Source organism: Bombus vosnesenskii, unplaced genomic scaffold (assembly GCF_011952255.1).
Source record: "Bombus vosnesenskii isolate JDL3184/JDL3185 unplaced genomic scaffold, Bvos_JDL3184-5_v1.1 scf7180000016261, whole genome shotgun sequence".
NCBI classification, from domain to species: domain Eukaryota; kingdom Metazoa; phylum Arthropoda; class Insecta; order Hymenoptera; family Apidae; genus Bombus; species Bombus vosnesenskii.
In genome coordinates, this window is record NW_022884330.1 from 5,668 (window position 1) to 864,257 (window position 858,590).

The 858,590-nt window shown below is 41.3% G+C and overlaps 40 protein-coding genes, 4 long non-coding RNA genes and 2 other non-coding genes across 114 annotated transcripts; 26 read left to right on the plus strand and 20 right to left on the minus strand.

The window, feature by feature from the left end:
* Nucleotides 1–11,433: 11,433 nt before the first annotated feature.
* LOC117241676 (bone morphogenetic protein 1-like) lies at nt 11,434–66,169 on the plus strand. 2 transcript variants are annotated; one of them, XM_033507658.1, is made up of 15 exons: nt 11,434–11,513; nt 46,679–46,831; nt 46,933–47,137; nt 48,037–48,312; nt 57,616–58,008; nt 58,268–58,446; nt 59,609–59,839; nt 60,048–60,278; nt 60,955–61,422; nt 61,663–61,785; nt 61,915–62,233; nt 62,358–62,649; nt 62,746–62,959; nt 63,422–63,672; nt 63,792–66,169. In XM_033507658.1, the coding sequence occupies exons 3-15, from the start codon at nt 47,025–47,027 to the stop codon at nt 63,960–63,962; spliced, it is 3,261 nt and encodes a 1,086-aa protein (XP_033363549.1). In that variant the 5' UTR covers nt 11,434–11,513; nt 46,679–46,831; nt 46,933–47,024; the 3' UTR covers nt 63,963–66,169. The 2 variants fall into 2 exon arrangements, with proteins under 2 accessions (XP_033363549.1, XP_033363548.1); XM_033507657.1 differs by lacking the exon at nt 11,434–11,513 and adding an exon at nt 16,725–17,822.
* Nucleotides 66,170–68,983: 2,814 nt separating this feature from the next.
* Nucleotides 68,984–71,145, plus strand: LOC117241679 (tubulin alpha-1 chain). Its single transcript, XM_033507673.1, has 3 exons — nt 68,984–69,135; nt 69,646–69,868; nt 69,959–71,145. Exons 1-3 carry the CDS (start codon nt 69,133–69,135, stop codon nt 71,083–71,085), a joined length of 1,353 nt encoding a protein of 450 aa, XP_033363564.1. The 5' UTR covers nt 68,984–69,132; the 3' UTR covers nt 71,086–71,145.
* Nucleotides 71,146–71,359: 214 nt separating this feature from the next.
* Nucleotides 71,360–204,006, plus strand: LOC117241675. 6 transcript variants are annotated; one of them, XM_033507654.1, is made up of 23 exons: nt 71,360–72,258; nt 73,597–73,723; nt 73,814–73,943; nt 74,033–74,197; nt 74,280–74,481; nt 74,567–74,691; nt 126,235–126,507; nt 140,440–140,691; nt 144,724–145,043; nt 145,667–146,225; nt 146,840–147,264; nt 147,669–147,798; nt 147,900–148,352; nt 148,877–149,047; nt 150,590–150,727; nt 152,243–152,348; nt 162,650–162,831; nt 169,228–169,391; nt 172,047–172,248; nt 179,035–179,414; nt 181,609–182,434; nt 191,444–191,446; nt 203,996–204,006. In XM_033507654.1, the coding sequence occupies exons 1-21, from the start codon at nt 72,255–72,257 to the stop codon at nt 181,898–181,900; spliced, it is 4,800 nt and encodes a 1,599-aa protein (XP_033363545.1). In that variant the 5' UTR covers nt 71,360–72,254; the 3' UTR covers nt 181,901–182,434; nt 191,444–191,446; nt 203,996–204,006. The 6 variants fall into 6 exon arrangements, with proteins under 6 accessions (XP_033363545.1, XP_033363547.1, XP_033363543.1 ...); XM_033507656.1 differs by lacking the exon at nt 71,360–72,258 and adding an exon at nt 72,379–73,057; XM_033507652.1 differs by lacking the exon at nt 71,360–72,258 and adding an exon at nt 72,379–72,902.
* LOC117241681 lies at nt 71,682–72,578 on the minus strand. Its single transcript, XR_004495097.1, has 2 exons — nt 72,470–72,578; nt 71,682–72,384 (listed from the first exon to the last, which is right to left on the minus strand). It is a non-coding gene; the product is annotated as an uncharacterized LOC117241681 (long non-coding RNA).
* LOC117241677 (protein trachealess) lies at nt 193,601–331,937 on the plus strand. 11 transcript variants are annotated; one of them, XM_033507659.1, is made up of 14 exons: nt 194,228–194,544; nt 226,125–226,157; nt 236,773–236,820; nt 245,425–245,454; nt 318,461–318,699; nt 323,874–323,950; nt 324,647–324,736; nt 327,189–327,378; nt 327,863–327,984; nt 328,292–328,485; nt 328,678–328,784; nt 328,942–329,089; nt 329,173–329,297; nt 329,441–331,937. In XM_033507659.1, the coding sequence occupies exons 1-14, from the start codon at nt 194,228–194,230 to the stop codon at nt 330,721–330,723; spliced, it is 3,003 nt and encodes a 1,000-aa protein (XP_033363550.1). In that variant the 3' UTR covers nt 330,724–331,937. The 11 variants fall into 11 exon arrangements, with proteins under 11 accessions (XP_033363553.1, XP_033363552.1, XP_033363554.1 ...); XM_033507666.1 differs by lacking the exon at nt 194,228–194,544 and adding an exon at nt 210,097–210,292; XM_033507662.1 differs by lacking the exon at nt 226,125–226,157 and having other exon boundaries at nt 193,601–194,544.
* Nucleotides 331,938–332,213: 276 nt separating this feature from the next.
* On the minus strand, nt 332,214–333,757 carry LOC117241682. Its single transcript, XR_004495098.1, has 2 exons — nt 333,539–333,757; nt 332,214–333,333 (listed from the first exon to the last, which is right to left on the minus strand). It is a non-coding gene; the product is annotated as an uncharacterized LOC117241682 (long non-coding RNA).
* A 94-nt stretch (nt 333,758–333,851) lies between these two features.
* On the plus strand, nt 333,852–336,229 carry LOC117241680 (protein CREG1). The gene is made up of 5 exons (XM_033507674.1): nt 333,852–334,271; nt 335,110–335,264; nt 335,486–335,605; nt 335,679–335,760; nt 335,848–336,229. The coding sequence occupies exons 1-5, from the start codon at nt 333,977–333,979 to the stop codon at nt 336,069–336,071; spliced, it is 876 nt and encodes a 291-aa protein (XP_033363565.1). The 5' UTR covers nt 333,852–333,976; the 3' UTR covers nt 336,072–336,229.
* Nucleotides 336,230–336,350: 121 nt separating this feature from the next.
* LOC117241678 (conserved oligomeric Golgi complex subunit 3) lies at nt 336,351–339,500 on the minus strand. The gene has a single exon (XM_033507672.1). It carries the CDS (start codon nt 339,315–339,317, stop codon nt 336,918–336,920), a length of 2,400 nt encoding a protein of 799 aa, XP_033363563.1. The 5' UTR covers nt 339,318–339,500; the 3' UTR covers nt 336,351–336,917.
* A 361-nt stretch (nt 339,501–339,861) lies between these two features.
* LOC117241685 (60S ribosomal protein L36) lies at nt 339,862–340,786 on the plus strand. The gene is made up of 4 exons (XM_033507680.1): nt 339,862–339,948; nt 340,128–340,254; nt 340,429–340,563; nt 340,644–340,786. Exons 2-4 carry the CDS (start codon nt 340,129–340,131, stop codon nt 340,728–340,730), a joined length of 348 nt encoding a protein of 115 aa, XP_033363571.1. The 5' UTR covers nt 339,862–339,948; nt 340,128; the 3' UTR covers nt 340,731–340,786.
* A 101-nt stretch (nt 340,787–340,887) lies between these two features.
* Nucleotides 340,888–343,531, plus strand: LOC117241684 (CDK5RAP1-like protein). Its single transcript, XM_033507679.1, has 7 exons — nt 340,888–341,493; nt 341,595–341,828; nt 341,914–342,121; nt 342,204–342,524; nt 342,592–342,913; nt 342,987–343,136; nt 343,218–343,531. The coding sequence occupies exons 1-7, from the start codon at nt 341,148–341,150 to the stop codon at nt 343,443–343,445; spliced, it is 1,809 nt and encodes a 602-aa protein (XP_033363570.1). The 5' UTR covers nt 340,888–341,147; the 3' UTR covers nt 343,446–343,531.
* Nucleotides 343,465–477,233, minus strand: LOC117241683 (ankyrin repeat domain-containing protein 6). 3 transcript variants are annotated; one of them, XM_033507677.1, is made up of 11 exons: nt 442,056–442,196; nt 441,719–441,946; nt 438,251–438,356; nt 435,588–435,686; nt 397,353–397,454; nt 347,802–348,011; nt 347,286–347,384; nt 345,708–346,865; nt 344,897–345,170; nt 344,442–344,681; nt 343,465–344,326 (listed from the first exon to the last, which is right to left on the minus strand). In XM_033507677.1, the coding sequence occupies exons 3-11, from the start codon at nt 438,341–438,343 to the stop codon at nt 344,163–344,165; spliced, it is 2,439 nt and encodes an 812-aa protein (XP_033363568.1). In that variant the 5' UTR covers nt 438,344–438,356; nt 441,719–441,946; nt 442,056–442,196; the 3' UTR covers nt 343,465–344,162. The 3 variants fall into 3 exon arrangements, with proteins under 3 accessions (XP_033363568.1, XP_033363566.1, XP_033363567.1); XM_033507675.1 differs by having other exon boundaries at nt 344,897–345,173; XM_033507676.1 differs by lacking the exons at nt 441,719–441,946; nt 442,056–442,196 and adding an exon at nt 476,884–477,233 and having other exon boundaries at nt 344,897–345,173.
* Trnal-caa lies at nt 381,717–381,836 on the plus strand. Its single transcript has 2 exons — nt 381,717–381,754; nt 381,792–381,836. It is a non-coding gene; the product is annotated as a tRNA-Leu (tRNA).
* Trnar-ucg lies at nt 407,011–407,083 on the plus strand. Its single transcript has one exon. It is a non-coding gene; the product is annotated as a tRNA-Arg (tRNA).
* A 2,457-nt stretch (nt 477,234–479,690) lies between the features above and the next one.
* On the plus strand, nt 479,691–480,772 carry LOC117241628. The gene has a single exon (XM_033507521.1). The coding sequence runs from the start codon at nt 479,691–479,693 to the stop codon at nt 480,744–480,746; it is 1,056 nt and encodes a 351-aa protein (XP_033363412.1). The 3' UTR covers nt 480,747–480,772.
* Nucleotides 480,705–488,181, minus strand: LOC117241624 (nucleolar pre-ribosomal-associated protein 1). 2 transcript variants are annotated; one of them, XM_033507517.1, is made up of 15 exons: nt 488,092–488,181; nt 487,598–487,816; nt 487,211–487,499; nt 486,541–487,132; nt 486,165–486,458; nt 485,767–486,057; nt 485,351–485,671; nt 484,946–485,264; nt 483,692–484,876; nt 482,769–483,608; nt 482,573–482,700; nt 482,286–482,495; nt 481,967–482,187; nt 481,478–481,874; nt 480,705–481,410 (listed from the first exon to the last, which is right to left on the minus strand). In XM_033507517.1, exons 2-15 carry the CDS (start codon nt 487,770–487,772, stop codon nt 480,874–480,876), a joined length of 5,799 nt encoding a protein of 1,932 aa, XP_033363408.1. In that variant the 5' UTR covers nt 487,773–487,816; nt 488,092–488,181; the 3' UTR covers nt 480,705–480,873. The 2 variants fall into 2 exon arrangements, with proteins under 2 accessions (XP_033363408.1, XP_033363407.1); XM_033507516.1 differs by lacking the exon at nt 488,092–488,181 and adding an exon at nt 487,964–488,064 and having other exon boundaries at nt 487,598–487,810.
* A 471-nt stretch (nt 488,182–488,652) lies between these two features.
* Nucleotides 488,653–492,075, minus strand: LOC117241625 (F-box/LRR-repeat protein 4). Of its 2 annotated transcripts, XM_033507518.1 has the most exons (7): nt 491,533–492,075; nt 491,042–491,135; nt 490,389–490,842; nt 490,050–490,305; nt 489,624–489,984; nt 489,223–489,550; nt 488,653–489,137 (listed from the first exon to the last, which is right to left on the minus strand). In XM_033507518.1, the coding sequence occupies exons 1-7, from the start codon at nt 491,755–491,757 to the stop codon at nt 488,801–488,803; spliced, it is 2,055 nt and encodes a 684-aa protein (XP_033363409.1). In that variant the 5' UTR covers nt 491,758–492,075; the 3' UTR covers nt 488,653–488,800. The 2 variants fall into 2 exon arrangements, with proteins under 2 accessions (XP_033363409.1, XP_033363410.1); XM_033507519.1 differs by lacking the exon at nt 491,533–492,075 and having other exon boundaries at nt 490,389–490,937.
* Nucleotides 492,076–492,411: 336 nt separating this feature from the next.
* Nucleotides 492,412–494,441, minus strand: LOC117241626 (mitochondrial ribonuclease P protein 1 homolog). The gene is made up of 3 exons (XM_033507520.1): nt 493,932–494,441; nt 493,291–493,837; nt 492,412–493,146 (listed from the first exon to the last, which is right to left on the minus strand). The coding sequence occupies exons 1-3, from the start codon at nt 494,393–494,395 to the stop codon at nt 492,841–492,843; spliced, it is 1,317 nt and encodes a 438-aa protein (XP_033363411.1). The 5' UTR covers nt 494,396–494,441; the 3' UTR covers nt 492,412–492,840.
* A 637-nt stretch (nt 494,442–495,078) lies between these two features.
* On the plus strand, nt 495,079–496,554 carry LOC117241837 (peroxiredoxin-6). Its single transcript, XM_033508011.1, has 5 exons — nt 495,079–495,382; nt 495,699–495,855; nt 495,961–496,178; nt 496,259–496,331; nt 496,415–496,554. Exons 1-5 carry the CDS (start codon nt 495,297–495,299, stop codon nt 496,541–496,543), a joined length of 663 nt encoding a protein of 220 aa, XP_033363902.1. The 5' UTR covers nt 495,079–495,296; the 3' UTR covers nt 496,544–496,554.
* A 434-nt stretch (nt 496,555–496,988) lies between these two features.
* On the minus strand, nt 496,989–520,781 carry LOC117241836 (chromodomain-helicase-DNA-binding protein 7). Of its 8 annotated transcripts, XM_033508005.1 has the most exons (25): nt 516,770–517,225; nt 516,630–516,693; nt 512,098–515,328; nt 511,583–512,001; nt 511,149–511,499; nt 510,752–511,040; nt 510,169–510,666; nt 509,842–510,066; nt 509,438–509,754; nt 508,891–509,365; nt 508,438–508,802; nt 508,165–508,360; nt 507,736–508,041; nt 507,363–507,654; nt 505,433–505,952; nt 505,225–505,314; nt 504,321–504,512; nt 503,303–503,717; nt 502,937–503,222; nt 501,503–502,755; nt 501,201–501,444; nt 500,838–501,117; nt 500,608–500,752; nt 499,808–500,509; nt 496,989–499,658 (listed from the first exon to the last, which is right to left on the minus strand). In XM_033508005.1, the coding sequence occupies exons 3-25, from the start codon at nt 515,221–515,223 to the stop codon at nt 497,718–497,720; spliced, it is 12,927 nt and encodes a 4,308-aa protein (XP_033363896.1). In that variant the 5' UTR covers nt 515,224–515,328; nt 516,630–516,693; nt 516,770–517,225; the 3' UTR covers nt 496,989–497,717. The 8 variants fall into 8 exon arrangements, with proteins under 8 accessions (XP_033363896.1, XP_033363895.1, XP_033363897.1 ...); XM_033508004.1 differs by lacking the exons at nt 516,630–516,693; nt 516,770–517,225 and adding an exon at nt 520,413–520,781; XM_033508006.1 differs by lacking the exons at nt 516,630–516,693; nt 516,770–517,225 and adding an exon at nt 520,362–520,385.
* Nucleotides 520,782–521,399: 618 nt separating this feature from the next.
* LOC117241883 (barrier-to-autointegration factor) lies at nt 521,400–523,021 on the plus strand. The gene is made up of 3 exons (XM_033508128.1): nt 521,400–521,589; nt 521,794–521,923; nt 522,177–523,021. Exons 2-3 carry the CDS (start codon nt 521,798–521,800, stop codon nt 522,321–522,323), a joined length of 273 nt encoding a protein of 90 aa, XP_033364019.1. The 5' UTR covers nt 521,400–521,589; nt 521,794–521,797; the 3' UTR covers nt 522,324–523,021.
* A 136-nt stretch (nt 523,022–523,157) lies between these two features.
* On the plus strand, nt 523,158–525,973 carry LOC117241878 (leucine-rich PPR motif-containing protein, mitochondrial). Of its 3 annotated transcripts, none has more exons than XM_033508115.1 (10): nt 523,158–523,318; nt 523,382–523,530; nt 523,649–523,768; nt 523,859–524,126; nt 524,224–524,455; nt 524,535–524,723; nt 524,795–525,002; nt 525,099–525,311; nt 525,384–525,625; nt 525,845–525,973. In XM_033508115.1, the coding sequence occupies exons 1-10, from the start codon at nt 523,188–523,190 to the stop codon at nt 525,968–525,970; spliced, it is 1,878 nt and encodes a 625-aa protein (XP_033364006.1). In that variant the 5' UTR covers nt 523,158–523,187; the 3' UTR covers nt 525,971–525,973. The 3 variants fall into 3 exon arrangements, with proteins under 3 accessions (XP_033364006.1, XP_033364009.1, XP_033364005.1); XM_033508114.1 differs by having other exon boundaries at nt 523,188–523,318; nt 523,631–523,768; XM_033508118.1 differs by lacking the exon at nt 525,845–525,973 and having other exon boundaries at nt 523,631–523,768; nt 525,436–525,519.
* Nucleotides 525,974–525,993: 20 nt separating this feature from the next.
* On the minus strand, nt 525,994–531,087 carry LOC117241879 (monocarboxylate transporter 12-like). Of its 3 annotated transcripts, none has more exons than XM_033508120.1 (9): nt 530,855–531,087; nt 528,473–528,592; nt 528,268–528,411; nt 527,920–528,188; nt 527,469–527,662; nt 527,019–527,265; nt 526,678–526,843; nt 526,393–526,560; nt 525,994–526,293 (listed from the first exon to the last, which is right to left on the minus strand). In XM_033508120.1, exons 1-9 carry the CDS (start codon nt 531,036–531,038, stop codon nt 526,133–526,135), a joined length of 1,653 nt encoding a protein of 550 aa, XP_033364011.1. In that variant the 5' UTR covers nt 531,039–531,087; the 3' UTR covers nt 525,994–526,132. The 3 variants fall into 3 exon arrangements, with proteins under 3 accessions (XP_033364011.1, XP_033364010.1, XP_033364012.1); XM_033508119.1 differs by having other exon boundaries at nt 525,995–526,293; nt 526,360–526,560; XM_033508121.1 differs by lacking the exon at nt 530,855–531,087 and adding an exon at nt 528,834–529,040 and having other exon boundaries at nt 525,995–526,293; nt 526,360–526,560.
* Nucleotides 531,088–531,533: 446 nt separating this feature from the next.
* LOC117241882 (PITH domain-containing protein GA19395) lies at nt 531,534–533,692 on the minus strand. 3 transcript variants are annotated; one of them, XM_033508124.1, is made up of 6 exons: nt 533,614–533,692; nt 532,487–532,668; nt 532,351–532,394; nt 532,211–532,288; nt 532,007–532,111; nt 531,534–531,926 (listed from the first exon to the last, which is right to left on the minus strand). In XM_033508124.1, exons 1-6 carry the CDS (start codon nt 533,618–533,620, stop codon nt 531,716–531,718), a joined length of 627 nt encoding a protein of 208 aa, XP_033364015.1. In that variant the 5' UTR covers nt 533,621–533,692; the 3' UTR covers nt 531,534–531,715. The 3 variants fall into 3 exon arrangements, with proteins under 3 accessions (XP_033364015.1, XP_033364018.1, XP_033364016.1); XM_033508127.1 differs by lacking the exon at nt 533,614–533,692 and adding an exon at nt 532,833–532,957; XM_033508125.1 differs by lacking the exon at nt 533,614–533,692 and adding an exon at nt 532,792–532,927.
* A 2-nt stretch (nt 533,693–533,694) lies between these two features.
* Nucleotides 533,695–538,985, plus strand: LOC117241875 (zinc finger CCCH domain-containing protein 13-like). The gene is made up of 10 exons (XM_033508111.1): nt 533,695–533,996; nt 534,172–534,247; nt 534,363–534,763; nt 534,975–537,035; nt 537,109–537,417; nt 537,487–537,820; nt 537,906–538,072; nt 538,160–538,440; nt 538,516–538,633; nt 538,708–538,985. The coding sequence occupies exons 1-10, from the start codon at nt 533,815–533,817 to the stop codon at nt 538,814–538,816; spliced, it is 4,038 nt and encodes a 1,345-aa protein (XP_033364002.1). The 5' UTR covers nt 533,695–533,814; the 3' UTR covers nt 538,817–538,985.
* On the minus strand, nt 538,976–542,244 carry LOC117241880 (SET domain-containing protein SmydA-8-like). The gene is made up of 7 exons (XM_033508122.1): nt 541,343–542,244; nt 540,554–540,922; nt 540,325–540,459; nt 539,784–539,970; nt 539,607–539,702; nt 539,426–539,502; nt 538,976–539,335 (listed from the first exon to the last, which is right to left on the minus strand). The coding sequence occupies exons 1-7, from the start codon at nt 541,925–541,927 to the stop codon at nt 539,219–539,221; spliced, it is 1,566 nt and encodes a 521-aa protein (XP_033364013.1). The 5' UTR covers nt 541,928–542,244; the 3' UTR covers nt 538,976–539,218.
* A 749-nt stretch (nt 542,245–542,993) lies between these two features.
* Nucleotides 542,994–548,011, plus strand: LOC117241877 (protein eyes shut). Of its 2 annotated transcripts, XM_033508112.1 has the most exons (15): nt 542,994–543,193; nt 543,357–543,505; nt 543,717–543,827; nt 543,897–544,004; nt 544,093–544,206; nt 544,317–545,172; nt 545,259–545,718; nt 545,802–546,124; nt 546,199–546,409; nt 546,485–546,636; nt 546,715–546,851; nt 546,923–547,168; nt 547,241–547,441; nt 547,531–547,759; nt 547,826–548,011. In XM_033508112.1, exons 1-15 carry the CDS (start codon nt 543,042–543,044, stop codon nt 547,920–547,922), a joined length of 3,546 nt encoding a protein of 1,181 aa, XP_033364003.1. In that variant the 5' UTR covers nt 542,994–543,041; the 3' UTR covers nt 547,923–548,011. The 2 variants fall into 2 exon arrangements, with proteins under 2 accessions (XP_033364003.1, XP_033364004.1); XM_033508113.1 differs by lacking the exon at nt 547,826–548,011 and having other exon boundaries at nt 547,241–547,496; nt 547,560–547,657.
* LOC117241881 (ATP synthase mitochondrial F1 complex assembly factor 2) lies at nt 547,423–549,381 on the minus strand. Its single transcript, XM_033508123.1, has 7 exons — nt 549,205–549,381; nt 548,868–549,061; nt 548,670–548,780; nt 548,419–548,599; nt 548,237–548,352; nt 547,870–548,154; nt 547,423–547,659 (listed from the first exon to the last, which is right to left on the minus strand). The coding sequence occupies exons 1-6, from the start codon at nt 549,260–549,262 to the stop codon at nt 548,008–548,010; spliced, it is 807 nt and encodes a 268-aa protein (XP_033364014.1). The 5' UTR covers nt 549,263–549,381; the 3' UTR covers nt 547,423–547,659; nt 547,870–548,007.
* Nucleotides 549,382–549,717: 336 nt separating this feature from the next.
* Nucleotides 549,718–557,593, plus strand: LOC117241693 (integrin alpha-PS1). 2 transcript variants are annotated; one of them, XM_033507694.1, is made up of 18 exons: nt 549,718–550,156; nt 550,404–550,531; nt 550,969–550,992; nt 551,712–551,815; nt 551,887–552,014; nt 552,087–552,295; nt 552,384–552,588; nt 552,680–552,823; nt 553,196–553,337; nt 553,436–553,704; nt 553,774–553,999; nt 554,081–554,312; nt 554,394–554,790; nt 554,886–555,115; nt 555,210–555,442; nt 555,522–555,616; nt 555,701–555,830; nt 555,907–557,593. In XM_033507694.1, the coding sequence occupies exons 1-18, from the start codon at nt 549,987–549,989 to the stop codon at nt 556,135–556,137; spliced, it is 3,297 nt and encodes a 1,098-aa protein (XP_033363585.1). In that variant the 5' UTR covers nt 549,718–549,986; the 3' UTR covers nt 556,138–557,593. The 2 variants fall into 2 exon arrangements, with proteins under 2 accessions (XP_033363585.1, XP_033363586.1); XM_033507695.1 differs by lacking the exon at nt 550,969–550,992.
* Nucleotides 554,777–555,335, minus strand: LOC117241694. The gene is made up of 2 exons (XR_004495099.1): nt 555,195–555,335; nt 554,777–555,106 (listed from the first exon to the last, which is right to left on the minus strand). It is a non-coding gene; the product is annotated as an uncharacterized LOC117241694 (long non-coding RNA).
* A 280-nt stretch (nt 557,594–557,873) lies between the features above and the next one.
* Nucleotides 557,874–559,670, minus strand: LOC117241669 (post-GPI attachment to proteins factor 3). 2 transcript variants are annotated; one of them, XM_033507641.1, is made up of 7 exons: nt 559,484–559,664; nt 559,120–559,262; nt 558,887–559,039; nt 558,665–558,789; nt 558,457–558,590; nt 558,168–558,372; nt 557,874–558,102 (listed from the first exon to the last, which is right to left on the minus strand). In XM_033507641.1, exons 1-7 carry the CDS (start codon nt 559,617–559,619, stop codon nt 558,024–558,026), a joined length of 975 nt encoding a protein of 324 aa, XP_033363532.1. In that variant the 5' UTR covers nt 559,620–559,664; the 3' UTR covers nt 557,874–558,023. The 2 variants fall into 2 exon arrangements, with proteins under 2 accessions (XP_033363532.1, XP_033363533.1); XM_033507642.1 differs by lacking the exon at nt 558,887–559,039 and having other exon boundaries at nt 559,484–559,670.
* Nucleotides 559,671–559,785: 115 nt separating this feature from the next.
* LOC117241664 (copper-transporting ATPase 1) lies at nt 559,786–571,939 on the plus strand. 8 transcript variants are annotated; one of them, XM_033507622.1, is made up of 15 exons: nt 559,786–560,235; nt 560,610–560,681; nt 560,792–560,846; nt 565,496–565,911; nt 565,989–566,284; nt 566,365–566,586; nt 566,659–566,888; nt 566,951–567,140; nt 567,208–567,441; nt 567,523–568,393; nt 568,472–569,043; nt 569,115–569,318; nt 569,397–569,617; nt 569,704–569,868; nt 571,126–571,258. In XM_033507622.1, exons 2-15 carry the CDS (start codon nt 560,615–560,617, stop codon nt 571,256–571,258), a joined length of 3,876 nt encoding a protein of 1,291 aa, XP_033363513.1. In that variant the 5' UTR covers nt 559,786–560,235; nt 560,610–560,614. The 8 variants fall into 8 exon arrangements, with proteins under 8 accessions (XP_033363513.1, XP_033363514.1, XP_033363518.1 ...); XM_033507623.1 differs by having other exon boundaries at nt 560,613–560,681; XM_033507624.1 differs by lacking the exon at nt 559,786–560,235 and adding an exon at nt 560,529–560,546.
* A 197-nt stretch (nt 571,940–572,136) lies between these two features.
* Nucleotides 572,137–575,647, minus strand: LOC117241668 (apoptosis regulatory protein Siva-like). Of its 2 annotated transcripts, XM_033507640.1 has the most exons (4): nt 575,401–575,647; nt 575,133–575,326; nt 574,804–574,961; nt 574,507–574,701 (listed from the first exon to the last, which is right to left on the minus strand). In XM_033507640.1, the coding sequence occupies exons 1-4, from the start codon at nt 575,516–575,518 to the stop codon at nt 574,656–574,658; spliced, it is 516 nt and encodes a 171-aa protein (XP_033363531.1). In that variant the 5' UTR covers nt 575,519–575,647; the 3' UTR covers nt 574,507–574,655. The 2 variants fall into 2 exon arrangements, with proteins under 2 accessions (XP_033363530.1, XP_033363531.1); XM_033507639.1 differs by lacking the exons at nt 574,507–574,701; nt 574,804–574,961; nt 575,401–575,647 and adding exons at nt 572,137–573,523; nt 573,601–573,695 and having other exon boundaries at nt 575,133–575,269.
* Nucleotides 575,648–576,041: 394 nt separating this feature from the next.
* On the minus strand, nt 576,042–601,420 carry LOC117241665 (serine/threonine-protein kinase BRSK2). Of its 4 annotated transcripts, XR_004495094.1 has the most exons (14): nt 601,321–601,420; nt 593,743–593,923; nt 593,255–593,395; nt 592,289–592,439; nt 591,800–592,015; nt 591,386–591,585; nt 590,914–591,144; nt 589,985–590,274; nt 587,339–587,490; nt 587,099–587,251; nt 586,845–587,019; nt 586,153–586,382; nt 584,740–585,660; nt 576,042–579,267 (listed from the first exon to the last, which is right to left on the minus strand). XR_004495094.1 is itself a non-coding variant. In XM_033507630.1 (13 exons), the coding sequence occupies exons 1-13, from the start codon at nt 601,418–601,420 to the stop codon at nt 585,436–585,438; spliced, it is 2,442 nt and encodes an 813-aa protein (XP_033363521.1). In that variant the 3' UTR covers nt 584,934–585,435. The 4 variants fall into 4 exon arrangements, 3 of the variants coding, with proteins under 3 accessions (XP_033363521.1, XP_033363522.1, XP_033363523.1); XM_033507630.1 differs by lacking the exon at nt 576,042–579,267 and having other exon boundaries at nt 584,934–585,660; nt 587,339–587,487; XM_033507631.1 differs by lacking the exon at nt 576,042–579,267 and having other exon boundaries at nt 584,934–585,660; nt 586,171–586,382.
* A 546-nt stretch (nt 601,421–601,966) lies between these two features.
* Nucleotides 601,967–621,776, plus strand: LOC117241670. 3 transcript variants are annotated; one of them, XM_033507644.1, is made up of 3 exons: nt 601,967–602,779; nt 621,056–621,187; nt 621,272–621,776. In XM_033507644.1, exons 1-3 carry the CDS (start codon nt 602,710–602,712, stop codon nt 621,298–621,300), a joined length of 231 nt encoding a protein of 76 aa, XP_033363535.1. In that variant the 5' UTR covers nt 601,967–602,709; the 3' UTR covers nt 621,301–621,776. The 3 variants fall into 3 exon arrangements, with proteins under 3 accessions (XP_033363535.1, XP_033363536.1, XP_033363534.1); XM_033507645.1 differs by lacking the exon at nt 601,967–602,779 and adding an exon at nt 604,816–604,837; XM_033507643.1 differs by lacking the exon at nt 601,967–602,779 and adding an exon at nt 617,974–618,252.
* On the plus strand, nt 603,036–604,304 carry LOC117241671. The gene is made up of 3 exons (XR_004495095.1): nt 603,036–603,115; nt 603,182–603,341; nt 603,741–604,304. It is a non-coding gene; the product is annotated as an uncharacterized LOC117241671 (long non-coding RNA).
* LOC117241667 (ruvB-like 2) lies at nt 621,633–624,321 on the minus strand. Its single transcript, XM_033507637.1, has 7 exons — nt 624,193–624,321; nt 623,469–623,582; nt 622,961–623,395; nt 622,449–622,881; nt 622,116–622,384; nt 621,926–622,031; nt 621,633–621,838 (listed from the first exon to the last, which is right to left on the minus strand). Exons 1-7 carry the CDS (start codon nt 624,196–624,198, stop codon nt 621,813–621,815), a joined length of 1,389 nt encoding a protein of 462 aa, XP_033363528.1. The 5' UTR covers nt 624,199–624,321; the 3' UTR covers nt 621,633–621,812.
* Nucleotides 624,322–625,422: 1,101 nt separating this feature from the next.
* LOC117241666 (glycogen [starch] synthase) lies at nt 625,423–629,764 on the plus strand. 4 transcript variants are annotated; one of them, XM_033507636.1, is made up of 12 exons: nt 625,423–625,779; nt 626,436–626,594; nt 626,669–626,853; nt 627,212–627,408; nt 627,483–627,675; nt 627,755–628,017; nt 628,097–628,307; nt 628,381–628,517; nt 628,594–628,726; nt 628,826–629,212; nt 629,304–629,504; nt 629,585–629,764. In XM_033507636.1, the coding sequence occupies exons 2-12, from the start codon at nt 626,456–626,458 to the stop codon at nt 629,615–629,617; spliced, it is 2,079 nt and encodes a 692-aa protein (XP_033363527.1). In that variant the 5' UTR covers nt 625,423–625,779; nt 626,436–626,455; the 3' UTR covers nt 629,618–629,764. The 4 variants fall into 4 exon arrangements, with proteins under 4 accessions (XP_033363527.1, XP_033363524.1, XP_033363526.1 ...); XM_033507633.1 differs by having other exon boundaries at nt 625,423–625,775; nt 626,413–626,594; XM_033507635.1 differs by having other exon boundaries at nt 625,423–625,775.
* A 2,182-nt stretch (nt 629,765–631,946) lies between these two features.
* Nucleotides 631,947–711,640, minus strand: LOC117241663 (mitogen-activated protein kinase-binding protein 1). 9 transcript variants are annotated; one of them, XM_033507612.1, is made up of 24 exons: nt 711,488–711,640; nt 681,974–682,125; nt 656,394–656,485; nt 646,051–646,273; nt 644,519–644,734; nt 644,123–644,305; nt 643,718–643,878; nt 642,795–643,623; nt 642,515–642,725; nt 642,161–642,410; nt 641,611–642,067; nt 641,350–641,418; nt 640,974–641,087; nt 640,479–640,648; nt 640,095–640,388; nt 639,869–640,022; nt 637,330–639,790; nt 635,955–636,089; nt 635,291–635,439; nt 635,009–635,210; nt 634,789–634,915; nt 634,504–634,697; nt 634,229–634,249; nt 631,947–633,299 (listed from the first exon to the last, which is right to left on the minus strand). In XM_033507612.1, the coding sequence occupies exons 2-24, from the start codon at nt 682,055–682,057 to the stop codon at nt 632,917–632,919; spliced, it is 7,179 nt and encodes a 2,392-aa protein (XP_033363503.1). In that variant the 5' UTR covers nt 682,058–682,125; nt 711,488–711,640; the 3' UTR covers nt 631,947–632,916. The 9 variants fall into 9 exon arrangements, with proteins under 9 accessions (XP_033363503.1, XP_033363506.1, XP_033363508.1 ...); XM_033507619.1 differs by having other exon boundaries at nt 633,161–633,299; nt 634,159–634,249; XM_033507615.1 differs by lacking the exon at nt 641,350–641,418.
* A 195-nt stretch (nt 711,641–711,835) lies between these two features.
* Nucleotides 711,836–717,904, minus strand: LOC117241703 (synaptotagmin-2-like). 6 transcript variants are annotated; one of them, XM_033507707.1, is made up of 10 exons: nt 717,799–717,904; nt 716,259–716,400; nt 714,627–714,746; nt 714,412–714,503; nt 714,193–714,324; nt 713,654–713,851; nt 713,238–713,390; nt 713,030–713,150; nt 712,783–712,955; nt 712,515–712,721 (listed from the first exon to the last, which is right to left on the minus strand). In XM_033507707.1, exons 2-10 carry the CDS (start codon nt 716,395–716,397, stop codon nt 712,515–712,517), a joined length of 1,335 nt encoding a protein of 444 aa, XP_033363598.1. In that variant the 5' UTR covers nt 716,398–716,400; nt 717,799–717,904. The 6 variants fall into 6 exon arrangements, with proteins under 6 accessions (XP_033363596.1, XP_033363598.1, XP_033363597.1 ...); XM_033507706.1 differs by lacking the exon at nt 717,799–717,904 and adding an exon at nt 717,140–717,307; XM_033507708.1 differs by lacking the exon at nt 717,799–717,904 and adding an exon at nt 716,537–717,074.
* A 1,567-nt stretch (nt 717,905–719,471) lies between these two features.
* Nucleotides 719,472–721,979, plus strand: LOC117241704. Its single transcript, XM_033507711.1, has 6 exons — nt 719,472–719,790; nt 720,092–720,251; nt 720,485–720,565; nt 720,824–720,951; nt 721,045–721,203; nt 721,326–721,979. The coding sequence occupies exons 2-6, from the start codon at nt 720,194–720,196 to the stop codon at nt 721,560–721,562; spliced, it is 663 nt and encodes a 220-aa protein (XP_033363602.1). The 5' UTR covers nt 719,472–719,790; nt 720,092–720,193; the 3' UTR covers nt 721,563–721,979.
* Nucleotides 721,980–722,275: 296 nt separating this feature from the next.
* Nucleotides 722,276–725,866, plus strand: LOC117241652 (coatomer subunit gamma). The gene is made up of 6 exons (XM_033507586.1): nt 722,276–722,427; nt 722,704–723,808; nt 723,886–724,465; nt 724,540–724,856; nt 724,929–725,127; nt 725,275–725,866. The coding sequence occupies exons 1-6, from the start codon at nt 722,388–722,390 to the stop codon at nt 725,659–725,661; spliced, it is 2,628 nt and encodes an 875-aa protein (XP_033363477.1). The 5' UTR covers nt 722,276–722,387; the 3' UTR covers nt 725,662–725,866.
* Nucleotides 725,867–726,394: 528 nt separating this feature from the next.
* Nucleotides 726,395–733,950, plus strand: LOC117241653 (venom carboxylesterase-6). 2 transcript variants are annotated; one of them, XM_033507588.1, is made up of 9 exons: nt 726,395–726,573; nt 726,986–727,265; nt 728,090–728,385; nt 728,462–728,661; nt 729,386–729,582; nt 731,873–732,038; nt 732,167–732,357; nt 733,116–733,402; nt 733,512–733,710. In XM_033507588.1, the coding sequence occupies exons 2-9, from the start codon at nt 727,062–727,064 to the stop codon at nt 733,708–733,710; spliced, it is 1,740 nt and encodes a 579-aa protein (XP_033363479.1). In that variant the 5' UTR covers nt 726,395–726,573; nt 726,986–727,061. The 2 variants fall into 2 exon arrangements, with proteins under 2 accessions (XP_033363479.1, XP_033363478.1); XM_033507587.1 differs by lacking the exon at nt 726,395–726,573 and adding an exon at nt 733,796–733,950 and having other exon boundaries at nt 727,062–727,265; nt 733,512–733,719.
* Nucleotides 733,951–734,041: 91 nt separating this feature from the next.
* LOC117241654 lies at nt 734,042–737,391 on the plus strand. The gene is made up of 3 exons (XM_033507589.1): nt 734,042–736,200; nt 736,331–736,543; nt 736,838–737,391. Exons 1-3 carry the CDS (start codon nt 736,051–736,053, stop codon nt 737,297–737,299), a joined length of 825 nt encoding a protein of 274 aa, XP_033363480.1. The 5' UTR covers nt 734,042–736,050; the 3' UTR covers nt 737,300–737,391.
* A 21,631-nt stretch (nt 737,392–759,022) lies between these two features.
* On the plus strand, nt 759,023–774,059 carry LOC117241659 (insulin-like growth factor 2 mRNA-binding protein 3-A). Its single transcript, XM_033507600.1, has 2 exons — nt 759,023–760,483; nt 773,992–774,059. The coding sequence occupies exons 1-2, from the start codon at nt 760,309–760,311 to the stop codon at nt 774,057–774,059; spliced, it is 243 nt and encodes an 80-aa protein (XP_033363491.1). The 5' UTR covers nt 759,023–760,308.
* A 12,638-nt stretch (nt 774,060–786,697) lies between these two features.
* Nucleotides 786,698–833,494, plus strand: LOC117241658 (insulin-like growth factor 2 mRNA-binding protein 1). Of its 3 annotated transcripts, none has more exons than XM_033507597.1 (7): nt 786,698–787,823; nt 822,862–823,035; nt 823,165–823,545; nt 823,676–823,928; nt 824,034–824,390; nt 825,091–825,342; nt 825,448–833,494. In XM_033507597.1, exons 1-7 carry the CDS (start codon nt 787,735–787,737, stop codon nt 825,670–825,672), a joined length of 1,731 nt encoding a protein of 576 aa, XP_033363488.1. In that variant the 5' UTR covers nt 786,698–787,734; the 3' UTR covers nt 825,673–833,494. The 3 variants fall into 3 exon arrangements, with proteins under 3 accessions (XP_033363488.1, XP_033363489.1, XP_033363490.1); XM_033507598.1 differs by lacking the exon at nt 786,698–787,823 and adding an exon at nt 808,947–810,160; XM_033507599.1 differs by lacking the exon at nt 786,698–787,823 and adding an exon at nt 808,947–809,225.
* A 14,656-nt stretch (nt 833,495–848,150) lies between these two features.
* LOC117241829 (nuclear receptor subfamily 2 group F member 1-B-like) lies at nt 848,151–851,564 on the minus strand. The gene is made up of 7 exons (XM_033507981.1): nt 851,396–851,564; nt 851,129–851,244; nt 849,743–849,928; nt 849,497–849,610; nt 849,250–849,413; nt 848,914–849,160; nt 848,151–848,826 (listed from the first exon to the last, which is right to left on the minus strand). Exons 1-7 carry the CDS (start codon nt 851,539–851,541, stop codon nt 848,597–848,599), a joined length of 1,203 nt encoding a protein of 400 aa, XP_033363872.1. The 5' UTR covers nt 851,542–851,564; the 3' UTR covers nt 848,151–848,596.
* Nucleotides 851,565–858,590: the final 7,026 nt, after the last annotated feature.

An 858,590-nucleotide genomic window follows, 5' to 3' on the forward strand; every position in this document is an offset into this window, starting at 1 on the left:
TGCAGTCCAGTGTAGATCATCCAAAATTCTTTTCGCGGCATTTGGTGACCCACACTGGACCGACGATGTCCCACGTTGCAGTCCAGTGTAGATCATCCAAAATTCTTTTCGCGGCATTTGGTGACCCACACTGGACCGACGATGTCCCACGTTGCAGTCCAGTGTAGATCATCCAAAATTCTTTTCGCGGCATTTGGTGACCCACACTGGACCGACGATGTCCCACGTTGCAGTCCAGTGTAGATCATCCAAAATTCTTTTCGCGGCATTTGGTGACCCACACTGGACCGACGATGTCCCACGGTGCAGTCCAGTGTAGATCATCCAAAATTCTTTTCGCGGCATTTGGTGACCCACACTGGACCGACGATGTCCCACGGTGTCCAACGATGTCCCACGTTGCAGTCCAGTATAGATCATCCAAAATTCTTTTCGCGGCATTTGGTGACCCACACTGGACCGACAACGTCCCACGGTGTCCAACGATGTCCCACGGTGCAGTCCAGTCTAGATCATCCAAAATTCTGTTGGAGGCTTTTGGAGACCCAAACTGGACCGACGGTATCCCACGGTGTCCCACGTTGCAGTCCAGTCTAGATCATCCAAAATTCTGTTGGAGGCTTTTGGAGACCCAAACTGGACCGACGATATCCCACGGTGTCCCACGTTGCAGTCCAGTCTAGATCATCCAAAATTCTGTTGGAGGCTTTTGGAGACCCAAACTGGACCGACGGTATCCCACGGTGTCCCACGGTGCAGTCCAGTCTAGATCATCCAAAATTCTGTTGGAGGCTTTTGGAGACCCAAACTGGACCGACGGTATCCCACGGTGTCCCACGGTGCAGTCCAGTCTAGATCATCCAAAATTCTGTTGGAGGCTTTTGAAGACCCAAACTGGACTGGTGCGTAGTTCTTAGCTTGGCATCGTTTTCCAAAGATTAATCAACTGATTAATTTTTGGAAAAGGATGCCAATTACCAGGTCTCACCACGAGGAGGTGACTACGCACGAGACCCGCCCATGGGTTATGTAACACTACACATCGATCTCGACATTCAACCTGTTGGCAGAATGTTGAGTTTTGACTCTACTTGCCATGGGCCTGCGTAAAGAGATAGTTGTTTCGTAGCCTAACTGCGAAACACATATCTCCAACGCAGCGCTTACATGAATCTTTACAAACGTAGAACAAAGCCTACGTAACGCAACATCCATCTCCCACACAACGATTACATCGATCAGTACAATAATTCGCAACCCTACTGGCCGCATTCGGTATCAAAGACACATTTGTCTAACTTGGAACGAAAGAAACAATATGAGGCTACTACGGAAAAGGAGCCCCAACAATCAGACGGTGAAAGAAAAACCGCGGCGCGCCCGGAACGAACGAAATCACGATCTCTCGAAAGAACTAACAAACCTACATGACGTACCCCCGTGCACCGGATAACCCTAAGGTTCAGCGGAAAGCCCAAGCATTGACCTTTGCCCGATTCCTGTCACGTCGTCTGGATCTTATCACGGTCGATGGCACCTACCGATGATACTAGCAATCCAGCAAATAGGCCTGCAATTTAACACACTCCAACTGAACAAATGAAGGCCCGGGGAGGAACCGCTGAACAGGATTACGAAGGCAATGCCCCAACTGAACAGTGGGGTCCACCCCCGCGGGTTCGTCACTTGAACAGGATTACGGAGGACGTGAAATGCAGGTCTCTGCCCGAGTACCGAAGTACCAATCGGACAGTATTGAGAATCGCAGGTATCACCAGTGCGATGACAACTCCCGCGATTCGAGGCAAACGACGAGCAGTCGTCGAGTAGTCATCAAGACAGAGGTGTGCTTGGGGCGACTTACGAATCCAAAGAGTTGCCCAGTGCACGTTGACCCGCACGTACCCGGAATACGCGCGAGCGAGTACGTCACGCTACGGTTTGAAAGAACTGAGCGACCGTGAACCGATAAATCGTGGGAGCAATTTTTCCAATGTGGTAAGCGAGGGTATCACGAGAGACGAGATTTTTATTTTTCGTTCCAAGATAGATAAGTATCTTTGTACAGAATGAGCTTACAATGCACATAACATAGGTATCTATCTTAAGATTAATTAAGGCTAAAACGCTCGCATCCCACGGTGTCCCGCGATGTCCCACGGTGTCCCACGATGTCCCACGATGTCCCACGGCGCCCCCGCGGGGGGGTCTTAGTCCGGTCTAGATCACCAAAACTATTTTGGATGATCAAGACCAGACTATATTGAAGTAGTTTTTAGCTTGATATCGTTTCTCAAATAATAATACTAATATTCAAAATAGTACTTAGTGTATTATTATTTGGGAAACGATACCAATTACCGGGACCCACCACGAGGAGGTAACTACGCTCGGGTCCCATTTACATAAACAGTTTTTAAGCATTGGAAGCAGAGATGTAAAATTATTTTATAATAAAGCGACATTGTAGCGGCGACACTGTTTTGCCCGGAGTTTATTTGTTCTTACATTACTTATAAGCTAACGGTCTTGATACTCCGAAGCAAAGCAACAACGTGATTTGAAATGTCCTCTGACTCATGTGCAGCTACAGATAAGATGTGGTTGCCTTTAAATTGCACTTGCGGTTAAATTGCACTTGCTTCCTTGATTCCATAAATATGGTGTTGTTTCTTTGGTTTTGAGCAGACATGGAAAATTACATCTTAAAATTACACTCTGTGTTACCATTGGTTTTATACGAAATAGTGAAATGAGAAATTAAATACTGTATTTAAAATTAAAAAATAATGCTATATAGAAATAAAATAGCACTTTAGGAACTTGAAAGATTTCGTTAATAAAATAAAACAAAATAAATCATTAATTCACTCAATACGAATTGATGGTATTGATTTAAATCACTGAATGTAGAGTTGCTTCCGATTAATGGTACGACTGTTATAAATTAAGAGCATAATTACTTTGAATTAATGGGAGAATATGGTTATAAATTATTGGTATAGTTGTTAAGAATTAATGGAGTAATTGTTTTAGATTAATGACTTAAATGTTGTAAATTAATAGCTTAGATGTTGTAAATTAATAGCATAAATGTTATAAATTAATGGCTCAAATGTGATAAATTAATGGCTTAAATGTTATAAATTAATAGTTTAAATGTTAGAAATTAATGGCTTAAATGTTGTAAATTAATGGCTTAGATGTTGTAAATTAATAGCATAAATGTTATAAATTAATAGTTTTGACGTTATAAATTAATACCTTAAATGCTATAAATTAATGGCTTAAATGTTATAAATTAATGGCTCAAATGTTAGAAATTAATAGTTTAGACGCTATAAATTAATTGCTTAAATGTTATAAATTAATGGCTCAAATGTTAGAAATTAATGGCTTAAATGTATAAAATAACAGTTCAAATGTTGTAAATTAATGGCTTAGATGTTATAAATTAATAGCATAAATGTTATAAATTAATAGTTTAGACGTTATAAATTAATTGCTTAAATGTTATAAATTAATGGTTTAAATGTTATAAATTAATAGCTTAAGTGTTGTAAATTAATGGTTTAGACGTTATAAATTACTGGTTGCAATGTTGTTATTTGATATTTTTTTTTATTTACCTTATATTTAAATTCTTCTTCGATGTTCACTCTCCGGAATTTCAGGCACAAAAGAGCTCGCGCGCGACTTCCGTGTTTCTTATATAACTTGACAAGGTGTCGGTTTGTTAATCAAACGGTAACGATTTTTTGACATAGCAGGAGACGGTTTTTCCATTATAACAAAATCAAATTGAACGATTTCTTAATTTTTGTCGTAAATTGGCGACTTCAACGATTTAATACGATATCCAGTTTTATCATTTTAATAGTTTCTGCAAACTAAGACTAAATTCACACTTCTTTAATACTAGTTTTCGACTATCAATTAGTTTGAACAAAATTCTCTTAGAGGTTTTTGGTGATCCAAACTGGACTGTTATGTAGTTCTTGGCTTGGTATCGTTTTTCAAAGATTAATCAACTGATTAACTCTTGGAAAACGATGTCAATTACCAGGTCTCACCGCGAAGAGGTGACTACGCACGAGACCCGACCATGAGTTACTTAACATTATGCAACGTTACATTAATTTTCTAACATTCAGAATAGTACTTTGTGTATTATTATTTGGTAAACGATACCAATTACCGCGCCCCACCACAAAGAGCGAACTACGCTCGGGCGCCATTTACGTAAAGAGTTTTTAAGCATCGGAAGCAGACGATGTAAAATTATTTTAGAGCAAAGAAGTAGCGTGTATTGAAATTTAATCATTAGTTACCGAGTAGTTATGAGTTGTTAATTGTTAGGTGTGAGTTGCGAATTATCAATTTAGTTGTCTTAGTTACATATTAAATAACCATCGTTTCCTGTTTAAACCACTATAAATAAATCCATCTATCAATAAATTTATCATACAGAATAGAAATCACTGGAAATTCTAATTTATAGTAATTCCGATGATTCTATAATATTGTTATAAATTAAAATCATAATTGTTAAAAATTAATCGAGTAATAGTATTAGGTTAATAATAAAATGTTATAAATGAATATCGCAATTACTATAAATTATTAGCTTAATTGTTACAAATTAATAATTTAATTGTGAGGAATTAATATATCAAATGTTGTTAACTAATAGTTTAAATCTTTTAAAGTAACAGTTTAAATATTATAAAGTAATAGTTTAAATGTTATAAATTAATGACAAACGTTATAAAGTGATAGATTAAATGTTGTTGAGAAACAGTTTACATGTCATAAATTAATAGCTTAAATGATATGTTCTTGTTTCGCAACGCTAACTTACTATTAATGTTTATGAAACAGAAAATTTTCAAAATCAAACGCGAAGAGTGCTTCGTTATATCTGCAATGTCAATTAACCTACCATTAAAAAAAAAGAAGAAAAGTTTGAAAATACCCGAAATTTGATACGCAGCGCTAACAAATATAAATCTATGCACTCATATTTAAAAAAAATACGCAACACTGATAGCCAGAGATCACAGTGTAACCATTTAGGCGGTTGAACAACCACACTTGTACAGCTCTTATAGCTATACGTGTGATCCAGGGACAATGTCCGACAAATGCAGTCGGAGGGCATTTGGGCATTTTGTAAACGCAACTCTACTTAACAAAACGCGATCGTTTATTATCGCAACGCTGAAGGGAAAAATTAGTAGAACTCGCGATGGGATAATATCGCAACTCTAATTTAAACCGTAATCATTCTCTCGCCACACTAGTAAAAAGCCGCGATGTTATTTCGCAACTCTAATACAACCCGTAATTAATTTGTCGCAACACTAATAAAAAAAATCGCGAGTGGAGGGTCGACATATCGCAGTGCAACCATTTAGGAGGTTGCCGATGGACTATCACACTTGTACAGCTCTTATAGCTGTACGTGCGATCCAGGAACAATGTCCGACAAATGCAGTCGGAGGGCATTTGGGCATTTCGTAAACGCAACTCTACTTAACAAAACGCGATCATTCATTATCGCAACGCTAACTCTTAAAGTAAATTCAATGAAAATTACTATTTACTGTATAAAAAAGCTACTTTAAATATTCTGATATTGCTACTTGCAATACTATAAATTAATTGAAAACTAAGACTTTTATAATCTAATTTTGGATAATAAAAAACAGGATAAATTCCAAAAACTCATAATAAAAATTGCAAAATACAATCGCGACATCGTAATTCGCAACTCTAAAGCAAACGCGATTATCATTTTATCGCAACTCTAATTCAACCCGTAATTATACTGTCGCGACACTAATAAGAAAAATCGCGATTTGCCCAATGGGATAATGGACCGACATATATATCGGCCACAGGAGCAAAGACTACTGCTACTACTACTACTACTACTACTACTACTAAAAATACTAAAAGCGAGCATAGTGACAAAGTAGTAACAATAATGACTTCCCATGCTCTGGATGACCCAGAGGATGGGCAGCCATTAGTAGTTGCCCTCTTGAGTGGCAGTTTGCCGGGCCTCTTCGGCTTATAGCCTCTTCTTTCTTCGGGCGCAATGCCCGCTGAAACTTAAATCTAAGCTCGAGACTTCTAAATCGCAAACAAAAAAAAAAAACTTATAAAGGTAAAATAAAAATATAAAACGCGGAAGCTGATTGAAGTGCACATGGACTGACCAACGATCACAGCAGTGATCGTTGCCCACTCGCACGTGCGTGCTCGAGCGATAAACGTTCGTTTCGAGCCCACTCGCGACCGCGACCGCGAAATTCGAAAAATCGGAAGGCAAAACCAGAGACGAGTGCATGCTCTACTCGTGCCAGTTTCGCCGTCGATTTTTCAAATTAGATTTCCAGAAACAGGTTGGTCACGCGAAAACGCGCCTACCCGACCAGAGACTGTGCCAACCTGCCCGGCCCTACCTACTTATAATTAACAGACACACCAGAAAGTATGCTACCTATCCTACCTAGCGCTATATTTAAAAAATAGCAAAACAGGCACACCAACACACTCGCTCCACGGTTCTCACACAAACGCCCGGGCGCAAAGGTCCTACACTAGAGAGGACGTCCCGGGACGCCTCCGACACCCGAGCTTAACATATCATGCACACTCTAAGGTACGTACCTTTTTCCTGAAATCGACTGACGAAGGCTAGTGACCATTGCGTAAAACGTGATAAAACACGTATGACTAAATGATATCGTTAAAATAAGTGTAAGTAAACTTGCAATTATAATTGTAATTGACGGCAATATTAAAAGCGCGGGACCGATATGTGTCTCGACATTTTTAATATTTGAAGTTGTGACGAATGAGAAAAAGCGACGCAATTCCACGGCCTATCAACACACATACACAATGTGGAAAATACGTCGTGCACGATACACTAACACATCGTCAGTCGCTGAGAAATTATTACATTATTTAATTCTAGATCATCGTGCCCAATGTCTTTCTCCCATTCAAGTAGCACCTGGGCACGTGAATGAGGTCCTGACAATGGGCACGGAAAGGGTTAAACCTGAAAATCCTGAACTAAAAAGATGATTAGTTTGTGTAATTTTTATTTAACGGACTAACGTTCTTTGATTTTATATTTTACTACTTCGTATCTGATTAAATCTGCTTTATTAATTTAATAGTAACAAAATAACTCTACTATATTAATTTAATAAATCAGAACAAAACTTTAATATTGCAAAATAGATAGCGTTAATTCTAAAAGACTGAGACTCGATCAAATGGAATAATTGACTCTAAATATATTACTAAGAAAGAAATAATCTCAGGCGATCTTTTTATCAAAGCACATACTCGAAAATGCAGAAGCAGTGTTCAAAATTATTGCTTTGATTCAAAAATCTGCCTGTCGCGAAGTGTCTTCTTGCACGTAAAATTTCACACATTCTTGTACGGAAAAAAATGAATTTTATCTCATATTTTAAAATCTAGCCGAAGTGAAATAAACGAACGTGACTTAATATTGTCACGATTAATTCATTGCTTAAGATCAAGTATATGTATGTCATACAGATATATTCGTGTAGATATTTTTGCCATTTGCAAATATTCATACGGAATGTTAACATGCATATTTATAAATAACACGAATATATTCTCAAGTGTATATGTTTAACCTAATTATTAAAAAACTAGTTATTATAATCGCGATGTGCAAGAAGACCTATCCTAAACTAATAAATTTGAAATAATAAGTGTTACTACTCACGGGTATAAAAAATACCCGCGGTCACTATGCTCGCAAAAAATTCTACGTAATACAACCGGTCACCCGTGTCGATTCGGACCTTTCATCCTACGACATGATTGAGTGACCGGAGGAACAGAAATGCATGCGACTCACCGTTCGAAGCGGAGAACCATGGATGGTGTGCTACCCCAGCGAATATCACCAGGAAGACTAACATCAGGCAGGAACCGTTGAAAGGTCAATGGTAGAAATGGAGGTTGGGATAAATGTGTAACAAAGCAAAACACGGTGAGTGATTACTGACTATTTAAAAAATGGAGGTTTATTAACTTAAGTAACTTTAGTAATAATAAAGATTGAATTTGTAATAAACTTTGATAAGTATAAAAACTGAAACTCTAATGTGAAAGTTTAAAATCTAAAAATTAAGAATCCAATGATTTCTAAAATATGTTAGTCATTTGTTTCATAATTCGGTATTAAGACTTTAATACATATTTTATTTTAATGAAGGAATAACATCAGAAGATTAATGTTAATAAATGTTATAATGTAATAGTTCGAATGTTGTAAATTAATAGCTTAAATGTTATAAAATAATAGTTTAAATGTTGTAAATTAATGGTTTAAATGTTATAAATTAATGGCTCAAATATTATAAATTAGTAGTTTAAATGTTGTACATTAATAGTTTAAATGTTGTAAATTAATAGTTTAAATGTAAAGTAATAGTTTAGATGTTATAAGTCGATAATTTAAATCGTAGAAATTGTTTCTCGATCTTCGCGGCACGGGAGTTCAAACACAAGTGAAATCGCGTGCGAGTTGTATGTTCCTTATATAGATTTTCGCAAATTGTTGTCAAGGTGCCGGAAGTTCAATCGAACGGTAACGGTTTGCTGACATCAACAATGTTTTTTCGATATAATAGAATCAAACTTATTAATCTTTTTATTTTTATTGTAAATTGGCACCTCCACTAATTTATTACAATAATCATTTTTATAATTTTGATATTTTTTATAAGCTAAAATTAAACTTACGCTTCTGTGGACCTAGTTTTTCACTTAGAACTGTGTTAGTTTATATCAAATGCAAGTTTATGATGAAAATAACCGTAGTATCACAGTCAAAAGGTGCAACTGTTATATGCTAAGAGCATAATTATTTTTATTTAATGGGAGACTATAGTTATAAGTTAATAGCATAATTACTGAAAATTAACGGAATAATATTATCAAGTATAAAAAGACTGACTCAAAAATGCACAATACAATTTATTGATAATTCAAACATACAGATTGCGCCTTATGGAAAAAGTAAAAGAACAACGAAAGAAATAAAAAGATCGATGCAAAGATCGATAAAGATAAATATATCAATCGAGTTTATCGATTTTTACAATTATACTAAAACTAAGGCTTAAAACTAACTTCGAAACTTTATTTAAGATTTAGAAGTAAAGTTAAAGAGTAACGTTTAAAACAAAGATTTAAACTCAAGAATAAATCCCTCGTTGTTCGTGGCCTTTCGTAATCAATTAACTAATTCAACTTAATCTAGAACTAAAATCTACTTAAAAGTGAAGCTAAAGATAGATATTAAAAATAGATACTAAATAGATACTACTAACAATCTTTCTCATCAAAAACTTTAACTTGAAACGAAATAAAAAGAAATGTAACTATAAACAATTTGTTAAATCCATTATACTGTTTAATGATTTAATTTTTAAAAAGATTAGAATGAAAGAGTTTTAAACTTTTCGCTCTATGTTAGATAATGTATTTTTCTACAAAAGACGCGCAAAATTGATTTTGCCTGAACATATCTATCTTAAAATTAATTAAAACGATCCACGTCAGGTACTAATAATTTACCAAGGTATATCTGTTAATTAAAGTTAAGACGAACGCATGCCATGTTAGTTGTCTAAGTTAAAATTAATCACGCAACATCCACTTCCCACACACCGATTACATCGACTTTTACAAACATCGTATAATAATTCGCAAGCCTGCTGGCATCATTCAGTATCAAATACACTCAGTACATTCGCCTAACGTGCAACGGAGGAAAAAAAACGAAGCTACTGACCCTTTACTTATACTTTCGTGTCTGGCAACAGGGAAATTCGGGACGTTTTGTTAAAGTCTAACGCTCTACCTTCACGACACTAATATCTTTTAAAATATCAAACACTTATCTGATCGACCTAACATTTCTTAACGGAACATCCTTCGAAAATGCCAGGATAAAAAAAAATCGCGATCAGTTACAAAATAAAATATGCGCGCCTGAAATGAACGAGCTCGCGATCTCTCGGAAGAAACATCAAACATACGCGACGCATTCCCGTGTACAAGATAACCCTAAGTTTCAGCGGGAGGTCGAGCGATTGACCATCGCTCGATTTCTGTCTCGCCGTTCGGAACTTACACGCGCTACGGTCGAAACCACCGACCGACGATGCCGCGGTGGTCCAGGCAAGGGTCGAGCATACAGGCCTGTAATCTGGCACGCTCCAACTGAACAAATGGGGCACCCGGTGGGAGGGACCATTGAACAGGATTACCAAGGTATGCCCCAACTGAACTAGTGGGGTCCACTGTCGGTGGGAGGAACCCACTGGACAGAATTATGAAGGACATCAAATTACAGGTCTAAACTCCGTCCGAGTACCGCAGTACTGATCGGTCAGGGCCGCATATCCTCGACTGGATTCCGCAAACACCGAGTTCGTTTCAAATCAGATAAGCATCGTCGTATAGAAAGAACTCGTAATGGTTTTTAACATGAGTATCTATGTTTTCTGCGGGGAGGTAGTTCAACCTAGTCTGGATGATTCGATATTCTTTTCGGGATCTAGACTGAACTGTATTAAAGTAATTTTTAACCTGATATTGTTTTTCAAATATACTCGGAATATTAATATGTGTATCGCTTTACAAATAGTAATAGATTTCCAATATTTTAATTGATATTATACTGACTCTCTTTTTTATGATTTTAATGTGATTCTATTTACAATAATGTATATGCGCTCGAGAATCAAAAAGTCGAGAATAAAAATGCTATAAATTGCAGAGGGCGTGAGAAACATTTTACTTCTTTCGAAGTCGGTATTTCAGAACGTGAGATAAGAATTCCCATGGAGGTCCCATTTAATGTCATGCCTATCCTTCATCAATGACTCTGTTCAGAGTAAATGAGATTGTATGACTGCAATCTAAGAGTACAAATAGTTTCTAATCTCAAGTAGGGAAAATGTAATTACAAATGGACATAAAAAGATAGAAAAATCAATAACTCCATGACATGTAATAAATTGTAGAGGGCGTAATAAAACCTCTGAATGGTCGGTATTATAGAACATTTGACGCCACATAGTGCTCGGTGGTGGCGCGATATGCCGTAAAATTCCAGCATTGACCAGTGGTGCCAGGTTCATTCTTTTCGCGTTTGTCGACCGAGTTAAATATATGTACTTCCTATATTCGCCGTAACAAATCGAAGAGGGCGTAAGGAAGACTGATCTTTTTCGAGGTCGGTAATTTCGAAACGTGAGACTCGGAGTCCCGTATAATGTCAGATCTATCCTGTATTTAGTCGATGAAAATGTAACGGAAAAATGTAACGAACGTTAGTGTCTATCTAAAAAAACGCGTTCGTCTCATTGATCACGCTATTATTAATGCTATACTTCAACTAAGATCAGTTATAAAACGAATTCGAAAATGCATCTTAGGTGAGTACACATTTAAAATTCATATTTATTCTTCACTTTTCTACACCGAAATGGCATCGACGATGAAAGTAGTCACGATAACTCACAGATAGAAGTACCAGTACTTTCGTTATGACCTTGTTTCGAGCATACGTAGTTCGCGAAACGCAGCACAAGCATTCTTTGTACCCAAGGAATTAAAGCTGTACAAAGCTATTTATCGTTGGTCCGACGAGCAATGAGTTAGTCAATGAATAGGGCCATATATGCAACACGCTCGATGCTCTCCCCCTTTTTGCGCGCAGAGCATAGTACTTCTGCGAAATCAGACAAGGTGCGCCTGCGGGTAAAATTTCAACGTAAAAAAGTTAGCCTTCTGTTTTGTTATTTTTTTGGGGGGAGTTCAGTATCGTTTACGCAGCTGTATGTAAAGGCTCGTTGTAACGAACGGCTAAAAACAATCGTTCCGATATCGAGTTGCACGAAATCGAATGTACAAGGTGTCCCAAAATAAAGTGCATAAGTTACCAACTAAGTTATGATATCAATTGGAATTACAGATATATTTTATCATTCGCGATTCTAAGACGTCGTACGTACGTAAAAAAGTATACATATATTTTTATTTAGAGAATAAAGAAAAAATAAGAAAAAATGTGGTCATAGTAATGGTTTAACGATCTTAGCTTTTTTCTTTTCTTTTTTTGCTATTTTAACCTTCTGAATACTAAAACACTTTGCAGCAAAATTTAATTCCTTCATTCTCGCGATCATTAAAAGTTGGAAAAGTCCTTCCTTTATTCCGAACGATCGTAGAAGAAGCAGTCATTCGCGATACACGATTCCATCGAAGCACATCGTTACGCTGGCTCCACGTTCCATTACCAGAAAATATTCAACCGGAATGATCGATCTGAATATCCCCTCGTAAGTTCGCGAAGCTACCGGTAATACCGACGGTATACTTCCGCCTCGCTGGTAAGATAATCTGCTTCCAGTGTCAGTGTTCTTCAACCTCGTTTTCAATTCGAAAATCACCGAAAACTATCGCGATCTATATTCTATTTTCCACGGCTCGTCGATAAATCACGAGAAACCCAATGAATCGTTTTTCCTTTTAAAATTCACTGAAATGTTCGATAAACGTCGATGTAGTTTCCTATTTCCATCGATTAAAAATTGAAGAACACTGTCGTACGAGAAAGGTCCTCGTGTAGTATCTCGTCGCGGCAGACGTCGCGTTTCGAATATTAAGCTTATCTCGAACGACGATATCGTTAGGCCTCAGAAATGATGTTTAGCCCCGTTCGAGATTCCCCTGCCTCTCGTCCCTCGATTCTTTCTTCTTCCGCGATATCGGCGAAACGAGACTGTCTAACGAGAGACGCAGTCTGGAGAGATGAAAGCTTCGACGCGCATCTAATCGGCTTCATTATGCGCGCAGTAAAGAGCGCATGTTAACGCTGATTAATTGCTCGTTGACAGCTTGTTTAAACGAGCTCGCGCGCTGCTTTTTCGTCCTCCGTATCGGAGAAGGTTTCTCGCTTCTTTCCTCGTTGCCTCTGCCGAATGGCGCCCTTTTTCTTTCACCGTTTTTACCTTTTCTTCCGTTTCTCTTCGGCCACCGTCGACAACTTCGCCCCGCTACGACGCGTCGTTCAACCGCGAATGAATTAAAATCACAATGGAACAATTTCCCCGTAAGACTTCGCTGGCGAGTGTATTTGCCCGGCGAGCGATTCACCGGCTACCACCGGTTTCTAAATGAAGTGATCGTTCTACAGCCGAGCAGAGGGAAAAAGTGTTCAAGAGCGGTATATTTATCTTTATAATTCCTTCCCTCGTGAAATTTCTTACGCTTTATGTATATGTGTGATTTTCATATATCATAGTATGATATCATTCATGAATATTTGAAGACCAGCGAAAAAGTGGAACAAGTGCACAGTCTTTCTAATAACGAGATAAGTACAGGAAACGATACGTACAGTTCGTAAGTAGGTTTCATAGGTAGGCTTTATGACTACGCGTAGCCAAGTATTTTAACGTTCGAAGGCATCACAGGTTTCTCTATCAATCTTTCCAACTTTGTCCATAATCTTTTTAAATCAGAAATCTTGTCGCTCTTTTTCCTCTGTGTCTCGTTTAATTCGCTGACTAAAGTTCTATCATCGCTAACGAACACTGATAATCGTTAGTTCAGTGGAGTGGAAAGTCTATTACCAAAATCTAATCCCGTTTAACTAGGATCAATTCAAGCACCGTCTAAAACTAAAACTATTGCGAACAAAAACATGCTCCCATCAAAGATAAATAATTTTGTCAAAGTAACAGAAGCAATTACGTATTCTCGCTGAATTAACGATTCAATTATCAATTCTCCGGCTCCTAACCAAACTATCAGCCAAACAGCCATTAAACGACCAACTTCCACGTAAGAACCAATCGACCGGATGCGCTTATGGCTAATTTACTGCGGGAATTACATCGAAAACGCGTCGCTCGAGCAGCGATGCTCGGATCCCTAACTTCGAAGGTGTGGGGAAAAAACCTTCTCGGGTTCGATTTCCACGAATTTCACTGTTCGCGCGCGAAAAATTCTTACGCGATTCTCGGTAGCCGAACCAAGCGACAGAGAACGACACACGGGTGAAGAAGCGGGTTTAAGCGGGTTGGGCTTAAACTCTACGATTTTAATTAATGTCGCTTGCTCGGCGACGATCCATTTTACAGCGGCGCCCCTCTGTCGTAAACGCGAGATCTTTCAATCGCGTGGAAAGTTTCCACGTTAATTATTTCGCCATCGAACACGGTGGCGCAGCGGCATACCGAACTGGTGGAGGTGGTGGACTTTCGAGTTTTCCATGTTACGCAACGAAGCGCAGGAATATTAGACAGCGAACGCGAAACGAAACGAAGCGAAGAAAAGCACGCGCGAGCGGAAAAGTTTCGGATCTGATTCGCAAGGGGATATCGCTTCCGACTGCTCGAATTTTCGGAAAGTCTGCAACCACCGACAAAAAGGCCGTCGTTTCGTTCAACCGAAACGTCCTGCAGGAATAAATTTAAACGGTTCCGCTTTAATTGCACCGCCGTTTCCGTTTCTCCTTTCGTTTCTTCGCGAACGGGCTGGGAATCTAACGAAACCGAGCGAACAGAAGAACAAGGGTGTTTAACGTATTTCACGCTAATCGTAGCAAACTTTCCACTCGCACAGAGTATCGTTACGTAAGAGATATTCCGTTGTGGATTGCCACCGCTTTTTCGTTCGTTCAACCACTGCGATTCAATATGATTCGCAGGTTTGATATTTCGAGATTCTGCGTGGGAAAATTTACGAGCGATTAATCGTTGTAACGACGGATACATCGACGCATCGTACGTGACGGATAACATAATTGAAGGAAAAACTGTTGTTACGCGAAGAATTTCAACCGTAGGAAGTCGAGCGTGCGATATGAAGCGATGAAATTTTTATCGAGCATCGCCGAAGCTTCTACAAAGGCTTCCACGATCACTGTACCGCTGAATATATTATTACCTTTATATGTAACGTTTCACGTGCAGCTGTGGCCACGAACACCTAACTTATTGCTCCTAATATTCCTTCCCCTAATGATTTTAATTAAACGCCACTCGTGAATCTAACGGTCCGTTTAAATCGCACGAGTCAACCGTTTTTCTCAACCACAATTCAACCGTGATTCTCAATCACAATGATATCATACGCGAAGAAAAGAGTTCTATCGTAATATCGAATATACAAATTTTTTATTTATCTCGTATTTTTTTCTATACCCACCTCGACGATATTCTTCAAGATTTGAATAATTTCCTAATCTTCCTCGATGCGGATCTCGCTTTCCGCGAGTGTCGTGATACCTACGAACGGATTTGTACGAAACTAAAGCTAAACCTACGGGTTAGGATCACATTCGAAGTATCGGAATGATCGCAGGACATTGACTAGTATCTCAGGCTGATCTCTGATTCGTCGCCGTACTGTCGTCAGTCCTGTTTCGTTCGTTCGTGCGTGATGTTAACAGAGAATTCGGTTTTTCCCTCGTACCTTCAGAGATTATTCTCGTGGAGGGTTTCTGTGCAGCGTCGACATGCACTTACCCTCGGATAGACAGGCAGGGTTCCTAAAGGGTGATCCCATGACAGTAATCCGATACTTGACCGATACAGGTCGTTGCGTGGGATATGAAACACGTGTTTCCGTGGGCGACAGGCCCCGCCACTTTTGGAATATTTATCAATATGTGTGGCCGAAAGCGACGCCCCAGCACCGCCACCGTTCTTCTAGAAATAGCGCCTTTTAAGTAGCCTCGCGCCACTGCTATGCACAAGCGGTACCGTTAATTTTTAAATGCAACGGGCGATAGTTTGCCAGGGACACGTTCCACCGTGAAATTCGGCGGTTGTCCGATCTTTTAGCGAACGAAAGCGCGTCGAAAATCGTCGCGGTAACGGTGTATGTAAATTCGTGACGAGGATCGTCATGGACGTTCGATGAATTATAGATGGGATTCGCTATGCTACGAATATTCCAGGTATTTGATTCGTATTTGTTTGGATTAATGCTGATTGCCCAACCAGTGAAAAATATACGTTTCGAGATTCCCTTGGATTCTTCTGTTATTTTTTATCGTCGCACAAACATCGACACGTTCAGTGAGAAATCGTTACACGTATCGAGCACGAGGAGGAAACTGAATGACAACGTCGATACGTCCATCGATACAATTTTTTGTTTTTTTTTTTTATCTTTCAATAATCTCATGCGTATTCTGATCATTTTTTGAAAATCGACGATCTTTCTCGATATAGAATCGAAGGGATCGAGCACATGTCGCGTTCGCGATCTTTCTGCAAATTTTTACGCGTTGATGTGTACCAGACCTATTCGTTTTCCGAAAGCGCGGTATAAATGCTGACATTTTTTTCAGGGATATATTTATTAAATCCGGAAGCAGATAATTATTTCTTTATTCTTCTTAATTATGCGTATCTAAAATATATTCGAAATTAGTAAGATAAATGTGGTTACAAAATATTTGCTCGTACGTGGTCGTCGTATCTTTATCGAACGACGGACGATCAAACGCGACGAGAATCGACGGGAATCTATGTACGAGCGAGCGGTACAAGTGTTTTTCGGAGGGCCGAGGATTCTTTAGGGTTCGCTGGTGGCCGAACGACGGAAGCTCGGTCAGTGTCTCGGCCACCCTCGTGCCGTGCAGGTTTGCGAGGGAGGAGACTGCTTGTTCCCGGCATCCCCTCTAGATATACATACATATCCCCCTCCTCCTCTATCCCTCTCTCGACTTAATGCCAGTACGAGCGCGCGCTTTCGAACGACGCGTCGTGTCGGCCGCGAGGGACGATCAGTCTGTTCTCCACGTTCTCCACGCAAGGACGATCGCCGCTGGCAATCCGTCCCTCTAATCTGTGACACGAACTTTGACCCGCGCTCCCGCTCGCCTTCCTCGCGATCGTCTCTTATCGCTTCGTTTGTCCGATGACGTACGCTCGTCATGTTCCTCGATCGGCGTCCGACCCAACTCTTCAGTAGCGATTACGTTTTCATCGCGTGAACACGCGTATCACTCGTTTGCTTCGTCTTCCTTCTACCTTCTGTGACCGCGTATCGGCCGAATCGTCGATTTTACCGTTTTTCATCGCGTCTTGTCTCACGTGTCTTCTCCGGTTTGTTCGTGCTTCGTTGTGCATCTGCGACAAAGGGTAGTTCTTCCTTCGCTTTTGGTCTTCACGTCATTCCGATAGATCCTCTTTGTTCTTTTTTTTTTTTCCTCTCCTTTTTTGGTCGACCGACCGAGGCGAGGGCAAGGACGACGTGTATCGATCGCATCCATCGAGCGTGACTGAGTTCGGACATGTGATCGGTGGCATCCCACTCGAGAAAATTTCTCCCGCGTTTCGAGTGGTGGTCTCGAGTCGTCGGTGGAGGACGAGCACGTCGAAAGGTGGAAACGAGAAGAGGGTGAAAGAGAAGTAGTGGCAAATGCGTTGGTGTAGGCGGTAGTACGACTGGTCTTTTATGGCCTAGCTGGGTACATAGAGGGAAGAAGGCACTCGTGTCGTTTGGACCCGATATCGACGATATCGAGATGAGATTGCTGCCGTTGCTTTCCATCCTCTGTTTGGCGAGTCGATGCGCCGATTGCCGGGCGGTCGACGCCGATCCCGGGGAGAACGAGAACACCGTCGGAAGGCACAGGCATAAATTCACCGTGGAAGAGCTGTTGAATACCAAGTTCCCTCGTGGCATCAGCGACGACGTCGATGTGGACATCTGTAAGGCGGGTAAGCGAAGAAAAGATATCTCGCGGATAGCTGCGAACATCGGAAACATGGCGTGTCGCGGTGTTTCTTTCTATATATAGAAATCATTGCCATAAAACGAAATATAGATTAGGAACGAAGGATTTCGCGGAGCGGAAAATATTTAGAACGATTCCGATCGCTGCAACGAGATTCTCTTCCTACCTAAAGGGAATTTCAGTTCCCTAAAGGGAAACTGAAAATATTTCGCGTATAAATGACTATTATTTGCAATTAACGAAATATATAAATCGTAAATAAAGGAATTTAATGGAAATGTCACTACGTCGAATATGGAATCCCCTCCCCCGGCAGTTGACCGAGAGAAATTGTGCAATTAATGTACTTCTAATTACATGCTCGATAAATATTTAGATTCAATTAAGCACGAGTGTTCCGGTGCTATGTAAATGCAATTATATAAAACATATATCTTCGATTCGCTATGAAAATGATAAAAATGTGTACGTTATCAGCACGGTGGTATAGATAGGAAAGAAATTTTCCTCTTTTTCCGCTAATTTCGTAATACGTGTTGCGAAATAGTTAACTGTAGGAGATATAATTACGAAGAAGCATCGTTACGCTTGATACCGAATCCGTATGGTATTGCAACATATCGGCGATCACAAGCAAGCGCATTGCTCGAATATTCTCTGTGTATCTTTGCTAGTAGTTGGTCGTGATGTTTCCATTATTATAAAAAGATCTGTCCAAATTGTACGAACATTCAAATCTTCGGATCGCTCGAAAACGCTAAATAACTCGTAACGTGACGTAAGTGATGAGAGCACGGCTGAGCTCGGCGTTGAAACTATCCACCTCTAAGTGCGAATATCGAGTGGAAGAATATTCTTGTGTGTGAAGCAAATAATCGTCGAAAGGTTATTACTCGGAGACCTAGGTAAGACGTTGGAATCAAGAACGCGCATCCATTGGAAAAGTCTCGATCGTTTCTTGGTCCTTCGCAGCCATAACGTCGGCAGTTCGATCGAGTTTGGCCAACTGAATCAAAGCCAAGCTACCGTTTATATTGTCGCGCATAGATCCCATTTCCCCGGCGTGTCATAAAGCTTGTGGGCAAGATCGAGCGAAAATCGAACGAGAGACGATCCTTTGAGTCTCGAGACATAAATCGAGGCTTATGCTTTCCGAATTAACGAAGCGAAGCCACAGAGACGCGAGGACAGGGCGAAATTGCTCGATGGAGGGGGAACATAATACGAAAAGAGGCAGTAACCCTTGCCGAAGAACCTGGTCCGATAATCTTTCTTTCTCTCAGGGTCTAGCATACTCGTTGTAATAGCTAAGACGAGCATTCGACACTCGAAGGGTCCAGAATCGTTGGATAGGGACTGCCGCAAGGAGCCTTTTATATTTCTCGAGTGATCGTCCTGGACCTGCCTCTAGAAAGAACCGCGTATACACACGAGATCTCTAAAACTGGCACGACCGTGAACGACAATGAAAACCGACGCGATGATCCTTTGGGAAGGTTGTTGGTTTGGAAAAAAGAGAGAAGGCCGAGGACGAATAGAACGTACAACAGAGAGCTCCGTCCACCGTTTCGCTCGGTATCTAATCTCTGTTTACGAAGAAGAACGAGAAGCAGAGGATGATGCTACTATACTGGCATTATCGTATTGTCAGCCGTGCTTGTTGAACGTTCGGTTATCGTTACGTCGATGACCAACACTTGTATTTTCGTGGGGCCATCGGCATAACTCGATATCGAATTACAATTTGTTTTATGAATAATTACGCTCACCAATAACGCGTTTCTGTTTGCGCTCCTAATGGTAGCGCGTTATTGGTGTTGCTCTTTCTCTTCTTTTTTTCCACATCAAATTGGATTACACGCTCTCGTGACGCTTTTTTCAATTTAATAGGAAGTTTTAGTAATTCTTAATCGAGTTTGTAAGCGATATGCAAGGGAAGTTTTGAGTTTTACAAGCAGCTTGATCGATACCCGTTGACAGCAACTCGGTTTCCTTTTCCCTGTTCTTCGCTTTGGAAAATTTCTTCCTCGGCAAGAGCTCCTCCGAGTGTGCAAGAAACGCTCCCTTCTATCGGAAACTTTCCAAGTTTTCTTCGAAAGCATCTTTTTTTTTCTTTTCCTTCAACCCCTCTTTGTCGGACCGTTTAACTAAAACCGGTTTACGAGCGTTTAACGATTAATCCAAATAAACCGCGAGGCGAAACCGGCGAATAACGCGAATCGGTATCGCGTCGAGCCAAAGTAAACACCGACAAACATCGTACGAAGTCGATTCGGCGGGAAAAACGCGACGGAGACTTGGACTTTCAAACTATGTACCGCAAAAACATGGCAACTTCGATCGAAGTGAAACGAAGTTTCTTCCAGCTACCCGGTATTCTACCGAGAAAACATTAATTTTCCAGTTTTCTCGCTTCCGTTGCTTCCGACGGAACCGCAAATATTATATAACCGATCGATGTACGACTTCATCGGTGTACGAGACGTTAAGGATGAAAAGGGGGATGGGAAAAGGTTGATAATAAAGTACTGTGTACGAATCGTCATCGATTATAATCGTTCGAGCTATTGCTAATTGCGGCTCGACAACGAACAAACGGACCGATTCGTTTTTATCGTTTGCAAATTTGCTCGACGAACCCGCGAAAGAGATATGGAAGAATAAGGGCGGACAGAAAGGGCGAAGGGGGCGAGGTTCGGCTTTGAATTATCCTCTTTCACGGAGAAGTTTCAGCAATTAAGATTAAGATCAAAAGCCAACCGGGTAATGTCTCGAATACCTACCGCCGATGGCACTCTGTTCCGAACAACAACTTGTTATGTCTAGCTTACACTTACCTTTCTTAAGCGTCACTGGGAAACGGCCTTTCGATTCGATTGTACGGATTCCCACGGAAAAGGGAGGAAAATGCGTCGCTCGTTCCGACGAGTAACAAGCCTTTTCGCTTCCGTGGTGGTTCACGGCTCGATTGTTTGCTCGAGTGGCCGCCGATGGTTTATAGGCTCCATGTAATTTTCTCTTCGTGTACATTGCGCGTTGGATTTCATTTACCCAATTTATTTACTTGTTCGTCGTAATATTAGGATATCGGTCGTTTGGTAATTATATATGTTTGATTTCAAGGAAATCTCGTCGACCTATCAGCTGTAGCCAACAATGTGTTAACTTCACGAGAATGGAGATTTTGTTAAAGACTGGTTGAAAACGAGAGAGCGATAGAGAGTCGACGATTTTCCTTTATTACTGTGCGTTACGTTACAACGTAGTATAATCTTATCATAAACCGTCTAGAAGATTTTCTCTTTCTTTAAAAAATTTCTCTCGCCCGCTATTAACTCCTCGACGCTCGGTCGTGTACATGATTTTTAAAGTTCTTTGTACGCATAACGCTTAACCGTTAAGATATACTTTTTCGTTCCGCTTCTCTTATCCGCTTTTTCACGCTGCTTACGATTGAATAGTCGAGACGTTGAATAAGTAATAAGCGTCGAGGATTGATTAAACGTTTGTCGAAGAAACCGTGGACAATATAAGAAATTATAACGTGCACGTTAGGACGATAGTGCCCATTGATTTTCAAGAGTGTAATCAGCCATAAGTTGAACGTACTTAATGTAAATAAGAACAACGATAATACTGAAAGCCGCGCGGCAGAAGATAGAAGCGAACTTATTAAGTCGGCAACTGCGAGAACTTACTAATAAATATTCCGTGAGTGAAACAATTTATCCCCATCTGATTTGAATAAAAAACGACGTGGCTCACTGTTGAACGGCTCCAGTAATAGAACGTTCATTCAGTGGCACTTAAAGGACAACACTGTCCTTTAAGTCTCGTGCTATTAACACTAACACTAAACACTAAACACTAAGTACCAAGTACTAAAGTACCATGTACTAAAGCACTAAAGCACAGAGCACTAAAGTACAAAGTACTAAAGCACTAGGTACTAAAGTGCTGAAGTTGAAGTTGTAGTTGAAGTTGAAATGCTGAAGCACTGAAGTGCTGAAGTGCTGAAGTACTGAAGTACTGAAGTGCTGAAGTACTGAAGTGCTGAAGTACTGAGGTGCTCAAGGGCTGAAGCACTGAAGTGCTGAAGTACCGAAGTGCTGTTGTGAAGTACTGAAGTGAAGATGAAGTACTTCAGCACTTTAGTACTTCAACTTCAACTTCTACTTGGTGCTTTAGAACTTGGTACTTTAGTGCTTTAGTACTTAGTGCTTGGCACTTTATTACTTTAGTGTACTACCCATATTGATTTTCTCACACAGAAAAACATTTTGTTTAGCCGCCACAATACGCGGTAATGATAAAGATGCCGTAATATGCGATTTTGTGCAACGCCAAATTAATCTTTCATCTGCCGCATACGTATTCCAACAAAAATAAAGATACTCGTTGTATTACAAATTGCCACTTGTAAGCTAGTTGTCGCAGCATATTCAAAGATTTTCATTTTTCGATACAATCTGTTACCTCTATGTTATCGTAACAACGCGATATTCATTGAGTTAAAAGATCGTGTCAATTTATCAAGGAACGCATTGTACTAATTCAAATTTATCGCCTGCTGACTACTTACTTTGTACCTAGTTCTTAAAATGCGATTTTTCCCATTTTATACGATTTATCTTATTCAAAAAAAAAAAAAAAAAATTAAATTGACGATCGATCAACTCTTACTTCGCTAAATTAAATTCTTTATGTTAGCAAGTTTCATCACTATGATTCTCAGCCATTCGAACGTTCCTTACACTTACCCAATTATCGATGGAATAAAACATGTGTATCAAGATAGATAGATTTCGCGCGAAAATGAACGAAAATCTAGGAATTTAGGCGCTTGTTTGCGGAGATGACCTTTCCGCCGTAGGATTTTTCACCGGTGCGGTGAATTTTTTCTTCTCGTCAAACTGCACGGGCCATTATGGAGGCAATTATCGGCGCGACTGACTTTTTCCTATCTCGGCTCGGTGGAACTTCCATGAAATTACCAGCCCGACGAGAAATGGAAGATTTTATTTCCCCATATCGATCTCCGCTAAGGTTTTTCCAACTCCGCTTCCTTGCGTCCATGAAGCTTTCTTCGTCGTTTCTTTTCATTTTCTCCCGTTGCTTCCTCGCAACTGATTCAAGACAATAGGATTAAGAGAGAAGAAATAAAATACCCGATGTTTGCGTCAAAGAAGAAAAAGAAACACATCCTAGAAAGCGTCGACTTCGAAGATTCTTATTAACAAAGAAGTTTCTACACGAAAGGATGTACACGCGTTACGATACTAATGGGCGTTTTGCATATATGGAAGAATAATTGGCAACGATAAATCCCGCCTATTCCCAGAGAAATTTCGTGTAAATCTTCGATTCTTTGGAAAATTGCACCGATATATCGTGTCGGATACGATCAGAATAATTGTTACTGTTTAATACACCTAACCGAAGAAGGTGCGTGTTAGCGGAACGTAATTGTAGAGCGATGATCAATTAAAACAGCCGCTCTAAATCATATCCACGCTACTGTTAATTAGCCAGGAAATTTTCTGCAGTTTTTCCTCTCACGCTGCTTTACAATTAAAATCTTTGTCGGCCGCTTGCGTAGCGCGCTTATTACGAAATATACAGCGTGACTCTTAAGAGGTCCACGTGAGCTCATTGCCCGGAAAAAAACACTTATGCAAACGACAGGGAAACACTTTCTGTTAGCATCGTGCTTGTTCCAAAACGTAGAAATAAAACTTTCCAAACGGCGATATTTAAGTCAGGCAATTATATCTGTAGATACTTGAAACGAAGCAACAATAAACTCCGTAAGATCTTACTTTTTACGCTTGGAGAAAGAGAGAAAGAGGGATATCGGAAAAATTGGAAAGAGAGAGGAGGAAAGGTATCGGGAAGATGCGAGCCACGGGCACGAAATGTTCCGTGGAGCGTAGTTGACGTAGGCGGGTCTAGCCGCAATTGGGACATGAAAAGCAGGTTCGTCGAGCGTGCATCGGTCGCGTGCAGCGAGATGCATTATAGCGCACGCGAGCTGCACGATACTCGAGCGGTCAGTCTTTTCATCGGGCCGAGTCTAAAGCACGCAGAACGGTACCTCGTGCTTTTTGCTCGTTAGCTCGGGACGATCTTCGTCGTGACCGCGCGCTGGATCTTACGTGAACGAGGATTTTCCAGATCGATCTTGCCTTCTTTACCTTCTCTTCGTTCCCTTTCCTCTCTTTACTTTGTTTCTTTTTCTTTTTTTTTTTTTTTATTTCTACGTTTCTTTCCACGTTTGCCGATCCCCTCTTGACCACCGTGATCGTCGATAAGAGCGTGAAAAAGGGGAAACGAAGCAGAAGGCAAAGTTCAAAAAGTTCCCTCCAACAGAACGCGAAACTCGATGCGCGAATGCACCCGATACGAGATGTATAAATATCGATTTTATAGAATCCGCACGCGTATGGGGAGAACCGCGGCTTCTCGTTGGCCACGGTGGAAAAGGTAGAATCGAAAGGTGTACTTCGAAGGTTTCGCGTGTTTCAGAGGATTTCACGGTACGTCGGTCTATCAGCTGTTTATTGTGGATTACACGCGATTGCGACGTGGTTTTAGCAGCCACCGTCGCTTTGCTTCCGCGCGAAAATTGATCTATCGTCGATAGCGCGTGGAAAGCGCGCGAATACGTCTCACGAGTGCTTACGCGTTTACGTATATTCTTCGGAATATATTCTTGTCCTGTAAATAGGTAAGGTAAGATAGAGTTGTTCGAACCGAGCAAAGTAATTTATTAACAGCGTTGACGAATTCTTCGAAAAGTTCGTGGCGATTCTATCGTAAACTACCATGGAATAATGAAATGTTATGAGAAATCTCTGGTTGGATATCAAAGTGTATTATATACAAGTGTAAGAAGAGAAAGTTAAAATTCGTTAACAAAACACTCGCGCGATTTCCAATCCGTCAAAACTATTACGGTCAGATGTCAACGTTATTCTTTTGGATGTTGCGTAAAATACTACCCGTTAATTCTAACGAAGCACGAAGCAGCGAGTCCTCTCTGATTTTTACACGAGTCTCGTTTCTTCTCGGTGAAAAGAATTCCTCCTTCAGGGGGAAGGTTTTCAACGGAGCCGAGTCGGTTATGACGGTCATTACGCGATGAATTTTAATGCATTTTAGCATTCTCGACATTTCCTATGGCAGCTTGAAAGTTCCGCGAACTGCCCCTAACGGATGGACGTACGTACGTACGTACTCTCTTTCTTTTTTTTTTCTCCGTCTCTCTCTCTTTCCTCCACTCTCGTTTCCTCTTCTCGCGTCCCATTCAACGTTCTCACTTTGTTTTTCGTTAAACTTTTATCTCCACGAAACATGCGGTCAGGTTTTCCGAGTTTCCCACTCTTTTCCATTTGCCCGACGTTTCACTCTTACACCCCCGTTGCATTGTTTTCTCGTATATCGACTGGCTAGTGCATAATTCGTAGGCACTTCGGAGTGTAAAAAATCAAGGAAAGTATTTTCGTTTCTACGCTATTGGATTTTTTAAAGGGATTCGACGTTCGAATAAATTTTGTACATTCCATGCAGACTTTTCAACTCCTCTCTGCTTTTGAGTAATTTTTATTAAAAATGCTTCATACTTTTGCTACCTACGAATAATTTCAGTCGGAGACAATGTAAAAATTTAATTTTCTCTGCCTCGTTTTTAACTCCGGAGAATGTTAACGTTACGAAAGTTTCCTTCTAAGTGATGTATAACGGAGTAAGAAAGGAGTGAAAACGAGGAGCAAAAGATGTTAAATATATTTATGGGCGTTTCTGACTTTAATCTCGACCATTAACGATTATTCGTTACGAACGACTTAAATATTTCGCGGAATCGTTGAAATTCGTTATTTTTCTCAACATCTCACGAGCATAAATCTTCTACGCGAGAATGCTAACTATTCTATTGTAACAAATTTGCTGAGAATTTTAGGACGTTTAAAACACTGAACACGTGGATGAATCATAAGATTATTCGAGTGGCGCGCATTCCATCCAATTCTTGAACAGTCGGATAGCTGGAATAATTTTCTACCGTATCGCTATATGTTCTAACGTTTCGGGTCCATCCGAGGAACGACAGCAACGGAAGAAACGAAGTAACATTCCAATATGCATTGCTGACTTGATCGAAAATGGACGCGAAATGAACGTAGCAAGAGAACAGAACGACCCTCGTTATTCTCGCGAAAAATGTTTCAAACTGCTGATGATAGTCGCACGATATCGACATAAGTATTTAAAGAATGTCGGACCACATTTGTCTGGTATATACGCGAACGCTATAATAAATTACTATGGTGCGCCAATACTTTTTCTAGTCACTACGTATCCTTTTAATTCCTTAACATTTTATTCCTTTGGAACGTCTTCGTCTTCATTTTGTAACGTCTATTATAACGTCTACTTTATTGTGCCGTAACTCTGTGCGAGACAGTTTGGTCGAAGAACTCGAACAAGGTAAACGCCGATAAATCAGTCGTCGAAAATCAGAGCTCACTTCTCGATCGTAATTGAGAGTTCGCGTGGAGTTGGTTGCGATTCCCTGAGGAACTTGTCCATGAAATCAATGAAGCCCGATTCAGCTTCACTTTCAAAGAGCTGGAAGTTACACTTGGTCCCCTAAAGAGGAACCATAGAAGACCGCTTTTCATTCGGTCGTCGGAATATGATCCCGCTAAATTCTTATCATCTTATTCCGTTACGTTGCAACTTTCTCAATTACTCTTCTTCTCTTCGCCCTTGTCGCTGGCCAACTTCTCCCACACACCGACGAATCCAAACACGGTATAACGTCTCGGTAATACGTTATATTTAACCGCGTAGTTATATACACAGGGTGTCCCGTAATACGTAGGATCCCATTTCAAGAATTAAACCCCTCGATAGCCAAACTGACCGACTCTATCTTTTATCAAATTAACGAAAGGATGTTGGAAAACTTTCTTGAACCAGCGTATCTTCAAATACGTCACAATGGTTCGAGCATCTCGTGTAAAAGCAATCGGGGAAAAATGGCAATCGGGGGATACGATACTCGTTTCTCGTAAATATTCGTACGAATATTTTTCATTGTCACCGATTCCTAAAACCAGTTCCATATAATATTACAGAGCAGCCTGTACGCGCATATAACGCGTGGAATCGGCGTTACAAATCTAGAGCTCGTTTGTCACCGAGCATAATTTATCCAGCCAGCGTAACCCAACGTTATAAAGTTAAATCTCATCAGGGAGCAATCCCTTAGGATCGTCCATTTGGCAATTAACTGACTTTGTCTAACGGTGTTCTAAATACCGAATTCGAGCGGTAGATAGCTGAGACGGTCTCGTCGAGACAACGTCCAGGTAGCACCAGGCTGTTCGCATATTGTACATAGTAACGTGGCGTGGCCCGCGCACGACCTTAATCCTCCGAGGGGCGAACGAGTCCCACCGGGCTGAATGGTGCACATCGATATAATACAGATGTAATATCACACCTCTCGTAGTAGTTACGTGTCGCCCAGTATTCCGATACGTCCGCGCAATCACGCGGTTACGCGCTGGGAACACGCCTTTGCTCCGGAAATAGATATTCCTTCGGAGCAACTCCGCCAGGAATTCCAAGCATCACGCGAGAACGCCTCGAGTTCGTTCGCGGAACGGGGTGACCGCTCTTCGAATCGAACATCGTATGTCTCGATTTACACTGGTGATGGTGTACGCCGCAACGTTTCATTCGTATTTAGGAGAGTTGGGCAAATGCGATGGCCTCTTCGAGACATTCCACATTTCGCGAAAATGTTGAGCAATGGGATCGTATCTATAAAATGGCATCGTATTTGCGGGCTCGTCTTACGGCGTTATCGAGTTAAAGAATTTTATCGTCTTTCTAATATTATTTCGGATAGCTTATGTTCGCGATATAAGATTTATAGAGGTTCGTGGTGATGGAATTTATTCGCGCTATTTCGCAGCAGTGTTGTGTTTGATTAAATCCTATCGCGCGTTGTAATGCAGCGCGCATTCGTACATTCTGCGTGATATCGCGGAATATATGGAATGCCATTTATAAAGCGACCGCAAAGGAACATGACTTTATTGGATATTAGAATTTTCTTTGTACTTCTTGCAGGAAATTTGATTCGTCGTGCCGCGTAAGGAGAAAACATACAGGGTGATCCTCTCCGACAATAGATCTTATTGTAATTATTCTAATCCTAGAAAGCGTAAAAAAAGGCGCTCGGTGATCAAACTGAGAATCTCTTGACTTTCTGCAATTGAAAATATAATTTCGTCCGGTGTACGATATCTATCTCTGTTTGCACGAAGAAACTGTACCGGCGCGAGCGTTCCTTTAAAATCGTTTCTCGATAATATTATAGAGGGGGTGTTTTTTCCCCGCGTAATTGCATTAGCGAAAGGTCCCGGACTAAAATCGCGGGAAAAAGCGAACAAACGAACATGTACGCGCGAGAGCACACAATGGAGCAACGTTTAAACGAATAATTTATTGAAATTCACCGGAAGGAAACGCTCTCCCCTGTACTTCCACTTTTCCCTCCTTCCCCTGTTTGTTTTCGATGTACATATCTTTTAATGAAGTCTGTTAAACAAGCGACGGGGAACGAGCGCATCGATGGAAAAAGCAGATCAAACGTTCCTGCGGCGTATACGCCACGAACGAAACGGGATAACGAGATATAGAGAGAAATAACAACGAGGACGATTCTCTCGTGACACGATGTGGCGTTTACCGCTAACGAGCGCGCTAATTGGCATAAACGAAGCCGCGCCCGCGGGAGTGTAATCAAGTAATTCGATTAACGCTGTCGTCTAGTTCCTGAATGTTTTTCTCTCGTGTAACTTCGCGATTTATAAATCACCCACGCGTACACTCGTCGATATGATTTTCAATAACAATGCTTATTCCATCCGCCCAATTATCCGACGATAGTCGTGTTTCGCGACAGCGTCAACGAAATTTTACAGAGTTTCGTATAACGTGCATGATAGGTATATTCGTAGAAATTTTCCGTGATAAATCGAATGCTTTCGTGAATTATCGTATATACGATTTACCATATCGAGATATTAATTACACGAAATTAAACGAACCTTGTTCTTCGGCGGATATTATATTTTTCACCGGCATTCACCGTTGACACGCGACAACTCGAATTACCTTCCGCCGCTTTAATTCCGAAGAGACGCAACACACGCGTCCCTCGCCCCGATTTTCCTTTCTTTTTTCTTTCTTCCTTTCCATAGTGTCGCCGCGTTCTTCTCCTGTCTACCCACTCGTTACCATTTTTCTTTCCTTCGCGCTTCCTCTTCTTTTCTCTTTAACCCTTCAACGTCTTGTTATAATGAGATATACACTTGTGCACTGGCTGTCGTTGACAATAGTAACAGAATGTCGAGGGTTTGCTACGACGCTAAGGTCAGTTGTTGTCGAGTTTCTTAACAACATAATTAAGTGAGGAGAAAATTAATGAACTCGAGAGTCTGCGCCAGGGAATTATTATTTTTGACAGTTTCGAACAAAATCCATCGATCTCGTAGTGTGTTGCGCGCTCGGGCGTAAAACTGCGATTAATTAATTATTTCGGTGTTCGATGAAAATTTCCAGTTATGTTTTGAAATTTCCAGCCTGCAACGTTCTCGAGCATATTTTACGAAGTATTTTGCCAGAGAAAAAATACCAAGAGATTAAATTGCGTCGATTCAATTAGCTCCGGTTAATGATATTCAAATAAATCGATAAAAAAAATATTTCGAGGGGAAACGCCCAGCTTTGAGCATCGCGCGAAAAATTGCTACTGATTATTACCATTTGACGAGATATGAAATTACCAGCAGATAGTTAATATAAAATCGGTCAATAATTTTTTGAAAGGTTTTAGAGTAAGCTAAGTATCGAAATTAGATCCATTTCACGCCATTAATGGAAGCAAGTTCAAAGCGACTAAAGTGGCTCGAAAAGTGTGGGGCATGAAAAGTGAGGGGTCTATCGATTCGTCTGGCACTAATTTCGTAGCAAAAAAAAAAAAGAAAAGAAGAGGATCGAAAGACGATAGCGTCTAACGGACGCGTCGAAACAGCTGGAATTTTTAAGTACAAGATATCTTATTATTCAATCTACTATCGTAGACACAACGATGTAAAATTCCTATCCAAGATCTTGCGTTATCATATTTTCGAATTAAAGTCAAATAAAAGTTTCCACATGATAAAACAAACCTTCGCTGAAGCAACAAATATCTTGCGACGTCTATATACATCTTCAGATTGATTTTAAAAATCGGTATAATCATGTTAGTTGCACTGTGTCTCGTAATAATACTAATGAAATTTCGAAACAATTTATATAACACGTACGTATATGTACATCATATCCAATGTATACATCAAAGTTTTCTATGGTAAACGTCAAAATACTTTCGCGAGCCACGATATATCTCTTCGATAAACGATAATACTTAACCTAGGAAGTGGGCAGAGGTCAAATAACAAATTGATTCGTTGGTGGAATGGTAACAGAAGCATAATCGCTTGGAAATCCAGTAACCTACAATAACGCATCGAGAAACGGCCCCTTCCCTCTAATCCCTTGCCCCGGTAGAAAGGCATTATACGAAGTAAACAGAAATTAAGGGTTGGTCCGACCCTCATCGGCGATCTCTGCGGATGGCATTCTCCCTGCACTGCACTTGGCAGCTGTCCAGTCATTTCTCTTTCTTCCTCTCTTCTCCTTCACTTTCCAACGATTTTTCTCCACCGGTGGCCAGTCAGTTTTTGCGCCGCTGTTTCCGTCGCCGTTGAAATAATCCAGCCGCAAATACCGCTTTAATTATTCCATTCTACTTAACAGCACGGTCCACGATCGCGTTCGGTCCCTTTCCGGTTGCGCGATAACCGTTTTCCTCCTCATTTCGCCGAGCAGTTGGTCAGCTTGTCTGCCCTCCTCGTACACGACTGTTTCCTTTTTGCGCGTGTTTCTTTCTTACATTTTTACCCCCTTCTACTCTAACCCTTATGCAAGCAACAGAAATGTTATTAAATGCCCGAAGAAAAATCACTTGCGACTCGATACAAGACGCTTCGCGTTTCTACGTGTAAGTAAGACCTACGCCGTAAGCTCTTTTAAACGAATTCTCGCGGGAGAAAAGAATTCCGTGTTATCGAACGCGGCCGATCTTCAAGATGTTTTTAGTCTCGCGCATATGTAGCACGAGCGGGAAGAAGAGATAGCTACGTAGATGGTTTAATTACGGGGAAATTAAGGCCATCCTTGACGAAGATTTTTGCATATTTTCCTTGGTCTACTTCTTGTTTGCATTTTTTGCAATTTTTATCTCTAAAAGATACGCTGTTTCATGGATGATTTTATTCAGCACGAGAAGTTTTAGCTTTTAACGTTATGAAATTCGCGTTATTAAAATAGGAATTATTATTTCGAGGAAGACGTCGTCGCATTACGATAAAGGGATATCGTTCACGGTTTTAAGCTATAACTGGTACGCGTTTCACGAGAAAGTTACCCCTTCCGCGAAACGTACTTTACGACGAGATCAAAGAAAATTTAATTCACTCTCACTTCATTAACGTCCCGCGAAAGTGTAGCTCCAATTCTTTTTTTCGTTCTCGATATGAAATTAGGTGCGCCTTTCTACGCGTGCCGCTGCTTCCTGCGTCCTAATAGTTCACAATTAACGCATAATTACGCTAATCGAGCTCTATGCGACTTCTTTGTTAAACTATTATATGCGTTTCTCGACAGATTTCCTACTTCAAAAATTTCCTTCGCTTTGCCACGATAGAAAATTCCCATTTCTTTTTCCGAATCGACCGAATTAACTAAAAACAGTTTATAAATAAAATTGCGTTGCAGGTCTTGAAACCTGGTTCAGTTATGCGATCCTAAGAAGTAGAAAGAGATAAACGCGGATATTCATTTTTCAATGGAATTCGGTGGTCTCGTATAATATAAATACGCGGCCAAGTAGCGGCTAGCGCTATTTTTCACCGAAGGAAACGAGCACAAGCCATATTGTAGTTCGGGTAATAGCATAGTATAGCGGCCCATCAATCTCCGCAACAATTTATTGCGAGAATTTTTCTCCGTATCGAACGCGAAGAATACCGGTGATCATCGGTTTAACAGGCATCGGTTGACACGAGGTAAAAACGAATCCTCGAGCATTCGATTCTTTTGCGACTTTGCCGCCAACAAATTGCCCGGTGTGTCGCGCAGATGACAATAGACGCGTATCATTGACGGACACGCGTCAAAGTAATTGAAAACCTTTGAAAGCAAATTGTGAACGAAACGGATAAATGGATTCGACGATACAGAATGATTTGTCGTTGATAGTATCTGCTTTAACACTGTCGATCTAGCGAACAAACGATAATAAAAGTTGCGGTGATTATATCGTGAGTTTTATCGGATAAGTTCATAGCATTCTTAACATTACGAGATCACACTTTATTTGCAGTTGTTCGTAATTGTTTGTAGTTGCAGAATATTCGAATATCAGGATGTTTTGACGATAGAACTTTTCGAATTTCTAACTGCAAAGTATATCCTTGGTACCGTTCTACTATCGCAAAGATTCCGTCAAGATCGATCGTTCGACGCGAATCAAACGTCCCCAAATTTCCGAGCTGAACCAAGGTCCGCGACCCGCTCACGTACTTACACGCATACGTCAAGGGGTGCCATAAACTCGGATTTCCACGTGCATTATGCGCGGCTAACAAGCAACCGTGTCGTTTGTTCAAATTTCAGCAGCGGAAGCAGCACGCCGGAACGTCGAAATAATTCTCGCTAGGTTGTGCAGCGCGAATCGCCGTCGTATCCAAGAACGTCCGAACGTTACTCGGTAACGTGACCGTGTCTCCGCTTTGTTCACCGGGAAAAGAGCAAGGAAGAACGTTGGCAAGAGAGAAACAGAGGGTAAGAGAGATGCGAGAGAAGAAGGTGAGGGGGTGCAAGAGGACCGACAGTCAACCTCGTTTCATTTAGTCTTGTCCTCGGCCCGTTTCCTTCGCGTACGGGTTTTGTTCTCCCCGACTTTTCTATCCCACCACTGTCCACCACGTCCCTCTTCCATCCTCGTCTTCCAACCGTTATCCCCGGCCTGTTTCCGGCTTGAACGCCCACCTCGCCCACTATGTGGGTCAGAGACACCGCGTATACTATGGTAACTGTAGCAGCGTGTCGGTCGTCCGTGTGCACCGCCTACGATCGAGCAGGTTCAAAATTTCACTTGGAATTCCGCGGTGGAATGTGGCAACCGTGAACGCGTATGAATCGAGAACGACCACGACGCGATGTCGCGAGCAAACATCCGATCCGATTCTGTTTACCGTACCGTGACGACCAAGTTTCTTCGCGTTTTATCTTCGACGCGAATAGGTGGATAATTTGCCCGTTTAAACGATCGGAAAATTTTTACCAGTTCTACGTTTTACGTTTGCACGATAATAACGCGCGGACACATGATTCGACGGTAGAATTAACGCGCGTCTGTTTCTAACGGAGCGGCAAAAACGACAGGTTTTTGGGAAAAGCGTGTGGTGTAAAGAAGAACAATGTTTGTTGGCTTCTTTTGACGAAGAATTGCGCTCTTTTATACTCGCCGTGTTAAAAACTAGAATTTCGTAATGCACGCTGATTAAAAAAGTTGCAAATGAATCGTTACGTTAACGCTACGTTGACCACGATGGATTAAAGTTGGCGATTATCTGCCTGCAATAAATTAGTTTGTGAAAACAGGTCCTTCGTTTTTCGAAATATTAAACGTTAATTCGTATCGGGCTTAACTAACAAAACTTAAAACTTCCGAGTAGCTCGATTAAGGATAATATTATCATTCAAAGAAAATTTTCCAACAACAAAGTTCGATATTGTGATAAAAGTTTAGATCGGGAATATCGGCGGATTAATTTTGAGGTGGATTTAAGCGAAAGTTAAACTTCTCCGAAATATATATAAACTTCAGAAACTTTTCAATCGTTCGGACACAATCGAGACTTTAGAAATTGGTAACTTTCGAATTGTTATCCGTTCAGTTCTGCCCTGTGGATGGGTAGTCTTACGACGAATCTAAAAAGCATTTCTCGAACGTTGTTTCTTTTCGACGCATTTCAATTTCGTATTATCCAAAGTTCATCCCAGCTTTGCCGCGTTAAAGTGGAACTGAAAAGATAAAGTTTCCCAGTGTAGTATCGGAAAAGGAAAACAACAAAAATTGAAAAGAACGCGTGTAATTTTTTCGGTATTTGGCTCCTTATATTATTTCGATCCTTCGTCCACTTCTGAAAGTAACGAATCGCGATTTTCGAAGTAATTTTTCATAAATCTCCTGCTTTTGTCTATCGATATGTAAAAAGGAAAAGGTAGAAAATTCGTTTTGTAATAGATTGCATGGAAAATGGCGCGACAAAGGATGTCCTCCGATCGTGCGAAGAGTCTGAAGATGGAAACGAAAAGAGAAAGAAAAACATTCGGTCGATGTCAGAGGTCATCAGACGTTCCTTTTTACTCGGGTCTTCCTTTTCCGCGAGTCGACTCTCATCCCAGGTGAGAAGTCAACCTAATCCTGAGGGATAAGTTTTCATCACGTCCGGCTAGCTTCTGCGTAGCAGCGCGCTTCCTGACTTTGATTCTGCAGAATGCTCGTCTTCCACGTTCGACCGAAATGACCATCGGCCACTTTTCCACTCAAATTCGAAATAATATCCATACGGAATTTCTATAAATTTTGTTCGTTTCTTGATAATCGTACGATACACTTACAAACGACCGACATAGTGGTTTAATTAATTCGATGAACGATCAACGTCGTACGCTGCCCTGCTTAGTTAAAATGTCCTATCTAGCTTCTTTTATCTCTCGCGATACGTCAAAGTATTTAATGTTCTACCGGTTTTGACCAAGTCGTCCAGCTGAAGAGTTTACCCAACAGGAAAGTCACTGCAAACGTCTGACGCGATCTACCAAGCAGCAGCAAAATCGTGCGAGCGAACAAAGCTCTAATTATTTCGAGCAGCGTGCGAATATGAACGCAGAACGAAGAACGGAATACAATTAAAGGTTGATTCGGTCGCGAGAGCGTAAAACGAAGATCGTTGTGCTCGTCGAAGGGGCCAGAGATGCATTATTCAACGTCAATCTCATATTCCGCGAGACACGAAAACAGATTCACGGCCATAGAGCGAAACTCTTAACTCGGGTGACGGTAAAGCCATACGGATCGCCATGAGCGTGTCACGGGTTGATAGGCCATCTCTTGGATGGTTGATCGGAGGATAGAGAGAAAGGCGGATGTGCCACCTTCCCAAGTTGCATCGACTTCGATTGATCCTCGGACATATGCTCTTTGGACGATATTCGGTACATCGTATCCGCCCGAAAAAGGAAGAGGAAAAGTGTTTCCATCTTCGGTGTCGTTTTCATTCGGTTGGATGAGCTGCGAGATGGAATAAAGCAAGAGCGTGGATGGGAACAAAGGTGTTGCTTGTACGTTTACGATGGTTCTCGATGCGAACGATTCTCGAAAGAAGATCATGCGAATGTGTATAGAATGTTTAGGACTGTGTGTTTAGAGAGTTTATAGAGGATTCAGTTTCGCATCGTATTGCATGGTCCGTTTTCTTGCGCACGTGCAATAACTTCAGACGCTCGAAAAAAATTCGCAAAATCGCTCGATGTACTAAGAAAGTGTCAAGTGTGAGAAGTTTTCATCTGGAGTTACACGCAAACAATCAACGTGTAAAGTCGTCGCGCTTGCATTTGCTCGTCGATTCGGAGGAGCCTTCAGCTCTTAGATCAAGTGCGGAAACAACAGATCCAAAAAATGGCAAAAAGCTTTGGTGCACAAAGAGGCAAAAGCAAATGAAAGAAGAGGAAGGGGAAAATAAAGGGAAGAAAATAGAGAAAGAGATCTCCGTATCGACGCAAGTTGCACTGGATCGTTCGACGGGAGAGCGAAGTGGACAAGAGGGAGAAAAAAAGGGACGGAAAGTTGACGTCAGTAGCATACGCAAGCGTTTAATCCGACGCGATAGAGGTTCGCTGCGATGCGAGAGGCTTCTCCATTCGAATCAATACGACACACGTACACCGGGCTTCTATATCTGTATGAAACGCGGCACGACGCATTATCGTCGAATCCCAGCTACGAAAAGTTGTCGGTGAGCTGTGCCCCTTTTCCTCTGCCTGTCTCTCTTTCTCGCTCTTCTCGCGTACAAGAAACGTATGATTTCGTCGCTGAAAATCCGAGACATCGCGCCCGAAAGTAACGTCCAGAGACGCGGGCTACTTGCTATTCGCTCGATTCAGAGAGATCTAACGAGAGATTACATGGATGGGCTATTATAGTTGTGAACAGCCGAATAATGTAGATAATCTACAGATTTTTTCAGAGTTTAATAGATCGCAACTTCTACTTTGAATTTTTGAAATTATACATTTCGACGTTAGAATCAATTTGAATAATTTTCCTTTAGATTCTGATTCGGATAGGCAGGTTTCATTTATTACGTGTATTACGTGTAATAATAATAAAAAGAATGGATACACAAATCGAATAATGATAAAAAATGGCGAGTATTATATTAATTAGATGATACTACGTTACTTCCTGGCCGAGGACCGAAATACACTTGAAATTTATTTTAGTAGAGCTGAAAGCTTCCCGTGGAATGCCATCATAACTCATCTTATGATTTATATACCACATATTCGTCTTGTTGTTTTACGCTTGCAGGGGATGAAACAAAGGGAATTAGGAAGACAAAAGTGACTGTTTCAACGCGAAGTAGCATAGTTTATGAGTGGAACTCGTTTTCGCGTGATTTTCCTGCGCGCGAAATGTAATCTTTGCTTCTGTATTCTCGCATTGCGGGTAAACAACTATGTTTAAACAAACGGTCGATATTGCAAAGATATTCTTTCACTCGTACTCGCCAAAATATTTATCGATTTAAAACGCTGTCTATTCTCGATCAGTGATCGATAAATGAAATAACATGCGCGTTATGAATATCGGTAAAGTAACGTCGATGAAGTAGAAAGAGCAAAGAGAAAAGGAGGAAGAAACGTAACAGATTAGACAAGCAGATCCCCAGAAAATTTAACGGAGATTGAATCGACGATACGATTGCTCGACGAACTATCGAAAGTTGTTCGATAGGAAAGCCCGTTCTATCCAGCTAACCGGAAGTAGCTCTTGTCTGGCCCGGTCTGTAAAGTGTTCCGTCTGTCCCTCTCCTTCTCATAACATCAATGCTCTTGCAAATGTCCTGGAAATGGAAAAGGAGGCTTCTGAGATCGATTCGGAGATTGAACCACTTCCGACCTTCCGTTTGGCTGTCAGCCACAATCCTGTGGTTGCACCGATCGCAGTTTCAATGTTATTTAACCTCCTTACACGTTTCAGCATTAATCGCGACGTAATTCGAACAGATTATGCTCTCCGCGTGAATCCGAGTTTCCTGGAAACGATAGCGTAGACGCACGTACCAAGAACTTTAGAAAAGTTAGTTTTCTTACCGATGAATGGTTCCATCGATGTCGGAATAATAATAGAATTTAGATTGACGAGCTAAATCTGCTTATTTTCATTGAGCTGTACGACTCGCTTGAAATTGATTGACAAAGAATATCCATTTCTTCGCGAGACAAAGGGAATTCTTTTAAATTAAAGTCAGAAGTTCCACGGTACTTTTTCCAATTCAAAAAGAATGTAAGAAGAAGGTTTCGCAAAGTCGAGGACTCGATGGAAAACGCAGATTGAATTGCGTAACTGTAATTTATTTTCTTTCAGAGTTATTCAGAAGCAAATGCTTGAATGGTACACAAAGAACGTTATCTTGCTCGTTACACGCTCTCTACTGATTTTCCAGTCCGGACTCCGTTCCACGCCTCCGACGAAAGAAATTGATAAAATTATGCTTCTACTTTCGAACGCGGTTAAAAGTTAACGATAGGATAAAATTTCTTGGTTAGATAAGGGGTACGATTCTGTTGTCGCGGGGCTTTCATCGAGGAAATGGGGCTCGAAAATAATCTCTCCGTATCATCCGGCGAATTGCAGCCACTCCTGATAATAGCTTCCAAAGAATCATTCCGATTCTCTAATTCCACAAAAAGCACCTCTTTATTTCAACGAAAAAATAAAAGCGTCGTACTAATCTCGTCTTCTGCACGTTGAAATCAACGTTTTCAAATTGCAGAACGTTCGCGCGATTATTTCTCAGCGTTTCTCCGCTAACTGAATTAATTAAACTCGAACGAAATTACATACCTGATAAATTATTTATACGTGCTTTCTACAAAGAAAAAAAGAATGTCTGTAAAAAGAATGATATTACGCAGGATCGACGTAGGAAAGGGAGTACGCGCGAAAATTGCGATCGCTTCGACTGAGAATTGTTCGACGATAAGTAGAGTTAATCGTTCCGGTTCATTACTGGCAGGTCTAGAATGCGATTTTAACCAAGCATCAAATATTCCGGCGAATCCACGGGCTGAATGGCACGAAATCACCGGCTCGAAGCGAACAGGGGTTTGGCATTATGCGGTTTGTAACCGATTGCGCCGGTGTGCGTACGCTTCTGCAACAAAATTCATAGAGCGACGGTGTACTGTACGTGACGCGATGGAAAATTGAATTTGACGATTCTCGTTTTGTTTTCCCTCGAATGTCTATCGATATTCCGTAACCCTTCTCGATGGCCATTGAAAAGAAGCGACAATGTCGCTTGACTTATTTCGAGTGGATCAATCATCCTACAGATTATTTTTTGTCGTTTATGTTTCTCTCTCTCTCTCTCTCCCTCTCTCTCTCCCTCTCTCTCTCCCCCTCTCTTTCGTTTTTTACTTTTTTATACATGTAACGTTTCGAGTAGTTGCTCGGAATCGACTCTATTGTTCGCGATTCAAAATATATACTTGATATTCCTTTCAAGAGCGCACGAATTGATTACACGGCGTCGAAAATATTGTTCAACTTCAGGAACTTCGATATTTTCGTATATCAGGCCATCAGACTCTCGAGAGATTTTCAAAACTTGGAAATCTTCAAGAATCTTTGGAAGTGACAAAATTCCCGTCGCGTCTTTAGGAAGTGCTTTTCTCATCCATTGTGTACTTGTCACTGGTTTCGACGTTTACAGCGTGTTTATGCAAATTACACAGTTAGCTCGTAAATAATAATAGCGACCAATAACTCTCGAATAATATATAAAATATGCTATAAAGAATGTGACTTTACTCACGAGGGAATTACTTGCGTAAACAGTGAGACACGACGAACAGCCGAGCAAGAAAACTCCTATAAACTCTGGGAAGAAAGTTTTCGCAATATCTGCAGGAGACTGAATTAAGGAGAGCTGCACGAGATAGGTGCAAGAAGGTAAACACACCGCGAGATCCGACAGAACTGGAACTTGCTCGAGGCAAACTAAGGGAAAAAAGGTTCATTTAAATGTTAAACGAACGATGGTATACGATGCGACGGAATAGTAGCCTAGGGACAAATGCATAGGACGTACGCATAATGCGACACGACGTCGTAATACGCTGGTTCTGCCGTGTGCGGTCCCGCGAACGATATAATTAAAATATCGGTGTCACGTGAATAGGGGCTGCGAGGGAAATGGACGTTACGCTTGCAGATTTACCGAAACGATCGTGAAACACCATAAATTAATGAATCGTGGACAACACAACGGAGGGAAGGATATGCGTGCACGGTCCGTTGACTAATACGTACGTTCCTAATACTCGTTGCCAGCCACGACGTATTTACGATTGTATCGCCGTGAATCTGCCGATTTCGACCCCCGTCCCTAGCCCTCAAGGGACTACTGGCAATACCCGGTGTGTACGTGAACGCGCCTAATTAATTAACCGGATCGGACATCTGAATGCTGGCGGCAGCGTTTAATCCCGGCCATCGGAAAGGTTTCGCCGATTTTATTTATTTATCCTGATTTTGTCGCGGATACGTTTAAATGCTCGCGGGTTGCGTATGAATCAATGGGGTGACTTTTAATCCTTCCATGATTTAATAGGAAAGGGATCGCCGCATGTATTTCGTGTTTTGCCTTTTAAATTGTATCGTAGATGAGTTCATTCGTCGTCCCTTTGCATCGTAATTTAGTAATTAACAATATCGTTCAATTGACAAATTATGAATTTTGATGGAATATTGTAATTTATTGTGGCGTAATTTGTATGTATATGAAGTTAATGTGCTAAGAAATTAAATTTAGTTTCCGCGTGTGATTATATTCTATAGATTGTAAATTAGAACGTGGCAAGTGAATTTTGGTACACGAGGCGAACTTTATGAACCACATCATACGTAATTATCCGCATAGTTGACATTGTCAGCCTTCCAACTCTAAACCATGTCCTTTTGGAACGAACCTCCTCTCCCCTCCCCTCCACCCCCGACCCCTGCCAACCCGTTTCATCAGCATTGCAGTCAACTTCATCAAAAATATACGAAAACACTAACGTCCATAGATACGTCCGTATATCGCGAATTATTAATCACGTTCCGCTTACTTTTAAATCGACGTCGAACAAATTTAACGTTACTACGCGCTTCGAGCAACGACGAAATCTTGAAAAAATCGACAACTTTATGTATTGTAGAGAATTATGCCAGCATAAAACATAGGATATAAAGTACACCGTTATCACGTAATATTCGGCGCATTATTTTCACCTGGACGATTAAAAGCGACGTATAAACCATCACCACCGACGGTGCAATAAAAATTTAAATTAACCCCATAAAGTAACAGGCGCGTGAATTAGTCCTCGGAAGGCGGTGAATCAATTCGATGGAATTATAATCACTTCGTGAGTTACTCCTTCGGAAACTATAAACTTACTGCATTGAATACGCTTGAAATATGAATCATACCGTTGAAAATCCTAAATCGACTCTATGGTATCGGGAATTCGAGAATTACGGTATCGAAAATTGCCAATTAACTTTCACGAATGTACGCTTTCGATCGCGATAATGTCGCATAGAAAAAGTCGCGTCATAGTGGGTATCTCGTAACGCGAAAGAATTAATTGGATCGAATAAATCGAGCCGGCGTTGTCCACGAGTTACCGGTCGCGGCGACATTGCAGTCGGTATTTACGACTCGGGGTAAATTCATCGGTGGCGAATTCGACGATTGCGACCTCGTTAACAGAAGGGTGAGATATCGACGTCGACTCGGCCCGGTGGGCAGGATCGTGTTCGCTAATTTCTAGATAGACAAATTATTCACCGCCATTAATAGGACACACGCCAACATTACGTTCAACGTAGGGATGAGTTCGATGTACGCGGTCCATGACTGGATTAATTAAAGGAAATCGATCGGGTCTATCGATAAGATATAGCCGGGTAACAATGGCGATCTCTCGTGTTCCGTTCAGTTTTTCTTCCTCGCAGGATGCCCTTCGTATTGAACTGACGCGAAGAAAGAAAAGATAGCGTTCTTATTGTAAGTGGTATTGGCTTTGTAGTAGATACGGAGAGCTCGGAGCACAAAACGTGGTACAAGTGACGAAATCGATGTACACAGGTTTTTACGAGTACGCCATTTATGAATGTACTATCCGTATTACGCGAAATATCGTGAAATTTTATTCGCATTGCTAGGAGACTCGGCTATCACGATTATATCTATCGGTAGAGTTTGAAACAAATCTAGAAACGTATCTGGAAAGTACGAAATGTTTGACAAAGCGAAACACTGGAATATTTCTTTCAAAATTGGGCAAATTTTAATGTTTTTGTTCGTTTGAAAAATTTCAGTGAAATTCTACAACATAGAATTCTATAGGGGAAACGTATATGTTCGTATATTTAAACAATAATCATTTTATTCGGACGATACTGGTTCTAGATGTATTATATTAGACATTCATGACAGTCCTTTCTATGCAGTGGAATAATTTTTTAGTCGGCCTGTTTCGTTGTTGGCTTACGTTCAATTGCGCGATGTACGGGATTTCGTATTGACCTAGATATTACGCGAGATCAATGTATTTACCGAGCTACATAAATCTTACGTTGCGCGGCACACACTGTGCTAGTCTCGCTGTAAAAGCCTTGACTTTATACGAAAACCTTTCAATAACATTTGCGTAACTTTTAATTGATAATTCGGTTTATATCTGGCGATCAGCTTCAACGATAAATCTGTGTCATGTTTACTTTTATACAATGAATACATGGTAAACACTTGTTCAATCCGTGATTACAAATAAAAAGGAGGAAGAAGGAAGCCCTGAAAAGCGAAGTATAAACTTCTATCGAACAATTAATATTGACACGCGACAAACATTCGCATTTAATGTTGATCTCGCGTGGTACATCGATGTTTGACCAATATTTATGCGATCTCAGGTCAACATTTACTCGATTCGCTTTTAAACTCGTGTTTGCATCTGTGGCGGAGAATGGTAAACGCGGTTCGACTGATTAATGAACGAAAGAATACTTGAATAGCCTATTTTCTCCCAATGCTTTATTTTCTCTGATAAATAGTGCTTCATCGCCGAGAAACTTGAAAATTTGCCCAGAACCGAGGTGGAAACATTTTTATTAAGAATTAACTATTCAATTGGAATGTATTTTCATAAAAGATAAATGTAAGTCGATTTTTCAATTTCCATTACATTTTTTTCCTGGTTTTCATTAGTTTTTCATATATTGCACATTCGTTCTCTGTCTAACAATCTCCCAGTGTTTCTCGTGTTTAACGGGATCGATCTTTATCCTCGAAATGATGTTTCGTTGCCCCGCTGTAGGCGATTCCGCGTCATATTATGTCGTACAGAACTACAGCTGATCAAACATGTACTTTGTTTGAGATACACAGTCTACGTTGAATATATTACAACATGGCTACATAATACGTGTTTTGTTAACCATACGTTAGATGTTGGTCGCTGCACGTAGATAATGACGTTGTACGCTTATCTTTGCTTTTTCAACTCTCTTCAATAAGCACTTTCACATTAAGAAATAGGCAATGTAACAATAAGACGTACTATATAGAAACGAATGCTTTAAAATTCACATTCCAGTCGCTGTAAATAGATTAATTTCGACTACGGTCAATAGGTGAACTCCGATAAGGATAACCTCTTGAAGTAAAAACGAAGTAATTAGGTAGTAATTAAGCGTTAGAGAAAATAAGTTAAACTTGATAATAAATTATAATTTGCTCGTTATACCACTTCTTCGAAGACATTCTCCAAAGAGTAAGTTTCGAATAATGAAATTTTGATATCTTTAAATATTCCTCTTTACTTGCATTACAACTTCTAAGTACACAGATACCTTGACGACTTTGCAGTAACAGTATGTGCATTTTATCAAAGTGTAGGATTTAACGACGAACTGGTAATTAGAAGCAACACTTATTACCTTTTCGTGGAATCACTAGGCTGTAAATTGCAGTGATACGACATTGACCCTCGGTCAGCCAAATCAGTCTATTTCGATAAGAACATCTATAGAAATAGAGATAAAAACGCGCGATATTATAAAAAATATTAATTTCTCATATTTAGGAAGTTATCGAAATATCGAGCATAGTACGAAGAAAAGTTTAAGAGAAAGCATTGTCTCCGCCGTTGGTTTCGATGGTTCTGGTGGCACAAGTTCTATCCGTGACGATCGTTACCGCGGCTCACCGAATTTGTGAATGAGAACGAACGCTCTCGAATCGAAGTAACAACGGCGTCGTTGACACGAATCGCCGACGAGTGTCATCGAATACTCGCGACTCGCCAAGTTCCGCCAATACCTGAGCCGTTCAATGCGAAGCCACGTGAAAAAGAACTTCGCGAATAATTGCAGGAAATTTTCGAACATGAAATTTATCACAATATTTTTCAAACAATTAACGCCGTTTTGCGAAATTACAATCGACGAGAGAAAAAACACAGTATATTTCGAAGCATTTCTACGTTCGCGATGACGGTCGATCGGAAGGTGCCATCGTCGAGAGAACAATTTTCTGTAGGTGGAAAATATACGAACGACTGCCCGTAAAAATCATACATAACGAAATTGTTTCCTCTGAACGAGTCGAAACAAAGTTTCATTTTTAGAACGCTATAAAAGATTTGGAAAATCTTTATTAGATAAGTATGCAGTAGTTGACGAAAGTGAACATGAATCACGTGTATCATACAAAATCCTTTGTACGATACGCGTAATATATTTAAAAGAATATCTATAAACGTTCAATTATTTTTGCGAGCCACAGTATGTACGATTTTTTAAAAGAATTCGTAAAAAAACAGTTTATGAATTTTTACTGAAACAAATAACTTCGTGATTTGGTTAAAAAAGAAAAAAAAAGAAAAAGTAAATAGAAAAAGGGAAGTGAGATACGTCGCGTAGTAAGGAAGAAAATTATTACTCAGATGAGCACAGGTCAGTGCGGCTGCGCGTAAAATTCTGAATTTTTCACAATAGCCTTCCGCTATGAAAACACCGATAAGCATGACCGCGAGGGTATTTCGTCAACGATACCGAGCAAAACCGCTTGCCACCGGGGGTCAAAGGCCAAAAACGAAGCGTACGACATGTGGAATGCTGCAATCTCACAACGATCGTGGAATCAGGCGCGCCGACTCCACTCAATTAGACGTTTATACGCTTCCATTTCACCAAAATGCAGCGTCGACTGGTTTCGTGCGAATTATACGGATCTACCACTTAACATGATATAACGTTGATGTACCACGATGATGTTCATTGTTGCTCGTTTGCACGTTTAGAAGAAAAGGAATCGAGAGGTCAAGAAGCGTGTTATTTTTAGCAAGTTGATAGCAGATCGTTTGAAATTTGTATTTAAAACTTTATCGACAACTATGAGCAACCTGTTACCGGAGGCATTCTCAGAAAATAAGGAGAAGGATCGATGGTTTTCCCAAAGTGTTTTACGAGCTAAAACAGGTTCGGTAGGCATTTATGCATCGTAATATAACTATTTCTCATAAAAATTGTTCAATTGGCAACATCGGCAAATGAATTACAAGTGTTTATTGTTAATTAAGACGACTCTTGGCGTGTACCGTCATTAATGTGGTAATCAGAACTGATTACGAGCAGTAAGAAGTGTTAGTAAACATAAAAATTCGATTATCCAACTATGTGCCACGATTAATTCGAATAATCAAGATTTCGCTAATTTATTTTTATTATGATAGGCATTGTTTCTCTATAACAGTTACAGAAATGACTAACGCAGCTTTTATATTGGCCAGTTACGCGGATATTGCAACGCCAATAATCAATGAATAGTTGACACGAATTTCTGATATTCAAATATCGTACATTAACAGCTATTTCTTGAACGGTGCTTTAACTTTGCCAATAAAGATAACTGTCCTCCGTTCAACGTCCTCCTCGTTTCTTATATTCGATTCATTCACGTTCACCCCGCTGGTTGGGTTCTTTACGCCACTTATAATCCGAACGAGACGAGACGAGGTCGATAGAAAGATCGATGCCCTATAATAGGCTAGCAACTTGTGCAAAGCTTCCGATATTTTAGACAGATTTCCATAAAACCGTTTCGTTTAATTCCACTTTCTTTTCCGAGCGATTTCCTCGTTCCAAAACAGGAATAGTCGAATCCATTTGATCGAATCAACATTGGGAACAGCAACGATGACAATCCCTTTCGTCTCGATCATTTAATTATTTCTCCATCGAGCATCTGACTCTCTAACTAATAATAGGAAATCGACCAGGTGGTTGACACGGAATTGAATAATCCTTCTTTCCAGCAAAGCGGTCTTCGTCCTCTGTAAACGTATCTTTTCTCGGTACGTGTCGTTAAAACCGAGTGGAAGAACGATAAAAGACGGTGGTCGATCATTCCTTGCAAGAGTACCTTACGTGATTTTTCAGAATCTTCGGTAACTATTTTACTTCTTTCCTGTTCTCGCGCGACCTACTCGAACGGTTCGTTCCTTTTCTCGTCACGAATCTTCGACCCGCTCCTGATAGCTGATAACGCGACCGAGGCTGTTTACATCGGTCGAAACAACTGCAGTCGAACAAACTCTCTCTCTCTTCACCGATAACACCACGTTCCATGATTTATGAACGTTGATAATAAGGCAATGCGCCATGCTATAGCAGCCGAGTGTCTTGGAAACTCGCTATCCCACAGCTGGTATCGCTAACAAGACATATGGACGGTGAACGTCGAAAGTCCGAAGCACGTGCAGACGGGGGAATGTAAATTCGAGAATTACGTGGCCACCGGAGGGTAATGTTCAATCTTTGTCAGCACGCGCACACACGAGATTCGTTGGAGACGGCGGATCGCGAAAGCGTCAGCTCCTTCCGTCCTGCTCCTCAAATACGAAATAACGAAATTCCCGAATACGAGTCGGATTCACCAGCCAAGTATGCCTGCTCGCGATTAAATGGCATTAACTCGATGTCAGATGCGTATCGTTACACGCACGAGAGGGAAGGGTAAATATTTCGAACGTACAAACACAAAACGTCTTTGGTTAGAAAGACGTTTTGTCGTAACGAAAGGTTATACGGATAATTATAATTATAATTGTAGCAAGAGTAACAGTACTCGGTAGATGCGCAGAGGGAAGAATCGAAGATATTAGGATTAGAAAGAGTTGAAAAATACAGCAGAAAAACGGGAGATAAGATAAAACGAGCGTAATCAATTATCCGTAGTCTAGTCATAAGCTTCGTATCAAGATAGATTCATGAATGTGTGCGTCGATATGTTTACGTTCCAGGTGGGTTTCTGGGCGATATCGCGCTGCCGAATATCAAATACGAGACCGAATGGCGACAGCAAAAACTCAACAAGAGTTATCTGGAAGAGCTGGAGAAGTATCGGGACGAGGTGCTGAAAGAGGGTCTCCAAGTCGAAGAAGAGGGTCTTACAGGTAAAAAAGTTTTCTGCGGGCAAACTTTTCCATCATTCGGATGGTATATCCGTTAAGGTAGCCGGTTGGTCGATGTATGCTAGCGACAGGTGTCGTTCCAGAGATCCTTCAATTTAAAAATGAGCATGACGCTAACGAGGCGCATCAGGAGAACGAGGAGATCGTGGCTTCTCAAGAGAAATCCGAACCAATTATGGTGGACCGGAATCAATACAGCATGGACGGCGAGCTCGAGGGTGGATTCAGTTTTAACGCGAGGAACGAAGATGCTAGGCCTGGGGTGAGGGACGAAGGCGTTGAATTCAGGTAGAGCGGCACGAAAATTTCACGCGAAAGTTACGCGAACGCTTCCAGCGTGACGATGATTTGAGATTTTCAACTCAAAATACGTGCCATGTCACACCACTTAGATGGTAACCTTTCTTTCTCATTTTCTCCTATTTCTTTTTTTTTTTTTTTTTTTTTTTTTGTTGAGTATGGGACTCGGACAAGTTAATTCAAACGCCAGGAATAGCGAGTTTCGCTTCACAGAGAATTTTTTAATGCGAAATGCTTCTACGTTATTGCACCTGTTTTTATCCTCGTGTAATTTTTAAACTCTTTTTCGTAATGAATTTTTAAACGTATATTTTGTTGCGTAAGAGCAGATTTAACTTTTTTAATGGTACTCGTGATTTCTGTTTTCGAGAGAACGAATTATTTTAATAGACGATATTACGTATACTAATTCGTAGAATATTTTGTTGGAGAATTTGTCGGGTATTTAAAATAAACAACAGGGTGGTGATATGTATACATTTATCTGAAAACCTACGAAACGAAGCGATACATTTTTGTATTTTGAGTGCCAATTAAAAGTATTTAGATACCTTTAGCATCAGTAGTATTAATTAAAAGCGGATGATATAGAATGTGTCTTGTGCCCGCTTTACATGCTTGTCAATATTATGTTGCGCGTATATTAATTTATTGTTTTGCTGGAAATATTCTATAAATGACACGAGTCTCGTTTATGGTACAGATTTTAACTATCTTCCTTCGCACTCTATTGTAATTTTATAGTAAACACAAATTTCACGACAGACAAACTTCAATTTTGAACACTGAATTTCTGAATTTCTAAGTTTAATATTGAATTTATAGTTTTTAATTCCCAAGGTTTCGATGATTTTAAAGCGGTTTCGTAAAAAATATCAAATGTTTAGGCTAGAATCAACCACCCCACCAACCAAGAAAAGACATTCCGCTCGAAAACAAGGGCGTGAAGCCTCGCAAACGGCGTCGAACGTGAACGCTACAAAATCGATGGAAGCATTTTTGAGAACGTCTCAAGAGTTGAACGCGTTTCCCACGACTACTGAGAACGTGAATCAAATAAAAACCACGAACGTGGAAAACGTCGAGGAAGTGTTCACCATTCAACCGGAAAGCAGCACACGGAACGCATCGAAACGGCGTCATCGTCGTCATCACCGTAGAAGGTACGAGAATTTCTTTACTTCCCCTTAATGATTCACGCTTATCGTACGTTTGTATTCGAAAACTTTTCTTTTTAAATATAACTTTGATCGAAGAAATAGTAGTTTAAATTTTAAGAATACGATGAAGTCAGCGTATTTTACGCGTTTAGAAAAATATTATTCGCTTCTAGAAATAGATATGCATGCGAAATAATTTTATAAAAAAAACAAAACAAGGAAATCATCTTATTTCGTGTAAAGCACATTTGTCAAGGAAAGTTATCGTCGGATCGATTGGAAAGGTTTTAGAGTCTGGCAGAAATTTATAGCGTTTAAATTACCCACAAGATGTTAATATTCGATCGATGTACCAGGAAATATGAAACAAGTCAGAAATTTATAAATTGATATCTTTCGAACTAAATCCTATCTCGTATTTTATTGACCACGCTGCTTGACCACGAAAATGTTATATGAGATACCCAACTTGCTCATGTTCCTGGTTAATATCTTTCCGATTTCATTTTAGGAATTCGATAATGACATTTCTAACGTACTGACCTATAAAATCTAATGATTAAGCGGAAGAACTGGATTTTACTTTTTGGAATAAAACCAGTGGGAAACGTTTTAACAAAAGACCTCCAAGCTGAAGTACCCATTGGGAAGTTAAAAAAAGAACCATACTCTATTTCCGATAGAGAAGTGATTAAGTGTATTGCCGTGTTCGATAATAGAGTTCGCTCTTTTAACTCGCACCCTCCCTATCACCAACAATTTTCCGCTGGTAGGGCTACTATGCCAATAACAATGGTCGTCATCGTAAAGCTGGAAAATGGGGACCGATAGTGCCGGTCGGGCATTTTCAGCCCTTGAACTGCCAATAACCTGTCAACATCGGCACACTAGTGTCTCTGACCGGTTGCGGATGTGTTCGTCTATAGATTATGCGCTCCTCTCTGAAAACCTACGGGGGATGAAGACGAAAAAAGGAGTAGAAAGGACGATATCGGTAAAATGCACTCGAGAAAATCCGGGTTTTTTAGTTTCACCGGTAGCTTCCGTAAAACTGCATCTTTTATATTAACGTCGATGAATAAAATTTTCTAAATCGAGTTGGTTGCGTAATAACATTCGCTTTCGACGTATTTTTTATCGTTATTTAAAACAGAACATGCGAAAAATTTGAATTTCAAGCGTACTTAAATAAATCCGGTAATGGATACAGGAGATGCCAGTAATGAATACAACATCTACCGGTATTAAAATTATTAAACGATATTTAATATTACCGTTAAAATATTCCGATGAAATTTACTACCGACATATATTAAATTTTGAACCGCAAACATTGATTTCTCGATTTCCTGCGCGTTCTCTCTTGTGCTCGCAAATCAGCACTTCTCGGTTATAGCTTCTCCTCGTACCTTTTTCACGCTTACAGTGATACTCAGCAGGCTTACGAAAGCGTTTATTTACGACCTGAGTTCGACATCATGAAACACGATCTCACTGTGATCTCCCAATGAAGCTACGGAGAATTCTGGAGAGGATCAAGCAAGAACCTGATACCTTTGACGTGGTCAAGCCCTGTATCCGCAGAAATTTCTACCTTCATTTCCGTGTGGCTCTCTTCTACCGAGTACCTCTTAAGCGAAGCGATTAAAAAGCACGTTAAAAACTCTTCTTCGAAATTCGATATCGAAACTTTCTTTTACTCAAAAAATTTCCACGATATTCAAGAAACCTTAGACGTATTTTCTTCTGAAAGGTACTCGTGTTACAAAATGCACCTTCGAACGTTTAAACTCTGAACAGAACGTATGACGACAGCAGCTGAGATAGATGAAAGATCAGAGATTTAACGACTAATCATTTAAAACGTGTTCTTAAAAGCATAGGAAATTTGTGGCGAATCATACTCGACGAATTACCGAGTAACAATCGCTCGTATTTATTATTATACGTATAAGTAAAGTCGCATGAATGAAAATATGTCCGTAATAAACGAACGAACGAATAACCTTCTCCGATCCCCTGATAGAATCGTAAAACGATCAATTACATTGAGGCGCAGCGGCCGTCGAATTGCCACGTAATTATTGAACGCAGGAATTCCAATTAAGAAAGCGAGCGCGAACGCATTAATTACAGGGCGATAAGGAAGTTTTGAAATCCGCTTTTTCCCCTTGTCGGCCAGCGGAGGATCGAGTCGAGCTGTAAATTTCAGTCAGCTTCGAGTATCGATTAAAAACGAGCGAAGCTCAAGACGCATTAATTTCTCCATCGGTTCAATCTGATCTGGTCTTAAACGTTTTTCATTGAAGGATCCGTGAAGACGATCATGCCACGGGGATAACTTCTTCTTATCGTGCTCTCTCTATTTCTTCTCCCCTTTTCTTTCGCTCCAATTTCGACCATCGAGCAAATGAAGACGCAAAAAGGTGAGCAGAGAGGAGGGAGAGGTAGATAGAAACCGATGGAAAAAAAGGAAAAAAAATGGTTGGAAAGGAGAAAGATGGGATTCGAGTGATTTATCGAGATCAGTCGGAGAAAATTTCGTATTCAGCGAATACGTCGGTCCGTCGGTGGTGAATCGGTCGCCGTAACTCATCATTTCCCTCTGTCCTCCGTGACTTCCGTCCTAGCGCCTCCGGCTGCGCTTGACTCTTTTCGTTGCGCGTTATCAGTACCGCGAGATTATCGTGCGCTTGTTGTCTATTGAACTATGGACAGTGGAATGGACGGGTGAAAGGGGATGAATTTAAGGCGCGTTTCGATGAATTCGATTAAAACCGCGCTCTCGTATACGCGTCACGGGATCGTTCGTTCGAGTGAATTCGATTTCCTGGGATAAATACGCAAGCTCGATGAACTGGCTTCGCTTCAAATATTTCTACATTTTGTTTGACGGGATTGATAATAAGCAATTTAACAAACCGGTGATATAACGGTTACTGATATTAATTTCATTAACTCTTGTTTGTTAATCATTTTAGATGTTTCGAAATTTAATTTCCTCTTTGGTGTCAGGTTGATACGACGATATAAAAATTGGATACACGGAATCGATTTAACGGAAATACGAATAGTTAAATAGTTCGCGTTGCTTGCAAGAAGCAAACGAGAAGATTAAATACTACGTTTTAAAGTATCTGTTCGTTAAATTTTCTACAAAGTTGAAATTTTCTGTATACGTAAAGCTTCGTTTATATCGATTGCTTAAAACAAATCTCAATCAAATCCGAATGAATAATATGTCTAAAAGAATAATTTGTCTCGTGTTGTTTAAGAAGAACGGAGAAGCTGCACCGATGAAATTAATTTTTCTCATTAACGTACAACAAGTCGCGCTGAAACAAATCACGATTAATTTAACACCCGGTTCATTAATTAATTGCCAACGAAGCACTCGCTCGAGGCGATATAACAAATCACAAGGGTTGCAGGCTCGGCGTTAATATTGATATATATTAGACGCGGGCTTTATTCAGTGGTGATAAGTTACGCGGAGGACGATGACAGTAAAACGGGCCGAACAAAACAGACCCTTGGGGGGTGAAAAATATCAGGGACGCGAGAAACGGGGAAAACCGCGAATCGCGTTTTCATTGTCGTTCCGCTGATTGATGAAAAATCGTGATTCGTTAAATTCTAAGCTGGGTCGGGCTGGATTATTTCAGTATGGCCGGGACACTGATATATTATATTGTGGTTTATTGCTTGCTGGTTAGGGGAGGGTTCGACCGCCAGTGTAGAGAGATGGATCGACATTCGAAGGGGTGGTAACTAGCACACGTCAAAGCTAATAGAATGATCTATGCGTCTCGCGATCGTTTGATTGAAATCCACGTCGGGTCAACCGATGGTGTTCCTCCGATAGAATCGAATGGTTCTCTGAATGCAGCGTGAAAGAGAAAAGGATGACATACGGCCGAGTCGCGTGACTTTTCAATGAATTTAGCGCCGGCTCGATCGAACCTGACGAGACTTCCGGAATATATGCTCGTTCGGGAACGTGATCGTGGAACGTTCGTCCAAATTGTGAAAAGTAAATTTCCTTCCTCGTAACTTACCACTTTTGTAAGCGCCAATTCCGATGATTTAATTTTTTTAACTTTTATCTGAAAAAGAATATTCTCCTATTTTTAGTTTCAATTTAAAAATATTTGTTTTACTAAGATAAGAGGAACGCTATCGCGGCCAAGATCATCGAAATGTATTCCCTTTTAGTGGCGTGTTCCTTTTACCGTGAAAGTATCAGCCACTGAGTTTGCTACCGCCGGTAAAACCTACTCAACCCTAGAAACCGCTAAGGGTTGGAAGTTTCGACATTGGGATTTAATGGATACCGAGATTGGAGCGAATCGCGCGATTATCGTTACGTTTTAGATCCAGGACTGCATTTGCCGCAACCTCGACAAGATCGCCGCAATGAAAACAACGGATTGCAGGTTTTGTTGCTCGCGGCGCGAGTATTGCTAGACACGGTATTAAGCGAGACGTATTGTTTCCAGCCCCGGATATCTTCGAAGCTATAGCAGTTGACCTGAATTACGAAACAGACGCGACGTCTAATTTGTCGAAACATATCTTCCTTGACAGCAACATACATAAACGCAGAGACAGAGAGCAAGGAAGAATCTTAAAAAACAATATTTGCGAGTCATCGTATGTATTTTGTATCCGACGAATGGTGTAATATATTCTATTCGTTAATTATTTGTTATCGTTAATATTTTATTTGTTTAATATGTAAAAGCGAAAGATATTCGGCAAGAACTCGCCTTCTAAACTATATTATTTCGCAATTATCCGGGAGTTTCCGAAGGTTTCTCAAGCCTTGTTCAATTTGTTCATAGGACAGGCCGCGTACATCTTTCATTTTCACGCTGGAAACGCGTCAAGCGGAAATCGCTTTAACACAAATAATCGTTCTTTTGCCTTCGTTAATACGGCTAACGTTGACTGACACTGACAAGTATTACAAGCGGCGCCAGTGTCGAACCGAACAACTGGCTAAAACAGTTTCCTGGAATCAGTTCGAGTAACCTCACCATTAATCAACACCTGCTTCAAACCCCTGTTTCTCAATTTCTCAATTTCCTGGAACAACCCTCGTTTTTCCATAAAATAAAACGTTTCATTATCAACTGTCGTAAGTTCCGAACAACTCTGTCCTGCGATATAACGTATCAATCTCTGGCGATTCGTGTCGTGTTAACAAAAGAGTCACCATCGTAAGGGAGCGTAATAATGGGATTTCGTGTTTCAGCGCGAATCGAGACCGAAGAGATATTTATTTCATAGGACAAGTCGCGAGGATCTGAATCGTAAAACTCGTACCATGCCGCTGCTCTATAACGATGGCTGCGATCGTAAAAGTCAAAGAAACAAAACGAAAGGGAGAGAAAGATCCTCGGCGAAGACTTCGAGTAAACGTTGTTAAAGAAAAGCGCTCTGTCGGTTTTCCACCAGCAGCCGTGAATTTCTACGATTTACACGTACACGAACCACACCGTTCTTCTTCCTCTCTCTCTGCCTCTCTCTTCCTCTCCCTTTTTCTCTGGTAGTTCGTTCACGAAGCTCGCTAGCGCACCCTTAATGGAGGCTGCTCGCTCGCTCGCTCGCTCGCTCGAGGCCCCGTTAATTAATTGTAATGCCGCGCCGATTCAGAAGCGCATAGCTTGACTGCTGCCGGTCGAGAGTCGCCGCTGCAAGGGTGGTTCACCCCTCGCGACCAACCTAGGGTGGGGAGATAGGAAATCCGGGGAGAATTACGCCCCGCGGTAATTAGTACTAATAAACGAGGGGCAGAGCCGTGGCACACGCGTGCGAGCCTCGTTCCGCGGCAAGCTCCGATGTTTACGCGAAGGGGGCAAATTATTTTTCAAAGTGTCACTCCCCTCGCAAGCCTCACCCCCGTGCTCCACCTTTTCTCCCCTTCTTTCCGTTTTCATACCCCCTAACCCGATACCATTCGTTTTCGCGGATTCGAACCGAGCAGGGGACAGGATAAATTGTGTCCCTGCTTTTTGCGAGCGAGTTTATTTTTTGGCGGATTCTCTGATACAGGATTACGAGGGGAGGGCGATTGAATTTTCGGGATGAGGTGATTCACTAGTTTGGACATAACCGAGGGTTGGAGCCCGGCAAGCGAGATGATTTGATTTTTGTCGGAGATTGTTTTGTTAATTGTTAATTCGGTTGATAATTTCTGACTGGGATGGTGAGTTGCGCGAGTGATGCTTTGGATATTTCAAACGGCATAATCGTACATTTCACTAGATCGAATTAAAATCTGTTCTTTCGATGATAACATTTATTTCGTTAATGAATCTCGCTTATCGCTCTTCGTACGAAAACGTTTGTTACGGGATAAATGATGAAAAAGCGTTAGATTGAAATTTCTACTAAGCATTTGTCGGGGCAACATTTTCTATAAGATTTTTTATAAGAAACTCTGTAACGAGGATTAACTATCCAGTGGTCTTTAGACAAGCTTTCTATCGATAAAACCGCTCATGTGCTAATCCGCTCATACGAGAAGTATCTCAAATCGGTGGCTTAAAGTTCTTTCGCGATTTTGCCTCGTCTCTACGAATGAATATGCATGCGGCACACCGCCGTGTGCCCGTGAGATATTTGCCGAAAGATTTTATTGCGTTTCCTCGTATTATGCAAACAGAAATGCGGCTAGTACAGACGTGAAAATTCTTTTTTTTAACTCCGTTGAAGAGGCTACGTTATTTCAATATGTACGACAAAGTGTAAAACACCACTTGCGTTTTCAGTGTACATAGTGTACGTTCCCGCTTCGTTATAAAGTAACCAAGAGTATGAAAAGAAATCTACGCCAAAGTTTTAATTTTCCTTTCCATTAAAACGAAAGATATCTTTTAAATCTTTTACATTTAATTGCGAACTCATTTTGCATGTTTCATTAAAATTCAGCGAAAGATAGCGACCCAGTCTTCTCACAACATTTCCTTAGGACCAAGAGGCATAAAATATCTCAATAGGAATACGCGGTTAAAAAATGTTCTTCGTTCAAGAAACTGTTCCAGATTCGAGGATCGTTTTGACCGAGTTCTAGAATTCGAGGGTTGCCGATATCGTATACCTCGATGCAGGAAAGATTTTTTCCTCTATCTAGTTCCATATCTTTAAAGCTGAAATTCTTGCTGATATCGTGCCTCGTAAGTGCGGAATCGCCGATATCGAAGACCTGCCGGCCTCGAGATTCTGGATGTCGTTCTTATAGAATCCTCGCGACCTACAGTCATCAGTATCGAACCTTACGACGGACAAGTTTTGTATTGAGTTTCGTAACACAAAATCCTTGGCATCCAGTTCCTCCGTACCAGGCTTATCGTGTTTATAGAACCGAATGTCTTCTGCTATCCATTTTTTATCCGTTGCGTCGTGAAGTTATTCCAGCGACCCACAAAACTTAATAGAATCTGTATCACGCGTGATCTTTTCGCATCACGTACATATTTTCGTACGTCGCGAACACGCTTCGTGTTTCTCACTCTGAAGCAAACGAACGAGATAAAATAAATATTACAGGGAGGAGAATACGCACTCGCTGTTCGTGACGAAGAAACACTTTTAGGTTTCAGCACGTCGTCGATCAATCTCATATCGGCACAATTATCCGTATTTACAAATAGCGAAATTTTTGGTGTAAAACGGTGTACCTTTTCCCCGAGCGAAAGTCCAACACGGCGCAACACATAAATACACGTTTCATCAAAGTTGGAATTGGACACTTGGCCGGTCAGTTCGTTAGCCACGATTGCTTTTTTCCGACCGATAAAGGGGTGTTCGCGGAGGCCGCGCGGCCGAAGGGCCTCTAAAAAGCGCGTTTGTTCCAGGCCGGTGGCAATTTCATCCGATATCGTAAAAAAGCTCAACTGCCGGTACATTCAATTCGCGAAGCAACGGTCCGCTTTAATGCCGTGTTTCGCGGCCATTTTTATAACCGCGAACACCTGTTTTCGCGGCAGCTTTGCCTCGTTCCTCGTCGTTTCGTCTCGTTTTTCGTCTACTTGTCGCTCTCCACCGTTTCGTTATAAACGAACGTGCGTTCTTTTAACTTTCACGAGACGCGATACAATCATAACAATTCGCTGCGAGTCCATAAACTATTTGGTCGTTATCGAAGTCAGAAGAGGATTGCACCAGCCGGTCAACTTCAACCCCGTTATCCGTCCGGTTATTTACTCGGTAAACATCCGGTGACCGATGTTGATTATCCTTTGAAACACGTGTGACCGTTTTACGACGCGGCACACGATCGAGCGTACGATGGAAATTGCTATTTACAAGACGATAATGGAGTAGGTCGCGGGCGAACCTCGCGAAACTTCGACAATAATATTCGATATTACGCTAATAGGATATTAATAAATGGCAAGCAGGCTTTCAACATTAACGATCCCGGTATTCCGGTTGCATTAAACATTTGATGGCTGCTACTTTGCGCCGTAAATTTTCCGGTCTTACAGTTTTTTAACGACCCCAGCGTTGAACGTTTCGATGCCGCTCTTGTGAGTAAATTTTCCGGTGTTTCGTGTTTCCTTTTTCTCTCTTTCTTTCGCCATTTTTTCTTCTCTTTTTTACGAGCTTCTTTTTGCCCCTCAACCCCGAAACCTGGCTTTTTTCTTTCGCCAAGAGAAAAAAAGGAAAAAAGTAGGGGAAACTCGACCAGCTTCGCGTCACGTAAATAACGCTAGAGATCGTAAAAACACGACACGGGAAGATTAACTGGGGAATCTCTTACCCTTGACGGGAACGATGTTTCGGCGAATATGGAATAGCGGAGAAAGAATGCGATTCGACGAAAATTGAGTCGAGAATGAAAATTTAGACGGGCCCCTTTACGACCGTTTTAGGTGGTTCTCTTTAAGCGATTTCAAGGAGGAAGTAAGTGATATAAACCTCTTACGATCGTGCGTATCCGATTAAATTAAACGATTCTCATTTCGCGGTATTTGGTTCTGAAGATTATAGGCCGTGGATTTTCAACAAATCTGGCAATCACGCGTAGAAATTTTCATAAGAGCTTCAAAAAGTATTACGGTATAGTCACAATAGCAACATTTAACGAACTTTGCTTCAGAGTTATATTATTCCAGCGAAAAATCGCATAATAAAAATAAAATATCGAAATAATTTTTGGAAAGTATCTTTACGATATTTCTCTAGAGGATTGCGCAATGAATAAAATCCAAATTGTTTAAAAAAGAAAAAAGGAGCAAAAGAAGAAATACAGCAAAAGTCAGGGAAAACTAAATCAACGAACATATTCGTTTGCAGAGCAACGAAAAGGAGGCATCGTGGTCGCAAAATTCCCCTAGTCAGGCGAGATTTCGATGACTCTTCAGACGAGGTAGTGTCGTTGCACGATCGACAGCTACGTTCGATAGAATTTTACGACATGGAGCATAAACCAAAGTATTCGGCAAACAAACGCGGCACCACAAGACATAGATTTTCCAGTAGGACACGAAGAGCCGCGACAGCACGCAAGGAACGTGTATGGGATCACGGAGTGATCCCGTACGAGATCGATGGAAATTTTTCCGGTGCTCACAAAGCCCTGTTCAAACAAGCCATGAGGCATTGGGAGAATTTCACTTGCGTCAAATTCGTCGAAAGGCTTCCTCAAGAGCATCCTAATTACATACTGTTCACGGAAAGGCCGTGTGGGTGAGTTTATTCATTCATAGATAAGAAAAGAAAGAATATTTAAATACTGGTTTTCCGAAGAAACTCATTTTCCATAGCACGTAGCAACTTTGATATTCTATCGTTGTAATAGTTTCGGTTCGTCAGAAAATTACATATTTTTCTATAGTTTCTTGCGTAGCAAGAGAATGTGATGGAGAAGATAGTATCTTTCGATGTATATCGATCTACGATTCATTTGCAGAATCTCTTTCATTTCGCTTTTGAAATAACTTCACAGATGTTGCTCGTTCGTCGGGAAACGAGGAAACGGTCCGCAGGCGATAAGTATCGGGAAGAATTGCGACAAGTTCGGAATAGTGGTTCACGAGTTGGGCCACGTGGTTGGCTTTTGGCACGAGCACACGAGACCCGATCGCGATCGTCATGTACAGATTATCCGTGACAATATCATGTCTGGTAAGTGAAATTTTTCCACCGCCGTCGCCTCTCTTCCTCCATATATTCCAACAAAGTATAGTTCAAATAAAGCCAAGTTACAAAAACAAACTATTCTATTTTCATACCTACCTAAGATCCCATACACGCTAAGGATGTTTCATTCTAACCATTAAAGGAACGTATAAACGTACTTTAACGATATCGAATCACAGCAGCGTCGTTTCGCGAACACTCTGACGTCGTTACCAGCCTCCGATGTTTGGTGAACGTGAGAAGGATCCCGCACGAGGGGCATGGCTTTTTGGTACGTGCTTGACTCTCGATTCCGTTTCAGCTAGGAAATGGCCGTGGCGCGGCTTTACCTTCGCGAATAGGCGAATAGATATCCGTTTTAGATTAATGGACCAATTTGGCAACGGGGTGCCTGGCAAATCTCACCAATCATTAGCGATGACAACTAATCGAGGGCCGGTATTCTAATATTTACACACGATGTGACAGTCCCTGAACGGGTGATCGCATCCCGATTAATGGATACTCATAACAGGAATGGTAACGAGCTGTTTAATTAGCGAGACCCAGCACCATCTGTTTAGGCGGTGAAATTACACCTTCGGTCACGCAAGCTCGTCTCGGCTCGACAAAATCGCGCGAGGAACGCGCGTGCCGTTGTTGTGGTTTCGTTAAGGTTACTGATCCGTTTTCGATGATCAAACAAAGATCGAAACACCGGTTGCAACCTATACGATCGAATAACACTCGAGACTCCGTCGAAACGTGGAATATCGTCGGCGCGACGTTGCCAGACTTCGTGTATACCGAAAACGATTGACAATGTCGAATGCCGCTTTGGAAGCAACTGGATAGTCGATGAAATCGACCGGCTTTGTTTCTTCGATGGCACGTCGAGTTACCAACTACAGTTACACAGAGACAGTTATCTGACGCTAGTTCCCGATGCTGTAAGCGTCAGATGTTTGTCGATTCGAAGTGGTCAATTTGGATCTCGGTTGACGATCCTGACCTCGTATTTCGAATGTTTGCGTGCACGTACGATATAATGCGCGATTATACGTCAGACATGCGAGAGCGTACGAACGTTAGAGATTAGTCTGTATCGATTTGCGTGCGTATATTGCATTAACCATCGTTTAATGGAATTTTAAAAAATTCTTTGTAGGTCAGGAGTACAACTTCAATAAACTGACAGAGGAGGAAGTGAATTCACTTGGTTTGCCGTACGATTACGATTCCATTATGCACTACGCGAAGAACACGTTCTCGAGAGGGACGTACTTAGACACGATTTTACCAATGGAAATTCATGGCAAGAAGCGGCCTGAGATTGGTCAGAGACTTCGACTCAGCGAGGGGGATATCGCTCAGACGAACCTTCTTTACAGATGCTACAGTAAGTTAATAAAGATACTAGTCATTTTTGCAATTACTGGAAACGTATCAGGATGCTTTTACCACAGCATTGATTGTAATTATCGATATAGCATATTTTTTTTTTTTTTTTTTTTTTAGTATATTACAGAGACCAGTATTTTCAGCGAAACAATTTACCATTAGCTATGAGCTTTTGAGTAAATATCTTCTAATTTGTATTTTCACAGAATGTGGCAGGACGTTTCAAGAAAACAGTGGGAGTTTCGGATCACCGATCTTGGATCATCCGAACAGGTCACCGCCAGTGGAGGGCGAACGATGCGAATGGAGAATCACGGCGACCCACGGCGAACGAATAGTCTTGAACATCACGTCGCTCGATATATTTAAGAGTAATTTTTGTCGCAGCGACTACTTGGAGATCAGAGACGGATACTGGTTCAAAAGCAACGTGCTGGGTAAGTAGAACGCGTGATAACGAAGCCAAAACACAAAATTTATACTTATCCCCGGTCCGACTGTATCGCGGGTATATATCACGAATATTGCATTCACCACGGCTAAGGAAATTCCTGCTGGCCTTATTTCGACGTTTCTATAGAAAATCCTGTTTACGAATATATCCACTATTTCTTCTTTTTGCATGGCAATAATTAACGGGCAGAAAATGATGTTTCTAGAACAAAGAATACGATAGCAGGTTTCGTTCGAAATAGTAATTTATCGAAGGATTTAGTTTGTCAACGTTATATAAGATTTGTATAATCCTTTATGGTCCTGCACACGGTCAATATGAATATCGTATTTTACTTGATTGGATTTCGGGTTTTAAGGTGATCCCGATATGCCGCTATTCGCAGAGGGAGAGACACGTCGTAGAACTAGGTTTATGGAATAACCGATGTTTCAATATTATCGTACACGATTATTCTCGTGGTTATTATCGAGTTCAATGAATTCTACGAAATTGACAAAGATCTAACAACAAATATAGAGCACTGGATTAACCATCGTAATTCTCAGCCCTCCATTTCGAAAAATCGAAAAATCATTCGAACGCAATATCAGAATACAAGTCGATGCCTCGAGTATATTCATCGAGACTCTCGTAACAACAATTTAATCGCAACACAGGTCGATACTGCGGAAGCGGAAAGATCCACGAACCGGTGGTTTCGACCGGAAGTCGAATGCTGGTTACATATGTGACGTCGAGCCATCAGACGGGACATCGTGGGTTTACTGCGAGCTACGAGGCTGTGTGTGGCGGTGAAATCGAGGTGGAAGACACAGGCCATTTGGAATCGCCTAACTACCCGGAGGGCTATCAGTCGAGCAAGGAGTGCGTCTGGAAGTTGTCCGTTCCGCAGAACTTCCAAGTGGCGCTGAAGTTTCAATCGTTCGAGATCGAAAACCACGACAACTGCGTGTACGACTACGTGGAGGTGCGGGACGGTCATAACGCGGACTCGCCATTGATCGGGGTTTACTGCGGTTACAAGATACCGCCGGACATTAAGTCCACCGGTAACAAACTTCTGGTGAAGTTCGTTAGCGACGGGTCCGTACAGAAGGCTGGGTTCTCGGCCACGTTCATGAAAGGTACGCTCCAGTTTTACGTTCCATCGAGTTTCAATGGCTGTCGATTGGATTTGCTTTATCCTTTTATCTTATACCAGTAATCTTCGGCTAAGGTATCTTCGTGGTAGTAGATGAATTTTGACAGAGATTCATCGAAGCGTGAATTAAAGAGAATATAGAATAGAGCGAATTTTTCCAAATCGATCGAAGAGAGTTTAATTGATGCTTTCGGTACATTTTTTTTTTTTTTTTTTTTTTTAGAATTCGACGAGTGTGTTTTGATCGAGCACGGCTGCGAGCATAATTGCATCAATACTTTGGGTGGATTCGAATGTTCCTGTAAACCTGGCTACGAATTACATTCCGATGGAAAACACTGTGAAGGTATATGGTAGAAAATATTGAAAAATTCTTCTTCCTTTTATTTACTCTCTTTAGAATTATTTGAGTGCTAGCAGATTAGAATTCCGGTGTATCTCTTTACGCCAGTTGATGTACACTTATGTCCCTCAGATGCCTGTGGCGGAGTATTCGAGGACAGTAACGGAACTATCACGAGCCCCTCGTTTCCGGTAACTTACCCGGGAAACAAGGATTGTGTCTGGGAAATCATAGCTCCGCCTCAATATCGTATCACGCTGAATTTCACGCACTTCGATCTAGAAGGCAATAATGCTCGTCAACAGGATTGCGAATACGATTCTGTGGAAGTAAGCAGCAAGCTCGGAGACGATCTTTTGAGAAAACATGGTATTTTTTGCGGTTCCAGACTACCGTCGTTGATTACCTCGGAGGGAAACTCTTTAAGAGTGACATTCACGTCTGATAATAGGTAAATCACTTAAATTTTGTTATTAGCTGGTTTATAAATTTTAAAAGAACTCTAACTTAGCAAAATATATTCTTTTCTGATATTCTCTCTCTCTCTCTCTCTCTTTCTCTCTCTGCGATTACAGTATTCAAAAAACTGGTTTCGCCGCCGTCTTCTTCACGGACATGGACGAATGCGCGAACAACAACGGTGGTTGTCAACACGAGTGCAGGAACACGATAGGATCTTATCAATGTTCGTGTCACAATGGTTTTACGCTTCACGAAAATGGCCATGACTGCAAGGAGGGCGGTTGCAAGTATGAAATTGTCGCACCCATGGGTACTATAACATCGCCAAACTATCCAGACTATTATCCCGGCCTTAAGGATTGCGTCTGGCACTTTGTTACCAAACCAGGACATCGTATTAAATTAGTTAGTATCTAAGAATCGTTTTATAATTTTACTAACTAGAATTTTATTTAATTGCGCGAAAATTTATAAATTTGATGCGATTTCGAAATCATCCAGGTTTTCAAAGTCTTCGAGATGGAATCCCATCAAGAATGCAATTACGATCATATCGCTATTTACGACGGCGATTCACCGGATAGTCACGTTCTGGGGAAATTTTGCGGTACCAAAGAGCCGCATCCAATCCTCGCAACTGGGAATCAAATGTATATGGTATTTAAGAGCGATGCTTCCGTCCAAAGGAAAGGTTTCCTTGCGACTCACAGTACAGGTATGAGTGCCATCAATTTAAACGAAGTAATCGCACTTTCGTTATTAAGAATGTGACTTACTTCTGTAAGATTTCCACCATAACATCAATCTTGCCTTTAAAAGCACGACCTCTTTCGTGCTTCGCGCGATTTTTCATAAAATCTCGTACGACTATCAGAATCGCACGAGAAATATCAGAAAAATGTTGTGCTTGAGTGAATTTTTCTGTTTCAATGAAAAAAATGTACAAGCGTGCGTGATATATATTTCCATTAAGAAACAATCCAAATCTACAGAATTATATTAAAAATTCCGAAAAAGACAGATGTCAGTGTTAATAATCGATCGAAGTCAATAAATGAAAGTATCGAGGTGTACTGTGCTTTCTGAAGTATCTGAAGCGATTCATTTTACGTCTGCGATAGTATCGAGTAATTTAAGATGTTAGGTACAATTTCGTTCACCTAATTTCGTTCTACAGCTTGCGGTGGCCACTTGATTGCCACGACTGAAGTAAAGCATTTGTACTCTCATGCGAAGTACGGCACCCACAATTATGATCACAGGACCGATTGCGATTGGGCGATCGAGGCACCACCTGGCAAAAACGTACATCTCACGTTTGTCACGTTCCAATTGGAATCAGAGAGCGACTGCAATTACGATTTCGTCGAAGTTTATTCCGGTTTAGATACGTCTGGTCTTCTGTATGGGCGATATTGTGGAAACAGCGTAAGTCTTATCTTCTGGTTCGAATGAAAAGTAAAGTTCGCTTTTACGTATCGATGCTTGAACACAGTCCAGCCATTTGTATCGACATTGAATTTTAATATGCAATTCATTTATTTCAGAATACCACCGACTTCATATCGATAAACGAGGCATTGCTGGTAAGGTTCAGAACGGACGACACGATATCGAACAAAGGTTTTATGGCGCTATTCGTTGCGGTTGATCGTCAAGACAGCGGAGAAAATTACGGAGGTTCGGAGGACGAAGATGCGGACGAGGAGAATCTCTGATCCGTGACAGGCCTCGCCAATCGACTGGGCTACGGATTCCACATTGGTTCGCTCTTGCAGAATAACGAACAAGGTGAAGGCGAGTAATGTCTAATTACTCGTGCGTAAACGTTTCAAACGTTTCGATGGAGTCCACGTAGTCCTTGTCAAACGTGAATCTTGCTCGATCGTCGAGGCCGTGAATCTTATTCTTCTGACGAATTATACGTTCGAAGGAGGCGAATCGATCGAATATCGACCGACAGTATCGATCCTTTTGGACTTAAAGATTTGTATTTAACGATTAACGGGTGAACGAAGAAAACATTGCCCAGAGTTAATCCCAAGTGTCTCGCATCAAGGATAATTTATTCCGTCAGCGATGGCGTTAGTTAACGGCTTAACCATTTGGAGTAGCGATGTAACGACCCTGAAATTCGGCCTAGGGTCAAGGCCAATCGTGCCATTGTATGTTTAGGTAGAGCGCATTATACTGTTAACTACTATGAATTGTCAAACCCAGTGAGAAACAGCAGGTTCAAGAAGGAAGGCGAAACAACACGCGATTTAGTGTTGCCAAAGTGATTTTCTAATATTTAATCGAACAGTATCTTTATCGGTGTTCGGAATTATTCTAAGTAATCGATATGAATACAATAAGAAGGCATAAAGGAAAAGTTTACGAGAGGAACAAACGTAATCCAGAATTATAGTCGACGTTGTTCTTTCAAGCACTGCCCTATACCAAACGATTCGATCACGTTGAAAGATCACTTTTTTCTCGACTATGTACGATTCTTTCGAATTTTCTTCTTTCCATTTTCACTGTTTCCCTATTTTTAAATAAAAAATATACTTTTCGAAGCGTTTTGTTCAAATGTACGCGGATAAACGGTTCTAATGTCGCTACGCAAGAATATCGAACGAAACCGAGCGTGTTTCGAATCGAACGAAAGGAAGAAAATATGACGAGAAGTTTTTCGCTCGAATCTGTTCGATGGAAACCTTCCATACAACTCGTGCAAATACTTGGAATAATCTAGATATAAATTTAGACATAGCGCTGATCAATCTTGAAAAATCAGCGATAGAAATTTTACGGCGAATCTCTCGAGCGGCCGGTTTCGATTGAAACTGATCGACGTTTCCGCGAGGATTTCGCCGAGCGTTTATTGTACATAGATAAAAGTTTAGATGTAGACGTCGTGCCGTTTTATATCGTAGTCATAGGATCGACGACAAAAAATAAAATGTCTCGCTATCGTGTGAATTGATAGATTTCTGACGGTTCTCAGGCTCTGTACTTTCGTCTGCGTTTCATAACGAGATATTTAAAAATAATTGTAATAATGCACGCAGTAATTTGTTGCGGAATGAAATTATTCCGACGATACCAATCGACAGATCTATAGACGTACGTTAAATTAATGAACTAGACAATAGTATCTGATACAAATGTCATTGGTACCCCAAGAAAGTACAGCTAGAACAACTAGATATCTTTAATCATTTTTTCGTAGATATCGATACTGGGGTTGCGATACGAGTATTGAACACTTCATATTAAACTTACAGCTGAATGGCGAGAAAACGTATTTTAAGATCGGGCACGTATCCTATCGAACTCATCGAAGTACTCGTGTTTTTGACAGAACGAAACGTTATCCTTTGTACACTGTGTATTGTTTAAGGAAAATGATATTGTGCAAAAGATTATTCTGTAATTGTCAAAAAGAAAACGTTGTTCGAGTAACGATATTCTGAAATTTCCAAACTTTTGGTCATTTTTCTACATGATTCACTGCCTGGTGTACAATTTTCACGATGGTGCACAGAGATTTAAAAGAAAAAAGACGATATATTTTTACTTTGATATTATTTTTTAAATGTATCGTACGATGAATATGGCTTATATCATTTCGAGCAATACCTTGTACGTGAATGCAAGCAACAAGATATACGACAAACTTTGAATTTCTTTTGCAAGTGTACATGATGTACGAGCGAGTACGCGCATAATGTTGATCTTTCAAAAAAGAAAGAAAGAACAATTCGTATGCCTAAAAACACACAGTATAGATAATAATACCTTTATCTATTATCTGACGATAAGAGCAATATTAAGCGCCGCGTCAAGTTCCTTTTTGTAAATTATATGTGATTTATTTGTTCTCAGAAATACACGTTATAGGCACTCTATATATTACTAAGCAAGTATATACAACTAATATATGCGTTTCTTCTATTGAAAAATAATCCTCTACCTACACGAATTCCTCTATCCTTCTATCACGCTTGTTCATTTTGCTAGCATTTGATAGCTAATGACATTGCTGTCGTATTAGATATTCTGACGAGTCAGAAAATAAAAAAAGAATCTATCGCAAAAACTATTGATTATCAGGTATTATTCGATCCCGACTAACGACCAAAGTATTTTGATTCGTAACCTAATGTCACTTTAATGATCAATAATTGACTATTATTAAATGTCACAAGTTCAGGATTAGTCACCGATAAATATGGTAACTCTGGTCATTAATGGAGAATACTGACTGTCAAAATGATTTCAGGTAAGTGTTCTTTAATAATTTTATTCCAAGTGAAAACCTTGATTTTGATAATTCTACTTATTTTTTTCGCTGTTTCATATTAAAAACATATAAAATTTGAAAAAATGAAATCTTAAAAAACTAATCGATCAAGCAGTTATTTGCGTGAATAGAAATGAGGTATAAGATAAAAAGCCTTGGATCACTGGCTTACTATATTTGGAGAACAAGATCTCTGCAAATACAAGGACAATAAGCGCGTGGTCGATATGTTACATCATTGTGCAGTTGTACCGGTATCGATTATGTTAATGTAGAAGATCAATTTCCGTGATCATATATAAAAAAAACAATATTACTATAAGATACAGATTCATTTTATATACCATATAATAATCAATAACATCGAGTATTAATTTATGAAGACGCTAATTGTTCAAACATTTCAGTCGCATAAAATTTCCCTGATTACAAACAACACGAGTTATACGTTGTTATTTGAAATTTTATGCTTATATAATGCTTTAAAAATTGCTATTATGCTCTAAAAACATCAACAAAATCAGTTCAGAGTTCTCTCAGGGAACAACGTAATTTTTGCGTGCACGTCATACAAAGGAGTTATTCCCAGAGGGAATACTCTGTGCCCCACCCTGTAAGTTCTCTAGAGAAGAGGATCGTCACGATTTACCGCTTTCCTTACGCGAGAACCGACCGTCTGTGACCAATTTTAGAAAAAGTGAACGGTCGAGTAGCAGAAGCGTTCTCTCACGGCGAGTCCCGTCCTTCTTTGTCACTTCTGCATATCAAAGAACATCTACATATATGTATGATCTAATATTAATAAATACAGAAAAGATACAAAAGTGACGACCAATATGTCGTATTACTATTTTGTTCTGAGGATTTTTGGTTTTATAGATTGGCTTTTACGAAGTTATCGATTCATTCTCAGAAATGGATACAATCTGACGAAATATGACCACTTACGTAATTACACAGTCGGTCAATATTTCTGCTTGTTTCTGAGTCTATGTAACGAAAAAGGATATAAGCGTATGATTGGAAGAGATTATTTGTTTATTTACATTTTAAATCATTGATAAAAAGCTTGTTCTAATATGTAAAGAGAAAATGAATGTTATACATTTTTAAATAAGAAATTATTTTGGCAAAGAATGAAACATTTTCATTTGGTTGATTCCGCAATTTCCTAGGGTTTGCACATACAGGTAACTTCTGAATAGAAATTCTGCGACGCAATGTCTATTATTAACCAATGGACAAGTTCAACGCCCATATCCAACCGCAGTGGTTTTGCAACTAAGAATAAGTGTCGTGTTTTTTTGCATTGCTCTGCAGAACATCCGTTTTTCACGAGACAATGCAAATTTAAAGATAACAAAATGAAATACATAGCGATAACAACATTTTTAAACGCTAACTTCTATGATACTGGATATTTTTTTAATGAAATATGTAGAAGAAAAGAATTTGCAATTTTGTGTTAGCAGAATAGTAATACAAGTATGTACTACTTTGAAGCAACTTTCTCTCGCGTATCTTTCCGCAAGTGCATCGCGAAATTCTGATGACAATCTCTCTGTGACACACTCTGATCGAGAAAATCCATTTATAACTATATAATATTTGCAACGTGTAATAGAAATTGTCCTCCGATCAATCTTTATAGAAAGTAATTCTCAATAAAATTCTTAACAACAACTGCAACCGTGCGCGAAGGACTTTGTGAAATGCATTCTTTATTAATTAATATGCAAACAAGGTTCAATCTCTTAATGTTGTAACAGAAACTCTAAAAAACTGTCCTATTTTAAAACTTAATAATTAATACTAGACTTATATTAATTACAGCCTATAGTGTTACAGCGTGTCGTCCTGCTATCTGTGACACTTTTTGTTAATGAGGACAAGACTACATTATGCATACATTGTATGTATGTATGCACGTATGTATGTAAGTTCATATGCATGTATAATAAATTCAAAGGTCGTACATCTGAGCAATTTAAAATGTCTCCTATCACAACTAGTTAATACAAGAGATTGTCATTCTTAAAAATAAATTTCGATACGATCTGGTAATCTTTTAAGAAACTTAACAAACATTTGTTAGAATATTCAAAACTAACCGTTAAGATGCTTGGACTTTGTTCCATTGCACGATAAACCCGGTCCATACCTGAATAAAACAGCATTCTGCGTAACGAATATTTCCTTGCTAATCAATCGTTATCGAGTCAATGAACAGAGCGTTACATACCAATTTCCTTGCTGTGCCCGTCGAAATTTGTAAAATCAATAAAATAAATGTCGCATGACAGGAGGCTAGGTACTATATTTTGCACGTAGAAAACATGCGTGAAGGCGTTGTGGCGTTCTGCGGTCTTCTGTCAACCAATCAGAAACATGGGTGAGGTCACTAGCGACCAATGATTGTGCGCCAAAGGAGTAGAGGGTCAGGGGTATAAGATCCGGTGGCAAGCGTCCCTCGCGCATTAATCGTTTGGTTTTCGACCGTGCATTGTGTGTGGTTGATAGCAGAAGCTCCATTACTTGCTCCAACTATCGACTATTCACTTTCTACAAGAGCGTAAAGCAAATCCCTAGACTTCAAAATGGTGAGTAAACATTTTTTGAGAAATTCTGCTCGCGGGAACGATTAATTTTATCAGCGGTGTTATTCATGAAAAGTGACTTGATGCACCGGCCGGCTCCGCCCTTTTTGTTGCAACTCATTTGATATCTAAATACTGTTAAAATAGTTAAAACATTTATATCTCGGATAACAGTTATGCTTACATAAAACATAATTTGTAAAATTGGTTGTAGAATGTATGTAGGACAAAAAAAATGAAAACTAGGCATTTCTTTGTTTCACGTTATCGAGCGGCGGGGGAAATGCGCGTCGCGTCGTTTTGAGCGACGCGATCGATACTTCGTGAATGATGTCTGTCAAATATCTTTTATACAGAAACCGGTTTAAATGTTATTGAAATTAAAAGCAATACGCTCCACGATGTAACAAAAAATATTCGGAATTATCTTCAATAAAAAGATGATAAAAATATATACTAGTATTATTTTATAAATCCAGACTGCACAATTTAAATTTATTTAAATTTTTTCAGCGTGAATGTATCTCAATCCACGTTGGCCAGGCTGGAGTTCAAATTGGAAATGCCTGTTGGGAGTTATACTGTCTGGAACATGGCATTCAGCCTGATGGTCAGATGCCATCAGATAAAACCATTGGAGGAGGTGATGACAGTTTCAATACTTTCTTCAGTGAAACAGGTGCTGGAAAACACGTTCCCAGAGCGGTTTTCATTGACTTAGAGCCAACAGTAGTAGGTATGTAATTATTATTTCCATATTAATAATTTTTGTATATTTTTTAGAATAAATTAGATAAGTTCTTCATTATATCAATTTTTGTTGTAGACGAGGTTCGCACAGGCACCTATCGTCAGCTCTTCCATCCAGAACAACTGATCACAGGCAAAGAAGATGCAGCAAACAATTATGCTCGTGGGCATTACACCATTGGCAAGGAAATTGTTGACCTTGTTCTAGATCGTATTCGTAAACTCGCAGATCAATGTACTGGACTCCAAGGTTTCCTCATCTTCCACTCCTTTGGAGGTGGCACTGGCTCTGGTTTCACATCTTTGTTGATGGAACGCTTGTCCGTGGATTATGGAAAGAAGTCGAAGCTGGAATTCGCTATTTACCCAGCCCCACAAGTTTCCACTGCTGTGGTTGAACCCTACAATTCAATTCTCACCACCCATACCACTTTAGAACATTCCGATTGTGCATTTATGGTCGACAATGAGGCTATTTATGATATCTGTCGCCGTAATTTGGACATCGAAAGACCTACGTACACGAATCTGAACCGACTGATTGGTCAAATCGTTTCTTCGATCACTGCCTCGCTTCGTTTCGATGGCGCTCTTAACGTTGATCTGACGGAATTCCAAACTAATTTAGTACCTTACCCAAGGATTCACTTCCCTCTGGTTACTTACGCCCCGGTCATCTCCGCTGAAAAGGCGTATCACGAACAACTTTCCGTAGCGGAAATTACGAATGCTTGCTTCGAACCGGCTAACCAGATGGTAAAATGCGATCCTCGACACGGAAAGTATATGGCGTGTTGTATGCTGTACAGAGGAGACGTTGTACCCAAGGATGTTAATGCAGCCATCGCAACTATCAAGACTAAGCGCACTATTCAATTTGTCGACTGGTGTCCAACTGGATTCAAAGTTGGCATTAACTATCAACCACCTACCGTCGTACCGGGTGGTGATCTTGCTAAAGTGCAACGAGCTGTCTGCATGTTGTCGAATACTACTGCTATCGCAGAAGCTTGGGCCCGACTTGATCATAAATTCGATTTAATGTACGCCAAGAGAGCATTTGTACATTGGTACGTCGGCGAAGGTATGGAGGAAGGTGAATTCTCCGAAGCACGCGAAGATCTTGCCGCTTTGGAGAAGGACTATGAGGAGGTTGGTATGGATTCCGCGGAGGGTGAGGGAGAGGGAGCCGAAGAATACTAAACTGACTCTCGTTGAGATTTTTGAATAACGTACAATTCGAAATAAACGAATTGATTTGCAGCTGTGATTGTTCATATATTTTACCTGTCCTTTATGTATTTTCCTGACCTATTCAATAACTTTCGCGAACAATTGAAGTCGAGTAGTTCATTTAAGTTACAAGTTACGTTAAAAAATAAATCAAGCATGTTCTTGCAAGATTTAAAATCAGTAAAACTAATTCGAATATGTAGTAGTAAAGAATATTTGACATTTTTATGCATTCAATAAGATATTTTATCGTTTCAATAGCAAAGAATTGTAAAGAAAAAAAGATTACGAAGTTATTTATGTTAAAGATGTGTTGTGATATGAATTTATATGTTTATGTCGAAAGATTATATGACTATTGATGTCAGGAAAGGATGATATGTTGAAATATAAGAACACGGAAATTTGTGGTTTCTACGCATTGTCAATACTTATTAATGAATAAATAGATGCACGAAGATTCTCTTTAACATTTCAATTTAATTTATAAGACAATAATGATATTATTTGCAATAATAGTATGCAATATGGAAACTTTAAAGGTGATAAAGATAAGAAAATTAACGTCATGAAAATATTACTTTTATTTCATATCGTTAACTATTATAGTCTAGTGACTAATAAATTTTACATTAAACCTTTTTTTCTACATTTTGTTTATACAAAACCTGTTTCATCCGGATAGTTTAAACGTGTCATCTATGATAGTTCAATCGTTCTAAAATATATATTAAAAATACCTATACGCAAGTACGACACGTATGCCGCATGGTAGTTTGCCTAATAATTTATCGCGTCTATTTAGACTTTCTTATTGCATATACGAGAATATCTCTCCTAATTCTATCCCATCTTAGTTTCTTACGCATCGGTTCATCTCACTTTATTCCAATAACAAGAATAGATATCTTACTAAGAATCCGCCATGAGTCGAGCTCCTTAGACTTATCGCGAACACGCATGCGCAGTACGACAGTGCACGTTGCTGCATGTCGGTGTGCACAGTGGTGTGTAAGGCGGTATTTTGTTAAAAAAAAATTGGCGGTTTCGTTGGGATAAAAATTGTGCAAATGTTATCGACAAGTAATTAACGTTCGCCCAAATGGATCGCTTGTCTATTCAGCGTTGCGACGAGTAATATGAGTGAGTGAATGCAATATTACTAAAAGTTTTCAGTAACGTTTCCCTTGGGAAAGAATGTAAAAAACCCATGGTTGGGAATATCGATACGATACTACGATCGATGCATCGAAACCGAATTGACGGTGACTACAATAAACGTTGAATAAACTTTATTTGAAATCTATTTGGACCGATGCCTCGGGTCAGGTGTATCGATATATTGTTTGCATACCTACTTGCAAGGCAAGAAGCTGTGCCTTGAATGTATGCAGTGGAGTGCAGCCCCTCCAACTCGAGTTCTCGTTGCAACGTTCTCCGGTTTCCTCAATCACGTTTTTTTTTCTACTGTGCTGAATAATACATTTAAACAGAAACCATTTCAAAGAATGCTAACTTTATTTCATGACTACTTACGATAAGAATGAGTGAGTATTCCGATGGAATACGCGACGTTTCAACAACTTTGTATATTCTTGTGTGCTTATCTTGTAAAACGTAAGCCGGAGCGTATATGATACGAGACTCTTGTATTTCTGATAAAATGTACACACTTGGACGCTCTACCTGTACAAATTGCTTATGTATGGTGTGTATACATTAACGCCTCTAAATGTTGTATCTACACGTGTGTTCGACTAATGTGTTCAATGTTGAAGATAATTCAGGTAGAAAGACTCTACGTTGTGTTGCGTCTAATGCATTCAGTACGATTAATTCTTTTCTGTGACGTGAGAATTCAAAGAATGATATGAAACATTCGGTCACGTAGATATTTTTTATATTTCCGCGTATGTGAGATGTAGTATCTTATACGTGGCAGGTAAATTATGTGAAAGACATTTGACAGTTTTGAAATAGAGAAAAGTATCTTTATAAATAATAGTCTAAAGGTTATATTTTTTATTCTTTCGTTGTTTCTTTGTAAATTTAGTTATAACTGGGCATAACTATTTTCATATTTACAAATAAAGGAGAATATATGAAAATATTTGATATATTACATTCATTAAACTTTCCCCAGTATCATAATGATTTAGAATAGTGTCAGTAAAGTAGGCATGTAAGTACAACTGTAGATGTTTATTGACATTTGAAATATATTATTAAGTTTAGTATTCTTGATTTTGTCTTATGTTTATGATGTATATAAAATATACATTGCAAATATATGCGTTATAACTTGTTTTATGCACCTTAATTCTTATATTTTTAAGGTTAAAGATGCATCAATTTAATAGTAAAGTGTTCATAAATGAAATGTAATTCTAGAATTTTATGTTTGATGGTTATTATTCTTTAATTCTCATAGTTTATGCATAATAAATGTGAATACATGCTCTTTCTGTTTGAAAATTACAGACCACTGCAAAGCCATGAAGATAAGCTTTTCCTTATCTTCGCTACAACCGCTGGGCCATGGCTTAGAAAAACATGGCCAAGCTGGGGTAGCGATAGAAAGGCCATACAACAGTCTCACAAAAAAGAGGTTTGTATAATCTTTCATATTTACTATAGTTAATATTTTATACAGTTTATATTTTTTTATATTACATTTAATAATTTATTTGTATTACAGGAAAGATCCAAAGCAACTTCACAATCAACGTTTGTGGACAAATCGTGAAGATAGCAAAGATGAGTTTTGGGCAGCAATACGTTCTAACTATGACTATATTATGGATACTAATTTGATAGATAGTTGTAGAGTATGTACTTGATTTAGATATTTATAATGTAATTAGACATAAACCATATATGACTTACGCTATATTATGTTTTAATTTGTCATTAATAGGAAGCTAATGGTGAATTAACATGGGACGAGACTGATGTATCTACGCAGTCATGGAGTTTGAAAGAAGTTAGTAGTCAATTTTCAGAGTTATATTCATGGCTAAGGGTTCTTCAAGAATTGGTTTATTGCAAAGAAGAAAATTTATTAGATAAAAGTCTGCGTGCGGTATGTATCATTTCAGCATAGCATGCTGTGCTAAATTTTTTATTTTTTAAAAAATTAAATTATTGTAAAATATAAATTTAAGGCTCACATGGAGGAGCTGCGACGTAGGGCATATAGAAGAAAGTTATTTAATGATCAGGCTGGAAAACTAGTGTCACGTGCCCCTGCTTTGAAAGATGAAGTGGCGTGGCGTGTTGACCACTTAAATGCAAAATGGGAATTAGTTGAACAAATTATGGCACCCGTTGAGCGGCCTGTATCTAATCAACAGGATATATCGGCAGGTAATTTTCTCGTTGAAATAGGAAGTTCATTAATTATATTTTCATCTGTGAATTCAAAATATTTAAATGAAAATTTGCATTATAGATTTCGAGCATGAAGTAAAGTGTTTAAGGAAATGGCTCCGTGAAATGGAATCCCGCCTTCAGCCTTTGAGCTTTCATGTAGATTGGACGTTAGCAGAGCTCGAGGAAAAAGCAGTGGAGCATATGGTGAGTGACATAAAAATAGTAATTTTTTATAGCATATAAAGCAGTTACATTGCAACGAGTAACATATCTTTAATGAAATATATACATATTCGTTGAAAACGTCGATAAAAATTTTGTATACTAAATTGAATAAATATAGAGTTTATTAAACTGTGATGAAACCGTTGAATTAGAGATACTAGTATAACCGGACAAGCGAATACGAGCGACGCGTTTAGATATTATACGAGTCATTAACGTGCTAAATCAATATTACAAATATGTATGCCGTTTCCGTTTGTGAGCCGGATATATCTCTTTATTGTTAACGGAAATAGTCGACAACGCACACTTAAAGAGGCGTATGGGATAAACGTTGGTAATAGTAAATAATTACGCTCGGCATGCTTGAAATATACGTAACAGGCATGAATATATCAAAAGCAACTTAAAAAAGCGATCGAAGCCCATTTTTGAAGCGATCACAACGAAATTAATCGATGGTTAATACCTGGAATTTTCGTTGTAATTTCTTGTCAGTAATTTCTTGTGCAATCTCAGCCAGAAATAATGGAGCAAGTTTTACTTTTGTCATGGCGAGACGATAGTCGACGCACGTTTAGTTTCAGCACGATTCTCTGTCGACTCTGTACTGTATGATCAGGTGGGCGTCGAGAACTCGACTCGTGTTAGTTCCGTATCTTTCTACCGTGTTTTCTATCTTCTTCTTTCGTTCCTTTCCTCCCCCCTTAATTGCATCCCAACACAAAACATGATACGTACTGGACTTCGTGAATGTATGCATAACTACAGTATTATGTACTGTAACGTGATGATGCTGCGAGTGTGTGAGTTTTTGAATTTTTTTACTGGCTACATATTGTGTAGAAAGATAGTCGAATCTGCCTTATTTCATTCTCATCCCGCTGTATTTCACAATCATGATTGCAAACATATTTATGATTTTCTGTTTTCGATTTTTCAGTTTAATCACCTATGTTATTTCCAGAATGAGTTGTAATTATTAGCAATATTTTAAATCAGGCAAGATTAGTATTAAATATTATTCGATGCAAAATAAGATTACTTCATTCTAAACGTAAGTTGTAGAGTAGTGCAAGAAATTGTATGCGAAACCTTATTACGATATTGTAATAATAAGATACTGTAAATGTCGAAATTAAAATAAGATATGAATTTTTAACTAACTAATCCTTAATTCAACGTGGAAGTAGCTTTCGTTCTCAGATGCAAGAGAATCTTGATAACACGAACAGTAAAAGTTACTTCTGTTTAATTGCATTTTTTCCTGTTTCAAAACACGTACTTTTATGTATCCTTAAAAATGTTTAAAATTGTTTCGAAAGAATTTAATTTATGAGGACCAAGTATACTTTTTATGTTGCAATTTGTTTTGCGCAAAAAGTACAAGAATTTCTTCATCGTTAAAATTATTATCTTTCTAATTGAATTTCTTCAAATTAGAAGATAATTAATTAGATTTGTAGATAATAGCGATTGCATATCATGCTTTTGAAATTTTAACACGATTATCCTGTCTCGTTTTACTCTTTCGATCGATATAATCGAACGAAAGCGTCCATCGAATAACTTTAAATTTAGCTCTGTAAGCTGGCGCGAATAAATTTGTTTATGCCCCGGTTCGTTGCTCCCTATCAAAGCCACATGCCATGTTAACTTTAAGCAAATTCCATAGAATCTTCAATCTCAGCTACGAAATAGAAAATTCGTTGTTTCGAACATCGTGTATCTTACGATCGTTCTATAAATTATTTCCGAGTCACGCGTGTAAAAAATAGTCAAGGTTGAAACGTGCTTCACAAACGTTGACTAGCTTCTGCGTTACGCAATCCTCTGGCCGTAGTGTTACAGTGAAAGCTGCTATTACGTTCGGTACAAAGATCCAGATCAATTTTTAACTCTGTAAACCGTGAAGTCTCAACTTTTATCCATATTCAATATTTTACGCGATAAATGATATGTATGATCCTTATTACGTACAAAATATAAATTAAAACGAAGTACTTTGCAATTAAGCAACTTGTTTCACATCCTTCTGAATTATCTAGGTACCGATCGAAAGTTAAATAGAGCTAAATTGAATTTTATAAAATCAGAGTAAAAAAGAAAAAGGATTCAAGTTTGCCACGTATCTAGTTTGCCTTACAATTGCAAATAAAACGTTACGTTAGCAAATAAAAGCACCGAACATTCGTTCGGAGTGCAAACACCAATCAGTGCTGGAACATTTATCATCGTGAAAGTACTCGCGCCTTCATGGTTAATTAATTTCTAGAAACTTATTGTTCAAGTGCACGCTCGACGAAGGGGCTGATTTTTTCGAGAATTATCGCGCGACTCACAATCTTTCATATACGTCATTCATTAAACGCACTAAGGCTATCGTAGTACGGGTGCGATACATGGATATTGAATCTCCAGATAAAGCAATTAATCTATCATACGCGTGATTTTCCGATTCGATGGAGAAAATAAAATGAAAGTCGGTATTAAGGCCGTGAGCAGGTACTATTGACGGAACGAAAAGAAGGAAAAAGGGAAAAGAGAAATACGTGCCACAAGTACGATAATGATCTAAGGGGAACGATCTAAGGGGGGATCTGACGTAAGGGGAACGCATAATTTATTTTACGTTGTGTATCGTTCGGATTGTTCGATCGATAAAATTTCAAAATGCTGATGAAGATTGATGGCGGCGGTACTTGTGCCTCTTGATGCAAGTAAACGTTATTCGACCAGTCTTCTTCGTTCGAGTGTCTCCTAGGGGACATATGTTACGAATGCTCATTGATGCTCGTGAATCGTGTAAAATTGAAGATCGATATCGAATTGATATTAGCGACTGAAAGACGAGTAGAAGTCTACATAAAGTGTATTTTAGCATATCTATCACGTTGATGGATGTTGAAGTATTTAACGAATGTATGTATTTAATTTCATCATGGAGGGATCTACAGTCTGTAGAAATCGATAGAAGCGACCGAATTTTTATTAGGTTTAAAAATTAAAGTGGGTTAAGATGGCGGTAGCTTATTTGAATAATTATATCGTAATAATTATATTGTACATTGAAATTTAGTAGATACGTTTAATAATATGTTTCTTTTAATTGTCGAATTGTGTGTCGTAGAAAGTCTGCAAATGTAAATTTTACAGCAAATTGTAATGATTATCCGGTAATTAATCATACGATTTCATTCATTGTCTATATCCGTTCGCACGATTGCTAATATTATTCTGCACCTACATACACCGTTGAATAATGTTCGCATAAATTTTCATAGGCTTATTCAGATTATAATTATTATGTCGCTTTAACTCCACTTCCTTTATAATTAGAATCCAATAGACAAACTTCCGTTTCTTTAACAACTGTATGGTTTATTATCCGAATATACATATTTTGAACGGAACTCTTTTCTTACTAATTGAAGGAATACAAAGTTTGATTTTTCTTTCTTCGTCTGTTTAAAAAACTACGTCTTTATTATTAAAAATCCTCAAAATTGTTAGTTACTAGATTGTAATACTATTACCTCTTCGTCCGCATGTGGAAGGACAAGAAATGCTTTTACTTTCTTCCGATTCCGCGGAATCGATCGCTGACCTCGCGCGAAATGAAATCTCCTGTGATCTTTTAACCTTTTCGCGCCTGGCATAAATTACAGCGTGTATCGGTTGGAAGAACCAATATTACATTATTATTTACACGCGTCGCTGAAAGGTTTATGCAACGCGCAATGAGGATTCTTGTTTTATTGAACTTCAAGTTACACGTTCGTTTGCCTGTAACTTGCCTAAACGACGTGAAAGTGTCGTTATTATTGTATCCGTTGAAATTACGTATCGTAAATCGTTATTTCTTCATTCTACGATTCCCTCGAAACGATACGCTCGTCAGTTCGTTAAATCAATGGGTACGCCGTGTATTTAATCTTTTACGTTTACGCCGAGTTACCTTTAAGAAATATGTTTCTTCAAGTTTGCGTTTCTCTCAATTTAATTTGCCAGAATATTAATTGGTTATCAGAAGTATTTCACACTGATATATCATCGAAACCCGCGGAATATTGTTCAGCATTTTTTAAATAAACGTGAATTTCAACGAAGGAAAATATAACGTAATATTTGCTTTCGCTGATGTTCTCAGTTTTTACTATATTTTCTCGTTTCTGTATCTCGGTAAAAAATTCCTTTTTAAAATAACACTTGGCCAAAAGGAAACGTAGATTTTATCAGCCGGCGATTAATCGACGGATTTTTATGCACTTGTGCGAAATTTAAACGTGCAAAACTCTGTATTGAGAAACATTTGCAAAGAAATAAATATTTCCCAATTTACAATTTAACATCATTATTTCGATATAAATTCATAAGTTTTTCACGATTCCAGCCATTATAACGTAACGTATATCGATGTAGTATATATAGAAAGAGCATATGAATTGATGGTAATTGTAATCTGATTAAGCGTCGTTCTGTTCGCTTTCGGTTTGACAATAGAGGGACGTTGGACGAAAAATTACCATGTTGCAAGTCGATCGGATTATTTACTTTGCTATGCAACTAGAATGCCTAGATAGCATTGATGCTTCGCTGAGTTTGTACTGCAATCTGAAGGATTGAATTTCCATGCGATATTCATTCCACGACATAGAATCGCGCGATACTTGTCTTCCAGTTATTTCTTACACCCTGAAATTGATACGAAACTTTGAATGAAATAAAAAGATCTACGAATTGTAACATCGAACTGTGATTCATTGTACCATGTATGCATGGAGAAAAGATCGAATATAAGCATTTTGCAACGAGAAATCGAAGCTAGCGTTTTCTTATTTTTCTTCCATTCGATTCGTTATATATCTCATTAACGTTTAAAAATCAACAATTTTACATACCGAAGAATCGAACATCGATCTCAATGCTTATCGTTCTTGAAGCTTTCAACTATCTCCATATTCTTTCCAATCGATCATTTCCACACGTCGAACACTGCCCCACCCCGCATTTATTCCAAACCACAATAGTCAGACGAGACAAGACAACTTATGCATCTATCAACGACTCGTTAGTTTCTACTTTTGAAATCGTTATAGCTTCTCTTTCTCTGTATCGATAAATCAACGAGCAAGTGAACCTCTCGACCACGTGTAATGTGGTGACCGGTGGCACGAGTTACTGGGAATTTTTGTGCATCGTGAAGGATGATCGAGAGACGAGCAACGGTAGTTGCTACGGATCTGGAGCAAGTCACGTCTAATTGTTTACTGGGAAGCGGTGAAGTGTCCGCAGGGTGAAGCATCGAGCATCGATAAGTACCGCTACTTTGGAAGCAGAATTGTTATGTCGCGTCGCGTCGCTCCGAGCTACTGGGTCACTATCACCGAAACGTAGCCAGTTCGCTCGATATCAACCAGTTTCAGCTCGCGCGCGTCATGCACGTATGCGTTTAATTAACCCTTTGCGGTTCAATTTATTCTTCCTGCTCCCTCACTGTTCACCGGCTCTAATCTACATCGACTTTCAAAGTCCCGCCAACCGAATGTTTCTTCCACCTTATCGCGATCGCACCGAATGTTGTTCCAAGCTTGAACTACCGAGGAGAGTTCGTGGATTTTATACAGATTTCAGTGGAATATCACGACGTTTTTAATGACGCGGGAAGTACAGAAGAACTACTGGATTTATTTCAAGTTAGTACGCTATAACGTTCCTGACTAACAAGGAATGCTATTCGATCGATGATGGTTTCTTTTTATATATAAAAATGACGAAGAAAAATAGAAGAATAGCATTTTTGTTGATTCTATGACTTTGCTCTTCCATAAAATACTAGAAACGTGACTTACCATTCTTCGTACGAACCAGAAGAGTATAGGCACTACAAAACTCGCAAATTGAGTATAAAAGAATGTTACCGATAGAAAGTTTATATTGCTCTAAATCTCATTATATTTTCCTCGTTTCATCTTCTCATTTTATTTTCAATCTCTCATCGTGTTCATGGTAGCACCGTTATGTTAAAGCGGTTATTAAAATCTGCCTCTAACAATAAATTCCATTTGTCTATGACTGTTTTGCTTTCACTGCTGTATTTAAAAGGAACACGCGGAATCTTTTTTCGTTCGCGCGATTTCTCTGATGGAACATGAGAGTACGGACTTTTTGATTTAGGTTACGCTCGTTCAGAAATGTAACTGCTATGATTTTCGTGCCACGTAGCGGTTTCTCCGTGGAATCATCCGCGTACCTTAATAAATAGACGCGTTTGCATTGCAAAATCTAATCGACGATCAGTGTTTTCATAAACGTTATTGCGCAGATTTTTCGTCGTATCTTATCCAGTGAAATTCACGATGGGAACTTGTAACGCGGGATAAGCGTTTCTTGTGCTTTTAATTAGCCAAGACGCCTGTAAGAAAGCAGGCAAAAATACGTTGATTCTCGCAACGTTTATGGCGAGACTAAGCCTTTTCCCATAAATTTCGCTTGTTTATATACAATATGCACGATGATCCAATATATACAAAGCATTTTTTTAGAAACGCTATGGTTAGATAAGTTTCTCACGACCTAGATAAGAGACAGACAGATGAAGTTAGACAACGAATACAGTTTAGTTAATTGTACGATCCTTTATTGGTCATCCTGCTCGAAAGTGTACTACTAGCTGAGAATAAGAAAGTATCCGCTCTGCTTTACTTTATTATTACGATATTAGCGGAACAAGTAACATTTACAACGGTACTCGTTAATTCGAAACGAGATCCGACCATGACAAAGTGCGATATCTGTTCTAATTAGCCTGGAAGTTGTGAAACATCGTTGGACTACGTATCGTCCAAGTTGTGGAGAAGCGTGCGTCATTAATATTACTGGTTAACAGCCACGTAAGTCGCGCGTCAGCCTGTCCATCGTACCGACTGACCTCCTAGTCGACGAATGTCACCGTTTGATACAACTTTCTTACAGTAGCGCGTAACGAGGATGAAACGGAAAGCGAACACCGATGAAGCGTAGAGATGTTTCAGGAAATTTGTTCGTTCCGTAATGCTGCTACTACGTCGGTTAGAATCACCGTGCAGATTGACAAGTCGTGATCGCAGATCCTTGGATCCTTCCGTCAAACGATGTTAAACGGTATCAAACGATCTGAAACGTTTTCAAACGCTCGATCATCCGCGGTTCGACGAATCGAACGGGTTACTCACGTTCGCGGGAAGTTTGTCATTCGTTCGATCGAGCTAGACAACCGGGGTCAGAGTTTAATTGGATTCGTCACGGTATGGCATTGTCTGCAAACACGTGAAGCTGGCAGGAATCACGGGCACGTTACATAACGCTGGCATTAAAATAATCGACGAGTATCGATAATAACGGTAGTCGGGAGCTACTTCCAACGATCTTTTCTCGCTGTCTTCGTTCGATGCAGAAACAACGGTCGCGTGCTCCATGCCATTGTTCGATCGACTATTGTGTTGCAACGGGGCGAGGAAAAGTTCCAAGTGCGATCGACCTTTAAAGATTTTCAATTCCCTCCTTCTCCCTCTCTCTCTCTCTCTCTCTCTCGAGGTAACATGTTCGAGTGGCTCGAACTCGATGTCCAGAACGAAGCACGACAAGAATTGTTGCTTTTGCTAATCAAGAGGGTCACCAGGAATCACCGGTCCCTATCACGTTGGACCAGCGAATGACAATGTAGATCGTGGAAAGTCACCGAGTCACGACTGCAACTTTCCCCCTGCCGTATATTCGTATGTCTCTCGCCATCCAGGCGAAATGCATTTTGAATTCAGCGTCTCATTGTTGGACAAGTTCGAGTGAAAGCGTGACGAAACTGGTATCTAATGAAGTATAATGCTCACCGTAGCTGACCGCACGTTTACGTACATAGGTCTTCTTGCAATGTTCTTGTTGTCCTATCGATGCAACTGCAACGCCCACGTGTTTGGACGAGCTCACCGTGAACGTTCAGGGGATGTTTCTTTCTTGTTTAAATTATGGCCGGTCTCTCGTTCGATCATTGCCATAATCGGCAGCCGATGCGCAGGTTAATGTTTACGCAAACATAGCGTATAGGCGATACTCGGTTAGGCAACGTTTGCCGACAATGGAATTTATTGTTAGACATATTCGGGCGTGACTCGTGTGTAGGCGATTAGAATCAACGTTTTGTAAGGTGGCACGATGCAAGATCGTGGGGTCTTCCAATGGGTCGGAGGATCTTCAATTGGGTCCACGAACCTTGCTCCTCCCCTTCCATTTCGCTAGCTTTAGTAACTGACAGTCGTACAAATGCAGTTAATAGGCTGGTGATGTTTGGCTATGGGACTGCAGTTTTAGGGCTCGTCTCGATTGACGACCGGTCTCGTCTGGTGATTGCGTAAGGACTGTTGGAGGGTCTTCGCGCGCCTTCTACTCTATTTCGTACTCGTCCAAGTACTCTTCTATATGTATATTACGTTGATATCTTGTTCGAACGTAATTTTGATGAAAGTTTCTTAGATGCTGATTCTCGATTGGATAGACATCGGCGATTTAACCTCTCGCCTTAGGATTTTTTAATAGCTACTTAAGTAAGCGTTACCGTACCTAAGTGAGCGTTCGAAGAGTCGATATTTCTTCGACGTTTCAATAATCCTTTTTTGCCTGCTAAACATACATTTAGTAAGATGTACCATCGTTCGACGTAAATCGACGCAATCGCGTGATTCGAGTCGAACGACGTCCTCCGATCTCCCAACACGGTGCTTGCGACACGGAAACGTACCGTAAAATTACGTTCGTGGCTTCGTCAATTTTTCGCTTATCACTCCGTGACAATCCACGATTCAGATCTGAACGCGCGACCATCTAGAATCCCAGCTGGAAGAAAGCCTGTATATCCCTCTGTACGGTAGAGCAGAACCGTAAGAACCGTAAGAATCGTAAGAGACGCGTTTCCCTCGAACATGACTCGATGAATCTGCCCGTCGCATCGTCGCTGTTTATCACCACGTGAATCGTTCTCGATCTAGACAATACGTCGATTCGCGTGACAAAGGGTTCCTCGATACGAGGACAGCACCCGCGAATTTATCAACGATGTCTGTCTTATGATCGAGTGAAAGTTCAATCAGGTAACTCAGACGGAGACAGTTGAGAGATAAGAGTGACTCACGAGGGGAACAATGGCCGCGGAGAGGAATTTGTTGAAGAGTCAGTCCCGCATGTAAGACCAATTGAAACAATTTGAGGCTATAATAAACCGTGCTGCGAACAGTGTACCGGCGTTGGTTCAGAGACACTGTGCCGGCTTCCTGTACCAGCACATTATTATAATGCCAGCGTTAACTCTGCTCGCGAGAGTATAAGCGCTTCCCTGAGCCCGTTGCGAAGAAATTCTAACAGAAGAATCAGAGAGAGAGAAAGAGAGAGAGAGAGGGAGAGAGAGAGAAACAGGTAGCTGGGATGGCGAATGGTTTCTCTACGTGGGTGACAATAGGGAAGAAGAGATCATCGAAAAGGATCGAAAAGGAACGAAACTAACGTCGTCGACGAATGGTACACGGTGTCGTAAATTTCCTCGTCTCGATTGTATGCATCCCGTTCGGAAAAAAAAAAAGATACTCGACGTACGGAACCACGATGTTCTGTGCTCGCAACGGCACACCGTGAAATGTTATTTGAATGTTACAGTAGGTCATAGAGAGTTACGTCGCCACTGAAAGAATAGGGACCTCTGTGAAAAATGAAATGTGGGATGCGGACCGACAGGGAACGCTTTCTACTTGATATGGTGCTTTAATCACGCTGATGATCATCGTTTTTCCGATGAAACTAGTTGTCATTCTTTAAACGTTAACGTTGGTTAGAAATCCTGGCTAAACACAACTCGTTGGAACATTTAGAAAACATTTGTTCGTTTTCGTGACTTCTCGTTTAAATATTATGTACGTTCCAAGAGATTGCTCATCGCGTGAGAATGTTTTCGCGGTCTCGTTTCCTTAGTGCACCTTAATTAACCAACGACAGAGACGCGTTAATTGTACCGCAGAAATTAATTTCGCAGGAGCACGCCGTTCGTACGTTGTTTCCCGAGCGTAATCAAGCACAGCTGGAATCGTAGCAAATCGAACGAAAAACGCGTCTACCGGAATATTGTACCTTTCACTGTGTTCGTTCGAAGCACGACTGGAAAATGGAAGTACGGACAATGATGGTTCGTTAGATGGCTTTTTTCATCTTTTAGAAAATGGAGATAAAGGAATGTAAATTGGATGATTAAATTTATTGGCAGATGTCGAGTAGCGTTTATCGCCCGATACATTTTTTATTACGTCAATAAAGTTACTGTTAATCGCGATTCTATTGAAATGAAGAGAAAAAGAAGATAAAATGATAGATACACGTTCGCTTGCTAATTGGTTTCCTGTCTCGAAGAAGGAAATATCTTTTCGCGAATGAACATGTTCACGTCGGAGAACTATATCAATAAGATGGGAAGAGTGAAATTTAACGATCAAATGGAGCGTGAATGTAAACGAGCTTTTTATTTTGAACTGTTTATTCGATTTACAATTAAATAACAACTGTTTTAAAATTTCTCCGTTAACACAATGACGGCGATAAAATGCATTATAGGAAAATAAAACTCGAATGTCTTCTTTCGAAATCTACTCGAAATATTTGTTTATAACTTTCATCAATTACGAAACGACAGAAAATCGCTGTATAAAATATTCAAGAAATTCCAATTTCTTTTCAATCGAGTGGAACGCAGTTCTAAAGAAACCCGATGCCTCGTCCTTCGATTCGACGAACAAATAAAGTGGGTCTGGTCTTGGTCGACCTCGGTCCGGACGAAACAAAGCACCGCCGAAAGGACGCTCGACCACACCACCCGCGCAACTACCTACCACACACGAACCACACAGACAGGAATTTTTTAGAACGTGATCGCCGGTCGAGCAAGTAAGAGAGAAAGAAATGGGGGAGTGGAGAATCCCTGCGAGCTTTAGTTAGGTCGCATCCGTGGCTCGCGTGAAAGTGACTAGACAGCAAAGGACTACACGCCGAGTTTCCTATGCGAACATCATTATGCACGGTTTACATGGAAGTCTGGTATACGTTCGATCAATCATCCTGATTTACCATAGAGATCGTTTTTCGATCGAACCGACCGTGTCGACTGGTTATCGTTCAACGTATCCCTTCGCGAGTTCCTAGAACGGCCATTTCAAACGCCTCTTCCGCGTTTCCTTGTTTCCTAGTCACCGTTTTGTACCTAAACGTTACAACTTCGTAGTCAGATGACCGACAGTGTCGAACGCACATAAAAGTTCTAGACGAGAAAGCGTTAAACAACGCCTTCTTCCCCTGCTCCTTCTTCTTCGTCTTCGTCTTCGTCTTCGTCTTCGTCTTCGTCTTCGTCTTCATCTTCGTCTTCGACTTTGTCTTTGTTTCGTCTCTTGTCTTCGTCTTCGTCTTCGTCTTTCATCTTCGTCTCTCTTCTTCTTTTTCTTCTTTTTCTTCTTCATCTTCGTCTTCATCTTCGTCTTCGCCTTCTGCTTTTATTTCTTCTTCTTGTACTCGCTCGAACCGGTAGTTGATGGTATAAGCCGAAGGTCGATGGAGTTAGACGAATCGTTTGAAACTATCGTCATAAGAGGAAGATCGCGCCACGACACGTGGCTCCTGCGACTGATTTTGTTGTTTTTCGAGGCTCGCGGAAGAGAAAGGTATTTTCTGGCGACTACAGGAAGCGCGAGGGAAAGGACCGAGATTACTATAATCGGACGCGGTGCGATTTTACGTAAACGAGCTTTTCTCTATTTTAATTTTTCTACGTATCTATGTGGCTCTTTTCGTCAGCAAAAAATTGAAACTCGATTTTCACGAGGAAGTATCGAAGCGAGCAAATATGTACTAACTTAGAAGTAAAATCGAAAGGTGCCGTTTTAATCGACTTTTCTTTTTCATTGCTTTGCTACGTAACGCCTCCCGAATATAATTGGTCGTTTATTACGCGTATATGTGTGCTTTTTCTGATAGAAATATAAAATAGTAGAAGCGGAAGGTGAAAAAAGAGGCGCTATTACAGCACCTGTAATGTCAGTAATTACGTTTTAAACGCGCCCATGACCGGATATACCTTGCTTCTCACCTCCTCTTCTGATTATAACTGTCTTATTTAATTAGAGCATTTTTTTACGAAGAGGGGAAACACCGAAGAGCAACTTTGGCTAGTAAACTGAATTAACACGTAGGCTTCGAACGAACGGGCTTCAGTTCTTTTTTGTTCTTTTTTCCCCCCGATGAGTTTCTTATTAGAAGGAAGCGTATTATGTTTTTTCGTGATAAAGAATACGAATTAATAGATGATATGGTAATATCAACGTAATATAATAGAGTTAAAGTGACTTCTTCGGGTGTCTAATTTAACGATCCGATGGTTTTGTAATTTTAGGCATTAGTTGGTTTATGTTGACATTAATGCAGTAAAATGTTCCTTTAATCGCAAGTGCTTTCGACTGAGATTCTAATAGTCATTGCGCAGTCGTCTGTCGTAAATTGTCGGTTGTTTGGATCGTAAAAATAATCGGCACACTGATCTAGTTAGAACAACCAGTGAAATCTCATTATAATATTGGATGTTCGTCGCTGTTACTCGGTGCTTACAGTTACGGATCTAGTTGCATGTCGGTTCAATTTCTAAATCTACGAGCGATGAGAATGCAATTATTTGAAATTCGTATCCGTCAGATATTCAGATATTGAGAATCGATGTTGACAAAATATGCAAATGCTCCAAAGGGAATTCTATTTCTTTCCGAAGCCATCCGAGATGTATAGATATGCAATCAAGATAATACTCTTAAAAGAATCTTCGAAAGAAGTCGTTATCGTACTTTCACCGAACGAAACGAACTAAAACTTATCGATCCCTTAGAATTTCTCAGGTAATAGAAAATGAGTAACTATCAGCGTCGACTTCAAATATCGTTTACTATCGTTGCGCGGCTCGATAAGCCGCCAGACGGGTTGTCATTTACCCGTTATATATTGTGGTATTGAACGTTGTAAAGGGTACCTAAGCGTACGGTGGATATCGTTATCGTCATATAACTCTCCCACGTTCGTTCCGTGACCGAAGATAACAGGTATACAGAGAACGATTTTTCGACTGGATGCACTAGTATTACGCGTATGGCTTAACGAATCGTTTCTGGTTTCCTGGTTGATCGTGGCGAATAAGTTGTATCTCCGACTGTAGCAAACAAAGTTGACAAAGAAACGCGTATTCGAGGAAGGTACGTTATCCTATATCGTTTGGATGTGTACGTACGAAGACGTATCCCATGAATTTTTCAGGATCAGCGATTAGCTGTATCTAAATAGGTCCGCGGTTTGCCTGGTGATTTATGTAGGATGTTGTAGGCGATAAGAGACGTCTTAAGAGTTTCTAAATGACCGGTAAGACGCGTGGACGGTCGTTCGTTCGGTACGCTTGGACATTTATAGTACCTCTTGTAATTATTCGACTGGAAATTCTAACACTTTACTCTTGTCTTTGCGCTGTCATCCGCGCGATAAAAAATTGTTTGTCCAATAAAACATCTTAATACGCGTTTATATGTATTTATGTCGCGTCTATTTGCATGTATTTTGACGTTAAAGCTTAATCGGCGTCCCTGTACCAAGCCTGCCCCTCTCACCGATATCACACGTCGGGATTGTCGTTATAAATTACAGACCAAAGCTGGAATTCAACGTTGGCCCGCCATAATGAAAATGACTTTGTCACTTTTCTCAACCACGTTACAAACGACAGGCGTGTTCGTAATGTACGTGTAAATTTTGCATCGAAAACACCACGCACCTTTCCTAGAAGTCGTGCGGGTAATTACTCGTGGTAAAACTTACGTACAAGGAAAGCTTCCCTGGTCGACCGTTGCGGCGATACGTAATAAGTTACACGCTAACAGCCGGTAAATCACGTAATGCCATTGCGAACGGATTACCAGTCGATTATCAAGAAAATCGCATGATTTTATTCTCGAACTCTATCCAATTACGTTCTGTAATTATTCCAGCGAGCAATCAGCTTCTATTAACGTCTGTTGCTCACGACTTTGTCTTACGAAATTATCATCGACAGCGAATTATTAGTAGACGTAATTATCTCGAACGATGCGGACCAACCAGCCTTCGATAATTAATTGCCCGTTTCGTAGCATCAATTTCGTTCCACGATTAAGGTAAACGGACTGCTTTCTCGTTACACTTTTCCTAGCCTGGTACGTATATGCACAGATTATGTTAACACGTTAACTATTTGACTATCGTTCGTTTCTGGCCTGCTATCGCGGCTTGATTTATCACCGCAACCCAGCTTAACGACAACACGCGGCATCTCATGGAACGGTGTGTACAACAAGACCGCGTATTGAATACACAACTTGTTCCCGTATCATTCTCGTTTTGCTTCTGTTCGAGCCACGTCAGAATGCCACCGCTCCCGAAGCCGAGCTCTCGCAATTTCACACCTGGCACGTCAGATTGATCGCAATTGATTTCGTTCCTCTGCTCTCGTTAAATTCGCGGTGCTTTCTGCCGCGGACACGGCGATGAAACGCGGTACGCGTATTCTTCTTTTTTTGTTGGCGAAGCAAGTAGCCAAAGAGAGTTTGTTTATCGTTATCACTGCTTACACGGCCTGGTAAGGGAAGCTTGTTGGTTCTGCGAACGTTTCGTTCTGGAAATAGCGAGTACACGTGACCGAGATTAGAGCGAGTTACGTAGTTCGCTAATAGCTCAATGGTACGAATCGATGTGCGACGAACTTCGATCCTTCTTTTTTCCCTTTACTTCTCGAAAATTGTAATAATCATATTAGGTCGTTTGGAAAATTCGTAGTGTTCTCATTAAGAACTTGTATCGAGCAACGCGACTAAACGTATGAACGTTGTTCCTAGTTGAATATTACTATTTCGCAAATTTATTCGGCAGACATGGCGAAGAATATTAATCTTGTTCGCTTTTCGTTTCTTAGAAAATAAATGTTGACACAGTTTCTTTCGCGAGTGCATGCGACTGTTGTATTACTTGCCAGGGTTAATGCGGTTTCCACGATGAAAAGCCATAACTTTTTCTCTTTAACTCTTCTTAAGGAACGCTCATTAGCGCGGGTAATTTGTTGCAGGCTCGATTATCAGTATTCTCGTGGTATTTGTCTCTGATGCGTTAATATGGAGCGCAATATGTTTCAGCCGATGCGTTTTATCATCGAAATTACGGTCGTTTCGTCATATTCGCTACGTCAGATTATTGTTCCCTAATCATTTCCGGGTGCTACTTCCCACGTTCGTTCACGAGGTGCTTTTGCGCCAAGTCACCTCGCATCGACTCGCTGCGCTCCTCTGCGTTACGGGATTCTGTTTCCGACTTACGACAGCCAGTCGATTGCATTGTGCCGAACGTTCACACGAAGCCAGCTTTTGTCTGGAAACAAGTGGTCTCCTTTGCGAAAAACTTGGGATTCGTTCGAAGATAACACTTCCACGCTGCAAGCTGGCTATTCGTGCTTCCTGGTTATCTGGTCAAAGGCGAGCCATAAAATATCGATTCTCACCATTCATACCTTTTAATACGTTTATTTGCTCGTTTTTCTTTTTTTTCTTCCCTATTTTTTCATATTTTTTATCTTAGAAGACTCGAGCAAGTAAATTTAATAATAGTTTACGTAAGCGTGGAATTTTCTACGAATTCTAAAAAAGTGTTTTTTCATAGCTTCCTATTTGTTTTCTTTTTTTTTTGCTAACGATACTAATTACGTACAAAACAGAATGTGATAAAAAGACGAAACGCCTGAAATGACAAAAATTCGTATAAGGTAAAACAGGTATTTTGCAGAGAAGCATTACGGATTAAGGTGTTAAGAAAAACAGTACATATGCAGCAGTGAAAATTAGTTTAGAATTCATTTAGTTGGACTCGAACTGAAGTTCGTGGTTGTTCGTTAAATTCAACGTAACGTCTCTCGAAAGATCAATTAGATTATCGTTTGAATAATTTATACTCGAGTAAGACGTCAATAAATTTACGATTTGATAGCGCCCCATTTGCATTATTACAACGTTATTTTTATCTGCTTCTATTATAATACCTTCTGTTAGTACAAAATACTAAAAATCGTATGCACGTTCCGGCTCAAAATATTTAACCAAGACAAAGGTGCATGCATAATGCAAAAGGTGTTTCACGCATTTTCGAGTGCATACGAAATTTGTCGAGGGTCCATGTAAAAGCCCACACAAAAATAACAATGGTGCGCTGTTACGATAAACAAAAGGCTGAACATGCAAATAGAAAAAGATCTGAATTTCATACGAGAAATTTTGGTTACGATCTTTTTTATTCTTCTAAACGACTTCCATTAATTCTATCGGCGGTCTCGGTCCTGATTTACGAATATCCTTATCGCGTATTAAAAATCAATCGGAATGAGTTGCAGGAGTGGCGTGAGCATCGGTAATTGGATTACTCGAGCGAACAACGTGGTATTACAGTTTTACAGAAACGCGCGGCTAATCAAATCTATAACAATGGATCTTTTTTGAGTAATTAGCCGAGGCGTTTATGCACCGCTATCCTTTTATCGTCGCAGACGTGCTACATTCAACATAGCGTGTCTACTTCCTTAATTAGTATCCGCCGTGAGTCTTTTCAGCGTGCCTACTCTTCACTGACTCGAACGTTTCGCTAAAAAATTTTCTTTCGTCAAAAGATCATCGTTGGATGATATATCGAGACCAGAATATGCACGGTGTTCGATTTATTTATGAAACTATTTTTCAATTTAGTCATGCGTAATAGTCTTTAGGTTTCATTTCCGCCAGTCGTTGATTGTGCCTTCGAGCTCTTCTTATGTTGATTTTTTTATTATTTTAGTATCATCGTAATATCCTTGCAGTACGGTTTTGCAACTTATCGCAGAGATGAGTTTTGACGCGCAATTGATCGATAACTCGTTGCTCTTCTATAAAAGAAAACAACAACGAGAAATGTGTCTTCTATAGAAATATGGACTAATTTCGTTTATAATTTCGTTTTCGAAACTTCGTTTTTGTAACTCGTCTACGTTGCACGCGTAATCGATATAATCTTCTCCCGCAAGGCGAAGAAAAGTAAAAATCTGCGAAAAATATTTTCCGCGAAAGTTTCGCGTCTCCCGCAAAGTGATTGATCGCCGACGATGCCGCGGAAGCCACGCGGTTGTTAACGAGTGAAATGTCAAAAGTCAGCCGACGTTCCCTCTATCGAACGTACGTGCACAGCCAGTCAATTTGTCACTCGATTCTTATGATTTTACCATGGATTCCTTTCGGCGGTATCGGACAGTTCTTCTTTTGCCCGACAAATAGATTATCGCCACGTGATTAATGCTTCATTGTAAAATCGAGTAGCTTGGGACGAATTCGTTTTCGCGAAACCTTTCGCCAAAGGAATCGGAATAACACGATTCGCAGGGATAATCGGTGGACTGATTAGTCCTGAAAGTGGAGCCGTAACAACGTTTCTACCACAAGCCGGACGAGAATGGTAACTGTAACGCATTGTTTGCTAATCGAGCCAGCTACCCGGTGTTGCGATGGTTCACCGATGAATCAACAGGCGATTCGATTTAATTGGAAAGTGTTTTAATATTCATGAAATAGAAACGGAGTATTCTATTGGTGTCTTTGTTCGTGTGCCACGTTGCGGGTACGATGATCTAAAAAAAGAGAGGCTCGGAGATTAAGCGTTGAGGGAGGTCCTCCTATCGGCAAGTTCCGAGGAAACTTAGAGAGAAACTTCGCTATTGTATTTGTTTAAATGCAAGTTAAATGCGCGCATTATTTGACACAGAAACCCGAATAAGAATCTAGTTTCAAGTAAACACGTGTTAGCTCTATCGATGTTTATTTGCTATGATTCATATTAATACATTGCGATAAGAGCTTGGTTGACCAATTTCAACGATCTAACATCTAAGAATTTGTAATCGCGATAGATAGTAAAGTAACATCGTTTGATGCTAGTTTAATGGATGACGATAAATGATAAGAGTAGAATTTTAAATATTCTATAGCCATATTGTCATATAGAATTAACTAGATTATCTTTATCTTATCACATGCACAAGCTTTTCCTTTAATGTTCCTTTCGGATTAATTTGCGAGCTGGACAAATTGCAACTCACTGCTCCGATTCGATCGGACGAAACCTATAAGTAGTATTTCTTTGGTCGAATAATCGAGACACGCTAGACGTATGACATTGGAAGGTAGCAGCCAGAAATAACGCTGTAATAACGCTACATTGTAAACTGGTAACAAACAGGTACAAGCATTTAAATAATTTTACCAGAGCGAGCACGCGTTAACACGAATAACTCGAACGTAATTGCAAGCAGCCTGTAGAAACGTACACCTTATTACGGCAGGGTGTTCGTGATATAACAGTCATGATATCACGTCATTAAACGATCGAAAAAGAGGAAGAAAAAGAAGAAACCAACGGCCGTTCTCTATCGGTCTGACTTTCGATCGTATATCCTCTCTTTGCAAAGATACCGCACGCGTCGTCCATCTCGTTCTATAATACTTTTCAACGTTGGCAATCAAGGTTTCGAGAGTAACCACTTTATTTGCTCGTCGCGTTAACCTCGTTATCGCCTGCTATTTTCAATCCGCGTGTACTAAACGAATCGAAAATAATCGAATCTATCATTCGCTGAGATTTTTAGAAAAGCTTACGTAACCGTGTTTCCAGCCGTGTTGCTAACCTGACGCTTTAGGATCGGAGGAGCAACGAATTTTCAAAACAGTGTCCTTCGCCGGACCAATCGACGATCCGATACGAAGAGGCAAAAAAATTCGTCACCTATCGAATTGTGTATCTTAATTTGGAAGCTTTAAACGCAAAGATTCGGGACAGCGGAACTTTCCGTTCGTCCGCTCCGGAAATCGCATGGATCGTTCCAGAAACTCGCAAAGGTTGAGCTTCCAATTACCGCCAAACTTCTCGAAGTATGGAACGATTAAACCACATCAAATAAGCTATAGACCGTACATCCTACGTGCTACAAAGTCAAGTATCAACCTCTTAAGAAAGAGAATCCGCGTATCATTCTCCTCCGGTACGTTACGAAGACGAGAGAACAGTGCTGGATCAAGGGAAACGCTGGGCCCTGGCGGTCCGGGTGCGTGATGTTGTGCACGCGGGATCAAGCGCGGCAACAGGCGCGGCGTACCTACGGTGTTCCGAGGGGACTCGCGGCGCAAGGGGCGTCGGACAAAGTTTGTAGTTTTGTTTGGAGCCGATGTTTGCCGAAGGCGAGCGCTCGGCCGCGAACGACAGGCTTCGTAGCGTGTTGGAGCGCACCAGCTGGCCGCCGGCTGCACGAACCGACAGAGTTCGCCGTTCCACGGTCGCCGTCGGTAGACGGACGCAGTGGCGCGCACCTTGTTCCAAGATTCCCGTTCCTCCTTCTCTTCTCTCTTTTAGCCTTCTTTTTTTCTCACTCCGTTGTTGGTTCGCCTGGATCGTTCGTTTTCTTCTCGATCTCCAGTCGACCTCTTCACCGAGGAGAGAAGACCTCTTTTTCTCCCTGTACATCTTGCGTGCGCGTGTGTCACGTATCTCGTCTCCGTTCCTTGTCCTCGTCTGGTACGTCCCAAGCCCTCGATATCATTCACGCACACCCGGTGTAGAACTGTGGGTCAGCCGGGCGACTTCTCTTCTTCTCGATCTTTTCTTCCCTTCTGGCACGCTCGTGCCATCCTCCGGCCGGTTGGTCCATAGCCGTTCCAACCGTTTCTTTATTCATTCCCCCTACCTTCCTTTCCCCTCTCCCGCGCTCTTTCTTTTTTCCACCTCCCTCGTTCAGTCTCTCTCGCTCTTCTTTTATCTTAAATCCTGTACATCGACGCCTCTTCCTCTTGCCACCTACCTGCCCACCTATCTACCTACCTGAGTTCTCCCTGTTTCCCTATCTCTGCATCGTAGTTGTCCGCTTCATCCGACGCGGTTTCCTCGTGGCCGCGAAATACAGACCGACTTAGAAACAAAACTGCGCAAGAAGAGAAGAAAGGAATATACTGAACCTTCGCGAGCGTCGTTGTGTATCGAGGGTTCGGGTCCGAATGGTGCGTCGTGCTCGCGGTGCCGAAGAACGTGGTCCGTCCAGCGTGCCACGAGCGAAGAAGAGGGACGCACCGTTCGCGCAGCCGTCCGACCGGTGCGTGGTGACACGCGAGTAAGCAGAGAGCGCACGCGGCCACGCGAAATGTGCCGGCGAGCAGCGGCAAGCCGAAGACGAAGAAGCAGTTGCAGTGTTCGCAGAGCACGGCTCTGGTAGTGCGGCCTCGCGATGCCGGTTGGTGGTTTCCTCGTGTATTCTTCAAAGCACGGTTCCTGTTCTCTTTCCGTCCTCTAGACGTGCATCGATCGCACGATCCTTCCTCGAGACCAGTTCTCTCGACCAGTTCTCCGGATCGACCGTCTACGAGTCACGTGTGCCCTGGTCTGACCGTCGTTTAACCGACGTTGGAGTGGATATACATTTCGGTAACGTATTCTCGACAACGTTTTCGTTCTTGCATTTTCTTTAGCTAGTTCAGCTTTTGTAGGCTTTGCTCGAATATACGTGATACAGAGCGTCTTATGTACGCGATTGTCCTGTGAGTGTGAGAAAGGATTACGTCTGCTCGTCCTCGAGGCAGCGTTGCCGCTGCTACGTTCGCGTTAGCCTCGTTCCACGTATCGCCGTTCCATTGTTATATTTGCGTACAAAGAGACTAGATAGTGTTGTGATCGAGAGGTTCGGGACGCTTGACACGTTGCGTACGTCACGAACCGCGATTTTCGCGTGCCTGCGACGAGGTGATCAGACAGAAAATAACCTATAGTCTAACAGAAACGGAATAAGAAACATCGAGAACGACAGAAGCAGAGTATAGCGAAACATAAAGAAAGACAGAGACAAAACGAAAATGGTGGTTCGTGACTAGTCACGACGTGGTCTTAAAATAAAAATCCAGCCGCGGTCGATGCGATGCTGATTTCAGGTGAAACAATCGTAAAACTGTTTAGGTACCCCTCTGTTTCCTGTTTTCCACAGCCCTATGGAAACAAACGATTTCCGTAGCAGCGATTATCAGGCTGTGCGTTCCGCGTCGGTTAATACGTTTTCCTGGAATCCTCGATAGCCGGTGCGACGCGGCGCTTTACCGCTCGAAACTCTGCTCGAAACTCGAGTCGTAACTCGCCTCGTAACTCGCCTCGCGATTCCCAACTACTCGTATTTACTCTCTTGCTACTCGCGGCCGTCCGGCAACGCTCGTGTTCGTTCTGGGATACCAGCGGATACCAAAGAGACACGCTCCAACCTATCTGTATCGTGTTTCTCGGGACTCCAGGATACGACGAGTTTCGCGCAATCGTCACGGAGGATCGGCTCGTTACGTCGCGGATGTATCGATTTCTAGAGGCAAATAGCGGCCAGCGGCTTCCTACGAGCTATGGCGCGAGTCCTCTCTATCCGTTTATCGTGGCACCGCTCCGGTTTGTTGCTCGTCGTCAGGGACGCTCCGCTTCAGGTAATCCGCTGCTATGCAGCCAGACGAGGACGTTCCTCGTCTGCCATGATCGATTTATTCCTTTCGTACGATGGAGAATATGGATAAAGAGACGGAAGAAGAGTAGTTCGTTGGTCGAATCGCCGCAGGATGTATGTTCGCATCGATATAGATTTTAACTTCTTATCCGGTGGTCGATTGATTTTTCTCGTAGAATAACAAAGGTAGAAATGTTAGTATACCGCCGCTGGAATACATCGTGTTTACCAATACGTATCTTCGGCTGATAAGCCGATATCTATCGACGTTGCTATAACACACTAACGAAGATCGATCCGATGACTGAGTTGCTTCGGGTGGTATACGAGCTCGTCAAAGTGCAGTTCCCTTTGAAATATTATTTATGGCGATGATTTCGAGATGACCGATAGCTGCTTGACTCGCTGAGTATGCTTTTGAAGGCGACCGCCGTAAAACACGCCGGTTTAGTACGATTCCGATAATATTTTTAATTATTAGATCGTCGGAGTTTTTAAAATCGTGGATAAAAATGGAGGAAGAAAGCTCATTGTCAAAGGAAAGAGAAGAAATTTCGTCCCTATAGCTGATTCAAATTTTTAATAATTCTTATATTAGCTGTAAAATTTATAAAACGCCTGTCTTACTATGTCAAATCTTATCCAGGCTTCTCTATCGTGTAATATTTTAATGCTCTTCTATTCCGTTTTTTACGATAGATACTACAAACTTAAAAAAGTGGCACTGTAAGAAAGAATACTGCAACTATTTGTACGTTTTCCACCATTAAACTGCACATTTTTGTATGCATTCTTTAGCGAGCTACGGAAGGGTGAGACCAGGTGTGACGAAGATGCAACGTCGAGGGGACGGTAGGCTGCGCGGCACGCTTGGTGCGTTCGACTGACACCTTGTGTAACCACGTGGAGGCTCCGGTCGGATGAACGACATTCGCGGTCGTTGAAGTCGGTCGTTTGAGGTCGGGCGAGTTCACGTTGAATTGTCCATATAAAGAGAAAGTAGATCTTAGCGAATTTTTATGGGATCGCCAGCGGCAGGCAGACGATAATGGCAACGCGACGACGTTCCTGGCGAGCTGTGTAATTAAGCCGGCCGCGTTTAGAATTACGGAAGAATGCAGTTATCCGTACTAGCCGTTTCCTCGGTTATTTATTGTTATCGTCGACCGGATTTCGTCGTTACGCTCGTCCGTTCCCTTTTTTCGTTCTGGTCCCGCTGTTCCCTCGACTTGTCATCCTTCTGGAGCAATTGCGAACAACCACCGTACTTTGTCCGATGAAACGCGTTTCTATGAAATTGATAGTTCGCTGCGAGTTATATCGGATTATTTAATTGTAGGCAATTAGTCGAGAATAGTATCGGATCGATTATACTGATGCCTTTTTAGTTGGTTTGCCTTCGGTGTTGAATCGAGAAAGTTGTCTTCTTGGGTTCAGCGTTCGGTAATTGATGTAATCGTGATTGAGTCACGTGGCATTGAACGGGTTAATTACGAGAGCGTGTCTTTCGTAGAATGACGAGCTGATTTATTAGTTCTCCGCTTGTTGTATCCTCGTTGAACCGAGCGACGTAGCGAGCTGTACGTTTCACTCGTGCGGGCTACTTAAAGATAGGAAGTTTATGACTCTAGAAACATTTTTTTCAGTGGATCGTAAAGATTGTTTAAGTAAATCGTAGAAATCATCAGATAAGGCTTTGTTTGTAAAGTTTCTAGCTCTTGTAGGATAAACATTGGCCTTCGTATCGCGGAACAAATAGTACAGCTGCATGTTGTAAAATTAATAGGCCTTCGTTTACAAGGGAAAGTAACGCAAGAACAAGATTTTCGTTCAAGATACTTTCATCTGATTTAAAACGCCAGAAGGATCGTACAAACGCAGACGCGAGCGTACTTACTGCGTCCATTCAAAATTCAGCGTAGCATGAATAATTACTCCGACCCCTCTTTCCATTGTCGTTTCATTCTTCCGCTGTATAGTTATAACTGTGCGTCCATATCTTTACCATTATTTAAAGTGGACAGATGTACGCTGCATAATAATTTTCGTAGAAATTACCCCCGATCGTTCATCGTTGTCCGAACCATCGATTTTTCCCCTTCCGAATGTTACAAGATTGAAACCCTTTTGAAAAACGACGAACAAATGTTTGCAAACATTGTACAGACTGCATTTCAAAATATTTACGTACTACATTTTACGGATTGCGATACGTTCAAATTAGATTGCAATTATTTTGTCTAATAAAATAGTAACACGGAGGAAGATCGTTTTGTTCAAGTTTGATCGGAATTGGATTAAAATCGATCGAAGATGAAGAAAATTCATGAACTAAATTCGTAGGATAATTACGTAATGGGTACGAGTTTCGGTGAATCAAGGTGCGTCATCGGCAGGTGCCAAAAAGTAGAGCCAACTCGGGAATTCGTGGTCGATGTGTACGATGCTTCGCGTACGCATATTAAGTTACGTGACTTAACAGTTCGCTGCTCCGAATATTGCGTGGCGATCCAGAATTAACGACACCTGCTATTTTCGAATGGATGTCAGCCTCAAGCCGTGACAATATTTCTTTTATATTCGCTTCGGTTTTGCTCGGTTCGCGCGTTATATCGTAGCTCTCGAAGATCGGCTACTTGTTGAGCTTCGTTTATCGTTCTTGCGCTATCAAACCACTTCTTTTTCTTTTTTTTTCACAGCCTCGAACATACTTGTGAGTGTTACGACGCGCTCTTGTATCTCGGTATGCCATGTATATAGGGTGCGATGAAAGTAAACGGGAGCAATTTTAATTTGTTTGAACCGTGTCGCTAACCAACTACGCAAAAATAGCTTGCTTTTCCAAACTTTGAATTACAGGCGATCTTTACGATGGTAGTTATTAAAATATGTATATTAAATCAATAATATTATCAGACTAATTTTCATAATATTCCCTCTCAAGCTAACCATTGAAAAATATATTTCAAAGCGAACAAAGGTCTTTGACAAAAGTGTGTAGAGGCAAAAGTCGTACGGTTGAGATTCTCGTAGCGGAGGATCGGTTTGTTACGACGCAACGGAAAGGGGTCAATAATTCTGACGTCCGCGCAGGGATGGAGTTCCGTGGAGTGACGAGCGACCGTGCGATTCCAAAAATACTTTTCTATGGTCGGTGAGTTGAACGTCTGGTGGCCGGCCACGCGTATATCCCTCTCGCTCGGTCGAGCCATTCTTCCGTATGCCGGAAGGCTGTGTTTCATATGTTGGTTAAAACGGCGGGAAACCTTGATCGCCGATGTCTGTTCGGTTTTTTGTGACCTCTTCCAGCGACAGAGATCTCTCACGAGCGTGTCCACCGACGCGCTGCAACCACGCTTGCTTCTTCGTAAAAGACCGTGAATCTGTCGTCGCGAGCTAAAAACTTTCGTTCTCTCGCTAGCTAAAAACTTTTGTTCATCCCGTAGGCCGCGTCGAGGCGTTCAAGATTCCACGCAGGCGAGCAGCGCAATGTTTTTGTAAAATATATTCTATAATCGAACAATTCCTAGCGGATTATTTGTTCGGTCTAAAATTTTCGAGAGAAGTTTTTTAATTCAGAGATTCCATAGGAAGAATCTTTATTTAACGATTTCTAAAGAGGGAATTCCGACGGTGCGGTGCACACCGGTGTGCCATCTGTCTATTGGAAAATACGAAGTCTGCCGAATTACACAACGCTACCGATGCAGCAATGCGAAATCGCATCGTTGGTCGGTACTATAGCTCAAAGCATTACACACTTACAACGTGTTCGAATAAGATGAGAGATAGAAGCGAGGCTAGTTTGTTCAATGCCGCTTTTGCTTCTCGATTTTCTGGCTGTCTTTCGCGTTGAAGCTGTTGAAAGCTGGTCCGACGAACCTACCGTTTCGATTTATCGTTGCCTGTCGCGATGAAAGTCTGTCTTTGTATAATTTGCTTGATTGATCCTTATGTCCTCGCGCTCAATACTATGGAAGGGAAACGTTAATTGATGAGCTTGATTCGTTTCGATTCGATGCTAAGAATATTACAGGCGGCGGACGATTCAAGCGTAGAAAGTTGGTAAATAAAGTAATAAGATAAAATGATTCGCGTTAGCGTTAATTTTCATTAAATATTTCACTGTCAGATGTTATAGTTCCTTATAGTCTTTTTAACGAAAATTTCTCCAAGAAAACTCGCGTGCAATGGCAGCTTTTATGTCTACAAACGTGCTGTAACGCTATTTTATTTATATCATAAAATTCGTAACGTATTTTTGCTCCACTCTTTATACATAATGCGTATTACGAAAGCATCGAAAAAAGCAATTCCTGCTTGTCAGACGGAAGAAAAATGGACGATAGAAGAATAGCTGAAACGTCGGTCGACTTTTACGTGTTTTCAGCTAACAGCGTCGAGTACGATAAAACGAAAGCGCCTGTCAATCGATAACATTCGATGAACGTAATTATCAGATCGATGTGTCGAGCAATAATATCGTCGATCTTTAATTAACTTTCGGTAGGTAAACTTTTGTCCGTCGTACTTTTCGCTTTTTGATTGCCCTAGGCTTATAAAAGAATCTGAAGAAATTTTTAGTACGTTCTATGTCATAAATCTTTAATTTACCAGAAAAAGAAGAATACGAAATAAAATTGCAGAAGGAAGAGAGATTGCGTAAATATTAAAAAACCACAATTTCTCTCGCCAATTAGAAATATTCAAATTTTTGGGTACCTGGAGCATTCTATCTTCGAGTAGCGTCAAACGATCGAAATATATTCTATTACAGCATTTGCTCTGACTCGTTATTTAATCACGATGTGTTGCGCTGACGTAATTAATCGAGCTCTCGATAATCGAAAACGAGCGTGAGACGGGTTTAGATAATGAATTCTTCCTGCATTTCGCCAGCTTGATTTAACTGAACCGCGTTTTGCTTTCCTTCGAAAAGCGACGTATTCTCTCTTTTTTTCTTTTTTTTGTCTCGTTGTACGCGCTCGTTCCTTTCCCGGCATATATTTTGATCGACTTAACGTTCGAAAGTATTTCCGGATTGGGTGCCAGTAATTATACGGCCCCTTAAAAACGTGTAAACAAGACGAAACTTTCTATAAAACAACTCGTACAATATAACGCTTACATGGCGACCAGTTTCTTCTCTTCGCGTATTTGAATACAATCGAGATCGTGTCGAAATGCTTATTTTGCTAAGAGAACCGCTACGCTATTTATGCGTTTACCTGTTTATTTATAAATAGAGTACTGTCGTTCCTGGTAAATATCGGGCGACAGTTTTTACAAATACCAACGAAAGATACAAAACGTTCGAAAGCGTACGAAATAAATTGAAGCGGAACGAAAGAAATTTTCGAATTGGCACGATCGTAAATTTTGCAGAAAGTGGGCGACACGTTGCTAGAGAATTATTTTTAGTGCTTGATTTTAACTCGAATGAATCTGTCAAACGCACATCACACGGATAATCCGTAATTCATTTCCCCTGCGTCATAACGGAAATTCATAATAGCGAAAGCTCGGATAATTTCCATATGATTCTATTAATTTTCCTGTACGTAAAATGCCATCGAGTTTCGCTACCTGCCACCGCGATATTTGTTCGAACGAAACGAAGTGTAACGAAATACACAAATAGAAACACGCGAACAATCGCCAGCAGTCTTAATACCGGTTCTCGATAGCAACAGATGGACACGGTTCACGCGATGCTCGTGCATCTGCTTTCGAGAACGAAATGACTAAATGACGAATTCAGTGACGCGTGCCGGAACAAATGCAGAGACGCGCTAGGACAAACATTCGTAGCAGGTTTGCGAGTTTCTCGAATTAGAAATGCGTGTCTCTCGCAATGACATCATACGCGGTCGTTCGAGTGAGACGATCGTTAGACCCGGATGAAACCACGCAAATCATTCCGTTCCTCTACTTACGCATTGAACCCCGTCCAACTCGATCTAAGATCGATCCTTGATCGATCGATTAACGAGTCTAATCCGACATCGACTAATAATCCGATTAATTTCACTGTCATTTAACGGGCAGCTTTGCCAATGGAAAAATTCTGCCTGTGCTTTATGCTCCTTCGAAACGGTCACGCAACATTGGAAATCTGGTTTTCTTTCGATTGGAAGCAGGATTTCCCTTTGCTGGTGGCTTTATCTGTGTTTCTCTCTGATCTTCCACGATGGCTCACGAAAGTATTTGGACACTTAGGACAGAAAACTTACTACGACGTGTACATTGTATGCGCCGTATAAAAGATTTCGAAATGTCACTAGCCGTTCCATATAGTCGTAATCAGGTTAACTCTGTCTGATCGATGCTAATGAAGTTTGAAATTATTGCTAATGAAATGTTTTGTACGACATACGACGAAATACATGTAGCTACTGTACGTCTGTAATTTATCCTGTTTTTATTTTTCCGTCTCTTCCGTTCGAATTACAAGAGAAGATAGAAAATAACGAAACAACGTGCAGAAAGTGAGCGAGTAGAACAGACCTGCCTAATGGTGTCTGATTACGGCTAAGGTACCTTTTTTCCGTTCTCGTCTCCGGGAGGGAACTTTCTGAACACCTGCCTCCGCATCTCGGGTACCGTTAATCTACGTATTAAATGTGGTTTCATTTCCAATCCACTGTGAATATTACTCTTCTGCTGGGCGTAATCATCGGTTATTAAGATCGCGTACAGAAAGCAAGAGCTGCGCCTTTTGCGGCCGAAGAAGTGATCTATGTACGTTGAGTGGTTTGACGTTGTACTAGATTCTTGCGCTAGATTTTCCACGATAACGTTGGCTCGTCGATGTTCAATGAACGTAGGTTAAGTGCAGTATAGACGCGATAGGGTTTCGGTTGTTTGTCGGGCAACCGAGTTATTCGATTTTACGCGATTTTACGCGATTCCAGCGTTTAATCTTCAGAAGCGGGTCGCTCGCGAAGCGGCTTTTCCGATCGCTCGGTTATTTAACGCGGTGAATGCTAGGTATTTCGAGTTGACTTACGAATTCTATGCGAGAAATATACGATAAAGATTTTCTGATTCTTATGTCGTGTTACACGTACATGTCGGTGATTAAAGGGATAGTTTAACTCGTTCACGCGTATATCGTCAATTCGTATATCGCGAGAAGAAAATCTCCTCGTGTATTCTTCATCACAGCGACATTTCAATATAAGTATTCGACGTCTTCCGAGTCGATCGTGATTTAGTCTTCATCCACGCAATATTCGTAAATCGTTCGTTCTGCCATAGAATTTAATCGGACACAATAACAAAGAGAATCTATTACACTCGGCTGAGGCGATCTTGGAGGCTGTAAGGTTGCACAGCCGAACAACGGTTCAATTGAAGCAATACTTCATTAAATACAGTGAAAGTTGCACAAATATTGCTCCGTAGAGACGATAAACGATATAATCGAGCGAAGGGGAATTGCGAGGCGAAGTTGTGAGCAACGAACGACGGAGAGCGTTATTGGAAATGCGTTTCTCGGAGCAACGAATTTAGATAGCCTTTGCCGTGGAATGTTGGCTAAGCAGTTACTACGATACGCTAGATTTACTTAGATATTCGAGAGAAAAAAAAGAGTGAAACAAATCGATCGTATAATATATTACAGAAACGTATTAAATTCTAGTTATTAATAAATTTACGCGTGTAATGTAAGGGAGAAAAGGAGAAGAAATTTCTATTAATGTAATTCGAATAAAATCAGTAAACTGGAATTCCTCTTGAGCTGGTTTATCCGCTACTCGAGCGATGTTCTTCCAGAGTCCGCTGTTTCCATTACTTGGTCGAACAGTTGCCACGTGGTGAATTTTGTAACGGAACCAATCATTTACTGTTCAAAGTGCGAACGAAACCGGGGCTCCGATGAAACCGATCAAGTGTATCATTTGATGCACTTCAGTTTCTAATAATAAGAGGACGCGCGGCACCCAATAATTTCAACCACTTACGAATACTACGTATACTATTTATGCGCGTAATGCTACTCTCTTCCGCGATCGAAGCCGCGGGCATAAACTAAACTTGGCCCACTATCTTTAACGTACCGCCACCAACGTAGTAGGCTTGTTTCTACATATTTAGTGATAAAAAGTTAATGTGCAATATATCCTGAACAACCATCGAAGTTACATCAAAGATGGTACTGAATATCGAGGCTTACTAGAACGATGGATAATCCAGTCGTTGAATATTTGTATGATCTTTATGAAATACTTTCGCGAATTTGTGTATGTCAGAATCGACACTAATCTGCTACGAACGCAACTTCGGTTTCATTTATCGAACCAACGTCGATTTCCTTTATACTACAACATAAATCGATCGCGTAAATGTCATAATTAAAGGAACCGAAACTACGAGCGATGGTAATTTCAACGAATATCGTAATTTCATGTAAGGATCGAGTTAACAGCGATCTTTGTATCGCGTTTCAGTTTTATTGCACTTTCTTAACTCGTAACGTGTAACCCGCGTCATTATGAAAACACACGTTCGGGGAGGAAAACTCGTATCACCGTCGGCTTCCTTTTCGATAGGTAATAATTTAATTAAATCTTCTAACTTGCCAATAAAGTTTCTGAGAAACTTTTTCGCGATAAGGATTTCTCCCTGGTTATCTAGTTTCGTGTCTGTTTGTTTCAACTAACTCGAACAGCTTAATAATGGACATTGTGTTCAAGGAAATCGTGTAAAAGTCGTGCAATTTTCCGAGCGCTGTAATTACAGCGCAGTAAAAGTTTACTTTGACTTTTTACCTAGCATTTGCCCGTTCGATTCTCGCTACGTCACGAACGCAGAAAAATATCAACGCCCCTGTTGTGTTTATTTTAGACAATTTCCTTTGCGCGAACCTTCGATAAATGAACTGATTCGATTCGTTTAAAGAACGGGAAGACGTGTGAAAAAGTAGTCGCGATATAGATGACCGGTATGCATTATACGTTGCTTGAAATAGTTTGAGGGAAAGGTGTATTTTACAGGGTGATGTGGCAACTAATAAGTAGTGCGTTCGTTACTTTTTCTCTGTCTTTTTCCCTTGTTTCCTGTTTACGACGTACAACGTCATCTTTATCGATTTCGTTGGCGTATCGATTAAGATTCGCTCGCTTCTCCGAATTTTATTAGGTCGTCAGAAAAGTTTCTTTCGTTTTATAAGGAAATAATGGATGTACAACACTTTTCCGTTTTATATTATTTTATCGAATTACCTATGATCCATTTTGCTCTATCAAGATAAAGATTACGACGTTCAACAGATTAGGTTTCATTAGGATTTGTATAAAGATGAGTCGTTGTAAAAGACGTGTCTGTAAAAGAAAGACACTTTTCGGACAACCTAATACTAAAGCGACAAAAGCATGGAAAGCTTCGAACCGACCCAATTCCTTATATTTTATCTCCGATTTAGCACAAATCCTTCGGATATTGCTCACGTTCGTAAAGATCTCTGGAAGATCGTTGATCGTTGGACAATTCTGATGTCGAATTCACGACACGATTCGCCGATCACGCACGATTCTCGCGGCGGGACAGGCTGCACAGGTGCACGATAGAAGCTAAGGGAAAATTGAGTTGCAGGTATCGCGATTACATCGAATACGGAGAAATATTTATGGATAGTGGCGTAGAGTGACTGGAACCCTGGAGAAGGTCGCGGTTCTGCACGTTTTCCAGAAACTCGCGCCTCTAGGTGCACGAACCGCGAGAGGATACGTGTATAATGCCGTTGTTGGTACGTCGATATATTGTGGCCGTTGCGTCATTTTCAAGCCGCGGCGTGTAAGTGAAAGGGAATCGAACATTTTTTCCGGGGCCCTGATTTTTTTCTCCTCTTTCTATCTCGCCGCATTTAGAATAGCGCGTGCGCCCGCGGCGATCGTGCCACATGCCGCGGAGTGCAAGGTCTTGCACGGCGAAAAGTATCGTATCCCCACGTCGCGATTCGCCGATGGAATTCCAGAAGAACGTTCATTTCACGACTAATTGTACGGAGTGGTGCGCGCAGCGCTCGCGACTTACGAAAATATTCGAACGGTTATCACAGGAAACTGTTACGAATACGTGGAGCGTGCGTTGTACGAAATTTAAAATTTCACTACTAACGTAACGAGACACGGCGGTTATGTTGAAAAAATTAAAGATTTGAAGATATTAGAAATTGCAAGATATTTACTGCGAGCGTATTAATGCGTTTCAATGAAATATCTTATTAACAGCGTTAATGAAACTTTTGGAAAGTTTCGCATAATGCGTTAAGTATGTTTCTAAGACTGGATACTATATTACTACTTTTGTGTTTCTTTAGTATGTCGGATAATTGAGAGCGGAACAGAATACGGCGGAATAAATTTTATTACTCGTAGTAAAGAATATTTAATTTAACGAAAATTAACAAACTCGATGTGAAACGTCTGTGAATTCAACAGAATGGAGTGTACCTTGGATAATTTTCAATGTAGTAAAATTTACTATGCACGTATTTCCTGTTCCATTACTTGTTCTCCGATAAACACAGACATAGGTATAAACATTATTCGTTGTTTGAGGTAAATACGCGATAGAAAATCGATGGAACGTTGGGCGGCACTGACGCGTTTCGTTTTGTGGAATTAATAGTTGGAAAGGAGGTGATAGGTTGCTTGCAATTTGACGAGCTATATAGTTTTAGAAAACTAATTACGTTGCTCGATAAATTACATCCATACGAGAAGTATACATTTATTTTTAATTACGTTCGAGGAATTTCTATTATATCGTTTATAAAATGGATCATCGAACGCGACGTTTCTCCAAACGTGTGACAAAGAACGGAAATGACTCGTTATACTGGGAAATTCTCGGAAAAGAAACGACGAATCCCAGTTGAACCAAGAAAATTCCAAGACTCGCTCCAACGATAAAGAAATTGTATCAGCGTGATGTCAGTTCCAACGTATAAAGTGCACGATCGATTTAATATTAGTCTTCTGAACGGGTAAACGCAAAGAGAAGACAGACTGTTCTGCTAGTTTTTGCAGATCGCGACTTCGTGTGCTTTGCAGCGGGATTTAATGCAACGCTGGCACAAGGTGAATACGCACAAGGTTGTATGCGTGTTTCGTTTCCCACGGGCACACTGGCTAGCTAGAATCCCGCTGGAAGTTTCTCCTCTAGGTTGATAAAAAACAGCGATTCAATGTCGCCACCGTTGATCCTTTTAAAGTGAAGGGAAGCCTTCGAAAGAGGCAGTTGATGTTTTAAACCTTCGTGCCGGTTTGCACTGCGACAAGTCCCCTCCTTGGCTTTAGGGCTTCTCTGATTACTTCGTTATTCCCTGATATTTGTACTTAGTGGCTGGGAAAAAGAAACTCTACGAAGCTGATGGCTGAAGTTTTGTAATTTATTCGTTCGTGAATGATCTGCTCGATCCTTACTTTACGAGAGAAGCTATTCTTTGTATCGTTGGAGATAATTCGTTCGTAATTGCTCGACGATGGTTCTTAAAATTTAAAACGCGCAGTGTCGAAGATTTCGATTACTTTTTTCAGTCGTTCCAGAGATCGGAACACGAGTCGTAAATTATATTTCGAACGTGATTTATAATTATGTTTGATCGCGGTAGTACTGGTGGTATTCGTGTCGGTTACATCGATGGAATCTTTTGCCAATGGCAAAAAAGTTTAGACGATCAGATAAGGTTAAAGACCAGATATACAGGTTTTTAAAGATAGAGGCATTAAGGTACGCGTTGGTAGAAGCCTGGTGCACTCCACTGTAACAAAGAGCGAGTACGCGCAATTATTTCCGTTGTAGTAATTAAGATTCTTTGTTTATCTAGCTGCCGCATTTCCTCTCTTATCAATTTACTTGAACTTGTGTATTAAGACGATTAAAATCTTGACGATTGTATTTTTTAATTTTATCTAATATCGTAGGAACTTTGCAAGCGGTGAAATCTTGCTACCTCTAGGAACTCCAGTCTTTTTTCTCTTTATTGTTCATTTTTAATAGGCTCGAAGATTGCGTAATGGATGAAAGTAGCGAAGCCAGGTGCATTTTAAACCCGCCGTAATACGCGTGCGAATTTGCATGTCTGAAATTCCATTCACGGTTTATAAGCATTAAGAAATCATTTTATGCTCATTGGGTGTGAACTATGTGTGTAATGGAAAACATCGAAACCCTAAAGGGCAGGCCATACCTCGTCTTTTAAATACCATGAAATTATGACATTCGAAATATGGCTTCTAGGAAAGGAAGAATTTTCACAGCCAAATGGCTGTCATCTTCAAGCGGAACCTCCGTTATGGAAGAAAAGCAAAACGTATAAAGAGGAAGAAACGTCGATCATCAAAGATCCATAGTAGTATCACACGACCGCTGTTTCTATTTATATTTTTAAGAGCCACTTTGATTCCTGCAGCCTCTTAACACTTGCGTACATCCATCCATTCGATGTCCTCACTGTACGCAGGAAACAGACCCTCCATAGTGTCTGACTACGCTCCTATCATTCTACTGTACTCGATCTGTAACTCCGATGACACGGAAGTGCTCTTAAAACCGATACACGCTAAGATTAGCGGCTTATGTGTTACGAGAAATGTACTTTCTTTCGTCACCGAGACAAAATTTTAATCCCTTTAGTACGATGAAATTTTATTTGAATAAAAATCGCATTCTCTTTTTTATAGATATATCGATATTTAGCATAGCAAGACTTTTGCATAAAAGTTTTACGAGTAACTTTACGTTCTTAAGTAACGATATTATGCACTTGAGCGAATAGTTTAACAGACGATATTATAAAATCGTTACGTGTATTTCGAGATCGAATTCCGCTATTCCGCATTTTAAAGGGGATCTAAATAAAAGAAAATCGCGTTTAAATCAGGCGAGTTTCATAGCTCGGTCGTTCAACCTTTCGAAACGACAATATCGCGAGAAACTTTTCCTAGAAATCGATGATTTACGATCGTTGCTTTATTCGGGACTCGTCTCGTTTATTATCCGGGATTAATCCTCCAGCACTCCCGTTTAGCTGCGACCGTACGCCCATAAAGACCGAGCTTCGTGGCCGAATAGGATCCGATGGAAAGTGATTTTGAGGACTTTCAGTCTCGACGAACGGCTGTGTCAATGCGCGAACCGCTTTAGAAAACGAGTCAATGAGTCATGCGACGGCATCATTCGCGTATTTATGAGCGGTTACGTCCGCGTTACTCGGTTTCCCACTGCACGAGCTCGTTTTGCTAAATTATTGCCTTCCATGAGCGCTCGCTCGCACATAGCCTCGGTGTTTAACCTCGCGTCGCTAACAACACGAGAAATTATGTAATTTTAATTGCAACCGAATTTCCGATGCAACAGTCGATAATGTTTCTCCGTATAACTGTGATTTACGAGCTATTTGAATCAGCTTCGAAGTTCTCTGTTCTCTGTTCTAAAGATTTTCTAGTTTACGAAATATTAGACGTCGTCGCGAGATCTCGATTTTATAGGATTTTCGGAGTGTTGAATTCTCTGAAAAAATATATTACGGCAAGAATAATATTATTATTTCTGTATTCAGAGATAGCACCACAATAGCTATTATTTTATTCTTTGGATAAATCTATCACATCGTTCTAAGAAAACCTTTCTTACATGGACTAGGGATAGAAAGAAAAGAACATCTTAAACCTATCGATTAAATCTATCGATTGTATCTAGAACTATCTTCTAGCTACTATTTATTGTAACTAGCGCATCTGCGTATGAATGGCAAGCGCCAACTCACGTTGTCGTTTTCAACAAATAACACGAAATTTATCGTTCTGTGACCTAATTAATTATCACGTAACAATTTAAATGCTATCTAGATCGAACCGAAAGATATCCGTTACTTCGATTCTCAAGAGTCGCCAAAATAATTTGAAAGATCGTTCGACCAGCGTAGAACGATCGATACGATGGAAATTAAATTTAACACGTGAAAGTGTTATGATGATATCGCGTGATCGAGTCTAAATGAAATTGCACTCGGAGCTGTCTCGAATCCTCGACCGTTTCTTCTTTCAAGATGATTAACCTCCTAGAGGAAGGTAACGCTGTCGAGGAGGCGCAAATTGTATTTCAGCTGGTAATCAACACGACGTAAAAGACATCGGCGATACTTCTTTTCGAGTCGCCAAATATGGAAAGAGACCGCTACGAGAGTTTCGTGACTTTGTCCGGCTGCGCCGCAAAAACTGTGCCGTTAATGGTACCCCTAGAAGAACGTGCCTAGTTTTACAGCCCATAAACGAACGTCGTGGCCCGGAATTAGAACGTATTGTGTTTCAGATGTTATCGAAAGTAGTACGGTAAAATGTTGCCCGATATGATCGCCACCAGGAAGTATCGAACTCCTATGAAACACGTTGGCAGGGAAAACAGACAATATGCTCTTTTCGAAACAATATGTTCTCCCTTCTCACGCAAAAATTCAGCTTGCTGTTCGTCAGAAATTATCAGAAGTCGTATCGAGCAATGTTACTGTCTGTTTTTAGCCGAAGAATTTTTTCCCCCGAAAACAATGCTCGTCATAGTATGGATAAGCGATAATAACTTTTCTGACGTTTATAAATTAACATCTTCGAAAGTGCTTGATTAGATAGTATATTCTGTGTTCTAATTCGATATCGATTCTGTAACTGATAACCGGGATTTACAAGGTTGAAGAGAACTTAAGTAAATTCAAAGATCGGGACTGGAATCTTAATCTAACGATTTAATTGCTATTTGTCTAGACACTAGGAGAACTCTAGAACACAGAAGAGGAAGAAGGAAAAAAGGAGTCCATCGCGGTGAAATTTATAATTGAAATTATTTTTTATAATTGAAGATTGAAAATAAGTTTTTGATTTGATCTCGAGAATTTCTTTTCTTCTTTTCTGTGTTTTTTTTTTTACCAATATCGTCGTTTCAATTAAACCAGATATAAGTGATAGTTAAGTAGGTATGTTTCTACGCTAGATCGATGTAGAACGCGTTAAATTTGCAAAAATATCTGGATCGTCAGAAAACGAAGCATCTGTTAATAGCGAGGCATAAATCGTTGCGTATCGCGGTCGATGCCTGTGCTTAGATATCGTTTCGCTCCTCTATCTCTCCGTTGGAGAATCCCATGGTGAGATAAAGAGGCGAAACTCGTCGATCTTCTTGCTGTATTTTACAATAAACGATCTTGGCTACTTCGGATGGTTTACGATCGCCTGCAGTCAACCAACGAGCATAATCATCGCGGTTTAATAGCAAATTCGTCGTGAAACTCTCGGAGAAAATTATGCACGCATCCACCGTTCCATTTATTTTCATCTCAAGAGAGAAGGGAAAGGAAAAAGGAACGTGAACGAGGAAAATCGGTGATTAGACATTTGAATATACCGACTAAAACCGTGAATCGCACGGTGTCTCGTATCGAGATCGTAGAATCGATCCGATGGCAAAGCAGCGAGGCCCATTTTCGCGCAAATTAGCGATTGGCCGTGGCAAATTTAATCGCACGTCGCAAATGATCGGCAGCAAGGATAGAATCGAACTATCAAAATTATAACTAACTCTTTTTGCCCGTGTTTGGATCGTAATAAGCGTATTCAACGTAAATATAGTTATTCAGATTCGGAAATAGGTTAAATCATTTTTAACAGGTTTTTAATAGTTGAATAGTTTAATAGTCTTTTGAAGACCGCACGGTATGATCATAGGCAGAGTTTAATGTCTGAGCAAGAATCTTCTGCAAGGTAATATTTTAGCAGAGAAATTGAAATACCAAGAAACTTTAGCATCGCGTTAGTACTTCACGACCATTCCGTAATATCTTGGTTAAGACAAAATATCTGCTTTTTCTTCACTCTATAACTCATTCTCGTATAAAGTCGCGAGATTGCTGTTTTAAACTTAACGATTTTACAACTCATTGTCAGTTTACTTGCAGGATAGGATTTCAACGTATGAGTTATACGCGAGGGCTCTTAGTGAAGCGATTAAGGTGTCGGATGGCTAATTTAAGAGGCGTAGTTTCGATTCTCCGTTGGTATTTTTCTAAATATTTCTCGACCAAACTACGACAAATAAAAAAGACGCGAGACTCGAAAGTCTGTTCGTTCCTACTCACTCGATATATCCTTCTATTCAACTAGACAGCGACCCATCGAACGTGCTTTAAAACCTCATACGGACCTTCCACCTCGACTTCCATTTATCATCGAACTCCTCCGCTATAACTTAACTCAGCCAGACATTACAAATCGATCTCTCGATAGCTCGGAAGCGATCGAACCCGCGAAACACGAAGAAAGGAAGAGGAGATTCTCACGATAAACGTTCGAATCTCCGCGAATGATCTATAAAGAAGTAAGAAGGAACAAAGTAAGTAAATTGGCCAAGCCCAGCTCGTTCCCCGAAACGATTTCAACGAGAAGCGACTTGGGATTCACCGAAAAGGTTCGGAGGGCAGGAACAGTGCCACGCCTACGCTTATATCGGCCTACCGTTTCGCGTTCGTGTCGATTTTCCGTGGATCTGGTTGAGATATTCGCGTGAACCGGTCACGACGGACTCATCGGGCTCGTCTCCCCGTAATTCGTGTACCGATAAGCTCTTAGAAAGCGCACGGTCTCTGGATAAACGCTCGTAGTCACGGTCCACCGAGTCGGATACGGTGAATAGGTGAAACTTAATCAAAATCGTCACGGCCTATTTTGACGGAATTGCCCGGGGATCGGTCTGCCCCTTCCGTTCGTTCCAGTGATCCGCGTTTTTCGCGGAAATGGAAAGCTGTCGTGAGTTAGAGATCGCTTCGACGTGTTTCTGCCTTGTCGATCCATCGATCGGTATCCTCGTTTTGGTCTGTTCGTGATGGGAAATCGGAGCTGATCGCTCTGCTTCTAGGTTGTATAACGATGTTGAGTAACTGTTGAGTTAGAATGAGTATTTAAGTAGAAATGAGATATTGAAGTGGATGGATGGTGAATACGATAGGCCGATCGAAGGTCATGCGTTTCTTTTCAGTCAGTGTAAAAAGTACGTACGTCAAAGTCAGAAAATCGATAAAGACGCTCTTATTACATTTTTCACCTGTGATTTTCCACTATTATGTCCTCTGTAGATATTCATATTTTACGTTAAAGTAATTTTTCTGTATGTCACAGCTTCCTTTTCTTTTCTTTCTTTTGTATTTAACGAATTCGTATTTAACGAATATTATAAGCGACCCAGTGTTAGAAACGTTAGCGCTGTTTCGAATTTCCAGTAATAATCGCGTCTGAATGTTTTATGCGATCGGGTTTGACAACCGGGTCTAAAAAGGTGGAAGTCAATTTTCTTAATGGAGCAAGATTTATCGGTGGCAGTTAAAAAGATACTAAATCAGTCAAAGTCTAGGAACCGACTACAATGATTTCAGGATACCTTTCCTTTCGTATGCCGTGTTCTATTTTCATCGATCCTTCCCATTAGCCGATGAGTAACGCCTTTTATCGGTGCCACCAAACCCTGGCTATCTCACCCTTTCAATGGATCGATAAATCAATGAAAACCGGTAACATTGCGTGGTAACCAGCGTCTGCTGGTTAATGCCCTGAAGTACAAACTATTATTAACGAATGTCATCGATGTTGCTGGGGCACGACACGTGATGCGAATTCTCAACTAATTGGCGATCAGTCAGGTTCCGACTGATCGATTGATACGGCGAATTGTGAACGCTATCAACGCTCAAGTTTCGTTAGGAAAGTGACGACAACGGCCATCGCTGCTAATTGGATAAGACAAAACTGGCGGGTAAGGATGGGTGCTAGTCGGCCCCGATCGAAAGACGCTCGTGGGTGGCATTGCATGGGAAAAATCCGCTTTCCCGTGTTTTCTCGAAATGAACAATAACTCTACGGAATGCTTCGACTCGAAAGATACTTGTGCGGTCTTAAGGACCTTAGCTATAGAAATGCTAAGATTTATGTGTCCACAACAAAGGTCTTTAGGCATCTAGTTTGGACGGGACGTAACCGACGGCCACTCCAAATCCCAAACAACACGAACTTTAAATAAATGCTACCTATGCACTCTGACTTATTAGAGGTGTTGCAGTTATCTAAATATCGGTATAGATGATATACGACATATACCTAATACTTATAGCAATTTTCTGTCATATAGTTCGGTAGTTTCGGACGTCTCTTATTATCTTCGTGTTACTTTCGAACAAAACTTTCGATGATTATAAGCATTAAAAAATTCAGTTTCTTCATCGCAATCGCTATCGTTAATCGTCAGTACGCCACTCTGTACTTTTTCATATTACAATCTTATTTTGCAATCGATGTTCTAGTTTCCAATGGCAGCTTCATCGATTTTGCATCACGCTCGCGTTACATAATTTCTGCAAAATGCATACCTATTACGCAACACTATCCTGCTATACAGAAGTTTAGAAGCCAGCGAAATGCTCGGTGAATTAATTTCAGCGTTTTCTAAACGCGGTTTTAACAACGTTTTAAACTAAGCTCTACGCGTGTAAACGCGAGCGCGGTTTAATTGCGGTTGACGGGGCATTTAACGAAGAACCGTTTTCAAACGGCGGAAACGGTTCTTTAATATTAGCACAGGGGTTACTAGCTTCATTAGCACCGTCTATGAACGCTGTTCTATGTTCGTGCGGCAAACACCGTTCTGGGAATTTGTGTTCTACACTGTTGCTTTTTATTTTCTGTGTTTCTTCGCGAACGCAACACCGTTTCGTTCAAAGCAACCTCTGGCTGATTTGATTCTTTTTTAAAATTATTTTACTACAAATCTGTTATTTCAATCGTATCTTACGTTTCCTATAACGCAGAATATTAGATAAAGTAGAATTTGTTAGAGTAAGTATAAGCAAACGGTATCTAGTTGTTCCGCTGCTTGTATCTGACGGTGTACGTGCACGATTCGACGTTAAAATCTATTAAAAAAGAAAAAATGGGAAGGAAAAAAAAAGATCGAAGAAAAATAGTTAAAAAAAGAGAACGCCTCGCCTGGAAAATTTTTCTCCATTAAACAGCCTCCATTATGATTCTCCTAAGCTTCCAAGCGCATTGCTAATAGGAATAACAAGCGGCGCGCGTACAGTGTATACGCGCAGAGAATAATCACGGATATATCGTCGGAGGTAAATGCTTTCGGAACCGCGTATTCGAGTGATCGTGCAAAACGGAGAAACGTAATCGCGTCCATAATTCTTGACTGCGTGTAGGCTAATGCGTTGTACGCCGTTGCTTAGATTTTCAGGAACACGCCGACTTTTCTTGATAACACGGTTGAAGCACGCTGCCAAGGTAATCGGCCTCGACTTCCTATTCAAATCGGTACGGGCCACGATTATAGAGACTGACTGTGCGTGGATGTGTTTGCACGCCTACGCTATGAATCCGTTCAATTCGCCTCGCGAACGCGCGCCGGCGAACATCAACGCGAATCGTGTCTTCAGGTTCTTATAGTCGACGATGGTGACTCCGTACACCCACGAGGAATCACCTCGCGAGACCTTTCTTCTTCTTTCCGAACGGTTCGTTCCAACCTCTTGCTGTAAAATTGGTTCGATAGAATGTTTGAAAATTTTAGAAGACTTCTTTTAACGTTTCTTCTTCCTTTCGATGGTAGGAACTGTTCTTGCTGAATTCTTCTTGTAACTAGAGTTTTCTAACTTTAGAATTTCTACGCTGTTTCTCCGTTACAATTTGTTCCAAGCGATTGGAAGATAATTTACGGAGTGCAGACTTACGTGTAAACTATAATTTTGCATTTCCAACCATCCGAGGGTATTCTTTTCGTTTAAAGTAAAAAGATTCTCGTCGACGGAGATAAGAAGAGAAGAATGAAAAAAGAAAAAAAAAAAAAAAGAAACGATCGTACGGTATATTAACGCATAGTCTATATCAGCAGTAATCTCGTAAGAAAAATTAGAATTTAATGTATTCGCAGTTTCATGTACACCCTCTTGCTCGTGAAGAGGAAGCCGACCACACGAGTTTTATAAAATACGTTATTAATTCTACGCTGCGGTAGATGATTCAATCTCTAGACGTTGTTATTTTATCTCATAGCATCATTAAACTAATCACCATAAACTTAACATAGCTCTACAACATCGTAACATTACCGCTCTATTATTACGACATCACGAACTTTCCTCGTTTAAACTCTCTCCGGATTGAACAATATCCTAATTCCCCCTGCCTTTATCTTATCGTTATTATTCGCTATCTTTTACCATTATCCGCAACACACACATCCTGTCAGAAGCCAACGATAATTTAATCCATTCGTCTTTCCTTTTTATTTCTCCACTTTGTCGGATATTCCGACAGCTTTTAGAAGAACAGCCGATAGACCCAGCGAATTCAATTTTCGGTCTGCGAGAGATTAATTTAAAACATCGTTAACTCATTTCCACTTAGTATTTATAATTGCGATATTTTTTGGGCTTCGTCGCAATCGTCTTTTGCAATCTGCAGCGCAACGAATCATCAACCTTTCACCGATCCAGTTCTCCGAGACTCCATCCGATAATTTCATTGAGATCCATGGCTATCGACTATCTTGCGAGAATCGTATCGAGATCACGTAGATCGCGCGATTTGTTTTCCATTGAGGATACAGGGAATCCGCGGACTGGCATGAAAGTCAATAACTGTCGGTCGATACCTGGCGCACGGCTACCGAGACAGCGAGCTGCCAGCGGTTTCAGCGTAACCGTAATCTCAGCGTGGATTCAACCGTGAATTATGGACTACTTTATGCCGGTTGCACGGACAAGAACGCCCCTGTCCTCGGTTCTTCCGAGCACACGCTACTCCGTCACATTCTAACACCTATCCTCCAACTTTCCCATGGATAGATGTGCTCGTTGCCGCGTTCTAGCGGTTTTTAGACTCGAACTCGACACGGAATTAAACGATGCAGGCTTAACGAGCAGCGGAGAGGATAGGAAATCGCGTGGAAAATTGTGGGACGGGTTCAAGACATTTTTGTGAGAAGTAGGTAAGCGTGTATCCTATCGATGGTAGATAATTGCTTGGACGAGAGCGAGTTGGAAGTTTCTTCGTTAAATGAAAATAAGTTAGTGGCGAGATTTCTTCGAGATTCGTTATAGATATTAGATTAGATAGTACGTTTCTTTTCGAAACGTTAAAATAAAAGTACGATATACAAAGAGAACGAATAGTTTGGCCATGCTTCGTTTGGAGTTTCCATTCGCGGTATTCGTTAACCTGTTCCAGCATCGATAAAAAGAATTTTCATGCAAGAGTCGCTTCGAAAGTTCCAGCTCCTACAATAAAATTCCATCGATTAACGTAACGAGAAACAATGCATTTCCGGTCACGGTTATCGATCCCGAGGCCAATAAAATTTCCATACGAGTTTTCCCGCGCCCAACAGAAGCGTGTAACGTCAACTGGCGAGATTATCCGACGTGTTCCTACGCCGTTTGAAAAAATTGCATACGAGAAGTCGCAGACCTACGATAAGATTCCATGCAGCGACGTAATCAATGTATAATTCCGGTGGGTAGCTGTGCAATTACTGGAAGGCCATAAGAGCCGCCATAACAGGCGTCACAACGAAATTTCCACGCGAACCGATAAAACAAGCATTGCGTAACGTGCAAAAGGAAAACGGAATCGTGACCGTTGCCTTTACCACGACTGCCATCTGTCACGACAGCACGCACGGTTGTTCGCCAGATTAAGAGTCGGATTTTTCATCAATTCGCCAGATAAAACGATATCGTCGCGCGATACTTAACGCTGGTAGGACTTTTGCGCGCGTGCACGCCAGCACGAACGAACACGAAAAATGGAGACGATTGACGAGCCGAGGGGTACGTGGTCTGCTCGCGATAAACCGACGTATTCCACTAAATAGGTCGTGCCCACGGCTAAAAAGCTGCTGACACGCTGCACCGAATCTCCGTGAATAGCGAGATGCTTGTCCACGAGAAAGTTAACGATCGATGCATCGGAGATATACCCGATGCTTGTCTTGTACTAAGATTTTTCGGACTAAAGTGAGATAAATTTTAATCCATTAAGGACCAAGCGAAATAATTCAAGTGGTTCTGAACGTGTTATGGGATAAATAAACATGCTCGAATCACGCTAATCGTGGCTAACTTCTTCGCGCGAAATTGTCGATAATTCGATTGTTTGATTCTCCACTGACGTTTGCTCTTATTTAGGGGTATATTTATGGCGTTGGTAAGTATGGCGTGGTTTCGTTTTTCGGCGCGGTGACACGATTCTTTGTACCGAATGGACCGACGCGCAGAGATCGTACGTGGAAATTTTCACGTGCGATTTGCACGAGGCCACAGCGACTCGTCAGAATTTCAAGCGGTAGATTTTGAAACGGTAGTAACTGGAAATGATAAAGTAGCAATAAAAGAGCAATTGGTCGAGTGTCTCACGGATACGGAGTGACGTTAAGTATCGTGCTTTGCATAACGCGACACTCGATATACTGTCGCGTACCATAAATCGAGTCTGGAGAAATGTCATGTAAATTGAACGAGCTGTCGGAATGTTCGTCATCGGTCAAGTATATCCATCACTTTTACTCGAAGAACATAAACGATCGCGATTAGCGATAGCACCAGAGTCGAGCTTTACTGCCACTATGACCTACTTCACAGTCATCGCCGGAACAACATTATTATTTCACGTATATAGAGAGAATATGATTTTCTCCGTGTGTATTTAACACCGCGTCAATCTTAAATATTGAGAATTTTTATATCGAAGATTTTAAGTATACGAAGTTAAACTAACGCAGCAACTAGATTTAATATCGTTTGTTTCTTTCGGAATATTGTCAGTCTGCTACTTATTTTTAAACGATCAAAAAAATCGTACTTATATCTTTTCCTTATAATTTTCATATTTAAATACAAAATGCATCTTAACCAATATCGTCCATCCCACGAACAATTTTCCAATAGCAAGTAACACGTAAGAGCAATAAGAGGACGTGGGTTTTATTTCTTCTCGCAGACTCTGTTTTATAATTGAAAATACGGTACCACGAAATAATCATACGATTACATCCCTAATCGATCATCCGATACCGTTGCGAAACATCCTCGATACGTCATCGAACGCATCATTACGATAGCTTCTCTCTGCACGCTACATTTCCACCATCGCAGCATCTTCTTTGGTCGGTAGCCCGTTGTAGCGCAGAGGTTCGCTCACTCAAGATAGTAAAGGCATTCCGTAAATTCTGCGAAAACTGTTACTCTAACCTCAAATCTGACCAAGCTTCCGCACGTATCTCGCAGTTGGTACTGCTTATCCATCGCCACACGCTTAGTTAAACGTTTACGTAAGCCGAATGATTACGCGGTTCGAAGAAAAAAAACACCGAGGATGATTGCACGGATCCTTTAACAAGTTCCGACAACTTGTACAAACTAACGGTGTTGACCTGTTTCCAAGAATTAGTTTTTATTTTCTGTAGACAGTTACCAGAATCTCCTGCAAGAAGAGTCGACCAACAGGAAATTAAGAACGAATGTTTTATCAATTTCTCGTACGCAAAAATTGAACACCTTTATGGAAAGGAAATACGATCCAGTTGTGTAAAATCTCGCAATAAACCAACAGCGATCCTAGCTTTCGGTTTTTACGAGAATCGCTAAAATATCGATCGTTCGAGCTACGTTATCGATTCGCAAATAGAATCAACGGCGATTGATAATTTGCAAGATTAATGGTCCATTTGTCCCAAAGTTGCTTACAATCGAATCACCGATCTGATAACCACGGTTTCATATAAGAATTCTTGCCAGGACAAAAATCCATCCATCGGTAAAACCGAATCGCGATTGCAGGGTAGGAAATAAGTACTCGACTAACTCGATGTAAAGTCGGAACAAGGAACAGAGCATGTGGCGTATTGTTCTATGATGTATCGGCACGTGTTTGAAACTTTCTACTATAAAAGCAGCGTAACGCCGCGCGCCGCGCTGCTCCGAGATGGAGCGATCGGACGTCGTCTCGAAAATCTTTTTCGATGCGTGGCTCGATAGTTCAACAGATCGGAAACTCAACACCGTTACATTTTCTACGAAGTTAACGGACGTTGAACATAAGCCGCGTTTCCTCGTTGTTTTTTAACAGCTTCGATCACCGACCGACAGCCACTCAATTTTACCGCTTCGAGAACTTTCGATTTCCGCTAGACGATCGATCTCGATAATAATTTTACCGATTTGTTTTAAGAATATTCGCCGACATATCGATCCGTTCTAACAGAATTGTTAAATGTTTACGATTTCTCCGTGGTCGATCCTGTTTTCCGCACAGCCCGCCGACTTCAATTTAGTGAAATGTGACTTCGTGCCTGAAGATTTAGATAACTTTTCTAATATGTATTTATTCCGTCACGCTTGATACTTTCGATAGCATTTTTATGGGGCGTGCTCCCTTGGACTTTCCACCGTTATCGTATTCTCTTTTTTCTTTTTTCGTAGCTATTTTGATATGAATATAGAACGCAGGAAGATTATTCCGCGAATACTTGGAAAAGAAATTGGTTCTCTGATTAGAAGATCAAAAATATACGACACAGATCGAGTTTGCACTAGCAGACTATTTTACGAATATTTCGCGCTGTGTATGTATCTAGGAAAGAAAATGTCTGTAGAACGATATCTAGCTAGTCAAGTCGAAGGCCAGCGAAGAATGTTTGTGACCATGGGAGAGTCGTGTGTACAGGAAAAAGTAAACTTCACGGGAATGTAAAGAGAGTCCAAGTATGCACAAGCTGCATAACGTAGTACTTTGTAGCGTAACTTTTAAGGATAAGTTATGTAAAACGTACTTTAAATGCATTTCTTTCGACTGAATTTTTTCATTTCTCTATAAATATCTAATTTATTCGAATGCTTGTAATATTTTAGAAGGAAAAGGTACGACTTTGGTTAGAAATTAAGCTCGTAGACAAATTGAAAAAGAACGCAAGTGTCAGCGAATTGTACGCGTAGAAACGTAGATGTCGACTTCTACGGTAACAGCTAACAAACAGAAATTCAAGTTCTTCCTGTAAATATTTACACGTCTCTGAGAGTAAAGCAATATATGTTCTATTCTTCTATTGGAAGATAACGTTCATTTTTCAGAGAAATCATTCTTTATTATTTAAAGTCTTTATCTTTAAAAGTAGTCGGGGCGGTCACGTACGAAGTATCGTGTAGCATTTGAGGAAATCTATCAAATACCTTTATCGTTCGTAATCGCTTATCTCCGTGGTATCGTCCTAAATATATCCCTATTATTTGCTTACAAGAATCTCATAACAGCGCGATACGCGATATGAAATGTTAAAAGTCTAACTGACCGTGACTCATGGCACCAATTATCTATCAAATCATTAGATTCGATTTAGATATTCGAATAAAGGTAAGGCAACGTCGTTTATTCCAACAAATCCGAATTAATCTAAATGAGCCATCTGAAATTTCTAAATTTCCAATAGACGCGTCTCGAATAAACTAAACTTCTATAATACGTCAATCTGTTGGAGATCGTATGAAGAGCCGCGCGTCTTCGATGATCTCGTTCGAAACCACTAGCTTTTCCACGGTTGATGGGTGTGTACTTTCCCGGCTATAGAAATCGAAGTTAACCGACACCGGCTAGAAAATCGAATCCAGCGATCGAAACAAATTAGTGGTCTTTTTCTCTTTTGGCTTTCACGCAATTTTCACTCGAAGAGACGAGGCAGGTGTGTCTCTCCGTGAACGCCTCGATTCGAATTTCCTCCCGTGGTCTTTCTCCGCAGTTCAATACCCGAACACCGTCTTAACCGCGAAACGCCAATTATGTTTTATCTAAACGTCGATCTTCAATATCAGATAAGACCGAGCCTCTTCCGCAGGCATTGTTCTCGCGCGGATGAGACCGAGTCGCCGGGAAAAACTCACCGACGAGCCGACGAGCCGACGAGCCAGTCGAAAGCAACACGGTCCGCACCGCGGACAGATAAAGTGGAACAATCGCGCGTAATCGTACGCAATCTATGGGAGAAAGTGGGCTAATGCGAGCTGCGGATAGACTCGGGACCCGCAACGTCTTTGTTCTCTGCTGATTCCAGCTACTTCGCTTCGCAGGAGACAAAGATCGTATAGTCGCTGGAACAGATACAGTAGGTGTGAACGAAGTTCGATCGAACTGGTAGTAGTAGCAGCGTTATCTGTGCGCTTGAACTCTAAAATTTCATTGATTCGATGATTCTAATACCCGTTTGCTGGTCTAACATTTTCTTTGCCGATCCGAGCTTAAAGCTGTGTGGGTATTCGACGACGCGACTTCAGTACGACTTTCTTGTTCTTAAAAGAGGAAGAAACTGAACTCTTGATTAATGCGAGCGAAAGCGACAAATTGTCGTCAGCGTGCGTATAGCCTAAATACGTTCGTAACGAGTACGTGGAACGAGTCGATACATTTCGTTCAAGATGACTCGTTCGATCAAAGTACTGGAAAGGATGGCTTAAAAGATACGACTTTGAAATACTTTGCTTATTGCGAGTTTCGTGATGTACACGTGTCAGGATAAATGAAGAAGCTGCGTGGATCGTTGCTGTTGAAGATTGCGTAAACTTTCAGTAAGTATTCGTGTTAGATGGGAAAGTGGATAGCTTCGTCAGACTCGATGATGTTTTTTTTTATAGTTTCGGCTAGCACGAACTTGTGGCAGGTCGTTAAATTTTATAGTTATTAGCTTTGTTGCGAATATTTTGTTAGAAGAATTAGTACACGTGGATTTTCAATGGCGTCTGGCATTGGTTCGGACGAAATGGCGATAAAACGACTTTCCAAACCACTGTACGTTGCGTTGGCTGTTGGAAAAACGCGTATAATCGATTTGGCGGCGATACACGTGACAAGGAAAAGCACGAAATTTGCGATTCGCATCGCAATCAACCGACCGTTCTACCGGATTCTGTTCGTTGATGATTCATGCCGCGCGATTTTCCTTTTTCACAAAGGGGCAGATTAGATCGTTATCCTGGCGGATCTCTATATTTCTCTATTTTGCTGTGGTTGGAAATAAATCACTGTTCGGGTCATCGCGGCGCACAGCGAGCGCGGACACTCTACGCTTGGGTGCAAAGGTTAAGCACACGCGTACAAAAGAAAGCAGTTAAATGCCTTTATTGCTTCCGCGAAGCAAGTCAAGCATTTCGACGCAGTGCTCATTACGCTTCCACTGGTGGCTTGCGAGAGAACGTCTCTCGTTCCTCTGTGAAAATCTCCGTTCGTTCTCTCTACGCTGTATAACCAGCCCAATGTATTTGATTACACGTAACAAGAAACTAGATGCAACGACAGGGTAACGTGAAATTTCATTGCAACGGATTATCGTGATACGCGCTGCTCTGTCGAAGGTCGATAGAAAGCTTCCACGTAGATACATATGGCGCGTGTTATATAAAACATTTTTCAATTTTATTGGCGCTGCAACGAGACACGACGATTGTCGTGATTAATATTCTTCTAGGATATTTACCGTAAAAATATATTTGGCAAAAAATAAGTATACAGTCTGAATAACCATTTCGAGCGCATAAGTATGAAATATCGAAATTTATTGACAGATGCGCATGTGTAAGACGATGCAAACTAGTTGTTTTAATCGATCGACTCGCGAGGTGTGATCCCGCGCGTAAAACTCGAAACAGAGGGATCGTATTCCATAAAATATCGCGTACGGGGTAACGGCATACTCGACGATGTAAAGCAGACACACGGCTAATTTGAAGAAAAACACCGGGTTAATTATGTGCAAAGGACGATTATTCACGGAATAAGAAAGTAGAGTGGAAGGCAAAAAGGAAACGAGGACCGTGCGCGGCTGTTCTTATCGCTAATTTAAATCCCGCCGTGGGCAGGAAAATCATAATCCTACTTTATACTTCCTTCGCAGTGGGAATATCATGGTCGAACGATGATCCGCGCGCAGGAAACTCGCCGCGTTGTATTTCTGCGGGCATCGTATCGCTTTCCTTCTCGTGCTGCACCGCCTATTCGGCGTGATTCGTTCCTTTTTTTCGCTGCGAGCCTCGAATTGATGAATTTCACCTGGTCAGGCGTTCGTAGAAAGGAGGAAACCGAAGACAGGACTGAAAAGCGAGAAAGTGTGGCTGTCTGCATTGGGCCGCGACGAGCTTCGTATCACTTCAGCTGCATATCGGAAGTGCTATATTTGTACTTACGCTTATTACGGTATAATTGACAGATGAAATACCTGTTTGAATTTGATGCTCGATTAAATTTAGACGAGAAAGTTGCGAATAGTCGCTGTCACTCAACACGTACTTAATCATTTTGCCAACAAAAACGTCAACAGCTGTTGTCGTGGAATGTAATGTTAAAGGAAATGGTCCGTTAAGTTTCATACTCGTAATCTTCAGATTAGACAAATTGTAAATGAGATAATTATAGCTTTAGGACGCAGAACTATATCTTGTCACGATTCTAACGACTTTAGGATAGTTGAAATTTTGGCGTTTACTGATCTATCTGCGGGCATTCGATATCGATACGTTAGACTCGAATCGTAAAACGAATTCTAGTACTCAGCGTTGCTCTATATTTACCATCGTATGATCTACGAATCAGTTGGACACGTTAATATGGCTGATTTCGAGTTGCTCAGTATCGGACTGTGATCTAGTCCATAGCGTAATCCACGACAGGTCAATTAGATCTAAATTGTGAGATCTATCACGGACTATAGATCGCTCAATTAGCTGTAAATATTCTTCGGTTTCACGAATCTTGAGTTTTATGGTTCGAACTTGTGAAACCCAGCAAAGATCACCACAGAGCCGCGAGTCGTTGAGCCATCCTTGAATCACTCGAACACCACCTAACCGCGAAGGACCTTGAGGTCGTGGAACTTGCTAGGGATTTCTTGAGATGGTGTAAGACGTGGATTCCAATGATACAAGGCGGATCTCATGATCCAGGGGTCAGGCAGCTGGAAGTGTCACGACCCCGATGTGATCCGTAGCGAGTGTCACGACTACAGGGTTTGCGCAGTGTCCGATGACTCTGTGGTGGTTCGTGGCTAGATCCACAACTTCTGGGTCAGATGACTTGAAATCTGACATCGATGGTGTCAACTAGCGATATCCACGTTTCCTACAGCTGGCTTTGACGTACTCTGTACGAGACCTTGAGGATCAAGCTATCAAGGTTTCATGACCTCAGGGTGGCTCGTGATACGTTCGGTGATTCTGGGTCGGCAAAATAATTATTCAAAGTCGTTAATTTCTTCTTCCTTTTTTTTGTCGGCGATTTATCTGACCGGAATTTTAATGTACTGCTTTAATAGTGTTATTATGCAGCGCATGCTTGTAAATGCATGACTTAATCTACCAGTGGTCGGCGTGAAAGAAAACTTTCGGGAGATCGCCTCTGATAACGGTACTTGGTCGAAACGCAATTTAAAGCCCATAAATCGATCTTCGCGTGGGCTTCCGGGTACTTTCGAATATTCGTATACTTAATAACCATACATTTCGCTGTTCACTTAACACGCTTTCCAATCCTGAAGATGATACTAATTTCGATACTTAACATTAGCTGATTTATGTACTCGTTGGTGGTTGTCATTAGTAGCTTGAAATTTAACGTGGAACGATAGCATTTGAATCATATTACAGCCACTGACACCTTCTATGGTATTTTTACTGTATCATACACGAAACACTTGCATTCTATTCGTGCAAAATTTACCCCATCGTTTGTAACAATCACGGTATTTCTGAACGATAAACTTCTACATTTGGTAACCGTAGGATGAATCCTTTATGATTACAGGTACTCCAACGAGACATAGAAGCGCATGGTCGAATCGTCAGTTCGGTCGTTAAATTAGGAGATAAAGTTGTCAGTCAGCAGCAAGCACAGCAAAAGGAGCAGGAACAAGATCAAGAGGAGCAACGGGAACAACGGGAACAACGGGAACAACGGGAACCGCCACAAGCTTTACGAACAGCGAGATCTTTGGAACGCCGATGGCATTTGCTGTTTCTACGAGCTTTGGAATGGCAGTGTCACATCGAAACTCTTGTGTCTCGTATAAGCAGTAAGGTGAGTACATTCTTGTTTTTGCTAAATTTTATACTTTCGCGAATAATTGTCACAAAATAGACTAAGCGAATAACGAGTACTAAATTCATCTAAATCACAAATAAAGATTCACCGATGCCGACTATTAACCGCGCTACTTCTATTCAAATCAAATACAACGAACAGTACACCTGTTCGAGATTTATCACTCGGAATTATTGTACGAAACGGCAATTTGTTTTCCATACTCGCTGAAGTGAGCTAACTAACGTTACCAACATTCCTGATAAGTCCATTCACAATGGCAACTGATTAGAATTACAAAAACAGATGTCAGAGGAAGCGGTCTCGTGAAACGATCTGCTAGAAGAGCAAGCTTCAAATTAGAAACTCTAGCACAAAAGGAGATAATTTGCATTAAGTGTAACTACACTCATTTACCTCCATGTTAAAGGAGAATTCTTAGCTTGGGAACTGAAAAAGAAATACATAGTTCGGACATGTTTGTATTAACCCTTAGTATACCAAAGTGGCATGTTCGATGATTTTTCCAAGAGTTCTTTGCCAGATCACACTTTTCGTATTAATTTAACGTACTACCGTAGTTTCGTCACTTTCGTTAAATCGGACAAGGATATCATCGATAATGAAATTTTATCTGAGATACGGTTTCTAAAACGTATTCTAATTATTTATTAATTAGCTTTTAATTAAGTCGGTGTATTAAATTTTGTACCATTTAGTAGTACTTTCACGCGACTGCAAGAACTTGATTCGAATTAATCGTCATTCAAGCGAATTTTATCACTGGCTCAATATCAGAACGTATCATCAAAGTTTCTCCAAAGATCAGTATGCTTCATGATCTTCGATCTTTTCACCGTATTTATCGAGGAATTTGCGTATTCACGGTGCACGCGATTGAGAACGTTTTAGTTAAACGTTATCCTGTTCGACTTTTGTGCGTGTGCCGGGTTAATGGAATGTTGCACGTTTTCATTACGCGCACGTTTACATGCGCTCTGGGTAACTTAATTATTGACAGGGATTTATGGGTTAAGAGGATGACGTCTTTGATGTGATTATTAAGCGTACGGTGCTTTTAGTTTATTAACTTCTTCTCTTTAATTTAGAGATTCGAAAACATAAAACTACAATTTTTTCAGCTGCCAACCGTATCTCCATTTTGAGTAAAAGTTATATATTAACAAAATTCTTCTTACAAGAAATTTAATGATATTGTGTTATAGTTAGGGTATATAATTATGCAACAAACCTGTCTTTTCAGAGGCAGGTTATCTTAGCAGTTTAATAAAACCACGCTATATAACCGGAAACTTTCAACAACTGTACAAATGGAAGTGATTTTTGCACTGTTAACCGAATTATCGAGTTGCGAATTATCTCGACATTGACGTGATTCTTTTTCAGCTATAAAATTCTCACATTTCCGTAAACATTTTCTCTACCTCTATATTCATATTCTACAAACACAGACGTGTAAAAAGTAAGCAATAAAAGAAGACACGCTAATTGTACGGAACTATATTACTAGTTTCTCGTAGTGCTATCAAGGATTTCTCAGCCAGGAATTTCTCTACTTTTGTTATTAGCCTTTTAGTAGCAGCGTAAAACCCGTGCCACCCAGTGGAACGAGTGTCCACGTGAAAGAACAAATGAATGCACGCCGTTAAAAAGATTTCACGATGTTCGGTGTTGTCGGTTTGGCCATTAACTCGCGATCGCGTAGCGAATGCGTTCCTCTTCATGCTCGTTCATTCTCTCGAAACCACGTGAAAGTTCGTCCAGCCAGCGTTGACCGTAAAAATTTATTAATTCTACAGTACGATGCGAAGAATCGGATGCTTTTATTTCTCTACCGTCCGTCCCTCATATTTCCCCTCTCCCCCTCCTTGTTTTTGCTTCTTTTCGTTTTAAACGTCGAACGATCTTCAGTTTATACCAAAGAGGCTTGTTTCAATGGATACTTTGCGACTATTATCACGAGTTTAGGTATCTCGGATGATCCTCGTTAAGCGAGTATTTCGTATTTATTTTTACGATTATCGAGTGTACGGTTGAAATCTTCGACGAGTTTCTTAGATCGCTTTGTATGTTAACGAGATGATTGGCTCTCGCGAAGGTTCCGTAATTTTAGTGCAACGAGGAAGTCTGCTTGCCTCTATGTAGGAGGCTTGTAAGTGAATATGATAATACCTCGAGTGTTCGCCGAACAGTCTTACTAGTGGGTGTTTGCGAATGAGATGAGATTTGTGCGGCTTGAAGCGTGTCTTGTTCAACGTGATTAACAGGCAGCGAGAAATTACAGTTGGTTTTTGCGTCTCCTATTATACAACAATTTTTCAGATTGCGCGCCAATGTATTTTCTATCGAATATTCTATTAATACTTGTATGTATGTGTAACGAATAATTTGCATTCCCTTAATACTTTCACGAATCATTAAGAAACGAGATCAAATTTTATTTTATGATACTAAATATGTAATTACACGATCGACGCTAGAATATCATTATTCTATAATTACGTCGTTTATAAGAAACGCCAGTTTATCTGAATCGCAGCACAGGACAGGCAAAGCGTATCATCGACCTGTATCGAGAATCGGGCCGATCGTACACAGCCTAGTAAGCAAGCAGGAAGCACGAGAACGTTGTGTCCCTGTTTTTACGGCCTCCACGAAACCTACATCCTCCGAGATAGAGCTAGTCCGCACTAAATTTATAATCGAATAAAAAGTGTCAGCTTAACCAGGGAAATCGTTAATTATTAGGACGAATTGCATCCGGGGAGAGCACATACGATAAATCGACCGATTGCGACTACGTTCTTACTCTCTGTTCCCGTCCTTTTCCTATTTTTCTCTGCCTTTTTTACTTTTTCTTTTTCGGGCAAATTTATCCGTGTCGAACGAACGCTCGAAGCAACCGGCCATTCATATCGGCCGAACGTGTTTGCACGGTAAAGCGATCCCGCGCATAAAGTTCGATTAACGCGAGCAATCAGCCTGGCGCGTGTATACAAAGGCCCGGTTTCACTCGCGCTCATAGACCATGCTAGATGCAACGTGTGTCCGCCTAAAACTTTCACGCGAGGCGTACCGACGCGGCAAGGCTTTCCGGTCTGTCCTGAATTTGGATTTTTCACGCCTTCCTCCGCGCTGATTCTGCTCGTTTCGCGCGGTGTCGCTTCGTTCGCGTTCAGAAAGAACAAGCACAGTGTAGGCTAACGCAGGGTTGCTCGATTAATTCGTCTTGTCAAGATCGAATTCGAAGATGACGGAGTTCAAACGATTCGAATAATATCGCTATGTTTTCATTAGCCGGAAACACTTCGAAAATGTGCTTCTCCTTTTGTATCTCGATGAAAAGCTCGTTGTCAGATCGTAGTAGCCAAGAGGGTCGCGGTAAGTGCCACTAAGTGCCTTCTTCGGTGAAGGAGACAAGAAAAACACGTTTGCCAGCATGTCGAAGGATCACACGCGTCAAGTTCCCGAAGAGAAACCGTGGCTGCGAGGAAGAAGGGGGTTGGCCACGATTTTTTTTTCTATACGCGAAGCAGCACAACGTTATACGCTTGGTAAAAGGAAACCTCGCGTTGGATGATTTTTACTTTCGTCTGCCTTCGAGTGAAACGTGACATCAGCCTCCGTTTTCATTGATGAACACGAAGGCTACGTTGAATGCTATGGCGTGTTGATAGTACGTTGCACGTAAGAGCGAAGCAACGTAATTTGCACGCGCCTCGGTGCCGCTCGAGTAGTCGATCCAAGTTTAATCGTTAGGTAATTGGCCATGCTCAAAGAGTTAATGGTTGATCCACTGCAAGGAATTAGCCAAGCTATCCAACGATTTGTTGATTCATTTTTAATCAAGAGATTTCTCCGAGCCTCCACGGTGGTTTTCTTTTTCTGTTTCATCGGGCCGAGGCGGCAGATTTCGTGGCTGACGGCGATCGCGTAGAAAATTACCTCATTTCGTGGGATGCTTAACGACTCGTGCGATGATACTCGCGGGGTGCGCATGAAAGTGGAATATTTAGCGGCAAGTTTCACTGTGGAGCACGAGATGCCACGGTGATATATATCCGCGTGGCGATTACCACGAAGCACGTGAAACTTGTACGCGCGAATTTACGGAAGAGTGTGAAATTCGATCGCAAACGAAAAATCGGATATTATAGTAAATGTCGTAGTAGGAACGAGTGACAGAGACTGTGATAGATCGGTCGAATTATGTTGGGAAGCAGATCGTGGTGCGGAAAATTGAGTTATTATTATCTGCAGAGTATTTTTCCCCTCATTCATTTCCAATTTTCATTATCCCATCGTTTCTCATGGATACTGTTGTCGTTGATGGATACCGTTAAAATAAGAAACACGATAGGAAACGAAATATTTCAAAAGATGGAAAGCCGTAATTTTCATTTGATTAACTGCTCGCACGGTAGACTCGCTCTTGTTTCAAGGAAACTCGACGACTAAAGTAATAAGTAATATTTAAGCCCGGTAAAAGCGGTAAAAGTGAAATGAAATACTTTGAATTGCGGAAAGATCGCATTTCCTGGAACATAAGTCTTCCCAGACAGCGTGCGCTGCTAGGGATCTTTTTAGAAATGGTATCGCCACGATTTCATCGCTGAACTTGGTGACTCACCGTTCGAAATATCGACTCAACGTTACGATATCATTGAAAAAACGCGAGTCTCGCCGATATGGCTAACATCACGTACTCGCCGATTCTTTGGAAACATTTATCCTTTTCGGAGTTGTTTCGTCTCTCGAGAAGAGCGGAGAGAAGCGATATAACTGGTCGAACTTGTCCCACGCGCCATAATCGCGTAAAATATTCCTATTAATCGATGTTGGCGCTCCAAGTGACCATAAATCGTCGTTTTCTCCGTAGGACAATTTTCACTTACGGAAATCGATGTCGAACTTGGTGTTAACACGTAGCGAACCACTCGTGTAGAGAATTAACGGAGTAAATGAAACATAAACAATCTTTCGAATGTAGGTCTCAATTTAGATCTTGTAAGAGATTTAAGATATTACATTTATTTTCGGTTCTAGTATAGTATCCGGACTGCGAAATATTTTTGAGGTCTTCGAAGCCGAAAATGAGGTTCGTTTCATATGCAAATAAGGCGTGACAAATTTCGGTCAACCGTTAACGTATGACGTCTCCATGGACGTTGACGACACCTTTTTTTCTTAAATTTCGAACTCTTAAACTACTGTGCGGCTTACTCTGTACGCATTTGAATCGCGAGGATTGAGTCGAATTTGGGTCATTTTTTATGTTGCGGCCGGTTAGACCGCGATCATACAGTGAACGGTAGGCTGCAAAATTAGCATTTGGAGCATTGGCATTGGTTGTGTCATCGCTTGTTTTGCCGCTTACCGCTTATCGCTCTCTGTACGATCACGGTCTTGCGCGGATTTCTAAAGTTATGACCCTTGTCGGCCAAATGTTCGTAAGAACGAATTGTTAGAACTGTTCATTTCCGTGAAAGTGACCCTCTTTCTCGGCTTCAGCGACCCAAAATACACGCGGAAAGATACATTGAGAAGAAAAATACTGCCGGATACTATACTAAACATCTTCACGAATTAATTAATATTCCATCGTCTTTTGTTATTTTCTTGGTTCGCCATAACAATTCGCGGAAGTACAACTCGGTTCCGTGAAAGTGATAGAGCCACGTGCTCGCTATGAATGTAGCAATATCACGTGACACGCGGGGTCGAGTTCCGTTTCTCGTTTCTCGTTTTGCATACATTTTTGATTGCTTGTCGCGTGACCAGGACTGATATTCCCAAGGAACCGGGCTAGGCCGCGATAACTCAGCCTCGACCGGTCGATTTGAATGAACGTGTTTTCGTGTTCCCGAATGATTTGCACGCCAGTTGATCAAGTAATTTACAGGACGCCCATAAATCCTTACCTGCTTGCGTTTATTTAACGTTGATGTCAACCGCGTAACTCGTTCGCTCGGTCGAAGAGGAAAGCGTGCGAACAGACGGCAGGACATCTTCTCTTCGGTCGGATGCTAGCGGCTCACTTGCGTGACATCGTCGAAAGTCTTCGATCCGTTGTCTCTTGATAATTATCTTACCGGATCGTATTCTAATTAATTAGCTATTTTTACTCTATCGCACTTTGAACGTTCGTTTTTTGGCAACGAGTTTTCGTACAAGTTCCGTAGATTTTAATAGCACAATTTACGAGTTTAGACGTAGTACGCACCGAGCAATAAAATTCATCCGACATGAAATTCGATCCATGTTTCGATTTCGAGTGTATCTCGTGTCGGACTTTTCGTTCTTCCCAAGACGAATGGAAAGTCCATGCGAGGGTCGCATAATGGAGCATATCTACTCATGTGTGTCCGCATATATTTCACCTTTCCAAGGGAAATACGGGGATATTAAATTGCAGCGTTTAAGCATCGCGTGGTTACTTATTTGCAAGTCTAACGATCGCTACTATGGCCATTTCTGTATTATCGTTTATGCGCCATAATCGCCAACGGACATCGTTTCTATTTTTTTCCCCTTTCTTTCCTTTATACAAATGTTTGTGTACGCGAGGATATTCGAGTCCTGATTCTGCGAGAACTGTGTTGCGTATTTTATACCGCCTGTACGGATCTCGCAGTCCTGTTCCGTATTTTTGGATTAACTTTCTACCTCTTTCCTGCTTCTGTTTTTCTCTACGTTCTCGCATACACTCGGTAGAAAATGCACTCACGCACTCGAAATTGTTTACGACCACTTGCTAACCCGTAAACGTAGAGTAGTAAAGATAATTAAACGTTACTATACGTGGATTACAGCAAACTGTAACTTACTTGGAGAGACTATATTTTGCACCGTGTTTTTATCCGAAACCTGTTTTATTGGAGCGGATAATTATTTTTCTAATAACGCGCCTATCGTTAGATACGATTTCTTAAAATTACTTTTCATCTGTTTCGTGCTACTTAGTCGCACTTTTTGATAGATAAAAGCACCAGCAAAGCTTTCTTTCTGCGAGTATCAAAAATTGGAAGTACCTTTTACAAAATCAATTCAGTTGACGCTACTTTTGTTAATATACATACACATACGTCTATTTTTATTACATCGATTTAGTCATAAAATAATTATCTCAGGTCGATACTTTGAGCATTAAAAAATTAACCGTTTTGTTTTTTACTAAAACATTCGATTCTATAGTTCCAATGTGAAACTATCGAAATCCTTAAAATATCTAGTAAGTAGTAAAGAATTTTTCATTCATTGTCAGTCGTTAACTCTTTTACGACTCTTCAAAGGGACATTTTTATTACGAAGCTAACGTCTTCGCGTAAAGCTCGAGAATTTCGTAGAAAAGGAAAGGGACAGGTGGACGTTTCGTTATATCTTTGGCGTACAACAATTTCTCACCAGTCGTCGATGAATTAAAATACCGAAAGTTGGCCTCGTCTTATATCGTAATGGCACAAACCTGGCATAGCTGGCGCAAATGTTTATACGTCAGGTAGTAACGCAGGTGTAACCTGCGAATTTTTCTCAATGACCGCACCGTGCATTATGAGACTTCCTAGGGTGAACGATCGTTTTTCAACGGTTTGGTTCACGTCTGATTCAGTAGGTAATCGTGACGGGTAAAGAGAAGAAGTATTCTAACATGTTCGATTAATGACAGCTCGAGTTTGCCCGTGTCTAACGACATCGTTTCGCGTGTCTCGTTCTCATACGTTTATAGCGGCTATAAATAAGCGGCACGGTCGAATCAACCGGCTAGAAGAACATCTTTGTCGGTGAAAAAGTCGTATTTCTCGGGTTAATGCCATTTAACTCGAAGTAAATGGAACAAAAATCGAAAGGATTACGGGGCAATTACATTTTTGAACAGAATCCATAGTTTTAATTAAAATCGACCAATGGAAAGTGAAATTTCTATCGATTACAACTTTTAGAAAGTCATATATTGTTCTTTGTTTCTTACTTATTAGATTACTTCAATATCTCGCTTCAGAAATTTCTCTTTACAACTCTGTTTCTCTCTACGACTATTTCATATTTTATCTATAGACGATAAAAATCCAAATATTCTTACGAACGAATATGGATAGATAAATTGACGTTCGTTTGCGTCCGTTTCGTAATCATCGAGAATTTTTTACTTCCATCTGCCCGTTGAGAAAACACCGTGCCGCGAATACAAGGAAGAACAGTTTCTAAAAAGAACGCAGCCATTTTTCTCGGTGGAGGTTTCGCTGATGTGCAAAGTGCCCAAGCGAGTTACCGTTTATCTCTGTTGGTTGATCTTTTGACACGCATAGTGCCGTGTCCCTTTCTCGGGGAAACGCTGGCTTGAAAAGGCGAAAGTGGTGGTTCTAAATAGCGACGAACAAGGTGTAGTTCATGGCCGGACCGTACCGTGGCCATTCGACGCAAATTTATTCAAGCAATGACGCGTCGCACGCTGCGAGACGAAACTTTGCGAAACGCTCGTGTCTCGGTTCTCTTAATGTTTCCCTCGGAAACGTTCATAAACTCAAACTTAAACGAAACGTTCAATGATAGATGTTGGATATTAGGCTTGATGTAGGATATTAATCGTCATCGGACACAGAGTAGATTTCGCGTAGAATATAACGTTGCTGGAAAAGAAGAAAAAGGCTATCGGTCCCTACCAACCGGAAGTATTGATTAATTAAGTCATCCACGAGAGTTGACCATAAAAGGATAGTAGAATAACTGTATACTTTCTAACGTAAAATTTATTGTCTTATTCATATCCATCTTCTTTGTATATATGCCAACGCATATACCTTTCTACTAAAAAGCGTATTATATTTCAACAGTTTGTAATGTCTCCTAAAATCTTTTATTCTATTTATTCTGTCCTTAACTTTGAGACATTTGAAGACCTGTCTATTCGACAAGTTTCCTTCAACCCTTATATCTGAATTATACTTAGGTATATAAACCCCCAATTATTCCTAATAATATTTTCCATTCTTTCGAAGGTTAACAACATGGAACTTTCCATTCTTAAACCTTTGTAATTTCCTATAATCTTTACTGTAGGTAGAGAACGAAGCGGTCAGACGCGCAATATTTTGCAATTCGTTTCCCTAAGATTCGTCGAGTGTCACTTGAAATAGACAACACTAGGCCGCGGATGTTTATGCAAATCCATATTTTTAACAAGCAAAAACTTGTTGTACCCATTAAATATTTCAGCGAGTACCATACTTTGAATATTTGATGTACTTTTACATATCGTGTACGTCCTGCGTATTTTTCCATAAACATCCGTAGTTTCGCCGTTATCGGTTCCAAGGATATTGTTTAGAAACATGAAATTCTGCAGATAATTATTAAGAATGGGATATACCTGAGACTTACGAGTGTACCCTACTCCTAGACAGTATACACTGTACTCCTAATAAGCCAGAGGGACCATCGCTTTTATTACAGAGAAACGTCACTAAGACACGTTTCAATTCCTCCTAGCATCTCGCTTTTCCTGCGTTATCCCTCAGTTAATACACGTGGAACCGGAGAGGGGGGATGTTCATTACATCCAAGTTACGGTCAGGTATCCCAGTCTCGAAACGCCTTCGGGTAGCTCGTATCAACAGGTCGCCCCGGTAACGATCGTTGATCGACTCGACATTCCTGTCAGTCTTCTACGAAGCACGCTACAGCGAAGATGGCCCTCCGTTCATCGCAGGTAATTAGTTTGGATATTAGTTAGATATTCAGTCAAGTTCGATACGCGGATCAAAGACCCTCTGACATTTGGCGCCCGTCACCCGGTGCAAAACCGTGACTAGCCAGTCGAAATAAGAGCGAATGATTTACTTTTCCTCGTGCTCAACACCTTTGAATCGGCCGTTCTGGCCCGTTGATCCTGCTGAACTTTATTACGTATTTACGGGCGCAGCTAGCTAGTCGATTGCGAACGATTCTGAGAAACACGAAGGCGAAAGAATTGCGTAAGTGCGTGGATTATTAACGAGTCGATTTTTACTTGTTTACTTTGGATCTGGTAAGGTTTGCTTGCCAAGTGTCAGTGATAAATTTCTGATATTTCTTGGAATGTATGGAATTCTTTGGCGAATGATCGAAGAGTCTCGAAGTAAATCTAAAAGGTTGCAGAGGATTGATCGAGCGACTAAGAAATTCGATTTTAATTGTATACCGCGGATCTCAAGGATATCGTATTGCGTTAGGTAAAGATTTTGTGAAATTTCGTACAGTGTGTGTTCCTGTTTCGAATAGTTGAAGTGAAAGCAACGTAGCGTTTTCAAGGCTTTGAAGTCGAAAAGATTCTGCTGCAATCGCAGATTTCTTCTCCGCGTTTAGCAAATTAACTATAAGTGTATATATTTTTCCTTGGTAACACTAAATTTCTAATTATAAGATTTCTTATACGGTGTACATTCCTTTCGTAAATAGTTAGAATAGAAGTGAAAGTAACGAAGAGTTTTGAAGGATTCTCAAAGATTCTAGAAATTGCAAATTGCTTAAATGTCTGATCACATTCTTTTTCCTGCCGTTCGGCTAACTAAATTCTCAACATTTCATGGTAAATATTTGTTTATTTTTTTTTTAAATCACGCGCTACTCTCGCAAGTTGTGTTTGGAAAGAAAGTAAGGATAATATAAAGACTCAAAAGGGGTCACTGTGATTCAAGCATAACTGTCGGTTGCCCAAAAATCAGACAAGCTCTGGCGGTCGTTGATTAACGGTTGTGGCTTTTCTCGGCCTTTGTTACGGAAGAATTGTACGAGTAAGAAGATGCGTGCATTCTCGGCTTTCTCTTCTGCCCAGGACAGCTTTTTCGTTTATTTTTTCATTGCGGTTTCTAGTAAGTTCCAAGTAACGCGGAGCGAGTTCCTAGCCGACAGTTGTGAATCTGCTTCTCTACCCGTTTTTTGTTTTCCTCGATTACCAGTACCCGTGGAAAACTTCCCTAGTTATCCGCTTTCCTCTTAGTACCGATATTTTACTGTATTAGGTTATTTTTCAATTGAAAGAATCGGAAATACAAAACCCGATAATTTTATTACAAATCTAATTCGATCTGCGCCTGTTCGATCTTGCGGTGAGTTTCTTTATCGCAGAATTTTTCGTGCAGTGGGAATAATATTTAAGAAGTTATTTATTAAATCGATATTCCTGCTATACTTATTTTATATGTAGTTAAAACATCGTAAAAATCATTGTTTATTGTCAAAGATGTGCTGTTCGTTATCGTTTAGTTCAATTAAAACTATCGCTAGATAGTTTGTTTTCTAAACTATCAGAGGCTCCTGCGCCAGAACGAAAAAGAACCGAGAAAAATTCCGATTATTTTGTATATTTATTCTTGTCGGAGATTAGATTTGCTAGCAGCTTATCTGTTGAGAGAAATGGAATCTAACAAGTTTTTATCATTAAAAATATGTATATGTAATTAATAGCCAGCGTTTGAAACTTAATTAACCGTGCATGTACATTAAAAATTTCATTGTTGCTACATTTGCTAAAATTTTACTTACAAGTGGCTAATTGTAAATTGAAATTTGAATATTTCTATAACATAATTTCCTTTCATTAACGTTAGAAATGCTTTCGATTGTTTAATGTCATTTTGTGTTTGGTATTAAGTTCGTTTGTTGAAAAGAATTCCTTTATCTAGACCGTAGAAAGTTAATAAATTAGATGAAAATTGCGTAGTCTTTTGTGAGCATCGCTCTGCTTAGAAACGATCTAACTAAGATGTAACGATTATTATCAGGATGTTTCACTGACACGCCTTTCACCCGGCTTTGACCAACAATTAAATCAATCCATTAAGAAGATCAAGTCGTAAAACGCGATTATTTACTCGTTGGCGAAACGTCTTGCTACAGCGTTCACATAAAAGTACCATTGGTCTAAAATCTTTCAAACATTCTATTTCTTTAATATTTCTTCGATAAAAAGAATCTTGAAATTTTACATACTATTATAGGCGATGATGTCACGATTATTCAAGATTATTAAAGAATAAAGTTCCACTGAATTGGACGTATTTCGAATCGTATATCGAAGACATAACAGATCTTATCGGGCACTTGCATTTATTTCTTTCTCTTATCAATCGTATACCGGAGATTATCTACTTACCACGTTTCCCGATATTTATACTACTAACTTACATTAGAAGACACTTTATCCTTCCATGTGTAATGTACACTGAACCACAAGAAAAAACTCGCGATATTCTTGCAATTTCTTTATTTTCCAATAAATTCCGTTTCATCGTTAATAAGAAATAAATTACAACTTTCACGTCGGAGATGATAAGAGTAGGCAAAGAAGAATGGTCCTTTAAACCCTCGATGGATAATTAACGCTAAGTAAGCCATGGCACACGCGAAATTGGAAATCAAGTTGAAACGCCTTGGGTCCGATTAACGCGTGCGTTTAATTGATACGAGAATAATATCTCGGTTCCCGAGGTGTACGGTTAATCCTATAAATCACCGGTGTCTAAATTTACTCGAACCACGGTGAAATCGACCATTAATTTTGCATTTATTCGTCGGCTGATACACACACGTTCTCTAGACTGTATCAGTCGCGTCCATCGAACGTCTTTCGTTAGTCACGTTGTGTCGCTTGGCCACGCTGCCAATGGCACAGCTCTTGCCAGTGAATGCCTTCAACGGTCGGGATAATCATCGATTTCGATGTGATTTCGATCTGTAATTAAAGGGGCTTCGCGTACTCGTAATCGTTTCCAGCCTTTCTGTATTGTTAAAAAGAAACTAATAATCGAGCCTCGCTACGACTACGCATTATGATTCGCGATTTTCACTTTCGTTTTTCGTTTAATAACAGCGTATGGATTTCTAGAGATTCTTGGGAATATATTATGGCTTAATATCGTGGAAAACGGGAACACATGCTAGAATTTTTCATTTGGAATTAATTTCGATCTAACATTTACATTTGAAATGTATGCAGAAGAAGAGAAAGAAAGCCGTGCAGATTTCATATTCAAAGTGCAAAAAAAGATTATTGATGCGAAAAATGCTAAATACACTATGGTGTGCGAGTGTGTCACCCTGACAGGAAACGTGTTAATTCGTATTGTCACACAACGCGAGACATCGGCGGAAATTTCTTTCGGCACGGGCGAGATTCGAAGGCTGATGGAAATTTTGGAGAGCAAAGAAGGAGGAAACGATGTTTTATACGAATTCACAGAAAACTCGAGTTGGATCGGCGCCAGCGTAAAATTAGTTTGAATCGAGGATAGGATAAAACCGTGGAAAAATTATTCCAAGCTTTGTGGATACACGTTTCTCGTCTAATTTTTGCCGCGCCCAGTTTCTCGTTGTCGTGGCTCTCTTTCACGATACTCGTCGACAAGAAATTACTGCTATAGAAATGGACATATTGTTCCTTTAGTCTCCTCTCTTTTATATTCGACGTTCCAGTGACTCTCTATTTCTTTTTTCTTTTCATTCTAGGTAAATACAGTGACAATAAAAAGGTAACGTTATATCAGAATTTATTCTCCACCATCGAGCTATATTTGTAACAAAAAGTACGTCAATCAAAATTCAATCGCTATTCTAAGATTCGATTTTGTCGCGCAATCGTATAATACAATCTACGTATCCGTAGTCTCTGTACTTTGATCCGACAAAAACACAAACTCGCGAAACCAAAAGGAGGCTAAAAACTAAAATCACGAGACAGAGATTTAAACTACCCAATAATTCCCTCGAAGAGCCCCCCATCCTCGAGTCCGACAAAGGATTCATAAACACGTGCGTGGTAGACAGACCGATTTACCTAGACATTTTGATAGAATCAGAGACTGGTACGTAACAGGCGTGGCGGACGAACGAAGATTATCAGATGAAGTGATTCGGCTGTTCGGCGTGTTTCAGAACTTGGTGGTTTACCACTGCAGTAGCGACAGCGACGAGGAGCCAGTCACGAAGCAGCCTCGACTCAGCCGTAGACACTCGCGAGGTTCTGGAAGGGAATCCCCGGGTCAGTCGGCTCGTTCGACGCGTTCGAAACGCCACAGAGCCACGAGATCGCGATACTACGAGGATCCAGCCACTAGCAGAGCGGACCTGTCCGATACCGACGCGTCTTCCGAGAATCGATCGATCAGCGACGGATCCTATTTCGAGGTGCGTACACAAAATCTATATATTTGTAATTATTTTCTTCTTGCAGCAAGAATATTTAGCGGGATATTCGTTGGTCGAGAACATACACTGTATAGAGGAGTCGTGAAACCGGTATGGCAACGTTTCCCAAACTGTTGCCGAAGAACAATGGAGCACGAGCCTTCGGGAGGAAGTTTGCTTGATTAGAGCGAGGTGACTGTTCGGTTGACGATCCATGGTGTATCGCACGTGTGCCTATGTGTTCGTGGATTCGTTAACGAAGATGAACCCGCGGATTAGCGGTGGATCCGGCTCGTTCGTCGCGAGTTGATTAGCCTTTGATTTACGCTCGAGAAAGTCTTTGATCCGTGGGCGATATACTTAGTGGTGTCTTTGTGGTGTTTCAGTGAAACTCGAATTGATTCGTGCGACGAATCGAGAAGAATATTTCAAGCATTAACGAAACGGTTCTCAGTGTAATTTTTCGTACTAGGGAATATCGATGCGAAGCTTAGCGGCTAAGATTTAAAAACGAAGCAGTTCGAGTATTTTGCAGATGCTCGAGAATTTAAAAAATTGGAAATATTTGTCGAGCTAGGTTTCCTGTGTTTCGATATTGCATCGGCTTGGAAGACGTTACTGCGTGGTTATTCGAGGATGGACACCTGACTGTGGAAGTGAACTTGATCCTTATTAGCTAACGGCTATTGTTTCGTTTCGAGTACAAAAAACTATCTTGCATACTTGGTGCATGCGTTACGTCCGCGTATGATCGAATCGAATAAAATCCGGGGCACGTTCCATCCCGTTTCTTACTTGGAACTCTCAACTCATTTTCGCGCTGCAACTATATTCAACGATTTTAAACGATTTGAATGCACACGTGTTTCTCTATAGTGCTTCGAATATGATATTCTGAAAAACATCGTAAGATAGCACTGGAGTATATCCGAATTAATAGAATCGTTATTCTTTATTTATTTCCAATCAAACGATCTCTTCCATACAAGAAAGTTAAATTATCCTCAAAAGAGAAAACTCCAGCTTTCGCGTTAATTATTATTCGAACGTCACCTCAGTCGGTTCCAGAATTAAAATCGGCAGATCTCGAAGAATAATTCCAATTGTCTCATACTCGGAAACGTATTAACTTCATTTCCACTCTACAACGTAGCACTCGACTTTCCTTTTCTACGAATCATTATCCTCCTTCCCAGTCATTTTCTAACACTCTCTGTCTTATAATCCGTTGTCTGAAACTATGAAACATCTCTCTAAGACCATCGAATAGCTTAGATCTACGAGACGGCGGATACCTGAATATGGAGATGAGCCTGATCCTTATTAGCAGCTATTGTCTGGTTCCCAGAATAAAAGTGGTCGATGTCCCTCGTATACCTCAACTTGCACTCTGTGTGCAACTTCTGTCTCAATCTACCCCTTGTCTATTTCGAACATTCTATTTTGAACGTTCTCGTAATTTCAATTTTTGTACTCGTATCTTTCAGGTTTATCGGGGAAAGTTGGTGTAAAAACAAATGGATGATGTTTTTCTGGTGTGTGGATGGCATCACGAGTGCATCGAGCGTACACAGTGTAACGTTACTCGTCACACGTGCGTTACCAGTGTGAATGATCTATCGTTCGCGAGCTACGACACAACGTGATTATAGTGCGTGGCACGGGTTCAAGCGCGGTTCCACCGCGTTCCTTTCGTTGCGTCTCTTTGTTAGTCGATGAAATCAATTTGTAAGATTTATCTGGATGTTTCGAGTGAATTAATTGTTCCCTAGAGGTAGATAACTTTGTAGTTTTTTAACTGAGACTATATCTCTTTGTTGAAGTGATATAACAAAATTAAATGAATTAGTAAAGTTTCGTGTATATAAGTTCAACATTCTCTCTTTTTTTTTTGCTGCTCTGCTAATTATATCGTTCCATTTTTTTGATAGCAGTTGAAACAAGCTCTTTTTGTACGCCTGGCAACGCTATAGCTCGCAGAGTGGAACGCGTTCGGCGGCGTTCCATCTCTTTGTTGCACGGTGAAATTGATTTACGACGCCGAACTTTTCGTTTTCGTGTACATTAATTAACACCTGAATCAAATCGAAGCGCGTCAAACTCACGACGATTTATCGCCTCGCATCGCTTCTTTAACTAGACCTTCCTCCATTGATTGACAGAGTCTCGTGACACGAAACTGGCACAGGTATCGTTAAAGTCCTTCGAATAATTCGAAGAAACTGTTCAGTGAGAAGTTTGTGGACGGTAAGAAGAGAGAACGGTATTTCTTTTTTTCTCTTACGTTTCTTTTTTTCTCCTCTTCATTTTTTTCTCTCGAGGAAGCTCGAAAAGCGTTTCTTGTTCCAAACGCGTTACTCCGCGAGCGGAATGAGAACTCGACGAGAGAAAGTGCACGCGGGGCCTTTTACCTTTTGAAATATTCACGAGGCAAAATAAAATAAAATTGAAATTGACGAGTAATTACGCGTACGTGACGCCGAGGAACGTGCTTCCATTGCATCAACCCTCTTCTCGACTAATCAGAAACGAATGTACATATATATTTATTTTCTTTCGTTCGTTTCGAACATCTGCGTTTCCTACACAGAAGAAACCAGTTTCTTACCTGGTCGTTACATTGAACGTTATTACATTCCATTATTTTGTCACGTTACCGTGCCTGTCTTTATTTTCTTCGCTCGAACCAATGCAGTTGATCTTGAAAATATTTTTTGCTCGTTCAAACTAGTCCACCATTTCCCTGTTACCGGACATGTATCAAAAACGACTTGTACTTACCCCATATGTTTGCATCTGAAACAACTCGCATAGAGGAAAAGACAAGTATGAAGAGGCAAATCAGTTAACGAAGCGAATTACCTGTCTTATTTTCATAGTCACAGCAAGAACCTCGCCGTAGTGAAAATAGCTGTAACCTGAAATCTTAATGGCGTCGGCGTGTTTCTCGTTTTTCTTTGATCGATCGAAACGTTTTTGCCATTTCGTCAAATACGAATGGAATCGACCGACGAACGAAAGCGCGCATACGATCGGCCGAGGTAACGCGAGAAACACTTCGAAGCGTGAAATTTTCACGGTTGCATCACGTTCGATTTTATGGAGCACGAGAGAGAATCCGTTTTGTCGAGCAACAAATAATAATGACCGGAATGGCGTTCGCATACCGTCACTGAGTGTGTTAAGTGGAAAGAAATCTGCCGCGAAACGAGCACGTATATATGTGCCGCCATTATACAGCGGGCCGTACACACGCGTATTCGACACGTATGCGTTTTATTATGTTTCGATATGCTGATACGCGGAAGACATTTTTCGAAAACTTGTTGTAAGAAACGTGATCGAGGCGTCGGAAGGTTTATCTTCTATTCCAAATATTTTAAAGCTTTTATCGATTCGCAGTAATTTATTACGGTATACTTATTACGAAAGAAAGGTAGATCTGTGCTGGATAATTATAAAATTTATTAGATTGATGTACAAATGAAAAAATGTAGGTTTAATTATGTAGGTTGCGTGATATTTATTATTTCCTTTATGTCTCAGAAAGAAAGGAAAAATTAATCGTTCGATATATATCTATCCGTACGATTACTCTCGAAAGTCGCCCTTCTCTCAAGCATAGGTAGAAACATTCTGTTCGTTTATTGCCGTGATATTTTGATGAGATCGGACAGTTGTTTGCGTTGTTGCGCGCCAGTTAGCGGTTTGATCGATAATTAACTCCTTATCGTAGAAAATTATCGTGATAATCTGCACGCGCCTCGCGCTCGGTCAGTCGCAGCGGTGTGATGTGAACGTACAGTTCTCACTGTCGATTATGTTTCCTTCGATATCGAACATTTCAAACACAACCTATTTTACTAAAAAAAAGTGTCTTTGCGACAACGCGGCATGGTCCGGTTTAGCGCAATCTCACCGATTATCATAGTGCGATCAAAAGTTTCGAATCTTAAAATGACCACGGAATTTCTCAACTGAAATAGTGAAAAACAGAAAAAAGAAGAAACGCTTCGTAACGTCTGATTTCAGGATGAATTATGTCCGGTTTATGTGATGGACACAAAGTCCGACGGAGTGGAAAATCTCCAAGAAGTTAATCGAATCGCGAGCACGTTAGGCGATCAGGGCGAAGAAGCTGACATCGAGGAAGGTGCGGTAAGCGAAGACGAAGAATACGACATGCCACCGACACCTGACACCGTACCGATGACAAATTCGACGGCCATCGAGGAGAGCTGCGACCAGATCGACGGCCAGCCAGGGAACTCTGAACAATCGAGCGGCAATTTAGCTGCTAACGAGCCAGTGAAACGTCGCAGAACGACTGAGGAGGTCGCCTCTTTTAACACGTAAGATCACCTTATCAGGATTTTATCGCGTGGGCGTGTACGCCTAATTGACGTGCACGAATACGTTAGTGCTGTATTCAGAGAGTTCGCGTTAATGTTTCGTTCGATCAACACGTTGGTATTTTTATTCATCTTCGTCGTTCACACTTGCTGATGTTTTGTAATCGGTATGGTAATTGGAGAAAACTTTTTGAAGAAGGTGTTTTATAGAGATGATGCGAAAGTAAATCTTCCCGAAGTTCCGTAAGAAACTGCGACGATAATGAAAAGTTTCGTTGCAAGGAAAATAACGGGTTGCAGAGGGTTAATCCAATGTATCTCTATGAAACACTCGGTAGTTACGAAATACGGTATTTTCAAAAAACGCAGATCTACGTTATCAAAATTTACCTAGATACCACTTACTATCTCTAATTAATCACGATGTTCGAGTAAAATCATACAAATTTCAAAATACTGAAAATATTCGGAATAATCAAAGTATTCAAAGTTCGGAGTACTCGGAAGCAACCGAAATAAAGAATACGTAAAAAGTTAAGGCTTTTATTAAGCTTTTTAGACGATGAGAGTCCACGAGAGATAATCAGAATTTCACACCACTGATCCGTGTCGTTTCGCATTAGGTCCGACAGGAAATCGAAGAATTGCGCGACCTTCTACTTCCGCCACTTGGACACCGACTCTGAGCAGAACGAGGAGGCGGCGATCGTAGCGGAGGACTCGTCGGAGGAAGAGTGGACGTACACGTCATCGCGGGTGAATAACGTTACGACGGAGCAACGCAAGACCAACGTTCTGGTGCGTCTGGACTTCGGCGAGGGGCAGAGTCAACCACGAGCTAGCGAGGGAAACGCTAAAACGAGCGAAATGAAGCCCGTAAAAGAGACTTCCAACATGGAGGGTGTGAACGAGACTTCAAACGAAACCGACGCGTCTTCTCGCTGCGAGAAAGACAGTGACGACGAAACGAGAAACGACAAGACGAGCATCCAAAGGCTCATTAAGGAAGTAGAGAAATTAGTCGGAGAGGAAAGGCGCAACGGTGCAACGAAGACTTTCCCTCAGCTCATTCTCGATGATAAGGAGGGTATAACGAATAATCATCGCGCCAAATACGCGAGGATCAAGGAATGGTTGAAACTGAACTCTGTACGAAGCCACGACGGACGATCCACGTCACAGGTAGGTTGTAATTATTGCTATTGTCATGGGGTGAATAGCTCGACGTTTGCCTTTTACGATCTTTTCTTTTGTTCGTTTATTTAACGCGAAGAAGATTATCTCGTGCTAATCGGAAGGCAACAAGGTCGTTCTTTGGAATTTAATGTAATTGAATTTAACGTAATTGGTTTTTCGTTGGGAATTGTCGCTTCATGCACAATGTCCAAGCTTCCTCCGCTTTGCAAATTGAATATTTCGTAACAATGTGAAAGAATGGACACGTGATATCTCGATCCTTTGTCGTCGATGAGTTACTTAATCGATGTTTAAAATGCTTGTTTGGATTCGATCAAGTTACATTAACGATTCGAAAGAAAACGCGCAAGTATAATATCCGCTTTCGAAATATCTTACTCCGCTATCGTTCGTTCGTTAAACAAGCATTGCAAACGCGATAATTAAATAAAAAGCTAGAATAATATTTCGAGAAGAAAAGTACGTAAAGAGCAAAAGAAAAGAAGAATTATAAAAGGAATATAAAACGGTCAAGGAACCGAATCGTCAGTCTGATCATGCGCGCCAGTTGTAACGAGGTCTAAGGGGGAATTATAACGTTTCGTAACAATTGTAATCAGCGTGAATTACAGCCGTTGGATAGCTGCGATGCCAGTGGCGAGTATACGACGGAAGAATCCGATGGGGAGAGGCAGTCGGTTTCATCGGAGGATCTACAGAGTAGCGTTGCGACGTATCGCAGATTCGAAGGTGCACTGGGTTGCACGTCTCAATCGGTGTCGCAAGAGATATTCGACGACGCTGAGAAAACGCCGATCAACGAGGCTCATCCGATGCTGGACACGAGTACGCCAAAAGTCGTGATGCGCTCCAAGCAGAAGCACAACGGGCCCAGACCATGGAGCGTATCTTGTATCTCACAGATCGGGAACAACTCGAATTTGAACCAAACCAATGACCCGATTTCGCAGTTCTCCATAAGCGAAACTGCGCTCCACCAGTTAATCGCTACTCCGCCCACTAAATCCGTATCCCTCGATGCAACGTAAGTAGATAATTCTACATATCTTTGTTTGCTCGTTTTAGAAGCGAATTTGTATCGTAGAAATAATATCGGTTATAATTAGAACGAATAGATCGTAGAAAGATTGGAAATGTAAATTTTTGAATCGAGGCTTTCACTTTTAGATCTTTTTCAATCTGAACGTTCCAAATTTTCAAGTTTCCAATTTACTTCGATGAATAAGTTACAGTATCTTTCGCTTTCGAGACGGCGCGTGTAATTAGAACCATCGAGGTATACACATCGATTTATAGTGTAATCGATGCGCATGGGAGCGCATTATTCAAATCCATCGCGTGTCGACAACCGCGACGTCGCGTTGCCTCGATACCCTATTGCCTCATCGAACTGGCAAACATTTTAATTTCACCTCATTTGAATTACAGAGGATCACGGAAATCGTTCAACAACTCAACGTCCACGTTATTGGAGGAGTCGATCATTTGCCACGACGGCCGTGTGGTTCGAAACAGTTCGTTGCGCAGGAAAAAGAGCAGGTTGCGCAAGAAGAACCTGGTAAGACGATGCTGCTTGCTCGTAGCTAGAAAAGAGCGCGTCAAAGCTATTAGAATTGTTTTCACGTGTTTCCATTTTTTCTCGTTTTTCCGTTTACATAGGGTCGTAAAAGTGACTCCAGTTCGGAAGGTGTGACCGCGAATCATTCGGCGGGAAGCGATGGCAGCTCGTCGAATCAACAACGTTCACCGCGTAAAGTAAGCGGAAATCGCGCGATGCGCACCATTTCGAGAGACTGTCACGGTCGTTTGACTACCCTGGTAAAATCCGGCTCTTTCTCGGGGTGCACCGCTCATCAGCAACTCTCGGCGGAGAGGACGATCGTCAGCGACCCGACACCGCCGTTCAGGTTACCTTGCTGTACTTCGGTGGCTTCCACATCCGAGACCGAGGGTGAGGAACAACGTAACTATACGCGAGGCTGCTTCGCCTACTACGATACCGTTCCAAGCAACAAGGAGCTGTGCAATCAGCAACTGAACGTCGATAGCGACATCGAAATGAATAGCCTCGGAAACAACTCGATCTCCGATCAAGCTTGGGATAATTATCAGGTAACTGGTTTCAACTGGAATCCTACGAAACAAAATTCCTGTTCTTCTCCTTTTTTGTTTCACTTTTTGTTTTCGTTTTGATATTAATTTTTTGGTGTTTCCTTTTCCTGGTATCGCTTTTAACAAAGTTAGGTTGTGTTATGTAACAGGCAGTAATTAGGATCAGAAGCGAATAAATAACAATTTTATGCAATTCTTTGAAATCGATTGTGAGGATATGGATGGAGTACGTTCATAGGTAAGATCGTTTTAGGAAATCTAACTTTTATCTCTTGGAAATTTCGCTTGATATTATTGTTACCATAATGATAGTATTAAGGAGCGGACTAGAGAAATTGCCTTATGCAATTGAGACTAATAATTAGGTGGAAATGAACACTCTTATCAAACAAATAAGTTCCTGACAAGTTCCTAACGTTGAATTCTTTTGAAACGATTTATTTAATTAGAAGCATTATGTCGATGTTCGTATTAATGGATTCAATAAGCAAATACTTATTTTTAAACTGATCTCTTTTCAATAGGAGAAATATATGAGCGAGCCATACAGTGAAGCGCCAGACGTAGAAACGGCACGAAGATTATTGGACTTTGGAGATGATTACCGAAACTTCCTTGATAGTCAATCCGACTGTGCCTCCAGTATGAGCGCAATGCCCGCTAGTTCTCCACTGCCTAGAAGTCGTATGGATCATGTACGTTCCATTCTATTACTCTTTCTTGATCAAGTGTCCATATTCTTTCTGTGACAATACATCTGCTATATCTTTGCATACGGATTTCCATTATCTTGTATATAACATGGGCCAGTATATGGAATCGCATATGAGTCAATATTTGTACAATGAAAATCGACATTGGTATCATTACATTAAGAATAGAACAATAATTTCTGTTATCCACGCCAAATGTCGCCAAATATAGTTTACATATCCCTAGTGTGATTAATTAATTGCCTTAATGCACAACGATTTATTGTTTTATTTCTCAATGAAATCGTGTCTGGAATTTTGTTTAACAAAAAGTATACCGGTGTCGTAGTTTAGTCATAGCTCTTCCTCTGTGTTGTAGTGTTTCGTTTTAAGGAAGAATAAAGAATCACTATTTGTATATTGCCGTAGAATGAATGTAATTCTTCTGCAGCAAATAAATATTTAATTTTATCTGTCCAACCACAAAATCACTTTAATATTTGCCTTGACCTTACGCCGAATTATTACCTTGCACCAGATATGCTCGAGCATACTTTACTCAATTTTTGCATATACTCCATCTAGACGCATAAATTATTCATGAGTTATCTTTCTTTTCATCTCGAGGGTAATTCAAACATAATGATCATTGGATAGTACTTTCTATTCAATGTACGTATAACATTATCTCGAAAAGAAATTTTCTTTCGCACAACACATTTCTCCGTTGAATCTCTCCGTGTCTTATCAAGTCTTCTTTGAGACGAACGCGTCTTCACGGTGATGATATCTTAACGAGGATAAACGATGTAATTACACATACAGTCACTGCTAGAAATGTCTCGCAGGCGGTATCTGGATCAGAATTTTAATGATAAATATCGAGTAAAAATTTCTACGAATTACACTTTCTCTGAATGAAATTTTATATATATATATCGTTTATTGAATTTTTATATACGTTGAAAATATTTCTCATGTGCAGTAATAATTGCTCAAAGTATATTACAGTTTAATACAAATAAATAATTAACATCTACTGTTGTATAATCGATAAAAAAAATTTACGAACAGTTGCAAATAAAATCAAATTAGATATCTATTGAATTTAATTTTCATATATGATATACGTATCGCGTTGTTAAAATCATTTCTGTGTATAGTAGAATCAGTTTGTTATCTCGACCAATAAATCGGATAACTACGATAGCTATGTTTCAAAAATTTGCCCTTGACTTCAAACGGGTTTTGTGTGCCACTGGCAAGAACAGACAAAGAGAATGTTTAGCTTAGCATGCTTGACTTCAATACATATTGACCAGTAGTACGCTACCATTGCTCTTAAAATTTCCAAACTCGTTATTATAACAGCCATTATTTACAAAGTAATAATAATAAACTTCTTTTCGTTAATAAATTAATATGAATTGTACAAGTAAAATCAATATGTAATATCAATTAATATGGATTGGAAAGTAAAATCAATATTACACCACATAAAGGAGTAGTAGAAGAAAATTAAGAACAATTGGAAATTTGTTACAGGAAATAACCGATACCACGGAAGACAGCGACAGTGACGTGGAGGATATACGGAACGTAATCGAGAAGTCGCAGTCTCAGTTATCACTTGCTGAAAGTTTATTCTCGAGGTCGTGCAACGGCACGATACCGCAAGATAACGTATGTAGCCCATTCAGCTTGTACTTTATAGTACAATCCCGGCCTAAATTTTTGGAATATTTGCAAAGAAGCGTACAAAGTTTCTTTTCGTGGCTTTATTGCAATTTATTACGCCTATGGGCCCATATAAGATACTTTTTCTTAATGACTGTATGGCACAATTAAAAGAAGGACAATTAATTTCTCTTCTTGTGTGCTTTGTGTGCTTTCCTCATCTTGTAATCATTACAAGAAAAAAGATTATATCGTCTCGTTTTCTTGTATTTTTGATAATCTTTCAATCGTTTAATTTAGTTAATGCGTATGAGGAATGTCGTGTATTTGGATAATGCTGTGTGATGCTTTTTGCTTTCTAAGTATTTCTTTTACTAAGTATTTTTACTTCTAAACGCTACTGCTTGAATTTATTACTTGACGAAGGTCCCTCGATAGACTTGATTTTTCTTATTATTTATGATATATAGATAATGTATATGTATTTTTTTTAAAGGAAAGTTAAAATATATGTATATCTAGCATATTGTATAGGATTGCTTGACACATACATGCTTTGAAACAGTGACATACAAGGACAAATTGCCAATCATTGTATAAATATAAATAAAATTGTAATATAAAAATTTTCTTTTTATGTGTTTCTGATCGTCCATCTGATCTATTCTATTATTACCATTTAACAATAAATAATACAGTATGTAAATAAGAAATTCTTACTCATGAATGAAATTAGTAAAGCGGACAATAATAAATATCATTCAAATAATGATGGAAAATAGGAAAAGGAGATTGTACTAATACTATTCACTTGCATGTTTACTATTCTATCCTTATCCTGCTTGTGTAACCCGTACTCACAAATCATGTTGACAAATATCCAAGTTATTGTACATGTCCCTGAATTGCTTCATGAGCGATTTCACGTTGTCTTTTGCAAGAGTATATTCCCTGAGAGTTATTGCGAATGAATAATTGCTTTTGATCGGTGATTTGCAAGGTGTACTTAAGATTTTTTCTACTTTAATTTTGCCGTAAGTATATTGTCGCATTTTTACTACTTCTAAATGATTTGCTATATCGAGTGGGCAATAGTATTGAGTAATTTAAAGATCGGAAAAGTGGATTTATTTAGAATAAAATTTTCTATGGCGATGGGAGTAAACAATGTAGATTGCTTAACATAATCAAAAGAATTCTTAAAATAATTAAAAGAAAGAAGAGTTGTTTCATACTATACTTAATTCCTTTAATAAATTATCTATGCATGAAACTCTGTTGAATTATCTTTTACATACTAGTTTTTAATTATTTTGAGCAATAAGCAATATTTTTAGCATGAACATAGTAAAAACATTGTGCTTGGATTCTTTCTCACTTCTTTTTTGCTACTATCCGATTATACGTAGAAATGTTAACGAAAGCTGAATTTGATTTCACGGAATGTTGCTAGAGTAATTCTTTTTACTTCCAATTAAAGACAATGGAATACGTAGACTGACGTAAGTTTTTATGTTGTAGTCCGAAGTGGAATGTGCGTGTAGCGAAAATCTGCGGTGTCTGCACGCGTTATTGGAGTCCGTCAGCAATTCGTTCCGAAGCGAAAAATACGTGAAACAAATTCGTGGTGAGTACAATCAAATTCACCGTCGATCATTTTCTATTTCACTGTCGTACATGGCCGCTGTATTAGTTACTGCTCTGAGCGGACTTGTATTTTTGCTTCTTTCGTAATTTTATTATTCTATTCTCTAACGCGAAGACATAGAGGGAACATACAGAAGCAGAAAAGATATAAAATATTTTTACTTATATCATGCGATGAATCTTTTGATGAATACGTTTGAAAATACGTTCTTTCAAATCTTTATAGTATTCAAACATAGTCGAAGGAAATTTATTTTCGACGTAAGAGTGATAATTAAGAGAAAAATCCGAATGGATTTAATATCCGAATGGATATAATATTTAGAATTTTAAATCGACTCGATTTAAGCGTTGTTTCATAAAGCAGCTTGTGTAAATATTATTGTAAAGCAATTGCAAAGACTGATACGCAAGTATTATAGTACGTTACAAATGTGCATTTTTGCTTTCGATGTACATACTTCGAAACCGTATTTCTGAGAAGTGTATGCATTTGAAATAGTGTTATTGATACTAACCGTAACTATAATTGATCGATAAATCTTGTACTTAATTTTGGAATAAAAATTGTAAAGAATAACGAGTGAATCAAACTGTTCGTAATATAATGTAATTAATATTTGAATTCTTGTGATACGTTTGCTCAAATGTACATATAGAAAAGATTAAGATCTTTAAAGATCATTAATTAATTATATTTAAACGATGACTTGCGCACAGAAGCAATGTATGATACAACGATCCTTATATGGCATCAAGATACAAATGCATGTGTAAATTTTTTTAAACTATAAGTTGATCATCTGCATGCTAAAGAGCGAATTATATTTGCACATTAATGTTCGATTTGACCGAGGATTATGTCCTCAGTAATTAACAATAATTTAAATATCATTTTACGTAATGTAAAATGTATTTTTAAATTTCACCTTTGAAATAATAGAAAGATGCGAGATAATATTACTAGTAATACATTAGTTAATACTAATACTAGTTAACTTTCGATAATGTGAAATCTTTTTTTAAGAAAGGATTACGTCACAATTACTACTTAACTTAAAAATGAATCGGTAACAAAAAAAAGGAGGGGGGGGGGAGGGGAATATTGCTGGAGGAAACGCAAACTGTACGTATCTATTTTTTTACAACACGAATATTGAATTTTCTCGCTTGTTTATATAATTTAATTTTTAATCAATACCTTCCTTATTATCTTTTTATTTGTTGCAACGAACGCAAGTACGAGTGTAACAAACCTTTAGAGTATTTTGATTTTTAGTTCACTTTTGTATACCGTTCATATTGTAACCATTACGTAATAAACACTGCTTTGTTGTGGCTTCCTACTACTAATTATCCTTTTGTTTCTTTTATCACCTACAGTAAATATTATTTGGATTATCAGCCCTTATCTCTAGTTTGGTGGTATTTGTATAGTTTGAATAATGTTTCTTTAATTCGTACGATAGAATGCCTCGAAGATATAGAGCTTTTTATGCATATTAAATAGATTTAATAGATCGTGAAATATATGTAGGATGAATTTGCCAAATGGTACCTCCTCGTTAATACATTTATTATTTATGAACGATTTCGAATAAAATTATGGAATCTTATGGAATTTAATCATCTCGATTATATATACATTTCTCTTAATTACAGTAAGCCTCTACATTATCAAACAACCGAATGCTATTAAATCGACGAATAAGTAGTCTTTACAGCACTTATGTATCTGCTTGCAGCATGAAACCTCTAAAAACGTATTCCGTGTAGCAGCGGAACCAATTTTCTTAATTGCTAGAACAAGTAGCTTTTAAACGGGCGGGGGGGGGGGGGGCAAAATAGTAACTTCGATTACGTTGCATACAGCCTTAACACGATTTCCGTTTAGAATGGCGAACATCTCGCTGAGATTGCACTAGCTTTGTAATATTGAATCTGTGATAACATGCTCGATCTATAAATACAGATTACAATCGGATCGATAAACATCCAATTCTACACAATCTTCTATACCTTCTTTATCTATCTTCTTTGTTATTATAGATGGATAAAATTTCATTTGTGTATTATTTTCCGAGAATAGCTTTATTAAATATAATGAAATACAATTGGCAATTTTTCAAGAAACGTTTTATCGATAGGAACATCCTGTTGACTCGAAAACGTACGTATCAGCGTCACAGTTGCGATAAGTCTGTCGCAACTCGCTCCGCAAATGGAACAACTTCATCCATTTTACCTTAAAGATCAGTTCTAAAGCCGGTTCACCTGAAATCAAAATGTATTCAACCGACACCGATCTTTCCAAGCGTATTACCCCAGAAACGTGCGCGAAGAGCTCCGACTTCATCCCGTTCACCGTCCATTAAACAAACGTTGAACTCTGCCGAGTCTTCTTCTATCGAGCTAACAAACGATTATCGCGACCGGCGAATCAAACCGACCCTGAAGGGAAATACGATTAGACCGGTCGCGGTCGATTGTTTGGTCGCGATAATCCGCGTGTGGGTGCTCTCGCGTAGGAGTGTTGCAAGACGCGAGTGCATCGGTACACCTTCGAGTCTCACCTTATAAGAAGCACTGTATAGCCGACGGAACTTCACGAACCGGTACTCGGCCCTGCTCGTGCTCGTGCTCGTGCTCGTGTTGTCGAAGAATCGTCGGCAGCGTGTACCCGGTCAGTAGTAGCTCGGTTTTCCTGGCGCGAGTCGCGACGTCTATTCCGCTTCTCGTGGCTCGCCTTCTCTTCCACTCAACAGCTGATCCACCACGCGCCGCGTTTGACGTTTCGCAAAGCAGCGCGCTTTTCGAACTGTTTCGACATCTCTTGTGCTACTTTGGAAATTCCTAGTATCGCGAAGAATCGATACATACGTACGCTCGTTCGATAATTTTCATTGCAACTCGAAAGTCAGAGATCGGAAGTTTTGAAGATTAGGATAGAGAATAAGAGAAGCATATTTTCGGCGTATAACTTTGCTACTTTCAGATTCGCTGGAACAAAGTTGCGAGAGTCCAAGTACCGGTTTACTATAACAGTAAAAAGCTAGAGGTTTCAGTGATCGTTTCTCTGTAAAAAGGAGAAGAGTCTCGGAATTTTAAGTGAAATCGTGGACACGCTGGATTATTCTAGCAGTCCAAGCATAATTGGCACGGTGAATTAGAAAACTGCGATTCTCGAGAAAAATAAATCGTGACTCGCGTTCGGAAAATAAATCATGGTGTTTGTAAAAGAGGAGACCAGTGTCGGGAAAGACGCACCGGATACCTGTTACGCACACCAGCAGATTATCGCGGAGGATCAGCCGGATGATACCTGTACGTAATCTCCCGTATATTTAGAAGCCTCCATCAGTAAATCTTTTTTTAACGTTGTATCATTTCGTCTCGCAAAGTAGCAAAAATCGACTTGTAAGAATTCGTATTGCGCTGTCTTCTTAATTTACTTATCAAAATTTTAAGACGCTATCCAGTGAACGTTACGAAACATTACTCGATCTCTGATCGCGTTTCTTCTCTCAAATCTTCCCGATATACCGTTAATCCGAATTTTTACCGTATATTTCAACGTCTGTCTCCTTTCGTCCTCTCGTGTAAACATATCTACTCTTTCACGTTTCGGTGTAGAAACGTTCGATCTCTGACATCATCCCGGAAGATAACCTGGTATTCTTCTTCATCAGCGTTCCGTTACCTGTCAAATCGGTTGCTCGTATACCTTTCGTCGTCTCGCCAGAACCAACCGAACTCTGTTATTCGATTTTTTGATCCAACGACGAATTTCATTGGATCTGGTTCATCCTCGCTAACAACGATTTTATCGACGTGTAAAAGCGGGTCAGGACGGACGTCGGGCTGAGATGACGTGAAACGAGAATCGTAAGACGCGAGCTCTCTGAATATTTATCGATCTGTATCTATGTTCAATGTTCATGCATGGTTTTTGTTATTAACGCCTGATCCTTTCGTCTTCACATTTCCGTGTTCTTATTTCTGCACAAAGAGAAATTTACAGGGAACTTAAATATTTCTTATATATATATCTTATATATATAATATCTATAATAATAATATATATAATAATATATATATCTTATATATTTTTCTTATGTATATAAATTGTATGGAACGTTTTCTTAACGCTAACATTGCCAGAGTAGTCGAAATGGTCAGTTTGTATTTTTTTTTTATTTTCATTTTGTAGGTTCGCAACAAAAGTTCGAGTAATTTTCGCCAAATAAAAGCTCAGCGAATTAATTAAAACGAAAAGCCAAAGTCGGGAGTGGCGTATTGATACATACGTACGTCTCTCCCGTGAGTATCGATTATTTTCTACTCGTTACGTAGTTCGTAATTCGTGATGCGTATAGACGTGCCAGAAGATGTTGAATTCACGGTTAATTTTACCGCGGGCTTCTGACATAATCCTATCTCTGCAAAACAAGATTTCAACCTTGAATTTTCGTCGCTAACCAGATCTAAAACTCGCAAGAATTCGACGCGCAGAAATTTAAATAAGATAAACACGAAAGAACGAAGATAATTTCTTACGAGTGCATCGTCGAACTAAATTTTAAAAGGCGAGAAAATAATTTCAATCCATCGAAAATTGAACGGAATCGATGAGAAGCGAAGTACGTCGTGCGATCTGTCTCTAATTCAAAGTCATCGTCTGATGCCAAGCCTTATTAATAGCTTAACTTAATCGATCTGTATTTTCATTACACCCAAGCGATCGGCAAATACTCCATCTGGAATTCCCCTCTGTTCCTGAATTTATCGTTCGCTTCTTTTATAATTTCGTTCTCTTCTGTTTCTCTTCTTTTTTTTTTTTTTCATCTTCGGCTCCAAACCGCGGAAGCTAATGGAGCAACGTTCAATTTTATTGGAACGTAGCCACGGAGCAACGGTTGCTCAGCGAGGAATTACGGTAGAAAGCCCGGGAACACAATCGTCCGGCAACCGTTTCTCCGTTGTCCAAGATCCCATTCCGATAGAAACTTTAGAAGGTAGTTGATTAACGAGCTTGCATTCATTCTCGCGTTAACGTTGACCTGTTTCGACGTGGTCGCTTTCATAACACGCTGTTCGCACGAGCACACGTGGGTGTATCCGCGGATGTTACTCGACGTACGCGCGATGCTCGACTTGATCGCGTTATCAATATATTTTGTACCGTAGGAAAGGAACACGATGATCGGTAGAACTGTCGCGTTACATTTTTTAAATTACCTTGGAACGTTTGTCGAAAGGAAAAGGTAACTTTTACGCTGAATTGACGATACTTTGACCTTCCACGGAAGACGATTGTCAGCCAATTAAAAGGATCGAATTATGTAAATTACAAACGGAGCGTGCGCGCGATAGATTCGAATGAAAGCGTTCGCGGTAGATTACAGGAGCGGTCTACGAATAAATTATTCTCGAGCTATAGATTGAGACGTGTGGTCGGGATTATGTGAGTTTCGAAATCGTTCGTGGCAGAGGGCGTTAATTAATCATTAAGACGTACGCGAGTAAGTATTGGCGATGCCGACAGTAACTAACGTGATAAATTGGCCAACACGATCAGAGAAAGTAGTAATAATACGTATCTTTCTTGGTCGTGTTTCGTTGGAAACTATCTTACAAATCGTCTGAACGTTTAGTATTCATCAGGTTCCGCGATGGTCGTTCTCGCTGACCATGAAACCGACGTAACAGCTAAGGATCTATGTTGCGCTATTTTCGATGGATAAGCTCGATCGTTTTATGGTTTTAGCGAACGATTATTGAGCACAGGTACTGCTTACAGCGAGTTACAGTGGCGTAGTTTTACGGGCTTTACGTTAGTTACAGTACGTAGTTTTGCGTAGTTGAGAGAAAATCACTTATGGTTTACCTGTGAGGTATATAGTTCGATGAGTAGGCTACTCTGTAGCGAATCGTTTTATTTGTTATTTATCTACGAAAGACGATGGACAATAAATTCAACGATAAACATACGTTAAAGTGTTTATAATTTATAGCTATATCCTTTTTTTCTTTAGTTCGATCATCAGTCATGAGAACTTATAGTCGTATTTCAAGTAAAAAAGCGATTACTCGGAAAAAGAAAAAAAAAACGTTAACCGGAAAAGAGCGATCGATCCACGAAGCGTCGTAAGAAAAATCCGACGGAAATAATTAACGTATCTCGCTTCGCAATTTCCAAGAGGGATGAAAAAAGCGTTTGATTCTAAAACTCGATAAAAACACGGTCTTAATAATACGGAACTAGTGGAGAGCGTTACGAATGTTAAAATAGCTACGCAAAGAACAGAAAACGTGACTCGTCGCGTTTCACCTGTCGCTACATATTCACGTAGTTAAGAAATCCAACTTTTCATTTAGATTTACATCTGCGTCGAAAGATTTACCCGCGGCAGAACATTTACCACGATAATTCGTTCGCTCTTATCAGCCGTACGGCTCTGAAATAATAATAATGTCGGACTAATGTGGCAAGCGTTCGATTCTCAAGATTAATTGCTTCCTTTAGAAACGTTGGCCGAAGGCTATCCGTTCGACCATCCTGATCGTTCCTTCAGGCTAATTCCAGCTAACGGCCAGAAAATTACGCAGATTGCACTCTGGTCGATGATTCTTCGAAATTTGACGTTCCACTTTGTCAAAGACGGTCCGAAGGCGATCGAAAAAAAGAAAAGAAAAAAGAGAGGAGACGGTCGCAGGAAGAAAGACGTACCGTACGCTCGTCCACCGATTTCTGCTCTACTGAACGCAATCGTTCGACCGTGATAACGCGGCACGTATATTACGTGTAATACGCGATACCACGCAGGCCACAATTATTCCGCACATTCGCCGTCATTTCCTGTAGGTCAGTGTGAAATTCATTGCTTTCCATCGACAATGTTTTCCCGAGCGTCTCGCCCCCGTTGCTCCTCGTGCGAGCGCGCACACGCGCACCGACACGCTCTTCCTGCCATTTTCAGCATTTGTCAACGAGCTTGTTGCCATAATAATATCCGTGACACAGGATACACGGATCCTGCTGATTGCCGGTCACGCGAAATTTCTTTATAACGAGATCCGAACCTTTTTATAGCGCACTCGTGGGAATGAGAAATTTAATGGAGATCGATGCCGTAGTTCCGCGAACATCGCGCAATATGAAAATAATAATTACGTTTCGTTCGAATTTTTAAGCGGTTTAGTCGTTCGATGCAATGGATTGATTTACTGGCTGAACATGATCGATGGTTTGCCTCGCGTAGCTAGGAATCGCGGCTACGAAAGTCGCTTTAACGACAGTGTCATTTTCTTTTGTGAATTTAGATTCTGTGCTTTATGTTCGGGGGTAGCATATTCTTCTATTTGTCGCGTAAAATTCACGGACTAATTGCGACGATTTCATAAAACGCTGAAAAAGTGGAAACTTTTTCTCTTCGTTTTCAAAGGTTACATAGCAGTTCTCGACCCGTTTTGACGACCGCTCGGAATTCGAGATTTCACTTGATAACTGTAGTCCACCGCGTAGCTGTTTTTGTAAACCAGCCGTGACAAAGTGAAAGTTGTTTTTTCCGAGAAAACCGTGAAAAAGCCGGCTCGAGATTTTCCTTCGTAGCCTAGAAATCGCATTACGTTTTTATCGGGCGTGGTAGGAACCCGTGGTGTACGCGGATCGTAGTACGATACCGCGAACGTACATTGAAAAACCTAAAGGCCTTCGAGCTATTTTTATTGGCATCGTCATGGATTGTTGATGATTATGCGAATTAGACGCTCCGCTCTTGGAACTTTGCCGACTAATTGTTAGGTTTCTTCTGGCTGAATTTTTTTATCCTACTTACGTAGATTCGTGTTTTCTTAAATGTCCAACTTTCTGTAACGTGTAGCGTGACTTCGAAATTATATGCTATTTGTCCATTATCATGATCATATATGTGTGTTTAGATATCTTATCTATAGATTTTAAATCTTCTTTCATTCGCTTATCGCTATACTATCGCAGTCTGTTGCTACGTCACAGGATAACCGTTGAAATTTTTATTTCTAACAGTTATTATTGTATCTAGAAAAATCAAACGGTATCGAGGTCATAGAGAGAAACTTCTCGTTCGAGCACCGTAGATATTTTGTATATCCACAGTCTGATTAGCGCGTTGTAACGCGTTTTATTCGCATGTTCGCACGCAGAATAATTTTACGCGTTCGCAACTTTGTTCGCGAAACAGGCAATTAATCTTTCGAAAATCGTTAACTTTCGACGAATCGATCGGTCTTCGCTGTTTCTTCTAATGTCGGCTCGGTTTCTTTTCGTTTCGAGAAATTCTCGTTACTACGAAACGCTTTGTTTCTCGTTGAATCTTGTCTTAACGTTTAGGTGGCCGTGGTCCGTAAAACGTTCGTTCGGTCGCTCGTTAACCGTCGTTAGGCCATCGATCATCGTCGATCACACCTGTTGTGCGAATTGTCTACGGTAATTCCTAACACCGTGCTCCTTTCCCCTTTACTATTCACTTTCTTCCAATTCTTGCTTCTTTTTATGGGACAGTAATTACTCGAGTGTCTCGGTCACGGTTACCACGCTGAACAGAAAGGGGAATTCGATCGGCTTTCACCGAATAATTTATTACTTTTGTATTATAGAAAGACACTTCGCGGACAACGGACACTCGTATTTAATCGAACGAAAGCAAGGATCACGGTGTAACGAAGCATGACCTGAGCTATGATAGGTCGTGCGTAGTGACATCAAAAATTGATTAGAACTCGGTAATTAAGGAATCGTATCTGGATGTTAAGTTGTTAATAACTTACGATTTCCACGACCTCGATCTTCCACGTCTTACGCTTCTTTTTCACTCGTCTTTTATTTCCCACTGACTTTCATTCGTAACGTTGTTTTGTTCCTCTTGTGGAATATCCTTACGTTACACGTTGATGTGAATTTATTGCAGCGCGCGGCTTTGGAACTCAGTCGGTCCATTTTGGAAATTAATTCCATAAATTATTTTATCGATCGAATTTACTTATTATTTATGTTAATCCGGTAACATTTTCTTAGACGAGTTGCTGGCTTCCTCGATCTGGCTTTGATCTCGACACAGGCGAAGTCTCTTAACTGTAGATATTGGCTTGGCAACTAAGCGATCGCGATACAATGGCGAAATGGTACAATCCAAGAATTCGTTTTTTTTTTTTACTTGCTGTGGTGTCACACGGAGGCGATACAAAAATCGTACCTACGCAATTATCTAGAAGAAAGTATGCAATTAGTTCGATAATTATCTATCTTGGCTGTTATTTCATTCGAAATCGCTCGAATGGCACGCGTTAGACTGGAAAACATTCCGGATGTTATAGAGAGTGGAAAATGCCCTGATTACCGTTATGTCGGGGAAAGCATAAATGCCGGGACATTTTTACGATTTTTCAATCCATTCTTACCGGAGAAAACGAACACGAGAACTTGTTTTTTTTTTTTTTTAATTTTTCTAACTCTACCTCGTATCGTTTCAACGCCGTATAGTATCCATCGAGAGTTTCGACTTGAAACTTACAGTTGCAGATCTCGAAATCTTACAATTCCGCACCTCGAAACTTGAAATTTTCAAACTTCGGATTGCAAATTCGAAATATCGTAAATATAGAGCGACGCTCTCCTCTCTTCTAGACAGAGATTTATGGAAATATAAGTGGAAGGTTCGCGGGCTCGCAAAAGTGAAAGTTCTTAAATCGGATCGCACCGTTCAAAACGGTATCGGCCGGTTGAATCATCCATCGGAGTCGTTTCTACATATTTTTAAGGGCGCAGCGTTGTCTCGAGGAAGAAAGTATCGAAGGAAAGTATCGAAGAAACAGGTCATCGAAGCCATGCGAGCTGCTGCATATTCATGCATGCACATATAAGCTGCTTGACCTTAAATATGTGACTTACCTTCTCTGACATAACGTTGACGATGCCTGGGAACGAGTGACGTACACAATAGAGTAACGTTAGGATCGTCACGCAAAAGGAAGTTATTGTGTGTAATTACCTAAGCTGTTTCCGTTGAGAACTCTCTGTTTCTTATGGAAAAAGAAGTGTAATAAAACCTTGCTTGATACTCTAAAATATAACTTTTCGTTCTACAGTTATTCTTAGGTTTTTCAAACTTATGTACTTTTTACATTTCCCTTGAGATACAGGTTCTTTTATTGAGACTATTCTTTTCTTTTTTTTTTTCTTTTTACTTTAATTTTTTAACATTTTTTCGATTGTGATTTTTACAAATATTTCTTATATTTCAGGTGTATTGGAAAAGTGGGAGTCCCTGACAGCTAGAATGGAGGAAACGCAAATGGCCGGTGCGCTTCATCGTGAGTTAATAGCTCTACGTACGGAATTCAAAGCAGCACACGATAGACTCTTCTCGTACGAGATCACTCTGGAGCAACCTCACGTACTGGACGAGCGAATTAATCGAATCACGGTAAGAACTTTGCATTTCTATTGCTGCAACCGTATAATAATATCGGTAGTAACGTTATGGGATATTATACGCGAGGTATTTCTAACTATATTTCTCACGGTATCACTTTTGCTGTGAGATGCGTAATAACAGTGTTTGAAAGATCTCGATATAAATTATGCTTTCAAATCGCGAGATCCGGTGACGCTGTTCCTCCCGGTTCGTGTCTAATACAGATGTACCAAGCGTCGATAAGATTGCCTTGGTCGGTAATTGAATCCCTTCGTCGGTATCTTACAGATGAATCGTATACCGACTGATATAGTATCTTCTCTGAATAAACGCCGACTATAGATGGCGCAAAATCATTCTTTCCCACAAGTTAAGTTAAATATCGAGAATCACGATTTTTCCGCTATATCGTTGAAATAAAATTACACACCGACGATAAGAATATTCCGTAATCCTCTCCCGCTTCGATATAGTCAAAAACTAACCAGAGATACAGGCAAAAGACGTTGTTCGGTTCGTAAAGCAATTTTTCGACAACGTTTGAATAAATATGCCATCTTTCGAACAGTACCAAGCGTTTTCTTCGAAGTTCTTCTAAGTCTCTTAAATCGGATCTCGTTGATCCTCGTTTTAACGCGCGACATTCGATTTGGGAAAGTATTCGCGAGCCGTTCGCCAGAGCGGAACAAGCTCGGGCATTATTAAAAACATCCTCGAGAAGTTGGAGAGAGCCGTGACGGGGAGGGGCTCGAGATGAAAGTAGGCGAAATAGAAGTAAGAAAAAGAGGAAAAGGGGGATGGTGTAGGGCACGGTGAAGCGCGGAACAACCGGGGATGGCGGTCGCGGAGAAAGAGGAGTATAAAGAGAGGGAGAGACCAGTCAGGAGGCAAGGATAGAGGCAGAGAGTGGCGTAAAAGCGTAGTCGTGTCGCACGTACGCTCGTCTGACGGCGACGTGCCCGGCATCGCAACTCGCCAGAGCGAACGCCGACGAACCTGGCCAACCCTCTGAGTTCCACCCCCCGAGAGTCATCCCCAGCCTGCCTCTACCCTCCGTGAACCCCTCTCTGGAAACCTCTGGAACACCCTGGTCTCCACCTCCTCCTTCCTGTTTCTCTCTTCGTCTCGCTTACTTTCCACGATTCTCCGCTACACCAGGGGCTCTTCTTCTCATTTTCGCCTCAACTTTCTTCGATCCTCCCCCGGTCTTACGCTTTTTCCCGTCTTTTTCTTCTTCACCCCTTTTTCTCCTCTCCCTTTCTCGCTCGCAAACCGTCCTGCTCTCTCTTCGTAGCCTGCTGCACGCCCCTCGTCCCCCTGTTCCTCGTAATATCCCTAACATCCCTACCAACCTCATTGCGAAGACCAAACACATGCTCCCTATCTATCATCAAGATGTATTAGCGTCCAACATTTGCCGGGTGAACTCGTCGCTGTGCTGCATTATGCAGCAGGCGCGAGGCTGTCTAGCCGCCGACATTCACCTCGCCTCCCCTCCTCTCCCCACGTGCTTCTTGTTTTACATGTTTTCGCGTGCCACGTTCCACGTAACCGGTCCTCATCCAACGGTTCGATCGACCAGCTACGACGAAACGCTGGGTCCAAGTTCGAGAGCCTGCTTCGTCCCACGCGCTAGAACGTGGCAGACCGAGCTGACGGACGATGTACGACAGGGCCGAGCGTGTGCACGAGGTTTCGCACGCGACGAAGGCTGTCGATGGTTTAGGGCTAGCGAGAGAGGGTTGACGCGCCGTTGAGGTAAGCCGTGCACTGGGGTTCGAGAAGCACGCGCTTCGAGGATTAGCTCGCTGTGGAAAGCGGGGCTTCGCGTTACATACTGGTTTTGCGGGCGAGAGTACTTTTTTTTTTTTGGCTGGATTTTGAGCGGAGTTAAAACGGCGTGAGAAGGTTTTAAAGGTTTTATATCGGTTGATTCTCGTTTGGAAATGTTTTCCATAGCAACTCGTAGACTAGCTTTCTCGTCTCTTTGGTGAAAATATGAATTTGCGTAAACGCGCTGCTCGGTGCACTTATACGGTGTAAGCAACATTCTCAGCGCGAAACGTCGCACGATACACGGACTGAAAAATAAAAAGGGGGCGGGGAACGAAACGTTGGAAGCATCGACACGTTCGCCAGACAGATTCTCGTCGAGACGGGAATCGAATCGACGTTAACCAGTCGAGGAATCGATTAGCCGCGTTGGTTCGCGGATACGACTCTCCGAGCCGAGCAGAATATTTCGCATGCACGACGTACGACGGAAAGCGCGATGGAATGAGCGAGTGTGCAGCGGCGGCGTGGCGCGCGAATCCGAATGGAATGTTCCTCGTGTATTACGCATTCGTAAACAGGCTTGAATCGAGCCTGTGTGCCACGCTATTGTGGATCGTACGCGACACGCCGGACCGCTGATTAACGTTATTGCGTAATTCCACGACGGCTCGCGTCTCGTGTCTCGATATTCCGCTCATTAGCGATCGTTCGCACTTTCCACTGCGTGATCCGCCTGTGGACGATCTCGTCTACCCCGTGAGAAAAGTCTCGACTCTTACAAATCGTCTGGCATTTTTAACGCGGACAGACGGAGTTCTTGGTACGATAGTTCAGTGTGTCTCGGTCGAGAGTCGCTATTTCTCTTCCCTGTTCCTTTGCAATTTCACGATTAAATCGTATCTTCGTAGAGACAGATAAGGAAACGTTCGTTCCAAGCTTAGAACGAGTGCTCCATACCGTGAATATTTTTCGTTACATTTGCTCGTCGTGTGCGTTCCATGCGTTTTCTCCTTTCGCGTATGTATCGACGTTCGTAGGCCAGTTACGACGAAACAAACGATCGAGTAATCGTTCCAGGCGCAGGTTTGGGGGATTTTGTAGGATTTTGGTGGATCTGTCGTTTGAAATCTAAATTTTCAGTTACTCAGTTTGTATCGGGATGGACATATTCTGAGAAATCGAGAAAAATTGGAGTTGATCGGTTTGGCTTGCGAGAGGCTCGCTCTTCCTTGACCTAACCCATCGTCGTCCCACCACATCGCGCGAGAAAATCAATTCGATTCGATGAAGTGTCTATAAAAGCCACGCCCCAGACATACTAAAAACTTCGACAACGACTTGGTTCGATCGTTCGCAATCTTCGGTTGGAATTCCGTGCGCGTGCACGGGTAACGAACTTTCAAGCAGCTTAAGATCGTAAACGAGCAACGTATACAGATTCGACGAGTCCGTGAGGACCGCGAGGTTAATCGCGAAAGGCTTTCACGGCGTGGAAGCTCGTTAGCCAGCCGCAAAGTCGATACGAGCTATTTCGAGTGGCTTTTGCCGTGCCTTTATTCGGTTCGATCGCGTTCGAACGCCGCGCGCTGCTTTTTCTTGCGTCGCGTCGACCGGTGGCGGCCTCCTTTTTTTAAAAATCCCGCCTTCTCTCGTGTCACGCTGCAATTAAAATACTGTAGCGGCGGCGGGAAAAAGCAGCGGTCACCGATGGAACCGGGTTCGTCGACGAGCATTCGAGCACGTCGCTTCGTACGTTTAACGTCGCTACTTGCGACCAATCGCGTTGCTTAGCGAGTCCTATCTCGTATCTCGAGACCGTAGAAAATTCGAGTTTTATCCAGTTGTCTATTTACGCGTCTCTTTAATCGTTCGTTGCTTCCAGATATCATATCGCGATGGAAGATGTATTCGATTTTTCTATAAACATAACGTACAATAATCTACGTATTTCTCGCTTTTAACGCGAGAACCGATCTCGTCGCAGCGTCGAGAGGATTGACTCGCATCCTCGATCAGCTCCGAAGTACACAATATCGAACGGCACGAATTTCGTTAACTCGATACGCATGAAACGTGATTTCTCGCCATCCTGATTATAGCATTCTCTAAAACTCTTTCTCAATCCCCTTCTTCAATCCGGAGTACCAAGAGTCCTCCGAATCCCCTCTTTCTTGTCGCTACTCCTGGATCATCGGTATCGCGGTCAGAGTGCGCCGTTACGAGGCCAGGTAAAAAGCTAATTGCCCGGTTGGACGGGGCACGCGTGGCTTTAAACAGAGACGACACCTCGTGCCAAAGAACGCGAGACAGAGAAAGACAGGGGGAGCGAGAACGAGACAGAGAAATCTGGTAGCCTCATAGGCATGCAGAGGCCGCAGCGGCAGCCAGTCAACCGCTCTGTATACCAAATTCGAATCAATTGATTGGCTGTTGATTGGAAATTGAATTAGATCGGAATGTGCGTGTCTGCGTGTTGGCGACGGTGGAAAGGGACGTTGGCTGGAGGGAAAGCTTGTAACGAGGGATCGGAGAGGGTTGTCGGAGGCTGGACCTGGGCCCCAGAGGGAAACAGGCGAATGCGGTGGGTGGTTACCGCGCGGAGGGGAACGGCCGCGAAGCTGCTGCTTCTGCGTTCGCGATGTGCTCGGAATATCAATGCCAGCCACTTTTCGTCGCGACCGCTGTCGGACAGCGTGCTACCGCGCCTCTTCTTTCTCCTTTCTTTTCCTATGCCTCTTTTCCTCTGTCTGGCGGGTTTCTGCGGAAAGGCAGCACGGACTCACGCACGCCAAGCGTGAACCGCCGCTTTTCACGCGTCTGACCTCTTCGATAGCGTGCCTGGAATCGCTGCTACGTAGACGACGTTTGCTCGTGCACGGATTTGCATCGATTAGCCGCGCAGCTCTCGAGAATATCGATTCGTTCCTCCGCATCTTTTTTAAAAGAATGCAGATAAAAGGTGCCGTACATGCAATATGTATTAGACTATAAAGTCGGAAGTTTATAAGCACGAAACGAATAGCAACAATAAACGACGTTGACCGTAACAAATCGAACGCGTGATACGAAGCTAATCTCCACGTCAGAGGCTATCGGTGACACCATGTCGTTCTACGGTCCTTACACGTTGCAGTTGAGCAAGGGGATCCTTTGATCGATGGACGGCGATGGAGAATCTTGAACGAAACCAAAGTTCCAGCCATACGTTCGTATCTACCGCCCCATTTGTCGCTCGTATCGCTGTGTGTTTTACTGAAAATATACTTTTGGTATAAAAGAATCAAATGACCGAAAGTAAATGGTCGGTAGATGTCCTAATACGTGTAGCCGGCAGTGCAAGTAGATCCAGACGTCCACACGCAGACCGCGCGTCTTTACGTATACCTATGTATCTATTTGGTCTGACGGATACTGTTCCTATCTGCTTTATTCTATTCCCTCGAAACGAACATTTTTCCAGGCTTGAAACTTAGGCTATGGTCACAGTGGACTTAACGAGCTCAAACTTGATTCCTTCGACGCATGAATTTACCAAAACGATAATTCCATCGCGGCGATAGCGTTACCCAGAAGCAATTTCTAAAAATCAGCTTTGAGAATCAATTTCTCTCTCCCCCCTCGTCCAAGTGGCAAACTTTCAATTTCCGCCAGGCAACCCGAAAGAAGCAGAGGAGTCTGAGCTCTCTGATTCCAGGGAATTCCGAAGGAGATCGGCGTACGATACGAATGCAAGTAGGAAACAGTAGTAAACTCCGTCGTTTCGAGGACAGAAATTACTCGATGGTACACGAAGGTGGAAAGGAAACGCGGAGAAGGAGACGCGAGACGCTGGATGACCGCAAGAAGAGCAGGTTTTACGAGCGTCTCTGCCGAACTCTGCCGCTCGTCACGCGAGAGAAATGACACGCCGTGGGTTGGCAAAGAGAGCGAGAGAGAGAGAGAGAGAGAGTGAGAGGGTGGGTGGACGAAGCGGAGAAAGCGGAGGGGCTCTCGTTTTCGTTCTGTTACGGGCTGCGTCGCCGTCGTAAAGCTGGGTTTATTTATGCGGCCCTCGTCGGTCGCCTCCTGCAGTAGGACGACGGAGACGTGACAACGTGACGTGGTTACTCCATCGTGTCTACCTTGCGCTCTTACAACCCTTATAGTTCGGTTATGTTCTTCCTGATAAACGTATCTTTGCTTATTTCGCTCTTAATGTCCGATCTCGCGTCCTCGGTATCGAACGAATAACCTTCGCGAAGTAGAGTTCCGGACGAGTTACGTACACGAAGCTGGACTTAGTTTATTTGGCTGACATCCCTTTTAAAGTTTAAGGGAGAAAGAAAGAAAGAAAAATATAAATATTTGAGTAAATGTAAAATTACGAATATATGTAATATATCGCATGTAGCGATGTTCACGTGTATCGTAATAGAAATACTTGCAATGATTCTCTATGGGAATGAGAATGGACCCTTTGTTCTCGCTGCGAGATGTACAGTTAGCTTCCTTTGGTCTGCTACTGTGACCAGTTTATACATCACCCGCAACCCCAAAGCCAACCCCTACGTCGTAATCGCGAAGAACGGAGCAATTCGTTCGAGTTAGTGGAAGAAGGCAACCACTAAAAATGTATATTTAATGTTGCAGGCTGAACTGACTGCATTGAGGGATCGTAAGGCGGCGATGCTGGCGTTGAACGTCCAGAGTCACAGACTGATCACCGATGTTGGTAATTCTAGCTCGTTGATCTTCACGGCGCTGAAGGATGGCGTGGCCGATTTGTATCGCGTTTGGGACGAAATCTTTCAAAAGTGAGTATCGGATAATAGTTATTTATTCGAGCGAGAGTTACGCACGAACGTTAGTAGGGAAAATCATTGAACGGGTCTCAAAAATTAGAGAAACTTGCGAAAAAATTGGGAATAATCGAAAAGTAATTTCAGGGAAGCGTGGAAGTTAGAGTCTGAAAAATTCGATGGATAGTTTCTCTGCTATTCATTTTCGTATCGTAAAAGAAGAATCCTCCGACAAGACGAACTAGGTGGTGGCGTGAAACGGCCGATTAGGCGTTTAACGACATTTACAATTGCTCGACGTCTTCCTGCTTGTCGAGGAGACTTGCTTTTCCCTCGGAGAGGGTACGAGGTTATCGAGTTTCGAAGCGCGTGGAATAGCTGGTTTAGGATCATTGACTGACCGTTCGCTGGCCGGCGTGTGACGTTGGGCAAATATTATGAGAGGCAATGAAGCCTCGAAAGCAAACACAGCGGGAACCATAGACACCATAGGTACCGGCAACGAGGGCTCGAATCTTTGGGATTTTGACCCGTGTCAAAGGATTACTAGTTTTAGCTGGGATCGTCGGTTTAATCTTCGACGTTTCTAAACCGTCGTTCCTAAACCATCCGTTTAAAGTCTTCTATAATATACTATTACGAACAATTTTAGGAAAATAGACGCGTTTAACGCCAACAACTTTATAGTTGTCTCGGCGATTTTTAACGTTTCGGATATATAAAGCTGTAGAATTTAAAAATCCGTTGAAGCTTGGTGGGAAAAATATTTTAACTTGCTTATTTATCTCGTAAAATATTTTACGATATATGCACTATCTCTTTTCTCTAGAAATTTGTTGCTGCGGTTTAAACGTTTTTCTTTTTCGCGTTGTTGAAATTTATCGCAGAATCATACACGTAACTATCGTGAAATTCCTGTACAAGCAAATATTAGATTAGACGAAAATGATGGTACGGCTGTAAACGTAGGGGCGTTTCTCGGGCAGGTCAAGCAAATCACGGACCTTGAAATTGATACGTGTTCCAAGCGAAAGGCACGTCGCGGCCGCTCAACTCGCGTTTTAATTGCCGTATGAGCACTTGATTCCCCCGTCTGATAGGGGTCTGACCCATGCAAAAGGGTTTACCAGTGACCCACTGGGCTTTTACAGAGGTCAATTCTATCCCTCGCAAGCTCCCCAGGAATTTCTATTCTTTGCACGAGCGCACGCCACTCTCTGCAACGTACAAAACGACCAGTGCTACTCGACGCTTCATTTTTCCAACATAGCCGTGCCATCTTTCACGTTGTATCCGTCGTCGTTTTTCAACATTTTGAATATGCAACAAATTCTGCAAATGAAGCACCGAAACTCTTGTAAATACGTATGCAGTTTAAAACAAGTTCAAGATTATAAAATTCGAAACGTTGGAAAAATGTTGAGGCGTCTTTTCGTTTTGCGACGCGCTAAAAATCTAGTAAAATCGATATTTTGTTGGGATCCTGTAGAGCCGAGTGTATTACTCTATAGGTAGGTCAAGTAATTTCGCCAAACGCAAGTTAAAATCGTAAGTTATCGCAGACTGATCGAATACTTACGAATTTCGGTCTCGTTTCTATTCAGTGCGGCTATCCTTCCGAGAAGTGGAAGGAATTTTTTCAATCACACGCCAATGCGGGAAGCAGACGAAAAACCAGTCTTCCTGGTTTCATTCGTGCGAGCCTAGGGCGCTAGGATTGACCTAAAGTGTTTCTATTTGCCGATACCGCCATCGGGGAGATCCGCTAATAATTTGACGTCTTACTGTTTGCCAAGAGGCTTTGCCCTCGTTCCACTTTTTATTGTGTTGACCCGACTCGCGATTTTTCCATTCAATTTCGTAGCTCGCTTTCACCGATTCCGAGAACCTGGAACAGCCGTCTGTTTATCGAACGTCGCGGATAGATCGCATCCAGAAAAGGAACACGTCCGGGAATAGATTCGGATTTTCAGTTGGTTCGGTAGATCTAGGAGAACTGGAAGATATTTACAATTCTTTCATGCTTAGAAAGCGATTGGAACGAAAAAATGAACGTTCTCTTTTCTCGTGATACTTTTTCGTGGAATATTTGTTTACGCGTTTATTAATATTTGCGAGTTATATTTCGTGAAATATTAGTTTGGTAAATTAGCACGCATTGATTACCTTAATTCGAGCCAATTGTCTCTGTGTCTCTCCCCTTACTTTTGCCTCACCTCTGCCGCTCCTTCCCTTCCCCAGTGACTCCGTTAATTTCGTCGGATATGGTTCATTAAGCTGCATAGTATTAGCTTTAAATGTCTAATGAAACGCGACAGCTCGAAACTCGATGCGATATTCGCCATATAAATCCTTCAAATTCAACTATAAATCTTAGAAATATTCAAGCAAACCTCAAACGATCAGCGCACCGTTCTTTTTACAATTTCCCTCTTCGAATTTCGCCAGATTCCCGTTACGTTCGTCCCCGTTAGAAATCGCAGATGCATTGCGTTAGCAATTAAATGATCGCGGATTTTATCATTAGGTGGTATTGACAAAATCCGCGATCACTTAGTTGTCAACCCAATATAAGAATTCAGAGTCCGGAGCCCAAGTAGGTTGCTTTATCAAATCTATTACCTCCAATATGCCCATCGATGATAATCTTCTCTAAACGGTATTTTGCAGGGGTAATCAACAATTGTGCGCCCTGCAAGCCGTCCAGCAGTTCAGCATACGTTTGACGGAGCTTCAGTGCGTGTTACGGAGGGATAAGGATACCCTGGCAGTTTTGGACGTGGCCCTGCAAGCAGGAGCTACTTCAGAGGTTGCTTCGTCTGTTCGTCACGTCGCCAGATTGCTGTCCGAGAAGCAAGACATGAATTGTCAGGTAAGATCAGATGTTACACGTATCCTTGATTTTTACGAATACGGAGAATCGTTTTACGTTCTCAAGAAAGTGAATGCCCATTTTTAAAATACCATTCGTATCGTTCGATGGAGCGTTGTGAAAGTTAGCGAAACGAGCGAGGCTAGTAATGGTGGAAAATGGTTGGACTATAAAGTTTTTCAGTGCCGCGTGAAGAGTGTCGGAAGTGATTTCGCTAAAACGGGCAATGCCCGTTCATCGTAACGTTTTTATTTTACGAACATCTGGGTCTATGCTACGTCCTACGCTAACGCGTTCTTGTTAGAAGTTCCACGCGTTTTATATCATTTCTCTATGTTCCACGCGTGAATAATAACGTAAGGTAGATTTTTAAAAGATAACGTTCACGCAAATTTTGCTGCTACGATAGAAAAACTGGGAAACGTTACACGCAAAGAACGCGATAAGGCGCGTTCATCCGCAACGCGTGTGTCGACGAAAGTCATCCTCCATTCGACTGGAAAATCGTGTCTTATTGTACGATACATCGATGCGCGATCGGATCGAATATCGTTCGGATTCTATTGCCGTACGTACGTGTACGCCTGTACGTGTGACGATTAGAGACAGTGAAACGGCTAAAGAAGAGAAGAAAAGGCGGACGATACTAAGTGCGCGTCGACCGATTTGCAGCGACCGATCCGCGCTTGGATATAATGGCCATCTGCCAGTCCAGCCTCGGTCCTTTATCCTTTTCCTATTTCTATCGTGTCTCTTCTTCTTTGTTTCGCTGCTTATGACGGCTATTACTCTTTCGACCTCTCTCTGCCTCTCCACCCATCCGAAGAAAATTTATGGACGAGAATTGCCTAGACTTCAAGAAATTGAAGAATTTAAAACGCTTGGAGGATTCGTTAGCGACAGAGAAACACGATTGAATCGAAAGTGACCAAAAGAACGCCGAGTTGTCTTAAGTATTGTTCCAATTCTCTTTTCTGTTTTTAATGTTTGACTATGGATATTGCGATTGCCATTTATCGACGATTGCGGAAACAACGAAATCATTGATAAATCGTTTGGACGATATTCCCACGGTATCCTTGATTTTCAATCGGTTGGATAGCTGGTAGCAATTATTCAACGTCGTTGGACGGGGTAACGGTTCCCGTGGGTATCACTTGTGTGCATAAAACCATTTCCCCGCGTAGATTGCCTGAGCGGAAGAACTTTGGGGATATGGCTCTCCTAAGGAAGGCGAGATTATAAGGCGAATCATGTTTATTGGTTCGTCTTCTGCTCCGCAAAAAGAGGAAACCTTTTCCTCGACTCTCTGTTTTTCGTCCAAGTAAAATCTCACGATGAGGGGTCTTCTCTCAAAGGGATCGAAAAACTACCCGTTTCAGGCTGCGATTTTTTTTTGTATGCGCAACATTTTTTTTCTATCGTGAATACGATTAACTGGCGAAACATTATCTTTCGATTACGAGTTCCAATTACTCGAATCTCTACATTTTCCGTTCGACCGAGTAATTAGCAGCAGAAACGAGGAAACAGAACGAGAATCGAACGTTAGGCGCCGCACAGTAAGTCGAGCAATCGTGCGAAACCAGTTATTCTAATCGCGTAGCGGCGAGGGAAAAAAATGAGGAACGTCGACGTGGAAATATCGCGTGGCGGGCGGCACGTTTCTCTGACAAGCGGAACACGGGGCCAGGCCAATCGGAAACCGTGATAACAAACCTGCCACCTGCTTCACCTCGAGCTACTTTTCTCCTTAAGTCCATAAAAGCATGGAGGCAAACGCGAGGCCAAGACCTTGCCAAGAGATTTACTCTATATGCAAATGTAAGACGGATATGGTGGAAATAGGGGGATGCGATGGCGTTTAACCGAAACACGATATCGACAAGTGTCATCTGTCAAACGTACCCTTCTAATCTCACCCCCGTCTTTCCCCTTCTCGCGCCACCTTTCGGAAACTACCACTATTTATAGACCGTATCCCACTTCTTCTTCGACGATTTGGGTTTATTAAACAAGTCGTTGTGAACTTGTTTTCGACATTCAAATGTACTACGATGGCAAATGAGACGGCAAATATACTGTGTTCGATACAGTGCCGCAATTAGATTTTGGTTCTGTCCCTGCACTTTAAGATCTCCATCAATTTTTCACCCTTCTCTTCAACAAATTGGAACGACGATTATTTATCATCCGATAAATTCCAAACCATCCGATTGGCATTTTTTCATCTTTACGTTACTAAATCTTGAAGAAAAAGAAACAAGATAACAACCACCCTCTTAAAAAAAAATAATAATAATAAAAGAATACTACAACAGCCACTGCGAGAAAAAAGCAAGGCGAAACGAGCTGTTACCTTTTCAACTTGCAATTGTCCCCGCGCTTATTTCGCCTGTCCGGAAGACGTATGGCTCGCGACGCGATATTTTTACCCCAAGAAAAGCAAGAAGGAGCCTCGTTCCAGGCAGCAACCCCCAAGTTTCTCTATAGCAAACGTTTTAACGGTACTCTTGCAGTCGTTGTTCCGCCAATGAACTCCGTTTCCGGGCGAATATTCAAAGTCGCGTCAAGGCGGAGCAATCCGCTCGGCTTCGTCGATCTACGACACTCGTGGGGATAATTTCATGCACGCGACGTTACATATTTCTTTTCTCCTTTTTTTCGATACGATACTTTGCCCGAACCAGGCAGACGCGTTTCACCGCTCGACAAAGTGCTTCGCGTTAAGAGTTCCATCTTCTTCGAATCTTAGAAGAAGAAGAAGAAGCTGGTCGTGGACGCGAGGATGGGACGAGAGAACGGATAATGGAAGAAGGAATTCCGATTGAAGCGATAAAACCAACGGAGGCTGTTAGAGATATGGAACGGTAATAGTTCCACCGCGACTACCGATTTTACTTGTGTTTATCTCGGAGGGTAAATGGCGTGCGACAATTAATCGTACGTTTTATAGTTGTTTCTTGTTTCTAGATTTTCCTTGGCCTTCTTCGCTTTTATAATTTTTCAAACATGTTCCACGTGTACCAAGAATCTTTCTTTTCTTACACGTAGAATTTCTCTGATTTTCAGTTACTTTTCGATTAATTCTTTGTGAAATCGCTGGGAAATCGAAGAATATGAAATTGAAAGAAGATAATCGAGAAATCGATGAAACGAGAAATTCACATAAGAAAGTCAAATTGCAAAACGTAAAGAATATACTTTTGCTTTGTAATTCGTTTCCATTTGATTTTATGTAAAAAGTTAATCTTCCTCCGGAGACAAGACCTTATTGTTTCGCATTTTTAACCGCAAACCAGACTAAACGTTGCTTCTACGCGGAGGTAGCGTTAAATTCTAGAGTAACTGTTGGCTGAGCGAGAAAAATCCATAAATTTTGATAGGCGTTAAATAAAATATTAGCGAATAGGAAAAACGGTGGCAGGAGACGGGTACGAGGACGAGTTTTAGGTTCACATAGGAGAATCGCCATTGGGAAACGTTGGAGTTGGCTACCTCAGAACCAGCGACTCCCTAGGGAGCTGGGATCGTTAATCGTCCGAACGATTCCCTTTCGACTCACGTACGAGAATGGCCCGTGGAATCAGCGTAAAAATACAAATTTAATATCGCTGCCGGAACGGACGACTGACCAGTTGTAGCCGCCGGATATACCGGTGTCGACGAGCACCACTTTCTACGTGGGTTAGAGATTAAGAGGCTGAGCTGCTTGATTAGCACTTCCGGCCGAGCAGCTCGTTCGACATAGACATTTCAACCCATTGTTTCCTTAGCTGCTTTTTGGAAATTATATTTTCCTTCTTTCTTTTTTATTGCCTTTCGATCAGATCTTCCGGCATGTCTAACGTGTTATTTTGAAAACGTGGTCTTGTGTTTCATCGTTATTCACGCATCTTCTGCGACTAAATAAACTTAAGGAAGTCATTTATCGTGGAAGATCGAATATTGGCCGTGTACACAGGTAATCAATCGGTTTGGCTTTTGATTAAAGGAGATTAAAAATTGTATTCAAAAACAAATTACCAGTGTGTTAACGTTAAAGTCTGTCGTAAAACTCGGAGCGTCTAAAAAGGCAACGGAGAGCATTGAAAGAGAAGTTGCCTTGAGAAACCGAGGGTAACCGCAAATTTATGTAACGCGATATCTCGAATTAACAGGAGACAGGAAAAATTGCTGGACTCGTTGCCTCGGCCAATTATCTCCGTAATACCCAGTTTTACTTTTCACGTGCAATAACTCAGACTCGCTTTTAACCGCGTGAACCTTCCACGTAGGTTCAGCTGTAACGTTGCCTCGTCCAGGACATCGATGCTTCGACAACGATTTTATCGTTCATCTATCTGCCTGCCCTTTTAGACCGTTACATTAGTTTCATTCTCGTCGCCAAGTCCTAATTATACTCGCCGATCGAATTAGATGGGTCTAATTATAAGATCCGATGGAAACAGTTCGTAAGCTTCGACCGATCGCTCGTTACATCGTTGCGATTCGAGCTTGAATATTATTTTTCGCGATCGAAGATAATTTATCGATGTTTGTAAGGAAATTCGAAACTGTATCGATGTTTTAAATACTCTAATTCGGAAATATCTTATTCTTTTTCTTTTTCTTTTGGTATTCATAGACAAAGTCACGAAGGATCAAGGGAATTGGTGAGATCGCGAGCGTTCTATTCGTATTTGCGACAGAATCCGAAAACGTTAAGAAGATATCCACGGGAGAAGAATTAACGAGCTTTCATTTTTGCTTCAAATTGAACTGGAAGACGGTCACATTCGCGACTAAACTTCAAAGAACACGAACTCCATCTTGTAAAGAACTCAGAAGCCATAGAGAAGTCCCTCGAAAGGACTCTACTGATCTTCGCTCGCCATCTATTTCCAAACTCGGAAAAAGTTCCATCGACATTCGCAAACGAAGTCGACTCGTTTCGTCGATACGATAGCTCGTACTCCAAAAACGTTCGATCTAAACCCTCTATCCGCTACGATGACACGCGATATATTATTCCAAGGTTAGTCTTTCCAACATCAAAGAAAGAAAATAAAAAAAGAGAAAGAAAGGGTGAGAGAGAGAGAGAGAGAGAGAGAGTATTGCTGTTACCAGGGCGCCTTACTAGACCGGAAATAAGGAATTCTCGCAGTTTTCTTCTACGTGATTGGTCCTTCGGGCAACGTGGATTCTGACTCGAGACTCACTTCGTACCTACTATCCGTTATACAAGAGTATACCGACTTATATATAGGTTAGGTTGAAGGTTGCTACTTGGTATGCGGATCGCGCTTTTCATTACCGGAGGCTCTCCCACCCCTCCCCCTCTGCCCCGTTGCTGCAACAGCCTAAACCAACCCTCTCTTTCTTCCAACCCTCTTCTCTCCCGCGTTCGCCTTTTCCACCCCTTCCTCTCCACCCTTTTCGCTCTCGTCTCTTCGTCCTTGTCTCGCGATCCTCCGCACTCTCATATTCTTTTTTGTATTATTATTATTATTACTACTACTACTACTACTACTACTACTACTATTATTACTGTTTGATATTAAGGTTTCGTGACTGGTTATATTTTCTTTCTATTTTCTATCTTTGGTATTTTATTTTTGGTTTGCTTCGTGGCAGAGTTTTTTCCGGAGATGATACGTTTGTATCGAAATAGGGACGGACATGTGATGGTGACACGTCGAGACTAGCAGGGTTGTCAGTGGTGTTCTTTGAAAGACGTTACAGAGGCGAAGAGAGAATTGAAAACTAGGTTCGTCTCGATCTACAGGCGAGTTTCCTTTAGACATCTTTTTCGATAGCTGGTGCGATAATTTGAGAATTTTCTATGACTATTGCTAATAGTTGCCAAATTCGTTCTTTCTAAGAAGAAAATTGATCTACTTCGATTTATAGCCTTTTTATCGGTAGGTCCTCGTCGATCTATCAGTCTTAGCGTTAAGAGAATAATTCGAACGAACGGTTGCAAACCGTGTCCCTCCTAAGATTTATCGATCCTAGGTCAGAAACACGTATAACAACCCTAATAAATTCTTCACTTCGACCCCTATATATCAGGAATACCGTCATAACCTGTCATTTCTCGTATTGACAAGAATATCTAGCGTTCCTTTTATAGTTGCGATTGTGTCGAATACACGACGTTCCATTTTTCTAAACATCTAAAAATTTTGGGAACAGACGTTCCAGATGACACTATACGCCCCTGCGGATTCCGTTTGCTTCCTTTCTTTCGTTCACCCCATCTTCGTATCCCCTTCTTCCTTCATATAATCGTCTTATATGCCTTCCGATTAGCCGCTGGCAATAACCAACACTGGATTATGCAATATTCGATATCGTATTCTCTCGGGGTGTATTTATACCTATCAGCATCCCGTGATCTAATCAGTGGCAAGGTTTAAGTGGTACATCCTTTCGTGATTTTCCCTGTAATCGATCGACGGAGATTTCGAAGTGTCGCGTTTCATCGTAAACATCGTGCTATTCCGAGCTATCACTCGAAAGCTACAACGATCGTTTGATCGTAACAATTTACATGCTTCAGCTCGTATACACCTTCTCATTTGTTCCTATTCTCTCTGTAACTCAAATCTTCGATGCACGCGTTATTTCCTGAAAAGACTGTGATATAACCCTGTTATATAATCCCAAACGAAAAGCAACGAAACCTGCAAAACCATCAGTTATCCACCTCTCGAAAGAATCCAACAAGAGCAGCAAGCAAAGACAAAGACAAGCTTCTGTCGTTGGAATGAAAGTCGAATACTCGACTGGTTCGTGTTGCAGAACGGGACGGTGCTAAAAGACTCGACCACGGAGGAAGTGGGCAGTGGGGTGTTAGCGAAATTCGGTGACTCGCCACCGATCAGTCTGACGCAGGAAGGTGGCTCGTTGTCCGACAGTGGCATCTCTGACAGCGGCAGCGAGCAAGAGTTGAGCGAACGGGAGCGAAGATTGGCCGCCCTTCGTCGTCTGACCCGCAGTTTGGAGAGTCAGCTGGCGCCTGGAAGCGAGGCCCTCGTCGAACTCCTGCAACGTGTCGAGGACGCGGAAACGGAGCTACGAGATCTTCAGAAACAGTGTCGCGAATTAATCGTACGCACTGCTGCCAGTGTCGAGGCGCGAGCTGCGAAAAGGACGAACGGTCAAGTCCATCATTTTATAGAGTGAGTACCGTTTTTTTTTTTTTTCATTTTCGTATAATTTTGTCGTATATTTTGCGATATATCTTGTACTACGTTTTACGAAGCAGACTTTGGCTTTCGGGCTATGTTTCGTTTTTATCTGGTTTCTTTTTATTTTATAATCGAGCGATATCGAGTGACGTTGCTCCAATTAAATGGAACTGTTAGAAAGTTTTTGATAAAATTGCAATTATTAATAATCGACATCTGTCATGAAACCTTTTGTAGCCTGTTTTTGAAATTCGATGTAACGAAATTTCTTCATTCATCTTTGAACAAATTCTCTCTATTTACGCGCGCTTGTATCTTCACGCTTTGTCTCTTATCTATTCTTATCTTCTTTAATTACGTTAATACAGTTGCAAGGAAGTTGATTAGAAAATTTTCTTGCAAGATGAGTCTTAATGTACTAAAACGAAAGTTCCGTCGAGGTAAATGCACGGACGCGTGTATTCTTTTCTTTTCTTTTTTTTTTTAATTTATTCAGGCGTTTCAACACCTTCGAGGGGATAAAGAACGACTTCCTCGACGCACATTCCATTTACATAACGTCAAAATGAGCAGCAAAGAATGAAGGCGTCTATTTAGACGCGGGGACAAGAACTTGCTCGTTCATAAAGGCGTTTCCATAACGCGTCCACTCATTTGAATATAAGAAGTTAGCTGTGAATGAACATTTCTCGTGGTAACCACCTTTAAGGCTCGGAACGAATTAATAATATTCGACGCTTATTTTCTCTACCGCGCAATTGTGAAATATCTTTCTTTTAGATTCTTTTAATTAACCTTCGATAATTTCTGAAATACCTGACTGAAAATCACCACTCTTGGTTTCGAAGTTGTACGGTACTGTCGTATCGATAAACGCGAGTAAAATTTTACGTTACGTTTGCTATATTTTTTTTTTATCAGGATCAAAGATTTAGTCAGTGATATTTGAATTTTATTGTTATGGCAATAATATCTAGGCTGGCAGAAAAAAGAAAGTTTAGGGACACGAAGTGCATTAAAACGTGTGTTTTCCTTGTTTTACTTGGTTTCCCTGGCGAACCGGCTTCGTGATCCGCTCTTTCAATCGCAATTACTCCGAATTCCCATTATCACCGCGGTACCTTATTTAACTTTGTTTGAAGGATGCTTTTTTTATAGTCGCATTTAATCACTGCACAGTGGCAACGGTAATAGGTTTAGTTTTCGTGAGCATAGAATGCCGGGCATATTGCATCATAAAAAAAGTTGTAAAAGCTCCCTCCCTCGTGTCTACTCGTATTTTTTCCTTCCTTTTTTTCTCGTTTCGATTCTAGGAACGTCTCTGCTTCCATTATTTTTTATTCCTTCTAACGTTAATAGCGTTTTATTCGCTTTCGAGCAAACAAAAAGTGGAGCAAGCCGATAAAAAGTAAGAACGAAAAATGTACCCTCGGTGTGCATAAAAATTTAGGACATTTTTCGTTCAAAGAGAGTAGTGTGAATTTTTTAAATCGTTATTGTATGGTTGTTGTAAATATGAGAGTACACTGAAAGTCACTTACCAACGTCCCAAAATACGGAAATGTACATCGTATTTGATTTCCCCAAGAACCTACCTTTTACTCATTTCCTGACCTGACTTTCTCCCACGAGACGCTGTAAATTAATTTGCTTGATTAAACGGACACCTTAAAGTCTCACGGCTAACCGAAGTTCGCGGTTAGTCGACTTTGTAATTAATTTAATCTCGAGCATAGAAACTAATCTGATCATCGTGCATTCAGTTAACCAGCGATACTTGTTTCGTTCTGTTTCTTCGTTTCTTACGAAAGTGTTTGATAAAGTGTTCCGCAATTTCTCCAATATGAATCTAATACAGAATCGAGTAATATCTGCTCGAACGAATTCATATGCGCTGTTCTTGGCGTATTCGTATAACTAACCCGAAGACTAACGTTCCCTTCCTATTTTCTTCGTGAAAATCCACGAGATTCCTTCGATAATACTTGCAGCCGGTTATATAACATTCTCCTCGCAGCCAACGTATCTTCTATCATTCACGTCATCCACAGCGTCATTATCAAACCAACACTCAACTCCTTGAAACTCCCCGACTCCTCGACAAAGCAAGAACACGAATTAAAAAATGATTCAAATTCATGGAATAATGAGAAAAAATTGGATGTTCCTTCTGTCCACTGTGCAGCAAGCGCAAGAAGGCTGGTGTTACGGAGATGTTGAAGGAAGGTGCGGAGCTAATCGCGACGAACGCAGTGAAAAGCGGCGCCACGGATGGAGGAGATCCTGACAACGAGCCTGGTCTTCCCCACAGTTGGGTCTGGCGCATCCTCAGAGCAGCTCTGCCATTCCAGTTGGCCCTGGTCGCCCTCTTCTGCGCCGCCTGTCTCCTCGAGCCGCATTGCTGCGAGGCGACGAACACGTTGAACTTCTCGCTGACCCCTCAGCTACGCTACGTTAGGGGTCCTCCACCTGTGTGAGCTTCACGACGCCAATCGTCTGTTGGAAAAGCCTGACGCGGCGTCGTACTCCATGGAATCTCCACGGAAGACATCGTTCGTATGAGAGAGATCAGTCGAACCCTCAGTCACCGAGCATAATCTGCTCCATTCTGTTGGTCGTGCGATGCACGATAAAATTAGTAGGTGAATAGATTGATAAATAATACTATGCATGGCTGGAGAGTTTAGCCAGCAGAATGATAGAGAAGCAAGAGCTATTCTGTTTGTTTCTTCGCAGAAGTTCTCTCCATCTGTAGAAATAAACGGTCGATTCGCGGATGTCAACGTCTCGCTCCAATGATACGCGCGATTTATTTCGAAAATTGTATCATTAAAGGCGGTTTTTGTTCTAACGTAGACAAAATTAGACTCGCGACGTTTCATCGCCAGACAACTTTCCAGCCAAGAATAGTACGAAGAGCGCACGATTTTCGGCAAATTCGTAGTATCGATTATCAATACGTCGTCAATTAAGTTGGGAACGATATAAAAAGTGAGAGTTATCATTGTTTTGTCCAGATTTTTGACGTTCAGTCGTCGTTTCTGAAATACCGAAGTTTTATATTTATCTCTAAACTTTTTATATTTCAACTATATTTATACTAAAAGTACTCTACACAAATATGAAAAAGTACAATATCGCTTAGTATTAATATTTTTCCACTGAGACTTAAATACGTAAAGTGTAATTTGTTTTCTTTTTTTTTTTTTCTTGACACGTTCGATTCTCGATCTCACTACGAAAATTCTTCCAACTTTGTTTATTTTACGCTTGCACTGCCATAAAGAATTCCGAGTGTTCAGTAATCGAGTCAATTTAAAGCACAAAGCTCGATCTTACGACGAGACTGCAACTTCGTCCACAAGACAAAAATACTTTTCAGTTGAACGTGATGGTTCCCTGTTTTATTTCACGTACGATAGAGAGAAGATCTGCGCTCGTTTGAGATTGTGATACGATAGAAAATTAAAAAAAAAAAAAAAAAGATAGAAGAAGGCGAAGAACGGTATAGATTAGTAATGTAAAAGTGACTGAGGCGCGACGTAGAGACTATGAGCACTAGGTCAAAACAGGAAAAAGAAAAAAAAAAAAAGAACGACGAATGAGGAAGAACTTTTTTATACGTTTTTACAAAATCAGATATTTAACTGTGCGAATCGAGTATGAAACGAGAGGTAAGTATAACTTCGTATACCTGCTCTAGCCACGTGCGAAATCGAGAATGAATGAGAGGGTCGAGATCTACGTAGACAATCTTCGAGCCTTCGAATATAACGACGAATCGAAACCTCGTAGCATAATTCTGCAAATTCTTGAAGAACGAAAGATTCAACGAAATATAGGAACGACGTAGAGGTACAGATGAATAACAAAACAATTAAAAAAAAAAAGAAAGAAATAACAAAGAAAAAAGATAAGGTTGACAGATATTTATAAAGAGAATAACTTTATCTTCATTTCAGAGAATTTGCAAGGACAAGTAACGATAACGATGAACGAATGAATGAAATCTTTTCTCGCATAATATCGAGTTCGAGGTTTTCGAAACTGATCGATGAATCAGTGGCGCGCTTTTTGTTATATAGTATAAATATTTATTTATATATATATGTTGCAAATTATATATATATACATATACGTATTATTGTTTGTAATTTAATGTGAATCGGGAGAGGAGATATTTTATAGCGTTCTCCGAGTGATTGGGAAACAAAGGGAACGATGTTCTATGCGCGAACGCTGATGTTCGACGAGTATGATGCATGCGATGTTAAACGACGGTAGTATCGTTTGATTGTTTTCAACGATTTTGTTTTTGTTTCTGTTTTTTATGTGGACGATGGTTGTTTACAGCAGTTGGTAGCATTGGCCGATGGTCGACTGCTACCGTAGAGTAGAGAATGCGGGTGAACTTCTTTTGCTGAAATTCTGAATCAGTCGATCGAAATAAATTGACAACGTTTACAAGACGCATAAAGAAAAAAATAGAAAAAGAACGAAGATTTCCATATCTTCCTCTTTAAAAAATCTATGTCGGTAAGTAAACGACCAACGAACGAAAGGATTCTGGAAATCAGAATTTCAATAGACGAACTTCTCTCGCGTAGAAATTTTCAGACTCTCTTTTCGACCGCTCCGATAAAGAAAAAGGAAAAAAGATAATAAAAAGAAAGAAAGGGACCAAAGTTGCCTTTGAGTCTAGCGGAGGAAAACGGCGACGCCGAAAAGAGATCTGAATTGCAGACACAGGTTTCTGGAATTTTAATGAAACTAACATCTGAATGACGCACACACTCTCACGTGACCCGTCTCCGTGATAATTTCATTAAAATACCAGCGATATCGTGTTTGAAAACCGCATACGTAGTCACGAGATCGTGCTACGTGAAGTAAAGTCATCTTGCTTCTTCGGGGAACATCTAATATCGAAGAATCGCGAGACGCACTATTTTCTGAAGTTCCATCGAACTTCGCGGTTCTGTCCGCATTTTTTGTCATCACTTAACCAATCGATATACTTCGTACGAAGGATCTTGCGAATATCGAGGAACAATAATTCTCGTGGTGAACGAGTTTGGTAAACATTTATCCAATGACAAGGATGAAAGAAAATACGTAACAAATAAATAAATAAATAAATAAAAGGGTAAATGTTGATCGAAAACACACCCTCAAGTGATACGATTCGCTGATATTGCGATCATGTGGTTGAATCGACAGCCGTGTTTGCTGCTCGTTGCTTGACGACTGAGAAAAGGTAAAGAAAAGAAAAAAAATCATAAAAGACGATGATAAAATAGATGATAAAAATGTTTGAAAATATATATATATATATTAGACGATGAAACTGTTCGTCGTTTGATCGTAAGAGGACAACGATTACGAAGACGATGATGATAGAAACGTGTGAAGGTATATTATGGTATAATAAAAGTAAATGGTCTTTGAGTTGGGGAGTGACTTCAGCGAGAATTCAAAGGTGAATATGAGAAAAGGGACTTTAGGAATCTGTCTGTTGTTTATTGGGAACTTTATTCGTTCTTGCCATACGAACAACGGAACTAATTGAAATCTAACAGTTCTGTCGATTTACATTGACATTTATTTGTCGAACTAACGAAATGTTAACATGGTACATTAGGGTACATTACGAATGCCTGGGTTTTTATACACATATCCTCATCGCTTGTAGTTGTCGCATGAAGGGTCACTTTACTTGTATCGAGTAGATCGTTTCGATAACTTGCAACGGTACTAATGTTAGCGTGTTTAGTAACGTTTCTTGTATACGGTGTTTCATTTTAACTGAATCATGTGTTAGCGATATAAAATATGTTGGATGAAAATTAGGAGATTCTATAAAAGAAGTTGCGTTACAAGCAGAAATAAGTTTTATCTTCCAAAATATACTCCTATAGATTACAAAATATTGAAACACGTCCAATTATCGGAAATTAAAAATAAAAATATTTTTGTTAAAGGATTCAACTATATTTGTTAATCCTTAAAAGTACAAATACTTAGACGCAATAAGACTCAATTGGAATACAATGTATACGAATACAATAAATATTGGGCAATACTCGCCTGGAAATTTTCCACGTTTCGATTTTCGTTCAAAAACTTATTCGACGTTGAAATGCGCATGGCTCGCTTGAAATGAAACACCCTGTACGCGAGCTTCTATAAAACCTTTACCAAAGGTTTTCATATTATAATCATTGATACATGCTGAATATTAAACGCTGTGATTATCCACATGGTTTTCCAAGCGAACTGATCTTCGATAGGGAGTAATAAGATTACAGTTCCGTCACGCAACCTTTAATTCGATCAATTTATTTCAGCACGATCGCTCGAAAACTTGCGTGACACGGAGTAATAGATAGCGAAAATAAAAGCATCTAAAACAAAAAAAAAAGTTTCGAATTTTATTTTTGTACATCGTAGGGATAATTATTATTTGATAATATGGATGGAAAATATTTCGTCACAGTTTTCTACGCGGTAAAATATAGAGGACAGTTTTGTAGGACACAAATTTACAGTAACGAACGTTCACGACGTTTCGTTCAATCGACTGAATCTTTTCGAGCTCAAACATTTTTTGCGTTTTATCTTTCGTGCTACATTTTTCATTTGCACAAGCACAGTTCTACATTTCGTACGATACTTTGGCCAATTTACGCGAAACGCGATCTTACATATTTTAGATTGATCAAAATTGGTAGATTAAACAAAATGAAAATAAAGGAGTAGAATTAATGTAAATAGCGCGCCTGTAAAAAGAATCGATCGCACCTTAAGATCAAACGATATTTTTTGTATTAAAAAATTTTTAAAAAAGAAAACATACACGTATAACTATTGATTTTTCGTAGAGGCGAACGAAAATTAAAGTGGTATATTTTGTGAAATATTTTGTGAGGGGAAAGGGGTCCGTAGGCGATAGGATGTTTCAATTTCAGCTTCGTTAGAGCGTAATGCGATTAATATTGTGCTTCGACGTGAATCGTTAGGATCGCTCAATTTTCCAACGAGCGAGGCAACAAAAAATCAAATATAATCAACTATAATCAAACATAATCCATATACGTAAAGAATATGTATAAATTTGTATACGTCAAAGTAAAACGCGTTACTCGTTGGAAATTAGAGCGATCGTATTAGAGCTTCTTTTACAGAACAGATCGAACTTATCGTTAAGAGGATGATTAGATCGATTTGATAGGTTTGAACAGTTTGTGCACGATGCTTACCGTGTAAGCGTGCATGCGTGTAAAAGAGATTGAACGAATGTGTTCGCATCTAACGGTAGATGGATGATACACTTCTGTCGAGACGCTAACTTTTCGCGCAGGACCAGTCGTTATCGCGAAAGAAACATGCGAAACGAAAGATAACAAGGGTCCCCGAGAAAGAAGAAGTTTGCAAAATGTCTCGCAGACTTATATTTTTTCACTGCACATAGCAGACTAAGATTATGACGTCTTTGAGCGTTATCCAGCGTGATTGAGTTTGAGCACTGTTTGTGCGTTGTGTTTGTGTCAGAGAATGTGACACAGGAGAATAGAGTTTGGAATCAGGCGGATCAAGCATTGATCGAAGTAAAACTGTATATTCATAAGCATGCTACGTTATAATAAGATAAAGGAACGTGAGAGATAACTTAGTAAGATACAGAAGAGAAAAGAGGAAAAAAAAAATAAATGAGCGAGAAGAGAAAAAAGGGGAAAAGGTAACAGTAACCGATGGATCGATGTATAATTCTTCCAATGTTTCAAAGAATATACCATTGACGATCCAAAGTTTGAAATGCTGTACTTACGTGTTCACGACGGCGACGACAAATGGTGACATCATACGTGTACACATACACACACACATATACACACGCACGCAATTAGTATCCATACACAGGGCACAGAGCTTAAAAAGAGCCTCTTGTATTCTCTGAATACTTGATTTTTTATTAAACAGATTGTCCTATGGGATCGAGTAGAACTTTTCATTGAGATCTGCAAGATGACGACACCCTCAGGGGTCGTTCGATGTCGAAGAGAAAAGCTTAACGCGAGGGCAGAGCGATTTTCATCCAACGAGATGTAATTCGTCATCATTTGTGAGAATTAATTGCTTTAGAAAATTGTAAGCATCATTGCCCCTGCTATACTTTGACTCTATCCTTCGTTAAACATTCCCTTCGTTAAAAATATACGCAAAAAGTTACGATAGAGGAAAATTTATCGTTCGAGTTGGTATATAATATAAAGTATTGCTTAAAAGAATTTCGTCAACTTTCAAATTTATTTACAAGTTTCTGTTTCATGATTCAGCCATCTGAGGATGAAAATTGCTCTGTTAACGCAATCATAATGCTAGAGCGTTATCCTGCACCCTAGGGAAACTGTCTTAGACTGTACTACTTAAAGAAACAACGATTCTTCTGATCGAACAACTTAATTCGATCCTTTAAACAGTACATTAGGAGACAAGTTCCACGGTTACAAGTCCTTGGTCATCGAATTCGTGTTTTACGTTCAACATCGACGTCGTCTGAAAGCACGTCGATGGCGGAAACTTTTGAACGGAAAACCTGAAGTCGACGAACGCGAGGTCTGCCTCACCTGCCTACTCTACCTATCACAACGTGTATAAAGTACCTGAGAAATCAAAATATCACTTATATATAAATATATAGGATTTACGAGAAGCATCTTGTTTTTCCTCCGTTTCATTCGTATCATCACCGCATCAGGCGAGCGTCTGCTCGCAAAGTGAAAAAATAAAAGGAAAAGAATTGATGGAAAAAACGAATCGTGTCGTGCTTTGTACAGCTTTGATTTGTCGCGAAAATGTATTCACCTTTGCGTTGCTGTAGCGGCTACTTAGATTATAAATTGCATGCGGTTTTACTTTTAAACGAAAATTATGATATAGGGCAACGCTCGAACGTGTTGCTGTATATTGGGGAAAAATCTAAAAAAAAAAAAAAAAAAAAAGGAAGCAGGAAAGAAAGGAATTAATTACGCGTTTAATTGCAGAATCGAAAGTGATTCGTTTGCAAATTGTATTACGATAATCGATATTTTTAACGGCGGCCTGCGGTTTCTATTTCTATCAAGGTCATTGTTATTACTGTGATCGAAATTTTTTATGCGAAATTCGACAAATTTTACTTTGTACTTTTTCTGAATACTTGTAGACGCGATGCAAAATTTTGTAAAAAGGAAACCGCGGACTATTTTGCGACAAAGCTATCGAATGTGTACTTTCGAGAGTACGATGCCTGTTTGTATTGCATCTTCAGAATACAAGCGACATTAACCCTCCACGAACCTTGATCTCTTTTATTCCTTTATAGTATTATGGATCGGTATAATTTTTATCTTCTATCGATTGTTGGGTATACTTTTCTCTACTTTTTCTTCCTGAATATCGCGTTTAATGAGAACGACTTGGTTCATGGAGGATTGAATTTGATCGTATCAGTAAGATTTCATTTGAATTCCTCGAGAACGCGATCGAATTCAAGTATCGCGTACTTCTTACAACGCTCTGTAGTTTGGCGCCGTAATGTCAGGCATGAACTTACTGCATGGCCTTTGATCAATCTTTTGATTTATTTCTTGAATGTTCTTTTTGTCGAAAAATTCCTTTATTCGTTCTGTAGATTAATTTCTGTCAATTTTGCCGATTACAGCGCCGAATAGATCGATCTTTTAATTATAAGGAAACACGTTCGTTGTCAGTATTTCTTTTATTTTATTTTATTTTTTAATCGAACAGTATTTTTATCGATTTTTAAAATGCGTCGAACAAATTTGTCTCTATCGAAATTGTATTTTGATCGAACATACTCTGAATACGATTTACGTATGAAATTTTATCGAACGAACGTGTTTTTTTTTTTTTTTTTTTTAGTGTTCTTACGGTTTCTTACTTCTTTCGCTACATATACGTATCGTTAATTTTATTTGCTCAGACTTGTGCGACTTTGCCATTCATATCATATATCCCATCTCAAGTGTACACCCCATGAAAATTTCATGCCATTTCAATCATCATTCACATGTCATTGCGTTTAACGTGTTATATACTTATACCCGAACAATATCAATAATATTTTCTACGATTACGGAGTATTCTAGTGTATTTTGGCACCATGGAGAAATAAATTACAGTTTTGGACAACATTTTACGTCTCTTCATTCCGTCGTATCTCCAACCTCTCCACCTTCCACTGCCGACACAGAGAAAAGAGAAAAAGAGATCTTGTTAAAGAGATATAGAGGATGAATCACGAGAAACAGGGCATTTAGTATCTTCGTCGTTTGTCACTGCATCAAATACTTCGCAAGAATGAAGTTACGCTACTCGAAGGATCGTACAAAACGACGAGAACGAATTTGTTACCCAGATACCTACATACTTGCCACATACCTAGTCGGTTGTCGACATTAGCGTTAAATAACCTTAAGAGAAGAATGCTCGATCAAAAGTATAAGAAAATAAAGAGACACATCCGACAAAAAGATCGATATGATTTTTAAACTTTCCAAACCTTCCGAACCTTTTCGTAAACCTAAATTCTTAATACTTTTGTAATTCCTCAATTGCTCTGATCCGTCGACAATATTTCCAAAACCACAACGAATCTTCAGAAATACGACGATTGGAAAGACGGAATCTTCAAAGACGCGAAAAATTGGATAAGCGCCGGCTGAAAAAGGGAATAGCACGATAGAACATTTGCGAGCGGCGCGTACACGTGTACAGTGCCAAAAGTAACGGTGGAGAAAGCGCAATGCTAAGTGTATTCGCAATAATGATCCGCTGGCGATTGATACAGAGGTAGAGGATGATTGCGGTGTACCCGGGGCCGATTGTTGGCGGCGTTAGTGAAGTCAGTACGAAGGTAGGGATATTAGAGGTTAAAGGGCGCGGCCGCTATGTTATTACGACTCACACCTGTACCCACCAGGTAGGCAACCACGGCCGAAACTTTTCTCCGGGAATCTACTTTAATGGTTCCAGGATATCGTAAGTTGGAGCTGTAAATAAATTATTGCTGCGACCGCGGCGGTCTTTAATCGGACGTGCATAGATATGCCCTTTAATCATGCGACGAGTAACGCGTTGCAATTTTCGGAACGGGATTACGCCATTAAGCCGTTCGTACCATTCTAATACGATTTCTCGCGAAATATCCAACAACTGCGATAGAACGATCTTCCGAGGAACTGTCGATTATAATTTCGTTTTCTTTATTCGTTTCTTTTGCTCCATTTGAGGCTAGTATTGTGAAACGTGATTCATTCAAATATCGCAGAGTCGTTGTAATTTGCGGAGAACAACGACACGATCGTAATTGAATAATTTTTCGGAAGACGAATAAGACAAATTCTATTTATTTGTTAATCGTTGCTAAAGAAAGTTCTAGAACGTACGAATTCGCCACAGATGCTTCCCGTATCACGTAAAAGACGTACACACCCCTTGCTCCAAGCGTTTACAACAGCACGTTGACGTTTCTAATTTGTAATTTACGAGATGACAGCGGGGATCGAGGTAAGAGAGAGAGTCGCGGGCTTAACAGGAGCAAATGAGCGAAGACAAGTATTATTTTTTACAGGGACGAGCCCCTTCGCGATGAAATGGCCTGTGTCGTGCTCGTCTATGACTCCTACGGGGTTCTTCTTCTCTCTATCGTCCGACCAACCCTTCTTCTTCCACCCATTCTTCCTGGCTTCTTTCCACCCTCGCCGGCCAAAGGGTTGAGACTGGTCGAGCTGTAAATTACCAAGAGGGCATTTTGATTAAATTTTTTATTGTGGCAGCCCGGTTACAACCGGAGGGCCCTGATGCCGACGGTCGGCTGATTTAACCCTGTCCGCGCGACTCCGGTGCTTTTATTTTCCATTCGCGTACCTGAATCTCTGATTAGAAGTAATAATTCGACGCTGGCGAGCGTGGTTCGCGAAAATGAAAAGCAACGGGAGAAGAGCGTTGTGTCAGAGTGTGTTCGCGTTGTTTCAATTCGATATTTTATTATTTTCTTTTATTTTTGTTATACCTTATTTTATATTTTGTTATAAGTTATCGTAGATTCTAAAGAAATGGTATTGGATGGAGAAGTTAGACAGGGTAGAAAATTTGGTAATTTTACATACTTGCGTGACAGAATACGATCGGGAATGGTTTTGGATAATTCTCGTACGCTCTCGACCGATTCTACTCACGATTCTGTTAAGGATCAAACGAATTGTCAAGACTGTCGAAGAAACGATATATTTCCGACACTTTGGGGTAGTAGGATAGAATTATGAGGACGTGCCTGGCCTCACATATTTTATATATTGTTCCCAATAATTCCGACTGCGTGCTGTAATATTTATCGTGCCCTGTTCGGTCTCCTATGTGTTATCAAAGCGTTAAAGTAGAACAAACATCGGAATATCTGTTATCCTATAAATAAAACTATAATCCTAATAAATATCAATTACTTTATACCATACTCCCCGTCACATCTTAATATGCATCCAAGAGAGTCAAATTTCTTTATTCGCCTCCAAGAAATCATTGCAAACGGACGAGCTACGAGCTTCCAGCAAAATTACGAATCTTTTCCCAGAAACGTTAATCTTTGAAAAAATTGAGAGAGAAGCAATCACGTTTGCTATTTGTCAAATTAGCTATTCAAACTTCCTGATTACGTATAGACGTTTCCGATTAATTTCGAGATAAAAGATTCATTTTCTGTCCTCGTTGGGTCGTCGAGCACGATCCTCTATTCGATCTTTGTCACGAGAAATTACAATTGAGAGGATGAAAATCGTTCGTGGTGAACTTGTCTCGTCCGCGATCAGGTCCAGCCGCTGATAACAGAAATTCCATCGCACATCCCTCGGTCGTTTACTAAATGTCCATCGAGGGATGGCCGCGGGGGTGAATCGGCTCAACAAGTGTTACGTCAGAACGAGCTTGCGTCTACGGTTCGGTCGATTCGCGGGGGTGTCGACGTGCTCTCTCGTTCCACGTCTCATAATCGGAGGCGGTACCTCGCAGGTTTTGTTGTTTCGACCCGTGCGATGCATTTGTTTTCGTTCGAGCACGACTTACATAAAATATTACCAGAAACTGAATCGATCGACCGCGCTTTCACTAAAATTTTTAGTAGTTCGTTACAAAGAATAGAAAAAAGAGAAAAAGAAAAGAACGGAAGAAAATTCGTGTCAAGAAGTCGAGACAAGACAGAGAACGAGCACTCCATATGGTCAAACAATATGGAAGATAATTTGATAATGAATACAATAATGGCGCAAAATGTTATCCGCTGATAGATCATTACCGTTGGAATGCAATAAAACACCGTACGCGCCGAGTGAAAGGGCGAATTTCCGTAAGAAGTTTCACCTCGTTTATGCGTGGAAGTTTTTGTCAACTTTATTTTATTTATCGCTCCTTATATAAAACAGACTTCGTATACTATTATACAGTATCGATAATCCGAACCATAAAAAACAATTAACGTTATTATCTTTTACGTTTACTCGTTATGCCCTAATTAACGTGTAGTTAGAGTTTATGGTTCTCTACGAACTTTGAAAGAGCTATAGTTAAACTAGTTACTGCTTGCAAACTTTCCGAAGCGAGTAATAAAATTCGCAAAAACGAACGTTACTTAGGTACAATGATTTTTACAATCCTTTTTACATGATTTTCATTCATCACATTCAAACAAATTTGAAACAAATTTTTTCAAACAAATGACAAGAATCTGAATTCGTCGATATACGTATCCGCTGCAACAATAGCCTGAATCCTGTCCCAAAAACGCAGGAAACCGTACGACAGGAACTCTCCGTGGGGAAGCTATTGAAGCAGAGTCTTCGTCGAGAGGATGATCCACGGTGGTGGTAGATTTGCGTTGGAATCGTCGATGGTACCGTCCGGGTGCAAGGTTCGTCGGTGGACGGCGGAGGACGCGGTATCGACTTTGGTGGTGGTGATGGTGGTGGTAGTGGCACAGCTGGCGTGGAGAGAGCGGGGCCGGAACGGTGTCGGGAGGGAGAGAACGCGGGTCGCGGTTAGGTAGGGGAGGGTTGGGCAGCGACACGGTGTTGGGGGAGAGGATGGAGGCGGTAGGTGTCACGTGGGCGCGAGTAGGCCCCGCCTCCGCGAAGTAGCTCGAGGTACGGCGCGTCATTCATGGCCGAGCTAAAGGCTGCGCCACTCTCCGGGTCCGTCCAGCTGCAGCGGCTCGCGAGAGGAACTTACGGGAACACCTGTCTCCCCCGCGTAACCGTGAACATCCGGCGAGGACCGCGCCGCCGACGACGACGACGCCGATCGGCACCAGGGAGACCACCGCGCTATCACCGCGACCGCCGCCAAGTGCTACTACGCGCTTCAACGTCCGCATCCTCCTCGATAGTGGATCGCGAGAGTGTCCGGTGAGCCGTGTTCCGGAGCCGGTGGCAGGCTCGCGGATAGGCCGCCGGCTCGCGTCGTGCATGGGACCGATCATGTGTCGACAGTGTGTCAAGTGATTGCTATTATTGGTCGGGGGTTTGTTTTCTCGTTCTTGGTGGAGGTATATGTACGTAAAGGGGGAAGCTTGTTGCTAGTAGAGTAGAAGAGATATAGAGAGGTTTCGCGTGGAAAAAAGACACGGAAGTGTCCGTTGTTTTGATCGGTGGGTGTGTGGTTTTTTTTTCGTACGAGGTAACATTATTGTTGGGTGTGATTCACGGTGTTTCAACGGACGGACAAGATTGACGTTCGTGGTGGAGGGCTGGCTAATGCACCGCGGCGGCGGTGTCGCCGGAAGCGGTGCTGGTGGAGCCGCCGGTATCGCCGGAGGATCTGCCGGAAGTGGTGCGTTACCCTCGACGAGTCACCGCGGCCTCGAACTGGAACATCCGTCGGCGATGCCCGGTGCCCCGGGTTTTCATTGGGGGGCGATGCTCGCCGGCCACCATGCGGCTGCCGCGGCGAGCATGATGCAGCCACCCCTGTCCGCGGCCGGTGAGTACACCCCCGCACCGGCACACCATGGCCCTACTCATCCTGCCATGCCTATGGACCTTCACGTTCACCAGGGATTCCCTTACTACAGGTTAGTCCATCGACCGATTCGTGTTCTATATCGATTCCACTTGGGGGTTGCCTTTTTGCCTTTAAATCTTTCGTTAGGATTCCTTTCGTTGAAAGCTGTGGTAGCCAGGTACCGTGTTGGTTATCATGGTAGTTAAACTCTTCCTAGGGTATATATATATGGCTTATTTAGAAAAGATTACGATTGGTCGCACCATTGGTGATTTCATCACAAAGGTTTTGTTTCAGAGAGTATCTAAGATAACTTTAGTTGTTGTTTAGGATCCATTGAGAATAGCACTAGCTTTGTCGAATAACGTGGTTTAAAGTTTCTTAGGATACAGGTACATGTATCTTATTTAGCATGATTGAGCATGAGGTTTCTGATTGATGCATTGGCAATTTACCAATAGAAGTTCCAAGTAAATATTGTTTAAGGGAATATCTAGGATAAAGATTCTCTGATTTTTGTTCCCTGTAATACATAATAAAAATTTGCTGTAGCCACGGCTATTGTTTTAAGTATCGTACAGATGCCTTGGAAATTATACGTATCAAGATACAAATATTTGAATACCAATTGGTATCGAGTTATTCGTTTTAATGTACAATATTTTGCTTTCGATCCGATTACAAATTGTTCAGCGTTCGGTTAGTTCTCTAATCTGATGTGAATCTTTAACGTATATACTTTTACGTAAATCTGTATGGTTGGTTCCTTCTTTTCTTACCGATATTATTGCCTTTACGATCGAGTTACTTTTTTCCATATCAGATTCGATGCACCGTCGAGCGTATAGGTAGGCAATGTCAGCCTTCGAAATTTACCTTGTAAATATTTCTCTGCTAAACGAATACTCTCGTGTTTACCCATTTCGAGCAAACACCTTGCTTAAATACTCTCTTTACCTTAGTTCCTATTAGACAATCAAGTTCGTTGACGTTTCTCTCATACCAGTCTTCGGCCTTCCGCTTCGTGATTCTCTTGATCCTCTTCAACCAAAAACAAATAGTTTATTCGAAATTCGAAGTTATATAATGTATGAGATTATCATTAATCTGGCTAATATTTGCCCACTTTTTCCTAAATTTCCTTCCACACATAGATACTCCTCCAAAGTTCCGCAACTTAACTAAAATCACTTCCAAACATTACGAATTCTGTTATCAGTACCGTAAACGCACTGTTAGAACACACATGGTTACACGGTAGACGACACGAAAAATCCGAAGATCCGCGAACGATGCCGCAACTATCGATGATCACTGGTTGTAAATCGCGCAAAAATATCGGCATTCCTCGCGAATAATTAGACGCGTTTGTTACCCCCTTCACGTGCGCGCAATAAATAATTCCCGAAGATCGGCAAACGTTACAGAACTGAATAATTTATGAGACAGGATATAATAATTAAATGACCAATAGCTGGTTATGTAGTTCGATGTGTAACCATGCTTCTATCTATTTTCCTCTTTTTCCCTCTTCATCCCCTATTCGCTTTTGCTCTTGGTAGCGGTATAACGCCACATAAACCGCATAAAGTAACTTTTCATATGGTTGGAGCGTGATTACGCGAAATAATATGTCGCTTGTTCATGCGTAAATTACGAGGGACATGCGAGCTAACTTTCTGTCTAAGGGTTTTATTTCGCGAATACACTGTACACATCTCGTTGTTCGTATCTAGCCGAGCATGCTCGACACGTACAGGGTTTTAATGTAATTTGGCACGCGGTGGACGAACGTGGCCTGCACGAACGAACTTGCTACCAGAAATGACTGAAACGTCGAGAATCCATCGAACGTTCTATTATTTATTTCTTCTTCGTTCTTGACTTGTTTTTTTTTTTTTTTTTGGTATATCGAGTTTATAGCTGGCTAGAAAACGATTAGGCAGATGGTTCGCAATTATGGCGCGAGAGAAGTTGGTCCTTAACGATACTTTGACTGATCAACTGTTCTGACGATCTCTGCGAAGTGTCTGCTACCGACAGATATCTTGTAAGTTCTTTACACATCTTCAGGTTTCTATATAATCTTGATTGCCGCGTTTCGTTACAGCGCTCGTAAAATTTCTAACTGTTAGATATCCGTAAGAAGTAAGTGAACCACGTTATATACAGAAACGTTTTCTTTGCCGAAAAACAGGCTCGAAGCGGTAATTTACACGTAACTCGCGCGGTAGTGTTCTCGACACGTGGTGACAAGATATTTCAAGGAAGTAGAAACGTCGGTTTCATCGGTGAGACGTGCGTGAAGTTTTGAAATTTTCGGGATCGGCGAGAGGCGGGTTGTGGAAGTGCTGTAACTGGTTCGCTGATAACGCAACGCTCACAGCGAAAACCAGTTCGCCGTTGCACACGCGTGTCTCTCGTATAATATTTATAAAGTCGATTTCTTTTCCTCGACATGTAACCGGGCCGTGTGCGCGCGTTAATAAACTTCAGCCACGGACAAGTTTATCTCGTGCTGAGCGATTCTATCGGCTCGAGCGTTTATCCTGCCTCGCGCGGTGTACGTACACGCGTGAAGATTCAATTAGTTATGACAACTCTGGATTCGAACGTGAATTCGAACCGTGGACGTGCGTGGAAATAAGAAACTAAGTTAGAGATCGTCTCGTGTTTTTTTCTGATCGAGTCTTTGATGGCAGTGTGTTTCGTTTAACCCTTTAACTCTTTCCTCTACGCTATACTGGCAGATGAAAGAGTCTTTGGTATAGAGGTCGAAACTGTTTCTGCCAATACGGAGAAGATACGCGCATGAATATTTAAGTAGTTTGTGAGCGATGATTGCGAATAAGTCATTTGTATCTATATTTGGACTGAACAATTTCTTTTCCAACTGCAACATTTATTTATTTAACATAACGAAAGAAGATGTACAAGCATAGATTAAGCTTTATTTCATTGCTAATAAATTATTGTTATACTCCTCTCGACAAAGAAGAACACTCGCGTTACATATCTGATGATCTGATGCAATAACTTTGCTGCAGTAGAATCTACTTATTCATAGTCAGACAGAAAGAAGCGATTCAGACGTACAATAAATCACTACTTTCCAAAAGCAGAGAAATATTCGCACGTTACTATACGATCTAGTATAGCTTCTTCTAATTTCTTTTCCAATAACAATATTTACTTATTTACAGTAAATCAAAAACAGGATATCCGAACGTAAAATTCTAACAGAACCTCGTTCGCTGCTTCTTCAACGGCATAAACTTCCTAATTAATGTCCCTCAGGAAAACGTCGAGAAAAACCAACTCTGATAATTACCACACGGCAAAAATTTCAAGAATCACTCCAGCAAAAACGTTGACCCCGACAGCGAAACAATGTCTAGCATTGAAACGCGGGTTTCAATTTTCCCGTCCTTAATGCACAGTTGCAGCGGCGCCACTTTGGTGTTCGTTATCAATTTCCTAAATTGCTCTAGGAGCGAAGCACGCGAACGATATCGGGCTTTGCCGATTCTCATCCCACCGATGGCAATTACATTTTTCCCTTGCGAACGTGCGCCCGCGCACACACATTTACGGCGACCGAACGTCGCGTAACGTACAATATTATTTCACGTGAGACGCGTGTTCCGTAATTTACGCGGCTCGATATACGATTCCGTGTAATTGACAAGACGATCGATGGATCCGATACAGAGATCTAATCGAGATAGCCGCTTCGATACGACTTTTTTGTGTCCTCCTCCTCCTCCTCCTCCTCCTCCTTCTTCTTCTTCTTCTGGTTCTCCACCCGGTTTCTGCCCCCTTCAGGGTTTCGAGGAAGCCTTTCGAAAAGCTGCCACGGTTGTTCTTTGTTAATCGTCGCGATGGCATGGATGTGGTCGCGGGCGCGCGCGCGCGCGAGCACACACTCGTTCATCGGTTCCACTCGTGTACTATAATTATTCACACTCCATAATGCAGTACACGGCGATACGTAATCTCGGCCAGGGTCTGAAAAGGAAGTGTACGAACCATTCGTGTAATTATACACTCGCCGTAGTTTAATCTTCTAGCAAATTGTATTAAGATTTTTTACGAATTTTCGCACGTTGTGTCGTAAATCTATTCGCCGGCCGAATAGGATACGTGTACGGTAAATGGGCATCGCCCATTTTCAATAGGCTTCGATTAATCGTTTCTATGTATCATTCCCCTTCTCGCGTTTTCATTCCCGTTTTTCTCCTTCGTCGTTTGTCGATTGATTCTTTTGGAACGAAGGGAGCTGTTGCTTGTGTAACTTGCGATTGTCGCGACAATTTCGGAGTTGGATGATATCGTGTACATAGTTACAGTCGGAGAATGTAGTAGGAGTGATATAGTAAATAGATTTACAGAGACGTAACAAACTATGAATTATATGAAATTTCTGTGAAGTAAGCAATTTGCTTTCATTGGGAGATTTAAGTTCATCTCTTTAAAAATCGAAACAAATTTGCGCGCGAACAATGAAAATTTCTATGAAAAGTTGCAATCTATTTATAGATTGTGAAATTTAGGTTAGTCTTTTTACGGATTTTAATGTATGCTTGTTCATTAGACAAACACGCGGTTAATTGCAGCCTCTAAACAACAAAGACCGATATTAATTTCTGATTGACATTCTCTAAGATATACAGTGCAGCTCGTAATTTGTTAGTTCAAAAAATATATTTCACCATTCAATTATAGGATAGCTAACTAGTATTTGTACACGTTTGCCTTTTCCATCGTCTTATCTCGCCATCGAATCTCTCTAATATGCATTTAATATACCATATCCACGTCGAGCTTGGAAAAATCTTAAATCGAATAACTTTGAAAATAGCCGACCTCCAGAATTATTTTTGAAACGTTGCAAGAGAATTCGCTTGATTGGTTAAACTGCATGTCATGTTTAAGTTTCGAATATAAATCTGAATTTTTAAGTGAAATGAAATTCAAATCGTATAATTTTATAGAATTCCTTTCGAAACATTTCGTCGATTAACTTTTCCTACAGTTTTCTCGGATTAACCCCACCTTTCCTTTGATCTCATTTGACCTCGTTTTAATTCACTCGCAAAATTACATACTGAAATAATTCTGAAGCTATTCATCTTTCATATTAAATTCTCTTAAACCACAACACATCTTTGCAGCCAGAAAAATATTGACTCGCGAGATTAATTCCTGTTTTAATCATTCCTTAATCCTATCCTACTTATGTTTTGACGACATCATGAAAAACTATTCCCGATTTGTCTCCGTTCAGCCAGATTCCCCCGGCCGATTAATTAGCATCGGCGTGATAAGCTGACAGAGCCGGCTGTGACAGCGTTAGCGAGAACAGCGATCGAACGCAAGAAGCGGCACGCAAGAAACTTATTATAATCCGTGGCTCGTCCAGGTTATTAGCATTCCGCTATCAATTATCCGGCAGCCCAGGCGCTCGAAATAACGAGCGTTGCTCCGTTCTCTTCCATTCTCTGCCCATCATGCGTCTCCTTTCTTTTCATCGCCGGAATAATCGTGCTGTTTAATCGCTCGAAACGCTTCGCTGATATTAATCGATTACAAAATTTATTTCACCTTTTATCATTCCACTGAAACGTTATTGAGAAGAACAGCTGTACTTTTAGACAAAGAGGAGTTTGCATTATGGCGATGAGCGTGAACGAACATCGCGCATATTACATCTTTTTGAGAAATAACACAACCGTGAATCATGAATCCTATGAGATGTTTAAATCTCAATCCCTAAAACTCGTCTATTTCACCTGATTCGAGGTAAAACGTTCCCAGAGGAGAACTCGGACAACATTTGCCTTTCTCGTTGTGTGCTCCGCGGCGATGTTTGACGGATAGATTGAAGTGGTGCTCGAAGTATAATGTCACAGAAGTTGTCCGGTGAAAAGAACTCCGTCTTCGACGTACGAGAACGAGAGTACGCGGACGACGTGTTGACCTAGCGGTGCGTCGAGCACCACTTGTTGCCGTGTCGTGCCTCGGGTACTTCTGTCAGTATACTCGAAGCTGCCGCTACTCAAGACGGCCTCGAACCTCTATTGACAGATGCAATCGTCCGGTATTTGCATTAGATTAAACAGTTCCGATAATCGTTGCTGCTCGTGCTCGTCCTAATTGGATTTATCGTGTCCCGTTGTGTACGTGCGCGTACCGATGTTTCGCTCACAGCTGGACCAACGATCGCTGTATCGCCGTATTTGTTAATAATAAAAGCTTTATCAAACTGAGATCAATTGTTCGAGAATTGCGAAAAATATTCGACTTTTTCGATTAATCGCGTTTAGGAAATACCCCGAACATATGGAATTGAAGGAATAGCTTCAAAACCTTGGTGTATTTGAAATTTTGAAACGTCTGAATATCTAGAAGTTTGAGAAGCGTGGTATTTGAATTTCTGGTTGCCTGAGACTTGGAAAGTTTGAAATATTTAAATATTTGAACGTTTGAATGTACGTATTCAAATCTTTGAGTATTTGATTCTTCGAATGTTTAAATATTTGAAAATTTCAATATTTGAATTTTTCGAGATTAAAATGCAGGCTTAAAATGTTATTTGAGTAGCTTAATTTGGTAAAGAGATTACGGGGCACTTGTAGTGCGATATGAAGTTGTATTTTAACTGAAGATGAACACGATCAGTGGAATTAGTAACTAGACTGACAGACGGTACTTTAGGCAGACACCTCGTTTAGACCTCGGGTTATTTAACACGTTGCAAGTGAGAAATAGTGCGATTAAGTATCAGAAGGAGTATTATTATACTCCATTCGAGATCGTTAATCATCGTTTTACTTGTGCTGCTGGTAAGATGTAAGTAGGTCAACATATGATGAAGTTCGTTAAAGCTAATTGTAATATCCTAATGTACAGCCCTTTAACACGCTGTTATAATCTCAGGGGATCTAGCTCCGACACGTATTCGTAGAAATGTCAAAAAAAAAAAAAATATATATATATATAGACATAATCTGCAAACGATATTAAAATATATTTGGAAAATTGTCTAAATCTCTTCAATTTTATTGTCAATGTATTAAAAGCTATATTGTTGCTACGTTACTCGTTGAAACGAATTTTCCTTAAAAACAGGTTTTAAATTTTTCTAACGTTTAAGATGATATTTAAACAGCCCAGAGCGGAATACTTATATTTATTTTAAAATTACACAGTTCTATGAAACTTATACGTGTCTTTACTCGAAAATTATTGACATTAAGCATACTCACCTGTTTTCTACGTTCATCGGAGGTTTAAGAGTACCTCTAAAGTTACACACGTCTGACACCTCATTGTCGTAGAAACGTGTAGAGCTACTGACCGACTTGACAGGTTACTTTCCACTGAAAACTCGAGTAGACCGGGTTTCTTTGATCTTATCGATAATGATGTTACTCAGAAGCATGGCCGGATGTCGAAATGTGCCGCGGCTGTAATGTAAGCCGGCCATTTTAAATAAATTCGATTAAGCAACGAGAAAAACGACCGTGACTCGTGCTTCGCGTTACATTTTCGTAATTGATATAACAAGTAATTGAAAAAAATGTTTTTCTAGGAAAATAATTACGGTAATAATTGGTTATATGAAATAAAATTCAGAAGAACACATTTCCGATGTAGAGTCGCTACTTTTTGCTTAAATTTAATAATAAACAGAATGTTATAAAAAAAACATCGACAGGTGAATATTTTGTAAATCAATTTTAGTAGATTAAAATTGTGATAGCCTTAATGGATTACTGTAGAAATTTCGTAGTCGATATAATTGGCAGAGATAGGTAAAAACCGCGTCTAATAATATACTTAATTAGCGCATTGTGATTCAGCGAAATCGGACGTAGTTGATTTCGCGAAATTTGTCGAAAAGCTACGTGAGCGAGAACCGGTTACACACGTGCCGACAGTGGCAAAATGATAAATACGAAGGATTTAATCAGTATTATAAATCATACGTGTGCACGCGCGATATTGAATCTGCAATAAGAGGGAATGACCGCAAAACCATCGTCGCTTTGTTCGAACGAAAATTAATCGCTTTGCTCGCCATTTGCAAGTATAATAATCTCGAATGTAACACTATAAATAATGATAACTAAGAGACCGATAATGTCAATAAACTTCAACATTCCGTTATGTACATGATTTTTTTCTATAAAAAAAGAAATAAATAATTTACAAATGCTAAATGTACTACCAAAACAAATGTGAAAGGAGTATAGCTATTAATTCCGTTGGTCAGACTATAAACATTCAATTAAAATTATTTTGCGCATCGTCGAGTAAATAACGAAATCACGATCATACCATATGTTTAATCTTGATCCGCTTGAAATTAAGATACGAAATGTAAATTGTAATCTGACGCACATAATACCGGTGTCGATCGCGCACCAGCATAGTCAGTCGAGTCTGGCCGACTTAAATTGCAGGCCTTCGATGTGTACATACGGATCTGCTGACAGTTTGTCTGGAGATTGACGGACAAACCAGAGATGGCTGCGTTTAATATCTCCGCGATGCATCATCGAGCTTTAAGCTCTCTCGTGACGGAACAAAATTGATGACAACGTGCTGCTAATTAACCAAGCGACGACGCGTTCGTTTTACGATCTTCGATCAAGTTTCTGCTACATCTCTTTCATTGTTATTTCGTAACAGTATCTAGAATTCTGTTAATAGAGCACATTGACCGAATCTGAAATTAAATGCTATCTCGTCGATGCTACTAAATCTATCGCTAAATTACGAAGCTTATAGAAAGTAGAGTTGGTGAATTTGGCTTTTGACTGGGTCATATAAAACGAGTGAACCCTAAGTTTCGACGAGTATTGCAGTCGTTCTTCACGGTAGTCGAATTCGATCGCGAGGCAGCCAGTTGAGAGAAACTGGTGCACGATGATCAGTCGTACGACGACACGCGTGTCGGCTGCACACGGACAGTGTGCACGCGGGAGACACGGTCGCACAGGCATTGAGAGCGTTATTGAATGATGGCTCGTCCAACTGCTAATGGGGCCGGACGCTCGCGCGACACATCGCAGAGAAAGAGAAGAAGAATCTGTCTCTTCGAATGGGATGGAAAAGAACGTACGAACCGAACGTACGTCGCGAGAGAGGAAGGAAGAAGGGGCGAGGAAAAAAGGGTTGTCTCCTAAGAAGAGTGCGCTCGCGCGCGCGCGCTCTTGTTGCTGTTGCACCGATGCACAACCGATGGATGCATTCTTCCGTCGTTCCCCGAACCATTCGATGGCAGAAGAGAACCGAAGAACCGAGAGACTGCAGTCTGGCCTCGCCTGGACCCGACTTCTCCTCGCTTCTCTCTTTCCCTCCCGCGTGTCCAACGATAGCTCGCGAGACTTCGAAGGCGTAGCCAGGCTGGCTGCTGACCAACCGATAAATAAAATAACTCGATTCCGTTTTTATCCAGTCGATGCTGCATCGTCCCTCTTTTACTCTTTCGAGTACGCAATTTCTGTTTCGAGGTTCTAAACGTTAGAACACGTGAATTTGGCGAATGGCCTACTCTGGTATAACACCCCCCTTATTGGAAGAAAGTCTTTTTATCTTTGCCAGTTATATTTGTCGAAATGTCGCTTGTGATGTTTTTATGGCTATATAGGATTCTATAAAATATTCCCATTCTTCGCCACCTTTTTGCCATCTTCTTCGCTCCTGAACTTTTCTCCTTCGTACCCTTTTCTAATCTATCTTCCAATATTTTCCTTTTTCCACTTTGTATCCTCAGCCAAAGTCGCAGTCGCTAGTACACCCTGGTAGCTGGTTCCCCTCGGTCCCTTGAACGGGCCGTAGTACCATGGGCAGCCCGGTAGTTGGAAGCGCGAACTTTTTTCTCAGCTATCGGCCCGGTGGATCGCGCTGCGATGCTGGACTGCAATCAGAATTGATTATAGCCTGCCGAAACTGCGCCGCGGTCCGGCGCGTTCATATTATACAACTCGCCCGCGGCTCAGCCGCGTCTCTCGCTCGCTCGCACGCCGTCTCCCCCTCGAGTCAAGATCATTCGAGGAGGGCCGCTGGCTTCTTCCCTCCCGTCGTCCCTCCTTCGATATGCACGCTGTCCCGTGCCCGACGTCACTGACCCACTCGTGCCGTGCCTCCCGAGGGATTCTCTCGTCCTTTGTCGGACCGGCCGGCTACCCCTGCGCTTCCTTTTTCCCGAATTTCGAGATCATGTCGCTCCATACAGTCCTGAAAACGGCGCTTTGCGAGGAAAATGCCGATAAAGGCTGTGTGTCTGGAAGTTAAGTGATGATTTTGGAGAAGAAGTTTAATCCAACGAGTGTATGAAAAAGTACTAAACTTTAATATCGCAATTAAAATCAATATAGATACTTTGTAACCATATGCGAAGGATGAGAATTCGAATATTTTCTCGTTGAGTGATAATTTTGCTACAGAAAGAATATACGTAGAAACGTGTAGCTAGTTGGTAATTTTGCAGTGGTGACTTTGTGCGATGTTGACTTATGTCTCTGATGTTGCAATGTACGCCAGAACGTAATAGTTGGATCGCAATTTGCGATAGTTTTGTGCAAAAATATGCGCCTGGTTAGAGTTACGTATACGTTATTGCGACTGGCAACTTTAATAATATACAAAACTGTATTTTATACGAAAGCCATAAAGTGTCAGCTCTGCGAGCTTCTTGCAAAGTTTCGTTTACTCGGTATCCAATCAGACAAATATCTCGGCAATCTTCAGGATGGTACGGAGGCAAGTAATATTCTGCAGCATCGGAAACGTTAATTAATAGGTCGTACATCAGTGAAACCGAAGGGTGTGTACCGCAGAAGTGATTTAATATCCGCTTTAATTAGTTTGAAAAACGCCCATTGAGAAAAAGAGAGCCCTACGCCTTGCACGCTACTTTGCTACGTTTTATTTCGATGCACTTGGCTATCAAGGCCGCGTGCGGTTTAAAGTTCACCGTTCAACCTGTTGTTTCAAGAATGGATATTCCTACGAACAATTCTACTTTGATCATCACAAATTTCTCATAAAATATTCGATTTGTTAATTCATTTGTTAATCTTCACACTTTCGTGCAATCACAAAAATATTTTTCGATAGTTGTAGCTTAGCTATGAACGTCGTTTTTCTCTAAATATTGCTAGACGTCATTCTTCGTTTTATTTCAAAGGAAAGGTCTCCCATCTGGTTCTTCATCGATTCGAGGCAATCGTTCCACCCCTGAAACGTTCCTGAAAGAACTTCCAAGAAACTGGATTGTTTGAATCGAGCCTACTGGTATTCCACGGCTGTTTATACGTAACGCGGACAAGAAAGCGGACATGTAACTGCATAGACTTTTTTTTTTAATGGCAACTAAATTCTCGGTAGAATTCCAACAGTGTTCAGTGGCGATCGTTGCCACGGCGCCTGATATTTCTCATAAATCGGGAACTATATCTTGGACGAAGTCAAGGTCCGACGACGTGGAATGCAGTAAAGCGCCGCGTATTTCGCAAACGACCGGGTATTAAGTTTGAGCCACAAAGTACCATATTTGTCATTATTTTCTGGAAAGCAGTAAAAGTGGCCGTGTGCTTGTTCGGAGAACAAGTGCGTATTTTAATGGCTCAGTGTCTCTGCTCTTGGAATACTATTTAAGGTTTATCGAGTCGTCGTTTTTGTAATCTGCGTTAAACGTTGTCGAGCACATTTGACGTACGTCACTCGACAGTTTTTGCAGTAATATTAAAATCGCATCTTAATTTCGAAATTTATCTATTTTCGCAAATTATAATCTGTCGATATTGTGGCGTAGTAGACGCTTATCATTTCGCTTTTCTACGGTAAACATCGCGATGACAACATCACCCTGATCGTAGAATTCCGCGGTTTTTTCCTACTTTTTATAGCGTAGAAGAACATCGAATGATATGTATCAACCGAGTAATGAAACCTATCGAAGCGTAAAATGTAAGTTTTTATGAAACTTTCGCGCTGTGCTTCGCGGCGCGGTGTTTGGACCAATACCTTTTTCTGATCACATTACGTCAACCTTATTACAGCTTATGCAACGATAGAAAATCGTAGCTCGATATCGCGGTGCGTAGCTGGTCGTTAGTAGAAAGTTATATCCATTTACGTGATATGAGAATAGCTTCGAGAATCACGAGTCATAGCCATGAACATTTTGTACGGTTAAGAACGGTGATTTCCGTGATACAATCGATGCTCGTCTGCTTCTCCCAACGGTATCAGACGCGACTTCTATATTTATCTATTAGACAGAATACGATCATCTTATCTTGCGTGTCTTATTTTAACAAATATTTCGTTCGATGACTTTCCAGTCCATAAAATTTCATCCTTGCCGAGACGATAGCCTTGACAAGATTTGATTCTTCCAGTGATTCAAAAATCTTAGTTCTTAGTTGCAAACGATATATTCGAGATAATATCCACGAACGATATAAAACAATGGAATTACTTTGTATGTATCTACAATTGTCTCGTCTTCGATATTTACAGATAATTTGGAGTAAAATTTTATCAGCATCGTCGATGTAATTTTCGCGTTTGTCCGCCTATAAATCGCGCGCGGGCTTTAAGACTCGTTTAATTCTTACACCCTGTTGAAAGTTAATAGGAAGCGACGAAGAAAGCGTGTAAGTGGCCGATGGGTGTTGCCAGACGTAGCTGGGCACGCTGCTAAAGGGTGGGGAAGGGCGTAAGAAAAAATGTTCCTACAACCCCTCGACAGTTCTCGCTGACTCCCTAAGTCTTCGAAGCGTAACTTAGCATACTTTATTTGATTTTTTGTATTGGATAATAGTCTCAGGTAATAGGGTGGCTGCGAACCAAGCCGGAGAAATGGCAGGGTTGTCGAGCGAATTTTCACGCTCTCCCACTACTGTTGCATTAACAAATTTACATTTTTTAAATGGAAGGGTCGCGCTCTCTCGGGGTGATAACTTGCGGCCCATTTGTTCCTAGGAGAAATGAAACCGCCGGCGACGTTGCATCTTAATAAAGAATGTAACGCGACTTTGCTTGCTAAATTGCAAGACTTACAACGTGCTTTTTCATTCGAGATCTGGATGAAAAATGATCGTGGCCTTGAATGTCAGGATAGTTTCATTATTTTCCAATACTTCGTTTTTAATCCTCATTAACTACTCAGAAAGTATCTCGTCTGTTAAGTATATACTTAGCGTAACAAGCTCGCAACGAATTTACTCGCAACTAGCAACACGACCGCGATCCATCTTCTTAATAATTGCACGAGAAATTGTAGCAAAATTTTTTCTTCAAACAATAACAAGCTCGCAACATAATCACGATCCTTGTATCTAATAATCACCCTGAAAAAATTGTAACAAGAAGCTAAGTCTTTGGTAACAAGTTGCTGATCCTTAAGAAGGAAACAGGTGATTCCGTTCGAAGTCCGACGAATGACAATTTGCTTCGCGATCCGTTTTCTTTGCTTACCTTCAAGGAGGCAGCAACAAACGAGATCTCGTTTCGTCCGGATGGTTCTCTTCATAATTTGTCCGGCGTGCCTCGTCCGGTTCCTTAATGTCCGCGCATTATCCCGCTATCATATTAACCCTTTCGTTTAAGGTACATATTGGGCTACCATGTGTCCATTAGCATTACATGAAACCGTGACGATAAGATCACGAGACCTATTCTATGCGGACGGCGATACGTTTATACGGACTATCGACGTCCAGTTACACCGGCCTCCAAACACGGCCTCATTACCTAATGATTGACTGACTGACTGCTAGCGAGCCGAAGTTAATCGACCTGGAAATGTCGGGAGACCGCGTTAAAAAGTTAAATCATACGGTACATTCATCGTAATTATTCGCAATTCAAGTGGATATCGCCAGGATTACCTGTACGTAGACAGAGTGACCGGTGAATTTCATTGTGCTTCTTCCGCCTCTTTATCTTCTTTCTCTTCGACTTTTATTCGACAGGTAATTTCTGAATACAGGATACGCATTATCATGGTTGTTAGAGTTTATGAATAAATCGCTCCTGGGACGAAGAAGTTCTTTTCTCAGCCTCCCAATTCTACGCGCATTCTCTTGTTGTGATATTCTTTATTCTCTGAAAAAGTCTCCGAATTACCACGGTTAACTTTATATACTCTTAATAGTATTGTTTATACAAATTATTATTGGTAGAAAATTGATATGATTAAATTCCATCTTTGTTATATTAAAATTATTGCTACCATGTAGCATAGCATTATACCTACTACTATTCAACCTTCTAGAAGCCAAGGTGATCAACTTCACCTTCCGTCAATTTCTTGATGTCGAAGCTTTGACAAATCAAATAACCTCGTTACATAGGATAAGATGTTCAAGTTTGTCGTATCGATCACTTGAGATAAAAAATTACTCCCTTCCAATCCTTCTATTTTCGAGTGATTTACCGTGCGTCGTACGCGCGGAATCGCGGTTAGGCTCTCTGGAAAAAATGATAGCGGCCACGATATATCTGTCCCGCGGCGTGCAATCTTTAAAACATATGTTTTTGGTAATCGTTCGCGCGGTTCTATTATCGGGCCAGGGATATAAGGAGCTGGTGAGGGACGAAGGGGGGCGGCCGAATCCGGGGGAACATGCTCGGGGCGCGAATCTATACATATTTAATGAGAGCACGCAGTTGTAAAAAGCAGCTGGCGAATTGCTCCCCGGCAGAGTGACTCGGCCAGATACTTTTATTCAAATCTCACAGCCACCGCGCAGAGATGCTCCTCGCGGGAGTCGCGGAAGGCATATCAAAAGAAAAATGCTCTCGCCGCCTTTCCCGCATGCATAAACATAATCCCCGCATAATGTATATTTCAAAGTCTTCCGCTCGGCATCACTGCTCATTACTATTAGATTGATACTCGCCATCCCCATCCTTATGGTTCCTCTATACACCCTCGTTTCTGTTTGGCCCGAACCTTCCATATAATCTTTGAAGCGTGTCTTTGTTTTTGTATAATTTGTGTTTGTGTATAATTTTTAAATAGACGATTCGTGACGACATGGTTCAGCTTGTGATGATAAATGTTTGTGATCAGATAATTTTTTTAAACGTAGTAAGATATTTCATTTGAGAAGAGGAAGTTAATCCGGATGACTACGTACGTAGAATACATATAAAAATACTGTAAACTAACCATTGCAAACGTGCAAGAAATTGCTTGAACTGACTGAATATCATAATATCTAAAACACTTTGCTTTAACAACTTTAAGCATAAAAAAGTTAATAGCTGCGAGTAACACCGAGACTCTCATGTTTTGAGGTTATTGCGTTTTTTTTTTTTTTTTTTTTTGTTTTCATTGATTATTCAAGAACATTTTCTTCGCGACATTTCTCGTCTCACATTTTCTTTCCATATTTCATACTATATCAAAATATTTGTTAAGTAAATTGAAATACTTCCCGTGAAATGTATAACCATATTTTTCTTTCACAAGTATTTAACAGTATAAATGAAATTTAAAACAATTTATCTATATGCGTCTAAATATTTAACATTATTTTGACTTCGAAGTAACTAGTAGACAAAAATGGCCGTCGGTAATAAACCCGTACAGTTTGTGTCAGAATCCGATCGTCGAATTATGCAGTTAATCTATCAAATATCGTTTGAATTTTCAATCGTGAAAGTGTTATGAGTGATATATTAGTGATATGTTCCGAAAGTTTAGTTCTTTTGGTATTTTTAAGTTGTATATACCATCGAATTTGCAGTCCACCTTTATTGCATCTATCGAATGAACTTCAACTTTTTTGGTAAGGTTTTTCCTTTTTTCTTAATTCGTCTGATTTCTATAATTACACGTTGAAATTAATTGTAACACATAATAACGATACTTCTGCGATCTTTTAAACTGTTACTTTACTCACGTACTATTACACTTGTTCTTCTTACGTATTCAGCCAATGATTCTATTTGTTTAGCCAGAGTCGGTAATTATCGATCGATTACTTCGTCGATAACATTCGTATAGGTTAGGAATCTTAAGCAGTATTGACTAAAATGAGTCAGTCGCTAATAACGTAATCAAGATGAATAAATTTAGATAAAGTGAAATAGTCGATCAAGGATTACGACGATCGCTTAATTATGATAAATAGATAATAACATCGTAAATAATTTATCGTTATATAATATATTGAGAAGAAATTTCTAGCTTCTATTAAATGGAAATTTTCATGGGATGACATTTTCATGATTCGATAGGAGAAGCAAAAGGAAAAGAAATCAAAAACGAATAATCAACAAAATATGAAAAGTTCTCCTGGCTCGATCAAAAGATACAGTCGTGCAGGTAGAATCGGCACAATTAGACGAGTTGGGAATTTCAAATATGCTCGGGTGCACCGCGTGAGACGCCCGTGAATCACCGAACAGAACTTCGACATACATAAAAATGAATTACTCGCGCGAAACGAGATAATAATGAGACAGTCGGGCCCCGTTCGACGTTGCCTCGAACGCATACAAATCCGAGTAGCAGCTCCCTGCAGGAGTTATCGCGATATTTCACGTGACGTACAAACAAGGGGGCGCGAATTTCTTCGTTAAAACGCGATTTAAACCTGAAATATTCCTTCGTTGCCAATTTCTCGTTTCCTATTAGTTGGCTCCATTTTTATTTCCCGTTTTCCTCGATAAAGTTTACGAAAGATTTCAATCAAATCTGTTTTGAAACAAAATGCATTAAATTAGCGTAATATTACATTTTTACGCATCCTATGCACTCTGTGTACTTCTTTCTTTATTTAAATCTATCTCTTGCATCTATCTATCGCGGTCATTAGCAACTACGTTAATTTACACAAAGATAAGTATTTTTTAATTTCTCGTGTATGCATAAGCATTTGCAGTGTACTAATAAAACGATAATTCAGAACCTTAAACGCGTGAAACAACAGTTGCAAATTGAACGTTACGAGGCAGCTCTTTACGATTGACCCGGCTAGAGGTGGGCTAGAGACCGGATCGATAGTCGTTCGATATTTATTCAGAGCGCGTAAAGCAAGATATTACGGTGCCCCGTGGCGAAACGGAGGAACGTGAATGTAGGTAAGCGGCGCGTCTGCTTTCGAGCCGCATCGGTCCGACACCGGTTAGGTCGAGTTGAATCGAGTTGATAAGGTTAACTGAGAGATACGGGGGCGTAGGGAGGTCAAGTGATTGTGTAGGCGGTACTGTTCGTCGTCGCCACATACCGCCGCGATTAACGTCGTGTACGCCCGTATACGTGCGTCCGTGTAAACGCGCCTTTCGGCGGGAGCGCGAACCTCTGATTAGACTGAACTTCTGATTAAACTGTCCCGAGAACGCATTTACACTCTTCCTTAGTCTTGTTGCACCTATGCCGTATATTTTTGAGAATTGGACCGTAAGAGGTGAACGTTTGAACGTTCTTCGTTCGTAATGTAGAACTTTCATTCTTAAAATTAGATTAGTTTGTGTTGTTTGCGATATAAAAAATTGAGAAATTACGTGTTTGATTATTGTTAACATATGAAAGACTTAAAACGCAATTTAGGTGCAGAGATATGCTTTAAAGTTAGAATTATTAATTGTAATTTTTGATGCTAGATTCGGCTGTGTATTGAACGTATTTTTAGGTACAATTTATTTCGCTGATATTCCATGCATAGACTGTACACGTGAATTTTTTATAACGTTTGATTTATTCAATTTGAACGAAAAAATCGTAATTTGCTGATAATCGTAAATCCGATATCATTAACGAGGGTTAATATCGTCAGGCAAGAGGTCAGGAATGCATAGATGCGATCATCGGATGCATAATTACCCTACTAGGCATCTTGGTCTATATATAGGTATGCTGTCCCTTTAAGTCCAAGTAGTATAATGTATATTGTTTAGACCTTTTTCGATATTTTATATATTTCTCGTTAACGTAATATTCTCCAGAGGTATTAAAAATGAATCATCATCATCTGCCGCTTATATTCTGAACACGACGTGCGTTTTGGTGTGAACGCGACTTAATCGCGAACAATCTCAAACAAGCAGCGCCAATTGAAAGGATGACTGTGACCGAGTTGAACAAGGGTTCTCAGCATATCCACTTGGCAATTCTCCGTTCAAAAATGACATTTCCTTATTTAACCAAACGTTCATTGTGTTTACCCGAGAAGATGTCGAACGAATATCTTTACGATCCGTATCCCTCGATCGTAAATCGGAAATGCTTGTCTCGTCGAACGTCGACGCTACTATACAATCAGTAGGTCAGTAGTATTCGTATATGAAGCCATTAAGTAATCAGAATACCTATTGTACTTAGGTTGATTAACGACAGTAGTCTGGTAAATATCGTGTTCAATGAATACTAAGCGTTTCAAGAGTTCGTACATCGTTTATAGATCGTTTATGTAGCCATTGAGGCACGAGGTATTGCATCGTAATATTTTTCGTGGCACAGACCATCGTTCTATTAAGTTACCGTTCCGCTTTTTTCTCGTTTTTAAAGAACGATTGAATGAGAAAGGAAGAGAATCGACTCGTGGATGTTCCGATTTATCGATGATTCTCTCCGGTAGTGGAACGTTTCTTCATCCTACGACTAGTCGTAGTAAGTCAGTGAATCGTAACGTGGAAGAACTTGTTTTCATTCCGATAATCGAACTACAGCGATCAATCTTTTTTTCTCTTCGTCCATCTTTATTCGATCTGTTTTTCTTGCTCGCGATGCTTAATTCAAGCTACAGAATTCGAAATTTACCTCTTTTCTCCTTTCATAAATCATCTGTATTTCACGATACATATCAGTTTCATAGTAGGAAAAATTGTACACCTGAATGTCCCAATATTCGATTCGAACTACAGATATTCAGCTTCGATTTTATAAACAGCTATGAAAATTAAATTATAGGTATATATATACAAAGTATACACTTGAAAGATATGAAAAGAGATTTACACAGATTCTTTCAACATTTATGCGATTCGTTTATCAGAATCTACCACCCATACTCTATCACGTAAGAACACACTACTTTCTACCTTCACGATCCTTTAACAACATACCACTTTACTCTGCACACATTTCGTTCAGCCTCGTTACTATTTTACCACATAGAGCATATTATTTTCTACCACTTTCATCATTCCACTATTATTGCACTATATTCTACTACTCAAACATTATCATCGCTATAACTCTGCTCTTGCCATCATCGCTGTTTTGCCACATAAACACATCACTCTGTACTATAATACATAAACATTTTTCTACCATTTTCAATGCTCTACTCTTACTATATTCTACTCTACTATCCGAACACGCACGTTTTACCATCAACGTCGCTTTGCTACAAAAGCATACCACTGTTCGTCAACGTTATTCCACTGCATAAACACACCACTAACTTTCAATTGATTAAGCCAGAAAAGAAATTCCTACAATATATATTTTCCTGAATAGATTCACCGACAAAGAGCCGACTTACGGCAACTAAGCGAACACTGTTCCATCTCTTTCAGCAATTTCGCATACAAACTACGTACGTTGTACCATGTTACTTAAGAGATGTTAACAAACGTCGAACGGGAGCTCGGTAACGCGTGGTAACCGCGCAGCTTCTTTGCGCGTCTCGCTACCCGCTGTGCGAAAGCCGACTTCCACCGTGATGCCTTGGTATCACGATGTGTACCGGATGCCGTGGTGGTGCGCGCCGATCCTTTCTTGCGGCGAACCAGTCGCCCGTTCCCTGAAGGGTTGATAATTCGCCGATTAAATTGAAAACGGCGGGGCTAATTGTGCCGCGGCTGTATTATTCATTGGATCCGGCGGGGCCACAGCTTCGGTACACCTCGTGTTGCGGATCGAGTACCGTACTCGAGTACCGTACGCGGTCCCGCGGTTTTTATCCAGCGCGGAACAGACGCCGAATACGGCGCTTGTCCGAGAAAAAGGCCGGCTTTCCTTCTGCTGCCGCGTTCTTACCGCGAGTCAACGTTTTCGGCTCCGCTGTAATTGTTTTTGTTTTTGCTACTCTATCTGTGGGGTTTCCCTTAATCCCGTCGGAAATTTGTTGAATCGACAGACATGAGGGGTATCGAGGAATATAATGCAGCGCGCTTTTTGTTTCTCGCGGATAAATAGGCAGTTGGATGGAATAAATGGTTTTTCAAGACTGGGCGTTTTCGATGAAGAAATTTTATATTTTTGGTCACTTGCATCGAAGAAACTGAAGTTTCAATCGGTAGTCGTTAGTTAAGTGGTACAAGTAATACGACGAAAACGTATAGGAATATGGAACAGTATGACGAAAGCAAATACGTATACACAATATAAGTACAATTTACATTTATTTTATTAATATTATTTTATTAATTTATAAGTATAATTTCTGTCTGAGTTGAAAACGTATTTCAATTTTTCCACAAGCGTCTGCGTACATTCGTTAAGATAAATTCACTGGTAATGTAGTCCTGTAGATTTTAATAGCGAATTTGTTAAAGTACGTTCCGTTCCGTATGATCTTTTTTAGATTCCAACCAATAATTGTATTCACAATCCATGCTCTTTGGGAAATGATACTGCTCTATCTGCATCTGCGGCATGTTTCGTGGCCCCGGACCATCGGCGTCCACCTGTATCGAAAGGCAGGCTTCACAACCCAGAAAGGGCGTGATTTTACGAGCGAGACTCTGGAAAAAGCATCGGGATGCCACGCGGTGCAATAGTTATTAATAACAACCGCGGCCTCGTATATCGTGGATAACGATTCCGAAATACGGACGGTTCGCGCGCCGCGATTCGGCTGTATGATAATCGTCCCTAATAACACACGCGGAACACCGGTTTAACATCCGAAACGGGGGATTACAGCGTTGAAAAATGTATCATGGCGTGGCCTCGCGGTTGGTTATATTGAAATCTTTTCGCGTACCACCAGCGGCGGCTTGCCTCGATACGAGTATGTACGCATATGGCCATAAGCTGCTCCGGAACAAATGATGCTACCGACACTTTGCATCCGGTTGCAGGGATGAATTCACGTCGAAACGGCCCTGTACACACCTCGTGACGTTAAAAGGTTTTGTCAGCGATCGTTAAGCGATCGTCTGGATGGGCAACTTGGCCACCAGGTTGCCTCTTAAAGCGTGCCTCCCCTCGAAACGTCCCAAGCGTAATAGGGAAGACGAAGGAATTAGCAATTTCGTCAGGCACCGATGTCCGAGAGACCGAGCTTAAAGGGCTGTTCTTCGTTCCGATATAAACTATCCCGGGCAAATGATGATCAGTCTTATGCATAATTTCCGCCGTTCAGTACCGAGAGATCGTACTTGAGATCCGATAAAAATTACATGATATAATGTAGGACGTTGGGCGATTCGTAGCCCACGGCTAATCGGCCGTCGATTCGTATCGTGGCGTTTTTATCGGGGCTCCGGCCACGAAACACGATTACGCGCCGGATCATGTCTTTAAGCCGCGGTGCCGACGATGTTTTCTCCCCCGTGGACACGACGACCGCGCTCCTTGTCCAGGCCTATAACGTTCTCCATAAAAATCCTTAAACGAGATAAGAGCCTTGTTAATCGATACACCGTGAACGAACGATCTATACGCAGCTCCGAATGGAAAAGGCCAGTTCGATTGTGACCGCACCAAACGAACGCCAAGAACCGCGAGACCGCGACAGAATTGTCCGGCCGTTTCTTGCCACGCGGCTCTCTCGCAATTTGACGATACAGTAGCGTGAACGAGGATTTGCTGGGAGAATAAAGTATTTTCTTTTGAAAAATTGATTTCGCTGGTAGAAAATACGATTGATTATCACGGTAGATGCGTACTTGATAAAATGTTTTAGCAAAGTTAGGTAACAAAAAGCTGAAATAGATACAATATGAAACACAGTTCACCGATTCGCCTGGGCAATTGGCTTTAATTTGTACTTGCTTCAAATTATAGCCATTGCGATGGGTATTAACCATTCTATATTCTTTATCGTTGAAAAAATACGAATTGCAAATCGAATCGTACATTCTTGATGTACTATAATGGAAGCAATCAAGATGAAATAGTTTTCCAGGTTATAGGATTTAATCTAAAATAAGAATCACCTTGTATTTCTAAATATCGTATAAAAATTGTTTTATATGTTTTTGAATTTTAATTAACGATATTTTATACGCTTATACAAGTCTTTTCTCATAAAATTACGAGTTCGCGTAGCTTGTTCGATATCGACAAGAAAGTAATGGATGTAGAGTACACAAACTATAATTATGTTTTCGTCAGTGTTGTTAGCGTACTGAGATTACCGCGCGAAGCATTTTATACGATCCTGAACAATCTGTAGGAACATTCTTGCATTTAGTTACGCCATTGATTGAAAATTATCGGCAGAAAATGTCTTAACGGCGGAAAAGATCGGATCTCGCGTTCTTTTTGCGTTAATGACGAATGCGTTTTGGTTCGATGTCAGAAAATATATTGAGAGAGTAATTTTATTATATGTACACGCTTGTTAAATATTTTTCAGCCGGAGTTTCCTTTAAACTGCAAACAGTTTACGCAATCTCGTTGCTCGTAGCAAATGAGCCTAGCAAGAAGTACATAAGGAATTTACTCGATAAAACTACGTAAACGTATACAACAAATAGAACGATGATTCGCGGATAGAAAAATAAAAGATACGAAACGGGATATTTCAGATATTATCTCTCTTTTATTAAATAGCGAATTGATATAAAACTTACAAAATGATCACGAAATGTTTATCTGTGATTATTCAAAATCTATTTTTGCAACAAGTAAGATTATCGACGTTAATTAAATCTGTGGAAGTGTGGATACTAAAAATCTATAAAAAAAGGTGGAGGAAGAAAGAAGAAAAAGTATTCGAAAGGTATAGTGAAAGCAGAAAGGAAATAGTTTCTTATCAGAAGCAGTCACGAGCGTAGCTCGTTTATTACTGCGAAAATAATGTTATCTGTGCGTTAAGTTCCACCTCGAGCCGAAAGAAGTTAATTAGGCTTCGGCAATTATGCAAAGTGTCGAGACCACTGTCCGGTCTGATAACTTAACGACATCGATTGTCGCTGTTACAAGATACTTAAAACAGCCAGTCTTCTCGGCGCTTATCTTTCTCGCGTTTAAACCTTCGGCGATTTTGTTTGCTCAAAGTTAATTTCGTTTTTACTCGTTTAACTCGTAACGCTTCATCGAGGAAAGCTGTGTTACGATACAAAGATTACGATGTTTATTTAAGAAATTTATACCACTTTACTCGCGAGCAAAGTTACGTTTATCAGCGATATCATTTTTATCGAGTATTTTATATATCTTTCACCTTTCACGCTTTAGTAAGCAATTTCCGACCAAACAAAGCTCAACAATCTGCTTCTTTATTTTACAAAAAGGAATATCGATGCTGCCTCGCTATCACCAACCTCGATTTTCAATTTCTCAAACATCTCGCATCCTACTGCTTGATACATGTACATTTCACTTGGAGTAAAATACGAGCGCACCTATTGCTCAAACATCTTCCAATATAACCATCGTAGCCATTTGATATATATTTAACAGTTTGTTTAAAAAAGACTCAAAAGTCTACTTCCCATTCCATAGAAAAACTTGCAAGTAACGCGATGTCGACGCTATCTGTACGATCAATCTCGTTACTGCTCACGTTACTGCAAACTCACGTTACTGCTAAAATAGCTATTTCACTTGGAGGAAAATTTGCTTATTTGCTATCGAAACGTCACTCGCTAAGCTACCACGATGTATCTGTTAGGTATATTATTTACTTTTATTTTCGAATTCAAATAATAAAAGATATCGTTCGAATGTTTTCAACAATCACGATTAAATGTCAATTTTTCACCTGAATTTCACGTGCGTTCTCTCGCATACATAAAATACCCCACCGCCTCTTACCGATCCGCCTCAAGAGACCGACGAGAAACGCATTAAGAGCGGTCGTGTCCGTGGAAGGCCGTCGGTAGTGGAAATATCGGGGCCAGGATAGATAAGGGAGCAAGGAGAGACAGTTGCAGGAGCAAAGATAGAAGGAGACAGGGAGAAAAAGATCTTGGTCGAATGAGACTGTCCTATTACCCGGCAATACGGTAATGAATCTCGATCGGATGCAAATGAGCTAATTCCAGGGGAATATGGTAGGTAGGTCGAAGTAACGCGGTCGATCGAGAAGGTGGCCGTTTTATACGGGCTGGTGGAGAACGTACGGTTGTGGTGTGTGCGTCGGGGCGAATAAAGGGCCGGTTGCAAGGGTCCGAGTGGCCCGTAGGGCACGTGCACGCACGCATACATTAACACGCGCGTGCTGGCTGCTGACGGAGCGCTCGAGCGGACCAGAGGGAGACCCGAAGCGGATCGGCACACAGGCCGCAGAGCAACACACGCAGACGTTTTGGCGCCACGCCGTGAATCGAGAGCCAATAAATCCACGCTGCCTCATTACTAAGCTTGTCTCTTTAATTGAAATCTCGTGTTTTTCCAAACGCACGCCTCCTTTTTGTCGATCTCCGCGAGAACTTTTCTCTCCTTTTTTCTCTTACTCTCTACCCTTCGCACACGGCGATTTTATTATAAAACTGTGAAAGCGAGGAGACACCTCGCGGCCAACGATATCTTCTCACCCGTTCCACTACCGAGATCCAGAGAACCGTCCTTCGCCGTTTCTTCGTTCCTAGTGGTCTTGTTCCTCCTCTTGTCGTCTGCTGCCGGTATCCAGAAAGGATTTATGCGTCTCGTTCGATCCGCGTACGTTCCGTGATCCGTTTCATCGCCGCTCCGCCTAATCGCTTCGTCACGTCCTGGCCTCGCGTTTTTCAATAAAACCTAAGACTGAGACATCGAATGTTCTACCGAGGTTAGCGTGGACGAGAGTATCAAAGGTGGATGGATTTCTTGCCGATAGCTGGCGATCGACAATGATCGTGGAACGGACTCGTTCGTGGCGTGGGAATGTCCTGGAATTGTCTACGCCTTTAAGAAATTGTCCTTATAGAAGAAACGTTCTCGGTTTTGTGCTTGCGATTCGCAGAAGTGTGAGTCGACAGAGTTAATGATATTGCGAAACTTTAACGGGTATCGCAGAAATAGTACGTGCATTTATTAACTTAGGAAAGTGATCGATGTTAATGGATTTCTGATCGGGAGGTCTATAAATGACAATTCGCGCGTCATGATAAAACGTTTAACGAGATCGCGAGTGATTCGTATACATGGTATTACGTATTTTTAACCAGTTACTTCTTATCGTAGATATAACAAAGAATCTTCTTCTATGAAGGTACAAAGAGGACTATTTTTAGCCGACTTTTTAGCTCGAAAAGCACGAAACACTTCACCAAACCCAATTAAGACCCAATCTCACCTCGTTCCACTAATTACCTCGCTTATTGCAACAAATATCCAATCGCCCGAATCTTTGCCCCATACACGGCGCTCGATCGAACGAAACCAAAGGAATCATACGCGTATCCATTTTTCCGAGGAACGTTGCAAAGTAAAAAAGCGTGTTCGATCAGAGCGTGAAGGTGCGACGTGACGCAAGTCGGAAGGGGAAAGCGAGCATTGTCGAACGGAACTCGACGTCAACCTATTCCCTCGATCTCCGTCGAACCGTCGATCTCGATTCCATCCATTTTTCTATACGTCGATTTCGATCGGTAGACGCGTGTTTCGCAACGCCACGAGACCAGAATGTCATAACGCGTGTCAATCGGACGTTTTCTTCGTCACGAAAGCTGCGTTCGAGCGAGACCGATGCTTTTTGTACGTAGCCAGCCAAGCGTAATCTTAACCAGGTTAACGTAAAAAGACTAATCACCGAACTACGGACGTTTTTCCGCGGCGGAAAAACACGCAACCGTGACAATTCGCCGTGGAATTGGATGATTTTGCGGTATTGGATTAACAGCAAAATGTTTTCTCCAGCAACGCTACGTTCGTACAGGGAAAACGTGATAGAAGCGTGCCATTACGCTCCCTACGCGAAATTGTATCGTCTGGAAGAGCCGAGTATCGTTGCACGAACGATTCCTTGTTTCTAACGTAGATATCTGCGATCTTGTGCATCGTTTTGCATGTTGTGTTTGCGTTCTTGCGGTTTTAACGAGAAGCGACGAACGTACGATGAAAGTATAATAGGATTGTGTTTGAGGTTGCAATCGAATTAGAAGACGCAGCAGACGAGGCTTTGTTTCTCACGCGTTCCTCGATCATCGATTCTTTTTTTAAAGATGTATGGATAATTCTTCTTATTCCGACTTGTTGGTCGAAAATATATAACGCGCTCAACTTTAAGGCCAGATACGCTTGAAGTTTACCTGTATGTATCGTGAAGAAAGAGAACTTACCAGCGTTAAAATTAATATCAAGCCGTCGAACAACCAACAAACTACGGGCAACTACTAACAAGAAATTAAACGTTTCTAAACATGCTACGAACAGCATCCTTTGTATCTCATCCATTACCCCAGGCAATGAAACTAGAAGGCAGCGAAGAAACGACGGAAGAAAACACGGCACTGGTATCACCGGTGAACAACGATAACGACAACGATGGCAAAAACCAGGAGACCAGGAAAGAAACGATCCATATCAATTTATCCGATCGGAAAATGATCACGGAGCCGGTCGAGGAGCAAATTCTCTATCTCTCTCTTGTTGATCCGCCGTAGCGGTGTGGGTCGCGCGAGCGAACCGCGACGCGCTCGTTAAAGATCACAGCTGAAATATCGCATCCCCGGTGCGTTCGAGTATATTTGAGCCGGACCTCTGGTTACGTGTCCTCGTGGCTGTCGCCGTGAAAAAAGTTTGAGTCCCTTGCAAGACAGCATCCTGCCGGTCAGTGATCCTGGCGTCGGCTCGGCCGTGGCCGTTTCGCTGTAGGTATATATTCAGCATGGGCGCGCGGTCCACGTTCCAGCTTGTGACGAAACGCGTATCGAGTAGAAAGAGAGCAAGAGCAACGGTAAAACGGGAGAGGGAGAGAATGGAAGAACGAAAGGAGAAGGGAAGAAGAGAGAAGTAGTGAAAGAACAGAGGGCAGAGGCATAGCTGGCGCATTATCACATACGTTAAGTTTTTCTACCTCTATTGGCCCAGAGCGAGGCCACGAAAAACGACTGATTAATCGAACCAACACGGCGAACATTCTTGCGGCCGCATATACAGCCTCGAGAACCAGTAGCAGGCTTGCCTCTCTTCTGGAACACCACACCCGACGCTCCTACATTCGCACGGATGTCGGGAGAAGAGACACGAGGCGGCACCACTGAAAAACCCTCTCTTCCAATACCGTCAGAGACCCAGGCCCAGTTCCGCCGATGTCTCTTCGGACGAAAACCGGAATGCGTTTCTTATCCGGCCACCCGATCGTTCGTGAGTGTCTCTCTCTTTCTGGCTGTCTGTCTCTCTCTCTCCCTCTCTCTCAACTTACAATTAACGCCGGTACAATACCATACGGATTACGGATGGAAAAAGATTTCAGGGAATCGGTCTCGTTGGACGCTAACGCCAAGCGATTTCGAGTAATGGTTTGCCAGTATGGAAGTGATTTTTCAGATTGCATTTCTATGAAGTAATTTTGAAGGGGATGAGTGTGGGAAACGGGTTGAAAAAGATGTGACGCGCGTTGAAGGTTGAACCTAGTTCGACAGGAAGAATCGATAGCGACGTTAGTGATAGGAGATTTAAGTGGAGTTCTGGCAATTGGTTCTTCGATAGGGGAGGCTTTGGAAAAGGGATTTGAGATGCGTTTAAGGAAGTTTAGAGTTTAAACGGCGATATGGTCCGTATGAGAACACGATTAATATCGCGAAAAGTGTATCTTCGTATATCACGCGTTTCCATAGTGTTCTTGTATCCGGTGATTTTCCACAAATGTTTTGTCAAATTTTATAAATTCACATCAGACAACTGGAAACCAAACACGATCGTCAACGACTGAAAAGAAAGGGAGACGACCCTAAAACTCTCCTACCCTCCGACGTTCCTCTTTACACAAGGTGTGGCAAACGAAAATGCCACTTACTATGCCGACACATCACTTAGTTATTACATACATGTCGCGTTTCCCCCGCCGCGTTTGAGCGTTCTGCTTCAGCTCGCCGTGTTTCTGCGTTTATCCCCGCGCGAACTCTCACCCTCTGTAGAGCAACGCCGGGATCGAAAGGCAGCTCGTCCTCGGGACGGACATTCCGCGCAGCCGGTGTTAGGCAAAGTTAAAGTTTACACCGTTCGGCTGCCGGCTCGGCTTGGAACACGTGGTCGCACCATGTGTGGATGCAAACCTCTGCCCCCCGTATTATGACTGCTCGTAAGGCACGTTTGCGGTACGCCTACGTCTTCTGATCTGTTTCGTCTTATCGACACGTGTCGCGAAATGCTGATTTTCTACCGTTGATACGACAATGGTAATTTTCAGAGTCGACTCTGTCGGTTTCTGTTTTTTCGGGCGAAGGGAGCAATTTTGTTGAAAAGTCGATTCACAGTGGTATAATAGAATTGACGAAATCGATCAAATTAATAGAATCGTTAGTTCGAATAGAAGCGCAACGATTAGTTTAGAAAGAAGGAAGAGGACTTTTTGTATAAATTTATAGATTGGCGTTAAAATCGTCGTATATATAGAATCGTTTATACGGATGTTTACAGAATCAACCATATGAATTTTGAAATACTTTTCAGTATACTATAACTGCGTAAACACGTTCGATAGATGGCATACGACGAGAGAAGAGGCCTGTGTCCAGGTTCGCGCATTCTTCGGGGGACTAAATGCTCGGTAATTTTCGGGCATTACCCCAACTGGTTAATTCGTGTTACGTGAAGCGGGAAAAATAAGACTCAACCGCCTATTTCAGCCTGAAATCATTTGCATTTACTTCACGGCGATTACGGAGTTCGTGGCTAATAAAATTTGAGCAGCTCGAAGACTTCATCATCGATATCGCACGCAAATCTACGCGCAACCTTCAATTTGCTGCACGCGATGCCGATCATCAGTGTGAATTCCGGTAATACCGTTTGCCCGTTTAACGGGAATCTCTCCGTCGAGGCAACAAAATTTTACGGGAAAGTAAGAAACTTTACCCTTCTATGGACTCGTAAAGACACATTGTCGTCAAGTGTCTGAATATACGACGATATCGTCCAAGGTGAGAATCATGGGCTGTTATGCGTATCGTATGATGTTTTAGGGGTGTCCGATCTGCCAAACTGCAAGCGGTAACGTCCTAACATTAACGACGATCGTGCTTCTGAAGTTAACATTCACTTGCCGAAGATTGGTTCTGCAGATAATAAAAGTAATAAAAATAAAGCGTAACAGCGTCTGTACTTTTGATAGAACGAGCGAAAGAATAATTCGTAAGAGGAAAAGTTGCGATTCGATACTCGCGAGTTTTCGAAAAACTATTATGGAACAAAATTTCGAAAATCGTTACTTAGACGAATCATCTAAAACTATCTAAAAGATAGAAAAATTCAGAAGATACGGATAAATATATTACGCCTTTCGGTTGTAAAAATATTACGATTACGAAGTATATATTTCTCCAGCGTATCTGATAGAAAGATCAGATCTCCAATATTTTACTATACAGCTTTGTTATTCGACCAATTCTAACAAAACCATTGACTGAAATCTTAACCAACGTCGAAACTCCGAACCACCCTCTACGATGTCGTATTGTTTCTCAAAATCAGGATAAAAAAAAGAACAGATACCAACTCTAAATTTCCTCTTGTTCCGACCTGTCAACTCTTCTCCTTCTCCCATATTATTCCCAACAGATAAGCATGCACGCCACGAGCGAGGCGGATGGTATAGATAGAGGTGCGCGAGAGCGATTTGGTGACATCAAAGTTTAATAAGCGCCATAAGCCGATCCGAACTGCGGCTAAAACTCGTCGAGCAATAAAAGCGGCAATAAAGCGTTCGCCTTTCTCACGTCCCGTGGGTGGAGGTTGTACAACGTCAGACAGAGAAAGTAAAAGGTAGAAAGAGGGGGTTGAAGCGTGGCTCGCTTGCATGGTGGTTAACCGAAAGGTTAGAAGGGCGGGAACACATTAGCGGTGGAAGGTGGCGTGCTCATAGAGACGTCCGGTCGCCCAATTACTCCCGCATTAAATCAATGTTCCTACGGGCTTGGGCCATTCCGGCATCCCGGTAATAAACCGTGGCGAACATATCTGCACGACTTACGGTTCATCCCTTCGCGTCGCAGCCACCCCCGTGCCGCGACGCCGCGCTAGGGTGAAACCGGGCCGGGACGCTCGAGAAATGTGCTCTCTGTCGTAATATTTGGCTTTAAATCATGTCCCGCTGACAGGCCCCACTTTCTTCGCACCTTCTGATTCATCCGCGACACCACGCGCACCAACTTCTGATCTCGATTCTCTCATTTATTTCGTTCCTTGTCTCGTTCTCTCTCTTTCTCTCTCTCAGTTTGCCAGGGTTTTCTCTCTTTAACATAGTTTCACGATTTTCCAGTTTCAGTTTCACGGCGATAAGAATGGAGAAACGGGACGCCTTTTAGGTGTCTTTTTTTTTACTTTTGGTGTGAATTTTAGCGTTGTTGTAGGAGTTACGTTGGGCGAGTGGAATCGATGGTAGAGAAAATTGCGATATAGATATTTTTGTTAACGTAAAGTTATTAAAATTTATTCTATGCGACTTCGAGATTAATGGCGTATCGTGGCATAAACCTATCTCGCTACTGAAATAGGTGAAAATAGCTACAAAATTGGGGTTGAAAACGTATTTTACGAAACGTCTCGGTTATTGTTAGCTGTTTCCTAAACCAAAGCATTAACTTCCAATAAAAGCAAACTGCAAGGAACGAACGAATTGAAAAGCTTGCGAATTCGTTCGACAGAGAGTTTTTTCGAGGGTCTCGCTACTCGTCGAAGTCAAACGAAGTGAAGTCTATGGCCGCGTTCAACCGTGAGATTAGCCTCGCGCACAATTTACGACGGCGATCTTATTCACAGCTAGGCTTTCATATAAAAGCTTTTTCCTGTAAGCTGTGATACGTTCTCTCGGGTCTTGAGACTGGCGTATAGGGGACCGGGCAAAGATCGTACACCATAACAAATTAATATAATCGATATTGTTGCATTCGTCGAGGAAAGTACGATTTTAAATCGCTATTTATATGGATTTTATTTTGAAGCTTCTTGAATTGCTATATGCAGATCAGATATTTATGAGATATTATACAGTATGCTCGTAATTACAGAAATCATGTCGGATGACTTATAGGTAACTTATAATTACGTACGTAACATCTTACCCGTAATTCATACGGGACACTCGTTTATCTTGAATGAAATATTCTTCAAGATAGATTTCTGATACGATTTAGTATAGTTTTTTTTATTATATTTTTATCTCACGCGTATAACATTGATTTATTAAGATCCTGAGCTATTTAAATGTCCAGCAGCTTATAATCAATCGCAATTGTCTCAATCTTTATGGAAATAATCCAAGCACTTTATTGTCTGTTATCATTAAATGCATTATTATTAGGATTTTTGATAATATACGAGATTAACAAAGTTTTTGTGTTCGCTTGTTCTAGGTATCGAGATGACGCTCTCTGTTGGACAGACAGGTAAGATGACTTGCAGTTAGTACAAGAAACAATTCTCCTTTCTAGGATTATCTGTATTTATAAAATGCTATGATTGGCAAATATTTTTCCATACGTATATGTAACATTTCCGGTAGGAATTGCTCGTTAGGACATCTTTGTTTTTCTATTTTTCATTCGTGACAGGTGCTACAAACATAATATTAACCCAGACGAACACGTTTCAAACGTGTTACACAGAACACGTTCCTCAAATATTATCAAACTCAATCTACTCTTTCTCAACTCGAGTTATTCGCCACTCGTTCCTGCTTTCTTTCACTTTCTCCGAAACTGTCCAACCAACTTTACGATTTCCTGTCTCAAATCGCTTCCAACAAAGCCACAAATACCATCAGAAAATATTATTCGAATTACCGCGAAAAACACGTACCTATCTATCGATCACGCGTATTCCATGCAAACCTTGAACTGATATCCGTGAAATTAGAAAAGATCCGTGACGAAGACTCGAGAGTCGAAAGACACACCCGGTGAGGCGTTAGGCGTTGGTAACACCGTTTTAAACGATCCTTCGACTCTCGATGTATTCCCTCCCGCGAGGACCGACAGATGCAGAAAAAGAGAAACTCTTGGAAAAAACGAGAGGAAGGAGAAAAACGAAGGAACAAAGATCGAAAAAGGAAAAAAACGTGACGGAGAAAGACAGAAAAGGTAGCGAAAACAGGGAACAACTAGGGATATAGAGGAGCGAAGGGGCGAGGTGAATAATACAGAGAGATTGACGTCGCTACGCAATTCCATTGTTTAAAGTGAGCACGGAAAGAGAGAGAGAACGGAGACAAGCGGTGGAAGCAATGAGCAAGGCAACGAGCTTTGCCACGAGGTTCTTGCCCACTGGTATAAATCAACTCGCGAGTGACCAAACCACTCCGCCATACGATCCGCCGTATACACCGGCTACATCAAATTAGCGACACTTCTTTCGATCGACATGTCGATGCCGGCTTTTTGCCCTTCCACGAATACTTTCTCTCCGCTCTGACTATTCGCACGCCGCTTCAAATCCACTTTTTCCAGCGGATGGTCCACGTTCTGCGCCGTTCCGCTTATTTGCGTGTGATGAGGTTTCAAATAGGAAAACTATTTGCTGATATCGTAATGTGTACTATTACGGGCAACTCGATCTTGAACGATGCGCAAGAAAGTATCTGAATATTATGCGTAGAAATCTCGTACGAATGTATCATGCGAATGTATTCCGCATAATCGTGATAGTTGTGTTTTATTTATAGCGTTAACGAAATTTCAAACTTCGTATAATATAACACACGTAATACGTGCGTAGAAGTTTTCCGTGACAAGCGTTTAAGTATGTGCGATCCAAGATCTAATCTTTCATTAGATTCTATAATCATCTCTCTTTGTAGCAATTTCGACGCAGCTGTTCCAGTGCACATAAGCTACAGTTATAGCGAATGCGTGTTCTGACAAATTGTTCTAATAAATGCAGCAGAGTCACAAAGACGGAGCTGGACGCATCGTCGCAAAGAGTATTTTAACGAACTAGGCAGGGTCGTGAGCGTAATTTGCAAGATCGTAGAAGGATCCGGGACAGCTTTTCAGGGAAAGCTATTGTAAATGAATTCAACGGACGATGGGAAGTAATTAATGACGACACTTGGTTCGATGTAATTAGCCGAAACTGATCCAGCGCTAATTGCGAACAGCCGAACCACGATAATTAATAACGCTCGCACGACGTTATCGGCATACGACCGGCATACGACGTCTTTCCATCTTTTTTGTCTTTTTATAAGACGCCTGGGGACCACGTGCAAGGAATATGGCGTAATTGGTCCACCAGGTCTCATCGGTAAGAAGAACACATATTACCAGTCGATCGGCCAGCTTTTATTTAATTTATCGTTCATTCAATTGCATTTTTTGTCACCAAAATATACAGCGAAGCGAAAAAAGATCATCGACAAGACTCGAATCGAATCTTTCGTAATATAATTCATTTGACGTGTTTCTTGAAATATCGCTCTACGATTTGGTATATTACTTTTCTTGAAATATTTCAATGCAAAGTTTCCCTTCAAGTTCGAATTCTCTCAAAACACGCTTTGTTTCAAATAAAAAAATATCACGAATCATGGAGTTTCTTTCGTAATTATACTACGGTCTATATGAAAAAATCGAACATAAAACGATCAAATAAAATACATCTGCACGAAGGTTAACACCATGTAAGAAACTAGCTGGATTTACATAGAAACAGTGGAAATTGATACATTATTATAGGCGAACAACGATCTTCTGTGATATAGAATGGAACGTATCGTCGATAAATCGAAGCTCGACGAAAATGGTTCGTTTACGAGGTGGATGCATCGATCGATATAGGCGAATACATCGGCGATTGGACGATATCGTTGAAATATCGTTGGAATAATTTATACGCGTCGTTAATGAGCTGTTCATCTGCAAGAGATCGTTAGAGACAGGCAATTTATAAGTCGCGAAACAAAACTATCAGGATGGGAATTCGTAAAGCGGGCAATCTTGCGGAGGCCCTGTTCCCTCAGCCAGGTTAATAATTATTGAACTATCGATTAAATGCACCGGCGAGCTGATTGATCAGCGTTTATATCGCGAATACATCGGCCACGTCCGCTCCCTACAATTTTAAACCGGGTGCTCATCTTTCAAGTGCATCGCGACCCTCTAACTTTGAACGAGCGCGTACTGCCGATCGCGTTCGCGTGTGAGTCGCTTCTTCTACCGAGCTTAATGGCGTTGTTCGCCAGAAATTATCGATAATGAATGAAAAACGTGTCCGGATTACAGGCTGTTTGTGCTTTTCCTCTTTCATTCATCTTGTCCCTCTAATGATTTTAATTAATGTTACTCTCGTCGACTCTTAAGCGATACCGATAATCAAATTTTTACGAACTAAGGACGGATAAATGCCGCCGTTGCTTTTTTATCTCAATTTTCTAATTGTGCAATTACTCGGTTTTACGACCGTTGAATTAAATTACGTTCCATTTAACCGCGGTGTTATTTAGATATATTTATGTCATAAACCATCGTGATGCGATGTCATTCGTTATCTTCTTTCTTATCTCTTATCCTCTTTCTAATCCTCTAATATCTGTTTCCTTGCGATACAACGTCGATTATTATTTATCCAGGAAAATATTTTCATTCAATGGATACCGATTATATCCATTCGTAACTCTTTGTCCTCTGACGAATTCGAATAAATGGAGTTCTGGCAACTGTACTCTCGGATCCAAAGGACTATCTCCATTAACCAAACACAACTCGACCTTACATAAAAAAAAAAAAACTAATTCATCGGTGATCGATCGCGCACCGATCGCGATAAGGTCGGCCCGCTATCGTAATAACAGAGGAACGACGGGTCGTTTGCCGGAAGCCGTGATCGGCTCGAGCCAAGGATACGCGTCCCGGCCTGGTATAAGCCTGGTCTCTTAAACAACCGCGTATTTTTTTGCTGGCGTTCGATTTAACTGGATGTCGTTACTACGCTCGGCATTGTTGTCCGCCGATTCGTTCATCGATTCATCCTTACTTTCCCGCTGAACGTTGCTTCTACGTGTGTCTGTCCATCCTCTGCTCCGTACCTCCTCTTTATCCATCGTTCTATCTCTTTTCCTCCATTACCATGGCCGATAAGTTGGTCTTCGTTCGGCCTGGCCTGCCGATCCGATCCGATCCTATATTTATTGTATCGAGAAGACCAGAGCCGCCGCATTCCTCGCGCATGCGCCGCCCGTAATGAGCGGTCTCCAGTCCTGTCTGTCTTTCCATCCCGTCCGTCCATGCGTCTGTCCAGCCGACCGGTCGTAGCCCCCCTCGCTCACCCTTTCACCCTTCCACCGCCTCCACCTCCACCTTGGCCTCCTCCGCCTCCACGTTCCTCGCCCTCTTCGGCTTCTTCGTCTTTCTCGCTCGAACTCCTCCGCCTTTCAAGATCGTAGCTCTTCTTCTTTCTCACGTTCTCTTCTCCTTATTCTTCTACTTTTGCTTCTGCCTCTTCTTCTCCGCGTGTTGTTGCTGCTGCTGCTGGTTGCTACTCCGGATCGGTGGCTTCTGGATCCTCCTCGAGTATCGGGGATCGACGATCATCGCAGCTTTACGGGAAACGCGTTCGTTGGCCTGCCCCTGTTCGCTAAGAGAATCCGGGGTTAGATTCGCTCGGAATTATTGCAATATCATTCGAGATATTGGTGTTTTATTTCAGAAACTTCCACACCATGTAATGTACGTACTATGCGTGGCACACGTTGATATCGGAATAGTTATACGGTGTAGTATAATAAGAAGGTAGTCGTTAATAGTCTCGAGTTCCCGACTGATCTCGAAGGAATTATAAGCGATATCGAGTCGAATCTCGATAGCGATTTTCATCGAATCGCGCTAATATCCGAGAACCTAAATCCGAATCTCCCTTTTTTTCTTATCGGTAATACGATCCCAAATGAAGGATGAATAATTCTCTCGCTCTTGAAAATTACCAGGAAATTATTAAATAATCAATTTCTAACGACATCAAAGAATACCGGCTTCTTCTTCAATTTCAATACTACGTAATAATAGGATTTTGAAAAAGCGCGAGAATTCACAAAGATATAAGAAAAATTGTTTTCTCGAGAAAACAATGTAGGATCTTTGTTCGATGCAATATGCTGGACTGAAAGATTGACGAGAAAGAAGGGAACAGGGAGAACTCCGTGTAGAAACGCGGATAACGAGATAGTGGCCAAGCCAATAGGAAAGATTCGCTTCCGTGGTTTGCTTATCGATTCAAATCGCGTGCAGCGTGTATGAATGAAGGAATGAGTGGGCGAGTCGAGCCACCGGTTGAATGGAAGGCCCACGGGTGACCACAAGGCACACGCGCGCGTACAAACATCTCTCTTTCTTTCTTTCGTTCTTTTACACGCTCTCCGTCTCTCCGTCTCTGTTTCTCCGTACGTTTCGCCGCCGCGCCTTCCTTTTCTCTCTATCGTACGGTTCTCTTCGTATACTTGACCCTTGCGGCGAGAATCCGATGAAATCGTTCGACGCCATCCACCTTGGAGCTTTCACGGTGTGTCGCGGTGTCTTCTTCGATTCGTCTCCCCTGTTGCAATCGATATGAGATAAGCGAATGGTCATTCGCATTATACATCTTCTTAACATCGACTAACGTGATTTATAATTTTCTTCTTTGATGCGATCGATAAATGAGAATGTGATCCTTTTGGAAAACTTACAGATAGCTCCGACTTGATGGTATTTTAAAACTACAAGATATTTCGATGTATCGATTAATCAGCTGAGTTCTCCTTTTACACGCGATCTAATATCTATGCGATAGATCGTCGATGTTACAAGAAAAGGAAGGGAAACAAATTGTATTTCAAAGAAGGCAGACTCCAACGACGCGCGCCAAAAACTCGGAAATTTAGCATTCTGCGTAAATCAAGTACAACTTCTTAATGCTCGCAAAACATTGTACACAGCGTGTACTTCCCTAGTTAAACTCGAAAACGATTTGAACGTGTAACCACATAGTCTATTCACGTAGACGTACTTACGTTTACGCGTAAACGAAAAAATCCTTAACGGGCGTAAGAGCGGTCGTGTCCAGCTGGCCGCGAAACTATCGTTACAAGGATCGTCCCGGTACAGTTTCCGTTTCTTCTGACAGTTAGCCGGGGCGACAGTTTTACATCCGTTCGATTCATTAATTCAGAGCTCGTCCGCGATGTCTTTTATCGGGTGGCTACCGTCCGAGGTTAACGATTCCACGTAAGAAGCCCCAGACTCTCCCTCTAATAGCTTGTATCGGCATTCCTGCGATTCAAAAAATGTGCCAAACCGCTTCCCTCACCCTCGGCCTTTTGCATTCCGGCTTTTTTCGCCCCGTCATCGATATATATTTGCTACGTGGCGGATTTTCTTTTCGGCCTACGCGGGTTTCACGGTATTCGCTAATTAATATAATCGCGCGCCGCTCGTTGCTCTTCTTGCTCGTCCGCCTTTAATGGAAAATGTGTGGCGCGCAACCACTCGAGGACATCGTTTTCATCTTCTCGATGCCAATAGCGAAACCAGGTCTTCTACGTTAATCCTCTGTAACGCTCTACAACTTGGAAATTACTCACGTTCACAGATATCAACGCATCTGTCGGTTTTGGTATGGAACGCGAGTTAATCTTATTTCAGATGATTTTAGATTCTACGGATATAAATCTTGTATTTCGTATTACGAATATGACTGTAACGATGTGTCGATGATGCGAGATGGATAAACGTTAGGTTGGTTCGTATGAAATGTTCTCTATCGAGGTGCATCAATGGCATCTGTTAAATTTTATCTTCAATTAACAAGTATATCAAGGAGAAGGGGATTTGACGTAAACCACGCATCTACGGTATTAAGAAGCTTCGTGACGAGCACATCGAAACATAGTAATCCAGCTGAGTAATTTTCTTATCCGCGGATTATTAAAAAGAAAGCTGTAACGATTTCGTTTCAACTCGCGAGTTCGCACTCGTCTTTCTCGAGTTAACAGGTTAGAATGGAAGACGCGCGAATGAAAGGCAGAAAACAGAGAGCTGACGTAAGAGGAAGAAGAAGGATCGGGAGCACGGCCGTTGGGGGGACACGCGTATCGCGGTGAAGCCAATTTCGAGAGCGCTTTGTGCGGCACGCTGCTAAAAATGCGTGGCGAATCGACAGCGAGGATCACAGGCTGACGGGGCAGCTTCAAGATCCATCCTGTCCCGTAGGATCTTGAACGGGCATCGGATCCGGTCAAAGCATTCCATTGTAGTGGCCGTGCTCTTCTAGAAACGATTCCACCGATCCGCTCGGATTCGTGGTGTTTTTCGCCATCTGCCGCCGCCGTGGTAAAGATCCCCCTATGATTGGCTTCTTCTCATCAGCGTAATGCGACAACATTAACCGGTGGCCACCGTTGCTTCCTCGTCTTCGTGTATCCTCCATGCGTATTCATGGCGACTAACTACGCGGTACGCGTGTATTAATTGACAAATAACTTTTTACCGCGATCGCTGGACCCGTATACGGGTCGCATTGTCCGCGATTATGTACGTCTCTGCGCGCGTGAGAGAGCTTTTCTTCTCTCTGTCTCTCTCTTTCTATTTCTTTCGATTTTTTCAGTTTTTTTCCTTATACCACCCTCCTTATACCCTGGTCGGACTGCAGCGGCAATGAAATGCTGTTTTCCGAAAATGGCGCTGGAATGAGGACAGGTCTCCGGTAGCGGCGCGCACGCCGTCCTATCATTTAATTTGGTATCGGATACTTACTTCTGCCCTCCGTTGAAACCCTCGGCTTAAGCCTTTTCTTTGCGTCCTCCCTTCCATTCCGTGCACACACACGCCGCGCTCGACCAACCTTCGTGAACCCCGCGAGAGGTGCTTTTTGCCACGGACACACCGACCAGCTCCAAATCCATTTTTACTCCGTGCCGAGCTTAGAGAGAATGTTACTTGGTTCTTTCGTGCGTGATTCGTGCGAGAGGGGTTGTTCGAGGCAGTGCAGAGATCTTTGATACTTCCGCGTAGAAGACGTTTAAAGATATCGATGTTGTTAATTCTGTTGCTATGTATGTTTGATGTAAAAAATATAAAAAATCCATGAGATTCCTCTTATACGGTAGGAAGATATATTTGCGAAGAATTTGCGAATATCTTTCGACCGTCTTTTTTAAAAAGGTTTTGATAAATGAGAGAATTCTTTGTAAAGCTGGCAGAGAGCTTACAGAGAGCTGTATTAAAGATGTCGATAACTTGAGTCTTCTAATATTCCCATTTGAAGGTATCACCTTATTTATCACCTCGTGAATCGATTATCGAGTATTAAAAGAAACCAGGAAACCATTTAGCCTGCCATAAAACGTGTAACCGGTAATTACATATTACACACATGCTTTAATCGATTCGAGACAAAACACGGAACACTGTGTCTACATTCCAGAATTTATTCCAACATATCTATCGTGGCTACACGTTGATCAGAACAATTTCCACGTGCATGTAATTCAATTACAGATGATTAATACCGCATCGTGTCAAAGATGAATTTAATACCCAGAGATATTTCTACCCTTCTATATTTATTGGTATTTAATATCTACGCTTGCAAATCTATAACCCTATACATATTTATAACTCGATAATAATCTATTTCTGGTAATTATTAGTCATCATAAATTTCCAATCAACTTTATTTTTTACTCGTGCGCGAAACTAATTCGCTGTTGAATTCGTTTCTTCTAATTACATATTTTTAAGCTCCGTATTAACAGCTCTTTCTTCTGACCATATCAGAAATATTATTAGCACTCGTTGAAATTGATAAAAAATTCTTCGTTAACATTCTACGCGTACGATTGGATCGGTAATCGATGAGAAAGGTAGAGAAGGATGGAAATCTGGTAGAAGAAGCGCTCATTAGCACTTATGTAGCGTCTACATCGTCGGTGGCAATGAGCATCATCGTGTCGTAACAGTTCAGCATAGGAAACGTCTTCGTAAAAGGAACGTCCAGCGGTTAGCTCCGAGCTTCTCTGTAGACGTGCACCAGCCGGACTAGTTACCGGTTAAGGCGTTATAAAATCTAGCGTAACCAGGCTACGCTTCACTTTTTCTTTCGTAGGAAAAGTATCGTGCGTTTGCTAATGAGAGGTTGCTTGGTTGTGCTTCATAATTAAGCCGGTGAAAGTTTCCCATATTTCCTGACAAAATCCCTTAACATAACAATCGGAAGTCTTTCTCGTAATACGTATCGATAAAAATATAGATGTTTGTGGCTCTTTCTGCAAGAAAATAATCCAGTATTTCGATTTATGACGCGTTTTAAAATTCCAACGAATAAGGATATTGTTTAAAGAGAGTCAGAGTTCAATTTTTATCTCTTTTATCTATTGGAAAAGGGGAAAAATATATACATATATCGGTGTGATATCAGTTTGTATCCTGGCAACATTAATACATTCTAAGAATATAATCCCATTGGGTTTTAATAGGTGATCTTCCCTTCGAGAGAAACTTTCGGATCGAAAGAGGGGTGACGTTGTGGCATAGACACAGATACGCAATCCACCATCGAGATAGCCCGTTTTATTGGCATCGTAGCCCTTCTGATCTCAGGCAAATGAAGATGGAGCACCGACTTCTTGCGTGTCGTGATCAAAAAAACATGATCGCGTAACTTTGCCCCGGAAGACGTAGCAATTGTGATCTGAAATTTTGTTTTTTCGATATATTCTTGAAAATATGATACTCGAAACAATATGTAGCGGTACATGAGTCAGAGGACGATGCGAATCGAGAGCGACTCGTGTTGTTGTTTTGCCTCGGGATATTGACACCGTCTGGACGTACAAAACGTAACGATAAACAAACTCCGGGCAAAACAATGTCGCCGTTACGTATAAATAAAGCACCAGTATAAATAAACGAAAATGATCGTTAAAAGTATCGGTATCGGGCATTCTTATAACGATCAGTATCATTATACTATAACGTACGGGTATCGAGCATTTTTCAGCGAACTACGATGCTAAACTGTTCCAAAAGACCATCGCTTACCTGAAAAACCACCAGCGAGATCCACGTCGTTCGCAATTAACAGCGACATAACGAGTTCTCGAGCAACCGTGCAGACTCGCCCAGGGGTTAAACATCCCTGGTCGAGGGGTAAGAGCGCGTGTGGCGCGAGAAAGTCGTGCTAGGGGCGCGCGCAGTGAGCGACAACCAACTGGTGGGGGTGACGTTTGACGGGGGTGGCTCGGGCAAGGCCGAGCATGAGACCGACACGCGCCTCTACTCGATGACACTTATGCACACGCCCTCAGACCGCGTGCGTGTTGCGCCTGTCAAAAGTCTTGTCCTCGGTCGCGGTACTCGCGCGCTCGTCCTCTTCTTCCTCCCTTTCTATTCCTCTTCGTCATCGGGGGTTGTACTTCGCAACGTCCACTCGCGTCGAGTCGTTGCTCAACCACGTGTTACTCGCTTGGATACGAATTTGGAAAGAAGAGGAAGATTTAACGATGGAACTTTCTTTTCGGACACGGTTTCAGTGACGCTTTGTGATCGTGAAAATTTGACAAAACAGACTTCTAAACGAAGTTGTATCGCGAAGAGGAGGACAAATTTTCGTTATCGTACTATAACTTTGATTTTCCATTCGATTTCACTGACTTTCGGTGATCTTTTGGTGAACACTGACGGGATGAATGTTTTTTTCTTGCTGGTGTCATTTGGGCAAAGAAACGTTGTTAGAGAGAAATTGTTTGGTGATTTGTCAACTTGAGAGGATCTGATTTGTTCGATGGATATTTGGGTTATTTGAAGTGATCGGAAGAGGGTACTTTGAAGTAGTGGGTTATGAATAGACACAATGGGGTGGGATTCTGAGGGTTGGTCTCTTCGGGATTGAACAGAGAGACAGTAAAAGAACGATGGACGCGGAAATGTACAGCAGAATGTGGCAAACGCCTAATCTGTACAGCACGTATAAATACCCCGCTCTAATGCAGCTGCAGGCGAACAATAACGAATTTCATTCGTGGTTTCATTCTAGGAAACCGTCCATGGACGACGTTGGAAATCCTACCTCTGTCAACGCACGGTGAGTACGTTTTATCCTGTTGAGTAATTTCTCGCGAGTGCTTGAGTTTTCGGTGTTGCTTCGAATCCCTGATATTTCTGTGATTTTTCTTCGATGATTGGACATTGTAAATATCAATCGTGTTTCAAAAGTATAGAAAATGCCAACTTATTGTATAAACATGTGCTTCTAGCTTTTAATAATCCAACGTATGAAGCAGCACCCTATAAAACTTTTTCAAAAATATATAGCAGCATTCTTTTCTTTTTTTATGAACTACAAGCGAAATTTTCTAACGGTGTAAAATACTTACCGTTAACATCTACGAATGAAACTACAATTTGTCTGTAAAAATCGCATTTCAAGTTCCTACGATCAGATAAACCACAAACCAACTCGATCAATTGTCGACTTAGTCGTCGACGCATCTACAATCGTTTGCAATTGCAAAATAGCAATTAACACTTTGACGGACAAATTTGATTAGGGCGAACTATTTCCAATACGCAATTCTAATTCAGTAGCCACGAACAATCGTTCGGACCATCGAAATATCGATATCGGTGGCAATCGGGAGCGAAAAAGCGGCGTCGGTACAGGTAAAATCATCCTGGACCGTGCTATCGGTCGCGATCATCTACCCTCTTTCGTCGGAGGCTTCGAGGACGGCCTATCTGCCGCAGTAACAATTGAACCCGTAATAGAATCACATTTATTCTTATTACCCGACGAGGTCAAGCGACCAACGAAACGCCTTGGCCCGATCCGAAGTCGGATCAGCTCTTCTCCTAAGCCATTTCACGAGCTGTGTTATTTCTCCCCCGGCGTCCACGCACACACGTTCCCCGTCACCGCTCTTTGTTCGGTCCTTCAGTCGAATCCTTCTACTTCCCTTTCTTACTTCGTCAAATTGTGTCGTCTTTACTGTTTTCTTTAAACACGCTGGAGTGTGTTTGAACGTAACTGAGATGGTTAGAGTTCATTTGTGGATTGAACTTCCAATATACTTTCAGCTTAGTAATTTTATATATGTATATGTAGTTGACATTAAATATGAAATATCGAAACATTAAGTTTAGTAGAATATGAGCGTGAAAGTAAAAGGGAAAGATTTGTCCGGTAGGTTTAACTTAACGATACGTAATGAGATGCTCGTGTTTCGTTCTCTCATTAATTTAAATTACGTTATAACCCCTGCAAGTATCATTGTAAGCCTAATCTACCCTATGCGCGTTTAACTCACGAAATTAGCATACCCTCGTACGCGTACCCTCTTAAGCTCAAACGCTGATATCCTATCGTTCAAATTTCTGTTGTTCCAAATCTGTCACTTATTAGTAAAGAATATTTTCTATATTTCTTTCGTTAACGATGATATTAATTTTAATAATCCGTCGAGAATAAATGAAAGAATAAAATAGAGGTCGAGAGGCGAGATAAAATTAAAAGAAGATGTTACTCTTAGAGTTGCAAATGTGAGAAAGTCGAATGTAAAAATTATGCATTTCGCGAGTAAGAGGAACTGAATTTAAAAAAAAATCATGCATCTTGTACTTGAAGGAATTATGCGCCCTCGGGATTTGTTTAATTAATACAACGATGACTCATACACCTATGCACCACAGTGCGTAACAAAGCATCTGCCACGGTGTATCTCGTTCTCCATCTCGCCACGTTCTTTAGGACTGAACCTACAAGACTATCAAAATCCTTTGCTCGCGTTATGAAGATGCCGCCTTGCAGATATATATATATGTATATATATATATACATATACATGTATGTATGAAATTTCTGCAGAAGGTCCTAACCCATTCTGATGTTGACAATAATTCATCAGCCCGTATTGTTGTACGGCTGGTGAGACCAGAGGGACGACGCGGTTTCTCTTATCTTCACAGAGATTTCGTCAAAATTTCCGACCTCTGTTTTTCGCTTGTAGATCATTGTCTCTAGTGTGTAGCGTTAACCGGAATCTCGGTTAATGGCATTAATGTTGAAGATTAAATTTGGAGAGAGTCGTTGATCCATGCAAAATACTTCCCTTTCTACAAAAGACCAGGAAGTTTCCTAAATATTTTTTCGACCCAGTAAATCAAAATCTATTTAAAAAATACAAAATCTACATAGAGCAATAACCGCCGCAAGCAGTAGTTCTTCGTCGTTCTTCGTCTAGAAAACTATTTGATCGCATTTCGCTGTCCGTTCGGACAAAGATTAAAATATCTCGATGATATAATTGAACGTTCGCACGTACTAATGGCGGGGCAGGTACGGTTTAACAGTTAAACTGCAGAGGTTCGTGTAACACGGCGGAACGGCGAGTAACCGTGAAGGTGTGATGATAAAGAAAAGGTACCTACGTGGGCGTAAACGGGTGGCGACCTCGGAGGCGTAACCAATGCTCCAGGCGACAACCTTATCGAATGGCAAGTATGCCTCTGCTTGGGCTGCCAACCTAACAAGCGGTCGGCCGAATCCTTTGTACGCGTGGAAACACGACCATTCGAGAAAAAATTGCGCTACTGGTAAAAAGATTCTAGCGATCGAACGTTCACTCGGTTATTCGAGCCGGTAAAAAGCCAAGTCGATGGACTCCGATATTCGAAGATCTCTTAACTTTAAAGATAGATTATGATTGATTAACGATCGATGAAGTTCGTCTACAAGAAGATTCTGTCGTTGAGAATATTGCATTGGGAATTAATTTGAAGGAAATTTATTAATTATCAAACAAATCGACCTCTCCAAGATAAAATACCTCCGATCGTAGAAAAAGTTGCGTCTCCGGAAAATCTATTAGATCGAGCGTATCAAAATCTCGCCAAATAAGATACATCAACCGGCATCAACTCCGACAAACTGAATCAACTCGTCCAACCTCGTTAAAACTACCTTAAAAAACGTAACAACTGAACAAACCCGAAAAAGAAGGAGCAAAAAGAACGTGAAAAAGACAAATAAAAAGAAGAATCTTCTCGCGAGAGACGACATTCAGAGATTTCGCCGGTGAACATCAGAAAGGTCTCATGCAGGAACGGCCTCACCTGACTCCAGCCACCGTTACGGGAGACTCCTTCGGTGCCACTATTAATATTAATGCATTCCGCCGTTCTTGCGGCATTGTACTCGCGTTGACGGTGCTGCTCGTCCAACGTCCAACCTCGTTCCCCAACAATATCCACGCGGAACGCGCGTGTGCGAGCACGACCGAGACTCTTACGTTTATACGCGTTCGCGTCGTCGTCGTCGTCGTCGTCGTCGTCGTCGTCGTCGTCGTCGGGTACTCGCGTCTCACAGAACACCGTGTGGCAGCTGGTGTGTTCCCAACTTTCTTGGCCTCTCACAGGTCCAAATGGCTCCTCTGATTGTGTCCCGACGGTTTTGTGCCCGGTGCTGGCTGAATATTCAACCGGCCGATAAATAACGTTGAAAGGAAGAGAAACGAGCGAAACAATGACGAAGGAAGATTTTTCCCCGAGTTGGTTGGGACGGCCGCGTCGAGACATCGGCTTGGTACTTTTCTTATGCGACGAACGCGCGCAACACCTCTTCTTCCAGCCGACTCGTTCGGCCTCTATTGCCACGAAGAGTGCCCCGACTCTCCTTCTATTGTCGCGCGCGATTTCCTCCTGGTCTTATGAGAGCTCGACAATGCGCGTTTCTACACGCTCTCGCCTACCGTAACCAATGCCCCGCGTTACGCTCTGGACCGGTGATCTATACCGAGCATTCTTCTCTCTTCACCGTGTCCCGTGTTACCGGCTTGAACCGCGACTCCGTGCCTCTACTCCTTTTTTTTCCTCCCCCTTTGTTTTCCAACTTTTTTACCGTTTCTTTCTTTTTCTCCCTTTCTCTCTATCTTTTTTCTTTTTTTCTTTTTCTTTCTTTTTTTTTTTTTTCTTTTTTTTGTTCAAATGACGAAAGGTTCTGTAGAGGCTTCTAAAGTTCTATGGAAGTGCGGAGAGGTTTGAGAAGGGAGTGAATGATTTGGAGGCTATGGTGGACGATGGATGTGTTCGATCAGTTTGTTAATGTTTTGCTTATATCGGATACTCAGTTTGTTTAATTCATACAAGAAGTTTACGATATACGAGTGTTCTTCTTTTCTTCCGACGACCGCCTTAGCGTGGTTCTTTGATGTTTCTTCCAAGTACTACATACTTGTTTACAGCCTGCCTGTCAGATTTACAGACTTTCTTTTGTATCACGTACATAAGAAACACATAATCGTAAAGATTTTTCTTCGTTTTCTGTGGAATATCCTTCGCGTAGTCGTCCTCTTTTCCTTTCGTCTGTTTTTCTGTTAAGTATCGCAGAATCGAAAGTATACTTGCCAGGTTTTTCTCCTGTGATCTTCGATTATTTTATTTAACGTTAGGAGCGTCTAAAATTGTCAAGGTCTGCGTTCTTCTTAGAAAAGAAAAGAAGAAAGGAAAAGTCGCGTGACCGAATATGGTCCAAAATGGCGCAAGATTTAGAGAGCTACGAAGGGGGCATGCGCGTATCCACGGGGCGCCGATGCTTCACCACAAATCTTATTCCCTTGATCGACCAATATAAAGAAAGGATTATGCGAATATTCGGCTACGATATCTATCATCGTGAATTATCACGCCGTACGTTAGGACATTCGCGGAGACTTATTATCTGACATGATTTAGGGGAGCTAAAAAAGTTCCTCCACGGCCGAAAGAATACGCTGCCTCCGCATATTTTTCTGGCATTATACGCCATGCCGCGAGAGTATCAATTAAATGATAATGTGGTGATTAATAGGAATGATGCGGGCTGCTGATCGTTCGTTTCGCAAAAAGGCACCTCTGCCACGAAACTAACGTTTACGAGATCGATGATATCTCGGCGAAAAAATCAAATCGGAGGGTAGTCGGTAGATTTCGGAGAACATTCGTCATTTTTAGTTGAAACACGATTGTTACGATATCTCCTGTTTCCATTATAAATAAACAGACGAGTTTGTTAGCGATTCAAAGAACGAGCTTGAATCGAGAGAAATTTCGGCGAGGCTCGATTATTTTTGACGTAGATTAAAAAGATTAATACGTAGAAGTATTTACATAAATTTACGGTACGTGTTAAACGTTAAAAATCACCGATACAAACACACGAAGTAAGAGCAACTTTTGATAAATATCGATAAGATATCGATGAGGTAGGAAGAGATACCAGAGGCGTTTAGAAAATTCAAATACTCGTCGCATAAATTTTCTCAAAAATATAACCTAATTCTTCTTATTTCGAATGCTAGTTTGTAACCTAGCTCCTAGCTAGCTTCAAACCACTGCCAAAAGTCAGTAAGTATCGATACAACGTAGCAATCGCACGAATACATTCTAAGGACGAAGACATCGGGATATCGCTAACAGCGCTAATGAAAATGTAACGCGTAATACGCTCGTAAAAGGTATTTGTTTACAAACTTCTGAATACTTTCGCGAGTCCGTGTACGTGCATGGTGGCATCGACAGGGCTAACAAGAGCCGTGAACGGTGAACCGATTCGGTCGACAAGGATCGGAGAACCGGGTGTAGAAAGAGGGCTGTGCGTCGGTTTAAGCAGTCCAGCGACGTCTCGCAAATTATAAGAACGTGCGTCCGGCGAATGCACGTGGCGCAGCCGAATTTCTGCACGTGGGACGAGCGGAATTCCTAATAAGTCAGGCGACTAGACAGAAGTCTCGCGCTCGCGCCCGGTATCGGCTCGTGCAGCTTGGTGTTCGACCAAGAGGGCCGAGATAGGAGTGACGTCACGGATACGTGGGATTCCTCTCGAGCAGCTGGATCACGTGCTGCGGCCGAACGTGAGGCTAACTTAAATGCGGATCAGGGAGAAACCGTTCCAAAACCGATCCCCAAATGAATGCAACCGGCCGCGATTCAAATTGTTTTCACGTTCTTCCGTTCGCCCGCGGTATCGACCCTCTCGACTCGTTCAATGAAGCTCCGAGGCTTCTTCTCCTCCTTTTTCGAGGTCAATAGCTCGATACACCGCTTCGACATCTTCTCGATGCCTCGAGTCTTGAGTCGACGTCGCGGACCAAACGAGAGATACCATTACGTTACCGCGACTTTACAGACATTGCTTAGTACCAGGCAACTCGTATCGTAGTGTTCGATTCGCTGATAGCGTATTTTGGTAGAGCGTTTTCGATAAATAGTATCTTCGATCGTGTCTAGAAGTGCTTCGCTGACTTGGTTGTACGTGTACTAAGAAAATATGTTAACGTGGCGTTTAATTCGATGGTGCTGTCGACAGTGTATTTTGCTAGAGAATTTCTGATCACGTTTCGTTTGTTTAGTAGTAGAGAATTTTTAACGTTGCAGCGACGATAGCGTATACTTATATGATTTTACGATAAAATCTTTTCTCCTTGTCAGTTCGATCTTCTTTTATTGTGAATTTAAGTTCTTCTTACGAAGTCAAGTAGATTGATTCTTTCTTTGAATTTCCATCGCATTTGCGAATATACATTTATATTATAATGTGAAACCTCGTCGGAGGTTCGATCTCGTAGATCGTTGGAAAGTTTCGATTTCGATTCCGTCTTTCAGTTCCACCATCGAGTGTCTCGGTGTTATCTCTCGGTGGTCGGTCAATTTACACGACGCTGGGGTCCGCGTAAATAGAAGCACGACTGATTTAATTTCCCGTAATGGCAATTGACTGCGATTGTCGTGTGGCCATCGACGTTCCCAACGGAGGCCACGACTCGTCTTCCGCATTGAGACTTCGTGTTTTCTTCGATAGCCAAGACGTCTCGAAAATTTGTTCGTCAAACGAAATTGCACTCGCTCTTTGTTAAGAATGAATTAGATTTCAATTTAAGAACGAAAAAATGTACAGACCGCGTGGTACGTATGTACGTAGCATACGAAAATATATACCCAAAGAAAGGCGTGAATTATCACGTTTAACGAATAAAACAGATCTGTTACAGTAAAAGATCGAAACTGAAAGAAATAACGTCTGAATCAAAAGGATTCTCATATAAGCAACGCTTTCAACCATCGTTTTCCCTGTGACTCCATCGAATAAAAAATTCCTCCCATCGCCACTAACCGAAAGAACATTCTCGCCGATTTCCAAGAGCAACCAAGAGCATCTTCTCGCGACTTTTTCCTATCCATCGAGTCAATTCAAACGATCGGCGCGTCCAAAATAGGAGAACGTGTACGTCGTTGGAGAGGAAGGGCGGAAAGAAACTCGCAGTAATTACGTGTTCAGCCTAATACGTCCGGCAGTGAAATGCCGCACGAGATCGAGATACTGGGGCCGAAAATTTCTCGGCGCAAAACCGGCCGGTTAACAATGGGTATTTTCATTAGTCGGGGCCGAGGCCCACGAAGACCGAACGGTAGGATATTTGATTCGGTTTTTATCGGTTCGTCCGACATTCCGAGCCGCGGGCCCGCGCACCCTCGATCACGGTCTATCGGAAAAACGCCGGCCTCTGCCGATCTTCTCGATCGCGATATCAGAAGAAGTTCCATTTAGGAGAAAAATAGCATTGTAAATGCAACGTGTCGCGGGGCTTGTTTGTTGTCGGTTCGAGTTTCGCGCCAAACAAAAACCATCGCTCCCGGTACGCTTGCTTCTTCTCCATTCTTCTTTGCAAATCGATTTCGGATCGTTCAGGAGCATACGACCGTGCTTTTTGGATTTACAGATCTCAGAAAATGGAATCGTTACTGAAAACAGAGAATTTGAATAACCACGGTGCGATTTTAATATTCGGAAGTTAAGTCAATTCTTCTCGTAACTTTTCTAAATTCGCCGACAGTAAATAGTTTAAAGACTCTGGAACGAATCCACGAAACGCACACTTCGCCTATTTAAATATTACTTCAAATGATTACCAACTGGATAGTCATCGACATGTTGCAGCTTTCATTATCAAAATGAAGCTGATCGATTTCATCCTTAACGATGTTCCCGAGAGGCACAGACGTATCATCAAAGTCACGTGAACGTATAGACGTTCTACGAAGACGTATCGAATCGCACACACGGACGCACACAAACATTGTCGCGGGTCCAAATTTTTCCACTTGGACAATGCCCGTGCAGGTTAGGGGCTGCAAAAACTAAACGGGTCCGGTCTTATCTAATCTCAATATAATTACGAGTGCACGTCATAAAATTGCTTATTATACTATGGAAAACTTGATTCGGGGACCATAATACGGGGTTTGGAAATTAACCTTACCCGTCCGTCTGCCTACCTACGCTGGTGATGATTATGTCTACTTATAGGTATAACTACTTATGTGCACCAAACTACCCGTCTACCGGCTCAAATAATATTCGCGGTTCTTCTCCCCATTTTCTTTCTTTCTCTTTCACTTTTTACCCACCTGAATCTTCGTCCAGCCACCCTTCACTTTTATCCTCCATCCCCTGCCTTCTTTCTTCCTTCGTTTTTCCCTTCCCTCTATCCACGCGGTTTCTTCTCTCGTTCTCCCTCGCTCTGAAAAGGCTGCACGAAACTAGTTTATAAAACGGGTCGGGCTAGCACACACTGGCTTTTATTCTGATCCAATGACCCCAGCGCCGGATCCTCTACCAATGCTGTTGTAGTGACGTATGCTTGTTTATGTGTTACAGATTTGACGAGAGACACTACGCTTTCGAAAGGTATGCTAGCACTTAGTCAGAATGCATGCCGAGTTCGATTCTTCTATTTGCCTTCGTTTCTTTTTTATGTGCGTTCATTTCCTTTTTATCTGTTGGTTTGTTTCCTTTGATATTGGAGTCTTTCTTCTAATCTTTTCTTTCCTTTGCTTTGGCTCTTTTTATTCTATTTCTTCTACAGACAGAATGTTTCTTATTGGAAGTAGATCATTTTTTGAGTATAGCTATTTACTTGAATTTAGGGAAGAGATTGATGTGTTTTCTTTTTTTTTTTTTTTTTTTTTTTTTATTGAGGAAATCACTTTTGTCGAAAAATAAAAATATTTATTTGGGATTCAACGTTTCTTTATACTTCGGAACTTGATTGTAGTTGTAAGCGCCGGTGCTAATGCTCTGTTTGCTATTATTCAAAAAGAATTTATTTCTATTTACAAATGATATTTGCTAGCAATTGAGCGACTCGCTAAAGGCCGAAGGATGCAAATCGCGCGATTCAAGGGGTCCGACGAAATTTCGAGGCAGCTGCCGTGTGAATCGATGTGGTTGGATAGCTCGAAAATGAGGAGTAAACGACGTTGAGAATTTTTAAGGTATCGAGGACTTTTTTCTTGTGATGTAAATTACCTGGCAGCCGAACGTATACGCGATTCTCCGCAAGGTGATAGTTACCTTTCTACGGTGTTAGATGATCGTGGAATCGCGAATCTGACGAATTTTCTCGAATTGCCAGACATTGTCATGTTAAATCGTTATCTAGCTCCTCTTTCAATACCATAGTTCTTCCTTATTCCCGTTAAAATATAATCCTCTCTTACTTCTTACGATTTCGACTTCTCAAATTCGTTCAATTCACAAGCCCGTCGTATTCCAAGAAACTCATTTGTCACACATCACATCCTTTTATTCCTTTCAAGCAAAAATCAACATCACAAAAACGCGAAGCCAAACAGCGAACCAACGAGGCAAAAAAGAAAACGATAAATTTCCATTAAAAACGTAATGATTGGCGAATACGCAGGTGAAGGATGGAAACGCGCGAGACGAGGAGCAAGCGTATTCGCGGTGAAGCTGGTAGGGCAGAGCCGGGCGAAAGTAATTATTGCGCTACTCGACGATTAACTTTTTTTCAGAGCCAGGCCCTCGCGCGCCCGCTCGCTGCTCTATGATTTCGCAGCCTGTATCAGCAGGATAATAACGTTCGAATATTCGTGGCAAGAACGGAACGTCGGATCGGCGTTAACCGGCACTCGAAGCCGCCACAGCCGAGCGTTCTGATCGAGCCGAGCATTTTTCCTTTGGGTCCACGAATGGTCCGGGTCCCAATTAGTCGAATAAATCGCCACGATAACCTAATAATGATTCTATTAACAATGTAAATGGGACTAAACTGCGGCGGGACGCGAGTCGAACCGTAATCGCGCCTCGTACCCGTAGGTAATAATCCCCATTACCAAAAGTTTTCGCCTTGCTCGCGTTTTATTCCCTCAGCCGCGACCTCGAACACGTAATTCCGTTTGCATACGCATAATATAACGCATAATATGCTTCCTATGAATCTCCATAATGGCCGGTTCAAAGTCGTCTCGCGGGCCTGCGATCCTCTATATATATATATAAGCTTACGCAACGAACACCATGGCCCTCGTCCACATCGACGATGTCGACGACGTCGATCATCGGTGATTGCGTCGTCCACGTGTGTTTTATTAGGTTGAGTGTCGCATAGCCTCACGAAATTATTTCAACACTTTGCATACAAATCTTTTATATATACATAGATTGTATGTTTCGTACAAAACATCTTGGAATCTCATTAGCACCGTAACGAGATGCGATTGTCATCATTGTATAGGACAATATATAAAAAAAAAAAAAAAAACTAATTTCAATATACGATCGAAGAATATTACAACTTTCGGAACAATAGCTTCCAATCTACGAGTAACTGTTATAACGCAGAGACCTCTAATTACGCGATCTCGTTATTAAAAACATCAAGCGTAAAACTTAAAAAGAAGCAAATAATATGATCGTTGCTTTATAAGAAAAAATCGTCTCGGAGAAGGAACTTTAAGAAGTAAAGAACGAGAAGAAAAGAAGAAGAAGAAGAAGAAGAAAGAGTAGAGGCAATGTAATCCGACGAATGGAGAAAATGATCAAAGCACCGCGTTTACACATTTCCATAATGTGCGTGCATTATCGTGCGCCGACGTGGCCAGCTCAATTATCGTATAAATATTATCCGGCTTTGAAACGCGATTATGTAAAAATTCGAGATGGAGAGCGGAATTGCAAAGCAGCGCGATTTTAAGTTGCGGGATATGTTCACTGTCGTTGTATTATAATGCGGCCAAACGAGCGCTTTTGTTTCCCGAAGGACCGCTTGGACTCCCTTGTTCGTCTTCTATGCTCGTGCGATGCTTCATCCCCTCCCGCTCCCTCTAAATCCTCCTCTTTTCGAATCTTCTCCACTTTTTAATTCTTGATTTTTTCATTTATCGCTACATATTAGGAGGCTGGTTAGAAATTAATGTAATTTCTATAATATACGAAGATCATAAAAAACCGTGATATCAGATCGTTTCGTAAGTTTTGTCTATCGAAAGTTTGGCACGAAATTACAGAAGAGCATTATGTGTTTAATTTGATATCGCCTCTTGCCATTTCCAAACTAACTTTACCGTTCCGAGCTTGTAAAACCTCCATAGCTTAGAATCTGTATATTTCGTAAAAATATAAAGATTCTCCAACGTTACGCTTCCCACTAATAGTATCCCAATAATAATATTACGAAATAACATTAACATTAGGAAATATGAAAAGAAACAACTCATCCTCTAGCTATAATTCTAATAACAAGCGTTGCGCCGAATTAAGAACGGTGCAAGAAGATCGAACGTTTCATCGAAGGGGCAAATCGAATATTGCTCCTTTCCACGGCGTCTAATCGAGCACGGTTCGTTGCATAAGTATAGACACGAACACGTCGACGTTCTTATTAAGGTAGAAAGTAGGAATGCAACTTACGGAGCATCAGAGGGTACAGACGTTGAACGTTCGATTCAGCCCGGCACAATTCCACCAATCCCTACCTAGCTTCTTAAAAGGCATTTTAAATCGGCGTGTCGTGAAAGAATCTCATAGAGATGCGCCGTATAAAGGCATTCCACCAACCCTCCTATTCTTTCCTCTCTTCTTTCTCATCTTTTTCTTTTTTTTTTTTTCTTTTCTTTTGTCTCCTTTAACCGTTCATCGTTTCGATCATCATCGAGAGAGCTTCCTTCGCTCCATTCTTTCCTCGTTGTTATGACCAAGTATTTTCTAATTCGTTACAAGTCACTCGAAGATATCGCCCTTATTTGTTTAGTTCAGAGAAAAATGTAAAACAGACAAACGTCATACGTCGTACTATTGATATTTTAAAACGTTTAAAAATTTATCGAGTAGCTACTATGCATAGAAAATTTAACGATTATCGACGCGTACTGTCGCAGGTCCTTCCTTGGTTTATAACACCTCGCGTCTCGGTTCCGAGACATTCAAATCTCCAGCGCGGAGATTTCGCGCGCCATAAGACCAAACGTTCCTCAAGATACTGGAAGTGTCGGTAAATGATATCGCGACGGAAAGCTAGGATAATGGAGCCGGAGGTTGAAGGTTGACAGAGGGGTGAATATGGCTACAGGCTATGAACACTCTCCGCCACCGCAAATCCGAGATTCGATAAGCCGACTATAGTCTTTTATTAGGATCCACTCAACGCCGCCAGCGTAAACTCCGCACCCTGTTAGGCCACTCTTTTCAAAAGGTATCCCTCTAACTATATTTCCATGTTGCGAATTGTACGTGGCTGAAGAGAGAGAGCCGCGAATATTCCAAATCGAGCGAATGCCTTGAAAATCTTAATAAATTAATTCGATAATAGGATCGAAACGAAGCGAACGATACGAAGAAAGTAATTTAAAAAATATACAGAAACGTAATACAAAATTAACTCCTCGATACCACGCAGATTAATTTCTTCTCTTAGCGATCGATAGAATATTTATAAAATCACCCTTAGCCTGTTTAAACTTGCTACAAAAATATTCATACACACACTGCATCATCCGTATCCAGAAGCATTAATAATAGAACAAAACTACACATACACGCACATAATCGAAGAAACCACATGGTTTAAGCCTGCTGTGACACGCTACTCGTTTATTCCATAAATCTGACAATAAATAACGGACATATTGGGGGCGTTGGATACCGTGGACGCTTATCGTATCCCACAAATGCGCCGGAACGCATTTAAAATGTATTGAACTGTCACGGGGCAGCGGTTTTCCGGATTTTTACATTTTTCATCGGCGCCCAGACGCAGGTCCGCGTGGATTACTGAGTTATTGTTGTTCTAAGTGTGTCGGTCAGCGGGGGGAATGGAGAGACCCCAACGCATCGACCCCGGGGGTAATCCTGACCATAACAGTTGGAGGCTCGCATCCCCAGGACACTCACCCCTCAGCTAAGTGCAAGCAACGGGAGGAGAGAAAGCTCACAGCCCTTGGCTAACACACGTCCCATGTCAAATAGCTGCTCGTTACGTAACTTCTGGACCTACTCGTCGTAATGCACCGTCGTGCATCCACGACTGTCGTTAGTCTTTAATTCAGCTTCGTTCTTTCGATCCTTTTCACCCCAATCGTACTTTTCTATCCTCGTGAAATTTCTTAAATTTCAAGCAGAGACAAAGTAATCTTTACCGATACGCCTGATTTTTTGTTTCACTTTTTTTTTTTTACGAGGATATCGTGGAAGAATAGCGCTAGTTCGGTTTGAAAATGATTATACGTAGCAGCGAAGACGACAGATATGGAACTTTGAATTTGTACCTCATTTTCATACATACACGTTGTCATGGCGTTTATGGCAGGCTCTTTGCGTATACCTGTTACACGGCTATCACGCTAACGTCTAAACGATTCCTCGTAAAAAGCGTTAAATTGCACGCATTAATTTTCGCCGGCTTATAAAGGGGAAATATGTGTATGTAATAGGATGTGCAAACTGCTCGACGTCTTCCATTTTCCTTCGTTTATCTTTCTGTGAAAGTTTAAAAAGTTGCCATTGCGTCTATCGCTTTAGCCACTGATCTTTAACAAATTCAACAAAATCAGCTTCCAACTCCGTTCATTTCATTAAAATCTCATTAGACGGTTCTCATCCGTAAACGAAGAAGCAAGAAACTCGGTATATTAAGAGAGTAACTCGTAAATCAGCGATGAACGCGGTACAATTAATGGAAACGGGCGGGGAACGAGATCGCGGTAGCTCGTTAGTTTGCAAAACGTTCGCGGCGAATCGAACTCGCGACATTAATTCCGTCAGGACAATTCGACCCAATTAATCTCGACACGCGAGACCACGAGAAGAGAAGAGTCGGCGGTTGAATCGTGCGCGAGCAAAGGACGAACAGAGACTATCCTAATCTGCATCGGCAGATTGCTCTGAGAATTGACACGGAGGATTTTGCCTCGCCCTTCGAAGTTGGCTACACTTGACGTCTCATCTTAAATCAAACCGTCTCTCACGGCCAAACACCTTAGAGTCCCTCTCGCGGCTTCCGCTACAGAGCATAGAACTCGATGCATACATTAAGGCGGTTTTAATTGAGAAGAGTTCCCCGGACGAGAGCCGCTACGTTGATAATAACGATCACGTTGAATCTTCTTCGTCGAGGGACGACATTTAAGGCGTCAACTTGCCGCGATCTTGCCATCAAACTTGAGGAAAATTTATACTGTGACGAGCTTCGTGGCAATAAATGTCATTCGACCGTTAAATCTTTCACGCTCGATATTCTGTATAAGCAATATCGCGTACGATTATATCCTTAACTCTTAATCTTAAACATATCTATCTCTTTTTCTCTCTCTTTTTTTTTTAATTTAAAACTCACGAGGCCAGATAGTTAGTTAATCGTAAAACTGAAGAGTGCAGCGCTGCCGAGACTAGGACATCCAGCGAATCGACGATATGTTCTTAACGGCAAAGAAACGAGCTGAGTAAAATAAACCAAGTACTTGACATAGAAACGGAGCATACATATATCACGCAGTGACAGTGCTATAATTGCATAGAAACCAAAAAAAGAACGTGCAGCTATTCACGGGAAATGTAATTAACGCATTGCTACCAAAACAAACAAACTAACCTATAGAATAAACGCGTCTGAAGCGCTATACGTATCGGGGAATCAAGTTCATCGACGATACGTTGTCTTTAATTTCCTTACTCCGTAATCACACTATATTACCAAAGATACATCGATTCTTCATAGATATCAATTATAGATAGCATAGTGATCTTAGAAAAAAAAGAAAAATTGGGAGAGAAAAGGAGAGGAAGAAATAAGCAGCGAGTATCGAACATGCGTGTATACATTATAATGTACGTAACGGTAGCTAGCCGATTCTCTCGAGTAAATTAGTTTACACGCGGTGAACGTGTTCAGCAAATGAATACATAGGACGATCGTATTCCTCCTCGCGAGGCGCGTTCTATCGCTCGTGTCGTTCTAATCAAACCGACTATGTGTGTTATGGGAAAGACGCGAAGTCTGGAACGAAAGGAAGAATAAACGATAAAAGAGAGGATAGAAATAGAAGGTAAGGCAAATGTGAAATAAAGGAGCGAATAAAAAATTCGCGAATAAAAAAGGAACGTGAATAATTATTTAAAAATACACGAATGGCGAAAGAAGATGGTAAAAGGAGCCTCAAAATGAAAGAAAATTGGAAAAAGAAGAGGGACAGAAGAACGAAACTCGTTTTCTCGTGCTTGGACTGCGACCTAACTGCGATTCGAAACGAATGGTTATTAAAATCGTACCTTCCGTGCCGATTGTAACTTTTCACGTACTAGTCTTCCGATACAAGTCGTTTTCCCCCCTTCTTACGCGTTCTTCTACCCCCTGAAGCGAATTGATAGCGAGCTTGCGTACCGTGAATTTGACAGACGATTAAACATCGAAGACCTGTGGTGCTCGACGACGACGCTCTACCTTCTATTTAGGAATCAGCGAATCGACCCAGTCGAAATTGAACGTTTTCATGCCTGCTGAAATTTCTTCCTCTGTCCCCTCTTTATTTCTTTCTTTCTCCAACACCAGTTTGCATGACAATGTGCCGGGTAGGTTGGTTCCAAGGAAATTGTTGATGTACGATTTGGGATGGGTGGTTCAGTTTGTTTTCGGAATTAAATGGAAGATTGGCAAGCAAGATTGTCGTGTTTTTCGATGATTCGATGCGTGGAATTTTGAAAATGGAATGATTTTGCGTCGCGTTGACGATTGGATAAAAATACGATATTATTTCAAGTATAAAGTGGAAAGGAATCCTTCGAATGATTTGTATCGAATGGAAAGGAATCCTAATGATTAGAAAATGAACAAAATTGTGCTTATGTTTCTTCAGACGACATAGTCTCGTAAATAACGCAAGCAAAAATAAGATCTGGAAGAGTATGAAACAAACAGTAATAAAAGAATTTAACAGAATTTGAAATTTCATTGTACAGAATCTACGTTTAACAAACAATGTCGTCAATGGTGAAAATAACAAAAGAAGAAGAAGAAGAAGAAGAAGAAGAAGAAGAAGAGGAAAACCAAAAAGGAAGAAAAAGGAGAAGGAGAAGCATTGTTAGCAGAACGTTGACCGATAACTGCTAATAAGCCTCTGCGTTCGGGCCGCGCTTATTATAACGACGGCGTCATAAAGAAATGCATAATAGAATTGTAAATGTATGGAAATGCTTTCCCGAGCTTTTGAACGGTCCGACGAGAGGACATGCATTTTTCTTCAATTGCATACTCACCTTTTGAATAGGTCGCGCGTCTGGTCTACATGCACACACCGTATCTTATGCGACCGGCCATTGTATGTGTATTAACACAATGCAGAATAAACTGAGCGACTGAAACGGATTACACTCTTCCTCCGTGGAGGCCAGCTTCAAAAGGATATGCAAACGATGCGAACGCTAACGTGGCTTCCTTTCGACCAGAATCCGCGTTTGCATCGTTGAAAAGCTACTTTGTCACGGAAAATTTTTCTTTCGAAAAATGTTGCTTCGTGGATATACGAATTGCTGAAAAGTTCCACCGCACAGAAAATCTTTCAGTTGGAAAATGGAAGTAGCGATCAGTCGAAAGCGTACATTCTTAAGCTGTAACTTTCTCAACTTTGGTTATGGCTGTTGCGTGATGTAAATTTAAAGCTACAAAAGGTTACGGTATAGCGATGTTTGACAAGTCGAATAAATCTCTGTTTAAATTTCATTTCTATAATTATCTCCGTAAATGTATGAAATTACGTAAAAATTCGCAGGTTGGTTAGAATTCTTGTTTCTGACGCTTAGGTCGATCCTCGTGCTCCACAACACAGAGCGATTCGATAGAATTGCTATTTGCTTAAAATCGATTATTTCCAACATAGGACATAGTTCGCGAGATACACCCCTCGAACTGGAATCGAAGAAAAGAAAGAAAGAAGAACTGGTGAGGGGGGCGGATATGGAGGCTTGCGAAAGGGGGCCGATCTAACGCGCTCGGTGTTCGGCATTTGAAGCGTTCCGTTTAATTAGCAGCAGTGCGTTTTCTCGCAGCTCGTAAACGGAGCAAGTAGACGAAGTAGATGAAGTAGAGGAGGGATGAAAAAAATTTCAGGCCATTTCACAGTAATTAAAAATGTTGTAATAAAGGCAGGGAAGGTTCTTTTAATTCGTAACGGCTTATATTTATAGCGTCTTGCGACTAATAATACCGCCCTCCCTCGTCGCGGCGTACAACAGGTTAGCCAGGGATGGCCACGCCTCGAGATTCTATAGTTACGCGCTTAATTACCCATCCTGATATACGACGCCGATCGAGAGCGTTTATTAATTGCGCTTCAACTTATTATTCTTCTTCTGCCGCGATATCACCGGCCCTCTAATGAAATCTCGCCGGCGAGGCCACGCCACGGACAAGAGAGCTTGATCCTGCTTTCGCAACGTTGTTAACTCATAAATGAAAACACTGTCTCTATACGTGGATCGAACGAATCGATGGTTTCGATATGCAGCGATAAGAAGGCAGCTGCGATATTTCAGTTTAAAATATATTTATTGAGAGAGAGAGAGAGAGAGTTTACTACCGCGAATATCAGTTGATTATGAATTTACAACACGTTTCGAAAAGTGATTCTGATTTTATTTTCGATTGAAATTATTTAGAACAGTTAGTTGAACTTCTGAAAGTTTAACTAATTTTTACGGAACGATAACGAGTATTCAGTTTTGTCTACTAATATTCTTCCGAATGACAGAAATTCCCACATTTGCCCGATTCCTGGGCTATGAATACAAATAATCGAAAACGTTGGCGGAAAAAGAGAAACGGCCGCGATATAAATTCCACTTTAAGCGCAGATACGTATGCGTTTCGGATAGAAGCAGTTATTCATAAGCAATGGAGTATAAATAATACAGTAGGCTACTGCGCCTCTGAAACATTGAAAGTCTTGTAAATATTGTATCGGTTGAAGGGGGAATCTGCATACTTGTTATCTGCCTTCTGCGGCTATCTCCTCTCGTACTTTCATTGTCGAAAATTCCATTACATTTTCTCTTTTCTAAGTGGAAGAAGAGGATCCAAATATTTCCATTTCGTATAGTCACACGAGCCATAGCAATTCGTTTTAATTTATCTTATACGCCTTGTTCGCATCTTCGTATCTTTCCGTTAATCTCGATTTCACATTTCTCGATTTTTCTACACGTGTTGCGTAATCGCGATATTACATCGAAAATGGTGTAACTTTCCTTGGTTACGGCGGACAAGAGTAACGAGGGATATTTAGCACATAATGTTACGGGGACTCATGAATTACAAGTGCCGCGTATTCGTTACGGATATCTCGAAACATTGCTGTTGGTTCACAAAGGAACGCATATGGCGCGTTCGCGGTTATAAATTTCGTGTCTTAAGCCGCGGTATCATCTTAAAATAGAGGCAACGTCGTAAATAATGACACGCGCCTTCAAAACGGCTCGTCCCGTGTCCATAAAGAGGACAATAAAAACGAGCAGCCAGTCTCTCGCGCATCACAGACCGACATATTACCAGATGTATTGTTTCACCGATTATTTAATATCTTCTGCAAAACCATCGTAATACAAGTGCCTCGTAAAAACTTATGTACGGAGCAAGAATTTTCATTAAAAATTTCTCCCGTGGTTTTTATTAACTTCAAACAGATTATCATCAAACTTGCTTGCGAGAATTCCTTGCGCAAAGTTAAAACAGAAGAATGGAAATTTGTACAGACCTTTAAAGATTTCGTTCGATCAATGTTTGTAAGGAAATCAAGTTTCGTACGATAAAGTCTGTGGGAATAACGATAAGAAGATAGGCAACTGTAATATTTTCTAAAATTCTAATTCAACGACAAAAGGCATTTCTTTTCGATCGCTCAGTACGAAGTGGTTCAATTCGGCTGGACTCGATCGATTTCGAAAGGTCGTTTAAACGGTGGCATTGCATGGTGAACGATAACGCGGAGGGGCATTAATCAGATGGAGAAATGTCATTAGGCGAAGCAGTGTTCGCGCGGCAATCTTGTAAAACATTATTCTAACTAAACTGTCATAAACGGGAGGAAATGAAAAGAGCTGCTTAATAGCTTATGTATGCAAATGCGGGGCGGCAGATTGCGCGGAGTGCTCTCTCGAGTGAGAGAAATAGCTAGTGGCCGTGGAAAGCGGTCGAAAGGGTGACTCCCGTCGCCCTTCTCACCACTGCTTCTCCAGTTTCCAATGACGAGCTCCGCTAGCCCTTCTAAGTCCTTGCATTCCGTTTCAAACTGAGCCTTCAATTTCACGAACAAATTTTTGCTGACTAATATCTGATCTTCTTGTCTGGATTTGCTATGTAACAGATATCACGTTGAACAACCCATTTTCTTATTTTAAGTACTTGAATCTTTTTATTTCAACTAATCTCGTATCGAACGTTCGCTTGGCAAAAAGTATCGTTTGGAATTTCACGAAATAATATTTTCTAGTCGATGAATAGGATTCAGAATTAATTATTGCAAAAACTGGCCAACGTCGTACAGAGATAATATCGAAGTAAAATGATGAAAGGAATAACGAAGCACTGGACATGTTCGTAACATTAACGTTAATACCGCGTGACGTTGAATAATGATCCACGAAAGATATGTAAATTTCGAGCGCGTTTTCTAAGATATTCACACCGTATCTCCCGTTTTAATGAACGAACCGGAGATCCTGTTAATAATGCAAAGTTTACATTTGTCGCGTAGCTATCAGCATTCATTGACTCGGACTGCAAGCGTGAATAGTAGGAAGCAATAAATCATTCGAGATAAGAAAGCTTTTAGCTATGATTAATTAGCCTTCGATAAATTACACACGCTGTTTTTTATCTTTGAAAAATGTCGTATAACAAATTACACGATACAAAGTTTCGAATTTTTATTACGTACCAGATTCTCGCGACATATTGTGTCACAATTGTAACACACACGTAACTATCTGTTGCAAACACCAGAAGCACTATGACGAATGAACTTTGCAGAATACTCTGAACACTAGTCGCCAATCGTTCAGGATTAGGCGCTAGAATTCAGGAATACAATTTTTTCATTCGGGGACTGGTTTTCGATAAAATCGAGTTTGAAACTTCGACGGATTCTTCGTTATTTTTTTAACATTTTTATTTATTCCACTGAATATCACGTTAGAATTTTCTCCGAGAATAATTAAGTTTTACCTCAAAGATGCGACAAAGTAAAGTATAAGATCGATGATCCCGAATCGTCATTGATCGAAGACTTGCCGATATCGTACCGATAATTTTCTGGCAATCTTTTCTCTCGTTTACGTCGGTTTCGATTACTAATTACAAAGGCGTGGGGGAAGCACGAGGTCGCTCTCCTTGGCATGAATATTCATGCGGCGATCATAGCCTCCTAAAATTGTCGTTGCGAAGTTTACGCCCGATTCTTATCCGTGAAATTTATTATAATACTCGTTGGCGGTATACGATTTTTCCGACCAGCACAGCGTGGTCGTTTCTCTTATCCCGGGAAAAGATAGACGACCATTAAGACGAATAAAATTAATAAGGGGCGGGGGGAAACAGGGAAAAAAGGAAAAGAGAACGAGTGGAAAGGGAAAATATCTTGACCGTTTTAGGCCACGCACGATAATTATGCAAATCGAGATGCGACGAGCGGCGTACAATGTTAAAAACGCCAATTTCGTTAATGCGACGATCGTGTCTTTTTTTCTTTTTTTCTTTTCTTAGGAAAGCTCATTCAATCTTCACGGTGGAAACATGGTTATTTGCCGCTATGATTAACATTATTATGAGTATGTCGCCGGATAGAGGCAGGGCGGTTAAATTGGAAATAACGGAAAACGCGAATTTTAATGCGTATTAATCACAAGACTAGTAATCCAACGGAGAGGAAAGATGAAAAGGGACCATTTGATTTCTGAAAAACTTGATGAATAAATGCAAGTGTATACGAGACATCGTCAGAATAAAAGAAGATATGGAATCGGAGTATCAACGCAATACAAATTTTACGTACTTTAGGAAAGAATTATTAAATTTAACATGGGGAAGATTAAAGAGAAGACGGGGAGAAATTGGAAAGTTTCGTTCGTTTACGTCAACCATCGAGCTAGTCGTAATACATTCGAAATTACGTTAATCATTGAAATAAAATTCCTTATCACAGCGGTTCGATCTCCGGCTTTCCCGAAAGCAAAATGGATAATAATTGGAGCGGGGTCTCGCGGATTGTATCGCTATTATTGCGACATGCTCGAAACTCGAGAAGCATAATTAAACTAGGGTCGAGTCTCCCTCTATACGGCTAAGGAGGATCGCTCCTCAATCCGGCTCCTTGATCCAATTAACGCGACCGAATTATCCCTGGGTTTCGTAGATGTCGGCCCAGGTACAGTTTCGCCAACAGGATTCACCTCCGCTTCTCCGCCTTAAACAATTTCATTTGCATAGCAAATAATCAAATAATTTGCTTTGACATTTAAATTAGCGAAAAGAAAAGCGGCGGGTGTACGCGAAATGTCGCCGGGCCTCTCTCTAATTTTCAAACACGCCAACTAACCGAACGTAATTTCTCATTTGCATTTTATTCCCTTTCGTTTCGTTGGCTACTAAGACGCTGGTCAAATCGAAGCGTCACACAGAAGCGAATAAAAATTCTGTCTACTTGAATTAAACGTTCATCGCTGTAGATCGAGCAAACTTCGATCTAATACTAACGGCTGCATCCGCTTGTCCGAACGTCACCTCCCATCGCATAAATGAAAAACCATAGGTAATTGGCTGAGTTAACGAGCTTCCGTTAAAAAATTCACATTACGAAATACGAACCACTCGTCCCTCCATGAATTTGCATAAATAAAATTCTACTCTACGTATAAATTAATCCCACAATTTCCCATGTACAACATCGTTTTACCCAAATAGATTCCTATTCGCGCGTTACGATCGGCTTCACCCCGGAAGACCCGCATGTTCGCAAAAATCCAAAAAACCAACCAAACCCGAACCGAGCCAACCCACACGCATGCACCCATACTCGTTTGAGAAAAACATGCCGCATCGAATTGAAGTTGGATTTCTCCTGGCGAAATTTCGATACAATTGAATGCTGATCCACATCATAGTGGCCCATTCCTATGTATGAAATCCACGTGCACCGTAGACGAAGAAGCTTCGGGGATGATGCGACGCGACGTTGCCCACCATCATATATGGATATTATTGTTATTGCAGCGTGTAAGAGCGGTGTGTGCTGGTAGGGTGGCCTTGCGTATCGGCCTTTTCGTTGGGTGGACGCGTGCTTTTCGACGCAGGGTCGAAACGTGGCCTGGCGACTTAGCTCGGGGATGGAGCACGGCGTCGTTATGCAAAGGAGATGGTCAGTGTCGGTGATCCGAGGATCCCGATGGCCAAAGGTCGTCGCATTCCAGACATCCTGCGGAATTGTTTCTGCAAGATTGTCCGCAACAGAACCGCTAGAATCGTCCATGGCCAAAGTCTGACGGATGTTCCGCTATATTGAAAGAAATATGTCACGTGAACTATCTAGCTGCCCGTAATGGGCTCCACTTCTGCCTCACGGACCATGGTTCTTCCTCGTATCCGTGTCTGTACAGGGTGAAACGTACGGGGTTTCGGTGGGATTGATATGTTTCAGGGGACAATGTAGCGTGAGAAGGGACACGAAGAGTTTTCCAAGGTATTTCCGTGTGGATTGTTCGTAAGAGGGTAGTTTCTTAATTTTGGGTTGATAGTATATGACTTCGAAATTTGTTTTGCGTTCCTTGGATCGTGGTTTTTAAAAATGTAGATTGCGTTTAGAGATCTTTGATTGCGTTTGGTTTTGACGAAATTGAATCAAGTGCTAAATTGGTTAGATATTTTTAAGAAATCTATCGATAGTACGCGTATACCGGATCTGGCAACCTCGTATTAAGAAAATGGAAGAAGATCCCGTTCAATTAATCTACGACTTGGAATAATCGATCAATAACGCATATCACAACGCAAAAATCTGAAACTCGACATTTTATTAGTATACCATACTGTATGTATTCGTGTATTGTAAAACAAATCGCATTATCTCGTGTAAACGCAATAAACCAAGCATCTAAACCCCAACGTAATGTCGGTATCGGTCCACGAAACGTAAAGAAACCATCTCGAACAACGCCATTAAATATCTCACTGTGCACAAACGCGTCGAACGAACATCTTCGTCCACTGCCGAAGCCTCCATCGATCGGATTTAGCGGCTTAGCCAAAGTACCGATAGAGAAACGCCAGCGTGGACTTAGCGCAAGTCGTAAAAGATCTGGACGATGATCGACGTTCGCGCATCGAAGGAACCATTGGACGTTGAACAGGATCGAAAGCACATCTCCGGAAAGACACATGCCGGTATCGAGTCGTATCTAACGTATGGATGAATCATTTATCGGAACCATAACCCGGGACGGCCGGCGAACCGGTCAGTTTTATGCGACCGCAGTAGAATTTGATCAAAGTTCGTTTTGCGGCCACTCGGGGAGCAATAAGAGGCCGGCTCGCCCCTAAAACTCTGGCCCCGAAGGTCTCGTACCTTCCGACCGGCGACGACTCAGCCCTGTCTCCCTTTGAATCCCATTTCTACCGCGAAACGACGGACCCATCCGCCACGATCGCGTCATAATTACTCGAACGCCCTCGTTTCACTTCGACGACCATGGATCGAGGCTTCTGCTCGAAGGCCAACAGGTCGAGATCGTTTAGAACTAGGGGAAGTCTTTTGGAAAGTTGTTTCGAGGGCTTCGAAGGGGTTCCTGAAGAGGGTTTCGTGGATAAGTTGAGCAGGCGAGTGGTTCTGGGTTAAAAATAGGAAATGGAGTGGGAATTAGTTGACTCGACGATGATTTGCGGTTTTTATCCTCTTGTATTAGTCTTTGGCTTCCAGTAGGAAACGTAGAAACTCGGGCTGCGCAGGATCGAAGGATGTTCTAGGAACGTTGTTTTACTTGTGAAAGAATTTTGATTCAGTGGCAGTTCGAAATTGTTGGCGGATCAAATTGATAATTTCAGAACTAGGGTTGAATAAAGAATTTAGAAATTATTGTTGAATTTGCATTTAGCGAAGAATCGTATTGTTTTTTAAGTATCGGTAAAAGAGAGACGGAACAAAGGGTTCATAAAATATCTGTATGATATATTTGGAATCTGGTGAAACTACACAGAGAGCATATTAAGAAAGAAAACGAAAGATCGAAAGAATATTCCAAACAAAATAAAATATAGCAGGAGAAGTTTAGAAATTAATAAAATTCGATGGAGAAACTTCTGAAGTAAGCAAAACCCAGTTTCTTCCAAACAAATAACGTTCAGTGAAAAAAGTTTCAAGATATATCTTGGGATCAGATGGAATCAGTTTCGAAATTGACAAACTTTATATACGAAGAGACCTCTCTGTTGAAAAAATGCCAGAAACTTTTCAAAGTGACTTCTATAGTTTAATACTTTCTCTGCTATTTTAAAGAACGTTCTCTAGAATTTGTCTCCTTTTTTTTCTTTCCTTTTTAATGAAAATTGATCTACACCGACGAAGTAGCTCATAATGGCAGAAAGCGTTTGCCTGCTTGTTCGTAGCTGCGTCATAAAAGATTCACTGCATGTATTGTAGGTGAAGGTGGTCGTAAACCGGGACCGTGGACGATTCCTTAATTTGTTTACACTGCAAGTAAGTCGATGGGCGAGGGGGTTGATCCTGGTCGTCCCTTAGAAGTATCGTTTGGCGCCCCAGGGCCAAGCATATGCGACGTAAAAGCGCGATAAAAAACTTCCTTGCTCGTAACTCGAGCTTATATTCATTCCTCCTCCGCTTCCACTGTTCCGATCCTCATATCTGAACAGACCGTGCGAAACTTTCTTCACTTTGGCCATATTGAATTCGTGCCAAACGATTTTTATTAAAAATCTTGACAGCTAATTTGAGAATAAGAAATTTATCTTTACGAATATCGTAGCAACATCGAGACCAATCTTCAATATATACCGTTCAAAACGATCAGAATATCGCTACTATCAAGTTGCCCTGAACAATCGTAAAAATTAAAGTGACATTAAAAAGAATCATCGGAAGGTCAAGAAACAAAAAGTATTGTCCGTGAACACGTACGAAAAGAAATAAAAGGACAAGAAGGAAGCTTGTCTTTCTGCACGCACACGTCTCACCAACGATTTCGAACAATTACTCCATTTTCCCACCGGTCGAGCCAAGAAATCGTTCATCAAACTATCGCGTTTCGCGGAAACGTCGGGAAAAATTCACTCTCGCAATTACTACTCTACGATATCGTGGTTCTAGCGAATAGAAAAAGACCAAGTTTACAAGCTGTACCGAATTAAAAATGCAACTCGAACGCGTTCGTTCTCTCTCTTCTTCTTCTTCCTACGGAGCGCACGCGCGCGCGCGATCATCCGCGCGATTGAATTATTGAGAGATTGCGCGGCCACGTGTAATTACGATGCGAAAAGTGATTCCTGGCCGGGTGAACAAGTGCGTCCGAGATAAATGAAGTCAAAGAGCGCGGGGAAAAGAAAACCGTGCGAGAGCTGAGTGTTCCCTTCGAGACACACGGTTCAACGAAGAAAGATAGATCGTGTGCGTTTACGTGCACACGAAGAGGAGAAAGAAGAAAAGGAGAAGAAGAAGAAGAAGAAGAAGAAGAAGAAGAAGCCGATGCTGTCCGTTCCGTACAAACTCATAAATCTCGGTGCAAATAATTGCCTGGGTTCGTTCCGCGAGAGTCAGATCGGTGGTGTTGATTTAGCGGTGTTCAGAGGTCATGCGTTCTCGACCACGATACGCCAATGTGTTTGCCCGATCGACCAAGCTTCGAGCCATTACCCCTGTGAGCGAATCGTTCCTGTCGATGTACCACGAGTTTGTCCATACCTATGCAAATTATTCGTGACAAATTGGCCGTGGTAGTGACGCGAGGAAAAATCATCCGTTAAGTGTCTACCGGATGGGGTGAATTTCTTGGATACGTTTTATGAGACGGTTTTTACGAAGCTTCCGTGACAAGAAACACGACGAGATTCTTTGAAGCTTTTCCTGAACGTTTTCTTGAAGTTCCTTCGGACGAATTTTTGATATCGCGAAACGCAAAGTCGCGAATAATTTAGAGCGAAGTTTAAATCAAAAGTAGTTTGATGGCACAGATTGTGTAAGTCGTAGTACGACATGGATACGCGTTTTTAGATCTTTGAAAGACAAAACGAAGCAAATACCATTTTGCGAACGATGTTAGAAAGATCACGGACGAGGATGAGCCCAAAAAATGTAATCCACAGTGAAGCGAGCATGCGTCTTCTATGAAATATGATTTCTGAATTTCGCTCGATGGTTTCTGAGAAGCGGTAGCGACAAAGACAACGGGCTCGCCACTTTCTTCCCCGAGCAAAGTTTCCAGAGCCAGTGATGGACACTTCTGCCACGTTCTAAGAAACGCTGTCGGTCCGGTAAGCGCACTGTCCTCGGTCAGGGACAAAAAGAGACGCGAACCTGCCCGTGAAAATAGAGATGACATCGGACCAGACCAAGACACGCGAGATTTTCGTTAATTTCTTATTACGCAAACCAAATTACACGAGTGAATTTTGCACGGACACGTAACATTACATTGAATTCGCAGGCGTTCGACATTCAGTGCTGTAAAATGGAACATATTAATTAAAATAATTGATAATTTATTAAAATCATCAATTTTCAGCAACGAATTCAGAAAGGAATATATTTCAATTATTATTAAATATGGTGTAACGTATGTAGATTAGATGGAACTCATCGAAGCAATTGAAAGTTTTAATTAAAATATTAGATAGGCGTCGCACGTTGCACATACAATTCGTAAACTGGATCGTGTAATTTTGTAATCGCGAATAATTAAAATCAAGCATGTAATTATTAACGTTAAATCTGTACGTGGCGGATCACGCCCCGAGGATGTGCTTTAATTTATATTATAATAACTTGTATCACGAATGCAACCTTGTAACTGCGTTAATCAAAGACTCACTTAAATTAGTAGTAGTTCTGCTATGCTGGTGTTAATTCATTCACTTTTAATACCCTGCCTTTAGACAACATTATAACTATAAAGAAAGAGTAGTTCGCTCTCGAGAAATGGCTAGTTCATTAGCTGCCAGCTATGGACGTTAATGACTCCGTCTCGTCAGTTCAACCTCAACTCGATCAATTTTCTCTTATAATCATAATTACCGTACCATAACTCACGAATTTCATGCGCGATCTATACTCTTATATTTGATAAATCGCGTACAAAATATCGGAATAGAATCAAGTTCTCCTACGAGGTAATCCTTCAGACGCTAAATATACCTTTCGGTCCATTTAAATTTCACGTTCTGTACTCTTCTATTTAACAATTACGTTCGGATCGGATAAAAATTACAGAGTATCTCTAATGCGATCAAATCTTAAGTGATAAGTTGAAGTAAAATAATATTCAAGAAATTGAAATAAAACTTTCTGCGCTATAGAATAGTCGGATAAAAGTTAACGAAATATCCCAATCAAATTGCTATCGTATCGTTCGCAAGAGGGAGAAGATTCGTCTTGATAGACGATTAATAGACGAGGAAATTGCGCAATGGGATCGAGCAGTTCGTGTTTTAATTTTCGATCATGCGTGATCGTTCGTTCCAGCCGGGAGTCGTTCGTCGAACACTGCGCCGACAAGTTCAATATTTGTATTGCTCCAGAGCGCTTCGCACACATGTCGCGAAAATGGGTGAGGGTATTACGTGTCTTGGTGGCGTTAGAGTACCTGAGAATCCGCTGTACTTCGGTAATCGTAAGTAAAACACGAATCCTGACTCGTTTCGTTGGAAACTAAAAATCTATATTTGACATCGCCACATAAGGAAGTCTAATAACACACTAACAAGAACATTACGCGAATTAACGTTTCTATTATATTTTACGATACTTTCAATTATGGCGTAGTAAAAAATTTTTAATTGTTCGATGCCCGCGATGAAATTAGCATAAGAAGGTGTTAATGTATAATATTTGATCTACGGAGTGCTTCTGCTGTGAACAGTAATTTCCTTCGGATTGTATAATTTAGGTTGATCAACCTATTAATATGAAAATTTAAAGATAGCACACACTGCACGATATTTATTTAACATTATTCAAATTATATATTATACGGCTCATCCTCGTGATTATACCTTCCTGTGTGATTATTTCACACAAGGCGTCAATTAGCGTGCTCCGCCATTAAAGAGTTAACATTCAGCTAACAAATATATTTAACAGCGTGGTCGAATTTCAAGGTTAAAATGTGTACGCAGATCGGCACGATGACAATAAGAATTTCAATTCTATTTGCTTGCTTTCTTTCCTTTGTCACGCACGTATTTTGCCTACTTCATTTGTCCCTGAGGGAGCATTTCAACCTATGTTTACCTTCAGGCGACATCGCTGCCTGGAGACTTGGCATAAAGTGAAATGCAGCCTCGTCTCCGAGTGCAATGGAAAATTTAACGAACCATGATGGCTCATATCGAGCCTTTCAATAAGTTATCGTTCAAGGTAGTTTCGCCATTTTACGTCTGTCGTCCATATATTTGAAGAAAGCATTTATTTATAAGAAGAGTAAAACGAGAGAACTTAAATATTACGTTCGCGGCGTTTCTTACGATTGATCGATCGAAAGCCCGCGGCAAAAGTAATTAAGATTTAAATGCACGGTCGATCTTACGTAATTCGTCTAGATTTTCCAGTTTGTCAGTTTTAATTAGCAATTTCTTGAAACAAGGTACGCGTTTATTAGGGTTAATTACATTTGCATAATTGCGATTTAATGTTAACTTTTAGTAGAAAAGATAAATTAGATCGTTTAATTCGCCGGATGATCTTATTTTTTAGTATCTTTATTTATTACCGAAACCTTGAGCGAAATCAACGATTTCGACGCTTCGTTCACGTTTTATTTTTTAAATATGTCCGATTCTTGATCTAGAAACGTATGACTTTGGATAAAAATGGGAAGGGGAAAGACGAACGTAGGAAAAAAGTAGAACGATATTGCATATTCCACATTCTCACCCTGTTCATCCTGTCGCGTTCCACCATGCATCCCTCTGCGCGTAAATCGCTTCCGACTTTACGATCCCATATACCAACGAGTTTATTCTTTTATTACGAACATCGTGTTTCTATCCCACCGCGATCATGCATCACGCGTTATATTACGCGCGTCTGTCTTCTTTTGATTTGCGCGTTGCTCGTAAATTCTCAATATGTCGTATTACGTGTAAACGATCCTTCGTCTCTCTCTGTTTTGTACGTTCCATCCCTCGGTCTTTCGAAATTAACATTCTGATAAATAGAAATAAGAGCGTTTGATCGCGTCTAGCCCATTTTCATGTTCGTTCGATGTTCCGATAGTTCGAAGCTCGGACGCGATTAAGATGACATTGGAAACAACCCTGAAATGTGCTCCATTTGCTCGCACGTGCTGTCCCTTTCATAAGGACACTTGACGAGGTCGTGATAAGAGTCGGTGCAGACGAAAGCCTCAGACGAACCGGTATTTCTTCGCCGTGCTAACGTAGATGTCAGCGACGATATCATCTGCCGTGCGTTAAAGTCTCAGGTTACCTCTGCACCGCATGTTGCCGGGTCATTGGGGCCGTGTTTCGTCACAAACCAGACCCCTGTACTTTTACTTTCCTCCCTGCGGCGTCACACGAATTTTTATCCAACTAATTCGTCTTCCGATCCGCGCGATACTCGCTTGTCTTTCCATTGAAATCCGTTCCTACCGCGAATATAGCAAAATTGCGCGAGTGATAATCGCATACGGTCATTGGAAGCTCGAACAAATGACGCGTTTTAACAGCTGTGCAGAAGACACCGAGTGAAGAATTCATGAAAAATCACCGAATCGTTCATCGAAGCATTCAACGTGCGATAGAAAATTTCGATTCAATTGTTGTACTTGCATTTCGATGAAAGTACAAGTTTGCATAAATCTACTCGTAACAACCCTTGGAAAGCATGGACGCACGTACTCGTTAAATACAGACCTTCACTCGAGATCTCGAAACAGGAAGCAAAAGAGAAACGAGACGATCTATCGGGAAGGACATGGGGCAAGATCGGGAAGATCGTGGAAAGAAAAAGAGACGAAGAAAAAGAGGATAATCCGATCTGAAGCCAAAGAGGTAAAGGGGGAGCTAGGAAGAAACCTAGTCAGCGTGGAGGAGATGATATAAAAAGATGAAGATGAGAGACGAGATTGGTGAATGACCATCGGAATAGTTGTGGCCGAGGTACCAGGAGACCCTGTTATGGCAGCGGCTCTCTTCTTACCAACTGTACAGGTACACACAGGTAGCAGTGGGACAAGCTTTGTAAAAGGGGCGTCACCACATCGGCCAGTCTACCTACCTACGAGTGAAGAATGAACTGGCCGGAACGTGATACGACTTCCGCAGCGTTTTCACGGCTCCTGTGATGTCATTGATACGAATCGAACTCGCTGTTAATGAGCCTCACGAATGATCGATCGAAAACTCGCACGACGTTTCGACGGTTACTTTCGTTCAACAGCGATGAAAAGAGTCGCGTTTTTTGAAAAGCGTATGCACGTTCATCGATATTGTCGTGATATCGAAATTATTGGATTTGCAATTGGAGAGTGTTGGCCCGTTAAATGTACCAAGTACCACGCTCTAGACAAAAGCATGGAATTTATTGAAAGTTCTGTTACACCGTATTACCTTTATTCTGTATAAAATGAAGAATATGCAAGAGATGATTTAAACTTTGCTTCGTATATGCCAATTAACGTATCTTTGTAACCGTGTGTGCGTGTGCCGTATAAAGGGCGGAGCCAGTTGTACGTGATTTAGAGCTTAATATTACACATCGAACGATGACCGCAGATGAGTTTTACGAGTTGGCACAGCCGTCGAGGCGTATACTTCGAATGACACATTGTAGCGACACGGCAATCTGCTCTGCGGTGTTCAACTCTGAAGAGATTCGAAAATTCCTGGGAAGGATACGAACTTCGACGATCAGAATTGACGAATTTAAATTAGAAAATTCGTGTTTCGATATAAATTTGAATTCGAATCCCTGATACTTTCAATTTTTAATTTACTTTGATACAAATTTCGTTTATTTCCTTTTTGAAAAAAAAAGGAAGAAAATTGTTCTTGCCTTCGACCATCGAGATACAGAGAAAAGATCTCGTTAGCAAAGCTTTCGTACACGCAAATCTTCTTATTTTTCCTCTTCCTTTCCCGATTGTTCTAAAACCGAGCTTCGAACCATTCATCAAACCTAAAATCCACAAAAATACTGGCAAGCACTAATTTTCTTTTCCAACCGCTTCTCGAGACCACGTTACAAAACACTTACACGGTGCTTAACACTCCTTTCCACCCTCAGCCACCTTGGTCATTAACTCCAGAAATAGAATAAACGTTTGAGCGTGAAATTTAAGGTCTCCCGCAGCCGGAACGATGATCGAGCCGCGTTGCATCGAAAAAGCGTCGGCGTGTGTGCACGTGTTCACCGCGAAAGAGCAGCGCGTTGCATGTTATTATCAAGCCTATCGAGGTAATGATCAGCCGATCGTCCCGCTTTGTTTATGGCCGTGGTTTGCTCGCGATCTTGCCTCTGTAATTAATTTAACCAGCGCATTTCTGTCTATTGCTCTCTTCAACGGACGAAACGAGCGAGCGAAGGGAGATGGAGCGCGCGCGTAGAGAATTTCGCGCGAGATGCAAACCGTTGATCAACTCTCTCTCGTATCTGACTTACGATGATGCACTGCCTCTTACGCGAATTTATCTGCCCTTTCGCTCCTTACCAAGAAAGAAACTATTAACGGGGACTATCAGCGTCCGACAGGTGAAGTATGAACACGCGCGCAACCCAACCGGGTGAGCTCGGCTCGAGAGCGAACCCTTTCGAGGAAAAATCAGAAAGCCAATTAGCGGCCAAGCATAGTTTGCGCCCCGAAAATAGATGTTCGTTTTGAGAGGCGGATGTAAATCAGCCGCAATTAAATTCTTAATCAAGAGCGCCCACTGTGCTGCCCGTTGATGAAGTCCGCAATTAGGCAAGAACCTACTTTCCTCTTTCTTTCTCCTCATCCTCTTCTTTTTCACCGTTTTCCCTCTATACTTTTTTTCTCTTCTTTCCGGATATTCTGCCTTTCCTCTCTCGTCGGATCGTTGGTAGCCACGTAAAATACGTATAACGTGGATCGTACATTGTACAATATCGTTGTACGCTCTACGTAATACTGCAAATTTTCTATCAACAAAATTTTACTTGCGATGAACACAATCGATGAAATTGTTGAAAAATAATCTCCATAAAAATTCTTCGAAACGGTACACATATACTTTTATTAAAAAAAAAAAAAAAAAAAAAATAGAGAGAAGCCTTTTCGAATCGTGATAAAAATATAAATTGATTGAAATACGACGATAAAACGTTCGTATCGGGTATCGACTGGATTCTGGATGTATTTTCTCTAGTCTCCAATTTTCCAGCGTTCCCACGATTTCTCTTTTCCATTCGCCGCTCCTTGTTTTCCATATCGAAGCGAAATTTCACGGGCGCGGGTCGCACGTAACGCGAAACAGAGTCAAGCGACGATTAGTCACGAGCTATTAACGAAGTATCCGGCTTGTAAGCTAAATGACCGCATTACAAGCCATTCTTATATTACGAAGTTGCAGACGAGGCGTCCGCGCCGCTCGTTAACCAAATCCAAGCGTTAAGCATGAAAGTCTCGGCCGGCTTAAAGAGCGTATTAAAGTTCCAGAAACAAGAAACATTAGTGAAAACTTGCCATTTAACGCGGCCCTACCTCTCTCGTGCCCTGCTTCGTTTCGTGGCTTCTGTTGCGCTCTCTAAAACTCGCGTGCCAGCCTTGTTGTTCAAACAGTTCTAGAAACTTGTCGTTGAATATGCATCTTTATCTCGAGTCATAACGAGCGGAAAGGAGAACAGCAGGGTTGATCTTTGTTAAGCCACCAAGCCAGTGCGTACGTAAATCAGTTTGAAGCTTTAACATCTGACAAACGTTCGAGCAAATTTCAGCGAAAAAAATATGCGAAAAGTGGAGCAACGTGGTTGCTTTATCACGCGTATTGCAGAATAAAAAATTGCCGAGGAAAATATAGAAATATAGAATAAAAAGAAACACGGAATTAAAAGTTGAAAAGTTAAAAAAGTTATTGAAAATCGACTATCGTAACGAATAAGTAAAAAGAAAAAAATGTATTTTCTTCGGCATGGTTCACCACGTGCCGTCCGCATGACATAGAACGCGTAGCCGTAGAAAGCGAGGCAAACGTGTATTTCGAAGAGGAAGGTTGAGAAAAGGTGGTTTTAGAGGAAAGGCAAGCAGGGTTTCTGGATATGTCGCGTAATTTCGAAGGTATCATTGGGACGAAGGGAACGTTGCACTATCTAAGGGTCGCTCTCCATCTAATCTAGTAATGCGACACGCCTAGGGACAAGAAAGCGTGTCCAGGCATCCCGGAAAGGGGGGCCTTCATCGTGGAATCACTCCAATGGGAATCATCGCGTCGCGTCTTTCCACCTTCTTGCTTAGTCATACTTATAACTTTCTTGTTTTATTGTTCTGCACCTTCGTCCCAAAGGAACCTGCGCACACAGCACGCACGCTCTTCGTTTCACTTATAAGCTCCTCGTAAGTTCCACCATCTACGTAACTCGAGCACCGTGAATCGCGCTTAGACATCAGCCGCTTCCGGTATATCGTCTTTGGATAATTGAATTTCTCGCGACTGGTCGAAGAGCTTTTTTTAGAGAAGAGGACAGTGTGCAGGAGTCGATAAATAGGTTTCGAAGGGATTCGTTTTTTAATCTTTGACCATGTTGAGAAAGCTAGAGAAATTGTATCTAATTTAAATTTCAATTTTCATCGTTTACGAAACGTATGCCACGAGATAGATAATATTCTTGTGTTTTTAATTTTTAGGTAAGTCTCTCGGATCCACTTCCCTTCGTTAGCGTATCATTCCACCAGTTTGGTAAGTCATTCCACGGTTACGTCTTCTGGGATCGGTGCATGCTCGCGACTAGTAGACAAACTAACGATTAACGACTGACAATTTGTGAAAAGGCGAAGAATTCGGAGAGACGTTGCGTCGTGCGAGCGAAAACGCCGCGAAACACCTCGAAGCTTCTTAACAATCTCGAAACAACCCCCGATCGAACGAATATGAAATCTGGCGGTACGCCAAAGGGATAACCATAGAACCGGTGGTTACCAGTCGCTATCAGTGACAATACTAGCTCGTTCGTATTACTTAAATCACGATGCCTTCGCACACACACGCGGTTCCTGGTCGGCGGCGAGGCGAACCAATGGACAGGACGAACGTACAAGTAGACAGATTCAGTGAGCGAGCGATGCCATGCCAAGGCGAACCCGAGCCGCCCCTGTAATCACAATTGAAGGCTATTTTCTCACCGCTCTGATGATGCACTCTGATGATGCCTACCTCTCGCATATAACCTCATAGGATCATCTCCATGGCTGAGCATAGAGAAAGAAAAAGACGGAGAGACGGGAGTAGTAGAGTGGAGAGACGAGTTTAGTGTTTGTAACGGGGCATGGTATAGACGTGTATGCACGAGCGTGTGCGTATGTGTGGTGGTTGCGAGCAGAAAATAAGTATAGAAGATGATGGACGCTCTCTGCGAGTAATTCCCTCTAATAATTGAAATGTGCCCGCCAGACCGCTTGCCCGGGTCCAGTTTGCGGTGTATGCGTATGGGTTGATACATAATTGCGCGCACTATCAAGTCCAAAACCAATTTCGATTTCGTCCCCCGTGCAAAAAGAGCAGAGGATGTAAGCACCGCGCTCCGCCTTCGCCGTTTCCGTCCTCGCTTTTGCTCCTCTGCCGACTTCAAAACCTGCGAGAAGAGAGCGACTTGGACACCTCTCGAGGTTCGCCTTCCTGTCCCTTGCTTCTTCTACTCTTTTGTTTTCGAGTAGAAGAGGAGGATATCTCGGATATATCCGTTTTTCCTTTTCTCAAACAAGAGTCACTTTCTTACTTACTACGAGAAATCCTTCGATTGACACCGCTGGTGAAAACATCGTATCAACATGTCGGTCAACTAATTTCTAACACCTCGCTAACTCGCTAACACCATAAAATGGTACTGCGATACAACAGAATCTTTGCATTTTCAATCGAAACCAACTTCGATTAACCCTCGAAGAAACCTCGAAACAAACCTCTGAAAATTCCTTCGCAACTGTTGCAAACTCTAACTAGAAGAAGAAGGCAAGAGTCACGGTAGTAAATTTATCCGCCAAACTCTTTCTCCCTCGTCCCCTCAACAATGGCGTGACCAAATGTTCACACGCGTCCCAGTACCCGCTACATTTTATCCAAGCGTCGAGATTTGCCCGAAAAATCGGGCGCAGTCCTGAAAAGAAGGTGGCCCGAAACCGGGAAGCGAAGGAAGCAGCTGGCGCTGTCTTGTCGGGGGCATTAATCATCGAAGTATCTAAATGACGGGATTCCGATGTATTACCATATAAATGACATCATATTTCTGGTCAGGTTTCCCCAGTTTGTCGGGTCGCCCTCGCGTGATGTATGGACGACGGCATATTGGCGGGGCCACCCACCCACTGCGTCACCCCTATCGGCTCTCGGACTCTTACACTATCGTCTTTCCTATCGTACAAACGTTGTCCAACCTTTACCCCGTCGCTAAACCTTACGATCTTCCTCCTCCTATTCGACCTATTGCACGACCAATCTCCATTAGAACGTTCTTCTCGTTTATTGACTAGAACCGAGTATTTGGGAATTTGACAGACTTTGATGATAAATGCAGAGGTTCGATGATTGATTTTTGGCTGTTGTTAAAATTACGTTGCTAGTCTAATCGCGCTATGATTTGTTTCTTATACATTGTACGTACGCGTTTCATCTTCTTTGCTTCATTTTCTTTACTCCTGTTGGTTACGCAATTTTACCCTCCGCAAGTAGCACTTACCTTCGCCAAACTTTTATCGCATCTGGTTACCTACAACGTTGACCAATTTCATTCTCGATTTACGCCTGTCGTACTACTTCGTACAACCACGTACAACCTAAACGGTAATCCCTGCACGTCGATCAAGCATCGATCGATCGAGAATCGCAAGGCACAGGTGAATTAGATTTTGTCCCGTTCCCGAACACCGACTGACACCACTGAAAGCTTAATTGACAGGAATGACGAGACTTTCTCTCTCTCTCTCTCTTCTTTCCGATCGATCACCGAGGAAGGGACACGGTTTGTCGTTTGGTCCCAACCTTCTCGTCATCTTGTTCCTCGCCATCCCCTAAACTCTTAAGCGCCACCGACACTCACCCTCCATTGGTCACCCTTGAGTTACTCGATTCGTACCTTTCTCGTTTACCGCGGAGCATAATGCCACCTCCTCATTGGTATTCCAGGAAGATCGTGGTCTCGCGGCACTTTGCGAAAAAATTCGAAGTTAATAAGAAAAGCCGGATGGCTTTCGCTGTGCTCCGCCGACCTGCCCCGGCCCTCTTTCACGAAGCTTCGTTGCGACAGCCATCAGGATCTTTCTTACGCCTGCGGGGGTCCAAGGACGGATCCTAGGGATTTCTTGCTATTTTTCCATATCGAAGGGAGATCGATTTTCGTTAACGCGAGGTTCTCAAGTTTGCGGACGAAGGATTTCCGCTACGGCGACGAGATTAACGAGCTAAGAGAATATTCTGGTAATCGGCACTTTCACGCTGTTTGCGATTCGTGAGAAAATTATTGCCAGTGTATCTACGTTGATCGTTGCGAATGAATTTTAGTTTCTGTTGAAGTGGTCGCCACTTATAAGAAAACTATACATCTGGTCTTTTTAGTTTTCTCAAGCACCGAAGCCATCGACAGCGCGTAGACAAAAGACTGCGACAAAGTCAGACCATAAACAGTAGACAGGCGACGTTGGCTTCGGGGTTTTCAGTTATCGGGTAACACAGTTAGCGTGCGGATCTGGACCAACTCAAATTGTATTCTTACTTATAATTACGCTTCTATTTAAATATATTTTCTGCCTTGCAATTTATCCACGTGTTTTGTCTGTTTACACATCGAATAGTCTCAACAGTTTCTATGGTCTTATATCGTTTTGCAATCCAGTCGCTGCTTCCACGTAAACGTATTGGTACGACGTTCGATTCTTTCATCGACGTTATCTCAAAAAACTAGACGATGCGATCGAAAAGCGTCGAAACGTTGCAACAACTCCTTCCGTTCCACCATCCCATTACCAAACTGGCAGAACCAACTAATCGCGCACCATGACAACGAACTAGGAAAATCTTCCAAATGGAAGGTAGCTGAAATGCCACGTTACGTTTATCGGGTTTATTCGTTTATTCGGCCAAACGTTCACCATAGTCGTACCGAGCGAGCGATGGAAACACCATGCAGACTATGGGACCAGATACAGAACGGGTAAACGAGGTTGCAAAAGTGTCACGCGACGTTTGAACGTTATCGTGGGCATCGAAAGGCTCAGAGCGGTGAGAAACGACAGTGGCGAAGTTAGCGGGTAATTGTGCGGTTAGGAACCCTCTTGCGGCGTAATGAAGGAGTCGTCAACGAGGCCTATCTGCACTCAATTAACGTGATTACATGTTCCCTCCTTTCATCGTCGGGAATATCCCATCGCGACATCAACCACCACGGCCCGCCAGGGGTGTAATTGCGCGACACTTCCGAGATTCGGCTTTTATAAAAGTTACCGTTCGTTGAAACGTTCCGAGATGCTTCTTGCTGGATGTTTCACTCGAGATATACGCGTCAAAAGACGATATTCAGGGGAGAACGCGTTCAATGAACAACGTGGGCGTCATTTCCGAGACGCGCCCGTGCGATTGGGACAGATTTTCTTATTTGAGTATTGGCGAAAGCGAATACGTTTGCGTATTTTCGATCGAGGTGCAATTAAAGGGAAAGGAAGTTGTGAACAATTTGGTATAATTTTGGCGAAATGAATTTGTAATTCTTTTGGAGGGCGGGGGGGGGGGGACGATTGATCGTACTTTTATCGTATTATTCCGTTTCGGTGGATATATCAGTGGTGGAATTTCGGGATGAAAGTCGAGGATCGGCAAATTATAAGAAAAATTGAGATAGAAATAGAAGTTACTTTTTAGGAATCTTCTGACGATGAAGGTATGTATCTATGAGATGGAAAGATAGCAAGGTTTGTGTAGATATTAATATGGGATAAGTGTTTTTGTTTGGTTGAGATTATTATCGTTATATTTCATGAAGAATGAAAAATGTATGTAAGTTTTATCATTTGTATTCGACGATTAGCAAAACTGGTGTTGTTTTGTTAATTTAAAATATCAAATTGTATAAGCGCATTTGAAAAAGGTGCGGAGCGATTGGACCGTAGAACCGTGTGCCATCGCACGGAGGGAATCGGTACTAAAGAGCCTGAGAGTCACGGTTCTGTCGGTATTACAGATCCCTAGAGACTGTTCGGTGCCCCACTCACACAATAACTTGAGATTTTAATAAAGAAAATTTTTCGTCGAAGTGAAAGGGAACGTAACTTTTCGTAAAATAAAAACGAATATTTTCGTTGATAATTTATTCGAACAACGAATTTATTTAACGATTAATTCACTGATCTTCGCTTACGTTGCTTAGATATTATCAAAAGGTTTACTACGAGCTTGCTAAACCCAACAAACATCGATCGAAAGAAACGGTATACACTTAGTATTTTTCAAAAACTAACAAATCGCTACTTTGAATAAAAAATACATACAGACGAGAACAGATTCGCGAAAAATTAAGCCAACGAATTGCTAAAAAAAAAAAAAGACAAAACTATGCAGAAAGAAACAATTAAAAAATAATATTACTACGATATATTTGTATTCCGACGAGGAATGAACTGGAATCGAATTCCGGCAAAGTTTCACGTGATCTGGCAGAATCGTGCGAAACGTGACGCCGCGGTTCTAGACGCTTAATTTCCTTAAAAACTGTGGAAAAAATCGATCGATTCCCAAACCATAAACGGTGCGTGCGAAGCCAGCAACCGAAGCGATAAATCGATGATCCGATGTCCAGGCTGTCGAGTGACGAAGTTACCTGCGGAATGCGCATGAAAAAGTAGTAAACCGTGATGAATCGCTATCAAAGTGTCACGCTACCTGGGCACGAGGTTCTCTTCTCTTCATCTTCTTTCTTTTGTTGTAACTTGTCGACGTGCCACGTTTACAACCGAGTTACAGTCGAATTTATATTTTCCATTGCCATGATTCTCAAGATCGCGTAAATAAATTCGCGTAATTGAAAAAACATGAAAATTAGTATCTTTACGCCAAGATGATTACCAGCGTGACGATATTTACCAGCGAGCTAAGCTTCCTCTGGAGTACCTGCTGTTTTATTAATTTGTACGATATAAGGATCACGCGTGATTCAGTTCATTCTGATTCCCGGCTATTCAAGAGATTAAATCTTCTTCAGTCGAAGAGTTGGATTGGTAAATGATGTAAATGTCGAAATTGAAGATTTTTAATATAAACAAAAATTACATATAAATATGTATATATGTATGTCGAAGATGAAAGGACATCGGGGCTTTACTTTTGGAATTTTTGGGAAGACCCCAATACTTTAGTCTAGACTTTTCATTATAGCTATACTTAAATAATAAAACTTAGAAGTAATTGTTTATGATTTAATCCGATTTATGACAATAGGCTTGGGCTCGAAGTGACACAACGGGTCGCTAAACGTAGCCACGGTTACGGGATGGACGTTTTTACCTAACAGAGGTATGAAGTGATTGTATAGCTCTCCTTAAAAATATAGTTGACCCGAGGGGTACAGGGAGGAAAAGAGTATATAAGTGCAGTTCCACTCGGACTGAGGGAATTAGTTGAGTCCTACTTGTACTGTGGACAAGTAAGTTCAGTTCTACTTCTACTGTGGACAAGTAAATTGAATTCTACTTGTACTGTGGACAAGTAAGTTCAGTTCTACTTCTACTGTGGACAAGTAAATTGAATTCTACTTGTACTATGGACAAGTAAGTTCAGTTCTACTTGTACTGTGGGCAAGTAAATTGAATTCTACTTGTACTATGGACAAGTAAGTTGAATTACACTTGAATTGTGGACAAGTAAGTTCAGTTCTACTTGTACTGTGGGCAAGTAAGTTGAGTTCTCCTTGTACTGTGGACAAGTAAGTTCAGTTCTGCTTGTACTGTGGACAAGTAAGTTGAGTTCTACTTGTACTGTGGACAAGTAAATTGAATTCTACTTGTACTGTGGACAAGTAAGTTGAGTTCTACTTGTACTGTGGACAACTAAGTTGAGTTCTACTTGTACTGTGGACAAGTAAGTTGAGTTCTACTTGTACTGTGGACAAGTAAGTTGAATTACGCTTGAATTGTGGACCAGTAAGTTCAGTTGGACTTAGACTTTGGAAGAAAAACGCATTTGCTATCCCGTTGACCGTGGATTCGTTATTGAACCTAAGATCATCGTCATTAGCATCTCGCGTATCTAATCGCCTTACTTTTACTTGTCAAACTCTGTAATAATCATATTGGTACCAGTAAATATCGTCTATATCGTATAACACCAATGGCTAATCCAAATGAAGATTCGTTACACGCCCCTAAGCCCAATGAGAACTCGACATATATATAGCTTTTACGCTTGCAACTTCACATCTCTTCTAAACTTTTTTAAATTATTTTATCGCCTACTGTATTTATAATAATATTCCATATAACATTCGCGTCATTTTCCATTTGAAAAGGTAATATCTTTGATCTTGTTGCATTTGCATCGTTTGGAGGTGCGAGGAAAAATGTACAGAATAGAAGAGAAGGGAACGTAAGTGTAAAATAACAGGATTGCGAAAAGTTTCGATTTGGTGTCACAGAAGTCATTAATTCAACGACACACGTTTCTGATATTAACGCCAGAGCCCGATACGCAGGGGTAGCGACGTATTTATGACTATTTCTTACCTAGCACCCCACGCTTCATTAAGATCTTCGTAAATCCCGTTAGGAGCTGACAGACGCGCAATATAAGCTGTATTTGCTCGGTAAGGTCCGGCATATGATTCTGGAATTAGCGGAACAATGTAATAAATGATTGTGGATAATTTGCGGGACGACACGCTCGCGTAGATCTCTATTTGGCAGGCTTTATTATCTTTCCCAGTAGCATGATCTCTCTTGGTAAATGTCGTGTAACTATGACAGGAAATACTGCACGTGAAATACGTTATATCGATATTAATATATCGAATAATATTGAATATTATCTCATTTCCATTTTTTCTAAGTTGGAGTAAAAAAAAAAAAAGATAGAGGTAAGAAAGAAACTTTGACATTTAATTTCCTCGCGATACGCTAAGAAATTTGTACACGTAGCTTCAGTAAATTTTGTACTATAAGCAACCGTGACAAAATTTATTACGACACTTTTTTTCATTTAAAGTGCATAGTTTTGAAATAATCCAGCATTGACACAAAGTCGCCTGGAAATCTTTTGCATTTAAAATACAAACATCTTAAATAAACGCAGATAACACAGAAATTCTCGCGATAATTTCCCCTTTAACAAAACCACCCCTGCAACTTCTCCAGATAACATTCGCTAAAGCACCGGCAGACAAAATTTTACACCCGTTCGAACGTGTATTTATGCGTTCATAAATATTCGGCAATTCTAAGCGGAAGTACATGAAATCACGATGCTCCCCGCGGGAAGATATCGGTTGGAAAACACGAGACGGTCGTTTCAAGATTGTTACTGGCAGGATCAGAGCGTGGAGGGTATCCCCTGGCGCGTTACATTGGTCGAGCAGTTTAAAAAGCCATTTCACGGCGGTCGGGGTGCATCTGTTTTGAAAATCTCACGATTTTAAAGAGACACGGGACAGGCCTCGGGGGAGGACTTGTCAGTCGTTTAAGGGCTCGCGTAACCCTCAGCTTCACCCTGAAAATCATTGGTTTTACAATGAGCATGGATAGGCGCGTGCTTGTGTTTGCGTGTACGCGGAGATACGAAATGCCAGAGACAAGCTCTCGTTGCACGCGACAATCGTCTTTCCACGCTCGAATCCAGGGTAATTGAGGCAGAAGTCTAAAATTCAGGGGAATCGAAGGGGGATCTTTCGGACGGGGTGAGAAATCGCGTGGTGTAAATCCGGTGGAAAATTCTTTTGAAATCCTGAATATTCGGCGAAGTCGATGTGGAATTTCAGGGCTGTCGTGCGGGATAATTTACCAATTGATAATATCAACGAATTCACAGGTTGCAATCTTTTATTTACAATTTTACGTCAAATATAGCGAAATCGAGCAACTGATAAGCGTAAAATTTGTTTCGTAAAATTGGTAAAATTTCATTTGTTTGCGGAAGTCGTTGGAAGAAAGTTTTCAAAGTCGTTCACCGTCGAGAACCATCCGTGACGAAAGCATCCGGCTCACCCTTAAAATTCATCGGGTCGTTACACTCTCTGTTCTTCGAAACTTTCTATCCCGCTTCATCCGCTGCCTACCATAAATCCACTTTCGATTATGTTATCTAATGGCAGTATTATGCGGCGTGATTGCTGGCTTTAAAACGACGCTGGGGTGGACTCGACGTCGTGTAAGAATCATGTATCCATTATGGGGTAATTAAGTGGGCAGAGAAGACGAGCAGGTAGGCTAAAGAGAAAAATTCTCCAAGGACGCACATATCCTTCGTCTTATATTTAGACCTTCGATCGACATATTTTTACGCAAAGATCAATAGGAAATGTCGATTCGAGTTTAGATTAGAATACGTAATCGCGCTGATCCTCGTCGCCTAAAGCTACGCTAAACCTGCTATCCATACCAATCTTCGACTGAATCAAACCAAAGCAAACTACACGAAACTCTCGGATGAGCAACGATCTTCGGCCAACCTTCTACCGATTCATAGAATATTCATACGTCAAACTCTCCAATAAATAATTTCCACCTAACCTTCTATCGATTCATAGAAACTTCGTAGACCTTCGAATTCCCATTGTTCTTTGCAACTTTCAAAACAAAGGTTAGACTCTTCGCTGCCCACGACATCGCTGCACCGTGACGTATCGGTAAATCTTTTTCCACTTACGCTCGTCGTGATCGGTCGAATCTACTTGATCGATCGGTCGCCAAATAAAGGGGTAATGGTATACTAAATAATGCATACGCCCTGTCCCACCCCGTCATTAATAACCAAGACAAATCGCTGACTGCGTAACACGTTGCACAATCCTGGTATGCATTCTCCTCGTTACGCTTCCAACAGTGTGCACACTTTATTGGGCAAGTCTCATTCACCGACTCGACGAGCTGCAACGGTGTGGGTGCGCGATTGTTACGATCCATTCGTTGTCTCTCTTCGTTTCCCGCTCCCCCGAGTTCACTCCTTCGTTCACGACCCCCTTCTTCTTCTTCTTCTTCTTCTTCTGCCTCTTCTGCCTCTTCTTCTTCTTCTTCTTTCGCCTGTCCGTCGTCTGCTATCGCTCCCCCTTTCCGGTCAATCGAAGCCAACCGTACGTGTCGTACATTTACGTACTACTAATTTTTAGTTATTTATATCTGGACAGCTTATATCGACGTGGGAGTGGGTATCGAGGGTTCGTGACTGTTGAACTTGGACTCGAGAACGAGCTTGCGTTAACACTAGAACTACCACACCAGTCAAATTGATTGGTTTTACAATTTTATTTTAAAATTCCTACTTCGTGTTATCTTTTTTTCCGCAGTGATGTAATGACTTTCGCAACGATAACTAAAAGAATAATATAATGAACTTTGTTTTGTTTTTTATGTATTCAAAGTGAAAATAATTTCGTATCGAGGCTATTTATACCAATACCGGTAAAAATGATTGGTACTTGTCAAAGTGTAAAAGGCTGCTGTAATCTGTTTATCGATCCCCAATCAACGAGTTTCCTCGTTTTCGACAACTTCCCACGCGTTTTGAAAATTTTTACCGCGTGTCATTCGATATGATGATATCAGATATCAGGAAAATTCCGCTAGATCGCTAGATACTAACGCTAGAAATGCCGCAGCAGTCAAAATGACTGGCTCTACAATTTTATAAATGTGTCAACCCTCTTTTAGGAATCATAGTCCCCGATGGATTAATAATACCAAAAATCTACTACATAACATGGAATTGCTTCTGTAAGAAAGTAATAAATCAATAAATATTAAAATATTCTATTATTACGTATTTTTTTAAAGACCGGTCATTTTCACTGACTTTGGTAGAAATAGAAATAGCTTCGTGTTAACTATCGGTAGTTCTAGTGTTAAAGTTCCTTGGTTTCAGGAATTACACTGTTTCCTTCTTCTTTTCTTTTCCTTTTTTTTTTTTTTCTAGAACGAATTAGTTGTTGAATAAACGTTGAACGCGAGTATTTTTAGTTTGGATATTTTTATCGACAAATGCCGGAGTTTGACACTGCCTCCAGTTTGAGCACTTTCATTAATTACCTCTTAGAGGAGGGTATTTCCATCGAATATGCAGAAATAAATAAATGGAAGAAATATACAGTGGAAAGTCCAAATTTTCCAAAGGAATATGTCTTTAGAAGAGAAAAAAAAAATGGGTGGCAGACACAGTGGACGGAGTTGGCGAAAAAGGTAATTGAAAAAACAACGAGACAAAGAATGGCGTTACGGTGATCTCCCTAGTTCACTTAATTAAATGCGTATGTAGATGTTCGTGGAGCATATAAGGGAGAAGTAATGCTTATACCTACGTGGATTGAGATTAGCTTGAAGAATTATGAAGCGAGTTAAATCAACTGTGAGATTAGATCGGTAGGTACTGTTATCTACCGCACTCTCCGTCGGTCCCTCCAGTTATTTGCTACATTAAGATAAGAATTCTCTGGCTAACATCGAATTTGCAACTGACTTACAAGTGCACCGGCAAGACACAACTAAGGGAGAAATACAGGGGTAAATACGTAAATTACGGGCAAGTTTTCATGGCTTTCCGATAAACATGTACGATTCTTTATCTTACGTATTATCTAAGCATATTTATTTATACGAGATCGAATTAAATTCGATGTTAAGCGATCGTTAAAGTAATAAACATACGAAATGGATTATAGAAAATTCACGAAGTATGTATTTTTCTTTGCAACAAACAAAGTAAACAATTGACGTCTCATTGAAAATCTGAGTTTACTTTTTTTCAGATTTAACGCGTTATATACATATCGCGTACATTTTGTATATTGATAACGCATAATACATTTAGACGCGGTTCCATCACCAAAGTATAATTAAAAACAGAAAAAGAAAAATAGGTTCTAAAAGCCCCATGAATATTCCACAAATAGAGAATGAAAAAGAGAAGATGAAAGAGCGAATATTATTGTACATAACGCCGTTTTATCTGATTTATCGCGATTGTCCCTCGTCCGTGGTGACCACGACTAACTCGCAGAATTTCGCCTCGCTGTAACCCTTCCCGAGGACAAATTTCACGAATTTAAGACGCGCGCCTACACGGCGATGAATAATTTGCCAATATCTGGCCGTAAACAATTCCAAATGAAATATCATCCATCGTTCGTAGATTAATCGACAGATTTATCCCAAGATATTAACAAAATTTCCAAGCAGAACGATATCTATTTCTTTCGAATTCCAACGAAATCGAAACACGATCGATCGATCGAGTGGAATTACGATTGGACGGACGGTTGGTCCTTAGTTATTCGAAAAAGGGAGGAAACTGTTGGGGTCGATTCGCGCCGGGGGAGAAAGGGCTGGCCAGCAGGGCGTCCGAGTGTAAAGGTATTCGAAACGCAAGCGGAACGCTCCACGGCTGGAAACGGCGCACGAAAAATCCCCCAAGGGGTGCTCGACGAAGACGCGAAAGGACCCTTCCGGCTTCTTCTCCGAGATCGCTGCCTGCGACACCTCATTTCCTTATCTTTAACAGGCCGTTACAGTTCCGTGCCTTGCTTCTCGATACTCTTTCCTCTTTTTCTTTTTTCTTTTTTTTTCATCTGTCAGAGTAGAGCTGGAAACCCGTTACTTTTTCCACGGAAGAATATTATCTCACGAGCCACGGGTAATTTCTAGATAATTTTCAATTTCATGGAGGTTAAGAGAAATGGAAAATCATTTTGGGATATTCGCAGAGATGGACGTATGGAAGGTGTGCTTGTTATCGCCGAAGAATTCTTCTCTATGTTTTCTACTGTACGAGAAACCGGTCTCTTTCATTCAGGGAAGAGACGTCAGAGGAGAAATATTTTTGCAAAGAACGAAACGCAAATGTCGTACGTCGTATGGGATAATTTTTTGAACAAACCATTCGTTAACGTAGATTTATAGTTCCGATACGATTGGAGTTGCGAATTAGCGCTGTAATAGCGAGAAAACGAGTTTCTGGAATTAAAGCGATTAAAATGTGGTGGTAGTGAATTTTTACTAATACCCCGGTAGAACAATGTTTCGTTCGAAGTTTTATCACGATTTCCTTCTTGGAAGAAGCGAAGTTTGATTACGGAACGTGAAATATAGGATTATAAGCAAGGCGAAATCGCATAGAGGTGAAATTAGTTGCCCGGCGTTCGACGTTCGAAGCCTCGCGCAATCTAGATTGTCGTTCTAGCAACTTCAAACGGGATCACCCGCGATATCCTACTAAATTATTCATCCCATCTATTCCTCCCTAAAATTATATTTCAAAATTGCTTGTTTCTATACTATGCGTACAGCTAGAAAGTAAAAGATTATAATTAGCGAAGGTGCATAAGGATATGAAAGGTAGCTAACGAAAAATCCAATATTCTTGCGAGAGAAATGAAAACTTTGTGGGAAGAAAGTTATATTATCTGTGTCGTGTTGATCGCGAATTCGATCGCTTCCACTTTTCTCTAGCTTATTTATTGGTCCAAATTTCAAAACCGAACGACACACATCGGATCCGTGTCGAATTGACAGCCAACCCACTATGTATTTAGATGCGTTTACCTATCGAAATAACGCGTCAGGGAGGAAGAATAGCTATCGTATCGACGGTTCATCAGCATACATCTAGCAAAAGAAAGATAGAGAAGAGTTCGTATGGAGCAAAAAGCAAGAACCATTAGTCAGGTCGAGGGTCTTCGGGAGGGTGATGTCCGTTTGGTCTTCGGCCGCCGGCCAATAACGCCAGCGTCGTTTTTCCCCCCTCTGCTTCTCGGTAGCCGGAACCCCCGGGATCCAAAGTCGACGGCGACCCGTGAAAAATGATCGCCCCTAAATTGCTTGCTTACATGATAAATATACTGTTGGTCCGCGTGCATATTGCTGGCGCGAGATACGTATGTTGCCGCCGGTCTGTAGCTTCCTTCTAAACGGGAACCGCTGCCCTGCCAGTGGCAACTCCGACCAAATATCTTCGCATCGAGCACACGATCTATCAGAGGTGGATCGTAAGAAGGTCAAATGGAGAGTCCTTGAATATTTTCTTCTCCTTCCAAGTCAAAAATATATTACACAACGTCATCCAATAAAATCAAATAGAATCAACCGTTTCGATATCGCAGCCAATAAATCGATCGGTTTTCCAATCATAAAGAACAAACAACCCCGCAATAGGCTGTTTGCGCGCTAAAAATCAAGCAAATTGCATCTTCTTGCTACCGTAAGAAGTAGCCCGCGACAAGAGACATACCGAGATAAATCAACGATTTAAAAATCAAACAAGAAACCAACAGCCACCGCAATACCCTGTTCAAATAAAAGATTTCAAAATCAAGCAGAAAACGGTATATCGCTAGAACCAGACATCGGATCTTTCGACTATAAACCATCCACGCTACAGCTGGTGCGCCCGTCTACCTGTCTCATCCCCATTCAACACCCCTAAACGAGACTCGTGATCGAAAAATATTCTCCGCACGACAAGCCCCGAAACAGGAACGGCACCAGCTCGAGTCCCGTTAAAAGCGCTGTCGTCACGCGTCGCAAATTCTCGGGACTGCCTTCGATAAGCGATTCACCATTTCTCGCCCCCTATCTTTCATCGAGCTAACCGTGTAAAGAGAGCCACGACAGCAACACCGGACACTGTATGTTCTTTTCTTGACTCGTGCAGTCGAAGGTGGGAGAGAGGATATCTTGGAAATCGAGCGTCGCCTGGTCGGACGGTTCCAGCGAAATCTATGGCTCGATCTGGATTTTTCGGGCAGCCGGTGCAGGGCGAACTAACGGTAACCCGTGTCCGGCAATATATTATACCGGTGACTCCGCGCGATGAACCTAACGTCTCTGTTAGGCGCGACCGAAGATCGGGACAGAGATTCACCCTCCCACCCCTTCTATGTCCGCATAACGGTACCCTCTGCCACTTCAACCTGTTACCCCGGCGGCAGCTTCCTGAATTCTCTGATTCTTCCTATCCTTCGATGGCAACTCCTTCGGAAAGCCCTTATCCTTCCAACAACACCGAGCATGTGCACGTTTCGACGCACGATCACGGAAGCGTCACAGGTGCGTCTTCATCCGCCAATTCGTGTTTACAGCCGTTCAGTGGCGATCTCTTCATTCGAAGAAGTTTATTTACCACGTGTAATTTACTTCGTTTATATATATATCTATATAATACGTAGGTATAAATTGTAAAAATATAAATTTGCCTAAAAAAATAAAAATCCGTAGTCAGCCAATAACTGGGACAATGAGAATGATAGAATGTTTGAAATAAATCTCCCTCTTCTTCTTATAAAACCGCTTTATTCTATCATAGAAAGATTATCACACGACAAAAAGTACTCTCGATCAATCATCCACGTATTGCAGAAAAAGAGACCGTCATCAAATTTCGATAAACACAATCGACGTCAAACATCGGTGCAACGAACTAAGAAACGATTGGGAATAAAAAAAAAAAAAACGTTGGCGATCGAAGTGACCGAAAACCACGGTTCCCGTCATCGCCCGCAAAAACCAGGGAGAACTTTGGTTTCTCGGAAGCTGCAATTACACGCAGTCGTTCCCTCGACCACCGTTTCAATTAACCACGACGATACTGGCAGCGGTGAATCGAAAAACTCGGCAAGACGAATCGAACCGCTAACGTCGTTATTTACAATACGCAGAGGCGCGAACGAAAGAACGACAATCGCGCACCACCCACAAGAACCCGTCGTGCATCTTAGATTCCGCGACATTTTTCCAAGACCCACGGCTCGATTTGCATACCGGAAATCTGTGCAGAAGAAACTTGTCCCACGACTCGAATGCCAACCAGAAGTTGAATCGTTTCATTTCGAAAACTCGTCCACGCGTCGATCGATTCGACTCGATCGTAATCGCTGCATAGGTCGGTTTATCGTCGGGGGTTGAGGAGTATTTTCGGCGTTTGTTATCAGATTGCATTTATGGGAAAATTTAGGACAATACGTAAGAATATGTGAAATATATCAAAAGCACAACTTGTAATATTTTCAGTAGATACCACGAATCTCTATTTGGCTTTCATTTTTTTAATCGTATCGATAAAAATATCACCGAGAAACATCTGCGCTCCAGTTTTTACCATTCGTTTCATATATAAAACTTTGAAACTCGATTCGGTGCTTCTACTTCGTAATAAAAATACTACTTCTCTAACAACCCAATATATGCGAGGAATAGTAGGATCTCGGCACTCTTACGAGCGCGACGAGATACCGACGAGGAACCGAGGACGACAGATAGTTTCACCGATAATGTAAAAAAAAAAAAAGGAATAATCAGCAGGATTTCTCCGGGTTTCGAGAGATTTCACGCAAAGGTTACCCTTGTCACTTGATAGTTGATATTTGATGGAGACAAGCGATGGATAAAGAATGAATACGAGTGGTAAATAGAGGCGGTCAGCAATAATCTTAATATATAGATGCGAGGCCGTGGCGCAAAGCACCACTGTGCGGTTTGCGGCTGGATGGTCCGATGAGCGATGTAACGAGGGAGCGGCCGTAATTTGAAGCCACATACCAACGAGAATAACGCGCGAGTAGCGGCGACCGCGAGCCGGACACCGATGCGAGGCCATGTATATTCTAGTGTGCTTTGTAATTCTCCATTTCCTGCCGTTGAATGCTCGCGCTCCTGGAATCGACCCTCTTCGACCTATTATCGCCGTCTTCGCCGCCGATACGATCCCCTTGTCACTTTTTTTCCACCAAACCTTTTTTCATACCGCGATTGAAAATTTCTCGAACGTTGTTTGTCGCTCGTGTCACGCGATTCGTTGTGTGGCCTTTGAGTGGGTTTCAGTGGTTGAGACGTGTTACGTTAAAGTGCAGGAACATGGGAGGGGGGGAGAGATGGATTTGATAGTACGCGATAATGGTTTCTTCTAGGATTTATTGTTCCTTGATTTTGGTATTCTACGGTGCATAGAAAAGATATTTTTCTCTTCGCTTTTCTTTTTTTTTCCTTTTTTTTTTTTGTATGTCGTAGTGTATATCTACAACATGAAAAGACGAAGGTAACGAAGGGTTGAAAAACGCAAAGATGATGTTAAAAAGATATAACGTTATTGCTTAGATTCTTGTACATTGTACCGTCCATTGGCAGTGAATTAATCTTTTTTATTATTTATTATTATTATTTTTTGAAAGAAAAAATACAGCTTTACTAGATCGTAACGTATATCCCTTCTATTTTCGAGATGAATACATATTACAGCTAATAAATCGGCAATTTTTATTTCAGGAGGAAATCGATGAAATAATTTTCATATAAAACGAAACCAGTAATTCAGATTAGTAACAAATACAACAAGCAATTACGATAACTATCATAAATTTAAATAATATATTAAAACGCGTCTGCTCCCGCGAATTATTTAACGTACAACATCGATGCACGATAGAATTTCCATAAAAAAAATCAACGTCCATAAATCTCACGAGCTACCGTCACCGCTAAAAGTTCTCCCATAACTATTTCTTCGTTATCAACTCTCTTCTCCTCGAAAAAAGTCATCGAATCTCTAAAGTCGCGTCAACGTCTTTGCATAAAAGTTGCCACGAACACCAAATACGACGTTCTCGTTGATAGAACCGATCGTTGAGTAAATTAGAAAGATCTTTATCGTCGATAGTAAACCGTATTCTGTCGCACGACGAAGAAACTTAGCGAAGAGCAAGAATACAGATCGTAAAATCGCACGAATCCGTTGCTGGCTCTTCGACCACGTTCCAGGGCGGTTTTCTTCCGTCGGCAGATTAGTCACGACCAGTCTCATCCCCGCCAACTCCGCGAAAATAATAATTTAACGATTATCTGCGATCTCTCCGCCGTTTCCCTGGCATTCCGTTATTTTCAAGCGAAAGAAATATGCACCGGGTCTCGCAGATAACTTCCTTGTACACGAACGATAAAACGTCGTAATTTAAGAACGCTGAAAGTATCGCGGTTCGCCATTAGGCGGTAAACTGTTCGAGGGTGGCGCAGGGGGCCGACACGAAATGAATTTCGATCGTCGGCACGTTAATTACGCTCTCTGACATTTCCATTTGCACGTGTTTCTATTTAGCTCTTCTTTCTTCTCCAGCGTAATCGTAATAATCGATGAATGCAAATGAAATCACGAATGAAAGGTCTGAAGGGAAAGTGGTAGGTGCGAGTGACTAAATCTTTGACGTATTGAATTTAGCGCACGTATTCCACAAGCAACGATAAGTTCTTCGGACGGTGTAACATATCAAAATATGTAAAATATTCGATGTGCAGCGGTTAACATTAGGTACCGGCAGATACGATTAAACAGTGAAAGAGAACTGCATAACTTTCGTTTAATAATAGTTGTAACAGTAACTTATATTTTCTGCCATTTTTTCATCGAATCGGTGAATGAACAAACGACGCCATGGCAAATAGCACATCAACGCGTACAAAGAACGAACAAAAATTGGATTTTCCGCGATAACTAGATACCCTTTACACGATTCGTTCTGATTCCCCCGATGAGTTCTATGAATTTCCTCTTTTTACCACGCATAGATCCATTTGTCTTCGTTTGTACCGTCAGCGTGGATTGTCATTCGTTTAGCCACGTCTGAATTCGCTCCCGGTGCCCGAAGATAATTTCTACGAGCGGGATCAACGAATCGGAGAATATAAAAAAGCGACGAGGAGAAACAGAGGAGAGGGGGATACGTGGAGGAGGAAGAAGAACGGAGAAAGACGTGACGAGCATCGGGCATAAAAAAGGAACAACAACTCGAAGAAGGAAAGCTTCGTTAAACAAGCATCCGAACCGAAACTAAAACCCACCGAATAAACAAAACGATCGTTTAAAATCTACGATAAAACGGGATCGTAAAGATCCGGAGTCGCGTATTTTCGATATATCTCGCGAAAACGCAACTACGAAATAACGCCTGAAAATTAATCAAAATCTCCTAGATTATCGAAAAAGACTCGTCGAAAATTGTTAAAACCGAAACTAAAATCTACCGGACGAATAAAGAATAATCCAAAATAGAACCAACGGAATCACCGCTACAAAATAACGCGTCGGAATCTCCCAGATCGGGAAAAAAAAATTCGAAAAATCGACAAATAACGAGGCATCGTACTCGTGCGTCGATCGACGCGATTGCAAATGAAGCAATTACAGAGCTAAAGAAAAAATCCAGGGAAAAATGGAAAATTCGAAAGGGATGGCGAGCAGAGGAAGGATGAAAAGGGTTGGTACGCGTCTGTGCGCGCGCGCACTCGCGCCACATGCAAATAAGCGTAGCGCACGTCGCGCACACCGACGCGGCCGTACAAGCTCATAAACAAAACGGCCGCGTTTTATTGGAATGTCAAAGCAGGAATATTGGTATTCTTCGCGGGGACTCCCCAAAATATGTACGGTCGCGGGCTGCATGTTAATGGCCGGAGGGCGGGGAGGCCGGCTAGGCCGTGTATCGGTCTCTGTTCTCGCATCCGGTTGTCAGCACCGGTCGTTAGATCACCGGCGCCACCGGCGCGGCGACTCGATACGAACATCATCTTTCCATTCTATGTTTAGCTCTTTGCCTTCGGCTTCGCGGACCTTCCCTTTTCCGTGATTGGCAACGAGCTGAGGGCGACGGAAATCGGACGGTACCGAACGCGACCGACCCACTTCCGATCGAAACCGTGTCGATTTCGAAAATCTCCCGCGTTTCGACCGACGAACGTCGCGTGGAAAAGTACCGTCGGACCTCGTGGGAAACGTGGAAAGACGGGGGAAGGGGTGAAAGTAAGCGTCCGCTTCGAGAGAGTCAGACAGACGTATGTGTATACGTATATTTCGAAGTTGTTTTATATGTAACATGATTAGATCGACATTTTCTATTCTACTCCGGATACGTTTCAAAGTCTGATTACAGAATTTTTTTTTTTTTTTTTTTTATCATTATTGGTGGGTGATGGGTATCATATAATCTGCGAACACGTTTGTTGTTGCTAACATTATACGACTAACGATTGCCATAGTTGCATGCTATTTTCGGTGAAGACGTCCTTATATTAACCAGTTAGCTGTTGCGATATCTTTGAAAGCTTCGGAAAGCGTGTACCTAGAATGTGCCGCAAAAGGCAAGCGACGACGAGTATACTCGTCGAACATAGAGTACGTGTGGCTGTTATAATATGGAATTGAGTTGTAACGAAACGACTGTTTTATTTTTAATTTTATTACTGACAGGGCTCGTCGTAACGCAAGATATTGCCGTTTCTTCGTGACGAGTATACTCGTCGAAACAGCTAACTGGTTAAGTAATAATGCTTATTGGAATACACAGGCCGTTGCTCTATTTCGTCCAAACGCAAGGAAAGTAAAATACCAGAATTGTGTCGTTGACGTTACTTAACATATTCGAGACCGATAGCATAGCGTATATACCGAGCGGTATCTCGCCGCAATGACAAACAACGCGTGTATCTCGTCAGTATTTTCAGGCAATTCTCAGACGATTACAAGTATAAATAACATTTACTATACCTATTATATACATATTATATCATTTTCTCGCTCTTGAAATAAATATCATTACTTTTTGCTTGTTTATCTTCTTAAAATTTTGATTAGGAATGTATTGTGTAATTATGATGTTGGATGTCGTGTTTTTTCTGTTCCTACATGAGTAATTTCACCTATTTTTTATTATAAATGCAATAAGTCATATAATAAATGCAGTAAGTTCAAAAGTCGTCGACCTCGAATGTGTTAAATAATCGAATCGATGCAACGTATACGTCAGTGACGGTGAATGAATTAACGTGATCGTCCCTCATTTTGTCTATTGTTATCAGAAATGCGACAGGCGAAAAGGATCCATACCTAAACAAAGAAATTGGAAAAATCTTGTAATTAACTGGAATTAAGTGGATTTAAAGGAGTTGCTTCGTGGAAAACATAAATGTAACGCACGTTTAGAAATTACAGAAATCGTGAGAATGGTTAACGTGCCAATAAAGAATGTATATGGTAATAAGCATCGATCGGTACGATCAGCTGTTGTCCTAATAGCCGTCGTGAATCCTCCCCGAGCGAACGGCACAGATAAACCAGGCCTCCCCCGTCTCAAGGGAACATTCTACGAGGCTCGTTCTCTTCTAAATATTGCAAACGTTTAAATAAAGCGGAAAACTGCCATACCGCCGTATGTCAATCCGCACTTCTCCTTCGCAATCTGTAATTTTCTGCGATCATCCTCGCGCCTTTTTATCCGATTTATTGCGCGAGCAGAACGTGCAAAGCTCGTCCCTTCGGAAAATTTCTATGCTTCGGAGATTTAATCGAAAGAAGAAAAAAGAATTGGATCTCCACCGTTCGAAGCGTATTACGGAAATCTGATAAGCGTTCGTAATTTTCAACGCTTTTTGAAAAAAAAAGGCGATCGAATCTCGTCGCGGCAAAAATTTCATAGAAAAAGAAAAAAGAAAATGAAATTGAACCGAAACGTTTAACTCGTAGAATTTTTATAGAAATTCGATAAACGCAAGTTCGCGATATCTGCGTTGACAACGTTTCTAAAAATCTCCACGATCTGTCTCGTTCCTTCCTAATTAGGAAAAGAGTGCGATCAAGCTGTTCAGGATTGCTATAGAAATTTCATAAATGCGAATAGGATAGGATAGGAGGATATTTCTAAATAAATAAAAAATATCGTGATCGCAGAGGGCTAAAGAACATTTTCCGATCGAATCGTCGAAAAATCCAAGCTGCAAATGTTGGAATTGGCCGCGAACGAGAACCGACGAGACATTACTCTGGCAACGCAAATAATTGTATTAGCGGCCGTCTCGGATTCGTGTATTAAAGGGTTTCGAGCTCGGGAACGGCGCTGGATACGCATGAAAGTCGCGTCGGCATTCGTAACTCGATTTTCGTAACCCGATCCCGTATGGTAATGCGTATTCGGCGCGCTACGAAAACCGGGTTAACGTAGGCGAGAGAATGTTTAACCTGGTCGACGTAGGATGCGTATTGTTATTTTAATAGGCATTATTTGATTTTAAAGTTCAGTGAATGCCAGTGTGTTGCTGAAGGGGGATTTGATTGCTTCGCCGATAAGGGTCGAACCCTATTATTTTCGTTCTCCAATCCCTATTTCGTGACAGCGACGGGGCCTCGTACGGACGACGCGTTCGCACATTCTGAAACGGCTACTTTTCTTTTATCCCGCCGGAAGGAACGTCGATGCCTCTCCATCGAGGAGGGACTTTCGTCCGAATCGTTCCTTACGAAGCGACCTAGCCTCGTGCGTTTCGTTCGGCTTTCAAAGTGAAAAATAAATTGTCGGCTGTGAAATTGAAATTAGTTCATGTGGATCGAAAGTGCGATGGAATTCTGTTTGGAAGTGCGCCGTTGTCAGAATACGATCAGATATCAGATTCGTATGTTTGATTAGTTCGATCTCCTGAGAAGCCAAACCGATCACTTTCAATTTTTATTCATTTCTTAGGAGAAACTAAAACAAGTAATTCGTTCGTTGGAAGAAAGAGAACCAAATTCTGTTTGAAGATGACTTTATCGTTTCGCGGAAACATTTCATTGTCAAAGCGTGGTATTTAAAAGGAAAAAGTATAGGGAAAAGAAACATTCAGGTAAACTAATTAGAGACGCTGAACTCGTCAAAGAAAGGAGACAAACCTATCAGATATTACGTGGCAGATTACGTCTACTATGAAAACTCAATACCGAGAATTATACAACTTCTAGACAAAATTTAGCGTGGGAAAGAGTAGAAGCGAATATTGAACTCGTTTCACTCGTTTTTAATTGCACAACTTAAAAATCATCAAGATTTTTCGTACACACATTTGCTTACATATTACGATAATATATTATATATTCCTTTAGTTATTTATTTTCCGTTGCAATGTTACAATACGTATTTTACCTGCTTTCCAAAATCTAAAAGTTGTCAACCCTAAAGTGACCATACGTCTGATGATGACTGCTGTCAATCTATTTGATCTTAGCTGTAACGAAAGAACTCATGTCCCTTGACATTTTTCACAAGTGTCTGAAATATCTTTGAAACTTTACAAAGGACGAGTATCAAATCTTTGTACGTTTTTCTATATTTTATTCGTGTCGCAAAAAAAGAATTTATATTATTTATCTCGGAAAGAATCTGTAGAAAACAGTTGTTTGTTTCGTGACTCGTTAGTCTTTCCCCTTTCGTTTCCTTTTTCTCATCAAAGGGTATTTCGGTCGATCGAACGTAGCCGTATTTCGGTCGAAATTAGCGTTGTGCTAGGAAAATCCGCTGGAAGAAGGCCGTGCTTCTGTATGCCGGTTGATTTGCCGCAAAGGGGACGAAATAGACTAAAGGGAAGAGGGGTTGAGCCGCTAAACTCGCCTCCTGTAAATAGAGTCTAATCAACTGCGGGCCTTGGCCGATCGACCAGATTTCAACCTAAAATGGCCCCATTGTACCGCATTCGTACACTCCACGCGCTCCTATTTCCACTGCTTCGCCTACTTTGTTAAATAACGGCACTGCGCAACTTTCTCTTTCCTCTAGAACTTGCCACTTCTTATCGGGCACGTTTCAAAGACGAAAAAAGAAGAAATGGGTGCAAATATATCGAGCATTAACAGTTCGTATCTTGTTATTAAAAGCTATTAATTGCCGAGTCAATTGAACGAGAAGTTAAGGATAGTTTTCATACTTCTCGAGACGAGGGATCGATATAGCGTGAGATTAATAATCCTTTTGGAAATACTTAGAGAATAGCCGATCACGAAAGACAAGCTAAGAGAAAGAAACGAAGAAAGAGACGAATATGAAAAAGTAAGAATTGGGTAGGTTTAATATTTGTTAAAAAGAAAACATTTTGTAAAGAACAATTCGCAAAGTACGTGTATCCTTCGAGGCGATTTTTCAAAATAATTTCCAAGCAAGTCGAAAACAATAGAAAACTGTCTAAAGTAATTTTCTAATCTTAAAACGACGCACGTTCAATGAAACGATTAGAGAAAAATGCAGCGGAGTAAAAACGAAAAAAGCTACAACAATATCGGCCAAAATTCGGTCGTCAGCTTTTTCTAGAGTCGTCGACGACGTTAACAAAATCCAGGGTCCTAGACAAATACCGGGCCGACGATAATTTCGACGTTGGGGTCGTCGCGAAACGAAGTTAGACCGATCGGCTTCTTGCGGGGTGAACAGACCCGGCGAAGGATAATTAAGTAACGCAGAAGGGTGGCTCGTTGGGGGGTAGCTCTCGTAGAGACGCGACCACGAGACGCCCCCGTCTTCTCCAAGCTTTTTTCTTTCTTCTCTTTCCACCGACGACGCGGAAAAAATATTACACGATATGTATATCGCGGCGAGAATGGAAGGGGACGAAGAATTCATCTTGCTAATCTGTTTCGGCGACAAGCGTAATTGGAAAGAGAGCACGAGGGACAAAGTATGGTTGTTGCGGTCGGAGGAAGATCGTTGCGGTGATCGAAGATCGTGTCACATCCGCATGCACCGATGGATCTTCTTGTACAAGTTTCGACATTATAATCTGTTAGATGATGTAATATCGACGCGTGATTTGTCACGCGATTCGTGTGTTTTTGTGGAGAGAAAGATTGTATGAGAGAGGAGAGAGCATGTTCGCGTACATTTATGTAGATAAGATAATCTTTTTCATTATTTTCTCGTTTGAATCGATCTATCTTCGTCGTTAATCTTCGCCACTAGACAACTTTGAAATGGTAAAGATTGTAACTTTTATCGTTGAATAATCTCAATTGGTGACAATCTTGAGAGGATAGTTGTAACGTAAATTCTTTCTGTGACTAAAGTTCGACGAGTCTGACTTGACAAATTAGTTTTCCGAATTAGCCGAGTGTAAAGGAAAGGCTGTCAAGACTGTAGCTTGATTTCGTTTAGCGTAAACTCGAAAACAGGCGGGTACTCCTTTGCCGCTGCGAATTTACTTTGTACAATTACATCAAATGATGCCTGGAAAATGTAAATGCGAAAGGGATGCGGGGGCAAGTATGCTAATAACGTGACCTATCTGCGCGATAGTCCAGCATTAAATCTACCTTACATTCCCCTACGTAAAGGGATATCTATTCTTGTATTTCTAGCTTCCTGCCTCGTTCACGCCATTGTTTCTCCTTTATTTAAACGTCCCTTAAATATTCGTTCGATCGAAAATATAGGAAGATTTTGTAATTCATAAATAATTGGGGAAAAAGTAATATCATCGTAAGTGGAAAAAATATTAAGCAAATCCGGAAGACTCGCCGAGTCTGAGAATTGAAACAATTGCGAACAGAATGTTACATTAATGCAACGTCGATTCTTAATGAGTTGAACCAACCGTCTCTGGAAATTTAGACCTCGTCGAGAACAAGTACTCAGCCCAATTAAAAATTCCTCCTCCAAACTCTCTCACCACCTCGTATCTCTTTAACTCTGTTCCTTTCGCTTCGTTGTTATTATTTATCTATGGATCCGCGAGCGCCAGCTACCCTCCGGCTAAAGAAGAGCGACGCGCTTAATTTCCAAGAGGGTGGCAAGCAATAATCGCCGACAATAAACGCGAATCGCACTTGATTATTATGATTGTTCGACTCCTTTCTGCAGAACCCTCAAATAACTTCGTTTCTCGTTAGTAGCCGGCTGCCACCCCTTGTACCAGTGGAAACGTAGGGAGGATCCGTGGGTGGGAAGGGGGTGGCGAGGGTGAAGTGGGGGATCGCCGTTTCCGTCCGCGGGGCAGAAGTCGGGGGTGAACGACTGCGTTGCAATTTGAAAAATTACAGCCACCGACCAGCCACCACCCTGCCAACTCGCCCACACATTCCCCGATCTTTTGCATTTTTCGTGGCCTGCAGGCGAACGTTGCGAAAAATGAAAGCTAATCTGGCGATCTATGATGATTCACAGGTTCGTGCGAATCGTGCAAGTTGGTCCAAGTTTTTAGAATTTAGTCATAAGGTTAGAAGTCACGGGAATTAACAGACTGCGAACGCTTACGCAAATTGATATTTTTATTGACACGTTAAATATGTACGACGAGTACTACGCTTCTGACGTTCTATATATTTTTTCTCGTTATGTGCACTTTTGAAGCGTTAGATCTGAATGTATAAATATTCGCAGTTTAGTGATCAACTACGTAAACCGTAAAAATAGAGTAAAAGAAAAACGTTACGAACATGTATATTTTAAAACGTACGATTATTTGTGTTTCTTTTATGGAGCGTGAAAGATCGACCAGAAAAGATAAAATCCGGTGACTGCTGCAATGAAATTAGTTAAATTAATTCATTCGATCGCGTGTTGCTTATTTTACTACAGGTGTCGATGGTATTCTCCAGTGACGGAACCGTGTCGAGCGTTGTACCCCAACTGTAATTTTACGGGCAATCCCCGATCAACTCAACACGCCACGCAACCCTCGTATAATCAATCCGTTTAATCGGATTAATTTGTTAGTCGAATAAGACGCGACGATCCGGTTATTTTCCCGAGATCGCTTGTCTCTGATTCTTGTTTGTTTTGTCGATAACTTTATTTGAATATCCCTGGCGACCCTCGTAAAATGTCTACGGATACATTTCTTAATGCGTTTGGCTTACGTACGCCTACATTATACTTTCATCATTTGAAAATCGACATTCCAGACGACGTATGAAATTTCTGCATACGAAATAAATACATTTTTCTATTGCCGAATTTTTAAATTTTTAAATACCAAATTTTTGTTGAACGAAACTTTAAGACTTTAACGATAAAAAGATGAATACTCTTTTTAGAAAATAGCCAGAAATATTATTTCCGAATAGATGAGATTTATTTAACTATCCAAATACGAACGTCAAAATTTATACTTCGATGAAATTTTCTATACGTTAATAAATTTACTGATCCTCGTTAAAAAGATTCGAAAGGATCTTATCATCTGTTAGCCTAAGGTAGATACAAGCAAGATTCTCGTTGATACACTTGACATTTCGTAGCAATTATTATCTTCTGTCCGATCTTGCCCGAGCAACAAGACTATATCATACTCTACCACGAAACTTTTACTCCAGTCTTCATGGAAACACGCCATAAATTTGTGCGGTTTTCCGTACAGAAGCAACTTTTCTAAAAGAATCGTGAAAAACTGGTTTCTGGAACTCGTGTTAGGAAACATCGTCGATTAATCAGTTTAATTTATACCGATTCGAAATATTTCGATAAAATCTTTCTCTACCAACAAATATAATATTTCTTTCAACCAGATACTTCTATTTTCTATCATTTCTCGATCATAATTCTCTTACGTGTAATAAAACGTTTCGTTTAACGTAAGTTTAATGCTAAACAAGTGGATCTTTACTGAAACGATTAATCTCGTTCCTCCTTTTATAAGGAAGAACAGGACGAATTTCTATTACAACCAACGAAACCACTGAAAGCGAGGATTTTTTTATACAAAACGCTCTCTGCTTGTTTCTACTTGCGATTCTACCATTACTCGAATATTATCAAATATCCACCAAATGGATAAACAGCAAAGACCAAATACTCCCACTCACCTCTTTCTTCGACGTCGTCTAACTCGAACCAAAGCCTTCCGCCACAAAGCTACAAAAACTTTCGCCTCTTTTTAACCAATTCCAAATCTCCAAACGCAAGCCCTACTAACATTCTCGCAAAACAAAAAAAGACACACGAAAATTTCACTCAAACCTAATGCCTTCGTTGCAAAACTACACGAGCTCCCATCTTCGCTTAGCCAATCCCAAAACCCAAAACAACAAACACGCCGAAACTCCCCGAATAAAGAAGAAAAGATACAAAAGCACGTTCACCTGGAACCTCTTCACCAGCTAGCGAAAGCCGAATTTTCATATCGAACCCGGAGGACACGTGCGAGGAAGCGAAGCATTTGCTCCGATGGGCCGATCGCAATCTCAGCGATGATGCGATGTACCTACCTACCGTGGCGGCGTACCAGGCCAGGTTCGCGGTACGTGTTTGTCGGAAATTCTCGATTACGCGAAGGAAGAGGGCCGGTTTATTACGAGCACGTGGGAGGACTCGGCGCGGCACGTAACGCGGTAGGTAATACGTGTTACTCGTGGCTGGAGAGTGCCGCCCCGGAGTTGCTCGTCGGCGGTGTGTATGGCGTGGTTGAACGCGTGGTGTATGGTCCCGGGCTGCTGTGTGGCCGTGGAACACCATAAGATAGGGTCTCATTATTGTAGCTGCGGCGCAATTCGCTAAATTGCCGCCCCTAGGCTTTGGGGTTCGAGCGTCTCTAGTTGGCAAACGGTCGGCTTCCATCGCGGCCGACTAAACCGCCGGACCAATTAACTTTCAATTAGAGGACGGAGATAACTCTTATCGCGTCCGCGAGGGCGGATTTTATGGGCCCTTCTTTACCCCCCGGCCGACGTTTATGCTCGCGCTGATGCATGGCCCTCGAAAGGGTTAGATACCGATCGCTACGCGCATAAAAGTGATATTATCCGAGATTCAAGAAGCGACTGTTCCAGGTCGCGGCTAGCCATCGTTCCCGTAAAACGGATCCAAGTTAGACGAATAGGCGTACGGTACGTGGGTGGTTCGAGTTACGCGTCGCGTTAGTTATTTCGTCGTTTCGCTTCGCTTTCGCGCTTCCTATCGATTTTTAGAGCTAGTTTATTTCGTATAGATGTTTAGATTTTTAGCAGAGCAGAAAACGCGATACGTGGAGTTCGATGGAAAAGCGGTTCGTTGGAAGATAAGGATCCGTCTCGATACTTCTGCAAGCAAGTCGTTATAAAATACGTGGAATTACAGTAAATGCATAGTAAAATCGTAAAAATCAATCAGCCATCGAACTACGCTTACGAACCTCAACTTCGAATCATACTTACTCGTACCTACGCAAAGAATAGGAAAAGCTAGAGAAAACACCATTGTCTCGTCCATAACGATGAACGCTACCTCTGAAACACAATAAGCCACGTAGACGATAGACAATTTAGAAAACGTTTTCCTGGAAGCCGTTCTTCCCGAACTTCGTCGGAACAGCTCCCGCTTATCTCTTTCTTTCTCGCATACCGATTAACGATCGCGTCTACGATGCTTAGAAATCGCCCCGTTTTGCCTCGTTACCGATCGCCTAGACTCGACCGGCCAGGAACAATGCCTCGTTCGTATTGTTCGTCGCGTAAACAGACACACGGCGCGTTGGTCAGACGAGAGAGACGAACAGCCAACGTACACGGGACATCCATATGTATGATTATGAGGACGGGAGTTATCACCGAACGCGGAGGAGAGAGACTCGAACGAGGAACGAGCCCGCAGCTAAGTTCATATTTGTGCATTACGCTCACGTGCAACGATACAATAAGGAATCCTTCGTATCGGGGGATGCATGCTAAGTACCGGTCGCTCGTTGCACCCAGCCACGGACGGATCCTCAGCCGCACGATTCTTTCTCGTGCACAGGCCGCGATCGTCGCGCCTCGCGTTCCCGGGAAAAGCCTGATTGGATGTTCGATGAATTAATTCCCGGCCGGCTCGAGTCCCTTAACGACGCGACGCTTGTTGCTCACGATTGAATTCCGCTTCGAGAGAAAAATAGCAGTTGAGAAATCTTTTGTCGCTTAGCTTCGGGTGTAGGGTCGAGAGAAACCTGACTAGATATTCGACGAATTAACTTCGACACGTCGCGAATCTTCTTGTCCACGAATTCCACTTTCAGGGAAAAACTACAGCTGAAAGGTATTTCGTTGTTTGCCTGATTGTTAACCCGTTACGAGTCAAGCGATCATTTATCGAGGTGTTACAGGTGCTTCGAGATTTTTAAATTTCATAAAATTACAGCAATCTAGGTAGAAAGGATTGCGACCAGAAGAATATCGAGCGAATTTTCGTGCAACTCATAGTCACGATGTTAAAAGCAAATATTGCTGTTAACGCAACGTTGACCCTTGTCGGATTAACTCGCCCGTATCTTGGATATCGCGAAGGGGAAGCGGCTGTCGAGGATCGTAGATACGAATTTGTGTTTCTTGGGAGATTATAGGTAGATACGTGCAGGGTGGTAGAAAAATGCGTTCGAAAGTTTGAGGATAGATAATTGTAAGGCACTAATGAACGTGTATGGAGAAGTTGGCATTCCGCAGTGTAGAACTAGAAAAATCTACCAAGTGTATTATTTATCAACGGTTTAAAATTTGTCTTAGTCATCGTAGCCTTAGTGATGGACAAAGGCCAATCACGGTATGTAAATGTCGTCTGTAAGCATTATGATTAGACTGCGGATGTGATCGGTGTATGCACACGTTATAGTGTATTCAATTGATTTAATCTTTTTAATCGTGTCTGCATAAACACCCCTAGTCTGTTTTACTGTTCTGATTTGTTCCTCGATCACCTAAACTCTGCTAGGTACTTGAATAATTTTTAACACTTTAGATAAATATATTTTCTCGTGAACTACTGTACTACGTATACTATACTACGTATTTATCGTATAATTCTACCATTAAGTTACGGAAGAAGCGTATCGAACAGCATATAGCACTACGCAACTAATGAAAATGAAAGATGGCGTCAAGGAAGGGTGTGGGTGCCGCAGTCAATTACACGTGTAGCGAGACTCCCACCTTGCGGGCAGAAACGCGAAATAACGCAGCGTAGTGGTTATTTTCACCGGTGTCTGACGAGGCGATTTTGCTCGCCGTTCGTGTCGCATTTCGTATCGATTTCTCGGCTATTTTATTACGTGTCGTGCATTCTCCGGCATAATTGCATAAAGACGTTGCGTGAGATAAATCGACGATCGAATCGGCGATTGAGTAACAGAAAAAGTCGCGGTTTATGAATAACCATGAGACAGGGCCGATTCGCCGTGTCTCGTGTCGTTTCGCCGTTGCTCCCAAGTTAAACAGAAATAACAACGCACGTTATTTCTGCCGTATCGAATACGCTTCCTATTTTCTATTAGCGCAACCTTGCGATTTCTATTCAGTGGAACGAGCGTGTATGATGTTTGAAAATTTATCCAATACGATGTTATAGAAATGCTATTTATAGAGAGCGAAGTGACTTTAAACTGTTGCATGTACTAAAATCACGATTTACGTTTTAAACGTAATTTACATTATGATCAGTTTCGATCGCAGATATGGAAGAAAATGATCTCGCTTATTTTCTTAAAAATCAACGCGATATAACTAGATCCACGATCTCTGTGATAGAAGGAATTCAACGCATCAATATCGGCGGACGCTTCGAAAACAAAAAGAAAGCCCGTCCGTGATGCAATTTGAGCGTCGAACAACTCCCACGTGATCGTTTTAGCAATGACAGCTAAAGACTGCGACGAAAAAAAAAAAAAAAGGGAGAAGGAACTAGCGTGCTCTAAAAAACACGTGATTTTGGTAAAAGGCAAAAAAGAAAGACAGCGTCACAACAAGCGGCTGAAAAAAGGAGAGAAAAGAACGAAAACAGGTATCCTAACGCGTCCATTCATTCCTCGGAAGATCGATACGAAGCGCACTATGCCGCTGCCGAATAACGCGAATTCGATTATTCTCGTCGATTCGAAGCACTTTCTGAACTAAAGCAGGACGGAGAGGAGGAAAAAGAGGAAAAAACGGAAAAACCGGGCAGCAACGGACGATAGTTCGTCGGCGAAAGCGGTGAAAACTGCATGACACGGCAAGGGTTAAGAATCGGCAGGCGCGCACGTGGCTCGCTTACGGGCCACTTCCGGGGAACGTCGCCCTTGGCTCGCGACAAGGTAGTCTCTCCCAGGTTCGTAGGTATACGAGCCGACCTCTTAACCATCCGGCAAATGTCATTAGTGGCGGTGGGCGGGACCTACGCGGCGACCGAGGTAACCGCGACCGCGACTGTATGCGGCGCTCGCCGCACGGCCGCTCTGTCTGTCAACAAAGGGTGCAGTGACGCAAGCAGGTCGAGAGAGAGTGCGCCGTGTCGGTGTCGCGGCGGCGGCGGTGGTAGGCGTGGTAACAGAGCGTGACCGCGGCACGCGATTTGTCGAACCACCCTGTCGTGGGCGGAGTCGAACCGCCCGCCACTCGGCGCACGCTCTCGCGCCCTCTTTCTCGCTCTTTTTCTCGCCAACGAGGTCTGTCTCGCTTGCCCCGACAGGGCTCGCGACACGGCTCACGTTACACAGCCGGTACAGTCCGGTCTAGTCTGTCGTTCGGTCACGAAGCAGCCGTTTAGCTGTCTGCGACCCCCACGTCCGTGGCGTACATCGGGCGCGTGATTCGAGCGATCGAAGGGACCGTCCCGTCGACGAGGACCCGTAACAGCTGGTCCACGACGCGAGAGTCCGAGAGCTTAGAGTTGTTGACACGCACGTGCGCGCGCGTGAGCTCTCACGTCGTATCACATATAGACACGGACAACGATACACGTACTCGCGTATTCGCCCCGGTGGTGTTCCTTTCGTTTCTCTTCTACACGGTATATCGGTTTTCGGGGTTCGAACAACCGCGTGCGAACAACCCTCGATGCCGACGACGTTCCGGTGGTTCGACGACGATGACGCGGGAAGAGGACGGGACACGCGATGGACGATGATGCGCGATAGAATGTGACTATCGTTTCGTTTGGTGTGACCGCTTGTTGTTTGGTGTTGTTGCGTTTGAAACGCGAACTTGTTGTTGTCTGCCTGGTGGTGTACTCGACAGACGACGCGCGACAGTGTGACAAACAGTGACCTACGATAATCTCGAAGAGAAGAGAAGAAGGAAGAAACGAAAGAAGGAAGAGGGAAAGAGAAGGAAAGAAAGAGGGATAGGAAGGAAAAGAGAAAAAGGGAGGAAAAAGAGAGGATAGAAAAAGAAAGAGAAATGTTGCCGTATCAGATGGCCATGGATTATGGGGGCTTTCAACGACAAAGCCCGGTCGGGGTCGGTGTCGGTGTCGGCGTCGATGTCGGCGGACCCCATCAAGGGGCCGCTGGGGCGCTCAACATCAACCCCGCGTTCACGCACTCCTGGTTCGTACCGGCGGACCTCTGTGTCCCGTACAAACAGAGTCAGGGTCCTCTCCTCGAGCCAGGGCATGTTGTTTCTCTTATACTTATTTTTCTTACTATCGTATATTTTAATAGACGTCTTACAATTATTAGTAGTTAACGTTAATAATCTTATTCCGACGTTACGATCTACCTAGCCCTTTCGATGCGACGGTAGGGGTGGGATCGAACAAACCAACAGGGGTTGAATTCCTGCCGGTTGACGACCCTTTGGAAAACGATACTTCAAACGGGTGACGGGGTCGTCGTTTAGATCCCGTAATCGCCATTGTTTTCCGGGCAAACGAAAGGGTCGCGACGACAGGATCCATCGACGAACGGTTGGTAGCTTTGGCGAACAAGAGGGGAAACGTTGTTTTCGATTTGTCGCCTCGCAACTGACGAGAACGTTAATCGCGAGAGGGGTGAAACGCGTGTCTGCGTTCGTGGAGGAGGCGCGACCCTTTTCACACAGGTCCAACCCTTTCCCGCCGTCGACGAAGATGTTCGCGGTAATTTGTCACTCGTCTTATGAATACTGGTCCTTGAATTTCGTAAAGGGTTGCGAGAGGATTTTGTCAAGATTTCATAGAAATAATCAAGGAAACTTCGATTATCACATACGCCTATATATCTTTGTCTAATTACTTTTATTTAAGAGAAGGATAAATGGTTGCCGTGTATGGTTTGATAGTTAATTTTTTAATAGAACTGCCAATCGGGATTCTTCGATTCTTTGTGTGTGTTAATACACGATTACCAAGATATTTGTCAAATCTAAAGTAGCATTGGTTCGTAATATAGCAATCATTGTGCAAGTATGCGATAAATTATTATATTATTGGATATTTTTCAAGGATATTGGTATCGTGAAATCAAGTGCAGTATGTCACATAAAACAAAGTTTCTAGAGCTTTCTATAACGATGCGTTTAACAAATGATTTCGTGAAAGTCGTATGACGGATGATCGGGTACAGCGTACATTATACAAGGTCATATTTTATCGCATTTTACGCTCGTATGAGAAAACAGGTTGGACTAAGATGACATTTCGTTAATTCATCGATAAATTGTGCCACTTATCGGTTTCTAGCAGCGAAAGGGCTAGAGATGCGTAGCAAACTGCTCTCTCGAGGTAGATCGCGACGATTTACTCGATCACTTAACCATAAACCATAAAATACTTCAACACGACTTTTATCTGTTAAGGAAAGACATGATAGTTCCCAATCGATACATTTTTACATATACAGAACTTCCTTATTAAAAAGTATCAAACTTCAATCGATGCACAGAGTATTTCCGAGTATTTCGTTCAAACTGGAAATTTTTCTCAATCGTCTGATAATCCAATCGCTCAAAACCTATACTGATCAACCTTGAAACGATTATTTATGCCGTTTCTCTGTAACAAGTAATCTTACGTATGTAAATAATTTATTTCTTGAGAAATTGGATTCCAATCGTGTATCCAAACAATGAAATTGCCAGTTTATATGCGACTTCTGAAAACCTGAATTAATAATATCCATCGTATCGATTCGTTGGAAAAACTGTCTAATAACCGTATAATTTATATTTCCTCCTATGCTTCATCCTTCTCTGTTTCTTTCTTTTGATTTTCTTCGTTCCCGTACATTTTTAAGCATTCTAAATATCCAAGCTAGAAACACTGTGTGCATCAAGAATCAGGTCGAACAAATTTCCACTGGTGTCCAGCCAGCGCGCGAGTAATGTCTTCTTCGAGCAATCGATTTCCCCGTCGATTCAACCAACGTCGTCTTCGTCCGTCGTCTCGACGTTACGATTCAGACAACGATAGACATTAATATGTGACATACGTAGAGCGACAATGACGTCACTTGAGGCTATGCTGTAAATAGTGCGCTATAAAGTTGATGTTCTAACTGTAAATCATTCCTCGCGCGCAGGATGTCGAATTTTTATCAGGCTATCAATCACCGTCTTCGTTGGAGAGCTCGCACCAACGGTGTGATAGCGTTCGAATATTCCTTTATTTTTTTCCTACTTCGATCGAACGTTCCATCTATCTTTCTTCTATTCTTTATTCTCGTCGAAGGAGAAATCGAGAAAAGAAATCAGTCGAACACTGATTGAATAATGAAACGACGTAGAACTGCGGAGGGAAAAAAAAATGGTAACGAAGGTGAATTTTGCAACGAGAATCGAATATCCGCGGTTTCGTTGCTTCATCCATCAATTTGCATACGTATCCTCTGCTTCCTCTTTTTTTCACTGGCATACGTGAACCACGAGTTTTTAATGGCGGTCGCGCGAAACCCACGGAACAAAGGAGTACCAGTAAATCCAGTTTTCACTTCGATTTATAAACGAAATTGTATAACGCGGCTCCGCCATTCGTTCGTCGCGCCGCAAACGAACGACTGCGTCCAAATGGTTCTGGACGTCCACGATGTGTCCCATGGATTCGATCTTCCCGTGGATCATCGATCCGCAAGAGCTTGATCTTCGTTCCCTGGTGTGAAATTAATTTCGTGTAGATTCGGTTGAAATCGATGAAACGACAATCGCACATCATTTTGATTCGAAAATTTATAGTTATAGCGGATACGTGTTCTGACGGATTTGAACATCAAAACGATTAAATACGTAGGTAGTTTGGTATATACGTAGATTCTTATGACAGTATGTATTTCGGTTTTCACGTGTTTCGTTTGTCGGTCCAGTTCTTCAGAACACTCATCCTCCTTACACAGAATAGCACTGATTCTGTTACTTATTATTTTATTGTAATTTTCATTTTATTTGCCACGCGAGTAATCCTCATTTTCCGTAACGTTGTACTAACGTTGTCTGTGAATTCGTCCAATTTTCAAATTGTCAAATTCAACCGCGGGCCCCCCCCCCCCCCAAAGAAAAAGAAGAAAAAAATAAAATTCAACGAGGATCCGGAAGGAAAGTGGTCGTGTTACGAGGGTTAACAATTTCGGCAATATATAAAAGTGGCGCACGATTACCGATACAAACGCAGTTACGTAATTGGCCAGTTATTAGGAGCAGGACCAGCCATTCTTTTTCCCTGATAATTGGCACGATCTCCGTATAAATGGCGTAATGATATCTTTTACGCGTGGAAATAACGTGTTTCTTGCTTCCTCGACATTCTTTTGCACTGTGAAACACGATGTTCAAATATCCGTAAATTACAGGTCACGAGCTATTAAAGGAATGGCGATGATTAATTAAAATCAAACGGTAGAGAGAATCCTCTGCTCCTGTTTATTTCTTTTATTCCTTTTTCTCTTTCGTATAGCGAATAGCGCGAATTTCAGCTTGGCAAAAGAGAAGATCTCGATTATGTTTCGTGCGTACGAACGATTGTAATGAAGCTTTACGAGCCTGTAAAGTGGCCGAAAATATCATCCACCCGAGTTTTTTGCCGGTCGAGATATGATTTTATAGGGTAATATCGTTCCCCTTGTGTTCTTTCCGCGCTGCTATTATCAACCTAATAATTCAACCTCTGACAAGCGGAAAAAAGCCGTTTCCGTTTGCGCCTAGTTTTCCGAAAGGCTCGTTCATTTGTAGAATTTTAACGAACTACAAACCTCGCTCGCTGTATATGCGTTTAATTGTTTTTCTCAGCTTGAATCCATTTAAGACTGAATAATGATTGATACGGTATTTCCATTCGTCCCGTTATTCATCCGTTTCTTCCTGGTCTGGAATTTGGAAAAATTACGTTCTTCGTTTGTCTGGATTCTTTCTTCATCCGCATCGATAAAACACAAAAGACACGAACTCGTTTTTCGTCCATAAAATGCGAACATCTGTTCTATTGAATATATGACTATCGAATCTTATACCAAACCGTATAGCGAACGATATATCAAGACCACTATAATATCCATGGAGGACACACTGTCGATAATGATCGTAGTAAAACAGCGTTGTTGCTGAGAAACAACGCTTGGCAAAATTCTACCTAGATTAGAGGCGATCGGATACTTTCTACGACGAAACTTCCAATCTTCCAAAAACCGTCCCTTAAACAATCATCTTTCAAACGAAAATCTCTGTATCTCGCTTCTCGCTCGAGTTTTTACGATTCTACCGCTTCGATTCGGATTAGTTTTACTCCGTAAACCGTCGAATCACTTGGACGTCGAAAGCAGACGAGGAGTCTCTATTTTGACGCATCCTCGTCAAAGTGGACAGGGTGGTCGGTCAGGTATCTACGCTGCCGTAGAAGAATTCGTCGGATCCCTCGGTGAAATAGCGTCGCCGGTAGCTGGTCCCAAGAGAGCTCTGTCACAGCGAGTGGATAATGGGAATTGTGATGGGTGGCGTTGGTGGGTACAGAGGGCTGAAGGCTGGTAAACCGATGGTACAGATGAGTACGTCACGCCACGGCAGTAAACCCGATACGATTAGAGAGGAACGCTGATGCTGACGGGGCATCCCGGGGAGCCGTCAACACTACCTTCGTATTTTCAACCCCGCCCTCTTTCCATTATTCCTCGCTGTTCGTTCTACGGATCCGATCACCACTCTCGACTTCAGCCCCGTTATTGCGCTCATAGTTAGACATACCGTGGTAGCCATAGGAGGGATGAAAGTGCCTTAATGCAGGACGAATCGCAGGATCGGTCCTTGAGATGCCGAGAAACCGACGGTGGTTGATTGGAACCGAGGTTGCAGCTCCGGCGAGCTTTCGTTTGATTTTTGATTTTTGTGCTTGACGCAGATACATACGGTCGAATTTCTTTCAAACTGTTCGTTTGGAAGGTAGTAGCATCAGTCACGTTTGGAGAAGTTGTTGACAATTTCAGTTCTACATAAGGAGAATTCTTGAAGATCTGTTTGGAATCTAGAAGATCGGTTTATTTCAACTCTTTGCTTGATCGTTCGGTTGATCGTTTACAGTCGTGTCAACCACTGTAACAGCTTATTAATAACTGTATCAGTTGGCTTCATTGACTGAATTTTATGATTGTTCGCAGAGTAATTGATTTGTTTTACAAATTTGACCGGTTATAGTGTTTGATCCAATCTTCCTTAGTTGTGTTTCATAAGAATTCCACAGCGTTCGTCTAACGAGAATAATTGAATAATTTATGGAAAATATTGTGGGAAAATTTACTCCGACACGTGGTAGGTATATTGAAAGTAGAATAGGATTGGAATTGTCCGACTAAATTAAAGATAGATAGAAACGATAAGTTAAAAGTTGTTATTCGACTAATGGAGTAAGTGGATGACAGAAATTTTCGAGTAATATGTTGCTATAATTATAGCTCAGCGAGTTAATGACTAGATTGATAATATCAAGCTTAATATTTCGTCTGACTACGTACAGTCACGTTTCACTTTCATACTCGACGTTTCCAGAATGCTCGGTGTATAATTACGATTAATCACTGTATAGTATGTTTCCTTGTGCTTTTTCGTTAAACGCAGCTATCTAATATTTCGTTCTGCTATTTTTCAAATATTGCTCGATCTCAAGGTAACATCTTACCGACATGCTTATCGTTATCAAATAAAAGCATACTAGGACAAAGAGCAGTGACCGCAAGTTCTGCCTGAGTTTGGCGAGGGTGTTGCCGTTACGGGCCTCACGTTCCCGGAAGTAGGGACATGAGAATGTCCGGATGCAAGTTGTGAACGTGAGACCCCTAGGAGACTAGACTCCAGCTTTCCTCATGCGTCAAACTGTCGATGATTATTCGAGACAGGAAGTCAAACAGGATTTTTTTTCGTATGCAATACGACACTTTGAATCGTTTCTAAATTTACGCCAGATTTCACGCGTTGAAATCGTTGACGTAACATAAAATTACTCGGAAACAAGAATTCTTACGATTCTTACAACTCGACTGCATATTAAAATTTTCTTACGATCATTTACTCTTATCCCTGGCTCCGAAATTCGGGACGAAAAACGTCTTTAAAGAAAGACTTTGAACATTTAAAAAGATTCCTAAAATTACAGCTGAACCGCGATTCAGAGTTTCCCTCTTGCTCATTCACTGTCGTGTCTCGTTCGAAAATTCAAGACACCACCATCGGTGGAATCAACGCATGTAGCAAAAACCCCCAAGTAACAACCCCAAAGACCGATAGATGTCCCGAGTGAAAGGGGATGAATCAAGCGCGTCACCTCGGCGTCTAGTTTTCGGAGGTCAGTACCGGGGAGCACGATCAAGTATATCGAGCGTGTGTCGGGTCGTAACGTGGCCACTATCGAAAATGCAAAAGGGGTTCTTCCGGCAGAGGGAGAAGCTACGTTTCGTCCGAGTCTCCGAGTACGTTTACCGAAAGTTCTCAGGCTCGACCTCCGCCCGGACGCATCGGGAACCACATCACGTAGACTTTAAGCCCTCCCTTATCTGCGCGTCATCAAGAACCAACTTCCCTCTGTCTCTCTATCCGGCCTCTCTCTGTCTCTTTTTCCCTCCGTTTCCCTCTTCCCTGTGTCTATATACGCGTGTACCTCTCTATATACGTGCCTTTATACGCGTATACCTCGGAGGTCCACGCTTTTTCTGTCTTTCATACCGTCTTCCCGATTTCTTTCTTCATCTCCGTTTGTTTCTCCTTTTCCTAATTCTTTTTTCTTTTCTTTTTCTTCTTTTTTTTTCATTTCTTCTCCTCCTTTCCCCTAGTCGGTGCAGCGTACGCTGATGCGCGCGACTACCTCGTGATTTACATCGCCGGATGTGCTGGGATAATTTAGTGGTTATCGTATTGTCTCTTTTTCCCTCCTCCTTGCTTCCACCATCTCTTTTTCCACCACTCGCCGCGACTCGCTCGTTTTCTTCGTGTCCATGCTGGATGGGGTTTCATTGAGACACCGCCAAGCCGTGGACGAAATATTTTTCCAACAGCGGGCCCTTTTGCGTCCACGTTTCACTCGAATAGGCTCGAATTCGGCTCGTCGCTGATTTTGCCAGGTAGATACGTTAGAAGCGGCTAAAGGATGCTTTGCAAACGTTGCGCATGGTTTTGCGTGCTTTAGACTGCGTTCTAGAATGGTTTCTCTTTGAGTTTGATAAGATTCGAGAACTCTGGATGTAGTCTGCATCGCACGTAGCGATACGATTGGATTATTTCCCACCATTTGCTGCTAAATATTCAAACGTTAATTTAGAGCAAATACGATTATACAGTTCTCTGTTCGGAAACAACGCGGGAATCTTTCGATTAAAAAGATTTCGTCTATCAACAAGACGATGTATCAAAGGTTCCTGGGAGCGTAAGAAGCGGCTTACGTTCACAGCAACGTTGGAGACCTGCGAATTTTCCCTCGTTATCGAGCCGGCCACCGGAAATGACATTTTCTTTGTCGAAGTGGTACAAAAGGCCGGGCATCCGATAGCCAAAAGGGCCGCGAAAGAAAATTATGTCGAAACTGGAGCCGTAACATTAGGAGCATTGTATTGTAGCGCGAGGCTACGACTCCCACGGGAACGGGTAGGGAGGTTTGGTCCTTCTCCAGCTCACGTTCGCTCCTCCATATCGGCGCACACTTGGACCGGAACACACGGACGCGGACGCGGAGAGAAGCGTCGACGGGAATGGGACGTGCCCTCAGGTGGTGCTTCGGACCGGCAAATGAATTGTTTAATTGAATTAGCCCGAGTAGTCGGCCTACCGCGCCCGGCCATCATAATTCCCTCGATGCTTGCTAATTGCCCGCTCTTTTCCCCGTTTTCTTGCTGCACGATACTATAAATAATAAAACCAATAGCCTTCGTTTGTTAGGCTCGGTTAACTTCAAATGTGCATTTCCATTTCACCAAGCACGTGCCCTTGTTTTATACGCCGGCTTCTAGGTCGAGATTCGGTCACACCGATACGGATGCCAGAATTTGTAGTGCTGCGAATAAATACGCGATCCAAGTAGACTTATTCTTCGATTCTCTGCTGCTATGTACGAAAATCTCATTGAATATTATTTAATTATAACGAATAGACTATATGTATAATATGTTTGTGCGTACACTTGTCTAAACTTTGTATAGCGGTATTTAGTATTATTCTCAACATCAGTGTTATTTTGTACTGTAGCTTTTTGAACACGTAAAGGGCACAAACCCGTGAATAAAATAAAATTAAAATTATTACGTATGGAATCATTCTGCGCTTTAGTTTTATTGGCTTTTGAAACTCTATCGAGAAGAAAAATCGTCGAGAGTGAGTTTGGTGGATGTATAAATTTGTTAGATTTGAGGCGAAACGCTTTTCACGGACAACAGATTCACCTGTAATAGGACACGTCGTAGTTTCGTTGATTCTGAAAATTTCGTTAGGCAAAACGATCACTCGGAGTGATATCGACGAATGTATAAATTTTCTAGATTCGAGATCGAACAATCTTCACAAATGGTGATCGCGTTTCTGCTAGAACAAGCTTCGTTGATTCTTGAAATTTTATTAGATAGAACGATCATCGACGTACTACAGAAACGTACAATGGTTTAACATACTATCGACATTCGATCAAACGAATGATTCTTCGGTGCGTCAAACTTCCATAAGCCATTCAGTTTTCGCATATTTGGCGTCTGACCAAAGATGCCCTATTCTACTTAAAGCAAGCGTACTCGCAACTGTCGCCTACGTTAGCAGTGAAATGCATATGCAAGCACCCGTTTATGTTTAATCTCGTTATATAGCGAATATTTTTAACCGTTCCAAACGCAAAATACTCGAACGTTTCAAACGTTGTTTAAATAATATCTATCGAGATGCGACATCCATTTCGGTTTATGCAGACCGAAGGAGAACGTCAGGATTAAGAAGAATTAGCCCCCACCTTCTCGAGGCTATCATCAATAATTCTGGGGCAACTAGAAATCGGCGGATGAAAAATCCAACGGCGCGGCACCTCGATCGAAAGGATCGTCTCGATAACCTCGTCAGGATCCTCTGCTGAATTATTGATGGCCGGCACTTAGCACGGCCGAGAACACGAGGATCCTTATGTGTCCAAGGCGCGTTTGCCACCCTTCAACGATATGGCTACGGATATAGCTATGCCGTGGCTCACGGGGGTGAAACACGCCAGCGTTCTATCCCGTGTCCCATGGGAACCGCGAGGAGCCCTTGCCTTGGCCCGTTCGACCAGTCTGCCGCCCAATTTCAACAAATTTGACCGAAAGTTCCGCGTAATTTTATTTTCGCACTTCTGCAGACACGTCGGTGCTTCTCGTTCGAGGCTGGCCAGCTTCTAGGGAATACCTCTGGGGAAAAACGGACGCAGCAACCTTAGCCACCCATCCTTCGCGCCTCCCTTTCCTTTATCTTTGCACAATCAGCAGCGGAAGCCGCCTCTAATCGCACTTTGGCCCGCGTTCCGTGACCAAGCTCTTCGACGATCGCGTCGGAATTCCTCTTCCACGTTGGCAGCGTTATTCGTGTTCTTCGACCTCTTTGATTCTCGGAATTTCAGCGGAATTCTTCCTGATAATATCGAAGTTAATTCTTGATCCCGGGCTAACTTAGAATGGGATAGGATAAAAATACGCGATAGCGAGCAGTGGGATTTGATCTCTTGGATTTTCAAAGGTTATTGATCTTTTATAACAGTCACATTGTTTTAGGGAAAGTGTTATATCGGAACATTCTACAAATAATATAGTTTTTCCAAGAGTTAGATCTAAGCTAGTTGATAATTTAAACTTGTCGCGTAGCGTTTGATTTTTTCCAGAGTTGATCACACACTTTGATATAAGATCGCGAAGATGTTTTACAAGTCGATAAGATAAATAACAGGTTATTACTTGAATTTAGTTTAATCTTCGATTCTAATATGTTCCGCGTTAAATTTCAATGTCGATTGCAACACGAAGGAATGTAAGATCCTAGATGGGAGGAGAAAAATATTTTTCCGTTTATGTTTTCTCGGTATGTAGGTATCGATCAAAGCCTGAGGCGTCTCGTTCTGAAAAGGTATCGTTCATTTCGTTGCATTAACATACAACGAGCAGCGATTAAGGCTGCAGATTTTTTTGCAATTCGAATGCAGGCAACAGTCTTGCCTTGCAAGGTGTTAGAAATAAACTACGTTTAAAATGAGTTTCAAATAAAATAAGTACGCAGTTTTCAAAGATGATTCACGGTTAACACTGACGCGGCATTCTCACGAACAACAACAAACGCATCGCAATTGATATCGCGATTTGCATGACGAATAGAATCGCTGAAAACATTTATCAAAAATAATGTTTTATCGAAAGCATTAAGAGACTGCTCAAAGATCCAATAGACGTACCGTGAAAGTTTTTTAACAAATTTCACTTGCCAATTTATTTTATCGTTATATCGTACGAATATTATGGTACTTTTAACGCTATCGTTTCAGTTCGACCGTTTTTTTGTTCCCTAAAACCGTTACAGATTCGACAACGAAGAAAAAAGAAATAGCCCGCATAGGACTACCAGCCTTTCTCATTTCCACTTTCCAATTGCTTATTAAAATTATACGGAATTTCTCCTCTATACGCAATTAGGCGTACAATTACTATGCGACTACTACACGATTGCTATGCAACGCGTGCAGCCGTCTACGATACAAACGTCCGATGATATATTATAGCGGTTTCGCCTAGAAACGACGGAAAAGTACCCTATATTTTTATTTATAGACTCACGACAATTCATCTCTTCCATTCAAGAATTTTGTGTCGTAGATTAAGACACGATATCGTTAATGTAATTTCTTCGTGTTTGTCATTAACGTGTCTAGTATTTCAGAAAACGTTCACGATCCTTTCATTGATCTAGAATTATCGTTTTACGAACGAGAAGACACCAAAATTCTCTCGATGAATAGATACTCGCGCAATTCAATGTCTATAAGCGTAACTAAAATTTCGTCGAAAATAAGAGTAAAAATCGGAAGCATTTGTTCGACCGGAGACATTCGTCGAAATTTACACGTGGAAAACATAGGTGAACGATTTTTTCTCAGGTGGAAATTCAAGAAGAAAGCGATCAGACCCGTGGAGGAGCGACTGTTTGACGTAACTCACGACAGAGTGCCCGCATTTTAGTAAGCATCGTTGCATACGGTCCCGTATGCGATGCACGTAGCACGCTCGTTTCTGCATTCGCCGTCGTAAAAAGTCAGTGCGCGCGACCGTGTTCCTATCCCAAATTCCAACGGAACCCTTGAACCGATACGAGCGGTAAAAAAATTTTGCGTTCGCTTATTGCTCGTCCGACAGGCTGGTTCAACGGTAAAACGATGGGATTCCGCATTAACGAATGATACGGTGCACCACTCGCCCACGTATTCGCGTTAAAATGCTGGCCAAACGTCGATCTCGTTAAAAATTCATCGAAGCCCTAAAATTGTATTGTATCATTTCGCTATATTATTCCGCTACATAGACGCGAACAATAATCGAACAAGCATCCGGAACCACATTCAACTGATAACTCAATAATCAACTGCACGAAATTGAAAAGCACGCATCTTCTCCGTTTTCTCTATCTTCCTCTCGACGCCAACGATCGCAAATTGCGTAACTCGATCCCAGCCTCCACGAGCTTTCACAATTCTTCTCTACGCGACCGCAAACCACCGGTAAAAATCAACCACCTCCTTTCAGCCAATCCAAACAAATCCAATCGGTTCTCGCATAAAGAACCACTTTAACGCTCTTTAACTGTCATTTCGCCGTACTTTACCGAGCCCAATCCTTCGATGCTCCAACTACAAATTACAGCCGCATTCTCGAAAGAACGTCGAAAAGAAACTTCCACCCTCCGGTGAAACTTTAAATTACCAATGAAGGTTCCTTTAACGGGCAGAAAGAATTGCGTCGGTGGCATCGTTGGCAAATGAAATTTCTACCGCGACCGTGTTTTCGAATTCGTGTTCTCATCCGTCGCGTGCTACGACCGAACGCTAAGACAGAGAAAAGGAAATGGGGATGGTGCCGGTGATTGTCCCTGGGGGAGCAAGAATAGAAGGAGCTTCTTGCCGCGTTTGTCTCGGGGGCGCGGAGAGACGATGGAAAGTAGCGGGACGCTTGTAAAATGCGGAAACAAGACGGTGACCGAATGGCGGCCTGGTCTTTCCACCCCCTTCTTTCAGTCTTTACGACTTTTCAGCGACGCGGAGAGACCATTGTAATGAGGCAACGTCGTGTTCCGGATGGCGTTCGCGCGATCAACGAAAAGGGGCGACCATGGGATCCTCGTTTTACAGCCGTTAAGCGCGATAGCAGCCTAATAAAAATCCCATCTTGTTCGTAACCCTTCCGCCCTGGCTAAATGGCGCGTTTAATTGCTGCGAGTTTTCTTCTTTTTTTTTCTTTTTTTTTTTCAAACTGTCGATGCCGCGTTCTTCGTTAATCGCCAGGGATAAATCTTGGTGATATTCGTTTCTTTCGCGAGTTGAGAATGTTTGCAATTAAGGGCCGTTCGATTTGGAGAGAAATCGTCTTACGTCTCGTCAAAAATTTCATGGAAACGTACACGACACGGCTTTAGGTCGTTCCAAATTTTTGAGACGTTTCTTGTATCAATGCACATGGAATTCCGGGAGTTTGTATAGACCCGATCGATTACGTAATAGAAATTGATAATACGCGTGAAAATATTCAGTTTTATGTGTGTCAAGGTGTTTGTTAAGGATCATTCAAGGCTGGAACTGGATTAACGCCCCATGTTTAATTCATTTAACCGCCCCAGCACCTCATAAAATTATGAATCTATAATTTAGCTGCGACAACTCTTCAATATCAAAATATACGATACAAGTCTTTCATGTAATTTCTACCACGTTATTAACCACGATTCTAATCATCGGTATCAGTTGTTCGTCGAACGTATAATATAAAATAAAAATATAGCAAAAAAGAAAAAAAAGATGTCACTATCTTGCCTGTAGAAGATCCATTCCTGAACAGGTTAAAACGCTATAAAAATTCCAAAAGCCGCGATCAAATGGATGAACCCGGGCAATAATTTCTCGTTTCGGCCATAATTTCACGCCCGTTGGACCGGAACTTATTTTCACCCTTTTTCACTACCGCGCGAAAATATACGTCGCTGGTCATCATAGGCGTAGGTCCACGATAATCGAACATTTGGATAGAACGAGTGGATCGTCCGGGAACATGGGGACCGATTGCTCCCTGGTTAACAAAAGGTTAATGACCGTGACGAGTAGAGGGAGGAACGGGTTTCGAATAATGCGGATTACGTTCCCATTGGTCAGCGTTTAATGTTTAAATGCAAAACCGGAATCGAGGGGCCGTCCACGGGGCGTGGTTAATGTTACGTCGACATTCACCCAGATACATTCGGCTGGCATGTCAGCAAACACAGGCATGATAGCGTTTGAATAATGTATGCTGGCCGAGCGGGTGGCCGCCTTTGCCGCGCGTTTGCTCTACGATCGTAGCCGCTCGCACCGCCACGCCTATACTCGCCTATCCGTCTGCAAATTGTCGATACATCGTCCACGGTATTAGTTCGATCGGTTGTTTCGTTTAAAATTAGCTAATATAGGACGTTTCGTCCGCACGATTCGATAAATCGACGTGTGCATGCCTTTTAATTCTAGCGGAGGAAGAATGGGGTAGTTTTGCGAAAGGGTTGACGAACGTTATTTCGCGAGTTCGATTAAAATCGAGCAGAACGTGGTAGTGGCGTGAATCGAAACTTTGAAGTGTTTAAATTCACGATCTCGTATTTCGATCTTTCTATGGTTGCTTTAGCTTCGTCGTTAATTCAGTCGTAACTTTGTCCCTTTTCATGGTACGTTTTAAACCTGCTACTACGTAATGGACGTAGAGATTAACGTTATTTTATGATCAACGTGTGTGAAGTGACTTAAACCATTATGATTCTTAGACGATCATACTATAATTTATTAGAATATAATTAATTATCTTTGGAACTAAGTCCAGATTTCCAACGTATGACCGTAATGGATCGTTAAAGAAACAGTCACCCTGGGGTACTACGCACTCTAGGTCAATAGCTGTAACGCGATTCCAATAGAGATGGTTAATTCGTTGTCAGCATATCAAGTACGAGAGTCCTTGCGGAAGGACTACGCGAAACGAATACCTTATGATATCAGCAAATATGTAATTGAATTTCGGACAGGAATCGGACATTCTTTCTATTCTGGATGCGTGAACGGTTACACGCGCTTCGATTTGTCGTAAACTTGTAAAAACATCCGCGCCAACATTGTATGGAATATAGCGAATCTTATGGCATCGTTGATCAGCTATAAAAGAAAACGAAAGCTGAATAAACGGAAAGATGTTTTATTAAACAAGAGAGTAAAACCACCATGAGAGTAAAATATAAAATAGTTACCTAAATACGAACCTGTCGCCGACACTTTGGTATCAAATTTATAAAAGTGTAACTTATTAATGTCGAATGAAATTGATAAATTATTTTAGAAGCTTTACATATTGTGCGATACATTTCCTATATTTTTTCAAACAATTAATTAAATATTCCGAACAACGCAAATATACTTCGTTAAACATCGAAATATTTGGAAAATAAAATTCATCTAACGATGAACCATGCTCGGCGACTGTCACGAATATCTCGTTACGAAATTAAAATCGATCCCTTCCGTTCTACGTCGTATGAAAGGGAACATTTTGACATGATCGAAGTTGCGAGAGAAAAAAGACGAAGGAAGCAAAAAGAATTTGATTTATCCGTGCCACGATATTCCTGCTCGTCTAACCTTCTCCCGTTTCTCTTTTCTGTCTGTTACAGCATCCTCGAGCTGCGCAAGGAAAAAAGCAGAGACGCTGCCAGGTCTCGAAGGGGGAAGGAGAACTTCGAGTTCTACGAGTTAGCGAAAATGCTGCCATTACCGGCGGCTATTACCTCCCAGTTGGACAAAGCCTCTATAATAAGGCTAACCATCTCGTACCTCAAACTTCGGGAGTTCTCGGGTCACGGAGACCCGCCATGGAATCGGGATGGGCCACCGCCAAATAAATCTGGCAAAGGTAAGGACCTCGTTATTAAACCTATTGATACTGCACCTATTGTTCATAATCGTCGATATTAGAAAAATATCAACGCGAGAAAGACAAATCCAGTGGATGTAACTTGCTAACGAATTATTGCGCTAAATGCTATTGTTGGACTGCGGATGTTCATGCAGATTCGTACTTACATCGACGCTACTAAAGAGATGAAAACTAAACTCGTTAAATAACCAGTAGATATTATAATTTGAGTATTTTATTGACCATACATGATTAATTATATTTATGATATCATATGATAAATAGTTGAAAATTCACGTCACGAAACCAACGTTTGATTAAATATTATCGACTGTTCAACGAACAGGAAGAACGCGGTCGTTCTGTCCGAGAAAAGAGATATTCTCTCAACCCTCTTTGGTGAAAGAGCTATCGTAGCTTCGAAGTGGAAACAACACAGATGATTGGAACCCCCGCTTATTAGAAAGTGTATCTGCTGGTGATATCTGTTGATGGATCAGTATTTAACCCCGGTAGGGGAGTCGTTTCGCTGTTGAAGATCGACGAGCGTGTAGTCGCGCGGCAAAACGTGTCTTTCAGGGTGAAAGCACGGGAGAAAGTGAAACTCGTTGCAAAATCAGTCAATCGTTAAGACGACGAATCGAAAATGCAGATACGTTATCTTAAAGATCGATCGTTCGATGGATAAAAGAATTATCTTCTCAGAGAATCGAGGCAGAATTTTTACCTAAACAGTCAACGTCGCGCAATTGTTCGTCTGTAAAATAAGATCGCGAACAAACGAATAGAACAATTTTCCCAAAATTTACGCGTCTAATCAGAGAAATGGGGGAATCTTGGCTTCGCATCGTCGCAAATTAATTGCAATGGTATCGCGTTGCTCGAATCGAGCGGTATCGTTGGTCGATCGCGATAAAGGGGTGAGGGTTAGAGCGTTGAATTTCGATGGAAATTCACGGTACACCGGTATCGAATTAACCGGACAAAGGTCTTCTTAAGAATTCGCGCAAGCGAACCGGCAATAGATCGAACCTCGCGATATCGTTTATAACTGGAGAGTGACCAAGCAACCGGCACAAGATTCGCAGATACATAGTAATAGAGAATTGTCGGGTATAATCGAGCGATACCATCGCCATTGGCCTTCTTCATTTTCGTGGTTCATTTAACGGAAATAGGAAAGCCGTGGACATCTCTTCGCCTTGGTTCGAGAAACATTGAAATGCTAAAGGACCGTTGTTCATCCCTGTCAGTGAAGTTGCATGGGTCAAGCAGGCTTCAAACACAAAGAAATTTATCAGGATCGTTTTCTGATACTTGATAGATTCGGGAAATTTATTGTGTGTTTTACGTAAAGAACGTAGTAGGAACAAGGGATGAAGTTCGATCATTTATCTGATATATATTATATGTAATTGGAATTTCATTTTCGATCTAAGACGAATAGAGATTGAAGTTAGAGATCAACCTGAGCCCTGTTACGAACGTAACTTACCACAAGTATGACTCATACTAATATTATAAATCAGCAGGTTAATGAAACATCTAGACAATTATATAAACGTACATCTTATTTAATCCTTTCCAATTTCTTCAAAGGATACGTTTTTGAAAGAAACAATAACCAACGATAACAACTAGTCTAATATTCCATCAATTCACCCCTTTCCCTTTCGATCGGCCCAACAATCGTCCAATTCCACAATTCTCCCCCAAAAAACCTGGTCGTCGATCGTAATCCACGATCTTCCACAAAAACATGCATCCCCTTTCTATCAACCCTGTCGTCTACTCGTTACGCGCGCCCTCGGTTCTCCGGAAGGTTCCACCTACTCGAAAGAATCCACGCTGCAACGAGGCAGAACACAGGAAATAAGGTCGTCGAGAGAATTCGCTTATTCATCGGCGTTACTTTCGTGAATCGAAGGGCTGATGGCTTTGAGTTGAGTTAATATTTGTCGTGTGGTCGTGGAAAGACAGAGACGAAAGGAAGGAGAGAGGGTGGGACAGAGGCTGTCTGCGCGTACATGTAAAGCGGTACGTATAAAGGCTTAGGTAGCTGCACCACTACCTACATGGAAATCTAATCACGGCAACCCCTGCATGGGCCTCGCGTTACCAACCGCCAATGTAACTAAACTAACGAAATTGAGTTAGGCACCGTCCGCACATCGCAGCCACAGCTCCTCGTCAAACTAAATCCACCGCGGCCGGTTCACCCTCGCCGCATGTCACTGCCACAACTGGAACAAGAGACCTCTCGACTTAACGAAGTAAAATGCGTTAAAGATTTCCAGACACGTCGGTTGATTTATTTTCTTTCTTCTCTGCCTACCGCGTCTTCCTCTTCCGTGGGTGTAGTTTTGGTTTTATTTTTGCTTCGGTTGTTTTTTTATCTTTTTATCGTCAGGTTAGTCCCTCTTTTTCCTTTTCGTGTATCGCTCGAAGGTGAAAAGGCTGGTTTCGATGCGCGCAGCTACGTTTTCCAGCAAACGCGAGCTTGAAACGCGAGATTGATTCAGAAAATCGAAGAGCGTTTAGTTTTAGAGACTGGACGTTCGTTGTCGAAGATTCGTCGTTGAACTGGGACGATGGGAAATCTGTTTTTGCAGAAATTAATGGTAATTTTATGAAAACGTCTGGACAATTGTAGGATTTCTTTCATTGCCTCGATGCAAAGTTGCTCGGGATAATGTGAAACTGCTTTTTCGTACTTTACTTCAAAATTCGATGTCTCCGGCAATTTTGAGCGATAATACGGAAACAAGAGAAAACCTGTGGATGGTAATTTCACTTAACAAACTTGAAACGAGTCCATCGTTTCCCGTAAAAGCACCCAGAAGTTGGCAAAGCAATCTAAATTAGCGGAGTGCATTCCAAACAGCGTGCGTTTTACGGTGTTCAGATAGTACAGAGTGTCTGATGCAGTTTTAAATTGATTCTTTTACGTTCCTTATCTTTCAATCCTGTTCAGCTTTCCCGTGTTTTTTTGTTCTCATAAACCGTATTACATGGAAATTCTCTTATCCTCCACTTCGTCAGACCTTGTACCGAAGGAACAGAATTTCTGTAATAACAAACGTCGATCTGCACATTATTCCTTCAACACTCGTCGCGAAAAAATAACCTATTACCAAGCTCGATCTTTGCTAAATTGATCACGCCGGCAGCACGGATATTTTTCCATCATCCCCAAGGAAATATCTGCGAGCCACCGGACAGACGGGCAAAACGTTCCCTTAGATACTTGTCAAAATATTATGACGGCCAGGTAGCTTCCACTACAGGTCTAAATTAAGTTTTCTCCATCTAAAGTCGTATTTATGGTACGATTATTATTTACAGCTTCTATATTTTATACAGCTCCTTTTAACCAAAATAATAATCTACTTTAATAGGTAACTTCACAATTGGAAAATATTCTTTCGCTTCGTCTCGACGAATCATAAATAATTGCAACCTGTTTGAAGATTACATTACGTAATTTTACTTTGTATTTCACATATTCTACATACAGTTTAATTCGAAAAGTAATTTTTACGTGTATTGTTACAACACAATATATAACATATAATTCAAATTGAAATAACAAAACTCCAAAAGCATCAATCGGTCAAGAATTAAAATTCTTTGTTTAATTACACTCTATATTTACTTAAAGCTACGATAAAAATCCGCCCTATTTCTTTCATCGACGAACCAACTATCGATCGCACAACAACGTTTCGCTGCAACGATCCATTCGCTTCTCATCAAGCGATCGAACCTCTCAAAGAATTACCAGCTCCACTATTCCGTGTAAACGAACGTACAATGAACGATCCTGCGCGAAAGAGACCTCGATCGGTAAAAGTTTAATCGGTATTCACGAATCGTCGTCGAAACGAAACGAAACGAACGGTTGTCGTGGCTGTAGGAAACGCGTTGGTCGGATGGGCGAAAGTCCGGTTGGATTATTCGGCGATCCGGGTCCGAAATATCAGAACGAACTTGTCGACCGGATAGCGAAAGCCAGACGCTGATCAATTCGACCAGTTAGCCAGCCACTTCGACTCGTTCCTGCTCCGTGGAGCTTAACAGATTAAGCGGTTCGCGTCGAGTTTGATCGAGTCTTCTAAGTCTTTCATTACGACGTCCCCGAGAGCGTGGGTGGAGTTTATTATTACGGGCAAGAAGCAGGAACGTCTTGTTTGTTAAACGAGGGGAGAGAAGAAGACGCAAAGGGGTCACCGCGTGGTTAGGATGCTATCTTCGGGGGTTGAACTCGGCAGTGAGTCACAATGGTCGGAATAAAGTGGAGGTAGCGTAGGTTCGGTGGACGTCAATCAATTCGATCGAGCAAACGTCTTTATTAACTCTTTGCTGACCCGTCCACTGGGACTCTACGTTGGGGATGTTGAAAGAGATTTTGGGTGGTTAGAATCACAGTGCTTTGGGCACGAGATTAACATAATATGGAAATTTCCATGCTCCGCCGTGTTTAACGGTAGAAATACCGGAATGGTGAAAACAAATAACTCGTAATTTATTATACTGGAAATTTAATAGGTTTAGTTGCTGTTAGTTCTAGGGTTGAGCTTTTCGTTTGCTCGGAGAATTTCTTAATCCCGAAAGGAACAAATCTCTAATTCACACGAAGGAAAATAATCAGCGACGGAGAGTTTGTCAAACTGAACTATAAAAAACTGTAGAAAAGATCGTGGAAGTTAATTGTATTGGCGGGATTCGTGATATTCTAGAGTCGTTAAAGAAGCTCTAGAATAATAGAATCTTCGTAGAATGTTCCGAGTGAGACAATTGTTTATTATAAACGGTGATCTTCTTTTTTAAACGAGATTTATGTCAGAAATTGATGATCGAGAGAAACCACCGCGGAATGTTGATTTATCGAGTTCCGTTTGTTCATTATTATTCATCGTTGGCTATATGCACGGCAATATGCAATTTGATGCTAGCTGTCGAATACAAATTTATCTTTAACATACATATCGTTACACGATCACTATGGATCCGTCATATTCTTTACGGAAGCGTCTAAACTTGACTGTAGGAAAAACAGAGGAATGCTAAATTGCTTTGAACCGTGCCGATTCAAATGGAAACTCGGACATTCATCATCGCGTTCAATAACGCAGAATCCACGTACACGCCGCGAATGTTTCTGATTCCAGGTGCGAATCGTGTGAGGTCATCAGCATCCGCTACGATGGAGCACTTCGATGTACATCAGGGTACCCACATACTTCAAGTAAGCGTAATTCTGCATTTTTCCTTGCATTCGAAGCACGCATCGAAGTTAAAAAATACCTCTAATAATAACAAATCTTACATCGATGCAAAGCAATCGGTTTCGAAACGACTTTGAAGAAATCGTTTGTTCGAAAGAAATTTGTTCACCGTTTCAGTATAGAAAAAATAGTGAAAACGAAGCTCGGAAAATTACTTCCAACCCCTTTCAATATCCTGTGAATAATAAAGTTACCGTAAATTATTTACTCGACTTAATCAACTGCGGATTTTCATACGAGTTCGTATTTTCATAGATTTTCATCGAATCGAAGATTTGTTTCGCTTGTATATAAATATTTTTTCTTGCCTCTGAATATTTCACGTATCTTGGTACGTTATGTGAATCGTTATGTGTATTTCTGCACCCTGGAAATTCTTATGATCGCGTAAAAATCCGCGGTCTGGAGTAACGAGTAATGTGACAAAATTAAAATGGAAAAGAGATACTAACGAAATAATCGTAAGCGAAAATTGCGACGAAGATTCGGACGCCGGTATCCCAGGAGCTGACAGAAGGGGGCTGGGAGTGATCGCGAGATAACCGGGATGCCACGTTGGTACCGGTAGAAAAAAGAAAATAAGTGAAAGGGCAAACGAAAGAAAAAGGAGATAGAAAGAGGCTGAAGAGCGATTGCACTCATATTTTCCGTTTCAGTCGTTGGACGGGTTCGCGATGGCGGTCGCCGCTGATGGACGGTTCCTGTACATATCCGAGACCGTCTCGATTTACCTTGGACTCTCACAGGTGAGTGTGTAGCTAGCTTGTCCATTCCCTTACGAATCGTCGTTGTAAGCGTGACTTGTTCGCGGGGATGTTGATGGAACCTAGACTAAACGAGTATAGTATAGGGATGAAGCTAAACAGAGAAAGAAAGAGAGAAAGAGAGAGAGAGAAAGAGAGGGTTTGAGCACGAAGGGGGGAGGAAGTAAAAGACGAACGAACGAACGAACGAAGCCAGGGCGTAGAAGAGATAGGTGGTGGCGGCGGGGTGGGTGAAATGAAGCGGAAGACATATAAGACACAGGCATGCACGTGAGGCTGGCACGTATGCGCGAGCCGGAAGGGCAAAGATAGCAGCACACCGAGGGAACACGGCCCGTGGAAAAAGGAGAAGCTCGATGAAGAGGAACGAAGGGTAAGAGACGAAGGCGGTGGCGGAGGTGGCCACGGCGAACGATGAAAAAGAAGGGAAGAGACGAGGAGAAGAGGGAAAAGAAGCAACGACGCGAGGTAGCATGGCTCGGGAAAAAGAGGAGGTGGATAAGGACGAAAGAGAGGGAAGAAGAGAGAGAGAGAGGTCAAGGGAGGAAAAGAGGAGAAGGTTGTACGAGTTGGCGGCCATACTGGCTGGCACCAAGCATGACATAGACGAGGGAAGGATGGGTGGTGGTTGGGGGCGGGGGTGGTCGCATGCGGCTCACGTAGCCTCTGCACGGCGGCGTGTTCGCCATTCCTAATGCCGCCCGTGAAGGTAGATGGAGAAAAGAGAGAGAGAGACAGAGAGAGACAGACGGACAGACAGACAGAGAGGAACAGCTAGACTGGGAAGGGAGCGTGGAACGGAGAAACGGAGGAACAGAGACGGATAGAGCGCTATAGCGGGAGGAACAGGAGGTGAACGGGAGGTGACCGGTGTACCAGCTCGGTTCTGCGAGACTCGTGGAGCAATCAATAGGGTGTTTCGGGGATTCGGGAAACCGGCGCCGACGTTGCCACAAACATGGCCGCCGGCAGCCCCTGTGTTCCGGAGGTATTTCTTCTTTGCGAGAGTGAACCGGCCAACGGAATGCGTGGCCGTAGGTAGATGTTCCAGCGCAGACATGGAAATCGAGTCGAGTGGAAGCTGTTCTTTCGCTCGCCCCGTATTGCAATCGTATCGTTCCTCAAGGCTCCTACTTCTTTCCTCCATTCGGAGTCTGCACCCTCTAGCGAGGAACGCGATATAGTTCCATGGCGTTCCGGTACGTTAACGATTTCCAAGTCTCGTTGGCGTGGTTGATTTTTAATGGTTCTCCCTTCGCTGTTTGGTGGGTTACGAGGGTACTGGTTTTAGTATTATTATTATTCTGTCGGCAAGTTCGATTGAAATTAAAGTTTCCGTGCCCGATGAAATTGACTGCCTCCCGCTCTCTCTCTCTCTCTCTCTCTCTCTCTCTCTTTCTCGGTCTCTTCCTCCGTCGATCGTCGAAGCCTCCCCCGATGGGAAACCGTACCCCTCTGAGCTAGTAATCTACTTCGCGGGATTTACATACTCTTACGTGCTTTGTCTTTGAGCAAGTTCCCGGAATCTTCGGATCGAAGGGTAAATCGACGTGTTAGGGTTGCCTGAGTGTTTAAGTAATTGCGCCAGATCAAGAAGGAGGTATATTAAAAATGATAATAATTACGTAGCTGAGAATATTCAGAGGATTTATTAACCATTGAATAATTAAAACACCGACTTTATCCATAGATAGACGATACCGAATCGTTTTTCCTTCGGATATCTATCGAACGAAGTCCTTTTATTGGTAGAGATACTTGTAATTAAATAACGGGCGTGTTATTCCAGCGAAAAATACAAATTGTTTTGCTTTCCGTTGTTGTCGGTATTTATCGATATTCCACCCTCACGCCGTTCCGCAAAGTTTTAATAATAAAATTTCGGTTTCAAACGTGTCCCGTGTTTTTACTACGTTTTAGGATTCGCTTGAAAAATACCACTTTGACGAACAATGGAATTACTCGCATTTGTTGGTGGAAGGGATCCTTTAAAAAATATTTCGCCCTCCGAAACACGGGTTTTCGTAAATTCTTTTACGCAAATACAGATAACCATTGCCATCGAACGAGAGGAAGCCGTCGGTCACGTCGAAGCAGTTTTTCGTGGAAACTATCGTATTAAGGCCCGCAGAGTTTCCCTGTAATGAAACCACCTCGAGAAAGCTGTCCTCGACTGCAGTTTTTCCTCTAATTAAGTCACCTTTCTGCGACTTGTCAAGGAAATTACGATGTTTAAACACGTGTTCTTCCACTAGACTCGCATTTGTCTCATACTTCGAATTCTTGAAGGAAAAGTCAACATAATAGCTTGTCTCTGATCGAAAGTTCTTATTGAACTAATTTACTTATTAGGACTTACGATAAAATTTCAAAATTCCAAAATTGAGAAAATATCGAAAGACACGAGAGAGGACGACATTTTTATGAATTTTAGGTAGAGATGACGGGATCAAGCGTTTTCGATTACGTTCATCAGCAAGACCACGCGGAAGTCGCGGAACAATTAGGCCTGGGACTGACATCGAGCACCTCTTCCGGTCCACACTCGTCGAGCTCCGGTTTAGCGTCGCCGAGTAGCGCGGCGTCCGAAGAACACGGTTCATCTTCCACCGCGAATCCCGACGGTAAGTTTTTGCCGTGACGTGTATTTTTTTTTTTTTTTTTTTTTTTTTTTGAACGACGCGTCTCTCGTCGACTGAACGAGCCGCGATGACATCATTCGCGTCGAGATTACGAAGTTGATAAACTTTCAGTAGCCGCTAAAGGATCGTGAATAGATGCGTCGTTGATAAATCTCGACGAAGCAGCGACTAACTTTTTCTCTTTGCTTGAACGTAGTTTTATCGTTCTATCTAAGAAATATTCGTTCGTTTGATCCGAATTTTGTTTCGCTTTTTATCCATGTCGAAAAATGTCTCATTTTTTATTCATTGTTTGTGGGACTTTGTCGTAATTTATGAACCAAGATCTTGTTTCCTTCTGAATTTTTGAAGTTTCCAATTGAATATTGATGGTTTGAAGTATAATTCGAAGAAGAAAATCGGTATTCTTCTGTACACGCACATGTAAGTAACGAATATTCATGCGTTGTCTTTAATCTAATTATAGTGTCGTCGGTGATGTCGTTATCGGCAAATAACCTTTACAAGGGATACGATCGTGCGTTCTGCGTGAGGATGAAATCCACTTTGACGAAAAGGGGGTGCCATTTTAAGTCGTCTGGTTATAGGGTGAGTACACTGTTTCCTCAGAAATCCTATATTTTCAAAGATCACCCTCTCATCTTCTTTCGTTCCTGTGCTTAAACATTTTCATTCTGTGTTCCAAGGATTCATCGAACCGTAACTTTCCACTAAACATGACGAAATAAAATATTCTAATTGATAGCAATCATGATTTACTTATCTATCGTCGATCTATCGTAATTTACCATCGATCGGATTCTGTGAATTCCTGATTTAATCGATTTAACGAATCGCGAATCAATTGCGTTTAGTTAACGAAACCATGGATGTTAATAAGCAATTACGAATTCAGGTCGTGTTATTACTGTGCCGTTTGAGACCGCAGTATACGTTTGGCCATTCAAGAAAGTCTGCACCACCATTGATAGGCATGGTTGGCCTGGCGATCGCACTTCCTCCGCCAAGTGTGCACGAAATTCGCCTGGAAGCCGACATGTTCGTCACGCGGATCAGTTTCGACTTTCGGATAGCGCATTGTGAACCAAGGTGAGCGTTATAGGAAATTTTCTAGAAAATTCCATTCCTCTGTCTTTCTCTATTTTCCACGTATCTCGTTGTAATTAATTCTCGATAAGTTTATCTCATTTTATTATAATAATTAGCTAATTAGCTATAATTAGATAATTAGCTTCTGTGATTACGAACAACGTAATGTCCCGTTTTTATGTTGATCTATAGGGTGTCCGAATTATTAGATTATACAGCCGACGAATTAACGGGGAAGAATCTTTATACGTTGTGCCATGGGGAAGATGCGAATCGTCTTCGAAAATCTCACATCGACTGTAAGTATTTCCATAGATCTTCGTTTACCTCGTTTATCCACTTAATCCGTGCTTTGTCGAATCATTATGGAATACAAATTGAATCAGCTACTTCACTTGACTCTTTGCTCGTTATTTTAGCCGGTTAGTTACATCAGAATGATCTCGTTTGTTTCAGTGATTCACAAGGGGCAAGTGCTAACACATTATTATAGATTAATGAATAAAAGCGGAGGATACACATGGTTACAGACGTGCGCCACGGTAGTGTGCAATTCAAAAAACGCGGAAGAGCAAAATATCATCTGTGTCAATTATGTTATAAGGTAAATTTCATGGTGTAAGATATTCGTCTGAGATCAAGCATAACATTACGTTGAAATTTCTCGGATCGAACAAATTGTTTCAGCGGTCGAGAGTTCGAAAATTTAATCATGGACTGTTGTCAACTGGAAGAAGGCGTGATGGGTGTTAAACGCGAGGACGCAGCTGGAAACGATCCAGAAAATGGATCACCGGATGCCGATAGAGGAGGTATAAATCGATAGAGGAGGTATAAATTGCGACTTCTTTCTTTCCGCTATTCTTCCCAAAAAAATGACCGAATATAGCTACTTGATCTTCGTCGATAGTCCGAAACTTTCTAATCGCTAAGATAGCATCGTAACGCGTTTCAGAAGGAAGAAATCACGGTGGACCACCGAACCAGCATCAAGAACATCCTCACAGGTCGCCGCCTGAAGATCGCGAAGATACTCGCGGGTCGGAGAGCGAGAAACGAGGCAGCCGGCATCACGACAACATAGCTCAGTTACAGCAAGAGCCGCAGACAGCGGTAGGAAACATTAACACGCTCGTAGTGAAATTACGTGGACACAAGCGAAAGCTGCACGAGGACGATAGCAGCTCGATCGAGGAGGAGGACGAGGAGGACGACTCAACGGTGAAAGTCACGAATAACGAGAGAAGCCACGCTCTAAGTCCAGCTCCATCAAACCATTCCATTTCAGGAGGTGAGCAAGTACTGTGCTCGGCCAGTCCTAAATCGAGACGCGTGGAAGATAGAACGAGCAACGCCGACAGTACCGGCACCTCCGTGAAAGATCTAGAGCAGGCGATGTCCAAGCATCTGCCAGTTCAGAATCTCAATAAATCTCATTCACCGACGCTGCATCAGCCTACGGATTTCAGCACGGACGCGTTGCTCAAGCAGCAACAGCAAAGGAGTACGATACAATGGATCGGAGCTCATCATCATCTGGGACACCTAAGTCCGCAACAATCGACTACCGCGCCATTGCCAGCGTCCGCTCTTCTACGACAATTATACGCCAACAGAGAGAGCGTGATACGAGCTAACGTTCACGGAATCACGTCCAGTAGTACTACAAGAACCTCTTCTTCCGGTGGAACCTATTACGCCGGGGACACGACACCCAGTGGTCCTCTACCCACTCCACCTGGCTCCGAAGGATCCAGCACCTACGGCGAACATCAATTTGTGTTGGCAACACACAATCAGAAAAATTCCACCGGAACAAGTTGCGCCGATGCGTTTACCAGCCTGGTTTCCTCGTATTCTACCGCCAGCGGTTACACGGTCGATTATCACTCGGCGATGACTCCGCCGTCATCCGTTTCACCGAGAGACAAGCAACAACAACAACAACAGCAACAGCTGCATCCGGTAAACGTGATAAGCAGCTACGAAGGCTCGTCGGCTTATAGCGATCCCGTGTTACGACACCAATACGAGCCAGCGCAACCATTGCCTTTAAAACCACAAGTGTATTCGGCTGCTGTTCATCCGAGCGCGTTGGACGCTGCTGCAGCGTATGCCTCGGCCGGTTTAAGCGAGCAAGCGCAATTTTATCATCACCCGGCTGCCGGAGCTGGTTTCCACATTTACCATCCGACGAACAAGTCGACGACGAACGGTTGGTACAGTTCGACATCCTAGTGGCGTGCGCCGGCACGCGAGAGACGTGTACTTAAGTAACTGAAAATTCTGAGCCCAAAGTCCCCACATGCATATCAGTGATATCATATTCACCTCGGCATCTCTGTACACCGATTTCCCTCTCGTTTCCCCTCTCTCCTTCCATACATTTGTTCATCTTTCCCTTTCGGTTATCTCCTATTTTCGCTTTATCTATTCTTCACTTTCGCCACAAGCTCATCGTTTCTGTCTTCCCCTAAGCTAGTTTTCATTTTTTATCCCCGCGTCTTTTCCCATCACCCAAGCGATCATACGCGCGCATACAATGTGCCAATTGAACTGTAAAAAATCGCTGCTCTCTATTCTTGACTATGTAGAACGACTTATTGTAATATAATAGAAATAAATTATTATGTATGTTGACATTTTCGGAGATATTCGCGAAAGCAAAACGGAGGATAGGAGTTTCTTAAAAAAAAAAAAAAAAAGAAAAAGAAAGAGAAACACAAAAAAGGGAAGGAATAAATTTGAAACACAGAGGAGAAGAATATGTTTTGATGCGACGCTCAAGGGGCAAAACGGTGAATCTCGAAACGCGGTGACCAATTAATTTAATATAGTCCCACGTGAACACGAGAATAACGCATGAAAGAAGGAACAACGGAGGAACGAAGACAGAGATTTACCAGCGTTATTGCTGTAAAAAAAAAAAAAAGAGAGAAAAAGAAGAAACGCTGGCGTGGTTGTTAGCGATAAATTTACTCGAGAAGCCGTACTTGTCGTAAATTTTTTATACTTGTAACATTTTGTTGCGTAAATACGATGACTTTAGTAAAGTCAACAGTGCAATCGTTACACGTTTTTTAGCGTTAATTTAAGAGGATCGGATAGAGAAGAATAATGTTTACCTTTTTGCTTATAAATGAAAAGAAGCGTTGTTTCTGTGCGAGAGAAAGGAGAGAGTGTGAGTGTGATAGAAAGAAAGAAAGAGAGTATGTAACACTACGAAGGAAATCGCTATCTCTATTAATATAGAAAATTATTTTAACGTTCTATCAATTTTATCAATCTATCAGTTACATTTATTAATCGTTGTCAACAAAAGTCACGTATTAAATTTGATTGTTCGAATCTTGACAACGTAAACGTTAATACATATCGATTTGTCCGATAACGATAAATCACTGCCTTACCAATTGCATATGGATATATAAATGTAAAAGGCGCTTACCTTTAAAAAAAAAAGCTATGCGAATGTGCAACGAATCTTTTTTGTTGAAGTAAAAGTTACTAAGCATGGACATACATGTTGCTAGAGGTAGCGAATTCTTTCAAAGAGATTATTATGTTTTGTTGTAAATTGATGAATTGTTTTTTGACGAGTACACATGTAAATACAATTTTATGTGCTGTAAGATCCACCTGTTGAATATTTCTATTCATAATTTTTCGGAATATTTCTACGGAATTTATTTTCGTTGAAAGAAAATTGTAAGGCAGTGACTTAAGCATTAAAATATATGCATAACGTCTCCATCTTGGTAAAACAAAAACTTGTGATTCAGTACAGCTTTCACCCTTGGGATTAAAAAATTATAATATAATTTTAAAATGATGAAAGATTGAATTTTCTTTTCGTCATAATTCTACAATATTCTTCAAAAAATAATATCTCCACTCACGATTAGCAAATTTACAATATTGTGCTTTTTAATGCTTTACAAAATTAAACAAATTTATCACTCCACATCTTTCATCGGAATACAATACACAACAAATTATAAACATTTCTTGTTTATATTTTTATTCACAATTTAAGTTTGAAATACATATAAGTTATATTATTTTATTATTATTGTATTATTTGTAAATTTCATTTTATCCTTTATAATTAATATTTACCCGACTAATTCAGATTAATCTACGTATGTTTGAAATCTTATCAACAAATTCTAATACTTAAATAAGGCATAACATCTATTAACATCCATCTACCAGAGAGATAAGAAATACTTAAAATTGGATGTAAATCAGCTTCCACCAAATACCGATGTTGCACGTGTAAATGCCAAAAAATTAAATATGTGCAAAATCATTTTGTATAGAGAAAATACTTACATTAATTGCCAAAGTCTATGAATACACAAATGCAGTACATACAAAAACATCCCTTAAGTTAAATTATTCTTCAAAAATGTATAAGAAACTAAAATCATACATAAGAATTACAAGACTAATAGTAAATTTACTTGTTCTATTTTATTGCTGAAATAATGGTTAGCTTCGAATTAAATTGGATATAAATATCTCTAGGTATTTATATTATTCCTCATTTAGAAATTCATGATATAATTTAAAGATAAAGTTACAGCGGATTGACATAAATTTTTATGAAAGCTATCAGTTTTCATTCAAATTCTAATAAATTTTAGCTTCCTGTCTTTAATGCCCAAATCAAATGTTACTTATTATGCTGAAAAGAATGATATTTTAAAACATAAAATTTTAAAAATTACTTTTTTTTACCAAAAATGGAGCAACCGACATACTATATTGAATAACAATTACATATTTTTGTCGTTTTATATTATAATAATCATACTTTTCATTATAAGAGAAAGGTCGCAGAACCTAGAAATAAAGAAAATAAAATGATAAATTACGTTACTCGACAATGTTCAGTGGCTACCTTATAAGGTTAATAAAGAGGTTAATAGTAAGGTTAATAATAACCTCTTTCTCATGAAATTACTTTCCTTATACTTCACTATACTAATTGTCGATGCTTTTTAAAACGCTCATTTAAGATATAAACTGAAATTAGCTATAAAATCACCTTTATGAAAAATAATCAATTCGTTATCTCCAAAAATTAAAATTAAAAAATTTTCGGAGCTCCATTTAAATCTAGAACACCACTATTTATCATCGATGTAATAATGATTCACTAATTTAAAACTTTGCCTGTCAATTAATTAATAAAACAGATGCAAACGAAACACTTGAAGTTTTCCAAACTTTAGGTTATGTTTATCAGTTTCACTAATTCTCACATAGCATGATGTACAACTTTAACATTTAATATATTGACCTTGAGTCAGCAGTGTCAGTACGAATGTGCTAAACAGTCATTGGAGCTCGTGCTCATCGCTCTCATACTTGTAGCAAGCTATATAAGTGAGAAATCTAAAAGAGGATTGCAAAACGATAGTGTACTTTTGTTCCGTTTTAGTAAACGTTTACCATCAGAGTGAAACAGTCGTGGACATAAACCATGATTTTTCGATTCGCAGTCTTCTTATCTTTTTTGATCTTCACGATCGAAGCGAAGAAGTATTCACAGTTTTCGGAGGCTGAACATTGGCAAGAATTCGAGGAGTTTTTGAAATGGAAGAAAGCGAAGGAAATGAGTGAGAATGGTCCGGGAGAAATTAAATATGAAAAACATCATCACGAAGATCATCATAATACGTACAAATCGTCTGAAAGAGATCAACAACTTCCTGTCAATAATCCACCACCTATCGATCAGGCAGCTTTAATGGCAAGATACATTGTCAATCAAGCTGGTAAAAAAATACATTTTTTTTTCATGGTAACAACGTTTTTAAAGCTAATAAAACGTTATTACGGTTCTTCTTTATTTTGACATTCAAATTGCGTAAATAGCTACTTCTCAAACAAAAGCGTCATATTTCAGTGCAAAATTACGAATCATTCGGAAATTAATAAAACGAGTAGAATGAATATCTGCATACATAATGTAGATACGCGGTTATCCGTACCGAGTTAGGTAAAAGTTAATATTAGGACTTTCAACGCTTTGTCTTGGCGGCTTTCCAGTTTTTCGATGAACTATTATAAATGAATATTATAGATGAATATTGCCTAAGTTGAATAAATATTACTTTTGATAATACGAAATCATTCAAAATTCAATATCGAAGAAGTCACGATGAGTCAAGTCGTGACTAGTCAAATAATTATTATCACTGAAGATATTTTGTCTAATCTAGCCATTGAAAAGTTGTTTATTCAAACAAATAACATATTTAACATACGAATTATTTACGTACTTACTCTTATTAAATTCAATTACCTTCGAAGTAAAATTATTTGTTTATTTGTTTTATTATGTAAATTTATTGTTTTTTAATAATCTGGGAATATATATGTATATTGTATACATATGTATGACATCATTTTCATTGTATACGCTGTAATCGCGTATATAACTTTAGTTGCTTAAATATCTTATTTATTATTAATATCGTTATTAATGGTAACTATGTTAACAAGTAAATATGTAAGTAGTATTCTTCACTATGTTAATTAGCTTTTTTATCATATAATAACAACTAATTATAATGTAAATATAATTACCAATAATTTTATGTACATATACAGATTGGGTATCCGTGGCGACAATCAGCGCAAGAAAGGATATCGAATCGTTTCCAGCTGTAAATTTAGTTTCCTACAGCGATGGGCTTTTAGGGAATGGATCAGGGATTCCATATCTTTACCTTACTACCCTGGATTTTCCAGCTAAAGATCTTGCAGTAAGCATTTTCTTAACACTATTATTAATATGTATCGCAGTCGCAAAAATACGTCGTATGTTTAATATTACCATCGTCTGATAAGATAGTGAGCAATATCAATACGTATTATATTGAATATTCGATTATTTTTATTAAAACCCTAATCACTATCACTTTTTTTTTTATTTTCTTATCTTTATTACCTATTTTATTGAAAATCAATTTCGATTTAATTACAGAAAGATAATCGGGCCTCGATGTTGATGTCATTAGCCCAAGGGGAATACTGTAGAAACAAGCGGTGGGATCCTATGGATCCACGTTGTGCCAGGGTTCTTCTAACCGGCAAGATCAAACCAGTTAGTAGATTTTTTATTTACAGAATATTTAAATTAATGGAATAATTAACAAGTATTATTATATCTTTTACAGTTAAAAAATGAAAGTGCGGAAATCGAAGTAGCTAAAAAAGCAGTTTTCACGCGTCATCCAGGTCTAATTAATATGCCAGCAGGTAAGAATTTTTTTAATAAATGAAGTCAATTAATCAAAAATATTACTATGAAATATACGTTTAAAAATATTGTGTTAATTGTTACAGATCATCATTTCTATTTCGCAAAATTGAAAATAATTTCAGTGGTAGTATTAGATACATTTGGCGGCCCGAAATACGTCTCTGTACAAGATTATTTACATCCACCAACAACGAATATTATTGAAGAATTCATTAAACATTTTCCCCTGAAATCATACGAAAGTAAATCTGAAGAGGAATATAGTCCAATTTCTAATATATTACATCCTGTGGTACAGCGTGTGTGAATTGTCTGAAAGATATAAGTTATAATAACGCCATAATTTTATATACTTTTCAACAAGCTGTAGCACAAAGTTTTGATACTAGTACTTATTTAAATATATGGAAATCCACGTATTAAGTATAATAAATAAATTTATAAATTAAAATCGTAAGCAAGTAAGTTATTTTGTTCTGGTGTTTATCCAATGCAATTAATTGCTTATTGATTATTGTGTTCTTTTCTGTAAGAGAAAAGGGTATAGGAAAGTAGTTTTGTAAGATCAAAATAAATAGACAATATGTAATGTATATCATTATCACTTATATATATTAGCAATTAATCATGTTTTCAAGTACAATTGGAAAAATTAAATCCCTAGTATCATCGCAATATGACACACTATAGTACTGTTTGCTACAAAAATATACACCTTTTCTTGTTTTAAACTCATAACAATTTCTGTAAAAATTTATTTAAGACCATAAATCCCACTTAAGGGGATGTACAAATTTCGTGATGTGTTAATTTAATTTAAGATTTTAAATATGTACATGTTCGTAATATAAAAATTACGTGTTCTTAAAGTACATTACAAAGAATTAAAATATCGTGTAATATTCTTTAATACAGGGCGTTATAAATTGCAATAGCTTTTGTAATTTTACTTGAATATCTGAGCTATTGTATATGGAATTATGAATTATTTATACAGATTTTACATAATTTACTTAAAAATATAAAATATTCATTATATATTAATATTTATTTTTTCAAAAGAAATATTAAAATAAATTCGTAATTTGATTACGGATCGCAGATAGCGTTAATATACAGTATCTAATTATAAAAGCTTGCTAATTCATTTTTGCTACGTTTTTTTTGCAGTGCTTTGTGTACTTTTTCCATGAGTAAGACTGGATGAGCTTAGCATAACAGAGATTTGTTCTGGTAATGGACATGCAATTAATAAAAGTTCTTCTGAATTATAATATTTACTCAGTATTTGATATAGTTGTGTAAATGCAGCACAGACATTATTTTTTACCGGTCTAAACAAAATAAACTCTGTTTCCTTATTAGAGAGATATAGTTGCATCAGTTGTTGAATTTCAGGACATTTAAACTTAATTATCCGTAATACCTCGCTAATTGCTGCCGCAACATCTTGAGGACTTCCAAGAGCATGTTCTGGAGATGCATCTGGAGTATTGGTATATAACTTCTCCCTTTCTAACAGTTTCAAAATTGGATGTATCAATAAAAATGTTGCATGCTGTATGAGACGTTGACAAGTGTATTTCAATTTATTATCCACATGCTTCCTTGAGTCTATTAGTTGCTCCTTCATTTGAGGTGCTCCCTCCAATAAAAATTCTAGTAATGCATTATTTGACAAAGTAAAAAATCTTGAACTCTTTTCTAATAAACCAAATGCTGCTGTCTTAACTTTAGAAAAATCCAGGCTATATTCTTTTATGGTGAAGTCTACTTGAAATGGTGCAATTTGTTCTCTTAAAATAAGCAAATGTTTTATTTGAAAAAGTTCTGCATCTAAGGATGATGCTCTTTTCTCTATTTCATGCCTTGCATTTTCTATACTCTGTACACAAAGAGATATTGCTTCCTGACTCAAAGATTGGAATACAGATCTGTCCACGCATCTATATAATCTTGATAAACATACTAATGTCCTACGAACAGTAGGATACCACATTCCATGAAGATCTGCTGGTGAATTCCCCATATGTGTCTTTTGGTAGATAGAATCTATTTCTATATGATTCCTAGATATTGGTTCTAGATTATTATCATCATTAGATGAAATAGATATTTTTTTCATTTTTGTCTGTCTGGATTCTTCTCTTATTGATTCTGCTATATCTTCCATCATCTTTAACTTTTCTGGATATGCCAAATCACCTGGTGATGGGTTATAATTCAAAACATCAGACTGCAAGTAGAGATGTGCACGGAAAACCAGTCTCTCCTGTACATCATGCAATAATTGCAGACAAATGTTACCAAAACCTTCTAATGGTTCAAAATTGTTTTGAACATGTTCATCTAACATTTCAATCCTCAAAATGCAACAAATTTCAGCTAATGTCTCCAAATGATTAATATGAATTATGAATGGTCTAAGTGTATCATACAAAGATGTACATAAGCTTTCAAGATATGCTGTTAATCCACTGGATGGTTTAGAAAAAAATTCATAAAATAATTTATACTCATCCATCGATGCATGTAACAGTAATGCGCATGAATTTCGTACCAGGCTACAATGATCACCATTGTATTTCTCCTTTACAGACATTAGAGACTTTTGTACACTACTGCCTAATACTAATCCTCTTTGACTCCAATAACATTGATGGCACTCCGACAATAAGCTGTCATATTCTTGTCTCTTATAAGATTTTGCTTCAATTTGTTCTATAACTGGTCTAGCTTTTGACAAAATAGTTTGAAATCTTCCATAGAAAAGAGCTAAAGCTGCGTCTGCATTATCTTGGGAATCATCATTATCTTTTAAATTCAATATACTTTCCGTGGTCTTGCTAAATAGATTAAAAATATAATTTTGCATCATCGATATTGCCTTAGATTGACAGTGTTTATATTTGATTAAATAAGTATTGCTTTCCTTAAACGAAAGATTATTCTGCACAAAGTCTATGTTAGTATCAATTTTATCTAGAATATTAAAAAACATTTCACTATTCACTGATAACGTAGGTGCTTCTAGTTTTTCCATCATCATATCAATATCTTTAAAATATTTCACATATTCTGTGATGTTTTCTATGGTAGAATTTAATTTTCTTTGATCTGAATCAAGCTGTTCGCTAGCATCATAAAGTGATATCGTTTTATCAGAAACCTCTGAAAATTGTTTATATAACAGAGTAAAATCTTCTAATGCTTCTTCTATTTGAAGACAAAGTTCATGACACTCTTGTCGTCGAGATTGTAGTTCATTAAGGTACAACACATATTTCATATCTTTCCTGTCCATACACTCTTTCTCTAACTTGGCATAATGTTCTAATAGATCTTGGCATCGTTCTATTTGTACTGATTTCTTAGTTTCTTCGCTTGCGCATACGGTATCACCTGTCTCCTCAGTTTTCAAATTGCTGTCAGGGAACAATTCTTCTTCTAAATTCAATAAACATTCTTTTTGGTAATCGGTTAACGGTGCCAGAGAATCCTCTGACAGATCCCACTTGGTTAAGTTATTTGGAATGTTTTTCATCTTCGACATGGTTTCTTGTCAGTGAAAATAAATGTTACGAGGTAGACGTCTTTAAGAAAAGCGGTATGGTCGCGTATATGACGCTCATACCGTTCTGTAATATAAATTAAAAAATTCCCTTCAAAAATCTGACACCGCAGCAATCAGGAATCACAATCGTGAAGTTGATAAAGATTTATCGACTATGGCGCAAGATGTCCACTGTATGAAATATTAAAATCTATATTACAGGATCAAAAGTTTTAAAACAGACATATATATATATACATATGTGTTATTAAATTATTATTATAGACTAAAACATACAAAACATAAATATTCTTATTATATCATTTTAAAAAAGATAGTATTTCAAAAAGAACAAAATATTTCATAGGGAATTTATATCAATTACATAATAAATGTATATTACAAAATTTAAAATTTTATTATGTATTTGCAGTTGAATTGAACACACATATAATTAACACATTTAAAAATTTATCTAGATATATGAAATTTTTGAAGTATAAAAAATTCTGTCGCATACTTGAAAATCAGACAAGATGATTTCATAGCGCATGCGCACAAAAAATCATAAAATATCTTTCATTGAAAACAAGATTGTATTCCTTTTTACCATTGTATTTCTGACGTGAAGGTTTGTGTTAAATTGAATCTCAAAATATCTATATAATCTTGTGAAATCAATTACGTTTGTATAATAATAAGTACTTTCATAAGTAATTGCAGTGTAATAAGTATAATATTATTAAGTAATGTTGTATTGTTACGTTTGATGATCTAACCTATAAAAGTCACGGCGTTTTAATATTGTAGGATGGCTCTGAAATACGAATTGGCAGTTGGTCTTAACAGGGGCCATAAAACGACTAAGATTCGTGTGGCAAAGAATAAAAATGAACGGAAAAAGACAGTATGCATTTTGCCCGCAAGACTAAAAGGGGTTAGTACGCAACAGTGATAAACATTCCTGTTTTATGATGATACTTCTGTACTATATTATTTCTGTTTACATTTCATAATTAAACAATTTATAAAACAAAGAACAATACAAAGTAAAAATAATTCATTAATTATAAAGATTAGTATTATGTGCTCATAAATCTTTTAATTCTAGAGACAAACTAAACACAGTAAGTTTGTTAGAGATTTAATCCGTGAAGTAACTGGACATGCACCATATGAGAAACGTGCTATGGAATTGTTGAAAGTTTCTAAGGATAAGCGTGCATTAAAATTCTTGAAGAGGAGGGTAAGGATGTCAATAAATTTTGTCACTTGAAGTGTTATATATTCCAAATGAATATTATATTCTATTCTTATATTTTATAGTTGGGCACACACATCAGAGCTAAGAGGAAGCGTGAAGAACTTGGAAACATACTTGTCCAGATGAGGAAAGCAGCTGCACATCATTAAATAATGCATTAAATTTGTATAATAAATCCATAAAAATATATGTATATGAAAAATTATTACTTTGTATTTCATATTCCCTTTATATTCTTAAATTTACTAGACTAATTTAATGTTGTAAGTTAAATAAAAGCGTAACAATTTAAGTTGGGAGCCACTGATATTCAGACATGTTTAGAGTGTCTTATTGTCAATATGATTCAAATGTAGTTACTATAATAATTCAGAGAAATCCAAGTGACGTGAAAAGTATCTAGTTAACGTTGCTTTTGTAATTAATGTTCAAAAAACTTAACAAACTATAAAATAATTATTTTCCATGATGATTCCATAAGAGTTTTATGTTACATAACCTATTTCTAAGTAGGTTATATATGTACAGTATTTACGTTATTAGTTCAGTGTCATCCCATATTAAAAATGATTGGTACAGTTATGTTAAGTTCATTAAAACAAATTAAAGCTTCTGAAACAAATTGTGTACTAACAATGAAGTGGTTTATTAAAAAATTCGCACGATATAACAATGTAGCAATTTATAATTTTCAACAATGTCAAACAGTGTATACGACTTTTACTCGATTGGAAATTGAAAGAAATAAAGAAATTGAAAGAAAATCTTCTGATTTGAAACACTTTAGAGATTTGTCAAAAACTGGACCATCGCTCAAAGATTTCTTGACACCAAAAATTGAAGTTTCTAGTGAAACTATTAGCGTACCAAATATTCCTTATATACAAAATATTGATGGCTCTGATCAAAAGGGTAAATAAAGACAAAATGTTTTAAGTTAGTAATATTAAAAGAAACTGTAAATCTCACGTATGGCGTTAATTTTTGTATTCAACAAATTATATTCCTTTTAGTTTACTTTGAAGTTTATGGCTGTCAAATGAATGTAAATGACACAGAGGTAATCTGGTCTATTCTAAAATCTCATGGTTACAGAAAAGTGAATGATATAATAGAAGCTAATATAATTCTACTAATCACATGTTCTATTAGAGATAATGCAGAACAGAAAGTATGGAACAAGTTAACTGATTTAAATAATGTAAGGAAAAAGAATAAAAGATTTCCTATGAAAATCGGTTTGTTAGGTATAACTATAATTTCATATGCATGGGTAATAGATTTATAATATATTAATATTACGATACTATATATACTATCTTATTGTAATAGGATGTATGGCAGAACGATTAAAGGATAAAATATTAGAAAAGGGCAAACTTGTTGACGTCATAGCTGGACCAGACAGTTACAAGGATTTACCGAGGCTATTGTCTGTACCAGACAATGAAACTGCTATTAATGTTGTTTTGTCATTTGATGAAACATATGCAGATGTTACACCAGTGCGATTAGATCCAAGTTCCACCAGTGCATATGTGTAATCTGTTATCCTTGTCATTGTTGTATAATTTATAATTATTATAACTATCTTTATATGTGTTTTCTTCATATTTTGTTAGCACAATAATGCGTGGATGCGATAATATGTGCACATACTGTATCGTACCGTTCACAAGAGGAAGGGAAAGATCAAGACCAATCGACAGCATAGTGAAAGAGGTTCAATCTTTATCTGATGAAGGTGTAAAGGAAGTGATACTTCTTGGGCAGAATGTAAATAGTTATAGAGATACATCTCAATCGGAATTCTATGTTAATAATAATATAGAAACACATTTAGCAAAAGGTTTCAAAACAGTATATAAAAACAAAAAAGGAGGACGTCGTTTCGTTGAGTTACTAGATGAAGTGTCTCGTATCAATCCAGAAATGAGGATCAGGTACTAAAAATATTTTCACGTTTGAAAATAGCTATTATTATTGAATATCATTATAAATCATTTTCAGATTCACATCGCCTCATCCAAAAGATTTCCCAGATGAAGTTTTACAATTGATAGCGGAAAGGCCGAATATTTGCAAACAAATTCATTTACCTGCTCAAAGCGGTAATTCCGCGGTTTTGGAAAGAATGAGAAGAGGATACACGCGCGAAGCATATATAGATTTGGTGCATCATATACGTGAAACTATTCCGAACATGTGTTTTTCTAGTGACTTTATTACCGGATTTTGTGGAGAAACGGAAGAGGAATTTCAAGATACATTATCATTGATAGAACTAGTGAAATATAATAAAGCCTTTCTTTTCTCTTACAGCATGCGGGAGGTAATACACATTTTATAAAATTCATATAGTATATTATATTTGAAAAATGGAAACCTTTTATTATTAATCGTAGAAAACGACTGCACATCGTCGTTACAAGGATGACGTACCACCGAGTGTTAAACAAAGTAGGCTCGAAAGAATGATTTCAACATATAGAACGGAGATAGAAAATGTAAATAAATTACAGATCGGACAATTACAGCTTGTGCTTGTAGAGCAAGTAAGATTTTACAATTTATTGTAATTCAACTATGTTGTAGAATGATGATATATCAGTAAAATATGTAATAATTAATTTTAGCCCAGTAAGCGGTCAGATGAAAATTTTCAAGCAAGAAACGATGGCAACACACGAGTAGTAATTCCCTCCATGACTATACCTACTGGAAAATATTCAAATGACACGAGATCAATAAAAATTGGCGATTACGTTGTTGTAAAAATTGAGACTGCTAATTCGCATTCATTAACAGGCACGCCTCTGTATCATTCGTCGATAACAGAATATGCATTTCCGTCTGTGTTATAAATAAATGTAGAATATAATATTCGGAGATTTCATTTGTTATTTAATCACGCTTATTGTTCCATAATACATTCAATTTTTGAACGAGACACGTAGTCTTTAATTACAATCGTACAAAATTAAATCGACGTATTTACTAGTGATATAACAGTATTGTGAATGAAGAAAAAAGCATTTACATAATAAATAGATATAGTTCAATCTATTATTATGGTACACACATGGCGGTTTATAGGTACGTAATCTTTCCTCTTACGAGGATGATATTAATAATTTTTAACAGAACGTTACATACTGATTAAAAAAGATTTATCTATGCTTATTCTACTCCGTTTGTAGAGAATTCTTTAATACTTTATTTTCTCTCATCTTTTCATAATTTCAACAGCACTTGATAAAACTTTTCGCGACAATAAATACGTTCGATTTGCGATAATAAATCTAGACGGAGATTCGGTAAGTTTCAACGCGTTACCGTTCAAAGTAGGTTTATAAATTATTTACATAACGACAATATCCTATTCTTTGAAACAAGAATCATTTTGTACAAAAGAATCTATTAACAAAATAACCAATTTAAATTTACACGTATCTTTATAAAAAAAAAAAAAAAAAATTATATTAACACCTGAGTAGGTATCATCAACTTATACAAAATATCGATGTCTTTGGAAGTACAGAATTCGTTTCCAAATAATACGTTGACCGAAATGATACATGTTAAACAAGACTGGCTGTTCCGATATTAATAACGCAATTATCGGCACCGCGCTCGTAGACCGTAAGATCATGGTTCCTCGGTTGTTCTAACAGTGCAGCCAGTTGTTCACCACTGGAGAATGCGTTTGGTGTGGTCGGAAGAATTACATCGCACTCTAATTGACCTAAAAGAGCAAATAACGGAAGAAGTTCTAAGAAATGGAGTACAAAATAAAATGTAAAAAAGTATAACAAGATATGTAATATGTTAAAATCACACGATGGTTAATATATCTTTACCTGATAACGAAGGTGAAGCACCTTTGCTAGAACCGTACATGCGAGTGCTATATCCAGAATCATTATGTGCGTCATGCAAAGGCGGTGTTGGGCTATAAACCGCATTACGGGACCTATATGGCATTCTGGCGATACTGTCGTAATGCACGTGCTCTGATATCACTCCTTTTCCAGAAATTCCGCCGCTTAATGCTTCCGGTTGCTCGTCCTCGTCTCCCTCGCTACTCTCGCTGTCATTGCCTACATTTTAACATGATAAATTACCGTAAAAACAATTTACCTCTATCGTCGACTAACTTCTTGTCGACAAGTTTATTCGTCAAATCGGTCACATACATAGAAATATTATAGACAAAGGTAACAAAAATTGAGTTTAACTAGTCTCTTAAGGATCTTACAAAAAAATTCGTTGAAGTGTCTGCTATCGATTCAAAGTGCATGTAAAGTAGCTTTACCTTCGCCACGCCAGCTGTTTCCTACACCACCTTGTGGTTGGACTCTTTGATTTTGAGAACACTGACTGTGCTCTGGACTGGTGGGTTCGCTGCTTCCGGAACGCGGGCCCCTCCAACCGTTATGCATGCCAGGTACTTGTTGAAATCGCTTAATCATCTCGTGCACGCTGCGTCGCCCTGAAGATTTCCACTCGTTCGACGTGTCCTCGTTCTTTCGCGTCGCGCTACTTTCGTCCTGGCACGAATTTATGCCATGATCTCGAGACGAAAGATCCTGCTGACAGTTTCTTAGTTTAAAACAAGCGTGTAAATACGAAGATATCGCTTACAGAGATTACAAAAAATATTTGCACAATATTTGTACGTAACAGCACTTCCGTATCGAATACAAACATTTCATACCACGAAGACGAAACGTAGAATCTGATAAAAACCACTTGGTTGGGAAATAAGCGCGCGTGTGCCAATATTTTTCGCAGCCCTCGATCAAACGTTACATAAAGGCATTGGTTACGTTACATCACCAATCCGCTTTATTACCATTTTATCTTCCATCTTACCACGTTCGTAATCTGAACGACTCGATGAAAAAAGAAGGTAGATAAAACAATTAGCTCTGCCTGTAATACATACATCGCGCCGTTAAAACTCTCAGAAGGAATCTAAACACCAGAGGGTTCGATCCTATCTTCTGGTCGTAAACGGGACCCATGTACCATCCGCAACGTGTCATTAGTGTCTTGCAGCTTAATCAACACCTTCGTGAACGCTTAACGTAGTTAATAAAAAGAACCACCGGTTACACACTCACGCGTTGCTGATGGACCTGTTGCCTGGATCCGATCGACGGCGAAGAGGCGGCGCCTAGCGGCGAGCTACGATCCTGTTTGATTACGCCGTCGAAGGTTTCGTTCAATCTGGCAGGCACGTCGAGTACCCTCAGCGTTGACCTCGAGACACCAGAACCGGACGGTAGGTCCCTCATGGACTTGCTGAGTCGCGGTATAGCAGGAATATCAAGATCGTCGAGGCTACCTCGATGAATCGGTGTCTCTCCGGGGATCTCGAAGCTTCTATCGTGAGGTCTGTCGTCCAGCAGATCCTCCAGAGACCTGGCACGAGCAGGTGGGAACTGTTGATCGTTGTTGAACGTGGCTTTAGCCGGTCTTTCGCTGTGTCTTCCCTTCCCACCTCTGGAAAGACGTTGCTGAAGATGCATGTGCCTCTCGTCGCACCTAGACCTTTCCGCCGCCACGCATCTCGTCAATTCCGAGATTTGCCCTCTGGTCCTCCTCTCCAGATTGGCCACTTTCAAGTCCAATCTCTCGTGCGCTTGATCTATGTGAGCCTTCAACTCAGCCTTGTCCCTCTCCAACTTGGCCTCCATGTGCCTGAAGAACGGGGCACAGTAGCACGTGTATCCCACTCCCACCGGACCCTTCCTGATGTTTCCAGCCAGGTCCAAATAGTACTGTTCGCCACGGCCTAGTGGATCCGGTGGCAGGGAATCCAAACGCGGCTGAGGAAACGCTTCCGGATCGGGATAGTAGTGGCAACCGTACGGTGACCACTGTCTGCCCATCACGGCCTTCTCGAAGTGCACCTTGTTCTGCTTGGCGGACGATTTGTGCTTCTTTTTCTCCTTCTTCGTGCAACTATCCCTGCTGCCGCTGGTCCCACTACCGGTCTTCTCTCGCTTCTTCTCGTTCTTGCTGCTGCTCTTCCCGTCGACCTTGTCCAGAGTCGCCGGCGTACTCTCCTCCTCGCGACTCTTGCTCCGCGTTCTGCTCTTGCTTCGCGCTTTACCGATTATCTCCAATATCTCTTGCAGGTTCTTGCGCCTGGCGATGTCCTTCGCGGTCTCCCCCTGCTTGTTCCGCAGGCTACGGTCGCAGCCAGCCTCCAGCAGGATCCTCGTCAGCTTCCGACGTCCCATGGCCGCCGCGATGTGCAGCGCCGTGTCGCCGTTCTGCGTTTAGAAACGATCGTTAGTCCTCGCACAAGCCGTCCTTTACCACGAGCATGGGGTTTTTACTCGTGTTTTAGCCGTTTTATCGGCGGATGGTTCTCTCAGATACCAGAGACTCGCACGATCGATGCGCGCAGATACGAGGATGATCGTTCGACACAGACTTTTCTTGTTCGTGTTTCTTGGATGGACTTTGATCGCGGAATATCCAAGTGGGAAGGGGCAGATAGAAATCTATGGGATAAGAAGGGTATTGCGCGAAAGCTTGACCTTGGGTATTTATAAAATTAAAGAAAATTCTGGGAACAATGGAAGAGTACGGGAGGAAAGTACGACCACACGTACAACCTCCTCGCTTTAGGCTACGCGAGAAAAGAGGAACTTACGACGACGTGGCAAGTGTTTCAAATTGTTACTTACTTTATTCTGATCCGATACTCGACAAAGCGCAGAGATCAAAATCCTCGTCACTCCGGCGTGTCCGTACCTGGCAGACGTATGCAACGGTGTGTCTCCGTACTGAAAAATCGCAAGCCTGTTAAAATCACCTGCAAGTTTCGCTACACACGCTCTAACAGAATTCCAGAATCGAGCAACGTTTTCAACAAACACGTACGGTGGTTTTAGCTGTTTCCCACGAGTACACTCGTCGTAGCTTACTTTTCGCGACACGTTTCAGGCACGCGTTTTTCAGACAAGCCTCAACCGGCTAAAAACCTAACTATCTCATATTCAATTCAATTCGAACCCTTTTTGAATCAACCACCTCACCAATTAATTTCCGTACACGCGCGAAACGAAGCACGACGAAAGCGCATCGAGCGTATTTGAAGGCGCGTTAAAGTTAGCAAACTTCGAAAGGCCGAAAGGAGGAGGTACGTACGGAAGAAAGCGACGAAGAGGAGACAAAGGGAAGAGATCGAAGCTGTTACTCACGTTGTTTTGAAGGTCGGGATTGCATCCGGCCAGCAGGAGTTCGCGGCAGCTTTGGTTGTGGCCATTTTGGCAGGCGAGGTGGAGCGGCGCGAATCCAGCCAGATTTCTCGCGTGTAGAGGCGCTCGTTGGGTGCCAAGGGCCTTCGCCAGGGCGGCAACCGTCCTGCTGTATCCGCGCCACGACGCCTCGTGCAACGCTGAATTTCCATGCTGAAACACGCGCCGATCGATTGACGAAGTCGAACGAAGTACAAACGTGGCTCGAAGATGATACCGATCGATCAAAGCTTGTCCGCGCTTGTCGGTCGGACTGGATCAACAGGACGAGGGGATACGAGCCGGGAAAAGGGGAAAAAAGAAGCAAAGGATTACTTACTGTTGATATAGACAGGCGCGGCGGTCTCTTCGTCGTATCGGATACGAAATCGGGCAAAACGACGACAGATCGTTAATCACCGTTCCAACTGTGTTCCTCAGCGATTCGTAGCTATCTGTCCGACCACTGGTAATGACGATTAATTGATTTACTTTGCCGAGAAACGCTGGAACCGACGGTCAGAGAGCTTGACGAAGCTCGGGTGCAACGCGTACATCGTATCTTCTTCTTATTTATTCTACAGAGATATATCCCGGCATAATTTATTCGCAGTCGTTTAGCTCTGTTTTCGACGTATCGATAATGCGCGACTGGTTCGGTGAATCAGCATTTGCCAGCGATTTAAGCGCGTCGATTTTTAGGAGTAACGCGAACAGAAGTTTACGGACAACGATGAATTTACGAACCGATCGATTTGCCTTAACGCGATGCTCCATCGAATCTTAACGATCAATTACACGAAAGCGTAGGAAAACCAGTATCGATGGAAACTGTTTCGTTTTTAGACGAGACAGAATTCGATAACGCAATTGAATGGAAAAGATCGCGTATAAAATATCGCGTTGACTGTGAATGCTTTAAACTAACGACTCGATTTACAGGTCCAGTTATTTCCTTACAAGCTTCGAAGGATCGGCACATACTTTACAACCTGGTCATTTCCCTTCGCCGTTTCACTGTATTCTGCGCGATAAAACTATATTTGCAAGCTGGTAAACATGTCAATCGCGGAGTTAAAGCGCGTAGGAACACGTAAACGCGCAGAAGGGAAAACCAGCTAAATGGAGACGTGAAATCTCGAGCGTGGCTCGAGCAATCCGGCCAAGTTTATCGTGGGCGGTTCCCTTCGGGGTGGGTAGTGTCGCGCGCTGCGTCACAAAATGCCTATTCAATTTAGATCAGCTCTGTACGCGCTACGTTCCGTTCGCCACTCGTTCGGATAAACGTCCAAGATATGCCATTTTGCGAATTCGCGTATCGAAACGACGCCGTGTCGCATCGTTTTCCCCGTTCTTAAACGATGTATTAAAATCTATAACGAAGAATATTGTAAAAAAAAAGAATAATCTCGCGACAAGAAGGTCACGTAATCGTATTTTAATCGCGTAATCGTATTTTACAGTCTTTTGATCCTGCGTTTTGCAATCTTTTTAGTAGCAGTTTCGGCCGAGATTAGGCATTTACCGCTGTTAAAATCGTTGCATGAAGAACGAGATATACTTACTTTCCATACGTTTTTGGCAATCCTCGAGCGTATTTTATATTTGGTAATCTTTGGACCGAAGGATCGAGATTGGAATTCGAGTTCAAATTAGATTTCGTCGAATCGAGTGTCATAATCCGTGTTACGAGTGGCTCGATATTATGGCAAAGACGCGAACGAATACCGTTAGTGGTTGATGAGAAAGTTAAACGCGGCTGTCTTCCTCGATTTAATGGTAGACGTTATAGCTCGGCTTTAATTCTACTTTCATCTGAAACGAGAAGATTGAAATCTATAAAACAAACAGGATGGTCTGGACGAAGAGTAAGAGCGAAAAAATTGGAACTTTCAAGGGCTTTCTTTACTCCGTAAGGAAAATTAATTCGTACGAATCTGAGAATAGATTCGTTGTCTGTCCTTTTGGTTCGTTAAAACGAGATAACGAATTTAATTTCATCGGCGCGATGCGAAAATTATATCATTTTTTTATCGAGATACTCTCTCGTCGCTGTATATTTAATCATTTACGCTCGATAATTTTGATATAAACGCTAAATGTCTCTCTTGCGACCCTTTGCGATAGCACGCGACTCGCCAGTTACCGTACCCGTTTCCCACTACTTCTCGTTTTATCATTGTTCCGTTGCTTCGCCATCGTGCGATCAATTTATAGCAGTCATTAGCCCTTGGTACCTTCATTAGAATGAAAAACTGCAATCTATCGTAACTTTTTTTCTCATTAGCCAAGCAAAATCTTGTTAGGCAGGGTTGAAGATACGTACATCGAATCGACGTAGAAAAAACTCCAGTCGTTCTTTTTCTTCCACGCGAAAAGAGGAAAAATCTGCAAAAACTACGCAACCTTAACGGTTATCCCGCGAAATAAAAATATCTTTACCGTTTCGAGAAAAACATTAACGTAAATAATCTTGCTGTGGACGGTGTTTTTTTTTTTACCAGAAAACCTATGTATATGTAATTTGCTTCTAATTATCATGTACGTACGTATGTAGAAACGAAATGGCCTATAACTACGTTGTTAAATTCTTTGCGCGAAACTCCTCGCGGTATCGCCGGCCTCGATTTTCTGCTTTTGCACGGACAATTTGCCGCTGGTGTCCCGCGGCGAAACACCCAGCCCACGTATCGGTTTCACGCAGTGACGTCAATGATCGTAACACCGCCGTCTCGCCATCGCGTTTTTCTCCGCGTTTCCACGAATACAAGAGAAAGAAATTTCCGCGAGGTCTTCGAGGATGAATCTCACGCGTCGACCAACGATCGTTTCTCGTGCTTGTTCGCCCCTCGCTGGGTTAAAGTTGAACCTTCTGATACCATATTTACCGATGACTGGCTTACACGCGATGCGTTCGCGTGTACTGCGCGGTAAACGATTTAGAGAAATGGCAGCAGGCTGCGGGTAAAAGTCGCGAAGAGAACGATGGCGCGTTAATCGACAGGTAACTGTACGCGGCTATTATCGTAAAAATATTGGAATTAACTTGTTAAATGATTAAGGGATACTCCCACGACAGGTACAGACGTAGCGATTGGCAAATATAAATAGCACTTGGTAATTTCGAGATTTCAGCCATCGGAATTTAAACACAAATACGCGTTGCTCTTTCTTCCAAACAAATTGAATCGTACAGCCGATTGGAAACCAGTTGGAAAAATACAATTACGAAAAAGAAAGAAAAGCAACGCTACTCGTACGAAACACGAAGCTAAAACACGGTAGCGAGACAGCTCGCTACCGTGAAACACCGACGAGAATCCGCCAATAACCGTACAGCTAATTCCAACTACGGACAGGAGTTCGTTAAACGCATCAGGTTCTAAATCACTACGACAGAAGACAGCGCGTAAGCGAACGTCTCTGTTCACCGATGGATATGTACACTTAGCGCGGCTTCCTCATTCACGTCATCTCACAATCGTATTCAATCGTACACAGCGAACGATACTCGAAGAAAATGAATTTCCTCCTGTTTTCATCGGAAGAAACAGCACCGAGCTACGTGATAATAATAGTCGATGGTTGACTCCATAGCTTCGTATGATTTATTATATATTTATCCAGGCTGTTGAACCCTCTCGCAGACGATTTCTCCGCGCTCCCTAGCTAGAGCCCGGTGTCTTCTTCTTGCTTTCGCTGTTCTAGGCCTTCGTTGACCCTGAAAGGCGCGATCACGACGCGTCTCGTCGGCCAAGCCAACGTCGATAGCTATATACCTGGTGGACAACGACGCGAGTAGGATGGGTCAAGCGTGGCCTTTCGAGGCGACTGCTCCAAGGGTCATCACGATGCTATCGCTCAACCGGAGGAAGAGAACGTTGTTCGTCGAAGCGCGTGGACGTACGTGCACGCTCACGGACCTCCGGAGGACTCGGAAGTCGCCGCCAGAACCGCCATGCATCATCCTATTTTTTCCTCTCGCGGATCCTACCTCGTGCATTGTCTTCTCTTCGCGTCAGGGTGGTTCTCCGGGAGAATCGAGGGTTCGTTAGTTCGGGGTGGATCGGCGAGTTTCTCGTCAGAGAGAGAAGTAGGTGGATTTTGTTAGTTGGGCGGCTCTTGTAGATTCGGACTAATTAGATTGCCGCAACTGTTTCTTCAGAAACAGTTTTTTTTTTTTTTTTTAAAGAAATTTCGTGGATCTGCAACGACGCGTCCTTTGGAATTTGAACGATTCTCCGTAAAGCGTCGAGTCGTCCGACGAAAAATTGTTTGGAATACAACAAGCTGATAGACGTTGCGTAGAGCAGTTTGTAAGACCATTGTCATTTTCGCGTCATACGAGTGGAACAGCTCCGAGGAACACATGCATAATGTATTGTCATGGTGACTGCATCCAGAGCATCCAGATCGTGTCGGAATGTAACCTGTAAGAATTTCCTGTACCGTTCGCGATGATTATCGAGGAGCGTGTTCACGTTGATGTAAGCGAAGAGAATTTCGCCAACACCTACGTAACAACGAATCTCGCTCGAGTTTCTCTCGAATTTTATGCTGCACCCTCGAAAGCGTATCCATATCGTCTGAATACTAGGACATCGTTCATAGAATTATCTCGTACATTTATCTATGATTCTTCCAAGTAGACTCTTTCACGCGACTCTTCGGTATCTTTTCCATCAGGGACATACCTGTATATAAGAGATTCGTGGAATAGGATTTGGTATCTTTCTCAAAGACCGGAATAGAAAGTATTTTTCAACAGTCGGCGTAATTAATCGACGTCGTGATCATCGATTACGTTTCATTTTTCTTCGAGATTGGCGCGCATTTTTTTTTTAGAAAGAAGATGAATTCAAAAGGCATCGGCATCTATTACCGGGCTGGTGTCATCAACGGTCTCGAGCAGTATCCTATTACCTGCTCGTCAGTTCCTATGTTCCTTAGAACATTACACCTTTATTCCGTCAAGACCATCCATCTATCAGGACATGTTATGCGTAACAACCAGCGAACTTCATCAAAATCTCTGATCGACTCGCTGCAGGCTTCCCCGCCGAACGATTAAGAAACTTCAAGAAGACTAATCGCCAAAGTGAGGTCCTCGAAGCGTGCATGTCCGCCTGGAAAATCCTTAACAATCGCCACGAGGCCTTCAGTGCCATCGACTACACAGTTTCAAGCCAGTTCTCGTTTCCTGCTTGTTAGATCGTCGGTGTTCTTGTTGGGACGTTATGGCGTCGATCAGGAGGCTCGTCGATTTTATCGATTCTATCGATCGTGTTAGGCGTATCGGTCAGAGAATATGTTTCAAATGCTAAATTTTATATTTTATCGTCGAAATTATCGATCACTAACAACAGGGAATTGTACGTATAAGATGGCAAGAGAAAGTGGACCAATTATGTAATGCCTTTTTGCTTTAGGCAGAAGTGGCGAACCAATTTTCATTGCTAAGCACCAACAAGTAGAGGGAGAGAGAGAGAGAATTTTAATAACTTTAGTCATTTTTATAAATGATACTTATCAGATTTCTTTTAATCTCGGTTGTTCAGAATTTGATAAATATTCGTAGATTAATCAAGTTAATCGATAAGTTGGTTTGATAGCTTTGGGCAGTATGAAAAGTAATCGCCGTTTATATTATAAAACTAGAAGCGTACTCGTTTAAAAAAGTTAACAGATTACCGTAAGGAATCGCGTTTCATTTATACCACGCTTGAATGAAACTCAAAGAAGACTAATCACTGGTTCGACCTTCGAGGTAAAAGTATCTATTTAAAAGAACGTATAAATTGCCATGAGACTCCGTGTTGCGCGTTATGCTACGTCGATTCCATCTATTCGGTAGAACTCACTGCGCGTGATAACGACTTAAACGTAATTAAAATCTTAGATGCAATTTGTCTCGCGCGTGGTCGTCACACTTGCACGTTTCATTCGCATCAAATACTCGTAGTCGTGCGAGAGTACCATTAAACAAAAACTATATATACATACGTATCTGTCGACCAAATTAACCAGCGTATAAGTATATTACAGCGAATACAATGGCACGCGAATTTACAGCCGCTGCGAGACTTTCCCCGTTTCCCAAATTTTCTCACAATCAGATTCTCCCGTTTCTTCTCGTTTCTCGAAATCGAAACGAACCTGCATCCTGCCCATTCACGGCCGGCGTCATCAACTTCGATCACCGACATCATCCTCGTCCGACTACCACCGTTCACACATTCTAATCCCATGGTTGGCCGGCAAAAGAAAAACAAGTTGCGAGCAATCGCCACGAGGCAGATGCCCATCCCATCTCTGAAACGCTCTTCTGGTCCCATTTCCTGTTCGTCTTTCTCTACCTATATGCTTTGCGGTTCACGCGCGGACGAGAAGAAACGGCGCACAAACCGTCTACCCATGGTTGGTCAAGGAAAATCAAGGCGAAGAAAAAGAAGTCCGGCGATCACGCCTTTATTCCGGCCGCGCATCGATTCGATCGATCCATCAGTGGGTCGTATCGTGCGTAATAACGAGACGAGATAGCAGCGGAGGACGCGTGTGTTCGCGCTACGACGAGCGTGTTGCGCGCGCGAGAGTCGCGTGTGCCATGGTTCATTGACCATCGAGGCGTTCGCCAGCTACGGCGAAGGTTCCTACGGCCAGGTTCCTCTTCTCCCTAGCTCTGAGCTCGCATCGAATGCCGGCTTCTTCTTCTTCTTCTTCTTCTTCTTCTTCTTCTTCTTCCTTCCACCACGGTTCCAGCTTTTTTCCCCTTTGTTGCGCGCGCAACCGAGGGAACACACTCTCGGGTAAGCAGGAGTCTTTCTCAGGTAAAACGAGCGTGTGTGCGGTTTGCCCGACAGAATAAACCACAATGTAGCGGGCCAGGGGCGGACAAGGCGCGAAATCATCGCTCCGCAGAGCTGACATTCTTCTAATTTTAACGCGCACCCCTTTCGTCGTCCTCTTTCGTCAAACGAAGGAAGTGCAGGATCTTTTGACTCGCAGCGAACCGGTTACAGGTTGGTTGCTTCGGTTGTTTCAGACGCTTGAAAGTCGAAACTGTCGATGTCACTTTTTATAGCTTCCGAAGTTTAGCGGTACCGTTACATCTGTTTGTCTTCCTAAACGATATTTGCTCGAATCGTTTGCAAGTTGCCGTGAATGTAGCCTCCGATGTCGAGGATAGATATTTTAAAGAAGCGAATTAAAGAAACGCTCGTTGAGCCGACTCCTCGCCTCGTATCGCTGCTTTCTTCCTTCGCTCGTTCGACACGCTTCGTTTTCTACCTGCCATATCTCGTTTTTCACACCTTAGTTCGGTAATTTCAGCCTCTCAAATTGTACGACGCGACAAAATTTTGTTCTATATTTTCGACTCACGTATGTATCAACGATATCGTGTGGTCGTCGCGATATAAAGTTGTAATATAACTTGTTTCAGCGAAGAAAAGAAGAATTCGACCAGTAAGTTGGAAGAAATGGCAGCTGTGCCAAGGGAAGATACGGGTGGAAAATTTATAGGAGCAAACGAGCAGGTTGTAGGTTTAATTCATCGTAAGAATAGGTGGCTAACGGACGCTGTCCGATAAGCATCTGACATGTATAAACAGTCACCTGGAAATCCTGCGTTTCGTGATCAGATCGAGCCGGTGAAAATTGTTGCTTAATTTATGCTTGCTTAATAATGGTCCTCCGTGTTCCACCAAAGAGATTCTATTTCAACTTTCATATCTTCACACCTACATGTAGCTTACGTTTAATTTACGTTCCACATTTCACCATACAAGTCTACGTTTACGTTTAACATCCACGTTTATCGAAAACGCGGAGAAAAGTAAAATATCGTCCCTTCGCGACAAATCCACGCACCTATCGCTTCATCTCCTTTCCTCTGGCTTCGTTTCTCTCGCAGATCGAACTATTCCATTAAACCACTCCGAAGCGAACACGTCTTATTATACAAAGTGAAAAGCTGAATCTGGTATATAATGTCGAAAGGATTAAGTAGAAATTGTAAGCGTAAGTGCAGCGAGATCAATAGGATGTCACAATGACCGGTGGTTTCCGTTCATCGACATTGAGACGCAGGAACAGGATCTGACGAATGCAAAGGGCAGATTTCTTGATGCGTCCCTGACACGTACCACTTGGAAAGCCGATCGGTGGCTTTGTAAAGAAGATGCTTGCTCCAGGCATTGTTGCATGTGCATAATATACGTCGGCCATTATACCAACTCGCGCCGCAAGTCGCATTTCTTTTCGCTTCGCGTACCAAAGCATTTTTCTTCGATTATTATTGGAGAGCCACGGTTGCTTAATAACCGTCTGTATCGCGTTTACGATTTGTATTTCCGTAATAATGTCATTTTTTATACAAGTAGTATTTTACGCTATTTGTACATATATGTGCATATATGAGTCCTTTGAGTATAAATTGAATTCAACTTTTGCGTGGCTTTGTGAAATGTATTATTAATAATAGTTTTCTTTTTTAAATATTTTCTGTTATACAAGTCGCGTGACTTTTTATAAAGCAGTTCGAACGAAAGTAACCAAAAATATTGCAACTAAGCGAAACTTCGACGAATCATCCGTGTTACGTTGATCGTTGATTCGTTAGTTGTTTAAGGATACTTTGGCATCGCGTTGGTATCGAAGAAGTTTAAAGAGCTGTACCTAAAATTTTGTGCGCCACCTGTTCGCGAATCATTTTCTTCAGGCACAAAGTGTCATTTTTGATCAAAAATTTCCGCCGTGAATTGAAAACTTCTCTCTTACAGTCATAAATTTCGATCGGAGATTCTCGTCAAAATTTCTCTCATTCGGTTGTTTAGTTGTTTTGGAAAGACAAAGAATAGGCAAGAAGCGAACAGGAAAAGGGGATGGAGAAGAATTATAAGGGAACAGAAGGAAGAAAAGGGAGGAAAGAAACGATTCTAAAATATATCATAACGTAATCGATATAAATTTACCTTTGCTCTTGCTTCTTCCAAAATTTCAGCAACGTCGAAGAAAAGAAAGAACAGAAAAGAGCAAAGTGATTCTTAGATGTACCACCACTGTACATATTACGTACAATATCGTGACTGTGTTATTGGTTTATAGATGAACGTGTGGAGATTCAACGCCACTTAAAAGAAGAGAAAAAGAAAGAATTTAAAGGAGCAGAAAGAATAATGGCGAATGCGAAGTCGCTGAATCCAGTAGGTGCGATATCTGATCGGTGGCAAGATTTAAAGTACACGCTGTGTTTTCGCAACCGCAACTCGTTCGCGGTTTTACATCCACCGAGGGAATTCAGAGATCGTTTTCAACGTCGATGTTTATTCGTCGTTTGGTTCTCCTTCAATGATCCAAGAACAACGCCTCGCCGATCTGACAAGCTTTACTACAAGACGCTTCGCCTCTGTTTGTTCGAGCTAAACTGGAACAATGGTCCTCGATGTGACCACAACGACAGAAGGACGGTTATTGCTTGTAACTGTACTGGTAAACAGCTATTTTAAGAACTTACATAACTTTTTGCAAGAGGTAATTTTTGGTGGAAAAAGCGTCCTACTTTTGCAGAAAATTGGACGAACCTCGCGACGCGTTCAAAATCCCTAGGGAACTCAAGGGAGTATTTAGTTCGGAAGAAAGTGGAGAAAACCTCGTGAGATTGATCAAATCGACGAACACACGGAAGAAGATTTGATCGATGCGACGTTGACACATGGAAATACGAAGAATTATCTTATCCGGAAGATTGAAAATTGAATTAAAAACGACAGAATTGTAATTGCGTTCTCGTATTAGAGAAAAGACGTTAAAAGTCTGTGGAAGAAAATTGTTATTGCTGCAACAGATCTATAACACGTTTAAGACATTTTTGAGACGTTTCTCGACGAAAGAGTTTGATTTAGTGGCCGATCGGACATAATCGATTCCCTTTTACTTGCATTTCCTTTCGAAGGACGTCCGAGACCGCTTCTTTCCGAGGCAGCTGCGTCGAATCACCGTAAGATTGATCATCGCTGTCCGTCCAGGCACGCTGAAAATTACGGAAACCGATTCCGGTTTCTAAGCGCGCATCTCGTATCTTCTCCGCGGCAAGAATCGCGAAAAACCGAGCACGCCGTTCTCCTACCGAGATCATAGCTGTACTCTTCTTTTTCTTCGTCTCCGTTTCTTCTCTTTTCTTCTTCTTTTTGTTTGTCCGTCTGTAAAAGGATACTGCGCGCAAAACACTAAGTACAAAATTACCAAGGTTTACCAGACCTCCCTTATGTTCCTTTCTTTTTACCTAATTGATAGTTACGTCGTTGGTTGACGTAACGTTATTTATCATATAAATGGATACAATTAAGTGGAAAGTATCGTCGACTTATTAAATAGAAACAAAATCACTTGGGTGGTTTAAAAAGCGACGGTAAATGGAAGATTATTTTCGAAGATTCTTTTTGCCAATAGCGAAACTAACTAAACCAGTAAGCCCGATGAATTGTTAATTCCAAATAATTACAGTAGCTGCCCTGTGACTTTTACGCGCTGATATATAAATATATATATAAATAATATTTCCTTCGAGGATTCCCATCTGCTCGGAAATACACATACGTAGCGCCATAACGTTTCTGTGCACGCAACGAAACTCGAAGCGTAACGAAGCTCGTGCATTATCATTCAAGCGACATGCGTTTCGAAACAGAGAAGAAAGAGGATGTTCGGTGGAATTCTTTAACCAGAGAAAGAAGAAAGGAAAATAAAAGGAAACAAGAGAGTTGCCCGAAGAGAAAAATCTGTGACGGTCTTGTTCTCCATCTGTACGTGGCTGCTTTGTATCAGCTTGGAAGAGACGTGCACGCGAGTAAGGACAAATGCGCGCACGCCCACGAAGCGGCAGCCACGCGGTTCTAAATCACCAGTAAAAGCTGGCATTGTTAACTTCTGACATTTCCACTGGTCGCAATGCATCAGCCGACACGAGTTATCTGTTTACGCAAAATGCACGAACGCCGTTTTCTGGCCGTTTAGCCGTGGAAACGTTGCGTCGGCTACTACCAGGCGACAGCTGCTAGTACTGCAAGGTGTTTCGAAATGAGAGCCGAGAGTGAGTGAGAGAGAGAGAGAGAGAGAGAGAAGAGAGGAGAGACGAAACTACTTCGGAATGATTATCGAAGAACGAGTTTCTCAGATGAACATGATGGCCATTGGGGAAAGATGGAACTTTACGAAGCATTGTTTTGTGGTTTTTGTACACCGTTCTCGGGAACTGTGGTTACCGGAGTTTGCGTGGAAATAGTGGCAGGAAGAGGATTGGAAATGCGAAGGTGGTGGTGGTAGTGATGAGAATAGTGGATGCTGTGAGAAGATTCGCAGAAATTCCTTAGAAACGCGGACATTAGGCTTGAAAGTTTCAAAATTTTAATGTTTGAAATTCTTCGAGACATCGAAAATTCGAAATTGTCAGGATTCTAAGATTCTCTGGGTTGTTTAGAATTAATAAGATCACCCTGGATTCTCGATACTCGTAACGTTCTTACCCCGAGAGGTCCGCCATTATCCCTCTCTCGTGTCGTCGAGACCTGGGCAGGGTAAGCGAGTAATTTATGTAACTTATTATTCAAGGTCCACGGTACCGAGTCGAAGTTGTCGATCGTCGCGGAGGCTATCTATCAGTCCCGAGTCATTAGAGGAGTCGAGGCGGCCGCGATCGTCTCTCCTCTGCGAAGGATCATTACGTTCTCACATCGCTGCCTCCGCCTTCTTCCTTTTTCTCTTCTTGCGTAAGTCAAATCAGAGGGGAAAAAGAGAGATATGCCAGGATCGAAGGCTGAAAACGCGCCACCATTCGAACCTCTATCGACAAAGAAAACCTCCAACCGTTGAAATCAAATCTCTCGTTCGTATAATTACGTCGAGATCGGGCCACGTCGTTTATCGAGATCCGATCGCTTCGTTTTAAAACCAATGACGCTACGAGCTATTTATCGAACGTTGTTTTAATTACTTTGATCACACACATTGGTATCTTTGTGCGTTACTCTTCATCATCGTAGCTGACAACAATGCGGTCGGATGCAGGTTAGGGTTTTATTTCAATCGAAAACGTTGAAGCGATGAAGGTATTTCATTTACTTTAATTACCTTCGTGGATGGAATTCCAATCCGATAGAAACTCTTTGATATTTGTCGAGGATGACCGATAGAGGGACGAGTGGATGAATTTGTAATAGAAAAATATATCGAAATAAGTACAGGTAGTGTATGCCGATGCAGATTCTCGCTCTTTCAGTGTTACGATACGATAAGAATATGATAGGGAGCATGTTCATATATTTATAGCAAAGGACGTTACCAAAAAGTTAACATTGGTGTGTAGCCCTAGCCGAAGGCTGCAAGAAACAGCGATAGAAATCTACTTATACTCTTTTGTTTTTACACCTTGTAATCCAAAGCAAAATTTATATTCAAGAGCATTCTGAAGAGCATTCAAAATTTATATTCAAGGAAAAGATGTAGAGTTTTTCTCGAAGTGATTACTTCAACAATATTCGATACGTAAGGACGGAACAGTTTGTCATGCAAAGTAGAAAAATGAATATTTTCAGGGAATTAAAAGGAATAATTTATCGGCTATCTACGATCTCCGCTAATTCATTGTTACTACTCGAACACAGTAGTGCGACCACAGAAAACTTCGCAACATCCTTTTTTCAACCTGCTGCATCGCAATTAGATTCATTCATTCACGTCAGGACAATAATCGCAGAAATACCGGTTCCACCCGTTGCGTGTCGATAGATAGACATCTTGATAAACCATTGTCCCGGTTTTTCCTTCCTATTGTACGTAAATTAGACTTGCGTTACGCTATGATGCGGTTAGGCACGACTAATCCGCACCTCCGAACCGATGTTTCCCATCGGTCGATTCCTGTACGACTCTCGAATTATAATATTATCGTTTCATCGATAATAACAAAATAAAAGCGTAACGTAATACTAGATACACATATTACTTAACGTTCAAGCATATCGTAAAATTACGATATCCATTTTCGTATTGACTCTCGTTCGAGTATTCTACAATTTATTTAAACTACTTCCTAGAAACAAGTAGCAAACTTTCACCTTCCGTAAGATCACCGTTATTAATTATTATTACTCTCGATACTGCAACTTTCTCCGCCAGTCTCGCCATTCAATCGCCGTTAATTATGCGAACCGTTAAATCGTACGAACGTCTATGTTCGTACCCTCGAGTCACAGTACACCTTCTACTGATTATTTTAAACGTTTCTCATTCTGCCAGTCAGATTGCTCCACGAAATTTTATTTCCCCCAACTTTCTCTTTCCCCGCGAATTTCATTTAAATTCGCTAGTACTTTGCTTGAAATATTTTTCATATTTCTGTGATCTATACGAGGATCTTTATATTCTGAAATTCTCCATGAACGCAAAAAGATCCGCGGTCTACTTACGCGCTTATTAACGTTATTGGTAAGCAAATTATCGTGCGAGAGAGTTTGGTAAAGGACAGGCAGATAATCCTGACGGAAGTTTCACGGAAGCCATCTTCTTCCTTCGCGTTTCGCGTTTCCAGACGAGGCTTTGGTGTACCGTTGTTCGGTGCCTTACCCCTGTCGCCGCGTTAAACGTCTGAAATACGCGTTGCAGCCGCCACGCTAATTAAACTATAAATTCTGATCCGGAAACGGCGCTGTACGACTCTCCAGGCCTAACGATTTCGCGAGAAAGCTTCTAACGAGGTGAAAAGAAAAGTAAGACGGGAGAGGTGCGCGGCCGACGATCTCTCGCGAGACGAGGCGGAGGACGACAACGGACAGCGCAGTCTATATCAAAGACCGAGGCTTTAATCGGCATCCAGATCTGTTCGCGGAAACCGTGTGCTTTGCCTCGGTGTCGCGTCGCCGCGACACTCGCTACACGACCTACACGTCGTTCCAGTCACCGGTATAACGATGACGATCGCGTGGACAGTCAGCTAGATCGGAGCGTTCGATCTTTCGATCGTAGAAATCGAAATGACGCTCTAAATCTCGCGTTTCTGCTTGTAACCATCGTTCCGTGGCAATCGGTTCATTTTTATTATGACCGTTGAACGTTTATTTCGTAGGAATAACGAGCGAGATGAAGGAAACGCGACGAAACTGCTTCTTATCTCTACGTAATAATATACTCCCTTTACTAAGAAATAAGATTGTTCATGCAGTTTAATAGAACGTATATTTAATAGAGTTTCCCTCCTCCTTTTGCAATCAAAGAATTCAGTTATTCGTATTTGACGAAGCAAAGAATATACTAGGAGAGCTTTCGACTTTTTTAATGATCACTCTATATATAACTATAGGCTGTTACTTTCGTAAGGTAACCTGTAATTTTCACCGAACAAACGAACAGATCCAGAGTTTGTCTGAATGCTCGATGATCGTTGGAAACGCCTGGTCATTATCCGCTTAAGGCAGACTTTCGTCTTTCATCTTACGCTTTTCTTCCAAATATAAAACGCTCGTTACGTTTAACCAGAAAGAGGAAGAAACGCGATCAACTTCTCAGTGAGGAGTATTGTTTCAACCGCCACGCGTCTCCTATTTTCTCTGAAAACTAAGATATTCCAATTACGCGTGCTTTGTTTTCCATCCGTTTTAGACGAAGAAAGAAACTTCTTCGAAGAAAGAATTTTCTTCGATTTCGAACGATCGGTCGAAACAACCAGCGGCCATTAGCTACTCCCTGGAAGTAGTCTCTGGCACATTCGTTGAATTCGCGGTATGTAGATGTTCCTTTCTCTCAGGAAGATACATTACACGCGCCAGGCATCCGCTCGGCCGTTTCTTTTCCTCTGTGAGGCGGACGCGCACAGAAATCGGTGTTTGTCCGGCAGAAAGAATGCGAAATACCGCGGAGAATTCGCCGGTATTATTCACAGGAGCCGAGGGAAAAATGCCCCGCATTAATCGTGGCCGGCAAGAAGAGCCGGATCACCTGCTCGGTATGGCTGGTACACGCTATATTTCCATATACGCGCTCAGCGGGCCAGACGCAGCTGCCGCGATCTGCTTCCTCGGATGAGATCAACCGCTTGCTGCAGCCACATCCTCGCATTCTTTTTTCCCCAAGAATCGTCAAGTTTTCGATCAAAGCTTTTGGTTAAAGGTTCGGTCCATTTCTGACCGAGTGTTCCTTGATCCAGCAATTCGTTTTATTATTAGAATTAGTTCTATCGTTGCGGGATAAAATAATTTTATTGTTATTTCAAACGTATAATACGACGAATGGAAAAAAATTTGTGACTCGATAGAATCGTCGGTTCGTTTCTTGGCACTGTACGATTTTGTGAAATTTCTCTCGGTTTTAATTATGAGTGAGATTTCACGTGGTAAATTATTTTCGTCTGTATCCCATATTCCCTTAATGAGGAATATTCATTGATTTCACAATGGGGTAGAACAAATTTAAATTTGAGATCAATTACGAAGAAATTGGAAATTGATGTTATGGAAAAACACGAGCGACTATTAATTAGCGATATAATGGTTGCGCAATGAAAGTTTAGTATGGAAAGCAGGGGATGTTGTTACGTTATTATCAAAGAAGATATCTTCCTGAAGGAAACGTTTTACCGTGTAAACAGGACGCGAGGGACTCAGTTATAACCCCAAGACCTAAAGGTTCAAGGTCAAGCGCATTCCTTACTTTATTCTATCGCCCTTTTTATCCCAAGCACCGTTCTGTACGGAAGCCGTGCCAGGCTGATGCAGATCTTTCCTCTTAAATCTTCATTTTATTTTCTCTACATTTTTCCACGATTATCGATTCGATGATTATGAATTTCCTATTAAGTTGCGTCAACGTTCCTAATTTTATCGTTCAATTTACGTTCTCCAATTCCGCTTTTCAACGCCGTGGCTATGAAAAGGAATTAGAAGAAATTGCAAGAATTCGTTTAATATCTTGTTCGTCGCTGTTCCCTCCATTCAAATTCCACAACTTTATGAAACTTTACCATAGACTATCTCGATCCTTAATGGATTAATTACCTGTTCCGCGATACTGAAACCTGTCCAACACCACAAACTTCAACACATCACTCGCCGAACGTTCCTTCGTTGCTATCAACACTCACAAACGCGAAACACTAAATGATAATCCTCGTAACGAACTTCCTACTAATCCGTGAGCCTTCTGCGAATGCAATTGCGCGCAACTATGTACGCGGAGAACGCCTTGCACTCGGATCGCGCGGTACCAAGCACGTTGTCCAGCGCATGTGGAACTATAACGGTCCGGGGCGGTGATTTTCAACTCATTTGATCGTGCGCACGTCGAACTCGCCGAGATCGATCCATCCCGACGGAGTGCAAGGTAAACAGAGGCTGGAAGAAGAGAGGAAGAAGCTGGAAGGACGGCCTGGATGAAAAATGACCGCGCCGGATCGAGGTGGAAGGGAGCATTAAGAGGGTCTTAATCGATTTCGCGTCCTCGTTCGTCCGTGTTCTTTTTTCTTCCCTGTTCTTCTATCCCTGTTCCCCGGCTACGCACGATATAATCGTCCCGCCATGCAAATGCTTCGCCCTTCTTCCTCGTTCGACACAGCGCGACTCATTGTCGGTGGAGGTTGAACGACGAGAGGCTGGCTGCGCTGCATCGATTACACAGGATACGCGGCAACGCAAATGAATTACGAGTCAATTGTGGCCGGTTATCTGGCATAGCCAGATGCAGGAAGCGAAGGATCGAAGGGTTCTCTGCTTTCGTTGCCGCTCGTCTCGTACGTTAAACGGCAGCTACACGACGAGACCTGTCTCGAAGAGTGTCTGTACAGTCCGGGTCTCGCGCGAGGCGAATCGAGTATCACGATACCGACTCGCCGTCGGCAACTTCGAAACGGTGAAACATCCTAGTAACATCTACAGGGTGTTCTAGATCTCAATCCACGAGATTTTTGCCAACGTGTTGGCTCGGGAGGTCGTTTCGGGCAGGAAACGTTACACGCGCTGTGGCTTGGTCTGTCCTCGTTTCCGAGGTACGATCGTTGTCGAGTTAGAACATTACCAGAGGGAAACAGGCAGTAAAAATAGTCAGTCGCGTTGGAAGTTAAGCAGCTTGTTTATACTACTTTCCCTATCGTATCTCGAGAACGAAGACGAGTAGGCCAAGTAGCCTGCCAAACGTGTTGGAAAAATTTGTCGACAGAAATCTGTAACACCCTGTACGTGTACGGAAAAATGTACAAATATCAGAAGAGTAGCGGCTATCGACGAGAGAGAAGTATCGTATGAAAAAGAAGACGATCAAAGAATTAGTTAACTGCTACGAGTATTAATGGAGGATTTGATCTTTACATGCCACGAGCATGGGAGATCTCGCATTATAATAAAATCCTATGTAGCATCGTCGTAAAGCGGATGCTTTATTGTGTTCGGGAACATGGTTGCACGCCGCCAGAGCCTTTTCAGCCGGCGTGATCCGCCGGTATATACTCGCTCTCCGTTTTACGGTTTGATTATGAAACATGAAACCGACCGGCGACCGTGCGATCGACCAACCGATTTGCGATTACGAGCTCGATTTTTGAGGCTTTTATGGACTTCGTGAGAGATCTAAGTGGTTAGGTTCCTGGGTTTGGGGGTTCGCTTCTCTTGATGAGGGTTTTCGAGGACGAACGGGTTTGCCGAGATTGTGCTTGGGTTAATTGGCGATCGAGCGTATTGCTTACCAGTGGTGAAATTATGGTTGGCCTAGGGTTAGTAAAAAGATTTACGGATAAGAAACACGAAGTACCAAAGTGTCATTTCTAATTAATTACGTTTATGCAGAAATAATATGGAGCGGTTGGTTGCTCTCCAAAGAAAAGATACGTTTCGAACGTAGAACAAGTTAAGAGTTACAATTTCCGAACGAAATCTTCCCTCAAATAGCAAATGTTACCGACTCGTTCGTACAAGAGAAAGAATGACACGTATCGACGTGACAGTTTCCCATGAAAGATCATTTGCTCTATCTTGAATCTAGTCACGAATTAGAATTCCCCTTGGAAAGAGAGGCGAACGCGGGGAATGAAACGACCGGTCTGAAATCAAGAATCAGTTACACGCTGCCTTCGCTTCCTCCCTTAACGAACACCTGTGGACCGTACGCAACGAACCGACCACGTAAAAGAAAAAGGTGTTCGCTAGTTATAAATTTCACGCACGATTTTCCAGCTTCGATTCCACGGCTATGCCCGTTCCTCCGGGACATCGTGCGCGATACGTTCGTTGCGTGCAACTTACGTGTTATTTTCCCTTAGCGTTGCCATTTTATTTGGAGCAGCCTTTTCCTTCCTCTTTCGTCGCTCTTTCACGCCACTATTACGAGCGAAATACGCGTACGACACGCACCGTCGTAGAACCTTCCAACGACCTGGCAAGAAATGTAAATTTGTCCGACTATGTTTGCCTCGTGGCCTGGTGCGAGTTAAAGAAAACCGATACCGTGGATGCAACAATTTACCGCGACAATTATTGCAAGTTATCGAGAATTGTACAAGAAACGTTTGCATGGCGCGTTGCACGAGGGAATTGACCGTCTGCTGTTAGCAGTAACATCGAGTATCCGGTTCGTTACGCTTCTTGTAAGAGCCGTTTACACGGTTCGATTCATCGAAATTGAAATCGATGTAGTTTCATTCGGTCTTCGATGTTTCCAATCGTTGCCTCTGCGGAGGAGTTAATTAAGACCGCATCTGCCAGTCTAATTTTAATTTCAAGCTGCTATAAACGAGAAGACGTTTAATGCGAGGAAACTATAAAGAACAGAACAGTTGAACTTTAAACGCGTTGACTGTGCTGACTCGAAGTCGCCTGACCTTTCATCGCGACTAATATTTATGCTGTCAGGGCTCGTTGGAGAATCTGAAACAATAATCAAGCTCGATAGCATCGGAAACATAGTGATTTCTCTATTCGTTGATACTCCGTATCAATTACTCCGTTAATTCGTGCAAGTTTCGATAAATCTTAAAACGACACCATATAAAGAAGAAATAACTCAATGCAGGCGTGTAGAGGTCGTAAAAGCTTCGGATAACGAGAGGTTGTATTCCGCGAAGAAGAATCGAAGCGCGAGTTGAGGCACGCCGCGCGACGTAGACAAGAAGCTATCGGATGGTATACTCTCTCTTTCGAGACGTGGCAGACGATACGTTCTAAAAATGGCATAAAACGGCCACGCAGCTCGGGCACAGCGTACGCGCTGCGATTCCGTAATGATGGAAAATAGTTGCATTATGTTGTAGCTGGTTTCTTGTTGTTACACGCGTTTCAGAATACGCCCGCCCACTTGCATCAACCGAGTAAACGAGTACACGCAAGAAAGTGTAGTTTTAAACTGGTCGAACGAATCATCGCGCAGCTGCAAACATTCTCCGAAAAAGCTTCGCCAGCAAAGAAATCCCGTTCGGCGAATAATGGAAATTAAATCGAGTAGATAAAATAGTTGATTGGCTCGGTGGTGGCGAAGAGATGGCAGGGTTTAAGAAAAGAAGAAGAAAAATTCAGTGAGAATGAAAGGGCACGCGACATCGCACGATAGCGGATTAACGAAAGAAAGATACAAATTCCAGCTTTTAAATGTTTCCCACTGAATGAACATGGTAACGATTCATCGGACGTAAATAAATGAAATTCTGAACGCGGTTGGCGCTTCGACGTCCGGTCGCTGAATGCTAATATCGAAGGGCAAAAAAGTCTGACGTACCGTAGAACGACGCCAAGTGTCGGGTTATACTTGTTACGTGACAGCTTGGAGAAGACTGGCGACTACACTTCCGTTGATCTACTATAGTAATGATACTGCATGAACGCAGGGGCACCATGCAAGACACTTTGTCCGAGATAGTCGAGATTATCAAGGCTAACGCCATCAGCGTCTATTCTCGCTGCGGGCAGCGATGGCGTCGACCCACCGTTGATCTTCAAACTGCCCATCGTCCAAGGTCTTTTGTAATCTTGATAATGCGACCCTTATTACGAAAGTACAAAGAGATCCCTATCGTGGTTGTTACGTTGGAAAATTCGCTCGTAGGAAGTACTTGCGCGGAATTGTGTAATTCCTAAGAGATTTAATTAACCTTTTAACGACGTTGGCTTGAATACGTGACTTTAATAGCGACGCTTTTAATAGCAATTTAGTAGCAATAAGAATTTGATAGTAGGCTTTTTACGGTAATTTTAGTACTCGTATAGAATTACGACAAGATATTAGCATCTCAACAAATACGAATAGAGTTACAGTTATTATTTGCGATTAACTTTTGAAGGTTTAAGGAAAAAGATTTAGATTAGCTTCCGAGCTTTTCCTATGAGTAACAGCTACGAAACGAGTAATCACGGAGAACCTCGAGATAAATTACGAAATGACGCTTTTAAAAACCGCTTTGATTCCCCAAAGTACAATCTTCCACGCTCATTTCCTTCCTTCCTTCGTTCCCGCAGTAACATTTTGGGAAAAACATTTTAATAAACGACGTAACGACACTCCATCCTGAACGGCGGACGTTCACGTTGTACAACGTCCTTCTAGTCATGCTGTGGTTTCTCTCCTTCGTTTCTTTTTCAAGAACTGACACGAAAGTCTCTTCTGGACGTCGTTCGCCATTACGACTGTGGCTGGCCACTTTCATCGCCGTAATGGACATTAATAGATGTTAACGAAATGTTAAATGTTCTTGAAATAGCCTGAAAGAAACGTTTGAGATTTCCTTGGATACTCTTCAACTTCACGAGATAGACGAAAGTGAAATTATTTCGAGTTGATTCTTTAACGGAAACGGTATGGCTGTTGTTTTTCAGCTTCAGCTAATGTAGTTTTTCAATAATGGTGAAAAGATTATGCCGCTTGCAAGGCAACGAATGCTTTTTGTAACAATAAAAGTCAGTTAATTCAACATACAACCTACCGCTTATTACCACGCTAATTGTACGTATCGTTTACATCTAACATCCTGTATCACAGATACCAATTACACTTCGCGAAGTATCTGTCTCCCGTTACATCGATACTACAGTTCTAACTACAAATCATTCAACTGCAGTTTTTTTACACAATAATTTACGGCTGCCGGTAAAAATCTCGGTTTCACGGCCGTCGACTGATTAAAATACACTTTCCTATGCGAAAGCACGTACAACATTTTGCCGGTGAAACGCCTGTCAAAAAGCGAGACTTAATTATTAATTAACGAAGTTGATGTCGTTTTCGATCTATTTAAATGAAATTTATTCCTGTCACGGTGGAAGATCTGTCTGAAACGAGACACTTCCCACGACGCTTCCGCTCCTTTCAATTTTCTAATCGGTCGATCCACATTCCTGTACGAGTCACCTGGTTGTCGACGCGTTTTATTTGCCTGCCGTTGTCGACGTATTTAGCTCGTCGAGCATCGCGATTACATGCCGACTTCCACACTGGTTCCTCAGCGAATAAACGTGACTCGTGCACTCGCACGCCTATCTTCTATCATTAACTATCACTACCAAGATTTCAATCGTACACGCGTGTCTGCGTCTGGAATAAGCCAACTTGTCCCAGGATATTTTGTACTTCTTATAGGATTTCAAGAATTTCGATTTCTATTTCGATTTGTCGATTTTTATTTCCAGAGATGATGATGACCAGTCGCACGGTTTGACGATACGCCGAGGAACGAATAGAGGAGAGTTAGTGAAAATGCTGTTTTATACGATTATGAGACAATTTTATAGTCTCAGAATGAATTATTAGGGTAGTATAATTTATATGAATTGCTTATGCCGGTACATAGTATTCCGAATATGAAAGCGATTTTTTATTATCTGTTCTTTTGTTCCATTTTTTAAGGAACGTTTTTAACGTATTTTTAGAGTTATAAATCGAAACCGACAAAACTTAATTCTGTCTTGCGAATACGAATTATTTTTCACGGCTAATAAATTTCATTAATGAAACGTTTCTCGAGTCGCATGGCTTTCGAAGCGAAATTAAGACACGTCTTAAGGAAGAGAGAAACTACCGTGGAATGAATAGAAACAAGAAGTCGATGAATTCGATTATGCTTATTGATTAAATATCGAGACGTTATTAATAACGAAGAGACGCGCCGTAATCACAGCTGTCAATTTAACACGTATGTCCCTACATTCAATTCCCATCCAGTTAATTTATTTTTCCTTTTACATTCGAAACTGTCACATTAATTCGTACCTATAATTCTTTAAGGAATTACAGAACAGTGTCTCGAGGATGTGTACATAAAAAGAAAAATAATAAATCTCGAGGGACATTGCATATGGAACGAAAGTAATTTTGTATCAATCGTCACCGATCTCGAGCTTCTCATCCATCATTTTGCATTTCTAACGAGCAACGCGTTTTCTGTCCCATAGCTCGACGACGCACGGCCATCGCGCTATATTTTCTCCAACGACGTGCAACATCGCTGAACGAGATAAAACGAGGTAGAAACTTCAATCTACTTCACGCGACCATTACGATGATTAATCATCTTCGAACTGGACACGGTTTCGCGCGAGTTTTCCGTCGATTTTACAATTAAATTTGTCGCTCGCCGCCGGACACCAGCCTCTCATCGACGCGGTAAAAACCGGCAGGACGATGTTCAAGGGTTGGAATTAAACTTATTTGAGAAACGAACGACCGATTAATCTAACGGTATGTACCTAGCAGCGGTTTCATTAAAAATTCCAAACTGGTTTCCAGAGCAATTAACGTGTATTTTGGAATCGATTAACTCGAATATCACCCGGTGTATTTCAAACGTGACAAACGTAGCCACGATTTTTCACGTTACCCACGTTAGATCGGCAGAACCAGTGAAATATATTACGAGATAAATATACATCGAGAATTTTTACGTATTAATAATAATCATCTCTGTGGTTGATGCGATTAGCATATAATTCGGAATCTCATTTTGTGGAAGAAATTCTTCTTGCACGGATATTTCATAGATCGAGCAATAAATTTGATAGTGTTATTACTTTTTGTATAAAAGTTATGTAATTAACAAGTAACTTGTAAAATATATGGCTGTCTTTCGTTCAAGCATTCAGGTACACATACGTATCTTTTTGTTCTTGAAATAACTTTTAGAACGTGCCTCGAAATGTCTACGTTAGTGAAACGTAAATAAACTTGTCAACCTAGTAAAATGAAACGAGGTGTGAGGAGTTGATTTTTCGATAAATAGTCAAAGATATCATTCGCATGATCAGTAAGAACAACTGCCACCTGAAATGACACAACGAGAGATGATACGAGATGTTACGTCTCTCGAATAACTTCGTTCGTTTATCTGTTTGATCTAATCGAGCATCAAACGTAATTGACGTACAACTTATAAGTTGGTACAAGCTGAAGGAATTTCAACACTGAGAAAGCTGTAATGATAAATGGTAAGCAATCCTTCTTTCTTATTATGCCCAAGTAACGATGGTATAACTGATTTTCAATTATTTGAAAAATTCAGAAACTTTACGACCATGCATCCAGGTCGAAGTTGACTCTAGTTCGAGCATTTCTCGTACAGGTAAACAGTTGTATAAAGTATAAAAATCGACTGTAAAAAAAGGTATGTCTAAAGTGGGTGCCGTATGTAACAAATACGAAATACCTTGTGCAGTTGAAAAATATGCAATTACAATTGGATTGGCCGAGGAGCACCTCGAAGAGACTACGAAAGATAAAAAAAACTAATGGCATCTATCGGTTATTGATCGATTCGTTATTATTTCCTATCGGCATTTTACATTCTCCGTTGCACGTTACATTGTAATCAAGTGGAAAGTCGACCTGAAAATATTGCAAAAGTTATGATCGTTTCATCGCCTGTCGAAAAGGCGGGGTGAACGAAAATTTTCATGGAAATATAGGCGATTACAATGAAGATTTTGTAATCCGAGCGGTGGAACGACCAAAGTCGAGATTTAATCGACGCCGCTGGCTCGCGTTAAAGAAGGCCAAAGATCCATGTTCTTACAACCGGTGCAATTAATTCCGGTATCATGAAAAAACATTTACTATATCGAAACTGCTACAAGCCGGTTAATTTATTCAGCGTGGACCGGTCTCATCCTTCTCGTAATTCTTCACGCCGCATTCATTATTGACACACTTTCGCGAAATCCACGGGTTGTTACACGCAGAGGCCAAGAAAATGTGTACGCTCGATGCAAATTACACGATGCCTACGTAGCCACATAAGCTACGTTTATAATAATAAACGGAGCTTCGTTTCGATCAATCTTGCGGTAATGAAACGCGTTGCCCTGAAACCGAAGTAATTGCAACCAGCTGCGCCCGTCGTTAATACACGAGGCAAACAATCTTCTCACTGAAATCTCGCTCCAATAACGTTCCCAGGCAATTTAATCTAATACATAGAAGATTTTGTGTGTTTCCAATGCTCGTTAATCGTCAGTTTCGTGAAATAATTTTGTGGAATTAAATACGAAATATTACGATTGTGTCCGATTCTTCGCATAGATCCTATGTATTAGGTCGTCCGAAAAGTTTCTTTCTTTTTGTATGGAAATAATGGAAACATTTTCCGTTTTATATTATTTTATCAAATTACGTACGATGGATTTTGTTCTATCAAGATAAAGATTACAACGTTCGACGGATTAGGTTTCGTGTTTGTATAACGATGCGTTGTTGTAAAAGTCTATAAAAGAGAAACACCTTTCGGACAACTTAATAATAATACGCGACGCGTAAAAGTATTCAGATAGCTGCCGTAAAAGTGGTAAAAGAAATATGAAAATGGAAAGGTATACTACTTATTTGAGAAACATAAGACGATCAGAGACTTTTATGGAGAAATTTCTCATTTGGTACGCATTTGACACTTAAGTCAAATACTCGTATTATACAGGCAGGTTCATAGACCACCTTGTACGTAGCCACCCAAATGGTTACCCTCGTCTTATTGACATTTACGAAACCTAAAAGTCGTAAAAAAAAAAAAAAAAAACAATCTAAGGATCTTTATAGCCCATTCCTATTCTCAGTGCTCTTTTGCTGACTCACATCCGACATCCAATTCTATTATCCACGCGGTTCTAAACAAACACCCACGTAGAGAAGAACCTAAAATCCATGAAACAGCAATTTCACTGGTTCACGTATCTCCTCTGGCTATTTTATATCGAACTCAACTCCATTCGATTCGTCGTCAGGTCACGAAAATCTTTCCAACAACACCCACGTGTCTTCTTTTTTTTAACATTTACCGTTCTTCCTCAGATTCAGCGATTTACGAGTCGTTAAAAATTACAATCTAAATTGAATAATCATAGAAAAAAAAAACGAGAATCCTTACTTTCACTGGACTGATTTTTACGGCTTTTATTGTTATTAAAATTTTCGTTTTGAAATAATAATATCGTTTCTCTTCGAAACAACGATTAGGACCTATGCAACGGCTTAATATTCTCCAAATTCCTGGATTCACTTTGCTTCAATTATTGAAAGTAGTCGTAGATTCTGCAGGAAGCCGCCTGTACATCAGTCTGGCCGCTGTAAGTAGCCTTTTCGCATGTTGATTACGCGGCGAGCATTACCATAACTCGATGCCGGTCTTGGGGACCGTCAACCGTAACCGCAGCTTAACGGGTGCCGTTACCGTTAGAAGATGCTAGCTGTTCGATGCAGACGATCGCGTTTCGCTTCATCTCGTGCTAAAGAATTAAAAATTAAGCACTGCAACATGTGGTTATGGAATGCTTTAGGGCAACGTCTCTATCGTCATAAAAAAATTCTGTCCCGGTAACTTACACGCTAACGAGTAGTCTTCGAAGTAAGCGAATGCGATAAATTGGAAACCTTCTGGTGGAAAAGGAGCAGCAAAATTTCACACGACGTCGTTTAAGGAATACAAAGCGAATAAGAGTAAATATTTCGAAGAACTCTACTAATGAAGTCGTTAGTCCTTTACAGCAATTCCATGTTTTTCTTAAAGTCTACGCAATTTCCACGTTCACCGGTTAACCCTAGAAAATTCTACTCTTTCGCTTAAATTATTCGCTCCGATGTCTCGAATTGTCGTTGAGTCGAAATTGACGAGAAACTGGTCACCGTAATTTCAAAAAAAAAAAAAAAAAAAGAGAAGAAAAAGATAGAAAAACAAAGAGAAAAATTGTTAATTATGGAAGAAGCACGTAACACGCCGATACCAAATCCTCGTATGGAACAGGCAGTCAATTAAATACCTACTCTGTATCCAATTACCCAGAATATTACCCTCGATTACCAGATTGAATTTTTTCCTCGCGAACGAGCATTCAATTTACGACGTATCTCCACCCTGGCTCTGGCACAGCTAATAGAAGACCAGCTTGCATCTCATCTCGCGATCGGACGTACTTGATTAGCGGTGTCTTTATAATGAAACAACCGCGAGTATCGTCGGCTGCGCAATGGTCACCCGGTTGATTGCCAAAGGTCAATCGCGATGTCAACGATTTACTCTCGTCTCACCGGCTGGCCAATCTCACGGGGGATTAAGACGGTGTTCACGCCGAAGTACGGTGCGGCAGCGTGGCGTAAGGAATTTATCCGCGAACCAACCGAGAATTTCATTTGAGAATCGCCCCTCGACGTTTTATGTTTCACGCGTTTATATTACGATCTGGAATGTTTCGGACTGGCGGAGAGACTTTTTATGCGGAATTTAATTTGAACAGGATTCTTGTCCAGGTCGTTGATGCCCGACAGTGACTTTATCCTATCTGCTGATTGGCAACGAGTCACAGAGACGTTTAATATTTGGGATGTTTGCGACTGGTGTAAGAATTTGATCGCAGATTGTTTTAGATGATATGGGTAGTACGTGTTCGTTTATTTTCCGAGAAAATACGAAACACTGAAATATGAAGATATGAAATAAAAAAAAAATAAGAAAGAACATCGAAAGGTGTCTTTTTCCATAGAGAATTTGAACTTGCGTCGACAAACAGGACAACGAGTAGGATTTCTCGTCCGTAAAAATACTACGATAAATATAATGGAAGAGAAGAGAGGCATTGTCATTCTAATCATAAAAGATATAAAAATATGAATGAAGATCGTCTTCCCGTTAGAAACACCATTAACGCGATTCGTATCACGGTTCTTACGGCAGGATTATGTGCACTGTAAACACCATGGAATGATAAACAATGATTAAGCGTATAATAACTGTCAGCCCTAAGCAAGGAGCGTAGCAAGAGACTCGATGGAGATCAAGGAAGTGAAGACACGCACGTGAACTCGCGTCGAGTGTCCGCTGATGCATGCGTGCGTTTCATGCCAACGGAGCAACAGAACCCTTTTATAGATCCTAAAGTTCTACCCACACGTGAAAGGAATAGAAACACATTCGTATCGTCGTAAGATTTATTATTTTGCATATTGAAAAATTCAATCTTCCATATTCGCCATGTTTGCCATACGAGGGGTTCGACTTTTTATTATGCAAAATATAAATATGTATGTTCAAGAAACAAGTTTAGTTTATATTCAATCTACTCACGCGCGAGTACGCTTTGAGATAAGTTGCAGGTTGCTAGGAATATTAAATACCAATTCCTTCCTTTCCTTCGTCTATTCATATATTTTATAGATAGTTTCCTTGTTTTGTTTAAATGGAAAGAATTTATGCGCTGATAGAATAACGGAGAAACCGTCTTACCACGGAGAAGGCGGAGAAAGATTTCGAATGGAGAATGGCAGTCGTCTACCATGCTAGGCGACCTTGTTCAAAAATCCTAGGAAATTACTGGATAAATCACTAGATCTGTGCGCATTATCTTCTTAACAGAATCAAAGCAATCGATTTGAAAAGACAGCGGAAGAAAAATTACCCCATTGCCTCGAAGAATATTTTTATCCAATCGGAATGCTCGCGGAACACCGGTAAAGACATTGCACACACCCGGAAGCCCCGATGCTGATAAATCAGCCCATTAATCTAATTTTTTAAGTTTCTAATCTTTCTTCGATTCGACTTAATCTATTATTCGCTCGAATCGATATTCCTCGAGCAACATTCATTACGATTATTTCACTGTTTCTATTCCACGGTTGAACGTTCATGCAGTTCCATTTATCTCGCGTCGAAATTCAATTTTCTCGAATGCATACGACCAAATTGCTTCGCTTGGTCTCTTCGCAGCTGCGACGTTTTATTGGAATATTTATGACGCGTGACATTCTGGCGCGTCGATCTTATCAGAGCAGTGTGAACTGACTTTAAGAGGAGAACAGAGACGCGAAGAAGCAGAGAAGGAGTCAGAAGTTAATGTAAGCCGGGTCACGACGACCCGACCAGGGATCACAAGTTAGTCGGCGTCCTCGTCGTTCTTGGTCTTCGTGGTTACATTAACATCCCTGGCACCGTCATGCTTCACCGTGAAGACATTATCGAGCTACTACCTTTACTCGCGACGTTGTTTATTCCTCGTATCGTTCCCCCTTAAATCAGACCATTGCCCAATAAAATTCATCGTGTACGAAGCATTTGTTTGGCCATTGATCGGATGAATTTTTCAACCACGTTGAATTGAACATTATGATTAAACATTGATTCAAACAATAATCAATTAAACATTTTGAAACGCTCGTGGAAAAGTAATTTCAAGAATTCGTAGAACAAGGTGTAATTAGTTGACCGCTAAAAAAATTCAAAAATTCACTTTTTCGTTTTTTTTTTTTTTACTATCGTTTAGACTCATCAACGAGGAAACTTGAGGAAGTCCGATTAAAATCTTGGGAACAGGATTACACAGAGGACGCTTCAAGTTAATATAATTTATTAGAGGGAACGAGAGAAGGAAGAGTTAAAAAATAAAAGCCGAAAGATTTATTTCCGAGATAAATTGAAATTATCTTACGATAATCTCCGTCTCGAATGTCATACGCGTCTCCATTGTTGTTCCTACTCTGTACTTTCTGATCGTTATTAACGAAAACGTACGTTATACGCAGAAAGATCGTTCCACATATCCACGCCCCTCGTCAAATCCTTTAATCGTCTGTCATCGCGAAATAAATGGACACCGTGAAACGCAAGTCGTCTCTAAAGTCTGTTCGTTTCGTGTCGGGCTTCAATAGCGCTCCATGGTATTTAAACGCTTAGCGTTCTTATAAAAGTGTTGAAGGCTTTTCATAGCGGTTGCACCTCGACCAAAACAACAGTCCCTCTTCCGTTCAACGGATCCGCGGAGGAACTTTTATCGCCGCGAAGAAAACCAGTTCCACCGCATCCGTTCGAATGCGCGGCATTGCCGGGGTAAACTGATACAGATTTATCTCGGCCGATGCTTCTACTATTATTCGTATTACGTGGCTGACACTCGGTCTGATAACGAGGTAATTGGCGATTGCTTGGTACCGGAGATTAGAATCGAGGGGATCTTGGCACACTGCCATCGTGTCCTTTCGAATTCGCGAAATCGTTTCACGCGTGGCAAGCATTCCGTCGAGTGATCGTACGTTCGTACGTCCGCGTTTGTTTCATAATTGCAATCGGAATGCAAGTTATGTTCGAAGCATGTTTACCGGAACATCGCCGGCGAAGATTCGAAGTGCATCAAATCGAATATGACGTGTTCATGATCGACGATGAGTAACGAAGTTTCGTTGAGGAATTTAATTAATCGATAATCAAAAGTCTAATAATTTCTGTAGCAGCGAAAGTGTACGTGTCGACGCGTTCTTCTTCTTCTTCTTCGCTGCTCGTTATCAATATGGGTTAACCTGATAACGAAGTCGAGCGAACAACTGACAAGTGGCAGATGGAGCCAGCGCGATAACCAGCCAATCGACAATTGTCCCGGCGAACAGTGTCGATTTATCACGCTGATAACGAAATAATTGACAACCGGTGAGCCTTGTTGGCAGATTTACGGTAGCGAATACGCAGCGCATAATGCGACGAACCCCTAGTGGTATAAAGATCCCTTTTACCGGATAACGCATCTGCATGTCGGATTAAGGGCTCGAGGAACCGCGTACGAAACGTTCCGTGCGAGGTTGAAACCAGTTCCAACGCGTATCCGTTTAGACGGATATAGCAACACCGTAATGCACATTCGTTCGATTCTCATCATTCCCTCGAGTATTTCTATCCTGATAACAATGTAATTGACAGGTAGTTAGATCGTATTAGGCACGGTTGTTCACGAATGTATTCGAACACTTGTAGAAACCTCGTAGAAACGTAAGATGGCTCGTAAAATTTTCGAAGAATCGCGTTATCAACCATAACTTGGGTCTCGTTACCGATCCCTGTGCCACAGTCATTAAGCCACTTGGAACGATACCCGCGAACAAAACGAACGCTATACAGGAACTCTGTACGCCGCGCATTTCCACGGGATTCCATGGCGTTAGCCCCGATTCAGGCGTAAAGTAATTTATCGCGGCTTCTAAGGGGCCGCCGATTTACGGCCAAAAAGAGAATCAACGTCAGAAGTTGCCAGCAGCTTCGCCATTATCTCACGTACACGCCGTAAGATGGCCACGTCCACCCCGCAGGACTTCCAGCCTGATAAGTGGTTATCGTCTTTGAAAATGATCCTGCTTTGAATATACCTACGTGTACGCGAACGTGTACGCGTCCTCTATAGCATAATATAATATCGACGATATATTTAGAGAGCTTGAATAAACGTTCCAGTTGGATTAATAATTGTATCTATGAATAGTTAACTAGTGTAGCTTCTACGAAAGATAGTCGTCCCGTGAAATCGAATACAAAGCTCTTGTTGCACGAGCTGTTTCTTCGAGAGAGAGGTTTATACGTATTCTACTTTGGCGTGTCTGATTATTTTCACGAATAGCGTTATATTGTTATTTACGTGGACTTCTACGTGCAAGTCTACGCAAGAGTTATGATTTATTCTTTCTTCGAGTTTCTATGCTTCCAAGTCTATTAGAGAGAAAATTAAATTATAACAAGTAAACGTGGAAAATCATATTAAATAAAAAAAGATCTTTTGTATTATTTCATATAGAAAATACTTCTACTCCAGCTGTAAAAAATGATTACATTATATCTTTTTTACTAATTTCACAATCTTTCTATCAACCTTCTATCGCATAATATACAAATCCAAATTACCCTCGCAACCTTTCCCACGATCGATCTCTCAGCCCTGTGTACCTAGCATCTGCAATTTAATTCCGTAAATGAAAATGACAGCTCATATAGCTACACGGAGCACGACAACAATTTCCAAGCGTATTCCGTCATTCAGTTTTTACAATCTAACTGGGAGAACACGGGAGAAAGAAGAAGGCAAACTCTATTAGTTTGCCGTTTATTTGTGATAAAATAAGCGTAGCTCGCTACAGATGAATATAAGTATTGCAATATTAAAAGAGACAGGTATATGGAAAGAAGAGAAATAAAAGCAGCGAGAGTTTGTTCACCTCGCAACGCGCAAGTAGCCAGCTGGATATAGCCTGATGCATAACATCTTTGCATACGTTGCGTCTAGTCGCAGCTTCAGGCTGCAGATTCTCTCATCCGTTTGATCGCGAACCAGCCAGATCTCGGCATTCCACGTCGGTCACGCTATAGGAACAGATATTTTTTTCCGTGTTTCCCGCTGGTATAAATCCACGCGTTCCTCTTTCGCTTTCAAGGGAACCGTGGCGAAAAGTCGAAACTGAAGAGCAGGACCCGTGCGATGAAATAACGGAGAAGGCAACTACTGGCTGCTCCGATGGAAATCTCATGGCACGATTTATGTTTCTTTTCTTTTTTCTCTTTTTTCTTTTTTTTTTTTTGGTACGACAGATATGGACAGAGATTAGAATTGTTTTGAGCATAGAAATACACGTGGCACGGTTTGGTGGTTTTAACCGTACGGAATAGGGTCTTAAAGTGTGTCCGTATAGAACGCAGAGAAATCTGGGCCAGTGGTTGGTGTAAAATAACACCGGTGCCTCGGAGACAACGTGAGATACGCGTCAAGTTAATTGGATAAAAGTGCGACGCGAGTTTACGGTACGTATCGAGTATCGACGCGGTTAGACACAGTTTTTCCAGCGTTCATGTCACAGCGATTTCTCCCGATCGTATAGCAGTCAGAAGATTGATAACATGATTATGATGAAGAATAAACGAGGAAATATCCACCGACGTCCTTCTTCTTTCGTCCTTTCTTATCTTCCGAGAATAATTGCGCGAAAAGACATTCCTCTCTTATGAGACACTTTTTACCGATACACTTTCACGATTAATTATCGCGCTTGCAATTCCATGTACGCCAGGGCGACGGTTTTTCTTTTCTGTCGTCGCACTTTCACTCGAGACTATCGTCGCTTGCCTCTAAAGCGTCCCTAATTAAATTCCAATTGATTCGATCGTTTCATAAAACCTGTTTTTCGCAGTGATAAAAACAAACGACGATTAATTCCCTCAATTTCCTTCTGTAGATATGAATTTATTTTCAATTGCCTCTTACGTATGAGAGCGTATGGCGATCGTTTTCTTTAAGAATCTTTAACACCGCGATTGAATCATTAACATTCGTAAACGAAACATCGATACTCGTAAAGAAATTTCGACCGAATGTATCACAAAATTTCCGAAATTCCAAGTAGCATAATTTGAAAAACCCAAGAATTAAAAAATCCAGAAGCTACCGTCTCAAGAGTCTACATCCATCTCTCCTTTGAATTCCACTCGCAGCATCATCTATCGCGTTATATCTTTCCTTAACTTTCTACGAGTTACCATATTTTTTTTTTTTTTTTTCGTTGGATTAGGTATATCGGATTAGTAGTTCGCTCAATCATTCGGCGAGATTTACGAGCCCCCCGTACGATCCCATAAGGCGTTGAGTAATACGGCCGGATACCAACGAAACTTCTTCCAGGCGACGATTCTTCGTGGCTCGTAAAATAGGCTCCATCCGAGAAACCCTTCTCTTGCGAGGTCGTAATGACGAGCGCGTCTTCGATACGGCCATTCTAACCAGCGAGATGGGTCGGCCCGTATAATAAACTCGAGATATGCCATGGCCACTGACACCTCCTTTGCTCCCACGCCATTGTCGGAGTTGTGGGTGGTTCGGCCGCCAGAGATCCGCAGGAACGTGCACGATGAATCGTAACCACCGTGTGCCCTCCTCCTGTATCGTTTCGCTTCGTCTGTAACGTTCAGCTTCTTCTCTTTTTTGGGACGGAAGAGGCACCGCGTTTGGGTCTTTGCACTCAGATAAGAACGAATGAGAACGAGTGGTATCGGTAGCGATGGGTTGAAGCTGACGATTCAGCGGTCTCGAATTAATGCACTTATATTGTACAGACGGATATATTTTCTTTTTCTCCATTATCATATGATATTGGTAGCGATGAATCGAGACTGACGATTGTATGATTTAACGTTATTCATATCGTATTGTATACGTCAATATAATATTATTAATGCTTTATGTTATATGTACAGTACTGGTAGTGATGGGTTTAGGCCAGAGTTGGGCAAATTATATTTCGAATAACGAATAAAAAATAGCGTGTAAAATCCCAACGTTTATTTGTAAGTAATTATTTGTAAAAATTATTCCTTAGCTTTATTCGTTATTCGATGCGTCGAATAATTGTACGAAATACGTGGAACAAGCGACTACCTACACCGACTACGCAGTCGACATTGAAAATCGAACGATCCGAGATTATTCATGCTGTATAAGATTACATCGACTAAAAAATTTATTCAATTAAGATTTGCATTTAGAGTAAATTAATATTGCGTAGATTTCGTAAAATAATTATTCGTATAACCATAGCGATCGATTCATTTCAAGTCAGTATAATCCATAAAGCGAACGAATGCTCGTACATGTCAGGATGGCCGAGCGGTCTAAGGCGCCAGACTCAAGGTTCTCACCTTCTCAGTTCAAAACTGAGTTCTGGGCGTTCTGGTCCTCTCTGAGGGCGTGGGTTCGAATCCCACTTCTGACAAATTTTTTTGCATTATTTTAAATGCAATAACAAACATTCGAATGCAATTACATCGTTATAATTATCGATTATTTTAGACTACGTTATACTCAAACACGGCGATATTCGCGCGACCAGTTCGTCGCGAGTTCGAATCCTACTGCTGCCAAACTTTCTTTTTTCTTTTTTTTTTTTTTTAATTTCTATTTTTATCTCATACGCCCAGGTATAATCGCTATTACTTTGTAAATTGATAAGCATTAAACGATTTCTTGTTAACGAAAATATATTGCGATTACCAAAATTATCTGGAATATTATCTCGTATTACAGTGTATACGTATGTATAATTATACGAACAAATGACTACAATACGAAGAACGAGCTCTATTTCTTAAATTAAATCGTGTCAAGAATCAAAACCACATTTTTATTATGTAACGACTTAACTACACGTATTTAACCGCTATCTTGGTAGGCAGTTCGTGTTACGTAATGCTCGATTCACGATCTTTCTTACGAAATCTCTCCTGTTTCCAAGATAATGCAACGATTAACATCACGAGTGCAGATCCAGTGTGTTCTCTGTCGTTTTACCGTTCAGTCTATTTTAGGCGAGTCTATTTTTTCCGTTGTTTCCCACACCGGATTGCCATCGTGTAGTTACGTACGAGCACCGTGACACAATAGCCACGACCTGCGCAATGAGTTCGCGAACATACGGTTATCCTGTAATAATGCCCTTAAACAGAGGCAAGAGTGGCATTTCGAATACGCGAAACGAATTGGCATATGGGCCGCGTTATCTGTCTCCTGTCACTTAATGAAATTTACTATCGATGCAATCGATTTCCTTGCCGATGTACCGTTTCTTGTCCCATTCTAGACAGAACCGTGAAACGCGCAAACACTGGATTTCCAATTACACGTACGTAGGAAGTGGGATGTGTGCTATTTTAGTATCCTTCAAAATCGCTACAAGAATTCAACGCAGTAACTATTAGACTTTCGAATGTACGATGCTAGGTCGATCGTTAAATTTTCATTATTACATATACACAAGTCACACATATACAACCTCGTTAGGACCGATCGTTCAGATATTGTTCGCTAGAATGATTATTTCTGGATACCATTATCCAAAGCTATTAATCAAATTTCCTTGGGTCCTCGACTGCTAACTCAAAATCGTTAACCTTTCTTCGACCGAATCAACGGATATTTCAGCCACCATCGTTAAATCTTGCAAAACTACCTACGTCGACGACGGTCTGAAAAAAGCAACTTAACCGACTCGTATCAGATATCGACGTCCACGGACTATGCCGATCAACCGTGCCACTCCTACGTTCTAAGTCAAAGCAAGCTCGTCCATCATCCATTGACCGGGACGAGAAGAAGAAACGGAACAGAGTCGCCTAATCGATACATCTTGAACAGCAGACAGAAAGATAGAGAAAGAGGCCGATCTTATGGTCACGTTATCGACCTAGATTAAAAGCGAAACGTCATTCGGCCCAGTGACTTATGACTCGACTTTCCTGGACTTTGTTTCACGTGGCATGCGTTCACGACTAACGAGCACCATGCTGCTTCTGATTGATGCCGGATCGACGTTTACTGAAAAGAGCAACGATAGCCAGAGAGCTACAGGCAATGGCCTATCCTCGCGAAACCAGCATCACCCGGTGCCATTTACCTTTCCCTTCTAATTCCTTGGCTCTGGTAATTAGACGGACAACGTATCATTAGGGGAAGAGTTACAACCGCGTACGAGTTCAGACGGTTTTTGCTTTTCGGCGACACCTCGTTGTTAGAGACCAGTTTCTGGCCCGACACTGATACTGTTAGCATCGTTTGTTGCGTCCTACGGTGTGCGAGATCATGGGCGCCCGTTCGACTAATTGAGCACTCGCTTAATTGGAATTGCTGGACGAGCTAAAGGGGGATGGCGAGGTTTTGTTCGCAAGAACCGTGGCTAATAACTATATAGGCCGAGATGATTTGCGCGCGAAATTGAAGCTCCACTACTCGCTCGTTGTAATATTTAAAGGCTGAACGAGCATTTTATTTCGATCTCGTTTCTTCACTTTTGTTTAGGAAAATATTACGATCGAGTTGTTAATTAAGCGAAGGAAATTGAAATTTTTCTTATACACGGATAAACGAACGTGTCAAGTTATTAATTATAAGTTGTCAGTCGATGTTCTTAGTCGATATAATATATAGAAAATATTTGTGTTTTAAATAATATTTCCACTACAGGATACCTATCGTGGAAACTAACGTATAATCGTTTCTAATGCTCGAAGGAACACGTTTGTTTGCCGAACCATAAATGCGAGCGATTTCTGCGAAACCACAATTGGAATCGCCGCCGATGTAGACAGAAGATTGCGGTAAATCGAGCAAACGAAATTAAGGGAAACTGGTTCGCCAAAACAAAGCGTCAAAACGGTCATAGAATAAAGACCACTTTTTTCCATAGCTTTTTAACGTGCCCACTTTCCATCTAAACGTTCTTCCCACTTGAGGACTGCATTTTTCACCAATTTTATTCCGAATTATGAAAGACTGGAAACTCACTTGCTTTGCTGTCGCGTAAATGGATAGCGAATGAATATTTTGCAGGAAACGCGTCATTTCACCGCCCAACTTACCATAAAGATTCTATGGTATTTTAATTGCATAAATTATGGTAAGACGTTTCAGCTGGCGAATGTTGCATCGTGTTTCGCGATGATCGTTGGTTAAAAGGAAGCTTTCACAACGGCGTGAACGTGCAATACAGAATAGTTAATTCGTTCCATATAAAGATACGAAATAATTCGCGTAATGGGGTAGCCGCGTTTCCATGGTAGCGTTAATTAAACGACTCGTGCGTCTTCTATCCTCCATTTTCTCGCCCATTCAGCGCATTATCGATTAATTAGGTTATGCTAATGGAATACTCTTTTCGCGTGAAAACCGATCATCCGCGGAATCCCATCGTTGTACGATCGATGATTAAGATAAGGTTACGTATGCGCTGTATATTCCAACGATAATTGCTCGATAACCGACAGTAAATTACATGAGAAAGATCGAGCTATTATTTTAGAAAAGATCGCTTCCTCGTATCTTTGGAAAATCGTAATTAAAACACGGAACTATGAGGAACTTCCTTCTCGTTAGAATATCGTTTAGTACGTTTCGTATTGTACGATAGGGTTTCGTGTAAAACGCGATTAAGCGAAGATAAAGATATTTTACAATTTAAACAGCGATATCTTTGAGTTTTTTTTTTTTTATAATAACGTTCTTTAATAATAAAGTCGAGTAATTGGAAATCACAGGAAACATAGGGGAAACGAAAGAAACTTTCGTACTCGCTTTTGTGCCATCAGCCATATGCTTCAGATTTTAAACATCTTTGCAATCAAGGACGGATTAATTGCCGTGATTGTATTGCATTCAATTTTAAAACCGTAATAATCCAATAATTTCGCACCAATGGGCCGCAATTAAATAACCCTTTTTGCCACCGTACTTATTAATCTACCGACATTAAAGGTTCTTTACGACTTTCCTCGGCGCCCTTCACAATGAAATCAAAATTAAAAGTCCATTTCGCTTGTCTGATGGCTCAATTAACTCGCTTCGAAAATACCCTCTCCTTGGTGAATTAAAAAAATACTGAAAAATTGCTCGTACAGGGGCCCCAAATTATAATAATCGCTTCGAGATGATCACTTGTTTCGAGTTTGAGGAAGAATGGAATTAAAATACGTTTAGTATTTTTATTCCATGTTTTTAACGCAAAAGGGTTTAATAACGCGTAACGGCCGCTTAAAAATCTAAAGTTAGTTAATTTAATTCGAGAAGTATCGTCGTTTGATATTATCTTCCTGCACACAAGTTTATTAACTAACGACATTAGCTGTATCGCCACTATTATGCGAAATAGTCTACGTCGTAACAATTCGATCACGCGTTACGGTAAAATCCTGATAGTACGAAATCTCGATAAAATTTGTCTAAAAACGAGTCATCGTATTTAACGTATTTCGATCTATTAGGTCGCCCGAAAAGTGTATTCCTTTTACAGACACGTCTTTTACAACGACGCATCTTTGTACAAACACGAAATCTAATCTGTCAAACGTTGTGACGTTTATCTTGATAGAACAAAATCGATCATACGTAATTCGATAAAATAATATAAAACGAAAAATATTATGCGCCCATTATTTCCTCATAAAACGAAAGAAACTTCTTGGACGACCTAATACAAGTGTTTTGGTTTATCTGTATTAGCCGAATGCCGCGTGAATCGCGATTTCTCGATCGCGTGGAACGTTTAGAGGTCCCGTTCCACTCATTTGTCACATTTACAATCTCATATGGCGGCGTATACTTGACCGTGAAAGTCGATCGGCGCGGTCCACGTCGATGCCGGGTTTCCATGTTCGCGACAGAGATTTTCTTTGTAGGATACGCCGCATGATCCACTTTAGTTTTTGCTGTGTCCGTGTTCTCTCGGTGCCACTTATAACGACGCCGGTTCACAGGACTCGCGCGGCGCTGTCTAATTAAAAGGATCGCCTCTGTCGTTGTTTTTCCGACACGCCCGTGGAAACGAGCCGAAAGGCTACGGTACAGGGCTCGGCACTTTTTTTTCCACTCTGTATCATCGAGATTCCTAAACCTTCTACGAAATACGTTCCGACTTTCAAGATCGAAACACCGTGTATAAGTATATAAATATATATGCATCGACGGCAAAATTTAAACACGCAATATGCTAATAAAGATAATCTTCTTTGGTGGAGGAATCGAGATGCGCGGCGCTTTTAACTTTCTCTCGTTGATAAGAATTCCCGTCCAACTATGTAGCTGGATGAAGATCGTCAGAAAAATTAGAATGGAGATTTTTTTCAACAGAAGAGAAAGTGAAATGATCGCAGCTGAAATTACACGACGAAAATTACGCGCGTAATCGTCTGAAATTCCCGACTACTTCTGAATATTCCGCTTTTAACCTGCTTCACTTTTAACAGTCAACCTGCGATTAATCAAACGATCGCATCGCCGCTACGTTAAATTCCAAGCTCACCGCGTTAGACTATTATCGAAGCAGGCGAACAGTAGCAGAGAGATGTCCGCTTGTAGAAGCTTGCACGATGTTGGCAATCGAGCCTCCTAGCAAACGATCCGTCATGACAAAAAACAGTTGATCGCGTAAAACGCGTATCCTGCGGTTCTATTCCGGCATGGGGAGGCTTTAACGTCTTCTTCTTGCGCGTTTTCCCTTAAACCTGTTCCATGGATTGAATATATCCGCGACCATCTCGTGCAGAAGTCGACACGCCTCGCGACACGTGAGCCACGCATGTAAAGCGAGAACGGAGGAGCACGCGATCGTTCGTCACGACACGTAGCACGGTAACTGGGAAATTGGCGATCCGTGCCGCGGCCTGAAATTACTAGATCGTAAAAGTTATGTGGCACTACGCTTGCTACAAGCTCCGAGACGCTCTAAATTCACTTAGACGAACGGTTACATTGTGCCCGTGCAAGCGCATGCTTACGAACCATCCGCTTTTTTGCGCCGATACCTCGATGGCAGATGGAAAGTTTCTTCTTCGTTCGTATGGCGAACGTGGCTGCAAAATCTGCAGCTCTTATCTTCTAACACCGCGAATAACTTGCTACGTATCTGTGTAACGCAATTTTCTTTAAATTTAACCATTTGAGAAAACGTCGAACTCTTGAGAATATCCTTCGTAGACATTCTGTGGCCTAAAATACGCAACTTCGTGTTCAAATATTTCCCAATGAAAACAACATTCAGGAAACCGACGAAGACTGCGTATAGAAACATGTAATAGGAAAATTAATGAAACAGAATGAGATTAGGAAATGATTCCTTCGCGAAACATGAAAGATACTTGTTAGCATTGAGATATGTATGATTTTATGTGCTAGACTAGATTAGCTGCGTAGTAGCGATACATGTATGTGAATATCAGTGTGTGGAAGTGTGTGTGTGTGTGCGCGGCGTCCAGAAAGTAAAGAAATGTAGACTGTTGAGTTAACAGTCTGGTATGGAAGAAGGTGAGACGCGTGCAAGTGTGTATCGATGAATATCTTTGAAATCGTTCATCAAATAAATATATAACTATTCTAATATAAATTCCAAGTGTAAATTTAGCGTTCCTATACCATTATTTCGGCCATTAAGATGCAAAATTCTCAACGGTTAGTTAGATAACTTATTATGTTTTTTCTCTCGCGATCCTCGTTTGTAAACAAACATCCAAAAAGATGCACGTACGAGATGACAAACGAACACGGACGTGTATAACTAAAAACCTGATTCGACTGCTGGCTTCTCCTTCGTTGCGAACGAAAGAGAGGATAAAAAGACGAAGAAGAATAAGCGTATAACAGGTTGGTTCCGGCTTGAAGAACACGAAACCACGGACCGATAAGAAACACGATCTAAACGATGTGTAATCGTTAACTAATGCGAAACGAAACGGTGCCGATACCATATAAATCGCGAGGTCTGTACGCGAACACGCGACTGGCTCTCGCAGCATCGTGAATTCTTTATTGATCGTAGGTCTACCCTCATAAATTGCCTCTGTAAATAGGGGTTCGGAGAAATTGTTGTATCTAGCGTGCGCTCGATCGTTTTCACATAGTAGCGAAAGTGCAAGTCCAAGAGGCACGATCTGTTCGACGTGGCGTTTCCTTGCCATAATCGGCGTCCACGGTGCACCCGGTTCGCGTGTATATGGCAACGAAGATATGGGAACGCGACGAACCAAGATGCATCCTGGTGCTCGCTTTCTAGTTGCAAATTTCATTCGATAATCGATCTGGCTTTAGCGTGTTTATCGGAGCTCGGTTTAACGGACACCTTGGAATTTCGACGAGAGGAAACGAGCTACGCAGAACCCTCGCCCATCGTCGTATGGTGCGAGATTCGAACTTCGACGAGATTGTTGTCACGTCGGAAACACAAGAAATCACGAAACCGATAGATCGCCGGTGATCTGCTCGCGTCGCACTTCGAACGTTTCACGAATACGGTGAAGAAATTGAACTTGAATCGAAGAGACAGGGTCAAAATGTTTGAACAGACTGGGGCGAGCGCTTATTTTGCAGGGTTTTTATACCGAGGTCATAGTCCCTCTGAAGGGGTTGTCGTCTGGTGTATCTCAGAGGTGCCTATTTCGTTACCATTTGGTTATTGTTTCGATGGCTGTGGTATGCAGGGTGTCTAGCCTATCCTATTACTGTTTCCGAGCGGGTGGTCTTCTTCGGCGTGCGACACTGTCGACGGAGCTGGAAAACTCTATGTTTTTTCGCGGAGAGACGCGATCGCGAGGAAGCGCGTCAACGGGAGTCGTAAATTCCCGTTACGATTAGACGATCGACGCCACGAAACCGATCGATCCCCTATTTCGATTAGGATAATAAAAGTAGTTTAATGAGTAGAATGCTCGATTAACACATAGTATATATTTCCAACAACTTTGTAGCAAATATAGTTACGCTGGTGCGTAAGGTATAAGCTAAGTAGGTGAATAATTGAAGGGTGGAAACCCGATAAAGAGATGTTGACTGTTCCAAAGATGATGAACCGGTGAAGTCCGGTGACGATGCTGTTGCAAAGGAAAACTCTTACTCGATAGTGATCGCTCCACCACTGCTCGCGTGTGGGTGGAATCCCGGGGAGCATTGGAAAATCCCCAATTTCTATCCGATGGAGCAATAACCATAAGGAACCTCTTGACTCAAAGACGCTTTATGCCAATTGACGGTCTTAACGGTAGATCGAAAAGCCTCGTTTTACGACAGTTCCGTAGGATTATTGCGGCCCGCTTAATTCTACGTGCACAGCTGATGGTCGCCTCGAACGTAAAGAGTCACCGGACGTAACACTCTATTCTTGCAGTTTACCGAAAATTTGTTTTTTCCAAATAACGAAAGAAGCTAGGAACTCGTCTTTATTTTTATTTTTCCGTTTGCTCTGGCCTTACGCGAAGAGAAACGAGCATCTGCCAGGTTTTGACCGGTGGAATGCGGTTGTCGGGGCAAATAAAATATCTAGAAGGAGAATCCTATCCGGATGCATTCAGGAAACTCTGGCGAGGCGAAAGAAATTGCCGCGAGAGAACGTGACAAAAGGCCGGTGTCACCGAGACGATCGTACGCGTAAATTCTTCGACGAAATAAGAAAGGGAATTATAGTTAGTCCGGTTTAATGGCAATTACCGAATCCTTCCACGGGGTCGCATCGAAGCGGTTAGCGTGCCTCTAACGAGCACGACCCAACGATTAGCTTAGAGTACGTTCTCTTGTACTCCAGAAACTGATTTATCCTTATGGAAATGCGATTTGTTCGAATGCTATTCGCGGTACGAAACGTTTATGATATTCGAATATTCGAAGAATTCGCTACGTTAAGGTATCCTCCTATGATTTTAGCGAGTAAAAGAAAAGAGCAATTAATACACGTAAGGAACGTACACAACACGTATAACACAAGTAGAAATTCATTATTACTCTTTAGTTAATATTATTGTAGGATCTTTACTACAATTAGTTTATTTAGAATAAATGGATTAAACCGATGTTGATTAAACAGGAAACGGTGGACGTTTAACGTGAACTAATCACGGTAACGTATTATAATCAAGATAATTAGATAGTTAATTTGCAACTCTCGATAACGCAATTCGCACTGTCTGACGTCACAACTCGCAATGACTGTTAATTCGTTTTGTCTTTGTCTTTCGTCTTGTCTGTTAATTCTTAATGTCTTTTGTCTTAGCCTCACCACGCACATGTTCCGCAATCGTTTGTTTATAATTCGCACGACATCCCCAGGCCCCTCGTCCACGATGCTACAGTACACAGCACGTATAACATAGGTGTAAATTTATTATTACTTTTCGGTTAATATTATTAATATTGTTACTAGTCAGAACTAAAATTGGGGAAATATGTGGATTCCTTTGGATTTGTCGATCTTCTGTATTCGACTATATCGCAAAACGAGTATTAAAAATAAGAAACGATCGTGTCTACAGCGCGAAAGAGAAATTATTACGTAACAATTAATCAACCGCGGTGAAGAAATATTAAACGCTAAAAGCATGTTAAAGGTATGGCGAGGAAGCTGTTCGAATTTTTACGAAGCTTTTTTATTTCCCATAATCCCTGTAACGATACGGTAAAGTTGATGTTATTTGTTCGCTTTTTTCTTATTGAAAGTATCCAATAGCCCGGTAATTTAATATTTAATATCGGAACATACCCTGTTATTAATTTCATTGAAAAACAACGTTATATCCATCAGTGTGCGGCCATGTTACAAAGTAACGCTCGTAATCGCTTCTTCAATCACATCCACTTGAAACTTACAATTAACCTATCCGCGGCCTCGTATCCAAATGAAGCAATTATCGACGTAGCAGAATCGCCTCGAGGGAATAGATCGCGATTCTCGATTGCGATGCAGCACAACGGCAAAGGTAGAAAACGAGCAACCATGTCGGACGTGAAAATCGGTGAAAAAGAAGCACGAACACCGCACAACCAACTGTCGATCGACGCTTCGAGGATCCATGTATCGCTTCTTCGAATCTTCCAATGCGTATTCGATCCTCTTTTCTTCTTATTGACGTCGAAAAATCCGCTCTTTCGTTCCGCGTCTCGTTCGACGTTTCGTGAAACGCGCGCATAAAAGCGATGTAAAACGTCGTGGGAGATGCGAGGAGGCGATAGTTCGAGGAGAAGACTGTCTAAAATTATTAGCATGCCCGAAAAGTTACTTTCGTTTCATAAAGCGATAATAGATGAACAACAATTTCTGTTTTGTATTATTTTATTGAATTAGGTATCGTCCGTTTCGTTCTATTTCTATTACTATGTTCGTGCGCAATTCGATAAACTAATATAAAACAAGAAACATTGTGCGTCTATTATTTCCTTACAGGACAGAAGAAACTTTTCGGACAACCTAATAATATTATCGATAAGCGGTGCTATAATTTTCGAATTTTCTAAATACTAAGCGAAGATCAGCCAAAGTTGAGGATATCGTGAGTTCGATGAAAACAACGTTCGGACGTGTATCTTATCGACGAAACTCGTCGATTATGTCGTACCTGTATAAATATTCGGCCAACTAAAAATCGTTAACAGCCAAGAACGAAAGCAGGGACTTAACATACGTGGCGTATCCAGAGAATGCAAGATACAAAGAATGGAATTTCGCGAGAAAGAGACGCCCGTGGTAGCGCATTCTTTCGCACCAACGCGTTTCTTTCTCTTTCCTATCGAGAATCGATTCACGAGCGTCGATAGCCCTCCGCGACTCGTTCACCGTTTTGTTCTTGGCCGATCTCGAGTCTTTCGACATTTGCATCCTGGTTGCCGCGAATATACGCGGCGAGATATCGCCGAGCTGTCACTCGAACCCGGATAACATCGGGAATTGCGAATCGCGCCGATTGAAAAAGGGGAATGCGCTTCGGGGACTCCCCGCCGTGCAAAATTCTACCACGAACCTTGTTAAAATCCTGTTCTGTATATATCGTAGGATGGAAGAATTCGTGGAAGATGGTTCGTTGTTTCGTGGAGCTGAATGGTAACGTCTGAACGAAGATCGAAGAAATTTTACGTTCGAAGTAGAAGGGAAATGGTAGCTTGACAGTTTAACTGCCACGCTGAAATCACATGTTAAGCTCAGGACGCCACAGTGTTTTAACACTAGAACTACAGATAGTTAACACGAAGATATTTCTACCAAAACCAGTGAAAATGACTGGTCTTTAAAAAATACGTAATAATAGAATATTTGTATATTTATCGATTTATTACTTTCTTACAGAAGCAATTCCATGTTACGTAGTAGATTTTTGGTATTATTAATCCATCTGGGATCCTTAAACGAGGGTTGACACGTTTATAAAATTGTAGAACTAGTCATTTTGACTGCTGTGGTATTTCTAGTGTTAGCATCTGGGTATTTTCTTGATATCTGATATCGTCATATCGAACGATACGCGGTAAAAATTTAAAAAAACGTGTGCGAAGTTGTAGAAAACGAGGAAACTGGTCAATTGGGGTTCGATGAACAGATTGCAGGACCCTTTTACGCTTGGACAAGTACCAGTCGTTTTGAGACTGGTGTTGGTATAAGTAGCCTCGATACAAAATTATTTTCAGCCTGAATACATAAAGAACAAAATAAAATTCATTATATTATTCTTTTAGTTATCGTTACGGAAGTGATTACATCATTGTGGAAAAAATACAACATGAAGTAGGAATTTTAAAATAAATTGTAAATCCAGTCGATTTGACTGGTGTGGTAGTTCTAGTGTTAACACAGTGCAAGATTTGTCCCCATTTTTTTTTATCGATTTTCTAGTAAAAATGTTGAATTGTTCAACGGGGCACTTTTTATCTCAAAGTATCTTCTATTTATCGGTTGTATTCAAAATGCCCCAACTGTCGATTTTCATTCAATTTTTACAATTGTAAAAAGTTCAAGCGCTCCGGTCGCCAATGACCCCGGATGATGGCGTCACAGGAGAAACCGTGGCCCGTCACATACGACCATCGTGGCAGTCGAAGTGTTAAGTGGCTTAAAGTCTTGGTAAAAGATTGGCACACAGTTAAGAGAGAAGCGAGTTTCTCAATAGGAAAATTCATCGTCGAGCGAAAGGTTATGTAAAATAAAATAAAAATAATCGTAATCTGCATATTATTTGTCTGCGTCAAATTATCCATTTATCCTCGTATAAACCATCTAGTAAACGACTCTCCAGCGTCAACAGATCGATAAGCTGTATGTACCTAATCTCGTTGACCATATTCTGATGAAAGCTAGAATCATATCGATTCGCATAAAAAAACAGGTATAGAAGCAATAATTAATTAAAAGCGTTACGTTCATCATATCCATATAGCGATGTTTCCACGCGAAATATGGCGAAAAGGTACCATACGTAGATCCAGCGATAATTGTGGCCAGCAGCAGGAATTTACAATTTCTTGATACATAAATTTCCATAATTTCATCAAACGATCGTCGATGAAGTCTCACCGACTCCCATAGAAATAATATATTCGTATCTTCTTGGCCGGCAAGCGAGTTTAAGGAGCAGCCCCGTACATCCGAGCAGCGTGGAATTCCGCGAAACTACTCGAACAACGCAGAAGATAAATATTTTCTGCGCGCTTAATACCACGCATTACGGGGCCAGCATGGCCGCTCCTCCCGACTTAAGTACGTGTCTGTTGCTCATTAAACGATCCCATCGGTACCAACCACGATTATCGGCGCGATAATAATCAATCGAAAATGTTTGGCCGCGCGCCGCGCCACGGATTAATCGTTTTCCAATCGCTACTACTCAGGGCAGATCGTAATACGTCAAACGTTAAGTCGCTTATAGTAACCGTAATGCTATTTCTCTTCGAGGTATCGCTCGAATTTCACTTCGATCAAACGCGGCACGGGTAAGGCAAGCTTAATTCTTTATTCGACGTTTTATGAAATTTAACAGTGCAGGAAGTACGGAGTAACGAAGAGATCTCGGGCGCGTACGAGTTACGTGAATTCATCCGGCTGAAGTTTATTTAATCGAACGCTAGGTAGAATTTCGTTGAAATAAACGACGTTCGCAAACTCCTGGCCGTACATCAAGAAACGTGCAATTACGTAAATTAAAATTCAGAGAAGAGCGGCGATGTTGTAAATAGCATTTTTGAAATTTACCTCGCAATCTATTGTTATTTACGTGATCTTCTTGCAATAAATAAGTTTACGACGAAGGATAATATAGTCGAAGAATCTGGCTTCTGAACGGTTCAAATCAGAAATTAAAATTATTGACATATGTATAATTTTATGTGCTAGACCAGGTTAGCTGCGTAGTAGCGATACTTGTATGTAAATACCAGTGTGTGGAAGCATGTGTGTGCGCGGCGTCTAGAAAATAAAGAAATGTAAACTGTTCAGTCGGTTAACAGTCTGATCTGGAAGAAGGTGAGACGCGTGTAAGTGTGCATCGATGAATATCTTTGAAATCGTTTATCAAATAAATATATAACTATTCTAACATAAATTCCAAGTGTAAATTTAGCGTTCCTATACCATTATTTCGTCTATTAAGATCCAAAATTCTCAGCAAAAATAACGTAGACGTGATCGTGTCTCAGTAGCAAAGTACGCGCGATTACGTTGTTTAAACGCATCACTTTACCGCACCACGTTTCTCTGACGATATTATAAATATCATTTAAGAAGCCTTCCGTGGTGTTTCGTGGCCGATCGTGGCAAGATTCGGGGATCAATAAGAGGCCATCATTAAGACGTAAAATATACACGCCTACCGTGATTTTCTTGTCGTTGGTTTCGCGAGGCGACTCTGGCACCATCCGCGAAATTGCTGCCTTGTAAAAATGTCGAAATCGCTATCCCCGGTCGGCGAGAACGCGGCTCTTTAACGCGAAACCAGGATAAACGCGATACGATATCGGTAATGACAGCCATTAAACGGTTTACGACTTAATGACGGCGTCGATATCGATCCTATCATACTCTGACCTTTGATGACAGCAGCGTGTATCGTCGTGGCCGACGAGATAATCATCGATCAAGAGTTTCGTGCTACGTTCGCACCTGCGAACAGTCGCCAGCAACATGCTGCATTCGATTTGCATACGATATTAACGAGACTTTCGGTAGCTGAATGTTGATCGAACGTTCGCAGATGCGTTTTTCTTCCTTCGATAATTACTACCATCGTGCTCAATGACAGAAATCACTTAAGTACTTTTCCAAGCCAGGGAACAGCGGGTAATTCGTGCAAAACGTCAACGAGTTTCTTAATACCGGCGGTGTAACTATTTCCTGCTTTAACCCCTTAACCTACAACTACGAGCATGGCCCGTAGTACGATGATCGGGCCGAACGTAAATGTCACGGACATATCCTGTAGTGTATGATGGGACCAAACGTAAATATTACGAGCATAGCCCGTAGTACGATGATCGGGCCAAATATAATATATAGGGTGGTTGGTAACTGGTGGTACAAGCGGAAAGGGGGTGATTCTACGCGAAAAAAGAAGTCGAAAATATAGAATAAAAATTTTTTTTTAATTTTTTCCATCGAGAGATTTTTTCAACAGTGAGATCCGTTATAACGAGACGCGATAAAGTGCACATGTACCGAGCAAAAATTCAAAGTCGATTTTCTCGAAAACAAAGCCTCAAACGAAAAATTTTTAGTGGCCCCGAAATAATGCCACCTTCGCCAACGATATTCCACGATACGTACATTGCGTTACTCTTGTACGCAATTTCGCCGTAAATTTATCTGCCCGAGTACGTACGCTCGCGATCCCAAGAATTCGCGATGTTCCTCCGCAGAAAACAGAAATCTCCGCATCGTCGCCATTTCCCAATTTACTTTCGCCGATTTACAACGGAGTCGCTTCGGCGATATACCATATCCTCTCGGCTGTAATCGCATCTATCAAGCGACATGGACACGGTACAGCCGTGGATTTATTATCCATGGCGAGTGTCGCGTTCTCGTTAACCACGGTAAAGGGGGACACGTTCCGCCGGGCCGTTACGAAACTGCCGTGGCAAAACGATAAAAATCCACGCCTCGAGGGATCGACTTCGAGAAAGTGATAAAAGACCGCTGCCAATGCGTAGCAACAAAAATCCCCGTAAATTGTTTCTTCTAAAGAAAGAAGAACGAAAAAGAAAAAAACACGAAATTATCGCGATCCTCCGTGTCGCTCTTCCCGGTAGCGATTTCTCCGCGCCGGCTTTTTCCTCTCGTTTTTCTGCTCGTGGATCGGGTGCTGTGCGCCCAAAGGCTCGCCCAACCAACATACGCGTATCAACGTAAGAGTATACTGTACAGCTCTTGAATTTGTTCGCCCAAAGGGCTGGTAAATAACTAAAGAAACATACGTTTATGCGTTTCTGACGCGCCAAACGAGTTTTCCTCGTGAATGCATCTTCCCTCGCTTTCGATACGGTTCTCTTTGTATTTTGTATCTTCTTTGGAAATAGACAGAAATAATCGTGGTTTATATACGGTTTGGAGTTAGCCGTACGCTGACTCAGATTTTGCATAGCTCGACCGATTGCAACGATTTACAGCGGCGAATAAAATAAAGTTTAAAAGTCGAACGAAAAAGTCCGATAAAACATCGGAATTTTGGAAAATGGAAATATGTGTGTATATATAGTTACGTTTATACCGTAATATACTGTAGGGGAGGAAGATTGCGCAAAAGGTAGCGCTTCTTGTCTAACCGTGCGTTAAAGTCACCGAAGTCGATGTACGGTGAAATTATTTTGAGAAGCAAATGGAAGGAAATTTTCGTAAACGAGTGCGTAGATTTCCAAGTAACGTAGTTTCCCGGTCGCGATGTAACGATCTGTCGTCGTAGTAAAAACACAATAGGAAAAGAGTATACGATGAAACAAAATTCTGACTCACCACGTTATCCTGACGAGCAACGTCGCCGCCGTGTTTCAGCAATAATTCCACTACCTCCAAATGACCCTCGGTAGCAGTCCTCTGCAGTGCCGTGACACCAGTCTGAAAGCAAATGAAAATAAAAAATTATTAACGTTCAACAGATACGTTTTAACGAACGTTTTTACTAATTTCAGATTTGATACACGCGAATGTCTTGTAGCGGAATTCTAAAGCGTTCCAGTGACATTATAAGTTATGAAAGATTTATCAGCGCGTTTTCTTTCGCTTGTAACGTTTGCAAACGTTAATATATTATGTTTGCCTTTGAAATCTTGTATCCCTGGTGGAACGTGCCTAAACTCGAGATTCGTTTCATTCCAGTTTTCGCTGGCATCGAGCAACGTCGTTCATTCCATGATACACTTTTACCAAGATGATTATGATGGATGGCATTCCGTGTTTTGCCAACGTCCGCTAGAAAGTGCATTAAAAATTCTCTGTATCAGAAATTCTTTTTGCCTTCTGATTTATTCCGCTATAAATATGAAACGACTTTAGAAGCGTCCGTACATCAAATAGATCCTTAACTCTCTATACCATCGTATATCGTTTCTTCGGTCTACAAAAATATGGCCTTGTACGAGCATTTATTTTCCAGATGGAAGTGACAGACTGTAATACGATACGAACTATAAAGAATCTAAATTAACGTAAACTCAAATTTTTCCTTATTCGAATAAAATCGAATAGAATTTCGGTATAAAAAAGCACGCAGAGCAACGAACGAATACGATCTTGTCGACGATCGATCTACTCATAGACGCGTAACCGAACTCCGTTGCTTTAACAAGAAGAAGACGTAAAAAGGAGAGAAAGTAATAAAGTGTTTGACGTAAACGTTTCAATCTTGTTAAAAGCTAATAGAGTCAAAAACTCGTTGTCCACGGAGTTTTCGTGTGGTCATAAATTAAAAAATTCCACGGTCGAACGATCGTCTTATCTCGTGCTGGTAGTCGAAAGGGTCTGGACGATCGTACATATACGACTGGACGAGGGAATGGCTCACTAAAAAGATAGAGAAATCCCTAAGTAGTTCACAGACCAACTGTCTACCTCCGAGAAACTGTCACGTATAAATTTTTAAAGGTGGCTCGAGCTCAAGGCGTTCCACGTAACTTGGTACCGTTAAGTAGAAAATGGAAGAAAAAGTCACTTTGTCGTGGGCGTAGAAAACGATATCTATGCTAAATACATTTAGAAAGGTGTGAAGCGTTAAACCGATAATTGTTTGTCTTGGGGCAAACGATTATTTCAACGGAATTTTCCTTTTTATTTAGTCGAACCAGCTCTACACGTATAAACGTTATCCTTCGCAAAAGATGAACGAAAGTTCGAACGAACGTATTTTGCCGTACAGAGAATCTATTTCGATACGTAAGAAAGCGCAGAGAGCTGATCAATAACTTGTTCTATTTTCTACAGAAGTTTTATTGTAGTACAGAAATTAAGATTTCAAAAAGCACGTATAAACGCCAACAGCAGAGAAAACGTGTTTCCTGCATCTGTTGCTCGAAACGCGTTAACCCTCTTATCGTACGATCGAATATCGCGATTAACTTATCGCACACGTGATGCACGATCGTTTCAGTACGCAATTACATGCTGGAAAAATTCGTAGATGCGAAACACGAGTACCTCCTGTTAGATTTCTCAACAGATACCGCGAACGTATTATCAAATCTATCGATGTGTCCATCGATGAATCCACATTATTCGCTGGTCAATCGATTATAATAAAAGAGCTTCTATTCTCGTTAGGGTTCGCTGCCTCTGCGCGTTAATAATGCTTGAATTTAAACGTAAATTCGCACATAGATACCTATATAGTATGGTACAAGTGTGGAAACTGGGTGTTTTCTTTTTATCGAATAATATTGGCCTTCCGAGATGCATCTCTTAATCTATTAGCCCAGGTCAAGATCTTTGACACATACATCCACGAATATTATTGTTATATCTATCCATAGCTTAACTCAAACGTGAACGACACCTCTAAAGCGATTAACGAAATTAAACCTATTTTACATCTATTTTACGATTACAACGATTACTGCCATTAGCGACGTAATTGGAAACATTAAAATCCTGCAATTTGAAAATTCGACTATTCGACTATTCGACGGACTGTTTGAACATTGGAAATTGCAAAGTCCCGAGACGTGAGATAAAGACCGATTAAAAATCGTTTAACGTTGCTAAATTAATCTTTAAAAATCGAAACTCCAAAGACCTGTTCTCACGCGTGCTACTAATTTTCAGCGCACTCGCCAAACGAAATACGTATCCTCTTCAAATGGAAATCAATAGGCTGAAATTGTCCGCTGAAAACCGTGTCCGGACGAGATCGCAAATGGACAAATGACCAACGTGGCCATTTGACGTGGCAAGATACTACCGTCCTACAATCAGGATGACAATTGCGACGAAGACATATCAGGATCTTGCCAATAATTCCAACGCGGTAGGTACTCGACGCATCTTCCATAAATCATGAAGCTATCCCTCCGAGCGAAACTTCACCCCCTTCGCGGTGTGGCTGCAAGATTTTCAACGAGCGACTAGGGATCATCGACGAGTCCTACATGAAAATCTCCTACGGTTGTAAACGGGAAAGTTAGTTATTTTTTCCCCCTTCTCATGCGGACGACGGACGCGTGCACTCATGAATCATTCAAATTGCTTGTGAGTGATGGAACTGCAGCTTGAGAGCGGTCGTCTTTCTTCGACAACCGAGAAAACTCGCGCCCTTTCCTTTTCTGTACAAAGAAATCAACCAGCTTTCGCGCCATTCCTTAATTTTAACAGGCTCGTGCATGAAATACGATCGTTCTTCCATTCCAGACGAGCTTGTTCGCTTATTTATCGTAGCAGCTTGTTATCTAATTTTTGTTATCCGATACTATATGATCGACGGTTCGATCGTAATTTTGATTCAATTTATAGAGTAGCTAGGAGGAATATATTATAATATCTCGAGGATCAGGTTTATTGCTTTCAAGTTTCGTTAATGTTAATACGAAACCAGGTGTTGGATTTCAATTATTTAAAAGTCAACGTTTACTAAAACGGGCGAATGGAAGTTCTGCTTTTATAGCTTTACGCGTGCTTTTACGAAGATTTAATTGCAGAGATTATTTTAGAAACTTGAGAAGTTGAGACACGTAGAACGAAGACTTTCTAATTCTTCTCTTTTTAGTTTCATCGTCCGTGTCTCGATGTTCGCAGTAATTTTATCGAGGCGGAAAAAGCGACAAATTTCAACGAACCAATGGAAAACGAACTAACGTCTTAGCAATTTTTAACGTTAGCAATTTTTCAAGAACGAAATAGTCGAGCCACTGGTACCTTTTTCAGGCAATTCTTTTCCATTTCCTACGGCACGTAGTCTCGTTAACAGAAAGAAACCAAAATAATTTCGCGTGGACGTCGATTTCACGGCACGTTAAAGCGAGTAACAGCCTAACAAGGTGCGATCGTCGAATGAAAACCGTGTTAATGTATCTGCTGAAACACTTACAGCGACCCTTTACCTTCCGCGAGACAACCCGGACTAACAATCCTGTCTTAATTACCTGACTACTGCCAAGTTTTTCATAACGTCGTTGTTTAGTGTTAACAGAAACTTGTGTTTTCTCGCTGCCTCGTCAACCGAGAACAATGTATTCCGTACACAACCATGATGCAGTTAATCATAGTCTTTCTCATGCATGTAGGAGCCTTGCAAACATTTAATGTACATTTCTTATCTCATCGAGCATTTGAAATACGAACGCGTCTCGTTTGACTGGCTAAATTGGAAACAAACCAGGGAACTTATTCCTAGACTGTTATGGCTAACTGAAGAAGAATTACTATAATTGCAATTAATATTATTATATTGTAAAGAATTTATCGTGAGAAGGGAAACCGCGGTGCTAGTGAGAAATCGGTTGCATTATATGCATTCGTTTTGAAACGATCGTTGTAAGAGAGAAATTATTCCATTCTTACGAGATATACGTTGCCATTGTATTTATATTCTTGTCGTATTTCTTGGTCTAGAAATCAACTTCGTTCGAAGATTCTTAACGAACGTATCGCAACATAAAGACAAATTTCGTAGTAAAAAATTTAAATTAAAGACCTTGGTTTTTTACACGGATGTAACGTTTCGAAGATCATCGTCCACCTGCAGGAAATATACGAACCGTATATTCGATAATGATACGCTACACCTTGTCCCTCCCCTTTTACCGGAAGTACTCGTGGTCTTCTCGTGTCAGCTGTACTTCGTTCAACCTATAATCCAGGGATTAGACTAACCACAGTGCGCGTCGACCATTCCTGTTAATCGTTAATTAAGTTACTTAACGACGAAGAGCTATTACCGATCGAATAATCTTTAAGTACCTAACACCACGTACACGGATGAAGAATATGCTCGTTTTTTTACGCATCGAACAACATTTACAAGGCTAAGTAAATTATTGCGTCGGTAAAGCAGGAGACATAATTAAACGATACGCATCGAGTGTGTTAATTTTAATCAGCCAGATTAGTCTCGTATGACGACCGTAAAATTGATGTCAGCGATGCTTGGACTTCTTCAAGCTTGTATAACAGTTCTTATGATAGTTATTTCATTATAGGGATTTGTTCTATAATAGATGAATTTGCTAATGTTGAAAAATAAAAGATACGAACTAGATGATGGAGTACAAGCGTGATCTGTTTAATCTCGTAACAAGGGCGTAACTTGATTCATTATTATCGTAATCTTGTCGTAACTTCCTATTATTACCTTCTCTTTCCATGTACTCGTAGCGTCATAGTTCGCTTAAATTTCTGTTTTTGTGACGGAAAATTATTACTGCAATTAACTTGCAATTTTCTAAATTTCATTCGAATGTTCTTCCAGTTAATATTCCAACAAATATAGACATCGTTAGACTTTAAAATCCTTGAAATGGATCATGAAATTGAAAAGGTCATGAAATTGATGAGATTGTTAGACGAATGCTTCGGAAATCGAAATGGAGCTATGTTTGATGAGAAATTCTGTTCCTGTGAACGGTCTTGGAAGATTATAGGCGCAAGGGAAGATGCAAGAACGGCAACGGAGATTTTTTTTGGACCGTTCCATGAATTTTGCGCACGCACCGCGCAGAGGCCCAATACGAGGCACGTTGGTATGCGATGTAACACGCCCTTTAGTCGGCCAAACCGGCCCATGATCCCGTAATCCATGTTTGAAAGCCGCTGTTCTCCTGCGTGTTTATAATACTTTAATCGCTATTGACAAGCAGAACGAAACTTGCAGCGCTTCCACCGATAATTAACATTGCACGTTGTTCTATCCATGAATGATTAAAGGTTGTTCGATGTTCGAGGAAGCGTATAAATCCTGCAGGCCCGAAAAACGACCAAACAACTGGTCGTAACGATGCCAAACCCAATGACAATATTTATTGCCTCAAGTTCCTGAGAATCGCGGAACAACGAAAAATAAAAATCAACGTATATAAGATGTGTCGATGGTTTTTGTCAAAAGGAAGTTTTACAAAATCGCGTAATAAATTACTCAGCAGCTATGTACATAAATTACACGTGTATCGAGTAAACGTTTCGTTTATCTACGATAATTACTAGGATGCGAGTAAACTACAAGAATCAGTAACAAGCAGAGGAAACGCGTGTAATATAAAAAAAAGGGGGGCGGGGGTATACGCTTGGTCTATCATATATTTAAGTTCGAGTTCTCTCGGGATAGTATAAGTTGTAAATTTAAGGTATAAACTAAGAATCGAAAGTGTGCTGGGGAAGAGAGAAAGAAAGAGAGTTAATTAAGAGTACATGCCTTGGTGACGTTAAAGCTAAATGAGTAAAGGAGTGGGAGAAGGGTGCGAGGGTCGAGGGTCAGCATCTTTTGACCTGGGGAGACAGAAGTCGTGAGCCGAGTGTTAGAATAAGACGTACGAAGATACTGTAATCAGTTTTTGCATTGGATATTGCTTGTTAAAATAAAACTAAACTTCGCTTCAAATAGAACATCCTTTCTTGTCCTTACTCTAGACTATTTAGATACTACACGCGTGTTATAGAACTCGAAGAAATTGCACAACGGAATCTCTAAATGACCAGCGTTGCATACGAAAAAGTCCAAAGCTGTGCTGAACGAATTCGCAGCGGTACATATACGGTTCAGCGGATCAAGAACTGGAAAACATACGTAGCGTAGGATTGCGCTAACGCACAAATAAAAATCGTTTAAAAAATCTTAAGCGAGGATGTATATAGTGCTTCCTGTTTCAACCTTTGAAACGTGACATTTTACTGTTAAAACTGGGTACCATAGATTCGCATAGACAAGCTAACAGGTTGGAAGATGTACGTCAGAGGAGAGTAGCTTCTGTACAAAGCGCAGATAAATCAGAAAAAGAGCGGATGCATGGCAGGGAGCCGCGGAAACACTTGTTCGGTCGAAACGACCGCGAACAGAGACAATGGTCAGGCTTTCACCGGGGCAATCGTGCCGGTATATCGCTATGGTAGCCCTTCGTGGTCGCGTTATGGCCACCCGTCGTTAGTTAACGCCATAAATGGGAACGGGCAGCGGCTATGCGAAAGTTCATGATGTACGTTGTTACGTCAATTACGCGCTTTAGTCCGTAGAACGGGCTCCGGGCTTCCATCACGTAACATTGAAACGCGCCCGGACGTTTCGACGTCTTTTACGCCGCAAGAGGTACACCGAGGAATCTAAATTAACTCGGCCATTCAGCCCGCTTTACTCAGGCCCTCGTCTCCACAACGCTTAATATACTTTAGTCTACCGTCCATTGTCAGTTACGTCCGCGTTCATTTTTCTTCTATTTTTCCCGGTTTAGACGCTGGCTTGTGGTTTGGAATGCTTAAATGTTGGAAGTTCGTCTTAAACTTAGAAGCTCGCAATATCGTAATTGAAACGTGAATTCTTCAAGTGGAATACTTTTTAATATCTAATGAAACTTTTAAACTACAAACACGACAAATTAATATTAACGTAATATACCGTCGACGAAAGTAAAAGGCGGAACGTTGAAGGAAGTTTTCGAAAATATTCATCGGTTGCGTACATGAAAATCTTCGGACGATAGTCCTTGGTAATTTTTTGGTGACGAAAGTGGTTGCTAGTTGCTGTATATCCGGGAACTTTTAGGTAACGGGTGTCTATGAAATAAATATGTTGCACGTTACGTGTACCACGTTCACAGAAATACGTTCTCCCACGCACGATCGACGAGTATCCGGAGGAGTGTTTAATGTATTCACCCCTCTTTTCTAGAAGAGTCAGCAGAGGCATGCTAATTGCCTTTTGGACAATAGTGGGATACCATGTTGGCATGCGATTCTCTGGGCACGTTCCACCTTACATCAAGAATAATTTCGTTCGATTTCAGCTGTCCGCCATTGCCACGTCTGCTCATCCTTTTATTATTACCGTTTAATTTTCCGCAGAAATATTTTTATCTCATAAGATACACAAACGTAATTAGCAATAAGCTTTTTTACTATTCAAAGTTTATTAAAGTTGTGCATTAAACGGTATCGCGTATTAAATGGCGAAGCGCGGGGTACATAAACGAATTATGAATCTTCTACGGCGAAGACAGCGAAATATTCGAAATTTCACCATGACGCAATGTCGCGTCGCACAACGCGATCAATGAAACGGTATTACCATTTAACTGGAGCTTTGCATGGAACAAGGAGCAAGTAGGCCTTGCGCCGTGGGAGATTCAACGAATATTTAAAAAAGAATAATCGGCAAGTAAATAGAGACTTTTGTCTCTTACTATCTCAAACTCTCACAGTGATACGTTTAAACAAGTCTTTATGTTCAGGTAGAATTTTCGTAAACTAGCACTATCAAACCTTTATTCGTAAAAGGTAGCAGTAGCTATGGAACCTTAACACCCGTCTCCACGATGGAACAGCATGAAGCCTGAAACACGTTGCAATGGGCAACGAGGAGCCATACGAAGCGAAATTCGAAGGACACGCTGGCATTTGTTCGAATGAAACCGGCCTCGGCTTTTATCGTCCAAATAAAGCCAAGTTCCCAAGAGCCGCTACACCATCACCAAGCTTCGCATGCGAAACAGAGAGAGAGAGAGAGAGAGAGACAGAGGCAAACAGAGAGAGAGAGAGAGAGAGAGAGAGAGAGGAAGAGAGTCATAACGACAACGCTACATTTGTCTAACTAACAAGCTACACCGCGAGGCGGGAACTGTTAAATCATCCTCTGTATCAGCGTATTTACCGAAGGATAAAACGTCCGAGTCTTTTGAATTTATTGCACGGCCTTGATTTATCTCGCTTGCATCCATGAAGATGAAGAAAAAGAACGAGGAGATGAAGAAGAGGATGAAGAAGAAGACGACGACGAATAAAAAGGAAACGAAGAAGAAGAGGATCCTCTATGTTTCGCGTGGATCGGCAACGAAAAGAAATCGTGACGAGCCGTGGGGCCTCCATGTTTATCGTCGATCAAAACCCTCGCTGTTATCTTCCCTTTATGCAAAATTGTTTTTCCACGATTGTATTTCCGAAGGTACGGTCGCCCCGAGCACCGAACAGTCTCGAACACTCGGCTCGATAATTGCCGCGTGTCTACCGCCTCATCGTCGGTTTCATTAAGCCTGTTCGGCCTCGAACCGAGCGGAGCGTGATGGCGTTTGGGTAGAGAATTTATGGCGAAGCACGGAAAACCCTATCTCGCACGTCCCAGTTCCCTCTTCGACGTGTCTGCGTGTCTGTACGTGTATGTATGTATGTAATAACAAGAGGAACAATGGAGCCTCGCTGCAGATAAAATAGGTTTCTGCTCTTCCTTTGATTTTTGATTTTTGATTTTTGCGATTTTTATTTCGAACGTTGAGAGTATCGTGCACAGCGTCGAACGAGTGGGAATCGGACGTTGGGGCGTAGGGTGAGATTTAGTGGCGAATTTTACAGTAGATGCGTGTTTGGTATTTTTTCTGCTTCCGTTCTTTTTTTTTTTTGCAGATTGGGGATTCTTTTGAGCATTATATTGCTCAAAGAAGTACCGGTAGAAGTCCTAAGGTGGAACATATTGTTATAATTGGAAGGATATTACTGAATTTTATTTGTAATAAAGTTTGCCACTTTGTTATTATTAGAACGATCGATTGAGCGAAAAATGATAAAAATCAAGTAAAATGTCGAACTACGCTTTTAGCAATCTTATCGAGATATTTTATCTCTATTAGAAATACATATTGAAAATACATATACTATGTTACCTAGAATTTAAGAAATATAGACATTTAAAGATATAAATTCAAGTATAAAATTGAATATATATATATATTTATATCTGTTAATCATACTTTTTGTTAGCACGTGAACATCGTATTCCACCAAAACAGGCGAAATGACTCAATTATACCGCTCAGTAGGCATATTATATAATTAGCATAAATTTCGTATTTTATTAATTCTATGGTAGTAATAGATCTCGAAAATCAATGTAAGATATGTAATATGTAAAATCGAAGTTTATTTATAGGTTTTTAATGAAATTCAAAGTCGGATAGGATGAAGGTTTTTATGAACGGGGTAACCACCCCTAGATGACCGTGTGGCCTAACGGATAAGGCGTCGGACTTCGGATCCGAAGATTGCAGGTTCGAATCCTGTCACGGTCGACGTCACTTTTTCTTTTTTTTTCCACAAAAAAATACTCTTATCGCATCGTAGGAAACATTCGAATAAACTAAGATCGTCAAAATTTTATTTACGCGAAATATTCTTCTTCTTCTTCTTCTTACGCCTCCGTCTTTAATTATTTATTTTATTTAATGAATATTTCTAAACGCAATACGAATCGTAAATTTGTGTTAATTATCCGTAAATTAATACCTATTTATTCGTCAATTTTTCTTACGCTTTAATCGATACCAAATTGTTTCAAGAGACTCGCAGACTGTTTGCGATAATATTTTTCTGTGCATGTTATTTCATTACAACGAATGAGGTTGATAGTTACCTTATCTAATGAAATAGACTTTATTTCGGTCTACTAATCTCAGTTACAACGAATTAAGTTGTAGGTGATAAGAGAAACGTTTCCGTCCGGTCTTTCAGAAGTTTTATCGTGACTGATGTAATTAACATCATAAAATCATTGCAATCATAAAAAGAGCGTGAAATTATGGAAAAATTGCTAATCTCCGTTTACTTTATCCCTGATTCGCGTGATTATTACATCATGTACACGCTTCAGCTACGAATTAAAACATCCACCGATCTTCGTATCCTCCGATCTTCCGCTGAAAAGATAACAATCATCGAAAAGCTTCGCGCAAACGACAATCACCTTCGGTTTTTAAAATTCTTGCATTATCCCGTTAGTTGCAAAATTAATTGAAGTTCTACCTTATTTCCTGCCTCGATACGTTTTTACCGTTTAAAAGAATGTATCGTATCTGATGTAGCGACGAACGCAAAATATCATTTCGTGAAAAGTAGCACTGGACCTATCGTTCGAATAGAGTCATCTGTAAAAGTAAGCAAGCAATTGCGGAATTTTTCTAACGTTCGACAATAACGCTATGTACGATCGTCGAGAACGACAAAGCGAGGCAATTACCACGCGTAATTACGTTTGTTACACGTGGAAACGGGACTGGCGTTAGGTAGCGGGTCGTGCACGGCAAAGGTTGCAGCGAACACTCTATAACTCACTGTGCTTACATAGCCGGTATCGACCTACGATAGCGTCGTCGGTTAATTTGTTGCTTTCACGACTGGCCACGCTCGCCGGCTGGCGAGAAAATAAAATTATTCGCGTTAGGTAGGCGGTTCGATGCACGTGCATGACGAAGGAAGATATAGGGACAAAGGGAAGAAAGAGACGAAAGAGAACGGTGGTGTCGATGTTGTAGAAAAAGGTGCATGGACGAATAAACGAAACGGAAAGGCAGGAAACTCGAAAGTGAACTAAATTCGTGTACCAGTTGTCGTATTACCCGAAGGTTAATATGAAAACGTTTATCTGGCCGATGGTTTGAATGGCAGGCGGCTGATGTATATTTTCTCTCATTTTAAAGTATTTAACGTTTAATCGCCCGATCTATTCGCGGAGTTAAATCATTCAACGTCGAAGAATCATCGGCGTACAGATCGCCTCGTGTTGCCTCGTGTCCGTTGGGTTAGTAAGATCGTACTGGAAGGCCACGATTACGAATTGATTTACCGTGTAAAAGGCTTTTGCTTTTCCCAGCCGCTTTCGTGTCGTAGATTAGAATGATCGGTTGTCGCATCCATGACAGTCAATATATCAGCCTCGCCCCCCCCCCCCCAACGATTAATAACTTCGCCGTTAACAACATTATTATACACCCGTATATTTCTATACCTTTAGAGGAGCTCTTTTATTTCTCTTCCAAACAAACACATATTACGATTCTAAGGTGTTCGAATATTATTTACATGATTAGACGCTCGTTTCATAATCCTGTCAGTGATCGTTTTTTTCCAGAATCACGTACAAATCGAACTCGTTATATACGTAATATTTTCTGACGTTATGTATTGATTTACGTATATTGTGACGTATGTGTCGAGGACACAAAATCGACTTTAATCGCAAAGGTAGACTTTGTTCGACTTAGGTCCACCAACACCGTTTGCGGTTCCGGGGGTGGCGCGGATAGAGGAGGGGTTTATAGTGGCGTACCACCTGCCGAGTCTCACATGACCCTGTGACACGGGTCACTGGGTATGCGTAATTGCATTTTCCCCTCCTCGCCAAAATAAAAGCTCCACTAACGCCAAACAACCTCGTCTCATCTCCGCGCGATACTTACGCCTTCGGTAATATCGTATGAAAATACGTATTATGCATTAAAAATAAGGTACATCTATACCAGGTAACACGTACAAGACATATATAATACGTAGAATGACACGTACATATACAGAAGCGAATAGCTTCACGTCGTAATTATCGCGCGACCAGATGACTCGGAGACGTAATCAAGACGCTTCGTCCATCATCAAGCATTTCCTCGTTGGTAGATGAGAGACGAAACGAGTCGCGGCGAGTCTCGCGAGTTTTTTCCGCCAACTCATCGTCTGCGAGCGTCTCTTTGGCTCACTCCCACCCAGTGGTCCCATTTCCTCTTCAGATCACGTTCGAGCTTCTTCACCCGGTGAATATGGACTTCCTCGTTCGCGGCTGCACGCCTTCCAGCAATTTTTTGATTTTCCGTAAATCGCCGCTGCCACTTTCTATCGCGAATCCAACGGTTCTACGATCTTTTCCAGTATTTCTTATCTTTCCCTTCTCCCCTTTCTTATCTTCGCCCGTTACGATATTCAGATACATCGGACAGGCCAATGTGCGGTTTTATGAGAAACTAAGATCGATCAGGTTGTTCGATGGAAGGTTGAATATTAACGAGCTGCACCGAGGGATAGATAGACGGATGACGTAGAGAAATAAGATAAAATTGGAAAGTATACGGCTATAGATCTTAGACGTAGTTTAATTTCGATCGTGCATCACGCGAGAATCACACGAGATCCACGCGATAATTTATGGCTCGTGGATCTTTCAATTTTACTTCGTAATTAATTCGTAACTGAGAAAAAGCGTTACGTTAAAGGAAGTTCGTTCGTGGTTCAACGTACATATATAGCGCATAATCGTTTTCAGAGATAGTCGAACGCGCGATCCTATCTTGAAAGTTCGCCAGGTTTCTTAGCGGTTTTTACGGTGTTCTTCGATAACTGTAACGCGACCGTACGACGCCTGAAGAAACATACGCAGGCACGTCGAGCTCTTAATAAATACGTTTCATCAGGAATGGTAAGAAGTGACAGGCATCGATAAAGAATCCCACAGGTTCTCACCGCCGTGCCGCCTCTGCGAAATATCTAGAAGCGAAGTTGAGCCCTGTCGTCGTCGTTAAAGACGCAGAGATCTCGTCAATATCTTGGACAATGGGTCAACTCCTTCGATCAAAATATCGCGGAGACTCCGCGATCGCTAAAATCTCGTAATAAAATTCCAAAATTGTGAAACTGTGAAACTATGACTGTGATATAGAGACGCGTATCACGTGTATTTCATTTCACTTAGAAAGTATCGGAAGGAAGTGAATTTATTGCAAACCCAATTATATTCGAATCGCAATAAGATTAATTCAAGAATCCTTCGAACGTTTCTTGCGTTGCCAGCGACGAATAAGAATTCCGCGCGACTGGCTTTTCCACCACGCGTTTTCTCTTCTTTGCTTAATTCCCGATAATGGCAATTATTGCACACACGGAACCGTAGAGAAGCGTATTCGTTAACGGGTTCGCGGGTATCGGGGTTGTCGAAACAGGTTTAACGTCAACTCGTTCGTAAGATTTAATGAATGGATCGACTGTTTTTTCACGCGGTTTCGTACAACAAGCTTGTAAGTGAAAGTGGGATGAAAGAAGCTGGTACAAGTTTCGAGAGATTTATGATAAAACCTCGTTAGCTTAACGAGCAAATCATCGATTTAAGCTTGAAACTTGCGTGTCGCGTCTAAAACCAAGGTCGACACTTCCGCCACTATGTCATTGCTGTTTCACGGAGTCATCGGCCGAGTTTCCCATTTCATTCCGTATAACTGTATCAACCTAGCGTTAGAGAACGTTCGTACCATTTTTCTAGGTGAATACGTACGAACGTTGCGCGTCGTTTCTATGCCGATCCGCTTCGTGGAAGAAATCGCGCTTCTGCCACTTTTCAACCGAGCTTTTCAATCGCGCGTTTATCGCAGGTCGAAGGTAAAATCAACGAGCCTAACGTATCCAAAACTAACGTCACCTGTTCGGCTGCCATTTCGCTGCTGTTCCTCGGAGTCATTGGCCGAGTTTCCCATCCGAGTAACTGTACAGTCAAGGAACGAACAAGGACGTGTATCGTCGGAACGAGGAACGCGCGAGAAGTGATGGAGCGCATCTACCGGATCATTTGCTCTAATGCAGCCGGGACGAGCAAATCCTCTCATTATCCCGATGAGGAGCATTTAGTTGAACACTAGAGAACACCCATCCAGCCTGTCCTTCTTACAAATTACGATCATCTCGACAAATTACGCCCAGTTTCTGTCGTTTCTTTCGCCGATGTCTCTTTATTCGCGTGGCGAACGATTTTGTACGCGAAATGAGACATTTCGCGTCGTGAAAATATTCGCCTGCGGAAAATTCGACGACCAACGAACACGAAATCTACGGAAACTACGAGTCTCGTCGATTTCCTTAGGCTCTTTTCGAATTACCGCGCTTTTTGTCGACTTAATGGAAGATTAATGGAGGCGATGAATAATAACGCGATAGAAATAATAATAACAACGAGGAAACGAGACGCCTGCAGCCACTCTTCACTCGGATGGGATTCTAATCCTTTTTTCCACAAAGTATAATAATTGGTTGCGTTTCGCAATGCAAGATAATGGAACAGGTTACGTTATATTTGGACGGATAAGTAAATGACGCGATATTTTGTAATCGCCTTGGAAGGAAGATTTCATGTTGTTCGTCGGTTAGGTGAATCGACGACGAAGATGTATTGGGTTGGCGACTAAGCGATCGCGGTCTTTGTCATTACCACCTAATGGCAAAACCCGCGATCACTTAGTTGCCAACCCGATAGAATTTCCTTGTTCGAAAGAAAAGAACGTTCGATATTTCCAATGGACGTTAAGCGCTATACGATTCGGTTCAACGAAACTCGATTCTCGGCTGTATCTCTTCTCGCAGGAACGTACGGTGTTCGAAGTTGGAAATAATAAATAGCAGGTATAGCCAGATGAAAAAGAGACGGAAAAAGTAGTATGAATTACGTAAAACGAGTACGAGCCTAGTAAGAAACGACGAGCATAAAACGTGAGATATCTGTGCCGATGATATCAGCGGTAACTAGATGATGTACCTTTTTTTTCAGACAAGAGTGAATTTTCATAACCCGCGGTGTTAAATACCCGTGTGCAGTAATACTCTGTCGGCGAAAGATTAATAGCTGCTAATAAAATGCGTACCTGCAGCCTCCACTATCTCCGCTTCCTGCGTTTCACCTGGTTGTCCCGTTTCAGTTTACGACCGAAAGGATCTACGAATTTGATCGCCGTCGATCACTGCACGACAATTTTGCACCGCGGTGCTACGATGGCCATTTAGCGGGACCCCTCTGTTCGATTAACGTGCCATTAGAGCACAGTCGTTAGTACAAAGTAAAAAAGGCACGACTAAAACGTCCTACGCTCTAATTTACATCGATCTTCATCAGCGGAACACGCGGTAAACCATCGAGGTACGAACGTTTTTGGAAAACGCGATTATCGTGCTGCCGTGATGATGATCGAATCGTTTCATGGCAATTTCGATAAATTACCGGCGTACGTTTATAACGGAACGCGCGTTTCCTTTAATTTAAATTCCTCGAGAAGAAATGTAAGTTTCTCAAAGGGGCGAAGTAGATTCATGAAATATTATTCCGAACGAGCTGCTTTTTCTTTTCAATTCATCGTCGTTCTTGGGAAATACTTTTTCCTAGCTAACAATGGCGATGTTTTTCCATTGATCGTTCGAAAACAACGAGACCGATTCCTCTTTGTGATTTCGTTGGAATTAAAAATTAAACGAAGGTTAAGAGGCGATTAAACTATCTGTCCGATATTTTATAATAAAAAGATATAAATACAATAAAATATAACAAAATGTCGTAACTTAACGCGTCAAGATTTCAAGAATTCGCCAGTTCCTAGCGCGTTATTGGCGTTTCCGTGAATACTTGCGAAATTAGAAGAATCGATGTGAAAAAGCAGGTATTGGAAACGCCGATGGACAACGTACGCGTTTCTAAAATTTCCATTAATTTCGCGGCGGCGAGAAATAGGCAAAATGGCGGTAGCTCGGAAAAGATGAAATTAAATTTCGCGCCGTTACACGTCATCCGCTACTTGGCCTAATGAGTTCCTGATGCAGCCGACATAAATCACTGTCCCCCTGGCGATTAATACCTCGGCTCTCCGCTCACCTTGCACGTGTGCACGTGTAAATAATAAGAAATTCGCAGGAAAGAGAAAAAGAAGCAGAAACGTCCAAGCGACTCGACCTTTTTCCCTTTTCCTTTTTTCAAATTCTCTTTCGCGTTTATTTTCATCGCATGCAACGTAATCTCGCAACGATTGCCGTTTCGCATCAATTAACGTACACGATTCCTCATTACGATCATCTTGATACATCTAATCAGAGCTTCAATCCATTACCGTGACGATCTAAAAGATCCTAACACTCTTGTAATTACTATTCTATTAGATGGCGGTTTCCGCGATCGTCTGCAATAGTAATTCATAATTCTTCGCGTGGATCAATTATACCTGCACGTCAGACGCATCCTTCTCGTTCGTTTATGCAAAAGTAGCTTATGCATATTTCTCGTCGCTCGTGTTGGCCGATTAAAGTTATTTGTTGCAACTGGTAGTTAAGAGATTAAGAAAATCATCCTACTCTAATAGCTTATTATTGTCTAACTAATAGCGAGTATTTATTAGTATTATTATTATTATTATTATTATTACGTTTTAAGTACAGCATTCCACGTTCGTACGTCATGTTGTCTCTTCTTTTTAGGTGGATATCAACATCGTATCAAGTACAGTCGTATGGACGACTGATTTCTAATCGGAAAAATTCTTCAGACATCGTTTAACCGCTTGTTACCCATTGCACGGGGAACGTGTCGAGTAACCTTGCAGGTTCTAGCGCCTAAAAGCATCCGCTTTTGAAAAGCAGAGGACTTAGGCTGAAAAGAGAACGTTGAAAATCGGCTCGGTGTTTTCAAAGTAATCTTTGATCCTGACCTCGTATACGTAGCTCGCATAGATCTTTCGGCCGAAAGAAAGAGCAATTCGCCCGAGGATTACCTTCCTGGAAAGATACCGGTACAAAATGTACCAAGTCGTGACTTCAGAGATGTTGTCTGAGAGATCCTGCAAGGGATCGGCACGAGTTCTTCTCGGAACTCATGATTTCGTTTCCGTGGGTCAACAGGTCGCGCTTATAATTGCTTATTAAAACCACCCAGCGTCCGGTTAACGAGGTCGATACCTAGAAATACCTTGTATTCCAGCTAACGTAGATTTACATCTGAACATGGGATCTTTTGGATAGATGGAAGAATAACACTATGGAAGATCGAAAAATATTGCCGACCGTAAGTACAATAAGTAGGTCAATCCTCGTGAGTAGCAGGATAAAATAGAGAATTTATTTAATTTGATAGAAAAAAAGAAAACAGAGAAAAAAAAATGAGAATGTTACGAATCTACGTGGAACAGCGTACGAGTCGTGCAATTAAAAACACAAAATGATAAACATCCAAGTTATACAAATTGATACGGGGATAAGCAGCTACTTCCGAAATGCATAATCATTCACGAAGGATCGTTAATTGGACCCGTCGCGACGATCAGAAAAATCGACTGTCCGCAGGAACCGGTGTTGATCGCAATTAAATTGAAAATTATTGATTTCACGAGCCACGAGGCGACCGTAAAACCTGGATTACAAGCAGATGCGAATATATTACGCGTATAAACGAAACGGAGAGCTCCGGAGAAACTCTTACGATATTTACACCGCTATAAGAAAAGTAACGCGAACGCTTGGGTCAAGGGTATTTATAAATTACAGAGAGATGAATAATTTTACGAGCTCGGCCCATCTAGCGTCCAACGCTTATTTACGTGCAAATTAACGGTCGTCCGGGGTGCATGCCGATGGCGCCACGGGAAAATAAAAAAAAGGCAGAAGGAAGCAGGGATTTATCGCGCGACACGCGTATTTTTCACCAACCAATTTATGCTCGCAGGCTCTTCGTGTCGAAGAGTGCACGCGCGGCCTCGCGTGACGCCCGTGTGTTTCTGAAAACACGAGAATCCAGAGAAAGTGATGGACTTTTTTCCGTTTAGCCGTAAAATTAATACGTACTAAGCCTACAGTTTACGTTAAAAGGTTGTCCGATGTTTTAACGACGAGTATCGGAGCGGAACTACGAAAGTAGGCAGATCTAACGAGGATTAAGAACGCTGTCGAGCGGTGTATGAAATAAAGAGGGGTTATTCCTCGAGTATAATTTCTCAGCAAGACTTTCGTGAAATTGAACGATTGCTTGGAGTTTTTGTAGCTCGCTACGGTAAGGCTGTTAATATAATCTTCTGTATGCGCCACGTGACTTGGGGGGAATTACGTAGCCTCGTATCTATGTCCCTGCAATTTTATTTCACTCCTTACCGATTTATTGTACTTTATTAGCGTATCATTATCCATGCTGCGGCCAAACTACCTTTTTCTACAGCAATCAAGTGCTACGTTCTAAATCGTAGTAAAAAGCCCTCTTATAAGCAAATAAAATTCCAGTAATAGTAGGAAGCGTGGTAAGAACGTAGATTACGAAAGAGTAATTCGATGCAAGTTTGATAACAAAACGAATGGATCAATTTCCGTAATCGTGAGAACAGAGATCGCGACGATCTCAAGAAGAATTCGGGAAAACGTTAAGCGTCGAAGCTTCTGAATGGGAGGACGTTGCGAAAGTTACTGGTTCGCGGTTTAAAGTCGGTTTTTGTAGGAAAACAATTACTCGTGCCGCGATTCAGCCAGGGGCGTGTCGCGATACTAGGATCAAGGTGCAATTAGGGACGGTTATTAGAAAAATAAAGCAACGATCGCGATATTTCAGCCGAGCGTCGGCATCTAGACGAACCTTAATTAAGCTATACCATTTCACAGCGCGAGATCGCCGCGTTCCAGCGTAAACGATGCAATTTCATTACGCCAATGCCTGTATTTCACCATTGGATAAGGTACTAAGATCGAACCAAGCGGTTTCCGTGTACGAAACTCATTTCGTTCGACACGGCCGAACGCGAGAATCCACGAAAAAACATCCGATCCATCGTCGTTTTCTCACCCCGGCCAAGATCTCGCTACAATCTTCTTATCTTCTACTCGTTGATGCGAGAACGTTTAATTATCCTCGCTCGAGTACTTAGTAAATTAATGTCGTTTATCTTATGGATACTTCTAATCGGCATAGCGCGTTCAAAACAGTCGTTAAATAGCCGATAACGAGCGGTTACGTTTTATTAAACGAACTTTGTTAGAACCGGTTGCTTATTAAAAGTCGCTTGCGTATTTCTCAACGAGGATTTATATCGCACATTTACACATAGCTATACACAATTATGCACACGAGCGTTCTACCATTTCGAATTGAAATGGCAAATTGCACGAAAAGATCGACGTTAATCCATTAAAGACCAGGGTCGCGTTAACGCGAGACACACCTCGTTTGTAGCATTTTTTTTTTCAAAACAATTTACGTTATCTTATCAGAATTACGAATTCTGTTTCGCGTAACGTCGTGATTTCCTGAAAATGTCACTTTTCCTACCGCGATTGCATCAAGCGACCCTAACGAACCAACGATATTGTAATCGCTGCCTGAGCCTACGATAATCGATTCCGATTAACAAGGACGACGTAGGTAGCACAGCCATTTGTTAACGAAGACGTTCATACCTATGCTGATTTATCATTAGAATAACTCGAGGTATTCTTAACGCCTCTGATGCGTCCGGAGAACGCACGTGGTCGAGCGCCGATTATCCTCGACGCATACACGATGCAACCACGCGATTCTTCTACGAGCTTTACTCGCATTCGCTGCTACAATAGCAACTAATTGGTCGAGCTGGCCGCTTGAAACAGCGTGGCGAGTTAAGATGCCATTGTTCGCAGCCTCGCGAACGAATGCCGTGTCGAAACGATGATTCCGAATTTTTCTGAATCGCTTCGGGTCGAAGAACCGTCAAAGAATTCTTCAAAAGGATTCTTCCGTACGATATCGATGTTCGAAATGGCGGTATTGATTGTTCGAACGAGACATTTTTCGCGTCGTATCAACTACAGTTTCCAGTGTCATCGATGGTACATTAAAAATACTTTAAAAAAAACCTTCTCCGACACATCGAATCGTTTATCAGCCCTGTAGAGGATTGATCTTATCAGATATCACGAAATACAGATTACTGTTTGTGAGCAATTTATTTGAGATAAATATATTGTCTATAAAATTGATTTGACACACTAAGCACAAGTCCAGATATAATAACTTTCGCGAAATAAATAGGCGCAGTCTCAAGAAACTCCGTATACACGTCTGATGCGTCTGTATGCTTATACTACGATCGCTGAACTTCCACGCTCGTCATTTCGTTTGTTTATTTATATTGGTCGGGGGACAGTCGGAAAGTTTGAACTCGACTGCGTTTGACGATTGAAAGTAGCGGCGACATTGTTTTGCTCGGAGTTCATTACTCATTGCAATACCTGTGACCTCCTAACGGTCATGATACTCCGAAATAAAACAACAACATCACGAGATCGGGCGTTTGAAAACCTTCGAAATCCTGGAATCGATGCGGATCGAACGACGACGAAGGCTTCGAGGTGAGCAGAGGGTTGCGCGGTATCAGGATAATACGAAAGCCGCGTTCGTGACTATACGGAAATCGCATAGCCGCATAGTGTACGAGTACGTAGATCGAAATTGCACCGCGTCGATGAGAGAATAGTCTCTGTTCGTCCGCGAACCAAGCGGATTAGCGATTCTCGTTTAAGGCGACGCTATCGCGAGCGAGGCGCGCGTTCGAAATGCGTTCTATCCTTCGACGAAACGATTCTCCTTGGCTCGAAGAAACGCGCGACTTCCTGGTTAATTAGTTTCACGTACAATGGAGCGCAACTTATCTATTTATTTGCACGAAGATTCAGTTAATTTTCAGATAATCAGGCTTCGAGTCGATGCTCGTGTTATTAAATAGGTTTGGGGTTTTATATTTAATTGATTCACACAAATTAGTTTTGTATGCTCTGTATTTCACCACAGCCGTTTACAACACGACGCATACTCGGATAAAAAACACACGGCGAACGGGAAAACAGAAGAAAATCGTCGTGCCAAATCTGCGTGTAGGAACTCTAGTGATCATACCAACCTGACATTTATCTCGACAGCTCGATCAACTCCGATCTGTGAAAAACGTTCTTCCGTACCTTACGAATTTATTTATAGGAACGAACGTTCGTGTGGAAGATTTACTAACGTCGATCATCTAGCGTCGCGGAGCTTGGAAAATAATTAATCTCGCTATTTAAAACTAGTCTATTAATTTTATTAATAATAGTGTTGCTATTGAAAACCTAGTAGGTTGTCAAGTATTGGGTTAGGTTGCTTTAACGAACAGACCACGTACTCTATGACGTAATCGGTCTGTAAATAATTATTATTTACGACGGTGGAATAGAAAATTTAGCAGAGTCTCCTAGACGAAGGAACCGCCTCCAAAACGATTTTTCCCGCTCCTAACCGGAATATATTACCGACAGCCTGCTCGCGATAAAGACGAGCTGATTTATCGTTTAACTGTTACGCGTCGCTTCGAGGGCCGTGTTTCGACGCTTGTTCCAGCTTGACCGACATACCGTTGATAGGCAGCTTTATTCGATGCTCTATCTTCCCAAGGGAAGATTCTTCGACGTGTAGCCTTCGCCCTTAATGGACTGGTTTTACGAGTTCCAAGCTCTCACAATTTACGCAACTTCGACTTATAATCTTTTTGTATTGCTATGTACTTTTTCTTGTCAGGATCTCGAGATAATAGACGAACTAACTGTAAGTCTCTTGTAAGGTATAATAAATGAATAACTTTATTAGCACACAGCATCGATATATTACACTCTGAAGACCTCGATAACCTTCTTACACGCACGCTTGTTGTCAAACAGACTATTCTAGAAGCTTCTAACATCTAACAACAGTCTTTTGTCTCAACTAAGACCTGCACGTCCTCTGACGCTTACACACACACTCCCATGTACGATGTAAATGTATCATATACCTAACAAAGTCTAAAAGAAAAATATCCGAGCAGAAGGTTGCCGCGAAATGGATAAAGAAATTTACGGAGAACTCGCGTGATTTCGGATGATTTGGATCCGAAATCGTTCAACGCTTGCTCGCGCGTTACGTAACATTCTACGTCCCAAGTTTCTTAAAAATCACGATGATCGCAGCACGAATCGTAGCCGAGCTACGATCAGAGAAGCGACCTTTCAGCGAGCGATTTAAGAATCGTAATAAATCGGGAGAAAAGCTGTTCGACGCGCGACACGATGCCAACGCTCGAAAGGCCTACTGCAACGATTCTCACGCGTTATCCTAGACACGCTAACGATAGTGTTCCGGCGAGAACATTACACGTTCGAGGCTACAATCGACGCCAGGGCAATTGCACGACAGTCAAAGTCGCACCTTTAACCCGCAGCCGCGAGTGAAAAGCCGCAAATAATGCCACGGACTCTCGCCCTTTCATCAAACCACCGCAAACCAAGTAGCGGCCATTACGGAACCTCGACTAAGCGCTTTCCCTCGCGTTTATCGCCAACTCACGGTTATCCGTTGTTACGTGATTTTATCGTAAATTCCTTCGTCGTGCGATAATTAAAAGGTATCATTCCGCGTACGATTGAAACGACAAAAATCAAATAAACCTACCTGGTGGATATAGAAACTCCTTTGGTCGTAAAATTCCCAACAGACCCACGGGCAATAAACTTACGAGACGTATCGTTGAATTTTCCATTCTGCAGCTTTGTCTGCGACTAACTCAACATCGCGTACACACGGCGAGACGAAGCAAGAAATCGATCGTGATCGAAGGACGGTTCGTACAGAGCGGGGCTGGCTGTCTGTGCGCGAATCGAGATAAATAAAACATCGAAAGGTAGACAGGTAACCGTACGCGTAATCTGAGGTTCGATCGGCGCGCGGCCAGTCTTTATTTCCGCGATAAGTCATCCGCCATCGACGCGTTATAGGAGCGTTTGGCGGGCCGATTAACTCGGACGTTAGCGGCAGTTGCTGTCGCCCCGAGGGATACCTCTGTCCACAAAAGACACGTTCGATCGACCGCTCGACAACACGTGAAATCGTGTTTGGCAACCAGGGCGCCGTGGAGAATCGAAGTTTCTCGCTGACAGTGACCACGTGTAGGTGGACTCAACTACGTTTGCGTAGCGGTGGACGAAAGGAAGCTTAAAGGATGGGGCGATAGAAGAGGCAAGTCGATTCCAGAAAACAGATCCATTTTGCGAGGATAGATTCTAATTGGATGGTAATCGAATTAACAGGATTAAATTTCGTTTAGGATTAAAATCGTTATCAACGTGGTAGAACAAAAGCGTTTAACGCAACGTTACTGGAAACGTTGTAACGCAAGTTGCGCTCGTACACACGCAAGTCTGAATTTTAAGCTTCTTTCCGTTGTGCGTCGCTGTATATCAGAGAAACGCGAGAAGCGGAGAGTGAATTTTTAAGGATGGATAATTAAATAAAGTAGAAGGAAATACGAGTCTCCTGAAAATTTCAAGAAGCACAAAGGTCGGATATTAAGAATTTGTTGTAAATTAATGGCTACATCGTGAAGCGTCGTACTCGTGAATACACGTGGCTGTATAACGAAAACGTTTGATGTTGATCTACCATCTCTCGAGTAATTCTCTCAGTCGTACGAAACTCTGTCTGTAAATTTCTCTTTTCTTTTTTTTGTTTCTTCTTCTACTTCTTCTTTTTTTCGAGCATTAGAGTGAATTATCCGGAGAAATCCGTTCTAGAATCCAAACACGCGTTTCATTAAGACGTAGATGGTGGATGATATTGGGTAAGAGTAACCCGACTGCTTCGGTGAGCTACGAGCTAAGAGTGTCTCAGTGGGGAATCCGAACAGCTTGATTTCTACTTGTTGCTCGTAGAATTTTGTTCGTACGATTAATCGTCAAGCTTATCGATTGCAAATTACCTTAATAAATTTGACGATTCTAAAGACTGTAATAATTTTATAACGTTTCGGTAATATTCCAAGATGTGTGGGAAGAAAGGAAGAAGAAAAATTTGACGCGCGGCCCATGGTAAGACCGAAGGAAGGAAAGTCATTCTCGAGTAACAGGTACGCGTTAACTAAACAGGTTTACAATCTGGATACGTTTCTTCCAGCATTATGCACGCTAATATTCTGTCATCTGCGAGGGATCCTTAATGGAACGTAGCTTACGGTTGGTGCGTTACGAAAACAAAATTCATCCTCCGTGAAGAATTGCATGGAATTTAAAGGAGCGTTCACAGCGACGGAAGCTGGAGCGCACTTTCGTTTCGCGATGCAAAATCCGATTAACTTTCGATCGATTTGACGAACTCTCCCGTTTGTTACGAGGTAACAACCGTAATTCGCGGAAAACGAACAAAACCTTCCAAACGATTATTCAACGCGCTTTTCACTCGCAACAAGGGGAGTAACTGTAATTTACAAAAAATAAACGCAATCTCCCAGACAACGATGCGGTCTGGGAATAATTCAGGCACACGGTTTGTCGCGAAATAGCATAGCTCGCGAGTACACACGCGCAATACGTGGCATTTACTCGTATTCCAAGCTTCCCCCTTCTCGATTTTTCAACATTCCGCCGTTCCGTACAACTAGTCGCACTTTGTCAACGCGGCACGGACCATTATCATTTTTACCACGATAGCATCGTGCTGGCGTTCCCTTAAACGGCTGCAACCAGCTCGTACCATCCACGCAGTTACCGTTTCGCGCGTCTTCCACCGCGAGTATCTTCGTCGTTGCGTCTCACGCTGCGATCTCATCAAGCGCATAATAGACGCGCGAAAAGACCGACGTGCTCGTATTTGACTGCTGCAGCTAACCGAGAACCCGTCAACGTGCAGCTCTGTCGTTACCGTGCGTTATGAAATCTCAACTGGCATTTGGAGCGGGCCGGAAACGCGGCGCGTTAAAGCACAGCAAGAATGGGCAATGAGAACCGAGTGAACTTCAAAGTCTACGACGAGTCAATGCTGTGAACCGCTTCGTTTTGCTCTTGAATGGTAAATGGCCGATAGAACGGCTCTCTGATCACGTGGATTACTTGCTCGTTACTTTGCAACACTCGTACACGCCTTTTACGTGTGCGACGATATTTGTAAAAGTTCTTACTTCTGTGTTCGTAATATCGTGTTTATAAGGACGCTTTTAGAAACATAGTTGAAAAGATACAGCGTCGTGTTTTCTGTCTTTTCTCGGTTTTCTTTCTTGCGAGAATAAAAATTCCTACAGGACATCGAGAACGTCGTGCATCGTGGTAAACCTTAACACATCTTCTATTTCGTAAGAAACTCGTTCGAGGAGCAAGTAATAACGCGTTGAACTTTCGCGAATGAATTTTGCCGATCGATCGAACGAAGAGGGATAAAAGACGGGAGATAAGACAATTTGTAGGTTGAATCGTAGAACGAAATTGCAAATGCCGACGTACGTTGATGCTTCTTTGACATTTCCACGGATGAATTTGCAACGGGTATCTTCCTCGAACGATAAGCATATTTAGTACTATTGAGATATGTATAATTTTCTGTGCTAGACTAGATTGGCCGCGTAGTAGCAACACGCGTATGTGAATACGAGTGTGTGCAAGTATATGCGTGCGCGACGTCTCGAAAAACAGACGAATGTAACTGTTACGTTGGCAGTGTGGTATGGAAGATTGTGAGACAAAGAGAGTGCTGAGACGCGTGCAAATGTATATCGACGATGATCCTGGAAATCGTTTATTAAAAAAATCTAAAATTATTTTAATACGAATTCTAAGTGTAACCTTAGTGTTCCTTTACTTTTATTACTTTTTATTTATTTTTATTTTATTTTTATATTATACCTTTATTATTTATTTATTTTTAGTGTTCCCTTACTTTTAAGTACATTAAGTTGTGAAAAAAGGACTTTAAAAGTCACTGCTGGTGATTTTGAAATTACCAAACAAGGATTGTTTAGTTTCTCTCGTAATTAACCGTAGTATAACGCGTATTATCAAGGTAATAAAAATAAATCATTCGTTTTCCGAGATGCAGTCCGCGATTTAATAACGCACCTAAATATTCTCTTCACAGTTATCGCTATCTTTTTCGTTAGCCCGTCGATTACACGTGCTTCCTGTTATTCCACGTTTCTCCTTTCCCCTTTGAATCTGGTTTAATAATCGTTTTATCGTACGAAACGATTCGATCGGCCAGAGAAACTCGACAGATATCGATCCTTTTTTTAACCCGACAACGCATCCGAATAAAACGAAACGATACGCGTAACGTTGTATAATTAAGCGTCGCTTCCTTGTACACATCGGGCCGTGGAAAACGTAATTACCCTGCGAAGCTCATTTTCTTGGACGCTTTAACGATCCTTATTTTCGATGCAAGCGCGTTAAGTATTCGCATTATGCCGGCAGCTGATGCAGAGGAAGCCTCCGCGAAGAAACGGGGCCTCCCTGTTTCAGGATTATTAAACCGCCGTTAAGTCGCGATTAAAGTAAGTCAGGGCTTCTCCATTTACATCGACCAACGTTTAGACTATAGTTTCGACCATAGAATTTTCGAAGGAAACGAGAGAAACAACGTAGATTCTCGCGTAGCTTCGATCGATTGGGAATAAGGCTGGTCTTGAATAAAAATTTCCATTGGAATCAAATTTCTGGATATAAACGGACAAACGATTTCAGATTAATTAAGTTTGAAAGCGAATTAACCGGCAACTGGTAGACCGAGAAGCACCAGGCCTCGTTCGTTTTTATTCCATTTCTATCGTAATTTGAGAAATGATTAATTCTCTCCCTGCCGTTAACCGGCGTGTAATTTACCTGGCATTAAAATAAAATGATAAATGTTATTTTCCTTTATTATCGCAATATTATCCTTTTCGTATTTTCAATTTGTTAATTAATTTCTTTCTCAGTTTCCATCATCGCCGGGATAATGTTAGCAAATTGCCTGATAAAGTATCGACTTTCCGAAAATAACATCATCCTTGATAATTTCTCAATGCGGACGACCAATTTTCCTACATTTTTTATGTTAAATCGAAGGTTGTTAAGGGACGAAGAAAAAACTTCCATCTTCAAAGTATCCACTTGTCTACGTTGCACGGCAGTCGAGTAGCCATCGATTCCACGATTACCCGAACAATTTCTACCATAAAACAAGGCTGTCGATGTAAAGGAAAAGCAACAGCCTGGATCGGGATGCACCGCGTACCGGCCAAGTAAAAACCAGCATGCCAATCGACCAGCTCGCGACTACTTTTTCCAATCATCAACCGGTACCAATGGTAGATCTTGAAATTCATAACGAGAATACCGACACGTTGCATTCGCGGATAATCACGTGCGCGTATTTACGTTAAATCACCAACGAAACTTTCACCGTTCCGCCGAATACCATCGAACGACGATGATTAGAAAATTCTTGCGCGGTACGAGAAGCGAATGGAGATTTTTTTCCAAGCTCTACCGCCTCTTTGTGTTTCTTTCTTCGTCTTATGGATCTTACGCGTCGCATATCCTTCCCAATTTAACGAATAAATTCGTTAAACAGACAGGCTGTAATTATATAACGGTACGTTTCATTTGGTCGAGGAAGGAATTATTTTTAGGGATGTTTTTATTGTTAAGATCCTGAGAGTTCTTTACGTGTTGTATAATACGAGCAAGTCGTACACAACGCCTGAAATAAGATAATTGAAAACGTGGCGAAGTTATTATTTTTGTTTATGTAGATGATACATTTGCACTGTACATGGGAGTGTGTGTGTAAGCGTCAGAGGACGTGCAGGTCTTAGTTGAGACAAAAGACTGTTGTTAGATGTTAGAAGCTTCTAGAATAGTCTGTTTGACAACAAGCGTGCGTCTAAGAAGGTTATCGAGGTCTTCAGAGTGTAATATATATGTATGGATGTTGTGTGCAAATAAAGTTATTAATTTATTATACCTTAACAATTTTCATAACGTAGAAAAATTTATTCAGGTTCGTAGAACGATCGCGATTCGAACGATGTAAAAATCTCGAAACACGTTAAAGAAAGGAAAGTCTAAAGCATAGAGATTCGCGACTACGTAAAATACGACTAACTGGTAAAAAAAATATGTAATACAAGTTTCGAACAAGCTACCATCCTCGTGCCAACTCCGCTAAAACCTAATAAGTCCTGCTTGAAGAAAAAGCGGTAGAAATCAGCCGACGAGTGAAACTGAATTTTTCCATCTATTATGATACGAATCGCGGTTTATAATTATTACAGTGGTTCGGGACGCGAACTAGAGGTTCCGTATTTAATGATCAGACGACCGCCTGAAAGACGTAAAGGCCAGTTGTTAATTAACGTCGTCTTCGCTGTATTCTTTTTCCTCTCTTTCCTCTTCCTCTTTTCTCTTTTCTTTTTTGGTTTCGCAGCAAAGTGTACAGGTGTCTACCTTTCTCGACGCACGGCCAGCCCGTGTTGATTCCCTTAGCAGACGTACACGGTCTTTCGACTTGAAATCCCCTCGACGTGGCCGAAACATAACGAGTTCCAACCTCTCTCCACCGACAACCATCGCGCTACCTTCCTTCGGTGCAACAGGCAAGGAATAAATTTTGCGAACAACGTGGCACTTTTTTACCGTCCCCACTGACAAGTAACAAGCAACCGGGCCAAACAACCGTCGCACCAAAAACCACCAATAACACGGCATAACGCGTTATTTATTACGTACACCTTGAAGACGTTGTTAATGAGAAATGATCGGGCAACGGCTCGTTTCCCTTTCGATTTATGCGACAATTTAGTACGAACTTTCCGTTCCGATAGACCGGAAAGTATATGACACGAACGAATCGTTTTCTTTTCTTCTCTTTTCTTTTCCAGGCTCTTTAAGAATAACGTCGAGGGGAGAAAGTACGGCCAAAAAGTGAACGCCGTAGTGGCAAGTCCCGAGGAGTCCGCGTCGCGGAACTTCCACGCGAATTGTCAAAGAAATTAATGCAAGAACACGGCAACAATACGAAGATATAGAGCCGCGATTAACCTGCTACTCCGTATCCAATCTTCAATTACGAATCGCACATAGCGTGCCGTTTTTACGCGAGTTTTCTCTGGCCGTGGTCTTATCCGCCATTACATCGGTTCGATGCACAATAGGCGACCGACGCGATGGCGCACGAAGATCGTTGCAACGATGCTCCACATAAAGAACGATCGATCTTTCGTGCCGTTCTTAGGCAACTACTTACGTGCGATATACCGGAGAATGTATGCCTGAGGTTCGAGATAGCTGTAATTTTCAACGACGATTCAACGCGTTTGTAAAGCAAGGTTTTTTGTCCAGAACGCGCGTATGCCGCGCCTGATGTAGCGTGAAATTGTTTAAACCTGTTGCATCTACGGGCCACGATCTCGCGAATCTGATTTTTATTTATTTAGGGGATTCTTCGAACGAGATATCTGGCGATTTCAAGTTGTTCGTCTTGAGCGTTTCGTGTGGCCCGACGTTGATTCCAACGAGATGTTTCGTCGTATCGTTGGTATCGACGGTGGGATTTTTATGAGAAACTTAAAGAGAAACATGGGAAAATATATAAAATAGCGAAAATACGGTACTATTTGTCGGAGTGTTTAGAAGGCGACAAAAATCTCTACTCGACTTCCATTTCTTCAGTCTTGTTACCGGGAAAGCAGAAAGTCGGTGTATATCTTTTAAAGAAATTATTGCTTCGATTTTTCGTTGCACAAAGTGTCTTAGAGCGCGTTAAAATGGAAGTCGATGCCCGAGAGACCTATTTCGCGAGGCCTTTGCACTTTCTCCTAATTAAAACATCCATATCCTTCACGCCGTCGTTCGATCCACGAAAATCGAAAGCGTGACAGCTTTACGACATAGTGTGGTAACTTTGTTAGCCATAAAAACCCACTTGCAGAAAAATAACAAAAATACTTCGCTTTTTCTAGAATCCTTCGTAAAAAAAAAAAAAAAAAATAGCAACGCATAAAATCGAATAAAATGGAGAGCTATGAATTTGTATTCTCGACTTTACGTAGCCATCGAATCGTAACTTCTTCATTCGTCGAAGGATTAAATAGAAGCGCGAACAGCGCATAAACGTCACATTCGTTGCTACGAGGTGAATTAATTTTCAGGTTCGCTGGAGCCGATAGAATCGTAAAAGCCAACGAATACAAAGGAAAAACCAGCTGCCAGTACGTGCGTGGTGGTCGATTCGCGCGATATTCTGTTCAATTATCGACGAATACCACTCGCATCTCTATATCCTCGATATGGCCATTGTTGACGCGAGATATCGACACAGTTGCTCGGCTTTCACTTGGCTTTCTTTCGAATCGTTTATTTGGAAGGTGGAGTCTATCGAAGGCTGTCACGAGGCCACTGCTGTCACGAGGTCCTTATCAATTTCTTCAGCGTCGTAACGTCGAACGATCGCGATATCGTCCTCGAGAGCGTTGCATAAAACGAAGCAGGGCCATCGGATCGCGATACATACAGCGTATGCTGGTTTCACAGAGTGGGAGAAGCACACCAGTCAAACTGGTATCATTGTTCCTGGCGCGCAACGACGCATAGGGCTGGAACCGATGCAACGGTCAAACAGTTCCAGGTTGCATGTTCGAGTGCACCAAACGCACCACAGTGAACAATTTTGTATATCTTGTTGTCGACACAGCCACTTTTCATCTTCTAGTAATTATCGCTGTTAATTCCAGCGACAGAGTAATTATTACCGTGTGACCGCGCGGAGTAATTATTGCTCGTTTTCGTTCGATAATTTAAAATAATATATTCTTTCGTGAAAGAAAAAGGAATTTTCGATGAATGTTCGTCCGTAATTAATATTCGATCACGATGGCTGCTAAAAGTTCTCGAAAATAAACAATCTTTAAAAGATACAAAGCTGTTGCGCGTGTAAAATACGTATACTCGCTGTGTCTTGCAGATTATAACGTCATTCGATTTTCGAAAAAACTATTTTTAATAATTTAAAAGGCCAGTCTGATCGGAAGCTCTCCGAGACCCACTGTAAATACATTATTATGCAAATAAGAACGAGAGATTAATCTGCTCTCTCTTTCAAGATGCAATTAATCCGTGTGTGTCCGAAGTTGCTTTCGAACTTAAATTTGTTAGTAGATTATTACTTCGCCACTAAAGAGAGAACCGAGAAGATGACCGTATGTTGACTTCGTAGTACGGCAACCGGTATTAAATAACGATAGAATCTTAATCAGAGGCTTCAGCAGCTTCCAGGCAACGTAAATCTCGACGTAAGAACTCCTGTTTACCCTTAAGTGTTCGTTCCACTTAGGACTGGATTGACTAATTTTGCCTCGTTCCGCAACGAATGGCACCTGGAAAATGGTAAACGACGCCCTTGCCGCAGCAAAAGTGGCCAGAGCTCGGTGAATTTAAAAAGCTAGAGATAACGAGGCCATAAAACAGCCCGATAACGTGTTTAAATTCGCCGCGAATAAATGGTCCCTCGTGAAAATCCATTCGTACGACCGTTGCGATACAACTGTACCAATAAATCTCGATAAATACGCACTCGTAATGTTCGCTCAACGAAACGATATCGTCAGCAGGCAAACGATAATAATATACAGCTGGTAGATATCAACCAGAACGATAGTAGATATTAATTGGTACGCACGAAGAAGTAATATTTGAGATTTGATGAAAATCGATGCTACGCTACGGTTAAACGACCGTAGACGTCGATTGCACGAGAATTTTTTTTTTTTTTTTTTTACGGAATTGCACCAAGTGCGGCAAATATATAGACAGTAGCAGGCACGTAAATGAAAAATCCACAGATCCTCGTTCAACGTGCGAACCTTCGAACTCGATCGCGCTCATCAACACGAATGCAATCTCAGAATTCGACCAACCATAACTCCATAAATCTCAAAGACCGCAAAAACCACGAAGACGGTCCAGAGCATTCTCAGAATGGAAAAGTGAAAGCAGAAGAGAGTCACGGGCTTACAGCCGATATTTTCACTTCTCCAGTATCGCGTCGTGTCGTGTTCCTCGCAGATTATTAGGACGTCGTAAAAAAAAAAAAATCGTGAAAAAGGACCGCTAGACACTTGCAAAACACGTACAGGCAGATGTAATACGAAATCATACATCACCAGGCCTCGTGATTAGTTAATAACATCGTATTCGTTATAAATGATCGGCAACGCGGCTGGTAATTAGACCTTAGACCAGTGGTTCGATGATTGATACGGTACAGAGAGATTTACAAGTACAAATACGCGAATCAACCTTCGCGATAACGGCTGGCCAACACCGGTTCTACGAGGATGACGTTGCAATGGCGGCTACCGGTCTGCCATCGTGTTTCCCAGATTATTCGTCTGATCGTTGCTTACGTATAATTACGGAGAAAGTACAGGACGCACGGTCGATCTCTGTCGGCTCATCGTGCAACGCATCCTCGTATTGCGCAACTCCGCGACCATGCAGCTTGATTTTATGGCCTGCTAGATGGATGAACGCACGACATCGTGTATGCTTAATGCGGTAAAATATACTTTTCCGTTTAGATGAATGAACATGGAAATCCATTAGTCGGCACGTCCACGCACCGCCAAGACGAATCGCTCGAATTACGTTGTAATTGAATCGAGTCTCGTTAAACGGTGCAACGGTTTGACCCGTTCGAATTGCAACCAACGTGGCAACGATCGAAGGAAGCCAGAGCACGATACCGGAAATAGGATTTTCGTAGTTTCTACTTTCCATGTGCTCGCCTGCATTTATTTATATACCGATCGATCGGACTCGATTAAATCGAATTTCGTATCATTTAGCGGTACATAGTTTTCTTGCGATTATAAAAATCTGAGTAAAGATACAATGCGTGGAACGCGATTAAATGGAAAAACGAGGGTACGCGCAAAAACTGTATGTAATCACCGTGAGAGGAAATGCGCGCCGAACAGAAATACCTTTTAGAATTCAGGATACAGTATCGTAAATTACGATCTATAAATTATTCATTTATCGCCAATTTATTGCCAATTAAGGGTCAATGTCTGTGGAAAAATTCCTAGAAACAATCTGAAACCTTGGCGCACGTAACACATTCCAAACTTCTTTCTCGATTAGAATCGCCCGTGAACTATTCGAAACCGCCTTCGGTTAGCTCCGCTTGCGCCTCGAAGCTGTACGGCGATCTGCAAGTCTCGGCGATTCCATCGATCCAAGGCACCGACGTCGAAAAGGAAGAAAAAGAAACGAGAGAAAAAAAGAAAAGATAGAAGAACACGAAAGGAAGAAAAATCCCCTCAAGGACGTATGATAATCGAGTCTGAGACCAAAAGATAGCCCAAAGACGTCCGACAGACGGATCATGGTCGAAATCCGGTTTGAAAAAGGAGCAATCGCTCCAACACCGCCTATGTTCCTCTAAAACGCTATTTTCAGACCTACCATAATTATAGAGCTTGTGCATCTTCGGCCATAGCGAGGCAAGAAGAATGTGTGCCAAATTCCTCGCGGCAGAATCTCGGGAAAAAACGCACGACCCGTAAACCCAACGCCGTATAAATCTTGTCGGAAGAAGAAAAAGAATGACGGAAAGAGGGAGGAACAGCTCCATAGAAATCTTTTGAAACACGAACGCAGCTGGAGTTTATCTAACAGGCTGTAGCTTTTGGAACGCTATAGCATCGAAATTTATCGGATTTATTCGTCGGAGAGTGTCGGAGATTTCTTTCCATTCACCTTCCTCGATATTTTAGAAGAGTTACGAGTCTAAACGAATGCAAACACCAACCCCGTAGGACACGGTTAACTGTGAATCCGGCTTTAGACTCGTTTTTAAACGACGTTACCAACCGACAGCTTTCTTGCCTGTCCCAATAACCATTATATTACGCTATTAAGGTTACAGTAAATTGTTGGATTAGATGTTTTTAACGATAACGGTGGTATGCTTGTTCGATGCCACGATAAAGCAGGCTCGTTCTCAGTTCAACTCATCGTTTTATAATTGGAAAATGTTGGCTTGTTCGGTGATTCACGGACGAATAAATAAAAATATTATACACAGAGGCAAGAAGCTCGGGAAATTTCGCTATTTATAGCTACTTGTAAAAGTTTTTAGAAAATATTTAGGAACATATCGTGCGTGTTCGTGTTTGTGTGTCGTAGAAAACATTCTGAAGCCTCGCCGACGTTGTAATAAAAAATGACATCGCAAGCATATACTTTTCTATGGTAACTAACAATTTGTCTGTCGAGTAGTTTTTACCGTCACCGTAAGTAGAAATTGGAAATGGAAATGAAATATACATTTGCATAAAAGATGCCGTGAAGTTTTGAGTAAAAATAACGAAGTGGATCGATAGGATGTTTCGAAAGCCTCGTGAATTTTTTTTTTTTTTAGAATATTCGATCAACTATTTTACGTAACTTCTGATTCTTTCGAGTTTGGCGCACGACTCGAACGTGATCCTTCAAATTGCCGCGCTTACAGTTGCGCGGTAAATCTAACGTGCGATTTAGAATACTCGACGCGATTCGTCGTATCCGAGCGAGGTAGCAACGCAACTATGCGGTACAAATAAAAGCAGCACGAGAATGTCGGTAAATCGTCGTAAATTTCATGGTTGTAAATGCCATTCAAGCATCTCCTTTTATACTTCCTTCGGTGCGCCTTTTGCATGCGGTGCACGTCGATAACTTACAGAATTCTTTCGTCACGATACTGCATCGTGATGTGCTTCTAAACGTTTTATAATTCCACCTTCGATCAATTGTAACAGAATCGAACATTCTCGAAACATAACGTACTCTTGAATCTCTAATGTTTATATTCGCCAAATCTTCCATCTCCGTGAATATATTAAAAAATTCTACGATGTAATATTTCTCGAGGAATTTCTCACAATTCACATTTGTTCGCTCAATTATTCAACGTTGATCATTTTTATTCGGAAACAGAGGAAAATACAATCAAAAAGTTAGAGAATAGAAAGAGAATTTTATTGAGAATTGAATATCTAAAGAACGTAAAAATGTCAACTTATCGATTATATGTCAGAGAAAATACGCTAATTTACTCGATTGGAAGAACAGTTCCACGACTCTCGATCGACCGTTCGAAAGAAAGTTCGCATTTCGTCTTTCCAAGTGGAAATCCATCGGTAGAAAAACTTGCTCGAACTTCTTTGAAAGCGCGCATAATTGCCCGCGCGCGTTTCCATAAGCCTCGATAGGCAATCGATTGGAAAAGGGCATAGATAGGGGGCCGCTGTAGATTTCTACGATCGGACACCAATAAATATCGATCTTTCATTTGCAGATACACGGACAACGTCCTCTCCGTAGCAACGTTCCTTACCGGATTGCCTTATGCAGACAAAAGATACGTGTACATAACGGCCTCGTAGCTACCATCCGCCATAGCCAGTTGCGAAAAAACGGCCAAAGTCGTGGTTCGATGCCGGAAAGATCCCCCCTTTAAGCCGCTTAACCATGAAACCAATTAACCTTTCGATCGATGTTATTCGCGTTTGCATATCGTTGTTTCATATTTTCGTGAGCACAATGGAAGGGCGAGGAGAGACGCGAAGATCGGAGTAAGAGGTGCGAGTACAGAGAAATTACGAGTCTTTTTTTCTTTTTTCTGTTTTTTAGAAAATATTATATATTTTTTTCTTAAAGATCGTGGCTTCGGAGATGTGTTTGGGATGGAAGAAGCGAAGAATTGAGAAGGAAGAATATCGAAGAGGATCCGGAAGATGTTTGCCATTCAGGTTTAACCGCGTATGACAAACATAGAATTTCGTATCACGATTCTCATCATTTTACTGCGCACGCTACAAAAATTTAGTCGTCAAGACAGCTACCGTAACGGCGGGAAGCAACTGGAAAATTAATCGAAAGCCATAAAAATAAATTCCTCGAATCCGCTGCAGTCGAAATTAATCAACGCGTTCGTCCTGATTAAAGCGACATCGTTTAAGGGGTTGAACGTTCGCGATTCGATTTAAATCTCACGAGATACGATCTTTCAGCACGCACGTTCCAGCTTTGTCGATTAACTCTTGTACCGGTGTACGACTAGAAATTCATGATAAACGGAAAATAATGAAAAAGCGAAGAGAAAGCGAGCAATACCGTGTTCGTACGAGATGCAAGAAGATATTCACGGGAATTTAGTGCGAATATCTGGTGGCCACCAGCGGTGTGCACACCGATTCTAAATACAGCCACCTCGCAATACCCCTTGCTGGTAGGATCTAGCCAAACGTGTTCTGCGGCCAATGGCGAGAGAAGATTGGCCGTCAGTCAACGCGGCAATGGAAGCATTGTGGCCGATCTGGAAGCCAGCCGGATCTTCTTGCGCGATAACCGAGACTCCAGACGATCCCGATTGCTTTTTCCGTTCTTTCAAATGAATCATTGTCTTCGCTTGATACCCCAGCGTTCTATATACGAAGTGTCTTAGGATCGCTTAGAAAGTGGTATAATATGTCGAGAGAAGGGATGCTGTGCTCTTTTTTAAGAGCAACGGAATTCGATCATGTTAGCGATAAGATTTTTCGGCTCGTTAAGCTCTTTTCTTTTTATCCTTTTCTTCTTCTCTCCTTTCTCTTTTTGTTTTCTTCTTCTCTCCTTTCTCTTTTTGTTTTCTTTCTTAACCGTTTGAGTCCCAAGCAGCGCGATCGCGCTGTTCAATTTCTGTGTCGAAAAGTCCAAGTACATTTGGACGACTGACGGTATTTTGTATTTCATCGTTGTCTTCCCAATAATTTTTATCGAACAAAGCTTGAAATATTTATTAACTAATAATAATAGATGTATTTCATGAAGTCGCTGTTCGCGCTGTTCAGGATTTTTCGACTCTGTTTTTTCAACGATCTCTGCGACTCAAACGGTTAAGAGGCGAATGGTACATTTCTGTCGATTTGATTTGTAATATATAGGAATTTATTTAGGAATATTCTTTTAGTATTACATTTTTATCCTCTTCGTGTCTAGAATCGATTCTGTAAGCATCGCTCAATTTTCTGCGTATTACAGTCCACGCATGTAATTTTCTGTTTAATATCCGTGTCGCGGCAATGTTTTATGGTTGCCCGTGGGTTGTACAGAATCGATAGATAATTATTCTTTGTAAATCGAATTAAGGATTCGATTAAATATCATCGACGACTTTCTACTTACGCGATACGAGCATGAGCTGCAAGACAAGTACGTAAACCAGCAATTACAAGCGTAATTATCCCTACACCCTTCATTAGACGGTGTATTGATATATTGGGCGACTGACGCGTGGACCAACCCACCTAAGCTCGTGAATTATTAGCGAAGCCCGAGTTGCCCGCAGCTCGGAATTTAGGCCCTTTATCCCTCGAATTACACGCCATGATTTTTCACAATATTTTTCTATCTCTTTCTATTTCACTTTTAACCGGACTTAAATAGAACAGTCTCTTAAAATTATCTTTAATAGAAAGTTATTGGAATTTACGACTGTATCTGTCTGTATTGTAGTATCGTGGACGAGGGGCCTGGGGGTGTCGTGCGGATTGTAAACAAGCGGTTGCTGAGATGCGAATTATATACTCTCTTTCTATAAAATCTCTTTCTATTTTACTTTTAACTCGGAACCGGACTTAAATAGAGCGGTCTCTTAAAATTATCTTTAATAGAAAGTTATTGGAATTTACGAGACTGTATCTATCTGTATTGTAGTATCGTGGACGTATTGGGGGTGTCGCGCGGATTGTAAACAAGCGGTTGCTGAGCATGTGCGTAGTGGGGCTAAAACAAGAGATACGAGGCTAAGACAAAAGACAAGGGGTTGCTAGGGGACGATAAACGAATTAACAGCAGCATGAATTGAGAAGTCAGAGAGCGCGGATTGCGTTGTCGAGATAGTGTTGTTAGCGTTGTTAAGAGAGAGTTAAATTTACGCTGACGAGAATTGTTAATTAATTATCTAGTTGTTTTAATTATTATTTTGTTTGTTGCAATTATTTCATGTTTAATAACCATTGTTTTCTGTTTAATTAACATCTGTTTAATCCATTTATCATTAATAAACTAGTTATAATTATTTACGATACTACAGTACGAACGAAGCTTCCATAAAACGAAATTTGTCATACAACTTTGCGCAAGTAAACGAGTTAATAAATATTCACTCACATTGTCCGCAGCGTTGACGTCGATTTCACGAAGAAGTAACGTTTCGCAGACATCCACGTGGCCGCCTGCCGCAGCCAATAAAAGAGGACTTCTGCCATTCTGTAAATGAAAATATATTTTCGATCAATATCGTGGATAAACATGCTCGAAATATAAAATACTCGAATTAGATTTTAATCGTTAATACAAAGTCCGATACTCTGATAAATATTACAAGATAAAATAGTTAAAAATAATTATTTAAAGAATCGAACGTCCAACGACGAGTCGATGAACGAAGAAACGAAGAAATCAACGAACTAAGGAATCTGAGAAATCGAGGATCAGCGAAGCTTTCAAATTTATAGACAAAATTAAAAGACTATCTCGAGAGAAGAGCGGAGAAGGAAAGTGCGAACTTTATCGGCGAATTAAGTTTCCCTAAGCATTGCTCGATGCTCGTGATTCACGAGAGGATCAATTAGCAACGTAATTAATAGGTACCCGCATTTCAGTTTGTAACACACGCATTTCTCGTGTCGAATTAGCCGCTGCGATCAGACAGGACGCAGGCTTAATTAGCCGAACAGGGGCTCAAGCAACGCTACCCGATGCATCTTTGCAACTAACATAGCCGAGTCCCCCTGATCTCATTATTTACATAAATTTCTCGTCAATCTTTGCATTTTTCCATTCACATTTGATCGAATAGTACTTTTCTATCCTTGAAAGATTTCTTAAATTTGCGAAAAATATGAAGGAAACGTTACTGACACGCGTAATTTCTCCTTGCCATTTTATGGCAGATTTTCTTAGAACGTTCGAAGCCTTTCCACTCGTCGAACGAGAGAAAGATTGGAAAACCAGAGCGAAGTCAATTTTTCTTTGAACAGAGACGATGCAACGTAAGGCGGCGTAGAAGAATTAGATCGAAATTGGAATTTTAATCTCTGTTAGATACTAAATACTGTTTAATGCTAGACTTAAATACTAGACACATTAGTACTACTATACGCCTCTTCCTGTCCGATGTTAAAGACATAGGTTACGCAAATTTAACAAATGAGAGTATACATCATTTTGACACGGCGAGTAACCTATGTATGTTCAGATTTCCTGTAAGGTTGTGGCTCGTTGCCTCGGGTAATAAGAGCGCACTAACTCCGTGTGTTAATGAAGAAGTATATCTTATCCATGCAACCTTAGATGCAGAAAGTGTAATATATCAAATAGTAAATAGTTGCGTATATGAATCAACGGCGGTGGACGTGTAGCCACCATAAATTCTGTTTCAACCAATATCGCGATCCTATGAAACCGTACGATTCGTTCGTCTCGACTAAGAATCACTGGAGAAACGCTTGCCACGTGTGAGATGGTAAGTAAAGCCATAAAGTTTGAAGTTAGAGTGTTCTTTACAAGTTTAGTAGAAAATATTACGTGTAGATAAAACCAATATGATATAGAGATTAGAGAAATGAATGGAATATTTAGAAAACGGAATTATTCTAACAGATAAGGAGAGAAACGAGCAAAACGGTATAGAATTGATATAGAAAATAAGAATTTGAAAAATGGAATATATCGTTGAGAAAGAAGAATTACTAATACGAAACACACATAGAGAGCATATGTATATTATCGAGGAGAAAAAAATAAACAGAGTATTCTTTGGATAAAAAAATAAGGAATTTTTCAAGATAAATATCCTTATTTTTAAATTCCCTCGTTCTCTCCACGTACGATAAAGAATAAAATGGATTATCGGGAAAAAAGATTCGAAGAATCCAACGAATGTGATTTTATCAGGAAGGAAAGCCATTTTGCTGCGAGTTCGATCTGAAACATCGATCGATATAATTTCAATTATTCGGTGCATTGGCCGACGACGATGAATCGCGATGAACGTGTCGGCTTCTCGCATAATAAAGCACTTTAGCTCGAAGTTAGCCGCTGGCTAAAGTGGAAAAAAACCGCACGACGATTAATTTCATCGGCGCAATTAAGGAAGAAGTAATTGTAATGAATGCGTGGATAATCGGGCAACGTTTCCCCGCAGGCTTCCAGACAATCTTTTGACAAATGCACACCGAACACGCTTATCTACATTCCCACCGACGGCGACTGTCACAACCCCAGATGTAAATATGTAATGTAATTAATATACTACATTCTCAGGCCCGTATACCTCTAATGAAACTCGGGCTCGATCAATCTATGACTTGGCGTGCTATAATTAGAAGTGGGCCGAACGGTCATCCAAACTCGCATCTCTAGAAATCTCTTTTGCAAACGATCAACTTCTCCTTTTGAGGATCCTTTCGCAGGAGACGAGCTGCTCAGATGCCAAATCTATCGATTCCAAATAATTTCGTTAGTTTGATCTATCGTTATCCAACCTTTACATAATGGTGATTGTTCGTGTTGAATTTTATAATGAGAAACACGCGAGAAAGAAGTTGCTTACATCCACAAGTTCATTTATCGCAAGAAGATGATAGTAAATTCTCAGATAAATTTAAGCAACAGCGTTCGTAACATGGTCGATTCTCTGTATCTTTCATATTATGGAGTTCGATCAATGTGGCTTCTAAGTCATTTACCGCAACAGCTTCGTCGCGACAATACGATAAAAAAATAAGATCTGGTCGATGATAAAGGAAAAAACGGAGAAGGAGACTCACTTCGTCCGGCAGCGGTTTAATATCTTCGTCGAGGAGTCGCGCAACTCGCGCTACGTCGCCACGTGCGGCCGCCTCGCGTAACTTTTCTGCCATTCCAGCCACGCATCTGCAAAAGAAAAGGAAATGGACTGTCATTAGAGGAATTCGATCTAAAACGGCTGCTTTTCGTGCAACCAGTGCGGATTATTACGTCAAATACGCCGGTATCGCGAGTTTCTTTCGGAACAAGATCATCGAATCGGCGAACGATCTCGGTTTTTCTATGTTTCATCGAATCGGATTCCTTCGAAACGATTCCCTTTTCCTATAGAGTCAACGACAGCGACGATACGACAAAAAAGGAAACGAGAGATAGATATTTAAAGAGCAACTTTTACTACCTTTCAACGACGATTTTTACATTTTTCTCGAGCAAAGAAATTGACAAAAATTATAAAATAGCTCGCCAAGGCATTCCAACGCTCGTGGAAATCTTTCATAGATAAATATACTACGCGTGTTATACGAAAGATTTTGAAATTTTATTAGCGTTGGAATGAGCTGGCCGATGTTGTCGTTGCATTCGTGAATTTTGAAATAAATCTGAAAATGTATACAAAAGTTACAAGATATTTACTCGAAACGCAGTGTACGCGTAACAGCTTTCTATGACGAGTGTTCTTCAAATACTATCGTGAGCTATTGGAAACATCGTTAACATAATGAAGTAGTCTGTTAGTTAATGAATTGGCATCCGAAGTCAATTATCGCTACATTACATTCGTAACATTCATGGATGATTTCTTAGTAACCTTTTCCTTACGAGGTTTTATCACTATGCACGATTCGAAACTTGTAACAGATAAAGCTGGGAATTCAGGTTTCCGCCGGATGTCAACCGGTTAAGGACATTACGCACATGCTATATAGAAAGGGAACAAAACCAACAGGTGAATTTCTGCGAATTCGAGGCTCTCCGTATTTACGGATGCAAAAATCCATAGCATATTCATTGCGGCAATTAAGCAACAGGAAGTCGAATGTCTGGAATCATCCAGAGACTCAAAATAAATCTTATAAACCCAGCTATGATAGCAATTTACATCTTGAGAAGGTAATAATTCGCGATGAAACATACTACACCGAAACTCTCAACAACCTACTGATTGTGAATTGTAGTAGAAGATGTATAAATAAATATTTTATCGATACTTTCAGCCTCTTGTGAAATATTCCATCATAAATATAATTCGGATAAAACAAACACATTGTATGTTAAATAACAAAAGCCCAAGCTCAACACGTTCCATTATTAATAACAATTATGAGATATTCCATCATACATATAGTTCGGATAAAACAAACACATTGTATAATAAATAACAAAAGCCCTGCATTAATGCATTCCAAGCACATTATTTTCGACACGGTTGGAAGATATGCACGCCTCTGATCAAATTAATATTACACATAGAATCGCATTCATAATCCAGGCGGTCAGATCTTCATTAGAAGGAAGGAAAGGGCGTGACAACGAAGAAAACGACGCGCATCCTCTATAAAGGGAACAATGATACAGGCCACCATTGTTTTCGGAGACAATGGACGCGATGGATTCGTGAGTCGAGAGGAAAAATACTTGCTGAATGATCCCTGTGTTTCTGAGTCACTCGTTATAACGATATTAAATGGCTCGTAGACGTATCCTTTAATTTTTCCCTAATTACTAATTTTCCAAACTCAAATCAGACGCATTTATAAAAATCGCTGTGGAAAACATAATAGTCCACTTTTGTTGATTTTCTAATTTCTACGTCCCGTGCTAGCTAAGAGAAAGTATTTCAACGTGAAATAGTCACGATGTTTTATAAGAAATAATATTAATTTAATTGTTACGTTAATTTAGCTTTATCTTGTAAAATATTTAAGCTTCCGGCCTTCGTACGATGAGATGATCTGACGAAATAAGCGTTTGCTTTACCTTCGTTGCGCAAGTTATAGTTCGCTGCCACGCTATTCCATTAAAATGAAAAGGATGATTAACATATAATATTAAACGACCACCTGGAACATTAAATGCTAGTATCCTCGACGCAAGTGCGTTACAATTTTCTCGTTTTTGTTTAATAAAGAGATGTCGAGTTGAACGGTATTTATTAAGACCTCCGCCCCTCGACCACACGTCCTTTGAAGAACCTAGGAGAAAGAAATGATAGAAAAAGAAAATAGGATATTAAACAAACTGATTGATACAACAGATTACGCGCTTTTTCCCCTACTTTCATTTTCTTATTATCGAGCGAGCCATCTCGTAAAACGCAAAATTATATAATATTCGGTTTTCCTACGATAAGCGAAAATCATTAGCCTATCAGAAAGTGGCGAATGGCGTTGAAAGCGATGCAAACACGTTTATTCGGTATACCAGTCGTGTAATTCGGATAGGGAATACGGTTATATTTGCATGTATGCGCTTCGGTTCATTAACGTCGTAAACGATCTTTGTAAAATTAACGATGTAGATGAAGGCTTGCTTCGGAAGTTTAATTAGTCTTAAGATACTTGGTGGTAATAACCTTAGATTCCACCCTTTCCTCTGCTATAATATTCTTTAGAATTTTCGTATATTAACCCGTCGAAGATACTCTTACTTAATTCGCTTGACTCGCTGTATATTCACAATGAACCTTCTTGCGTCGTGATAGATTATTTCGCAATGACAATCCATGCCATAATCTATTAAATTCTCAGTACCGTTCATCGTGAATCGAAGTGAAACGTCTCGTAGACACACGTATATACAGTTGCGAGCAAGTGCATCGATATAATACGAAACTTTCAAGGGGCGACGTTGATTAATGATACCGCGGTTTCTCTCGACGACCCGACCACGCTAAGTGGAGATCTACAATACTAGGCAAAGAATAGTATCTGCTCTCCGAACGTGTATACAACTGTGTTCTAAAATTATAGTAAATTAATAGGCGGATACTCGATTCGTTTAGACGATCACGCATTCATCGGAATAATTAAATTTCCTGTACGCAATTTATACGAAACGTATCGTAACCCGATATCGACGATCGATCAATCACACCTCGTTAAACGATATTTGAGAAATCGATGATAATTCTCCCACATCAGACTCTACTTACGAAACGAATCTTGCTCCTTTTGCTTCCGGCTACTTTCGATTAAAACTACGTACGTAAAAAATTCAAGATAATATATAGTATATAATATTTCCCTTAATTATATCGGCATCGTGAAGTTAAGCTTAAATATTAACCTGTTGATTGGGTCATTTATCAATGTACGAAGAGTTATGTCAATGTAACACCACGGGACAAATTACTATGCTGGAAAAATGACGGTTAAATTAAATTGAATTATATTAATATCCAACAAGTGAACAATTCAAATGACCATTCAATCTGTTCTCTTTATTCAAATATTTATAGCGATTCGCGAAAGAATTTGAACACTTACCATAAAGTAACTTGTATCCTCCATACTCCACTTATCGCGAAACCGCCCGTTTAATTTTTCTTTCGATCGAATATAAATCAAGCGACCTGTGCAATCAACGAGTCCACCTTATTCTCCCGATCCAGCGGCGATTTAATTATCGCGTATCCATCCTTCGTCATCGTGATCAGTAAAGGAGAAGCGTCTTTCATCGAACCAACCACCGTATCCGACAACATAGCTTAATAACTTGAGAACAAAAAAGAACGCAATATATAACACAACCTTTCGAGCTCGTTATCAACTGTACCAAAATACGGTGGAAAAGCAATAACTCGTCATTTAAACAGTAACTTACCAAACTTCCGACAGCACTAACAATCGTGACGAATATCCTAGCACTATTCTTGTTAGAAAGCGAATTGAGAATATAATATTTGTTAATCTTAACGTTATTGTACCTCACATGTGTCGAAACGCGCGTTGTAAAGTTGTGCAATGTTATACCGCGCGTGGCGCTGCGATCTGAGGTAACAGGGCGCGAAAATCAAAACGAAATGTCCAGTAATCTTTCCAAAACAGAAAATGTGTTCGTGTCTGTGTTTCCAAACGTGTGTGTTTGTGTTTCCAAAACGCAAATGTGCTATTTCCACTACGCTGTTTCCAATTATTCATATAAACACCCGATGCAATAATTTTGTCTAGACTGTAATTTAACTTTAAATTAACCATACTATTTTTAAATCATTGGTTTTGGTATTCAATATGATGTTAACATTTTTCACGCCTTTCACACATCTTACGAACAAAGTATTTTAAAAAGAAGATATCCGAAGAGATACAAACACGAAGAAGAAGCGAGGAGAAACGAGGTAAACTAAACAGCGATGTGGCGCTAAATTCGAGACGGAATTAAGACGAAGGAATTCAAACGATGATACGATCGATATAAATAGACGTCTTCTATGCCTGACTTTATTCGATTACGCTATCGTTTCATCGGAAAAACGACGTGAATATCGAGCAACGATCTAAATCAAGAATGCTATCAATAAGGAACTTCGTCGAAAACAACCTCATAAATCATCCTTTCTTCCAATTAGCTTTTCGAAGAATCTAATTACAGCTTATCTTCCTTCGCAGAACATTCTCTTTTGTCTAACTACCAACGTTTTTATTAACGTGCGCATTCCATAGCTTAAATGAAAATAAGAAACTCATCGAGGAAGGAAAATGTTTCCAGAGTTTGAAGTAAAAAGTAAAAATGGATGTTTATGGCAAACCTGCGTTAATAAATGAATTGTAATCGTAACTAAAAATTACAATTGACACGGTCCATTATCGTAAGATTAGTCAAATAGCGTCTTTCGTTCTTTTTTTTTTTTTTTTAAGTAAATTATGCCAACAATTCGCTTCTAAACGAATAAAAATATTTTACGATGATCGATAGAAAGTAACTTTTCTACGGAAACTATGTTACTATTCGACTTTGATAATTCCGAACATTTCGCAATTAAAGAACAACTTTGAGCAAAGACACCGACCGAGTTAAGAAAAAAATCGCCAGGTAAGGTAACAAAATTTAATCGCAATGACCGTAAACCGGATAAACATTCAATCAACGGTGGATCGACGCGAGGAATAACGGAAAAGCGACGGTTTGCTAGAAATCGACGCAAGAAGCCTTGAATCACGACCGCAAACGATCAACCGATGTACCCGTAATCAGCGGCAGTTGCTCGAAAGACAGGGTCATAAAGCATACTTTCTTGGCTCGCTTGTCTTTGGTTAATAATTACACGGGGAACGGTCGTGGAACGCACAGAAAATTATCGTCTCTGTAGGGACCTCGCAGCACCTGTTACATCGAGGAAAGTTCCAAATGGTCTAATTTCATCGTGGAACATTTCTCCGTCATTTATTTGCATGCCATGTGCACGAGATTCTAACTGATAGATCGTAGAATAGAGTTGCGACAAAGATCACAGATCGTTTGAGAAAATATTCCGTTACGGATCTTAATAAAACTGATCCTTTACAATTTCTTCAAAAATATAGTTTCAAAAGTATACGCGCAGAACCTTATAGAAATATACGTGTAAACTCTGGAAATTGACAAAGTTATAAATATTAAAAGATATTTTTGATAGACGAGACTATCTTCCACGTATCAAAGTCACTAGTTTCCTACACTCGAACGTTTTCTGGCGACCGTACACGTAGCCGATTTCTCTTCTCGTTTACCAAGTAAAATGGAATTCTTAATTACAGTGGACTTACATCACGTACGCACGAGAAATCCCTCCTTCTGCGTGTCCGTACATATCCAACAGGACCTCGGCCCTCGTTCGCGGCATCTCTGACCCTGTTTCCACAGGTAAAACACCGCGTAGCCGAAAGAAATCGTCAGCCATACATTACGCTAATTAAAATACTCCGAACACCGTGGAATATGCAAAACGGGAACGAAGCTTGTTTCTTTCGGTTATAACTCGCGAAATGATTAAACGCGGTAATGTTATTAATCGACGTGATATCAATGGCGGTGGCAAATTATGATTTAGATAATACCGCCCTGTTGCCCGACCAGGTCGTAATTAATTTGCCAAGTGGTCGAATAAAGCGAAGAATGCGCGCGAAATGCGCGATCGTTTCGGTTGCAAACGAGTTGCCCTTTAGGATCCTGATATCGCAATAAAAGAGCTAAGTACGAAATTTACAAGCTGAACCTTCAATTTATCTTAACTTTACTTCAAGAGGTTCCTTTGAAACAGTGAAATCCAGTGGCGATTTCTCTCAATGCAAGTCTTTAACGACGTACGTTTAACCATCGTTTGCCACCTCTTCTTTGACTAGCGTTCTTTATTAAAAGTTACGTAATATCTCAAACTGGACTTTTTCTTATTATTTCAGATTCTTCTCCTATATACTGCCGAGCTATAGAACTTAATATCTGCGTTCAGAAAATTCGACGCAGATTACATAGTATAAAATATCGAATGCGAAGAGTTAAACCAGGCGGTGAAATCGCAAACGACAAAATTACCGATGCAGACGAAGTCTCTATCAGTCAATCTCTATCAGATTTCAATTAACAATGTCGAATCGCGGATGCGAGGCACCCTCGTCTATTCCAACCGAACAAGCAACGATCCATCGTTTTCAATCATTCGAGCGGCGATTGGATGCCGCATCCGCATCGCTAATTACCGATTAACCGGAATCGGCGTCGATTAACGGCTGGCATCGGCATCCGTCGTCGGCATCCCGACGATCGAACGCCCCGTTTCTCGTTGTCTACCCGAAGGCGAAGGCGGCAATGAGAAATCTTTTAATTAGAGATCCCGCGAGATAAGAATGTCTCCCCTGCGTTATCCGTCTACCAAGACAGAAACTCGAACGAGGAGAACATTCCTTCCGTGATCAGGGTGGACCAATCAGACGGAGGCTACAGCGGCAAAAACCATCGAGAACAAAGCGTTCAATTAAATGCTCATCCTCGACTGGCCAGGCTACGACTGAGAAATCAACTTGACGCCGATCCACGACCACGGGATCAACCGAGCCGCTGGCAAGAAACAAGCCAAGTTGTTTCGAGCGTGTTCCACCCGTGATTTTCTGAATGTTTCGAATTGTTCGTGAAATTGAATTCTTCGGGACGCCGTGTATTCTCGCGGTCAGCGTTGTTTGGAGAATCGCGCTTTTTGGTGGAACGCGTGCTACGGCTGCGTGTTTAGTTTCAATCGCGTAGAAGACTGCCAGGGTGGTAGAAATTGCGAACGGTTGCCGAGCCTTGTAAGTCTCGACGTTCGATTAGTATCGCTAGATCGTAGGCAATTGATAGGAGTCGATAGGAGTTAGGTTTCTTAATTTTAGACGCTATTCGATTTCGTTCGTGTCGATAGACAGATGGATCTTGTCAGTTTACGTAGAAGAACTGGCAAGAAACGATATTTAAGAGAATCTTATTAATATTACGTAGTTAAATATCGTATTTTCGTTTATCTTCCACGTCCTTGTAGCCAGTACGAGCGAAAATTCTTTTTTGACTACGAAGCGAACGACCTATCTGACCAGAACCTTGTGCACAGCGCCGTAGGTTAAACCTAACGTAAATTGTTATTACCTACGAACATAAGGAAATAACGAGTCTTTTAGAGTGGCAAAAATACTGGATTAAGAAAAAATTGATCTGTTCGCGAGACGTTAATGGCAGGCTGCAAGTAATTTCGATTGTTCTACTCCCAAGGTTGTCGACGCGTACGCAAACCGGTTCTTCTCGCTCCATCGCCAAGAAAAGGGCTATCAGCTCGCTATTGTAACCAAAAGGAGCAATACCCTGGGTCGCGTTCGTTATAATCGCAATATTTATTTACAACCATGTTCGGTATCGTTAGGCGCCTTTAAGTATTACCGTGAAAACCTCCGCGATACGACTGAAATCGCGATTGAACTTCCAATGGAAACGAATGAAAATGAAGATATACACGAATGCCATGCAAACGGGACGGTTTTACGATCGTTTCCCTATTCGAACGAAACAGAAAACCATTATGGTTCGAATAGCTTTGCCGGTGCGCCGTAAAGTCTTCGATGAGATTGCTCGAATATCACGTTCGGTTCTACCGAGGTTCTAAAGGTGTAGATGAAAACGAAATATCTTCCACCACGATAGATAACACGAGTTTCCAACGAAAATTACCCTTATCCGTGTCCGTTTTTCTTCGCTAAAGCAAAAGGATATTCCATTGTCGAATCGATATTCGATAGTTTCCATCAATTATTTCGCGATTACTCCATCAATTATTTCACGTAACCTAATAATTACTAAAATCAACAACTTTAAGCTTCCATCGCGTCCAACAAATGGTTTACTTCTGGCGTTAAAAATTCGTGACCAATCCATTATGCAGCCGTTATAGCGGCAAGGGTAATACGAAGAAACGAACTCGACGCGTTTTTACACGATCGGACAACCGTGCTTAATTTATTTACCTTAAACGGCAGCATAGCAAAAACGGCCGTGACGGAATTTCAACGGAGGGAAAGCGAAGTCCGCCAACGAACCGAACGTAGGATACGCCTAACGACGTTTTACCGAGAACCGGTGTCCCGCTCTAATGAGGTATTCAGTCAAAACCGATCCACGAGCCCAGATACCGGCTGGCATTTCAAATACGCTGTTCCCGGTACTATTTGTAACATATTTGCATAGCAGCCGCGTGCACACTATGCACAGGCGTCTCGTTCTTTCCGCGTATCGACGCCAACCCGTCGCCGATCATGTCGATTCGTTCGACGTTCGAGCGAGCTTGTAAACCAGGGGACATTCAACGGGGAAAATTGAAACGATTTGTTCGTCCTTATCGTCTCGTGGATTCCTTCGAAATTCTACAAATTCTATGGTTGTACATCGTACGATCGTAAGTTTTAAGACAACAGCTTGGTCCTGTTGCGTAATGATTTGTCGAGTAACGATAACAGCGAGTCGACTAGTTAAACGTTGCGGTTTATACGTTTCTTTTTCACAGTTTTGTAATTTCTCTGCAAGGTCGATGGAAGATCTAAGTATGTAAATTTTTCGTGCGGAGAATTGATGATCGCCGTTGATTAATGAATATTCATGGAAACGCGGAAGTCTTTGTAGATGCTTTCGCATTTTTTATACTTTCAGCTCCCGCGTTCCTTGTGATTGCATAAGATGCTTCGTTATTAGTTGAACGAACTTCAGCCTCTAAACATATTGGTATATTCGATCTATGGATGGCGTTGAAGTTTATCACGTTTGTTCGTTTTAACTATAATTTGTCAATTGAAAGTAACAGGGTTCGTCTGTCTATTCGTTGGCTGAACGAAGTTAAGAAATAGGAGAGACGAAGCTTATAACGGTATAGCGGTTACTTAAAAAGAGATGAAATTTCAAGCGAGCAAAAAGAAATCTTAATTAGTTTCGATAAAAAGTGGATCAAGTTCGACACGAAGGAGAAATTTTGCCACGTAATACTCATTAAATGGAAATACGAAAAACAGAAAGAAAGACATCGTAATTAAACGGGAACGACAGGAATGGGATTGAGAAGGAACGAGGAATATGTAACGAGATATAATTTCTTCTGCAAGTTCCATAAAACTGGGTTACCGTAGTAGGAGCGTTCAATCGTGTCACGATGGCCTTGCGTTTCGCATTGAACTCCGTATTAAAGAGATGCGATTAAATAGCCAAAAAGAAGACGGATAAAATATTATTGTACTTCCATCGCGAATACGTGTGTCGAACGAATTGTTGAACGATTTCTCGAAAGAATAAATTACTTGCTGTATTACTTGCTGAAATTTATAAACACGCACTAATTACGTCCGTTATTACAACCTTGGAGATACGAATCTCAGAAGTAAAATTAATACGATCGGTAATTAGATGATTTACGATTTAAATTATACGTGTAACGGGAGAAGATCGTCTTCGCGATGACTTTCACCTGAAAGAAACTTTCCTTCCACGATTCCACGGATATTCGACCACGTGTACGCCTCAATCGTCCCACATCCCATGAAAACTCGATGGTTGCGCTTCAGTCGCTTCACCGTGTAACTTCATACACACGTAACGCGCAAAACATGGTCGTTCGTGGAATCAACAGGTGAATCGAGGGAACACACGGTGCTTGTAGTAACCGGGTAGCGGATTTATAGGCAGGTGTGCATCGAAGCACGCGTTTAAAACACGCGTCTATCGCGATGCCGCAGGGTTAAACGGCGATGGGAAATAGAGTCAACGAGATGCGGCCGAGATAACGCACAGGCAATGACTGACGTGGCCAGGCGAGATTACGTCCTGCCTTTAAAAGGACGACGCACCCCATCCGGCGTGTCGGTGCTCACCTATCGATTACGTGACACGGTCACGCTCGTGAACGTCGAATTTGAATACAAGCGAGACGCTTCAATGGACTCTCTCTCCCTCGCTACCTGAATTATCCGCGGTTACCTAGCATCCCTTTATCGAGTCCACGTTTATACGCCAGCCATACGAGACTGCGGCTTGTCTGGATGCAGGTTTCTTTTCTGTTACCGAATGACGCTACGACGAGTGTTGCGCGGTGCTGTCTGTCTAACAGAAACGCCAATAGCATGATTTTACAACATCTGATAACTGTCTTACAACGACTGATTTTGAATATCTATTTATAACGGCTATAAATCTTCGACTATATGGATGGCGATATTAATCTTGTGGATCGAGTAACGCGTCATGAAACGCAATTAAAAGGAAGCAGCCACGCCTAGGTAACGTCGCGAAAACGCGTGCACGCATGAACGCATCGCGAGGCAAGAACAATGCAGAGGCTCGTGGCGACGTGGTACCATCTGCAGGCAATTGCGACTGAAATTAAATAATCCATCGATAATTACATATATTGAGTTATTAAATAGCCGTGGTAACCCGGCATTACCGGTTTCTTAATTAGTGTCTGGATCACCATCGTGCGTGCTGACCATGAATGCGATGCGGACCATAACCGTCGTCGTTTATTATATTATAGTCACAAGAGTATTATTATTGTTATTGAAGATTGCGTTATTCGCAGAATCGTTACCATCGATAGATCAGCATCGCTCGAGATCACGCGAGATCTCGGCAACGGTAATTCCAGTTCGAAAGAAGACTCGACCATTCCGATTTCCAACTTCTCGTCTGCACGTTGGCGAATAGATCGATATTTAATTGTAACGTTCGACGAGTGTGTCAGGCATTTGCCGAGACGATAAAAAACAACGCTATCCAACGATACGTTGAAGCGACACGAGCCGATATTTGACGCGACGTCACGAAACAAACAACGATCCTTGGGCCGACACTGTCCTACACGTTTCGTGTTCTCGTGGTTGTCCGTAGAGGATCGAGCCGCGACTCAGGATTCCAGTCTATTTATTTTAACCGCGATATCGATGATCGCAAACCACAGTGGAGAACGGATCATAGTGGTTGGCCATCGATACCAGCTGCAATATGATCGGTTACATTCAGGTTTTGCCTCGCCATCAAACGTTATCGGCACCAGCTTAACAAAATTGCCGTTGTAAGTATTTTCCAATCGATTTCACCGGTTCTAACGACTTAATGCCACGCTGGCCCATATGAAGGTCTTTATTAATTATTAGCCACGGTCCGGCATAATATACCCCGGCGGAGAAACGAACAACTCTGTCACGCGTTATCGGAGGCAAGATCGCGGCCAACTCGCCGGATTCTTCTCCGTAATTGACCAATGCCGGGTAAATCAGCCCTCGATGGATGTATTTCGGCGAGTAATCGCTGGAAAACTTGTTTCCAATGGCCTATTGATAGACGTAAAGACAGGACGGTGAACCATATTGGGTAATATTAATTCGTAATTGATTTTCGATCCACTGCTTCTGGATTTCTGTATCGTCGTATGTTTTTAACCTTATCGTCGATTATTTCGACGAGTTCTATCTTGCCAAGCCATTCGTAGGGATATTACACGATTTATACCGTGTACAATTTTCAAACGCTAACGAAATAAATTTGGAAGATCAAGCTTATCTTTAGATCCGAGTAAAATGCAATCTCTTCTTCGCTATGTTCTTCAAGTTCGTTTTGAATGCTATAGGCTCTACCGCCTGTAATGTTTTGGCTGGAAACATTACCCTTGAGCTTTGAAACGTGATTCGTGCGAGGGTGGAGCGGTATAACACGGAACAATGCGACGTACACGAATGGTCATAGAAATTCTACGCTGCAGACGATAAATCGTGATCTGGAGAATTGGAAAAATTTTGGTACGAACTAAGAAAAAAGCGACGGTGAGTGGAAGTCGAAGCAGATAGAGAATAAGCATCGAACATCGAAAGTTACGATAGACATCGCGATCGTTCTGTACAAGGTACATCAATATAGAACCGGGTTGCATCGTCGGGCTCGTAAGTCGATTCCTAACGAGTACAAAGCGGCATATCGGCGATTCTAATTCTATACGCACTATTGTATGCCAATTGTACAACGTCGAGAACGATGAGACTGCAAGAGGTGTACAGGCAGATAACAAGTGGCGATACGCAGCCAGAGACACGGAAGAAAAAGAAAGGGCCTGGCATAGAATTCGCGTAGCATCGGTGGACACGCGGAACCAGTATCGATCTTATTGTTCGAGAACGGTATTGTCTTTGTGCTTTCTTTAAAATCGCGCGACAGTCCGCGACGGTTCTACAAAAGTATCGATTCCACGTGATTCTTAACGTTGGAGACTTCCGAAAGCCGGATCGATGGAACTATCGGCTTGGCAACCAAGTGACTGCGGATTTTGTCATTAGGTGAAATTGACAAAATCCGCAGTCACTTAGTTGCCAACCCAATATTTGCAATTATTCTTTTGGAAATAAGAAATGGAGAAAAACGTTCCGTGTCTCGAAGAAAATCTTCATAAATGTGTGGCGACGTAGAAAAAATAGGAAAAGTATGTTCGTGTAAGGTACGAGAAGACAAAAATTTAGCGCGCGTAATCGTTTTATGTTCAAGTTCATCGGCCATGAAAATCCATTGTATTCGAACGATGACTGGCACGAATATTTGATCGCATTACGTACACCCACCGACTAACGCGTCGAAGCATTTAATTAACGAACGAATTTATCCTACCACTTATCTCGCCGTTTTGCAATTCTAATTTATGTAACATTTCAAATCTTATCCGATCGTATCCATTGTTTTCTTATTCTTTATACGACCGCCTTGTCTATAACGAAGAAGTACGATGAAATTCAACAGCAATTATTTCACGAATATTCCTCGAAGAGTTAAGGAACCGTTAAACGAACGTAAAAGAAACTGGATCTGACTTTTCACGTTTTATACTCCTGTGAGAATGTCAGTCGATGCTTCCGATACCTTCGTTATACGTTTTCAATGCTAAGCAAGGCGGACACGTTCGATCAAATCTGATTACAAACTGAATAACGAACGGGCTAAAAGCATCCTTTAAGCTGATCTTTTCGTGTCATCTTACCAGCGTATGCTTCATGACTCGGTGAGATCGCAATATCGATCCCTCGCGGAACCATTGTTAACCATTCGAAACCTCAAAACAGGTCGTCACAGCTGGCAAGAAGGCGCGCTTACGTCGTGATTCGTGTATAACCACGTTTGTAATACCAGAGATGCTGAATGTAAAGGATGCGAATGCAGCAAATAGACTATACGTACGCACGAATCATGATACATGAGAAGAGTTGATTTTAAACGCTGCTTTTAGACGTAAAACGTTGCCTACTGTGTCGCTTCTTTGCAAAATAAAAGGCTAGATCTACTCCTTCTTCTAGAATTTTCTCTAAGAATATCTTCATTTCTCTAATTATAAAACTACAACTAGATAGATCTTCACGTTATTTCTGGTATAATAGAACGAGAGAATCGACATAAAAAGTACATCTAACAGAATAAAAATGGGAAAGAATTAATTTATTTGAAAGAAGGTTTATTTCACAAACGAAAAGATATTTCACTTATTTATCTTATTTCGCTTATTTTTCGCTTGAAATTACAATCTTTTCTTCGGAATTAATGGCTTGCGATAACCGGAGACGAAAGGTACACGGAAATACGCGGGTTAAGAGAGAAATGGAAAAACCGCGCGGAACATTTCGCCGAGGCGAATTTTATCGGTCGTAAAGCCATATTGTTTTCGAGTGTCATTAAAAGCGGAGGGAACTCGCACGGCCAAGCCTAACTATACGTCAAAGAACGATCCTGATGAAGAATCTGCACGCGGCGCCCAACTCCTATAATCTCTGGTCTCGCAGGAGGATAAATTGTACGCTGGCGATGAATTGACGGTGATCGATGTCCACCATCTACCAGGGTCGTCGACGTAGGAAAAACGAAATGAAAAATCGCGATGCTATCTCTGCTTCAACAAGAAAAATCGGTATAAACCTCGTACGGTATTTATTTAGAGAGATATCACGTAGGAAAGACGAATCTCGCGTGCTCACATTGAAATTGAACAGTTAAATTGGATATACGCGATCTTAAACGCTGCTGTCCACGTTCCGTGAGTTCCACTCCTGTCATTCTACAAAAACGTGTAAGAAAATTTATTTCCAGAAATGATATAATCTTGTCTTTTTTTAGAACCGAAAATTTTTCTAAAGTCTTCTGAAGACAGAAATGATCGACGACTATCGCACCTAGAAATTGATAAATGTAAATTATCAAATATTTTCCCGCGTAATATTCTAATCTCTAAGTTGCTGATATCCAATTTCACGTTAAATTCCTATATTTAATAAATTCACCTGTCAAAATCATCGATCAGGCGGCTGCTATGATACGTTGATAATCCATACGACTGATAACTCGTTCATTAATCATCGTGCTGTTCGTTGAATCACCGATCGTCGTATTAACCGTTGAAACCAGAAAACGGACAAATTCGAATCGTGTTCCATCGCCTCGCGTCATTTTTAACAAGCGTCCAACCTTTGATTCGAATTATCATGCACACGGTTGACCGATTAGCGATTAATTTTGCGATTTTTCTCGCGACGAAGACTGCGGATTTCTCCGTGTGTCTTTGTGCCGCCGATACCTTCGATGGATAGTTTAATCGCGCCTCCTATGGGAGTGGTTCCTCCGGACGACCGTATATGGGAACACGTGGCAAACACTGGAGCAACGCACGTGCGCTGGTAAAATATATTGATAGCCACGTTATCACGTGTGTACCATACGTACAAAACGGAGAACAAAAGCAAGGCAAACGGAATCTCTGCTTCTCTCTCTCGCCACCGCGTCGTAAGAATGGACACGGAGTTCTTAGAACTGGAACGCACGACACGAACACGACCAAGCTCGCATTAAATCCGATGGTTTAGTGCTAATGGAAACAGTTTCGTATATACCTGGGGACGAGTTCGAGGTTACTTCGCAGTGGTAACGAGTCTGGCTTCGCAGTAAGGGATAAAGAAGAGGAAAGAGGAATTGACTTTCGAACTGAGCGTCGTCGAATGGTCGCCGTGGCTGGGATAGTTCGAGTTAGATTTGAATTCGGTTGCTCGATTTTAGTCTACGTTTTATATCGCGCGATTGAAACGTCCTATCTGTCGTTTCCAAACGAAATTGTTTCTTCCTGCCATTTCTTTCTCTTCGTTTCGTTTGAAACATTTAACGACGGTAGACTGCGTGGTATAAGTTTGCTTCGAGAACACGAGCAATTTCAAATATACCTCGACATATGTTGAAAAACGAACAAACGTCAGACAAGACGCTTTAAAGAAGCAAGATAGAAGTTGTATTGGTTACTCAGCAACGTTATTTTACTGTCCTCGATGAATCTATGGCTGAAATAAATCGACTATTCGAAAGGAAACTAATCGTTTCTACATTAAGGCAGATTAGATACAGAAATTACACGCCGGTCTGACTAATATAGTTGCTTCTACTTATCGAGTGATCGAAATCCCAGAGTAACGCCGTTCCGTGCCGGTTACACCGGACTCGATTAACCGTATGGATCATTTCGCTTAACCTGTAGATAAAAAGAGGTAACTCCTGGCTTCTTGTAAATCCTTGTAAATCCTTGCCAACTTGTAAATCCTTTCGATTAAGCCGAGAAGGATTCTTCGAACCGTTCGGTAAACATATTAATATCCCGGCCGATATATTAGAGAGCGTGATATGTTTTACGAGGAGGATCGGCCGTAATTTGCCCGCTTAATTCACCGAATAAACCTCACCACCGGGGAATCGGGTATCATGGGAATCGGCGATTCTCGGCGCGATGCTAACTGCAGGAGTGCAAAGGAATGCGTAGCAGAGTGAACCAGCGTGTTTCGTTCCCGCGGTAGTAAAAGGGATGAGTAGATAATTGTCCGCTATTTCTTTCGGCTGTGGCAAGATCAACGCCGCGCAGATTCCGCGCGCTTTCAATCCGCTCTTATGCGCTCGCGTAAAGACCTCCGGATAAAATCATTTTCCCAATTAACGGCAGAATGGCCGCGGAACAAACCATTTTCCCTTTCGACGCGGAAAAACCGCCAGACCAACTCGAGGAACGCGGTGTTCGATGATGTCTTTATGGCGGAGAAAAATTGCTCTTCTCGCTTTCAATGTTCTCGTTACGTTTCCCTTCTTCGGAGAAAAATTTCTTAGAGCCGGTAGAATTTAATTACTCTTTGTTCTTCTGAAACATTAACGTAACGTGTATGGTCATTGATCGTTGACGAATGCCGTACGTTCAAGGATACTTGTTCGCGATAACGTTCATGCTTCGGTTACAGAGAAGTATAAATGTACTTGCTTTTGTGCAAATGTACTTGTATCGTATTTTCTTTCCTTAACCTACAACCGATAGAAATCGACGAAACCCTAAGAATTTTTATTTTTGCGATGGAAAACGAGCGTTGAAACCATCCGTCTGTGTAGTAAAATGACTATACTACTTACAGATTGATAGCGGTTTGGTTGATTCGACTATCTATATTTCGTTCTCTTTTTTTCTTCATTTTACTTTATTTCGTTTCATTTTATTTTATTTCGTTTCATTTTATTTTATTTTATTTTATCTTTAATACCAATTACTTTCCATTCTAATCAGCAATCCCATCTCCGATCTTAATCTTAAATTTCAATAAAAAGAACAGACCAAAGCATTTCTGGCATAATAGCGAGATAATCTCGCAGATCTCTATCCAGGTAATTACCAATTAACCGCGATCGCTTTGGCCAAGCGGACATTTCGCGTTCGTTTGCAATTTAACGTGAACGTTGATTGAATACGCGTCTCTCCCCATTTACTTCACTTATATGTATGCATACGCCTCATTAACTTACTCCTGTCCGCTGATATACGTCTCACTTATACCGTTTTCGCGGCACTTAATTACAGACGACATCGCCAATTCCATCAATCAGCTCTTGGTTTCACGGCGGCCACGTCCACGCGATTATTGCTTAATTTTCGATTGTAAGTTGCATTATGACGTACACGTTCCACTCGAAAGTTGTCGATGATCCAGCGCACGAGCGTTCCTTCTTTCGACGCTCGTGGTTTCCGTGTTAGAAGCCTGGACCGGTTCGTTATGATCGCGGCATCGTTTGCCATTTTATCGAGGTAGCGGGCTAAATTTAATAGTCGACGATTAAGATAGCAAGGGAATTAAAGCGGTTTAATTGGATTCCTGGCACGCATTTCTTATACGGCCACGTCTTCGTTATGCCTCGACTCTTTTTCGTTCGTTCGTCGCACGAACTTTCGGAGCTACTGGTTCGGCGAGTACCAATCGTTTAGAATTTCAATAAAACGTTGTAGTACATTAAGAACATTAAAAAACGTTGCTGGTCACTGAGTGACACGAGACGCTCCGGTCACGTTCTCTTCGTCATCGTCGATTCGATCATATTTTTCTAACGTTAAATAATATCTTCGGTTTCAACGAAATATGAAAAAAGATCTCATTGCGCGTCGAGCATTCTCTTAAGAAGTGACAAATGAAAGAACTTTCAACTTGCTAAAACGAGAGCGAAATTGAAATATACTGAGAAATTTCAAGCGTCTTTGAACTTTAAAATATTCGAGTAACCAATCGTGTCGTTAGTTCGATATAAACGCGATAATTGTGGAATGTCTACGGTACAAGTTCATCGTTAGTCTTGCTACGCGTTCAACGCTGGTTGATTAAACGTTTCCAAAAAATCCGATTAAAGCGCACTTCGGTGTCGCTCTGTTATCCGTAAACCGATCGTCCCACGTTCGCGCGAGCTGTTCCAGCGATAAGCAAAAGTTGGCCGACAATTTTGTATCGCGTTACGATAATGCGTACAAATTACCAAGGTTGAGTAAAGATGCCGATCGAATAAAAAGGAGTGGCGATCCGGTGGCAACCGGCGCGAAACATCGCGATCGATCTCTCGAGTTCTACTTTTCGTTGCGATCGTAAATCGTTGAACGATCGTGACTCGTGTAATTAGCGGATTCACCTTCGTTAAGATCATCGATATCCCGATTAGAATGGTCGATAGTAATGGCTCTTTCTTGGCCATTCGTCTTCGAGTTGGTATCTGCTAATAATCGGTGATAATCGAAACCAATTATCGAAACTGTTATGATCGCTCGAGTTCGAAAGAATGGAACGTACAATATACAAGACTATTGGATCGGTTTCTTTGAAAGAAACGTATGCGATACGATCGTGTTGTCTATTTTATTTCGTTTCTTGTACAGTCGTATACAAGTCGTTTCTCGTTCAAGATCGACTTTTGTCGTTCCTTTTATCCTCGCTTCGCTTCCTTCGACTTAATATATTTAGTCATTATTCCATAACAGCCTGTATAATACAACTTTATTTACCATTATCGAACATGTAAAGAATACTAAATGTCCTATGTTTAACTTCAGTCGCGAGGAAACAAAAGTAGACGAATTTCCACGCTATAAAGTACGAGTCACACTAACGAACAAATTCAACGAGCAGGACAAATTCAAATCCCGTTGTTGTTTTATTTCGGAGTATCATGACCGTTGGGTCACAGGTATTGCAAGGAGTAATGAACTCCGAGCAAAACAATGTCGCCGCTACTTGCAACCGTCAAACGCAGTCGAGTTCAAACTTTCCCCCGACCAGTATAAATAAACAAACGAAATGACGAGCGTGGAAGTTCAGCGATCGTAGTATAAGCATACAGACGCATCAGACGTGTATACGGAGTTTCTTGAGACTGCGCGTATTTATTTCGCGAAAGTTATTATACCTGGACTTGTTCTTTGTGTCGAATTAATATCTTTAATAAATTACTCACAAACAGATAGTCTGTTATTCGTGATACTTGATAAGATCAATCCTCTACACCATTAAGTTGCTAACTAAAAAACTAAATATAGGTGGAAACGAGCCTGTGTACACGTATTAAGAGTTTTTCCATTCTTCTAACCAGTTGTTTTTAACCGGTTAAGTTTGCGCTGATAGCTCGGAAATGTCCTTAATATCCACTAAAGTATTTCAGGTAGAGAGAGAGAGAGAGAGAGAGAGAGAGAGAGACCGCCCGGTGGGTGATAAAATCACGTAGATACCGATCGTGATTAAGAGTGTACTTAAATATTTATTTTCGTCGAGAATTCGTATCAAAGTTCCAGTCATTCCCCGTCAAATCTTCAGACAAAATGATCGAAGATCTATGACGAACGACGATGTACGCGAGACTCGCCTCATCTTGCGAGAACGCATTGCGTAATTCTCCGAAGATACGGCGGAACGAGATCAACGTCGCTTCGTAAAACCGGTATCGTGTCCGACAACCGTCGATATGCACGCTACGAAGAACCAGACAGAACAAGAGTATTTTTTTTTTCGTCGCGTTTCTTACGATTCACCAGAGGGACGATAACAGCCCGCCCCGAGCCCCTTTTTATCATGGATCTCGATGAAACTGCACCGAGCGATCATATTAGAGGGAAAGTGCAGTTGCCGAGCTGCTAATCGCTGGTTTGTTACCACATTCTCGTTTTTTGTATCCGATGCCTCTGCTCGTTATTGTTTCAATTGCGATTCATGAACGTTACTTCTGCAGAATCGTATCGGGAGAAACGAAGATGGAAATAAACATGTTCCACCTTTAAACAGAAACACTTTATAAATCAGACGGTAGTGCCATTTACGCCAGTTCTTTCTCAGTTCAAGGGACAATAATAACGAAGGAATACGAGCGTAATTTTACATGAATTCCGGGAAATGCTACTGATCTTTTGCGCGGTCAAGCTCGCTCGGACGAAAGCAAAAACTTTTCGCAATTGGAAAAACGCGAACTGGTTTGAAGAGAAGCTTTCGAGTAAGACGATCCGTTAAAGTTACTTTAAAAGAATATTGAAAAGGAAACGTAATTTTAGTTTCAAAGATTCGTTACATAAGAAACTCTTGGTAATTGATTTATTCCATCGACTCTCCTAAATTCATAGAAATTTCTAAGCTAACTCGCTACGTGAACAGCGTAGATCTAAATAAAACCTGCGCCATCGATTTTTCCAAATTCGAGATAACTCTAAGTTATCGAGATAACAGGCGTGAAAAATTCAAATCCCTCGAACTTGAAACGTTCGTTAAATCGGTCGCTGCTAATTAGCGTATCTCGTTAATCTTAACAAATCCACGTATCATCCAATTTACGTTCGTTTACGCGTTTCTTTCGACTGTTCTCTCATAACCGACCGCTAGACGCTTAATTCCAACAAACTTCGAACAACTTAATCCCAACTGGCACGTTATCGCGAACGAAGCTTTCAGGCAGCCGCGCCGTTATAATCCGCTAATCGCAACACGCGATCGCTTTGCTTCCAAGCGAAATGCTCGATCGACCTAAAAAAACTGTTTCCAACGCAAAGCCGGTAGTTGAGTATTCGTGGCGTTTCGCCTTCCGACAGCTGCTCCGTTTTTTCACCATGCAATAATTCGGCCTAGCTCCAACACCGGCCATTTATCTCCGATACTATTAATTCGCCGCAGACCGTTATTGTTTTGACGATGGCTATGACTCGATCTAGAGATCGGGTCTACGGTTACGCCCACGTTAATGCACGGTACTGCTAATGATTCGTTCGAGGTCGGTCCCAAGGGTAAGACGACGAGCCCGATCCGTACATGGAGCAGCGTCTTTCATTCCAACTACCAGTTAGGGAACCGATTCTGGCAACGTAAGCTACAGCGGCTGACGAAAGTATTCGAACGCTTACAATGGAAAGTTTTTCAAAGTTTTTCACAAACAACAGATTTTCAAACTTCGTCGACACTGTAGCAGTTATAATTGTATAGACGTTACAATACATACGTAGCGTACATAGGTACATAGAAGTTACAAGATAATTGCCGTGCAACATATATTTAGTACAAGATTAGCATAGTACGTGAACAGTTCGTCTTAGCATGGCAATTCTCGTGGACTCGAATTACGATATATCGTTGAGTCTAACGCGAGATTACGAGGTAAGAGAGGAACCTAAAGACGATAAAGAAAGCTGGAAATAAATAACGAACGCGTTACTGTTTTTCTTTTCGATCGGCCAATCTTATCGCGATGTTACGGGTAGCTTACACGCAGCAAGGCCAGTTAAAACCGTGCTCGTTTAAAATGATGAATGGAAATCGTACGACGATCCTCGAAACGACCACCTTACGTTACGACCGCCACTAGAAAAACTCATCAGGCACGTTTTGTTGGATTATTTGGTCGAGGTATCCGATCGAGGGCAACGACTCTCCCGAAGGAATACGATTCTGAACGTCGAAAAAGGGAAAGGTAAAAAAGCACGGCGTTCCTAATATCGCGAACATTTCCTTTCGATTAATTCCTCTTTGATATTTGTAAGCGATAGGATACGTGGTTCTTATAAAAAGTTACAGGAAGAAACGTACATTCGTAAAAAAATTCTTTATTTACTTACAAAATAAGAAACATTCGAATCTTTTAGTCAAGCGCGCACCCTTCTTCGGTATCCTAACAATGAACAATAAACCGACACAGACCATAAACCATTGAGAAAGGCCATAAAATAAAAAAAATGATGTAAACAATACTTCGTAGCGAACGGAATAAACACACCGTCTATAAAAATATTTTTATCTCGGGAGAAACGCTGAACGCACTCTGCAAGCTTAGACGATCGCCAATATCATCGCGGACTATTCTATAAAATTACCGAGGTGGTTTATTAAACGTGTTAGTTTATCAAAGAGACGAGTGATAAAATTGCAATAGTCGGTGTATATTAAAATCACTTTAAATACAAGTACAGAGATATTGTACGCCGGTCGTAATCGTCGCTCGCTATTCGACTCGATGACTCGCTACAACGACTGTCCTAGAGAGCACGTTCGTCTGTTTACAACTACAGTTGTTGTTATAAAAAGTGTTCGAATGTAACTCCGGTTGACGATTACGAATAACAGCGATAATATTTTGTTCGCAGTTCGTTCACCTTTGAACCTAGCAAACCAAAACAACGTTGACGCTCCAAGGCACAACAATATGAGACTCTTCCGATCCGAATCTTCTGTTGACTCGTTACCTTTATGCGTATTTCGTTACGTAGCTACGCAGAAGACACGCGAAATTAAGACACGAACCGTACGATTGAAAAATAAACGAAAGTGATAAAAAAACGTAAATTACTGGAAGAAAGTTGAGAGAAGATTACAAGGAAAATCTCATGGTCAATTTGCCATTAAGTCTGCCCGAAGAACGAACGACGAGTGTCTAGATCTATGAGCGTATCTGCTAGCAAACGCAAATACACAGTTCGTTACACGGTGTCCACGATCCATTCGCGTAGGCGCGAGTGAGAAATGCGTAAATTTATACATCGACAGCAAGGTGTACTGGGAAAGATATAACACGCACGCATCACGATCGGTACAAGGTGTACAAAGCGTATAGTTAAAGGCAACATGCACTTATAAGCGTATTGTACATACGACGTGGTACTTTAGAAGGTGAGACGTAATGTATTACACGGAACGTCGGTTATCTCGTTCTTCGCAGTTGCGAACATTCAGATATTTTATCGCCGCGATGGGCTAATGTAGTTTCGCGAAAACAAACCACCTTGTCGCCATTAGCATTTGCAAAGGGGTGCCGGAAACGAGACGTCCCCTACTTCGCATAAATAAAAAGACGTTGTAGCGTCTGATGGATTGGAGATAGCAATTAGTACGATACGATAAATAAATACTTCGCACGAAAAAATTGGTACGCGATCGAACGAAGATCAAAGATGCCGGCCTTTCGAATCTCTTTTCGTTGCAACTTCTTCGATTTCCTTCTCAGCGAACGAATATCTCTATGGCAAGCGTTCGTCGAATTATCTGCTTCTGCGATTCGACATCCTCGTTTGCGCAAATTACGGGAAATAAATCGCCGCGATTCGCTATCGAGATGAATTTCCTTTAAAAAACGCAACCTCGGCTTCCTCTATCTGGAAAAAGCGCAAAAACCGTGCGAGCAACTCCGTTGAATAATTCCGTGATCAAAGAAAACACGGAACGATCAGTAGCCAATAACGTAGCGAATCGTCTTGCTTTGGCCGGAGACTTTCAATGGTAAAAAATTGACGCGGCTGTGGGTGCGTTAACCAGACCTGTTGGCCGCGTTACGTCATTATTATACTCGCAACAGTCATTGAACACTGTAATGGTCGGAACCGAGCGTTATTAACAGTTTTTCTAACGGTACGCGTTATGGTCATGAGGGCAATGATTTTTGAAATTCTAACGATGCCGGGCCATGGTAGCTAGGCACGGTAACTACGCTTCCTCCTCCTCTATGGCGTATTCCGCATGCAACCAGATGCCAAGCAACAATGGCCGTGCAAGAATTGCCGGTTGTCCAGTACGGCCGTAACATCGTTTCCCTCGCGACCAATTACGAATAATGAGAGTAAATTGGATTGCGCGATCGTTCGACTGGAAAGGCTGCCACGGAGCTATCTTAACGAATTTACCACTTTGGCACTGATGGAACAACAATTTGGTTGAGGGAACGTTTTCGAGGAACATAGTCGAGGAATTTCATTCTCGCGGACGCGCGTTAGAGTTCGAGTTAGAAAGAAGAAACGTTAATTTCATGCGCGAGTTAGATGGTAGCAAGAATGTTACCGTTTTTGGCGAACAACGTGTTGCTGACTTCTGCAAGTACGATAAACAGGGGAAAATAATTGCAGAGATTCGATGTTTAAATAATTATATATTACTACGGATACAGGCATGATAGATTCTCTGCGTTATATCACGCGTTCAAGGATGAAGTTAGTCGGCTTGAAATTGTTAACGTAATTTCTTATCTGTCGTTCGAGGAAATTACTCGACGAATTACTGATAGCAAAACGATGCATACAGGTACGTTATATCGTTATCTATCTTCATTTCTGTGCCAATAATTGCACAACAATTACAGTACCGGCACAAATATCGCCTCGACTACAAGTTTATTAATTCCGAGCAGAAATTCAATGGAATAAAGATCGCGCGAGTCCAGTGAAAGTCTAAATTGACATAATTGCGGCAAATTATGGATCGTATCGCTGCCGTTCCGCGAGTACTTCCTGCTAGGAGAACACGAAGCAAAAAGTCTTGGTTAACGTCGCTTGTAGTACGTATCGGTGTAATTATCAAGGAAATGCGTGCAGTCCGCCTACGGCTGTCAACAACGAAATCGTAACGATCGGAGTTTGCTTTCGAGAAAAAAGAAAACCTACAGGTTTCTCTGACTACCGCTTGTGAAGGCTACTATACGTATAATCAGAAAATACGCCAGGGATATAACAGAAGAAATAAAATTCCAGTAGCGAATATATACAGATTACGAGTCTACGCGATTCGTTTATTAAAATTGGAAAATCATAAAGAAACGAGCGCATGATCGATACGATTATGTAACTTATCATTTACCGATATTACCAGTTAGCAAATTACAGTGCAGAAGGACTTAATCCAAAGCAAAGATAGATAACACGTAGTTGAACGATCGCAAGTCCTTTCTACGCGATTAAAATTTTATTTACACGGTCGATTTTGAATTTTTAAAGTCGATCGGCCGATGGATCGAGAGTTGCCCAATGTAAACGTCGGTCACGAGCCGCAACGTGTCTCGACACTACTGTTGCTCGGCTTCTAATCGCCCCAGGAAAAAGCTATCGACGTCCACGGTGTTCGATTTCAACTAGAATTAATTCAATTACCGTGCTGTCGGCACATGGCAAATTATAGCAGATTTATCACGACCATGTATCCAGCTGTGAATCACGGCGAATTTCTCTAAGCCCTCAACATTTATGAATTCTACGACCCATCCATTAATCGCACGCTTATCCGGTTCGTTCTTTGAACCGCGCGAGCGATTCCGCAAAGCGATACAGAGTCGCCGACGATATTTATGCGCGCGTATACATCCTCCAGCGAAATATGGAAATGTGGTGGAAACGAGGGAACGCGAGAAAAGAAATTTTAATTGGAGATTGTTTACGAGAAGATGTGCCACGGTGGAAGTATGCTCGCAACATGGTGAAAATAAAAGTTCGGACGAAGGCAACGAACGAATGGAAATTTTACATAAAGCAGGTCCGATACGTATTCGTCGCAGAATCGAATAATTTCGCTTGGTTTTGGATAAATTATAATTCAATTAATAATAAATAATCGCTAATAAGTACGCAGTCGATCGATCCGCGATTTAATCCATTCGATCGAACGTAACGGTACGGGATCTCTGAACTCTGAATCGCTATTAGCATAATATCTACGTTTTCAATCAGGATATTATCGATTCGTTCGGTTTAAATCTTAAAGTATTATATTATAAATATCACGTAAATATCAGGACAAACGTCGGGATTATGTAAATATAGTTTATATAGTTAACTACTATTTATTAAGTCGTTTTAAAAATTAAGAAATCCCGAGAATGTAAATATTTCCATTTCTGCTGATCTTTCAATGACACGATCTTATTCGACGCTTCTAATTCCTGTGTCCGTATAGCGTCCGTTTATACGACACTTTCAACCGTATTCTACAGGATTATCTCCAAGAAAACGCACACGACTCCCCTGCCATTCGTGTTACCGATCCGCTCGTTACCGAACATCTCGCATCTATTCAGACCAGAAGGTCAAAAACAAAACGCCTCGGGAATAGTTCGACCAGATACGATTCCGATCACGCGTCCTGCAAACTTCATTCCACGGAGAATCTCCTGCAGTTTTATTAAACGACGCTGTTTCCGTAAAGCGTGTGCGTCACCAGCGTGGAATAATATCGAGAAAGCAACGGACTCGTCTTGGAAGATTCAACCTACGAGCAGATACGCGACCGAGCCGTAGCTTTCTTGAAAATCCTGCAAGACCAGACGCTCGACGAGTTTTTCTCAGCACTGAATCGATATCGTACCTAAGCCAGTCTCGTACGTAGAATCCGCTAGCCGCAGCCAGCAACAGCGACGATCTGGACGCGGTGTCGTTGCCGTTTCTATCAGAAAATGTGCTTTCGTTGCGATCGAAACTTCCGAAGCTGACGCCACGGGTCCATTCGCGTTTCGGTGACACATCTCGTTCGACGAGTTAAAAACCGCAGTGACGCGAGTTCTGGTTTTCAGAGTTTCGATTTAATCGCACATTCCAACTTTTGAAAACATCGTCCCTTGAGTCTCACAATTTTATTCCTTACTATTCCGACTCATCGTTTGGAAAAGTATGACGAATGTTTTGTAGCCACAGAGCTAGAAGACCATCTTCTGGAAGATAAAGATAGCGATTGACTGACTTAGCCACGACTGATACTCGGCCCTTTAGCTGGACCTATTAGCGTGTATTTTTCCGCAAAGAGAAGAAACAAGCGAAGAACATGGACTGTCCATTGATCTGATTACCCTGAGACCGGTTCGCTTAACCAGTGCAATTGAAATAATCGATACGAAATAATTCAATAATGCCAATAACGACTATCTCTTACCAGATCTATAACTGAAATACGAGTAATGGAATTGCAGTTTCGCATTTGTTAGCTGAACCGCCGCGCCGCGGCGAATTATTAATGAATCCTTAGCCGGCGCGAGTAGCCTCTATGGCCGCTTCATTAAATTCCCATTTCCTCGTGATATTTCTTCCAACTGAGAGAATCACGTACGTTCGAAAGGGGAATAAACGATTCGACGGATGGTTCTTGTTAAAGGAATCGGATCCGCCCTTACGAGCGCGCGGAAAACACGCGAGTCGTGATAGAAAGGCAGCCGCGGCGCTGTATAATTGTCGTTGCCGGACGAGTAATCGAACAACACGATTCTCACACACCAGACCAACCGATCGATCGAGAATGCGATCGGCGTGAAAGTACTGACAGATCCTAATGAGCATCGGCGAACAAGGTAGGATATTGCTATCTTTGGTAACGTTTTAAATCTGCTTTTGTTTTTCGCTCTCTTCACCATCGAGATTCACCGTCGATCGTTACGACCGCCTGCCTCTCCTCGATCATTCACAACTCGCAAAAAGAATTTGTTTCTCCTTCTGCTCGGAATTTTCAGTGGCCGTCCGTTTATGGCACGGACAAGTCCATTCCCTTCTTTGAGAAATTCCGAATTACCTGTCCTCCCCGAACTGTAAACCTGAGGACTCAAAGGTCAGGGAGAAACCCCGGTCGGGAAGGACGAACGAGACCCAACGGCTGGAGAAGAGAACCAGCAACGTACTAGGACACCTCGTCATCAGACATCGTACCGTGCGGGTTGAATACTTCACTCCCAACGAGATCTTACCACCACCGTGTTCATACAACAGGCGCAAATTCAGTGCTAGATTACCCTAACGCTCGATCTATTAAACCTCCTCCACCTTGAGCGTTGAGTCATTCGAGGTACGCGATATCGACAGATCGGTTTGACCTGACCGGTTGCTCTTTAGCAACACTTTCTACGTTACGATTAACCAACGGATAACGAATACGCGAGGAGGAACTTTATTCTTGTAAAAAAAAAATAATAGAATCGTAGTTTTGAAAAGGATAGGACGTAATATTATTCATTTATATCCGGTAGCGATAATATCTATCGTGATGGAAACGACATATTAAGAAGCGAAATCGTTGCAGTAGATTTCTCGATAAACGAAACTGGTATGAATTATAGGGACGATTTAGGACGAAGGTGGACGTATTTGATTGAGCAAACGAGCGTACAGGATTCCGCGATGTTTCCACGTCTTTTGTTTATTTGTACAAACCTAGCTGTTATTAGGTTTAATGGTACGCCGATCGTCGGAGCTCGTATTATCGTAACGCGCGACGATTAACGGCACAGGAGCTGCGGCGAGGAAACTCACGCTGTTTTATACCTGCGATCGTGCTCCATGTAACGTTTGATCGTATCAAAACGAAGAAAGTATCAGGCCCGACGACTGTATCAACCGTGATACGCAACGTTACGCTTGTACCGTAAGAAGCGATTTCATTCTACTACAAGTTAATACCCACTTCGACGTGTATACGCTTTTATGAGAATGTAAACAGACGAATGGGGAATATAAATAAGCCAGAAATGTAAACAAGCTGAGAAGGTAAACGAAGAAAGAATATAAGGAGATATCGGGGCGAATAAACGAACAAATAAGAAACGTATTCAGACGTAGCTGTTTACCGAGAAAAATAATGTGTTTGTTCGATATAATACAGGGTGGTTACTGGTAACTGGTGGAACAAGCAGAAAGGGGGTGATTCTACGCGAAGAAAGAAGTCGAAAATATAGAATAAACATTTTTTTTTTTTAATTTTCTTTTTTCCATCGAGACAACGATCAACAGTGAGATCCGTTGTAACGTACCGCACGCGTAATTCAAAGTCGATTTTCTCGAAAACAAAGCCTCGAACGAAAAATTTTTATTCCATATTTTCGACTTGTTTTTTCGCGTAGAATCACCCCCTTTCCGCTCGTATCACCAGTTACCAACCAACCTGTATAATTTAAATTGGATATTTATACCATGCGAATCGCCTTAAATAATCGCTTTAAATAATCGCTTTAAATCTGACGATGCTTCGCTCTCGATCATCCATCGTTATCCTCTTTTTCCCTATAGCACGCGTTTTTATCAAAGATAAGAATGAAGGCAGAAGTAGCGTGTCGTTGCACAAGAAGATCTCGTATTAGCTTCGAATACAAGAATCAGCGATGTAACAACGATTGCTCGAGGCAATACGAATGTCGCTGCGTATTTCGTTTTTCCAGGATAACGGACGATATCTTCGTCTTGATTACACCTTTCTTTCGACGATGGAATTTTTGGATCATGCTGTTCTTTACTCGCAAACAGAAATGGCAAGAAGCTTCAGCGAAGATTCACGCCAAGTCTGGCGGTAAACAGGCAAAGGAACGAGCCTCGTGAAAACACGAACGACCGAGGAAAAAAAACAATATCCTTATTATTCGCGTTTGCAGAATCTCTTCGTCGATCCGCGATGTTTAAGATCGATCTCAGGATTTACCATTACGCGTGTAGAAACGCCTCGATCTCGAATTTATCTACTGGTTTAACCAGGCTCGTTAACGTGGCCGCGTGAATTAAGCAGGATCTCGTATGCAAATCGATGCGCGTTTCCTACGAATCGGCCAATATGTAAAACTCGTTTGCGAAGCGCCAGAATGGTGGATTCGATCGCGTTCTTCTCCTTTTTTTTTCTTTTTTTTTTTGTCGCTGCGGAATGTGGTTCAGATACCGAGACAACGGGATCGCGTTATGCAACAGCTTATTTATGGGAGAACGCGGTACACGCGATCTCCAGTTTGATTTATACGGATGTTGTTATTTATTGGCGAGAAAAGTGAATCGAGTAAATGGCGCGTGGATGGTACAACGTTTAAAGAACGTACGTACATGCGGATAGTAACTTTCCGCCGGTTTATAAAGCAAAAATAAGACAATAGCCAATCCTGAAAATACGTATCCGCAGCATCCTACGATAAAATCTACGAGTCGGAACTCACGCTTCTCGCATTCTCATCGTTATTCGCTAAAGAAAACATCCGTGTTCCGTATGATCCGCGTGTCGAACAAATAGCAGAGACGCGTCGTTATCACGCATCGTTCGGTTTATCGCGTTGAGAACGTGGAAGCGTTGCAGCAACCAGAAGAAACCCTTACGATCTGCGGTTCGATTAGCGCCTTTGGCGTTTTGCGCGGCCGACGATCTCGCGTGTCCGCGCGATCCTGCGGCATAGCACATACCCTTTGCCAGCAATTTCATCGACAATGCCAATGGAAAAGCTGCAGATCGTCGACGAACGCGTCCATCGATCCTCGCTCCAATAAATCTGTCCTACCTCTTAGCATGGAAACACGGCGTTAACAAGCGCGATTAGATAATTCGATAATTCGAAGGTCCGATCCCTCGGCTGGCACAACAGGGCGAGCACGATAAATCTGCACTCTCCGTGTTCTATTAATTACAGCAACGGGATCGTGGTTTCTTCGTACACGGGACAACCGCTACAATCTCTGCCGGCGATTAGAGTAATTTGAATTTTCGCTTAGATCGCGACCCCTGATTAACTCGAGCAACGAAGATAATCGTTGCTCGAGGTCGTCCTTACAACGATTCTGCCTCTCGCAGGAGAACAGGGGCGTCTTTGAGAACGTTCTGGAGAAGCGTGCGTGCAGTTGTTGCGCCAGGAGCGTCGCAAAGCGTGTACTTGTTCGCAGCCCGGTGATCTTTATTGCGCGTACGCGATGAAACCACGTGAACCGCTTGAAAAGTTGAAATTCGCAACTCGATTTTTGTCCCTTGCCACCGTGTTAAAAGCAAGAAAAATACATTTCGAAATTCTTTTGTCCTAAGGAGCGGCGATACCGAAAGCACAATGGCCACCGTGTTAAATTCCCCGAACGGAGAAGCGGCGATCGGCGAATTCTTGTCAAAGGAGCACGAAAGCCGCGGGTCTGTGGCGTAAAAACCACGGCGCAGGAATATTCATTTCGATTTCACGCGGAAATACGCGTACGGGAAGGCAACGGGCGAGAGGCCAAAGTATACGCAGGCTGTTTCTTACTTTTCTCGTCGAAACGAACGAGACGAGAGATATTGCGTCAAATTTTTCTGCGAATATCCCTTTGCAAAAATGACAAGAAGATACGGAACGCGATCTATGACTTGGCGACAAAATGACAAAATTCCTGAAAACTTTAAATATGTGCTCTTACGCTTTTCAATAAGATCGTACGTGCATACGTATTTCAAAGCACGTTCGACGTTCGCCTACAACCGCTTAATCAAACATTTGCATCGAGAAACGTCGTATAAAATCTTTGTGTGCCGAGGAGAACAAAGTTTGTGGAGAAAAGGAGGAAACTCCGTGTACATGCGCGTGCAAAGGCTGAGGTAAAACGCGGAGATACGGAGATAGAAGAGCGTAGGTGAAAGGGAAACGGAAAGGGAAAAGGGAAAGGAAAAAATCACGCGGCGAAGATGGAGAGAGAGAAAGGGAAAAAAGGAGAAAACGTATACTCGCACCGGGAGAACAGACCCCCTGTATACGTGTTTGCTTAGCACTTTTGGCTCGAGAGGAAACAAGCGTAGGAAGGCTGTCCGCCGCGAAGTTTACGGCCACGGAATAAATTATCGTCGGTTTCGTGCGTTCCTTCGAAATTCACCGCGCTACATGCGCGTAGATATAACGCTTACAACCCTGCTCGTACAACGTAGCAAAGTAACGAACGACGAATCGTAAAGTTCGACAAAGGATAATCCACCCTCCTCGTTGACTCGTCGGATTTCGATGTTCGATCGGGATAAGAGGAAGTTTCTTGTTCCCCGTGATTGGATTAATTGGCTTTATGCGAATATCGTTCGTGCTTGAAACGCGGTCTGGCGTAATGTACGGGGTAATTGAATTTTGATTTTTACGAACCGACGAAGAAAATCGATACAACTGTGGGATAATAATTATTTTTGCTAGCAAAAGGAAAAGGAAGAATCGCCACGATAAAATTGTTGCGGCGAATAATAACCAACCGATAAATTTTCAAATAATAAGAGCTCGTGTCTTTTCCTTTCCATTATGAAATTTATGTCAGACGTTTTTACGATTTTTGTAGCTCCAGCAAACCTGAATTTCGATCCAATAAATTCTGCCTAAATATTTCGAGAGAATTCGTGTCACGAAAATAGAACTCCACTTGGTATCCGTGTCGACGTATAATTCATTTAAAAAATAACTTCTCGCTTATCGTCGCTCGCCTATCTATTCTTCTCGAGATGCGAATGACAAAACGCGAGATATTTCTTCGTTGGTCCTTCCACGAGGTCCTAATCGCCTTATAATTTTCGCTTCCATACGGTTATTCGTCGATTCCTGAATTAATCACTCGACTCGTACGAGATAGGAAAAAGGAGCGAGGCAACAAATAATCGATTCTCGACTGAGAGCGTTCGTATTTGAGAACGCGGACAGAGTTGTCGTTGCAGGCCGATATATCCGACATATTTTTCAACTTCTCTCTCCGAATACGCTTTTCGGATCACGCGCTGCGCCGGCTGGCATAAAGATGCAAATAAAACGGAACAGCGGCAAAGAGGCGGGGAAGAAGCATACGCGTTCCTCGACACGACGAAGTAATTTGTCACGTCCGAGATTAAGAAGTCGGTGATACCGAACACGCCAAAGAAACGTCCAATGTCACCGTGTATCGTAGATACGAGAGGCCGCAACGAGGATTTAAGGTCCTGCTATCGGCTCGCAAAGACTACGCTGTTCACCAAGACGTGTAATGCGCCGTTTCCTACGGTAGAATTCTTCCTTTTTCTTACTTTGCTCTTTCTTTTTCCACTCTTTTTTTTTCGTTCGTTGATCCTCTTGCGATCGTAGTGGGCAGACCGGTCCGCTGAAAGTCCCGAGAACTCGAGACATTGCTCTCGAAAACGAAAACCTCGGCCGTTATTTGTCGCGTTTTACACCGATCGATGCGCAGTGTCTCGGTTCGTTCGATGGCGCTTCGTAATTTATTCGTATTATTATAATTTCCCTATCGACTATCGACGAATTTACGTCAAACGAAACTACGATATCTCCTACGCTAAAATTGGCAAAATATGGCAGAGTAAGGGTGGAATCTGCCATAGAAACACCGAGGGTTGATGTTAAGGTTTTATCTTGTAAGAGACGGAGAGGAAGCCATGGGTCTATGGGTATTTATATAATTACGGAAAACTGGCCTGTCTGTACCACGTTGCATCATCCGTGCGAGACATGTTCCTAGAAAACTATGAGAGGTCCTTTAAATTGATTTAGTGCTAAACGATACTCGATGGCTTCGAGCACTAAGAAAATTAAACTTTAGAAAAGACGTGGAGTTTTCCTTGAAGTGGGAGTCACTTCGACGGTTAAACGCTCTCGCGAACTAAACTCGCTGCAGCATTTTAAACGCCATTTTAAACACCCTAATCCTCTGGAATCGCGGCAAAATCGCGAACAACCAAATACTTTCAAATACGATACAGCCTTCCACGGAGAACGAAACACTTGGAAACAGATTCTCTTGGTTCGCCTCGTGGAGTTGGTGAATATCGCGCGAATCCAAGTTTCACGAACCTGTCCACGAGCTTATCCGAGCAACTCGCTGCGCCGCTAAAAACGCATAATACGTAACAAGATGCAATCGACAGCGATATTCATTGAACTTGGTAGTCGCGTCGTCGGTTTTGAAACGAGTTTCAAAAGCGACGATATTCCAGCAAACAGCGATACAACGATCTCGCTTTTGATGCAGCCTGCGACGATTACATCTACGGCTCTCGTATCCTGTCTAATTATGCGGCACCGCGTCGCTTATACCGTCTATTCCGGGATTCTGCGAACAAGCGCATCTCGGTGGAACGATTGTGCCGCCACGATTAGGCTAATTAATGCATAGGACAAGAATGTATACGCACGCGTGACGAGATATTAGATAAATGGATCGGGTTCCGCTACCAGGAAATTTTACGCTCGAGTACCTTTCCAGGCGTTCGACCGATCCACGATTTTCTAACGTAGATACGAAAGATCGAGAGGGATCGAGCAAGATCGGTCGTGGAAAAACGTCGATTCGAAAACGTCGAACAGAGAAAGCGTGTGGTCGTAAGAGCGAGTCTTGTTACCTCGATGCGAGGCTACGTGGCGTTAAAGCGAACGCCTATTATCACTTGTAAATAATTTATTAGTACGGCGCGCGGAATAATTTACGCGGCTTTTATATCGCGACTAGTTTATATCGTTTGATCGACGACGAATTCATTTATGCACATGGTGGTGAGATTAATTCTGAATAAAGAAAACATGACGCGTGTGTCAGTTATTAACTGGGGAATAAATTTTGCCTGCATATGATCTACGTTCTTCCGAGTTAGATCCAAGTGTCGAATATAATGTTAACGTTCTTATTATTTATAGACGCAGCGTAATTACCAGCAGTTTGTTATCGTAGATATCGGTAGCAACGCCATGATCTACGTTCTCTCTCGTGTTACATCGTACTTTGAATTATGGTTATGGTTAATCCATTAAGAGCCAATCGTCGTTAGGGAATAATCGCGTCTATTTGTCTCGTTGGAAATTCGATCGGACAATTTCGCGAATGACAGTGGCGATGATCGTTCCTTGGCGATGCTTAGGTTCGTACGAAGAAGCGAATTTCAATGTGGATTTTACGTATTTCCATCGTTCGGTTGATTCGATTCTGTGAATCGGTTTAAAGGAATCCACAATCTCGTCCGTAACTCGTTGAGAGCCAAATACGGAAACTGGGAATCGCGATCGTAAATTATATCGCTCGTGTCAAGCAGACCAACATACGTACATAATTTCGACAAATATTTATGCTTACGTCGATTAATTCCAGATTTATTAATTCTTTAATCTCCGTCGAAAAACCACCGGGAAGAAGCAGACAAAGTCCATTTCGCAGCCGCGTTTCAAAGGGAACTTGAAACGACGCAAGTACCAAGTAACACGTTACGTCGATTACAGACCGTCGATAACGTTAAACATATTTGCAGACGCATAAAATACGGCACAGCGGCTCGGTATTAAACTGTTTATCAATCCGCACGCACGAACTTTGCATGTCCTTCATCGTGTTTTGCAATACCGAATTATCGTTGCGATGGCAATAATTCAGAGATACCACGAACCTTCATCGTTATCACGTTCATCCCAGAGGCAAGCAGATAATGAAAGAGCAAAGTTTAATTACCGGTTGTCCCTTTGCCGAACGCTAATAATATTCTGCCTTGCGCGAGAATACGCATAGAACTGCGTAAAAATCTCCAATCACGTTCTTATCGAATCTTGTTCGGTTTTGAAGCTGAAACTCCTTCCGAGATCTTCAAACTCAAGATTTCTGTCAACCGTACGAACGTCTGCGATATTTGAACGACGAGCAAAGAATTTTTATTTCGCAATTGCACTTGGCACTTGCGCGAGAATACGCATAGAACTGCGTAAAAATCTCCAATCACGTTCTTATCGAAACTTGTTCAGTTTTGAAGCTGAAACTCCTTCCGAAATCTTCAAACTCAAGATTTCTGTCAACCGTACGAACGTCTGCGATATTTGAACGACGAGCGAAGAATTTTTATTTCGCAATTGCACTTGGCACTTGCGCGAGAATACGCATAGAACTGCGTAAAACTCTCCAATCACGTTCTTATCGAAACTTGTTCGATTTTGAAGCTGAAACTCCTTCCGAGATCTTCAAACTCAAGATTTCTGTCAACCGTACGAACATCGACGACATTTGAACGACGAGCGAAGAATTTTGATTTCGCAATCGCACTTGGCACTTGCATTTTGACCCGACGATTCGTAGACACCGCGGTCTGCTTCCTCAGGGAAGAGTCGAAACTATTTCGAAATATAGCGAAAAAAGATCTCGTGAAATAAATTGATCGATAGCCTTCGCGAAGCTTGGAAACAGCAAATGGGATGTTCGAACGAAGCGAATAAACGCGGCATGTCGAATAAAAATGAGAAACTGTTCGACAGAATGTGTCGGTGAAATCGTACTCGTACGATATTTTGGTCGCTGAAACTCAACTGGGACAGACTTTTGATGGTGTAGGTCTTTTACTTGCGCGTGTAAAAAGGGTGCCGTTAATGACAGGTTTTCGTCGGAGGAGTCACATTTCACTGAAATCTCTTACGGTCTGTCCTACGGCCCGTCCGGATCGACGTGACCGATCAACTTGGAAATTGAGTCATCGGCAACGCTTAATTAACCCTGTTACACACTGTACTTTCAAAGATTGTGGTAGTTTGGCCGTGTTAAAAAAGAACTACGTACCTTACCTTCGTATTAACAATACACGTTGTTTTCAAAGATAATACGAGTTAACGATACCTTCCGTAAACGCTGCACCATTAACTTCGATAATAATTTATCCTTTTCTTCCATCGAATGTGAAATTCAGGCGAATTACTCGGAATTTGCGAACGAATCCGCAGTCTCGTCGTAGTATCCGGTACTCGATGAAAATTTCGATCAAACGCCTTTCGAGATACGTCTGATCGTCGAAAGGATAAAGTATACTTAGAATATTTACGATTACGATAATCTGAAAGAAATTGCCTCTTAGTAACGTTGATCGCTAACTCAATTAACGCGAATTATCGGCTACAGCGTGAGAGGAATAAGAAAAATCGCAAACTAGTTACTCGCACACCGCTTCCGACGAATTGCAGTGAAATTTGTAAGACCCCTGCGTCGTATTCACCGATACAATCGCGTTAATATATCTTTGTACGTAGCAAACGTTACGCTCCGTTGCGGCTTACGATGCTAACCGTGTGGAATTTGCTAGAATTTATTTATCCTGCAAGACAGTCTGGGCGAATAGAATAATTTACGTATCGAACGTCATAAATTCGATCCTAATACAGCGATTTGTCGCTCCTATCTTCTTCCACACTTTCTCCTTCTTTTTCTTCTTCTGCAAATAAATCTCCGTTTGCGCGAAGATCGTCATCTCCTCGTCGGATGTGTACGATTGGAATCGTGGAAACGAGAATGATGTAAAATAAAGGAAACGGCGAAAGCTTCTAAGAAACGAAGATAAGAAAAACGGTGGAGCGAAGATTTCCAAAGGAAGAAGATCCTTTTTATTTTTCGCGCTTAATGGGGAAAAATGTTCGAGTCGGCTTCTATCTGCGATGCCGATCCGCCATTGAATCGGTGGAAATAACGCGCAAAGAACGCCATAATGTATTCGCGTACGATGTAAAACATGAATGAACCGCGTTACATTCCTGGAAAACCGGTATGCGATATCATCTGTGCTAACAGAACTCAATTAATTTTACTATCGATATTTATACAGCCATCTCGTTCGGAAACGCTGTAACTTAGATCCTCGAGGAAGAACGTTTCGTTGCTCTCGAACGTTTTTTAACCGAACGGAGTCGACTTACCAACGTAGAATTCGTATTTTCTGCCAAGTTAAAGCCTCGTCGCTGTCCAATACGGAATTATTGCGTTTATATTACCTATGCATCGAACAGCTCGCCGCAGCAGGTGCTCGTTCGCTATCTTTCCACTGCATTTCCTGCTATACGCGCGGACGGTTTACCTTTCTCACGTGATACTCGTCGCAATGGCCAACCTTTCGCGGCACGTTGTCTCTCTTGCTTCTTCTTTGCAGACGTTCTGCCAGCCAAATTCGCAAGATTTTACGAATTACGAGAAGCAAGCAAGAGAAGAAAGAGGCGGCGTCGACGGTCGCCGCCGAATTCTACGATCTTTGGCGAAGATTTTACTAATTGGTCCGATAACACCGATCATCGTTAACGATACCGATAACAGGCGATTTTCATCGTTTCTAGAACGCGAAACGCGGCAACGTAACGCGCCAGACGCGTGACGAGGGCGTCGCGCCACGGGTACCACGAACCTAGGGATCGTCGCCGGAAAAGTTTAACAGGTAGTCGCTGTTGCGTTACCAACGACGAACGCATTATTACCTGTGCCACGCAGCCCACCGGATGCATACTGAATAAAGAACACAATAAATATATACACGTGCCGGGTTTATGCGTACGCGGACTCCACTGGACATTCAAGGCATACGTTCGTTAGGCGGTGCGTGCACGTTTCGCGGCTCGTCAGTCCCTTTCAGCATGAACGCGAACGTTAAACTCACGACTTCCACGAAACCACGCCGCCTTTCGTTCGGAACAACGTCCTGTGTTTCGTTGATAGGTGCTTCCACGAAAAGAACGCTTGAATTTTGTTCGACTATTATATTATGCAGTCAAAATGGAATAGAACGATTCGGAGAACCACCGAACGTTAAAGTCTACGTCATTTTTTCTGCATTTTTCTTTTTCTTTTTCTTTTTTTTTTCTAGTGGATCCATCGCACGCAATGGCTAAGGAAAGTATTTTCATCGGCGACATTGGCACGCTAGTTGATCGAAGTTCAAGTATATCGAATCTGGTTAAAACTAGCTTCGTACGACTAGGAAAAGCTCGATACGACGTGAATGAAACGTAGAAACAGACAAAAGATGCTTCGTCGAATACTTGTTGTAGCCATCGTAAATACGTGGGAGGAAAGGCGAGTTGAAAAGGTTTCAGGGAAATATTGTTAATAGACGTAATAATGTTTACTCACCAGCCATACATGATTGGTCGAAAGTGAGTTTCCAGATACTCGTAATCCAAACGCGATCACCTGTTTCACACCATATTACTAACAAACTGCGTCAATTATATAGATTGGAAAACACATCACGATCACTCGTCGATAGAACCACTCTAGCCACACTGAGAGAAATATTTATTTTGCTCTCGACGATTGTATCGATCGCTTTGCCTCTTCTTTCCTCTTCTTCTTCTTCTTCCTTTTCTTCCTCTTCTTCACTCTTTGTCGTCACAGACACCGATTTCCAAACGAATATTTCACAAAACGACGCTCGTTTCAGGTACTCCACATACAGACACGTCACTTTTTCCTTTTTCTTCGCACGTGATAATACAAATCTTCCAATGGATTTTAACGCGTCACGCGATCTACGTTCGAGTCAATCGATCCAACGATTTACGTATATTATATGCATCGTGTGAAAATGCTCGAGATACAAAGGCGAAGAGACCAGAAGTCCGTTTAAAGTAAAGTAATCGCGAATCGATGGTCGCACGACTTTCTCATGCGGGCGTTGATATCACCATCGAACACGTTCTTCGCGGCATCAATGCCGCCGTATATTGGCTCGAAACGACAAGCGAAATGGCACGAATATACTTGCGCGATAGAAGCTAACAAAACTCGAACACCGAAACCAGAATTCATTTCATCTTCCGAGCGGAATTCGCGAATTTAACGATATCTGAGTTTCAAAGAAACATAAAATCGGACTAATCTTTTAAAATGATAAAACGGAATCTATACGGTCCGTAATGAAATTAATTCGAGTAGAACTTGTGCTTCAAATTCTCCGATATACTTACAAAGGCGCGTTCGTGGCGAACAACTCGCCAATTTAAAATCAATTACTCGCTACAAAGGGCTATTAAAAATATCCTTGTTGCTGATTAATTTATCTGATTATAATCCTGATAAATAATCCTGATTAATTTATACTTTTTCTGTCGTATCCAATCTGCAGATCAAAGGATACTCGTACAGAACTAACGTCAAACGTCTCACTGCTGCGAAACTCTTACAGGTTCTACAGGCCGAACAAGAACATCGCTCGCCCGAGCGTTCAAATCACCGAACGTCCGAACGGAATAAGGCGCAACAGACGCAACAGACGCTCGAACACGCATCGCTCTCGATCGAGCATTTCGTCGTTGTTTCAGCAACGGATAAATTTCTCGTCTGGTGCGCTATTTACGACAAGAACCGTTACCAAAAGGTTTGTGCGCGTAAACGCAGTCTCCTCCGGCGGAGCGACGGAAAAACACGAGCACTCGAGCAAAAACCAGCTCATACCGTTTCGTTCGAAGGTGGAGACGGACAGGTACTCGCACGAAACATTTAAATCGATGGAAGACGACGCGTTAAATCGCGTTGGCGGCAACCAGTTCGAAGGGACGGTTGCACCAAGACTGATCCATGGATCGTGGCACGGAGCAACGAAAGCCGTGGATCGAGCGAGCATCCAGAGGATCCCCACCATGTCTCTTCGTGGCTCACCCCCTTCTGCCTTTCGATTCCCCGCTCATTTCCAACCGCCACGAACGCTTCCCTTTTTCTCCTGGCCCTTAAACCCTCTTTTTCTCTTCGGCCAGCGAACGATCTCTCTCTCTCTCTCTCGAGCACGCCTACCGAGCGAGACGTTCGCCGCAATAAATGCAAACCGGGAACCGATCCTCTCGTACTTTCCGCTTCTGCCATCGTGCTTTACGGCCATGCTTACGGCAAGCTTCCACTCGAGTTTCCGACTTGAAAAACTCGCGTTTATCATCGCGATGGAGATCGTCCGACCGCTAGATCGTCTTGCAGATGGAGAAAAATTGAGTAAGAAAAAAAAAAGGCACGTGTTATATTTCGCTGGATCAACGGTTGATGTAATTTCGCTTAGGATAGAAACGAGAAACACGAGGGAAAGCAAGCGATTGCGGGATTTCGCGATCGGTTCCATACGGCTCCGTAAACTCCATATTATACATATCATTGGATGTTTTAATTGATCATGGGATTAAACACGCGTTTTGATTTCTAGTAAATGTTTAAAAAATGTTGATCCTTAAATTGTATTCTTAGCTGTTAGTCTGTTTCGTAGATACGTCACCTATTTTTAAGAAAGTTATATCTACGAAACTTTCAGAAATTGTACTGTCTTAGCCGCTAACTGATATCAAAATCAAAAAGTCGATAAATATTGACTCGTGATATTTTCTTTTATCAGTTTCCCGTCGTTGTTCGATATGCTTGGACGATGAATTTCGTTTGTCGAATGAAATATGCAAAATATAAAGAAAAAAAAAATGAACGTAACGGAAACGTCTGTATAAAATGTTAAAGATGAAGATTGAACTGAAAATTTAAAATGTAACTGCAACCACAAACATTTGGCAGGATATTCGAAATTTTGGTATTTAATTAACGAAATTATGGGAAATATAAAGCTTCGAGATGTATTATCTTTGTATTAAGGTACTTTTGCATATGTTATCGTTCCAATAATCAATCCTCTTACATATTTGATTTCACATTAAATTTCCTTCGATAATCATCCTTATCAATAAATGGCAAATATTTTTCTAACGACGCGTATCTTTCTCTCCCCTTCGATTATTTAACACTGTAATTAATGTTATTAATCGTTGTTTCATTAGAAAATGTAAATTACTCGTGCCAACTTATAAAATAAAGATAATACAGTGAAATAAGAAAAGGGATGGATGTACACGTAAAAAGCAAGCAAAATGCATTAAAAATTTAAAAGAGCATAACGATAGAAACAAAACGTAATGCCTAATATTAGGAAAATCAAAAGTTTTTCGGATAACGATGATTCACAAAATCAAATACAGCGGGACAGAAAAATGCGCGAAAATCGCAAAAGATCGAACGATAAATACCAGAACATAAAAAACAAACAATTATGCAAAATCAAATTAGCTAAATACATTGTTAATGATCTAAAAAATTACGGGCCGGGTAATTTGCTTCACGTATACGCGCTAAGTACTATAACAGGGAAATCTATTCGAATATGGAGATCGAAAGATAGCTTATATGAAACGATAGATGATCCAACGAATCAAAGATCGACCAAGGATTTCATCGACGTAGAATATCACGAACAGTCAAATTTAACAGGACATTGGACGCTATTAAATAATATAGATCCTATTAATGTCGAGCTGGATTTAAACGCGTGTCTATTTGCAGTAATAGCTGCTCAAAGTGGAGAAAGCGCTGACGATTTAAGAAACAATACTATTGATTTTTTAACAAATAATTCCAAACATTTAATCGATCAAATCGATAAATTTTTATCTTCGAATAATAATGCAAAACAGCTAATGATCGGCGGTGCTCGATATATCGGTACATCACCTAGAGCAGCGGGTATTATTCTCGACAGGTCGCAAAATGTTTTGTGTCACGATTGTAGAGCACTTGGTCATCCAAGAGGGCACGCATCCGACAGATTCGCTACAGGCCCAGAGGATAGCGTCGAGAACTATTCTCGAACGACGCATTCAAGGAAATCTGGTTTTTTGAGTAGAACGGATCAAGACAATGTCGCCCATCTCGTCTTAAGTCATGCAAAAGCGAGGCGAGCAATGGAGGAATTAAATACTGGCGCGACATCCATAGCGGTAGAGTTGTCGCGTAGAGATTTACAAACAAATCATTTTATTCTACCTCAAATGAAGGAATTCTATAATGGTACGGCGGATTCCGAGGAATTAAACACTAATTGTGTTATAATAGTACTGAGACATCATATAGGAAAATATAGAGATCCCAATGCAGACGTTTTTGTACATACATTTTATCCAAAACATTATTGTTGATACTTGCTACAATATAGAACAAGTTTGAAATATACTAGATAGATATACCATAAAGATATACTGAAAAATTCCTTATTATTAAATATAATATAATTATAGTATTTATAGAGTATACAAAAATTAAAAATCAATTTGTTTCATGGATACACCATGTCCACACTAATGTTCTCAAACTATTTCTCGCTATCTGAACTTCATCGTCATCTTCTAAACAATCTATTTTGGTTACGTATTCACAACCGAAACGTAACATATCGTCACATTCCCCTGTATTATCTAATATTTTTGTCGAAAATTCAAGAATTTCTAATATCTGTTCTTTAGTAACAATTATTTTCATATGCTTCGAGAGTAGTAATTTTTGCAAAATGTTGATATATAATGTAAAAATCTCAATCCTGATATCTTTAGTTAAATGTGATTTCAAAGATAATGCAATACTTAAAACCATTAATTTGTAGTGAACAATGTCCCCTTTCATATTCAATACGGTATTTAGAAGTTTGTCCGTCATTTTCACTACGAGCTCGAAATGTTGTATTTCGCGTTTAGGCAAACTCCTTGCAACTTCTAATAACCAGGGAAGTATTCCATAACATTCTATAAAAAGTATAGAGGCTTTCGTTATTTTTAATGTAGCATCAATGATTTCTAATATAAGTTTCTGAAATAAAAATACATTAGATCAGTTTAAAGAAAGAAATTAGTGATTCAATGTTTTTAAATCATACCTTCGTATTTGAGTCTGATAGATTAGAAATATAAAAGTCTAGAAGCATTTTAAACAAAACACATTTAAAGGCTATGTCCAATTCAACCTCTGTTTTCATACTATCACGAATATTCTCCAAAATCCAACATCTGTGTGCTTTATATTCCACATCAGAACTGTGTAAAAGCTGTAACAACTCGGGTATTGTGTTTATATCTAATGCTGGTTTAGCCAGCAGAAATATTTGTAAGACTGAATAAAGGGGGTGCAATGGTTGTGTAGCGATCAAAGACGTTCTTGCTAAAAACGTGGAAACTAAACAGTTTATACGTATATTATTCAGTTCTAATTGCTGTGATATAATACCGTAACGCAATGCATCTATTAATCGCATCCATAATAACTTTGTTTTGGAGCTATAAATAGGAAAAAATTTATATATATATATTACACATCATCACATATGACAATATATATAATTAAATTATTATTTTTTTATAAAATATACCTAGAAGCTTCCAAATGAGTATAATATCTTGTAATAATAGTATAAGCTATCATTCGAACGTCAGAATGCTTGCTGCTACATGCAGCAAATGTTAATGCTAGTGCACCACTTTGAGCAACTTTATGACATGATACAACATTATTTTCTGATAGTAAAAAATATAATAACGGTAAATAAAATGCTGGATCGTATATATTATTTGCTCTATATAATTCACTATCCTATAAAGTATAAAATTTAAAAAAACAAATGGTTTAAATTAAAGTTCAATAAAGTTCAATACATTTTTTAATATTTGATGAAAGTCAATGAAAACCACCTTCAGAGATCTATCCACAGGGTATTCTTTTATAGTATTGTTTACAATACCTTCTTCGAATAAGTTAAGGACTTGCGTAACAGATGGTTGCCTCCACAAAGTCGTGTGTATTTCACCTTTCACGCTATAATATGTTGTGGCCACATTACCCCACACATATGGCCGATATTCATAAATATTAACATTATTATTTTCATAATACTGCAAAATCTGAAATAAATCTATACATTAATATTTTTCTAAAAACTAGTATAAATTTTACTGGTATTAATTTTATTTATTCTTACGAATAAAATATATTGATCGGCTTCGTTTAAAGTAGCATTGTACGCCGCTAAATAAACAGGTATGTGTGTTGATCCCATAACTTCTTTATTTTTTCGCATAAGAATCCATAATAACTCTACTAAATCTCCTAAAAAATAAAATAATTAAATACATTACAGCTATTATAATTACCCGCTATTATTATTATATACGTACTTTTAGTCTCTGATGAGCCTAGCATAATATTAATAAATTCAGAATGAGAAGTTGCCATTTCAAACAAAGTTTTGACATATTCATTGTTACTATCATTTTTATATGCAATATCACATAAAATGCTTAAAGTTCTTAATATTGGCAATTCTTTCTTATTACTTTTTAATCCTTTAAGACCAAATTTTAAAGAAAATCGTGTAAATTGTAACCACGAATGATTGGTACTTAAGGCCTCAAATTCAAAAACTTTCCCTTTTTCTCTTAAATGTTTAACAGCATCGCTCAATATTTCACAAAGGATATGAAGTTTTTGTACATTCTTGGACTCTTTCTTTAAAGTTACAGTAACGATGTAAAGAAAAATTTGTATCAAATTCATGATAAGCTTTTCACTCTCTGTTTCTAAGGCAGCAAATTTATTGTACATACTTTGAAGAATTTTTATGTAATGTATAGATACCATATCCAATTTATCACCAGTTTGTAAAATCATATTACATATATCATTACATATTTTAAGATTAAATGTAGTTTTAATTAAATAAGAAATTGCAATAACATTTTCTTCTATCCAAGGTTTTACATCTTTAGGATCACATAGATAACATGTAATTTCAGTTTCATAATGTTTCTTCAAATCTTGCAGAAAGTCCTGATCCCAATTAAAATTTAAATTACTTGCAACTATTGGCAATATAATGTTACCCTTTTCCATATTTTTCGACTTTTTTATACATTCCACAAAAATAGGTATAAATCTTATATTTTTTCTAATTAAAAATGAAATTAAATTTACAGTCGTATCCGTAATTTTTGTTGATAATAATGACGTAAAAATATCTGCAATTACACAAATATAATAAAACGTAATAATGTGGTTATGAAATAACGCATTAACGTAAAATTTTGTGAAAACAACTTACTTGCATCAATGCCACCAATATTGAATGAAAAATTTGAAAGATATCCATGTAAAACTGTTTCCCATATTTCAAAATTGGTAATTGAGTTCAATTTTAGGAAAAGTAAGTGTAAACACAAATCTCTAACAAATTCTGTATCAAGCTCAAAAAATACATTTCGCTCAGATTTTATCTCATTAGCATTAATAATTTCTAAAAGTTTAGAAATTAAATGCCCGTGTACTGATAAACTTTTCTTATCGTTTGAAATAAACATAGTATCCTCTAATTTCACTAGCCTCTTTAATAAATATACAACATCTTTTGGTGTTGGTTGCAATACCTCTAACAAGGTGATAATCTTATCAGGATTATTTATCTTTTCATCTTTTTGTCTTTTGTCTATCATTTTACATAGTTGCGTAAGTAACTTATTTTTGAAATGAATAAATAAATTTCTAGTATTACATTTTTTATGCAAATTGTTTAACATACTACAAACGTCGGTAACTGTAAGAGTTATCATACTTCTTACAATATTTTTATTCTTTCGATAAATTGGAGAAAAATAATGCAGAATAATAGGATGAGTAAAGATCGATTTTGCACATTCTTCCAAAAAAATAACGTTATCTACACTATCCTTTGCAATATACAATAGCGACATTAATAAACATCTATAATTGTCATATTGCACTTTTGTTAAAACACTCTTTTTGGTATGTTGTACTAAATAGAATGTAGTCATTTTAAACAAATATACAACTTCATATGTAGACAAGGAATGATGAATTGTTATACTTTCCTCATTGTACTGAAAAGTAATTATATTGCTACCATTAAATATTTGATCCATCTGTAATTTAGTATCAGACAAAAGCACTAAATTTAATTTACATAATAAAGTCATTGTGGGAATTATATTTTTAATATAAACGAGTTGATTGCCTTCTAGCCAACTCAATAAATACTCCTTTACTGGTAATATTGGCATATCTTTAATTAAATATATTAAACATTGAGGTATTACTTGATAATGCAACGTATGTATTAAAACGTAAGACAAATAAGATAAAATCGAAGGATGTGAATCTTCCTTTGTTTTATGTAACATGCAACATAAGAGAGGTGATATTGAGGTCAGATGTTGCATATGTAAAATATTATTTTCTAAATTTTTATGAATAGCAGATTTTTCTGTCAGTTCTGCAAAGTGCAAAAAAAGATGACATCGCATATTATATCAATGCGTTTAAGAATAAAATTAAAGTTTACCATCAAATATGTCCTGTAATTTGCCAATATGTATTACTTCATGATTAATAATTTCTTCAGCTTTAATTATTTCATTTACATATTTTTCTATATCTTCAGCAGCTTTTTTTACAATACGAACAAACCATTTTATTACTTTCTTTCTATCATCTAAATTTATGAAACCATTAATCCAAATATCCAAATGATCATTACATCCCTCAAACATTCCAGTAGCATTTAATAAAGTTCTTATTGTTGCTTTTGTACATAATGTAACTGAAGATGTTTCTTCATTTAAAGCAGATATTAGAAATGATAGTGCATCGTTAAATATTTTCTGAAAAGAAACGTTTATTTATCAATACAAAAAATACAAAATATTCGTTATTAATTATTTAACACGAATTATAATATTTTACACACCTTGTCTGGTGAAAATTCATAAGGCTGCACTATAACAAGAAATTGAATAGCTTTTACTTTTATAACATTAAATTCCACGACACTGATATCTTCCAATTTGTTCAATGTATTTAAAAATGTATCAGATGACATATCACATAATGTATCTAACAATTTCGGACACACTTCAATATACACATGCAATAAATGTAGAACAGCTGTCAGGTGTTCATATTTCTTTGGTTCTACAATGTATTCCATGTCATTACCGTTATCTTCAATTTGATTTGATGTGAAAGCACCACTCCACACATTCAATATCATATTTAAATTTGGTACATTCTAAAGAGAAAGTTATTATTTTGTTGCATTTTATAATTTACTCAGGGATTAATTTTTAAATGTTTGATTTGTGCTTTACCAAAATATACGTTTACCTTCACCATATATTCTGTTATATAATCCTTAAAAGTGCAGTAATCATTATCTTCCTTATAAACTGCTTTTGATATTGATAAACACTTCTGTGTCTGATGAAACATAGATGTAAGTGTAAGTACTGCCTCATGCCGTATTATTACATTAGAATGGGATAAGGATGGCATAATTGCTTGCTTCAAAATTACTCCTGGTAAGATTAAAGATACTACTGCACTCGCTAATTGTAATATATTTAATTCTAATGAACATGTCTTTACACAGATACTCATATCCACTGACTGTATTATCTGCAATAAGATTGATTAATACGAACATTTAAGAAACCTTTAATATGGTTAATATGAACATTCATTAATGTCAATATCTAAAATAAGGAATAAACTAAACTGTTTACCTCTCTTACAAATTTTATTGCTGTAATCCACTTCAATGAAACCCTTGGTTCAATATATGGTTCCAGAAGAGTAAATTGTGATTTAATTAAATCAGGACACGCTGTCAGTATCTTAACTACTAGATCTAATGGTTTTTCATGTTCCCAAGGTCGGTCTAAACTCTGAAGTACTGTATTTATCACATGATTATGTTTTATATGTGAAGTACCAAGCATATAATCATGAAAAACAATACCATATCGATGTGACGTTAACAATAAAATTAAAAAATCATGTATAATTCCTGTAACTACCTAAATCAAAATATATTTTATAATTATTAATATGTATACATACAATATATTATTAACTTGTTATTTAGTTGTTTAATAATACCTCTTTTTCTTCAAAATATTGCGAATGTGGAATAGAACTCCGATTTTTTAGTTTTGGGCAATTATTTGGACCTTTCCAATTATAAAGACACACAAGATTTTGAATAATTGATGTTGAAAATAACTGTAACTTCATTGTTTTACTAATTTTTGGATTTTGAAGAATATAAGTTTTAAGAGTAGTTAAAACCAAAGCAACAATGTCTTTAGAATCATATATTAAATCAGGAAATATACTATAAAACAAATCACGTTTATCTAGAAGAGTTCTAATAATTGATACATTTCCTTCTACTAAGAAAGCCAGGATAAAATGAATAAAACAGCTCCTTATATTTTGATTATCTGTAGGTTTTGTATGTTGCACAAGAGATTTAACAACTCCCATTGGTAAAGACAAGTGGGTAAGTAATTCACGTGGAATATTTCCACCTAATGAGACTATTGCAGCAAATAATTGTAAAACTACTTTTTGTTGTTTTGTATTACTTTGTATAGACAACATCGAGTGAATTATTGATAAATGCGAATTAATCAAATGGCGACATGCACTTTCTGCACTAGATTGATATTGTGGATACTGTGCTAATATTCTAAATATAAAAGAAATTAATATTTAAATTGAGAAACTGCAGTTTATTAAGAAACATTTAAACTTATAGAATACTTACTTTATTAATAATATCCTTAATGCAGAAAATACGGTGATAGCATTACTAATTCCTTTCTTTTCTGCAGCTAAAAATTTTAATATTTCCAAAATATTGCCACCTGCATTTAAATATTCTGCAGCCAAATCCCTCTCTTTGTTTTTATTGCAAATTTTTACAAATTTTTTTAGCATATCCAAACCATTTGTAGAGTTGAAACTTCTTCTAAAATATTTTCCGTCCAAATATTCTGTTTCTGTATCTGTATCTCTTTCATCTTTCTTATTTTCTTCGCTTCTGTTGTTAGTTTCTACATTTGTAAGAAAATATGTTTATACAAATATATATAATGTAGAAAAACATGTATAAAATCATTAATTATATTTAAATATTCGATCTATATATCACCTTGAAATTCTTGGAATGTTTCCTTATGTTTTGCTACATATTCTTCATAACTCGTATCATTTATAGATGAATCTATGATATTTCTCTTTTTCTGTTTTTTGCCTAGTTTAGTTTCATCACAAACCAGCTTCCTTTTCAACATATTTGTATCACCGTATTTATCAACTATTTGCATATTATCATTAATATGTTCAACATCCACATAATTGCCTTCTGCAATTAATAATTTTGTCAAATTGTGAATGAAATTTATTAAATAAAAATTTTAATATTATAAAAATAAACATAATATAGTAATGTGGAAATATAGAAATACTACTACACGATAAAATTTCACAGAAAAACTTAGAAAATAACATTTCCTACCTCCTCTCTCCTTTTCTTTGATATCACTTCTGGTATTATATGATTTCTTACTTTGTAAATCGGTATTCATTATTTTCAATATATCAAATTAAATACATATATATATATATATATATATATGTATGTACCTTGATTTTAAAAAATCACATTTTTTACATTTTTCATTGTCTGAAACGTGATTCTTTCACTAAATAATTTACATAACCTATACCAAAAAGAAACCACGTGCGTACGTATATATACATTAAGCATTCGTCCCTCTCCACTTATTATTAGTATTATTACTACGTCATAACCTGTTATGACCTGTTATAACAAATCACTATTTTATCTCACACACGGCTGTATCTTTTTAATTCAATCATTACATCATGTGTTGTAAATGATTTTAAATTATGAAAATATTATTTTAAATTAAAATATCAATTAAACAAATGCAAAGATTATAAAAGTTTTAATTATAAGAATTGTTATATATAAATTTTTATAGAAATTCACAACTTATCATATCAAATTATTCATTTCGTATTAAATATAATATATATTATGCAATTTGGATATTTTTAATCGTACTATTGCTTTTACACGTATGGATATTTTCTTATACTATACATATATTAAACTGCAATTTCAAATATACAAGTACACATATGTATATTCTTATGAAAAAATGGATACATATGTACAGATACTTTAGTAATAACATTTTTTATGTAATTATATACAACAATATTACATCCTTTATAGTATTAATCAAAGTTATAAAATTTAACAAACCTATTTATACTTAAAATACTTTAAATTACAATCGATGTAATAAATATCATGGAATGTTTGTTATATCATATTAGAGTTGGTTACTTGAAAACTTCTTTTAATAGAAACATGAGGATATTGCTGACGCCATTCCTGCACTATAAAATCATTAATACCTTCACAGAAACTAAGATCAATCATTTCTAATTTTGGACAAAACAATAAAATTCCATAACATATATCAGGAGTAAGAGAACGAGCCCCTAATAGGTCTAGTTGTTGCAGTCGTTGACATAATAAAAGTGGCTCCAAGTCGCGATCTGTTAATCCTCTAAGTGCTGCTAAAAATACTTTTTCTAAATAACGACAGGAAAACAATAATGCTCGTAGAGAGTCACCAGGAGCGCCCATTCCACCGCTATGAAGAAAATGATAAAACGAATGATAAATACATTGAAATTCGTTAATTATATAAATGATACAATATTTTTTCGAGAACATACCACCATCCAAAATCCACTTCTCGAAGTTTAGTACAGTGAGACAAAGCTCTAACTCCATATGGAGTTAAAGTTTGTGCTTTCCAAAAGTCTACACTTTCCAAATATGGACAAGAACTTCCTAATTCAACAGCAACTTCGTCTATATTTAAACGATCATGCATTCCTGCCAAATTTAAATGTCGCATTTGAGTATTCTTCTTTAAAATAGAACATAATGTAGAAGTTTCGATAGTTGTTCTGTAAAGCTCCAAACGTTCAAGGAACTTCAAGTTTTCGAGTTTCGAAAATCCTTCGTTTGTTACACCCATACAGTTACATAAACATAGTTCTAAAAATAATATATTACATTTTCAACAGACAACTTTTAAATGTTTAATAAAAAATATTTCAATAATATTTACCTTTCAAATTCTTACATACTTTTGAAATTTCAAAGATAATAGCATCATTTACAAATTGACAACAGTTTAGTCTTAAATGAGTCAGAACACTGCCAGATATGTGAAGAAAATTTATAAAATCTTGATACTTAATCATATTATAATTTCCACACCATGAAAGATCTAATTGTTGTAAATAATGACACCTAGGTGCTAAACTAATTAATGCAGATGTGTCTAAACAATGCCAGTAAGGTTTTAAATTGAGACTTGTATATAACAAAGCATCTCTTGCAATATTGTTAAAGTGTTTATTTACTCTGCATAAACAGCATAATGATCTTAAATCTAAATTCTTCAAAATTTTTAGTACCGTCTCATCCTGTAAAAATGCATTGTTAATAATAGATATAATAAGATATAACAAATCATGATATCATATTTTACTGGAAGTGCTGAGAAAGTGCCACATGGTTGATTTTCAAAATCAGTTGAAGCTACTGAAAATCTTTCTTGAAGAGAATTGTCTTGTTCATTTATGGTATTTGGTATCGAATGATGAATATCTCTAATAAGTTTTGGAAAATCTTCTTGTAAAAATTGTTGTAAACTTTTGAATGCTTCCTCTATAGGAGGAACAGACTGATAATGTTGTCCTATCTTAGATACTAATTTTCCCTTGGATATATTATCTATTCCTTTGCTGTAATAATGTGCAGGCAATATTCATTTATTTATTAGAAATAAATATAAATTTAAAATATCAATGGTTGTATATCAACATACCTTTTAAAAAGCTTGCAGTGTTCGGAAAGTGTCTTTTTAAGAACTGTTAAATCCTGATTTGCCTTTAAATAATCTGGTGTTAAATTATATATATCATCATCACTTTGTTTAAGGTAACCCAATTCTTTAGAAAGGTCATTCAGATTTTGATTATGCAAATTATTAGGTACAATTAATTCTGATGTACCAATAAGTAATACAGCATCTAACTCTGTATAATAGTCTAATAAACTATGATTAAATTCCAGTCTTATCATTTTTGTCTTAAAATTACATAGCTGCAAGTATGGAGAAAATATTCTTGGCTTGTGCGGCACGACTTGAGGAAATCCATTCCATAATTGATACCATTTGCCCTCAGAGTTTTGTGCCCAAATTCCAATTACACTTCCAGGATTGTAAGTTTCATATATTGATACTCTAATTGGATATACCTCTTGATAATATTCTAGATCTTGATAATATAAAAAATATTGTAATTTATTTCCGTTTTTCATATATCATAAGCATTAATGGTATCAGTATAATATTCCAATAAGTTAAAAATATCTTTAAGAATAAAAACATAAAATATTACTACAAATAATTGAAATATTGCAATATAAACATTAAATGCTAGAAAGTATTTAATTTTTAAATTAAGAGCTATATACCTATATAATCCTGACTTGTAACGTCTATGTTATTCTGTGGCATATAATCCATTAATCTTGAAGGTGCTTTATCCCACCAACGTCCATATGTTCTCTAAAATTATAATCTATTAGATATGATGTAGCATGAATAAAAAGGCATAAAACATTTTTGTCATTAATTTCATACAGCCGAAATAATACTTTACAAATCATTTTTTCATAGAATTTTAACTCTAGGGTTCTAAGAATATATAATTAATAGTTTCCAAAATTTTCAGGCACAAAATACAATATTATTAAAGTCGACACCATATACTCTTGGCCGGCTATTATACAATAAAATATTAAAGCATTGATTAAAACTAAAATGTTATTAACATTTTGATAATGTATAAAACCAATCCAAATAGCTTATTCTAGTCCACGAAAAACTGTTTGATTCTTTTACTTTCATGCATTGTTTACAATTGTTTATTTAACTGTTTTGATTTTTTACAAAATTAACATACCATAACAAAAGCTTGTGGAAAATCTCCATAATCAGGAAATTTACTTGGATTCCCAGCAATATTATAGGCTGTATAGGAAATACTAATATTACTTCCATACTGGGAACTAAAATCACACACGTCTTTAACAAACTGTTCAACAAAAACAACAGTTTCTTCTTTTCCTCCAATTTTTTCTCCATTTATCGGAACTACTTCAACTTTTATCTCGTCATGAGATATCATGTCATTTACAATTAATCAGAAAGTTTTAACTTCAAAGTTCAATTAATATAGGTTAATCGCTTTAAGGTTTGTTATTATTATAATTTATACATATTATCTGCATAACAAATCTTGTAGACATTAGAGGTTTTAATACATAATCACATACAAGAAAAGGTAATTTTTTATGTCTTTTACCCTCGTTTTAGTACAAAAAATGTATGATACATGTCTTACTTTTAATCTCCATTTTTTGAACACACTAACCATTCATGCGTCAGTAACGTCAGTATTACTCGCATTAAAAAGACAGTAAAAAATTACTACATATGAATACCTTTCATAAATTAATCTCGTAATTATTGAATTAAAAAGATTTATTCGTAAACACTGAAATCAAAAAGTGCAAAATAAAGATTAACTATCAATAAATTTTAGATTTAGATCTTTATAAGATCTTTATAAAAGTGATCATTATACATATTTAATTATATTTAACATAATGAACTGTATAAATAAATTATACTAAATAAATCCCAGTCAATCGATTAAAAAGCTAGAAATATTAAAAACGCAAATGTATTATTCAAGAACATAATTATTTTTTATGAGTGCATTGTTATATATAAAATAATATGTTTTTATAATATTACTTTCAATATAGAATAGGAGACATTAAAATGTTTATCTCGTAATTTTAATACCAGTAAATAATATTACATTATAATAATATGGTTATTAATAATAACAAATTTCTTTTATTATATTATTAGTATTGAGGATGTACATAGATAACGTACATATGTACGTCTGTATTATCCGTATACATATTGTATGTATGTATGCCATAGAGTAATATATCATTAATTATATATACATTTCCATATACATTATTCGTATTACATTTAAAAGTCTTATTTTTGTGAAACAGAAGCATAAATTTCAATCATAAAATATTATTTGCTTCTGATATAAAACTAATACATGCAATTTAAAGATCGACTAAAGAAATTATATTAAAAACTAAAGTATAGGTTAAAATTGATAATTATATACAATAATTTATATTTGTAACTTTATTTGGTTTCAAACATGTAGGAAACATTACTCTTTATCTGCTAAGTTTGAAGTTTCATTTCTATAAAAGCATTGCAACATTGTTGCATTTCTTAACATTCTTCTTTCCTGGAAATATGCCCTTGCTCTTTGTAATTTTCGTTTAGGTACATTTTCCATTGCCACATTCCAATCCTTAGTATGTTTCAAATCTAACATGATGGAAAGAACTTGATTGAGAGGAAGATTTTTTGAAGATCCTGAACCCCATTCTAATCTTTCACTTAAAGGCAACTTCATCATTTTAATACCTTGTTTCTTAGCTTTTTGATATGAAATTGGTTTACTACATTTCTGAAAATATTATTAACTTTTTTAATAAATCTTTTTGTTCACGTCAATTTTATGGATTAATGTTCAATATTTATTGATAAATATTTATTTATAACTAATATTTCATTTGTAGCATAAACTATATAAAAATATAATATTAATTACCTTATCTACCATTGCACCAATTATATATATTAAGTTACCATCATAGTTTTTTAAAACTGTGTTAGTATGAGGGGTAAGATATACTAATTTATCTCTATCAAATGTTTCTAAATAGCATTTTGATGTGATATTTAATGGAAATTCTAGATCGTACAAAGACGGTATTATTGAATGTAACCTCTTCATAACAATACTATCCTTGTTAGCATTACAAAAATATAGATTAAAGGGACTATCGTGTAATCGATTTATTGCGAATGAATATGATAGTTGTTTTGCACAATTCGATATCTCTTTTGGTGTCATATATTGTTCATATCCAATGTCAAATACCATTATTGGTTCATGTAACATAGCACTTATTAATCTGCCATTATAAAAATCACTCATTGTTTGTGCACGTATCCTGTGAAACATTGTAATTCTATTTAATCCATATATATCATCTTCATTAAACTTCTCTGCTTTTTCTTTCATCTTTAATAACTTTTTCTCCTTTTCGTTTTCGTGTTTCATGTCCAATTTCCAAAGAAATTCTATATATGATCTAAATATTTATAATGAAGGACAAAAATTAATATATGAATGAACCTTTCAAACATTAAGATCATTTTTATATTAAAATAGATATTAAGCACAACCTTCTTTCATTTCTTGTTGTTGTTCGTAGTAAATATAACCAATTATATGCGGTTAAATTTTTAGGTACTCTGTTTGTCTCATATTTCGTGTACTGTATTTCTAACTCGTATTTATCATACAAAGCTTTGTATTTCGGATCTTTTAGAAGAGAGTTTAATTCTTCTGCGTACTGTTTTTTATAATATTGACTTACTTTTTCAGATGGGTTTTGCGTACTATACCTCCGTGTTAGTAATATATGCGTTCGTACAGGATACTTAGATTGCAAGACCGTAAATTTATGACTCGGTTGAATAAAAACGGTGGAATAAAATTTATTTACGATAGTAATAAACTTTGAAGGGAGTCGACGACACATTTTTGAAAATTGTGTAACTGAATTATCACTTTGTATAAAACACACTGTACGTACTACGGAAATGTACATACATATATGTCTTACTGTACGTATATAAACACACATTTGTTTCACGTATCCAGCGATCGCAGCGATGTACGGCTAGCGGCTGATTTATAAAACATATCTTATGATATTAACAGCCTACCACGACGGGAATTGCCAGGCCTAAGTATACGACTACAATCGTGATATAATCTAATACGATCGTGCTAGGATATCAATTTAATATGAGTAGACAATATTAGTAATACCAGAGAGGAAGTAGTATTTTATAATCGTAAACATAATGTAAAATTTTATAGTAATACACTATCTGTATTTAATTCTTAATATAATAGTACGGTATGATATATTTTTATATTTGGTTTAATCGATATTTGAACTTATTACACTTCTTCGCTACTTTAAAATTTAAAAACCTCCGCCAACTAAATATTATAATGTATGTACTGAGGTTTCATTATGCCCTCTACGGTTTTATGTAATACATGCATCGTAATATTTGTTTAATTTTATAAAATTATTTTAATTTTAAAAAAAATTTATAAAAACTTTATAAAATTTGTTTAATATTATAAAACGGGAATTTTTAAATTTTATAAATCTTGTATTTGATGTACATAAATAATCTCGTAATAGTACAAATTTAAATTTAAGATTCGAATGAAATATAATACTTAAATTTAGTTATCAAATTATCTCTTAATTGATATTATAATAAATATTTATACATTACAAATATTTATTTTTATATTACATGAATTAATTAAAAAAATATTATGTTGAAATATCGTGTATCTTCTAATTGTGTTTGAATTTATATAGTTGTATGGTCACCTTAACAACGCTTTTATCATCGGAGATAGTCATATTTCTAAATCTGTGTACCTGGATACCAACTTACTGTGTTCTATATCAAAATCGTAATAGTAGTTAATTTTGAAAGTACTTTTTACATGTAAAAATGGTCTTGTTAGGTGAAACGTTTCCAAATTTTGTAGCGGACACTCAAATGGGCTCAATTAACTTGCATGAATGGCTTGATGATTCGTGAGACAATATTTTCTTTAAGAAACATAACCTTTAATATTTTCTGTTACTTTTTTTAATGTATATATATTTTTGTTTGTAATGTATATATATATGTTTGTAATGTATATATTTAATGTATATATATATGTAAATGTTTATTGTATATTTTTTATTGTAAATTTATATAACTAGTCTTTATATTTATATTTGAATGTATTATTTACTATTCATATAATTTCAAATCATTCAGTGATACAAAATCATGCATAAATATGATTTTCTTGACATGTAAGATTATATTAAACTTAGAAAAATTAATTTATGTTTCACACAGGTGGGGAATTTTGTTTTCTCATCCAAATGATTTTACACCAGTATGTACAACAGAGTTGGCTCGGGTATTAAAATTGATGCCCGAATTTGAAAAGCTAGGAGTTAAAGTTATTGCATTATCGTGTAATTCCGTAGATTCTCACCGGAAATGGATAGAAGTAAGTGCTTTTATTATAGTTTTTTCATTAGAAATAAAAGTAATTGTTAATAGAAAAAATAGAAACGAAATTATTACAAGTTTACAAAGCACAATTATTTTTCAGGATATAAAGGCCTATGCTGAAATGACTGATAAAGAATTCCCATACCCAATAATAGAAGATGAAACGCGAAAACTCGCAACGTTATTGGGAATGTTAGATCCTGCAGAAGTTGATGATCGTGGCATACCGATGACTGCTAGAGCAGTATTTATTATTGATCCTGCTAAAAACATGCGATTATCAATTTTATACCCTGCAACAACTGGAAGAAATTTCGAGTAACATTATTCTTATATCTTTAATGGTTAAAATTTATTTTTATTAATATATTATTCATTAACATAACTTTTGAACACAGTGAAATTTTGAGAGTTATCGAATCGCTACAATTAACTGAGAAGCATAAAGTAGCAACTCCAGTTGATTGGAAGGTTTTTATCTATGATCTTATTTATTAATTAAAACATCACTACATCTATTAAAAAAATTATTAATTTTGTATAATGATCTTTAGGCAGGTGATCAAGTAATGATTCAGCCTACTGTTTCCGACGAAGAAGCGAAAACATTGTACAACAATATTAAAATCGTACCATTACCATCGGGCAAACCTTACGTGCGCGTTGTGTCGCAACCGCTGTAAAAAATAATACTTTGCAAGATGAGAAACTATTATTTTACAACGTATTCTTTTAAATTATCAAAATGTATGTTTATAAAAATTAAAATACACATATTTGATAATATATATATTAAATTCTGTTCAATATTATGTCATTCCTTGAAATACAGTTTATAAATAAGCGTATCCCTTTAGTGCCATAATATCGGTATATGACAGTTTATGATTCCAAAGAAAATCTAATAGAAACGAACAATTTTTATTTAAAATTTCTTATTAATAATTCACGATAAAAATAATTAGAAACAATTCGCTAAAATATACTTAAAAAAGTTTTATGTACTTTTAGGCTTTCATTGGTCATATTATTATCCATGCACATTCTTCACTGATTCTATTAATACAATACATAACTTATTTTTTATATGTTCATCATTAAAGGTGTACATAATTATCAAAACAAAGATTCTAATGTTGGCATTTGCAAACAACAAAAAAAGCTGTTTATTGTATCACCTAATGTAATTAAAAGTACACTGTGTTATATACATTTTTCCAAGTACACAATCACTTATAGTCTCTAGGCATAATTATATAATATTTACATTGTTTTTTTTTTTATTAAGTTATTACTAACTTTACTTTACTACAGTATGATTATATCTTATATTTGAATGATCCGTTGCGCGTTTACGCAATAATGAGATAGCAGTTATTGTATAACAGTCCCTCGTCAAAACCAATAAAGATTGTAAAGAATAATAAATTTAACAAAATTATAATTTGTTATTGTAATGTTATATAATTAAAAGTTAATTACCACACAATATATCGAATGATAAAATACTATTGCCAGCCTTCGTACTTAACAGCTTCAATGTTATACATTCACAATGATAGCAATGGTAATGTGTACGTGGTTTACTTGTATTTCTCCCATTATTTCCATATAAATTGGAAGGAAAAATCAAATTTTCTTTTCGTTCTTTCAAGTTCTTTGAATGCACTTGTGCTCTGTTTAATTAAGAATTGTCGTTTCATTGATTCATTCATGTATATAAATGTTTATGAATCGATGATTTTTTGTGAATCGTTGTGCGAATACACTGCAGAAGTTTGCAACAAAAATAATCGCAACAACGTAAAATCATTAACAACACTAGTATTATTTAAAACCCACTTAAAAAAATTCACTTCACTCGCTCGTTGTGTGAGTGTCTTGTTGATCTGATTGCAATTCACCTTCCATTCTTGCTTGCCGTTCTGCTGCTGCTCTCGCTTGTCTTCCTGCACTAGAACGAAGATTTTTTCTTTCTGGAGGAGGTTCTACACTTAATCGTTTTCCACTTCGTACTTTCTTGCCTTTAGTACCTTTGTTATCTTCTTCTATTTCTGATGGAAGTTTCGACGCATCGCTCTTAGTATTTGTAGTACTTTGTTGTGATGTAGTTGCATCTTCCAGGGCTGTTGTTATTGATGTTGTAGATGTAGGTGCAGTTATGGATGTAGGTGTAGGTGTAGGTGTGGGTGTAGATGTAGGCGTAGATGTAGGCGTAGATGTAGGCGTAAGTGTGGGCGTTGGTGTACGTGTGGGTGTTGATGTAGGCGTAACAGTAGATGCAACTGTAACTGTAACTGTAGTCGAGATACTTGTTGTTACTGTAGCAGCTGTTTCATCAATTTCCTTTTTATTATTAGTACTTAAAGATGTTTCACTGAATACATTATTCTCTTCTACGGAACTTTGTTTAGTTGTTGTACTTGATGGTCGTGTTCCATGTTCTACATCAACTGTTGTTACATCTGCTGAAGTTACAGTAGTTGTTACAGCAGTTGTCACAGGTCGTGTGCTAACTTCAATTTCAATTCTTGTCTTCTTATTGACAGGTTCAAGAGTTACTTCAAGCATACTTGGAGTTTGTTGCTCTGAACTTTGATTATGATTTCTTTTGTCAGTCAGTCGTTGATCTTCTAGATTTCTTGTTAAAAGTTCTGCACTAGTTCTACTTAAATGCTCCAGGGCTTCTTTCATTTCTTGTTCTTTGTTTTTCCTGTCGGTTCGTCTTTCCGAAAGATCTGCCGCATCATTTTGTTCCAAGGTTTCTCGTTTTTCTGGTTCTATTCTACGTCTTTCTTCATTATGTAACGTCATATCCGTGTACTGTTGTAATGTTATCGTAGGATCGATAGAATATCTGGATTTCTTCTCTGTATCCTTTCGTTTAGTCGTTGATTCGGTAATTGTATCACGTTGCCTCGAGTTACTTGCTGAAGACGCTGGTTTACGCACTGCTGAGGCACTCGAAGTGGATGGATTTAGAAGCCCACATTGGGCAAGACTTTCGTAGGCCGACGATACTCCACCAGGTTGCATTGAGAATGGATTCAAACCACCTAAACCCAACGGTGTGTATAAAAGACTGGGGTTTGGGAAAAAGAAGGGGAATGGTGTCGTTGTTGATATCGTAGACGATGCTGATGAAGTTGAAGGCACCGAAGATTTACTTGTAGGAGGCTCCAATTTATTACGAGATGACTTATTAACACTGCTAATATTAGCAGAACCTGTATTTTTGCTGCTGACAGAACTGACAACAGGATTGGTCTCAGCTGCTGTACTAGTTGCTGTCGCACCTAAAGCAGCTTCCATACCTGCTAAAGATGGTAAACCAAGACCAGCAAGGTTCGCAAATAAAGAATTCGTTAAACTCATATTACTCAGGTTACTCAAATTGCCCAGTCCACTCAATGCACCCAGATTGGGTAAACCACCAAATGGCATTAAAAGAGGATTGTTCTTTGGATCAAAATTGCCAAGAGAGAGGCCTGATAGAAGAGAGTTATTCAAATTACCCAGCGAAGGAAAGTTTAAACCTGAAGCCATTGATGTAGCTGCTAAATTAGCTTGATTTGCGGATTGCTGACTAGTAGGACTTGGCATCATGGGAGGTCTTCCTGGGCTTTTACCCTTATTAACATAACTTCTATCATTTCCTGACAATCTTTTTTGTAAATCGTGTGGAAGATTTCCTCGTTCTTTAACAAGTTCGGCCCATTTTGGGTCAACATCAAACATTGGGTTCTCGATCAACCATTGACCTAAGCGCTTTAATTGTGGTGCTTTACTGCCTGTAACCTAAAATAGATGTATGTAAATTAACATATATACAAAATAAGGTATGTAGTCAGTGATAAGTAAATAAAAATATACATAATTAATTGCACTTACATAATTAATATAAATACATATATAACATAGGAAAAAATAAAATTTTGTATTCAAACCTTTTTGCCTGTTAATCTATTAATTACAGCGACATTCTCTTCTCCAGTCAATTTTTTCCAATCTAATAAAGAAGGATCAACACGCGGTCGCCGTCGTCTTGGTGCGTTTAAATATTCTGCACCTAATTGTTCAGACATAGCAGTTTGCTCAGCTAACCATTTATTCACTTTAGCCTCATGAGAATAGGATCCGATTTTAGAGGAATATTCAGCGACTTTATTAATGTCTGCAATCATCGCTTCATAACTCTTTTTGTGTCCGCTTGCTGATGACGAATGCGTTGAATTGAAATTTGGTTGTTGCTGTTGCTGCTGTTGTTGTTGCTGTTGAGTTTGTTGTTGATGCTGCTGCTGCTTTTTAAATTCGCGATTTTGTTGCTCTGCTTGAACAAGTAAGGCAGAAAAACTGTCTTTATGTGAATGTAATGATGGAGGCGGTAAGCCAGAAGTAGAATTTGATGCTCGTGAAGACGGGATCGAGGTAACAGTAATGGAAAACGGTTTCTGAGTACTTGTTGGAGGATTTGGAAGCCCAATCGGCGCTGAAGTTGGAGTAACAGTTACATTTGGTGTAATTGTACTCTTTTTACTATGTTCAGGATAGTGACTACTTTGTTGTTCTTTTGCTGCACTTAATCCTAGTACTATTTCGTCAAGTTTTCTCCGTTTTTTCTCCTTTCCAATTATAGGTTCATCTGTTGGCTTCATAAAAATATAATAAATTTTTGGTTATTATTCATATTTATGTTTTAGATGTTTATATAAATAATTTAATAAATAGTTCATATATTTATACATACACAGTTCTTTCTCTTCATCAATTTGTCTAACATACTATCTAATTTCCCTTTATTACTACTAATTTGTTTGTTTTTATTTGGCATTGAAAAGTCTTGAACCTCGTTCATAATATCTTTATTATTATCTGTACTTGTTTTTGGATATCTAAAATGTAAACATTGTATAAATATTTAATTAAAAACATGTTTTATATTAAAATTATAAATATTATATTTATGAAAAATTATACCCAGCAGATAAATCTATAGGAGTCAAAGTACTCGAAGTCCCAGGAATTACAGTTGGTTTTCCAGGAACTGTATATTTTAAATCAAAGGGTATATTTTGTGTTCGTGTTTGCTGATGCGCTGGAGGTGGTTGAACCGGTGTTGAACGCCTCGATTCTTCCGATTGTGATTCATCATTTATTTCCCATGTATTAGATCCAGATAATACAGTAGGTTTACTTAAAGTCGCAGGAGACTGAGTAACCGTGTGGCTACTACTATTTAATAATGCATGAAGTTTTGCTAAAAATACAAAAACTATATAGTTATTAATCCTTTTAAAGAAAATTAAAAGAGATCATTAGTTTAATTTTTATTAATTTTACCCCTTTCAGTTTCTACATCAATAGCAATATGCCTTTTTCGTTTTTTAGATTGTGAGATATTATTCCCAGTTGTTGTATTGCGTGATATTCCATGATCTGTAGTTATAGTTATCACCTCTGAACATTCTTTTTCATTTGAAGGTACATCTGATTCATCACCAGCACTAAAATTTATAGATACAGGCCATTCTTTGTGTTCAATTGCATGTACGATATGCATCAAACGAGCTTCAATTGCATGTTCCTAAAAAAATTCCCCAAGTCAATTCTAAATGTACATAAAAATATAGGATTCAATTTACCTTTGGCCATTTGATAGTACTGTTACTATTGTGCGATAGAAGTTGCACAACTGTTGGTTCGTTATAATCTACTGTTTTGTCACGGAGAACAAATGTATCAATTTGCGTTAATCGTGACAACGGTTGAATAACTTCCAAATCGGGAAACATTGCTTTAAGTTCTGCTGCTTGAACATTACACTTATCCTCGATTTTGCACACCTTTGCTTTATCTTTGCTTGTATCCCCTGGTTTACTTTCTGGTACTTCTAACTCCTCTTTAACAACTGGGGCATCTATTTTCACACTTACTTTATCACTTTCCGCCGTTATATTTTCATTATTTTCCGTTGATTTTTCTACTATTTCTACAGACTCTTTTTGTTCCAATGAATTTTTTTCATTTATTTCTTGAGTTTGAGACTCTTTTGGTTTTTCTTCTTGAACTTCTTTGTCAGTCTCTGCTGGTATTTCTTTTTCCTTGCTTTGATTTTCTTTCTCTATTTTTATAGGTGTCGCTTCTTCGATATTCGTTGTGACATTACTCGTTTTTGTTTCATCTGTTTTGTTAATTCCTGATATTTGATCAGTTTTAAAAATTTCATTTTTTACTGATTCTATCACTACTTCATTCTTTTCTTCAGTTTTTATTTTCGTAGCGTACTCCTTGTCTGATGACATATTTCTTGCAACAGTTGTAATAGTTAATGCATTACTGATAGGTTTTTCTTCAGTTTTATTTTCAGCCTTTATAATAGTTAATTCTACTTGGCTTTTTTCCAGATCCGTATGTTCTGTTCGCTTTTCCACGATATTTATATCCTTATCTTTTTTTGCACCCACTTTTTCAATTTTCAAAGTACCTTCACCTTTTTCCAATTTTACAAGTATTTCATCTTTATCGAATTTTAATATGTCTTCTCTGTTTTCAATTTTGATTGCTTTCTCAGATTTATCTGAGACTTTAGACGTTTGGATATTACCATACATATTTTTATTTAGAAGTTTATGAAATGAAAAATCAGGGTCATTTAAAATAGTTATATCAGTTCTTCCCAAACCATGTTTTGCCGCGCCAAGTAATAATTCTTTATCGTGTTTTCCAGGTTGCCACCAATCAGGTGTATCACCTGATGGTTGACATAATGAAAGTCGTTCCTCCAAATGAGGATGAGATAAAATTTCTTCGCGTATTTTGCTCAAAAGATCTACGCGATCTAATATTTGTCTCGCTTTTGCTGGACTGAGATGATCAACAGGAACGTCTGAAAAATCTGAGATATATATATCGTATTTAGTACTTTGATATTTATAATAAATATCAAATACGTAAACAAATTTTATATTTTCAGATTAAAGCATAAAATATGCTGAATAATATTGTATATATAATATCAATGATTGAGTCATAATATTACAGTTTTTAATTGTATATAAATATAATTATAAACATACCATCTTCGTCATTCAATTTAGCGTTACATACTTTTTTACACATTGCTCTGAAAGACATATAATAATCTGTGAGATCATTATCTGTTTTCTTATCAAATCTAGCTATACTTTTAAATTTTGTCCAATCATACTGTGCTTTCTTTCTATCATAATTAACACCGTATGTTGATACAACTCTTAAAAATTCGCTTTCTTCACGACGGGACCATTTTGTCTTTTGTTCTTCAATACGAGTTCGTTCTCTTTCCTTTATCATAGCCTCCATCTTTTCTCTTCTTTCCATTTTCTATGTAAAATAAAAGAGTTGATATGTTCTAGATAACACTTTTGTTTTTTACATTAAATATTTTGAATATAATAACTTACCAAAAGATACATAGCAAGTTGTTGTAAGTCCCATCCTTGCATATTTAAAGGTGGCTCATTCATTGAAGTAGCATGATTTACAGTTGTATCATTTTCCAACCCTGTCTTTGATTTTTGTAATACTTTTACATCTTCCTTTTTCACACTTCGCTGATAGGAAGAAATTACTCGACGTAAACGAGTATTAAGATCGACCACGGACGGCCAAGTCTTTTCGTCATCTAATAAGCCATCATTTCCTTCATGGCTACTACTAGGTTCAGGTCCAGGTGTATCTGCCTTATTAGGTAAAGCAGGTGAATCAGTAGGTGTTTCTCGATTAAATTTATCAGAATCTTTTGAATCTTTTATCATTCCAAGAGATTCAACATCTTCAATGTCATTCTCTAAACTAGTATCGTCTCTGCTGCTGCTGCTGAAATTTTTAAATATTTTAAGTTAAAACTTAATTTTACATCACATATTTTACATAGTATATCTTTAATCTTTTTAATTTTTACTAAACAAATCTTTCTAGTACGTATTTAATTGTGAAAACATACATATACTTAACCAATTATAAATGTAACAGTTATTTTGAAACTATAATTTAAAAGTGTATAATATCAAAACTAAAAAGATTTTCATGATTACCACTTTAAAATGCTGCGGATACTAAAAATTTACGTTATAAACAGAAGTTATTAAGTATATATAACAATAATGTATTGACTGTTTATAAGAAACACTTAAATAATCATTGTATATTGGTATATTATATGCATCATCCGTCTCCACTGTAAATAAAAGCTAGTAGAAAGTAATATCTTAAAACAGGTAAAAATACGAAATTCCTTCACTGTTAAGGTACGAATAAAAGTATGAATAAAATGAAAAGGAAAATTTATACACTAATTCTAGCAGAGGCATTATCTTAAGCAAATTTAAACAGCATGCAAGCCATATATGTTAGAATGAAACAGCAGTGGCACATAGATATATATATATATAAAACAACGTAAAAAGAATAGTTACTTACTTATTTTGTGTGGTCTGAGACTGGGAAGGGGGAGGGCAGCTTGTAATGAAAGAAAGCGCGGGATCAATCCTCATCTGGTCGTAATTCTCGTAGCCGTGTTTGTAGCAGCCAACTATTAAGGATTTGTCTGCTTGGGAGTCCCACCACTTCGCTGGCCGTTCCGTCAACTGTGGAGGGTTTATCCGCAACGCACTGTAGGGCGGTTTCATTTACAATTTGCCAATTTATGTATGCCAATCGTTTAGATTATAAAAGATTTATATTTTCATGAATTTTAATAGAATCGTAAATTACAATGTTTGTTGTTAAATAAACATAGAAAAGAGGCATATTATATTAGATAATATTTAAGGAATCGTTATTTATTTTTCTCGTCCCTTTCGCTCTCAATTAAGTATAAACGTAAGTAAACTTTTCAAACTTCCTATTCTGTTTGCCCCTTTAATACAGTGCACTGCTTTATAGCTGTCTCTTACCATGATGTTGCTGAGTTGACCATCTTTGACCATAGTAAGCCGTACAAAGTGTTTACAGTAATTTAAAAATCGTGTATATATTCATATACATGTTTATAAAATAGGATGGGAAAATTTTTATATTAGTAATATAGGATCAGCGATTAATAGCTATTTATAGAGCTACAAAATAAACATGGTTTAGCTCTATGAGCATTCCTCATACAATTACAGCTCCCAGGATAAACAAATACATTGCGCATGCAACTATGAAGCTCCGTATAAGCGTGTAAGTAAGTGCATGATATTCTATGATAGTCAGTAGAACGTAGAATAATGGAGATTTAAAAGTAAGTAAATATATATAAGTTTATAAGTGTATGTGTATACGCGCGCGTGTTTATATATATATACATATATATAATATATATACATATAAAATCACTAACCTGACATGGACGCCATCAGATATATGCTGGACTAAGTCTCCAATAATCTCATGTTTGATATAGTAAAGCATTCGCACGCGTAACAGTACTCTGTACACAATACAAAAATTATTTACAAAATTTTAATAAAATTAAGCAGTACTTTCAACTAAAAATATTTTTTAACAAATTTTATCATAAAAAAGATTGTTGTGTTTGATGTACGTACTTATTTGCATGACGACTCAAGTGTTTCCTGTAATTACTTTCAAGAAATATGTCTCCGTCATACTTTTCAGCGTTACTCCAATGATTAGGATCATTTGGACCTCCATTGATCATTGATCCCCGTGTTTCTCTACCTTCTCTAACTCGCCCTTTTTTCTTTTGTCTATTATTTCGTCCACTAGTATTAACACACACAGTCTTGATCTTTTCTCCATTTTCTACAGGCGTAATAAGATCACAGATGAAGTTACGAATTTTTTCATCGCCGCGATAGTAACGGAGACAATAGAGTAAAATGACTCGTGCACAATCTTCAACATCAACTTCACGCCATCCTCGACGAAACTGACTGTGTTGAAGAATCTCTTCCCATCGACCCCATCCAAACGTTAGTAAGCCTCGTTCGACCTTAAAACATTCGCTTCGTGCCCAACTTCCATATACCACCTCACCTTCCCGAGGAACATATTCATCGCAGAATTTCCGTGTCTTCTTACCAAACTTATCTCTTCGCTTTTTACCTTATAACGATAAAAAATACATATTACTACATATCTTATTATAAACTTAATATTAAGATAAAATATAGATGTGTGGAAGTTCAATTCTTTATAATGTAAATATAAATAATTCTGTAGTAATGGCAAGCAACATTACAAATATAGCTCGAAGGAAGATAGTATTTATGTTGTGAGTTCACGAGACAGAAGTTGATATTCTTTCGAAATTTACAAATATACATATGTAGAAACAATTACTTATTTTGAAAAATGAGAAATAAATTGAATTAGTAAATTAAGAAATGGAGGATAAAATATTGAATAAACATTAAGAAACTTTTACTTAATTAATATGCTAAAAGATGTATTAAAAATATTAATAAACAATTATTAAATAATAAAACAATATCTACATTAATTAAATAATAAAATTAACTGCATTAGATTCTTATCATGATAGTTTATGTTACTTGTATCTAGTGAATAATCTATGTTCATGAATGTTGTATAAATTATGTAAAGAAACACCTATTCAATTTGCCATGCATTACACAAATACAATGTCCTAAACTTATGTTACAACAAGGATTTTTTTATAATATGTAAGAATGAAATATATTTAAACATTTTAATTTTTGGCAAACACACCAATAAAAACAGCTTATAGAACAGGAATAACATATTTTAAACATTATTATGATAATATTAATGGTATAGGCATACATGCACGTGATTATGCTTATATGTGTATGTGACATTCACTGAATAAAAATAATAGAAAAGTATGTACATATATCTAGCGTATTTAACGTTTTTATGGAAATTTATTTGTGAAAACTTCAAAAGCAAAGAAATTAATTGAGAATGTATACCATAAAATTTTTGTGTTATGTTGTTAATTTGTTTTGTTGGAAAACTAAAAAAAACTGAGATTATTTCACTTTTTTAAACTATTCTAAAATCCTTTAATAAATCCCGAGTTTCTCATAAACATGAACGTAAATAGAAAAAGGATCTTAATACAACAAAATATCACTTGATGAATATAAATATATATATATATATATATATATATATATATATATATATATTCTGCTACTAAAAATAAATTATATATTTACAATTATATGTTGAACACAACACAGTGAAGTTAGTATCTACAAAGTTTGATAATTCAATATTTATACCAATATTTTAGTATGTTCTACTATACAAAAATTAAGGTACTTTTACAAATAAAAAGATATTAAAACGAATAACTGTTTTGCTAGTTTTATAAGGATAAAAGGCATGAAATATTTGAAACAGGATATTTAAATGTGACCCAATACCTTTGTAATTATCGTAGGATAATTCCATTCCAGGTATCACGTTAATTTGATGAAGTTAAGAACGGTATTGTCTTTTAACATGCACTAAGAATGAACATACCTCTACCTGTTAACCCACTACTTGTTTCATCGTCGCTATTATCATCAGAACTATCAAGATCTGACATAACGACAGATTCGTCATGGCCATATCGTTTGATTTGTGTTCTTCGCCTTGGTTCTGATATCACTAATTCGTCTTCTTCTTTTTTCTCTGTTGTATCAATCTCAGCTTTCTTTGCCCATTTCTTCCAAAAATCTGGGTCATCAATATTTATATCCGATCTATTAGATGAGCATGCAAAACTAGCTTTTGAAAATGTCGATCCTTTCTCTGCTTCTATCGTAATAATCTATATAATTGAATTTTTCTAAATTAGTAAACACACATAAAAATGAAGAACTTTTAGCTAACGAAACAATAGTTCACTTACTTGTGTTCTTCGTTCAAGTATTTGTTCTATATCTTCCTCACAAAATTTATCTCCTGCATTATCGTCATCCATAATAGCACCATAAGCACCCTTTTTTAATAAATCTTCTATCTCCTTTTTAGTCAACTGTTTATTACTTGGATCTTTACCCCCTTGACTTGTATTCATAGATTGCAAAATTGCTTTATCTAATCCAAGTTTCAAAGAAGCTTTATCAAACATTTCCCTTTCATAAGTATTTCGGCAAAGTAATCGATATACTTTCACCATTTTTTGTTGACCAATTCTATGACATCGAGCTTGAGCCTGCATACAAATTTAATATATGTATTTGTAATTTAACAACGCATACAATATTCTAGTTATTGTTTCACGTATAAGTACAAAAATTCAATAGTTTTACTAAAATAGAGTAAATTCAATTAAAACCTGTAAATCATTTTGTGGATTCCAATCACTATCATATATAATAACAGTATCTGCTGCTGTAAGATTAATTCCAAGACCTCCTGCTTTAGTACAAAGAAGGAAAACGAATCTGTCGGAGTCAGGTTTACTATAACGATCAATTGCAGCTTGTCTTAAATTTCCCCGAATTCGACCATCAATTCTTTCATACGGATACCTAAACAAATATTTTTGATAAAGGTATAAATATCGTAAAAGAATATTTACAATAAAGTAAAAATCAATAATTCTTACTTTTTATATAATAAATAATCTTCCAATAGATCTAAACATTTCACCATCTGACTAAATATTAACACTCTATGACCACTGGCTTTGAGTTTTGGCAGTAACTTATCGATTAATACCATTTTTCCAGAGCTATTTACTAGTGCATGGTAATAAGCTTCTGAATCTTCCTTTTCACCAGTTTTGTAATCCAATTGTATTTGATCTTCTGCACCATTAAGTAGGAATGGATGGATACAGCACTTTCTTAATTCCATCATTGTATTCATGAGATTCGGAATGTTAGCTGATGTGGTTCCTTTTGCGAGGAAAGAGAAATTCCTTTCAAGAATGCCACGATAATATTTTTTTTGTATATTTGTTAATTCCACCTGAACGATGAAAGGGCATAATTTATTATAAATTATTTATTAATTTTCAAATATACATAAACAAACTTGTGTTAATAATATTAGTCACCTCAACTACTGTTTCTTCCTTTGGAGCTAACGATTTCTCTACATCTTCCTTAAGTCGACGTAGCATCATTGGCTTCAAGAGAAGTTGTAGCTTATGGACTTCACTTTCACTACTCAAATTACCAAATTCTTTAAGGAATGCTTCACTACTAGAAAACTGCACTGGTTCGAGAAAATTCAATAATGAAAAAAGCTCATTGACATTATTTTGTAAAGGTGTACCAGATAAAAGGACTCTATGTTCTAAATTTAATTGTCTAAGACCTTCAAGTAATTTGCAATTTCTATTTTTTAGCCTATGAGCTTCGTCTATAACACAGAGTCTCCAATTATAGCCCCGTAATTCGTTAAAATCTGTTATAATTATTTCAAACGTAGTTATCAGTACATTAAATTTGATTAAATCTTTAATTTGCTGTCCTTTTTCATTTTTATAATAAACTTCATATTCTTGAAGCATAGTTCGACTTGCTGCACTGTAAGTAAAAGACTTCATAGTAAAATGTATTTTATTTTCAAATATGAAACTGCGAAAAAATTGTACTTACGATCCGTGATATACTACAACATTCATGTCCGTCCAACTTTCAAATTCACGTTGCCAATTTGGAATGGTTGAGAGTGGAGCTATTATTAAAAATGGTCCACGAATGCCATATTTGTATACTGCATCCACAAATGTCAAAGACTGAATTGTTTTTCCTAAACCCATTTCATCGGCAAGAATGCAATTATGTCCATTATACCACGAGAAAAGCAACCAATTAAGGCCTTCTAATTGATACGGTCGCAAACTGTTATTATTTTTATAAATTGGTGATTCCTCTAATTTTACCCACGCTGACGCATTTGGTTTCTTTTTGGGCTAAATAGATATTAATAATTATTTTGATGTTAAACATTATATTATATAATTATAATATTATAATATACTAATATAATAACATATTACCTTCCATTGATCCTTAGGAGGTACTTTATTAAACTTTATAAATTGAGCTATTTTTTCTGGATCAACATCTTCTTCTAATTCCCATGTGGAATCTTCATATTGAAGAGATCGCCATTTGACTAAATAGTGTTTTAAAGTCTCTCCAGTTGTTGGATCAGTATGTGTTGCTTCATCAAGCACTCTATCTACTTCTACAAAATCTGGATTAAATGGATCATCCTCGGTCTAAAAAAAGAACCATAACTTTGATTATTCATATCTACCTATCTAATATTAAGAAATAAAATATCAAAACTGTTGTAAAATATACAGGTACAAAATAATTACATTTTCGAAGATATTAGTGTTTTGTTGTTGTTTTTGCTTGAATCTTTTCAGCTTGGCTTGAATTCTTTTATCGCCCTTGTATAATTCTTCTTCAGTCCTCCATTCACAATGCAAATAAGAAAAATTTCTATATTTAACAAAATACTCCTCGACTTCTACTATTTGAGGCTTCACATCTGCTACTGCATTTTCTTGTTTAGATTCTGTAATTGTTCCTTCACTTTTACTTTTATCTTTTACATCATTGATACTTTTGTCTTCGGAAGTCTCAGTATCATCTTCATCCTTATTACTCGTTTCTGAGACTGATTCTTTTTCAGATGTTTCTTCTTTTGACTCATTTTCCCCTTCTTTATTTTTTGTATCAGGAGCACTATTATCATTTTTTTCAGCAGATGTCTCAGTTTTCACTTCTGTAACAGTAGGTTTGACTTCTCTTTTACCTATGCGAGAACACAATATATGTTGCACAACCATGGAATCTTCATCTGTTGTATTCTATAATGCATAAAAATTACTACTTTAAAATTTTTGCGAATACAATTTTAATATATGAAGAATATGATATTAACATAATACATACAATATACACAAAGTTAGGTTTATTGGGCCCAACTTCACCACCTTCATTATCTTTTTTGACAGAAACAGGTTTTGCGGTATTTGTACCCTCTACTTTTTTAGAAAGCTGAGCATCCTGAAGAGGTACATCATCATCTGAAAATCTAAGCATTACATCGTCCACATATTTCTTACGATGCGTATTTCTTGCTGAACGCCTTTTATTATCATCTCCAGCTTCTGGTGATGGCGGAGGCGTTGCAGCTAATTCTTCACCGTCAGAATCGGGCGCAATTCGACTTTTTCGTTTTCTAATAAAATTTGGCAAATTAATGAAATAAAGAAGAATGTATTAAAAAAGAAATTACAAATAAGAAATACAATTACTTATCAATATTCAATATTTTAAAATAACATACTTCGAACTTCTAGGTGATTTTCCTAACGAAACCTTCCCAACCGATCTTTTACGAGCAGCAGCCTTTTTCTTATTAGGTGTAGCAGTTTCTGTAACTGTGCCGACATCTGAATTTTCTTCTTTCTTTTCATCTGCTGGACTATCCTCCGAGTCTCCTTTTTGTTTATTTTGATCTTTTGTTTCAGTTACTAATGGCTCAGTAGTTGAAGAGTGTACTTGTTCCTGATCACTTTGGATGGATGGTTCAGGTGGTTTTGTATCTGACTCTTTAATTGCACTTGAATCAGAGACTGCAGTTTCTTCATTTTCTTGAATAGCTTCATCATCAGCTGATTCAGAATGATTAGTTTTTCTGTAAAGATAGAAAGTATTCATAGAAATAATTACAGTTCTAACACATGAAAATTAAGAGGTAATATTTACAAAATAACTTACTTTCTATTACGTTTTGTTGAATCTTTGTCTTTATTTCTCTTTCTTGGTACTTTTGGAGATTTTGCTTCCTTTGGTGGTTTTGGTTCTTTCTTAACTTTCGGCTCTTTTGGCTCTTTTGGTTCTTTTGGCTCCTTTGGCTCCTTTGGCTTACGCGGTTTTCTGGTAGGCGGCCGCGACTTCCTGCCTTTACTCCATTCTTCTTCTATATCGCCAGAAGATGGTTTAATATCCTCAGAATCTGCTGCACTATCAACAATATTGCTACTGTCTCCAGGAGTTACTTGGTTATCCGATAATGGTTGTTCTGGCTGTTGCTGAGTAACTGCTGCTGGAGTAATTGCTTCTTTATCAGCCTTTTTCCTACTCTTTTTAGCCCTAGGTGTGCCTTTACTACGACCACGACCAGTAGTACTTGAAACCTATTTATAAAAGGATTAAAGCAAATTCATTAAAAAGATTCCCCTTATTTATAATAATATATTGTTTATATATAACAAAAATAAAATATAATTTACCTGTGGACTATCAACAACAGCTGTTGCTGTAAACATTGGGGTTTGCAATATGCATTGTGGTCCACCATTACACTGATCATTAGTCTCATGTTGTTGCAGAGCTTGCAATTTTTCTTGTATAGAAACAATTTTTTCTTGATTCTCACTTGCTGGGGGCATACAATATAATTCTTGCAGTTGCTGTTGCAGTGCAGCTTTTTCTTGGTGATGTGTAACTGGAGCACATGAATTACCAAAACCAGCAGATGTAACTGCTGTTGATGTTGGATTTTGTGGCATGTTATACATATTTGGCATAGTGCTACCACTAACAATATCACCACCAGAGGGATACTGTTGACCAGAACCCACTAGCATTTCATTTGAATAAATGTTATTTTTTTGAATATTTGTGTATTCTGTGAAATTTTGTTGCACTTGGTGAGGAGTTTGTGAATTTGGCACTGATACTGCAGTTTGATGAGATGGTAATACTATATTATTGCTTTGATTAACTGTAGGAATTTGTTGTTGGTGTGTAGGTTGAACTTGATTAGGCTGGTTTTGTATTTGAGGAGCTGAATTTTGTAAAGGTGCCTGTACCTGTGACAACTGAGATGAAACTACTGATGCATTCTGAGGAATTATACCGACTTGCGAAGTTATATGTGGTTGAGGTTGCTGTGTTGATTGAACCTGACTTATACAACTTGAAGCTGGTTGAGGTGGTGGTGGTGGCTGTACCAATTGAGGTTGTGAAATTTGTGGCTGTGATATTGAAGATTGTTGAGACTGAGTAATCGATGGTTGCTGTTGAGAAGTATTTATTTGTTGCAATTGTTGTTGGGGAGATGATTGTTGAGCTGTTTGAGGTTGTTGTACTTGGCTTATTTGTGGCTGTTGTGAAGATTGCAGTGACTGTTGAGGCTGTACTGGAGATTGTTGTGCTGATACTACTTGTGGCTGATTCATATGAAGTTGTACTGGTTGTTGTGGACAATTGATAGGTTGCTGTTGATTGTGCTGCTGCTGCTGCTGCACTGCTTGATTGCTAACTGCAGGTTGTTGAGGGTGTGCAGTTGCATTACTATTGGTTGGACAATTTACTGGAGTCAGCTCTAAATGTTGATCATTTGGTTTCTTATCACATGTATTTTGATTCTCAATAGTAGAAACAGGAGTCTGAACTTGATTTTGTGTCAATTGTTGTTGAGACATTGTTGAAATACTTGAACAATCAACATTTCCATTTGTACTAGAAGCTGGTAATGATTGTACAGTTTCCTGAGATATTTTCCCAGATGTATGCTCTAAAGGCGAATTATTTTGTGAACTATTTTGCATCAAAGTATCAGCTTGTTGGTTAAGCACATCTTGTTGTTCTTGAACATTTTGATGTAATGTTTCAGTCTCTGACTTTGAAGGTTCTATTGTGTTATGAACAGAATCCGTAGGATCTCTAACTGTAGTTTCTGCAACATTATGAATAGTTTCTGTTCCAGTTACTGGAAACATTGATGGGCTTTGTTCAGATACTGGAGGTTGAGTTTCTACTATACTTCTATCTTCATTCACATTTGGCCTTATTTGTTGCTGCTGTTGTTGTGGATGTGACCACTGAGTTGGCATTGGCATTCTAGGACCTGTTATTGGTGACATAGAATTTTGTGCGGTAGACTGAGATAAAACATTTGGTGTTTGCGACATTGATGGACGTGTCTGAAACTGATTATAATCTTGACTTGAAACGTTCGAATTTGTTACAGAAGCACCTGGAATCACCATCTGCTCCAGTGCTTGAAGAGTAGTTTGTTGCGATGTTGGATTCATCTGCATTGAAGTTGGAGGACAAGGTGACACAGACATTGTACCAGGTTGGTTTGACTGTTGATGTGGAAGTTGAACATGTGGATGTGGAGATAATGTATTAGGTTTAGCTGGTGACATAATAGGTCTAGGAGACATTTGCTGTTGTACTGCAGGTGGTCGCGGCGACATCTGAGGTCTAGGTGACATTTGAGGTGACAACTGTGGAAAAGCTGCACGATATTGGGGACTTGTGGCATGTTTGGCTGTGCCAAATTGCGTTGTAGGTCCAGAATGTTGAGGCTGATTGAACATTGAAGTTGCATGATGAGAATATTGAGAGTCTATTGGTTGTTGCTGTTGTGTATTAGGATGTTGTGAATGTTGAGGATACTGTTGAGGATGTGAAGGATGTGTTTGATGAGTTGGATGAGACGGATGATGATGTGGCATCCTTTGTGGTGGTTGTTGAGTTTGTTGTTGCTGCTGCTGCTGCTGCTGTTGTTGCTGCTGATGAATAGCTGAGGCAAAGCCTGGATACCCAGGAGATGTTTGATACATTGTAACAGAACTTCCTTGCTGGTAATGCTGCTGTTGTCCAACCATATGTTGATAAACACCACCTGTTCCACCAGCTTGCATTGCTTGATGTGGCACACCCATATTTCCTATCATACTTTGCTGATTACTAAAATGTTGTTGTTGCTGTAATTTTTGATTCATCACTCCACTTTGATCTTGTTGATGAGAATACTGTGGAGGTATATGTTGTCGGAAAGTACCAGGTTGTGGTGCCATCTGATTATAATGTCTCTGCATTTGTGGATAAGCGCCTCCACTACCTGGCCAACCTTGCATACTTGGATCTATAGACATATTCGCTCTAGTCATTGAATGCTGTTGCTCCATTGAATACATGTTATCATTATAATTAGGATATTGTCCTCCACTACCAGGATGAGGCCCTCTATGTTGTGGTGCCATATTTCGAGCTTGATTTTGAAATGCTCCAGGCACCATAGCACGCTGTGGTGCACCATTGTCAAACGTACCAAGATTTTGATTAAACATGTTGCGTTGCGATGGATTCTGCAATTGATTAGCACTTCCAAAATCAGATCCACCAAACGAAGTTAATTTTTGAAGTGGAGATTCTTGAGATATATAAGATTGACTAATATAACTCCCTCCTCCATTAACACCAGTGTTTGGACCATCTCTAGATACTACCACAGAATTAGTTGTGCCTGCAGGGTCAAAATGATCGTTCCCCCCGAGGTCAGGAAGAGCATCAAGCATCGAGCCACTAACATCTTCACCAAACAAATCGTACGAGTCCATGTCTATGCTGCAGGACTCTTCGCCTCTATTTCAGGCTCAAGAGAATATCTTATAGTCTCTCTTTCAGACATTAACGTGCCCATTGTTAATCCACGTTTTTTTTGCCTGAAACAATGTTTATTAAAATTGCATTAAATATTTATTTTATTTTTATGTATATAAAATTTAATGTTCTAATTCATTTCTACAATATTTAGATTATTTTTATAATTTTCAGTATTAGATATTATATGATGACATTGACAAATGCCAAAGGGAAAAAGCTATACGCTTATGGCTTAATTTCTCATAATCGCTATAACCTTTTCCCCTTGGAATATGTCCTAATATGATTTCCAGATACAGGAAATAGAAACACAAATAAAGTCCACATTTTTGTAGAATATAGATATATATAAAAATTATTATTTATAAACATCTTCATGCTGATACTTATGTAATATTAAAATATTATATATTATATATTACATACTTAATTACAAATTTTAGTCACTTACAAAAAAATAACACAAAACTATATAGAATATCATTTTATGTCAATCACAATAAAAGTATGATTTAATAATTTTAACTAGTTTTACATTTATAATTATTACATTTTAATAATCAATATATTGATTAGTATTTGCAATATATATTTTTATAGAACTTGTAATCTCTTGTTGATTTAAATTTACCACAAAAATAATATTTTTATTTATAATAATTAATATAAAAGTCATAATTGCTATAATTTAATAATTACTGTATTTATTTTTTCTATAAATACAAGCATTACATTATATACAGTTTCATTTGTACACTTTTTATCAACCTAGATTTAAATTGTTATATTACACATTGGACATACCTACTTATATATGCTTGTATATATTCATTAATATGATCAAATTAACATAACCTAACACTAAAAAGAGATATGATAATTACAATATGAGCATAACAAAATGTATATAAATTATACATACAAAAATTAAAAGTAATTTCAAGATAATTTTACAGATTTGCTAAAACCAATAGAAAATAATTATTTTATGTTAAAATGATGAAATCTGTCAGCATATCGAAAATATATAATAGGGCTACTTAAAACCATTTAAAAAATATAAAAAATGGATATAAATTGCAAAAAAAATAATGTATATTATTGTTTATTAAAAAGTTATAGATCTGGTACTTTTTTCATTTAAAACGAATAATAAAAGATTCAAGCATGCTGTTAACCAGTACAGACAATAAAAGGAACATTTTTTTTTAAGTAACAATATGGTATTATTGCACATTGCTGACACGCTGGTAAAATTGCAAAACCGATATGTAAAAATCTTCAAATATTGATACATGCACATGAACACAAAGCGAAAAAGAAACTCGAAAAAAAAAAGAAGAGAAAACACCTTACAAACCTGATGCACTGACAGCGGCACTATAATATACGAAAGGAAATTCTTGCTCTTATTAGGATACGAACTAAAAACGCACACATTAAGTATATTACAAGGGTGAACAAGAAGAAACTGTTAAGATAGGTATAGAAAGTTCTCACACTTTATTGCGAGCGTAATTTTATTATCGACAAAATTTCTCTTTCAAATTCGTGGAATTTGAACGCACGCCGAGTTAAATACGAGTATAGTAATAATATCAGGGGGAATCGAAGCGACTCGGTGAAAAAAAAGCACGGATCGTCGGAAAGTACGCCATTATCGTGAGAGATTTCCGTTTGGGCTTCCAAGAGAACTCTCGTAGCGGCCACCGCGACGCTCGATATTCAAGCACCAAAGCGTCACTTCACTTCGCACAATTCACTATTTCTTTCTATATTTCGTAGAAAACGCGTCTCGAAACATATATTACTTGATGGATGTAGTTATATGTTAATGTTTTATCGAAAAACCACCCTTGTTTGCGCGCGCGTATACAAGATTTTCATCGACGGTGGCTGCGGCTGCGGCTGCGGCGCGAACCGTCGAGGTGCAAGCGTGTCCATAGGCCCGAATCATTCTACACATCTCTCTGCCCCCCCCCCCCTCTCTCTCTCTCTCTCACCCAGCCCCTGTCTTCCCCGCGCCGCTTTCCTCCTTTAGTACAGTTCACAACGAAGGACTACTCTTCTCTCTTACCCTACCCTATCCTATCCTGTCCTCCTATACAACGGAGGCCGTTACACACACTAGTTAGAAATCGTAACATCTGTAGAAACTTATACAGCTACCTTTCACGTCATGCGCGCACACTCACTCACTGCACCACCTGGTGGCGCGCGCATCTCTCTTTGCCACTTAAAAACCTCTGTGCATGTATAGACACGCGTATGTAATGAACATGAAAAAAAAAAGAAATAATGCATTTGAATTAGTCACGGATTTTTTCAATTTATCATTGTAAAAACAACTATTTATTTGGTTCATATGCAACTGAAAAAATCGAAATATCAAGAAATTATCAAATTTATTGTATTTACACAATGACTACAAGAAATGTTTATTATAGCAATTACATACTAATTAATTAAGTTCAACTGTTAATTTTCATATCATATTGCTGTTATATTCATATAACTGCAAAAATTTAATACTATGAAAATGAAACGTGATATCTGTCAAAAAAAAAACGCTTCATCGAAAAATAAGGATATGTACTTGCAAGTACTTTTTGTAGCCATTGTATATCTTAACATCTTTAATGGCTGTTAGTAATTTGAAAAAAAGATCATTAATGAAATAAAAACGGAAAAATATTTATGTTAGAAAATAAAGCATTTAAATGACTAGATATATTTATTCCATAACTCCTGTACTAATCGGATATTTATATTTAATTGAACGAATGTTAATTTGATTAATCTTTTTCTCTAAAGAATAAGAAATCACAATTTTTTTTAATTTCTGAAATGTTTGTATCTTTTTTTTTTCAAATCTTTTATTTCTTCATAGAGTCATTACTTGAATCAATAGAAACTAATACAAATAAAAAATAAATTTATTTGCATGTATATTGACATCTAAAACTATGAACAAATTCATATTATCGATTAAAAGAATAAAAACTTGGAATCTACTTTAATCATGATCATACAATTGAAACACGAAACATAGAGCTCAAAATACGATTGAAATACTGGAATGAATTCGAATTACTTATCAATTACATTTAAATAATTTTATATAATCGATTTTATATAAAACTGAATTAATATTTAAATAGTTATATAAACCTATATACATATATTTCAGTGTATTTTCTATCGAAAATTACTATTAGAAAATCTATTTAATCTTTTGCCAGAAAGAAATTAATCAAATCACCATGTAAATATGAATATTTTGGATATGAATATGGATATAAATACTTAGATTTCGATAAATGACATTATGATACACAACGTGCGATGATTGTGATATATAAATGAACAAAATTAATTTGTAAAATGTACAATAGGAACATAGTTATTTAAGATCGAAAGTAAAATAGGAACGTGATTTACTATAAAAACAAAAAATCAGTGAAAATTGTGGATCATATGTTTGTATATGCATTTCAACCAATTAAATATTACATTTTTATTTACATCTGAGGAAGTAAGTATATTTTAAATACTTTTCAAATATGATGTATAATAAAATTTGCGTATTGCGTATATAAATGCATATATATATGCATATGTATCAACATATGTGTAAATGCATAAGTTTAATGCGTGAATATAGTACATTCACTGAATGAAAACAGAAAACAACGGGAAGAAGAAAAGAGATTGGACGCTGCAACCTTCCAAGAATTACACTCCTAGCACATAAAGTATTTGGCATCATGGTAAAAACACACAACGCAATTGGCGGTAGTAAGGCGGAGTCCGAATTATACCACAAAGAGAACCAATCAGATTTTACCTTATAAAGTAGGATACCAGGGCAGGATATTCGATTAACCAATCCTGTCCTTTAGGTATCAGCTTGAATGTGTAAGTATATACAACATCTTTAATGAATCACGAGTGTATTTAACATTATATTTCATTTTATTTGATTGAATGCATACACACACGCGCGCGCGCACACACACATACTTATTGTAATAAAGAAATCAAATCACATAATCCGTCGAATAATGAATCGCTAATGACTAGAGAAATACAAATTTTAAAAAATTTGTGACAAGATTTTGTTTTTTATGACTAGTTATACACAAACCAATTCTATCAATTCTAATTCTAATTCTAATAATTCTATCAATTATTTTTTAATTTTAAATGACGAGGTTGTAAATGTTACAATTATTGATTTATTTACTATCAAAAAGTAAAAAATAAACATTTTTTATTTAATAGGAAAATGTACAGAAAGCTTATTGTTTTGAAGTGAGAGAGAGAGAGAGAGAGAGAGAATCTACCTTTAATAGTTTTACTATAATGTATAAATTAAAAGTATTAACAATTATTGAAGATTTATAGATAATAAAGACCTTAAAGATATAGACCTTACAATAAATATATAGTTAATAAATCAATTTTCGTAGTTTCAAGATTACTATTTTGAAAGAAATACTTATTTCATTTTAAATTTGTAAATGTTTCACAGCTATATCAATGAAACATCGTCACGTAATATAATTCAATAGATTTATACAAGTATATTAAAAAGAATAGACTTTATGTAATTTCAGTAACATTCAGTGATTATGAATTTTATTATACTACATAATAATGGGTAATTTTGCTAAATACATTTTTATAATCGATTGACAAAAAAAGAATAACACAAAAGGACAAAAATTAAATACCTATCACGTGAAACATAGTCAAACTAACAATGGTCTTACACATCCCTACGCAATCTACAATCAAACCATGAATTATTATGAAAAGTGGGATACAAACTAAAAATATTGAGAATTTATATTTTTCCATAACAGAAATAAAACAGAGTACTCACAGCATAGAAAAACTATAACGCAAAACTATAAGAGATCAATGAAAAATATTGAAATATTATAGAAACGTTATATTTTTATTTCGCATACTAAACATCTATGAATGTAATATAACATTATACAGTTTTATTCTGGTTTGAAGTGTCAAAATTAAGTTTCAATATTGTTAAAATTAAGAAATATATAAGCAATTTATATAAACTTACGAGTTATTATTATGAAAAACCAGGATTTTGCAATAATTAAATAAGACTCACTGTAGTGTACACGTTAATCCCATTCTCCTGGACATTCCATGTAAATCTACTGCACGATTGTTCGCTTAATCGTTATCTTGGTGTCCATTTTGTTTGGTTAATTACTGAAGAGGCGTCAGTGCTGCCGTCGATTACGTTGACACAACATAATGGTTCTTCCGTGATTGGAGCACAATATATGTCAGAAATTCTAGTGTTTTTAACAGTTTTATAAGTAATCACATAAATTCGAACTTTACAACATCACTGTAACAAATTAAAATGAAATTTAAAATGTTTTAACAACATTATATATTTCTATTTATATTTCACATATTGACCGCTTCATCTTTTCGACGATAACCCAATTTCGTAAACGAATAGACAAGAAACGAAACGTTTTCTGCTTACAAACACACCGATGGTGTCGACACTTTACTTTATGACACATTGAATTTATTAAATATAAGAAGTCATAATTTATTGAATTTAATTTATGTACGTTTTACAAGATTATTCTATATTATTTTATATAATAAAATAATCGCATTGTTTTTTGAATGTACTTTAAAAATATTTATTAAAGTACACTGTATGAAACCTATTTGTAGTATCTTTATTTATTAACTAATTTTTCTATAGCGGAATATATACGTGCATATGTACTTATATGATTTATGTTTTAATAACTTTATTGTTTTCTTTTTAATGCTAAGAAATAAGATTTTTTAGAAGAATTTTTTTATATCTTGTATATGTACGTTTTTAAACTTAAAGTCGTATATATATTTATAAATACTTAAAAAATTATATTTTGAAACACATTTTAGCGTCTTATAGTTAATAATAACTTTAGTTTAATGGTAATTAAGTTTAATACCGTGAAATATAGTAGTAAAAATACACTTATTTAGTTACATAGAAATCAGCTATCATGTGCATAAAATTTTACATAGATTTCCGTTCTACAATTTTATATAAATTTATATAAATGTAAGTTGCTTTGATAGTGTTGTGTTTAATTTTTTTAAAGGCGTATATTTTATTAAAGAAGAAGATATTGTAATCCTAAAGTGAACAATTAGTTACAAATTTAATATTCAGACTGCCATAAATTTGCAATAAAAAAAAAAATAACTATATAAACACAGTAATTAATAGAAATAATTTAAACTTAGTTCATAAAAAGTTATTTAAGGTATGTATTTTATAAAAATAGGTATATTATTTAGTTATTGTATCTAAAGGTATATAAAAGTAAATTTTAATAAAATAATTAAATCATATTTATTTTATGTTAGTTATGTTTTATCTTGACCTTTCATTTAATATAACAATAAAAGAGTACTGTGTTTAATTATTGTGCTTGTCGTACAGAACAAAGATTTATTTTCATTTTCAGAAACATGTCGAGCACATCACAGAAACACAAAAACTTTGTTGCTGAACCAATGGGTGATAAACCTGTTACAGATCTTGCTGGAGTTGGAGAAGTTCTAGGTCGTAGATTGGAAGCAGCTGGTTTTGACAAAGTATAACATACTTTTATCTGAATCTAATTAATAATTTGTATTTTATTAATATTTCTTTATAATGAAATGAAAGAGCGAATTATTAGAAGTATCTAAGAATAACTAAGGCAAATATAAACAATGTTAAAATTTAAGTAATATTGAGTAATATTGAGTAAATAATACTTTTTATATGTACCAATAATTTGGTAAAGGATTGAAACATTCATTTAATTTAATATTAATATATTAATACTTATTAATATACTTACAGGCATATGTAGTACTTGGACAATATTTGGTTTTAAAAAAGAACAGAGAACTGTTCCAAGAATGGATGAAAGATTTGTGTTCTGCTAATGCAAAACAATCTAGCGATTGTTATCAATGCCTCTCTGACTGGTGTGAAGAATTTTTGTAAGATAATTATAAAATTTAATGTTGATATTACAAAAATGAGATTTTTAATATAGCAAAGTATGTATTGTAATATTGTAATGCAAAATGTAAAAACTGTTTCATTTTCGTGACTTCAAGATAATTTTAGATAAACTTACTATAGTATAATGAAAACAAATATCTTCAAAGGTACTTTAAAGTTTGACATAATTGTAACATGATATGGAAGTTTGTAATCTTATTTAATGTTTATATTAGATAATAGTAAGATACATTATTTTATGTATTAATGTTAATTTTTCATTACATCTTATTTATTTTCTGATACCGATATACCTTTTAAACTATTTTTTACATTTTTGCATATAAAACAACATGTAAACTGTTCAATGTGTGGATATTTTACTTATAACTGTAACAAAATTTTGATAATTCTTGTACAAAATTGTTAGAAGTGCAAGATCTAATTTGAAAATATATTTTTGGATATATCTAATAATTCAAATATTTTAGTATATACAAATTTATACAAACAGTTATATATACAGAAATATTGCACATATATACAATAAAATGTAATAATATTTTACCTCTGATATGAGTATATTAATCTATTGAATCTTAAGACGACTACATAAAATTAGTGGCGAATGTTGACAGTACTGTTTTTTATAATCCGTTTATATTATAAGACTCTAATAAATAATTGATGTTAAATTAGTTATTGCCAACTCATTAATGAAACAAACGAATAATTATATTTTTAATACGTTGTGTATATTGTTTTATTGGGAAGAATTTATCATTGTAGGTTATAGGGTTAGGTAATTCAAGTATTTCATGTGAAAAACGCTGCATCAATTTTATTAACGAGTGTCAACTTATCATGGTAAATATTTTATTAAAATGTGTAAATCATTTTCAAAATCACTTAAAAATTACGATACTAAATGAAAACAAGAAAATGATACATTTTGTACCTTGTCTACGTAATAAAACATTCGAAATGTTAGAAAGGTTAGTTTTTTAAATGTATTATATATTTATTAATGTAGTTTATATGCAGTTTTATATTAATAGGGATACAATGCCGATATTGTATGCTGCTGAGAATTATAGAAAACAGCTAATAAATGAAAAATTTAATAGTATATGTAAACACATGCAAATACACAAATGTGTACAGAGAACACAAATGGCAAGTATTATACATCTTATAAATTCAGTGAGTAAGTATAAACAAACACGTATTATTGCAATATTATTATATATATATATATGTGCATATAGAGATATATATATTTATAGAAAACTTTTTTCTTTAAAAAGATGGTATGCATATTGCAGATGTTATAGATACTGATAAGATACTCTTGTTACTTTCCTGGTGTAATAATTTAATCGAGTGTTTACCAGTAGACAAAGTAAAATTTGGAAGATCTTTATGGTTGATTTTGGATACCTGCAGTATGTTCTCAGTATTACATATTTATTCTATAACTTAAAAGTAATAAAAACAACATAATTTAACGTATTTTTTTTACATTGAATTTGAAGATTTTAAGATGTCCACAGCCCATTATAATGAGCTTTTAGAATTATATACAAGAAATGAATATGATTTTTCAATTATGGAATTACTAATGCACATGAAATGTAAACAAATTTATCCAAATGATATCACGTATAAGATATGTATTGAATATTGTTGTATGAAGGGAAATATTGACATGGCATTAATGTTTGTTGAAAATATGCGGAAGTTACAGCTTCCTATATCGGAATCTGTCTTTAATTCATTAATATTGGGATATTCTCAATCTGGGTAAATATACAAGATTTATTTAATAAACATTACAATATTTTAATAATTAGTATGATATTTAATTTTTTAATAACTAACATGAGTGTATATTTTTCAGAGATATAAAGAATGCAAATAGAATGCTAAACTATATGAGACAACAGAAATTAAAATTAACAAGTGAAACATATGCTGCTCTTATATATACTTATGCTAAATTGAATAATGTTGCTAAAATCAAAGAAATAATTCAGCATTGCAATTTAAACAACATGTACTTCTCTAACAAAAATATTTTAAATGTGATTTATATATTAATAGGGAATAATAACATCAATGATGTTCATATTGTAAGAATTTCTAAAAACTTTGTGATAAAGTACCATTAATGTGTACCATGAAAGTTAATAATGGAATATTTTGTTTTAGATGTATCAATATTTAAAAAAAAGGAACACCATTCTAAATACTGAAATAGAAATTATATTGAAGTTAATAAGTATTAATCACATACACTTAGCTATAAAGGCACTATCATGTATAGGTTTACATGATAAACACCCTCAATTTGAAAATATTCTGAGATTAATTTTAAAACATGTAGTTAATAACAGAATAGTAAGAACAATATCCTTTTTTGTTGTCACTTTTTTTATATCAAATAGTTACTTCTAATATATTTATTTTAGTTAATTAATGATATTATTAAGCTATGTGCGATTTCTGAAGATGAAACAGTGTTCAAGAAATGTTTTTTAATATTATTACATTATTCGTTAATGAAAAATGACCATTTATCTATTCCTTTGCTTAGAATATTTAAAAGTCATTATCTGATAAAGCCACATTATTTTTGGCCACTTTTACTGAGACAGGCAACTAAGTATGATTTACAAGGTATATAACTTATTAATTTTTAAAGTATTAATAAAATTTATTAATACTGTCAATATTTCATTAATATTGGTTGTGTCAATAAGTATATGCTTTTAGGTATTTTAGATATTCTTAAAATTATGATCAATGACTTTAATATATTACCTTGCATTGATACAGTTACTGATTACGTTTTACCATTTACTTTTGGAAAAGTATCTCACACAAGAAATTTATTAATAAAACATAATATAAGTGAAACAATGATTGATAATGCTTATGTATTATTACTATTGAGGAAAAAAAAGATAGTAGAAGCTGCTATATATAGTAAGTCCAAAACTTTAAGACATATATAGAATAAATATATTTAGACTAACAATACTTACATTTTTTTTATAGTGCGATATTTCAAAGGTGAATATTTTTATAAAATTATTGCTTCTGATCTCAGACTAGCTGCAGTACTTAAAAGAGATGCATATAATTTTGTAAACATCAGTAAGAACCTAATAGAAAGCACTGATTCAGATTCAATATTGATGTTAAATAACAAATCAAATAATGTAACATTTGTGCCTATGGACAAACAGTTACATGATTTTATGATTGATTTTCCATCTCATAAAATGTGGTTGATAAGGGTATGTAATTTTAATTTTATAAATTGCAAATTTTATACAGATTATTATGTCACAAATCTTTTTTTTGAGTTATTTTTAATAAGTTAGAATAAAAGTTACATATATTATGTTGTTTGAAATGTATTTTTTATAATTGCATAATTACAGTAGTGGAATATATGTAATAAAAAACATAAGTAATAACTTAATAATTACAATTTTGTTGTATTATCTTTTTAGGTAATAAATCAGCTGGTAGATAACAATGTTAGCTTAAAGATTGAAACAGTAGGAAAAATACGTGAATTTTTACATGCACAAATAACAGATGATGTACTGCAAGTTCTTCAAAGTTTAACAAAATAAAGTGATGTGAAATTACCCAGCAATTTTATATTTAATAAATTTCAAGTTTATTAGATCATATATTTGTATCATAGTATTCATTCTGTAGTTGGAAGTATAGATAAATTAAATGGCAAAACATTTATTAATAATTATAAGAAAGCAATAATTATTTTGAACAAATTAATTATTTATTATATTTTTAGTTCTTTGAGTATTTACATTTTTATGAATTTTTTGTTGAATTGTAGGTATAAAAAATAAAATTAATCCACTAATAGTTATCATACCACCAGCAGTGAAAAATCCAGGATCATAAGATTGAAGTACATCATATAACCATCCTAAAATTATGAATTATAAAAAGGTTAAGAAAATAAAACTTATGACTTAAAACATTGTAGACACACCTGCAATGGGTGGTCCTAAAAGTGATGCGAAACCTTGAAATAGTAAAAGCTGTCCAAAAGCATTGGTGAGACGATTTAAACCCAATAAATCTACTAAAATCACAGATGTAAGACCAACATAAGCGCCAGACGTGAATCCAAATATAGAGGAATAAAGTGTGAATGAGGCAAAAGATGTGCAGAATGCACTAAGAGTTGTAGCTGGAAAAATACACAAAGATTAAACATCATGCACGATTTTCAATTAGATATTAATCTCTTAATACAATTTAAGAGGTTTGATTAAATTTTATAAATAATAATAAAAGTAATACTTACAAATGCCACATATAGTAAGACATAAATTATATATTAATAGTCGATTAACCCATGGCTTGTCTGAAACATATCCTAAGATTATACGACCAACTGTATTAGCAATTCCGATTATTGCAAGAAGATAACTTGCATCCTTTTTATTAATCCCTCGTTCTTCAGCTTGAGGCTATAATCAATATTTTCATGAAATATAGCATAATCATAAATATATTAAGAATTATAACTTTTACAATACACAGTTTTTGTAAAAATATGTTAAACAAAAGTCGTTTATAAACAAATTAAATAGTTTCTGTTATCAAAAAATTAAGAACATTTTTAATAAAAGCAAGTATATATACCAATACATAGATATATGGTACATAAAATCCAATACTGGTGCAGAAATTAGAGAAAGTAAATAATATAAATACTGGATCTTTTAACAGAGAAATGGTTACATCTTCTTGAAAGGCATTGAGCTTTCTGTCAATACTAATTTTAAATTCTTTATTACCAGCTTTTATATAATCTATTTTATTAGGTAAACTTGTAGAGGACTTATGAATATGAAAGGTTTCTTCGCTATATCCTTGCATTAAATTAGGGCTGTAAATAAAAACTACGTGTTAATAATAATTGTATTAGAAAATTACAAAATTTTATATTTTATATATCGAAAAGGATGTCTGTGTTTATCTCTCTGCACTTTTATAATAATAATAATGGTAATAGATGTTAATGCTTAAAATATTAATATCGAATATATATATATATATATATATATATATATATATAGAATAAATACTGACTGCTCTTTATGAATATTCTCTAAACTGTCTTGTATCACATTATTTGAGATCAAAACAGGTTGACTCAGGGACTTTAAACCAGCATGATTATTTTCCTTTCGAAAACTCACACTGTATATCTTTTTACTTTGTTCCTCATTAGATAAATTATTCGAATATTCTTCAGGATTATTTTTCATGTTCCGTGAAGATTTCTGAAAATTGAAACCTAGATCTATGACGATACGGTACCGTTGGTTTAAAAACATAAAATGTTTATATATCTTATTCAACGCATCTGATCTCACATACATATAATATACATATATATAATATACGCGTTCGTATAAATTGCGCTTTCGTTCTTCTTTATCTTTTATAATTCGATTTCATGTATAGTTTGATACTATTTATTATGCGATGTAAATGCTGTTATTAAATTCTTATAATAATACATACAAGAATCCTGTACCTCTGTAGAACTTCTCTTTTTTCGTTTATCCATTTTAAGGGGCCTAAAAAGCGCTCCAAGAACGGTGCAGTTTAGAACGATTCCAGAACAAATTAAAATCGCTCCTCGCCATCCGTATGTCGCTATAAAGTAATCTAAGCAAGGTGCAAAAATTAATGTGCCTAAACCAGAACCGCATACTGCGATTCCCGTTGCAAGGGACCGATACTTTTCAAAGTAGCATGTCACGCTGACAATCGCAGGTAAATAGATCAATCCAAAACCTAGTCCTGCAATAAGAACAAATTGTTTATGAACTTATACGTTGGCATTAAAAGTTTCTATATAAAGTAATACAAATATTTTCACCTGTTCCAATGCCGATCGTAAAGTATAATGTTATAATATTTCGAGCCCACATACTCGCCAATAAACATGCACTGGCCAATATCGAACCAGCTATAGTTACAGCCCGGCATCCAAATTTATTTACGAATAAACTTGATATCGGACCTTTAATCAATCTTCCGTTATGTTTTTGAGAAATCGAAATTATCGTGGATGAAAAGTTTACCTGAGCACAAAGTAACACCGACTAATATCGACGCAATCCATGCAGTTGCACCTTTTCCCTCCTCGAAATAATACAGAAGTTCTAAATAAAAAACACCGAACGAATATGTCACTCCATCCGCTGCAACAAGAATATATTGTTCTTTCATATAGAGTTTTTGATGTAAAATAATGTTTAGTAGATGATGGTTAAAGAACTAAATAATATACATAGTAAGTAACCTCTTCTTTGGGAAGAGAAATAAACGAACGATACCTTATACTTGTTATTCTAATGACTTTTATTTTTGTTAATGAAATTAACGTCAGTGTTACGAGAAATAAAGGAATTAATTGATAACAAAATGAGTAATCTATTTAACCTAATTCGTCAATAGGAAATAGCATTATACTACTCATCTTTAAGTTATCGCTTCATTATTACTTTCATTCTTGTGAAACTGTTCTTGTTTTATTTTATTTTATTTTCAATCGTAGTTACAATAAATGTAATCAACTATTACGATATTTAAGAGCAATCATGGTATTTAACGTAATATTAAATGAATGGTATAACATGAATTTAATATTTTTCAACAGACGCATATTCAGTATCACCTCAAAGGTGGTATAACGCAATTCTTAGTCACTACCATACAAAAAATATGTTTTTCGTATCATATTCTGATTTCACGTATCGTGAAATTACTGTTATGCGTAATCAAAGTTTCTCTGTATGAGTATATTTCCATACATATGGTAAGTGATGAACAAAGTGCAATAACTCAACAATAATACAGTTCGATCGCTGGCATTGTCTTTGTAACGAAATAATCTTCGTTAAAATTCTCTCATCGCATAGCGTATTGATATTTGTCATTTTTCAAATGGAAATAATTTCAAAGGTCGTTCTAATCCTCCTCTTATATGTATTGGTATCGATAACCTTGTTACCATCATAACTTTTTCGTCATAGATACAATCATCGCCTTTAAGTTTTAATACATCCAATACGATGCCTACAGCGAGGAGAAAACAAGCTAATAATGTAAGAAAACATCTAATAGAAATATTTTTATGTGTCAAGATAAGAAGTTAAAAAGACGCATAGATATATGTAATATATCATTTTAATGTTTCTATAATGCCAAGGCCAGCGCTTTTTTAAATCTGTCTTTTCTATTTTTGGGATGCGTGAAAATTTTGTGTCATCTTATAATGTACTAATTATCAATTAAAATCTGTTATAAATCTGATTGATCTAAAAATTGATCGTTTCATTATAAACAGCTATATTAAGCAAATATAGATATCTATAAATTTTTTCCGAATTATATAAGTATATGTACTTATAAAAGAAAGGACACAATGATTATCTTTTATCGATTTCGTCAAGATATGTGCATCCTTGGGAAAGTTAAAACCAGCAAGAAATCGAGGATGCACCAGTAAACATGCTTGCAAGGTCATTTTCCTTTTTTCAAACCATCACGCACATAATGGTACATGTGCATGATTTGTGTATAATGTAGAGCACGCTTAATTTACTGTGTTTGGTAATATTCTGTTTTGTAATAAGTACATAATAATAAACACATGTTACAAATCTGTTCTCGTACAAGAGAAAATGTGTCAACGTTCTTAAGTATCGCTCTTTCATAAGTCATGCTTTGAACACGAGATAGGAGATTTAAGAAATTGAGAATGGTTTTAACTTGTTTTGCTTCTCTTCGTTATTTTGTTCAATTAACGTAATACCTATTGAATAAAAGGAATGATAATATAGAATTAACAAAGTAAAGAGAATAAAACTTCTTTTTATGACATTTTTATGAGATTAAAAAAATCGATTTGTTAATTTATAAATCGTAAATTAACTTAAATGAGTTTCTCATAAAGATTAAAAATTGTTTTTGATATAGTGTAAATACGAAGCGGAATCTAAACGAAAATTTTACAATTCCGTGAAGTCTTTTCTTTTTATTGCTTTATCTCAGAATGTTTTTTTTATTCTAAATTAATAAAGATATCATTTATTCGATTAATATATCTAAAACGTGGCCGTAATGGTAACAGTGTAAACGATAAATCTCTCGAAAAAGAGGAATAAGTATACTTTCATTGAAATGCTTATTATAAGTAGGAGTATAATAATTATATTTTAGATAAAGATAAAAAATTGGAGATAAAAGTTATGTGGTTTTTTAGTATATAAAATCTACTTTACGGTATTCATATTAAATTTATAATATTTTAAATACATATACGTTTAACGGCAACATAAAATTTGAAATTAAAAATGAAAAAAGGAACTTTGTTATGTTTCTTCGATATAAATTTTAAACTAAACTTAAAATGAAGTTTTAGGAAAGTATAATGAAACGAGGAAAAATCGGTAGCTTACCAATTACATGGATTAAAAAGGATGCTAGAACTACGATGTAGCCCCATCCTCCGTCCGGTGGTAAGGGTTGCTTCGTAGCTGATGGCACTGAATAATCCATTGAGGTACAGGCGATATTTTCACTTGCATTTTTTTTATCTTGCCTATTTGCCTCAGCGGAGGAGCTGACAGTCGCGTGTGCCATGAGCTGCGATTGTTGAACTTAGTGAACGTTGTTTCTCGCGATATCAAGTACATATGTATGTATGTATCAAAGTTTTAAGTTGGTGCTCATATAGTGGAAGGGAACAGAGAAGAGAAGGGGTGATCAAAGCAAACCTCGAGGAACGCGTTACTTTTGATAGTATAGAAAATTTCATGAATGAAACGAAGAATTATTTTTGTCACGGAACAACGCAGTATAATTGTTTTGTTTCTCAAATATATCATTAAATATAGCGATTTAAAACGATTAAACGAATTTAGAAAGCGATTTAACGAATAATCATGTTACGAATTTTTTAAATTATTTTTCTTTTTATTATTCTACAAAATGTTAGAAGAAACGAATTTAATACTAAAAAATGTCTAATTAATAACTGATTGCGACGTTACTAGTACATACTAATTTTTGACTTAATTTGTTTCCGAATATATTTACCGAATATCACAGTCTTTGTCGGGAAAGTATACATACAGCTTCGTGCTTCGTGGAGTTCTTTGTTGATTAAAAATAATAATATTTAATATACAAAAATTTAATTGAATTTCAAAATAAGATTAACAAGTAAAACATGAATTGAATATAAACATTTATTAGATTTTGAAATTATTTTCTTTACTAATGCAGAGTACATCTTCTATCAATTTTCTGTTATAAAATCAACTAACTGTTCTATTAATATCTTCATTATGTCCTTTTGGGTGATCACTCATTTGAGGACGTAATTCATAGGTACAAATTGTAACACCATGATGATGTGAAGGTGTCCATTCACCTTTTAATCCGATATAATAAAGTTTTATTTTATCTGTTCTTTCAGTACCAGTAAAGTACAAACTTAAATGATGTACAGATGAGAATTTAACCACCCTACAGTAAAAATTGTATTATATTTTTATATTATTATAATGCTTTATATAATGCTTAGTAACATAATAAAACATACATACTTAAGAGAATATTCATGTACTCCCATTGTGTCTACACATAATTCAAATTCTTGTTCAGGTTCTGTAGCTACATCATCAAATGTCATATGTGGTCTATTTTTATACCTAAAAGAATAAAATATTTTTTTCAATATTAATAAAACATATTTTATATTTGTATAGGTTAAACTTTGTTTCTAGACTTTCAAACTCAGGGGTATTTACAATTTTACTTTATTTGGATGCAAATCATCTTCTCCTCCAATAATAATGAGACCTTTTAATTTTATATTTCCTGTAAACCTGAAAAAAGATGATAATATCTATGTATCCTTACAAATAGTACGTTCAAATAAAAAACATACGGAATGTTAAATAGAAGTTCATTATCCATATCACTTTCAACATACTGAAAAAGAAAGGTAAATTGTAATATAAAATTATAATTATATTTTGAAAAATATTTGTATTAAATGTTTAAATATATAAACAAATAATTACTTTATTTCTGTCCAGTCTATTTTCCCATGGTTTAAATACAGTAGCTCCGGTAGCTTCTTCAAATTCATTTAAACATTCTATATTTTCTACATCAATTTTTTGATATAAATTATATTGTACACCTAATTCTGCATCATTGTGTGTAACACCACAATTACATTGGTGAGGCATTGTAAAACAATCTGTAAAACATTTGTATTAACATTTAATATGAACTATATAAATAATTAAAGTAAACAAAATTGTTATCCAGTAAACAAAATTGTTATCCAATAAACAAAATTAGAATATAACGATATTTTAACCTTAAAGAGAAGGAATAAATAATATATCAATGAAAACTAACTCCCTCAGTCTTCAACGTCATAAAACGTTTATGGTACTGGAAGTAATAGTCGGAGTTACGCATAAATTTTAAAGTTTAAATACGAAGCTTTTATATACATATATTACTATTTATTAGAAATATGGAAATAAATTATAGATAACTACAATTATTTGTATGTTACAATTGATATTATTAATGATAAATTAAAAATAAAATTAGGTAAGGAATTATAGTTTCGTTTCAATTTTAGATTCGTATCACAAGATAATCTAAAAAAATTATTATATTTTTATATGAATAATTCTATTTTGAAATAAACATCGTGATAAATATTTTTGGAGTTCAACATTTCACATTCTGGTTATTCATTCTGAATTGATTTTTAATACATTTGAATTGTTTATATATGTTCTAAAAATTTTATTTCTGTTATAGCAATAAATGTATTCAATTAATAATATATCTTTCCTACTGTGCTAATAAATGCATTATATATAACGCGAGAAATACTATTAAAATGTATATAAATAATTTTATATACACATAGCAATTTCTTAATTTCTCTTTTTTTTATATTTAATAAAATATTATAGATTAAAAATATTTAAATCTACTTATAATATTTATCGCTATCGGTTGGCAATATTGAACCACATTTTATACACAACTTCATTGAGTTAGCACTATTGTTTTCTGTACAGTTCGGTACTTCAGTCGTATGCAGTAGATTACGTATATCTGGAGTTAGCCTTTAAAAATATGTAAAAACGAATTATATATGTAAATATTGAGATATTACCGTTCATAAAAAGAATTATTATACAAAACGTAAAGAGCTGCTTATGTTTCCTAGCTTTTAAATGCTTTACCAATCCTTCGAAAACCGTTACTGTATTCGTGAATGTTTAATTGATTAATGGTGATTCCATAGCAAATGAATATTTGCATGCTGCAGTTATGTGCTTCCATTGTGAAAACATAATTGTTTTATGGTGATAATATGTCAAAATCAAACATAAGGAAGATAACGGTTGACCCTACGAAATGTAATACAGACTCTCGTCGACCAAGTGTATTTGAGAGGTTGGGGACCAAACCAGCAGTTACTGCCGGCCAAAATTCGTCGGATTATTGTAGAAACTGGGCACTAAACGGCAGCTGTTCGTATGGAAAGAATTGCAAGCAAGTATAATTTTGAAGTTGATTTACTTTTGCATAGTAAATTAAATATGCATCTATCTTTTATAGTAATAAACAGTGAAATTGTTAAAGTTATTATTTAAATAATACAGTAAGAATTATCACTCTCATTTTATTTAAGATGATCACCATTTTCTTTTCTTGATATTGCAACTAGATATGCAAATACTCACACATTAATAAGTCCGTCCAAGCGTGCCAAAAAGGATAATGCTATTGCAAGTACAGCAGGAGTAAGTGCATAATCTGTATTATCATACTTTTAGTATAGAAAGTTTATTTAGAAAAATTACAAGCATATTATCTTATTTGAAGATGGATATTTACATATATGTTTATAATATATAGCTTATTGAGGATCCGTTTAAAAGGCTTACTTCTAAGATCATAAAAAAGCCATCTCATAGCCCTGATTTAAATTTGGAAGAGTGGAATCAAACAGATTTGGAATACGAGGACGAAAAAGTCTTAGAAAGACGTAGACAGTTGTTACAGCGTGAACTAGAGCTACAAATGAAGAAAGATAAAGAGGTTCATGGGAAAGATAAAGTGAGACAAAAAAAAAAGGCTATGACTTCTTCTTCTAGTTCTCATACTTCAAGTACATCTAGCAGTAGTAGTAGTTCTAGCAGTGAAGATTCATCTTCTAGTTCAACATCTGATTCACGTAAAAAAATTAAAAAGATTAAATCTAAACGGCATCATAGTGGATCTACTGACTATGATGAAGATAAAGAAAGAAGAAGGAAGTAAGTCATAATATATATGTTACCATGCTTTTTCGTTTTTGAAATAAAACACTAGATTGAGATAATGTTTTTTTTATAAATCAATAGTCAATTTTCTTATAAATGTATTATTTATAGTATAAGCGTTACAAAATGACAAGTTAATAATTAATATATTTGATTTAAATATATCAACCTTTTAATATCTATTATAATTTAATAACCTTGACAGATTAAAATTGAAAAGGCTTGGAACAAAAAATGAAAAACCATCAGTGAAGAAAAAACGTAAGTTTGAAAGTAGTTCCACAAAAAAGGAGATTAGTGCTAGATCTGCGAAGAAATACAGTTCATCTACAACATCAAAGAAACATTCTTCCACACCTCGTACAAGGTCACCAGCAATACAAGCTTCTACAGCAGTAACATCAACGACAACTGCAGTATTAGGTTCCTCTGTATCTGTGCCTCATCATGGAACATCTAGTAAAGTTAGAGAGAGAAATAGAAGTGAATCCCCCAAAGCAGTAAAAGCTAGAGATATGGATAAAGAAGATAGACATTACAAGAAAGTGAGAGATGTAGATGAATTATCTAAAGATAATGCTAAGAATAAACCTTTTGATAAAGTCAAAGAACAGGACAAAGAAAAAAGTCGTGCAATAGACGAAAAAATAAAAACAAACGAAAGATTAAAGACGAAATGTAAGGATAAAGATATACGTTCTAGAACACCTCCGACATCCGAAAGATCAAAACATCAACATTCAAAAGAAACGATTTCAACGAAAACTCGTCGTAGTCGTACACCTGAAAAGTCATCTAGATCCAAAAGAGAACTCACGCCGCCAAAAGCTCAAGATAGACAGCTTTCTACAAACAGATCTCGAGATACGGAAAAAAAAGATCGCGAATCACATAAAAGTGATAAAACTAAAGACAGGGAGGACATAAGAAAAAATGAACAAAATAATAAAACTAGACAAGTATCGAATCAAGAAGAAAGCCATAGAAGGATTGGCAAAGAGTTTGATGATAAAACTTATTTAGGAGAAAAGACCCGCCAAAAGAGCAGAGAACGGCGTGATAAAGAGCATACGAGGGATGAACGTGGGCATTCGAGGCTTGCTCGAGATCAACGAGATGCTCGTGATAAAGACAAAGAAGATCTACAAGAACGTTGTCGTGAACGACCACGGGAAAGAGATCGTGATCGAGATAGAGATCGAGAACGTGATCGTGAGCGAGAGAGAGATAGAGATAGAGATCGCGATCGTGATAGAGATCGGGATCGTGATAGGGATCGCGATCGCGATCGGGATCGAGACCGTGACAGAGAAAAAGAACCAATAAAAGCAAGAGATAGAGATGTACCACCTTTAGTTACAACGTCGTTAAGTTTAACAACGGATAAAAGTTCACGTTATAGTCGGGATAAAGAACGAATAGTGGTGAAGGATAATGCCTTTGAGAAAAATGGAACTCGAGAACGTAGAAGCGATAGAGAAAGAGAACGATCCGAAACGAAAGTTCTTTCTGATAGGGATAGAACATCTCAGCGTATTGATAATAGATACGATAGAAATACTGTAGATAAAGATACACCAGCTCGTAAAGCTGGCGTAAATTCACCTAGGGATCGTGTTGATCGCTTTCCGCGAGAAAGATCTTTGGATAGAACATCGTTGCTCGATAAAGGTGTGCACAATGCTCCACCATTGCCACAAGCTCCTTCTTTACCAGCCGTTCAGTCTTCTATAGCATCTTCATCGTCTTCATCCGCACCGCCTACGTTGTCAAGTTCGCGAGATAATTTAATTGACAGAATAGATATCGGGCACTATGATCGCGAAAGACACAGACGATTTAGTACAAGATATGATCGAAATCATACATCTGAACACGATCAATCACGCGTTACACCAACCAAAGTTGATCGTTTAATCGAAAGACGCGAGACTAGTCCACGACGAACAATTGAAATAGACAGAAACTATAATAGAAACTACGGGCGTTTATCAGAACATTGGGACGAACAGGACGAAGCGTCTTCACATTTAGATTATCGTGATCACCATATTCATGAAGATGATAGAAGAAAAACTGTTGATGGAAGGAGATATGATAGTCCGTTTGATGAAAGACGCGGAATTCGTGAAGAAAGATCCCGGGAATCTAGATATGTCGTTCAAACTACTGATAGAACTTCATTTGATGATCATCGACATCATCATCATCATCACAGGCATCCGCTTTATCCTGGAGAAAAGTTAAGGAGTAACACCTCCATACGGTATGTTGATAGCTGTAGTTATTTATCCTTATGATTAGTAACGAAAGTATTTAAATTTGTATGTTTATACTAGGGACGAAAATGTTCCTAACGATGATTGGGATAGTCATCATCGTGATGTAGAACATGGCAGAGAACGAGCTTATGGACCTGTTGATTGGGAAGAAAGAGAATGGCGAGTAAGAGGATTATGGGACAGCAGAGATAGTCTTCCTCGGTCAGAAGTGCATGATGATGATTGGAATTCTCGATATGATAATTCTGTGTCAGATTGGAAATCAAGTGATTCTCGAAAATGGGATAATCAATCAGTGCATATTCGAGGCCATTATAGAAACGATCGATCTAAGGAATTAGAAATAGCAGAATCCACATCACATAAGTATGCCATAAGATGTAACTCTTGTTTATTTAATTACTTTTATAACAAGTTAATTTGTTCCCTTTTTAGTAAAAGACGAACTTATAACAGTTCTGAAACTAGAGATGAATGTACAGTTCATAGTTCTAAACAAGCATCTTTATATGGTAGTATGAAAGAAGAACCTATTAATAAAAAGTTAATGGAGCTTGCAGAAGGTAAATTATCTACAACTCGAGAGAAATCTACAGATACTTTTCAAAAGAAGGCTGTATCAAAAGAAAAATCCGAAACGAAAGAAACTATTACCTCTGAATCAAAACGTACTTGCATTGATGAGTCTTTGCAGACACTTCATACTGAAAGCGATCTCAGTGATATTAGTGATGATCCAGATGACATATTAAATATGGAAGATATCACAGTATGTTCCATTTATTTATGTATAACTAAGCTAGGTGATTATTGCTTTGTAAGCTTACATTATTATTTAATATTAACATCTACAGGATATGGATGCAAATAAAACACGAGTAACAAAGAAAACTCCTGATACTATACAACGAGATGGTCAGTTAACAACTCAAGAAGCAGACCTCTCATCTCCAAAAGAAACTATAGAGGAAACAGTCTTTAACACAAAAGGGAAAGATAATACCGATGCAATGTCCTTTAGGTAATATTTTTAATTTCTAAAGTTCATTTACTATTACTATATGTAATATACAATAATCGCTGGGTTAATAACTAAAATTGTTCACAGAAATATGGAAGACGAAAATATGGAAACTATGGACTTTGAAGAAATTTCTGACGGTGAATTAGAAGAGGACATTAAAACGAGTGGTAAAGGTTTAGGCGATGCTTTAGGAGTTGACTGGGAAAGTCTTGTTAAAGAAACACAACCTCGCAAATCTATATCATGCAATCAGAATTCAGAAAATCGCTGGCAGTGCAAAGCAATTCTGCATAGAGTTGGCGTCTCTGCGAAATACGCAGGCGAAGATGTAATGAAGAAACTGACAAAAAAATATGGAAAAGACGGTTTGTTATCCGATTAATTTTTATTTAGTAACAATTACTTTAATCGTATTTATTTAACTAAATGATTATTTTCAGATCATTCAGAATTGTTTTTCCATAATGTTGCATTTATGCATACAGCACTTGCACGAAATCGTTTGCTACATGACTTAAACAATGATATGCTACCTACAGTGGATGATTTTCTGTACAGGTAAATATTTTATTTTTTTAGTAGAATGACATAGCTTTAACAGAATAACAATGCATAATATTATTATGTTATAGGAATGGTAATGTAAATATTGATGAGGACGTGGATTACGATTTAGAAGTTTTAAGACCTTGTACAGCTTTATATGAAGAAGCAAAATGTTTATTACAACAGGCAGTATAAAACAATAAAATTGCACTTTGCTATTATACCATATACGATATAGCATAGGGTACAAGTGCATCACTTTATTACCTGCTAGTCTGATACAGCTATTTAGCTATTTCTTGCTGTCAATTTAGCCATCTGGGGTGCAATGTAAAAAGAGATTAAATTGATACGTTTTTCTTAATATCTAGTTCTTTAATTTTCCATAACTAAATGTCTTTTTGTATATTATTCAATCTTTATGTCTCCTTTATGGAAATTGTAGTTACTAAAATTGAACATTATTTTTAAAAAATATGACAGTTTTCTAAACGATACAATTTTATTTTAAAAGAATTACACGTTTTTCTTATTGTTCTGTAAGTTATTTTATTACACGGTTATAAGTATATTTTATGTTCTATTCGTCGATATCTTTTATACAGTAATTGGTTGTTTAAAATAGTTTTTATCATGTTCAAATGTAACAGCCGAAATAATATCGTTTTGTAGTATAGTGATTGCCTTTTCTAATATACGTTGATTTTCATCAACCTAAAAAAGATATTCAATGTAAAGATAAAACATATCAAGACAACATCAATAAATGAACAATACAAGTATAACAACGAAATTTAGACATACTTCCTCAATATTTGGTTGTTGTTTAAATCGTTTTATTTTCTCAAGATTTGTGCAATATAGTTCATATAAAATAAGACCTGAAATATTAAATCAAGATACATATATATTTAATATTTTATATATAATATTAATATTAATAGAAAGATAGCAAAATTCTAGACCTCGTTTTAAATGAATTTACCTCTTTTCCTACAATCACCACAATTTAAATCATCCAGTACAGAAAGTAAATCATTGCAGAATTTCGCTTTTAGATTCAGCTCAGTATCACTTAAATCTAACAGAATGTTTGAAAAAATATCATATAATATATAAAGTAATATATTTTTAACAAAATATATTTGTATATTATTCGCACCTTCCCATTTGGCGCCATCACTCCTGCCATAATACGAAACAATTCGAAACTTCATATCTACAATACAGTAATTACTCCATGGAGTCAAAAGTGAAAGCTCCTTCTGCAAAAACTTATAGATCTCACGTGGTGTTTTGCATAAAACTTCCTTTATGATTCCCGCTATACCCGAACGAATCGAACATATCTAGTAAAAAGGAAAAAAATGAAGTATTTACCTAGAATTGACAGTAAGTTACCGAGGTCGAAAATATTTTAGTTATTAATTAAAGTTAGTAATTAATAGTTAATAATAAAATTAAATCAATGCGCTTAAATGAAAAAATTACAAATACAAAACTTGTTATTAAACGTTAACGTTATTTAATTCTAATCTGGAAATTAGAAAAATTCGTAAAGATGAAAATACATTAAAAAATTATCTAGGAAGACTAGAACAAATTATTAATCATACAACAAGTGAAATAAATAAATATGGTTATTGACCATATCTATGGAATATTTTTGAAATTATTAAATTTTAAATAATTTATATAAATACCTGCCGATGATTTAGGGTTATGGCACATTTATTACAAATCCAAGGAGTAGTCATATTAAGAGGATCTAGGGGTAATAACTCTCCGGAACATTTGTCAGATGCGCATAACAGTGCACCTAGCCTAGATTTAAATTCCTAATATGTACCGTTTAAAATCATACATTTTTATATTTTAATCTTTAATGCATATGTTTATACATTTAAAAGTAATCATTAGATGTAAACTTGCCGTAGGATCACTGCATCTTTTGCACATGCAGGAGAAGTGCTTAGTTATACTTAAAAATTTCCGCCGTAATGTTGTATCCCAAAATAAACTCGTATAAGTGCTAGTGATCTCCTCTCCAGCAGCAATCGGAAGGGCAGCGCTAACATACATCCGAAATTCTCCATCGAAATGATGTCTTGTATTCGGTACGCAACAGTGATTTTGGAACGAGGCGATAGAATAAAGTCCTCGTAAACTCACAGAATGCTCCTTGTCGTGGACCATAATCGTTTCAAACGAATTCGTATTAAGTATTCTGCACACATGCTTCATCAATTCCATATCTTCCTCGCTTGGAGAATTGGTCACATTCTTTTTCAATTGTTCGATCTTTTCACAGAAATTATTTTTATAATAACAGGAGATAAAAATGAAAAATATCATAAATATTTTACGTAATTTTGATCACTAAGCAAATATTAATACCAATAATAATTATCATGTTAGTAACATTAATATTTTTAGAAACTGTTTTATGCGTATTAAGATTTAAAATACGATACGCAATTTTTCATACTTTATTTCCCTAATACTCTTCATTAAATCTGATAATATTTATTATTATAGAAATATAAGTATATAATGAAGTTTAGTAGTACTTAAATTTAGTCATAAGCTCATTGCTTATTCTTTAAGCACTGAAACAGACATATTTATACATCCCACCTACGCAAGAAAATTTCTTTAAAAAAGTATCTTTCTCATCATTAGAGAAATCTTCAAAAAGCTAATAATATAACGAAGTCGTACCTCGGGATAACAAGTCAGATTTTTATCAGACTGAAGCGTTGCCAAGCATTTACGCTGTTGTTCCGTTAGAAAGAGCGCACGGATGGGTACCACAGCCAGTAATAAGTTTGGGGACCAATCGGTGCCGCAAGTCGGTACCAATGATTTAAGATATTCACATTCATAATTCACATGCTTTGGCGAATTTTCACATTGAGTCGAGCAAACTGGCAAGCCACAACCTCTATCGCACGGAAATAATGCGCATTCGTTCTTGTAACATGATACGCACATTTCAAAATATTTGCCTATGTATTTAGGTCCGACTAATAGAGGCGAATCAATGAATATTAATTCATTTTGTTTGATGTCTCGGGTGGCGAACATGCCACGACCACCCAATAGTGAAGAACGAATAGTCCACGGTTTTGGTCCTTTCAGGAAGATCTTATTTTCCTTTAAATGAGACAATAACACCTCCTCTACTTTCTCTGGTTCTATAATATCCTGAAAACTCATGTTAAATAATGATACTCTAGAGTGACTCGCTTGAAAGATTCTGACGACTGATCCCAGAGGGTGGTGGTACTGTAACCAGTACTTCATATACTTCACATATACTTCACATATACTTCAGAGTATATATACGTTCAAGAATACGTTCATTATGTAATGCATTCATACAGGCTGGGCAAAAAGTTGCGGAAGGATTGGAAATATATATCCACAACATTTTTCGATTTAATTTTTTCTTGTTTATCTTCTCGGAACTTTTGAAGTACACCTAGGATATTCATTACGGTAGGTTAGAACGTTATTCGACGAGCCGAAATTATAATTTCATTTGCAGAATTTAATTTCCAGAAATTCGAGATTCGATTAAACCCCTCGATCGCCAGACAGCTTCTGATTTTTCCCTACGTCTAAAAGGAAAAGTTACTGTAGAACATACTCGCTTATGTATATATGAAAGATCGGCGTTTCACATGGTTGGTTGTATTATTATTATGCAAGCATGTAGTGTTATCGCATTTCTCGCCAGTGTATCCAGTTTCGGTCCAAAATAGAGTTGGAATTTTGTAAGTAACGCTCGTATTTCGATATCCATTACTTCGTACGTATCATGTTTAATCGTCAATCAGAAAGGAAGAAATAAAAGTCACGATGTAAAGTAATAATATTTTCGTTTGCCATATATTTCATATAAATATGAGTATAATGAAATAGAAATAAAATTAACCTTTCGTTAATGAACTGAGATTTTTTCGATCAATCATTAGATAAATTAGTTATTACATGTTTCAAAATTGAATAAAAGTTATTATTGATGAATCAAATTTTCACGCAAGCGTATCCGATAGGTATTATCGTTTGTATAGTCCTAAGCGTTGCTAAGACTACCAAGTGGTCAACTACCTGCTACAAATACTAGTTAAAGTATAAAGCATATCTATATCGCATTCGGATAGTTATATCATTGAGAAAGTGTAAACCGATGGAAGTGGCGCATCATTTGCGATTCACGTTTCTTTGATCCTTTTGATAAATTAATTAAAGCATTGAGATACAAGAAATTAATTGATTTTGCCATCTATATTAAAATAATTGTATACATATAATTTCATAAATCTAAATCTTTTACGGGTTTTCGTATCACATAAAAAGTTTGGAATGACCTATAGCAAACATCTATGTGAAAGTTACGCTATTTTTATTCAGAATGCATTATAGAAGGGTGCTTACTGAAAGGTTTACGAAAGAGAAGATTCTTCTTCTGGCAACATTTTTTCTCTTAACGATTGGTTTTTCACGAGGTATAAATTGCAGTGGTGATCCCTGCATGTACGGAATTTGTTTAGAAGACGCGAACAGGTACATAAATAATTCAAAATAAAATAAACACTTCTCACTCTTTATATTTAATTTAAAAAACAAAAAAACAAAAAAACAAAAAAAAAGATTATAAATAAAAGGCGACTCTGTATAAGTTTTTAAAATTAATATATTAGTCATTCGTCCCGTGCATATAATACAGCACTTATTCTTGCTACTGTATCGACGGTTACACTGGAATCAATTGCGAGATCAATTGGAATGATTGTTGGTCGAATCCTTGCCTCAACGGAGGGACATGCAACGATGCTGTTGCAGCTTATAATTGCACCTGTACTGAAGGGTTTGTAGGTAATTCATGATTCCTTCGTTTACTTTTCATGGCATGTTTCGAAAACGACGCGTTGACGTGTTAGCACAGAGGGTGAAATTAAATGATGTTCGTGCTTCGATTTCCTTACAGAAAAATTGTAAAATTGAAATCAATTTTTTATGTTCGTATGATCACACAGATAATCAAATATTTTACTATTGTACATTATATTACGGTGTGCATTTTTAGGTATAAATTGTGAACAAAGATATAGCGAATGTTCGAATCAACCATGCCTGAATAACGGGACTTGCCTAGATTACGATGGTATTACCTGTCAATGTCCTGATGGATATTCAGGTATAGAAGCGTAAAAATTGGTACGCCGAAAGTTGTTCTATTCGATCTTACAATTTGTTTCTTTTTAAGGAGACTATTGCGAAATCGATGCTTCGGTTTGCAACGATACAATATGTAAAAATGGAGGTGAATGCGTGGAAGGACCTGGATTCTCTTTTTTTTGTCGCTGTTCGGAAGGTGTAATATTTTATTGAATAATCTAGGCAATTTACATTTTAATTCGAGTATTTAAATATACCGAAGATTAATTCTTTTTATTGCGAAGGTTGGACAGGTCGATTGTGCGACGAAGATATTGATGAATGCATCACATCACCGTGTAAGAACGGTGGTCTTTGCATTAACATTCCTGCTTCGTACACTTGTGCTTGTTTATTTGGTAAGTTGTAATTATTTATTATCAGTGATGATGTAGAAACTGAATTCATAATTTATAAAGAGTTAACTTTCTCGTATTGTAAAATGTTAATATTAAACCTTCTTCACAAGGATATACTGGTAAAGATTGCGATAAAGCCATCATACCGTGCGAAGAGAATCCTTGCGAAAATGATGCAGTATGCTTATTTGAAGACGAGCGACCAGTCTGTTACTGTGTACCAGATTATCATGGTGCGTTATGCGAACTAAAATACGACGACTGTGAGTCGAAATTTGCAAATTGTGAGAACGGAGGCACTTGTATCGACGGTATCAATAGCTTCACTTGTGCTTGCCCAACGTTCTACAGTGGACCATTTTGCAATGTCTACGATCTTCCATCGACTTTCTCTACTATCGAAGAAACACTCGAGACTGATAACGATCAAAGGAGTATTACTCTTACTTCTTTTACACCAAAATCATCGACACTGCCAGAAATCGAGACATCATCGTCAATTACTGCTTCCACGACAGTACAGTCTTCGACTTCTCTTAAAAGCACTAGTCGTCTCTACACAATATGGTACCCTTTTATAGAAACAACGTCTTCGACTGATAACAGTTTCAACTTTCTTAGTAGCAGTAGCGGTACCACCATTAGTAGCAACATTGGTGGTAGTACCACAGAAAGTACTCCGTTTGTTACCGATGTCTCGGCTGTGTATTCTGTTACAAGTAAGGAGATATCTCAAACTGAAACAGTCTCGTTAGAACCTCGAACATTTCCCAGTGTTTCAAGTGAAGTCTATTCGGTAACGTCGCCGATAAAAGTTGAGACGGAATATTTGACACAGAAATCGATTCACAATGAAACGACTACGACTGAAATTATTTATCAAGAGAACGGTGACAGGTTGTTCACGTCCACTGGCAATACGACTCCTGAAACTAGTAGCACGACGAGATATGTTCCAAGTACAGGGTAACAATAATCCATAAATCACGAGTAATTGTATAAAAATAATAGTATGCTAAAATGAACGATCTATTCTATTTTATGTCAATTAGGAATTATCCAGATGTAACTGCATCTGTTGGAAGAACGACAGAGGAATCTACGACGACAGAAAGTGAAAGAAATAATGGTTCATTCCCTACCGTTGCATCCTCCTCCAATTTTACAGAGTTTTGGCAAAATAAAAGCTCTGACTCGAGTACGCCAATAATAGAAGTGCCAAGAACTATACCTCAGACATTTACGGATAAGTGGACCTCTACAGAATTAACAAAATCTTCAAGTACAGAAGTGGAAAGTTCTACGTCCGCCTTCGCTAACAATATCTCTTCATCTGTAACAACTAGTAGCTCTGTAAAACCGATATACGATGAGAATACTACCGATAGCGACCATGAACAATTTTCAACTAAAACTGAATCACCAACAACTTCAAAAAGTACCATAATTCCTGAATGCCATGGAATTTTGTGTTCAAGTTCCACAATATCACCTACGCGCAATGATAGCGATGCGAGTATTACATTTTTTTCTTTCTTACTTAGAAATACATTTTTTGTTACGATGTTTACAATAGAGACATTATCTTTTTCTAGTGTAACTGTTCACGTCGTGAAGATTGTAAACCTGGACCAAGTATAATACGGGCGGCGTTTAATGGAAAATCTTACGCGAGACAACACGTTGATGTAGAAATTTCAAACGACAATAACGCAACGTTAAAAATTTTTGTCAGGCTTCGAACACGTTATAAGGATGGCATTATATTACATGTTTACTTCGACGATGAAAAATACGCGTTGGTATATTTGGAATATGGTTCTTTAAAGTTTCAATTCTCCTGCGGACTTGAAACTATGTTATTAGGTGAAATAGATTCGCCTATCGATAACGGGTATGAAGCGGATATTGATACGAGGTAAAATAATACAAAGACGATAATATATTGCTTATCATATCCATGCATTGTATTCGCTTACTTCATATATGCAGGTTTCAATATTTCATGAAAAATGAAACTAACAAATGTTCGGCTCGTTTGCTAGTAAATGGAACAACGGCAGTCAGTGGAGAACAAACTTTACCATTACGTGGAAGTCTTCCACGACATGCCAATTTACATTTAGGTGGTATACCATTGGTATTTTCTCACTATTTCGCTCATGTCTCTATGGGATTTACTGGCTGTATGAACTCATTGAAAGTTCGTCTTTCTTACATATGTATATGTATATTTGAAAGCATTCGGAAAATTAAAAAGCATGTTTTATTGATATAGATAAACGATATACCACGTCATTTCATCCGTGATTCCACAGAAACGTTTCAAATTGAAGATTGCACATCGTTTCTGTGCTTATCAAATCCATGTCAAAATTTCGGTGCGTGCGAAGAAATAAATGATGCAATACGTTGTAGATGCATAGCTGGGTAAGATAATTTGCAATTTATTCAACAAAATTTGGTATTAAAAAATATCGTCAAATAGGATATTATTTAATTGAATAGATATACAGGCCCATTTTGTGAACGTTCAACGTGCGATGAAAATCCTTGTGCTTTGGGTGCAACTTGTATTAGTTCACCGGGTACGGGTTTCGTTTGCGTTTGCCCACTTGGAACTCATGGGCTCTTATGCGAAGAAGGTAATATTGTTATAAATATACATATGTATCTCGAAAATAAAATATAATTATTTTTTATCCTACACTTCTAGATACTGTTATAATGCGACCATCATTTTCTGTACTTGTACCTGGATTCTCATCATACATTGCTTACGGCATTTCAAATTCTATAAAAGATGCAATGGAATTGAAATTGAAGATCATACCGCGTACTTACGAACAAATATCTTTGATAGCTTATTTAGGACAAAGTGGATCACGCCAAGATCTATCCGATCATCTTTCCATAACATATGTTCGTGGTTATATTATGTTAACCTGGGATTTAGGAGCAGGTAATACATCTTAATATCTTAGATATTTACAGATTTTTTAGCCCTGTTGAATTTCGTGAAAATATTCTCTAGGCGTTCGTAGAATATTTACAAACGTTCCCTTGAGTGCTGCAACAATGGCAGCAACAGCAAGTAAAAGTCATATAGCATATACGATTAGAATTGGAAGAAAGGGTAGGGATGCATGGCTTGCAGTGGATGGTATAGGCAATATAACTGGGCGAGTGGTTGGAACCATGACACGACTCGATGTATCACCAATACTTTATATCGGTTCGCTTTTTATTATTTGATAATTTTGTTTAAAAAGTTTATATTAGAAGATAGATGCAACATTATTTGTAAAAATTATTCCTGTTCAGGTGGACACAAATCAAAAAATTTTGAGTCTTTACCTCACGATTTGCCCCTTCATACTGGATTTTCTGGTTGTATATTTGACATTGAATTACGCACAGAAACTGCTATTTATCCAATAACCAATTCAAGTCCTGCAACAGGTCGTGGTGTTGGTGAATGTCATAGAAATGAATGCATTCGTCATTTATGCAAAAATGGTGCAGTATGTTTAAATCATGGAGCTACATACAGGTAAGTTAACTTATAGCTAGTATATAATCTTTAATATCTACATAAAATATCAATTAATTATTTCAGTTGTATTTGTACAAAAGAATGGATGGGATCTGACTGTTCCATACCAGTAGAGGCATTATCTTCTGTTGACCCATCTTCTTGTCGTACTTCAAACTAGTAAAAATATTGTTACTGTTTCATTTCATTCCAATACGCCATATGTACGAGTTTTGTACAAAATTTATTCAATTAATTTTTATAAATTAATCAACATTCTTGTTATCTATTTTTGGTTGACATGACACAGAATAAGAGTTCAAATGCACAAATAAGATAGCTGCAGCTAAACGAGCTTGTAAGTCATATTTATTTTGATCATGGAACCATTCTACAGAACCCCAATGAGAAATCTACAATAAAAAGTAAAGTAGCATTCAGCAGAGAAACATATGTTGGCTGTAAACTTTTTAGTATACAAATTGTTATACACACTTGATAATTTTCCTCCAAGCGTGATTGCCTTACTGCTTCCTCTATACTAATTACTCTTTCTGCTGCAGCTAGAGTAAGGATTACAGATTTGAGAGCATCGACTCCATACATAAAACCTACAAATATAATAGTTTGGTAACATTGATTGCATATTTGTATATATTAATAAGAAAATCATTTACCATAAACTGCACTATAATTGTAGGACATTAAGTGTCTTGTCAATATTGTTTTAGTTTCTGAAGATACAGTAGGAGCTTCTATACTCTGAGTTTTAACCAAATTCACCCCATATTTGTCACAAAACCATTGTACTAGTGGATCCCAATTTTCAGTTTGTATTTTGTATAATTCTTCATTTTCCTATAATTATTCTCTGTTTAATAAATGTCTTACATTATATAAACAACATTACACAATATAACATATTTACGTATGAGTGAAATAGTACTGTATCCATTTCCAAACAATTCACAATGTAATTTGCCATATCTTGCTTTGTATGATTGTTAGGATTATCTATTACAGTATTACACAGGGCTGTCTGTAAAATCGAATGTATAAATATATTAGATCTTGTTTACTAAATTATGTATTATACTTATACTTATAATTTTGAAGATAAACTTACTAGATGCATACTACTTCTATCAATAATGTTTTTCTGCATATCCCATTCTGTTGCTATAGCTAAAGCTAAAGGTTTGCTTTCCACTTGTAATATCTTTCCTTGTGGTGTTTTGAGCTTCCTTTGATCAAGTGTAATTTCAAATTTTCCATCACACAATAATATATTTGTTTTTCGATAAAATCTTCTAAGGGTGGCTAAAATATTTTATAAAAGCACATTATTTAATTTCATTCATAAAATTATTCTCCCTTTCATGTTTAGGAGCTTATGATACCGATATGTCAAAATAGGTTAAAAAATGCAGAAGGCTTTATAATTTAGAAAGATGTATCTTTACCCATATTTCTTACTATATTGAAGGTCATAACCAATTTTTTATGTCTAAAATAATACATTTTTACTAAATATTAAAAATCTGTCTGTCATAAATATTACTTCATCCTTTTAACATATAAGTAAATACGTTTGATTTGACAAACAATTCGTAACTCGTAATGCAACACGCAACTATAGTGCAATTCTGCTATTTGATATCGTTAGTTATCGATATTTTATAATCGAATCTAATCTGAATCGTTCTACTATTAATCGGTCTTTAAATCACATAAATATATATATTAATTAATTAAATCACATAAATGTATGTACATTCAAAGCATTTTTAATGATTTTTTAATATTAATTACAATGATAAAAATAAAATACAACAGAAATGTACTTAAGAAAGTAAACTATTTTATACTAATCTTGCTTAATTATTTATGCATAAATAAGAAACTTTTGGCATATATTTATACATATAGACATTTCATAGAATTTTAAACAATAAAAATTTTAATAAAATATAATTGTTAATATTTTTCCATTAAATATTGCCTTCTATAAAATTATAAAATATAGTTGTCACTGCCATTGAAAAAGCTTGTGTATAGATTGCGTGGGTGGATCTGCTAGATCCTATGCGTGTTTAAAAGGTGCTGATGAATGTTATAGTAAAAAAATCAGGAAAGTATATAAAAATAGTTGTAACGATAAGAGCTTGTACGAGGTCAGATATTATTTATACCTTTTTACCTTTATCATATTATATGTGCAAGAACGATTAAAGTTAACCACAAAATGAAATGTTATCAACTGGTTCTGATCGTTTTGAACGTATGCTTAGTGCACACATTTAATTTAGAACCAAGAATACCTGTTATCAAAAAAGGATTAAATGGATCTTATTTCGGTTACTCTGTAGCCGAACATCAAGAAACTTCCGACGATGGAACAATATCAAAAAGCTGGTATGTGCTACTTATAATATTTTGTTGTAATTAAAATTATCAAGAGAATGTATACATATATATGTATAATATAGATAACAATACATACTTATATGTATTATGTACAAAATATTGTATTGTTAATATTTTATTAATTTATACTTTTATCTACTAATTACATCACTGATATAATATATGATGGTAAGATAAGGCTTAGATAAACAAGAAGCATGCATTAAGAAAGCTTTAAGGATAATATCTGTTACAGGATGTTAATTGGAGCTCCTTTAGATCAAAATAGGCAACCAGAAACTAATAGATCCGGTGCATTGTGGCAATGTCCTTTAACAACATATAAAACAGATTGCACTCAAGTGATTACAGATGGACGATTAAGTATGTTTTTAATTTAAAAAAGTTCTTCAGAAATACTGATATAAACATCTTATTTATTGGTTATAAAATTTAATTCTACATTGTATTAAAACATTTAATTTTCATAAGCATATTGTATTTACTATACTAATGTTACATTAATAGAAGTATGTTAAAACTTGTTATATTTGAAACAAGTCAAAATTTAACTAAATAACGTATTGTTATCTAAGCTAATTTATATTTTATCAGTAAAATTATACACATATTTTTTATTTCTATGCTATAGTATTGTCTAAGTGTCATCTTATGTTTATATATGATTTTGGTGTAGTCATTGTGCATGTCATTTTTTTATGTTATTATTTCATAAAGTCATTAAGTTATTGTGCTTTATTTTATGTTATACATATAATAAGATTATTTTTTTGTTAAATTATGTGTTGGTTAACGAGCAGCAGAAGGGAGTCTGTATGACACAAGTAAGTTATTGAATGGTGTTATTTGAATGAGCAGTCATTTAATTTATTATTATGAATTATTTTATTGTGATTTTGTATATATATATATTTATATTGATATGCTCATTTTTATGTCAGCATGGCATTTTAAGTTATGATATAAAAATTATTTTATTGCATTATTTGTATTTTGTGATTCAAAGAATATTTTCTACCAAATGCACTATTAACATTTTCTGATATTTGCAACTATATTCTTACTAACTACACATCTGCATTTTAGAAGTACACAATTTATAGATAACACAAAAGAATAAAATTATGTATGTTCTCATGTGTTTTACGAATAATATATTTAATTATTGTTGCTTCTTAATAATCTTTCTGATATCTATTCTTTTTTTGCTATAGCATGAAATTTCATAGATAATTGTTTATATTATTCAGCTTTTATTTTTATTTTATTTTCTTTCCAAATTAGGCAGAATATTTTTATTTTATAATACATTCAAATATTTACCCATCTTCCTTTCCTTTACTTCTTTCACAATGACACAAAGTTATTATATAATATGAAACAAGAAAAGATTACTAGGTAATTTGAAGACATAAATGACAATAACTTTACTGTATGAAGTTTCTGACAGGAAACATTTATGTTGTAAAAGGAATACCATGTATATTATACAATTATTTATTATCATTACCAATCGTTTAATAAATTGTTTTCTGCATTTTAGATCTTGAATCTGATGATCTAATACCACCAGGTAATGATGAAATTAAAGATAATCAATGGTTAGGAGTAACAGTACGCAGTCAAGGCTCTGGTGGCAAAGTAATGGTATAAATTTCATCATATTTTACCTATTAATACTATTAAATTGAATATAATTTAGTATAATAAATTTCTAGGTTTGTGCTCATAGACATATTGTAAAAACAGCAGATTCTCAATGGGGTCAAGGGCAATGTTATATATTGACACAAGATTTGAAATATCAAGATTTAAAAAAACCTTGCTCTGGAAAACCTACCAACAAGTAAATTCATTTAATAATTTTTACAATTAACGTTTTTGAAGGAATCAATCAAAAGTTATGATTCTATTTCAGAGCACATGAACAGTTTGGATATTGTCAAGCAGGAACCAGTGGTGTCCTTACTTCGGAAAATCGTGTCGTTATTGGTACTCCCGGCCCACATACTTGGAGAGGGACTTTATATCTCTTTACCGTTTCAGATGAATTTTTAACTAGGGATAATACAGTTTATAATGCTCCAATGCAAGATTCTTCTCCTGTTAACAAATATAGTTATTTAGGTAAATATTTCATATGGTAGTATGGTATTTGATGATAATAAAGTTAGTTATTGTACAAGTAAGAAAAACAGAACAAATCAATTTACAGGGATGTCTGTTACTGTGGGTGATTTCTTTGGTACTGGATTAGCTTATGCTGCTGGAGCTCCGCGTTCAAATGGTACAGGTCAAGTTGTTCTACTTACGCGACGCGATTTTAAGCCAGATATGGATGTTGCTCTTATTTTGGATGGTGAACAATTTGCTTCAAGTTTTGGATACGAAATTACTTCTGCAGATGTTAATGGAGACAAGTATAATTCTTTATATATTGTTTCTAAGCACATAATAAGCATATATCTTTTTTAATTGCATAATTACACTTTTTCACTTTTTTGCTCTTAGAGTTGATGATCTTATTGTAGCTGCACCTTTTTACTTCAATAAGGCAGAAGGGGGTGCAGTATATGTGTATACTGAATTACAAAAAACTTACAAGAAACGTGAAAAAAGTAAACCTATTAAACTTGTTGGGCGTGAAGAATCAAGGTTTTATTTCCTTTTAACTTCGCATATATAAGATGTCCCAGTATATTTTATAACTCAAAATAGATAAGGAAAGAATGTCATATAAACATATGACATTGTATGCATTGTTAAATAGTTATAACAAAAGAAAAACAGTATACGAAATGAGCGGTAACGAACGTGAATTACTATGGCTCAAAGTATTCGTAGCTTAGGAATATTTGCGTTTAGTAACAGCCAGAAGATATCATAATACTTTTGATAACATATGTTTATATGACACTTTTGTTTTATTTTGATGTATAAAATATGCCGACTACGTATGACTGGATAAGATCGGAACACTCTATAGAATTGAATATACAACATTAAATAAGTATAATTTAATTATAGATTTGGATTTGCTCTGACAAATCTGAAAGATTTAAATAAAGATGGATATGACGACATTGCTATTGGAGCTCCATATGAAAAAAAAGGAACAGTATACATATATCTTGGTTCAAAGAATGGAATAATCACAGTACCATCACAGGTACTGTTACATTATTATCTACAATATTATGGAAATAAACTAATTTTCTATATTTATGTAATATACTTTCTTATATTGCGGAGATTTGTTAACTTTAGGTTATACATGCAGAAGATATGCCAGAACCATTACAAACATTTGGCTATTCACTAAGTGGTGGAATTGATATGGATCAAAATGGATATTTCGATTTATTAGTAGGAGCTTATGAAAACGACGCTGTAGCACTTCTTCGTTCGAAAAAAATCATTGATATTACGACTTCTATTCATTATTTAAAAAAAGATGGTACATTTCAAGAAAAAATTGAGCCTATAGATCCTAATAAAGTTGGGTGTCCAGAAGATCCAGATTCAAACCATACCTGGTAAGTATGATTTAATAAAATTTAGAAGTAAGATTATTTTCATATAAAATTGTAATTAATTTGTTACAGTTTCTCATTTGAAGCTTGTTGTGAGACAAAATCTTTAGTAAAAGAAGAAGATATGCAAAATCTAAAATTAAATTATTATATTGAAGCTGAAACTTATACTGGAGTTAAAAAATTTTCTAGAGTTTGGTTTGGAACTGGGTATTCTCATTTACATTACGTTAATCGTACTGTTCATTTAGATACAACAAAATTGAAGCATTGTCAAAAAGAAATAGTTTATTTGAAGGTATATTTTATATATTATAAATAATATTTTTACCAGAGACTCAATGTCTTCATTATAAATATGTTTATTAATAATCTTTAGGAAAATACACGTGATATTCAATCACCTATTAAATTCCGCTTAAATTACTCATTAATACAAGAAGAACCAATTATGCCAGCTGAAGGAGAACCTTTACCTGATATAAAGAATTACCCTATATTAAACCAACAAGAAGCTGCTCGTGTATTTGAAGCCACCTTTCAAAAAGATTGTGGTAATAATGATATTTGTGAAAGTGATCTGCAAGTAAAGGCTCGATTAAATCTATCAGGTATATTTCTGAATAACTAAAATTACTGAAATATTAAATTAAAATACATTTATGGAAATTATTAATGTGCTCAATTATTAGCTTCTTCGGTGAAACCAAATTTCTACGAACTTCTTCTTGGTGAAAGAGACGAAGTTGTGGTTGATGTGAACATGTCTAATATTGGGGAATCTGCATATGAAGCACAATTATTTATTGTTCATTCTCAAAGTTTAAATTATATCGCTAGTAAAAGCAATGATTCTGCAATCTGTAATTTATATAATGCGACTATAGTAGGCTGTTCTATTGGAAATCCTTTTAAAAAAGACAAACTAGTAAATATACAAGTAAGATTTGATCCAAAAGAACTAGAAGATAATAAATCACAATTGGAATTTGTAATATTTGCAAATTCCACTTCAAAAGAAATAAAAGAAAAAGAACCTATAAGATTACAAGCTACAGTATTGAAACAAGCAGAATTATCAATTAAAGGGTAACATTTATTTACAATTATATATCAAGAAAGAATGATAATGTAATACAAAATCAAATCACACATTAATTATAAACAAATGATTAAAATTATAGGAGTGCGAAAATTCAGTGGGCCTTTTATGGTGGTCCAGTTATAGGTGAATCTGCCATAAAACATTTAAATGAAGTAGGACCGAAAGTATCGCATGTGTACGAAGTGTTCAACGAGGGTCCATGGAGAGTAAGTAGTTTAGAAGTTCACATTTCGTGGCCTTATGAGGTTGCGAATGACAAAGCCCATGGTAAATGGCTTTTGTATTTAGAAGAGCTACCAACTGTACAAGGTAAAATTTCTTTCTATACTAATTTAACGTGTTTTTATATCTTATTTAATATTGAAATATATGCAGTATATTTACTTACTCTATAACTTTGTAGCTTTAGGTGATGGTGAATGTATATTACCATCAGGGCAAGTAGTTAATCCACTAAAATTGCAAAATAGTATAAGCTACGATGATATTGATGTATTCCAATCTGTAATATCTACTCCTCCTCCCTTGCCACACAATCATACTAACCACATGAGGACTAGACGAGATACAGAAAAAGTTGTTAATACACGAACGATCATTGATAAAGATGGTCACAGACGTCAAGTAGTTTCAATGGTGAGTAATTTATCAATTTAAAAGATATCTTATCTTGGAAATATAATAAACACTTAAAAACTATCATTAAATATTATAGAATTGTAAGGCTGGGACTGCAAAATGCTTTGATATTACATGCTTTATATACAATTTGCAACGAAAACAGGAGGCAATTATTACTGTTAAAGCAAGGTAATGTTTAATATTTTTTAGTTATACAAACATGTTTTTTAAATAAATTCTTTATTTGCTAAATGAACTTTTTCATATGTTTAGATTGTGGAATTCTACTCTTGTAGAAGATTATCCAAAAGTAGACGAAGTAAAAATTGGTTCTAATGCAAAAATTGTTATACCACCAAATGTTGTAATACAACAAGAAAATTTAAAAGATGATTATGCAATTGTGAGTATAATTGTAATTATACTTTAATGTCATGTATTTGGCATTTTTAACTTCATAATTATATTTTAATATCTAGGCTGAAATAATTGTATATCCGAATCTTCTTGATCACCAAGATGGTGAACCAGTACCACTATGGATAATCATAATAGCGGTTGCAGCAGGTTTGTTATTATTTATCTTAATTACTTTGCTTCTCCGAAAACTCGGGTTCTTTAAAAGACGGCGGCCAGATCCTACTTTGTCAGGAAATCTCGAGAAACATAGAGAAGATAATCCAGAAAGTGAGGCATTATTTAGGCGCTAAACATTTATAACAGAAACATTACAGATTATTGATTGATATATACTATCTTATATACTTACATATAAAGTACTTACAATGAAAATTACAGCAAAAATTAATTCTTTAAAAAAGAAGGAGAAGAAAAAGTAGATTAATGCAAAACATTTGGTATCCATATTGTGATATATTGACGTATTTATCCATATAATTTTTTTAGAAAAGCACAAAAATTTATAATGTTTTATATGTACTTACTATCTATTTAATAACTACATCAGTAGTTATATTTTTCAATAATATTTAGGCCATTGACTTTTTATAAATCTTTTTTTAACTATATACTATTATCAAAAATCTTTATGAAATTATTCAAAATATTAAAATCGTAAGAACATTACAAAATATAAAGGTTACTTTGCGACAATAATGTTATTTAATTTGCACATTTATACAAGCGCACAATTGAAGTATAGAAGAAAAAAATATGTAAGGAAAACTATACAATTTAATTCTACATTTTATACAATTTTACATTCATATAATGAAACAATATCTATTACAACTAAATAGAAACATGGTATAAAATTACTTTCAGTTTTAGATATGAAAGATGCATTTATTTAATATTAAATATTTCTGTAAGCTATACAGGAATTATTTGATACATTTTATAATAAGACTGACTTTATATAAAATGCACTTTTTGTTTTGCAAAATTTGTACAATTTCTTTTTTATTAAAAAATTGACAATTGCAAACTAAAAAAGTCATAATAAATGCAAACTTGCCATTAATTTTGTAACATAAGATTATTAGAACAAAGATACTTAACTCTAGAGTTCAATGCTAATGAAAAAAACAGACTCACATTGTCTTCACACTGTGACTTAAAATATATGAGTAATATATTTAATTATATTACATTTACATAAGAAGGATTAAATTCTTTAATCTTATTTATAATATAACAATTTTTAGAGGTTTTAATTTGTACCCATAATGGGAACTTATTTCTTTAGAAGTAGTGTACAAAATTATTAGGTACATTATTACATTTTTATATTAAATGTCAGCAATATACATATGCATATGTACTATTAAAGCTAAAGAATGTTTAATGTAACGTGCCTTTAAAATATTGTATACATCTTATTGATTGTTATATTATATGTATACTACTTGTTACATATTAAGGTATACAAATAATTTAAATGTATACCGGGTACTTAAAACCTATTGTTCTATCAATCGGTCAATGGTTTAATTAATATAAACATTATGCAATTATATCTTCATATTACAACACATTCCCCAAAGTATTTATATGTTTTCCTGTATTAAATAATAAATGCAATGAGCTCTGGCTGTATTAAGTCAGAACTAATACCTTGCTCTAAATTCATATGTTAACACTAAAATGTCTAATATTTAGTATTAATTACATTGCCAATGACAGCTAATCCTGCCATGTTACACATTAATATTTACAAAAACAAGAAGTAGATTGAAGAAATGTGTTCAATGATCTTTTAACAGATAATCATTCATATCAATCTAAAAAAAATGTGTATTACAAATTCATTGTATTTATCATTATATTTTAAATTTCACTTTATTATAAATTATAACTTGGATATGTATATATATAACTTGGATATATATATATATATATATATGTGTGTATAAACAATATCTTCAAAAAAAGTAATAAAATATATATACTACTGATATATTAAGTAGTACATGAAAGAGATATATTTCTGTTTTGTAAATTTCATTTAATGTTAATAAAAAATAGCATTTTATAATTAACAAAAAAATACGGAATAATATTTACTATTATGTAAAGTAACAATGAAATAACACTTTAGTACCTCAAAAGAAATACATGACTAGTAATGACATTACTAATGTATATGATGATTAATATTTAATATTAATTTACTATAACACTTACTCAAATAAGAACAATCTGCCATCATGAACCTAAAAATTTTATATAAAAATATATTTAGAATGTATTAACATTGTACTAAATAAATTATACTGACCTATACAACAAAATTGTAAGAGGAACTGTGCTGGCATGCCACAAAGAATGAGCATCAAGTATCCAAAAGATTGGTGCAAAATCTGCTACTTCTAATATAGTAACAAAAACTGTTAATATATTAAACCAACCAATTAGATAAATATAAGATAATTTTTTGCGATTACGGTGCCACCATATCATTGTTATAACAAATGTTAAAAAACCTGTAACATTACGATGATTAGTCATAATTTTTAATTAAAAAACGTCTGATTATTGAAAGAAATACAAATACTTCATTGAATTACCTATAACTATATTAAATTTCATATTATAGTCATAGTTAATGTAACCAGACCATAAATGGGATAAATGTGAATATAGTGTGCTAAGGTATCCACATGTAATCACAGTAAATAACCTCTTATTTTTATAAGTTATTCTAAAATGTATAAAGAGATATCTTTAAAATGTTTTTATTAATATTCTATTCTATCTAACAACAGTATAAATTACCTTAGTAGCATACAATACAGTAATGTAACCACCATAATAAATGCACAGGAATAATCCATTACTTCTGTGAATGGAGTATCTCTTGCATGAAAAATAGATGACCAAAACCACCCGTGCATGCATACCTGGAATTAAATTTTTTAAAATTTACATAAGAAATATTTATATTTATATAAATTATATAATAAGGGAATTATATTTATATAAATAACAGATATATACCAGACTAAAATAAGTCCATATGTAAAACATAGGATAAGTACATCCATATTTTCTTTTAAATTTCCAATACATAGTAATATGAGCATAAAAATTTAATATGGAAAATACGACAGAAGCAGGTTCTTGACAGCCAAAAATACGAATAAATGGCCACTAAAATAAAAATCAGTTGTTTATAAAATTTATATTTTACTCTATATTTATGTATGTTATTATTATTAAATGTCACATACCTTCCCATGAAATTGAGGAACTTCTAAACCATGAGATGTAAAATGATCCACTGTCTTCCAAGTACAGCTGTAACTACAATCTTCCTTACAAGACCAAAATAATAACCTTAATGATAAGGAAGGTAGTACCTTAAATCTATGATCTGTAAAATGATCAGTTAACATCGGTATATACATATACATACTGTACATATAATAATACATGATAAACCACTAAAAAAATATTTTCTTTATTGTTATCTTAACTTTCTAGTTGGAAAATACTAAATTTGTAATAACATTATTAATCATAATTTTTTTAAGCTTTTGTCACAATTTACTATGTTACTCAGTTTTTCCCTGATACATTATTGAAAATACGTACCATTATCGCAATTATCATTATGACATTTTTCAAGGCACAAATTGTAAAACTGAGATCTATCACCTATCGAACCATCTATACCTTTTACTAAAAACATTTGAAATGCCAAAATTGACAAACATTTTAATTTCGACATACTACCCGTATGCCGGCCACAGTCATATACTAACTTAATTACACAGATCTGATAACTCCCGTGGTGGGGATAAGGTTGTAAAGTCGTAAGGTGTGCTTTGCAAATCGGCCGCTAGCCATAGAGCGCTATAATCTAATAGGAAAGGTATTGCTGCTGCTGCTGCTGCTGCTGATGCCGAAGTACTAACAATTCAGTGTGATAAATGTGAATAGAAACCTATTGTCTATCTATTGCCTGTGCTGATATTTACATAGTTTATTACTAATCGAATCCATTAATTTCGGTTTAACTATGAATTTTTTATAGGTTAGATTACATTTATTAAGCAATTCTGATAGTATCCAGTTAGAACAGTGTATAGAACAAGAATCCGTTTAACCTAATAAGTTTTGTAAACTTATTTTAGATCGCATGTTTATATATATATTTTTGTTTTTTTTATTACTTTATCAAAAGTAAAGTGTATGTTCACAATTGTAATCGGTAAATAAGATTTTGCCAGTAATGTATTCCTCTCTGATGGTGCATTATGTGTGTAAGATAATGAAAAAAGTGAATCATAAATTAAACTGTTCACTTTGATGAAAACATTTTATTTTCAAATTTGATATTATTGGTATGTATTCTATTTTTTCATATTTTCTTAATCATGCGTAATAATGTTAAAAATGTATATAGTAATCTTATTTATCGGATATGACAGTTACATATGCATAGTGGTGAATAATAGAGCGAATGAATATTAGCTGATGATTTCATTCATTTTATCGACTATTCCATTTAACAACAGTATTTATTCATTTTTAACTCTTTTCTTAGATTTTTCTCGTAACGACTAAAAAATATCGTAGTTACTTATTTATTCTTATCAATTGTTATCAATTATTTTGATTTTGGTGTTTTTGAATTTGGATATATTTGAAAATGGTATTGATCAATCATTTTAATTATACTCTTATATATTTATTTATTTGGAATGTTATTTTACAGAAGAAATGGAATCAGAAATTAATACAAAGACATTAATAGATGACAATCATCAGCTTAATAAAATCAGTACAGGTAATATTATGTATCTGTTACAAGTTATTGCTTGACATAATTTTCACAATGTATTTGCATTAAATAATTGTATCATATTTGAAATCAATGTTTAATCATTGACTTTACAGAACAGGCTGACAGGGAAAATGCGGCAAATGCAGAGCTGACAGTAACAAAAAAAGAGTAAGTGATTTGTTCGTACTATGAATATTTACACAAAATATAACATATTTTTATATTAAAGATTATGAAATATTTTATTATTTTACGATTAATTTTGTATTTAATTTTATACATACGTTTGCGTATCTTTTATAATGCTAATCAAACAGGTTAATTAGCAGAGAAGAATAGAACAAAAATGGTTGCTTTGTACAGAGTAAATATGTGGCATGGATAATTATTGTTGATAGTATTATCGCTTAACTTTAATTATTTAAATATTGCCAATTGTCCAAGGGCAAATTATTTTTCGTTCTGTTAAACTGGTATTGGTAATTGGTAAGAGGAAACGCGTATATAAAGGAAACGTAACTTTGTTAAAAAAGTAATACATATAAGTTGGTCGTATCGAAGACGAAAATAACGCGCGATAGTTTTGAAAATTAAACGACAATGCTTTGATGACGAAACGCGAAGAACAGAAGAATGTTATTGAGTGCTCGTATTTCAAAAAGCACTTGGTGACTCGCAGTAGTTTTATTTTCTAATCGACACAGAGGGATAGATGGATTCGAAATTTGATCGTGATCTGTTGATCGTTCAAACCTATAAGTGTGTAACGAACGTATTTCCTTCGCTTTGCCTATCGAATAACTCCAATTTTATCGCGAGTCAATTCGTAAAACATTATGCTATCGTGACGTTCTTTACATTTTAACGATTACTATTTCGATTTATTTTATGCAATCGTATCGTAATGCGGAAGTTTGCAAAAACGTGGCGGTATAAATTACTGAATTCTACAAAATACTTGGGGTAAGTCATTCGTTAAATCAATCAATATTATGAATAGCATATCTATTTCTGGTCTTTTAATCCGCATTTTACTTATCAAAGAAGCGATAAAGACTTATCTTTTTACCAACAATCGAAATATAATATTAAATATGATATGATTCGATAAATGAAAAAAATAGACGTACAAGGCAATTATACAGCCGAGAGATCTGTCCATTCCATCTTTCGCTACGTGGATCTGGAACACCACTTTCTCTCTTGTTCATGCCATTCTTATTCGATCCATTTTCAGGTATATGTACACCTAGTCACAACGAAATCATGCATTCGCTTCCAACTGTTCAACGCGTTCCGTTCTTTGGCCAGTGTACTATATTCGCTCTTTCATTCGATCGAATTAATTTCGTTTTTCATCGAACTCTTTTCAACATAGTTTCGAATTTTTCATGACTCCGTCGTTCGTCTGTTTGCGTATAAATATCATCGAGAACGTGGCATCGTTCAAACGTAGATTCACTGAAAATAATTAAACGCGTTCTTCGACTTCCTTCGATCTATTCTCCGGTCAGTTTAGTTGTCACCGAGTTTTCGACACGAGTTTTATTTTGAAAGACAGTGCTTTTACGAAGCAGTCGAAGAAAAGGAAACAAGATAAAGGCTTGCGGTTTTACGTGTTCCCCGCAATTATACCACGGTCGTAAAGCCATCAAGCATCGAAAAATAGTTCAGCAGCGACAAGTAATAGAACCGTGAAGTTAAAAAGAAGAGAAACGATCCGATGCGTATACTTATATATTTACTTGTGCGACGAGGATAACGATGCGAAAAAGCGACATCGGTTTAGATACCATGCTTTGCTTCGTATAAGTACACATTGCGGCTCAAAGACGAACGAACGTCTTTTACAGTTAGACGACACTAAACGAATCGTTTGAGCGTCGAAACTGAATTAACGAAGAACGATAGAACGAAGCGTTTATTAATATATAAATCGGGGAAAGTAGGAAGAGTGCGTCGTTATCAGTATCAGCTGCTGTACAACTATCGAATAGGAAATTAAAATAACATAGAGAAAGTGGAAGAAAGGGGAACGTTAGACGAAACCTGCTTTACCAGAGTCTTCTATAGTTTCTATAGAGTCTTGTAAATAAAGCTTAAATTCAAATAAAGAGCAGCGAAGCAAACACTGCAGCTGATTTCCTTGTTTCGATACTCTATATAAAAGAACTGATAACGAAGAATACATCATCGGTATTTCCATTCGTTACGGTCATTTTCTTACGAAGTGGATTTGTTCGATACATGACGAACAAGATCGTTATAGGATATATATATATATATATATACACATATGTATATGATCTTGGGGAAACTGAAATTCCATCTAGGATGATGAAATATCCTTTACCTTTGTGCAAGGTACACAAGAAATTAGTAGCGAATCGGTCAAATTTCCACTATCAGTCGTTTCCTTGCTTGCAGTTTTACGACGACAATATGATCGATGACAATATGAAACTACTTGGGTCAGTACCTTTTCTCTTACTTGTTTCGTAAATTGTTTCAAAAAACTCAACGCTTGAAACGCGATAGAGCGACAGAAGGTTTTCCTCCTTCTCTTGCTAATTTGTTTGCAAAATGTATATTGCGTACAATTGCAATTAAGGCTATGCTTACAGCGGATGCGTGTTCCGACGAATCAAACGACGAATAGATTCTTACGAGTTTATTAGTATGTTTGTGAATTTCGGTCTTCACGTTTCGTTAGTCAGTGAGAGAGAGAGAGAGAGAGAGAGAGAGAGAGCACGCTGTAACCATAGCTTAATAGGTAATTCGTTGCTACGGTGTAATAGTACGAACTTAATTTAAATTGAGAGACGACGTTGGCAACATTCGTTTGATCTGTGGATATTTGACGAAGGTTAGAAAACCGCGCGCAGAAAGTGTGACGAGACATTTCTCTTTCGATGTTTCATCTCTTTCCTTTCTTCCTTTCTGCGTGTATATATCGGTATGCATCCAAAGCGAGCGTCTGTATCGCGTCTATTCCGAACAATTTCAATGCGGCTACTGTTACAGTATCGTTGGAACACGAGTAGAAGGGAATTTCTAAACTCGAGTATCGTACGAACGAAGTGAGAAAAGGTCGTGCGCAACTGTCCTTGTAGAGAGGAGTAACGAGCGATCGAATAAGTGCCGTGAGCAAAAAGACGGGATCGCGTAGCATGGCGATTAGAGGAGTTATCAGTCGGTCTGTGATACCAATTCCAGTCAAACACACGAACGCGTTTGGTTCGCGCCCCACTCGTCGTTACTGGGACGTGTTCGCTTTCAAGGAATGTGTGATCTCGATCTGGCCACAACACTGGCTAATTGTATCCATTGCACGTACAATTCCGGAAATCCTTGGGCTGATCTTATAAAACGATCACGGCTACACGACAAAGGAGCCAATGATCGCGTCTTTGTGAGCGATCCGATAGATTATCTCGTTGATACTTTAGTGTTCGTCGCCCGGTCAATTTTTCCAATCTACGTTTCTTTTTTTTTTTTTTTTTCAATTTCTTTTGAAATATTTAACTTCGCTAAACTGCCTACTCTTGTTACCGCGCTCTTCCGCAAAATTTCAATCGACCCAAGTCAGGACATTTTTCATTACGAATATTCACTTTGCTTTGATGAATATTTTTAACGCGGTCAAAAATTTCGATCATCCCAGCTTTCGTCTACTTTTTTCCTTTTTCCTTCTTATTCTTCTCCCCCTTTTCGAGAAAGTGCGGACTTGTCGCGAGACTCGGCTCAGTTTTATCGTCTCGCGAGCAATGCTTATCGGCTTCTAAGAGCTCGTTAGAATGGTTCCGTCTAATATCTTGACGCAATGGGATCGTGATTACGCGAGTAATTCCACGGCTATAACGGTCGTTCGTTCTTGAAAGATCTACAAAACCGCAGAAACGGAAACGTGATCATACTTGCAATTAGAAAGATGGACGACGATAGGCAGCCGTTAATTCGAAAAAGATATGACTCGACGAGCTCGTTTTGGTAAGATTTTTCGAATCCTGTGAACGCAACATCGTATTTTCGTTACGTATCTCGTTATCTTTCGAATACATAATAGCGATCGCCAGTTTCGTCGCGCTTACGGCAAGTTCTTTCGTAGCTTCCGCGTTAATCGATAGCGATATTCAGATCTCGGTATAATCTGCTTTAAAGAACAAAGAAGAGATTACCGAACAATGGAAACAGTCGTATCACGAGAGATTCTGAATCGAGCGCGTTATTTTTCCTTACAATTCTCACATTAACGGACAAACGTGCAAGTTACATAAAACAGAAAGTATTTCCTTAAGATAAGAGGGAGGAACGTAGCTTATTTACGTTTCGGGTCGTTAACGATAATAGCGCGTTTTTAATAAGAGTAATTTTGCTAATTACTCGTTTAAAATTCGAATCGATGACGAGAAGGTCATGCTACTCATCGTTTTGATCATTAACGTTCGATTTGGAGAAAAATCAGTGTAATCGGAAAGAAATATGTGCCCTCGATCGTATTCTAACATTTAAACGAATAACTCGCTTCGAAGTCGACCGATAACGATTACTTTCTTTTATTGTTTATAAAATGAACGATAGCTAAACTGCTTCGGTTGCATAATGCAAGTAGGTACACTAATGTGACCACGATAACCGCTACGATATTTCGATGACGTTCCTTGTTATTTATTGATGTACTTTAATGTTACAAATGCTTATCGCTATAATTAATTCTAATGACTGGACGCAATCTGTATTGCGTATTATCTTCGTGCAGTTGGACGTCTTTCAAAGGCGGGTGAAACTGAAATGATCGATTCTTTCTGATTGTTTAGCGATGGGGAGGGCGATACCGATTACGAAGGCACGGTACAGATGGTGTACGTTCCTCGGTCGCAGAAAATGAAAGATTCCACGAATATTTCTACTATGAAGGTTAATATCGACGGTATGAGATGCCAGAGCTGTGTGAAGAACATCGAGAGAACCATAGGTAGCCGACCGGAGGTTTTAAGCGTTAAAGTAATCCTAGAAGAGAAGCTCGGCTACATCGAATTTAAAGCGGAAGAAATTACGCCGAACGAATTGGTCGAAGCGATAGAGGATATGGGTTTCACCGCTTCCCTATGCAGCGACGAAAGTAGCTCTACCGAAAAGATACAAAGAAGTGATTCGTTACAATTAACTATCAGTACTTGTACCGTACATATCGATGGAATGACTTGCGCGTCTTGTGTTAAAACTATCATTGGTGAGTACCGAATTTTGTTAAACCGATTCTTGTTCGTATAGTCAAGTTATCGCGTTTCTTTGCTATTTCTGTTGCAGACAGTTTATCGCAGAAAGCAGGAATAAAACAGGCGAACGTTAGTTTAGAGAAGAAGGAAGCTACGGTTTCTTACAACGACAAGGACCTAACGGCTGAACAAATATCAGGGTTCGTCGAGGAAATGGGTTTTAATTCGTTTGTTAAAGAAGTAAACGGTAAAGTTCTAGGAGAGGAAACACCAATGAATTTATCGTTAAAAAACAATTCCGCGCAAGAGGAACTTCCGTTGCAAATGAATGGGGGAGGTGATGTAAAGACTCAAAACGAAACAGCAAAATGCTTTTTACATATAACGGTAAATATTACGCGTGAAAATAATCCTGATTCGTCTTCGCGTTACTGCTTTGACGTTATGAATCGGTGTGTTCCTCAAAGGGGATGACCTGTGCTTCCTGCGTCGCTGCCATAGAAAAACATTGCAAAAAATTATACGGTGTAAATAATATCTTGGTAGCATTGATGGCGGCCAAGGCAGAAGTTGCCTTTGATCCGAATAAGATAAGGGCGATTGACATCGTTTCTAGCATATCGGAATTGGGCTTCCCTACTACTTTGATCGAGGAACCTGGCACTGGAGAGGGAGATATCGAATTAAAAGTAAGCTGGTTATTAACTTCCCAAGTCGGCGACACGAAGTTGACAACATCGTTCTGAATATTGATTTTATAGATCACAGGTATGACATGTGCATCTTGCGTGAATAAGATAGAATCGACTGTGAGGAAATTACCGGGCGTCCGTTCTGCCGCTGTTGCGTTGGCAACTCAACGTGGCAAATTCAAATACGATGTAGAAAAAATTGGCGTCAGGGACATTATCGAATGCATTAACAAATTAGGTTTCACCGCAATGTTATTTAGTAATAAAGATAAAGAGAACAGAGACTACTTGGATCAGAGGTAAATTTATTTCACGAGTTTCCAAATAAATAGAAATAAGTATATCTTTCGTTTTTATGTAGGGAAGAAATAAACAAGTGGCGGACAGCGTTTTTAGTGTCCTTAATTTTTGGCATACCGTGTATGTTAGCCATGACATACTTCATGGTAATCATGTCTATTGGTGAAAAAACGCACGAAGATATGTGTTGCGTAGTTCCTGGTCTTTCCTGGGAAAATTTAATCCTTTTCATATTTTCTACACCAGTGCAGGTAATTCCGAATATTTCTTTATAAATTAAGAAATTAAGTAGAAATCTTGACAAACTGATATTTATAGTTTTTTGGCGGCTGGCATTTTTACGTTCAAGCGTACAAAGCTTTGAAACACGGTACAACTAATATGGATGTTTTAATTTCTATGACTACTACGATATCTTATTTGTACTCAGTCGCCGTACTTGCAGCAGCTATGATAATGCAGGAACACGTTAGTCCTCAGACATTTTTTGATACTCCTCCCATGTTGTTAGTGTTCATCAGTTTAGGAAGATGGTTAGAACATGTCGCAAAGGTTTTCAATCTTTTATCAAACACTGTGCTTACGTTCATATAACTGTCACAAAAATTAATAAAAAGCAATTAATTTTTTCAGGGTAAAACATCGGAGGCGTTATCGAAATTATTGTCTTTGAAAGCAACGGACGCGGTCCTGGTTACTTTGGGCCCTAACAATGAACTACTATCTGAGCGTTTGATCAGTATAGATTTAGTACAACGGGGCGATGTCCTAAAAGTAGTGCAAGGTGCCAAAGTTCCCGTCGATGGTAGAGTTTTATCAGGCAATTCTACTTGCGACGAGAGCCTAATTACCGGGGAAAGTATGCCGGTACCGAAAAAGAAGGGATCGGTTGTAATAGGTGGCTCGATAAATCAAAATGGTCCGCTTCTAATCACTGCCACGCATACAGGAGAACACACGACATTGGCACAAATTGTACGATTAGTAGAAGAGGCACAAACGAATAAGGCACCTATCCAACATTTAGCGGATAAGATAGCTGGTTATTTCATACCTCTTGTTATAGTTGTTTCTATAGTAACTTTATTCGTTTGGATAATAGTGGGATATGTAAATGTAAACAGTTTACCAATCTCGCACAACGATCAAATCAAAAAACACGGATTGAATAGAGAAGAAATTATATTTCAATATGCTTTTCGAAGCGCGCTTTGCGTATTAGCGATAGCTTGTCCATGCGCGTTAGGATTGGCTACACCAACTGCTGTTATGGTTGGTACTGGAGTCGGAGCATTAAATGGTATCTTAATAAAAGGTGCTGAACCTTTGGAAAATGCGCACAAAGTTAAATGTATTGTATTTGATAAGACCGGAACAATAACACATGGTATACCAATGGTAACAAAGATAAATCTCTTTGTAAATGAAACAGCTTATTCACTAGCAAAGTTCTTAGTCATTATCTGTACAGCTGAAACAAACAGCGAACATCCGATCGCATCAGGTAAAACATTGAAAATACTTATATTTTTATATATTATGTCTAGCGTACAATTTTCAATAAACTGCTTTTTTTCTTAAGCAATTGTGCGGTACGTGAAGGAAACAATAGGCTCTGAAACAACTGGACAGTGCATGAATTTTCAAGCAGTCGCTGGTTGTGGACTTAAATGTAAAGTATCACATATTTCAACTACGTTGGCCGATGCATTAAAATCTGATAAGATTCTTAACTATATTAACGAGGTAAAAAGATTACCTTCTGGAACGCATAACTTAAATAATGTGTCGATCGATGTTACGCCAATTTCGAGCACGAGACAAAATTTGGAATTGTTGCTAAGTCCGGATTCCCATGGTGACCAGACTAATCCTGACGATGTATATGAAATTTGCGTTGGTAACAGAGAGTGGATGCGAAGAAATGCTATTAATATACCACAAGAAGTAGAGTTGAAAATGGTTATTGAAGAAGATCTAGGACATACTGCTGTTTTAGCAGCAGTGAATAATGTACTGGTGGCTATGATCAGCGTAGCAGATACGGTTAAACCAGAAGCCCATCTGGCAATCTATACTTTGAAAAAGATGGGTCTAGAAGTCATTCTTTTAACAGGAGATAATAGAAAGACTGCTGTTTCTATCGCTAGACAAGTAAGCTTTCTTTCACTCGATGAGTTCGCTTATGACTTTTTATCGATTCATAATATGTATTATTCATGTAGGTTGGTATTACTAGAGTATTTGCAGAAGTGTTACCTTCGCACAAAGTTGCTAAAATTCAGCGTTTACAAGATCAAGGCTTAAGAGTTGCAATGGTAGGAGATGGTGTTAATGATAGTCCTGCCCTTGCACAATCAGATGTTGGCATTGCAATATCTTCTGGTACGGATGTTGCTGTGGAAGCTGCCGATGTAGTCCTCATGCGAGTGAGTTAAAAATTAAATAAAAAAATTTCGATATTTTATATTTATACAACAAATACTCTATTAATAATAATTTTTTAGAATGATCTTCTAGATGTTATCGCGTGTCTGGATCTATCGAGAAAAACAGTTCGTCGAATAAGGTTGAATTTTTTATTTGCTAGTATCTATAATTTGTTGGGTATTCCTATTGCTGCTGGAATATTTAGTTCTTTCGGATTCTTCCTTCAACCTTGGATGTCGTCAGCGGCGATGGCTTTAAGCTCAGCATCTGTAGTTGGTAGTTCTTTGTTACTAAAATTGTAAGTACCACATAAAAAAGAAATAGTTTTGCATTCAAGGAATACAGTATTTGTAAATTTCAATGTTGTTTATTTTATTTTCACAGGTATCGTAAACCGACAAAGACCACTTTAGAAACATCAGAATATTTATCAGCGATGCATGCTCATTCTACTGCAAGAATGATTGATTTAGATACAATATCTCTTCATCGTGGTTTAGATGATACTGTAATGCCTATTATGCATAGATCAACATCGACATTGTCCAGGTATGCCCAAACCCCTTCTATGCTCTCGAAATTTGTGCAGAACTTTAATAATCCTACTGCCTAATAGAATTACGGCAAAACTGACATCATACATTCGTGTTGCCTTCTTAATTGTATCATACTAATATCAAGGTGGTAGTTCTATTAAATTTTATGTGCTTGTTATTTATCATTTATATTGTTAATATATTAAATTAACAAAGATATTAAAAATATTTAATTTAACTAACTAGTGATTATAGTAAAACTATTATCCTAGTTGTAATATGTTTCATAACTTAAGTAGCAAATTTTCTATTGATATCTCAACATTTTAATTGCATTGTGAATGAGTAAAACAGGCTGTGAACTTTAAATTAAACTTATGAAATTATCTTTCTAATCAAATGGAGACTTACTGTTAACTACATTTAAAACAATATAAGACTGACTGAAAAGGAACTTTATCAAACAAAAACTTGGTGAAACATGTCGCTTCCTGTTGTAAATAATGTGCTAAAACAACAATTGATACAGGAGCAATTTCGCTATACTAAACTGTAAATATTGTATTAAACGTAAATAACTGATATTAAATAAGCTATTTCTTACTGTACATCGATTCCAGTTATTGTAAGAAAAAAAATACATATATATATATATTTTGTAAATAAATATTCATATCTTTTAAACATGTATATGTTATCTATTAAATAATAATAATAATAATAATAATAATAATATTATTTGATCCTCAGGATTGGTTTTCAATTTTTGTACATATATTCTTCTGCACGCTTTTACCGTAGTTACTTTTTATGATCTGCATATTAATTGGAAACTGTGTTGAAGGTTTATAATATTGCAACAATATTTTTGATTGATTGCAAGAGGAATAAATTATAGCACCTTTTTTCTTGGGCTAATTTGGCTGTGTATCCAGTTAATTTGCTTACAGCAAATAGCAGTGACGTATAAAGTATGTTGTAACTAATTTGGTTATTGAATTTATATTTCATATAATACTTAAAAATTTAACTTTCTTCAAATGCTTATATTACTGCAAAATTATTCATTAACAATATGACATTTAGATCGCTTGTATAATATTTTACTGTATCTGTAGCTTAACATAGAAAAATGTGACAAATAGTTATAAGATACAGTCTCATCTTTAAGTATAAGATAAGGTAATACAAGTTTTAATTTATACATTGATATTTCAACGTTTCTGGAATAAATTTAATAATTTTTTTGCCTTGTTCAATTCAATTGCAGGCTATTTAGGAGATCTAAGGACAATGTAGAGGGTCGTCTCCTAGGTGAAGATATTGATGAAATTGATTTGGTAACTGATTTTTCTGGATATCGAAAAAATATAAAGGACCATACAAACATAACACCCTTATGACTTGTAAGGATCTTTTTTATATAATTCATATTATTTCTTATTCTGTGCATGTGTGTGTGTGCGCGCGCACACGGACATTTTTTTGCCAATAATATAATAAACTGACATTTAATCAAATTTTCGTCATAATATCTTATTCTCAATATAATCACGAAGTTTTCAGTTTCAGAATATATTTTGTAATTAACTGTTAAATTTTTAATAGGTTTTACAAAAGGAAACGAAAGCAAGCAAAATGCGAAGAACCTTAATAGTGCTTTCATAAATTCATTGTCTTCTTTTACATTAAGTTCATGAATAGTATCATCATTTTTACGTTTTTTATTTCAAATGAAATTATTAATAACTTTTTGTATTGCATTATATGTATTTTGTACTTAACATTTTTTATATAAAAAGATGCAATCATTTGTTTGTAAGAAATCAAAAGAGGTTTTGTATGAAAATCATCAATATATTTTAATACTATTATGAAAGTGATACTTAAAAGGTTTATTGGGACCATGTTTTAATTTAATTAAGTACAAACTTAAAACGCTTTAAATTTTATCATAGTATATGTTTTATTTGTTACAAAAACATAATGAATTTTTACAACTTATAGATTATATAAATTGTAATTAAAATTCTCAACTCGAATATTGCTTAATAAACTATAATACCTCAACTTATATAATTATATTCACGCGCAGTTGTGTTTTTTACCTATTATAAATTTTTAAATATGTTTATTTATAAAAACTCAAATTGATATATCTATAAAAAATGAAACGAGAAATAATTGTGTAGTATAACTTGTACGTTAATATATTATGTTTTCTCTGTATTTAAAACTAAACTATGTATATAAAATACATTTTCGAGATTTATACTATATATTGTTAAGTATGTATATATATCTTCAAATATTTATAGTAAAAAAATATATAAAATCTTGTATAAATTTAAAGAGTAATATTTAAATATTATAATATTTTAGTTGTACTGATTGGCCATATTAGCATGCAATGGAATAAATGCATTTGTTTGTGACAGAATATCATCTGAGATCACAGTTGAATTTGTATCGTTAACATTAAAATCTCCCTGAATATTACTGACATCCTCGTTGGAAACATATGGCAAATTTTTGTTGCTCAACACAGAATATGTCTCTGTACGAATAGGTAAGTTTAAATTACCTTGTTCTTCTAAATGATTTCTTGTCAACTGATGAGGAGCAACCAAATTTTTCATATCAAGACATGATTCTAAATTATTGATGTGAGGAATACAAATTGATTGTACATTTTTTGATTGATAATTATTGTTATTATTGATAGGAACCACATTATTGCATTTATTTAAATAGCAATCATTGTAAAAGTTTGGATTCAACGAAAAATTGTTATACTGCAACGAATAGTGTATATCATTTTGTTGTGGAATTTCACTGTTGGTTAAATTTTCATATTGTGTATCAGGTATGTTACAAAGTAAATTCTTATTCATATATCTGCAATTTTGATGTTGTTCAGAGGTAATATCTTGTGACTTTATTAAATTGCATGAAAACTGTTTCTTTTCTGCATCAGAAACTTTCTTAGCATCTACTTTGGATTGAGCACAATATTGTATATCGTTTAATATATCTAAGTTATTATGTGATTGCATATTATAGTTCATATATAAATGATTATAATTGCTACTGTGTAAAAAGTTCTGATCATTATAAAGATGTTTATTTTGTATTCTGCTGTCTATATTATTTACTTGAGGGGTTTCTGTACATTTCAGTGCATCCTGTTTTACATTTGATTGCAGAATTTCATACACCTTTGGATTTTCTTCTGCATGTTGATTTTTATCAACGGTGTTAGAATATGAATTTGCAATTGTTTCCCCACTGTTTTCAGGCTTTGCTTTTTGTATATCAGAAAACTGATCATAACAATGATTTTCTTTAAGCATATCATGTGTATTAACAAGAAGGCTCGTAAATGGTGGTAAGTTCTTATTAATTTTATAATGTCCATCGGATTTATATTTTGCAAATAACATATATAATTCATCTTGTGTAAGCATTGAATATTTTAAAGATTTTTTGAACAATAGATTTAACTGCTGAATTTGATATTTATATGCTTTCGCATTATATTTGAGAATCATGTTTGAAACATTTATTTGTTTACTAACTTTCTGACACTTTTTTGTGCCCTTCTGTTTTACCTTTTGTTTCATATTCATTTTTTGGGATAAATCGTATTCTGTTTTCTCTTTAACATTCTATAAGTACACGATCTACTGTTAGTTTTAATTTCTATCGCTAGTAATAAAATTTTAAGATAATGTAAATATCTTACCAAAATATTGTCTTTTGATATGTTATTAGTATCTCCATCTTCATTGATTTGTACCGGTAACTTTGATGCTTTCCTTCTTTTAATCATATCAGTATCTAAAATATATATATATAATATATAAAGATATAAAAAGAAATTTGTAATATAATAATTAATCTAACTTTATCACGTCGATTTAAAAATAAAATGAGAAATCCATTTCACACTAATTATTAGAATTGTATTCTGAAAATAATTTTTAAATTAAAATGAACGATATAAATACATATTATATGGAAATGTAATTTTGTGATACATGTAAATGCAATATAATAACTGAAAGTAATGTAGATATTAATATCTCCTACCGTTGCTGGACTAAATTTAAAATCTTTCGTTTGAAAGGCGGCTTACTTACTGTCACTCAGATTTCTTAGAGAACCCACGTGAATATGCGATAACGGTACGTATATATGTATACAGAAATACAAATACGTTCCCGCTCTAAGTATTTATTTTATTTGAAATGTTTTGTTAATTTTCTTATTCATTTACGAAATTTAAATTATTCAATACAACTGATCATTTGCAATATATCGTGTATTATAAATCAACGATTACTGATTTCTTAAATCATTCTGAATTTGTCGAAATTATAGTAACGTTTTATCATACGTATTTTAGTGAATTTCTCTTTTTTATGGGGTATTATCTGAATGATAGTCTTTTGTTTTTCCCTATTAGTTTTAATTTGTACATTTCTAACTTCCAATGAAGCAATGTCATAATTGTAATGAATTTCTGTCCAATTTTCTTCGTGATGAACAACAAACATAACATTTATTACATATGCAAAAGTAAGTTCACATCAAATAGTACATATTTTTTTGAATGACAAGAATAGGATGCGGGAAGGATAACAGGTAATTCTTTCATTTAATACACTTAATACTACATTGTATATATTGTATTATAATTAATTTTTTTAATTAATTTAAGATCCTTTATATTAGCCAATGTGAGTAGAAATATGTAACTTACAAAATGAGTATAAAAAATATACATATATTTAAGCCCTATTTATAACAATTAAGGCATTTAGTTTGTTCTTCGTAATCATATCTGCAAAAAAAAAAAAAAGAAGAAAATAAAGAAAAATGAAATCCTCCAAATATTTATATATACATATATATATATATATATTCCAAGATTAAGCTAACTTACGTAGGCAGGGAACAGTTTTGACAAAATAGTTCTGAGCAACTAATACACTCAAAGAGACAAGAATTACATAAAATTTGATCACAATATGAACATTTGCTGAACATGCTTTGATCTATCACTCGACTGCATTCACAAAGATCATACTTTGGTCGAACATCCTTACAGGATATAAAGGAAAAGAGAAAGGTGTTAATTTTATCATATTTTAAAATCTCTATACATATAGGTTGGATTATATTGGATTAATGATAAATCTTTGTAATATCGATAGTAACAATAAATTTATGATAGACAGATTTTACTATTGTTAATAAGTGTAAATAACTTACCTTTATAGCTTTATCCGCTCCTAATAATTCTAGTTTACTATTCAACACCATTTGTTTTGAGATACGTTCATTTTTGGATTTGCACGAAGAAGGAGTTTTCGATGATGGTACATCGATAGAATTCAATTCTATAGAAGTATTTAATCTTCGCGACAGTACTTTTACACCTTCTTTCAATAAATCCATTGTTTTATCTATATGAAATAGAATAAACAGAGTGTATATTATTATAATATCGGTTGATATTCGTATATTATAACCTCCGTACCATAAACATTCTTCATTCGTTCCTCTTGACAGACGCCGTTGTCTATTTGCTTCTGGCCTACGTGTACTTTTAATTGGGGTAGTAAATTATCTTCAAAAGGACATGGACGTTTCGGCATTCTTTAACTTAATTTAACTTAATTAACAGCAGTTCAATAAACAAATGCAGATTAAAATTTTCATAATATCGTACCACGGAAAAGTTGACTCGACAGAGCAACCAACCATATAGCTCATACAGAAGTTTATATATATATGTAGTCGCGTAGTTTGATGTAGTGTCGCACTCTTTCCACCTTTCTACCTTATGCTTAAATTACAAATTCAAAACAAAAACAAAGTTAAATACATCTGTCGTTAGATTATAAAGTTTTTAATATGAAATTACTTGCAATTATTTAAGTTGTTTTTATAATTGTTTTCATAACGTAAAGAATTTTCTTATACATATAAATAAGAGATTACTATGTACATAGATCTCTTAACAAGCATATGTGTGTGTATATGTATATAAATGGATGCAATAAAAAATAAATACATATTTAATCATTAGAGTTTAACTATTTGCTATATTGTGTTGCATATATAAAGTGTGTAGAGGTGATATTTATATTATAATTTAGGAATTAAGTTTACAACGGAATTAGTAATATTTGTTTATTAGTAATGTTGCATTATTATTACTTTTATACATATTTGATATTGGCCATCAACAAATATGTTACAATTTTTATCTCCCCACATTCTCGTGTTTATTCGTTTGCTTGAAAACTAACGATATTATTTTATAATAATACATAATAATTCATAGTCATTGCGTGACAAGTACCAGTAGTATTCGTTAGTACAATAACTGTACACTGTATTTGTAGTTTGCTTCACAAGTAAACTATAAAAAAAGTAATTGAATAATCGAATGAATTGTTATTCGATAAAGTGAAATAAAATAAAACAATTGTGATATCAATGTTGGTTACATCTGGTGGTGTAATGATCGTTTTTTTTTCTCCAAAACAAGGTGATATATACATACCCATTTAAGGTCGACAAGAAAGAAACTATTTAATCGATTCGTGGGACCGTGAGACACTCGAATCACAATATGCGTACACCGTTGCCGTGGTTTCAGGAATTGAACGTTTAAAAAAAGAAACTAGTTCTTCGTTATGCGGAACAAGGGTTTCAGGGCAGGATTGTTTCTTTTCTCTTCGTAAAAAAATAGTTTACTGCAAGTGCATCGAATTTAGCGCAAATCCCTAATCCCTCTGAACACGATCGTTCAAATTTTATGGAGTCAGTTTGCCGCTAAACGCGGGCATTTCAAAGGTGGTTAATCGATTTCGCGATCGATAATTGCATCAACTTGTAAAGCAACTCGAAGCCATATTCCTTTCTCGTGTTTCCGGCGTGGAAGTTTTCGAGTCTTCGAACATGTTTGTGTCTTCTTTCATAAAGTTGTACTTTTTCAAAATTTCGAACGATTTTATTTTATCACATACTCAAAATTGTCAATATATTTCATCGGTGTTTCATATATCGTTGAAACCGGCCTAAAGATCCATTGTTTGTATATCTCCTGCGACCGTTTGTGTGACGCGGTCATTGATTAATTCTGTGATGCAAATTAACAACTCTCAAATCGATGTAACCACTTTTTGTTAGGAGTGCTCTTTATTTGCAAAATAAGCGACAAGTATTTTGTAACTTCGTCGTAATCGGCTGCATATGGTGAGTACCTATGTATGTATGTATGTATATCATTGTTGTACTCATGCATCGATTAGATAGATCGTCGTCCCGTTTTTTGAAATTTCTTTTGTGAAAACCGACCAAAAGTTTAATACTCAAACATATTTGCACCTGCTCTAACGCTCTATTAGAAATGAACAAATTTCGAGCTTTCATCTTCTTGAAATAATAGCATAGCAAGGTAATGCTATTGTTAATGTTACGAACCATAGTTACTTTTTATGTTATTCGGTACACATCGAATAACCGAATGTATAATCGAAGCCTGTCTATCGAATTGTTTCTATTGTGTGAATATAGCGTTGTACGATCGGTTCCCACTAGAACTTCGACGGAAGTTTAAATTCACGCAGGCAAGTCAAGCGAAATGGTTTACAATAAGGAATACTTTTCAGAAAACACATCTTCGGACTCACAGCCGTTATTGTCAGTTGTCATGGACGTTACTAAATACTCGGTACATACAACGCGTAATTGGCAAATCGAATCGCTGTACCTCTGGGATCCTCTAAATAGAATATTGATTATGTATCTTTGATATGAACTGTTTCACACGAAATTCTCAGGTAACAATCGTTTTGTTTCGATACACGCATAACAATCGATAATAAACGTGCTATTTCATTTTTGGAACTTTATACAAAATCTTATCGTAACAAACGTCGGAAGTTACTCAGTTATCCAATCGGTACACATTGAATCGATAAATCGATAAATTGAAATTAGGAATTCGTTAGTTCGAAACGTCAAAATTTTTATTCAAACGATCATTTACAGATGGCCGTTATTCGAGAATTTTAAATTTCTAGACAATTTGAACTTTGAATAACGTTTGAAAGCGCCCGTAACTTATCACTACGATCCACTTCGTACGTCAATATGATTTTCTTTATCGTTTAACAGATTAGTATACTGCTACAATAGTGAAAGACTTCACACGAAATACATATAATCGATACTCACAATAGAAATCGAAGCTCGTTTGCACGAGATACGACTCGTGGATCCCTCGTGTACGACATTTCGATTTTGAAACTTTTTATCGTTGAGATATGCCTGTATTAAAGGTGTGTCGTGAGATTGCTAAATCAATCGTGAAAGCAATATCTTCGTTGCTACGGCTATGAATATGGATAATTCAGCACTAAGGGTTTCCCTATTGAAAAGGCGTTTTGATTTTTTCTTTCTTTTTAGTAGCAACGATCGCATAGTAATCTTGGCCAATAATTTTCCGACAGCCCTGAGCAACGTTATTTCGCGTTCGTACCATTTTTTTTGCGTTCCTACGACATAACAATATCTTCGTCAGTTGTTTTCGTCGAATCGGCTGTATAAGAAAATTATCGTTCGTCCCTTTGCACTTTGCGTAAATTTTGACGTAACGCGCTATCGCGTCAAACTTTCTATCAAACATACTTTCCCATTTTTTCAATTAAAATACGTAATGGCGTAGCCATATTTATAAAAGTACCAGATTATTTAGCATCGATTGTATCCAAGTTTCGTGAACACGGTACGGCACGAAGAATAATACCGGTACAAGTGCAAAGGGTAGGAAGTTGTTGCCAACCATAGGAAGAAAACTAAACGCGTGTTGCGTGTTAACGTGAAAAGCATTGAAATACTAAAAATCGGTGCACGGTGGCGTCTACGCGTAAACGGTGAAGAAGTCGGTAACCCAGCGAACAGTATAGCGTGAAAAGAAGCGTCTCCGGGTGTGTTTCTAGTCGATTTTGCTTACAATACAGCGATCAACACAGTGGAACTACAGATTCACGCCTTTACTAAACTTTACTAACTAGTCGGACGTCGTTGGTCGCGGCGTTAATTCGCGACCGTGCAAGATCGAATTGGCCGAAGGTGCGCCGACCTACCGTGCCAGGCAACGCTTCTATCTTAGGACAATGCTCCCTTTCCTCTTTTCCGCTTCTGCCTCTTTACGAGTTTACCGTTCGTTTCGAAATTTCACGCTTCTCCCTCTATAGATGGAACCGTTTGGGACGAATCTTTGAAGGCTTCCTCGGTGTGAACCCAGTCATTCGCATTTGAACGATGAAAATTTGACGCATTGCCAACATATTCTCTTTTTTTTTTTGCGACCGGTTACGATCAATGAAACCTAAACGAAGAGACAATCTGTGAGAACGATAGAGCATGATTCGTGGTATATGAAAAAAGAGGCGACGGTTCGATAAGATTTGGCATTCGTTCTGCGAGAGGAATCGAGTTACGGTGTCGTGTTCGCGATAAACGCTTTCGCTTGGAAACGCGTCAGTAAGTAAATCCGAAGGTGAATTCGAAGACGAAGCTGGTAATGATAGGGGAACGAAGTGTTTCGTTCTAGTCGATAAGCTAATTGGAGCGGTTGGCGAGCTCGAGAGGTTGGCGGAGGTTTCAGTTTCGTGCAGAGAGTAACGGAACGACGTTACCGACGTTCCCGTGCGGCAATCAGCCTCGTTCCAGCGGAAAGAATCTGATTTGCGCGTCAAAGCGAACATTGTTCGTAAACGGAATCGTTGATGGTTAACGTACGTGGGCAACCTTCGAGCTTCGTTCTTCGTTTTATCTCTCTTGCTCATCTATCCGTTGTGCACCACATCACGCCCGTACAGAGATTCGTAAATACACACGATAATTATACGAATGTGTCAGAAGCACGATAATAATCGATTAGTTTTAAACCTCGAGCGACGAGAGAGAATATCTTACAATAGGTAATGCGTTCATCTAGGCGCTACGATGCGTGCATCGCAGCAACCTTCCTACCGTACCACTCGCTCGACAAATCCAACGCAAACAGTGGATAGAGTGTTTTCAATGGTTTTTTTTTTTTTATTATCAATCGTTTATTTTCCATTATTTCTACGGAACTTTATATCTCCGAAAAAGTACAGCGAAAGTGATCGGATCGGTTCACGAGGCTGAAAGAAGCTACGAACGCGAGTTAGTCGTCTCTTCCTTTTCTTTTTTTTTTTTTTTTTTTTATTCAAAAAAGAAGCAAGTAACACGAGGATGATTCTTGTTCGTACGGATTTCTATGAAAAAACAAATTGGTTGATTGGATTTCCGTACGATCTGACAACGGTATTTCAATGATACAACGCTATAATCCGTTTAATCGGATTCCTTAAACAAGGCTGCCACGATGCAGGTTCGAAAGCATAGTGCGCCCGTGTGTATATAACAAAACGTCAACAAGTAAACGTGCGATAAATCAATCGATTGCAAATCGCCTTATAAATTGTATAAAAATCTCTATTTGCCTAGCTTAATGCCTTAAGGATACGGTATTGGGAATTTGTATAATTCCTACAGGTTTATGTCCAGTCGAAGAGACGCTGTTGCATTTATTATTTCTGCTCGGCAATCTCGTCTCTATATACCAGGAAAAGCACGCATGCCCTCTGTGCGCTGAGCGACAAGCACGGTGAATCTCATTCAGACTTCTTCTTCCATCAAACGAGTCGCCAGACTTTTGCAAATACATCCGAACAGTAGTATCCTATACGTACGTATATAACGGAAAGTGGATTTTGGTATTCAAAGTATATGTGATAAACGTAGATACGCGAACGATTTACGGTTGTGTATTTCGGGAAACGAATAAAATAGAGGTGAGAGAACGGTAACAGAAAGTAGACAGAGCGACGACGATCGATGATGATCCTGATCGTTTACGAGATACACGTTAGAACGATTCGAGTATTATTTTAACAGAGTTGATCGAAAAGGTGTGCAGATTCGATAAACGAAACGAGTAGAAACGTACATCAGAGAACGGTGGCAGCGTTTTTATCGGATCGAGACAGGTGATCGAAAGGAATCGCCGCGCGTCGGCACAGAGTCGCGTGAGGCAAAAGCGAATCGAAAAATAAATCGGAGACACATGAGGGATAGCGAGTATTATTAATTGTCCGTCGTGCGATACGCGTGACAGGTGAGGCAAGCGCGTGCGCCACGCGGCACGCCCAATTGCAAAGAAAAAGCAGCAGACAGAAAATGATGCCGAGCTATTTCATGCTCGACACCTGATCCATTCACTCGAGTATTCACCGAAGTACTTTAGTATTTTTCTCCATTCTTAAATTCGCACGATATAAAATCCTAGCTTAGTATGGCCGGTAATTTGTTTCTCCTTGTTTCCTCGTCTCCCTCCCTCTCACACCCCCTGCCTCGCATCTGTCTCTTTTTCCCATTCCCGTAATCATCCTACGAGTTTTCCCCCTTTCTTTAGTTACGTCTATGTTACTTACGTCTTACGAATGGTTTTACATTAATCCGCAATTAGTAAATAGATAACCGCAAGCTTACGTCTAAGTTGAATTTACGAATTAGTGGTGTGTGTTATGTTGTATGACGCATAAAATATCAACGAGTCGCTTCAGCTATCCAACAGCAATCTCTCCTCGCTCACGCATAACATACTCACACACATACACGCTCTCTTGCTTCCCCTCCCTTTCTCTCTTTACCATTTTATTAGTTTACTTGCGATTTCGCGTATTGCAAAGCCCGTTTTATTTCCTCGACACGCAACAAACGATCCGTCGTTCACGCTCGTACGCATTCTTCCTCTCTGTTTCTTTGCTGCTTCCATTCTCCCTCTGGATCAGAAGCATAGAAGGTGCCGTACGTCAAACGATTACAGCATCTTTTTATTTTCTATCTGCAAGCTTCTTAATGGAATGTTGTGGTACAAATAGAGGAATCGGTAAGAACGAGTAATCTAATCGCCTATCAATTAAACCAGGCTTACGTCCGACTATTTTTCGCTTTTCTGTTGTCACGACTCTCTTTGTTCGTCCATCTCGCCATCGTCGAAACCGGGTGTCATACCTCGAGAAGAAAACCCGAAACGTTTCCTTTTGTTGCAGTCGATTTTCACGAGGGAAAAACGCAGCGATGATACGGAGAGAAAATAATTCGAATCTCTTACGAGCAAACGTTACCCTATAATTTTGATCCGCGTCCCGTGATATAACAAAACGTCGTTGCGTCGTCCATAGGATCGCAACGAATTTTTACCTAGTGAAGACTACGACTATGTCGTTTTTCTTGGCAAAAAGAATTTCTCCGTTTTCGAAGCGTTGGTCGGAACAACGATCCGCATACTCCTTTCTCTCGATATAATTCGTACGTAGCTGTTTATGTAGGAACGAGTCGTCGTACGCCGTACAATGTACAATTTAAATATCTAAAGCGAGAGAGCTATCGGGGATCGTTAAGGGCTTCGACATTGCAATATTTTTGATTCGAGCGAACATCTAAGGTTCGAATTCTCTTGCCTATGTCTATCTAATCGCGAAAACTTTAATATCACTAACGCCTCGTCTCGACTCGTCTGCCGTTAAGATTTATCGATCGAGCATCTACTAGAATGGCAAACTTTCACGGGATCCATCTCCGATTGCTGCGCCGTGTATCGACCGACGATCGAATTACGGAAACTGAAAACCATTCCCTCCTTTCCGACGACACTTGCAACGCTTCTTTCGTTGTCGAGTACTACCACTCCGACCGTCTCGAACGTGTCTTGCTTCTCGTCGAAAATTACGTTACAACATACTCTGGCTAATCTCCCGTCCGATCGATTTTAACGCACGGAGCGTAGTGGTTCGCGAACGCGCAGTTGTTTTCCTCGAAATATTTAACAAAAATATAAACGCTAGGCGATTTTGCACGATTCGATATGACCGTTTAACATTCTAGAGTCGATCCGTTTGTAACCACGTGGGTCGCGTCGACCAGGGGTACACGGGCGTTTCGTTCGGTTCGTCGAGACTTCTACGTTCGGCAGGATTCGACTTTGGTTACGTCTATAGCGAGCCTTCGATTAAAAACGGTGCTCATCTTTTGCTTTCTATAATCACGTTCACGATGCATTCGTCGTTCCACTAAGAAGCCAGGATTATTTTCGAGATATGTTTCTGTGTATTGAGAAAAACGTGTACGATATTTAATTATAACATTTTTTTTCTTTTCTTTTGAAATCACTTATCTCTATTAGTCTATGATTAGAAACGCTAGATTTCATCTTGCTGCGTTCTCTCGTCCCTTCTCTTTCCCTCCGTTTCTCATTTTCGTCGTCTATTTTCGCATAAGTAGCAGACAAGAAGCCGTACGCGTTGCAACGCGTCGCTCGTAAGTGAAATCTACTTATACATATATGTACGTGTGTGTGTGTGTGTATTTATATATATATATAAATTGTTGATATTTATATATATATATATATATGTATATTTATTTATTTATTCATTTATTTATATATTTATATTCGTATTTATATATTTATATATTAGTCTTTTTGAAATGTTTTCTCGTGCGTGCAAAAAATAAATCTCTCGACGCGATCGTTGCGTCGCGAGTGGATTTTCTTCTTTTCTTTCTCCCTTAACGCGTTTCTTTTTCCTACTTTCCCCGTTGATCCTGCGTTTCCCTTTTTCTCTCTACTACGCGCGTCCCGTAAAAGTTATAGAAACATCGCGAGACAATTTCAGCGACTCGTTCGTAAAGTTTGCTGGTTCGCGATCGTGTACCGAGAAATAGGAGCTGGCTGTAACGGCGAGTCGCTGATAAGACGATCGAGGATTCAAAAATTCCAGATTCGAAATTGTCAGCATGCGAAACGATGCGCGATCGAAAACGTGGCTTGTCCGCTGTTCGAAAATTTCACGAGAGCGAAGATGGAAAATGCCGACGAACGTCAGAATCTTCCTGTTTTTCGTCTTTATCTCCGCGCAAAAATACGCCTATCAGTTTACACTAGATTCTTCGAAGCACTAAACAAATTAGAAAGTATCGTCTTTATCGCGCAATGTAAAAATAGCGTTAATGTGAAACGTCGACCGAACAAGCGTCTCTTCTCCAGAGTTTCCATTTTCCCACTTAACTCGAGAGGTTTCGTTTCACAAAACTTTAATATTTACTCCCATTAGTGGAACATTAGTTGCATTACTTTATATTTGATTAAGGCGGCTTGGAATCAATATTAGGGTATTTTTGCGTATAAGGCATATATCCGACTCTTTGTTGTTTCCGATAAAACATCGATTGCCTGAAGCGAGTAAGAAAGACTCGGTGTCCGCGAATTCACGAGTAGTTGATCCGTTAGATTGCTCGAGAAAAACTATCGACTGTTGGAAACAAAGGAAGAAAGAGAATAGCGCATACTTATGGCGAGAAGCGCGTAGAACGTTTGGGCGAAAGTTTCGAAACTCGACTTTCGGATAATCGACGTTGTATAATGTTTCGACTCGTCGAACAATAAGAAAATCGAATAGCTTCGTCGTATCTAATGGTCGACGCAATAGCAATATGCAACAAAGTCGTTTAAAGAATCGCCTAAAGATGCAACTAATTAGCGTCTACGATGAACGCAACCGTCTCAACGATGTTTAAAATCGAAAAAGTCGGAGAGGTTAACAGAAAATCGATTTCCATTGAGTTCGACTCGACGAGAAGTTCGTGTAACTTGAAACCTGTCCGTACGACAGTCGATTTTCGCTTAATTTCTCCAACTTTTTCTTCGAAACAAACGAAAAGGTAAAACGAAATCGCTAATTGACGATACACAACAAGATATACGTACCGGTAAACCATTCTTACAACGGCACGATCCGACGTATACCGGTACGATGTCACTATTGCACTTCACTTTCAGGTAAAACCGTGCTACGATTTGACAAAACGATCACACGATCACACGATCACTATGCAAACGAAACATCAAAAGAGAAGGATTCGCGTTGCGGCACAAATTTCCTCCGTCGTTTTTGCCAGTCGAATATGCTTTGTGCACGAGATGCGTCGCCGAACGATCCGAGAGTTGGACGTCGAGCATTTCCTTCATATTTTTCATCCGAATCTGATTTACTCTCCTTTCACACGGATGTCTCGTTTCTCTGGTCTTCGTCTCTCAGAACGACGACTATCGTCGAACTTTTCCTCAGGATCGTCTCTCCTCGATCGCTTTCGACGCTCCGAATTTATCCGTTACAATCTCTCGTTCGTTTGCTCGCGACGTAAGGAAGTCGTGTCGAGGTATTTTTATTCGATTTTTCGGTTAAATGTCGATCTCTCCTTTCGGATCGGTAATGCCTCCTTGAAGTCTATTTCGTCCTCGGCCGAAGCTTCGTCTCAGGATCGTTGCTGCCTCCCCGGCGTTGGATCGTTTCTCGATCGGAGATAGAGCGAGCTGCTCGTACGAGGGTCACCAGAATCTCTGGGCACTGTCCCACAAGTTCTTCAAGCTTGATCGAAACTCGAAACGGAAGTTCTGGTAGTATCACGCTATGTTATTGCCGCTCATCGTTGTTACGCATTTTTTCTCCGGCGTGTTTTGACTCTCCGAATTACTACGCACCGCCTTTGTCGGACTTCCAGGAGTCGGCGTCGCGTCGCCTGGTAACGGGTTGTTGTTGTTCGTTGACGTGGAACTCCTGCGACCGTTCTCGCGGGTCGGCGATTTCACGTCAAACACGGAGGTGTCCGATTCGATGTCCGAGTCGATCTGAAAACAGTAGTTCTCGATTCATCATGTTTCCCAAATCTCGATATTGTTATTGCGTGGGACTAGCTACGACTAATGCGTAATTGGCTACTATACGACTGATAATGACAGCGGAACACGGTTACTTTTTAACGAGAAAAATCATTTCGTTTCGTCTAATGGCTTGTCTCGTCAATGGGTTTGCTAGCGTGCCAGCGGCTACTTGGCTATTTGCATCTAACGTAGTTTCCGGTGCACAGCGCGAACAACAGACGCGTTATTTTCTACGCGTGCCATATACTACGAGAAGGGACTACGAAGGTCGTGAATCGCACGAGCAGGAATTTGTCGATATCGATACGACGAGTACATCGAAAATTGGCTCGACGTTCAAAATTAAATAGAAGGCTATCACCTGTCGTAATTGCTTTCCACGAAGAATGATTTTTGCGAGATAAGGAAAGAATTATCGCGACAATGATGCGAGCGAGGAGGAAGATGACGATGCACTACCTTGTTGAAACAGACTACCTGTCTGGTAGCTGGGTGCGGGCTGAGAAATAACCGTTCGCTGGTGTCGCTACCGCAGCTGGAACTTTCGCTCATCTCCGTGGTAAATTTTCGAGATGCTCGCGGACTAGGCGGTGCCGCGCGGCTTTGCCCTCCCAAATTTATTCCTACGCTTCTCGAGCAGACCTGCGACTGAATGTGCTCGCAGACCCTTCGAAATCTTCGGATGTTTCCTGAAAGATAAAACATCGATGGAAAATTGAGTCGTCGAAATCGGGATGCAACGGGATTACCTCGTCGAGTAGACGCGCGCGGTGTAAATCAAGCGGCGCGCGAACGAGCGACAAACCGTAAGAGAAAAACCCGAGAGCACTGCGACTTGTGACTTGTAATTATACACGCGCACATACGTCGACAAGACGGCAAAATTCCACTGGCCAAGGTAACATCGATCTAGTTGCGCTTGGACGATTGCCAAACGCCACCACCTTACCGATCTACCCTTGTCCGCGGTTTGTTTCCGAGGGTGCTTCGTACCCTCGGCCGTCCTTTCGTATCGCCAACTCGATATTTCGCAAATTAAAGTCGCGCGCGAAATTCTCCAATTATCCAGGAGGCGAAAAAACGCGAAAGCTCTTTACTATCGGAAATGAAGAAGGTTGGCGTTGCGATGGAAAATCAGAGAATTCGCTTACCGCTTAGCAGAGTAAAAGTAATAGCGAACAATGGTTCGTTCGGCTGTCTCGATATGGCGCTAATGTCCACTTGAAAACGGACTTGTCTTTGGAACATTGCCGGCGCCGTACTTCCCCTTTTGTATTCCACTTTGAAGGACATCGGCGAGCTTACGCTGTGAGACAACTCCGCTATCTGTTGAACGAAACTTGCCATTAACGTGGGCCCGTGTAAACAGCGTACACGAGCGTACGACGTTTCGATGTAAACTTACCGATAAAAAGGCGTGAATCAGGTCGGCTTTGACGCTGGCTAGAGCCTTCCCTTTTACCAGAATGGTGAACGTTTCGTCTTTCTCCGTGGTCATCAGACTACCGAACCATGATTTCTTCGTAAGTTCCGGGGAGGAATCCGGCGTGAGATGTACCTTCGCGGAACAAAGCGAAGCACGTTTAATTTCTATTCTTTGCTTTCTCCGTTTCGTTGAAAAAGGTCAAAAGTCAAGAGAACCTACCTCCTCGGCGCTTGTGAGCAACTTGCGTCGATGAAATCGGGGACTGCCAAGGAACGAGTTCTTGATGGTCGTCAACCTCGATCGCCAATGATGAGCGCTAGATCCGGCGCCGGTGTGCGGCGAGCCTGGCGGTGTAACGCCGACCGCGACTACTGCGAAACGGACTATTCTTTACCTGTACCATCGCGTATCCTTTGCGTTTCGAAGCGAACGCCAAGTTACAACGAGCGACCATGATCTTCGCCACGACGATAACAAATTATTTTGTCGGATAGAAGGTAAACGGGTTTAATCGAATATTACGTGTATTTTTAATTGCGCGCGATAAACGCAGAATCGGATGTTTGCGTTGTACGCGAAGGCGGTTAAAGAGCAAAAGAACGCGTAGCATCGTCTGGAAGAAAGGATGCTTCTTCCGTGTTTCGGCCGATCACGGTGTTGAAAAGAGGGAGAAAAGAAAAAGAAGAAGCGAGTGAGCCACATAGAGGCTCGTCGACGATGAATGCACGCGTATCCAGTCTTTAACAATGATACGTCATACGCGGTGTGTGCTCGTTATGCGGCGTAAGCACGGTCACTTGCATTTTTTAAAATCGTTCCAGCTATTAGCTCTTTCTGGCAAGATAAAACACGCGCACTCAGACAAGGCTTTCGCCATTTGCCCCGTACAAACACTCTGGACACCTGCGCCTCGTTTCAGCTACTTTTACCCGTTTTACCAGGTTGCAGATCAAACGTTCTTCTCTAATTGGATGTTTATTTATGCCAATGACTCTACTCTCTGTAGCGACACTCGACAGTAAACTTTCCAACGGTTCTGTCCCGTGGCTCGCTACACAAAGACCCTATCCTTCGGACAAGACGATTGCCAGATGTCGATACATTCTTACAGAATATTTTCAGCTAGCCTAAGGACCCGCTATAGACCTTAGGATTTATTTAACTTAAGGTCCTCCAAAGGGACAAATAGTCTTTGTCTTAACAGTCCCTATACCCACTACGGGAAGATGCTGGAAATCTGCTTTTCTCACGTACGACGCTTGCCGCTAGCAATTTTCTCTCAGGGGCGGTTAGCATCCTTTTCCAACCACCAACACGAAATTAGCCAATTAACAGCGACGTCCATTTCCCTCACTTTCCGAACCAACGCTTTCCTCAACGAATCCGATGATCTCGTATCCTTAGACACACCCCATGATAGTTTTCCTATGCAGCATCATCGTGACGGAAAGTTAGTCGTTGGACGCCTGTCCGAATTGATAGTTGGTAGTTGGCAGCAATCGCTGATCCGAGTTGCACGACATCTTAGGCAACCATCGTCCGAACTTGTATCGCATATCGAAACGCATCGACCCGAGTTCGAACTTGTAATCGCGAACCGAAATTAGTAACCGCGAGTTTTACGCCACGTGTACACATAGAATATATTGTTAATTAATATTTATTGTTAAATATATTCGAGTGTTTCTTCAGTACCTATCACGACATATCACCTCAAACTGGTGACCCCGACGTGATCGACAGCGAAAAGAGGTGTGACCGTGATAGGGCTACCGAGACTTCGATCATCGCGAATCTAAGACTGTGGCAATCTGGATCTACGGCTACGACGAACACGGAACGGCCCTTCCTTCGGGTCTACGGTCGCCGGGATTTGAACTCGGGTCCCGAACGTTCGTAATCTAAGGCGCGCGCTAACCACTGCGCTGCCGTCGTCCCGTGGTAGTTAGTGTGGAGTGGCAGTATTTGTTGTCGAGTGCCGCCACATCTCCGATCGAAGTTTACGAGAAAGCTCCTATATACCGTCGTTGGTGGATCGCGTTTTTTAGCAGATACATCAGGTAGCTCCAAAAGTTTCTTTCGTTTTATAAGGAAACAACAGATGCGCAACATTTCTATTATTTTTATTGAATTACGTATGATCCATTTTGTTCTATGAAGACGAAGACCACGACATTTGACAGATTAGGTTTCACGTTCGTATAAAGATGCATCGTTGTAAAAGACACGTTTGTAAAAGAAAGACGCTTTTCGGACGACCTAATGTATTTTGGTACGCTTCGTAACGTATAAATGCATCTTCGAGCTTTGAGCCAGCTAACTAGTTTTACGAGGATTTACAGTCGATTAATTCGCGAAACACAATCTGCAGGGCACTTCGGAAGAATGGATTATTCATCGAAATAACGTAACCTGGCGGGGTGTATCGATTGTGTAGAAGGACATCGGATAGTTTCTTGTTCAGCGATCTAACGCTTGGTTAGATAACGCCATTAAAATCTCGACGTTATTTCTGCAAAGTGTTTCGTAAACTGCTATTAGATCCTCGAATCGGTCAAGCTGTGGTGTTACATACCGTAAAGCGGTAATTTCACTTATCCTTTGTTTCCGCGCGTCCTGCTCGATCGAATCCTCGTCGAGCAACGGGACCAAAGACCCGTAGAATAATCGGGGTTTGCCCCGAACAAGAAATTCGATTATTAGCGTTTTCTAGGCAAACGATCATCCGTTTCTTCGCGTTGGATTATCGCGAATGACAACGAGGAGGTTCCTTTAGGCAAAGTCTCGTAAAACGACCCGATCGATTTTTATAACGCCGAGTAAAACTAGAAAGAGAACAAGGGAGAAAATAATGCGAACGCTCACCCTGCTGGACGTCGTTTATTTCTATTCCCACGTTGGGTAGAACCGGAACAGGAGCCACGACAGGCGGTGTGCTGGTGTTTCCGTTGCCCGCTGCAGTTGTTACCGCCGACAGCCGATGAGGACTCATCGTCTGGCCTAGATGCGAGGTCGGTGGTGCCCTGTGAGGACTTAGCAATCCTGCGACAGCGTTCGAGCCGTGCAACGGCGAACTACCTGGCGTCGATGCGTGCGAATGCGACGCGTGTGTGTGGCATCCCGTACTTGGCGAACGACGCGCATGATGCCTAGTGCTGGAAAAAAAGAAAAGAACGTTTCGTCAGTCTAATTCGCGACAGGTTTGAGCACGTTTGAGACAAAGATCGTGACCAGAGATAGACAGATGACTCGAGCGTCCGCTAAAGGGTATTTGTTGCGAACAACGTTGGCATTAGACGGGATTATAGCGACAAGTGGTATTAGCGTCGGTCCTGATCCGCCCTTGAACGATCTGGCGCAAGCGTCTAGACTTTAGAGAACGATATTCGAGATATTTGGAAGCCGCGACTCGGACCAGATTGTGCGTTGTTTCGCGAGTTTGGCGTTCCATCGATTCGTTCACGGAATCGGTTCGTCGCAGGATGCTCGAGACACGATTCTAATCGAACGAAAGCTAATCGTGCGAACGAAGCTCGCACGTGACACGTCACGAGGGGAGAAAGCAAAGAGAACGGAAGAAAGGTACCTAAAGGGAATACACGTGAAATCGTACACGCGATGCATTCGCGTCGGGAGACCAATCGCGGTGGTCACGCGATCGTGAACTTCGACGAAGCCCGGAGATAGTAATTCGCGAAACGATCGAGCGTGTCGCCTAGCCTAGCAGCTTTTCACACAGTGGTCGATCCGATTCGTGATACGCGACAGGAACGATCGTTTTCTATTCTACTTACCTCGACTGCCTTCGAGGCGTTAAAGGAGAACCGTGACTGATTTCGCCGAGATTCAGGGCCGTGCTACCGTTTACTCGACACGTGTCCACTCGCTTTCTCGGTGGATCCGCTTCCAATTGTCCGGCGGATCCTCTCATGCCTCCTCTCATTACTTCCAACTCGTCCTCGCACGCTGGTCTTCTCCGTTTTCGCTCCAACAGTAGAAAATAGATCACCTTCTCCGTGTTATGGCTGCACCGAGAAAACCGTAGAACGTTAAAAACGACTGAAACTGTTCGGAGAATACGTACAGAAAATTGAGATTTAGATTCTTTAGCGATTGACAACTTTTTATTTGTCAACGCTCAATAGGAAGATATCTCCTTTGATTTTTAGAGAAACGCGCGGCAATGGGACCAAGGAATCGAATGGAGACAACTAATCTCGAGGCAAATTGCTAACTTTGTCTTTTCGTTCATGCCATCACGCTTACTTCGGGCTGAGGAGTTCTTGAATCAGTTTGTCCCGTTCCTTGAAGCAACCTAAGCTCGCGATCGCTTGCAATACGTCCGGGTCGATCGCCTCCACGGACGGAATAACGTGCGTCTGCACCACGTCCATCATCGACAGCTCTAATTCTAACTCGCCTTTGCCCGCCGCCGTCACCCACACGTGCCTGTTTATCTCCGCCAGCTGAGGAAATTCGAAATTAGGATCCGTTGCCTGCCGCACCATTTCTCTCGAATTTAGCCCGTTAAACGTGGGCGCCGAGTAGTCGGCTTGTTTTGTGACAGTTGCATGATCGATGCAACCGATGGACCCTTCTTTCCACTTGGAATCCTTTTCGACCAATCAGACCAACCGTTTAACGGACCAACAACGAGATATTAAAGCGAAACTAACTTACCGTTAGTCTCTTGTCCGGATCGACTTCGATCATCCCCTTCAGCAGATTCTGACATTCGGGCGGCACGAAGTGCGGTATGTAGAACACGCCTCGTTTCACTTTTTCTAATAATTTTCTTAAGTTGTCGTCGTCGAAGGGCAACGCACCTACCAGAAGCGCGTAAAGTATCACCCCGCACGACCAAACGTCTGCCTTCCTTCCGTCGTATTTCTCACCCTGCAAACGCGCAATTATTCCGTGTTTTTCCCCCCTTTTAATTAAATTCCCGACAAACGGGAACTCGGCTAACGATAAAATAGTAGTAACTCGTCTCGATGGTTTTGTCGGCGGGCGGCAAAAGGGAAACGCAAGAAAGCAGAATGTGTATTTTAAAAGACCGCGATTACCGTTTCGTTATCAATCTTTTCCTCCTTTTCTACGGCTAACGACAGAATTATTAAAGTTAGGCAGGCGAAGCGAATACTCGCGCAGGCTAGAGACGAAACTTACTCGAATCACTTCGGGACAGGCGTAATGAGGAGAACCGCAGCTGGTTTCCAGCATGGAGCCGGCAGGTTGCAACGACGCCATTCCGAAATCCGCTATCTTGATATTATTCTTCTCGTCCAACAACAAATTTTCAGGCTTCAAGTCTCTGTGACTGAAAAGGAGAAACCCGCGACCCGGTTATATCGAGTGGTACGCTCCACGCGATACCAATTATTAGGTTGTCCGGAAAGTGTCTTTCTTTCAAACATGTTTTTTACAACAGTGCAGCCTCTTACAAACGTGAAACCAAATCTGTGAAATATCGCGATGTTTATCTCGATAGTATAGTATAGTGCGTAATTCGACAAAATAATATAAACCAATAAACGTTGTGCGTCTATTATTTTCTCATAAAACGAAGGAAACTTTTCGGACAAGCTAATACTACAGCGTTAGGGCGGCTACAGACGCGGGTCTTCCCAAATAAGTCGGTCGAGTCGACTAGTCGAGTCAATTTTTCCGTTCACGTACAGCGACTTACTAGAATTTCTAGCCGATGAAGCCGTCCGTGGCCGCCCTTACCCTAAATGGTGGCCCGGTTTAGGGTCACGTAATTTAAATGTCCGATCGATCGAAACCGATGTTATACGGTGTTCCTGCGAGAAATTAGGTCCGTTTCTAGATTTATTCGATCGTGGTAGGTATCCCCGATGTTATCTAGAACTTGGGAGACCCTTCTAGTCTGAATAAAACTCTGTTATCGAGTCGTCGTTACATACGAAATTAATGGAGAGAAATTTCGCATCGTCCTTCGATATGGTTTTTGCGTCGAACCAACTGACCGAGATTTCTTTGGATACGCTTTGGCGACAGATTTACCAAGTGTTTTTCGCTTGCGTATTTCCACGAAATATCTCTCTTCGACCCGATTCTTTTCAAAGCAACGTTTTTATATATTCGAATAGAAGAGAATTTCACATTACTCACCAAATACTATGACTATGACAAAAATCTAAAGCAGAAATGATTTGTCGAAAAAATCTCCTCGCTTCCTTCGGCGTTAGTCTACCCTTTTTCACTAAATAGTCGAAAAGCTCCCCGCCCGAAACGTGTTCCAGAACAAGATATCTGAAACGAACAAGCGCAATTTCAGTGCTGGTACACTCCGACTTTTCCGAGCGTGTATTCTCTTCTCTGCCACCGTGAGTAATAGGTCCCGTGAGTAAAACACTTTTGTCTAGTCCGTAGATTTTCCTGTTTTCCCACTCACTCACTCACTCTCTTTCTCTCTCTCTCTCTCTCTCTCTCGCTCTCTGAGTTTGTCCGAGTCACCGAATACTCTCTTTTTCAAACGGCCGAATTAAAGTTCAACGACTTGTGCAGCTTGATGAATCTCGGGCGGGTCTCGGTTTTTCCTCGACTCGCTCAAAGCGGGAAAATTCGCGGAAAAATTCAGTATCTTTCTAGGTACTCACAGATATTTCTTGTTCTCGTATACGTCAGAGAGGCCGAGCACGTGCGGATGATCGATCAGTTTCATAATCGCGATCTCCCGTTCCACCTTCATCAGCACCGACTCTGACAATTTTTCCCTGTTGATGATCTTGATCGCCACCTTCTTGCCCAACACACAGTGGACCCCGAGTTTGACCAATCCTGAAGCAAACGTGTTCGCGATTAGCTGTTTCCTTAATTCGACCGATACGCTTTCGTCGACGATCGTTTTCGGAAGAAACTAAAACTTGAATTCTGTTTCGGATTCTGTCTCGGATGGCGCGACGCCGCGTCGCGTTGCGTCGTTGCTTCGGAACGTCGTATCACTGCGAACGAAGTAGCCCGGCTCGAGTGGTACAGTCGTTTTTAGTCGGACAATCTCGCGAGAGAAAATCTGAAAAGCTGCTGAGTAGGGTCGCGGCAAGTAGAGCTCCTTGTGCAAAGAGTGGCTCGTTGTATACGGCCTGGATCAGCGCGATCGTCCTTCTTTGTCCGTTTCGCCTTTTTTTTCTTGCTCGACGAATCTTTTGGGAAGCGAAAAAAACGAACGGCTCGATGTTAGCCGTAAAAACCGTTTGTTCCGTTAGTCGCAACTACTTTGTTCGTTTTAGTCGCCGTTGAGCGCGGCTTTCTCTCGATCCGCGTTGTATCGCCAGGGCAAAAGGCAATTCATACCGGTGACGTTGTGTCGCCATTGAGTCTACTGCTCTTTTAAAGCTACGAGCAAGTTCGTAAAACACGTTCCGTACGACGATAACAGTGGAAAAATGGATACGATGTACGACGCGTGACGTATTTTTTTCGAGATTCGAGTCAGTGTTCGAGAACCTTCTGCATGATCCTATGTATGCACACTTTCCTACCTCGGTGAGCAAACAGAGAGGTTTCAGCCGAGTGATTTCCAGTTGCTTCCATTTGCTAAATCACGGAAAGTTTTCCAGCAAGGACTTTGCGTCGAGCCTGGCTTACGTTACGCGCCATAATTCGATTGGTAATTTCGCTAATTTCACACGCACGCCAGCCAAGCGCTTTGAACGCGAGAAACGCGACCACGAGATTGAAAATCGTAGAGCAACGCAACGACTGTGATTCTTTGCTGGAAGTTGAATTACGGAGTTTAAGAGCGGCAGGGGGAAAAAGTAGTTAAAATCGTGACAAAGAAGAACGGAATAGGATACGCTTTTGTCGTTGTCAACTTTAATCGAAAACATACATTTTGTGCTTCGAGTAAATCGAATGACAAGTTTAAATTGGATCGCGAGCATTCTCCGCGCGGAAACGCGCAAACTTAAACGATTCGACGTATTTAGGGTAAATTCTGGAATATTTCCGTTCTGCCGCCAACGGACGATCGACTCGTGCTTATCGTTCCAAGCGTGCAACATCGTGTCGTGCCGCGCCACTGCTCTGTCATCGTGCAACGATAACGTCGTTGAAGCGGTTACTTTTCCTTCTACGATTGCAATTCTGCCGTCTTTTGCTTCGTTGTTTCCGTGAGACCCTCTCGTCCAATTATTTCGCCAAGATAAGTAGTCGACTGCGGGCGAAGGGTTGTACGGTGAACGGCAGTTTCGAATCGAGTAATCGCGAAAGCTACGCCGAAGATGTACACGGACGACGACGAGACGTTTGGAGCGGAAATCTGGCCGGGTAGCTAAACGTTTGAAACGTTTCGACCACCGCAACCCTACTCCAAATATCAAACGACAGCCCATGGACCGGTTTACGGGGCTCGTAATTAATTCGCGAATGCACCCTCGTTCGTGAAATTACTTTTCAGCCTAAAGATACCGATACAGACACTCGTCAGCGGAGTGAAGCACACGTTTTCCAAACTTGATCTCTGTTCTTCGTTGTGTCCGCGCGCGCTCCACTGGTCAAAAGCGTTTACGAGCGTTCCACGATTACGCGGAGAGTCTGTAATAAGGAGAGCGTCGGATTATTCGACTGCCGTTAACGTCAACGAATCGCTCCAACGTTTTAGAACGGAAGGCAACTTTGACGTTGGCGAAATCGAATTGCAAATCAGCTATGATTTATTGGGAAATTATTGGGAAGCTGAATACGTGGAAACGAGCTGTTCGTACGGCCAAGAATTACGGCTCTAGGGCGTAGGTATTTGCGACGACAAGGAAAATGAAAGATAGACGGAGAAAGGGAAAATATGATGGAACAGATAGGAGGGAATAACGCGGAAAGGAAGATTTATAGGACCAGCTAAATTGGCTTAAACCGTCTCCGAAGACCACAGCGACGCGATGTCTTTATCCGTTTAAAAGCAGCCGGCTGTAGGCTCCTCCCTCCTTTTGTTCTTTAAGTAGAAGGGCAAAAGAAAAAAAGAAAGAAAAAAAGAAAAGAAAGAAAACGATGCAAAGAAGCGTCGGCGACGGCTTAGAAGAATCGAACGACCTTCGTCAATTAATTAATCGAATGGCCTTTCTGCGAGTCCGCTTTTACGATTTTCCTGCTGATTATAATTCCTCTTCCAATTTATCGAGCATTTCATAACGCTCCAGACGATTTTTCTTTGTCCCTATTAAACACGACCTATCCTCGTTACGGCCACACATTCGACGCTAACGAATCGGAATTTTGTATCGAACCGGATGACGGAAAAATTGTTGGCGATCGACGCGCTCCAATCAACCATCGTTTCGTATCGCGTTTCGTTGCGAACGGACAACGGAAGAAGGTCGCCGGTACGTTTCGAACAGCGCGTTTAAGCGATCGCAACCGCGATCCACGTGTCGGTAAATCGGATGAAAATTTGGCGAGGGACGTGGACTGGTCGCGCTCGCCAACAAATCGACGAGAATTGCATTAGCGTCGCTATAGGGCGTTAAAGTGCACTTTCCCTAACGACTTGCATCACGCACGATTTACCGACATCGATGCCAGCCATTTTCCCTCGTGGAAATCAATCTCTCCGAAATTTACATTTCGACCGTTTTGTAACGCAATTGGTGCCGTACCTACGACACGCAACTGTCGATAACGCGTCGCTGTTTCCTCGATATTCTTACGGTGCACGAGTGTACGTTGCGTCGACGATAATTCGATAACGCGATGACGATGGGAACACGTTCTATGTACGCATCGTCGATCTCTCGTTCTCCGATCGTTACGTTGCTCTCGCGATAAAACGCGATAAACGGGAGGCTGCGATACCAGCGCGTTTTCACCTCAAGGTCGTTCTATTTTCTAGCCGCTTCATTATCGAGTGTCTAGCTGATGGAATATTTAAATATCGGTTAGTAATTGCGCTACGATATTTTAAATATAGTCCTCGCGTAGGCAAATGCGCGCGTACACGAAGCTAAGTACGTATGATCGGCCGTTTTATGGTATAGAGCAGAGAAGCCCTGCTCGTGCCGAGGATACGTCGGGGACGACGACGAGTCGATCCGAGCCTACATCCGTCAAGGTACTGTTCGCGACTAATTCGTCGAATCTGTGTCAGACCATCCGTGTCGACTTTCCATGCTGGTTATCAGCCTGGTAATCTTGTATCGCTGCTTATCGTCGAGTCTTTTCTCGTTTCGATGCAACGAAAATTGCAAATCTAGCGTGGCGTCAAATCTCTAATCTGATCCACAGAGTTGTCAATCAACGTCGATTCAAAATGAAGAACAAAACGCGCGGCGAGTTTTCCTTTCGATGGTTCAAAGGTATAAACGAAATAAATAAAGCTGGCGGATACGCGGCCGATATGCACGAGCGAAAGACAAAGCGTCTACGAAGCGTCAAATATGGTCGCGAGATTCTCGAAACGAGAATTTATTTTAAACGCTATCGTCGACGATTCGCTCGGCCGATGACCCACGACGCAACACGCAAATGTATTTACCGGCATCCCCTTTTCGTATTCGACAGGACCGCGTTCGCCAACCAAATCGAATTATATCTCGATGTTTCACGGATTGCACGCTTCATCGAATTCTCTTGAGTTCGCCAATGCACGAACGTCCGCCGTGCGTCTGTCACGGCTTTATCGGCAAATTATTATCAATCCAGGCGTATATTAATTCCAAAGGACTTCTTCGTTACTTCCCTTCTGCGAAATAACGCGTTCGATGAACGAGAATCCGCGACACGACGAACAAGAGCGCGCGATCCTTTGCTCGAGGACGAATTTCGCATTCGATGGAAGCTGATCGTCAAATCTCTACTCTGTTCCTTTCGCCTTGGCATCATTCCGGCTTGTCGTTGTTGTCCGAATAGTTCAAGGTTTGCGCGTATAAGTACAACGCGTAGGTAAATTATCGCGTGGGACGATTTCGCGAGGAAGAAAGACAAGCGGATTCCGCAGTAGTCCAATTTTCCGGTTTACCTTGTTCCAACGCGACGTGACGTGGCTATTTGATGATCGAAACGCGCGATCTCTCAAGGATATTTGGCAAGCAAATCAGGTTAAATCGTCCCTATGGGAAGCAGTTGGCCGCTTGGCAGATTTAATAACGTTCCTTTCTCATTTCCTCTTTGCGCGATACGAATTCGCCTCTGCAATTCGTTTAATAGCAGCCAACACTTTGCAACTTTGAAAGAAGCACCGTTTACTACAATTTTATAATTTTAACCGCGTGATATTCGGTCGCCCTCGCTCGTCTAATTCTCCGGCGTCGACCACGAAACGGACGCTTTTCCCGTCTGTTCTAACCGCCGAATAATTTTTATTTTCAACCGTTTGCTATTCGAATTTCGTTTAATTCGGACCAATAAATCGACCAGAGTGGCCGGCCCGATCGTAAAAGGAAGACGATGAAAGTTGACACGAGTACGAGGAAGAATTTGTTTTGCCGCATAACGTTCGATCGCATCGATTTGTCGCGTCACGCCCTGCGAGCTCTCGAACTCGTTCATCTTGAAGCGCGGTCTCTGGACTCGAAAGTTTCTTACACGACACGGGCTAACTATAGCAATAACGACAACGGTAACCTTCGCTCGCGGGACGTCTTCATCGATTGTCGCGGTGTATCGCGTGCACGCGTACCTGTGCTTCGACCACAAACGAAAATTGCCATTCGGTACGCGACTCGCAATTTCATTAGATTCCACTTTACTTCGTCTCTCGTGGAATTCCGTTCCTGGATACAGAATCCGCCAGGATATCAGCACTGGAACTACCACGCCGGTCAGAACGACTGGTTTTACAATTTTATTTGAAAATTTCTACTTCGTGTTACGTTTTTTCCCGTCATGATGTAATGACTTTTGCAACGATAACCAAAGAAACGATATAACGAATTTTATTTTCCCTTTTTCTCTTTGCTTCTATTCAAAATCAAAGCAATTTTGTGGTTACTTATACCAATGCCAGTGAAAATGACTGGCACTTGTCAAAGTGTAAGAGGGTCCTTCAATCTGTTTACCGAAACCGAACTAACCAGTTGCCTCGTTTCCTACGACTTCCCACGCGTTTTTCAAATTTCTGTCGCGTACCGTTCAATACGACGCTGTCAATTACGAGGAAAGTTCCGGATCGATCACGATGCCGACGCTGGAACTACCACACCAGTGAAAATAACTGGTTTTACGATTTTATAAACGTGCCAAGCCTTCGTTTAGGGATTATGGTCCCGGATCGGTTGATAATATTAAAAATGTACTACACAGCGTGGAATTTCTTTTGTAAGAGAGTAATAAATGTACAAATATTCGATACAGTATTTTTCAAAGACCGGTCGTTTTTGCTGCTTTTGATAGATATAGCTTCTAGGGTTAGTTGGCAGCGTGGGAGTGTGCCGTGTCGCGTGATGTAAATCCCCGCGAAACAGCACGATTTTCTACTCGAACGAACTTCGTGCTCGTGCGTTTGGTGGCAATAGAAATCGTCGTTCGACGCGAAGTCGAGTCGAGTAGAGACGAAGTCGGAGCAAGAACAGAGTCTGAAGCGCGCTTTGTAACATTATCGTTCACTCTCGCGGGGGTGACGCACGCTTCTCCATCGGAACCTGTTCCTGGTTGTCCTCTCCTCTGTTCGTTGTACGACGTAGCCGCAAAGAATCACGTTGAACGGTCGCGTTTCTCGCGAAACCACTACCTTAGCTCCTTTGTAACTTCGTCATGAAACGTAATCGGCTTTAATCGGTAAAACATGACGAGTTCGCGTTTTCTCAAAGTCCTGGCTTTGTCTTCGTTCCGTACAGGTCGATACAAGGTTTCCATAAGCAAAATTACGCGAGAGAAGAAAAGACGACGTCCGTTTCAAAGCTGAATCTTCGTTTAACTCACCAACTACCGACGCGGAATTCCGTATTGGGTCTCGTTCTCAATTCAGTTTGCCCGTTTTTGCAGCACTTTCGTACGTGATTCTCTAGCCGAGTAATCCAATATTTTCAATTCTAGCAATCACTTTCTTGAGAAAATATATAGAAATAGAGATGGACATTGTTTTACGTTATTTCTCGATAGATCACGGATGGGAATAAATCGCACAGTTGTAACATAGTCTCGCTTGAAACGAATACAGTGATTTTTACGTATGCCACGTTGGAAAATATCGCACTGAGTCAGGATAATCTGGTCGCGGTCGTCCGAGGGTTAATCGGTCAACCTGATTACTGTGTAGCACGACGATTGTTTCAACGATTGTCTCGACGGGCTTTTGTTTACGCGGCCGAGTTCACAGAAACAGTCGCCGGCTCGTAGCACGGAAAACTGTATACGCGGCGAATGAAAAGCGCATTCTTCTTCCTCAGGGAACCCGTTTCTTCGCGATTCTGGTCGCTTTGGGGGTAACGCAACGCGTTAAAAGACGCCACGTTAAAAGCGCTCGCGGCAACTCGTCCAAGAGGTGGGGTAACTCCATCCTCCTCTCTCTTTCCGATCCAGAATCGTTCTTTAACCGTGTAACGAAATTCGTTTCCTATGCAACCCGGTTATATTTTCCACGGAACGCGATTATGCCGCTGGATACTCTGTGGAAAACCAAAGGCACGTCCTTGGACCGTGGACGATCGAACGAAGCGTAACAAGCAGCCCCGAAGATCCTTTCTCCTTCGAATCGATCGATGTACCGACCGAAAAGGAAAGCTACGAGATCGTCAATGGAAGTCACGTAATCAGCCGGTAAATTATCGTTTCGTGAAAAGTTAATAGCGCGCGTTAGCTATATTTCGTAACGTAAATAGAACGAGAGGGGTCGTACGAATTTCGTCGAAGGCTCGATGCGACTGCGTGCTATGATATCTCGCGTGACCGACGTTGCATCACGTTGGGGGTGATACAACAATGTGCAAACCGAAACACGCATCGAGCTCTATTTATACCGTAGCCATGCGGTTTACTAAAGTAACAACCTATAGATTCCGATATAACGGTTAATTCGAATTTATTCGTCCAAAGACTGTCTCTCGTTCCAAGACGAGTAGCTTAAGAGGAAAAGTCGTTCGTCTCGTCTCGAGACATTGTTCTTCCCGTAAACTCGTCGATGCGGATTCTTGGCGTCAAAGATCGAAAAGAGTCTCGATCGGACGAGCGTGGAAGCTTCGCAAACAACGTATCGTACGAGTCGTGAGATCTTTGAGGTAGAAAATGCGCGAGGGATCCGCTGCACTTACCTGTCTGGCCTTTTCCCAAGGTCTTCTCCAGTCGATAAGGACCAACGTACTGATGGGTCTCCTGGGTGTTGGACCCGACGGGGCTCTCCTTGCCCTGCATCGTCGAGCCACCTTCCTCCTGGTCCGCCAGGTTGGCTAGATTATCCTAGAAACCCTGGCTTGCCGGTAACGAACCTCCTGCAAACTTCCTTTTACCACCCACCCAGCCAGCGTACCGGCCTCTTCCGCTCCTTTCTTTCCCTCTTTCGCTTCCTCCTTTCGCTCCGTTCCTCCTTTCTCCGCTAGACTCTCCTCCGGTTTTTCTTCCTACGATTGGTCCTCTCTGTTTCGCGTGCTGCCCGTCCTCGCAGGATCACTCCGTGACGGAGCGGTGTTTCGTGTCCGCGATAATCCACGGCATGGCGATCGGCCAGTAGACGACGACCGCTGGCAGATCGTTCTGCCGGATCGTCGAAGGGAGATACCCCCGTTCCTTTCGACGACGAGCGAGAGGACACGGGTGGCGACGGCCACGACAAATCGAAAAATCGACGAAACGAACGATCACCCGAAAACTTGCCCACCACTCGGCTCTGACACATGCACACGCACTGTCACTCGCGCGACCGGCCTTTCATCTTGCGCGGCTGCCTCTTGCGGATCCTTTTCATGGTGGTTGGCCGATTCGCGTTCACCGAACGGGGGCAAATGAGGAAACGGGGAACTCGTACGAGTCCGGAATCGGTTGGATCACGAGGTGGCACGAGCACGGGCCACGGCGGCGGTTCTAGTAACATGGGGTGGACTCACGTGAACGGCTCACGGTCGCTCCATCACCGGCGGCTCCGTCGGAAACCGAGTCGCTCCTCGACGGAGCCGCGTTCGGCGCCATTGCGACGTAACCGACGCACTCCGACTTACGGTTTGACCGTTCGCGAGTCACCGCGACGATCCGCTGTTTCGGTTCGCGAAACGCTCGCGGTGTACCCTCTTCTACCTACGACGGTGCTTTCTCGCCCTTCGCCGTTCGCTCGCAACCACCGAACCTTCGCTCCGCACCAATCGAAACGATTTTCCTTTTTCCGATCGTTTTCGACCTTCGGATCGCCCTTTTCGAATCCACGTCCAGCCAACACGGGAGGAGACTACGAAGCTCACAGACTGTCCCTTTACTCCCCCAGTACCTCCACCCTACGCGGACTCATGCACCACCACCACCACCACCACCACCGTCACCATCACCGCCACTGCCACCGCCACCGATATTTCACTAGATTCGCTAGAAACTTGTCCGAGGACCGGATCGATTCCAACGAAACATCCGCCAGGCTTGGATTTTCTTTTCGTTTCGACGGATAGTCGATTTATCCAGCCGTGTGTGGTCAACGATTTGGCCCCTGTCGTTCGCGGATGACGGAGCTGACGACGAACCGCGGCGCTCCTAGTTCGATTACGTGTTACACGGACACCAACAGAGGGGGTAAGTTGCGCGCGCACTTCCAAACTCGTCGCCACCCCTGCGGCCACCCCTTCCTTCACTCTGGCTGAATCGGTGGTGCGTAGCGACCGCTTCGAGTCTCTTCGAAACTGTCCCGTCCGATGAACAAATCGTTTCGGATACGTTCTCGTTCCAACTTTGTCTCTCCGATTCCACTTTCGATTCGAATCGAGCAGACGACGTTCACCGAGCGTCGACATCGTCCACACTCCTCGAGCGAATTCTCGCGTTTTATCTCCTCGATTTCACACGCCGCTTCTACGATACGCCGATCTGCCAAGGCAAACTCGAATCGCGTCAGCCAGATATGTTTTTGCGGTGAGCTTAGAGGAGTCGACGTGGTCATTTCGTGATTATTTCAGGACACGTAGTTGTTTCTTACAGAGCGCGAGCGAACGCGACAGAGAACGATCGGAGCCATCGCTGAAAGCGAGGGAGTCGGAGCTAGGGAGACTTTGATTCTCTCGTTTTAGCGTGCACGGTGGGGCATGGCTCGGTGTGTTCTCGTCGGTACCAGGCTAACTACTCGTGGTTTGTGTCCGAGGTAAGAAACAAGCGAGATTTTCGATCGATCTCGCGTCCTTCGACCGGTAATCGTTGCATCCACGTTTTTCCATTGAAAGACGTGCGATTTGTAGCGTGCGACAGCGAAAATCCCTAGTTTTCGAACTTTTACGCGCACATGCGATTCTCGTTGTCTCGTTCAGTTTCCTTCGGTTTAAAAGATAGGCGTAGACCATCCGACACGATCGGTGTCGAATGATTTTTACCTCGGGCATCGCGTATACCTTCCACAACTTCCGATCAACGTGAAATTCTTCTATATTATTTGTAGGATTACGACGTTTGCTGAATTTCCGCGAACCGAAGCGCTCTTATAGAATTTCAAAGTATTTCTCACCGTGTCGAGAATTTATTTACATAAGCGTTTGCCTCGAAACAGATTTCCATCGGATGAGCCGAAGCAGCGAGTATAAATTGGACTCGCGAGAGATCGAACAGAGCGTACCGTCTTTTCTTCCGATAGAAATGGAGAATCAATTTACGAAGAAGAACTCGCCGTTTGGTAGCGATCGTCTCTGAAAAGAAATTGTTCGAAAGGGATCACGGAAAATCGGGTCGCGTAATTGCAAATTGATTGCCGGCAGCCTTCGATCTCGTTCGCTAGATGTAACGGATACCAATTTTAACGCGTAAATTCCATAAAAGCGAGAAAACTTTATTTTATAGGACAGTGTCGACTATTACGATCGAAATAAACTTCGAAGTGACATCGACACGATGAATGATTTACGATGGAATTAGACAGGTTAAGTCAGACGGTTTTGCCGGCCGAACACCGGTTAATCATTTAACGGATTAATTATTAACGAAAGCCGGTATCGTCGTCCCGGCCCTTGTCTGCTTACATATTCAACCGGTGTCTACGTTCGTGCGTTCTAATCGTCACTGAACATATTTTCGCCTGGCGATCGCATCCGGCTAATCGTAGCCGTAGATGCTGCTAAACGATCGAGTCGAGAACCGTTCGGCGAGGTATTCGCGTTAAATGATCGATTCGTTCGAGTCGCGGGCGTAGAAAACGAGAAAAGGTTCTGAAAACGCCCCTGTGCGGAATAGAAACGGCGCTCGAGGCGATTCCATTTCAGCTGGAATTCTCTTTGCAAGAGACGAAACGCTTCCTTCGATTGAAAAATGATATTGACTACGAAGAGACGAGCGAACCTGGAAAGACGAGTCGCGAGATTTCTATACGAGACGACATCGACTCACCCTTGATCGCTCGCGGTTGAAGAAAATCGCGATTCTAGAATATCGAAGCTCCGCTGGCGAGAATCTATTAAACGTTGTTAACCCCGAGCAAAGAGAGAAAACGACAGATACACGAGGTGAAGGAGCAGAGATGAAGAATGGTGAAGAGGTAGAAGGGCGAAGAGGAGAAAAGAGAGGAAGAGAGGAGAAGAAAGAATGGAAGAGAAAAGAAGAGCAGCATTTAACGGAGGCACTTTTCTCGATGAGACGTGCGTATAAATATGCAAGGTAAATTACCCTGAGCGTTATGGCGCGAGCTACGAGCGAGGACACCTCGTGTAGAGAGGGGTACGAATACGATATAGATCGAGCCTGGAGGGACGAGGAGGTCGAAAGGGCGGTGGAAAAGAGAGGGACGACAGTCGGATGGCACAAAGAGGAGGGTGCAGGTCGAGGATCGATAGGTATATAGAGGCAGATAGGAACACAGGAAGCGTCTGACACCGGAAAGCTCCTGGGGGATGGCTTCTTACGAGCTAGTTCTGACCGACTGACAACCCGTTTTCTACTGTTTCTTCCCGTCTTTCTTCCTTCTCCGCCTCCCTTCTTCATATTTTTACCATCTTCGTCCTACTCGTTGGCCGACTCCGGCTTTATTTTTATCCGTTCGACGCTAAATTTGCCATCGATGAATCGAAACGACGTTTCTTTCACGCGATCGTAAAAACTTTTATACCGACGCCAGGTCGCCGTAAATCGCATCGCATGCCGACGTCGCATCTAGGGACAACGAGTAGACAACAGCGCAACTCGAATGATGACCTGTTTAAGTCCGTAACGATAGAAATATCTAAAGTGAGGATAGTTCCGTATACGATTCGTAAAATCAAATCCGAAATTAGCTTTTGCTAATAGGCAAACGCGAGTCATCGACGAACGCCGATCGAACCGTTGGAATTTTTGACAATTTTGCGCGAATTTAGCATAGAAGGAAAACAAAGCGAGCGATTTTACCAAACCAACTGCCCGCCACTTGTCGTCTCGTAAATTCGATAAAACCCTTGGTTCTTAAATAAAACAACGTCAAAATCTACGGAATCGCGTTTACGGCGGTCCAATGTTTGTTCGACGCTATCCGCGGTCTTTGCAACACACGCGGGACGATCAACGATCGTTCGGAAAATGGAATAGGAAATTTGTCGACGTACGTGTATCTAAAATATGCGGCAGTTAGATTAATCGTACGTAAATTAACGACCTTTGCCTTTGATCTTTTCGCGAATTCCTCGAGGAAGGGAGAGAACAGCGATCCGAGTTTCCTTTATGAAGATACGCGACTGCTCCGCTCCTCTTGGTGTACTTATCGGTGTTTTAACGTTGTCCGGTTCTAGGATCGCTCGTGTTCCTATTTGGCAGCGTTAGGAGCGTGGGTGGAGTGGGATTTGAGACTAACAAATAGGAGACTTCCCTTCGGGTTCGGACTGTTCAACCGCATACGATTAATTGGCTCTTGGTAATCTCTGCCCTGTCCTCTGCAGCATAGATCTACGTAATTGCCATAAATACGGGAAAGTTCTCGGTGCCGTTGGCGCAATCGCTAAATCACCGAACGATAGAAATTGCCGCAAATAGTCTTTTAAATCGCGCGACCTTCTTTTTGACGTATTAACGATCCTCGGAGGATCGCGAAACGAATTTCTATCCATTACAGCGAGAAGAAAATACGATCTTTCCGATAAAAAATACGAGCGACTGTCGTTAACGCGTTAATTGCCGCTGTGGCCATCGGTGGCCCACGCCTCGCTATAAATATTTTAGAGCGATGAAAATAAGATAAATATCGTTGAAAAAATGTTCAACGATGCGAATGAATTTGAGATAATATTATCGCTAAACTGCAGAGTTTAATAGAAATAAAAAAAACAACAATTGTTGTAGCTACGACGTATCATAGAACGCATTATACTTTCATATACGTTTTCATATCATGTACACATTCTGTGTAATTATTCGACTTTAAATTTCTCCTGTAAATGCATACAAAATCGCTGTCTAATTATCAAATACCATATAATTATTCTGGAAAAATTGAACGTTATGGCGTAATATATTTCGGACAAAAGATATAAAATTCGCGCGACAGTCAACCTGTTAAAGGTCGATGCACCGCTGATTTACGCATATCTCTACAGACAAGTCACACATATTCGTTCCTACCTAGATAGTGTCCGTCTCTCGTTCGTGTTTACACTATTCCGGTAGGGTTTGCTCATTGAAATCGCTAGCCGCGTTATTCGTTCCTATCCATCCGATAGATAAGTACGCTCGTCCGTCCCATCGACAATCCTACGTCACTCCGCCCATCCGTATCGCCACTTTTCAATTCCCGTCAGAGCTTTCCTCCGATATATATATTTATTTCTTGAACTTGCCAAGTCGACAGGAATACACGGGACTGTACATCTGATCGATCAACACCGAAGAAAATAACGCGAAAAATGTATTTTTTTCGTGAGGTTTTCTCGGATGTAAATCGGAGTGTACGGGATGCAACGTGTTGCACCGAGAGGGAAAAGCTAGAATCCGGTCCACTCGTAGGTCGTACTTGTGTACTTGTCTCTATCGAGCACGATGCAAGTTACGCGGTGGAACGAGTCAACAAAGTTCGAAGCTGGCACTTCGCCTATTCACCGCACCGCAGACGACACGGTCGCTCGCATACCGCGCTCGCCCCTGCTCCACTCCCGGACACCGGAAACCGAATGCAGTCTGAAGCATCCTGCAACCTACCAACTTCTCGGAACGCACATTGTTTACCCGGTGAAATGTACAGGCTGCCGTCTCTGCCGATCTAATAACACGAATCGATTCTTTCAACGACTTTCGATCGTTCGAATTCGCTCGATCGTTACCTGCCTAAGCCGGTCGTCGACGTTTTCAATTTACGTTCTTCGGGTAGCTGTCACGCCTCTGCTTCTAGCTACTTTCAGCCATTTCGACGTAATCGAAGATCTTCGTCCTTTTCTTTCGTAGATTTTTGGATCACGCAGATCCGATCTCGAAGTTTTTTCGTTGACGCGATTGCCGTGTGTTGCGCAACGACCCCAACCAGCTTTTTCGAAGTTCGCGAATGATCCATAGAAACGTCCGCAGTGCAGAAGACCGTCGACGCGTCGATCGGTCGTGTAAAGATATAGAGGCAATCAAAGTGGCGAAGTTTCGACAAATTCCTCTCGACAGACCGCTCGTTCCTCGGCAACGATTTTCTCTCGGCGATGATTACCGAATATCCGACAACTTTTCGCCAGCAAACTTTGGAATTTTGTTTCGTACATCGTTCCGAGAACTCGCTTCGGTGAATCTGTTTCTTTCGTACATTTCCTATTTGTAAAATCACGAAACTCGATTACTCGATGGTAGGTCGATTACGTCGGTCGGTAAATCGTCGTAGAAAAAAATTTTCGCGAAAGAGCGATTCGATTCGCGATGCAGAAATTTCAAGCGAGTGCAGAGTCTCGAGCTGTTTTCGCTCGGTGTGCACGGCGTATCGCATGAAAGTAGTTACGGCTGTATTTTACGAGTCAGACCGTCCAAGTTCGTACGAAAGCGTTTAAGTGGAGACGGTAATACGTAAAAGGGAGGCGTAAAGTGTTAACACAGGCCAGAACAGCAGCAGACACTCGAAACACCCCTCTTCCTATCCTCTGCTGCCGGTCTTCCTTTTTCCCTGCCTGCTTTCGCCCTCTCCACCATCGTTACCTTCAAACTCTTTGACGCTTCGTCCTCGTCAGTTTTTGCTTGTCCATCCATTTTTCCACCGTTTCCCAAACCGTCGCTTCGTACCTTTTCTAATGTATCTCTTTCTCTTGAGGAAACGAAGCTTCCTCAAAGATCAGCCGTCCCTACCATCTCCTTTAAGAGAAATCTTCGTCAAAGCAAGACGAAGATCCGCGCATCTGCGAGGGTGCGTTCATTTGCCCGGAACGTTGTGCAAAATTACAATTCTCTCTCTTTGTCTCTCTTCGCCGTTGAAAGAATTGGACGATTTGGCAACCGTAATGTCTTGAAACGTCGAGAAGTAACCGATTTGCCGGGACGAACAGAAACGAGGTCGGAGAGGCCGAGCAAATTGGTCGAAAAGCAGAAAAGGCCGAGGGACTCGATTGGTAGTCGCGACACAGAGCGGCAGAACGTAGCGTTGTCGCACGTGGACGCGTGAATATACATAATACGTAGTGGTCAAATGCGATACAACGACGATGGTACGCGACACGAAGCGATGCGACACGTAGCGAGGCGAGGCAAGGCGACGGTGACGTTCGAGCGTGGCTTGCATACGTTCGATGTCCACACCATAGTTTGATTTACGTCGCTGTAAATACAATCTCTATTAAACATGTATTCCACACATGGACGTTCGGAAGATGGATGGTAAACGACGAGGGTCGAGTGGTCTGCTCCCACGAGGCGCGATACAAGCTTCTTCGAGTGCTACCTCTGGTTCGTAACGCGGCACGTTGCCGTATCAGAAGTTTACGTATAAATTACCGCCGTGATTCTGCTTGCGACAATGAAAGCTACCTACCTTTTGCGAAACGACGCCTTCAGCCAACTTTTTTCTTCCGCGGATTAACGCCGAGATCGGCGATTATTCGGCTCGAATTGCGTGGCTCGTGGCTCGGAGAAAAGTTCTCTTATACTTCGAGATACGAAGGATTATTCGAATTAAAGCACCTGGTAAGCGTTCTAGACAAAGACCTTAGTTTGCCGAAGAAAGGGACGTTGGTTCGCCATCGTTTTTCACAAAAGTGCAGCTACGTCAACTCGTTCGATCGAGGTAGTTGGTTTTCGGACGCAAATACTCCAAACTTTCTTTGGGGAAGTACGAAAACTTTCGTTAAGTCGTTCAGTGGTCGCGACGACTGCTCGAGAGATTTAATAAGAGGTAGAAGATAAAAGAAAAACGTGGTTCGAGAAATTCATCGTAAGCCTGCAGCTTTTCAGGGCCTACCGAAATTGAAATCCACGTAACCGACGGACGAACGAGAAGTTTTTACGGCATACGGAAATAAAAACACGGCAGGAACCTCTGCTAAAGTTACCACGCAACGTTTTTTACTCTAAGGATCTAAAGGAAAGCGGGACGCTTTGCCTACGCGACGCGTTCCTAAATTTTCCAGATAAATTTTATCGCTGCTCGTTTTATAGGAGACGGTCAAAGGGAGCCGGGCCGGTGAATTAGCAAGAGAAAAGAGTTGGAAGCGTTTAATCCTCCGATCTGCTCGTTAACTCAAAATGTAAGGAGCGAGATAACTCTTTTTTCTCCGCGTCTCGGCGAATTTCTCCACGATGAACGACAAAAGCTCCACGATCTTGACAAACTGAAGCGCCGAGCTTCCTCAAACCGAGAAAAGAAGTAGAAACCATTGTAGCTCTCTCCGCGTAGTCCGCGTAAGTCTTATTTCGTGGTAGCGAGGCGGTGTTGGCAACTCGAAGGAACGACGACAAAGGCGACGAGCGAAACGCTATGCTCTTTGACAGCGGCAATTACGCTCGTTGTGCGATGACTCGATAATTAGAGGCGTGCGAGCGTAACAAGCGAGCGGGAATGCAAGGAAGAAGACCGCGAGTACTCGAGATGAAAGTACGCGATTCAGTACGTTTTACATTCCGGTATCTACCATCGCGTAACTACCCTTCTTTTCTTCTTCTGCTTTATATCGGCTCGTGCTTTGTCAAGAAGAAAAGGAATACTCGCAGTCGAAGAGGACGGAAATTTGTTTTCGAGACTGTCTCTCCCGCGAAAACCACTTACTCGACCAGATACGGCGGTAGAACGAACGTCGTATTCCGAAACACGGAAACGGTTGTTCCCGTTTCGAAATCGTTCGAGGCATCCAAAGGAAATCGGATATTCCGAAAAACAATTTGCTACGGCGAAAGAAATACACGCGCAAGGGCATATTGGGACCGACAGCGGTGGAAACGGCAGCTCGCCTTTGATTCGAATCTTGGCCCGTTGCTTCGAACGAGGGTGTCAAGCAGTAAGAAGAGTTTTCGAGAGTAGAATCGGCTGGAGCAGCGTCGCGTCGAGCCGTTGACGAGTCAGCGGTGGAAGAGAAGAGAGGGAATCTCGGCGAGAGCGAGAGAAAACGCGAGGAAAGAGGGTGGAGGAGAGGGATAGTGCGATAGCCCCAACACGAACGCACAAGACCTCGAGGAAATCCTAATATTTTAACCACTGGCGAGGAATGAAAGGACCCGGGTGAGCATGAAAAGGGAAAAAGGGGTGCACGAATCATCCCTGCGTACCCTTAAACCCTACTGGATGGGGTGGAACCTGCAAGGTGGGTGGAACTGTATACCCGTTGCGGTACCCCGAGGGAAGTACTTGCAATTAACGCGGTAAGACTCGGCTCTAGCGAGGGGTAGTACACCCTTCTTACCGGTAACCACCCTTCGTCCCTGCTCGTTCGCTCCTCGTTTCTCCTCGATTCTCTTCGTTTGTACACCTATCGCATGCTGCCCTTCGCCCCTCTTTCTCTTTCTCTCTCTCTCTCACACACACACACACACACACCATACATTTTCTCTCTTTTTCGCTCGTTCGCCCGGTGGTGGAGTACGCGGCTCCTCTGCGTCCATCTCCGTCAAACCATTCCCTACGAGCTTCTCGAGCGCTCGTACTCATAGGGGACGCCAGAATGGCTGTGTTCGGTTATTTGTCAGGGATACGCGTAATCGCGCGCACGCGTGCTTCTAGCCTCGTGAAAATCTCCACGCCTTGCTCCCTCTCTCTCATTCTCTCTCACTCTCTCTCTCTCTCATCCTCTTCATGAATTTGCCTCGCCACGATACGCGCGTTCCTTCTTTTTTAACCACCCTTCCGACGGTTCCGACCTTTCCTCCAGACTCACGCGCCTCCCGATGCAACAGATTGCGATTAGGCGAGTTATCGACCCTACGTACGACCATATATCGAGTCGAATATAAACTGGAAATCGGGTAATTTGGAACGATCTAATCGTCGGACGGACGCGTTGGCGACTTTCGTTTTCCCATTGGCGATCACCGATCGATTTCGGTCAGGTTTTCGTCCGGATGATTACGCAAACCAGCGGACTGGGGCGATTGATTTTCCGTTTGACGGCCACGCGTGACCGTGCGTCACGCGAGTAACAGCTTCCTGAGCATATAACGTTAACGCAATCGGCTGCTTTACGCGTCGACAGACGTTGGGGAGGAAAAAATTCGACGGAAAAAGTCGTACGTTTTTTGATAAACGCAAACGCGTGTAGCGAAACGTATCGGCTGCAACGCGAAGAAAAAGAGTGGCGAGAAATTACAGCGGAGAATAGAACAAATTCGTAAGTCTCAAGCTGCGGGTGGAGATCGCTCGAGCGAAGCATCTCGTTCACGGATTTCGATTTTAACTCGTTTCCAGGCTTATCTGCGGAAAATTATGCATGCATGCAAGACCGATGGCGTACGCGATAACGGCTCTCCATTGTGCTCTCGTAATCCGAATGCGAGAAATTTGCGCGAAACGACTGTTGCCAGCGTGCCAGCGTAAAGCTAAATAGTCTACTGTATAACCCGCTGTATTGCCATATTCACGGATGAAAAGACAACGTCGTCTCTGCATTTGTCACAGGATCGCGTGTAACGTAATTTGCAGACGCGAGGGTTCGCTCGCTTCGAAAGGCATCGTATTCCTTCTGTTTAGTACTTCGCTGTAATACCGAGGATGTTAAATCGAGCACATCGAGACATCCGAGTTTCGAAGTTCCAGTCGAAACGTGCTTCACCGAGAAAGCCCAGGGAAGCGAAGAACAGCGGAAGAATATCGGCTAAGAACTCGTCGATTGCTGCATTCTACCTGGAACTAGTAGATTGCAAGGACCCGGAGGATTTTTACCGAGGTTCGTTAATCACGCGGTTGTCGAGAAAACGGAGTGGCAACGCGAAAGTAGCAGCCGAACCGATGGGGAAAATAAGAGATCTCTCTCGTATCCCGGAAATGCGGCTTAGTCACCGGGGCGGCTATTGTGCCTCGCCGAGTGCACAGTCGTGTAAAATCCATAAGGAACTGTCGTACCGAGTCTAGATACCTCGTGGCTGGACGTGTCGCGCCAAGTCGTTATCCGTAGGTAGGTTTCAAAGGTGCACGACCCGTAAACGTCGTTTCGATTGATTCGCGTACGTCGCACCACAACGGACACGCGTTCTACCCGCGTCATAAACCGCGGTTTCAGTTGCTCTGCTAATCCATCCATCGATTCTTTACGATCGAAGATACCGGCCATCGAATCTTCTTAGCCGTGTTTAAAACGTGGCAGTGCCAAGCGTTTCGCTTTATGTATATTTTATCTGCCGTTGTCCGGTGCAAACGATATCGACCGATAGCCCGGCTTCGTGAAATCCATCGAAATAGTCGATAAACGATCGCTTTACTTACAAAGTCGCTGTCGAACGACTCGCGGAACCGACGAAACCGAAAGACACTATCGGACGAACGCGATTAATAAAGAAGGGACCTTACGAGCAAACCTGAACGTCGAATAAATCTCGCGCCAGTTACCAGCGATTGTTTGCGCTATCTCGGTCACGAGTTACGCGGCTATGATTATCGATTCGAAAGTAATCGCGCGACAATCTAGCGATCGATGGGTCGGAGTCGGCGTCCCTCCGCAGTTCGCCGATTCGCGTTCGTTGATTCCTTGCGGAAGGACGGAATCTGCTGTCTGTCGAGTATCGAGCAATTTTTCGTAATTAGTATTCGTGGCGAACGACGGAGTGCGTCGGTTTTATCCATCGGTTTAGAACCATCGTCCCGTGAAAGGTCGCTTCGCGTGCCACTGCTCTTTTCCTATCGGGGCGGAGACCGCACAGCCGTCAATACTGTTTGACGGGTGTCAGCCGATTTTTCCCGAATATCAGGCTCGCTCGGTCCACCGTGAATTTCTGTAGCCGGTCGCGTGATTCGCGGCTCTAGCCAAACGCGGCTAGACGTCGTCGCTACCGAACTCCGAAGTCTCGCGCGACTGCCTAAAATCAATATCGAGATGTTTTATATCTCCTACGAGCGGCCAAGTTGCCGGGTTTAGCCAGCAGCCGGCAGCTTGCCGTGTTTCGCGAATTCCCGGCGCTCGTTACCAGAAAATTTGAAAATCCGAGCGAAATGTACGCCGTCTCTGGGCTATTTGGCTCGATTTTCTGCGCAACCATCGATAAGGGATGAACGTTTCGGGATACAATCCGTCGGCTGAAAGAGTCAGTTCGCGGAACGCTGGAGGAAAAAAGACGAACGTCGGCAAAATCTCGAGAACGAGCGACGTACGGGCCAAATTCTGTCTCCCGAAGCTCGATATTCCGAATAGCGTCTATGGTGTCTATGTCCGAGACGACGAGGTTTGCGTGTTCTCGTTTCGAATTAAGGAAACGGAATTATCTTCGATTGCGATATACGGTGCGACATCCGGCTTGTATGAATCGCGATACGAAGCTTGCTTGGTGGGACTGTGGTTTTCGATCGATTAACAGTTTCGGTGGAAAGGCTGGCTCGCAGCGTACGTTCCGCGTATCGTTCTCTTCCATCGCTACTGTCTTTTCTTTCTTTCACGACGCTTTAAGATACCTCGGTAGACCAAAAGACGATACAGAGATATCAGGATCGTTGCTTGACAGAGGTAGAAACGTACTGATAGCTACGATTCTACTCCGATTCTACTTACCTTGAAAAATATCTGTAACGAAATTTCCCGCTTATTCGACCGATCAACCGCACCTGGCGAAACGATTATGTCAGTTGTATTTGACCTAGTTTAATTTAATTTATTATCAAACGGCTGGTGAGTAGCCTTTGCTGGGACAAACATGATCGCGTGGAAAATCGTACAAAGAAAAGGAGTAAAAAGACCAAGGGGAAACAAAGAGGAGATACCAAGCATGCAAGTAACGATTAGCAGTTTTTATAATTGGTAATTAGTAAAAACTCGGACGAGCCTTCTTCTTGCATTCTCTACTCCTATTCTCCTCGTATCTATCGAGTCAACCACGGCCTGGGCTGCGGAGTTAATAAAAAAGGGTACAGCCGTGGAAAGTGAAAAAGAGGAGAAACGAGAAGCCGAACGAGTCTGCCGAAGGCTCTTCCGACGATGCCTGGCGTTTCTTCGATGCTTTCTTCGTCGGTTCAGATCGATTGACCGTTTCGCGGGCAAACGGCGATTTCCAAGGTTCCACGGAGGATCATCGTCGATAAGGGTCGAAGCGATCCGACTCTCTTATCTACGTTGTTTCTACTTCCGCCTCGACTTATCGCAGTTCGTTGCAAGTGCGCGCACCGAGGATACGCGATAAAATGCACGATTGCCTTCAAGATCGTAAAAATAGTAATAAATCTCGTCCGGAGTTCGCTATCGTGCTCTCTTTACGACCGATCGCTTTATAGCAGAGACATTGCACGAAAACTGCCAGTAGCAGAGACCGCGCTTATAACGCAAACAGGAAACGCTCTGTCTTCCATAAACGACACGAGGCTTCCAATTCGCAAACTCTGTCGAACGATACTCGCGAAAGGAAGAAACCTACTCGAGAGGAACGACGCTTTTTCAAACAATTTTTGAGATCCGTATTTCTCGGGAACCGGTGGAAATCTTCGGGTCAAAATTGAGAGGTGGCACGCGAAATTCCCCCGTCAAACGGAGGTTTCTTTCTTTTTCAAAAAAATTTATCTCCGTCGAATTTCTCGACAGTGGCGGGTATTTTCAGCCGAAAACAGGGGATTTGTGTCGTTTAACGCGCGCATCGTTCGTACGTTGATGCACTTACCGAATGAGTCACTCCTCTCGATTCCGCTTGATTCCCCTCGTTTTCTCCTTAATGGGGGAAAGCGGAGATTCAGGGGACGACGCTGTCCGAAATGGAACGTCTGTTTGCCCAAACCGTACGCTTATGTGTGCTTCCCTATCGAATTTCTATCCGAGGCGATACGTTTTTCTCGATCAAGGGTCGGTGCATCGACGATCCCTAATGCTATTAATTATCAACGTCTAAGGACGCCCCGGTTACGCTTGACACTTGAAACAACTTTCGTTTTAAAAATACCTCGAGTGCCGAGAAATCAAGGTTTTCGAGCGTTACGTAGAACGCTCGTACGACTCGTGTCAAATCGGGCGCAAAGTAAGTAGCCTCCCTGATTGAAAATCATAATGCCTGTATCTTTTCTATTTCGAGGCAGGTGTCTATCTAAAAGAGAACATGACGTCACGTTTTTACAGACCATTTGCCTGGTCGTTGGTGACGTTCCTGTCGCGCGCACTCCTCCGATCCGTCGCTGACATCTCCATAAAGCCACGGGGGTGGATGAAATAATTTCGGCTCGTGTATCCCGACCGATACAAGAACAGACTGCCACGACAGAATGGCTAGATTATGCGCGGCAAGACCCGGATGTGTCAGCCGTGCATGCCTTTGCTCGTTTCGTGCAACTCCTTCTAATCGATTCAAGCTGCCGTCGTTTTGGTTTTCCATCTACCGACCGATCTACCGATTACCGATGATCCCTACGTATGGCGCTTCGAACGTGAGCTCGATAGTATTTTCCAATTTCTGTATCGCGATTTTGTATCCTTTCGGTAGTTTACGCTGCAAGTTAGATCACCAGGCTGACTATTCTTAAACGCTAACGACTATGTAAATCTATCGTACTTGGCCCGGTTACGCGATAACATTACGCGATAGCTACCTACAGGCGTCGGAACGGCATCTTTCGCAAATAGGAGGTTTAACAAGGTTTCCGAATAACATCTAGACTGCGCAAAATGTGCTGCGAGACAAAACCAAGAAGCTTTATACGTCCGGTAAACGATGTTTTAGCGATAACGGGTCTTTCGAGGGTAGAAACACAGATAGCTTTGCGTCGTTGCGAATAAAGTTAATCGGCCGAGGTGAGCAAATTTCGAGAACGAGAAACGCGCGCACGTGAACGCGAAACGATGAAACGAGAGTCGCGACGACTTTCGCCGACTTGCGTGTTTCCGTTTGCCGATCGACGAACGGCTGAAAGAATGAACAAACAGCGGGTAATTAATGGGGTGATTAACGCGAAAGAACAGCGAGGTAACAAGCAGAGAAAGGAGGGATTTCTCCGTCGGAGAGGTGGAAAAAAAAAATAGGACAAAACAGAAAACTCTGCTTCGTTGCTCGCTATTTATACATATAGCTCGTAGTATAGAAAGACAGTTATTCTCGAGGTAATTCGAGATTTTTGAAAAGATAAAAAGCGGAGTTGCTTTAGACACGAAACCGACCGAGCGAAATTTCTGCCAATTTGGAAACCACTGAACCCGGAAAGCCGATTATACGGACCGGAACAGTGCGACTAGCTCTATCGCCACGCGAATACAGAATAGCGAATAGCGAGCCGAATAGGAGCCACGGTCGTTCCTCCTTCGATCTCTGGATCCTTTCACTTTTTAACCCAGTTTCCATTGTTAGGCCAGCGGCAGGTCGTTGCTGTCACACCCGACTCGACTACCGGACCCAACTAGACCGATCCGATCCACCGTATAATTAACTACCGCAATATTCAACTGTTTCGCCGCTTTCTTCCTCGCTGCTGTCATCCCTTTGAGGAAACGCGTCCGACGATTCGTTTCCTCGCGAAATCTCTCGCTTTCCCTGGCATCTTTTTTACGCAGCGTGGTTACGCGTTGCGCAACTTGAACACGGTTGCGCGATCGCGAACAAACCAGAAAGGAAAATGCTAGGCGATTAAATGCGCGTTAAATGCGTGAAATACCGCGTTGGCCATCTCTGCGTCGTGTTTCCCAGCGCGACACGAGCCGCGAGTCTGCCGCCGCTCGTCGTGCTCTTTAGTCGTTAAACGAGAACGCGTGAGATAAATCGACGAATGACGAATATCGTCAATGATTAATACGAATCCTTGACGCTCCTTCGTTGTTCGTCTGAAACGTTTTCCTCCTCTTTCTTGTCTCCTTCCCTTTGCCGTTCCATCATCGACGCGACTCGTCATCGACTCATACGATTCGTCTTGCGACTCTTTTTCTCGCCTGTGCGATATCTTTTGCCGAGCATCGACGAGAAATATGAAAATTCTGCTAGCCTTTGGATATTTCCGTGTCCCAGCCGGTTGGGAAAGAGGCGATGTAAAACTATATGCGTCGCGTTCCACGCGTGACATTTAGAAATAGAGAACGTCGAACCAGTGGAACGTAGAAATGGAAATTTTTGAATCGGAACGAAACCGGAATCGATCGTGGGAACCTTTTCTCGTGCGAAACTCGAACGAAGGACTTGAAACAGAAAATCTACTTTCCTTTCGCGGTTGAAGAAATTTGACTGTGTCGCGGTACTTGGCTGCGCTAGAAATCCGAAGCTGCGAGTTGCCGGAGAGTGGCAATTCTGTTGTTTATTCGCAGCTTTCCCCACTCGTGGCAAGTGTTTTCACCTCTTTAGTCTTTGCTCCGCGTAGTGCCGGCCCAAACATCGCCAAGAGTAGCAACCTCGCGACTTCGTTCTCTTCGATCGGCCCACGATCGCACCGGAAACACGATCCATCCTCCCGCGAACCATGTCGTTTCTTCCGACCTTCCTTTTCGTTTGTTTCCTCGTGACGATCGCGACGACGTACGCGAAACCGACCATCTACAAAAGGAACCACGACAACGTGTTCGAGCCAGGTAAGACGTGTCTCTGATTAATTAACACGAAATAAATTAACAAGAAATTGAAATCTAAGCGACGATAATCCGCGATAATACCTACGCTACTGTTGCCGCTTAACGTTCGATTAGGAACAAATTTGTAACGCTAGTGCGCGACCAAGCGAATGGTCTTTTTCGTTTTCCCTCAGCTGTGTCCATGCTGCGCCGTGAAAAAGTGACTCGCTTTCTTTTCACTTTCTCGTACATCTTCCAGTCAAACGGGACGAAAAATCGTTCGGGATTTTGCCCGTGCAACGAGTTTTACGCGATTCGGACTCGTCTTCGCTGGCTGCGTAACACGTCGAAGAAACCTCGATCGACTCCGCAACGAGACTTCCTTTGTTTCGCGAAACTGATGTCTTTATCGTTTGCCTGGATGAATATCGAAGCGCGAGATGAGCGAGGTAACGAGGCGTTCGTGGCGCTTCTTAAAGAATCGAAAGTTTCGATGCTTCTTTCTCCGATCTGCACGGAGATCCTAACTTGGATCTTGGAGGTCTTGGTCGCGCGGGAACGTCTGACCGCGGAAAAGCTTTCACCTTAATCGTTGCCGCTCGTGCCATATCGATACGAAGACGCGCCTTGACCTCTCTCTCCTTACGACCGAATCTTTTTTTCTTCGCTTTTCCATCGCGTCGCGCCTCCGCCGCCTCTACTCGCTTCGTTTCGTTCTTCCGACAATTTGGAAAGCATCGAGTCGCGTGACGTTCCGTTTCCTGCTTTATGTGTAAGCGCTTACGCGAACCTCGCCAAACAGATATAAACTGTGATCTAACTAGCGATGACTAATTCGTGCAGGTCTTTGGATCGACAATCGATTCTCGAGGCTTGTTTACCTTGTTGATCGTACATGGTAAACGGCGACGACAAACCACAGGTTGACAAATGCATCGTCATTTGGCGTGGCGTTTTATCGACGTCTCGATAGGACCGAGCCGGTATCGATGGAACTTCGGACAACTCGATCAAACTCCGCTACACCGTCGCTATTGCTCGTTATCTGTCTTCTCGTTGCCTAACCGCGAGAGACCGGAGAGTAGCATAAATTACAGTCAATGAGCGCATCGTGGCGATGACAAAACCGACGATCGGTCGGTATCCGCCGACGTCTGTATCCGGAACGGTTGTTGGCCAAATAAAGAGCGATTTCTTCGAGCCCGAATTTCCTTCGGGCCACGTTTGACAGGTGGGAATAACGGGCCGATGACGTCAGTCCACGTTCAGCGTAGGCTTCGATTATAGCGAGGCCGCGATATCTCGAGTAGATCGTATCCCCGGTGCAACTGTTGGAGCGGAGAGTAGCGTTGTGTCTGCTGTTTCGTGTTGTCGGCTGGTTTCTAGGATAGCAGGATACTCGCTGGACGAGTACGCGCACCACCGCTGTTGATCCGCGTTTCCTTTCGTTGGAAGAGTCGTGACGATTGAAAGGTGCGCCGGCGTGCCCGTTTCTGCTCGCCGGCGTGCCCGTTTCTGCTCGCCAAGTTGCGTACCGATCTTTATCTGTTCGTCGTCGTTTGCAACGTCGAAGCTGCTTCTCGTCGTCCCTTTCAGCCTAAGAGAACTTTGGCTCGGAACGCATGATGCAAAGAAACTGGGCAATTGATCGAAGATCGAAAGACCAGATAGAGTTATAGCGGGAATGGGCGAGCGGAAAAGCTAATACCATTGAATTAGTTAGGCTGTTAGGAAAATTGAGTTATCGGTTCATTAGTAACGTCGAGTTTATTGGGTTATTAGCGTTATCGAGTTATCGGCTTCTTAATAACACCGAACAGTTCGATCGCTATTAATACGAAGGTACGAGCCAACGATTAATATGCAATTAAGATTCTGTTAGGAAACTGAAGAGCTCGCAGCCGCAGCTACTAAGAGTCGTCCGAACGCACCTAATTGCGCTCGTTCTGACACCCTGTACAGCAAGGAGACGCGTGTCGCGCAAAACGATAGTAGAACCTGTACGACTCGACCTTCGTTGGACTATTAGAGAGAAACAGAGAGGGAGAATGTTAAATATGATAATTAATCGGCGTAAATGTCAACTGCAGTGGAGTATGGCACGCAGTATTGGCCGTGTAGTCGCGTGATTTGAAACGTTTCAATGCGTTCACCGTTCACGTGATTCGTAGCGAAAATCCACGCTTCTCGAGTATCGCTTCGCAAAGAATCTCTCTCGAGTTACGTAAATGGAATATTCTTTTACTTTCGCTACGAAAATTTATCGTTACTCGAAAGCTACTAATTTTCAAATACGATCCCCGTAAAATTTCTCCTTTCACTTTGCTTTAACGTGGACGAAGTACCTTGATTCGATTTAACGAAATATTCCAAAGAAATAATAAGATAATTCAGTAGCGAATTCGCCAATGAGAATTTAATCAAAATTTCGCGGCGATGGACAACAGCAATCGTAATAGCAAAGATTTGCACGAGTAGCTCGCTATCTCGGCTGCAACTCGTCGAATGGACGTCGACGTCGACGCTGACAGTCGCCTACTTACCGAATCGATATTCGATTAAAACCGATAAGCAAATATTCCTCGTTAAGGATACTGCGAATAAATGTTTAGCGCCTCGCCACGTTACCTACGTTCCTTTTCCTACTTGATGAGAAACGATTCTGCCTACGAGTATTCGTAGAGCGAAATGCGAGAGAAATTGCGATACTCTGAAACGTAATGAACTTATCTTCTGTATCCTTAAGGCGCGTAAACTTTAAAGCGCAACTCTTGAACGAAACCTGGTGATATTTAATGCGAAATTTCGCTATCGATTGTTTCAGTGATGATACCAGTCTCGTCTACGGTGATTCCTCTCCCCGTCTACAAAATGGAATATGGTTTGGGATTCATATCGAAAGATAAGAAGGCTCAGTCGTCCTTGAAACCGGAGGGTGGAATAAAATTGATAACGAGTAAGCAAAATTTATGCCAAACTATGTATGTATTTGTATACATGTATATCCGATGATAGGAACAATAAATATCGTTTCTTACAGTTAAGAAGAGCCAAGAGAAGAAAACGTAAAGGTACAAAATATACGTACTAGTTGCAGATTGACTTTATTCGTATCGTAGTCTGTCATCGATGAAGCGGTATATATTCATTAACATCGTACGGTGATGTATATATATATTATATATATATATATCTCAAAGTTATAGATTGTAAGCAAATCTCAGATTTATTTGAAATGTACGACAGATTTCAAAAGTAACAGAGAGTTTACGCCAAAAACTAATTTACCTCGACGATTAATGTTAGAGTTAATTAACTCTGTCGTTATGAATTTATTAATAATCGTAAGAAAAATCAAACGCTGTAAAACCAAACTGTAGCGAGTATGAAGAGAGAATCTGTTAAGTTTTTATATTTAATTTGAGCTATAGTACGTCGTTTCTGCTATTATAATGTTTATACATTACATTTATGTATATCTGCCCAACATTTTGAAGAAATATTGAAAGGAATTAATAAGTAGAAAATTATAAACTTTTATTGAACAACATTCGCGTTTAAATTTATTTATCTACCTATCGTTACGATATTTCCATCGGTTCTTCCGCTGTAACAGAAACAATTACACGAATGAAATTTGAGAAACGTAAAGATTCTACTAATTCTTTCATTCTTCTCTACAGAATTTACTTACGCATTTCATTGAACATAAAATCATCTTGATATTCTTTGAGAAACTGTGTAGATCTACTTTCATCGAGGAATAGCTGGTAAACACGCTTCACGTCATCGATATTGACCTGTATTTACATATTATATTTATGTTCTTGTAACAGTATAAGAAGTACGTATACGACTAACAGCACGTATAATACGATACTTACTTCCGTACTCTTCCTTCGCCTGCTAACAAGAGAAGCAGTAGTAATCAATTGAATCGCGTATCTCAATGAAGTTTCTAATGCGATTCTGGTAAGGACGGTTAGAGCATCATCCGCCATTTCGCAATCTTCTTCTTCGCACCTTATCTTTAGAATTTCTTTCAATTCCTTTTCTTGATACGGACTTGTTGGAACGATAATCATACGATCCAATAGATCTATTGGAATACCATGCGGACTTTTGTAATTCGTTCCTCTAATCCTAGTAATACCTGTAAGATTCAACGATTAATTTTTTATCAATTAAAACAACATATATGCACGAGTATAAGGTACCTCTATTTGTAGCCATAATAACGACCGGTGCCATTTCATTTTCAAGTGCTCGATTAAGAAACGAGAAGCATTCGATGTCGAGCATGTGAACCTCGTCGATGAACAAAACGCCTGGAACGATTTCTGCTTTTCCTTCTTCGCGCCATTCAGCGACTTTCGCATTTATTTGGTCTCGTACTTCTGATTTAATTTCTCCTGTATCGCCAGAGAACAGCGCCAAAAATCCGTGGGTTCTGCTGTTAATAACATCGACTTCGTGTAAAGTTACTGTGTGTACAACCTCTTTGCGTTTTTGTAATTCACCCTCGGGACATTGTACGAAGCGAGTTTGAGAACCAGTTGCATCATAGTCACGAGCTCTAGTAAATGACCTTCCCAGTCTATTTATTTTTCCTGTGGCTTTGTCGATTGTAATCACGTCTCCAGCTTGTACCTTAAGCGAATCATAATTGTAAGGAACCCGATAAACAATGTTACGGAAGAATAAATGTTCATTGCTTGTCTTTACTAACTTTTTCTTTCATCAAACTGTCGATCATTTTGTTTCCTAGATCGTAGATCGTTTCCATCTCCGTTGTTTTTAGTGTTAGTTTACCAACTTTAGCACCTATACCTGTAGCAGGTCTATCCACTTGTATTTCGACTACTTCACCTTCTATAATTTCTGTTTCCTCTTTGATTCTGACACCGATAGATTTTCTAATAGCTTGAGTAAGAGCTTCTGTTTTACTCATTTCCAAAGAATATATTTCGGAACCTGCCATTGAAGTAAATGGAGTATCCATTCCTAGAGCTTGCGCCATTCCCATGGCAATGGCAGTTTTTCCAGTCCCAGGTTGACCTGCCAACAGTATAGCTCTGCCTGCTATTTTACCATCCTTAATCATTTCAAGCACAACACCTGCGGCTCTTCGTGCCATAAGCTGACCAACCATGCCTTGCGACACCTAAATAATCATACACAAAGTTAATAAAAGTAGGTATTGAAGTCACAATGCACAAAAGACTAATATATATTACATGGCGAGGTTCTAAACTATCATCCAAGCCTAAACCTCTAATATGAGAATGTGCACCAATTCTCTCTATCCTTGTGATTTCACGAACTTCTTGAACTTTTGCAGCCGCAACAGCCTAAAATAAAGAAAGTAATTATATTAATATAGTGCTAATATATCCTACATACAGTATTGTCATAGAGACAGAGAGATATAATACAAGAGTGGGAATAGAAACAGAAAGCTGTATAAAGACCTCTCCTGTCCTTATTTAATCCATTGTTTACACTGATGCTTGATCAATTTTATGTTTACATATTTATTACATCGATGTACACGCATTATAAGATCAAAACATAAAGGGTCTCTATGCAACATTCTCTTTCTATTCTTATATCGCTCTTTCTATCTTTCTATCTTTATATCTCTCCAAATATTACAAAAGCATATCGATCAAACAACAGTTGCTATGCCAACTTGTTTTCCTTCAATTCCATTAAAGATGAAATATAGAAATATAAAGCATTATACTATTCAAAATTGATACGATACATCCTACCGTAAAAATAATACGATAAACAAAAACGTTCTTTATATTTTCAAACGCTTAGAAAAATAAATGTATTCCAAATAGGTTAATTGACTAAACAAGACAAAAACATGGTAATATGAATATGTTTGTCGAATATAACGTAAAAAGTACAAAAATTAGCTAATTATAATATTAATTCATAATGAATATTTACCGCCATGTTTGCAGATTTTCCACGTGTTTATTCCTTAACAATAAAACAGAACCTTTTTAAACAGTCCTGCATGCGAGGATTGTCAATAGCGGCGCTACCACAAAAATCCCAAAAGCGTGCGTATGCGCATTCGTCACCAGTGACGTAGCCAGAAAGAATGCGTTAATTGGTGCAATCTGTGACGGCAATGGTTATATAAATAGGTCTAGATATTCGCTAGGGGTAATGATCCGTCTTTTGAGTTGAAAAGAACTAAGATGGAGAACAAAAAAGGTCTTGTTCTACGGGGTACACAGAGATGAATAGCATGTTCTGCTCTGTCTCAACATTCATAGTATACATGTATATGTATAACGCATGCGCGGTACAAGAACTTCCATTGCTTTCCATCTTGATCTTTTTCGACTCAATGGACGGGATAGTTTCCTTAATGCATTCACGCGTAAAAATGTCTCATGGACATAGGAAGAAATGTCTCATAGGAATATATATTACGTCAATAACAACAATACTATTGTTCAGTTCAAATCCGTTTGCATGACTGTGGCTCCAAAAAATAATGCTATTTATAATTTCATAACTATGTAAACGTACTAGGAAGGAAACTTGTAGTTACATAGGATATAGTGGTTAAAACCGCCATCTGTAGAATATGTCTTGAACTAATAAATTCGATGTAAAAATGACGGTTGTTATGGAAACTAAACGGTAAAAATTTAATTTAAACGAAGCAAAGAAACGTAAATCGATAAATCTTTGTTGCTTATTATTTTTAGTCCTTTCGAATAAATCTAGTTGAAATTGAGAGAATTACTTTCAAACATTGAATTGTACTAATTATTTAATATAATCTTCGTGGTACATGAAATTTTAATTGCGTTTTATGTTCTATTTCTCGACATGAAAAAAATAAATTAAAACTTTGATAAATAATTACAAATTAAGAACAATATATGTCACGATTCCTTTCTAGTGTGAATAATCGTTCTCTGATTTATACGTATGTTCATAATGTGTTTTATTTACATGTAAAAGGAATGTCAAAGAGAGAAAAATCTGTAACATAAATTATAAATGTAATCCAAGAGTATTGAGTAATCCAAGAGTACAAATCTTGTCTGGTGATTCAGATAAATTTCCTTGTAAATGTAAGAATTTGTCAATTTGTATATATGTATATGTTGTAACCAAAAGTAATATAATATCAACAGTTGCATAGGGATGTATGTATGCACTTTGCGAGTATGCACTTGAATGGGGCATATTTAGGTACATATATATCGGCAAAAGGAATTGACGAGGTTGATCATAAGCCAAGGACGGTTTCTTCGAGATATCTCGTGCCATCTGTTGTTACGAAAGAAACACGAGGCAATGTGGTTATCAGTGAATCGAGCAAGGTTCGTCGTGTTTAAAGTAGACCGAGATACTGGGGCTGACTCGAGCCCCGTTAAGTCCTTGTGACCTTTCGTAGTTTGTGGTGACCTTCACGGGAGGTTGCCCGTGGAACTATTCGTCCGTCCACAATCTACTTGTTCTTCATCTATTTCCTTTCCTGTTGTGGTACATCGTTTCGAGCGGAAGTAAGTGAGTTGTTCGAATTTAAACATTACTTTTTATATCTTGTTTTCGTTTACTATTCTTAAGGAACAATAAACTCCACATGGTTTAATGGAACCGGCAAACCCGTAGTAGCAATCTGGCAATACTTACGTTAGTGCTGTCATTGACCTTCGATAGATTCTTTCAAGGGGCAACGTGTTTCTTTCGAGTATAATATAACTACAACGTTGGCCAGTTAAATACGTAGGAAAATACTTAACGTTCGTAAAATTCCACTTGCTCGCGTAGATCTTGATTTTCGGGAAGTTATTCCAATAATTCGATTCATTTAAGAATGGAATGAAGTATTCGTTTTTTACATTAATATTGAGTTATCTTTATTGCTATATCCTTAGTTTTTTAGTCGATTTTGTATCTTATTTTTTTTAATACGTTTTCAGAAATAAAATATAAAATATTACTTGTATAATTGTTATTAAATTAAAAATGTCAGAAAAATTGTAAAATATATTTAAAAAATTCCACAAAAAGCAGGTGAAAAAAAGACCATTGAAATAATTTTACTATTAAAGTCTAATATATTGTTATTAAATGATTCAAATCCTTTTGTACATCATAATTCCTCTAAAGATAATATTCTATCATCCTGAATCAAAGGTTTAAATTTGTACAAATTTAAGGGTGCAAAAGAGCCAACAAAATGTCAAGAGAACGTGTATCTAGAAGATTTTACCGTATGGACAGCAGTAATGACTTATTAGAATTTATGGATCGTGGATATTCTGCACAGCATGAAAATCGATGGAATTTTGAAGTTGCATGGGAGGCTGCCAATAAGGGTATGCATAATATACTAAAGCAAAACGTTAATTTATTAATTTATATTGATTACTCTTCACTATTGCATTTTTAGTTGGTGGTATATACACTGTAATACGTTCCAAAGCTTTTGTATCAACAGAAGAAATGGGAGATCAATATTGTCTTATTGGCCCATACAAAGAAACCTCAGCACGTACTGAAGTAGAAGAAGCTGATTTTCCACATAATAATCCACTGCATTTAGCTGTACAAGCTTTGCGTGATCAAGGATTTAAAGTAAGTTTAAATAACATTCTCTATAAAGTACTCTGAGTACTGTATTTAATTAAAACTTCAATTGTGTAAAGATAAAGTGATAGAAGAGAGTATGTAATGGAGCATGAACAGATTAATCAGACAAAAGTTTGTTGTTTTGACACAAATATACACTTGCAGTTACTGTAATATTTCATTATATACTAAAAATAGCAATTTGGCTAAAGTCCAGGTACAAAGCCAAAATTAATTCAAGGTCAGTTGCCCCTGCAAGTAAATGATGTGGTTACTCCCTGTTTTTCCTTATTTTCAATAAAACCTATGAAAATTAAAAGCAAATGAGATCTATTTTGCCATAAAGTAAAGAGTTCTTATTGAGGTGATAACAGGGACCTGGCTAGTGGATGGAAACCCACAGATCATTCTGTTCGATATTGGAAGTGCAGCATGGAAGTTGGATGAATATAAGCAGGAATTATGGAATACTTGTAATCTTGGCATTCCTCATTTGGATATAGAAGCTAATGATGCAGTTATTCTTGGTTATCTTGTGTGTCAATTTATTTCTGAATTCAGGTGAATTTTACATAACACAAAAATCAATTTTGTCTGATTCATTACTCCCTTAAAAATAAATTTTTATATCTTAGACAAGCTGCCGAAGGGTATTGCGATGTTCCTCCTCGAATCGTGGTTCATTGTCACGAATGGCAAGCCGGTGTTGGTATAATCGCGTTAAGAACCAGACACGTAGACGTTGCTACAGTTTTTACTACTCATGCCACTCTTCTAGGAAGATACTTATGCGCGGGAAAGATTGATTTCTATAATAATTTAGATAAGGTATCGTGGCTGCCTACTTGAATTTAATCTCTTTTGTCAATATTATTTGAACGTATTAATTTCTTTAATTTATCTGTAGTTCAACGTGGACGAAGAAGCAGGAAAGCGTCAAATTTATCATAGATACTGTATGGAACGCGCGGCTACGCATTTAGCGCATATATTCACAACTGTTTCGGACATAACAGGTTTCGAAGCGGAGCATTTACTGAGACGAAAACCTGATATAATCACACCAAATGGGCTCAACGTGAAGAAATTTGCAGCAATTCACGAATTTCAAAATTTACATGCCGTTAGTAAAGAAAAAATACACGAATTTGTGAGGGGTCACTTTTACGGGTATGTAAATTGTAATACAAGATTCACGTAACATTCGTTTTCTGTGTCATAAAATATCTGCATTAAATCACCATTTCAGGCACTATGATTTCGATCTGGATAAAACCTTATACTTTTTTATTGCTGGACGTTACGAGTTTGGAAACAAGGGCGCCGATATATTTATCGAGGCTTTAGCTAGATTGAATCATTACTTAAAAACATCTAGACCTGATATGACCGTCGTGGCTTTCCTTATTTTTCCAGCGCGAACTAATAATTTTAATGTAGAGTCGTTGCGTGGACATGCTGTAAGTGAAATAATCTTAAATCAACGAAGAACTATATCGATTGTCAATATGAGAATTTGCTTTTTCGTTGAAGGTTACCAAATCTTTAAGAGATGCAATTAACGACATACAACAGAAAATAGGAAAGCGAATGTATGAATTGTGTCTTTCTGGTCGTATGCCTGACACGCAAGATCTTTTACAGAAAGAAGATACCATCAAAATTAAACGGTAATATTTGATTGAAATTACAATGATTTCAATTAGAGTTAAAGAAAACATGTTAAAATTATTTCTATCGTTTCAGGTGTTTATATGCCCTACAGAGAAATGGATTGCCTCCGGTTACCACGCACAATGTCGTAGACGACTGGAACGATCCGGTATTAAACGCCATCAGAAGATGCAATCTTTTCAATACAGTCAATGATCGAGTGAAGGTAATCGATTATGATTCGTGGTAATTATGCGGCAATGTGATTAAAACGTTATTATCCCCACTATAATTATACGTAACTGGTATTAATTTCATATCCTAGATAGTATTTCATCCAGAATTCTTATCGTCGACGAATCCATTATTTGGGCTTGATTACGAAGAATTTGTCAGAGGATGTCACTTAGGTGTCTTTCCGTCGTATTATGAACCTTGGGGGTACACGCCTGCAGAATGTACAGTTATGGGTATTCCCAGTATAACTACAAATCTATCTGGTTTCGGATGTTTCATGCAAGAACACATAGCTGATCCAATGAGTTATGGTATTTATATCGTGGACAGACGATTCATTGGCCTGGAGAACACTGTTCAACAGCTTGCTCATTATATGTTTGATTTTGCACGACTGAGTCGTCGACAACGTATTATTCAAAGAAATCGCACCGAGCGTCTTAGTGATCTCCTTGACTGGAGAAACCTTGGCATCGTAAGTGTATTTATTACTTAAATTTTCATTTACTATTTTCACGTTTCTAGCTTTCTAAGTAAATCGACTAAATACACGATTGTTTTAATAGTACTACCGCCAGGCCAGAATCAAAGCTTTGACAATCGTTTATCCAGAACTCGCTTCTGAATATGCTGAAAGTGGAGTAGGACGTTTCAGTTATCCTAGACCTATTAGTGAACCACCGTCGCCTTCCTCTTCGAGACACACTACTCCTGCTGCGTCGGTTCACGGATCCGACGAAGAAGACGAAGTAGACGAAGAGAAGGAGGTTTGTAATGTTCTATCAATCTCCTACTTCGAATTTTTAAATTTAAAATCTCTGATTGAAACTATTACGTTTTATTACAGCTAGAGGAATTACGCCAACCAACTGGCACATAAATGGTAAAAAGATATGGAAAAATTAGTGGCGAATAATTGTGTATATTAGATGAATACGTGGAGACTTTACGATAGTAGTACTAATAATTTGTTTAATATAGTCTCCCATGAAGAGAATTATTAAATTATATAAGACGGTTCATCATACTTTTTACTTTTACAATTACTCATCATATACTCTTACTCCTTTCACACCGTATAAGAAATATGATCATGACAACATAACAGTATATTACAACAGTATTTACATTACACGACATGCAAAATCATCAGAAACAAGTCTTCCACGAATCTTATTCGCACGTAATGTTCCACTGATCTATCGATGAGATTGTTATCTTTTAAAAATTATATTTAATGTTAAGTATATCCGTATATTTAGCGAGTGTGTTCCTATTGTATAGAGACGGTTATATATTTTTATGAGAATTAGAACAAGAATAAAAGTTCTTTAACATTTTTAGTCATCGAGTCGCCGGGATGAGCAATATTTTCCATCATCCTGTGATGTTCGTTCTTGTTAATACAATGTTTTCTGAAAATAAAGCTTTGAACGTATATTTTAATCGGTTTTCTATTTTTTGGCAAGAGTGCTAAAATTTCTCCAGTTTGTAAGAATTATTATATTATTAATTATCAACATAATATACAAAACAAAGTGCTAAAAAGTTACATTCTTTCACGACGAAAGTATTACATTTGGCATTCGCGATTACCAAACTGTCTTGTTTCCTGCAAAAACTTTGAAATAAATATATACACATTAAAGAAACGAGTAGTAACATATTACATAACAATACGTCTTAATATAACAAATACAACAATATACAAAGCCGTTAATCATCTTTGCGATCAATTAAAAGTATTTAAATGTCTTTGATGATTATTACACTGAGAGAGTGAAATTTTGGAATGGTTCATTACCACATAAAGCTGGGTAAATATACGAGGAGATGTATGAGACGAGATTCGACACATTTTCCATCTTTCACGTCCGCTTCCATGATTTTATACGCTAACGTTCATGTATTACAAAAATGCTGACATTGAATATAAAATATTCCTAGTTTCTATAATACATAATGATATATTTAGACGAAATCAACACCTTCACCGCCGAAATCAGTGATTTACATCGATTTTCTAAAACGATAAGATCTACCACGATAGGCGGTTGTGATACATGATAGTAGAGATATTTCAGATTCTAACCGCTATAAGCGACAAAAGGTACTTTTGATTTTCAGCGAATCGACTTCTGTCCGCAAATGATACGCGGGTTAATTCCAACGTTACCTGTGTCGAGACATGTTCGCTGGAAAATATGGAACCAACGAATAGCGAAGGTATTGATCCGTATCATTCAAGAATAATAGTCACCACCGTAAAAAGTCGCTTTTTTCACTAGCAAAAATTACACGATTAAACAATGAAAAATAATATTTTCCCAATCGAGTCATCGATGAAAAGAAAAAGAGGCGATATTATATAAAGTAAAGCAATACTGAATTGCAATTTGTTGTAAGGATCGTCTTTCTTAACCCAGTATCTGATAAATTATGTAATCGAATGAAAATAACTTTAGGCCTATGTCCCCGTGAATGATACTAAAGATATGTTACACGTTTATCAACAAAGAGATTAATGATACACGCCTAAAGAAGCAATAAAACGTTCTCGTAGAGAGTACAAGCGAGTGATACTGGTTAACCTAAATGGCACGTTTTATACATTACATACAATATGGAAACTTTACACAGAGGACAAATGTAATTACAATTTATTAAACGGAGAAACGAATCGCGCGTATTTTGTAATAAACGTTAAAATCGTTAATAATACGTGTTCGTAATACTTTGATTCCTCGATGCAATTCCTTCCTTTGAAACTTGTAAAGCCCGTTTAGCCCTCGAATTCCAGTATAACCTTTCAACGAAAGTTTACGGTACTTTGTGGAACTTTTGCTTTGTTTGTCTCTCGACGTTATTCGCGTGTAAAAATATTTATAATTTCTATGACAAAATATGCAGTTACTAACGTAGCACAGTTTCCGTGTATCCATCGTAGGCTCGGTTCAAATCAATTCGTCGACGAAAAATGAAACTTCTAGCTGTTACTGTTTTCGCTTATCTCGACAATTACTTGTTTATCTTTTCTTTGCGAAGTAAAATTAGTAGGCGATACTTCCGTTCTATTCGGCGATTATATTCGTTTTAAAGATATAAAATCACATATCCGTCTCCTATCCCTGACAGACACACGGGTAAGTCTACAAAGCCGATACACATTCTTCTTTCATCTAAATGCGTTAATTAGAAACTAGTTACTCTTTTTTTTTTTTTTCTTTTACTCGAACTGGCAAGTTTACATCGCTCACTGCATACGTTCATTACAGTTTTTCGAAGCTTTTGCAAATATCGGGGGAAGGAAGGGAGACTGCTTTTTAGACCATAGGTACAAACAACCTTTGGTTACATAACAAGAGGACTAATATTATAATATATCGCGCAATGATCGATAAATATATATATATATAATATATATATATATATTTGTTTGAAAACTAATCTAAGAGTCTTTAGTTAATTGGCATTTATCGGCGTATGGCCTCAAGATACGAGTAATTTTTCATTTCCCGCTTTCCCTTCCAAATTGGACAGGAAAGATCTCCAAACGCAACATTTCTAGAAACTTGAAAATTGTCGCGTCACATTTCTAGTTGTTTCTAAATTAGCCCGTTCAAACTTTCGCGAATCTTGTATATTTGGTCGCACGAAATCGTTGATAAATATTCTATTAACTTTGGCTAGAAACACCATTCAGTGCACGACACGACTTACGATCAAGGACAAAATTCATTCAAACTCGTTCAATCGAAAACATAAAGATCCTTTACTTTCAAAAAAAAAAAAAAAAGAAGAAAAAAAAAACAGAAGCCGATATTGACTTTCAAACGACCAATTCTTTTCGTTGAATCGCCAACCTTCTAACAGCAACGTTTACAATGAAACAACCGTACCGCGTATTAAAAAAAAAAGAAAACAGTTCATGCTTAAACTTTTGATCCTGCGCACTCGTAAAACCACTCTCAGAAACAACGAGAGATCGAGGATAAGAATTCAGAACCTGGATCTTAAATACTATCTACCGTGTCTCGATACGCTTTTAGGAAGAGTTTACAGAGATTGAGAGGCGTAGCTTTATGTGCTCGTGTATACGGTACCTGAGGACCGTGTGACGTAGTAGCTGGTGTCCTGATCGTTCGTTTTCTTCTTAGAGAACTAGCGAATGGACGGATTTTACGTATGGCTTGATTGCGTCCCTCCCATTCTCTGTTGCATCATGTTTAGTAGCAACTCGGAGTATTGCTGCATCATGTTAACCACTTTTCCTTGGTCTTGGCCAGCAAGCAGTTCTTGGAATTTGGCGGTGGCTTCGTTCATTGTAACGTTTTCGGGATTGGCGGAACCTTCGTGGCCCTCGCCACCTGAAACCACCAGTCGCAATGTGCGCATCGTCTCGTTTACGGACGATTCGAGGCCGCGCAACATCGTGTCCCTGTCAATGCTCGCTCGAGACGGATCATCCTCGTTATCTATCGTTAAACGTTTGTACAGTTGCACGACATTGTCTGCTGTTCGTGTTAATTCGTCTGCGATTGTATTGCACAGTTGCGTTGACACTGCAAAAAGCGACAGTTTCTTTAATACGCTGCTCGCAAAGGTTTACCGTTAAGAATACGTGCTTAAAAATGCAAACGTTCCGGTACGCGTGAAGAAAAAGAGGTTCGATTCGACCGAACATTTACATTTTTAACGATGCACGTCAGACACAAGCGGATGTTACATGATTTATACTTTCAATGTACAGCATGTAGTACCCGCTTCGCAATATGAAAAAAGGTTGAATGAAATCGTGCAGCGTGCAGGTTACATCAGTTCTAAAATCCGTAATGAGACCATGCTATTGTGATCGAGACCTAGAGACTCGGGTAGAATTCTAACGATGAGAGCTAAATTTTCCAGGTCTATGCAATGAGCTAAATAACAATATCTTCGTGGCTGGTCCTCGAGTGATTTTCTTATGATTGACATGACGCGAAATGTCCCGAACTTCTTCCGTGAATATTTATGTACAACATTTATGTGCAGTATTTACATACTTGTAGAACTTATAGACGAGTTAAATTGGATAGAGTTGAATTGGAAAAGCGATCGAATCACCGAAGGCGTAGGGAATTTTCTCCACGATTAATTAAACACATACAAAGCAGAAGGAACGTGGAAAATAATGCGATATCTTGGACTCGAAGATGCAATGACAGTTTGACGCGTTTTATAGTCTCAACTAAAAGCTGCATTATTTTCGTTTCACGACGAAAACGATGCTACGCGTTCTCTCTGAAAACTCTGAACGTCACATGTATAGCACATATATTATATACAGCGACCTACAGACTATTATGTCCTAGTCTGTACTAAGATTCGCGTGAAACGATTCTGTTTGAATGGTTTTCGCCTTGTCATAGCATGATCACTTACAAATTTTTAACAGACTGAAAGATTTATTATTTTCACAGGACAGCATTCTCAATAGGTGTCTTTAGTTTACCTAATGTTTTGTCCGTGCCTACTGCAAGAGTAAAATCCTTGTTAGATTATATTTTCTCAGACGAAAATTAAATAATAAAAACTTAATATCCCAATCGATAGAACGTTCGAGTACGTTCATCTATAATCGTATATCGTATTACAGCTTCTTGCAATCTTGCATGCTTACACTTTGAAAAACGACAAGATGATCGTGAGTTGTGAGAAATACGCGTGCGTGTGAAGGACACGCACATAGACCAAATAAAGGAAAATGAAGATAATCGCGGCACTTACATTCGGCACTGGCTACATCGATGGCACGATCGGTATCTTTAACTGGAAGTTCCTGTGGGCTGGGATCTAATTGATTGCGATTTGTTGTCGACATCCGACTTGCATTCTGTCCCATCGTGTTATTTCCGTTACGACCGTTAGTTATAATCGTCGTCGATCCCGATCTTCTTACCGTTGTACCGGGTAGACTTAAGCTGTAAAAGGAAGCGAGATACATCGACGATGGAATTCCGATTAACGCGTATAAAAAAACAGAAAAATAGGTTTCAATTTTATTTAACGTACCTAGTGGTGGAGTGGTCGATACTGATGCTTCGAGGTCTCGGTGGAAGCGCCGGTTTTCCACCGTTTCCATTAGAGGAGGTATCTTCCGAACTTGAATCTTCCTGATTACCCACTTGACTTAGATTTACTGCAAAAGAATACGCGTAACACGGTTGAAGCCAATGTATCGGCAGGTAACTCGATTGCTCAAGCTTCGGTTAATATCTGTGACGATAATTACCACTTGAATATGCTCCCTGCATTCCTCTTCTTCTGAGAACGGAAGGCAAATTGCTGTTAGAAGAGGAGTTCGACTTCGCCTGATGATTGATTTTGTTTTGCGAGCTGATCGTCGGCCTCATTAAGCCGCTGATTCTGTTGTTGCCTGTCTGATTGTTCCAACCCCTGTTGTTTCCAGCTCCAACGTCCGATTCCGAGTCACTCTGCAACAATATCGTTAAAACAGAGAACGCATTTCCTACAATTTGACGCGCTTTGACAATTTACTAAAATTGATGCATACCTGATTTAGGACGCCAACGCTGCTGCTCCTTGTCATGTGAGAAGAATGATTCTTCGTGGAACCGTGCCGCGACTGATTCCCGCTATTTGCACTTCCTAGTCCACTTCTCGCCGAAGCGTTCGCGTTCTTATTACCTACTTTTCCTGAAACTATTAGCACCAATTAGCAACAAATTCACCTTACGTAAAGCCATCGTCTATCTATCTTTAGCGATAAAATGCAACACTGCACAGAGCAAATTTCTATCTTAGAGAGAAGTAAGAGCGAAACTGTTCGATACTTTGTATAAAACTGCGATATCGATGATGATATCCGGCAACGTTAACGCTTTTCCAATTCAAACGATCTGAAATTTAATCACCGCGGAGGTTCACGATGCCATCGACATCGGCGTAGACAAAATATCGAACGATCGATTCAAAGTTTCTATATTATAAAAGGGGGTCGTTCCAAAGTAACTTCTAGTAAAATCATACGACCTTGTACCGTGACTTTGACAACTAGTAGAGGGCTGTATCGAACGTATGATGAAGAAGAATGGCAAAAACGAGGAACAACTTTGAAAGGGCAAGACCAAGAGTTGCCCGTCGACGTTCTCCCGGTGCAATTTAGATAATTGTCGTTGGAAAGACCCTCATAGACGTGGCACACAATGAAAGGGTACCTTGTATCGGGCCATGCAGTAACCTATTTGGCGGGCTGACGGAAAGATCACTCAGCGAGCAGGCACGTCGCATGCCACCCCCCTCTTCTTCGCTGTCAAAAACTTTTGACGAGATTCGCCCCCCACTACTGCCAACTGTCGACAACAACACGCACACACATGCACTAAGCTACTTTTTCCCTTAGCTCAAAGATGTTTAATGTGTATTTATAATGATCGTGTCTCTTTTCTATAGAGTTACACTTACCTCTGACTGTTCTTTCTCTTTCTTTTCTTTTCTTTTTTTTTTTTCTTTTTTTTGTTTTAGCTGGGCTTTACGTCTTTTAAATTTCAAACAACGAAACGTACGGTTTAGGAATTTTCAGAACGTTGAAAGGCAAGCTGCTTTCTCTCTCATTCATGCACATCGCGGAAGCAACGAATTAATCGCGAGACGGTAGATCAACGTACGATTGACCGTCTGGTTAATGAATTATAGCAAATATAAAAATTCGAAAAATCATGACTTTCGTAGGAAAACAAAGATGCAAAATGTATGTGGAGTGCGTGAGATAAATAAAAAAGAGAAATTCCAGTCCAAAGCCGATCGACGTAAGTTCGCACTCCGCGAATGCAAACTATGAGAAATAGTATAGACGCTTGGTAGTGCGTGCACACGGTCAACGCGATCGACTTTGGCACACGAGTATAATTAATAAAATAAGATAAAAATGATCGATAGTGGGACAAGGTAGCGGGATTAAACTACATCGTGAAGACAAAACATGCTGTCGATCACGTGTCATGCCAAACGAAAAATTCGAAAAAATATTCGTAAATGTTCAAACTGAAAAGTACGCGATCGCTATCGTCGCTAACTAAAATGAAAGAAGCGAAATATATTTTCGATCGGATGGTAGTGATACTATATCGACAGATATAACAAAACTATAAAGAATAACACATTCACATTTAGGATGCGGAAAAGAAAATTATCTTAGACGCAATAAACGATGAGAAACTTTTGTGATCGTGCTGTGCCGAGTGTCGAACGACGGTATTTACACGATTTGCGGTTGTCGTTACACACTCGGGCAAACATTTAACGACTCGTTCCTCGATTTTCTTGCCCGACACGTTCGACTATCCGAGAACGTCGCTACTGGTTTTCTCCTTTCCGCGATTTCTCATGCTTTTCGTTGAGAAAAACCTTGTTTTCTCGTGTTGCGGCGGCTACGTTGCCCCGTGGGCATCGATCGAGATCGATAATCGAGCAGCGAAAATGATCACGACAGAATGGCACGGTTTCTCGGCATCCAGATAAGAAAAACTGTACTACTACTGCAGCGAACGAAACGAACAGAATGATAGGACAATTTTCTTTCAGGCGAAGTACCTGCGTACAGATGCTTGGATGGTAGAATTGCTTGATTAATGGTGGGCAACGTTTTAGTCCACTTCGTGTGACTTTGGCAGCGCGAGGCTGGCGGCCACATTCGCTTTGGCGAGTTCGTGCAGCTCGAAGCGGACGTGGAGGAACCGCTTTCCATCATCGACTTGTCCATCGCAGACGTGTCCGCGCAATCGCTATCTTCGCCCCCGGAATGGAATCTTATGTCTCGCCTCAGCGAACAAAATCTGCCGTCCCTTTCCGCCTCCAGCTTGGCGAAGTTCTCGCTCGTCTCCTGACAATGCGACATTCGCAGACACTTCTCCTTCATAAGGTATTGCTCCCTTCTCACCAAGTTTTCGAATTCCTTGGAAAGCAACTTAACGGTCCCTTCGATGGCTCGAGTGATTCTGAGATCGACGCTAGCGTCCAAATTGTCGATGCGTTCGTTCGTCGTCAACAGATTCGAAGCGTTTTGCATGCCGGTCGCTTGCAAGTCGCAGGAGACGGCTGTGGGAGGTTCCAGAGAGTCGTAGGTCTCCTGCGTGTCTTTCGTTGGTATCTGATTCTCGAAGCAACGATGTCGATTTCTCTCCGCGTGGGAAGAATCTATTTGATCCTCGTCCGCGTCGTGGGCTCCATAGCTCTTCGTTTGACAAGAGGAATCGTTTGGATCGAAGGCAAAGTTGTCCATCGGTCCACCCGCGTCGTACGCGATACCTTTGTCGGCCCGACGAGTCTGCAGGCTGTAAAACTTGGTCTTCGAATCTTTATCGTCGCTTGGCTGCAAAGAATAGCTGGAGGGTTGCAACAACTGCTCCATCCTCTTGGAAGCGTGCAAAGACTCGTTCGTATCGGACTTCGCTTCGGCACCGTTTCTGGCTGCTCGTTCCTCCCCGTGAGACTTGTTCGGATAGTTGTCGGAATCGGCGGGCTTCACGCAGGAAGACTGAGACGCCGAGTCTACGTACTTGTTCCAGGCGGGGCGTGCTCTGTTCCGCATGCTCTGCGTTCGAGCCGAGTTGCGTTTAGGTTTCGGTGGTTTGTGAGCCACGAAATCGTTCAGGATCAACATCGATTGCGGCTCCTTTGCAACTTTCAGGCTATTGCTTCGCGACATCGTGTCCGATTTAGTTCCGATTCTCATTTCGACGTTCGTGTCGTTCTGATCGTTGAAATTGAATTCGTAGTAGATGCAGGTTGCCGGCTGCGCGTTATCCTCCGAATAGCTATTCTCGTTCCTGGCTTGGCTTATTCGCGTGTCCTGCAGCGATTTCGATCTGAATACAGCCCGACAAGACGTTGGATCGTTAGCAGAATTTTCGGTATTACTCGATGGTATCACGGCGTTGTTGGGATTACCGCTGTACGTTTCCGAATTTTGCCTTTTTCGTTTATAGTGGGAATCGAACAGCATCTCCAACGGCGCGGATTTCACTAAAGAGTCCGAGTCGTCGGTCAACACGCTTTCGGTGCTTCGGTGATCGATGTTCTCGTGCAACGGGAACATCTGATAATCGGATTCATCCGTGAGAATGCTTTCGTGACTTCGACCAGCTTGCATCTTTCGGCGGGACAAGAAGAAGCTCGCGCTCGAATGCCTGTCGTTGTCGTAGTGGCTATAATCCAGAATTTCAGCGCTCCCTTTCGAGAAAGACTCGACCGAGGCGTCCGAAAGGATGCTTTCTTGAGAGCCGGTTAGAATTCGTTTCGAGAAAGTCTGATACGTGGAATAGTTTCTCTGAGTGCCTTGTTGATGGTCGATATGCATGTTTATCTGATAATCGCTGACGCATCGTCGAGGTGGATTCTTAAAGTCACCTTCCAGGGAGTCGTCGCTGAAGTTTCCGTTCCCTTCGTCCCCGTCGTCCATCGGGTCGTTCAAGTTTTCTATGTTGCGCTCGTTCATCGCGGGCAAACTCTCGAAAGACTTGGCTATATTTTCCATGTCTTCCTCGTTGTCATCGAGTCCGATAAAGTAACTACACGATCTCCTTTTCTGAGCGAATCTCGCGAATCGGCTAACGTTCTTTTTACACTGTTCCTTTAAGAGCTTTAGCTCTTCACAGACGGGCGATTCCGGCAAAGATTGATTCGGTTTATTCAGCGATAGCTTATACTTTTCAGTTTTCTTTAAGGTTAACGTTAACGGTCGACTAAGAGACGGTTTTGTCTTGTCATTTACGCACGACGTAGTCGGACTTTTGGATAAGCAGTTATCGTTCGGAATATCTAGCTTAAGTGGCGCATTACCCACAACCGATATTTTGTTAACGAGTTGTTGAGGTTTTAACGGGGGCTTTGGATTCGGTATAGGTTTGCAGGGATTGATCGGTTTCGAGTATTGGGTTTGCTGACCGGATTTGTTACCTGTGCTCAATCTATTCGAACGATGATGTTTCTCCGGTATATGGCTGCTTAAGTCGGATATGCTTTGACTGGTTTTTAACGACGATTTATAGCCAACCTGAAAAACCAACGATCAAACTGCAATATCGCCTATGAATCACGCGGTGCCGATAACGTTTCGTTTCGCGGTACTTACGCTTTGCAATTTTCTTCTGGTTTCCTCTATTCTCCTTTGCAACTCTTCGCGCTTCTTCACGACGTCCGAGTCACCTCTCGCTTGTTTCGTTGCGTTCACTACCGCTGCGTTGCGAATCTTGTTGTTGCCGCCGTTATCTCCGTTACCGCTGAGTCTGCAATCGCGCGCGTTCATTTCGTCGACTCTCGAAGAAATCTATTCGCAACGATAAACGATAAGCAATTACCTTCCGTGAAACTGGGAACTGATGCTAGTCGTTTTAACGCTTCTATTCGTAGGCTCTTCGGCACCGCTGAGAGATTCAAAAGCGTTCTTAAGGAACTTTTCACGGTGACTCTGCTTGGCTAGTTGGTCGAATCCCTCTGAACTAGCTTCCGACAACATAGACAGAGGATTTCGCTCGGCACTGGGCGTTGAAGCGCCGCCCTCGGAGTCCGAGTCGTCTTGACTACCAGAAGCGGTTAATTCGCTCGTTCGACCGCTCTCTCCGTTTCTAGGCTTCTTCTGTCTCCTCTGAGACCTGTGAAACATTTTCGGTAATTACTTTTTCGGATAACTTGGTTGTAGAAAATTCGTAAAACGATAAACGCGAGAAAGCGACGTCTCCAACCTTCGAAGTTCTTCGACGTCCATCGCGTTTACGGTGAATTGATTCGACACCGTATCTTCCGGAGCAGGATAATACATCAACCTGTGATGAGATTTCTCTGAACCGGTTGTACCATTCTCTCCCTCTGAATAATCTTCCACGTCTCCGTCGTGCTCGGTACTCTCGTGATCCTATACGATACATAATTCAAATATTTTAGACGCGAACGTTCCTCTTTCCAAACGTCGTTTCACCTACGAGCTATTGTTACTTGATGAAGCGTGAGTTTCGGCTGTTTCGAGACTCTAAGGTTAGGTATATATATATATGTACTTATTACGAGAAATTAAAGCAACCAACACGAGTAACTGAAAAGCTACAAGTATAGGAAGACATGTACAATGATCGTTCTTAAACTCGATATACGTATTTTGGATGTTTTTTTTTTTGTTTGACTGCGTTACTGATTGGCGATACTTTGCTATAAGTGTGTCGGAGGCGTTAGTGAGATTATACCTCAAATTTAAAGCTGCCAAGACTGCTATCGTCGGTATGATGACGACTCCTTGATTGTCGTGTCAATTCCGTGATATTGCTACCTCTAGTTACAGTCACGTTACCACCGATCACCTATATGTCATCGGTTGAAACAAAATAGAATGAACACAAAACAATCGCGAACAGATAATTTGACGTTACGATGGAAGAAACAAAATAAAATAAAAGAAATCGAGCAGTGTGAAAGCTGACTGGACAAAGTAAACGACAAACGCAAGTATGGTTGGTCCGTTTCTCTCGCGAGCTGCCCGCGATTCGCAAATGCACACTAATAACACTCACTGGATACGGAGAAATTATTACAATTATTGTGTTACTGGGAATCAGTTAGTACCTGTTTCGTTTCATCTGCTAATTCTCTGTAACTATCTGGGCAAGGTTGAAATACAGTTTCGTCCTCTTCCTAGAACCAGTTATCGATCGTTAGCGTATCGTGAGCACCATTCGAAGAAAAAGAAAAGAAAAGGAACGATTCATTGATCCCATTAGGAGGTTCGTTTTAGCGCGGATCGATGCCGAGGATGATCTCGGAAACGATAAGAGATTAGCGCGCGATCTTTGCCCACGGGTAACGCGTTTCAGAAAGCGACCTTACCCTTTTGATGACGATCGTTTCCCTGCGATAATCGCTGCTGCACTTGGTCTCGGTTCCGCTGTCGATCGAACTATCTTTCGAACCGCCGCCTCCGCCACCGCCATCGGAATCGATAGCGCCACGAGGCGGAGGAAACGGTATAACTTCGTCGCTGTCGTACACGGACTTGACCGTTATACCGTCTCCTTGCTGAACCCTTTGCGCCCATCTGCCCTTCGGCAGGTCCACGCCGAGGGGTCTCACGTTCGAACCGAGGACAGCACCTTCGTCCGCGTTCGTCGTGTTTATCTGCTTCTTCGCCCAGAGGGGTAGCTGGCCCACGCTGAATCTGTAGTCCACGCCTACGTTCTGCGACGTTGGGTTCGCGTTCGGATCGAGGAATTCCGGCGGTGGCGAGCCGAAAGTTTCGTTGTCCAGCTGTATGTCGATCCCCGTGCCGTTCACTTGTGACGGCCTTCTGTAACATCGCATTTCCATCCATATCGTGCCATCGATCGCGTTTTTCCTTCGTTCGAAACTATAAGAGGCAAACAACGTAAGGTTCTCTTACTTTCCAGCTCGCATCGCTTGCTGAGCGAGACGCGCCTGCATAGTGACGACCATGTCGCGTGGAACGCGCCACACGAATATACAACCGTCTCCGCTAGCGGACACGAGGTTGCGACAGTCGGGACTGAAGCGCAGCCCTGTCACCAACTCCGAGTGACCGAGCATAGTGGCCATGCATTCGCCGCTATAGTAATCGTACACGCACAACGTCTTATCCGTACACGAGGTAGCTACGTAGATTCCCGATGCGTCTGAAACGTGCAAGTTACGCGGTTTACCACCGTCTATCGATCGTTCCACCAGAGTAGCTCCGACCAAGCGTAAATGTTTGCATTGCCGTTATACTTTGCCTTACCTAGAACCACTTTGATGAGCGATCCGTCTTCGCCGACAGACCCCTTGAACGTTTTACTGTGTTTACCCGTGGCTACGTTGTAAACTCTTATGTTCCTGTCCTGGCAGGCGGTCAAGACGTGTTTCTGTCCAGAATCGACCTCCATATCGTACAGAGTGGTCTTGCCCTGGGCGTTGTGACCCCTGGCGAATTGCGGCATTCCTCCCGGTGTCTGAAACGATCGAAATCTTCGACTACGCTCGCGAAACGACGCTCGACGAGGCAACGGTGACCGACTTACCGATTGCAGCTGCCTGAAGATAATACTCTTGTCGGCACCGCAGGAGACCATTTGTATCTGATTGCTCTGATTACTCTGATTGAAGAACCTGACGGCAGTGATGGACGAACTATGATCGTCGAGCGTTTGCAAAAAGTTGTATCCTTGATCGACGCTGAACACGTGGATCAGCCTATCCCTGGAGGCACTGGCGAGCAGCCTCGGTGGCTCCGCCGAGTATCGGGAGAACTTGGAATACTCCAGGCAGAGTACTTCGGCGTCGTGCGCCTCGATCAAGCACAGTTCCTCCAACGAGGAGAGATCGTGAATTCGAATATTGCCAGATCGATCACCGGACGCCAAATGTTTCCCGTCCGGGCTCACTCGAATCGATCTGACTCCGTTTCGTCCGTCGTACGATGCGTCGCTCTTTTCGCTCGACCCGGCAGCGGCCAGATCCAGATCTTTCAAGTAAGTCAGCTCCGGATCTATGTAGAGCACTTTGAGCAACTCGTTGCTATAGATGTTTCGCTTGTAGAGCGTGTCGTCCGGAGAGATGTCCTTCTCGAGGTTCCACACGCGGATGGTGTCGTCGCTGGAACAGGTGATAAAACTGCCAGCCGGCATACTGGTCATGGAATCCGATCCTGTGGGATACATCTCGACGCCCCAGATACACGCCGAGTGGTAGAGAAACGAATGGGACTTGCCGACCCGCCTGATGTCCCGCACGTCCCACACGTAGATGCTGTGGTCGTTGTAGACGCAGGTCAGCTTGTTGTTCCGTTCGTCGAACGCCAGCGCGATCGCGTCCGGATACCTCGCGTTCGTCGGATGCTGAGACATGTGACTGCAATTGACAGACGATAAGGCTTGACGAAGGAACACACCGATGGATCGTCGTCGGATTAAATTTATCTAAGGAGACGTTTAGATTCTCGCACCTAATGGACAATCCCTGAGCGACGTCCACGCCTAGGTAATGCGTTCTCGGTAACGTGGTGATGAACTGAAGCGTGCTGGGACTGAAACACCTCACGATTCCCTCCGCGCAGCCGATGAAGATGTATTTGTCTCCAACGGCCATGCAATTGGCACTGCTCGTCTGAAAACAGCCGCTCCTTGAAACGAGCTACGGACAAGGTACTACATCGTGCGTTGCACGGTGCCGCGTATACGCTCGACGATTCCAAGAGACAAGTTGGCACCGCGTTTCCATGCAAATCGCGTTAAAACAAATTCCTCGACGAGAGCAGCGTGTCGTGACGAGCCTCGTCGGTTCATGGTCACGTAATATCCTTAAAAACACAGCATCCGGCAAAGCCATTACGAGCAAAGTCGTTACTTACACGAAGCTCCACCCATTTGTCCAACAGCCTCCTGTTATTAAATTCGCATAGAAGCCCCGTTTTGGTGATCGCGTACGTCGAATCCGCCATATCCCCTCGGCCGCAGGCTACGTCCACGAAATCGTTGTTTCTCTGTTCTCCTAATATGGCAGACCGACCCATCAAAGGCACAGGTTCCTTATACTGCGCAACAAAGTTCCCACTATCACCACCTTCGCGTTACCGTTCTTCTACCTCACCACCTGCCTCCTCCTCCTCCGATCATCCTCTTTTCTTTCTTTTCTACTTCCCTTACGACTCGTCCGTGCAAAATTACTTTTCGATCGATCAGGGTACGGTAGAAAAGAGAGACCGCGTTCGTTTCGGACAAAGACGGTACGTTAACGTCTGACTTACCTTGGCACTGCGCGAGTATTCGAGATACCAAAACTTGACGTGTCTGTTGCCGACGGTAACGAAGTAATTGCCGTTTTCCGCGAAGCAGACGGCCTTCACTTTGCTCGACACTTTGTTCGACGCCACTTTAACATTGTTCCTCCAGTCCCAGACGTTGACGATCATATCGTGTTGAGAGCCCACGGATACCACGTACTTGTTGCTCGGTGAAAATGCCTTGAGAAAAAAACCATCGTACGAACACGCGTGTAAAAACGTTCTCTAGTTTGTCGTCTCGATTACGATCGACCGAAGCAACAAAAGAAACGAGAGAATCCGAGCCTTGCACGTTTTCGACCAAAGATCATCGTACTCGACGGATGTCGAGAGAATGCAACTGCTAGCGATAACAAAAAAAAAAAAAAAAGAAAAAAGGAAAAAGAGAAAAAAGGAAAGGATACCGTTGTCCATTCGCTGAGAATGCGATCTCGTATTCACGCACTTTGTCCGACGTCGACGCGTCTCGCGTGTATGTGGCGCGAATGCAACGTTCTTCGATGAGACGCGCGTCGCTCCTGCAACCGCTTGCTTGTTTCTCGTTAGCAGTCTATCGCGAAAATTGTCTCCAGCGAGACGGAATCGTCGTTGACCCGAGAATATTTCAATTATATTTATTCGAGGTCGAACGACCATGGAAATTATACTTTTACACGACGGCGTTTCATCCGCAGAGCGACGAAACGAAGAAAGAGATAGCGCGCGATCTTGATGATTACAACTCTATATATCTGCAACGACACGTAGTTGTGTTAGGGGCGACCGCACGGCCGCGAAAGCAGCTTGAAACGGAGTCTTTGGTAAGCGGGTGCCGAGATAAAAGCCGTGAATCTTAATTAACATGCGAGCGGTGACGTAACAGAGGTAAAGTCGTGAGTTCGTAAAGGCGCGTTCGACGCGGCGGCGACCCTTTCTTCGTCGCGAGCATTCATCGCGGTACTTTCGGTGTTCGTCGCAATAGGACTCGAAAAGCTGGTTTCTCTGCTTGCGGAAAGTAATTTCACGTGGAAAGCGGCGGTTCGCGCCGAGGTAAACGCGAACAAAAGCGGCGCGACAAAGACCCTCGAAATTAAATTCCTCTCGGCGAAACAAAACGTACCCTCGAATTAAGCGCTTTATTTTCTTGGCGCGTGATGCAGATTCGAGTGACCGACAGGCAGCTTGCACTGCCAGACCCGACGTATCGATCAGAGAAACAAAAGTTTCCAACGATGTTCGGCGTAATTTCTGCCGTAGAATTGTCGAGGCAGAAAGAAAGAGAGAGAGAGAATCTGATTGACAATCGAATACGCGCTGGCGGATACCGTCAGTGATATCGCGAAGCTAATGCAGATATGGTTAATTAAACGATCTATTAAAAGGAAAAACGACTCGTCGATGCGTTCGCTGCACTCGCCACTCCGAAGCTTCTCCGGTTTCGTTTTCGCGATTCGGGCGTAATCGATTGCGATCGATTTTTGCGAACAGGTTGCAGGTTTTCCCCGCTTGCTACTCACCACGCAGTTGATGCCGTACTTGTGCCCGGAAAATTCGGCGAACTGCACGGCATTGTACGGATCGGAGATGTCCCAAACTCGAACGTTCGGCATGTGGCCGCATTCTCCGGTGGCCAGGAACCTTCCATCGCCAGCGAGGGCCAAAGAAGTTACCGTTTTGCGACAAGCGTTCAACACGTGGGCCTGCGTGTTCTTTCGTGGGTTGAACAAAACGACGGTACAGCTGAAACACAAAGGAAGGATCGATCGTTGAATTTCGCTATCCTCCGCTCCATCGAAGATCGATTTCAAGTAGCGGTTCTTGTGCAAACACCGTAGAAAAAGAAGTTTCTTTTTTCAAAATCGTTCGCGATAAGATAAACCGCGATTGGACCACGGGCTTTCGTCACGGTTGCTCGAGCTCGATATACCAGACGCGAGCTGCGACACCGTTTTGTAACGGGTACTTTGTCGTTCCGACGAATCGGGTCGAGGAAACGAGAAGATGGAACAAATATTTGAACCTAGTTCGCGTTAGGCAACTTCCAGATCGAACGATCGAGTCGACCACCGGCACTGGTTGCTCCAATTCGTCGCTGTAAACAGAGTGTCGATCAAGTTGAAACGACTTGGGAGTCGTTCCGACCAGAAACAGCCCTATTTTTTCTTCTATTTTTGGCTATTCTTTCTCGTCGTTTCAACCGTAGTCGTCTAACGCTAATGCATTGTACTGTAAATGTTTATCGACGGGGTATTTTCACGAACGCCAGAGGCAATCGACTTCGACGGACCACGGAACGACATCCGAAGCTTCGAATCGTTATTCTCTGTAAGCGCAACTGCCTTGGCATTCGACAGAAATTCGACCGTTAGGTCCGTTGCTTCTACCTTTATATCGATTCCGTGGTCGTAACGCGTCTCACGAAACGTTGCCTGAATCGTGACCGCAACATACATGTGTATTTGCCATCGTAATTAGCGAAAAACAGACGAACAACCGAGCGATTCGCGCGAAACACGTTCATTACGAGCAGCGAAGGCAAGCTCCGTGACACGCGAAATTGGAGAATTGTCGGGTGAACGAACGATAACTTCGTCTTCGATCTGCCGCTGGCCGGCAGCCGGAGAAAGCGACGCGAACGATTACGAGCAAGAGGTTGCTGCAAATTCGCCGCAGCGATACGACGCCTGCGATTGCATCGAATTTTTGCCACTTTGTCCGGGCCGTCGTTTCCTGCGAAATCGATACGATTCGATGACTCTCCGCGGGCTCGATCGATGATTCGTAACGGGTTTACTCGCACGGGTTACACGGATGAATGTGCATATCGCGACAGTTAGTCACGCTCGCTTGCAAATACTGCGGCACGTGTTACGCGTTTCTTGGTCCATTTGATAACGCGCTGCAGACGCATGGGCGCGGCAGTTTCGACTCAGTGACACTCAGTTTTGTCAGCTACTCTCATACGTTTGCGGGAATTCCATAAACGACTCTTCGAATATTGTTACTTAGTCTGAATATTATTCCTATTGTTTTATTCTAAACGCGTTAAACGGGAAACTATGCCGTTTACGAGAAGGTGCTACGCGATAAGAGAAAGACGAACGTCGAAAGTGCTATCGCCGATGTGAGAGAAAATAAGAGAAACATAGACTTTGTAAGACCTTCTGTCTGAAATTCTTGGTTGACGCGGAAGAAGAATTGATACTATCGCTTAAAGCGTTGCGTCACTCGCATATGCGGGCAATAGCGTTTATGCGAGCAAGTCAGGATGAAAAGGACGGAGGGTAGAATAAGGAGGGAGACCTGAAAAGATAGGTTCGTGTGTGAAAATTGATAAGGCTGAATTGTTATGAACAGATTAAACCTATTTAAGGCTTTTAAAAGAAAAATAGCCTCTCATCAGCCAGTGGCCTGGTTACCAGCGAACAGAATATATATTCTATCAAGATAGAAGCGTAATCATGGTCACGGGCACATTCATCGGCCGGCCAGATTTACAACCGAGAAACCTTGGAAAAAATTGCTGGCTTTTTTATCAGGTTGAACACGAGGTTGCCGTACGATCGACCCATAATCGAGACAAAGGAGTATAAGGAAGCAGTAAAGTCCGATTAAGGTACAAGGTCTGTTGAAATGGTCACGGCTACGCTTAATAAAATCTGGTATTCTAGAAGAAGCAGAGGCGACGCGTGCCAAGTGGTCTATAAATTTGAATAGTGGTCTATAAAGTTGAAGTCGATAATTACGATCACACGGAGGTCTCTCACCCTGCTAACCGCGGCAACATTAGAATACTCGCAGTACACACGGTTTCTAGCACGAGCGAACCTGCTGGTGTAACGTTTAGTCAAGTTGATATCGATTTACTGGACCAAAACTGGAAGCGAAGGAAATTTGAATGTACATCGTGCGATGGTCGATCGATCGGAGGATAAGAGAGATGGAAAGAGAAGAATTTAAAGCGAGTAAAAGGATACGAGTGCTCTTAAAGCAGCTGCGGTTGACGTTCCACTTCCGGATTCCAGAGGCCGGCGCCAAACGACCAGAGGCGAGACGAAAAACAACCCGGAAAGTGCGAACGACGAACCAAAAACGGATCGCGTGACCGCGGTCTCCGAAAGCGTCAACGAGCACCACTGGGCAAGTGTAAAGCTGCGAGGCACGCGGTCGTTCGCGGTAACACGAAACGCGACTCGTGCGACTCGTTGAATCTCGTTGTCCACCGAGGCGATTTATTTCGCCTACCAACCTAAACCGCAACGTGTCAATAAACTCGATGTCAACCAGCCGTTTCTTTTACGCGCTACCGTTTGTCCCGACATTACGTTAGCAAAGCACCGACGTAACGTAATCTCGCCGCAACTCTGCTCCGTCCACTCTCTTTCGCCAAACCGACCGCACTGGAAAACTTCTTCGCTGACGTAGTGTTCGTTGTCGTCGTGGACGCGTGGCGATTGCACGTGGTGACGCTAGACGGAAAAGCTTGCCGAATAATTTCCCGACGGCGAGGCGACAAATTAGCAAAGCGCGCAGCACCAACGGTGAAAAGTCAAGTTGTCGCAGGTCGTTGCACCGCTGCTGACCTAAGCTACGATTACGCTGCTAAAAATATGTGCTACTTTCTCGTCGTCCGTCGTCTATAACTGTTTACAGTCTTGCAAAAAGTCACCGTCTATACCGGCGCGTTCTAGCGCCGATGTCTCTGTGCGCTCTCCATTGGTTAACGATCGTCGTTCTTGATCGCTCGACACCGGCGGAAGGCGAGAGGGTTGGACCGGTCAAGTCGAGACGCGGCAGAAGCGAACAGACTCTCGACGCCGTCGATCGGACTCGGTCTGGTTGACGAACGCGTTTAGACCGACGGCGACGCTCTATGGAACGAACACGAACGGTGTTTCTCGTCGAAATGGGTCCGGACAACCAGGTGAATCGTGATCGGATCGTTTGGCGAACCGATCGTCGGAAGATCTAACCGGGACGCGGTTACATCGCAATTACGTTTCGTGCTCTTTAGATACACGAAGATCCTTTCTTTTTACTAACATCGTCGTTGGAACGACACGGTTTTATCCGCTGGACGCTCTGCTGCAACTGATCTTATGAAATTCCGTCTCTATCTTTCCGATTGTATCGAAAATGGGTTTCAGGCTGAAGCTATATATATATATACGGATTTTCGTAAAGCTTTCGATACTATCGGTCGTTCTGTTTTGATCGGCGAGTTGAAGTCTCTTGAAACGAACGGCGGTGTGTGCTCTCGTGGTTAACCAACTTTCTATCCGACAGAAAGCAAATATTCCGTTTTAGTAACACATTCTCAAGCGAGGTCAAGGTTACTTCTGGCGTTCCTCCAGGTTCTCACCTTCATCTTATGCTTCTTATACATTTCATCGACGCTACGTCTAATGCTTTATAAATTATCATACGAAAGAATACAGAAATTAATATTACAAAATCATATTTTCAAAGATTCAAATATAGAGAAATTATTAGAATATAATGTTCATTTGTATATGAAACATTTTACTAGCTGTAAATCATCCAAAGTAGCTGCTACGAAAAGGTTCTCCAGCGCAAAGGGTTGACTTATTTTCACGTTTATCGCTGCTCGTCCATACGAGATATCTTCTCAGGACGAGAAGATCGGCGCCGAGAAGCAACTGCGCCAAGGATTCTCCGTCAGAGGAGAGAGAAGATCGCAGGATGGCAAGGTGGAAGCAAGGATAGATAGTTGCGCGGTTCTCTCCGGTCGATAATCGCGAGCAGTTTGCATCGCGGATCGACTAAGCGTGTCTCTTTCGTTCGAGCATACGGTTCGTTTCCGTTAGCGAACGGCGTTCGTCGAGCTAGCCGCCATGCACGTCCGCCGCGTTTCCGGTCGCTTCGCTTTCGGTTCGCCAAAACGAGTATACGGCTGCTAGCCTCCGATTAAAACACTTTCCGCTCGCTGAGTTCGTTACCGTAACGAATGAACGTGATCTTCCAAATCGACGGCCGGATAAACGTCCGTCGGAATGGTCGAGCATTTTTCCTTGCAGAATTTTAGCGCAGAAGGAATTGGCTAACTACGAAGCTGGCTATTACGTGGTAGAATGCGGGGAAAATCGCGCGTGGCGATCGATACAGAGCGACTGTGAAACGACGAGCGTGGGACAGGAAGAAGGGCCATTTACGAGGAGGAAGCGGCTCGGCTCGGGTTTGACCCGTATCGTCTGGATGGTTTTCATCGAAATGAAAATCTCGCGACCGCTACGTTCCTCGTTGATCGTAGGTCGGTCGAATCGCCGCGTGGTCTACTTTAACGTTGCTGAAAGGTTGGCGTGGGAACGCGACTCCAGCTGTATTCGAGTCGCACTGGAATCGCGTCAGACGCGTCTGAAAGGAACACGTGGAAACCGTAGAGAAATCGTAGCTGGATGCTAGTTCTTCTTCCTCGTCGAACGCGAGAGAGAAACAAGCGGCGCGTAAAGCCGGGCTCGGGGCCGATACGAACTTCTCATTTGATTAACCTGAAAATCTACTTTTCCCGCGCAAACCGTCTACCTTCCTCGGACCTTCGTTTTCGAAGACTGTTTCGAGAAGGAAATTCCAACGGTTGCGTCGCGCTCTTTTTACTCGATTCCAGAGAAGAATCGTAGACGCGCGTTTCTAGAGCGCTCGACCGTTTCCGAATCAGAGGCGAATCGATCAAGAAGATTAGGGTCGAACGAGAAAGGGTGAGATCGCGACCAAATAAACTTCGGACGAGACTGTAAACGTGTCATGGACTCTTCTTGCGTCTCCTGTGCGCGCGAAATTTCCCTGACAACGATCCATCGACGCAACAAAATCGCTGTATCTACGACCTACCAAAAGCTGACACACGCTGGGCGATGTAGGATATCAACGATTGCCGCACCTCGACAGCTAAAGTCAGAAGATGCCTCAAATCGAAAAAAACGTAGCTGGATGTTCCAGCGATATTGCTTGCCTCGTAATCGAATGCCGTGCGTTTGCCCGTTGCAACTTTTTCTAACCACCTTCCTATCTGCTCCACCGTTATTTTTCTAGTTCATATGCCAGCAAAGCGACATCCGCCGCGAACGTTCGAGTCTTCTTCGAACAAGCTACTCCATCGGAAGGAAAAAAGTCTCGTCGCCTGTCGCGTGGTCGAGCGCTGCGAGTGCAGAAGCGTACCGTTAAGGCAACGTTACCGTCATGGCAAAAGCTTCGCACGAAAGTCTCGCGAGAGCCCGTGCGATGCACCAGGAAGCCTGTAACTGTAATTTCTAGCCACGGGTTGCGTGCGGAGAAACACGTAAGGTCGCTGGTATAAAGGTCACTAGGTCGATTATCGAGCATGGAAACCGGTCGACGGCGTTCTAATAAGTTAGTCGATGGAACTGGCTGATTTAAAACGACCGATCGCGACGTTCCTTTGCATCTCGATGACGGAACGACAGGTCACGATACGAGTCCCGTGACGAATCGAAACTCGTTTACGACGTCGGGATGGTAAATCCGATTCGGCGAGCGATTACGCTCTTTGCTTTACCGCTCTTTACCGCTTTAGAGATTTTCGAAATCGCCTCATCGAACGACTTACTTTCTTTATATTCTGGAACGGATTTACTTATTTATTTATTTATTTAATCGGCACAGCACTTTTTCGTATCGGATAACAGCGATCGTAGGAGACGATGTGAAAAGGGAACGAGCACGAAACGTAATCGACGACTCAGTGCAGAGGTAGGAAACGCGGTACGATTTTAAGGACCGTGTTTCGCGTTTCGTACGCAACCGTATTCGTAGAAAGAAAGAAACTCTCGTTTTCTTGCTCGTGCCGTTCGAACGCGTAACACGTTTGCTCGCTAGCCGGAAAAGATTGTCCCACAGTGACTAATTCCGGCAGTGTGTCGTCGGAACACAAGACGGCAGCGCTCGGCTGCTCCGCCTAATTATTAATAAGGGACTTTCTTCGTTTCCAGCCTTCTCCAGGCATGCGAACCAACTTTCCTCACCTCGAAGATCTACTTACCTTGTACGCGATCGCGTCTCGAAATACCGGTGGCGCGCTATCTTTGCCTCGCCGATGTCGACGTTGGAAAACACAGTCCGGTCGAGTTTTCGTTTTCTAGGAACGGAACGGCTCTCGATGCTATCGAATTTGGAAAGTCCCGAGGCGATCACGATCGCGCGAGGAATATGGGTCTCGCGTTGTCTATAGCTGACGCTAAGCAAACCGCAGTTCGTGTCTTGCGTTCTCCGTAGGTGAAATTTACGAGAGGAGCAATTACTTTTCTTTGCGCACGATTTTCTCCGGCAATTAATGGACTAGCGCGTTTATTCCTCTATCGGCTCTGTCGATTAAACTCGCAGCGCATCTGGAACCTCGAAACTGGGAAACAGAGTAGATCGAGAAACCGGGAAAGCGGAACTTTCCTTCGTAACACGATACACGCAATGTCAAGCACTTTCTAACCTTGAAGTCGAGCTCTCGACGATGTCGTTGCCAGATACGCGATCCACCGCTCCAATACGTCCAACCGTCGTCTCTCGTCACCGACGAACAGACCTCGATACGTTCAAGGACGCGTGGCCGTTCCGTTCGATCGAACGCGAAAAATCGACAAGCGGCAAACGTCGTCAAATTTAAAAGGTTTCGCGTGATCGTTCGAGGCGGTTTGTTAAATCGCAAGCAACAGCGAGCCGAGCTACGATCGCCGGACAGCTGCTGGTCGTAATTGGTGTAACGCCATCGACTTTGTATCGACGTGTTCGTGAAAGTAGCGGCACGCTATCGGATAACGTATCGAGTAGCCGCTATTACGGTTGTCTTTAGCGCGTACAACCGGTATCATCGCGTAACCGATCTGGCGTTTCCTACGCGATTAAAACAGGACGAAAATCGATGGTTGGCGAGATACGTTAACGCGCTTTGATATCTCCAACGCTGGATTTATTACCAGAAGGAGAATTTGACGAGGAAGCGGCGAATTCTAACTGCTACTAACCGCGATGACATAACGAGATCGACCGGAGCAGCGACTCGAACGGTAGCCAGATGCATCGAGGAAAATCGAGCGCGGTGCTGGCAAGTACTCGCATGCTAACAGCTACTTTCGACTCGGGGAAGCTTTGTTCACGCACGCGTAAACACGCGTATGCGCGAGGAATCTCGCCGAGCTCGTTACCATGCTCGTGCTCGTAATTACGCTACATTACGTGACCGAAGAATCGTAATTCCGCTCGAGCTGGTAACATCGCGGCATCGATGCTAACGAACGTCTCGTATCGGCCTGTAAACCAGGCCGATCGAGTCGTCGACGAAACGAGAGGAAAGAATCGGCGTGGCTTGACGCGGCAAAAAACGCGTACACAACAGCCAACGGGTGCAGAGGTTGCCAGGTCGATCGAACGATTTAATTGTCGCCGACGATTATCGTTCGAGGCGGATCTCCGACACAGAATCTTTTGGTCCATTCACCGCTCTCTTGACCCGATTTCCGAGTACCGTACATAGCTGTTTGCTCGTTCGCTTGCACCCGACGTATCCGCGACATGTACGTTCTCGACGTCCGGCTCGATGGCGCCGCGGATTTAGGCGACTCAAGTAGCACGTGCGAAAATCACGAGTTCTCGCTCGTCGCCGTGCTTTCTGTCAAGCGACGCTTGATTACGCGCCGAGTTAACGCGTCATCCTACTCCGCCGTTTTTCTCTATCGCGATCGTAATTAGCGATACAATGGGCTAACGAGCGCGCGTCGCTCGGCGAATACGGTTTTTCTCTCTAAGCGAGCAAGCCATCTTGTTCCATCGTGTTCCTTCTAATTGATCGGTCGTCATCCCCGCGCTACAGAGGGGAGTCTCCCTCCAAGGACACCCTAATATTCCTTATGACACACCGCGAAGTTCGACGGCTGACTAGCGTAACCCGATCGGAAGCCGAATGTGTCCACGAAGCGACGCTAAATTGTCCACGAGAATGAAACGAACGAAACTTTTTTATTTCTGATATCTTTTTAATTAACCTTCTTTAAACGAGACCAAACGCGATTTAATTGACGCGCACTTTCACGCGTATATTCGATAGAGGAATTACTTTGCCGAAACTTTTATTCAACGAGCATTGAGAATAAAAAAGTTCCGTTGTTGCATTAACGTCGTCGAACCGAAACGTTTCTTTTCGTCGAGTCAACTGTCTTTTCCCAAGTTCCGCGAGACGACGAGTTGCGTATCCGTTACGTACAATCGCGTACTGCACGCGATAATTCAGTCTCGATCGTCGATCGATCGCGGAGAAAACGCGAAACAAATGGAAAAGCGAAGAAGCGAACGTCCATCGCAGGCGAGATCCAGCTACGAAGCGAATTTCGAGGAAAAAGCCTGGGAGAACCGCAGAGGAGCGGCACCACGTAGCGCGGTCGAAATGCTTGTTTCTCGACACGCGATACCTCAGTGTCTTAGTTCACAATCTTCCGATCGCACTTTCGCCATTCTTCCATTCATGGCGCGAGCCTTCTTTTCTACCGTCCGCGTTTATCCGTGACCGGTAGAATCGCACGTGCACTTTTTTACAGCGCCGAACAAAGCGCTAACGAAGATGAACTTTCTTTCACGGTCGCCTTCTTCCTTCACGGCCGGCGTCTGACAAAAGTTCGGAACGCGAGTTCGAAATATCGTACAGGCGAGTGCGACGATGTTCAAAACGTGTTCCGTGCGAGTTTCAGGGAGAAAGAGTCGCCTCGATCGGCGAATCGGAACGACGTAGCCAACCAGCAGCGGTTCGTCTTCGACTTTTAGCCCGACGACTCGATCGATCGTTGAGAGGATGTTGAGGCGAAGGATATCGCGGTCGAAAAAGCGAAAAGTCGAACGGCGAGAAACAACGGATCTGGGACACGCGCGCGACCAAGCCTATCGACGTTTCGCAAGCTTCCACCGACCAGCGAGCATCTTTATCGAAATATCGCGATCCGATATCGCCGATCGAGATAAAGCCTCGCTTCCGTGTGCCGCGCGTTGTGCAAAGGATCTCTTCTTTCTTCTGCATGCTCGTTCCCACGAATATCGACCGACTTCTAACAACTTGTCGGATTTGTAATACGACCTCCTTCCTCTTTCATTCCGATCACGACCCGGAGTCGACCAAGTTCTCCGTCGATCGTCGTTCATTGGGTCTGTCGAAAGTTGCGAAAAGCGAAACGATTTTTAAAAGTCGACCTTGCTACTTCTACTTTCCGATTACGGTTAAATAGCCACGGAGTTCACCGCTCCCGTTCACGCGAGCAATTTCCTTCGCGTAGAAATAAACCGTAGCAAAAGTTTCGATCTCGTTCAAGGCGATACGCGATGCGAGCGCGATCGTCGACGAGCGCCACTCTCCCTTTTGCCCGGTTCTTGCGGCCCCTTAACCCACCAATTACTTTAATTCCGCGATCGAAACCGGCTATTATCGGCGAACGATTTAGAGCTCGACGGACGATGGCGATAATTTCGAGGCTGCAACGACGAGACTACTAACGTCGCGACCGAGCCGATCGACCACGATGTTTCCAAGCGTAGCGTCACCAACGAGAGTATCAGCGCAACCACGTAGCCTCCAAAGTACCGCGGCGTCCGGAATTCTAATCGCCAAACCGAGTAAACGCTACGAGTGGCTACAAGATTGAAAAGGTCGGGCCCGAATCGCCACTTTCTCTACCGATATAGGAAACCAGGCTGAAAATCGGCGAGAAATAGGGTCGTAGGAGGAATCGCGAGATTAGAATAGGGTTCGGAAAGAGGACACGGGTGCGGATGGTACGCGTAACAGAGTTGCATCGACGTACATACAATGGAAGAGGAATCGATGGAAGAAAAGCAAGAGACTCGAACTTACCCGGCAGGATAAGCGACCAACTCGCTGGTCGCGTCGCAATCCAGGGCTGCATTGCTCGATACGGTTACTCCGAGAACGCGTTCTAGCTTGATCTGAAACAAATTAAATACCAGGTTACCTTTGCGTTAAAGATGTTGACGTTACCTTTTCCTGCCACTTTACGACATACTACAGGAATATTTTCTCATCGCTATAAATCTGCACGTCAAATTCGTAGGATATCTAAACTCGTAAGAGACGCGATTCGCCCTCGGACATTTCCTATTGTCGTGTGATGCACGGTGTGACGTGTAGTCGTTTAAATTAATTATGGGACGAGTTAATTTAATTAGCTATATTTACAGATATGAGGTGTGAGTGTTGTCCGTGATACTTGAGATGCTGGCCGTAGATATCGGCTGCTGGGGTACTGCTATTTTTCTTCTAACTTAGATGCGTGGAAGAAAAATAGGACTACGGGCACCGGATCCCGAACGTTCGTAACCCAAGGTGCTAACCACTGCGCTACCGTCGTCCGGTAGAAGTTAGTGTCGAGTAGCGGTATTTGTTGTCGAGTACCGCCACAGATATTTTGAAATGTAGAATACAAAGTTAATCGCAATCGATGATATTCGTTATAAGACTGCGCGATACTGCGGTGCTGATACTAATTGTTACGTTGATTCGCTAGACCGATTCGTTATACTTATTCGCTCGACTGACTGACTTCTGAAGAACATGGTCGTCTATTTATACTTGTCAAGGGGAGGTACCGAAAGGTTTGAACTTGTCGCAGGTTGTAGGTTGCACGTAGCAGCGAAATTGCTTTCTCCAGAGTTAGTTTATTACGTTATGCGCGTCGTACAGTGTCAATCATCTGTGGCAAAACAACTATGTGAGGAATTTTCGTATCGAAACGTCCTAAGACGCTTACGCCGCTACAGTCGATCGATCAAACCTATCTCAGAACATGACAACGTTATCCGGACTCTTTATTATATAAATCTCACATAGAGGATATCGGGGACGTTCGACGCTAATTTTTAAGAATTACTTGGACAGCAGCTGTACGGTGCCCCTATACAGTTTAAGTGTAGTTTAATTCCCACAATTGCGACGGTGTTGTTAGGAGTTTGAATCCTGCACGTTCTTAGAGGTCTCGTAACTCGTACGTTACTCGTGCATTTCATGTAATATGCCTATCCGGAATAACGCGAAATTACACGACGTCGCAGCGTTTATGCATAACGTAAGCACGACTACCGTAACTGTTTCAATAGGACGATGAATTTCGCTAACAGCGTCTATCACAAGGTTGATATACTCGGTGAACCTATGGAATCTCTGAGATTCTCCCCCTTAACGCGTTTACTGCCGCGTCACCCATATTCGGGCGACAGCAAAGTTTCTGATCGGTATTCGGGAGACGCTTATTTGACTACTTGCGAAGAATCGTCGTAGGCATTTGAAAAGATATTCCACAGGAAGTAATAGAACTATTGTATGGTTATAAAAATAATAGGAAAATGGTTTATTAAGAAAATCATTTAGGATGTAAAACTTTAAAGCATTGTATACAAAGCTGAGGTTGGTCGGGACAATTTGGACAATAAGTTGTCGCAGCAGTCAACGTTTTAAGACAGATTTTTCAATGATTATTTATTCTATACCTCAGCTACTTCTTCCAAATTCTCGCTTATTATTTTTTTTCTATTTCTATCGTCTCGCGTTTTACCGTCTTTCCCGCCGAATGGATTTTTCTTTCGCCCGTGAAAGTAATAACAAGCTTTCATGACGAAACTGCAAGATCGTAGATTCTCCTCGCCTCCTGCTGCTCGTCTTTCTAAAGGAATTAATTTTAATCTCGAAAGGCGCGTTACGTCACCGATGAATCGCTCGATGCGCGACGATTAAACTCTCTGTGTGCTGCTGGTTAACGCGTAAGTACCTTGCAGCAAAGGATTAACGTCATACGTGACGAATTTACCACTTATTTACTTACGCGAGTGTGTTCGTTCGCATGCATCTGCGCGAATGACGTACGATGTATCTAATTAGAGACAGCGCAAACTGCTATTTGTAAATTACGAGCAGTTCGATCACGTTCGTTCTCAATCACGGTGATACCTCGCGATGATTTGCGATTTTTCCTGATCGCTTCTGACCGGAGGAGAGATATAACTGTTGTTTGCGCGCATCGCGTAACCTTATCATCTTTACATCGACGATATAAAATTAATATATTACGGTCTTGAAATCGACAGGAACAACGAATATCTTCGAGACAGAATGTCTTTAAGATGTCGATGTAAGATAAAGAAAAGGAAATTCAACTGTTTTTCATTTTTAACACTTCGCCGATCGATAGCCTATTAATCGGCTTTTCGCCACCGACAATTTTTCTCGTTATTTGAGCAGTAATTTGTTATTTAGCACTAAGGTACCTCGCTCAGTTGCGTCAGTTGCGTCGCTTTGTAAGCCCCCACAATTTTACACCAGTTTGAAAAACGTACCGTTCGCGATGGACGAAGAGAATGGGGTATTGGAGAGTCTAAACCGAAACAGAGCCGTGGCCAGGGAGAATCTGCGCCCGAGCTGCCGGTCGGACGTGCGTGTTCTGTTGAATCTGTAGCGGTCGGTAAGGTGTTAAGATACCGATATAAGACAAGGAAAAGAAAATTCAACTGTTCTTCATTTTTAACATTAAATAAAGTAAACTAAGGTTATACGCGGATACCTTTCTGCACGCTGTATCTCGAAATATTGCAGGCGAAATAATTCAGAGCGAAATAAAAGAATTACGATCACAGCGAGCGAATTCACTCGCGAATAAAAAAAGTGTCACGGTCGCGAATAAGGTTACATCGCTATCGCGATCGTGACTCTGCCATCACTGCGATAATAAATCACCGTCGGCGATTTTCCACGTCGTCTCAGTGTCGTCTAATTGTTTCTCTGTGATCCGCGATCCAAGAATCGTAAACGGCAGCTGCTATTTTCGACCGGCTGCATAATCGATAACCGAGGACTCTGTCATTGCCTCTGACCGGCCTCGAGGCTCTCTCGTCGAGCCTTTCGAGCGGCTGATCATCGAGTTGCGCGAAGATACTGCGACAAAGAGACAGACACCGTGTTATTTATGGAGGAAGTTATCCGGAAGACAGAGAATGGCAGGGGAAGAGAAAAGCCAGGGCAAGTGGATACGCGACGCCAGCGTGGAAAATTCGCTCGATACGCCACTGGGGCATTGATCTGGAATGGCTCGCGAAGGCGGAGTTTGTTAATACAGCGTACTTCCGTTTTTTTCACGGCTGTCGGCAAAAGTTCAGAGAAACTCGTCCGATCGATATCAGCAACCCGCTGTACCGCGGCGTAACGAGAATCTTACGTTCCACGTTCCCCATCGGGAATCTCGTTCGAAGTCGAGATTCACAGCGTGTGGCCGGTTTCTCTAGACATCTACACTTCGGACTAGCGCCGTCCAAGTCGTCCCCCGGGAGACAAACGCCGCCCCCTTTCATCGTCTTAACGAATACGTGGCGCGTTTCATTCGTCAGGCCGCTGGTCTTTTTTCGCTAGGAAAACGCCAGCCTGTCATGGTTGGCTTCTTAGCATCGCGCGATTTCGTCGGCGACGAACGAACGCATCGCGCGAAACGACGTTCGAAAGGAGAAGCACACTGGAACTTTAGACCATGAAATTGTTTCGTCGTAAGACTCGTTTCGTGACTTTCGGTTGCCAGCGCGTGCCGACTCTGGCGAATCATCGGCGTTTAACCAGCTACGTCGACGGACTCGATCGTATCTTCGACTCCGAAAGGGTCCGCTGTTTCAGCGAAAATATTCATCGGTTAAGTCCCATTTGCATCGCGCAACTATACTCGAAGCGACTAGGTCTCGGTCGAAGCGATCAGTTCAAAGATAGAAGAACGGGCTATTTCTGGTCGAACGACTACGAGTCGTTTCAACTCGACCGACCCCGGGTGTCCACACGGGCAAATTCGAACAATTTAAAATCGATGGGCGAAAAGTGGCTGAACATAGTAAACGAGGTTTTAGAAAGCAACAGCGCGTCTTAGTCGCAACAACTTGGTAGATGGTTCGCGACTTTCCTTCGGGCTCCGACGAAAAGCTACTCGCGCCTTCTCTCTCTAACGGCCATCCATCTGTCGATCGTTCGTCGCAATTAAGTTCCATCGAGTCAAATTTTTCGCCAACCATCGTACCGTGTCGTCGTTAACTTAGGAAACCTAGCGAGGAGTTCGTCCTAACGAGTGTTCTAATCTCGCGAACCGTATCTGGGACTAACAGTCGATACTCGAACGATTCTCAATTGGTCGTTGTTGTTCACGTTCTACGTAAAGTCGGGCGACTGGCGCGAATCGGAACTCGAGAAACCGACAAACGTCTTACCGCTTACCACTTAACGAATCATCGACGATCTATCGAAGAGAATAAAATTGCCAACGTATAGATCGCCCGAGCCGTCGGGATACGCGCCAAACGACAGGGCGATTCGTCGCGGTTGCGCGATCGTTGCGTAATCGCAAAGTCCTCGTCGAAGATGACTCGTAACGGTATAATTAAGGGTGGTTACGCGTAACAACTTCCGCGATTCGAGAACGCTCCGTCCGCGTTTTATGTTTCTTTGCAGGCAAAAACCTGCTCCCTTTTCCGTCGACTTTCACGATGAACGACCAGCGCGTCCAACGATCGTAAATCGAACGGCTGAACGAGCAAATCGACGTTCTAGAAGCGGCGATCGCGTTATAGCGGTTCGATGCGATCTCCGCGCGATATCCGCAGGTTCGTCGAAGAATTCCATCGAACGAAGTCGGCGCAGGTTACGCGACACCCAGGGACACTTACGTTCGTCTCATACTCCGCTCCGTGGACAATCGAGATCGGCGCAGGTAGAGAGGAGAACGCTACCGCGACATTGGTTCGTCACGCGAATGACTAGCTCGGTTCGCGTGGGAGGCCGAACGATATTATTCGCAAATGTTCGGTGGAAAAAATCGCGGATGCAATGGTAAAGGATAACCTGCACTACCCATAACCATTTTCACCGTACTAACACTAGAACTATCACGCCAGTCAAATTGATTGGTTTTACAATTTTATTTTTAAATTCCTACTTCGTGTTACATTTTTTTCCGCAATGATGTAACGACTTTCGCAACGAGAACTAAAAGAATAATATAATGAATTTTATTTTGTTCAGTCAAAATGACTGGTACTTTTCAAAGTGTAAAAGTGCTGCAATCTGTTTATCGAACCCTAATTAATCAGTTTCCTCGATTTCTACAACTTCCCACACGGTTTTCAAATTTTTACCGCGTATCGTTCGATATGACGATATCAGTTATCAGGAAAATTCCTAGATGCCAACACTAGAAATACCACAGCAGTCAAAGTGACTGGATCTACAATTTTATAAACGTGTCAATCCTCGTTTAGGGATCCCAGATGGATTAATAATAGCAAAAATCTACTACGTAACATGGTGTTACTTCTGTAAGAAAGTAATAAATCAATAAATATACAAATATTCTTTTATTAGGTGTTTTCTAAAGACCAGTCATTTTCACTGGTTTTGGTAGAAATAGCTTCGTGTTAACTATAGTTCTAGTATTAATGGAATTGTCCATCTCGTTGACTCTGTATACCGTGACGCCCATCTTTTTCGACAATCGCATCGTCCTCGAGAAGCTTCTTGCAACGTACACTGTAGTTGTTATATTCATCGCGATTTTCAAACCTCCGTTCGTACGCCTTTCTCCTACTCTTTTCCCCCTTTTGCGTATATTTGCGCGTATAATTTACCTCTTCTCGCGTCGTATCTTTGTACGAAAGGGTCTATCCCGTTAAGAGGACAGTTGAAGGCATCAGCGGCGTTCAACTGACGACTGGTCCCATCACTTGTTCACAGAGTTTACCGAAAATTTACTGCTCAAAACGATGAAAAAATAAATTATTTAGAATTTAAAACTGCCGCACTGATCAACTTCGCTGTCTTCGCTCGATGAGATCCTACGGATACGTTTTCGAGTATGTCCTATTTGTATACTTTGATCCGAATCATCAAGATCCATTGGGGCAACTAAATTGTAGTTTACATTATAAAATTGGAATATTTTTTCAATTTGAATTTGTCGAATTTAATCAAGATCGACAGTACACTTACTCATAGTGGCAGTTAAAAGGAATTTCACAACAAAAGTAAGACTCGTTTAGAAAATAATAAATTGATATAAACGAGATGCTGACAAACGGGTCAAACGCGATCTCTCACATCTGAAGAATACTTAGCGACTGAAATAAAAAGCAGTGGCAGCGCGCGTAATAATCCGCGCTTCGTGATAGAACACAGTCGTCCGATTGCGTAATAATCCGCGCTTGGATGCAAATCGGTTAATAACAACAACAAACGCAGAGAAAAGTTCTTTCAGACAGACTACGTAAAAATGAGGAAAAATGAACTCTTACAGCTGGCAGTAATCCGATTCGAATCCGACCAAAGTTTCTCGTTCGGTATTCGTTCGTGTCCCGGCGAGTAGACTGGTTCGCATCGCGGGTAAGTAGAGTGATCCGAGAATCTCGAGGAATTAATTCGCCTCGTTAAAGGAAACGAGTGTCGGAGGAGGGGAGCGCGACACGCGAAACGATTCGAGCTTCGGAGAAAGTATAAGTAATTTCTCGCGGGGTGAAACCTTCCATCTATGAGCGAGCAGCTGATCGATCGCCGCAATGACCAGAGAAAACCACGACAGGTAGAAAGGGAAGATCGGAGCATCGTTGTGTGCGATTAAACGAAGAACTGTGTCGCGCGTGGCGTACGAATATCTGGCCGCGTGTTCTCCGTAATTTAACAAACTCTCCAATCGTTACTGCCAGTCTAACGATTTTAACGGTCGCGTTCACGGATAGCTCGACTCGGACGATAGCGTCTCTCTCGAACGTAGAGATTCTCTCGATGGATTTTTTCACGGCTAGAAAACTCGAGCTTGAATCGTCGATTTCGAGACCGATCGCCAACCTACACCGTACAACGTCTATTTGGTCCTCGTCCATCTACGACGAGTCCCAACTTTCTCTCGGTCGAACGCGTACGATCGGTAGCGGCGTATCGAAGCTACACTAAATTCTTCGACAATCGGCGACCAACCTACGAAGACGAGACGACGAAATCTCCGTTGGGCAGCTCGGAGGGAGACCTTGAACGAAAAGTCGGCGAGCAAGGCCGAGAGTTGGCTTATTGGGATAGAAATACGGTGGTTTCGTTCGGAAACGAACGCGCTAGTGGTGTCGACCTACGCTCGTCGATCGAGAGGTTCGCTGGCTACGTACACCGATTGCGTTCAGCACCAGCACGGGACCATGGAAATCGTAACGCGGCGGATGTGGGCACGAGAACGCGCGTGCCACGGACTTCTGTCTATGTACATCTATGGTCGTTGGACGGAAGGTTTCGCAACGACCACCGTAGCAGTTGCCGTGGTCGTCGTTGTTTCGCGGAACACGCGCTGGAAAATGTACCGGTGTCGTAAGTCGCAAGGTGCGCGAGAGACCGGCTGTGCATACGAATGCCATGAAACAGCCGCCAGGCACTGGCTATAAATTTCACCTTCGTCGTTTGTCATCGGCCGTCGCGAGACGGTTATCTGATTTCCGGAGTCGCGACGACTTCGCATCAGCGCGCGATGGATCCTCGTCGGCCGATCGAAGCGATCGTTCGGGCAATTTCCTCGAACGACGAAAGTCGTTTCAGAAGCGCGGTATCATCGGCGCGAACGCGTAACTTGTCGCGAAACCAGAACCAGTTCCCCGCTGCGAACGAAAAACATGCAAAAACAGCGTCCGCCGGTGATTGATCGCTCGCTGACCGGATATCGAGGTCGACGATATCGCGACGGGTTCGATGCATGAGGCTCGTTATCTCGACCGGTCGATTAACGATCGAATAACGCGCGCTTCTGGTGGAACCGGTTGCGACGCTTTTAGCGATGATCCAGTCGGCGTCCTTGCGCGAGAGCTACCGACACGTTAACGTACACATTAGCCGACTTTTTTTGCGCGTTTCCTCGTACAGTCGTCTTTCGTCGCGTGCCTCCACTTCTCGGGGTCGCGACTGCACGCTTGTAACGCCTCGTAACGTCCAAACGAAAGGGAAACTCGCGCAGGAGATCCGCGTCGTTAATTTTTTCATGGCGGCGGATCGCGATTAGCCGAAAGGCTCGATCCTCCGAACGAACGAGCGAGCGCGTCCCGCAAAGTAAATAAGCGAGTTGGAGATTTCCTGTTCGGTTAAGCGCGCGGCTTTGTTCGTATGTAGGTTGCGTTAAAGTCCGTTGCAAAACGCGGTATTTGTGCACGCTCCACGCAAGGACGACGAATAAACGACTGGTTCGCGGACCGCGGCTGTGTATGCAAATGAGCGTCGTTGCTGCGTAAAGGTGTCGCCCACTTGACGCGACCGATATCGGCGCGATCGCGTTCCAAGCTCGAGAACCGTACCGATTCCACTCGTTTCGCAAACTCGTCGTAAATTCGTGTGCTCCTTTTGTCGACACCAAGTACCAACGAAATCGTCGACGAAAGGTTTTCGTCGCTAAGCGGACGACGACAGTCTTCGTTTAATTTTCTTTTTGCTTAATCGGGCTTCGTTCCATCCGCGAAAACGTCGAACAGCGCGGAGACGGCGTTCGTTGGCCGTCGATGCCGAAACGATCGAGAAACCGCGTTCATTTCTCTCTCAAATTTCTTTTGAAGTTCGTCCAGGAAAGAGTCGAGGCCGGATGCCAGCTCGTTGATCCGGAAATCGTTTGGTTGGCAAGAAAATTGGCTTTACGCGATCGATAGCCGAAAATTCGCAGGAATCGTCGATTCGAATGGAAAAGTTGTAGAGGAAGTCTGTTCCGGCGTACACCGATCGAGATAACGAGTCCGACCCAGATCCGTTTCCAATGAAAAATCTGCTGCAATCGTGTGACCGATTCCGACGTTATCGCGAATCACCGTGCACGTTGCTACGCGTTACGCGACGTGTTCTAGCCTCTTCTTCGTCTTTCGCTCTGTTGCTTCCGACGTGAAACGCCAGTATCGCCAGTGCCGGAGATCGATCCACTAAGCAGCATGGTCGACGAAGGCGGTCGTTATCAACGCCAAATCACGTACTTTCGTCCGATCGTCGCCGCCCGATTAACACCCAATCACCGTAATTTTCTCTGCTGCGCTGCCCGGTCTTAATTCTACGTGACGCAATCAATAGCCAAAAAAAGAAAAACGTCTCTTACACGACTCAGCATGATTCGCGTTCCCACGAAACTTTCTTCGAATCGACGAAGCGTCCTCAGTTCACGGGAGGTTCCATCGGGAGACGCGACCAATCGCAGAAGCACCGAGGGACCAACTGACTGAGAAGAAAAGAACACACGTACGGACAAGACGTAATCTGCGAGACTAATGCGCTGAAAGCGGCTATAGTCGCTGCATCGCGATACACCGTACGGTGACGTAATCTACGACCGACGGAAGACAAGGTCTCCTTCGTATAATACGAAACATTACGCAACACGAGCCAGGGTTCGACGCGACTCAATGAAAAGAGCCGACAAATTCGCGCCTCGATCAACGATGCCGTGCACGCGTCGTGCACTCTCCTCTCCAAGTCGATGGTCGACGACGAGCCGCGGCTCCGAGAAACGAACGCCCCGAGCTTCTCAACGGTTGCGATTTCGTTTGCGCAAAGTTCGTTAATGGTACAGTTTACTTAGCAAACTGCTTCTAGTTGTGCCGGTACTCGAGATACGGAAACAGTTTCGCCGTGGCATAATGCAAATTTCGGTCTCGACGATCGCAATTTCCATCTACGGTGCGCCGGAATAGTCGCTCGTAATGCAAATTGCACCGGTCGGCTGGCCGACTTCGACGGAGATTGCAACGGGGCATTCGGAAAGAATTCTCCGCTAACGGAAATCCTATTTTTTGTTTTCTTCTGCCAGCGAGAACGCCGTCCAGCCAGAAGACGTTTTAATAGAAAAACATATTTAACGATTCCACGATATTCCAGTCGAGTATTCGAGAAACGTTTTCCACGACGACGCGTGACTCGGCATGCGTAATTTTGCACGGAACACGCAGCATCGTGGAAGGGATAATGCCTGTGCATACGCAAAACACAACTCGCGACGATGAATCTTTCGAAGGACGTAGCTAATCGCAGCCGACGATAAGTATTTAGCTGCGAGCGGAATCGCGCCGCATCTTACTTCATCGAGCAGAAAGGGAAAGACGAAGGTGAAAAGTACGATTGAACGGATAGTTCGCGAAAAAAGATACAAACTCCGTTGTTTCGACCAAAACCGAGGAAATGCGCGCAAAGTTCAACTTTGGCGAGAAATTCGTAAATTTTCGAAGCGGGTGTCGCGAGGTGTGAAAAGTACAGGGGGCGTGCAGCGTGTTCTCGCGGAGGAATACGCGACGAAGAACGGTTTCAAGAGCGTAGCTTTATTCGCGATAAATATTTATCGCTAAACTCGTTTGCAACGGCCGAGGCAGAGAAGGCTAATTAAACTGCTACGTGCGTAGCCAACTCCACGAGACAGCGCTTCAAATAATTCATCTCCTTGGCGCTTCGAAATTGCGCGATGCGTTCCACGACGTTCGAGTAGCATATTTTAGCGAACACAAAAGGAAGAAAACGATGCCTTCGAGCTTAACGCGATTGCTTCACGGGTCAATGACGCGTCCATTTCTTCTTTCGTAGCGTCTGCGAGGTCCGACCGGCAGTCGCTGTTCTTGTAGGAAAAACTGAGCAACGTTCGCACGCCCTTTGCCAACGGGAGCGTGTAAAACGGTACTCGCTGAAACGCGTGCTTGATCGGTATCGAGCGGAATTTTTCTCCAGCCTTCGTCAGGAATATCCCAGCCGACAGATCCGTCGAACGCGTGCGATGAACGCGATATCTGTCGGATGAAAGAGGTAAAACTTGAAGAGGAATCGGCAAACGCGGGAAGATCGTCGACGGATAAAGCTAAGTTCGCACCAAAGCGTCTGGAAAACTGAGGGAACCGATCGCCGTCGGATATTTTACCTCGCCGCCGCATCTATCGCATCGCGTTCTTTCCGCGAATGTGCCGTGCCTGTTCACCGCAATTTTTCCGCCTTTTTCATCGTGTCGTTTTCTCGCGATGGAACGAATCTCGGCCGTGAGCGATCGCCGCTAACAAGCCAACTACGATAACTTCAGGTCGTGGAATAGAATCGATCGAAGAAATTTGTTTGCAACAAGATGGGCTTCCGTTCGTTGCCACGTGCTACGATCGATCGCGTACAAAATCATCGAGCGAGATTTCTCTCTTTCTAAAAAGTACGACAAAAACGACGTGGGTGAAAGCGAACCGGATGGCGGAGGGTGCGACTCGCACGAGGGCTGGAGGAAAGTCGCATGCACGTATACGTATTCGCGTTACCATAGCAGATCGATCTAACGGGCCATTAGGAGTTTCGTGCAAGACCGTTTTTCCCCGCGTGCGGCGCGTCGAGTCGCGGCGTGTAAGCCACACCCTGGTACAGTTATACCGCATCGGCGAAGAATAAGAATAAGCTCGTACGCGAGTGAGAAGGCTACTACGGCAGACACGGCCGACAAGCGCGTACAACGGTTGTTAAGCGAACGCCAGACACGGAAATTTACGCGTGCTTCGACGATAAACGCGGCTTATCGCGCCGTATCGATCGATTTATTCGACCGCTAACCGGGCCGATCGAATGGAACTCGGGCACGTGCACCGGCGATTCTTCCCATCTTTCGATCTCGCTGATTACCGCGTTAATGTCCGCGACGTTTCCCGACCACCGCCAGGCGATTAATCGCCCGTACAGCCCGCATCATCCTCGCGGAGAAAACAGAGTCGAGGAGAACGCGTTGGATCGGTTATCAACCGGTTGACCGATAGAGCGCGTACGTTTCTGTTCGCGTAGGGAAAAGTCGTGTGCCATTTGAACTATAATTAGCATTCGAGAGTCGAAACTCATTCGATGAACTTTCCACGACGTGTTCCTATACGTTTACGTATTATGCATCGACGCAGTCGTGAGAACAGATCTAATCGGGACCCATCGACTAGCTCGCTTCCGCCATGTATTCTACGTACCTATTTATTCGTCTATTTATCGACCGGTTTGCCGATCAGCAAACCCATGGACCTTGTGATTTAAGCCGCGTGTCCACCCGAGAATAAAGCTATTCCTGACTCATTCTGCCGAGTATTTCTCGCAGGTGGGCGTTCGTAGCGACTATGCGACTCAATCGATCAAACAAGACAGCCACTCTCGATGCGGTGTCCACTCGCGAGAAATACTCTCGAGGGTAGCTCGCGAAACTTCCACCATCAAGTGGACGCGTATCTCTACTCTCCTTCGTTTCGCCATGGCTCGAAGCTTCGTTCCGACCTCGGGGAAAAGCGTCTCGCGAAACAACGAAATTCAGCGGTAAAAAAGGGAACGTACATCTACTTTGCTGTGAAACGCATGCCCCGGCTGAGGATAATGGCCGCGTTGGTGCAGCAATGGCTTTAATTTACGCTAAGGAACCCTATACGACGCGGTAGTCTCGCCGACGGAAGACAAAAAGTCGGTTGCCTCGCAAACACGTATTTTCTTTCACTTCCCGAATTCGTTCGCTCGGCCACCACGCCACTCGCGCGCTTCTTATTCGCTAAATAACTCCGTTAAAGACCCTCCAATGGATATCGTAGTTGTAATCTATAATCGTGCATTGTTTACAGCGAGGTCGAGCTAGCCATTTCGCGTTGGAAATGTATGTTTATGAGCCGGGTTAGAAGGCTAAATGTTAACGCTAATGGTTTAGCTCGAAACGACGCATTTTACGAGGCGATGATAATTGAACGCGACACGCGCCCTATCGAAGGGACTCCGAACGTTCTTCGCTGAAAGTGGTTCGAAGGAACTCGTTTCAGGTTCGCTCAATCGTATCGTACCGTACCATTCATTAACGGAACGTATTTGGCCATAGGACATTTTTTTTTTAATAAGTTACGAAGTTGTTGCAGGAGTTTGCAGACATCTTCTATAAATTTATAATAAAAATTCGTTTTCCCCGGTAATTGTCTTACATTTTTTTTGTTCTTTGAGCTTTCAAATTCGCGTATTGCTCTGAGATTATTTCTTCCGCTTTTTTCCATGATGTGACCAAGATATTTTACTGAACTTTTTGCAAAATTACATTCGGCCAGTTTCAATCGGAAGCCTTCTTTCTTAACAGCTCTCGTCAACATCTCCGTATGCCTGATACGTTGATCGAATGTTTCGGAGAAAACTAAAATGTCGTCAATGTAGTTTACGCAAAACTCTGCCAGTCCGTTCCTTCTAAGAATGTTCGCAAGTATTCTCTGAAAAATAGCGGGGGAAATGTTCAATCCAAAAGGTAAATATCTGGCGTACAGAGATACACGAATATCAGACAGACGAAAAAGACATACGCAATATCGAATCGTCATCCACAAGCCTATACAAGGCTTGCGTTTCAACGAAGCGGTATTTGCAGCAAAAAGGTCGAGGCGGTCAGCGTAGCGATTGGCACAATTAAAGATACGGTACGACGAGTCCAACAACCGTACCTTAAACGTACATTTATATATACAGGGTGGTTGGTAACTGGTGATACAAGCGTAAAGGGGATGATTCTACGCGAAAGAAGAAGTCGAAAATATGGAATAAAAATTCAAAAATTCAAAAATTCAAAAATTCAAAAATTCAAAAATTCAAAAATTCAAAAATTCAAAAATTCAAAAATTCAAAAATTCAAAAATTCAAAAATTCAAAAATTCAAAAATTTAAAAATTTAAAAATTTAAAAATTTAAAAATTTAAAAATTTAAAAATTTAAAAATTTAAAAATTTAAAAATTCAAAAATTTAAAAATTTAAAAATTTTAAAAATTTTAAAAATAACGTCAATCGAGACAACGATCTACAGTGAGACCCGTTACAACGAGACGCGATAAAGTGCACGCGTACCGACCGAAAATTCAAAGTCGATTTTCTCGCGAACAAAGCCTCGAACGACAAATTTTTATTCTATATTTTCCACTTCTTTTTTCGCGTAGAATCACCCCCTTTCCGTTTGTACCACCAGTTACCAACCACCCTGTATATAAATATGTTTAACGTTGCTCCGACAGCGGAGGACATTAGCAACGCAGTACAGTTAACGACAGCCTACCTTTCAGATACATCGACGTAAAACATATTATTTCTCCTCGTGTTCTTAGAAGGTACGTGGAAATTGATCGCGTCGAGCAACGGACAGGGCAGTCAATCACAGCTCGACACTATCGACCGATAGCCTAATATTCGGTTTTCTGTCGCCGACGCTTACCGACCAATAGCCAGTTAATCGATCTTTGTCGCCAAGAATCTTTCTCATTTGTTGAACAGTAATTTGTTACTTAGTACCAAGGTACCTTGCTCAGTTGCGTTGCTTCGTAAGCTCCCACAGTTTGAAAAGCTTACCATTTTCAACGAACGAAAGAACGCTATTGGAAAGTTTAAACCGAAATAGAGCCGGCGCCAGGGAGAATCTGTGCCTGAGCTGGCGGTCGGACGCGCGTATGCTGTCGAACCGCTAGCGGTCGATAAATTGTTAAGATCAAACAAAAAAAAGAAAAAAGAGAAGAAACAGGAGTTACGTCGCGTATCTTCTTTCGATTTGCAAGCGGTAGCATATTAAAAGCGTAATTCGTTGGGCCGAGCAACGCTCGATTGGTCGGTAGCACCGAGCGAGCTAGGACAGAGATAAAGTTGGAAACGATGCTGGTGCGTGGCAACGGTACCGAAGATAAACTGCGAGTAGAAAGAAGGCAGGTGGTTGCCGAGTCTGATGCAGCGTTCTCGCATGCCGGGGAAAAGGACTATCGCGGAAAGTGTGCCACGCGCTGCCTTTCCGTGCATTTTTGACGGGCTGGCTGCCTGCTCTCTACCGGTCGGGTGAAAATCATGTGCAGAGTTAGACTCGCGATTCGCGCTCGAAAGTTGCAAGGAAATCGCGAAAAGAGATCCGACGTTGAACGATCGATCGACGAATCGACGCGAACACCGATGTGCAACGAACCGACAAGGCTTTATACTTATTCCACGTCGATTTCAATTCGGTTTCGATAAACTGGCCGCGGGAGAGACGCGTGAATGGCTCTGTTTTCCCAAGGTGGAAGCAACGATCGCATCGGTGAATCGATTGGCGCGATTTGGTATTTTTCACCGCGTGCGAATGAATGCGAATCATCGAAGCTTGGCTGTTATTAACGCGCTATCGCCAGGCTTTTCAACGGGCGCGCTTTTAACGTTAGATCAAACGGCAATATCGCTTCGGCGTGCACAGAGAGCAACGTTTATCGCGGCGACGATTTTCCTCGCCAGCTTTTACGGCGAAACTTTTGCCATCGGTCTTCGAACGAAACAACTCGATGGTTCGACGGTGGGTCGATTAAAATTAGGGAACAAAAGCGGTAAAATACGGCTGTTCAAAATCGAGAATTTCGTGCAACGAGATCTATCAATAATATCGCCAATACTTTCTCAACGAAAATGCGGTCTGTCGATAAACGTGGACGATATCGTACCGACGATACGCGTTGATCCCTTTGAGCACCTTGAAATATCGACGATATATTAGTAACCTGAGGATATCCCTAAGGATACCGACTGACCGCGTTCAGTGAAATCGGCGTAATTGCGAAGCCCCCTTTCTCCCACAGAAACTGAAGAACGTACTCGTACATATGCATACGTACACGCATTTATATTTTTCCAGTGCACGTGCATCGTAACATTTTCTATTCAGAATTTACGCTTGTTATATTCACTCGTTAGATTCTTCGCTGGAAGACGATTCGATGCGAACTGTCTCTGTGAAATCACTGTGTCGTGCGCGCATCGAGCAGCAGCGTGGAATTCAAACCGTCGACTAACTGTAGCTCGTGCGGTTAACTTCGCCTCGTCCTTTTTATTCGCCGTGACAAAGAAAATTATATAACGAAAATTTGTGGAAAAAAAAAACATCCGCGTACAAACGAAATCGCGTTGCTCGAGCGAGCGCTGTAACGCGATTGTTCGCGGTAACAATGTAGCAGTTAACGCAGAAGGCAACGTACGCGCAGGTACACGGTTCGCCTTTACGCTTCGAAACCGGTCTTTTCTTATCAATCTCGCGGAATAATTAAACCCGTGGATTATTGCGCGGTAGTAAACTGCAACGTCGTAAAACGAACTCATCTTTCTGCACAGTCGCGGGCGTTTATTTTCGTTTTACTTGCTTCGATATTTCGGGCGACTGGAAGTTGTCGCCGGTAATTCTCGCCGGATTCGGTAACTCGTCGATATCTCGAAAAAAGGAAGAACCGGCTTGCGGTAAAAGAATCCGAGATGCGACGAGTCGAATCACGGGAATAAGATTTAACGACGATATTATGGTACTTTCGACACTCTCTCGAACAAACTCGTCGACCAAGTCAGTTTTGCATCCAGCCAGCCGGACTGTTCCGCCAACATTACGACATCGAGGTAGAAGCAACGGTAATTTATCGAAACGTAATACGAAAACGTACATCGGAGATCAACGACCGCGTAATAACTCCATTCACGTTGGACGAAATAAGGTAATAACGCGTGGCGCCAAGTATGTAAATATATACGAATTATGGAAGGAGAATAAGATCGATTAATTCGCTTGCAGAGCGTTAACCGCGATTCGATTTCGCTAATCGACGATACCACTTTCCACCGTCGACTATACGTTACGACCGCCAGCTGACACAGACTAGACGACGTCCGCGAGGAAAAGCAAAGCGAATCGTTTCCTCCGAGAGTCGGTTAACGCGAGGAAAGCGCGTTCTTTCAGACGTATGAATGGACACGAGGCCGGAACGATATCGGAAGTTAACGCGTTTACGTAACGCCGCGATGTTTCCACGTGAAAATGCGGCTATTTCGATACGCGTTCGTGATATAACGAGATCGCAACACCGCGTTGCAACCGTATTATTTTTCAATATCACGGTCGTTGATATTTCAGCGAATCGATAACATCGCCGCGATGAATTTTCTGATCTTTCTCGACTTCTGCTGCGAGTTACATCGCAGCTGCTTCTCCAAAATTTCCCAAACTATCGTTCTATTCGTCCCGTATTTATCCTTCCACGCGACATCCATCCGACTAACGGCATCTACCACGGAAGTGCAATTACGGCGGAATCGTCGACATTCGAGTAAACTTTACTCGATGAACGATCGCTGGAATGACGAGAAATTATCGTTATGCGCATACGCTGTCCTCGCGCGTCTGTCGAACAACGCGACGAGCTCCTCGACGTCCGAGAAGGACGCAAGGCACCGGAAAAGAACGAACGATCGCAGAACACCGAACAGACGTAGCAGGAGATCGGCAGGCGTTAAAAGAAGATAATCGCGAGTGCGTGCGTACGTACGTCGTAGGCTGGTATGCTCTCCTTGTCCCGTACCACGGGCGAGCTGTTCCTCGGAGCTATCAGAGCCATTTCTCCCGTGCAATTTTCCTCCACGAGTCCGTGCAGGGTGTGTTCGCGTGTCGTGTTTCTCGGTCACCGCGTGTCCCCGGTTTCTCGCATCTCTCGCCGTTTTCCCTCGACGAGCCTGGCTTTCCCCGTCGAGTCGCGGCACCGCGATGGAACATCAAAATTATCCGTATCCTTGCTGGCGAAGTGGCACGCGAAGTCGTTTCTCTCGTTTCGCCGCGAATCGTCGCTACGACGCGACTTTGACCTTCGTTTCGGATCGAGAGGTTCGGGCAACGATCCTCCGGTGGCTTGCCAGCGCACGCATCTTAAATCTCATTCCATCTTCCTCCCATTCAATTTGCTACTCCCTCTATGTTCGTCTGTACGTTTATCAGCGTGTAGATCGCGTGCGTTTGCCAGACACGGCGAACGATCGTAGCTTGGAAGCGTCGGCGCGGTGCTTCGCACGCGTGTAAATTAACCGAGACGTGTCGACGCACTGGCGTGCCTCCGAGACTCGCAGCGTCGCCGTAAACAGCACGAACGTCGCTCAAAGCATCTTCGATGCTAGAGGTGTCGGGAGAGCCGTTTCCTTCCGCTCGAGCATCACCGCCTTCTTCGGTTTCAGCGACCTTCCCACTGGCCAAGGAAATCGTTTCACGAATTCACGACACTGGCCTGCGCCAGACTTCCACGATCACTGGTCGCATCGAACAGAGGAAAACACCGGCCGAACGAAAAATCGAACGCGACGTGGCGTTTCAGAGGACCGGGTTAGTCGCGCAACGAGTCGATTTATAATCGCTGGTAATTGCTCGCAGCGGCGATCGCGTGACCGCTAACGAGCCGGTCGCACAGAGAAAGAGGAAAACGAACGGAGCGACCGGAGATGGAAGGAAAAGCAGGAGGAAGAAGAGCGGCGGAGGACGTCCGACTCCGAACTGAGGTGTTCTCCAGGCTACCGCTCCGACCGACGATCGTGTAACCCCACTCCCGAGACCGCGACTGTAACGTATATCTGCCACTTGCCAAGCCTTTACCCGACGATGTCCGTTCGATTTTCCCTCCCTCCCTCTCTCTCTCTCTCTCTCCCTACTTTTCCCTCTCGCCACATTTTTCTCCTATTTCGACGTACATGGTCGTTTCCGATAGTCGACCGATGCGAAAAACCGACGAGGACGTTTCCACGGAAGATGAGAATAGCAGAGTCAAAGATCGAGTTGCGCGTTTCGTGCGTCTTGAAATTCGCGCCTAGACGACAATCCTCGACGAAGAGCTTCGCTACTCGATCGTGCTTTCTTGCTGCTTGCAATTCAACGACGATGTTTCATCGCGACATGCGACGATCTTCGGTCAACCATTCTCGCGAGTGAGGAACCAGACCGAAGTACGCAAGTGCATGTTCGCTCTTATCGAAACGTGCTTTCTCGCGTCCTTTCAGGCTTTCGAGGCGGTCCACGTAACGAAATCGTGTTTACTCTAGGATCCTACGTGGGCACTTGGCTTGTCTGTCCTCGCTCGTTAAGGACGGCGAATACGAAATTTCCACCCACGTTAGTGAAACGATTTTCGGCCTCCCACAGTCGCTGTGAAGCGTAATTCTGCTCTCGCACCTCCACCTCCGCGTCTGGCGTTTTGTAACGCGACCAAGCATCGAAAGGGAAAGTTCGATCGGTATTGAACCGGCGTTGACGAGTCGCGGACTAAAATCGCGGCGTGGAAACGTCGGCTGAAATTGACCGACCACGTAACTCGAATTTGGCCTGGTTATTGCCGTGCGATTGTAGGCTATCGATTCAAAGGAAGAAAGTAAAACTCCGAAAGCGAGATCGCGGCTTTAGATTGAAACGGTCTATGCAACCAGCGGATCGCGAACGAAAACCGGAACGCTGAATATGTATGCCCGAAAAATCTTCTCCCGCCGGACGAAAGCGAATCTGCAATTTCTGGATTTCTGGCGCCGAAAGTAGGCGGCTACGTGCGCCACGAGCTGGTCGCGTAGCGTTTACTTTCGACTACACGGGATACAGCCACAGCGCGCGTTATCATTACGACTACCGATAGACAAAACACGAAGCTATTTCTACCAAAACCAGTGAAAATGACTGGTCTTTAAAAAATACCTAATAAAAGAATATTTGTATATTTATCGATTTATTACTTTCTTACAGAAGCAATTCCATGTTACGTAGCAGATTTTTGCTATTATTAATCCATCTGGGATCCCTAAACGAGGGTTGACACGTTTATAAAATTGTAGAGCCAGTCATTTTGACTGCTGTGGTGTTTCTAGTGTTGGCATCTAGGAATTTTCCGGATAACTGATATCGTCATATCGAACGATACTCGGTAAAAGTTTGAAAACCGTGTGGGAAGTCGTAGAAAACGAGGAAACTGGTTAATTAGGGTTCGATAAACAGATTGCAGGGTCCTTTTACACTTTGAAAGGTGTCGATCATTTTGACTGGTATTGGTATAAGTAGCCTCGATATAAAATTATTTTCAGCTTGAATACATAAAGAAGAAAATAAAATTCATTATATTATTCTTTCAGTTATCGTTGCGAAAGTCATTACATCATTGCGGGGAAAAATATAACACGAAGTAGGAATTGTAAAATAAAATTGTAAAACCAGCGAATTCGACTGGTGTGGTAGTCCCAGTGGTATCGTGCAAACGTATCCTATACGTTCGATATACGTGGCACGTGTAGCCACGTTCCAGCATACTTGATAAATCTTCGAAACTCGATTTACTCGAAAACGAAGCGTAGAGAAAATATCATTGCCGTGTTCGCCTCTTATTCTTCCACAGGGAATCGCATGGTGTGTGCTACTGGATATGCGTTACCCGGCCATAGCTTGTACGCGTGAAACGGACGTGGTTTGTTACTCGAGAACCATTTAAGTAAAGTTTAAGTAATGGAAAAGAGAAGTGGAAAACTTCTTTCGGAAGTGGAAGAGAAAGCCAAACGGGAACCACCGTTGCAATTTAACTTCGCAAGTACCTGTTATACGATCGACGGAATAAACGCTACTTTAGGAAAGTTGCGCCAAGTAATTCGGACCAAGCTCCATCGAGGTCGTAGGGAAATGTGGGAGTTGCCGGTATCGTTGATAAATTCAATCGGCGAACAGTCGGACATCGAGCAACGCAAATACGCATATGCACACACGTAATCGCAGAGAAACGACGTCGAGTTATTTAGCCCGATGATGTAATCGAGCTGCTCGTCGATTCGATGAACCGCCAAAACCGTGTACTTCGTACGTTCGTCGAAATTTACATAGGAACTCGGTAAGCCGCCAGAGAATCGACGGTCGATCGACGTACGTTATTAATCGGCGACACGAGAACGTCGTATTAGCGCGCGTCATACGGTCGACGTTTTGCAAGGGAATCGCGCGTCTCGTCGTTGGAAAGGAAGCAACCGAACGCGGTCTCTTAGCTTTCGGAACGAAGTTATTCGAAGATAAAAATCTCGATACGTTACGCTATTTCTTTTACGGAGAACGGAAGAATCGGCCATCTATTTTCGTTCGCGTGAACGCGTATTCGGCCGGGCAACGAACTTGAAACGCGAAAGGGGACGAACTCGTGCAAATCGAGGATGGAACTCGCGCGACTAGAATGGAACGACCGAATAATTAATTCAAACGCTGATCTCCGTATCCGTCGTGCGGAGGCAACGTCCCTTCCGCTTCCGCCATGAGAAATTCATTCCTCGGAGATTCGCTATCGGTCGAAATTCGCTCGATACGTTTCTCCCCCTTTCCCAATGGAAGCTTCCATCGAAACGATCGAACGGCCGGCGCGAATTATCTAATTGCACGCTTTAACGACCAATGCCATGTGTTAATGCGACGCGAAAGCTCGTTGATTAAGACTCGGCAAAAAAAAAAAAAAAGAACGTAATGGCAGTTCGCCGGGATTCTTGCGCAGTCGACCACGTTTCTTCCTTTTACGCGCTTCGTAATAAAAAGCCGGACGTTGACGAAGAACCCAGGTTGCCGTAAACTGTTTTGTTTGCTAAACGCTAAGAGCAAAAACCTGAAACGGTACAATTAAAGAAGATCGCTTGGTCGCATTTCTCGCTCGGAAATGTTCCAGTTCGCTTTGTCCCGGTTCGTGCAAGTTCGACCGTGCCACTTTTAACCATTCGCGTAGTACACGAATTCGCTTTTGCTTGGAATCGAGAATTATAAGCGTTCGGGTAACGTCCGAAAAGTAAAGTCCGTAGGTAAAAAGCAAAGAAAGGAGGAGGAGCTGGTCGCGCGATAAGAAGCAATTTTATTAAAAGCCGACTACAGGCGAGTGATAAAAGCCCGTGACACGCGAGAGGATGAAAATGGTGGCGAAAGGGCTGTGATGGCAGACAAAGGTGTGTCCCTTATTGGACATTAACATCCGATGTAATAAAGTGTAAAAGGTTTTCCCAGGTCGTTGACACGAGACCACATGTTTCGCTCAGGAAGCCACACTGTTTTAACACAGTGCACCCTTAGATGCAAAATATAACACGAAGTAGGAATTTTAAAATAAATTGTAAACCCAGTCGATTTGACTGGTGTGGTAATTCTAGTGTTAACACAGTGCAAGATTTGTCCTCGTTTTTTTTTTTTTTTGTCGATTTTCTAGTAAAAATGTTTAATTGCTCAATGGGGCAATTTTTACTTCAAAGTATCTTCTATTTATCGGTTACATTCAAAATTCCCTGACTGTCGATTTTTCGTTCAATTTTTACAATTGTAAGAAGTTGGAGTCATCGACAATGGCCACCGTGGCGTCGCAGGAGAAACGGTGGTGGGTCATATACGACCAACGTGGCGGTCAAAGCGTTAGACACCCAGGTCGCAGAACGCGCGTTTCATCTTCACCTCGTATATTAATTCCTGTATTCTTTTAGCTGGCGCATCGTCGACGAAAGTCGAAAGAGCGAGAGGAAACGGAGAAAATTCCTTGGAAATTCAGAGATATCGGATCGATCGATTCAAAGTCGGCGTGTAAATGAAAAGATCGGTCGCTGAGAACGCAGAGGAAGAACCGGCGTTGTGTCGCACCGTTAGACGAAACAGGAAATCGCATCCAGCCACGGGCATGTGACTTTCCACCTGTCACACCTGTCTGATCGGTGTTTCGAGAGAAGAAGAGGGAGAAGAATCGATGGGGAATTACGTTTGAAATTTCTTCGACGCCAAAGTTGACGTAACTTTCAACGGAATTCGCCGGATCGGAAATTTTGGAAGTTTACGTCGCGTGGTACAACCGTGGACCGAGTTGTTGGCGATTAGTGGAGGGGCACACGGATTTACGAATGACGAAACGCACGACATTGGTCCTTCGAAGAAAAAGTAAAAGCAAGCGGTTCGCCGGGTAAAGTGTGTCGACTAGGTCAACGATCCGCACCAGCTGCGAACGGCATACACCTGTTTCGCGACTGCATCCCCGACGAATTTGTCGAGGTCTTGGTCAGACGGAAACGAGTTCCGAATTCAAGACCAGATTCGCACTTCTGGACCGCGATCATTTGGAAGTCAATGGCAACGACGAAATCGCGATATTTGCAAAATCGTCGGAGAAAACCGATTGAAGATTTCGAAGGTCTTTGCCAAACGCGAACAATTAAAATTTTAAGCTCGATCGCTGGGACAGGCGGCAGCGACGAAGCAGCGCTGTCGCTGCGAAAAACTGGCGAGGGCAGAGCGTAGAACCGATTCTCCGCCGCCCACCCACGCGTTCGTTTACATACAATCGCGATTTCGGAGCTCGCGCGGGCGTACGACGTTTTTCGTTCGCGAGCAAAGTTTCGAAGTTGAAATTTCAAAGAGAAATCTGCGCGTCCCTTTTCCCGGAAAAATCGCAAACGCAATCTGCGCGATCGGCGAAAGTTCGACTGGTCGGAAAAAGGGACAAAGCGGGCGAAGTGAAAGAAACGTGGGCGATGAAACGTGGAAACCGCGTCAGTCATCGGCGTTCGCGGCGAACCGAGCGTCGATAATCTAAACATTCTCCGATCTGGAAACGTCGACGATCGGTTTCGCTGAGTCGCAGAGCAAACGTCGAAAGATCGCGTTAAACAGCCGAGCGAACGAACGGACACGTTTTTTCTTCGAACCATCGATCGCTCTCTCTCTACAGCAGTAAGTTTAACTTCCAAAGTTAAGAACAAACGTGAAAATGGTTTAAAAGTTCGGTCGTTTCGACCACGACGCGAACGTCGATCGAACGTTCGTACATCTTCTAGTACGCGACTCTAGTGACAGGAGGCGCCTATCGTCGTAATCGCTTCGAAGCACGGTTCACAGGGTAAAGAAGATTATCCGGTTATCGACGACCACTTGTTCGAACGAGCGCCGAGCCAGCGACTCACGCCGTTTCGAGACGCCTCGAGCTTTCAATTCCATTGCCAAAGATTTTTCTTCCCGAACAGGGTCGTACCGTTTGTCGTTCGACACGTCGATAGAGGACTACCGATAGCCTCTGTTCGATTCGTACGATGCTACAGCCGCAAGACGAAGACATCCACGTTGATCGCGATAACGCGACGCTCGGTGGCGAGACAACAAAATAACAGAGTGTTGCGCGACGGTTGATGTAACGAAGGCAGCGTGTGCAGGCGCACGCGTCGCGTCGCGTCGCGTCTCGAGAGTCGTGTAATCCGATCCACTCGTTCGAGAGGGAAAGTGGCATGGAAACGAGCGCTGAGATTTTCCGCAGAGAGCGGCGACTCGTCGCGGAAGACTCCGAGGCCTCGAGGAACGACCGGCCACGGAATGCGAGCTGCAAGTGCAACGCGCGTTGTGCACGGCAGCGCGTCGCCCACGTTCGCGCATACTTGACACACCGGCGCGGCGTGGCCGCAGCCGCGGCTCCGAGACGAGGCGAGGCGAGCTCTCGAAAAATGGAGAATCGCGGTGACGTCAATCCGGGGCTGCTGCATGGACAGGGATGCATAATAATAACGCGCATCCGGCGCGTATCGAGAAATCCACACGGTTGGACTGCGACTATTGTCTTGGCCGGTGTCAGTCGTACGTCACGCCGCTTTGTGTGGAAGCCGCTTCTATCGCGGCAAGTTCGTCGCGGCAAGTTCGTCGCGCCAATCGTTCGCGTTTTCCATCTCGACGGATGAAACGTTGAACGACGGCTGCTCGAACTTTACGTTCGAAATAGCGTTGCATCGCTATCGGGACAACGTTCGTAGAAAATAGAACGACATACGCGTTCCATGGATTTTTGCACTTTCGAATTTCCGATAAAAATCCGCGCTGCAAGGGTGGCGAATTTTTCCCAAATTTCTAAATATGCCACGCGAAATCCGACTAACGCTACCGACGGACGATCGAAGCAGGGGGAAGCTTGTTAAGCTGCGCGAACGTGCGAAGCGCGGCAAAAACCGGTGACATCGACTGAGCCATCGCTCGTTTAACCGCTTACTGCTCTGTACAGGCGTTAGATACGCCGATTAATCAAAGCACGCTTTCCTCTTTAACGCAACGCGGTTCTAATTTTCCAGATCGTGCGATTACGGAGCAGCGTTTTCGTAAATGCGTTGCGAGTAGCTTGCTAGTAGATTCGCGCAGAAACGAACAGAGAAAAGGCGATCGTCTTTGCAGTGTTACCTGGAGAAGATGTTAGTAGGTCGTCCGAAAAGTTTCTTTCGTTTCATAAGGAAATAATGGACGCACATTTTCCGTTTCATCGAATTACGTACGATCCATTTTGTTCTATCAAAATACAGATCACAACGTTCGACAGATTAGGTTTCACGTTTGTACAAAGATGCATCGTTGTAAAAGACGCGTCTGTAAACGAAAGACACTTTTCGGACGATCTGATGCAAGTCAAAGTAGGCGACAAGAGAGTAAAAGCTAGCTCGCGCTAACTCTGACGAACGCCGGAAGTTGTTCGCAACATGCGCGTATTCTATTGGGTTGGCAACTAAGCGATCGCGGTTTTTGTCAATACCACGCCTAACGACAAAATCCGCGATCATTTAGTTGCCAACCCCACGACGAGTGGGACGAACGAATTTTCCTTCTACTCACCCTGTCCTGAATCCTGACGTTTTCCTGACCTCTCTTCAGGTTAGGAGCCCGCAGGACCTTGCTCGTAACTGGTGGTTCCATCATGGTGGCAGGCGTTGCTCTCTCGTCAGGAGTTCATCCCTGAAGGAAGCTCGATTCTCTCATTCCATGTTCTGCAAGCAAGAGAGAGAGACACGCGATGGAAGATTGCCAAACGCCGATGCAAAGATAGGAATTTGCGTTGCGTGAAAAATCGGTGTCACCATCTGCTAGTCGATCGGCGATAAACGGCCGGTCGTTGGGCGAAAGTAAGAGTAAAGGTGGACGACGCGCGCTCGCGTCTCTCGATCGTGGCAGATCGAGACCTACGCGAATTCCAGCTCGACCGGTACAGCTGGTGGTTGCAAACGCGAGGAATGGATAACGGTATGCGCCGCAGTTAACGGAAGATAATGCACGAGCAGGTATAAGGAGCTAGCTCGTCGGAGGGATTCCTCGAATATCGACCTCGCCTCTCTCCATTTCCCTCGGTAACGCCTCCGCCGAGTCGGCGATCGCCTCGCCACGCACGGCTCTCCGACGTTCGTCTACGACGACGACGACGACACGGCTTTCCGATCTCCAGACCCGTCGATCCGATCGATCGATTTTTCCGGCGCGATAGCGTCGACCGTGAACCGCAAGGAACGTTCCAGCGTACAGAGATTGGCAGAAGGCACGCGAGTATGGCTTCCACCGACGACAGAAAGCAGTTTATCGTGACACGAAATCGATAAAGCGCGATACTAATCCGCCTTTTCTCGGAGCAGCGTCGCCAGGTGTACCCGGCGATCACCGACCGACCGAGAATTCTCCGAACGCGAATCGTCCGTTCGCGTGGATTCGCAAAGCGGGTCGCTTAAATTTCGTTTGAACGCGCGGTAACGCGATCGGAAAAAATTAAGTAGAACTGGACGAATCAGTGAAAAGAAGGTTGGCGGAGCGAATATAAGACGGGAGACGTACGATGGCCGAAATACGAGATGGAAAGAGTAGAAGAAGGTAATAAAAAGCGCGTGATAACGTGTCGGCTCGTACCGAGGCAATTACCGGCGGTGTCCCGAGGTACGCGTAGCCGGCTTCGTTGTCGCAAGGATTTATGAGCTGCAAAGGCAGGCTGCGAGAAGACGGGAGCCGATGTCGGGTCCGGGCATCGTTAAACGCGTCTTTAACAGACCGCTGATGAGGTTTGTCCATTAATACGTATCCGATGTCGTGACTGGGGATGCTGCTCGACCGATGAGAAGGACTTGGCCCGCGGCCAAATATTCGAAAATCGAGGAGACGAGGAGCCTGCGGTATTTCGCCGGGATCGGGTATCGTCGGTTCGATGAAAGTCACGCCCCGTCAAACTCTCCACTCCGTTACTCGCGCGCACACTCCACGAAACCACCGCTTCCTCCAAGAATCGCCGATTTTTCCCCATTCGATCGTCCCAGCTGTGTTCCCTTTTTCCCCTCGATGCCCCATCGCACGATCTTTTTTTCTCTCTCTCTCTTTCTCGCGAGTCCACGGTCCAAGGGTAAGACTTGGCGCGGCTGTATATCCCAGAGATAACGAGTTACGAACCCGCTATTTTATTCGTACGTTTGGCAGCGAGTCAAAAAATCTCCGTTTGCCGGACGAGCGAAAAGCCGAGAGGAGACTGGGCGGTTTCTATCGCGACCCGCGCGAGGATATACGAGACACGCGCTCGTCTCACGGTATACAAATTGCACGCCCCGTATGCTGCAAAGCAGCACGAAACGCGCGTTACGAAACTAGAACGTAATAGGGAAGATACGGCGAGTCGCTGAAACGTTTCACGCTTCGTTTCTTATTGCCTCTTAAAATGCGAACGTTCCAATCATAAGCAATAACGTAAACGGATGGCTTCCGGTTGCCCTTGTTGTCCACGAATTCAGGGTGGAGCAGCTAACGAGGAAGCACCGACGCGACCCTCGTCTTCTAACGTCATCGAAATCCGCCGTCATTGAAATGCGTTCCACGTGGTAAATGGTGCATCACCCGAGTATCTATTCTTTTCGTTCGCAAGACAGGCTCTTGTACTAGATACGAACGAACCTAATACTTACTCGATTCACTAGCTCAAGTAATGGCGGTCTATTAATTTCGACGGTAGCGGCACGCATAACGTTTAGCGCGCGAGAAGGACGATGCCACTTCCGTTTCACCGTCATCCATCCGCCTTCTTCTATCGATTACGCGCTATCATCGATAACGAAAAAGATCGGGGAAACCCGTTTCTAGCCGTTCGTACGTGGCGAATTATGTAAAATAGTAGGCGACCGTGGCGAACAGACGCGCGCAACAGCGTGGAACGACCAACAGATTCGAAACGAGAAACGGACGCGCCCCGGTTCCACGAGCCCAGAGATTATTTCGCAATGAAGGAGTCCGCGCGACTCCTCGTTACGAGTCCCACGACGCTTAGTTAACGCGGCAGACGCACAACTGGTAAGATTACTTCACGATCCGGAACCGTAGATATCTCAGGAAAGTGGTTACGTTTCGTTTGCGTTTTCACCGGCGAGAAATCGCGTTCCTCCACCGGCATAGGACCAAGCAAATCCAACGACGTCGTCGCGGATCGAAGAGATTTTTCTTTTTCACGGAGGAGATTAACGATTTTTCTCGTTTTGCGCGAAATAAAGCGGTAAAAATTTGTACCGCGACTCGACTTGATCGTCGACCTCTTCGAAACGTAGGACGAGAAGAGCGTAGTATTGCGGCGATTTTAATTACCAAAGACAATGTTCGTCGGCCTAATTCGCCAATCGGTCCCGCATTAGCACGGGTTTTGGCAAGTTTCCATTAGCGCTACGGCTAGTCGGTCGACCGCTTTGCGAAGCCTTTCGAACCAGCACCGTTACACGACCAACGACGAAGAAACATTCGTCTTACGCGGAATCGAACTCTCGATCCGGCGAAATTGTCTGGCAATCGCTTGCCGATTTCCGTTGCATCGAGATGTAAATCGAATCGCGAGCGAAACTCGAAACGCGATGCCATGTAAAGATATCGGAACGTCAAATGGTAATTAACCGCTGCACGCATTAATTTCGCGTTAAACGTTGCGTACGATGATGTTCGCCATTGTACGCGAAGAAACGAACGTAGGCAACACGAGATACATTTTTCCGGCCCGTTAATCCCATTCATAGCGTCGCGAGATTGCTTCGAGTGGCTTTTCCCGAAGAGGACGTCGTACGCGTCGTCGGTAGATCGAAGTACTCCACGCTCTTCGAGGCTCCGTTCTTTTCGTCACCTCCGGTTGCTGCGTGTTCGTGAAAAGGTATGTCCAACAAACAGCAACTTGGGGAAAGATTTCGTCGCTGGAGCATCGCTCCTCGGGAACAAGAGGAGACTCTTTCGAGAAACGGGAACGCCGACGAGAAGTTGCTTCGATGGAGACGTAAAACCGGAAAAATCGTGTTCGCGGAGAAAAGCTGCGACCCGAGGGAGAAAAGTTTCGTCGCTCGAAACGTTCTTCACCCTCGGCCAGATATTTCGCGCAACCGGCCGAGGTCCGTCCGCCTATTTCCAAGCCCCTACGCGCGTATTCAAAGGGATCTGCTTTAAAAGATTCTCGCTGCGGATAAGCAGAAGCCGCGCGAGATTCCACGGGTGCAAAAATAGCCGACGCGAGCACGCACTTTGAATGAGTTTTATCGAAAAAGAAAGTTACTCGTCGCGCGTACGATAACGTGACATAACTTTAGCTAAATATAGAGGTAACGCGGCGAGCGCACGGAGTATTTCTTGCGTGCATTTACGTAAGAAAGACGGCACACGAACGAGACGACGAAGGGGCAGCGTGCGGTAACCGTGGTATCTCGTCGCCTTCGCTCCCGCTGAATGGTTAACGATCGACGACGAGCCAGCTTCGTCTCGGCTCCGATCTTCCGCGTCCCGGCGACGAGCGTATTTTCACGGAACGAGTTTCGAAGAACGCCGAGGTACTGGCGGCAGAGGAACTGCTGCGAATGCTGCGGTGCATGGGTGCGGGAGATCGCTCGTGGAGGCTTTCACCGTTCTCCGGAACCGGAAGCAGCTAACCTAATTCGCCCGCGCGCGGGTCTTCTTCTTATCGGTTGCGTGAGCGACGAAACATCGTCTAAACGCGGTCAATTCGAGTAGAACGAACCTGGCTCGTCTCCGAGTCTCGTCTACCGTTCAAACCGACGTCCGTGTCTCCCCCGCGGATCGTTTTCGATGTCACGCGTCCAACCACTTTGGTATCGTGCGGCAGTAACGTCGTATTTCGAGCGACCTCCCTCTCGTTTCGGTTCGATTTACGATATCTCTCTGGATGGTTTTCGAGCGGATAAACCGTAGAGAAACGAAGCGTGAATCTCGGTCGAGCACGATTTACCATCGCATCGTGGATTTCGTGCAACGTCGCAAACTCACTAAACTCACTATCCAGCTCTTCTGCTGTCAGCGGTACGTACGTACGGTCGAACGTCGCGATGCAAGCGTGGGAATCGTAATGACCTAGAGCCAGGGAAGGTACGATGAATTACGGAATGCCAGGTCGTCTCGCGTACGTGCGTGGTATCGAGTCGAGTCGTCGATGACTAGGAAAATTACCCAACCTACGCGACTCTCGATATAATCGAAGTGTTTGCCGTGGAGGTCGGCTTCCAGATCTCTTCGAGAAGTTTCCAGTTGCTTTTCGAACTCGAGAGAAGGAAAGGGACAATCGGAATAGGCAGCCCATTTACCGGTCTATCTTTCGTCCGGGGGAAAAATTCGAGGAAATGAAGAGTTTAGGGGAAATAGGTCACAGCCGGAAGGTAGGTCCACCGTCGTTCGATCGCGGTGTATCTTTTCGGCGTTGGCTCGAAAAGACTTCGCGAAGCACCAGGAGAAAAGAGTAAACGAAACACGGGTAAACGAATCGGAAATCGACTTAGCCGCGCCGCCAAAGAATCCGGACGAAACGGAATCCAACGACTTTTCAACGATTTAACCGCGTTTTATTACGCGCGTTGAAGATATCGCGCTGAAATCGAGCGCGTCTCGCCTGCGCCCTGCCGACAGAAGCACGAAAAACGTGCTTTACATAACAATTCCGAGATATCGAGCGACGCGCTATCACCGCTGGCACGTCTGAGATAACGTGCCGTCTATCTTTCGTTCGTTGTACCTGACAATAAGATAAGAAACGTTTTAATCCGTCGACAACCTGTTCGAGTCACTTTACGAGCTCGTGTCACGTACGACGGAGCGGACAGTCCAAGTAGGGCTCTTGCTCGTTCGCGACAACCGTTTCCGTGTACTTTTACGCGAGTATGCTTTTCCCATAGAGGAAGTCGCGCGTCGATGGAGAACAGAGAAAGAGAAAAACGTCGTACGACACCGAAGACGCGCGCTGGTTTAGCGCGATTCGTGAGAAAATCGTGATTCGATCTCGCTACCACGTTGCGTCGAGCGAGCATCCTTCGTCCGGCCTTGAACTGGAAATTTTACGAGCTGGTAATCCGTCGTGGCAATTTACGACGCGACTGCAACCCAGTGAACACCCACGTTTGGTTAAACTTTAATCGTCGGTGCTCTTGAACGGCCGAGCGGCGCGTCTACTCGCCCGATTCCACTTCGTTCCACGACATTTGCCCGAAACGCGAGCCAGCCATTGCCCGAGAAACGACCGCTCGCTCTTCTATTTCCCACGAGAAACACGTAGAGGAACGCGCGTAACGTAACATTCGATGGTCGTACGATCAGCGTCGCCGATGGTTGTTATTCGGAATATTTAGATCCGTGTCCGAGGCCGAATCTATCGGCAACGTGACGAATAAGGCGAAGGATCCGAGAATAATCTGCATTCCCTTTTCGCCGAGCAGCGATTCACGGAAAGCTTTCACTTTCATTCAACCCACCAATTACGGGACAATGCGAAATAAATTACGTCGCGCGTTGAATTAATTTGTTGCCCGTTGATCCATCGTATAATTAATTGGATAATGTTTCCCATCGATCAAGCATCGTATCCTGGGCCGATTCCATAATCGATAAGCCGTTTCCAGCGACCTTTTACGGGCTACGCGTTTCGCAACGAAGAACATTTAGGGGAAAACGATAGCGGTTTTGCGCTTGGGCTGAACTACGGAACACCCGGACGATTCCGTTCGTCGACGAGAAGTCGTTTCGCGACGTTTTATTTTCGGTCAGACGGCCCGGCGGGCCACGCGGTTTTCCGCTCGAAGCGAAGAAGAGGATCGAAATTGGCGAAAAACTGGCACGAGAAAAAGATTCGAGGTATTTCTCGACTGTCCGTTTATCCGGCCAAGTCGATGTATCTTTCTGTCACGCATTGTCACCGGCGATAAATATTAAATACACGCGTGATCGCGCACGTGCGATATCCAACGTCCTCTCCCTTTTCTGCGTTTCACTGCGTTCTTTGCTCCCGCGGACTAATCGCCTAACGCGACATTTTCCACGCTTCCATGGTCGTCTTTCTTCTTTTTCTTTCTTTGCTACCAATTTTACGCGTTGGAGTAACGTTTTTGCCGTCGATTCGGAAACTGGGTTTGTTTAAAGGTCCGCCGCGTAATACGTAACAAATTAGCGAACGCGGCATTGGCGAAGAAACCACCGTGCTACAAAAAGGTAGCCATTCGCATGGCTGACTGTCACTGCCAAGGTCTCATAGGGGAGACCGATTGCCAGTCCAGTGGCTAAACTACTCGGTTAACTCGGGCCTTTGATCCGCCACTCTACTCTGCTCTAATTTGTACGACGTCCGTGCGTTTATTCGCTAGTGAAAATTCCAGCGTTCCTACGCAGCCGCGTAATTTGTACCTCGAGAAATAGAAGTAAGCTAATCGGAAGAGAATCGTCAAAACGGATCTACCTACTTACGTCGTCGTCGTCGTGGTCTTTCAAAAAGATTCCGAACGTTCGAGATACATCGAGTATACTTGGACGCCTCGGTGGTATCGTTCGAAGAATAAACGCGGCGATAACGCGGCAGCAAAGGTGCGAAGGTAATCGCGCGTTCCGCTACCGTCGACGATGATCGATACCATTATCTGCGAGCAAACACGCACGGTTTTGCTCGGCCGGTTCGTTGACCCGTGCGACGAGAGGAGCGCGCGCGGACGCGAGTGAATGCGAGTGAACGCGGAACAAAGAATCGCGGGAGAGTGGCGGGCGCGATGGCTCGAGCTTCGGAAAAACGAGACGTAGATGCGTACGACGGTCGCACAGTTTGTCACTGCCAAGGTCCCGCAGGATGCACGACGAGCGAAGCGGTGGCGGTAGCGACGGTAGCACAAGCTATCCGGTTAGCCGACCAAGCGCACCCGCTCGTCGCTGCCTCGACGATGACCGGTCGGTGTTGCGCCGAGCGGCCGCATTGTCAGAGGCGGGACGAGACGAGGAACGTGACCCGCGAGCCAACCATCCGCTGTGCCACTCTGCGCCTACCTCTTCGTCTCGACCATCTCGCGGTTAAAATAACCGCGAGGTGAAAAGTAGCGAACAGCTTCGACGAGTACGGACCGTCCACCGATAGAATCCTACGCGCGATTTCATCGCGCGGCTGCTGCGACCTCGACCGAGCTCTCTGTTATCGTTCCGCGTACCGTGACAGACTCGACCGGTTGAGTCACGGAGGACGACGACGGTCGAGAAACAGCGAATACGTTTACACGGAGGAGGAATCTTCAACAAAACGGCGATCCGTACGCTAAGCGGTTCGCACCGCGGTTGCATCGACGAGTGCGCCAGAGATACGAGCGAACAGCTCGACGATCGAGAGGTCGCGTTTCGATCATTATGCGAGCGACGAGTAGGCATTCGCAGGCAGCCGTCACTCCAGACTACGCTCTCTGCGTCCTATCCTCGAGACGCAACGACCTTTCGATCGGCTTTATTGCTCGCTATTACGACGATCTATATCGATTTGATCTCGCTCGGATATTTTAAGAACCAATTGCTTCGTTGTACGTTGTTCGGCTAAAGCTTGATAAATACGACGATAATCGACGATTAATCGTTGGCAATCTCGTTTGGTCAAGCATCGCGGTCAACTCCAACACATCGATTTCTACGATAATTAACTTACACGATTGGGCGACCGTTAAATGTAAAAGGCCAGGATTATAAAATTTCATCAAATTTTCATACGAAGTTTTAAATAGTTACTTGAACTGCACTAAGCTCTCGAATCCCGTGAATTTTTGTATTCCGTATTTCACCGTTTTTTTTTTCTTTTTTTTACAGATCATCGAAACTCTTTTACGAAACACTCTCCTTTTCAGTTTCGACCACATCGATATAATAAATAGGATAGGCGAAGTAAGCAATGACAATGAGGTAGAGACTTTTTTCTTTGGTCCTCTGCTATCCAAGGATTTAGGTCTTTGACCTAAAAAGTTGTACTTTACGCATGGAAAAATCGCGATCTCGACTGTTGGATCTTCTTAGCGTTTTTTTTTTTTTTTTTTGTATTATCTCGTATCGCGTTTTAAAACATTTCCGCGAGGCTATTTGTCTGCTTATGTTTTCGTATATTCTCAGCGTTAAACGGATTTCCCCGTTTTTTCGAATAAATTAAATTAGATTAAAAAGTAAATTAAATTTCTAATTGAAGACGCATTACCGTAGCAATCTCCTCTGCGCGCCGTCTTTTAAAGAAACGATTAATTTCTATGGTCTGCATCAATTACACCAGTACGTACGTGCATGTACGTGTAAGTACATACGTATGTATATTCCTAGAATGTAACGTAGCTTTCAGTGAAAATATGCTTTTCAACGATTCGCGCTCATTAGCATACTTCCTTTACCTTGGCGCGTACAATCGGTTAACGCTCTGATTAATAGGAAAATGATAGACGGCTTTTGCTTCGTTCCGAAACGATCACCTTCCTTTCGATTCCTCTTCCAGGGTGTTTGCTATATTTTCTGCCTTCCTTTTTTCTTTTTTTTCTCGACTAGCCTGGCGTTTCAACGACGTTCGACGAATCGCTCGGCGACCGTTCCGCGAGCAGATTCCACCAAGATATTTTTCATCGCGATATCGATAATTCTGACTAATAATAATGACGCGTGTCGTTAAAGAATCAAGGACGTACACGGCTGCAATAACGTAGTTGGAAAGATAAGGCACAACCTCTAAGACCTAATAAGGAGAGAAACAAGAGAATACAAGAAAACGTGCTTCCATCTGGAACAAAAGTCACGTAGAAATGCTTAACGCTTCAGCGCAGCGCGTCCACGTAGCTGTTCCTACGCTGCTTCTGATCCAAACTACGATTACACACACGCCACGGATATTCCCGATCGGCCGAATTTCCACGATCGCTTCGTCTCGAACGAGGTCAGCGTCGAACCTCTGCCACGCTTTGACCGAACGAGAAATTGGAATTTTACCATCTGCTTGGGAACCGCTTAAAATTCTACCGTTCAAATAAACCAGTCGGAAACGCCAACATATATATATATATATAGGGGGAGAAAGAGTTAATTTTCACGAGGCGCGTTCAAACTTCCCGTTGATGGAAAACCAAACAGAGTAGGGGGAACCTGGGTCGGATCTCCGAGTCAGTGCCGGTGAATCGCGCGAGTCCGTCTAAAGACAGCTTTCAAAAAAACTGTGCTTGCCGACCAAACTCGGTCTTCCTTTTCATCGAGCGGAGACGCGATCTTTCGTATCTCGCCGAGAAGTGTTTGCTGAGCAAAGATTACGATAAAGCCGACGGAGTTGAAGCAACTCGGTAAAATGTTGACGTTGCCCCGTTGCACCGAACCAGCGCGCTTCTTTTCAGTTCTCGGCTAACGAGTTAAACGCGATAGCGCTCTGCCTCGTTGCTGACGACGATAAGTAAATTAGAGGGCGGCACGGCCTGAACAAACGTTCCAACGATCCTATCGATACGCGACGCGAGAATCGCCTAATTTCTATTCGCACGAAGGACGAAGGATAATAAGAGGAAGGGACGAGGTGCGATAAATTTTCGGCAGACAACGAATAAGATAATTATGGTGATATTAGCTGGTCCTATTTCTGTAAATCTCTCGTTACAGACGTCGAGGATATTCGGCAGGAATTTCTAATAGTGGCAACCACGGTAGATATCGTAGTTAGGTTTAATTCCCGCGCTTACGACGATATTATTAGGATATCATACTGCATAGACGAATCACGCGCGACATCGCGTTGGTACATAAAATTCTCAAAGCTTTCGTAACTTGCACGTCGATCGTGCATTTAGTCCCCATAAATCGTGCCCTCGAGAAGAATGCGAAATTACTTGCTGTTAAACGCCGAGCAACATAAGCAAACGGCTTATGGCTATCACAGCTGTTTTAATAGGGCGATAAATTTCGCCAAGTCCGCCCATCGCAAGCTGATACATTTAGTCAACTTACGGAACATCCACGGATTCTCTTTAAAAGCAGATTTTCATAACTTTTCTATTCTGACTCATAATTTCATACCTTGGCTTCCTTTTCCAAGTTGCTACTGTTACTTCTTTTTCTATTTTTACCATCTTTCCCTTACGTTCTATCTTTTATTCGTCTCTAAAAGAATTTCTCTTTTCCCGTGAAACTAACAAATAAATAGATAAGTAAATAGTTCGTAATACAAGTTGAATATCCAGGAGAAGATGTACGCGCGTATATTCGTTCATAAAAAAATGATCTCCGGGAGTACTCGATCGTCTGGGGAAAACCATAAGAAAATTGGCACTTTACGATGTCTGGGGGTTGCCGTCTGCGAAAAGATACGCGCGCAGCAACGAAAGGGCGAAGCTGGAATCGCGATATATTATTTAAACGCGAGACGAATTATTTGGCCCTGCTGTAAAAATGTTACGAGCCTGAGCAGACAAATAAATTTTTCACGAGCGGACGCGACCAGCCACTGCGGAGGAATATAAACCAACGAATTATCGACCAGTTTTCTCCGACCCTTCCATCTTTCCTTCCTGCCTTTTCCTCGCTTCCTCGTACCCTTCTCTCTCCTCTTTCCGCCACCCCGGCTCGGCCTTTCAACCGTCCCATCTCCTTACGCCATCCGTTACGTTGTCTCCGAAGCGAGGTCGTTCGCGGATCGATCGTATTTTCTTTTTTTAATTAAACCGCACCGGAACAACGTTTACAGGCGACAGTCCGATCTTTAAACTTTACGTTTTCTCGCCTATTAACTTCACGCGCGACCTTTACTTAACGGCCTCCTCCTCGTCTTTCGTTCAACCTTATCGTCAATGCGCGCGTAGAAATACGTTTTTAATGGGCGTTTTAAAAGGTCTCGTTAACGCGACGCGCATAAAATGCCCAGATATCGATCCTCCTATTCCGTATGACTCGCTCTCGTCAAACAAATCCGGGGATGACAAATCCAGGGATGACAAATCCGGGGATGACAAATCCCATGCAAAACAACAGGTCGTTACGAAATTTAGATAAGGGATGCAATGAGTCACGAGTCGCGAGATAAGGAATCGCGATAATCTTAATCGATCTTAAAGATAGTGAGATAAGCACGAACAGATAGAATCGTCGATACCGATCTGTAGCTCGGGGCATCGTTTTAGAAAATTCATCTCGAGAGAAACGAGACGCACGAACCTTGCCAGACGTTCGTTCCAACGAGACACGTCGAACGATAACATCGGTTTTTCGATTAATTCGATAGACCTTCGCGCGGTCGACACGAAAACGCGATTCCCTTGCAAATATAATTATCGACTCCCGAACATCGTCCCGGTATAACGAATCTATCATCTATCTCTTAAATGTAAGGCTATCGATCGGCTGACAGACTCGTTTAATATCTTACGCAAATTCGATTTTTACATCGTTACTCGTCTTCCTAGAAATTCTACTCTCTTTAAACCCGACTATCATCCAACCAATTGTCTTTGTAGGTTGTAATGTTAACAACTGATAAGCAGTTTCGTACTATCAACCGACTTCTTCTCTAAATGTTTAGCTTCGTTCAAACTATCGACTTGCAACACGATCCGCAATCGTTAAACGTCAGTCATCTTGCGATATTCTTTTTCTCCTTTCTCGTTTATCCAAACTTTGACTGCCACGTTTGGTCATTGGTGACCGGAGCGCTTGAACTTCTTGCAATTGCAAAAATTTTATGAAAATTAACAATTAGGGAATTTCGAATATAACCGATAAATAGAAGATACTTTGAAACAAAAAGTGCTCCATTGAGCAATTAAATATTTTTATTAGAACATCGACAAAAAAAAAAGAAATGAGAACAAATCTTGCAGCTACCTTTGAGGAACAATCTACGAATATTATTATAAACACAGCTTAGAAAATAATCGTGAATGCCGCTTTATAATCATATAATTGAAGTTAAAAGTGTGCACATACCTTGCTGTTATACAGGGTGGTTGGTAACTGGTGGTACAAGCGTAAAGGGGGTGATTCTACGCGAAAGAAGAAGTCGAAAATATGGAATAAAAATTTGAAAATTTAAAAATTTAAAAATTTAAAAATTTAAAAATTTAAAAATTTAAAAATTTAAAAATTTGAAAATTTAAAAATTTGAAAATTTGAAAATTTAAAAAATTTTTTAAATTTTTAAAATAACGTCAATCGAGACAACGATCTACAGTGAGATCCGTTACAACGAGACGCGATAAAGTGCACGCGTACCGACCGAAAATTCAAAGTCGATTTTCTCGCAAACAAAGCCTCGAACGACAAATTTTTATTCCATATTTTCGACTTCTTTTTTCGCGTAGAATCACCCCCTTTCCGCTTGTACCACCTGTTACCAACCACCCTGTATAATTGAAGTTAGAAGTGTGCACATACCTTAGTGTTATATATAGAACGAGCAAATACCGTTCGCTAATATCTTCTACACGTTACAGCAATATATTATGCACGTTTTGCTTGCGACAAAATACCGAATGCGTATGGTTTGTTGAAATAAACGACGCCTTGTTATAATATGTCGCTATCAACTGCTACCAAGGCGCCACGGTGGTCACCCGTGACCATCAATAAAATAAACGGTCCATTGGAGAAAAATGTCGTCTTACATCGTCGATTTATTATCATTTTGCTCATTGGCAGACGTTCCAACATGAGCGCGCAGAGTAAAATGATGCTACATAAAGCCATATTAAAACCTGCTTGGACCTACGGGATCCAACTATGGGGAACCGCGAGCAATTCCAACATAGAAATTCTTCAACGATTCTAATCGAAAACTCTAAGATCCTTAATAGATGCACTTTGGTATGTTACCAACGAAACGATAAATCGCGACCTCAAGATACCTACAGTTAAAGAAAAAATATTCAAATTCAGCAGTAGATACGACATAAGAATTAACAACCACCAAAACCACCAGTTACTCGATTACTTGACACGACGGATCAGATCCGCAGGCTAAAAAGACATTACCCTGTAGATTTAAACATTAGATTCAGCTAGCATCAAACATACGATGATCATTTATTATTCACGGTATAGTACCACGCCAGAATAATTTTATTGAGATATGTATAATTTTATGTGCTAGACCAGGTCAGTGTGTGGAAGTGTGCGTGTGCGCGGTGTCTCGAAAACGAACGAACGTAAATTGTTCGGTCGGTTAACAGTCGGCTATGGAAGAAAGTGCCGAGACGCGTGCAAGTGTGTATCGATGAATATCTTTGAAATCGTTTATCAAATAAATATATAACCATTCTAATATAAATCCCAAGCGTAAATTTAGCGTTCCTATACCGTTATTTCGGCTATTGAGATCGAAAATTCTCGATAAATTTACTTGTAATTCTCAATGAGAATCGATTGTAAACTACTTCCAAATAAAAAGAAAAAATTATACGCTTTGAATGATAAAAATACTCCCGTGGCGTGCCGAGCGAAACATGTAATTTTGGCGTGACAGTCAAAGTGTTAAACGCCAGTCGTAAATATCATCTTACGATTTTCTCTTTCTCCTTTCCCAACTATCTAATACCACTTGTTATCTAATATCGTAATTTCCGTTTTCTTTTCCAACTCCGGCATTTACGGTACTCTCTCGTAATACGTGTCCACCACGCGTACAAAAGAATTCTCCCTGCAGTTAGTTACAAAGAAAAATTATTATCGCGAAATGAGCTTTTTCGATTGCCTCGCGGGCACGCACCACTTAACTGGTCGAAGGAGAAAACTTCGAGACGACGGGACAATCGTTGGCGAGAAGACGCGAATCCGCGAGGAACCCGGTGTATCGAGGACGACGCGCGTAACGTGTCGCGGATTCGGATTTCCTGTTCACCTTGCAAGAAATACTTAGAGCAGCGGCGCATTCTTGAAAACTGACGGCAAGCTTCTCGGAAGGAAGGACTCGCGACGGACGAAATCTCTCGCGTACCACCGATTACGAATCCGAATTCGTATTAATCGCTCGACGATCGAGATTTTCGGAATCGATGACTCGAAAACGAGCGAGAAAGGAGTGACCACATCGATGAATCGTTCGCGCCTCTAGCGGTTAAACGTCATCGGGAACACCGTCTTGTCGCGGCCCAACTTCCGAGCAGTTTACGAGGTCGTTCGTACGTCGTGAATACGAGTTGATGCAGCTGTAATTCGCGTGACAGACCAGCGAGAACGCAAAGGTTATCCAGCCAAACGTATATAGTCGTAAGCCACACACGCGGTTTAAAATCCAAGCGGCGTTGGATTAATCCGTTAGAGAAGCAGGTCAGGACTGGCCTAAAGCGGAATCTCAACGTTGATAAAGCTTCGGATTTTAACGGACGAGCCGCGAGGTAGGAGAAACTTGCGGATATAGAAATCTGCTATCGAGTTGCACGGCAGGAGACCGCGGGACGAGTTATCAAAGTTTTATCGAGATATCGCGCGCGGCAAGCCTTTCAGGGAATCGCGAAGAAACGTATACGATGAAACGCGCGTATTCGGTCGACCTTGCTCGTCCAGAGAATGGTTTCGTTGTGCTGTTTCCTCTTGGCGTATCGGACGCGAGCCTACCGCGTCGCGTTGGCGTTGCAAAATCTTCCACGGGACGAAAAAACGTGACTTTTTCTTCCGATCGCGGTCGTTTCGTCTTTCTCTACGCGTCGGAGCCATTCTACACGACGCTCTCTATCCTTTTACCTGCGGCAAGAAACGACCAGAAGGAACACGCGCGGCTCGAAATGGAACAAAAGAGCGGACTTATCGACGTAAACGTTCGCTCTACTTTAGATAAAGAACGGATATACCGGTTTCAGGCCGAACGAACGTCGCGCAATTATCGCGTAACGTTCGGTCACGTTTCGTGCCGCGGCTAAGGAAAGTTCGACGCGATCGTTGGCCGGCAATTTGTAAATACAACGACGCGTCTCGCTGGTAGCGATCTGCGCGATGTAACGGGCGGCGTATCGTACGACCGATCGACGTTCGATCCGCAACTTTGCTGCAAGTGTTCGTCCTGTTAGGTAACCGGAGATCGACGATACGCTGAATTATCTCGTTACGTTCCTTTTTCGTTCGCTCGTGCGTGTACTGGTTCGAGCGTGCGTGAGAAACGTGAATGAAACGGAAACTCCGGTGGTGGATGGATCGACGACCGGAGAATCGGCTATTAAAAAAGCGGCGAAGAGAACTAGGTATCCGAGCGAATTACGCGACTAAACGGCCGAGCCAAGTTCACGAAGAATTATAGAGGAAGGATGGCGCGTTACACGATGATGAGACGGTTTTTATCGAATCGCGCGATCTCGTCGGGATTTATTTTTTCTTTCCGACAACGTCGCTTACGGTAAGCCGAACGCTAAGAAAACAAGCAACGATTCGCCCGAAGAGATTGCACGCGCCGTTTAACGGCCACTGTCGTGTTCCCACTGCCATTAACTCGCTCGCGATTTCTTGCCGCGCGAGATTACGATCTTGGCCGTGTTCCCTTTTTTGCCCTTCGTTTCTTCGTTTTGCTCGTCTCGCGCGTCGAGTTAGCGCCCCGTTCCTTGCAAACGAAGTTTTTAGCTTCTAATGGAATCTCCGACGCGGCAGTTACGCCACGATCGAGCGACCACGCTGCTGCTACTACCGCGTCTAGCGTAACACGGTAGAGGATTCGACGAAGGTAAATCCCGAGAACCGTCTCGAGCTGGTCTGCGTCGACTCTGCTCGCGTATCCTTCGTTTCACGGTAAATGCTACTAAACTCCGCGACAGCGCCAACGGTCGACGATCACGATACGCGTGCCGGGAGTTTGCGTTACGGCGAGGCCGAGGTCGCCAGGGGAAAAGCAAAACCTCGCTCGCATCCTTTGATATTGCGAAACGTTTGACTATCGGCGCGTCGTGAACCGGTTTCGCTCTAGATGCAGCACCGGGATTAAACTGAAAATTCTGCGTGACCGCGCTAAACGGACGTCGAAAATGGCAGTAAAAGGAGTGCCACTAAAAATGACTCGTTTCGACGGGCTGGGTGAAAGGAGATTAAGCGGTATAAAGGCTGGCACGAGTGCCGTCGTAGTTCGTGGCGGTGAGTAGCACTCGACACCGGCGACGTACGCACCTGGAAATAGCTGCAGCGTTAAATAACACCGTTTGCTCGCTACACGTGCCCGTACGCACACGTTGTCTCCAACGTCCTGACCCAACCATCCAATCTCGGCCGCTTCTCCTTTTCTTTCCATTTTATTTCCGATACGATCTTTTCGCTTCGACAGGTTCTTCGTCTATTTTCCAGCCGCCTCTCTCCTCTTCGTACGTCCTTTCGTTCTTTCTCGCGAGACAGAAGAAAACAGTACGACGGTAAGATACAACTACATAGTACATAAATAGTGCATAGTAGTGGAATTAGCTGACCCGTTTCCAGCGACCGAAGACGATTCCGTTGTGCCCAAGACCGGTCACGCTCGGATCTCGACGATTCGAAGCGTCTGGTTCGTTGTGCAAATCTCGCCAAATATAGAATGCAATCCTTTGTTTCGCTCGCGAGATACAAAATTCCTTCAACGTTATGCGATATTGCCGCTCGGTATCGCGTCGCTGACAGATTCGAAAATGCCGCTTTGTCCGAGATTCTCGCTCGAACGAATGCCGACATCCATACAAGATTATACGTTTGTTATTCGTTCGTCCGTTAATCGATAAGCGGGTCGTATTCGTTCGTACGCAAACGAAGGTCCTGGTCGCCTCGAAAAGGTGTCCTGGCTTGCATCGGAACCGAAAACGCAGCGTCGAAACGACGAAAGGCGTAAAGGGAGAAAGACGTTTAAACGTTCGCCGTGATTTACGTCGAGCCTTTAATTAACGTCACCCTTTTTTTTTTTACACGCCATCAACCCGTTGCTGTTTCCTCGAAATAGCACAGCAACCTGGGCCGTCTGTGTTCCCCGGTTAAACCGACCAAATTTGTTTACGAATTTCCATCTCTGTTTTCGATTCCATCGACGTTTCGTCCAACGTCTAAGTTACGACGTACAGCTTTATCGCCTGCATCTGCGTTAATTAACGTTGGTCGCGTAAATCGCGTGCCTCCAACCATCGAACGTGCAACGCAAACGTAGAAACGTTGGAAATGGTTCGGAAATCCTTGATCGACGATCGTTTCCGCGTAAACGTAAATGCACGCGTGTATCTCAGCGGACGATCTCGCTGCGACCGTGCGTCTTTCCTATTACGAACAACAAAGAGTTATCGCAACGACAAAGAAATATCGGAGCGAAATCGCTCGTGGAAACGTGGCTCGCGTGCATTCAGGACGAAGGTGTCGGAACGAGACACGCGCATACGCGACGAAACAGCGATTAGTCGCGCTCGATAACGTTCCAATTATCGAAACGAAAGAAAAACAGAGTGGAAACGAGCGCGAGTTTTTCCTCGACGCGCGATGCCAGCTATTTTCGATCAGAGTCCACGCGAACCCGCGTCTTACGGAATAAATCTACAAACAGTGGGGAGCAAGGAGCGGGATTACGCCAGACTTTGAACGTATAAACGAGTCGACGGGACGGTTTACGCGGTTCGAAACTAACCATTCCGCAAAAATCTGACCAATAACATTTACCGCTGCCAGAGTAACGAGGTACTCGTCTCTCGCGCGAAGATACGTACGAAGATGCTCGTATCCGTAAAATGCGCGCATTTATCGAGAAACGTACGACCTATCGATGGAAGCGCGGATATTTCGGACGTCCTCTTTCGTGTCGATCGTTTCGCCCCGATTTACGTTTTCCTGCGCTGCGTACGTCGTCGCGCGGTTGTTGCTGGACGCGCGTAAAAAGTGTGCGTTAGGGCCAGCATTGCTCAGCCAGGACGCGTCGCCGAAGAGTACGGAGAAAATCGAGACGTGCGTGTCGAGCGTTCCTCGTCGTCCGTCGATACGTCGCGCTCGATAGGTCGAAAACCGTTAAAAAGCTTTCGTATTCTTTCGACGCGCGTGATCGCGCGACCCCTCGCTAAGTAAGTTCTGCGGCGCGTGAAACACGATTTTTATGGGCCGACTGCCCAAACGAAACGTATCGGCCGACTAAAGTTTCCGTTTTCTGGACGCTGACGCGTAACTTTAGACTTTAGACGAAACAACGACAGGCCGAGGTCTCGCGACGCCACGTCTCGCACCGTGTTGGAGCGACTGTGTAGTAGTGTCACGTGTCGTACAGCGAACGAGGCGTTTAGCAGCGAGAGTAGGAAACGCGAAAGGTTTCGCTTGTTGGTCCCCGGAGGACGAATCGCTAAACGTAAAAAATTCAGCGTTTCGAGCGACGGTACAAAGCGAGGCGGTCGTGTCACCGTTTCGGCTCGCTGGCGTCTTAAACGCTGAATCCCATCGAGCGGCTCGAGGAGGAGGGAGGTCGACTCGACTTTGACAAGATCGTCGGGTTCGCCGACTCAGCATAACCGAGAAACCATAAATGACGATAAGAGCGCGCGCGGAGGAAGCGAAGAGGTGACCGGATATCGAACGACGTGGACGGACGGTATCGACGGACAGACGGGCGAATAGAAAGGGTGAATGGATCGAGAGAGAAGAAACGAGGGTCGAGGGAGACGTAGGCATGGCAACCACATCACCAACCAACCAGCCAACCATCCATCCATCCATCCATCCATCCCCCTGGCGAGCGTACGCTCGAGCCATCCAGTTTACAGCGTATCGCGAGTGTCGAGAAATCTGACACGGACCCACGCTAAAAATACGCGGCCTGTTTATACGGGAGCGTGTGTACACACCTATGCGGCGCACGCACGGTGAACCTGGAAGCGCTGCTGCAACGCGGGTCGTTTCACGATTCCGCGATTCCCCGTTTTCTGTTTTCCTCGTCCTGTGCCTCTCGTCGCGTTTCGTCTCCCTTCCCTTTCGTTGCAGGTCGCACGGAGAAACGCGCGTTAACGTTACGCGTCAACCCGCTGCGTTTTTACGGCCGGCACGCTGCGACGCAGCGGCGAACGTTTTACGACGAGCACGCGTGTGTTCACGGTTATTCACCTCGACGAACCGATAGCTTCTCCTCGCGGCCGTCGCGGATCACCGAGTTTCGCGAAATATCGAACGCAACCTGCTGTTTCTTCGCGCGACGCTTCTCGGCGACGCGCTATACGCCGCTTTCTGCCAGTCGCCGGATTAAAAATAATGCACCCCAAGCTTTAAACGTCCCGCGGAAAACGTACGAGCTGCGTGAAAAATCGTCTGGCCGTTTCGCTCGCCCGTCGACGATGCCGATGGGACGATCCGCGAGTCAGCGGAATGTGCACGCCGCTAGAAAAGCTGCCAGTAGAGGGGAGCGATTCGTTCGTCGCTGGCAAAGCAAAGAGAAAAGACTGCGTACGAGTATTTCGAAGCGTCGGAGGTGGAGTTCGATTCCACCGGGGAAAGGATCAAATCGTAACTCAAAATCGAAATACTCGCGCTGTCCGCTGTGCACAGTGCGTACGACGAAGAGCGATTTATTGGCGCAAAAACGAGGAACAAACAAGGACGCAGCGGATTTATCGTCTCGACGACTACTCGAGCGATTTCGGTGCTGCTGTCGCGCGGAGCGGAGACGAGACGAACGAACAAATAGCAAGGACGTCGAGGAAAAAGGAACGACGAAAACTTTCACGGAGAAATGAAATAATTTCGCCAACGAAGACCTATCGGCGAAGCGTGCACGATTCTAACGAAAACGAACAACGGATTTTAACCGCGTCGACTTTGCAGCTTCCCGACGATATATCGCGAGAAATCGTAACGATCTACGTTCGGCCGCCGGTCTGGAACCATCCTTCGAGTTGCTCCGCTTCGATGTTACGATTAATTTCGCTGAAACGAGAAAAGTACTCTGGCGTCAGTCTCGTTCGCGAGAAGACGAGTGTTCGTGGTGCGAAGAAACCGCGAGTTGATGCACGGGAAGAGCGGCGGAGCGAACGATCGGCGCAGAAATTTTTGCATGTCGCTTCACGCATGGACGAGTCATCGCGCAATAAAAGAATTCTCGGGCTTTCCCGTTTCTTCCGGTTGACGGTCGCTCATTGTTTCTTCGGCGAAACGCGCTTTGCCAAGATTTACCTCGCTCTTTTATTCCTTTGCAGCGCCTCGCTCGCGAACAAAACGTTTCTTACGACTGTGAAATCGACGTAAACGACTTTCGTCGCGTTCTACCTACGAACGTAACGTTACTCCACAGGATCGTTACGTTGTCGGAATATACCGCGTGCAGTTTAATCGGAACGATCCGCGACCGATGGAGCGTACCGCGGTTCCGTAAGTCTGCGGGCCGCGCCAACGAATCGCGCTACGGAGCGAAGATTCGCGCTATGAACGAGGATCGACCGAATAAACGCAAAAGACGAAGACGAGTCGGAGAAAAAGGCTGAAACATGGCCGGCTAGAGATTCGCCTTTTACGGCGATAAAGCGAGTATTCGTAAAAGAGTTGGACGCGAATCGACCGCGCGGTCGCTCGATCTCGATATAAGGAACTAACTGGTCTTCGTGTCTTTTTCCTCGGTTTTTTCATTAACACCGCGAGAGCCGCGTGGATGCTCGCGGTTTCCCGCATTGTCGCATATGGCTGCGCGTCTGCACAAATGCACCGAGAAACGCGAACGCGATCACGCTCGCGCGGTTCGCTCTATAAGGATTAGCACGGGATTTCTAATTGCAGAAAAGACGATCGATCGACTGGCGTCCGAGAAGAAAGCCAGCCGTTTCTTCTGCCCTAGAATTCGGTCTCCTTTGTCCCGGAATCCACGTCGATATCACAGCTGAGATTTATTTGCCAGCAGCGACGAATCGTCTCTGTTTGCTCTCCTTTCACTTACGTTAGCCGACGTTCCGATCGTTAGCTTCTCTTAGGGAGCGCTCTTCCTAACGCGAGGAAACGCGCGTACACACTCGCGTCGAGATACGCGCGTGTACTTTGGCTACTTCGCGATCGTCTGGAATCGCGATACGATTGATAAATCCGCAATACGGTTTAGGTAAGAAGGCGCGCGCGTTCGACGATCGACAACGGGCGCCGATAATCGCTAGGCAAATTTAAACAGAGGCAACTGTTGCCGTTGGATCGGACCGCTTTGAAGACACCGACTCGCGTTATCTCCGCCGGTAACACGGACGCGCGTTTATACTCGATGGAAACGAAGTAACTGGAATTTTAGCACGCGTGCACAACTCGAGAACACCGTGCTTCTCTCCGCTCTGACGAACCAAGAAGCGTCGCGTGATTCATCGTTGCGTCCAGCTCGTTAACTTATCGTTATCGCGCGACATTGAGCCATCGATCGACTAATTGTCTCGGGAAATCACTGTTTATCTACGCGCGATCCAATTCTCTACAGATACGAAACGAGTTAAACGCGTGGACTTTGCGTCTTCCATCTTTGAGTCGATTGTCCGCTATTCTTAAACCGAACCAACCTCGCGGAGACGTCGGCGCATTTGCGTAAAAAGCGAAACAGCGGGCGCGTACAGAAATTTCCAGGCGAGCGTCTACCGATAGACCCGCGCCGATACAGCGAACGCGTTTCCTCGTTAAAACGGAACGAGCCGCGTACGAAGTGGGAACTGCCGTGAAATTCGAACAGAAAGAAAGGAAGGAAGAAGGAGAAAGAAGTCTCGCTATCGACTTTAGCCCCGAGCCAGTAGATACGGAATTACCGCGGTCAGATATTTCCCGACCGTTCTCCCAACTTTCAACCGCTCTACTATTACTGGCTCCTTCCATCGAGAGTGTTTTAACAACGCGAAGAAAATTCAAGGACTTCGCGGCCGCGGCAGGTCTCGTGGGATCGAAAAGTTAGCCGCGCTCGAGTAACTCTTCGGAGGAAACGAGTTTTCTCGTTGGTCTTACGTTCCCATCGAATCGATTACGCGCAAGAACGCAAGTTCTCGGCGACGACGTACGTCACCTTACCGACGTCAACGTCAATCGCGACTTAATTAATGTCTTCGCCGCTAACGAACGAAAACACAACAAAGATACCACGTATCGAAGGAACACGCGCGATTCCCAAACGAAACCGAAACTTCGTCGTTCTCCGAACGAGAGACAAAGGCCGCGTTGAAAACGACGCAACGTCTCGTCCGCTGGAAATAATTTCGCAAGACGGATTTTTTGTCAGCGCGGCGAAACGCAAGACGGTTGTTCGATGAAACCGTTGTTACGGGGTAATACCATGGAACGTGTATATTTATAGATGCACAGAATGCGGAATGACTGCCTACATCGAAAACTGCATTCTAGCCAACCTGCCCGCCGACGGCGACCCAGTTATGCATCGGCGTTCTCGAATTTCCACTTCGAGACGTCCGTCGTCGTACGCTGTCCGCGTATCGATGAAACGACGAACTCCGAAAAGCTCGTAAACCCGACGGATCGTCGGTTGGAACGATTTCTCGGTATTCCAGACACAAGCGACCCCCTATGCGCGTGCTTCTCCTCTCGAGTGTCGCGTATCGCGTGCGAAACGATTGGAATCGCGTAAACCAAGCAATGCGTGAAAGCGTTTTTACGTGCTGAAATTCGATACGCTCGGTCTGGAAAACTTAAATCGCTTTAAATCGGAGATTACGATACTCGCGACGTTCAACTTCCGCGACCCAAATTTTTTCTTCGAGTGGATTCTCGTTCCGCCGATGCCCTGGTAAACGCGAGGTGCCCTGTTCCTCGCGACGAGCCAGCGTTCGTTACGATTCCAGGGACGAGAGACGCGAGACGAGCGTGGATTTAGCTTAATGGCCTGGGAACCGGGCGCGAGAATTATCCTCGAGCGGAAAGTACGGTAAAATGGTCAACGCGCGTGTTCGTGCGCGTTGCTGCTCGTGCAACGGGAACCGTCATCAGACGCCGCGAATGCAAAGAACCTCGTGGGCTTCCAGCCAGCCTTTCCAAAGTTTCACCCCCCGCGCGAGCCAAACGACCAACCACCGCGTTCCGATGCACCGTTTTTTGGCGGAACGAAACGACACAGCTGCTTCGTAATTTTACGGGGCTTTTACGAGGGAACAGCGTACGTAACACGTTGACCGTTGGCTGTTACGATCGCCAACGCGTCATCGTCGTTGCTCGAACGGACGTGCCACTCGAAAGACGAACGCGCGGTAGCGACCGTCCCGTTGCGTCCAACGTATCTTTTTTCTTGTAACGCGTAAACGACGATCGGTAACTAAGCGACATAAAATACGTCTGCGCTTGGAATTCGAATTTAAATAGGAGAAAACCTGTATACGAACGAGTTTACCCGGCTTTTTTCGTTGGCGAGCGAATCGAATCGAAACGATCGCGAGAAGAAAAACTGGCGTATTTCTCGCATCGAATATTTGTAGCATAATAGACGCGGTCCCGCTGGATTTTGTAGCCGCGATGAAACCGCTTGCACCGGACTCGCGTTACTTTTTCCCCGGGCAAGCAGCGTTTAACCGGAGAAACGAATTACATCGATGTACCGGATGCGGTTGACACACCGACGATCAAGCCGGACCGTGGACCAGAGCCCCGCTTTTTGTTCTTCCTTTAAGTAACCCAAATAAACATTATTTTTTTCGTGCCACCGAACGTCCACCGAAATAGTAACGATGACGCTCTTGATCCGTGAACGACGATCGCGCCAATCATTGTTCGATGGTATTTAGGAGACCGCCTATTTTCAGACCACTATTTTTGTTTTAAATGGCTTTCGCGACGTTTGCAAACCTCTGCCAACCGCAGGCACACGCGAATCCCGATGCATCACCGAACAGTCACGCGACTCTAGCACCTTACTCTCCGCTTTCCTAATCGGGACGCCATTCTAAACCATACACGTATATGTGTACGTACGATCAAACGACCCATTATTCCATTTATCGTTCGAAAGCTCGCAGTTATTAATTTTCCAGCGCCGTTTCGGTTCTGCGCGTCGCCGTATCCAGATATCGCAGAGATACTCGCAGCTGGCAAGGGCTAGATCGATCAGCGTCAGGGTCGGCCCGGCAACGAGTTCGATTTTCTATGGAATCTGCGTTTAATTAACGAGCACGGACCGGCTGCTGCATTCTCCGCTAGAAATTACGAATAATTGGCGAGTTTACGGACACGGCTCGTACGCTTATTTGTTTACGGGTTTTCGGGTATGGCCGTGCGTGCGAACAACGGTATCGCGCCGGTTGCTATTGTTTAAAAACGTGTACGCGGTTCTCGAGCTATTCCGAAACATGGCGACGGATCTACGATACGATCAGACTCGAACGTAAGCGAGGTCGATCGAAAAATCGCGAGCAATCCGACGACGTTCGCGTACGAAAAGAGGAAACGAACGATATCCTCGTGGAAGCTGCGTTCTCTGCGTTCGAGTTTCTTCGTGGCACGCGGCGTTCGATAAACGTTCGAGACAACGCGTAGGATAATGGCAAGCGACAACTTTTTTAATTCAACAAGCTGCGACTTTGTTGCGGCAGCGGCGGAGGATCCGGCAACTTTCACATAGAAATTGAAAAGTTACGCTTCGCTTCGAGTCGAACTTTTCGATTCGACGGATTTTCGTCCACGTTGGAAACTTTTCCTTCCCGATTTTCCAACTTCCACCTCGTCTGTCGAATCAAGGAATCGTAGTAGCGAGGCGACTCGATTTCGTTTCTCGTCTTTCTCTTCTCTTCCTTCGAGCTCCGCTATAAGCGTCGTTGCAGTTTACATCGATTTATTCGTCGCGAGTAATTGCCGAGCAATTGGCTACGAGTTTAAGATACGCGTTTCCACGGTCGCAGGTATAAACGAGACTGGCGATATTTCGATAACGCGTGACTATAATCGAATGGTAAAATATCGCGTTGGCAACTAAGTGATTGCGGATTTTGCCAATACCACCTAATGACAAAATTCGCAATCACTTAGTTGCCAAGCCGATAGATCGTAACACCATCTGTTACGTCGCGTGAGACGGTCCATGCGACGTCCTTGGCCGTCAAGGGTCCGCGTGTCGTTACGCAGACCCTCGATAAACCTAAGGAACAACCATAAACAGAATCCTTTTAACTTAAACTCCAACCCTGCCAGTATTTTCGGATGGTCCTTAAAACAGCCCTTGGGTTTATCGCACGTTCTTAGAAATTACGGAGAAAGCGGATATTTGTCTAAAGGAAAAGCAGGGTTTTTCCCATGAACAAGGTCACCCGCGTGGGCCATTGGCCATATGGGCCATAACCAATGGCCATTGCGAATCGTTACCCTCGCTTTCCTGACGCGTTCTTAGTTGAAAAGGCACAGCCACGCCGAGTTTTCCTCCGTAATAACGGACTTCGCTTCTTCTATTACACCAGGAGAGCCAACTTCTTCTTCTACTACGCTAGGAAAGTCAACTTCTTCTTTTACTACGCTAGGAAAGTCAACTTCTTCTTCTACGACACAAGGAGAGTCTACTCGACTGTTTCTACGAGATTAGTTCAGTCAATACTCTGGCATCGAGTCGACAACTGCCAAGTCATCGACGTATCTACTCGTGCTTGATCTCGCCTACAGATCAGTCAACGTATTCTATCGGGTCTTTGTCCGTCAAACAATCGTCTACGATATTTGTATCACACGTAACGGCGAAACTCATCGTTGTATTAAGTTGTTGGAAATATACAGGGTGGTCGGTAACTGGTAGTACAAGCGGAAAGGGGGTGATTCTACGCGAAAAAAGAAGTCGAAAATATAGAATAAAAACGATCTACAGTGAGATCCGTTATAACGAGACGCGATCAAGTACACGCGTACCGAGCGAAAATTCAAAGTCGATTTTCTCGAAAACAAAGCCTCGAACGACAAATTTTTATTCTATATTTTCCACTTCCCTTTCCGCTTGTACCAACCCCCCTGTAGAATTTACAATCCGTTAATCGCAGTGTTATACCACATCAATCACCCCAATTATCCCAAAAGAAATAAGGGGATCGATCCGTTCGTGGTGTCGATTATTATAATCGTAACTGAAATTTACGACTCCCGTCGACGAGCTTCCTCGCGATCGCGTCCCCTCCGCGACTGATCGAAAATACACCATCGATCGAGTAAACGCGACAATTACCCGATGCCACTTGAAATATCCTGCGAAAGCTTTTCGCGTGGAAAGAGAGTTTTCTTTATATCGCAGTTTTCCGTGATACTATTGTAAAAGACGAGGGCGTTTGACTCGTGGAAATTACTAAAAAATACCAACTAAAATATCGAGACAGCGACGCGAGAGAAGAGACGAGGAAGAGTCGGGATACGAGCGGCGATAGGAAAAGGAAAGCGACGAGGAACAGGCGAGAAGACAAGAACCCAAATACGCGGAGAAAGGGTTGGGAGAGACGCGTGGACGTTCCGGAATCTTTTTCCCATGCACGTGTACGTAGATCGAGCACGTCCACGTCGCTAGCCTCTTTCGTCGTTGCGCAAAAATCATTTGCATGACAATGAGCCAGGGCCGCGTGTCGCATGGCGTAGCTCGTCGGTCGAAAAAAAAAATGCGCATCGACTCTAAAAAAAACCTGTGGGAAATCGAGCAACCCGCACCGCCGGGCAACGCGCGTCTCTCGCTACGGTTCGCTCTATCAAACTGCCCGCCGACCAGTTTTTTCCCGACCCCCTTCTTCCAGTAACAAAGTTTCGTTTCGTTTGGTTTTGTTTCTGGAACAAGCTGCAGTCAGCTCGGCAATTTCTTAGAAAGTTCGTTACCGTTAATTCGTCGATGGTTGCGTAAAAAAAAAAGCTTGCTAACGAACTGGTTTCGTGTTTTAAACTGTACAAAAAATGGACGGAAATCCGACTTAGAAATGGACGGTTCGATGATAAAAACATGGCAAGCGCGGCAAACGAAGTACAGGAACGATATCTCTACATATATCGTACGTACGTTTAACCGCAAAGCGTGCTTATTGTGGGTGGCGAGTGTTTCGAATAAATTTGACGAGAACAGCTTCGTTATTAACGCTAACAGCTGCGTATTCGTTTACTTGTTATACAATGTCGTTAGGTGCGAGAATTGATTAGGAGACGCGCGTTGACGAAAGCACGATGATAAATATATTGTTCCGCAGGAGCTTCTAAATGCGACGGGTAAACCGGTATACCGACGGCAACGTTAGCGAAACGCGCGTTGATACGATATTTCTTCGCGCTTACTCGCCGCGCTAAATGTACATACTTGCTTCCTGCAATTTACAGATTGCATGTGTGGCACCCGCGACGAGTACAAATTTGCCGCGGTGTCGTCAAACGGTGCACGATGCAGGTATAGTCGTTTGAACATGTACCACGTTGGGATATCGATAATAAGCGCAAGATCGAGTTACCTAGTCGACATTCCTCGGCGCCGATAATAGCCGGTACACCAGCGTCGCGTCGTTAAATCGAATCATAGACGATCCTCGTCGGACACCGCGACTCCGACCGATACGTACGTATTTGCAGGATGCACGGGAAGCTACACGCTACCTTTTTTTCCCTCTGCTCTTTTTTTGCTACAGCCGCGGGACGTCCTTCGCGTGATACGTCAACAAAGCCAACGACGGTCTTTCGCGGAGATGGAAGAACCGCTAACCTGTCAAAAGTGTCCCGCGTACCGTTGCCATGCGACGCGTTTACGTCGTTTTCGCGTAACGTAACCGAAAGGCACGATACGAAATGACCGATCGCACGCGATCGCCGTCGTCTCGAATTTGCTTCCGAAGAAACGAACCGAAGCCGGCGGCAGATAGCGTCCCGAGGTAAATAAACAAGAGCAGAAAGCAAAAACCAACGTTCGTTCGCCTCGGAGGGGGAAAAAATACAGAAAGAAACGGAATCGAATTAAATTCCAATCTCGCTATACCGGCGATCGAAATTTACGAGCAATCAAGGCACGGGTGCGTGCGCGTCTTTTGTTTTTCAACTGAATTTTCCTCTCGATGATCGATAATACCTTCAGCCGTATCGTGGTGCGCTCGAAAAAACAACGTACGATGTTCTATTCGCCGATGACAGGATATATGAGAGAACGCTCGTGGCTATTTACTTACAGATATACACGTATGTGCGTAGACGCGTAATTTGGAAACGGTGATCGGCTGACGGAGCTCCCGCGTAATCGAACGCATAACGCATCTGCGACACCATACGCGTGAACCGTTGCGACAACCTGGCGCACGTTACGTACTAACCGTTCGGAAACGCGTTAATTGCCCACGCATTCTCGATAACGGCATCCGATTATTTTGTAACTTTCCTTGCCACTGTATTGTCTCATTACCGACAGCGATCTTAGATGCTTGATCGAGATTACCGCGAAAGTATACGGAATATCGCGATGCGAAAGGCTGCGCCATGAAACCTCTTTTCAAAAGAAGGGAGAATCGCGACTTAACCTAACGTAATGGCGAGGAGCGGATAGGTAAGAGAAGACAGATTTCGAAGGGAACTGAACGGAGATACCTTAAGCTCGGGGCGAGTCGTTAAAATCATTTTGGTCGGAGCGAAACGGACAGAGAGGGGTGGCGACGTGGCCAACGGACGCTCGGAACAAACTCGATTCGTTGGGGATCGAAGTGCACAGGTAGTCGACATGTTCGTTTTTTCTGTGTAGCTTGACAGCAGAGCACGTGAACGGAGAATTCCAACACCGGATGATTTCAACGGAACTATGGAAATCTTTGCGCAATTTACTCGCAAACGATGTTATCAAAATGTTGCGTCGACGACTCGATCGCGAGAGGCTTCGGCTTTCGGGAAATCGGTGGCCTTCGAGGAGTTTTCAAGCATCTCGAACGGAGAATCCGAGCGTTGCTATTGGACGATATTCAAAAACGGTTGACATTACCGCGAGAAGCGGTTTCGATACTTCGTTCTTTTCAAACATGGATTTCGCGACTGGCGAAGCCGGCTGCTCGTTTTCCAATCGCGGCGTTAAATCGTCGATACCGTGTTTCGTACGATAGCGACGCGTACAATACGATCCGAGAAAGATAGCCGCGTTAAATATCGTTCTACGTGGAAGGACCCCGGGAGCGCCTTTGGAGGTTACATTTCCAACGTAACGCTCTCTGACTCGCAGGAAATCGAGCAGGATGTCGATAGAACAAATCGGTTACTCACCGTTCGGCGAACGTCCGCCTCCTCGTACACGACACACTTCTCTCAGGTAATGTAACTAAACTCGCGACGTATAAAGGGATAACCGAATAATGTGAATACGACGAGGACGAACACAACACACTCACAAGTCACGAAACAGACTGAAGCTGACTGGCCGGGCACCCCTCTCTTCGACGTTGCTACGAGACCGAAGCGACGCTACCGCCCTCTATCGGCGACACCGGAACTTTGCAACGCTCGCTCTCCAAACCCGCCATATTTCAAACGCGTTCTTTTCTTTTTCTATTTTCTTACGCGATTAAATGGACATCGAAAAAGACGGTTTAACCGATAATCACGGAAAACGTGTAACGGTTATGAACATATCTAGTACTATTTATTTCGTTACATTTTAAATAAGATTCGATATATTAACAAATATTTATAACATTTACAATTTTCGCGATCTTTGGTTGCACTTTTAAAACGTATATGTATTTATCGTATATATTATGAAATTGCAAAATAAATATAGAAGTACGTTTTACACGTTTACGTGTATATACGTATAACGTACGATATAACGTTATTGCCCAAAATATACTATATCTACGGAAATCGATGAATATTACTCGAACGCTAAGAATTTACATCTCCGAAAAACAAAAAGGAGATAATAAAAGATCGAAAATTCAGGTAGTTCCGAATAAACTGATTGAACAAAGTATCTCTACGTGATTCTTGTTTTCGACATAAATCTGCAAACTTTAGTCGTCTACCGACTATGGCACTGCTTAACCGTTTAACTATTTAACGCAAGCGTCTTTGTCTCTGACTTGGGGGAAACGTTTATAGGAAGATACGATATCAGAACATCGTCCCTTTGCGTCACTTGAAGGTAAACGCATAGAACGGTCGTGCAAATATACTTTCGTATCGCGTTATCAAATTTCTTGAAATAGTAACAGCAGTATGCACGTTTATAGACAGTTTGAGCAATAACGTTGGATTATCTACTTTCCGTATTACCGTTGTTGTCCCTCGGTCGTTATTTCAATACGTGCCATACGGTAACTAGCTTTCTAGGATTTTGAAGTACGGAGAACCAGTGTAGCCTTTCTGTCGACCCTCTGACTCCCTTTCCAAGCGCAACTTTACCGATGGAAGTGTCCTTCGACTTTTGAACCGACGTTATCGAATCCTCGCTGTCGCTCGGATGCTCTACGGTGCTGGCAACAGGTTCGGCAGGCGCAGCCTAAAATATTTCCCAGTCACGCGACATTTCATTCGTAAAATGTATCAAAATTGATACGCACTTTGCCGCGCAATATCACGAGAAACTGCACTATGTCCAATTGATTGTACGATACGTCGAACGTCAGTGTTTCGTTGAACTCCGAGTGCGAATTCGCAACGACGAATCGGGTCTTCTTCTTTTTCATTCGTTGGCCTGTCCTTCCATTGAGCATCAATATCCTGACGTAAAAACCTGGAAACAACGAGCAGCGATAACAAAGCACGAAGAAAAACGAAGATGCGAGTAAGTTTACGTGCGGCGCTTACTAAAGTCGTTTAAACACGACACCGGTGGCGTAAACTTCACGTCGCGTACTTTCATTACGTTTATAGTCAGTCTCTGCGCTGTGGGTAAATAACTAATAGCTAATAAAATGTTCCCAAGCGCCTGCAACATGTAACAAAGAACGTGGTGTAAGCGAAGAGGAATCGAAGGAGGTAGAATCGTAACGTTTGATACATTTTACGCCAGTACCAAATTGGACTGCTTCATTCTGAAGTTGAACATGTGAATCTCTGGACTCTGTAGAACGTGCTTCGCCTCCTTCAGCGACACCCTCAGCGTGCTCAGCTCCGTGTCGTTGGCGTATCTGTCGCGATCGTACGCCGCAAAATCGAGAATCCATTCCTAAAAAGGAAAAAACGATCGTGTTACGCGGCGAACGTAGCGAACACTTCCAGAGAAATAGAGAAACGCGTTCGATCTTCGTAGCCCGTTTTCTTCGCGCAAAATTACGTATTCGACGTCGATACGTTTGTTTAAACGTTCGTTCGTTATGTAAAATATACTTTGTTCGAGCGAGTTTCACGGTAGATGCGTTTGACGAGTGACGTGTTTTTTAACCTTGAGTTAAAACAACGATAGGATTGGCGCGATAAAAACGTACGTACCTTAACTTCGTGAGGCTTTACGTTCGCCACGACGAACGTTTCCTTGAAAACGGGGCTCGCCGTGTGCCTGACACCCCTCGTGCGGAAACTGTGTAATTTCTGTCGGTTCCTGTGATTCCACGATTGTTTCGTTATGTTCAGAGCCACGTACGGTTCCAAGGTGCAGTTGTATTGCTTCGGAGGAAGGCCGGATAACGCCTGCACGCAGTGAAACGCTTAAATAATTTCTTCTTTCGTTCGAGAAGATGTTGCGAGTCGATCGATCTCGCGATTACCCGCCTTTCTTTCGATACGAATCGAGCTACCGTGCGTTTTGTCTGTCGCGCTAGAAATTCGTTACGTCGTTCGTTGTTAACACGGCCTTGAGAACTGTACGTATAGGCACAGCTGACGAAATATCGAGCAACGTTGGCGAAGTGAAACGAAACGAACCCGAGGCCGTTGAACGTCGCGAGTCCTTAGAGATTCATAACTCGATTTCCATTCTGACGAGAAAGTAGGCACAAAGGAGGATCGGATGAAAGGAAAGCGTTTAATACCTCGATACCAATAACGAGTTTCCCGGTGATAGTTTCGTCGCAGGGCGGCAAGTACTGCAGGCTTATCGTCAGTTCCGTCGGGAATTCCTTTTGCTTCCTCTCGGCTTTCTGCTTGTCCTTTTGCACCAAATTCTGCAACGTAACACGCGCCAATGGATCAACAAGGCAGCACGATCTCGGCCAATTAAAATGAAAATCGGCACGGTTAACGGAGCTCACCAGGGTGGACGAGGTATCGGCGCAACCGAATTGAGCGTTGTTGGAATTCCAGGAATTGCCCTCGATCGGGCTGGCGTTCTCGTCGATCGTACCTGCGCGAAAATTGATCAACTCGTTGTTAGCCATGTTGAAGGAAAAAGAAGACGAGGAGGAGGCAAGAATCGGACACAACAGACTGATGGAGGAAACGGATAAGAAAAGCGATCGAAAGGTACCGTTGCTGCTGCCTTCGTACAGGCTACCCAATCTCCATGACCTGTAGCTGACGTCGTTCAACTTGACGTTTTCATTCTGTTTGCTCTTGACACGCAACGGCACACTTTTTGCTTCTCTCTCTGAAAAGAATTATTCTCGGCTTTGATTATGCAATTTGTAAACAGCCGCGATTGCTCGCCGCTAATTGCGCTTTGGTACACGTAGCGAGCCGAGTGCCGATTTCTAAAACGTTTGAACAACCGGCATTCTAGGATTCGAAACGTTTAACATGGTGAATAAACGCGTGTGAAAGGTAAAAGCTGGTTAATTTTGCGATTAAAAAGCGGAGTGATCGACATTTTTAATTGGCAAGTTCGTCGAACTTGTAACCACGATTTAGGTGACGCGACACTCTTTGTCGGAGGAAAAAAAGATACACGTCCGATAACGAAATTTATCGAATTCTTGCGTTGCCCGGTGGATGGGCGTTTTCGTAGCGGCGCTATCGAAGACCTGTGTGCAGTTAGTTTGCAGGATGACATACCTAATTACGTAACGTCGCGGAGGAAACGAAGGAAACGTCGTCGTTTGCATGTGTGTATAAATATAACTGTGCGAACAATGGCGTAATGTATCAACCGCTGCGTACACACAAGATTCGCGATTCACCATGCAGGAATTTAAGCTTCCTTCCTTTCAGCCAAATAGCCTGTTCTTCGTTGGACAAATGTCGCTTGGAATAAAGGAATCGCGCACCGCATACAGACGAATAATTTTATAATCGGCGTGGCGACACGTACGAGCTGAAGCGAACGCTATAATAAAAACGAACGCAGGAGAAACGATCTACGACAAGTTTCGCGACCGATCCGTGCGTTCTTGTCATTTTAGTTTTTACGTAAACGCGTGCGAAGAATCTCCGTTCCACATAGCAATTGAAACGCGTCGAGCAGCGTTCCGCGAGTGGACAAACGCGAGCATCCGGTAAACCGAGCGATCGTCGGCGTATCATCGAGCCGAGGCTCGAAGGCCCTTTGGCTCGAAAGGTATCAAAAGCGAGGCGTACGCGCGATTATTTTTTCCGGCACGCGTTTCATGTACAAGCACGTGTGCGCGGAAGCAGAGCTCGCGGACGTGCCGAGAAAATGAAATACCGGTGGCTTGGCTTAGTCGCCAGACGTTTAATCAACGCTAAGCACCGACACCAATTGCCTGGCCGCGAGTTCGGACAGCCGACGAAACGACGCGCTGTGTCGCGCTACATCCTCGTTTCGTAAACTCGGCGTATTCGTGCGACAAAGTAAACGATCAGCCGGCCACGGACGGCCACGTCGCTTCCGTAGATCGACGTTCCGATCGCAGATGGAACGCGTGGCGAAAATAAAATACGCTCTAATAAACTGATAAATTTCGACGAACGAATATTCGGTACAGTAGTCGGTATTCGAGTAGCTCCACCGCAGCGACGAAGCGAGCAATCGTCGACGCAAACTTTTCGTCGCAACTTCCAAACGAGCAGCCGTTAAGTGGAATTTAAGAAACTTTGCGACTCGTCGCTTTAATCGGGAGCGAACGTTCTCAAAAGCTCGTACGAATGGCAATGCTTGTGATGATAACGCGATACGTGTGTGGGCGTAAACGGCAGGGCTTACTTCTTTTCACGCATTCGTATCCAAGGCATCCTGGCGTGAGAAAACAGGCGATCACGAGCAAGAGAAGGACGATGGCCAGCGCTGCCACTACGACGATAAGAATTCGGCCCCATGGGCCAAAAAGGTCACCGTGCACCATTCACTAGAAACGTTGCAAGATTACTACGGATCGATGTCAAAAGGAAACGATCGACGATCGATCGGAAACGCCGGTTAGTCGGCTTTCTAGTTTCACCGTTTTACGGTTTACTTGGTCCCGATGCGGTTCACTACGTTACCGAAATTATTCCCAAACGTTTATCCGAGACGGTGTGTTTCTGGCGGTGGACGCGGAGAGCAGGAAAATTACTCGCGTGTCGCGTCACGTTGCGTACATCTGTCGCGCAATTCACGCGTCGGTGGAAAGAGGAGAAAGAAGTCGCGTTAAATGCGCGCAGAGAACACTTGTGCTTTTCGCGCTCGTTTCTAACCGCTGCAGAAAAACGAGAGGAAGCTTCCGACGTGGAGGAGCACGTCGAGCCGAATGCAGCCACCGTCGCTTCGATCTTTTTCCTCTTTATTCGAGTTGCACTCGCGTGTCGGGATAAAGCGCCGGTCGGAGGAAACTCACGCACACCGTGCGCACCGTGCGAGAAAACCGCGTACAGGTACATGGCGTATACCGGGCGAATTGAGCGTTTGTCTCGAGTCAACGTTTCAGCCGAGCAACGTCGCGAGGAACGTTATCGGCGGTTCCATGTTCTCCTTCCTCCCGGATATTACGTATCCTTCCCGTCGAACGTAAGAACGCTCGATCGAAGCGAAGCCGAACGTTCGCGCGTCATCGCGATAAAAGTTAAAATCGCCGAGTTTCTCGACAAATTCCTCGGGACGATACTCACTCGGCCAAGACAGCGTGCCACGACGAGAGGATGTTTCGCGGTTTCGCGCGATCGGACGGCATTCGCGAGTCGTCGACGAAACGACGACGAAACAGACCGAAAGAACGGATCGATCGCGGTGACTTGGTGCGCGATCGTCAACTACCGGTGAACGACGAACGTAAGTACGCGGCTGCATAGAAGGAAGAACGAGTAACGCGCTATCTACGCGCCCCTCTCCCCAGCTTCGACGACTCTACTCTACCTACCTCCGCCGCGACCGCGGCCGGTAGCCGCCGGTGCGCGACTTACGTTAACGCATACAAAATGTACGAGCAATGGGAAAACGATCGATTCGATCTCGATTCGATCGACCATTCGATCGCTGGTCGACTCTCGGCGCTGTACGCGATCCTCGTGCGAGTTCCTCCAAGTCGAACGATTTTAAACGCGCCAACGTCCGAGTCACCAAGACGATTTCACGAACTCACCGGCTAATTTTTCGTTTAAATACGCGATTTACGTAATCGTTACGTGTCCTTACGAATCGCTCGGAACCAATGAATTTACGAACACTATACGAACCAGATCCTGTCCAGATTTTCTCGCCACAGTTTTCTAAATAAGACTCGATCGTGCGAAAAGCACGGAAAGAATTCGATTCTTGGTTGGCATTTTACCGTAACACGCCGTTATGCGCGGGCAAACCTGAACGCTCAACGAGGAAACTGTGGGTTACGACTGATAACGCGCGCGCTATCGCGCCTGTGTTCGCCTTGCCTATCAACAGGACCGATGATAGAGCGCGCCCATAGACAATGCCATCGTGCATATTTTTCAACAAAACGTCGTCCGTTGCGTACGTATTACGTCGTACGTACGCGTTTGCATTGTACGGTAAGCTCGAACGAGCGTTCACGGTCTCCTGAAAAATTAGAACTCGATCCACTGATTCGAACGCCGCGTCGAATAAATCGATTTACGCGCCACGTAAATTGCGACGGAAGGAACGTTGATAGATCGTTCTCGCACACGCGTTCTCTTCTGACAACAAATTATCCGCTGTTTGACAAACTGTTCTTCGTGATAACGAGTGGCTCGTGGTAATGGTACGAGCGACTTAAAACACCTGTATATAGTGGAACAGAAAGTTTCACAGGTACGTCGCTCGATCGTTACGGGCTGCGCAACGATCGCTCGTTTACCTCGTCAGCCATCGAAATACGACAAATCGTCGAGAGCAACGTCGCTCGAAGAGACGAAGATTCTTCTTTTCTCAAAGTTTTTCCAAACGATTCTTTACTCTTGTCCCGTGTATACGATCGTCGAGTAAAGTTCAACGGGTCGCGTCGCTACACCGAAGCGATGCTTTTTCCCGCGCACACGGATATTCGTATTGTCGAGGTTATCGGATGTATAAAGAGAGAAACGCGTGGATAAATCGTAAGGTAGAAAATATATTTTAATACAGAAGTGTAAGTACGAGTAGGAATATAGTTCGAGCTGGTGCAGATCCGCGCGCTAGCAGTGTTACCCTATAACTGAAAACCCCGAAGCCAACGTCGCCTGTCTGCTGTTTACGGTCTGCCTTTGTCCAAGTCTTTCGTCTATACGCTGTCGATTTCGAGAAAACCAAATGCTTCGATAATCGTACGTACGGATCGATATTACGAGATTATTGCGCGCCAGTCTCAATGTCGCTGTTCTTCGATGAAACGTACCGCTGGCGCATTGCGCAATCGGATTGCGTAAAATTCATCGATATCTCGCTCGACGAGAGAATGCCGGACCGTGTGACACGACGGATAAGGTGAAAAAGGTAGGGGGACGGTGGTTCGCTATTTCGGATGGTATTCGACGAAAAGGTGGTCGAGCGAATACGAGGAACAGGATGGTCGTTTCTATAGCTGCCATTGAAAATGACACCGATCCACCAGGTAGTTTCACTTTCCAGCGAATATATAATTTCCATGCTTTTCCGGGTAAATTCTCGAACGATGGGGAATCTCGAGTCGCTGCGGGCTTTCGCCTGCCTCTGGAGAATCTATCGCGTCGTCGTTTCGCGTCGAAAATTACCGTTTAACGCGATACGACAATTTCGCGAGAATCTTTCACGTAATTTTGCGTAACGCCACGCGGAGTCGGTGGAGGTTTCGCGGATCGGAGAAGCGAATAGTCGCGGTAACGAAGCTCGTGCGAGTAGCGCAAAAGGCCGAGCAACGTGGTATTTGAATAAAAAGGCACCCGTTTCGAGAACTCCATACTTTACCTTCCGTTCGAACGAACTTGAAAAATCCATCGTATTTCCGTAAAGCGAAGTTCGAGTTGGGAAAATGGCGTTCGTCGAATCGGTCGGTGCTCGAAAAGAGCAAGAAAATTCGGTACAAACGAGACGCGTCCCGCCGAAAAGTCAAACGAGCGCGCTCCCGTGGAGGAAGGGGCAAACAACGAGGAAACGGAGAGAGAGTTCATCCCCGATCGATCGACGGTCGTTCGGACACGGTGACCTCGATCCTCGATCCGACGTCTCCTTTCACTCGAGCACTTCTTTCGAGAGCTCTTTCTCGCACCGGCGCTGCCAAGGAACGTGATTGCATTCTATCGCGTTCGCTGGAGTACGCAGGCTCGACGTCGTGTTACCTGCCAGACCGACGTTTGGATTTCACTTTCATGTAAGTACCATCGATCGCGCGTCTAGTCGGACAACGTTTTCGCGGTTTTCGAGAACCGTTGAATCGGCCAACGTCTTCGCGTTCTTCCCCGCTGCTTCGATTCTCTTCGATTTCCAATTACGCGTATTCCGACAAGAATATCGAACTCGTTCGATTTGCCTGGGAAGATCCGTGCAACGTCGTCGCTCGACGTTTAACGTTTGTTCGCGCGCTGTTGGCGTTTTGTCTCGTCGCGTAAAGAATACAAAGCGCGACGAAAAAGATCGGCAGGATGGTTCGTGATCGGCGATTTTAATTACAGAAGATCGGCGGCAGCAAAGTCGATCGATATCCGCACACTCGAACAAGGATTACGCGCGCACTGCGAGTATACGAGAGGAAGATCTGTTTTTTGATGTAAACGATGTGGAGTACGAAGGACATCCTAGCGAAGCTGTGTATCCTGCTGTTTCTTTGCGAACGTAAGTGTCGATTCCTACGTATACGCGTGTCGTACGTACCGCGTCCTTCGCCTACTTACGTCCAATTGCCCCGAATGTCGCAAACATCCTCGATCATAGTCCGCTTGACTGGCGCAAAAACGTCTTTACGAGCGAGACGGTCGGCTATGAAAGGATTCTTATAGAATAATTGGATTGCGAGGCTGGGGTAAAGGAAGAAATTGTGCGATAACGCGGTTGTTACTGCTTTTCAGACGCAACGTGCCTCGTTGTTCCGGAGGAATTGCCCACCATACTTTCGCTCATCTACTCCAACATCCCACCGATAAAGAAAGGTAATCAACCGGTGATTGCGTAAAAACGGTAAACGTGTAATTGTCCGTGTCAGAGTTTACCGAAATACCACGGCAAAATCCAATGCTTCGATACGCATGAAAAAATAAAAGTTTTGTCGCGTGACGCGAACGCGCGAGGTACTTTCACTGGTCGCGCGTGTTTCGCCTTTTCGAGACGCGCCTGTGCGCGACCGGTTCGAACCGAATCGTACGCCCGATTAACCGGAATTGTTCTTCTTGTGTCGATTCTGGCGACAGGTACCGACTCGAGGATAGGCGTTGGTTTCCGGCTTGGCGAACACGCGGACTTCCAGATGCTGTTTGAGTTGGGACCGCAAACGGAAACCGAGCCCATTAGCAATGCCGGCTCGAAGAGACGTCGAGACGTGAGTATCTTGGTAGAAACGATCATCTAATCGCGTAGTCGGCGTTTTCTTTGCCGAACGTGCGTCGCGATGATGTTGATGCGTTCTAAACAGGCGATGTTCAGCGCGGCGATGAGAGGAGAGCTCGGGTCGCTGGCTCAGGCAGTGGCCAAGTACCAGTTGGAGCGCAAATTACAGAAGGAATTGGATAGATTGAAGAAGACGGAGAAGAAGTCGAATGCAGTGGCTACGCCAGCAAACGACGACAAAAACGTAATTTTAGCTAATTGCTTGTTCTTGTCGACCGCGATGCAACTCGGTCGTTATCTTTCGCAGAAATATGAAAATAAAATGTAACGACCGTCTTTTTTTTTTTTTTTTTTCGTTTCTATCAGACTGTCGCCAGCGAATGGCTAACCAAGTGGAGCAAGGATATGGGCAAGTCGTCAGAGGATCGATCGTCTACGGGAGACGTTTCGGCTGAGAAGAACGTGTCGACGCCCGCGAAAATTCAAACCGTACAAAGGATAAGACAAAGTTCGCAATCGAATGACAAGAGAAATACGATTTCCGACTTGAAACAATTGTACAAATCGCAGAGTGATACGGAGATAGAGAAGAGAATTACCTAATCGTAATACGTTAATCGTTAGTAAGGTACGTTCGTCGTGGATTTTGTAGATAGATCGTTCGTTAGCTATATATATATATATACGGTGAAAGTAATGATGCGGGGAAGAGGACTAAATTGAAGAATATGGTTTTTAACGTGCCAAAGAACATTGGACTTGCTATTATCAGTTGTAGGGAAAGCGTGTTAAACCGTAGAAGTTTTTGTTCTTCCGACGAATGATGTGGTAATATAGAAATACCGACGGGACGCGACTTTGCTGTACAAATAAGAATATGGCTACGGGTAACGCCTTCTATGCGTTCGGTCTTGCGCCGATTCGACGAAATTTTAAGTTGTGGTTGTTGTATAGAGAATAAGATTTTATATACGAAATCGTTATTTGTATACCGCTCTATGAAATTGTGTTAAAAAACAGAGTGAAATACTATTTGCGTTTTGAGTTATTTTATTTCTTTCCTTTAAAATCGATTCGATCGCTGCTTCTTGACCTCCTTCGAGAGTTTTTGTTTCAATTTATCTTCTTAACTTTATTTTTTGCAAATCGAATCTTATGGTAACAGATTCGTTTTACATTTTTGAACGAGTCGTATAATTCGCTTGGTTCTTGATTTTGTACAGCGATTTCCGCCTGTTTTATCTTGAGGGAGTACGATCTTATCGACGGTAGATATTATTTACCGTGTAACAGCGACGTCTAAATTACACGTCTAGCTTCGACTTTTCGACGTTGCAATATGGCGGAGGTCATTCTTATGGCTCCCATGTGAAAGAACCGAGGTGACGTGTCTTCTATTTTCCAATTTCCTGACAGTGGCTTTACAAAATGAACGCTTTTAAACGCGATAAGAAGGAGGAAGAAGATGGTAATCATAAATAAACATCGTTCCCTTCGTACTATTATAAGTTCAAGTTTCTATGCGAAATTAAACGAATCGGTCTCATTCTTGTGACATTTCCTTGTAAACAGATTTAGACTACCGCTCGTCGTGGAAGATAATTTTCCTTCGATGAATCCTTTTGTTTCACGTAACGTGATTTTTATTCTTTTGAAATAGACGTTTATACGTACTTTTCGAACGAGTAATGTATGTACGATAAACGTGTCTGTATACCTGCTTATGCGATTCTTGTGTTAATAGGTGGGGGAAATCCTTTCCAAAACCTAGAAAAGACAACCGTTCTTCAGGAGGCTCGTACCTTCAACGACACTCCAGTTAACCCAAGAAAATGCGCGCACATTCTAACCAAAATCTTATACCTACTGAATCAAGGAGAACAGTTGGGTACGATGGAAGCGACAGAAGCATTTTTTGCCATGACCAAGTTATTTCAGTCCAGGGACGTTGTCCTGAGAAGATTGGTCTATCTAGGTATCAAGGAACTGAGTTCTCTGGCAGAAGATGTAATTATAGTTACTTCGAGTTTAACCAAGGATATGACCGGGAAAGAAGATTTGTACAGAGCTGCCGCTATAAGAGCGTTATGTACCATCACTGACAGTGGAATGATAGCAGCTATCGAACGTTATATGAAACAAGCTATAGTAGATCGTTCTCCTGCTGTTTCCAGCGCGGCTTTAGTTTCGTCTTTACACTTGACCAACGTCTCTGGAGACGTAGCACGTAGATGGGCGAACGAAGCTCAGGAAGCATTAAATTCTAATAACGTGATGGTTCAGTACCATGCCCTTGGTGTCTTGTATCAAGCACGTAAAGCAGATAAACATGCTGTGATTAAGCTTGTGGCCAAGCTTATGAGAACAAGTCCAAAAAGCCCTTACGCAGCCTGTATGTTGATTAGAATGGCGTGTAAATTATTGGACGAAGTCGACAAAGGAGAAGAACTATTGGGATTTATAGAATCTTGTTTACGTCATAAGTCAGAGATGGTGGTATACGAAGCGGCGCATGCCTTGATCAATCTTGGAAGAAGTTGCACGAAAGAGATAGCGCCTGCTATTAGCGTCCTCCAATTATTCTGCGGATCTCAGAAACCAGCATTGAGATTCGCCGCTGTTAGAACTTTGAATAAAGTTGCCATGTCTCATCCAACGGCAGTTACCGCGTGCAACTTAGATTTAGAGAACTTAATTACCGATTCGAACAGATCTATCGCTACGTTGGCAATCACCACCTTATTAAAAACTGGGGCGGAAAGTTCGGTTGATCGATTGATGAAACAAATTGCTACCTTTGTATCTGAAATTTCAGATGAATTTAAGGTTGTAGTTGTACAAGCAATAAGGTAACGTTACAGGTTTCCATTAGTTTCACTTGTATAGACAAATATTATATTACATAGTTGTTTCATTCTTTCGATAGAGCTCTATGTCAAAAATTCCCTAGGAAACACACAGTTTTGATGAACTTCCTTTCTGCTATGCTAAGAGACGAGGGAGGATTGGAATACAAAGCAGCAATTGCAGATACGATAATAGCTGTTATGGAAGTAAATGCAGAGGCGAAGGAAGCCGGTTTAGCTCATCTCTGCGAATTTATCGAAGATTGCGAGCATAACTCGCTCGCCGTTCGCATTCTTCACTTACTTGGTCAGGAAGGGCCAACTTCGAAACAACCATCCCGATATATTCGCTTCATTTACAATCGTGTGATTCTGGAAAGTGCCAGCGTTCGCGCAGCCGCAGTTACCGCGTTGGCACGTTTTGCAGCAGCATGTCCTCCGTTACTACCAAACGTGCTAGTTCTTCTGTCCCGCTGTCAATTGGATTCGGACGACGAAGTTCGCGATCGTGCAGCTTATTATTGCGCTATTCTACAGGAACAAAACGAACCAACTATTTTGCCTTTGATACAGCCTCCTCTTCTCTCCGTACCCAGTTTGGAGAGAGCTTTGCGAAATTATATGCAAACATCGATGGACGAACCATTCGACATCTCGCAGGTAATTAATCCAAACTTTGAAATTTCCGAAATTCAAAAGCTTTCTAGTCTAATCGGTCGATGTTCGCGTTACAGATTCCACCAGCGCAAACTGTCGAAGAACCAGCACAAGTAGAACTACATACTACTGTGAAACAACAATCTCGATTAACGCGTGAGGAGAGCTTCATGGAAAAATTGTCACAAATACCACATTTGGCTAACATTATTCGCGACTCTTCGTTGCTTAAGTCTTCGCCTGTCTCTGAATTAACAGAGTCGGAAACGGAATATAACGTTAAATGCATTAAGCACACGTTCACGGAATTCCTTATTTTGCAATTCGATTGCGTAAATACTCTTTCCGATCAATTACTCGAGGATGTAAGAGTAGCTGTCGAAGCACCCGAAGGGTAATTATATCGGAGTATATTCTTTTTTGAGATATCTCATTTTTCGAAAGACGATATTTTCTCTGCTTTTAGCTATACGATCGTGAGCGAAGTTCCATGCCCTCGTCTACCTTACAACGAGCTTGGTACAACATATACAGTATTAAAATATCCAGAAGACATTTACGCCACTGTTGCTACTATTCCAACAACCCTGCGATTCGTAGCTCGTGATTGCGACCCTGCGACGGGTGTTCCAGATGCCGATCAAGGATACAACGATGAATACATGGTGCATAGTTTCTCTTTATCTATAATTACAATTAATACGGCAAAACCAAGGGCATTCTTATTAACGTTGTATTAAATTCTATTTGCTCTTTATACGATAAGTCTGGCTTATACTTATTTATTAAAGAAAAACAATTGCGATTTCTAGTTAGAGGATTTGGAGGTGACGTTGGCTGATCAAATTCGAGGAATCGGAAACAGAGGATTAGATTTCGGTGCTGCGTGGGAAGCAGCGGCTGCGGGAGGATTCACCAAGCTGGAAGAAACGTTTGCTTTAGGCTCATCGGTGAACAGTTTGGAAGGAGCGATTCAAAGTCTCACGGGATTTTTGGGCTTGGATGCCGTAGAGCGAACCAATCGAGTACAGTCTGGTGCTGCCACGCATAATTTACTACTGAATGGCATCTTCAGAGGAGGGAAAGAAGTCCTTGCTCGAGCGAGATTAGCGATATCGGACAATCAAGTAACAATGCAACTTACCGTATTGTGTCAAGATGCAGACGTTGCCGAGTTAATTATTTCTTCTGTAGGATAAGCTATTCCCACTAGATCGATTATACGCGTGTTACGTATCGATAGATTAATCCCATAAAAGCCGATGTTCTGTATTAGAAACTTTTTATTTTTAATATTACAAATACAAAGCTATAAGTAAATATGTTACAAAATGGGACTATTGTTTAATCCCTGTTTCTATGTAATACTTTGTACATACAATTATAAAACGATTCTCTAAATAACGTCCTTACGATTTTTATTCGATGTTAATATGCAACGCTTCCTTAGCTGCGTTATATTTATCGTCGTTAATACCAAGTATAATTTATAGCTTCTTGTTTCTTTAGGATTTTTTTCGTCCGTTCTTTCCTTGTACGCACAGTTACGTACAAACCTTAACGAAAGAGGATAATTAACTTTGAAAAAGATACAACTAGTAATTAAAAAGTAAAATACTGAACAATTTGAATATACTTATTGTTACTTTTCGATAGACCCAATGCAATCGTGCAAATAAACGCAGATATCGTCTGAAAGTGTTATGCAAGGCGTAAAGGAGGGGAGGCGTCCTCTTGCCTCTGTGCCATCCCGTTTATCATTTTCACGTTATGGTTTTGTAGATAGTCCGTATATATTACCTCCGATGTTAGTACCGTATCTTAACGAAAAGGTCGTACCGCGCAGTAACTGTAACTGTTCAAGAAACAACTATTACCGATTCCAGCGAAACAACCGGAAATACCTATAATGACTAAGATACGTGTGACCGTGTGAGTGTTGAAGAGTGCGTCCCAACATGATCGAACTAACGAGCAGAGGAACGACTCTCACCTGAAACAGTCGTAATTTTGCCTTCGTGAATCGTACACGCGTTTCACTCCGATCGTATGTAACGTTAAAATTTATTCCGTTGCTTACACAACGAACGAAAAATCACCTATTTACGATTGTACGTATACAATTTTTTGTCCAGTATTTAGAAGCATTTTCGAAATAAAAGAACAACGCGACTCGTTAATAAGAAATCTGTTCGACTAATGATAGAGCGATTCGTTCGGCATATTCGCTTCGCGCTAATTATCGTGTGTCATTGCTTCGTTCGAGTCATTAGCCGTCCGTCGTATCGTTAATTATTAATTAGATTAATCGAGTAGCCTTCTCGCAGCGACTATATCCATGGGACAGTTGCTCTCGCTACGTTTGATCCAGTATTTTCCAGGGTATAATTAGAAGTAAAAATTGCCGACTATTACAGAAGTCATTATATTCATCACGGTTATTATCATCTATACGTATAATCGTTGATTCGTAATTGCTTCTACTTTCCCCTTCTTTTTTTTTTTCTTTTTTTTTTTTTACAGCACACCGATAGGAAGAGTTTGATACAAAAGCGGTGGCACACACGGTGTTCGCGCGATTCTTTCAGTCAGTTTTGAGATGACGAGACATCTGAGAAACCTGTTGAAATTCTGTTTGGTGTGCGTTTGCTTGTTCGAGTTTATCGCAGCCAACGCACCGCTGGTAAAAGTAAAGAATGGAACGTTGTCGGGTCTGTTTATGAGAACAAGGAAGGGCAGGGAATTCGCCGGATTTCGGGGCATACCGTATGCGCTTCCGCCTGTTCGAGAACTCAGATTCGAGGTAAGTTGCTGTATCTCTAAAGGCGAAACTTTCCGTCGGATCTTCTCACGATGATCTTGAATCTTATTTGAGAGTCTTGTTAGCGAATTTAGTTCGACGATTATTACGGTTTTTCAATTAGAAGAACCACGTATTGTAGAAAATCGTGCTATACATTTTAGTATCTTATGCTTTACCTCTCAAACGCGAATCCACAAATTAGTCATGAACTTGAAAAGATTTTCCCGGTACGTGTAGCCGCACGTACCATCGAATTATATAAAGGATTTCCTAATACCGCGATATTTTCCTTGATAGCATAATTCGATGAAATGTGTCTGCGATAAATAATAATACGAGAATTCTGCTCGTTAGAGCCAAGCGTTGGAGCGGAAATTCAAAGAATTCTCGACATTCGACTGTAACGTGTCGAGCAAAGATATAGTTTCCTTTTTTTTTTTTCGTTATCCATAAACTACAGATCTATTTTTATTTATATATCCAACCTTGTAATTATATATTTAAATAGGCAATTTAATTTAAATAAAACATTTCCGCTAGTTTTTACGAACTTTCAGCACCTTAGTTCAATATTTATTTATGCAAATCAAATTCACGGATTTACATCACGCCTGAAACGGTTTACGTCGTAATTTATTTAGAAAACGTCTTCTATTGTTATACACGTAGATACGCTACCGTTAAACTATCAATAGACGTTATCAACGATAATAAAGCTCGACAAGTTGAGAATTTTTTCATCTCTTGTAGTAAAGAAGGATAACTATAACAGCTAGGGGTAGCGTACTTTAACAACAACGTGCGTTTGTTTGTTTGGTATGTAGGCTCCGAAACCGGCAGCTGCCTGGGATGGAGTACGATCGGCTAAAGACGATGCCAACATATGTGTTCAAAGAAATATCTTCACCTACGACGATGCGATCGTCGGTGACGAGGATTGTCTTTATCTGAATGTCTACACACCGAAAGTGCCCACTGCGGAAGACAAATTAAAGGGAGGATATCCGGTTATGATTTGGCTGCATGGTGGCGGATGGGTCTGTGGCGCTGGTCATTCCGACTATTATCATCCTAAATTCTTATTGGATTACGACGTGATTCTCGTCGCCGTAAATTACAGGTGAATCGATTCGTCGGTGTTGAACGATGCCAACGTGTTTGTCAACGTTCGTTAAACTTATGAAAATCTGCTATAGGCTCGGGCCAATAGGATTCCTGAGCACGGAGGATCTAGTATGTCCTGGAAATAACGGATTAAAGGATCAGGCAATGTCCATTCGTTGGGTACACGAGAATATAGCCGTCTTCGGTGGTGATCCAAATCGCGTGACCATTTTCGGGGAAAGCGCGGGTGGTGCAAGTGCCCATTACCACATGATGAGCGATTTGTCGAAAGGTGAGCCTATATCCTTCATTCTGCCTTGCTCAGTATAGGTACATTTCGAATTCGATACATTCGCCCTTTCGCCAATTTAGCGGTTACGTACGTTTTAGTCCCCAGGGGAGATTATATCGTCCTTCGATAAATTGTAAAATATACGGATGAAACTGGTAGGAAAAGAAGAAGTGCACGTGCGGGGTATTACCGTGACCTATTGCAAGTCGCGAGTTAGGCTGCGTAAAGGTGACGAACGATTGAAACATACCATTACCACGCGATAGTAGTAAAACTCACGACAAGTTCCGAAATTGCGCAACGAATGATACACGACAAGCTGAAAAGAAGTAACGCGTGCAAAGCGTTCTGATCTCTGATACGTTGTTCGTCGTATGCAATTCTCTCGTTCGAACAAGTACCGAATACGAAGTTTCATAAAAAAAGTAGCGGCCGTCGCGCATAATTAAAAGTAAAAATTCTTTAAACCTTAATAATTAAAAGTCAAATGTCATCTTAAATATCACATTACTTTATAAAGAAGAACAGGTATCCTAGGAACAATGCTCAAGGACAGAGAATCTATAGAAAAAGATATCGGATTATTTACACGCTGTAAAGTAATCCTATTATTTATTCAACGTCACGTTCTCGGTTAACGATGAAGATTGTGTAATTTGATTTATTCGTAAAAGGCATTGTCGATACTTAGGCAAAACATATATATAACATTTGTACGAAACAGGACTTTTCCATCGTGCTATCTCGCAAAGTGGTACCGCCGACTGTCGCTGGGCCGTGGCTAAACCCGGTTCGGCGAGAAAGAAGGCCACGAAGCTGGCCAAACTTCTGGCTTGTCCTTCGAAAGATTCGAAGCAGCTCGTCGATTGCCTGCGTACGAAAGAAGCCACTGAGCTTATTGCAACCGATCGATCTTTTCAAGTAAGTAATATTATCTTGTTCCCCGCTACTTTGGGAGATTCCGTCTTTCTAGGAGGAGAGAAAGAAGGACTATACGACGATGTTCGTTAATATCGGACGCGTATAACCGGTAAACCCATAGATTGCGTAGAATAATAAAATTCTAGAAACGAGATTACGCGAAGCTGAAATATTGGAGACGATTACGGTTCGCTATCGACTTTCGAGAAAATAGTAAAACTGCAAATCATTTAACCACTTAACATACGATTTAAATTGGAGAATTTTCGGCCGATCTACGTTTGGTCCGATCATCGTACTACGGGCTGTGCCCGTAGTTGTAGGTTAAGGGGTTAATATAGTGGAGATCGTTTGGACGATCGTTTCGAGTTGAGGTTTTCGACGAAGTAGCAACGTAAGACGATTCGGTAGGAATGTCGAGTCATAAGACGAAGAAAGCAACAAAGGGAAATACGTCTGATATATAATTTCGTAAATTATAGATTACGTTTCGTGACCAATCGCTTTTTTTCTACGATTAACGAGACCATCGCACGAGAAACGAAGTCTTAACGCTGGAATTTAACATCGAGCGTTTAAAATTCTATACAAAGAGAAACATGTTCGTAGATTGACTTCCATTATATAAGTTTACGTTATTCGCGCAATTAATATTTGCAGCTAGCTAAGCGAAACAAGGTAAAAAGGCAACCGCGTGATTTCATAGCGTGTACCGGTACCTTTGCGATACGATACATCGCGCTACCGTGCTTCCAGCTAGATGTTTATGCGCCGCAAATCAATCTTCTGAATACAATCGCGTTTATGTTTGCAAATCTCGAACGAATTCTTCCATTTGAAATTTGTTTTCGTCGTTATCGATGTAAATCGGTTACGAAATCGAGCAACACGACGGGAACTGGTTACGTCGGGAAATTGAGAAATATGCTGCGAGATAGAAAAGAAACGTACGTCGTATTACATATTGAACGTGACAGTTTTAACTTCTGGAAAACCAGTTCCTGCGTTTGCTAACGTAACCACTCGCGGCAACATTTCAGAATAGCAACGAAAATCAATATTCCGTGTAAATTCTTGGTCGATATGTTTACTCGCGTTGAGTAAATACGAAAGGTAGCAGGAAAACTTGGATCGAAAACATCTGAGAATATCAAATATAAGTCGGAAAATAAGCGAACGCGCTATGACACGACAGGAAGAGAAAGGCGATTCGGAACGAAGCGACAAATCGACTGCGTTGTTTTACCTTCTCGGAAGAGAGAAGAAAGTTTCTATTTTGAGGAAACGTCTAAACGGGTTTCTCGGGGATTCGAACAACGCTCGAGCTTCGCTTGAAACTTCGATGAACTCGTACGAACGTTCCGTTCTCCCTGACTTTTGCATACATTGTAGAAATTAACATTTCAAATCACTCCACGACGTATAATTGTTCTCCGCGTATAACAGCAGATTTCGTTTAATTTTCAAGATATCGATGAAAAAACTGGGAATATCACACAGCGTACTTTTACGACAGCGGATGCGTCAGGTTTGGTTGCCGGCCGCTTGTCTTCTCTGTTTGTAAACGAGAGCCGCGGGCGAGTTTAAAGACTCTATGCACAGCGTGTGTACGCGAGGTTGCAAAAAAACGCGTGTCGTAACTTGTAACACGAACGAATATCATCGATTTTTCAGATTTTTCGATGCGGACGCTGCGAGGCGTCTTGTGCGAAATAACAGCGATCGCTCTATTTCGTAAAATAGTATCGATCAGTCGTTCCATTATATTTCTGATTAATTCGTTACTGTTTCACGCAAACGTTGCTCGTAAACAGAAGATAAACGACCGGCAGCCAATATCGACGCATGCCCGCTTCTATCGAGTTGGCGACTAAGCGATTGCAGATTTTGTCAATACCACCTAATGACAAAATCCGCGATCGCTTAGTTGCCAACTCGATATAAGTGGAATTCAACGCATAGTGCGGCGAGGTTCTCGCGCGTATCTCGCAAACCAAACGAATCCACCGGTTGCGTACAAGAAAACGTAGACGAGAAAGTTCAAGATATTCTACGATTACCCAAAAATCATGGAAATCAAGGGATAGGCGGCGTTTCTACAGCTTCGCTCGAGTTATCGTGGCGATATCGAGTTATACGGAGAACGGTGAAAGCGAGGATCCAACAAAATCTATGTATAGCATCCGTGTCACGAAATCTAGAATAACGTTGTAAGAGAATTTTGGGAACCGAATTTCGGGAATCGATATACGGACATTGTAAAAGTCGACTGTTTCTATTTCTCTGTTAGGAATTTTCTTACTGTCCGGTGATATACTTCAAACCTGCGATCGAACCTGTTCACCCTGGTGCATTCTTAACGGAAGATCCCGCAGTTACGTCGAGGAACGGCCGCTTGTCAGACATTCCGTGGATGACAGGAATTATGTCCGAGGAGGGATCGCTCATAGTACCAGGTACTTTCGGGCTAAGCGCACGACTCGTTTTCTCTCGTTCCACGTTAGATCTTTAACGTTATCTCTCTTCGTGAAACTTTACGACCGATATAATTGCTCTTTCTCTTTTCTTTTTCTTTTTTCATTAGGATTGTACGGACGAGACAACGGAGAACTGGTTAAGAAGCTGGACGAGAATTTCTTGGATCTCGCTCCGATGACGTTGGTGTTCGACGAAACGTGTCGTAAAGGCGAAGAGAAACGCGTGGCCGCCGAAATCCGCAAGTTCTATTTCGATCAGGCTGCCATTGACAATTCCACGCGATTCCAGCTGATCGACGTGAGTTCGCCGCGAAACTTACGCGTTCGAATAAAGTAGAATTTGCGACGAAGGTCGTCGTTCTGAACAAGTTTTTCCTAGACGTATAACGAGTGGTCGATTTTACTTTCAAAGTTACACGAGAACGAACGTGTTGGATATCATAGCGGTCGAGCGCAGCTGTCAACGTGTTGTGTACTCGTGAATTTTGACAACGTTCTTTTAAATATTTGCATCTGTATAAATTATGAAAAAAGGCGATAAAAAGTTCAGTCGTTGAATTTCAAATACGAAGAAGTAGGTAGTGACTCGCGTAAATACTTGTCGATGACGATACGACTACATCGACGTACTTACAATTTTGACGCACACACGCGCGCACGCGGACGAATCGCAACATCCAATCTTCAACTTTGTATAAAGTAGAAAAAGTTGTTCAGAATTCGGCGATCGATGTTATTCGACGTTATTCGCCAACTCTATCGAAGTTGCTATTTTTCCATCGGTCCTGGCAATTAGCTCGTCTTTTGATATATTCGCTGCTCAGAAATCATCGACGTATACAGCTACGTTGCAGCGAACTTTTTACCGCCGCAACGAAGATCGCTGGATACGTCGTGCTACGAAGATGCAGATATCATGCCAGCTACGATCTTTGTTCGAGTCAAAGTAGATTTAGCAAATCTTTCGACCGATACGTTTGCAACGTCCTACGATTGATTTCGGGGCAAGCGATAAGTTGTTCCTGCTCGTCGTAATCGTTCGAATATTTTTAACAGATGTTCAGCGACGCTTGGTTCACTCACGCGGCTCGCACTTCGGTGCGCAACTATCTGGAGAAGCAGTCTTCTCCCGTGTATTATTACTATCTGTCGTACAGAGGAAGCGCGTCCTTCAGCAGGATATTTGGCGATGCTAACAATAATTACGGAGTATCTCACGCGGACGAACTTCAGTACCTGTTTCCTGTCGGAGAACAATTATTCAAGGATATACCGCTGAGCGAGAAGGACCTCGAGATGGTGGACGTTCTCACGAGCCTTTGGTACAACTTTGCGAACTCCGGGTAAGTATTTCCGATACGATCGCGCGATAGAAATAATTTGTCGGCTATCCGTTAGATCGTTGTTTGGAAGATGCGATATCGAGCGCTGAGAGACTAATTAATATTGCAGCAATCCTACGCCGGAAGTGTCGGAGCAGATACCGATCAAATGGAAACCGGTTAGAACGCAGAATCTCGAGTATCTTCACATAGGACAAGACGACATTCGGATGTCGGAGAATCTTCTGCGGGAGAGAATAGACTTCTGGCAAGCTTTACCGGTACGAGTGGATTTTGACACCCAACGTCAATGGAAAGACGAATTGTAAAAAAAAAAAGTACGTGTCGCGAAGAATCGTAAAGTTGAACGCCCCACCGGATGCAGTACGACGTAAATTGTATTTCTGTTCTCAGGTACTTTTAAAAATCACGGGCGCGATCGTATCGCACGATCGTATTTGCATCGGAGTCACGCAAAATTGTCGAAGGTCGATACTCTACCATCGGGAACGATCTTGCTTCGGCATACAACCAACGATTTTACGTTCAATATATGCTTTTAATATTCATGGTTGTACAAAAAAGTATACGTACATGATCGTAGAAAGATTCGTGATTGCTATACACTTTTTTAATACGTAACTCCGCAGCTACGTTGCATCTCCGCTACGACGTTTCGTCCGTCGACGTTCTATCTGCGGACCAGTGTTTTCCATTTTAGAAAATAAGTATAATCGCGTTCGAGTTGGAAGATTTTCAGCGGAGTGAAACAACGAGAAAAGCAAACGGCGAGAGTCAACGTTAGAAACGTGGATCGTTGGAAGGAAAATACACTGGACGCGTAGCGGTATATGTCCTACTCTTTCTTTTTCGCTTTCTTTCGCTTCTTGTTGGCCTTGGCTCGATCGTTTGCTCGTTTCTCCTCGTACGTGGGACTAAGCGCCATTGGTAACTGCAACTTTGGTCGTGACACTCGAACAGCCATACAAGCTATAGAATAATTTTCCGGATGACAGTGTCCGAAAACTTTGAATTTGCTCTTCTCCTTGTGTAAATGTTCGTACGGTATTTCATAGAGCGTTTGGAAATTTAATCTCCTGGCTGAAAGTATCGGATCGCGTTGACGCGTTATCTGAAAGACGACGCGAACCGCTTGGTCGTCGTCGCGAAACGGCCGACGAAACGAAACGTACCGATGGTCTGGGCAGCTCCGGAAGTGAATTGTCCGGCGCAAGCGGTCGCGAGGTAACTCGCTCGAGCCATGCAAGAACGTACCAACGCGGTACCGATGCCATTATTCTGATGCTCGGGTTTTACACAGAGGATGTCGATCCATACGAGTCCGTCCACGTTCATTATTTCGTGCGTCCGAGCCTTGGTAGTGACGTAGCCTTTCAACGTCATTACCTGACGCAACGTCTCTCCTAGCTACAAACGGAAAACCATTTATCGCTACGTTTTCTACAAAAAAAAAAAAAAAAAAAAGGAAAGAACATGGTAAATCTAACAGCTAAACGATAAATTGGTAAATGTTAAATCTCTGTTTAAACCGAGATCGAACCCATCGGTCCTTTGGTAAGCTCGAACGACGATATTCGTAGGTTTGTTGAAACGCGACGTTAATTACGGTTAATCGTTCATCGACGATTTCTACGCTTACTAAGACATGTTTCACGATGCTGTACAGTTCCTTCTTGATGTACCATTGAGATTTTTCGAACATCGAGGCGACGAGTACACCTACGAGATCGTTGGTTCCCTCTTTAATTGCACAGAAGCTAATCATACTTTCCATATGCTTGAACACCCCGTTCATGAACATTTTCATGGAGACGGCGTCGTCGAACAAACCGACGGCCTTAAGCAGCGGTTCCGCTCGACAGAAATAGGCCTGAAACACGCGTGATTCTAATCTGATTCGCTCTAATCCGAAGCATTCGCCATATTCGTGCAATTTCTTTGAAATATCGGTGTTTTAAGGTGCACAAGAGCAAAGGAAATTATTTCCATTTGGAATAACGAGCGTACGACATAGCATAGGGTGATCGGTGCGATCGAGTAGACATTTGCTTCGAAATTTACGGATATCTTTTAAGCGTAATAAACTGTACTTCGGGCGGCGATGTACTAGTACAAAGTGGAGCGTTTGCATGAATCTGTTTAACCGAAGGTCGACGATCCGATAGCCCGCCGACAGTCTCTGCCACACCATAGACGCGTCCGCCGTGTACGGATCGTCCTTCTCCTGTAACTTTCTGATCGCCAGGATACGAAGATTCAGCGAAAAGAAATCGCTTTCCTTGATCGAGCTGCGCCTGCGAGACTCGATCGAATTGTCTCTCGCGCTTTGTCTCTTGGCAAACATATTACGATGAAACTGAAAGAAACTGTCCGAAGGATATCTCTGATAAAGGAATTTCAATTGGAAATTTTCAACCGTTTCGCACGCACGAATTTCACCTAACGCTGCTTTCAAACTTCCCGACGATTCTCGACTTTGAAGTTGTTCCCTTATCGAATCCTCGGCTCGACGCATTCGTTCGTAGACACATTCGGAATTTCTATATTAACGCGTTACGCGATCTTCGTTTCTTTTCTCTGCGAAATGCGAGTTTAAGTTAACCGTAGTACGCTCGTCGTGTACCGAATCTGCAGGATATCGGCTACCTATGGAAATGGACGTGATCGAGGAAAAAGACGAATTCGCGTTGGCAGTGGAGACTCGGATGAAAGCTCCTCTCGAATGGCACTCGTCGGCCGAATGTAGAATATCGGACTTGAGGGAGTCGCAGTACGACGAAGCTCTGCGTCTGATCAAAGTTTAGCTACGAAACGAAATCACGCAGCGTACGAAGCCGTGCAGATTTGTCGCGCAACCTTTTTTACCACCTTCGTATCCGGTTGTAAGTGTCTGGTCTGAGAGGTTGTAGCGTCGTCCGATTTCCACAGCGCCACTTCTTTCGCGACGAGCCTATGTGCAAGGCGTCCTCGTTGCTCCGAGATGAAACGTCGGTGAACGGTTACCTGGAGCTCGTAAGAACGTGGATGAAGGACACGACAAGCCTGATCGCTACCAGTATGAAATCTGGGCGTGTGGTTGGAGCGGTTGTCGCGCGAATTAACAGCGACCCTGAGAAAACCGACACTTACCATCGTGTGCAGGTACGATCGCGATTTGCGCCGCGAAAGGCGAACGCGTTGGCGATAGCCTTCCAGCGAAGCTTCGACGGGGCAAAAACCTCGAGAACGAATCCACTTACTTAACGCGTTTTTAACGAGTGCCACGCCGCGATCAACGACGAAACGCAACGCGGTAGCTGCGGAAATTGTGGAAAGAGCGAAAGAAATTTTGCAAAACTCGAAAATTCCTGCCAAAGATTCCACGCGATTTTTTTTATACTGCAAGAAGAAATTTTAGTCTAACGATTCTAACGGGGATGCGTTTCTATCGCGTAGATCCTGCAAGGAGAGAGTCTGCGCAAGATCATGCATCTGCTGAATACGTTGATCAAGCAAACGAACGCGCACAAAACGTTCGGTCAGCAGGAGTATTACTGCGTATACGTTCTCTGTGTACATCCGTCTTATCGAGAGAAAGGCGTGGAGATCGCGTTGCTGAACGCTTGCGTGCAAGTTGCGGTGTCTTTGAGAATACGGGCGATCGGTGGCCTTTTCACGTGCGGTGCCAGTCAAGCATGGGCGCGCAGCGTGGGCTTCCAACTTCTTTCCGAGATTCGTTACAGTTTATGGATTCTCGACGATCGAATCGTCTTCGACGATCCAGGAAGGGGAAATTACTCGGCCGCTATGATGGGCAAGTTGATAGAGGCGGAAGAAGAATCGGAGGATTCGAAAGAAGGCGAGGTATCGTCCGTCGATACAACGTCGAAACAAAGAAACTCGCTTGGCTGCAAGTAGAATTGTTATCGTACTTGCTGGAGCAAAATTCTAACGTAAAAGCAGACTCGTGTACGTATAAACGATTAAGAATGGACGTTCATTCGCAAAAGAAAATCGTTGTTTCAATGGAAAAATGTAAAGGAGATTATTTCCTTCGTATTTCGTAGCCATGTTTTCTTCCTAATTTTCTGGTCAAATTTAGTTTCCATTTCGACCGTCATCTATGGGGAACAGCATATAATTCCAACATAGAAATTCTTCAACGATTTCAATCGAAAACTCCAAGATCCTTAATAGATGCACCTTGATATGTTACCAACGAATACATCGCGACCTCAAGATACCCACGATCAAAGAAGAAATATCCAAATTCAGTAATAGATATAACGTAAGAGTTAACAATCGCCACAACTCACTGGTTACTCAATTTTTTGACACGTCGAATCAGATCCGCGGGCTCAAAAGACATTACCCTTTAGATTTAAGCACTAGATTCTACTAGAATCGAATAACGATAAACACTTATTAAACACGACATAGTACCACGCTAGAAAAATTTACTTATAATTCTCAATGAGAATTGATCTTAAAATTCATCCAAATAAAAAAAAAAATAATTTCCATGATCACGACTCTAATCTCGTGAACCAGGACGCGGTGTTCGGCTATTGACCAAATACGGGATTCGAAATAGGAAACCTACATTACCAACGATCAATGTTCATTTTCATTAAACGACTATGAACAAGGATTCTGAGATGGCGGTACCAGCGAACCCAGCTGCACCGACACCATTTTCCGGGAATTTCCCGGGAGTGTCTTTTGGACACCCTTTCTCCCTTTATCCCCTCCCTTACGTTAGTTTCGAATTCAGTATGCGAGGGATCGAGAGTTCACCCCACGTGAAGGGTAGCTTTGTGGAATGGAGTTTCACCCTATAGGATGGGGAAACCATAATGCCGCCCAGGCAAAGCCGCGCCATTTTGTAAATCAAAGGACCAAAGGGACACGAGGAAAATTCTCGGCTTTCCAGAATATTTTCCACCATATCTTTCGTAACGTTCGATTAATTCTATTCGTAATCAAAATTTGCGAGAGCGGCGAAACCGTGTTTAACGCCGATTCCAAGTCCAAACTACGATCGTCGCGCCTGCGTCGCCACTCAGTCATTTTCTACGTTTGCAAATCATCCTTACAAATCGTAATATTTCGTTTAACGATACGTCACCCTGTTTGGCAGGATCTTTAGTCGAGGCGTACGATAAAACTTTGGTCAATAGATTTCCATCGGTTAGGAAGAAATTCAAAGTTTCATCGTCGTCTTCTCGCTCGTTTTTCGCGCTCCTCGCTTATATTATTTTACAACTTTTCGCGCATAGCTTTACGATCGTATCTGTTTGAATTTTGACTCAACCATCGACGTATTCAACGTCTCTCGGTCTTCCATGAAATGAAACACCAGTGGATACGAAATTTGTGGTACTTTCGAAATATATGCGTTGGTCGTTACAGATCGACGCCTTAGCCTGTTTCTAGTATTAAAGAAAAAGAAAATTGCCACCTTTTTTTCAAGGAATTACGAGTAGAAATGGAAAGAATATGATTTTTAGCGAAATCACGAAATAAACGATCCGGTTTCTGACGAAATACTTATCTTCCTATTTTCAGACACGCTTATCTAACTATTTTTCGCTATTATACGAATATTTTGTAGCAGGTCGCTTACGTAATACGAAGATTCGATTTACTATTATCACCCACTTTTACAGTGTTTTCTTATCGGTAACGTTATAATCTTGCTTTATCTCGAACGAAATTCTAACTGGATCTATCGAGCAAAATTGTCGATGAATCTTTCCTTCGTTGCAGACTAGTCGCGCAAAAATTTATAATACGATAAACGAGTTTAACGCATAGCAACGTAAATATAATACGATTAGAAACCTAAAGGACAATTTACAAAAATAAGATCGACAAATAGCAGCTAGAAGTAAACTTTATATAATTAAAATTGTATATCGTCGTACGAAAAATTGCATCGATCGAATAGCATCGGTTTTTTCGTGCGTATACGACGTAAAATTAAATACGCGCCATGAAAGCTGATATATATCGATATATTTGTCAAGTATTCGTGCGAAACGTGCAATTGCGAATTTCGTTGTTCGTATTTCCACGTCCCATTCAGTGGCGCCATCTGCAGTTCGCGAAGTTTGCGAATCGCGCTTTCCTTACCGCCATTTTCTTTTGCCACGCGATTAATCTCTTTCGAATTTTTCCCACTAAATTACCAACAAATATCAGGAAATGTTTTTCCCACCAGACGGCGCGCCTGTCGGATATCCGATTTAATTTTTTCCCATGAATTTAATCGTGAGAAAATTTACGGCGTTCGCGGTATCGTAGAAAAGCAATTACGCGAGAACAAAGACGAAACGAACGACGTACGAATAATTGTCGGGCGTTCTACTCGATTTAGTAAAACATTCCAGAGAGAATGCGACACTTAGGCTCGAGGAAAGAACGCGATTCCGATCGACAACGAAGGTTAACTAAGGGCTCGTAGCGTTCGGTTATTAAGACTCGTTCGACTAACATTCTAACGACTGTTCGCTGAAAATTCTTTCGGTCGCGCGATCGTCGTAAAAGCAAAGATTCCATGTGGTAAAATCTTTGAAAAAACGTATACCGTTTGTTTATTAGTCGATTACAGTTGGCTCAAAATACGAAATTTCATTGTTACCGTACGGTGCCCGAAATTTCAATAAAGTCGCTATACACGTTTTTTTTTATTTATTTTTATTTATTAAAATTTACAATCAATTCTCGCATTGAGAATTTTCAGTAACACGTTCGAAGGGTATTTGTAGGATACGCTGCAAATGGCAAAATCGAAAAACGTCGATTTTTTTTATTGCTAAATGTTCTATCGTACATACTGATGATAATATCGTGGAATAATACTAAAATGCCACTTCCCTTTATAAATAATTATTAACAATGCCAGGAAATGGTAACATCGCCTCTATAGAAAAAAAATGTAGGTTCCAATAAACGTTGGTTGATTGTTCTATGTCGTCTGTCTAAACGAACGAAAGATGCAGTTTTCTTCGTAACGAGAGACCTAAACGCTAGATTCAATTAGTCATTTAAATTAAGTAATATTTACTTATTTATAATACTTACAAATTATCCTTATCTATAATAAGTATTAACTTATTATAAATAATTAGCCATGTCACTGCGCCACGCCAGAAAAAATTACTGAAAATTCTCAATGCGAGAATCGATTGTAAATTTTAATAAATAAAAAAAAACGAGAGAAGCGACACAGGATTTTCTATAAACGCGCTTTACTTTTTCACGAGTTTCGACCGTACTGACGCGCACAGCCAAAAAATTTTACCAAATGTCCAAATTGGACAAATTGTGAATGTAAACAACTAAATAAAAAAAAAATACTGACGCATAAGGTTCCTTTTCCTCTTGAAAAGCTGGTTTCTTTGTACTTGGAGATTTTTCTACGGGCATTTCTCATATTTTTAAAATCTTACAGTTATTCCTACGTATTATTTTGGAAAAACTAGAAGAGAAACGTGTGTGTAAAAATGGTGTTGATATCGTTCGCAGAAGGAATCGAAGATAATAATTTTATTTATCGACACGAAAACGCTTCGGTTCGCACGTCCAGACACGAAAAACGGTGGTTGCGCCAAAATAATTGCAATGTTTTAACATGGCCAGGTCGTTTGCCAGATTCCATGGAAAATAAATAAAAAAGTTTGTCATTTGCGGGCAATGAAATTAAATTAGCGAATTATCGAACGCGGTAAACGAAACGTGGACGTCTATCGATAGGAAACCTTGACAAAAAAATTTGTTGGAAAATTTGATTTCGTCAAAGGCAAATAGCATTTTTCACGTAAATCGAAAAAATGACAGCTACTCGAGCTATCGATATGAAAACAGCGAAGAAATTGTCGTTGATCTCTATTTTATTCGGCTTTATTTCAGATTTTATAGAAAATTGTCACTGGAAGGGAGCAATCGTAAGATTTTATCGAAAGATATGGATGGCTTCGTGGAAATTTCGCCGATTGTACGTACGATACGATAGAAAGTTTCTAATAATTGAAAATTGTCGTACGACAACCAAGCGTTTCTCTGTTCGCTTTCGTGCAAGATACAATCTACGATAAACTGTGAAACTTCCTGTAATTCTTTGCTTCTTTAAAAAAAATATCGCTACTTTTCTGTTGAAATAATACTATTATTACTATTATTATTATTATTATCATCACCACCTAATGACAAAATCGGCAATCACTCGGTTGCCAACCCACAATATCTAACGTTTTATTAAATACAAAATTTATATAGAACAAAATGACAATTTTACACGTAACATAATAACTCGAAGTATTGACGAACAGCGCTCTATTCTCTTGCATATCTCGAAGAGAAATAAATTTGTTTTATTGCACATTCGTTCGTTCGACACATACGCGATGCGCTCGTCTCATGGCGTTTTCCTTTTGTCTTCCTCTCTTTCACTTCTCGCTCCCGCAATACAGACGTACGCGCGTCTATTTTCCAACATTTTCAAACAGATAGGCTATGGAATTTTCGATATTCGATTCCAATGAAACGCGTTAGGCGTAAAAAAATTCCTCTAGCTTTCGTCCATTTGCGCTTTCGATGGCAATTTACAGGAAGAAGCTACAAGGAGAGACGAGAAACATTAAAAGGATGTTACATCAAACGAACACGCACTTCCTCCTTTTCCACTGTGTACGTTCTCATCAGATTTCACGTCGCGTAATTTCCTTCTTCTCTCCTTTTCGCAGGTGAAAACTGTCAGGCTCGCTTCTATCGATAGAAGGGTCGTTCTTTCGCTTTTAAGTCTAACCCACAACGTCTACGTTTTCGTCCTTACTCCGGGATCGGTCTTTCTTTAGCGCTTTGAAGAAGCAAACGCGTAAAAATTGGTCCGAACCTATAGAGGTAACTGGAGGCGTTGCCACTGGCAACCGATTGTACAAGACACGTAAGAAAATTGTAGAAGACCCTCTTGATCCCTTTTCGGCGAAACTTTGCTGGAATTTTTGCCGATCGTATCGCTTATTTTTCGACAAGCTCGTTAGGAGAAATCGTTGAAGAAAAAACAACCTATCGAACCTTGATTCGCCGAACGTCGTTCGTAAATCGTTCTCGTAATTTCATTGTGGGAATCGTCAAGGTTCCGAGCAATTACACCATGTTTTTGGACAACATCGGTTCGAAGGAAAATTCTCTGAACGTAGAATTTCCCGTGAAATATCGACGAAAGAGCATCTGCCGCGTGAAACTGCGTAATTTTTCTTTCCAGGCGAGACACACTTTTCTTCAACGCGATAAATCTTCCAATCCAAATGGAAATTAACTTATAACGATATCGTAACAAGTAGCGTCTAAATACTCGAAAATGCCAGCTCTACGTGTAAATTTATTTTACTTGTTAAATATTTACGCGATACCGCGCAAGAAGGTTCAGAGTTGGGAGCCTTTTGCGACTAAACGTTACGTTTCCTTCTCGTTGAGAAGAAATTAAGCGACTGAAATGTTGTTTCTATCGTAAATGATAAATCGGCACGTCCTAAACGTCGTAAGAACGTTAGTATCGCCGATATTACGGTGTTCTGTAGAATATTCCATAGATGCAAAACGATATTCCGTTGACGATCATTACAATGGAAACGCGATGTAGATAATATTAGATATCGGTGGATCTGTACCTATTTTTTCTTCGTAAAATGATAACCTGTTACCGTGTCAGAAGACGTCTCATAGAAATATGTAAATTTGGTAAAAAAATACACGGAATACGAGTGGAAAAGTTTTCTGCAAGAACTAGACGAAGAAGGTCACGAACTGCAATGGAAATAAAATCCATTGTTCGAGGCCGCTTTTGAGAGACATGAGCCACGATTTCCGGGAGCGAGAAGGAGGGGGGGCCAACGACCCTTCGCATTGGGTCGAGAAAATATAAGCGAGGTCGATATTGAGAACACGAGGAACGTGAAAAGAGGGGAACGTCCCCCGAAAAGCTCTAATGCGTTCCATGAGTTTTCCAGGAGGCACGACGCCATGGAAATCGAGAACGTCGATACGTCCAAGTATTCGAATAAACGTTGCATCGAACGTTTCGTATTTTCACATCGTTTCTTACTGCAAATTCCTGTACGTTTAAAAGCGCGCGTACACCTCTTCGTATTTAGTCGATCAAACGTTTGCTTCGAACGAAATCGCCTAATCGTCTGACTTAAATAAACGGATGAAACAACGTTACGGCGATCTGCTAGAAAATCGTATCGATATATCATTTTCGAAGGACACGTGCGGTCCTAATTAATCGTTATTCCGATGTTCTCACGGGGACAGCATCGGCCGAGCATCGTCGCTTTTCAATATTTTTTTTTCTCACGGGACCACGTATACGGGGAAGTTGGACGAAACAAGCTTCTCTATTGGTACGGTGAAATAAATTTTCTCATCGATGGCGAATCAAAGCTCCCTCGGAGCAGTGACCCAAATCCGAAAGGGGGTAACGACCCCGAGAGAGCCGGCAATCGCCCCCTGGTCGAATCCGTTTGTTCCCCGTTCCTTCTCTATTTCTCTCCTTTTTTTCTCTCTATTTTTTCTTTTTTCTTTCTTTTTTTTTTTTTTTTGTTTTCGATTGCAAATGGCGACCGCTCTTTGAATGTCGACTGTCTCTCTCTCCCTCTCTCTCTCCCTCCCTCTCTCTCAGTCTCTCTTTCTCGCTTCGTGCGCGTCTATGCGCGCGGCCAGTGGAAACCGGGCCGCTGTCCTTGCGAAGCCGTGTACCAACCTCGACCGGTGAACGAAGCACGTGCAACCTTCTCTGTTCCATACTCCGCCGTGCTTTTTACCTGCGATATGTGTGTCTAAGTGTGTATCCAGGGCCGTACGCTAATTATACGAAGGGACTGCAACGTCCTCCCTCTGCTTCCCTCGAAAATACACACGTGCGTGCTCGCGAGCCACGCGTTTCGAGAGTTGGCAGTGCGGATGCCTCTGTGCGTTACTTAACGGGAGGATAGCCGTCGAAATCGATTTTCCCTGCGTACACGTACGTATGCCTCTACCGAAATACGAAAATGATCGCGAAAGCCTCGTAGCTGGACGAAGAGAATTTTCCAAGTTGCCCGACGCCGTATCATACGCGTTGTCGCGTCCTCGATCGTTGAACGATTTCGCGAAGATTCGTCGATGATGGAAGGAAAAAATTGACTGGTGGTTCGCGTCTCGTGGAAAATCGAGCGAGCATGCGTCGATACGCTCCTGGATGGAGCGGAAAGATGCGTGTATTGGAGCGTTTCCATCGTATGAATGGTGGTATACACGTGCAAGTACCTAATGCCTATGAAACGAGAGAAGATCTCGTTAGCCATTCAGCTTTGCTTCACACGTCCATTCAACCCCCTTACCGATACGACGAGTAAAAAAATTCTTCGTCGCCTATGAAGGCTACTTCCGGGTGGAAACTAACATGTCGAACCATTTCGAGCGATGAATAACACTTAGGCCGTTTCTACGTACTGTCTGCTCGGTAAATCAAGCTAGGTAATAAATATCGAACGAAAGTACGATGTTTTATTTTTAGTTTCAAACGTCCCGCACTTTCAAGTAGAACCTCCCTATATTTTTCGACCTTTTTATTTCGTGCCGGAAGAGAAATTCGATTCGAAGTTTCAGAAACCATCGAACACGCTGTTCCGCTGTAACGTGGTATTAAAAATAACTTAGATTCCATTTACTCTTAACCCAGCACGACGAGGCTCGGAAAAACAACGAAACGCGCTGATATCTTTCGATACAAGGAAATGCCAGTTGCAATTATATCCATCTATGCTGTAAGATCGTTCGAACGACAAACGGATCGGAGAAGTGGAAGATTTACTTCAAAATCGTTCCACCGTTGTACGTGGCGAATGTAAAATTGTACGTTGTCAACAGTTTGATGTGGGTGAAGGGATGGCACTGTAGCTTTGTACGCAGAAACGGACGTTCCAGGTACGGGAGATTTTCAGGTCAGATTTCCCGGCAGAAAGCAAACTTTGGTCAGAAAATTCCTCGCTTGCCTGCCGAACGTTTAAAAATTCTGTACCAGGCTAACGTATATCTACGACGCCACCCTAGAGTGCTGTTAGGTCGACGCACAAGCGTCTATACACGCCCAATGAGCCCTGAACATGCCGGCTTCTAGGAATCCATAGGCGTAGGATTAGCTCGCCTAGCTAAGGTCTGCCGCTCTGTAAGAATTATCGTGAAAAACTGCTGTTCGAGTAAATAATTCTCGTTCCTGCCATTTGCAAATCGTCAAACTACTCGATGACCAATCGTCGCCCTGCGAAATATCCTTGGTCGGTACCTGCTATTCGTTAGAAATTGGAATTTTCTCTTATTTCATAGAGAATTGGAAAATAGAACGTTCCACGAAGTAAGTGGTGAAAGGCAAAATGGTAGAAAATTTTCAGCGATGTAAAATTCGGAAAAAACACGAGCTTGTGCGTTTTTTTTAATTGAACGATAAATACTAATTACATTTTGACGTTATTTGTTAAAATTGTTTCGCGTATTTTATATTTACGTTAGATCACTTTTCTTTGCACTCGATAAGAAACGGCGGTTAGAAAATACCGTTAGGGATATACGTCGTTGGAGATAATATTTTAAAACGCGTTGCTTTTATCGAGCATTGTCGTTTCTGATATATTTTATTGCTAACGTGTGGAAGTTGTACGAAAAACGTTGAGAAAGTTTTCGTGACGCGAATCGACGCGATATCGGCGACAAATTTCCTTCTCACGTTGAAAGCACAGAAAACGTATAAGGTGGTAATTTTGTGAAACAAGTCGTAAATAATAATTTCTATAAAGTTTTATCGACTATGATAACATTTGCATTTTTATCGTAGTCAACGGTATATCGGAATGCGTTAAAAAATTGCGATAGAAAAATTAAAAATGCTAGATAAAACTTTGCCGCTGAACGACTGATATCGCGAAACATTTATTAATTTTCCCTAGTTGTATAATATTCATCGAGCGGCAAAGGCTTTGATAAATCCATAAATTAATACCAATTAATACAAATATTCTCCAATAAACACTGGTTCGTCGGAGATCGTGTCTCGATTCACTGAAATTGAAGCTTTATAAAATTTTCCGAGTCTCGACTGCCAATAACAATTACATACAATTTCCTATCTCGTCTCAGCGGCAAACGAGTAAAAACGAAAATAACGAAAGAACGGAAAGATCTTAGCTCTGTTATCTTTTCCCAACGGAAAATTACCGTCTGTTCGCAGTTAGTCCATCTTACGTTCGGGAAACAAGCGTTCGCCCAATTTGTAAAAACAAAGTGTGGCCATATTTTCTGAACGGTCTTACAAATTTCCATCGATCACGATTATCGAACCGATTATACAACCGATATAGAGGATTAAATAAAAAGCGTGGGAATCTGACGGCTAAGATAGTCTCGCGCAAGATGCTCGCAAACAGGAGATGGCGAAAGCTGGCTGTGCGAGATGCGCGCTACCGGAAGCGGATTATCATTTTCCGCGTTGAATTTTCGTGGAGCAAAAAGAAAGGGGGAGAAATTGTAAGAGCGCTGTGGGAGCGGTGCGGCGGAGGGGAGAACACTTTTTTCCCCCAGCGCTGCGAAGGGAAAGAAGGGAGAAAGGACACATAAATAAAAGCATCCCTCCAGCGGAGGTCTCGCGCCACAGGGTGGCCAAGAGGGTCACGTTTGCCGCGCTTTTTCGACACGGGCCACATCGCGAAATCTAATTGGTCAATCGGGAAACAGCCATCTTTTGAATGGGCGTAGCCGCTCGTTAATACAGGGTGACTCACCCCTGCCTGCAGGAAGGCCTATGCCTCCCGTCCACTAACCTTCTCCCTTAACTTCCCGCTTCCCTCTCCGCGCCGCGACCCTACGTTTACCCTTTTCTTTCTCTCTGCACGATCTTCCTTCTCTTCTCAACCCTCGTGCGTTTTCCTTCTCGCCCCTATTTACCTTCTCCTCCCTGTCACGTACTTTCTCTTTATCTTTCTCCTTCCATCCCGCTGACTCTCGGCTCCCGCCATCATTCCCCTTCGCGCTGTGTCCTTCTCCATTCGCAATCAGCTTTCCCCTCTATCTATCCGCTTCCGTCTACTAGCTATGCCTTCGTCCCTTTCTATTTTTACGCCCGATATCTCGACGCCCCTTCGACGCTTTCCCAGTTCACCCTCCTGAAAGTTTTACGGTGCTAGCAGCCCTTACCACGTCTAACCATCGACGCGACCCTGATCGGCCGCAAGGGCCTTCAAGGCAGATGATACCCGGAACAACTTTCCTTTTCCAGGTTTACGGCGTGCACGACGACGAGAAGACGAGATACGTCCCAGGCTATTTCCAGGACCGGCGTGTTCCCGACGCGGCCTCGACCACGCACGCTCCAACGAGCCAGGCTGCTGCCTCCAGAAAAGACAACTTTTACTTTCACCGTTATCCCAGCCTTTGTTTCTCCAGGATCTTAAACTGCACCGATCTATCTTCTTATTCTTATTCTTCTTTTCCTCCGATTAAAGAGGACAACTTCTTCTCTACAAGTTTGTCGCTTAAACAATGGCAAATACGACCTAAGGAACAACTAACGCCCTTTTTGAAATATTTATGTTTCACAGCATGTTTGGAATATCGAAGAAACGCTAATACGCGGTAGGCTATGAATCAAACGTACGATCGTTCGAAATAAATTATTCGAGAGGCGGAACTTCGATCGAAATTCTTTTTCACTTCCGCGTCGTGACTGGACGAGAGAAATTTTTCTTTTCTATCTCGTATTCCTTTTAATCGTGATATGCACGATACTGAATTTAATTTTAACAAGATCAGCGAATGTAACACAACGTCGAGCACGTCGTGCATCTCTCGATACTGCGTTTTCAGTTACGATGCACGTGGAAAAAGCCGTGGAATACGATAGTTTTGGAGCTCTTAGCCTCCGTTCAATTACGATTATTCCTGTACATTTTCACACGGATATAATGGCTGGCAAATATTTTTCCACGCTACGATCGTCCGATTTTTCCAATCAAAATTACCCTATCGCGTCTCGTCGTTGAAACTCTCGGTTTCGTAGAAACAAATTTCCAACTAACAACTTCTTCTTTCTTTTTTTAAATGTACGACATTTCGTAACAAAAGGTAAACGGAATTGTGACGAGTAAAAGACGACGTTAAGCAGAACGAAGAAACCTGAATTTCCTTTCGCGTATCTCTTCAATTTTGGTGGATATTCTCGAACGTTCGTTACGTTCGTAAGTCGGAAATCTCCTTTCGGTGTCGTAAGAAACGACGCCTCGAAAATCGTGTGGTTGCCGAAAATATCACCGGTTCAAAGTTTCGGCGTTAGTATGCAAGCGAATGGCGTATCAATGTCGGTTGCAGTTCTGGCTGCACCGTTGGTAAAATGCATTACCCCTCTGCCAGTTAACGCCGCATGTGGTATCCCACCATCGTGCAGTGTCTCTCCCACACGGCGTCAAATATGCGATGCACGATGCAAGACTCGGCGTACGGCATGCGTAAATGTGCATTGCCATTGCCCCACCATAAGCAGTTCCGCCAATAGACGTCTGCCATGGATCTGTAATGAAGTCGGCTGATCGGCAGAGCCTCACTTTCCACGATAATTATTTTAACGACAAACATTAAGAGGGTGTTCTGAATTAGAATGTTCTAAAACAGAGTCTTTTTCTGATTTTTTTTAGAAGGGAAAGAAAGAAACGAGATTATCGAATTTTGAGGTAGGGTTTTATATATATTTAACGAATACGAACAAATTTTTTTTGAAGTAAAAGAAAGATAATTATAACGGATTTCTAAGCCTATTTCATGGGTTGCAGTTTTCGATCGGTGGGAAAGATCCACCTCGTAATTCTTCTCAAAAAAGGATTAAATTATTTTATATTTTTCTTCTCGACGAACTAAAAAAAAAAAAGACAGGAACTGGTGTAAAATTAAAAATTTTGTCGGATTTAGAGAAAAAATGTGTTTTATAAAAAGAACAAATAAACTTTAAGGTGCTATAACAATTATTTAAATAAACTTTTTCACGAACTTGTTTAGTTCATCGAGAAGAAAAATATATAATAATTTAATCCTTTTTTGGTTTTTTGTTTCAATCAAGAATTACGAGGTGAATGTTTCTCGCCGATTGAAAACCGCAGCCTATGAAATAGGCTTAGAAATTTGTTATAATTTCTTTTTTTACTTTAAAAAAAATTTCCTTGTATTCGTTAAATATATATATAAAACCATACCTCAAAATTCGATAACTTCGTTTCTTTCTTTCCCTTCTAAAAAAAAATCAGAAAAAGACGCCGTTTTAGAATATTCTAATTCAGAACACCTCCTTAAGTAAATGGATCGCAGTTATAGCAAGGGCTCCTCGTAATACCAATGATATAAGCCTGCATCGTCTTTGTGAAATTATTACAGAAAAATATACGTTGCAAATTATTGCCAGTGTACAGACGCACAAATAATGCGTACGGTGGCGGACAAAAAGTGGTTTATAAGATAAAAAGCGTAGAAAGACGCCATAGTTTTGCGTGTTTGATAAGAGCGACGAATGAAATGCAACACTCTATGCAGCGTAGGATAGACGACCGTTATCAAAATGGAAGAAATTCCTACGAAAACTACCTTGATTTTTCCAATTTTAGTAGAAAATTCGTTTACTTTAAAACTTTCTTTCATCCGCCGATGTATGTATAGATAGGCATATGATGTTTGCAAGGAAAGCCGAAAGCCATCGAAAGTTCGTGATGAATAATAAAAAATAATAAAAAGTATGTGTAACGCGCTATATATTCTATGCGAATCGTTTTTCAAGATATTTATAACAGCTCCGTTTGAAATACTTTAATCCAATATCCCATTGTTTCTTTCTAAGATTTACCCAAAATATTTTGAAGGAAATTCGTATCGCGATTGCAACTGTAATTTGTATCTAGAAAGTTCGCGCATGGGAAAACAAATTTTATCGCATAGTACCCATCTAATTAGATTGTTCGTAACAATTTCTATGAATTAATTACGACTGGTGAAAAAAACACAGATAAATTTACTATCTAAACGTTGCTACGTTTATTCTCGTTTAAAATAGTTCTACGAGAAACAAAAGACGCGCTTAGAAGAGTCTAAAATGCGTATCGATAATTCAAAAATGACTTACTTTGATTCTACCGATACTAGTGGAATTTTGCAGGAAACAATAGTCTGTCGACTTTCTACAGGGTAGAGATAGGCTGCAACGATTTTCTCCAAACTTTTCCCGATTCTTTATCGAAAATTTGTATGGCAAATTCGAAGAAATAAACAGATCCAGCTGGAAAGTACCATTTCCAGCCGTATCCGAAAATACCGTACGAATGTCTTATGGCGGCTGGAAGCTGCAGTTCTCCAGCCTGCAAAGTGCATTACCCCCCACCTGCATGCATTACCCCTCCACCGATTTTCCCCCTCCAGAAGAAGCCACCGCCATGCAGAGGATGTTCGTTGTCGGCTTCCCTCGTCGCCGCGAGTTGCATAGAATAAAGCGATGCAACGATGCACACTGTGAATTCGAGGACAATAGGGGGGATGCAACTACAAGCCGCCTGTCCCCTCTTCGTCGAACCATTTCCGAATGAAAATTCAAAGGGAAACACGGGAGAGGGGTTACATCTGTGGCCGCACCTCCTACGTCCGCAACCGAGAGTCTTTTTCACCGAGCCAGATGCTACAACTGTATCTGCAGCTATCTATGAACGTGATAGATTTTATCCGTCAAAGTTGACCTTTTTATCAGCGACAGAAGAATAGAGGAGTAGGTTTTGGGCAATAAAAGTCTATACTAGGTATGTGGAACATATTAGATTGTCCCAAAGGTTTCTTTCGTTCGATGGGGAAATAATAAACGCGCAACTTTCGGTTTGCTTTATATTATTTTAGTGAATTACGTAGGATCCAGTTTGTTCTATTGGAACATGATCGATTGATAATTGATCGAATGCTATTTACAATCAATTTTCATTGAGAATTATAAGTAAATTATTTTGGCGTGATACTGTAACTTGGATTATAAGAGTTTATAGTACGTTTGATTTCAGTTGAATCTACTGGCGATAATGTAAAAGAAAAGATGTTGCGCACCTATTATTTCCTTATGGAAGAGAAGAAACTTTTGGAAGAACCTGATGGACGTTGCTAAAAGCTTGTCGAGTATTAAAGCGAGTAATATCAATCTGTTCTTTACGATGGCCGGTCGATTCGATGGCGTAGCTTCGATAGTGGAAAATAAGAAATTCTGTACAACAGTATATACTTTTTCCTATTGTAGACTTCCGTTCCTTCTAGTCGTATCGAAGCTACAAGTCGTATTAGAATATCAGTAACCTCGGAAATTGAATTTTTATCATTTTAACAGAACGTAAGACAAATAAGAGGAAAGGAATGACTTTTATCGCAATTTTGCCGCGCTGTATTTGCAATATAATTTATTCGTTCCAAGGATAAACAGGAAATCTATCAGGCACGCGACAAGAAGAAGCAACATTTGAGAAGGAACCACGACACGCGTAACGACGCAAACTGCGTCGCTTCTCAACGAGAAACGTTAAATTTTCGTAAGAAATAATCGTATGCAACTTTAAATGGAACATTGCGTTAACAGGGCAATGCGCATTAAAGGTAACATCGTGGAAAAAATCGTGTAGTTGGTAGATTTCACTGTAAAATATTAAATCTTCCTCCGGTGTATCCTAAATATTTCAATATTCCTATTAGAACCAAATAGAACGAATATTTGACAACCTAACGTAGCGTGGCTTGGATAATACATTATTTATTCGATGTTCCGAGTGAAAATTTCATTGTCCTAAATGCATAGTAACGAAAAGAGATCAACGTATCTGTACAAAGTTCGCGAGTTTGCGAATTTTCAGCCGCCATTTATACGCTGGGCCCTTTTGCCAACGTTGGTGCTCGAACCTGCCCCTTCAGCTACCATATGTGCATGTACGCGTCTACCTACATATAGGTACGCGTGTACATGAGCAACATGGTTGGATCCGTGTGTTTATAGTGCACGCCATTTTTATTTCCTCGAATAATTACTTACTCTCGATCGACTCTTAATACTTGTTACGTATACGTTAAGGGATATTCAGATTCCCCATATTATTGTTGTGTATATTTCTAATTATACGTATATATATACACACATATATAAATAATTTCTGCCGTAACATCGAACAAATCATTTTACGTGCGGACGTAACGTCATTAAATGTCAGGAATACGCAAAAGAAAATTATAGAAGATTAGAGATGCGGTTGGGAACGTTGCATTATCCTTTGTCGCTGTGTCGTTCTATTCGAGCAAAAACATGCTGGGAAAGGAGTAACATGGTTTGGTGACCGTTAGAATCCTAATTCCGGCACATCAAACGATTGTCCTATTTTAACGTAGCGTAACCGCAAGAGACATCGTTGCTATACTTTCCTATTCTCCATCTGCTGGAATAACTGCATGCTAATCTTAGGGACAGGTAACCGTCCAAGACAATAACGATACGCTGCAGTTAAATTCACGAAGGGATTATATTATGACAATAAACACTTTCGGCTGTTGGCCATAAAAGACACAGCGAAATAGCGCGGTGCATCCAAAAGCAAAAGTCCCTTTGTCCATGACTCGTAGTCAGCAAAAGAGGAAAACTTTTTACTCAACTTTACGATACGCTTTTATACGATATTTCTTTAATCGACGATTTTAGCAATCCAACGTTAACGCGATATACGTTCCACGACAACAACCGTGGTGAGTTGATAATTTATCTTTGAAAATTCAAGATCATATACAGTCCACGTGGAAGAAAATTTGAATTTCTTCGGCAACTTACCCTTGGAATATCTTCGTGTCGGATAGACCAATGGCAACGATTCTTGAATACGAGCATTATGAGAAAGGACGAACCGTAAGAAGAACCGAAAGAGTTATGTCAAAGATAAAAAAAGGGATTTGCGTGAAAAAGAAAAGCTACTCATAGCAACCCCTGGATATTGTCATCACGGGATCCATCCGTGAGATCAGCTCTTTTTGTGGAACGTCATCTTTTTCCCTACGATTTCACGCCGGGATAATGGATTCCTCGATCCTTTGGATACGCTCGTTACAACGGCATTTCGAAACAGCTGCAGCTGCCAGGCTAGAGACCCTGATAACTAGAAAATCTTGCCTGCCACTAGACCAGGGAAATCAAAATAAGAAAACAAAAATCTACCAGAGCAGGAATGAGAAGCTCTCGAAAGCGGAAGTACGCCCTTTTAGCATTTCTCAGCTAACAGATTTTCTTTGCCGCTGATTAGTCCGTAGAAAGTCAGCCAAGAACATGACAACATAGAAGAGGAATAACAGAACGAAATAACGTTTCTATCGAGATGTATATTCTATTGAAAAATTCTTTTTTTTATTTGGAAGAATTTTACAATCAATTCTCATTGAGAATTATAAGTAAATTATTCTGTTTGTATGTTTGATTTTAGCTGAATCTGATGTTTAAATCTACTATTGAAAAATAAAATTCGTTTCTAAATCGCACAGTGAATTGATTTGTCCCTGAGAAGATTAAAAGTAAAGAGGAGATATTATTATTGTTGTTGTTGTTGTTATTAGCTAGATATAGTATTAGGACGTACTAGAATAAAAATACAAGCGAACGAATGAAAGATGATTTCAAACGATCGAGATAAACATTCTTTGTCTGAAACGGTTGAAAAATTGCTATTTGAAATTTGTGTATACACAAACCAAAGAATACAAATTTCCCATGTAACAATTTAAAAATTTAGCCTATTTGTAAAATCTGAATATTTGGAATTTCCACATTCCAACCCTCCTACAACTATCCGAGGTTATTTCGTTCTCGATCTTATGTTCTCTCTGTAGAATATCGATCGAACAGATTACTTATCCGAGGAAACTCGCGACTTAAATGTCTCTAACCTCTTATTCAATTTTACTTTTTTAATTCCAATAGGCAACACGCGGTACTGTTCAAAAAAAAAAAAAAAAAAGAAAGGAAAAAGAAAAGAAAAAGGCAAAAAGATAGCTAGCCAGTATTGTTCGCGTAACTGTGACTAATTTTTACAACGAATTTTAGCGCGTCGAGCAAAGCCGAGTCGAGCCTTTCCTATTTCTCTACCTTCGCATAAATCTTACTCCGCGTAATACTTATTTGCCGCTATTCACGGGGTAATTCCCTGTTTCCCGTATTAGGCACGAATTTTTCGAAAATTTGATTCGGTGAAAAGATAAATGGAGAAAGAAGACACTAGATTTTAGCCGCGAAACCCATATAATGACCATGTACAGCTCGTATTTCATCCGATTATTCGTACGTGCAGGGCGATTTATTGCTCGGAGAATAGTTTTCTAGGCCAACAAGCTAGAGTCGCTAGAGAAATAAGAAGGGGCACGAGGATCGTTTCGAAAATGGGGAAGGGAATGGAGAGGGAAACGGGGGGAGGCCATCCGGGGCAATGCCAGCTGCGCTACCGTAACATAACGAGGCCTAAACGCGGGCGCCTTCTACCAATAGGAACCAACTGTTCATTAGGCTGTTGGTACAGGCTGCTCCAAATTATCTACGAGAAGAACTTACTGCGAGGGTGTAGCCAGCACTGAGAGATTAGATCTCGTCCGGACGAAAACTGAACATCTTCTGAAATCCTGCTCAACGCACGAGAATCGGTTATATACGAAAAATATCATGGAAATGGATTTGTGTCTTACGAAAATTGCACCTGGTTAGATAAATGCAATAACGTTGTTTTCGGTATCTTATAGAATAGAAAGGCATCGAAATTCGACAATTTTTAGCATGTAATTATTTGATATTTGGTAGCAACCGATTTTAATGTCATACGAAGTACGTGCGAGAAATTCTCTATTCGTACACACGATGAGTCATTTTAGAGATTTGATCATATTTTTCATCAGGATGTAAGAAGAAATTTCTTACGTACTAAGAGGTTATCCAAAGATGCAGAGCGTTGTCTGCACGTACTACAAACTAACATCTTTCTGATAAATTCGGAAGGATTTAAACGAAATTGAAGGGAAGAAGCTAAAGTTTATTCGGTAAAGTGCAAACAAACTCACTATGAATCCATCTAACGTTTTCTCTTGGTGCCCAAAAACCCTCTAGCGACAAATACGGGGCGAAATTTCACTCGTTGGAAACCGCAGCTGCTGCATTGGCAAGTTAGGAATCTCCTAAATCCTAACTTATCGACCGTCATGGTACGATGGTAATTTATTCTAAACTCCGCCTAAAGCTATCTATAACACAGATTCGAAATTTATTAATTAATTGCCTTTCGTAGCGATCGTCATAATTATAACTGAGAAACTCCGTTACTCTATACGTAATTATTGCGCTTATGTAATCACGCCTTTCTAAATGTTTACTTTGACTCTATTTTTAACTTATAACTGTTTCTACCAGAATAATAATTAAAAAAATAAAAGTCCTTTTAACATAAAGTAGAAAGAACAGCTTTCGCGCAAACTATGTTCCACTGTAAAGGAAAAATCGTATTGAAGAACGGGACGCGTTACCGATCGGTATTTCTACCCTTAGAATCATTTTAATCGTGTTAGAATAACGATGAGACAATATACGTGTTATGTAAGGATCGACAAATCGGTATATCTTAAATATTTGTATTTTCAATATTATGGTGTGTCGAACGTAAGATATAGGTTAATTTAAACTCACGGAGAACTTCATGATTTTTATGTTTTCTTGAATCTTTTTCAGGAAAAATGTGTTCTATTTTTTGATGCATCGCGTGGAAACATATGGCAAGTTACAGATGTAGATTGTACTTTCGACTCGACCGAAGCAAAATCACATAATATGTACACCACGTAGCAGCTGCGAACCCAAGAGAATGCCACAGCAGCTTTCCAATTCATTTTCCGTTACTCGGATTTTCCCTCCTCCCTTTCCTTTTATTCGCGAGTGATTAAGGAAAGCAATGAAATATACCGTACAATAGATGTCGGAGAAAGACACGAATAACGATTAAAACTGTAAACACCAAAGAAACAAATTATCGTCAACAAAGAACCGTTCGTAGTATTTACCATTCTCCCATGTTATTCGTAATTATTCATATGTCTTTTATTCTCTTCTCTATACTTTTCTATTTCGTTGAAATAGGATCGCGTATTTCTTTGGTAATAAATACATTTTAATGATTTAATTACACCGGTTGTAACGGGTCTAGACAAGTTTGTAAGTTACAAATAAGTTTTACGTATATTCATACACAGATGTAGCGTATGTGGATGGTGAAACAAAATATATAAAATATCATATATATCAATATGATCGTACGAAGCACGCGAATAAAACGAGAAACTACGATGCAATTTTAAAATGGCGCTACGTAATTTGTTATATCTAAGAGGAGGTAAACTACGAAATATAATATATCACGGTATATACCATTACCGAGGGAAGCCACAGAGGAAGTTTAAAAAAGCGTGTTCCTGGCTAATGTACCTACTAAGCATCGTGTTATGGCTTTAACAGGATTACGTTGGTAATACCGAAAGTATATTCAAATTACACGAATCGTGATTAGATTACTTAACAGTGTAGTATGTTTCGAATGGTTAGGATATACAGATACAGATATACCTAACAGAATACAGACAAACGTAACGATAAGCTAATTCTAATAGCTATAAAAATGTGACAAATATTTGTGATTTCTGTGCTTTTTCTACACAAGCTAGAGAAGCGTTTATAATATCCTGTGGCTAAGTTTCCTTTGCATACGTCTCTAAGGACGCCCCCATTAAACGGTGGACAGGGGTAATCGAATAGTTCTAAGCTACCGGAGGGTCGGAATAGGCGTTCTAAAATTGGGAGGGGTACGTAGGGGAACAGGAAAACCGGATGGCACGACGAAACGTAGTCGACTATATTCTGAATTCATCCTCCATTTCGAAACATAATTTTTATTTCGCTGAAAATACCCTATTCTCGTTGATATATTTTTTTAAAGCAAAGAATCTAATAAATTTATCGGTTAATTTATCATATCCATGCATCGTTCGGTTAATTAAACGAACCGAAAATTCCAACTTGGAAATAAAATATTTGTATATATTCTGTTTGTGTCGCGTATTCCAACTTGTACATAAATAACTTTTAGGGAAAAATATAAAGCATGATTTCATTCGTCTACAAAGAACAAACGATTATCTACTGATTTAATACGTACGTATGTCCTTGCAGTTTACGTTCTACGTTCGATAATCACGAGAAAAGCAATTTTAGCTAATTAATCGTTACTCGTGGAAGGCAGGTGAATAGAAACAACATGGACGCAGTTTCTTCCTTTTCCAACCTCTTACCCTGAGCACCCTGACCCTGGCCACATAGGCAGCTGTCTCACTCCACCCCTTTGTGGACATGGCACTGCTCTAACGTAAGAGCGGATTTGTCTATGCCTGCACGGTGCGCAAAATAGTGTATCGCAAGGCTATCGAAAATCATCTGCGTAAAATTTTATCATCCATTTCCTCGATTAATGGAATCTCTCGCTTATCGACTCGATATATTTCGTTTCTATCTTTTACGAATTAGACCGATTCGAAAAATGATCGAAATACACTAAAACATGATCGTTTAAATTTCAGGTACGTAAATGGTTTTAATAATTTAGAAAAAGTTATTGGTATTTTAGTAAAATTATAGTAAAATTACGTGTAAAGGTTTCATAATCGTTTCACGTACGCGTATACATCAGAAACAGTTCGCACAAAATTTGCATTTAATTTTAGCATCGTTCATTGAAATGTCTATGATGCTTGCACATTAAGCAAGTACCTAAACATTTGTAACGAGTCAGAAGAATAGATTCTACCCTACTGTTGCTGCAGTAGAGGAACGTAACGAAGGTTACGAAATAGTTGTACAGAAATCATCTAGTCGCCTATATAAATGTAAATCGGGCACGAAGATACGCATCTTCGATTCATTCGCTGGTCTCATCGTTTCCAGCGGCGCTTAGCAAAAAAAAAAAAAAAAAGAAAAAGGCTGATAGATTCGTACAACGATCTTTCAATATGAATACCAACGACGAAGCAGGAGCAAGGAACTCGTTAACCATGCTACCGTTCGCCGAAAACACCCGGTAGATTTCTGCAGGAACCGAACACGCGCTACGGTGAGAAAGAGTAAGGAAACGACGATGGGAAGGCGCGAGAAAGAGAAACGTGGACGCGTTCGCGCGGGTCGCCGCTCACACGCGTGTACCGGCCACGCGTACGTACATTTTCTACTCGCGTACACGCATGCTCGTGTGCGTGCACGCAACCTGAACGAACGAGCGAGCGAGCAAGCGAGCACGCATGCACGCGAGAGCGAACATGCACGCAGACACAGACACGTTGCCGGCTGCGAAAACCGGCGTGCGAAAATTGTCCAATGAGAAACAGAGGCGGGAGTCGGTGGGGTAGCCACGTGGTCCCATCCGAGCCAATAGAAGGCGATGTGTTCGCGAATTTCGAGTCGGTTTCCCGCTTAGCGCTCGCGAGCTTCTAGTTGCTAGAATAAGACAGACTGTAAGAGGGAAAAAAAGAGTGAGAAAGTGCACGCACGAGCAAGGAGAGACAAGAAGGTTGTACGGTTGGTAAAAAGGAGCAAGGAAGAAGGAGCGGAAAAAAAAAAGAGAAGAGTGACGAGTTTGCATCGTATTGCCCCCCAGGACACGCGAAAGAGCAAATGAGAGGAAAGAGAAAGAGGGAACGAGAAAGGGTGAAGCGACGAGAAGAAGAGAGAGAGGGAAAACACGGAATGAGAGAGCCCCTCGGACGTCGTGTCGTGGTCTAGCCAAAGAGACAAGAGACTGGTAGGAAGGTGCGTCGTCGTCGTCGTCGCAACGAGAGGAGAGGAAAGAAAGAAAGAGAGAGAGGAGAGAGAAGTAGCTGGACACACGGTGAATCGTCAAGAGAACGGTCAACGCGCGTCCCTTAACCTTAAAAAAGTTGAAGAGTCATTTCTGAGAAGACACGGTCGTCGTCATAGTCCGCCGATCGGTCGTCGCAGTCATCCTCGTCGGTTTGTATGATCGAGCTGGCTCGAGAGACATCCATCGCTACCGGAAACACGCCAAGTCTGTGTACTACCGGTGTCGACTCGACGTGACAGAGAGTCGTTGTACCTCGAAGCGAGCGGGAAATAGACAGCAGTTCCAGAGGAAAGGAAGAAAGGAGAAAACAAAAGACAGTAGAGCCAGGAACGCTTGGAAGATCGTTCAAGAAGTTACGATAAACCTCCTGTGTCCCTTTCGTTTTTTGGTGTGCAAGCGCGAAAAATCAGGCCGAGTATCACGCGAGAAAGACAATCGTGTTCGTCGAGACGTTAAGATAGTAGGAAAGGAAAAAAAAGGCGACGAGAAAGACCCTGACGAAAGCGCGCTCTCGTGTTCGTTTCTTCCTGCGTGATAACAGGATTTTCAAGATCGTCATCGTTGTCGTAGTCGTCGTCGTCGCCGTCGTCGCCGTCGTCGTCGTCATCGTCTGCATCCCGTACGTGTATTCGTCTCGTATCGGGGATAGTTGCGATCCTGAACGTGTCGTAAACGTGCCGTGGTCGTGTCATCGTCGAGTTCGTCCGCGACTTTCATCGGTGTATCTCACTTCGGGTCTCCTTGTGCGAAATACTCGGTTGTCCATCGTTATCGCGACGTGATCGTACATCCTCGTTGGCGTGTTGTGGACAACATCGTCAGCGATCGCATCGTCTAGCCGCGTGCCACTAGGCTGCAAATTTTTCAAGCCACGTGACCGAGACGCATCTCGGAAAAGCCGCCACCATAACGTCCAAGAGCGAGCCAACCACCATGTCGAAGCTCTACGTGGGCAATCTACCGTCGGATTGTAACGAGAGTGCCCTCAGGCAACTCTTTCAGGATCATAATTTGTCGTGTACGACGATCCTGGTGAAACGAGGCGGCTATGCGTTCGTTGACTGTACCGATCAATCTGTAGCGGATCGTGCAATCGACAAACTTAACGGTGAGTTCAGAATCAACAGATGAGATAATGTTGGATAGATCGCTTCGCTATGTCGCTATACTTTATGTTCTTATCGGCTGTTGCTACGCTGATACCGAACCTCTTGTAAAATATATGTACATACCTATGTATACTGCTTTTACTATGGCAATATATCGCTACGTTTACTGCTGTTGTCGCTATTATCACACAGGGTCTGCTGTCACGTTTCATGACTGAACGAAGAAGAACCTTCGCAAGGGGCAATGCACGGTACATGGGGCCTTCGTGATTAATTTAGACATTGCAAAATGTTTTTATCGCTTTACATGATATTACTCTCTAGGTACGGCCTTTACACTCTGCGACCAGGGAAGTCAACTTGTTTTCTATAAAGTTCTTTTGTATATTACGTGTGCAACAAGTTCCGTCTACCTGTACATTAACATTGTCACGCTTTTACATGCTTTTTCAACTAGTTTGTAAGATATTCTAAGTAGAAATATATGAACATTTGCACGCTTGTACATATGCTTCACACGATTTTCTGCTTACATTTACTTTCCTACCTCGATCGAACGATCGGTATCCTGTATATAGTCAACCCTATCCAAGCCCATCAACGCAATTACAGATATGTATATATTACACGTATATTTTATTTATATACACATGTATTCGTGTATTAGAATATATTTTTTTACTATACCTACGTGCAAATAACAGGCAACTTCACCGTGTTATTCGGGTAAATCGATCGTCAATTATATTCATTGGCGAAAGGACAATCGCGACTCGTTGCTGATTCCTTAATTTTTATATTCACTTCGATCGCTCTAACCGTGAAAATACCGTGAAAACAAATTGAATACGATCTATTTACGCGAGTTACCTCGAGGAATCGGTGACCGCTTTAGACGAATAACCACTGTACATTTTCTATCGGATTGAGAGCCCCTGTATGGGATCTCGAAAACGTATTCATCGAAAACATTTATTTTTCCATTTTCGCCGAATATGTACTTTGTACGTTGCGAATACCACGATACAGTCTACGACTTTAAATATTTTTACATCGTACAGGCTAACATTCTATGCCTCCTTCGCCTGCGTAATCGTTCGAAGGTTTTCGTCCGAGCGAATCGTACCTTTGAAATTCCCCTTAAAAACGGCGCGAGATATAGAAACTACTTTACGAATGCTCGGGTCGTGTGGAAAACTTATCCACGTGGTGGAGAGGCGCACGCATCAGCAAGATGGCGGAGCCGGTTATACCGGCAAGGTCACGCGTGTGGGTTTCGCCTTTGAGATAAGTTTCTGATAATCATTCGCGTCGTGGCCAACATACTGTTGTTGATCGATACGATTGCCAGCTTCGCCTAACATGGCAATGGTGATTCCGGCATTGAACGAAAATTACGATATAATCGGGCGACTGATAAGCGGCTGTTTAATCGTAAATGATTAGAATCCAATTATCGCGAAAGAATACTGAAATTTCATTCCGACCATGCGTTACCAAGGGTAACGGTGCGTAAAATAAATTTCATAGTCTATCGATAGCCTTGTTTGTCAAAGGCGTAGGAACACTGCGAAAGCGAAAGATCGATTAAAATCGCTAAAGACTACGTAAATCGATGCAGCTACTCTTTTTCTCATAATCCATTAGTAACTTGACGATAGTCGTAGACGAAGAAACGGTTACCGACATGGTCGACGCGTCTTTCATATTTTTCGTAAAACGATCGCACGCCTATAAATCCTGACCATCCGTACTGAATTTCAACTTTGTCTCGAAAAGTTAGATCGATACTTGACTAGAAACCACTCACGCCTGTACGTCGGTGATTCTCCCGCCCAAAAAACGTGGTCAAGGTCGCGTCTGTACGCGTGACGTATGGTTCCCCCACTGGCTTGACGCGAGGTTAAAATTTACATCGTGAAATACCGCCAACTTCATCTCGACGCGTCCGTAGAAATTGGTTAGTCACACTCGTCATGCACGATGGCCATGCTAATCGAGTAAATCCAGATCGTAAATTTTGTCGACGACTTCGTAAGCAACGTACGCGCATTTCTACCTACGTTGATCGATACACTTGCGATTGCTTTTAGAGCTTGATAAGGTTAACGGGATGGAAGAGCATGTAGAGTACGCGTTGATATTTCCCGAGGATCGTTTTTAAACCATCTTGCCTATATATCGTATAACAAGATCGTTCGTATCTGTAATCGCGAAACAATCATTTTCGTGTCGTACGTATATAAGATAAATCACTGTCACGCTCGTGACAGTCTCGTAAGTACGAGATGCTAATCGACGCGCAATACTTGCTTCGCCATGATAAACCGATTTACGGTAAAGATTCGATGCGACGAATATAATATGTCTATACGATAAAGTAATTCTATGTCGTATAATTAAAATAAAAGTTAGATACTTTGGACACGGTATAAATTACTGCGAGTATTTGAATTCCCAGGAAGTACGGGACGTAAGCAGTTGAGAAAATTTGGAGTATAATGGTAGGCAAAAATGTAGCAAAGAATACCACGAGAACGGTCGGCTTGCTTAGAAGCCGGGTTGCAAGAAAGAGGCGCGGTACGAACATTGGAACGATTCATAGGGAATAGTCTCTCCCTCTATTTCGTTAGCAATACAGAAGGCTCAGTCGTTGCTCTGCAGCAGCGGTACATATGTATGCGGGGCTGATCCTTGGATACAATACCGTGTGCGGAGAACGTTACCGCTTAGTACAGAACTAGTTTGGTGGGTTGTGTTACGTTTTAGACCAACTAAACTAAGGCTAGTCGCGGTTAAACTACATCAGACTACAAACATCGATATTAATTCACCGAGGACTATAGCTTCGCCGCCATTTAATGTCTTCATTTTGTTCGAGTCATGAGAACATCGTACCGACTAAAATGTTGTCACTATTTTCCAACGTAGAATTATAATTAAACGAAATATCTTATAGTACCTTAATAGCTATAGAAAACTTTTACTATAGGAAACCGTATTAAAAAATTCTGTTTCGCGTTAGAATTTATCATAAAAATATCAAGGTACAACGATTTTTAGAACGTAGAGGCATCGTGATTTCGTGGGAATATCGTTCTTCGTGTTCAAGTTTGACGAAACGTCCGTATTCAATGGCCGTTTAGCTGGTTAAAAGAGAGGAAAAGAATGTATATTTTTAATCGCAAGTTTCCAGTTGTTCGTGGTTCGGTCAGCTTGATTTGTCGCGTGCCTGCTCGAGACCACCTGCTCTCGAAAAAAGTTACCTGTTAACAGTGCACCGGTAACCGACACTGATGGAACTTGACGATTCGGTTTCTCCTCGGACATAGCGAACCTCAGGATTCATAATAACATCGACGCAAATTAAAAACAAAAAGAATAATCCTATGTTAACACGCACGATCCTATTACGATAACGAAAATTTCTGCAGATCGTGTCAAACGTTATTGCTACGCGTCCAAATCGCGTCTTATCGATCTACGTGACGTGCAAAATGATACGCGCACACACAGATAACACGTGTTTAATAAAAACGATTAAACTTAATTACAACCATTATTCGCGCTCTTTGCAACATAACCAATGTTCGATCGAAGTAATGGTTCCATGTTTCTCACGAACGTTCAACCCAAACGTTGTTGTACGTGTCGATAATATAAAACGAATCTTACACCAGCTATTATTAGCGGGAATCTGTTTCTACTTCACGATGACTGCGAAGTCCAATATTTTATCTTCTAGTAGAGCGGTTAAATGTTTCTTTCTTCGGCTCGAAAGAATTCCTTTATAGTCGCGATCATCGGGTCTTACAACGACGTCCGGGTAAATTGCGTTCGTTGTACACGCGCGGATGAAAATTACTTGGTTTCGGCGTATAAAACGGTAATTTGATTAATCGAGTATTAGGTTGAGAACAACGGTGAAAAGAAGTCGATTTAACACCGACACGAATGTACGGCTTAAGCGCAAAAAGTGCTTGCGCGTCTGCAAGGAGGAAGTGCTATCTTTAGAGCGGCGAAAAGAGAGTGTGCGGTGTCTTCTCGTCTTCTTTTTCGTCTAGCCATCCGCTTTCATTAACTGAATGGTCTTGGGACCAGGGGGCGAGAAAGCCATTGTGAAATTTCAACATACTCGATACCTCGAAATGAATGAAACGTAATGATTCTTCGCACCGAACTTCCCTATCAGTCACGCGATTTCGCAACCGCAAATCAGTGGCTTAATTAGCCGTGGCTTTTAACGACCGATAAAATTCTCTCGTTGCACCGAAATTAAGCGATCGTAATTTTTTATTCGGTCTTTAAAGATATCGTTTAAAGAATTTTGAGGAATCGTTAAAACCACTAATTTATATCGTCGGAGGAAGAAGAAGAAAAAAAGAAAGAAAAAAGAAAAAGAACTCGTTAAAATTAAAAGCATACAGCATTAGGATTAGCATTTCGAGGGAAATCCACGCATTTCGTTCCGCGATATTGGAACGAAATTAACGAGGTTACATCGAACCGTAAAATGCTGATAACGTTGAGACGTCTGTATGATATTATCCCCGGAGCAGTTTCTATTTTGAGTGTTTCTATATTGGCTTCGTCGACAATTCTCTATTTCTTCCTTAGGCCTCCCACGCGGCGACTTTTTTTCTCTTTTCTATCTACATTGTCTTCGTCTTTCGTGGCCTCTGTTCGCTCGAGAAACCTTTGAAGACACGTGTTTGTTTTAGATACCCGGCCGTTGACTTGCCGGCGAATAACCGTGTTACCACTGTTACCCCGAAACCAAACCGTTTTCAACGAAATCTTTCTTATTGTAACAGTGGCATCAGCTATCTTCTTACTCCGAGCATTGCCCGTTCAACGCTTTCCCTTATATCTTCCCAGTGGAAAAAAATAGGATCACTCCTTATCGTTTACCGTATCCTATCGTTATCTGCTACCGAGTTTTTCTCTACGATTACCGTAGCTAATCCGCTTACGTAATCTGTATTTTCAACGAGTAACGTTCACGATTCGTTCGTCGTAAATTCGTGAAAAAAGATTCGACGCGCAGCAGCCATCTGACAAAAAGGACGAACGAGGGAAATCGCGACGAAAACGTTTCTTTAAAACGCATCTTATCCAGACTACCGACTTTCGTCCTTCCCTTCTGCCCATGAACGGAATCTTTATGTCAGAACGGGGAAAAAGAAAAAGGAGAAAGACGATTAAAGCGTCTGCCAGTTGTGGCGGCAGTGAGTCCTCTTGGGCCCACGTGCGCGTAATTGTCAGGTACGAAGAGAGAAATCCGAATCTTTCGACAGGTGTCAATGAACTGGGCAACGACGTATCCATCGAAGGATAAGCGAGGAAGATAGAAGGAAGGGAGGATCGGCGGGTCGAGAGAGAGAGGAAGGAAAGGCACGAACAGCTCGTTCGCACCTGCCTCCGTCGTATCCTACACAGGGCTCACGGTGATTTCGCATTTCGTCAACGCGACTCGGTGAAACTGATTCCCTTCCACGAATTAAGAACAATCTCGCAGTTGCGCGCAAAGTACGATCGAGTGGAAATCGAATGGGAATCGAATGGGAATCGAATCTCGGGAAAATACATTTCGAATTTTTCTTTAAGATTACGTGTACGTTTCTCTGGTATCTTAATTAACCCGCTAATTGCTACACGTTGAAAGGAATGACTTTCTGATAAAATTCCAAGGTAACCCAAGAGACGATCTGCAATATGTAAATTAATAAGTTACATTTTATGGCACGTAATCTGATCGAAGATCATCGAAATACCGCGAAATCGTGACAATGTTTACGACGTCTGAAATACTCTAGGAACGTAGGTAGCAGTCGAGGGTCGAGGCGGCGACTTAATTTGTTTCGAGCTTCTATCGCCGAGTCGAAATTCGAAGTATGGGGAGTTTCAATCGAAACGATAGGAAGAAGAGTCGTGGAATAACTGGCGTACGTGGCAACGAGGAATATCGAAATAACGCAGGCAGCGAAAGAGAGGGAACTCATCGTAGAAAAATTGCATCGGCATGGCGCCATTAATCTCCGAACGAGCGGATATTATTTTAATTCTCAAACCTCGGACCGAGTCTCTTCCGAGAAACGCCGCCCTTTGTCCCGGTCGGCTCCACGAAAGAAAAGTGACCGAGTGATTTAATCTACGAACGAACGGAGACCCTGGACTCTTTCTGCTTCTCGCTGTTCCCTATGCCTCTTCTTTTCTTTTCATTGGCGCGTTTCTTTTTTGTCTATCGAAGCCTATGTATGGTCGAATTCAACGGTTCGCATCGTGAGCATTGCTGGAAGAAAATCGCGCCGAAATCACGATTCGTCGGCTCCACGAGTTCCGTATTTAAGATAGGCGAACAGGAATAAAACAACAAATTCTACCGATACCAATTCGTAGAACAATTGCCACGGAATAATAACCGGTTTACCGTAAACGTATATTTTTGGATATTCTTTGACAAATGTCTGGATCAAGGTAACCGGACAAATCTTACAGATATTAATGGTTCGATCATCGTGGCGTGATGATAGCGATTTGGTCAATCGTTGTTGGATAACGCGAAGTTACATACGAGTGCTCGAGACATTGGCTTACTATGTTGAAAACAGAGACGTCAAGAGATAGGGGCGTTGACGCGTGTTCATCTTACACGGAGATTCATGAAATATTCGGCCACTTTATACAAACGTGAAATTCTGAACTTTGTCCATTTGTCAGATAAAAGTCGTTATCGTGCGCTGCCGCGCTACGACGTTCACGCTATTAGCGATGTACGCCGTACAAGTAACTTCACGACAATCTCGACAAGTGCCGCTCCGTTTCTTTCGTTTTCAGTATCGTACACTTTCAGGAAGAAACTTTCGCCATTCATATCGTATCGTACGTATATCGCTCGGGCGAAATCGAGCACACGCGCTGGTTAACTCGGCGTAGTCGATCGCAACGAGATTTAAAATTGATCGACACGCCACCTTACAATACACATAGGCGAATTTTTCATCGTCTTACGAATCGCTATCTCATCTTGCACGCAACAAAATATGTGTAGCCGCGAACCATGCGAATTTTCGAGGAAACACGTACTTGATCGACTCGACAAATTTCTCGTCGACATCTGCCGTTCGATCGTCATAATACGTACATGCAACAAGTACATTGGATCATGCGTAATTTAACAGAAATTCAGAGTCGTTGTAATTCGCACAACGTTTCTAGATGAAACGACAGTTTCATCGAGGGGCAGACTTAGGAGAGCTTGGTACTTCGACAGAGATGAGAATTCGGGGATGTCGATAAGGATATCGTAAACACGACGAAACGGACGAGTCTAGATACGAAGGTATCGTGGTGTGAAAATCGAATGGAGAGTGAGATTTTGCGTTTGGCGCGCTTTCTGCGGATTCTCAGTCAGGACCTATCTTAACGTGCGTGGGCCCATTCGCTTCATTCGGCAAACTAACCTACCCGTCTAAGTAATCCATTGTGCTTCTCGTGCTCTCTTTGTGTGGCCGCTCTCACGCTGCGAGCGCGGCACAAGGGTGTGCGAGAAGGAGCAAGAAAGGAGAGTCCTTGGCGCGAGAAAGAAGCGGCAAAGGAACGAGCAGGACAGAGAAAGGGGGTGGAACAGAGGGCGAAACAGAGAGAGAAGTATGCCACAAGGCCAACCGAGACCGAAGCAATTTTTGCTTTATTCTTTGCCAGGCCGAAAACGAGCGTGGATCCGACCGACTAACTGCTCCAATTTTATTTACCGCATCGTGTCAAACTCGATCGACGCGACGTCTCTTCGTCCTTTTGTCTTTTCGCGATATCCCGCGGCCTCGTACGATCATTCCTGTTTCTTCTTTGCTTCTCAAATTTCTTTTCGAATCTTTTTTACCGCGTAACAAACTTCGCGGGAAGATAGCGCGATTGTCCTCCAACCGTATTTATCTTCGTTTATTAAAAGGAACCATCCATCCAACTATTAGTGTGGGAAGGCGATATTTTTCTTTCGTCCGTTGGAGGGAAAAAGTTTTCATTGCTTCCTTTCGCTATTTCGTTCGGTTCGTTTTCGTTTCTTGGCTTCCGACGCGGAATTGAGATTAATACGAAGCCAGCGTACACCGTACGTTTGATTACCGTCCCATTAAAAACGGTTCCGATGTAGGTACGTTAAATTTTACCCAACGTTCCGGTGTATTTTCTTCAACGAAACGTTACGTTTCCCCGAATAGAAACACGTGCCCTTCCTTATCTGCGCTTCTAGAACGAAACGCCTCGTGTGGTTCGTTACCGAATATTCTAGCCACACGCAAATGTTTACCTATATATCGAATCACGCGAATGTTTATATAATTTTATTCCCGAACATTTTTCCTTTAGATCCTGTTATATTCGCGGTCGTTTTGTATCTGGATCGCGTGTCCCCGTACCAGAAGCGATATTTGTCAGGGAAACGCGTTATTTGTCTTCCGATGTTTCAAATGACATCGTTACCAACATCGACGTCCTTGTTTATCAAGTAAAGTGGAAAAATTAGGTTCGGCGAGCAACGTCCGATGGCTGATCGATCTTTAAAAAAAAATCGATATACGCGAACTCGTTTGAAAATATTAATCGGCAAATTGCTGGGTAGATTCGCGCGATTTCGACCCGTGATTCACGATTCGCAAACGATTTCCGTGGGACTGAACTAGCGAGTTGTAACTCAATAGTAATTTATGTACCTAGCCGTGCCAACCGCCGTGTCCAAGGCATCGGTATTCAGCATCGGCCTGGAATGCGCAACAGGAACCTGTTCTCATTCCCATTCCCGCGCAGCGCTACCCAAATATTTTATTACTTCCCCGTGGAGCCGGTGCTCTCTCTAGCTCTCTTTATCTCTACCTCTCTTCCCTTTTTTTCTTTCTCCCTTGCTCCTTGACCGACGCAAGAAACTCCTCGCTGTTATGTCATCCTGTAAGGCTCGCCTTATCGTTGTAGCGATATTTCAAACACTCCGAATACGTCTCGAGATTTCGTAGATGTTCGAGGAATCAATAGTCGTCTAATTTTGCTTCTGCTAATAATTACGTATTGAATATCCGAGGTTACGAACGAGTATTTCGCCACCGGTGCTTGGCCGAAGAATCGTCTTGGTGTATCAAGTGCCGAGATATGAAAAACGCTGTACTGGCAGCCGAGATACGCGAGCTTTACGTTACCTACGTTGGTGAAGCTATCGGGTATCGAAGCGAACGCTTTCTATTAATAATACACGCGTTATAAATAAACGTTGATAACCGATCAAGCTCGAGATACATAATTAAAGATGATTCACGACTTCTCGTGCAACTCGCTAATTACGTATTTTTTCATCTTTATTCCGTTACGTTGCATGTTCGAACGATTGCTAATTACGTAGATATAATCGTCGGCCAAGTTCGCGTCGTTTTACAAATTCGAACGTAACCGGGTTTCGAGGCATGAAAGCCCGTTCGATCGCGTCTCACCGTCAAGCAGAAATTGACGAAATTTAAGTTAGGAACCGGTAAAACGTATCGAGAAAGAGGGACAAAGAGGAGAAGCGAAATGAAAAGGGAAGGCGCGGCGAAGCGAGAGAAAGAGGTGGAAGGAAAGAGCGAGAGAAAAAATGAATATATATTAGATAGATTGCGCGACGACCTCCGGATAGCTCTCCTAAGCTCGGTCTCGCTCGCTCTCGACTCACCTACCTGGCAGTTTTCGTTGTAGGCATCAGCAGGGAAGATGGTGGGTAGGGAGGGAGGAGGTAGGAGCACTAAGGAGACCTTGAAGGCTTGCTAGCCGGGTGCCGGTTAGTACTGACCCACTATAAAGGCACTTGCCATCCTGCTCGTTCAACAGGACAATCTACTATTACTCTCTCCCTCGGGAGAGCCTGCTAACCTACTCTCTTGCCCACATACACCGACTCGATCCGAAAACTCGCTTCTAGACCCTGGCTGCGCTTAGCTCAAACAGCTTCTTTCTCCCTCCCTCCCTCTATCTCGCTGGTTTCTCTCCTTTTTCACCCGTGCTCTCCGTCTCTATCCCGTTCACTTTGTCGTCCCTCGTACGCTGCCTTCCCTATCTCATTTCCACTCCCTTTTTTCTGCTCCCTTCTCGCTGCCGTTCTAATACCACCACGGCTACACCCCTCGAGTTCTCGCTATTTCGCTTCCTCTCGCTCCTTCTCTTTCTCTTTTTTTTTCTAGTTCGCTCTCTCTACTCCCTCGTACGCGAGTGTGTACGTTACACGAACACACGGCCGCGTACACGAGGCATACGGTATACACGCGGAGCGAACCCCCGAAAAATCTCTGTGTGACTGGGTAAGACGCGCGTACCCTTCTCTACGTATACGAGTGCTTGTTGCGTGTGTCTCTCTTATGCACGAATTTCACCGATGCTTAGAAAGAAGGAGAGAGATTCGAGCGTGTATCGTGTGTAAGTATGCCTGTGTTTGTAGGGAGTACCACCTAGCATAGCAACTGCTGTTTCTGCATTTCTTAGCAGCGCGCCCCATGCGAGATGCCGGTATATTTTAGGCATATAACGGGTGTCCCGTTTTCGAAACAGATGCCTACGCTTCTCTTCGCGGATCGTGCGTCTCTCGCGGTTACCCGATAACACGTCCTGTAATTGTAACTTCGTATCACCAACGCCAGCTAATCCATATCGAAGTTTTACTTCGTCGTAGGAATTTTTCCGATTTCGTAACTTGGTATTCGAAACAGGAGCGGATCGTCTTGTGGATGAGACTCTTTTCTCGTAAAGCATGTCGAGTTCGTTTACGATACAACAACAAGGATATAGTATGATACGATGTGGTAATAACTAGCAGGGTAAAAGTTCAAACCTCAAAAATAATCTATTTGACTCGATTTGTAAATAACGAGTGCTTAAAGAAGACAACGCGGGTAGTGTAAATATTAAGCTCGTTCGAAAAAATAATCGACCGTGTGACCGTCGTAAATTTTGACACGAACGGGATCATCGCGATCAAACAGCTCCTGCTTAGTTGAAAATTATATTCGGTGGAAGACGACGTTGTAACCTATCGTAATAGCCTACTAAATGGCAAACACGTGAAATCAAGCGTAAAAGCACACGTCGAATTTAACGCAGCATAAGAATCAAATTAAAACCTCGTCAAGTTCTACCTTCCCTCCTTTTTTTTTCTCACCTTGTCGCGAATTGGCTTTCGCATGAAACCTGTTGGTACTCAGGCTGAGCACTCGTGCATGGAAACACTTACGAATATTATTGCTACAGGGTGAGATGAACCATTCGAGGGGAGACTCGACACGGGACCATACTAAGTAGCCATTTAAGCGCTACTTCCTCCTTTTCTTTTTTCCCCATCTCTTTCTGCCTCTTTTCACTTTCGAGTACTTACAGAAGATACCGTAACGCCATCTTCTCCTCGTCGTTTTATGTTTAATACGCGCATTTTTAATTCATTCGAATTTCCAAGCTAGTCCGCCCGGTAGGTTATATTATATACCCTCATTGTACCAAGCATTCTGCTGCATTTAATAGACTCCTCGCGAACACAATTCCGCCACTCGCCACACGCCATTGTACCCCGCAAGAGAGATCTACCCGGTTTTTCTGAAGCGGACTCGGCTCATTCAAAAAAATACCACTCCGCGCACGAAAATGAGAAGCGCCGAGATCGTTATCGATGTTCAACGACAACGACGACGACGATCTGCGACGGTCTGCCACGATCATCAACAAGCCTGCGTGCCCACTTACTTATGGCGCAAACCGACTGTAACTAATTCATGCGAACACGGATCTCCTTTTCGCCGAACCACTTCTAAATAACTTATTATTGAATCGAACAATTCCTCCTAACTTATAAAGCTATGCAAAACATCTAAGAAAACGATACAGATACATCTACTATTATGCGTATGCGTATTTCTGTATAAATTTTAGGCAAAATTATTACGATTAAATGCGAATATCTCATTTCTACCGACCTTTATTAGAAGCTCGTCTTAACGATCAATCCACTGCATTCTGACATCGTTGGCTGCCATATTTGACGTCTTGCTGCCCCGTTTGTTCGGAAACATCTTACACTTCGTTCTTCGTTTTTTTTTACATTGAGTATACATCAAGCACACATCGTTTTCATCTACGTATGTCCGAGGATCACGAATTACAAGTAAAAGAACGTTTTCTTCGTAAGTTTTCTTTCAAATAGTTTTTCGAACTTCGCTAGTCGATATTTGTACATTTATCCATTTGTAATCATAAAAATCGTTTAGTAGAGGTGACGCCTTTCGATTGCCAATTTGTAGTTTAAACGAATAATATTTCGTTACCAAAGGTTATACGAATTGAAAAGGAGAGATTAAATAAAGTATTCTAATACTTTATTTTGCCGGTATTGCGAACAAGATTGTTTTGATCATAGATCGTGAGTAGAGATCGCGCCATTTGCTGCCGACCGAGCTATGTTTACATTCTTACGATGGCCTTGTCTTGCGAAGTAATCGAAGCGTATTTCTGTTCACGTTTAATCGACTAGAATACAAAAAAAAAAAAAAAAAAACACACGTCCTTTCGAACAATCTCAGAGTTGAATGGTTTTTTCCCGGAATCGACGAGTTAAACGTTTATAATCTATCACGTAATTGACTCTTGTGCACGTCGTGTTAATCACCGTAACTGACTGATTTCAAAACATGCGCGCGCATCCTCTTGTCGCGAACAGGATGCGCGTAAGAAACAATCACAGTTTAATTACCAATCATATAACGGATAAAATAGTTATTTTTCATGTAACCAAATTTCATTTTGTATACGACGAGCGAAAAGGGTCACTTTCGATGGTCGACAAAAGTGGTTTCGTAGATTTTTTTGGCATTACATTTAGAAAGAGGAACTGGTTAGAGAAAATTAGATGGGTCTAACTGGCAGAAGACACCTGGTGCCTAGGAAAGGAAATACTCGTGTATACATACATTTATGTATATATACGTTGTGACCCTCGGACCGTGTCGAAAAATTCGCTAGCCCGAGACTATGATCACGGATACGTTCACATAACCTCTTGATCCTGATTAGAATATGAGTAACGTACGCGATAGTTTCAAATCAGTGCAGTGATTTTTATGCCGTTAGACGTTGTATATGTGCAAATCAAAACCCGGAAGCAACCGCCAAGTTCTACTTCTCAAAACCGGTGTACAGCATATTTTTCCATGAGAAAATATCCCATCTGTAGCTCTGACCAGGGTCAGAGTTCAAATATACCATTGGTTCAAACAGGTTGTCCAAACTGACCCAATAAACTAATTCTCCTATTTCCTAGATGCTCTGAGAAAATTCAAGCGTTTCGTATTTATTCGGTTATCTTGCCTTTGGTTTTTTTTTCCTTTATATAACCTATATAACAGGTTATATTTATTTAAATATAACTTTTCGAATAATAGTAGAAACATATTTGATATCCATAGTATTGTTTATAAATATGCTTTAAAATTGTGTTCTTTTCTTGTTTCAGGATATACCTATCTCGGATCAGTGCTTGTCGTGGAGCCATCCGTTGCTAGTGGACCGAAGAAACGGTAAGTTTTGAATTTTTTCATAACGTACTTCGCGTAAAATCGTGTCTGAATTTCGTACCACGGTATCGTATTGTGATTAGAAACCAAGCGTGTGTATCTACTGTTCTACTAGCTAATACGTGCGTTACTCGGTTGATCGGCGATATTCTCGACTAAAACGCCTTTACGATAAAACGCTTTGCTTTATACATTGCGTTACTTCGTATGCAAATATGCACGTATTAAATAAATTAGTCATGAATCGTCCTACCGTGGTTGTAATCAAAATTTATTCGGCCAACGAATATCGTTAACCGCTGTCCTTTAAACGGTCGTAAATTTGGCGAGCGTGCAGGAAACGCCTGGTGGAATTACACTTATATTATACATTAAGTATTTCCAGAAAGTTGCTCAACTTCTCAGGTTCTGCTACCGTGCGGATAGCGCCGAACCGACTTGTCCTTACGTGCTAATAGTCCATTTGTCTTCGAAAAATTTTATGTAATCGCTTACACAAACTTCAACAGCGGTTATTAACCTTAGGCAATTTCTCGATCAAAAGAGAGATCACGCGTAATGCCGGCATAACGAGGTGCATAATTGGCCGCACGCGAGTAAATGCGCGCGAGCGCGCATACACGAGAGTTTGAACTCGTGCCGAACGTGTCCAAGCAAAAATCGTCGAGGATTATCCGCAGTGGAACTCATCCGCGTCATAGAATTTTGAATAATTGTCGGATACCATCAAAGGAATCGTACGGTTAGCTCTACAAAACAAAGATGGCCAATTACACGCTTCGCTCGAGGTTCGACCGAAGCGAACTTCCTCGAAAACTTCGTTATCTATTGTTATGCAAATTTCCGCGGTGTTCTTTTATCGCGATTGCTTCCGTCGATAGGAGCATAGGTGCCGTAATGGGATAAACGATGTTACAATTCCTAGCTTCGTTAAATGGTATCGTTCTATATTTATGCATGGAAATTTGTAGAATATGAATTACATTTGCACCATTTTCTTTGCATGCTGCCACATATATTACGCACACATGGATCGCTGGTACGTATCTATTGCCACTATTATCCGTCGATCGTATCTGTCAACGGGCGTTAACGTTAATTTCTTCGCTGAAAACCTACCGATCCTAGTCGATCGTTACTAGCGCTACTTCTTTGAAATTAAATCGTCCTTGTGTCTTTGTCCTGGCTGAATTTCTATTACGAAGGACTTTGACGTTGTTCGATGACCATCTTTTAATCAAGAAATTTTTACGTCGATATCGATTTATGCTTCGTAAGTGGAGGATATAAAATTGATGGAAAGTGGCATTTGATCGATCATTAATTACCGTTTGCTTCGATCGATATTATTGTTTTGATCGAAAACTTTCTACTCAGAGCTGCTTCCTAGTAGAAACGTTTGGGAGCCTCTGCGCATCGAGGCAGCCTCCTCCTCGACGGTGAGCAGGCGTTCGAAAAAAATGTGGCACCTGCCTTCTCCTTACGAGCCCCGAGCTGAGTCCAGGCTGCTCGCTCGTGCCACAACTGCAATCTGTTATTTCACCATCCCCCAACCTCGTTCCTTTCTCCGTTTCTCTTCTCGGTTATTCATACCACCGATTCCTGTTGCCACAAGAAACCTTATCGACGATAGGAACGTGCAAAGGTATAAACCGGGGATTTGTTGCCGGTCGTAATGATACTCGACAGCAGATAAGAGCAATTAAATGCAACGTGCAATGAAAGCAGGGTAAAACGAGCCGTACATGCTATCGATTTTAATTCGGTTGTCCGATTGCATCGACCATGTCGAATATATAAAGTATCATTTTCCATCGTAACGTGGTAAATGCAATTTTTCTTCTGTATCTCGATGCTTAACATGCGACACGTGACGTGCGTTGTTTTGGACCTTGCCATAGCGAAAGGGTTAAATTAGGGCAACGAACGTAACCGTTGTACCGTAGATCGTAAATGAAATTTTTTGTCAAGGTAGCTAGCAAGGAGATCAGGCGGGGAGGTCGTCGGTCGACAATAGACAGATTGACAATTCAGAGGGACGAGTATCACTTCCGAGTTGTCCTCTTTGCGTAGCTCGGAAACTCGCGTATCAGCTTCCTGCAGCGAGTGTTGCTCTTCCATTTTTAATGTTTAGGACCGACGCATGGCTAAACATTCATTTCCATATAAGCCGATATGTTTCAAATGTAAAGTACTCTCGTACGGTGGTTACAGTGATGAAGAAGAAAAGACGAGAATAGATGGAGAAAGAAAAAGGAAGATGTCCAAGAGAAACGGACTGGTACGAGCGAAAACTAGTTTAAGGTCCGAGGGTCTCACCCCTCAAGAATCCTTACAATGATTCCATGGGATCCACCGCGTTTCTGATTCTATTTCCTTTAACTGGCTCTATCGGCCTCTTTGTGTTAAGTCCGCCAATGTGTGACGTTATTCTAGCTTCGCGAGTGTGAGAACCGAACGGAAAATTCGTAACGAATGGTGACAATTATATCATCGTGCGACTCTATCCATGCTATTATCAGCACGTTTATTTTCATATGCTAAACATATGCCTTGCCTTCCTTTCTTTCCCGTGTACGCATCTTCAAAAGTGCAGGCAGTTAATAGAGAGTTAAAGATTCGAAGATGTTGCCGTGATCGATGAGTTACTTTAAATGTCAATAGAAATTTTTGATGGGAACGTTGGATGTTTTCAGGGTTTTGTGACGTAGCGCGGTCGGAGAATACATTCGGTTCCCGTACGATTTAGATCGCTTCGTTCTCACTTCTGTGGTTTTCACGCAGACATGCATAATTCAGAGACTGCGCGCCGCGCGGTCGATGCTTCTTCCAAACTTTCAAAGTCATGCACATGCTTAATCAATTTAATGCGATGACCGCAAAGACTGCTTTAGACTCGCCGAAAGACAGCACCGCTTTGTGGTGCATCCACGTAACACAGGCACGCGTATCGTACGTTGGAATTGTGGCAAACCGGCTTGTACGAAATGCAAATCGAAACGCAGACGCGCGTAATATTTACATGGAAAACGTATCGACGTCCGATCGAAACTTTGCTTCCTCTTTTTCCTAATAAGCGCACCAAGATGATCGGTATTTATTTACCAAGCGTATAAATAACAGCGATCTACCGTCTGGATCTACGATCGAACGGACCAAATACACACCACTTGACAAGCTTCCACGTTCAGGTGTCAAGTGGATATCTCATAATACGAAGTGCACGCGAACCGCATGTTTTTCCACTTGCACACGCGGGTCTGCACTTTTCCCATTTGCATAACAACGCCGCTGCACCTCGCAGCGCGTATCAGGTCATTCAGGTCGTACGATAGGAAGGGTGCATGGGGGTAAGTTAGACCCCTGCAGCCGGTGGTCACCCGGCTGACTGAATGCACTTTGTTTGCATTTCCTGCACCGAAGTGCCGCCGTTTGTCTATATCACTTGTCCCCTCGGCTTCATAAACCGCAAACAAATGTTCGCATCGTTGATGCGGGGGAAAACGAATAAAAAACTGCCACGAGAGCTGCCGAGGATGCATCTTTCCGTTCGATGCGATGCACACGTTCTCTCTCTCTCTCCTTCTTTCTCCACCGTTCCGCCTATCTTTCTCCTTGTCCTTCCTGTCTTTCTCTTTTCTTCCAGCGAATCGTTGCACTCGGCGCGTGCCAACCTCGTGCCCTTCTCCGGTGGTGTACCCCCTCCCTCGCCTTGCATTTAATTCTGCCTCTCTTCGTCCTCCACCCCTTTCGACTCCCTACTTTTCTCGGCCTACCCCACCCAACCCCGTTACCCTTCTCCCTCGCTCTCTCTCTCTCTCTCTCTCTCTTTCTCTGCTTTTCTCTCTCCCTCTCCCCCCGTCAACCAACAACCCACTCCACCCCACCCCCCTGAGTCGTGGTGCATCTTGCATGCACTTGTTGCGTCAATGCACAGCCGGCTGCTTCGGCACGCAGCGCAGGCGCAACTCGAATTTCTCGATGTTGTTGATACTTTTTTTTATCGAAGCGAAGGGAACGGTGGTGCGTGTGCGATGCGTTTCAAACGCGATAGGATTACTACGAGAGACAGTTAGCGCGGATCAACGCGAAAGACCATCAGGATACCGAAAGTAATACGTTCATTGAATTACGGAGATGCCGGCGCGGTGCAGTTTATTCGCACGTGCGATTTCTCCTCGTTAAAGGAGATGGACGCGAATGTGGAAACGAGATATCGCGTAACATAACGTAACGTTGTAAACGCGTAACACATAGCCGCGTCTCTCGCGTTATATCTCGACAGTGTTCGTTACTTTTGCTGTTTCGCTTATTTTCCTGTCTCAATGCGCGGATTGATTTTTCCATTTTTCGCCATATATATTAAAGCAGCTCTTTCGTTTGTTGTTTCTCGTTCCAATCGACATTAGTAAGAGCAATAAATTCTTTTCAAATTTGAAACTTTCATACAGAGAACATTGTGTATTTCTCAGAAATTGCCGATATAACGATCGTTACGATATCGAGTAAATATTTTGCCTACGAGCACAATCGTTAATACGCAAGTTTAGGGTTACAAGGACGCTCGTAAAAGGCGGAACTAACGGCGAAAGTAGTAGGCCATCCTGCGGTGAATTACGCTCGTTACAAATATAGGGTGGATTTGTAATACCCTGGCTGCACTTGTTGCATCTATGTCGAATGCACTGGTGCTCCACGCAAGCGCCGTTTGCCAAAGCTAACTTTACGAATTTTCTTCCTGCCCGATGGCATTCCATAAATTAACTTTTTTCCAGCCGTGTACCTCGTTCCTGAACTTTCAAGTGTTTACTTTGTTCCAACTTTTTCAAACACTGTGAAATACGCGGTGTTACCGAGTTAGCGAAGAAATTTCTCCTTTCGGAAATCTCCTCGTACTCGTCGACTTGTCACCTGTTGAAACGCGATTTCAATATAATAAACGGTGTTTTCACGCCTGACTTTCGACTAGAATTCTCGAGTAATCCTTCGTGCGACGACTCTTAGCAAATTCTCGCGTATAAAGCCGGCCTAGATAAACACAAGGCTGGGTCGTTTGTCCTTGCTATCCTTTCGTACACTTTTCCTTTTCTTCGGTACGGCTGGCGCGATTCTTTTTTCTGCGAGAAGCAACTGCTACCAGTGGCTTCGTATGTCGGCAGAGCGAAAACAAAACGATACAACGGGACCCGCCCGGTAGGATCGCTCCTTCCGATGTTTGCTCAAAGTATCTTCCTACGAGCCTCGAGGGACGATATCCTGACGAGGAGGAGCTCGATACGCGTCTTCGTGCAGCTGCGTTCACACAACAGGCCAACGTGGCTCCTTTAGAATCGTCTTTCGAAAATTTCATTGACCGATAGGTCGACCCTCGCGAGAGAATTTGGCCTGAATTAATTTTGTTTCTCAGAAACGACCATTTTTGCCTGGCTACCATGCTTTGCCTAACCTTGCTACCTAACCCCGATCTTTTTCATTTCTCTTTATTCCGTGTCATTGCCTTTAATTCCGAGCTCGCGGAATACCTGGATCTTTAAGATTCTGCAAACTTTGCTGTTTCGATACGACGCTTATGATAGAAATTTAAGCAACGAGATTATTTCGGTGCAAAGAATCGCGTACGTATACCGTAGCGTAGCCAACTAACGCGAGGGAGCCTTTGAACGTAAGCCAAGAAGCTTCGATCGAAATTACCGATCAGCTGCTGCGGGCTGTCAGTCGCGGAAAGTAATTTACGCTCTTAAGTAATGCGCCGGAAACGAAAATGTAATTATCACCTAGACCTCTTACGAGCTGATTAATGATCCAATTGCTCGTCCAGCGTAAATTGTCAATTTACAGCCTTCGAAGTCAGTAGTCAGTCTGTGAGTAGGAGACGATTGGTCGATTTTTCCGAATAGTAATCGATTAGCGGACGATTTGAAATGTTCGAAATAGATCGTGGCCGTACTCTGGAAAAGTTCCGAAATAGCCACGGTATTTCCGAAATAACCGGCAGTTTATTGAGCGAAGTAAAACAGCTGGTTTCGGGCGTAATTAATATTCCCAAAGTGGAATGGAGGAACGTATAAAAGCTGTAATGCCGCGATTAAAACAGCTTGGCTGCAGCCAATGTGTGTGTGAATTATGTTTTTTCAGGATATTAAATCTTGCACGGTTTTATCATGAATGTTGGCGCAGGTCGTTCCCCTTGTTAATAGCTATTAATCATTGGCGAAGGAAAGGGCACGTAAGAACATTAAGTCAAGATGACGATAGCTTTCTTTTGCAGCAAAAAGTGGAGGTGGTTTGGCTTGCTTTTTGTTTTTTTTACCCGGCCGTTTTCATCGCATGATTCCTTATCACGCGTAGATCCACAGATGAGCAGAGATCGTCACGGTAAAAAAGAAAATTACACGGGTATGCGCGTGTACAGACTTGGCACAATCCGCAGGTGTAAAGGGCCTCGCTTAATTATCTCGAAATTGAGGCACGCTGACGTGCAATAAGCGTTATGTACCCTCACCCCTCTGGTGTATGCGCCTCGTGTTCCCCGGGCTCGCTGTTTTCACTTCCCCCGTGCGTCGATGCACTTTCTCGCCGTTGTAACGTCAATGGTTCCGCTTTAAGGCGTTACAAGCAGAACGGCGGATCGTAAAATCTTGGACGGTGTTAGGGAAGACGCGATTTTTGTTGCTGAACGCAGCTGCCGGCCAAAGTCACGCTCGATGCCTTAATTTTGAATTGTTCTACCGGAACGATTTAGTTTTATGCCGTGGCCCGGATCGCGTCTTTATAAGGGGTGCAGCCAAGAACGCGGATCGATTTTCGTAATCGACTCGGATTCGTTTTGATCGAACGGCAAGGCAAATTTGCCGAAATCGCGTACGTAGGAATCGATTTCCCGGAATCCGATGGTCGTAACGAGGCGAGCGAATAGAATCGAACGAATGCTGTAAGAATATAAGCGTAGTTTAAAGAGGATCGGACGATGTACGCGTTGCGACCATGTCCGGGAACAACGAAAGCGAAACTCTCGGAAACGTTGTATCGAGAGGTTTCACTTTTGACAAATTGAAACTTTGCACAGTAGCTGGTACGATAGCGTAAAGGTGATTTTAACGGCGATGCCTGTTAATTGGCGTGACCGACGCAAAAGGATGCCGTGAAAAAGAAACCCGCAAGAATATGCACGGATCACGGAAGACGCGCTGCACCTGGCCAACCAACCGGTCAGATCGGTATCTTGGCGACGCGGTTATTATTAATTCTTTTTTGTCCTCTCACAGATAGACTGCGATTAATATGCATGTCGCGGAGGCCTCCAATTATCCGCTGTACGAAACTTTTTCTTCTTGCCGAGTGTCGCGGACGCTTCTCCTTTCTTACGTCATAGTTTCTCGTCTTTTCATCTACAAAGGACGCGTACGATGGAAAGACGGATCGAGTTGACAAAAGTTTCGCTACTCAAAGAGGTAAAAACATCCACTCGAGAGTAAAAGCGAAATCACGATACAATTACGAAAGCGAACGCGACTTAAAACGTGAGTCGCGCGTAAAGAATCGAATAACGAGCGTCCGATTTCGAAGTTACTTTGGTCGTTCGAAAATTCGTATAATGGTTTGGCGTGAAAGAAAATACTCTTTTAACTATGATGTGATGATCTATATTTTTATTATATTTTTTGTTCATCGTGGAAAACGCATCAAGGAAGAGTAAGATTATCCCAATCCTAAATATCTTATCCCGATATCCTTAAACTCCTGTATCCTTACCTATCTTACAGCTTCCCATTTCCTTGTTTTAGGGGTAGCGGCGACGCCCTACCGGAATCTTCAGTTGGCCAAGTTGGCAGTGGTTGGAGGTGAGTCATTTTTCCCAGCTTTTCCGCTTTACTCACTGACCTGTAAGACACATATTTCCTGCCACTAAACGTTCTACGATATCGCGAAAAACAGTCTCGCGATCAAACGCATCGCACGAGATGAACGAGACCACGTTCTTTTTTTTTTTTTTTTTTTTTTTATTGAATTACCGTAAAACAATTCAATTTCGGTTGGTTTACGATAAAGTATCAAGCGAGAAGCACGAGTCGATTGTTATTCGTACGAGTTGACGATTCAAAAACAAAACACAATGCACTTTTTGTGGAGAATCCACGTCTTACTGTTAAGTAACCAGGTCTATTTCGATTCTGTGGGTTCTCTTGAAACAAAAGCTTTGATAAATATCTGAGACTAGACGTTTATCGAATACCAAATGCACGAATGCCTTCAATTTCTTGCAAATTTACGATTAATTCGCTTATAACCGCGCAAATTGGAAAATTCGTTTATTCGCTTAATACGATTGTACCGCGTATTTTATTCGTCATCGATCGGTCGACGTTCCGGTCAACGTCCAATTACGTTTAAAACATACTTCTCATCCGTTGTAAGATAAGATAAAGGGGATAAATCACTGCACCAACTTTCTTGAAAAATACCATTTTTTCGATGGGATTTTCGTTACCGAATAAAGCAGTATTGGATAGCAGCGGAGAAAGCTTTCCCAGCCTGTCCTGAGACATCCGGACTCCTGGTGCGAAAATTCTTCAAGGGTGCGTGGCCACTATTGATTCCAGGGATCCGCCACCCTTACGCACCCTCGCATTTCTCTTTCCCTCTCTCTTTTCCCCCGTTACCCTCTCTGTCCCCGCCTAAATTCTCCCTTTTCCCCTTGTACACCGACGTCTTCTATATTCCCCTTGGAGGACCCTTTCCTCCTGGCCCGAATTACGTCGCTCCTCCTTGCTTTCCTTCCATCGGCTGATCCACCCTGGAGGGGTAAAAGCAGCTCTCGTTCGTTCCCTTCGTCTCGGATCGCTCGTTTCCACGGCCGTCCCAGTTATTAAACTACCCACTCCACGATTTTATGGAATCACGTGGATCGCATTGCCATTCGAAATTACGTTGATAACAGCGGCCAAGTAATTATATTCGGTCGCATTCGTACGCTTGCGATCCGGTTTACGTAATCGTTTAAAAAACCTAACCGGCTTTAGGGAACAACACGCGGCGTTAGAGAGGCGCGTAAATTCAAAGGCGTCGTTCAACGTTCTTGGAAATATCGTTTTCCTAAGAGCGACCCGCTCTTAACCTTGATCGATACAACGGAACGAAGATAGTTTCCACCAAGGTCGACAACAGATCCATTAATTTTTATACGCCCGGAAACCATTTACCGATCCCACGCCAAATCTTGGCCACGCTTCATTGATACCGATATTTACGAGCCGTGCAACTATTAATTATCTTTAAACACTGCCTTAACCTACCCCAACCGTCATTACCGCGTGGAACAAAGAGCCGCCACGCTCGCAACTCCACACTTTCGTCTGGGCATGAATGACCAACTGAATTCGACGCTATTTCGTACTTGCACGATAGGACGACGATATATAATTTTCGAATTACTGCAGTCGGTCTACGAGTAAATTCTACGTACGATCAGATTCTCGTGGATATTTCGTTTCTTCGTCGGTTCGTCCAATTTGCGTCGTGTCGATTGATATATTTTTATCGAGTCCGCGAGTAATAAGCTAGTAAGCTAGGTGTGACGATTTCTTTGTCTGGTAAAGGGAAAATAAGTCGCAAACTGTGGAAGACGGTTCCAGGAAGCTGATGTGGATTTATGCTCGATGAAGAGGATAATCGATTGATCATTTAACGAATTAGTCGATGGAGGCTAAGAGGGAAGAAAAAGTGTGCGACAAACGACGCTAGAGCTTTTACGTGCTGACCCGATCATGTGACTCTCGACGATATATTATGGAAAATACATGTTACGGGTTTTATTATTAATTCGCGAGAATTGCCTACGTTCCGGCAGATTATTCGCTTCTATGTGCATTATTTTTATATTATTTTGATTCGAACATCGATATTATCGAAGAACAACGAGTATTCTTATTAAATCGATAAATCAAATTATACTTTTTCCCGTTTGTGTGAAACTTTATTCGACGGCGAACATCGGAAAAGTCGTTTCGTCTAAGCATACACGAACGATTGGATTTTTATTTGTTGCGTCGAAAAGAACGGTATTTCTATCGCTCGTTAAGTTACCCTCTGTAATAAAAATTCATAGTGAAACCACGCGACCACATAGCACGCTCAAAATTCAAGTTCGACCCGGTGTTCTAACTGGCTGTCCACTTGTTTATAATGGATCAACGTTTCTTCGGTTATGCGACCACTCCCCTCGCGGTGTTCCCTTCTCTTTTTTCTTTTTTTTTTTTTTTCTTTTCTCTCTTTCTTCGAACCCCCTTGGCGTAATTCGGTGATTCGTAATCATCGTTTGTTTTCTTCCGGAAGAACATGACGCAAGTTGTACAGGTGTGCCATTCAGATCAAATGCCAGTAGAACTCGTCCCGATATTCTACACGGCATTGGCCGCGGAATGACCGAATTTAAACTTCCTTTTATCGTTGCCAGGAATGTACGAAACGAAAGACCATAGATTGACATTTAGTTTGACGTGATCTAGATGTAGAAGAAACCGAGTGGTTCTAAACGGACATTTTTTTTTTTTTTTTTTACAAATCGTATTTTACAACGTACGAGGGACGTACGAGGATTGCTTTCGATTCTGACAGAGCATAACGAAACTCAATTACGGTAGGTGTTTGAACGCATCAGAAATTCAAGTGCCATCCGGCCACAGAGTTCTGTGAATGATAAATCTAGTTCAAGGATAACACCCTCGTCATTGCCAAAGATAATGAGGATGAAACGTGAGCGCAGAAAAGCCAGGAATATCCGTGGTCGACCTGCACCCATATACCTGCAGGCATGCACAAAAGAAAGGCGAATCCTTCCTTCCTACCTGGCCGAACAAAGCGAGACCTCCGTAACGGAATCAATCCTGTAGTTCTACGGAGAACCAGGAATCCGTACTTCCAACGTTCGGTAAAACTCTATGCATAGAGTCGAAGGCTCGACGACTGTACTTTGCCGAATCGAAGGTTAATGAATCGTGAGTGAAATGCACGTGAAATAACGTACAGAGCGGTGTCTTTTAGAACTTGGCGGTGGTTGGGCACTTGTAATCTCCCCCTTTTCGACTCACAAGTTGATCAGAGAAGCACTCTTGACTTTGTAGAGGCAAAGGGTGAAGCGTTACGTTTCTTATTTATCTGGCAAGTCGATGGTACGAAACGATATATTTCAAATGAAAATTTTTCGAAATCTAGCACGATAATTTATTATTAAATTTATGTTTCTATGTTACCAACTGTCTACGTTACGATCGTTCAGGTTTTCCATGAAACAGGAAAAATTGTATTTGCACGATACGATAGACCGTGGAGTACGTATTTAGAAGTATGGATAATTCAAAACCGGAGGAAAGTCGTGGAAACTCGGTATACGCGATGACTCGACTTCTATCTATCATCCGACACCTTTACATCGTTCACGTTCGCAGCACACTTCGCAGAAGTGCCATAAATTAGGTAACAGGAGAACGGAGCGAGAAATGGAAAAACAACTTTTAGTGTTTACCGGCATCCATCAGATGGCGACTCTGTACACGAGCAACGTGGTACGCCAAAATACGAGAAATGTGTACGCGTTTAATAGATAGTTGAATGAAATCTCTATCGCGAGTATTGTTTTTTGTCGAAAGCGAAGAGAAAGGTACGTTGAACGCGACGATGGAAAAACGACGAGGAGCAAGATGGCATTCGTGCGAAGAAAATGTTCCAGCTTTGATATACCCACGCAGGATAGTCGAGGAGAACGTTTTCCTATTCACCCTTCTCTGTCGAGTCTCACACGCCGGTACGATGGTCTATGTCTTTGGTGGGGACGAACAGTAAGGCTTCCCCTTGATCGGGAGAGGGAGGAACAGTTAGTGGAGGGGAGGAAAGCCGGTAAAGGGTGGGGGTATATTGGGCGCGGCCTAGGACGGCCGCGCACCGCGTTGTTATAAAAATAATATCAGTGTACCAGCGCGCTTTCTCGCTAGATATCCCTGCCAATATAACCGCCGTCAGCGTAGCACGCTGCTGTTAGTCGTGTGTGTGTTTTTCTTCCGATTCGACACCCGTGTGCGTTCGCGCTTCCGGATAGGTGTGCGTAAAACTCGGACGAGAATCTGCCTGTCTCGACGCGCATTTATACCCCATTGATCGTCGCGTATTCGTCGTGATCGCAAGCAGCGCTGATCGAAACGCTCGGCAAAAACGGAGAAAGGGGTAGTAGAGAACGAAAGGGAGGGAAAGATAGAGTAAGAGTAAGAGAAAGAGAGAGAGAGAGAAAGAGAAAGAAAGAATCAGCGGAGAACAGAGAAAGGACGACGCACCCACGTATACGTGCACTGAGTTAAGGCCAGTGTCATTTACGAATATACTAAAACGCAGTCGCACGGTAAAGAGGCCGGGTGTCGTGTCACTTCGTATTCGGTAGAGTAAAACGGCGCATCGGTACACCACCTTTGTAACACGACCGATTGATCCACGTGCGTTTTCGACGTATATGTACATGTATATAAGTGTTACGTACAAAGAGAGGACCAACGTAATTGCGAGAGGAGGACGTATCTTTTTTTTTCTACCGGCGTTACTAACCCGTTGTGTCATCGCGTAAAACGGTGTCCATCATTCTTCTTGTTCTTCTTCTTCTTCTTCTTCTTCTTCGAGAGAGCAGTAGCGGGAACCGGATAACGCACAGTCCCGAGATCGTACTGATCAACCAATCACGTACGAGCACTAGACTGTCTGTTCAGTTTAGTTGGTAAAAGTGCTCGCGCGTCTTCGATACGTGGAGGGATTTCTCCGTTAGTTAGAAAGAGAGAAGGAGAGGCGGCAGCGTGCGCAAGGAAGAAGGAGAAAGCGGTGGTAAGGGAATCGAGGGGAAGGGGTACGGTAGTAGAAAGCCGCCGGAGCAAGGAGGCAAGGAGGAAAGTACGGAAACTACTCCACCCGCAAGAGTTTCTTTTCGGCAGTCGTTGAGAGAACAAGAGACGAACGACGAGACGCTATCTTTCTATCATTTGGAAGGAAGTTACTGGGAACAGTGTGCCGCGTGGATCGTCCTTAACTCGTTATTTCGTTTTTTCTTTTTGTTTGCCACGCTGTCTCGCGAGGCCTTTAATAATCGCTACCGATTACCGTGTGCCACGCGTGGTCGTCGTGTGTCATCGTTGTGAAAAGGGTGAAGGAAGAAAGACCGATATATCGTGTGTTCAACGAAAGAGACGAAGCGTGTGCCGGAGAATCAGAAAAAAAGAGGGAGAAGGAACACGCGTGGAGGAGTACGAAATTAAGGAGGCGAGAGAGGACGCTACTGTACGGAGAACCGAGAGAAAGAGTTTATACGCGGTGTCTTGGTCGTGTATACGTCGTCGTGCGTCCTATTTTCATCCTTTTTCTTGCTCTTCTCTCTTTCATTCGTGCTCGTTCTGTCGCGCGAACGAGAAATCAGCCAGTGTTTAGTGCCAGTGTTTGTCTACCTCAGTCGATTAGCGGTAGCTAACGGCGAAAAGCTGCATTATAAAAGATATTTAGAAGAAAAGATAAATTTATATATATATACATAATATATAATATAATATAATATATATTATATTGAACAGTGCTAAATACAACTTCCGGTATTGTTGTAAATAATTCGTCGGTTTTTGTGTGAAATTGGCAACGAACATTAACAACAACAAAAAATCATGTCCCTGGATAAGTTTGCAGACGGTGGCGTGTTGCAGAAGGAAATGGAGCGTTTAGAAATGGAGGAGAAAAACGGCGATGCCACGAGGTAAATTAGTCATCCTCTATTTACGAATCTCCGATGCTTGTATCGTGTTTCCGGTGAGGTTAGAAATTCACCGATACCATTCGCCGATCACACCGCGTATCCAACCATTTCGCGCCTTTTCTTCTCCCTGCGATTCGCCAATTTTTTCCATTTATTTTTACCACTCGTTTTTTCCCTATATCCTGGTTATACGTTTAACAACGTTATTCCTTCGATATGTTTTAACGTCTTTCTCCATATACACATGATATATACCTATCCAATCAACAACGATCTTTCTTTAGCGTAGATTACTTAGAAACGCACGTACGTATCGTTGGAACTGCCGCAATAACACGAAACAGCCGTGCATCGTTGGAAAAGATTTTCGTTCGCTATATGGGAAAATTTACGGGTACGCTGATGATGTTACAAGCTTGCTTTTGGGAATAGGTTGATAATAACAAACATGAAACGATATTAGGGCTCACCTAACGGTTCTCTGTATCAACAGATCATCCACAAACACTCGATATATACATACGCAGGCACACAAGCACGCGACGAAAGTAACTTTTCAAAGACGATGAAATATTAACGGTATTACATGGATACTGTGTTCCACGAAATTTATCGTGTCTGACGCGAGAAATTTTTCATTTATTCCACTGCGTGTCGTTGTTACATAAGATTTGAAAATCGCGTTTAATGCTTTGGTAATTAAATTACGTAATGGGCATTTTTTTCTTTAAGTTTGTTCGATCGTCTAATTTACGTTACTCTTCTAGTCTGATCGTCCCGTAGATAACCATGTAATTCGTCGCAGATATTTGCTTCGTGATCCATCCGAGCCATTGGTTCACCGTATCGTAATCCCACTGACTAACTAAACATCGAACATTGACTTCCGGTATATACTTCATTTCGCGCGTGACAAGTATAAAATTACATGAATTCGTTTGGCAAGTCCATTGGCCATGAATAAAAAGAAAATGTAGATTTCTGTTAGGTTCTTGGAAGTGAGGATTTTAAAACGGAAATTCGGCGCTCGCTCGCCGTGTTAGTTTTATCAAAGTCGAAGCTTTCGTAATAGCTGATTCATTTCGTGAAATCTCTCGGCATTGGTGGTGGTACGTGTCGTTAGAAGCTAACCATTCTGTCCAGCCAGTTGTTTTTCTAGAACTTTACGTGGAACGATACCAGCGGGCCGAGTAATAACTTTTCAAGTAGCCGAAACGCATGTTAATAGGCCGTGAATATGCTCGATTCTTTGTCCTTAACAGAACAGAATACGCTTTTCTTTATTACTTATTTAACTTCCTGGTTACACGTTGTGTAACTGTGGTACTTTTGTTTTTTCCTTTTGGTAAGTTGGTCGTGGCCTTGATATCGCACGTGGCGCAGCTTTGCGATCGTCCCTGAAATTCGGCTGGTTTCGGCGTCAACAAGGCGGGAAATGAAAATTCTACGTTAACGCTTGTTTAACTTGGCCGAGAAACGTCTCAGCCGTTGTAATTAATTCACTCGCTTGTCCGCGTTACACCAGTGACGATACGCCACAACGTTTGTCGCGCGGTAATAGCGATTCCGTTTTCTCGCAGTTCCCAAATATTCGCCACAGAGGCGAAACGTCTTGCACCGTTTAAAACGCATCTCGACGACGATTCGAGAATTCTCGGTTTGCGTATTTCGCCGAGAAGTATTCGATCGCGCGATGAAAAATCAATTAAAAAATTACGCCAAGCACGCGTGACGTTACAACGGGAAGATTATGTTACGCGAAGAATCAGATTTTTATCGAACTTTAATTAAATCGGCGATCCAGCGGAAATTCGAGACTCGATAATCCCTAATAAATGAATCGTGAACGCGGGCTCGAAGATACGATGGCCGAAACGAAACGCAATGTTATAATAGTGATTCACTGGAAAGAGGCGCACGATAAAGGTCGGCCGAAAAAAATGTCCACGTGGGCACTCGTAGTAGATACAGGCGTTTACGTGTCACGGTAATGCCAACGTACGGTGGCGTAAAAATAGAGAGTGGCCACCGGCAAAGATATTTTACGCGAAACGACCAGACACTGTTATGATCAATTACATATCGGAACCCAGAGATTTTCTTCTGGCATCGTAAATAATCCGGAATAAAAGTATATATGACCGTGTTGCGACTAGTTCTTTTTTTCGAGGTCAATGCAAACAGTATGAAAATATGACCCACGAAGGGAGTCGAGATAGTTCGAGCAATGGCCCCCGTCCGCTTTCACGACTAAAACTAAATCGGCAGAATTGAAAATATTTTAGGAAGGAATCATTTAAGGAATCATCGATTATACGTAGGAATCAAAGTAGAAAATTGTATTTTGCGAAAAAAATGTTTATTTCACGATACGGTAACGATGCGATATTATCGATAATGGAAACGTAGAGGTTAGGTGTAGCAAAGTAATATTTGGCTTGTTGGATATTCGGTGATAGTTACAAAGTTACGGAGACGATTTACATATTGCGTGGAACAGAATTTGCGTGGAAGACGCCAAACTCGAATTTCGCTGTAGCGATGCAGGACACGTTAATACACCGGCATATTCTCGAAGACACGTGGAATTCCAGCATTCGATTTGTACTTGAAACTTTCCACACACAGAGCGAGAGGTGGCTGAGTTTCGTGCTACTTCGTGCTTCTGCCATTTCTCGACCTCGTACCCACAACGGCGATCATCGTCGTCATCGGTGTGTCGTTAGGAATATAATTGCGGTAAAATCGTTTTGTCTTTGGCTGTTCGTACTTTTTCCGTAATTGGTTTCGAGATACTTTTTAATTCTACGAGAATCTTCAAGATGGAATAATTTCCCGAAAGAAAAGTAAATGTTCGTTTTGTATTTGTTCTAAACATCTTTCGCTCGTTTAGCCAATCTTCGATGGTCTGTGATCGAATTTTAGTAAAATTCTCTTTAGGATCTTCGATCGTGCGTTTTAACGTTGGCAGCATTGCCGTGACATGCTACACGCCATAAACACGTTATACCGACGTTCGTAGCTTAATTGTAACCTACTAGACAACGTTGCTCTTCGACACGATCGATTCATTTTCAAACGAAATCGTACGAAATCTGTGGACGATCGCCGCGGATTTTGCCAAATGTTCTAAATAATTAAGCGGTGATTCTAATTCGGATATAATTGGACGTAGATAGATAGAATTTGTAGAGAGTAGCGACGAGCAACGAATTCATGGAATAACTTATTACACGGAGTTGGCAATTTTGATATTAATTAACAGTTTAATGTACGATATACAAATATAACGAGAATCGATGCTTAACAACGACAGGGGAATACGATCTATCGACGAATCGACGAATAGATCGAAGCGTGTAAGAGGAAACGTTCGACACTTTGATAAACGATATTGCGTGTCCCCACGAAACGCGCGTGAGCGTTGTACGTGGCTCTATCTTTTGGTGGAAACGCGCATCAAGCTTTTTCCACATCGGTAACGTAGGTGTCTATATATGCGAAGTTTGAGCGGAAAACTCGAACGGATCGAACGATACGTCGTAAAGGGAAGTTTATCTAAACGCCATTTTAATTTCTATTTCGTTTAACGATTAATCTGACAACTATCGAATAAAACTATACAATTTCGAAGGTCGTACTTGCAGAGAAAATTGCGATAAAAATAAATTGCGATAATTTACCGTAAAGTAATTTTCAAGAAAGTTGCAAAGGAATATTTACAAAAAACGTTTGCCACGGTCCACAAAAGTTTTTCCCTTCTTTTCGTGCGTTTACAATGGACAAATACAGGAACCCTGGCGATAGGATCGCGTTTGGGTCAGCCATCCGTCGATTTCTCAAAGGTTTTCATTTGTCTACGTCAAAATTTCTGTTCGGGAAATCTCGAACAAAAGGTTCAGGTATATCTTGTCCGCATTGTTAGGGCCACATCTGCGTCCGTTTGATCGTGTTTCGAAAGGTCCGGGCCGATTTCTAGGAAGGTTGAAATTAGTTCCTTAATACTTTTCTCTACCTGAGTTTTAAGTCCTTGAATACGCTCAAAGACGAGTATTCCACCTATTGATCAGTGTTGCAGTGTCAGCCCTTTCCAAAGAATATTTTTTCCTATTCCCAGATGTTATTTCCTTCTTCGTAGTTTCCATCTGTTCCTTCCTTTCTTTCCCAAATCTCTGCCTGCATTTCCAAAAAAAAAAAAAAAAAAAAAAAAAATTCACAAGTCCACCTTCCTTTTTAACGATGGCAATGCGTGTTCGCCTTAACGAACGATGCTTCCCAGCAAAGAAAATTCGGCGTTTCTTACCGACTATTTTGAATTTCGACGAATCTTAGAAAATTTTAATAACCGAAATACGTAAGCAAATAGGAACTCGTCGAATCTGCAATTTGCTGCACGAAACTGCATCGAAGAAATAAAATTTCGAGCTAATTATCGAAAGTATCCCGTGTGCGATCTAATTTAAAATCGCCACGCGAAATAGTTCGATCGACGAGCTTCGTTTCGTCGATTCTCTGCACGTAAAACACCACGTTGCGATAGCGTTTTTATCGCGGACATCTCTTGTTCGAGCAACGAAACGCCGCGAGATTCGCCAGCGAACGAAATTGGTAAATGAAACGCGCGATAAATCGTACGCCTGATTTTCACGCGACTCGTTCGTTTCCTTCGACGGCAGAGTAATTTGCCAACGTTAGACGAAAAATCGGTAGAACCTCGGGTTTCGTACTGGAAGGAAGAGCCGAGACGAAGAAATCGTAGCGTAGAAATGGCTGGCGGTTTCCATAGGGTAGACGGCCGCCATTTGCAAACCAGCCTTCACTGCCACGCACATTCATTAGCATACAAGTTGATACCAGTTGAACCACCATAATATTACGACATCTTTCACCACGTTCGACAACGTTTATTTTCTCCATTAACGGATTTTAACGTAGAGTTTAAGGTTCGCGCTTTCTCGCTGCTTCGGCTATTTCTTTCTCTCTTCTATTTCTTTTTTTCCTTTTTCTCCTCAGCTCTACGTTACGTGGAATTTCAGAAAATTTCGCTTATGGTCTCGGTTATCTATAAAAAAAAGAAAAAAAAAAAGGGAAGAATTTAATATCAGCTAAACCAAGGCGTAGATTACGATTCGTCGAACCGAATAAAAACGAATCGTGCGTTTCGCTGGACAATTTATGGTATTTGTGGTAGAAAAATGGTAACACCGCTGAATACGTCGCCTAATTACAGGGGATGAAGTTGCTTAAAAATGTCTCTTTTATTATTTAATTCGTACTTTACAATTTGTCCAGCTGGACATTTGCTTGTTACATTTTTCTAACTTGATCGCTAAATAACACGTGGATGGTTACTCCCAGCGGGATGCCATCTTCCAATTTGACTATCTTGTTTCCCCAGCGAGGTCAGTTGGGTGTTCTCTCTTTGGTCCTCTTTCAACGAGAGTTTCACTCGCTTCGGCAGCCAGCTGGTTCGACGTGTCGTCGTTGCCTTTCTTTCTTTCCTCGTGTCATTTGAAAAGTCGAAGGAATTTCGCGCGGCGATAAAGAGCGCCGAGAAATTTAGTAGCCGTGAACGAATACGCGACGAGTTCGCGATTTTATCTCGCTCGATATCACGATATTGTAAAATGTTTACCGTGAAAATTCAAGCGTTATCGATCGGCAGGAAAAAGAAGGCGGTACGCTCTCGCCGAAGCACATCCGCTAATTCGAAATTGGAGCATCGCGCTCGCCTTTAAATAGCGTTCTCCGATCGATGTGATCGATGCGTTTATTATTTTCCAAAGAATTACATAATAACAGGTACGTACTTACGTAAGTGAGGTAACGAGTCGGTTCCACGTATTATCTTAAAGCGCGGAGAATTTATTTCGCGAGCGGTGTCCTCGTTTAGGAAGACGCGTTCGCCGACTACGAATCGGAGTAGCGCGCGTTAGCCTCGCGATAATTGTGGAATTCTCCCGGGTCAGCTCGTTCGCAGTTGTTTGCACTTTCTCTTGGTGTGCGTCGCGAGCTCGCCGAACGTTCGTACACCTCGTGAAACGTCGTTGAAGAGAAAAAGAAAAAGAAAAAAAAAAAAAAAGAAAAAGAAGAGGAGAAGAGGAAGAAAGAGGAGCGATCGGTAGGTCGCGTCGTTTCTTCGGGCTAGTCTTTCGTCTTTCGTCATCGCGTTCGTTCCGAGAACAGCAAACGAATCCGTAAAGAAGCTGCTCGTACCAGAGTCAGCGGTTTCTTCCGGTGTTAATGGTCCTCTTATCTCACCTCGACGTGAATAAACGACGAAGGATGCACTTAATTCTTACTGCGCGTTAAAACCACCACGTTTCCACCGTGTGGATTTTAACTATCGCGAGTTTTAACTAGCTTCGCCGACACTGCCACAGATCCGCGTCGACGTAGTTTCTTACGCACGCGAAGCTACAACGTGCCACAGTCGTCGATTGATCGAGACGTTGACGCTGGCGTCGACATTGCGTTAAATAAACTAAATAAAATTCGGAATCTTCGCAAGAAGAAAGTCGACGATCGAAAAGGTTAAGGTCCCGGAGGCTTGGCGAGCCAGAGCATCCACGTGAAAATTATAATTGCCGTGAAACAGCCGAGATAAGGGTGTCGCGATACGAAGTAATAACGCGTAATTACGACACACTCGTACGCGCATAACGTGTAATACAAAATTCATTTACATGCCATCCAGACTCTTTCTTAACGCGATTATACTTAATACGCCGAAATTAAGATCTCTCGTCGTACTGTTATTCCTTTTTACTCGAGCAACGTATCGGCGTAAGTGTTTTGCAGCCGGATGGTACGTTGATCGACTACTCACCGCGACGCTGCTTCGTCGAAAATATCGCGTCGTCGATGAAACCGAACCGTTAGCCGACACAAACGTTACCACCGTAATTCTCGATACACCGTTTGCCCCGTAATTGTTTGGAAGTAGGAAAAAGAAAGAAAAAGAAAAAAAAAAAAAAAGAAAAAAAGCCAATGGAATAGCAGAACCTGGAGCGTGTATCAAGTGGTATTTGTCAGCGACGTACACGCCGCACGATACGTTTTTCCGCGAGTCCGCAGGTAACACGCAACGAGTCGCCGCACCGGCCAGTCGTTGGTTAGACCAACGCGGCGTTTACGTTTTGATTGGTCTCGTCTTCTTCGTTTCTCGTTCTGGTGCTCGTGAACGAAGGTCACGCGAACTTACGTACAGAGCCGCGCGTATCTGCCTTGCAGGATCGAGGCGGGAGCATCACTTATTCAACGTTACCGCTTCCACGTTCAGTCTTTGGTTGGTTTACGTGCGCGTCTCGGGACGTCGTAAAGAAGGAAACACCGGTATACAGCGACGAAAAACAACAAAGAAGAAGCTACGTTGTATAGCCGGCTATCTGGTGCGTCGTGTCCTATAGGCTCGCGTTCGCGTGGGTGGCTTTATCGTGGTCTCGTTGTCCGATTCAAGATTAATGGTAAACTGGCCGGAGGAAATGAAACTTCTCTTCGGGTCGAATTCGAAACGACTTTTGTAGAATCGCCAGAGCCGCGACCGCGTCGAAGCTGTCGCGTTTAAGGCTACCGTTGTAGTTCGTCGTCGAGCTTACGAGAGACAGGGTCGCCATAATTCCGTTATCCCCGATGAAACCGCGAACCCTTAAAAGCATTCTACCTTCCGCTTTTAGCTGCCGGACGGTATACAAATAGGAAAAAATCGTCTCTAAATCGTTTAGCTCATCGATTCGCCAAAGCTCTTCTACGCTTTCGCGTTCGAAATCCAATGTCGACAGCCGCTGTCCGATCACCATCGGTCAAGACGACGGGTTTCGTCTTTCTCGCGTACAGGCGTCGTCGTCGTCGTCGTCGTCGTCGTCGTCTCTCGAAGCGAATCGCGAGAGACGCTCGATGAAATAATACGCGCGCTGGGAAAAGAGGAAAGCGGAGAGGACAGCGAGAGAAGAGAAGGAAGCGCGAGTCGGGCCCCGTACGAAATTTTCATTAAATTTCGTAATCCGCGACCGAGACTGTCCCGCGCGTTCTAACGCGCTTCTGTCGCGGTGGAGCCCCGTGAAATCGTCTTCGTCGTCCTCGTGTTTCTTTGCTTTTCTCCGCCGCGGAACGCGTCGATGTCGCGCACTCGCCTCTTTCCCGCTCTGTGCAGCATCGCGGAACGAATGTACCGACGTGTAGTACGTTTAATTAATCCCTGGCTGGTCTACCGGCGACGCCGAGACGCCGTTTTTTCCCACCCTCGCGCGCCCCACCTCAACCTGCCTCCCCCTCGCCCTTGGCTAAAATAGCCGCATTCCGTAAATTCGATTAAAACTATAATCGGCGCAATGCCGCTGGATAAAAGGAGATTGAAAGGAGAATGGGAGGATCGAGCGAAGAGATCGCGATGCAGGAAACAGTTCTCATTTATGTCTCGCTCTTTTTTTCCCTCCTGCCTGCTCGCTGGTTATTTTGCATCAAGTGCGTGGCTATTATCTTTTTCTCTGCTTCGGTAGAAATTGAATTTTACGTTTAATGGATTTTTCCCGATTTTCCCAGGCTGTCGACCGATTCGGGAAATGAAGTCGACGCGGCTAACGTGCACGTATCGAGGGTGATTTTTTTAAATTTCGCCGCAGCATCGAACGACGTCGACAAGACGCGTCTACCTTCCACTCGTTTTTCCACCAACTTTTCACACGTGTCCGATCGAAGTTGGCCGAAACGTTACCGGCCTTCCATCGCCAACGTCTTTCATAGCGTTCCTTATTATCGTCGTCACGTTCGATTAAACACCCTGGAGGAAGAAGCGCGACGACCTCGTGCCCGCTTTCTTCCTCCGATCGTCTTCGACCCAGGTAGAATCTGGACTCTTCCGCTTGAAAGTCTCGCGAAGCCACCATACCACCGAGGATATCGCGTTGCACGCGTAGGCTCGCGATTTAGTATCGTGGACTTTTGGCTCAGACCGTCGAAACGGCTGCTGCTGCAGGACCATCGTCGATCCTCGCTGATCGGTCTTTGGTCGTTGGTGGCAGATTCGCGTGAAATTTGCGCGAAACTTGGACGATGCCGCGACCTACAGGCGCGTATGCTTCGCCCACGCACCTTCCCAAAGTATTGATTACTTTCTGCCTGTGAGAAGGAAGGGACGGGAACGTGGGGCGGCAGAGAGGAGAAGGAAGAGGAAGCGGTAGAGGAGATGGAGAAGGTCGGAGGGAGTAGAATCGGAGTAGAAGGGGTTCTGTCTCTCTCTTCCTCCCTCGTTCCTTCCCCCTGCCTGCCCTGCCTGCCACTCACCCTCTCTTTCACACACACACGCACACATACGCACAGGCGCGCGTTTCACTCGCTCGCACGTATCCTTTCGTAGTCTCGCGCTCGTTTCTCCGCTTCTCTCCCTCTTCGTTACCTCGCTTCTGCTCCTATCCGAGAACCGCGCCTTCTTCTTTTCGCCACCGCTTTCACGGATCATCTCGCTCTCGCCTTCGTTCGTCCTTTCATTTCGCCAGGAGCTACTACCATCGACACCGGCGACCATCTACTCGGACAGAAACGCGTGGCTCTCGTATCCGAACTCGTTAGGAAGAGCCGGTCGAGAGGATTGCGGCGATCGCGCGAAATCGATTGTTTTTCATGGGAAAATGTCTTGATTGGTCGCTCGTCCCGGCTCTCCTCTCTTCGTTGTACGCGTCGTCGAAACGCGAATCTCGATAGAGACGCGGCGACGAAAAATCGTTGCAGCTATTCTCACGGGAATTCGTCGCCACCGCCAGGCGAATAATCGACGACGTCGAACGTCCGACAAGATCACCGTATTTTAATTATTCCGACGACCAAGCAACTCGATGCTCGAGCACCGAGTAGAATTTTTACGCCAATCGGGCACAATCGGAGATAATTTCTCGAAACGTTGCGCTTCGCTCGGATCGATCGAGACGGAGGATACGCGCGATCCGATCGAGAAAACGGGGACGTATCGTGGTGCTCGTGGCCGGTCTCTACGATGGTTCGCGGTGGATCTCGTAGCCGGCCGTAACTCGAACGATTCCCGGGCAGGATGTAAGGAGAGTCGATCGACCGGCCGACCACAGCCAAGGACGTAAATCGGAGTCGTCGGGGCCCGGGATCGCCGCTGCTTTTCAAACGGGGCGAAACTCTTTAATTTCGCATCGCCATAAATAATTTGACCGCAGACCCGTGGCTTTCCTGGAAGCAGGCCTTGCTCTTTCCAGACGCCGACAACACCTCCTCCGTCTCGACCGCATAACTTGACATGTATCATACGCGCTGCCATTTTCGTTCGCCTATAGATCGTCGCGATCGGCTACGCCGTTCTTCCTCGGCCGATCCAACTTCATACAGCGATCCCGAACTAACACGCCCGAGAATGGTCGACAGATTAGAAACGTAGAACGTTTCTTGTTCTTGAAATCTGCGAGGAAGATTCGGCGTAAAACGCGCAATTTCTCGGCGATGATCGGCGCATCCGTGTTCCGAATCGGTATCGAAAGATCCGGCGTTAGGCATAAATCGCCGAAAGTGCGACTAATTATTACGAAAGAGATGCCGGTTGCGGTAAACGTTCGGAGCATTCGCTCGAACGTCTAAACTGGAATTATTAACGATGGAATGTCTAATCCGATCCGAGGGGCAGGGGGATAAATCGTCCGTGGAAATGTAGGTCAAAAGTGAACGTCGATCGACGCGACTCGTTAGAAGAGAGAGACCGTTGCCACGGTATACGCGATCGCTAAAGATACCACGGCGGATCTGGGTCCATTTGCTTTTGAACTCTCCTGCGACTTTCCCAAATCCGGCACACGTGCATAATAGACAAGATCTGCTGACACGGATACCGAATCGGTCGATTACGATCGAATATAACCGCGTCCGATATATATATATATATATATATATATATATATATATGGTCGTCAAATATTTCGCGATTTTCCAAACTGCAAAGCTGCAAACTTCATCTGGCGATCTTACGAGAGATCGTAACGACGTTGCGTCTACGGTTCGCCATTTTTCGACCATTTTCTTCCACTTTGACCAGCGAATTCGGCGATAATTTATCGATCCGTCGATATACTCGCACCTAGTCGGAAAGACAAAGGACGCTTTGTTCGACCGGCCTTCGTGGGTTTTTAGCTTCGTAGGATCCAGAGATCCTCGAGAAGACGAAGATCGGTATTTATCGTCGACCGGCGATGGTGAAACCGCGTGAAAATATTTTCACCGAGAGAAAGGAAGAAGCGTAAAGCGCGGACAGACGCGCGCGGACTGGCACGGAATGACGGACCCATCTTCGTTATCAGTGTACACGCCGTCAATTTTCGTAGGCGCGGATCGGGCAGCCGTGTAATCGCTTCGCGTAGTACTAACTTTCGTAGTCTCGCCGAATCGATCCGTGTTCGGTCGGTTTCAACGAACCGGCATGGCACCGGTACCGGCACCGGCACCGGCTATCCGACGTACGCCGTAACCGCGCGCGTTCTCCTCCCACCGCTTCGTATCTCGAAGCGCGACCAAATCTCCCAACGGACGTCTCTAACGATCCACCTTCTCTTTCTTTGTTTCAGGTAAGACGCGTTCGCAGCGATTTCACGCCCTTGGATCTCTCGGAAAGATCGCGTCCGAGAGTCCGTAGCCGGCTCGAGAGACTCGCGTGACTCTCTCCGATCAACCCATTGACAGATTCTCCGTTTCTCCGTTGTATTATCGGCAAATTACGCGGGCCAAAGTATCGGTGTTTAACGTCGGACAGAGATTTTTCTCGTAATCGGTGTATATTTGAAATCTGAAAATTGAATTTGTCGATGGGTTATTATAGGAAGGAGAGAGAAAAGAAAGGGAAAACAAAAAGGTACGGAAGAAAGACGGAGACGGGCTTTTGCTCGGTTTCCAGCAACAGTTTCCAAGGGATACAGAACGGTGAGCGATGATCGCGCAGCGTCCTCCTACTCTGTCTTTTATAGCCTTTATTCGGTTGAAAGAGCCGGGCATTATGGTCGATCGAGGTAAGATTGCCAGCTGTAACGGGCATTATTCCCGGAATAGGAAAAGAGAAACGGCTCGCGAGTTTATTAATCGATCGACTGGGACACGATGGATCTTAGACCGGGCAACGTTTTTCGAAACTGGCAGCGCGCTACGACGATGCCCGGCCACCGCTTCCCACCTGTCGCGCTATTTCGATAGTTGCTTTCGACCAGTTTCCAACCATTCGAAACTTTCGCCTCCCCTATACCTCTGTTTCGCTATTCGTCTACTCTCGCGCTCCTCGCTAAGGAGAACGTGGCTCGTCGCGCAGCCCCTTTCGCTTATCGTCGCGATCGTATCGTTGGGATCCATCCCACGTTGACGATGTCTGGCATCGAAGGCAATCGCGAAATTACGCGGTGGAACGCCAGTTGTACGAAAACTCGGTTTACACCGGTGAAATTTTAACGTTGCCTGATTAAGCGAACTTCAGCGGAGTTGCTATTGTTCCAACTATCGCTGAGCGAGCCTGTACGAACGTCTAACAGTAAGACGTAAACGGTGTAGAGGCACGCGTTACGCGACACGCTCTCACGCTTCGCCGTCTATGCGAGTTTGCAACGTTGTTACGTAGCTGTTCGTGGAGCAAATGTTTCGCGGAATCCTGTTATACGAGCAGGAACTCCTATTAACCGAACGAAAAATCGTAGATGGCGGGCAGAAGTAGGTGGACTCCTGTTACACGAACGACCCGGTTATACGAACCGACTTGCGTCTTCCGACAGCTTCGTATAAATCAAGTTCTACCGTGCTAGATTTTTCGCGAGGACACGAGAGAAAGAAAACGGATACTCGGAAGCAAACGCTATCATCGTTAGATTTTATGATCGAGCGGCGAATAAAAAGTTCGGTGGACGTAGATTCGCCGGATCGCAACGTCTCTCGCAGGGAATCGACTTCGATTACGATCGAATACGGTTGCTGCGGATCCACGTGGCTACTCGGCGAGTTAAAAGCCGCGGATGAACAAGCGGTATTTGCGCGGCCTCGACAGGATAAGGCTTGGAGGGGTGCGGAAAGAAGCATCGGGCGTGTCTTTCAAAACCAAGTCCTCTTTTATTATGGCAGAGCAAACAAATTCTTTCAATCGTGGCCTCTTCGCTATCGTCCTCCCTTTGAGATTAAACGTAGCCATCCGGTCGAGCTCTCCTGGTTCGATTCAGTTTTTTTCGAGTATTTAAGTACAGTCCGGGGCAAAAGTTGTCGCGAAAACTCTTGCGGCCGACCTTTTCCTTTCTCTTCTCGTTTCTTTCTCCTTTCTTTTTGGAAACGCGACGCTCCGTTTTTGCGTCTCGTTATCCGTTCGTTGGATCGGAAAGCCGGGACGCCGATCGTGACCGATCGTGCGTGAAAGTTGGAAAAGTTGGCGTGCAAAGGGTAACGAAATGGCAGAATAATAGAGCGGTGGAAAGATCGCGCGAGAGATGCGAACGTAAAAGTGGAAACATCGAGGCCAGGCAACTTTGCGCGACGTAATTTGCATGAAACGAGCGTGGTTGGACGAAAGTTTCTCTCCTTTTCCTGGAAAGAAGCAAAGTCGACGAGGGGAAACGGAGAAGCGTGTTACGGGTACTCGACGCCGGTCCGCCGTCCGCGAATTTCCCGCTTCCGTGTTTCGATCGCGCGTTCCAACGCGCCTACCAAAATCCCTTCGTTATCGTCCCGCCCAGTGATATTTCGTCGGAGCGCGTTGTCCGCGTGTCGGTTAAATCGGCATGTGCGACCGTCGAACGCATCGATCGTCACGCAACCTTAAACGCTATCGGCCGAACCTGTAAGATTTCATCGGCTAAACGGCGAAGAGCGTGCGTGTGCAGGGTAGGATCGCGGTGGTGTATCGATGCCGAGGAACCTGGAGAAGAGAGAGTGAGAGAGAGAGAGAGAGAGAGCGTTTTAGCCGGCTTGTACCCTGGCCTTGAAATTTCCCTCTCGGTCTCCACCCTCGTGCCTCTCGCGTCGCCTCATGGAGAAAATAAGCAAGGCCGGTGGTGGAGATAGGAGAAAGAGCGAGAGAGATGAAGCTCGCGGCGGAGCCGAGAGACGAAGCAGAAACGCGCGAGGGAACGATGGAGGAAGAGAGACGGGCCGAGAGAGAAGATAGCAGTGCCCAGCGAGTGCGACCCTGCTCGCGATAAGTTTGCACAGAGAGCGAGAGTGCGTAGAAAGAGAAAGCAGAAACGGTTCGCTACGGAAAGGGAAAGAGAAAGGAGGTTCGGAGGGTGTACGGTCGAAGGGCGAAGAAGAGAAGGGAGAAAGGGAACAGCGGCTCGTGTATGCGGAGGATAGAGCGGTGGTTTGGGTCGTGGGGGTTGGCAGGGGCAGAGGGGCAGAATCACCGCGACGCCGGCTTCGGCGGAACCTTCGTAGTAGTGGGAGTGGGCCGGGGGGTGGTAGCGGCGTTGGACGAGTAAGAGGGTTGGAATGGAAGTCGTGAAAGTCCAGAATAGGGTTGGAGGAGCGACGAAAGGGGCGCCACGTGCTACGGGAGAGGGTCGTTCATCCCCGGGTCAAGGTTACCCTCCTCGCGGACCTCACCCTCGCGACTACCAGCATCGTGCCATTTACCCTCAGCATCGCGGTTGCACAGCCACCATCGATCCTTATTTTGCTTTTTCTCCCTAGCACCTTTCGGCCAACTCTTCGGCGATTGTTTCGCCCGGGTTTCTTACTCCGTCGAAACTTTGCCGTTTCCTTCTGCCACCTTGTCGGTCGGTGGTGGGTCCCCTTGTGTTCCTGGGTCAAGGTTATCCTCGCAGCAGATTCGATCGGTCGACCGGCGAATCTCGTTTCTCGTTTCCACCCTCGTGCCACTCGACGATCGTTCGTTTTCTCGTCCGAGTATTTTCCGTACTCTCGAGACACGTTGCAAACGAGAAGCATCTGCTCTCTGCCTCGCGTAGGCGCGTACGCAGGCCGGGTTCGTTACGATCGGCGAGAAAATCGAATCGGTATGAAAGCAGCCGTCCGTTTCTCCGTCAGCCGTGGCCAATTCTGACGGAGCTGAGAAACGTTGGCGGTGCGTGGAGGACCTCTCGTTCCCCGGGCTAAGCTCTCTGTCGACGACGGGCTGTCTCGTTAGGCGGCGGGGATTATTAAATTCGCGTGCACCAGGTCCGGCTGACTTTTATCAACAAATGCATATGACGTGCATGAATGCACTTTGCGATTCATTAATCTGATGGAAGACCACTCGTGATCCTGAATGTACTCCCACTGGCCCTGGGCGTTTACCCCGGGCTTGCCTCGGCTGCAACTCTTTTTATCGATCCTTGTGCACAGACCGATACTTCCGCGCCTTTCATCGGCCAATCAGGGCTACGCCTCGGACGTTGAAATAAAAATTGCCGATGCCGCTGTCGCCAAGACGCGCGCAATTTTCCTCGCGAATCCTCGTCGTTTAAAATTCCACGTAAATCCCCGCGTCTTCGTCCAGGAACCCTTCAAATCGCCTTCTCGTCTCGTTTCTTCGTTTCGCGGTTTATCGTCGTGTAATTTTCGTTTCCGCGTTAACGAAAAAGGAGGAGAGAGAAAGAACGCGTTATCGATCACGAAACACGCCACCCGAGCACACGAGCAATCGCGTTGTCGCTTTCGTGCGAGAGACGTTCCACGAGCGAAAACCATGAGTAATTCAGACGACGTTCGATGCCGTAGACGTGTCCCGCTCGACTATCGAGGTTGTTCCGTACGGGACACCGTATACCCATGTTTCGCGTGTTTCCAATTTTTACGAGCGCCAACCGATTTCCGTTTTCCGTAGTTTCCCACGAACGAACGTTTCCACCGACGAGTTCATTCTCTTAATCGAGAGATTGTAACTGCTTCGAACAGGTAGCACGTGTTACGCGGTCGTTGACTATGCGCGATTACTCGCACGAGATACATACTCGATGGTTACTCGAGACATCGTCGTAACATTCGTACGTGGGGGACGGGATATTTTGCGTCAAGTTGGCAGACCTCTGCCGACAGCAGCGGAGTAACGCCCGATAAGGTTGCGCAGCCGGGATGAAATTTCTTGACGGAAACCATAAAACGTTGTTACCCCAAAAATTGCATCGCCGCCACCTCCGTTTCACTCGTGAGCAATAAAACGGGAGTTTTGGCAGCGGTGCAGGCCCTCGTAAAAGTCGCGCTCCATTCTTTGACACCGGCCTGCAATTCCGTCGTTCTCTGGCGCGCGCCGATACGCCGCGTTAAAGGAAAATCAGGATTAAACATTGGTGGAGTGGCGCGTATAGCACGGCAACGGGCACGGCATTTGGTCGGAAGAATGTGACGTCGCATAAAAGAAACGTTGCTGCGAGATTTCTCTTCGGCGCTGTGCGTTGTACCGGAGTAGTTTCGGTGTTTGGTCGCTGTGTATAGCGATCTGCACGGTAAATCCAGCCGAGCCAAAACAACGAAAAGAATGCTATTGTACCGCTTTGGTAAATTTGTCTTGCGTTTCGTGACGTTAGGGATTCGTCGTCGCAATTCTGTCTTCCTTCCGGTATCGTGTCAATTTGAATGCATTCGCTTCGCCATGACGCATAATTCGCGAATGCCCGGGGAAGAAACAAGTCTCTGTGTAGGGTAGGATCGCCATAAACTCTCGTTCTCTCTTATTTATCACCCTCTGTGTGTACCATTCCTTCGCTCATCCGCTCGGCAAACCTACCATTGTCGGCAGGAGGGAAGGAAGGGGCAGCGAGTTAAGAATGCATTTCGCGTTCGTCTGCCCACGGCTTCTCTTCGTATACACAGCGATTAAACGCAAAGCCAATAGAGAGAGTTATTAAAAGAGCAGGACCATCTTTTTCTCGGCGGTTTTATCGCGCGTTCAAATTCATCGAAACGCGTATCGATTTATACTACGCGAGTCGAACCGTGCTATTTTCGCACGATCGCTTCTTACGCGCTTCTTCGCTGTTTTACGGTCAAGCGTTTCGTATTTTTCCTTTCCACGCCACCAAAATATTCTCCGCTGTATATTTCAGCGCGTCGACGATCAAACGCGCGAGAATCGCCGTACCGCGTACTCGATGTCTTACGAGCGTTCATCTTCGCACGATACCCGAACGCTGTTTTTCTTTTTTCTTCTTCTTTCTTCTTGCGCGTCCCATCGATTTCTCCGCAAACGGTCACAAATTTCGAGCCGCCAGGGGTTACTTCCATATTTAAGGGAGTCCGGTTGAACGCGGTACGAGCACTTCCGGAAAGGAACGAGCGGATCCTCCTTCCATCCTCTCCAATATATATGCACTTGGCATTTGTCTACCCACGCTTGATGCCTTCGCGATGTTTATGCGATTCACCGATGCAAAGGTGGAGAAGGAGGAGAAGTAAGAGAACCGGGAACCATAGACGGGATGGAAGGGGATGAGGCCTGGAAGAATCGTCTCCCTTCTGAAATAATGTCGAGTATACCGAACGCAGGAACGTAACCAAGGGAGTGCACCCGCTTATTGCCTTAAATTGCTAATTGGGCTTAGGACCGACGCTGCCTTTCCACAGCGACGAGCTCTCTCTCTCTCTCTCTCTTTCTCTCATCTATCTATCTCTATCTCTATGTCTGTGTCTCTCCTTTCTGTATGGCCCGAATCTCTACCGTCTCTCTCTTTTCTCCGCTCGGTTGGTCGGTTCTTTTTCATTCGCCGCATAGATCCCCGAGTTCGACTTCCTCGATGCCTATTGTCGATGTCAGACCCTTCGCCTCCTCCCTGTTGCAGCGGCAAGAGAGAAGGAGCAAGAAGAAAAGTCTGGACGAAGGAACAGGGGCGCCAGTCACGAGAGCGACAGAGATTAACGCACCCTGGTTCTCTTCTCCCCTGTAGAAACAGCATTTACCCCCATTGTTTTCTCATCTCTAAAAATTTAACAGGATCGACGCATGATGCCTTTTCAAATCTGCACGCGGGACTCCTTTTTGCCTCCTCTCTCTCTCTCTCTTTTCCTCTCTCTCTTCTTCTTACCCCTCGTTCCACCTACGCGAATGAAGAGACAGGCGTATTAGCAAGGGGTTGGCCAGAATTACGACACTTGCGAGTCATTTCTTTTCTTCTTCTTCCTTTTGTCATGCACTGAGAGACATTTAGGACGCTGGCGGCGTTCTTGTGCATGGAAATTCTCGAAAGGGACGAAGGAGTGGTTGACGGGACTGCTGGATGTATAGAAAGTGAATCGTTGGTAGGTGATTGAAAGCGTGGCAGGGTTTTGTGCGTTCGTCGTGTTTCGTTTGTATCGAAAGCGCGTCATGTGTCGGCGCGGTGTCGTTATTTTCCTAAGCTGGCTCGTGCTGCGTATTGCGAGCCGAATGTGAACGGGCCGTTGTGACAGGTAAAAAAAAAGCAAAAAGTAATCGCGTGGTTTCGCCAACCGATTCCTCGACTCACCTGCCGGTTGGATAGCGCGATGGGCATACTCGCCAACAGTTTGTTCTTTATCGTATTATCGTACACCCGTATACGTACCCAGCGTAGACTAATCTTGATACTGTTCCGCTCACCACCGAGTGATACTTAACGCGGTTACTGGTTTCGGCGTCGCACGCTCGTGCGTCGTTTAAAAACGAAAATAAAACCGCACGAAGAAGCCGGAGAAAGAAATTAGCATTAATTGACCTCGTAGCCCGTAACCGGGTAGGAAAAAAGGAGCGCAAGAAACGCGACAGTTTCCGAGAAGCAATAAAATAATACAATCGCATCTCGCGTACACCGTAAACTCTAACAATCCATGGAATCGAGGCTGAGGCAGGCTGCGTGTGCGACTTTCGCTTCCGTTTCGCCGGAGTAAAATCGCCGATAATACATGGAAAGCCATATCGATTGTAAACAGGAGGAGAAAAAATGTTGAAACGATCCGACAATCATAGGTGTCTGTCGGCCACGTGGCAGCTGCTTCAACAGCTGTTACCACCCCGATGCATCAGAAGGTGCGCCAGTTTTTTTCTTCTTGGTGCTGATTTTTAATGTCGCGATATCATGCGCGGAACGCGGCTCGGTGCTCGCGTGCACGCTCTCTACCCCGTCGCAAAAAGGAAGACACCGCTGTTGCCAAAAGCGCCAGCCTTTCCGACCAAATTATCTCTCCTGTTCATCTTCATTCACAGTTCTTACACCGATTGACAGCTACGAAACCGTACCACCACGCGCTCTAACAACAGCCTCCGCTGAAATTGTTAATCCTTTCTTGCAACATCGCCGTACTCGATTAATCCTCGTTGTTTGGTCCAGGCAACGGACGTTCCTTGATCCGACGTATACGTACGCTCGTCTATATGAACGCGAAGAACGATCGATAAAAGTTTTCGGAAAACGTGTGAAACGGATCGTAGTCGAAATCGTAAGAATCGTCCGCGGCAGGTTCGCTGGTAAATCCGAAAGTCTAAAAATTTGAATATTTTTGACGGGGAAAGCTCGGTTCGCGAACTTTTTTCACGGCGCGTTAAAAAAATGTTTAATCGTTTTTAACGCGGTCTGTTCTATTCGCGAGCGAAGCGAGGACGAATAAAAAAAAAAAAAGAGAAAGAGATTCCGGGATAACGCGATCGACATTACGCAGTAATAAATGAATTAAAATAGGGTTAGCGAAACGTGGAGTACGCGCGCGTACTTCCCGGAACGCGTGCTCAATACAATCGGGAAATTAATTATAGGAGAATTCTCGACGAGTGTCCGTGGCTGCCGCGTGTTCGCTGGCCAGTCGTTTTTACGTACAAACAAAATTGTTCGCGCAACGAGTGTTTTTCTGTCCACGTTTTTCCCGTTTCTTCGCCGGGGAGAGCCGTACGCATGGTCGAGCCAGCACCGGTCCGGGATATTGATTAATTAGGAAAAATTCACGTTGAATGGTCCGTCAACTTGTAAAATGGAAGTAAAAGAATGAAAAAAAAAAATTCGCACGCGGATGAAGGGCCTATTCAGATGTTGCCGGTTTTTCGATGAATTCATCGAATATTTACACACGACAGTATTGGAGCGGGCTTTCCGATTCTCTTTCGGCCACCGCCCTTTTTTCGCCCGTAGAATATTTTTCAGCATATTTAGATCTATATATATATATATATATATATATATATATATATATATATATATACAAGCATCGCGCGAGGCACGATGCAGAAGATAATTTATTTATCTGTACGTGCATGGAATTTGAATATCTTCTCGTACGAATACCGCGTGGAAAAAAGAAGACGCGTGACTGTCGGATTATCGAACGAACTTGAACTCACGGTGGATTCGTTGACGCAACGCTTTTTAAAATCCAGCGTAAACGTAATAGGTTCGCGTTATTCGATGCAGAACGAATAGGTGTGGCATAAGATTACGATAAAATCATGGGATTATTTTTGCGTTCGATCGGTTGGATCGTGAGCGTTTTGTTGTTCCTAGTGGCACGCTTCCAACGACTGACTCTGTCCGACCGATTCCTCCCGCGTGATTTTACTTTCAAATTGTTGACGATTACGCTAGACCTCTTCAAGTTTCGATAACGGCGAATTATCGATACAGACGGGGTAAGATCTCTTTAGGGTGTTCTTTCTTCGTTCGTCTTGCTCTTCAAGGCGGTTGAAACGCTCGCCTGTCTAAAAATCACCATCATTATGTACTCAAATTCAGCTCTCCGCGAAACAACTCGAAATACAGCGAGATTTTTCCCTGAATGGGAAGAAGAAGGATGTCTCGAGTGTACGGAGATTTTACATCGACTTATTTAGATGGGGAATCGTTGTTGGTCGATTGGTTGCGAGAAAATTCTTCGTTTCGATCGCGAATAAATATCAAAGAAAACGAACGATTGAAAACGCTACAACCAGAAAATGTCCGGTTGATCCGCTACTCGATTATTCTAAATAGGCGAACGTCCTTCGATTTCTACAGTTTCGTCCAGCATCGAGATTATTGACAAGGATAAAAATATGCGTCTATTAAGATCGCGTAGAGATAATATTAGTTTCACAGAAGGAAGCGAATTCTGCAAACTCGCCGCGCTATGAATTCGCGTGCATTGTAATCTCTCGCCTTAACGCGGTTCGTGTCTCTCCGTATATCTTCGTGCAAGTTCGATTTCCGCGCTGATTGAGCGTGGCGCTCGGGTCGACCGGCTCTTCTCGCGTTCGCAGTTCGCGGCGGGACGTGAGCCAGTGTGTCGTGAAGAATTTTTTTTGTTCGCTAAATCTCTCGCGAATAGGTAACGTCCGTGATTTTCGTCTTTGTATCGTTGTTCCGATTTGTGTACGTGTTGCGCGTCAACGCCCTTTCCGTTCAGCGCGCGACAGCGCGTCGAAATTTAACGGGACTGCTGGCAAAAGTGGTTCCAGAGTTTGCTACTATCTTCATCGTATCACGGACACGTGGTATCACTAAAATCACGTATATACAGTACGGTGTGAGTTGGATGGATTTTATTCGTCGCTTCAATTTATCAACGTGTCTCGATTACGTTTCGACCGCGCAGGGCCACTGTACGAAATTTTTGTGCGTTCAACCTATACGTGTGTGTATAAGTGACGAAGCGAATTCCAAAAGGCCAACGATTTTTCTTCTACGTCATATGGAACCAGCTTGTACCACGCCGTCGACGATTAATCCGCGAGTTCGATCGCTGTGAATCGAAAGTGTGTGGAATAGTCGTTCCATTTCGATCTTTGGATGCCGTCGATCGATCCGGGTCGCCGACTACCTTTACATATTTTCCGCCGTATCGTTTTCGAACAGTTCGTAATTTTCGTGGTGGTAACTCGATACCAAAAGTCACGCGGCCCCGACGAAATTTCTCGGCCCGCGGACAAAGTCGATGCTCGCGTGACCGGTGTGTTCTCCATCTCCGTCATCCGGCGAAACTTAGGTTCAATTTCGCCGATACAAGACAAGCGCGAGAACAATTTCTCGAACACACTACCCGTACTCTAGCCCAGCCGCCTGTAGTTTACGCACGCGGTGCTTCTTGATTACACGGAAACTCGCTTTCGGATTAATCTGTTTCGTTCGGACTCGGTTCGGAACGTTCGCCAACGTGCTTTCGACAGGCTCTTCTAACCTTGTCTATGAATGCGCGTGTGTGTGTCTTTACGTGAAATCGTGTTATACGCGAACTTCGTGCATCTATCGTGGCTGTCGAAGGCGCGGAAAGTAAGGTTAACCGTCGAAGGAACGAGCATCTACAAAACAGGAGAGGGAAATTCAGTGCGCTTTTTCGGTATGTTGATGCCAACGAGCATCGTTGTTGCGTCGCTAACGAACGAGGACAATTCTATTGGCTGACTACCAATAAGTCAACGACGAACGTCGCCATATCTGCGAATTCACAGGATCATCGTTCGTGTAAGTGTTCGTCTTGTTTACATCCGTATCGTTACTCTTTATACACGCGACTATACATATACCGAATCGTTGCATGCTTCATCATGCTGGTTGAAGTTAAACGCGCGTTCGCGGCATCGTTGGAATCGCGTACATGTCGATATAGCAGGGTAACGGGGTAGCTTTCAGACGTTCCTTTCGATAATCGCACTTTTTTCTTAGGACAAATTTATCGTAGACGATTAACTCTCTATAGACAGGAAGAAATTTCAACGCGAGAAATATGTTTACGCCCGGATCTCTGTATTTAGGCGTATCGAAGAATCTCGTGGAAATAGCGGTAAATTCGTCTTGTTCAGTCTGTTGTTTTTCATATTGCGCAACTTTCTCCCATTCCGTAACCCGAGTGCCGTTTTAATCGCGAACCAACCGGAAATCACGTCGCCGGTCTTAGCCGCGCCAATGTTAACGGCTCAGGCGATGCGAAATGAAATTACGAATCGATGTTCGGCGACGCCACTGACCATTCGCCGCTATCTTCGGGTCGTTCTAAACGTCTGTAAGGTATCGGTGCCCCCCTATCCTAGGATTTGGGTCACTTTTGCGAGTCTCGTATTCGTCGAGTCGGATAACTAGATACTTTGGCCTAGTGTGTGTATCCAGCTTTCGCACACCTATGACATCAATTTTTCATCGAAACCTCGAAAATTTGAGAGCCGAAGAGACACCTACACGAGGATCACGTTTATCGCGTATCTCGTAAAATACCTCTTGTTCTTTCCTCTTTGTTGCCCCTTACACGATATTCTTTCATTTATCATTCGCATTTATCATTTATGCGCTCGAAATAGGTTAATCGAAACTTTTAAAATAGAAACCTCTCCCGCGGCGATGGTGCTAGGTTTCACAAGAACACGCAAAAAGAGAACCTCGTACGAATGTATAAAAGGAATCACCTTTGTTGTAAAACTCACGCCCTGCGAGGCATTCGAAAAGATCTCTTCCACTTTGCATCGCATAAATGTTAAAATAGTCCGATGTACCGATACGAGCAAACATCTCGTCAGCATCTCGTCTCCCTTTTACCATTGACAATTGATTTTAAGGGACACTTGTTGCTGGGGGGAAGTCGCGTTCGCAAAGGTGCTCGTTGCGATATCTAGCTCTAAACCTGTGTATCGCGATCAAACGCACGTTTCAAGCACACCTCGTTTACGATATCGAGGCGTGCAATGCTTCCGTGCATTCCTGCGCTTGGTAACAGAGTGATTCATTAATCCGCTTTAATCGCGAGTATCGCTCGATAAACGTACTCCGGCGCGCGATCGTCTTGAAAACTATTACGCGATCCAAGGAAAACCTGTCACCAAGGCAAAGCGGCCGGAACGAGCACGGAACGCGATTGCTGCTACGCCTTTAGCTGCAAGGCAACTCGACAATTTCGTACTTCGCGTTCTTTGGTAGCTGTCGCTTTCGAACGATCCACGACATAATCTCGCGAGAAATCGATGCAGTTACGGTCGTCGGCGTGTCATTACGCATCCTAGGCGAATATCACACGAATACACGCAACTCTTCGCGAATCGATCCACCGAGATCAACGATAGAATTGATCGTCGCTCGACTCGTTATCGCGCGATCTACGGTATCTCCGTTTTCTTCCTCTCGATCGAGATTTCCTCCTCCCGTTATCGTTTTCCACGAGCTTTTCCTCTTGGCGGTTTCCTTGGACGTCGTTCGCGCGTCCTCGGTTTCTCTCGATTCGTCCTTTTCTCGCTCGAGTCACCGGCTCGCCTCATATTCGCCCGTTTGTTTCGCATTTTCCACGCTCACATCGAACCTTCCTCCTCCTCCTCCTCATCCTCCTCCTCCTCCTCCTCCTTCTCGTCTCTCGGTCGCGTTCTCCGACGGCTGGTACATGTAAGTTGCAGACCAACTTGCTAATTCGTCGCGCAGAAATATCTCGAGCCCGTCTGCGGCCGCGTCTCTCCTCTCGGATCGTTATTGTGAATTTCGTCGTCCTAGAATAAACTTCTCTGTCGGCTTAGCGCTGGACCGAACGAAGAAAAGAGAGCGTCGCGACGGCGACGTGCGTGTCCTCTGCTCTTCCACTACCGCGCTTCTTCCGCCTACTCTCTCCTCCCTTTTTCGACTGTCGGCTTTTCAATGTCCGTATTAGCGTCTCTTTTAACCGCCGGTTCGCCTTGTTTCGTTCAGAATTATTGAAGCGGCGGTTGAATGAATTCGACCAGCCCAAATTTTATTATACGCACGCCTTCTAGCCGCGTCGAAACGCGCGCTCGCGCGCGCCTTCGCCTCCCGGTGTAACTCGCAGTTATGCTTCACCTCGTAACACGAGACGCGATAATCGCTCCTGCAAAAATTCACTGTACTATCGTAACGTTTCCACGATGCATTCTATCGGTTCTACGTTTATTTCCAATAAATATCTAAATACATAGGCGTGTCGTTCGCAAGATAGAACGTCGTTTAAATTATATCGCGAGCGTTTACGAAGGAATCGTTTTAAAACGGAGAGCATCGGGATTCGAGATTAATCTAAATGACCGGAAGAGGATCCCGATTCGACGTTCGTTTCGTCTATGGGGCCACCGTTTCACCTTCGATCATTGTATCGTTAAACATTCAACGTCCGCGTGCACGCTGACCGAACCGAATTGGACGATAATTTTAGTCATGTTGAAATCGATAACCGTGATCGTGAACGCGACAAAGAAAGAGCCAGGAAGCGACGGAGAGCCGGCTTTCTTCCAAGAAACGAAGACATTGACATACGCTCGTAGAACGTCGGCGGATATGCAAAGAGGAAATTATCAGTGGCTACCTGGAAGTGGCAGTGACTCGTTGCGTATGTGGGAAATCCCCCCGAGGATCGTTATTCCTCCCCTTCTTTTGCATTGCAGAAAAGCAGATCGTTCTGGTAACAACGCCACGATAAAAGGGCCAATGGTGCCTCCGTGCTATGATTACGTCAGTGGTCGCCGGTCTGCATAGCTCCGCGGTGAAATTGACGATGATTCGTCGCCGTTCCCGCGCGTTGACTCATCGCACCTTTCCTATCCTTTTCTCTGTGCTTCTTCTCTCTAACTTCCAGTTCCTTCTATTCCCTCCCTCCTCTCTCTCTCTCTCTCTCTCTCTCTCTCTCTCTTTCTCTCTTCGTTTCTCGTACTTCTTCTCCTCTCCTCATGTTCCTCGTCTTGTGACTGGCGCGAACCCCTTCCCGCCGCGTATGGTTCTTTGTCCTTTTTTATCGTCTTCTTCTTCCACGAACCGGCCGGAAATCGTTGTCGCGTTCCCGAGCGCGCGCGCGGTTGTCGACGCCGTTAAGAGCGCCACGTGTGCCTGGCCGGTCGCGCTCTTGCGCTTTCGCGCTCGGTGAAAGGTAGCGCTCGTAATTGTATACGATTGTAATTGATGCTCTGGACAATTTATCGATACCTACTTCGTCTTTCGCGGGCAGCCAGTGTGTGCGAGTCGAGGTTACAACCCCCTGGCCCCCTTTTTTCTCCCGAGAAGGAATTCACGTATATAGGCCGGTTTTCTCTCGCTCGCGTCCCTATCGCCTTCTACGTTTCTCCGGGCACCGTGTGACGCGTGATCGTGAATCGCAAAAGTTGTTTTTCGAGCGTGCGCCACTCAATGATCTTTCCCGATCATAAACACGGAAAGCGTTGATCCGGAGATCGCGCTCCAGCAGCCTCGTTCCTCTTCTCTCCACGATCTTTCCGTTTCTTTTCCCTTTCTCCGCTATCTTCCAAGGATTATTTTCTCGCCCAGCTATGAAATCGCTGGCATTGCTCGAAGCGCCCGGCATCTCGAGAGAGAGAAAGAGTCCGCGCCGATGAAACCCCGGTGGCGTTAACGAATCCCCTTGGCTTTTATCGAGTGTAATAACTTTTCGAATACAAAAATATCCGAACGTATCGCGTTACAAGATCGCGCCGCTATTTAATCATCGTGTGGCGCTCACCCTGTGCACACCGGCGTATTACGTTGCGTCCACTCGTTTTTCTGCCCCGCTTCCACGATGTTTACAAGCGCGATACGCGCCCCAATAGCGATCGTCGAATCGGTCAACGACGTCGAATGAAAAATGTTAACGAGCCGACCGCCTGGGACGATCGCAATTCGTAGGAAAGCCTAGTAAATATTTAACGAAAGGGGAAAATGAAAAACGACGAAAGGTGGAACAATGGTACTTACAATTAGCGACGCGTCCATCGAGCTTGGACAGGTGTTTAAAGAGTTCGAATGTAACGAGGTTATGACTGAACGGAACGGGCGGGGTATTAGCGTGCGCTAACTCGAGTCCAACCTTCGTGACAACTCGATATTATTGAGTTCAAATAAAAGCCTCCTTTTGTTTCAGTCGGTGGCCGCGCGGAACTTGAATGTAAAGTTAAAAATAAAATGACCGTTTAGCAGTTTGTATATCGAGGCCAGTCGCTATAATAGCGACAACCGCGTGCCGGAATAGGGATTCTGGCATTAACCGGGACAAAGTCAATTGAAATTCTGCCGCATAATACTCGAACCGTCGATTCGTTTTTGTTTAATTCCTCCTGGCCCGTTTCAATCGTTTCGCGCGCTCTCTCTTTCTCTCCCTCTCTCTCCATCGCGCTTGCGAATTTCTATGTCAGTTGTGCAACATCCACGGATTTCTCTGCCTCGGTATACGCGAAATTTTCTCCGCGCGTGAAATTCTTTCGCTCGCCATGCTCTCTTCCTCTTGCTAAACTTCCTCTTCCTCTCAGGGCACCATATTATTTTTCATCGATCCGCAGGTATAGTTGAAGGTGGAGTTGAAAAAAATATCAAGTTTGCATTTGAGAAAGGCTCGCTGGGCTGTCAGCGATGCTGCGACATCTTCGTTAAACGAGCAAAGTTTACGAGCAAGTTATCGTCGATCGAACTTGCAACGCCGTGGTTAATGATATTACGTGATTTAAAGCAAGACTTTCGACGTCTTTCGAACAAAGTCGACGTACGTTGCAAGCACGTAATCGGTCTAATCGAGTCAGGTCGGAGTTGGGTCATATTCATACAGAAAATGTTCCTACGTCCTCTTAATTGTCCATCTTCTTTGCCGTTTCTTCCTCATAATCTTTGCGCGTTAAGCACGGATTCTTTATAGATAGAAACGTTTAGACGAATCACGAATGTTACCGATAATACTCCAAGTATTCGCGTTCGAGACGGCGCGTTTCTTACGGGGGTAGCGACTAAGCGATCGCGGATTTTGTCATTAGATGCTATTGACCACGAAAAGAACTTAGTTGTCAACGCGATACGATACGCGCGTAACGACTAGTCGAATACGACACTGGAGAGATTGGAAAATTACTGGAAAGCATATGGTACAAAGCAGTAAAAATCCGAATGGTTCGGAACGGGTGGTAGAAGGCAAAGCGGCGAGCAGAATTTCAGCCGCGTAAAACTCAAATGGGCGTATCTGCGACTTTCGCTTGAATCCAGTCATCGCTTGCAGACGGTACAAAAATTATCTATATATACATTGAGTAAGAAAACCGTATATCCGCGTCGAAACCGAAGACACAACGGTTTACATCGGCGACGTAATAGGAATTCGATGGCCGATCGTTGAATATCGAAAGTCATTTTTCTCGAAACCATCGTTCGATCGGACACAGTTCAGTTTGTATTAACACGGCAACATTCCACGCAAAGATTTAAATAGAGCAACACGAGCTCTCTATAGTATACTTCGTTACGATCGAACGAGAAGCGCGAGTGTAATCATGAAAATTGGGACGACGAGTTCTTGCTCCGGCAGATCGGAGGCTGAACTTTTCATGAAATTGTACCGTTCATAACCGTACGCTGAAAATCACTCGGTCCGATCGTATAATCACGAAGCATCGAACGTAATTTCTGCACGATCTTTAACGTTCATCGAGGATTGTTGCATTATTGATGCGCATAGGTAGATACGTACACGCACGAACGCTGCAATCTAACTAGTTCGATCTGTATGCGTGGCGAGAACAGAAAAAAGTTGCTCGGGTCGCGTTGAAAGCTCTGGCTGATATAAACGATTCCGCTATTATAGAGAAAACTACTGAAACGCTATATAAACGGGCGCGCTATAGTCGACGCGGCGCTACTCGCAAATCTAGATCGCATCGTCCATTTATAACGCGTAATCTGTTTTACTCTTTACGTGGGCATTGGATTAAATGGGATAATTCGAAGGCATAACCGGAACACGCCGTAAACCGTATAAGCGGTGTGGTTTAGTTACGGGAATAGGAAGGTGTAGCATCATCGTCTTTGTACGCGACGTGTCGTTGTCAATGGACGCGAACACCGACTCTGTCACGAAGGCAGAGTTCGTGGATCCAGAGCGCCGTGAGTCATAACTTTCGATATGCGCGCCACGACCACGTTGCGTTTCGTATTAGACGCATAGGTCGATCGGTGACGTCGCTTCCATTTCTTCTCTCGTCGCGCTAGTATAACGAATATAACGTGGTTGGAAACGGGGAACGCGCGTTACAGCTGTTCCGACTCTCATGATACGCGTACACCTTCCCGAAACCCACGGAAGAGTAGATAAGTGTTCTGGCGAACGTGTAACAGGCTGAAATTTACAACTATCGTGTAACCGTACCGATTACACCGTTTCCGGCCGATAACTCGGCCAGTAGTTTTTATCGAACAGTTTTTCCGTCGTTCAGGAACGCGTTATCGTCGTGGCCGTCTTTTTCCTCTAACTCGTTGACCCTTGGTTGCAGTGGCGACGATCGCGACCTCGATTCGACGACGGTTTTACAGGCGCCAAACAATGTGGCACTAAGCTTTCTCGGCTAGTCGGTTGCTACGGTTGCACGCGGCCACCGCATCGTTGAAACCTGCGATTCGCAACCGGACCGCCACGCACTTGAAACGTCGCTATCGTATCGCGTTGTGACTCTTCGAGGTACTCGCTCGTATTATACGGTCGCTGTATCGATAAGGTATCGAGGCTGCTTTCAATAATTTGCGCTCGATGCAGAAGACCGAAATAGAAGGAAAACGGTGTTTGAACGGCGCTTATCAACCGAGCTATAAGTACGCCTACCCTTTGCCTCTTACATCCTTTTTTAAATGCCAGAATTTGTTTATACTCGTCGATTCGAATCTTCTCTCGCCTACGAACCGTCTTGAATATTTCATCCGAACGTTAATCTGCGTTGTAACGTTGGCTATCGTCGATAAGCGGAATATTTAAAATATCGATATATTGTTTCTTATCGTAGTAACTGCACTAGCAATCGCGTGTGGCGATAATTAAAAAAAAATTGTTATCTGGAAAATTATGCCGTGACTAGGTATAAATTTTTATCGCGCACAATACTGGTCGCGTGTTTGAATATCTCGTACAACCCATGTCGGAGTCCATTTCAGTAGCGAGTATCCTAGATAGCGTATTGCGGATAGCAGCGATATTAAACAACGGTGCCAGAATGATCTTACGCTACTCTATTTCGAACGTTAACGAGTGCTAGGTAATATGTATTTATCATGGATCGGGAGATACCGAACGCGGTGCATGAACGTTCACACCCAAGGTGTGTCAATATTAACAAGCTTCCGCGGGAATCTTATCTTTTTCGTCGACAACGAAACGCATCGGTCGCGTATCGCTTTTCAATACAACGCGTTATCTACTTGGTTCGCTTTGTACGTCTCGACGCTGAAAAACTTTCAGAAGCATAGTGAATCTTTCTCTACCGGTGCTGTCGAATATTCGTCTTATCTGCTACATTATGGCCGATATCTATTGGATCTCATTGATACACGTAAAACGGTTAAAAATAACTCGTGCTGGAGCGTTAACCCACAAAAGTTAAGCCATCCGTGAGCTAATCCGTCAAAGTATCAACTTATTACACGCGAATCTTCTTTTTCTCGAAACTTGATATATTTAAATTACGGTCGGATACAAAATTCGGCTGTCTTCTAATATCCCTTCTCTTCTCTGTCCGTATCTTTTATCCTTTAAACGTTCCTCCGTCTATCTCTGTAGTACGTGGTCAAATGGTTGTCTGTCCCATCAAGCGGTTCAATCGGTGAAAATTAACAATTTAATAACCGTTTCGCTGTCTTCGGTTATATCCGATTTATCAAATCCGTGGAAAGTGAGTCCGACGAAGCTCCATCGGGCGAGCGCGTCGCTTCCGGCTCGAACACCGGGAAAAATCACCGAAATTGTCATCATGTGGCGCCCATTCACAGAGCCCAGCACATCGTATACACGTGCGTGGCATGCACACGCACGCGTAACAGGCAAGCGGAGTACACGTGCCACGCACCCGTACAGGTACACGCACGTTACACCGAATTGAGACGCCAACTTCCCTTCTAACGCTCACACATGAATGGGAAAGAGGTACTCGTGGCCAGAAAAAAGAGGCATCAACCAGACCTCGCGCGTGTATATGTAAACGTTGGCTGTGTGGCGTATCTGCGCGCTCGAGTCGCGTTGCACGCGCGTTACCTGTGTGTCGCGGACGCGTAGTGTACGTGTGTTGGCTGCCGCGCGCATCTGCAACGTACGCGGTGTGTGCTGCAACCTTTATTCGGCGCGGCTGCAGTTTTACCTCCTACACGTTTTTGTCGCGAATCGTGCGCATACTGTATATGTAAAGCCACGCTGCTGGCACGTACATGCCACTTTCCCTTTTCAAAATCGATTTTGGCGCCGTGCGCCCCGCCGGTTCAGTCAACGACGTCGACGCTTCTCCGGCCAGGACCGTACACGTTCCATCGAGCGCCACTCTGTCGCCCAGTTTCTTTTTCGGCTAATATTTATTCGTCGATCGTACGCGTTTTAGCGCGAAAATAGCGTGTGCAGATGTTTCGTAAGTGCAAGTACCGTTTTGTCAAATCGATGGAACGGAAGCGTGCGTTTCGATTGGATCTGGTCGTAGGACGAACGTTTTACCTGGCGTTATCTTTCAACTTGTGTAGACTCGTGATGTTAACGTGGGAAAGACAACAGCGGCTACGGCAACGACTTAGACGAGTTAATAAGAGACGAACGTTGGCGAAAAAATCACGCGCACCATGTGGACGGTAAAACGCGATTAAAAGCGACAAACGCGCTACTACTTCGTAGATTGCAAGTACGGTCCGGTAAAACGTATAAATACGAGCAACGGGACCATAAAACTCACAGGGGATGATTACACGGCGTAATTCCCGGTGCATCTCTAAAAAGCAAGAAAAAAATCGCCACACGCGTGGCTCGCGCGCTAATTACCCCTGCGTAAATGTGCTCCATTTTTACGCGACTAGCGGCGCGTAACGAGTCCCAATTCCCTTCACAATTAACTGCACCGCATTACGACCCTCGAACTTTTCGTCAACTGCCCCCTCCCCCTGTTTCCCCGACCTCCATCCCTCCCGCGACCCGCTTCCGACCGTCGCTTCCTCCAGAAGCGGCCGTCCGAGTCCATTGGCTCGTTAAACGAAAAAAAAAAGGAGCAAAGTAGAGAAGAAAAAGAGAGTCCGAAAAAACGTGTCTTAGGCGAGATCAAAAGCTCTTCCACGGGGGTGACCCGTGGTCTGCGGTCGTCGCGCGTCCATCCCTGTCGGTATGTGCCTCGGGCTTGGAAAAAGCTCTCTCTCTTTCTCTCTCTCTCTCTCTCTCTCTCACTCTCTCCCCGTCTTCCCTTCTCTATCTATCGGTTTGCTCTTGTGCTCTTGCCGCGTGTCTCTTTCGCTTCCTCCGTCGCTGTGGTGGGCGTACGAAAATACCGCCTTTCGTTAAAGGTGAACGGACGAAATCGCGAGTTACACGTGCGTGCAAGATCCGGCAAGGGTGATGCGTCGGCGGGTGTGCAGGACGGGGGAGAATAGGAGAGACAGAGCAGGCCGGTGGTCAGGAAGGGTAGCGAGGGAAAGAGGCGCAAAAAGGGTTGAGGTTGGAGGTGACGTGGTGGTGGTTGGCGATGTTGGTGTGCGTTGGTGGGTTACTGCTCTAGCTGGTTCCTCGTGGAGATAGGTTGGTGGGGGTGGGGGGTTCGTGCCGGTGGAGGAGACGGACCCGCGTGCCAGACGAAACCGACGATATCAACGTTCCCTTGCGCACTCCTGCATATATACCTCACACCACACCGGGTGCCGCCGAAAATCCCCAAAAGCACACGAAACAAAGGCCTGCCTCCGCTCTCACCCTCGCTGCCACCCCCGCGATCCCATCCTGCCACCAAACTGCCGTCCTCCACCCTTTGCACGGTTCTCACTGTAGCCCCGTAACCCGTACCGATACACGCGTGCAAACGAACCTTCTGTGTACGAACAGAGACATAATATCGACTTTTCTCGGTCGAACGTGTTGTCTCTCTACAGGCGCGAGCACGTGCACGTCCAAGAGTTCGGTTCGACGAGCCTCGAACCTGCAGCCCCCGACGATGGACAGAGAGAGGAGTCTCTATCGGCCACCCAGGAACGCGTTGTGCTCCACGGTAGTTGTTCGGTTAAGGTTTTCCGGGGGGTTGGAATTAGTTCCATCACACACACGTAACACGCGCGTCGCCCTCTCACCTTTTGTGCCGTACCGCCGTTCGACGCCGTTTTATTCGTCGTGCAAGATTTTACGCCTATCTCCGGAATCGTCGTTCGACGATCCTTTCGATTGGCGTCAACCACCGCCCCGCGGTATTCCGTATTTTCACGCGTATTTATATCGGATATCTCGGTTGCCCCTCGACCTTCTTCGACGGTAGAATTTTCGCTCGTCGTTAGTTTCGTTCAGACGCGAACAGGACGGGTACAAGACGCGATATTATCGCGAGCACGAGCCGACGCGTAACTATATGATTAAGTAATATCCGTTATCTTTGCAAATTGTCCGCGGAATGGGAGAGTAATTAGCAGCGGGAAAAATTTGAATTTCACGACGATCTTTTCGCCCCGCGATGCAGCACGCCTATACGCGCGTTTAATGCCCACGTGCACTGCTTCCGTGAGAAAAAAGACGGCGATTGTTTTACTTTTTCGATGGAACCGACCGAATACGCGATTATCCGCGTCCTCATCGGGCCGTAATAATTGGCCGAGCACAAGCTAGGTCGGTCGGTACGTTTTCTTCAAGGTTAGTCGAAAGCCCTGACGCTGAGTGGGTCGGTGAGCTGAAAAATCGATACGTACGAAAGTGAGAGTCTCAGCCGTTTCACCCTCCTTTTCCTTCTTCACGTTCCGCGTCCTCTTCTTACTTGCCATTTGGTTCATTCATGTTGCGTCGCGCCCAGTGCCGTGGCTGCGTCCAATTTCGCGATTCTTCACCCCTTGAAATTCGATTAACGTGGACGCGAGTATATCCGCGAAAAGAGGAACCGTAGGAATATACCGACGTAATGAACGCGAAACGAAATTACTACGGGCTGTTTCACATTGCCAGTTTTGCGGCGAATTATGTTCGAAGAGAGACGCACAGACGAATCGAAGGCGCATTTGGTATTTAGATAGGGTACGGGTGGAGTTTGTTTTTGATTCGCGATGCCTTTCATGTTGCGCCGTCTCCCTCGCAAGGGCCGAGGAGGAGGATAAATTCGACGTGGAGATGTCGAACGAAAGAAAGAAAGAGAAAATGTCAACAGGGGCATCCGCGCATATGCGATCTTTGCCGATGACGCTCTTGGCGAGAACATCGTCGAGCCTCTGGGATATGGTAGACTCGCGTTAATTTATAGATCACCGTGTATCGTCGCGAATCGAACGGCCCCTCGTTGCGAGTAAATTTCTAGCTATTGCGCGCGATAAACTTTTCATATCATCGCTGTTCGCTCTCTTTATTTCGCGTAATTAGTTTCTTTATTTTACGTAATTAGCGATCGTATCGTATTTACAAACGCAAAACAAAACCGAAACTGAACTTACAGATAATCGCAATAACACGATATAATAGCGATTTTCGCGTAACTAGCGATCAGCGATCCTGGTATTTTTAATTCTTCTTCGTAGAAACTATCATGGAAATTGTAACGCGTTGGTGTTCCATTCGTGACGAATTTCTAACGTTTTATTCTTTTACGCTGTATCGATGTTTTTTATATTGTAACGATATTTTCTCGACTTTTACGAAATGTTTACTCAAATGCGGTAAAAAAGTTCGAAGAAGCTGTTGTAACGAACCGGCCTTGCAATTTCGATTGGTAACCGTCCGAGTACGTTCGTGTTGACTCGCCGTATGCTCTTTCCTCGTCGAGTTGATTTTTGTTTAGCAGGCACCGTCCTCTTTGACGATCTCAAGCCGATACCGAGAAATTCTTGACCCAAATGCTGCGTTATACTTACATACGTTGTGCACGACCAACCATATATTCTCGTTTCAAGAAATTATTGACGATCGATGATTTTCCTGCTTTTTGCATTTTTTTTTTTTTTTAACTAGAAAAACAACCGTTTAACTTTAACGATCGATTTGCTTCTCGCTTTTAAATGTACTAGAGCCTGCGAACTAGGTCTCGTTTTTTATTCAAGAACTCTTTGCTCGCACGAGTTAGTAAAATTACATCGATTCCCAAGCGTTTTAACCGCGATAATTTTAATACGAGCGTAACTGAAAAACAAGTTTCTCTCTCCTTCTTGTCTACACCAATCGTACACGCGCCATCCTCACGATCGACCCTTAACGTAACGAGACCAGGTGTAACGTTTGCTAATTGACGTTTATGAATTTCTTTTTTTTACAGCGGTGCCGGATCCAAGGTTATCGTAAACAACTTGCCAGCTCAGATCAGAATAGAAGATATAGAGGCACTGTTCTCGAACTGCGGTCAAGTGCAGTCTGTGGAGAAATTGTCCTCGCGCGATCCTAATTTACAAACCGTCCTCATCAGCTATGAGACGCAAGAACAAGCACAGCAGTAAGTTTCGACATTGTTTGCCGCGGAGATAAACCCACGTATCATCCGGTCCATAGGCATTTTTCATAGTCGACATGCTTAATCGTAATTGTTGCGGTCTGACACGATCGTCTTTTCGCCGTTTTACAGGGCTGTGAACCAGTTAAATGGTCACGAGTACGAGGGTAGCCCGCTAAAAGTGGAAATGTCTACGGTGGAGAACCGACGTAGAGGCCGCAGCCAGCGCAGCGGCGTAGCTTATTCCGGGGTTTCGGGCTCCGGACGGCAGGCAGACTTCCCGCTCCGTATTCTTGTACAATCAGAGATGGTGGGAGCCATAATCGGTCGCCAGGGCTCTACCATACGTCAGATCACTCAGATGACGCGCGCGCGAGTCGATGTTCACCGTAAGGACAGCCTGGGTGCTGCTGAAAAAGCTATTACCATCTACGGTAACCCAGAGAATTGTACGAATGCTTGCAAGAAAATTATGGAGGTGACGCAGCAAGAGGCTTACGGTTTGAGTAAAGGGTAAGAAGCTTGAAACGCTATCCGCTTCCAAAATTATTTTGCAAACGATGTTACGTATGAAATTTGCTATACGCGTTCGTATAATGGATACATGTGTGTTTATTAACGCGCCGTAACCGTTTGTCAACAGCGAGATCTCATTGAGGATTCTTGCGCACAACAATTTGATTGGACGAATTATCGGAAAGGGTGGTACCACCATTAAGAAAATCATGCAGGATACAGATACGAAGATCACCGTAAGCAGTATCAATGACATCAACAACTTCAATCTCGAGCGCATTATCACGGTGAAAGGCAGCATCGATAACATGAGCAAAGCTGAATCTATGATTTCCAGCAAATTACGCCAAAGCTACGAAAATGACTTGCAAGCAATGGCTGTAAGTGTTAGAAGTTACGCGAAGTCATAGCGAACGAATCGTTTCAAATATTATGCCAAGTTACGATCGAGCTTGTGTAATAACGAAATCACATGATCGTTACAGCCTCAAAGCTTGATGTTTCCTGGTTTACATCCAATGGCTATGATGTCCACTGCTGGTATGGGATACAGCTCACGTGGTCCGGGCTTGTATGGCACCGGACCAGCCCCATATCCTTATCAAACCAGTTTGCCTACGCAGCAAGGTATTCCAATAGGAGATACGCAAGAAACTGCGTTCCTCTACATTCCGAATACGAGTGTAGGGGCAATCATAGGAAGCAAGGGTTCACACATCAGAAACATTATCAGATTCTCTGGCGCCAGTGTGAAAATCGCGCCAATCGAGCAGGACAAGCCTGTAGAACAACAAAATGACAGAAAAGTAACTATCGTCGGATCACCAGAATCACAGTGGAAAGTAAGTTTTTGCGCAGATGATAGTAATACGTTTAATTCCTTATCAAGTAAAATCTAATGATTTTTAACGCTAAAAGTCGAGGCTCGGGCTTAAAGAGTGGAAAAGTGCACGTTACTGGCAGATGAAAGATCTAGAAATCGACGTATCGCTAAAATTTCGATTGTCATAACGTTTTGAATTATATAAAGATAATGATAGGTATAAATTTTATAATATATGTATAAGAAAAAAAAAATATATATATATATGTAAGATATTCTACGTAAAGAGAAGCACAAGTTTTACATAGATTTAACGAATGTAAAGAAGGAACTAAATAATCGGTTAGATAGCGTGTAGTTACTTCGTGGCTTAGTAAGTAACAGGTTGGTTTGCAAACGTCAGGGTTCCGTGTTCGAATCTCAATATCTTGACAATTGTTTCTAACTGGTTTTTATCGTCGATAAACGTGTAGAAACGCTAGTACTCGATTAAAAAAACCTGGTCTCGTTTGAGAAGATGCGGTTTTTCTATGCATCGTCTTGAAAGAACAGGGAAATTAAAATATGAAGGGTTACCCGTACCAATGACATGTTGCACTATGCATGTACAGTTGGTCCCGTTACAACCTTCGACATTCCTTTTTACTTCTGTTCAAGTAAATGTTATTCGTATGGTTCTCCTGTAACGATTATACGACACCAATAATATTCGCTTTTAGGCTCAATACTTAATTTTCGAGAAAATGCGCGAGGAAGGATTCGTGGGCGGAACCGAGGACGTCCGATTGACAATCGAGATTCTCGTACCAAGTACTCAAGTTGGCCGAATCATTGGCAAAGGTGGACAAAACGTTAGAGAATTGCAACGTGTAACCGGAAGTATCATAAAGTTATCGGAACAACAATCCACATCTCCTTCTGCCGATGAAGAAGCAACCGTCCAAATAATTGGCCCTTTCTTCTCTGTTCAGGTATTACGCGCGTTACCGTTAAAAATACTTCAACGTTTTACGATCGTTAAAACCCGACAAATAAAATATATCGATTTATATTTTTGCTTGTTCTCTGATTCACAGTCGGCACAGAGAAGAATTCGCGCTATGGTTCTACAGTCATCTGGTGCACCTGGAGCAGGTGTCGCAGGCTCACGCGCTGGTCGTGGTAGCAGCCAAGAAGGTGGTTCTCGTACTCGAAGAGATGGCAGTGCCACGTCCCAACAAGGTGGCACAGCGTCGCAGCACTCAGCTCAACAACAATCTAGTACTTCGCCTTCTAATCAACAGCAATCACAAAATCAGTAACGTCACTGAAACTTACATGACGCCGACCAACGCCTCAGAAAATCCGTTTGAATCGCCGGGGTGGCCTTCGTCGCTTTGACATTCTCTCGTAAAAGGCTACGTGCGACCTCCTTCTCGCGGGCTATGTATCCTTCGATGTGCATGATACGAACGGTACTTCGCGAAAGCTATCGGTTCAAAATGTCACGTACAGTACCCGTGCGCGCGCGCGCGCGCGCACACACACACACACATATGCAATAGGATCGAATAATATTTAAAATCATAATATATAGGTTTGATTCGGAACGGTAAGATGTGACATGATCGATGGCTGTTCTTGTCTTGTTTCCTCCCCCAGCTCCCTTTTATACCGTAGTTCGAATTGTACGCGAGTTCATTTGTCGTAAGTACATTTTGTCGCGCGTCACCGAGAACGCAATAGATATAGAGCGTTTTATTTTTTAGACAGATTTTTGCAACAGAACGAATGGTAAATTACGTTATTGTTGACCGATTGCCATCGATCGTGACACTCGGCCTACGTCGTGTTCAACAACGAGCCTCGTGGCTCAGGATACACAGCTCTGTGAAACGAAAGCGATGCAGAGCACCGCGTTGAATCAGACGGAAGTGTGCACGTTAGCCAACGAATACGCATCATGCGAGACGAAGTGAGACGAAAAATTTGCTTCCTGCCCATTCGAAGCGGGGATGATAAGTTATAATCGATTCGTCCGTCGAAGAGATATACAGATTGTTCGCTCACTTCTTCTACGCGCGTTACAGCACGTTTCGTTGCGAGTTTGCTTAATTCAGAAGTTGAAGCGACGAGTGGCACTCGAACGAATCGATTACGCAACGTTAACGAAACCACCTCGTCGATGAAATAGGATACGATGATAAGAAAAAAAGCATACACAACCTTATTACCTCATTCATTACCGTTAAAGATTTAATATGATAATGAAAAGTGAAACGAGAGAAAGGATAAAAACCAACTAATCTAAAAAAAGAAGTCTACATAATATTAAAGTTATAATAATATACAGAGAAGTTAAGTAACGATTACACAATTACGTTATACATGTTACTACTACAACTACTATTATTACTAGTACTATTACTACTGCTATTAACTATCTACTTACTTCTACTAAGTACACTATACAGGAAAGCGGTTTTTTTTTTTTTTTTTTTTTTTTTTTTTAAAGAAAAGAAAAGAACTACTCTAGGTACAGTTTTTTTTATATCACAACACAGAGAGACATTAATTAACGAGACTTAATTATCGAAGAAAATGTGAACGAAACGTGACTCGTTCTACGGTTAGACGTAAGCCGGAAAGTTTTCATGGCAGATTCCCTCATCCCCGCCCCTCTCGCGCCTGTAATACCAAAGAAGCGATTACGAGTTTTTGCGTATTAGTGAAGTGAAAATGCGTGACATGCGTATGGCGCGTTGAACGCTCTACTCGCCTCAAGTTCCTTGCAAGAGTCAAGAAGAGCAGCGGGAGGGGCGAAAGACACAACGTAGACGGGTCGCGTCTGCTGGGAATCGACGAGTGGTTATTGGCGTCGAAAACAGCAAATGGAAGGAGATACCGACGAGAACAACATCCTTCGTCGTCGAGTCGCTTTTTTGCAAAAGTGATCGGAATGAAGAAACTGAGTCAACTACGAAGCAAAGACGCTTGCAAGAAAAGAGTATAAACGAGAGGATGAATACCGAGGAATTGTTCGACGTTGTACATGGAACGGACGTTGTTTCGTGCTACGAGAAGGATGTTCCGCAAAGAGAGAGGAAGGGAGAATGAAAAAGCGACCGTTGGTACGCACGAGAAAGCGAGAATCGATCGCTTTCGAGGAGAGGACAAATGTAAGAAGTTTCAGAGACCGAAAGAAGAGCAAAATGATAAGACGGTTGCTACTAACTATGAAACCTTTTCAGGGATTTTTACTTTATAAATGAATGTAATAATGTGTGAGTGTGCGTGTGTTGAATACTACTATTAATTGATAAGTAATTAATTACTGGTTAGGCTTATATGGCAAAGAAATACAAGGAAGATAGATTAGGATAATCGAGAGAAAAGAACCGCAGAAAGGGGAAAAGTGGGAAAAGTGCTGGAGGTGAAAGAGTGATATTTGACGAGAAAAAGGCATCGTGATTATGTATTTGATGTCGCTCTTCGCCTCGTGATGCGAGCGTGGATATCGCCAGCGAGTCGTCGAATAAACGAAGATGGTACGTCTGCGAATTTTTAGGAAATTCCGGTCCTCAACGATCTTTGTAAATTCTGTAATTATTTCTTTTTTTTCTCTATTTTTCTCTTGTTTTAATTATATATATATATATAGATATATATATATTATATAGTCGTATCACTATTAGGATAGCAAATACTATTACGAATACGTTAAAAAATTTAATAAAAAGCGTTAGAAACTCGCAGCGATATCGCGTTTCCGGCACGGCGCGTACTATCGATCACGATAATTCTTACGATTCTTTCTGCGGCAATTGCTTGTATATCATCAGCGAAAGAGATAATACAAAATTCGAGAAGAGTTCAAAGATCGAGTGTTTTTAACGTTGAAGAGACGATAGGTGGACGCGATGGAAAGATAACGTTTTCCATTAACGAAGAATATTCGTGACCGATTGCGCGTAACTCCTAAAAGTCTTAAGTTTTGATTTATGAAAGCAGAAGCAAAAAAAAAAAAAGAAGGCATGAGTCTAACAAGTTGAAGGATACGATGGTTCGCACATGCATCGTACGGGCAGGAAACGTTTTCGCTCGAAACGGGAAGATCGATCGTGTAAGAGATTTTATGGGAAAAAACGGAGAGTGGGAGGGAGAGTTGAAGAGGTAGATGAAAGATGAAAAACACGGTGAAAAGAAAGCTAAACGTTTCAGGACTATTTAAAACGGTGAAGTGAATTTGCACTAATTTATCGAAAGAGACTCGAGGAACTGTTCGACGGGCTAGATCCGTTTCAGTGATTTATAAACGTGACAGAGGATAAAAAAAGAAAAAAAAAAAAGAAAAAAGAAAAAAAAAGGAGAGAAGATAAATTAACGGACTGACAGACGCATCATCGCGTGCCACGAGAAGAGTATTCGCAAGTTCGTTGAATCTCTCCGCCATCCAAGTTTCATTTTGATTCTATTATAGGAACCCTGTCATCGTTTCGTACGTTTTAATTTCTCCTATCGATAACAGAAAGTTTCGCTACCGGCAGAGATTGTAAATCACCTAGCGTTAGCCAGATTTCCTTGAAATTTCGTGGCGCGTGATCGATGCTCAATTAGTACGTTGAACCTGGTGGCCGGCATTCGCGCATAGCGACGAAGACGGTAATCCCTTCCGGTTCACGGAATTGATCGGAAGACAGGGTCGTCGACCGTCGGTTCACCTCATGGCATTTGGTATGCGTTTAGTACAAAAATACACGAGTTTAAGGTAGGTAGGAGGGAATCCAGTTTTACGAAAGAGAAAACGTGTACGTTGAATGGAAGGGAATTGTTATATCGCGTGTTAGGATTTTTGTTTATCGGGTGAGAAGGCAAACGGATTACAGAGAAACGAACTTCTGTTGAGTGTGCGTAGCAATACTACTACTATCGGCGGATAATGGAAAATTGAACGATGGAGAGAAGGTATGCAGAGGAAAAAATAAAGAGACGAACGCGAGCGGTGGAAGCTCGGTGCGCCAATGCTCTCCGCTCTCTTGGCTTTTTCTTTTTCGCTGCATCTCGAAGAGGAGGAGGAGTAGCGCCGGAAGGATTAAAAGCATAAGGAAAGAAAATGAGAAAGAAGACACGACGATGCAGAGAGATAGAGAGAGAGAGAGAGAGAGAGAGGGAGAGGAAAAGAGAGAGAGAGAGAAAAGGAGGGCGGTATAACGAAAGAAGCGAACTCGAGCGAGGACAGAAGGAAAAAAGAGTTAACGACGCCGGATTTGAGTGGAAAAGGAAAAAGAGACAAAGCGGATAGAAAGGGAAGAACTACGTGATGAGAGAAGCGAGATAGCAACGTGAAAAAAAGCGAAATGAATCTAAGAGTAATAAGTTTATTTTTGATACCTTGTTGGGGAGATCTAAGTGAATCTTTCTTTTTCAATTTTTTTGTTAGACGTTTTTAATAACTTAATGAATTTTAACGATATTAATAAAAATAAAAAAGCGAAGTGCGACGAAGAAAGTCTGAAATGTTTTTTAAATAGAGTTATAAGGAGATTATAAGGTGGAAGGTGGTGTAGAAGAAGCGAAGCGGAGTGTTTTTCGTAAAAGAATATGTAACTTAAAGATTTAAAAGAAAGAGAAAAAAAAAAAGAAGAAGAAGAAGAAGAAAGAGAGATGGGCGTAAAAGAGATGGAAGAGATAAGATAAAGCAAGGTTTAAAAGGGCACGGCGCGCAGCTTTTTGCGCTGTGCGCGTCTGTAGCTCATCAGGGGAGGGGGGGATAAAGGAAACTTTAGTCGGGTAAATTGTATAATATATTTAATATATTTGGAGAGAACGGCGGCGCAAGGTCCGCTCGGCAAGCGAACGTCGTTTCAACGGCGAGCGACAAAGGCGATCGGGCTCGCAGTTTTATGTGACGCGATTTTCGTCGTTGTCGCTTCCTGGAAATGCTTCCTCGCCCGCAGGCCTTCGCTTCCGTACTTATTTATGAAACGTAAATATTTAAAGAGACGAGAGTGATTAACGTTTTGTAAAGTAAGAATAAAAGAGGATTAAAACGAAGAAGAATAAAAAAAAAAAAGAAGAAAAAAAAGAATAGAAAGAACGGAAAGAAAAACGAGGAAAGTGCCAAGAGACTAAAATGAATATGCACACAGCAGTAAGAGAATAACGGAACAGACATCGTTTTATAGAATAACCACGAAACCATAGAACGATAAACGATAAACGTAAATCCGCCAGATAGAAATCCATAGAACAAAGGGAAGATGCAACACGCGACAAAACGAAGATACGCAACGGTTTCGTAATCATCGGCAACAACGTCAAATTAAACGGAAAGATTCGCTTTACCGACCAAAAAAAATCATTTACGCCAATTCGAAATCACTTGACACTCCTTTTTCCTGAAACGACGATACACATCGAGGGAACACGTTCGGAATTCATTGATTTTTTCGGCCAAAACAACGAATCCAAATTTTTCACGTATTTTTCCACGGTCGATCGCACGCGAAAAGCGTGCCAGAAAAAAAAAACGACAGAAACGCAAAATGTATAGAGAAGCACGACGCTAGTAAGAGTTACTATCGCTCTTTTCACAGAATTTCGTTGTTGCGCGGCGCGAGAAAAGACACTTGGCGGCAACAACGAAATCCATCGCCCCTACCCCTTTTCGGAATATCTCTTTGTAAAAAAAATAAAAAAAGTAAAAAAAAAGAAAGAGAAAAAGTACGAATACAAAAAAAAGAAAAAAAAAAAAGAACAGAAGAGAACAAGAACGAAAGTTCGTGATCCGCACAATCTGCCCCGCACGTGAATTTTTACACCTTTAACTCGTTCATCGATCTTTGATTCATTTTTTCGTTGCGCTAATTTTCGAAAAACGAAATTTCCACGACAAGACGAAGGAAGAAAGCTACCGTAACGACAACAAAAACGAGAAACTTGAGGATTCAGTAGCGTAGAAAGTGAAAAAGACGACATTGTTTAACTTCGTTGCTCGTCCACAGTACTTGCACTCTGTTTCGACGATGAAAAAAGAAATGACAAGTAACGAGAATTCGAGAGAATTTATGGTAATATACCGCGCGAACACGATAAATGCAAAAATCATATACACGCAACAACTTGATGAAACATTGAAAAGGAGAAAGCACACCACAACAAGCATCGCGATAACACGGAGATGAAAGTTAATTTTCCGGACGATTCCTCAGCATAGCACTTCTCAAACGCCACGTAGGAAGAGAAAGGAAAGGGATAGAGAGATTTGGAGAGAACGTGTCAAAAGCCCGTTCGCACGCTCGGGAGAATGTACAAATCAAAGTAACAAAACTTAAACACAAAAAAAAAAAGAGAAAAAATGGAAAAAAAATGAATATGAAGATTGAATAGAAATTATTAATATAAATAGTAATAACTTAAAGAAAAGAGAAAAGATTTTTAACGTTATAAATTATTACGCGCGTGAATTAAGAGGCGAGAAGTAAATTAATCTACTATTGGTTAAGAATACCAAGAAAACGAATGTACAAAATCGAATTATCGGTAAATTTAAATGTTAGTATTCTAGAATATTTTACCGTGAGAAATCGCACTTATCGATTTAGAATTGGGGAAATATAAAGTAAGCTCGACGCTTAAGTTAAGATTTTCCATATATCCAGCGAGACAAGTTTAAGATACAACACCAGGAACGGAAAAGTATAAACAAATAAAAGATCGTATCATGCATCAGCTAACAAAGTAACTTTGTCGACGAAGAAAACGAGAACAATTCCTTCAATCGAAGCGTGAAACGTGCGTAACTTCAACTATCGTATGCGAGCCTCGACGAAACGAAGATAAGAAGCAGGAAATATAAAAAAAAAAAAACGAGAAAATGAAAAAAAAAGATACGGGAAAGAGGAAGAAGAAGAAGAAACAGAAGAAAGGGAGAAAGATTCTTTCTTTTTTGTACGAACGTCCAATGTCGTCGTCGACCTATCACCGACGACTCTTCTTAAGCTTTATCAAATTTTTATCACTTTCTTCGTATAGACTATTTGTACGACGGAACAACGGTCATTTTGTGTAGTTTTTTATCGAACATTTTTTGAAGAAAAAGAAAAAAAGAAGAAAAACAGAAAAGTGCTCCTCCGCGAGGAAGAAACTGCGCACGCTGGTGCAGTCGTAGAAAGCACGCCCACTCATAATAACATACAGTAGCAGACGAAATACACGAGATGAAAATTCGCATGAGAAAACCGGCACGACGATGGACAAACGACGAGAACTTTTAGCGAAGCTACGCTTACCGTCGCGGTATTAGAAAGAAAGTGGACAGCGAAACAAAAAGAGAAATCCAGAAGCAGCGCACAGAAGAGGCGAAGAACGCGTCTAACGCGTAACAGCTACGCGATTCGCGAGCAAACTTTCGATGAAACGGCATAAGATACAAAAAAAAAAAAAAAAAATAAAAAAATAAAACGAAAAAGAGACAAAAAGAAAAAAGAGAATAGAAAGGAGAATGAACTCCGAAAGAGACTCGATGAAATAGACGATTCGCCACGTACGACACGGTGGCCAAAATTTCAAACAAAATCTTCCATTTCCGCGCACGTTTTAGATACATCATCGTACATAGCAACGACGCACATCACCTTTCTTACAGTTGGATCTACCACACAGTCGAAGGATCAGCGTATCCGCTCGACGCCGAACGAGCCGACAAAAATCGTTCGGAGAAGATAGAAAGAAGACGCGTACGTACACGCGTACTCTCGACCGATGAAACGCAAAAGGCACACAGGTTTCCGGCGACCCATCCTCTACCGTTGCGATGAAAAGCTTGAAGAAATCCAGGAGAATACGAATAGAGTCCACGCTACACAATTTTGAACGGATCAGGTTGCCGAGGTGAAGTTCCCATCGACTATATCCCACCACTCGTGTATGAATAAGATCCGCGCTGTCGCAAAACGTTCTCGATCGCAAACGATCAACAGCGTGACGCTTGACGATCTTTAATCGGTCTTCAGACAATCACAGCTCGATCCTTCCAGTTTTGCTTTTCAATGCTTTACCGTCGTCGATGTCTACGCAACGCAACATCCATCGTATATCGCGCATTCTCTTCACTCGCTCGTAGACCCGAGACCAACAACCTTTCAAAGAGAAAAGAAAATGAAAATGAACGAATCGGCAAAAAGACAGCAAGGCTGTACGATATCCGTCATTCTCCTTCGCGGGCATTGCTCGGCTGTCTTCGATGCATACCGTTATACAAACGAGACAGAACATAATATCAGGGTGGTTGTTTACGCCGATGTCACCTTACAATATACATATTATTACGCATTACGACGAAGAAGAAGAGGAAAAATAAAAAGAAAAAAAAAAGAGAGAGAGAGAAACCGAAGGGATCGCGATCGGTTCGATTCGTCATCGACTTACACGATCCTAATACTAAACACGCAAGAATATGATATATTTATATATATATTATAGAATATATATATACGTGCAAACGATTCGTGCACGCGGTTCGTGTTCCGCGCAGAGATTTTTACAATAGTAACGTATGGGTTATTATACGACGCTACTTTGGGGATAGAAATACGAGAAGACAATGGTAATATCGAGAGGCGATCATTCGCCCGACCCGTCGTTGCCAACAACCGATCAACGTTACAGCACTTGGTATTTCTTTATTGATAACGATAATAATAATAGTGATAAATGAATAGTAATAGTGGTAAGGGATATAGAGTTTATCGGGGAAACGACTCGAACGGTAATTCGTTGCGAGTTACCGTTATCATCGTTTCGCCGTGAAGACGAGATCGCGCGCGCGTATAAGAGAGGACAGGGGAAAATAGAAAGACGAAAACATACACCGACAAACCCTTGTGAGAAAAGGGTGTGGAAGATTATTTTGGGCTTTAGTATTAGTATTTCGAGATAGCCGGAGTCAAGTGTGGCAGTTCAGATTTTCGTAAGATCGCGAAATAGACCGCCGGTATGTTAACGCAAAGAGTTAATGGAAGCAGTGGCACAGGAAAACGAGGATTACGAGGGAAATTTCGTTTGCCGGTGGTCGTCGTTCGTGTCGGCGTTTCGTTTGGCGGGCGAAGTTCGCTCGCGGTCCATCGACTGGCATCGATCGACCAAGGTTGCCGTTCTTCTTCTTTTTTTTTCTTTTTTTTTTTTTTTTAATTTTGCCCTTCGAACGAGACGCGGCACGAACGCTTTGGCCGGGAAACGCCGAGAACGCGAGATGGAATCAGGGCTGCTGAATCGTATAATTCCGGGTCGAGAAACGGTTGCGAACCGAATACGCGGCGGTAAACGAGGGCCTTATTGTATACAATTTGGGCATTGTTGTTAATGTAACAGGTTCAAGTGATATCGGTAAGAGATAATATATCGGATAAGGTTTCTTTTGTTTAAGGCGTGTGGCACGCGCGAATTAGGCGCGTAAAGAGGGATGAAAAAATTTGGTGAGAAAGAAGCGGAGCGAAAGGGAAACTAGAGCGAACGTGTGAGAGAGCGTGAGAGCTGCTTGATCGGATGATGAAACACGCAGAAACATAATCTTTAAGCAGAGCTAGGATTCTGAATAGAGTGAGAGACAAGTTTAAGAGTGAAGACGCGTCTTTTTTTTTTTTTCAAAGAAGTCTTAATATATTATCTATTATTAATCCTATTGTTGCCAATAATGGGCATTATGAAGAAAACCGCGCGGGTATGTAACTTATTCTCTACACTGCATTTACACTCCCCCGAATTTCCCCAAGAAGACCTTGTATGCATATATAGTAAACACACATTATACACTATACACTTGTTGTACATAGATATATATTATATGTAAAGCTTAAACTTATTAACGAAACAGATTTAGTCGATGTGTAACGGATAGAAGAGGAATTATACAACCCGTGAAAAATAGCCGTTTCGTCGCGTATGGGTGAAAAGAGCGAATGAAGTATTTTTCTTTTCTTTTCTATTTTTTTTCTTTCCTTCTTTGAGACGAGCGCCATCACGATGCCGCGCTTTTGTTTTTCTTTCATTTTAAATATAAGCGAAAGTGTTTACACATGGTGCCGCATGTTATACGGGTAACGCGTGACCCTGTCACTACCGTTCCACCGTCGTCGCTCTCGTCTCGTACTTCGATGCAGAAACTTCAACGATTAATTATCCGTGCGCAGGTAGGCGCACGCCAACTTTCTAACATCGATCATCGTTATACCGAGAACCGATCGGATATTATATACAAATATATTAATATATACATATGTAATTAGAGCTTGGTTCGAACGATGCTCGTCCGAGACCGGACGAAACATGCACACACACTGCCCGATCAATGCTGTACATAAGAGAAAGTTATTTTGCCAGAAACGCGATAAACAGGAAATAAGATAGAAGAACGAGACAGCGTTCCGACGAACGATACGACACGATCGGTCGAGACGCATCATCGATCGTGTTTCTCATATCGAAGGACCAAGATTCCTCGAAGAGATCGATTCCCCGATGACTGGATCTCTTTGATCTGTCTCGTTGAACAACGCCGATCGCCAATAATATACGTAACGAAGTCACACCAGTTAGTGGTGTCGTCACTGCCAAACGAGACGAGACAGCGGCTCGACGAAACGTACAACATTCTCCTTAATCGTTGAAATATTCACGCGACACATTAAACAAGGACGACCGCAAAGCACGAGCGAAGGATAAAATATCGTATAGTTGTCGGGGTGTGCCGTCGTTCATATCGATGCTCTCTCCAGCGAACTCGTGCGACGATCGAGGATCGCGTGAAATCGAAAGAAAGCACGCGATCGGTCGTCGCTAATCGAGACGAGATGAGTAATACTAAAACCCAAAATAGCTGTTTCCGGCAGTTGGACCGATCGAAGGAAGTCGCACTAGAGACGGAGAGAAAAGGCACGTTAGGAGAGACAGAGAGAGTGAGAGAGCGAGAAGCTAAGAAGAGAGGAAGGGAACAACGATGTTAACGAGAAGGAAGAGCTTGTTTTTCATTCATTCGCTACCTCATGGGTTAACTACCGTGTATCTTTTCTAATTTGGCGGGAAATAAAGGCACCGCAAAGCGGAGAGATGGAGGAAAGAAAGCAAGAACGAAGAAAATACAAAGACACGACGCTGCAAAGCGTACAAAGAAAATAGACTCGTATACTATATAGTTGTTCGCGTTTTCCACAATTTTTTTTTTTCTCTTTTATTCTTTTATTATCGAGCAATTTTATCAAGCGGAATCGTTTTGCGTGGGAGTACGCGTCGCTGAACGACAACGCGCCGTTAGAGTATAAGTAACGTTGGCGAGTGTTTTCTTGCGATTTTTTTTTTTTTTTTTACACCAATCCTTGGTTTTTCTGGTTCTTCTTTATCTCCGTTGATTCGTCTCGCGTTCTTTCGTTCGACGCGACCGTTTACCATTTACTTCTTTGATCGCAAGAAATATTTATACACGTTCTTCGTTTTTCCTGTTCGGTTTACGCGTTTGTTTCGCACGATTGCCACGTTCGTGAATGTTGTTCTGTTAACCTGTTTGTCGATACATTTTATAACTTCTTTTTTATACATACATATATATATATATAGATATATATAGATATTTAACGCATTTATATCTTATTTTTCCGTTGTTACAAACGAATACGCGCAAACTACACACAAACACGTAATACACATGCCAAGCCTCGTGCCAATCGTACGCTACAGAGAAATTCCAACAAACTCGAAAGTGGAGAACCGTTCGATCGCGAGATTCGAATTGGTTTACCGATCGACGCTTACATATGTCGCCGCACGTTTTCATTCGTTTAACGATAGATCGCGGCCAGAAGAAAGGCACTACGAACGCTTTTCGGTCAGGTCAACATTCGCGACAAACCGATACACAGGGCTGTACATGTACGTTCTACGCGTACTCTGCGTATCGTACGCACCGAAGCACCCAAAGTGTCCGAGTCGAAACAGTTTCGTCAGATTGGACGTCCGAAAAAAAAGTACGAGTTACGAATTCCCTTTTCCTCTTTTCTTCCTTTTCCGGGTGTCTTTTTTTCTTTTTCTTCTTTTTTAGAAAAATCGTTTCGACGATGGCGCTAGACGTTCGAACGCGTAGAAAATACCGTTGCGAGTATGCAGGCGATCGCGGGACCATATTAATTAACCAAATTGACGAGAAGACTATCATTCTTATATAGCAACGTAGCGAATGTTTCTAGCACTCGCCGAAACTCGATCAACGAAAATCTCCGATCGATTAATAATTCCTTTAACGACGTTGACGATTCGCGTGTAATTGTTTTTAATTTGCTCGAAACTGTTGGTACTCGGTACTCGGTGCTGGTGCAGTGTCTCTCGAATCGTGTACGAGGAAACATCGACTTGTCAAAGGACGATAGATACGCGTAGAAACGCAAAATAACAAGCAAATTCGATATCGAAACAGCAAACAGTCGGAGCAGCCCAGAAATGGCGAGAAAAGAAGAATGCGCGAAGAGAGAGAGAGAGAGAGAGGGAGTGAGAGGAACGATGGAAAAAAGGGCGAGATCGATCTTTCGACAACGAGAATATTATTCGACCCTTCTTGCTCGCCACTGCTGGCAAACGAACGAAAATCGCCGATCGATAGAATTTCGGTATTTACCAGTATGCATTTGCGCGAACTCGTGGCCTATCGAGCTCTAAATCATCGGGAAAAAGGGGAAGAATTTACACACGTATCGACGCGAACCAACTTCAAAAGATTTTCACGACAAAGAAAATTACGATAGAACGTATAGAGTACATTTGGACGCACAACGAGCCAGGCTCGATGGACGAACGATCGGGCGAGAGAAGCCTACGCCGGATCGGCGTGGTCGCCTGCTCGCGAAAGAGAAGCAAAAGGAATAAATTTGTTTGGACAGGAGAAATGGAAGAAAAGCAGATAGTAAAATGCAAAAGTGACTCCGGGACGCCGTTTCGACACGGTGCTGCAGAACGTGCTGTTACGTAATGGGCGAAAAGTATAGGTGCGCAGGCGGACGACGATCGAACGAGAAGGGCTGGACGACAAACTGGACAGGCAATGATAGAAAATAGAGCCGAAAATAACGGATCATCATCACATTGACAGCAAAGGGAGGAGGACAGCTTTTCGTTTTATATACACATATATATTATATACATATATTCTATATTGTAGAATATAGGGAAAAAGTGGACTGTGTGAAATTACAAAAAATAAAAAAGTAAAAAAACAAAGAATTACGAGATGGAAATGGAAGGGGGGAAAACCGGCGCGACCCTCGGCACGACGCCAGGGCGGCTGTACAAAAATGAAAATAAAAAAAAAAAAAAGAAAAAAATAAGTAAAGATACTCTACTTCAATTTACCGAAATGCATCAAACGCAAAAGAAAAAGGGAAACGGATTTAACGATCTACGCATACTTCAACACACACACGCATACTATATATACGTACATTATATATATATGGATATATAGATATATATAAATATACGTACATTATTATACGCACGTCTAGGATGGTATGTGGGATCTTTGAACGGAGGAGAAAGCGAGAAATAGAAGAACGTGGAAAAGGATCCGACGAAAGACGATGTGGGCAAGGCAAAGAGAGGAGAGATATCCATATATTTTTCCGAACGATGGTTGCATGCATAACGAACTAAATAACCAAAACGGATAGCTAATCCATAAATGAAAATAGAGCGGCAACACGCGCCGTTTCATCTTTCCTTTTTTTTTTTTTTTTCGTCGCGAAACCGATCCCAAGGAAGAAGTACGATCTCTGAATCACACCGAATAATTCGCAGAAGATCGAGAGAGAAGGATGATTCTTGAGCGGGAAGGGAACAAGGCAAAGTATCGCTGAATAATAAGAAACAAGCGGAAAAGATGTTACTTGGAAGTTAACACGTGCTTGGAAAGAAAAAGAGAGAACGCTATTTTCTTGACGAAAAATAAAATAATACAGAAGTTGCGCATTGCCGACGGAGACAACCTCCGCGCATGCATTTTTTTGCATCGTGCTTGCTAATTTGGATATAATCATGGTTTTTATTTTTTTTTTGTTTTAATATTTGCGCCACCGCAGGGCTTGTCGATCCTCGTCACTCCGATCGCCTCGATCTGTATTTTCGATCGTTGACCGATAATGACGTACATTTAAAGGATGTGATAGAAATCTAGTGAAAAGAAAAGAGAAGAGAGAAAGAGAAATAATCAATGGACGAGGTGCGACGAACGCAAGCCCTGCTGTTACGATAATTTCACCGTAATTAATTCATTTTTTTGTCTACTTTAGTTTACTTTAATTGCTACTATTCTACTATAAAAAAAACTTCTACTATATAATCATTTACCACTATGGAATACTTTACTATTAACTATTACTACTACTAGCATTGCTGCTGCTACTAGTGCTACTACTATTATTTCTACTACTACACTACTACTACTACTACTACTACTACTATTTCTACTACTACATTACTACTACTACTATTTCTACTACTGCTACTACTACTACTGCTACTACTATTACTATACTACTACTACTACGCTATTACTACTATCTACGGTTTACTATTACCGCCTATATATTTTTGCGTCTTGAATGATTTGATGAATTTTTTTGCTACTTTCGTGAATTCCGCGTAAGGCCCCATAAGAGAAAAAGAAAACTCGCTCTTTTTTCTTGGTCCGAGAAGCTCGTTCCGGCAATGCCTGCCAGGATATCAAGATTTCATAACTATTTTTCCGTTTACTAGGTTTTTTTCCCTTTCATTTGAAATGATCACGTAGTATCGTCGAGGCACATGGTGTATGTTTTTTCTTTATCACTATATACATATATATATATATACACATGTATATATATGTGTGTGCGTATATATATATATATATACACACACACCTTTATTTTTTTTTTCTTTTCTTTTGGTTTCTTTTAAATTCGAAAACGGGAAGGAATCAGACATTAGATGGGACGTAAAGGGATTGCTGGTAAAATTTTGATTTGACGACGGACGAGAGATCTAAGAAGGAAGAAAAAAACGAGGGAATGGACTCATAAGATATGGCGTATAATAATAATCTTAATGCTAATAATAATAGTAATAATAATAATGCTAATTCTAATGGTAACGATAAAGAAAAAACTGATCGCAAGTACGAAATTGTTGACGCAGTTGACAGAGACCCGTGAGCGCGCCGCGTTTGGAGTGAGAGAAACGATTTGTCGAAGTCAGGATAAAACGAGAGGCAGAGACGGCCTGTTCAATCGAGAAGAAATTCGATAATTAAAAACGCGGAGAAAAGGAAGGAAAAAAGAAAAAAAAAAGTAAAACGGAAATACGATTGACAGGCGGGCGCGCGTTTTCTCGACCAATGGGAATAAACGCGCGTTTCTTCTTTCTGGTTTTCGATTATCAAATTTTTTTTCTCCATCGTCACGTTTCAGTTCTAATCCTCGGGTTGATCCTCCTTTTTTTTTTTTTTTGTGGTATTGTTCTATGTTTTATCATTATTATTATTATTATCGTCGCCCTACTATTTTTTTAAGCTCCTTTTTCCCCGAATTTCTTTGATTTTTCTTTTACTTATTATGGTCTTTGGTAGAATCGACAAATTCTGTTATTTTCTTTTTATGGTTTTTTTATAAATCATTGGAAATCGCGTACTCACTTTCGAACTCACACTCTTACACGCATACATACGTACATACACGGGCGCGTGCACGCGCCATCACATACACACACACGAAAACACGTACCAGTGCACGCATAGGAAACACGTTAAGAGAAAACATTTTCCGATCATTCGAAGGAAATAAAATCTATGGTGTTTTTAGTGGATAATATTTAAATACTATATGGATAATCATTAAGTACATCAAGCATAGAGGTTAAAGTACATAGACATTAAGGCAGGAAAAAAAACATATATTTAAGCGGGCTGCTCCCCTCCGGATGCAAAATTTCTGCTTCGGTGATAGTCCGACGATCGTGTGGGAAGGAAGAGAAACATCGAGAGAAGAAAGTCGTGTGTCTTGCTTTTCGAAAGATCGAGCCAACGATCGAGGAACGAAGGAAGGGAAAAAAACTTTCCACTCGAGAAAACTTGTATTCGACCTGAAAGGACAACGAAATTGAATAAACGAAATTCGCTTTCGACGAAGAGGCTGATGAAAAGCTAGAGAAGAAGAGGAAGTAGCTGCGTTTCTCGTTTCTTTTCTGGAGGGAGAGCATCCGCTAGCGAGTTTGGTTTAAAAATTAGTAGGTGAACGTGAGGAATTGCCCTGTATCGTTGAAAACGTAAAGAAAGACGATTCGAAAACCATAACCGGACTACAAATTCGACGAAGTGAACGAAAAACGAACGAAAGAAAGTGGAGAAGAGGGAAATCACATTTGGGAAAAAGGGAATCGAAGGTAATATTTTTTTTTTTCTTACGAGCACAGTAACAGTGGGATTAGCCGTGCGTGTAAACAGAATAGACGAAAGGAAAGCTGAGATTCAGTTTTCTTAGCACAGGTCAGAATTTTCCTAACGAAACCGCGCATCTTTTTTCCGATCGAATATTTCGTCAGCATACACACACACACTTGCATACGGTTAGATGACAAACAGTGTGCGTTGGAAAACGCACGTACACGTGCATACGAATACACGCAAATAGAACCGTCGCGCATGCAAATGCAAATACCGAAAGAAAGAAGAAAAACGGGAAAACGTATATACACAGATGAGAATAACGAAGAATATGACGAAAAAAGAAGAAGAAGAAGAAGAAGAAGAAAGGAAACAAAGAGAACCTATTCTCTCCGCCTGTAATAAGCGTTTAAGAGTTTATTATCGTACCAGATTTACCATAGAAAAGCTATATTATATATATCGGATACATATATATATATATAGATTATTCTATATATCTACATCGTAATAACGTCATATATATTTTGTCAGTTTTTTCTTTGTTTTTTTTTTTTTGTAAGCTATATAAGAGGGAATATTCGCAGAGGGGAAAAAAGAAAAAGAGATAAATAGATAATACGAGAAAAAGAGAGGGAGAGAGTTTAAGACGTTTTAAAATAGAGACGAAAGACGCGAGAATAAGAGTAGCGTGGAGGAAGCTTGCAAAGAGCGGTGATAAAACGGGGATAGAGATCGCAAATAATAATAGTATAATAATAATAATGGAAACCGGATGGCATTTAAAGGTACCTATTAATTAAATAACAGTTATTATTAATAATAGTAAGGTTTAACGCAAAACGTTCTAACGCAAGAGTGTCCATGCAACAAGAGTCTTTCTCCGACCTTTTTCTCCGATACCGTTTCTTTTTTCCATACTATCTTTTTTTTTTTTTCTCTTTTCTTTTCTTTCTGTAAAGTTAAACACCGTTATCGGACGAATTTGTTAAACACAGTACTCTTCTTACATTTGACACGTATGCCGCATCTGTGAAAGCGTGACATTGATATACAAATCATAAGTGCAATAGTTGTTACAATAGAACCCATGGGATTTTTAGAAAGGCGTCGCCGTGCCGGCCGATCTCGTCGACGTCACAGGGCGTCGAGGCAAAGTTCGCCGTCGCTTCCCCTCACCACGCATATTTATTACTTTATCGTCTCGCGATCCTTCTTCGTTCTCGTGTCCACCACCTGATCTCGTTGTCGTTGTTTCCTCCTTTGTTTCTCTATTTTTTTTTTTTTTATTCCTTTTCATTCCTATCTTGTTCGTCCATCTAACGCTTCCTTGAGCCGTCTGGAAGGACGCGAGAGATTTGGGCCTTACGAAACGTTTTTAAACGGAAAGGAAAGCGACGCCGTTGGACGCTCGACGCCCGCGACGTGGGTGGCCGTCGCGCCACGTCTCAACACACTACTACCTCGCAAATTTCAGAGCTACAAAGCAGATATTACCGTACCTCAATTACACGCATATACGATAGAGAACGCAGAGAAAAATGAAACTAGCCAGCGACAGGAACATAGGGAAGGAAGATAATGAAACAGATAAATACGAGATAACGAAACGATCGATATGATAAAGGATGAAGAACAATCGTATATAGGGAAGAAGAATATATAGACGATAAGCCACGTTTCAGTTGTCGGATATATATCTCTTTCTTTTATCTTTTGTGTCTTTCTTTTTTTTTGTTGCGCCATCTTACAACACCATTGTGATGTACACACACGCATAGGGAAAACCCAGTTAGAGATTTCTTTCTTCCGATAATCATGCGTGTAAAACGATGATCCGCACGACGATATATAACTGTTGCATCGTGTCGTTGACGTTTGATACGCGCATGGAGATTTTGCACGATCGTAATCGACGCGAACGAGGAGACCGCAGTTACAACGTTACCACGTTGTAGTAGTCACTGATCTATATTCGGAGAATTTCAACCGTGGATATTTCGATTCTTACGTCTCGCAAACAGATAGCATCGTAAACATGTACAGTCGCTCTACATATATATATATAAAAAATCCTCGTCGATCGATTCGATCGGACGAATCCCAAGTTCTACGGTCTTTGTTCGATCTGTTTCGTTTCCTTCGCTCGTTTCGCATGGGACGTGGACGAGTTCGAAAGCAACAGCGCAGATAGGAGAGATATATATAGATATATAATATTATACATATACTCGATGGTTAATAATAATAATAATAAAAAGAAAAGGAGAAGTAAGTCGCGCGCGCGAGAGAGAGAGAGAGAGAGAGAGAAAGAAAGAGAGAGAGAGAGAGAGAGAGAGAACGATCGCAAGCAGTAAGGAATAATCCAGCAAGAGAAATGTCCCCAACCCTATCCACAGACCCCCTCCCCCTTTCTACAATAGGAAATAGTTGAACGTGAAATAGCGATGATAAAACAATTATGAAATAGAATTATTGTATTCGCGAGCTCTGTCGAGGCGGAGGGCCTCTTCGTCGAAACAACGCGCGAGACCTCCATTTTTATTTTTTCGCGATTCTCGCTCGTTGCTGCTCGCCGGAGGCTCTCCTTTCTGAATGTACATAGTGTGAAGTAGCTAGAGTTTCTCGTTTCTCGTACGATCCCCTCCACGCGTTCGAACCACGATTTGCCTCGTATCGATACGAAGATGCCCGAGTCTCGTTGAACGTTGCCTGTTTCTCTTCTTACGCCGTCGCCCCCTCCGCCCTTCGCCGTTTTTTATCAACAAACCGTAGAAAACCGAAATAATCGTACACAGTTAAGAGATATATCCTGATACATCGTGCCTCGAGAACCTGCCGATCGGATGCGCGAGCCGAACAAAACGGATCCTATCGTTCGATCGTTCGATGCTCGTCTTTATTCGTTCAAACGAACGAGACGTAACGAAAGTATCGGGCATGGAAACTGTATCCGTTGGAATAGTTGACGGAATCGTTAGCTAGCACGCGTCACTGCCAACCTTCGAAAAACCATCTCGACAGCAATAAAAAAGTGTCGTCCCGTATCCGGTAGCCAGCGGGGGTTCTCGTAATACGACTTCTGCGAAGTAAAGATATTAATAATTCTATAATATAGAACTGTAAAGACAGGATTATTGTAAATGCGTGATTATCGATTACGGGCGTAGAGGAAGAGAAAACAACGAGAGTCGGAACGTCGATAGGGAGGCGTAGGCTTCGACAGATTTCTAACTTCTTTTTTTTTTTTTTCTCTGTTGTGTCCATCGTCGAAGCGGAAGAGATGGACGAGAAACGAGGCACTCTACGGTCGTCAGAGCAAACAACCTGTTATATTTCGTCGCGCCGAATTGCCCGAGAGCGTCCAGAGAACCGCCGAGAACAAGACACAGGGTAGAGAGAGAGAGAGAATCGCTGAGAAGGTGGATTTTAGGCGCGCGAAAGTTTGCAGACAAAAGAGCGAGAGAGAGAGAGAGAGAGAGAGAGGGAGATAGAGGGAAAAAGAGAAGAAAACGGGTATTATGGATCGATCGGTTGCTCGGCGACTCGCGGACTCGTCTCGGGCTCGGTGGACGATGATTTGTTATTATACCGAAATCTGTTAGTTTTTTGTCCTACATATTAGCGTTAAAATAGAATGGGAATAGTAGAAATGCCGTTGTGTTGTTTTTTTGTCTCTTTTCTTTTTTTTTCTTTTTTTTTTTTTTTTAAAGAGAACGATGAAGATAAAAAAGAAAAAGTAAATGTAATTACGAATCGACGATTTTTGTCATCGTGGGTATAATATAAACGCAGACGATATCGCGAACACGGGAGAACAAACGAATGGAAAGATGAAAAAAAAAAAAAGAAAAAAGAAGAAGATAAAGAAACGAAAATGGATTTTGAAAAGGTAATGAAAATTAAACGAAACGACATTAATAATGGGCATATTATGTGAATTCGATTCGCGCTACTGGTTGAAAAGATACAGGAAAAATCGGGCGAGACGCCGATGTACGCGCGTCTTTTTCATTTTGTAACGCTCATGCGCCAGCTAACGTCGCTTTTCTTTCTTTTGGCTAAACGCGCGGACAAAGCTGCCGTTTTGTTCGTGCCATCGAAATTCGAAAGTTCGCAAGAGAACGAGAGAAATCACTTTTCGTGTGTTTGCTTTTCGCGGAAGAAAAAAAAAAGGGAAAATTCGTGTATGCTTCCTTCCCTTCGTATCTCCACAAAATTTATCGCTTTTTAATTATTATCATTATTACTACTACTACATTACTACTACTACTACTACGATACTACTACTTACTACTACTACTACGCTACTACTACTACTACTACTACTACTATTACCATTATTATTCGTATTGTTATTATTCTTATTCTATTATTAATTAAGAAAATTACGGAGAACGAAGAGCGAGAGAAATCGATGTTGAAGCGCGCGCGTGAGCGAAGATGCACCGTGATCATCAGCGAGCGATACGCTCGACGAGAACAATTCCTCACAAATAAAGATGATAAAACGTAATTAAAAATAAAGATAAATAAAGTAATATTATAGATGAGAGAAAAAGGGAGTAGTAATGGTGAATTGAGGGAAAAAAGAACACACCCACACGCAAACGAACGACAAACGCAGCGAGACCGATTTGCTTAATCGCGAAATTTTATTAACTGTGTGTAACTCTGAAAATAAAAGTCTATTTGAATGTAAGCGCGTTACGCAAGAGAGGAAAGGAGAACGGTATTACTAATAAATATTATCAGTTATTCCTAAAACGAGTAAACTATAGAAAAAAAAAAAAAAAAAGAAAAGGAAAACGAAAAGCTGGACACACTTCATAAAATAGATAGATTTCAACGCAGGCAAAAGGACTTTCTTCATTCGTTTTTTCTTTCTTTTTTTTTTTTTTTTTGTCCCCCAGTTTCATCGTAAACGCGCACAATATTACGCGTTTTTAGATGCCGCAAACAAAAGCCGAAGAAAAACTAAGGAACGTGTTAGGAGGGGGGGATGATATGCCCTCCGAGTTCAGGAAAAATAGTTCAAACGTGTTTCACGCGACGGTCAGAAAAGAAAAAGAAAGGAGGTGGAAAAAAAAAGAGCGAAGAGTAGCCAGTGTAAAATTTTCCCTTTTTTTTTTTTTTTTTTTTTTATATCCGAGCTCGTATCTCAAATTCGCAGAAAGAAAAGAACGGAAACACCGCGATCGTACTTTTTCGAAATTCTCTTTCGTACCTTTGCATCTTGCACGATTTCTATCGATCTCGGAATAATATCCAGAGAAAGAAAAGGAAAAAAAAGAAAGGGAAAACAAAAAAGTTCCTAATCACCGATCATTTTTTTCCATTTCTATTTCCGCACATCCGAAACTTTTTCCCATTTTTATTCGTTCGTCGACATCGTTCTTCGATCGATTTGTACGAGATCTTCCATCGTTACCGTTACCTTCAACGTTACCTTCCACCTTGTACTTCTTGTTTTCGTCTTCCCTTGTCTGTCCATTCCGTACCTTCCAATTTCGCTATCTCTCCGTCCTTGTCTTAGTCCGCGGATAAAAAAAGACAAAAGAACTGAAAAAAAAAAAAGAACGAACGAATTCATAGCACTCGGAGCTACTTTTTTCCACTCTGCAAGCTACATCTAAGAAGATAACCGAGGGAAATTTTTTTTTTATCGTCGTACGTATTTCGGGCAATGAAACAACAGGAAAAGAAAATGGGAAAGAAGCGACAGTTGTCGCTTTCGGGTTGAATATTTTTTACATACACGAACACACACGCAAGCCACACAAGGACGAAAAAGTAATGAGAAATCAATCTATAATGAATTTATGTGTAACATTTAATTGAGGATTGTATGTAATTGTATATATATGTATATATATATATGAGTACAATGCAGTCCATGAGTTAAGATACATTCTCCTTTTTCTACAATGAAAAAAAAAATAAATTATTCTAGTTAATAAAAAAAAAAAAAAAAATTACGGTGTGCGTTAGTGTCTCTTTTTTTTCTTTGATGCCAATCTTCCCGATGATCATCCATAAGAGTAACTTTTATTTAACGTCGCGAATGCCCATACACTCTGTAAACGAATTTTATTGTTGTGATGTGGAAATAAACGTTTCAAAAATTCTGAGGGTTTTGCTGAAATAAACCGAACAATCGCGTCGCCTACAATCTGTCAATGTCTTTCGATTTCACACATTTTCTTCGTTCGTGAATGAACTCCGCCTGTCCCACGTCTTGCCGCAATCTTCGACATGTTCACGAATCTACCTGTATATGTCGAAAATGGTTCGGGAAATTAACGAACGAGATATTTTTAATTTATCGATAAAGATGAATAAAAGAAAAAAGAAGGAGAAAAGAAAAAATACAATTTTGTAATAAAAGAGCAACGTTTCACTTCGCTAATATATTATGGAACACTTACTTCTAATACGTATATGTACAGGTCGCAATTAGACTTAATAGTGTCACATTGTAATTTACAATACGCATAGGAAAGAATTGACTAGATTTTACGTAAACGCTTAATACTTCTCGAATTATTCCGTCGACTTTCGATTTCTATGAAAAACCTTCTTTATCGACGTGAAAACGTTCGATGCATCGGTACTATTACTTCTTCTCTCCTCGTGATTTGAAAAGAAATAGCGAACGATAAAACGCCGAAATCTCACGATCATTGGAAACGATCGTTCCTCCAAAAATGTTGCAATTGTCTTTGAAGCAATTGTTGATATAAATTGGTGGCTTGCTCCAAGAGTATCGTACCGACCGAGTCGAATTGGCGTTATGTCGGCCTGAGAGCACTGACCATGTCGCCCAATAATCGTTCCACGCTGACATCCCCTACCGTCGGCTTGAACAACAATTCTTGCAAGATAGATCGACAAAGCGCGCGTGCGGGCGGCAACAGCAGCAAAAGTCGTCCAACCCTCCGTGCATCCCTCTCACAGAATACAGCTACCGTTTGTTCTTGTAACGCTGTTATCCGCCCTGGTTCACATAGTCCTCGCGATTCTAAATAAATGTTCACATTCTTATCGCACGATTTCTCTAATTAACATTTGTGCGATTAATTTTAACATTTGTGCAAAGTTCTTTTACCTCCTTTGAAGAGAACTATGGCCTTCAAGCAGGCGTATTCCGAATGATCGACCCTGAGGAGAGCACATTTTGCCAATAACTCTCGCAGCTTCCTTACTTCGTCGACGAGCGTCTCTTTTCTTTCGGATGATAAATCGTTCGGTACCAAAGTGGATTCTTCGACTGGAAAGTTCCACTGCGCGGCGGTCAACACGAAAAGCTCGCTCCAAGATTCTTCCAGTAGAATAGTTTGGTCCCTGTAGGGCAGCTTGAAAGAAACGCCAAACGATCTTTATTAACACGATGCTAATTCGTCTTTACATTTATATAAAGATCACGCGTGAGCACGCGGATTACTTGTAAGAACGAATGGATGCTTCTCGCCCATCTGACAGCAAAGAAGAGTAATTTCGCCGCAAATTCGTAGATGTTCTCCGTGGGTAAAATAGAGAAGCTAGATATATAATCCGTTGCTCCAGAGTTCGTAACGGACGGTGCTAGTCGAGCGCTTGCGAGTTCCTCTGCAAAATTCATAAATATTCGTCGTTCGAACAAACAAACGTATTTCGATAAACTAGCGAAATTTCTACGAGAAAATTCTTACCCTTTGGTTCGATTCTCGTTTCGATCGGTCCAGCCTCCTCGGAACTCGTCACCTCGTCCTCTTTAGCTGTGTTCACTGTTAACGGCTCTGTCGGTGAACGTGGCAAAAAATGTGCTACAAATGAAAAAAGTATCGTAGTAACTGTTTGTACAACGTGAAATAATTTCCCATACGTTTTTGTATGGAACATTAAAGATGAAATAATTTAGGATTAATATTTACAATAGAGTAGATTGTTTCGCTTACCGACCGATGGTGTAAAAGCCGACATTGTCGGCTTGAAGGGAAATAGCGCAGGATACAAAAGGGGATGGTAAGGGTTGCTCGCTGCGTGGTAAACGTGTGGGATTCCAGGATATAATACCGACGGACCTCTTCTCGCGGCTGCGACCAGGGACGAGGTATTTCGTGGAGCTCTTTCGTGCTGCACCGCTGTGAGTATCATAATTCCTTAGTATGTCATATTCAGTTATGCATTTGTGGCCAGACAGACAATTTATTCTATTGGCGTCGAAACAATCCTAACTGTAATATCTTAGTTCTTAATATCAAGTAGTACCTCGGTAGGCATAAATTGTTTTTTAAGTCGTCAAGTATTTCGAGTACACACGTACGAAATATATATCGTAAACTTCACGATTAAATTCTACCAATTTAACGCTCGTATTAAAGTCTTATCTGGCACGAAACAGAATTATAAATTACCCCAACGAATTATCCCCCGTTTAAAATCAAACATCCCTTACCCACATATGTTGCTATACGAAAGCAAAATCCCGCTTCACCCTGCGATCGATTTCATGCTTTTTTTATAGCATCGGCAAGGATATAATCAAAACCACGAGAGTGGAGACCACTAATGGTACCTTTCCTGCCCTCCTTCGCTAATTGATATCCCCGCGCAATCAAGTGTTTGGATTATCGGGTCGGGCTAGAAGTGTTTACAAAACCTGTGAACGTCAGGCTGCTTGTGACACTGCTCGCGGCATGGCTAACTTTCCGGATTCTGGCGTGAGCAAGCACGAATATAGAATTTCATGTGGGTGCGAGCACCCTTTTTTTCCTCTCTCTCTCTCTCTCTTTCTCTACTCGCCAGCCCTTCGAGCAACTTCCCTATTTCTTTGTTGGCGAACGGAACGTCACCATGCATTGTAATATTTTGGATGTTGGCTACGAATGTTCGTGCATTCGCGCGGGTACGCGGCCGCAATAACGGGGGACGTATCGGCGCCTGTCATCCGCAAACCTTTTGACGAACGTGTCGACGTCGAATCTCGGGTATGTTAAGGCGAAGCTAACTTTCCAGTAAGTTTCTTCTCGTTCCACGTGTGATGTATTTCAACGACGCTTTCAGAACGAGTATCGAAAATAGCGGATACGTTTCGAAACTGAACGTAAACCTCGTATGGTATTACGCGGAAATAGCGAATCACTTTGGACCGCGGTGATTCTTCGAGATTAAATTATGCCTTACGTTTGCACACGAACGAAAAGCTATTCCAGTTTTCGGCGCGCCTGACAGTCTGACATTTGCAGCATATTTTGTACGAAGAGAGCCCTATGAAAGAGCGTCGAGTCGAATTTGTTACAAGTAAAGAATAAAAACGTAATCACCGTAGAAACGAAGCGTACCATCTCGTTTCATGTTGACCTGAAGGCACTTGGTAAACCGACATGCCTGGCACTGATTACGACGAGAAACGTCCACGATACAGCGACCGTTCTCCTTACAGACGTAATCCAGGTTTCTGCACGATGGAATTGAATATTAATAGAATTTAATTGCACAACTAGATTTCGTTGAATTTAAACCAACAGTTAATAGCGAAATAAATATTAGCATACGCCTCGTGTTTGCTAGCGACGCGGTTACATCGAAAACCACAGCAAGTTAATTACCTCGCATACCTGCGGATCGACCGCTTAAAGAAGCCACGGCATCCGTCGCAACTCGGTACTCCGTAATGCTTGCCGGATGCTTTGTCGCCGCAAACTTTGCACAAACTCTCACCCCGGCTACTCTCCTCCATGCTTTCCTGAAACATAGTCGTGAAAATGCAATTAAGTTGTCAGATTTGAAACTGTTCGAAACCGATATCGCGAATTACACTTTTCTTTCTCGTTGTTCGATTATAAATTTATTTCCTAAGATTCGACGATGTTCGTTGGTTCTTATCGTCAATAAACAGCGATAGCGTTGCTTTTTAGCGTTGCGATCCGATTTTCGTTGCGACCATCGCCGCTCTCCACGCGATGTCTCGTTCAACGAAGGAAGATATAGTCACGGCTCCTTGCATACTGCAACACCTAATGAAATGTTGAACGATGGTCGAACGTCGCTCGATTCTCTCAATGCTCGCGACTTATCCACCTCTCAAGTTCACCGATATTACACCGAGATAACGTCTCGTCCCATTATTTACGCGATGTTTCTTATTCTTTCGACCAGCGATCGTAGATTACCCGTAAACTCACGCAAACGTCCGAGCTCTGATAATGACTCTTAAGGAAGAAAATCGCTTGCGCGATGAAGAAACGAAACGGTACAAAAGTCAGAAAGTCGGGGGGGAGGAGGGGAAAGTCCGACGTCGTAAAATATCCCTAACGCTTCCGTTGACTTTTGCAACCCCTTTCCCGGCGTTGCTCACGGCTGTTCTCCACCTCTTCGTTCTCCATGTCCCTTTCGCCGGCGAGAGTTCCCTCTTTGTCGAGGGCCTCGGCCTGGCTCTGCCACGGTCTTTCTCGTTCTAACAGGACGCCCGGCCACCTGTAGGGTTCCCAGGCTCAATAATGCATCGGTGACGTGGAGCATCGCTCAGGCTCGTCGATGGTAAACCACCGAGAGAGTCCTGGTGGATGATGCCATGGTTCGCCGCACCCTTCGTCCCGAAGACCAGTTTCACCGACACCGTCATTATCGTTGCCGCCATCAACCCTCAAAGAGATCTGCTGCCAGTGCAGTGGCCTGACTTCTTAATAGTCTGGCCATAGACAGGCAGGAGGAACGCTGGCCGTCGCATGCGAGCGTTAACTTGCCATAATATTTTTATCGCCCGATGACTACTTTCGCGACGCACATGACGGAAGCGTTTCATAGTTGCACGATACGCGGACGAATCTCAATTTTTAATGGTAGCCGATTCACCATGCTTCGTTTGCCAACTTTTCTCGTCAATTGGCGAAACGGAGTTATCGATGGTCGTCGTGATTTGTTCCGCTACGTTACCGACTAGCAGAGTTTCTGAATCGACGTACTTTGGCTCGTAACTATAGCCGACGAACGTGCGAGAGTAGATTTTTGGATACTCAGCCGTCTACGGCCAGATATTTTAAAACGTCTCGAAGCTCGTCGCGATGAAATTTGTCACGCAACCGAAAGTTCGAATATCGTAGTGGAACTATCGGTTCGCCGGTGTGCTGTTACACGTGGGCGGATTATTTAACCCTTGCTTGCACGAACACCCATCGCGTTTACGCACGCAGGTAACATATGTCGACCATTGCTTGAACACGAGCAATCTGGTACTCCTACGGAAAGTCAAACTTTGTCATTCCTCGTCAGGATAGGGGAGGCTAAGTAACCGTGGAAAATTACGCGCTTTGAAAAAAAAAAGGGGGACGGAGAAGGTACGCCAGAGACGCGGACCAAAAATTTCGACAACTTTGACGAGTAACAAAAGGCAGAACCGAATCGCGTACATTGACCGACAAAAGATATCGCAAATGGAATGTTGCGTAAGGTCAACGTTGGTCCTTAATTAATGGGTTGATCAATAACGAGTCTTAAGACAGCTAACTTTGTATGCTATATCAACGACAACGAGCAATATCTGTAAATCATGTTGTTAAATCGTTAATCGTTAGAACGTTAATTAAATTAACAATATTCCTGTAAAGGAGAAAGGCTACGGTTACGACTACGAAATTATAATTTTCCAAGATATCTCGCTAGTTTATGGCGAACGTATTTTTATCTAATATGCAAGTGGGTACCCTTGGACAGGAAATAAGTTAGAAAAGACAAGATCGGGTCTAGGACGATCGAAACAATTGAAAGTTGGAGGCAATGAGGAGGAGGATGGGTTATTTTTAGAAGCAATTTAATGCAAACCCATCGATCACTGGAACTTTGATAAGCTCGTCACAGTTGCGCTGCAACCTGGGTTAATGTCAGCTCGATGACTTTTCGATAGTCGTGCCCGGTGCAAGGCGACGAAAGTTGGTTGCGGTCGGTTGAAAATTCGACAAGCTCCTATGCAAATTTTTTTCCTCGTCACGTCATATGCGTCCTTTCGCATAAAAAATGCTGATGGATCGAGCACGAACAGACGACACCGTTCTCTCGCATCGCGTTTCATCAAATTCGAATCTGGAATGTGATTTTCTCTGCTCGTGATATAACATTTCCCCTTTACCTGCCGGTTTTCTCTTCTTTTTTCCATTGATGCAAGTTTTATCAATCTTTAGTATATATTTACTTGCAAATAATTTGTATAATTTCCTTAGAAATTCTGTCGCGTAAATCTTTGTTCTCGATTCTACGTCGAATTTATACGTAGACGTCGATCTTTATCGGCTATTTATTAGAAAGAAGTTAACGAAAATAACTTTTCGAACAGCTTCGCGCTGAAAGTTATGCAGCGAGTTATCCGTTTAACTTGCAGCTGTGCTACGTATTTCATTTAAAGTCGTTCCGCAAGTTAGTATCTGCTTTCATCGTTAAGACGCGATTTTAATTTTCAATTCCAAATTTTCATTATTACTAAGGCGAAGACTTTTAACGACTCTTCCAGTCATTTCGTTCAGATAATCTCACGTCGATATCTTTCATTGTCCAAGCACGATGCAAGGTCTGGGGTTCATTGAGAAAAAAAGCACGTGGCCTGTCACACCTTGCTGACTAACTTCCACCTGGACCTTCCGCTCGTGTCTACGAAATCGTCGATATCCTTTTCCCCTGAACCGTGGCGCGTCGGAAACTGTGATTTTTTTAAAACGAAAAGACGATATCAACGGTTCCCGCGGCGTTCCGGTATTTCGAACGAGCGTTTAATTATAGAAGCTCACCGGTAAGTTCGTCGGTGTAGCGAAACATTTTTCTTCCACCCTGTCGAGGATGTCGTCAATTTTTAAGGAGTTCCGCGTAAACAGTGTCGTTAGCCTATGCCACCCCTGACGTGACTTTTGTTGTCCGAAAGGGTCGACTGCAATTAGAAGCCTCTGAATAATTAATCGTTGCATCGCAATCGTAATGATAGCGTGGCTCGTGTTACGTCGCCTCATTTGCCTATTTAAACAATTTCGTCAGTTCGCGATAGATTGTATGTCGTGTGTTCCTTCGGCACGCAACGATATCCTACGCGCGTTAGAAGCGACATTAACGATACAATTGCTGGTTGAAGATCCAATTACCGCTACCGCGTCATTTTCCTTTTTTTCCTTTTTTTACGCTAGTCTGTGTAGTCCATGATCCACGCAATTATCGCGACATTTTTCTTATCGTGTCGTTGCGACGCGATATATTTTTGTACGTCGCTTCGATGTTGCAACGTAATTGTTTTTCGTAATGTGATAGTGACAAGACCGTGCAAGTGTGGTACAACGTGGATCGCTTGATCTGTCTGATCTATTTGCACGAAGCGATATTTTTAGACGACGCGCGTTCCATCGGCAAACGATTGTTGGAAAGAGCCAACGGGAGGTCGGATCCGACTGTTAAATTCATTTAACGGCGCGTAGGATTAGTTTCGGTCGTGCACGTGCCCCGCTTCACACGATTGACAGTGATTGCGTGATTCGGTTGTACATGCCGTGCACGACGCTTGTGCTACAACGTGTAGTGGTTCCAGGAGACCCGTGATTTCACGTAACAGATACTTTTCTGGTTTTCGTGATACCGGCCCAACAACTGGTGCGCGTCTGTTCCCTGCTCGCTATTTTATTCCGATTCTTCCCGTATCTGCAGCGCTATTGCTTAACATTTATATGAACACGGGGCAACGAGTTCGATCTCGTACGGGACGATAGTCACGCGTCGGTAATTAAAAGTTTCCGTAACGATATCGCTATATGCATACATCGCATATGATCATCGTCGTAGGTCGTTCGCTATCTCCTGGAAGAATCAAACAAAACAAAAGACGTTTCGCTTGCGAACGACGTCCGATATGGTCGTTCCAAAACTACCTCGTTGACGATCATTTTCCACCTTCTGTTAAAATATATCTCGCGAACTACGGATGATATCGAGCCATCGGGGACTTAACGCCTGGCCAATTCGAATCGCGTTGAACTTTGTTCGGTGTCGATCGAACGAATGGCGACGATTCCGAATAAAATAACGCTAGTTACAAAGATACATGGAAGGGAGAGAACACGATGAACTGCCAAGTATGGTCGAGTCTGGTAAACTTGTAATACCTATGGTTATGGTATAAATATAAAAGCGTCAAAGTAAGCGACGCGAATGGAAATACGTTACATTTTTGCTGAATGGACACGATGGTTTTCGAGGGTGCGTCGCTTACTACGAGATATCGCCGGTCAAAAAAACATCGTGCTCCCGGCGCCACACAGGGTTTCACATTTGCCAAAGCGTTTTTAGCATATGCGTGGACCTGGTGCAACAGCAGCTATTATAGGCGACAGAGGCGAGCCGTGGACGGGCAATTACACGGCTCAGCGACGGAAAACCGGGTTTACAGGTGCGTTTACGCAGGGTAATCGACGAACTGTCGGACAGCGGCACATGCCACGGCTAATCGCTCTGTGAACTCCCGACGAGAAATTCGCGAATTCTCTAGAGTTTCGGTCGTTTTATCGTCGCCTCCAAAGGGTTACGAGGAAGTAATCGATGCGGAGGGCGTAGATATAACGTAGACATTAGGAGAAAAGGGAAAATGGAGGGAATATTTAGTAAACTATGGTATGATTATTAGTTAACTATAAATAACTAACTACAAAGTTAGGTGTAAGCGGTAAGAAGCCGAATTTTCCATGAGAAACTAAATGGAAGGGAATGTTAAGCGTACGATATGTGGTAGTCTCTCAGTAAGAGCATACTCTTTTGGTAAGGAATTGAAGTTATTGAAATTCTCTTACGTTATAAAACAGCATAAAGGACGATCAACGAATTCTAGGATAATTAATAAACAAGTAAAATTTGTACGAAAGAACGAAAAGGAGAGGCGAAAATTGATGGGTGGATCGTGGTCGTAAAATATTCATTGACAAAATGCAAATTTAGTATATTCTCGTTGAATGACTTTCAAGCGCTGTTACTACGTATCGCTGTTCTGAAGGAAACATTGATTTTATTTTATTGTTAATACAGTTAATATTCGGACGCCATTTACAACAGAGTAACTTTTCACAATTGAAGCAAACGAGTTGGAGCCTTCGGAGAAGACAAAGGCATTAGTTTACTCGACGAAGTGTAACGAAATTTGGCAAGAAATTGGAATTGTTCGGAATCTCGAAGAAAGTAGTAAGAGTCATTTTTTTACGACTTTTTTTATCCGAGCTTGTAACGAAAATGTCGGCGATACTTTTCATCGTAAAAAGCGACCTTTACTATTTTCTTCGCGATTCTGGCCAGTTGCAATTTCTTTGACACGTCGTCCAATAAACTAATTCTTTGAACTTCTCAAGAAAACTCAAGTCGTTTGATCCAAGTTAAACCCTCGGTCGTCGAAATTGTTTCACGAATCTCGGTTGTCCCATTGGATCATGCAAACCATACTGAGTTTCCAAGTAGCTGCTGTTCGCAGTAATAACAGTGACACCGGATCGAAAGAATTTGGCAACGTAATTCGAACATCGTAGAATAGTGAATATTTTAATATTGTCACATTCTTAATATTTTTATCGACAAATTCGTATTTTTATCGACAGTTACTTATTTGTCCACTAAAAAATTTCGCACTCTACGCAACATTTTGGAAAATACGATCAATAGTGATTCCTTACCTGCGAGATAATCCGTCTGATTTTTACTGGCGAATCGCGGATTTCCTCCGATCTTAAAAGTTGATCGACGATACAGATCTGGCTTAAATACGTCGTGGAAATTTACAGTCGAATCTTCGATAACGTTTCATCGTCTCTTAAGATTCCGAAACGAGTGACGGTAGCCATCTTGTTCCAAAAGTAAACAAGATACGTACATATTTCGTGGAAACGGTACAGTTTCTTGATTTACCGTTTAAACGAAGTATTTCTGCGCTATTCGATTCTCGAATTTACCATAAATATTTAGTAACACGTATCGCGCACTTTTAGCGATTCAATTTTGAAAAAGGAAGAGAAACGTCGATGACGTTCGATCAATCTGTCACTCCGGTTCTACGTTAAGAACTAAAGCTAAGGGAAACAAATAAGATTGCTAATACAACGATCATTCCTCGCTCGAGATATCCAACGAAAACGCGAACATTTAACGAAAGAGGAATGCGAACGGAACAGAAAATCGTATGCATATAAAATGACGATTAAAGGACAAATGCGTATCGCCAAAACTCTTTCTTTCACTCGATTGGAAAACTACGATACGGCCGGAAATTTCTACACTTTTTTCCAAACCACACGGTAAACTCGTACCAAAGCTCCCAAGCAACGGGCCAAAATAATCAATTGCTCGATCTTCGAACCGATCATACCTATGAAACCGGTAATCAACGAGAATCAGTTTACCAGACACCGTGCCAAATAATAATCACTCGAACCTCTTGCTCGTCCACGTTGCTTGTCAACGGTTCTCCGTACTCGCGAAGCCAATGAGCGTTTTGGTCGCAGCTCGAAGCGCAAAACCGAAGAGCGAGATCGGAGCGAAGTCGAAGCGACCGGAGCCGACGAAACGCGCGTGAAATCGAACCGGACGGGTTCCTCGTCGCCGATGACTAACGGCGCCGCAGATGCGCGACGTATACGCGTGATCTATGGCTCGCGGTTCCTGGCCTCTGTTCGCGGCTACAGGGGTGGCCGGATGTGGGTGAGCTGGCCAGGACGCGTCGCCTTTGATCGGGTTCGCGTCGGTACACGGCCAATCGAGAAATCGCGCGATCGGGGGTAGCCAAGGATCGCAGACGATTGGTCG

What these genes read in the sequence shown, in the direction of transcription:
- LOC117241676 (XM_033507657.1), top strand. Translation starts at nt 17,627, where the DNA reads ATGAGATTGCTGCCGTTGCTTTCCATCCTCTGTTTGGCGAGTCGATGC. An exon ending in CCGTGACAATATCATGTCTG is followed by an intron (nt 58,447 to 59,608) that starts GTAAGTGAAATT and finishes AATTCTTTGTAG; the next exon opens with GTCAGGAGTACAACTTCAAT. An exon ending in CGATGGAAAACACTGTGAAG is followed by an intron (nt 61,786 to 61,914) that starts GTATATGGTAGA and finishes TATGTCCCTCAG; the next exon opens with ATGCCTGTGGCGGAGTATTC.
- LOC117241677 (XM_033507659.1), top strand. Translation starts at nt 194,228, where the DNA reads ATGCACCGCGGCGGCGGTGTCGCCGGAAGCGGTGCTGGTGGAGCCGCC. An exon ending in TTTACCTTGGACTCTCACAG is followed by an intron (nt 324,737 to 327,188) that starts GTGAGTGTGTAG and finishes TATGAATTTTAG; the next exon opens with GTAGAGATGACGGGATCAAG. An exon ending in TTCCACCGCGAATCCCGACG is followed by an intron (nt 327,379 to 327,862) that starts GTAAGTTTTTGC and finishes ATCTAATTATAG; the next exon opens with TGTCGTCGGTGATGTCGTTA.
- LOC117241703 (XM_033507705.1), bottom strand. Translation starts at nt 717,317, where the DNA reads ATGCAGCCGCGTACTTACGTTCGTCGTTCACCGGTAGTTGACGATCGC. An exon ending in TGGCACGCTGTCTTGGCCGA is followed by an intron (nt 714,747 to 717,139) that starts GTGAGTATCGTC and finishes AATTCTTTTCAG; the next exon opens with AGAGAGAAGCAAAAAGTGTG. An exon ending in GTCGTGTTTAAACGACTTTA is followed by an intron (nt 712,956 to 713,029) that starts GTAAGCGCCGCA and finishes CGTTGTTTCCAG; the next exon opens with GTTTTTACGTCAGGATATTG.
- LOC117241883 (XM_033508128.1), top strand. Translation starts at nt 521,798, where the DNA reads ATGTCGAGCACATCACAGAAACACAAAAACTTTGTTGCTGAACCAATG. An exon ending in AAGCAGCTGGTTTTGACAAA is followed by an intron (nt 521,924 to 522,176) that starts GTATAACATACT and finishes ATATACTTACAG; the next exon opens with GCATATGTAGTACTTGGACA.
- LOC117241659 (XM_033507600.1), top strand. Translation starts at nt 760,309, where the DNA reads ATGTCGAAGCTCTACGTGGGCAATCTACCGTCGGATTGTAACGAGAGT. An exon ending in TGCAATCGACAAACTTAACG is followed by an intron (nt 760,484 to 773,991) that starts GTGAGTTCAGAA and finishes TTCTTGTTTCAG; the next exon opens with GATATACCTATCTCGGATCA.
- LOC117241879 (XM_033508119.1), bottom strand. Translation starts at nt 531,038, where the DNA reads ATGGCACACGCGACTGTCAGCTCCTCCGCTGAGGCAAATAGGCAAGAT. An exon ending in CGGTGTTACTTTGTGCTCAG is followed by an intron (nt 528,412 to 528,472) that starts GTAAACTTTTCA and finishes GATTGATTAAAG; the next exon opens with GTCCGATATCAAGTTTATTC. An exon ending in TACCATATATCTATGTATTG is followed by an intron (nt 526,844 to 527,018) that starts GTATATATACTT and finishes TATTGATTATAG; the next exon opens with CCTCAAGCTGAAGAACGAGG.
- LOC117241663 (XM_033507612.1), bottom strand. Translation starts at nt 682,057, where the DNA reads ATGATGGAACCACCAGTTACGAGCAAGGTCCTGCGGGCTCCTAACCTG. An exon ending in AATACTCGCGCAGTGCCAAG is followed by an intron (nt 644,306 to 644,518) that starts GTAAGTCAGACG and finishes TTTGTTGCGCAG; the next exon opens with TATAAGGAACCTGTGCCTTT. An exon ending in GCTCATCAAAGTGGTTCTAG is followed by an intron (nt 642,411 to 642,514) that starts GTAAGGCAAAGT and finishes TGCACGTTTCAG; the next exon opens with ACGCATCGGGAATCTACGTA.
- LOC117241679 (XM_033507673.1), top strand. An exon ending in CTTAGAGCCAACAGTAGTAG is followed by an intron (nt 69,869 to 69,958) that starts GTATGTAATTAT and finishes TTTTTGTTGTAG; the next exon opens with ACGAGGTTCGCACAGGCACC.
- LOC117241829 (XM_033507981.1), bottom strand. Translation starts at nt 851,541, where the DNA reads ATGTTTCAGGAAAGCATGGAGGAGAGTAGCCGGGGTGAGAGTTTGTGC. An exon ending in TCGATCCGCAGGTATGCGAG is followed by an intron (nt 851,245 to 851,395) that starts GTAATTAACTTG and finishes TCCATCGTGCAG; the next exon opens with AAACCTGGATTACGTCTGTA. An exon ending in GGTCAACATGAAACGAGATG is followed by an intron (nt 849,929 to 851,128) that starts GTACGCTTCGTT and finishes TGATACTCACAG; the next exon opens with CGGTGCAGCACGAAAGAGCT.
- LOC117241882 (XM_033508124.1), bottom strand. An exon ending in ATAGACTGGACAGAAATAAA is followed by an intron (nt 532,395 to 532,486) that starts GTAATTATTTGT and finishes TTTCTTTTTCAG; the next exon opens with TATGTTGAAAGTGATATGGA. An exon ending in GAACTTCTATTTAACATTCC is followed by an intron (nt 532,289 to 532,350) that starts GTATGTTTTTTA and finishes ATCTTTTTTCAG; the next exon opens with GTTTACAGGAAATATAAAAT.
- LOC117241836 (XM_033508004.1), bottom strand. Translation starts at nt 515,223, where the DNA reads ATGGACTCGTACGATTTGTTTGGTGAAGATGTTAGTGGCTCGATGCTT. An exon ending in CTGTTGTTGATAGTCCACAG is followed by an intron (nt 512,002 to 512,097) that starts GTAAATTATATT and finishes TTTTATAAATAG; the next exon opens with GTTTCAAGTACTACTGGTCG. An exon ending in TCTGATGGCGTCCATGTCAG is followed by an intron (nt 504,513 to 505,224) that starts GTTAGTGATTTT and finishes ACCGCCCTACAG; the next exon opens with TGCGTTGCGGATAAACCCTC.
- LOC117241664 (XM_033507621.1), top strand. Translation starts at nt 563,013, where the DNA reads ATGATGAAATATCCTTTACCTTTGTGCAAGGTACACAAGAAATTAGTA. An exon ending in AGGGAGATATCGAATTAAAA is followed by an intron (nt 566,587 to 566,658) that starts GTAAGCTGGTTA and finishes TTGATTTTATAG; the next exon opens with ATCACAGGTATGACATGTGC. An exon ending in AGTTCTTTGTTACTAAAATT is followed by an intron (nt 569,618 to 569,703) that starts GTAAGTACCACA and finishes TTATTTTCACAG; the next exon opens with GTATCGTAAACCGACAAAGA.
- LOC117241878 (XM_033508114.1), top strand. Translation starts at nt 523,188, where the DNA reads ATGGTAAATATTTTATTAAAATGTGTAAATCATTTTCAAAATCACTTA. An exon ending in ATGTAGTTAATAACAGAATA is followed by an intron (nt 524,724 to 524,794) that starts GTAAGAACAATA and finishes TATTTATTTTAG; the next exon opens with TTAATTAATGATATTATTAA. An exon ending in AGTAGAAGCTGCTATATATA is followed by an intron (nt 525,312 to 525,383) that starts GTAAGTCCAAAA and finishes TTTTTTTTATAG; the next exon opens with TGCGATATTTCAAAGGTGAA.
- LOC117241666 (XM_033507636.1), top strand. Translation starts at nt 626,456, where the DNA reads ATGTCAAGAGAACGTGTATCTAGAAGATTTTACCGTATGGACAGCAGT. An exon ending in TGCGTGATCAAGGATTTAAA is followed by an intron (nt 626,854 to 627,211) that starts GTAAGTTTAAAT and finishes GTTCTTATTGAG; the next exon opens with GTGATAACAGGGACCTGGCT. An exon ending in TCTATAATAATTTAGATAAG is followed by an intron (nt 627,676 to 627,754) that starts GTATCGTGGCTG and finishes ATTTATCTGTAG; the next exon opens with TTCAACGTGGACGAAGAAGC.
- LOC117241658 (XM_033507597.1), top strand. Translation starts at nt 787,735, where the DNA reads ATGTCCCTGGATAAGTTTGCAGACGGTGGCGTGTTGCAGAAGGAAATG. An exon ending in ATGACTTGCAAGCAATGGCT is followed by an intron (nt 823,929 to 824,033) that starts GTAAGTGTTAGA and finishes TGATCGTTACAG; the next exon opens with CCTCAAAGCTTGATGTTTCC. An exon ending in GCCCTTTCTTCTCTGTTCAG is followed by an intron (nt 825,343 to 825,447) that starts GTATTACGCGCG and finishes TCTGATTCACAG; the next exon opens with TCGGCACAGAGAAGAATTCG.
- LOC117241685 (XM_033507680.1), top strand. Translation starts at nt 340,129, where the DNA reads ATGGCTCTGAAATACGAATTGGCAGTTGGTCTTAACAGGGGCCATAAA. An exon ending in TGCCCGCAAGACTAAAAGGG is followed by an intron (nt 340,255 to 340,428) that starts GTTAGTACGCAA and finishes TTTTAATTCTAG; the next exon opens with AGACAAACTAAACACAGTAA. An exon ending in TAAAATTCTTGAAGAGGAGG is followed by an intron (nt 340,564 to 340,643) that starts GTAAGGATGTCA and finishes TATATTTTATAG; the next exon opens with TTGGGCACACACATCAGAGC.
- LOC117241654 (XM_033507589.1), top strand. Translation starts at nt 736,051, where the DNA reads ATGGAAATGGACGTGATCGAGGAAAAAGACGAATTCGCGTTGGCAGTG. An exon ending in AAGCTCTGCGTCTGATCAAA is followed by an intron (nt 736,201 to 736,330) that starts GTTTAGCTACGA and finishes CGATTTCCACAG; the next exon opens with CGCCACTTCTTTCGCGACGA. An exon ending in ACACTTACCATCGTGTGCAG is followed by an intron (nt 736,544 to 736,837) that starts GTACGATCGCGA and finishes TCTATCGCGTAG; the next exon opens with ATCCTGCAAGGAGAGAGTCT.
- LOC117241670 (XM_033507643.1), top strand. Translation starts at nt 618,144, where the DNA reads ATGTCGTTTCTTCCGACCTTCCTTTTCGTTTGTTTCCTCGTGACGATC. An exon ending in CGACAACGTGTTCGAGCCAG is followed by an intron (nt 618,253 to 621,055) that starts GTAAGACGTGTC and finishes CGATTGTTTCAG; the next exon opens with TGATGATACCAGTCTCGTCT. An exon ending in TGGAATAAAATTGATAACGA is followed by an intron (nt 621,188 to 621,271) that starts GTAAGCAAAATT and finishes CGTTTCTTACAG; the next exon opens with TTAAGAAGAGCCAAGAGAAG.
- LOC117241877 (XM_033508112.1), top strand. Translation starts at nt 543,042, where the DNA reads ATGCATTATAGAAGGGTGCTTACTGAAAGGTTTACGAAAGAGAAGATT. An exon ending in CTGTACTGAAGGGTTTGTAG is followed by an intron (nt 543,506 to 543,716) that starts GTAATTCATGAT and finishes GTGCATTTTTAG; the next exon opens with GTATAAATTGTGAACAAAGA. An exon ending in GCTGTATGAACTCATTGAAA is followed by an intron (nt 546,410 to 546,484) that starts GTTCGTCTTTCT and finishes TTATTGATATAG; the next exon opens with ATAAACGATATACCACGTCA.
- LOC117241628 (XM_033507521.1), top strand. Translation starts at nt 479,691, where the DNA reads ATGCCTAATATTAGGAAAATCAAAAGTTTTTCGGATAACGATGATTCA.
- LOC117241684 (XM_033507679.1), top strand. Translation starts at nt 341,148, where the DNA reads ATGATTGGTACAGTTATGTTAAGTTCATTAAAACAAATTAAAGCTTCT. An exon ending in TATGAAAATCGGTTTGTTAG is followed by an intron (nt 341,829 to 341,913) that starts GTATAACTATAA and finishes TTATTGTAATAG; the next exon opens with GATGTATGGCAGAACGATTA. An exon ending in AGCTTGTGCTTGTAGAGCAA is followed by an intron (nt 343,137 to 343,217) that starts GTAAGATTTTAC and finishes AATTAATTTTAG; the next exon opens with CCCAGTAAGCGGTCAGATGA.
- LOC117241653 (XM_033507588.1), top strand. Translation starts at nt 727,062, where the DNA reads ATGACGAGACATCTGAGAAACCTGTTGAAATTCTGTTTGGTGTGCGTT. An exon ending in TTCGAGAACTCAGATTCGAG is followed by an intron (nt 727,266 to 728,089) that starts GTAAGTTGCTGT and finishes TTTGGTATGTAG; the next exon opens with GCTCCGAAACCGGCAGCTGC. An exon ending in TACAACTTTGCGAACTCCGG is followed by an intron (nt 733,403 to 733,511) that starts GTAAGTATTTCC and finishes TTAATATTGCAG; the next exon opens with CAATCCTACGCCGGAAGTGT.
- LOC117241626 (XM_033507520.1), bottom strand. Translation starts at nt 494,395, where the DNA reads ATGTGTGTTTATATACGTACAGTAAGACATATATGTATGTACATTTCC. An exon ending in ACAACAAGAAATGAAAGAAG is followed by an intron (nt 493,838 to 493,931) that starts GTTGTGCTTAAT and finishes ATAAATATTTAG; the next exon opens with ATCATATATAGAATTTCTTT. An exon ending in TTGGTGCAATGGTAGATAAG is followed by an intron (nt 493,147 to 493,290) that starts GTAATTAATATT and finishes TAATATTTTCAG; the next exon opens with AAATGTAGTAAACCAATTTC.
- LOC117241668 (XM_033507639.1), bottom strand. Translation starts at nt 573,687, where the DNA reads ATGATTAAAAGAAGGAAAGCATCAAAGTTACCGGTACAAATCAATGAA. An exon ending in TATCAAAAGACAATATTTTG is followed by an intron (nt 573,524 to 573,600) that starts GTAAGATATTTA and finishes GTGTACTTATAG; the next exon opens with AATGTTAAAGAGAAAACAGA.
- LOC117241675 (XM_033507652.1), top strand. Translation starts at nt 72,848, where the DNA reads ATGTTGTATCTACACGTGTGTTCGACTAATGTGTTCAATGTTGAAGAT. An exon ending in AACAGTCTCACAAAAAAGAG is followed by an intron (nt 73,724 to 73,813) that starts GTTTGTATAATC and finishes TTTGTATTACAG; the next exon opens with GAAAGATCCAAAGCAACTTC. An exon ending in ACGGACGATCCACGTCACAG is followed by an intron (nt 146,226 to 146,839) that starts GTAGGTTGTAAT and finishes AATTGTAATCAG; the next exon opens with CGTGAATTACAGCCGTTGGA.
- LOC117241667 (XM_033507637.1), bottom strand. An exon ending in ATAGTTTAGAACCTCGCCAT is followed by an intron (nt 623,396 to 623,468) that starts GTAATATATATT and finishes ATGATTATTTAG; the next exon opens with GTGTCGCAAGGCATGGTTGG. An exon ending in TATTATGGCTACAAATAGAG is followed by an intron (nt 622,385 to 622,448) that starts GTACCTTATACT and finishes TGAATCTTACAG; the next exon opens with GTATTACTAGGATTAGAGGA.
- LOC117241624 (XM_033507516.1), bottom strand. Translation starts at nt 488,033, where the DNA reads ATGAATACCGATTTACAAAGTAAGAAATCATATAATACCAGAAGTGAT. An exon ending in CAATAAAATTTGTAAGAGAG is followed by an intron (nt 486,058 to 486,164) that starts GTAAACAGTTTA and finishes ATCTTATTGCAG; the next exon opens with ATAATACAGTCAGTGGATAT. An exon ending in AGGCTCATCAGAGACTAAAA is followed by an intron (nt 482,701 to 482,768) that starts GTACGTATATAA and finishes TTTATTTTTTAG; the next exon opens with GAGATTTAGTAGAGTTATTA.
- LOC117241683 (XM_033507676.1), bottom strand. Translation starts at nt 438,343, where the DNA reads ATGGCAGAAAAGTTACGCGAGGCGGCCGCACGTGGCGACGTAGCGCGA. An exon ending in TTAAACCGCTGCCGGACGAA is followed by an intron (nt 435,687 to 438,250) that starts GTGAGTCTCCTT and finishes TTTCATTTACAG; the next exon opens with AATGGCAGAAGTCCTCTTTT. An exon ending in ACGTCAACGCTGCGGACAAT is followed by an intron (nt 397,455 to 435,587) that starts GTGAGTGAATAT and finishes ATTTGCTTTCAG; the next exon opens with ACTGGTGTCACGGCACTGCA.
- LOC117241669 (XM_033507641.1), bottom strand. Translation starts at nt 559,619, where the DNA reads ATGTCGAAATTAAAATGTTTGTCAATTTTGGCATTTCAAATGTTTTTA. An exon ending in TATGGACTTATTTTAGTCTG is followed by an intron (nt 558,790 to 558,886) that starts GTATATATCTGT and finishes ATTTAATTCCAG; the next exon opens with GTATGCATGCACGGGTGGTT. An exon ending in GAAATTTAATATAGTTATAG is followed by an intron (nt 558,373 to 558,456) that starts GTAATTCAATGA and finishes GTAATGTTACAG; the next exon opens with GTTTTTTAACATTTGTTATA.
- LOC117241665 (XM_033507630.1), bottom strand. Translation starts at nt 601,420, where the DNA reads ATGCAGGGCAAGGAGAGCCCCGTCGGGTCCAACACCCAGGAGACCCAT. An exon ending in TACGAGAACAAGAAATATCT is followed by an intron (nt 593,396 to 593,742) that starts GTGAGTACCTAG and finishes TGTTCGTTTCAG; the next exon opens with ATATCTTGTTCTGGAACACG. An exon ending in TACTTTTACTCTGCTAAGCG is followed by an intron (nt 586,383 to 586,844) that starts GTAAGCGAATTC and finishes TTTATCTTTCAG; the next exon opens with GAAACATCCGAAGATTTCGA.
- LOC117241693 (XM_033507694.1), top strand. Translation starts at nt 549,987, where the DNA reads ATGAAATGTTATCAACTGGTTCTGATCGTTTTGAACGTATGCTTAGTG. An exon ending in GCAGATGTTAATGGAGACAA is followed by an intron (nt 552,589 to 552,679) that starts GTATAATTCTTT and finishes TTTTGCTCTTAG; the next exon opens with AGTTGATGATCTTATTGTAG. An exon ending in TAATCACAGTACCATCACAG is followed by an intron (nt 553,338 to 553,435) that starts GTACTGTTACAT and finishes TGTTAACTTTAG; the next exon opens with GTTATACATGCAGAAGATAT.
- LOC117241880 (XM_033508122.1), bottom strand. Translation starts at nt 541,927, where the DNA reads ATGAAGTACTGGTTACAGTACCACCACCCTCTGGGATCAGTCGTCAGA. An exon ending in TAACCCTAAATCATCGGCAG is followed by an intron (nt 539,971 to 540,324) that starts GTATTTATATAA and finishes CCTTTTTACTAG; the next exon opens with ATATGTTCGATTCGTTCGGG. An exon ending in TGATGGCGCCAAATGGGAAG is followed by an intron (nt 539,703 to 539,783) that starts GTGCGAATAATA and finishes ACATTCTGTTAG; the next exon opens with ATTTAAGTGATACTGAGCTG.
- LOC117241837 (XM_033508011.1), top strand. Translation starts at nt 495,297, where the DNA reads ATGGTCTTGTTAGGTGAAACGTTTCCAAATTTTGTAGCGGACACTCAA. An exon ending in CTCACCGGAAATGGATAGAA is followed by an intron (nt 495,856 to 495,960) that starts GTAAGTGCTTTT and finishes ATTATTTTTCAG; the next exon opens with GATATAAAGGCCTATGCTGA. An exon ending in CAACTCCAGTTGATTGGAAG is followed by an intron (nt 496,332 to 496,414) that starts GTTTTTATCTAT and finishes AATGATCTTTAG; the next exon opens with GCAGGTGATCAAGTAATGAT.
- LOC117241652 (XM_033507586.1), top strand. Translation starts at nt 722,388, where the DNA reads ATGAACGCTTTTAAACGCGATAAGAAGGAGGAAGAAGATG. An exon ending in TAAGAAGGAGGAAGAAGATG is followed by an intron (nt 722,428 to 722,703) that starts GTAATCATAAAT and finishes TTGTGTTAATAG; the next exon opens with GTGGGGGAAATCCTTTCCAA. An exon ending in GATACAACGATGAATACATG is followed by an intron (nt 725,128 to 725,274) that starts GTGCATAGTTTC and finishes TGCGATTTCTAG; the next exon opens with TTAGAGGATTTGGAGGTGAC.
- LOC117241875 (XM_033508111.1), top strand. Translation starts at nt 533,815, where the DNA reads ATGTCAAAATCAAACATAAGGAAGATAACGGTTGACCCTACGAAATGT. An exon ending in CTATTGCAAGTACAGCAGGA is followed by an intron (nt 534,248 to 534,362) that starts GTAAGTGCATAA and finishes TATAATATATAG; the next exon opens with CTTATTGAGGATCCGTTTAA. An exon ending in TAAATATGGAAGATATCACA is followed by an intron (nt 537,821 to 537,905) that starts GTATGTTCCATT and finishes TAACATCTACAG; the next exon opens with GATATGGATGCAAATAAAAC.
- LOC117241625 (XM_033507518.1), bottom strand. Translation starts at nt 491,757, where the DNA reads ATGATATCTCATGACGAGATAAAAGTTGAAGTAGTTCCGATAAATGGA. An exon ending in TTCCACAAGCTTTTGTTATG is followed by an intron (nt 491,136 to 491,532) that starts GTATGTTAATTT and finishes TTATAATTTTAG; the next exon opens with AGAACATATGGACGTTGGTG. An exon ending in GCACTTTCTCAGCACTTCCA is followed by an intron (nt 489,985 to 490,049) that starts GTAAAATATGAT and finishes GCATTTTTACAG; the next exon opens with GATGAGACGGTACTAAAAAT.
- LOC117241680 (XM_033507674.1), top strand. Translation starts at nt 333,977, where the DNA reads ATGATTTTTCGATTCGCAGTCTTCTTATCTTTTTTGATCTTCACGATC. An exon ending in ATACATTGTCAATCAAGCTG is followed by an intron (nt 334,272 to 335,109) that starts GTAAAAAAATAC and finishes GTACATATACAG; the next exon opens with ATTGGGTATCCGTGGCGACA. An exon ending in TTCCAGCTAAAGATCTTGCA is followed by an intron (nt 335,265 to 335,485) that starts GTAAGCATTTTC and finishes ATTTAATTACAG; the next exon opens with AAAGATAATCGGGCCTCGAT.
- LOC117241704 (XM_033507711.1), top strand. Translation starts at nt 720,194, where the DNA reads ATGTGGAGTACGAAGGACATCCTAGCGAAGCTGTGTATCCTGCTGTTT. An exon ending in CATCCCACCGATAAAGAAAG is followed by an intron (nt 720,566 to 720,823) that starts GTAATCAACCGG and finishes TTCTGGCGACAG; the next exon opens with GTACCGACTCGAGGATAGGC. An exon ending in CAGCAAACGACGACAAAAAC is followed by an intron (nt 721,204 to 721,325) that starts GTAATTTTAGCT and finishes CGTTTCTATCAG; the next exon opens with ACTGTCGCCAGCGAATGGCT.
- LOC117241881 (XM_033508123.1), bottom strand. Translation starts at nt 549,262, where the DNA reads ATGTATTATTTTAGACATAAAAAATTGGTTATGACCTTCAATATAGTA. An exon ending in ATAGAAGTAGTATGCATCTA is followed by an intron (nt 548,781 to 548,867) that starts GTAAGTTTATCT and finishes TCGATTTTACAG; the next exon opens with ACAGCCCTGTGTAATACTGT. An exon ending in GCTTGGAGGAAAATTATCAA is followed by an intron (nt 548,155 to 548,236) that starts GTGTGTATAACA and finishes TTTTTATTGTAG; the next exon opens with ATTTCTCATTGGGGTTCTGT.
- LOC117241678 (XM_033507672.1), bottom strand. Translation starts at nt 339,317, where the DNA reads ATGTCGAAGATGAAAAACATTCCAAATAACTTAACCAAGTGGGATCTG.